The sequence below is a fragment of the Staurois parvus genome, unplaced genomic scaffold, assembly GCF_062004578.1.
Source record: "Staurois parvus isolate SC_StPar_1 unplaced genomic scaffold, SC_StPar_1.0 ptg000011l, whole genome shotgun sequence".
Taxonomy (NCBI): Eukaryota; Metazoa; Chordata; class Amphibia; order Anura; family Ranidae; genus Staurois; species Staurois parvus.
The window spans coordinates 1594049-2747481 of record NW_028317807.1 but is presented as its reverse complement, the minus strand read 5'-3'; the positions used below and the strand labels follow the sequence as shown (position 1 = coordinate 2747481).

Sequence of the window (1153433 nt, the reverse complement as noted above, 5' to 3'; positions counted from 1 at the left end):
GCTGTCCAAGTAGGCCCAAGCCTGTTGTTTGAGCTCCTGCTCCAGGTCCACCTGATGCTGCTGCTGCTGCTGCGGCTGGTTAGTAGTTTCCTCACTGCGCTGGTGAAGAAAGCTACTCATCATCGACTGCAGACTGAGGCAGCCACTGCTGGTGGAGCTGCCACTGCTCCTACCACCCCACCCCTCCCCTGCTGCCATGCCAGCGGAACGCGAGCGCACAGGGCCCACAGTGTCTGAGGATGGACGTTGGCGCACAAAGGCAGAGACCAACTGACTACATAGGTGGTTTTTATAGTACGTAATTTTGGCCTCCCTCTCAGCAGGTGTGAAAAAGGCCACCATTTTGGACCGGTAGCGAGGGTCCAACAAGGTGGACAGCCAAAAGTCATCCCTCTGTCTGATGGTTATTATTCGGCTGTCGCTACGCAAGCAACCGAGCATGCTATGGGCCATTTGTGCCAAGGAATGCGAGGGACTCCCTGCCTCCATCTCCACAGCATACTGCCACGGTGCGTCTGGGTCCTCTGTCTCCTCCTCCTCCTCCTCTACCAGATGCTCCTGCTCCTCCACTCCTGTCCGCTGAGTGGAAAAACCACCCATTTCACTCAATAATTCCTGAGCACAAATGTCCTCCTCTACCTCCTCCTCTTCTTCCTGTCCTGCCCCCACAGGGGTCATGTGGCGTTGAGATCTGTGCGCCACGTCTACCGCACCCTGACCAGCCATTGTTAACAGCATTTGTTCCAGGACGTGCAACAGAGGAATGACGTCGTTCATCCCATAGTCCTGCCGACTCACGAATAGCGTGGCCTCCTCAAAGGGCCTGAGCAAGCGGCAGGTGTCACGCATGAGCTGCCAATGGCTGACATCTAAGTTACACAGGGGAGTACCTTTATCCGCTTGTAACATCAGGAAATCGGTGATGGCCTTTCGCTGCTCGTAAAGGCGGTCTAACATGTGTAGGGTTGAATTCCACCTTGTTGCAACGTCGCAGATCAGGCGATGCTGTGGAATTCCGTTCTGCCGCTGCAGCTCAATGAGGGTGTTCTTTGCGGTGTAGGAATGGCTGAAATGCATGCACAGTTTACGTGACATTTTAAGGATGTCTTGCAGTGGGATGGTGGATTTTAGGAACCGCTTGACAACCAGATTGAACACGTGAGCCATGCATGGCGCATGGCACAACCTTCCTTGACGCAGAGCAGACACCATGTTCTTTCCGTTGTCAGTCAACATGGTTCCGATTTTTAGTTTGCGCGGAGACAGCCATCTGTCGATTTCTCTGTTCATTACACTCAGCAGTTCCTCCCCTGTGTGACTACGTTCGCCAAGGCATACCAGGTGCAGCACAGCGTGACACCGTTGCGCCCTGCACATGTGATATGCCGGTCGGGTAATGGGACTTGGCACGGGGGTGGCGGCTGAGGACACGGCGGAAAAAGAGGTGGTAGAGGCGGACATGCTTGCTGGACCAAGGACGTGCAAACGTGGAGGCAAAAGCGTCGTGACCTGTCCAAGTTGCTGGTGCGGCTGTGCCGGCACCACGTTCACCCAGTGGGCCGTAAATGACATGTACTGTCCCTGACCGTAGTTACAGCTCCACACGTCGGCGCTGCCGTGCACTTTGGCAGAGACCGACATGCTCAAAGACTGGCCCACCATCTCTTCTACATGTGAATGCAGGGCTGGCACTGCCTTTTGGGCAAAGAAATGACGGCTTGGCACTCTCCACCGCGGCGCGGCACAAGCCATCATTTCTCGGAAAGGTGCTGAGTCCACCAGTTGGAAAGGGAGGGACTGCAGCACCAGCAACTTGGACAGGAGGACGTTCAGCTTTTGCACCGTCGGGTGCGTGCTCGCAAACTGTTGTCTCTTGGATACGGATTCCAAGAAAGACTGTTGACGGAATCCGAGAAGAGGAGTAGCAGGAGAAGGAGCATCTGAACGAGCGGAAGATGCCAATGAGCGACAACTCCCCTCAGCAGAGGTGTTGGAGCCTTGACTGGCTGATAGAGGGCGATTGACGACGTCGGGTGACGGAGCAAGTAACGGAGCGGGTGATGGAGCGGGGGCTGGGGCAGGCAGAACCGCCGTATGTTTATCACGGTTTTCCCAGGCCACCGAATGGTGACGCTGCATATGCTGACGCAACGCTGTAGTCCCAACATGGGCCCCCTGGCCACGCTTGCATTTCTGGCCACATAGTCGACATACGGCTACGTTTACTTCCTCGGGCGGCTTGAGGAAAAATTGCCACACCACCGAGTAGGAAACTTTGCCCCCGCTACTCTTCACTGGCTGACTGCTACTTCCTCCGTGCGCACCGGCACCACTACTGGCCGTGGTGGTAGGCTGCAGTGGAGCTGGTGCTCTACTCCGTGGACGTTTGGCTCCACTGACACTGATGCGACCCTGCTGCTGTCTCCTGGGCAACCCACCGACTGTTTTGCTCGCTGCCAAGCTGCCACCCTCTTCTCCTGATGATGCGGAAGAAATTGCCTGATGACGACGAGGCTGCCAAGTGCGATCAACCTCCTCATCATCAAGTAGGGTCTCCGCCTCACTACTAGCCCCCTCGGCTGCGTCTGGGTCAGGAGACAGACCTGTCTCTAGACCGGCTACCGAGCCACTCTCCTCGCCAGTACTTGTTCGCTTGGCTGCTGAAAAGGCCGATGTCTCCCCCCGTTCCTGACCGCCCTCTGTTAGCTCTTCCTCACTGTACAGTGGGGCTGAGCCCACAGCATGCGATACTTCGCTTGGTGAGGGAACAGCAAAGGACAGGGGCAGGTAGAGGACACGTGATTTCAGTGGGCTTGGTCCCGGGCCATGCCAACTAACGGTTGTGTCTGACGTACCCACCGACCGTTGGCTGTAGGTGTCAGAGGTGACCTGGGAAGAGGAAGACGACCGAGCCAACCAATCAATGACGGCAGGGTTGTCGGTGGAGACACGACCGCTGGATGACACCGGGAGCACTGGCCTCTGGCTGCGAATACTGCTGCCTCGACCCCTTCCTCTGCTGCCACGTCTGCTCGCTCCTAAAACATTGCCTCCTCTGCCACTCCTCTGCATGTTGTCTGACATACTATTTAATTCAACGATTAGGTGTCCCTGAGTAACAATTCTCTGGCACTCAGTAACAATTCTGTCTGTCCCTGAGTATGAATTCTGTGGCCCTGAGTAACAATTGTGTGTCTGTGCAAGTAACAATTCTGTGTCTGTGCAAGTAACAATTTTGTGTCTGTGAGAGTAACAATTCTCTGGCACTCAGTAACAATTCTGTCTGTCCCTGAGTAACAATTCTCTGGCACTCAGTAACAATTCTGTCTGTCCCTGAGTAACAATTCTGTCTGTCCCTGAGTATGAATTCTGTGGCCCTGAGTAAGAATTCTCTGGCACTCAGTAACAATTCTGTCTGTCCCTGAGTATGAATTCTGTGGCCCTGAGTAACAATTGTGTGTCTGTGCAAGTAACAATTCTGTGTCTGTGCAAGTAACAATTTTGTGTCTGTGAGAGTAACAATTCTCTGGCACTCAGTAACAATTCTGTCTGTCCCTGAGTAACAATTCTCTGGCACTCAGTAACAATTCTGTCTGTCCCTGAGTATGAATTCTGTGGCCCTGAGTAACAATTCTGTCTCTGTGCGAGTAACAATTCTGTGTCTGTGCAAGTAACAATTTTGTGTCTGTGAGAGTAACAATTCTCTGGCACTCAGTAACAATTCTGTCTGTCCCTGAGTAACAATTCTCTGGCACTCAGTAACAATTCTGTCTGTCCCTGAGTAACAATTCTCTGGCACTCAGTAACAATTCTGTCTGTCCCTGAGTAACAATTCTCTGGCACTCAGTAACAATTGTGTGTCTGTGCAAGTAACAATTCTGTGTCTGTGCAAGTAACAATTTTGTGTCTGTGAGAGTAACAATTCTCTGGCACTCAGTAACAATTCTGTCTGTCCCTGAGTAACAATTCTCTGGCACTCAGTAACAATTCTGTCTGTCCCTGAGTATGAATTCTGTGGCCCTGAGTAACAATTCTGTCTCTGTGCGAGTAACAATTCTGTGTCTGTGCAAGTAACAATTTTGTGTCTGTGAGAGTAACAATTCTCTGGCACTCAGTAACAATTCTGTCTGTCCCTGAGTAACAATTCTCTGGCACTCAGTAACAATTCTGTCTGTCCCTGAGTAACAATTCTCTGGCACTCAGTAACAATTCTGTCTGTCCCTGAGTAACAATTCTCTGGCACTCAGTAACAATTGTGTGTCTGTGCAAGTAACAATTCTGTGTCTGTGCAAGTAACAATTTTGTGTCTGTGAGAGTAACAATTCTCTGGCACTCAGTAACAATTCTGTCTGTCCCTGAGTAACAATTCTCTGGCACTCAGTAACAATTCTGTCTGTCCCTGAGTATGAATTCTGTGGCCCTGAGTAACAATTCTGTCTCTGTGCGAGTAACAATTCTGTGTCTGTGCAAGTAACAATTTTGTGTCTGTGAGAGTAACAATTCTCTGGCACTCAGTAACAATTCTGTCTGTCCCTGAGTAACAATTCTCTGGCACTCAGTAACAATTCTGTCTGTCCCTGAGTAACAATTCTCTGGCACTCAGTAACAATTCTGTCTGTCCCTGAGTAACAATTCTCTGGCACTCAGTAACAATTGTGTGTCTGTGCAAGTAACAATTCTGTGTCTGTGCAAGTAACAATTTTGTGTCTGTGAGAGTAACAATTCTCTGGCACTCAGTAACAATTCTGTCTGTCCCTGAGTAACAATTCTCTGGCACTCAGTAACAATTCTGTCTGTCCCTGAGTATGAATTCTGTGGCCCTGAGTAACAATTCTGTCTCTGTGCGAGTAACAATTCTGTGTCTGTGCAAGTAACAATTTTGTGTCTGTGAGAGTAACAATTCTCTGGCACTCAGTAACAATTCTGTCTGTCCCTGAGTAACAATTCTCTGGCACTCAGTAACAATTCTGTCTGTCCCTGAGTAACAATTCTCTGGCACTCAGTAACAATTCTGTCTGTCCCTGAGTAACAATTCTCTGGCACTCAGTAACAATTGTGTGTCTGTGCAAGTAACAATTCTGTGTCTGTGCAAGTAACAATTTTGTGTCTGTGAGAGTAACAATTCTCTGGCACTCAGTAACAATTCTGTCTGTCCCTGAGTAACAATTCTCTGGCACTCAGTAACAATTCTGTCTGTCCCTGAGTATGAATTCTGTGGCCCTGAGTAACAATTCTGTCTCTGTGCGAGTAACAATTCTGTGTCTGTGCAAGTAACAATTTTGTGTCTGTGAGAGTAACAATTCTCTGGCACTCAGTAACAATTCTGTCTGTCCCTGAGTAACAATTCTCTGGCACTCAGTAACAATTCTGTCTGTCCCTGAGTAACAATTCTCTGGCACTCAGTAACAATTCTGTCTGTCCCTGAGTAACAATTCTCTGGCACTCAGTAACAATTGTGTGTCTGTGCAAGTAACAATTCTGTGTCTGTGCAAGTAACAATTTTGTGTCTGTGAGAGTAACAATTCTCTGGCACTCAGTAACAATTCTGTCTGTCCCTGAGTAACAATTCTCTGGCACTCAGTAACAATTCTGTCTGTCCCTGAGTATGAATTCTGTGGCCCTGAGTAACAATTCTGTCTCTGTGCGAGTAACAATTCTGTGTCTGTGCAAGTAACAATTTTGTGTCTGTGAGAGTAACAATTCTCTGGCACTCAGTAACAATTCTGTCTGTCCCTGAGTAACAATTCTATGGCACTCAGTAACAATTCTGTCTTCCCTGAGTAACAATTCTCTGGCACTCAGTAACAATTCTGTCTGTCCCTGAGTATGAATTCTGTGGCCCTGAGTAACAATTCTGTCTCTGTGCGAGTAACAATTCTGTGTCTGTGCAAGTAACAATTTTGTGTCTGTGAGAGTAACAATTCTCTGGCACTCAGTAACAATTCTGTCTGTCCCTGAGTAACAATTCTCTGGCACTCAGTAACAATTCTGTCTGTCCCTGAGTAACAATTCTCTGGCACTCAGTAACAATTCTGTCTGTCCCTGAGTATGAATTCTGTGGCCCTGAGTAACAATTCTGTCTCTGTGCGAGTAACAATTCTGTGTCTGTGCAAGTAACAATTTTGTGTCTGTGAGAGTAACAATTCTCTGGCACTCAGTAACAATTCTGTCTGTCCCTGAGTAACAATTCTCTGGCACTCAGTAACAATTCTGTCTGTCCCTGAGTAACAATTCTCTGGCACTCAGTAACAATTCTGTCTGTCCCTGAGTAACAATTCTCTGGCACTCAGTAACAATTGTGTGTCTGTGCAAGTAACAATTCTGTGTCTGTGCAAGTAACAATTTTGTGTCTGTGAGAGTAACAATTCTCTGGCACTCAGTAACAATTCTGTCTGTCCCTGAGTAACAATTCTCTGGCACTCAGTAACAATTCTGTCTGTCCCTGAGTATGAATTCTGTGGCCCTGAGTAACAATTGTGTGTCTGTGCAAGTAACAATTCTGTGTCTGTGCAAGTAACAATTTTGTGTCTGTGAGAGTAACAATTCTCTGGCACTCAGTAACAATTCTGTCTGTCCCTGAGTAACAATTCTCTGGCACTCAGTAACAATTCTGTCTGTCCCTGAGTAACAATTCTGTCTGTCCCTGAGTATGAATTCTGTGGACCTGAGTAAGAATTCTCTGGCACTCAGTAACAATTCTGTCTGTCCCTGAGTATGAATTCTGTGGCCCTGAGTAACAATTGTGTGTCTGTGCAAGTAACAATTCTGTGTCTGTGCAAGTAACAATTTTGTGTCTGTGAGAGTAACAATTCTCTGGCACTCAGTAACAATTCTGTCTGTCCCTGAGTAACAATTCTCTGGCACTCAGTAACAATTCTGTCTGTCCCTGAGTAACAATTCTCTGGCACTCAGTAACAATTCTGTCTGTCCCTGAGTAACAATTCTGTCTGTCCCTGAGAATGAATTCTGTGGCCCTGAGTAAGAATTCTCTGGCACTCAGTAACAATTCTGTCTGTCCCTGAGTAACAATTCTCTGGCACTCAGTAACAATTCTGTCTGTCCCTGAGTAAAAATTCTGTGGCCCTAATAACGTTTCTGTGGCCCTAAGTAACAATTCTCTGGCACTGAGTAACAATTCTGTCTGTCCCTGAGTATGAATTCTGTGGCCCTAACTAGCGTTTCTTTGTCCCTAAAGAACGATTCTGTGGCCCTCATTAACAAGTCTGTGTCCCTGAGTAATGGTTCTCTGTCCCTAAGTAACTTCTCTCTGTCCCCAAGTATTGTTTCTGTGGCCCTAACTCTGTCCCTGTCCCTAGTACAGAGCGGTCTGCCTCTGTTCAATGACTGCAGGCAAATGAAGATTTCCAAAATGGCCGCTATATATACCTCGACCATTACACAGTGCTGGCTGGCTGGCTGCTGATTGGCTGATGCGATCACATGTCGTTGAGGAATGCATTATGGGGCAGCGCGCCTTGTCTGCGCGCCTTCCCCGACATCCCCGCTCCGTCGCCGCACATGTCAGCCGCCATTTTCGGAAAAATTTCGATTCGCGCGTCCGAATTAGGCTGTTTTTCGGATTCGGCACGAATCGAAATTTTTCCGAAATTCGACTCGAATTCCACTTCGGATACTTCGATTCGCTCATCTCTATATATGATTTAAAGAAAAAATGTTTAGTCCTATTCATTTACAATTCAGATTTTATCAAATGTGATTAAAACTTAAATCGAATACAAGTATTTTTTATATATGCCAATATCAATTTATAATACTTGAAATGAAAAAAGTCTGCAGGTAATACAATAAGTAGACTATAGAGGCCGTATGAACAGGTTGCTCCTACTACAGATAAAAAGAATTTAAAAAGTAGTCCATCATGCATAAAAAATACAAAGCATATATTTCAGACTCTTTCTGAAGTCGCCTTCCAAAATGAATTCTCAAGTGTGAAAAGGAGAGTTTCTTCCACATAAAAATGCACAGAAAATATCCTCTGAGCAAGGGTAATACACAGTACATGTGAAATGCACTAACAGATAAGGTTTTGCCTAAAAATATAGCTGTGTGTGATCTTGGCAGAGGCAGAGCTGAATATCATGCCTATTAAACTAATTTAAAATGCAATATACAGGTGACAAATTTCTTGCAATCCTTCCAGTTTTTAAATGTTACATCATCTCACTATCTCTTCACAGAAACATGGGGGAGTGATGGCAGAAAAAAATACCAAGTGTCCATCAAGTCTACCCCTTTTTTTTTTTTTACATTTTTGTCTGAGTATACATTAGATCAGTGTTTTGGTTGGGTGATTTTAAGTACTTGGGTGGAACTTTAGTTTTTTACTTTTTTGAAAAAATTTTTCATAACATAGGTGACAACAAATCCCCCATGTGATGCATTTTTTGGTGATAGGTTTGCTTTAATGAGTCATCAGGGCTCTAAAAGACGCCAATGTCTCATCTGTCCTCCAATGGAGCTGATGGAACACAGATTATGTTTCATTAGTTTGTTCCCTAATCATACTGGCTGGGGATAGTGGCACGGGCACTTGGAAGTGGTGTTTTATATGTCATGCAAGTAGCAGCAATGGGAGGTTGGTCTCCCTACCCTCTACTTAGTTTCCAACCATGCTCATCCTGGGTCTGTCCATAAATCAGCAGAAGCAGTGAAGCATAGATGGGGGGCTGCCATTACCAGGGTGTTTGGAAGTGACTGGGCAGAGGCGCAGCCATCTAATTGTTTCCATCTGACAGCCGGACATTGATGTGTGATGAACACAGTGTTTATAAACTTTATCAATTTGTGACAAATGGCTGGTCAAACTTACTCCATACTGTCACTGATTCACGACAATGATGCTCTCAACCTCACCCTGCACAAAGATTTTCCAGCTTGCAGGACCACAATCTAAATTCCAGTTGCTTGACAGCAATCATCGGTAGGTATGGGTAACAATGCAGGTAACCCTTTTAAATATAAGTCACTCTCTGCTCTGGCCCCCCAGCACTCACTGGAGTGCTGGGCTGTGGAGGGGGAGGGATTGGCTGGCTCAGGCTCTCAGCGGATCTCTCTCTCTCTCCCCTCCAATTTAGTTTGGGGGGGGCAGATTTTAGTGTTGCTTAGGGCAGAACAAAACTTAAATACACCACTGGCTGTACAACAGTGTTGCTGAGGCATAAACACAAAGGCCTGGGGCTCTAACACATGCTTTAGATAAAGCCTCTAATCACTGACTTTGGCTCATATGTTGCAGTGAGTTTATTTATGTCTCTGAATATTACCTCACAAAGCTATACGGCAGTGCTGTAGAGGCATAAACACAAATGGAGTTTGCCACATTTCACCCCTGTGTACTCAATATGGCTTTGGCTCAATTATAAAGGGCACAGAGACTACTGAAGGGCTTAAGTAGCTTACTGAAGCCCAACACATCAACTGGCCCAGCCACTACCCGACTCTACACTAATACTAACTTCTCTCAAGCACCTGATTAGAGCTCACTTAACCACTTCATTACCGGGCACTTTACCCCCTTCCTGTCCAGGCCATTTTTCAGGTTTCAGCGCTCTCACACTTTGAATGACAATTGCGCGGTCATACAACATTTTACCCAAACTAAAATTTTGTAATTTTCTTCACACTGCTAGAGCTTTCTTTTGGTGGTATTTAATCAACACTGGAGTTTTTATTTTTTGGTAAATTAACAAAAAAAGACCAAAAATGAAAAAAAACCCACATTTTTCTTTGTTTCTGTTATAAAAGTTTGCAAATAAATAATTGTTCTTTCTAAATTTAGGCCAAGATGTATTCTACTACATGTCTTTGGTGAAAATAACCCAAATTAGGATGTATTATTTAGTCTGTAGGGAAGTTATAGAGTTCACAAACTATGGTATATATCTGAAAATTGATCAATCCTGAAGTACTGACGGCCAGTCTAATTTCTTGAGGTCCAAGAATGTCAGAATAGTACAGATATCCACCAAATGACCCCTTTTTGCAAAGTAGACAGTCCGACATACTTCATAAGAGGCATGGCGAGTTTTTTGAAGTTGTAATTTTTTTGTCAGAATTTTTCAGAAAATGAAAAAATTAAAAAAATTATTTTCACTAATTTTTTTTTACTGTCACCAGTGCAGTACAGCGTCATCATGTAACTGGCATGGCGGTGATCAGGGACACTGACTGGTGACAGTACGAATTTTTTTTTTTATAATTTCATATTAGTTTTAATCTTTTATTACATTTTTTTCTCTTTTTTTAAGATTTTTTTCATATTTCACTATGACCAAAGTAGTATAATGTTACCATAGTAACATTGTACTACTTTGGGGAAGTGATCAGTATTTTTTTTTTTACACAATTTGTAGTGCCACCCATCAGTGTCCAGCAGTGCCACCCATCAGTGCTGCCCAGCAGTTGCGCCCATCAGTGCCCAGCAGTGCCGCCTGCCAGTGCTGTCAGTCAGTGCCGCCAGTCAGCACTGCCCATCAGTGCAGCCTATCAGTGCCCATTAGTACCGCCTATCAGTGCAGCATCATCAGTGCCTCCTCATCAATGCCCACCAGTGCCACCTCATCAGTGCAGCCTATCAGTGCCCATCAGTGATACCTATCTGTGCCACTTCATCAGTGCCCATCAGTGCTGCCTATCAGTGGCCATCAATGCACAGTGCACATCAGCGAAGGCGAAAAATTACCTGTTTGCAAAATTGTATAATAGAAACAAAGAAAAACTTTTTTTTTTCAATTTTTTTGCTTTTTTTGTTTATAGTGCAAAAAATAAAACACCCAGTAGCAATTAAATACAACCTAAAGAAAGCTATATTTGTGTGAAAAAAAATTATAAAATTTTCATATGGGTACAATGTTGCATGACTGTGCAATTGTCATTCAAAGTTCAAAAGCGCTGAAAGCTGAAAATTGGCCTGGACACAAAGGGGGCAAAAATGCTCTGTAGGCAAGTGGTTAAAGAGAGAGTCATAAAGTGTCTCCAGTCTTTCACTTTTAAGTGGAGGCTGGGGCTCTAACACACTCTAAATAAAGCCTCTCTGCAGCTTGGGATGTTACTAGAAGTCTTTCTCCTCATAGTTTTTTCCAGTGTCCACCATAGAATTTCAGACTGCTGTCTCTTCCATTGCCAGCTTCAACATGAGAGTACATTTGCATCTGTCAGTAGGACATGATATTCTTCCAGATGAGCTGTTTTTTGTGATATGCATTGATCAAGTCACTTAAAGCAGTATTACACCCAAATTCAAAAATGTGATATAGTGCAACTTACCAATCATTACATTTGGTGGCTGCATTTGTTTTCTTTTTTTTAGGCTACTGGCCAGTAACACACCTCCAATATTACAGTGCACCCACTCTGGATGAAGGAGCACAGGGGGCACCTTTGGACAGCAGCATTGTCAGTCCGGAAGGGATGGTGTTTATATGTACTAGCAGACTTAAATGCACTAACAAATTGAAACCAAACTCCAGCTCCTTCTTTATATTCAGCTGGCAAACAGTTTATTTTTCCTTTTGGGAAAGGTTTTACATAAATAAATAAAAGCTGACCATTGTATTCACTCTGTCAGTGTTAAATGGTTTGTCTCATCCTTATAAACTGATTCATCTGGAAAGAGTTTGTTAATTTTAAAAACAAAAAACTTACTGGACCACCAGATGAAAATAGAAGACAGAAAGTCTGAAAAAGAAAACTAAGGTAGCTATCACATATAAGAATCAGTAAGCTGCAATATAATAAATGCTTTCTTTTGGGTTTAATACTGCATTAATATAAGTGCAATTTTAGGTTATCACCATTAAAGTGGTTTTATCTGCACTATCCTGTGTGCTCTGTTTCTGTTTTTTTGTTTATTTGTTAAAAATCACCCTCTACACACTTCCTCCATTAATTCCTCCTCAATTCATCCATATGAGTGCAACCTTATGGGCAAAATATGCCCGGTATAAGTATCACCACCTGCAAGACCAAGCCCTATTAAAAAAGAAAAGCAAAAAACTTAGGTAAATGCAAAATCAGTTTGGCTATAACAACAATGTTCAGTTGCATTGATGTAATTCTACACTCTGCTAACATCCACTGTATTTTAACTACAGACATTTAATTATTAAACAATATATTTATTACAAGTAATTAAGCAATTATGTTCCATTATAAAACAGGGAAATTTAAAATGTGCACTGAAAATAACCATATCATTAGTCATATATATGTAAAGTATGTTGTAAACCTCAACATCTGCGTGCCTGGTAGTTACTGTTACTGCTCTGCTGAGGGGGCTGTGCCCACTGCTGACACAATTCCTCCATCACAAATATAAGGTGCTAAGAAGTAAGAATACAGAACACAAAACCAAAATGTGTTTCTGTGACATTATGGGGGTGGATTTACTAAAGGCAAATAGACTGTGAGCTTTGCAAGTGTAGTTGCTCCAGAGCTTAGTAAATGAGGAGAAGCTCCATTATCCTATCACATGCAAACAAAAAAATGCAGTTTTTTTAAACTTTTCCTTGCATGTGATTGGGTATTCTTTGGAAAATGAAGCTTTGCTTCATTTACTAAGCTCTGGAGCAATTGCACTTGCACAGTGAAGCTTTAGTAAATCAACCCCTATTTGTAATTGCATCTATGTTATTGTATGTTACATCCAGGGGCGGACTGACCATTTGGGAACTCGGGCACTGCCCGAGGGCCCGGGGTCAGTAGGGGGCCCCATGAGATGCCCCTGGTACCTTTAATAGGCTTTTTGGGTGTGGTTTGAATGTGTGCGAGAACACAGGGGCCCCATGGTTCCCTATTGCCCGGGGGCCCCATGAGTGGTCAGTCCGCCCCTGTTTACATCTTTACTTCTTTACTATTTTTCTTTCCTGCTCTTCTTCTGATCAGTCTTGTTCACATATACCAGTTATATACCATCTAATTGTGTCATTATAGTCATTGCAGTTAATGCAAATTTAATGGCATCCAGCAGTACATGATGTTTTGTACAGAGAGAAGAGCAATGATAACCAAATTCACAGATTAGACCTCTTAAAAAATCCATTTACATATGTTATGCTTTATTGCAAAGCATGACTCCCTCTTTTTCTAACTGAAATCCAAATAGGGCATCCACATGAGGATATGACATACCTAACCTGTGCACCAAATCACTTAATGTCCTATTTAGTCACTGACTGAAGTGTAGCATCTCCCAACAACAAGGAAGTTTGCCAGCAAGGGATCCAAAAAAACAACAAATCGTAAGACCACACATTCAAATTGTAATGGGGTTGCTAGGTAGCCAGTAGGGATGAGCTTTGGGTTCAAGCCAACAGTGAGTTCGACCTAAACTCTAGCTGTTCAATATTTGCCAAGCAGGTGAACTAAATGGCCATATTTAGCCAGTGTACCACACATAGCTGCACCCAGAAGTCATTAGATATCACTACCACCAATAAATGAATGGTTGCTGCCTGTCGGCTTGTTTCACATTGATAACAAGCCAGTGTGTGGATGTTCCAACTGATGTCATTGACCAAATATGGTTTATTTACATCCAGTGACCAGTCTGGGAGATGCCATTTAAGGGAGCACTAGTGGGAGAGGATAATAATGGGACTTTTATTGCATAGTTTTTTTGTACATCGTTGGACTTTTTTTTTTTAATATGGACTTTTTGTATTGCGTGTGCTTGTTTAGTTTGGGGGTAATATGCACCCCTTGCTCATTTACACAGAGGGGGTGAACATATGGGGGATCCTTATTCTAAAGAGGGCTTCCAGAATCGGAGAATTCCCCCAGCAGACCGCCACATTCAAACGAATCTGCCAGGGATGTGGGGAAGAGGCCCTTGTCCCAAATGATATGGGGAAAAAGTGCTTTGCCAAAGCCCCCCTTCCCCAGATTGAGAATGTGTGGCCTAGTATGGTTTGGGGGAGTTACATGCTCTCTGCCTCTCCTTTTCTTAGTCAGCCATGCTGAATGTTTTGATACAGGTCTGGTATGAATTTGGGGGAGACCCACACCATTTTTTAAATACATGGGTTCCCATTAAAATCAACACCAGACCCTCATAGATCATAAAGATCTGGTATGGATCTTGGGAAGGAATGGCGTTCAGCCTGGGTTCATGCATTTAGCCTGAGTGTCCAGGAAGACACCGAAGCACCACGTGGTAGCCATTTCTCACTCCTGAACTTAGGCTTTATGCCCCTTAACATGGGGTGGGTTCCTTGCAGGGGGAAACTTGGCAAAGATCCCTGTGCACACATTGAATGGGACAAGGGTCTCTTCTCTACATCCCTGGCCTGGTGGTGTCGGAGTCTGTGAGGGGACATATTGGAATCTGGGAGCCCCTTTTAGAATAAGGGGAGCCAAATATCTGCCCCTCATGTGAACAAGTAAGGGGTGCAAAAAGATGCATAGTAAATACACACACACTATATATACATAAATGAGTACACCTCAACAGATTTGTCAGAAAACCTTTCCTTTCCTTTCAGAATCAACATTTAACATTTTCTATGGGATACTATACTACAAAATACTCACACAAATGCAAGCCATTGATTGCACACATGTTTGGTTAATTTGCACACACAAAAAAGTAATTTTCCTAACAAATTAATTCAAGACCATGTTGCAAAAATGAATATGCCCATGTGAAAGTCTTAGGAGCAAAGCTAAACTGTAAACAACTGTCAGGGCTCCGAGTATGACCAGAGGTGTGTGGACTGACACAGGGAAACGCAGGCTTCAGATATAGTATAAACAATATAATTTATTTAAGATTAAACAATACATAAACGCAGTGCAAGACTAAACATAAACACAGTGCAAACAAACCAAACCAAAACCCCCAACAGATAACAAAAGAACAATACTAAATGTAGTCGGGCAGGCTGGGTCGGTAGCAAACGGGCAGGCAAGGTACAAAGGAGCAGGCAGAGCGTAGTCAGACGGACCGGGTCAGGAACAATCAGGCAGTAAAGGTACCAAAGGAGCAGACTGGAGAGTGGTCAGGAATAGCAGAGGTCAGGACAGGCGGAGTTCAATCAGAGTCAGGGATCAAGCAGGATCAGACAGGAAGCAGACAGGATGCAGGTACAGGGGCTCTTGGGAAACATACACCAAGGCCCTGATTGCAAGTCTGGCCATTCCTTATATGCACCTCCTGCAATCAGCCTCAGGTGTTTTGGCTGACTGCAGGAGTGAGCCTCTGGTTGTTGAGAGCACCCGCTGGCCAGTCCCGGTACTGCAACCCACAAGGCAGGTGAGTCCCACCACTATTGGCGAGCCCATTCCTGACAACAACAAAATCTTAATTAACAAGAATTCAACTACAGGTGAGTCTAATTATTCATTAAACAGGTGTCCAACAGACCATTGATTATAAAAGGGCATTACTTAACAAAGAAAACCCCTTCCCATTTCATGCTGTCAGTAATGGCACCACATGGAAGAGAAATGTCACAAGGCCTAAGAAAGAAAATTATTTCTTTACACAAGAATGGTGAAGGCTACAAGAAGATCAGCAAATCTTTAGTTATCATTCAGAATACTGTAGCAAAAGTGATATAAAAATTTAACAAGGATTGCACTGCAACCATCTCATGGAGACGTCCAGCCCATCCACGGAAGTTAACACCTCGAGAGGAGCATCTTCTGGTGAGAAGGGTTGAAGAAAATTGCCATGCAAGTTCACTGCAGTTAGACTAAGAAGTAGAAATCCAAACTGGGGTGATTATTTCCCATGACACAATACAGCGTAAACTGCAGAGGAAAGGCATGCATGAGTGTCGTCAATGAAGAAAACATATCCTAAAGCCCATGCACAAAAAAGCCCACCTAGAATTTGCCAGGTCCTATGCTGAAAAATAAGAAGACTCCTGGGACCATGTACTCTGGAGTGATGAGACCAAGATAAATGTTTTTGAACCTGATGGCTTCAAAACTGTATGGCAGTACAGTACAAAGAAAAATGCATGGTGTCTACAGTGAAACATGGTGGTGGCAGTGTCCTTCTGTGGGGCTGCATGAGTGCTGCTTGTGTGGGGGAGCTGCATTTAACATAAAAAATATGCTCCCCATCTGGGGTCAGAACAAGAAAGTGCCCATAGTGTAGTATGGTTGAAAGAAATTAAACATTTATTTTAATTCGCAGGATGCATCCACAATGTATCAAAATCAGAACGGCAGATAGCAAAAGTACACTGACCGTCCCTGAAATGAGATGGCCGCCGGAGCTCCACGATGCTCCGACGGCGTGACGTCAACAGCACGAGCAGGCTCCTCCTTACGCGTTACGTGCCACGCACATCATCAGAGGATTGAGAAGGCTCTATGGGCACTATGGGCACTTTCTTGTTCTGACCCCGGATGGGGAGCATATTTTTTTCAGAAGCAGTACTGCTCCGAATATAACCAGAGAGGGAGGTTCCTACTACTATTATAGAGCAACACCCACACATCCCTTAAGGGGAACTCTGTGCCGGAGCCTAATTTTCTATGATCCTGCGCTTGCTTGACCATAAGAGGGATATCTATCCATGTGCTGATCCAGAGGCTTTTCTTCAGGGAAACCAGGAATCAATTCTAACTTTCTGCAACACACCAAGTGTGGTTCTGGTGAGTGGGCACTTCTTCTATTCCGATTGTGAGGAACATTTACTGATCAGGAACAAGGACTATCATTTTAAGCGCTGCACTATTTCTATGACAATGGATTTGCCCAACTAGTGTGGGATTATTTCACTCTCTTATTCCTCAGTGCTTTCCATATCTTCTCCTTCCTCCCAACAAGAGTCTCTTGCTGCATCTGCTTCAGAATATGCCAAATCATGTGGTGAAGAGGGCCTTAATGAAGCACAGTTAATAAGATCAAGTAAAGGTTTGAACCTTAAAAGCTGCCAGCACTTCCTATAAGATCTTTATTCAGCTAAAGTTAAAGGGTGCTTTTAAATGATACATTCTCTTTTTGTAACATGTTACATGGTACACCCATATTCAGGGTGTAACGTGTAACACGTTACTGTTGCATTAGCTTCCTCAACCCCCTCCCCCGATCCCCCGTTGTGACAGCAAGCCGGGGATCCTCTCTCCCCACCCACTGTCACAATTTTAAAAAAACGCAGCTGTGTGGGGCTTCTGCTGATCATGGGTGCATTGTTTTGCAGACTCCTAATAAAAAAAAAATAAATGCAAATTATTTTTACCTTCAAAAAGATGTGCATTTATTATTTTTTAATAAGGAGAATAAGGATAAGGAGAACTTATCCTATACAACTTCAGAAAAGCTCAAATGTTTGATGAAGCAGATATTCTACAGACTAGTATTTACAAGCAATTAAGATTAAACAATGCATGTAAATTAAGGACAAGTTTATCTGAAAACTCCCAAAACTCTCCTGTACCTAACCCAGAACCCTGTTATACATGTTTCATGGTTTGTATTTGGTGGCATTGAGAGAGGCCACGTGACCATCTCCTGTGGCTATATTACAAGATCAGTAAATGGGGAGAGCCAAGAGCAGTGGAAAGGCATGCATTACAGGATTTTTGTCTGTAGTTTAGGTTACAGAGCAGCAGAAAATAGGCATGCAGGAGAGCTAACAGTCACAGGTAAAAGATAAATGAATAATGAACTTCACCATGAAGGAGCTCAACTATGAGGAAAGATTAGAGGAAATTAATTTATTCTCTCTTGAGAAGAGGAGATTAAGGGGGGATATGATCAACATGTATAAATACATCAGTGGTTCATATAGTGAACTTGGCGTCAGGGGCGGACTGACAACTCATGGGGCCCCCGGACAATAGGGGATCGTGGCGCTCCTGTGTCCTTGCCCAAACTAAAAAAAGCCTATGAAAAAGGTACCAGGGGCATCTCATGGGGCCCCCTACTGATTCCGGGCCCTCGGGCAGTGCCCGAGTTTCCAAATGGTCAGTCCGCCCCTGCTCGGTGTAGAGCTATTCACTTTAGGGTCATCACAGAGGACAAGAGAGCGCTCTTTACGTCTGGAGGAAAAGAAATTTAATCTCCAGACACAGAAAGGTTTCTTCACAGTGAGAGCTGTGAAAATGTGGAATAGACTCCGTCAAGTCTCAGTGGATTGCTTTAACCACTAGCCTACAGGGCACTTATACCGCCTTCCTGCCCAGGCCAATTTCCAGCTTTCAGTGCTTTCACACTTTGAATGACAATTGCGCGGTCATGCAACACTGTACCCATATGACATTTTTATAATTTTTTTGTGACAGATAGAGATTTATTTTGGTGGTATTTAATCACCTCTAAGTTTTTTATTTTTTTTAAACAAACCAAAAACCACTGAAAATTTTGAAAAAAAACCCACGTTTTTTCTTAGTTTTTGTTATAAAATTTTGTAAATAAGTGATTTTTCTCCTTCACTGATGTGCGCTAATGAGGCTGTAGTGATGGGCACTGATAGACTGCACTGATGGACACTGATAGGTGTCACTGATGGGCACTGATGAGGTGGCACTGGTAGGTGGCACTGATGGGCATTGACAGGCATCACTGATGGTCACTGAAAGGCAGCACTCATATATGGCACTGATAGGTGGCACTGATAGGGGGCACAGATAGGCGGTACTGACTGGCACTGATAGGCGGCACTGATTGGCACTGCTAGGTGTCACTGACTGGCACTGTTAGGTGGCACTGATAGGCAGCACTGATGGGCACTGATAGGCGGCACTGATGCACACTAATAGGCGGCACTGACTGGCACTGATAGGCGGCACTGACTGGCACTGATAGGTGGCACTGGTTGGCAGCACTGATAGGTGGCACTGACTGGCATTGATAGGTGGCACTGACTGGCACTGATAGGCGACACTGAAAGGCAGCTCAGATGGGCACTGATATGCGGCATTGATGTGCACTGGTAGGCACTGAAATATGGCACTGACGTGGCACTGATGGGCACTGGTAGGTGGCATGGATGAGCACTGACACATGGCACTGATGGACACTAACAGGTGGCACAGCTGGGCCACACTGATCATCAGGGCAATCTGATCATCAGTGCTCTCAGCGTGACAGCTTCTGAGGAGAGAAATGCCGATAACCATCATTTCCCTGTTTACATGTGATCAGCTGTGATTGAACACAGCTGATCACATGACTGAGCCGACATCTTCGGCTCTTTCCGTGGATCGGTGATCCGCTGTGTCCGAGTGACACAGCGCACCACCGATCGTCGTGATGCACGCTCCCAGAGCCGAGCATGCGCGGTGAGAATGGGAGGACGTCATATGACGTCCTCCCAGAACGAGAGAACTGCCTTGAGTCCATCATTTTACTATATGGCGGGTGGGAGGCAGTTAAAAAAGGCCTGGATTCTTTCTTAGATACACAGAATATAACTGGATACTATAATATATAGGTAAAGTTGATCCAGGGAATATCCGATTGCCTCTCGGGAGATCAGGAAGGAATTTGTTTCCCTGCAGGAGCAAATTGGATCATGCTTTGCTGTTTTTTTTTGCCTTCCTCTGGATCAACTGTGGGTATAGGATTATAACTTTTTTTTTTTTTTTAATGGTTGAACTGGATGCACTTTTGTCTTTTTTCAGCCAGACTAACTATGTAACTATGTAGCCTCCAAGATTTTGCTTCCTGCAGCCTATCCATGCTAGCTTTATAAATATGTTTAGTTCTTTTTAGTATCAGCTGTGGTTTGAACAGTCCTGCATGCCCAACACAGTGTTTTGTTTCTCCTTCCTTCTTATACATTATTTCCAAATCTGCTGCAGAGGAGCACCAGGGAAAAAAATCACAAAAGAAAAACAGGAGGTACAGTTAGCAATTTTTGTGATAAAAATATAAATAGCATACCTATTTGTAGATTTAATTAACTAACCTTGGGGGACGAAAACCTTACTGTGGACCAGGAACAATTCTTACTGGAACCTGACCCTGTTTACTTGTCATCAAATACTTCACATAAAGGTTCTCCTTCTACTGAGAATGTGCAAGTATGCACAGCATGCTTGCACATTATGGCACACTTACTATATAAAGTGCCCCCCACCTCCCCAGCCCTGCAATGTCCGCTCTCTACTTCATCGCTCCAGAGCTTTCATCTTCTTTCCCGTCTTCTTCCAAGTTCAGCAGTCTTTGGCCATCTTGATTGACTGGTTTGGGAAAAAGTAACTCCTACTCATGTGCATGGCTGTTAATTCATCCCAGCACTCTGCATTTACCCCTGACATCTGTAGGATAGTGTGGCTGCTATTGTACAAATCTTTTAAAAAAAAACTGTTGGAATGCATTGGAAAGGATTACGGTATATAGCAGAAGAGACATATAGGGTTTAATTTACTAAAACTGGAGAGTGCAAAATCTGGTGCAGCTGTGCATGGTAGCCAATCAGCCAATCAGGTTTAGTTCTGCTTTAGGAGACAGTGTTAGCTAAATTTCACAATGGAGAGAGTTACCTAAATCTAAACTCCAGAAAAACAGTTTTAGATGAAATACATATTATCAAAACAGTTTACCTCCCAAAGGATTTGTATATCTGTCAATCCAATCCTGAGATTTCCACTGATTCCAGGCATTGTTTTGGCTGACAGGGGAGGAAACTTGATTGCAGTTTTGTAACAGTTACAGATATTTTTCCCCTTTCCCCCATAATTGGACAGAGAAATGAGATGCACTTCCCTCCTATCAGCATGCTCTATGTTAGAACATGGGCACTGCAGCACATCTGACTGGCTATTTGTGCTGCTTCTCCCTCTCCCAAGCTGGGCTCTAGTGTACAGGAATCAATATCAGGTCAAATTGAGGTGAATGCACTTTCAGTCTAAAAAGTGCATTTGTTATGTATTAAATGGACACAAAACTACAATAATTTGTGCTTTTACATCTGGAGTGCAGGTTTAAAGGATACATTCACATTTTGTAACATGTTACACCCATATTCAGGGTGCAACATATACCATGTTACAATTGCACAGGCCCTGACACCCCCAATACGATATTGACTCCGCCCACCCAGCTGTGTCATTCATTTAGAGTTCTGTGAATTTGAAAATTACAAGTCCCCACAGCATTTGCAGCTGCCGGCTTGAAACTCTCAATGAACTACCACACCGTTGTTGACCGCTTTGGTAGTTCATTCTCTTTTCCTGTCAGTGTGTATCTGCCTGCCTGTACGAAGTATGAGAAGATCTGAAAAAAGATGTTTATTTATTTATTTTTTTTTTTAAAAAGGTGAATTTACCATTTAATGCCAAGACAGTTAATCTCTACAGTTAACAATTTAACCAGTTCCCAACCGCGCTATAATTGAAGGATGGCTACAGCATGGTTGTGTAATCCTGGGACAACTTCCATGGACGTCATTCCAGAACACGCCCCCCTATGGACACAGCTGATCACGTGATATGGTAAATGGCCAATCATCTTTTACCACGTGATCAGCTGTGTCCAATGATACAGCAGATCACCGGTTAAATACAGTTGCCGGTTATCGGCTGCACTTTCCTCATGCTGTCACAGCATGAGAAAAGTACTTACAAGAACCGGCAATTGTCAGCGAAGGGATTGGCACTGATCATGAGGGCACTGATGATCAGTGCCCTCATGATCAGTGCCACCCACCTGTGCTCAGCAGTGCCACCCACCTGTGCCCAGCAGTGCCACCTAGCAGTGCCATCCACCTGTGCCCTGCAGAGCCACCCACCTGTGTCACCCACCTGTGCCCTGCTGTACCACCCACCTGTGCCCTGCAGTGCCACCCACCTGTACCCATCAGTTCCACCTATCAGTGCTGCCCATCAGTGCCGCCCATCAGTCCTGCCCATCAGTCCTGCCCATTAGTGCAGCATCATCAGTGCTGCCCATCAGTACTGCCTATCAGTGCAGCATCATCAGTGCCGCTTATCAATTCCGCCTATCAGTGCCTCCTATCAGTGTCCATCAGTGCTGCCTATCCGTACTACTTCATCAGTGCCCATCAGTGCTGCCTATCAGTGCCCATCAGTGCTGCCTATCAGTACAGTGTCATCAACGCACAGCAGTGATGGAGAAAAATTACCTGTTTGCAAAATTTTATAACAAAAACAAAGAAAAACTTTGTTTTCAAATTTTTTGCTCTTTTTTTGTTTATAGCGCAAAAAATAAAACACCCAGTGGCAAGCAAATACCACCAAAAGAAATGTGAAATTGTGAAAAAAAATTATAAAAATTTCATATGGGTACAATATTGCATGACCGCGCAATTGTCATTCAAATTGCAACAGTGCTGAAAGCTGAAAATTGGCCTGGGCAGGAAGGGGGTATAAGTACCCGGTAGGCAAGTGGTTAAGAGAAAAACAAAATGTAGCTGTCGCCAACAATACTTTAGATAATCATACTTATCATCAGCATTGTGATCCAATATCCTGCTGCCAATAAAGAAATACCCTGGACCTGATTACCAAGAAATATGAATTGAAATGTAGTGAAGTGAACCTTTTTTCATGTCACACATTCAACCATGTGAGAATAAGCTCTATTTTTTTTAAAATCCTTTGCACATGATGGGATGTTTGAGCTCAGGTTCATTTCACATCATCTCACTTCATACAATGTTAAATCCCTACTGTCTTCAGATTGTTTGCTTTTAACACAATGTGCTGGTTAAAAATGAAAGAACATAATTGCTGTGTTTCAGCGTAAAGTGCAGCTATCAAATTCTGTGATGAAGGTCATATTAGAAATCTAGTGTATTTTTAATTCATTGCTAGTTAAACCAATGGAACATGCCATGTAATTAAAATAGATTTACTTTTGCATTATAAAAAAGCGCCTTGTTCCATTTCCACTGCATTATCTTGATTTGTTTTAATGCTACAACACTTAATCACTAATACAAAAGGCAAGCTACCAGTTAATTGTATTACTTTATAGTCTAAAAACTTGGTAGAACATTAAATGCCATGTCATGAAAAAATTGCTTAGATTATTAAACTAATCCTTTAAAACAGTATGAAGTTAAATGGGGTTATTATAAGGAAGAAAATGCTTTCGGCAAAGTAACTTGGCACATATATTTTTTACCAAGGTCAGTAAAGGTAATAACACTAATAATACTAAATAACACTAAATGTTTCTAAAATAACATGAACTGCTGGAAAGGAAATACAAAACACAAATAAGATTAACTGTGTCATTTATAGAAAATAAAGTAACTTCTTCCAGAGTAAAAGGGCACAGCTCGGATTATGTTGCTAGCTCTTATTTACATCCAGAAACAATGACCAATCAGAGCATAATCAATACAAAATCAAGCTGGCATATCTCCCAGGTCCAACAAAGCGCTTTGGCAGAAAAAGAGAAATCCTGTTTACTGTACATCTCAGCATACATTTATTGGGAATGAATAGCACCCACTTCAGGATAATTGTTTGATCAAGGTGAACACAACTTTGTAATAACAATGATAGCAAAATATGATATAATAGTAAGAGATAAAATGTGCGCTATCTATGATGGTATGGCCCCAAATCATTTAATAAGGAAGTTTAGTATGTTGACCCAAGGAGAGTTGAAGGTTCAGAAGCAACAGAATCCTATAGCAAACACATTGTAAGGACAACTTTCACAGGGATTTTACCCTTTCTCGCTCTACTAAATTTCATTTTATTTTTGTCTGTATTGCTGTGGAAGTTTTCCTTTAATTTCCTGTCTGATGAAACTGTGGCCACTGGGACAGAAAGTGAGAAAACAATTTCTCTAAGGGCTTGTTTGCACACACATATAAAAGCACCTACTGTTTTAACATGCATTTGTGATGTATTTTTGATGCTTTTGTGATGCTTTTTTGACACTTTAATGAAGCTTGGCAAACGCCATGTGTGTGTTGGTATTCTATTTTTTCCAATACATAAAATACAAAGCAAAGATAACCCTGAATCAACCTTCTACCACTGTAGGTGTGGTCAGGGAGTGCTGTTATAGAAATCTATGGAGGCTTTTTTTGTTGAAGCACCAAGAAAGTAACATGGGGTATAGTTTCTGATGCAAAGCAACGTAAACTCCTTGCACACAACTGTGTTGTGGTCCATATTCACCATAGCATTGAGCTAACCTAAGTGGTACACATGTAAATGTTTGTTCAGTTGTTTACATGCATATCCCATAAACAGACATGCCCTGGTCTGCTGGCACTGCCTAGTGTGGCTCAGCAACACTTTCTTCATGTTATCATCTGTCCCTGGCCCTGAATGAGTCATTCCCTAGGTAGTGATGCAGGAGTAAGTGCAAAATGTCATGGTCTTGCTTCTGGTCATTCACTGGGTAGTTGCTGGTGTCTAGTGAATGACTCACTTATGTCCAAAAGAGCTACTGGGAAGTGGTGGTGGTGCAGGTGCAGGTGCAGAATGACCATGGCCTTGGACTTCAGTCATTTTGAATGAATCTGTCCCAAGTCTATACAGTCTATATGTGTAGCGTTGAGGTGAAACCTTTGCACTATGGACCATGTTTACCCAGGTCTCTTTCTACGAGCAAGATCCTGTGTACAATTCAGTATCATGAGTACGAGCCTTACAAAAGTACATTTTGTAATTTATGGTTGCAGTGTGTAGGGGATAAATATAAGTGATTCAATGCCGCGCAGTGCCAAATCTTCCTAGTGGTAAATTCTCATGTGCCATGGGCTATCACATAAAATCAAATAATAAAGTGAATTAGGTGGACATGAGTATATCCTATGCATTTATGTCCAAACATAGAACATGCATAGAACATATGTGTTTATGTCATCACAATATATCTAGAGCAATAACTAAACTGAATCTTGTAAGAAGATATGTTCAGTGGACATGCATGTATCAGATGCGTATATGTCAAAACATAAAATCATGCGGAAAATATATGCATTTAACTCATCACCATATATCTGAAATAATCTACACCCATAACTGCAAAAAATAAAAAATACCATAAAACTAGATTTTATAATAAATTATGTTCAGTGGACATGTGTGTATCATATGTGTATATATCAAAACATAAAATCATGTGCAAAATATATGTATTTAACTTATCATCATATATGTAAAACAATCCACATCCATAATTACAACACATAAAATAATAGTAAATTCCAAGTGTTCATATATTTTCATAAGAATCCTTTATGTCCAAAAAAAACATCCACCGACAGTAATATGCTCTCACCTTTTTGAAAGACCTCACAACAAGGTCTCATGTGCCTGACCCTTGTAGTGGGGTCACCTTTATCACAAGAGTAATGGTTTCCTCCAGGTCACTGGGGCTTCTCAATCCATCTCCTGCCTCAGCAATCCTTGGTGAAATGTTTTCAATAAACTCGGAACAAAGAAGGAAATATAGTGATCTCTACTTAAAACTCACCATTTATTGAAAAAAATATAATACACTCAGCTTTTTTGGAGCATAGATCCAGTGCACAGGGAATACAGGCTTATGTAGTTAAAACCAACCAACAAAATGGTCGACCGTGCACTTGCTGTTTGTACAGTGTGATTTCTCTGGCTCCTCCCTATGCAGTTCGTCATTAAGTCATGTGACTTCATCAGGGGATCATTAGGGAGTGTGTAGGGGATGAGATAGTTGGAACTACAAAAATGTAGTTAACAGTTGTATATACTTTTACCTATTCACATCAGAATCATAAGCTTGAGCTGCCAGGGGAATGACTGCTTCGGTACGAAGGGGGGCAAGGATACAGGCAGGGCTAGGCAGATACTGGTGGTAGGGGACTCAAGTATTAGGAGGAAAGATAGGGCAATCTGTCACAAAGACCATGATTGCTGAACAGTATGTTGTTTACCTGGTGCTCGGATTTGGCATATCGCGGATTGGATGGAGAGATTGCTGGGTGGGGCTGGGGAGGACCCAGCTGTCATGGTACACATTGGTACCAATGACAAAGGCAGAGAAAGGTACTTAACATGTGGTTGAGGAATTAGTGCGGGAAAGAGGGTTTCGGGTTCTTGGAGAACTGGGGTGATTTTTCAGTCAGATACCTGCTCTATAATAATTTAATGGGGAGGGCGCAGCTCTGTTGGGGGAGAGGATGGCCAAAAAGTTGGAAGGGCTTTTAAGCTAAGTGGCAGGGGGGAGGGATCAGAGGAAGCAATACCCATAAACAAGCAAAGGTCAGAGGGTGCTATTACCATAATACATAAACCCAGGGTGAGTGGGTTGGCAAACCATAATCACAGCCACAAAAAAACTAAGAAGGAAATAATATTTACTGGAACAAAATTAAGAAGCATGTACATAAATGCTAGACGTTTAGCTAACAAACTGGAGCTGCTGCTACACAAGGAGGATTTTGACTTCATAGGAATATCAGAAACTTGGCTTGATAGCTCACATGATTGGTCAGCATCTAGCCAGGGGTATTCCTTGTATCAGAGGGACAGGGAGGGTAGAAGAGGAGAAAGGGTTAGCCTATATATAAAAAATTATTTGCTAGTAAACGTGAGGGACGACATTGCAAATGGGGTGCAGGGTGAGGTGGAATCCCTGTGGATGTAACTCCAAAGGGAAGAGACATGCGGGAAAACAATAATGGGGATATGCTACAGGTCCCCTAACCTGAACGATGAGGAGTTAAATGATGAGGGGGTCATAAAACTGTTGGATAATGAGTGAGGAATCCCATGTCCAAATTAAGGCCGTTATTTCTTGTGTCAAATAGAATTATCATTCTTAGTTCAAAAGTTTTCCTTTCCTGGATAGATTTGAAATTTCCTTTAAGAACTAAAACATTGAGGTCTTCCATAGTGTGGTCTGGTTGTGCGAAATGGTGTCCCACAGGTGTGCAGAAGTCATCTCCTTTATGTTCCTTGATGGTATGTCTGTGCAAATTCATCCTTGTTTGCAACTTCTGTCCTGTTTCACCAACATAAGATCCTTTGCTACATTTTCTGCACTGTTGTCCCCCCCCCCAGTCTTTGCTTTTGCTGTGTCTTATCTCTAGTCTAATCCTAGTCTTTTAACCATTGCTGTGTACATCTGTTTGTGTGTGTTTCTTTCTGGTTTTTTTTTCCTCCCCCTTTCAACATATCTTCTAACATTCTGCTAAAACTTTGTGAACTAGTACTGCTTAGACCTTGAAGAAGGGGACATACCCCAAAAGCTTGTCCTCAAAATTGTATGTTAGTGCAATTAAAAAAAGTATCACGTCAGTACTCAATTGTTTCTGTCGCAAATGCACTAATACGGCTACAATCACCTCAAGCAAAATGGAAGGTCCTTAGACAAAAAGAGAAGACAATCTCCTGCACTCAAGAGAAGTGTACCGGGACGTATATTAATGGATAGTTAATTTGCTAACTTCAGATATTCCAATCGTAATACCAGCTTTGCTGCCCTCCAACAGGTCGGGGAAACTTAGAAAGGTAACTGCAAAAAAAGGAACAGAGAGCGCACCCGCCTAACGCATTACCTCAGTGATAATTTTATATATGTAAAAAAGCAGATATGTACTCATAAGCAACATCAGAATAAATGCACATCAATCCATAGTGTACTTGAAGCAGCCTGGTCCCTTAGACAAGTTCCAAGTGTGAAGAGACAACCCAATAGGCTGACACATTTCGAGGGGAAATCCCCTTTTCTTCAGAGCCAATTTTGGATACAGGACAACTGCCACATATATACAGACTGAAAGGATCACATCATAACCAACATCAACTCCTCCTATCTATGGATGCGTGACTTGCAGATGTACAGTAAATAAATAAATAAATACATGGATGTATGTTCAGCCACAGAATGTGTAAACATAATATTGAGCATTAATAAATAAATAAATATAGGAATAATCATTATGTCACAAATCTATACCAAATTTAGGTAAAAAAAATTAATTATATGACACCATTATAATAAAACTCTTCAAAATAAATAAAATATATTGATTTATGCAAAAAAAGTGTATATGCATGATCACGTACCAATTAGATCCACTAAATGCTGGGGGAACAGTCAGGTAGAAATGATCCACGTTTAAAAAATATCACTATAGCTAGTCACCGCTACCACTGAATTGAGGTGAAAAGATTAAATAAAACAAACATTAAATAAACATGCAGCACAAACAACTTCTCCCAAAATGTCACAGTGTATTTTAATTTTCCTTGGGGACTTTGTGGTTGTAAAGACAGATTTTTTTACCTTAATGCATTCTCTGCATTACAGTATAAAAGCTCCATCTCAATCCAGCTTTGAACCCGAGAGCAACAGCTCCCTCTGCTCTCTCCCTCCTAACTGGACATGGATGCAGCAGTGGGAGCTATTCGCTCCTGCTGCTGTACATCACAGACTGTAAGGAGGGAACAGGGGGTGGGGTTGAGCAGTGCTGTATGTGTGTGTGTGTGTGTGTGTTAATGGACACAGAGAGCCCGGCTTAGGGTTGAGCCAGCATGAGTGCCCAATAGCTAGAGGCTTGCTATGGGGGGACTTGGAAGGAGGGAAGAGCCAGGGGTGCTGATGGGGGACCCCAGGAGAGGAAAAACCATTGCACAGAGCAGGTAAGTATGCCATGTTTGTTATTTAAAAACAATACATTTAAAATCACAATAATAACTAGAAACCCAGTGTGTATGGAATCAGCATCTTTTCTGCTCTCGATAGCTCACTACTGCTGTACTGCTGTACAGAGACTGAAAATCTCCTCCACTGCCTTTTATGCTGTCCCTTCCATACTGTAGCATACTAAAGTAATATATGAAATGACTATTTCTGTATTATTTTACAGTACAGTATAGATGGCAGTGATATGCAGTATGGAATCTTTTCACTATAGCATTCATCTATCAGGAAATGGGATAATACCATTATTATGTGAATATTGCGGTAAAACTGCTGCTTTCCTTTTCTTCATAGCATAGAAAAAATGTTCCCAGGGTGTTACTGCATTACTAAACCCAGGACCCTGCATTCACTATATCTGGTCTCCCACTGTACGTAGAACATGAAAAGCCAATTATTTTAGGTAATATAAACTGCTAAATACCTTTTCTCATCAGCAGTTAGAGCAGTCTTGTGACTTCTATCAGTGTCCAGCTGAGTACTGGTCACAGCTTGTAGGAGGAGTTTTCTTTCTGCTCTAGGATGCATGACTAGTGACCTCTGTCTGGACAGTGCTGATTGACCATGTGCTGATCACATGCACTCTCCCAAGGAAAAAAAAACCTCTCTAGCAACACATACCAAACTGAGCATGTGCAGAGTGTCTCCACATGATATGTCTTATCAGGAGATAAGAGGGGGACACTGGAAGAAGGGGAGGATCAGAGAAGTCAGGATCAAACAGCATTTTTACACAAAGCAGAGGATTAATTCCTTAGGTATATTTGTAGAATATTATCTAGCAGAGATGGATAGTATTCCCAATATCCAAAAATCTTTTATAGTGAAACTTCTTGATTTCACTATGTCCCATAATTATTTCTGGTTTAATAAGATGTTCTACTTACAAATCAGGGTGGTAGGCCTGTGTTGACTCTTCCCAGCAGGGGAGCTCACACCCAGCCCAAGGCTGAAATCCCCATATGAATGGCTTCCCAGGGCTGCCTTACTCATGGAACTACAAGTCCCAGCTAGCTGGCCTCTGAAGCTCTTTTGGGAATCGCTTTCAGTGCTGTCTGATGCATGGAACTACAAGTCCCAGCCGGCTGTTGTGTACCCTTCTTAGCAGGGCAACTCACAGCTAGCTGACCTCTGAAGTTCCTTTGGGAATCGCTTTTCAGTGCTGCCTGATGCGTGGAACTACAAGTCTCAGCCGGCTGCCTAGTCCTATGCAAGGCCAATGGTTGGGCACTTATCAAGGCATAATCTTTTGAGACTGGGTAAGGGACAGGCCTATCCAGACCCTCCCTTTGCTCAGCCCCCAGAGATTGTACCTCTGCCCTCTTCACAGCACCGTAGGTGACCCCTAACACTGAAAATGCATCATTTGTTTCATCATGAATATCATAATCATCATTAGCACTACCAACATTCTCATCAACATTACTGACATTATCAATGACATTACTGACATTACCATCAACGTTGCTGACATTATTATTCCCATTGTCATTATTACCATTATCAACAGTCACGTTTATAATATCAATGACACATGAGTTCAATACCTCCCCAGGCAAGGGGATTTCTTCTCGTTCTCCAGTTAATGGAGAATCCTGTAGCCCCACTCCATTCCCAGCCCCCTCCCTCGGTCCATCCACAGGTGGCCCAGACATTACTCCAATATCTGCCCACAGTACCTTGGCATGTCCAGAGAGTTCCAGGGGGCCCTTCCGGGTATTCTTGGCAGGGGCATAATAAGAAACAAGAGTGCCTAGGTCAGCACCCAGCAAACCAGGTGTGGGAATTTCCTCTGAGACCTCCACCTCCCTCATCCCCCTTCCCGCACCCCAATCTAGGAATACCTTTGTACAGGATATGCGTGAACGGGTCCCCCCAACTCCGGTGAGGGTAAGGAACCTTCCTGGGATGAGGTTCCTTGGCTCAATCAGCTCTGGCCAGATCAAGGTGACTTCTGCCCCGGTGTCCCGGAAACCAGTTACAGACCGGTTGCCCACAGTGACTTGCTGCAAGTTGGCGGGGGTTACCCGCATCTTCCTGTGAACGAACAGCACAGAAGAAGAGTTGCTGGCCAGCTGGCCAGATTATGTCGTCTGCTTCTGCTCAGGACACTGTGTCCTGAGATGTCCGGCTTTCCCACAGGTGAAACATCTGCGGGTGTCAGGCAGGGATGGCTTAGCTCCAAGCGCTGCAGGTGTGGGTGGAGGAGAAGCTTGACTCACCGAAATAGGAGAGGTTGCTAGCGGCGATTTCCCCCCTTTCCAGCCGTTCGGAGGAGCCTTGCGAGGGTCAGACACCTGCATATGGACAAAGGTATCTGCCAGATCTGCTGCAGCTTTAGTAGATGCTGGCTCCCTCTCCAAGACAAACTGTCTGACGTCTGCCGGGCAAATGTGCAAAAGTTGATCTCGTATCATGAGATCTTCCAAAGACTCATAGGAGTCAGCTTTCAGTCCCTTAGTCCACTGTTGGAATGTGGTGCGTAAGCGACTTGCCACATCCGTGTAAGAGTCCCCAGGTCCCTTCTGCATGGACCTGAACCGCTTGCGGTACACTTCCGGGGTCATCTGGTACTTTCAGATGATGGCTTCTTTTAAAATTTCGTAATCATCGTCTTCTCCCTCTGGCAATTCAACAAACTCGTCCAGGGCCTTGCCTCGTAGCCCTGGTGTCAGGTATCGAGCCCATTGAGCTGGGGGCACATGGTACTGACGGCACATTTTTTCAAATGACAGTAAGTACGTGTCAATGTCACTATCCTTTTCCATCACTGGAAACTTGGCGGCGCCCACGGCGGCGTCCCTGTGCTCTAGGGACCCGAGGTTCTGGCTCTGTCACTGCTGCTGAAGCCTGATCATCTCCAGCTCATGCAGACGACAGCTTCCCTCTGGCGTTCCTCTCTGTCAGCTGCTGCTTCGCGTTCAATGAACCGCAGGTATGCCTCAAGATCTGTCTCCATGAGGCGTTTCATTGCTTCCTGCATCTGAGGAGAGTCTGTGATGGTTACAGGCACTCTGGTGCTGGCCCGCTCAGGCGGTGGTGTGACGATAACATTTCTTCCAGTGTCAGTCTCTGTATTCCTATCCTGCGAGGCCATCTCTGAGCCACTGGAAATGTGGGTAACGGGAACCCCTTCATGTTCAAGTTCCCCCGAGTTCTGATCTGCTCGGATATCATACTCCACTAGATCACTAATCAAATCTTCACGATTTTTGCAACCGACGTCTAATCCTCGTGAGGTATATTCCGCCTTCAAATCACCTTTGCTCATTTTCTCGTATTCTGCTCCACCAGGCAAAATTGCAAGCAAAGATAGAATAGAAAGTAGGAAAAGGAAGGAGCTGTTGCTATATGTCTCTCTCTCTCTCTCTTTATATATATATACTGTTTCCACAAAGGTTACAATCCTTCAGTGCAGAGCCAATTTTTAACGCTGCACTGAAGCTCTTAATGCAATTATCCCACGTACGTTGCCAACAATATGTCACTGATTGCAACATGCGACAATCCCACGACCGCTGCCACCAATATGTCACGATTGCGGCGTCAGACCCCAGACCTTTTCACCAAACTCATGACTGAAGGACTGGCCGATCCAAACCGCGATGTGACATGCGTAACAATACCACGCCCAGCTGCACCTTGCACAAAGATTTTCCAGCTAATGGACTACAATCTATGTACCTGCAACCTGAGCGATTGTTACTGGGTCGGGTTAATTATGCAACTAACCCTCCACACTGCCACCACCTCCTTTTTGTACAGAGAAAGAGGAAACTTGTGTTATCAGTTATAACACTGTAATAATTGAAATAATCGTCTGCATAACCCGGTCATTAAAACAGGCCGGTTATACAGAGAGTTAAAACAAATAGTAGCGTCTCTTTAAAGGCAGGGCTTCGTAAATTGCAATTAAGAACTATAGAATCAGTTCAACACTTTTAGAAAGAAAGATTTATTACTAAAAGGGTCAAACAGGTGCAATAAAATATGTACAGAGAAGATGTAACTAAGATATATACCGGTATATAAATATACAGAGAACCATAGCACAGTAAAGAGATATCAGAGAGAGGTGAAAGGGTTAAAGTACTTGCCAAAGTCCTGGGTTTAGCAGATCCAAGTCAGAGCAGGAGGATGCTTTGATCTCCCTATGTTACAATGGAAAAATGGGAGAATTCTTCAACTCAACTCCCTTAGGCTTGACAGCCTACTTTAAAGTTTCCCAGCAGGGGGTGGTTCTGAGTAACTGACCAATACTCTGTTTAGGGAGGGATCGGCAGGCAGAACCCAAAATTGGAACCAACATCTTTCATAATTCATATTCTGGTCTATAACTTCCCAGCTGCACACGCGACAATTTACCCGCGGGTATATTATTATGCAGACAAGTCTGAGGATTATCTAGATATGAATTATGAAATTATATGTTGCACAGTTCACAAGTTCTATGATTCAGCTCCCCTGATGGTCTGAGATAATTTGAATGACCCATCAAACTGTTCGCCTGCTCCTAGCCAATCTGACGGCATGTCTGGTTTTTAGGTAAGTCTCTCATATTCCAAGATATGAGATATAGTGGAAAAATGGAGTTTAACAGAGTTTATCTGATTCTGTCACCTCCACTGGGTTAGGCTCATCAGGTCAGCATTTCTTTCAACTTCTGGGATGCTGGTTAGCTGTTTTACGGGGTGTGAAACTACACAGGCACCTTGGTCAGTGAGGCTCCAATTCTCTTGGGAACTCTGGCCTTATCCTGGCCTAGGTGAGAAAGGCTACACTTTCGCAGACCGCTCGGCACCGAGCTAGAAATGCCTTGCCTGGCCAGTGACCCATAAACAGTACACATACACACAATGGCCAGAGGTCTCCTCTCAATAAGAGGGAGGGGTGGAAAGATGAGGGGAGAAAATAGAGATGCCTAACAAAATGGTTGAACCGCATCCATCTCTGATGCGCATGTTTGCAACACAAGCTATTGCAGTGGTTAGCACAAGTAGTGTCCCGCAGCCACCAAGAATTCGAACACAGGCCCATAGGATTCTGCAGCATCTGTTCTTCCCCCATTCACTGCCCAACATGGAATTTAGGTGGAAACAGCAAATTTAACTACTCCTCTTGATTTTTTTGGAGCTGTTTTTCACGGAAGATCTGTATGCATTGATTGTGGATCAAAGCAAATTATATGCACAACAGTTTATCGCCACCAACCCAGATTCAAACCTTGCCAGACCATTTGCATGGAAACCTATTACGGTTTCCGAATTTAAAGTTTTTTTGGGCCTAACCCTCAACATGGGCATTACTAAAAAAAATGAATTGCGGTTGTATTGGTCCACAGACCCGATTCATCATATGCCCATGTTCTCTGCTGCCAAGGCCAGGCATAGATATGAGAATACAATGTGTTTATGCATTTCAATAACAATACACTCTGTTGTCCTTGGGGTGACCCTGAATTTGACCGGCTCCTCGTAAATCAGCTCAACCAAAAATTTGCAGATGTCTACACTACCCAGCAAAACATCTATGTTGATTAGTCCCTCATTAGTTTTTCTGGCCAACTTGCATTCAAACAATTTCTCCTCAGCAAGTGTGCCAGATATGGGGTCAAGATGTAGAAGACCTGTGAGAGGACAACAAGCTATACTTAAAGGTTTCGGATTTACGAGGGAAAAGATAGTCATGTGGAGCCCCCCGGATGCCCAGACTAAATGGGGAGCAGTAGCAAGATAGTTTGGGACTTGGTGTAAAAAAAAATAAAAACATTTTTCACACAAAATTGTAACTTAAATTATTTATTGCTCACACATGCCATGGGTATATGTGGAATTACTCCCCAAATACATTCTGCTACTTCTCTCGAGTATGGGGATACCACATGTGAGAGAATTTTTGGCAGTCTAGCCAAGTACATGACCCCAAAAATTTATTTCCTCATTACACTTCCTGACTACCTATCATGATTTTGGAGGTCCTGAAATGCCAGGATAGCACCAAACCCCCCAAATATCCCCTTTTTGGAAAGTAGACACCCCAAGAAATTTGATAAGAAGCATGGTGAGTATTTTGCAGATGTTGTTTGTTGTCATAAGTTTTTGGAAAATGAAGAAAGAAAACAAAAACATATTTTTTCTTTATATTTCAAAACCTTGTGAGAAAAGATGAGATTTGCAAAATACCATGCCTCTTTTTAAATTCCTTGGGGTGTCTTCTTTCCAAAAAGGGGTAATTTGAGGAGGGGGTGGGTTAGTGCTAACCTGGCATTCCTGGGCCTCTGAAACTGTGATAGGTAGTGAGGAAGTGAAATGAGGAAGTTATGTACCTTCAGGTTTTCAAAGTGGTCATTAGATTCCGGGCTCCTGTATGTGGCTAAGCTCCCAAAAAGTCTCACGAAAGTGGTATCCCCATACTCGGTAGAAGTAGCAGAATGTATTTTGGGGTGTAATTCCACATATACCCATGGCATGTGTGAGCAATATAAAATTTAAGTGGCAACTTTGTGTAAAAAAAAAACTTGTGCAAAAAAAAAAATCTTCCATGGACTCAGCATGCCTCTCAGCAGATAGCTTAGGGTGCCTACTTTCTGAAAAGGGGTCATTTGGGGGTATTTGTACTGTCCTGGTATTTTAGCACCTCAAGAAATGTGATAGGCAGGTAGAAAGTAAAAGCTGTGTAAATTCCAGTATCTACAGTATACCACAGTTTGTAGATGCTATAACTTTCACACGCAAACCAATTCATATGCAGTTATTTGATTTTTTTTACCAAAGACATAGCAAAATACATTTTGGCCTAAGTTTATGACTAACTTCGAGTTTACTATATATTTTTTATAGCCAAAAGTAAAACATTTCGGGTTTTCTTCAACATTTTCGGTCTTTTTTTGTTTATAGCCCAAAACATGAAAAGCGCATAGGTGATCAAATACCACCAAAAGAAATCTCTATTTGTGTGAAAAAAAGGACATAAATTTCATATGGGTACAGCACTGCATGACCGTGCAATTACCAGTTGAAATAGCGCTGTGCCGAATAGCAAAAAAAGGCCTGGTCAGGAAGGGGGGTAAATCCTCTGGAGGGCAAGTGATTAAAGTACAACATATCGCTTGCAAACACAGTACATTCATGCACTGCACAAACATAGGAGTTTTGAAAGGATAAGTCCACCTTTGGGAACATGTTACATGTTCCACCCGTTTTTAGGGTGGAACATGTAAAATGTTCCCATAGCCGCAGCCGCCGCCCGCCGCCCACTCACTTCCTTTCTGGCAACACCAGACGCTTCACTTTTCTCTCCATCATTTGCCAAAAACTGATAAATTAGTTTTAGGTAGTCTGGCCTTTTAAGAGCTTTGTGTTCTTTGACAGTTAAAAAACGAAATAAAGCAGCAGACTTCATTCTGCGTAATTACAAAACAAATCATTATTTTTTTTTCAATCTAAACTTCCTTAAAGTGGAGTTCAAGCCCCCCCCCCCCCCCGCCAAACAAAAGGCAGCAGAAATAAGAGTAACCCAGACAGGAGGGGTGGTGGCATATACAAGAACTGATCCTCTCTATTTTCCTCTAACAGCCACTGAATACCAGCGAGAGGGAGGAAAATCTGGTTTTCAGCTGTTGCAGGAGGAAGTTGGAGGGTTTTGGTTCTTCTAATGTTTGGAGGTCCCCCTACCCTAAGTCCTGAACTGTAGATTGCTCTCAGTCCATCCACATCCCCATCTCTTTTACATAGACTCAGTTGATCCAACTGCAGCTGGAGAGCATATACCCCCCCAGCTGGGCCCCTGCCATGACTGATTGCAGATGGAAGGGGGGGCAACAAAAGAAAAGGGAGGTTAGGAGAGATCAGCAAAATTCAGAGGGAAAGGTGAGGGGAGGAGACTATGGAGAAGGGCGTACGTGCTCACAGAGTGGCAGAGACAGGGACATGGGGGTGGAAGGCAGCGGGAATGAGATAGTCCACTCGCTACTGTGCACTGTGTGATTATCATTCCCCTCAGCATGTAACTCGCCTCCTTCACTCAGCTGCACTGTCCCACCTGGCACCTGTGTGGAGGGGAGGGTAATGATCTGTCCTGTTACATACCATCTTCTTAGGTGACCTCGCCATCCACACACAGACACGTTCTGCTCTATAGCGACAAAGTGACATGTGAGAGGGAGGTTGCACGGGTCCCCCTGGAGCATGGGCAGGGTCACAATTGTGACCCCCTTGACTCTTGATACTATGCCTATGAGTTTTCCAATTCTTACCAACAGCTGCATTTTCTTTTTGGTCTTGTTTTGCCTTTAGTTCCACCCGGTTGTTCTGAAAGTAAGTTTGTTGTTTTTTGATCTCCTTTAACAGATCAAGGTTTCCTGCAGATGTAGCAGTTAGAGGGTTGAAAAAAATCCACTGGAAAAAATTTACCACTGGCAGGGGTGCTTACAATGATCATCTTTTATTAATTTATGAAAAACCTTTATCCTGTTGAAAAAAACAATTGTAACTGCTTATAAAGAGTTAGCTGGAGGAAATGTGTAACTGGTTGGATCACCAAGTCAAAGTAAAAGCAAAAAGTCTAAAAATTAAAAGGAATGCAGCCACCAAAAAGGACTGGTAACCTGCAATATACTATCTTCCTGTTTTGTGGTCTAATGCTGCTTTAAGGTGCCCAGTGGTTAGGTAAGGTGATCAAGGGTAGGAAAGGAGTCCAGGACTAGGTAGTGTACCCAGGGGCCAAGGTAAGGAGCTTGAGGGCTAGGCAAAGTGCTCAAGAGCTAGGTAAGGTGCCCATGAGGCCAGGCAAGGTTTCCAGGGGCTAGGTAAGTAGCCCAGGGGACAAGTGAGGAGCCTGACATATAGTGCTCAGGGGTCCAAGTATTGCGTATTGGGTAAAGTAAAGTGCCCAGGAGCTAGGTAATGTGCCCAGGATGCAGGAAAGAAGCCCAGGGCTAAGTAATACTGTATGCTTGGGGAGTCAAGTAAAGAGTGCAGGAACTGGGTAAAATGCTAGGAGCTCAGGTATTGTGTCTGATGGCAGGTAAAGTGCCCAGGGGACAAGTGAGGAGCCTGACATATAGTGCTCAGGGGTCCAAGTATTGCGTATTGGGTGAAGTAAAGTGCTCCGGAGCTAGGTAATGTGCCCAGGATGCAGGTAAGAAGCCCGGGGCTAGGTAATACTGTATGCTTGGAGAGTCAAGTAAAGAGTGCAGGAACTGGGTAAAATGCTAGGAGCTCAGGTATTGTGTCTGATGGCAGGTAAAGTGCCCAGGGGTTGGACAAGGAGCCAGGGGGGCAGGTAAGGAGCCTAGGGGCTGCCCAGACCCACACTACAATTCCAGAAGATTTTTTAAAGCAAAATAGATGCCTCATAGCAATATTCACCCTTTGATCTTTACTCATTTTACTTTAGTGTCACTTGTTCCATCTCCAGCTGGAGAGCATGTGCCCCTGGTCGGGGCCCCTGCCATGACTGAATGCAGATCAGGAAGGGGGGACAAAAGAAGAGGGCGGTGAGGAGAGCTCAGCAGGAACTCAGAGGGAACCTGCTCACAGACTGGCACAGACAGGGAAGACATGGGGCTGGAAGGCAGTGGGAAGTAGTTGGGGATTAGACAGTCTACTCGCTACTATGCACTGTGTAGGTATCATTCACCTTAGCACATAACCCACCTCCTCCATTCAGCTGCTCCATCCTGTCACATTCCTTACACACCAGCTTCTCATGTGACTCTGTGGTCCTCACACAGGCACACTCTGCTCTATGGTTACATAGTGACATGTGAAAAGGAAGCTGCGGGGCAGGGGTCAGAGTTGTGACCCCTGCAACCCCTGATGCTACGCCCATGGCTGCAGCCATTTAACACCTTCTCACCTGGCCTATAGCAGATTGACGGCTGGGTGGGACACTTCTCCTTCTGACAAGGCAATGTATGATGTCCTGTCAGAAGGAGCCGCTCACATGGCCGCAGGGCATGGGTGAGGTAAAGTGCCCAGGAGCTAGGTAATGTGCCCAGGATGCAGGTAATACTGTATGCTTGGGGAGTCAGGTAAAGACTGCAGGAACTGGGCAAGATGCTAGGAGCTCAGGTATTGCGTCTGATGGCAGGTAAAGTGCTCAGGGGCTGGACAAGGAGCCTGGGGGCCAGGTAAGGAGCCTAGGGGTGAAGGGCCACACAGCAGCGCAATCTGCCAGCGGCTGTGTCCACGGGACACAACCGATGACATATCACTACACCGGCCCGTTGCCAGTGTAATGTGACCACTGTGATCAACCACAGCAGATCAAATGACAATTTTATACAATGGATTGCTTCCTGTCATGCAATCCATTGTGTACAATTGTGTTGTTAGCTGTGATTGATCAAAGCAGTCATATGGTACAGACAGAGCCAATCACAGCCCATCTGTATCATGTGATGAGCTTTGCCCAATCATAGTTAATCACAACAAAAGATTGAATGAATCAGTTTCATTCAGTAACAATGATTGAAAATATAAATTAAATACATTGGTATTACCAATCAAAATGTGCACAAACAAAATCCGTATCACTTGCCCAGAGTAGTTCAATGTTACTATGGTAACATTGTATTGCTTTGGTCAAGATGTGTTGAAAAAAAAAATAGTAAAAAAAAGAAAAAATAATGTAATAAAAAATAATAGAAAAATTAGAAAAAAAATGTAATTATTATTTTTATTATTATTTTTTACATACTATCACCAGTCAGTGTCCCTGATCACCAACACCACACCAGTTACAGTGGGGCAAAAAAGTATTTAGTCAGCCACCAATTGTGCAAGTTCTCCCACTTAAAAAGATGAGAGAGGCCTGTAATTGGCATCATAGGTAGACCTCAACTATGAGAGACAAAATGAGAAAAAAAATCAAAAAGCCTGCGGAGGGCCTGTGGAAGAGGAAGAAGAAGATGAGGTCAGGAGGGGAGGACCCTCCCCTCAGATCGTAGTGGAAATGGGACACAGGCTCAGCTACTGCTCCTGGCACCAGATCCTGATACCATCTAGAGGAGCCACTGCTGGACAGGCAAGAGCTTGGACTGGTAACCCCCACTTGTTCCACTTCCCCCCTCCGTCCCACTTCCCCCCACTCATTTCGCTGCCCCCGCCTGTCCAGCTGCCCCCACCTGTCCCGCTGCCCCCTGTCAAGCTGCCCACCTCCTTTCCTGTTTCGCCCCATCTGTTCTGCTGCCCCCCATCCCACTGCCCTACACCTTTCCCATTACCCCCCTCCTGTCCCATTGCGTCACTCCTGTCCCGCTGCCCCCTCCTGTCCCATGGTCCACCATCATGCTGCCCCCCTCCTGTCCCACTGCCCCCTACCTATCCCATGGTCCCCCGTTCCCCTGTCCCCCTTCTGTCCCACTGCCCGCCACCTGTCCCATTAGTCCCCTCCTATCCCATTGCCCCACTCCTATCCTGCTGCCCCCCTCCTGTCCCACTGCCCCCTTTCTGTCCTGTTCGGAAGGGGTGGGTCTTAAATGGGAAGGGGTAGGGCAAATTTAGATGGGAGGGACACCCAAATTTAGTCTTGCCTAGGGCAGAACAAAACCAAAATACACCACTGCTCCTGTCATATGAATCACTGCCATTCTACATGCATCACAAATTGCATATGTGTGAACCAGGGCTTAAACGCTCTTTAGCTTTGTATAATTGCATTCAGCATGCAAATTCAAGCTTTATTGGTCTCCTAGAGCATTGTTTAATAGTTTTTAGAAAATAAAAATATAAAGAGCTTATTATAAACTAGACCAGCTGCATTTTATACATTCTGAATTGTAGTTAGAAAAATACATTTAAAACAAAATTATAGATGGAATAGTATTACCACTTCTTTGCTCACCTCTTCAATGTCACATCGCTTCCAGTAATCAGAGGGACATGCTAGCCTTGTCCTATAAACCTTCACTCTTACAGCCACAAGATTCATCAGTCAGGCTTTTAACAGAAGCTCATTAATAATGTCTTTCAGAGACAATACAATTTTTTAATTTGTCTTGAAGGTGGAACATGTATACTAAGTAATTACAGATTCAGCACAATGTATTATGTTGGTCCTTTTCATGTCTTTGGGTAACCTTGTAAGTTTGGCTCCAATATGGCATCTTTAGTTTACGGACAATCTTACTGAGCAGTTAAATATTGAGTCAGGTTGTACAAGGCAGAATTCTGCATCATATGTGTAGCATGATAGTATTAAATTTGTTTCTATGTTCTTATCTTTGTAAGCACATATCTTAAAGCGGTATTAAATTAAAAATTAAAAATGTGATATATTGCAGCTTACCAGTTGTTAGATGTGATGGCTGCATTAGATTTCTTTTTGTTTTTACTTTTACCACAATTTGCTTTTGTTGTCCTTGCCTTTTGAAAATGCTAGTTGTTCAGCTGTCATCTGGATTCCCAAATTTTAATACATTAGTATTTATTTATTTACTGGAGCAGAGAAAGTTACTTTGCAAAGTGAATGATCATTTAAAGGGCAACTCTACTTTTGTGCTGTTGTGGAAAAATATATTGCAAATAAAAAAAACTGGATATACAATTGTGACAAAAGACATATTTCAATGTAATGTTATTTAAAATTACATTTCCTTCTCAATCTGCAGTGTAAATTTATGTAAAAAGCAATGCAATGTGGCAACCTGGAGCTGGAGGTGTTCTGTACACAAGTGGTGTACGGAACCCCCCACCTCCCCTCTCCCAGAAATGTAATTTCTTGATTGTGTGATTGGCTCAGTGATTTTTCCAGAAGTCTGCACTAAGATGAGAGTCAGATTTTGACCATCCCCTGCAACAAGAATGTAATGTTTGGTGAGATGCCCCCAAAAGGGAAATCATGTCTATACAGCCCCTCTCGACTTCCTCATTAGAACCTTGCAATTGCAGCAGCCAATTGATAATTATGAAATCACTCCCAATCACATTTAACATGGACAGACAAACAAACAGCTAGTAGAACAACAGAAGGTAGAGCTCTGCAACAAAGTGTGTTAAAATCTCTGTATTGTACATTTACGTTCACCCAAAGGGTGATGTTTTTTTCTCAACAAAAATGGAGTTACTCTTTCATTTAGTGTACAAAGTGAAGCTGGTTTTACAATGGACATCCCATTATGGGAAAAAAATATATATTTTTATTTCCCTTTTGTACAGTTGGGTATTTGACCTGAATATTTGACCTGGTTTATCTAATTCAGTAAGCTAAGTAGACTTTAACTTTGTAAAGTGAATATTTTCTACTCCTTCAGTAAATCAGCTTTGAGTATTCATCCCAAGAAAAAATATCTGATTTCATACTAACTTGCTACATGCTGGTTCTAGGGCAGTAATTCACAAATCATGAAAAACAAAGACAGCCAGGCAGTTAGCTTTTTCAGTAAGAGTTCTCACTCCAGATTTCTACTTCAAATTAAAATAAATGCTTGTGTCAAAAACTGAAAGCAAAGGGAATATTATGTTCAACAGGGATCCAGCAAGAGTAAAAAAGTAAAATAAGAAAAAAAAATAATGGGTATGTTTGGTCCCAGTGCAATTTAATGTGTCCTAATTTATGGGAAGATAAATTTCAAATATATGTAAATTAATGCAAACTGTTTGTTTTAAACTGAGGATGTAATATATTTAATGAGGAATACTGTTTCTGTTTATTCTTCTTTCTTTTTTCGCTAAAAAGAAGTTACATACCAGATGCAAAAAGCAGCATTTTATCTTACAGATCTAAAATATATTTTCAGATTATTTAGTGAAGTATGATGCACATAAATTAAACAGCAATCATTAGTAATTCCAATCTTATATAGCACAAAAAAATTTACGTTCATCTCTTTTTGTCTGGTCAGCACAGGACAGTTATTTAAAAAAAAAAAAAACCTAGGTCCACAGAAAATCTTCTGTGTGTGTATATAATATATATATATTGTATATATAAATATACAGACAGAAACTCTACAGAGTACAGTGGTCATATCCACACAACTCTGTCTATAATACAGCTCATTACAAAGGATTCAGGAACAAAAGTAAAAACGTTCTCTGTTCTTTCCACATCTCCTTCATCTGCAGTTCCAATTTATTAATTTGTTGTGCATGTCCCTCCACATTCACCTCAATTTCTTCAATGCGAGTTAATATCTGACTCAGGTCAGTACGAAGTGAACCAATCTCCTTTTTCATAGATAGCTCTAATTTCGCAAACATTTCCGCCAGCTCATTTTTTTGAAGTGTCTGCAACATGAGTCCATGCTGATCCATAACTTGTTCTCCAACACTTTCCCTATTTGTAAGTTCTTTATAGTGCGTCTCCTCTAATGTCCCTAATGAAAATCTAGATTGATCTCCATCATATTTTTTTGATCTTTCAAAACGGTCCGCCTGGGTTTGGGTCTCAGGGCTTTTCTTCTGTGGGGGCAAATACTTTTTTTATGGTGTTGGTGTTTACACTTGACTGGGGGGTTTTAGGACCCCCCCACTTTGGCTGATCTACTCTTCATTCCTGGGACTCTACAAGTCTTTAAGCTCTGATCCTATGTTTCAGAGGTACAGCCCCCAGAACAGCCCTCTTTCCTTCTGTTAATAGTCCCGAAAAAAAAAAAGGACCCCTTTTATTTTCATAGAAATTTATAATTTATATTATATTTAATAGATAGATAGAGAGGGACCCTCTGGCTTCCCAGGCCTTCAAACCTTTCAGTCCAAATATCCTCTTTCTACACAGTGACTGCAAATACCGAGCGTAAGGGAATTCCCATGAGACGGCTGGTGAACAGACGTGCGCATGTGCACAGAAATGCACGATCACGCACATGCAAACGCACGGTGAAGATTGGCCCAAGACAGACTATTTAAAAGGTGCTCCTGCCTGTGCTGAGTGCTGACTGGTCTTCAGCTGATCCCTGTTTCCTGCTCATTCCTGTGTGCTTTCCTTGTTGCTGACCCGGCTTGTTCCTGACCTGACTCTGATTCCTCTACTGGTTCCTGACTTCGGCTTTGCTCCTGACTTTGGCTTGTTTATGATTTGGTACCTCGCTGTCTGCCCGTTGATGACCCTGGCTATTCCTTTGACACTGCTCCTGTCTCCCATCCCTGCTTCCTGCCTTGTTCTGGTGCACACCTGGTGATCTACCATACCAGCCCTGCATATTACTACGGTGCCTGAATAGAAGGTTCATCAGTCTTCCAAAGTCTCCAACTGCAAGAGCTGCAAACAACATCTGCTGGCGCTCTTGTCCCCCTGGTCCCTAGACACCCTCTGTTCTACTTCCAGTGGGGTCAGGGCTAGTGAAACAAGTGAGGCCGATCTTGTCATTTCAGTCTCCAATCAGGTACGTGACACAGAGAACAGGAGGAACAGTTCTTAAAAGAGTTTTAGCCACAGCCTGCAGCAACTCATGCTCCACTTGCATGCCACTTGTGCGCTGCTGTTCCGTCTCTGCTTAATTCTTCTCTTGATCTACTCTCCCAGCTTGGGTTCCTCAGCCTGAGAAGCCTGAAGTCTCCATTCCACACCAGGGGTCCTAAGTGTCTGGAGATAGCTCCTGGGGAATAGCCCGCCACACTGCACTACTACGATGCTACAGCAGATCAATAGTTCAATATTATATGACCGCATGACGAGGTACCAGTGGAGCTCTACTCTCCATCTACACTGCAAGCTTATTCCCCTTTGTCTCCGTGTCCAATATCTCCCTCCTCACTGGCAGTTCCAGGGGCACCCCCAGGGTCCTTCCTTCTCACGGGGTCCTCCTTTGCCAACTGTTACTGCTTCCCCAGCCTCAAGCCTCGAGCCAGGGCCCGGAGCCACTGGACCTCCCGGCATCCTACTCTTAGTCTCCTCCAGCCCCTTGCAGGATCCATACACCGCTAGCACTGTCCAACAATCCCACCACACCAGCAACATAACACCCGATTACCAGCTCGGTCCTTCAGCTGCTCTGCTCATGAGCACAGGGACTCGGACAGTATCGAGCAGGCTCAGGTAGGCTCCGGGAGGCTCCAGGACTACAACATATGGATCATGGCAGGCATCTGGAGATCAGTTAACACACTGATAAGAGCACCATTGATTGACCCCTCCCTCCCCAATTTTGCATGCATTTTTTTTTGTTAGACTATCAAGAGAATTGTAATAGAAGAAAGAACTTTAGGCTTAGAGGTCTTCCAGAAGAAATGGGACAGGAAGAAGATTTACAGGAGAAAATGAAGAGAATTTGCAATCCAATTATGGGAATACCAGTAACAGAGAAATTGAAAATTGAAAGAGTGCATAGAGTCAGACAACCAAAAGGAATACCGGTAGAAAGCCCAAGAGATGTGATTGTCTGATTCCATCATTACGGAGATAGGGAGTTAATATGAAAAAGGTTGAGAGATCGTACCTAAATAAAATATGAAGAAACAGCTTTAAATATTTTTGCGTATTTCTCCCTAGAAACATTAACTAGAAGGAGATCTCTGAGACCATTGCTGGACCATATGAAAGAGAAAAAAGTCAGATATAACTGGGACTTTCCCGCATGTCTAATTGGATGGAAAGATTGAAGATCAGTGAGGCTGAGATTTCCTGAAGAATTTAATCACTTTTGTGAGAAATTAGATTTACAAAAAATTAACCTTGGAGGATGGTCAGAGGGGCTTAGAGAAAGAGGTGGGCAAGGACTCAGGAGGTTGGCATCAGGTATCTAGAAAGAAAAAGTAGGGAGACATGCCTTGGGAAGGGGGGCCAGGGGGAGGAGTGGAATAAATGTGTCCTCCCCCCGAGACATGTCACGGGGGGAGGAGATGAAGAGGTTGTGGAGATAGTAGTGGAGCAGGTGGGGCAGTCTGGAGGTTAGGCATGCTGCCAGTCCCAATCTGGGGACGAGGGAAGGGCACACATAGTTTGAGCTTCACCTCAAGATAGGAATCACTAGTGGGCAGTTCCCACGTCAGATTCCAAGTCAAAATGTAGACAGGGTGAGTGGGAGGGTGGGGAAGGGAGGGGGGGGATGAGTGGATGGATGGAGGGGAGGAGGGGAGATAGGGGGAACGGTAGAAGGGAAAGAAGGGAGAAATGCCACTGTATCTAATTTTTCTCTTTCTCCCTTTGGGTGGTATTATCAGTAGTAGGAGTATTTAAAAGAAGTAGAACTGCCAAGTATATTGAGATAAAAATTAGGGGCCGTAGAGAAACCTATTACCATAGAGGAAATTAATATGGCCTTGAAAAATACAGCTAAAGGAAAGAGCCCGGGACCGGATGGATATACGGTGGGTTATTCCAAAACAATTTTGATCTTCTGGTTCCTAAAATGTGTAGCTATATGAATGCAATAGGAGAAGGGCTGGGAATGAGAGATGAATCATTGCAGGCCCATATAACTGTCACACTTAAAAAAAGTTTTTCCCACCGGAGTAGGATAACATCTTTGAAAAATGGATCAAAAATCAGAATACACGTTTGAAAGATATATTGAGGAAGAGTATGATGCACACTTTTTTTGATTTAAAAGGAAAAAAAGATGTATTTTTTATTTTAGATGAATGGCAGTATGGTCAACTTACTCACTTTGTATCAACACTTTCACAACCATTGAGGATTCTGGAGAATCAGTACCCATTTGATAAATTGTTGAATGTAACTATAGCCCGGAAACATGGCACCTCTAGGATATATAGGATCCTTGGGGATATAGAGGGTACTGACCCTCCTCAGTTCTTGAAAAAATGGGAGGGGGAGTTGGGATCAAAGTTGAATGAACAACACAGGAATCGTTTATTTAAATTAGCACATGAGGTAACAAATATGAACACAGTGGAAATTAATTATAAATGTATGGCCAGATGGTATATTACACCGAATATAGCACATAAACAACAAGCAGAGATTTAACTTTTATGTTAGAGAGGTTGTGGGAGAAGAGGCACGGTGGCACATATTTGGTGGGAATGTCCGAAGATACAAGAATATTGGAAGGATATGTTACAATATGTTCAGGAGATATTATTATTATTATTATACAGTATTGATATAGCGCTAAAAGGTTTGCTCAGTGCTGTACATTATAGTGGGGGACAGTACATGAGACAATACAGTAACAAAACAGAACACGAGGGATTCAAGGGCCCTGCTATTTCGAGCTTACAATCTAGGAGGGAGGGCATAGTGGTACAGGAGGAAGTGGCTGTGGGGGATGGAGTGGTGGGAGGAGTGGAGGAGATCGGCTGTTAGGTGAGGGCGGGGTAGGCTTCCCTGAAGAGATGGGTTTTCAGGGTGCGCCTAAAGGTGAGGAGGGTAGGTGACAGTCTGATGGATTGGGGTAGTGCGTTCCAGAGGATGGGGGAAGTCCTGGAGAAGTCCTGCAGTTGGGCGTGGGAGGTGGAGACCAGGGAGCTAGAAAGTAGGAGGTCTTGTGAGGAGCAAAGATTATGGGCAGGGTGGTATTTGGGTATCAGGTTGGTGAGGTAGTTTGGGGCAGCATTATGAATGGCTTTGTATGTCTGTGTTAGCAGTTTGAATTTAATGCGTTGGGCAATCCGGAGCCAGTGGAGGGTATGACAGAGGGGGGTGGCAGAAACGGAGCGGTTTGTAAGGTGGATAAGGTGGTAAGGGGATATGTGGGACTACTATACAGGGATCCATGGAGTTGTTTATTTTATAAATTTGAATCCTTAAACAAGTTACGTAAGAATATGTTACCTTACCATCTAGTTAGTGCGGCTAAGGGCCTGATCCCTAAAATTTTGCATGTTCCAAGTATGAAGGATTGGGTTAATAGAGTGGATAATATTTATAGAATGGAGGAGCTGTGTCATAGTGAAGAGGATAAAACAGCAAAATTCAGGAAAACATTCAACAGTCAGTCGCTTGCCTTTAAGACAACTAAAAGATATGTGGATCTACTTGGAATTTGAGTAAATGAGTATTGCAGGGTGCCTGTAGGAGAGCCCATAGAAAAGAGGGATAGGGGAAAGGGAATACAGATTTAGACTGATGACGATGAAGGTTAGAAACCAGAAAAATGGTGCGGTTTTAGAGCTTTAGGGTTTGTGGGGGGGGGGGGGGTGGTAGGAGGGCGGGGAAGGGTAAGTACAAAATAAGTTATTTGAGAGGAATGGGAGAAGTTAGTTATTATACGTGGGGTTTTTTTCTGTTTTTTTTTTTTCCCAACTTGCATGTATTTTAAGAAAAAAAAACCTAATAAAAGATATAATAAAAAAAAGAAAACAATGGATTCAGTATTTTGCAACAGAGCAGTTCAAATACAATTCTGACTGTGTAGTTTCTCTAAAGAGAAAAGTTTTCAGGGATCACCTAAAAGTGAACAGAATAGGAGATAGTTAGACAGATTGGGGTAGGGAATTCCATAGGATGGTAGAGGCTCGGGAGAAGTCCTGGAGGCGAGCATGGAAGGAGGTGGCAAGGGAACAAGAGACCAGGAGGGTTTGGGAGGAACAAAAAGAGCAATTTGGTTGGTATTTTGAGACTAGGTTGGTGATGTAGCTGGGGGCCGAGTTGTGTATGGATTTGTAAGTTGTTGTTAGTATTTTGAATTTAATTTGTTGGGTGACTGGCAGCAAATGCAGGGATTGGCAGAGAGGGGTGGCAGACACCGAACGGTTAGTAAGGTGGATGAGCTTAACAGCAGCATTCATGATGGACTGGAGGGGGGATAGCCTTTGTAAAAGTAAGCCAATGAGGAGGGAGTTGCAGTAGTAAAGTCGAGAGATAACCTGAGAGTGAATTAGGAGCCTTGTGGTGTCATTGGTTAGGAAGGGGAGTATTTTGCAGATGTTGCAGAGGTTAAGGTGGCAAGCTTTAGAAAGTGATTCGATGTGGGGCCGAAAAGGAGAGTTCAGAGTCCAGGACTACACCTAGCACCCAGGCATGCGGGGACAGGTTTATGGTTGTGCCATTGATCTTGACATAGCAGTCAAGGGAAGGGGCACGTGGAGGAGGAAATATTTATATATTAAATACATGCACAATAAGCTAGGAATAGAACAGTTTCAGATCAGTAAATAATCATGTTTATGAACTATTACATGCAGTTACGCCTTTACTCCCTGACATATGATGATTTCTTGTGTGTATCATTGTATATGCTGTGTGTTATATTTATCTTCAGCCCTTCTTGCAGAGTCCCTTTAAGGGGCTGGTGGGTAATAGCTGGCATTGATTTTTATAGATGTTATATTTTGGTGTGTTACTTCCTGGTGACAAATTCCAGTTAATGCATTTCCAGTGACGTATATCCGATATTGTAATTTCCAGCAAATTCCAGTTAGGCCACTGGACTTTTGGATGCTGGAGTCTTTGTGAGCTATTACTTTGGAATTATAGAAGTCTTCCTAGTTCTTTCTGGATGGATTCTTTAACCTGTCTTGGACTTTATGTGGATGCACTTCCTCTTAATTGTGATCAATTAGCTCCTATTTATGCTCACAACACCCACTGAATTCTGTATTATGTTACATCAAAGATTTGGATGAAATACTTAAGGACACATATTAGATATGTATTGGATTTTGAACTCCATGTGTTATTACCATAATCCATGGATATTGTTGCATGAGTAGACCTGTGCTATTACTCAGGCTCATGTATGACCAGACCTATGTTATTATTTTATTTTCTGCATGATCATTTATTCAGCCTATATTCATTATTATTGGCCTTCTTATGGACATATATTACATATTACTGTGGTTATGTGATAAAGTTTTTCTGCTACATGGATGTGTGCATTATTATTTAGTATTTTTTTCAAATTTTTGTAATTTTAGTGGGACTGTAGAATTTTCTGAGACACATATAATAATTCTTTAGTGTCTATAGGCGATTTTGGAATAATTAGCCAGCGAAGTAAAAAATAAAGTGTGATTTTATTGTATCACACAATGGCTTAAAATAAAAATTTAAAACGTATCATGAATAACAGTTCCGTGTAGGTAAAACAGAAATATCAAAACAGAAGTTATAAAGATGTGTCGCCCTTATTTTCATGGCTGTTCTTCCATGTGGTTCTTGTTTGTTTCAATGCAGCTTGAGTTTTAGCAAGAAGAAGGAAGTGACGTTTTCATAGGTCTCTTAGAGAATGTACCTGTTCCAGTCTGTCAGTCTGTGAATAACCATAGTATCTTTATGCCATGCTTGTATGTGTGTGTGTAAAATCCCATCTCTTAGGATGTCTTTTTATGTTGCATGTATATGTCATAATTCGTGATCTTAGAACCTTGTATGGCAAACAATACTGCCTAGTAGAGCAATGTCATTGCACGGAGGGGATATTACATATATGGTCTTTTGATTGACAAGCCCATATGTAGTGGCTTCATAAGCTGACAATGTTGCATCAGCCTGCTCATGTGACAAGTTTCTCATTTAAATGATAGTATAAACTAAGAATCTATCTTTACAACATAATATCTCAATAATGTTGTATAACCAAAAATCTACACACAGATACTATTAGAATATATATTATTTCATATTAATTCTATTTTGGTTCACTCCCATAACATTCTATACTAGAGACCTTTTAACCAGCAATGCCCTTCTATAGAATTCTTAGCTTCCAGCTAGTTAGCTTTACTCCAAATACATTTTTCTGTCTCAGCTATAACTGAAGAAATTAACACTATCACTTGTTCAAGGCCAATCACACATTTTAATATTAATTATGATTAATCATCAAAACCAAATATTTTGCAAGCTTGCCATCAATATAATATAGGTGCCGAATTATGAATTTGGAATTAATGTTGAACAAGTTCCCGTAATTATGATTAATTCAATTAATTAATTTCCCCATGCACACTTTATCCATGGCCCACACACACAGCCTTGTATCAAATGATCGGACGTATTCTTCATAACTGGACCAGCCAGAAATAACTTTCCTTCTAAACTCTGTTCACCTTTCTTTGGTTTCTCTTTCTATAAAAATTCTTAAACATAATACTGATTTAAATATGATATATGATGATAATAATAATAAAATAATAATAATATAATTAGATGATGTAATAATATATTTCCATATTTGTGCAATAATATTTTAGCTCTCTGGAAATATGCTTTATAGAGATGAGCGAATCGAACATGGCGAAGTGGAATTCGTTTCGAATATTGGGAAATATTCGATTCGCGCCGAATCCGAAAATTAGCCAACTTCGGATGCACGAATCGAATTTTCCCAAAAATGGCGGCAACATGTGTGGCGACGGAGCGGGGATCTCTGGGAAGGCGCGCAGACAAGGCGCGCTGACCCATAATGCATTCATTCATGACATGTGATCGCATTAGCCAATCAGCAGCCAGCCAGCACTGTGTAATGGTGGAGCTATAAATTGCAGCCATCTTACAATTCTCCATTAGCCTGCGGTCATTCAAGAGAGACAGACCTGTCTGTATTAGGGACAGAGTTAGGGCCAGAGAGACTTTAGGGCCACAGAATCGTTACTTAGGGACACAGAATCGTTACTTAGGGACACAGAATCGTTACTCAGGGACACAGAATTGTTAATCAGGGACACAGAATTGTTACTCAGGGACAGACACAGAATTGTTACTGAGGGACACAGAATTGTTACTGAGGGACACATAATTGTTACTGAGGGACACAGAATTGTTACTCAGGGACACAGAATTGTTACTCAGGGACAGACACAGAATTGTTACTGAGGGACACAGAATTGTTACTGAGGGACACAGAATTGTTACTGAGGGACACAGAATTGTTACTCAGGGACACAGAATTGTTACTGAGGGACACAGAATTGTTACTCAGGGACACAGAATTGTTACTCAGGGACACAGAATTGTTACTCAGGGACAGACACAGAATTGTTACAGAGGGACACAGAATTGTTACTGAGGGACACAGAATTGTTACTCAGGGACACAGAATTGTTACTCAGGGACACAGAATTGTTACTCAATGACACAGAATTGTTACTCAGGGACAGACACAGAATTGTTACTGAGGGACACAGAATTGTTACTGAGGGACACAGAATTGTTACTCAGGGACACAGAATTGTTACTCGGGGACACAGAATTGTTACTCAGGGACACAGAATTGTTACTCAGGGACAGACACAGAATTGTTACTGAGGGACACAGAATTGTTACTGAGGGACACAGAATTGTTACTCAGGGACACAGAATTGTTACTCAGGGACAGACACAGAATTGTTACTGAGGGACACAGAATTGTTACTGAGGGACACAGAATTGTTACTCAGGGACAGACACAGAATTGTTACTGAGGGACATAGAATTGTTACTCAGGGACACAGAATTGTTACTGAGGGACACAGAATTGTTACTCAGGGACACAGAATTGTTACTCAGGGACAGACACAGAATTGTTACTCAGGGACACAGAATTGTTACTGAGGGACACAGAATTGTTACTCAGGGACAGACACAGAATTGTTACTCAGGGACACAGAATTGTTACTCAGGGACACAGAATTGTTACTCAGGGACACAGAATTGTTACTGAGGGACACAGAATTGTTACTCAGGGACACAGAATTGTTACTCAGGGACAGACACAGAATTGTTACTCAGGGACACAGAATTGTTACTCAGGGACACAGAATTGTTACTGAGGGACACAGAATTGTTACTGAGGGACACAGAATTGTTACTCAGGGACACAGAATTGTTACTGAGGGACACAGAATTGTTACTCAGGGACACAGAATTGTTACTCAGGGACAGACACAGAATTGTTACTGAGGGACACAGAATTGTTACTGAGGGACACAGAATTGTTACTCAGGGACACAGAATTGTTACTCGGGGACACAGAATTGTTACTCAGGGACAGACACAGAATTGTTACTGAGGGACACAGAATTGTTACTGAGGGACACAGAATTGTTACTCAGGGACACAGAATTGTTACTCAGGGACAGACACAGAATTGTTACTCAGGGACACAGAATTGTTACTGAGGGACACAGAATTGTTACTCAGGGACACAGAATTGTTACTGAGGGACACAGAATTGTTACTCAGGGACACAGAATTGTTACTCAGGGACAGACACAGAATTGTTACTCAGGGACACAGAATTGTTACTCAGGGACACAGAATTGTTACTCAGGGACACAGAATTGTTACTCGGGGACAGACACAGAATTGTTACTCAGGGACACAGAATTGTTACTCAGGGACACAGAATTGTTACTGATGGACACAGAATTGTTACTCAGGGACACAGAATTGTTACTCAGGGACAGACACAGAATTGTTACTCAGGGACACAGAATTGTTACTCAGGGACAGACACAGAATTGTTACTCAGGGACACAGAATTGTTACTGAGGGACACAGAATCGTTACTGAGGGACACAGAATTGTTACTCAGGGACACAGAATTGTTACTCAGGGACACAGAATTGTTACTGAGGGACACAGAATCGTTACTGAGTGACACAGAATTGTTACTCAGGGACACAGAATTGTTACTCAGGGACACAGAATCGTTGAATTAAAGAGTATGTCAGACAACACGCAGAGGAGTGGCAGAGGAGGCAATGTTTCAGGAGCGAGCAGACGTGGCAGCAGAGGAAGGGGTCGAGGCAGCACTAGTCGCAGCCAGAGGCCAGTGCTCCCGGTGTCATCCAGCGGTCGTGTCTCCACCGACAACCCTGCCGTCATCGATTGGTTGGCTCGGTCGTCTTCCTCTTCCCAGGTCACCTCTGACACCTACAGCCAACGGTCGGTGGGTACGTCAGACACAACCGTTAGTTGGCATGGCCCGGGAGCAAGCCCACTGAAATCACGTGTCCTCTACCTGCCCCTGTCCTTTGGTGTTCCCTCACCAAGCGAAGTATCGCATGCTGTGGGCTCAGCCCCACTGTACAGTGAGGAAGAGCTAACAGAGGGCGGTCAGGAACGGGGGGAGACATCCGCCTCTTCAGCAGCCAGGCGAAGAAGTACTGGCGAGGAGAGTGGCTCGGTAGCCGGTCTAGAGACAGGTCTGTCTCCTGACCCACACGCAGCCGAGGGGGCTAGTAGTGAGGCGGAGACCCTAATTGATGATGATGAGGCTGATCGCACTTGGCAGCCTCGTCGTCATCTGCCAGGCCCGTAATCTGCCATGGGCCCCCGTACCGACTCCTCATGCTGCTGCCAGGCCCGTAATCTGTCATGGGCCCCTGTACCGCCTCCTCATGCTGCTGCCAGGTCCAGAGTGTCTCATGGGTCCCTGTACGGCCTCCCATTGCTGCTGTCTCCATCGCCACACTCTGCCATGTATACCTGCCAATGATGGGATGGATGATAGAGAATTAGTAGATGAGTGGTTTCAGTTTTTTAACCATTGTGAAAGTAGTTTATTGGAATTAATTATAAAAAGGCGACAGGTTAAATTGAGGAAAGTAGACTTTAAAACTAAAGAGCTGAAGGATGTGATGTTACCTTTTGCAGATACCAATGATTATAAAGATCGATCAAAGAATTTACAGGATCATATTGTGAAAGTCGATAAGGATACTAAAAACAAAAAGGTTAAAAAATATAAAAGAGACACTGAAGATTATAGGAATAATAGAGTGTATAAATGGCAAGATAAGATCACTACAGATGGGTGTGACTCCCAACTTTCTACACCTGAAAAATTTTTTATACCTAATTTAAAATCCCCAACGGTTAATCAAACCACTATATCTCCTCCTAAACAAAAAGTGACATTTCAGAATTCTGGCAATAGAACACCTGAAAATGTTCATGATAAATTACCTCATCAATATGAATATAGTGGTAGACCTTCAAGAGGTTTTTCCAACTATAGAGGTCAAGGTGGATATAGGGGTAATGGATATAGGAGAGGAGGTTATCAAAACCAAAATTTTTTTCCATCGAGGGGGGGTTTTTCATACCATCACCGGGGGTGGAATATGGCACCAAGGGGTTACAGACCACAGGAGAAAGATTGGAGAGAACAAGGGAATTATGGCAGAGAAGAGGGAACAAGAAATACAGAGGCAAAAGAGGAGGAAGGAGACAAAAAGAGAAAAAGAGAATAATAGGGGCAGGAATCTATAACTTGAGTGATGTTACTTTTTCTGAAAGAGAAATTAAAGTTTTGGACCTTGGTTTGAAATATATACCTAGGACGAATTTAAATAAATTCGATGTTTTTATTGATTTGCAAATATTTGTGAGAAAACTTAATATTAAAAAAATTTTTGAATTGAATAAATCTCAAGGAAACAATCCTACTTCATCTTCTCATGGTTTTCAAAATAGTGGTTTAAAAAATGCTTCTACATTTAACCCTAAGATTTCTGGTAATGCTTTTCTGGAGGTATTTAAAAATATGGTAGAAAATGAGATTAAGAGTATTAATGTTAAAAATTCGTACTGTATTCCACCAGATATAAAATTGGGTATTGAGGATCTTGAAAAGAGAAAGAATATAGTAATTAGAAGTGCTGATAAAGGGGGAAGTATTGTTGTTTTAAATAAGAATGACTATGAAAAAGAAATGGAGAGATTATTACAATCTGAAGATACATATAAAATTTTGCAAAAAAATCCCACTAAGAAACTTAAATTATTACTTAAGTGTATTATCAACAAAGGAAAAGAGTTGGGGGTATTAACTGAAAAAGAAGCAAAATATTTATTGATTAAACATCCGAAAATACCTGCTATATACTATTTACCAAAAATACACAAAAATAAGGAGAACCCACCGGGGAGACCCATTGTGAGTGGGATAAATTCTTTATTTGCAAGAGTTGCTGAATATGTTGATACTTTTCTGAAAAACATTGTTATGACAAATAGGGCTTTTCTGAGAGATGGTGGACATCTTATTAACATCCTTAAAGAATTACATAATGTTGATAATTGTATGTTGGTTACTATAGATGTAGAATCTTTATATACTAACATCGATCAAAATGATGGAATTAATGCGGTAAAATGGGCCCTTAAACATAAATCACTCCTGAAAAGATCACAGAGGAAATTTGTTGTTGAATTACTTGAATTTGCGATGAATAACAATTTCTTTTGGTACAACACTTTTTTTCAGCAATGTAAGGGTGTTGCCATGGGAGCTAAGTATGCTCCCAGTGTGGCAAATCTGGTAATGGATAAATGGGAGGAAGAAAGTATTTTCAATAAATGGCCAGAGATGGCGCTATACAAGAGGTATATTGATGACATTATAATGGTATGGGATGGATCCAGAGAAAAGCTCGATTCCTTTATGGAATATATTAACATGAACCGCTATGGATTGAGATTCACTGTTATGAGTGATTTTGAGCAAATTAATTTTTTGGATCTGGTCCTATATAAAGATAATGGCCAAATTTGTACCAAAACTTACTTCAAGGAAGTGGACAAAAACAGCTATATACCTATTTCTAGTGGACATCATCCAAATTGGTTATATAGCACTCCAAAGTCAGTTTACCAGATTAAAAAGAAATTGTAGCGCTAACAAAGATTTTTTCGATCAATCTGAGGTGTTAATTGAAAGATTTATAGAGAAAGGGTATGATAAGACCTTTTTGATTAAAGAGAGAAATTCGATTAGTATTAAAGATAGGGAGACGTTTCTTGGAAATAGAAAGGCTCATTTGGGATTTGAAAATAATGTACCCTTTATTACTAACTATAATATGCAATACAAAAATATTGAACGAATTTTTAAAAAATATTGGCCCATTTTGTTAAAAGATGATATACTAAATAAATTCTTATCTAAAACTCCTAAATTCATTTATAAGAAAAATAAGTCTCTTAGGATGAAACTGGCTCGCAATGTCATCGAACCCCCAAAAAAGTTCGATCTGTTTCCAAATTTAAATGTTTTTTTTTCCTTGTAGGAAGTGTAAAGTTTGTAGGACTGTAAAAGTTGGTAATAATAAAAAAAGAAAGTCATTCTGCTCCTCATTTTCCAAAAAAGAATATGATATTAAATCCCTGATTACATGCAATTCTACACATGTGATTTATGTTTTAGAATGTCCATGTCATTTGAGATATATTGGGAGAACTGGGAGATGTTTAAAAACAAGAATAGGCGAACATATAAGAAACATAGTAAAAGGATTTGATAAACATAGTGTATCCAAACATTTCAAATTGGTACATAATTGTGATCCGAGCTTACTAACCTTTTATGGGATCGAGATGGTAAAACCCCATTGGAGGGGCTCGGATTTGGTTAATGAGATTTCCAAAAAAGAGTCGTTTTGGATTTATGAACTAAATTCCTTGCAACCATTTGGGTTAAATGTCGATATAGATTTGATTTTTTTTCTCACAAATTTTTAATTTTTATGTTATTTTAAGTATATTTTTATATAGGCAACTGTTTAAAGATGATATATGGGAGATTGTATGCTTTTTGTACAATTTTTGCATTATTTTTGTATTATTACTAGAGTTCCCCTTTATTTGTGTTTAAAGTGTTACTGGCCCTTTAAGTTCCCTTTTTGAAATACAGTCTTAGAGGGTGCTGGCCCGTTAATGTATTTATTTATTTAATTTATTTATCATTAGTGTTTTATTTAAATTTCTTTTTATTTTATTTTTGTTCTCTTGTTTTAAAGTTTTTTTGCTTGTGATGGCAAATATATTGGATACATTGTATATCCTTTGTGGACTCCTGTCATCTGTGGGGCGGCTTGCTTTGCTTGATTTCCCATTGATGTCAGCTGTTCGTTTCCTGTGAGTGAATATTTAAGGAGGTTGAAACGTCTCACATCTATCCGCTCCGTGAGGACGTCAATGACGAAACGCGTAGGGCGGAGCTTGATTGATGTGACGTCATTACGTTTTTGGCTGCCAGCTACTGCGCATGTGCTGAGTAGCCAGGCTCGTTTATGTGATTGCTGTTATGCTGTTGATGCTGGTGTCGGCTGGGACACCTCTTGAGTAAGTGCAATGAGTACCTAATAAAGGAATTGGTTTTTATAATATTGCACCATGAAGTCTTTCTGTTTCTCTCGAGTGCTTGGCATTTCCCCCCATGGATACGTTTGAAGGTGGTCCTTTATCTATTGGAGAAGTGGATTTTCGATTAACTACAAAGTTTTTCATCCTGTTATTTCGATCGATAAGGATCGGTGTGTTGCAGAGTTTCCGTTTCTGAAGATATATTTATGGATGATCTGCCATTATATTATCAAGGTTTTTTGGTGAAATTTTTCATACTTAGACACTTTTTTTGCACAAAAGTTTTTGCACTTAAAAGTTTTTTTATATATTTTTTTTGTGGTATTGGCATATATATATTTTTTTCTGGACTTATGATTTGATGATTTCTTTATATATATTTATATATTTATACACATTTACTAGCGCAAATTATTTATTTATTGGTACACTTTATATATGGTGATTTTTTGCAGCTGGTACACTATTAGTAAGTTATATAATTTTGACCATAGGCGCTATTATTAATTTTTCTTACACTCTGCCATGTGCCACTTTCAGGTCTCCTCACACTGCTGGTGGGTTCCATTTTGTCATAGGGTGCTGGCAGATTACGGGCCTCCCATTGCTGCTGCCAGGCCCGTAATCTGCCATAGGCCCCCGTAACGCCTCCTCATGCTGCTGCCAGGTCCAGAGTGTCTCATGGGTCCCTGTACGGCCTCCCATTGCTGCTGTCTCCATCGCCACACTCTGCCATGTGCCACTTTCAGGTCTCCTCACACTGCTGGTGGGTTCCATTTTGTCATAGGGTGCTGGCAGATTACGGGCCTCCCATTGCTGCTGCCAGGCCCGTAATCTGCCATGGGCCCCTGTACCGCCTCCTCATGCTGCTGCCAGGCCCGTAATCTGTCATGGGTCCCTGTACAGCCTCCCATTGCTGCTGTCTCCATCGCCACACTCTGCCATGTGCCACTTTCAGGTCTCCTCACACTGCTGGTGGGTTCCATTTTGTCATAGGGTGCTGGCAGATTACGGGCCTCCCATTGCTGCTGCCAGGCCCGTAATCTGTCATGGGCCCCCGTACCGACTCCTCATGCTGCTGCCAGGCCCGTAATCTGTCATGGGCCCCTGTACCGCCTCCTCATGCTGCTGCCAGGTCCAGAGTGTGTCATGGGTCCCTGTACGGCCTCCCATTGCTGCTGTCTCCATCGCCACACTCTGCCATGTGCCACTTTCAGGTCTCCTCACACTGCTGGTGGGTTCCATTTTGTCATAGGGTGCTGGCAGATTACGGGCCTCCCATTGCTGCTGCCAGGCCCGTAATCTGCCATAGGCCCCCGTACCGCCTCCTCATGCTGCTGCCAGGTCCAGAGTGTCTCATGGGTCCCTGTACGGCCTCCCATTGCTGCTGTCTCCATCGCCACACTCTGCCATGTGCCACTTTCAGGTCTCCTCACACTGCTGGTGGGTTCCATTTTGTCATAGGGTGCTGGCAGATTACGGGCCTCCCATTGCTGCTGCCAGGCCCGTAATCTGCCATGGGCCCCTGTACCGCCTCCTCATGCTGCTGCCAGGCCCGTAATCTGTCATGGGTCCCTGTACAGCCTCCCATTGCTGCTGTCTCCATCGCCACACTCTGCCATGTGCCACTTTCAGGTCTCCTCACACTGCTGGTGGGTTCCATTTTGTCATAGGGTGCTGGCAGATTACGGGCCTCCCATTGCTGCTGCCAGGCCCGTAATCTGTCATGGGCCCCCGTACCGACTCCTCATGCTGCTGCCAGGCCCGTAATCTGTCATGGGCCCCTGTACCGCCTCCTCATGCTGCTGCCAGGTCCAGAGTGTGTCATGGGTCCCTGTACGGCCTCCCATTGCTGCTGTCTCCATCGCCACACTCTGCCATGTGCCACTTTCAGGTCTCCTCACACTGCTGGTGGGTTCCATTTTGTCATAGGGTGCTGGCAGATTACGGGCCTCCCATTGCTGCTGCCAGGCCCGTAATCTGCCATGGGCCCCTGTACCGCCTCCTCATGCTGCTGCCAGGTCCAGAGTGTCTCATGGGTCCCTGTACGGCCTCCCATTGCTGCTGTCTCCATCGCCACACTCTGCCATGTGCCACTTTCAGGTCTCCTCACACTGCTGGTGGGTTCCATTTTGTCATAGGGTGCTGGCAGATTACGGGCCTCCCATTGCTGCTGCCAGGCCCGTAATCTGCCATGGGCCCCCGTACCGCCTCCTCATGCTGCTGCCAGGTCCAGAGTGTGTCATGGGTCCCTGTACGGCCTCCCATTGCTGCTGTCTCCATCGCCACACTCTGCCATGTGCCACTTTCAGGTCTCCTCACACTGCTGGTGGGTTCCATTTTGTCATAGGGTGCTGGCAGATTACGGGCCTCCCATTGCTGCTGCCAGGCCCGTAATCTGCCATGGGCCCCTGTACGGCCTCCTCATGCTGCTGCCAGGCCCGTAATCTGTCATGGGTCCCTGTACGGCCTCCTCATTCTGCTGCCAGGTCCAGAGTGTCTCATGGGTCCCTGTACGGCCTCCCATTGCTGCTGTCTCCATCGCCACACTCTGCCATGTGCCACTTTCAGGTCTCCTCACACTGCTGGTGGGTTCCATTTTGTCATAGGGTGCTGGCAGATTACGGGCCTCCCATTGCTGCTGCCAGGCCCGTAATCTGCCATGGGCCCCCGTACCGCCTCCTCATGCTGCTGCCAGGTCCAGAGTGTCTCATGGGTCCCTGTACGGCCTCCCATTGCTGCTGTCTCCATCGCCACACTCTGCCATGTGCCACTTTCAGGTCTCCTCACACTGCTGGTGGGTTCCATTTTGTCATAGGGTGCTGGCAGATTACGGGCCTCCCATTGCTGCTGCCAGGCCCGTAATCTGCCATGGGCCCCTGTACCGCCTCCTCATGCTGCTGCCAGGCCCGTAATCTGTCATGGGTCCCTGTACGGCCTCCCATTGCTGCTGTCTCCATCGCCACACTCTGCCATGTGCCACTTTCAGGTCTCCTCACACTGCTGGTGGGTTCCATTTTGTCATAGGGTGCTGGCAGATTACGGGCCTCCCATTGCTGCTGCCACACCCGTAATCTGCCATGGGCCCCCGTACCGACTCCTCATGCTGCTGCCAGGCCCGTAATCTGTCATGGGCCCCTGTACTGCCTCCTCGTGCTGCTGCCAGTTCCAGAGTCTCTCATGGGTCCCTGTACGGCCTCCCATTGCTGCTGTCTCCATCGCCACACTCTGCCATGTGCCACTTTCAGGTCTCCTCACACTGCTGGTAAGTTCCATTTTGTCATAGGGTGCTGGCAGATTACGGGCCTCCCATTGCTGCTGCCAGGCCCGTAATCTGCCATGGGCCCCCGTACCGACTCCTCATGCTGCTGCCAGGCCCATAATCTGTCATGGGCCCCTGTACCGCCTCCTCATGCTGCTGCCAGGTCCAGAGTGTCTCATGGGTCCCTGTACGGCCTCCCATTGCTGCTGTCTCCATCGCCACACTCTGCCATGTGCCACTTTCAGGTCTCCTCACACTGCTGGTGGGTTCCATTTTGTCATAGGGTGCTGGCAGATTACGGGCCTCCCATTGCTGCTGCCAGGCACGTAATCTGCCATGGGCCCCTGTACCGCCTCCTCATGCTGCTGCCAGGTCCAGAGTGTGTCATGGGTCCCTGTACGGCCTCCCATTGCTGCTGTCTCCATCGCCACACTCTGCCATGTGCCACTTTCAGGTCTCCTCACACTGCTGGTGGGTTCCATTTTGTCATAGGGTGCTGGCAGATTACGGTCCTCCCATTGCTGCTGCCAGGCCCGTAATCTGCCATGGGCCCCCGTACCGACTCCTCATGCTGTGACGTTGCAACAAGGTGGAATTCAACCCTACATATGTTAGACCACCTTTACGAACAGCGAAAGGCCTTCACCGATTTCCTGATGTTACAAGCGGATAAAGGTACTCCCCTGTGTAACTTAGATGTCAGCCATTGGCAGCTCATGCGTGACACCTGCCGCTTGCTCAGGCCCTTTGAGGAGGCCACGCTATTCGTGAGTCGGCAGGACTATGGGATGAACGACGTCATTCCTCTGTTGCACGTCCTGGAACAAATGCTGTTAACAATGGCTGGTCAGGGTGCGGTAGACGTGGCGCACAGATCTCAATGCCACATGACCCCTGTGGGGGCAGGACAGGAAGAAGAGGAGGAGGTAGAGGAGGACATTGGTGCTCAGGAATTATTGAGTGAAATGGGTGGTTTTTCCACTCAGCGGACAGGAGTGGAGGAGCAGGAGCATCTGGTAGAGGAGGAGGAGGAGACAGAGGACCCAGACGCACCGTGGCAGTATGCTGTGGAGATGGAGGCAGGGAGTCCCTCGCATTCCTTGGCACAAATGGCCCATAGCATGCTCGGTTGCTTGCGTAGTGACAGCCGAATAATAACCATCAGACAGAGGGATGACTTTTGGCTGTCCACCTTGTTGGACCCTCGCTACCGTTCAAAAATGGTGGCCTTTTTCACACCTGCTGAGAGGGAGGCCAAAATAACGTACTATAAAAACCACCTATGTAGTCAGTTGCTCTCTGCCTTTCTGCGCCAACGTCCATCCTCAGACACTGTGGGCCCTGTGCGCTCGCGTTCCGCTGCCATGGCAGCAGGGGAGGGGTGGGGTGGTAGGAGCAGTGGCAGCTCCACCAGCAGCGGCTGCCTCAGTCTGCAGTCGATGATGAGTAGCTTTCTTCACCAGCGCAGTGAGGAAACTACTAACCAGCCGAAGCAGCAGCAGCATCAGGTGGACCTGGAGCAGGACCTCAAACAACAGGCTTGGGCCTACTTGGACAGCACCCTGCCAACCGAGGTAGACAATCCCCTTGACTACTGGGCAACGAAACTTGACCTTTGGCCCCAACTAGCTGAATTTGCCCTTGAAAGGCTGTCATGCCCGGCCAGTAGCGTGGCATCGGAGCGCGTGTTTAGTGCGGCAGGAGGTATTGTAACTCCGCGGAGGACACGACTGTCCACCCAAAGTGTGGAGAGACTCATGTTTGTGAAAATGAATCAGGCGTGGATTAGTCTGGATTTCAAACCACCAGTTCCTGACACAACTGACTAAATCCGCCATGAATCATGCCCCAAACATGTTATTATTTTTAACATAGGCCTCTGTATGGCCTTCAATTTAAGCTGCTTACGCTTCGCCACTCTGCCATGGGCCCCTGTACCGCCTCCTCTTGCTGCTGCCAGGTCCAGAGTGTCTCATGGGTCCCTGTACGGCCTCCCATTGCTGCTGTCTCCATCGCCACACTCTGCCATGTGCCACTTTCAGGTCTCCTCACACTGCTGGTGGGTTCCATTTTGTCATAGGGTGCTGGCAGATTACGGGCCTCCCATTGCTGCTGCCAGGCCCGTAATCTGCCATGGGCCCCCGTACCGCCTCCTCATGCTGCTGCCAGGTCCAGAGTGTCTCATGGGTCCCTGTACGGTCTCCCATTGCTGCTGTCTCCATCGCCACACTCTGCCATGTGCCACTTTCAGGTCTCCTCACACTGCTGGTGGGTTCCATTTTGTCATAGGGTGCTGGCAGATTACGGGCCTCCCATTGCTGCTGCCAGGCCCGTAATCTGCCATGGGCCCCCGTACCGACTCCTCATGCTGCTGCCAGGCCCGTAATCTGTCATGGGCCCCTGTACCGCCTCCTCATGCTGCTGCCAGGTCCAGAGTCTCTCATGGGTCCCTGTACGGCCTCCCATTGCTGCTGTCTCCATCGCCACACTCTGCCATGTGCCACTTTCAGGTCTCCTCACACTGCTGGTGGGTTCCATTTTGTCATAGGGTGCTGGCAGATTACGGGCCTCCCATTGCTGCTGCCAGGCCCGTAATCTGCCATGGGCCCCCGTACCGCCTCCTCATGCTGCTGCCAGGTCCAGAGTGTCTCATGGGTCCCTGTACGGCCTCCCATTGCTGCTGTCTCCATCGCCACACTCTGCCATGTGCCACTTTCAGGTCTCTTCACACTGCTGGTGGGTTCCATTTTGTCATAGGGTGCTGGCAGATTACGGGCCTCCCATTGCTGCTGCCAGGCCCGTAATCTGCCATGGGCCCCCGTACCGCCTCCTCATGCTGCTGCCAGGTCCAGAGTGTCTCATGGGTCCCTGTACGGCCTCCTATTGCTGCTGTCTCCATCGCCACACTCTGCCATGTGCCACTTTCAGGTCTCCTCACACTGCTGGTGGGTTCCATTTTGTCATAGGGTGCTGGCAGATTACGGGCCTCCCATTGCTGCTGCCAGGCCCGTAATCTTCCATGGGCCCACGTACCGCCTCCTCATGCTGCTGCCAGGTCCAGAGTGTCTCATGGGTCCCTGTACGGCCTCCCATTGCTGCTGTCTCCATCGCCACACTCTGCCATGTGCCACTTTCAGGTCTCCTCACACTGCTGGTGGGTTCCATTTTGTCATAGGGTGCTGGCAGATTACGGGCCTCCCATTGCTGCTGCCAGGCCCGTAATTGCCATGGGCCCCTGTACCGACTCCTCATGCTGCTGCCAGGCCCGTAATCTGTCATGGGCCCCTGTACCGCCTCCTCATGCTGCTGCCAGGTCCAGAGTCTCTCATGGGTCCCTGTACGGCCTCCCATTGCTGCTGTCTCCATCGCCACACTCTGCCATGTGCCACTTTCAGGTCTCCTCACACTGCTGGTGGGTTCCATTTTGTCATAGGGTGCTGGCAGATTACGGGCCTCCCATTGCTGCTGCCAGGCCCGTAATCTGCCATGGGCCCCCGTACCGCCTCCTCATGCTGCTGCCAGGTCCAGAGTGTCTCATGGGTCCCTGTACGGCCTCCCATTGCTGCTGTCTCCATCGCCACACTCTGCCATGTGCCACTTTCAGGTCTCCTCACACTGCTGGTGGGTTCCATTTTGTCATAGGGTGCTGGCAGATTACGGGCCTCCCATTGCTGCTGCCAGGCCTGTAATTGCCATGGGCCCCCGTACCGAATCCTCATGCTGCTGCCAGGCCCGTAATCTGTCATGGGCCCCTGTACCGCCTCCTCATGCTGCTGCCAGGTCCAGAGTCTCTCATGGGTCCCTGTACGGCCTCCCATTGCTGCTGTCTCCATCGCCACACTCTGCCATGTGCCACTTTCAGGTCTCCTCACACTGCTGGTGGGTTCCATTTTGTCATAGGGTGCTGGCAGATTACGGGCCTCCCATTGCTGCTGCCAGGCCCGTAATCTGCCATGGGCCCCCGTACCGCCTCCTCATGCTGCTGCCAGGTCCAGAGTGTCTCATGGGTCCCTGTACGGCCTCCCATTGCTGCTGTCTCCATCGCCACACTCTGCCATGTGCCACTTTCAGGTCTCCTCACACTGCTGGTGGGTTCCATTTTGTCATAGGGTGCTGGCAGATTACGGGCCTCCCATTGCTGCTGCCAGGCCCGTAATCTGCCATGGGCCCCCGTACCGCCTCCTCATGCTGCTGCCAGGTCCAGAGTGTCTCATGGGTCCCTGTACGGCCTCCCATTGCTGCTGTCTCCATTGCCACACTCTGCCATGTGCCACTTTCAGGTCTCCTCACACTGCTGGTGGGTTCCATTTTGTCATAGGGTGCTGGCAGATTACGGGCCTCCCATTGCTGCTGCCAGGCCCGTAATCTTCCATGGGCCCCCGTACCGACTCCTCATGCTGCTGCCAGGCCCGTAATCTGTCATGGGCCCCTGTACCGCCTCCCCCTTGCTGCTGCCAGGTCCAGAGTGTCTCATGGGTCCCTGTACGGCCTCCCATTGCTGCTGTCTCCATCGCCACACTCTGCCATGTGCCACTTTCAGGTCTCCTCACACTGCTGGTGGGTTCCATTTTTTCATAGGGTGCTGGCAGATTACGGGCCTCCCATTGCTGCTGCCAGGCCCGTAATCTGCCATGGGCCCCCGTACCGACTCCTCATGCTGCTGCCAGGCCCGTAATCTGTCATGGGCCCCTGTACCGCCTCCTCATGCTGCTGCCAGGTCCAGAGTCTCTCATGGGTCCCTGTACGGCCTCCCATTGCTGCTGTCTCCATCGCCACACTCTGCCATGTGCCACTTTCAGGTCTCCTCACACTGCTGGTGGGTTCCATTTTGTCATAGGGTGCTGGCAGATTACGGGCCTCCCATTGCTGCTGCCAGGCCCGTAATCTGCCATGGGCCCCCGTACCGCCTCCTTATGCTGCTGCCAGGTCCAGAGTGTCTCATGGGTCCCTGTACGGCCTCCCATTGCTGCTGTTTCCATCGCCACACTCTGCCATGTGCCACTTTCAGGTCTCCTCACACTGCTGGTGGGTTCCATTTTGTCATAGGGTGCTGGCAGATTACGGGCCTCCCATTGCTGCTGCCAGGCCCGTAATTGCCATGGGCCCCCGTACCGACTCCTCATGCTGCTGCCAGGCCCGTAATCTGTCATGGGCCCCTGTACCGCCTCCTCATGCTGCTGCCAGGTCCAGAGTCTCTCATGGGTCCCTGTACGGCCTCCCATTGCTGCTGTCTCCATCGCCACACTCTGCCATGTGCCACTTTCAGGTCTCCTCACACTGCTGGTGGGTTCCATTTTGTCATAGGGTGCTGGCAGATTACGGGCCTCCCATTGCTGCTGCCAGGCCCGTAATCTGCCATGGGCCCCCGTACCGCCTCCTCATGCTGCTGCCAGGTCCAGAGTGTCTCATGGGTTCCTGTACGGCCTCCCATTGCTGCTGTCTCCATCGCCACACTCTGCCATGTGCCACTTTCAAGTCTCCTCACACTGCTGGTGGGTTCCATTTTGTCATAGGGTGCTGGCAGATTACGGGCCTCCCATTGCTGCTGCCAGGCCCGTAATCTGCCATGGGCCCCCGTACCGCCTCCTCATGCTGCTGCCAGGTCCAGAGTGTCTCATGGGTCCCTGTACAGCCTCCCATTGCTGCTGTCTCCATCGCCACACTCTGCCATGTGCCACTTTCAGGTCTCCTCACACTGCTGGTGGGTTCCATTTTGTCATAGGGTGCTGGCAGATTACGGGCCTCCCATTGCTGCTGCCAGGCCCGTAATCTTCCATGGGCCCCCGTACCGACTCCTCATGCTGCTGCCAGGCCCGTAATCTGTCATGGGCCCCTGTACCGCCTCCTCATGCTGCTGCCAGGTCCAGAGTGTCTCATGGGTCCCTGTACGGCCTCCCATTGCTGCTGTCTCCATCGCCACACTCTGCCATGTGCCACTTTCAGGTCTCCTCACACTGCTGGTGGGTTCCATTTTTTCATAGGGTGCTGGCAGATTACGGGCCTCCCATTGCTGCTGCCAGGCCCGTAATCTGCCATGGGCCCCCGTACCGACTCCTCATGCTGCTGCCAGGCCCGTAATCTGTCATGGGCCCCTGTACCGCCTCCTCATGCTGCTGCCAGGTCCAGAGTCTCTCATGGGTCCCTGTACGGCCTCCCATTGCTGCTGTCTCCATCGCCACACTCTGCCATGTGCCACTTTCAGGTCTCCTCACAGTGCTGGTGGGTTCCATTTTGTCATAGGGTGCTGTATGGCCTCCCATTGCTGCTGCCTCCACCGCCACACTGTGGCTCCACACTCTGGTTTTGGCCCCGTGACTGCCCAAATGAGTGAAGTGTGCGGTGATTCTAAGATCGACGGCACTCATCTGGATGTCATACTGACTGACAGTATTATTTCTCTTCCCCAGCAGACTCCAAGGGCATTTAAATTAAAGGTACAGTGTTCTGCACTAATATAAAGGCTCTCTGAAGCCTAGAAACACCCTTTTTATAAGTTAAATTCGCAGCGAATATATTCGACTCGAATCGAATTTATTCCGCGAATTCGCCGAATCAGCCGAATCGAATTTTTGAATACTTCGCTCATCTCTAATGCTTTACATTCTAAAATGTGTCATAAGTTTCTATTGCTCCAATAAGAGTGATATGTTTCTTAACCTTTTAACAAAAGATGTTCTATTAACTAGAATGACTCTGTGAAGTTTTAGCCAAAAAGAATATTCAGTATATGAATGTGTAAAAATAAAAATAATATTAATATTATCCTAAGATCCTATGGATGTTAGTATCAGAATAAGAGGATCATCAAAAATGTATATGTGGCCTATAACTATGTTTTCAATAATAAATTATTTTATCAGTAGTAAATAGGCTTCTTCTGATGAATCCTTTCTTCATGCAATGTCTATAAAATATCTTCTTCTTTAAGTTATGTAAAATTAGAAAAATGTTGCTGAATGTGATAAAGCAGTCATAAGTATGAAGTATTAAACTTTTCTTCTTTTACTTCTGAATTCCTTGATGTTAGCTTCTTAGGAGATTGTTACGCTCCATATCAGGGGCGGACTGACCATTTGGAAACCCGGGCACTGCCCAAGGGCCCGGGGTCAGTAGGGGGCCCCATGAGATGCCCCGGTACCTTTTTCATAGGCTTTTTTGAGTTTGGGCAAGGACACAGGGGCCCCATGATCCTCTATTGCCCGGGGGCCCCATGAGTTGTCAGTCTGCCCCTGCTCCATATTTGGTTTTAGATGCCATTTCTGTAAAGAAATTACTTTGGCACAAACAGTTTACATTATTCTTGCACCTTTTTGCAACAAATATGAAAAATTATGGGATAATAGGTTTATGATTTTGGAACACTATGTGTGAAGTAACATTACTTTATATTTCTCTTTACAGAAAACTTCTATACTGTTAAGTAATGCCCTTGTCCTGTCTTAGATGATCTAAACTAGAATACAAAAGTAGTGTGAAATTTAGGTATGACAGGATGCAACATCTCTTTTTTGGTCATGACTCAAAACCCTGTTTTCACAAAGAAAGGTTTTGTATCACCCCAGAGATGACAATGGACTATGCCTTTGTTCTTATCTCTATAAAATTAGAAGTATGCAGAACTGTTTTCTGTTCTGATGTCATTATTCTGGTGTCAGACTGTTCTGCAGTAATACATACTGGTTCAACACCTTTCTCAGTTCTTATGCTGAAAATGTGAGGTAGAGACTTTTCTGATACAGCTCTACAAACATGTGTTGGTGTGTTTTCCTGAAAATGTCTTCCTGTTACATCTATCTCAATGTGTTTGGCTGACAATGCTTTAAACCACTGGGAATACCTTTCACGACATTTTCTGAAACCATCTTCCTCAAGAATTCCTTAGTGAACAGTCAGGAGTCTGTAATATGATCCTGTATGACTTCACTATGCTCTCTGATGCTTTGATTGCATAATAGACACTTAGCAGTTGCTGTTCATCTGACACAAATGTTTTTTCCAATGATGATAAAACTCTGGAGAAGTAGCTAATTATTCAAACAAAACGGGCTTTAGAACAAACCTCTATTGTATCTAATGCTGGAGCATTCTGCAAATCCTTTTTGAACACTTTGAAAGCATTTTTCTCATTTGGACCCCAATGGTCAATTATATTATATTTACTCCTCAAAAGATGATATAATGTTTTAACTTTCTCAGCAAAACCATGTATGAACTCTCTGCAATGATTTATTTTATTAAAAAATTGCTGCAATGCTTTAGGAGTTGTTGGAACTGGAATGGAAGTGATAGCTTTGACTGTTTCTTGCAGTAATTGTCTCTTTCCTTGACTAATCTGCATGAGTAGGTATTTCACCTGACTTTTCATCAGCTGAACTCTTTCCGTGTTTAATTTTAGGCCTGCAACCTGTAACAACATAAACAACTCAGACAGAAGAGCAATATGTTCATCAATGTTCTGCGTACTCAGCATAATCGTATTTACATGATATGATGACATTTACATTGAACAATACATTCTGGCCTTGTTAAGTTTGATAGTATTTTTGCTATAGACTCCATGAACTACACCATCACTGATATCTAGGCCAGCTATTATTCGAGTGAATGCATAAGTCTCTTTCTGGAACTTGAAAGCTAGCTTGTACTGACAAATTTTAGCTAAGGGGATTGAAAAATGGCTATTAGCAATTTAGAGAACACTTTGGCCTTGGCATCCAAATGTAACTTGATATTAGAATGATCAGGAACAACTGCTTTGTTTTTTGTAATATATTTATTCAGTGTCCTGAAGTCGAATGACAAAGAATATAAATTATCAGCTTTTTTGATATGCCAAATACAGTTATTTACCACTGATTGTGCTTTCTTTAAAATGCTAAGCTGTACAAACTCTTGAATAATGGCAGAAAGTGGTCCAATTGATTTTAGTGGTAACTCATACTGATTAAGAGGTATTGGATCTTTTCCCTCAATATTCAATTCTGTATTTTTCAAAGTTCCTATATCATTTGTAAACTTTGACCACAAACTTGGAAAATGTTGTACCACTTCCTTTAAAGCACAATTACCATCAGTATCAGGCCATTTTTGTGTTTTAGACATATTAGTAATGGAACCAACATTACAATATACAAAGGGATCAATTTACACTGATTTGGGCCTAGATGAATTCCTCCACACAACTTTATTCACCAAATCAATAATTAACTTGTGTTTATTGATTACATCAATGCCAAGAATATTCTCTGTACCGTAACAAAACCAAACGCCAATGTCAGTTTTGACTAGCCCCGCTACTTCAAATGTTACATTAGACACCTGTCTAACAGTGGAATGACCTGTATTATTAAAACCTTTTATATTACACATGGGTGAGTTAGGTTTCACAGGTATGTTTTCTCTGGTTAGACCAGGGGTAGGCAACCCGCAGCTCTCCAGCTGTTGCAGGACTATAAATTCCATCATGCCTCTGCAAGTCATAGCTGTAACTGTCAGTTTTGTAATGTTGCAATGCCTCATGGGAAATGTAGTTCCACAACAGCTAGAGAGCCGCAGGTTGCCTACCCCTGGGTTAAACTAATCTCAGATCCATTGTCAATCAAAAATGTAATATTTTTACTATTCAGTAAACCTTGTACATATGGTCTTCCATTGTCATCAAATACAATTGGAGCAACATATTCTAATGGTATTGGGGATGAATCTCGATGTGATTCTAATTTTGGCAATGGCAATAAACCATTTCTGTCAGAATTGTTGTTGCTAGTCAAATTACTAATCTGTTTGACTGCTGAAGCATAAGGCAATTCAGTCAAACTTTTATCATGAAATAATGAAGCAGGTTGTACAAAAACTGCTTTTTCATTTTCTATTTTCATAGTTTTTATTTGTGAGCAGCATTATTGTGTCCAGCACTGTCTTCTCATATGGCCTGGTCTATGACAGTAAAAATATGTGGTAGACTCTCCTTCACTCACTTGTCTGCACCTGTCGTTGTCATTCTTACTGGGACCTGTAGTTACTGACATAACTGCTGCCTGACTATTTTTGTCACATTGAATCATGGATATCTCATAAGTGAGATTGCTCTGTTTCAACTGTCTCCTAATTTTATCAATGAAACTTACTATCTCTTTCAGATTTTGTCGTTCCTGTGCAATGGCCAATGAAGTTGGGTCAAGGTACCTAAATTTCTTTACAAAAGCTTTAATCATTGCTGAGTCTTCCTCATTTTCTACTCCAAATATAATTTTATATGCTTTGGAAAATGTAATTTTCAACTCAAAAGGGTCTTCTTCTTCAGTAGTCTGTAGTAGGTCTAGCATTTGTATGGAAGGTACGTCCTCACTAGTTGTACATAACAGCAATTGTCGCAGTCTGTCTGTCGCGTCACTGTTTCTCCTGTCCTTCCTCATTAATAACAGATTTTTTTATTTGAGTCATAAAATTAATCGGCAACCATAAATGAAATAAATGATTTCTTTGGCAATTTGAAAGTTTATGACATTTTGCATGGATCTCGAAGATTTCTGCATTGCTAAACGCATCTCTCTTTGAGTCTTAAGCAGGGATGTCTTTTAAAACTTTCATTAGTTAGTTATGTATTTGCAGCTAAAGTTTTGCAGTTTTACATAACAATTCTTTTTGTTTAATTTCTGTTACATCCTCAGAACCAAGATCTTCTATTTCCGAACTTTTGTGAATATAGTAAGGTTGGGGCTTTGACCTTGAACCACTCTGTCATCTGTGTTTGTTTTCATGGCAACCTGTTTACTGTCATTCTGTAGTCTTAACAAAAGATTTGTTTTAGAGTCAATTTGTTCCTCAAGATCGTCTACTGTATATAATCACACAACATTTCACACTTTGGGCAATTAAGAGAATCTTGGGACAAATTTTAATGCATTTCTGTGTTCTGTATAGTGCTACATTCTGTCTGCTTTAATGTACAAACATTTTTAGCAGGTAAATCAACATTAAAAATCATTTTGTTGAATATTCTCACAAAATTTAGGATATTATATATCTTTTTACGCTGTTTGTTTACAGTAAATCTAGATTTTTCTATCTGAATATTGCCCTTTAAACATTCATTGTACATGTATTGCCATAAACGAACATCATCAGGATATAAAGAAACCTCTTGTTACTCTAGCTTGCATTCTCTAGCTAATTCATCAATAAATTCCATAATTTTTACTCACCATAATCAGAAGATTTTCTCGTTTGACCCAGCTCAGTCACTGGGCCTCTTGTCCACATCTGGTCTATCGCCTTAATTTCTTCCTTTCCTAGGTTCTTGATTGTCTTTTTCCCAAGACTTTAAATTTTCGCAAAATTGTGCTTGATTATCCCTTCTGAGCAAGGATTGGAATTCCGTAAAAATGGAAAAAAGACTGCGATGGCTGGCTCACCATTAATGTAGAATTTTCTGAGACACATATAATAATTATTTAGTATCTATAGGCAATTTTGGAATAATTAAAGAGCCGTCGAAGTAAAAAATAAAGTGTGATTTTATTTTATCACACAATGGCTTAAAATAACAATGTAGAATGTAGCATGAATAACAGTTCCATGTAGGTAAAACAGAAATATGAAAACAGAAGTTATAAAGATGTGTCACCCTTATTTTCATGGCTGTTCTTCCATGTGGTGCTTCTTGTCTTGTTCAATGCAGCTTGAGTTTTTATCAAGAAGAAGGAAGTGACGTGCTTTTAGAGTTTGCACCTGTTCCAGTCTGTCAGTTCTGTGAATAACTATAATGTCTTCATGCCATGCTTGTGTGTGTGTATGAGTGTGTGTGTGTGAAGCCCTCTTCGCATCTCTTAGGATGTCTTTTTATGATGCTTGTATACGTCATAATTCGTGATCTTAGAACCTTGTATGGCAACCATTACTGCTTAGCAGAGCAATTTCATTGAAGGGAGGGGACGCTTCATATATGGTCTTTTGATTGACAAGCCCATATGTAGTGGCTTATAAGCTGACAATGTTGCATCAGCCTGCCCATGGGACCAGTTTCTCTGTTTAAATGATAGTATAAACTAAGAATCTATCTTTACAATATATCTCAATAATGTTGTATAACCAAAAATCTACTTATGTAACACATATTACCAACTTATAAAACATAAATTAAATACACACAGATACTATTAGAATATATATTATTTCATACTAATTCTATTTTGGTTCACTCCCATGACATTCTGTACTAGAGACCTTTTAACCAGCCATGCCCTTCTATAGAATACTCAGCTTCCAGCTAGTTAGCTAAACTCCAAATACATTTTTCTGTCTCAGCTATAACTGAAGAAATTAACATTATCACTTGTTCAAGGCCAATCACACATTTTAATATTAATTATGATTAATCATAAAAACCAAATATTTTGTAGGCTTGCCATCAGTATAATATAAGTGCCGAATTATGAATTTGGAATTACTATTTATCAGCCTGTCAATTTAGGTGGACGGCTATGTCTTGGTAGGTTTGCAGTTGTGCCATACTCTTTTCATTTTCAGATGATGGATTGAACAGTGCTCTGTCAGATGTTCAAATCTTGGGATATTTTTTATAACCTAACTCTGCTTTAAACTTCTCCACAACTTTGTCCCTGACCTGTCTGATGTGTTCCTTGGCTATCATGATGCTCTTTGTTCACTAATGTTCTCTAACAAATCTCTGAGAGCTTCACAGAACAGCTGTATTTATAATGAGATTAAATTACACAGAGGTGGACTCTATTTACTAATTAGGTGGCTTCTGAAGGCTAAAGAAGGCCTTTAAATCTAAGCACTTATTGACATAAGCCAATAGGTAAAGTGCCGTAACGTATGCTAACCAATCTAAATTTATGTTTTGTGAGTTACCTTCAGAATTCTGAAATGTTATTTGCTACTATGTGTTACTGCACTTTATACTTTCAGCATTGAAGCGTTGCATTGTATTGTTGAATAACCCTAATGACCTAAGTCATAGCAAAACTGTTTTACAATAACAATTCATGGAGCTCAAATTATGCATAGTATGCCTTAGAGAATTACAATGTATTTTACACCCATTTTAATCAGGAATGAATACATAATACACAATTTCATAAGATTTAAGATGTCATCAAGATTAATGACTGTGATCAAATTATTTCAATGCAAGAGTAATTATGCTGATCTAAGAAGCATCATTTCAACATCACACTGCATATATGGCAAGGAAAATTAAAAGTTCAGCAATTACTAAAAAAAATTTTATAATAAATTTTTGAAGCTAATTTGTCAAGCTCATTTAACATCCAAACTATTTTTATCCCAGGATATATGATGTGACATTTGCTTAAAACTTACATTCTAATGAGCTAAATGTAAACATTTACATTTACTTTAGGCTCATATCTCCCATCCTCCGTCTCAAACAAATTCAACAAAAAAAGGTTAATACATTCTCCCGCTATGCAGTACAGTCTTTCTCTGGGTCCAACTGGACTGCCAATTACTCTTACTATTTTTGAATATGGCCATGTGGAGGCTATTGCTCACAGGATACAATGGCAAATGTGGGCTAACTGAACCCAGAGTGGAAGCAGGTACAGTAAATATATATATATATATATATATATATATAGTATATACTCTGTGTATATATATATATATATATATATATATATATACAGCAGGGTTGCATGACCACGCAATTGCCAGTTAAAGTAGAGCAGCGCCGTAACCAGGGGCGGACTGACAACTCGTGAGGGCCCCCGGGCAATTGGGGATCATGGGGCCCCTGTGTCCTTGCCCAAACTCAAAAAAGCCTATGAAAAAAGGTACCAGAGGCATCTCATGGGGCCCCCTACTGACCCCGGGCCCTCGGGCAGTGCCCAAGTTTCCAAATGGTCAGTCCGCCTCTGATATACAGTAAATATACCGTATATCCAGTAGTTGCCATTGCAAACATATCAGAGAGAAAATGGGCTCGAAAATTGGCTTGAGTGCTTGGCCAAGCTTGTAGTACATATAATCCAAAAGATAGAGTGGCACTCATTGGTCTTGAAAGGTGAACACAAAATGATGACATTTTTTTTTTGATGTGTCAACAAGACACAAGCTTGTCCTGAGGAAGAGGAGCTTGTGTCTCGCTGAAACATCAAAATAAAACTTCATCATTTTGTATTCACTTTTAAAGACATGTGAGTGCCACTCTAACTTTTGAATTATATGTACTTATTTATTAATATTTATTAATTACAGGCACTTATATAGCACCATCAATTTACACAGCGCTTTTCATCTATATATTGCACATTCACATCAGTCCCTAACTTACATTCATACATACACATACTAGGGCCAATTTAGACAGGAGCCAATTAACCTACCATAATGTCTTTGGAGTGTGGGAGGAAACTGGAGCATCTGAAGGTATGCCACGCAGGCTCAGGGAGAACATGCAAACTCCAGGCAGGTGGTGTCATGGTTGGGATTCAAACCAATGACCCTAGTACTGCCAGGCGGAAGTGCTAACCATTTAGCCACTGTACTGCCCACTTCAAGGTTGGCTGAGCACCTGGGCACCTGATATGTGTGCAGTGCCACCTACTGGATTTGTATATACATTATATTCTCCACAGCATTCTGGCAGAGAACATACCTTTCTAGTCAGGCTGTGGCTACTTTAGAAAAAAGAGCTGACATAAGCACACCGTGCATGCACTAAAAGGTAGAATGTATATGACACACTACAGAAAATAACATTGGTATGTTTGATTAAGAATGTAATAGCAATTGTACTTATTGAGCAGTTCAAACTTGTACTGGTTTTGGGAAACAGTTAAATGAGTAGGCTTAGCTCAATATTACCACAATGATATGTTTTTTCATTTTAGCCATTTGACTGTAATTTTCCAAATCTCATTTGACTTAGCTGAAAATATCTGTCAGGTTTTTGTAAAAAAGTCTTCTTATCCTGGTGTTTTAGTTTCTTAAACTAAACCACTTGTGCTTTGATGCACCTGGAATGTATTCAATTGATTTAATCTGTGCTTTGTAACGTGTACAGAGCTTTGTCATTTTTTTGATGTGCTGCTTCCCATGTGTGAGCTGTATCGATGTGCATCAGCTAGAAAAATGCAGATCTGTTTTTTAGTGCATTGACATGCATAATAGGCCCTTATAATGGCAGTGCATGAAAATCAGGAGCATAGATGATTTTTTTTCTGGGGGGGGGGGGTTCAGCCTTGGGTACTCACAGGAGAATAATTAGACAGTGTGCTTGCCACGTTGTGACAAATTGTGGGTGTAGCAAAACTGCGCTGGGTGTGAGGGGCTTACAACTTGACCCTATTCACTGTGTACATGGTCATTTATTTCCTTGTACCCAAAAATATGCCTTCATTACTGTGCTACAAGCAAGTGCCTGACAGACATATACAACACCTCAGCACATTGTTTTGTAAAATATGAACCTCTGCCGATATATACTGTATGCCTTTCTGCACACTGCCTACCTTGAAAATTAACCTCATTAACAGTGACTACTGAGCAACCAGCATCTGTTGTACATTATAGTATAAATAGTGCAGGGGCCAGGAGTATGTTATATACAGCCTAGCTCACAGGTATCAAACTGGCAGCCCTCCAGCTGTTGCCAAACTACAAGTCCCATGAGGCATTGCAAGATTGACAGTTACATGCATGACTCCCAAAGGTAGAGGCATGATGGGACTTGTAGTTTTGCTACAGCTGGAGGGCCGCCAGTTTGACACCCCTGGCCTAGTTCATGCAGTCCCTTTTTACTGGCCACAGAAAATCCCTGTCAGCAAACAAGTATGAAACAAAAAATTGGAGGCAGGAGGCCTCTCAGCACGTTGATGCCATAGATGACCTCCAGACAGTGATCAATCTCACGTACTTTCTCCTAACCAAGCAAGATGTAGCCAGCAATGCTCTGGGCCTCCCTCTCACATGTGGTGTCCATGTTGTCCTCTGCTTCAGCAGTCAAAGTGCATAGGTAAAGATTGCGTATCTCACAGAATGCAGAGATCAGGAATACATAATGTACAACAGGTAGGGGTCAGGAGTGCACAGAGCACAAAATGCATGGCAATCTACTGGTATTTAGAGGGTCAGCACGTGCAGACAGATTACATTGCCCCCTTTAACCCCTTCATGCCAGTGCCTCCCAGCCCTTTAAGAATTCCAGAAGCCGGGGGGCAGGGTTTAGGGTCATGTGACCGTCATGACGCGCTGTTACAGAAGGTCACATGATCAGTAAAGGTCCCGATCAAAAGAGGAGATCGGGACCTTTCCGTCAGTACCGGACATGTGTGCTGGGAGCACGCATGGTGCGCGCTCTTGGCACATATGTCCTTTTTTAATGGAACGCAAATGTGCGGCCGCTCGGCGTCTAGGCCCAGACTCCGGGAGGCTTCACATTTGTGTGCGGCCGGCGTGAAGAGGTTAAGGCCCCTTTCACATGGATGGCCAGAGTGTCAGTAAATACAGGTAACTAAGCCCCAGTTTTACTGCCCCCTGGACACCCACCTAAAGTTGAAAATACAGCTGGAGGAGGCTGCTCATATGCCGTGGCATCACAGCCATGGAAAATTTAACAAGGCATGTTGAGTTGACTATGAAACTTGGTAATGCAACTGAATGGGGTTGTGCCACAAGTGCAAACCAAACACCTGGCCTGTGGTTTTGGCGCATTAGCACATTATAAACTGCCATTCTTTAAAAACAAAAATCAGGCATTCCGGGGGTGACAGCAACTGCTAAGCCACACTCTGAAAAGTGATCCACCGCAGATCACTTTTCAGAGCTTTGACTTGTGTCAACCTAAAAAAGACAAAAGAACCTAGCCTAATAACAAAAAGATGTACACCATTCCAGGCCGATTAACACCAACCTGCTGCTGACATTTGCTGGATGTCAGCTCAGCTCCTAACTGTGCAGTACAAGAAAATAGAAACTCTGGACAGCTGCACTCCAGTAGCCACAAAAAGTCCCTAAAAACAAAGCATTTACAGTGAAAGTAGAGGAAAAAAACTATTGATGTGTTTCACGCTGAACTAGTACTTACTCATACCCAGGTGCGGACTGACAACTCATAGGGCCCCCGGGCAATAGGAGATCATGGGGCCCCTGTGTAATTGCCCAAACTAAAAAAAGCCTATGAAAAAGGTACCAGGGGCATCTCATGGGGCCCCCTACTGACCCCGGGCCCTCGGGCAGTGCCCGAGTTTTCAAATGGTCAGTCCACCCCTGCTCATACCACATCCATAACACATTGGGGGTTATTTACTAAAACTGTGTGGTGCAAAATCTTGTGCAGCTCTGCATAGAGACCAATCAGCTTCCAGGTTTTATTGTCAAGCTGTTATTGAACAATCTGAAGTTAGAAGCTGATTGGCTACCATGCACAGAGGCAACAGATTGTGTACTCTGTAGTTTTAGTAAATCAAATTCTATGTGTCATCCATTTTCTGGTATCAGGGATAGGTGGCCAAATCTTTAGATGTATTAACTGTGAAAGCTGATTGAATCTGTGTGTCACTTAAAAAATATTTCATTTAAAAAAAAAAAAAAAAACTGACCACACTAGGCATGAGAGGTCAGAGTGGTCAGTTTTCTGACTGTGCTGAGGACTCAGCCTGCTGTCCTCCAATTATCATACCTGTTCTGATATGCCCCCCTGCACAACCATTCACTAGAAAGGCCAGTGTACTGCTGTGTCTCCTCCCTTAGCTGTCTGAGCTCGTTATGCAGCTGAGAACAGAAGGTATGTGATCACTTATACAAAAGGGGGGAAAGGGGTATTTAAAATGTATACACAAATGTTTTGCTTTTCTTTTCTATTTTAAGCTCAGTGACTTGTTTCACAAGATGAGGGTTTACATATGCTTTAAAGTAACATTGAACTTACATATTTTTGACATCTATCATTTACTATGCTAAGCTATACTAATAGTGCAACTGCATTTGTAAAGTGCACAATATATTTGTCTTTAGTAAATCAACCCCACAGTCCATTAGGGTGAACATGTCAGAGCAGAGCTTGCTAATGCAAACAGCAGGTAGAGTCTCTGTCAGGCCTAAGCGGCAGTATAACTGAGGCATGCAGTGAGGAGCAATGTACGAAGGAGTCAGAGGGAATAAGCAGGAGAGCGTTCTATGATCATCTGCTTATTCGTGCTGTTTTATGTAGTGTTGATATTCATTCAAATTTTGTAAGTGTGATGGTTTTATTTATGTATTTATTTAATGTATTGGGATTTTAGACTACCCAGAGGATACATCCCAGAGGATTGGTATATAGAATGTTATTACCGTTCCATAGTTAGAGAGGCAAAGGAGCTGGTGAATAGGGTTTCAATAATGGATTGGACTTGTAATGCAGTAAAGGAAAGAAGGCTAGAAAGAATCACTATTCGAAGAGACTGTATTCACTTTAAAAATGTTATTACACTAATTGTGTCACAGGGAGCACACAATTAGTGTAATAATTTTATATATATGCATGAAAAAGTCCATCTGTGTGCATTGAACACATTAATAAAAATGCATAATGGAAAGGTGTGAATACAGTCTTCCAGCTAACAACAATGAATATCTGGTATAACAACTTTTCATCTATTCCATTATTAAAATTTACTGCAAGCCATTTTTGTAATTTAATGTTATTAAATTTGACCTTTTCATTTCAACCTGGGGCCAGCCATTAAATATGGGATACTAAAGTCATGGCCTTGTTATAAATATTATCGTAGAGTGCCCATTTCTTGAGCAGATCATTTGGAATGGTGCTTGGTGATAAAATCCTTTCCAGGCTTCCCCTTTCTGCTGAAGAATAGATGAAGAGAAGTGAAGTAATAAGGTAACATTAAGCAATGATGATGTACAAAGTAGAGTAATATAGACACTGTGAGAGCAGGTCTCTCATCAGGCAGGTCCATAATGACCCCCCATCACAGAATGTTAGCAGTTTTCAAAGTTGAATGATGCTGGGCATCATTCTATCATTCCACCCAGAAGACTGAGGATGTCCAGTGGCAAAAATAGTATACCCTGGGGGACAGCACCAGATTGGAAGTAAGTATTACAGCAACAGAGTTGCATTTTCATTAACCTCCTGGGCAGACAAAAAAAATTAAATTAGTCTGATATTGGGTTTTAAAGTTGACTTTCAAAGTTCTTGGCAAAGAAAATAATGAACAAATAGCACAAGCAAGAAATAATATTTCTGGGATTTTCTCCACACAAACAGTATACCATGCAGTCTGAGGTGGCACAAATCTAAAAAAGCAACACTGATATTTTGACAGTTAGAAAATCACAGGAGATGTAGATTGAAATGGAAATGTCATTTGTAATCATTTGTATTTACAAATTTTTAGCACTGTACAATATGATTAGCTATGTAGCAATGTAGTGCAGTGCTGCCACTGAAGCCAATGCTGAAGGTTGCTATACAAGAACCCAGTTAGGATTGATATATCTTAGTTATTGCTAGTTAGATATCCTGGATTTTCCTTCCTTATTTTTGGGAGCTTTTTAAATGACTTGCTACCAGCCTATAATCTTTAAAAAGTATAATGCCTTTACTCTTAATCTTTTTTAATGGCCTTTCAATATCAATCCAATATCAATAACAATCACATAGCTGTGATTGTTTTAAAAATGGCAAAGTAATAAATAAAATATGTTTTTTTTTTGCAAAGAAGTACATGTGGTTTTCCAAATTTTTTTTCATATATACACTCCTAGATGTAAGTTGTAGTATCCAGGGCTGCAGATAAGGGGGTACCACCAGTCCTCCTGTATGTGCCAAAGCCAGAAGGGGGGCCTAGGCAGCTGGGTGAATCAGATGTGGGCAGGGAGGGTGATTAGCACAGCGGAGGGGCAATTACTAGAACCAATCCCCTGTATGGCAGTTGAAAGCTGGCTTCTTCTCCTCTCCTCTAACTCCCTGCTGGCTTGCAGCTGCTGCAGAGAGAGTCATAAAGGGGATTGGTTCCAGTAATTGGCCCCCCCTACGCCCCTGTTACACCCATCACCCTTCATATGTTTCCCCCTGTGTGCCCCCACCCCTGCAGTGCTGCCGGCTTCCCTCTTCTCCTACCCAATGGCAGTTGCAAGCACACAATAGGATCCTTCAGGATGGAGAGCAGGGGAAGGGCCCAGGAAATATCTCACATTTACCAGCCCCTTCCTTTCCTGAATGAACACAATGAGTGGTCTGTATCAATCACTTATTGTGTTCATTGATAACTGAAGCATAGTAAATTGTGTTTTTTTGGGGGCGGGGGGGGGCCTGTCAGGCTGGCTGTATGGGGCCCTGTGGTTTCTAACAGCAGCCCTGGTAGTATCAAAGCAACTAACTTAGAAATCATGTTCTTAAAGCTGAACTCCCGATATGATCTTAATGGCTTAGTTACATTGGCCCAACTTGGACCATTTTAAGTATGCATATATCATAACTGATGGACCACTGTGGTAGCTGGCAATCACTGTAGCAGAAGGCACTACAGAAACGATCATTTCTATCTTCCAGGTCCTGTGAGTCGATGTCATGATCTCCAACTTGCCCAATCAGAAAAAGCTTAGTATCCCTTGGAAAAAAATACAATGTGTTCTGTGAATGGAGGCAGTTCTGAGCAATTGACCCCCCTGTGGTCAGTGTGGAATGAGGCTGCCGCTTGACACAGGATCCAGACAATTGCTGCTATTACTATAGTAGCCCAGACTCAGTTTTCACAGCAGTCCTTCAGGTATGAAATACACATACAGTGGGGATCGAAAGTTTGAGCACCCCAGCTAAAAATTTGTATTAATGTGCATAAAGAAGCCAAGGAAAGATGGAAAAATCTCCAAAAGGCATCAAATTACAGATTAGACATTCTTATAATATGTCAACAAAAGTTAGATTTTATTTCCATCATTTACACTTTCAAAATAACAGAAAACAAAAAAATGGAGTCTGCAAAAGTTTGGGCACCCTGCAGAGTTAATATCTTGTACTGCCCCCTTTGGCAAGTATCACAGCTTGTAAACGCTTTTTGTAGCCAGCCAAGAGTCTTTCAATTCTTGTTTGAGGTATCTTTGCCCATTCTTCCTTACAAAAGTCTTTCAGTTCTTTGAGATTTCTGGGCTGTCTGTCACGCACTGCTCTTTTAAGGTCTATCCATAGATTTTCAATTATGTTGAGGTCAGGAGATTGTGAAGGCCATGGCAAAACCTTCAGTTTACGCCTCTTGATGTAATCCCCTGTGGATTTCGAGGTGTGTTTAGGATCATTACCCATTTGTAGAAGCCATCCTCTCTTTAACTTCAGCTTTTTCATCGATGGCATCAAGTTACCATCCAAAATTTGCTGAAATTTTATTGAATCCATTTTTCCTTCTACTCGTGAGATGTTTCCTGTGCCACTGGCTGCAACACAACCTCAAAGCATGATTGATCCAACCCCATGCTTAACAGTTGGACAGAGGTTCTTTTTATTAAATGCTGTGCCCCTTCTTCTCCAAACGTACCTTTGCTCATTCCGGCCAAAAAGTTCAATTTTAACCTCATCGGTCCACAGAACTTGTTTCCAAAATGCATCAGGCTTGTCTAAATGTTCATTTGCAAAGTTCAAACGATGATTTTTGTGGTGAGGACGTAGAAGAGGTTTTCTTCTGATGACTCTTCCATGAAGACCATATTTGTACAAGTATCTCTTTATAGTGGAATAGTGTACCACAACTCCAGTGTCTGCCAGATCTTTCTGGAGGGATCGTGCAGTCAAACGTGGGTTTTGAATTGTTTTTCTCACAATCCTGCGAGCTGTTTTGTCTGATATTTTTCTTGGTCTTCCAGATGTTGCTTTAACTTCCACTGTTCCTGATGACTGCCATTTCTTAATTACATTCCGAACAGAGAATATTGACATCTGAAAACGCTTTGCTATCTTCTTATAGCCTTCTCCAGCTTTGTGAGCGTCAACTATTTTCAGTTTCAGTTTTCTATACAACTGCTTAGAAGAACCCATGGTGCTGATTGTTGCGGCAAGGTCAGATGAGTCTGGGCATTTAAAACCTTTGAGATTGACATCATCTGGTCTTCCCAAACGATGATTGAGAACAATCCATGACACTGGCAGGTCTCAGCTTGGCAAAGGGGGCAGTGCATGCTATAAATTCTGCAGGGTGCCCAAACTTTTGCAGACGCCATTTTTGTTTTCTGTTATTTTGAAAGTGGAAATGATGGAAATAAAATCTAATTTTTGTTGACATATTATAAGAATGTCTAATCTGTAATTTGATGCATTTTGGAGATTTTTCCATCTTTCCTTGGCTTCTTTATGCACATTAATACAAATTTTTAGCTGGGGTGCCCAAACGTTCGATCCCCACTGTACTTACATTGGTCCAACCTGGTGTTCATCTTTAATTGGCTGCAGTAAAATGTGTTCTGATTGCTTGGGCTTCCGTACTTTAGATCCAGCACCTTGCATAGTTTTTTTTTAACAAATCTGCAGGTGTCTTATAGGAGATTATAAATAACAGGTAAAAGTTAAATTGTAATAAACTAACATTAAATGGTTTCTGTCTTACATAAAATCTCAGTAGGCCAATTACTCATAAAATGAAGAAATATTTTGATATATAGCAAAGCTAGGTTCTTGCTTTTCTAATAGCATAGCTGGCCTTTCAGAAAGAGCAGAAAACTATTTCTTGTTAGTCAATGATCATCTGTCAGCAGTTTGATATAAAACAAACCTGATTCATTACAGTTTACTTTCACACTCCTTAAAACTTGGTTTATAGACAATCATATATTATTTAAGGTGACCCTGCTGCTAAAATAAAAATTAAAAACAAAAATCACCGGTAAAAGAAAAGACTTTATAATTGAAGCAGAGCTACACTGCATCTGAGCACCAGAAACCAAAGACACTATTTCATTAATTTTGAATATTCAAAGCAAACTTGCCCATCCATCCATGCCTCCATGCTTTATTTTGCTCAGAAATTACTGCAGGAGGATGTGCTTAGCTGAGAAAACCCCTCCCGTGCCATTCTTTCCTCTTGCAGGCTCCTGGGATGTATAACATCATTTGTCTAGACCTGGAAACCAGAAAGTAACTGAAGAAAGGATTAAAAATAACTATTGTTGATTGAGGGAGTGAAGTTCCTGCTTTAACAGTTTTGGGGGGGCTTCATGCAATATTTTTCTCTGTTGCAGAGCAAAGCTGACCAAAGAACCTTTATATCACCCATACTTCTGTGTCTGTGCGTTGCCTGCCTCTATGAGGCACCTCTTCTAAACTCTGTGGTTCTTCCCATCAACAGCTGCATTACTACAAGAGTAGAGATATAGGGGCCAGCAGAAGGAAATATATTGCACATAGAGAATTTGGGCTGTTTGATTTTTTTTTTTTTCTGCCACAGAGTAACAATTTCATGAGCAAGTGTCAGGACAAGTAAGAATTAAAGTCTCCTATTTTTCATGAGCGTTTTAAACTGACAGGGGCTCTAATTATCATTACTACAGGTACTTATATAGCACCATCAATGTGCGCAACACTTTGCATATATATATTGTGCATTCACATCAGTTCCTAACCCTCAAGGGGCGTACAATCTAAGGTCCCTAACTCACATTCATACATATACATACTAGGGCCAATTTAGACAGGATCCAATTAACCTACCAATGTCTTTGGAGTGTGGGAGGAAACCCACGCAGGCACATGGAGAACATTCAAACTCCAGGCAGGTGGTTCTGTGGTTGGGATTCAAACCAACAACCCTAGTACTGCCAGGTGGAGGTGCTAACAATTTAGCCACAGTGCTGCCCCTCTCTCCACTCTATCCAAAACTAAAAAAAAAAATGTTTTGCCTTTAGTTATACATTAATGGGAGGCAACTCTGATCTCCACTTGGCATCTTGTGGCTGTTATCAGGTGATGTATCAGTTTCCTGATATGGAAAGGGATATTTCAAAATTGCAGACCAAGTGTTGGGTCACTCCAATAATACCCCAGGGGTTAACTTTGCCTTGGACTTTTGTTTCTCTTCTGCTGAATAGGTTACTCCCGCAAGCTCAGGATAATGAAAAAAACACAAGACACAGGCAGGCATTGTATCGCTCAGTATCAACATTTATTCCGTAAATTAGAAATTTCTATAAAATAGACATGGATGGTGGCTTAGGCAATAGTCAATTATAGGTTAACAATGTGCATTCATAGTGAGAATGAAACTAGCTGATAATACACTCTCATTTCTTAGATATCACATGTTTTTACAGTAAATTGAAACTCAACAGTTTTGTTACAGCTTAAATGGACACGGACTAAAAACCAGGAAACTAATACTACCATGAAAAATCACTTATCACTTCACCAAGCAAGTACTTTATTGGGTTTAGAGGGAATGCTTTACCTGTGATGCCATTACTCAGTAAACTATGCTCACCAGATTGGTTAATTTTCTAATTAAATCTGCCAATACTCAAACTGTATATGGGCTGTTTCCAATATCCAATGCAGATATTTGGTCCTATAAGATAAAAGACATTACCTGAGGAACATATTAGTATGTTTATGTGCTTATTATATTATTTGTGCTTTTGGTCAATCATCTGTATCAGTACAGATACTTGTACCAGTATCATCAGATTTAACCAAATCTTTTACATAGCCCACATAAAGACCAAATTGTAATGCGTGGCCTTATTTGTCTGAATAGAGTGGAGCCCTTTTCACATCTTAATAAATGCAATAAATAAAATAAAAGATAGCTTGCTTAAAGGGCCTTAATGCATGATTTTATAAAAGAAATAACATACACATAAACAGAGCAGTACCATCCTAAGAAAAGAAAAATCATTATATAATAAAAGAATCATGGTTTTACAGCTGAACAAACAAAAACATGGTTTTTCAAATTTAAAAAAAAGACCTGTAATTTGTCAACAGGCATACATTAGAGTAGGATTGTGTGGTAGATACATTGTTACAGGACTTGTAGTTTATACTTATTTTTGCTAATGAATGTAACAAAGACCTCTGTTTTGAAATCAGAAACAATTTAGCAGGTTCCTATTTGATGATTAGTAGGGCATATCCTGAGGAACTGTTTTCTCATCTATGCACTGTATAATGTTAGATTCACAAATCATAGGTATAGCCATAAGTGAAAAGCATATCTGACAAATCTATTTTTAACTAAATGGAAATTAGCATTTTTATGGGATAGATATAAAAATAATGTATTTTTTATTTGGCTATGAGATAGTACCCTTTTGCAATAATTGCAGTGTATAAAAACAGTGAAAGAGTACTCAGTTTTCCTTTGCATAGTCAGCAATTAATTATGTAAAAAGACAGCCAGCAAGAATTATATTTATTGTTCTACACATCTTGGATACATAATATCAATAGAGATATCTGCAGAATTCCAGGTAAAGTATTCATATCCCTTAGTCTTTTAACCTATTACTGGACAATGTACATTTTTTATATATCTTACATTTCTGCCTATATACACTATTTTTTAGTAATGTAATGTAGTGGTTATGTAACATCTCCAGTCTCATTTTTGTCTTTCCTGTGGATTGATTGGGGTGCAAGGAACAGCAGCAATGCAGGGATTAAATGTCCCAGAAGTCTGTGTGGTTAAATTTGCTGTAGGCATGACCACGGTGCTATTTGGGCCAAAAGTAAAGACCACTAGCTGTGGTGGCTGCATCATTGTGTTACCCCTGTAGCATTGAGAACTGCATGGGCATAAAAATGACAGTTGACCATGACAAGAAGAAGCAGCTTCAATGTTGCTCAGCCAGACGTTCCCACAGAGCTATTTTTGACAGAAGAGTAGACAAAGGAGTCCTGCATCCAGAATATAGAGATATTGAAAGGACATGGAGCTATAATCGACAGGAGGAAAAAAAAAGTGGCGTCAAGAACCCCATTGCACCAACGGTAAGTAAAATAAATTGAAATTGGGATTCTGCTTGTTAAAACAGAAATGTTTTCCTAATACATGGCTAGAACAAGAGACATATGAGATGGGAAAAATAAAATAATCAAAGAAATTTATTCTCCAAACACGGAAAGTTTTCTTCACAGTGAGAGCTGTAAAAATGTTGAATAGAGTCCCTCAACAGTTGGTTCTGGCCGGCTCAGTGGATTGCTTTAAAAAAAGGTGTGTTACAGAGCACAGTGCATTATGGTGTCAAGTGCGTTACAGTGCATTGTGGTGTCCAGTGTATCAGAGTACTGTGCGTTACAGTGTACAGTGCATTGTGGTGTCCAGTGTATCAGAGTACAGTGCGTTACAGTGTACAGTGCATTGTGGTGTCCAGTGCGTTACAGTGTACAGGGCATTGTGGTGTCCAGTGCTTTACAGAGTACAGTGCATTTTGGTGTACAGTGCGTTACAGTGTACAGTGCATTGTGGTGTCAAGTATGTTACAGAGTACGGTGCTTTTTGGTGTATAGTGCGTTACAGTGTACAGTGCATTGCGGTGTCAAGTGACTTACAGTGTACAGTGCTTTGCGGTGTCCAGTGCATTACAGTGTACAGTGCATTGTGGTGTCAAGTGCGTTACAGTACAGTGCTTTGTGGTGTCCAGTGTATAAGAATACAGTGCATTAAAGTACAGTGCATTGCGGTGTCCAGTGTATCAGAGTACAGTGTGTTACAGTGTACAGTGCATTGCAGTGTCCAGTGCATTAGTGTGCAGTGTAATGTGGTGTCCAGTGTGTTAGTGTACAGTGCATTGCGGTGTCAAGTGCATTACAGAGTACAGTGCATCGTGGTGTCAAGTGCATTACAGTACAGTGCATTGCGGAGTCCAGTGTATCAGAGTACAGTGCGTTACAGTACAGTGCATTGCGTTGTCCAGTATATCAGAGTACAGTGTTTTACAGTGTACAGTGCATTGCTGTGTCCAGTGTATCAGAATACAGTGTGCTATAGTACAGTGCATTGCGGTGTCCAGTGTATCAGAGTACAGTGCATTACAGTACAGTGCATTGCTGTGTCCAGTGTATCAAAGTACAGTGTGTTACGGTGTACAGTGCATTGCGGTGTCCAGTGTATCAGTGTACAGTGTGTTACAGTGTACAGTGCATTGCGGTGTCCAGTGTATCAGTGTACAGTGTGTTACAGTACAGTACATTGCGGTGTCCAGTGTATCAGAGTACAGTGTGTTACAGTACAGTGCATTGCAGTGTCCAGTGTATCAAAATACAGTGTGTTACAGTGTACAGTGCATTGCTGTGTCCAGTGTATCAGAGTACAGTGCGTTACAGTGTACAGTGCATTGCGGTGTCCAGTGTATCAGAGTACAGTGCGTTACAGTGTACAGTGCATTGCGGTGTCCAGTGTATCAGTGTACATTGTGTTACAGTGTACAGTGCATTGCGGTGTCCAGTGTATCAGTGTACAGTGTGTTACAGTACAGTGCATTGCGGTGTCCAGTGTATCAGAGTACAGTGTGTTACAGTACAGTGCATTGCGGTGTCCAGTGTATCAGAGTACAGTGTGTTACAGTGTACAGTGCATTGCCGTGTCCAGTGTATCAGAGTACAGTGTGTTACAGTACAGTGCATTGCGTTGTCCAGTGTATCAGAGTACAGTGTGTTACAGTGCACAGTGCATTGCTGTGTCCAGTGTATCAGAGTACAGTGTGTTACAGTGTACAGTGCGTTGCTGTATCCAGTGTATCAGAGTACAGTGTGTTACAGTGTACAGTGCGTTGCTTTGTCCAGTGTATCGGAGTACAGAGTGTTACAGTACAGTGCATTGCTGTGTCCAGTGTATCAGAGTACAGTGCATTACAGTGTACAGTGCATTGCTGTGTCCAGCGTACCAGAGTAAAGTGCATTAAAGTACAGTGCATTGCTGTGTCCAGTGTATCAGAGTAAAGTGCATTAAAGTACAGTGCATTGCTGTGTCCAGTGTGCATTAAAATACAGTGCGTTGCTGTGTCCAGTGCATCAGAGTACAGTGTGTTACAGTACAGTGCATTGCTGTGTCCAGTGTATCAGAGTACAGTGCATTACAGTGTACAGTGCATTGCTGTGTCCAGCGTATCAGAGTAAAGTGCATTAAAGTACAGTGCATTGATGTGTCCAGTGCATCAGAGTACAGTGTGTTACAGTACAGTGCATTGCTGTGTCCAGTGTATCAGAGTACAGTGCATTACAGTGTACAGTGCATTGCTGTGTCCAGCGTATCAGAGTAAAGTGCATTAAAGTACAGTGCATTGCTGTGTCCAGCGTATCAGAGTAAAGTGCATTAAAGTACAGTGCATTGATGTGTCCAGTGTATCAGAGTACAGTGTGTTACAGTACAGTGCATTGCTGTGTCCAGTGCATCAGAGTACAGTGTGTTACAGTACAGTGCATTGCTGTGTCCAGTGCATCAGAGTACAGTGTGTTACAGTACAGTGCATTGCTGTGTCCAGTGCATCAGAGTACAGTGTGTTACAGTACAGTGCATTGCTGTGTCCACTGCATCAGAGTACAGTGTGCTACAGTACAGTGCATTGCTGTGTCCACTGCATCAGAGTACAGTGTGTTACAGTACAGTGCATTGCGGTGTCCAGCGTATCAGAGTACAGTGCATTAAAGTACAGTGCATTTTAAATATTGTGTAATGTTTTCCTGTTTCTTTTGCACTACCCATAAGATACGTGCGGTGTGCATAGGAATTCTTACCCTGCCACTTTGACTTCTAATGGAGACTACAGGTGGTTGTCATCAGAGATTGCACAGGTATAGTCTAATGATGGAAAAACAACCCTACAAAATGTCAAGCAGCCATTGATTGAGTGTACATCTGAAGACAAGACATGCCTATAAAGATGCTGCATGAGATAAGCCGCTCTGAGGAGCAACACAGGATGAAAACATTTTAAAAACAAATATTTTCTTTTAAAAAAGGAATTCTTTATGCTACAGGGTGCTTTAGAAAACTAAATGGAATTAAATTATGGTTTACATCTACTTCGAACAAACCTTTGGTTTCTAGTATTTTGAATGCAGTGGAGAGGTTGTATGATTTACAGCAATAGCCTTTTTGTGTGGTAATTATAAAGTAATTAAGAAAAATAAAATATAGTCAGAAGAAATAGATTATGCTTAAACCAAGTTTTTTCATGAGAAGAAAACATTTTCTCTTATATTTCCTGTTAGTTCCCATGCAGTCTGATATATAGGCAGCACAGCCAGTGTTTTGAGCATACATAATGTGGCACGCATAAAAAAAAGCCTAATGAGCTATAGAGCATTATTCCATTGTTCAAAATTCTACCATCGGGATCCCATAAGGTTAGAAGTTTGGAAACCAATTGGTTTTATTATTTCTTGAGCGTTTGTAATAAGAGAAGTTACATTTTAGATATGTATGAAGCCCAGGGCCTCATTGTTAATTGACATTTATTCCCAAAGCTAGCAATTGTTTTTCCTTTTATGGTTTTGTATAAAGTGAGGAATAATAGGAAGTGTGCTATGTTAAAGTGTTTTTAAACCTCAGACATGAGATTTGAACAAAGTATATCCCTCTATAGTGTGTACTTGTCTTGGTCCAGAGCACTAAGTGTCCTTTCTGTCTGCTGCCTCCTTCCTGTGCGATCAGCATAATTCACTTTACACAAGTTCTCCTAACCCCAAGAGAAAATTGTGACGGGATGGAATAACAGCCTCAGCTCTGTTCCTGTGTGCTGTCTGAAAGGTGGTGTGTACCTTTCCTCCAATCAGCTCTCAGAACTCCTCACTGAGCTCTGCATAGTGTAACTTCAGCTCTCTACTCCCCTTTTTTCTGAACTCTCAGACAAGCTTTAAAATTCAGCATTTTGTACAGATCTCGAGAGAAGAAAACTGCAGATAAACAGGTACAACTTATGTAGGAGAATTGGTTTCATTTCTGGGTATATGTAAGGGTCTGGACTGTGGCAAATATACATTCCAAATGAAAAATGTTGTGCCATGTGAGTCATCCTAGACATTTGCCATTTTAAGAGACAGTAACAGTGGAGAGTATTTACAAAGCTCCTTAAGGCAGAACTCAAAGCAACATTTAAAAAAAAATGTGCTGTGTAAAAACAAGTTCATCTTAAAAAAAAAACAAATAAATGCACAAAAACTGGTGGAATCAGTGGTGTATTTAGGTTTTGTGCTGCCCTTGGCAACACAAAAATTGTCTGTCTCCACGGACACCAACCAACACCCCTGCCCCCCACCTGGGAGAGCCTTCCACTAACCCCCCCTTCCCCGGCGATAGAGAGACACTTTCCTTCACAGCTCCAGACATCCCCAGGAATGAGAATCAGGTTCTATCTACACCATCAAGCAGCCCGCAGCCTCTCTCGGATCCCACCTGGTTCCCATGTTGTGTATGTCCCTTCTTTCATCCCTTCTTCTGGGGGTAGGTGATGCCACCCTAGGCAAGTGCCTTGTGGTAAATACATCCCTGGGTGGAACATGTTTCCACAGGTGAACTTATTCTTGAAAACTTACGAAGTGTATGTCACTTCCACGATTGCTGCCCTCTCTTTGGTATTTACAGCTTCATCATGTTAGGAAGTATAGCCCTCTGTGCAGAGCTGTCAGGGCAGGGCTGTGGAACGGACAGATAGGCCTAATGGCAGGGTAACGCACTGACTGATGACAACCACCACCAACAGACCGAAGTCCCTCATGGCGCGGAGTCTAAGTCCCAGGCTGCCCTTCACCAGGGCCCCTGATGGTGGGGATGGACTTGACGCAGCCAGGAACCAGGTCGCGGCCCCCTTGACACCCCGGCTGCGGTAATGGCCGCCGCCAATGGCGTGTAACTGGTAAGAATGACAATAGCGTAGTCAGGCAGGCCGGGTCGACAACAACGGGACAAAACGGTACAGAACAGTAGACAGAGAATCACAGGTCATGGGCCGGGTTCAGCAACGAAAGGTCAGATCGAAGGAAAACACAGAGAATGGTCTAGTCACAAGCCGAGTCAGATACCAGAAGAGTCACGAGAGTATACACAGAGCTGTAGCAAGACCAAGACACAAGACACAAGTGCAAAGAGCATGTGCGGACCACAGGCTTATATGTAATCAGCCACACCGCTCTGGGGGATGGACCTCAGAGACCAGAAGGCATAAAAAGATTCCCACCATGCTCTGCAGAAATCCAACATGGATGCCAGCACATGGAGAAACATAACCTCTGGGAAAAGGTAGGACCTTGACAAGAGCTGCATGACTGCATGGTGGGATTTCTATTTCTGCTCTTAGCATAAAATCAACAATCTTCTTGCATATATTGTATTGTTGTGAACATGTGGGAGATTTCCTTGTAGTGTGTCAGCAAGGTGTAGACTGTATTCTACCAAATAATGCTGGCTTGTGTGGATGAATCACAAGTGTAATGTGCTCACAAATATATAGGAGACAAGGACATCCCAGTGAACAATCCCAGTGAACAATCTGCAGTATTGATCCCTCAGATTTATTGTATACTTACTGTCTATAGTTCTTAAACTATAAAAACTATGAAACTGTGGTTATATCATGCATCAATTCCAAGAGCTGCAGATTTGTGCTAGTAAGGGTTTAAGTTTGTTAGATGTAATATACTGATGATGTTGTGTGCAATGAAGTGTGCTAAGCACCATGTAGTGTCATTGTAACAGTATCTCACATTGCCTCTGGGAGTTCAGGCTTAGGAATAATGACATCCAAGTAGCATTCCATATATTCCTTTGTAGTATTACTTTAATTTTTGGAACATATTTATGATTGTCCTCTATAACAATACAATTACGCCTACATCAAGTATTCCTGTCATAAATCTACAGGATAACATGTCCTCCAAAATGGGATTCCCACTGGTACGTGTTAGTATTACTTCTACGACAATTATTTAGACATTAATTCTTTTCAAAGTGAAACAAAAATTAGGTTGATTGTAATAGGTTGATGAAGAAATATTTAAATCAAGTACAATTATTATGCAGCAGTACTTTTACTACTTAAAAAATAAAAACTTTTACTACTTAAAGCGGAGTTCCAGTCGCACTGTGAAAAAATAAAATTCAGCAGCTACAAAAACTGTAGCTTCTGACTTTTAAAAAACAGCCACTCATTTGTCTCATGATCCCGCGGTGTCCTCCCCGCAGCCCGTTTCACCAGCCGTCTGGTGTTCCATGTGCAGGCATCTTCAGTGTGGGGATCTGGCTGTGACAGCTTGCAGCTTCACAGCTGGGTGCCCACTGCGCATGCACGAGTGGCGCTGCGCTTCCTGAGTGGCCCCATAGTCTTCTGGGACCTGTTACGTGTCCCTGAAGACTGATATTATTATTATTATTATACAGTATTTATATAGCGCCAAAGGGTTTGCTCAGCGCTGAAGAGAGGGACTGCAGGAAGGGAGGGTAGAAGGACATCTTCCGCTAGGCAGTCGCAGTGGAAGTGGGAGCACGTACCTGTCAATTTCGGGAACCAGCTCCCCAAAGCTGCCAATCCTTAATGGGGAGCAGGGGACCAGTCTTTAAAGCGGAACTTCCCCTTTTGGGTGGAGCTCTGCTTTAAATAAATAAAGATTAGTAAAATGATAGAGGGCAATCATGTAGCTGTTACTAAACTCCTAGCATTATTAGTAGTTTGGAAGCAGCTTTGCATTTTCAGTATGCATTTCACTATTAGGAATGCTTCTTTCTTTCTGCATCAAAACCAATTGGCTACATACATTTGTAGCTAACTGGTATTACAATTTATAAGTAATAATACACATAATATATATAAGTAATAATATAAGTAATAATGATGGTTGATCAAAGAGTATCTGATTGCCTTGGAGGATCAGAAAGAATTTGACCATTAAAAATATGAACTGCATCAAACCTATTTAGTGTTTTTGTTCTTCCTCTGGATTAACTGCATTTAGGGGATGCAGATTGTTTTTTATTAAATGCTGTTTTACTTAGGTTTTCGTATGTTTTACAGAAACAGTAACTAAAACAACCCAGTGGGTACAATTAACCAATACCCCACTATATATATATATATATATATATATATATATATATATATAAATAATGTAAGTTATATGTGTGAAAATCACTTTTCACACATATAACATACATAAAAAGGAGTTATTTGCAGTGGCTGTGGGAATGCTGAGACATTTACACAGCAAATATTTTATTAACAGACTTTATGGCAGTTAGTATGGCCAATTATTTAGCAAATACCAGGCAATGACTGTACAACAACAAATAGGTTAAACAAATAACAAACATTTTGACTGCTTATGTACTGGGGTCAAAAATAAGTGGCAATAAGAGCTATCTATGACTATTAGTGAAAAAACACTTGGTAGCCCTGCTAACTGCTAACATTATGCAATGCAGATGAAAATGTGATGAAAAGAAACAAATCTCTGTATCTAGCAGTGGCGATAGCTCCCTGCTGATATACTGAGGATAAGTGGATGATGACAAGTAGGGAAAAAAAGAACAGACAATGTGATGAAGGCTCTGAGCAGTGCTATACAGATAGAGAAACTGGTACATGTGCTCATATTGTAATGTACAGCGCTTAGCGAACTATTGGTGCTTTATAAATACTGTATAATAATAATATATGGGAGGTATGGTTTCCTACTTATGGTTAGCCAACAACTAGCTAACAAAACTGACAGGAGCAGCATTATGTTTCATTCCAAAGCTGAATTTACTTCTGTGAATAGTTCTGTTAGCTAGCTGTTGGCTAACTGTTAGTAGGAAATCATAGTAAAAAGGCATTATTATTATTATTATACAGGATTTATATAGGGCCAACAGTTTTCTCAGCGCTTTACAATATAACGGGAGACAATACAGCAACGATACAGTTCAATACAAGAGGGATAGGAGGGCCCTGCTCCTTGGAGCTTACAATCTAGGAGGCATATGTGTATCAAAGGGAGAATGGAGGATATCTTCATTGGTGTTCTTCTAAAAGCTAAATTGGCCACAATGGTTTATGGGAAATCTTTATTTTAACAACCAGAGACACTTCTTGTTCTTGTTAAAAGGTCCAGTTGCAGTGACCATCCACTAGATGGCTCCCTATTTAACACAAGGATGGTATATGATATACAGAACAGAGGGTTTGACAATGAGGATTGACTCTGAAAAAAACAATCATCTGGTTGCCTTCTGAATAAGATGGGGAACCACATGGGAAAATAATATAGCTGCAAAAAAAAAAGGAAGATCAACAAATATGAAACATACATTTAAAGCCTCTGCCTGGCGATTCCTAGAAGAAGCCACAAAGGTAGTCCATAAATCTAAAGTCCTATATGTCCATAGATATAAAGAACTAGTCTAAATGTCGAAGGTTTTAATTTACTGCCCAGTTGATTCAGATCTATCCATGACCTTCCCAACAAAATTACTTGGACATCTGTTACATAATTTGGACATTTTTAGCTGGACAGTTTGCTAACCAGCAATACCATTTAGTTGCACTTATTACCCACACCATATATAGAGAACATCTCCTGTTTAGAGAACACTCTTAAATCTGCCCCATCCTGGTTTTGACTTGTGCACTAGAGAAGCAATACATCTCTACAAAGGTATCTTTCAAGTTAACATTAAGCTAGTTACCAGGGTCTGTAAAAGACCTTTCTTGTAAGCATTATTTTGTAATAACATATTGTATCAGCTAATGTTATTCCGTAATACTGAGATTGAATTTTGATTTTCAAATAATTTTGTATTAGCACTCTGCAATTAGTCATGATGATCCAATCCTGTATTTTATTGATAAGAACATTTTCTGAATTAAAATATAAATGATTGATTAAAGATTGCAAAATATGACCTGTAGAGAATGTAATCTATACTGTATTATTAACTTAGAAATGTACTTTTAAAAATATACCATGTTCCAGTAACATGGAAGGACCAGAGAAAGATGAGGATGCCAGGTTATTTTGGACACATGGCTCATAATACTAGACACCAAACATAAGGCAAATAAATGAGGCAGCCAAACCAATGACACAAGCCATTAAATGTCATGTGTTTGATGAATGTGTGTTCCTGTGGAGGGACTATAGTGCACACAGGGTGAGTGCACATAAGAGTGATCTTCTAATTGATCTCCTGTACATTTTAAAATCTGTCTCTACACAGTAAAAAAAAGAAGCGTCAGGGTGTTTCAAAAACATTGATGTTGCAGTGATTTTAAAGCCAAATACAATACCAACTGTGTAATAATTCAAGAACAACAATATGATGCTTTTGTTTAATAGATATTCAGTGAGATTAGTTTAAAAAGGATGGAAGATAAATGTAACTAGGAATATAACTGTCCTAATCAAAAGGTGACATCAAAAGCAGACCCTGCAGCTCTCTTGTTTAAATATTTAAGAAAGCCCTACGTGTGGAACACTTTGAAAAGGTTTGGCATGAATAATGTGTTGTGGCACTTGAATGGCAGTCATTATGTTTTAATATTTTATTTATTCTCAATTTTTATAAGCTGAAGAGCCAAGACAAAGCTGATCTATTGTAAAAAGTAGAGACACATCTTCAGCGATGATGCCACTCTGCAAGGTGCTGTATGTATTTCCCTATACATTATATGGTTTTCTATAGGTTGTTGGCCTTTGTCAGTATATATTCTGAGCATTAACATACCAGTTCTCTAGTTTATGACATTAGCAGGGTAAAAACCACATTACTAAGCTTAGAACATAAAAATTCTGCTTAGTTATAGGATGACATATCATACTTGCTTTCAGCAATACCCAACAATAATATATGTGAATTTTACGGTATCCCTTAAATCATTCAATACAATAAGGCTATAAATAGCATAAAGATACACTTTCCCCCAAAAAGTGTAAAAAACTGTGAATGTGAATATGCTAATACCAATATTCCCAAAAGTATATATTACACAAATATATAAAAAAAAGTCCAAAAAAAGGATAAGAAATAAAATTAAAATAAATATTAATTATAAAAAGTCACTCTGTGCCAACTTCAATCATCAATCTTCATATTCAGCCTTTCAATGGCTCACAAAGAAACCTCAACATAAAAAGAAAAATCACATAGTGCATTATCTTAAGTAAAATATAAATAAAACAAATGTGATAAACGCAAACAACCATGTATGATCACAAATAGTGAAAAAAGTGAAAGTGTCAAAACAGTGCCAGTGAATCAATCGAGTGAAAAATATGCATCCAAAAACAGACTGTGAAACAGTGTCCACATTTATGGTGTAAGGAGTGAATACACTTACCAAAAATATGTAAATAATATGCCTTTACACCTGTCGGCGAGGGTATTAACACAAATTCTGCCTCAACCAAAGGATCATCACAGCCTCATGGTTCAGATCAAGATGTCATCCAGATATAGCAGCTTTCAAGTATAACCATCAATCTCCACCAATCCACCGATGCCCACCATATATAGAATAAATCATAGTGTAAACCCGCATATACAATTTAAAATACTTTATTGAATATGTGTCAGGAATGGACTCAGCACTGGTGGTGGGACTCACCTGCCGTGTGGGCTTCAGTACCAGGGCTGACCAGCGGGTGCTCTCAGCAGCCAGAAGCTCACTCCTGCAGTCAGCCAACACCTGAAGCTGATTGCAGGAAGTGTATTTAAGGAATGACCAGGCCTGTGATCAGGGCCTTGGTGTATGTTTCCCCTGAGCCCCTGTACCTGGTATCCTGTGTTCCTGCTTCGTTGCTGACCCTGCTTTGATCCTGACCTCTGCTGACCGTCTCCTGTTGAACCCCTGGCTTGCCTGACCATCCTTCTGCCTGATCCTCGGTACCGCGCTGCCTGCTACCTGCTGAACCTGGCTTGTAACCCCAACCATTCTCTGCTTGCTCCTCCTGTACCACGCTGCCCGCACGATACCGACCCAGCCTGTCTGACTACGCTTACTTCACCCGACGATCCATCCATCCCGCATGGATCACCTTTAGTAAGTCTGCCTGCCTCTTCCCATCAGACTCCGTTCCTGCACTCCCCTGCCAGTACTCTCTACCACAGCCGGACGCACTCAGGGGTCGCGACCTGGTTCCAGTCTGCACCAAGTCCATCCTCACCATCAGGGTCCCTGGTGAATAGCAGGCTGGGACTTAGACCCCGCGCCCTGAGGAAATCCGTGCTGTGGGCTGCTAGAGACACTGCCAGGCGGCACCTGACAGTACCTTACGGCCTGCCTGACCATTCCACCTCTCCAGCCTGACTACACCTGTGTTCCTGAAGCCTGCTACTTCCCTGTGTCAGTCCACACATTTCTGGTCATACCTGGATCCCTAACAATATGCTTACATCATGATTCCTCTTTAAAATAGCCTTTATCAGAATATCCAAACCTCTCAGAGTTCCCTGGTTCCTCCGCGTGAACTTCTATGAGGTTTTGCCAGATTCTGGGAGTTTGTGTTAATACCCTCGCCAGGAGGTGTAAAGGCATATAATTTACATATTTTTTGGTAAGGGTATTCATTCCTTACACCATAAATGTGGACACAGTGTTTCACAGGTTGTTTTTGGATGCATATTTTTCACTGGATTGATTCACTGGCACTGTTTTGACACTTTCACTTTTTTCACTATTTGTGATCACGCATGGTTGTTTGAGTTTATCACATTTGTCTTATTTATATTTTACTTAAGATAATGCACTATGTGATTTTTCTTTTTATGTTGAGGTTTCTTTGTGAGCCATTGAAAGGCTGAATATGAAGATTGATGATTGAAGTTGGTACAGAGTGACTTTTTTTATAATGTTATATTTATATTTATTTTAATTTTATTTCTTATCCTTTTTTTGGATTTTTATTTTTTTTAATATATTTGTGTAATATATACTTTTGGGAATATTGGTATTAGCATATTCATATTCACAATAACCAACAGTACTCATGCACACTTTTTCAAACAATATATTCCATTGCTCAATGTGCCTATTCTGCATGTAGCAAAGTCATTTGTGAATCATAATTCTGGTGTTTGAGCATTTGTTGCCAGACCCAGTCATAATCATTTTCAAATATTTGTGAATGCTAAACCTTAAGTCTTTCTTTTCATTCTAAATGTCATCATATTTTTAGCTCTGTCTGATATAAAAGAGAGAAAAATATCTGCAGCATAAACGTATCCCTATAAAAACATTCTATATTATATCAATAAATTTGGGAAGAGGACAACAAGATTACAAAGTTTCATCACTTTCATCATTGTTCTTTTCAAGACCTTAAGACATTCAAAGATGGGCAAGTGTGGAGTTGACTTTTCTTGTCAGTTACCTTTCACCCAAACCCTCCATAACCTATTTATGTGACTTGGATGATACTTCCCTTTGGGACATGTGCAGTTAACCACTTGCCCTTCAGAGGATTTACCCACCTTCCTGACCAGGCCACTTTTTGCGATACAGCACTGCGTTATTTTAACTTACAATTGCGTGGTCATGCAATGCTGCGCCCAAATTAAATTTATGTCCTTTTTTTCACATACACGGAGCTTTCTTTCGGTGGTATTTGATCACCTCTGCATTTTTTTTTTTTTGCACTATAAACTAAAAATGACCAACAATTTTGAGAAAAAACTATTTTTGACTTTTTGCTATAAAACATATCTAGTAAAAGAATAAAAAAAAAATTGTCATGAATTTAGGCCAAAATGTGTTCTGCTACATGAGTCAAAAATCCCAATACTTGCAAATTAATTGGTTTACGTGAAAGTTATAGTGTCTACAAATGGTGGTATATATACTGGAATTTTTTTTTTCATTTTTCTTTTACTAGTAATGGTGGTGATCAGCAACTTATTGCGAGACTGCGGGACTGCGGCGGGCATTCTGACACTGGGTGGTAACTGAATAACTGCCACTAACATCCCCAGTGACACTAATACAGTAATCAGTGCTAATAAAAAGTGCTGACACTGTACTAATAACACTGGGCAGTAAGAGGTTAACATCTGGAGCGATCAAAGGGTTAACTATGTGCTGTGTGCTGTTTTACTGTGTTGTCTGTGTGTGCTTTACTATGGAAGCACGCTGCTTTGTATTGCTCTGCGATGTCAGTGTTCCTCGGCAGTCGCTGGGTGCTGGCGGGGACCTGGTGATTGACAGCTGTAGCTGCCAATTCATTTGCAAAAATAAGTGCCATAAAGTGCCATAAGATGCCACCAGCACCAATATTAAAGACAAAATATATATTAACCAAATATAAATTAACTGTATTAACTAATCAGACAGAAAAAAAGAGACAGAGTTATAAAACTCCACAGTGTTTAGCAGCTGCCAGCCGACTTGCAGTAAGGATCTGAGTCTGAGCGGAACAATGGGAGGAGCTGCAGCTCTGCTGCTATCCTGGCCCCAGAAACATGGCATCCTTCCTTCAGCTGAAGTATCATTCATGACATGGCGGTTTCCCACAGCATCCGCATCCTCTCCCCAATCCCCAATCAGCATCCTCTCCCCTCACCCCAACCATTGTCTGCCCCCTCTTCTTCCTGTCACCTCCATGACCCACAATCCTCCTAGGGTCGTCTCACCTCTGATGGCTCCTGCCAGGGTGCGGAATCCAGGCTGCGGCTCTCAATGAGGACAGGTGGCCTCCCAGCACTACACCTCTTCCCTCTCATATACACATAGGGTTAACCCTGCAACCAGAGCACACCCTGCCTATTGATTGGCTCCAGCTGTGTAGAAGAAGGCGGAACCAGCACTGGACATGCCCCATTCGGTCACTAGCCAGCTCCCTGTTACAACTGGAGGATGGAGTATGCCAGTGTCTGTACCTGAGATGTACAGACCAATTCTTTGATCAGAGACTGCTTACCACCCATGGTCCTGGGCTAATGTCACCACTTTCCATCCTAGGGGGAGCTGACACTTTACTGCTACATGGAATACTGTCAAATGTATATATATATATATGTACTAAATGGTCATGTGTGTGGAAAGGCTGTGAGACAATTGTGCAGAGTAAAGATACCATCATTCCTTCATCATGAGGAGAGGTGGACTTTGCAGAGAAATGGAGAATTCATACAAGAGGTCCATAGGCCACACAGAGAGAGTGCCGGCCTGAGCTGTGCTGGCAGCTGCCTAGTTTGCCTAGTGGATACACGGACCCTGGGTACTGCCTAGTTCCTCCCTTCCTCAAGGCTACATGTGAAATGCATGTCAGCTGTGCACCACTTTGCTTTCTGTATAAACACATAAAAAAGGATTCTTGTATCTTGCTCCTTGGTCCTAATTTCTGTTTTTTAGTCTTTTAAGGATAAAGGTTGACTAGAGATTGTGCTCCTTGCCACATTTATTTCTTACCTGGGGATTTATTCTTTTTATAGATCCCTGATTAGCAAATTTAACATCAATTCCTGCCTATTTGATATGACAGAACATGAATTGATATGACAGAACATGAAGCAAGAAAAAAACCCTCAATGGGACACAGACAACAATAGAACATGATTGCGTGGTAGAGTGAGGAAGGCTTAGAATCTCTGTGAGGAAGATTTCCCCTCATTTGCTGTCCAGGTGATGAGTGTCAGAAATAATTGAAAGTGATAAATTATCTCAATGGGGACAGATACAGTATTTAAAACTGAACAGAATAATCTCCTAAATGGGGTCACAGATGTAATTTAAAGCAGACCTTCACTTAAAAGTAATGCTCATTATTTTTTTGTTCTGGGAGCAGGTATCTTTTTCTGTCAAATGACCGCTCTCACTTTCATCAATTCTCACCTAAAAATTACAACAGCTTGGCCTTTCCCCCCACCTGAAATCTCCATGGACAAGACACATCCCAAGAGGCTGCAGGACTAGTCTGACAGTGTCATGTGCTCTCACTCATGCGTAGTGGGGAGCCCAGCTGGGAAACAGCAGGAAGTCCAAGATGGCTGCACCAGGGATTTGAAGCCTGGAAAAAAATCTGCTGCAGTGAAGACAGTGCTGGTGAGCATCCGTTTCTAAAAATTGAGCAGCTACAGTATTTGTAGTTACTGAGTTTAATTTTTTTAAAAACCAACTAAAGTTTCTTTTAAGAACTGAACAATATTCTGCTCCTTTCCCTAGTTAGTCTTTAACTATTTCCAGGCTTGAATATTTCTTACAATTAAATTGAGTACTTTAGTTGGTCTTAGTATTTTATTTAAAGAGCTTTATTGAAGGTTAAGCATAGATAAACAAACATTCGAAACATAGATTCAATGACCAACAAATATTAATTGTACTGGGTGAAGGGAAGCTAGTTCAAGGCATACATTGAAAAAAGCATGGGCTGAAAGGTTTACATAGGTGCCCTGTAGGAAAGGATGGGGGGGGAGGGGTTGGAAGGGAACGATCAGCAAACCTTTGTGGGTCAATGAAAATGTAGACTCTAAACAGGAGTTTTGCTACGTCAACATTATAGAAAACGGAAGGGACACGAGAAAAGGCTTCTCCAGATAATGATACATGTTCAAAACCTAGGGTTTATACAGAAATCTAGATTGCATAGGTAATATTGCTGATGTAGCAAATAAAACAGTAAGCACATTCCGTAAAATATGTTTAGGGACAGATTGGACAGGAGGTTAAGAAGAGACAAACAGAGGAGAGACACGGACAACAACAACACCAACAACAAACAAAAAAAAAAAAGGGGGGGGGGGGGGCTCCGAGGCGATCGCATCAACATCCATCCTCATATCGACAGAAGGGACTGGTCAAATCTCGAAGGTTGAGCTATATCCAGCCAGGCACGTCATATCTGCAGAAATTTTGTATGGGTATCCAACAATATGGCCGTCATTTTTTCATTAACCATTATGAAGTTCATCCGGTTTTTGACTGCCTCAAAACTAAGGAGAGGAGTCTTCTAAGCCCTCGCAATTGTCAATTTAGTTGCCATAAATAAGTATGATGCCAGTTGCTGTTCAGAATGGAGAAGGCCCTCCAGTGGTTTAAATAGAAGCGCTTCATACGGGTTACGCTTAATGTCTGTGTGAAGGATAGTGCGGAGGAGGGCATACACCCTAATCCATAATCTGCTTACTTTAGGGCAAGTCCACCAAATGTGAGCCATGGTGCCCAATTGTTGGCATCCCCGAAAACAAACCGGGGAATATGTAGGGATAAAACTAGCTAGACGAGCAGGCGTGTAATACCATCGGTATAGGATTTTGTAGGCATTCTCAAGGATAATGACATTCCTAGAACATTTAGATAATGCTTGGGTCATGGTCCGCCAATCCTGTTGATCCAAAGTCCCTCCCAATTCAGACTGCCAACGCTGATGATAAGAGCGAACCGGGGGGGTTCTATAAGACATAATGGAAGAATAAATCAAGGAAATCAAACCCGGGGCATGAGGTCTAAGGCCAGCGGAATATTTGATCGAATCCCAAAGACGTAGCGAAAGCGTCAGCGTCGGGCTAAGGGTAGATGGACGTTGAGAGATAGGAAGCCATGGCAAGGAGGAAAGCGGTATCGGGTGAGAGTCCATCATATCTACAACAGCCCACAGGGGGAAATGATGAGATGCATGAACATGAGCTAGGGGGGCAATGTTAGCTGCCAAATAATAAGACTGGAGATTTGGGACAGATAACCCGCCCTCACTCCGTCGCACGAATAAGATATGTTTGCTAATTCTGGGTCGAGAAGAGCTCCAGGTAAAGAACAAAAGTTTTCGCTGATGGATACGCAATATATGCGAAGGTACTGGAACTGGCAAAACACGAAATAGGTATAGTAGTTTAGGAAGATAGGTCATACGGATTGCATTCATTCTGCCGAACCATGAAAGCGGGAAACCAAGAGGACAATAGCTCGGTCAACTCATGAAAAACAGTGGGAAAGTTAGCCTGATACAGTCCTTCATAAGTCGGGGTAAGCTTAATTCCTAGATATGGTAAGGCCGAGAGCCATTGAAAGGGGAATGTTTGCTTCAAAGTAGTCACAAGTGATAGTGGGAGGGTTACTGACATAGCTCTTGATTTAGCTGGGTTGACATGTAGACCTGAAAGGGTTGCAAAGGAATCAAGAACCGCGAGCAAATTGGGCAAAGTAACCCCCGGATTCGAGATTGACAATAGTATGTCATCTGCAAACAAAGACAATTTATGTTGGGAGCCTGCCACATCAATCCCCTTAATATCAAGATGTATACGGATGGCTTCTGCTAACGGTTCCAAGGCTAGAATAAAAAGTAAAGGGGAAAGTGGGCAACCTTGCCTAGTGCCTCTGGCAACAGAGAACGTAGAAGACTCAAATCCATAATATCTAAGCTTCGCTTGAGGGCATGTGTATAGAGAGGAGATCCACCGCAAAGCCAAAGCCAAAGCGGTGAAGGACCAATAGGAGATACGGCCAGGATAGAGTGTCGAAGGCCTTGTTGATGTCTAAAGATAAGAGCATTATATCGAGTTTACGAGTATGGGCCAAATGTTGCAATTGTAAAATACGTCTGATAGCATCTCTGGCCTGCCTGTGAGGAACAAATCCCACCTGGTCCTTTTTAATCAGGCGAGAAAGGAAGGAATTCAATCGGGTAGCCAAGATCTTAGTAAGAATCTTCATGTCGATATTGATAAGAGAGATAGGCCTATAGTTTGCCCAGGAAGAGTGATCTCGATCCGGTTTAGGGATCATAACCACATTAGCAGTTAAGGAATCCGGGGAAAAATTCGAACCTCCCTTCACCGCATTAAACATAGCAGCCAGTTGAGGTATATCCATCAGGACCTGGGCGTTTACCCGTTTTCAGGTCTGCTATGCAGTGCAAAACCTCAGATACTTGGATATTACGGTCCATAAAAATCTTTGTGGGCCGACGTCAAAGTAGGCAGGGACAGACGAGATAAAAAGTCAGAAATAGACTGAGGGTCAGCCCGGGTAGGATCAGAGTAGAGCCTAGCTCAGCAATGGGCAAACTACGGCCCGCGGGCCGTATACGGCCCGGCGGACCTTTTAATCCGGCCCGCGGAGCGTGATACTGTCAGGATGGCTGTCAGGATTTGTGTAGGCGGGGCAGCGTGACGAATGTGAGGGGAGCTAGGCTCCTCTCACAGTCCGCCCTGAAGACCGGAACGGCGCGGGAACACGGCGAGAGCAAAGGTAAGTAAATTGACACAGGGGGGACTTGGGGACTTAATATGGGGAATGAATTAATATGGGGAATGAATTACTATAGGGGGGATGAATTACTATATGGGGGATGAATTACTATGGGGGATGAATTACTATATGGGGGATTAATTACTATGGGGGATGAATTACTATGGGGATGAATTACTATATGGGGGATTAATTACTATGGGGGATGAATTACTATGGGGGATGAATTACTATATGGGGGATTAATTACTATGGGGGATGAATTACTATGGGGGATGAATTACTATGGGGGATGAATTACTATGGGGGATGAATTACTATATGGGGGATTAATTACTATGCTTACTATGGGGGAATATTACTATATTTACTATGGATGACACATACACATCATCCATCTACTCTTGGTCCGGCCCCCGGGTCCAATATATGAACCCATTGCGGCCCTCAAGTCAAAAAGTTTGCCCACCCCTGGCCTAGCTAGACGATGCCGAAACTCTTCTAAAACCGCTACAGGATTGCTCGTAAGGGTGTTGTAACGAGTACGTAAAGATATCGGTTTAGGATGCTGCGCAAAAGAACGCAATCTACGGGCCAACGTAGAGTCTGGTTTGTTTGCTTTACTATACCACTTCTGACGAGTCCAACGTAAAGAGCGCTCAGCCTCATCCGTTAAGCAAAGATCCAACTCCAAGCGAGCCTGGTCCAACAGTCTACGATTCGACGGGGAAGGTGACTGTTTAAATTGGGCCGACACGAAATCTAACTTTGATTCCAACTGACACTGTTTGAGCTGTCTTTCCTTCTTTCGCCTTGAAGCTATTTGGATAATATGTCCCCTAAGAACTGCCTTGTGTGCTTCCCACAATGTTACGGGAGAAAAGACAGAACCCGAGTTTAACTGAAAATATTCCTGAGACTTACGAGACTTACGATGTAGTTCTGCCTGAATCTCCTTCAGCGAAAGCAGGGAGTCATTCATTATCCACGAAAAGAAGGCCGGCCTACATAGGAGAGATCGACAGACCACCAAAATAGGCTCATGATCTGACCATGGGACCGTTAGAATAGAAATAGAGCGAACTAAAGGGAGGTGTTTACGTGAAACGAAAGCATGATCAATTCTGGAATGAGAATGATGAGGGTGCGAGTAATAAGTGTAGTCTTTCCCCCGAGGATGAAATTCACGCCATAAATCTACTAAATCATGGGTATTTAACGTACGTACAAAGGACTTCGCTGATGCGGAAGGATCCGAGCGCTCCACTGGATATTTATCTAGCGCAGGATTTAGCACTAAGTTTGAATCCCCTGCCATCAAAAGCGTACCTTTGATGTGTAGCCAGGAGAGAACATAGGTGTGACAGAAAAGGTCCAGGGTTGACGTTGGGAGCGTAATAGGACATTATGGTAACCTCTATGCCATGGACCGAGCCCTGGAGCAGAAGGTATCTGCCATTGGGATCAGCAATACGCCTCACACAGACGAATGGAGTTCTACTATGGAAGGCGACCAATACACCTCTCTGTTTAGTGGGGCCAGTAGCTTGAAATATCTGAGGGTAACGTGCATCAAAATATTTCGGGGCAGAAGTAGTGGAAAAGTGAGTTTCTTGCAAACAAGCAATGTCAACTTGTGGAGCCCGGAGAAATTTAAATATCTTTACCCGTTTCTGCGGAGAGTTCATCCCCTGGACATTCAGTGACAGCCAGTTCAGCGACATGGTGATCTGAAAAAAGGAAGATTAAATCCACGGCGATTCCCGGGAGCCCTGAAAAAAAATTTACAAAAAGACAAAACAAACATGACAAAAGACAAGGAGAAGGAGACGAAAAAGAAAGGAGAAGACATGAAGACATCTGCTATACAATCAAGATATCTGTGAAGCATTGAGTTTGATTTAAACAATATAACAGTCAGCTGTGGGTAAAACACCCACATAGAGGCTAGGTAGCAGGCGGGACAGAAGACCAGACCGCTAGCCAGCTCGGAGGGGACACGACCCTCCACCGGAACAACTCGGCATTATTATAAAATATAAAAGTGTTATGCAAACAACTAAGGCTAATACACCTATGAATAAGCAATCCAAAACTCGTAGGACAATAGAGATCTCAACCAATCCGTGCAGAGAAAAGAAACCTCCACTCTGGACCGGAAGAGATAAAACATACAAAGATATGGAATCCCTGAACAGATCTAGAGTCAAATCTAGAAAGTGGCAGCAAAAATCCACACTTGGCGAAGCTATATACTGGCGGCCAGCCTTTAAACATCAAGTCGCGGAGACCTCCTGAAAACGCTGGGCCTGTAGGGATCGAAGGGCCTGGGAATTACTTTGACTAGGAGATTTACGTGAAGACTGAGAATTTCGGAGACGCGTAGGGATTGAAGACTCTTCGCTCTGGGATTGTGGCAGTTCCATGTTAAGCTCCCGAAAGTGACGCCGAAGATCCGCTGGTGAAGAGGCCTGGAATTGACGACCTTGAGAGGAAAATGAGAGCTTGAAAGGGAAGCCCCATCTATACTTGATATCAGCCGATTGAAGAATTTGAAGATAGGGTCTTAGGGTACGACGTTTAGCTATCGTAACTGGGGACAGATCTGCGAATAGATGCACAGCGTGGCCCTGAAATTCCAGAGCCGAACGGTTCCGAGCCACCTGCAGTAGACGTTCTTTAGTGCGATAAAAGTGGAAGTTAATAATGATGTCTCTGGGAGGACCCTCCGTGGGTTTGGATGCTAGAGCTCTATGAATACGGTCAAACTCCAGACGTTCCATGGGAATCTCAGGGGCCAACTCCTGGAAAAAAACAGTAGCAGTACCCTGCAAATCGGTGATTGCCTCAGGGAGTCCGCGGATGCGGAGATTGTCCCTGCGTGCTCTATTCTCAGCATCCTCCAGCTTATCTTTTAAAGTATCCAGCTCAGCATGCAGATCCTCCACTTCTTGTTCATACCCCTCCAGGACTGTAGTCGCCAGATCCATACATTGCTCCAATTGGTGGGTGCGAAGGCCCAACTCCTTTAAGCCCCTCGCCAGATCAGAAGATAATTTACGAGATGCAGCTGTGATCTCCTCTCGCACTATAGCACGGAATTTGTGTAGTAAGGCTTCAGGATTGTGTTCAAGAGAATCAGCCATCCCCGATGGAAATTGCCGCTGACTATCACCATCAGACTCAGGGTCACCTGGAAGCTGGGTGTTGTCATCGGGCTCAGGCGGGCTAGGTATCAGCTTAGCGATGTGGCCCTGCGGAGGAGATTGCTGTCGAGCCCGATGTTTACGTTTAGTGCGAGGAGTGCGGTGCATTGCCGGGAGTGGTCCACAAGATTCCAAGGCACCTTCAGACTATTGAAGTAATACGCTAGGGTGTATATGCCCAGTGGCCGAGAAAAATGTCCCGGTGGCACGGCTCAGGAAGGTCACTCTGGCAGTTTCCTCCTGGCTCGTGTGCGTGTCCCCCACCGGGGGGGTGTTCACAGAAGATTCATCATGACGCTGCAGTCAGTGAAATGTAGAAGGTCTTAGTATTTTCTACCTTATTATCTGTATATGACCTTATAATTTTTAGCAATGCTGAGTATTTGATAAAACAAGTTAATCTAATGACTTATTTGCTTTTCATACAGCTGAATTAGAGGTTAAATGTATAAAGCAACTGTTTTTTTAAATCTTTTTGTCCTTTAAGTGTCATTGGCAGTTTAATCTAGGTGCTCATAGCTATCCTAATTGTAGATTCTGTATATGATGGTTCAGTGAAAATTGCTGATAAAAGTGAAGTAGCAACATCTGTCTTAAATGTGCATCATTAGTAATGGGATATTAATTGGGCACTTGTACTCGGCAACATACAGTAAGTACATTATGAGCAATGGATGCATTCTGAATAGTTGGAAAACTCTCAGGCATTGCAGTTTCTCTCTAATGGGCTGCAACATTTTTCCTCAGGCTGTGCCAATTGTCCTTGTGATGCAGCTGGTCAAGAAAATCTTTATCTGTGCTTGAAAGACAGAAAAAGAAAGCTGTTGCTGGTAATAGGGATCACATTTATTTTACAGGGATATACAGTATCTAACTGGTTGCCTGCACAGTACAGACAGAGTTAATTATGGCGCGCACAGTTTGCCAGCTCCCTCATAACAAAGAAAGCTAAATAGAACGTTTCCTTGCTAGAAGTACCAGAAAAGAGCACCTAAGAAAGGTAAACTGTAAATTTAATTTTTTTTTAAATTTGTCTACGTTATGCTATGTAAATGGAGACATGTAACAAGTTTAAAATAGGTATTCATTGCAAAAGTGAAAATACCATTTAAAGCTGAATTATGCTCAATAATAGTTATCATTTACTGCAACATCCTTCTTTTGACTCATCGTAATAATGCTGCGAGTTCCAGAACATTGCATTCTTTCTTGAAAAATTCAGTCTGGAACGTGGCGTCTATAATGCACCAGGCCCTCTATTTATGCTGAAAGCAACCAGTCACTGCTGCCCTCTCCACTTGACAAGGGTGATCAGTCATGCAAACACTCTGTGAAATGTTTGCTCTAGGCAGCTCTAACAGTCTCATATCAGATTTTTGGGTCTGTGTCTACTCATGAATGATATGAAATATAGTTCTTTATTTTAATACCATTATATTGATTTTATATTGCTTTACATGGTTTTTGTAGTTAAGCGGTGTTTTACCTTTAATGTGTTTTAACATTAATCCTCAGTAATATTCAGAATGTTAAGGGTTAATAGTTTGAGGTAATCCTGGTGAATATAAATCAGCTTTTCTTTTTTTTTTTTAATGGAAACTATAGGCTTTAGAAAGGGAGGTCTGCCCCCAAAACGTGCTGCTCTGGTAACCATCCATAGGTCACTTTAGAGCTCTATGCAGAGAAGTAAGCAAGCACACACAGCAGCTGGGATGCAACCGATGGCAGAAGAGGAGTGCGATGGAAGATTCTGACAGGTATGGGTGTGTTCCATCTTGCCCGGACTGACAGCAACTCTGATCTGGATGAGGACTGTACTCACTACACAGTTGTCCTCAGAGGTAAGATTCCTTTCAACCCCTTTCCAGTGTGGCTAAGCACAAGGTACTGCTACACGGCATAAATATAAGTGCAATTTTGTACAACTTATTTTTTTCTTAATTATTAATGTGATTTACTGTGCTAGATACCAGTGCCTTCTTCCTGTATTGAAAGCTTTGTCACTACCTTGTGCTGACAGACCTGTCATTTGGACACACCTGTCGAGTGTCAGGAACAGATGTGTGTTGGCAGACAATGTGTTTTTTTCTTTCAGTAGGTCAGCTGAGGTTAGGCATCATGATTGATGTGGATCCACATCTCTGCATGATGTAACTGATGGTGGATTTACATCATGGGACTTTTTTTTATTAAAGGGCTTAAAAAATTATGTCAGTCTTTATTTACACTTTACATATTTTTTGTGACTGAGTAGAGTTACTATGTTCCCCTTACTCTTTCAAATAGGCAGTATTCAAAGGGCTTCCATATTCCAACAAGCCCTGCACACAGACCCCCACAATCACTGGGCCAGGGATATGGGGAAGAGCCCCTTGTCTTCATCAACATAGGAACAAGGTGGCCAGGAGGGTCTTCCCTGGCAAGGTACAGTACCTCCTCATGATGAGGACATCATGTGGCCTTGTCTGGTTCAGAAAGGTGCCCCCCCCCCTTTTCCTGGCATGACAAACTGCATGCTCAGGTAGAGATCTGGTATGGATTTCTGAGTGGGACTTCAAATTTTTCTATGTAAAAAAAATGTAAAAGGCTTTCCTGGGAGGCCTAAAGAGACAGGAAGAGGTTCTTTATTTGCAACTTGTTAGGAGGCAAATATGAGAACATGAATATTAAACCATATCTTTTCAGTTCATCAACTGGGGTAAAAAAATAGATAAATGCATAATATTGTTGTTGTTGTTATTATTATTATTATACATTCTGGTTAACAAAAGGGCCTTATCAGAATAAATATAAAAGCATAAGTAAAACGAATATGTCTATAGGAAAATCTTATGGGCAAAGCCCTATTTTTCCAATTTCTTCACATAACCATAGACACGTGGTCCAGCAATCAGGGACATTACATCTCTTTTACAGAGCACTGTGTAACTTTGCTGGTGACTATTTGCCCCAAGCAATGTGTGGTGAATGAGCTCATTCATTAAGCAGCTTCCACATGAGGACCCAAGGAATCAAATCATGAAAGAGAGGGACCATTACTGGTTGGCCACTCTTCTAGATTCATGATACAAGGGAAAAATGGCATATATCCTGCTGCCATACCATTAGGAGCAAAAAAAGGGCCGCTTAGAACAAATATCGTAGAAGAACCTCTTAGCCAACTTTCCAGAGAGTGGCAGATCCCTTTTCATGGCCAACGTGCCTCAAACCTTCAGGTTACTAAAAGGAGGAGCAGTGTCTTAACCATATGATCTCAGATTACCAGGGGTCCAGGATTAATGTGGAAAACCTTTAAACTAAGGACCCCATGGGCATTTGAGTGTCCTGGGTGGACTACCGGCTGGAGTTAGCTCAGTAAAGGAAGAAGCTTATGGCTTGCCCCCCTGGCCAATATGCCATCAGATAGGGCACCATGTGTAGTTGGTGGTTATGTGACAAAGAGCTACAGTAAATCCATCTGTTCTCTGATACAGTTGATGAGCTCACTTTTATAAGCACAAACCATTTGTGGATCAGTAATGAGTACAAAACCCCCATGTGATGCCAGATAATGGTGTTGCTGACCCTTTATTTGAGAATCACACTGTTATGTAACACTGCATACAGCTTAAACCTCTCCCCACTGACTGGTATTTTTTAATATTTTTTGGAATTGGTACATGTCCCCCATGGCACTGTCAGGTTCTCCAGGACTTTTGTTTAAAACTCATTTGTCTAGTAGCCTATGAAAATGATAAGAATTGATTTTCAAGATTGCCCCCCCACCTCAATCAGTTTCAGAAAAATGTTAACAATTTTTGAAACTGAAGATGAGTTTGGCAAGCAGTCCGGCAGTCAAACTCCAATCCTTACTTATCTTGAGTAAAGTAAATTCATTTTTTCAGAGGAGCCTATAACAAGTACCATTGGATAATTCCCAGTGGGATTGAATTTATGTTTTAAAATAAGGGAGAAGCATGGATTCAGTGAGAGCTGGGATACAACCTAAGTAATTGTTATACCCTTATCTTTATATTAGACAATGTTTTGGCATTAATGAAGCAAGGCAAAGAGAGAAGACCAATGTGACTACTGAAAAAGATCTTCTCTGGTTTTCTGAATAAAAAAATCTTATTTTTTTGTATTGATCTTCTTTATACCCTGAATTAAAAAGAAATCCCTCTATACCTCTGGCAACAATATCATATTCAGCAAAACAGAGAAACTGCATTATGAACAATGTATTCTTCTCTTCCCAATAAGATAGAGAAAGTGCTTTCTAATGCATTATAATTGTGTAAGGCAAGGAAGCCAAATTTGAATGTGAATGACTCAAATAATCTTGTTATGTCTTTTAATTTCTCACAGCATATTTTTTTTTAGGTGCTTCTTAGTAGGAACTTTAAAAATCATAGTGATTGTTCACTTTGAGACCAAAAATGAATTAATTCCTTTAATTATGCAATGCAAATTATGCTCTTAACTCTCTGTAACAGTTCCTGCTGAAACATCAAATCCTACACCTACTGCTCACTTGTCTTTCCTGTAGTAAAAATATAATAAAAATTTACGTTCAAAAACAATCTAAAAAATATCCTTTTAAAGATATACATAAAGAATCTCTCTTATTTCTTGTGTTTTTTCCCAATATGTTGCTTTACTGTTTTGGTTAAACATACTTAGAAATATTGAAATAAAATTGCTTATTTGATAAAAAAAATTACCAAATATACCTTATTAAATTTAAATAATCTCTGTTTCTCCTGGCTCCTGCTCCTGATGTGTCATGCTTTAATAGGCTCCTTTTAAAAATAAGATATAACTGTGATTCCTCTAATTTCTGCCCTTGATCTTGCTTTGCTCTCCTGCTGCTAAGACATGCTCACAAACATTGCTACTCTCTTTTAAAAGAAACCTTCCTATTTCTCCAAATGAAGAAGAACAATCTCTAAATATCTGTTTAAACATACTGTATATGATCTCCTTTCCTCTAAATCATGCCGTTTAAGGTGCTCCACACTGTGCTAATCCACACCCCGTAATATCTTTTTTCTTAAAAAAAAAAAGGATCTTTGTATTATTTTAATAATGTACATTTTTTCATCATTTTGTCTGCTCTATGAGTTTAAGTATTAGAAAAGCATACTAATGCTTTCCTGCAACTCTAACAAGCCTGTGAAAAGGTATTGGTTACTCAAAGGACAAAGATTTTTGTAAAACATTTCAGGGCCAGGGCTTATTGTATCACCCTGCTGTTGTACATATGAGAATCCAAGAATGGCCAGGATACAACTATGACAGACAATGACAAAATAAATTTATATTTTATTTGAACAGGCCAATGATGCTACTGCTGTACTTTTCTTGCCTAAATTTAAAGATTCAAGGACCTTCACCAGCAAGATGCTAGGCAAAAACATGGTGAAAGATCCAAAGTTGGATTGTGGAAGACATGGAAGTCAGGGAAATAATAAGAAAACCAAGGAGAAGCACAAGGAAATTAAAATAAAACAGAGAGTAAAGGTAAACTAATATCCAATCATAGTAGAATGAGTAGTAGAAGGTTTTTAGTTGCAAGCTCTTATGTCTGTAGATACCCCTTTGTAGACAAATTATATGTGGTCAGTGATAATCCGCTGCTTCCAGAATGACGAACCTTCTCCTTTACCTGGATGTAAGAGAGGGAAAGCCTAGGAAAAAAAGGCAACTGGAGTACTGGACACTGGACAAAAGAGCTGGAACCCCCAAAAAATGAAACAGGGCTAGAAACTGTTACCACTGAAAACAACGAGACTTTGGTATGGAAAAAAAAACAATTCACAAATAGCAAAGAACACACCTTAGGTAGGTGCAAAAAGAAGAGAAGACAGAATTTGGGCTGGCTACCAATGACTTTAATAAAAAAGATACACAAAAATACTTACTAGATTTAGAATTTGGGAGATAAACATACAAGATGAAGATTACATGAGAGAATTGAGCCAAGGATAAACTTGCTGGACATAAACTAGACACATATTGAAAATTAACAGGAAAGATATGGGAATTGGGGTCTCAAATAAACAGCTTTTAAACATTTTAATATAGAGAGCAGTACATATTCTTGATAGTACAATAGACAACAATAACTATAAGGCAAACAAGGCAGGTCTTGACGTATAAAAATAACAGGAATCCAAACACAGGACAAAGTAGCCAATGGCTTACACAGGTAGGCAGAGGTAAAATGTTCCACCATTTTGCCACCATTACTCCAGAACCCTGTATACAGTATATCTCTTTTCTCAAGAATCTCTCTGGTCTCTGAGGTTTCCAATGTTATGCAGTGTTGACACACCCTGTAAAAAAGATTTTTTTTGCTATAAAAAAATAATTCTCCCCTAGTGCCTTTAGCAAAACACATCTTTTTCTGCTCTACTATTCTAATGACAACACCCGTCTGTGTGTTTATAGGTAAAGGCAGGGTGTATGTAGGGAGCAACTACAGAGCATTTATTTCTGATTTTCCAGATTACCACTTCATATTAACCCCAGAAAAAGATTACATGGGAAATACATTTGTTAATCAGATATTTCCCAGTATGAAGCAGATCAAGGAAATAAGCAGATTAGAAGAATTGTTGGCAGATAGGATTTTACAACGTTTGTCATTTTCTCTACAAATCTGATAACTGATTTTTTTTATCTGGTTAATTTGCAAATTTGCACAATGTACTAACTGACCAGAGCACAGTGAAGGGCGTTTTCTGCTTTGTTAAATTAAACCTGTCACAGGGGAAGCCTGGAAGTGGCCACTACTGACCTCTGCTTCTGAAAATGCTAGATACTTTACTTTCATGCTGACTGGCTGGCTTTAATACTGAATAATAAATCAACGGTCTAGAACAAGTTTGCACATATTTATGCAGATTTCAACTTCACTTTTCCAGTTTGCATTTTTCTTCCAGATCGGTAACTCGGACTGCTTACTCTTACATTACAAAGTATCAAAATTATATAATTTTCTTTTCATGCATTGGCTTAACTTAAACAAGTTACAGCAGCATGGTGCTAATCTAACAACAGATATTTGGGATATCAGGCATCTTTCCTAGTTTTTTAATAAGCTTGGTGAACTCTTATATTACTAGATCATTAATTATTTTTGAGACAGTTTCTCTGAATAAACTATGCAGGACAGATCTGAAGGTATAACTTTTTGCATTGCCTTCTTCCCATCAATCAGAAAAGCTGAGATATTTAATAGTTTATCTATGTTAATTTCAAGACTTTGTATGCCATTGAATGTTCTTCCCATATTAAACATTTTGATAAAGAGTTTAGATACAGTATTTCATCATAGTATACATAAATAGAGTTGGGAAATACAAGCTGATTAGTCAATATAAATTTCTTTATACAGGGTGACTAATAATATAATAAATATTAATTTACAGACATGTAGTAACATGTAAGTTACCCCAATAGCCTGCTTCCTTCTTAGGCCTCATGCACACTGCAGCTCAAAAAAGCTGCATCTACAAGTGTTTGAGCTTTTTTTTTTTCTCTGCCTGTAAACTCCCTTCCATGTTAGCCTATATATTCATGCACAGTATAAGCATTTTCAGAAGTTTAGTGGCAGGGAAAAACCCATCGCTTGCACATTCAAAAGAGAAGCTTTTGAACATAAAAAGTGCTCAAAAGCTCCTTAACACTCATTAATGCTCAATAATGTACATTAACGCACATTAATACTAGGTGCCTTACTGCGTGAATGAATTTTAATGGCCAGAATTCTGGTCAATAGAATGTATTAATGCACATTAACTGGTTAGACCTTCCATCTAGCAGCACTAGGTTTGACAGGTCAAATCTCAGCCAGGACACAACCTGCCTGGAGTTTGTATGGGTTTCCTCCGGGTACTCCAGTTTCTTCAAACACTCCAAAGACATGCTAGTAGGGTAATTGGCTCTCTGTCTAAATTGGCCGTAGTATGTGTATGTATGAATCTGAGTTAAGGACCTTAGATTGTAAGCTCCTTGAGGGTAGGGATTGATGTGAATGTACGATATATTTGTCAAGTGCTGTGTAAATTGATGGTGCTATATAAGTACCAGTAATAACAAATAAATAAATTAAATAACACTCATGCAAAATGTGGCTTTTTACCGTATTTTTGCTGCTGCTAAACTCCCGTAGGAGAAAAAAGTGTCAATGGCTCACAGTGGCATACAAGCCTTTACTCTTAGTTTTCCTGCTACTTTTTTTTCTATGCTACTTCTTGTCCTTGTATGTTTCTAATGATTCCCTTACTATTTTTTTGCTCTATCACATCAATATTACTAGCTGTGATTCTGCATTGTGTTTGTGCAATAAAAGTTGTGTATATTTTAGTTTTCTGTCTCTTGGCCCACTACCTTGTCTCCTAGTCCCTTTCTCTGGGGTTTATTTACTAAAGCTGGTTCACTCAGAATCTGGTGCAGCTGTGCATGGCATCCTATCAGCTGCTATCTTCAGCTTCTTCAATTAAGTTTTAGCAATAAAACCTGTAAGCTGATTGGTTTCTTTGCAGAAGTGCATGAGATTCTGAGCAAACCAGCTTTAGTAAATAAACCCCACAGCCTGCTCAACAATCTGTTCTGTGCTGAAGACACCTTGTTAATTAAAGAGCTTAAAAAAGAAATGCCAGATTTATTTAAGCTGACAGGAAATCTCAACTGCCTAAATATCTGCTCACCACAATTATAACTTTGCCTTCTTAACCACTTGCATACTACTCTGCATAAACCCCTTCATCACCAGGCAATTCTTCACTTTTCTGTGCCTCAGATCTGTTTGGTACAACATCTGTTTGTGCCAAACCATCTAATGATGACTCCAGTATTCAGTGTTTAGTGGGTGAAATGGCCACTTGATGGTTATAAATCCAGTTGCATTTATAAATGGCACTGGGTAGATAACAGTCCACCAATCTGCCATTTAAAAATGCAAACTGCTAGAAAGGGGTTAGGCAAATAATAGTGGGGCTTGGACATTTTAATTACAGGAGAAAATGCCCAATTTAAGCACTTCTTTTTTGCCAAGTTTTCTTTCCGCCTGTAACTCTATTGGATGGTGTTCTGTCTCTCCAATCTAAGCATTGATAGTGTGATCTCTGTAACTTACAGTTGTGATGAGATAGCGATAGCTTCAACCTCAGCTGGATACCACAGTCAGTGACTCAATGAGAATGACATTTTGTAGATCTTGTGAAGTTTATTCCATAAACTGAGAGAATCTTACAACAATGAAATTCCATAGGCCAAAAGATCATACTGTTTCTTGCTCCATGCCATGAGGCTTGCTGCAATGCATTTCTGGGAAATGGGGAGGGCTATCTATGCAACATTAACTAAACCAAAGGAAAGGGAAGAGCAGAGACAAAATATAGAAAACATGTAAAGGCATATGACAGTCAATATGACAGTCATGTGAAACATGACACTCCCCGTCGAAATCTATGATTTCTATTATAACAAACTTTAGTTCAAGTCCAATATAAATAATGAGGATTCTTTCCAGGAACATCTGCAAAACAAGAGGGAAGGGAAGAACAAGGGAAAACAATGCAAACATTTAGCATAATACTTGCAGATGTTGGTCTCAAAGTCCAGGCTAAGACATGGAAATCCATATTTAGAGGGGAAGGCAGCAACATGCACATTCCTTCTTACCTCCCTTTAAATCAGGTTGATGACTTGTCTTCCTCTTTGGGCAGAAAAAGTACTAGTTCCTGTTTAGGCCTGAAGTAAAGGTATGCAGAACCTTCTTTCATGGTGGATATAGCCAAGATGTGTCCTGAAATGCAGTAGTAGGCACTTCACGACTGCCGCAGTCAGCAGGGTTGAGGCTAGTGGGAACATAGTGCCATTGTTCAGGCGTAGAGAAGACATGAATCTCTCTTCTGGTGGCATTCTTTAAGGATGCTGGGGTGTAAAAGCATGGTATCTGGAGTTGTTCTAATGCTTTTAGAGACTGTTTCCAGGATTCCCACCTTTGTTCTTTCTGCTTGGGTAAGGGGGTATCCCAGTCTGAGCTTTCAGAAGTAAGTTGTGTCAGCAGTATCTTACCCTGAATGGTGAGAGGTGTAATGAAACGGATCAAAAATGCTGTTTACTGTAGACAATACTCCTCGCTTTGTGAAGGGCTTGTCACAGGCTGATGCTTGAAATGTGAATGTGTCTTGTTTAACATTCCAAAGCAATCCAAGACTGCATTGTGTAACAGAAAGGTCAGATCCTAGTTGGAATTTCTTCACACTGACAGCATGGTCATCAGAAGGAAAGGCTATCATGACCTTGTCACTGTTAGAGATGATTTTGTGAAGTCTGAGGTTTGCAGTGGCAAGCATATTCTGGGTTCTAGTAAGAAGGTGAATAGCTTCTTCTTCATTGGGCAGAGATTTGAGTCCATCGTCTACATAGAAATTCCTTTCGACGAACTGTCTTGCATCAGATCCAGATTCTTTCTCACCCTCTTGAGCTGTTTTCTTCAGTCCATAAATTGCTACTGCAGGAGAAGGACTGTTACCGAAAACATGTACCTTCATTCGATAGTCTATGACTTCATCGTTGACATCATTATTACAGTAGCATCAGAACCTGAGGAAGTTTCTGTAGTCTTCACAGACGATGAAACAATGGAACATCTGCTGAATGTCAGCCATAACAGCAATTGGCTCTTGTCTGAAGCGAAGTAAGGCTCCTATGAGATTGTTGTTCAGATTATGCCCAGTGAGAAGATTGTCATTGAGGGAGACGCCTTCATGACGAGCACTTGACGAGCACAACATTCTTCTCCTTCCGTAAGAGGAGGTGCAGGCTCAGCATGATCTCTCTCAAACACCTTCTGCATAAAGTCCACAAAGTGCTTTTTCATCTCAGGCTTCTGGTTCAAACTGCGATTTAAAGAAACAAACCGTGATTCTGTGCATACCCTGTTGTTTGGTAGTTTCTTTCTTTGGGAACAAAATGGTAGAGGTGCTACCCAACTGTTGGAATCATCTTGGTAGAACTCTTTACTCATGGTTTTCCAGAATTCTTTGTCTTCTATGGTAGCTGCACCAACTCATTGTCTTTAGTGGTTACCTCGAACACTGTGTTGCCGATGTTGTCATCCAAGAGATTAAGGCCTTTCTTATTATCTTGTATGATGTGCTGTTGTGCACCTTTTTCAAACAGTCTTTCTTTCACAATATAATTATGTGGTCATTGTGCAGAACAAGTTGTTCGTCCATTTGACAGGAAATGTGTTTTAAAGGAAGAGACTGAGTAGGACCTCCTGTCCTTGTCTAGGCAGACATTGCCTATGATGACCCATCCTAGATCCGGATGCTGAGCATATGGTACATTGTGTGGACCGTTGATTTGATGAGGAACTTTTTGCACCCTTAGGATGTCTCAACCAAGTAACAGCAGGATATTGGCACTTTCATCGAGGGCTGGTATTTGGTTGGCTATGTGCTTTAAAATGAGAATGGTGAAAAGCAGCTTCAGGAGTAGGGATCTCCTCTTTGATGCTTGGAATCTGGTTGCACTCAGTGATAGCGGGCAAAGATATTTCCACATTGTCATTCAGAGGAGCAACTACAAGACCACTGGCTTTCCTACCTAAGACTTCTGTAGTGCCGGAACAAGTGCTTAGAGTATAAGGCAGAGCATCTCCAGTTATGTTCAACAGTTAAAAACTGTGTTCTTGCAAGAAATCTGTTACTCTGATCATCCAGAATAGTATACAGTCTTATGGCCTTTTCAGATTGACCTTGCACATGGTCATCACTGTCACACTCTATACATTTGATGATTGCTTTACAGTCCTTTGCAAAGTGTTCTGTGGAGGCAGAGCATTTGTAGCAAACCCCAAATTTCTTCAAAAGTTCCTTACGTTCTTGGAGGGTTTTCTTTCTGAAGCCGATATATTTCTTAAGTGGATATGGTTTGTTACGTATTGGACACTGGCAATTTGGGTCCTCAATTCTCTTGTTTTGATCAGTCTTTTCAAGAACTGTAGCAGGTGCAGGTAGAACATTAGTCCTTTTCACTAACGCTGGACCTCTACGGTCTCTGTGCGACATACATGTGTTCGTAGGTCTTGGAGAGAGTGTACTAAGAAGGTTACAATCCCCACATGAGAAACTTGGGTCATTCTTAGTGTCTGCAACTCTTTTGATGAACTTGCAGAAGTAGGAAAAAAGAGGAAAGGCAATTCTATGTTCTTCCTTATATTTTGATCCAAACGCTGCCCATCTTGAATTCCATATGGTAGCTTGAGAACAATAGATTTGATGCCATGAGAAGTGTCAAGGTAACTGAGACCAGGTAAGTTGATGTCAGCCTTAGCAAGTTGAAGCTCTAATAGAACATCGCTGAGTTCTTGAAACTTTAGATTGTCGCTAGCAGAAATCCTTGGGAAGCTTTGCAACCTTTTGAATAAGCATCTTCATTGGCCTCTGGGCTGCCAAAGGTATGTTTAAGTCTGCCCCAAGCAGCATTAAGGCCTGCAGCAGGGTTGTTAATATGAACTGCTTTGAGTCTCTTGATGCGTTCAGTAGACTGGGGACCTAGCCATCTGATGAGTAGATCTAATTCCTATGTGGCATTGATGTCTAGGTCACTCATTGTGACTTTAAAAGTGGATTTCCAGCCTCTGTAATTTTCAGGCTTGTCATCAAGCTTGGTGAGGCCTGTCTTAACAAGCTCTCTGCGGAGCATGTATATAGCAAACCGTGACATGTCCGTGTTTTCAGATTTTGGATGCATGACTGCAGGAAGAACAGAGTTGGTTGTGACGGTTGGTGGACTTACGTGGAGTGATTTGGGAACATATGTTCCTGCTAAGGCATTCAATGCCAGAGCTGGCTTAAAGTCCATTGGCATGTTGGTTTGTAGAGTAGTGCGTTTGCTAGGAGGTACTCTGTTGGTGCCAAGGTATGATGGACGGTATATAAAATACACACCAGTGTCTGCGGTAAGCTGAGATGCTGCAGTCTGATGTATTGGAGGATATAAGGGAAAATGGCCTCTGGGAGAAATAATTTATATGGTCAAACAACCCCTTTGCCCAACATATTGTCTTCTTTTGAAGGTATATTGATGACATTATTTTAATCTGGGATGGTGCTCTTGACACGTTTTTACCTTTCGTAGCGCATTGTAATTCTAACACGTTTGGTTTATCATTCACTCCCGTGTTTGATCTTATTAGTATAATTTTTTAGACTTAGTTTTATCATTTGAGGGTGACACTATTTATACCACAAATCACACCAAACCCACCAGTGGTAACTCATATCTTCACTATTCAAGCTGTCACCACCCGGCATAGAAAAATAACAATCCGAGTGGCCAATTCCAATGACTGAAAAGAAATTGTTCTAAACCCAATAATTATAAGGAATTGGGCACCGAATTGTCTGCCAAATTCTGTGAAAAAGGATACCCCCTTACACTCATCAATGAGGCTTTCACCAAACAAGGCAAAACACCGCCACTACAAAAATACGTGCCCAAGACCAATCAAACTCTATTAGGTTTGTAACTGGTTATAATACAGCATATCGTAAGATTACCAAGATTATACAAAACATTGGCACATTTTGCGACTAGATCCCCGTTTGGCACCCAGTCTTCCATCTGCTCCCCAGGTCACATTCAGAAAAGCCTCTCCATGTCCTCTCAGAATAAACAGGACATTTGTTCCTTTTTTGACAACAGAATTGGAATTTACAAATGTAAAAAGAAAGGTTGCTTGACATGCCAATGTATCACCCATGGTAAATCACAAATTATAATTTGTTGATAATAATTATTGATTCTAAAGGGATCTCTTATGAGATTCGTCATTTTATTACTTGTGCCACAGATCATGTGGTTTACGTACTTACATGTCCCTGTAAACTGATATATGTGGGCCACACAATACGTCCTCTACGTAAACGCATTGGAGAACATAGAAGGCTCATAAAAAATGGATGTGATAAACACAGTGTCCCAAGGCATTTTCTTTGCCATCACAACAAGAATTTTAGTGTCCTAGAAGTGATGGCCGTAGAACTCATTCCCAAATGAACCCTTACTGATAATGAGAGGTTACCCTCCTATGTAAAAGGGAAACCTTTTGGATCTATAAATTTGGGTCTATTGAACCGAATGGCCTTAATGAGGACCTTGAAGTACATAGCATCATCTAAGTGGTAACTTAGTGTTCTCAATATATTCTATTATAAAACCCCCATCACTATCAATACATGATTATTATTTTTAATATTTTACATATTTAATACAACAACTGTTTATTCAGTCCGTAAGAGTAATTACTGAATTGTATTCACATTTATTTTCCTGTTTATTTTTACATATATATATATATATATATATATACACACACACATACATATTCTCATATTTTGTCTTTATTTATAATATATTAATTTTTTTATAGATATTTATATTTTATATATATGTTATATTATATATATATATATCAATATTATTAGCACTAATATAATGATAATTCTCCTATTCACCATTTCAGATATCAATAGGATTATTGACAATTTTTTCCACCATTCCAATGTTTTATGGCCGTTAGCAATGTTTTTGAGATGTGAACTCATCCTCCTGGCTAATGAAGCTTCATTAAGCATCCTTCCCTCCCCCCACCCTTTTTTTTCCCCTTGATTGTTATTTGTCAAATGATAAAATGTTTTATAATCTTGCACATGCTACTTTGACACAATTAGGCCCAAAAGGTTTTTATTATGGTCATATTTAGGTTTTAAACGCACTTTGTTCCTGTCCTTATAATGTTTTTTATATTTCAATTGCTATCCGATCCTGTTGTGGGACGAGCCATCCGCTCCTGATAATCCCCCTGGTTGTTAAGCTGGCCCCCTCTGCTGTGCAGGTCTCCTATAAAATGGCAGATTTTCACAGACTTGATAAAGTGCATGCACGCGAAACATGTTGTCCTGGCAACCGGCCTCTTCCTTCTAAAGCTGCGGCTCCAGCGAGAGTTCCCCCCCCCTCTGTCTCTCCACATCGTGGTGATGTCACCCGGGACGCTGGGGTCTCGGATACACATGGTCCCTGCACTGACAGGCATTCTATTCTCCACTGCTTCCCTCTGGAGCGGACGGGCCGTCCATCTTGGAACCTGGCTTCTTAAAGCCACAGGCTGGTTATTTATTTTTTACCATATGCATTATTAAAAGCACACCTCCATATAAGGTGTATTACTTTTATCACAAAACTACACAGCGCCTGGCTCCCGTTCATACTAGTAAATCAGCTTAATTGTTTTTTTTTTGTTTGTTTGTATTTCAAGCAGGAAAAACTGCAAACAGTTCCTGTTTTAAAACATCATGTTAACCAACATAAAACATTTTATACATTTCATCCAGGTTGAGTATCCTCATGCACAAGAAATTGAAGAAGAAGCTCTTTTTGCGAAGATCTTTGGTTATCCCAGTAGGAGGTGTACTCTATATAGATATAAGAAAAAGTGTCCTCAATACCAGAACATATACCCTCTCCTGGACTGGGTATCTCCTAGTCTATGTATTTTGCTGTACCTATTTAAATTTATAGTATAATTTGTAGCCTGCAAGATATTGTAGTGTAGTGTACAGATATTTTGGCTACAGACACTCAATTTAGTTAACTATACATATTTTGTTTTAATATTTTTTTTGTCTAACATCCTGCTCTAATGTAAGTCTGCCCATTTTGCATAGTGAGATTTTAACATCATGGAAGATCAGATCTTTTAAAGCAGAACTAAAGTTAAAACCTTTTTTTCTCAATTTGGACTTTCTGGTAGTCACAAGGGTCACCAGAACTTGTGTCCACAATGGAAGATTTCTACTCTATTCTTGCAATAAGGAGAATTTGAGTATCGGCTGCTCGTCCCCAGAACATTATAAATAAAAGAAGAAATATCCCCGTGGGACTTCAATACAGCGAATAAAATATCACACTCATGTATAAAAAAATTGTATGCTTTATTTTACAAAAGTACCTAAAAAATACTAATTATGTAAAATCTCTTTGGCAGCGCTGTCAACATTTTTTTAACCCCTATATGGGGTCAAAAAGCAAGAAAGACATAATAACTTAGAGGATGGGCACTGTTGTACTCATACTATGATGGACGCTGGCATGATGTCACACTATCACGCATTTGCACCAGGGATGGTGACAGGCACTGAGGGAGATTTTCTCCCTCACGGATCCAGGGGTGGTCCCATGGGGGATGCCATTGAGCATGAACTGAGTCTATTACTGGCTGATCAGATTGAGATGGATGTCTTTGAGATATTGGAAATCTGAGTTAGGTAAGCATGGAAAATACTGAGAGGGTTTGTCCCTTTTAGTGTTGCTGTTTTCTTCCCCCTCTTCCTTGTGTATCTTGGAAGTTGGGTTGTCCACTCTTTATATTTCTTTTTTATATTTGGTTTATATTGCTAGGTGGACCTTCTAAGGGATTATTTTTGAAACTGTGCTAAGGTGCACTTTCCATTTACTCCATCATTTCAATGAGGGTATGTATCTGCTTAAAGTGGAACTACACTGCATCTGAGCACCACAAACCAAAAATGGTATTTAGTTCTTTGTTAATATTCAAAGCAAACTACCCCATCAATCCATGTTTCCATGTTTTATTTTGCTGAGAATTAATTTTGAAAAACACCCCCTGGTGTTTCTGGCAGTGGCCATCTTGAGTAAGGGCAGAGGATTCATGCAGCATTTACTTCCTGGCTCCTTGGATGTATGACATAATTTGCCATGGAAACCAAGAAGTAACTGTAGAAATAAAAGTAAAACAAAAAGTTTTAAACAAATAAATATGGTATACTTTCCTATCTATTTACTAATGCTAGCAGCAAAAGGATTAAAAATAGTCGATGTTGACCGAGAGAGTGAAGTTCCACTTTAAGCAGTGTTTTAATAGGCCGATATATATGTCACTCCTCCATATTTAAAGTAATTAATATATCTGTATGGATTTTGTTTACAGATGAGGTGAGGTGGTGCATTTTTAAGCAATTGCATTTGATATATAGCCCTATTCCCTACCAACATGGAAGATAAATAGCTTACTGACATTTTCTTGTGGTTTAATGGTCTTTATCTCTTTAATATTAAATAGTCAGACAAAGTAGTTTCTTTGCCTCTAAGTTTTAAATATATGAAATTATTCATTATTTTATTTTATATTTTAGGGTTTTTCGATTCCCTCCTCTTTCACCAATGACTTGAGATGTTCATCTGACCACTTGTGTACTCTCATGCCATGGCTATCATGGCATGGGATCTCATTGTGAATGCCATTGTTTTTAAAGCTTCTCTGATATATGTTGATGACTGAATTGATACATTGTAAGTATGAAAGGGAAGAATATGTCACTACCACTGTTTGATTTTTTAAAAGGGACATGTCATTAACCACCTCCTGGAAAATAGGGAAATGACGGACGGGCAAGAGCTCTCTTGTTCTGGGAGGATGTCATATGACTTCTAAGAAACTAAGACTTTTTTTTTTTTTCAAAATTGTATTTTTTTTAGTTTGTTTAGTAAAGAAAACCCAGTGGTGATTAAATACCACCAAAGGAAAGCTCTATCTGTCTCAAATAAATTATACAAATTTGGTTTGGGAACAATGTTACGTGACAGCGCAAATGTGATTCAAACTGCAACAGCATTGAAAGCTGAACATTGACCTTTTCTATATGTGTATTTAGAGATCCTCCTTTCTTTTATGCCACCTGAAGAAGATCTTGGATCAGAATTATCAAAACGCTTTGGAGCTATCAGGGATCATTATGTGTACTAATTTGTGTTGCCTTTCTTGCTCTTTGACCCCATATAGTGGATGATGTTAATTAAATTTTGTCAGATCTGCTGGAGAGATTTCACTTAATGAGCATTTTTTAGGTACTTTTGTAAAATAAAGCATACAATTTTTATATCAAATATACATAAACAGCGCAAAAATAGACCTCTAAATAGAATAAAAAATTCTTACATAAAGTGAATAATACTAATAGATATATCATAAACCATAAATTAATAGTGAATATCCCCAATAATAATAAACACCAAATGTCCGTGTATGATGAAAATAAAAATTCCAAACATTCTTCAAATGTAAAGAAGCTTCCACCTTCCACCCGTGCAAACCAACATCAAATGCACTCACCAGATATTGGTGAATGAGAAGCCTTTAGGGATTTTAAAGGGATCCTAAACCCTCTTTAGCATCCACTCTATGAAATTCTTCACCATCAGAATAGGCTCCACCGTTCAACCTTGGTCTTGAGAACGCCCAATGGGAGGGGTGAAACGCGTTGACGCATTTCCGGTCTGCGCTCCGTGCGTCTGACGTCACTTCCGGTGAGTGGAGCGCACGCTGAGCGGTGCGTTCCAGCGGCCATCTTTGGGAACTATGCTGGTCTCTGTGTGGATCCTTTGCTTTATCCTGTGGCTGTGATGTGGGATTCCTGAAAGAGGAGGCTGTAAAGTGCTCGTTTTTCCATTTGGAGGCTATGGTTTCAATAAATGTGCTTTTTAAAGTTGCTGACATGTGAATGGCCTTAATCTTTGCTCTTAATTATATTGTTGATTGGCAATATTACACTATTTGAGATTTTTTTTCTCCCGTTTGAACGGTGGAGCCTATTCTGATGGTGAAGAATTCCATAGAGTGGATGCTAAAGAAGGTTTAGGATCCCTTTAAAATCCCTAAAGGCTTCTCATTCACCAATATCTGGTGAGTGCATTTGATGTTGGTTTGCACGGGGTGGAAGTTGGAAGCTTCTTTACATTTGAAGAATATTTGGAATTTCTATTTTCATCATACACGGACTTTTGGTGTTTATTATTATTGGGGATATTCACTATTAATTTATGGTTTATGATATATCTATTAGTATTATTCACTTTATGTAAGAATTTTTTATTCTATTTAGAGGTCTATTTTTGCACTGTTTATGTATATTTGTTGTTATTTGTGTTTTTCACATTGCACAGCAGCAGTTTAGACTTTGTAGTTTTTTATGGGCGCAGAAATAGTTTTCACTTCATTCAATTTTTTATACATGAATATATATGTGTGGCATTTGATTAGCTGCATTAAAGTCCCAAGGGGGTATTTCTTTTGTAACTCCTCTATTCTTATCCTGTTGACAGGATAACAATGGTAAACAGGAGGAATCGAGAACAGACAACAGTAAAAACCTGACATGTTTTCTAATCTCTCTCCACTGTATCCAAAACACAAAAAAAATGCGTAAATGACTTTAATTAATTAGTATACAATGTATTCTGTCAGCATCAAATAGTTATGTAAAGGTTTTAAAGTAGAACTACCATCTGATTTATTATCTGTTTTTTTTTTTCATGTTAATTGCATACATGCTTAGTATTGTGTAAGTGTAACACTTGCCTCATTAGCTTTCAATGCAGAAGAATTAAGCCATTTCATGGAGAGAAGAATAAGAAAACATGTCCTCCTGCCTGCAGACTGATGACATCATCCTAACCTAGCAAAGTTACTTGATTGGAGCTCAAGAACTGCTTTTTAATGAAAAAAGGTAATTTGCAAAGTATATTGTTTTTGTGACATGCCAAGAATGTATTGAAGCAAACTTGTAAAGTTAGTAATAGTTTTAGAATTCACAGTCTAGAACTATAGAACTATCAGTCACAGTTATATTGGTTACAGGCTACACATTTGTTTTTAAGATATTAAGTGATTTTTCTAAATCCTCAGTTTATCATCAATTAATATTTAACCATATGTTATAGTCAGGTCACCTGCATTTGTCTGCAAGCAATATATTTTTGTTTGAAAATTATGTGTCTTCTGACCTAGATCTGCAATTTGTGATGTTACATTTTTAGTTTTCATTACAGCAGTCTAAACTTATAATATTCTGAATATTTGGTAATTTTCAGCCAAAATTACTTAAGAATTGTATATCGAAATAAAACGCATCCATTTTCAAATGAACTAGATACCTACCAATCTCCCTCCAGTCCTATCTTGTGCAGTCATCGGTCTCTTGGTCCTTGCTACAGTCAGTGGAGAATAAACATTAACACCAAACATTTCAGTCAGTGGGTGAACCTGAACTGCAATCCTTCACTTCAGCAGATTCAATAGTCAATTTTGTAACTTATTCATGCATATATTAATATATAAAGTGGAATTCAGGCAAATAGATTTATTTCAGTTTTGGACATGGTAGGAAATAAAATAAAGGAAATGTTCTAATGCTTCCTCACTTTGATTAAAACCAAAAAAAAAAGGCATATTGACTGGAATGATGCTTTCATTAGCGCTCTTTTTTAAAGCAGTACTTTTGTAAGCATATGTTCACTTTAAATGTTTCTTTAAAATATGCAAAAGGAAGTTTGAAAGCTTTGGAGAACATATTCAATGTTATCATTTTGGATCTGCTGCTGGGGTGTTCTGATGGCCATAGGTGCCATTGCAATTATTTTTTTGCATCGTAACAAAAAGGGATAATGTCAAAAAGGTTCTAATTTCTGCTTGTGCCCTGCTAATAAAATTCACTCTCATGATTCATACTGATGGCTATTTTTGCCAGAACAAAAAGTTATGGACTATACAAAATTTTACAGCTGTCACAGGAACAAAAAGTGAGAAAAAAGTCTTCCAGTGGGAACACCTGTCATTGTAATAACTGTCTAAGAAGGGATTTGTTTTGCATTTGAGATATTTTCACTCTCTTCCTGCTGTGTCTCCTGGGCAGACTTAGCAAAACAAATTCTAAAAAAAATTATACAAATTCAGTATCTTACATAAACTTTTGGCTAGTAATACATTTTAATTACAGTAGTTGGAGATTTGACTGTTGAGGGTTTTTCTGTTATGGTAAGTGCATTTACTGGTCTACTCTTGATCATTGCTACTACATCTTCCCCCTCATTTACTTAGGGGTTCATTTTTTTTTTGCCCTCAATGCATGTGGACACTTATAATTAGACCTGAGTGCTCATGTAAACACTGACATGCAGGCTGAGGTCCATTTAACTCCTTTTGCCCATGATATTGCTCCCCCAGCAGTTCAGAGAGGTCTCACCTAATGAGGCAGAGCTACTTTGGCAAGTGCTTGGCAGCCAGGTTAGAGCCCCTCTACTATCAGAATTGATATGTGTTTAGCCAGGCAGGAGTCTCATAGCATGTAGCTTCTCCACAATTGCTACTAGACTACTCAAGTTTAAGTGAAGTGGTCACCGACCTGGAATCCCTTTAGCTGATCCATGTGTTAACAGAGCTACCCTGGACCCTGGACTTCTGTTTTTGAGGTTAAGCACAAGAAGCTGTTTGTGTTTCAAACTGTTTTATATTAAGTAATGGCTTTTACCCTGTTATACTATGTTTTGACAAAAGAGATGGGCGATTGAAGAGATGAAAGATTTGGCCATCATAGCAAAAAGGATTTTGGTAATGGTAATGGCCCTTCTGCTAGTAATGTAGTGAAGTTCCTTCACCATGTTGTTAATATAGTACTTTGTAAGTCCACATCCAGGTTTTGGAGGATATAGAAGGCTGGCCTGAAGCCTTCTATTGTAAATACAGAGGGATCCGTTGGGTATTTTATAGCATGGTATTTAAGTATGTTCTTCTAAAATTAGTTTTTCTAAACAAAATACAAAAAGAAATTTCCAAGCCATTTCTAATTGGCCCCATGAGTATTTTTAGCACTGTAGAAAGATATTTTTTCTCTTTTCAGTGCTTGTATAATGTATTTCAGGAAACCCTGGACCCAAGAGCATAACTACTTAGCCTGAAAAAGTTAAAAATCAGTTTTTTAGTTAAAACTAAAAAAACTAAAAACTAAAACTAAACGAGGCTGTCTATTCTTGCCCTAAGATACACTTAAATATTTCCTAAAAGAACTACAATAAAACATTAACAAAAACTGAAGAAAATCAGGAGCAAAAACATTTCCATTATAAAGCTCAAGGCAAAATACTTGCAACTTAATTTGCAGTACAAGATTTACAAGGTATCTTAAAGTAATGCATTTCCCAAATCACCCACAGGCCAAAACATTTATAGCCGTATTCAAAATAAATCTTATGTCCTATCAATGGCTGCTGATAACATTCCAAATAAAAGGTATCTGCCTCACCAATATTAGCAAAGCATAAACCAAATTAAATAATCAATTTTCTGAATGGGTTCTATTGAAAAAATATAGTATCTACAGTTTTCCACAAATTAACTAATAAATTACTCCAGAAAGAAAAAAAAAAGAATTTGTACTAACAATCAAAGAGAACCTGTGATCAGACCATTAATTTCAACAACAAATCTTCCCATTTAACTTGTTTCATGCATGTTATATATCTGTGAAAGCCTCCCTTGTATAAACATCCAGAAGGCATGAGACTGCTGCTGAATTTTGCCATCTTGGATGTGGTGTCAGCAGCTCCAGCAGATTCAGAGCTGTCACTCAAGTTACACTCTATAGTTTTCCCCTTTGCTTCCCACCCCCTACAGCACAGAGAGCAACACCCAGAAAAGGAGAGGGCTAAAGACATGGCACGAGGAAGGAGGAACTTTGGCTGTTCTAGGGAACTCACTCTTCCTGAAGAAGTTAAATTTGCTAGCAGGTTTATGGGTACAATAGAAGGGAATATAAAAATATTTCTGAAAAAGAAAACTGCTGCAAGCAAGCATTTAAAAGACACTATATTGCCTAAAGTATTGGGACATCCCTCCACAATATTGAATTCAGGTTTTACAATCACCTCCATCACTCAGGTATATAAAATCAATCACCTAGTCATGCAGACTGCTTCTACAAACATTTGTGAATTCAATCATGGTACCGTAATAGGTTGCCACCTGTGCAATAGGTCAATTTGTGAAATTTCCTTGCTACTAAATATTCCATGGGCAACTGTTAGTGGTATTATAACAAAGTGGAAGCATCTGGGAACACCTCAGCTGTGAAGTGGTAGACCAGGTAAAATGACAGAGCCGGGTCAGCACATGCCGAAGCGCACAGTGTGTAGAAGTCGCCAACTGTCAATAGCTAAAGACCTCCAAACGTCATGTGGCCTTCAGATTAGCACAACAACAGTGTGTGGAGACCTTTATGGAATGGGTTTCTATGGCTGAGCAGCTGCATCCAAGCCTTACATCACCAAGTGTAATGCAAAGTGTCATATGCGGTGGTATAAAAAGCATGCTGCCACTGGATTCTAGAGCAGAGAAGATGTATTCTCTGGAGTGAGGAAACACGCTTCTCTGTCTGGCAATATGATGGACACATCTGGGTTTGGTGATTGCCAGAAGAATGGTACTCGTCTGACTGCATTTTGCCAAGTGTAAAGTTTGGTGGAGAGGGGATTATGGTATGAGGTTGTTTTCAGGGGTTGGGCTTGGCCCCTTACTTCCAGTGAAGGGAACTCTAAGGCGTCAGCATACTAAGACATTTTGGAAAATTTCATGCTCCCAACTTTGTTGGAACAGGTCGGGGTTGGACCCTTCTTGTTCCAATATAACTGCGCACCAGTGCACAAAGCAAGGTCCATAAAGACCTTGAAAAGTTTGGTGTGGAGGAACTTGACTGGCCTGCACAGAGTCCTGACCTCAACCCAATAGAACACCTTTGGGATGAGTTAGAGAGGAAACTGCGAGTCAGGCTTTCTCATCCGACATCAGTGCCTGACCTCACAAATACGCTTCTGGAAGAATGGTCAAACATTCCCATAGACACACTCCTAAACCTTGTGGACAGCCTTCCCAGAAGAGTTGAAGCTGTTATAGCTGCAAAGGGTGGGCCAAGTCAATATTGAACCCTAAGGACTAAGACTGGGATGCCATTATAGTTCATGTGCGTGTAAAGGTAGGCATCCCTATACTTTTGGTTTTCTATGCTTTTAACTGCAATTGTGTTGGTGACAGGGTATCTTAAAATATATATATAAAAGAAAATATTTTAAAAAGTTACATTATTTTCCAGTTCACTTCAGTTCATGGGCAATAAGATATGTTGTTCATCAGTTGTAAAAATATTTATTATGCTACAGGCATATCTAAAAGATGCAATTAATGTTATGGAATCTAGGATGGTCACGGTTTACTGGCAACTCTAAGAAAGTCTCAAAAACAGTCAAGGTATAGTCTTGCCTTCTTAATACCAGAACAACTCCCATCCTTCCCCATACACTATTACATTATTCCTCCTTAACTGATGGCACCAAAATACTCAATGTCAGCTGGTGTTAATGTTTTGAGTTAAGTTTGACATTGTCTCCTTCTTCATATGACAATGCTTAGTGCTAGCGGTTGGTCACTAGGCCCCAGCACTAAATCAAGATCCCCCAATTTTTTAGGGCTGACCAAAGAATGGCGCTCTAGAGAAGTGAGTATAAAGTGGTTGAGGGGAAGGGGTTACACAGATACTGTCACTATGTTGTAAATGTTCAATATGAAGTAATACTAAATTCATATTTTTTTAATTTTTAGAACCAGCTATTAGCATGGACAAAAGTAAGTAGAATTCACAAAGGAACTGCCTGCAGAGAAACAAAATTAGTGACTGCTCTGACCACTCAGCTCAGGAATATGGTAGTAATACTAATTAATAACCTTTAAAATGTATCAGCCTGTATTGTGAGATGACTGTGAGAATACGTTGGGAACTCCAGGCACTAACAATTTTACAAACTCTCAATGAACTCTGGACAGAGAGGACCCTTCTATTTGCTTTGCAATTTATAAATTTCTATATGCCTGAGACCACAGCTATTGTTGTACTTCTGGTACTGGGGCTGAGAGCTGTAGCCCCCATACAATGAATCAATCCTGTCATTTATCTGCTCCTTCTCTCCCCTTGTTCATTATCAAAATGCCTTGCACTCTGAAAAAAGAATTCAAAGCATTCTGTTAATGCACAAGATTTTCATTATATTTCCATTACAGTGGGGTTTGCCATTTTACTAGGTCAGGATCTAAATATTACTGGTGTTATACTAACAGCTGGGTGTTTGTGCAATTAGTTACCCAAGATGACAATCTATATACTTATTATTTATGTTGTGGATTTTTTATGGATTACTTTTGATGTAATTTATGCAGATTTCAAACCTTTTTTGATAATGAAAGCTGGCAAGGATTAGATGGCCCACAGCACAGTGGCTAAGTGGTTAGCACTTCCACCTAGCAACACTAGGGTCATTGGTTCAAATCCCAACCATGATACTGCCTGCCTGGAGCCTGCATGTGCTCCCTGTGCTTGGGTGGGTTTTCTCCAGTTTCCTCCCACACTCCAAAGACATGCTGGTAGGTTAATTGGATCCCATCTAAATTGGCCCTAGTATGTGTATGAATGTAAGTTAGGGACATTAGATTGTAAGCTCCTTGATGGCAGGAACTGATGTGAATGTACAATGTATACTGTATGTAAAACATCTACATAAATTGACGGTGCTAAACAAGTACCTGTAATTGATAAATACATAAATGCCCAGCTGTACATTTACCCCAATGTGTTTTGGAATAACCAGGGTTTATTATCAGGTTTTTCTTTGTGAAACCACCACAGTGGGGTGTTTCATTTTAATGGCTTTGAATGTATAAGTTCTTGATTTGCTTTAGTATGTATAAAATCCTGAAGAAGGATCAATGAATGCTCTGAAACACATTAGGGGTGATTTACTAAAACTGGAGAGTGCAGAATCTGATACAGTTGTGCCTGGTAGCCAATTAACTTCTAACTTCAGCTTGTTCAATTAAGCTTTGACAAAAACAACTAGAAGCTGATTGGTTTCTATGCAGAGGTGCACCAGACTTTGCACTCTTAAGTTTTAGTAAATCAACCCTATTGAGTTGTATTGATTTTATTAAATTTGGGACTTTTGTTTATCTAAAAGGTTTGTGATACCCCTCCTTACTCTGCACCATATGGACTTCCATCATCCAACAGCATTGTCATTGAGTATGGTACACCCAATCTTGTGATGTGTTGTTGAAGACCTCTTGGAAGTCTACTGTGAATTCCTGCTATGTAAGATTTTCAGCCTGAACACAAATTGGTGTTTTCTCAGCCACTTGCCAAGGTGAGCTGTATACACTCATTCCTATTTAGCTACCAATACACTTAGATAAGCTCCATTTGTTTTGTTTAAAAGTATTACAGATGACAGTGTCTCTATAAAGAACTACAAGAAGAATCTCCATTCTCCACCTTTTCAGTCACTTACTCATAAGGCAAATACGGGGATACATCAAAATAAAGATAAACCAGAGATTAGACATCTTTGTCACTATGTTTGTGAGGGTGTCACTGAACTAGGAAGTGAAATCTTCCTTAAGGAGACCCAAACAGCAATAAAAACTAGCAGTTTATTTACCCTCCCCCCTTATTTTTCAGTGCTTGCAAAACATGTTTTCACTGGAATAAGGTTTTAGGATACAAAATAAATGTAGATATATTTACATTCTCACCATTTGTACAAAAATGTTTTCCTGTTTTAATTAGTATCATTATTATCTATGAGATTATGTACAAAAGTTTCCTCATTTCTGCACTGTTCAGAACTCTGCAAACAAGTTACCTAATCAGAGTTAAAAAAATATTTCCAATAATTTCCTGCAGGGAAAAGGCAAATGGAATTGCAATTTAAAATGGATGGCTAATACAAATTACACTTTTTCTTCTCATTGTGATAAATGATTGGCTTTAACCCGGTGATGCACATGACTGCGTGCAAGAAAGGATTTGCCATCTTTAAAAATTGTTTAATAGTCTCATTTACAAAATGTGCCAGATATTGCTAATACAGATGAAGTTCATTTTCTGTATGACAAGTTTCTAGCTCACATAGAGCTTTTGTAACTAAATAACTGAAGAACATTTGAATATATAATTCACATCTAACTAAAAGGAACCATTTGACTTAATTTTCATACACCTAAAATCCCCAAAAACTTAACCTTCACATAATTTAATGTGTAAATTAAGTGCAATTTAAGTAATTCATCTGAAAATGAGCTTATGTAAAACACTAGAGAGGTGTCTTAAATATGTGTGGTAATTAATGAGGAAGGGGATAAGAAAGGGAAAAAAGGAGAGGAACAAACAAGGAAGGAATAAATCTGAACTGAACAAAAATGTAAATCAGGGGCCGATTCACACCATGAGTTGCACTGGAACTCTCTGTGTGTTCCTGTGTGATTCACATGCGATCCGGGTGCAGTGCGATTTCAGCCTACTCACTTAAATAGACTGAAATTGTGCCAGACCGCAGCAAAAGTAGTGCATGCACTACTTCCAAATACACGGCAACTGGATCACCTGGTACTTCTGTAATCTAGTGCCGGCAAACACATTGCATTTGCAACTTGCATTTGGGGTGTCATTAGTAGAGATGAGCGAATCGAACCAGGCGAACCGGAATTCGATACGAATTTCAGGAAAAATTTGATTCGCGGCGAATCCGAATATTTGCCTACTTCGGGTGCGCGAATCAGATTTTTCCCGATCAGCCGGCAAAAGTGTCCCTGCAGAGAGCTCCGCTATTTCTGACAGTTCTCTGACAGAAGGAACACATGTACAGCGGTTGAAACATTGTATCTATTAGTTTCCATTTAGGATACAGATGTTTCAAGCGCTGTACATGTGAAGAAGCTGTCAGAGAACTGTCAGAAATAGAGGAACTCTGCACATACACTTTTTGCCGGTTTGGAATTCTTATTTTCATCCTACTTCTTCTTCTTCTTCTTCTTCTTCATCCTCATCCTCAGAAGAAGAAGAAGAGGATGAGGATGAGGATGAAGAAGAAGAAGAAGAAGAAGTAGGATGAAAATAAGAATAATTCCAAGCCGGCAAAAAGTGTATGTGCAGAGTTCCTCTATTCTGCAGATACACTTAGAGGAGCTCTGCAGATACACTTAGAGGAGCTCTGCAGATACACTTTTTGCCGGCTTGGAATTAATCTTATTTTCATCCTACTTCTTCTTCTTCTTCTTCATCCTCATCCTCAGAAGAAGAAGAAGAGGATGAGGATGAAGAAGAAGAAGAAGAAGAAGTAGGATGAAAATAAGAATAATTCCAAGCCGGCAAAAAGTGTATGTGCAGAGTTCCTCTATTCTGCAGATACACTTAGAGGAGCTCTGCTGATACACTTAGAGGAGCTCTGCAGATACACTTTTTGCCGGCTTGGAATTAATCTTATTTTCATCCTACTTCTTCTTCTTCTTCTTCTTCTTCATCCTCATCCTCAGAAGAAGAAAAAGAGGATGAGGATGAGGATGAAGAAGAAGAAGTAGGATGAAAATAAGAATAATTCCAAGCCGGCAAAAAGTGTATGTGCAGAATTCCTCTATTCTGCAGATACACTTAGAGGAGCTCTGCTGATACACTTAGAGGAGCTCTGCAGATACACTTAGAGGAGCTCTGCAGATACACTTTTTGCCGGCTTGGAATAAATCTTATTTTCATCCTACTTCATCCTCATCCTCATCCTCAGAAGAAGAAGAGGATGAGGATGAAGAAGAAGAAGAAGAAGAAGAAGAAGTAGGATAAAAATAAGAACAATTCCAAGCCGGCAAAAAGTTTATGTGCAGAGTTCCTCTATTCTGCAGATACACTTAGAGGAGCTCTGCTGATACACTTAGAGGAGCTCTGCAGATACACTTTTTGCCGGCTTGGAATTAATCTTATTTTCATCCTACTTCTTCTTCTTCTTCTTCATCCTCATCCTCATCCTCAGAAGAAGAAGAAGATGAGGATGAGGATGAAGAAGAAGAAGAAGAAGTAGGATGAAAATAAGATTAATTCCAAGTCGGCAAAAAGTGTATGTGCAGAGTTCCTCTGTTCTGCAGATACACTTAGAGGAGCTCTGCTGATACACTTAGAGGAGCTCTGCAGATACACTTTTTGCCGGCTTGGAATTAATCTTATTTTCATCCTACTTCTTCTTCTTCTTCTTCTTCTTCATCCTCATCCTCAGAAGAAGAAGAAGAGGATGAGGATGAGGATGAAGAAGAAGAAGAAGAAGTAGGATGAAAATAAGAATAATTCCAAGCCGGCAAAAAGTGTATGTGCAGAGTTCCTCTGTTCTGCAGATACACTTAGAGGAGCTCTGCTGATACACTTAGAGGAGCTCTGCAGATACACTTTTTGCCGGCTTGGAATTAATCTTATTTTCATCCTACTTCTTCTTCTTCTTCTTCTTCATCCTCAGAAGAAGAAGAAGAGGATGAGGATGAAGAAGAAGAAGAAGAAGAAGTAGGATGAAAATAAGAATAATTCCAAGCCGGCAAAAAGTGTATCTGCAGAGCTCCTCTAAGTGTATCTGCAGAATGTCATTTATGGAAACAAATAGATACAATGTTTCAACCGCTGTATGGAGTGAATGTCCCAGAACTGTCAGAAATAGACAGAAACTGTCACAGAACTGTCCTTCTAATCCTTCTTCTTCTTCTCATCCTTCTTCTCATCCTTCTCCTTCTTCTCATCCTTCTCCTTCTTCTCATCCTTCTCCTTCTCCTTCTTCTCATCCTTCTCCTTCTTCTCATCCTTCTTCTCATCCTTCTCCTTCTTCTCATCCTTCTTCTCATCCTTCTCCTTCTTCTCATCCTTCTTCTCATCCTTCTCCTTCTTCTCATCCTTCTCCTTCTCCTTCTTCTCATCCTTCTCCTTCTTCTCATCCTTCTCCTTCTCCTTCTCCTTCTTCTCATCCTTCTCCTTCTATTTCTTCTCATCCTTCTCCTTCTCCTCCTTCTCCTTCTCCTTCTCCTTCTTCTCATCCTTCTCCTTCTTCTCATCCTTCTCATCCTTCTTCTTCTCCTTCTTCTCATCCTTCTCCTTCTCCTTCTTCTCATCCTTCTCCTTCTCCTTCTTCTCATCCTTCTCCTTCCTCATCTCCAAGGGCATTTAAATTAAAGGTACAGTGTTCTGCACTAATTTAAAGGCTCTCTGAAGCCTAGAAACCCTTTTTATAAGTTAACTTCGTAGCGAATTAATTCGCATCGAATCGAATTTCTTCCTGGAATTCGCCGAATCAGCCGAATCGAATTTTTGAAAAATTCGCTCATCTCTAGTCATTAGTAGAGATGAGCGAATCGAACCAGGCGAACCGGAATTCGATACGAATTTCAGGAAAAATTCGATTCGCGGCGAATCCGAATATTTGCCTACTTCGGGTGCGCGAATCGGATTTTTCCCGATCAGCCGGCAAAAGTGTCCCTGCAGAGAGCTCCGCTATTTCTGACAGTTCTCTGACAGAAGGAACACATGTACAGCGGTTTAAACATTGTATCTATTAGTTTCCATTTAGGATACAGATGTTTCAACCGCTGTACATGTGAAGAAGCTGTCAGAGAACTGTCAGAAATAGAGGAACTCTGCACATACACTTTTTGCCGGTTTGGAATTCTTATTTTCATCCTACTTCTTCTTCTTCTTCTTCTTCTTCTTCTTCTTCTTCATCCTCATCCTCAGAAGAAGAAGAAGAGGATGAGGATGAAGAAGAAGAAGAAGAAGTAGGATGAAAATAAGAATAATTCCAAGCCGGCAAAAAGTGTATGTGCAGAGTTCCTCTATTCTGCAGATACACTTAGAGGAGCTCTGCAGATACACTTAGAGGAGCTCTGCAGATACACTTTTTGCTGGCTTGGAATTAATCTTATTTTCATCCTACTTCTTCTTCTTCTTCTTCATCCTCATCCTCAGAAGAAGAAAAAGAGGATGAGGATGAAGAAGAAGAAGAAGAAGTAGGATGGAAATAAGAATAATTCCAAGCCGGCAAAAAGTGTATGTGCAGAGTTCCTCTATTCTGCAGATACACTTAGAGGAGCTCTGCTGATACAATTAGAGGAGCTCTGCAGATACACTTTTTGCCGGCTTGGAATTAATCTTATTTTCATCCTACTTCTTCTTCTTCTTCTTCATCCTCATCCTCATCCTCAGAAGAAGAAGAAGAGAATGAGGATGAAGAAGAAGTAGGATGAAAATAAGAATAATTCCAAGCCGGCAAAAAGTTTATGTGCAGAGTTCCTCTATTCTGCAGATACACTTAGAGGAGCTCTGCTGATACACTTAGAGGAGCTCTGCAGATACACTTTTTGCCGGCTTGGAATTAATCTTATTTTCATCCTACTTCTTCTTCTTCATCCTCATCCTCAGAAGAAGAGGATGAGGATGAGGATGAAGAAGAAGAAGAAGTAGGATGAAAATAAGAATAATTCCAAGCCGGCAAAAAGTGTATGTGCAGAGTTCCTCTATTCTGCAGATACACTTAGAGGAGCTCTGCTGATACACTTAGAGGAGCTCTGCAGATACACTTAGAGGAGCTCTGCAGATACACTTAGAGGAGCTCTGCAGATACACTTAGAGGAGCTCTGCAGATACACTTTTTGCCGGCTTGGAATAAATCTTATTTTCATCCTACTTCTTCTTCTTCTTCTTCTTCTTCATCCTCATCCTCAGAAGAAGAAGAGGATGAGGATGAAGAAGAAGAAGTAGGATGAAAATAAGAATAATTCCAAGCCGGCAAAAAGTTTATGTGCAGAGTTCCTCTATTCTGCAGATACACTTAGAGGAGCTCTGCTGATACACTTAGAGGAGCTCTGCAGATACACTTTTTGCCGGCTTGGAATTAATCTTATTTTCATCCTACTTCTTCTTCTTCTTCTTCATCCTCAGAAGAAGAGGATGAGGATGAGGATGAAGAAGAAGAAGAAGTAGGATGAAAATAAGAATAATTCCAAGCCGGCAAAAAGTGTATGTGCAGAGTTCCTCTATTCTGCAGATACACTTAGAGGAGCTCTGCTGATACACTTTTTGCCGGCTTGGAATTAATCTTATTTTCATCCTACTTCTTCTTCTTCTTCTTCATCCTCATCCTCAGAAGAAGAAGAAGATGAGGATGAGGATGAAGAAGAAGAAGAAGAAGTAGGATGAAAATAAGATTAATTCCAAGTCGGCAAAAAGTGTATGTGCAGAGTTCCTCTGTTCTGCAGATACACTTAGAGGAGCTCTGCTGATACACTTAGAGGAGCTCTGCACATACACTTTTTGCCGGCTTGGAATTAATCTTATTTTCATCCTACTTCTTCTTCTTCTTCTTCTTCATCCTCATCCTCAGAAGAAGAAGAAGAGGATGAGGATGAGGATGAAGAAGAAGAAGAAGAAGAAGAAGTAGGATGAAAATAAGAATAATTCCAAGCCGGCAAAAAGTGTATGTGCAGAGTTCCTCTGTTCTGCAGATACACTTAGAGGAGCTCTGCTGATACACTTAGAGGAGCTCTGCAGATACACTTTTTGCCGGCTTGGAATTAATCTTATTTTCATCCTACTTCTTCTTCTTCTTCTTCTTCTTCTTCTTCTTCTTCATCCTCAGAAGAAGAAGAAGAGGATGAGGATGAGGATGAAGAAGAAGAAGAAGAAGTAGGATGAAAATAAGAATAATTCCAAGCCGGCAAAAAGTGTATCTGCAGAGCTCCTCTAAGTGTATCTGCAGAATGTCATTTATGGAAACAAATAGATACAATGTTTCAACCGCTGTATGGAGGGAATGTCCCAGAACTGTCAGAAATAGACAGAAACTGTCACAGAACTGTCCTTCTTCTCATCCTTCTTCTTCTCATCCTTCTTCTCATCCTTCTTCTCATCCTTCTCCTTCTTCTCATCCTTCTCCTTCTTCTCATCCTTCTCCTTCTCCTTCTTCTCATCCTTCTCCTTCTTCTCATCCTTCTTCTCATCCTTCTCCTTCTTCTCATCCTTCTTCTCATCCTTCTCCTTCTTCTTCTTCTCATCCTTCTCCTTCTTCTCATCCTTCTCCTTCTCCTTCTTCTCATCCTTCTTCTATTTCTTCTCATCCTTCTCCTTCTCCTCCTTCTCCTTCTCCTTCTTCTCATCCTTCTCCTTCTTCTCATCCTTCTCCTTCTCCTTCTTCTCATCCTTCTCCTTCTCCTTTTTCTCATCCTTCTCCTTCTCCTTCTTCTCATCCTTCTCCTTCCTCATCTCCAAGGGCATTTAAATTAAAGGTACAGTGTTCTGCACTAATTTAAAGGCTCTCTGAAGCCTAGAAACCCTTTTTATAAGTTAACTTCGTAGCGAATTAATTCGCATCGAATCGAATTTCTTCCTGGAATTCGCCGAATCAGCCGAATCGAATTTTTGAAAAATTCGCTCATCTCTAGTCATTAGCATTGCACTAACACAATATTCCCAATGCACATGTTCCTGAAAATGACTACGCAAACCAACTATTGGCAAGTATGAGATTTGCTTGAGAACACTAGCCTCTCCAATATCTTGGTTGCAGCTAAAAATAATAATTTTAAGGACTAGCGTATAGAAGTCAATTCTGCATAAATGCTACTTAGGAAAGAAAGAAAAAGCGAACAAGTGTATGATTCAGCAGCTTAGAAATGTTGTGGAAGCAACCCATTATAATCTGGACGTGGAAGGGCAAGGCAATTGGTAGTTTACCGAAGATAGCTAGGAAGGAAGATATTTTTCAGTGCAACTAACAGGAAGTGACAAAGACACTGCATTTCTGGCAAGATCAACAGGGCATGATGATAGAGGTATATAAAATGGCCCAGCAAGCAATGAACAAATATTACACCCAGAAATTTCTGATTGACCTCTGAGTGAACAAGTGGGGATCCTGCTGTGAAGGACGTCTGTGTGAAGCATACCAAAGTGCTATATGACCTTTCTGTATATGTGGGTGGAAACTAAAGCTGGAAACTGAAGCGAGGTTCTGCACTGCACTTTGTTACATGCCTGATGAATGGGTCCTGCATGGCTCTAAAACATCACTTTTGAAATTATGATGTGATTGCCGTATAAAGCTTTGGACCCATTCTGGAGGTCCATGGAGTACTTTTTGGTTAGAATTACAATGACACCTACAGCAAATTGCAAGTGCAGTGCATTTTAAATGTTGTGCAGGAAACATACATGGAACATGGGTTTCCTACATCACGCTCTATGTGAACTGACCTTTAAAACTGAGCTTCAAGCAAAGAGATAAATACACAGCTTAAGATATTCCTAGACTCTGCTCCTCTACAGCACACCTTACCTTCTCCTCTACAGCCGGCACACCTTACCTTTTCCTCTACAGCTGGTACACAACACATTACCCTACCTTCTCCTCTACAGCTGGCACACAGCACATTGCCCTACCTTCTCCTCTACAGCTGGCACACAGCACATTGCCCTACCTTCTCTTCTACAGCTGGTACACAACACATTACCCTACCTTCTCCTCTACAGCTGGTACACAACACATTGCCCTACCTTCTCCTCTACAGCTGGCACACAACACATTGCCCTACCTTCTCCTCTACAGCTGGCACACAGCACATTGCCCTACCTTCTCCTCTACAGCTGGCACACAACACATTGCCCTACCCGGGATGGAGAAGCAGTCTGAGAGTGCTTTGTGTACCGGGCTTCTGGGGGAGAAAGACCAACCCAAGATCCAAGCAGAGGGGCTCCCTGTGAGCTTCTAACCACCCACAGAGCTGCATGAAAAGAGGGGCAAAACCATTGTTGACAGCGGAGTTGAGCAGTGAGGGACATCAGACCAGAACAGACCTTACTTACCTTAAAGGGGCCTCCAGTTTACCACTGAGAGTGTTATCTCTAAATGCGCACATTGATTGCGCATCTGGTAAGTGCGCAGTCTTTATACTTTTGGCCACATCGCCACCTTACCGGATAGACCACCAGATATCGGAAATCTCCATGATCTTCCATGCACTTATTTGGACTATTGGTTGATTATTGTTTGCACTACTGGTCACTATATAGTGACAAAGTTGTATGCTACCACTGAGTCACCTTATCCATGTGATTTGTTAGCACCTTATCACTGGTCACTTTTTTAGATCTTCTTACCAATACCTAATTACTTATATATGCATAGTTACATATATGATTAGAGTGACTAAGTTTCATGATACCACTCAGTCACTTTATTTTTTGCCAGCACCTTGTCACTTGTCACTTTAACAGATCTTCTCATTGTGATTTATATTTATTTATATAGATCTACGTATGTGGTTATGTTTATTTTAGCGCTGCACCCAATTTTATACTAATTATATATATATATATATATACACACTGTATATATATATACGGTGAAGGAAATAAGTATTTGATCCCCCGCTGATTTTGAATGTTTGCCCACTCACAAAGAAATGCGTGTCTAACAAATTATGCACTGATTTTTATGTTCATGAGGGAAACAGGTATTTGATCCCCTTCACAAAACATGACTTAGTATTTGGTGGCAAATCCCATGTTGGCAATCACAGAGGTCAGACATTTCCTGTAGTTGGCCACCAGGTTTGCACACATCTCAGGAGGGATTTTGGCCCACTCCTCTTGGCAGATCTTCTCCAAGTCATTAAGGTTTGGTAGCTGATATTTGGCAACTCGAATTTTCAGCTCTCTCCACAGATTTTCAGTCAGATTAAGGTCTGGACACTGGCTAGGCCACCACAGGACCTTAATGTGCTTCTTCTTGAGCAACTCCTTTGTTGCCTTGGCCGTGTGTTTTGGGTCATTGTCATGCTGGAACACCCGTCCATGACCCACTTTCAATGCCCTGGCTGAGAGAAGAAGGTTCTCACCCAAGATTTGACAGTACATTAACTTGTCCATCTTCCCTTTGATGCGGTGCAGTTGTCCTGTCCCCTTAGCAGAAAAACACCCCCAAAGCAGAATGTTTCCACCACCATGTTTGACAGTTGGGATGGTGTTCTTGGGGTCATAGGCAGCATTCTTCCTCCTCCAAACACGGCGAGTTGAGTTGATACCAAAGAGCTCGATTTTGGTTTCATCTGACCACAACACTTTCAACCAGTCCTCCTCTGCATCATTCAGATGTTCAGTGGCAAACTTCAGACTGGCCTGGACATGTGCTTTCTTGAGCAAAGGGACCTTGCGGGCACTTTAGGATTTCAATCCTTGTCGGCGTAGTGTGTTACCAATTGTTTTCTTGGTGACTGTGGTCCCAGCTGCCTGGAGATCATTGACAAGATCCTCATGTGTACTTCTGGGATGATTCCTCACTGTTCTCATGATCATTGACACTCCACAAGGTGAAATTTTGGATGGTGCACCAAACCTAGGGAGACTGACAGTTTTTTTGTGTTTCTTCCATTTGCGAATGATTGCACCAACTGTTGTTCCCTTCTCATGAAGCTGCTTGGCGATAGTTTTGTAGCCCAGTCCAGCCTTGTGTAGGTCTACAATCTTGTTCCTGACATCCTTAGAGAGCTCTTTGGTCTTTTCCATGGTGGAGAGTTTGTAATCTGATTGTTTGATTGCTCCTGTGGACAGGTGTCTTTTATATAGGTAACAAAATGAGATTAGCAGCACTCCCTTTAAGAGACTGCTTCTAATCTCAGCTTATTACCTGTATGAAAGAACTGATAGCCAGAAATCCTGCTGAATGATAGGGGATCAAATACTTATTTCCCACATGAACGTGCAAATCAGTGCATAATTTGTTAGACACGCATTCCTTTTGAATTTTTTTGTTGCTATTCTGTCTCTCAGTGTTACAGTACACTTACCATTCGATTTTTAGACGGATCATTTCTTTGTAATCAAATACCTATTTCCTTCACTATATATATATATATTTATATAATGTATTGTGATGATTTGGGGGTTTAATAGCTCATTGGTAGTACCGAAACAGTGAATTTTCTCTGCGCCAGAGATATTTTAGGCCTTTTTCTACCCACTTTTATTTAAAACATGGGTTGTCTTCCATACTGGGAGGCTCATGCCTCAAACTGTCCTGGCCTGGACAGGTTGGTGTGGTCTACACCTCACTCACTGCTCCTTTGCAGTCACTGACCCCTTCAGAAGGGTGGGGCCCTGAGCTCTGATCCCAATATGAAGGAAGCACACTTCTGGCTCATTATTATTTTATTATTATAAAAGATTTATTTAGCTCCAGCAGTTTACACAGCACTTTACAATATAAAGAGGGACAGTGCACTTACAATACAGTTCAATACAGAAGGAATAGGAGGGCCCTGCTTGTGGAGCTTACAAGGTAATAGCTGCAGGGGATGATTTGATGGAGGTGACTCGGGTACAGTTCTTAGGTGGAGGTAAAGGTAGGGTAGGCCTCCCTGAATAAGTGAGTTTTCAAGACCGACTATAGGCGGGCAAGGTAGGAGCTGAACAGACATGCTGCGGCAGGGAGGTCCAGAGGATGAAAGAGGCTCTGGAGAAGTCCTGGAAGTGAGAATGGGAGGGGGGTAACAAGGGAGCTAGAGAGCAGAGAGTACTATTTGGGCAATATCTGCAGGTGAGGTTGATGGTTGGTGATGCAGCTGGAGGCAATGTTGTGGATGGCCTTGTCCGTTGTGGTTAGCGTGCTTGTTTCCTCCAAAATCTGGCCTAAATTGCATAATCACACAGTGGCATGGCCTCGCCCTGCCACAGTAAATATTAGAGATCCAAAGAATATAAGAGAGATGCCAAAGGATTTGTATTTCTGTCTATACAGTTATGAGATTTGTAAAGCTCTGCTACACAGTCCAGTCCAGTCTGGAAGGGCAGGAGACCTGTTTTTATTTGCTACAGTCGAGTAATTCTTAGAGGTCTTGTCCCTTCCCCAACTTGAAATGGCACAGTGAAAGGAAAAGTAGCACGCCGATGATCGTCACTCTTCTCTTTCCTTACACCAGGATGTTCATTGCATTGTAGCACAACTGACTGGGTGCACTGCTTCTCCCTCCCCTAGCCTTAACTCAGCTATTTCAAATTCTGGAACTTATACTGCTATTTTAAATTCTGGAACTTATACTGCTTACATTTAAATATATTAGGAGGGTTGGCTCCAGTAAATGGCACAGTAGGGTAAATTCTTGGTGTTATGAACATTTATCTGGCCCAAGCAAAAGCTGTATTCAAGGTGATGGCTTAGAGAGATAATAAATGTTTAGGAGCACCATTCCAGAACTCTCTTCATTCCAGAACTTCTCCCTGGGAGGATGATTGTGTAAAGGATTGGGCCTTGACTCTGCCAGGGGAATGTTCTCTAGGCATGTAAACAAAAACTGTAGCTGATGACTTTCAAAAAATAGCCACTCATCTGTCCCACGATCCAGTGGTGTACTCACTCCAATTGGTTCACTGGCTGTCCTCTCCCAAGTGCAAGCATCTTAAGTGTGGGCACCCAGCTGTGACAGCTTTCGGCTTCACAGCCAGGTGCCCACTGCACATGTGTGAGTAGCGCTGAGAACTGTGAATGGTCAAGAAGTCTTCTTGGACATGTCACATGTACCAGAAGACTGCGGGAGGAGAGGGAGGGAGTAGGTCTATTAATAGTTGAAGAGGCATGAATGATCAATCAGCAGTATAAATATTTTGATGCATTCAGCACATAAGAATGATTACTCATAGGGACCAAAGTGCCTAGCTGTTATGCAGACATACAGGTTTCAATACGTTCCTGGTCACCGACTCAGTACAAATATGCAGACACAAACTTCTGACTTGAATTTAACCCTCCCTTCCTGCATACTTGTTCTGGGCCAATGAATCAGAACTGAATCCAGTGGGTCACAATAACAGTCGGCAACTTTCATTTGCATTTTCAAAAGGAGCTCCTGTATGTTTCCCATGACAAGCTTACTTCAAATAGATCTTTACAGAACCACTTAATCTAAATATACAGTACACTATTTGGTAGTTACATACAGCAGTTCGAATAAAAAAAGTTTAAAAAAGCATGGTCCAGTTTGCTCCAACAGGTAAAACTTACCTTGATACTTGATAGATCAATGATTTATTGTGTAATTACATATGCATATTAATAGCCAGTTATTTTTATCCATTTCAAAACTTGGTCAAACATTTTAAAGCAATTAACATAGTTAGAAATAGCTTCTGTGGAAGGTTTCCCAGCTTATACTTCAAAGAAGCCTTTCTGCATGTGGAGGTTAAACCTTGTCTTGCCCAGGCACTAAATGTGCCCCTTTGACATTTGTAATGACCTTAGATTTAACGATTTTGCCCTAGGTTTACTATATAAATTATTTGTGGAATAGCACAGGGTGATCATATCCCCTATAAATTGACTCTCCTTAAGGGAAAATACTATGTGTTTAGTTAGTATTTCCTCTTTGCTGGGCTTCATCATTCTCTTACTAATTTATTTACCTTCTCTGCACATTCCTGGGTTTTGCAACATTTTTGTGAAATGTACAGGGGCAAGTTTATCTGTCTCTTTCTCTGGAGTCGATGGGGTTGATTTACTAAAAGCAAATAGAGTGTTCCCTTTGCAGGGGAAATTGTGCTTTGTAAGACAATTTGCAACAGAGCATAGTGAATATGGTGAAGTTTCACTTTGCAAAGCATACCCAATCACTTGTTAGGAAAATTAAAAATGCTTGAGCATGATTGGCTAATGAATTTCAGCCCAGCTTCACCTCATTCACTAATCTCCAGGGCAATTCCCATGCCAAACGTAACTTCCTTTGCAAGGTGAACAGCCTATTTGCTTTTAGTTAATCGAAGACTGTACCTCTTTTGATTCAACAAAGATGCTGATAGAAGATTGGTATTGCATGCCATCATCATTTCATCATTGCGGAAAGACAAATAGATAGATAGATAGATAGATAGATAGATAGATAGATAGATAGATATGACCCTGACAGATACACTGGAGCCTTTCAGCAGTATGTAAAAGTTACAATTAACTTCCCCAACGTTTTTGAGATAAAATAAGTTGAAGCAAAGAGCTATGAAGCCTCAATTTCTTGTGTTCATATTTCTAGAAAAGTAAAAGCAAACTATACATTTAGCAATGTTGCAAGGCAGCAGTACTAAGCACTAAACCAAAATGCGTGCCTAAATTATTTCTAAACTATAAAACAATGTATTCTGGGTATTTATTTACTGCATCGTCACATTAACTGGCTTCTTTTCAATCAGCATTCCTGTATTAGGTATTGCAACACCTTTTCTTTAGAGTTGGCTTTGCCTAAATAATCTTGTGAGCAATAATGTTTCTGTCAAACATATAGGCTCAACCCATCCAGGTTCATTATTTCAGGCAACATTTAGTATATGCTTTTAAACCTGTAATAGGTGATTCCAAAAAGGAAAAAAAAAAGTGCAGTTTGTCATATTATTTCACAATTGTGTAAAGATGCCTGCCAAAATAATACTTTTAAAAAATGAATCAAACCTACATCAGTGTAGTTCACGTTAGTGGGTGTATAAATTAATTTTTGTGATAAGATGTAGAGTCATTTCTGAATTCATATTGGGACTGGATTTATTTGAGAAAAATAGGGCTAAGAAAAGAGTTTGAGCAGAGATATAATGAGAACCTTAGGGAAAGATAACTCACAGGCAGTGTTAATCTTCTTTTCCTTGTTCCATCTTCGGAGATGGAAATTAAAAATGCTGTCGGCATCTGTGGCATAATTCAGTCACTAATTTATTTACTTAATGTTTAAATTTTTAAGCAAATTGAATCTGACAACATCAAAGAATTATAAAACCTCTTGGTCCCATTACATGTATCTCGCATATGGGAACCATAAGATGCTTGTGAATAATGTTTGCAGCACACTGATAAATAGTTTTGGATACACAGAACTAACTAGGTAATGACTTTGAAGATATTTTGACAGCATTGGCTGTTAACTACTTGGAGATAACTGTACAACACAGTCATAGTTCACACAAGGATGAGATCTCTCCCAACCCCATGTGACAGCACTGGGCCAGTCACCAAACAGCACTGCTGTCACATGAGAGGAAGGGAAGTAAGTAACATGCTCCTCCATACCTAAAAGTACCAGGTATACTCTTGATTCCCAGTGACTAAATTAAGCAGTGAGAAGCAAAGAAAAGGTATGCTGGTGTAGCACAAACCCCCTTAAGTGCCACTGAATTTTATGGGTCCCCCTAAGCTCTGCACGGCCATGCAACACACATTTTCCACATTTTCACAGACAGAGTCAGTAAAATAGTCCTTGGGCTTGGTTTTGTTGTTTTTAATAGAGGTTAACAGCTTGGATGGGGCACATGAGATACCCAAGAACAATAAAACTTGAGGAAAACTTCTCAGCAAACACTGTGAACCAAAAAGAAGCAACCATTTCTTTAAGGAGCACTGATTTCCCCTCTGGTGTACAGAGTGGCCCCAGATGAATCCTTCCTCCTTAACCTGGCTATACTGAGTGTAACCCTGGGCAAGGAATTCCAATATCTGCAATTATTTAGTCCTGGATGAGAACTAGCTTGCTATTGCCCCTGACCGCCCTCTCCCTTGTCTGGCCCAGGGAGTGTAGAAGTACTCACATTGTCCTGTCCCGTTAGCTTGATGGGTTGTGGCTGCTTTCAAGCCTTATGCTGGGCTGGCTCCTTGCCTGCTGACAGGATGTCCTCCCTAGGAGACTGTAGTACAGTGGAGATACTTCCATCCAGCACCAGTCTGTAGGTAGGCCCCCTCCCTAGGTCCCCCTCCCAGGCTCCACTCTCAGTCCATCTTCCAACCAAACACAACAATTCCCTGCTGCACAGGCTTTGACACATTTAAGGGTTGATCTTAGCCACCATGCCCAGCCTCCTGCCTGGGGATTGGCAAAGTTTCCTAAATATGCAAATCTAGGCTTCCTCCCCTCCTCTACCCCTGATTTAGAATGTTCCTCCAGTTTCTAGAAGGGTGGGAGTGATCTTTCTACCTGACACCCAGGCTGACTATCTAACCTATAGGGCACTACACTGGTGATGGTGTAATTAAGTAAAAGCTGTTGCTTTGCAGAACAGGAGTAAAGCAAAGGTTTTCTTTAAATACTATTAAGTACTGTTGCCTAATTTATTTTGTTTCCCTATTAGTGGTTCTGCTTTCTTTCTCTTCATGGAAACGTTTTAGTATGGACCTATCATACAGAGTCCATTTTAGCATAATCCATTAACAAACAGAACACTAACCTTCATGAGAAGCGCAATCATTTATAAACCTAAAAGAGAATAATATATAAAAATACCAGTGAATGCAGGTGTGTTTCTATTTTTTTTAAAGATCAAACTTTAAAAAAATAAAGTAAACTCTGACTTGTTTCTCTGCCACCTGTAATCCACGTACATACTGTACGTACTCAGACTGGGAGAGGGAGGACAATAATAGGGGCCAAGCAGGTGCCCTTGCATGAATTTATGCTGACAAACATGCTGAGAAGATAGACAACCTTATAAGTCAATTGCTGCTCTTTAACTGTCCAATCACAGGTTGGGGCAGGGCAGGTCTAATCGAGGGGCAAGCAATATGTATCTCTCTTTCCTTGGGTCCGTACAAGTAATTTACTGTAAGGTAAACTAGCAACACTGAAAGCAGATAGCCTTTCATTCAGACCTCAGAGTGTCTAAATGGGACCCAAAGTCAGCGAGCTGTTATATAACTATGTACTCCATGTTTAGACCTGTGATCACAGACCCTGACAAAGAAAACTCTTCATGCATCAACTTTCCTTTCAAATGTTATGCAACTGAGTGCAGAGGGCTGCAATTCTCTTCACAGCTATGATATACATTTTGTAAATGTGATTGTCTAAGAATCCTGCTGTACAAGTTGATGGGGATAAGTAAACTGAGAGAAAAGTTACCAATTTACATGTGCAGTTTCATATCAAATGTAAATATTTCAAGCAGTGGTAGAGCAATTAAAGTTTTTTCACCAGGCACAACCATACCGTGAAAGGCACTCTTATTATAAAAGCATCATCACTTTAATATCATTTTTTTTCTACCTGTCTCTAACTAACCACTTGCCCTCCAGAGGATTTACCTCCCCCTCATGACCAGGCCATTTTTTGCGATACGGCACTGCATAACTTTAACTGAAAATTGCGTGGTCATGCAACGCTGCACCCAAATGTATGTCCTTTTTTCCCACAAATAGAGCTTTCTTTTGGTCATATTTGATCTCCTTTGCATTTTTAATTTTTTGCACTGTAAACAAAAAATGACCGACAAATTTTGAAAAACCTTTTTGCTATAAAACATGTCCAGTATAAAAAATTAAAAAATCCAATTTCATCATAAATTTAGGCCAAATGTATTCTGCAACATGTCTTTGCTAAAAAAAAATCCCAATACGTGTAAATTAATTTCTTTACGTGAAAGTTATAGTGTCTACAAATGGCGGTATAGATACTGGAATTTTTTATACTAGTAATGGCAGCGATCAGCGACTTATAGCAAGACTGCGGACTGCAGGAATGTTGCAGGCATTCTGACAGTGGGTGGGAACTGATTAACTATCACTGACATCCCCAGTGACACTAATACAGTGATCAGTGCTAATAAAAAGCACTGACACTGTACTAATGACACTGGACAGGAAGGGGTTAACATCTGGGGTGATCAAAGAGTTAACTGTGTCCTATTTTACTGTGTGCTGTGTGTGCTTTACTGTGTGAGCACACTGCTTTGTATGGCTCTGCATAGCAGAGCCACACAAAGCAATGTGCTGAAGCTGATAGGGGAGAGATCTGTATTGTTTACATACAGACCTCTCCCCCGTCAGTGATATTTGGTGATCGGGTGCCGGCAGGGAATAACGGGCCGGGACCCGCCAATCGACAGTTGAGGCTGCCAATGGCGGTGCGGGTAAGGCGCATGCTCCCTACCCAGAAATGCAAAATCATGTATATATACATGATTTTGCACAGCCCTGCCGCCCTGTAGCAGTATTTCTGCTATAGGGTGGCAGGAAAGCAGCTAATAGTAGTGATGTGTACACATTGTGCGATAGCACAATACAGTGTTTCATAAAGTACAGATTTTCTCCAGTTGCTTCATCTTCAAAAGAAAAGAAACAGCAAAGAAAAATGCAAACATTGCTTAAATGTGTGAGCCCCGTTCACTCAACAAAGACACTTTAATGTAATTATACAGGGATTAAAGTCAAAAGGGGAACCACAGCACCTCGTCCATTAGAAATATATACATAGGCACATAGGAGAGAACCTCACTCCTTTGAAATAGGACTTTATGGGTGCAGGGTCATTCAAACACTGCATAATCGTTAGAGTAAAACCAGTAAAGATTTTATTACAAATGTAGAATTAAAAATCCACATAAAAAATGATTGAAAACAATGCAAGACATAACATTCAGTAGATCTCACTGGTTAATTATCCCAACCAATTACCGTAAGTATATTGTGTGATAAATCCTGACATGTTTTGCCCATCAGGCTTCCTCAGGGTATATGGCTGTATCACACTGTGGAGGAACAATATCCTTCAGATCAAGAAAAGCTTGTGTACATAATAGAGATGATATCCAATTATCGCCAGAGAATTCAATGGGCTCCGCCACAGGTAAAGGCAGAAATCAGTATTCAGTGTGCTGCAGGAGGGGCACACAAGGCCAGAACCTGGTATTTGTTCTAGGTAAGAATCCCAATTTACAAAGACTAGCTTTACACCTAGCTTTTTCAAAAGTTCAGTCCAGTCTATAAGCAAATGATCTGCTCTACAACCAAACAGGAAAGTCTCCTCATTTGTACAAATAGGAACTCTGCCCCCAGCTACATAATCAACCTGGTCTCAAAATATCAACCAAACAGCTCTCTTAGATCCTCCCAAGACCTTCTGCTCTCTAGTTCCCATGTCACCTCTTCCCACGCTCGCCTCCAGGACTCCTCCCGAGTTTCTCCCATCCTATGGAACTCCCTACCCCAATTTGTCCGGATGTCTCCTAATCTATCCACCTTTAGACAATTCCTGAAAACCTTTCTCTTTAAAGAAGTCTATCCTGCTTCTACCTAGTAAACCGCCATTTATTTCCTCCATCAGCTCATCCCCCCACAGCTATTACCTTTTGTATCACTCAACCCTTCCTCCTAGATTGTAAGCTCTAACAAGCAGGGCCCTCTGTTTCCTCTTGTACCAATTTGTATTGTAACTGTAATGTCTACCTTCATTTTGTAAAGCGCTGCACAAACTGTTGGCGCTATATAAATCCTGTATAATAATATAATAATAATGATTGTTCCGCTCTAGTCAATGATTTTTATGCTCTGCTCTTAATCCCCACACTCAGCATTCTTAATTATCCCCTTGTCTTTCAAGATACCCTGGCCATAGCTCCAGTTCTGCTGGCAACCTTTGAACGTTTCCGAGTGAACTGTTGGCTCTTACTGAAGGCTCTTTTTCGGCACCCCAAGGTGTTACCATGCCTCATTGTTGAACCATTGTTGTCTCTGACCCTCTGTCTCTTCCATGTTATCCTTTGGGAAATGTGGTTGTTCCACCCAAATGTAAGGACCACTTTCATATAAAAAATCCTGGCAATCACAGCGAGTTTATTACATTCCTCATGCCTGGGAGTACAGTAAGGGGCTTTTTAATCAGATATGGTCCAAGCTATGTGGCAGCACCTGGGCTTAGATGAGCATTGGCAATACTTCAAGCTGTGGTTCTTGGTATGAATAATCAAGAGTGAATCCTTCAGCACTAGTTACATTTTTGACAGCAGCTTCATATTGAATAAGGGGTTAAGCCCCTCAACAATCCCTTGCAACTCCTCGACTACTCGGTTTTGACATTTTTTCCAGGCAGAAGCCCAGGAAGTAAAGTACACTGGAAAGATGTAATAAATGTCCTTCCCACACTGATAACTGGAACCTCCTGAATAGTAACAGGCAGGCAGCAAGCAATCTTCCAACATGACAATGATCCCAAGCATACTGCCTGGGCAACGAAGGAGTGGCTTCGTAAGAAGCATTTCAAGGTCCTGGAGTGGCCTAGCCAGTCTCCAGATCTCAACCCCATAGAAAACCTTTGGAGGGAGTTGAAAGTCCGTGTTGCCCAGTGACAGCCCCAAAATATCACTGCTCTAGAGGAGATCTGCATGGAGGAATGGGCCAACATACCAGCAACAGTGTGTGCCAACGTTGTGAAGACTTACAGGAAACGTTTGACCTCTGTCATTGCTAACAAAGGATATATAACAAAGGATTGAGATGAACTTTTGATATTGACCAAATACTTATTTTCCACCATAATTTGCAAATAAATTCTTTCCAAATCAGCCAATGTGATTGTCTGGATTTTTTTTCTCATTTTGTCTCTCATAGTTGAGGTCTACTTATGATGCCAATTACAGGCCTCTCTCATCTCTTTAAGTGGGAGAACTTGCACATTTGGTGGCAGGCTAAATACTTTTTTGCCCCACTGTATAATATTTTTAATTTAGATACATTTTTAATCAAGGGAGGTTTTTGGTTTCCACATTTATGTATACAGCTACTTAAAAAAATGTAAAAAGAATAGATACAGAGAACAGGACACTACAGAGATACAAATTCAGAATCCAGTTTGCTACTTGCCATTTTCCATTGCTATACTAGGTGACAGGAAGTAATGAGGTGCTTTAAAGTATAGTTGCAGGTCATGGCTATTTTACTGATATGGTGCATGTGGGGTGGAGTATGTTACCTTTTTGCTCCAATATGTGGAAACTCTGGTTTTATCCTTTCTGTGGCTGTGTTAAAGTTGTGAGATAAAAAATCCAATTTACAGCTCAAATGATAAATTTCCTGCTAGGCCCGTGATTGCTATTCTTGATTTAAAACTAAAGTGGTCTCTTTATACCTCTGACAGTTCGGGATATTTGTAATGGAAAATTATATTATTCTGATTCTTAAGTGAAATTACCGATATGGGACTCACTGACTCTCCACAATGTTTTTATGTACAACAAAGACCATTGGTTTCGCACTGCTTCACTCACTAATTGCTTACTTAAAGGATAGGTTCACTGTTTAGAAAAAAAAAATAAATGCACTTTTTTTGCAGGTTAAAAATGTGCATTTATTATTTCTGTCTGCAGCAGCCTGTGAAGCAAAGCACCAGCGATCAGCAGATCTCTGGTGCCATGCAGGTCTCCTGCAGATCTGTCAGTATATCTGCTTGCCTGTACAGGGTGTATGAGCGAGCAGATATACTGAGGGGAAAAATGAATGAACTACCACGATGCTTCACAGTGCTGTGGTAGTTAATTAAGGACTACAAGCTGACAGCCGCTAAGGCTGCTGAGACTTGTAGTCTCTCATTCACAGATGACTGTGAAGGAGTGACACAGCCATGTAGGTAGAGCCCCACTGGCCGGGTCTTCTTTAACCACTTCCAGACCGGACACTTTTACCCCCTTCCTGACCAGGGCAATTTTCAGCTTTTAGCGCTATCACACTTTGAATGACAATTGCGCGGTCATGCAACACTGCACCCAAATGAATTTTTTACCATTTTTTTGAGACAGATAAAGCTTTATTTTGGTGGTATTTATTCACCACTGGGATTTGTATTTTTTTTGCTATGTAAATGAAATGTCCAAAAATTTTGAAAAAAAGTGTTTTTTTTATAAAATTTTGCAAATAAATAATATTTCATCATAAATCTTAGCCAAAATGTATTCCGTTATCTTTTTAGTAAAAAAAAAATCCAAATTAGTTTATAACCAAAAATTATAATTTTTAAACATTTTTTTTTACATTTTTATTTTATTTTTTATATTATTATTTTTTATTTTTATTTATTTTTTTTACATACTGTCACCCTAGCAGTACAGTGTCACCATGGTGACACTGTACTACTTGTGGGGGGTGATGAAGATTTTTTTTTTTTTTTTTTTTTTACACGGATTGCTTTTGTACCCATATAGGATGTAAAAGCAATCATTTATCTTTCTCTCTGTGTGCATTCTTGCACTCATTGAGAAGTACTGAGTGAGCTGTGATTGGTCACAGCTTGTCACATGGTACAAGGCTTTTGTGAATAGCCTTGTACCATGTGACCTCTGTGATCATTCACAGATTTCACACGTAGTAAGCAATGATGTCACAAGTGACATCTTGCTTACTACTTTGCATGTGATCACTGATTGGCCAATCAGTGATCACATGATCAGGACCTTGTACAGAGGTCCCGTCCGACGGTCGGTGTTTCACTGTGTCCGGAGGACACAGCGGGCACCGGATCGCGGTGCTGCATGCTCCCAGGGAGTGCGCACAAGCAGGGTGCGGGGAGGCCGTTTATAAACGGCCACCCAACCCTGCAGTGCCACCGTCCGGCCGTTTGTATGCAACGGCCGGTCGGGAAGTGGTTAAAAGAAATTTGACAGGTAGCGAGGTGGGAGAAGATCCCAGCTGTCAAAGAGGTGATTGGGGGGGAATGGGGGCTGGTCTGATCGTAACATGTTACATGTTACACCCTGAATATGGGGGAACTTAAGCAGGCCATAGACGGGTCGAACATCGGATGATTTTTTTTAAGAAAAAATGAAAAATAGGTCGTTTGATCGGCTGACGTTACCACCAACATTAAAAAAATTGGCCGATTTTCGTCCCATCTATGGCCAGCATTAACCCCATAACTTCTGTCCCTTGCAAAGACAGTGGAGCACACCATACAATGAGAAGAAGAAGAAGAAGAAGAAGGGGGTTGGCTGATGAAGCCACGTGACCTATGGCGTAACGCGTAGGGGTGGGGCTATGACGTCACTTGGCACCCAAGAGCATACGGCGAGTATACAAGCTGTGCGGGGCACACACAGACAAAGGATTTTTTTTTAATACCAAAGCGCTTTGTAATTTTATTCAATGTGAGTGCATATATTGAGCATTAAATAAAGGTAAGTCTTATAAGGATTAAGCACTACGTCCACATTTCTTTTTTGCTTCATGACACTGAGGAACATCTAAGAGGAGTGAGCAGGGGATCCTGAGCAGCTGAAGGAGGGAGAGATCCCTGCAGGGATAATGAGTGTATAAGGAGAGAAGCATTGTGGAGTACATAGGAGGTATCCAACATCCATTCCATGCTGCAGCAAATTCTAGCAGGTTCCATGTATGTGAACAAAAAGTGTATTAAGCCTATCTGTTAGGCTTGTAAGGAGGTGAGCGCAAATCTTTAATGATTTAAGGATTCACGAAAAGTCACAATTGGTGTGTTTGAATCACGTCATCACAAATCCCTTTTTTTGGACTATTATTTGAGTAATGGAACTGTTTTTTATTTTATTTGATTCACATCACATTTAACTTGATATTCATTTATTTATGTATTGTTTGTTTTTCATGGATATATAATTTGAAGGCACTCATTTATACAGTCAGGACCATAAATATTGGGACATCGACACAATTCTAACATTTTTGGCTCTATACACCACCACAATGGATTTGAAATGAAACGAACAAGATGTGCTTTAACTGCAGACTGTCAGCTTTAATTTGAGGGTATTTACATACAAATCAGGTGAACGGTGTAGGAATTACAACAGTTTGCATATGTGCCTCCCACTTGTTAACAGACCAAAAGTAATGGGACAGAATAATAATCATAAATCAAACTTTCACTTTTTAATACTTGGTTGCAAATCCTTTGCAGTCAATTACAGCCTGAAGTCTGGAATGCATAGACATCACCAGACGTTGGGTTTCATCCCTGGTGATGCTCTGCCAGGTCTCTACTGCAACTGTCTTCAGTTCCTGCTTGTTCTTGGGGCATTTTCCCTTCAGTTTTGTCTTCAGCAAGTGAAATTCATGCTCAATCGGATTCAGGTCAGGTGATTGACTTGGCCATTGCATAACATTCCACTTCTTTCCCTTAAAAAACTCTTTGGTTGCTTTTGCAGTCTGCTTTGGGTCATTGTCCATCTGCACTGTGAAGCGCCGACCAATGAGTTGTGAAGCATTTGGCTGAATATGAGCAGATAATTTTGCCCGAAACACTTCAGAATTCATCCTGCTGCTTTTGTCAGCAGTCACATCATCAATAAATACAAGAGAACCAGTTCCATTGGCAGCCATACATGCCCACGCCATGACACTACCACCACCATGCTTCACTGATGAGGTGGTATGCTTAGGATCATGAGGAGTTCCTTTCTTTCTCCATACTCTTCTCTTCCCATCACTCTGGTACAAGTTGATCTTGGTCTCATCTGTCCATAGGATGTTGTTCCAGAACTGTGAAGGCTTTTTTAGATGTCGTTTGGCAAACTCTAATCTGGCCTTCCTGTTTTTGAGGCTCACCAATGGTTTACATCTTGTGGTGAACCCTCTGTATTCACTCTAGTGAAGTCTTCTCTTGATTGTTGACTTTGACACACATATACCTACCTCCTGGAGAGTGTTCTTGATCTGACCAACTGTTGTGAAGGGTGTTTTCTTCACCAGGGAAAGAATTCTTCGGTCATCCACCACAGTTGTTTTCCGTGGTCTTCTGGCTCTTTTGGTGTTGCTGAGCTCACCGGTGCGTTCCTTCTTTTTAAGAATGTTCCAAACAGTTGTTTTGGCCACGCCTAATGTTTTTGCTATCTCTCTGATGGGTTTGTTTTGTTTTTTCAGCCTAATGATGGCTTGCTTCACTGATAGTGACAGCTCTTTGAAACTCATCTTGAGAGTTGACAGCAACAGATTCCAAATGCAAATAGCACACTTGAAATGAACTCTGGACCTTTTATCTGCTCATTGTAATTGGGATAATGAGGGAATAACACACACCTGGTCATGGAACAGCTGAGAAGCCAATTGTCCCATTACTTTTGGTCCCTTATCAAGTGGGAGGCACATATGCAAACTGTTGTAATTCCTACACCATTCACCTGATTTGTATGTAAATACCCTCAAATTAAAGCTGACAGTCTGCAGTTAAAACACATCTTGTTTGTTTCATTTCAAATCCATTGTGGTGGTGTATAGAGCCAAAAATGTTAGAATTGTGTCGATGTCCCAATATTTATGGACCTGACTGTAGGTCTTTTCTTCATTTATTTTTAACTCTGGATATGTATGTGTCTCTGTACTGGGTGCTAGGGGGAAACTCAGACTTTTGGTTCTTGTATTGTTCACAATTTTTTCTAGAAGATTCTTTTTTCATGCATATTTATTAAAAAGGCCACAGCGAAAGTGTAGCTCTGTGTACTTACATTGTCTGTTAGACTGATGTTTAGTTGCTGTAGGGTAATTGTAGAGCTGATTCCTTTCTATGATGATTACACAACCTGAGCATACTATACAACTAAACATTTGATGTCTGTGACTAAAAAAAAAAAAAAATTAAGTAGCATATTTCAGCCAATTTAATTTCAGAGGTTAAGCAGAATTCCAGGCAAAACCTATTTTTTTTTACCATTTATATCAAGATATTGGTACTGCCTATGTACTGGGAAGATATCCTTTCACTGGGTACAATACTGGTGATAAAGGAAACTTTATTAGCTCATGCTACTAAAATCTTGATTTGTTCACTTCCGGTGCCTTACCTAGAATGTGTACAGCTGCAGAAGACATTTGCAGTAGAAAGGCTGAGAAACTAATCCCTTACAGTTACAGTATGTAATGCCAAAAGGTACCATGAGATGCCCATTTTACTCTTTTGGCTTAAATAGGTAGAGACGATGAATCACGCTTTGTTTTCTATCCAAGTATATCCCTGAGAGGTGTATATCATGAGACTAATCTCCTAACAATCTCCTAACAATTGCTTGCAGTAAAACTAGGGAGCAAGTATTCTGCTACGTTTTTCAGTCTCTAGACTAAATTGCTTATGCAGCCCTAGCTGTTTGTAGTTTGGGATCCTGGCCCAAAGATAATGGAATACTGTAAAGCTAGTCACAGACAGCTCGAATCTCAGCTGGTTCAGAAAGAACCAGCTGAGATTTGAACCATGTATGGGCAGGCTGAATGTACTCAGGTTGATCAAGCAACTTTGGGTACAACCAGCCTTCTGGAGTTTACATGCGATTAATGCTAGCGGCTGTTATAGCCACTAGCAATAATCTCCCGGCGGCAACTGCTCTTTCTGCCCCCCCCCCTGCTTATTTGATTTGGAGAACATAATGGCTCCATGGGAGGGATTCCACTGTCAACATTGACTGTGCTGATGGGGGAATCAATGTTGCAGGAAATAAATTCGATCCATCTCTGACCTGCTTAACTCATAACAGTGGTGTTGTAGAATTACTCTCTGTTTTCATGGGCTGATTTAAGATGTGCAGTGGAGAGCATACAGAGCTAGGGAAAAGCAGACAATGGTTGGCACCCAGTTTTTTTAGGGTTCTGGGGTTGTATTCGATATGAGCAAAGAGAGATCACACAAATACTTGTAAGTATAACATTTATTACTGATACAGATAAAGATAAAGAAAATATAACAAGAATACTTAACTAAAGATGCTGTTTCCGCCATGGGTCCCTCCAATTATATGGAATGGCACACAGGTGACCACAGACACTTGCTTATTGCAGCTCTGAAATGAAACAAATATTTCCAGTCTAGTTGTGTGTTATATACTGGACTTGTGTGTAAGAAATCGACAACCCTCCTCCATGCAAACAAATTGGAGAGTAGTGGTCTGGTTTGTCCAAATAGTCACATTCCTTTGTTATTTAAGGTAATCAGACCTTGTCCTCGTACAGCCCTTTAACTAAGACTTGGAGGCATTCTTGAACATTTGTGACGCCAACATTAATAAGGAAATATAAAATATACAATTCCCACATCACACCCTTAGTTACAAGCAGAAAGAGGAAGGCATATAGTAAACTCGGGGGATCAGGAAGGATTTTTTTTTCCCAGCAGGAGCAAATTGGATCGTGCTTTGCTGGGGTTTATTTTTGCCTTCCTCTGGATCAACAGTGGGTATAGGATTATAACTTTTTTTTTCTATGGTTGAACTGGATGGACTTTTGTCTTTTTTCAGCCAGACTAACTATGTAACTATGTAGTTCTTCTCTATTTTACACAGACGATCATGTGAGCAAAATAAAAAACCGCAAACACAAATGCTCCTGCGCTTGGGGATGGACTCGATGCAGGCTACAACCACATTAAGAATGTCCTGGAACATGCACACCTTGCTGCCCTCAAATGGACCGGGGAAATCCAAATATACTGAATGGGGAAAGAACAAAGAGAGGGCGCACAGGCCTAGTGCATTACCATAAAAAATGTTTAATAAAAAATAAAGTAGGCATTGTACTCACAAACGACAATATAGTCAAGGCACATCATAAAAGAACAGCTGGATCAACACCGCGCTGAGTAACAGTCCGCAATAGGGAGTTTAGACATCCAAAAGGCTGACGCGTTTCGAGCACTTGCCTCTTCCTCAGAGCCAACTGCTCCAGTTGGCTCTGAGGAAGAGGCAAGTCCTCGAAACGCGTCAGCCTTTTGGATGTCTAAACTCCCTATTGCGGACTGTTACTCAGCGCGGTGTTGATCCAGCTGTTCTTTTATGATGTGCCTTGACTATATTGTCGATTGTGAGTACAACACCTACTTTATTTTTTATTAAACATTTTTTATGGTAATGCACTAGGCCTGTGCGCCCTCTCTTTGTTCTTTCCCCATTGAGCAAAATAAAATGACTGTGTGTTTTAAAAGCTGCTTTCTTGTGTTTACCAAGCACTTTCACTTTGACTATAAAGTAGAACTAAAGGCAACATTTTTTCCTTTTTTGAATAGAGTATGGGATTATAACTTCTGTTTTGTTGCCATCTGTGCCCCATTCAGGATATTTCCCTCCACTGTCTGTCCTAAAGCCAAAGCAGCAAACAAGAAGAAAATTATCACCAGGGCCACCAAAACTAGAGCCCCCACTGGAAGATTTCCATTCTCCTACTTTTAAGGGGACAACACAAAAAAAATGTTTTTTTCACTTTCGATGATCACGGATAACACGACTTGAGGAGAGGGTGATTCTCACTGTGGGGTAACAAGCTGAAATTAAAACCTACCAAGTGTTCAAATCCCTCTCAGCGCAGTCCAAAGCAAAAAAAAAAATTGTTTTATCTGACACTAGACACACATTTTTCCCATTTCCATTTTCAATGACATCCATGTGGATAGTGTATCTATGGTGCCCAAATTCAGCAACAATCTGTAATACTAAGGAATATTAAGTGTCTTAAGTGCACTAGCTATATATGAAATGTGGACAGAAAGTGCTCAACAGCTGATTATGAGTATTTACTTCTGGTCTGTACAAAGCAAAAAAGGTGAATGCATTGTGCCTTACAAAATTGTTAGTGTAGGAATGTACTTAATTTAAGTGGTATCTAGGACAGTATAAAATTGGCTAATCCTGGTATAAATCTCTTCTATAATGCTCTCCTCTGTGACCATCAGGAATGGTGTTCCACTTTGGTGCTAGCATGAGTTTGAGGCAAATCCTGTTGATTCAAGATTTATGGTCCCAGAGAATTTATGTGCAGAATCACCAGAAAATATTTTTTTCAAACCCTAATGCAACCCTAACTATGTCTAGCAGCTTAAAAGGGGCCAATAAGAGGGATTTTGTTTTTGCTGCAAGGCTTCCCACACGGAAGAAAAATATATATGGAATATATTTTAAAAATATTCTTCCCAAATATATTGACATATATTTGAAATGCTACCATTTTGGCCATATTCAATATATTTCAAAATATATTTCAATGAATGAATATATATATATATATATATATATATATACTGCATATTGAAATGTGTTTTTATTACAATATATATGAAAAATATTTTTAAAAATACATTTTAACCGTTTCAATACCGTGCAATTTTACACCTTCCTGCCCAGGCCATTTTTCAGGTTTCAGCGCTCTCACACTTTGAATGACAATTGCGCGGTCATACAACACTGTACCCAAACTAAAATTTTATCATTTTCTTCACACAACTAGAGCTTTCTTTTGGTGGTATTTAATAACCACTGGGGTTTTTATTTTTTGCTAAATTAACAAAAAAAGACCAAAAAGTTTGAAAAAAAAACACATTTTTCTTTGTTTCTGTTATAAAAGTTTACAAATAAATAATTGTTCTTCATAAATTTAGGCCGAGATGTATTCTGCTACATGTCTTTGGTGAAAATAACCCAAATTAGGATGTATTTTTTAATTTTTAGGAAAGTTATAGAGTTCACAAGCTATGGTATAGATCTGAAAATTGATCAATTCTGAAGTACTGACGGCCAATCTAATTTCTTGAGGTCCAAGAATGTCAGAATAGTACAGATATCCCCCAAATGACCCCTTTTTGCAGAGTAGACAGTCCGACGTACTTCATAAGAGGCATGGCAAGTTTTTTGAAGTTGTATTTTTTTGTCATAATTTTTCGGAAAATGAAAAAATGAAAAAAATTATTTTCACTATTTTTTTTTTTACATACTGTCACCAGTGCAGTACAGCATCATCATATAACTGGCATGGCGGTGAACAGGGACACTGACTGGTGACAGTATGAAAAAAAAAATATATATATATATTTTTTAATTTTTTTATTATATTTAATTTTTTTATTACATTTGTTTTTATTTTTTTAAAGATTTTTTTCATATTTTACTATGACCAAAATAGTACAATGTTACCATAGTAACATTGTACTACTTTGGGGAAGTGATCAGTATTTTTTTTTTTTTTTACACAATTTGCTTATAGCAAAGAATTACTTTGCTATAAGCAAGCATTTACCTGAATGAAATCGATTCATTCAGCTTTTTTTTTTTTTTTTTTTTTTGTGCTTAGCTGTGATTTGGTCACAGCTAATCACATGACATGTGCATGTGATTAGCTGTGACCATTCACAGCTAGGCACTAGTATACAATGGATGGCATCATGAATGAAGCCATCCATTGTATACAACTGTCATGTGGCCTGCTGTGATTGGTCACAGCAGGTCACATGGTACCAGCAACGGGAGCCGGTACTCGGATCTGTCATCGGCCGTGTCCGAGGTGCACGGCCGATGACAGATCGCACTGCTGCGCCGCTCTGCACTAGCGCAAACGGCGCATGTGCGGGAGCACGCCAAATGGCGTGCACCCGGAATGCAGATACACATCTGAAGCCGCCAAACGGCCATTGGCCGGGCGGCTAATGGTTAAATATACTGTATGTCTTTAAAAATACAAATCTACATTTTTGGAATGCATTTACAAATATATGTAAAAATATATATTAAAATTACTTTTTTATATGTTAAAAAAATCTGAGGATTATATTTAAAAAATATATATTTTCAAAAATAACTATCGCATATTTTGTAATATATTAAAAAAATGCATTTCAACATGCAATGCAGTATATATATATATATATATATATATATATATATATATATATATATATATATATGCTTTTTGGGGGTAGGAGAGTATATTTGAGGATTTCACTTATTTCATCAAAGCTTCCTTTTCAAAACTGGTGCTTTTGTTCCAAGGGTGGCATTTTTAAAAAACAAATGTTTAATTCATGTTGCTAAGGCTGTTTTTTTAAATTTGATATGCTGAAAGCTCAGAATTTACTTGTCAGTGACCATATGTTCTTGGAGATATCTCTTTACACAGCATGATGCTGCATCATTTGAATGAGAAAAAGAAAGTGTGCATCTAAACCAAGTAAGACCAGTGTGCATCTAAACCATCTCAAAATATATCATTCACATTCACTGCACCAGCTAATCTACTAGAAAAGAAAAGTTAGTCATTCTCCAGTTAGTCTTTTTATCCTTGATTAAAACTGTTCTGCTGCTGGCCAGCTTATACTGCTGTATCCTCTGCACCATCTTGTCGTAAAGCCCCAGCCTGTACTCTTTGTCTCTAATAAGTTTGGTGTTAGTCTTGCTATTCAAAATTGTCCTGCTGCTGGACAATTTACACTATGCCATTTGCAGTGTTCTAGTTCTTATAGTAAAACATCTGCCTGTACTCTTAATTTGCAGTACATGTCATCCAATTCTCATTCATTAAATATTTTCCAATTATATACTGCTGTACCATCTGCTGTCTCCTAATTCTTAATGAGAATTTGATAGTAATTTGCCAGTAGCAGAATAGTTTTACATCAGCAAGAACAGAGGCAGCTTCAGAAAACTATCAGACAATTTCTATCTGCCAGTCAAAGCTGTTTGATGAAAAGCATGTGTCACTGCTAACACTAGCTGAAAGAAGCCTTTTTTTCAAACTGAATTGTTTGAGGTGATTGTAGCTGTATTAGTGCATTTGCGACAGAAACAATTGAGTACTGACGTGATACTTTTTTTATTTGCACTAACATACAATTTTGAGGACAAGCTTTTGGGGTATGTCCCCTTCTTCAAGACTCTGCACTCACATGGCCTTCTGATTGGCTTTAGAAGTCAAACTGAAATAAACCAGAATGGGGTTTTATTGCTGTACATAAATTAAGCTAAGTGTAGAAGAAAACATTTGCAACAATGTGGGACCATGATTGTCCAGCTCTTACGTTGTATCTAAAGCAGCATAATATTGACTTACCATGATAAAAAAAGGCCCTTTGCGATGCTCTACTTTGTACCCATTGCTGATTCTTTAGATATTGAGAAACACAGGTATAAAGAATCTCTACACTGTTTCTTTGTAGTTATTAGTAGGAGAAGTAGAAGATGAGGCACCAGGAGAAAAAAGACCACCTTGTCTTCTACCACCATAATGGTTACCTCTGAGACACGATTACTCATACAACAGTATCTACTATGCTTTCTTTTTTCTTTATGTTGTTTGGTTATGAAAAAAATTATATTGAATTTGTACTGTATATCTAAAATATATCGGTTTAGCTAAGAAAAGTAAATGGTATCACAATGACAAATTGTCTGATATTAAACGGTTAGCTTCTGATGTTGACTCTGCCAGCAGGAATGCTTACATGTAATACAGGACAGGTGTTATTATTATTAGTACCATCTGCTAAAGTTTAATTGAAAATGAAACTGATACACTGCATGTAATAATGTTGTTCACATATAAAAATGATATATTGTACATATATACGCAGTATATATACGTATGCACAGTGCAAAATTTTTAGGCAGGTGTAAAGAAATGCTGTTTAATTGTTTATCTTTAGCAATTTACAAAATGCAAAGTTAGGAACAAAAGAAAACATATATAAATCAAATCAATATTGGTGCGACTACCTTTTGGCTTCAACCCAACATCAATTCTTATACCTGAACACTTTGTAAACTTGCACAAAGTCAGGAATTTTATATAATTAACCAATTATATCAAGCAGGTGCAAATGATCAGCAATTTCATATGTAGGCTGAAACACAGTCATTATCCAAAACAGAAACAGCTGTGTAGAAGGCTTAAAACTGGGTGAGGAACAGCCAAATTCTGCTACTAAGGTGAGGTTGTGGAAGACAGTTTTGTGTCACAGTTCCTATACCATGAAAAGACTGAGCACAGCAACAAGACACTAGGTAGTTATACTGCATAAGCAAGGTCTCTCTCTTAGGCAAAGATTTCAAAGTAGACTGGAGTTTTAAGATGTGCTGTTTGAGCTCTTTTGGAAAGGAACAGGCAATGTTGAGGACTGTAGACTGTGCTTAGCTAAGAAAACAATGCAGCAGATTAAAGCCACACCATGCGTGCTTCCCTTTGACTCCAGAAGATGTCCAGCAGTCCCATCAGCACAGAACTGGCAGAATCCAGTGGGATCCAGGTACACCCATCTACTAAGAATTGTGACCAGAAGTGGTCTTCATGGAAGAATTGTCGCCAAAAGCCAAACCCCTGATGTGGAAACAAGGGTAAATGACTCAGCTATGTGCAAAAACAGGGACTGAAGTGCAGAAAAATGTCAGCAGGTACTCTGGACTGATGAGTCAAAATTTTAAATATTTGGCTGTAGCAGGAGGCAGTTTGTTCACCGAAGGGCTGGAGAGTGATGTATTAACGAATGTCTGCAGGCAACAGCAAAACATGGTGGAGGTTCCTTGCAAGTTTGGGGCTGCATTTCTGCAAATGGGGTTGGAGATTTGGTCAGAATCAATGGTGTCCTCGTTAATGAGAAATACAGGCAGATACTTATCCATCATGTCATACCATCAGAGAGGCAAGTGATAGCCTCAAATTTATTCTGCAGCAGAACACCAACCCAAAACATACAGCCAATGTCATTAAGAACAACCTTCAGTGTAATGAAGATCAAGGAGTCCTGGAAGTAATGGTTTGGAACCAACAGAGCCCTAATCTCAATATAGAGTCTGGCTGGGATTACATAAAAAGAAAAAAGGATTTGAGGCAGCTAACATCCACAGCAGATCTGTGGTTAGTTCTCCAAGATGTTTGGAACAATATACCTAGAAGAACTGATGCTGTTTTGAAGGCAAAGGGTGGTCACACCAAGTATTGATTTGATTTGGTTGTCCTTTCTGTTAATTTACTTTCTAGTTTGTTAATTGATAAAAATAAACTATTAACACATCTATTTCTGAAAGCATTCCTAATTTCCAGCCTTTTTTCACACCTGCCAAAAATGTTTGCATAGTAGTGTATGTGTATTACATTACTAAGAATAATGACAAGGACAGCAGCTGTATAATAACATGTACAGTATGTAACCATCTAAAATAACTAACAGTAGAGAAAGGGTTCTGCAAGGTCAAAGAAAAAAGTGTTACATTTCTTCCCATGAGCAGATTCCTATGTTAAACAAGCCTTACTGCAATATTGTGTTTTCTACCATAGTAATTTGTTTTAAGGGTAGGACATTACAAACATTATGAAGCAATGTCCCACTCCAAATACTATTGACACAGCTGGTTAAACACGTCTATATCCTCATAATAATGCAGTGCACATATTTTATTTAAACGGAAAATCTTCTAGCTTCTTTACTGGTGTCTGAACATATTCAAACTTTCTTATTATGCCTGAGATAGTTTTATGGTTTTCTGGCATTCTCACAAAATTATTAAAATGCCCTTACCCCAAGCTGATAAAGGATTTAATGCTGTTTTTATTAGGGGATGAAATAGCAGAGTACTACTTATGTTAATCTGGGTCCTTCAGTTCTGGAATGTGGGCAGACACTCCAAAATCTTCATCTTCTGCGAATGTAGCTCATGTGTAAAAGCACATGCTACACGTTACACATCACTATTTTGCATGGTTAATTGTAAACTGATGATCTGTAGGGGCTTTTAAAGTGTCACCTTTGGAAAATTTAAGGTACTGATGTTTTTCACCATTTTATGGATGAACACAATTTTATGGCTTGACATTTACTGTAGATATCTATTTACTCGGCACAACTTAATCTCTTTTATTTTGCTTGCCATAAATATAACTAATGCATTTTTTACTGAAATTTTGGAATATTGTGCTAGTATTGTTATTTTATTCTTCAGGGTTTCTTCTTCCAGAAAATATATAATGTTCTGGTGGTTCTAAGTAATCTTAAATAGCCTTAAATGCTTTTTTAAACAAGTGTGCAAAAAGCAAAAATGACTCTGTCAGTAAAAGGTTTGAAAAGATTACTTTTTTTGCAATAAATATGGAAGCTGCTACTAGTGATTTCTGAAAAGGCTGGTTGCCTGACTATATTTTGGCCTAAGGGCTCATTCATATTTTTAGTATGTAGCTGTAGGTTTATGTGTTTGTACTGGTGGTGAGCTGCATGCAAAATGATTAGTGAATGGAAGCGCATTGGCTGTATGGGCTCACCCTCTCACATATCTGGTGGAGGAGCCTGTAGCAATGAGGATGGCCTCTCTTGCATCTCTGGCTCAGGACACTTGGTAAAAGGAATAGGTGGCACAAGGGCACAGAGTGGCATGAGTGCCCCATAGTTCTTGCCAGCAGCTGGTACAGGTAGACAGGTGTATACAAATCAATCAACACTGAGTAGCTTCCTTACCATAGTTGATGGAATGGAGACTGGATACAAGGATGCCAGGTCATATTCTGCAGCAGACAGTGATAATCACAGAACAGACATGTGTCATGTATGCTGAAACTTGGAGTTGGGGTGCAGGACAGATTGTCAACTGAGACACTGCAGGATGAAGATGACCAAAGCACAGAGACTTAGATGTTGTGTGAAGTCAGGCAAACTGGATTGGAAAACTGAAAATCCAATTAAAGTGTTACTAAACCCCCAACAATAAAATCAGTCTGTATATGCAGTAAAGCATGCTTGTTCTGACTTCTCTGATCCTCCCCTTCTTCCAGTGCCCCTGTCTTATGATAAGACATATCATGTGGAGTCACTCTGCACATGCTCAGTTTAGTGTGTATTGTTAGAGAGTTATTTTTTTTCTTTGGAGAGTGCATGTGATCAGCACAGGGCAAATCAGCACTGTCCAGTCAAAGTTCAGGGGTTCGGCATCCTCCTAAAGCAGAATTAAAACTCATCCTTCAAGCTTTAACATGTGCTCTGCTGGACACTGATAGAGGTCACAAGATTGCTCTAACTGCTGATGAAAAAAAGGTATTTAGCAGTTTATATTTACTGAAATAATTGCAATTCCATGTTTTGTGTACTGTGGGAGACCAGATATAGTGAATGCAGGGTCTGGGTTTTAGTAACACTTTGGGTACAATCTCATAGGAAGTAGTGTAGTCAGAATTATGCCCAGTGTCAGTAACAGACAATTAGGTCAAAAACAGAGGCACAAGCGCAGTATCCAAGTCAGGGTTGGTACAGGGGGATATGAGAAGCAAGTCAAGGCAAGCCTGGTTGGTAATGGGTAATCAGAAACAGAATCACAGATTGCAGGTATAACAGGAACACTGTAGGCAAGACAGCATTGGCCAGCTGATCAGTTTAAGTAGCCCACTTGTAGCCAGCATTAGTGACAGGTGCGTGCATATTTTGTGGCATGCTCTTGTGTATGCAGGCATTCATCTTTGTGCACATATGTACGGCGATGTGAGAGTCTATATGCAGATATTTGTCCTGATGCACCATTCTACATACTGGCATGACCTTCATGGCACACAGCCAAGTTGCACGGGAAGGCAGGGATGGGTGCAGGGAACTGGTTGCACAACTTCTGCATTGAGGGCCTTGCATCCATCCCTGTGTACATGTCAGACTCTGCTGTGCAGGTAAGTCCATACAGCCAATGCATTTCAGTTCACTAATCTGGGCTTCCTGCATGCAGCTTGTTACAAGTACAAAACCTCAACACCTGACTCTTCACACTATATGGGGCTATGCATCTATGTGACTGAGCCCTAATACTTTCTTCCAAAAAAGTATGCATTAATTGATTAGCATGGTAGTCAGGGAACTAATAAATCGATCAAATGTAATACCGCAAAGCACCAAGGTGTTCGTGGGGCACTGCAGGACCAAACAGTTTCATTTTCAAGTTTGACAGAAGAGTACAGCTATGATAAGTTGAATACTGACGGACTTAATTTGACAGTGTTAGCAACTAGAGAACTACATTTTGGTCTGTTGTTTCAGCATATTGTAAGCACTCCTATGCCTTCAGCATTCCCATAAACACCAGTAAATACATTTAAACACCATTGTATTATAGCTCAAATATATTTGCTTTTTTCTGGTATGGATCCAGATCCACACCTGCAATATGCATTTATAGCCAAATCAGCTGTATTCAGTTAATTTTAGATAATGCAAATAGAATATATTATCCAATTTTTGGTAAAATATATAAGATGAAGTTGCACCAAGTAAATTGATACCCAACATGTTAAACCTTAAAATTACAATAGCCTGTGAAATGGCGACAAGCTTTAGTACCCTAAATTTTCCATAAGCAACGTTTAAAAAGCTCCTACATGTCATCAGTGTAGAGTTAACTGTGAATAATGGAGCTTGAATTATTGGTCTCACTCTGGCATATGCAGCAATAAGCAACATGTGTAGTGCAATTAACGTAATGTTTGTGATACTTTTTTTGTAACAGGTTCTCTTCAATGATACTGGAGTCTATTAGAGCACTATTGGCTCACCTGCCCTCCAATGAGACTAATAGAGCATATTGCACTTCATTAACTTCTTCTCTGGCTAAACCTGTGACTATTGTTGATACAAGAGCTAGTTTTCTTCAAATATCTCCCAGTCTCTAAAAGGCTTTCAAACCTGAGAATATCAAAGTGTGTTATTCTGTAGAGAGCCACTATGTGGTGGCATTTATGACAAATAAAAAACACTGTTTTGGGGGTTATAGATACAAGGTTCAATCTCCTGCTAGCTAGCTAGCTAGAGATTTTGTTTGTATAGTTATAGATTAGGGCAGCACAGTGGCTAAATGGTTAGCACTTCCACCTGGCAGTGCTCGGGTTGTTGGTTCAAATCCCAACCACAGCACCACCTGTCTGTATATTGTATGTTCTCCCTGTCCCTGCATGGGTTTCCTCTGGGTACTCCAGTTTCCTCCCACACTCCAAAGACATGCTGGTAGGCAGAGGCGTCCCTAGGGTTGGTGTCACCCAGTGCAGTAACACCTGATGACACCCCCTCTGACAATCCCCACAGAATGGATCGGATCTGTGGATTGATCATAATGGATCAGACTCTAATCCATTATGCTCAATTCGCAGATCAGATCCATTCTGCAGTGATCGTAGGCTTTCTTTACAACTTACTTTTTCTTGGAGTGGGTCCGGTGTCACCCCGTATAGGTTGCATGCCGACGATCCCTGCAGTATTGTCGGCATGCAACCTATACGGGGTGACACCGGACCCACTCCAAGAAAAGCTAAGTTGTGAAGAACGCCGACGATCGTCGGCTTGCTTTACAATTTACCTTTTTGTGGAGCGGGTCCGGTGTCACCCCATGCGGTCGGTGTCACCCGGTGCGGACCCCCCCCCCCCTGCAACTGCCTCGGGATGCCACTGCTGGTAAGTTAATTGGATCCTTTCTAAATTGGCACTAGTATATATATGTATAAATGTAAGTTAGGGACCTTAGACTGTATGCCCCTTGAGGGTTAGGGACTGATGTGAATGTACAATATATATGTAAAGTGCTGCATAAATTGGTGGCTCTATGTAAGTACCTGTAATAAATAGATGCAAAAGTTAGGCTTTGGTTTTATGTTTCTTTGCTGTGGGCATGTTGCCTAAATTAATCAATAATGTGAAATGCTGATTATGTTTCATTTAATACTGAAAAAACAATAAAGCTGATTTCATACCAGCAACAGCTGTGTAGACTCTTGCAACTTAAAAAAAATTGATGCAATCTACCCCAAGAGAAGGCAAAAGCAAGGCTGCTTGTCATTGCATTATTTACAAAATATTCGTGTTGAAACCTCATGTGCCAAATTATTTTGTGCTGCTGTTCTTGTGCCAGAAATAACCATGCTCATTTTCCTAAGCCTAAAATCAATATACCAACTCCAACATTTGCAGAAGATAGAGAATGTTGGCTTTTGACTCTTGCAATCAATGGAATGGAAACATTGAACCTGGCTCTGATTACTGAAAATAACAGTATTGTCAGTTCCTAAATATTATTGATCATCAGATTGCTTCGGAGATTCTGGCCATGTACGTAGACAAGTAAACAAAGGCAATAACCTTGATTCTGTTTTCAGAAAATAATACTCTCATTAGGAAGATGGCCAGCATCACCTAAATGGAGATGTTTTAATATTTGGCAAGAATATTTGGAGCGCTATTATAAACAGTAATATATTTTAGGTGTAATCGCCCTTGTCTTTACTTTCAGATACTGTACATATTTTAGGTTTAGGATCTATATTTATATGGTTAATCAATATTGAGGATGCAAAGCAAATAGTGGCATATGACCTATATGACTTATATGTCGATCATTACTAATGCAGTGTGTATGTACCAGTCACAATCTATAAAACAAATGATTGATTGATGAACTAAATGCCAAATGTTAAGATATTGAAATTGGATAATGTATATGTACAATAACTAAGTGAACAGTATTGGCATCTACTCACAAATCCTCCTCATTATGATAACATTTTCTAAGAAGTTTTGAGATAAATGAAACCTGTGGTAAATGTATTATTATTATTTTTTTTTTAGTTTTCATCAGAGTGGGTAAGATTCAGAACAGTCATGTTTGTATTGCTGTATGTATCCTAAATGAGGAAATTTTAAGGTGACACAAAGACAAAAAAAAAAGAGATGGGGGGAGGAGAGTGTCAACTGGACAGGAAGACACATTTAGCAATTAAAACACATTTTCAAACCCTTTCCTTCTCTACTGAATACATGTGCTTTTGTGGCTGTTTATGTTACTTTTAGGGATTATTATATCAGTTCAAGTCCTTGTGTCTCCTTGTCATTGGGACAGGAAGTTAAGGTAAATTGCCTTAAATCACCCTAACACAAACAACAATAAAAACTAACAGAGGTACAACCCTTCCCTACTCTGATTAAAACAAAAATAATGTATTGGCTAGAGTTGGGCTTTGTCTAGAAATACTAGATGAATAAATTCAATTCTATTGCCTTATCTAATAGCTGAAATATTCCAAATATTCCATGGTGCTATAATAATGTGTTTAACCTTTTCTGAGTCCTTTTCAAACTAAGGACATATTTAACTGCAATCTGCAGCTACTGGGGTTGATTTAGATTTTTTTTTAAATTATAGGTATTTGTATAGCGCCATCAATTTATGCAGCGCAATTCATATATATATAGTACATTCACATCAGTCCCTAACCCTCAAGGAGCGTACAGTCTAAGGTCTCTAACTCATTCATACATACACATATTAGGGACAATTTTCAGATAGAAGCCGATTAACCTACCAGTATGTCTTTAGAGTGTGGGAGGTAACCGGAGTACCCAGAGGAAACCCACACAGGCAGAACATGCAAACTCCAGGCAGATGTTACTATCATTGGGGCTTGAACCAATGACCATAGTGCTGGCAGAGAGAAGTGGATTTAGAATTTAGAATCTAGATTTAGTATTTTGAGTACGCAAGGAGCACACTAATAGTTCATAAGTAGATTAACATTCTCTCAGCATGGAGAACTTTGTCTAAGAACATAATGGAGTTAAGAATAAACAAAATCTGGTTACATATTACATTAGTTAGTCTGGCTGAAAAAAGACAAAAGTCCATCCAGTTCAACCATTAAAAATAAAAAAGTTATAATCCTACACCAACAGTTGATCCAGAGGAAGGCAAAAAAACCCAGCAAAGCATGATACAATTTGCTCCTGCAGGAGGAAAAAATTCCTTTCTGATCCCCCCGAGAGGCAATCAGATATTCCCTGGATCAACCTTACCTATAAATGTTAGTATCCAGTTATATTCTGTGTATCCAAGAAAGAATCCAGACCTTTTTTAAATCAATCCACTGAGCTGGCCAGAACCAATTCTTGAGGGAGTCTATTCCACATTTTACAGCTCTTACTGTGAAGAAACCTTTCCGTGTTTGGAGATTACATTTCTTTTTCTCCAGACGTAAAGCGTTCCCCCTTGTCCTCTGTGATGACCTCAGGGTGAATAACTCTACACCGAGTTCACTATATGAACCACTGATGTATTTATACATGTTGATCATATCCCCCTTAATTTCTTCTTCTCAAGAGAGAATAAATTCAGTTCCTCTAATCTTTTTTCATAGCTGAGCTCCTCCATGCCTCTTATCAGTTTGGTTGCCATTCTCTGTACTTTCTCCAGTTCCCCAATGTTCTTTTTGTGAATTGGTGCCCAAAACTGAACTGCATATTCCAGATGAGGTCTTACTAATGATTTGTACAGGGATAATATAATATCTCTCTCTCTGGAGTCATACCTCTTTTAATACAAGAGAGGATTTTGCTTTCGAACGAGCAGCTTGGCATTGCATGCCATTATTAAGTTTGTGATCTACCAGAACTCCCAGATCCTTCTCCACCATTGATTCCCCCAGTTGTACCCCCCCCTAGTATGTATGATGCATGCATATTCTTAGCCCCCAAGTGCATAACCTTACATTTATCAACATTAAACCTCATTTGCCACATAGTTGCCCAATTACACAGTGCATTGAGGTCGGCTTGTAAATTGGAGGTCCTGTAAGGACGTTATTCCACTGCACAGCTTGGTGTCATCTGCAAAGACTGAAATGGGATTGTTAATCTCAGACCCTATATAGTTTATAAATATAATAAAAAGTAAGGATCCCAACACTGAACCTTGGGGTACACCATTGACAACCCCAGACCATTCAGAGTATGAATCATTAACCACTACTCTCTGAATAGGATCTTTTAGCCAGTTTTCTATCCATTTACATATGGATTTTTCCAAGCCTGTAGACTTTACCTTACACATTAGCCGTGTGTGGGGAACTGTGTCAAACGCTTTTGGAAAATCCAAGTATACCACGAACACAGCCACCCCTCTGTCCAAGGTTTTGCTCACCTCCTTATAAAAAGAAATCAGATTTGTTTGACAACTTCTGTCTTTCATGAATCCATGCTGTCTGTTGCTTAAAATATTTTTTTCCAGCAAGACCTCATCTATGTGATCTTTTATTAAACTCTCCAATATGTTCCCAACTATAGAAGTTAAACTAACGGGTCTACAATTACTTGGTAAAGATTTTGACCCCTTTTTATATATTGGCACCACATTGACCTTTTGCCAATCCAGTGGTACTATGCCAGTCATTAAAGAGTCCCTAAAAATTAGAAACAATGGCTTTGAAATGACAGAGCTCAATTCTTTAACCACTTGCCTACAAGGCACTTATACCCCCTTCCTGCCCAGGCCAATTTTCAGCTTTCAACGCTGTCACACTTTGAATGACAATTGCACGGTCATGCAACACCCATATTCAATTTTTATCATTTTTTTTAGATAGATAGAGCTTTCTTTTGGTGGTATTTAATTACCACTAGGTTTTTTTATTTTTTGCTAAACAAACCAAAAACAACTGAAATTTTTGAAAAAAAACACAGTTTTTTCTTAGTTTGTGTTATAAAATATTGTAAATATGGGAAGGGGAAAAAAAAGAGAGGGTGGGAGGGGTGGTAGGAGGGGGGAAGGGGGGGGGGTGGGACTAATATTCTGCAAGTCATTTGGGCCTAATAGGAGGAGACGAATTAGAAGAGAGATAATAAAAATTAAGAAGGATGGATGAAATACAGTTTATAACATATAATGTGAATGGGTTAAATTGCCCTGGGAAAAGATTCAAGTTGTTTAAAGAGCTACATCATAGGGCAACGTCAGTGGTATTTTTGCAGGAGACACACTTTGAGATAGAATCTAATGTGAAACTAAAATCCAAATATTATCCTACATGGTATTATGCCGACTCTCCAACTAAAAGAGCAAAGGGGGTGGCAATAGGATTGGCAAAAAATATGAGGTTTGAGCTGGAAGATAGAAGGACTGACCCGGAAGGGAGATTCCTGTTTTTGAAAGGTAAACTACAGGGAATTGAATGCACACTAGCCAATATATATTGCCCCAATAAGAAACCTGAGATCTTTCTAAAGGGTCTGTTAAAAAAATTGATAGATTTTAAAAAAGGGCGTTTGATAATAGCAGGAGATTTAAACCTCTGTATGGACCCACAGATGGATGTAACCTCCCTGGTGCAGAGAGAAGGGGGTAGGTCCCTGAGAGCTTTGAGGAAGGTGATCCACGAATACCAACTGGTGGACACCTGGAGAATAATGCATATGAAGGACAGAGACTATACCTTCTTCTCTAATGCACACGAGATGTATTCGAGACTGGATTACATCTTAATAGATCATCAACTCATTGAAATGCTGGTTAAAATAGAAATAGAGACAAGAACTTTTTCGGACCATGCCCCAGTTGTGATGAAAATGGGATGGGGAAAAAGGTGGACGGGAGGTTTAGGTTGGAGGTTAAATGAGGCTTTACTCTTTGATGAGGATATTGTGCAGAGGATCAGTGAAGAGATTAAGGTATACTTCCAGGAGAATGAAACGCAGGAAGTATCGACAGCTACAGTATGGGAAAGTCATAAGGTATATATAAGAGGAATCCTGATTGCGATGGGAGCAAGGAAAAAAAAGGAAAGAAGAGAGAGGGTTAGTGGACTCTTAAAGGAAATCCTGGAATTGGAGTGGATACATAAGAAAAAAATAACAATAGAAACAAGACAGAAGTTAAGGGATAAAAAAGATGAATTAGAGAGATTGATGGATGAGGAGAGGAGAAGAGTATATAATAAAGTATTACAGTCATGGCCGAAATTGTTGGCACCCTTGATATTTTTCCTGAAAATCAAGTATTTCACACAAAAAAGGTATTGCATTAACACATGTTTTGCTATACACATGTTTATTCCCTTTGTATGTATTGGAACAAATATAAAACAGAGGCAGAAAAGCAAATATGACATAATGTCACACAAAACCCCAAAAATGGGCTGGACAAAAGTATTGGCACCCTTAACTTAATATTTGGTTGCACACCCTTTGGAAAACATAACTGAAATCAGTCGCTTCCTATAACCATCAATAAGCTTCTGACACCTCTCACCCGGAATTTTGGACCACTCTTCCTTTGCAAACAGCTCCAGGTCTCTCTTATTGGAAGGACACCTTTTCCCAACAGCAATTTTAAGATCTCTCCACAGGTGTTCAATGGGATTTAGATCTGGGCTCATTGCTGGCCACTTCAGAACTCTCCAGCGCTTCTTTGCCATCCATTTCTGAGTGCTTTTTGACGTATGTTTGGGGTCATTGTCCTGCTGGAAGACCCAGGATCTTGGACGCAAACCCAGCTTTCTGACACTGGGCCCTACAGTGCGACCCAAAATCCTTTGGTAATCCTCAGATTTCATGATGCCTTGCACACAGTCAAGGCACCCAGTGCCAGAGGCAGCAAAACAACCCCAAAACATCATTGAACCTCCACCATATTTTACCGTAGGTACTGTGTTTTGTTCTTTGTAGGCCTCATTCCGTTTTCGGTAAACAGTAGAATGATGTGCTTTACCGAAAAGCTCTATCTTGGTCTCATCTGTCCACAAGACGTTTTCCCAGAAGGCTTTTGGCTTACTCAAGTACATTTTGGCAAACTGTAGTCTTGCTTTTTTATGTCTCTGTGTCAGCAGTGGGGTCCTCCTGGGTCTCCTGCCATAGCGTTTCATTTCATTTAAATGTCGACGGATAGTTCGCGCTGACACTGATGCTCCCTGAGCCTGCAGGACAGCTTGAATGTCTTTGGAACATGTTTGGGGCTGCTTATCCACCATCCGGACTATTCTGCGTTGCAATCTTTCATCAATTTTCCTCATCCGTCCACGACCAGGGAGATTAGCTACAGTGCCATGGGTTGCAAACTTCTTGATAATGTTGCGCACTGTGGACAAAGGCAAATCTAGTTCTCTGGAGATGGACTTGTAACCTTGAGATTGTTGATATTTTGCCACAATTTTGGTTCTCAGGTCCTCAGACAGTTCTCGTCTCCTCTTTCTGTTGTCCATGCTTAGTGTGGCACAGACAGACACACAATGCAAAGGTTAAGTGAACGTCTCTCCTTTTTATCTGCTTTCAGGTGTGATTTCTATATTGCCCACACCTGTTACTTGCCCCAGGTGAGTTTACAGGAGCATCACATGCTTGTAACATTCTTATTTATCCGCAGTTGTGAAAGGGTGCCAATACTTTTGTCCAGCCCATTTTTGGAGGTTTGTGTGACATTATGTCGAATTTGCTTTCTTTCCTCCCTTTTTTTGTTTTGTCCCAATACACACAAAGGGAATAAACATGTGTATAGCAAAACATGTGTTAATGCAATACGTTTCGTGAGAAATACATGATTTCCTGGAGAAATATCAAGGGTGCCAACAATTTCGGCCATGACTGTAAGTGAAAGATATAGATGGGGTGATAGACCAGGAAAATACTTAATGAGAGCCCTGAATAAGAAAAAAAACAGAAACTATATAGAAAAGATAAAAAGCCCTAAGGGGGAGATAGCCCACTCAACTAAAGAAATCATAAAAGTATTCACGGAGTATTATAGAAAGTTGTATAACATCAGCCCCCAAGGAACATCAAAAGAAATTAGAGAAGGTATTAATGAAAAAAGGAGGATATATTTAAAAAATGCGGGATTGCCAAAGCTTAGTGAAACACAACTGAACTCCCTGGAGGTAGAAATCTCTCAGGAAGAAATAGAAGTGGCATTGAGAAGTACAGGGGGAGGGAAAAGCCCAGGCCCGGATGGTTATACCGTTAAGTATTATAAAAAATTTAGTGAAGTACTGTTACCAAAGTTAAAGAAATATATGAATGACTTGGGAGACGGGATGGAGGTGAGGAGGGAATCCCTTCAGGCCCATGTAGTTCTCATCCACAAGGAGGGAAAAGATCCCTCTCAGTGCTCTAGCTACAGACCCATTTCCCTATTAAACACAGATACTAAGTTGTACGCAAAGGTCCTAGCAAACAGGCTGAAAGATCTAATGCCCGATTGGATCCATGGAGACCAGGTGGGCTTTGTCCAGGGGAGAGAGGGTAGAGACAATGGTTTGAGAACTCTGATGCTTATCCAGAAAAGTAGAAAAGGGAAAGCCCCGGTGGTGCTCTTGGCGATCGATGCCGAAAAGGCGTTTGATAGAGTGGACTGGGGCTTTATGATAGACAACTTGGAAGGGTTGGGGATTGGAGAGAGAATGCGAGAATGGATAGGTAAACTATATAAGGAGCCCACCGCAATCATTACGGTAAATGGGGAGAGGTCGGAATCCATTGGGATGTCCAATGGAACAAGACAGGGATGTCCATTGTCCCCCTTGCTGTATGTATTGACATTGGAACCCCTGCTGTCAATAATAAGGAATAGTGGAGCGGTAAAGGGAATCCAGATAGAAAATATAGAACATAAAGTAGCGGCCTTTGCGGACGACCTACTGTTTTATGTAGGCAACCCCCGAATAACATTACCAAATATAATGAAGATTCTGAAGGAATATGGGGAATTATCTAATCTAAAAATTAATCCAACAAAAACTGAGATTTTGAATATTAATATACCAAAGAGCGAAAAAGAAAGGCTACAAAAAGAATTCCCCTTTATTTGGAGAGAAAAAGATATAAAATACCTAGGCATAAAACTCGCTACCTCATATAAACAACTGTATAGATTAAACTATATTTCTCTGATAAATGAGATTAAGGACGAACTAAAAAGATTAGAAGGAGGAAATCCATCATGGTTAGGACGTATGAACCTAATTAAAATGGTAATTATACCTAAAATACTCTATAGATTTCAAATGATCCCGATCAAACTCCCAGAGGTGTTTTTTAAGATAATGAGAAAAATGTTAACAAGATATATTTGGAGGAATAAAAAACCAAGAGTATCATATGAAACACTAAGTAGGACTAAAGAGAAAGGGGGGATGGGACTACCTGATGTCAAGAGATATTATAAAGCAGTAATGTTAGCAAGAATTTATGATTGGACTTTTAATCATAAGGGGAAAAGTTGGGTAAAAATAGAGAATGATATGAGTGGAATTAATCTGAGCAAGATGATATGGGTTCCAGCCCACTATAGGAGAACCAAAGAGGGCACAAGCACTTACACTTTAACTGTCTTAAGGATATGGGACAACTTACATAAACACATGAAATGGGAATTCAACTCTATATTAATGCCTCTTGCAAACACGGAATTCTTCCCTCCGGGAAAAGATGAGATATCAGGGAGATGGATTAAAAAGGAAGATATCCAACTGAGAGATGTATTGGTAGAGGGGGAATTGAGAACATTTAGAGAATTAAAAGAGATGGTAGGAGATATGTTTAGTAAAATAGATGAGTGGAAATATCATCAATTAAAATGTTTTATAGGAACTCTCCCAAAACCCTTGAGATTAAAAAAGGAATGGAACATGTTTGAAAGGCTATTAGAAACACGTAGAGACGGGAAACACGGAGTTACAAAAATGTATAGAATACTCACAGAACTAGACACAGACACAAAGTTAATTTTTATAACAAATTGGGAAAGAGATATGGAGGTGGTGATAGATGAAGATCAACAGAATAAGATATTTAGATTGGTTCACGAGAATGTTAGTATGAGAGATGTTGAGATTAACTATAAATGTTTGACACGATGGCATATTACACCGAGCACTGAGCACAGGATGAGGGGGGAGAATTCAAACATGTGTTGGAGAGGATGTGGGGAAGAGGGCACGATGTTTCACATATGGTGGCAATGTCCAAAAATTCAGGTTTACTGGAAGACAATAGTCAAATTAATAGAAAAAATAACTGGAAATGACATAGGACTAGACCCAACCATTTGTCTCCTACATAGTGTTGAAACAACAGTGAATAAATATAAGGAATCAGGTATATGGCACTATTTAAGTGCTGCAAAAGGGTTGATCCCCAAGTATTGGCGGAAGGTTGAGATACCAACGGAGGAGGATTGGATCAATAGGGTAAACCAGATTAGCAGAATGGAAAAATCTTATCATATTCAGGAAGATAGGATGAAAATATACTATTCACGATGGGAAAAATGGGAAAAATCGGAAATGAAAGAGAAATATAGAAAACTCTAAGTTAGGAAGTTATCTGAAGTTACTGGGCCTAGAGAGGTTTGAGATCTTGCAGAGGGTAGGGGGGGGGAGAAGAGGGGAAATGGTGGGGAGGGAGGGAAGGGAATAGAAAAGAGGTAAATAGAAGGGACAGAGTAGAAATGTATGGATATTTATATGTATTGTGTCTCTTCTTATGGATTTTTGTAATAATATGAAAAATTAATAAATATTTAAATTAAAAAAAAAAAAAAAAAAAAAAAATATTGTAAATAAATGATTTTTCTCCTTCACTGATGTGCGCTAATGAGGCTGCAGTGATGGGCACTGATAGGCTGCACTGATAGACACTGATAGGTGGCACTGATGAGGAGGCACTAGTAGGTGGCACTGATGGGCATTGAAAGGCATCACTGATGGGCACTGAAAGGCAGCACTCATATATTGCACTGATAGGTGGCACTGATAGGCAGCACTGGCTGGCACTGTTAGGTGTCACTGACTGGCACTGTTAGGTGGCACTGATAGGCAGCACTGACGGGCACTGATAGGTGGCACTGACAGGAGGCACTGACAGGCACTGATAAGAGGCACTGATTGGCAGCACTGATAGGTGGCACTGACTGACACTGAAAGGCAGCTCAGATGGGCACTGATATATGGCATTGATGTGCACAGGTAGGCACTGATATGTGGCATTGATGAGGCACTGATGGGCACCGGCAGGTGGCATTGATGAGCACTGACAGCTGGCATTGGTGGACACTGACAGGTGGCACTGCTGGGGCTACACTGATCATCAGGGCACACTGATCATCAGTGCCCTGATGATCAGTGTACATGTCCCCTTTGAGGAATGCCAGTTACCGTCTCTCCTCTCCTCACGAGCTGTCAGCGTGACAGCTTGTGAGGAGAGAAATCCAGATAACCGGAATTTCCTATTTACATGCGATCAGCTGTGATTGGACACAGCTGATCACATGACCGAGCCAACATCTTCAGCTCTTTCCGTTGATGGTGATCCGCTGTATCCGAGGGGCACAGCGCACCACTGATTGCCGCGATGCGCTCTCTCAGAGCCACGCATGCGCGGTTATAGTGGGAGGATGCCATATGACGTCCCCCCAGAACAAGAGAACTAACTTGCACCCGTCATTACCTTATATGGAGGACGGGAGCCAGTTAAGGACCCGTGGGTGTATGCCATCCGTTCCAGGTGCTTTATTCACCTTTATACTGTCTAATTATTTTGGATCATATCAGTTGTGAGCTAATGTAGATCAACTGGAGCGGTGTCAATACCATGCCCATTATGGACAAGAGCTCCCCCATGCTCCTTTGTATACACAGAGCTGAAGAAGGTATTTAATAAATTTGCCTTCTCTTTGTCCCCAGTCACCCACTCTTGATGATTTTGTAAATGAATGTGATTTTTTTGGGGTTGGTCCTGCTATCTATTGTAATCTGTCATTAGTTTTCAATTTTTGTGGCCTTTATTTCCTTTTTCCATATCCTGTTATATCATTATAATTAGAGATGAGCGAATCGAACTTGGCGAAGTGGAATTCGTTTCGAATATTAGGAAAAATTCGATTCTCGCCGAATCCGAAAATTAGCAAACTTCGGATGCACGAATCGAATTTTCCCCGATCGGCCGATTTTCATCCCTTCTACATCCGGCAAAAAGTGTCCCTGCAGAGAGCTCCGCTATTTCTGACAGTTCTCTGACAGTTCCTTCACATTTACAGCGGTTGAAACATTGTATCTATTTGTTTCCATTTAGGATACAGATGTTTTTATTCGGAAACAAATAGATACAATGTTTCAACCGCTGTAAATGTGAAGGAACTGTCAGAGAACTGTCAGAAGTAGCGGAGCTCTCTGCAGATACACTTTTTGCTGTACTGCAATTCTTCTTATTTTCATCCTACTCCTTCTTCTTCATCCTCATCCTCTTCTTCTTCTTCTTCTTCATCCTCATCCTCTTCATCCTCTTCCTCTTCTTCCTCATCCTCTTCTTCTTCTTCTTCTTCTTCTTCCTCATCCTCTTCTTCCTCATCCTCTTCTTCTTCTTCTTCCTCATCCTCTTCTTCCTCATCCTCTTCTTCTTCTTCTTCCTCATCCTCTTCTTCCTCATCCTCTTCTTCTTCTTCTTCCTCATCCTCTTCTTCCTCATCCTCTTCTTCTTCTTCTTCCTCATCCTCTTCTTCCTCATCCTCTTCTTCTTCTTCTTCATCCTCTTCTTCTTCTTCTTCTTCTTCTTCTTCTTCCTCATCCTCTTCTTCTTCTTCTTCTTCCTCATCCTCTTCTTCTTCCTCATCATCTTCTTCCTCATCCTCTTCCTCTTCTTCTTCATCCTCTTCTTCTTCTTCTTCATCCTCTTCTTCTTCTTCTTCCTCTTCTTCTTTTTCCTCTTCTTCTTCCTCTTCTTCTTCTTCCTCATCATCCTCTTCTTCTTCTTCTTCTTCCTCATCATCCTCTTCTTCTTCCTCTTCCTCTTCTTCTTCTTCCTCTTCTTCTTCCTCATCCTCTTCTTCTTCTTCTTCTTCCTCATCCTCTTCTTCTTCTTCCTCCTCTTCTTCTTCTTCCTCCTCTTCTTCTTCTTCCTCCTCCTCTTCTTCTTCTTCCTCCTCATCCTCTTCTTCTTCTTCTTCCTCATCCTCTTCTTCTTCTTCTTCCTCATCCTCTTCTTCTTCTTTTTCCTCTTCTTCTTCTTCTTCTTCTTCTTCCTCATCCTCTTCTTCTTCTTCTTCTTCCTCATCCTCTTCTTCCTCATCCTCTTCTTCTTCCTCTTCTTCTTCATCCTCTTCTTCTTCTTCTTCTTCCTCATCCTCCTCTTCTTCTTCTTCTTCCTCATCCTCCTCTTCTTCTTCTTCCTCATCCTCTTCTTCCTCATCCTCTTCTTCTTCTTCTTCCTCATCCTCCTCTTCCTCTTCTTCCTCATCCTCTTCTTCTTCTTCTTCTTCCTCTTCTTCCTCATCCTCTTCTTCTTCTTCTTCTTCCTCTTCTTCTTCCTCATCCTCTTCTTCTTCTTCTTCCTCATCCTCTTCTTCTTCTTCTTCTTCTTCTTCTTCCTCATCCTCTTCTTCTTCTTCTTCTTCTTCTTCCTCATCCTCTTCTTCTTCTTCTTCTTCCTCATCCTCTTCTTCTTCTTCTTCCTCATCCTCTTCTTCTTTTTCTTCCTCTTCTTCATCCTCATCCTCTTCTTCTTCTTCTTCTTCTTCATCCTCTTCTTCTTCTTCTTCATCCTCTTCTTCTTCAATTGAAGCTGCTTCTGCTCCGCCACTCTGCCATTGGACTCTTGATAGTCGTCTCCCCACACTGCTGCTGGGGGGACTTTTTAACATAGGCCTCTGTATGGCCTTCAATTTAAGCTGCTTACGCTTCGCCACTCTGCCATGGGCCCCTGTACCGCCTCCTCATGCTGCTGCCAGGTCCAGAGTGTGTCATGGGTCCCTGTACGGCCTCCCATTGCTGCTGTCTCCATCGCCACACTCTGCCATGTGCCACTTTCAGGTCTCCTCACACTGCTGGTGGGTTCCATTTTGTCATAGGGTGCTGTATGGCCTCCCATTGCTGCTGCCTCCACCGCCACACTGTGGCTCCACACTCTGGTTTTGGCCCCGTGACTGCCCAAATGAGTGAAGTGTGCGGTGATTCTAAGATCGACGGCACTCATCTGCATGTCATACTGACTGACAGTATTATTTCTCTTCCCCAGCAGACTCCAAGGGCATTTAAATTAAAGGTACAGTGTTCTGCACTAATATAAAGGCTCTCTGAAGCCTAGAAACCCTTTTAATAAGTTAAATTCGCAGCGAATAAATTCGCATCGAATCGAATTTATTCCGCAAATTCGGCGAATCAGGCGAATCGAATTTTTGAATAATTCGCTCATCTCTAATTATAATTATAATTATATGATCATTTTTATTTTTCCCGTATGTGCTTGTTGTTTACAGCTAACAATAAACAAAGTCATGTTATGGTCACTGCTACCCAGATGTTCTTTTACATGGACATTTGTAATAAGCTCTGCATGGTTTGAGATGACCAGATCAAGCAGAGCATCATTCCTAGTTGGGTCCTCTATGAACTGTACCATACAATTGTCCTGTAGCAGGTTTAGAAATGTTTTCCTGTTAACTGTTCCTGCAGTACCATTACTCCAGTCAATTTCCAGGTAGTTAAATTCCCCCATTATTATCACTGTTCCAGCACTTGCAGCCCTTTTAATCTGTGCAAGGAGCTGAGGCTCCACCTCCTCATTAACACTGGGAGGCCTATAACAGACTCCAATGATTACCTTTGTAGTACACACCCCAATGTGCAGTTCCACCCATAATGCTTCAGCCTCATCACACTCCCCATCAACTAGGTCCTCTTTCACACTCTCTCTGAGATCACTTCTCACATAGAGACAGACACTACCACATTTCCTATTTACCCTGTCTCTCCGAAAGAGAACATAGCCAGGGATATTAATGGCCCAGTCATGTGAAGAATGAAGCCAGGATTCAGCAATACCAATTAAATCATAGTTTTCTTCATGCACCAAAGCTTCCAACTTACCTATTTTGCTTGGCAGACTTCTGGCATTGGTGAACAAACACTTTAATTCATTGACACCTTGTGCACACATATTTTGCATATTTTTTATTTTTATACAAATGGTACCGATTCCACTGGTTGTTTGTAACATGGAAACCTTCTTATCATCTGCCATAGCCCTCCCCCCATCTTTCCCCATTCCACCCACTAATAAGGACTGACCCCTGTCTGATCTGTCTGCCCCATTATAATCTAATATTGTAATCATAATAATTCACCCTCCACCCTCAATCCTAGTTTAAATACTCCTCCAGTTTCCCCATAAACCTCTCCCCCAGCTCAGCAGACCCCCTTCCATTTAGGTGCAAACCATCTCTAGCATATAGGTGCAGCTTAATTTTTTGTCAACCTTGATTGAACACTCTGAAGTTAGAAGCTGATTGGCTTCCATGGACAGCTGCACCACATTTTTCACTCTCTAGTTTTATTAAATCAACTCCCCTATGTTCTTAGGCAAAATTCCCTATGCTGAACGTTAATCTAATCTACTTGGGAACTATTCGCCCTGGTTCACACTGAATGTGACTTTGAAATTTCGCTACTTCACTTGAAGTAGAGCAATTGTAAAGCCGCAGCTAAGTGCGATTTGAAGTGTGACTTGCCTGACATCTGAATGACTTCATGCACGGATGTCTACAGGTATGTAAGTCACACCTGAAATTACTGAAACAGTGCAGAAATTATTTTTAAAATTGGTGTGACTTTGGAAATGTCAAATCGCATGACCAGTCGCACCAGTGTGATCCAGGGTTTAGTGTGCTTGTTGCTCGCTCAAAAATTTAAACACAGCACCAGGAACCCAATCAAAGTATTTGCTGAACATGTATCATCAAGGCTGCTATCATAGTGGTGATTACATCTGGGCTGAAGGTTTGTTTACAAACAAACCTCTCCAGTCTACAAACAACACTGTGCATCCCTCTCTGTACAAGTGTTATGCACAAAGAAAGAAATACAAAGAAGTATAATGTAGAAATAGTTATAGTGTAATCAGGGGCGGACTGACAACTCATGGGGCCCCCAGGCCCGTGTCCTTGCCCAAACTCAAAAAAGCCTATGAAAAAAGGTACCAAGGGCATCTCATGGGGCCCCCTACTGACCCAGGGCCCTCGGGCAGTGACCAAGTTTCCAAATGGTCAGTCCGCCCCTGAGTGTAGTGTGAGCGTGTGTGCATATACTTTTTTTTTTTTTTACATAGTTAGTCTGGCTAAAAAAAGACAAAAGTCCATCCAGTTCAACCATATAAACTTTTTTGATTAAAAACTGTTTTGTGTACAATAACCGAAAAACTACTTTTTCACATTTGTTAGTTTACACATAAAATATGAGCATTGTATTTATTAACCACCTCCCGCTGACCTGGCAGTGTATTAGTGGGGCAGCACAGTGGCTTAGTGGTTAGCACTTCCACCTGGCAGTACTAGGGTCATTGGTTTGAATCCCAACCACGGCATCACCTGCCTGAAGTTTGCATGTTCTCCCTGTGCCTGCGTGGGTTTACTCCGCTTTCCTCCTACACTCCAAAGACATGCTGGTAGGTTAATTGGATCCTGTCTAAATTGGCCCTAGTATGTGTATGTATGAATGGGAGTTAGGGACCTTAGATTGTACGCCCCTTGAGGGTTAGGGACTGATGTGAATGTACTATATCTATATGTAAAGCGCTGTGTAAATTGACAGCGCTATATAAGTACCTGAAATAAATAAATTATATATTTATATTTCTTTTTTTTAATTTAAACTGTTTGGTTAAAAACTGTTTTGTGTAAAATAACCAAAAAACTTTTTCACATTTGTTAGTTTACACATAAAATATGAGCATTGTATTTATTAACCACTTCCCGCTAACCTGGCACATATATGCGACCTCTTGGCAGGTGGGCTTTAATGCCAAGCAGCCGCATATATATATATATATATATATATATATATATATATATATATCCCTATACACACACTGCCAGTCACAGTGGCCACATGATCAGAATGCACAGCTCCGCCTCATTTAGTTCCTATTAAGGTCTGTGAGGAGGAGGCAAGAAGGGGTTAAAATAGTGTACAAATAAAAGTCCTAAATTTTCTAAGATAAAGATTTTAAAGTTAATGTTCACTTAGGTAAGGATTAAGGTGAAGATTAGAGATGAGCGAAGTATTCAAAAATTCGATTCGACTGATTCGGCGAATTCGTGGAAAAATTTTGCTTCGAGTCGAATATATTCGCTGTGAATTTAACTTAAAAAAGGGTGTTTCTAGGCTTCAGAGAGACTTAATATTAGTGCAGAACACTGTACCTTTAATTTAAATGCCCTTGGAGTCTGCTGGGGAAGAGAAATAATACTGTCAGTCAGTATGACATGCAGATGAGTGCCGTCGATCTTAGAATCACCGCACACTTCACTCATTTGGGCAGTCACGGGGCCAAAACCAGAGTGTGGAGCCACAGTGTGGCGGTGGAGGCAGCAGCAATGGGAGGCCATACAGCACCCTATGACAAAAATGGAAACCACCAGCAGTGTGAGGAGACCTGAAAGTGGCACATGGCAGAGTGTGGCGATAGAGACAGCAGCAATGGGAGGCCGTACAGGGACCCATGACACACTCTGGACCTGGCAGCAGCATGAGGAGTCGGTACGGGGGCCCATGGCAGATTACGGGCCTGGCAGCAGCAATGGGAGGCCGTACAGGGACCCATGACACACTCTGGACCTGGCAGCAGCATGGGGAGGCGGTACAGGGGCCCATGACAGATTACGGGCCTGGCAGCAGCATGAGGAGTCGGTACGGGGGCCCATGACACACTCTGGACCTGGCAGCAGCATGAGGAGGCGGTACAGGGGCGCATGACAGATTACGAGCCTGGCAGCAGCAACTTGGACAGGAGGACGTTCAGCTTCTGCACCGTCGGGTGCGTGCTCGCAAACTGTTGTCTCTTGGAAACGAATTCCAAGAAAGACTGCTGACAGAATCCGTGAAGAGGAGTAGCAGGAGAAGGAGCATCTGAACGAGCGGAATATGCCAACAAGCGACAACAGGTGCCCATGACAGATTACGGGCCTGGCAGCAGAATGAGGAGTCGGTACGGGGGCCCATGGCAGATTAGGGGCCTGGCAGCAGCTATGGGAGGCCCGTAATCTGCCAGCACCCTATGACAAAAAATGGAACCCACCAGCAGTGTGAGGAGACCTGAAAGTGGCACATGGCAGAGTGTGGCGATGGAGACAGCAGCAATGGGAGGCCGTACAGGGACCCATGACAGACTCTGGACTTGGCAGCAGCATGAGGAGGCGGTATATAGGGGCCTATGGCAGATTAGGGGCCTGGCAGAAGCTATAGGAGGCCCGTAATCTGCCAGCACCCTATGTCAAAAAATTCAACACACCAGCAGTGTGAGGAGACCTGAAAGTGGCACATGGCAGAGTGTGGCGATGGAGACAGCAGCAATGGGAGGCCGTACAGGGACCCATGACAGACTCTGGACTTGGCAGCAGCATGAGGAGGCGGTATATAGGGGCCTATGGCAGATTAGGGGCCTAGCAGCAGCTATGGGAGGCCCGTAATCTGCCAGCACCCTATGTCAAAAAATTGAACACACCAGCAGTGTGTGAGGAGACCTGAAAGTGGCACATGGCAGAGTGTGGCGATGGAGACAGCAGCAATGGGAGGCCGTACAGGGACCCATGAGAGACTCTGGACCTGGCAGCAGCATGAGGAGGCGGTATATAGGGGCCCATGGCAGATTAGGGGCCTGGCAGCAGCTATGGGAGGCCCGTAATCTGCCAGCACCCTATGTCAAAAAATTGAACACACCAGCAGTGTGAGGAGACCTGAAAGTGGCACATGGCATAAGAGACTGTGGACCTGGAAGCAGCATGAGGAGGCGGTATAGGGGCCCATGGCAGATTAGGGGCCTGGCAGCAGCTATGGGAGGCCCGTAATCTGCCAGCACCCTATGACAAAAAATGGAACACACCAGCAGTGTGTGAGGAGACCTGAAAGTGGCACATGTTTGAGGCATGATTCATGGCGGATTTAGTCAGTTGTGTCAGGAACTGGTGGTTTGAAATCCAGACTAATCCACGCCTGATTCATTTTCACAAACGTGAGTCTCTCCACACTTTGGGTGGACAGTCGTGTCCTCCGCGGAGTTACAATTCCTCCTGCCGCACTAAACACGCGCTCCGATGCCACGCTACTGGCCGGGCATGACAGCCTTTCAAGGGCAAATTCAGCTAGTTGGGGCCAAAGGTCAAGTTTCGTTGCCCAGTAGTCAAGGGGATGGTCTACCTCGGTTGGCAGGGTGCTGTCCAAGTAGGCCCAAGCCTGTTGTTTGAGGTCCTGCTCCAGGTCCACCTGATGCTGCTGCTGCTGCGGCTGGTTTGTAGTTTCCTCACTGCGCTGGTGAAGAAAGCTACTCATCATCGACTGCAGACTGAGGCAGCCGCTGCTGGTGGAGCTGCCACTGCTCCTACCACCCCACCCCTCCCCTGCTGCCATGGCAGCGGAACGCGAGCGCACAGGGCCCACAGTGTCTGAGGATGGACGTTGGTGCACAAAGGCAGAGACCAACTGACTACATAGGTGGTTTTTATAGTACGTTATTTTGGCCTCCCTCTCAGCAGGTGTGAAAAAGGCCACCATTTTTGAACGGTAGCGAGGGTCCAACAAGGTGGACAGCCAAAAGTCATCCCTCTGTCTGATGGTTATTATTCGGCTGTCGCTACGCAAGCAACCGAGCATGCTATGGGCCATTTGTGCCAAGGAATGCGAGGGACTCCCTGCCTCCATCTCCACAGCATACTGCCACGGTGCGTCTGGGTCCTCTGTCTCCTCCTCTACCAGATGCTCCTGCTCCTCCACTCCTGTCCGCTGAGTGGAAAAACCACCCATTTCACTCAATAATTCCTGAGCACAAATGTCCTCCTCTACCTCCTCCTCTTCTTCCTGTCCTGCCCCCACAGGGGTCATGTGGCGTTGAGATCTGTGCGCCACGTCTACCGCACCCTGACCAGCCATTGTTAACAGCATTTGTTCCAGGACGTGCAACAGAGGAATGACGTCGTTCATCCCATAGTCCTGCCGACTCACGAATAGCGTGGCCTCCTCAAAGGGCCTGAGCAAGCGGCAGGTGTCACGCATGAGCTGCCAATGGCTGACATCTAAGTTACACAGGGGAGTACCTTTATCCGCTTGTAACATCAGGAAATCGGTGATGACCTTTCGCTGTTCGTAAAGGCGGTCTAACATGTGTAGGGTTGAATTCCACCTTGTTGCAACGTCGCAGATCAGGCGATGCTGTGCAATTCCGTTCTGCCGCTGCAGCTCAAGGAGGGTGTGCTTTGCGGTGTAGGAATGGCTGAAATGCATGCAAAGTTTACGTGACATTTTAAGGATGTCTTGCAGTGGGATGGTGGATTTTAGGAACCGCTTGACAACCAGATTGAACACGTGAGCCATGCATGGCGCATGGCACAACCTTCCTTGACGCAGAGCAGACACCATGTTCTTTCCGTTGTCGGTCAACATGGTTCCGATTTTGAGTTTGCGCGGAGACAGCCATCTGTCGATTTCTCTGTTCATTACACTGAGAAGTTCCTCCCCTGTGTGACTACATTCGCCAAGGCATACCAGGTGCAGCACAGCGTGACACCGTTGCGCCCTGCACATGTGATATGCCGGTCGGGTAATGGGACTTGGCACGGGGGTGGCGGCTGAGGACACGGCGGAAGAAGAGGTGGTAGAGGCAGACATCTTTGCCGGACCAAGGACGTGCAAACGTGGAGGCAAAAGCGGCGTGACCTGTCCAAGTTGCTGGTGCGGCTGTGACGGCACCACGTTCACCCAGTGGGCCGTAAATGACATGTACTGTCCCTGACCGTAGTTACAGCTCCACACGTCGGCGCTGCCGTGCACTTTGGCAGAGACCGACATGCTCAAAGACTGGCCCACCATCTCTTCTACATGTGAATGCAGGGCTGGCACTGCCTTTTTGGCGAAGAAATGACGGCTTGGCACTCTCCACCGTGGCGCAGCACAAGCCATCATTTCTCGGAAAGGTGCTGAGTCCACCACTTGGAAAGGGAGGGACTGCAGCACCAGCAACTTGGACAGGAGGACGTTCAGCTTTTGCACCGTCGGGTGCGTGCTCGCAAACTGTTGTCTCTTGGAAACGGATTCCAAGAAAGACTGCTGACGGAATCCGTGAAGAGGAGTAGCAGGAGAAGGAGCATCTGAACGAGCGGAAGATGCCAACGAGCGACAACTCCCCTCAGCAGAGGTGTTGGAGCCTTGACTGGCTGATGGAGGGCGATTGACGTCGGGTGACGGAGCAAGTAACGGAGCGGGTGATGGAGCGGGGGCTGGGGCGGGCAGAACCGCCGTATCTTTATCACGGTTTTCCCAGGCCACCAAATGGCGACGCTGCATATGCTGCCGCAACGCTGTAGTCCCAACATGGGCCCCCTGGCCACGCTTGACTTTCTGGCCACATAGTCGACATACGGCTACGTTTACTTCCTCCGGCGGCTTGACGAAAAATTGCCACACCGCCGAGTAGGAAACTTTGCCCCCGATACTCCTCACTGGCTGACTGCTGCTTCCTCCGTGCACACCGGCACCACTACTGGCAGTGGTGGTAGGCTGCAGTGGAGCTGGTGCTCTACTCCGTGGCCGTTTGGCTCCACTGACACTGCTGCGACCCTGCTGCTGTCTCCTGGGCAACCCACCGACTGTTTCGCTCGCTGCCAAGCTGCCACCCTCTTCTCCTGATGATGCGGAAGAAATTGCCTGATGACGACGAGGCTGCCAAGTGCGATCAACCTCCTCATCATCAAGTAGGGTCTCCGCCTCACTACTAGCCCCCTCGGCTGCGTCTGGGTCAGGAGACAGACCTGTCTCTAGACCGGCTACCGAGCCACTCTCCTCGCCACTACTTCTTCGCCTGGCTGCTGAAAAGGCGGATGTCTCCCTCCGTTCCTGACCGCCCTCTGTTAGCTCTTCCTCACTGTACAGTGGGGCTGAGCCCACAGCATGCGATACTTCGCTTGGTGAGGGAACACCAAAGGACAGGGGCAGGTAGAGGACACGTGATTTCAGTGGGCTTGGTCCCGGGCCATGCCAACTAACGGTTGTGTCTGACGTACCCACCGACCGTTGGCTGTAGGTGTCAGAGGTGACCTGGGAAGAGGAAGACGACCGAGCCAACCAATCGACGACGGCAGGGTTGTCGGTGGAGACACGACCGCTGGATGACACCGGGAGCACTGGCCTCTGGCTGCGAATAGTGCTGCCTCGACCCCTTCCTCTGCTGCCACGTCTGCTCGCTCCTAAAACATTGCCTCCTCTGCCACTCCTCTGCATGTTGTCTGACATACTCTTTAATTCAACGATTCTGTGTCCCTGAGTAACAATTCTGTGTCCCTGAGTAACAATTCTGTGTCCGTCCCTGAGTAACAATTCTGTGGCCCTAAGTAACGGTTCTGTGGCCCTCAGTAACAATTCTGTGTCCCTCAGTAACAATTCTGTGTCTGTCCCTGAGTAACAATTATGTGGCCCTAAGTAACGGTTCTGTGGCCCTCAGTAACAATTTTGTGTCCCTGAGTAACCTTTCTGTGGCCCTAAGTAACAGTTCTGTGGCCCTCAGTAACAATTCTGTGGCCCTGAGTAACAATTCTGTGGCCCTAAGTAACAGTTCTGTGGCCCTCAGTAACAATTCTGTGTCCCTGAGTAACAATTCTGTGGCCCTAAGTAACGGTTCTGTGGCCCTCAGTAACAATTCTGTGTCCCTGAGTAACAATTCTGTGTCTGTCCGAGTAACAATTCTGTGGCCCTAAGTAACAGTTCTGTGGCCCTCAGTAACAATTCTGTGTCCCTGAGTAACAATTCTGTGGCCCTAAGTAATGGTTCTGTGGCCCTAAGTAATGGTTCTGTGGCCCTAAGTAACGGTTCTGTGGCCCTCAGTAACAATTCTGTGTCTGTCCAAGTAACAATTCTGTGGCCCTAAGTAACAGTTCTGTGGCCCTCAGTAACAATTCTGTGTCCCTAAGTAACAAATCTGTGGCCCTAATTAACGGTTCTGTGGCCCTCAGTAACAATTCTGTGTCCCTAAGTAACAATTCTGTGGCCCTAAGTAACGGTTCTGTGGCCCTCAGTAACAATTCTGTGTCCCTTAGTAACAATTCTGTGGCCCTAAGTAACGGTTCTGTGGCCCTCAGTAACAATTCTGTGTCCCTCAGTAACAATTCTGTGTCCCTCAGTAACAATTCTGTGTCCCTCAGTAACAATTCTGTGTCTGTCCCTGATTAACCTTTACGTGGCCCTAAGTAACGGTTCTGTGGCCCTCAGTAACAATTCTGTGTCCCTGATTAACGTTTCTGTGGCCCTAAGTAACGGTTCTGTGGCCCTCAGTAACAATTCTGTGTCCCTCAAGAAACAATTCTGTGTCTGTCCGTGAGTAACAATTCTGTGGCCCTAAGTAACGGTTCTGTGGCCCTCAGTAACAATTCTGTGTCCCTGAGTAACAATTCTGTGGCCCTGATTAACTTTTATGTGGCCCTAAGTAACGGTTCTGTGGCCCTCAGTAACAATTCTGTGTCCCTGATTAACGTTTCTGTGGCCCTCAGTAACAATTCTGTGTCCCTCAGTAACAATTCTGTGTCTGTCCCTGAGTAACAATTCTGTGGCCCTAAGTAACGGTTCTGTGGCCCTCAGTAACAATTCTGTGTCCCTGAGTAACAATTCTGTGGCCCTAAGTAACGGTTCTGTGGCCCTCAGTAACAATTCTGTGTCCCTGAGTAAAAATTCTGTGGCCCTAAGTAATGGTTGTGGCCCTCAGTAACAATTCTGTGTCCCTCAGTAACAATTCTGTGTCTGTCCCTGAGTAACAATTATGTGGCCCTAAGTAACGGTTATGTGGCCCTCAGTAACAATTCTGTGTCCCTGAGTAACGTTTCTGTGGCCCTAAGTAACGGTTCTGTGGCCCTAAGTAACAATTCTGTGTCCCTGAGTAACAATTCTGTGTCCCTGAGTAACAATTCTGTGTCTGTCCCTGAGTAACAATTCTGTGGCCCTAAGTAATGGTTCTGTGGCCCTCAGTAACAATTCTGTGTCCCTGAGTAACGTTTCTGTGGCCCTAAGTAACAATTCTGTGGCCCTCAGTAACAATTCTGTGTCTGTCCCTGAGTAACAATTCTGTGGCCCTAACTAACGTTTCTGTGGCCCTAAGTAACAGTTCTGTGGCCCTCAGTAACAATTCTGTGTCCCTGAGTAACGTTTCTGTGGCCCTAAGTAACAATTCTGTGGCCCTCAGTAACAATTCTGTGTCTGTCCCTGAGTAACAATTCTGTGGCCCTAACTAACGTTTCTGTGGCCCTAAGTAACAATTCTCTGGCACTCCGTAACAATTCTGTCTGTCCCTGAGTAACAATTCTGTGGCCCTAAGTAACAATTCTGTGGCCCTCAGTAACAATTCTGTGTCTGTCCCTGAGTAACAATTCTGTGGCCCTAACTAACGTTTCCGTGGCCCTAAGTAACAGTTCTGTGGCCCTCAGTAACAATTCTGTGTCTGTCCCTGAGTAACAATTCTGTGGCCCTAACTAACGTTTCTGTGGCCCTAAGTAACAATTCTCTGGCACTCAGTAACAATTCTGTCTGTCCCTGAGTAACAATTCTGTGGCCCTAACTAGCGTTTCTTTGGCCCTAAGTAACGATTCTGTGGCCCTCATTAACAATTCTGTGTCCCTGAGTAATGCTTCTCTGTCCCTAAGTAACGTTTCTCTGTCCCCAAGTAACGTTTCTGTGGCCCTAACTCTGTCCCTAATACAGAGCGGTCTGCCTCTCTTGAATGACTGGAGGCAAATGAAGAATTCTAAAATGGCCGCTATTTATAGCTCGACCATTACACAGTGCTGGCTGCCTGGCTGCTGATTGGCTAATGCGATCACATGTCATTAAGGAATGCATTATGGGTCAGCGCGCCTTGTCTGCGCGCCTTCCCAGACATCCCCGCTCCGTCGCCGCACATGTCCGCCGCCATTTTAGGAAAAATTTCGATTCGCGCGTCCGAAGTAGGCTATTTTTCGGATTCGGCGCGAATCGAAAATTTTCCAATATTCGACTCGAATTCCACTTCGCCTACTTCGATTCGCTCATCTCTAGTGAAGATGTTGCCTTTTATCATCCAGTCCAATTATAGGCAAGAAAAAAAATAATTTTTAAAAATTTTGCTTAAATGCAGCTGAACATGCATTTTACAAAATACACATTTACTTTACTGAGTGATTATTTTCTGCTCCTTTAGTAAATAAACCCTTATATCTTTTATGCACAAATTAAAGGATAAAGGTCCAGTTCATATTCTAATACAGAAGATGTCTTGCTCCATTACTGTTAACCTCTGTGTTTCCAAAATATATGTTTTCCAGACCTTAGAAACAGATTTCTTGATTAACATTGTTTTAAAGGATCAAGTATTTGTTTCATCTGTAATTCTGGAAAACATACATTTTCTTTGTTGCAGGCAATGCATTGAGTGTGTTTGTTCTGTAGTACTTTCACCTGAGTTGTACCTAAAAAGTTGCTTCCTCCATTGTACATAGATCCACTTTCTGATCAGGTAGACCTGCCCCCCAATTCAGGAAACCTCACACACATGCACTGCATGCCTGCACAGGGTCGTGGATAAGGGGGCACTACTAGCCCTCCTGTATGGGGCCCAGGCCAGCAGGGGGGCCCAAGCAACTGAGAGAATCGGATGTGGGCAGGGGGGGGGGGGTGATCAGCACGGCTGGGGGCAATTACTGGAACTGATCCCCTGTATAGCTCTCTCTGCAGCAGCTGAAAGCTGACTTCTTCTCCTCTCCCTCCCGTGGGCATTCAGCTGCTGCAGGGAGAGCTATACAGGGGATTGGTTCCAGTAATTCCTCGCCTGCCGCACCCCTCACCCTCCCTGTGCACCATACGTTTTCCTCCTGCTACCCAGGTCCCCAACACAACAAACACTTTACTCCTGCGCTAGGAAAGGACTCAGTAGACCCAATAGGAATGTTCTGGAATATGCACTGCTTGCTGCCCTCAACAGACCGGGGTGGTCCAAATACACTGGATACAAATGGAGAAACAGAAAAAGGGCGCACCGACCTAGTTCATTATCGTTTAAAATAATTTATTGAAGAAACAAAATAGGTATCATACTCACAATGGACATATTAACACAGGCATGTCAAACTGAACAAGATGTATCATCCAAATAACATCTGAGTCCATACGATGGAAGCCTGGATGACCAACTGGCTAACGCATTTCGAGTACACAACCTCTTCCATAGAGCCAACCCCATGTGTGCCCACCCTTGCTGGTTTCTCTCCTTTCCTTTCCACAGGCGACTGCAAGCACATAATAGGATCCTGAATGGAGAGTGGGGGAAGGGACCAGTAAATATGTCATGTTTACTAGCTCCTTCCTTTCCTGAATGAACACAATGAGTGATCAGTATTAATCACTCACTGTATTCATTCATAACTGCCGCATAATAAATGTTTTTTGTTTTTTTTTGTGGGGGCTGTTAGGTTGGCTGTATGGGCCCCGTGGTTTCTAAACGCAGTCCTGTGCCTGCATGTAGCTGCCAATTGTTGCCATAAAGAACTGTGATTACTGCAGCAACTGATGATCAAACACTGTTTACCTGGAAGCCTTATTTAGGTCATACATCTTTTGAAACCTTTGGGCTGATTTCCTAAAGACTGTACACTTTGCAAAGGATTTTTTCCTTAGTGTAGTGAATGTGTCGAAAATTCAATTTGCAAAGGATACCTAATTGCGTGCAAGGAGAATAAAATAAGGTGTATTATTACTTGCACATGACTGGATAATGGAAGTCGGGAGAGCTTCATTTCATTTACCAAGATGTGAGAAAAATTCCCTTGAAAGTGAAGAACCCTTTTACGCTTAGTAAATCAACCCTTTTATCTCATGTGCTTCACATTCTAACAAACAATTAATATTACAGTGCCGCCAAAAGTCACATGACTAAGACCTCGGGAGTGTGACTGTTGCAGACCCTTGTACAACTCCTAAAGGAGGGATCTAGTCATCCTCCCAGACCTCATTCTGGCTTTCACTAATACAGATCCCAGAAATAGCTGTGTGCATGCACGCTTGATACCCTTGAAGTTTACATCTATTGCTTCTAAAGATAACTGTCTCAAACTGCTGGTAAGAAGTGGGTTTTTGGAAAAAAAAAAATTTTTTGAGGAATACGCTCTGCTTTAAAGCCCAGTGTACATACATCTTAAGCCTGGGTTCACATATATGCAGTGCAGTATATCACATGTGACAGAGGAACCGCACCGCATTCCTGTGCAAATCACATGCGATTTGTGTGCGGTACGATTGGAGCCATACATTTTGTATGGCTCTAATCACACAGCACCCGCACCAAAAAGGTGAAGGACTTTTTTTGGGTCTCCACTAGAATCGGATTGCATGGGTATTCACACCTATGCAATCCGATTCTGCACATTGCAAAGCATTTTGTGGACCACTTTTGGGGTGTTGTTAACCTACCATACACACCCGCAGCAGTTCGCATGAATGGTGCGGAATTAGCACAGCAAACATTGCAAATTCTGCACCGCATCAGTGTGAACCAGGGCTGAATCAGCTAAACACACCCCAGGTGCATCAAAACCAAATGTGTGCAGATTTCTACAATTCATGTCCTCTGTGCACTTAATCAAGCATCAGTTTTGCAGAGCGTTTTGGGACTGTGGGCAGGATCGTGACGATTCTGCCTGTGATAAAATGGCTAGATGTGAACAGAGCCTTGCTCTCTTTATGGAAGTAGTGGTCTCTTTGAAGTGGTCAAACAGGACTCCTGCTGATACAGAACTTTCTCCAAATCATTAGGGAGCAGGAGGTTTGCTGATTGAAGGGTACAGGTCTGATTAAGCTGTGGGAGTGTTGATCTCTGCAGAGAGGCCACTGCTTTCACACAGAGCAAGGGTTTTTCTCTACAGCATTCTAACAGAGGAAAGACTTTTTCAAATAGTAAGATTTTGCACACCATTTGGTATCATGCACCTGGAATGTATTTAACTCATTTAAACTGAAAGTTGAGTTGGGCTTTAAGCAGTATTCAGGCTGTAAACCCAGCACAGCCTCTACATAGATACACAGAAGCATACGAGGGAGCAAGGGCATATCTAGAAATCCAAAGGCCCCATAGCAAAATGTTGACAGGACCCTCAGGCTACTTCTTTTTGTAGCAACTGGCAGTGCTAACAGGTGCCATTGATCTTAACATAAATGATGTCTAAATCAAGGACAGGCAGCAGGAGAGCCGTCAGCATAGTCAATACACTACTGTGAAGCAGTGCTTTGGATAAATGTTATAGTTGTAATAGAAATAATAATAACTATAATGATATTTTATATAACAACAAAATGATTAATCTATTACAAACTTCTTTAAACTTTTTGTAGAACCACAAACCTCAGCTATCTTTTAAAGCCTAAAGTTAAAAAAAACAGAACAAGGGACATTACTTGCTATCAATGTATGTTCATTGTGTGCTGCTGGCTCCTACTCTAGTTGAAATCTCACCTTCCCTCATCACCATAATCTTCCTGTGTAGTGGAGGTTAGTAGAGCGAAGGGCCCTTTCATATGTGTTCATGAAATTTGCTGACTATGTATGCCCTTTCCAGTCACCTCATCCATTCATAGAACCTGAACTATAGCGTGTATGAAGTTAAAACAATGTATAGAGGGGGCAGATTTTCAATAATCCACCTATCCTCCATTTAAAAAAAATCAGCACAAGGGACACATCATGTTGATATTAAATAATTTCCCTTGTGCTCATTTTTTTTTTTTTTTTTTAATAATAATAGGCTTTAAGGTTTTAGCAGAGGAGACACACCAAGATTTTAGACTGCTTTAGGCGGACAAGGTTAATTTCAGCCTGCAACAGACATTTAGACAGCAATAAATCTACACTGCTAAGACTGATAAGAAAATGTTTCTTACTGCATAGAAAGGGATCTGTGACAAGAAAGACCTTAATACATCCCTTCTATATTAGAAGCTTCAAAATTTGACAGCCTCCTTAATGGAGCCCCCTCCTACCCCAAAATCCCATAGCAGCCATGGCTGTGGCTTTTGGTACACCGCTGAAAGGCAGGTTGCACAAAATAGAATCATAATGCGGCAATGAATTACATAAAACTCAGAGGAAGCTAAATTGATAGGATTTTTTGTTTTTTACACAGTGTCAATATATGTATATAACAGCACTTACACTTTACTAGTGTAATAGTGATTCATTTCTAAATACAGACTTGGCATGGTAAGACTTTCTTCTTTGGTTCTGTATTAAAAAGTTCTCACAGCAATGGAAATGCTCTTCAGTAACACATATGCTGTCCTGCACATCAAATATCTAAAAATGTATTCTGTGGGTGTGTGTTTTTTTTTCTTAAGGCTGCTTCTTAGACGCCTCTTTGCTATAAGCATGCAAAAGAGATAACATATACACTGAACACCGTTACGTATTATAGTGCTGACAGATGCCATAGAGCAATTTGTGTGTCTTATAAAAAGTATCAAAAACCTCTGCATGAGTCAAGCAGAAGAAGCTGTCCTCTTTTCACGTGTATGGTATATTCTTGCATTTCTTATAAATTCATTGAGACAGCTAATTTACTTGTGATTTAATATACATTAATACACATCAGTCCCCTGAGATGAAAAATCATTTTCAAAAAGGCTGCAGGCATTTTGTTGAAAATAGTCATTTATTTTCAGAATCACAGCTAATATATTTTCAAAGACTGAAGTGGTTATTATTAATAAGCACTCAATAGATAAATATTTTATGGCTGGACAAAGATCGAGAGTAAATTTATGTCTTACAACATTTTAACACTGTGGGTACTTATGAAGTTGGGCAGAGCTTAAAAATAAATATTATAGATCATGTAATACTTTGGCAAGAATAAAACTACATTTCAGTTAAAACTAAATAGTAGATTGCCCATAACAGGATCTCTTTATGGAAGGAAACATAAGCTGCCTTTATTCATCTTCTCTTCACTACCCCATCCCCCTGATCCACCACTGTAGCCCTAAGGCAATTTCTAAATATTACCTTGCTTGCCTAAAATGAGGTCTAAAGAATGAATCACATTTCCTCATGTATTCTTTTAAAAATATATGAATGGCCTAAAAACAAGTGTGTAGCCAGTAACATCTGAAAGACTAAACTCCCATCCTGCATGTTTGCTCCAGAACAGTAACTCCCTAGTTATTAAAGCCAAATTCAAGATGACAGCTCAAGAAGCATTTTTTTTAAAACAGGTAACTTGAATATTTTTTTTATTCCCAACCAGTTCCCCACTACAGCATTTCTTAATTTTTGTGCAGTTAAGATCTGCATTTATGGTTATAAAATGACTTTATGCCCTCCAAACATTATATCTTTTCTGAATACAAAGGCCCTGTAAAAAAAAGATATTGTAATTAAATTAAGTATAAGACAGATAAGTCCTTGTAGTATATTGTTAGAGAAGAAGACCCACAGAGAAACCTGTTGTATGGACTCACAAGACTTATAAAATACACAAAAACCCTTCACAGAGGGGTGCCCATCTGGGAGAGAGAGAGAGAGAGAGAGAGAGCACCCCTGTATCCCCAGCACCGAATTTCCCATTAGGCACTGTAGGCATGTGCCTACAGGCATCCTTCACAGAAGGGCGCCCGTCTGGGAGAGACCCTCCATATCCCCGGATCCCCTCCTCTATAGGAACCCCCAGGTGGACCCCCTCCTCCTCATCGCCAGCTCCCTCTTACCCCTCCTGTGTCCAGTGTCTCCACAGTGTTCAACCCCATGTCTTGCACCAACGCTGTGCTCAGTTCTGCTGGTACCACCTCCCACCCTGGTGATGCATTGCAGAGCTGCAGCTGTTACTGTCCCCAGGTCTGGTGTCTGGCAAAGAACCATCTCCTCTGCTGATCGCTCAATCTCTCCCTGTCCCCATTTGTAACCAGAACTGGTCCAGTACTGTGGTGTTTGATCTCCCCAGTGCTTACTTTCTCATCCTCTGCTGGTCCTGGTGATGAGGCCTTCAGCAGGCCCCAGGCTGCTGCTGCTTCTCCCCGGATACCTGTGGGCAACCTGAGCACCAAAGAAGTGAGAGAGAGACAGGGGCCACACTGATGGAGAGGGACAGGGGCCACAGGGACCACACTGAGAGAGAGACTGGGGACACACTGAGAAAGAGATGGGGCCACACTGAGAGAGAGGGACAAGGGCCACACTGGGAGAGAGAGACAGGGGCAACACTGGGAGAGAAAGAGAGAGAGAGGGGCCACACTGGGAGAGAGATGGGATACACTGAGAAAGAGAGACAGGGACCGCACTAAGAGAGAGGGACACAATCCGCACTGAAAGAGAGGGACAGGGGCCACATTGAGAGAGGGGACAAGGGCCACGCTGACAGAGAGGGACAGGGGCCACGCTGAGAGAGATGGACAGGGGCCACGCTGAGAGAGATGGACAGGGGCCACGCTGAGAGAGATGGACAGGGGCCACGCTGAGAGAGATGGACAGGGGCCACGCTGAGAGAGATGGACAGGGGCCACGCTGAGAGAGATGGACAGGGGCCACACTGAGAGAGATGGACAGGGGCCACACAGAGAGATGGACAGGGGCCACACTGAGAGAGATGGACAGGGGCCACACTAAGAGATCAAGACAGGAGCCACACTAGGAGAGAGAGAGAGAGACACACACAGGAGCGAGAGAGAGAGAGAGAGAGAGAGAGAGAGCGAGAGAGCGAGAGAGCGAGAGCGAGGCTACACTTAGAGAGAGAAAGAGAGAGAGATGTGGCCACACAGAGAGGGACACAGGGGCCACACTTCTGAGAGAAAGAGAGACTGGACAAATGAAGCTCAAATATCAGGAAGGAGAATCAAAGGGGTTGGTTTGTACAGACAAAAGCGGCCATCAACAAACAACAGACTAGACTGATCAACTCCCAACAATAGCAAGACCAGCAATAGGCAGGACAACTCCAATAATCCGGAGATGAAAAACAAAACATTAAAACACAAGAATAGGCAACACATTCTAGAAATTGTTGTAATAATAAACTCAAAGGGGAAATACCTTAACATGAAAAGGCTCTTCCAAGGAACAAGAGTAACCAAATTTCACTGTTCCACAACTGAACAGGCAAAAGGAGTCATCAATGATTCATATTTCACTAACCCCCAAAATATCATCATACATCCTGGGACAATAAGACGTTATCACACACAAACTATTACAATGAACAGAGACTGCACAACAAAAATGTACACAGTCTAAAGTAATACTGTCCTCTCTTCCAAGGAAGGACATATCAAACATCATAATCTAGGGAATCAACACAGAGCTGACAGACAAAACCAGGTCAATGCCTTCCATTCACCTGGCACAACATCATTCCATAATGCTCCAACACCTCTATTACAACAAACATCTGAACAAACAAGGGATCAGTCACCTAGCATGAGAATTCAAAAATATAGTTGTCACGATCTGGGTCAGGTTCAGAGACCAGTTGCTACAGCAGTTGTAAGGCTTACCTGAAACCAGCAGGATTGGTACACCAGCGGCCCACCCTGGGAATGACGCAGGCTCACCTGAGGTGCGAGGTCTAAGCATCCACCGGTCTTCCCCAGAGCTCCTAATGGTAGAGATGGATTTGGCTGCGTGTGAATACCAGGTCGCAGATCTCAGGATCACCCCACCAGGGAATGAGTAGGCTGGAAACCAAAGCGGATCAAACAGTTCAGGGATCAAACAGAAGCGGAGTCAGTCACAAGCCAAGGGTCGGTCACCAATGGTAGTAGATAGGATGAGGCAGAATCGTAGACAGTGACAGTGTTTCTTCTCGCTGAGCCACCTGGAATGCTGGACAGCTCCCTTGACAATTCTTTGGATGATCCTGCCTTTGCCCTGTTTTGTCTTGAACCTTGAACTCCTTGCTCCTCCCATGAACTTCCTATAAAAGCCATGTCTCTGAACTTCCTGGTTGCCAGATTATTGTGCCTTAACAGCCAATATTCCGCTTACTGTTCCTGCTGCTGTCTTCATCTACGTTACCGACCTTTGGCTTGCTACTGACTACGATTCTGCCTCATCCTATCTACTACCATTGGTGACCGACCCTTGGCTTGTGACTGACTCTGCTTCTGTTTGATCCCTGAACTGTTTGATCCGCTTTTGGTTTCCAGCCTACTCATTCCCTGGTGGGGTGATCCTGAGATCTGCGACCTGGTATTCACACGCAGCCAAATCCATCTCTACCATTAGGAGCTCTGGGGAAGACCGGTGGATGCTTAGACCCCGCACCTCAGGTGAGCCTGCGTCATTCCCAGGGTGGGCCGCTGGTGTACCAATCCTGCTGGTTTCAGGTAAGCCTTACAACTGCTGTAGCAACTGGTCTCTGAACCTGACCCAGATCGTGACAGAATAATCTGGCCCAAAACATGGAGGCCGCTATAGCAAATGCCATGGCTCCTGTCAGGCAGCAAATTTCAGAGCTGCAAGAGTTTGGTGTTACCTACCAAGAAAAATTTTCTGAACTGCAAGGTATAGTAGAAAGGCAACAGGGAGAGATTCAGGCTCTGCAGAGAAAATTGTTGAACCGAGATGATCCTAGCTCACATATGCCCCAACCATCTAAGTTTAATGGAGACCGCCGCCACTACAGGGGTTTCCTTAATCAATGTCGTGCATATTTCCAAATGTACCCTGCTGCGTTTCCGTCAGAGAAAAAGAAGGTAATGTTTATTATTGGGCTTCTGACTGGGGAAGCTCTAGCTTGGGCCTCCCCTTATATAGAGCAGAACCATAACATTCTGAATAATTTTGATACCTTTTTGACCGCAATGAATCAGGTTTTTGATGATCCCAACCGTTGTGCTACTGCCGAAGCAAAACTGCATAGTCTGCGGCAGGGTAGACGCTCGGTCACTGAATATACAGCTGAATTCAGAAGTTGGATGGCAGATACCACTTGGAACCCTGCAGCACAAAAGAGCCAGTTCCGCCAAGGGCTTTCTGAACAGGTAAAGGATGAGCTTGCCAGAGTAGATATTCCCAATGATCTTGAGGAATTTATCCAATTGTGTATCCGAATCGATCAAAGGCTTACAGAAAGGAGGAAGGAGAGGTTGGGTAATGTTTGGAAGTAATAGAGGCATGCATTTCTCTGCTAGTCCATTTGTTCAGCAGGATTTAAGAGTCTCTCTGGGTTCTAACACTCCTGAGCCTATGCAGGTTGATGCGATCAAGAGATCCATTTCCATCCAGGAGAAAGAGAGAAGACGTTCAGAGAACTTATGTCTTTATTGTGGGGATCCTGGTCATTATGCAATTAATTGTCCTAACAAGGTTAAAAGAACTATTGCTGTGACTGATGTGATTGAGCCTGAACACATAAACTCTATAAGCCAGTCTGTCTCCCCACTGATTTCTGAAGAGAATAAAGTGAACTCCCTACTTTCCCACTTTGTTATCCCTATTAAACTTGTATTTGAGGGCCATGAAATCTCCTGCTCAGCTATGCTGGACTCCGGGGCTGGGGGGAACTTTATGGATATAGAGTTTGCCAACAGCAATAATATTGAAGCAAGAGACACATTTACCCCTATTGATATGGAGACAGTTGATGGGTCACCCTTATCTTCAGGACCTGTTACCCATAAAACGGTCCCCCTGAAACTGTTGTTTGAGGCTGACCATTGTGAGACCATCAGCTTTCAGCTGATTACATCACCCAAGTTTCCCATCATCCTGGGCATTCCTTGGTTCTCCACTCACAATCCTTCCATCAACTGGGGAGCACGGACTATAGATTTTACGTCCTCCCACTGTGAAAAACATTGCAAAAAACCTTGCCGACCAAGTTAATCACCGACCAAGGAAGCGCAAGGTGATATAGTGGCTACCCAGTCATATGACAACTTGCCCACACATTACCATGAGTTCCGTGACGTCTGTGACAAGAAGAATGCAGATCTATTACCCCCTCATCGCCCATATGATTGCCCCATTGAGCTGCTCCCAGGGGCAGAAATACCTTTTGGCCGCCTCTTCAATCTGTCGGAACCTGAATTAAAAGTACTCAGGGTGTGGATCGATGAGAATTTGGAGAAGGGCTTTATTAGACACTCAACTTCTCCTGCGGGGGCAGCCCTGTTCTTCGTTGAAAAGAAAGACTCCACCTTGCGTCCATGCATTGACTACAGAGACATGAATAAAATTACTATTAAAAACCGCTATCCATTACCTTTGATCTCTGAAATGTTGGAAAGACTTCGCTCTGCCAAGATCTTTACCAAGCTTGATCTACGAGGGGCATATAACCTTGTCCGCATTCGTCAAGGAGATGAATGGAAGACTGCCTTCAGAACTAGGTATGGGCATTTCGAGTCCTTGGTGATGCCGTTTGGACTTTGCAACGCCCCTGCAACATTTCAACATTTTGTCAATGATGTTTTTCATGATCTGTTGGACCAATTTGTGATTGCCTATCTAGATGATATCCTTATCTTTTCCAATAATTGGGAGGAGCACCGCAAACATGTTTGCACAGTCTTTGAAAGATTAAGGAAGAATAGACTCTACATTAAATTGGAAAAATGTGAGTTTGAACAAACCCAGATCCAGTTTTTAGGCTATATCATTTCTTCAGAGGGCGTGAGCATGGATCCTGAGAAAATCAAAGCAGTGGTAGATTGGTCAGCACCTGGAAATGTTAAGGAAATTCAACGTTTCGTTGGGTTTGCCAACTTTTACAGAAAATTTATAAGAAACTTTTCTAAAGTGATAGCTCCAATCACACAGCTTACAAAGAAAGGGGTACCCTTTGTGTGGACCTCTGAGGCACAATCTGTGTTTGAAAAACTAAAAACTCTCTTCACTTCTGCACCAATTTTGGTACATCCGGATCCTGAACTACCCTTTACAGTGGAAGTGGATGCCTCCAATTCTGCCGTGGGAGCGATCCTGTCTCAGCGAAGTGGTGAAAAGATGCAGCTTCATCCTTGTGCCTTCTTCTCCCGTTTGATGTCCTCAGCCGAAAGAAATTACGACATTGGGAATAAAGAGCTACTGGCAATTAAGGAAGCCTTTTCTGAATGGAGGCATCTGCTAGAAGGAGCTAATCATCCTGTAACTGTTCTCACAGACCATAAAAATCTGGAATTTATTCGTTCGGCCAAGAGATTGTCTTCTAGACAAGCTCGCTGGTCTCTATTCTTTTCCAGATTTAATTTTGTTATATCATATCGACCGGGATCGAGGAATGGTAAAGCCGATGCCTTATCAAGGATGCTGTCCGAGCCTCCCCTGGAGGGCAACTCCGAATATTCCATCCTAACACAAAAGAACTTCCTAGGGCCACAAGTGCAAAGACATTCTTGAGTCTTCTCAAAGAGGGGTATGAGAATGACCCACTTCTCAATGATCCTCCTAGGGACATGAACCTGGTGTACAAAAATGGCTTTTGGGTTCAAGGACATAATCTTTATGTACCTGAATCTGTTCGGGTGGAAGCTCTCAAGTTGGTTCATGATTCCAAACTTGCTGGGCATTTTGGAGTTACTAAGACCGAAGAACTGTTGTCACGTTCCTTTTGGTGGCCAGGGTACAAGAAGGATGTCAAACGCTATGTGGTCTCATGCTTGACCTGTGCACGCAATAAAACTCCCCGAGCCTCTCCTTTGGGGTTGCTTCAGCCACTCCCTATTCCATCGAGACCATGGGGGTCTATTTCTATGGATTTTGTGGTAATTTACCTCCCTCAAAAGAAATGACCACCATTTTGGTGGTGGTTGACCGTCTCACAAAGATGGCCCATTTTGTTCCAGTGAAGGGGGTGCCCACTGCTGAACAGACTGCAGAACTAATGGTTCGAGAAGTATTTAAACTGCATGGAATCCCTGATGATGTGGTGTCTGACAGAGGTGTGCAGTTTACTTCGAAATTTTGGAAAAGCTTTTGCTCAGCCTTGGGTGTTACAATCAATCTGTCCTCTGCTTTTCATCCCCAGTCTAATGGTCAGACTGAGAGAACTAATCAAACAATAGAGCAGTATCTTCGATGCTTTGTCACTTATCTTCAGGATGACTGGGTGGACTGTCTTCCCACTGCAGAGTTTGCATACAACAATTCTAAACATAGTTCCACCTCTCAAAGTCCCTTTTACTTAAACAACGGTTATCATCCAGTTTTTATTCCTGATCTCCCTATCACAACTCCAATTCCTGCTGTTACCAACAGACTAACTACATTGCAGGAGATTCAGGAGAAATTGATTGAGACTTTGCGGGAAGCTCAGGAATGTTACAAAAAGGCTGCTGACAGACATCGGAGAGCACTTCCTACATTTCATGTGGGTGACAAAGTTTGGTTATCAACGAAGAATCCTAAGGTGCATGTGCCATCTGCTAAGTTGGGTCAAAAGTTTGTTGGTCCTTTTCAGATTTCTGCTCAGATCAACCCAGTTACCTTTCGCTTAAAACTTCCTGACAGTATGAAGATTCACCCGGTTTTTCATGTATCGCTTTTCATGAAAATCCTTTCTCTGGAAGAATTCTTCCACCTCCTCCACCTGTTGAGGTACAGGGCGAAGAAGAATATGTGGTGGAGAAGATTCTTGATTCTAGGATGTTTAGAGGAAAGTTGCAATATCTGGTCCAATGGGAAGGATATGGGCTAGAGGAAAATTCTTGGGAGCCTGAGGACAATGTTCATGCTCCTAGACTAACAAGAGAATTCCACCAGAGGTTTCCCCACAAGCCTGGTCCTAAGACGTCCAGGGGACATCCTGTGAGGAGGGGAGTACTGTCAGAATCGTATAGAGTTTATGTGTTCAGGCTCAATCACATCAGTCACAGCAATAGTTCTTTTAACCTTGTTAGGACAATTAATTGCATAATGATCAGGATCCCCACAATAAAGACATAAGTTCTCTGAACGTCTTCTCTCTTTCTCCTGGATGGAAATGGATCTCTTGATCGCATCAACCTGCATAGGCTCAGGAGTGTTAGAACCCAGAGAGACTCTTAAATCCTGCTGAACAAATGGACTAGCAGAGAAATGCATGCCTCTATTACTTCCAAACATTACCCAACCTCTCCTTCCTCCTTTCTGTAAGCCTTTGATCGATTCGGATACACAATTGGATAAATTCCTCAAGATCATTGGGAATATCTACTCTGGCAAGCTCATCCTTTACCTGTTCAGAAAGCCCTTGGCGGAACTGGCTCTTTTGTGCTGCAGGGTTCCAAGTGGTATCTGCCATCCAACTTCTGAATTCAGCTGTATATTCAGTGACCGAGCGTCTACCCTGCCGCAGACTATGCAGTTTTGCTTCGGCAGTAGCACAACGGTTGGGATTAGAGATGAGCGAATCGAAGTATCCGAAGTGGAATTCGAGTCGAATATCGGAAAAATTTCGATTCGTGCCGAATCCGAAAAATAGCCTAATTCGGACGCGCGAATCGAAATTTTTCAGAAAATGGCGGCTGACATGTGCGGCGACGGAGCGGGGATGTCTGGGAAGGCGCGCAGACAAGGCGCGCTGACCCATAATGCATTCCTCAACTACATGTGATCGCATCAGCCAATCAGCAGCCAGCCAGCCAGCACTGTGTAATGGTCGAGCTATAAATAGCGGCCATTTTGGAATTCTTCATTTGCCTGCAGTTATTGAACAGAGGCAGACCGCTCTGTACTAGGGACAGGGACAGAGTTAGGGCCACAGAAACGATAATTGGGGACAGAGAAAAGTTACTTAGGGACAGAGAACCATTACTCAGGGACACAGACTTGTTAATGAGGGCCACAGAATCGTTATTTAGGGACAAAGAAACGCTAGTTAGGGCCACAGAATTCATAATCAGGGACAGACAGAATTGTTACTCAGTGCCAGAGAATTGTTACTTAGGGCCACAGAAACGTTATTAGGGCCACAGAATTTTTACTCAGGGACAGACAGAATTGTTACTGAGTGCCAGAGAATTGTTACTCAGGGACAGACAGAATTGTTACTGAGTGCCAGAGAATTGTTACTCAGGGACAGACAGAATTGTTACGGAGTGCCAGAGAATTGTTACTTAGGGCCACAGAAACTTTACTTAGGGCCACAGAATTGTTACTCGCACAGACACAGAATTGTTACTCGCACAGACACAGAATTGTTACTGAAGGCCACAGAACTGTTACTCGCACAGACACAGAATTGTTACTCGCACAGACACAGAACTGTTACTGAGGGCCACAGAACTGTTACTTAGGGACAAAGAAACGCTAGTTAGGGCCACAGAATTCATACTCAGGGACAGACAGAATTGTTACGGAGTGCCAGAGAATTGTTACTTAGGGCCACAGAAACTTTACTTAGGGCCACAGAATTGTTACTCGCACAGACACAGAATTGTTACTCGCACAGACACAGAATTGTTACTGAAGGCCACAGAACTGTTACTTAGGGCCACAGAATTGTTACTCGCACAGACACAGAATTGTTACTCAGGGCCACAGAATTGTTACTCGCACAGACACAGAATTGTTACTCGCACAGACACAGAATTGTTACTCAGGGCCACAGAACTGTTACTTAGGGACAAAGAAACGCTAGTTAGGGCCACAGAATTCATACTCAGGGACAGACAGAATTGTTACGGAGTGCCAGAGAATTGTTACTCAGGGCCACAGAAACTTTACTTAGGGCCACAGAATTTTTACTCAGGGACAGACAGAATTGTTACTGAGTGCCAGAGAATTGTTACTCAGGGACAGACAGAATTGTTACTGAGTGCCAGAGAATTGTTACTTAGGGCCACAGAAACTTTAGTTAGGGCCACAGAATTGTTACTCAGGGACAGACACAGAATTGTTACTGAGGGCCACAGAACTGTTACTTAGGGCCACAGAATTGTTACTCGCACAGACACAGAATTGTTACTGAGGACCACAGAACTGTTACTTAGGGCCACAGAATTGTTACTCGCACAGACACAGAATTGACACTCGCACAGACACAGAATTGTTACTGAGGGCCACAGAACTGTTACTTAGGGCCACAGAATTGTTACTTGCACAGACACAGAATTGTTACACAGGGACACAGAACTGTTACTGAGGGTCACAGAACCGTTACTTAGGGCCACAGAATTGTTACTCGCACAGACAGAATTGTTACTCGCACAGACACAGAATTGTTACTCGCACAGACACAGAATTGTTACTCGCACAGACACAGAATTGTTACTCAGGGCCACAGAACTGTTACTGAGGGCCACAGAACTGTTACTCGCACAGACACAGAATTCTTACTCGCACAGACACAGAATTGTTACTCAGGGAAACAGAACTGTTACTGAGGGCCACAGAACTGTTACTTAGGGCCACAGAATTGTTTCTCGCACAGACACAGAATTGTTACTCGCACAGACACAGAATTGTTACTGAGGGCCACAGAACTGTTACTGAGGGCCACAGAAACGTTAATCAGGGACACAGAATTGTTACTGAGGGCCACAGAACTGTTACTCGCACAGACACAGAATTGTTACTCAGGGACACAGAATTGTTACTCAGGGACACAGAATCGTTTAATTAAAGAGTATGTCAGACAACATGCAGAGGAGTGGCAGAGGAGGCAATGTTTTAGGAGCGAGCAGACGTGGCAGCAGAGGAAGGGGTCGAGGCAGCACTATTCGCAGCCAGAGGCCAGTGCTCCCGGTGTCATCCAGCGGTCGTGTCTCCACCGACAACCCTGCCATCGTCGATTGGTTGGCTCGGTCGTCTTCCTCTTCCCAGGTCACCTCTGACACCTACAGCCAACGGTCGGTGGGTACGTCAGACACAACCGTTAGTTGGCATGGCCCGGGACCAAGCCCACTGAAATCACGTGTCCTCTACCTGCCCCTGTCCTTTGGTGTTCCCTCACCAAGCGAAGTATCGCATGCTGTGGGCTCAGCCCCACTGTACAGTGAGGAAGAGCTAACAGAGGGCGGTCAGGAACGGGGGGAGACATCCGCCTTTTCAGCAGCCAGGCGAAGAAGTAGTGGCGAGGAGAGTGGCTCGGTAGCCGGTCTAGAGACAGGTCTGTCTCCTGACCCAGACGCAGCCGAGGGGGCTAGTAGTGAGGCGGAGACCCTACTTGATGATGAGGAGGTTGATCGCACTTGGCAGCCTCGTCGTCATCAGGCAATTTCTTCCGCATCATCAGGAGAAGAGGGTGGCAGCTTGGCAGCGAGCAAAACAGTCGGTGGGTTGCCCAGGAGACAGCAGCAGGGTCGCAGCAGTGTCAGTGGAGCCAAACGGCCACGGAGTAGAGCACCAGCTCCACTGCAGCCTACCACCACGGCCAGTAGTGGTGCCGGTGTGCACGGAGGAAGCAGCAGTCAGCCAGTGAGGAGTATCGGGGGCAAAGTTTCCTACTCGGCGGTGTGGCAATTTTTCGTCAAGCCGCCCGAGGAAGTAAACGTAGCCGTATGTCGACTATGTGGCCAGAAAGTCAAGCGTGGCCAGGGGGCCCATGTTGGGACTACAGCGTTGCGGCAGCATATGCAGCGTCGCCATTTGGTGGCCTGGGAAAACCGTGATAAAGATACGGCGGTTCTGCCCGCCCCAGCCCCCGCTCCATCACCCGCTCCGTTAGTTGCTCCGTCACCCGACGTCAATCGCCCTCCATCAGCCAGTCAAGGCTCCAACACCTCTGCTGAGGGGAGTTGTCGCTCGTTGGCATCTTCCGCTCGTTCAGATGCTCCTTCTCCTGCTACTCCTCTTCACGGATTCCGTCAGCAGTCTTTCTTGGAATCCGTTTCCAAGAGACAACAGTTTGCGAGCACGCACCCGACGGTGCAAAAGCTGAACGTCCTCCTGTCCAAGTTGCTGGTGCTGCAGTCCCTCCCTTTCCAAGTGGTGGACTCAGCACCTTTCAGAGAAATGATGGCTTGTGCCGCGCCGCGGTGGAGAGTGCCAAGCCGTCATTTCTTCGCCAAAAAGGCAGTGCCAGCCCTGCATTCACATGTAGAAGACATGGTGGGCCAGTCTTTGAGCATGTCGGTCTCTGCCAAAGTGCACGGCAGCGCCGACGTGTGGAGCTGTAACTATGGTCAGGGACAGTACATGTCATTTACGGCCCACTGGGTGAACGTGGTGCCATCACAGCCGCACCAGCAACTTGGACAGGTCACGCCGCTTTTGCCTCCACGTTTGCACGTCCTTGGTCCGGCAAAGATGTCCGCCTCTACCACCTCTTCTTCCGCCGTGTCCTCAGCCGCCACCCCCGTGCCAAGTCCCATTACCCGACCGGCATATCACATGTGCAGGGCGCAACAGTGTCACGCTGTTCTGCACCTGGTATGCCTTGGCGAACGTAGTCACACAGGGGAGGAACTTCTGAGTGTAATGAACAGAGAAATCGACAGATGGCTGTCTCTGCGCAAACTGAAAATCGGAACCATGTTGACCGACAACGGAAAGAACATGGTGTCTGCTCTGCGTCAAGGAAGGTTGTGCCATGCGCCATGCATGGCTCACGTGTTCAATCTGGTTGTCAAGCGGTTCTTAAAATCCACCATCCCACTGCAAGACATCCTTAAAATGTCACGTAAACTTTGCATGCATTTCAGCCATTCCTACACCGCAAAGCACACCCTCCTTGAGCTGCAGCGGCAGAACGGAATTCCACAGCATCGCCTGATCTGCGACGTTGCAACAAGGTGGAATTCAACCCTACACATGTTAGACCGCCTTTACGAACAGCGAAAGGCCATCACCGATTTCCTGATGTTACAAGCGGATAAAGGTACTCCCCTGTGTAACTTCGATGTCAGCCATTGGCAGCTCATGCGTGACACCTGCCGCTTGCTCAGGCCCTTTGAGGAGGCCACGCTATTCGTGAGTCGGCAGGACTATGGGATGAACGACGTCATTCCTCTGTTGCACGTCCTTGAACAAATGCTGTTAACAATGGCTGGTCAGGATGCGGTAGACGTGGCGCACAGATCTCAACGCCACATGACCCCTGTGGGGGCAGGACAGGAAGAAGAGGAGGAGGTAGAGGAGGACATTTGTGCTCAGGAATTATTGAGTGAAATGGGTGGTTTTTCCACTCAGCGGACAGGAGTGGAGGAGCAGGAGCATCTGGTAGAGGAGGAGGAGGAGGAGACAGAGGACCCAGACGCACCGTGGCAGTATGCTGTGGAGATGGAGGCAGGGAGTCCCTCGCATTCCTTGGCACAAATGGCCCATAGCATGCTCGGTTGCTTGCGTAGCGACAGCCGAATAATAACCATCAGACAGAGGGATGACTTTTGGCTGTCCACCTTGTTGGACCCTCGCTACCGTTCCAAAATGGTGGCCTTTTTCACACCTGCTGAGAGGGAGGCCAAAATAACGTACTATAAAAACCACCTATGTAGTCAGTTGGTCTCTGCCTTTGTGCGCCAACGTCCATCCTCAGACACTGTGGGCCCTGTGCGCTCGCGTTCCGCTGCCATGGCAGCAGGGGAGGGGTGGGGTGGTAGGAGCAGTGGCAGCTCCACCAGCAGCGGCTGCCTCAGTCTGCAGTCGATGATGAGTAGCTTTCTTCACCAGCGCAGTGAGGAAACTACTAACCAGCCGCAGCAGCAGCAGCAGCAGCATCAGGTGGACCTGGAGCAGGACCTCAAACAACAGGCTTGGGCCTACTTGGACAGCACCCTGCCAACCGAGGTAGACAATCCCCTTGACTACTGGGCAACGAAACTTGACCTTTGGCCCCAACTAGCTGAATTTGCCCTTGAAAGGCTGTCATGCCCGGCCAGTAGCGTGGCATCGGAGCGCGTGTTTAGTGCGGCAGGAGGTATTGTAACTCCGGAGGACACGACTGTCCACCCAAAGTGTGGAGAGACTCACGTTTGTGAAAATGAATCAGGCGTGGATTAGTCTGGATTTCAAACCACCAGTTCCTGACACAACTGACTAAATCCGCCATGAATCATGCCTCAAACATGTGCCACTTTGAGGTCTCCTCACACACTGCTGGTGTGTTGAATTTTTTGACATAGGGTGCTGGCAGATTATGGGCCTCCTATAGCTGCTGCCAGGCCCCTAATCTGCCATAGGCCCCTATATACCGCCTCCTCATGCTGCTGCCAGGTCCAGAGTCTGTCATGGGTCCCTGTACGGCCTCCCATTGCTGCTGTCTCCATCGCCACACTCTGCCATGTGCCACTTTCAGGTCTCCTCACACACTGCTGGTGTGTAGAATTTTTTGACATAGGGTGCTGGCAGATTACGGGCCTCCCATAGCTGCTGCCAGGCCCCTAATCTGCCATGGGCCCCTATATACCGCCTCCTCATGCTGCTGCCAGGTCCACAGTGTCTCATGCCATGTGCCACTTTCAGGTCTCCTCACACACTGCTGGTGTGTTGAATTTTTTGACATAGGGTGCTGGCAGATTACGGGCCTCCCATAGCTGCTGCCAGGCCCCTAATCTGCCATGGGCCCCTATATACCGCCTCCTCATGCTGCTGCCAGGTCCAGAGTCTCTCATGGGTCCCTGTACGGCCTCCCATTGCTGCTGTCTCCATCGCCACACTCTGCCATGTGCCACTTTCAGGTCTCCTCACACACTGCTGGTGTGTAGAATTTTTTGACATAGGGTGTTGGCAGATTACGGGCCTCCCATTGCTGCTGCCAGGCCCCTAATCTGCCATGGGCCCCTATATACCGCCTCCTCATGCTGCTGCCAGGTCCAGAGTCTCTCATGGGTCCCTGTACGGCCTCCCATTGCTGCTGTCTCCATCGCCACACTCTGCCATGTGCCACTTTCAGGTCTCCTCACACTGCTGGTGTGTAGAATTTTTTGACATAGGGTGCTGGCAGATTACGGGCCTCCCATAGCTGCTGCCAGGCCCCTAATCTGCCATAGGCCCCTATATACCGCCTCCTCATGCTGCTGCCAGGTCCAGAGTCTGTCATGGGTCCCTGTACGGCCTCCCATTGCTGCTGTCTCCATCGCCACACTCTGCCATGTGCCACTTTCAGGTCTCCTCACACTGCTGGTGTGTTGAATTTTTTGACATAGGGTGCTGGCAGATTACGGGCCTCCCATTGCTGCTGCCAGGCACGTAATCTGCCATGGGCCCCCGTACCGACTCCTCATGCTGTGACGTTGCAACAAGGTGGAATTCAACCCTACATATGTTAGACCGCCTTTACGAACAGCGAAAGGCCATCACCGATTTCCTGATGTTAAAAGCGGATAAAGGTACTCCCTGTGTAACTTAGATGTCAGCCATTGGCAGCTCATGCGTGACACCTGCGCTTGCTCAGGCCCTTTGAGGAGGCCACGCTATTCGTGAGTCGGCAGGACTATGGGATGAACGACGTCATTCCTCTGTTGCACGTCCTGGAACAAATGCTGTTAACAATGGCTGGTCAGGGTGCGGTAGACGTGGCGCACAGATCTCAACGCCACATGACCCCTGAGGGGGTAGGACAGGAAGAAGAGGAGGAGGTAGAGGAGGACATTGGTGCTCAGGAATTATTGAGTGAAATGGGTGGTTTTTCCACTCAGCGGACAGGAGTGGAGGAGCAGGAGCATCTGGTAGAGGAGGAGGAGGAGGAGACAGAGGACCCAGACGCACCGTGGCAGTATGCTGTGGAGATGGAGGCAGGGAGTCCCTCGCATTCCTTGGCACAAATGGCCCATAGCATGCTCGGTTGCTTGCGTAGCGACAGCCGAATAATAACCATCAGACAGAGGGATGACTTTTGGCTGTCCACCTTGTTGGACCCTCGCTACCGTTCAAAAATGGTGGCCTTTTTCACACCTGCTGAGAGGGAGGCCAAAATAACGTACTATAAAAACCACCTATGTAGTCAGCTGGTCTCTGCCTTTGTGCGCCAACGTCCATCCTCAGACACTGTGGGCCCTGTGCGCTCGCGTTCCGCTGCCATGGCAGCAGGGGAGGGGTGGGGTGGTAGGAGCAGTGGCAGCTCCACCAGCAGCGGCTGCCTCAGTCTGCAGTCGATGATGAGTAGCTTTCTTCACCAGCGCAGTGAGGAAACTGCTACCCAGCCGCAGCAGCAGCAGCATCAGGTGGACCTGGAGCAGGACCTCAAACAACAGGCTTAGGCCTACTTGGACAGCACCCTGCCAACCGAGGTAGACAATCCCCTTGACTACTGGGCAACGAAACTTGACCTTTGGCCCCAACTAGCTGAATTTGCCCTTGAAAGGCTGTCATGCCCGGCCAGTAGCGTGGCATCGGAGCGCGTGTTTAGTGCGGCAGGAGGTATTGCAACTCCGCGGAGGACACGACTGTCCACCCAAAGTGTGGAGAGACTGACGTTTGTGAAAATGAATCAGGCGTGGATTAGTCTGGATTTCAAACCACCAGTTCCTGACACAACTGACTAAATCCGCCATGAATCATGCCCCAAACATGTGCCACTTTCAGGTCTCCTCACACTGCTGGTGTGTTCCATTTTTTGTCATAGGGTGCTGGCAGATTACGGGCCTCCCATAGCTGCTGCCAGGCCCCTAATCTGCCATGGGCCCCTATACCGCCTCCTCATGCTGCTGCCAAGTCCAGAGTCTCTCATGGGTCCCTGTACGGCCTCCCATTGCTGCTGTCTCCATCGCCACACTCTGCCATGTGCCACTTTCAGGTCTCCTCACACTGCTGGTGGGTTCCATTTTTTGTCATAGGGTGCTGGCAGATTACGGGCCTCCCATAGCTGCTGCCAGGCCCCTAATCTGCCATGGGCCCCCGTACCGACTCCTCATGCTGCTGCCAGGCCCGTAATCTGTCATGGGCCCCTGTTGTCGCTTGTTGGCATATTCCGCTCGTTCAGATGCTCCTTCTCCTGCTACTCCTCTTCACGGATTCCGTCAGCAGTCTTTCTTGGAATCCGTTTCCAAGAGACAACAGTTTGCGAGCACGCACCAGACGGTGCAGAAACTGAACGTCCTCCTGTCCAAGTTGCTGCTGCCAGGCTCGTAATCTGTCATGCGCCCCTGTACCGCCTCCTCATGCTGCTGCCAGGTCCAGAGTGTGTCATGGGCCCCCGTACCGACTCCAAATGCTGCTGCCAGGCCCGTAATCTGTCATGGGCCCCTGTACCGCCTCCCCATGCTGCTGCCAGGTCCAGATTGTGTCATGGGTCCCTGTACGGCCTCCCATTGCTGCTGCCAGGCCTGTAATCTGCCATGGGCCCCCGTACCGACTCCTCATGCTGCTGCCAGGCCCGTAATCTGCCATGGGCCCCTGTACCGCCTCCTCATGCTGCTGCCAGGTCCAGAGTGTGTCATGGGTCCCTGTACGGCCTCCCATTGCTGCTGTCTCTATCGCCACACTCTGCCATGTGCCACTTTCAGGTCTCCTCACACTGCTGGTGGTTTCCATTTTTGTCATAGGGTGCTGTATGGCCTCCCATTGCTGCTGCCTCCACCGCCACACTGTGGCTCCACACTCTGGTTTTGGCCCCGTGACTGGCCAAATGAGTGAAGTGTGCGGTGATTCTAAGATCGACGGCACTCATCTGCATGTCATACTGCCTGACAGTATTATTTCTCTTCCCCAGCAGACTCCAAGGGCATTTAAATTAAAGGTACAGTGTTCAGCACTAATATTAAGTCTCTCTGAAGCCTAGAAACACCCTTTTTTAAGTTAAATTCACAGCGAATATATTCGACTCGAAACGAAATTTTTCTACGAATTCGCCGAATCAGTCGAATCGAATTTTTGAATACTTCGCTCATCTCTAGTTGGGATCATCAAAAACCTGATTCATTGCGGTCAAAAAGGTATCAAAATTATTCAGAATGTTATGGTTCTGCTCTATATAAGGGGAGGCCCAAGCTAGAGCTTCCCCAGTCAGAAGCCCAATAATAAACATTACCTTCTTTTTCTCTGACGGAAACGCAGCAGGGTACATTTGGAAATATACACGACATTGATTAAGGAAACCCCTGTAGTGGCGGCGGTCTCCATTAAACTTAGATGGTTGGGGCATATGTGAGCTAGGATCATCTCGGTTCAACGATTGTCTCTGCAGAGCCTGAATCTCTCCCTGTTGCCTTTCTACTATACCTTGCAGTTCAGAAAATTTTTCTTGGTAGGTAACACCAAACTCTTGCAGCTCTGAAATTTGCTGCCTGACAGGAGCCATGGCATTTGCTATAGCGGCCTCCATGTTTTGGGCCAGATTATTCTGTCACGATCTGGGTCAGGTTCAGAGACCAGTTGCTACAGCAGTTGTAAGGCTTACCTGAAACCAGCAGGATTGGTACACCAGCGGCCCACCCTGGGAATGACGCAGGCTCACCTGAGGTGCGGGGTCTAAGCATCCACCGGTCTTCCCCAGAGCTCCTAATGGTAGAGATGGATTTGGCTGCGTGTGAATACCAGGTCGCAGATCTCAGGATCACCCCACCAGGGAATGAGTAGGCTGGAAACCAAAAGCGGATCAAACAGTTCAGGGATCAAACAGAAGCGGAGTCAGTCACAAGCCAAGGGTCGGTCACCAATGGTAGTAGATAGGATGAGGCAGAATCGTAGTCAGTAGCAAGCCAAAGGTCGGTAACGTAGATGAAGACAGCAGCAGGAACAGTAAGCGGAATATTGGCTGGTAAGGCACAATAATCTGGCAACCAGGAAGTGCAGAGCCATGGCTTTTATAGGAAGTTCATGGGAGGAGCAAGGAGTTCAAGGTTCAAGACAAAACAGGGCAAAGGCAGGATCATCCAAAGAATTGTCAAGGGAGCTGTCCAGCATTCCAGGTGGCTCAGCGAGAAGAAACACTGTCTGTCACCGCAGAAGGCTCAGGTTCGATTCCAGGCTCTGACAATAGTACTGAATAGAACTAAAAACCCTGTATCTGACACAAACCATTCTCAGAAGTACACAGTTACAACTGCAAGACTCCAAACCTCAACATTAACCCAACACAGCAACAAAGCAGAGAAATGGAGGAGATAAAAACCCTCCTCAGCACGTTATGCAAGACTGAGTTCAAAAAGCAAAAAAACAATAACTACCCATTATCTGGTTTGTACCAGGAAATTTGCACATTACAAGATATACCTACAAAATGACATAATTAGTAATCAGGTGCTGGAATATTCAGGGTCTGAATGCATCAACCTTTGGGTTCAAAGTAAATGACAAGAATACTTGAGACTGATATGCAAATCCTCCTGGAAACATGGACCCGGGCACAGGATGAACCACTAGAATTCTCTGTCCCTGCATAGAAGGATAGAAACTTCAAACAGAGTCAATTTTCAAGGGGAATACTAGTCTGGCATAAGGAGGCGCTGCATGAGAACATCAATGCAATCAAAAAAGGAGAGAGCAACATCTGGATAAGAATAAGCAGCTCCATCCATACTTCTAAGTGCGACATCTATTTGGGTGCAGCATATATTGCTCCACCAAAATCCCCATGTTTCAGACCAGACACCTATGAGGTTGTACAAAGTGAGGCTATCCACTTCAAATCCCAAGGACAAGTGTTCATCTTTGGAGTTATCAATGCTAGGACAGGAAGATAAAAGGACTATATAAGTTCAAATGGCAACCTGTACATACTGGGTCCTGCAAGTTACTGTCACGAGTTGATCTCCAAAACTTTACCGGACCTATCTCTGCAACCTACCGCCATCATTTAAATGGTCCAAAGAGTCAGGGCAGGGCAGAAGGCACCGGGCCATCTGGCTTGACAGCGGGCATTGGGTCACCAGGCAAGACTGTGGGCACCAAGTCATCTGGCAAGACCGCGGGCACTGAGTCATCTGGCAAGACCACGGGCTCCGAATCATCTGGCAAGACTGCGGGCTCCGAGTCACCTGGCAAGACCGCGGGCTCCGAGTCATCTGGCAAGACCGCGGGCACCGAGTCACCAGGCACAACAGCGGGCTCTGAGTCAACCGGCCCGATAGCGGGCTCTGAGTCAACTGGCGGAACAGCGGGCACCGAGTCGTCTGGCAAGACTGCGGGCACCGAGTCAACTGGTGGAACAGCGGGCATCGAGTCGACTGGCAAGACTGCGGGCACCGAGTCGTCTGGCAAGACTGCGGGCACCGAGTCAACTGGCGGAACAGTGGGCATCGAGTCATCTGGCAAGACTGCGGGCATCGAGTCGTCTGGCAAGACTGCGGGCTCCGAGTCAACTGGCGGAACAGCGGGCATCGAGTCGTCTGGCAAGACTGCGGGCACCGAGTCGACTGGCGGAACAGCGGGCATCGAGTCGTCTGGCATAATAGGATCATCAGGCTGGATCAGTTCATCAGGCTGGGTAGAGACATCATGCTGGGTAAGGACATCAGGCTGGGTAAGGACATCAGGCTGAATTGTGGGCGCCAAAGCACCAGGCTGCACCACGGATGGCGGGTTCTCAGATGGCAGGCTGACCTGTTTGGATACTGGCAGGATGGTATTGGTTGGAAAGAATTTTCGCCTTTTCCTGGTTTTAGTTACCGTAGCACTGTAAGTAAGTGCAGGTTTGTAAACGGATGGAGCAGCTGAGGACAGAGAAGAGCTGGAGGATGGAACAGAGGAGGGAGCAGTTGCTACAGAGGACTTCTTTACAGGGTTAAAGAAAGGATAGGTGCAGCGAGTGGGAGCAGAGGACTGATATGTGGTAGTTAGCAGAGTATACTGGGCCGTCACTGGGGGTGCTGTCGGGGATGCAGGAAGAGTGCCTTGAGCGGAGGAATGATGTTGTAAGCTGACTGAGGCTGGGTGCAACAAGTCTGACCATGTCTGCAGTATGGGTTGAACAAAGCTCAGCTTACACAAAGCCTGTCTGGTCAAAGACTGCACTGCGTTTATACAATCTCTTAGCACCGGTTGTGAACATGCAGAATAACGCTCCAGAAAGTAATCCACATCATTCTCTAATAACCATACCAGGGACTCTACCTGGTCGGCACTAAATGGTGGCAAAAATTCATCCCTGCATTCGGGGGTACCAAATGAAACCAGCTCAGCACAAACCTGAATCAATGGCTGCACCTTAGAGAATTCTGTGCCATGATCTACTAGGCAATGAGCCATCCTTATGCACTCTAGTAGTTGATCCCTGGGATACTCCTTCAGAGTCTGATAAGCATAATCCCTGTCATCAAACACTAGCAGAAATAAATACACAACCTCATCAAGATCCATCCTTCCCAGCAACAATAAGCCAAGATGGCTTCCCTGTGCAGCCACTTCTGGTCAGGATTGGCCTTGGTGTAATGTCAAGGATGCGGGTGTAACCAGAGATGTGTGTACTGACACAGGGAAACGCAGGCTTCAGATATGGTATAAATAAGGCAATTTATTAAGACTAACAATACAAACATAAACGCAGTGCACCAAACCCCAAGCTAACACAAATACATACAACAAGGTGAAACAAACCCAAACCTAAACTGATATAGTTACACAGGTACATACACATATAGAGCACAACGTAGTCAGGCAGGCTGGGTCGATAACTATCGGGCAGGTAGGTACAGGAGGAGCAGGCGGAGAGAATGGTCGGGGTCACAAGCCAGGGATCAAACAGAAGTCAGCAGAGGTCAGGATCAGGCAGGGTCGGCAACAAGTCAGGCAGAAACAGGAACAGGAATGCAGGTTACAAGGTACAGGGGCCCATGGAAAAACACACACCAAGGCACAGACTGCAGGTCTGGCCATCCCTTAAATACACCTGCAATCAGCCCCAGGTGATGGCTAATTGCCGAAGTGAACCTCTGGTTGTTGAGAGCACCCGCTGGCCAGCCCTGGTACTGCAGCCCACAAGGCAGGCGAGTCCCACCACTATTGGCAAGTCCATTCCTGACATTTCCTATACAACTGTGTAATTATTTTACACCCATCAGCCAAAAGACTCATATCCAAAAAAGCAATCTCCTTATAGTGCTTCTGGCCAGTAAAGTGTAAATTGCACTCGTTGGGATTCATATAAGCCAAAAGAGAATTCAAATCAACAGCTCTCCTATTGCAAATAAAGATCAGATTGTCTATTAACATCTAAACAAGTTACCATCTCCAAAGATGTGGGACTGCTCCCACCAACCCATGAACAGGTTGGCGAGCGAGGGTGAAAATTTGGCCCCCATCGTGGCCCCACACCCCTGGAGATAGAAAATTCCTTCAAAAATAAAATAGTTACGTTTCAAGATATAATCAAGTACCTCCACAACATAATCACGCTGTTAAACTGAATGGTTAGTGAATAGGATATGATAGTATGACACCACTATGCAACCCAAATCATGTGGCATTGAGGAATACAGACTGCTCACATCACATGTGAGCCACATGCAATTATCATCCCAAACAACATTGTCCATAATATTAAGAAAATTACTTTTATCCTTTAAATAACTAGCCAGATTGGTGACAATAGGTTGCAGTTGTCTGTCTAGCCACTTGCCAGTCCACTTATTGAGAGATCCAATGCCAGTGACTATCGGACGACCAAAAAACAGATCTAAACCTTTGTGTGGCTTAAGAAGGTGGTAAAAGGTGGGTTGTCTCAGATATCCAGGAATCAAAATTTGATATTAGGAACAAATCTATTAATGTCCACTATAATAGAGAACACATTAAAATGTTCTTGTGGGCAGAAATTTAAACCTTTGGATAATTACAGGATCTCTTTTGATGTTAGAGGTCTATGGGGCACATTAAGGACATTGGCTGGAGGTCTGGGTTATTTCTTGTGAGGAAGCGTCCTGAGGGGATAACGGTTTGCAGGCCCACCGTTGGTTTCTCCTGCTCCCCGCTGGGTCCTTTGTTGTTTTTGCTGTCTCCTTTCTTCTTTTTGTGTTTTTTTTGTGGGACCTGTTTTCTTTTGGGGGGGGGGGGCTATGTGCTTACAACATGTGGACCCTGTGAAGTAGTTGGTTGTTCCATGGAGGAATCTGGGACCACCTACAAAACAGCAGTCCTAACTCATACCACCATAAGGTCCTACTGAACAATAAGGACCAGTCAAAGCCATGTGGCCTACAACAACTCATCAGCACCTTGTCTATCCAAAATGTCTAACAATCTGGCCTGACAAAATCTCAAATAAAGAACATAATGAATGATTACAAAGATAAATATTTTGGGGAATGGAGAAATTAAATAAAAATGAAGCGCCCCTTTGGATAGCCAGGGGGAGCTAGTTACATTTGTTGTTTTTTAGTTAGAAGGGCTGATAAGCAGCCTGGGAATAGTCAGCAGGATCAACTTTGAGTCAGGGCTGAGAGGCTCTTCAGATCAGTTCCTTGATAACTCCCCCTTCGCTAGAATCTTGGAGAAGAATCTAGAAGCAGCGGGCGAGTGTGAGGAGGGGCTGATCTGCATACTTAGGGGATCCTGACCAATCCCAGGTAGGAGGCTTGGCATGGGTTTAGGACAGTATGACTGAGCCTGCTCAGCAGCAGGAGAGTTTGGGTGAAAGATATGAGACAGGAAAAAATACAGGAGCCTGGGAGGGGGCCCAGTGGAAAGGGGGGACCTGGACAGGATGATCACTCAACCTCACCAGTCCCCGGAGGGAGGACTACCTGTGGAGCCAGGAAAGGAGCCAGCCCAGCAGAAGGCCTGAAGGCAGCCACCTACCTAACCAGCTCACTGGAAATTGATTGAGCGAGTAATCCTACACCCCCCTGGGCCAGTTAAGGGGAAAGGGGCATTCTGGTGGGAAACCTGACTAGCTCTTTACCCAGGACTGTTTCAACTTAAAGTGGCAGGCATTGGATCCGCTTGCCCAGGAATTCCTCCAGACAGCTGGATAAAGAGAGGATATATCTGGGGTCTGGGGTGGTACATCTGGAGAGACTAGAAGAGTTTTGCTGTGTAAAAACTTGTACATAGTTGCCAGGACGTTGTCCTCGGTTTGCAGTTCCCTTGGGCATCCCATACACTCCTTACCCCAACCAAGTTCAATACCCCTATTAAAACTTAAAAATCAAGCTCAAGGACTGTTTACTGTCTTTGGAATGCAAGTCTGAGAAAATGCATGCTGCCTGGCTGCGCAGCACTATATGGGGACCCAAATCTTCAGCGACTCCTAAGGAGTTAGTGCTTTACAAACTCCAAGAAACTAACTGTTTACCAGTCCCTGCAGAAAGACAACAAATTGGCCCCATACATGGAGGTGCTACAAGACCCCAAAGACAGGCAGACCCTGAGCCTGTACAGACCCACAGCTTGGAAATCAAATCAGGATGGACAGACAGACCTAAAAGCCCAGGGAAAGTATCCTGTGCCAGCAATGTTACCAGGGTGTCAGGGATGCGGGTGTGACCAGAAGTGTGTGGACTGACACAGGGAAACACAAGCTTCAGATATGGTATAAATAAGACAATTTATTAAGACTAACAATACAAACATAAACGCAGTGCACCAAACCCCAAGCTAACACAAATACATACAACAAGGTGGAACAAACCCAAACCTAAACTGATATAGATACACAGGTACATACACATATAGAGCACAACGTAGTCAGGTAGGTAAAGGAGGAGCAGGCGGAGAGTAGTCAGGTCATGAGCCGGGTACAGCAACTAAAGGACAGGTAGGTACAAGGGGTCAGGCAGAGAGTGGTCGGGGTCACAAGCCAGGGATCAAACAGGAGAAGTCAGCAGAGGTCAGGATCAGGCAGGGTCGGCAACAAGTCAGGCAGAAACAGGAACAGGAATGCAGGTTACAAGATACAGGGGCCCATGGAAAAACACACACCAAGGCACAGACTGCAGGTCTGGCCATCCCTTAAATACACCACCTGCAATCAGCCCCAGGTGACGGCTAATTGCCGAAGTGAACCTCTGGTTGTTGAGAGCACCTGCTGGCCAGCCCTGGTACTGCAGCCCACAAGGCAGGTGAGTCCCACCACTATTGGCAAGTCCATTCCTGACACAGGGGGTCCTGGAGAATGAGGACCACTTCCTGCTACAGTGCCCCAAGTAATCATCAGTGAGGGACATTCACTTCCAGAGACTCTCCACTCTCATCCCAGATTTCAATTTGTTAGAATAGAAGAAGAAACTTCAAATTCTACTTGGAGAAGTGGAGCCAATGGTGAAAATAGCTGCACAATATGTGAAAGCATGTCACAGACTGAAAGGGAAATAAAAAAACCTGAGGATTTTAAAATTTCCCTTTATATTACCCCTTACCCCCCCACCTTCCCATACAAACTGCTTTGGCAATGCTAAAATGATATTTGGTTCTGCCAATAAAGCTCAGTTTAATTGAATTGAAATGACTTCAATTGACAGGAGAGAGAGAGACGGGCACTACATTGAGAGAGAGAGAGAGCGACAGGGGGGCCACACACAGAGTGTCAGGAATGGACTCACCGCTGGTGATGCTGGGGCTCACCTGCTGTGTGGGCTGCAGTACCGATGCTTGCCAGCGGGTGCTTTCAGCAGCCAGGATCTCACACCTGCAATCAAGCCATCACCTGAGGCTGATTGCAGGAGGTGTTTGTTTCCCATGAGGTGTTTGTTTCCCATGAGCCCCTGTACCTGGTCCTGTCGTCTGCCTGCCTGTTTCCTCTGCTGACTCTGACACTGATCAAACTCGGCCTGCACCGACCCCGCCTACTCCTGACCTTTCTCCTGCCTGCTCCTTTGTACCTTGTCTGCCCAATTGTTCCTGACCCGACACAGAGAGACAGGGTTCACACAGAGAGAGACAGAGGCCACACTAAGAGAGAGAGAGCTGCCACACTGAGAGACAGAGGCCACACTAAAAGAGAGAGACAGGGGCCACACTGAGAGATATAGAGATACAGGGGCCACACTGAGGAAGAGAGAGAGAGATGGGGCCACACTGAGAGAGTGAGAGAGAGAGACAGGGGTCACACTGGGGGAGACAGAGGCCACACCTAGAGAGAAAGAGAGAGAGAGAGAGAGAGAGGAGCCACACTGAGAGAGAGACAGAGGCCACTCTAAAAGAGAGAGGCAGGGGCAACGCTGAGAGATATAGAGATACAGGGGCCACAATGAGGGAGAAAGAGACAGGGGCCACACTGAGAGAGTGATGGAGAGAGAAACAGGGTCCACACAGAGAGAGAGAGACACACGGGGCCACACTAAGAGAGAGAGAGAGAAAGAGAGACAGGGGCCACTCTGAGAGAGAGAGAGAGAGAGAGAGAGAGAGAGGGGGGTCAAACTGAGAGAGAGACAGAGACCACTCTGAGAGAGAGACAGGGGCCACACCCAGAGAAACAGGACCTCCACAGGGCAAGGGGATCTCTGTGGACCCTGATGTAAAGGGGAACTCTAATGTAAGAGGGAACACTGCAGACCCTGATTAAAGGTGAATGCTGCTGACTAACTCTAGCCACGCCTATTTATTTCCATCTGACTGGCAAATGTCAGACCTGTTATATTGCGACGGGTGCTCGGCGGGTACGGACCGGTCAGCGGGCGTCATTTTTTTTTATTTTGGCGAGTCGGCGTCATCGTGACAATGCTGGATGCTGTGACTGATGATGGATTACAATGGAAATTATTAAAGGACTTGTCAAAAACTGTTGTTTTGTTTTTTGTTCAATTAAAGGAATTTTTAAAAAGACTGGTCTATTTTTTACTGAATTTAACCCTTTAGTACCCCTTACTCATTCACAAGGTGGGGGGCAGCATCAGGGTGCCCCCTTATTTAAGAGGTACCCTGATGCTAATGAGACCCTGCCCGTAGACCCCTACAACCACAAGGCTAGAGTTGTGAGAAAGAGACCCTTGTCCCCATCGGTATGGGAACACCATCCCAATGCTGAGGGCACATGGCCTGGTAAGCCACAAAAAAGGGGTGCTCAATCATCCCCCCCTTTCCTGCCCTGCCAGGCCTGTGCTTGGATCAAGGGTCTTTTAGGAATTTAGGGGGACCCACACTTCCCCCCCATTTTTTGGGAGTGGGGTTCACCTTAAAAGTCCTATCAGGCCTAAAAGGCCTGGTAGGGCTTTAAGGGGGATCTCCATGCAACTTTTCCTCCATTTTTGGAAGGTGGGGTTCCCCTTAAAAAGTCCTACTAGGCCTAAAGGGCCTGGTAGGCCTTTTAGGGGGAATCCCATGCCCTTTTTTGTTTATTTTTTTACTGTGGGGTCCCTCCTAACCTAAAGTGTCTGGTATGGACTGGTGGGACCCCACGCTGGGTTTTTTTTTTTTAACTGTCAGTCCTGTTGCAGCAGGATCTATACATTGTACAGGTGTGCAACTTTGCAGGTAGTTTAAGAGGACCCCCCAGGCATGATATTTAAATGAATTTTGAATTTTGCTTTTAACTTTAAGCATTGAAAAATGACTGCCCCTTTAAAAAATTTTTATTTTTTTTTGACTGACTCATGTCCCTCAGGGCAGTACCTGAGTCCCCATACTCCTTTTATGGCCAATAGCTTGCATATACTCCTTCAAAATGGGCACTTTTGAATTTACAAGTTCAAATCCCATAGACTTGCACTGAGTTAGAAGTTCGCTGTCAAGCGTTCATTAGGTTCAAATGTTCGACTGCGAACCCAACACGGTGGTGTTCAGCCCATCACTACAAATGACAGGAATGGGGCTGCCTGCTGGGAATGCACAGGACACTTGTGCAACCCCATGTGAGTAAACACAGCACTCATACAGGCGTATGCTATTGTTTGCCCATGTCAGTGAGGCCTTAGGAGAAAATACCAATTGTTTAGACATACAATTTTGCTAAACAATTTGCATACCCTGTCAGAAAGCGTGACATTTTGGCATTGATATTGAAAATATGACTGATCATGCCAAAAAGGACAGTGATCATATGAAGCCATTTATTTTCACATAGTTGTTTGGCTCTTTTTTAAATCATAATGATAACATAAATCACCCAAATGGCTCTGACCAAAAGTTTACATACCCTGGAATGGTTGACATTGGTACAAGCACACAAAGTGACACACATGAGTTAAAAAGACAACTAAAGGTTAATTTCCCACACCTGTGGCTTTTTAAAATGCAATTAGTGTATGTGTTTAAGTAGTCAATGAGTTTGTTAGCTCTCACGTGGATGCATTGAGCAGACTAGATACTGAGCCTTGGGGAACAGAAAAGAACTGTCAAATTTAGTGACCTAAGATTTCCAGATCAGGATTGCCTTTTGCATATTTCATGATAGCCTCTTGGATGTGATAGTAATGTCATTTTCAGACTTTAGTTCAAATATGCTCATAAAGAAAAACTAAACCTTATTTTGGTCAATTTTATTTAACTGTTCTTAAGGTAAAAAAAATGATGTTTCATAACTTAAATTATATTAATAAATATTTATTTTACAAGTACACATTTATCTAATGGGAGTATCTGTGACTTCTACTTTACAATGTGAAGTTTCTTTTCAGCACAGAACCTGCAGTAAAATCTTTTACATTGCTCTTGATATTGCAAACAGCTCTACCTTTAACCGCTTGCCTCCTGAGGATTTACCCCCCTTAATGACCAGGCCTCTTTTTGCTACTCAGCGCTGCACTAATTCAACTGATAACTGAGCGGTCATGCAATGCTGCTTCCAAACTAAATTTATGTCCTTTTTTTCACACAAATAAAGCTTTCTTTCGGTGGTATTTGATCACCTGTGCACTTTTTAGTTTTCACGCTATAAACAAAAAAAGACCAGAATTTTTGAAGAAAAACAATATTTTTTACTTTCAGCTATAAAAAATATATAGTAAACTCAAAGTTAGTTATAAATTTAGGCCAAAATGTATTCTGCTACATGTTTTTGGTAAAAAAATCCCAATAAGTGTATATTGATTGCTTTGTGTGAAAGTTATAGCATCTACAAACTATAGATACTGCAATTTACGGCATTTTTTTGCTATACAGCGCTGCGCTAGTTTAAGGGACAATTGTGCGGTCATGCAATACGGTACATAAATAAAATTTATATCCTTTTTTTCCCACAAATTGAGCTTTCTTTCGGTGGTATTTGATCGCCTGTGTGTTTTTTATTTTTTGCGCTATAAAAAAAAAGGCTGACAATTTTGAGGAAAAAAAACAATATTTTGGACTTTTTGCTATAAAACATGTCCAGTAAAAAAAAATTTAAAAATCAAATTTAGTCATAAATTTCTGCCAAAATGCATTCTGCGACATGTCTTTGCTACAAAAAACACCAATACGTGTAAATTAATTGGTTTACGTGAAAGTTATAGCGTTTACAAATGGCGGGAAAGATACTGGGATTTTTAATACTAATAATGGCGGCAATCAGCGACTTATGGCGGCGATCAGTGACTTATGGAGGCGATCAACGACTTATGGCGGGACTGCGGTGCACATTCTGACACTGGGGGGGAACTGACTTGGGGTCACTGACATCCCCAATGACACCAATACAGTGATCAGTGCAAAAAAAAAAACACTGACACTGTACTAATGGCACTGGGGAGGAAGGGGTTAACTTTATTGTTCAGTGAAAGGGTTAACTGTGTGATGGGAGTGTTTTGCTAGGGGGCGGAGGTGTGTACTGCACGGAGACACACTGATCTAGACAGATAAACTCTTCTGTCCAGATCAGCGTGTCAAGAGCTGTCAGGGAACTGATAGAAAGCACAGCTACTGCAGCTGTGCTCTCTGTCACTGATTGCCGCTAATCGCCGGGACATAGCCGGTAACAACCAGCTGTGACCCGGTGACTGACATCTGCGGCCCTGATCGGCGGGACAGGTAGGGCAGCGGCGTGCCTCGCGTGCGCCCCCTACCTGTTTTGAAAACACACATTTTAAAACGTGGTTTTGCCCAGCTGTGCCGCCCTGCTGCCGTATTTCTACAGTGGCTGGACGGCATGTGGTTAATCTGGTAGTGGTAAATATTTTGCACATGATTTCATATTTAACCAAATAAAAATAAAATGTTTTACCTTTGTAATATTTTAGCTTGGAACATAATGGAGAAAAATTATATATTCACATCAAATAAACAAACATACTACTTTTACCTAGTGCTCCAATGTGAGTTCCAGTTTGAAATAAATAGGATACACATACAGATGCTGCATCAATCTATTTAGTCTCATTTAGATGGACAGACCCCAAATACAAGTTGAAGATGAAGGATGTTTGCATTTGTGCTTGTTTTTTTTAGACAACATTTCAAGCTCAGCCAAGTCCTATATCAGTTTATTAGCTAATGTATGAAGTGACATGATACATGAACTCCAAGTGTATGCATTCCAGTAAGTTCATTCCTTGAGTTTGCAATCTTTAGTGCCTTGCTTTGGGAATTATGGGCCCCTACCTTTTGGCATGGGAAGGTTATTCTTTGGTGCAGAAGATTTCACTACAGGAGAGATGGATATGCAAAGAAAATGTTGGATGTGAACTCAAGTCAGATATCAAACATACACTAATATATATATGTAAAAAATATGGACAGTGAGCACAAAAGAATATGAAAGCAGCTAGCACAGTGTGGCAAACCCTCCGCCTCCACTGTACAAACACATAAAAACAATGGTGCAGCGCTAATACAAGTGAAAAATTATGAACGTTATGCACTCCCACGCAATATTGCAGTGTGGCAAAATTGATCTATGTATAAATAATGACCAAGAATGGAATGTCCAATATATTGCAAAATATCAAATATGTGAATATTATTCAAAATATGGAAATGATTCCTAGGAACGTATCCGTCTGCCCTTAGGGAGGAGCATACATGCTGATGTCACACCGCCGAGTCCAAGCGATGGTCCGGCGGCCATCATTGTAAGTGATTTGCTACTTGTTCATGTTTTATGCTCCACATTGATGCAATAACTTTTAATAAAAACATACTACACTATATCACGCTGTCTTTGGGCTCTATATATGAGCTCTTCCCTTAGGAGGCACTTTATCTTTGATAGATCAATGACTGGTGGCATGAAGTGGACAGATACAGTATGTTCCTAGGAATCATTCAGTTTAATGCTGGCTTGCTTCTTGCTTCTGGTGAGTGCATAGTGGTGGATGAGTATCACAGAAGTTACCGTTATTACTGGTCACTACTGGTTCACACAACACGTTGGACAATTTTATTTCTGGTCATCATTGACACACAAACAGAGACCTTGTGGTGCAACGGTAGCGCGTCTGACTCCAGATCATTGACACACAAAAATATATTTTTTTCGGAGACACTTTAATATTGCTTGTTAGGGAATCATATTCACATATTTGACATTTTGCAATATGTTGGAGATTGCATTCTTGGTCATTATTCATACATACTGTAGATATATATACATATATTTATTTTTTTAAATGCAAACAGCGAAAGTACCTGGAATTGACCTAGTAACACCTTCTTGCAGTCCCTGTACAGCAGAGCGCAGAATATGTGAGAAAGAAACAGCACAGCAGTTTGTGTTCTGACAAAGCAAAGTGACAGAGAGGTGAACTTATTGCTGTGCTGCTTTCTTTAGCTATCTAGTCACAGACGGAGGTGGGTCCAGGGTGACCTGGGCTCAGATGAATTTGAATAAATTATGCCGGCTGTCATTCAGTGGAAGACCAAGAACATGTACTGGTAGAAATAAAGGGGACAGGTCTGGACTGAAGGTAAGTATTGCAGCAAACTTGCTGTTTTATGAAGGAGGTCTTAGCGCAGGACATTTCTACATAAAAGGCTTTGCTCTCAGAACTATAAGCACTGATCTCCCAGTATTACTGGCTAACATATCATGCATACAGACATACAGGTGAAACTCAAAAAATTACAATATCGTGCAGAAGTTCATTTATTTCAGTAATGCAACTTAAAAGGTGAAACTAATATATGAGATAGACTCATTACATGCAAAGCAAGATAGTTCAAGCTGTGATTTGTCATAATTGTGATGATTATGGCTTACAGCTCATGAAAACCCCAAATCCACAATCTCAGAAATTTAGAATATTGTGAAAAGGTGCAATATTCTAGGCTCAAAGTGTCCCACTCTAATCAGCTAATTAAGCCATAACACCTGCAAAGTGTTCCTGAGCCTTTAAATGGTCTCTCAGTCTGGTTCAGTAGGAATCACAATCATGGGAAAGACTGCTGCCCTGACAGTTGTGCAGAAAACCATCATTGACACCCTCCATAAGGAGGGAAAGCCTCAAAAGGTAATTGCAAAAGAAGTTGGATGTTCCCAAAGTGCTGTATCAAAGCACATTAATAGAAAGTTATGTGGAAGGGAAAAGTGTGGAAGAAAAAGGTGCACAAGCAGCAGGGATGACCGCATTCTGGAGAGGATTGTCAGGAAAAGGCCATTCAGAAGTGTTGAGGACTTTCACAAGGAGTGGACTGAGGCTGGAGTCAGTGCATCAAGAGCCACCACACACAGACAGATCCTGGACATGGGCTTCCTCTTTTCAAGCCGCTCCTAAACAACAAACAATGTCAGAAGCGTCTTACCTGGGCTAAAGAAAAACATACCTGGTCTGTTGCTCAGTGGTCCAATGTCCTCTTTTCTGATGAGAGCAACTTTTGCATCTCATTTGGAAACTAATGACCCAGAGTATGGAGGAAGAATGGAGAGGCACACACTGCAAGATGCTTGAAGTCCAGTGTGAAGTTTCCACAGTCTGTGTTGATTTGGGGAGCCATGTCATCTGCTGGTGTTGGTCCACTGTGCTTCATTAAGTCCAGGGTCAACACAGCCGTCTACCAGGAGATTTTGGAGCACTTCATGCTTCCTTCTGCAAACGAGCATTATGGGGATGCTGACTTCATTTTCCAGAAGGACTTGGCACCTGCCCACACTGCCAAAAGCACCAAAACCTGGTTCAATGACAGTGGGATTACTGTGCTTGATTGGCCAACAAACTCGCCTGACCTGAACCTCATAGAGAATCTATGGAGCATTGCCAAGAGAAAGATAAGAGACATGAGACCGAACAATGCAGAAGAGCTGAAGGCCGCTATTGAAGCATCCTGGTCTTTCATACCACCTCAGCAGTGCCACAGGCTGATAGCTTCCATGCCACGCCACATTGAGGCAGTAATTGCTGCAAAAGGGGCCCAAACCAAGTACTGAGTACATATGCATGCTTATATTTTTCAGAGGTCCAATATTGTTCTATGTACAATCCTTGTTTTATTGATTGCATGTAATATTCTAATTTTCTGAGATTGTGGATTTGGGGTTTTCATGAGCTGTAAACCATAATCATCACAATTATGACAAATCACGGCTTGAACTATCTTGCTTTGCATGTAATGAGTCTATCTCATATATTAGTTTCACCTTTTAAGTTGCATTACTGAAATAAATGAACTTTTGCACGATATTGTAATTTTACGAGTTTCACCTGTATATAGTTCAATAAGCATAAATGTATGCTATATACTGTAACACAAGCTCAGTAAGAATTTATGTCAATTCTGAAACAAAGTATAATGGACCAAAGAGAGTGCCAAATGAAAAATTCTTAAGAATCCAAAGTATTTATTGTTCAACTGGCTACAATGAACAGGGCAGACGACAGCCAACACATTTTGTGGGCCACACAATCCCCCCTTATAACTAAAGGAAGTATTTAAAACTAGCACACATAAGCAAAATGCTGCTAAAAATATACTTGTATAAAAGAATAATAATAAACCAATAATGATAATTTACCCATTAAAAATAAAAAAAATTCAATAAATTAGAGCATTTTCAATAAGAAAAAGAAATATTAAACATTAGAACTAACAGACTCCAGAGGAATAAAAAAAATTAACATATATTTATCTTGAATTCTGAAATAAAGACATTCAAAGCAACATTTTTTAAAAAAAGAAAGAAACACAATCACAAAGTTAATTATTAGAATTATTTTTAGTTCAAACCTGTCTTGAGATTATTGCAGAGAAAGTTATTACTAACCTGGAAATACCAGTTATCTGGTTTTCTGTGACCAGCAAAACTTTTGAACTGACCAAGAACAGGTACACAGCAACATAAACACAATTAGGTCAGAACTTCTGGTCAACATTCTTGTTCTATATCAGTAACATAGTGCAAAGGTTTGCAGACAAAAGATCAGTATGACAATGACATGTGACTTTTTTTTTGTGGAGATCAGGAGTCGTACCCCTAAATTGTTCTCAGTAAAGGTTTATTTTAAAACACTTGGAAAAGAAGCAAAAACATATAAATGGCCATAGAAAACCAGTATTTCACAGGAAAATACTGCTGATACTGCTAATGAACAGTCATTTCACAGAGTAAAAGAATTATGTGGAGTGATAAAGACAATGCACAAGCATTATTTAATTCCCTTGAATGATTGAATGCTTATATACTGTATATTGCATTTATTATATATTGAAATTAATACTGTATATTTATGGAGGGTGTTTGCCTTGCAATTAATGAGAATTGTTTTAAGTGGTTTATGGGTTAGGGTTATGTTGTATATCTTGATTCTAGTTTATTAAGTATTAATAAATATATATTTTCATCAGCTATATATCTTGTAAAGGATCTTGTGTTGAATTACCAATATGTGGTTTTGTAGCTAGCACATGGTATTGGTGGATATGGATAGCATGATTCTCTGCAGTTTGGAAACATCTCTTCAATTTTGATATATGTAACCTTTGCCACTACCATGACTGCTTGCTGTCTTAGGATATCTTCAAACTTAGAACCTTACTCTCACATCCAGGATGTCATCCACCATGTTCTTTTCCTTTTACCTTTCTTTACCTTGCATTCTTTCACAATATTGAATAGCTTCTCTCCACCAAAGTTCTTGTCATACAGTTGTGCCTTTTAACTAAACTCTTATTGATTTTTCCATTATTCTGCCTGACCAGACTTATGCAGGCCATAGATGGGTCATTAATCGTCCGATTTTTTGGCCGATTTTCGTACTGTTAGTGGATTAGTTCGTTGGCCGTTTTTCATGTATTTTGCACTTTCAGATTATTGGTTATGTTGGGAAATTTGTGGCCGATTTGGACGATCGGCCGATTTTCCCGGCAATGATGGTCAAATTGGACGATTGTTTTAACAATAAAAAATCTGCACATGAGCTGTGACCTGAAAGGGACAGAAGTTATGGGGTGAACTTTATGATTTAGTCGGACAATTTTTTTATTCGTTGGTGGTAACGTCGGCCGAACGAACGACCGATTTTTCGTTTTTCGTTCGAAAAATCGGCTGATGTTCGACCCGTCTATGGCCTGCATTAGGAACTTTAACTCAACCAATTTCTTTCTCATATGACACACTCAACATAGCATGGAAACATCACCACTGTAGAGAATTACACTAATTGCATTCTCGCTCCAACCAAATGCTTTATGGACCTCACCATACAATTTTTCATCTCTAAAAATTATAGTATGATTTTTATAGGAACTTTATAGGGTTATGATACTGATATACAGTATATCTTGATTACAAAGTTAAAACTTCCATTTTTGTTGTTTTTTGTTTTTTTTTTTGCACTAAGGCTGGTCTCTTACACCTGGTCGCCTTAGGGTTGGGTTGTGTGGTATTTTACTATTTCCTCTCCTGTCAGTTATGTGTGTTGTTTCCCCCCAAGAATAGTGCTGCACTAGTGACCCAAAAATACACTAATAATAAACACCCTCCTGAGCATCAAACCCAATGTGTAATAGAACAAATCTGTGAAACAAATAAAGTCAATAGTAAATAAAAATGAAAAACTGGCTGAGCCACTAAATCCAAATGATATGTGAAACATCAAAAATTAACCAAAATCAAGCAGCATTAAACACATGGCCAACCTATTTTAAACACCCAGCTGAGCTGAAGAATAAAGTGTACAAAACAAAAAAAACTGTAAATACAGTATGTGAAGCATATAGCAGAAATAAAACATGATCACAATATTAGTAAACACCTGACTGAGCTGTAATAAACACCCAGCTGACCTGAAGCACAGAGTATGAAAATCAACAAAAACAGTATTAAATGATTGCAAAACAAATGCCAGGCTAAGCAATCAGCCCTTCAGTGGAATAAATATGTGATGAGTCAAGTAAATGTTCAGCTGGGCTAGAAATTCACAAAAAGTGAGTAAAAAAAAAAGAAAAGAGAGAGATAAGCAGCTCTACTGAACATATACAAAAAACATATGAATTGTGAATGATAGATAACACTAAAGGGCAAAATGCTATTATGCAAATGTTTCTGAAAAGGAGAGGAGTAGCCTTATGTATGTCCAAGCATATGTCCTTTACTGAACTTCAAGTTATCAGGGACAAAGGAGGTCTCTACCTACTAGTTATAGGTCATTTAGGGGAGAAGTTAATTACTTTTTTGGTTTATTATGCCCCAAATTTTAACAATGACTTTCAACAGAGTCTTCTCGGCTCACTTTTCCGAGATATAGGGTTTGTTTATCTTGGCCAGGGACGCCAATATAGCACTAGACCATTCTCTACCTGTCGTTTGAGGACAAGCTACAGGTAGGTCATGATCCTCCTTTGCCGACCCCTGGTCTGCTTCATCCACATATGTAGAGAAGCTCAGAGAAGGAACAACCTGGTATGCTGTACTGATCCCCTTTCTCACGTCCATCCCAGTCACTTGTGTGAAATCACCTGGGATGGATAAGAGTGGAGGGCTGACCAGGATAATTTTTTTTTATTTTTACAGTGACATTTCTTTTATTATATTTTCCTACATTTTCCTGTCATCTTTACCATTTAGGGAAGTCTTGCTAGGTAATTTCTGAAAAAAAAAGGAAGCCAAACTCCAGTGATCTGTGATCTCTTTCATGGTGTTCAGGTAGATCTCCACCTCTCTATCTCTATCTTGCCTATCCCTGCTCTAGACAAATCCCAGCCCACTTTATATAAACCTCCTTCCAAATCTAGCAACAGGCTTGCTGCCTTATTATTTCAACATTATTTAGAAGACTCCCAGAGGAAAGCAAATCCTACCACGAAGGACTATTCCTTCTACTGTCAGGCACAAAAACTATTTTCTAGAATAGGCCACGTGTTTATCCCATCTACATGGCTACCTAAATTGATCTCGGTAAAAACACTCAGACTCCTTGATCATATCACGAGGTCCTACTCTTGAATCTCACAACTGCAGCCATGGACCTCCATTGGAGGCTGAACAAAGCTTTACTGGGCAAGTATTCCTATTACTTCCACATTGCCTTACAACTTAAAACATATTTTGAACTTAATAAGGTGAAAGATAGTTCTCCATCTGTGAATTGAGTGGACCACAAAACCTTCATAGGAAGATTTCTCATTCAACTCTCAGCCAGGTTGAAAATAGCACACAAAGAATTTATTGCTTCTAAAACTAAGGAATATAACAATTTACTTAGCTGACACAAATACTCAATCCCAATATCCTTCCTAAACTAGAACAGGCATGCACAAAACTGAATCTTTGTCTGACCAAAAGTCCTTGAGATGGTCACATTACAAATTTTTTACATGGAATGGCAAACCGGGTTGTTAAAAAGACTCAACCCAAGACCCCATATTCATGCTTTGCCAAAACCTAAACTTAGGGATAGAACACTATTCCAAAATCCTAACTATATCCTAAAGGAATTTCATTCTTAATATACAGTAGCAAGCATTATCAAAAGCCTTTCGCAGTCTTCTATATGGAAGTTCTTAGAGACATTAACATTCCCAAGTCTTTCCTCACATCATGTGAAATTGATGGATAAACCTCTCACTTGTGATGAGATTTCTCAATAAAAACACTAAAACCTCATAAATCCCCAAAGATATACTGTGAAAGAAATGAATGGGTTTACTAACACCCTATTTAACCCTATATTTTAATTATTTGTGAGAGCACATACCCTGAGTGATGAAAATAGGGCTTTTATTAGTGTAATTCCCAAACCACATAACAAATCTACCGAGGTCTCCAATTACAAACCAATCCCATTAATTAATTGTGATCTTATATATAGAGATGAGCGAATCGAACTTGGCGAAGTGGAATTCGTTTCGAATATTAGGAAAAATTCGATTCGCGCCGAATCCGAATTTTAGCAAACTTCGGATGCACGAATCGAATTTTCCCCGATCAGCCGGCAAAAAGTGTCACTGCAGAGAGCTCCGCTATTTCTGACAGTTCTCTGACAGTTCTGACAGTTCATTTACAGCGGTTGAAACATTGTATCTATTTGTTTCCATTTAGGATACAGATGTTTTTATTCGGAAATAAATAGATACAATGTTTCAACCGCTGTAAATGTGAAGGAACTGTCAGAGAACTGTCAGAAATAGCGGAGCTCTCTGCAGATACACTTTTTGCTGTACTGGAATTCTTCTTCTTTTCATTCTTCTTCTTCTTTTCATTCTTCTTCTTCTTCTTCTTTTCATTCTTCTTCTTCTTTTCATTCTTCTTCTTCTTCTTTTCGTTCTTCTTCTTCTTCTTTTCATTCTTCTTCTTCTTTTCATTCTTCTTTTCATTCTTCTTCTTCTTCTTTTCATTCTTCTTCTTCTTCTTTTCATTCTTCTTTTCATTCTTCTTCTTCTTTTCATTCTTCTCATTCTTCTTTTCATTCTTCTTTTCATTCTTCTTCTCATTCTTCTTTTCATTCTTCTTCTTCTTCTTTTCATTCTTCTTCTTCTTCTTTTCATTCTTCTTCTTCTTCTTTTCATTCTTCTTTTCATTCTTCTTCTTCTTCTTTTCATTCTTCTTTTCATTCTTCTCATTCTTCTTTTCATTCTTCTTTTCATTCTTCTTCTCATTCTTCTTTTCATTCTTCTTCTTCTTCTTCTTCTTTTCATTCTTCTTTTCATTCTTCTCATTCTTCTTTTCATTCTTCTTTTCATTCTTCTTCTCATTCTTCTTTTCATTCTTCTTCTTCTTCTTTTCATTCTTCTTCTTCTTCTTTTCATTCTTCTTCTTCTTCTTCTTTTCATTCTTCTTTTCATTCTTCTTCTTCTTCTTTTCATTCTTCTTTTCATTCTTCTTCTTCTTCTTTTCATTCTTCTTCTTCTTCTTTTCATTCTTCTGTTCATTCTTCTTCTTCTTTTCATTCTTCTTCTTCTTCTTTTCATACTTCTTTTCATTCTTCTTCTTCTTCTTTTCATTCTTCTTCTTCTTCTTTTCATTCTTCTTTTCATTCTTCTTCTTCTTCTTTTCATTCTTCTTCTTCTTCTTTTCATTCTTCTTTTCATTCTTCTTCTTCTTTTTATTCTTCTTCTTCTTCTTTTCATTCTTCTTTTCATTCTTCTTCTTTTCATTCTTCTTTTCATTCTTCTCATTCTTCTTTTCATTCTTCTTTTCATTCTTCTTCTTCTTCTTTTCATTCTTCTTCTTCTTCTTTTCATTCTTCTTTTCATTCTTCTTCTTCTTCTTTTCATTCTGCTTCTTCTTCTTTTCATTCTTCTTTTCATTCTTCTTCTTCTTCTTTTCATTCTTCTTCTTCTTCTTTTCATTCTTCTTCTTCTTCTTTTCATTCTTCTTTTCATTCTTCTTCTTCTTTTCATTCTTCTTCTTTTCATTCTTCTTTTCATTCTTCTTCTTCTTCTTCTTCGTCGTGCCCCGTGACTGCCCAAATGAGTGAAGTGTGCGGTGATTCTAAGATCGACAGCACTCATCTGCATGTCATACTGACTGACAGTATTATTTCTCTTCCCCAGCAGACTCCAAGGGCATTTAAATTAAAGGTACAGTGTTCTGCACTAATATAAAGGCTCTCTGAAGCCTAGAAACCCTTTTAATAAGTTAAATTCGCAGCGAATAAATTTGCATCAAATCAAATTTCTCCCGCAAATTCGGCGAATCAGCCGAATCGAATTTTTGAATAATTCGCTCATCTCTACTTATATACTCACAAAGGTGCTGGCATTATGTCTTAATTCATTTCTGGATCATTGCATTCATAGAGACCAGTCAGGTTTTATTAGATATCGGCAAGCATCTGATCAAATAAGTAGAATGCTGAATCTAATCTTGACAGTTCATTCCTTTACATAGATAGGTAATGCTAGTCTCATTAGATCTTCATAAAGCTTTTGTAGAATATCTTACAACTACTTCAGTTTTAGAAATCTGTGCGGTTTGGCCCCCCTTTCTTATGAATTCTACAGGCTTTGTATTACACCCCAATAGCACAGATGCCAGTTAAAGGATATAAATCTGACCCAACAGTTATATATAGAGGGACAAGACAATGCTGCCTCTTGTCATCTCTGTTATTTGCCATTGCCATGGAACTGTTAACATTTGCTATACAAGCTAATCCTGATATTAAAGGCATTCACTGTGACTTTCACAAGCATAAATGCTTTTTCCCAGATGATGTGCTAATGCACTGTACATTACACAACTATACAAACTTTACATAGACTTCTAAATGTATTTTCTCAAATATTAGAATTATCGGTAAATTAATCTGTAGCTTTAAATATCAATTTTCCCTTCTCTACATTTATACAACTTCAGGCAAATTTTCTAAATTCCAATTGGCCACCAAATCCATTCTCTATTTAGGGATACATTTGACCCCTCCCTACATGCTATTTACTCTGTAAACTACCTACCCTTGTTTAAAATTGGAAGACTTAGACAAATGGTCTGGCTCAAACCTTTCTTGGTTCTGTAGGATCCATTAGAGATGCACAAGATAAAATTTTGTTTAGTTCAGGATTCACTCGTTACGTCAATAATTTTGTTTCTCCATATTTGTTATGTTAGAATGATTCCTTTTTTTACTTAATTTCATATAGTTGGATTTGGATTGTTTGGTATATTAATTTTTTCAAATCAGTTTGTATATTCAAAGCTTTTTTAGAAAATTTGGGTTCATTCATAATGTCATTATGTTATTTTGAGGAGTTGCTTGCAACTTTGATAAGACTTGCTTGTGACTTGTTTGCAATTGCAATGCAACTTGCTTGTGACTTTGATGTTTTGCTTGACTTTGGCTTTGGATATCATAACAATACAGAGTGTGACAATATTATTAAATTTACAAAACCTCAAAGTTACAAATGAAGGAAATGGATGAATACAAATGAATTTGTTGTTTTCGCTATAATTAGTTCCAGTTTTCACTACTGACACACTAAACGGACCATCATACACAGCCAGGCCATCAGATACCACCAAATATGTTCAGACCCAGGAGACATTGATAAACATCTCAAAACACTAGTAGACTCCTTCCAGAGGAAGGGTTACAAAGACAAAACCTTCAACATTGGCACAAACACAGCCTTGAAAACCCAAAGAGAAAATCTACTCCAATAGAAAGATAAAAAGAAAAATAACCATGTACCGCTAATAACCACATATAATCCAGCACTAGAAAGGATAAGAAAGATATTCAAAAGATTTACAACCCATCAAAACAAAGGATGAAACTCTAAAAGAAATATTCCAGCAACCCCCAATACTGGCTTTTAGACAACCACCCAACCTCAGACATAAACAAATCAGCAAGAAACTTCTTTCTGATCATAAAGTCACAAATAATGGAAGCAAACCCTGCAATAAAAAACACTGCAAACTGGGCAATCAAATCAATCCCATGAAGAGACCCTCAATATGAATGGATCATACAGCGGCACCTCCAGTAATGTTGTGTACCTCATCCAATGCAATAAATGTAGCAAAGGATCTTATGAACTTGCACTGGCAGACCATCAAGGAAGATAGTTTCTGCACACCTTTGGGACATCATTTCTAACAAGTGGACCACACTATGGAAGACCTTAATGTCTTAGTTCTCTAAGGGAATTTCAAAACTATTCAGGAAATGAAAATGTTTTAACTAAGAATTATAGTTCTATTTGACACAAAAGATAATCAAAATCTAGACCTAGGTTTAGTAACAAAAATTTCATCCAAATTTTGGTTTGAAACTAAACTAATCACACATGTCTAAGATCCACTAAGTCAAGATGAACATGCTTCCCAAAATTTTTTTTTTCAGGAAGATCCCAATTGCATTACCTAAGAAAGAGCTAATAAAACTTCAGCAGAGCAATATTAATTTTATACGGGAAATAAACATCCTAGAATAAATAGATCCACATTGTACACTCCTAAAAATAAGGGTGACCTGGGAATACCTAATGTGATAGGTTGCTACCTGTGCAATAGGTCCATCCGTGACATTTCCTTGCTATCCACAGGATAAGTACAGCCACCCCTCTCTTTTCTGTCTATTTGGCATTCATTTGATAATTTGGGATGTGGTGCGGTTTATACCTTATTGCATCTTTACTATATTATAGCCCTGTCTGAGCGGAATAGAGCTCAATAACAGTATTTAGATAATATGCTAGAAAAATGAAGGACCTTTACTTTCAATGTGTTATTTTTAATGTGCTTGCAAATACAAATTAAAAGATAAACTGCTATTTTGCATTTTGACTAGCCAACAAATAGGGAGTTTGCAAAGCCAGAATAATTTATTCCACATTAAACACCTAGTTGAATATTGATATTCCTGAATGATTCATGTGTGTTATCACAATAAATGTAAATAATACAGTAAACCAACATATATTCTTTGATGTAATGTCTTTTTCGTTCACTGAATTTCCATAATTTCTGTGTCTTATTCTGTGGATACAAGGCATGCAAAGAAGATAAAACTAACTTCTTTTTCCCTGGGAAGCAGTGCCAGGGTTTTTGGCAGAAAACTGGACATGAAGAGGAAATAAAATCTGTGCTTTAAACTTTCTGGAATTCCTGCAGAATCATTACATGGATAGCTAGGAAAGCTCTGACAATAAAGGAAAAAAACTGAATTTATTTGGATTTTTTGGTGGTTGAAAGGGATGGAGGAATTGCAGTCAAAGCAGCATCATCTTCCTGAAAAGCCAAAAATGAAAAAGAAAAAGCAGCTGTATTCTGAGGGGTTGGAAATTAGTATTATCATTATCCAATGTGTAATTTAAGGTTGGCAAATTTTGGTTTTGACCCATAGAGGTTGATTTACTAAGAATAAGCTGAAGCAAAATATGTTAGACACCAAACTCCACCTAATTGAAACAATTAAGACCTTGCCATGGTGAACAGAAAATCATCTTCAAATAGGAAAATGACTTTTAGTAAATGTCGAATCGGCATAGTCACGATTACATAGTAGGCAATGCTAAACTTGGTCCCTAGAGGGTGTAGGAGTGCAGGATTAAGCCAAGATCCCATTTCTTTGCTTGTGTGTGTGTGTAAAAATTAACAATTGGCAGTTGTGATATGTTGTTTGGCTTCTTTTGATGCCAATTCTATTATTAGCTCTCTTCTTTTGTAGTGTTTTTTACATGTTCTGCAAACAAATGCATTTTTAAATTAATGTTATAGAGTAACGCATACTTTTTTCTAATGTTAAATATATATCTAAAATTACAGTTATAGCTTTGTTATATGACAAGCAATTTTTAATGTCTAATTTGAATTTTCCTATAATATCCACTTAACTATATCTTAATTCTTGAATAATGGTACTACTATATATCCTACAGTATGATCAGCATCATGGTTTAGTGGTAAGAACTTCTGCCTAGCAGCACTAAGGTGCTGGTTCAAATCCCAACCATGGGACTAAATGCATGTAGTTTGCATGTTCTGCCTGTGTGGGTTTCCTCCCACATTCAAAGATATGCTGGTAGTTGGTTTGGCTCCTGTTTAAATTGTACCTAGTATATGAATGTGAGTTAGGGACTTTAGATTGTAAGCTTCTAGAAGGCAGGGCCTGATGTGAAAGTATAATATATAAGTAAAGTGCCGTGTAAATTGACAACACCATATAAGTACCTGAACTATTTTTTTTGGGGGGGCTTGCTCTTCCACCCCTCTTTCCTGCCCTGCAGAACTGGATACTCAGATAAGGATATGTTAGTGATTTTGGGGAGAAGATACACTTTTTTAAAATTTTTTGCCCATCGGGTTCCCCTCCAAATCCATGACAGTTATTTCTCTGATTATATGACAAATAATTTTTAATATCTAATTCAAATTTTTTAATAATATCTAATTATAATTATGTATCTTAATTCTTGAAACATGGTACCACTATATAGTCTGATTAACGTTAAGGACATCATAGTGGCTTAGCACTTCTCCCTAACAATACTAGGGTCATCGGTTCAAATTCCTACCATGGCACCATGTGCCTGGAGTTTGCATGTTCTCCCTGTTCCTGTTTGTAACCCACACTCCAAAGACATACTGGCAGGTTAGTTGGCACTAGTATGTATGAATGTGAGCAAGCTCATAGAGGTGTATAATTGCCTCTTCTCTAAGCAAAACCTGTAAAAGACATCAGCTTCATGCGTGTATGGTGCAAATAAGCCATGGTTGCTTAAGGCATTTGGCTGTGTGCCTCATCTCTGCTTTGCATAAGGCTCTTGCAAACAGAGCTAGTTCAAGCAGCAGCACCTCCTCCTCTACAGCCATGATTGCAAGAAGTGAGGCAGAAGTGGTTGCGGGCACAAATAAATACACACAATTAAAACCTGTTAGTTGTTCCTGTGTTTCCGAGTTTGACAAGTGTCACCTGTCTCCAGCTGCTGTGTGCTTACTTCTGGCCAAGTAACTGACATTTCTTGGTCTCTGGGTGCATGCAAAAGTACTTCCGCAAATGTAATAACGCAATTCTGGTCCAGAGACCATATGTGTATGATAGCTAATTTTTATGTGCACTCATGGCTCCCACACATGCAAATAGATATCCTTTTGTGTGCAATACATTTATTATGAAAACTATTTGACTTTGTTTACAAATTGACTGCTGTTGCTCAGGTTGCAACTGGTGAATTAAAAAAAAAAAAACAAGGCCCAGGTTGACATGTTAAAGACTATACCTATCCACCAGCTGAATTCAATGAAAGCTGAAATTCCGCTTTCAGCTGGAGCCGTTAAAGGTTGTTTTTTTTTTAAGGGGGGGTATTTTTATTTAACACCTTGCATGTGTACAGAAGAAAATGTTTATTTTGTAGACTTATTTGTATGGATGTTAACAATACATTCCACTTGAGAAAAAAAAAACAAAGGTTTACTGATCTAATACAGAAATAGTTTAATATTCTACATTTATTTTGAAAGCAGCAACACAATTAGGTACATTCACTTGTGTACAAAAAAATCAACAATATTTATGGTGCTAAATTTTGCACAGCACTTTACAATATGGTTAGAAGGGCCCTGCTCAAAGGAGCTTGCAGTCTTTAAGGCCAATGCTAACTAGGCAACACATTTTACAACAACATCTGATGCCAGAGTGGATACACCTGGTTCAGGTGGGATTCATTCCTGGAAGAGAAGGTAGAAATAATGGCCTGAGATCCATGTTTCTTTTCCAAAAAGTTTAAAAGAGAAAAATTGCCAGCATTACTTCTGTCAATAGATGCTGAAAAGGCTTTTGATAGGGTTAACTGGGGCTTTATGATGGATATGTTAGAGAAACTGGGGCTAGGGCCTAAAATGTTGAAGTGGACAAAAGGGCTTTATAGCGCCCCGTCAGCGGCGGTCAAGGTTAACGGGTCCCTTTCTCAGTTCTTTAAAATGTTTAATGGAACCAGACAGGGATGTCCATTCTCCCCTTTATTGTTTGTAATATCCTTGGAACCTGTCCTGGCAAGGGTAAGGAAGTGTGCGGATATAGCAGTAATAAAGATTGGACAAGCGGAGCATAAAGTGGCAGCATATGTGGACGATATGATGTTCTTTATAGTAAACCCTAGAATAACACTGCCTAATTTAATTAAATTAATAAAACAATATGGGGAGATATCAAACCTGAAAATAAACCCGGCAAAGTTAGAGATTTTAAATATTAATATACCAAAAACTGAGAGGCAAAACTTACAAAAGAAATTCCCATTTAAGTGGAGGGAAAAAAGAAATAGGCTATTTAGGAATAAAATTGACCTCTTCAATAAAAGCCCTTTTGTCAGGGCAGGAGCCGAGGAACGGACAGCAGGCCTAACAATTTAACGCACTGGCTGACGACAACCACCACCCACAGACCGAAGTCCCTCAGGGCGCGGAGTCTAAGTCCCAGGCTGCCCTTCACCAGGGCCCCTGATGGTGGGGATGGACTTGACGCAGCCAGGAACCAGGTCGCGGCCCCCGAGACACCTCAGCTGCGGTAATGGCCGCCGCCAATGGCGTGTAGCTGGTGGAAGAGACAAAAGAGTAGTCAGACAGGCCGGGGTCAACAACAACAGGACAAAACAGTACAGGACAGCAGACAAGAATCACAGGTCACGAGCCGGGTTCAGCAACAGAGGGTCAGATCAAAGGAGAATACAAAGAATAGTCAAGTCACAAGCCGAATCAGAATAACAGGAGAGTCACGAGAGTCAGAACAGAGTTATAGTAACACAAAGACACAAGACACAAGTGCAAAGAGCATGTGCGGGCCACAGGCTTATATGTCATCAGCCACGCCCCTCTGGGGGGTGGACCTCAGAGACCTGAAGGCATAAAAAGGATTCCCACCATGCACAGCAGAATCCAAGATGGACGCCAGCACATGGAGTAACATAACCTCAGGGAAAAGGTAGGACCTTGACAGTACCTCCTCCTCAAGGGCCCCTCCCCCTCCGCGGCTCAACAAAAGGTTTCTGAGGAAAGCGGGTATGAAAAGCGCGGAGGAGGGCAGGAGCATGGACATCCGCGGAAGGAACCCAGGAACGCTCCTCAGGACCATAACCGCGCCAATGAACCAGGAACTGTAATCAACCGCGCACCAATCGAGAGTCCAGGATCCGGCTCACTTCATACTCCTCATGACCGTCAACCCGGACAGGACGGGGCCGAGGCAGAGAGGTAGTGAAGCGATTGCAGATCAGAGGTTTCAACAGGGAAACATGAAAGATATTGGAGATCCGCATCCCAGACGGAAGGGCAAGGGCATAGGCCTCCGGATTCACTTTGCGAAGAATGCGGAAAGGACCGACAAAACGGGGAGCTAGTTTGGGTGTGGGCACCCGAAGATTGAGGTTGCGAGTAGACAACCACACCCGATCGCCGACCTGGTATGAAGGAGCGGGCAACCGTCTGCGATCAGCCTGGAACTTCTGGCGCTGAGCTGAGTCCCTCAAGGCCCTCTGGATCTGCCCCCATGAAGAACGCAGGGCAGCAAGATGGTTCTCCACAGCAGGAATGTCCTGTGGTGAGAACCTCTCAGGTAATACCGCGGGTTGGAACCCATAGTTGGCCATGAAGGGCGACATCCCGGAGGAGGAGTTGACCGCCGAGTTCCTGGCAAACTCTGCCCAAGGCAGGAGATCGGCCCAATCATCCTGATGGTCTGAAATATAACACCGAAGGAATTGTTCTAAGGCCTGATTGGAACGCTCCGCAGCCCCATTGGACTGCGGGTGGTAGGCTGAGGAAAAGGAGAGACTAATACCCAACTGGGAGCAGAAGGCGTGCCAGAATCTGGACACGAACTGACTCCCACGGTCCGAGACAATCACCTTAGGCAACCCATGCAGGCGAAAAATCTCCCTGGAAAAGACCGTGGCCAGTTCTTGCGCTGTTGGTAATTTCCTGAGTGGAATGCAATGGCACATCTTGGAAAACCGATCGACGATCATGAGGATGACCGTATGACCCCGAGACACCGGGAGGTCTACAATAAAGTCCATACCTAGGTGTGACCAAGGACGCTCCCCATTGGGAATGGGTTGCAGAAGACCCAAAGGGAGATGCCGTGGAGACTTATTCTGGGCACAGATCGAACATGCCGCTACATAAGAGGCAATGTCGGCACGGAGGGTTGGCCACCAGAATAAGCGAGCGACGACCCAACACAGCTGGTTCTTCCCCGGATGCCCGGCAGTTTTGGCGTTATGGTAGGTACGCAGCAGGCGGGTGCGCAATCCCTCGGGTACAAAACATCTACCCTCCGGCTTCCCGGGGGGAGCATCAGATTGAGCCGCCAAAATCTGCTCCCCAAGAGTAGAGGTCAGACTGGTGCGAATGGCAGCCAGGATCTGATCTGGAGGAATAACTGAGATTGGCTCAGAGTCTTCCCTGGACAACTCAGAGTATTGGCGTGATAACGCATCAGCCCTGACATTCTTGGAACCAGGCAAATATGAAACCACATAGTTGAAGCGTGACAAGAACAGAGCCCATCTGGCCTGGCGGGGTGTCAATCTTTTGGCCTCCGAAAGATAAGTCAGGTTCTTATGATCGGTAAGAATGAGGACCGGAACCGCGGAGCCCTCGAGCAGGTGCCTCCATTCCTTGAGAGCCAGAATGATTGCCAACAACTCCCTATCTCCAATCTGGTAGTTGCACTCTGCAGAGGAAAGCTTCCTGGAGTAGAACCCACAGGGAAGTAGGGGTCCATCGGGCGACCGACGTTGAGACAGGAGAGCGCCTACTCCCGTCTCTGATGCATCAACCTCAAGGACGAAGGGCAATCCAGGATTGGGATGAGACAGTATCGGAGCCGAAGCGAAGGCGGATTTCAGAGCCTCGAACGCTACGATGGCCTCGGGTGGCCACTCGTGAGGATTACTGCCCTTCTTGGTTAGGTCTGAGAGAGGCTTTGCCAGCGTGGAGAAGTTCCGGATGAACTTCCGATAGTAGTTGGCAAAACCCAAAAAGCGTTGAATGGGCCGAAGACCATTGGGACGAGGCCACTGCAGAACCACCGAAACCTTCTGAGGGTCCATGGAGAATCCCTCCGCAGAAATGATGTAGCCTAAAAAGGCAACTTGGGATCTATGGAATTCGCACTTCTCAAGTTTACAAAAAAGTTCGTTCTCACGTAATCGTTGCAGCACCTGCTTGACATCCTGGATATGGGACTCCATGGAGGCAGAGTAAACCAGGATGTCATCCAAGTAAACTACCACGCACTGCTGCAACAAGTCACGAAGGACATCATTTATGAATTCCTGAAAAACTGCGGGCGCGTTACACAACCCGAAGGGCATCACCAGGTATTCGTAGTGACCGGTTCTGGTGTTAAACGCGGTCTTCCACTCATCCCCCTGTTTGATCCGTACGAGGTTGTACGCCGCCCTAAGGTCAAGTTTGGTAAAGACTGTTGCCCCCTTAAAGCGGTCGAACAACTCAGTAATCAAGGGAATCGGGTAGGCATTCTTAGTGGTGATTCGATTAAGACCCCTATAATCGATGCAAGGCCTCAATTCACCACCCTTCTTCTTAACAAAGAAAAAGCCCGCTCCTGCTGGGGAAGTAGACTTACAAATGTGCCCCCGGGAAAGCGCATCCGCAACATACTCCTCCATGGCCTTATTCTCCGCAACCGAGAGAGGATACACCCTGCCACGCGGAGGAGTGGCACCGAGTTGCAAGGATATGGCGCAGTCGTAAGGACGATGAGCAGGTAAGGCACCAGCGTGTACCTTATCAAACACGTCCTGGTACTCCCCATAATCAGAGGGCAACGCAGAGTCCGAGGAGGCACACAACACCTTAACCGGCCCACGGATGCACCCGGCCCCACACTGTGGAGACCACGAGAGAATCTCGGCTGTTTGCCAATTGAAGGTTGGATTGTGCATCTGGAGCCAGGGATACCCCAAAACCACCGAATAGTGCGGAGAATAAATCACCTGGAAACAGGCCAACTCCCTGTGAACAGCCCCAATAGCTACTTCCACTGGCACAGTCTCGTGGGTAACCTGCGGTGGTTGCAGGGGCCTGCCATCTATCGCCTCGAGAACCAATGGGGTAACTCGAGCCTGCAGGGGAATGGAGTGCTGGGCAGCAAACGAGCTGTCCATAAACAACCCGCCGGCCCCAGAATCTACCAACGCCTGGGCCGTCACCGAGCCCTCCGCCCAAGAGAGGACAACGGTGATCAGTGGCTTATCTCTGCGGAACGCCGGGGACGAGGAGACTCCACCCAAGATCTGTCCCCGACAGGATCTCAGGTGCGAGCGTTTCCCGGACGGACCGGACAGGACTGCCGAAAGTGCCCACCAAGACCACAGTACAGGCAGCGACCCTCCCGACGCCGAGCGGCCCGCTCTCCCTCGGAAAGGCGAGCAAACCCCAGCTGCATGGGCTCACCACCAGACAATCCATCCCCAGGAGGCGTGGGAGGAGAGGGAGGAACGGGTGGGACAGAAAACGCAGGTGTCAGTCGATTGGAAGGCCTCCGCAGGCGTTCCTTGAGTGAAGGCCTCTCCCTGAGCCTGGTGTCAATCAGGATCAGGAAAGAGATGAGCTCCTCCAACACCACAGGCAGTTCCTTAGCTGCAATCTCGTCCTTCAGTGTGTCAGAAAGACCATGGGAAAACGCAGCCACCAAAGCCTCATTGTTCCAACCAACCTCTGCCGCCAGGGTACGAAACTCTATGGCGTACTCGGCCACGGTCCGTGAACCCTGATGCATGGTCATGAGCAGCTTGGCCGCCGAGGCGGAACGAGCCGGTACGTCGAATACCCTACGGAAGGCATCGACAAAACCGGAAAAATCTTGAATCACCAGGTCGTTCCTCTCCCATAAGGGATTTGCCCAGGCCAAGGCCTTGTCTGAGAGTAGTGAAATTAGGAACCCAACCTTTGACCTCTCATACGGGAAGGCGTGGGGTATTAATTCAAAATAAATACCCACCTGGTTGAGGAACCCACGACACTGACTCGGCTCACCCCCAAAGCACTGTGGAAGAGGGGCAGAGCCAGTCATACCTCTGGGTGCCGCTGATGCAGCCGCCGAGGTGGTGGACGCAATAGGCGGAGAAGCAGCAGGAGAGACCACCGGAGTGACTACCGGCCTAATAGCACCAGGAGCAAGGTTTGCAGTGCGTGCAAGCAGAGTTTGCAACGCCTGAGCGAACTGATCCAACAGGTGATCCTGTTGATCGAGTCTGGCGACTAGCGTTGGGAGCGAAGGCGTGCCTGCACCGTCAGGGTTCATGGCACTTGTGTAATGTCAGGGCAGGAGCCGAGGAATGGACAGGCAGGCCTAACAATGTAACGCACTGGCTGACGACAACCACCACCCACAGACCGAAGTCCCTCAGGGCGCGGAGTCTAAGTCCCAGGCTGCCCTTCACCAGGGCCCCTGATGGTGGGGATGGACTTGACGCAGCCAGGAACCAGGTCGCGGCCCCCGAGACACCTCAGCTGCGGTAATGGCCGCCGCCAATGGCGTGTAGCTGGTGGAAGAGACAAAAGAGTAGTCAGACAGGCCGGGGTCAACAACAACAGGACAAAACAGTACAGGACAGCAGACAAGAATCACAGGTCATGAGCCGGGTTCAGCAACAGAGGGTCAGATCAAAGGAGAATACAAAGAATAGCCAAGTCACAAGCCGAATCAGAATACCAGGAGAGTCACGAGAGTCAGAACAGAGTTATAGTAACACAAAGACACAAGACACAAGTGCAAAGAGCATGTGCGGGCCACAGGCTTATATGTCATCAGCCACGCCCCTCTGGGGGGTGGACCTCAGAGACCTGAAGGCATAAAAAGGATTCCCACCATGCACAGCAGAATCCAAGATGGACGCCAGCACATGGAGTAACATAACCTCAGGGAAAAGGTAGGACCTTGACACCTTTATCAAGCAAATTATATTCCATTAGTAAATAAAATAAAAGGAGAACTGGGGAGGTTGTCAAAAGATGGTGCTTCATGGATAGGTCGTATAAACTTAGTAAAGATGGTGATAATGCCAAAAATCCTATATGGGTTCCACATGCTACCAATATATCTACCAAGCTCCTTTTTTGGGATAATGCAGAAGATGATACGTACGTTTATCTGGGCAAATAAAAAAATGAGAATTAGGCACGAAACACTATGTAGGGCCAAAGGTAATGGGGTTTTGGGATTACCAAATGTCAAGAGTTACTATCAAGCAGTGATACTTTCACGAATAATAGATTGAGTATTTAATTCACAAAGGAAAGGTTTGGTGAATATAGAAGAGACGTTGAGCAAGGCACAGTTAGAAAAGATAACTCAGGTATGATGCCCCTGGTGGAAACGGAGTATTGCACACCGGGGAAGGACAATATCTCTGGGAAACAGATTAAAAATCAGAACATACACTTAAAAGACATATTAAGTAAAGGGAATTTGCACATTTTTTCTGATTTAAGGGACAAAAAAGATTTATTTTTCACTTTAGGTGAGTGGCCATATGGTCAACTTGCTCACTTTGTTTCAACACTCCCACAGGATTTTGGAGGATCAGTACCCATTTGAGAAACTGTTGAATGTAATTATAGCCCTGAGACAGGGCACTTCTAAGATTTATAAGATCCTTATGGATATAGAAGGTACTGATCCCCCCAGTTCTTGGAAAAATGGGAGAGGGAGTTGGGATCAAAGCTGAAGGAGAAACAAGTTATTCAAATTAGTACACGAGGTAACAAATATGAGCACGGTGGAAATGAATTATAAATGTTTGGCTAGATGGTATATCACACCGAGTAAAGCACATAAACAAGTAGAGGTTTCACCTTTATGTAGGAGAGGTTGTGGGGGGAAAGGTACGATGGTACATATACTTGGTGAGAATGTCCGAAGATACAAGAGTACTGGAAGGAAGTATTACAGTATATTCAGGAAATATGTGGGACTACTATACAGAGAGACCCGTGGACTTGATTATTTTATAAAATTGAATCATTGATAAATCTGTGCAAGAACAGGGTACTATACCATCTAGTCAGTGTGGCTAAGGGCTTGATTCCCAAACTGATTCCCAAAAGAAGGGAATACAGATATAGACTGATAACGATGATAAAGGTGAGAAAGTTGCGGGGTTTTAGGGAATTAGGGGGGGAGAGGGGAGGGAAGAGGGGGTTAGGGAAAATATGATATGTGGTAATTGGGATATACGAGAGAAGCTTGCTATTGTTTTGGCTTTTTTATGTTTTCAGATTTATGTGTATGTAATGCACTTTTTGTAATTAAAAAATGTAATAAAAGAAATAATAAAAAAAAACAAAAACATAACTTTCACAATGTACAGCTGGGAACAAAATAAGGCCAATATTAACCAGGCAACACATTTCACAACATCTCCTAGATTGTAAGCTCTAACGAGCAGGGCCCTCTATTTACAATTTGAACCAAAATGTATTGTAACTGTAATGTCTACCTTCATTTTGTAAAGTGCTGAGCAAACTGTTGGCGCTATATAAATCCTGTATAATAACAAAATAATCATTTACAACAGATCTCATTATTCCACCCATATCAATTTGTTAGGGGCAAGATTCTCAAACACAACAGGGTGTGAAAAAAACAAACAAACAAACAAACACCACATAGCACCAAAACCACCCCCCTCCACTTCCCACACACATACATTTCTGATTATAGTAAGCAGGAGGCTGCATTTCTGTTTACACAATTAAGCAAACTATACCAAATTTAGGAGTTGTAAGAGTAGAACAACTGGAATTTGTTAGCAACAACAAAGGTTAACAGATGCTCACAAACCATAAACACATGGTCAGACTGGAAAAATATTATTATTATTATACAGGATTTTTATAGCGCCAACAGTTTGCTCAGCGCTTTACAATATAAAAGGAGACCATGCAGCAACAATACAGTTCAATACAAGAGGGATAGGAGGGCCCTGCTCCTTGGAGCTTACAATCTAGGAAAAATACACGCAAAATTGAAGCCATGCCCACAAAAACCCACATTTGAGGGACAAATGCACAATTACAGCAAACACACAAAACAAACATCAAACATGGGGTTAGATCAGGGGTGGGCAAACTTTTTGACTTGAGGGCCGCAATGGGTTCATATATTGGACCCGGGGGCCGGACCAAGAGTAGATGAATGATGTGTATGTGTCATCCATAGTAAGTATAGTAATATTCCCCCATAGTAAGCATAGTAATTAATCCCCCATATAGTAATTCATCCCCCATATAGTAATTCATCCCCCATAGTAATTCATCCCCCATAGTAATTCATCCCCCATATAGTAATTCATTCCCTATAGTAATTCATCCCCCATATAGTAATTCACCCCCCATAGTAATTATTCCCCATATAGTAATTCATCCCCCATAGTAATTCATCCCCCATATAGTAATTAATCCCCCATAGTAATTCATCCCCCATATAGTAATTCATCCCCCATATAGTAATTAATCCCCCATAGTAATGCATCCCCCATAGTAATTCATCCCCCATATAGTAATTCATCCCCCATAGTAATTCATCCCCCATATAGTAATTCATCCCCCATATAGTAATTCACCCCCCATAGTAATTCATCACCATAGTAATTCATCCCCCATAGTAATTCATCCCCCATATAGTAATTCATCCCCCATAGTAATTCATCCCCCATATAGTAATTCATCCCCCATAGTAATTCATCCCCCATATAGTAATTCATCCCCCATAGTAATTCATCCCCCATATAGTAATTCATCCCTCATATAGTAATTAATCCCCCATATAGTAATTCATCCCCCATAGTAATTCATCCCCCATATAGTAATTTATCCCCCATATAGTAATTCATCTTCCATAGTAATTCATCCCCCATATAGTAATTCATCCCCCATAGTAATTCATCCCCCATAGTAATTAATCCCCCATAGTAATTAATCCCCCATATAATAATTCATCCCCCATAGTAATTCATCCCCCATATAGTAATTCATCCCCCATAGTAATTCATCCCCCATATAGTAATTCATCCCCCATAGTAATTCATCCCCCGTATAGTAATTCATCCCCCATATAGTAATTCATCCACCATAGTAATTCATCCCCCATAGTAATTCATCCCCCATATAGTAATTCATCCCCCATAGTAATTCATCCCCCATAGTAATTCATCCCCCATATAGTAATTCATCCCCCATAGTAATTCATCCCCCATAGTAATTCATCCCCCATATAGTAATTCATCCCCCCTATAGTAATTCATCCCCCATAGTAATTCATCCCCCATAGTAATTCATCCCCCATATAGTAATTCATCCCCCATAGTAATTCATCCCCCATATAGTAATTCATCCCCCATATAGTAATTCATCCCCCCTATAGTAATTCATCCCCCATAGTAATTCATCCCCCATATAAATGCATCCTCCATATTAAGTCCCCAAGTCCCCCCTGTGTCAATTCACTTACCTTTGCTCCGCGCCTTCCTCTCGCCGTGTTCCCGCGCCGTTCCGGTGTAGCATGAAAATCTGTCTCCTATGAGGATCTGTCCCCCTCGACGTATCTGCGCATGTGCCAGTTTCAGGCATTAGCAGCCGATCGGCGATCTCTGGCACATGCGCAGATACGTCGAGGGGGACAGATCCTCATAGGAGACAGATTTTCATGCTACACCGGTCTTCAGGGCGGACTGTGAGAGGAGCCTAGCTCCGCGGGCCGGATTAAAAGGTCCGCCGGGCCGTATACGGCCCGCGGGCTGTAGTTTGCCCATTGCTGGGTTAGATGCTGAGCACCAAGTGCAGTTTTTCTACCATTTAGTTAATATATCACAAAAGTCTAAGTCCTTGAGCATATTCAATGCACACGGCAGTACATGCATAAGTAGTTATATTGCAGAGAATATATGCTCCAAAAAAAAAAAAAAAATAAAACACTAGCATTATTTAAAAAAAATTAGAAAAAAAGAATATTGTATAAGAAGCAAAAAAACACAGCTAAATAAAATTACAAAGGAAATGAAAAAATCTTAGAATAATTAATATTATATATATATACACTATATATATATATATATATATATATATATATATATATATATATATAATTTGTTGGTGTTTCTGTGCATAGTAACAGTTCTATAGTTACAAGTATTGATGTATACCGTAATTATCTATATATAGATGTTAGCCTGTTTCATAATAACGCTTTCAGAAAAACAGGTTCACTCTTTTCAATGACATTTCCAGGCTTGCCAGTAATTACCATTGCCGACATTGTAACCATTTGCTGACAAGGTGCTTTGGTAAATCAACCCCATACTGTCCTGGACAGCTGTTGACTCTAGTATCTCATCAACCAATGTCTTGTGGTAACTATTCAACCCAGACACTAACTATAAGATAGGGGACAGTGAGCAGCCATAGTTTCAGTGTGCTGTAGCTGAAAGTGAGATGGCAGAGAGAGTTGACTGACTCCATAGGTAGAGATTAGTGTACTGTGTAAATTGCAGTGCAGGGTTATATTCTCTTTTGTGGTTGATTTGAGGGCAGCGGTCACCTTTTGCTGCTGACCTATCCATTTAAAGTTGCTTTTTTAAGCATAGCTGTTCTTAAAAATAAATATACAAAACATTTTATTTTTTTGGGAGGGGGTGGTTGTTTAATTGTTTTATATATTTTAGGCATTTTTTTTGTGTGTTTGCATCTTTTATTAACATACAAATATGGGTTATTGAGGTGCTGCAGTCAATTCTTGCTTCGCTGCCCTTTGTTCACTTCACACTACTACATAATTTGAAAGTAAACTATATATAAATAATAATAATAATTTAAATAATATAAAAAGAGTGTGAACGAGAAACATCTTGTGCTTTACCATACTTTAGGAATTTCACTGAACATACAGTATACCTAAAATGTGAGGCAGGAATGAAGGTAGTAGGATGTGACCAGCTCCTCCAGTAGGTCCTGCACGTGACAGTGATAATGATGTGGCACACAGCAGAGTTCACATACATCTGAAGGTTGCAATGATAATTGTGAACCAGAGAAAACTCTTTCCAAAATAGTAGATATTTTAAAATTATAATTTCCATTACTTATCATAAGAGGTTTATACAATTTATGATAATCAATGCAGCCATTCCTAACTGCACATCAAGAGTCACTGGAGTAATATTTAATTTGCCTTCAGCATTCGATATTTCAAAGAACAATGTTAGAAAATTGCTCGAGAAAAACTTTCCATCTTGCTCCTTTGAATTTTACCCCACTAATGAGAAAATCAATTGAAGGTTTTCAAAAATGTCGAACAAAATTCTACAAATGTATGCCTAAAAATACTAACTTCTTGGCATTCTCTGGCTGTAATACTAATACTCTGACAAGAATGCAGATTAGAAAGTCAAAGTTAAGGGCAGGGGCGGACTGACCATTTGGAAACTTGGGCACTGCCTGAGGGCCCGGGGTCAGTAGGGGGCCCCATGAGATGCCCCTGGTACCTTTTTCATAGGCTTTTTTGAGTTTGAGCAAGGACACAGGGGCCCTATGATCCCCTATTGCCCGGGGGCCCCACGAGTTGTCAGTCCACCCCTGGTTAAGGGGTAACTTCACTTTCATCGGAAGAAATATTGCAAATTAAAAAAATTTACAATATAATTGCAACACAAGCCATATTATAATTGAATGCTATTAAAAATTACCTTTCCTTTTCATTCTGCAGTGCTGTAATTTTCTGTAAAATTCAATGCAATATGTCAACCTGGAAGTGTTCTCTACACAGTTGATGTACAGAGAACCTCCAGAAATGTAATTTCCTGCTTGTGTGATTGGCTGACTAATCTCCCCAGAAGTCTGCACTATGATAAAAATCACATTTTATATATATTATATAAATCTAATTTATGGTAAACACTCCTAGAAAATGAATCACTTCTAAAGGGATGCAGACCTTGCAGCTTTCCTCATTAGAGCCATGCATGTGCACCAGCTGAACAATAATGAAAAAGTCACTCTTTTTCAGAATCAAAAGTTATAGAAAAACAAACAACTTTTTCTTCTGGGAATCTGCAAAAAACATTGCTAAAATCCCTGCAATATACAATAGATTGATCACCCAGAGGATTGCTTTTTTTTTTTTCACAACAAAAGTGGAGATACTCTTAGGTCTACATCTTGATCTCCACAATCAGGTAATTGCCTCAGAGAGTACTTAAGTTATGTGATTGGCATTATAGCCAGGCTAATAGCATTTTCAGAAGTAGAAGGCAGGAATAGTAGAAATAGATAAATATGTGCAGCACTAAAATAATGAGTATATATATAAATGTCCACAAATGTATATGGAAACTAAATAAAGCAATCAGAAAGCGACAGTCTGTGCAGGTCTAGGTGCAGAATGACAATAAAATCCAGTATCGGTGCTCCAAAACAGTGTGGTAAAATTACGCACTCACCAGATGCTTAAAGTATAAAAGTATATACGGATTGAATAAACCATTAGAGGTCCCCTTTAGGAGTTGGATATGATCCTGGTCCAGGATAATCCTCCCTCTAGGTAAAGGTGGTGCTGTCAGAGCTCACAGGAGATAAAGGATCCAGCTGGCCAGAGGTGGATGGATGGGTGTAGATGCCTGTAGATACCTGTTAGCCTGGAACTGCCTTCTCTGGTTACTGCAGAGGGCTGAATCAGGTGGGCTCTATAAATGAATAGCTCCGCATGGGAGACCATAAAAAGTGTCCATAGTGTAGTAGGTAAAATCCAAGTATTTATTTAATAAAGTGAATTTGCAAATTCATAAAACACCTTAAAATCAAGTAATATCATGTGACATCAAGTGGTAATGTGCAATTATAGCAGCATGAACTAACCATCCAGAAAGCAAGATGGCCGCCGGGCCTCCATGTGGCTACGGCGGTGTGATGTCACGGCGTAAAAGGCTCCTCCTTAAGCGTTTCGTGAGCACGCACTTCTTCAGAGGTGGATACCAACGAATAGGAATAGTAGCATCTACAGTATATTCTGAATAGTACATAAAGGTTTCTAGGAACAGGATAAAAATAAAGAAAAAAACTATCAAGAGTGCCTTTACTTTGAAATAACTGAATGATTTATTTCAATAAAATTTAAGTAAAAAGTTACAAAAATGATCTACTTCTTTTGAAACAAGTAAATGTTTTATTTTAACGACATTTAACAAGTAAGTGAAATCTTAAATCTTAATTTATAGATGACAGTAATGTCAATCAATGTCTCAAGCCTAAGGGTACACAATTTGACAATAACAATCTTTGTACAATCAGTATTAAATCTAGAAAAACTATGAGGACCTAGTAAAGTATCCCAATCAATCTGTGTCCAAACAGGCAGGCCCATGCATTATGTAGTTATTGATATATCGAAAAGAAGTTGTACATTCAGATTGTAACATGTGTTGTAGGCTTAAGGCTGGGTTTTATGTGTAATGTAAATGCTTGCTGTTAGCATCTGATTTAAACCCTTGTTGATAACTATAACTGGCTTCTATGCAAGCATTTTTTAAGAACATTTTAATTACTTTTTGATTTAAATTTCATATGTAACCCATTTACAGCAAATTTCAAGGAGCCACAAAAGCAATAATTTTGTAGATTTTATCTGTCCAACACTACAGAACAATATTCAATTTTATCTAACTGTTCTGGTAACATTGTCACCAGAATGGAAAGTGATTGGAATCCAAAATTTTGAGTTGTCACAAGAACAGATGCCTTTGCAGTATAGGAATAGGAAATGCAGGGAAATCTTCCCAGTGTGACACAAATGGCAGAAAAAACATTCCATGATCTTTCCGCACTTAACAAAATTATTCTTGGCTTTTGATATACAGTAAAAGCAATTGTATTCATTTACCAAACAATGTAACTTATTTTTATTACAAAGTTGGGAATTTTATACTGTAGCATTGAACAAAACAAATGGGTCAGTTATTACTGTAGACTCAACAGTATGTGCTCTTTTAAATCAAATTACATTTTATTAAATTTTTAAAACAAATTATATCACACATGTCTATGCTGATGGATAAAGCATTTGTTCTGTATTGATCAGTGTTAACACAATTTTACAATTTCTAACTTAACCACCTAAAATATCCACTGATGTGATTTCATTATCACTGATTTATTTTAATGACATCACTGATCTCATGTCACTAAAATAAAACCTTTTTGAATGACTTATCTGATTTTCAGGGTTTTAATGTTTTGGCCAATGCTAATAACAATTTTTCATTCCCACAATAACAAATTGATTTTTTTGTATGCTGTAGCCAGTTTAGCTTTATATCAGACTACTATTTTTGTAATACTGCAGCGGTAACTAATTTGACACACTGTATCTCAACTGCACATGGTTGTCACAAGAGTATTACATTGTTTAAACAATAAAAAAAAAATAGAAAAGGTGTTTCTAAAATAAAAAAAATCCAATTTGCCACCTCGAAGCAGGTAATCAGATCTCTAATGAATATTTATATACATTATAATGTCTTCATGTAAAGGTATTCCCTCCCCATAATTGTGTGATCATAATTAGAGTTATATCCTACTCATTTACTATCAAAATATAAAAACCCTTTTGAGTGCATATAACATATAACAATGCTAATCAGCACTGAATCATGTGAAAAGGGGCTACAGTCCCACCTAGCAGTGCATGTGTCTACAAATTCAAAGTTGGAGAAGGTTATATAAAACACATACGGATTAAAAAGAATAGAATACATATATAGCTAATAATTTGTGAATAGGTTTATCAATTCACTGCTTATTTTTTCACTGGAGTTGCTCAAGAAATGGTCTAATCTATCTTGATAAACTTCCAGTCTGTGGTTTCTTAACAGATGCACTTCCTAAGCTAGCTCATTACTCTTACTTTATATATTTCATTACTAGTACAGTTTGCACAAATATCCATTTTTTTCTTTTTTTTTTTACATATTTTATACAGTTTTGCACTTACCATAGCTGTATCTGCTACATTGGCAAAACAAAACTATACTGATATATACAGTATCTGTGGAAAAGTAAGTAAATATATTACACAGTGAATACTGTTCAGCCAATAGCATCAAGCTGGGTATAAAAATACATCCCTGCATACTAGTTAGTGGTAAAAAAAAATAATTTTTTGCAGATTTTTAAAAGGATTTAAAAGATTTTTAAGGATCTATAAAGTATATTCTCTTTTTAGTTCAGAAAAGGGTAGCAAAAGGTTAAAACCCCTGGAATGCGTTATTAAACTGCCTGTGTCCATTAGGGATATTTCCCCTCACTTTCTGCTCACAAAAGGAACACAGAAGAAATCTCTCTAAAGGTTTCCCTCTTAAACAGGGCAGGGGTCCATAATGGAAGATTACCCCTCCCCTCTTATTCCAATGACCACTGTCAAACTATGGGTTTCCAATTACCTTCTGTCCAATCAACAGCGATCAGCAGGATGAACAGGATATTATATCACAGATAAATCATAAAACTCTGTGTGATTTAGATGTGATTTAAATATTTTCTAAATGGTGGAATAAAAATTAGGATTTTATTTAAATATTTAGAATCTATGAGTCCTTTCTTATAAAGATAATTTACTGCAGTATTTATTACAGCAAATTATGGATAGAACCACATTTTATAGGTTGGTTTTCTGTTTATTTTTGTGAGGTTGTTTGGAACTTATGTGCTCCACTGTTTTGTGTTGGGCACCTATTATATGGTTGTGCAGTATAGGAGGGAGAAATGGAGCAAGCTTTATCTTGAAATATACATGGGAGTGTAACATTATATAAAAAATAGCCACAAATATTGTACAGCAGCTGGGCAGAATGTAAGCAAATAAAAAATTTGTATTAGGTATAACCTCCCGACTGCCTCTCCCATATGTTTGCCCATTAAAGGAAGACATGAGGGCAGACAGCTAATGCTGGGTCTAACATCCACCTCTTCAGTTCACTGTTGAACATTCGAACCTAACAAAAGTTCGACCGCGAACTTCGACAAGGGACAATTCATTAAGCGGTATCTTACCGCATCTGAGTATGCGGTAAGATACCGCACAGCTACAAAAATACTGTATGAGTTATATTATTAAGTCATGTGGTATTTTAGAAGTGAAAACATTCTTTACTGTTTCAGCTGTCAGCGCGTTTCCCTTCTGGCAGCTGCATGTAAAAAGAATTAAATTAAGAATGTTTTTTAAAAAATGGCATGGTGTCCCCCCCAAAATCCATACCACACCCTTATCCAAGCATTCAGTCTGGCAGGTCAGGAAAGGGGGGATACGTTTTTGCTTACAGTTCACACCACACGCAGTTCCGGTGCAGCGTTGATGCAGTTTGCTATGTTCTAGTATGGTTATGTGCAGAAAAAATGCAGTGTGTTCTACTTTTTTTCTACCTCGAAAACTGACTGGAACTGACTGCACTGGTGTGAACCAGGGCCATTGGAATACATGGAAAACACTGTACATATTTGATGCAGAAAAAAAGCACACTGAACTTCATCTAGTGTGAAATAGCCCCTAGGAACAGTTCACGCTACAAAAATGCACCTCTGATGTATTCCAGAAACGTTTTTGCTTATAGTTCACACCACACGCAGTTCTGGTGCAGTTTTGATGCAGTTTGCCATGTTCCAGTATGGTTCTGTGCAGAAAAAATGCAGTATGTTCTTCTTTTTTTTCTACACCGGACATTGACTGGAACTGACTGCACTAGTGTGAACCAGGGCCATTGTAATACATGGAAGCCACTGTGCATGCATTTTTGATGCATAAAAAAAGCACACTGAACTGCATCTAATGTGAACTAGCTCTTAAAGGAAAAGTTCACCTTTGGGAAAATGTTACATGTTCCACCCATGTTTACGATGGACATGTAACATGTTCCCACCACTGTAGATGCTGCTCAATTCTACCCTACCGTTCAAGTGACAGCAGTACGAGAAGAAGTTCCCCGTACTAGCAGTTTTTGAAAAGATCTGCCCACACAGCCGTTTCATTTATTCACAAAGTCCTGACAGTCTTTGCCCCTGTTGGCTTGTAGCTCTCAATGAACTAACCCGGTGCTCTTGAGCTCTGTGGTAGCTCAAGAGCAAGAGCATCTTTTTTTAAAGAAGTGAATATATCCTTTAAATTCTAAAATAATCATCTTTTGGTTTAGTTACAGTGCACTATGAATCTTTCCTAATGTCAAAGTTAGATTACTGACTTTCTATTCTACAAAAGATGTGCACTATTTTATCAAATAGATATTGTGGTTTATTTTAAAATAGTTTTCTATACTTTCTACAGGTAGAAAACTCGGTAAAATCTAGAGGTACTCCATTTTTAGACCACATGTGAAAGTCTGCCATGCCAGTAAATCATAGATTTTGTACAAATGCACTGTGAATTTAAAAACTCATAGTTAGGAGCCAAGTAATGATCAATGACTTTAAAGACACATTGGGGGTATCAAATACACAATACACCTTCCACATAAGCCTTCTCTATGAAAGGAATAATGCATTGATTCTCTGAGTCTCTATTTGCATGCTTGGGAACAGTTTAAATGGGGGCAGGCAATTTGAACACAAAGCTCTTCACAAATACCTGATTGGCTATCATGGATAATTGCACCAGATTCTGAGTGCACACATTTTACTAAATCCCCCCTATGATATCTATTATTCATTTTATTTCCTGGTGAGTGGAAAAGTTTCCATATGACTATGAGCGGTAAGTGCCGTGAGGATTGCGACATTCCTTTAACACAGTGATCTGGAAAGTGGCATTTGACTTTCACCTTATGGTGGGTCATATTTTGCAGGTAAGAGGCAGTAGAGACAGGTGGTGAGACACAGTGGTGGATTGTCTTGCACCGTTTGTGGAAGAGCACGCATGTTACTATTAGAGATGAGCGAATCGAACCAGGCGAAGTGGAATTAGTTTTGAATTTCAGGAAAAATTTGATTCGCGGCGAATCCGAATATTAGCATACTTCGGGTGCGCGAATCGGATTTTTCCCGATCATCCGGCAAAAGTGTCCCTGCAGAGAGCTTTGCTATTTCTGACAGTTCTCTGACAGTTCCTTCACATGTACAGCGGTTGAAACATTGTATCTATTTGTTTCCATTTAGGATACAGATGTTTTTATTCGGAAACAGATACAATGTTTCAACCGCTGTAAATGTGAAGGAACTGTCAGAGAACTGTCAGAAATAGCGGAGCTCTCTGCAGATACACTTTTTGCTGTACTGGAATATTTCTTCTTTTCATTCTTCTCATTCTTCTTTTTATTATTCTTTTCATTCTTCTTCTCATTCTTCTTTTCATTCTTCTTCTTCTTTTCATTCTTCTTTTCATTCTTCTCATTCTTCTTTTCTTCTTCATGAAAAGAAGAATGAGAAGAAGAATGAAAAGAAGAATGAAAAGAAGAATGAGAAGAATGAAAAGAAGAATGAAAAGAAGAAGAAGAATGAAAAGAAGAATGAGAAGAAGAATGAAAAGAAGAATGAGAAGAGGATGAGAAGAATGAAAAGAAGAATGAGAAGAATGAAAAGAAGAATGAAAAGAAGAAGAAGAAGAATGAAAAGAAGAATGAGAAGAAGAATGAAAAGAAGAATGAAAAGAAGAATGAAAAGAAGAATGAGAAGAAGAATGAAAAGAAGAATGAGAAGAAGAATGAGAAGAATGAAAAGAAGAATGAAAAGAAGAATGAAAAGAAGAATGAAAAGAAGAAGAAGAAGAATGAAAAGAAGAAGAAGAATGAAAAGAAGAATGAAAAGAAGAAGAAGAAGAATCTTTTCATTCTTCTCATTCTTCTTTTCATTCTTCTTTTCATTCTTCTTCTTCTTCTTTTCATTCTTCTTCTTCTTTTCATTCTTCTTTTCATTCTTCTTCTTTTCATTCTTCTTCTTCTTTTCATTCTTCTTTTCATTCTTCTTCTTCTTCTTTTCATTCTTCTCATTCTTCTTTTCATTCTTCTTCTTCTTTTCATTCTTCTTTTCATTCTTCTTCTTTTCATTCTTCTTCTTCTTCTTTTCATTCTTCTTTTCATTCTTCTTCTTCTTTTCATTCTTCTTCTTTTCATTCTTCTTTTCATTCTTCTCATTCTTCTTTTCATTCTTCTCATTCTTCTTTTCATTCTTCTTTTCATTCTTCTTCTCATTCTTCTTTTCATTCTTCTTCTTTTCATTCTTCTTTTCATTCTTCTCATTCTTCTTTTCTTCTTCATGAAAAGAAGAATGAGAAGAAGAAGAAGAATAAAAAGAAGAATGAGAAGAAGAATGAAAAGAAGAATGAAAAGAAGAATGAAAAGAAGAAGAAGAATGAAAAGAAGAATGAGAAGAAGAATGAAAAGAAGAATGAGAAGAATGAAAAGAAGAATGAGAAGAATGAAAAGAAGAATGAAAAGAAGAAGAAGAAGAATGAAAAGAAGAATAAGAATGAAAAGAAGAATGAAAAGAAGAAGAAGAAGAATCTTTTCATTCTTCTCATTCTTCTTTTCATTCTTCTTTTCATTCTTCTTCTTCTTCTTCTTTTCATTCTTCTTCTTCTTTTCATTCTTCTTTTCATTCTTCTTCTTTTCATTCTTCTTCTTCTTTTCATTCTTCTTTTCATTCTTCTTCTTCTTCTTTTCATTCTTCTCATTCTTCTTTTCATTCTTCTTCTTCTTTTCATTCTTTTTTTCATTCTTCTCATTCTTCTTTTCTTCTTCATGAAAAGAAGAATGAGAAGAAGAATGAAAAGAAGAATGAAAAGAAGAATGAGAAGAATGAAAAGAAGAATGAAAAGAAGAAGAAGAATGAAAAGAAGAATGAGAAGAAGAATGAAAAGAAGAATGAGAAGAGGATGAGAAGAATGAAAAGAAGAATGAGAAGAATGAAAAGAAGAATGAAAAGAAGAAGAAGAAGAATGAAAAGAAGAATGAAAAGAAGAAGAAGAAGAATGAGAAGAAGAATGAAAAGAAGAATGAAAAGAAGAATGAAAAGAAGAATGAGAAGAAGAATGAAAAGAAGAATGAGAAGAAGAATGAGAAGAATGAAAAGAAGAATGAGAAGAATGAAAAGAAGAATGAAAAGAAGAAGAAGAAGAATGAAAAGAAGAATGAAAAGAAGAATGAAAAGAAGAAGAAGAAGAATCTTTTCATTCTTCTCATTCTTCTTTTCATTCTTCTTTTCATTCTTCTTCTTCTTCTTTTCATTCTTCTTCTTCTTTTCATTCTTCTTTTCAATCTTCTTCTTTTCATTCTTCTTCTTCTTTTCATTCTTCTTTTCATTCTTCTTCTTCTTCTTTTCATTCTTCTCATTCTTCTTTTCATTCTTCTTCTTCTTTTCATTCTTCTTTTCATTCTTCTTCTTTTCATTCTTCTTCTTCTTCTTTTCATTCTTCTTTTCATTCTTCTTCTTCTTTTCATTCTTCTTCTTTTCATTCTTCTTTTCATTCTTCTCATTCTTCTTTTCATTCTTCTCATTCTTCTTTTCATTCTTCTTCTCATTCTTCTTTTCATTCTTCTTCTTTTCATTCTTCTTTTCATTCTTCTCATTCTTCTTTTCTTCTTCATGAAAAGAAGAATGAGAAGAAGAATGAAAAGAAGAATGAAAAGAAGAAGAAGAATAAAAAGAAGAATGAGAAGAAGAATGAAAAGAAGAATGAAAAGAAGAAGAAGAATGAAAAGAAGAATGAGAAGAAGAATGAAAAGAAGAATGAGAAGAATGAAAAGAAGAATGAGAAGAATGAAAAGAAGAATGAAAAGAAGAAGAAGAAGAATGAAAAGAAGAATAAGAATGAAAAGAAGAATGAAAAGAAGAAGAAGAAGAAGAATCTTTTCATTCTTCTCATTCTTCTTTTCATTCTTCTTTTCATTCTTCTTCTTCTTCTTTTCATTCTTCTTCTTCTTTTCATTCTTCTTCTTCTTCTTCTTTTCATTCTTCTTTTCATTCTTCTTCTTCTTCTTTTCATTCTTCTTCTTCTTCTTCTTTTCATTCTTCTTCTTCTTTTCATTCTTCTTTTCATTCTTCTTCTTTTTCTTTTCATTCTTCTTCTTCTTCTTTTCATTCTTCTTCTTCTTTTCATTCTTCTTTTCATTCTTCTTCTTCTTCTTTTCATTCTTCTTTTCATTCTTCTTTTCCTTCTTCTTTTCATTCTTCTCATTCTTCTTTTCATTCTTATTTTCATTCTTCTTCTCATTCTTCTTTTCATTCTTCTTCTTCTTCTTTTCATTCTTCTTTTCATTCTTCTCATTCTTCTTTTCTTCTTCATGAAAAGAAGAATGAGAAGAAGAATGAAAAGAAGAATGAAAAGAAGAATGAGAAGAATGAAAAGAAGAATGAAAAGAAGAAGAAGAATGAAAAGAAGAATGAGAAGAAGAATGAAAAGAAGAATGAGAAGAAGAATGAGAAGAATGAAAAGAAGAATGAGAAGAATGAAAAGAAGAAGAATGAAAAGAAGAAGAAGAAGAATGAAAAGAAGAAGAATGAAAAGAAGAATGAGAAGAAGAATGAAAAGAAGAATGAAAAGAAGAATGAGAAGAATGAAAAGAAGAATGAAAAGAAGAATGAAAAGAAGAAGAAGAAGAATGAAAAGAAGAAGAAGAATGAAAAGAAGAATGAAAAGAAGAAGAAGAATGAAAAGAAGAAGAAGAAGAATGAAAAGAAGAAGAAGAATGAAAAGAAGAATGAAAAGAAGAAGAAGAAGAATCTTTTCATTCTTCTCATTCTTCTTTTCATTCTTCTTCTTCTTCTTTTCATTCTTCTTCTTCTTTTCATTCTTCTTTTCATTCTTCTTCTTCTTCTTTTCATTCTTCTTCTTCTTCTGAGGATGAGGATGAAGAAGAAGAAGAAGAAGAAGTAGGATGAAAATAAGAAGAATTCCAAGCCGGCAAAAAGTGTATCTGCAGAGCTCCTCTATTTCTGACAGTTCTCTGACATTCACATTTACAGCGGTTGAAACATTGTATCTATTTGTTTCCATAAATGGAAACAAATAGATACAATGTTTCAACCGCTGTAAATGTGAATGTCAGAGAACTGTCAGAAATAGTGGAGCTCTGCAGATACACTTAGCGGAGCTCTGCAGATACACTTTTTGCCGGCTTGGAATTCTTCTTATTTTCATCCTACTTCTTCTTCTTCTTCATCCTCATCCTCAGAAGAAGAAGAAGAGGATGAGGATGAGGATGAAGAAGAATAATAATAATAAGAAGAATTAGGATGAAAATAAGAAGAATTCCAAGCCGGCAAAAAGTGTATCTACAGAGCTCCGCTAAGTGTATCTGCAGAGCTCCGCTATTTCTGACAGTTCTCTGACATTCACTCCATACAGCGGTTGAAACATTGTATCTATTTGTTTCCATTTATGGAAACAAATAGATACAATGTTTCAACCTCTGTATGGAGTGAATGTCAGAGAACTGTCAGAAATAGCGGAGCTCTGCAGATACACTTAGCGGAGCTCTGCAGATACACTTTTTGCCGGCTTGGAATTCTTCTTATTTTCATCCTACTTCTTCTTCTTCTTCTTCTTCATCCTCATCCTCAGAAGAAGAAGAAGAGGATGAGGATGAGGATGAAGAAGAAGAAGAAGAAGAAGAAGAAGAAGTAGGATGAAAATAAGAAGAATTCCAAGCCGGCAAAAAGTTTATCTGCAGAGCTCCGCTAAGTGTATCTGCAGAGCTCCGCTAAGAAATAGCGGAGCTCTGCAGATACACTTTTTGCCGGCTTGGAATTCTCCTTCTTCTCATCCTTCTTCTTCTTCTCATCCTTCTTCTTCTTCTCATCCTTCTCCTGCTTCTCATCCTTCTTCTTCTTCTTCTCATCCTTATTCTTCTTCTCATCCTTCTCCTTCTTCTCATCCTTCTTCTTCTCATCCTTCTTCTTCTTCTCATCCTTCTTCTTCTTCTCATCCTTCTCCTTCTTCTCATCCTTCTTCTTCTTCTCATCCTTCTCCTTCTTCTCATCCTTCTTCTTCTTCTCATTCTTCTTCTTCTTCTCATCCTTCTTCTTCTTCTCATCCTTCTCCTTCTTCTCATCCTTCTTCTTCTTCTCATCCTTCTTCTTCTCATCCTTCTCCTTCTTCTCATCCTTCTTCTCATCCTTCTCCTTCTTCTCATCCTTCTTCTCATCCTTCTCCTTCTTCTCATCCTTCTCCTTCTTCTCATCCTTCTCCTTCTCCTTCTTCTCATCCTTCTCCTTCTTCTCATCCTTCTCCTTCTCCTTCTTCTCATCCTTCTCCTTCTCCTTCTTCTCATCCTTCTCCTTCTCCTTCTTCTCATCCTTCTCCTTCTTCTCATCCTTCTCCTTCTTCTCATCCTTCTCCTTCTTCTCATCCTTCTCCTTCTTCTCATCCTTCTCCTTCTCCTTCTTCTTCTTCTTCTCATCCTTCTTCTTCTTCTCATCCTTCTCCTTCTTCTCATCCTTCTTCTTCTTCTCATCCTTCTTCTTCTCATCCTTCTCCTTCTTCTCATCCTTCTTCTCATCCTTCTCCTTCTTCTCATCCTTCTTCTCATCCTTCTCCTTCTTCTCATCCTTCTCCTTCTTCTCATCCTTCTCCTTCTCCTTCTTCTCATCCTTCTCCTTCTCCTTCTTCTCATCCTTCTCCTTCTTCTCATCCTTCTCCTTCTTCTCATCCTTCTCCTTCTTCTCATCCTTCTCCTTCTCCTTCTTCTCATCCTTCTCCTTCTCCTTCTTCTTCTTCTCATCCTTCTTCTTCTTCTCATCCTTCTCCTTCTTCTCATCCTTCTTCTTCTTCTCATCCTTCTTCTTCTCATCCTTCTTCTCATCCTTCTCCTTCTTCTCATCCTTCTTCTCATCCTTCTCCTTCTTCTCATCCTTCTCCTTCTTCTCATCCTTCTCCTTCTCCTTCTTCTCATCCTTCTCCTTCTTCTCATCCTTCTCCTTCTCCTTCTTCTCATCCTTCTCCTTCTTCTCATCCTTCTCCTTCTCCTTCTTCTCATCCTTCTCCTTCTTCTCATCCTTCTCCTTCTTCTCATCCTTCTCCTTCTTCTCATCCTTCTCCTTCTCCTTCTTCTCATCCTTCTCCTTCTCCTTCTTCTCATCCTTCTCCTTCTCCTTCCTCATCTCCAAGGTCATTTAAATAAAAGGTACAGTGTTCTGCACTAATATAAAGGCTCTCTGAAGCCTAGAAACCCTTTTTATAAGTTGAATTCGTAGCGAATAAATTCACATCGAATCGAATTTCTTCCTCAAATTTGGCGAATCAGCCGAATCGAATTTTTGAATAATTCGCTCATCTCTAGTTACTATAAATACGCTTAATTTAATATGGTGGAGTCACATGAGTATTCACAAGAGTGTTCCGTGGATTGTATTTAACTAATAAGGACTGAGCACTTTTTTTCTTATCACTTGATTGGACATTGGACTGCACTTTATCTATACTTTTGTTGATAATGGTATAACACATACACATATTGTATTACACCTTAAATGTTATATAAAAAGTTGCTGTTTTAAATGCTATATATCTATATGCACAGATATACAAGTGATTTGTTTATTATATGAAGGAATACTATTTAATGTTGTTGTGCTGTACTTTTTATATGGATATTTTTTACAGTTAGGTGTGGGAATGCATGTCAGTGATTAGCGGCAACAATATACATATTATATATTTTTTTTGTTTACAAACGATTTTATTTTATAAAAGTAGACTGTAAAACAATAGTACATTTTCAAATAAAGCTTTCAGCAAAAACAAGGCACTTTTGAATAGTACATTACAGAAAAGTATATTAACTTAAGAGAAAAAAGGAATAGAAAAAAAAATTAGATAGCAAGCACATGAAATGTATAAACGATGAGTTAGGTTAAATGATACATCTGTCAACAGTATATGCCATTCAACTTTCACTGGGAATGTAATTAATCATGCAATAAATGTCTATAATCCCTCCATGACTCCCATTTTTTATCAAATAAGTGCATCTTATCCAGTAGGGTATAGTGAATGCGTTCCATGAGCATTACAGTATCAATTCTGTGTAAAACGGAGGTCAAGGGTATAGTATTGGACTTCCAATGCAAGGCAATAGTCCATAAAGTGGCAATACATAAAGTATGTATCAATCTCATAATGGCATCAGAGACCCCCGGGATATGAGCCCCCAATAAACAGGTCTGCATAGACAATTGTACCTGGGTACCCGCCAGTGAGGTAGCCACCTCAGATATCTTGCACCAAATCAAAGATATGGTCGGGCAGTCCCAAAATATATGAACCAAAGTTCCTGCATGACCAGATCCCCGGAAACAGAAGGGGGATGTTTGTGGGAACAGTACATGTAGTCTTGATGGGGTTTAATACCATCTGGTTAAAACCTTAAGGGCTGTCTCACGAACAGAAAGAGATCTAGAGCACTTACATATGTTATCCACCATGGAATCCCAATCCTCATTTGAAAAGGTGATACCACTATCCTCCCATTTTTGTCTGTATAAAGGGGGTGTATGAGAAAGACAGGTCAAAGATTGATGATAAAGAAATAAGACCCCTACCTCTGGGAGAGTCACGGCTGATACGTTCAAAAAAGGAAATCGGGGAGGATGGTATAAGGCCAAAATGTGAATTGAAAAAGTGTCTAATCTGTCGGTAACGATGGTACTCATGAAGAGGGATATCAAAAAACTCGTGTAGCATATCAAAGGTAATGTACAATCGTCCTCTTTGGAAATCAGATAATCTGATACAGGAACAATCGTACCACCAACAAAATGTTTGAGGGAAGGAAAAAGCTGCGACAAAAGTAGGATCACCAAAAAATGAAACCCCTGGGGGAATAAGAGAGACTAGATTCAATTTAGTATTTGGACCAAAGCATCAGTGAATGGGTCACTATGGAGTTGTAGAAAGTAAGCGATTGGGGAGAGATTTTGGACCACAGAATACCCGGTAAGTAGAATGGGCGTATAGACTGGGATTCAAATTTGATCCATGGGGTCTGAGAATTAATAGTTGCCCATTGTGATAGCTGCGCAAAACGAGCCGAGAGGTAATATAGCCAAAAATTGAGAAGACCGAGACCTCCCGTCCGTTGTGAGCGGTACAAAATGGATGAAGCAAAACGTGGACGCTTATTACCCCAGATAAAATTGTTAATAGTCCGCTGAAAGTAGTCCAAAAACGTTTTTGAGACCGGGACTGGAAGTGCTCTGAAAAGATAAAGTAGTTTAGGCAAGATATTTATTTTAACCGCCGTGACTCTACCCAGAAAGGAAATATGGTAACCATGCCAAATCTTTAATAGAGTATAGAGATGAGATACACATGGTGGATAGTTAGCAGCAAACATATCCGAGTATCTGGGAGTGAGATTAACACCAAAATAGGATATACGGTCCATGACCCAATGAAATGGAAAAGAACTACGGAGAGATGCACTTAGGGAATCAGGAACATTAACAGGCATAATCACCGATTTGGTGAAATTAACAGTGAGACCTGACGCTATAGCAAAGTCATTCAATACGGCACATAAATTAGGCAATGAAATTAACAGGTTAGTAAGAAAAAGCATAACGTCATCAGTGTACATACTTGTTTTGAAATGTGAAATTAATAATGGATAGCCAGAAATATCCGGATGTGATTTGATCGCCACTGCCAAAGGTTCCAACACCAGCGCAAACAAGAGGGGTGAAAGAGGACAACCCTGACGGGTGCCTCTACCCAATGTAAAAAAGTCAGAATTACAGCCAGGAAGCCTTATTCTAGTTTTAGGAGAGTCATATAGGGCGTGTATACCGGCCAAAAACCCATCACTGAAACCCATTTTCCATAGCAAGGAAAATAAATAGGGCCAAAGCACACTGTCAAAGGCCTTGTTTATGTCTAGACTCATCAACAGGACCTCTTTAGAATGTAAATTGGCATCTTGAATAACATTTAGAGTGAGGTGATTGTTATCAGTAATGAATCTGTCAGGAATAAAACCCGATTGGTCTGGAGAGACCAAAGAGGAGATAATAGGGGCCAATCTGTCCGCCAAAATGCGGCTAAATATTTTCAGATCGTTATTCATTACTGAGATTGGTCTATAGTTTTGTGGTAAACAGTGGTGTTTCTGTGGTTTGGGTATTAAAGACATATTAGCCAACAGCATCTCCTCAGGGAACTTACAAATTATATTTTTTTCACTAAAAATATATATATTTCACTTAGTATTTATTTGTATTCACATTTATATTTATTTTTTTCTTTTTGTTTTTCTAAAAGTAAAGCTATATTCATTTTCAGTACACAGTAATTCTTAGGTAGTGTTCTTGTGCTAAACACAACTTCACTTTATTCACTAATCTAAGTGCACAGTCTCTGCTATTTTAGTAGTAAAGTAAAGTAGTAGTAAGTGCTTTCAGTACCTAGGTCAAGGTTTTTCAGGAAGAATATCTCTCTTTAAAATCCAGAGAAAATTAGCATTGTGCTTGAAAAGCTAATATCAGTCTATATAACAGCTAGAATGAAAATCTGCAATAACCCTTGTATGTGTGATGTCAAGATGATGCCAAGCCTTCTGTGCACTAGGAATAATGCTCAGAAAACCTTTCAAAGAACTTGGTTCTCCACATTTAGCTTTAACTTGCTGCTAAATCAGAATCGGTGTGTCACCACAGGAAGATTTTATACTAGAAGGGACAACACGCTAGACTAAATCCTTTTTCATTCCCCCAAAATAAGAGGAACAATTACAATAATTGTTAATAATTAAAATGCGAACAATTGTTATCATTGACTATTGATTCTGTTTACATATTATGCATGAATAGACAAGCTAAACATTTAGCAAAAAACAGAACAAGAATATTTGCAAATAATTGTAGTCAAACAATTCCAATACAATTTGTTTATTAGGCAGCTTATTCTGATTTCTTAATTATATCATTATTTAGGCTTCACACACTTCAGGGGTTGTAGGGGTCACACTTGCGACCCCAGCCACACTTCAGGGGGCCCAGGCTGTATGTAACAGAAAGTTAGATCTCTACCAATCTGGCTGCCCCAAGTAAGCAGGAGACATCTTTCCGGGAAGCCTTCAATCCACACATTACTACATTTCTGCTGTCCTTGCTGTGTACTCCATTGAATTGGACAGGTCGGCAAGAATGTGAGCAGAGAGAGTCAGACTCACAACTTTCTTTTGGAATGCAGAGATCTCCAGTGTGCAGCCGAGTGAGACAGCATCAGCTTTAACCTTGTCAGGCCGAGGAGTAATTAGTGCAACATCTCAGAAACTGATGCCACATATTTTTGGGAACAGTGTGCAAGAAAACAGTGTGTGTGTGGGGGCTAGTATGGAAGGGGCAATGTGTGTGTGTGGGGGGGGGGGCTGGGGAGGGGTAATGTTTACAGTAGGGGACATTGTGTACAGGGAGGGAGGTAATATGTACATAAGGGGGACACTGTGTACAGGGAGGGGTGGGTAATATGTACTGGAGGGAGCATTGTCTACAATAGGGTGGATAATATGTACAGGAGGGGGACATTGTGTGCAGGGAGAGGGTAATATGTACAGGAGGGGGGCATTGTGTGCAGGGAGAGGGTAATATGTACAGGAGGGGGGCATTGTGTACAGGAGGGGCATTGTGTACGGGGGGGGGGTAAAATGTACAGGAGGGGACATTGTGTGCAGGGAGGGGGGTAATATTTACAGGAGGGAGCATTGTGTACAGGGAGGGGTTAATATGTAAAGGAAGGGGCATTGTGTACAGTGAGGGGGTAATATGTTCAGGAGGGGGACATTGTGTGCAGGGAGGGGGGTAATATTTACAGGAGGGAGCATTGTGTACAGGGAGGGGGTAATATGTAAAGGAAGGGGCATTGTGTACAGTGAGGGGGTAATATGTTCAGGAGGGGGACATTGTGTGCAGGGAAGGGGTAATATGTACAGGAGGGGGACAGTGTGTACAGGGAGGGGGATAATATGTACAGGAAGGGGCAGTGTGTACAGTGAGGGGGTAATATGTACAGGAGGGGGCATTATGTACAGGGGGTAATGTTTACAGAAGGGGGCATTGTGTATGGGGGGTAATGTTTACAGAAGGGGGCATTGTGTACACGGAGGGAAGGTAATATGTACAGTAGGGGGCATTGTGTATGGGGAAGGGGAAATATGTACAGGAGGGACATTTTATACAGGGAGGAGGTAATATGTACAGGAGGGGGCATTGTGGAGGGGGTAATGATTACAGGAGGGGGCATGGTATACAGGGGGGGGGTAATATGTACAGGAGGGGGCATTGTGTACAGGAAGGGGGGTAATATGTACAGGAGGTAGCATTGTATACGGGGGGGGTAATATGTACCGGAGGGGGCATAGTGTACAGGGAGGGAGCTAATATGTACAAGAGGGGGCACTGTGTACAGGGAGGGGGGTAATGTTGACAGGAGGGGGCATTGTGTACAGGGAAAGGGTAATATGTACAGGAGGGGGCATTGTGTACAGAGATAGGATAATATGTACAGGAGGGGGCATTGTGTACAGGAAGGGGGGTAATATGTACAGGAGGTGGCATTGTATATGGGGAGGGTAATATGTACCGGAGAGGGCATAGTGTACAGGGAGGGGGCTAATATGTACAAGAGGGGGCACTGTGTACAGGGAGGGGGGTAATGTTTACAGGAGGGGCATTGTGTACAGGGAAAGGGTAATATGTACAGGAGGGGGCATTGTTTACAGAGATAGTATAATATATACAGGAGAGGGCATTGTGTTCAGGGAGGGGGTAATATCTACAGGAGGGGGCATAGTGTACAGGGAGGTGGGGTAATATGTACAAGAGGGGACACTGTGTACAGGGAGGGGGGTAATGTTTACAGGAGGGGACATTGTGTACAGGGAAAGGGTAATATGTACAGGAGGGGGCATTGTGTACAGAGATAGTATAATATGTACAGGAGGGGGCATTGTGTTCAGGGAGGGGGTAATATGTACAGGAGGGGGCATTGTGTACGGGGGGTAATATGTACAGGAGGGGGCACTGTGTACAGGGAGGGGGGGTAATATGTACAGGAGGTGGCACTGTGTACAGGGAGGGGTATAATGTTTGCAGGAGGGGCATTGTGTACAGGGAGGGGGGTAATATGTACAGGAGGGGGACACTGGGGGGGGTTAATATGTACAGGGAGGGGGAAAATGTGCACAGGAGGGGGTTGTGTGTACGGGGGTGATAATATGGGCAGGAAGGATTAGTGAATACAGGAAGAGTTTTCTTTCATCAATCAACTTCCGTACAACTTGCCTCTCATAATTTTTTTTACATGCAATAACTGCTGGTGGCTATAGCTGCCAGTAGTGATCATTGTGTTCTACCAGCGGAGAAGGCTCCCTGCTGGCAGAACGCAATAGTAATGCAGGAGGGATTCCCCCATCAACACTGACGTGGGAATAGAGCGGTTTTCTTTCCTTCCAACCATGGTGGAAGGAAACAAAGGTTGTATCATCTGTGGCCTGCTTAACTTTCTAGCCACTTGCAGTATTTTGGTGCATGGTGGAAGTGGCAGGTGGCAGTGGGGGGGGGGAGGTCCAGGTCAACTTTTGCATTGGGGCCCATAAGCTTCAAGCTACACCTCTGAGGCTTCATTTATTTTATGCTTTATTGTGTTTTTTGTTCTGTAGAATATGTACAGTATAAGCAGATGCCGAAAAGAATATTTGCGCTAAGAATATATTACAAATGACAGAAGATTTCTGAAGTAGGTTGGTTCATATCATGGTAGAGAGATAATGCTATTAGTATTAACTGTAACTATGACAACACTGTTAAAAAATGCCAGTATATTGCAATATTCAAGCCTTTTTTTAATTTGAAGTCCCTTAAACAACAGGAAAATAAAAACGGCACATGTTCATATGATCATAGTTATTAGGAAAAAGACCTCACCCTTAACCTCTGAATTAATGAACAGTTACCACTTCAGTTTAGGGAACTCCAGTAATTTATATTATTATAGCTTACACAATTATTGCTTATCCATCTTTCTAAAATTATGTAAAAAATGTTTTTCAAACATTGTTAATAATGCTTTCCTTTATTAGAACACAAACACACATTTAATAGTTAATTAGTGATTTTATATATAAATACTAATTTCATACTAGATTCAAAGTTCAGGAAAATTTCTTCCCTAAAGGAATGTTCTATGAATCCTCTTCAAACTAAAAGCGTTACTCTAGTTATATCCTCAGACCTAATGCTATTACACATTTCCATTCCCTGTGTCAGTGTATAATGGTGTCTATTTCTTTGCAAATGATTCCACAAAACAGGAAGCTACATTATGACTGTTATACATTATAATATAATTAAATAAACTTTATTACAATACAGTATTTACGTAGTGCCAACCAGGGGCGGACTGACCATTCGAGCACTCGGGCACTGCCCGAGGGCCCAGGGTCAGTAGGGGCCCCCATTATATGCCCCTGGTACCTTTTATAGGCTTTTTGGGGTGTGCTTTGAGTGTGGGCAAGGACACAGGGGCCCCATCATCCCCTATTGCCCGAGGGCCCCATGAGCTGTCAGTCCGCCCTTGGTGCCAACAGTTTGCACAGCCCTTTACAATGTAAAGGGAGATTACATTTACACTACAACTCAAGAAAAGTCAGTTAGGAGGGCCCTGCTCAGGAGAGCTTGCAATCTAAAAGGGAGGTGTAAGTGGTACAAAAAATATAACAGTGTGGGGATGAGTTGATGAAGAAAGAAAACTTCTGTTGTTAGGCAGAGGAAGGTCGGACTTCCCTGAAGAAATTAGTTTTTAGGGGTCACCTACAGGCAGACACAGTAGGAATGAGTCTGACAACAGAATTCATGATAGACTGAAAAGAAGATAGCCTGTTTAGAGATAGGCCAATAAGATGTTTTCTGTTTCTCTAGGTTGTGGGTCCAAATCTGTGTGTAGTAAAGGGAGCAAGTACGTCCAGTATGGATAAGAATGAGCTGATGTACATTGTAGACATGGGAGGCCAGCTAAGGGAAGGTCAGTGGTGAGATTTATAATACAGATTTATAATAGGGGCAGCAGAGTGGCTAAATGGTTAGCACTTCCACCTGGCAGTACTGGGGATGTTGGTTCAAATCCCAGCCACAGCACCACCTGCCTGGAGTTTGCATGTTCTCCCTGTGCCTGCATGGGTTTCCTCCGGGTACTCTGGTTTCCTCCCACACTCCAAAAACATGCTGGTATGTTAACTGGTTCCTCTCTAAATTGGCCCTAGTATGTACATGTATGAATGTGAGTTAGGGACTTTAGATTGTACACCCCTTGAGAGTTAGGGACTGATGTGAATGTGCAATATATATGTAAAGCGCTGTGTAAATTGATGGCGCTATATAAGTACCTAAAATAAATAAATTAACAAACAAAATAAATAAATACAGGCAATCAGCAGAGAAAAAGAGAAGTGTTAATGTAGCAAGGTTTCTACAGGCATTAAGGGAGTGTCAGAGAGGTTTCAAGGAGTACAATGGTGAGAGAATACAAGGTCAAGGGTACGACAGAAAATAGTTAAACATAGTTAAACCCATAGTGAAATTAATACATTATAATAAATATTGTGCCGGCTAGAACTGTCATAGTGAGAAGCAGTTTGAGCACAGTCTAGCATGCAAGGAATCCCTGGGCAGGTCTGAGAACAGGTATAAACATTATTTATGTGTCACCTAGGTTTCTCACCTAAACAGGGAGCAGGTTTCCAGGGTTTGTGTCTACTATTGAGAAAGCTTGCTTTTTGTTTTCTCAGAGCTTGGTAAGTTCTGGTCTGTGTCCTGGAGCCTGAAAGTTTTGTAGAACTTTGAGTGGGATAAAGACTCCATTCTTAGGTACATTTTGGTTGGTAGCCAGTCCTCATTGATTGTGCAGGGGTCAGGCTCTGAGACCAGTAGCTATAGCAGTAGAGAAACTCCCAGTGCCCAGCAGGATAGGCAGGTCACCCTGATGGTTAAGGAGGGGTCACCCAAGGTGCAGGGAATAAGCACTAACTGGTATTCATCAGAGCACCTGATGGTGGAGATGGCTTTTTCTGCATGTTAGTAACAGGCCGCAGTCCTAAGGCCTGCCCCCCCCCCCCCCCAGAAGGTGAGCAAGCCAGGGTCCTGTAGTAGGGCTCAAATAGAAGTGTAGTCAGTAAACAAGCCAAAGGCAGGTAACAAGTGGTAGCAGGTAGCAGGTTTGGATCAAGTGGAAGTGTAGTTGAGGAACAAGCCAAAGGTTGGTAACAAGTTGTGGCAAAGATATAGACAGCAGCAGGAGTGACAAGAGATATGGCTGGAGAAAGCGCAATAATCTGGCAAACAGGAAGTGCAAAGGCATGACTTAAATAGGTAGTACATTGTAGTAGCAAAGTTCAAGGTTCACAGAAACTAGATTCGAAGAATTTGTCCAGGGAGCTGTTCATCATCTCAGGTGGCTCAGCAAGAAGGTGTGTGTGTGTGCACGCAGACATATGGAAAGTGTCTATTCTACCCTGCAATGACCATGCCACCACCCGACTGAAACATTGCAGTCAGTGTGGAAACAGATGGAGGGTCTAACCGGGCCACAAATAGAAAGCTGAATGTGTTGTTGAGTGTGGTGTTAAAACACCCTGCACGGGGACATCCTTGTGAAAGGACTATTTGTTTATGAATAATATTGGCCAGAAAGACCTTAAAGTCCAAGTTGGCAGTTTACCGAGTTGTGTAAGCTATACAGTTGAAGCACACCCTTACAATATATATACAGACCCTGCCACATGCTCAAGCATTGTTTTGTTGGTTATCAGTTCTCTTTAAAGAACTTCAAGCAGATATAAAAGACACAAACTTTTGCACTCTGTATTCATTAATGCATCATTAAAGTGGAAGTCCAAGCTAAAACTAACTAAGCTTAAAACTGCTCCAACCCACCTTCTAACTTCTATACTAACTCCCCAGTAGAAGGAAGATACTCATATTTACCTATTCTTAGGGTGCTATGGTCCGGTCATGTGTTTGTTAGTTAGTTAGTTAGTTAGTTAGTTAGTTAGTTAGTTCTGGTCTGGACTTCCACTTTGAATTCATTTTTTTTAATGTATGCATTGTTAGTACCTGAATTTTCCCCGGTATCAGTCTATTGCAGTCCCTGTACAGCAAAGCTCAGAATGAAAAGTAGCAAAAGAAGCCGATCAGTTATGCTGCAGTGCATGGAACATACTGATAGGAGGAGAGATCAGAATGACAAAGAGATGAGATCACTAGTCTGTTGCTACATTTTTCACTGCCCAATAACAGGTAGGGAAAGGAAAAAGACCTGTAAATGTTACTGAAAAGAAGCAGAGAAATCAGGTCTTTTGCCCCGCTAGACAAGACTAATCTGTGTGGCAGAGCTGTGCAAATCTTAGGACTAGATAGACAGAAATACAAGTCCTTTGGCAGGTGAAACGGATCTCACATGTCCTTCATCTGTTTCCCTTTCTGTTTTCCTGGAGTTTTAAAGCATACGTAAACTATCACTTTGTAAAACAGCCCATTCAGTTTAAAACAGAAATAAAAGGTAAACATGTGTGTATACATAAGAAAAAAAAACATAATAAATGCCTTTTCCCCTTTTAAATATGTGATTACAGACCCTCTGTTTTTAGCTACAAAAGGAGCTCAGAGTGCTGGGGGAGGAAAAAACTACAGTACATTTAACTTACAAATTAATGACTGTGAAGGGGAAGGGGGTGTCTGCAAAAGTCTAATCATTGGAGGAGAGCAGACTGAGTTCTCAGCACAGCTGGAAAACTGACCATGCTGTGCTCTCATGCCAAGTGTGGTCAGGTTTCAATAGGAAAGCAGAGGGACTGGCAGGAACACCAGGGATTTCACACAAAGGAAGCAGTACAAAGAGAACAGGATACATTTCATACAAGTACTAGTACAACAGGCACAAATCAGAAATATAAAATGTTGGGTTTACTTATTCTTTAAATAAAACATAGGGTGTATACACTACTGTTCCGTATTAGGCTATACATTACATGTCCATATATTGTGCTACAAACATCGCTGTAATTCAGGGACTAGTTCTACTATAGCAGGATAGACATAGGTGGCCAAGTTCTGCAAGTATGTTTGCCTCCTATATTGACTGGGGGAAAGTGTAAAGTTGTGAACTGGAAGGCTGTTAGTGTAGCAGTAAATTTCGTAACAACCATCCAGTTTCTGAACACCCTAGTCAGAATAATGGTTAGAAGAGTACTGCATGCAGCTGCTAAGCAGCACAGAGAAGGCAAAATTTAAAATGCAACACACTTTTAAAACGTGCAAAATATACATCAGCTTCTTATATTTTATCAGCTCTATTGAACAGAATAGATTACATGCACATGGAGCTTTTATATGACTGATCACCTGTCATAAAAGCAGATGTAGTAAATGTATTTCATTTTTGTGTGAGCATGATATTTCTCATCTATACAGTATTCTGATATTCACATATAAATGTATACAATCTCATGCATTCTCTATTTTAAGCTAGGATTGGTGTATCTTTTTCCAGCTTAAAAAAATGCTACTTTATCCACAATGTTTGATATATAAGATACCTAATAGAGTTATATAGGATACTGATATTGCAAAATAGTTGAGCTACTTTATTAAAAGAAACATTTAAAAAGAATAAATTGAAAACACACACACTTTCCCTGGTATTCATTAAGAGTGCCTTGAACACTTATTAAAATATATCTCCTGTCTGTACAACAAATGGCACAGCTTGGGACAGAGTCAAGTAATTGTTGGTAAGATGTATATGAACCTGTAGCAGACAGAATGTTTTATGTGGCACAAAACGTACATGTGTAACAAAACGTACTGCAACATGGAAGAGGGCTTATTTAGCTCCACATTTTTTTTATCACAGATATGGGAGTATTTCCTAAAGAACTTGCTACAACAAGAACACCAGACTGTAGAAGTGTTGCACAGAAGAAATATCTGAATTTATTGCAGTGTTGGGAGAGCCGGATGTGCTCCCTCTTTTTTCCAGCGGCCATCACTTGGAGAGTAAGTCATGCTTGTTTGGAGCCAATGGTGACGTCCTTCTCCTGGCCTGATGTGCCCCTCGCACTGACTGGTCAGTAGTGATTTGTCCCCACTGGCAGCTTCTGGGTTGCTAGACAGTGGTCAGCTTGTGCCGCCCTGCCTCCTTCCTTTTGATTGGCTACTTTGCTGATCTATTTGAGCATTACCAGCCCTGAGGTCTGGCTTTGCAATAGTGTTTGTTTCTTAGCTCCCTGAAAATCTTGCTTTGTTTGTCTCTGCCTGTAAACCTGTTTTAGATTCCCTTGTTGCTGACCCCTGTCTTGAACTTTGATTATTGTTTCAGATTGTTGCCAGGCTTGACCCCAGATTGTTTACTGGAGTATGCTTACCTGCACGTGCCAAATTGGACTGTTTTCTGGATTACACTTGCCTCCTACTTGATTTGACCTTGGAACTGCTTTCTGGGTTACACTACTAGCTGCTGTCTTCCAAGACCACCACCAGTTTCTGGACTTTGGCACACGTATTCTTGTACTCTTGAAGCAATTACGGCCCTTGCCTGACCAGCCTAGACTACAGGTAGCTTATCTGCACTCTTGCAAGGAACTTTATCATTGTGTACTAAGACCTGGGGGCCAACCAAGTAATAGTAAGTCTATTTGCCTTAAGGGGAATAAAGGCAGAAGAAATGCTCACCATCTATGGTTACTGACCTAGGCATTGGGCTGAGCATCACATTCATGTGTGGGAAATAGCAAGGAAACTGTTGCATGGTTTTCATGAATTTGGAACAGAACTTTCTAATATGGTCATAATGCCAGCAAAGTGTCCCACTGCTTTACTGAATTGCCATCTTTATCTTTCATCTTTTTTCCAGTCTAGAGATGTGTTTTAAGGGTACAAAGAGACAAAAATGATGTTGCCCCTGTACAAATCATTAGTAAATCCTCATCTAGAATACACAGTTCAGTTTTGGGCACCTGCAGGGGCGGACTGACCATTTGGAAACTCGGGCAATGGCCCAGGGCCCGGGTTCAGTAGGGGGCCCCATGAGATGCCCCTGGTACCTTTTTCATAGGCTTTTTTGAGTTTGGGCAAGGACACAGGGGCCGCATGATCCCATATTGCCCGGGGGCCCCATGAGTTGTCAGTCCGTCCCTGGGCACCTGTTAACAAAAAGGATATCAGAGAAATGGGGAAAGTGCAGGGAAGGGCAACCAAACTCATAAAAAGCATGGGGGAGTTCCGCTATGGGGAAATATTAGCTGAACTGAATTTAGTCTCTCTTGAGAAGAGGATTTAGTTGGGGATTTGATCAACATGTATAAATACATAAGCGGTTTGTATAGTGAATAGTGAATTTGGTGTAGAGTTTTTCACCTTCAGAGGACAAGGGGGCATTCCTAAGGTATGGAAGAAATAAGATTTAACCACCACATACAGAAAAGCTTCTTCACAGTAAGAGCTGTGAAAATGTGGAAAAGACTCCCTCAAGAACTAGTTTTCTTAGTTCAGTTTGTTGTTTAAAAAAAAAAAGAGTTGATTGTATTCCTAAATTCACAAAATATAAATGGATACTAAAATTTATAGGTACGAACACCAGGGGTAGCTGATCCAGGGAATATCCAATTACCTTTTGGGGATCAGGAAGGATTTTTTCCTCCACTGGAGGAAAATGGATCATGCTTTATTGGGTTTTTGCCTTCTGGATCAACTGTAAGAGATTGTGTGTATGGCGGTTTTCTATTAGTTTTTTTTTCTATTGGTTGAAATAGATGGACTAGTGCATAAGTGATAGAGCAGAAGCTGTTCTTGTAGCATAAGTATACAAAATCACCTAGAAGGATAAATTAGATAAATGTACTTCATTAGGTGAAGTAGGAAGTTTTTTTAATGTTTTCTTCAGGTTTCAAACAACTTAAAAGCCCAATTAAAGTCCCACACCCTGTTGTCTCATCGTAGTCTTGCATGTTATGATAAGTAACTCATTTTTGGTTTTAAAATGCCTTAAAATACTTATTTTTCTCCAAATAACATGCTCCACTCTCCATTGCTCTATGCTGCCACAGCTGAGTAACTACTACAACCCTCACTACAAGTAGAGTCATTATTTTTTATTGAGATATTCAGAAAGACTCTTTATTTTATAAGAGAGTCTTCTAGCGCTGCACATGGGGAGCACATTAGCAGTAGTAGTATTAGTATTGCTAAATGCACATTTATAGTTTCATAATCATTTAGCTGGAAGGAAGAAACTGAAAAAAACTTTCCCAATATGCGTTTTCATAACTTGGCTGTGTCCTAACAGCTTAGAGGATGCTAGAGAGAATTCTCTTTTTTAGAAATAGACTTGAAATAGGAAATAAGTTTAACATTGCTTAACAGCTTTACTGTAGAATATTGCTAATAATGAGACTAAAAATGAAAACAGCTAGCCCTAAATATAAACATTATCCTCATATGAATGTAGGCCAGAGAAGGTTTATGTTTCTGCATTTGTGCTATGCATTATTGCACAGGTGTCAGCATGCATTGCATTAAAGTGAAATTAAAGGAAACTTTTATATCCTTAAAATAAAAAAAGTGTTACACTTGCCTGTTCTGTGGAACTACAGTATATTGCACAGAGCTCGTCCCCAGCCTCTGCTTTGGTGGTCTCCTGCCAGAGATATCTACTCCTTCTTCCACCAGGTACCCCTATAGCAAGCTGTGTGCTGAGTCACCTATGAGGGCTTCTGAGCTGGTCTGTGTTCATCCATAGACACACACAGCATGTCTCAGCACGCCCCCAAACTTCCTCCTCATGGGATTTCACTGATAGCAGCGGGAGCCTATGGCTCCCACTTCTGTCAGTGTATCCTGTGAGAAGAGGAAGAGAGAGCAGCAGTGCTGCAGATGGGACAACACTGGAGCAGGAGAGGAGGCAGGTAAGTGTTTAGGGGCAGGGGGGAGAAAAGCTCGTTTTTACCTTAATGCAGGGAATGCATTAGGTTAAAAAATGTTTTGTCTCTAGAACCACTTTAAGGCAGCCCATTGAAATGTCCAAAATATTAGACAATTCACAAATGTTTTGCTGCAATGCACTTTGGGGGTTTACCATGCAGTGCAATGCATGTGCATTGCCTTAATGTATTGGGGTCTTATACAAAATGAATGGCACCACAATGCATGTATTGTGCATTGCCACATGTCACAGTAAGACATATCAACCTACATATTGCTGAAGCGCATAGATATAAATAAGTATCTTGAGACAGCCAGCATAAAATAAATGAGTAATGGCCTCTGCTGTTTTCTTAAATTTTTCTGTAATATAAAACTGCATACAAAAAGTCATTTACCATGTAATGTAAGCTACCTTCTGAAACGGCAAAGCTATCTTCCGTCTAATGTACATTTTCCTGCTACAGGGCATGGATGGCATATAACCTACATCAAAAGAATACTGATACAGGATCTAACTCTGAAATGTTGCCTTTATTTTAGACATCTTTGTGTTGCCTCAGGTTAGAAGGCATAATACAGATTAAGTGTTCAGGTATTGTATGAATTTAATAGGAAAAAAAATCTCGCAAATCGCAAATTACCTGTCTGATTTAGCAGAAAGCATTTGATACCAATCTGGACATTGTTTTTTTTTAGTCATTGAATGCTCTGACATGTTTTCTATTTGTATTGTTTAATTCCCCCACAGTTCTAGCCATACATGGATACAGCTTTAATAAAGGATGCCTCAACACAATTTAAAGCTGAATTACATCAATGGGATTAGGGCCATATTTAGATCTTGGGGGCCCAGGGCACTTCAGGTTTGGGGGAGCCCCTCATACACAGAGTTGGTTTACATTCTCAATTACAGTCACACATTTTTAAAATGAGGTCATGCGTGCACACACATACACACACACAAAACCATAGGCCACCTTCCTTAGGAGCATAAGCACTTTATAGGGTTGATTTATTAAAGGCAAATAGGTTATGCACTTTGCAAAAGCAGTTGCACTCATTTTCCACAGAGCCTAGTTAATGTGGTAAAGCTCTCCTTTTCTCCATCATCCAATCAAATGTTTTTTTTTTTAATTTTCCTTTGGGTATTCTTCACAAAGTGAAGCTTGACCACATTTACAGTACATTTACTAAAAAGAGTGCAACTGCACTTGCAAAGTGCAGTCTTTCTGCCAATAGTACATTAGTAAATAAACCCCTATGTGTGGTTTGCTTGAGCTGCCAAAATTTGTTTTTAAAAAACGATATCAAATACCAGTCCAGAGTAAAAACATTTACAGATGATGACCGACAAAATTTTACTTCCCATGATATATTTAATAAAAGTCTTGTTTATTATTATATATTTTATATTATTATTTTTTAAAAATTTTTCTATAATTTGTTTATATTATTTTTGTATAGAGGGGGCCCTTTTTGTCTCCAGCATGGAATGGGATTACTTTTACAGAGTTACTAAGGCCTGGTTCACATCTATCTGCTGCAGGAAAAAAAGTCCCTGCCCCTTGCCAAAAATGCAGCAGCTGAAAATGCATAGTGCATGTCGCATAGGAAATCATGTTAAATGGACTGTTGTGTGTCTTTGCAAAATGAAAAAGGCACTACAAAATGCACAGGTTTGAACCAGACCTAAGGGATCTTAGATCAGCCATTCAAAGCCCCTGTAAATGTCACAGCATACTTATTAAGATCAGGTGAGCCAACACTATCTCACATCATGATAGCAAAACAAATAGAAGCCAAAGGGACTTCCTGCTGGCAGCTGAATGTAAAGAAAGAGGCAGGGATGGTGGCTGACATCATTGACCTAAAATGGCATGAGGACCCTCCAAATGGCCCCCAAAATATGTACCAGACTTCCATGTCATTTTTTAAAAAATAAATAAAAAGCAAGCAAGGAATTGTCACTTACCAGCTATTTAAATGTTTTTTTCCTTGTAAATTTCAGTTTTACATTGTACAATGTTTTACAGTGTACATTGTATACATCATACATGTGTGATGCTTCACAGACATTTAAGGTATCCCCCCAAGCATGTTTTTTAAAGGATTTTCAATGTTTCACTTTATACCACCTTATTAAACGTGTTTTTCTGTATTTTATTTTTCTTTGCATTGATACATATCCCCCATGCCGATTAAATGATAATCCCTTGTCTATTAACTTTGAAAATGGCCAGAACTGATTTTATAGATTTGATAGATTTGTCTACTATTGACTTCAGTGGGGTTGAGATTAATGTTCAAATTTTTGAGCTGGTTGGCGAACCTCCGATGAACAAAACCCAGGTATGTTCATCGCATTTCTAAGCAAGACATGAAAACACTGCAGGAGAGTACAGTATTTTCTGGCGTATAAGACTACTTTTTATACTTAAAAATATACCCCAAAAATTGGGGGTCGTCTTATACGCGGGGTATAAAATGTGAACCTTGAGTTTGTTTGGGTCAAGCTGGCTGGATGTGTGGTAATACTGTACCTACAGTATACCGTGCTGAGCCAAGCTGGGTCAAAACAAATGTCCCTATGACAGATTAATCTGTCAGCCCGCTGGATGTGCTGTATATACAGTATACTGCGCTGAGCCAAGTGGTTTCAAAATGTACCAATACGTCCCTACTGTAATCAGCCCGCTGGATGTGTGTATGTACGGTAGCTGCAGCTACATACAGTATACACTGGGCCAATCATGGCGAGTGATGTATTCTACTAATGAATACAAAGCCTGCTCGGATTGGCTGAGTCAGAGAGGTGGGCTGATGATGTCACAACATCAGCCAATCCGAGCAGGCTTTGTATTCATTAGTAGAATACATCGCTCACCATGATTGGCCCAGCGTATACTGTATGTAGCCTCAGCTACTGTACAGACACACATCCAGCGGTCTGATTACCGTACGTTTTGAAACAGCTTGGCTCAGTATACTGTATATACAGCACATCCAGTGGGCTGACAGATTAATCTGTCATAGGGACATTTGTTTTGAGCCAGCTTGGCTCAGCGAGGTATACTGTATGTACATTACTGCACATCCAGATGGCTGTATATATACTGTATACTGTATGTAGCCGAAGCTACCGTATTACCGCACATCCAGCGAGCTGTATATATACTGTATGTAGCCGAAGCTACCGTATTACCGCACATCCAGCGGTAACCATTTGATATGGAATGTGATCCATATGATGACTGTCTTACAAATGTATCACAAGATGTCATTCATGAACATATGATGTCAGAGGATGAACATGAGGATTTTGAAGGATTTTAAGTGCCGGTAAGTCATAACCATTTCAATAAAAAAATCTGATGTTTTTAAATGGTGTTGCCCCGGAAGGGGGGTAGTCTTATACGGCGAGTATAGCCCAAAACCTGTGTTTTAACTGGAAAATTAGGGGGTCATCTTATACACCCAGTCGCCTTATACGCCGGAAAATACGCATCAGCAATAGAAAGATTTGTTAAAGGTTATGCTTTTTTCTTGTTTAACAAGATGAGCAGCAAGAGACCTTATAGATAATAAATTAAATCCGGATAATTTTAAAAACAGATCTTGAAGAAACATCCTGGAATTTGGAGGATTCCCTGAATGCACAGAAGAACAGGATTAGTGCAATATCTACACGTTTCTATTTTTTACAACTGAATGAGCTCCCTGCACTACCTTCAAATCTGCAGACCCAGGAGGTAATCTTTGACCAAAAATTGCAAAGCTTGCGAATACATGACTGCCACCTTGTGGGTTGTGAAAAAACTGTAGAGGTTCACCACAAGAACATGCAAATCATCATCTTTCCAGACGTTTCCTCTGAAGTACAAGGCAGCGCAATTCCTGTCTGAAGAGTAGGCATGATTGAAATTTGGCATTTCCACTTAAAATGAATTTTAACTTGGCATGTGAACAGGTTAGCACCTGTCCAAGACCCTTTGGTCAGGCAGGACACTACTCCTGATTGGCTTACATAGGATGATGCATCTAGCCCTTCCACACAGTCACAAACATCTGGAAACCCTGACAACTCTCACTCTCATAACCTGGAAAAAGGAACTCAGCAGAGTTCAGAACACACCAAAGGTTTATCAAAGAACCTGACTGACTACTGTTCGCCTGCTGAGCGCCCCACAATGCACTGCACTCTCAGGATGCATTGTGAGAGCCCTGATTAGCCAAAGCACTGCACCAAAGGTCAGGTGCAATGCTTTGGCCAATCACAGTACAATTGTGTGGAGCTAGCGGTGATGTCACCTGCAAATGTCAGATTGCAGCAAGTCCTCAGCAGGTGTGGGATGCTGTGTTTGACGATAGATTACAATGATGGAACAATTTTTTGGGCTTTTTTTAAATGAAAGGACTTGTCAAAAACTTGTTTTTTTTTTTTCAATAAAGGGATTTTTCAAAAGTTTGGCATCTTTATTTTTTCTGAATGTAACCCTTTAGTGAATGGGTAGGGTTACAATTACCCCTTACTCATTTACAAAGGGGATAGCATCAGGGTGCCTCCTTATTTGAAGGGGTACCCTGATGCTAATGAGCCCCCCTGCCCGCACACCCCCAAAACCACCGGGCCAGGATAATGGGGAAGAGGCCCTTGTCTCCATCGGCATGGAGACACTGTCCCCATGGTGAGAGCATGTGGCCTGGTAAGCCTTTTCCCCCCATTTCCTGCTTTACCAGGCCTGTTCTTAGATCAAGGGTCTAGTAGGAATTTAGGGGGGACACCATGCTTCTCCCCCATTTTTAGGGGGTGGGGTTCCCCTTAAAAGTCCTACTAGGCCTAAAGGGTCTGCTATGACTTTTAGGGGGAACCACATGCACTTTCCGACCCCCCCAATTTTTGGGAGGTGGGGTTGTCCTTAAAAGTCCTACCAGGTCCAAAGGGCCTGGTATGGCTTTTATGGGGAACCCCATGCTGTTTTCTTTTTTTTTTTAAATAATAATGTCATTTAAAAAAAAAAAAGTCAGTCCTGCTGCATCAGGTTCTATACATTGTACAAATGTGCAACTTTGCGGGTAGTTTAAGGGGACCCCTCAGGCATGATATTTAAAGGAATGTTTCTTTTATTTTACTTTAAGCAATGAAAAATGACTGCCCCTTTATAAATGGTACTTTTTAAAAAAAGGTTTTCACTGATTCATGTCCCTCAGGGCAGTACCTGAGTCCCCATACCCCTTTTATGGCCTTTTGAATTTACAAGTTCGAGTCCCTTAGACTTGCAATGAGTTTGAAGTTCGCAGTCGAACATTCGTTAGGTTCGAACGTTCAACTATGAACCAGACATGGGGGTGCTTACCACAGTCCTAGTCTTATGCTGTGCCTAGCAGAGGCTTTCAGATTGCTTAACAATGGGACTCTGCTAAGGTCAGTGTAAATGTCTTTATGGTCAAATACTGACAGAAACTCTGAGGTTCATTTACTAAAGGAGTTGAGCTTGTTTGCTTAGCAAACTAAATTTTCATTTTGCAAATCAATTTTTATGTAGCTTAGTTAATGAGCTGAAATTAAGTTAACTTAACATACTCATATATAGATTGTACATGTAAAAATACAGTTTTTAAAAATCTTGCACATAATTGTATAAGGCCATGGTGCCCAACCTGTGGCATGCAGGCTGTTGGGCATCAGGTACAAAGCAGAGTGGCAATGAGGTGCCGAGCTTCCCAGCTCACTCTGTTTTTCAGTGTAGGCACTGAAAGAGAGACTGTACTGTACAAGTAAAGTCCTGGCCTAGGGAGCAAGAGAGAGAGGCATGGCAGCAAATGATGGGTAGATGATTACCAATGGGGGGGGTTAACTTTTATTGCCATGCCTGTCAATGTCAGATGGGTGAGGAGGGTTAACCTTCATTGTATTGACAAGCAATTCAGGTGGGTGGTCAACCTTCATTGCCACTGACCACTGATGCAGAGGGAGTTAAATTGTTCTGCCACTGACCACCATTCATGGGATGTTACATTTCACTGCCAGTGGCTACCAATGCAAGGGAAGTTAAATTTCACTGCCAGTAACCACCTATGCAGGGGGGTGGGGGTACATTTCGACACTAGAGGGGAGGCTATTGCATTCACTGACACCAATTCTGGGGGTTATTATTGATTCCACAGATACCAATACTGGGTGTTGTTATTGTGTCTACTAACCCCCTTCTGGGTTCAATGGCACCGGTGCTGGAGGTTTTTATTGCTTTAAATGGAACCAGTGCTGGGGGCTATTATTGCTTCCACTGACACCAATGCTAGGGTTTATTATTGCTTCCACTGACACCAGTGCTGAAGTTTATTATTGATTTCAATGACACCAATGTTGGGGTAATTATTGCATCCACTGACACCAAAGTTGGGGGTATTTTGAGACCCCTTGCAATTTACCAGTAGACCACCATTGGTATAAGGTATAACTGAAAATTTACTTTGCAAAGTGAACATGCTTTATTCCTTTAGTAAATCAAACCAGTTGAAGATCATTCTATAAAGACCACATCACAGCATTAAAGAGAACATATCTGTTTCTGTACATATGTTTCTGTATATATTTTCTTTTTTTTATGTTAAAAAATAAATAAATACAAAATTGTTTAGATACATTTTACATGTTGATGTTTCAAGTGTATGTATTTCTAGCCAGCAAGTGGTGCTCTAGGTTTGACAAAGTGGCAATCCCAAAGCTCTGAGATGTCGTCATGCTACTATATCACCTCCGGTCTCGGCCACTGTTTCCTGGCTGGTTCCTGCTTCAAGCTATGCAATGCCCGGTTGGACATGGCGTGACTCAACAATACCTGGTCACTATCCTGCCAAACTCTGCAGTGGCTTAAAGGACCTTTTGATGTGCCTATTATCTATGTGAGTGCATTTAACCCTTTCCTTACATGTTTTAATAAATATCTACACTTAAATGGTGGTGCTTCCTGTCTTTTGATTGCTTTTTACAGTGCAAAAAGAATATCCAATACTATGCCAGAGGAGCTGCAGCCATTGGAAAGCAGACTTTTACATTATGGACATTTATTGATTTTTTGTGGTTTCCCTCTTTTCATTTGTGCCATTAAGACTCACTGATATATAATTCAGCCCTTTGGGGTTACGGTTTTCAGCATATATGACTGGAAAGCTTCTTACTGGAAATAAAACCAGCCACAATCTGCACCTCTACATTGGTCGGATACACAATTTAAAAAAACTCCAGAAAGCTTGTGAACACATTGCCAAATCCAAGTCAACTTTCTGCAATCAGTTCATTCTAAAAAAAATCTATATTTTATTATGTTCTACACCCTTACTTTTCTGAAACCTTCTATTGAATGGACCTATGGAACTCTGTAAAATACTAAAATATTCACTTGTCAACTAGCTGCTTTAAACTTGACTTAATTATATTATAACATCACAAACAGCGCAAAAAAAATTGTTATAGTGCTAAATCAATATTAAAAAATAATAAATTCAATATAAAATATAGTCCCACTCCAAAATTCGTGAAGAAAAATATAACAAGTGAACAAATAAAAATACAAAAATGAAGAAAAAACTCCTTAAATATTCAAAAAGTCCTTATTCCAAAGAAGTGTACTTCCACCAGAAATTGGTGCTCAAACCAATATGTATCGCACTCAACAGATTATGGTGAAATAAACGCCTTTTAGGTATTTATGGGAGGGGGGTTTTCAGAGATCAGAAATCCCACAGTCAGCAGCAGATGACAATGTTAATTTTCTCCCATACAAAAGATGGACCCCTGGAACGCAGCGCTCCAGCGTTGCTTTCAGAGATAACGCCCTGTGGGAGGGGCGAAACGCGTTGACGCACTTCCGGTTCTGCCGTCCTACGTCACTTCTGGTGAGTGGAACTCACGCCGGTGCCCTGTGTTCCAGGGGGCCATCTTTTGTATGGGAGAACATTCACATTGTCATCTGCTGCTGACTGTGGGATCTCTGAAAACCACCCTGAAGTTTGTGACGATTGTGGATTCATCTTATGCAATAAATATGCTGGTTTTTATTTTTAAAAATGTGAGTGGCCTGGTGTTTTGATGATTGATATAGCCGGGTGTTGCAGTATTGCACTGTTATTTTATCTCTCCTACATTTCATTGAGTTTCGATGGGAAGTGGAACCTGGTGGTGTTGGAAATTGGGGGAAAGCTTTCCTGTGGTGGAGTGGAGTTCTGGAGGCATGTTATAAGGGTCTAGGATCCCATAAATACCTAAAAGGCGTTTATTTCACCATAATCTGGTGAGTGCGGTACATATTGGTTTGAGCACTAATTTCTGGTGGAAGCACACTTCTTTGGAATAAGGACTTTCTGAATATTTAAGGAGTTTTTTCTTCATTTTTGTATTTTTATTTTTTCACTTGTTATATTTTTCTTCACGAATTTTGGAGTGGGACAATATTTTATATTGAATTTATTATTTTTTTTATTTTGATTTAGCATTACAGTATAAAAAATTATTTTGCGCTGTTTGTGATATTATAATATCATTTTTTGGTGTAAGGTTACACTTATGTACAGCAGCATTTCATTTTGTTTTTATCTTATTAACTTTTTTGGCGCTGGTGATTTATGGTCATAAACATGAGATAATATTGCTTATTTTTACAAATGAGACTATTTTCTGCACTCTAAGGACTCCTAGTATTTCTGTATTTTTATAAAGCATTTTGAAACTGCGTATTGTTTATTCTGATTGTGTAATTTCCACTTGAATGTAAGGCTATAATGCAGTGCGGGAAACATACGATCTGTGTGTGTTTTACATGCCATGTTCAAAATTCAAATTACGTTAACGATACCTCGAAAGCAGGTCGCAAATGCAGTATAAAATGAAAAAACAGTGAGCTATAGGAAAGAAATCTATATGAAAGCTATAGGAAGAAAGGTCAGCCGCACACTGGAGGATAGATAAATATAGTGTGTATTTATTGATCCATAGGACGCACAAAACACCAGGACATGAATACAGGACCTGTTAAAGCGTCTCACACGAGCTCGTGCTTAATCATAACCTGATTTTTATCTATCCTCCGGTGTGCGGTTGACCCTTCTTCCTACTGCATCGTGTGTGGTGGCGAGCCAGAGCCTGCACCTTTTGTGGATTGATCTGGATTGTTTGCCTGAGCAGTATACCTTTGTTCTTTAGAGATGAAAGCTGCTGGAACTCAAAGATAAAACCAACCCAGAGTATACAGTAAATATTAAGTAATCAGTGCAGCACTTATATAACATATATCAATAAAAAAACAATAATGTGCACATAAAACTCATGACTAGAAGGTGCAAAAATATTGCATAAATAATTAGTACATAAATAATCCACCATACAGTATATATATGGTATATTCTTGACGCTGTACAGCACTTAGAGTTGATACTTCATATATATATATATATATATAATTTTTTTTTCATTATTTGGACTATTTATGAACTGTTGTGTATTATTACATAAGCACATTTTTCCAACTTAGTGGTATATTTATTAATTTAGTATTTAAATATTTATTTATTCAATCACATTGTTGTATGGTGGATTATTTATGTACTAATAGTTTATGCAATATTTTTTGCACCTTCTAGTCATATGAATTTTATGTGCATATTATTAGCTTTTTATTGATATATGTTAGTTAAGCACCGCAAGTGCAGTATGTTTGCCTGCCCTGCTTCGCATGGTATAAAAGTTCCATTACAGTGTGTTTCCCAAAGTAGTGTATGCACTATGTTTGGTGCAATGCAGTGCAATTTGAGGCTATTCAGAATGAATGGGCTCAGATCATACCATACTGAATCACATGTGAATTGTGCAGCACATTCCTGTAAAATGCATAATGTGAAGTGGGGCCAAATGCTTGGGAAACTAGAACACAGGTATACTATGTTGCAGGAAGAACAATATTGTCATCACTGAAGCTTGTAGGGAGCTTGCAGGCACAAAACTTTTGACACCCAAGATATTCTGACACCTCTGCCAGGTTTGGCAAAATTGTCATTGTTCCCACACCATCAGAGGAGGGTAATTATGTATAATAACTCATTATGCCATGTCATTTATAGACTGACTATCATGATTTAAATATACATGGCAATAGAGCATTGACTTGTCACTGTTAGTTCCCTGAGTTTAATAGGGTATAGAAGATACATTTTAATTATACTAGCTTGACTTATTCAATGCTGATTTTGTTTTCATATAAACGGTTTGTACTTTATCATTTAAGTGAGCACCTTGATAGATCAGTTCTTTCATGCTTTTGGATGAATAAATAACCCTAGAGCAATATTGAGTGCAATGGGTATTCTCTGTCTCAGGGAGGAATAGGCACTGTTCTTTCATGGTTTCTCCTCTTATCTTCCCTCCAAACACTCAGCACCAGAAACCCCTCATTCCCCAGTTGCATCTGTTACCCCAACTAAAGACCTGCCACTACCCTACAGACATAAGGATAAGTCCACATCATAAATATATACTGCTCAAAAAAATTAAAGGAACACTTTTTAATCAGAGTATAACATCAAGTCAATTAAACTCCTGGGATATTGATCTGGTCAGTTAAGTAGCAGAGGGGCTTGTTAATCAGTTTCAGCTGCTGTGGTGTTAATGAAATTAACAACAGGTGCACTAGAAGGTGAACAATGAGATAACCCCCAAAACAGCAATGGTTTTACAGGTGGAGGCCACTGACATTTTTTCCCTACTCATCTTTTCTGACTGTTCTTCACTAGTTTTGTATTTGGCTAGGGACAGTATCACTACTGGTTGGCATGAGGCGATACCTGGACCCTATAGAGGTTGCACAGGCAGTCCAACTCCTCCAGGATGGCACATCAATACGTGCCATTGCCAGAAGGTTTGCTGTGTCTCCCAGCACAGTCTCAAGAGCATGGAGGAGATTCCAGGAGACAGGCAGTTACTCTAGGATAGCTAGACAGGGCCGTATAAGGTCCTTAACTCCTCAGCAGGACTGGTATCTGCTCCTTTGTTCAAGAAGGAACAGGATGAGCACTGCCTGAACCCTACAAAATGGCCTCCAGCTGGCCACTGCTGTGAATGTCTCTGACCAAACAATCAAAAACAGACTTCATGAAGGTGGCCTAACGGCCTGACGTCCTTTAGTGGGCCCTGTGCTCACTGCCTGGTACCATAGAGCTCAATTGGCATTTGCCATTGAACACCAGAATTGGCAGGTCCACCACTGATGCCCTGTGCTTTTCACAGATCAGAGCAAGTTCATCCTGAGCACGTGACAATCGTGAAACGGTCTGGAGCAGGCGTGAAAAACATTATGCTGCCTGTAACATTGTTCAGCATGACAGCTTTGGTAGTGGGTCAGTGAAGGTCTGGGGAGGCATATCCATGGAGGGACTCACAGACCTCTATAGGCTAGACAATGGCACCCTGACTGCCATTAGGTATCGGGATAAAATCCTTGGACCCATTGTTAGACCCTATGCTGGTGCAGTGGACCCTGGATTCCTCCTGCTGCACGGCAATACCCGGCTTCATGTGGCAAGAGTATGCAGTCAGTTCCTGGAGGATGAAGGAATTGTTACCATTGAATTGCCCCCACGCTCACCTGACCTAAATCCAATAGAACACCTCTGGGATATCATGTTTTGGTCCATCCGACACCACCAGGTTGCACCTCAGACTCTCTAGGAGCTCAGTGATGCCCTGGTCCAGATCAGGGAGGAAATACCCCAGGATACCATCTGTTGTCTCATTAGGAGCATGCCCTGACATTGCATATAAGCACGTGGGGGCCATACAAGTTACTGAGTAGCATTTTGAATTGCTGCAATGAAGTTTCAGCAAAATGGACTAGCCTGCTGCGTCTTTTTTTACTTTGATTTTCAGGGTGTCTTTGAATTCAGTCCTCTGTAGGTTGATAATTTTAATTTCCATCAAACAATGGGGCATCCTTATGTTCCTAACACATTACCTAGTCCATATCAGTATGGATATCCAGCATGATGTTTTTCCCCATTGAGATTTAATGTGTTTTCAAAGTGTTCTAATTTTTTTGAGCAGAGTATATCATAAACACATCATCCAGAATATAATTCTAACTTCAATACCCAGTGCAAGTGGATCAGAGCAATGGAGGTTGAGCATATAATGGAAAGTACAGGTTTGTCAGCAATGGTGAATTTGATAGTATAGCTGCAGGGGAGAGGGGTTTTATGCTCATGGGGACAGATGAAAATTTCAGACTCTGAAACATGAGGGTAGCAAACTGTCTGGACAGCCATAGAGGAGCAAACAAATGGTGTTACTAAAACCATTGACAGGGGATACAAGTAACATAACAAAACAGTTAATGCATATGAATATCCTTTGCATGCAATGCCTGTGCTATTTATTTGATTACTTTTACAGATACAGTTCTACTGAGAGCAATTCCAATAAGAAGGCAAAAACAAATGGTACTCACGAAACATTACAACTCTGCATTTCTAAGTCTCTAGGACAGGTATACAGCCTTATCAACATCCTGGCCCCTTCCCCTAATTAACATAGAGCAAGAAATGCAAGAAAGGACTCAAGTAGAATACATAGCCATGGAGAAAAGTATAGTGAATAAATGAGAGCCAGGAGCAGAGAGAGAACAAGCAGCAATGAAAGAGATGCTAGAGGAGAACTATGAAGACAGTGGAGATTATCAGAGAGGCAATATCATTAATGTGTGATTATTAAGGTGTGTGCCCACCTTCTGGTACTCACACAGTGATAATGGATAGTATTAGGAATACCAAAGCCGTAAACTAAAATAAACAATCAGAGGTGAGCTCTTGGTTCAGTCTGAACACAGGTTTGAACCAAACTTTGCTTGTTCAGACATTCATTTAAATGCCAGATTTTTAGCTTACAGTTGAGTTTTCTACCACCATTACATAATGTCAGCATCTTATGTCAATTGTTGTTAAAGCGGAGTTCCAGCCATTTTTGTGTTTTTTAAAAGTCAGCAGCTAGAAAAACTGTCGCTGCTGACTTTTAATAAACACAGACTTACCTGTCCCAGGGTCCAGCGATGTGCTCACCTGTGCCGTCCCTTCTCTCCTTCTTCTCTCCACGGTGCTGGCAACTCAGCTGTGGGCACCAGGCAGTGACAGCTTGCAGCTTCACAGCCGGGTCCCCACTGCACATGCGCGAGTCGTGCTGCGCATCTTGATTTGTCTGGCAGTCTTCTGGGACCTGTGAAGGTTCCCAGGAGACTGCAGGAGGAAGAAGAAGCCAAAACTTCTGGATCACTTCACCGCCTGTCAAAACCAGGTACCCACCCCCCCCCCCAAAAGGTGCCAAATATTGCAAGGGGGGGAGGAGGAAAACAAGAAGAGCTTCCACTTTTTGGTGGAACTCCACTTTAAAGAAGCAGAAGGTGGCAACTGCCACATCCTTAGCAATCAGTGATGTCACCCAGCCCTATATATTTGTTGGTCAGGAATCCCCAGCCATATAAACAAAGAGGTAGGGACAGCACTGACTTTCCTGACCAAATATGACCACATGGCCATGTTTGGGCAATGATAGTGATCAAATATGGCCATGGCCATTGTTGATCAAGGACATCAGTGGGTATAGCACACACCCCTTTTTTATATTTAGCAGGAGGGACCAGAGCTGTCAATCTTGGTGTAGCAAAGAAATCAGCGGTGTCCATCAGTCTGTGTTTTGTTTTCCTTTTGGCAAGTCAGAGGATGTCATTGATCATAGGTGGCATGGATTAGCATCACTGAACAAAGTGTTTGATAATGGATATACATCTTGCAACTTTTTTTTCAATAAAGTATGTGTTCTTATTTACACTTTTTGTGAATGAGTAGGGACACAATGTAATCCTTTACTTAGGCAGGGCTGTATCTTGGGCTCGCACTCATTTTTTATGTGAAGGGATAGACGCTGCTCAACTGACCGCAGAAGTTCAATGTTAAGAATTGTTAAGGAATGGCCTCAGCCACCCACTGATGTGTTTCACCTCACCCACTGGGGGCTTGGTGACCAAGCCACCAGGGGCAGGGCGAAACGCATCAGTTGGCGTGGGCAGAATGGCAGCTGAGGCCATTCCTTAACATTCCTTAACATTGGACACCTGGGGTCGGTTGAGCAGCGTCTATCTCTTCACTTGCATTGGCTGACACTGGAATCGCTCGGACTCATGCTCCCTTCTTCTCACTTGCTGGTGGGGTGATCTTTTTCCTTCCATCCACAGCTTGGAGCAGCGCCATATGGTATACTTTTCACTAATTTATAAAGATGGATTTTAGATTCCCATAATCCCCCACCCACAGACCCCCACAACCAATGGGCCAGGGAGGTGAGGAAGACTGGAGTTTGATATGGAGTTTGGGGGATCCCACATTTTTTCCCTGTTTTTTGTGTGGGGTTCCCCCTTAAATTCATACCAGTCCCAAAGAGTCTGGAATGAAATTTGGATGGGCTCCAGGCATTCTTTTTTTCTTTTTTTTGGTGTCCCCTTGACCTCCACACCAGACCCTCATAAAGGATAAGTATCTGGTGGGTCTGTCACATCTGGTTTGTATCTGAAGGGGAAACCCACATATTTGTGTGTGGGGTCCTGAATTAACAGCTATATCAGTCCCTCATCTAGCAAATCCCCAGCCAGTTTGTTTTCAAATAAAAGAAAGGGGCTAAGAGTAGTCATTTTCTAGCAATTTAAAATGAATTTTTGTTCTTTGTAAATGTTAGTTTTGCTGTTGTATATATCATATAGATGCGCCGCTTTGGAGTCAAGATAAGGACATTCCCTAAGTATGTTATTTAAAGGAATTTTCCATTGTTGTTGTTTTATATGTACTGTATTCCCCCTGCAGGAGAAAACTGGATCATGCGTTGCTGGGGGTTTTTTTGCCTTCCTCTGGATCAACTATGGTGTATAGGATTTTTTTTTCTTTTTTATGGTTGAACTAGATGGGCTTTGTGTCTTTTTTCAGCCAGACTAACTATGTAACTATGCAGCATTAATAAAAAATGCTGCTCTCCTCCAAAAATAACTACAAGCCTTGTTACATGTTCCTCAGGGCAGTGGCCAGCCCCCATGCCTATTATCCTAGAAAATAGCCATTACTGTTTTCTAATATTCAGTTATTGACTTCATTGCTCATTGACTATTGCCTTCAATAGGGTTCACATTTGGCACCTAGACTCCAGTAATGCTTGCCAAACCCACCTTGAACCAAACCCAGGTATATTCTGCCCATCCCTACAATGACTTTGTATACAAAACACCAAAAAGTTAGCACCAAGGCTTTTATGACAATGGTGTGGCCCAGAGGATTACAGCAAAACCTGTTAAAGAATTACCTCATTGACCAGGTTAGTTGTTCAACTCTGCAAATATATTTAAATAAAAAAACCTTCTGCATGAAAAGCTCATCCTGAAGCATTTCTATGAAAGAAGGATTATACTGATGCTGACAGTGAGTTTCCTGAAAAAAAAAGAATATTAAAGAAATACTGTACTTAGCAATTACCTGGTATATTTATAGCTGTGGTATGTCTGGTGGAACAGCTGTCCAAACCTGTATGTTTATGTTAATATTGCATAATTCACAACTTGTGCTTCAGTTTTACACAAGCTACTTGCTGATCCTAGCAGTTTTAACTGATAAATTTTTAGATATGCAATGCTGAGATTTTAACAAATCCCACATGTTTTTTCTGGCTTGACTGCATACTAAAGTTTTCAAATGTTAAGTAAGCAGTGTGGTTTGCATGACTTCAGAAATATAAACGCACGTTATTTAAGGTCTTGTGATTTGGTCTTACACAGCACAACACACAATACTTGTACTGTGCAGAAACTTGATAACTGCAAAATGTATTATAAAGTGGCATAAAGAATAATAAAACTGCTAGATATAATGAATGGCTGTCTATACAATACAACAAAGATTGTACTGAGTGAGATGATATACCTGATTATGGTTTGATTTACATTTAGGGATAGAAGGTTAGGCTGCCTTATAGGAAGTCTAGGGCTATAATAAAACATGCCTTGCATAGCAGGTGTCTTCTTCTTCTTGCTTATGTACTTGCTGAGCACCCCAGTGAGTACCTTGTAGGGCAGGGTTTTGGGGCATCATGCATGGGGAGCTTATTGGAATTTGGAAGTCCTCTTTAAAATAAGGGGCCATAGATATGGTCCCCTCCATGTGAAAGACTAAGGGGTACATAATACTCCTACTCATTTACAAAAACATAATTCCTAACTGAACACACAGGAAGACTTTCATAAGTCTTTAATAAAAAAAATAATGTTCCACAAAGTAAATATTTCATAAATCATGCCATTCAGCAATGCAGGCCCTTGTCAATCAAAATGCCCACCCACTGAAAGAAAAATAAATGCTGACCCAACAAAATATCCAAACCCAATGACTGTTTGCCATGAAGGACACCTCCTAGGTTCCAGAGCAGAATGTAAACAAAGCAGCAGGGTGAAATGTGCACAGCAGTGCCGGGGAACCTGGTTGACATCATTGACTTGCAGCAACCCCCCCCCCCCCCACCTCCTTAACAATTTGCTCCAGATGACAACTCACTGTGAATGACATCTACCTAGCTGATAGTCTGATAGTCCAATGTGATCACAAGAGCAGGGTATACCTGGGAATAACCAAATTTGCTGAGTGGTAGGTTAACCCCTTCATGATGGTGGGTAAAACAAATCCTAACGCCTGAACACAGGTTTGCAACTTTGACATGTGTTCGTAAAACTGTAGACGTGCACTTTGTTTCGATTATTTTTTTTGGACGAAAATTTAATTTTCAGAGATTCGGATGTATGTGAATCACTGAATGGACATAGTACTGAATATCAACGAATCCGAAAAAAGTTATAACGAAATTAACAGCATTTGTTTCCTTTGTTTCATTCAGATGAGGTCACATGATGTGATAGTAGTTCGGGCCCATGGGGAAAATAATTCAATTTCAGAATTTGTTTGCTAATTTTGATTTAAATAAGGAATGGATCAGAATTTTGTTCTATTTGTTATTTCAGATGCACCAATCGATATTGTCCAATCAGTTCATTCCATTCCTCTTGGTGGGTTGGACTAGCGTCAGAAAATATCAAATCCGTCCAATTCAATTGATTATATAGCAAGCTTTCGGAAAAATTGTTACATTTTTTAAATCCACCCAGACCAACTAATACAGTATACTAAACAAATTCCAAAGATAAGAATCGAATTCCAAAAACAAATTGGGTCAATATAACATATATGACAAAACATAATTCTTCAATGAAAGAATGCAGTGGTGAATGGTAATGGATATCTTCTGTATAAATATTTACTTGTGAGCCACTGTGATTATAAATTATTAAATACTGTGGTTCACTTACATTATTCACAAACTCATAATCATGTGCAATAGTATCTTACCAAATAACAAAAAAACAGAAATGTTGCGCTCCAAAATTTTAATTAATTAAATATCTCCAAAGAATTCCCAGTGAATTAAATAATTGACTAAATATATAATAAACTGTGCCTTATTCCATAATTACCATCAATACATTAATGTGATAAATATTTCAATTAATTTGTAAAATAATACAAATAAATTATGCTATCACATCTCCCTGACGAAGCCACGTGGACCTGTGGAGTAACGCGTAGAGGAGGGACTCTGACGTCACCACACACCCAGGACAGAGAGTATAGGCTGTGTGCAGTACACATACACAGTGGAGGCTTTGTTTGTGTACACAAGCGATTGATATTTTATTTAAATGTGAGTGCAGCAATATAGTGGGCACTAAATAAAGCTTTTCAAAAGGATAAGGCACTATATCTCCTTTCTTTCATACACCTTACATGGAGGAGTATCTAGGAGAGGATCTGAGGGACGGAGGAGCAACCACGCAGCATAAGGAGGGAGAAATCCCAGCAACCATATCTGCAGACAAGGAGAGGATTATAAGGAGCTCCCAGGGGATACCCATTATCCATCAAATCCCAATGGTTCAGCAAGTGAATACAGCAGGATTAAAATATGGACATAAAGTGATGTTTGCCTAAATTTAATATTAGGCATACATGGAGGTGAGCGCATATTATTGTCACAAATTGGAGCACACAAGATTTTGAAAATATCGATTTTGGATCACAATCATGATTTATGGGACTGTCACAATTATAAATTGACTTATTTATTTATTTGAGTTTATCACATTTAAGTTATAATTTTTAATAAGGCATAATGTATTTGTATTATTTTACAAATTAATTGAAATATTTATCACATTAATGTATTGATGGTAATTATGGAATAAGGCACAATTGATTATATATTTAGTCAATTATTTACTTCACTGGGAATTCTTTGGAGATATTTAACTAATTTAAATTTTGAGGTGCAACATTTCTGTTTTTTTTGTTATTTGGAATGATTTTTTTCTTATTATCAATAAATAACTGGCAAAATATAGTAAAAAAAAAATTCTTGATATTACCATAAGCTATCACCAAAGAACAACTCAAAAGAAATTCTCCTTCTCCTGATGATCACAGCAATACCATATTGATGTATATCTTTTGTTGTTTGTACTCATAGTGGGGCCTAGAAACAATAGTGTGTATTTTGCCTTTTTTTCATTTTACCTACCTGACTACCCAAAATACACTGACACTGACCTTGGATCCTGACCTTTGACCTTAAAGTGTTACCAAACCCACAACAGTAAAATCAGTCTGTATATGCAGTAAAGCATGCTTGTTATACTCACTGTGGAACCTAAGCGGTTAATTCTCTGCATTGTGTAAAAAGGATGTTTGATCTTGACTTCTCTGATCCTCTCCTTCTTCCAGTGTCCGCCTCTTATCTCCTGATAAGACATATTGTGTGGAGTCATTCTGCACATGCTCAGTTTCGTGTGTATTGCTAGAGAGGTTTTTTTTTTTTGGGGGGGTGCATGCGATCAACACAGAGCCAATCAGCACTGTCCAGATAAAGGTCAGGGGTTTTGCATCCTCCTAGAACAGAATGAAGACTCCTCCTACAAGCTTTAACATGTGCTCTGCTGGACACTGATAGAAGTCACAAGACTGCTCTAACTGCTGATGAGAAAAGCTATTCAGCAGTTTATATTTGCTAAAATAATTGCACTTCCATGCTCTGTGTACTGTGGGAGGCCAGATATACTGAACGCAGGGTCCTGGGTTTAGTAACACTTTAACCTTGATCCTAACCTTGACAATGACCTAGATAAAAACCCTAATGTAGCTATTTTTTTCCTTTCTTTCTTTCTTTCTTTCTTTCTTTCTTTCTTTCTTTCTTTCTTTCTTTCTTTCTTTCTTTCCACACTACTTCGTATACTCATTTCTTCTCTTTGCTCATTATCCTACATAGAGTGTTCTGTAATGCATTTTGGTTGTTTGCTCCATTGAACATTGGACCTATGTGATTATCCCCCCTTCTTTTCTATTCATTTCTATTTTGGGGGAGCATGTTGCTTTCCTGTGTTTTTTTATACTTCCATTATGTATTGATATGTTATTTCAATTTACATGTCGGTACTCTTGGCTTGTTATACTGAATGAAATCCTTGAAAATAAAATCATATAATTCTGGGTAATTGATCTACAAGAACAATTTTCAGATGGACAAATAAACAAGCACATATATCTTCTATTTTCTCCAAAATGGCAGATGTTAATTAGAAATTGATAACCTGATGGTGTTACTCTCCTGTTAAACTACTCCATACATATTACCTGAAGCTTCTTTCCAATGCTGGAGGGTCTGTGGAATGTCCACTACTAGCACTCATTTCGGGCAGCAATGCTGTATTATACATCCATACTGGACTACTGTATTATCACTGATTGCCACCATTTAGGAATGCGGGGTGCACACCCGTGGTCTTGTTCAATTGTACAAGCAACTCAGCAGGTCAATACAAGTGATCCATCATCCTATGCTAGATGCTAAATTTCCTGTTTCTTGTTTTATGTCACATGGAAGAACTTACACATGATAATTGCAACTCCTCTTTCCACTTCAGGACACTATAAACCTGTTGTTTAATCTTTAAAACCACATCTGTTACCTGGATATTATGGGTGATAGTACTTAAAGCGATTCTTAAAGCAGTGCAAAGAAAGAACCCATGGAAGTTTTTCATTTGTTAAAAGTTCCTTTTTTTTCCATAAAGCTTTCACTTAACCTCCCTAGCGTAGTATGATTATGTTAATATTTCTGTGCTCAAAGCGGTACATTTTTTGCATGGAAACATGTCGTTTTTTTATTGTAGGCCTGTAATTTTTAGGAATAATTCACTGAAATCTGTCCGAACAAGAGTCTAGTAAACATCACGGGTATGATAAAATGTAAAACACGAAATCATAAATTATAATATAATAAATAATGATAAAAAATAATATAATAATAATAATAATAATAAATTTAATTCAATAATATAATCAAATCAAAAACACTGAAATTTGAAATATAGCGCCAAGTTCGCACATCACTGAGCTCAGTCGCAAAATCGTTTTCAGTGTCTGATGACGAATTTCCCCACGAATCATTATCACTCAATTCTCCAAGTGGTTCTGATTTACTATCACTGTTCTCTAGCTGGTCTAAAACCGCTTTTGACATAAAGGGATGCTTTTTGGACGCCATGGACGTTTCTCAGTTTCAAGGCAGAAAGAACGGTAAATATACAGGCAGGGCACAGGACAAAGCACTAGGGACAAAATGTATGTGAAATGGTTTGATACAATAATGTTTTACTATGTGATTTTAGTGTATTTAGTGAATGTCACTTTTTAAAATTTTTAAATATCCAGCTAGTTCCGGCCCCTGTACGTCATGTACATCACGACGCTCGCAGGGACCGGAACCCGGAAGACGGATGCCGGCATCAGCCGGAGGAGATGGCCGGGGACGCTGCAGGGGGGTCATCGCGGGAGCAAAGGACAAGGTAAGTGAAACAGGGATCACAGAGCAATGCTGCAGGGTACTCCGGAGTGTAGCTTGGGGTTACCGCTTTTGGCACTGATAATGAACTACACTCAGGAATGCTGCCAGGGAGATTAAATGATATATTGCTCACACATGTCATGAGTATATGTGGAATTACACTCCAAAATACATTCTTTTGCTTCTCCTGAGTATGGATACCACATGTGTAAGACTTTTTGGGAGCCTAGCCGTGTACGGGGCCCAAAAAGCAATGACCACCTTCAGGCTTTCTAAGGGTATAACTTTTCCCTTCCTCATTACCGATGACAGTTGCAGAGGCCCTGAAAAGCCAGGATAACACAACCCCCACCCCACATCGATCGATGTGGATGAAGATATTCCTGCTAATTGCCGATCTCCTTCACTCTTCCTACCACTCCATCGCCCACAGCTTTTCCTCCTGTACCACTATCCCCTCCCTCCTAGATTGTAAGCTCCAAGGAGCAGGGCCCTTGAACCCCTGTGTATCGCACTGTATTTTTATTGTACTGTCTCATGTATTGTCTCCCATTGTAATGTACAGTGCTGAGCGAACTATTGGCGCTTTATAAATACTGTATAATAATAATAATAATAATAAAGAAATCTCTGCTAAAAACGTTTTTTAAAATATGTGCCAAAGCATAGGAGCAATCCACCCACTGACCACCACAGGCCCCCATGCTTGGGCATATTCGTTCTTTTCTTTAACTGAGGATGAGAACTCTCCTCCAGCAGCAATGTACACACTGACATATGTATTCTGAAAGCACACACTGCTGCTGTCAGAATAAACAGATCAGTCCTGCCACTGAATGACTTTCCTGCAAAGGGCTCTATGGACCTGTGTTCAAATTCTTGGTGGCTGTGGGACATTACTAGTGCTAGCCACCGTACCAGCTTGGACTGCACTTATGGGACTCGCCTCATCACCAAGTGATATTGCAGTGCTGGTATGTAAAATGCCAGGATGTACTAGGCCCCTTGTGCTCACCAGTTCACAAAAAGTGTGGCACTAGTACTTGGACCCTGCTGCATTTGAGACAAGTTATGCATTCCTAGCACTTTAGCTACATGGGGTCAGGTAGGCCTGATCTTAGCAGGGACCTCTTCTCCATCGTCCGAGCTACTTCTCAGGGTGCCATAGCTCAGAATCCTGTAGGCCTCTTCACTAGAGTACCTTTAAATAAAATTTGTTTTTTTTTCACATTTTTTTTTATACATACTGTTACAAGCACAGTACAGCATCATATAATTGGTGTGGCAGTGATCAGGGACACTGACTGGTGACAGCATGATAAAGAAAAAAAAAAAAAAACGTACAAAAAAATAATTACCGTGATCCGCATTTTGCTGTGTCTGGAGGTCACAGGTGTGGGAATTGCATGTGGTACCAATCTGCCAATCAGGTACGCCAATCTGCCTGTACATGCTGCCCACCCACTGTACAAATACTGGTTGGCAAGTGGTTAATGTTGTTTGGGATTTCCATGCAAGTAAAAGCACACCATGTCCAACTCGCATGATCACAATCAAAGTGTCATCAGACACTTATTAGTGGTCATCACTGAGTTTAGATTTACCACACTGTTCAGCCTATCACCTGATCACAATATTAGTGATAACATATGACTATGTGCTAATTTGGCTATACTTCTCCTGTGGATCACAGAAGTGCAGTTCGTTCTGCACTCCTGTGACCCATTTTCAGCTGACAGCAGGCTAATGTCCACTGTCAGCTGATGTCAATCAGCTGGTCCAGGCTCTGAAAAGATCGTAACCAAGAGCTAAGGGAGAGAACTGAGTGATTAGCAGTGTTTGATTGCTCAGTTCTCACTGCAGAGCCAGCGGGGGACAGATGCAGCATGAGGTTGATGCTGCATCCACTTAGCTGAGCATAAATGTTTATTTTTTTAAAATTCATACTTTCTTTTTAGAATATATATATATATATATAATTATTAATATTAGTATACATATGTAGCACCCTCCTATGTCAGGTGCTAGGAGTGAGGTAAATCTAGTATTTGTCTCCACTGTTAGAAGTGGAAAAGAATGATCAGCTGTGGGCTGTGAGAGGTATATAAAGCTAGGAGCACAAAGTGGCAGGGGTCCTTTGCCAGTGGAAGGGTGACCCACCATGGAAATGCTGTTAAAACTTCCAAGGCTCAGGAAGAGCCTTATGAAGTCCTGGATGATTTTGCTCAGTGAGGAGCATTAGAATCACCCCTAAAGTCATAGGAACATTCAAGGCAACACTCAGAGGTGACCTTCCTGGAAAAATTTGTGTCAGAGTCAAGCTGAAGCAGAGAGGAGACCTTCAGATTGCCTGGGTCACAGTGAGTAGGCCTTAGTAATTTTCAAGAGAGAGACTGTTGCCTGTGAACTCCTGCTTGCTGCAAAAAAGGGATCAGAACCCGGGATCAAATCGGCAGACCAAACCAGTCTGTCTGCTACACACACAGATAAAATATAATATTATTATATACAGTTGTGCTCAAAAGCTTGCATACCCTGGCAGACATTGTGAAATGTTGGCACTGATATTGAAAATATAACTGATCACTCCAAAAAATTTTGTTTTATTGAAGGATGATGATAACAGAATGATCATAATGATAGCAGAAATCACCCAAATGGCCATGATCAAAAGTTTATATACCCTGGAATGTTTGGCCTTTGTACAGACACACAAGGTGACACACGGGTTAAAATGCCAATTAGAGGTTAATGTCCCACATCTGTGGCTGTTTAAAGTGCAATTAGAGTCAGTGTATAATCAATCAGTTTGTTAGCTCTTACGTGGAAGCACTGACTAGGCTAGATCCTGAGCCATGGGGATCAAAAAAGAACTGTCAAAAGTCCTGCGTAACAAGGTAATGGAAGATGGAAAAGGACATAAAAAGATGTCCAAAGCCTTGAATATGCTAATCAGTACTGTTAAATCACTTATTAAGAAGTGGAAAGTTCAGGGATCTCTTGATACCAAGCCAAGGTCAGGTAGACCAAGAAAGTTTGCAGCCACAATTGCCAAAAGAATTGTTTAGGCTACAAAGGGAAACCCATAGGTAACCACAAGAAAAATACAGGCTGCTCTGGAAAAAGACAGTGTGGTTGTTTTGAAGGAGCACAATATAATGACACTTGAACAAAAATGAGCTGCATGGTCAAGGTGCCAGAAAGAAGCCTTTACTGCATCAATGACACAAAAAGGCCTGGTTAGGCATGTCAAGGTGTTTGTCAGGCATATAGTAACTGGGCTTTTTTGTGGCATTGGTGCAGTAAAAACTCCTTTCTGGCCCCTCGTCCAAACAGCTAATTTTTGTTCAAGTATCACCATATTGTACTCCTTAAAAACAACTACACCATCTTTTTCCAGAGCAGCCTGTTTTTCTTTTGAGGTTGCCTGTGGGTTTCCCTTTGTATCCCGAACAATTCTCCAGTGTTAATATTATCATGTATTTTAAATGTGCTTGTAAAATAAGTTGTAGTGCAGTGGTGCTTAATATTACACACTAATTAGCATCTAACATTTGGCAAATGAAAAATGATATGTGATACTGAGCTGTAATTAAAACCATTACTACATTTCCATTAGTGTTTAATGTTCATTTGAAGAAAGAACAGCCTTTGAAATCTATGTTAGTTAATTAAAAAAAAACCTATCCAATGCTGAGACTGTATTGTTACAAGATTATATATTTTTTTAAATTAGTGAAAAACAGAAAAGAACAATATAGGCCAGTATTCATACAGTTTCAGGGCTGGTAGTTTGTAGGTCCCTTTAATCTAAATACAATGTATGTTCATACCATCAGTCTGCTGTTGCAAAAGGAAAGTACTTAAAAAAAGTTAAAACCCATCTTAAATGGGTGGACTTAAGCTAAGTATTCCTTGGGAAATATCTGATATATGAAGTTTATATGCAAATTATCCAGGAGGGTACATGTAAGTTGTCTATTTATTGATGCCAATGAATGGGTAAGGAGTCCTTTGGCTTTACACATTATAGAAAGATTCAAACTTAAAGATTAACCCTACTAATCATTATTAATAATACTGATACAATATTAGAACCAAAATGTAAAATTCCAAATGTTGAAGGTACCCCTGGGGTTCCTAATCCACCTATGAACTTATGATCATACCACCTCAACATTTCTAAGTCAAGAATTTAAAATCTCCCTCTCTCAATCCTCACCCACTCAACTACTGTACATCACCACTATGATTTCCAGTGTTTATAGGACTCTACCCTACTTAGGCATATCACTTATGGCTTCTTATTATACCTTACAATAAGTAAACTATCCCCCACTCTTGAGTAAACCTACTTCCCTGTTATCAGGGTGTGATAAATTCCTGATTTCATGGCTGGAGAGAGTAGCTGCAAATAAAATGTCTTTGTTTCTCTATTTTTTAGGATGATTCCAGTGGTGGGACCTGGTGCTCCATTCTCTCCAACGTCGAGTTATACAGTGGTCCTCAAAAGTTTGCACACCCTTGGACAATAGTTGGTAGTATACATACCATTGTTAAAGAAATCATGAGTGAGCAGGCAAAACACATTTATTTTATTTCTTATGGGATTCATATTCAATTGTAGGTCAGAACAGTAAACAATCATAAAACAAAACATGGCAACAAATAAGAAAAATGAAATGACCCCCGTTTAAAAGTCTGCATCAAGGACAGCTTGCAGTCCTTTGTAATAGTTGTCTATGAGGCCCCAATTTCTTGCAGGTAGTATAGCTGCCCATTTGTCTTGGCAAAATGCCTCCAAGTTATGCATAGGCTTTGGTTGTCTTGCATGAGCCGTACGATTGAGATCTCCACAGAGTGGCTTGATTATATTAAAGTAAGGAGACTGTGATGACCACTCCAGAACGTTCACCATTTTCTGCTGTAACCACTGGAGGGTCAACCTGGCCTTGTGCTTAGGGCCATTGTTGTGCTGGAAAGTCCAAGAGCATCCCACACACATCATGCCATTAATTTTAACAAGATTCCCCATGCCTGTAGAGCTCATGCACCCTCAAAATTTCAGTGCTTTACACTGAGGGTGGTATTCTTGTCGCTATAGGCTTTGTGACCATAAAGCTCTATTTTGCCCTCATCACTTCAGAGGTGTCAAGGTGTTGTTGAGAACATTGTAACCCGGCATTTTTGTGGCATTGGTGCAGTTAAGGCTTCCTTCTGGCAACAATGCAGCTCATTATTGTTCAAGGACCGTTGTATCGTGCTACTTGAAACAACCACACTTTCTTTTTTCCAGAGCAGATTGTATTTCTCTTCAGGTTACCTGTGGGTTTTACTTTGTATCCCAAACAATTATTTTGGCAGTTGTGACTACTTGGTCTACTTGATCTTGGCTTGGTATCAAGAGATCCCCAAATTTTCCACTTCTTAATAAACAATGAATAGTACTGACTGGCATATTCAAGGATATTCTTTTTATATCCTTTTCCATGTTTATAAAGTTTAATTACCTTGTTACGCAGGTCTTTTGACAGTTTTTTTCTGCCCCCCATGGCCCAGTATTCTTGCCTGCTCAGTGCAGCCAGCAAACAAACAAACAAACTCTTTGACTATTGATATACAGACACTAATTGCAATTTAAAAAGCTACAGATGGGGGAAAATAACCTTTAATTGTCATTTTAACCTGTGTGTTTCACCTTGTGTGTCTGTACCAAGGCTTAACATTCCAGGGTATGTAAGCTTTTGATCATGGCCATTTTGGTGATTTCTGCTATAATTATGATTTAAAAAGAAGAAAATCAACTATGTGATAATAAATGGCTTCCAATAATCTCTATCCTAAAACAAAAGGCATGGCATGATCATTCATATTTTCAACATCAATGCCAACATTTCACAATTTCTGCCAGGGTGTGCAAACATTTGAGCACAACTGTACCTTTTATTTGGAAACATCATAAGCCCATACTCTATCACTTGAGTCTTTTCTGTAGTAAACATTCGGGTGGGCTAGGACTCCCGCACATAGCAAAATACTATCAAGCTGAGCAACTTGCACAGACCCTAAGGTTTCATGAAACATCTAAAGTTCCTTTGTGGGAAGCCCTGGAAGCAACCAAATGTGACACAGTCCACATGGATAATTTAGTGTGGATCCCACAAAAGGATAGGCCTCATACTCGTGGAGCCTTTTGTCCCTTCCCAAGCCCCATTTGTCTTTTATTCATTATCCTATCTTTCTTCCAGCATATTCTTTGGCTTCCACATTTTGGGTAGGCATATGTCAAAATGCAACTAAAACATTTAAATGAACTCATGCTACAGGAGTTCACCTATTTTCTTCTTAACAATTATACAAGCTACCACTGTACAAAGTGTTTAGACATATTCAGATAAAACATGAAAGCAACATTAAATATCTGGAAGGTCATTTAAGGTTGACCTTCTTTGAATAACTTTTCAGAGATGATCCTAATGATCCTATTTTGGTATTATTGATATATGTCTTGCTAATGGTGCCCTCCCAATCCCCCTTTCAAAAATATAACCAACACTGGCTTGATGAGCTGGGAACCAAATCTGGGAAATGGTCAAGTCTAGACTTGACATGTTTTGTCTTTGTAGACAAATTATAATGTTTTTACAAGGTGGTATATGGTTCCAATCAGAGTTGTTCAATTTGTACCAGGTTATTTTCCATCTTATGCTTTTGTGGATGTGGACAGATGGGGACCTTTTACCACATCTTGCAGACCTACCCAGTGACTCTAGCTTTCTGGGCTGTTCTGTTTACTCTTCTTACAAGATGGATGAAACAAAATATCTCTCCAACACACCAAATTGCTCTGGTATGCAGTGAACCCCTGGGCTTATTCAAAGATCAAGCTACGCTCCTAAGTTTCATCCTTACTGCAGCAAAACAGACCCTTGCTAAAGTTTGGAAATCCCTTTTGCTCACTGAAGTTAGGTTGAGAGTCACAAAAAAGTGTTGCATGAGAAAATAGAAGCTAGAGTTACAGAAACAATGTGAAAATATATTACTCATAAACAGGAAGGTACAGCTCTAAGTATAATTGAAGTGCACACACAACCATAATTGCAATATGTTTACAAAAATAGCAATGTGATATAGTGGAAAAAAACTCCATTGTACACCCCCTGTGATGAATAAAGTCCTCTGTGCACACACTGTAATGAATAATGAGATCCCAACCCTCCTCAGTGAAAATCCTTGTTATAGGGCATAATATAGACAAAAAAAGGAAAAAAAACACATAGTGTAGTATGTATAATAACATGATCAAGTGAAGCCACAAAGTGATCACGCACACGTGAAGAACAAATTGTGAACCAAACATGCACACATTGCAAAAAAGTGACACTACAATAGGTGCCTAGATCCAAACTTGATGAGGATTTCAATGCTCATAAACCTTCAACAGTACAGATACACTGCTCACAATAGACAGTCAAACTGCTTACTAGAGATAAAGTGACCATAAGTTTGTAAATGGTCAAAAGCGCATTTAAAGTTAGTGATTGTGTTCAATCCTCAGGATAAAGACTCCCACTGTGCTAAGCATTAAACCACGTAAGGGACAGAAAATAAGTAGAAGAGCATAGGCTCCATAGTGTAGTAAGTAGTATAAAGCTATTTATTAGAAATAAAAAGGTGTACACTCACATGTGATTAAAAGTGGTACAGCCATAATATCGCATTATCCTCCTTGAGACTGTATGTATCAGTATCTATGATTATCACCAGGTTCTGTCTCCAACCTATGCGTTTCATTAAAACGCATGAGGGGCTCAGAGTCTGGCTCTCAATCAAGCATCTTATATAGCATACCAACCAGAAAGAGGGTAGTGCTCATTCCATTCTCCAGAGGGGCACCACTTGCCTCTTTTCACTCTATTTGATTTATTTTTTAAATCAAATATTTATTAATATAATTATTAATATAAGTACTGTATATAGCTATATGGTATTCCTGGTTCATGCATTTTCTCTTCCTTGCTCAAATGACAATTTATTTGATCATTAGAAAGACAAGACTTGCCCATTTGCCTCTAGACAAATATAAAGTGCACACGATTCATAGGACCCATCCTATTTGAAGACGTTTACCTCATTCCTCCATTTTTCTTCTATTTCTGCTTTAAGGTCATATGGGACTACCTGTAACATTATATTCAAGATGATTTCATTGTCCCTCAGTAATTGAGGGACAATAATGTTTCCATATTTATTACCATAGGTGATGTATATTCAGTTATACAATATATTTCATCTATAAAATTTCAATAAAAGTAACTAAACCATAAAATTCTATGGGCGACACTCATCCTATGTATAAAATGTAAATGTAAAATCTCTGACATTTGATAACATCTGTTATTCAATAGGAGTAAGTCTTTTGTTTTAAATCAAGTAGTATTTATTAGATTTCGTTCACAGATCACAAAAATAAACATTTAGAAGAATCATACAAAATAGCAGCAAAATAAGTTCCATTCCTTTTATATATCAGAAATGTTCAGAGGCATAAACAAAATATGTAGGAAGCTACAATGTGCAAAGCATAAAATTTAGAGCTGGAAGGTGACTCAAAGAATACAGAGACATAAGCTTGGCAAAAAGTAAGTTTAACAAATTAAAGACTATTTCAATATAACAGATCTAGAGAAGGAATGTAAGAGCAGACCAGTGAAGGGGACAATAGCTAGAGGGACCAATTGTTTTGGTATTTCACTGGACAACCCTATAGTTGATGTAGCATTACCCCCTTAAGGGTTGCTTAGTAATTTGTGGGTTCCCTGTCAATCTGAACCTCTTGCTGAAAGCCCAAGCTCTGCTGACACCACCGTGCTCTTGTGACCAAAGTAAATCACAACTGTAAAATGGATTCACACACAAGTTAGTATAGACTAATATGAAGTTTATATTGAAATTAAAGGTATTTTGGTCAAAAAGAACAAAATAACACTGATATATGCAGCAAGTACAATCACTCTTGGAAAGTGTGAACAAAAGTAACAACATTCACCATAAAGCAGCAATAACTGTTAGCAGGCTTGCTTTCAGATATAATCCACCGCCTCCAAATCTGAGGGGACTGCTAATCCCCAATGAGCAGAAACAACTATCAAGAAGCAGGCAAGCTCACTGTGGGACCTCAGACCTGAATGACAATGATTAGATGTGAAGGAAAGAGAATTCACATTTGAAAACTGAGCACTGTCCCTTTAAGAACACTACAGTGTCTTCTGCATGCTTGTTGGGGCTCAGTTGGCATGAAGTTGAGTTGTGGTGTGGAATATAGTTCCTTGAGCTGAAAGATAATGGAGGAACAAGGGGGATTTAACACATTTCCTCCTAATGGTAGCGAATTAGGGCGGGGTCCCCTTTAAAGCACTAAACATGGGCAGGCTTGAAGAAATGAATAGCAACAATTGGCATAAATATCTATAGGCAAAGACAGCTCCCTCTGTACATGGAAGGCAAAAATAAACAGTATTGGGAATCCTGCTTTGTTGACTAAAGTAAACTTGTTGTTTCAGTTGGCACTGCTGTATCCTGGCCTGCAACTGAATGCCCTGTGGTCAGTTTGTACAATAAACTGTGGGGGGGCGTGGTCTGGTCCCGACCTAAAATGACTACCTGATCCCAGAGCTCCAGAGCCTCACGGTCCTGCTTCTGCTCCAAAGGCGGCTTCTCACTGCTCCAGGATAGGAAAAAGCCAACGGAACTCCTCCGCATCCCGGTCCTATTCTCCTAGGGACCAAGGCACGGAGCTGGGGAGAAATATACCAGAGATATTCCGGACCCAGCACAGGAACAATATGGGGCTATCCCAGCTTTCCTCACAGGCCGCTCCTCAGCAGCAGCCAGCAAGCAGAGATAGCTCTCCCACCCATCCTGCACTAACAGCCAGTGATCACTACTGTAGCACAGCCTGTGACCATCCCTGCTCTGCAGTACCAGCACATTCCAACTCATCTGCCTGTGAGTATCCCAATCCTCTCCCGAGTGATCCCCTTAGCTCTGCAGCCCATGATTTACCCAGCTCTGCTACCAATGATCACTCCATTTCTGCAGTCCGTGACCATCCCATCCCTGCAGCCCGTGATCATCCCAGTAACATAGAGGACCTGCGAGCGGTAGCAGCATACATAAAATCCTCAGTATTTGCAGCTATATCAGATCTCAGGGACGACTTCCAGTCTGTGGCCCTTAGACTTGATAATGTTGAACGAGTCACAGCCCGCTACGACGCAGCCTTATGCCAGGTACAGCAAGTGACAGAATCTCATGCCGTACACCTCAGGGAATTACAACGCCATATGGAAGACCTTGACAACAGGGGCTGTCGCCACAACCTCAGGGTAAGGGGGATACTCGAATCTATAGACCTTTCCCGCTTAACTCAAGCTGTATTTTCTATATTCAGTGATTTACTAGAAAGACCTCCTGACTCTCCAATAGAAGTGGAGCGCCTCCACAGAGCTCTGAGACCCAGGCATAGAGATACAGACCCACCCAGAGATTAAATCTGTTGTTTAGTGAACTTTTGCTTAAAAGAAGAAATCCGCAACCGTATCTCCTTTTAGGGTGCAGAGGTCAAAATCTTCCAAGATCTTTCCGATATCACTCTCCAGTGTAGAAGAGAACTCTGCCCACTACTAGATATGCTACGATCCAGAGCTATCACATATCGATGGAAATTTCCGTTTTGCCTCTCTGCAAGAGCTCATGGCACTGTCAACCTAAAAGTACCGGAAGACCTGGAACACTTTTGCAATGCCTTGGAATTACCACTTGTTGGCCTACCAGATTGGTATAGCAACTTTCGCCTTCCCCTCATGAGGCCTGCCACCTCGATGGAAGACGTTCAAGAAGCGGGACGCCAACTGGAGGAAGAGCCCCCAGGAATGGTAGCCCCACGGCTTCACCAGCCCATCGAACAGCCCACCATTCTTCCTAAACCTGAGGCCTCTAATCCTGCAGACTAGCGGAAGCGAGTCCATCCTCCAAACTTCCATGATCCTGTTTCCACCCCAGAGGGTTTTTTTTCTCTTCACTTTTTTTTTTCTCCATGTTATTTTGACCTCACTCGCTAAGATCCTGGAATAACTCTTAGTTTTGCTGGTACCTTGACTCTCCCAGTCTATCTCTTTAAGCCAAAGCAAATATACTCCTGACCTCTTACAGATAGGCCCAATTAAGGATACCTACCATTGGAGGGACTCAACTCTGTAAAATGGCTTTGATATCAACCTACAGACACTTCTACACAGGCTACGAACTTCGCCTGACATAACTTCTATGCTCAACGACCACCCTTCCTTGTCTATCAAAGTTTGGTTTCGACTAGAGCTTTTTGTGCCTACTAAGAAATACCATCAGTCATTACTGGGGACCGATACTGCAGGACTATCAAAGATACCCATGATCCCAGAAAGAAGATCAATCTTCCTGGAAAGCTACTCTCAGCACATCCAACTATCCTCCGACACACCTGCTTGACCCTCTATCGGCTGCTCAACTCTCACCGAAACGCACAATCACTGTCGACGCTGATCATCCTGTTGATTCATGGAGACTGACACAACACCCAGAATCTTGCTTATGCCATGTTTCGTGAGTAAGAGAAATGTGGAACTCCCTGACATTCATTTTAGTGTTACCAATACTCTTCACATTAACGTGACAGCAGCTGACTTTTACTCCTCTATGTCCTTACCTTATCTACTCAACTTATAACTTGTGCATCATTTCACTGAATGCTCATAACCTCTTCCATCTCCTGATTCATTTCAATTTGTCCACACCTTTTCCCCACTGTTAACCTTCATTGGAACATCCCATATTTTTGTTGGGATAGCTGGTCTAACCCCACTTCCAGTACTTAACTCCCTTCTGCTATCTTTACTCTCTTACTCCTCCAATCCCTTTCTCTTTTTCTCGCTGTTCCTCCCTACTTTCCTCTTTTCTTTTATCCTTCTGGCTCCCCCACCTTTGCTTTCCCCTTTTCTTGGTTCTAAGCTTATTTGTGCTCTCTCGCCCCTTTGCCCCTTTCCCTGGGGTGCCGGGGGTGCATATTGCGCCCCCCGGACAGTCGCTACACCTCAACAATGGAACTTGAACTCCCTGACTGTAAAATGGTTCCCCACAAAATTGCTCACATCACCCCTTCCCTCAAACTTATTACCATGAATGCTAACGGTCTCAGTACTCCTGAGAAACGCTCGCAACTCCTGGCTAGTATGCCTAGCATGAAAGCGGATCTCGTTCTCCTACATGAAACCCATTTTCGCTCTAATGCAATACCCAAATTAGAAAATAGACACTTTCCGCAGGTTTACCACGCGACTTCTCCGATCTCTAAATCTAAAGGAGTCTCGATCCTTCTCTCTAAGAATCTGCCGCTGACAGTTACCGATATTCTTGCAGATGACCAAGGGTGATATCTCTTCCTGAAAGGTATGTTACAAAACAAACCACTCACTATAGCAAATATCTACAGCCCCAATACTGGTCAAGTTTCCTTCTTTTGTTCAATCTCCCGTTCTCTCTCTTTCCAGAGCGGGATCTTGATTTTCGGAGGAGACTTCAATGTGCCTTTAGAACACCTTCTAGACACCTCCACGGGCACATCCTACCTGCCTTATAAGGCTCTACGCCAAATTAAACTTAGCCTTCAAGACCTTCTCTTACATGATGCGTGGTGTATTTTACACCCTAATGAGAAAGACTTTACTTTCTTTTCGATTCCCTACAACAGATACTCCCGCCTGGATTATTTTTTCATCACACAGCAAGACCTACCTCTCCTTTAATTGGTCCGCATAGACCATAACCCAGTCTCGATTGTCCTCAATCTCCTTGATGGTCCCTCAGTTACTCCTATCCGGCATTTAGACTCTCTTCTCCTAACGGATACTGTCTGGGTAACTGAATTACGCAAATGCCTTTCTGAATTCTTCTTAGAAAACGATACTCCAGAAGTCTCACCCCTGACACAATGGGAAGCACATAAATGTGTCATTAGAGGAAAACTCATTGCAATGGCCTTAGCTATTAAGTGAGATAAACAGGCACGCCTAAAGGGTTTATTCATTAAACTTAAACGTACACTAGCTCACAATGTTCTTCAGGAACTCTCTGACACCCGTGCTCTTATCTTTGAGGAAATGGGTCGAGGCCTCCGCCGGAGATATACTTTGTCACAAAAACTATTTTACGAACACGCAAACAAAAGTGGGCGCCTTCTGGCCCAAGCGCTAGGCTCTAAAAAGGCAAAGGCAATGGTCCATCAACTCAGATCCCATAAAGGCAATCTGCTGGAAAACAATGATGATATTGCTCGAGAATTCAAATTGTTCTATTCCGCCCTATACGATCTCCACTCCAAGGAAACTCCCCTTCTCTCTCCATCATACAGGTCGACCCTTTTGAAAGAGTTCCTAGACAAACACTGCCCCGCCTCCATCACTTCGTCAATTGCTGAAAAACTTGACCGTTCCCATATCAACCAAAGAATGGGATCTTGTGCTTCAACAGCTTAAGCCTGGTAAAATTCCAGGCCCTGACGGCCTTACGACCACCTACTACAAGACATTCTCGAACGTCCTCTCTTCCCCTTTTTTGAGTGCCTTCAACTCTATCTCACCTTCAGCACCCCTTTATACGGAAATGTTGACTGCACACATAACTGTTATATCCAAACCAAGAAAAGATACTACGCAAGCTGCTCACTGAAAGGATTAAATGGAATATAACTGAATCCATTTTGTATACACTAATACAAGATGCTTGTTTAACATACATATATATGAACTTTGTACACAATAACAAAACTGTCCATACCAGCTTCATGTAGAAATAAGTGTTTTTGTAAACTTTACAAAAAAGGAGATACGTTTTACTCTCATTTCTGAAAAGTTGTAACCACAGTTTGGGCGTTGGGTCAGATTATAGCCAAGGTCAGGGCGTTAGACCAGATATGGCGTGACAGATAAAGCAGAAGAGTGAAAATGCAAACCTCATACAAATAATTGTTGAGTTAAGGTAAAAATTATGTACATGTATTTGATTGGATGGTCTGAGGGTGTGTTTACCCAAAGACTACAGTATAAAAACCCTGATGTTATGCTAATAAAACTGAAATGTTTGCAATCGCAACTGAGGTGACTTGAGTGCATTCACTTTCCGAGATCTCGTAGCTGTGTCCAGGTGTGACCATTGGTATCTTGAGGGGGCCCCCAAGAAACAGGAAAAAGACCACCTACCTACTTGCACTCACTATCTTCCAATCTCGCTACTAAATGCAGACATCCAGATTTTTGCCAAAATATTAGCTTCCCGTTTACTTCCCCTCCTCCCAACTCTTGTCACAAATGATCAAGTCGGCTTTATCCCCGGACACAAAGCCAGAGACAACACAATCAAAGGTATCAATATACACCACCTTTTGACTACCTCGAACCAACAAGTCTTCTTTCTTTCCTGGGAATGCGGAGAAAGAGTTTGACAGGGTTGCATGGGATTATATAGAGCAAATATTACAGACGATGGGGCTTGGTTCGCATTTGCTGACCTTTATAGTGTGTCTCTACGCCTCTTCTTCGGCAAGAGTTAGAGTAATTGTCACACTGTCAGACACTTTCCCTATCCGCAATGGTACTAGACATGGATGCCCACGCTTCCCTATCCTTTTTGTCCTGACACTGGAACCTTTTCTTCACTGTCTCAGGCACAACCATGATATCAAAGGTCTTAGCTCTGCAGGTAAGGAGTATAAATTAGCAGCATTTGCTGATGACATTCTGCTTTTTTTTATCAGCCCCCCACACTACTCCTCCAGTCCTCCTATCAGAATTTTGTCACTTCCAATCCTTGTCCAACCTCAAAATCAACTTTTTGAAGTCTTATGCCCTCAATGTGACCCAAAGTGAGGCATTCAGCTCCCTAAGAACCTACGAGACCTCTACAGTAATAATTATCTTCCCATCATGCGAGAGTTAACGAATGATTTAAAACGATGGAACAAACCTATCTTTTCCTGGTTCAGCAGAGCCGCTATCCTCAAAATGAATGCTCTCCCGCGACTCCTCTACATATTACAAACTATACCCATCCACCTACCTCGCAATTTCTTACTCTCTTACAGGAGCCTCTGCTTCAGTTTCCTGTGGAACAATCACAGACCACAAATTAGTTACACTAGACTGGCACTTCCCAGATACAGAGGGGGAATAGGCCTACCCGACATCCAGAATTATCTCCATGCATGCCATCTCTCCAGGATAGTAGATTGGAACACTCATTACACTGTTAAAGACTGGGTCTCTCTCGAGGCTTCTTTCTTACCCATGTCTCTTGCTTCTATGCCTTGGTTGCACGTTCACCATACCCCTCAAGAAGCAAAGACCCACCCTTTAATTAACCCAACCATTCACATCTTTAGTACTATTTGCAAAAGTTCCAAATCTATTTCATCAGTCCCAGGGCCTCTTACCCCTCTACGTCAAAACCACGATTTTCCACCAGGCTTACACCCAAGATTCCTCAAGGACCGTTGGCCTTTCAAAAAGATGATAGCCCACCAATTCTTTAACAAAAACACAATGCTTTCCAGGGAACAGCTAGCCAAACCCTATATCACCATGGCCATACCTGCTTGTACAACAATACCTACACTCACTTGATAAAAACCGACAGGTGTCTAGACTTCTGACCCCATTTGAGAAATTGTGCTCTAAACTATCACCTCAAAGTCATCTAATCTCCACTATCCACTAGTGGACTACCCTTCTAACAGTGGCACAGCTTGCGCGGCATGGTAAAGAGACCTCTCGATTTCTTTCACTCAAGATGACTGGGAACGCATTCATCTGAACACACTCAAAGGCTCGGTAAATGTATCCACCCAAGAAAATGATTACAAAATTCAATCCTGCTGGTATCGCACCCCTGCTCTTCTCCATAAATTTAACCCAGATACCCCTGAGACTTGGTGGAGATGTGAAAAGGAGGAGGGAACTCTTCTACATATGGTGGACATGTCCTAGAATTAAACACTACTGGTCTGAAATACACCAAATTATTCAACGCGTATCTACCTACACTTTAGATTTTACACCCGCTCAGTTCTTACTGCATCCATTCCTCTCTCCCACAGTCGACCTATTTTAAGTCTCTAGCCATGCACATGGTTAACGCAGCTAAACAATGTCTTCCAGTAACTGGTTCTCTCCAGGCTACTCTTCTCTGAGGAAGGGATTGAACGTTGGGATCCTATCTGGTTGCGCTCCTTCCCCTTCACCTCAGGGCCTTCTATGGTGTGGGGGGGGGGGAGCGAGGTGTGATGCTTCGGCGACGGGCAGAGAGGGCGAGAGATACATGCTACCCCCCTCTGCCATCCTTCCTCGATAACTTAAGTTACGTTTCGTAGCACTCATCCCCCCCCCCCCCCCCCCCACCTTCCCTACCCTTTTTTCCTTCCCTACCCCTCCATCCTCTCTCTCCCCCCCCCATTTTTTTTCCCTTTCTCTCTCTTTTCCCTTTCTTTTGCTGGGACGGTGCTTCTGGCATAATAGACTGAACATTTTCATACCTGACCTAGAATCACATTATCAATTAACGTACCTCAATGTAATTTCTGCACATCCACCGTTCTCAAAAATGTTCGCTAATGTCAATGATTCCATGTTCTGGTCTATCATGAATCTACACACGATATTGACAATAGGTTCTTATGACCATAGTTACTCAAAACCTGTTTATTTTTTGTCCTTCTAGATTCAAATCCTCCTCTTAGTTCTCTAAGTTGTTATTTGGGGTCTGCTCCCTCATTCTTCTGTGTTCAACTTCCATGCCAAGTTTTTTTTCTTTTCTTTCTTTTTGTCTGACTTACTCTCGTTATAAGGCTAGATGTTTCTAGCAAACTGTTGTATCGATACAACCCATGCTTTTGTTCATGTTTATGTTTTTCGATGCTCAAATAAATCTAAAAAAACTGTGATGTAGATGCATCTCAACGATGGTGGCTGTGAGAACTAGGCAACTGTATGTAATGTTCACAACTATGTGTAGGCAGAGTCTGGTCTCCTGCTGTCAAAGTGGCCTGCTGGGCAGAGTGGCAGACCTGGTGGTCAGTAGGCTCTTCCTCTCTCTCCAACCCTGGCTCTGTGGATTAGTTCAGCACTTCAGCCACCAGTGCACCTCCTTCTCCTTCAGTCTCTCCCCATACTCTCCTGGCCAATCTCACAGGCTTTGATATTTATATGCCCCCAGTCCTGCTATTCAGCATACAAGTTCCAGAGGGCTGTTCTGTCCATGTGAGTGACCCTGAATGGCAGGCCACCACCATCTAAAGTCCATTTTAATGTATTGCAAGTAATAAAATTTAAATGGGTTACACAGATATGTTGGTTTTTCTCTCTGCAAAATGGCATTGACTGTATTACGCCATTGTGAAACGGTGGGAGGACCAGGAGACAGAGAGCACTGCAATGAGCTTGGGAGCAATGAACAGTAAACAGACCAGCAGCAATTTGGACAATGGTAATACTACATCCTCAGCGATAATGCTCAGGAGGGCAATCTTAGCGTCAAAAATAGCTGAATGGAAGGTTATGGATAGTTTGAAAGACAGCTGACCAATATCAAAATAGTTTAGAACACTGCCAGAGCTTATAGCTTTAAGTATTGTTAGTAATAGAGCAGCTGGGGAAACAAGGAAATTTAATCCTTCCCTAGAAGTACAGTTTTTGAAAAGTGTAAAATACCCTGTGTAAAATAAACAGCTCATTTACTTGATTTTTCCTCAACATGTTTGTAAAACATATTTACTTGGATGAGATGTCAAATAATTACATTTTCAGTAGCACAGATTCAGCACATCCATTGTCTACGTATAATGTTACATCTGTATTTCCTTTTCTTCTTTAAAATGCAAACAAATAAAAGAATGCACACCCCTTCTCCCAGAACTAACTAGCAAGCATTCCGACTGGTATCCCCTAAGCAAGGTGGTAGTGAGCATGCAGCCTGCTGGTATGTTCATACCAGCCCATTAACATTGGGGAAGGGGTGCTTTAGGAGAAGTTTCCCTCAAAAAAGAGGTCAGCTTACATCAAAGATCAAAATGAAATATTGCTGAATCTAAATATATTTAGCGATATCACATGGAACTCTGCAGAGACATCTTCTGAGATTTCCCTGAAAAGTGCCACTGGTTGCTGTACACAGGGCATTTAAGAGGAGAAGGCTCTGCTTCCTTTTCTGATATTCCACCAGAGAAGAAGGCACACATCAGGACACAGTGGGTACCAAAAACTAGTTTACTAGGCAGCAGTGGCGAAGCTAGACATTCTTTCACCCAAGATTCAGTTTGGCACCCCCCACCATGTCAGTAGAGCAGTGGATGGTGTCAGTCAGTACAGTAGTGGACAGTGTAAGTAGAGCAGTGGATGTTGTCAGTCAGTCAGTAGAGTAGTGGACGGGATCAGTAGAGCAGTGGACAGTGTCAGTCAGTAGAGTGGTGGACAGTGTCAGTAGAGCAGAGGATGGTGTCAGTAGGGCAGTGGACGGTGCCATGAGGGCATTAACTGATGTCAGTATGGCAGTAGATGTTGTCAGTAAGGCAGTTGACAGTGGCAGTAGGGCAGTGACTGGTGTCAGTAGGGCAGAGGTTGGTGTCAGTAGGGTAGATGGCAGTGTCAGTAGAGCAGTGGACGGTGTCAGTAGGGCTGTGGACACTGTCAGTAGGGCAGTGGCTGGTGTCAGTAGGGCAGTGGATGGTATCAGTAGGACAGTGGCTGGTGTCAGTAGGGCAGTGGATAGTGTCAATAGGGCAGTGACTGGTGTCAGTAGGGCAGTTGACAGTGGGGGATGCATGTTGTATATGGATTGCCTGGGATTTAGACACCAGCCAAGAACACACAGATCAGATTCCCACAAATTTGAGTCAGCTGACCACTAGCTGATCTTGTCTCCAAAAACCACACAAACTGTCTACCCCGCTCCTCCCAAGACTTCTTGCACTCTAGCTCCCTTATCTCCTCCTACCCTAATTAGCAGTGTATTTACCATGAGGAAAACAAGGCATTTGCCTAGGGTGGCAATTTTTAGGGGGGCAGCACAGCCCCAGGGAAAAAGAGACCTGCAGAGCAGCGACGGACTGAGCCAGGCAGGGCCGCCATCTGAGGGGTACCACCGGTACTCCTGAAGGTGGCCCGGACAGCAGGAGGATCTGTGGAGTGGGGGAGGGCAGTTGCAGAATGATGCCCCGTGTATCTCTACCTCCAGTAGCTGAAAGCCAGGTTCTCCCCCTCTCCCTTCCGCCTGCTTTCTGCTTTCAGAGCTGGGACCAGGTTACAGCTTGGAACAGGGAGAGGAGAAGTGGCGGAGATCATACTGTGTGTGCAGGAAGTCCCATACAATTTATCAATGATCCTGTCTCATGTGCTGCATGGACAACCGGAGGGAGAGCACAGAGAACACAATACAGCTCACCTCCTCCTGGCTCTTTCCTCTCCACTTTTTCTAGGAAGTGTAATGTGATTTGGGGGGGGGTTGTGGTATTTGTGAGGAGAGAGAAAAGAGAGAGAGAGAATAGTCAATAGGAGAGCAAAAAGAGAGAGAGAGAAGAGAGAGGATAGGAGAAGAGAGAGAAGGGAGAGAGCAAAGGGAGATAGAGAGAGAGAGAGGGGGGGGGGGAGAAGAGAGGGGGAGAGAGAGGAAGAGAGAGGGTGAGAGAAGGAGATAGGAGAGAGAAGGGGAGAGAGAGGAAGAAAGAAGGAGAGATTGAGAGTGAAGGAGGAGAAGGAGAGAGGGAGAGGGGGGGGGGAGTTAGCGAGAGAGAGAGGGGATGAGAAGAGAGAGAGAGAGGAAGAGAAAATAAGAGAGAAGGAGAGAGGGAGAGAGAGAGAAGAAGAAGAGGGAGATAAGGAGAGAGAGCAGGAGAGAGTATGAGATAGAAAGAAGGAGAGAAAGAGAAGAAGAAGAGAGAGAGAAGGAGAAAGAGAAAAGAGGGAGAGAGAGAGAAAAGAGAGAACGAGGAGGAGAGAGAGAAAGAGAGGGAGAGAGAGAGAGAAGGAGAAAGAGAAAGAGGGGAGAGAGAAATAGAGAGGGAGAGAGAGAGAGAGCGTAAGAGAGTAGAAGAGAAAGTTTTTTTTAATATACATACCCACACTCATTGAACTCTCTTACTCTCTCAGCACAAAGGACAGTACAAATCCTACATGCACCGCTGACCCTAATCTGTCCTGCTATCGCCAACTCTATACATTTTTGGGTGCTCCCTGAAAACGTATCTCTTCAGGGAAGCCTATTCTGCCTTCAGCTAATAACCAAATCTTTTATTTCTACCATCAGTTCATCCCCCACAGTTATTATCTTTTGATCCACCAGTCCCTCCCTATTAGATTGTAAGCTCCCAGGAGCAGGGCCCACTTAACCCTCTTGTATTGAATTGTATTGTTGCTGTATTGTCTCCCTTTATATTGTACAATGTTGATCAAACTGTTGGCGCTATATATAGTGCATCCAGAAAGCATTAACAGCGCTTAACTTTTGGCACAGTTTGTTTTGTTACAGCCTTATTCCAAAATGGATTAAATTCATTTTTTTCCTCAACATTCTACAAACAATATCTCATAATGACAACATGAAAGAAGTTTGTTCTGAAATCTTTGCAATGTATTAAAAATAAAAAAAACCTAAAAAAAAACCCACATATACATAAGTATTCACAGCCGTGCCATGACACTCAAAAGTGATGCATCCTGTTCCCACTGATCATCCTTGAGATGTTTCCACAACTTGATTGGAGTCCACCTGTGGGAAATTCAGTTGATTGGACATGATTAGGAAAGGTATAAACCTGTCTATATAAGGTCCCCCAGTTAACAGTGCATGTCAGAGCACAAACCAAGGCATGAAGTCCAAGGAATTGTCCGTAGACTTCCGAGACAGTATTGTATCAAGGCACAGATCTGGGGAAGGGTACAGAAATATTTCTGCAGCATTGAAGGTCCCATTGAGCACAGTGGCCTCCATCATCCGTAAAAGAAGTTTGGAACCACCAGGAATCTTCCTAGAGCGGGCCAAAATGAGTGATCGAGGGAGAAGGGCCTTAGCAAGGAAGGTAACCAAGCACCTTATGGTCACTCTGAAACAGCTCCAGCATTTCTCTGTGGAGAGAGGAGAACCTTCCAGAAGAACAACCATCTCTGCAGCACTCCACCAATCAGGCCTGTATGGTAGAGTGGCCAGATGGAAGCCACTCTTCAGTAAAAGGCAAATGGCAGACTGCCTGGAGTTTTGCCAAAAGGCACCTGAGGGACTCTCAGACCATGAGAAACAAAACTCTCTGGTCTGATGAAACAAAGATTGAACTCTTTGGCCTGAATGCCAAGTGTCATGTCTGGAGGACACCACCTGGCCAATACCATCCCTATAGTGAATCATGGTGGTGGCAGCATCATGCTGTGGGGATGTTTTTACAGCAGTAGGAACTGGGAGACTAGTCAGGATTGAAAGAAAGATGAATGCAACAATGTACAGAGACTTCCTTGATGAAAACCTGTTCCAGAGAGCTCTGGACCTTGGGGTGACAGTTTATCTTTCAACAGGACAATGACCCTAAGCACACAGCCCACATAACAAAGAAGTGGCTACAGGCCAACTCTGTGAATGTCCTGGAGTGGCCCAGCCAGAGCCCAGACTTTAACCTGATTGAACATCTCTGGAGAGATCTGAAAATGGCTGTGCATCGACGCTCCCCATCCAACCTGATGGAGCTTGAGAGGTACTGCAAAGAAGAATTGGAGAAATTCCAAAAATTGATGTGCCGAGCTTATAGCATCATACTCAAAATGACTTGAGGCTGTAATTGGTGCTAACGGTGCTTCAACAAAGTATTGAGCAAACGCTGTGAATACTTATGTACATGTGGGTTTTTTTTCGTTTTTTATTTTTAATAAATTGCAAAGATTTCAAAACAAACTTCTTTCATGTTGTCAATATGGGGTATTGTTTGTTAGAATGTTGAAGAAAGAAATTAATTTAATCCAAATGCGAATACTTTCTGGATGTACTGTATTTCTGTCAGTTTTTACAGCTTCCCTGGAGTGGACTTGAATCTGAACACGCATATGCTCATCCTTACTGTACAGCTCTTTGCATCCAAGTGCATGAGCCCTTAGAGTTCATTACTGCAGCAGAAGCAATAGTATACAGCCCCCGTCTCCATCCAGTAACAATAGACATTTCCCTCCTTAAAACAACAGTAGACAGATCCCCCAATCCAGCAATAATAGACAGCCCCAATCTAGCAAGAGCAGATAGGCAGCCACCCTCCATCCAGCAACAGTAGATAGACCCCCCCCCCCCCCTCATCCAGTGTTCACATCCAACAACAGTAGGTAGGCAGTTCCCCCATCCAGCAATAATAGACAGTCCTCCCATCCAGCAACAGTAGATAGACATCCCCCCATTCAGCAACAATAGATAAGCAAGTCCCATCCAGCAACAGTAGATAGACATCCCCCAATTCAGCAATAATAGATAAACAAGTCCCATCCAGCAAAAGTAGATAGGCAGCCCCCTGCAGCAACAATAGATAGGCGATCCCCCCCCCCCCCCCCCCTCATCCAGCAACAGCATACAGGCAGCCCCCTCCAGCAACAATGACAAATTACTAATAAACAATGTAAACAGCAGGACTTGGCAGCACAGCCCAGAACTCACTCATAGATGCTACTGGCAGTGGAAGATGCAGTCATAGCTAGGCGGGGATATAGGGAGAGGCAGAGTGCAGTTGATATCACTCTGACAGGGCTCCCTCAGGCAGAAGCTGCATTGGAATATGCGTCCACTGGATCACTCCATGGTTGGTGCCTGCCTCAGACAGGCTGGGAAAAAGTCCAGCTATCTGACATTTGTCTTTTGGCAGAGGTGCTGGAACACCGCACGGCAAGTTCAACTGGAAAAAATTCCCTGCAGATGAGTCTGACAGTCCAACCCAATCCAACCTCAAAAATCCCAGCTAGTGACAGCTGCAGTCATCTGTTTCTCTCTCGCTTTCAAATTGTCTCCCAGGGCCATCGGAGCCCCTCTCAAAATGCTGCCCGGGGTACATGCCTCCCTCTTCTGCCCCCCCCCCCCAGTTTCACCACCTTTACAGGGCTCTCCCACCTCTTTGCTTCCCATGTGGTGAAGGTAGGGTGAATACAACCCCCCCATTGCTGGCACACAATTGGGCACCAGGGTGCTGAAGACCCTGATGCCCATCAGCAATGTTTAAGGGCATGTGGGCTGGTATCAACATAGCAGTACGGCTAAACACTTGTTGCTTCACTTGCTATGGGAAAACCAGTATACTATACATATCTGGTGTGCAAGGCCTTTTGGCTCTGAAGAAAAAGGAAAGGGGCACTTTTTTTTATTAACATTTGCAAGAAAAATACCCCTAATTAACCCCCTCTAGTGCTGAAACTGTGTACAAATGTAGCCATGGTACTGACTTTTACATCACTTATTAGCACAGTGAATGGGTCTTTAGCAAGGCAAAAGAATGCCATTGAATATATCTTGGAGGAAAAAGAGTAAATGATCCATTAAAAGAATTTCCAAGTGAGTTCTTTTTTAAATATATCCCGTATGTTTTTCAGAACCATGGCTGACTAGGAGAGTACATTTCTGAACATGAATAAAAATGCTCAAAAATTAACACCCAGTTGCAAGAGTGCTAGATGAACAGGATAATTAAACCAAATACATTTGCAAGTCATTGTAACAAAATTAAATAAAAATTGTAAACACTGTTTATACTTCATCAAATGGAATGAATTAACAAGCTAAATGAAATTACATCACATTAAAAATGAAGTACTTTGTGATAATGAACTGGATAATTCAAAGACCTTTTTATTGTTACATGGACAAAGTCACCACAATTATTGAAAAATACATTTTATATTTAATTGGACAGAAAAAATAATATCTTTTTTTTTATTTCTCCAGATGGCATTGGCATAAATAGAACATTGAATTATATGATAATATAATGAAGTCATGAGGTTGCACAGATGGACTGTTGGCTGGCTAAGACCTTAAAACATTGTCCACTGAATAAGAAAACATTTTGTGATAGATAGATAGATAGATAGATAGATAGATAGATAGATAGATAGATAGATAGATAGATGTGCATATAACAACTCCATAATTATGTGCCCAATACTTTAAAACATTTTCAGTATGCATACTATATTACCCAGAAGAAGACCAGTGGCCAGTAAGGAAGGAGGACACCAGGCAGTGGAAGCAGCATGCAGACTGTGAGTGGTACACTGGGAACGTTTTTTAAACAGAAATGATACATTTGCAAAAAATATAAAAAGTGGAGTTGGGCTTAAAGCAGACTTTGAACTTCATGAAAGGTCTACTTTTTTAATGTGCCCCTTCCTCTCACTCTTGCCAAAACACTACATTAAAAGAGAAGTATGGCATTCTGCGAAAAAAAAATTATACTCACCTAGGTGAATGCAGCATTGATCCGATGCTGCATCTGTCCCCAATACTACACTTCACTGAGAACGGAGAGATCTAACACCGCTGATTGCTCAGTTCTGCCCTCTGCTCTGAACAGAGAGTCGTGACTGTTAGTCACTCACTGGAGATGCAGGCTGTGGAGGAGAATGGACAACTAGCTCAGGCTCTCAGCTGCTTGCTGAGAGGCTGAGCCAGCTGCCGATCCAGGTTTCTGGGTAGATCCTGACCATATGATGTCAGCCAATAGCAGGCTTTAGCCCGCTGGCTGAAAACAGGTCACGGGAGTGCAGAACTAATTGCACTCCTGTGATCTCCAGAAGAAGTAAAGCCAAAAAAAGTTGGCTATATTTCTCCTTTAAATTAAAAGAAAAAAACAGCTGTGGGGGAAGAAAGTTAAATAATACTTACCTTTTACCCAGTTTATGTGCAATTATAATATGTGCCTGACATAAGAATTACCACATCCTTGGTCATAGGGTTTGGCCCAGTTATAATTTGCTAAAGGTCTACTGTTAAAATTACTAAAACTCACTTAAACACAGAGTCAGTCTCTGGAGGTGAGCTCCTTCCCTGAGGACAACCTTCACAGTCCATAGGCTAGCTTCCACTGGTACTTTCATGTACACATATTCCAAGGGCCCCTTTTTGCAACAGCCAAGGTGTAGCCTATGAATGCAATCTTTCTCAATCTTCATTACTCTTTTTAATCTTTTTTTAGGACAGAATGGTTGCCAGACTTTCCATCCATCACTGCACAAACAGAGCCTAAATAAGCGTTGAATACCTCCATCTCTCTTCCTCATCCCAGCTTATAACATAAGATTGTCCAGTTAGGTTTAAATAAATAAAACTAAAAAAGAGGCAATTAACATTATATTTAGAGATGAGCGAATCGAACCAGGCGAAGTGGAATTCATTTCGAATTTCAGGAAAAATTCGATTCGCGGCGAATCCGAATATTAGCATACTTCGGGTGCGCGAATCGGATTTTTCCCGATCAGCCGGCAAAAGTGTCCCTGCAGAGAGCTCCGCTATTTCTGACAGTTCTCTGACAGTTCCTTCACATGTACAGCGGTTGAAACATTGTATCTATTTGTTTCCATTTAGGATACAGATGTTTTTATTCGGAAATAGATACAATGTTTCAACCGCTGTAAATGTGAAGGAACTGTCAGAGAACTGTCAGAAATAGCGGAGCTCTCTGCAGATACACTATTTGCTGTACTGGAATACTTCTTCTTTTCATTCTTCTTTTCATTCTTCTCATTCTTCTTTGCATTCTTCTTTTCATTCTTCTTCTCATTCTTCTTTTCATTCTTCTTCTTCTTCTTTTCATTCTTCTCATTCTTCTTTTCTTCTTCATGAAAAGAAGAATGAGAAGAAGAATGAAAAGAAGAATGAGAAGAATGAAAAGAAGAATGAAAAGAAGAAGAAGAATGAAAAGAAGAATGAGAAGAAGAATGAAAAGAAGAATGAGAAGAATGAAAAGAAGAATGAAAAGAAGAAGAAGAATGAAAAGAAGAAGAAGAAGAATGAAAAGAAGAATGAAAAGAAGAAGAAGAATGAAAAGAAGAATGAGAAGAAGAATGAAAAGAAGAATGAAAAGAAGAATGAGAAGAATGAAAAGAAGAAGAAGAAGAATGAAAAGAAGAATGAGAAGAAGAATGAAAAGAATGAATGAGAAGAAGAATGAGAAGAATGAAAAGAAGAATGAGAAGAATGAAAAGAAGAATGAAAAGAAGAAGAAGAAGAATGAAAAGAAGAAGAAGAATGAAAAGAAGAATGAAAAGAAGAAGAAGAAGAATCTTTTCATTCTTCTCATTCTTCTTTTCATTCTTCTTTTCATTCTTCTTCTTCTTTTCATTCTTCTTTTCATTCTTCTTCTTCTTCTTCTTCTTTTCATTCTTCTTCTTCTTTTCATTCTTCTTTTCATTCTTCTTCTTTTCATTCTTCTCATTCTTCTTTTCATTCTTCTCATTCTTCTTTTCATTCTTCTTCTTCGTCTTTTCATTCTTCTTCTTCTTTTCATTCTTCTTTTCATTCTTCTTCTTCTTCTTTTCATTCTTCTTTTCATTCTTCTTCTTCTTTTCATTCTTCTTCTTTTCATTCTTCTTTTCATTCTTCTCATTCTTCTTTTCATTCTTCTCATTCTTCTTTTCATTCTTCTTCTCATTCCTCTTTTCATTCTTCTTCTTTTCATTCTTCTTTTCATTCTTCTCATTCTTCTTTTCTTCTTCATGAAAAGAAGAATGAGAAGAAGAATGAAAAGAAGAATGAAAAGAAGAAGAAGAATGAAAAGAAGAATGAGAAGAAGAATGAAAAGAAGAATGAGAAGAATGAAAAGAAGAAGAAGAATGAAAAGAACAATGAGAAGAAGAATGAGAAGAATGAAAAGAAGAATGAGAAGAATGAAAAGAAGAATGAAAAGAAGAAGAAGAAGAATGAAAAGAAGAATAAGAATGAAAAGAAGAATGAAAAGAAGAAGAAGTAGAATCTTTTCATTCTTCTCATTCCTCTTTTCATTCTTCTTCTTCTTCTTTTCATTCCTCTTCTTCTTTTCATTCTTCTTCTTCTTTTCATTCTTCTTTTCATTCTTCTTCTTCTTCTTTTCATTCTTCTCATTCTTCTTTTCATTCTTCTTCTTCTTCTTTTCATTCTTCTTCTTTTTCTTTTCATTCTTCTTCTTCTTTTCATTCTTCTTTTCATTCTTCTTCTTCTTCTTTTCATTCTTCTTCTTCTTTTCATTCTTCTTTTCATTCTTCTTCTTCTTTTCATTCTTCTTCTTCTTCTTTTCATTCTTCTTTTCCTTCTTCTTTTCATTCTTCTCATTCTTCTTTTCATTCTTCTTTTCATTCTTCTTCTCATTCTTCTTTTCATTCTTCTTCTTCTTCTTTTCATTCTTCTTTTCATTCTTCTCATTCTTCTTTTCTTCTTCATGAAAAGAAGAATGAGAAGAAGAATGAAAAGAAGAATGAAAAGAAGAATGAGAAGAATGAAAAGAAGAATGAAAAGAAGAAGAAGAATGAAAAGAAGAATGAGAAGAAGAATGAAAAGAAGAATGAGAAGAAGAATGAGAAGAATGAAAAGAAGAATGAAAAGAAGAAGAATGAAAAGAAGAAGAAGAAAAATGAAAAGAAGAATGAAAAGAAGAAGAATGAAAAGAAGAATGAGAAGAAGAATGAAAAGAAGAATGAAAAGAAGAATGAGAAGAATGAAAAGAAGAATGAAAAGAAGAAGAAGAATGAAAAGAAGAATGAGAAGAAGAATGAAAAGAAAAATGAGAAGAATGAAAAGAAGAATGAGAAGAATGAAAAGAAGAAGAAGAAGAATGAAAAGGAGAAGAAGAATGAAAAGAAGAATGAAAAGAAGAAGAAGAATCTTTTCATTCTTCTCATTCTTCTTTTCATTCTTCTTCTTCTTCTTTTCATTCTTCTTCTTCTTTTCATTCTTCTTCTTCTTCTTTTCATTCTTCTTCTTCTTCTGAGGATGAGGATGAAGAAGAAGAAGAAGAAGAAGAAGAAGTAGGATGAAAATAAGAAGAATGTGTATCTGCAGAGCTCCTCTATTTCTGACAGTTCTCTGACATTCACATTTACAGCGGTTGAAACATTGTATCTATTTGTTTCCATAAATGGAAACAAATAGATACAATGTTTCAACCGCTGTAAATGTGAATGTCAGAGAACTGTCAGAAATAGCGGAGCTCTGCAGATACACTTAGCGGAGCTCTGCAGATACACTTTTTGCCGGCTTGGAATTCTTCTTATTTTCATCCTACTTCTTCTTCTTCTTCTTCTTCATCCTCATCCTCATCCTCAGAAGAAGAAGAAGAGGATGAGGATGAAGAAGAAGAAGAAGAAGAAGTAGGATGAAAATAAGAAGAATTCCAAGCCGGCAAAAAGTGTATCTGCAGAGCTCCGCTAAGTGTATCTGCAGAGCTCCGCTACTTCTGACAGTTCTCTGACACTCACTCCATACAGCGGTTGAAACATTGTATCTATTTGTTTCCATTTATGGAAACAAATAGATACAATGTTTCAACCGCTGTATGGAGTGAATGTCAGAGAACTGTCAGAAATAGCCTATTTCTGACAGTTCTCTGACATTCACTCCATACAGCGGTTGAAACATTGTATCTATTTGTTTCCATTTATGCTCCATACAGACACAACAAATAGATACAATGTTTCAACCGCTGTATGGAGTGAATGTCAGAGAACTGTCAGAAATAGCCTATTTCTGACAGTTCTCTGACATTCACTCCATACAGCGGTTGAAACATTGTATCTATTTGTTTCCATTTATGGAAACAAATAGATACAATGTTTCAACCGCTGTATGGAGTGAATGTCAGAGAACTGTCAGAAATAGCGGAGCTCTGCAGATACACTTAGCGGAGCTCTGCAGATACACTTTTTGCCGGCTTGGAATTCTTCTTATTTTCATCCTACTTCTTCTTCTTCTTCTTCTTCATCCTCATCCTCAGAAGAAGAAGAAGAGGATGAGGATGAGGATGAAGAAGAAGAAGAAGAAGTAGGATGAAAATAAGAAGAATTCCAAGCCGGCAAAAAGTGTATCTGCAGAGCTCCGCTAAGTGTATCTGCAGAGCTCCGCTATTTCTGACAGTTCTCTGACATTCACTCCATACAGCGGTTGAAACATTGTATCTATTATGGAAACAAATAGATACAATGTTTCAACCGCTGTATGGAGTGAATGTCAGAGAACTGTCAGAAATAGCCTATTTCTGACAGTTCTCTGACATTCACTCCATACAGCGGTTGAAACATTGTATCTATTTGTTTCCATTTATGGAAACAAATAGATACAAAGTTTCAACCGCTGTATGGAGTGAATGTCAGAGAACTGTCAGAAATAGCGGAGCTCTGCAGATACACTTAGCGGAGCTCTGCAGATACACTTAGCGGAGCTCTGCAGATACACTTTTTGCCGGCTTGGAATTCTTCTTATTTTCATCCTACTTCTTCTTCTTCTTCTTCATCCTCATCCTCTTCCTCTTCTTCTGAGGATGAGGATGAAGAAGAAGAAGAAGAAGTAGGATGAAAATAAGAAGAATTCCAAGCCGGCAAAAAGTGTATCTGCAGAGCTCCGCTAAGTGTATCTGCAGAGCTCCGCTAAGAAATAGCGGAGCTCTGCAGATACACTTTTTGCCGGCTTGGAATTCTCCTTCTTCTCATCCTTCTTCTTCTTCTCATCCTTCTTCTTCTTCTCATCCTTCTCCTTCTTCTCATCCTTCTTCTTCTTCTTCTCATCCTTCTTCTTCTTCTCATCCTTCTCCTTCTTCTCATCCTTCTTCTTCTTCTCATCCTTCTTCTTCTTCTCATCCTTCTTCTTCTTCTCATCCTTCTCCTTCTTCTCATCCTTCTTCTTCTTCTCATCCTTCTTCTTCTTCTCATCCTTCTCCTTCTTCTCATCCTTCTTCTTCTTCTCATCCTTCTTCTTCTTCTCATCCTTCTCCTTCTTCTCATCCTTCTCCTTCTTCTTCTTCTCATCCTTCTTCTTCTCATCCTTCTCCTTCTTCTCATCCTTCTTCTCATCCTTCTCCTTCTTCTCATCCTTCTTCTCATCCTTCTCCTTCTTCTCATCCTTCTCCTTCTCCTTCTTCTCATCCTTCTCCTTCTTCTCATCCTTCTCCTTCTTCTCATCCTTCTCCTTCTTCTCATCCTTCTCCTTCTTCTCATCCTTCTCCTTCTCCTTCTCCTTCTTCTCATCCTTCTCCTTCTTCTCATCCTTCTCCTTCTTCTCATCCTTCTCCTTCTTCTCATCCTTCTCCTTCTTCTCATCCTTCTCCTTCTCCTTCTTCTCATCCTTCTCCTTCTCCTTCTTCTCATCCTTCTCCTTCTCCTTCTTCTTCTTCTCATCCTTCTTCTTCTTCTCATCCTTCTCCTTCTTCTCATCCTTCTTCTTCTTCTCATCCTTCTTCTTCTCATCCTTCTCCTTCTTCTCATCCTTCTCCTTCTTCTCATCCTTCTTCTCATCCTTCTCCTTCTTCTCATCCTTCTCCTTCTTCTCATCCTTTTCCTTCTTCTCATCCTTCTCCTTCTTCTCATCCTTCTCCTTCTCCTTCTTCTCATCCTTCTCCTTCTTCTCATCCTTCTTCTTCTTCTCATCATCCTTCTCCTTCTTCTCATCCTTCTCCTTCTCCTTCTCCTTCTTCTCATCCTTCTCCTTCTTGTCATCCTTCTCCTTCTTCTCATCCTTCTCCTTCTCCTTCTTCTCATCATCCTTCTCCTTCTCCTTCTTCTCATCCTTCTCCTTCTCCTTCCTCATCTCCAAGGGCATTTAAATTAAAGGTACAGTGTTCTGCACTAATATAAAGGCTCTCTGAAGCCTAGAAACCCTTTTTATAAGTTGAATTCGTAGCGAATAAATTTGCATCGAATCGAATTTCTTCCTCAAATTCGGCGAATCAGCCGAATCGAATTTTTGAATAATTCGCTCATCTCTAATTATATTAATTAAATTAAAAATAAATTACTATCTTCTAAAGCAAAGTAGAAAAACAGTACATTCTATGTGGCAAAGAACATCTTTCCAATTTTCTCAAATTCCAGGTTTTATTTGGTTCCCCAAAATAGGTAGCCTTCTTTGTTTTTGGAACTCTGTCACTCTTAGGGGTAATTCCTCCAATACAGATACTCTCCAGTCATGGAGCATCATGATTTATGGCCCACTGTAACAGAGGAAACACACTGGGTTGCACTTTAGACTTTTCTAGCCCCGCCCACCTCTTCTTAAAGAAACGTACACCAGTAAATATAATTGGGGAATGCTAAAAACTCTTAAGCTCAACAAGAAACACTGCTGGAGAGAAAGGTTAGTATATTATCTCTCTTTTTTTCTGCCAGACTGGTGATTTCATGAGTTTATTACAGTGTGTCAGCAAGGAAGGGGGGGGGGGGAGAGATCCAGGATGAAAAAGCAGACTTTGCTATTTAAGATCAAGGTCTTAATTAAACATTACATGTTAAATAATGATTTCCCATTTCTTAAGGTCAATACAAAGGAACATTTCAATGGTGGCACAATGGTATAGCACCTTCCAAAAGTGAGATGTTGTATACTAGGAATGTATTCATACAATATAACAGCACTCCCATATAGAGCAACACATTAAGATTACTAAATTGATGATGGCCACACAACATTTCATTTAAGCAAGGTGACAAATGAAATTAATTTTGACTATAGGGTCCATTTCAAAATCTCTGCACCAAAGCTGCTTTGATACTTTGCTAGTTTGTGGCATCTTGCAGACAAAGAGTGCTGATTACAGCAAGATGAAGCCTATTCCATAAGCAAATAATAGAAAAATTACCATAATTTTCCTTTCCTGGTGCCAACCGACTGGCAGCAGTAGCCTTGCCTACTTGCGCTGACAGAAACAGTGCTAGGTTATAAAGTGTTGATGCCCACACAACAGCTCATTCCCTGTAAAACGCTAGGAATGAACTGGGTGTATTCAGTATGTTTTCATGGTTTGGTGCCAGTAATGCAAAATTAAAGTAAGTATTTAATACAATTTTCCATTTTCCTGGCACCAACATGGCAGCATACATGTGGTTAACCAATAACTCACTACCAGGATAAATCAGATTAAGCAAATCCTATTTTATAAGAAAGTGAGAAGGCTTTTGCCTTTGTGTCAAAATCAGCTGTAGAAAGGACTGCTGAATCCATTAATAGTGCTGAAGGAACGTTCCTGTCGGGTCCCGTCGGCTGTCCCTTCTATTATCTCTTTGACAGCCCTGTGCAAGATGTATTGTGCAAGATGTTGAGATGCTTCTTGGTCAAATGCGCAGCCTGGCTGTATAGTAAGCTGGTTAAATGGGAACTGTGAAGTAATTGCGTGCCAATGCCTTCTATCCTTGTTGACTCCTAAGAAACTAGGTATAGCCATTCTGACTAGCTAAACAACTCTGTCATTTGAAAGCATGCTGTACTTGATCTAAATGCAGTAAGGGAGCATTTAACCTAAGGATGCCCAAAAGCAATTTAACTAGGGGTTAGGCTGCAAACAAATGCTAACAGGCCCAGGACTTATCAACAGCAAAGCTGTGAACCACGTGCAGCTCAGACAGCCTGCTCAAAGGGTCTTATATCCAAAGCTGGCTTTAGATGAAGCCAACTATCCGCCCATTAGAACTGTGAGAAAAGTTAGTATAGATAGAAAACAGATTCCATCTTAGAAAACAAAGAGGAAACAGCCTGTCTGAAAAAGGTAAAGACTGAGTGATAGGCTATAAAACCAGAACCCCATACAGACAATAAAAGGAATTTTTTTTTGGATGAAACGGATGTTGACTGAGGGATCAGATAAGGATGTCCTGATTGAGGTGACACAGAAGCTACCATAAGGCAAGAGAAAGAACTGGGCCTCAATACCACCTTGTCCTTGGCAAAATGGTAAAGGGTTTTTTGGTGGATAAGGCTGTCTGTCAGGGAATGGGAAGATCGCCGCAGCGATCGAATCTGCACATGCGTAGAATCCTGACAAAACATACAGGCAGGCGGGCACTAGGACCCAGGCGTGCCTGTCACAAATGACGGCGCTGGGCAAGCACTAGGACCCAGGAGCGCCTGTCAGGAATCGGGCGGGCTATTTAAACCCGGCTCTTGCAATGCTCAAGTGCCGTATGGACTTATCTGTGTTCCTGAGTTCCTGTGAGTAGATTGTTTGTTGCCGACCCTGCCTGATCCTGATTTGCTGTCTGTCTCCTGCTCTGATCCCTGGCTTTGTCTGACCATTCTCCTGCTTAACCCCATACGTTCTGACCTCCTGTTGACGAACCCGGCTTGTGACCTGTTTATCCCTCTGCCTGCTGATTCTGTACCACACCGCCACCACTGTTACTGACCCGGCGTGCCCGACACTGCTTCAGTTACCTCCTCACATCAGACTCTTACCCGCTATACACCTTCAACGGTGCCTCTACCACAGCTGGGTGAACCCAGGGGCCACGACCTGGTCTTGGCCTGCTCCAAGTCCATCCCCACCATCAGGGGCTCTGGTGAACAAGCAGGTCGGAGCTTAGATTCCGCGCCTTGGGGGATTCCGGTCTGTGGAGTGCTAGAGGTTACCGCTGCAGGATCCCTGACACTGTCAGTTCAGACACCCACCTCACCAAAATGAAGACTACAAGGGAACTACTACAGTCAAAAGGGGATACTACATTGGAGACCCCTGTAAAGGGTCCTAATCAAAGAATGAGAGGCCAACAACCTCCAAAACAGAAATTGTAGGTACCTGACACTAATAATACTAATATCCAAATGCTGGCTGGCCCAGACCCATCTGCAAGAGAGGATTTGTCCCACAGAGGAGGTTCTAAAGCCTACACCAAGATAAGCATGCACTGCATTACCAGTAATACATTTTACAATGAGTAGATCTCACAGCTTAGCATCAAGAGATTCCTATACTCCACAATGCCCTGTCTTGTAAAACGTGAGCTTCAACCACCATGTTGTTAATGGCAACAACCATGAAGCTACATGGAATATTGGTCTCTGGGAACAGATGATCCTGACAAAGTAAAGCCTTGTAGACTAGACGTTCAAGAAGTTTGGAGACAAAAGGGAGTAAGGAGATGGGTTTTAGGTTGCTAAGATTGGTGGGGTCCAGTGAGGCCTTTTTAAGTATGGGGGTGACTAGCGCATGTTTTAGAGAGTTGGGGAAGATGCCAATAGAAAGGGAGAGATTGAAGATATGGGTTAAAGAGTGAAGGATAGAGCCATAGGGTGACCATAGTATTTTCAAAGGTACAGAGTCCAGGGGGCAGGTGGTTAGGTGGGCTTTAGAAAGAAGTTTACCAGCCTCCTCTATAGTAGCTGGGTTAAACAAGGGAAGTGGAAAGAATAGGCACTGTGGAAAATGCTCTCAGTCAAGCACATTAATGAAGGTGCATCTTTATTAAGGGAGACAAAGTAGCAAATATAATAAAATATAATAAAATAATAAAGGATTTGTAAAAAACTGTCTCTTTGTTTTTATTTATCTTTGACACTTTTTTATGAATGAGTGGGGTACAGTGTACTCCATATTCATTCACCTAGAGGCTTCCAGATCCCGATAAGCTTCCCCACCCATAGACTCCCATAACCACAGCCCAGGGTTGTGGGGAAGAGACCCTTGTCCCCATCAACATGGAGCCCCCTGCCACAAAGTACACCACCATGTTGAGGTCCTCTGGCCTAGTATTTTATGTGTTTGAGTGTAACTTTAATATTGTGCAATTTAAAAACATTTTTTTTTGCTTAACTTTTTTTTCATCACATAGTGGACAAAAAGTCCACTATGTAATGATTTTTAAGTGACAGATTCTTTTTAATGATAAATTCAGGGTCTAAAAGACCCTGTATGTCTCCTCTGTGCTCCAGAGCACAGATTGCATTGCAATACATTCCTTACCGGCTGTGTTTCCTCTCTCCTCCCTCCCATCTACCCAGCGGCACCCGCCATGTTGATCCTGGGCCCAAAGATGGGCAAGAGGGGGCACGCAGAGGGGAGCTCCTTACTGGGGGTGTGTGAAAACAATCAGGTGACAGCGCAGCTGCCCAAAAGCTTCCACCTGATAGGCAGGAGTCTGCTTCTCAGTTTTACATACAATGACTGCAGCCGCCATTGTAAGGATCTGGCAGCAAGAGGGTTAAAGTGATTATAAACCCTTACATATACCCATTGAAGTGACTAGTATCAGGTGGTACCTATTTATAATCTGTAGTTCTCTCTTCTCTAAAGCTGTTCCAAATTCACACATCAAAGGCTATTTCTGGGCTTCCAGAAGACAGGAGGTGGGGATATAAAGTCACACACTGCACAGCACACAGCAGAGAGCTGAGTCTATTCTGAGACCTGAGTGGAAGGAGTTGACACATCCCCTGCTACACAGCCCTATAGGGAAACATGCACAGCTTAGGCCCTCAATCACCTTCTGTGTGCTAGAGGGGGATGCAGCCATCTCCCAGGATTGCCTGGTGTCAATATTATCTGTAACAAGTAATTCATGCAGATAGCAGAGGAAGGAGAACGCATACAAAATTCAGGTTGAGGGAAGTACACAATAAGGATATGCTTTGTTCATTTCTTTCATTTCAGAGGTTTACAACCACTTTAACAAAATCCATGAGATTTTGATGAGTCAGTGAATCTTTGGCAATCGTTTGTTCTACCATGAGCTTTGGAATCCACAATCCTGAAAAGATTTATGGTGAGATGTTTCCAGAAGACAAATGTTGGCATGGATCTAAGTTGTAAAATGTGGTTAATGGTGAACAGTATGTCATCTCTTACATTATATAGACTATGGAAATTCAGAAATTTTAAACAGATCCAAAGTTGTTGAACTGCCAGAACATTGGCATCCCCCTCATGGCACAGAAATGTAGACTCTGGTGGGGGCTTCAGCTTCACACGTCTTCTGATAACAAACAGGACTTCTTATCTAAAATAATATCTGGCAAACAAATCTCTGTGCAGAAAAATGGTCTACAAAATTTGCTGTCCAGATTTTTATTTTTAGCCGTGATGTTGGAGAGGAAGTGGCTAAAATGGGTTTTGCTGAGAGCTTCAAACAAACTTCCTATGGATACACCAAATTTCTTACCTATATTCAACACCTTCCCGGCTGGCCTATATCTGATTGATGGCCAGGGGGGTCTTCTTCTGACAGCTGGGCAGGACTTCATGTGATGTACAGTCAGAAGCTGCCGCTCACACAGCCGCGAGGCTGTGCAGCAGCGCGATCTGTCACCTGCTATGTCCGCAGGACACAGCCAATGACAGATCACTACACCGGCCTGCTGCCAGTGTCATATGACCACTGTGACCAATCACAGCAGAACACATGACAATTGCATACAATGGATGGCTTCCTTTCATGCCATCCATTGTGTACAATTGTGTTGTTAGCTGTGATTGGTCACAGCGGTCACATGGAACAGACAGGGCCAATCACAGCTCATCTGTATCATGTGATGAGCTTCACCCAATCTCAGCTAATCACAACAAAAGACTGAATTAATCAGTTTAATTCAGTAACAATGGCTACTAATATCAATGAAATACATTGGTATTAGCAATCATAATGTGTGAACAAAAAAAAAATCCTGATCACTATGGTAACATTATATTCCTCTGGTCACAGTGTGCTGAAAATAAAATAGGAAAAAAAAGAAGAAAAAAAAAATTGAAAAAAAATTAAATTAATACTGTCACTGGTTAGTGTCCCTGGTCACCGCCACATCAGTCATAGAATAATGCTGTACTGGACTTGTGACAATATGTTTAAAAAAAAAAGTATATTAAAATTACAACTTCAAAAAACTTGGCATACCTCTTACTAGATACCTCGGACTGTCTATTTTCCAAAAATGGGCAATTTGGGGAGTATTTGTCCTATCCTTGCATTTTCAGGCCTCAAGAAATTAGATTGGTCGTCAGTACATCAGAATTGATCGATTGTCAGATATCTATACCATGGTTTGTAGACTCTCTAACTTTCCTACAGACTAAATAATATAAACTAATTTGGGGTATTTTTGCCAAACAAATGTAGCAGAATACTTTTGATCTAAATGAATTTATTTGCAAAATTGTATAACAGAAACAAAGAAAAACTTATATTTTTATTATATTTTTTCAAGTTTTTTTTTTTGTTAATTTAGCAAAAAAGAAAACACTCAGCATTGATTAAATACCACCAAAAGAAAGCTCTGTTTGTGTGAAAAAAATGATAAAACATTTTTATGGGTACAGTGTTGCATGACTGCACAATTGTCATTCAAAGTGCAATAACATTGAAAACTGAAAATTGGCCTGGGCCAAGTGGTTAACTGATGTACAGTACTGTGCAAAAGTCATAGGTAGGTGTGAAAAAAATGCTGGAAATTAAGAATGCATACATAACTGAGTCTCTTAGCCTTGTTGCCATATCCTATACAGGAAAACATTGGAATAGGGGTGCAAAATGTCAGCAGATGCACAGGGCTGATGCAAAAGGCAGTTTGCTTGTAAAGGTCTGGAGAGTGGTTCAATAATGAATGTCTGCAGGCAACAGTGAAACATGGTTTAGGTTCCTTTCAAGTCTGGGGCTGCATTTCTGCAAATGGAGTTGGAGATTTAGTCAGGATTAATGGTGCCCTCAATGCTGAGAGATACAGGCAGATACTTATATATCATGTCGTACTATCAGGAAGGTGTGTGATTAGCCCCAAACTAATTCTCCAGCAGGACAACGATCCCAAAAATGCAGCCAGTGTGATTAAGAACTATCTTCATTGTACAGAAGAACAAGGAGTCCTGGAGGTGATGGTTTGGCTCCCACAGAGGCATGATCCAACATCATCAACTCTATCTGGAATTACATGAAGAGACAGAAGGATTTGAGGCAGCCTACATCCACCGAAGATAGTTAGTTCTCCAAGATGTTTGGAACAACCTACCTGCTGAGTTCCTTCAAAAATGTAGTGCAAGCGTACTTAGAAGAATTGATTTTGTTTTAAAGGTAGAGGGTAGTCACACCAAATATTGATTTGATTTGAATTTATTCTATTCATTTACTTTCCATTTTTTTAATTGCTAAAAATAATCAACACTTCTATTTTTGAAAGCATTTTTTAATTTGCAGTATTTTTTCACACCGGCATAAGATTTTTACACAGTACTGTATCTTACATAGTTACATAGTTAGTCTGGCTGAAAAAAGACAAAAGTCTCAACCATAAAAAATAAAAAAGTTATAATCCTACACCCACAGTTGATCCAGAGGAAGGAAAAAAACCCAGCAAAGCATGATCCAATTTTCTCCTGCAGGAGAAAAAATTCCTCCCTGATCCCCCGAGAGGCAACCCAATATTCCCTGGATCAACTTTACCTATAAATGCTAGTGACCAGTTATATTTTGTGATTCCAAGAAAAAGCCAGGCCTTTTTTAAAGCAATCCACTGAGCTGGCCAGAACCAACTCTTGAGGGAGTCTATTCCACATTTTCACAGCTCCTACTGTGAAGAAACCTTTCCATATTTGGAGATTAAATGTATTTTCCTCCAGATGTAAAGAGTGCTCCCTTGTCCTCTGTGGTGACCTCAAGGTGAATAACTCTACACTATATGAACCACTGATGTATTTATACATGTTGATCATATCCCCGCTTAATCTCCTCTTCTCAAGAGAGAATAAATTCAGAGGAACCATGAAAGGACCAATTTTGAATCAGCAAGGATGTCACTTGATGTTTACAACCTGAAAGAGACCAATAAGCAACTAATGGATGAGAAGAAGCACGTGTATCAAAAGTTGAGGGTGCTAGAAATGCATTTGAAAAGAATGGATCTTGATATGAAAAAAGAAAGGAAACTACCTGAGCAAGCAATTCAAGGACTTGAATTTACCTTGAAGTCTGCAGCAGGAAGCAGATTAAATGACTTACCAATCAATCCAGTAAACCCTAAATTTTGTGATTAAAAATGGAATTGTTGAAATTGAGAAGCTGCTAGATGAAACTCTGGATAGATCCAAATGCATTCTTGAAAACTGCATATGGAACCACTTATGATTTGAAGATTCACATTCTGTGTATTAAGACTTTTAGGAATGGAAGTAAGCAAGATTGTTGACCTTTAACGTGTTGATGAATGACACCAATAGGTATTTTGATGCTATCTGCACATGGTTTTGCTGATATAAAACAACTTTTCATTTTCTTTTTACTGCATCACTGGGCTCTTCTGATAATGTGGTAGGTATTGAGAGCATAATGGAAAACGTGGTCAGTCATGTTTCAAAGGATGTAAAAATCTCAATCAAGAAACTAAATGAAAGAAAACAGAAAATAATAATCAACAAGACATTGGATTCAAAAATATTTTACAGTGGATTCATATAATATCTGAATGTATATAATTTAATGACCACCAAAAACACAATTAAAGGACTGAAAGGCAAACTCTGGTAAAGATTGCTAGAAAGCACCAACATGGAAGAATCAGACACGTACAATAAAACGGCTCATTGTAAACTGAAACTTGAAATTGCTGGACTAAAGAATAAGATATTTTATAAAAGACAGTGTTACAAGGGGTCTCCTCCAACAGGACTGGACCCCGGAACTCTCTCTCTGCTCTGATCTGCTTCAGACTTTTTATGGGTTCTCCAGCCACCTACTGGGCACATCTCCCAGAGATTGTCTGGATTCTCCATAAATATTTAGGCTGCCTACTCTGTTTTTCCTCCCACTATGATTCTAGAATCTTCTAGCATACAAGGGGAAGTAATCAGCAAACTGTGAGACATGGAGCATTTGAGAACAATCAACCTCTGCTCAAATGATTACACATTAGCTAAACTAAATGAGGGTGCTACATATAGTATATGTGAGGGTTCTTTTTTATGCTGAGGAGAGTCTAGGCACTATCCAAACTATCAGTCCTTATAATTCTTAAGTGTACGTACAAGTAACAAATATGGCGGCATAAGGCATTCAAATCCTGCTTATAGCCAATATAATATAAAATAATATATAATATAGCCAATCTCTACATGAAAATAATGTGCTCTAAAATTAGATATTAAATTAATTGACTTTACTAGAGATGCAAAACAGAGTAGTTCTGCTACCTCCTTTCCCACTAGACACAGCTCCTGAATTAAATGCAGGACAGCCTGCTTCTGCTGCCACAGACGTGCCTACCTATGGAACAATATTGCTACGGCTCTGCATCAATAACAATTATATTCCACTAAAACTAAATTGAACTCCTGATCTAAAAAGAACTGATGCCAAGGCACAAGGTCTTTTAACAACCTTACTTTGTTGTTGTGATATCATGGAAGCCGAAAAGATTAAAGTAGTTGAATATTTTTGATTGCCAAGCCAGACATTGTCCCTTGCATGACAAAGATGAAGAGTTTAATGAGAATGAAACATCTGACTTTGCTTAAACAATCCAATGCTTGTAGCAATATTACCTTTTTTGTTGTGAAATAGGAAAAAAAAATGTTTTCTCTTTTGATGCAGCTTATTGTGTAGGACCTAAGTGTATTTAAACAGCTACTGTATAACTTACTGTTTCTGGTAGTTTTAAATAGGTAAATAGTTTTCCATCTTGTTCGGTTAAGTAATACTGACTATTTTCAGGTATCTATTAGTAATGGCATAAGGAGTTTCAAAATTAAAAAAAAAAAAAATGATGAAACTAAACAGGATAATACAACAGTGTAAAATAGGTTAGCAGCTGGACAGTTGTAGTCAGGTATAATAGGACTTACCAATATTAAAAATGTGTGTCGCGCTCAGGGGCCCCTGTGTCCTTGGCCAAACTCAAAAAAGCCTATGAAAAAGGTACCAGGGGCATCTCATGGGCCCTCCTACTGACTCCGGGCCCTCGGGCAGTGCCCGAGTTTCCAAATGGCCAGTCCGCCCCTGGTCGCGCTCCACAGTGAATTTATGATGACATGTAAATATGAATATTTAATATGCCAATCTAAATAAAAATAAATTTAATTAATTAATAATGATATAATGATGATATAATAAATATCATAAAATTCATAAATTAATGCCAAATAAATCAATCTTATATTTTAGAGTAAGTGCAGCACTAATCGTATCAATAGTGCAAAAAATATTGAAAAAGTGCTTAAAACAGTGCTTGAAAAAGTGCTGAAAGTGATATATAAATAATATAATAGATTAAATTAATATATATGAAACAATCAATAAAGTCCACTCTGTGCTTCAAATCTTGCTGTGCAAATAAATGTGAAGTGGAGTGTGACACACATTTTTGTTATTGATATTTAACTTTGCACAGTTTTATGAGCATGTGTTTCAGTGTTGATGCCCCACTATTATAGTATTTTAATTTAATTTATTTTATTTATATATAAAATACCGCATTTTAGCTTACAAGCACTTTATCACATATTAATAATAGGACTTACCAATGTACAGTGGGGCAAAAAAGTATTTAGTCAGCCACCAATTGTGCAAGTTCTCCCACTTAAAAAGATGAGAGAGGCCTGTAATTGGCATCATAGGTAGACCTCAACTATGAGAGACAAAATGAGAAAAAAAATCCAGACAATCACATTGGCTGATTTGGAAAGAATTTATTTGCAAATTATGGTGGAAAATAAATATTTGGTCAATATCAAAAGTTCATCTCAATACTTTGTTATATATCCTTTGTTGGCAATGACAGAGGTCAAATGTTTCCTGTAAGTCTTCACAAGGTTGGCACACACTGTTGCTGGTATGTTGGCCCATTCCTCCATGCAGATCTCCTCTAGGGCAGTGATGTTTTGGGGCTGTCGCTGGGCAACACGGACATTCAACTCCCTCCAAAGGTTTTCTATGGGGTTGAGATCTGGAGACTGGCTAGGCCACTCCAGGACCTTGAAATGCTTCTTACGAAGCCACTCCTTCATTGCCCGGGCGGTATGTTTGGGATCATTGTCATGTTGGAAGACCCAGCCACGTTTCATCTTTAATGCCCTTGCAGATGGAAGGAGGTTTGCACTCAAAATCTCACGATACATGGCCCCATTCATTCTGTCCTGTACATGGATCAGTCGTCCTGGTCCCTTTGCGGAGAAACAGCCCCAAAGCATGATGTTGTCACCCCCATGCTTCACAGTAGGTATGGTGTTCTTTGGATGCAACTCAGCATTCTCTCTCCTCCAAACACGACAAGTTGTGTTTCTACCAAACAGTTCTATTTTGGTTTCATCTGACCATATGACATTCTCCCAATCCTCTTCTGGATCATCCAAATGCTCTCTAGCAAACTTCAGACGGGCCCGGACATGTACTGGTTTAAGCAGGGGGACACGTCTGGCACTGCAGGATCTGAGTCCCTGGTGGTGTAGTGTGTTACTGATGGAAGCCTTTGTTATGTTGGTCCCAGCTCTCTGCAGGTCATTCACTAGGTCCCCCCATGTGGTCCTGGGATTTTTGCTCACCGTTCTTGTGATCACTTTGACCCCACGGGGTGAGAGCCCAAGATCGAGGGAGATTATCAGTGGTCTTGTATGTCTTCCATTTTCTAATTATTGCTCCCACAGTTGATTTGTTCACACCAAGCTGCTTGCCTACTGCAGATTCAGTCTTCCCAGCCTGGTGCAGGTCTACAATTTTGTTTCTGGTGTCCTTCGACAGCTCTTTGGTCTTCACCATAGTGGAGTTTGGAGTGTGACTGTTTGAGGTTGTGGACAGGTGTCTTTTATACTGATAACAAGTTCAAACAGGTGCTATTGATACAGGTAATGAGTGCAGGACAGAGGAGCCTCTTAAAGAAGAAGGTACAGGTCTGTGAGAGCTAGAAATCTTTCTTGTTTGTAGGTGACCAAATACCTATTTTCTACCATAATTTGCAAATAAATTCTTTCCAAATCAGCCAATGTGATTGTCTGGTTTTTGTTTTCTCATTTTGTCTCTCATAGTTGAGGTCTACCTATGATGCCAATTACAGGCCTCTCTGATCTTTTTAAGTGGGAGAACTTGCACAATTGGTGGCTGACTAAATACTTTTTTGCCCCACTGTATGTCTATGTTTTATTTTATCTATTGGAATGGAGGGGGGGGGGGGGTGAATGATGTGATGTGGGGAGGTTTGCGTGTGTACTGTTCTTGCATTTTTTCTGTCTCTCAAACAATGCAAAAAAACCCAAAGTCTTGAACTGCCAACAACAACTGCCTAATGTTCTCTAATCACCCTAAGCTTAAAGTTTAAATCTAAACAAAATGAAAGGAAAAGGCCCATTTATTAGCAAAATATAGTTAAGTTTGTTGACAATCAAAGAGCTAGCCATCAATCTGTTGTTACACATATCGGTACTTAGAAAACATTTAGGTGTACAGATTTGTGCACACTGACAAGGCACATAAAAAATGTACCCCAAGATTGCAATTCAAAGAACACCAACAAAGTTTGTTAACCCAACTAGTAGGATATTCTTATACAGCTGGTGATAGTGATATAAAGGTCCTTGTTTGGGTACTTTGTGTTATGTGGTGACAATACTCTTACCCTGCCTCCAACAATCTCTTGCATGTAAATCACCTTGACTCCCCAAAAAATAAATGCAAAAACAGCATCTGTGATGATGCACACCGCCAAGGAATATTGCACTGTTTTTTTAAATGTTGGCCTTGTAAAAAAACAAATGAAGCTGGTTATGACTCTAGTACACATGGAGAGACTTTAAAGAAGCTGCAGGACACACATGAGCAGTATTAAGATGTAAAAATACTTTCCTCCCCCCACCCCCAAATTCCCCAAGATACACAGCATTAATATTCCTAGGGACCTTCAGTTATAGGTTTCCATCCACTTTAAGAGACCACTGCCTACAGTCCTACACAATTCTATTCCTAGGCACTTTATCAGCAGAACTCCCTATGTTTTCCCTATCACGGCTAAGCACATTGTCAATATGAATGCTGGGAACCAACCTTATCCGCCTCCCGCCCGCCATATAAGGAAATGACGGGCGCAAGGCGGGTCTCTCGTTCTGGGAGGACGTCATCTGACGTCCGCCCACTCTAGCCTTCGGGCACATCGGATCGCCGATCAACGGAAAGACCTGAAGACATTGGCTCTGTCGTGTGATCAGCTGTGTCTAATCACAGCTGATCGCATGTAAATAAGGAAATGCCAGTTATCTGCATTTCTCTCCTCACGAGCTGTTATGCTGACAGCTCATGAGGAGAGGAGAGCCGGTAATCAGCATTCCTCAGAGGGGACATCTACACTGATCATCAGAGCACTGATGATCAGTGTGCCCTGATGATCAGTGTAGCTCCATCAGTGCCACCTGTCAGTGTCCATCAATGCCAGCTGTAAGTGCTCATCAATGCCACTTGCCAGTGCCCATCAGTGCACATCAATGCCACATATCAGTGCATACCAGTGCAAATCCATGCCACATATCAGTGCCCACCTGCGCTGCCTTTCAGTGCCGCCAATCAGTGCCAGTCAGTGCCACCTATCAGTGCTGCCAATCAGTGCCAGTCAGTGCTGCCTATCAGTGCGCATCAATGCTGCCTATCAGTGCGCATCAGTGCTGCCTATCAGTGCTGCCTACCAATGCCAGCCAGTGCCGCCTAACAGTGCCAGTCTGCGCCGCCTATCAGTGCCAGTCAGTGCCACCTATCAGTGCTGCCTATCAGTGCCATATTTGAGTGCTGCCTTTCAGTGCCCATCAGCGATACCTGTCAATGCCTATTAGTGCCACCTACCAGTGCCTCCTCATCAGTGCCCATCGGTGCCACCTATCAGTGAAGGAGAAAAATCACTTATTTTCAAAATTTTATAACAGAAATTAAGAAAAACTTTTTTTTTTTCAAAATTTTCAGTTGTTTTTGGTTTGTTTAGCAAAAAAATAAAAAACCCAGATGTGATAAAATACCACCAAAATAAGCTCTATCTGTCTCAAAAAAATTATATAAATTTCATATGGGTACAGTGTTGCATGACCGCGCAATTGTCATTCAAAGTGTGACAGCATTGAAAGCTGAAAATATTGAGGGGTCTGCCACATAACAAAGCCCTATTTTGGCCATTCTAAGCCACATGACCTATGGTGAATGCTAGGAGGCGGATTTATGGTAGCAAACAGCCACGTTAGTTTGCTCTTTCCGCAGAGAATGAGTTGGATTTGCCTTGAACCCATGCTCATCCCAAACCTGAACCTTATCTCTATTACAGTCCAGACATATTTGCCACCAGCATGCTCACAGCAGAGAGAATCATCAAAAAATATGGACATCACAATAGAGTTAATTCACTAAAGCATATTTTAATTACTGTACGTTATTGATTTATTTTGTCATTAAAAACCGAATTATTATTAAAGGATGTATTATACCATCCAGCTGAATTTACCTACAAACAAAACCTCTGTTAACAGAGAAAAAATTGGGAATATATTTATAACAATGTTTTATTATCAGTATTAATTATTCTTGGGTAACAATAACTTTTACAAAGAATAAATATGTTGGTATTCTGGCAAACAGCATAAACTTTTTAGCATTATTTCTTCACTAACACATTTTTGTTCCCTTCACTTTAGACTATGTTCTATAATAAATAGCACAAAAAAAGTTTTCAGGCTGGTTATCAAGTCTTGTGTAGTACATGCAGTTCTTTCACTAGTATAATATACCTCAAGGTGAATCTCCTATATTTCATAAACGAATTCTTCGGATTGAATCTGGCATGCCATAAATTAATAACATATCTTCTTTCTTAGTTCATGTAAAATGCAAGCGATGCAAGTTCCCTCAATATGTCTTGCAGATGCTCTATAAACACAAGAGGGTCATCTATAAAGACTTGTAAAATTTAAAGTGGAGCAATTGCTCCTGGCATTTAATCAGGATCCAGCAGCCTTTCTTTCCATGATGATTGGAAAATGATGGCTCATATATCACTGATTAGTTGGTTGATTGATAGATGGATCTATTGACTGATTGATAAGGCAGCAGTACTGCTAATGATGCGCTCTATTTTAAAACAAATATGTCTAACTCAAATCTACCAACCTAGGGATGCAAAACAAAAGATCCCTATGCTAAGTTGCGATTTGCTATTTAGAGCATTTTCAATAATAACTGAATAATTGTCTCAATAATGCATGCTATTATGTTCACTAGACGTAAAGACAGGCACAGAAACATTTCACTAACTACTTTAGAAGAAAATGTGTTATGTTACAGTCATTCACACAGCTTTAGCTGCTGTTTTTATATACATATTTTATTTATTTACTATATTAATTACTATAATAAGTATCAGTCATGCAAGTATAAAATAAGTATTTTAAAACTGAACACCAAGGGAGCATTTTATACCAGCAGCATTGGGCTGGATTGGCCAATGATGTTCCAACACAAGAGAAAGGTGTTTTACCTTATGTCCTAGTGCTTCAGTTCACAGTTCATGGAAAAAAAATGGGTATTTTGCATTTTTTGTGCACTGTAATACATTACATTGTGCTGTCATGCACAATAAATGTTGAGAATGAAAACAAATAGATAACTTCAACTTCTCACTCTCCATAATCACCTTTCCTTTCCCACTCAAACATGCACTAGTTACCCCCATCCTCAAAAAACCCTCGCTTGACCCCACCTGTTTGAATAACTTAAGACCAATCTCCCTGCTCCCGTTTGCCTCCAAGCTTCTCAAGCGCCTTGTTCACAACCGTATGAACTGCTACCCCACGACAACAACCTTCTTGATCCCCGACAGTCTGGCTTCCACCCACAACATTCCACTGAAACTGCTCTACTAAAACTCACTAATGACCTATTAACTGCTAAAACCAACGGCCATTACTCCATACTCATACTCCTTGACCTTTCCGCTGCCTTTGACACAGTCGACCACCCGCTCCTCCTCAGTGAACTCCACTCCATCGGTCTCTGTGACTCTGTTCTCTCCTGGTTCTCCTCTTACCTTTCTCAGCGCACTTTCAATGTTACATACAACTCCTCCTCCTCTGCTCCTCTTCCTCTTTCTGTTGGGGTACCCCAAGGTTCTGTCCTTTGGCCCCTCCTTTTCTCTCTCTATACCTCCTCCCTGGGCCAACTGATAACCTCCCATGGCTTTCAATACCACCTCTATGCTGATGACACCCAGATCTATCTCTCCACTCCCCAGCTCACCCCCTCAATCTCCTCACGTATCACAAATCTACTAAACGACATATCAGCATGGATGTCACATCATTACCTTAAACTCAATCTTTCAAAAACTGAGCTTGTAATATTTCCTCCTCCTCGGTCCCCCACTCACGACTTTACCATTAAGATCAACAGCACAACCATTGGTCCTTCCCCTCATGCCAGGGTGCTAGGCGTAATCCTAGACTCTGACCTCTCCTTTGGGCCCCACATCCACTCACTGGCTAAATCCTGTCGCCTCAACCTCCGGAAACATTTCCAAAATCCGCCCCTTCCTGACCAATGACACCACAAAACAACTTATCCATGCCTTGGTTATATCCCGCCTCGATTACTGAAACTCCCTCCTCACTGGTCTACCGTTACACAGGCTATCCCCCCTTCAGTCAATTATGAATGCTGCTGTTAGACTCATTTACCTTACCAACCAATCAGTGACTGCTGCCCCTCTCTGCCAATCCCTTCACTGGCTTCCACTAATCCAGCGTATAAAATTCAAAATACTAACCACAGCTTACAAAGCCATCCATAACTGCCGCTAGCTACATCACCAACCTCATCCACAGATATTGGCCAAATCACCCACTCCGCTCCTCCCATGATATCCTCCTCTCTAGCGCCCTCATCACCTCCTCCCATGCTCACCTCCAGGACTTCTCCAGAGCTTCTCCCATCCTCTGGAACTCCCTACCACAGCATGTCCAGTCAGCCCCCACCCTGTCTGCCTTTAGGCAATCTTTGAAAACTCACTTCTTCAGGGAAGCCTACCCCACCTCCACCTAAGAACTGTACGTGAATCACCTCCACCAGATCATCCCCCGCAACTATCACCTTTTGTATCACCTACCCCTTCCTTTAGATTGTAAGCTCCACGAGCAGGGCCCTCACATTCCTTCTTTACTGAAATGTATTGTAATTGTACTGTCTCCCTTTATATTGTAAAGCGCTGCGCAAACTGTTGGCGCTATATAAATCCTGTATAATAATAATAATAATATAGATAAGGTATGGAAATGTATGCTAGCAATGCATTGTAGGGCAATACTTGCACTGTGGTGTAAATGGGCACTTAAAGCCCTGTTTGCCCTGGTTGGGTTTAACATATTTCTTTTTTTTATTTCTAGTTTTTTATAGTTGTTTTTCAGCACTTTTGTATTATAAGAGATATTTTTGGGGAAGAGCGCTGTCTTGATATTTATTGCTTTGGTTGGTTGCCCTGTTTGGGATGATAGCGGCTCTCCTTAAATATATTCCTTGTTTATATTTTTTCGCATTCCAGGGGCGCTGTCCTTACCTGTTATTCAAAGATGATAATATACCTATAAAATGAATAAGTGGACTGGTTCACCTGATGAGGCAATCAACAATATGTAGATATTTGTATACTGTACAGTAGGTGAATTTATCTACTATTTGTGAACTAGCAAAGCATTTCCAGGACATGTTAGCAGTACATCTTGCAGCCTACTGTTTACAGCCTAGCCCAATAAGGAAGAATAGGCAGTGATGTCCCAATGGAGGTGTCCTCATGTGCCAGGATTTCTCTGCCAAACTCAGCTGTCATTAAGGCTGCTTCTATACAGTAATGAGCCATGAACGTATATATTGACGCCCACATAGCTGCTATGCTCATAGTGTCTGGGAACACTCAGCCTCAGAAGGTCCAGACTCTTCTAGTGGAGAGTGACATAATCTCCCAGGCACAGCCAACCCTTTCAGCTTATAGGCCAAGGAGATGAGTTTCACCAGCCAAGAGGCAATCATTTTGTTGGAAACTGCGAAATCATTACACACTCCACCTGGAATGACAAACAAGTGCTCTGACTTCCTGTTGCCAGATGTTGCCTTGATGTAACAATTTAAAGCTTGGCCCACATCTGATGGGCAAACTTTCTGGGTAATCCCCAATAATTGATGTAGGAAGGACAACTTCTTGTGTGATCTGGATTCTTTAGGCACATATTTAAGCATCGGCATGAGTACCACCCCATGGCAGCCAATACTGACACTCTTCTTGCTGATGTAATTGCAACCAGGAAATCTTTTTTTAGTGAGAGGTAATACAGGGGGCTACTTTGATTGAAGGCATCTGTTGCAAAAAAGTCCAACACTAATTGGAGATCCCACTTCGGGAACAACTGTTAGTGCTGTCCTTTCTTGCTTTCATAAGAGTATTCACAACCTTTACAGAGCACTTGAGATCTATTAGCCTCTGCCTCTCAAGACCCAAGCCATCAGCTTGAACATGTCAAATGCTGGGCAAATGAGACTTTGGAGAAAATTCGATCAGAGGGAGTGGATCCTTGACAATTATTAGGAGGAACAGAGGGTACCAAGGCCCTTCGACCAATGTGGGATCACTACCAGAACTGCCACCTTTCCCTGCCACAGCCTCAGCAGGAAGCTGAGAATCAGAGGTAGCAGCAGAAAGGCATAGGCTGTCTTGGAGATCCACTCTGTGATCAGCATCTCCACCCCGATTGCTTGTGGATGCTGGACCCTGGATTAGAACTTTAACAACTTGGTGCTGACTGGAGATGTTAGTTTTCGAAAGACTTGCAGCAGTCTGGACCATTCATTTTCATCCAGGATTGTCCTGGACAAATAGTTAGTGTGAAGAATCTTCCGACCGGGCACATAGGCCACAGATAACTTCAGAATATTGACTTTGGCCGACTCTAGAATTAGAGAAACCTCCTTCAGGAGGGAGAGACTGAGTGCCCCCTTGTCTCCAGATATAGGCCACAATTGTGCTGTCTAACTTCACCAAGACAGGTCCATCCCTGATGAGGTGACCGAAGGCTAGAAGAGCCTGAAATGCCATTCTCAACTCCAGTATGTTGGACACCATCTTGGACCCTTGAAAAAGGCCTTTGGTCCTGAGCCCATCTCTCCTGAATTAGGGCTCCCCAACTATTTTGCTGGTGTCTGACTGCACCACCAGCCACTAGGTTGTCAGACGGGAATTACATTGCAGAAGATTCCGCTTAATAACAGCCTCAAGATTTCCATTGATTAATTTATACTTCTTTTACTGGTTCAAAGAGCCCTTGATGGAGCTGACTTCTTTGCGCTGCAGGATTTCAAGTGGTATCTGAAAATTAGTTTAGTTGTGTACTCAGCAACAGAGCGTCTACCCTGCCATAGGTTGTGCAACTTTGCCTAGACAGTAGCGTAGTGGTTAGGATCATTGATAACTTAATTTATATCACTCACAAAAGAATGAAATTATGCAGGATAGCATTGTCTTGCTCCACATAAGGGGAGGCCGGGGCTAAGGCTTCCTCAGTCAAGATGTTGATAGTAAACAGCACCTTTTACTTCTCAGAAGTAAATGCAGCAGGTTGAGTCTGAAAGTATATACAACATTGATTAGGAAAACCTCTATAGTGGCAACATTCTCCATTGAACTTGAGTGGCAGTGGCATATATATCTACAGCAGCAGTATCTTGGGAATGTATGTTGCGCAATTGTCTATGCAGATCAAGTATGTCCTCTTGTAGCCCTTTTACCTCAATTTGTAATTCAGAAAAAATTCCCTGGTAGATAACACCAAATGATTGCAACTCAATGATTTGCTGCATTGGAAGAATCACAGCAGCTGCTACAATGGCCTCCATGTTTTGGGACAAGCTATTCTGTCATGGTCTAGAATCAGGGTGGGAGGCCTGTGGCTGTAGTAGCTGAGAGATTCATGACTATGCAACAGGATTAATACACAAACTGATCTGCTAGCGAATGATGCAGGCTCACCTGAGGTGCAGGGTCTACGCACTTATTGGTCTTCATTGGTCTTCACTAGAGCTGCTGACGGTGGAGATGGATTTTGGTGCATGCTAATGTCAGGTAATGGCCCTCAGGATTGTCCATCAGGAAGAAAGCAAGCAGAGTCAGGTAGGGGATGAAGCAAATAAGGAACAAGCGGAAGCATAGTCAATTGACAAGCCAACAGTCAGTAACAAGTAGTAGCTGAATGGGATCAGACAGAAGCATAGTTGATGAACAGGCCAAGGTGAATAACAAGTGGTAGTGATGATGAAGACAGCTCCAGGTATGCAAAGGAGCAAGATATTGGCTGGAGAGAGCACAATAATCTGGCAAACAGGAAGTGCAGATACATGGCTTAAATCAGAAAGTTCATGGGCAAAGAGTTCAAGGTTCACCAGAAAAATAATACAGGCCAAAAAATTTTTAAGTTTTTATCTTTTGGATTATAATAGAAGGAATATGGTATACATTGTATCTCCAGTATTTCATCAATCTCTTGTAGGCCTCATTGACTAAACCACATTCCTCATATATCAAACCAGATGCAATCACATGCACTCTCCCAGGAAAAAAAAAACTCTCTAGCAATACACACCAAACTGAGCATGTGCATGTGATTATGGGATTCAGTCTGTTTCAGTTGGTCATTTCAACAAGAGGAGGGGCAGAGACGAATGGATCAAACAGCCTTTTTACACAATGCAGAGGATTAACCCCTCAGGTTCCACAGTGAGTGTAACAAACATGCTTTACTGCATATACATACTGATTTTACTGTTGTGGGTTTAGTAACACTTTAAATTAATAAACATATAAAAGTTTATATATGTGCTCATAGAGTGCTAAATCTACAGTCCACGACTAAACAGTAGATCCAGTGCAAAAACCAGCCTTTCTTTGATGATATGTAAGGATTTTATCCTTGTTGCAGGTGTTCTGAATGAAAAATCTGGGAACTAATACAGTCAGGACCCAGACTTTTCAATTCACTGTTACCAATTGTAGTTATAACATCAAACATTTTATTACTTGCTCCACTAAGAAAGTAATTTATCTTTTACAGTGCTCTTGTAACCTGCAGTATGTAGGGAGGACCAAAAGGGCCCTAAAGTTCAGAATAGGAGAACATCTTACTAACATTCAAAAGGGTTTTCATAGCCATAGTTTATCAAGACATTTTTCTATTAAACATTGTAAGGATCCATCCTGTTTAAAAGGTATAGAGAGTTTCACACCACATTGGAGGATTAGTAATAATGTCCGTGAGATTTCTAGGCGAGAAACCCACTGGATTTATGAACTTAAGGCTTATTGCCGCTTGGGGCTTAATGTAGAGTGGGAAATCAACAGATTTATCAACAACAGTTAGGGTCGGTTTGACCTTTGTTGATGTCCCACTATTGTAATTTACCATAGTGTTTCCTCATTATCCTTCTTTTTTGTTTATTTATTTTGGTTTTTATTTATGTCATTTTCCTAATATTATATAAGTTTTAATTTAATTTTACAAATATAATTCTATTTTTGTATTTATTTTAGTGTTTTATAATTTCCCCTAGGGGTCGCTGTCCTAATTATTCCATCAGCATTGAGTACAATTTTATAGTGGCACTTTTCTATTAACCTCTAGGTGGTTCTATAATCCTCTTGCCATTAACATTGAAATTTACTTGTACGATTTTGGTTAAATATTTTCTTTATTATATTTTTCTTTACCTTTTTCTTTTTTAATTTTACATTTATTATTTTTACTACTATGGTCATTATAATTTGTTTTTCGAGCCTCTATGATCTCTGGGCTTCAACAACATGGCCGCTGGCTCTTACTCTTGATTCTGATGCCAAAGAGTGGAAGATCCCTCTAGTAGTTCCTCTGAGCTGTGCTTATATGTACCCTATGTGTACTATCACTGCAATACACCGTTGCCCCAGTGACAATGTCCGATAGGATGGAACGCATTGGACGAAGCTACCACAGGGCAGCCCATATACTGCTTGTGACTTCTGTCAGGAGTCAGGCCTTGCTGATGCTTTTTAAAGAATGACTTTAAAGCCACACTGATTCAGCCACTGCTATGACTGCTCCTCCTTAACTGATCCAAGGCACATTGACCATGAAAGGGATTCCTCCCCCGCTCTGGAAATGCATTCAAGAGGTACTATTGCAGCATCTCTTTAAAGTGATAAATGATGTGCTCCCTCTGAGAAAACAGGGTGAGGTCTGCCATTTTCCCCTTGTTTTGGGGGATCTAAAGGATGGCCATCCAGTAATAGTCCTGCTTCTTCATGGCTTTGTGCAAGCACTGCAGCATGAATAAACCCATTCACCAGCCTGGCTCATGTTCTCCTCTTCATCACCAGTACCCCTACCCTTCTCCTAGTGTTCTTCTGATTGCTGCCGCTTCACATGTATTTCTGGCATAATATTGTGCTAGAAAATAAATCCTGCTTTTTTTTATTTCTCTCATATATTATTGAGTTTTCAAAGTAAACACAATTTCCAATACCTGGTTAGTAGTTTGAAAGCACATTTTCCTTTCAAATGGTCATGGTAGGCACTTACCTACTTAGGCGGATGGATACATACGTTTTACACCCACATCCTGGAGCTTATTTTAGACCTCTTTCTTTGCACACTCTAAACAGATTTTGAAACGTGGCAAAAATGCATACATACTTGATTCAGCAGAGACAATACCCTTTAAATACATGATCTGCCTATACTTCATTTTTTACAGAACCACCCAGACTTGATCCCTTAGAGTTTTCTTAAAATCCTCTGATCAGAAATCATGAAATGTATATGGGCAGGACAATGTAAAAAAAATCTATTCTTACCCAAATCTAGGGAGGTAATTGACTTTCCTGACCCAGTTCTCTACTGTGCTGTGGTTCACCTCACCCCTGAAACTAAGATCAGCAGCGATCGTCAGGATCGCTGCTGATTTCAGTACATCAGTGGTTTATAAAACAGAGAACATCAGCAGAGAACATGTTCCCTGCTGATCTTCTCTGCACACAGAGAATCTGCAATCAACAGACACAGAAACGGCCAGTTTATGAAGGAGTGATGTCAGACCTTCACTTGAGATCTGTATGAAAATTCTCTCTCCCAGATTCTCCAGCCCAGTGGTGGAAAATCAGGGAGATAAGAGAGAATCGCTGGAGTTCTGAAGAGGACAGAAGAAGTTTTTGGACTTTCTTCTTCCTTCAGAGCCTCCAAGACATTGGGAAAGCCCCCTCCCTTTCGCAACACCCCCAATATCCTAGAGCAGTTTAAAAATATGTATGTACATATTTTATTTATTTATTTCAGGTACTTATATAGCACTGTCAATTTACACAGCACTTTACACATATATATATTGTACATTCACATCAGTCCCTAGCCCTCAAGAGGTGTACAATCTAAGGTCCCTAACTTACATTCATACATACACATATTAGGGCCAATTTAGACAGGATCCAATTACCTACCAGCATGTCTTTTGAGTGTGGGAGGAAACTGGAGTACCTGGAGAAAACCCACGCAGGCACAGGGAGAACATGCAAACTCGAGGCAGGTGGTGCCATGGCTGGGATTTGAACCAACGCCCCTAGTACTGCCAGGCAGAAGTGCTAACCATTTAACCACTGTGCTGCCCGGTGTGTGTGTGTGTATATATATATATATATATATATATATATATATATATATATATATATATATATATATATATATATATATATAAATTTATTTTTGTGTACGTGTGTACTGAGGAGAGCCGCCAACCCAGCAGAGGTAATTCACCACTGCTTAATAAACTGACAGCTGTGCTTAATAAACTGACAGCTGTGTGTTTTACTGATCTCTTGTTACTGTACTCTCACTACATCTCGCGGGCTTACAGCAACAACAAATGTTTTCCAGAGTTCAAAGCATTTGTAGATCACTTCTTTCCTGATCAGGAGAAGCGATCTACATCACTTCATGAACAGGCACTCAGGGGAGAGCTGTCTCCTCTGAGAATGCCAGAGAACATAGCAGCGGTCATTTATTAGAAACCAATATTAGGAATAGATATAAAATAATACAGCAAACTTGATTTAAATGAATAAACACATCAATAATATCAATACAACCCAAAGTCCAAATAAAGTCCAAAATAAAGTCCAAAAACACACTTGCAGGTGATTTCTCAATAATTCAGATCCTAGGGCAAATTTGATGATGAACTCCAGAAAATCTTCATATACCTCAAAGATAAAAATTCTAAACATAGTGTATTATCCTAGGTCTTTATAATAGTGCCACACGTGTCACATGCAAAAACTAAAGTGCCACAGCAATCGTGAAATGTTCAAACTCCAACAATTTAACGGATAAACCCACTGCAGACAATATAGTAAAAGAGCATAATTACCCTAAGATAGATAAAACCAGCATAGGATCCATAGTAAGGATGGGATTGCCTCCAAGCAATATATAAATCATCTTCTTCAGACACCTCCCGTAGACCTCATAAACAGACCAGGGGTCAGTGTTTGTATTAAATAACACACAGATTTTATTGTAGCAACTTACATTAAAAAACGATGAGATCAGCTTCCATATAGTGAAACAATCAAGACAACATCACTCCTCAGCAGTAGTTTCAAACCAATGGCCATACAACTCTGAAGGAGAGACAGGTGGTAGATGGAAGTCCAAAGGGTATGCACAGTTGCGTGTTCCAGAACCCAAGATGGCCGCCACGGCACTTCCGGAAGCGTCAATACGTCACTACGTCACGTGCCTCTTGGGACATGTGTGGCACTATTATAAAGACCTAGGATAATATACTATGTTTAGAATTTTTATCTTTGAGGTATATGAAGATTTTCTGGAGTTCATCATCAAATTTGCCCTAGGATCTGAATTATTGTGAAATCACCTGCAAGTGTGTTTTTGGACTTTATTTTGGACTTTATTTGGACTTTGGGTTGTATTGATATTATTGATGTGTTTATTCATTTAAATCAAGTTTGCTGTATTATTTTATATCTATTTTTATGTACTTCAGGAGAAGGATTGCTAAGTGACTTGACTGGGTTTTTGGTTCGGAGTTTGGTGGGTGTGTGCTGTCTTTTTGTTATATTCAATATCAGGAATAGACATCTGCAGGACAAAAAATTTAGTTTCGTTTAATTTTGGATTGCTTTGTTAAGTTGCTAGTTTTGTTGCATTCGTAACAAAATTTGTTTCATTTACTTTATTAGTTTTCGACCGGATTAAAATTTTTTCCCTGGTTTCAAAGTATTCAAATTGAATTTGAATCACAAATATTTGATCTGAATGCATTGTGAAGAATAACTAGTTTTATTCTATTCAAAATTTGAATTTCGGAAGATGGCTATATGTTTTCTATTTTATTCTAATCTATGTTTTTTTATATTATATTATATTCCTTTATTTTCTATTCCATTCTTTTCTTTTATTTTCTATTTTATTCTTCTCTAAATTAAAATTTCGAAAGATGGCTATATTCTATTTTATTCTATTCTAATCTATTTTTTTTGTATGCTGTTCTTTTCTGTTCTACGCTTTTCTATTCCTTTCTATTCTATACTTTTATTTTCTATTCTGTTCTTTTATTTTGTATTCTATTCTATTTTATTCTATTCTATTCTTTTTGAAATTTGAATTTCGGAATACTGCCATATTCTTTCTATTTTATTCTATTTGAAAGTCGAATTTCAAAATTCAAAATCCAGGAAACGACTATATTATTTCTATTTTATTCTATTCTTATTTATTTTCTCTATTGCTTTATTTTTTATTCTATTCTTTTATTTTTTATTCTGTTCTGATGAATTCTATTATATTCTTTTCAAAATTCAAAATATGTCTATATTGTTTCTATTTTATTCTATTCTATTGTAATCTATTTTTTTTCTATTCTATTCTTTTATTTTCTATTCTATTCTTTTGTAGTATATTCCTTTATTTTCTATTCTATTTTATTCTATTTCTTTCTTTTCGACGTTCGAATTTCAGAAGATAGCTATAATCCAGGGGCGTAGATAAGGGGGGAGTCAGGGGGGTCAAACCCTCCCCCCAGAGCATCAGTCAATGTCACAGCAGCTAGGCTAGTGTAGCCGCAATGCAGCTGTGGGAGACCACTTGTCTCCTCCACATTGCTGACAGGCAGGGCTCATGATGCAGGATAACGGATTAAAAAAAATACATGTGTTCCTGGCTTGCCCACACTGTTTAGCAGGTCAGTACTCAGGAGGTCCTGTATGATGAGCTTCAGCTACCCATTGGCTGAGAAGGCAGCAGGGGGCGGTGGTGCTGCCTCCTCAGCCAATATGTACACAGAGTGCATTTTCCTTCCCTACAAATTCATTCCTGTCTGGTGCGGGATGAAGCAAGTCTGATGTGGAGAGAAGCCTGAACAGAAGTTATTTGAAAAAAATAACAATTTTTAACTTTTTGTTATAAAACATCCAGTAAAAAATATAAAAAAATTAATTTCTTCATAAATTTAAGCTAAAATGTATTCTGCTACATGTCTTTGCTAAAAAAAAATCTCAATAAGTGTAAATTAATTGGTTTACGTGAAAGTTATAGCGTTTACAAATATAGTATACAGTATATACTAGGATTTTATTTATTTTTATACTAGTAATGGCGGTGATCAGTGATTTATAGCGAGACTGTGGCGGGCATTCTGACACTAGGCGGGAACTGAATAACTGCCACTGACATCCCCAATGACACCAATACAGTGATCAGTGCTAATAAAAAGCACTGACATTGTAATGATGACACTGGGCAGGAAGGGGTTAACATCTTGGGTGATCAAAGGGTTAACTGTGTGTTGTGTTTTTCTATGGAGTCATGCTGTGCAGAGAAATACAAAGCAGCATGTCCTTGCTGACGGGAGAGAGACCTGTGTTGTTTATACACAGGTCTTTCCTCTGTCAGCTTTACCCGACCATTCTTCAGGAATCACCTGTGATTGACATCCCTAGCCGTCAATAGTGGCGCTTGTTGGGCGACGCGTGCGCCCCCTATCCAGAACTGTAAACGTATACATACATGATTTTGCGCAACCCTGCAGCAGTAATTCTGCTATAGGGCGGCAGGAAAGTGGTTAAGATTCCTTTTTTTTTAATTCATCCAGTGGACTAGTATAATACTAGAGACACAGGCTGCAGTGTTTGTGAATGTGAGTGGCAGATTGGTATGATCCAACCAGGAGCAGTATTCATTCTTTTGTTTTCAGGCTGCGTTCACACTATCTAAAACTCTGAAATGTGATCCACAGTAGTTCACCTCTCAAAGTGCAGCTAAGGAGCTGCTGTCAGGTGTTCAAGAGGTGACCCTGTCACCCCCTGAATGCCAGTTTTTCATGCCAAATGGCAGTGTATAATGGTGCTAATGCACCACGACCACAAGCAAAGTGTTTGGCTCACAGTTGTGGCATGGCCCCATTGACTTGAATGGCCAAATATGGAAGTCAGCTCAATGTGCCGTGTCAAATTTTCTACGGCTTTGATGCAAAATTGTCACAGCTATTGCATGTAGCCTCCTCCAGCTGTATTTTAAATTTAAGATGAATGACCAAAGGACAATAAAACTGGGGCTTAGCCGACGTCTGTACTGGGCCCTATGATTGCTAATGGTGGTCCTGCTGATAGGACAGTGGAGAGGATAACTGATTCACTGCATCAGCATCCTAATTTTCTTCACACAAAGGCAAGGAGAAAGTGCTGGGGGAGGCGTTTTGGCAAATAGAAGTTATTTGTGGGACATTCAGAGCATGCAGAGAGAGCTAGCAGAGACTGGGGAACAAGCAGCCTGCAGCACAGGAGAAGTTCGGTGGAGAGAGAGGAATGCAGCAGAGATTGCTTTGTACAAAACCAGGTGAGGCTTAGGGACTGTGTGCCAGGGGAAGGAGAGGAGCTGTGCAGGGAAAACCAACTGGATGCAGCAGCAAAGCCTGGGGACACACATAGGCAAAGCAGCTCTCTCTGTACACAGTTAGAACACCCCAATTACCAGCAGCTCAGCCCTAAATATGAAGAAGAGCCCCTCTGTAAACAGCCTTACACGCTGAGCTCTTTAGAAACCACACATTGAAGCCTAAGTCCATGTTTACTATTTGTTTCACTAGCAGATGTGCCTGCTGGGGGCGCTGTATATACTGTATATACACCACAATTTGTCACAACGTGGCAGGCGTGCTAATTATGGTTCTCTGGGTACTCAAGGCTGAACCCCCCCAGGAAAGAAAATTATGTACCGCCCTGCTATATGCTAATACACACAGTCTTTGAAGAAAATCAGCAATAGTCAGCAATATATTTACTGTACATTTTGAATTTGTTTGCAGATTCAATTTCATTTTCACATTCCTTTCAAATTTGATTCAAATTCAATTTGCATTTCTTTATTTCGGATTCATTTAAATTAGTTACTATTGTAATTTGGAAATTCAGATACATCCGAATCTCTGAATAATGAAAATGTCATTCGAATTTTGATTCGGAATGAAATGGACCATACATGTCTAAACAGGAAATCAGCTATAAAATAATGATAATAATGTATAGAACTCATTCCCATATGTCCAGGTGTTGAGGGAAAAGGTTGGCACTGTGGAAAGGTAGGTCAGGGGCACTCCCACGCACAGAATAGTGACTAAGTGGTTAGCACTTCTACCTAGCAGCTCTAGGGTCGCTGGTTCAAATTCCAGCCATGACACTACCTGCCTAGAGTTTGCATGTTCTCCCTGTGCCTGTGTGGTTTTCCTTCAGGTGTTCCAGTTTCCTTCCACACTCCAAACACATGCTGGTAGGTTAATTGGCCTAGTATACAGTATGTATGAAAGTGAGTTCGGAACCTTAGATTGTAAGCTCCTCGAGGGCAGGGACTAATGTGAATGTACAATATATACTGTATGTAAAGCGCTGTGTAAATTGACAGCAGTATATAAGTATCTATAATACATTAAAATAAATCCATTTAATCTGGGACTCTTCCAAGAATAGACAATTTTGGTCAAAGGTTACACATTAAATATTTAAACTTATGGACATTGATGTCAATCTTCCTTATGGACATTGATGTTTATGTTAATCCCTAAATCAGGTATTCCTATGATGCATCTCCTCAGTGCAACCAAAGCCTGCTTTCCAGGCACATGGACAGAAAATGTCCCCATTCATGCTTACTCGCTGGTTCACAAGAGAATTGCCCTTGTGATATGAACAAAGGTTGTATATAAGGAAGCCTTGTATAAGAAAGGAATATGAAAGCACTGTTTGGAGAAGTTTTGTGATCTCTTTGAGAGGTAACACTTTAGTTAGCATGTAAGCGCTTATCATGAGAACACATATTACCTGCTAGGATTGCTTTAAATCCAAAAAAGGAAAATTAAACAATTTAATTAAACTAACTAAAGTAGAAAATCCCTAAATAAAAGAACATTTTAAAAAAGCTTATTGTTAACTTGGCTTTGAGATTTCATTTTATCACAGGCTTATAATTATATGTCTGAATGTTGTTCTCTCTTATAATACAAGTATAAAAACACATTTTTATAATACTAAAAAGTATCCTTGATAACATTTTCATAAAAAGGCTGTAAAAATAATTGCCTATTGTTGTTGATATAGTGTCATCCTTTTAAATGTATCTAAATGGAGCAGGTTTTGTACCAGACTATCATTAAAAAAATATATTTTTTGTTATGAGTTATTGCTGTACATCATACTGTTATTTATTAATTTGAGACCACACAAATTAAACTCCTCAAATTTTTTTTTTCATTTTCTTTTTATGGATGCAGCATACTGTATTTATTTCCCGTGTAAAAGCACATTAATTTTTTTTCAGGCAGAGATAAATGCTATTTTACTAGTGAAGGTCTGGGTGTAGCTCTTCATGGGTTCATTTGCATTAAACTCTTAGAAAATATGGATTTTATCATCCTTTTATGGATGAAATAAACTGTATTTATTTCCAATATAAAGTTACAATACTAATTTTATTGAAGACTCCATTTCAGTTCCAGTTCTCCTTGGCCCCAGAGAATGCCCTTTCACTACTGAATTACCTGGTTAGCTCTTCATAATCGGTGTCAGGATATCTCAGAAGACCTTAGATGATACAGTAAGTTAGCTTATTATATGCATACGAACTCACAGGAACATGGTCTTTGTTTTCTTAAAGGATAAGTTCAGCTTTTCGAGCAGAATGTCACATTTCATAATAAATAAAGGTATTTTCCAGTGCCATTTCTCGCCCATCCATCCCAATGCGCTTTTCTCTCACTTACCTTATCCACAAGAGGTTTACTTTTTTGTCAGTTTATCTGAATGTTTGAACGGATTTTCAGATTGCATAATTTCCTGTAGATGATCTGGGAGAAGAATCTGGGAGTTCTGGTAGATCACAAGCTGTCAAACACCGCCTGGCGGTACCTCTAGCAATCCACAGGACAGGACTCCCCAGGGGGCAGGGTCTAAGTCCCAGTCTGCTTGTTCACCAGGGCCCCTGATGGTGGGGATGGACTTGGAGCAAACAGTGACCAGGTCACGGCCCCTGAGTACACCTGCCTGTGGTAGAGGGATCCGCCAGAGGTATATACTGGTAGAGAGCCTGACGTGAAGAGGCAGATAGGCCTAAGCAGCAGTGACCGGATCCATACAGGATGGATGGATGGATGGCAGGGTAGTGTAGCGTAGTCAGACAGGCCGGGTCGGTAACAGTGGGTACAGCACGGTACAAAGCAGCAGACAAAGAGTAGTCAGGTCACACGCCGGGTTCAGTAACAGGAAGTCAGATAAATAGGGATATCCAGGAGAGTAGTCAAACGAACCAGGGGTCAGAGCAGGAGATAGTCAGCAAAGGTCAGGATCAAGCAGGGTCGGCAACAAAGCAATCAGCAGGAACACACGAGCAGGAACAGGGTAATAAGACCTTACGGCAACTAGTGTCTGTGCAGGGCTGGTTTAAATAGTGCGCCCTGCACTGTCATTGGTGCCAGGCGCCTAGGTCCTAGCGCCTGCCGATTAGAGCTCATTGTCGTTCTGCGCATGCGCAGAGCCGTGCGCCGCCACGACTGCTGACACAAGCTTAATAATGGCATGCAATGCCAAGCTGCGGTTTCTAAAGCGAGAAAAATCCACTCTTGTATTAAAAGAGGTATAGACTCCAGAAAGAGAGATATCATATTACCAATATTACAAATCATTAGTAAAACCTCATCTGGAATATGCAGTTCAGTTGTAGGCACCAATTCACAAAAAGAACATTGGGGAACTGGAGAAAGTACAGAGAAGGGCAACCAAACTGATAGGAGTCATGGAGGAGCTCAGCTATGAAGAGAGATTAGAGGAACTGAATTTATTCTCTCTTGAGAAGAGGAGATTAAATTAAATAGATTGTTCAGGTGTGTCCTCCTATTCCATAGTTCTGGTACATTTTAAGGAAATTGTACAAAGACTGTACAATCATATTGCATAGTGTATGGCTATCTTTATACAAGTACATAGGAGGGAGTGGATGGAAACACTCAGTTGTGAGGCCCCATTCATATCTCCACATAGCAAAAACTCACATTCCCCGCATGCATTTGTTTTGTTTTTTCATGTGGCAAAATGTGTCTTTGCCTTTATGTTTGGTATGCCGTTAACAATTATTGACACTGAAAGTGCAACTAGGTAATTTTAGGTGTATAAATGTGGCCATACACTATACAATCATAGTGTACAATCTCTGTATGATGTCCTTTAGATTTACCAGAACTATATCATAAGAGGACACACCATCTATCCAATCACTCTGTATCCAATAAAGCAGGCCCTTGCACTACATCAGGGATGTCCCTTGGGCTGAATGCAGCCCCAGGGAGTTTAGCATGCGGCCCATGCCCATCTGTAGAGACACTGGGGTAGCCAGGAAAACGGACGTGTGGAGAGATCCTCGGGATGCTGTAAAAAATAGTTGATGGGTGAAGGGTGGGTGCTAATGAGGTCAGTGCAGGATGTACTGTATGTGCTAATGAGATCAGCTGGTAATCTGCTTCCTGGTCATACTGGCTCCTCTGTCCTAACTCTACATACCAGGAAGTGAAAACGCATTCTAAGAAATATAGCTAGGGCTAAGGTAAGACCTCCAATTCAAAGAGAGCTTGTATTTTCTTGCATTTGAATTACATTAATGGTATATTGGTACATATGGGAGCTGGATTTTATACAAAAAAAAGGTGAACTTAACCTTTAATATCCGATGTAGAGTATAATTTAGCAAACAAAATAAGAGATGATGTAGTTTTACAGAAATTGCTCAAATGTTGGAGCATGTTTCTTTTTTCATGATTATGGAGAATTATGTGAAATACTAGGGTACTTTGTTGCCAAAATATAACATATATGTATGAGCTTAGCGTTTCTTCCATATTGCATTTAGTTTATTGAAAGAAAGGGGCAGTTTGCTTTCATTGATTTCTGGTAGAGAGTTTGAATGAAAATGGTTAATGCTTAATAACTACTGTATTTAGCTTACATTTCTTATTACAGAATTGGATATCCTGTTATCCTGTTACGTGAGAGAGATTTATTGAACTTTGTTTCAATTTATTAAATACATTATTGATTATCAAAACTGTTATTAAATCTTCAATCTTTCAGAGGAGATTTAGATGAAAGATTTAAAGATCTGCATCTTTATTTCCCAGCAATACATATTTGTTTTGCACAGTTACAGACTGGATAAATGTACTTTCATTTTAAGTATAATCTATAGAGATTTGTTTTGAGTCTGGAACTGATTAGTCCATTGATCATTGATTTGTCTAGTGATTTAATTGCCTTCCCTCACATTATACAACCCTGGGTGAGGACAAACTCTGTAGTTTGGTTTACAGTTTTGGCTTTGTTATACTTGCTTAAAACAGTACATTTTAGACTACCTTATAATATTCTCTAGGCTATTGAGTGACATACACAGAAGCCAAGCCAGGAGATAGACAGTGAGAGTGTAAGGGTCTTGTCAGGATAGAAAGCAAACAATAATTATATATGAAAGAAAATGTTTTGTCTAGCATCTCTGTGTTTTTGTAATCCTGTGCACTATAACAAAAACAGATTTATTTTTTGTTTTATTGTCAAAACCAAAGAACACTCATTTGGCAAAGAGTTTGTGTTAATAAGCTGTGTGTATATATACTGCTCAAAAAACTTAGCAGTATACTGATATGGACTGGGTAATGTGTTAGGAACATAAGTATGCCTCATTGTTCGATGGAATTTAAAATTATCAACCTACAGAGGACTGAATTCAAAGACACCCTGAAAATCAAAGTGAAAAAATGATTCAGCAGGCTAATCCATTTTGCTGAAATTTCATTGCAGCAACCCAAAATGGAACTCAGTAGTTTGTATGGCCCCCACGTGCTTGTATGCATGCCTGACAACATCAGGGCATGCTCCTAATGAGATGACAAATGGTGTCCTGGGGTATTTCCTCCCAGATCTGGACCAGGGCATCACTGAGCTCCTGGACAGTCTGAGGGGCTATCTGGCAGCATCAGATGGACTGAAACATGATAACCCAGAGGTGTTCTATTGGATTTAGGTCAGGCGAGCGTGGGGGCCATTTATTGGTATCAATTCCTTCATCTTCCAGGAACTGCCAGCATACTTTCACAACATGAGGCCGGGAATTGTTGTGCATCAGAAGGAACCCAGAACCCACTGCTCCAGCGTAGGGTCTGACAATGGGTCCAAGGGTTTCATCCTGATCAGGGTTGATGCTAGACTATTTAGGACCCTAGGCAGGACCAGCTACTTGCAGTCACAACTGTCAAAAGAATTGTTTGGGAAACAAAGAAAAACCCACAGGTAACCTCAAGAGAAATTCAGTCTGCTCTGGAAAAAAGAAAGTGTGGTTGTTTCAAGTAGCACGATACGATGATACTTGAACAAAAATGAGCTGCATGGTTGCCAGAAGGAAGCCTGTACTGTGCCAATGCCATAAAAAAGCATGGCTACAATGTACCCAACAACACCTTGAGACCTCTGAAGTGATGAGGACAACATAGAGCTTTATGGTCACAAAGCCTTTAGCGACCAGAATACCACCCCCAGTGTGAAGCACTGATGTTTTGAGGGTGCATGAGCTCTACAGGCATGGGGAATCTTGTGAAAATTGATGGCATGATGTGTGTGGGATGCTCTTGGACTTTCCAGCACAACAATGACCCTAAGCACAAGGCCAAGTTGATCCTCAAGTGGTTACAGCAGTTCTGGAGTGGCCATCACAGTCTCCTGACCTTAATATAATCAAGCCACTCTGGGGAGATCTCAGTTGTATGGCTCATGCAAGACAACTAAAGACTATGCATGACCTGGAGGCATTCTGCCAAGACAAATGGGCAGCTATACTACCTGCAAGAATTTCGGGCCTCATAGACAACTATTACAAAAGACTGCAAGCTGTCATTGATGCAGACTTTTAAATGGGGGTTATTTCATTTGTTTATTTGTTGCCATGTTTTGTTTTATGATTGTTTACTGTTCAGTTGAATATGAATCCCATAAGAAATTAAAGAAATGTGTTTTGCCTGCTTGGCATGTTTTCTTTAACAATGGTATGTATATTACCAACTATTGTCCAAGGGTGTGCAAACTTTTGAGCACCACTGTATAACTCAATGTTGGAGAGAATGGAGCACTTGTACAGGTCACTCCACTGGAAGCATTCTAAAAAATAGAGCAACAAAGACATTTTATTTGCAGCTACTCTCTCCAGCCATGAAATCAGGAATTCATCCCAGGCTGATAACAGGGAAGTAGGTTTACTCAAGAGTGGGGGATAGTCTACTTAGTGTAAGGTATCATAAGAAGTCATAAGTGATATGCCTAAGTAGGGTAGAGTCCTATAAACACTGGAAATCATAGTGGTGATGTACAGTAGTTGAGTGGGTGAGGATTGAGAAAGGGAGATTTTAAATTCTCAACTTAGAAATGTTGAGGTGGAGTTCTAAGTGTGAAAAAGCGTGGCTATAACATCCAAACCATAGAGAGATATGATAGGATTGGTAAAGTGGAGAACATCCATAGAATTTTGATTGAATGTCAGGAGATTTGTCTATCAAATTATTATAAATATATATTTTCCTATGTGTGTTTCCTCCTAAAAGTAACAATACACTTACAAAGAAAGACTTCTGCCCTTATAAGTTCATAGGTGGATTAGGAACCTCAGGGGTACCTTCAATGTTTGGAAATCTATATTTTGGTCCTAATGTTATATCAATATTATTATTATTGATTAGTAGGGTTATTCTTTAAGCTTTAATTTCTTTATAATGTGTAAAGCCAAAGGGCTCCTTATCTGTTCATTGGCATCAATAAATAGACAACTTACCTGTACCCCCTTGGATAAGTTACATATAAATTTCATATATCAGATATTTCCCAGGGTATACTCAGCTTAAGCCCACACATTTAAGATGGGTTTTAGCTTTTTTTAAGTACTTTGCTCTTGCAACAGCAGACTGATGGTATGAACATACATTGTATTAAGATTAAAGTGACCTGCAAACTCCCAGCCCTCAAACTGTATGACTACCAGCCCAAATTGTTCTTTTTTGTTTTTCACAAATAAACAACGTAAAAAATATATAATCTTGTAACAATACAGACTCAGCATTGCACATTTTTTTTTAACAAACATAGATTTCTGAGCACTGAGCTGAGTGGTCAGTGCTGGGGGGGGGGGTCTGTACTGAGAGGTTTCTACTGGGAGTGAGAGTTTGTACTGAGGGGTCTATGCTGGAGGGAGTCTATACTGAGGGCATTGTGTTGACAGGAGTCTGTTCTGGGGGGGTCTGTTCTGGAAGGGGTCTTTGCTAGGAAGTCTGTGCTGAGAGGTCTGTATTGGGGGTCATCTGTATTGAGGGGTATGTTTTAAGGAGAATCTTTTGTAAGATGTTTGTGCTAGGGGGAGTCTGTACTGAAAAGTCTGTGCTGAGAGGTCTGTGCTGGAAGGAGGGGGGGGCTTAACTAAGAAGTCTGTGGTGGAGGGAGTCTGTACTGAGGGATCTGTGCTGGGGAAAGCTGGACTGAGGAGTCTCTGGTGGGATAAAATTGTACTGAGGGCCCTGTGTCAGGGGGACTGTACTGAGGCCCCTGTGCTGGGGTTGGAACCTGTACTGAGCGGTCTGTGTTTGGAGGGTTGCACTGAGAGGTCTGTACTGCATGGGGGGTTTTCACTGAAAGCTCTCTGCTGGCGGGTCTGTACTGAGAGGTTTGTGCTGGATAGGAGGTCTTCATTGAAGGATCTGTGCTGGGGGAGTCTGTATGGAGGGTTCTGTGCCCAGGGATTGTAAGTACTGAGATGATGGATGGGATAGTCTTCAAGGAGAGATCTGTGTTGGGGAGTGTCTGTACTGAGGGTTCTGTGCTAGGGATTGTACTGAGGGGATGGGCGGAGTTAGCATAGCATAGCATCACTGACCGAATATGGCCATAATTGGGTAATGACCAAATGTAGCCATGGACATATTTGGACAAAAACAACACCTGTAAGACTCTGCCCCTTTGTTTACTTTAATGGTGGGGAGGGAAGGGACAGGATCAGCAGTTGTGGGTTGGTGGGTGTCATTCACCATGATTGGTACGGATCTGCATTGCAGAATAGTGTGACTGATGGTGATGTGATTTTAAATTGTGGAAGTTTTTTTTTTTTAATTAAAAGACCAGTCAAAAACTGTGTGTGTGTGCTTATTTACTTTTATTTTTTTTTGTGCATGAGTTGGGGTTCTATTGTATCCCTTACTGATTTACAATGGGGGTTTTATCTGGCTTCTCTTATTGTTAGTGGGGGCCTCCAGATTCTGCTAAGCCCCCCACCTGCAGACCCCCACAACCACTGGGACAAGGTTGGGTAGAAGGTCCTTGTCTTTATCAACATGGTGACAAGTTAACCCCTTATGATGAGGGCATGTGGGCTTGTTTCAGTTTGGGGGTGCATGCTCACCTTTCCTGGCCAGTGAGACTGCATGCTTGGATAGGGTCTAGTATGGTTTTTAAGGAGGGACCCAATTTTTCTTCTATTTTTGTAAATGGTTCTCCCTTAATATTCATATGGAATTTGGGAGATTGCACACCTTTTTATATTTTTTCTTGCATTGGGTCGCCATTCACACCCATAACAGACCCTCATAAAAGAATAAGGGTCTGGTATGTATTTTTAGGGGAAACCCACACTGATTTGTTTGTGTGGGGGCCCCCATTGGCATCTATATAGGACCCTGATCTGGGATTAGGGACTGGTATAAATAAAGAGAATCCCTGGCTGTTTATTTAAAATCAGTTATGCTGCCAAAGCTCTAATTTCCCAACGATTTGAACAGCATTTTTATTTCTTTATAAAAAGTAGTAGTAGGTTTTATGCATCATACAGATATGGCACTTCACAGATGTTTAAGGGTATCCCCAGGAATGTTATTTTAAGTATTTGTTGTCCTTAAAGCAGCACTAAAGTGTCATTAAACCAAAATATTTTTTCAGTGTGTACATCATTTAACCATTACCCAAAGATCTAGGATATTCACATATAAAGCACTAATTACCTGGTTGATCCAGTCCTTTAATTTTAACTCACTCTTCTCTTTGGCAATGCAGTAGCAGCTGGTCCATTGGTTGTTGCATTGCCATCTTTACTGAGCATGCTCATCATGTGTGTTCTCCTTTTTTGTTACTCTTAGGGGGTGGCTACAGAATGTTGAATGGCAAATCCTCCCTCTCTTTCACCACTCCTACATCATTTTCATCATCTAGCATGGTGGATCTAGCAGGGATGATTGATGGAGGCATCTTTTCTGCCTGCTAGTCACTTCACATGACGCACATTTCAAGCTGGAGTGTATAGTATGGGAAACCTCTTCAGATTTATTTATGTGGCTATCATACATTTCCCATCAGATCCTAGCTTGCTCCTCCTCTAGATCTTCCACTTTTGGGAGCAAACCTGAAATGTAACTTGACTGCAATGAGATTGATCTAAAAAGAGAAATTTTGGGGTAGGGATGTGTTTAAAGTTCAGTCCAAGAGCAAATTTGGACCGAAGCTTAGCTGCTTGGGTGTTAAGACTAAAACCTAAACATTTATGCCATCGGCTGGAGCTGAATATCATGTATGATAGAGGTATTACTACTGTTATTATACTTGAGAGCTTCCCACTGTCAATGGTTGTTAAGGATTCCGGTAATGCAGGCAACACCAAGACCACAACAACTAGTGATGTCACCAGCCTCATTCATAACATGGTATGGAAACCCTGGCCTTGTAAACAAAGGGATGACATCCCAGTGACGTCATTAGCCATATATAATCATGTCCATATATGGTCAATTACATCACTGGGAGACCCCACCACCCTGCATATAATATTTCCATTCAGCAAGTGACAAGCTAACAAGAAGGATGAGGAGACTGAAGATGGATTTAGAAAGATGGACATTTTTAGGGATTTTTATTTTTTAATAAAGGACTATTTAAATGCTTGGGTGTCTTTATTTCTAGGTTACAACTTTTTTTTTGTGAATGGGTAGGGGTGGGGGGGGGTTATCTGGGTGCCCCCGTATCTTATAGGGGGTTTCCAAACTCCTGCAGGTCCTTACAACCACTGGGCAAGGGTTGTGGGGAAGAGGCCCTTGTCCTCATCAAGATGGTGACAAGCTGCTTTGCCAAGGAGTCCTCCTTGGCACAGCAGCCCCCCCCCCCCCATATTGAGGGCATGTAACCTGGTATAGTTTCATTCTGTCCTAGACAGCCAGGCTGCATGCTGAGATTATGGTTCTGGTATGGATTTTAGGGGAAACTCACACTTTTTGGGTTTTTCGTTTTTGCTTTGAGACCCCCTTAAAATCCAAACCAGAACCAAGGAACTTGGTATGGATTTCCTAGGGAACCTCATTCATTTTTCTTTTTTTTGTATGAGGTACACCCTTAAAAGCCATACCAGACTCAAGGGCCCTGATTCACTATTGGGCGCGGGCGCGGGCGCATATTTATGGGCTTAAGCCCAATTTTCATGGGCGTCCGTCATTTTTTACTCTGCAACCTAATTCACTATTGAGCAGAGCCCATAAGCAGATGCCCAATCTAATTCACAAAAAGACACACGCCCGAAATCAGACTCACAAAACAGACTTGCTAAGAAGCACGTCTAAAACCATGAAAAATCACTGCAGAGACATGTTCACTTAGAAATTTGCTTTGCCAAATATCAGGACTTCACTTTAAACAATATCTGCTATTTCCAAAAAAATTAAGAATGTGTTAAAAATCGTTTTTTTCAAGGAAATCGACACAGTAAAAATCTAGATGCCCGTGCAGTGTCTTTGGCAGATACAACTGAGCATGTGCAGAACACCTTTTAGACTTCTGCCATGGGCGTTTGCTTTTTAGCCACTGCCTAATAGTGAATCTTACTGTGGATTCCTCTGACAGCCGCCACTCGGTCGCGTCTATTGTGTTTAATAAACAGCACTCGGCATATCTTCATGTAATCTAATTAGATTTCCTTAGTTCTAGTGATTCTATTTTTGTTTCTTATCCTTTATAATTATTTCTGTAATGATTTTACTTATTTCAAAGGTCTAGATAATATTTATTTTGACAGCTGAATGTAATAATAAAGGTCCGCAATAAAAAAAAAAAAAAAAAACAGCGTGGGTCCCCCCTCTCATCCTTACCAAGCCCTTCAGGTCTGGTATGGATATTAAGGGGGAACTCCACACTGAAATTAAAAAAAAAAACAGCGTGGGTCCCCCTCAATATCCATACCAGACCTTTATCCGAGCATGCAGCCCGGCAGGTCAGGAAAGGGGGGGGGACGAGCGAGCGCCCCCCCCTCCTGAACCATACCAGGCCACATGCCCTCAACATGGGGGGGTGCTTTGGGGCAGGGGGGCTCCCCCCCCAAAGCACCTTGTCCCCATGTTGATGAGGACAAGGGCCTCTTCCCCACAACCCTGGCCGGTGGTTGTGGGGGTCTGCGGGCGGGGGGCTTATCAGAATCTGGAAGCCCCCTTTAACAAGGGGGCCCCCAGATCCCGGCCCCCCCCTACGTGAACGAGTCTGCGGTACATGGTCCAGCAGACTTATTCACAAAAAAACTAAGTGTGGTGTAAAAAAAACACAGTACAGGGTCTTTGACAAGTCCTTTATTAAAACAATGTCCCCCGAAGTAGATCCAACATCAATTGCGGCGGCGGCAGGGACCCGAAAAAAGAAAAAAAAAAAAGGTTCCGCTCCAGTCCCAGGCTTCCAGCCTTGTGAAGAAGAGGCTAGCTGACAGTTCTTATATAGGTATGGGGCGGGGCCAGCCGGGGACATCATCCGAGTGACCCGCCCCATGTCACATGCTTGCTGTTCCCGGCTGGCCCCGCCCCATAGCTATATAAGAAATGTCAGACTGTCTCCTGCATTCAGCTAGTTAGCCTCAGTGGAGAGACAGGGTGACATTTCTCAAATAGGTAAGGGGCGGGGATGATGTCCCCGGCTGGCCCCGCCCCATACCTATATAAGAAATGTCAGCTAGCCTCTTCTTCACAAGGCTGGAAGCCTCCGACGGGAGCGGAACCTTTTTTTTTTTTTTTCTTTTTTCGGGTCCCTGCCGCCGCCGCCGTGATTGACGTTGGATCTACTTCGGGGGACATTGTTTTAATAAAGGACTTGTCAAAGACCCTGTACTGTGTTTTTTTTACACCACACTTAGTTTTTTTGTGAATAAGTCTGCTGGACCATGTACCGCAGATTCGTTCACGTAGGGGGGGGGCGGGATCTGGGGGCCCCCTTGTTAAAGGGGGCTTCCAGATTCTGATAAGCCCCCCGCTTGCAGACCCCCACAACCACCGGCCAGGGTTGTGGGGAAGAGGCCCTTGTCCTCATCAACATGGGGACAAGGTGCTTTGGGGGGGAGCCCCCCCTGCCCCAAAGCACCCCCCCATGTTGAGGGCATGTGGCCTGGTATGGTTCAGGAGGGGGGGGCGCTCGCTCGTTTGTCCCCCCCTTTCCTGACCTGCCAGGCTGCATGCTCGGATAAGGGTCTGGTATGGATATTGAGGGGGACCCACGCTGTTTTTTTTAAATTTCAGTGTGGAGTTCCCCCTTAATATCCATACCAGATCCGAAGGGCTTGGTATGGATGAGAGGGGGGACCCCACGCTTTTTTTTATTATTTATGCAATAAAGGAAATTATTTTACATTCAGCTGTCAGTGGGGAACCCCGCTGACAGCTGAAACATTAACACATGGCTGTCGCTCCTACAATCCCGCATGATATGTTATCAACTCATGCGTCGTTTTAGTAGTGAAAACCAATGCAGCGCTCATGTTTCAGCTGTCGGAGGAGTTCCTCACTGACAGTTGAATGTCAAAGTATTGCAGGGAATTATAAACAGTTTTTTAAATAACCGGCGTGGGGTCCCCACTCTCATCCATACTAAGCCCTTCGGGTCTGGTATGGATATTAAGGGGGAACTCCACGCTGAAATTAAAAATAAAAACAGCGTGGATCCCCCTCAATATCCATACCAGACCCTTATCCGAGCATGCAGCCCGGCAGGTCAGGAAAGGGGGGGGACGAGCGAGCGCCCCCCCTCCCCTCCTGAACCATACCAGGCCACATGCCCTCAACATGGGGGGGTGCTTTGGGGCAGGGGGGGCTCCCCCCCAAAGCACCTTGTCCCCATGTTGATGAGGACAAGGGCCTCTTCCCCACAACCCTGGCCGGTGGTTGTGGGGGTCTGCGGCCGGGGGGCTTATCAGAATCTGGAAGCCCCCTTTAACAAGGGGGCCCCCAGATCCCGGCCCCCCCCCCCACGTGAACGAGTCTGTGGTACATGGTCCCGCAGACTTATTCACAAAAAAACTAAGTGTGGTGTAAAAAAAACACAGTACAGGGTCTTTGACAAGTCCTTTATTAAAACAATGTCCCCCGAAGTAGATCCAACGTCAATCACGGCGGCGGCGGCAGGGACCAGAAAAAAAAAAAAAAAAAAAAAAAAAAAAGGTTCCGCTCCCGTCCGAGGCTTCCAGCCTTGTGAAGAAGAGGCTAGCTGACATTTCTTATATAGGTATGGGGCGGGGCCAGCCGGGCACATCATCCCCACCCCTTACCTATTTGAGAAATGTCACCCTGTCTCTCCACTGAGGCTAACTAGCTGAATGCAGGAGACAGTCTGACATTTCTTATATAGCTATGGGGCGGGGCCAGCCGGGAACAGCAAGCATGTGACATGGGGCGGGTCACTCGGATGATGTCCCCAGCTGGCCCCGCCCCATACCTATATAAGAACTGTCAGCTAGCCTCTTCTTCACAAGGCTGGAAGCCTGGGACTGGAGCGGAACCTTTTTTTTTTTTTTTTTTCGGGTCCCTGCCGCAGCCGCCGCCGCCGCCGCCGCCGCCGCGATTGACGTTGGATCTACTTCGGGGGACATTGTTTTATTAAAGGACTTGTCAAAGACCCTGTACTGTGTTTTTTTTACACCACACTTAGTTTTTTTGTGAATAGGTCTGCTGGACCATGTACCACAGACTCGTTCACGTAGGGGGGGTGGGATCTGGGGGCCCCCTTGTTAAAGGGGGCTTCCAGATTCTGATAAGCCCCCCACCCGCAGACCCCCACAACCACCGGCCAGGGTTGTGGGGAAGAGGCCCTTGTCCTCATCAACATAGGGACAAGGTGCTTTGGTGGGGGAGCCCCCCCTGCCCCAAAGCACCCCCCCCATGTTGAGGGCATGTGGCCTGGTATGGTTCAGAAGGGGGGGGGGCGCTCGCTCGTCCCCCCCCCTTTCCTGACCTGCCGGGCTGCATGCTCGGATAAGGGTCTGGTAATAATAAATGTATAGATCATGGGCAAAACACACATAAAATGTGGATATATTACCATCAATAAGGATCAAGAAGACTCCTGTCGACTTGAAATAAGATCAGGTCCTTGATGCTTTTTCAAAGATGCATATGGGGGTGTGAAACCAGGTATACACGATGCGTGGATTTCAAACACATATAATGTGTATGTAGCATATAGCAGGCCGTAGATACCTGAGTTTAATATACCCAATAAAGGGTTTCCAAAAATTGCTCAATTTGAGAAGGTTATTTGCGGTTTTATAAGGATGTGGCTATGTCACAGCAAAAAATACCTGAATAGGATAGCGTATATATATATATATATATATGTAGATTCTCCTCCAAAGAGGATTTCCAAAAAATTCCCCGAGTATACAGGGTAAATTAGGCCCATAAAACATGCCCTATTAACACCATGTAGGCTCTGTAAATCTCAACAGCCGTAAGCTTTAAATAACTTGCCACCGGTGGAAGGTATGTTTCCCTGAGGGATTGCCGTTTGCGAACCGCTGTGATAGTAGCCCACTGGTAGTTCTCAGAGGGTCTTGGGCCTACCTAACAGGTAGCTGTGACACCGCCGTTCCTTCCCGCCTCGTGGGCGCCGCACCCAGTGAAGACGCCGAGCGTAGTGACGTCAATACGTTGACGCGTTTCGTCCGCCAATCACCGCAGACTTCATCAGAACTGGGAGGGGACTTCAATCCTTTGCCTTATATGGTGCACTAATTGCATACCAAAAAGTCTCCACCTCGCCATCTTGTGTTGAAAGAATATCACTACATTGGGAATATCCAAAGTGGATTAAAACATATATCTTGAATTTTAAAATGATTGCTGGATATAGAAGAGGAGCCTAATTACTGTGGATCAAGTCATCTTCCAAGAGGATAATAAAGAGGAGATTATTATTAGCATATTTCATGTTCACATAGGGAAACATCAAAACCAGGTCCAGCTACCAGAATTTCAAAATCAATCCTATTATTCTATATGCTCACCACCCAACAGGAGTAGAGAAGATTGCATAGTTAGATTCATATTTTGTCCCCAGAGGCCCATATTTAATTCATATATATGATATCGCAATGTAGATTATAACTCAGGGTATATAAAGAGTTCAAGGGAATTCATTTCAAAAATACCCCAAAGTTGAGTTCTGTATTTAGTCCAGATGGGACAAGTGCCCCTAGGGTATAAATCCAGAATTTTTCTTTTTGTAGGAGGACTTTGTCAAAGTCACCCCGACGAGCCGAAATATTCAGCAGAAAGATCCCTTTTACTTTTAGACCATCTGTTTTGCCCCGTGTACTTCTTTAAAGTGTTGCGCCAGTGGGTTCTCTTTTTCTCCCTTTCTTACATTTCTATTTTCATTTCTAATGTCTCTCAGATGTTCACCGATCCTAGTCCTAAGGCTTCTTTTTGTTTTACCTATATATATCTTTTTACATGGACATTCTATCATGTATATCATTTTACTACTAGAACAATTAATGAAGCTTCGTATTTGAAATATCCTAGAGTTATCATTGTTGAAGAACTGATTGGACTTATGTACAAATGGACAAATCTGACAATGACCACATGGAAACATACCATATACGCCAGTCTTCCTAGTTAGCCAGTTTCTTTGTGGTGCCCTCTGAAATTCTGATTGTACTAATATATCATTTAGATTCCGAGTTCGTTTTGCCACCATATGGGGGCTCTCTCCTACCACTCTCGCTATCTGCGGATTTTGAGTTAGTAAATGCCAATGGGAGTCCAGGGCCTTCTTGACTTCATCCCATTGTTGTCCAAATTTAGTTATGAATCTTACCGGTTGGTTTTCAGTATTCGCAGCTGCCTTTGGTTTTGATTTATTAATTAGTTCCTCTCTTGTTTTACCGAGGGCTCTTCTTTTTGCTCTTCTTAGGGTTCTATGTGAATAGCCCCTCTCTCTGAACCTTTTATAGAGCTGGATAGATTCATGTCTATATTCTAATTCTTCTGTACAATTTCTTTTTATTCTCTGGAACTGACCAATAGGAATTCCCTGTTTTAAACTCCTTGGGTGATAGCTATTAGCATGTAGAAGTGTATTGGCCGCTGTTTCCTTTCTAAATGTTTTAGTGACCAGTTCATTTTCGTGGACAGAGATTGACAAATCCAAAAAAGTTATCACCTCTCTATCCACTGTATAAGTGAGTTTGATATTTCTATCATTCTTGTTCAAAAATTCCATAAAGCTTTTAAGCTCATCCATACCTCCATCCCATACCATTAGGACATCATCAATGTATCGCAACCAGGTTATTGCATATTGTTTATAGGGAGTGGAGGGATATATTAGCTCCTCTTCCCACAAACCTAGATGTAAACATGCGAATGCCGGGGCCCAGGGTGCTCCCATGGAGGTACCACATATTTGCTGATAGAAGAAGCCCAGAAACTGAAAACAGTTATGGGTCAGCATAAACTCAAGCAAATCCAATATAAATTTATTTTGAGCCTCCATTTCAGGAAAGTATATCTCCAGAAAATGGGCCACCGCTTTCTGTCCCCAAGCGTGTGGGATGGAGGTATACAATGATTCCACATCAATGCCCACCAGGAGTGCACCTTCTGGTACTTTTACATTTAGAATCTTTTTAAGTACATCCCCCGTATCCCTTACGTAAGATCTGAGTTCCAAGACCAGATCCTTGATTAAGTCGTCTACAAATTTACCTATTGGTTCCAGGGGGCCACCAATAGCAGATACTATAGGGCGTCCCGGTGGTTGAGAGGGATTTTTATGTATTTTTGGGATTACATAGAAGGTGGGAATATTATATGTATCAACTGTCAGCATATCACATTCCCGTTTGGTTAATAAGTGTGCTTCACGTGCCAATCCCACTTTTTTATTTAGATCAACCACAAGTTTTGGGAACGGGTTATTTGGGAAAAGCCTAGCCCCCCTGCCCCAAAGCACCCCCCCATGTTGAGGGCATGTGGCCTGGTATGGTTCAGGAGGGGGGGGGGCGCTCGCTCGTCCCCCCCCCTTTTCTGACCTGCTGGGCTGCATGCTCGGATAAGGGTCTGGTATGGATATTGAGGGGGACCCACGCTGTTTTTTTTAAAATTTCAGCGTGGAGTTCCCCCTAAATATCCATACCAGATCCGAAGGGCTTGGTACAGATGGGAGGGGGGACCCCACGCTTTTTTTTTATTATTTCTGCAATAAAGGGAATTATTTTACATTCAGCTGTCAGTGGGGAACCCCGCTGACAGCTGAAACATTAACACATGGCTGTCGCTCCTACAATCCATTATCAACTCATGTGGCGTTTTAGTAGTGAAAACCAATGCAGCGCTCATGTTTCAGCTGTCGGCGGAGTTCCCCACTGACAGTTGAATGTCAAAGTATTGCAGGGATTTATAAACAGTGTTTTAAATAACCGGCGTGGGGTCCTCCCTCCCATCCATACTAAGCCCTTCGGGTCTCGTATGGATGTTAAGGGGTAACTCCACGCTGAAATTAAATAAAAAACAGCATGGGGTACCCCCCAAAATCCATAACACATACTTATCTGAGCATGCAGCCCAGCAGGTCAGGAAAGGGGGGGGGGGGGGGGGGGGCGAGCGAGGCCACATGCCCATACCAAATTATTCAAACATTTGTAAACAGAACAATGAACTGAAATGGTTTGGCATTTGTACCCCAAATATGACGTTCCCTGAGGCGTTGTTAAACCGAGGTACGCCTGTATTAGTATTGCAATCCTTTGTATTGGGATACATAGAACCAACATACATCTGAATTGGCAACATAGCACAACATTTGTGTCACATTGGAGATATCTGGTAGTTACACTGACCTTGCCCAGGGACCTAGGATTGATTCACAGCACAGAAATACAGGCTGGATTAGCAATGTAGCTCTGTGGATTAGTGGTTAGCACTACTGCCTCACAACTCTAGGGTTGTCGGTTTGAATCCCAACCACGGCAAGGAAGTAGCATGATTTCCATGTGTGGCTGTCTTCAAATAGATGTTCTGGCAACATCTTTGCTTTCTGTCTAAATGATCCCTAAAATGTGAATTAGAATGAGACCTTGTCTGTTGAAACACCTTCAAAGCTGCACCTTATGTGAATGTCATACAATGGGATAAGGTAAGGGCCTGGAGCACTAATAGATTTGATAATGATGGTTTACACTCCATCCACTTTTGTGAAGGATTTGGCAAGCAAAGAGCTGACAGAGAGAGAGAAGAGCGAGCCAGTGAGACGAAGAAGAGTGAGCGAGATATACATACTGAAGAGTGATAAAGAGAGACATTCAGAAGAGTGAGCGAGAGAAAAGACTTGGTTGGTGAATCCACACATCAAACTTGTCACAAATCCTGGCGTGCATTTTTCCCCCAAATGCATAGCAGACCCTTATCCCAGCAGGCAGGTACCGCACGCCTTCAAAGATTTATTTCCTTTGTTGATTTTCCTGCTTCGCTCACACTATATGCAATTGAAAATTACTCTTTAAGTTGCCAATTTTACTGTGTTTTCTAGAGAATTACTAACTAGCTGTGTTTTCAATTGTGTGTAGCATTGCGATTTCTATTTGAGTCTAGATGTTAAATTGCTAATAAATGGCCACAATTCTCAAATACCTTTGAACTCTCGCTGCAACAAATGGCGTATGTTAATACACTCACATTCACATTCATTATATCCAATATCAGGTACGATGTCAATGCACAAATCGCACCTGAAATTGCACACCCTGGATGCGACTTGTCATGTGATTGGCATGGCCAGCAGCTTGCTCTTTGCATGGCAAATTGCACACAATGTTACTGGGGGCCAACACCACTGTCACATCTAATCCGATGCGGCAATTGCCCAACTTACAGTGAAGTTGCACGAGTTCACAATCCAATTGGATGTGAACAGAGCCTACAGTGGCCAATAGGGTGCGACTTGGTCTACGATTTGCAAGTCGCCTGTCATGCCAATTGCATGGCAATCCCAAACAATGTTACTGGGGGCCACCCGGTCACATTAAAGCAGATTTCTAAGTGGTGTTATTGACACCACAGTCACATCATGTGACTTGCATAGAAGTTGCATGATTTCAAAGTCGGGGTACATGGTGATTTCAAGTGCAATTTGCAAGACATCCGACACCGATCTCTCAGCAAATTGCATGAAAAGTAGTGTATTCATTACTCTATTATTACTTGCCGCTCCAACCAAGTTTGAACCACAACAATATGAACGCTCCAATAGCGTGCACATTGAGTGGGACTTGGCATGTGATTTGCACAACATGCAAGTTGTAAATCGTCTGCAAAGTCTCACCCTATTGTCTGCTATTAGAGCAGTGTTTCTCAACTCCAGTCCTCATGGACCCCCAACAGGTCATGTTTTCAGGATTTCCATTATTTTGCACAGGTGATTTGATCACTTTCACTGCCTTAGTAATTACCACAGCTGTTTCATCTGAGGGAAATCCTGAAAACATGACCTGTTGGGGGTCCATGAGGACTGGAGTTGAGAAACACTGTATTAGAGCGACCACATGGGTGTGTTTCAAACACTGATTTCTTAAGTAGTACATGTTCTACTTTAGTTGCAATTTGCATAGAGATCTGTGTCAGATGTCTTTGAAAATTGCATTGAAATGGTCAACATTACTGTAAGTCGCATGATTTGTAAATCCGCTTTGCCCAGAGTGTAATGTTTGGTGATGTTTGATTTCTGGAGTGTTTCGCCAATTGATGGGAAATTCACCATACTAGTCAAATCGATTTGTCATTTTCAGTATTGCATACAAGATGTGGTCATGTGACTGTCTTACCTCATGCGAGAATCTGGAGGGAATTGTGACCATAGTAGCAATAAAGGTTCCAATTGGGGTTCCCTTTCACATCCCTGCTCAATGTTCTGTTGTATGCTGCACACGTACATTTCACTGTATATATCTTTCTGATTTGTCGGGCCTGTATACCAAGGGTTAATGCAGGTAGGAAGCGGATTCATCAGGTGAAAACACTTTCACTGACCAAATTAAGGTCAGTGGTGGGTGTGGCTTAATTGGGGGTGGGGCCTTGTTTGGCGCTCCAAATACACCCTAGCTTATATAAAGACGTGCAGTAGGGAGTGATTTGGCCTCTTACTAGGCCGTGTGGTTTGTGACTAAGTCCTTGCATGGTGTGGTTTGGGGGAAGAAGAGATTTTGTGCTGAATTGCCCCAGACACCACTCAGGCTGTGTTTGGAAGTGGGCTGGAAATGTTTGCATATTTTTGGCCTTGTAAAGTGTTTGTGTGTTATTGCAGAATGATTGTGTTTTCTCTTTGCATTGAAAGCCTCACACATGTCAATCGTTTTGTTTAAAATCTGCTCTTGTTTTAATTTTGCTTGCTTATTTAGACTCCAATGCATTTTTCTGACAAACCTGCTGACAAATGTATGTGTAGGGGATTTGTAGAGGTGGGAGGGGATTTGTAGAGGTGGGAGGGTTTTTTTTGCACATGCTTTGTTTTCTTTATATTTTGATGTGTAGACTTTTTTTGCGAATGGATCTTCATACTAAGTGATTGTGTAAGTAAATCTTATGTGCACGAAAATGTTACTTGATTCATCTTCCCCTTTGTTTCCTGCTATAACCTGAGCACACACAGTTCATTAGAAGTATCTTTGGATTGTAAGCTCTTATGAGCAGGAGTGTTTTATTTTCGCCACATCAATGCTATTCTTTTTGTGACTCACCAAGATATTGACTGTACCTACTTGTTCCTGCTGACCAAATAAATGAAGATATATTTGATTAATAAATGTTGGACTGTTGTTTTTGTGTTTATTTTATGTTCAATATATGACCAACCTTAATAGTTACTTTGTATACTTACAAGCTACATTTGAGTAGATTATATAAGAGTGTGAATATTCAAGTGGGTGCAAACTGGCTTTTTCAAAAACAAAACAAAAAAAAAAGAACCAGTTTGCACCACAATATTATGTACCAATGAATACGTCACATTCACTGTGCAGCCAGCTACAGGTGTTCTACAATTCGATTTACAGTTAGAAAATAGTCCACACTGTGTTGATTTTTGGCCTTTGGAAACCAATATATATTAGCCAAGGTTAAACAAATCACTAAGTAACACACATTCACGAAAGCTATCATAGCCGCGCATAACAATGCGCGATAGGGTACAAAATTGCGCGATCGCATACGAATAAGCGCCAAACAGGTGTACCCCATGGCGCACGAGCGGCTGTCCTCCCAGAAGTCCGTCATCACGTGCGCGCGCACCCGGAAGTGGTTGTGGGGAGTGTCAGTGGATGAGGAGTGGTTGGCGGTTTGCTGTGTGTCGTATATTTTGAGAACTCTAGTGGCATTTGGACATGGTGAGAGCACAGTTCTCAACTGAGGAGATGATCCTTATATGTAAAGTAAGTATGGCCATTGCAAATATGTTTATAACATGTGAGGGACAGGTAATTGCAATTTTGTGGGTGGGGCCTAGCAGAATCTCACTTGGTGCACATGCTACTTATCTGTACATTAGCTCCTGAGTATTGATGGGTCAATGATATTAACCACTTACTTGGATTCTGCATGACAGTGTACAGTGCATCACAGTCTACAATGTGTGGGTGTACACGGTATCACAGTGTGCAATGCGTTGCTCTATCCTGCATGATAGTGTACAGTGTATTACAGTCTACAATGTGTGGGTGTACACGGTATTACATTGTACAGTGCATTACAGTCTACAATGTGTGGGTGTACACGGTATTACATTGTACAGTGTATTACAGTATGCAATGCGTTGTACACTGCAGTGTGCACTAAAGCATTTTACACTCATGCACTGTACACACTAACGCATTTGACATTTCTAGTGTGCAAGGTGTTAGTGTGCAATGCCTTGGACAGTACAATGCATTTGCAGTATTGGTGTATGTTTATTAAGCACAGATAATCTGATTTTAGTTATCAAGGAGAAGTCTTCTCTGTCCCCCTGTTTATGAGGTGGAGGACAATTGTTTTCCGAAGAAGAGAGGAGACATTTTTTCAAGGAGATCTGTATAGATTTCCAGAGATATGTGTAGATGGTTGAGGGGCTGCATGTGATCTCCGGAGATAATTGTGATTAACGATCACCTGAGTTAAACCAGTGAATGAAAAGTGTCAAAAAACATGGATTGAAAATAATCTGCACTGACCACTGTGCTTTGTCAAGCCACATATTGGCACATTCTGGTGTCACACAGATGCGATGTGAAATTTGCAGTGTTTTCTGTGCAAGCGCTGCACCGCATCACAACCGCAACCCCTTCATGCCACCTGCTGCGGCTTTCTAGGTGAAGTTACCAACACACCAATATTGGTACACAAAGCGTATTGCGATTTGCCAAATTGGATGGCATGCCTATTCACACCCATGTGCATACCCTGAAAAAGGGTCCTGCACATTTTTGGCCCAGATGCGGTGCAATTTGAGGTGTGGAAAATGTTTGTCTCTAATTGCAACGCACACAAATTGCATGTGATTTGCCCAGGAGTGCGGTGTTAGACCACAATGCATGTATGTGAAGCCAGAATAAAAGGATGTGGATTTTGTCTACTTTTACTTGGGCATGTTAACATTATGTAAGTGCATTTTTCTTCTGTTTAACATGCTATAGAAATGGAACATGCATTTGGATGGAGTGTTTTTGTATGTGCATTTTGGAAGTATTCTAAACACACATTGACCCTAGGGCCACACCATATCTTATGCAGGCCATAGATAGGTCGAAAATCGGCCGATTTTTCGGCCAAAATAAAATCGGCCGATTTTCGGATCGTTAGTGGGCTATTTGTTTGGCCGTTTTTCGGTATTTTGGCAGATTTTTTTTTTCGGTAAAGTTGGAAAAAAAAACGGCCGAATTTGCCGATCGGCCGATTTTCGCAGGAATGATGGGCAAATCGGCCGATTTTTTACTGATAAAAAATTTGCACATGAGCAGTGACCTGCAAGAGGAAGACAAAAAGAAGAAGAAGAAGAGGATGCTGACGAAGAAGAAGAAGAGGATGATGATGAAGAAGAAGAGGATGATGAAGAAGAAGAAGAGGATGATGGTGAAGAAGAAGATGAGGATGAAGAAGAAGAAGAGGATGATGATGATGAAGAAGAAGAGGATGATGATGAAGAAGAGGATGATGATGAAGATGAAGAAGAGGATGATGATGAAGAAGAAGAAGAGGATGATGATGATGATGAAGAAGAGGATGATGGTGAAGAGGATGATGATGATGATGAAGAAGAAGAAGATGATGAAGAAGAGGATGATGATGAAGAAGAAGAAGAGGATGATGATGAAGAAGAAGAAGAAGAAGAAGAGGATGATGATGAAGAAGAAGAGGATGATGATGATGATGATGAAGAAGAAGAGGATGATGAAGAAGAAGAAGAGGATGATGGTGAAGAAGAAGATGAGGATGAAGAAGAAGAAGAGGATGACGATGAAGAAGAAGAAGAAGAAGAAGAGGATGATGATGATGAAGAAGAGGATGATGATGAAGAAGAGGAGGATGATGATGAAGAAGAGGATGATGATGATGAAGAGGATGATGATGATGAAGAAGAAGAAGATGATGAAGAAGAGGATGATGATGATGAAGAAGAAGAGGATGATGATGATGAAGAAGAAGAGGATGATGATGATGAAGAAGAAGAAGAGGATGATGATGAAGAAGAAGAAGAGGATGATGAAGAAGAGGATGATGATGAAGAAGAAGAGGATGATTATGAAGAGGATGATGATGAAGAAGAAGAGGATGATGATGAAGAAGAAGAAGAAGAAGAAGAAGAGGATGATGATGAAGAAGAAGAAGAAGAAGAAGAAGGATGAAAAATGAGAGGAATTCCAGTTTGGCAAAAAGTGTCCCTGCAGAGAGCTCCGCTATTTCTTTGACAGTTCTTTGACATTTACAGCGGTTGCAACATTGTATCTATTTGTTTCCGAATAAAAACATCTGTATCCTAAATGGATACAAATACATTGTTGCAACCGCTATAAATGTCAAAGAACTGTCAAAGAAATAGCGGAGCTCTCTGCAGGGACACTTTTTGCTGGCTGTAGACGGGATGAAAATCGGCCGATTTTTTTTTTACCATTGCTGGTAACGTCGGCCGCTTGAACAACCGATTTTTTTTTTAAAAGAAAAATCGGCCGTTTTTCTCCCCGTCTATGGCCTGCATAAGCATTAGTGTGCCTGGGGGAGGGGGGACCTTTGGCCTTTCCAAACACAGTAGATGCTCCAAGAATGTTTCCTTGAACTCTTGAAATGGTTAAAAAGGAAAGACACTCTAGATAGCCTGCACTGAGAATTGACTGTCATGATGACGTGTCAATGATTATTTGCTCTCATTTTTCAGGAGTGGTACTGCTTGCGGTTGAAGCTGGTAGAAATCCACCTTCACGTCCTCCACTCACCTTCACTTGTGGCCAGTGGATATTTTGTGCCCACAGGCAAGAACTGGCATCGAGGACCTGCATAATGACCCTGGCATGCCTGAGGTGGTTTGGAAGCAGCACAGCAATTTGACCATCCCTTTCCTCTATGTTGGTTTTAGGGTGCAGAATTGCTTCTTGTTCGTGAACGGACTGTCGCCGGATATCAGAGTCCCCATATTTTCAAGATATGTTTTAGCCATGTTGGCTGATTTTTATGTTATTTTCCAAGTGTGTCGCACCTAACCGCACAGTAGTGTGGTGACATGCGTATTTGTGGCTGTGAATGGGGCTGTTTTTAATAGACGTGTGTAGGTGCAACAAAGTTTTCATCATGGTACCTGCGCACATCTACATAGGGCATTGCATTTCTTTGCTGTGCTGGAAAATGTGTGTTCTTGCATGCGTTTCTGCACCACCAATGGTGTGAACAAGTCCTAAGGGCTGGTTCACACTATAGAAACAGTCTAGATGTGTTCCTGATGGGTTTTTTTCATGCCCTTTTGGCATGCGTTTAGTGTGTTCCAGTACATTTTGGATGCGTTTTGGACATGTTTACATTGCATTTTTGTATCCCTTCCACTTATTTTTTTCTATTTTCTTTGTATTCAATGTAGTTAGGGACATGTGCATTTTAGTACATTCAAGGATGTTTCAATGTGTTCCAGTACAGTTCTGTGCAGAAACAATGCAGCGTGGTCAGCTTTGTTTACAGCACCTGCAATGCACTGAAAATGCAAGCGCTGATGTGAACTATGACATTGACAACCACATAACCTTCCTTCTGTGCGTTTGTGATGCCGAAAAAGCAACTGAAACACATGTAGTGTGAACTGGCCCTAAAGGTTATTACAGGTCAGGGAACGGGACTGACCAGGAATTGTGAATTCAATCAGACTAGTGGTGAAATACAATCAGCAATTGTATAATAATGTGAGATCTGAGCTGTAGCTGATAGAAAATGAGACACATTAACTTGATCAGTAAATAGATAGTTAAAGAGTGGGGCGGTGATCCATAGATTTGTATATGGGACAGGTGATGACGGGGTGGGGGAGGGGGTCAAGTTGTATAAGGAAACAGATTTAAAAGAGAAAAATGTTACAATGAAATATACACGGCATGAAACTTGCACATTTCCTAACTGGCAGAAGAACAGTACATAGGTAACATTCATCCACTTTCTAGTCATTAGGCAAAATTGATCAATATTCCAGACACAACCCAGAAAATTGATCTCCATTTTTTAGGATGCAGCCATGACTGGGATTAGAACCCATGACCCAAGTGCTGTAAGTTCTGAGCTCTAACCACTAAACCACTGTGGGAGACACAGTTTGAGCTATAATGTAGAATAGTTACATTGTTTAAAAATGATAGAGCAAGCGCTGGTCACTGATATAGACTACTAAAATGGTATTACACAAGATAAATATAACCACGAACAGTAGTGCATGAACTCGTGAAAGGTCATCCACCCCTGTGACAGTGTACTACACTATTGAGCACCTTTCTGGCTCCTGTGGCTGAGCTAATTCCTCCCCAGGACCATTTGGGCACCCACCCTGATGGATGGATTGAGCTGGATGACTAACCCATAGCTGCCAGCATATCGCTGCACCCCCAGATGTGTGATGTGTATAACCCATGCACATTAATACTTTTGTTCTGGTGAGTGTAGACCAGTCCCAAGGGTGGTTTACCTTTCACGAGTTCATGCACTACTGTCCGTCACGGAGAGACCACACGTGCCATTCATAGGCACTCTCTGAGTTGGTACTCTCACACCAAGGACATTCCATTATTCAGGAATGATTATATGAACTTATTTTAGCACCATTTACAATATTACATCATTGTTGCAATTCTTTGCACTTTTTGGTTTTTACATGCGTTCATTATTCATCACATGCATTTATAGCGCTGCACTTGTCTTTAACATAGAATAGTTATGTGATTAAAGAGAATGAAGATATATAATTATATTGGGAAATTAGAAGTATATAAATTATTTGAGATATAAGTGTGAAAATGTTTAACATTTGAATACAGAATGTATGACATTCTGATCATTCCTGATCATTTTGGAGACACAGCAAAAAAAAAGAAATAGAAGAAAATAGAAAATTCTAATACAGGTGTACTATTTATTACATTCTAAGGATTCTCTTTTGCCATCATAAAAACGCCAATATTAATAAAACCCGCGCTTGTGCGCCATATAGCGAACATATCCGGTATTGCACCTAAAAATGTGCCAGACGGGATACCACATTTAGTAATAGCAAAGTAGTCAGTAGACGCTCGTTAATGAGCTTGCTAGACGCTGGTCAGACGACTGATTGATTGACCGGAGTCTGCCTGAATGGTCAGACTCTGCTAGTAGACTCACATCTTAGTGAATCAGGGCCAATGTTGCAACCTTTATACTTTTTAATGTCAAATATAATAGCGCTGCTCTCTGCAGGGACAGAAGTAATTACTTTGCTATTATATTTGCAGGCCATAGATGGGGCGAAAATCGAACAATTTTTTTACCATTGGTGGTAACGTCGGCCCATTGAACAACCGATTTTTTTTTTTTTTTTAAACGGTCAGTTTTCGCCCCATCTATGGCCTGCATTTTTCTTTTTCTTATTCTTTTTTTTTATTCTTCTTTTTCTTGCAGGTCATGGCTCATGTGCAGACTTTTTATCTGTTAAAAGATCAGCCAATTTGCCGATCATTGCAGCTAAAATCGGCCGATCTGCAAAATCGGCCAATTTTTATCCAAATTTACCAATTAAAAAAAGTTGCAAAATCCCTAAAAATGGCTGACCAATTAACCCACTAACGGGCCGAAAATCAGCCGATTTTTTTTGCGGACGATTTTAGACCCATGTAAAGCAGGCCATAGATGGGTCTAAGATCGGCCGATTTTTCTGCCGAAAAAAAAATCGAACGATTTTCGGGCCGTTAGTGGGTTAATTGGTCAGCTGTTTTTCGGGATTTTGGCACATTTTTTTTATCAGTAAATTTGGAACAAAAAATTTTCAACTTTACTGGTAAACAAAATATGCTAAAATCCCAAAAAATGGCCGACCAATTATCCCAATAACGGAAGAGGCCCTTGTCCCCATTAACATGGGAACAAGGTGCTTTGGGGGGGAGCCCCTCTTCCCCAAAGCACCCCCCCATGTTGAGGGCATGTGGCCTGGTATAGTTCAGGAGGGGGGGCGCTCGCTCGTCCCCCCCCTTTCCTGACCTGCCGGGCTGCATGCTCGGATAAGGGTCTGGTATGGATTTTGGGGGGATCCCCAAGCTGTTTTTTTTTTATTTCAGCGTGGAGTTCCCCCTTAATATCCATACCAGATCCGAAGGGCTTGGTACGGATGTGAGGGGGGACCCCACGCTTTTTTTTTTTTTGTACATTCAGCTGTCAGTGGGGAACCCCGCTGACAGTTGAAACATTAACACATGGCTGTCGCTCCTACAATCCCGCATGAGTTATGTTATCAACTCATGCAGCATTTTAGTAGCGAAAACCAATGCAGCGCTCATTTTTCAGCTGTCGGCGGAGTTCCCCACTGACAGTTGATGTAAAAGTATTGCAGGGAATTATAAACAATTTGTAAAAAACCCGGCGTGGGGTCCCCCCTCTCATCCATAATAAGCCCTTCGGGTCTCGTATGGATGTTAAGGGGTAACTCCACGCTAAAATTAAATAAAAAACAGCATGGGGTACCCCCCAAAATCCATAACAGATACTTATCTGAGCATGCAGCCCAGCAGGTCAGGAAAGGGGGGGGGACAAGCGAGCGCCTCCCCCCCTCCTGAACCATACCAGGCCACATGCCCATACCAAGTTATTCAAACATTTGTAAACAGACCAATTAACTGAAATGGTTTGGCATTTGTACCCCAAATATGACGTTCCCTGAGGCATTGGTAAACCGAGGTACGCCTGTATTAGTATTGCAATCCTTTGTATTGGGATACATAGAACCAACATACATCTGAATTGGCAACATAGCACAACATTTGTGTCACATTGGAGATATCTGGTAGTTACACTGACCTTGCCCAGGGACCTAAGATTGATTCACAGCACAGAAATACAGGCTGGATTAGCAATGTAGCTCTGTGGATTAGTGGTTAGCACTACTGCCTCACAACTCTAGGGTTATCGGTTTGAATCCCAACCCCGGTGAGGAAGTAGCATGATTTCCATGTGTGGCTGTCTTCAAATAGATGTTCTGGCAACATCTTTGCTTTCTGTCTAAATGATCCCTAAAATGTGAATTAGAATGAGACCTTGTCTGTTGAAACACCTTCAAAGCTGCACCTTATGTGAATGTCATACAATGGGATAAGGTAAGGGCCTGGAGCACTAATAGATTTGATAATGATGGTTTACACTCCATCCACTTTTGTGAAGGATTTGGCAAGCAAAGAGCTGACAGAGAGAGAGAAAGTCTGCAAAGTCGCACCCTATTGTATGCTATTAGAGCGACCACATGGGTGTGTTTCAAACATTGATTTCTATAGTACATATAGTATATGTATATAGTATGTAGTATATAGTAGTACATGTTCTACTTTAGTGGCAATTTGCATAGAGATCTGTGTCAGATGTCTTGAAAATTGCATTGAAATGGTCAATTTTACTGTAAGTCACAGGATTTGTAAATCAGCTTTGCCCAGAGTGTAATGTTTGGTGAAGTTTGATTTCTGGAGTGTTTTGCCAATTGATGGGAAATTCACCATACTAGTCAAATCGATTTGTCATTTTCAGTATTGCATACAAGATGTGGTCATGTGACTGTCTTAACTCATGCGAGAATCTGGAGGGAATTGTGACCATAGTAGCAATAACGGTTCCAGTTGGGGTTCCCTTTCACATCCCTGCTCAATGTTCTGTTGTATGCTGCACACGTACATTTCACTGTATATTTCTTTCTGATTTGTGGGGCCTGTATACCAAGGGTTAATGCAGGTAGGAAGCGGATTCATCAGGTGAAAACACTTTCACTGACCAAATTAAGGTCAGTGGTGGGTGTGGCTTAATTGGGGGTGGGGTCTTGTTTGGCGCTCCAAATACACCCTAGCTTATATAAAGACGTGCAGTAGGGAGTGATTTGGCCTGTTACTAGGCCGTGTGGTTTTTGACTAAGTCCTTGCTTGTAGTGGTTTGGGGGAAGAAGAGATTTTGTGCTGAATTGCCCCAGACACCACTCAGGCTGTGTTTGGAAGTGGGCTGGAAATGTTTGCATATTTTTGGCCTTGTAAAGTGTGTTTGTGTGTTATTGCACAATGATTGTTTTTTCTCTTTGCATTGAAAGCCTCACACATGTCAATCGTTTTGTTTAAAATCTGCTCTTGTTTTAATTTTGCTTGCTTATTTAGACTTAAATGCATTTTTCTGACAAACCTGCTGACAAATGTATGTGTAGGGGATTTGTAGAGGTGGGAGGGGATTTGTAAAGGTGGGAGGGGATTTGTAGAGGTGGGAGGGTTTTTTTTTCACATGCTTTGTTTTCTTGATATTTTGATCTGTAGACTTTTTTTTGTGAATGGATCTTCATACTAAGTGATTGTGTAAGTAAATCTTATGTGCACGAAAATGTTACTTGATTCATCTTCCCCTTTGTTTCCTGCTATAACCTGAGCACACACAGTTCATTAGAAGTATCTTTAGATTGTAAGCTCTTATGAGCAGGAGTGTTTTATTTTTGCCACGTGAATCCTATTTTTGTGACTCACCAAGATATTGACTGTACCTACTTGTTCCTGCTGACCAAATAAATGAAGATATATTTGATCAATAAATGTTTGACCGATGTTTTTGTGTTTATTTTATGTTCAATATATGAACAACCTTAATAGTTACTTTGTATACTTATATAATCTGCTCAAATGTAGCTTGTAAGAGCGTGAATATGCAAGTGTGTGCAAACTGGCTTTTTCAAAACCAAAAAAAAAAAAAACCCACTTGCACCACAATATTGTTATGTACTAATGAATGTCACATTCACTGTGCAGCCAGCTACAGGTTTTCTACAATTCGATTTACAGTAATAAAATAGTCCACACTTTGTTGATTTTTGGCCTTTGGCAACAAATATTAGCCAAGGTTAAAAAAAACAAATCAATAAGAAACACACATTTGCGAAAGCTATCATAGCCGTGCATAGAAATGCGCGATTGCAAACAAATAAGCACCAAACAGGTGTCCCCATGGCGCATGAACGGCTATCCTGGAAGTCCGTCATCACGTGCGCGCGCACCCGGAAGTGGTTGTGGGGAGTGTAAGTGGATGAGAAGTGGTTGGAGGTTTTGTGTTGGTTGAAAATTTTGATAACTTTATTGGCATTTGGACATGGCGAGAGCACAGTTCTCAACTGAGGAGATGATCCTTATATGTAAAGTAACTGTGGCCATTGCAAATATTTTTATAACATGTGAGGGACAAGTAATTGTAATTTTGTGGGTGGGGCCTAGCAGAATCTCACTTGGTGCACATGCTACTTATCTGCACATTAGCTCCTGGGTATTGATGGGTCAATGATATTAACCACTTGCCTACTGGGTACTCATACCCCCTTCCTGTCCTGGCCAATTTTCATCTTTCTGCACTGTTACCATTTGAATGACAATTGTGCGGTCATACCACATTGTACCCATCTTAAATTTGTATCAGTTTTTTCAGACAAATAGAGCTTTCTTTGGGTGGTATTGACTTGCTGCTGTGAGTTTTACTTTTTGCTCGATAAACAACAAAATAGCTCATAATGAATAAAAGTCTGTTTATATTATAACATTTGGTAAACTGGTAATTTAGCAACACTGATGTGCGTTGATGAGGCAGCACTGGTGGGTGGCACTGCTGGCCACAGGTGGGCGGAACTGTTGGGTGGCACTGGTGGGCACTGATCATCGGGGCCGACCCCTGCTTTGATAACTGCTGGTTCTCGGCAGTACTTTCCAAACATTCTGACAGCGTGATGAAAGTGCAGCCAAGACCCGGCAAATGCATTTCCCGGTGACCAGCGTGTCATTGGACATGGCTGATCACATGGCAAAAAGCCGCTGTGATTGGCCTTTACCACATCACGTGATCAGCTGTGTCCTTAGGACACAGCAATCACGGAGAGCGCGTTCTGCCAGGATGTCATATGACACCCTCCCAGAGCTGCCTGGATGCAGTGTAGCGTTATTCGGCTATCTGCGGTCGCCAAATAGGTAACCAGCTAGGCCTTCATGGCTAATCTTTGAATATCTGGACATGTATACTGCGTATAATGCATTACATTCTACAATGTGTTGGTGTACATGGTATTACAGTGTGCAATGCGTTGCTGGATTCTGCATGACAGTGGACAGCGTATCACAGTGTGCAATGCGTAGCTCCAGCCTGCATGACAGTGTACAGTGCATTACAGTCTACAATGTGTGGGTGTACATGGTATCAGTGTGCAATGCGTAGCTCTATCCTGCATGACAGTGTACAGTGCATTACAGTCTACAATGTGTGGGTGTACACGGTATTACTTTGTACAGTGTATTACAGTGTGCAATGCATTGTACACTGAAGTCTGCACTAAAGCATTTTACACTCATGCACTGTACACACTAACGCATTTGACATTTCTAGTGTGCAATGCGTTAGTGTGCAATGCCTTGGACAGTACAATGCATTTGCAGTATTGGTGTATGTTTATTAAGCACAGATAATTCATCTGATTTTAGTTATCAAGAAGTCTTCTCTGTCCCCCTGTTTATGAGGTGGAGGACAATTGTTTTCCGAAGAAGAGAGGAGACATTTTTTCAAGGAGATCTGTATAGATTTCCAGAGATATGTGTAGATGGTTGAGGGGCTGCATGTGATCTCCGGAGATAATTGTGATTAATGATCACCTGAGTTAAACCAGTGAATGAAAAGTGTAAAAAAACATGGATTGAAAATAATCTGCACTGACCACTGTGCTTTGTCAAGCCACATATTGGCACATTCTGGTGTCACACAGATGCGATGTGAAATTTGCAGTGTTTTCTGTGCAAGCGCTGCACCGCATCACAACCGCAACCCCTTCATGCCACCTGCTGCGGCTTTCTAGGTGAAGTTACCAACACACCAATATTGGTACACAAAGCGTATTGCGATTTGCCAAATTGGATGGCATGCCTATTCACACCCATGTGCATACCCTGAAAAAGGGTTCTGCACATTTTTGGCCCGGATGCGGTGCAATTTGAGGTGTGCAAAATGTTTGTCTCTAATTGCAACGCACACAAATTGCATGTGATTTGCCCAGGAGTGCGGTGTTAGACCACAATGCATGTATGTGAAGCCAGAATAAAAGGATGTGGATTTTGTCTACTTTTACTTGGGCATGTTAACATTATGTAAGTGCATTTTTCTTCTGTTTAACATGCTATAGAAATGGAACATGCATTTGGATGTAGTGTTTTTGTATGTGCATTTTGGAAGTATTCTAAACACACATTGACCCTAGGGCCACACCATATCTTATGCAGGCCATAGATGGGTCGAAAATCGGCCGATTTTCGGATCGTTAGTGGGCTATTTGTTCGGCCGTTTTTCGGTATTTTGGCAGATTTTTTTTTTCGGTAAAGTTGGAAAAAAAACGGCCGAATTTGCCGATCGGCCGATTTTCGCGGCAATGATGGGCAAATCGGCCGATTTTTTACTGATAAAAAATCTGCACATGAGCAGTGACCTGCAAGAGGAAGACAAAAAGAAGAAAAAGAAGAAGAGGATGATGAAGAAGATGATGAAGAAGAGGATGATGATGAAGAGGATGATGATGATGATGAAGAAGAAGAAGATGATGAAGAGGAAGAAGAGGATGATGATGAAGAAGAAGAAGATGATGATGATGATGAAGAAGAAGAGGATGATGAAAAAGAGGATGATGATGAAGAAGAAGAAGAGGATGATGATGAAGAAGAAGAGGATGATGATGATGAAGAAGAAGAGGATGGTGATGATGATGAAGAGGATGATGATGCAGAGGATGATGATGATGAAGAAGAAGATGATGAAGAAGAGGATGATGATGAAGAGGATGATGATGATGAAGAAGAAGAGGATGATGATGATGATGATGAAGAAGAAGAAGAGGATGATGATGAAGAAGAAGAAGAAGAAGAAGAGGATGATGGTGAAGAAGAAGAAGAAGAAGATGAGGATGAAGAAGAAGAAGAGGATGATGATGATGAAGAAGAAGAAGAAGAAGAAGAGGATGATGATGATGAAGAAGATGATGAGGATGATGATGATGATGAAGAAGAAGAAGAAGATGATGAAGAGGAAGAAGAGGATGATGATGAAGAAGAAGAAGAGGATGATGATGATGATGAAGATGATGAAGAAGAAGAGGATGATGAAGAAGAGGATGATTATGAAGAAGAAGAAGAGGATGATGATGAATAAGAAGAGGATGATGATGAAGAAGAAGTAGAAGAGGATGATGATGAAGAAGAAGAAGAAGAAGAAGAGGAAGAAGAAGGATGAAAAATGAGAGGAATTCCAGTATGGCAAAAAGTGTCCCTGCAGAGAGCTCCGCTATTTCTTTGACATTTACAGCGGTTGCAACATTGTATCTATTTGTTTCCGAATAAAAACATCTGTATCCTAAATGGATACAAATACATTGTTGCAACCGCTATAAATGTCAAAGAACTGTCAAAGAAATAGCGGAGCTCTCTGCAGGGACACTTTTTGCCGGCTGTAGACGGGATGAAAATCGGCCGTTTTTCTCCCCGTCTATGGCCTGCATAAGCATTAGTGTGCCTGGGGGAGGGGGGACCTTTGGCCTTTCCAAACACAGTAGATGCTCCAAGAATGTTTCCTTGAACTCTTGAAATGGTTAAAAAGGAAAGACACTCTAGATAGCCTGCACTGAGAATTGACTGTCATGATGACGTGTCAATGATTATTTGCTCTCATTTTTCAGGAGTGGTACTGCTTGCGGTTGAAGCTGGTAGAAATCCACCTTCACGTCCTCCACTCACCTTCACTTGTGGCCAGTGGATATTTTGTGCCCGCAGGCAAGAACTGGCATCGAGGACCTGCATAATGACCCTGGCATGCCTGAGGTGGTTTGGAAGCAGCACAGCAATTTGACCATCCCTTTCCTCTATGTTGGTTTTAGGGTGCAGAATTGCTTCTTGTTCGTGAACGGACTGTCGCCGGATATCAGAGTCCCCATATTTTCAAGATATGTTTTAGCCATGTTGGCTGATTTTTATGTTATTTTCCAAGTGTGTCGCACCTAACCGCACAGTAGTGTGGTGCCATGCGTATTTGTGGCTGTGAATGGGGCTGTTTTTAATAGACGTGTGTAGGTGCAACAAAGTTTTCATCATGGTACCTGCGCACATCTACATAGGGCATTGCATTTCTTTGCTGTGCTGGAAAATGTGTGTTCTTGCATGCGTTTCTGCACCACCAATGGTGTGAACAAGTCCTAAGGGCTGGTTCACACTATAGAAACAGTCTAGATGTGTTCCTGATGGGTTTTTTTCATGCCCTTTTGGCATGCATGTTTAGTGTGTTCCAGTACATTTTGGATGCGTTTTGGACATGTTTACATTGCATTTTTGTATCCCTTCCACTTATTTTTTTCTATTTTCTTTGTATTCAATGTAGTTAGGGACATGTGCGTTTTAGTACATTCAAAGACGTTTCAATGTGTTCCAGTACAGTTCTGTGCAGAAACAATGCAGCGTGGTCAACTTTGTTTACAGCACCTGCAATGCATTGAAAATGCAAGCGCTGATGTGAACTATGACATTGACAACCATATAACCTTCTTTCTGTGCGTTTGTGATGCTGAAAAAGCAACTGAAACACATGTAGTGTGAACTGGCCCTAAAGGTTATTAGAGGTCAGGGAACAGGACTGACCAGGAATTGTGAATTCAATCAGACTAGTGGTGAGATACAATCAGCAATTGTATAATAATGTGAGATCTGAGCTGTAGCTGATAGAAAATGAGACACATTCACTTGATCAGTAAATAGATAGTTAAAGAGTGGGGCGGTGATCCATAGATTTGCATATGGGACAGGTGATGATGGGGTGGGGGAGGGGGTCAAGTTGTATAAGCAGACAGATTTAAAAGAGAAAAAAGTTACAATGAAATATACACGGCATGAAACTTGCACATTTCCTAATTGGCAGAAGAACAGTACGCAAGTAACATTCATCCACTTTCTAGTCATTAGGCAAAATCATAATTGATTGATCAATATTCCTGACACAACCCAGAAAATTGATCTCCATTTTTTTGGGATGTTGCCAAGACTGGGATTAGAACCCATGACCCAAGTGCTGTAAGTTCTGAACTCTAACCACTAAACCACTGTGGGAGACACAGTTTGAGCTATAATGTAGAATAGTTACATTGTTTAAAAATGATAAAGCGAGCGCTGGTCAAATGATATAGACTAGTAAAATGGTCTTACACAAGATAAATATAACCACGGACAGTAGTGCATGAACTCGTGAAAGGTCATCCACCCCTGTGACAGTGTACTACACTATTGAGCACCTTTCTGGCTCCTGTGGCTGAGCTAATTCCTCCCCAGGACCATTTGGGCACCCACCCTGATGGATGGATGGATGGATGGAGCTGGATGACTAACCCATAACTGCCAGCATACCGCTGCACCCCCAGATGTGTGATGTGTATAACCCATACACATTAATACGTTTGTTCTGGTGAGTGTAGACCAGTCCCAAGGGTGGTTTACCTTTCACGAGTTCATGCACTACTGTCCGTCACGGAGAGACCACACGTGCCATTCATAGGGACTCTCTGAGTTGGTACTCTCACACGAAGGACATTCCATTATTCAGGAATGATTCTATGAACTTATTTTAGCACCATTTACAATATTACATCATTGTTGCAATTCTTTGCACTTTTTGGTTTTTACATGCATTCATTATTGATCACATGCATTTATAGCGCTGCACTTGTCTTTACCATAGAATAGTTACGTGATTAAAGAGAATGAAGATATATAATTATATTGGGAAATTAGAAGTATATAAATTATTTGAGATATAAGTGTGAAAATGTTTAACATTTGAGTACAGAATGTATGACATTGATTAGTAAATGCATTAGTTTCCTGATCATTTTGGAGACACAGCAAGAAAAGAAATAGAAGAAAATAGAAAATTCTAATACAGGTGTACTATTTATTACATTCTAAGAATTCGCTTTTGCCATCATAAGAACGCCAATGTTAATAAAGCCCGCGCTTGTGCGCCATCTAGCGAACATATCCGGTATTGCACCTAAAAATGTGCCAGACGGGATACCACATTTAGTGATAGCAAAGTAGTCAGTAGACGCTCGTCAATGAGCTTGCTAGACGCTGGTCAGACGACTGATTGATTGACCGGAGTCTGCCTGAATGGTCAGTCTCTGCTAGTACACTCACATCTTAGTGAATCAAGGCCAAAGGGTCTAGCATGCATTTTGGGGGGGGGACTCTATGCAATTGTTTTTAATTTTTGCTATATAATGTGCTACAGCAAAAAAGACATTTAGAATTAAAAAACAACAACTTTAAATTAAAAGCAAATACTATTCATTATCAGCTTCTAGAAAAAAAACAAACAAACAAACAAAAACACAGACCCCCTCCAAATGTTCTACCAAAAGCATAACAGACCGTAGGAGAGAATCTGTGAGCTTTTTTAAATGAAGAAGCTGTCAAAATTATTTTAATAATTTTTCTTTTGTAAATGTCATTTCTGAAGAATTACTGCTAGCTGCATAGAAGTAAAAGAAAAAAAAATGTTTGCATTGGTACACGTTCCCAAAGCTATTTTTTTATCCCCCTTGGCAATTTTTAATTTGACATGTACTGCTCCCGTTGATTTCAATGAGCTTCAGGTCTGGCATTCAAACTTCTTTGAAGTTCACAGAACCCCTGCTCAACCAAACCCAGGGCAGTTTGGCTCGTTTTTTTTACTTTTCAACAACTAGAATTAATAATTATATGTGCAATTAGGAGGATATGTAAAACATAGTTATAGTGAGTTCAATATTACTTTAACATTGATGATCTCAGCAAATGGAGTTTTGAATGTCTCTTTTGCTTTGGTATATGTTGCCCAGGGCAGTGCCCAGCCCCCGCCCCCAATGGCATTTGTTTTACAACCCCTTGCCTATTGGCTTAGAAAATGCCCTGTACTGTTTTTTAACCTGAAGAAAATGTGTTCACCTTCACCATCAGTGTGCCCTCTGCTTTTGAGCTACAACCTTCCTTGCTCTTCAAGTTTCATGACATGATGAGTGTCTGATGGTAAACTTGGGTGAAAACAATGGCTGCAATTACTTACTAATCTTTTTTTTACAGAGCACCTGCTGTTTACATTTTGTACATGTTTGATTAAACTACTGATTAAATACACATAATTGGCATACTTAAATGCAGACTTGATGAGGCTTATTTACTAAAGGATTTACGAGTGCTCACACAATAAAACTTTTGAAGATTCACTTCAGTTATTCAATCATGTGAAAAGAAAATCCTTGTGTACTTATTTTTTTATTTCTGTAACTGATTAGATGATTGAAGTTCAAGTGGTTCTAAAGTCTTAAGGTTTTTTACGTTAATGCATTTTCTGCATTAAGGCAAAAACTCCTGTGCAGAAGATTTCCCCCTTCCCTAGCATCCCCTCTCCCCCTTTAATTACCTGAGCCCAATTTAGATCCAGCTCTGTGCCCAAGGGCCCTCTTCACTCTCTCCCTCCTCAGGACAGAGAGGCAGCGGCAGGAGTCAGTGGCTTCTGCTGCTGTCAATCAAATCCTGTGACTAGGGAGCAGGGCTGAGCCAAACCACGCTGTCTGTGTCTATAGATGCAGGCAGCATGGCTTGGGATCAAGCCCACACAAGTGCCCCCATAGTAAGTGGCTTTCAATGGGGGCACTGGCTGAAGAGCCTCTTTTTTGTCAGATTAATTTTCCTGAGCCTTTATTCTACAAGTGAATGTTATTACTTAATTAGTTCTCATTCGCACCCTGAAAACCCATCTCTTCATGGAAGCCTACCCCACCCCCTGCTAACTTGACCGACCTCCTCCACTCTTCCTACCACTCCATCCCCACAGCTATCTCCTCCGGTGCCACCATCCCCTCCCTCCTAGATTGTAAACACGAAAGAGCAGGGCCCTCAATCCCCTCATGTTTTGCATTGTATTGGTATTGTTCTGTCACATGTTCTGTCCCCCTTTGTAATGTACAGCGCTGAGCGAACTAATGGCGCTTTATAAATACTGTATAATAATAATAATAATAATTTTCTTTATTTCGTAGAAGTTTTAAAGACTACTATGAAAAGCAGTATGTGAACTTACACTATGAAATACATGCAAATACAATTTATAAAAACAGAAGCATTTTATTATACTGTATATATACACATTTTTTTTAGAACACGAATAAATTCATAGATACATTTCAAATCACTATCTGATATAATACATTGGATATGAAAGGTGTCATCTCTTTTAAAATTTGAAGAATAATTTTCTTGTTCTCTGTTTTACCCTAAATCAACATAACTTCTATCATTCTTAGGATTGACTGTCGATGGAATCATCTCCACTGGCAAAATGTAAATGTATGCTTTAAAGTTTTCATGTGTTATCTTTTTGCATGTTTAACTTACAACAAACTTTTGGGAATAGAATATAAAACAGAACTGAAGGATGAAAGGGATGAAAAGGACATTGACGTGATGACGTCACTAATTAATACATTTATGGCAGAAAAACTACACAAATATTAGGAATTTCATCCAATACAGTTTTTATATACACTTCTATGTCAGTGTCCAGATGGCTGTATAAAAAAAAGCTTCTCTATTACTTCTGCATTATTTCCTGCAGAGACTTTAGGTTATGACACAGGAAGGAATTGACCAGCTGACCTCATTAGCACACTCCCTGCTTCATATACCCCCCTACCTACCACCTACTTACAGGTGCATGACTATTGAATGAAATGCAGTCACTGTTCTCACTAAATACACCTGATTGCAAAAAGGTCAGAAATCATCCCACATAATATTTGCTGGGGTTAAATTTCCTTCCCTCACAGCAGGCAAAGTAAGCCCTATAAGTTGTATGGTAAACTTTGCGGGATATAGACTTTATAGTGTTCAACAGCATGAAATAGTGAAAGACCTCTGTCTGTTAAACCCAGAGTAAACTGCAAGTATGTATCGCATACTAGCACATTATGAAACACTTACCTGAAAATGAAGCCCTCCAGTGCCCTGGCACTTCTATCTTCACCTGGTCTTCCTTCCAGATTCACAGGCTTCGGCTGTTTGACTGGCCAAGCCGCAATTACATCACTCCAACGCAATTTTTGCGGAAGTCATGGCCATGGCATGGATCACTCAATGGACAGCACATTGCCCACTTAGAGTGCATTGCGCATGCACCGGTAAAGTCACCGGCTGCTATTATAGTAAATATCTCTTAAACGATGCACATTTAGGAGATATTTACTGTACCTACAGTTAAGCCTTATTTTAGTCTTACCTGTAGGTACAAGTAAAACCATGGGGCATTACTACTGCTTTAGGACCTGAACTTCAACAGCCATACAGCTAATGGCTTTGAAGCAGGGTGGTAAACCTTGGGACAGGAGGTTTGATCAACCTGGGAGAGCTCAAGAAGTGTCTGCATCCCCCTGGGCCAATTTGGTGCAATGGGTGATCCCAAATGTCCTCCAGCATAATCCTGTGAAGCTGGCAAGGAAGAAATTTCAGAGGAGGAAAGGCATACATTAGACTGTACTGATTCCAAAGAGACAAAAAGGCATTCACTGCATCCATCAGAGGATCTTTGCTTTTGAATGTAAACCTTCCATTTTGCTGTTTAATTTATAAGCCAAGAACTACACATCCAGGATCCCATCCTGAGACAGAGGTCCTGAAAAATTTCTGGATATAGGGACCACACTTCTGGGTCCAGATGCTGCCGCCTTTGATAGCCTGCCTGCCAATTATTCACACCTGGGATGTAAAAGTTGAGCAAGCTACGTTCTGCTTAGGTTAGACATTGTCTGACCGGATCCAAATCAGAAGACCCCCATTTGAAGTGTCCAGAGACATCAAATTGCTTGAAGCTCCGTTATTTTGATTGGAAAATGGGTTTCTTCTGGCACCCAGCTCCCCTGCACTGACAAGGTGTCTATGATCCCTCCCCATCATCAGGCTAGCATCTACTGTTAGGACTTTTCAGGGCAGTGAATAGAATGATTTCCTTAACTCCAGAACAGGATTCTTGAGCCAAGAAGCCAGAGACAAACTTGTTTTCAGTATTAAGTGGATCAGTTTGTCCAGAGAATAAACTAATTTTCAAAGTCTTATGCAAAATCTCAGTGTTGGACAATGCTTGAATTGTAGAGTCCAAATTTGTGAACAAGGGGGTCAGGAGTTTGTCCCTAGGGAAAACAAATTGAGCTGTGTTTAGGACAAGACACAGATAGTCTAGTTGGTTGGTAATTCCTGTATTGATTTCTGGAATTTGAGATCCAATCAAACCTTTTCAGGCTCTGAAATGTCCAAAGAACATTGTCAGTTTTGAGTTAAGTGTTCCCTACAGGGGAGGTCATCCAAATATCCCACAATGAGGATACCCTACAAAAGTAACAAGTCTAATACAGGGGCCAGAGCCTTGATAACTGGGCAATGAATTTAGGCCAAGTAGAAGGGTCAAAAACTGGTAGTTTTGTGCACCTACAACAAAGCAAAGACAGAATTAATGTGCTAGAAAGACGGGAAGATGTAAGTATGCATCCTTTATTTCCACAGAAACTATATAGTGTCCCTGATGAAGTATATCCATCATGACAGTAAATCCTAGTGGATTGAACAATAATTTTTTGGATGTGAATGAAGACATTTAAACCTTTGAATTCAAAAATGGAGAGGATGTCTCTGTTTGGTTTTGGAACACTGAAGAATTTGAAACAAAATTCCTGAAAGGTTTCCACTGGAGGTACAATGGATGTAATGCCTTGGTTCAATAGATATACAATCACAGTGTGGAAATATGCTGGTCTGTGTGGAGAGACAGGTAGGCTGGACAACATGAAGCAGGGTAGAGAAAGAATGACGACCCCTGTTATGACAAAATGCACTGGGTGGAGCTAGTGTTGCTGACGTCATCACATCTGCTCTGGAATACCGGTGTTATTTTTGTTTTGTATTTTAACTTGTGAGAACCTTTCTTTTTAAAATAAAAAGTGTTGATTTATACAGTATTACACTATAATATCCTTTCTGTTCTCTGCTGTCTGTTGGATTTGGTCTTGAGTGCCAGAGGCTTCTCCTGATCTAGCTATAGCTGAGAATACAAGGATATACTAGAAGTGCTGTTAGACCTCTTAATATTGAGGTTTTTTTCTCAGGTACTGTAAGTAGTGTATTCATGCAGTGAAGGTTGAGCAATGAAGCACTTTCACAGAAGAGAAACGTTACATCTGTGTTTTGTAACGAGTCTTCGATGGATTTTTATGGGCTTTTTAATATGTTTTTCATCTCAAATTTTCACAATAGCTGGTTTTCATTTTGCTCATTTGATCTTTGTATTTTCAGGTTTTTTTCAAGCACGCGATGACATCATGGATACGGACTCCAACTGACGCATTTCGTCAAACTTGACATTGTCTGGGGCTTCCTGAATACAGAAAGTTTTATGTATGTTCCTGGGACTGATTTGTTTGAGAATAAGCACTTTTATTCTTCAATCCTGTATGTGCAATACTTTTTATAATAAAGATTATTTTAGCGGTTTTACACTATGCGGATGTGTTTCCACACATGCGCTTGTCATTTGAGGTGGATGAAATTTTGGGACTTTATTTACCACTTTTATTATGACTATATAATGTTATGCACTGTTTAATTTTGTATCACATCACATGTAGCGCTGCACTATGTATTATCTATGCTAGCAGCTTTTTTTCATCAAGTAAGGCTTCCTTTTTTTCTTTCTGCAGAAAACTCCTCCATGGATAAAACAAAAGAGGGTGCTACACCTAACAGAGCAAATTTGGAGTTTAAGGAGTGTGATGGGTCCAGTACAGAACAACAGTGTAAGCTGTTTGTGGCAGGACCCCCAGCAGTCAGCCTTCAAACTATTAGTGGAAAGTAAGCCGGAGAAGCTCCCAGCAGTTAGACTGCTCTCCTTGCACTTGGGTTAGAAACCTTATGTGTGCAGCAACCCCTCCCCCAATACTTATCTGAGACCCATCTTGATCCAGCGATGTACATGAGAGCCTTGACTCTCCATCCTCACTGGCTGAGACAGCAGTGGGAGCCGTTGGCTTCCCCTGTTGTCAATGACAGTCAGTGAGCCAATGAAGAGAGAGAGGAGATGGGGTCAAGCTGTGACTCTGTGCATAAATGGACATGCAAAGCAGCAACTTGAGAGTGAGCTTGCTTGGGAGCCCCCATAGCAAGCTGCTTGCTCTGGGGTCACTAGGCTGGTAGGAAGGGACAGGAGTGCCGGCGAGGGACCAGAGAATAGAAGGATTGGTGCTGCAAAACCACTGCACAGAGCAGGCAAGTATAACATGTTCGTTATTTTAAAAAAAATACCTTTATGTACAGGATAGATAGCTTCTGAAAGGTAAACCTCAACATAATACTGAAACTATGCCAGAGACTGGACACTGGAGAGATGTTACTGCTCTGTGCTAGTGCACTGTATTCGACAGTAGCCAGGAAGGTGCTAAAAGGCAGATTTATTTGCCAGAGCTGTCAGTATCTAAAAGAGCAAATAAGTTCCAGGGAAAATGAAAAGGTGTCAGACACTGCGGATATTAAAAAATAGCTGATCTGCACCTGTAAAGTATTCTATGGCTAGTAAAGTGCCATAGCAGAGAAATGTAATGCAGGTACATACCAAAATGGCTTGGCCTCTCACACTCACAAGGAGTCCTCAAAGAGAGGACAAATCAATGTCATGTCTCCAGACCTAAAAAGAGTTATAAAAAGTGTTCTGGGGAAGCCACAATGCCACACAGGGATATTTAAATGGCACCAAATATTCAGGGATCTCTATGATCATTCCATGTGGACTTTACCAACAGAGCTGTTAGCCCAATGGATTCAGCATGATAGACAGACTGTTGCTACTCTTGAATGTCAAGACTCCTAGAATTGCAAGAGAAAGCTGGTGTACTTGACTAATAATACATTGACCTAAATTAATGTGGATTTGTTCTTTAGGTTATATTAGCTTCCATATAGATATACATACTATACATATACATAATATTATATATATATATATATATATATATATATATATATATATACATTTTAAATACAAGAAATGTGTATTGCTTTTACATACCACAGTGATTTCTTGTCAACTGTTTTATTTACCTGTTTCTAGCTTTACATTTCACTGTTTAGCCTGATTCATGCTTACAGCTTTGTGCACTAAAGCCATTTATAGGCTGTGCAAATTAATAATACGAGTTGCAGTAAATAGCAAGCTTATCTGAAGTACTAAATGCAAGCATTTTTAAACAAGATATATATTTAGACTGGGACAAAGCTGGATGTTTGCCATGGGTTTGAAAAGATGATGTATGAGTTTTATCTTTTGTTCAGGTTTTAAATTACCTAAAAAGAAAAGATTGAAATCATTGCAAACGGAGCTAAAATGCATTTAGTGCACATCTTTCAGAAGAGTTTCTTTATACAACTGTTAAAGATGAGTATGAAAAACTAAGAATAAAAAATAGGCAATGTTGAACTAATGAAGTTTCAAGCCTAACTTAGAAGACCAAAAAACATTTGTACCCAGCCAAGTTTCAGTTATGTTGACAACTAATTTCAAAACTTTCAAAACTGTGTTTTAACCCTACTTCAAATATGATTCACAAACACCCATGTACAGAACATAAAAGTATTGATATTTTAGTAAAGGAAACAAAATATTTATAAACTATTTATTCATAATTCGCCTAAATGTCAAATTACTATATTTTAACTTCCCATGAAACAACTAAAAAGTATATGTGAAACATTTAGTTTAACTATTTGTTGACCGCACTTTAGCCGAATGACGGCTACAGCACGGACGTCCAGTTCTGGGAGAGTGACATAAAAGTGTGTATAAAAAATGGAAAGCTTTTGAATTTCTGCAAAAGTACATTAATGCTATAGTGGTACATAGGGGAGGGGCGGGCAGAGTAGAGAGCTGAGTCATCATTGAGCTGGCCTGCCTTGTATCCTGCAACAGGTGAGTGTGTAATCCCCTGACCCTGGCGACAGCACTGCAGCTTCATATAGTAGTAGTCTTCTATCCATGAGGGAGAGAGAGAATAACAGTCATTGTACAGATGTCAGCGGTATATATAGGGCATAGTTAGTGAACATAGCCCTGATGTCTGTATGCTGAGTGCCATTCCCTGCCCGACCCTATATCCAATAACCCTGATTTGTGTATTCACTGAGTGCACACTTATATCTGTACGCTGAGTGGTACTCAATGTACAGATGTCAGTGTTACATTTAGGAAATAACACTGAATGCAAAGATATCAATATTATATATCACTGATATCTGTACACTGAGAGTCAGGAAATTGCATGCAGTGTACAGACATCAGTGTTATATATAGGGAATAACAGTCAGTGTACAGATATCAGTGTTATATACAGTGCTTTGAAAAAGTATTCATACCCCTTGAAATTTTCCACATTTTGTCATGTTACAACCAAAAACGTAAATGTATTTTATGGGGATTTGATGTGATAGACCAACACAAAGTGGCACATAATTGTAAAGTGGAAGGAAAATGATAAATGGTTTTCAAATTTTGTTTACAAATAAATATCTGAAAAGTGTGGCGTGCATTTGTATTCAGCCCCCTGGAGTCAATACTTTGTAGAGCCACCTTTCACTGCAATTGCAGCTTCAAGTCTTGGGGATGTCTCTACCAGCTTTGCACATCTAGAGAGGGACATTTTTGCTCATTCTTTGCAGAATCACTCAAGCTCTGTCAGATTGGATGGAGAGTGTCTGGGAACAGCACTTTTCAAGTCTTGCCACAGATTCTCCATTTGATTTAGGTCTGGACTGTCACTGGGCCTTTCTAACACATGAATATGATTTGATCTAAACCATTCCATTGTAGCTCTGGCTGGATGTTTTGTTTCGTTGTGCTGCTGGAAGGGGAACCTCCGCCCCATCTCAAGTCTTTTGCGGACTAACAGGTTTTCTTGTAAGATTGCCTAGTATTTGGCTCCATCCATTTTCCCATCAACTCTGACCAGCTTTCCTTTCCCTGATGAAGAAAAGCATCCCCACAACATGATGCTGCCACCACCATGTTTCACGGTGGGGATGGTGTGTCCAGGGTGATGTGCAGTGTTAGTTTTCTGCCACACATAGCGTTTTGCTTTTAGGTCAAAAATTTCCATTTTTGTCTCATCTGATCAGAACACCTTCTTCCACATGTTTGCTGTGTTCCCCACATGGCTTCTTGCAAACTGCAAATGGGACTTCTTATGGCCTTCTTTCAACAATGGCTTTCTTCTTGCCACTCTTCCATAAAGGCCAGATTTGTGGAGTGCACAACTAATAGTTATCCTGTGGACAGATTTTCCCACCTGAGCTGTGGATCTCTGCAGCTGCTCCAGAGTTCCCGTGAGCCTCTTAGCTGCTTCTCTTTTTAATGCTCTCCATACCCTGTCAGTTTAGGTGACGGTCATGTCTTGGTAGGTTTGCAGTTGTGCCACACTCTTTCCATTTACAGATAATGGATTGAACAGTGCTCCTTGAGAAGTTCAAAGATTGGAATTTTTTTTAGAACCTAACCCTGCTTTAAACTCCAAAACTTTATGCCTGACCTGTCTGGGGTGTTCCTTGGCCTTCAAGATGCTGTTTATTCACTAATGTTCTCTAACAAACCTCTGAGGGCTTCACAGAATAGTTGTTTTTATACTAAGATTAAATTACACACAGGTGGACTCAGTTTACTATTTACTGGAAAGTTTGAAAAAAAATATTTTCTACTTTCTGCTATAAAACATATCCAATAAAGAAATTTAAAAAATAAAATGTCTTCATAAATTTAGGCCAAAATTTATTCTGCTACATGTCTTTGGTAAATAAATCCCAATAAGTGTATATTGATTGATTGATTGATTGATATTGGTTTATGTGAAAGGTATAGCCCGAGTCTACAAATCATGGGATATATACTGGAATATATGAGGCTACAGACACTATACTGGTAATGGCGGTGATCAGCAACTTATAGTGGGACAGGTGACAGATTTGCCAAGACGTCACCTGAACTTAGCTCTTTAATGTTTTTGTAACATGCTGGTCGGACCTTTTTATTTATATATTTATTTAATTTTTGTTTATTTTTGAATAAAATCTACAGCTAAGAAGACATTTGTTGCACCTGTTATATTGTGTTTGTTCATTAAAACCTTCATTGTTGCGCTTTCTTTAATGTAAGTTTTTTTCTTTAATTTCTATAATAAACATTTATTTTGAACATTTAACGTGCAGAGAAATTCTATTTAAAACTCATGTAATGTGGTCAGTGCAATATGTAAGTGTAAGTATAATTCAAGTAAGCCTAGCATACTGGTACATGGCTGCCCCCAAGAATGCCATGTTCACTAGACAAGAAGTACACAAGGCTGAAAAAAGGAACAACAAAAGGGTTCCTGTGGTTTCAGGAGTGTAGTTATCCACAGGAGATGGCTAGGACTGGCATCCCACAAGAACATAACCAGTTGGGCATGCAGATGGGTCAGTTCAGTATGCAGCTGACATATGTTCATATACAAATACTTCATAAAAGGTTTTAACCCATTAAAAATTAATGGTAAGAGTATTTACAGCAAGCTTTTTTTATCAATATCTCTACAAAATACTACACATTGCCTTTAATAGAGTAAATGTACACATTTAAAAATAGTTATTAAAGCAAAGTGATGTTATACATTTTTAAAATGCTTCCTTAAATTTGTAGTTGACCTGTTTCAAGTTGCCATTTGATGACCCCAGTACATCAGAATACATAATCCTCTTAGAGCAGTAAAATAAGTTAACAGAAAAGCCTAGCCTGCACTTAATCCCTCTGGCTAGAATACAAAGTGGATTGTTGTGTATGACTCAGGAATATGTTTAATAAGTAAAATAGTCTGAACTTTGTTAATATTTCTATATTTTAACAAGAACAGCGTGAGGTAATGTATGACTTTGAAAAGTATGCTTTGAATCAGTGATTCTGCTATATCAGTTATAAACACTCCATGCTACATAAGCATTTTTGTAAACTCTTTGTGAGAGGCATCTACCCAAATTGAGCTTAATTTCCTAAAGTGATTTCCCATACCAAACAATTGTGAACCTGTAAAATGATGGGAAATTCTGATTGTTTGGTATAAGTTTGTTATTTCCAGTACTGAGACTCACTGTGGACCAGCGACATTATCTTTGAAAGCTACTTTGACGTTTTTGTTAATTTTTTAATCCCCAACTGTCATGAGTTGACAGAACATATATAATGCTATAATTTTTTGGTGGTATCCCTACATTCTAAGGGGCAAAGCTGCTTTAACCTTAAGGTTATTAGGGCAAAAAAGCAACAGCTGCCCTGGGCCTAGTAGTCCAAAAATCCCACTAGACCCAGGGCCCTTTCTTCCACTAGATAACCTGCCATAAGCCCCATGTCTCTAGGTTAAGGAGGTCTGAGAAAGCATTCATTTAGTGCATTGATGGTCAGCAGACTTCTGATCTTGGAAATACTACTGATCTTACATGTAAGCATTCCATTACTTCCTGCTAAAGTGAGGAGTAATGTCATTTTATTACTCTAATAGGAGCTGTCTAAACTCTTGGTAAAAAAATAAGGAGGATTTTATATGGAAAGCTGCATAGTAGGTCACTAAGTTCTAAGGTCTGCTTAAATGGGGGATTGTTAAAATAACACTGGACCACCAGCATATAAGATACATTAATGGTTTCCTAAAAATACCATCAACCACACAGCAGTGTAAAAAGAGCAACAGAGTTGCTAGCTAAGTAGTAGATTCATAAAAGGCTCAATAGGCTTGATCTGCAATTACCATGTAACAAGCTATGACACCATTTGAGGTCTTAGTTCTGCTTTAAGCTTTGTAAATTGAGCATACTGCCTGAATGTAGCTTGAGTGCGCTCTCTTTCTCTCTAATATATATATATATATATATATATATATATATATATATATACACATATACATACACACACATATACATACATATATACACATATATACACACACACACAGTTGTGTTCAAAATAATAGCAGTGTGTTGAAAAAAGTGAATAAAGCTCAAAATCCTTCTAATAGCTTTTATTTCCATACACACAAATGCATTGGGAACACTACACATTCTATTCCAAATCAAAACATGAAGAAAAATATATCAAATTTGTGTTGTTCCTCTAAAAAAATTGAAGAAAAGTGAATATTAGACTGTTCACAAAAATAGCAGTGCTTGTATTCTTCTTTACAAACTCAAACATTCACTATATAAACTGAAAAATGTTTGAAGATTTTGCTTTCCTTTGAATCACTTAATTAATATTTAGTTGTATAAGCACTGTTTCTGAGAACTGCTGTACATCTGTGTTGCATGGAGTCAACCAACTTCTGGCACCTGTGAACAGGTATTCCAGCCCAGGATGATTGCACTACATTCCACAGTTCTTCTCTATTTCTTGGTTTTGCCTCAGAAACTGCATTTTTGCTGTCACCTACAAGTTTTCTATTGGATTAAGATTCAGGGATTGGGCTGGCCACTCCGTAACGTCAATCTTGTTGGTCTGGAACCAAGATGTTGCACGTTTACTGGTGTGTTTGGGGTCGTTGTCTTGTTGGAACACCCATTTCAAGGGCATTTCCTCTTCAGCATAAGGCAGCATGACCTCTTCAAGTATTCTGATGTATTCAAACTGATCCATGATCCCTGGTATGCGATAAATAGGCCCAACACCGTAGTATGAGAAACATCCCCATATCATGATGCTTGCGCAACCATGCTTCACTGTCTTCACAGTGTACTGTGGCTTGAATTCAGTGTTTGGGGGTCGTCTGACAAACTGTCTCCGGCCACTAGACCCAAAAAGAACAATCTTACTTTCATCAGTCCACAAAATGTTGCGCCATTTCTCTTTAGGCCAGTCAATGTGCTCTTTGGCAAATTGCAGCCTCTTCAGCACATGTCTTTTTTTCACCAGTGGGACTTTGCGGGGGCTTCTTGCAGATAGCTTGGCTTCACATAGGCGTCTTCTAATTGTAACAGTACTCACAGGTAACTTTAGACCTTCTTTGATCTTCCTGGAGCTGATTGTTGGCTGAGTTCTTGCCATTTTGGCTATTCTTCTATCCATTCAAATGATAGTTTTTCGCTTTCTTCCACGTCTTTCAGGTTTTGGTTGACATTTTAAAGCATTTGCGATCATTTTAGCTGAGCAGCCTATCATTTTCTGCACTTCTTTATGTTTTCCTCTCTCCAATCAACTTTATAATCAAGGTACGCTATTCTTCTGAACAATGTCTGGAACGACCCAATTTCCTCAGAATTTCAGAGAGAAATGCACTGTAACCAGCATGTACAACATTTGCTGCCTTCCTTCCTTAAATAAGGGCAATATTTGCCACCTGTTTTTCAAAGAATGAATGACCTCACTAATAGAACTCCACACTGCTATTATTTTGAACATGCCCCTTTCAATTAGTGATTCAATTACACAGAATCCGCAGCATGCATGTCATGACTGTTGGGTCTGTTGGATTTCTATTACTCTACTACACCTGCTAGTAAATTATTTGCCATGTAGAAATATCATTTCTACCAAAAAACAGTGATTGATCAGGTTAGTGATGTCTGACTGCTATTATTTTGAACACAACTGTATATGAGATGCAATCCATACATACAAGTAAACCAAAACAAATACGTTCAGAAATTAAGTTACGTGTAATAAAATGGAATGACACAGGAAAAAAGTACTGAACACATGAAGAAAGGGAGATGCAAAAAGGCATGTAAAGCCAAAACACCAGCTGAAATCCATCAATAATTAGAATGCAATCCTGCCCCTTGTCAGTGCACATTAATATCAGCTGGTTCAGTCTCAACTGATGGCCTATAAAAAGGTGTTTCATTGCCAAGGTGTCCTGCAAGAAACATCTTATGATGGGTAAAAAACAAGGAGTTCTCTCAATACCTTCCCAATCTTATTGTTGCAAAACATACTGGTGGCATTGGTTACAGAAGGATTTCTAAACTTCTGAATGTTCCATTGAGCACTGTTGGGCCATAATCCAGAAGTGTAAAGAAAATAATTTCAACGTAACCCGGAGTTCCTCGCAAGATTTCTGACAGAGGAGTGAAAAGAATTATCAAATAGATGTCCAAGAGCAAAGGAACACTTGTGGAGATCTTGAAAGACCTGGAATTATCAGGTACAATTGTTTCACAGAAAACAATAAATAATGCACTCAACCGCCATGGCATGTATGCACACTCACCACGCAAGACTTCATTGATGAAGAAAAAGCATGTAGAAGCTCTTTTAAAGTTTGCTCCACAACATTTAGAAAAGCCTGTGAAATATTGGGAGAATATAGTCTAGTCAGATGAGACAAAAATTGAACTCTTTGGATGCCATAATACACACCATGTTTGGAGGTCAAATGGCACTGCACATCACCCCAAAAACCCCATACCAACAGTGAAGTTTGGAGGTGGGAACATCATAGTGTGGGGCTGTTTTTTGGCATACGGTACTCGCAAACTTCACTTCTTTTACTGAAGGATGAATGGAAAAATGTACCAAGACATTCTTGCTAAAAATCTGCTGCCATCTACCAGGATGATGAAGATAAAATGAGGGTGGACATTTCAGCAAGACAATGATCCCAAACACAAAGCCAAGGAAACTCTCAATTGGTTTCAAAGAAAGAAAATAAAGCTACTAGAATAGCCCAGCAAATTACCTGACTTGAATCCAATAGAAAATCTATGAAAAGAACTAAAGATCAGAGTTCATAGAAGAGGCCAACAGAACATTCAAGATTTGAAGTCTGTGTGAAAGAATGGGCCAAAATCACACCTGAGCAATGCATGCGACTAGTTTCTCCACACAGGAGTTGTCTTGAAGCTGTCATTACCAACAAAGGATTTTGTACGAAGTATTGAATGCATTTCAGTTAGCTTGTTCAATACTTCTTCCCTGTGTCATTCCATTTTATTACACATATCATAATTTCTGAACTTATTTGTTTTGGTTTCTTTGTAGGTATGGATTGTATGGGTTGTTACCAACATGCTCAGAAAATGTCATGTCAATAGCACTTTTAGAAATACTGAGAAATATGGTGACGTGTTCAATACTTATTTTACCCATTGTATATTATATATATATATATAATATATTTCTCAAAACCTGAACATGATTACATTTAGTTTGTCAAAGCACTGGGGTCAATTTACTAAAACTGGAAAGTGTAAATCTGGTGCAGTTGTGCATAGTAGCAAATCAGCTTCTATCTTGTTCATTGTAGCTTTGTCAAAAAACCTGGAAACTGAACCTAGAAACTGGTTTCTATGCAGAGCTGCACAGATTTTGTACTCTCCAGTTTTAGTAAATCATCCCCATTGTGTATCATAAACAACTGTTAAAAGGCCAGTGTCTGACTCCAGGATGTTTGCCTGTCATTTATTGGCATTCACCTGGCATGGCATAGTCATATTCCCCCTATTTATAATAGGATGAAAGTGAAACAAGAAAAAACAATAGTTGGTGAACAGCCATTGAATGTCAGTTATGCAGTAGCTGTAAACAAAGTCTTTTTGGCCTGCAGGCATATTTGCTGGCTGATGCTCTCCATAGTGCTGAAACTGTGGTTATACACTGACTCAGTACTATGAAGTTTTAGTGCTTTTTATTTTACAAGTTTAAACAAAAAACATGTTACCATCTCTAAAAATGACCAGCCCAGCACACTAAGCATGTGCATTGGTATCCTGCTAGTAAAGGAGCAGTGAATATGCAGACCCCCTGCTATGATGATTAGAGATGAGCGAATCGAACTTGGCGAAGTGGAATTCGTTTCGAATATTAGGAAAAATTCGATTCGCGCCGAATCCGAAAATTAGCAAACTTCGGATGCACTAATCGAATTTTCCCCGATCGGCCAATTTTCATCCCTTCTACAGCAGGCAAAAAGTGTCCCTGCAGAGAGCTCCGCTATTTCTGACAGTTCTCTGACAGTTCCTTCACATTTACAGCGGTTGAAACATTGTATCTATTTGTTTCCATTTAGGATACAGATGGTTTTTATTCGGAAACAAATAGATACAATGTTTCAACCGCTGTAAATGTGAAGGAACTGTCAGAGAACTGTCAGAAATAGCGGAGCTCTCTGCAGATACACTTTTTGCTGTACTGGAATTCTTCTTATTTTCATCCTACTACTTCTTCTTCTTCTTCTTCTTCTTCTTCATCCTCATCCTCATCCTCTTCTTCTTCTTCTTCTTCTTCTTCATCCTCAACCTCTTCTTCTTCTTCATCCTCATCCTCTTCCTCTTCTTCTTCTTCTTCATCCTCATCCTCTTCTTCATCCTCATTCTCTTCTTCTTCATCCTCATCCTCTTCTTCTTCATCCTAATCCTCTTCTTCTTCTTCATCCTCATCCTCTTCTTCTTCTTCTTCTTCATCCTCCTCCTCCTCCTCTTCTTCTTCTTCTTCTTCATCATCCTCATCCTCTTCTTCTTCTTCTTCTTCTTCTTCTTCTTCTTCTTCTTCTTCTTCTTCCTCACCATCATCCTCTTCTTCTTCTTCTTCTTCTTCTTCTTCATCCTCATCCTCTTCTTCATCCTAATCTTCTTCTTCTTCTTCTTCTTCCTCATCCTCATCCTCTTCTTCTTCTTCTTCTTCTTCTTCTTCTTCTTCTTCTTCTTCTTCTTCCTCATCCTCATCCTCTTCTTCTTCATCCTCATCCTCTTCTTCTTCTTCTTCTTCTTCTTCTTCATCCTCATCTTCTTCTTCTTCATCCTCATCCTCTTCTTCTTCTTCTTCCTCATCCTCTTCTTCTTCTTCTTCTTCATCCTCATCCTCTTCTTCTTCTTCATCCTCATCTTCTTCTTCTTCTTCTTCCTCATCCTCTTCTTCTTCTTCTTCTTCTTCTTCATCCTCATCCTCTTCTTCTTCTCCTTCTTCTTCCTCATCCTCATCCTCTTCTTCTTCATCATCCTCATCCTCTTCTTCTTCTTCTTCTTCTTCTTCCTCATCCTCATCCTACTACTTCTTCTTCATCATCCTCATCCTCTTCTTCTTCTTCTTCCTCATCCTCATCCTCTTCTTCTTCATCATCCTCATCCTCTTCTTCTTCTTCTTCCTCATCCTCATCCTACTACTTCTTCTTCATCATCCTCATCCTCTTCTTCTTCTTCTTCTTCTTCTTCTTCTTCTTCATCCTCATCTTCTTCTTCATCCTCATCCTCTTCTTCTTCTTCTTCTTCTTCTTCTTCATCCTCATCCTCTTCTTCTTCTTCCTCATCCTCATCCTCTTCTTCTTCATCCTCATCCTCTTCTTCTTCTTCATCCTCTTCTTCTTCATCCTCGTCCTCTTCTTCTTCTTCTTCTTCTTCTTCTTCATCCTCATCCTCTTCTTCTTCTTCTTCTTCATCCTCATCTTCTTCTTCTTCATCCTCATCCTCTTCTTCTTCTTCTTCTTCATCCTCATCCTCTTCTTCTTCTTCTTCTTCATCCTCTTCTTCTTCTTCTTCTTCTTCATCCTCATCCTCTTCTTCTTCTTCTTCCTCATCCTCTTCTTCTTCCTCATCCTCTTCTTCATCCTCATCCTCTTCTTCTTATTATTCTTCCTCATCCTCATCCTCTTCTTCTTCATTATCCTCATCCTCCTCCTCTTCTTCTTCTTCTTCTTCATCCTCATCCTCTTCTTCTTCTTCTTCATCCTCATCCTCTTCTTCTTCTTCCTCATCCTCATCCTCCTCTTCTTCTTCTTCTTCTTCTTCTTCCTCATCCTCTTCTTCTTCTTCTTCTTCTTCATCCTCATCCTCTTCTTCTTCTTCTTCATCCTCATCTTCTTCTTCTTCTTCATCCTCACCCTCTTCTTCTTCTTCTTCTTCTTCTTCTTCTTCTTCATCATCCTCTTCTTCTTCTTCTTCTTCTTCTTCTTCTTCTTCCTCATCCTCTTCTTCTTCTTCTTCATCCTCATCCTCTTCTTCTTCATCATCCTCATCTTCTTCTTCATCATCATCCTCATCCTCTTCTTCTTTTTCTTCTTCATCCTCATCCTCTTCTTCTTCATCATCCTCATCCTCTTCTTCTTCTTCTTCTTCCTCATCCTCTTCTTCTTCTTCATCTTCATCCTCATCCTCATCCTCTTCTTCTTCTTTTTCTTCCTCATCCTCATCCTCTTCTTCTTCTTCTTCTTCATCCTCATCCTCATCCTCTTCTTCTTCTTCTTCTTCATCCTCATCTTCTTCTTCTTCATCCTCATCCTCTTCTTCTTCTTCCTCATCCTCATCCTCTTCTTCTTCATCCTCATCCTCTTCTTCTTCTTCTTCTTCATCCTCATCTTCTTCTTCTTCATCATCCTCATCCTCTTCTTCTTCTTCATCCTCATCCTCTTCTTCTTCAATTGAAGCTGCTTCTGCTCCGCCACTCTGCCATTGGACTCTTGATAGTCGTCTCCCCACACTGCTTCTGGGGGGACTTTTTAACATAGGCCTCTGTATGGCCTTCAATTTTAGCTGCTTACGCTTCGCCACTCTGCCATGGGCCCCTGTACCGCCTCCTCATGCTGCTGCCAGGCCCATAATCTGCCATGGGCCCCCGTACCGACTCCTCATGCTGCTGCCAGGCCCGTAATCTGTCATGGGCCCCTGTACGGCCTCCTCATGCTGCTGCCAGGCCCGTAATCTGTCATGGGCCCCCGTACCGACTCCTCATGCTGCTGCCAGGCCCGTAATCTGTCATGGGCCCCTGTACCGCCTCCTCCTAAAGGTACAGTGTTCTGCACTAATATAAAGGCTCTCTGAAGCCTAGAAACCCTTTTAATAAGTTAAATTCGCAGTGAATAAATTCGCATCGAATCAAATTTATTCCGCAAATTCGGCGAATCAGCCGAATCGAATTTTTGAATAATTCGCTCATCTCTAATGATGATGTCAGCATGCAGGCCTTTAAAGCAGAACCCTGGGCAAAATCTTTTACATGTCCTTGTTGCTGATTTCCTACCTTCACTGAATATATTGTCTATCTTCTGGTTCACTCAGTAGTTGCTATAAAATAGCCTATTCTTTTTTTTAAATCAAACAGTTAATTCTGTTTGGTTTCTTGTTTGTAAGACCAGTGGCTGATATGCCTCCTAATACCACAACCACTGGTCTTGGCACATCCCTTGTGTAGTTCTCTCTTTAGTAAGCAGTGATGTAATTCTGCCCCACTTGCAGTGGTAGGTGGACAGGGACTCTCAGACACATTCAACATGTACAGACCTTGTGTAACTGTTTAGTGTTTTGTGTAGGGGGTGTACTAATGGGTGGGTTTTTTTTGCCTATCCCGGAGTTCCTCTCGGTGGCTGGGCCTTGATGCCGAGGGGTCGCATATTGCATACCCAATGTAAACAATGTATGTGTCGAGAGTGTGTGCCCTGCATGCTCCCGACACATTTACTGGCGCAGAAAGGTCCTGATCGCTACTTACGCTCGGGAGCTTTCAAATCATGTGACCACTATGACAGCCAATCCCAGCAGTCACATTACCCTGAACCCCACCCTGCCTCCTGCATCACAAACTTTCTAAAAGTCCGGGCGACACTGGAACCAAAAGGGTTAAGCAATGGATAGGTGCTATGAGAGAGGTTCTCTAACCGCTTTCCCACTGCCCTATAGCAGATATATTGCTACAGGGCAGCAAGGGTGTGCAAAATCACACACATTATATATATGTGGTTTTGCATTCCCTGGTAGGGGGGCGCACTTGCGCTCTACCCCTGCCGCTATTCGCGGCTGCTGTTGTTGTCAACCTCCGGGTCCCAGCCGTTGATTACCCGCTGGTGCCCGGTGATTACCGAGCATCTGCGAAAGGGAGGAGGACTGTTTTGTTTACTAACAGTCCTCCTCCTTGTCAGCTCGGGCATACTGCTTTGGATGGCTGTACACATCACAGCCATCCAAACCAGTGTGCTTACAGTGAAGTACACTGACATGGCCCCCTAGTAAAACACTCCCTGCATGCAGCTAACCCTTGGATTGCCCTTCATGTTAACCCCTTCCTGCCCAGTGCCATTAGTACATGTCAGTGCTTTTTTTTAGCATTGATCACTGTATTAGTGTCACTGGGGATGTCAGTGACACCAAGTCAGTTCCCCCCAGTGGCAGAATGTCCCACAGTCTATAAGTTGCTGATCGCCGCCATTACTAGCAAAAAAATTAAAAATTCCAGTAACTATACTGCCATTTGTAAACGCTATAACTTTCACTTAAACCAATTAATTTGCACGTATTGGGATTTTTTTTTAGCAAAGACATAGCAAAATACATTTTGGCCTAAGTTCATGACAAAATTTGATTTTTTTACATTTTTTACTGGGCTTGTTTAATAGCAAAATTAAAAAGTATTATTTTTCTCAAAATTGTTGGTCTTTTTTTACAGTGCAAAAAATAAAAACCACACAGGTGATCAAATACCACCAAAAGAAAGCTCAATTTGTGGGAAAAAAAGGATGTAAATTTAGAGTTCAGCATTGCATGACCGCGCAATCGTCAGTTAAAGTAATGCAGCGCCATACTTTAAAAAATGGCCTGGGCAGGAGGGGGGGGGGGGTAAATCGTCAGGAGGCAAGTGGTTAATCATGTGGTAAATAGAAATATCACATTTTGGTAAACAGCCCTTCAATGCATCTAATTTTACTAATACTTACCTCAAAATTTTCTAGTGATGTCCAAAGATGTCCCGCAGATAGTCTAATCAAGCACTGAGATCTCCAAGGAAGGAGTCTTACTGGTCGTAAAACCACCAAAATCATGAAAAATAACATTGATTTATGTTAGTACCGAGCTTAATACATAAATAAATATGCTAATAAAACACTACATTCACTTTAAACTTCAAATATAGTTTAAACATAAAATATAGGATGTCACCTAAAGAGGTTCCAAAGGCTATGGAATTAGCTGAGACGTGGTAATGTATATAGACCTTTAACAAGCATTATCATATTCGTTTTGGAAAAATTATTTGCATGTCTATATGATCAAAAAACAGTATCATTTCCATATACTGTACATTTTTGTTATTTAGCTTCCTCGCTGTTACAAATGAAATCTTCTAAATTCATCCAATAAAGTATAACAAAGTAACCATAGTAATGATGTGTAGATATTAAGTGTATCTAAACCCTAACAATGATATTTTCTTATTTTCTCCCTTTACATCTTTTTTAATATATCATTGGAAGTGTTTAGTTATATTTGTTTTGGCTCAAAAAACGTAATTTTGTTAAAACTTCTGAGCTGCCCTGTGTCTTCTGCACTCTTCCTATGTTATCTCAAAGAGCCTTCCTTGATCTTATCATGGACTACAAAATGATTGGTCTTTACGTTTTAGAGATTTAAGAATGACAGTGGTTGAGTAGTTTAGCAAAAAATACTGGGCAAGGCTGACACTCAGTCCACACAAATTCCAAGTGATATCAGCCCACAACAGGTAATAACATCTGACTGCATTTCTGGCAGATCAGCAGTAGGGATGGGCCAAATGTACCCTGATTTGGATTGTGGGACATTCACAGAACAAATGCTGAATCCAAACCCTACTGAGGACAATGTTGTTGTTATTGATAAAAATTAAGCTGTCTGAGAAAAGAAAATTACAGGTAAACAGGTTGTGATTCCCCCTCCAAACTCATACTACACATTTCAGCTCTGGTGTGGATTTTATGGAGGGCACACATGAAAACAAATGCAAACAAAATGCCCTCCCCGGCAAAAAAAAAATCAGTACTAATCCTTAGGATCTGGTATAGATTCTAAAGTAGAATCCTGTGCAAAAAATGGCTTGGGGTCCCCTCAAATTCCAAAGCAGACACCAATCCAAGCATGCAGTCTGAACCATACTAGGTTACATGCCCTCAGCTTCTGTTCAGACAATGCTGTAGATGCCAACATTATTATGAACTTACAATGTAACCTGAAGTAAGCATTTTAGTTTAATTGTTTCATTACAGTCATTTTCTTTTAAAGTTTGGGTAATTGCTTAAGAATATAGCATACAGTTTAATTTTTCAAGATATTCTATTCTATCTTGAAAACTGCATTTACACATTTTCCAATTTTCTTTATTACAATAAAGTGGATTTTATCTTTATTTTATGTACATATGTATTGGTCTAAAGGTTGCTTAAAAAGAAATATATTGTGATTTTTATATATACAGTATATACACACACACACACTATATAGCCAAAAGTATTGGGATGCCCGCATTTACACACACATGAACTTTAATGGCATCCCACTCTTAGTCCATAGGGTTCAATATTGAGTTGGCCCACCCTTTGCAGCTATAACAGCTTCAACTCTTCTGGGAAGGCTGTCCACAAGGTTTAGGAGTGTGTCTATGGGAATGTTTGACCATTCTTCCAGAAGCACATTTGTGACGTCAGGCACTGATGTTGAATGAGAAGGCCTGGCTGTAATTCATCCCAAAGGTGTTCTATGGAGTTGAGGTTAGGACTCTGCAGGCCAGTCAAGTTCCTCCACTCCAAACTCGCTCATCCATGTCTTTATGGACCTTGCTTTGTGCACTGGTGCCCCATCATGTTGGAATAGGCCATCCCCAAACTGTTCCATCAAAGTTGGGAGCATGGAATTGTCCAAAATGTCTTGGTATGTTGGTGCCCTAAGAGTTCCCTTCACTGGAACTAAGGGACCAAGTCCAAACCCTGGAAAACAACCCCACACCATAATCCCCCCACCACCAAACTTTACACTTGGCACAATGAAGTCAGGCAAGTACTGCCAAACCCAGACATGTCCATCGGATTTCCAGACAGAGAAGCATGATTCGTCACACCAGAGAACACGTCTTCACTGCTCTAGAGTCCAGTGGTGGCATGTTTTACACCACTCCATTCAATGCTTTGCATTACACTTGGTGATGTAAGGCTAAGATGCAGCTGCTTGGCCATAGAAACCCATTCCATAAAGCTCTCTAAGCACTGCTGTTGTGCTAATCTGAAGGCCACACAAAGTTTGGAGATTTTTAGCTATTTACTCTGCAGACAATTGGCGACTTGTGCACACTCTGCACTTCAGCATGCGCTGACCTCGCTCTGTCATTTTAGGTAGTCTACCACTTTGTGACTGAGTTGCTGTTGTTCAAAATTGCCTCCACTTTGTTATAATACCACTAACAGTTGACTGTGGAATATTTAGTACCAAGGAAATTTCATGGGTGGACTTATTGCACAGGTGGCAACCTATCACGGTACCACGCTTGAATTCACTGAGCTCCTGAGAGTGACCTATTCTTTCACAAATGTTTGTAGAAGCAGTCTGCATGCATAGGTGCTTGATTTTATACACCTGTGGCAATGAAGGTGATTGGAACACCTGAAACCAATGTTTTGGAGGAGTTACATTTATTTATTTTTTTCGTCACAACTAGAAAAAGTACATTTACACTTGCAATGGGTGTATTTATTTTTTGCAACATAAATATAAAATAATGCATATGATTATGTTTATTCTAATTTTCAACCATCATGTAGCTTGGCTTGGTAGGCTCCTTTACACCTGCTTTCCAGCCACTCTGCAGCTTCTCTGTTGAAGAAAGTTTGATTTCACAAAACTCAATAGTTTATGCTGAAATTTATACAGACAACCAAATATGTCAGTGTAGTGACTATCTCCCTCCCCTTGTTCTCTTGAAAGAGCTCCTTATGAAGTTAAAATCAGAGAAAAACAGTCTGAAAATAACAACACTTGTGCTGTGCTCCCTCTTTGAAAAACACAGTTATGTGACCTGTGCCATGGGTGCACCTTCTACTAAATGTTTATTGTAAAACAAAGCTTTACATAAATAGCAAAAACTGATAAAATATCAGTTATAAACTTGAAAGCAAATTAAAAATACAATTGAAAATAACATTTCTTTTGAAGTTAGCTGGTGGTCAAATTAAAATAATGAAGCTATAGGCAGCAGCAAGTAGATGGCAGCATATGCTGTCCACTGCAAAAAAAAAAAAAACATCTCAGAGATACCAAGCGCCTCCTGCTGCTGACAGAAAGCAACTTGCTCTAAAACTGGCCATACAATCTGGCTGTACATTCTCCTTTAGATATACCCAAACTGTATAAGAAACAATGTAAACAATTCACTCAGTTTGTTAAAAATTAGGTCAGCCTTCACTTCACATAGTAGATAGCAGATCTAAAGGTGATAGTGTAATCGTACTGCATAGTGTATGGCTAAGTTACCATTTGTATGTGAATAAATAGTTATTCCCCACTCCTGCCCACACCTACAAACACATGATCATAGCTGAGCCAACTGATAGGTGGTTAGGCCACCAAACAGTGAGAAACCTGGATTGTAGTTCATAACTGATGTGGAACTTCTTCCTTTGTTGATGCTGCATTTTGCTGTGTGAACAGGGTTAAGCTGAATATTCATTAATGCAGAAGTGCAGCAGCCATCTTTAAAGAGAACATTTTGTAATGCTCGTCTATAGAGTGTCTCCAATACAGGAGGCAGCCATCTTGGCTGGATATAGAGGATGGTGATTGACTGATGCAACAGAGCAAGGGGACAGTGAACTGGGCTACTGGAGAAAGGGAGCTCTGTTTAGCTACCAGCCAGCAGAATGCAGGGAGCAAGCCACTGTGAGGATCATGTGTTGCTGCAACCATTTTCCTGCACTGAGCAGCTGAGAAAGAGCACCACAATGTTTCAGTGAAGGGGGAACAGTGGTGTGTGCCCAGAGTTTGCTGGAGCTATTTAATGCTGTGCTGTCCAGGAGAAGAAGGCTGATTAGTGACTTCTGCTGCCACCATATTCTATTCAATGCTGTGCTGTCCAGGAGAAGAAGGCTGATCAGTGACTTCTGCTGCCACCATATTCTATTCAATGCTGCTTATGAGGGAATGGTCCTGGAAGCACGCAGGTGTGTGGGGAAAGAGACTGAGCTGCCATTGCTGCTGAATGAACAGCTTTATTTTTTGCACACCTGTTTTCCAGTATATGTACTGTAAGAGTTTTTCGTATATGATTATTTTATTATGACTAAGGCCTATGTAGCAGAAACGCTTCAATCTTTGTTATTTCTATAGGAATGTATTCCTTTTTACATGTGATAGATGAAATTAAGTTATAATTTTTATTTTTCAAGATGTTCTGGTACTGGATTTTTACTTTCACTTTGGATTTTGGATGTTCTAGTTCTGCATGAGTCCAGGCACAGATATCTTGATTTCATCTTGCTATTCGTCATGGGATTTTGGGGTTGTAGCACCGTTCCTATGGCTCTATAGTAAAAAAAAAATGTGAAAAAACACATTTTATTGAATTTCTGCATTTTCCAAAAAATTGTGACAAAATAATTACAACTGCAAAAAATTCCCCATGCCTCTTACTAAATACCTCAGACTGCCTACTTTCCAAAAAGGGGAAAATTCGGATATATTTGTACTGTCCTGGCATTTTAAGGGACTTAAGAAATGAGATAGGCCATCAGTACATCAGGAATGATTAATTTTCAAATATATATACACCATAGTTTGTAGACTCTCACACAACTTTCACACAAACCAATTAATATACAGTACAGTTATTGGGATTTTTGTTTACCAAAGACATGTAGCAGAATACGTTTTGGCCTATATTTATGAAGAAATTTGACTTTATTGGATATATTTTATAATAGAACGTGGATAAGTTTGCTGTTTTTTTTAAATTGTTGAGATTTTTCATTTATATAATAAAAAATAAAAAAAACCCAGTGGTGATCAAATACCACCAAAAGAAATCTCTATTTGTGTGAAAAAAAGGATATCAATTTCATTTGCGTATAGTGTTGCATGACTGCGCAATGGCCAGTTAAAGTAGCACAGTGCCAAATGGCAAAAAATGGCCTGGTCATGAAGGGGGTAAAACCTTCCAGGGCTGAAGTGGTTAATATACTTTTGACATATCCTATAAGCAATGCAAATGTAAACAAGGATGCACAAGTTTGACAATATATAACCATAACAGAGTTCAATCAGAAAGAGTTAATTTAAATACAAAAGTTCATAGATCTATATACTGTACTGTTAAAATGACTTGAAAAGGTTACAGCAACATTGAAACAATAATTATATTTCTGTCTTTAATAAGTGAGGAACGTATATTTGCATTTTTAAACAGGTTATAACATTGTGCACTTTTTGTCCATCAAATTACAATGCCTCTCAGCATTGTGTTGCCAACATTCATAGCCTAATAAAGCAAATTTAGATTTAGCAGTCAACACCAATCAATTTCCTCGCCTATCCATCAAATTCACTTTAAAACACTGATTGCAAAATCAATAAGTACCTAATTTGAATGTAGAAATGCGGCAGCTGGAAATGTAAAAATAATGGCAATGCTGAATAAATCCAAAAGTCTTGACATTAGCACCAATATTAAAAAATACAATCTTGTGTGGGAAAAAAGGTTTATATGTCTCCCAAGACCACAATGTAATTACTGCCTCTCAAAACTGTATTGGGATTATGAGGATACTGCAGAGCAGCAAGGTTCTTCACTACTTATTCAGTATAATCACTGGTGCTCTTTCCAAGGTCAGGGATGAGAAAGAAACCAACAAGAAATCCCCATCTTTTCCTGTTTTACCAAATAAAAAAAAACCCAGACAGGTCATCTTTAAAGATTACCTCTAGATGTGGTATAAAATATGCAAATGAATGGGTACAACATTCATCGTTTTATGCAAGCAGAGTAAATACCTAAATTTGACTTGGTGTCAGCCACTTGCATTCCCTGTACAGCAGAGCTCAGGATGGAAGAGGGAGAGGCAGCACAAGTAAGGCAGTCAGCTGTGCTGCAGTCTTCATGTAATAACAGGGAGCATGAAAATATATACACTGTATTGCCAAAAGGTATTGGAACACCCCTTCAAATCACTGGATTCAGGTGTTCCAATCACCTCCATGGCCACAGGTGTATAAAATCAAAGCTTCTGTATTCTGTATTTGTGAAAGAATGGGTCGCTCTCAAGAGCTCAGTGAATTCAAGTGTGGTACTGCGATAGGTTGCCATCTATGCAATAAGTCTATCTGTGAAATTACCTTGCTACTAAATATTCCACAGTCAACTGTTAGTGGTATTATAACAAAGTGGAAGCAACTGGAAACAGAAACTCAGCCACGAAGTGGTAGGCCACGTAAAATGACAGAGTGGGGTCAGCACATGCTAAAGCCCACAGCATGCAGAAGTCGCCAACTGTCTGCAGAGTCAATAGCTAAAGACATCCTAACTTCATATGGTCTTCAGATTAGCACAACAACAGTGCATAGAGAGCTTCATGGAATGGGTTTCCATGGCCGAGCAGCTGCATCCAAGCCTTACATCACCAAGTGCAATGCACAGTGTCAGATACAGTGGCGTAAAGCATGTTGCCACTGAACTCTAGAGTAGTGGAGATGTGTTCTCTGGAGTGACAAATCATGCTTCTCTGTCTGGCAAATCGATGGAAGTGTCTGGGTTTGGCCATTGCCAGGAGAATGGTACTTGCCTGACTGCATTGTGCCAAGTGTAAAGTTTGGTGGAGGCGGGATTATGGTGCGGGTTTTTCTGGGGTTGGTCTTGGCCCCTTAGTTCCAGTGAAGGAGGCTCTTAAGGCATCAGCATATCAAGACATTTTGGACAATTTCATGCTCCCAACTTTGTGAGAACAGTTTGGAGATGGCCCCATCCTGTTCCAACATGACTCCGCACCAGTGCACAAAGCAAGGCCCATAAAGACATGGATGAGCGAGTTTAGGGTGGAGGAACTTGATTGGCCTTCACAGAGTCCTGACGTCAGCTCGACAGAACACCTTTGGGATGAAGTAAAGTGGAGACTGTGAGCCAGGCCTTCTCGTCCAACATCAGTGCCTGACCTCACAAATGCGCTTCTGGAAGAATGGTCAAACATTCGCATAGACACACTCCTAAACCTTGTGGACAGCTTTCCCAGAAGAGTTGAAGCTGTTATAGCTGCAAAGGGTGGGCCAACTCAATATTGAACCCTACGGACTAAGACTGGGATGCAATTAACATTCATGTGTGTGTAAAGGCAGGCATCCAAATACTTTTGGCAATATAGGATCACTTTTTAATCAGAGTATAGCATCAAGTCAGTTAAACTTCTGGGATATTAATCTGGTCGGTTAAGTAGCAGAGGGGGTTGTTAATCAGCTTCACCTGTTTGGTGTTAATGAAATTAACAACAGGTGCACTATATGGGCAACAATGAGACAACCCCCAAAACAGGAATGGTTTTACAGGTGGAGGCCACTGACATTTTTTTCCCTACTAATCTTTTCTGACTGTTTTTCACTACTTTTGTATTTGATTAGTGTCAGTGTTACTACTGGTAGCATGAGGCGATATCTGGACCCTGCAGAGGTTGCACAGGCAATCCAACTCCTCCAGGATGGCAGATCAATACCTACCGTTGTCAGAAGGTTTGCTGTGTCTCCCAGCACAGTCTCAAGAGTATGGAGGTGATTTGAGGAGACAGGCAGTTACTCTAGAAGAGCTGGACAGGTCCTCAACCCATCAGCAGGACCTGTATCTGCTCCTTTGTGCAAGGAGAAACAGGATGAGCACTGCCAGATTCCTATAAAATGACCCCCAGCAGGCCACTGGTGTGAATGTCTCTAACCAAACAATCAAAAACAGACTTCATGAGGGTGGCCTGAGGGCCCAACGTCCTCTAGTGTGCTCTGTGCTCACTGCCCGGCACCATAGAGCCCGATTGGCATTTGCTATTGAGCACCAGAATTGGCAGGTCTACCACCGGTGCCCTGTACTTTTTAGAGATGAAAGCAGGTTTGCCCTGAGCACATGTGACAAATGTGAAAGGGTCTAGAGAAGCTGTGGAGAATGTTATGCTGCCTGTAACATCGTTCAGCATGACCGTTTTGGTGGTGGGTCAGTGATGGTCTGGGGAGGCATATTCATGGAGGGACGCACAGACCTCTACAGGCTTGACAATGGCACCCTGGCTGCCATTAGGTATTGGGATGAAATTCTTGGGCCCATTGTCAGACCCTACACTGGTGCAGTGGGTTCTGGGTTCCTCCTGGTGCATTCCAATGCCCAGCCTCATGTAATGAGAGTATGCAGGCAGTTCCTGGAGGATGAAGGAATTGATACCATTGAATGGACCCCACGCTCGTCTGACCTAAATCAAATAGAACACCTCTGGGATATCATGTTTCCGTCCATCTGATGCTGCCAGCTTGCACCTCAGACTGTCCAGGGGCTCAGTAATGCCCTGATCCAGATATTGGAGGAAATACCCCAGGACACCATCCCTTGTCTCATTAGGAGCATGCCCTGACATTGTCAGGCATGCATGCAAGCATGTGGGGGCCATATAAGCTGCTAAGTACCATTTTGAATTCCTGCAATGAAATTGCAGCAAAATGGACTAGCCTACTGCATCATTTTTTCACTTTGAATTTTGGAGTGTCTTTGAATTCAGTCCTTTGTAGGTTGATAATTTTCATTTCCATCAAACGATGGGGCATTCTTACGTTCCTACCACATTACCCAGTCCATATGTCAGGGCTCCAGGTATGACCAGAAATGTGTGGGAACACAGGTGTAGTCAGGGCTGGAGAGGTGGAATGGTCAGAGTCACAAGCCGGGTTCAGTAACTCACGGGCAGCGTGGTACAGAGGATCAGGCAGAAGGATGGTCAGGCAAGCCAGGGGTTAAACAGGAGACGGTCAGCAGGGTCAGGAACAATGCAGAGGTCGGCAACAGAAGATTCACAGGATACCAGGTACAGGGGCTCATGGGAAACAATACACCAAGGCACTGATCACAGGCCTGGTCCTGCTTAAATACACCTCCTGCAATCAGCCTCAGGTGATGGCTTGATTGCAGGAGTGAGATTCTGGCTGCTGAGAGCACCTGCTGGCCAGCCTTGGTACTGCAGCCCACAAGGCAGGTGAGTCCCACCACCATTGGCTAGTCCATTCCTGACACCATATCAGTATAGATATCCAGCATGATATTTTTCTCTATTGAGATCTGATGTGTTTTCAAACTGTTCCTTTAATTTTTTTGAGCAGTGTATATACACACAGCTTATTAACGTAAACTCTTTACCAAACTAGTGTTCTTTGGTGTCGACAATAAAACAAAAATAAATCTATTTTTGTTATATTGCACAGGATTACTGCAACACAGAGATGCTAGACAAAATATTTTCTTCCGTATATAATTATCGTTTGCTTTCTATCCTGACAAGACCCTAGCACTCCAGTGTTGCTCCCTAACCATTCCATATCAGTACAGATATCCAGCATGATATTTTTCCCCATTGAGATCTGATGTGTTTTCAAAGTGTTCCTTTAATTCTTTTGAGCAGTGTGTATATACATACAGTATATATAATATGGTGTAGATTCAGTGATTTTTCATACATACAGGTTGGACAAAATTTATAAACACCAGATAAAAGAACAAAATTGTTACATAATATTGTGTTGGACTACCTTTGGCATCCAAGACAGCCTGAATTCTTTTGGCAAATATAAGTCTTGGAAGGGGGATAATGGAATCTAAAACCACTCTTCATGCAAAAGTCGTTCCAGTCCTCACAGAGATGCTGGAAGCATAAAACGAGCCTGAACCTTGTTCTGTAAAATTGACCATAGCGGCTCCATGATAATGAGGTCCAGTGACTGAGGCACCCAAGGAAGGTGCATGCATGTCAAACTAAGATTTGACACCAGCTGTGTGAATCAGAGTATTATTGTCTAGGTAAACGGCACTGTCTTTGGGAAACAATGTCTGCACCATGGAGTGCACATGATTGGCCAAAACAAGTACGTAGTCGTTGGCAATGACTCTGCCTTTCAAGGAGTTGATGGGGCCTGCAGAATACTAAGATATGGCTGCCCAAACCATGATTGCGCCACCACCATGCTTTACCATTGGCACAAGACAGTCCTGGTTGTACACTTGGGATGATGTTTGCCACACGTAAACATGTCTGATGATTGGTAACAGCATGAAGCTAGATTCATCAGACCATATTACAAACTTCCATTGATCGATAGTCAACAATTTATGGGTGTTGCATCACTCTGTCCTCTTCTGAGCATTAATATCAGTCACTAGTGGTTTGGCAATTGCAGCTCACAGTTTTTGTGGATACGGGCTTTGGAATACTGAGATTTAGCTCTGTACTCACTTTTGCAACAGTTGTTTTCTTATTCCAGGTCACAATCCTGTTCAATGTCCTTTTGTCTCTTTTGGTCAGTTGACCATGTTGATTTCGTTTATGCTTATCAGACAATGTTTTCCCTGAAGCTGTATATGCCATCATAACTTTTGATACCTTGCGACACAGAAAATAAATTGGCAACTTCAGTCACAGAGGCACCAACTAAGTGGGCACCAACAATTTGCCCTCTTTGAAGCTCAGTAAGCTCTGACAAGACCCCATATTACCAGCAGCGCACGCAGTGAATGATGAAAGTGAGTCTTCCCACATGTTAGCTAGGTGTCTCATCACACAGTGGAAGCAATGAATGTTACATCATTTCCACTTTTAAAGTGAAACATATTGTCACTTTCACACCTGCAAATCATGGACTGTTTCCATACTTTTTCCAAACCGTATACATATAAAAATATATTGCTTTTACAACTAAATATGAGCTTTCTTGTTTGAATATTTCACCAACAAATGCCATTGAAACAGTTTTTGCACACTCTAGTCATGTGCACGCCGGAAATTTTTGTTTAGTTTCTGATGCATTCATTCATTGAAGAATTTTGTTTAGTCATATTTGTTATGTTGAACTGATTCATTTTTGGGATTTGTTTTGTTATATTTGGTATTCATTTTGTAAATTCGTTGATCCAGGCAGATTTGAAAAATGTAGCATTTTTTCTCAGAAGATTGCTCTATATTTCAGGTGTATTCGATATTCATATATCAAAACTATTTGGAAGGATCCGATTATGTTGGACGCAATGGAATAAATGATGCAAAATTTGGCAGCCCCGAAAATTTCAAACTTAAGAATTGCATTAGACTGTGGAACAAAACTGACTGACAATTACAAATTCTATTTAAATCACAAATTTACTCAAATCCAAATTATTAAACAAATGAGAAAATTGAATACATTTCCCCATGGGCCCATGGAATCATTTACAGTCTTCTATGTCCATTTGGAGATTCGGATACATCCAAATCTCCATAAATCAAATTTTCAGATGAAAATCGAAATGGAACACGTGTCAAGCACATGCTTTTCTCTAAAACAAAGGGGAATATACTACTGTTGTATAGTAGGCAAAATGTAAATGATTCAATGAGCAGTGTGTATTTTTTTAGCTGCCCTCATTGTTTAAGGAAAGTTCTGGTCAAACACTGCACCCAAGCTACAATAGCTTGACTTATATGCATATTTGACCTATTGCATGTATGATACTACAATGCCATCTAGAGTTTGAGTTAGAAAATGCTCTCTAATAGAAAATGATGTAGAAATGAAGAGGTAAAGGGATACGCCCATGTGGGAATGGCTACCCAAACTTTCTAAATAAAAGGTCAGCAGTATAAGCTGAAAGGCGGGCTCCATAATGAGAGAAGAAATAAGAAGGAAAGTCTGTGGAAGAGGAGACTTCACAAGGCCAAATAAGGAACTTCAGCTGGAGATGTAGGCAGCATTTCCAGCAATTGCTTGAAAAAAGTCTGGAACCCTGTATGCTACAGAAATCACAAATTATAAGCCAAGCTAAGTATCCTGTTAGTGTATCTCAATAACCATACAAACCATTGTACATGCTCATTTTTTAGGAAGGCATGTGTGTTGTATGTGTATATGTACAGTTGTGACCAAAATTATTCAACCCCCAATGCTGTAAAGGGGTTTAGGGACTATAGTGTACATTTGGAATTGTATTCAGAATCAAATCCTACAAGGACGTTGTAACTACCCAAATGCAACTAAAATGACATCAATTGTTTATGTAATACAGTAGTAAATGGTTCTTATGTGGTTTCTTCATTGCCACAATTATTCAACCCCTTAAAGACTACCACTCTGAAGAACAGAGGTTCATACAGGTGCTTTCCATCAGGTATTGAAAACACCTGTGGATGTCACCGAGCAGCAATCAAGCATAATAAGCACCAATTAGGCAGCTTTAAAATGACTGTGATACTCAGCTCCTTCTAGACATTTACTGGTGTGGTTACAAACATGGTGAAGGCAAGAGAATGGTCCAGGAAGACAAGAGAAGAGGTGATTTCTCTTCACAGGAAGGGCAATGGCTATAAGAAGATTGCAAAGATGTTAAACATACCAAGAGACACCTTAGGAAGCATCATTCGCAAATTCAAGGCAAAGGGCACTGTTGAAACGCTACCTGGTCGTGGCAGAAAGAAGATGCTGACTTCGACTGCTGTGCGCTACCTGAAGCGTAGAGTGGAGAGAAGTCCCCGTGTGACTGCTGAGGAACTGAGAAAAGATTTGTCAGATGTGGGTACAGAAGTTTCAGCCCAGACAATAAGACGCACACTGCGTAATGAAGGCCTCCGTGCCAGAACTCCCAGGCGTACCCCCTTGCTGTCTCCAAAGAATAAGAAGAGTATGCCAAAAGCCATGTGGACAAACCACAAAAGTTGTGGGATAGTGTTCTGTGGACTGATGAAACAAAATTAGAACTGTTTGGGCCCATGGATCAACGCTATGTTTGGAGGAGGAAGAACAAGGCCTTTGATGAAAAGAACACCTTGCCTACTGTGAAGCATGGTGGAGGGTCAATCATGCTTTGGGGCTGTTTTGCTTCTGCAGGTACAGGGAAGCTTCAGCGTGTGCAAGGTACCATGAATTCTCTTCAGTACCAGGAGATATTGGATGGAAACGTGATGCAGTCCGTCACACACCTGAGGCTTGGGAGACGTTGGACCTTTCAACAGGACAATGATCCCAAGCATACCTCCAAGTCCACTAGAGCATGGTTGCAGAGGAAAGGCTGGAACATTTTGGAGTGGCCATCGCAGTCACCAGACTTAAATCCGATTGAGAACCTCTGGTGGGACTTAAAGAAAGCAGTTGCAGTGCGCAAGCCTAAGAATGTGACTGAACTGGAGGCCTTTGCCCATGAAGAATGGGCGAAGATACCCGTAGATCGCTGCAAGACACTTGTGTCAAGCTATGCTTCACGTTTAAAAGCTGTTATAACTGTAAAAGGATGCTGTACTAAGTACTAAGATTGAATGTCACTTGGGGGTTGAATAAAACTGATAATGCTGTGAGCACAGAAAAGACATTTGTGGTTATTTCATTATAACTGTTATGTTATATTTGTCTGACCTACAAGTGCCTCTTTAATGTAAATGTAAGCAAGATGACTGAATGATCAAAAGCAATGTCAAACTGGCCAAAACACTCAATTTCAGTGGGGGTTGAATAATTTTGGTCACAACTGTAGTACATGTATGTCTTGTATTATTTTCCTGCAATTGTAAGTAGTTATATGAACATCATTCTTGTTTAGTAAAGCACATTAATATACTATAGGGGCTTCTGCTTCCTTGCTTTACTGCATAGAGACCTAAAAGATACAAAGCAAAACACAAAGAAATTTGATAATTAGAATGCTGCCTCTCCTTCTCTTTTCAGGTCTTCTATTTTGCCAGACAAGGCTGCACTATGTGGCACAGCTGTGTAAATCTGAGGTCTGGATGAACAGAAAACAACTCTTTGGTGGGGTTAAATGGCTCGCACATATGTATTTTTTGTATGTATTTACCGGTTTTCCTTTTATTCGAACCTGATCAGATAGTAATAAAATAATACACAATAAACCCTATATGGTGGCAATATGCCAGGAATTCTTCTAATTAAAAGCAAATTAAAAATCAATTCTTTAAACCAGCGTGATCCAATTAAACCACAGAACAGCTTTCAAGCCTCTGTTGCAGTCTCCCTACAGAGGATTAGATCTTATTCTAAACTATAAACCTATTCATCTTCGTACATCATATTACACAATACAGAGTTCCATAAATAGTTTAGCTCACAATGTATTTGTCACAGCTGAGAATATCAGTAAAAAGGGGGTGCAAGTACAATTTGGTAAAAAAGATGCTTTATGTAAGAAAAGTGTTGCATGTCTACAATAACTCTATGTGTATACACCCCATTATATAGAAACAATCCATAATGCATGCACAATTTATTAGGTTTTTCAGTTAGCCAAACATACCACTAAAATACCCAACAATATGTAATGAAAAAGAAAGAGGATAGGAAACGAGGAAACAGAAGGATTGGATAATTGGTGACTGGAATGCTATCCAGTGGGTAGAAATTGAGCAAAAGACCTGTTGGCGTGGTCAACCCAACATGTTACACAGTTTGCAAATCACTTTATCAGCAGCTGTGTATAAGGGCACTTCCATCACTCTTCATGTCTGTCAGCATCTGGAAACATTGTTGTGTCCAGAGGTGAAAGCTGTAACAAACCTATTTTTTTTTAGTTGCTGACTTTTAATTGTTCCACAGGTGACTGAGATGCCACTTTAAGGCTCAGTTCACACTAGCTTTGTCAGCAGGCATAAGACAGGCATTTGTGAAGCATTTTTAATGCTTCCCAAAGGCCTGTGAAAATTCTGCACATGACAACACACAGTGCTGTTCACACTGAAGCGTTAGCCTCATGTTGAGTCAGGAGGAGTTGAAGCTTCCCATTCAAGTCTATGGTGCCACTCCTCAAACGTCTGGCAGGCATTTGCGGTGTGGTTGCGAGGCGTTTGCGGAGCATTAATACCATTTAACTTCATTATAGGCATTTGTGCTGCAGTTGTAACGCTTGGCAAACGCCTATCAAACATCTCAAAACCATGCATAGGGTGTTTGGGTAGCATTTCAGGAAAGTTAAAAACGCTTCTCAAACCCCTGTCAAATGCTATAGGCAAGAGTTAGAAGTAAAGTCAAGTGTGAACGAGCCCTAACTTCAAAATCAGCTCCCTTTTATACTATTATAACAGCATTAGGTAGCATATTGGATTCACTTTGGATGAGCAAAGAACAAATACAATGCCAGAGTTGGGACAAACTCTATTGCTGTCAGTGGTGACTGAGCAGTTGCAGCAACAGTATTTCTTTATGAAACAATTTAAATCACACAAAGAAAGATAACCATTATAAGCTCCCGGCAATGGTTTCGTTTGTTCCAGCTCTTGACACTATTCTTTTTTCTGGACATTTTTGTCTGCAAGAAAATGCGGAGTAAAATAATAACAAAGGCACAAACAAGAAAAAAAAATAGTATACTGAATGTTCTCGTAACAGTGTCAACTGTATACAGTTAAATTACAGCATTTCTGCAATAACTGTTCTCTTACGTGAAAACAATTCCCCTCTAAGACAACTGTCACCTGAACTTGTGTCCTCCATTGGAAGATTTCCCATTACCTTTTGCTATAATGAACAACTCTGGGATGTTGGCTCTCCTCCACTTTCTGTCCTGCTGAAAATGGTCACCAGGACAAATAGAGAGGGTGAATCTACTCATCAAGGACATGGAGAACAATAAATCAATTTTAACCCTTCCCTACTCTAATTAAAACTAGAAAAGGTTTAGGCTTTACAATGACAGTAAAGTTGTTTGCAGGGCCCCAGCAGTAGACACTAGCTCATATGCTGGGTGGATGTGAAGGCAGAAGTTTTTTGTAAACTCCTGCATCCAGCTTCCCCCGCAAACCCCCTTATACTTATGCAGGCCATAGATGGGGAGAAAACCGGCCGTTTTTTCTTTAAAACCGGCCAACGTTACCAGGAACAGTAAAAAAATCGGCCGATTTTCATCCCGTCTACAGCCGGCAAAAAGTGTCCCTGCAGAGAGCTCCGCTATTTCTTTGACATTTATAGCGGTTGCAACAATGTATCTATTTGTATCCATTTAGGATACATATGTTTTTATTTGGAAACAAATAGATACATTGTTGCAACCGCTATAAATGTCAAGGAACTGTCAAAGAAATAGCGGAGCTCTCTGCAGGGACACTTTTTGCCGGACTGGAATTCTTCTTTCTTCTTTTTTCTTCTTCTTTCTCCTTTTTTCTTATTCTTTCTTCTTTTCTTCTTCTTCTTCTTCTTCTCTGCTTCTTCTTTTTTTCTTCTTCCTCTTCTTCTTTTTCTTTTTTTTTCTTCTTTTTCTTCTTCTTTTTCTTCTTTTTTTTTTCTTCTTCTTCTTCTTCTTGTTCTTGTTCTTCTTTTTTTTCTTCTTCCTATTCTTCTTCTTTTTCTTCTTCCTATTCTTCTTCTTTTTCTTCTTTTTTTTTTTTCTTCTTCCTCTTCCTCTTTTTTTTTCTTCTTCTTCTTCTTTTTCTTCTTTTTTTTCTTCTTTTTCTTTTCTTCTTTTTTTCTTCTTCAAAAAGATCGGCCGATTTGCCCATAATTGCCGCGAAAATTGGCTGATTTTTTTTCCAACTTTACCGATAAAAAAATCTGCCAAAATACCGAAAAATGGCCGAACAATTAGCCCACTAATGATCCGAAAATCAGCCGATTTTATTTTCGGCCAAAAAATCGGCCGATTTCCAACCCATCTATGGCCTGCATTACCTGAGCTCGGTCTCAATCTAACGATGTGCAGAACACAGGCTCTCTTGGCTCTCTCCTCCTAAATGGCTCTTGCTGTTGTCAATCACAACAAGTGAGGAGGGAGTAAAGGGCCAGACCGAGCTGCGCTCTACATGTCTTATAGACACACAGAGGCTGCTCAGGACTGAACAGCTTCCTATGGTGGCACACCAAGAAGAGGATGAGCCAGGAGGTCCTCGGGAGAACCCCAGAAGAGGAGAATTGAGGCTGCTCTGTGCAAAACCATTGCACAAAGCACGTAAGTATGACATGTTTGTTATTTTTTTTTAGAAAATAAGCCTTTACAATCACTTTAAAGTGCATTTTCATATTTGCAGCTAAATGGAGCTAATTTAATTGTGTTACTTTTTTCCATTCATAGCATAACTTACAAAAAAAAAATAATAAACATTTCTGCTTACTTTTTACATGCTCTTTTCTAAAAACACTAAGACTGAAAAATCCTACTTCTTTCTCTCTTTCTCTGTAATGTTAAGGAGGGGGCATTGTTGGTTTTGATTGTAATTTACCCTGTTTGTACTTTGATGGCAAAGTTAGATGTACAGAGCTGTTTGCCCAACAAAGGGTTAAAGATCTGAGGCTTGGATGGTGTGTAGTACAACATGTGTTAATACACGTTAAAAAAAATGTCCCCTATCGCCGCATTCTAATCTATTCAAAGCAATAAAATCTGCATACGGTGTCCTATGTATATAATGATAATACAGGAGTGAGCACTATCCAATCAGCAGCTGTGCACTCAAGGTAACCAAAATAAACCTTAAAACAAACAGTAAGATAAAAAAGTGCAGCTCTTAAAAAATTAATCAGCAATAATCAAGATATCGCACATAAAATTGGTGATAAAAATATATAAAAGTTCAATGAGAATAACAGTCTGTGTGGATATAAGGTGATTGAAAAATTCAGTGGTGGTGCTCCAAGAGATACAGTGAAATTGCACACTCACCAGATGCGTAATTAATATACGTATTAAGTATCACATCCAGGGTCTCCTTATCATGTAGAGCTCTGGTCTGGGGCGTAGATAATCCTCCCTCAGGGTAATGGTCTTATATGCCTGGTAGTTAAACAGATCCAGGTAACCAGAGGTCCCTTTAAGGGATGAGTAGGTGAGGATGCCTGCTTACAGGGGACTCCCTTCTCTGGATACAGAAGGTAGATGGATGGCTGAATCACAAAAAGCGGGCTCTGCAAATAAAATGCTCCTCAGGGGAGACAGGGAAGGGTGCCCATAGTGTAGTACTCAAAAAAAGTATTTATTTGGTAAAACGAGTGTTTGCAAACAAGAGCGAATAAAAACAATATAACAGCGTCAGGTCTGCAGAGATAAACTAACCCTCCAGAGTCTAAGATGGCCGCCGCACCTCCACATGGCAACGGCGGTGTGACGTCATGGCGTCCTGGCTCATCCTAACACGTTTCATGTGCACGCACTTCTTCAGAGGAAGATACCTGGAAGGTTCAATTCATTTTTTAAGCGCTGCACTTTTTTTATCTTACTGGGTGTCCTATGTATAAACCAGCTCCAAGGAATCAACTAAAAAGGTAAGGGATATTTGTTTGTTATTATTTATTGGTAATCTGTGTCAAAGGGAACACATAACACATAAAAACATATAGTTGGGGGCTTTTAAAATGTAACTACAAAGATGGAAATACTTTCAAGGTAACAAACATATTCTGTATTGCCTTCATTTTATGTAGTGATAAACAGAGTAAGAGATGTGTTATTAAACATGTACTGTATATCCATACAACATATACCTAAAGGTATTGGTTTAGGGCACTTATGTACTCACAGCATAGAACAACAGCAATAACATCAACCAAATTAATTACTGAATCCTAAATCATTTTCAAACATGAAAGCTTCATCTACTTAAGGTTCCAGCACCATCAATTCAGCACGTCAAGTAGCAATAACAATTTGACAGGGGTTCTAACCCCTTTCCAGTATATCCTAAGTGGAAAATAAAAAAGGTTTAGATACACTTTTGCAACATATTGCGTTTGCAGTCCATATAGTCTCACAAATGCCTATACTGTATATTGTTACAATTATCAGTTTGTTGTTCACATATTATCACAATTGCCACTGTTTTCCCCATTTACAGTCATATTTGCCTATGCATTTCCCCCATAAAGTAACAACTTCCCTTTTGTTGCCTGTACATTGTCTCATTTGTGCATTTGTTATCTGCATATTGCCACATTTTTGCCTGAAAAGTACAAATACTATTTGCTGCCTGCATATTGTAACACATGTCTGATTGTTGCTTGTGCGTTGTATACAATTGCCCATTTAGAGCCCATGTATTATCAGAATAGCCATTTTCTGCTTATGTGTTGTGAAGTTACTGCTGTTTGGAGGATCATATAACTATAATGTAGTCCCAAACAGGCCTGTCATTATCAGCACACACCACTATATTCTTCGTTTTCAAACCTTCAATTTAATTTTTTATATACATAACATTCAAATGAAAAAATCTTTGGTGTATTGTTTTTTTATGGCAATGATTTGTTTTCTTTTATTTTTATGTTAATGTAGCACTACCCTCTCAGGAGCCACTTGGTAAATTGGGTTCTCTGTTCTTTTGCCTCGATTCTGAGTCCAGTCAACCATTTTGGTGTTGGCACCACTCAGTGGCTGCAACAGGGTCCATGTTGACTGTATTTAGCGTGTTGTTTACTCACAGAACAGAAATCCCAGACAAGCTTCCATGTGTAGCGCTACCCCTGCAGGAGCCACTTCATAGATTGAGTTCTCTGTTCTTCTGCCTTGATTGTGTGAAAAATGTCAGCCCCACTGACCCACCAGGTTAAGCAAATGGATACACACTAAGGTTCAATGTCAAAAAGCAAACATCAGACTGGTTGGTGAACCCAATATATTGTCACAGATTGCAGTAAACACTAATATGCACATAAATGAGTAAGTAAAGGATTAGGTCAGTCACAGCTTACTAGACAATATGCTCATTTTGCTACAGCGTCATAGAATGGAGTTCTATGTAGCTCAATTAATCCTGGTAACTGACAAAATCAACAATATATAATGACACTAGAAAACAGTAACAGCATTGATAATCAATCCTGGGATAACTCGTCTGTAAACAGAGGAGTATATCCACTTTAGATTTCACTCTATATGAAAAGAAATGTAAAATTCTCTAAAAAGTTTACCTCTTACTATGGACAGTAGGCAAAGCAGCTATCTGAGTAAGCAATCTTTATCCCTAGTTCTTCAGCTGGCTAGCGTTGAGGCCCCAGTCTTTACAGTGGTGCACATGAGTACAGTTCCTGCAAAGTCCACATGTAGTAAATAATGTAGCTAGTTAGATAGTCAGTCCCTACCTGCTCAGTCTGTGCTTGCAGCAACAGGTTAATGGTAGCAGTGTCCTCTCACCAGTGCCACTGATACAGCAACAGGGGTTCTGTTGTTCAACATGTCAGCTCACTTCTGGTATGACTCTGGTCCTCGACACATGCTTGTAGTAGATTGATGTGCACACAGGAGCAGCAATGTGCACATCTTGGTCTCCTCATAGCAAAGAGGAAATCCCTCAGTATTCAGTCTGTGAAAAGACATCTCTCTCTCTCACACTGCCGTTGCGATCTGCTGCACACTCCAAATGCAGATTGCAAATGCTGTGTGTTTGTAAGTACCAGATTGCATGGTACCACAGTACCATGCGATTTGGTGCAGTGCATTATTCAAAAGTAGTGCACTACCTATTGTGCATTCCAGTCCATTTTGCAGTCTATTCAAATGAATGGGCTGCCAAATTGCACTGCAGGGGTATGGACAGTAATCACACAGGAATGCAGACAATGTTCCTGTGCAATTCTGGTATGAGCCAACCCTTAACCTCCCTGGCGGTATGATTATTTCAGATTTTTGGTGCTGAAAGCGGTACCATTATTTTGCATGGAAATATGTAGTTTTTTTATTGTAGGCTGTAATTTTTAGGAATAACTCACTGAAATCTGTCCGAACAAGAGTCTATTAAACATCCCGGGTATGATAAAATTTGAAACACTAAATCATAAATTATAATTTAATAAATAATCATAAAAAACAATAATATAATAATAATACATTTAATTCAATAATATAATCAAACCGAAAACACTGAAATTTGAAATATAGCGCCAAGTTCGTACATTGCTGAGCAAAGTTGCAAAATCGTTTTCAGTGTCTGATGACGAATTTCCCCACAAATCATTATCACTCAATTCTGCAAGTGGTTCTGATTTACTATCGCTGTTCTCTAGCTGGTCTAAAACCGCTTTTGACCTAAAGGGACACTTTTTGGACGCCATGGACGTTTCTCAGTTTCCAGGCAGAAAGAACAGACAAAATGCAGGCAGGGCACAGGACAAAGCACTAGGAGCAATATGTATGTGAAATGGGTTGAAACAGCAATGTTTTACTATGAAAAATGTGTTTTGAAAAAAATGAAATTTTTTTAAATTTTCAAATTTCCCGCTGCCGCCGCCCGTACATCCCGACGTCACAAGGACCGGAACACAGAAGCCGGATGCCGGCATCGACAGGAGGAGATGGCCGGGGACGCTGCAGGGGACACATCGCGGGAGCGAAGGACAAGGTAAACTCTGCAGGGACTCCCTATGCAGCGCCGCATGGTAAGCCCGAGTGTAGCTCGGGGTTACCGCTTTTGGCACTGACATTTTACCCTGAGCTACACTCGGGAATACCGCTAGGGAGGTTAAGTCAGTTGTAAAGCAATTTTTTTATTAAACTAAAAAAGAGGCTTATACTACCATTGCACAGTGTGGTCTCTTACCTCCTCTTCTGGGGTCCCCCGCCAAAGCTCTCAAGTCCTTCTCTCCTATGTGTGTCCTCATAGAAAGCCAAGTGCTATGGGGGCACATGTGAGGGCACACTCCTGAGCCTGGCTGTGGGCTTCCATAGACATGCAGCGCAGTTCAGCCAAGCTCCCCACAGGAACTCCTCACTTCCTTATAGGATTTCACTGACAGCAACAGGAGCCAATGGCTCCCACTGCTATCAGTGCAGCTTGTGGGAGCAGGGAGAGGGGATAGAAGAGCTGCAGATGGACACAGTGCTGGATTGATGTAGGACTCAGGTAAGTGTTTAGGGGAGGGGGAAGGGACAGCTAGTAAAAGGCTTTTTATACCTTAATGCAGAGAATGTAAAAATCCTTTTGACTTTAAAACCACTTTAACTTCAGCACTTTGTACCATCACACTGATTATTCAAAAATAGTTTTTTTGTCATGGCATACGCAGTTTAAAATAAGCATTGTTCCATACCTAGATACATTTTCACACATAAAAAATGTATGAAAACAAAACATAAACCATTTGTCTTTGCCAAAGGCACCTGGAAACTTGATTCTTTTCAGATAAACTTTCAGATAATGATACAATCCTTATGGTTGTACATCTCCAAGAACATCTTAATGAAGTACATTCCATAGAACATCAAAGTGTTACTTTGTATCCTACATATTAGGTTATAAAAATAGCAAAAGTGATTAAAGGGCCAGTCCACTCCATGGTTATATTTCAGTTTTATGAAACAATAGATAACAGAGTTAAATGACCTGTAAATTTCTTATATCTTGCAGACACTAATCTGAATGCTTGAGTTCCTGGGTATGTGTGTGTATATATGTATATATATATACATATATATACTATATTGCCAAAAGTATTGGTAAGCCTGCCTTTACAGGCACATGAACTTTAATGGCATCCCAGTCTTAGTTCGTAGGGTTCAATATTGAGTTGGCCCACCCTTTGCAGCTATAACAGCTTCAACTCTTCTGGGAAGGCTGTCCACAAGGTTTAGGAGTGTGTCTATGGGAGTGTTTGACCATTCTTCCAGAAGTGCATTTGTGAGGTCAGGCACTGATGTCGGATGAGAAGGCCTGGCTCGCAATCCCCTCTCTAATTCATCCCAAAGGTGTTCTATAAAGTTGAGGTCAGGACTATGTGCAGGCCAGTTCCAAGTTCCTCCACCCCAAACTCGCTCATCCATGTCTCTATGGACCTTGTTTTGTGCACTGGTGCGCAGTAATGTTGGAACAGGAAGGGGCAATCCTCAAACTGTTCCCACAAAGTTGGGAGCTGTCTTGGTATGCTGATGCCCTAAGAGTTTGCTTCAATGAAACTAAGGGGCCAAGCCCAACCCCTGAAAAACAACCCCAGACCATAATCCCCCCTCCACCAAATGTTACACTTGGCACAATGCAGTCAGGCAAGTACCGGTCTCCTGGAATCTGCCAAACCCAGACATGTCCATTGGTTTGTCAGACAGGGAAGCGTGATTTGTCACTCCAGAGAACACGTCTCCACTGCTCTAGAGTCCAGTGGCGGTGTGCTTTACAGCACTTTATCTGACGCTTTGCATTGCACATGGTGATGTAAAGCTTGAATTCAGCTTCTCAGGCATGGAAACCCATTACATGAAGCTCTCTAAGCACTGTTGTTGTGCTAATCTGAAGGCCACACAAAGTTTGGAGGTTTTTAGCTATTGACTCTGCAGACAGTTGGCACACTGTGCGCTTCAGCATGCGCTGACCTCGCTCTGTCATTTTACGTGTCTTACCACTTCATGGCATGAGTTGCTGTTGTTCCCAGTTGCTTCCACTTTGTGATAATACCACTAACATTTGACCATGGAATATTTAGTAGCAAGGAAATTTCAAGGATGGACTTATTGCACTGGGGGCATCATATCACGACACCACGCTTGAATTAATTGAGCTCCTGAGAGCGACCCATTCATTCACAAATGTTTGTAGAAGCAGTGTGCATGCCTGGGTGCTTGATGTTATATACCTGTGGCTATAGAGATGAGTGGAACACCCAAATGATTTGGAGGGGTGTCCCAATACTTTTGGCAATATAGTATATACAGTTAGGTCCATATATTTTTGGACACAGGCACATTTTTAGATTTTTTCAGGTATTTAGCAAAACATATTAAAGCTATAGTTATATAATGGATATGGGTTGAAAGTGCACATTCTCAAGTTTAATGTGAGGGTATGTACATATAAATTGGAGGAAGGGTCTAAAAAATACAGCCCTTAAGAGTAGCCACCCCCCCTTTTTCAAGGGACCAAAAATAATTGGACAATTGAATCAAATGCTGGAGTTGATTCTAAGTGTGGTATTTGCATTTGAAATCTATTGCTGTAAACCTACATCATGCGTTCCAAGGAGCTGTCCAAGCAAGTGAAACAGGCCATTGTAAGACTGCAAAAATGAAACAAAGCCATCAGAGAGATAGCAGCAACATTAGGAGTGGCCTAATCAACAGTTTGGTACATTCTGAGGAAAGAAGAACGCACTGGTGAGCCCAGCAACATAAAATGTCAAGGATTTCCACGGAAGACAACAGTGGTGGATGATCGCAGGATCTTCTCTATGATAAAGAAAAACCCATTCACAATATCCAGACAAGTGAAGGACACTTTCCAGGAGGTGGGCGTATCATTGTCAAAGTCTACAATCAAGAGAAGACTTCACGAGAGCAAATACAGAGGGTTCACCACAGGGTGCAAACCATTCATGAGCCTGAAGAATAGAAAAGCCAGATTAGACTTTGCCAAAAAACATCTAAAAAAGCCAGATCAGTTCTGGAAAAGGATTCCTTGGACGAATGAAACTAAGATTAATCTGTACCAGAATGACGGGAAGAAAAAAGCATGGAGAAGGCTTGGAACAGCTCATGATCCAAAGCACACAATGTCATCTGTAAAGCATGGTGGAGGCAGTGTGATGGCATGGGCATGAATGGCTTCCAGTGGCACTGGGTCATTGGTGTTTATTGATGATATGACAGAAGACAGAAGTAGCCAGATGAATTCTGCAGTGTTTAGAGATATACTGTCAGCCCAGATTCAGCCAAATGCAGCAAAGTTGATTGGACGGCGCTTCACAGTACAGATGGACAATGATCCAAAACACACTGCAAAAGCAACCCAGGACCTTTTGAAGGAAAAGAGTAAAATATTCTACAATGACTGAGTCAATCACCTTATCTCAACCCAATTGAGCATGCATTTCACTTGCTGAAGGCAAAACTAAAGGCAGAAAGACCCACAAACAAAGAACAACTGAAGACAGCTGTAGTTAGAGCCTGTCAAAGCATCAGAAAGGAGGAAACCCAATCTTTGGTAATGTCCATAGGTTTCAGACTTCAGGCAGTCATTGCCAGTAAAGGATTCTCAACAAAATATTATATGACAACTTTGAAATGGATAAAGGAGTTGCCAGCCATAGGCTTTACATAATTGTTGGCACAGATATGTTGGTCGTCATGACATAATTCTTGGTCTGAAAATGCAGGAGTGTTGGGATCTTGAACATATGTGTTCCCAGGTGTAAACCAAAAAGATGTGTGCCATCCTGGATGTAGGAAGGCAAGCCCTGGGCAAGGGGCTGTAGGAACTGGTCAATGTAGATAAAAAAAACACTTGTCACACTTTCCATGGCTGCCACGATTATACGGTTGGGTGGATTGTGAAGGTCTTTATGGACCTTCGGCAGGTGATACAAATATAAGGTCTTGTAAAAGTCTTTTTTGAGAAAGAATGCCTCAATTTTGGAGATAATATTATGTTCTAATGTGTTGGTTAAAAGGACAGTGACCTCTATTGAGAAAACAGATAAAGGATCACTTGTTAGTTTACAGTTAGTATTATTATCTGAAAGTAGCCTGACATCCGGACGTCCGGCGAGACGGACGTGTCTCGGCGAGCTCCTGCTCCCCCGGCCCCAATCCGCTGCCATCTGGGCGGCAGCGGACTCTGACGGGGGCCCCACGACCCTCCGGTCCCTGTTCGCCAGCCAGGGAAGGCCACTGGACCTTTCTCCCGGAGCTCCGGGACTTGCGGCCTACCCGGCACCTGAAGCCGCGGCCTCGATTTCTGGCGAGGCCGACCAGGATCGCCGGACATCAGCCCGGACTACTGCCACTCCGCTCCTCGGTCCCCGCCGATCAGGGGATCACCCCTGCGCCCCTACCGCTGCCATCAGGGCCCATCCGGGCCCCTGTGTCTGCTGCCGAGGTCCCCACCAACACCCACAGTCACTCCGTCCCTCCAGCGGAGCTCCGGCGGTTCGCAGCAGCCTGAGGCCTACTGCGGCACCCGAAGCCGCGGTGTTTCCTGCCAGCCGTGGCTGGAATCGCGGCGGGAATTGCGGCCGCGGCGGGACGCCTCCGCTGCTCCGGGAAGCTACCACCACCACCAACGGTCCTGCTAACCCAGGAGGGATCCACCGACGCTCCAGGACACCAGGTACTTCACCAGGGGCGCCCACTACCCACCAGGGAGCCCAACCACCATCACACCGCCAGCCTCCAGGGACTCACTCACTCAGGGATCCCACCATCCACCTGAAACCCCAAACCACCAGGGACCCTAAGCCACTATCCCTCCAGGGATCGCTACTACCCCACCAGGGATAGCACGGCCACCATCCCACCGGGGATCCCCTGCCCACCCCCCCACCTGGGATTACCAGCCAGCCACCACACCAGGGAACGCTCGCCCAGCACCCTGATTTCCGGCACGCTATTCCCTCTGGCGACGCCCCGGCGACTAATGGCCCACCACGACCCTTGAAGCTGCGATCTCTCCTACCGGCCGCAACAGATCACGGTTGAGCACAAACCACGCAGGGCCGACGATCGCTACCGCAACGCCCCGCTCGACTCTGATGACGATCCTTCAACACCTTCAGCGCCTCACGACGCCGAGCCCTCAGCACCCGACGCCTGGCCTCAACAACCCCAGTCACCGAGCCGCCAGCATCACCAGTCGCCGTGCCTACCATCACCCCCAGCCATCGCACCCTACGACCCCTCCACTAGCCGAACCACCGTACCCACTGAAGACATGCCACAGCACCCATGGTCGCCAGCTTACTGCACCCACAGACTGCTGCCAACCAGCTGCCGCCCTCCACCCTCACTCTACCCCTACAGAAGGACTCAAATGACTCTCCCATGGTAACACAGATTCCCCACACACCTTGCCCTGACCTGTATCCCTTCACCTCCCCTGACCCAACTGTCACCGCACCCACCCCAACATGCCTCCTGCACTCCTCCTCCTCATTTTCCTCTCCACCATCCCAAAAATCGCCTCCCTCTACCCGCCTACCCCCCCAAAACAGCTCTACATTGCCCCTTCACTACTCCCCTCTCCCCACTACGGCACTCACCACCTCCTCCTGCTACTCCACTCCCCCGTCGACCCACGTGCCACCACTATCAGACCCACACGCTCCTACACTTCCCATTCCCATGCCACCTTCCTCACCCTTCTCCTTCTCCTATCTGCTGGGGACATCTCCCCGAACCCTGGCCCCTCGCCACCTCACCCCTCCTCTAGGGACCCCCCTGCTCCCGCCAGCTGCCGTAACCCCCTCAACCTCATATCTGTGCCCCTTCCCCCCTCTCTCGGTTGCACTCCTGAACGCCCGCTCGGTCTGCAACAAACTTACTGCCATCCATGACCTCTTTATCTCCCGCTCCCTTAACCTCCTAGCCATCACCGAAACCTGGGTACAGGCCACTGACTCCACCTCCCCTGCGGCACTCTCCTATGGAGGTCTCGTCTGGTCCCATTCACCAAGACTGAGCGGTCACAAAGGTGGTGGGGTCGGCCTGCTCCTATCACCGCTGAGCACCTTCCAGGTCCTCCCTAATCCTCCCTCCCTAACCTTCTCCTCCTTCGAAGCTCACTGCATCCGGCTCTTCTCACCCACCCCCCTAAGGATCGCAGTGATCTACAGGCCTCCCGGATCCATACCCCGCTTCCTGGATGACTTCGCTGCCTGGCTTCCCTTCTTCCTCTCCTCTGAGCTACCAACCATCATCCTCGGGGACTTCAATATCCCCATCAATGACAACAGCCCGGCTACTTCCCAATTCCTCCACCTAACCTCCTCCTTCGCGCTCACACAGCACACTCAATCCTCCACCCACATCATTGGGAACACCCTGGACCTCGTCTTCTCCCACCTCTGTACCCTCAACCAGTTCTCTAACACCCCCTTCCCTCTCTCCGACCACCACCTCCTCACGTTCTCCATCTCCCCTTCCCCTAACTCCCCCCCCCCAGAGCGCCAAACCATCACCAGCCGCAACCTTCGCAACCTGAACCCGGCCCCCCTCCACTCAGCTGCCGACCGCCTACACGACAGAATCCTTCCACTGTCTTGTCCTGACCTAGCCACTAACACGTACAACGACTCACTATCAGCTACCCTAGACTCTCTGGCACCCCTAACCACACGCTACATCAAACCCAGACCGCTCCAACCATGGCAGAACGACCACACTAAATGCCTCAAACGTCGCAGTCGTGCGCTGGAGAGACTATGGCGCAAAACCAGGTCCCCCCGTTCATTCTCCCTCTACAAATCTGCCTTCCTCACTTACACCTCCTCCCTCCACGCCGCCAAGCAGGCTTACTTCGTAAACCTGATTAACACCCTCTCCTCCTGCCCTCGCCGACTCTTCTCCACCTTCAACTCCCTGCTCTCTCCCCCCCCTCCTCCACTCAGTACCTCACTCACCGCCCACGAGATTGCCACTCATTTCCACAATAAAATTGATGCTATCCGTCAGGACATAGTCAACTCGCAATCTACCTCCCCACCTAGCCTCCCCCCCCCTATCTCCCCCTCATCTCTTCCCTCCTCTGACCTCGCAACCGCACTGCCCCCCTCCACACCCAAGACCCCGCTTACCGTAACCCCACCAGCTCTGCACTCCTTCAGCCCCGCTACCACTGAGGAAGTCACCAGGGTCTTCTCTGAAGCCCGCCTCACTACCTGCCCCCTAGACCCTATCCCCTCTCGACTCCTCCAGTCACCCCCCTCTTCCCTCATCTGCTCCCTCACCCACATCTTCAATCTCTCCCTCTCTACCGGCGTATTCCCCTCCCCCCTAAAGCATGCGCACATCACCCCCATACTCAAAAAGCCCTCCCTGGACCCCTCTGACCCAAACAACCTCAGACCCATCTCCCTGCTGCCACTCACTTCCAAACTCCTGGAGCGCTTAGTCTACAACCGCCTAAGCGCCCACCTAACTGACAATAACCTCCTTGATCCACTACAGTCCGGCTTCCGTCCCCTACACTCCACCGAAACCGCCCTCCTCAAAATCACCAACGACCTACTTACCGCCAAAGCCAAAGGCGACTACTCTGTCCTCCTCCTCCTGGACCTCTCCGCGGCCTTCGACACAGTTGACCACCCCCTCCTCCTTAATAAACTATTCTCCCTTGGCGTCAGAGACACCGCTCTCTCCTGGTTCTCCTCTTACCTATCCCGACGCTCCTTCAGCGTTTCCTACAATGGTGCCACCTCCCCTTCCCTCCCCCTCTCTGTTGGGGTCCCCCAGGGCTCTGTCCTTGGACCCCTTCTCTTCTCCATCTACACCTCCTCCCTTGGCAAACTCATACACTCCCACGGCTTCAACTACCATCTCTATGCTGATGACACTCAAATTTACCTCTCCACCCCTCACCTCACCTCCACTTTCTCCGCCCGCATCACTCACCTCCTAAACGACATCTCTGACTGGATGTCGCTCCATTTCCTCAAACTCAACCTCTCCAAAACCGAGCTTCTCGTCTTCCCTCCTGCCCGCGCCCCCCCCCATCCTATGCATCACTACTAACATCACCACCATCAATCCCGCCCCGCAAGCCAAAGTCCTTGGGGTCATTCTGGACTCTAACCTCTCCTTCCAACCTCATGTCAAATCACTGACAAACACATGCAGGCTCCACCTCCGCAATATCGCCAAAATACGCACCTACCTTACCCCAGACACCGCTAAACTACTTGTGCACTCCCTGATTATCTCACGCCTTGACTACTGCAACTCCCTCCTCACCGGCCTACCCCAGTGCAAACTCTCCCCGCTTCAGACCATCCTGAACTCAGCTGCCAGACTCATCCACCTCACCAGCCGCTCCACCTCTGCCACCCCCCTCTGCCTCTCCCTCCACTGGCTCCCTATCGCCCAACGCATCAAATTCAAACTACTCACTCTGACCTACAAAGCCATTCACAACACTGCCCCTAACTACCTCACCGACCTGATTCCCAAGTACCACCCTACCCGTACCCTTCGCTCTTCACAGGACCTCCTTCTATCTTGCTCCCTGGTCTCCTCCTCACACGCACGTCTGCAAGACTTCTCCAGGTCCTCCCCCATCCTCTGGAACTCACTACCCCAATCCATCAGACTGTCACCTTCCCTCCTCACCTTCAGGCGCTCCCTGAAAACCCACCTCTTCAGGGAAGCCTACCCCACCCTCACCTAACTGCTGCTCTCCTTCATTCCTCCTACCACTCCATCCCCCACAGCCACTTCCTCCTGTACCACTACCCCCTCCCTCCCAGATTGTAAGCTCGAAAGAGTAGGGCCCTCTTACCCCTCGTGTGCTGTTCGTAGCTGCTGTAATGTTTCATGTATTGTCCCCCCCTCTATTGTGCAGCGCTGAGCAAACCCTTTGGCGCTATATAAACTCAATGTAATGTAATGTAATGTAATGAGTGCCTCCTGTATATAATCCTGTCTATCTTGCACCACAATACCACCCCCCGTTGTCATCTGACTTGATAATGATGTTCTTATTGTTGGATAAATTCTCAAGGGCCTTATGTTCCATAGATGTAAGGTTACATTATGTAGATGGTCCAGATGAAGTGAGGTACACATCCAGACTAAGTCGACATAAACAACCTGGTAAAAGGTTTGTAAGTAAGGTCCCTTGTTGTGGGTCAGCTTAAAACTGGCTTTGGTCTTAAATGCGGATGTTGCATAGGGGGAGGCACTGAGCAATGTTGGGTAAGCCAATCAATGTCATCATATTAGTTTTCTGCATAAAGCTCCTCTAATTGGGCTAAAATCGGTGAATCCTTCTCATCAACCAGAATGGGGTCTGGGGGGGGGGGGGGGGGGCAGCATGAGTCGGGATGGGAATAGTAGACTTATTTTTAGACAATTTTATGTTATAGATCTTTTTGACCATAAGGTCCCTGATAAACTTGTTTAGATCTGTAAACAAAATAAAGGGATTAGGTTGATCTGTTGGTGCAAAAGTTAGGCCCTTGCTGAGTAAGGAGATGTTGTGAGATGTTGTGACTGGACAACTCATGGCTAGATAAAAGATCTTTACAGTTGTCTAATTCGCTAAAGGAGAATCATTAGGTGCTGCAGTGGCTGACACACTCATTTCTATACCATTAGTTCGGCATTCCTCTACAGAAGGAGAAGCCAATGGATGGGTAGTTTCCACATGAGGTATGGAGGAGCCTAAGGATATGCCATCATTTATAGTCGTGGAAGAGGTAGTGGGGATGGAACTCGTTGTGCATGTTTCTTAATTAGAAACAGCAGTAGTAGTAGTGCAAGGACCTCGTCGACACCTTCTTAGATGTTTGGGCTTCGAAGTAAGCTTTGGTGGACCATTGTGTACATGGACCCCCTTAGAGGAGGATGTTATGGAACCTGGTACCTTATGTTGTGATCTAGGATATATTCCCTTGGTACATAAAGGATATATTCTCTCAGTACATATAGGATATATTCCCTCGGGGATTGAATGAAGAAATTGATGTTCACACCTTATTATAATTCATCAGCTTTCTGTTATCCAATAACCTTAACGTAATATATATTCGTGTTGATTTATTAGCCACTTCTTTAGAGCTATTCTCACAAATAATTTTTTGTCTAACACTTTTTCCCTTTCAATTAGACCCTTATGGTCTTTTCTATTAAGATGGGATATTGGACCTATGGTCTATGGGGTTTTTTGTCTTAATCATGACATCATTAGTAAATATCATATTATACAAATGCAAAATGTATCATTATGTGAATTCTTGCTTTGTTATATATATATTTTGTGTATTTTTATATTTATCTATGCTTTTAATCTTACTTTGTTTTTTATTACATCCTTTGGTTAGTGCAATGTATTTATATAGACAACTCATAGAGTGTTCCATACATTCTATAGTCTTTAATTTTGTATTTGCTTGTTAATCATTTTTTAATTTGCCTGTAAACAATTCTTCTGACCACCAAATAATAACACAAATTATGCGTTCTATGAATTTTGTAACCCATTACAAGTAGTATTTCCTAATATTCAGAATTAATAGCCCATTAAACCGCTGATCTTTGTAGTTCCACGGCCGCAGTCTGTTTCCCTATATAAAGACTAACAGCAATGCAGCCCCAGGCCTGTAGAAGGAGCTCCAAGCACATAGGGAAGGGAAGGGAAGTAAGCCTGATATGTCCTTCATCTGCTGCATTGTTTCCTTGGACAACCACTGAGTCAATGGTCCTCAGCAATGCCCCTTTTTTGTGCTTCTTCAAAACAGCTTGAACAACACATTTTGAAACCCCAGTCTGCTTTGAAATCTTTGCCTGGAAGAGACTTTGCTGTTGCAGCATAACTAACTTGTGTCTTGTTGCTGTGCTCGGCCTTGTCATGTTGTATGACCTGTAACATGAAACGGTCTTCCAACACATCACCTTAGTAATAGAGACTGGCTCTTCCTCACCCAGTTTTAAGCTTCTTACACAGCTGTTTCTGTTTCAGTTAAAGACTGTGTTTAAACCTATGTACTGTATGAAATGAATTATCATTAGCACCTGCTTGGAATAAATGGTTACTCATACACCTGACTCTAATCCTACAAAATCCCTGACTTTTTGCAAGTGTAAAAAGTGTGCAAATGTAAGAATTGATGCAGATTTAATGTCAAAGGTTAGTAACAACAAATATTGATTTGATTTATATTTTACTTCTGTTCGCTCACTTTGCATTTTGTAAATTGATAAAAATAAACATATATTTATATATATATATATATATATATATATATATATATAAAACAACATTATTAGTTGTCAGCATTTCTTCAAACCTGCCTAAAACCTTTCCACAGTACTGTATATAGGCAGGTGGATGTAAACATACTTCCGTTTACATCCGCTTACCTCCAAGTCTATCCAGGTCCAGAAAAAAAAAAAAACTAAAATTGTTTGCATCCTTTTACGTTTTTCCGGATATAAACGCGATGGATTAGAGGCAGTCTAATATAAACAGACACAAGTCTGTTTACATCTGGTCACTCATAGATCTAATATGGGACTGAAAAGCTCTGGTTTTTAAATGGAGCTAAACAAAGAACGGACACAGAATTCACAAAAATGAACATCTGTCTTGTTATCCTCTGATTCTGCAGGGAATGTGTTCAAAGAGTCCCTGCTGAATGGACCAGGTGACATCCTCGTAAAAAGGGCCTACATTTTTGGCTGTAAATCCTATTTGTTCATTAGGGTCGGTTTGTTGGAATTCCTTTTTTAGAGATATTGTAAATACCCTGTGGTTTATATTGGTATTTAAGCATAATTTTAAAAGAATAACTGAATTGCTAGGATAATAAGTTCATTCAATTGAATTGATACACATGCTTAAATTAGCATTTTCCCAAATGTCAGGGGCATGCTTTTATGCACACTATTTGCAGTTGCTAAAATTAATATAATATTCTGAAAATTGATTTAATTGCAAAAGTAATTTGTCTTTAAAGGACTGTTACAGCTATATTTGATTTCTAAATCTAAATTACTTTTTTTTTTTACAAAGTATAACAAAGGACTTTTTACAGGATTTAAAAAGTAACTCCACTTTTGTTGATATGTTGATGTAAAATACTAGGGTAAATGTGTAGTGTCGTAAACACCCTTTAGACAGGTATGCGAATCTGTCTGTGTCATACTGGACACTCCTTCCTCAGTACACACTCCTTTCTTCCCTCTCCAGTCCTTGCACCCATCACACTGACTGACGTAAGGAGCTTTGTATTGAATCTTCTTCTGCTATTTGGTCCAATAGTGGCTTTCAAATCCATTCATTACTGTGTTGTCAATCACACAGTAAAGCGGACCTGACAAGGAACTAGTCTCTTGGTTCTCCATTAGGTTCTGCCCACCCAGGGGCGGACTGACCATTTGGAAACTTGGGCACTGCCCGAGAGCCCGGGGTCAGTAGGGGGCCCCATGAGATGCCCCTGGTACCTTTTTCATAGGCTTTTTTGAGTTTGGGCAAGGACACAGGGGCCCCATGGTCCCCTATTGCCCGGGAGCCCCATGAGTTGTCAGTCCGCCCCTGTGCCCACCCAATTACAAGTCACTTCATAAATATTGGCATCACCTGTATCCCCATTTACATTTAGTTTACAGCTGGGGAATCTCCAGCCAACAGCTGAATGTAGCCGGGGATACCACTCTGTGTGGAAAGCTGGCACATACATGACAGCTTACAAGCATGGCCTGCTCTAAATACTGATATACCTTAGTATCCCAGCTCAGAGCTGGTCAGCCAGTTTACTGCCAGTTTACTAACCTGTGAACCGGCGGTAATGCTTTAAGATTTTGTCACTGCCATAGCGACAGATTCTTAAATTGGTGATAGTAAGAGCTACCTGAATTTGCTTCAGGTGTTGGTAATGTCACCGACAATGGCACAAATGCTTTCCTGAAATAGTTGCAGGTAATTCTTACAGGAACTACCACCAGAAAAGTACAGCTGGGGCTATTTGGATTTAGGATTGTCTATTGTAATTAAATGTTAATATGAATTATTTTCTAGTTTAGTTCAATGGCTATGATTTTCCAAACATTTTCAAATATGGCTTTTTTTGTATGAGGATGTAGTATACCTTATTGGTATACCAAAACAAATATGAAAATAAGGTGTTATAATTTCAATCTAACTTCAGTGGATCATGCTTCCAGGTCAGTAACTCAAAGCTAGTAATGGGTAAATCTGCCTGGGTTCGATTCATGCGAAGTTTGGTGAACGCATTAAAAAATGGGCAAATTGCTAACTTTAATGCACATCCCATAGAAGTAAATGGGAGGCGAATCTTGAAAACTGATTATCTCCATTTTCAAGAGTAATAGGCAAGTGATTGTCAAAAAAGGGCATGGGGGGCGTGGCCTGCATATGGAGGAAAAAGCAGCTTGCTAATTGCATTCCTTCCGAGGGGGAAATCACTGATCTCCAAACTCCAACCTCATCTCCTCCTGTCTCCTATGGGCTGTAGGGGTTGCAGCACCTTCAGCCACCCGCCAGGATTTGGTTCCATGGCTTTTAGACATGGCATTCTGGAGTTCTTCACACCAGATGGTAAGGCCCACTCCTCCCTCCACACTAAAAAGATGGCGGCTTTAATTATACATGGCCCTGCCTCGGCCCACTCCCAGTCTCTCTTGTCAATCCCCAGTCTGGTTCTGCCACCTGCTGACTCTGCTGGGCATTGATCCACCACATTAGCCCCATATTCACCTGCCGAGAGCTGCGGGCATGAAGACTGGGACCTCCAGGACTATCTCTGTGCTCTGCCTACCCGTCCAGAGATGGAGGCCTATGTGAAATGCCTTAAGCAGGTCTACCACACCTTGCTACATTCCTTTAAAGCAGTCCTGTAGGAAGCTCACTAAAAGACCACCGAGCATGAACACACCTATCATTCCCTGTCTGAAACTGTGGCGACCAAGAAACAATGCTTAGATGCCCATGAAGATTACATCACTCAGTTATTTCTACTTTGCGAGGACCTAGACAACCGCAATCAACGGAACAATATTCAGTTTCAAGGACTGCCCGAGGCTATGAGCACTAAGGATCTTTTACCAATGGTTCAGGGTATCTTTGCTGGCCTCTTAGACACCTCTAACTCTGTGGACCTTGTAATAGACAGAATGTACCGGGTCCTAGGCCCTCACAACCCCGACCCTGCTAAACCTAGGGATGTCATCTGTCAGTGCATTTTTTTCACACCAAAGAAGATAATATGCGAAAGGCCCATTAGAAAGGTCTGTTGGACTATGATGGTGGGTCCATTATGCTCCTACCAAATATTTCCAGCCATACCCTGGAGAAGAGGAAGGCACTCAAGCCATTGCTCACCCTGCTACAGGAACACAATATCTTTTACTACTGTAGGTTCCCATTCCAACTGAAGATTCAACAAGAGGGCAAGTTCTTCATCATCTGATGCCCCTCTGACATCCAATCGGTGTTATCCACTCTCCACCGGTCTGACCTCCCTGCTCTGGATTGACTTGGACTTACTCCATGCTGCTGGGATTCAGACTCTCTCCTGCCTCTATACTAGTGCAGTTGGCTAACTTGAGCTCCCAGCCACTGGTGGAGCCTGAATGATACGGCTGTTGTGAATCCTTGCAGACCCTGACAGGGTTTTCGTTCAGCTTCCTCTCTTTGCTAAGGGGCTCTTTTTCTTTGCTGGCTAATACTCCTTTTTTCAGTTTGCCTAAGTTGCATTTTGTTATTTACACACATATGAGCTTTATCTGTTATTATCTCATAACTGCCTGTGGGGTCCTCCCCTGTTCCCCCCCTGGGGTTCCAGGGGAAGGATCCCACCTTTTTGAAACTTCCCCTCCCTCTCTTTTCTTTTTGCTATTTTTGGGTCTGGGGCAGATCCGGGCCCAGTGAGAGTTATCTTTCTTACACATTTCTAGCTCCTCTTTTCTTCTTTCTCTCATTTCTTTTGCTCCCTCCCTCCCTCCCTTGCCTTTTCTTCCTACCCCCTTCTTCCCTTTTTTTTTGTTCTTTTTTTTTCTTTCCTCCTCCTAACATTGCCTGAGGATGGCTCCCAGGATGCCACCCCCTACTTCTTTTAAGCTCTGTTCTTATAACGTCAATGGTCTCAACAATCAGTCTAAGTGGGACAAATATTATACTCCCTACACAAGTCAAATGTTGACATTGTTTTATTCCAGGAGACCCACTTTTGTGGGTCTCCTAGAATAGTAGAAAAAAGTGTTGACCCACTTTTCCTACTAGTTGCCAGAGATATTACTCCAGGTAGTTTCACAGTGTCCTTCCATCGTCCAAAACCAGGGGTGTCTCCATAGCCATACATAAACGTCTCCCAGTCCTCACTCTAGAGCACAAGGTTGAACCCAATGGGAGATCTGTTTTCATAAAGTTCACACTTTGGAATAAGATTTATACTGTGGCTAATTTACATACAGAGCCAGGATCAAATTACCTCAGTGACCCACTACCTGCATTTGCTGGCATACTTTGCAGAGGGCATAGTGTTGCTGGGTGGAGACGTCGATGTAGCCCTAGAGCCTCTTCTTGACTTTTCTTCCCAATGCTCCCACTTGTCCTATAGTCACCTTAGGCTCCTAAGGAAACAACTCCATGACCATCGTCTATAGCGCACGCTCTACCCCAAGGCTCATAACTACATGCATTTTTCGTCGGCCCATCAGTCCTGCAGCAGAATTGACTATTTCTTTACTGGTTCCCATGTACTTGAGTGGCCTCCATCCCAAGACATCGGATCTCTCATATGGCCACACCACTTTCCTCTGCTTTTGACTCTGTACCCTCCGCAAGCCTCCCATTCTGAATGGACTTGGCATCTTAATGATACCTTACTAGCTGATTCTACATGCCAACAGACGATCACCAGTACAATCCGCAATTTCTTCTCCTATCACGCCGCATATGAAACCGCCCTGCAGGTACAGTAGGAAGCCCTAAAGGCAGTGGTATGGGGAGTATTCATCCAACAAGGGGCGAGGCTTAAGCAGGAAAGTTATGAATGTATTCAAAACACTTTATCCAAACTACAGGATTTAGAGACTTGTCGTAAATGCTCTCCTTCCCAAGAACTGCTTGCTTCCATATCTGCCACCAGAACCTCCTTATTAAAACATTATGAGGTCTCCTATAGCATGTATCAACGTCACTTGGCCTTTAGCAGATACTGATTTAACAATAAATGTGGTCGACTGTTGGTGAATCTCTATATCCATGCTCCTCTCAAACTGTCATCTCCAGCATAAATACCTTACAGGTGATCTGACGTTGGACCCACCTTTGCTTCGTGAAACCTTTTGAGATTATTTTTCTGCCTTATATAATCTGCCTCCTCAGGGGAGAGATGGCGGCCCTTTGACATTTCACAATCGCCTTTGGGATTATGTTCAAGAAACTGCTTTGCCCACTATAGATGAAGATGCCAGGGACTCTCTTGACAGCCCCTTCTCAATTGAAGAATTATTGGGTGCTATCTGGGCGACCCCCTCGGTCACAAAATCCAGGTGGGTTCACCCCTAAATTCTATAAGACTTTAAAAGATGTTCTTTCTCCTTTCATGTTACATGTGTTCAATTCAATCTTTGCCATCTTTTCCCTCCTAGAAATTCACCTTGGTCACATGTTGATCAGGGCAAGCCTGACCCAGCTGATGTTGGAGGAGGGACTCAGTGGAATCTAGAAGTCCACTTTAAAATTAGGGACCCCCATTATCTATGTCAATCACAACTAAAAACACCTTCCGACATGCCAAAAAGAAACTACCCAGAAGCCAAAACAATTCACTTCTTACTGACTTTTGCCACAAAAGACATTTCCCTGAATGCAAAGTTTTCTAGACAGTGGGGGAGATTTACTAAAACTGGAGAACTCAGAATCCAATTAGCTTCTAACTTCAGCTTGTTCAATTAGGCTTTGACTATAAAACCTGGAAGCTGATTGGTTTCTATGCAGAGTTGCACCAGAGTTTGCACTCTCCAGTTTTAGTGAATCAACCCCATTGTGTTTTGTCCTCTTCAGAAGAAAAAGGTGGGGGGAGGGCTAAAAATTCATACAAGACCCTTATTCGGGTATGCAACCTGGAAAGGAGGGGGGGGGGGCAGCAAGTGTGCTGACTATTAGTTTCCTGTACTAAAAGAACCAGCTATACAATGTAATTAACTGCAGTTTGTGAAATCTGTGTTTATAGTACAACTGAGTCAAAAGCTGTCACCAGCTGGAGGATGCATGTGAATATTCTCAATAGCCCTGCATGTATATTACAATGTTGCTAACTGCTCAGTAGTGGAGTTGATACATTCAAGCTGTGTATTCCCTAACCAAGGACATTCTTATAAACTGTATAGTTTATATAAGAAGTAGGTCTGTTAATTTGTGCATATAGAGACTGGTCCTACAAAAAATCCTGTCTGCATAGGATTATGTTAGATTGTTGCTCATAGTGATATCACTTCAATTCTTGGAATGACCAGAGGTCATACAGTTTTGTTTTAATCCTTGGTGTTGATATTTAAGCGTGGGAAACTGTTGAATATGAAGGGCAGTTCACTATCCAGGAACAAATTTTGTCATGCAATTGTTTATAACTTTCTGAACCAGAAGAATACATTTAGGCATTGCGATAGGATTTTCTCCAAGTTAAACATCTTTTTAAAGTAAATGTATATTGTGTATATATTTACTATGTGTCAAAAGCAGGATGTGTACATTGTCATTTTGAGTTGTCATTGGACATACTGTTTATAGACAAATCTATATCTTCCAGGAGAATTTATGACAATTGTCAATTTTAAAACATATTTATTGAGCAGAATGAGGTGATTTTTCATTTTTTTTAATTTCAATAAATTTTTATTGAGAGTTTTAGAAACATAACAAATGATGTTATACAGTTCAACAGGAAATGTTGTAACAATACAACCGAGACAAGAGGGTTCTATCCCTCCAGTTATTTGGGAATGTGGTAGGGTTTTATAAGACAATATCATCAGAGGTATTCCAGTTATTATGTTGAACTGGGTGAAGTGTATGAGGTATTGAGGGAAATAAAGAACAGGAAAGGAGAGGGGGGGGAGGAAGGAGGAAGGGTATGTAACTTGGAAGGGAGAGGGGGGGTACCAGTCTAGGTTTGGCTGTTATTTTGGTTTTATATTTGCTACTTATTAATCAAAGTTGTATGGTGCATTTTGGGTTGTGTAGCCATCGAGCCCATTGAAGGGTGAATTTATGTTGAGAGGAATTGTTTGATGCTGATCTCTTTTCCATGTCACATTGGAAGTTAAGATCTTGGATTAAGAGTGTGAGAGAAGGGCGTTAGTGCTGTTGCATAGTCTAGTAATGTTGATTTTAGCTGCAAATGTAAGCAATGTATAATTCTTAAGTAGGTGAAGTATTCGGTAGAAGGTAGCTTATATTTGATTTGGATATTCTGGAACAAGTGTGGGACTTGGTCGTTGTAGAGGTCAGTAATGTATAATATGCCCTGTGTTGTCCACTGGGTTAAATTTAAGGAAGGTGTAAGGACGTGTAGTAAATTGAGTGGAGTAGGCAGGTGTTTGATGTCAGTAAATTTGGTGGTAAGGAGATCTTGCCAAGCTTGTAGGGTGGCTTTGATGCAGGGGTGTTTCCATCGATTTTCGAATTGGGCTGTATGTGGTGTTATAAGTAGATTTTGGGGTGATTTTTCATTTTTGTTAAGTGATTTCTTAAATAAAAGATCATTAATAAAAAATATGACTGCTGTTGTCACGTATCTTGTAGAGACCAAGCTAAGAAGAGTGCTTCCTATGCCCCTTCTGGACAAATATCCTCAAGTATTGGCCTGCAGTGGGTCCAGATGCAAAAAAAAAGAAAAAAAAAAGAGTCTGGGACCTGCAGTATTGCTGGAGATGCTTGGATCAGGTCTGCACAGGGTGCTGGTATGCAGGTCAGCCACTTGAACTTGCAGGTGCAAAGGGAAGAGCGGTACTCAGGATGGCGAGGGTCAGCAATAGCCAGGCAAAGGTACTATTTCAGAAGCAGGAGCAAGGTCAAAACAAAGCCAAGGTCAATAACAGGCAGCAGAGGTACCGAGACAGCCGACAGAAGGCTTTTCAGGATATGGGACAAAGATCAACAGGTGATCTGGATGCAGCAGCTTCAGAAGGCAAGCTGGGTCAAACACAGGATAACAAAACAAATCTCTTCTCGGTTTTGCTGTTCTTTAAATAGGGCTCTTTGTGCGAAGGTGTATGTTGGAAATGCACACTTATTATCACTATCACATGCGTGAACATACACCTTATCAGATGCACCAGAAAGTGTGAATTATGAACAGTCGCAACCAGGGGCGGACTGACAACTCATGGGGCCCTCGGGCAATAGGGGATCATGGGGCCCCTGTGTCCTTGCCAAACTCAAAAAAGCCTATGAAAAAGGTACCAGGGGCATCTCATGGGGCCTTCAAAAAAAGGGGATTTGTGAAAAGAAATTCACAGAGAAAGCGGCTACATTATGAACAGAACGTGACACTCAGAAAAATTTCCAAAAATTATGCTTTATTACACAGATATAAATATGACATATGGGCATTCGCCCTGGTTTACCATCACCTCAGTATGAGACAATACACACAGACCTAAAACCATATAAAATGACACCAAGACCGGTCTAAATGCATGTGCAACAGAGAAAATGACTACAGGAGTCTAATGTCCCTGTAGCACAGACACATAGGTGAACACTTCCCAAAAGAGGTGTATCCAAAAATTATACCATAGGCATACCATAATATAGAATATTATAAATAGAACAATACCATTATGGTGAATCCCAATCAGGGAATCCAAAAATTGTACTATGGATATAAATATCACATGTATGCAATGCAGCAAGCACAATATGCGTCAAAAAGAGAACAACAAGCCTCAGGCCTGTATGGAGGGAGACATGAATGTCAAATATGTGATGCAATACATTCCTGTGCCGGCACAAGTGGTTGGGGCCCATCCATCTGTAATATAAACAGCTGTATCCTAGAGCTCTTGAATGAAAATATGCCCCATTTATTCCCAGGGTGGAAGAAAAGATGCAAAAAGCAGCACTCTGCTTGAAATGGTATCTTCACCACTATATGTGGACTACACTCCACCTTTCGTAGGAAAAACAGGACACATCCCAAAAGATCTTCTGCCTGTTGAGATATATGTGGTATATCCTGTATCCTATACAAAGCACCATGATGTCCCCATCCTGTAGTGAGACAAATAATATGTGGGAAGTCACTGACAGAGTTTACACTCAATAAGATATATAGGTCATATAGATCACAGAGGACCATATATCTAATGTCCTGTAACAGTCCACTCACCACCTGTGCTGTGGGTATTAGGAATGAAAGAGATGTCCTTCATGGGTACTGCCATACACGGCCACAGAGGCCATGGAACCACCGCTGACATCCGCCGATATACCGCGGGTTCCAGCCCCCTAAGTATTTAGCCCCCTTTTTTCTTCCATTAGGAACAATTGCAGGTTAGCTTTTTTGCATAAATGGGTGGGTCTTTACCCACTATAAATAGGAAATTGAAATGCAGTTGTTTCATTGGTCCTGACGAAGCTTGAGTGAGATACGCCCATCGGCGAAACGCGTTGACGTCATACGTCAGATACGTCACTTCCGGTCATGCGCATTAGGTGGAACGCACGCTGACCCATAAGGAGGAAGCCATCTTCACATGCCATGAGGCAAGTGTGAGCAGCACAAGCGCCAAGAAGGGGCTGGAACCCGCGGTATATCGGCGGATGTCAGCGGTGGTTCCATGGCCTCTGTGGCCGTGTATGGCAGTACCCATGAAGGACATCTCTTTCATTCCTAATACCCACAGCACAGGTGGTGAGTGGACTGTTACAGGACATTAGATATATGGTCCTCTGTGATCTATATGACCTATATATCTTATTGAGTGTAAACTCTGTCAGTGACTTCCCACATATTATTTGTCTCACTACAGGATGGGGACATCATGGTGCTTTGTATAGGATACAGGATATACCACATATATCTCAACAGGCAGAAGATCTTTTGGGATGTGTCCTGTTTTTCCTACGAAAGGTGGAGTGTAGTCCACATATAGTGGTGAAGATACCATTTCAAGCAGAGTGCTGCTTTTTGCATCTTTTCTTCCACCCTGGGAATAAATGGGGCATATTTTCATTCAAGAGCTCTAGGATACAGCTGTTTATATTACAGATGAATGGGCCCCAACCACTTGTGCCGGCACAGGAATGTATTGCATCACATATTTGACATTCATGTCTCCCTCCATACAGGCCTGAGGCTTGTTGTTCTCTTTTTGACGCATATTGTGCTTGCTGCATTGCATACATGTGATATTTATATCCATAGTACAATTTTTGGATTCCCTGATTGGGATTCACCATAATGGTATTGTTCTATTTATAATATTCTATATTATGGTATGCCTATGGTATAATTTTTGGATACACCTCTTTTGGGAAGTGTTCACCTATGTGTCTGTGCTACAGGGACATTAGACTCCTGTAGTCATTTTCTCTGTTGCACATGCATTTAGACCGGTCTTGGTGTCATTTTATATGGTTTTAGGTCTGTGTGTATTGTCTCATACTGAGGTGATGGTAAACCAGGGCGAATGCCCATATGTCATATTTACAGTTGTGACCAAAATTATTCAACCCCCAATGCTGTAAAGGGGTTTAGGGACTATAGTGTACATTTGGAATTGTATTCAGAATCAAATCCTACAAGGACGTTGTAACTACCCAAATGCAACTAAAATGACATCAATTGTTTATGTAATACAGTAGTAAATGGTTCTTATGTGGTTTCTTCATTGCCACAATTATTCAACCCCTTAAAGACTACCACTCTGAAGAACAGAGGTTCATACAGGTGCTTTCCATCAGGTATTGAAAACACCTGTGGATGTCACCGAGCAGCAATCAAGCATAATAAGCACCAATTAGGCAGCTTTAAAATGACTGTGATACTCAGCTCCTTCTAGACATTTACTGGTGTGGTTACAAACATGGTGAAGGCAAGAGAATGGTCCAGGAAGACAAGAGAAGAGGTGATTTCTCTTCACAGGAAGGGCAATGGCTATAAGAAGATTGCAAAGATGTTAAACATACCAAGAGACACCTTAGGAAGCATCATTCGCAAATTCAAGGCAAAGGGCACTGTTGAAACGCTACCTGGTCGTGGCAGAAAGAAGATGCTGACTTCGACTGCTGTGCGCTACCTGAAGCGTAGAGTGGAGAGAAGTCCCCGTGTGACTGCTGAGGAACTGAGAAAAGATTTGTCAGATGTGGGTACAGAAGTTTCAGCCCAGACAATAAGACGCACACTGCGTAATGAAGGCCTCCGTGCCAGAACTCCCAGGCGTACCCCCTTGCTGTCTCCAAAGAATAAGAAGAGTCGACTGCAGTATGCCAAAAGCCATGTGGACAAACCACAAAAGTTGTGGGATAGTGTTCTGTGGACTGATGAAACAAAATTAGAACTGTTTGGGCCCATGGATCAACGCTATGTTTGGAGGAGGAAGAACAAGGCCTATGATGAAAAGAACACCTTGCCTACTGTGAAGCATGGTGGAGGGTCAATCATGCTTTGGGGCTGTTTTGCTTCTGCAGGTACAGGGAAGCTTCAGCGTGTGCAAGGTACCATGAATTCTCTTCAGTACCAGGAGATATTGGATGGAAACGTGATGCAGTCCGTCACACACCTGAGGCTTGGGAGACGTTGGACCTTTCAACAGGACAATGATCCCAAGCATACCTCCAAGTCCACTAGAGCATGGTTGCAGAGGAAAGGCTGGAACATTTTGGAGTGGCCATCGCAGTCACCAGACTTAAATCCGATTGAGAACCTCTGGTGGGACTTAAAGAAAGCAGTTGCAGTGCGCAAGCCTAAGAATGTGACTGAACTGGAGGCCTTTGCCCATGAAGAATGGGCGAAGATACCCGTAGATCGCTGCAAGACACTTGTGTCAAGCTATGCTTCACGTTTAAAAGCTGTTATAACTGTAAAAGGATGCTGTACTAAGTACTAAGATTGAATGTCACTTGGGGGTTGAATAAAACTGATAATGCTGTGAGCACAGAAAAGACATTTGTGGTTATTTCATTATAACTGTTATGTTATATTTGTCTGACCTACAAGTGCCTCTTTAATGTAAATGTAAGCAAGATGACTGAATGATCAAAAGCAATGTCAAACTGGCCAAAACACTCAATTTCAGTGGGGGTTGAATAATTTTGGTCACAACTGTATATCTGTGTAATAAAGCATAATTTTTGGAAATTTTTCTGAGTGTCACGTTCTGTTCATAATGTAGCCGCTTTCTCTGTGAATTTCTTTTCACAAATCCCCTTTTTTTGAATGCCTCTTTTGGCTACTGAATGGAGACCAAATATTGGGTGACATGATAATTCATTTGACAACCTCTTAATAACTACCTTTAATACATGCATCTCATGGGGCCCCCTACTGACCCCGGACCCTCGGGCAGTGCCCGAGTTTCCAAATGGTCAGTCCGCCCCTGATCTCAGCCCTATGCAGCGGACTGTAATATGCGCAAACACAGATCTCCAGACACTGTTGTGCACTCAACCTTCCTGAGAGTGGTTGATCTATCATATTTCCTCTTTATGCTTTTTTATATTGTTGTGTTATCAATCCCTACCTCAGCATAGCTAATAATTTTAGTCACCCTTCAAAAAGGGCCAAAATGGTGTAGACATCCTAGATGATGAGCCACTGGAGAGGTGAAAAACTGCCCAGGGCCTCTCTTCATGCCAAACTCACACTGAAGGAGGAGGAGGTGAGGAAAGAAGTGAAAGAGGAAGGTCAAAAAGAGTTGAAGAGGGAGAAGATGGAGGGGAAGAAAGGAATAGGAAAAGGTGAAAGGGGAAGGGGAGTAATATATGAATGAAGAGGAAGAGGAGAGGAAGGAGGAGGAGGAAGAGGTCAAAATAGAAATGCTCAGCTATCTCATTGTGGCAACACGTTTATCTCTTCTTTTAGGCTGATACCTGCTGCCATCTGGAACTGCATTTAACAGCCACTGTACACTATTTGTGGGTATTGTCTCTCAAATAATGCACTTTTATTTCTATTTTTAGATAACCCATGCTTTGTCTCTTTCTATTTGCTGCCTATTCAAATGTTTTCCTGGAGTTAGCCAATTTTTATCAAATACATACCTAAAGTCCAGGGGCGGACTGACCATTCAGAAACTCGGGCAGTGCCCGAGGGCCGGGGGTCAGTAAGGGGTCCCATGAGATGCCCCTGGTACCTTTCATAGGCTTTTTTGGGAGTGGTTTGAGTGTGGATGAGCACACAGGGGCCCCATGATCCCCTATTGCCCGGGGGCCCCATGAGTTGTCAGTCCGCCCCTGCTAAAGTCTATATTTTGATTATTATAGGAATAATTGGGGATACAGAGATGAAAGGGAGAATTTCGGGGACTGTGGTGTTGTGTTTTAGAAGTGTGTAGCACTACCCCCTTAGGAGTCGCTAGAAGACTTAAGTCCACTTATAGTCTTGCACAGCCAGTCATCACATATCTTCACACAGGCTTGCTGACTGATTTTTATGAAGTTGAGGGGTTTACCTTTTTTTTTTTAAGCAAAATGTACTGTGCCTTTTAGATCTTTGTGGCTGTTACTTGCACTAGTCAATTCTTTTCCATTTTCCAAATTAATCAGATTAGAGTGTTGTTGCTATATTTATGCCAAGCTAAATGTAGAAGGTAAAATATCAATTAAACATCTAAAATATTTAGCCCTTTCCTTCTCAGAACCTTTACAGAAGCATTGGATGCTGGAGGGCTTCCTCCATCTATGAGGGAAGCATTAATTGTCCATCTTATAAAGCCGCATAAGGATCCTCTCAAATGTGACTCCTATAAACCTATTTGCTTAATAAATGTAGATGGAGAACTTTGGGCCAAGGTCCTGGCAGTGGTTGCAAGACTGATATAGGGGGACCAAGGGGGCTTTATTGCTGGTCATTCTACTAGACTGAATATCCATAGGTTATTCCAGAATCTTCAATACCTTTATGAAGGCCCCCCTACTCGGGTTCTTATCTCCTTAGACACTTGTAAGGCCTTTGACAGTATTGAATGACCCTATCTTTTTTTGCTATTATAACGGTATGGTTTTGGCCCCGATATTATTGCTTGGATTCGTCTTCTCTATACTACCGCTATGGCCAGGATTACGGTGAATTCCAAAATTACTACTGCTTTCCACATTTATTACGGCACCCGTCAAGGTTGCACATTGGCTCCCCTTTAATTTGCGCAGCGATAGAGCCACTTTCAATTTGTATTGGTACTTCTCCCACTGTTAAAGGCCGATTGAAGAAAGTATATCTTTGTATGCAGATGACACTTTGTTTTATCTCGCTTACCCATCTGATTCTCTTGCCTCTTTATTGTATGACATTGTACTTTTTGGTAATTACTCTGGCTTTCAGGTGCATTGGGAGAAGTCCAGTGTTTTCCCCTTGGATCCAGCTGCTGTTTCAGCAGTTTATCCGAATTCCAAACTACAGGTGGTTACTTCATTTAGGTATTTGGGGGTTATAGTTCAGTTGCCCTTGCACTCATATATTGCATATAATGGGTGTCCTTTACTTTCACAATTAAAACACCAAACTGAGAAGTGGATGGATCTACAGTTGGATCTCATGGGTAGGGTCAATAATATAAAAATGATTTACTTACCTAAAAAGTTGTATATTCTGGCTAATGCACCTTGCAAGATACCTAAATCCATTTTTAGATAAATTGACACCATTTGTACTGCATTTCTCTGGCACGGCAAGGTACCCAGAATTACTCTGGAGGTCCTATGCCTACCCACTCAGATGGTGGGACTAGCCTTTCATAATTTTTATTTGTATTATTTGGCATCGCAACTGGTACATGTTCATGATTGGCTACATCCCACTTCAAATAATGCATGCAATACGACGGAGGCAGCTATTGCCTCCTTCATGGAAACTCTCCATAGCATTGTCTATAGAGACCGGGTCCCCCCCCCCCTGCATACCACACTCTCTATGTTTCATACTATTGTGACCCATAACGAAAGCCCCTTTGTCAAATTCTTTTAATAGTCCACTCTGGTTTAGTCCCACCTTGGATGAACTATAATCCTTGCCTGATCCACAAAGATGGGTGTCTCGAGGGGTTAAATATCTTTGTCGTATTTTTGCTCTGCAGGGCCTTAAGTTCTTTTCCTCTCTACGGGATAAATTTGACCTACCTTCATATTATGTTTTTTATTACTGCCAGCTGCAACATGCTACTCAAACACAATTTGGATCATTAGATAACCCTGTTCAAATGTCTCCCTTGGAAAAATAGTTACACCCCACATACTATGAAACTTATCTCTGAGTATTACTCTATGCTTATGACTGATTCTAACCCTAGATTCGCCACTGCTCAAGCTAGATGGATCTCCCTAGATATAGAACTTACTGGCTCGGACTGGTCTGAATTTAGTGATACTTTTAAAACGTTCGTTATCTCCTCCAAAGACAGAATTATACATCTGAAACTCTTTTATCACTCACATCTCTGGATTATATAAAATGGTGCTACGCCCTGTGGCCACCTGTTTTAGGGGCTGTGGCCAGGATGCAGACTTCTTGCACTTCTACTGGTCATATCCTTTGGTACAACAGTTTTGGAAGGATGTGGGAACATTTATTTCTTCCGTGTTAGGCCTCCCAAATGTTTTAGATCCTAAAACTTGTCTTCTGGGAATTTTTGGGATTTAAGTTTCTCTAAATATGATAAGTGGTTGCTGCGTATACTGTATTTCTATGCCAAAAAGGTGATCCTGCTTACTTGGAAGGGCCCCGCATTGCCAACTATATCACAATGGCTTACACTTATTAATGATGCCCTTCCTCTATACAGGCTTACCTTTGAACTGAGGAAAAAGAGGACATTATTTGATAAACTTTGGGGCAGGTGGATTGCTAGTCCCTTACCCTGACCTCTCTAGATCCAGATATTTAAATATTGCTTTCATGATCTCAATGTGTATTATGTGTCTATTCCAGAGTGCATAACCCTGTTCTTGGAGGTACTTGTTATAGTTTCTATAGCACTGTTCCTTGTTTAATGTGACCGGTGCGGTCGCATTATTTTTTTTTGGGGGGGGGGGCCTTGTGAGTCTTGTTGTGCTGTTGTTGTATGGTATGGAAAATTGATAAAACTTTAATAAATACTAAGAAAGAAATCTAAAATATGTGATGCCAGAACGTGTTCCATAGCATCACATACAGCTCAAATGCATCTCCTAAGCACTTACAGTCAGGTCCATAAATATTGAGACATCAACACAATTCTAACATTTTTGGCTCTATACACCACCACAATGGATTTGAAATGAAATGAACAAGATGTGCTTTAACTGCAGACTGTCAGCTTTAATTTGAGGTTATTTACATCCAAATCAGGTGAACGGTGTAGGAATTACAACAGTTTGCATATGTGCCTCCCACTTGTTTGGGGACCAAAAGTAATGGGACAATTGGCTTCTCAGCTGTTCTATGGCCAGGTGTGTGTTATTCCCTCATTATCCCAATTACAATGAGCAGATAAAAGGTCCAGAGTTCATTTCAAGTGTGCTATTTGCATTTGGAATCTGTTGCTGTCAACTCTCAAGATGAGATTCAAAGAGCTGTCACTATCAGTAAAGCAAGCCATCATTAGGCTGAAAAAATAAAACAAATCCATCAGAGAGATAGCAAAAACATTAGGTGTGGCCAAAACAATTGTTTGGAACATAAAACTTAAAACTTAAAAAGAAGGAACGCACCGGTGAGCTCAGCAACACCAAAAGACCCGGAAGACCACGGAAAACAACTGTGGTGGATGACCGAAGAATTCTTTCCCTGGTGAAGAAAACACCTTTCACAACAGTTGGCCAGATCAAGAACACTCTCCAGGAGGTAGATGTATGTGTGTCAAAGTCAACAATCAAGAGAAGACTTCACCAGAGTGAATACAGAGGGTTCACCACAAGATATAAACCATTGGTGAGCCTCAAAAACAGGAAGGCCAGATTAGAGTTTGCCAAACGACATCTAAAAAAGCCTTCACAGTTCTGGAACAACATCCTATGGACAGATGAGACCAAGATCAACTTGTACCAGAGTGATGGGAAGAGAAGAGTATGGAGAAGGAAAGGAACTGCTCATGATCCTAAGCATACCACCTCATCAGTGAAGCATGGTGGTGGTAGTGTCATGGCGTGGGCATGTATGGCTGCCAATGGAACTGCTTCTCTTGTATTTATTGATAATGTGACTGCTGACAAAAGCAGCAGGATGAATTGTGAAGTGTTTCGGGCAATATTATCTGCTCATATTCAGCCAAATGCTTCAGAACTCATTGGACGCCGCTTCACAGTGCAGATGGACAATGACCCAAAGCATACTGCAAAAGCAACCAAAGAGTTTTTTAAGGGAAAGAAGTGGAATGTTATGCAATGGCCATGTCAATCACCTGACCTGAATCCGATTGAGCATGCATTTCACTTGCTGAAGACAAAACTGAAGGGAAAATGCCCCAAGAACAAGCAGGAACTGAAGACAGTTGCAGTAGAGGCCTAGCAGAGCATCACCATGGATGAAACCCAGTGTCTGGTGATGTCTATGCATTCCAGACTTCAGGCTGTAATTGACTGCAAAGGATTTGCAACCAAGTATTAAAAAGTGAAAGTTTGATTTATGATTATTATTCTGTCCCATTACTTTTGAGCCCTTAACAAGTGGGAGGCACATATGCAAACTGTTGTAATTCCTACACCATTCACCTGATTTGGATGTAAATACCCTCAAATTAAAGCTGACAGTCTGCAGTTAAAGCACATCTTATTCGTTTCATTTCAAATCCATTGTGGTGGTGTATAGAGCCAGAAAAGTTAGAATTGTGTTAATGTCCCAATATTTATGGACCTGACTGTATTTTAAAGGACTGGTGCTGTTTCCATGTGGTCCTCAAAACTGTATTAAAAGGCCGTTTCCCCACTTTGTTTTGTTAAATGTCTGCCATAGCATTGCCCAGTTCTCCAAGCTTTTTATTTTTTTTAAATGATAGCTAGCTTAAAAAACCTAAAAAAGGGCCAGAACATGGCATCAAGATTTTTAGACTTTATTGGGATACACTGTTAAGCTTTGGTTTCAACTTATTTCAGGCAGGGTTTGACAAAACCTTTGTGACTCAAACCCCTGCAAATCTGCTTATTACTAGCAATCAATATTACTTTATCAGCAACATGATGCTGAACTGTATTCCTATACACAAAGGACATTAACCAATCTCATGTTAAGCACATTTAATTAACTATTATATTTTGAAATTGACTGTTTGGACCCATTCACATGGGTGTTCAGTCTCAATCCATCTGTTATGGTTTGCACATTCATGGTCAGTTCAGTTCAGTTCAGTTTACATCAGTTGCACTTTAGCTCTGTTCTGTTCAGTTCAGGTTCTGTTAAAGTGTTGCTAAACCCAGAACCCTGCATTCACTATAAACATAAATAATCCAGTGGCGCCCCAGTGATATAAAAAATAAAGTGAAAAATCAAATAATCATGTGATATGAATTAATCAATTAATGTGAAAAATAAAGTCCATCATAACATGTAGATGTCACTTTCAGTGTTGCACTCTTCTAAAATTCCCAAACCAAAATCACCACGTGCTCACGAAACCGCTTTCCCTTTTGACTATGCACTCACCAGACCCACATCCCTTCCACTCTCATGGTCGGCATGTATCGCTTGTTAAATCTCCAATTGTGGTATCAGCGTGTAAACTTCATAGTCTCCATAAATCTCATTACTCCTCTCCATCAGATATCATGTAAAATAAGAGATAAACTCCAATACGTAAAAGGCCACTTACAAAATGAACTAGTAAAAATGCTTGTTGTGTTCAATATAATAGGGATCCCTATGACTAAGTCGGAAGTGACGAAACACGCCAGAGTGAGGATGTGTGGTGACAGAAAGTGATGTTGTGAACCGGAACCAGAAGTGACGTGGGACCGCCATTTCGGGAGATCCGGAAGGGCTGAGAGCTCGACAAGCGCATCTTACTATATTGAATACAACAAGCATTTTTACTAGTTCATTTGTGAGTGGCCTTTTACTTATTCAATAAAATAGATGATATTGGTTATTGTACCATTGGAGTTTATCTCTAATTTTACATGACCATGATATCTGGTGGAAAGGAGTAAGGAGATTGGGTCTGGTGAGTGCATACCCAAAAGGGAAGGTGGTTTCATGAGCACGTGGTGATTTTGGTTTGGGAATTTTAGAAGAATGCAACACTGAAAGTGTCATCTACATGTTATGATGGACTTTATTTTTCACATTAACCGCTTGCCGCCCTGCCACTGTGTATATACGTGTGCAGGGCGGCAGTGGAGCGCAAAACCACGTTTAAAAACGGGTTCCGCGCTCCCGACACTTTTACCGGCAGGGGGCGCGCGCGCTCCCGCCGACCCGCGGGTGACACGATTTGATCCAGGAGCGATCAATCATTAGATTTCAGCCAGTGATTTCTGGCTGAAATCACATGATCGGTCCCTGTCCTATCCTGTCCTGTGTTGACATACACACAGGGCAGGATATGATGTCATTCTTCTCTGCCTGGACACATTCCGTTCCAGACAGAGAAGAAGACATCCAAAAAGTGAGTACACAAGCACTACACTACAGTTAGAACACTCTAGGACACATTTAACCCTCTGATCGCCCCCCCCCCAGTTAACCCTTCACTGCCCTGTCACCAGTGTCACTGATCAGTGAAGCGATTTTTACTGATCAGTGTCGCTGGCGACTTCCGATAGAGTTAGCGCCCCTCCCAGATAGCGCCAGATTGCCCGCCAGTACACCAGTAATCCCGTTTAACCCCTTGATCGCCCCCCCCCTCCAGTTAACCCCTTCACTGCCCTGTCACCAGTGTCACTGATCAGTGAACCAATTTTTACTGATCACTGCATCAGTGTCGCTGGCGACTTCCAATAGAGTTAGCGCCCCTCCCAGATAGCGCCAGTTTGCCCGCCAGTACACCAGTAATCCCGTTTAACCCCTTGATCGCCCCCCCCCCCAGTTATCCCCTGCACTGCCCTGTCACCAGTGTCACTGATCAGTGAACCAATTTTTACTGATCACTGTATCAGTGTCGCTGGCGACTTCCGATAGAGTTAGCGCCCCTCCCAGATAGCGCCAGTTTGCCCGCCAGTACACCAGTAATCCTGTTTAACCCCTTGATCGCCCCCCCCCCAGTTAACCCCTTCACTGCCCTGTCACCAGTGTCACTGATCAGTTAACCAATTTTTACTGATCACTGTATCAGTGTCGCTGGCGACTTCCGATAGTGTTAGCGCCCCTCCCAGATAGGGCCAGTTTGCCCGCCAGTACACCAGTAATCCCGTTTAACCCCTTGATCGCCCCCCCCCCCAGTTAACCCCTTCACTGCTCTGTCACCAGTGTCACTGATCAGTGAACCAATTTTTACTGATCACTGTATCAGTGTCGCTGGCAACTTCCGATAGTGTTAGCGCCCCTCCCAGATAGCGCCAGACTGCCCGCCAGTACACCAGTAATCCCGTTTAACCCCTTGATCGCCCCCCTCCCAGTTAACCCCTTCACTGCCCTGTCACCAGTGTCACTGATCAGTGAACCAATTTTTATTGATCACTGTATCAGTGTCGCTGGCGACTTCCAATAGAGTTAGTGCCCCTCCCAGATAGCGCCAGTTTGCCCGCCAGTACACCAGTAATCCCGTTTAACCCCTTGATCGCCCCCCCAGTTAACCCCTTCACTGCCCTGTCACCAGTGTCACTGATCAGTGAACCAATTTTTACTGATCACTGCATCAGTGTCGCTGGCGACTTCCGATAGTGTTAGCGCCCCTCCCAGATAGCGCCAGATTGCCCGCTAGTACACCAGTAATCCCATTTAACCCCTTAATCTCCCCCCCCAGTTAACCCATTCACTGCCCTGTCACCAGTGTCACTGATAAGTGAACCGATTTTTACTGATCACTGTATCAGTGTCGCTGGCGACTTCCGATAGTGTTAGCGCCCCTCCCAGATAGCGCCAGATTGCCCGCCAGTACACCAGTAATCCCGTTTAACCCCTTGATCGCCCCCCCAGTTAACCCCTTCACTGCCCTGTCACCAGTGTGTCTGATCAGTGAGCCAATTTTTACTGATCACTGTATCAGTGTCGCTGGCGACTTCCGATAGTGTTAGCGCCCCTCCCAGATAGCGCCAGTTTGCCCGCTAGTGCACCAGAAATCCCATTTAACCCCTTGATCGCCCCCCTCCCCCCCCCAGTTAACCCCTTCACTGCCCTGTCACCAGTGTCATTGATTACAGTGAACAGATTTTTACTGATCACTGTATTAGTGTCACTGGTGACTTCTGATAGTGTTAGCGCCCCTCCTAGATAGCGCCAGTTTGCCCGCTAATGCACGGGATTTTTTTTTACCAAAAACATGTAGCAGAATACATTTTGGCTTAAATTTATGACTAACTTTGAGTTTACGATATATTTTTTATAGCTGAAAGTAGAAATATTGTTTTTTTTCAAAATTTTTGTGGTTTTTTTGTTTATAGCGCAAAAAATAAAAAGCGCACAGGTGATCAAATACCACCAAAAGAAAGCTCTATTTGTGTGAAAAAAAGGACGTAATTTTCGTTTGGGTGCAGCATTGCATGACCGCGCAATTATCATTTGAGTTAGTGCAGCGCTGTATAGCAAAAAAAGGCATAAATTACAGTATCTATACCATAGTTTGTAGACGCTATAACTTTCACACAAAGCAATCAATATACACTTATTGGGATTTTTTTTACCAAAAACATGTAGCAGAATACATTTTGGCTTAAATTTATGACTAACTTTGAGTTTACGATATATTTTTTATAGCTGAAAGTAGAAAATATTGGTTTTTTTCAAAATTTTTGTGTTTTTTTTGTTTATAGCGCAAAAAATAAAAAGCGCACAGGTGATCAAATACCACCAAAAGAAAGCTCTATTTGTGTGAAAAAAAGGATGTAATTTTCGTTTGGGTGCAGCATTGCATGACCGCGCAATTATCATTTGAGTTAGTGCAGCGTTGTATAGCAAAAAAAGGCATAAATTACACTATCTATACCATAGTTTGTAGACGCTATAACTTTCACACAAAGCAATCAATATACACTCATTGGGATTTTTTTTACCAAAAACATGTAGCAGAATACATTTTGGCTTAAATTTATGACTAACTTTGAGTTTACGATATATTTTTTATAGCTGAAAGTAGAAAATATTGTTTTTTTTCAAAATTTTCGTGTTTTTTTTGTTTATAGCGCAAAAAATAAAAAGTGCACAGGTGATCAAATACCACCAAAAGAAAGCTCTATTTGTGTGAAAAAAAGGACGTAAATTTCGTTTGGGTACAGCATTGCATGACCGCGCAATTATCATTTGAATTAGTGCAGCGCTGTATAGCAAAAAAAGGCATAAATTACAGCATCTATACGATAGTTTGTAGACGCTATAACTTTCACACAAAGCAATCAATATACACTTATTGGGATTTTTTTTACCAAAAACATGTAGCAGAATACATTTTGGCTTAAATTTATGACTAACTTTGAGTTTACGATATATTTTTTATAGCTGAAAGTAGAAAATATTGTTTTTTTTCAACATTTTCGTGTTTTTTTTGTTTATAGCGCAAAAAATAAAAAGCGCACAGGTGATCAAATACCACCAAAAGAAAGCTCTATTTGTGTGAAAAAAAGGACGTAAATTTTGTTTGGGTACAGCATTGCATGACCGCGCAATTATCATTTGAATTAGTGCAGCGCCAAACAGCAAAAAAAGGCCTGGTCATTAAGGGGGGTAAATCCTCTGGGGCTCAAGTGGTTAATTGATTGATTCATATCACATGATTGTTTGATTTTTCACTTTGTTTTGTATTTTCTCTGTCATTGGGAAATGTGTTTCACTTAATTGCTGATCACAGTGCCACTGGATTACTTATGTTTATTGGCGTACAGCTTATTTATTTAAAGTGGCAGCAGTGATCATTATTTACTTATTATTTGTTAACTATAGAAATAATTCCTTTAAGCACACATTCAGTGCAAGGGGTTTTTGGTTGTGTCCTGCATTCACTAAATCTGGTCTCCCACAGTACATACAACATGGAAATGCAATTATTTTAGTAAATATAAACTGCTAAATACCTTTTCTCATCAGCAGTTAGAGCAGTCTTGTGACTTCAGCAGAGCACTGGTTAAAGCTTGTAGGAGGAATTTTATTTCTGCTCTAGGAGGATGTGAAAGTTGTGACCCTCTGTCTGGACAGTGTTGATTGGCCCTGTGCTGATCACATGCACTCTCCCAAGAAGAAAAAAAAACCTCTCTAGCAATACACACCAAACTGAGCATGTGCATATGACTATGGATTCAGTTTGTATCAGGTGGTCATTTCAACAAGAGGAGGGGCAGAGAAGAAAGGATCAAACAGCCTTTTTACACAATGCAGAGGATTAACCCCGTAGATTCCACATTGAGTATAACAAGCATGCTATATTGAATATACAGACTGATTTTACTGTTGTGGGTTTAATAACACTTTAATTTCTGTATCTTTTTTTTCTGCAGAAACCAATCATAATGTAAGGTATATAAAAAGTATAAACAAATAATGTTTCTTACTTTTATACAGTCTCAAACAGAATGGAAGTAAACAGACTGCATCCATTTATGTCCCTTCAGATTCCTCTAAATGGAAAAGAATGCAGCATTATTCCAGTTGAAAAATAGACCTGAACAGACACAAATGTAGACAGATGTAAACCAATGATCATCTGTTTACATCCACCCACCCATAGACATATATTGTGGTTCAGTCTGAAACTAAGGGCCCTTTCACACAGGCATTCTGATCAGGTCTGTTTGTCAGTTTTTCAAGTGAACCTGATTGGAAGGCCCATGCAGTCCTATGGGCAGGCAGATGTAAATGGAATTCTGCCTTCATCTAGGTCAGAAAAAAAAATTAAAACGAAAGGAACTGCATCCTTTTCCATGTTTGTGGATCAGATCAGCGGTAGCCTGATTTAAATGAAGAGTGGAGTCTGTTTACACATGGCTACCCATAAAGCTGACAGTGGTCCGCCATTTCCACTTGGCAGAAACTGAACTGCACAGATGTGACATCCATCCTGTTCAGCTCCAATCAGCAGGGAATCTGTGCAGAGATCCTCCGCTGAACAGAGCAGATTCCACTTCGTGTTAAAGGAACATTATGGGATTCAGCACTTGTGACTGCTTCATATGATACGGGATGTCCATGAATTCTAGGCAGGGGCGGACAGACAACTCATGGGGCCTCCGGGCAATAGGGGATCATGGGTCCCCTGTGTCCTTGCCCACACTCAAACCACACCCAAAAAAGCCTATGAAAGGTACCAGGGACATCTCATGGGGCCCCTTACTGACCCCAGGCCCTCGGGCAGTGCCCAAGTTCCCCAATGGTCAGTCCACCCCTGGTTCTAGGTGAGCATAGTTTTGTGGGGCCTGTGTGTCACTAATGGTGTCTTTTTTTTTTTCATACCAAATAAAGTGCATGAATTACAGTACACCTTGCATAAATCTTTGCTTCTGGCTGTTTTTATTTTATCATTTAAGTTTAAATGTTTTTACACAATTAGTGACTTTTATATTATTCTCTATTCCTGCGTTATATTCTGATGTCTATGGAAAAATTGCCCAAGTGATGGAATGGCAGTTGAACCTTTATAAGGTGTACAAGCACTCTGTGACCAGACTAAGGGCTCATTTGCAATCTGCACTGGATCCCTTTTCAGAGGGTGCCTGCCAGGCAGCAAGGAGGCATTATGTTGCCTCTGCGATTCTTGTTTTACCCCAAAAAGACCATACCACCACACCATAAGCATATGCATTGCACACAGTTGTGGTGCAGCCCCATTCACTCAAATGGGTTGGGTTCAGCAGGTAGTAATTCCAGCCTGGATAATTTTTGCTGTGTAAGTAATAAACAATCAAAACTTTGGGATGGCAGCAGGGTGGGGAAATCTATTAATGATGTCAATAACAGTAAAGAGAATGTCAAGTATTAGAGATATAGTGGGTATGCATTAAAGAAAACAACATACTAGACTAAACTATATTGCCAAAAGTATTGGTACACCCCTCCAAAACATTGGATTCAGGTACTCCAATCACCTCCAAGCACCTAGGCATGCAGACTGCTTCTACAAACATTTGTGAAAGAATGGGTCGCTCTCAGGAGCTCATTGAATTCAAGCATGGTACCTTGTTAGGTTGCCACCTGTGCAATAAGTCCATCTGTGAAATGTCCTTGCTACTAAATATTCCACAGTCAACTGTTAGTTGTATGATAACAAAGTGAAAGCAACTGGAAACAACAGCAACTCAGCCACAAAGTGGTAGGCCATGTAAAATGACAGAGCAGAGTCAGTGCATGCTGAAGCGCACAGTGCGCAGAAGTCGCCAACTGTCTGCAGAGTCAATAGCTAAAGACCTCCAAACTTCATGTGGCCTTCAGATTAGCACAACAACAGTGCGTAGAGAGCTTCATGGAATGGGTTTCCATAACCGAGCAGCTGCATCCAAGCCTTACATCACCAAGTGCAAAGTAAAGCATTGGACGCAGTGGTGTAAAGTTTGCCACCGCAGTGGAGACATGTTCTCTGGAGTGACAAATAATGCTTCTCTGTCTGGCAATCCAACGGATGTGTCTGGGTTTGGCACTTACCAGGAGAATGTTACTTGCCTGACTGCATTGTGCCAAGTGTAGCACAGGGGCGGACTGACCATTTGGAAACTCGGGCACTGCCCGAAGGCTTGGGGTCAGTAGGGGGCCCCATGAGATTCCCCTGGTACCTTTTTCATAGGCTTTTTTGAGTTTGTGCAAGGACACAGGGGCCCCATGATCCCCTATTGCCCAGGGGCCCCATGAGTTGTCAGTCCGCCCCTGGTGTAGCTATTGGTGGAGGGGGGATTATGGTGTGGGATTGTTTTTCAAGGGTTGGGCTTGGCCCCTTAGTTCCAGTGAAGGGAAGTCTTAAGGTGTCAGCATATCAAGACATTTTGGACAATTTCATGCTCCCAACTTTGTGGAAAGATTTTGGGGATGGCCCCTTCCCCGACTCTAGAGCAGTGGAGACATGTTCTCTGGAGTGACGAATCACGCTTCTCTGTCTGGCAATCCAATGGATGTGTCTGGGTTTGGCACTTGCCAGGAGAATGGTACTTGCATGACTGCATTATATCAAGTGTAGCGTTTGGTGGAGGGGGGATTATGGTGTGGGATTGTTTTTCAAGGGTTGGGCTTGGCCCCTTAGTTCCAGTGAAGGGAAGTCTTAAGGTGTCAGCATACCAAGACATTTTGGACAATTTCATGCTCCCAACTTTGTGGAAAGATTTTGGGGATGGCCCCTTCCCCTTCCTGGACTCTAGAGCAGTGGAGACATGTTCTCTGGAGTGACAAATCACGCTTCTCTGTCTGGCAATCCAATGGATGTGTCTGGATTTGGCAATTGCCAGGAGAATGGTACTTGCCTGATTGCATTGTGCCAAGTGTAACATTTGGTGGAGGGGGGATTATGGTGTGGGATTGTTTTTCAGGGGTTGGTCTTTGCCCCTTAGTTCCAGTGAAAGGAACTCTTAAGGTGTCAGCATGCCAAGACATTTTGGACAATTTCATGCTCCCAACTTTGAGATTTTTTTTTCATATTACACTATGACCAAAGTAGTATAATGTTACCATAGTAACATTGTACTACTTTGGGGAAGTGATCAGTTTTTGTTGTTTTTTTTACACAATTTGATTGCTTATAGCAAACAATTTCTTTGCTATAAGCAAGCATTTAACTTAATGAAATCGATTCATTCAGGGGTTTTTTTGTTATGATTAGCTGTGATTTGCCACGGCTAATCACATGACACAGATGGGCTGTGGTTGGCCCAGCCTGTGCATGTGATCACTGTGACCATTCACAGCTAGACACACTTGTACACAATTTATTTTATTTATTTCAGGTACTTGTATAGCACCGTCAATTTACGCAGCACTTCACATATACATTCACTTCAGTCCCTAACCCTCAAGGGGTGTACAATCTAAGGTCCCTAACTCACATTCATACATACACATACTAGGGCCAATTTAGACAGGATCCAATTAACCTACCAGCATGTCTTTGGAGTGTGGGAGGAAACCGGAGTACCCAGAGGAAACCTACGCAGGCTCAGGGAGAACATGCAAACTCCAGGCAGGTGGTGCCATGGTTGGAATTCAAACCAACGACCCTAGTGCTGCCAGGCAGGAGTGCTAACTATTTAGCCACTGTCCTGCATGAAAGGAAGCCATCCATTGTTTACAACTGTCATGTGACCTGCTGTAATTGGTCAACAGGCCAGTACACAGATCTGTCATCAGCTGTGTCCGAGGTACACTGATCCCGCCACAGCACGGCCCTGCAGGCATGCGCAAGGCGCGATCCACTAAAGAACGTCCTAACGCCCACCCGGACCAATGTGAGTCCTGCCCGGCCAATAGGGAAATGACAGGCGGGATTCTCGTCGATCCGGGTGGGCATCATAAGATGTGAGGACAGTGGTTAAGAAGAGAGGTCACCTGGGGTAATCGCTGAAGTGCACGAGTGGAAGTGCCATTAAATTAAAGGACCCCACTTTATTGGGAGAACCCCAACATGCACCACCCTAGCATGTGCTCCCCCATAAAGGTAATAATGATCTATATTTATACTGTGGTGGGTGTGATTTGCAAATTAATCAATCAGGAGTTAATAATAGTGCCTATTAGCAGAGCAAACTTCAAACTGCAAAAGGACTAGGAGGGCAGGGATGTACAAATTAAGTTCAGTCCACTTGAAAATAAAATAAATAATGTGCAAAGGGCTAGAGATGAATGTGAAATGGCAGTAACATGGATTCACTGTTTACCATAATGTCATTGAGAGCAGTCAGTCTGTATTCATTTTAAGGTGGATGTGAAGCAGCAGTAACATAGATGCAAAGTTTACTATAAAGACATTGAGAGCAGTCAGTCTGTATTCAGTTTAAGGATCACCAGGTATTTAGCATATAACATTGTCAATAGAAAAACATACATATAATAATATATATATATATATATAAACACCACGCACTGTATATGGAATTTAATATTTGGAGGTAACATATATACTAATAGAACTCATTGGGCCTTTTTATGTCATCCTGGAATTCGTTTAACTTTTCCAGCATGCTGTACTTTTGCCATGACCTATGAAAGACTCCAGCTCCTGGAAAGAATATATTCTTCTATATACATCAGCAGTACTGTATTTCCCATTTGTACACACTCATTCTTATTCTGGATTGGTGAACACACAAGACCTTTAGAAATGCTTTTGCAGCCTTTTCAGGTTTATGCATCTCTACAATTCTGCATCTAAATATCGCAGAAAAGTTAATTGATTAGTGTGCGGTTAATCCCCCATTCACACTTTTTCCTGCTCATTTCCCTACACCTGATTACACAGAATCCCATTCTTTCTAATTGTTCCTGTTCGCACCTATGTGCTCAGTTGCCCTACAATTAAAAGAAAATGTGCATGAGCATATTCAGGTTTTTTGATCTCATAGACTTCAATGGGAATGCCTGTAAATGTGTAATACATTTGTTTTTGTGTGTGTTTTTATGCCTGAAGAATTCCTGCCTGATACACGTGCAAGAACATCTGTAATACACCTGTAATACATCTGTCAAATGCCTGAAAAAATGTACTAAAATCACCAGGAAAGTACTCTAAACAGATGTGAATGAAGGCTCACATAAACAAATATTTGTTTAAGAAGAGCAGACTCTGTAAGCAATCAAACTTTGTGTGTGTTCCTGCAAGCCACACCTCAAGATGTCATGTCATAGGTTCACATACTTTTCAAGGATGTTCATTGTTTAAATTTATACATTTAATAAACATTTGATAAAGTATATATTGTGTCTTGCTTTATTATTATGGAGCATAGAGGAAAATGAGGCATCAAAAATTATTTTATGAGGAAGTTATTTGTAAACAATCTTCTATTATTCAAAATTAGCAGCTAGCTTGTTTTTGGTTACACAAATCCCTCCTTTATCAGGGCTGACTTTTTCATTTAAATATAATAGACAATATACATTTAGTATGGCAAATACATATGTAGCACTACCCCTATAGAAGTTTCTGAAGCCCCCCTATAGTCCTGCACAGCCAGGCAACATGCATTCTCTTAGACTTACTTGCATTCTGGAGACAATAAACAGTCTTTGAGTCTGTTTTTTTTTTGTTTTATTAGGGGTATTGAACTTGGATGGGGTAAGGGGTGTATGGGATGCCCAAGGAATAGTGAACTGAGGACAAACTCCTTAGCAACTATGTACAAGTCCATAAAAGGGTTTCTCTTCTTGGAGAGCTCTCCAGCCTTTGCCAGTGTACCACTACAAACCCCAGATAGTTCTCCTCTATCCATCTGTATGGAGGAATCCCTGGGCAAAGGGATCCAGTGCCTGCCACTTTAATATGAAATAGTCCTGGGTAAGGAGCTTATCAGGTTTTCCCACCAGAGTGCTCTTCTCCCCTTAACTGGCCCAGGGGGTGTAGGATTACTCATTCAGTCTCTTTTGTGTGAGCTGGTATAGGTAGGTGGCTGCCTTCAGGCCTTCTGCTGGGCTGGCTCCTTTCCTGCCTCCACAATTAGTCCTCCCTCTGGGGACTGGTGAAGCTAAGTGATCCTCCCTTCCAAGTCCCAGCCTGTAGGTAGGCTCCTTCCCACTGGGCCCTCTCCCAGACTTCTGGATTTTAGCCTTCCTCACATCTTCCACCCGAACTCTCCTGCTGCTGAGCAGGCTCAGTCATACCTAAGGGCTGCACATCCTATGCCAAGCCTCCTGACTGGGGATTGGCTGGAGTCCCTTGAGTATGTAGACGAGCCCCCCTCTCCCCCACCTACAGCTTCTAGAATATTCTCCAAAGTTCTAGAACAGGGGGAGGTATCAAGGAATTAATCTGCAGTGCCTCTCAGCACTGACCTAAATTTGACCCAGCTGACTATTGCCCAGGCTGCTACAAAACATTTCTGCCTATAAAACTAACTAGCTCTCCCTAGCTATTTAGAAGGGTGCTACACATACAAAATATTAAAAGAATAATACGATATTTATAAATACATAAATGTAGGAAAATGTTAAAAAAGGTTTGTTGTCAGGACAAAATCACAATAATAAGAGTTTATCACTCTATAATGATAAAATGATCACATTATGTTTAGAATCATGTATCTTAAAATACACGTAGATTGCTATAGACCAGCCTTTCTCAAACTTTTTACTTCAGGTCTCAGGGAACCCTTACTAAAACCATTTCATCCGGGGTCAATAGCAAAAATTCCTCTTAGGTTGGTGGTCTGTAGGGAAAATACAAACTTTACACCTTTACAGCAGTGATCACAATGCCACCCTTACAGACGGACTTAAAAATGATCATTGGTATAATGTTACTGACTTTGCTGAGTGGCATTGGTCCTGGAACTATGCAGACACCATCAAATTGGAGGTCAGTCAGTAACAGCTCAAGGAACCTTTAGCAAATTCTGGAGGAACCATAGAGTTCCAAGGGGCCCTGGTTGACAATGGCTGGTATAATCTAAGCAAATTAACAGGTATTTATTATGAAGGGCTGTAAAGGTATAAGCATAGTGTAGATCTTAAAGTGATACTAAAGACTCAGTTCAAAAAAAAAATAACAAACATGTTATACTTACCTGATCTGTGTAATAGTTTTGCACACAGCAGCCTCAATCTTCGTCTTCTGGGGTCCCCCAACGGTGCTCCTGGCCCTGTCCTCCTGTCGGGTTTCCCCAGAGCAAACAGTTCACTCCCGAGCCGCTGCTCCTTGTGTCCATTAACACACGGCTCGACCCCGCCCCCCTCTCTCTCCTCACTGGCTGTGATTGACAGTAGCCAGTGGCTTCTGCTGCTGTCTTAGCCAATGAGGAGGGAGAGTCCCCGGCAAGCCAAGACTCTCATGGACATTGCTGGATTACGATAGGGCTCAGGTGAATATTGGGTTGGGACTGATGCACATAAAAGGTTTTTTACCTTCATGCATAGAATGCTTGAGGGTAAAAAACCTTGACCCTTTAGAACCATTTTAACTATAGATTGTACTATATACAGTGCATTGATGTAATTATAGTGTATACATAGCCAAAACTTTTTTTCAGCTTTTAGTTTTGAATAACCTGTGGAAAGATTACTGTGGAACTCATATCAGTTCACATTGCTGTATGTTTCCCCATTGGATAGATTCACTCTCTTTAATAGCTCTGGTAACTGTTTTTATTAGGACAGATGATGATATATTCATAATTTTAGAGTTGGAAAGAGAGGTGAGAGAAAATCTTCCAATGGGAACACCTGTTATGGTAACAACAGTCTAAGAGATTTCCCTCATTTGTAGAGATATCCTTTTACTTACTGTTGCATCTCTGGGGAAGGAAGTAAAGAGTAACAAATGGAGAAAACTCAGGTACACAACTTTAAAACAAATAGTGTTTCTGTTGGAATACCCCTGGAACAAATGAGGCACTTACAAACTGTAAAATGTAGTACTTATTGTATATGCTGAATACATGATGTATGTAAACAATTGTAAATCACATATCATTGCAAAACGTTTGAGTCTAAGTTGTGTCAGGATCAAAGGGCTAAACAGGCGCTTTTTAGACAGTAAACTTAAAGTCTTCAAATTCAACTCGAGCAAGAATTGGGCATAAAATGTGCTCAGAACGTCATCTAAGTCACAACAATAGAAGAACACAGTCTGCTGAACATAATACTACACAAACATTAGATGTTGCCATGGTTTAATTGAACATAACATGTAAACATTCACAGTGCAGGGAGGAAAAAGTATGTGAACCTTTGGACTTAATAACTGGTTGACCCTCCTTTGGCAGCAATAACCTCAACCAAACGTTTCCTGTAGTTGCAGATCAGACCTGCACAACGATCTGGAGTAATTTTGGACCACTCCTCTTCACAAAACTGTTTCAGTGTAGCAATATTCTTGGGATGTCTGACGTGTATCGCTCTCTTAAGGTCACGCCACAGCTTTTCAATCGGGTTGAGGTCAGGACTCTGACTGGGCCACTCCAGAGGGCGTATTCTGTGCTGTTGCAGCCATTGTTTTGTTGAATTACTTGTATGCTTTGGGTCATTGTCCTGTTGCATCACCCATCCTCTGCGTAGCTTCAGTTGGCGGACAGATGGTCGTACGCTTTCCTTCATATGCCCCCATTTCAATAACTTCACTTTTCTCCTCTTTCATACCCCTTACAAATTGCTTTAATATGCTTCTTTGTCATTGACCCACACCAATATCCTTACTCTGATATCCTTTCATATTCCCACACCAATACCCTCACACTGTTACCCTCTCATACTCGCACACCAATACTCTCACTCTGCTCTCCGTTTCTGCCCACACACCAATAGCCTCACTCTCTTCCCTGCTCATGGTCTCACATCAATAATACACCACCTCACTGTGCTCCCCTCTTATAGCCCCACACCAATAGCCTCCCTCTGCTCCCTTCCCTTACCCCCACTTCAATAGCCTAACTCTGCTTTCATGGCCCCGCTCCAATAGCCCCAATCTTCTCCTTTCTTATGACCCCACTCCAACATCCTCATTCTGCTCCTTTCTCAAGGTCCCACACTAATTGCTAATTGCCTCACTCTGTTCCTCTCTCATGGCCCAACTACAATAGCCACATTTTGCTCCCCTTTCATACTCCCACACAAATAGCCTCATTTTGCTCTGCTCTCATGGCCCCACTCCATTAGCCTCACACTGCTCCCCTTTCATTACCTGACTCCTATACTCTCACTCCGCTCTTCTCTTATGGCCCCACTCCAATAGCCTCACGCTGCTCCCCTCTCATTACCTGACTCTTATACTCTCACTCCGCTCTTCTCTTATGGCCCCACTCCAATAGCCTCACGCTGCTCCCCTCTCATTACCTGACTCCTATACTCTCACTCCGCTCTTCTCTTATGGCCCCACTCCAATAGCCTCACGCTGCTCCCCTCTCATTTCCTGACTCCTATACTCTCACTCCGCTCTTCTCTTATGGCCCCACTCCAATAGCCTCACGCTGCTCCCCTCTCATTGCCTGACTCCTATACTCTCACTCCGCTCTTCTCTTATGGCCCCACTCCAATAGCCTCACGCCGCTCCCCTCTCATTGCCTGACTCCTATACTCTCACTCCGCTCTTCTCTTATGGCCCCACTCCAATAGCCTCACGCCGCTCCCCTCTCATTGCCTGACTTCTATACTCTCACTCCGCTCTTCTCTTATGGCCCCACTCCAATAGCCTCACGCCGCTCCCCTCTCATTGCCTGACTCTTATACTCTCACTCCGCTCTTCTCTTATGGCCCCACTCCAATAGCCTCACGCCGCTCCCCTCTCATTGCCTGACTCCTATACTCTCACTCCGCTCTTCTCTTATGGCCCCACTCCAATAGCCTCACGCCGCTCCCCTCTCATTGCCTGACTCCTATACTCTCACTCCGCTTTTCTCTTATGGCCCCACTCCAATAGCCTCACGCCGCTCCCCTCTCATTGCCTGACTCCTATACTCTCACTCCGCTCTTCTCTTATGGCCCCACTCCAATAGCCTCACGCCGCTCCCCTCTCATTGCCTGACTCCTATACTCTCACTCCGCTCTTCTCTTATGGCCCCACTCCAATAGCCTCACGCCGCTCCCCTCTCATTGCCTGACTCCTATACTCTCACTCCGCTCTTCTCTTATGGCCCCACTCCAATAGCCTCACGCCGCTCCCCTCTCATTGCCTGACTCCTATACTCTCACTCCGCTCTTCTCTTATGGCCCCACTCCAATAGCCTCACGCCGCTCCCCTCTCATTGCCTGACTCCTATACTCTCACTCCGCTCTTCTCTTATGGCCCCACTCCAATAGCCTCACGCCGCTCCCCTCTCATTGCCTGACTCCTATACTCTCACTCCGCTCTTCTCTTATGGCCCCACTCCAATAGCCTCACGCCGCTCCCCTCTCATTGCCTGACTCCTATTGTCAGGAATGGACTAGCCAGCAATGGTGGGACTCACCTGCCTTTTGATCTGCACTACCAGGGCTGGCCAGCGGATGCTCCCAGCAATCAGAGACTCAACTTTGCAGCCAGCTAACACCTGGAACTGATTATGCTGGCGTATTTAAGGGATGGCCAGACTTGCAGACTCTGCCTTGGTGTTGTGTTTCTCTTGGGCCCTGTATCCTGTTCCTGCTCTCTGTTCCTGTCTGATTCTCTGCTACCTGTTCTGATCCCTGGCTTGTCTGACCATCCCTCTGCCTGACCCTCTGTACTACGCTGCCTGCTACCTGTTCTGATCCCTGGCTTGTGACCCTGACCATCCCTCTGCCTGACCCTCTGTACTACGCTGCTAGCTACCTGCTGAACCTGGCCTGTGACCCCGACCAATCTCCGCTTGCTCCCCCTGTACCTACCTGCCCAATTGATATTGACCCGGCCTGCCTGACGACGCTTGCTTGTATGTACTGTTATCTGTGGGTGGTTGGTTTGGTTTGTTTGCACTGTATTATGTTTAGTATTGCACTGCGTTTATGTTTGTATTGTTAGTGTTAATAAACTATATTGTTTATCACATATCTGAAGTCTGCGTTTCCCTGTGTCAGTCACACACCTCTGGTCACACCTGGGAGCCCTGACATTACACCAAGGCCAATCCTGACCAGAAGTGGCTGCACAGGGAAGCCATCTTGGCTTGTTGCTGGGAAGGATGGATCTGGATGAGGTTGTGTATTTATATCTGCTAGTGTTTGATGACAGGGAGTATGCTTATCAAACTCTGAAGGAGTATCCCCGGGATGAACTGCTAGAATGTATACGGCTCGCTCCTGTTCTAGTAGATCAGGGCACAGAGTTCTCTGAGGTGCAGCCTTTGATTGAGGTTTGTGCTGAGTTGGTTTCATCTGGTTCCCCCAAATGCAGGGATGAATTTTTGCCACCATTTAGTGCAGACCAGGTAGAGTCCCTGGTGTGGTTATTAGAGGATGATGTGGGTTACTTTCTGGAGCGTTATTCCACATGTTCAACACAGACACTAAGAGATTGTATAAACGCAGTGCAGTCATTGACCAGACAGGCTTTGTGTAAGCTCAGCTTTGTTCAACCCATACTGCAGACATGGACAGATTTGTTGCACCCAGCCTAAGTCAGCTTACAAAAACCCAGTCCTGCTTCTAACTCTACTCCTGTATTCCCACCAGCTCCTCCAGTTACAGCCCAGTATACTTGGCTATCTACCGCATGTCAGTACCCTGTTCCCACTCGCTGCACCTATCCTGCCTTTAACCCTGTAAAAAAGCCCTCTGTAGCAACTGCTCCCTCTCCTGTTCCATCCTCCAGTTTTTCTCTGTCTCCAGCTGCTCCATTCGTTTGCAGACCTGCGTTTACTTGCAGTGCTCCAGTAGTTAAAACCAGAAAAAAGCGAAAATTCTTTCCAGCCAATACCATCCTGCCAGTATCCAAACCGGTGAACCTGCCTTCCGTGACTCAGCCTGAAGCCTCTACTCAGCCTGAAGCCTCTCTTCAGCCGGATGCCTCTCTTCAGCCTGATGCCTCTCTTCAGCCTGATGCCTCTCTTCAGCCTGATGCCTCTCCTCAGCCTGAAGCCTCTACTCGGCCTGATGCCTGCATTCAGCCTGATGCCGCTACTCAGCATGATGAACTGATCCAGCCCGACGATCCTATTAGGCCAGTTGACTCGATGCCCGTTGTTGATCCAGATGATCCGGTACCTGATCCAGTGCCCGCTGTCGTGCCAATTGACTCAGAGCCCGCTGTCATACCTGGTGACCCGGTGCCCACTGCCTTGCCAGATGACGCGGTGCCCGCTGGCAAGCCAAATGACCTGATGCCTGGTGACCCAGTGCCCGCTGTCATACCTGGTGACCCGATGCCCGCTGTCAAGCCAGAGAATCCGATACCTGATGACCCGGTGCTCACTGTCGTGCCTGTTGACTCGGAGCCCACTGTCTTGCCAGACGACTCGGTGCCCGCTGTTCCGCCAGTCGACTCGGTGCCCGCAGTCTTGCCAGACGACTCGGTGCCCGCAGTCTTGCCAGACGACTCGGTGCCCGCAGTCTTGCCAGACGACTCGGTGCCCGCAGTCTTGTCAGTTGACTCGATGCCCGCTGTTCCGCCAGACGACTCGGTGCCCGCAGTCTTGCCAGACGACTCGGTGCCCGCAGTCTTGCCAGTTGACTCGATGCCCGCTGTTCCGCCAGTTGACTCGGTGCCCGCAGTCTTGCCAGATGACTCGGTGCCCGCAGTCTTGCCAGACGACTCGGTGCCCGCAGTCTTGCCAGATGACTCGGTGCCCGCAGTCTTGCCAGACGACTCGGTGCCCGCAGTCTTGCCAGATGACTCGATGCCCGCTGTTCGGCCAGACGACTCGGTGCCCGCAGTCTTGCCAGACGACTCGGTGCCCGCTGTTCCGCCAGTTGACTCGATGCCTGCTGTTCCGCCAGTTGACTCGATGCCCGCTGTTCCGCCAGTTGACTCGGTGCCCGCAGTCTTGCCTGACGACTCGGTGCCCGCAGTCTTGCCAGACGACTCGGTGCCCGCAGTCTTGCCAGACGACTCGGTGCCCGCAGTCCCGCCAGTTGACTCGATGCCCGCTGTTCCGCCAGTTGACTCGATGCCCGCTGTTCCGCCAGTTGACTCGGTGCCCGCAGTCTTGCCAGACGACTCGGTGCCCGCAGTCTTGCCAGATGACTCGGTGCCCGCAGTCTTGCCAGACGACTCAGTGCCCGCAGTCTTGCCAGATGACTCGGTGCCCGCAGTCTTGCCAGACGACTCGGTGCCCGCAGTCTTGCCAGATGACTCGATGCCCGCTGTTCGGCCAGACGACTCGGTGCCCGCAGTCTTGCCAGACGACTCGGTGCCCGCTGTTCCGCCAGTTGACTCGATGCCTGCTGTTCCGCCAGTTGACTCGATGCCCGCTGTTCCGCCAGTTGACTCGGTGCCCGCAGTCTTGCCTGACGACTCGGTGCCCGCAGTCTTGCCAGACGACTCGGTGCCCGCAGTCTTGCCAGACGACTCGGTGCCCGCAGTCCCGCCAGTTGACTCGATGCCCGCTGTTCCGCCAGTTGACTCGATGCCCGCTGTTCCGCCAGTTGACTCGGTGCCCGCAGTCTTGCCAGACGACTCGGTGCCCGCAGTCTTGCCAGACGACTCGGTGCCCGCAGTCTTGCCAGACGACTCGGTGCCCGCAGTCCCGCCAGTTGACTCGATGCCCGCTGTTCCGCCAGTTGACTCGATGCCCGCAGTCTTGCCAGACGACTCGATGCCCGCAGTCTTGCCAGGCGACTCGGTGCCCGCAGTCTTGCCAGACGACTCGGTGCCCGCAGTCTTGCCAGACGACTCGGTGCCCGCAGTCTTGCCAGACGACTCGATGCCCGCTGTTCCGCCAGTTGACTCGATGCCCGCTGTTCCGCCAGTTGACTCGGTGCCCGCAGTCTTGCCAGACGACTCGGTGCCCGCAGTCTTGCCAGACGACTCGGTGCCCACTGTCGTGCCTGGTGACTCGGTGCCCGCCGCTTCATCTGGGGGCCCGAGACCTGTCGCTCCACCTGGGGGTCCGGCGCCCGCCGCTCCGCCTGAGGGCCCGAGACCTGTCGCTCCACCTGGGGGTCCGGCACCTGCCGCTCCGCCTGGGGGCCCGAGACCTGTCGCTCCATCTGGGGGTCCGGCGCCCGCCGCTCCGCCTGAGGGCCCGAGACCTGTCGCTCCGCCTGGGGGCCCGAGACCTGTCACTCCATCTGGGGGTCCGGCGCCCGCCGCTCCGCCTGAGGGCCCGAGACCTGTCGCCCCTCCTGGGGGCCCGATGCCTGTCGCCCCTCCTGGGGGCCCGATGCCTGTCGCCCCTCCTGGGGGCCCGATGCCTGTCGCCCCGCCTGGGGGCCCGATGCCTGTCGCCCCGCCCGGGGGCCCAGTGCCTGCTGCTCCGCCCGGGGGCCCGGTGCCTGCTGCTCCGCCCGGGGGCCCGGTGCCTGCCGCCCCGCCCAGGGGCCCGGTGCCTGCTGCTCCGCCTGGTGGCCCGGTGCCTGCTGCTCCGCCTGGTGGCCCGATGCCTGCTGCTTCGCCTGGTAATCCGATGTGCCTCTGCCCGGAGTCCTGCCCGATGTGCCTCTGCCCGGAGTCCTGCCCGATGCGCCTCTGCCCGGAGTCCAGCCCGATGTGCCTCTGCCCGGAGTCCAGCCCGATGTGCCTCTGCCCGGAGTCCAGCCCGATGTGCCTCTGCCCGGAGTCCAGCCCGATGTGCCTCTGCCCGGAGTCCAGCCCGATGTGCCTCTGCCCGGAGTCCAGCCCGATGTGCCTCTGCCCGGAGTCCAGCCCGATGTGCCTCTGCCCGGAGTCCAGCCCGATGTGCCTCTGCCCGGAGTCCAGCCCGATGTGCCTCTGCCCGGAGTCCTGCCCGATGTGCCTCTGCCCGGAGTCCTGCCCGATGTGCCTCTGCCCAATGTGCCTCTGCCCGGAGTCCTGCCCGGTGTGCCACTGCCCGGAGTCCTGCCCGGTGTGCCAGTCTTTGATATCCCGCCAGTTACCAGACCCGGGCGGTGGAACATTTTGCCCAGCTAGGACTGTTTGGAGCGTCCTGAGGTCGCTCCTTGAGGGGGGGGGGTACTGTCAGGAATGGACTAGCCAGCAATGGTGGGACTCACCTGCCTTTTGATCTGCAGTACCAGGGCTGGCCAGCGGATGCTCCCAGCAATCAGAGACTCAACTTTGCAGCCAGCTAACACCTGGAACTGATTATGCTGGGGTATTTAAGGGATGGCCAGACTTGCAGACTCTGCCTTGGTGTTGTGTTTCTCTTGGGCCCTGTATCCTGTTCCTGCTCTCTGTTCCTGTCTGATTCTCTGCTACCTGTTCTGATCCCTGGCTTGTCTGACCATCCCTCTGCCTGACCCTCTGTACTACGCTGCCTGCTACCTGTTCTGATCCCTGGCTTGTGACCCTGACCATCCCTCTGCCTGACCCTCTGTACTACGCTGCTAGCTACCTGCTGAACCTTGCCTGTGACCCCGACCAATCTCCGCTTGCTCCCCCTGTACCTACCTGCCCAATTGATATTGACCCGGCCTGCCTGACGACGCTTGCTTGTATGTACTGTTATCTGTGGGTGGTTGGTTTGGTTTGTTTGCACTGTATTATGTTTAGTATTGCACTGCGTTTATGTTTGTATTGTTAGTGTTAATAAACTATATTGTTTATCACATATCTGAAGTCTGCGTTTCCCTGTGTCAGTCACACACCTCTGGTCACACCTGGGAGCCCTGACACCTATACTCTCACTCCGCTCTTCTCTTATGGCCCCACTCCAATAGCCTCACGCCGCTCCCCTCTCATTGCCTGACTCCTATACTCTCACTACGCTCTTCTCTTATGGCCCCACTCCAATAGCCTCACGCCGCTCCCCTCTCATTGCCTGACTCCTATACTCTCACTCCGCTCTTCTCTTATGGCCCCACTCCAATAGCCTCACGCCGCTCCCCTCTCATTGCCTGACTCCTATACTCTCACTCCGCTCTTCTCTTATGGCCCCACTCCAATAGCCTCACGCCGCTCCCCTCTCATTGCCTGACTCCTATACTCTCACTCCGCTCTTCTCTTATGGCCCCACTCCAATAGCCTCACGCCGCTCCCCTCTCATTGCCTGACTCCTATACTCTCACTCCGCTCTTCTCTTATGGCCCCACTCCAATAGCCTCACGCCGCTCCCCTCTCATTGCCTGACTCCTATACTCTCACTCCGCTCTTCTCTTATGGCCCCACTCCAATAGCCTCACGCCGCTCCCCTCTCATTGCCTGACTCCTATACTCTCACTCCGCTCTTCTCTTATGGCCCCATTCCAATAGCCTCACGCCGCTCCCCTCTCATTGCCTGACTCCTATACTCTCACTCCACTCTTGTGTAATAAAGTGAAAAGAAAATACCTTACCTTGGTAGAGTACAGGTTAAAAGCCAATGACACAGAAATCCAGGACACACACATTTTTCATGTAATATTTTAATAACAAGAGCTGTAGCCACCTTTACAAAACTACATGAATTAATTGTCCGGGATACAAAGGGAAACCCATAGGTAACCACAAGAAAAATACAGGCTGCTTTGGAAAAAGACAGTGTGGTTGTTTTGAAGGAGCACAATACAATGACACAAAAAGGCCTGGTTAGGCGTGTCAAGGTGTTGTAACTGGGCTTTTTTGTGGCATTGGTGCAGTAAAAGCTTCTTTCTGGCACCTCGACCAAACAACTCATTTTTTTTCAAGTATCACCGTATTGTACTCTTTGAAAACAACCACACCATCTTTTTCCAGAGCATTCTGTATTTCTTTTGAGGTTGCCTGTGGGTTTTTCTTTGAATCCCGGACAATTCTTCTGTCAGTTATAGCTGCAATCTTTCTTGGTCTACCTGTCCTTGGCTTGGTATCAAGAGATCCCCAAACTTTCAACTTCTTAATAGGTGATTTAACAGTACTGATTGGCATATTCAAGGCTTTGGACATCTTTTTATGTCTTTTTCCATCTTTATAAAGTTCCATTACCTTGTTATGCAGGACTTTTGACAGTTCTTTTCTGCAAACTTTTGAGCATAACTGTATACTTACATTGGTCCATACTGTACTAATGTAACTATGTAGAAATGGTCATACGGTATGTTAGGTTATACCAAAAAAAGAACCGCATCTATTTATTTCAGCTACAAACAGAGATAATATAGCAGATTTCTAAGTTACCCACAGCACAATATATAGGTTACAAAAATACACATACAATATCTTTAATAATATAATTTTAAAACAACATATTTAAACATTTTTACACCAGCAGTGTTTCTATCACTAGTAAGCCTTTGTACTTCTACACATCACCATCTTACTGTACTTCTGAAGAAGCAGAATATTTCCAAGAAAGCATTAGTAATCCTCATGCCTTCACCATGACATTAGCAGAACTATATACAATGGATTAAGTAAAAGACATTATATTTAATGTACTACTGTTAAGATAGCTAATAGGTGATGGATGGGGAGGTGCATAAGTACAAGGTCTTACTCAGTGATAGAAACTGCTTAAATTTTTTTTAATATATTGCTCTTAAATGATATTAACAAAAGATATACACTATATTGCCAAAAGTATTGGGACATCCCTCCAAATTATTATTATTATCATTATACAGTATTTATAAAGCGCCAATAGTTCACTCAGCACTGTACAAAGGGGGACAGAACATGTGACAGAACAATAACAATACAATGCAAAACATAAGGGGATTGAGGGCCCTGCTCTTTCGAGCTTACAATCTAGGAGGGAGGGGATAGTGGTACAGGAGGAGATAGCTGTGGGGGATGGAGTGGTAGGGAGAGTGGAGGAGATTGGCAAGTTAGCAGGGGGTGGGGTAGGCTTCCCTGAAGAGATGGGTTTTCAGGGTGCGCCTAAAGGAGAGGAGAGTAGGTGATAATCTGATGGGTTGGGGCAGGGAGTTCCAGAGGATGGGTGACACCCCAGAGAAGTCCTGGGAGGAAATAGAGAGAAGGAGGTCTTGTGAGGAGCGGAGTGTGCGTGCTGGGCAGTACTTGGATATTAGGTCAGTGATGTAGTTCGGGGCAGTATGGTGGACAGCTTTGTACGTCAGTGTTAGGATTTTGAATTTGATCCGTTGCACAATCGGAGGCCAGTGGAGGGATTGGCAGAGGGGGTTGGCGGAAACGGAGCCCAACCCCTCTCAACCCCCCACCTCACCTCCTCAGTCTCTGCCCGAATCACACACCCACTGAGCGACACATCAGACTGGACGTTGCCCCACTTCCCCAAACCAAACCTCTCCAAAACCAAGTTTCTTGTCTTCTCCAAATCATTGGATTCCGGTGTTCCAATCACCTTCATGGCCACAGGTGTAAAAAATAAAGCACCTAAGCATGCAGACTGCTTCTACAAACATTTGTGAAAGAATGGGTCGCTCTCAGGATTTCAGTAAAGTCAAGCGTGGTACCGTGATAGGTTCCCACCTGTGCAATAAATCCATCCGTGAAATTTCCTTGCAACTTAATATTCCACTGCTGGTGGTATTATAACAAAGTGGAAGCAACTGGGAACAACAGCAAGGCCATGTAAAATAACAGAGCGGGGTGAGCGCTTGCTGAAGCACACAGTGTGCAGAAGTCACCAACTGTCTTCAGAGTTGATAGCTAAAGACCTCCAAAGTTTATGTGACCTTCAGATTAGCACAACAGTGCATAGAGAGCTTCATTGAATGGGTTTCCATGGCTGAGCAGCTGCATCCAAGCCTTATATCACCAAGTGCAATGCAAAGCGTCGGATGCAGTGGTGTAAAGCATGCCGCCACCGGAAACTAGAGCAGTGGAGATGTGTTCTCTGGAGTGACGAATCATGTTTCTCTGTCTGGCAATCTATGGATGTGTCTGGGTTTGGCAGTTGCCGGGAGAACAGTACTTACCTGACTGCATTGTGCCAAGTGTAAAGGTTGGCGGAGGGGGGATTATGGTGTGGGGTTGTTTTTCAGAGGTTGGGCTTGGCCCCTTAGTTTCAGTGAAAGGAACTCTTAGGGCATCAGCTTATCAAGACATTTTGGACAATTTCACGCTCCCAACTGCGTGGGAACAGTTTTGCCTTCTCGTCCGATATCAGTGCCTGACTTCACAAATGCACTTCTGGAAGAATGGTCAAACATTCCCATAGACACACTCCTAAACCTTGTGGACAGCCTTCCCAGAAGAGTTGAAGCTGTTATAGCTGTAAAGGGTGGGCCAACTCATTATTGAACCCTACGGACTAAGACTGGGATGCTATTAAAGTCCATGTGTGTGTAAAGGTAGGCGTCCCAATACTTTTGGCAATATAGTATATATGTTTGTAAGCTATATGTTGTGATGTGGGTACCTTAACAAAATCCACAGTCCAAAACCCCCCACATCCAAACTGCACCTTCTTTTCCTACATATTCCAAGGTTTTTTTTAAGTTGTTGAAAGTGAAGCCACACACAGCCACAGAGATCTGTTAATGGAAGCACCACAAGTCACATCTGCCACTGTGGCAGAGGGACCTGTAGCTACCAATGGAACACCAAATGGAGATGACATCATGGATAGTAATCCATTGATACCTTAACCAGCCCCATAACTGAAGGTCCATAACTCTGTACAGACCTGCGGCCGGGGTATACAGTAATTCTGCAGGAGCCTACGCTTCGCACCTGCCATCCACTGATCTCAATTCCAATGCTTGCAGGCTCAATTGCAACAAAAATTAATAAATGTACATTTTTTTCTTTTATTCAGAGTGGGTGCATTTACTAGTATTTTTCACATTCCTGGCCACTACCTTGGTACTAAGAAATGAAAAGAATAGGCAAATCCTACTACAATTTCCAAATAACACAGAGAACTCTAAAGACAATTCCCCCATTTTCATCCAATGTAGCAGCTACTTCTTTTGGCTTTCATTATTCTCACGCAATAAGTTTTAGAAAAGAACCTTTGAAGTATATTTACTTAAAACAGACCTAGAATCAGACATATTGTTTCAGGTTAAGTGCAGAATGCTAAGTAATGTAACTTGTCTACATATTTATTACCTCTCACATGGATCACAGTACCTTCTCTGACAATGCCTTCATCTACTTTTCTCTCCAAATGAACGAGCCATCATTGCTCAGGCATCATCCAGTGTCACCATCTACTCCGTTTATTGAAATGCAGCCTCAGAGATGAAGCAATCATGTAATTCCCTATAGCTCCCATCATCAGATTTTCTACAAAATTACGATGTTGCTTTCTAAAAACTGGGGGGGGGGGGGCTGAGGAAATGTTTCCTCCTGTCTGCAGTGGACTGATTTGCATCATCTCAGCCTAGGCACTAAGTCACTGACAGGAAATCAAGGAGGGCTTTTGACAATATAATGATGTGTCTGCTGCATGTTGGATCATATTAGGAAGTTATTCATGCAGACTTGTAAAGTTCCTGACCGATCCACATTAGGGTTGAGCTTGGGTACGGTCCAAACCATGTTTGGCTTAAAGTGTTACTAAACCCACAACAGTAAAATCAGTCTGTATACGCAGTAAAGCATGCTTGGTATACTCACTGTGGAACCTAAGGGGTTAATCCTCTGCACTGTGTAAAAAGGGAGTTTGATTGTTTCTTGATCTGTTCCTCCCCTTTTTCAAGTGACCACCTCTTATCTCCTGATAAGATGGACTGAACTGTAGGCATTTGCACATGCTCAGTTTGGTGTGTATTGCTAGAGAGGTTTTTTTTTTTCTTGGGAGAGTGCATGTGATCAGCACAGGGCCAATCAGGACTGTCCAGACAGAGGTCAGGGGTTTTGCATCCTCCTGGAGCAGAAAGAAAACTCCTCCTACAAGCTTTAGTTAGTGCCGTGCTGGACACTGATAGAAGTCACAAGATTGCTCTAACTTCTGATGAGAAAAGGTATTTAGCAGTTTATATTTACTAAAATAATTTAATTTCCATGTTCTGTGTACTGTGGGAGATCAGATATAGTGAATGCAGGATCCTGGGTTTAGTAACACTTTAAGCCAGAAGGAAGCTGCCAGCGCCAGGTCAGTCAAAGGAATCAGGATGCCTGTGACATTATTGACCCAACATGGCCATGTCCCTTTAAAAGATTTTGTGCCACATTCAAAAATCCCTGTTGACAGTTTTAGTAGCTTTACTTAAACAAAGCAGCAGATTCAGGTAGTTCTTTGGCTGCACTAAATTCAAATATAATTACCAACACTCTGTAGATAATGAAACTGGAATTAATCAAAGTGGAACTAAACCCATTGATTTAGCTTTTTCTCAAAATGGTTACAATCAAGGCATGCCAAGAAAGATAATTGTCCCAATTGCTTGTGTTCTAATTCCAACTGTCAAACTATCAAATGGTTGGTGTCAAAACTGATTACATGTGCAGCACCATGGCAACTGCAGATCAAACAGAGGCTAAGATGGCAGCTTTCCTGGCTATAATGTACAGCGATGAGCAAACTTTTTGGCGCTAAATAAATATTGTATAATAATAATAAAGAACAGAAAAGGGTTTAGTTCTGCTTTAAGACCAATTCTAACAGTGTACAGAGACAGGCAGAACCCCTGTCTCAGTACACTGCTGTGTAGCAGAGTGGTATGCTTGCTGCTGCTACCCGCTCCCCACCTGTCACTGGATGTCAAGGATGCTGCCAGCTTCACAACAACAGGTTCCTAGCAACCAGTGATGCTGACAGTGGGTGGAGCATGATGCACAAGCAGGGGTGGACCGACAACTCAAGGGGCCCCAGGGCAATTGGGGATCATGGGGCCCCTGTGTCCTTGCCCACACTTAAAACACACCCAAAAAAGGTACCAGGGGCATTTTATGGGGCCCCCTACTGACCCCGGGCCCTCAGGCAGTGCCCGAGTGCTCGAATGGTCAGTCCGCCCCTGTGCAGAAGATAATGGACTAGGTTCATTCTCACTATGTGATTGATAGCTGGTAGTTGATGGATTCTATAGCCAACAACAGGCTATTAGCTATGGATCTGCAAATTGATTGCTGTCAATCACAAGGGGAGAAGAGGATCTGCTGGGGAAGTAATGTATCTGATTCCCTATCAAGTTCTGCCAACCCTGCTACTAAATTCTTCCTCTTGTGTGTGACAGCTAAAGCAGTAGGGAGTGAGCACCTCTGTGTAGAGGGATGGGGTGTCTGTATAAACTGTGCATGACTCAAATGCATGTAACTGTTTCCAATAGGTGCAGGAATCTGCCACATGCACTGACATTTACTGTATGGAGGCATGCTAGAATTTTATGACTCATTCATGCCACAATCTCTGTGTTCACTGTCCATTTCTGCATGACCATTTGCGTGCATGTCCATTATGTTTATAGTGTGTTTTAGTGCATTTGTGGTGTGTTTTTGAAATAATTTTAATTTATTTCAATTTAGTTTCTTTATTGAAGTTCATTTATACGCATTTATGCACATTTGCAGTGCATTTATGTATGCTTACGGTGCATTCCAGTGTGGAAAAATGCAACATGCTGGTTACTATTTTTAAACACACATGAAAGTACTGCAATGGTGTAAACAAGGCTCACTGGGATACATTCATTGTCCTTGTTTATGTCATTCTACATTTATGCTGCGTCTGGTGTCAATGAGTCCTTAATGTCATGGCACTTTTTATCAATTCTTCTATGTTGCACTAAATGAAGCACCTGCACCTTTTTCCAGGCCACACAGAAGCATGTTGCATAGGTGTGAACAACCTCCAATAGACAATAATGCAATTCCTCTTGTTGGGTGTTTCGAAGTGTGGAAAATCGCAAAAGTGTGAACAGGGACTGGACAATGGGTCAGGCAGCAGAACAGCAGATGGCCCAGCTGTGTACTACACCATTCCTCACCACCATCTGATCCTCACCACCATCTGATCCTCATCACTCCTCACCACCATCTGATTCTCACCACCATCTGATCCAAATCAATCCTCACCACCATCTGATTCTCACCACTCCTCACCACCATCTGATCCTCTCCACTCCTCACCACCATCTGATCCTCATCGCTCCTCACCACCATTTGATCCTCATCACTGCTCCCTACTTCTGATCCTCACCACTCAACACCACCATCTGATCCTCACTACCATCTGATCCTCACCACTCCTCACCATTATCTGATCGTGTCACTCCTCACCACCATCTAATTCTCACCACATCTGACCCTTACCACTCCTCACCACCATCTGATCCTAACCATCTACTCCTCACCACTCCACCATCTGATCCAGCCTCAGAGGCTCCTCACTACAATCTGATCCAGAATGAGAGACTCTTCACCACTCCACACCACCATCTGATCCAGCTGGAGATGCTCCAGACCACCATCTGATCCCCACCACTCCTCACCACCATCTGATTCATAATGAAAAGCTCCTCACCACTCCTCAGCACCATATGATCCTTACCACTCCTCACCAACAGATGATTCTAACCACCAACTGATTCTCACCACCATCCGATCCTCACCACTCCAACATCTGATCCAGCCTCAGTGGCTGCTCACCACCACCTGATCCAGAATGACAGACTCTTCACCACTCCACACCGCCATCTGATCCAGCCTGAGAAACTCCTCACCATACCTCACTAACATCTAACCCAGCCTGAGAGGCTTCTCACCACCATTTGATCCTCACCACTCCTCACCATGATCTGATCATCACAATCTAATTCTCACCACCATCTGATCCTGCCAGAGAAGCTCCTCACCACCATCTGATCCTCACCACTCCTCACCACCATCAAATCCAGAATAAGAGGCTCTGCACCACCATCTAACCCAGCCTGGGAGGCTCCTCACCACCATCTAATCCATAATAAGAGGCTCCTCACCACCATCTAATCCAGCCTGGGAGGCTCCTCACCACCATCTGATCCTCACCACTCTTCACCACCATCTAATCCAGAATAAGAGGCTCCTCACCACCATCTAACCCAGCCTGGGAGGCTCCTCACCACCATCTAATCCATAATAAGAGGCTCCTCACCACCATCTAATCCAGCCTGGGAGGCTCCTCACCACCATCTGATCCTCACCACTCTTCACCACCATCTAATCCAGAATAAGAGGCTCCTCACCACCATCTAACCCAGCCTGGGAGGCTCCTCCTCACCATCTAATCCAGAATAAGAGGCTCCTCACCACCATCTAATCCAGAATAAGAGGCTCCTCGCCACCATTTAATCCAGAATAAGAGGCTCCTCGCCACCATCTAACCCTGCCTGGGAGGCTCCTCGCCACCATATAATCCAGAATAAGAGGCTCCTCACCACCATCTAATCCAGAATAAGAGGCTCCTCACCACCATCTAAACCTGCCTGGGAGGCTCCTCTCCACTTCACATCCAAACTGCTGGGAGAAGTCCCTTGGATGCCCCCTATCAGTCCCTCTCTATAGCCGGAGCCCGCAGCGTGCTGAGGGGTGTGGAGCTGTAATCCCTGGCAGACGTCCCGGCCAGGATCAAACACTCGGTGCCCCTCTCTACCCTCTGCTCCGGCAAGTGAAGGGTGCTCGGAATGCGACTGAGCGGGAGGGAGGGAGGGGGGCACGGCCGTGACGTCACGGGCTGGCGGAGTAGCTGGGCTCTCAGATTGAGCTCAGGGAGAGCTGGTGGTGGCAGCGGATGCGGCTCCTCTGCAGAGGTAGGGGGGAGTGCATGGCACGATGAGAGGGGGGCAGGGTGGGGGAGGGGGGTGGCATGAAGAGGACTGTGTCCAGGACTAGTCAGTCATTACTACTCACAAACTTCTTACTTGTCCCCAAGTCCCACTTATACAGAGAGGGGCGAGCTGTGCCTGCTGGCTGGGGAGAGGGGCTGGAGTTGTTCTGGATGGGAAGAGTCCGGTCCTGGTGGAGGCTTCCTCTGCCAGCCCTGGAAGTGACAGTTGTGTGTAGTAAGGCAGTGGTGAGTTCTATGAGGGTGGTAGGTGGCCAGGATGAGTCTGGAGAAGTCTCCTCCACTCCTGTGTCTGCTGCTTGAGTCATGTTGGAGGAGTTGATGAAACTTTTGGCAGAGAAAAGAGCAAAGGGCTGGCAGAGGATGTGATCCCTTCTGTGCTCTGCCCCTCCCCATCCATCCCCCTCCATGGACTCAGTGCTGGAATGTCACATCTTCATCCCACCTGTCCTACATCCTCAGGGAGGACACCGCCGGTATACATGTCTATAGGAGCATATGTGTGTATATCTGTGATTTCTGCAACCATTATCCTCCTCCACCACTTAAAGTGGCACTGAACTCTGGTTTATAAAAACGAAATCTATTCCAGTATGTATTCTTCATTCCAAAATCTATCCCAGTATGTATTCCTAACTCCAAAATCAATCCTAGCATGTATTCTTCACTCCAAAATCTATCCCAGTATGTATTCTTCATTCCAAAATCTATCCCAGTATGTATTCTTCACTCCAAAATCTATCTCAGTATGTATTCCTAATTCGAAAGTCTGCCCCATTATGTATTCTTCACTCCAAAATCTATTCCAGTATGTATTCTTCACTTCAAAATCCTTCCCAGTATGTATTCTTCACTCCAAAATCTATTCCAGTATGTATTCTTCACTCCACAATCTATTCCAGTATGTATTCCTAACTCCAAAATATATCCCAGTATGTATTCTTCACTCCAAATCTATCCCAGTATGTATTCCTAATTCCCAAATCTATCCCAGTATGTATTCCTAACTCCAAAATATAACCCAGTACGTATTCCTAACTTCAGAATCCATCCCTGTATGTATTCCTAATTCCAAAATCTATCCCAGTACGTATTCCTAATTCCAAAATCTATCCCAGTATGTATTCTGCACTCCAAAATCTATCTCAGTATGTATTCCTAATTCGAAAATCTGCCCCAGTATGTATTCTTCACTCCAAAATCTATCCCAGTACGTATTCCTAATTCCAAAATCTATCCCAGTATATATTCCTAATTCGAAAATCTGCCCCAGTATGTATTCTTCACTCCAAAATCTATTCCAGTATGTATTCCTAACTCCAAAATCTATCCCAGTATGTATTCTTCACTCCAAATCTATCCCAGCATGTTTTCCTAATTCCCAAATCTATCCCAGTATATATTCCTAACTCCAAAATATATCCCAGTACGTATTCCTAACTTCAGAATCCATCCCTGTATGTATTCCTAATTCCAAAATCTATCCCAGTATATATTCCTAATTCCAAAATCTATCCCAGTTTATATTCCTAATTCCAAAATCTATCCCAGTATGTATTCTTAACTCCAAAATCTACCCCAGTATGTATTTCTAACTCCAAAATCCATCCCAGTATGTATTCTTCACTCCAAAATCTATCCCAGTATGTATTCCTAACTCCACACTGATGTTAGGGGACACTCATAGGGCACTGATATAAGGGTGGACTCTGATGGGGACACTGATGTTAGCAGGGCACTCATAGGGCACTAATGTAAGCAGGGACTTCGATGGGGACACTGATGGGGGATGCTCTGATGGTGACACTGATGAAAGGGAGGATTCTGATGGGAACACTGATGTAAGGGGAGACTCTGATGGGGCACTGTTATAGAGGGGGAACTCTGATGGAGACACTATTATAAGGGGAGACTCTAATGGGGACAATGATGTAAGGGGGGGCTCTGATGGGGACACTGATGTGAGGGGGAACTCTGATGGAGACACTGTTATAAGGGGAGACTCTAATGGGGACAATGATGTAAGAGGGGACTCTGATGGGGACACTGATGTAAGGGGGTACTCTGAGGGAGATACTGATGTAAAGTGAGGTTCCTGATGGGGCCACTTATGTAGAGGGGAACTCTGATAGGGACACTTACGTAAGGGGGGCTCTTATGGGGACACTGAAATAAGGGGGGACTCTGATGGGGACAGTGATGTGAGTGGGGATTCTGATAGGGACAATGATGTAAGGGGCATTTAGATAGGGATACTCATGTAAGGGGAGAGGCTTGGATGAAGGTACTGTTATAAGGGGAGACACTGATGGAGACACTAATGTAAGGGGGGGCGCTGATGGGGACACCAATTTAAGGGGGGCTCTGATGGGGACACTGATGTAAGGGGGGACTCTGGTGAGGACAGTAATGTGACTAGGGATCTTCAGGGGAAAGTCCACTTTAAAGAATACAGTGGCATCCTTTCTCCAACTTTAGCCTACTAACTGGACAGTGAGGGTCTGTTCACACTAGACACCTGCTAGAACAATCCATGGAGAGCAGTGATTTACCTTTTACAGAATTCATAGAAGTAAATGTGTTGGGAACATAAAGTGTTACTAAACCCAGGACCCTGCATTCACTATATCTGCATTCCCACAGTACACACAACATGGAAGTGCAATTATTTTACTAAATATAAACTGATAAATACCTTTTCTCATCAGCAGTTAGAGTCGTGTGACTTCTATCAGTGTCCGGCTGAGTACTGGTCAATATTGTATAGGAGTCTTCATTCTCTTTTTACTGTCTTACGAGGCTGCATAACCCCTGAACCTCTGTTTGGACAGTGCTGATTGGCCCTGTGCTGATCACATGCACCCCCCCTCCAAAAAAAGAAAAACTCGGTAGCAATACACACCAGACAGAGTATGTGCAGAGTGCATCCTAGAGATGGATGGATTGGGGACAGTAAAGGAAAGGGAGGATCTAAGAAAACAGGATCATACAGCTTTTTTACACAATGCAGAGGATTCACCCCTTAGGTTGCACAGTGAAGCAGGCTTTACTGCATATACAGACTGATGTTACTGTTGTGGGTTTAGTAACACTTTAACAAAGTAAGTTCACAAACTTCAAGATTGTTTAGATTAATATGAGTAGGCTAAAACAAATTGAAATACAATGTAGAAATGAATATATGATTTTACATTTTGGACATAGATATTCTTTAACCACTTGCCTACTGGGCACTTTTACCCCCTGCTTGCCCAAACCGATTTTCACCTTTCAGCGCTGTCGCAATTTGAATGACAATTGCGCAGTCATGCAACACTATCCATATGAAATTTTAATGATTTTTTTTTACACAAATAGAGATTTCTTTTGGTGGTAATTAATTTTTTTTGTTTCTGTTATAAAATTTTGCAAATAAATAATATTTCTACACAAATTTAGGCCAAACTAAATTCTGCTACAGTTCTTTGTTGAAAATAACCCAAATCAGTGCTTATTATTTAGTTGGTAGGAAAGTTATAGAGTCCACAAACTGTGGTATATATCTAAAAATCGATAAATCCTGATGTACTGATAGCCTGTCTCATTTCTTGAGGCCCAAAAACGCTAGGACAGTACAAATACCCCCCCCCCCCCCAAATGACCACTTTTTGGAAAATAGCCAGTCTGAGGTATTTAGTGAGAGGCATGGAAGGTTTTTTGAAGTTGCAATTTTTTGTCATAATAAATAGTTGAGTACTGACGTGATACTTTTTTTATTTCCACTAACATACAATTTTGAGGACAAGCTTTCGGGGAGTGTCCCCTTCTTCAAGCTCCAAGCAGTACTGGACCTTGAAGAAGGGGACACTCCCCGAAAGCTTGTCCTCAAAATTGTATGTTTGTGCAAATAAAAAAAGTATCACGGACAGTACTCAACTGTTTCTGTTGCAAATGCACTAATACGGCTACAATCACCCCTTGTCATAATAAAGACATGAAAAATTTTTTTGTCACAATCTTTTTGTTTATATACTGTCACCAATGCAGTACAGTGTCATCATATAACTGGTGCGGCGGTGATCAGGGACACTGATGACATTTTTTTTTACTTTTAATTTAAATTATTTTTTTCTACTGCTGTGACCAGAGCAATACGATGTTACCATAGTAACATTGTACTACTCTGGGTAAATGATCAGGATATTTTTTTTTTTCGCATTATGTTTGCTTATATCAAGGAATTTCATTGGTATAAGCAAGCATTTTTACCGAATGAATCTGATTCATTCAGTAGATTTTGTTGTGATCAGCTGTGATTGGCTACATCTTATCACATGATAGACACACATGTGCTGTAATTGGCGCAGTCTGTACATGTAACCACTGTGACCAGTCACAGCTAGCAGCACAGTTGTAAGCAATAAATGGTATGAAAGGAAGCAATTTATTGTTTACAACTCTCATGTGAACTGCTCACATGACACTGGCAGCGGGCTGGTGTAGTGATCTGTCATTGGCCGTGTCCGATGGACACAGCTGGTGACAGATCATGCCGGAGCGTGGCCTGTTCCTGGGAGGACATCATATGAAGTCCTCGCAGAGTAATAGGGATCCAGCATCCTATAATATGCTGAGTGGGAAGGAGTTAATCTTCACAGTTCACCTCATTTTCTCCAGCAGTAGAAACTTGGCAACCTGCCAGCCTTGGAATATAAACCAAGGACAGGTGCAGAAAGCTGTTAGAAACCAACTGAAACCCTACTTTGTTGGAATCGTTGAAGAAGAATCACTCCACAGCACCTGTAGCTACAAAGATCAATGAAGGTTTGTTTTAAGGGATCACTTACATAGGCACAGAGGCCCATACAGTGTGTAGAAGGTGTGCATGTATGCTGTTCAGAAGCCCAGGTATTCCACACAGCCACAGACAGCAGCCTGTGTAAAGTCAATGACAGGCTGACAAATGCAGCGGCTGTACAGATCATTTTGCATATGGATGCATTTACAGTGACAAATGCATGTCCCTAGACACTAGAGGGTGATTTATTAAAACTGGAGAGTGCAAAATCTGGTGCAGCTCTGCATAGAAACCAATCAGCTTCCAGGTTTTATTGTCAAAGCTTATTTGAACAAGCTGAAGTTAGAAGCTGATTGGCTGCCATGCATAGCTGCACCAGATTTTGCACGCTCCAGTTTTAGTAAATCAATCCCAATCAGTCTGGACATTTTATTGCAAAGATTTATCAGGCCATTTTGCCGCTTAACCGCATGCCGCCCAGCCACTGTACATATACGGTGGCAGGGCGGCACTCACAGGCAAAACCACGTTTTAAAACGTGTGTTTTGTAAACAAATAGGGGGTGCGCGCGAGGCGCGCTGCCGCCTTATTTGTCCTGTGGATCACCACCGCGGATGTCAGTTGTCGGGTCACAGCCGCTCATTAGCGGCTATGTCCCGGCGATCGGCGGTAAACGGTGACAGAGAGCTGCAGTAGCTGTGCTGTCTGTCACCTCTCTGTCAGCTCGAGGATGAGCTGATCGAGAAAGAATAGTTTCACTTTCTCGATCAGCCTTGTCCCACCGAGCACACACCCCCGCCCCCTAGTAAAACACTCCCCTCACTCCTATAACCCTTCCCTGCTAAATAAAGTTAACCCCTTCCTCCCCATTGCCATTAGTACAGTGTCAGTTTTTTTTTTTTTGCACTGATCACTGTATTAGTGTTTTTGGGGATGTCAGTGACCCCAAGTCAGTACCCCCCAATCTCAGAATGTCCGCCGCAGTCCCGCCATAAGTTGCTGGTCGCTGCCATAAGTCCCTGATCGCCGCCATTATTAGTATTAAAAAAAACCCTAAAAATCCCAGTATATTTCCCGCCATTTGTAAACGCTATAACTTTCACGTAAACCAATTAATTTACACGTATTGGATTTTTTTTTTAGCAAAGACATGTCGCAGAATGCATTTTGGCAGAAATTTATGACTAAATTTGATTTTTGCATTTTTTTTTTACTGGACATGTTTTATAGCAAAAAGTCCAAAATATTGTTTTTTTTTCCTCAAAATTGTCAGCCTTTTTTTTTTATAGCGCAAAAAATAAAAACCGCACAGGCGATCAAATACCACCAAAAGAAAGCTCAATTTGTGGGGAAAAAAAGGATGTAAATTTCATTTATGTACCATATTGCATGACCGCACAATTGTCCGTTAAACTAGCGCAGCGCTGTATAGCAGAAAAATGGCGTAAATTGCAGTATTTATACCATAGTTTGTAGACGCTATAACTTCCACACAAAGCAATCAATATACACTTATTGGGATTTTTTTTACCAAAGACATGTAGCAGAATACATTTTGGCCTAAATTTATAACCAACTTTGAGTTTACTATATATTTTTTATAGCTGAAAATAAAAAATATTGTTTTTCTTCAAAATGTTTGGCGTTTTTTTGTTTATAGCGTGAAAAATAAAAAGCGCACAGGTGATCAAATTACACCGAAAGAAAGCTCTATTTGTGTGAAAAAAAGGACGTAAATTTAGTTTGGGAGCAGCATTGCATGACCGCGCAATTATCAGTTGAATTAGTGCAGCGCCAAGTAGCAAAAAGAGGCCTGGTCATTAAGGGGGGTAAATCCTCAGGAGCTCAAGTGGTTAAGGGCAAACATTGTCCCCACATAATGTTTCCATATTACAGGATCGTTGTGCTGCTATTAAATAAATTCAAGATTGGTTTAATAAAACTCGAATACCTTCCAAACCTACAGTCATCCTATCTAAACATCATTGAACCTTAACGGAAAGTCCTGGATACACAGTGCAATGTAGATTTCCCACATCCCTAGAGGAACTTGGTTTTTTTGTTCTCTTCTACAAAGATTTTATTAGACTTTGAAAAATGGAAGCAATGTGAAGAGTACAACGCAACATCTGCAGTAGTTCTAGCTAGTCAAAGTGTAAAAGAAGTAATAAGAATGTAGTATGATGTGTTTACTACATTGGAATTTTATCATTCCAGTACTTTGAGACATATAGGGGAGATCTACTAAAACTGGAGCACACAGAATCTGGTGCAGTTGTGCATAGTAACCAATCAGCTTCTAACTTCAGCTTGGTCAACTAAGCTTTGACAATAAATTCATGACATTCTGTGTGCACCAGTTTTAGTAAGACCCCCCCCCCATATTGATATGATTTACTTTATTGTTGCTGTTGGATTACTAGTGTTGATATTGTGGAATCGTGTATATCCCAATACACACTGTTCAGAACTTGTATGGCAGCATTTTATAGAGGGTTGAGAATTATGTGTAAGCAAAGTGTAGCCTGTCTTGTTATTAATACATTGTTAGGTGTTTCTTTTATTTTATACACCTCTTGTACATAGCATCTAACAATGTAAAATAGTGTCATTACTTAACTGCTTTCCAACTGGCCCATGCAGATATACTGCGGGCTGGCGGCTCTCCTGTGCCAGATCACCTACATGCACTTGATCTGGGACTTCCAGGTAGGGGGCGCATGCAATGCCCCAGCTGTGCTGTCATTCGTTACAGCAAACGACTTATGGCTGAGACCCGCTGATCACCTGAGCAATGACAGAAGAGAGCACTGTGTTGGTAAACAACACAAGGCTCTCTACAGACAGCAGAAATGTTATAATATGTATGTATATTATTAGCACTGATCACTCCATTAGTGTCAATGGAGATGCCAGTGGCAGTTAGTCAGTTCCCAAAAAGTGTCAGTGAGTATCAGATTGCCCGCTGCGCTATCACAGTCCCACTATAAGTCACAGATCACTGCCATTACTAGTATAAAAAAATATATGAATTCCAGTATAGATATCATCGTTTGTAGATGCTATAACTTTCATGAACACCAATTAATATACACTTTTTGGGATTTTTTTTAACCAAAGACTTGAACCAGAATACATTTTGGCCTAAAGTTAAAATGAAATTACATTTTTAAAATGTTTTTATTGGATATATTGTATAACAAAAAGTAAAAAATACTGTTTTTTTCAAAATTTTTCAGTCTTTTTTTATTTATGTAATAAAAAATAAAAACCCCAGTCGTGAAAAAATATCACCAAAAGAAAGCTCTGTTTGTATGAAAAAAATATTATATAAATGTCATTTAGGCACAGCATTGCATCATGCAACGCATCATCACCATGCAGTTAAAGTAGTTCAGTACTAAATAGCATAAAATGGCTTGTAATGGAGTAAAATCTTCTGGAGATGAAGTGGTTAAAGGTGTTGTATGATCACAACCTACTTTTTAAATTAATAACATCAGCATCAGTACAGCACGATACAAACAATTGGTATTTGTGAGTTGTCAGTCTTCACAGGACTGAGATTGAGCTCTGCAGTCACTTTTGCAGCAGTTGTTTTCTTATTCCAGGTCACAATTCTGAGCAATGTCCTTTTGTCTCTTTCGGTCAGTTGACCATGTCAACCATGCTAATGCTTATCAGACAACGCTTTCTCAGGAAACTGTATATGCCGTCATAACCTTTGATACTGTACCTTGCAGCAGAGCAAATAAATTGACAACTTCAGTAACAGAGGCACCAACTAAGTGGGCACCAACAATTTGAAGCTCAGTAAGCTCTGACATGACTTTGTAGTACCAACGCATGCAGTGAATGACAGAAGTGAGGCTTCCCACCTGTTAGCTAGGTGTCTCATCACACAGCAGAAGCAAAAGAATGTTACATCACTTCCGCTTTCAACTCAAAATATCCAATCCTTTTATATTGAACTGTATTGTAATTGTACTGCCCCCCTTTCTATTGTCAACTCTCATGCACACTGGACATTTTGATAACACTGGTAACATTAGCTGTGTAAAGTCACGTTAAAAACGTGCGTTTTTCAGCTATTTTTAGTGTTTTTGCATTAGTGTTTAGTGGCGTTTAGCTGCATTTTCTCACATTTTGCCACATTTTCGGTTTTTAGCTTTTCTTTTTGCCAAAAAAAAATTTTTTTTGTGTCAAAAAAGTCCAAAAAACACCGATGTGAGGCGTTTTACCGTGTTTTTCAGAGTTTTTCAGCGTTATAGCATTTTTACAGCTAAAAAACTCCTCTAGAAATCCACTAGTCCTGGGTTTTTTTTCCAGCCAAAAAACGTCCCAGCCAAAAAACGTTGATTACAGTCTATGTGTGCATGGACACACAGGATAACATGCTGGGGGGTTTACTAGCTGTAGAAAAAATGTCAAAAGACAAAAACAGCCGCTGTAAAAATGTTAAGTGTGCATGAGGACTAAAGCACGGTGCAAACTGTTGGTACTATATAAATCTTGTATTATAATAATATTATCACTTTCATACCTTTAAATCATGCAGTCCATTTTTTTTGTCTAACTTTTTTTTGTATTTTGACTATAGGTATGTTTTAAAGTGCATGTAAACTAACCCAAAGTATTTTTTCAGTATGTTTGGTATCATGTTTACTGGAAATCCTACCTTTAACACCATGCCATGTTGCAGACTGACACCAGAAGCCACTGCCACTCTATTAGTATTCACCGTGCACAGTCCAGAAGACATGCACAGACCTAATAGGTTGCCCAAAGTTCCAACTGAAGGAGCATACATGGCAGGCTGATGTTGACATTGTTGCTGCTAATTGCAAGGCAGTGGCTTAGTATTGTCAGCTTGTGACAAGTGCTATAACTGCCAGGATTCACAGGTAACAAGCTTTGCAGCAGATTTAAAAAAACCTATTTATTTAAGAAAACTGTATACAAGGAAGCATGATGCAAATATACTAAAATTAGATTTAAAGTTAACATACATTTTAGCAGATATTTACTTCCATCACAAACGTATCTGTGCCAAATACAAGGTGTCACCCTCTCAGAACTCTTACAAATTATTTTTTTTTCCAACACCAGTCATAGTGAAGTCCATGTGCTATCAATCTACTGCAGCTGTTCATAGCCAGGGTTCTTTGGAACCTTAGGGTTCCTTCAGAGGGTTCTAGGGGTTCTAAAGAGAAACAAGTTCTGCTGCTTAAATAGAAACCACTGAGAGGTCTATTTAGCTATTGTAAGGGGCATTATTCACACTTAGCACCAGTGTAAGGGGGCTTTTTTCTAATGACCTCCAGTGTAAAAGGGTCCTCTTCCCAATGGCCACCAATATAAGGGAGCCCTTCTCCACTGAGCACATCAGAATGGGGGAGCACTTCACTAAAGATACTTCTCCACTGACCACCAATGTGAGGAATCGCTACAATTTTCATTGATTACATTTCTTTTCTAGCCAATGATTAATATTATCATTATGCCATTCATATTTTTATTTTATTTTGTTTTTTCACAAAAGGTTTTTTATTGAGGAAAAGAAAAATATGAACAATAGACATATACGTGTTATGCATTCAGAAGCGATAAAAAGGAAAGGAAAAACTGGTGCCTTGTCCATATTTTTATTAATTACCCCTTGGCTTCGGTGCCTTCTGGTCCTTTAGCGGTTTCTGATGCCAGCAGGCGGGGCGGGATTTAGGGTCATGTGACCATTATAATTGGCTGTCACAGCAGTCACATGATCGGAAAGCTCCAGATCAAGTAGTGATCGGGAGCTTGACATGAGGCGCTGGTAACTGTGCCGGGATGCAAGTGTACAATCCAAACGCACACATTCCTGGATTAAAAATGACTGTGTGTATAAGTGGGTGCTGCAGCAACCGTCGGCTGGAACCGAACAGAATCAGCAAGGGTGAATGTCACCAGCACATCGAGGATCACCAATATGGGTCCAATCACATAGTTACAGCAAGGCAATATTTCGGAGTCTTGCAGGATCCCTTTATCAGGCATGTGATGAAGGCACGCACTCTCAGCACATGTTTGTTTACATCAGGTATGCAAATATTTGGCTTCTCAATGTCAAGGCCCAGCCACCGAGAGGCCACATATTTCCATACCACCAGCGCCAAGGAGTTAAAAATGTTGATATATTTATAACATGGATTCATTGGGTCCTAAATGTTATTTCAAGGGATTGTTCTTGTGAAGAAAGACTGATCTACTGTATTTTAACCATATTTTACTAAATTTACTTTTGACAACATGATGTCACACAAGATGTTAATATAGGTTTAGGGGCGGACTGACAACTCATGGGGCCCCCGGGCAATAGGGGATCATGGGGCCCCTGTGTCCTTGCCCAAACTCAAAAAAGCCTATGAAAAAGGTACCAGGGGCATCTCATGGGGCCCCCTACTGACCCCGGGCCCTCGGGCAGTGCCAGAGTTTCCAAATGGTCAGTCCACCCCTGTATAGGTTGTTGTGAACATGAAAGTGGTATTAAGCCCAAAAGCAAACATTTATTACATTGGAGCTTATAAATTCTTAGATGTGATGCTGCATTAGTTTTATCTTTTAGGGTTTCTTTTGTTTTCAGCTGGTGATCACTTGGTGATCCAGAATTGTTTGCTGTAACTGATCATAAAGTATGAGCTGGAGTTTGGCTTCAATTTGTTAGTATATCTAAATCTGCTAGTACATTTAACAGTCCCCCACCCCAGACTGACAATGCTGCTGTCTGCTGTGCCTTCTGTAGTCTTTCATCCAGAGTGATGTGTTACTGGCTGGATCAACAGTGAAAACCACATCTAGTGATTGGGAAGCTGCAATATAATTCATGTATGGTTTTGGGTTTAATACCACTTTAAGATTGAGCAGAGTATTGTTTCATGACTAGGCATTTTAACGCATCAGCTGTCTTTTTAAAATTCTGCTACAGTAGGAAGATTTTAGATTGTTTCATAAATGGCTGTATTACAAAATCTGCAAGCGTATTGTTTTTTGTTTTTTTTTAGAACAGATATAACATTTTTAATAATCTATACAATGAATGTTCCCTTTCAAGTTACAGTTTGTTCATTTTAATTATACTTTGATTCACAAAACTGAAGTTGCTGAAAGGGTCAGTGGGCCTGAAACATCAAATGCTGGTAAAAGTATTCCCACTGTAGGTATTGCTCAACACTGCATGTTAATTAGTGCTTGATTCTTTAAAAAATCCTGTGTGATACTGAGCAATAAGTGCAAGCTGTATCTATCCTGAATGTGAGCTTACCATTCATTTAAACAAAATATCAGGCCTAAGGAGCTTTCCAGAGCTGTTGGACACGAGGGTGTAATTATAAAGGAGTGAGTTTGACATGCGGAAAACATGGCAAAACCATAAAATTCAACATAATCCTTAAACCTTAAAGTGGTTATAAAGGTTCAAGGTTTTTTACCTTCATGCATAGAATGGCTGTGTGTATAAGTGGGTGCTGCAGTGATTGTCGGCTGGAACCAAACAGAATTAGCAAGGGAGAATGTCACCAGTACACCGAGGATCACCAATATTTGTCCAAAGGTTTTATTAAAGATCACATAGTTACAGCAAGGCAATGTGCAGCATCCCCCCAATCCCCCCTGATATTCACCAAAGCTCCCTCTCGATCCAGCGATGTGCAGCTGAGTCTTGGCTATCCCTCTCCTCATTGTCTGAGACAGAAGTGGGAGCCATTTGCTCCCACTGCTGTCAGTCACAGCCATTAAGTCAATTAGAAGAGAGAAGGGGTGGGGCCAAGCTGCAGCTCCACGTGTGAATGGACATACGGAGCAGCGGGTGCCCCCATAGCAAGCTGCTTGCTGTTGGGGCACCCGACAGGAGGGAGGGGTCAGGACAGCCTATGGAGGACCCAACAAGAGGAGGATCCAAGCTGCTCTGTGCAAAACCACTGCACACAGCAAGTAAGTATAGACATGTTTGTTATTTAACCGCCTCCCGCCCACCATATAAGGAAATGACGGGCGCAAGGTGGTTCTCTCGTTCTGGGAGGACGTCATATGACGTCCTCCCATTCTAACCGCGTGTGTGCGGTGCGGCAATCGGTGGTGCGCTGTGTTCCCTCGGACACAGTGGATCACCGATCAACGGAAAGAGCCGAAGATGTCGGCTTGGTCATGTGATCAGCTGTGTCCAATCACAGCTGATCACATGTAAATAAGGAAATGCCGGTTATCGGCATTTCTCTCCTCATGAGCTGTCACGCTGACACCTGCCAGTGCCACATCAATGTCACATATCAGTGCCCATCTGAGCTGCCTTTCAGTGTCAACCATCAGTGCCAGTCAGTTCCACCTATCAGTGCTGCCAATCAGTGCCACCTATCAGTGCCAGTCAGTGCTGCCTATCAGTGCCAGTCAGTGTCAACTATCAGTGTGCATCAGTGCTGCCTATCAGTGCCGTCAGTGCTGCCTAGCAGTGCTGCCTAACAGTACCAGTCAGTGCCACCTATCAGTGCCAGTCAGTGCCACCTATCAGTGCCAGTCAGTGCCGCCCATCAGTGCCACCTATCAGTGCCGCCTATCAGTGCCATATATGAGTGCTGCCTTTCAGTGCCACCTGTCAGTGTCCATCAGTGTAGCCTATCAGTTCCCATCAGTGAAGGAGAAAAATCACTTATTTACAAAATTTTATAACAAAAACTAAGAAAAATTATTTTTTCAAAAATTTAAGTGGTTTTTGGTTTGTTTAAGAGAAAATATAAAAAAAAAACCCAGAGGTAATTAAATATCACCAAAATAAAGCTCTATCTGTCTCAAAAAAATGATAAAAATGTCATATGGGTACAGTGTTGCATGACCGCGCAATTGTCATTCAAAGTGCGACAGCGCTGAAAGCTGGAAATTGGACTGGGCAGGAAGGGGGTATAAGTGCCCTGTAGGCAAGTGGTTAAAGTTATGGATAGTGAGGCACCCCATTCTGAAAAGTCAAAAACTATTCTAATAGTTATATATAATGCAGTAACATCCATACATGTAGAATACCCAACATTAGAGGTGATTTATTCTTCCAAAGCGAATACGCTTTTGCACATTGGTACTGAGTAGTATTCCAGTGTTTCTCTTCTCCCTCAGTTTTTCTCCATCACGTGACCCCAGCACTGATGGTGAAGGGCAGAGGGGAGGGTCAAACAAGGATGCTGTGCAAGCAACTGACATCCTCCTTATCAACTGATGATGTCATAGGTTGCCAAGACACCAGAGGCTAGAAGGTTGTAATGGTGCACAATGTGGCTTTGTGTAACTAAAAGGCAGGCTTGTTTTACCCGTTGGGTTGTATACAAGTTCAGGACAATTTTTAGATATTTTACCAAGGCACCCCTGAAGAAACCTCAAAGCACCCCAGGGTGCCTGGGCACCCTGGATGACAAAGGCTGCTCTACTACCTGCAGGAGTCACTTTTGACAAGTTTTACTGACACCAAGAGGTAAAAAGGTGACAGGTAGGGAGCTTCAGTACACAGCCTGTGATTGGCAGCCTCTGCTCTGTGCATGTGAGCTTTGTGAAGGGAGAAGTATCCCTTCCATCCAGTCGGCTCTCAGTTCTTCTCACTTAGCTCTGCAGAGTGTAATTTCAGCTCCCCACCTCCTGCTTTCTGAAAGCTCATGCAAGCTGTATCAATTCTGGATGTTGAATGGCTTTAGTGAAGAGAATACCACAGGATTTGTTTCTTCTCTGTGTGTCACCTGAGACTAGTCACTTCACTGGGTATTTGTAAGGGTTTACAACAACTTTAACCTTTCTCCAGCACTCAAAACTAAATATCAACCTAAGTGTAGCTAAAAAAAAACAAAAGAGAAAAATCAGCACAAGGGACATAACCTATGGTCAGTAGGATGTGTCCCTTGTGCTGATTCTTTTAATTGATATCTTTATCTGTCCCTGGCCTCCTGCCCACCACTGTAATCTTTCGGTGCGGTGGGGGTTAATACAACTAAAGGGTTGTCACAAGCTCTCATCAAGAGATCCCGACTATGCCTGCCCTTTCTGCCCAGCTGCTCCATTCATAGAATCCGTACTACAGTTTCTATGAATGAAACACAAACTATGAATGGAGAAGGTGGATGACTAATAGGTCTACCCCCCATTCATAGATCCTCTATTGTACTTGCTGCTGTTTCTTCTGTTTGTCCTTTCCTACAGTCCTGTCTGGTTTTTATTGCTGCAGACCCCTTTCCTGTGTCCTGGCACAAGCAGGCTCTATCCTATTTGTCTGTACAAGTAAGCTGTGTACATGTCCACGCATGGATAGGTACATGCCTCCTAACTGCTCTATACTCCTTTAGAAGGACCCCAGCATCATAGACTAGTTGCCCCTTGTAGTGTTCAAATCACTGTTGCTAGTGTATGCATCTGTGTGATCCCGATTTTTCTTCCTACTTTTTCTTCCTCTACTCTGTACTCCTTTTTCAGTTTGTCTACTCTGCTACCTTCTCCTGATGCCTTTGACCCTTTTACTACTACATCTGACCTATTGAAAGCCTTGGATTGCATTGTTTGCTTGATTTGACTTTGGCAAGACACCCCATACCTTGCATACTCACATTCTCAACTCCACAGTCTTTTCTTGCCTTTACTGGGACATGGTCCTATTAAGGTTTCATAATCCTGTGCTTCCAAAAATGCAGTGATGGGGGTTCTAACACTTACCCATGCTATTAAAAACTGAAAAACATGAGTATACACTTTAGGTTTGTAATTCCAACTAGAAAAGCTACAATTTCTGGGGAAATTGTGTGAAGTGTTCTTGCCTCCACCAGTAGTCTACAACTGGAGTGGCTTGAGTAACTGTTGTGTGGTTGGAGTGGCTGGATTAACTGTGAAAAGGTTGGACTGGGCAGAGTAACTTTATGGAGTGGGCAGAGTAACTGTGTGGAGTGTTTGGAGTGAGTAAAGATAGTAAACATTACACTAACCAATTGATTGATCAAATGGTCGTAGTTTTAAAAACTATAAATTCTACAGCGAAGAGCTTTATATTGTGAGAATCACAAGACCCAGACCTACATTTGGATGCATAGTATGTCTCTGAAATATTAAAAGTGAAAGCACAGTCGCAGTTTAGAAATTGCCCTTCAAATTTGAGGTGGCTAGAGTGGAGTTTCAATGAATATCAATGGATGGCGTGAGTTGCAAACAAATGGTCATATTGTGAAAACTATCAGGGCTATGGCTTAGCCGTGGACATTTTTGGCAGCAGGGATAGCTGAACGTTTTGATATACGATTTGTGTAGGTGGGCTTAAAAATGAGGGAGTGATGGCAGTTTAGATGTCATGTCCTGATTTTTCAGCTCACACTCTAGCTTTTGTCAGCTCCCACTCTTGTTTTGAACATTCCGCCATTCATTCCTATGGGACCAATTTCACCACAAAAACGCCGATATTTCGTGAACCATTCGGTGAAACATTCCACAAAGTAATAGCACACCAATCGGGAACAATCCGCACGTTTTGGTATATTACTGTCTATGTAGTGTAAAAACTGTGGGAGGAGTTAGGGTGGTAAATTTGGCTATAATAATAAGAGTATATATGTGAGATAACAGTAAGTGGTCTTGCCATGCAAGAACACTTAATTAAAATGTTTACATTTTACAAGTCCAAAAATGTTGGCAGCCCATAATATTGAAAGGTTACATAGTTACATAGTTAGTCTGGCTGAGAAAAGACAAAAGTCCATCCAGTTCAACCATAAAGAAACCCAGCAAAGCATGATACAGTTTTCTCCTACGGGGGAAAAAATTCCTTCCTGCTCCCCCAAGAGACAATCAGATATTCCCTGGATCAACTTTACCTATAAATGTTAGTAACCAGTTATATTCTGTGTATCCAAGAAAGAATCCAGGACTTTTTTAACCATTTCAAGTCCTTTTCACCACTTTCCTGTCCAGGTCAATTCCAGCTTTCAGCGCTATCACACTTTGAATGACAATTGCGCAGTCATGCAACACTGTACCCCTATGAATGTTTTAGCATTTTTTGAGGCAGATAAAACTTTATTTTGGCGGTATTTATGAATCACTGGGATTTTTATTTTTTTGCTATATAAATGAAAAAGTCCAAACATTTTGAAAAAAAAGGGTTTTTCTTATAAGATTTTTCAAATAAATAATCTTTCTTCATAAATCTTGACCAAAACATATTCAGCTATCTTTATAGTAAAAAAAACCCCTCAAATTAGTTTATAACCAAAAATTATAATTTTTCAAAAATGTTTTTACATTTTTATTTTTTTATATTATTATTTATGTTTTTTTTAACATACCATCACCCTAGCAGTACAGTGTCACCATAGTGACACTGTACTACTTGTGGGGGGTGATGAAGATTTTGTTTTCTTTTTTTACACTGATTGCTTTTACATCCATAAAGGCTGTAAAAGCAATAATTTCTCCTTCTCTCTGGCTGCATTCTTGAAGCCATTGAGAAATACTGTGAGAGCTGTGATTGGTCACAACATGTCACATCGTACAAGGCTGTTGTGAATAGCCTTGTACCATGTGACCTCTGTGATCATTCACAGATTTCACAAGTAGTAAGCAATGATGTCAGGAAGTGATCACTATTCATGTGATCACTGATTGACCAACCGGGATCACATGAATTGAGACCTCACACAGCGGTCCCGTACATTGGTCGGTGTTCTGCTGTGTCCGGAGGAAGGAGCGCACACAGGCAGTGAATGCAGGGGCCATTTATAAAGAGCAACCTGCTTTAGCACTGCTCCCGTCTGGCTTTTTATGTACATAGGCCTGACGGGAAGTGGTTAAAGCAATCCACTAAGCTGGCCAGAACTAACTTTTGAGGGAGTCTATTCCACATTTGCCAGCTCTGACTGTGAAGAAACCTTTCCGCATTTGGAAATTAAATCTCTTTTCCTCCAGATGTAAAGAGTGCCCCCTTGTCCTCTGTAATGACCTCAAAGTGAATAATGATTACGATTGTTCCTTTACCCTTAAACTGGATTGTAATCCCCCAACCTATCTCCTAACCCCTAAATCAAGACTGTAAGTCTAGAGTCGCATAAATGTGGCTCCATTTTCACAGCTAATTGACAAAGTAGTTGTTCCAACGGTTTAGATCAGGTTTAGGACAGGTTTAGATCAGGATCAGGTCAGGTTTTACATCAGAATCCTGTTAGGATTTTATCCTGTTCACAACTCATGACATTTGTGATTCAGAAGCATTCCAATAGAAGTCAATGAGCCTGAATTTGCACCTGAGCTAGACCGCACTGCTCAAAAAACTGTCAATTCGCACTGAATCCGCACTCCTTTTGCAGGGCTTATATGTGTACAGGCACAATAGACAGAAATGTTATTTCACATGTCATGCAAATTGTATGCAATTCAAACCACATCCAATTCAGATATATGTGAACCGGCTCTTAGCTTAACTTTGAATTAACCTCTGACACTAAATCATGCTTTGAAAAGCTGCATTATAGGAGGTAAGCACTCTTCTGTTTGAAGATCTTATAACCACTGTTTTTTTTATAATATGCTAAATACATTGCTAACGTTCAGGCTCTAGCAAACCTAAGTTGTCATTTCTCTGACAGTTTGCCATGGCTAACAAATTCTTTTGAAAAAACAAAACAGCAGTGTTTAATATCTGCCCTCTCGTCATGCTGTAGACATCTCCCAGCAGGGTGAAGCATTGCGCTTCTGGCCATGCCTTGTGTACACATTTGGGACTTCAAATAATGGAAAGAAACATCCTTTGGCTGCAGCAAAATGTTGATCTGCAGCAAAATTGGATGATTTCCTTTAGGTAAAGTGCACACTGGAGTTTTTTTTATTGTTCCTATTGACTATTTTCAGTACATTTCTTCTTGCACATTTCCAAATGTGGCACTTTGTGGTGGAGGAGGCGGTGATGCTGGATGATGTACCAGGAATTAGACACAGTTTGTAAAAAGCAAACCACTGGATCCTATTAGGCCCCATGTACACGGGACACTCCTGAACGATGGAAACTGACTGCTGGAAAACGTAGGTTAAAAAACGTCTGTTTAGCTGCATTTGCATACCGCGTTTATGTGCGTTTGCGTTTAGAAGCGTTTTTTAAAGATAACCTCAGGAGACTTTCCAAAATGTCCAGAATACACTGATAAATAGTAAAAAATTAACTATTTCAGACATTTTGAGAGAAATAGAGAGAGCAGAAGCAGAGAGAGCGGTATTTGTTGAGATTAGCTGTCTTTTTTTTGTGGTGTTTGAATGTGTTCCAGCTCATTTCTGTGCCGACATTATTTTAGCAATGTCTAACATATTTTATTTCATGCAAAACCTCAAAGTATGGTGTGCTAGGTTCATTTGAGTACCGGGAAAACGCTTTGCATGCATTTTTCATGATGAAAAAAGGCTCTGGACAGCATCTGGAAATGGAAGAGTTAAAAAAAATTTCAAACGCAAACGCATATAAACACAGTTAACCGCGTTTAGCCATGTTTACACGCTTTTACAAGCATTTTTTGCGTCTGAAACGCTGATAAAATCTACTGAATGCAAGTTTTCTGCGTTCAAAAAACGACTGTAAACTCAACTGCCTGTATACGGCATAGTGTACATGGACACATAGGAAAATATTAGGGTGAGTTCAGGGGCTGCTGAAAAAAATGCTGAACAGCTCCTGAATGTGAGTTTATTAGCTGCAGTGTACATGAGCCCTTACATCTTAAAGTGGTTGTACAGGATCAAGGTTTTTATAGCTTCATGCATTGAATGCATGAAGCTGAAAAACCTTCTGTGTGTAGCAGCCCCCACATCCCCCCCAACACTTACCTGAACCTCATCCCGATCCAGTGATGTGCACGAGAACCTCCCATAGCTGTCAGTCACAGTCAGTGAGCCAATCAGAAGAGGGAGGGGTGGGGCCAAGCTGCAGCTCTGTGTGGGAATAGAGGTTTTTTTTTTTATATTTTAAAGCTGCATTTCTGTTTGTCAAAAAACAATATTTTTTTTGTTTATGAAACTTGGTTTTACTTATAAAGACGTTATATATCACAATGGCTAAATTTGTGTCCGTAGTGCATGTTCAAACCTTAGTCCGGGTTCACTCCGGATCTGAAATGCCAAGTGAAGTCGCACGATTTGAAAGCTGCATGTCAGTTTGATGTCAGGTGCGACTTGGAAGACATCCATGCGACTTCATGTACAAGTGTTTATGCAAGTCACACCTTAAATTGCAAAACATAGTGCAGGAACTATCGTCAAAATTGGAGTCGCAGAGATTTGAATGCTGCCATTGCGGACAATAGGGTGCGACTTATCGAGCGATTTGAAACTGTCAAATTGCATGACAAGTCGCACCGCTGTGATTTTCACTCCAGGAGTATATAATGAGTTTGGCAATTCTAGAAAAATGCTTAAATAATGCATTCAAATGTAACTAAACCAATTTGATTTTAGTCGACTAAAATGAACTGGAGATTTTAGTTGACTAAAATACAACTAAAACCATTCAGATGACTAAAATACGACTAAAACTAAAATGGCACTTTAGTCAAAAGCCTATGACTAAAACTAAATCGAAATTTGACTTCACAATTAACACTGACACATTATTTTATTATTTTAATAAAGGAAAATGTGTTTTGTTTTTTGTTTAGCAGAAAGCACTATGATTGTTTTTATTTCTTTGAGTGTATTTATGGGAAGAGTGCCATATAAAGTCAAACCTAAATAATTTAGGAGCACAGGAGGGCCCATCGGTCCTGGTTAAAAATTGGGAGTGCATAACACCATTTGAAGAGCTGAGAGTGGTACTTAACCCTTTAAAGGGGAGGGCCTGATATGACTTATTTCACTCATAGGTCAAAATGAGAAAGTGAGAACGTATGGTGGAAGGTAGTGGAGCACATATGATTCATATATATGAAATTTGGATTCATTTTGCCAGAATAACACAGGAGATAACGAGGAGGACTATATTGATCTAAGTTAGATTTTATGTACTTGTATTTCCACTTACGCACAAAGTCTCCCATATGTAAAAAAAATATATTTGAAATATCGTTTAAAAATATTCTTCCCAAATATATTGACATATATTTGAAATACTACAATTATGGCCATATTCAATATATATATATATATATATATATATATATATATATATACTGTACATTGAAATGTGTTTTTATTTCAAAATATATGAAAATATTTGAAAAAATAAATTTCAAATATACTGTATGTCTTTAAAAATACAAATCTACATTTTTGGAATATATATATATATATATATATATATATATATATATATATATATATATATACTGCATGTTGAAATGCGTTTTTTATATATTACACAATATATGAAAAATATTTTTAAAATTATATTTTTTTAAAATGTATTCTTCAGATTTTTTTTAACATAAAAAAGTCATTTTAACATATATTTTTACATATATTTGTAAATGCATTCCAAAGAAGTAGATTTGTATTTTTAAAGACATACAATATATTTGAAATGTATTTTTAAAAATATGTTTCATATATTTTGTAATAAAAATGCATTTCAACATACAGTAAATATATATATACATGTAGATTTGTATTTTTAAAGACATACAATATATTTGAAAATTTATTTGTAAAAATAGTTTTCATATATTTGCAATAAAAACGCATGTCAACATACAGTGTATATATATATATATATATATATATATATATATATATATATATATATTATTATTATACAGTATTTATAAAGCGCCAATAGTTTGCTCAGCGCTGTACATTACAAAGGGGACAGAACATGTGACAGAACAATATCAATACAATGCAAAACATGAGGGGATTGAGGGCCCTGCTCTTTCGATATATATGTATATATATATATATATACACATCTATATATATTGAAATATATTGAATATGGACAAAATGGTAGTATTTAAAATATATGTCAATAGAAGAATATTTTTAAAATATATTTCAAATATATTTTTCTTCCATGTGGGGTATAACACACAGATATATAGTTGAATATTTGTTATGTTTTAATTTGATAAATGACACAATTGCCAGAACACAGGGACATTTTTTAGCTGATTATTTGGAAGAGTTTAAGGAGATTGGTTTTCTATGATGTCGTTTTGATTTAAAGATGGGGTAGTTAGCTGTACTGCACTTATAGAATTAATACTTCATGATGCTGTGCTGTGGTCCTATAGCCTTCTGGCATTATATGTTTGTCCTGAATATATACTGTGGTATTGTCTAGGAATTATGTATTTAAGTGTATTGTATTTATATCCAAACCTGCAGGCCTCTCTACCTAGTCCTCAAATTTGAAACTCAGTGATGATATTTTAATGCAACCTCCCTATTACTATTTTTCCTGGATATAATACACTCAGTGAAATATTTATTATTGTATGTTTGCCCATCTCTGCAGAATATCTAGATTTACATGATGCTCTACTGTAATAATGCATCCTGCCAGCACATATTTTCCTGATCATACAGCATACTATAGTATATTCAATTAATAATGCTTTCTCATGATTTGTCTCTGGCTTCACATTTTTTTTCTGGGTATAACATTTTCTTAGTGAATAATGTCTTTTTTTTTCTTATTGGAATATTTAGAAGCACCTCTGCTTAGTCTTCACATCTGGAATTCCCTGATGCTTTTTTGTGATGTTGATGCACATTTCTCTATCCTGTTGTTTGGTATATCCCCTGTCAGATCTTCAGTGTTGCTGTCATGATGATCTTTATGATATTGCTAACACACTCTGTCAGTAATCTATTTTTCATGAATAGGTGGTATTTTAAGGAATATACTGCATATCTTCATGTATATTTGTTTTACTTACTGTCAGGCTTTCAAGGCTGGAAGTCCACAGTGGCCTTAGGAATTTTTTAACAAATACATTTATTTTAATGTAACAGTAAAGTGGTGAGCGAGCGACCAGATATGATTATTGCACCACATCCCTTAAAATTGCAAATATTCAATAGAGAAGATGGGACTTTCAGGGTGCATGAACATCAATACCAAACATATTAAAAAGATATATAATTTTTATTTCGTATTTTTTAAAAACAAAAAAAGGAAAAACACAGAAACATAAAAACAATTTCAGTACTAAGAGTGGAACTGAGATTCAAACTACAATTATATAGTCAAGTTTGAATCTCAGTTCCACTCTTAGTACTGAAATTGTTTTTATGTTTCTGTGTTTTTCCTTTTTTTGTTTTTAAAAAATACAAAATAAAAATTATATAACTTTTTAATTGTTTGGTATTCATGTTCATGCACCCTGAACGTCCCATCTTCTCTATTGAATATTTATTTTTATTTATTTAAAATGTCTATGGAATCTCTGCCCAGTCTTCACTGGTCATTTCTAATTTTCTGTTGTAGCCATGCCCTGTCAAACCATGTTTTAAACTTTAACTTTCAAATTCGTACCCTGATGATAATCCATTATTTTTAGGGACAGTGATATTATGATACATTGTATATGTGCCATATTCATTGTCTTCTTTTCAGTGCCAATTCTTTTGGTTTGGCATTCTGGCCCTGTCCAAGATGCTGGTGGTGCTGTTACTGGTTACTGAACCAAAATCCCTATTCTCTTAGCAAAACACCCTTTCTACATTATTATTATTATTATTATTAATTGAAGAAAGGAGTGTTTGACATAGATGAAGGAAGGTCTAAGACTCTGGTTAGTGGTGACCCTCACTATATCAGTTAACACTATGGGGTTGAATTACTAAAACTGGAGAGTAGAAAATGTGGTGCAACTCTGCAGAGAAACCAATCAGCTTCCAGGTTTTATTGTCAAAGCTTAACTGAACAAGCTGAAGTTAGAAGCTGATTGGCTACCATGCAAAGCTGCACCAGATTTTTTACTCTCCGGTTTTTGTAAATCAACCCCTGTGTTTTCTTTGTGACCCTAATAACCCCTATGGAACAAATCTACCATTTAACCAATGAAAGTCACGCTTGCATTTCACACTAGGGCACACATACTGTGGCTTAGAGCAGCAGTGCCATTGGAGTCAGTTGTTGACTGTCCAGACCATGTTGAAATCCAGTCTTTCGCAGTCTATAAGCTCATAGAGCCTAATGTTGGTTGCACCGCTGCCCTGTTTGGTTTATTATGTTCATGTGAGCAATAGTATCAGATGGCAGACATGGCTTACCCTAGGTTCACACCTAAGCGTTTTCCGCAGCGCTTTGCAGAAACACACTACAGTCCATTTAACATGATTTCCTATGGGACACTTTCACATCTTTGTGTTTTCTGCATTTTTTGGAAAGGGTTAGGGACTTTTTTTTTAATATAAAAAGCTGCATTTTTGGTTCTATAGACTTCAATGGAAATGCTTCAGAAAAGTATGTAGTGTGTTTTTGCTGCGTTTTTGTCGCATTTTTGATGCCATTTTTTAATCTGTTTTGCAATTTAAATCAGCCTAGCAACAAGCCAAAAACGCAGGTGCAAAAATGCAAGGCAGAAATGGGTCAAACACAAACTGCATAGGTGTGAACCTAGCCTAATAGTGCCCCAAAACACAGCTGCCTAAAAAGCAGTGGTCTCTGTTTCTAAGGCATGCCACAAATCCCAGGTAGGCACTGGCTTTTGAAGGCACATTAAATTAAATATATAAACAATATTAATTTAGGTAGCATTGGAATTGTTGCAGCATAGGATATGCAACAACAATACATGAGTCACCTTAACTATGTTGCAACACCACATGTGCCACCTGTATTGCAACAATTCAATGGCCCCTGGATTGACATATACATTTTTAAGTGAACTTGTGCTTTGCCAAAGCATATCCACAGGTCCACTCCAATACCTTCTGGATAGAAACCCATAAGTGACTTACTTTTGATCATAATGGTACTGATTGTAAATCTATGGATATTTCTGGATATTTCAGTGCAATACTTATGTTGTGTCAGTGGACATGTTACTGGTTGTGATTGCATTGATTATTTGTTTTTTTATTCCGCTTCTTTAATTATGATCATAATCTTGATATTGCTACAGTGCCTTGAAAAAGTATACATACGCCTTGGAATTTTCCACATTTTGTCATGTTACAACCAAAAACATAAATCTGTTGTATTGGGATTTTATGTAACAGACCAACACAAAGTGGCACATACTTGTGAAGTGGAAGGAAAATGATAAATGGTTTTCAAAATTTTTTACAAATAAATATCTGAAAAGTGTGGCGTGCATTTGTATTCAGTCGCCTTTTATAGAGTCCACCTGTATCAATACAGCTGTTCTGTGAAGCCATCAGAGGTTTGTTAGAAAACATTAGTGAGCAAACCGCATCATGGAGACCAAGGAACACACCAGACAGGTCAGGGATAAAGTTGTGGGGATGTTTAAAGCAGGGTTAGGTTATAAAAAAAACAAGCTTTGAACATCTCATGGAGCACTGTTCAATCCATCATCTGAAAATGGAAAGAGCATGGCACAACTGCAAACCTACCAAGATATGGCTGTCCACCTAAACTGACAGGCCAGACAAGGAGAGCATTAATTAAAGAAGCAGCCAAAAGGCTCCTGGTAACTCTGGAAGAGCTGCAGAGATCCACAGCTCAGATGGGAGAATCTGTCCACAGGACAGCTATTAGTCATGCATTCCACAAATCTGGCCTTTATGGAAAAGTGGCAAAAAGAAAGCCATTGTAGAAAGAAAGCCATAAGTCCCATTTTGCAGTTTGCGAGAAGCCATGTGGGGGACACAGCAAACATGTGGAAGAAGGTGCTCTGGTCAGATGAGACCAAAATTGAACTTTTTGGCCTAAAAGCAAAATGCTATGTGTGGTGGAAAGCTAACACTGCACATCACCCTGAACACACCATCCCCACTGTGAAACATGGTGGTGGCAGCATCATGTTGTGAGTAATGCTTTTCTTCATTTCTTCAGCAAGGACAGGGAGGCTGGCCAGAGTTGATGAGAAGATGGATGGAACCAAATACAGGACAATCTTAGAAACCTGTTAGAGTCTGCAAAAGACTTGAGGATAGGGTGGAGGTTCACCTTCCAGCGGGACAACGACCCTAAACAAACATCCAGAGCTATAATGGAATGGTTTAGATCAAAGCATATTCATGTATTAGAATGGCCAAGTCAAAGTCCAGACCAATTGAGAATCTGTGGCAAGACTTGAAAATTGCTGTTCACAGACGCTTCCATCCAATCTGACAGAGCTTGAGCTATTTTGCAAAGAAGAATGGGCAAAAAAGTCACTCTCTAGTTGTGCAAAGTTGGTAGAGACATGTCCAGAAATACTTGCAGCGGTAATTGCAGTGAAAGGTGGTTCTACAAAGTATTAACTCAAGGGGGCTGAATACAAATGCACACCACACTTTTTTGATATTTATTTGTAAAAAAGTTTTGAAAACCATTTATCAATTCTGCTTCATAATTCTGTGCCACTTTGTGTTGGTCTATCACATAAAATCACAATAAAATACGTTTACGTTTTTGGTAGTAACATGACAAAATGTGGAAGAATTCAAGGGGTATGAATACTTTTTAGAGGCACTGTATGTATTTAAATGTCTTGATCATTGGATATTGCTTCTGCATACTTTGTGTGTTAAAGAGTGATAGGGTGGGGACTGGAGTGGCCTAGGGAAGAATAAATAATAAATCAGGCCCTGATGATCATATAAATCCTGAGCTGCGTGAAGCACACAAAATCCCACAGGCCAGATGCTACTACAGTGGTTTGCTGTAAGCTAACTACTGATGTATTGGTTAAATGTTAAGGTTATGATAAAGGTTAAGTATTGGGGGTGATTACATTTTCAGGATTATGATAAGGTAGAATTAAACCCCAAACCAAAAATGTAATATATTGCAGCTTTCCAATCATTAGATGTGGTAGCTGCTTTGGTTTTTTTTTTCTGTTTTCACCTAATGATATGGCCAGTAACAAACCTCCTGTATTAGCATGCCCCCACTCTGGATGAATGAGCATAGGGAGTACTGGAGGGAGGGGAGTGTTAGATGTACTAGCAGAATAGACATGTTAACAAATTGAAGCCAAACTTCAACTCACACTGCATATTTTGTTTTCTTTTGGGATGAAGGTTTTACATGGATAAATATAAGCTGATCATTGTAAGCACCCCTGTCAGTAGTAGTTTGTCTCAATATTCTTTACTGATACATTTGCAGGAGAGCTTGTTCTTTTGAAAAACAACAGACTTATTGGCCAGATCACCAGGGGAAAATAAAATAAAGAAAGCCTAAAAAGAAATTGTATGCAGCCATACCATCTAAGGGCTCATATACATTGTAGCTGCTAAACTGACATTTAGGAACAGTTGAGCGTTTTTTTTGTCTACACATCTACACATAGTTGTTTACAGTACTTTATAGGCAGTTGAGTTTACAGGCATTTTCTTGAAAGCACAAAACTTGCGTTCAGGAGTAGAGTTTACTTGCGTTCCAAACACTTGTAAACGCGTGTAAATGCTTGTAAACTCGTGTAAACTTGTTTTTGTGCATTTGTGTTTAGACGCATTTTTTGGCTGGTCCATATCCAGAACACAATTCACTAAGCGGTATCTTACCACATCCGAGTATGCGATAGGATACCGCATAGCATTATTTTAAAAAACCCATTTGAATCTACTAAAAAAGGTACTAAAATACCGCATGAGTTATTTTATCAAGTCATTCTGTATTTTAGTAGTAAAAACGTTGAGGCAATGTTTCAGCCGTCAGTGGGATTCTCACTGACAGGTGAATGTAAAATAAATAATTGCTGGCAATTAAAAAATAATAAAAAAATGTCCTGGGGTTCCCCCCTCCATCCAGACTAATCCTTTTGTGTCTGGTATGGATTTTGAGGGGAAGCCCCACGCCAAAATTTAAAAAAAAAAATGGCGTCCTTCCCAAAATCCATACCAAGCCCTTATCTGAGCATGCAGCTCAGCAGGTCAAGAAAGGGGGGAGGTGACCAAGCACCCCCCTTCTTGAACCATACCAGGCCACATGCCCTCAAACAGCTCCTTGTCCTCATGTTGATGGGGACAAGGTCCTCTTCCCCACAACCCTGGGCTGTGGTTGTGGGGGTCTGCAGGCAGGGGGCCTATCGGAGCAAGGGGGCCCCCAGATCCCACCCCCCCATGTGAATGAGTATGGGGCACATGGTACTGCTACCCATTCACAAAAAAAAAGTGAAGTGTGAAAAAAGACAGGAGACAGTCTTCGACAAGTCCTTTATTAAAAGAAGGAAAATAAAAGAACGTCCCCCGAAGTAGATCTAACGTAAGTCACGATGCCCACCGCCGCCGCCGCCGCCACTCTGAAAAATGAAAAAAAAAAAAAGGGCTCCACTCCCGATGCTGGCTCCCGGCCATCTGCCTCTCCGCTGGTTTGACAGTTCTTAAATATACAAAGGGGCAGGATAACCCAGTGACATCTCCCGTGTGACGCCACTCCCGTGTGACATCATCAACCGGGACATTCTGGGTCAATGATGTCACATGGGGCGGGGTCACATACATGATAGCCCACCCCTTACATATTTAAGAACTGTTAAGTCAGTAGAGAGGCAGATGGCTGGGAGCCATCATAGGGAGCAGAGTCTAGTTTTTGTCCTTTTTTCGGGTGGCGCAGGCAGGCATCGCGATTGACGTTGGATCTACTTCAGGGAACATTCTTTTATTTTCCTTCTTTTAATAAATGACTTGTCAAAGAATGTCTTCAGTCTTTTTTCACTCTACAGCTTTTTTTTTGTGAATGGGTAGCGGTACCATGTACCCCATACTCATTCACATGGAGAGGCGGGATCTGGGCCCCCCCTTCGCAAACCCCCACAACCACAGCCCAGGGTTGTGGGAAAGAGGCCCTTGTCCTTATAAACATGGGGACAAGGTGCTTTTGGGGGGAGCTCCCCCTACCCAAAAGCACCTCCCCATGTTGAGGGCATTCGGCCTGGTATGGTTAAGGAGGGGGGGTGCTCACACCCACTCACACCCCCCCCTTCCTGACCTGCCGGGCTGCATGCTCAGAAAAGGGTTTGGTATGGATTTTGGGGGGGGGCCCCACGCCATTTGTTTTTAAAATTTTCGCATGGGGCTTCCCCTCAAAATCCATACTAGACCCGAAGAGCTTGGTATGGATGGAGGGGGATCCCATGCATTTTTTAACCATTTCTTAATTGCCGGAAATTCTTTCTTTTGCTTCATGCTTTTCACTACTAAATGCCACATGACTTGATAAAATAACTCATGCTGTATTTTAGTAGCCTAGTGAATGTATTATTTTTCAGTGCATTCTGGGCATTTTGGAGGGTCTCTTGAGGTTATCTTTTAAAAATGCTTCTAAACGCAAACATGCATAAACGTGGCTAAACACGCATAAATGCAGTAGGTAAACGCGGCTAAACTGACGTTTTTGACTTGCGTTTTCTAGCAGTCAGTTTCCAACGGTCAGAAGAGTTTTTCAAACACCCCGTGTACATGAGCCCTAAGAATCGGTATGCTAAAATATAATAAATGTTTATATCTGGTTCATTATCCCTTTTAAAGTGGTTGTAAACCTCAAACATTAAACTTGAACAAAGCATATCCCACAATAGTGTGTACTGATCTGAGTTCAGAGCACTGAGTTTGATTCCTCTCTGATTCATCCTATCTCTGCTATCTGCTTGACTCCTAATACATTAACCGCTTCCCGCCCGCCCTATAGCAGGTATACTGCTACAGGTCGGCACAGGTGCGCAAAATCACATGTATACGTGATTTTGCATTTCTGGGTAGGAGGCTCACGCCCAACCTGCCCTGCCATTCGTGGCCATAGCTGTCAATCACCGGATCCCAGTCGGTGATTACACAGCCATCCAAAGCAGTGTGTGATTTCAGTGAAGCACAGACACACAAATACAAGTAAAACAGCACACAGTACACAGTTAACCCTTTGATCGTCCCTCATGTTAACCCCTTCCTTCCCAATGCCATTAGTACAGTGGGAGTGCTTTTTTTTTTAGCACTGATCACTGTATTGGTGTCACTGGGGATGTCAGTGACATCATGTCAGTTCCCCCCAGTGTCAGAATGCCTGCTGCAGTCCCAAGTCGGTGATCGCCGTCATTACTAGTAAAAAAAAAATTAATTCCAGTATCTATACCACCATCTGGAAATGCTAAAACTTTCACGTAAACCATTTAATTTGCACATATTGGGATTTTTTTTAGCAAAGACATGTAGCAGAATACATTTTGGCCTAAATTTATGACTAAATTAGATTTTCATAAATTGTGTACTGGACATGTTTAATAGCAAAAAGTCAAAAATATTATTTTTGTCTCAAAATTGTTGGTCTTATAGCGCAAAAAAAAAAAAAAACGTACAGGCAATCAAATACCACTGAAAGCTCATTTTGTGGGAAACAAAGGACATAAATTTCATTTGGGTGCAACGTTGCATGACCGCTCAATTGTCAGTTAAAATAATGCAGCGCCATAACACAAACAATGGCCTGGTCAGAAAGGGGGGTAAATCCTCAGAAGAGCAAGCGGTTAAGCCAACACCACAGCCTCCCAGGAGACAGACCCCCTCCGCACCTCCCCCCCTTTGGCATCTGTGTCGGCACACCGGCCCAGATGTATTTAATGCCCTCAGCTTGATGTGTTTATGACTCTTCACAGAGTTGGCATGTCACATTCCTCCAATCAACTCTAAGATTACAATCAGCTCTATGCTCTAGCTCTGTAGTGTGTGCGATGTTAGATCCCGGTGCCCTGCTTTTTCCTGCTGAGAAAAATCCTTCCTTCTGTGTATTGTAGAAGTCTGTATAGGACAGATGCCTGCAGAAATACAAGTACAACTATATAGGAGGATTTGTTTCATCTCTGTGTATCACTAGTCACATCACTGGATATATGTAAGGGTTTACAACCACTTTAAAATGTAAGTGTTAAGAGGTAGGTTATATTTTAAGGATTACATACTGTTCCCAGCTGCTACAGGCTGTATTTAATCCCTTAATGACAGCTCTATGCATTTACAAAGATATTGCTATTCTATGCTAGTTCTATGCTGGAAGAACGCACACTCAGCACCCATAGCACTGTTACCATGCTGTCAATAACAGCTTTCGGTCATTGTTTACAATCTGGAGATGATGGGATGGGAATCTGATAATGAGATCATTGTGACAGCCAATAACAGTGATCATGTGACGAAGAAGCCCTTTTAATGAACTAGCTCGTTGCATCACCACTGACCACTTTATTGTTGCTCATAGGAAGTTAAATATTGATTCGCATTGGATGGGGTTGTCTCATTAATGTGAATGCGAATTAATACTGTATTTGAAGGCAGTTTTTTGTGTTAATTGTTTGGGGTCCTGCTCCAAATTAAAAGAACTTTAACTTTGCACCTAGGTGTAGTTTCTCCTGCCCAGTAGTTGGTATTTTTTAAATATACAATTAATCACCATGTTTTAGTGGCCACATTGTTTGCAGTGTATATTTATCTAATACTGCGCTCAAACTCTAGACAAATAAACATTCTCCCTGTGCCTGCTTGGGTTTCCTCTGGGTACTTCGGTTTCCTCCCACACTCCAAAGAAGTGCTGGTAGGTTATTTGGATCCTGCCTAAATCGGCCCTAGTATGTGTATGTATGAATGTGAGTTAGGGACCTTAGATTGTACGCCCCGTGAGGGTTAGGGACTGATGTGAATGTACAATATATATGTAAAGTGCTGTGTAAATTGACAGCACTATATAAGTACCCAAAATACATAATAATAAATAAACATCCAGGTCATATACAGTATGTATGTTTTCCTCTATTAGGATAACAGTTTTTTCATAATTAAATATGGGCTGAAACTGGCTATGCTGTGCTATGCTGTCTCATTTTGTACTGCTCTTGTTCCTCCCAGAAAACACTGACAGCCTTTCTTTCAACTGTATGTTTTTCCAGTGTGTGTCGATACACCTTACTGTGTCCAAGACCTTTTCCAACCCTAAAATATATTTTGCAAAGTATTAGCTAAGTTGTAAAGAAGCATTAGTTTTCCCAAATGCCTTGCCATTGTTGCTTTTGCTAAATACAGTGCCCAGTTGGAGCAGATACTGTATGCCAGTGGTACAGAGACAGCTGTTTGAATTTCTCCTTGTGCATCGCTGCTGTAAATGTAACTCCTCGCTACACAGATTTCTGTAACTTCCACCACTTTCACTACCACTCCTGACATTTTTATAGTGGGATGAGCCGAAACTAGAATGTCATCTCTTTTCTGCTACAACTACTTTATGAAATACTTCTTCTTTTTTATGCCATTTTGATTAAAAATCATCTGCTTCTTCTCAAAAGTCACATATATTTATAGTCATGTGGAAGATTGCATGAATTTCTGGTTTATAAGTATAAAAATACGTTCATAACACAAAAATTCCAGCCAGAGATCCAGAGCTGTTTTTTGCCCATCTTCGGGTCCCCAATGCCACAATGCTGAGTGTGGGCAGTTGGCTGTGACTTCTAACTGGCTCACAGCCGGCTCCCCACTGTATATGCATGAGTTGCACCATGCTTTGTGAATGCTCCAGCAGCCCCCTTGGGATCTGTAACGTGTCGCAGGAGGTTGCGGGTGGGGAGAACTTCTGTTCAGCCTGCCTAGGCAAATTGGAGTGGGTACCTGTGAAAACTAGGCACCTGTTCTCTGAAAAAAAAAAAACTATTTGCCTTAATTGCAAAGAAGTGAAGGAGTAAAATGAGTAGAACTTCCGATTTTATGTGAAGTTCTGCTTTATTATCCATTTACATATTTTAAATGTGGAGTAATATTTCATGTGTTAGAGAAGAAGCCTTTTAATAGTGCTTAGTGGTACTTTAGTACTTTAGAGTGTACTTATTACTGTAGAAATTAACCTGAATGTATTTAAATGTGCCTGTACATACTGTCAGTACATTGCAAAAGCCCTATGATTACCACAATACCCTATGATTACCACAATACTTCACACAAACGAATGGTCCAAACTGGATACTTTATCATAGGCTTAAAGGCTGGACTGTGTACTTCTGAACACCATTCTTCTTAGGGGCTTATTACCAGAATGGATGGCCTTCCTTGGCTGTAGCATAGCACAGTAGATGGGATGGGGATGGCCAGTTTTCAGCGCTGTCAGGAACCATTAAACCATGATGAGTAAAACAGCTAAGGCAGGGGTCTCCAAACTTTCTAAAGAAATGGCCAGTTTACTGTCCTTCAGACTTTAGGGGGGTCAGACTATGCCAAGTGGGAGTAAACAATGCCCAATCTTTGTTATTCGGGGGATAAATAGTTGGTGTCAGTGGGAGAATAGTGCCCCTTTTTTGTTGTCAGTGTAAGGAATTATGGTGTCAATTCACTAAGAGATAAATACTGCAATTTTTGAGTAAAAAAAGCTCATGCAGTATTTTTCTCAAAAGTAATCAATTCACTGAAAATGATGTTATTTACCAAATACAGTAAATATTTATGTTTTGCAGTATTTATCACTTACATTTAGTGGAGCTTTCTGGCGTTGGTTTTTCACACTTTTTTTACAATCTGACACTGCAGGAAGAAATAAATGCACACATAAATATTATGACCGACAACATTCTAGTGTGCTTTCATTCAGAGATTGGTCTCTGTCTGATGAAATGTTACAATTCTTTTCATTCCTGAAGTCAGGGTAGAACATTTCCACACTGATACATTGTGTACTTTTAACGTAATAGCCATTACAGAGTTCCCCCCCATTGTTATTTTGTACTAAAATACCGACTGCCTACTGGCAGGTGACAAATATAGAGTATGTGTGTTCTTTACTGAATGGACTTAAATGATTTATCTCTTTTTGTTTGGGGGGGGGATATTTACCTTACATTCTATATTTTACTTTGATGAATTGACGCTTTTATTTTCTCACGCAGTGTTTCTGAAAAATTGGTCACTTGACCTTCATATCGCATGCAACATCTATTAGCAAATTGCTTTGCCCCATCGTCAGTGGATGGAATAGTGCCCCATTGTTGGCGTCAGTGGCAGTAATTATGCCCCATTGTTGGTTTCAGGGGCAGGAATAATGCCTCAAGGGCCCAATAAAAACAAGCAAAGGGCCACAGTTTGGAGACCACTGAGCTAAGGTATTTAGGCACCATAAACTATTTTGCAGAGTGTTGGATGTATGTGCACACATCTGCAGGTGTCTTTGATGGACTATATGGCCTTCCTTGGTCACCAGCAGGTGGAGGAAGACTTTCCTTTGGGTATAAGCTTTACTAGTGCCTAATCTTCACTAGAGCACATGATAACAGAAGTAGATTGCTAAACTGGTGGGAGATACAGATCAGAGAGGATCGTACATAGTACCAGAATCATGAGGCATACTCGGGTTTAGACCAGACATCAGAGCAGGCAGTGAACAATGTAATTGAAAATCAGGTGATTGGTAAAAAAAGGTAAGAACAAAATTAGAATTCAAGGTAAATCTTCAACCTGGATAACCCATCAAAGATAATCTAAGTTTACAGAAGAAGTAAAAGATTAGAAGATACCAGACAAGCCAAGTTATAGCTGAATTAAAGCTGGCCATAGAGGGCCAATTTTTTTTCAGTCTCCAAATCACACAATGGTCCCCGTTTTCAAGGTAACAAAGAAAAGTGGTTTTCTCCCCTCACCACTTTATCCAAAAAAAAAAAAGAGTTGCCTTTAGTTATCCTAGAATGAGATTCGGTCTGCAACATTTCCACACAAACGAATGCTTGCTCCTTTAAGAAGAGGACATGAAGGAGAAGGGAGTGAGCCACATGTGGACTGTTACATGTACAAAGTTGCCAGCAGATTGTGACAACATCTGATTACAGATTATGACATTGGACTGATATTAATATACTAAATTTTCACCACAGTATTATAAAAGCTATATATCAAGTTTTGCTAATAATGCTATACCCACAACCTAGCAGGTTACTAAATGATACCAGAGAATGCTTTAAAGCCTAAGTTTAGTAAAAGAAAAACAAAAAACAGCCAAACGGACATTGCTTACGAGGTAAGATTTGTCCCTTTTGCTGCTGGCTTCTTCATCCTCTGACACCCCTCTACCTCTACCACCCTAATCTTCCAGTGTAGTGGAGTTTAATAGAACTGAGGGAGATGTGACAGGCACACATCAAGAGTGCCCAACTATGCCACCCTTTCTGCCCAGCACCTCTATTCATAGAAGCCACACTATAGCTTCCATGAATGAAACCCAATCTATGAATGGAGAATAGGCAGTTAACCCCTTCCCGACGCCGCCTCCTGGCCTCCTAAAGGGTTCTAAATGTGGGGATTCGGAGGCAGGCATTCCTATAATATGACTGCTGTGATTGACAGTCACAGTGGTCACATGATCGGAAAGCTCCCAATCCCAAGTATGCTTTAGGAGCTTTTCAGTACCCGCTGTTTACTGTGCTGGGAGCATGCAGGGAGCATGGTAATGTGTTTACATTGGGACACATATATGCGGCTGCCTGGCATTAAACCCCACCAGCCAAGAGGCCACATACATGCATAGAGATGATAGGAACTGGTTAACCCCTTAATGCCTAAGGGTAAAACAAATCTTAACGCCTAAGCACAATTTTGCAACTTTGACATGTGTTAGTAAAACCGTACATATCATCACAACTACTTTGTGCATCCAGGTGGATTATACCTTGTTTTTTTCAGGACAAACTGGGCTTTCATTTGGTGGTAAATGGTAATGGATATCTCCTGATTTTATTTTTTATTACCAAAGGAAACTGGACCAAAATAGTAAAAAAAAACAAAACCTTTTTTTTTAAATTTAGCTGTATATTTCTTGCTACTACTATAACCTACCACAAAAGAACAACGCAAAATAATTTCTCCCGCTCCTGACAATTGCAACAATACCACATTTGTGTATGTTAATGTTTGTTTGTACCTGTAGGACAGCCCAGAAACCATAGTGCACAATTGTTTTTATATTCTACCACTTACTGACACTGATACTAATTTTAGAAATTAAAAAAAAAACCTGACTCCCCAAAAAAACTGACCCTGACCTTGACCTTTGATCCTGACCTTGACCAAAACACCAACCCTGGCACAGACCTAGATCAACCTTGATCTAGTTTTTTTTTGTTTATTTTTTTAATTATTTTTATTCAGTTATTTTATTTATTTTTTACACACACTTGTTTTTTTTCTCTGCGAAAGGACACTGTATCTCTCTCCTCCATTCAGAGAGAGAAAACAAGGGGGCAGGCTTCACAGTGATTGATCACTGTGACAGCCAATCAGAGGCAATCACAGCAATCAGGTGACCCAGAATTGGGAGTTCCAGGTCCCTATCGTTAGAATGGGACCCGGGGCTCTCAGTCACTCCCTGGTCTTTGTGCTGGGAGCGGGCCGTGTGGCGTACTGCCAGCAGAAAGACAGGTGCGCAAATTAGCAGCCCCACAGAAAAAAGTACAGTTCTGTGAGGCCATTAATTTGCAGTCAGCGTCAAGGGCTTAAATGAAAGGTCTGCCTCCTCCATGAATAGCTCATGTTTCATTCATCGAAGTTGTAGTATGGCTTTTAGATGGCTTCTATGAATAGAGGAACTGGGCAGAAAGAACAGGCATAGTCGGGCAGTCTTGATGAGTGACTATCACAGCTCCATTAACCTCTGCCACACTGGCAGCAGGGGTTGGAGGATGAAAAGTTCATGGAATCCAGAAGCCAGCAGCGCAAAGGACACATCATATTAATAGTAAGTAATGGCCCTTGTTGTGCTGATTTTGTAAAACTACATTTAGGCTTTACTCTTTCCATGTTTTTGTTCAGCTTACTAGCTAAATTAAAAAAAATCTAACAGAATCATCTATCCATGTTATACAGCATGGCTGCATGAACCTCCTTGCTGGGCTATTGTATTCTGACAGCCACCAGCAGAGGCAGTCAGAGTCAGAATACTCTGATGGATCCAGCTGCTGTTTGGATGACAATATTCCACCCAGCTCCTTCAATTTGTTGGATGGGAGAAACAGCTAGCAGAATCAGTCTGTGTCTCGCCACCCACTCTGTAGAATACAAATCTCGTAGTAGCGGTCACATGATCCAGCCATGTGGTCACAGTGTACGTGGTACGTGGTGACATCACTGCTGACCACATGATTCTGCTAGTGGTTTCACTGCTATCTACAGTTACAATTTATTACTGAATGCTTTTTGCACTTTTATACAATGGGAGTATTAGTTCAAGGGGAGTATTTGTTGGCATTACATTTTCTAAATGTTATTATGCTATGGCGAGTGTTCTTCCATTTACCCACATATGGAATTTGAATATCATTTACTTTGATGGAGCCTGAGATAGATTAAACATTTGATGAGTGACCATTCTTACATCTAAGCCGATCTGGTCTAAATAGCCTCCACATCAAAGCTGATTGATCACCAGCATCTGGTGAGTTTGCACTTTGATGCGGTGTTGAGCACATCAGAGATCATGCTTTTGGTGGATATTCTTTGAAGGGAAGATTTGGACTTAGCTTTTTTTTATATTAACTGATTTTGTCGCTTTATGCACTCTTTTGGTGGAAGTGTTATTTTTATTTGAAAATCTAATTATTTATATATAATTTATTTATGTATATTTTTTAATATTTCACATACATTTGGGAATTGAATTGTACTTCATCAGTGAGCGCTGTTTATGGTGTTATTACACTAATTTATGTTTTTTTAATGTTTTCATATGCTTACAGAAAAAAACCTTCTTCATGAAGGCAAGAGTGTAAATTTTATTGACTTGTGTCCTGGGACAAGGTGTGATGATCTAAATGCTGTGTGTTAAGCACTTTGTGCCTCATTCTCTCTCTCTCTGTCTGATAAGCAATTTCTCCATAAATGTCTGCAAGGGAATTTTCTGAAGTAATAGCACAGAGCAGCCAGCAAAATGCACAAAAATTAACGTAATTGCTTGGCATATGACCTTCTAGGGACGGAGAGGTGACAGCTGTGTCTAGAAGATTTAAATGACTACATGTCTCATCCTGCAAGATTTTGCCCATACTATCCTCAAATGATAGCCGATTCTTTTAACTTAGCAGCTTTTCCTTTGTAGCTTAATCTTATTTTAAAGGAATAATAGGCTTTGAGGTATTATATGATCTCCAGCTGTACTTATGGCATGGCTTTCTTTCTAGCTTTGCCTGTATATCTTTTAGCAGTATACAGCCACTATAATAGTCAAGTGTGAGGTACTTTGTTGCAGAAATGACCCATTAGCTGATTTTAAAAACAACAGTAGGTATTATATAGAGCATTTCTTTTTTTTTTTATCTAAATATATGTTAATACATGTTAAAGCCCATATCCAGGTAAAGCTCTCCCACTCATTCACATTTTGTTACAAAACAAAACCTTCTGAAGCCTGTTTTAGCCATGGTTCACACTACTGTTAATGTGACTTGTTACGACGCATGACAAAGAAAGTCACGACAAGTCAAAGCACATTTCACATTTTAATTGCTGCGATGAAAATGACAGCAACAAAAACAACAAGTTCCTGCACTACTTTTCTGCATCTTCCTTGCTACACAAGTGCCATAGAGTGCCAATGTTAAAGTCACAAAAGTCGCAAGGAAGTCATTTCTTTGTCTTATGTTTGTGACTTTGGCTCTGATTTCAGAGGGTTTTGTAAGTTGAACAAGATCTGTCACACTCTGTATTGTTATAATTGGCAAAGTTGCAAAACATCAATGTTGCATGAAAGTCTAATTGAAGTTGCATCACGTCGCAAGCAAATCGCACAACTTTGAAGTTCCAGCAGCGTGAATCGAGCCTAATACTCACCTAACTCTGGTGTTTGTGTCCCTCACCATTCTCTGTGCCACACAGGGCCCAGCGCATCGCATGATATTGAATTTAGGTAAGTAAGTGTGGCATTTGGATTTTTTTTAAACTTATTAGTTGGGGGGAGAAAAAAGTGGGGGAGGGGTGCCCAGATTCCATCTTGAAATACAAAAATAATGCAAGATTTGGAGGTTTCACTGCCCAGTTATCTATCCATTCATTGGCAGTTGGAGGTGATGGCAATGGCAATTGGAAGCAAAAAACTTTGCACACTGGACAGCTGCCAGTATAGGCAGACTTTTGTAGCACATCTGAGTCTGTGAATAGCTGTACTTTAATACTTTTGGCCTTGCATTTATTACTAAACTTTATCTTACATATTGTAAATATTTTCAACACAGACCATGCTTACATTTCTTATAGGCAAGTGCTTTAAGAGGCAAAATACCAGGCTTACCCTCTGTTTCCTAATGCATAATAATACATGATTTAAAGTGGTACTAGACCCTACACCAAACATATATTGCAGTTTGCTAATCCTTAATGTATTACTAAACCCACAACAGTAAAATCAGTCTGTATATGAGGTAAAGCATGCTTGTTATACTCACTGTGGAACCCAAGGGGATAATACTTTGCATACTCTACTGACCCCAATCCACCTGCCATAATACAGAGCAGCATTGGCAAGTCTTCATATGCTCTGTTCGGTGTGTATTACTAAAGAGTTTTTTGTTTTTTTTAAAAAGAGTGCATGTGATCAGCATAGGGCCAATCAGTGTTGTCCAGACAGAGGGTCATGCAGCCTCATAGGACAGCCAGAGGAGAATAAAGTATAACCAGTGCTTGGCTGGACACTGATAGAAGTCACACGACTGCTATATACTGCTGATGAGAAAAGGTATTTAGCAGTTTATATTGTATTTACTAAAATAATTGCATTTCCATGTTGTGTGTACTGTGGAAGACCAGATATAGTGAATGCAGGGTCCTGGGTTTAGTAACACAGCATACTAGCACCTTATAAAAGACTTACTTTTAAAGCGAAGTCCTCCAGTGGCATGCTGTCACCGCTGTAGGCACTTCCATTTTCACCTTTTCTTCCTTCCGGGTTCGCGGGCCATATGAATGACTGAGCCGTGATGACGTCACTTCCGCATTGGGAGGCATGGCTATGGCACAGAGTTCTGATTGGACGGCACAGTCCATTCAGTGCCCAGTGCGCATGTGTCGGTGATGTCTCCTAAATGGTGCACATTTAGAAAATATTTACTGTACGTACAGGTAAGCCTTATTATAGGCATACCTGTAGGTAAAAATCATACATGTGACTTTATTACCACTTTAATCTTTTCACTGCCAAGCCCTGCGCTCTATTTTTAAACTCTTTTAAAAATTTTTCATTGCTTTTTTTTTCCTTAAAGCCTTCAGAGTTTGCAAAAGACCCTCCCCCCCCACCACAAAAACAAAACAAAACATATATTTTCTGAAAGTACATGATCAGTAAAATAAAAAGAAGGTGCTACTAAGTTTTAAGACCCCCCTATATTTGTGCAAATATTTATCAAATCGCTATTTTCACAGAATAACTCACAAAACTTTCTGCTAAAGTCATACTAAGGCCTCGTTCAGATGGGACATCTAAAGCGTACACCTATGGATGGTCATGTTTACCCACATAGCGATGTTTCTCTGCATTTCTGCTGCCTGCCTACTGCCCCCTCTTAAGCTGGAACAGGCAGCAGAAGGGGTTGTTTATAAGCTGTACTCATGATGTTTCGCTTTGCACCCACGGCAAAGTTGACCCAACTTGTAGTGATGCAGCATTCTGAGTGCAAGTCAATGGCCCCCATGTGCTTGTATTCATGCCTGACAAAGTTTGCACATGCTCCTAATAAGACGATGGATGGTATCCTGGTGTATTTACTCCCAGATTTTGACCAAGGCATCACTAAGCTCCTGGACAGTCTGAGGTGCAACCTGGCAGTGTCAGATGGATCGAAACATGATATCCCAGAGGTGTTCCTTCATCCTCCAGGAACTGCCTGCGTACTCTCGCCGCACGAGGCAGGGCACTGTCGTGCACTAGGAGGAACCCAGGACCCACTGCACCAGCGTAGGGTCTGACAATGGGTCCAAGGATTTCATTCCAATACCTAATGGCAGTCAGAGTGCCATTGTCTAGCCTGTATAGGTCTGTGCTTCCCTCCATGGCAATGCCTTCCCAGACCAAAACTGACCCACCACCAAAACGGTCATGCTGAACAATGTTGCAGGCAGCATAATGTTTTCCACAAATTCTCCATACCCTTTCACATCTGTCATATGTGCTCAGGGTGAACCTGCTCTCACCTATGAAAAGCACAGGGCGCCAGTGGTGGACCTACCAATTCTGGTGTTCAGTGGCAAATGCCAATCAAGCTCTGTGGTACGGGCCCACAAGAGGATGTCGGGCCCTTAGGCCACCCTCATGAAGTTTGTTTCTGATTGTTTGGTCAGAGACATTCACACCAGTGGCCTACTGGAGGTAATTTTGTAGGGCTCTGGTAGTGCTCATCCTCTTTTTCCTTGCACAGATACCGGTCCTGCTGATGGTTAAGGACCTTCTACGGCCCTGTCCAGCTCTCCTAGAGTAACTGCCTGTTTCCTGGAATCTGCTCTTTAGACTGTGCTGGGAGACACAGTAAACCTTCTGTCAATGGAACGTATTAATGTGCCATCCTGGAGGAGTTGGACTCCAGGTATCGCCTCATGCTACCAGTAGTCACACTAACCCTAGCCAAATGCAAAATTAGTGAAAAACAGTCAGAAAAGATGAGCAGGGAAAAGAATGTCAGTGGCCTCCACCTGTAAAACCATTCCTGTTTTGGGGGATTGTCTCATTGTTGCCCATCTAGTGTACCTGTTAATTTCATTAACACCAAAGCAGCTGAAACAGATTAACAACCCCCTCTGCTACTTAACTGACCAGATTAATATCCCAGGAGTTTAATTGACTTGATGCTATACTCTGATTAAAAAGTGTTCCTTTAATTTTTTGAGCAGTGTATATGTCAGCTATGAAAGAATACAGCAGTGATATTGATCGCTGACTGTATTCCTTAAGGAAAAGAAGGGGGCTGGTAAACACACGTTTACCAACCCCCCATTCTCCATCCTGACAGCAATCTCCCGGGCAGCAGCTGCAGCCAGCAGGAGAGGGTGGAAGGAAAGGTGGCCAGAAGCTCTGCATGGATGGGAGAGAGCAGGGGGCACTAAAAGGGGGTTGCAGCGGCCAGGGGGAATTTTGTTTCCCTCTACAGCCTGTAGATCTCATGCAATTGCTGGTGGGAGAGGCAGAAGAGGGGTAATTGCACAGGAGTCGGTGCTTGGGGAGGGGGTGGTGCGAGGTGATCAGCTGGTGCTGGGGGGGTGGGGGATTACTGCTGGGAGGTACAGGAAGGAGGCACTAAGGGAGGGATTTTAAAAGCTAGTGCAGGGGAGTAGGAGCATAGGGAAGGGGAGAAAGCAGCAGGTGAGAGGCATAAAAACTGTGGCAGGTTGGGACAAGGAGGAGTCACATTTTAGGTTAATAGGCTTGTTAGCTGCTAATCAGCATTATTGTTTTGTTCAGCAGATTCTGCTGAACAGGTTTGCTATAGGTTTATGGTCACTTATGCCAGAAGGAGGAATTGACCAGCTGGAAGCAGTGCTGTAGGTCTGTATGCCAATAAAAAAAAACCTTACTGGCCATAACACCAAGTTAAAATAAAAGAATACAAATGAAACTAGTACAACCACCATGTTAAAGAACAGGCTAGCTGCAATATATAAAATGTTTATTTTTGGGTTTAAAGTAGGCCTATATGCAAAACTTTTGTTTTCATTTTGGATAGAGCAAGGAGGGTTATAACCTCCATCAGATTTTTTTTCTGCCATCTGTGTCCCATTGCAGAGATTTCCCCGGGCACCCCCAGGTCACCAGAACTTGTGTTCATATTGGAAGATTTGCCCTCTATTACTTTTCTGGGGACAACCTAAAATTTGAGATTTTATTTTACTTTCACTTACAGTGATAATAGTAACAGGCCAAATATAGAGGGTGAATCTCCTTAACAGGAGCACAGACAGAAAAAAAACCTGACAGGGGTTCTAATATCTTTCTACTCCATCCAAAACAAACAAAAAAATGTTTTGCCATAGTTATACTGTACTTTAATAGCCCTTTAATTTATACGTTTTGTGTGTTGCTTTGTTCTATATACGTCTTTATATTACTTTCCCTTAATATGATTGTATATTAGTCATTATTTTTTTTGGAGGATACCTCCCCAAAGAGAGGGAATCTCTGGTTGTCACCAGGGTCATCATAACTAATGTCCCCATTGGAAGAATTCCAGATTTGGTGTTTTCTTAAAGGAGAAGTAGGGCCAAAGCTTTTTTTGGCCCTGCTTATCATGTGGATCAGAGGAGTGCACTTAGTTATGCACTCCTGTGACCCACATTCAGCAGTGAGCTAAGGTCCACTGCTGGCTAATGTCACCCAGTTGGTCCAGACTCTGGGGGGATCTCAACTTTAAAGCAGAACTATACCTACCCTGGCTGCAGCAATGCAGCATCCTGTAGCCCCCCATCTGCCACTGGTATCTTCTGGCATCCAGCGTCTAGTTCTCGATCGACGGCCAGTGTCAATTGGTTGGACAGGGATGATATCACTGCACATGTGCGGGAGTTCCACCAGCTTTGGCTTTGCCAAACTTGTAAAGGGATCTGAACATGCACATCACACTATAACAGGATGGAGAGGCAGGTAGGTAACTTTAATACAGAAGAAACAAAGCATATCTCTTTTCGGCATTAAAAATCCTGCCTATTCGTCCATTCTCATTTTGTACATAAAGTTCCACATTAATGTTGGGATCCACCTAGATGCCTTAGTGGCAGCTGTCTCAGCCTCTCAGCTCTCAAAGCTGAGCCAGAAAGCTGATGAGCAATAATTAACATAATTACTTAACTGTACTGTGCTGGCAGATCTCCACGATCGGTTTTAAACTAGATTTGCACACATTTGATATAGTAAAGGCAAATACATTCTACACTTTGTAAGTGAAGTTGCGCTCTGTGAATTTCCCCCAGAGTTTATTAAATGTAGTAAAGTTTCACTTTGCATAGAATATCCAATCATTATAAGAACATAAAATAACAGCAATTTTGTTTGTACATGATTGGATGATGCAATGCAAGTCATGATTGAAGTCAGCAGAGCTTCACCTCATTTACTAAGCTCTGGGGATAATTCTCCCTTGCAGAGTGCAATTTCACTTGCAAAGTGAACAGTCTATTTTCCTTTAGTAAATCAACCCCTATGTGCCATAACAAAGGGTTAAAGATCTCAAGGCTTGGGTGGTGACTAATGTACTTTATCTGAGTTTGTCCCAAATCTGTTTCCACTTAGAAATTGTTCAGAATAGCTTGTAGTGCTATATAAAACTGCACCAAAGAAACAACTTAAAAAAGGTAAAAATATACATTTTTAAATATTATTATGTATGCTGTGTGAATAGGTTCAGATAACAAACATTAAGGGGTTTCTCAAGAACTGGAACTGCACTTTAAATATTCAACAGATTGTTTAGATGTCTAACAGCTTCTTCTTTTTAAAGTTGTTTATCTGAAACAGCTATTGATTCTTCCTTATCTGTTGTTACTATTTCAGTTGAGGACAGCTCATCAAGTTCTCTTGGGGGCAGACCATGCTTTGGCCTTTAAATTATTTTCATTAGCAGGCCAGCCATAAAAAAAGGTTAATTAGTTCTCTTCTGAACTGATGAAAAACATTCTGTAAGATAGAACATCTTATGCATTTTGGTTTAAACCCTGATTTAAGTTTTTATTCCAAAGGGAATTCTTTCTTGCTCATCAAACATATTTTCATTAATCAAATGAAACAAAATAGATTATGCCTATCATAATAGTGAAAGTTCTATTGTACAAAATAAGTGTCAATAAGTGAAAACTGTTCAGATGCCTCATAATTAAAGTTATCTTTAGTTATCCCTGGTTCACACTGGATCTGACTTTGAAATCATGTGAAGTTGCTTGATTTCAAAGTCGTATAGCAGTGCGACTTTGCATTCAACTTCATAGATATCTGTACGATTCATGCACACACGTCTATCCAATTCGCACCCCAGATTGGCAAAAGTAGTGCAGGAACTACTTTTCTAATGAGCGTGACCCTGACCAAGTCAGAGTTGCACTGATTAAAACGGTTCCATTGATGGTCATTGGATGTGATTTGTCAAGCGATTTGAACGGTCACACAATTTGCATCAGAGTAAACCAGGGCTTAACGATTGTGGCTCTGCTTGTGATAGTGACACTAAAAAAAAATAACCCCAAAGAGTTTGCTTTATTGGACTAATGGAAACATTCTCTTTTAATTGACTAGTAGATTTTTGATATAATACATTGCATCACTGTTTGTTATCTTTCTTACTCTTGACTTTTTTTTTTATTTGATCCAATTTTAGTTGACATGTCAACTTCTCATGCACATTCCACAATAAAAGACAGCCCTTTCTTCCTCTGTTAATTTTCTTTTTGATTTAGGAGTTGATGCCTTAAGGAGGGACTTGTCTCCAACTTTTATCCTGTACATTTTGCTCTTAGTATTTTTGTCAAGCGAAGGTCTGATGGTTTCCAAATCTCATTTTTAAAATTTTTGATCAAAATATTTGCTTGTTGTGTTCCTGTAAGGTTGTATAGCTTTCTGTAACTTTGTTTTTAATCTATCCAAAGCTGTTTTAAGTTCTCTGGACTGATGTTTACCAGGGCTTGCATCATTCTCAAAGAGATATCCAGGGGCATTCAGCTCCATTCATCATTAAACTTCTGAGTGTCTGGAGCAAAGCTGGAAACTTAGATTTTTTACCAATAAAGAGTAACTGCATTTTCAAAAAATCATTCTACATATGGAAAATGTTATTGTCCATATGGAGGGATAAGAGATCTAGGGTGAATAGACACACTTTATATGCCTCCAATCAGCAGGAGGTTTAGGAGTTCCAGGCCTGGTAAAATATTACTATGTGGCACAGCTGGCTCGTTTAATTCGATTTCATATCAAACAGCCCCACCCTTCACGGAGGCAGGCAGAATCTCCTCATCTCTTTAGAATGATTCTACATATGCTTTGGTTGTTGTTTAACCTGTTTGAGTTTCAGAAGGCGGGGCAGGGTTTTAGGGTTATGTGACCGGTCACATGATCGGAAAAGGTCCCGATCAAAAGGGGAGATCGGAACCTTTCCGGGAGACGTGAACATATGTGGTGGGAGCGCGCAGGGCACGTGCTCTCAGCACATATGAAATCTCTAATTTCATGCAAATATGTGGCCGCTCAGTGTCAAGGCCCAGACGCCGAGAGGCCGCATATTTGTGTGTGATTGGTGTCAAGGGGCTAAGGACAGGCCTACCATATTGTGTCATTCTTTATCATTTTCTCTCAGGATATGGGACCAACTGTCCGGTCCCCTCATAGTCCCTTGGCTCTACTTTTTCGGAACCCAGTCTTCACCCTGAGTCTCTTTTAGGGTTGCCACCTCATCCCTTTCAGTAAAACACATATCAATTACACAGGTACTGTGACAGACTAAGGTGGTAATTAAACTCAGTGCTTTACCTGCATTAAATGAGCCTCAGAATCTGTGTAAGCAATATGTGCTTGGGTTTAAAGGGATGAGGTAGCAACCCAAGTCTCATTCCTCAACAATTTGGTTGGCGGATTAGTAAAGGCTTCTTACGCATAGCCAATTTCTGTTTTCAAAAGGGTCTATTGACAAAACAATTTCTGGTAGAAAAACATCAGCTTCTGGAGTTGGAGTTTTTCCGTTATACTCAGATAGCATATTTTTTTTAACTTCTTGAAATATAACTCAAATATAGTGTCAATATTATATATGGAATACCTGTGCTATAAGCTTGACAGTCTTAAGGGCCACATATCAGAGACACACTCAATTTTAACAGTGGTGTCAGCGAAAATGGTGCAAAATGCGTCTAGGTCCCTCATCAATACTTCAATAATTGAAGCTAATTATAAGGTATTAATGAGATGGTATAATGTCCCAGCCAGGTTTGCATAGTGTGCCCCCGGAGCCTTCCCGCACTGTTTCAGGGGCTGTGGGAAGGGGGAGGCAGTGTTTCACATATAGTAGCACTGCCCAAAATTGAGGTGTTTCTTTATACGCATTTATAATTTTATTAACTCCCTCACCTTTGTAAAAAATCCCCACAACATGCGTTGTTGAGCAGTCAAGTGGAGGAGGCCCTAAACATTTGAGGTGATTGATTGCCTTCATCTTTGTGGCAGCAAAGATTTCAATAACTAGATCCTGAAGAATGTTCACAATACCCTTTGATCTTGTTAAATCCAAACTGTCCTGTTTCATGGTCAATGAGCATCTTTCTGCAATTCTAACAATAAAGTCAATTTTTTTAAAATACCTGGGACTCCTGGATAAAATACTTCAAAGGAGATGTTTGAGAACTTTTGTGCTGTGTGTGTTGTGTTCCTGGATTGGCTGTTCGGTCACTACGTTATTTATTAATTTCTTCTTTCCCTATCTTCTAGTTATTTAACCCCTTGCCCTCCAAAGGATTTACCCCCCCCCCCCATTCCTAACCAGGCCGTTTTTTGTGTTACAGCACTGCGTTGTTTTAACTGACAATTGCGCGGTCATGCAGTGCTGCACCCAAATTAAATTTATGTCCTTTTTTTCCCCCCAAAAAAAATAGCTTTCTTTTGATGGTATATGATTACCTGTGTGGTTTTTATTTTTTGGTGCTATAAACAAAAAAAGACCAACAATTTTGAAAAAAAAACTATATTTTTGATGTTTTGCTAAAAAACATATCCAGTAAAAGAATTTTAAAAATTACATTTTGGCTTAAATTTAGGCCAAAATGTATTCCCTTCACTTTATGTATTTGCTAAAACAAATCCCAATACATGTAAATTAATTGGTTTACTTGAAAATTATAGCGTTTACAAATGGCGGTATATATACTGGGATTTTTTTTAATTTTTACTAGTAATGGCAGCGACCAGCAACTTGTAGCTGGACTGTGGGCCTGCAGCGGGCATTCTGACAGTGGGGAGAACTCACTTGGTACTAATGGCATTGGACAGGAAGGCGTTAACTTGTGTGTAACGTGTGCTGTGTGTGTTTTACTATACTAAACATGCTGCTATGCAGAGCCATACAAAGCAGCATGCTGGTTCTGACAGGGGAGAGATCTGTGTTGTTTACATACAGACCTCTCCCGTGTCACTGTTCCTCAGCAATCTTACAGGTGCCGAGGAGGAATCTCCGTCTGGGACACGGTGATCGACAGCTGTAGCCCCCTACCCAGAAATACAAAATGATGTGTATATATATATATATATATATATATATATATATATATATATATATGATTTTGCAGAGCCCTGCCACCCTGTAACGGTAGTTCTGTTATAGGGCGGTCAGGAAGAGTTTAAATCCTTTTCTAATGCTGTGAGATTGCCCCCATGACCCACAAAAGGGGTGGTTGCCCCCATACCTACTTCACAGGGCCTTCTTGTACATGTTTGTTTGTGGCAGAAGTCTTCTGGATCCAATGAAAGCGTGTGTTGTTCCAGGTGAATTTTCCTGTCACTGGCTATGGTTTTAGAAATTGTTACCAATTAAGATGATGATCATCACACTTTTGCAGTTCTCGACTCTTTACCAGTAGTGTCATCTTAGTAAACTGGATAGCTTAGTTGACTCACTCTTTAGCCCTAATTCATATTTGCATATGTACCTGGTGTGACGATTGCAGTGTCAGACCCCAGCCCTTCTCACCAAACTCCAAAGGACTAGCCAATCTAAAACCGCGCTGTCATGTGTGTAACAATGCCATGCCCAGCTGCACCCTGCACAACGCTTTTCCAGCTAACGGACCACAATTGATGTACCGACAGCCTGAGCGCGCTTGTTACTGGGTCAGATTAATTATGCAATTAACCCTTCATACTGCCACCACCTCCTTTTTGTACAGAGAAAGAGGAAACTCGGCAATATTAGCAATAGCACTATGATGGTTGGATAATCGTCTGTATACCACTGTCACCGCAGGCAGGTTATACAGAGGGTTAAACACACACAGTAGCACTGTTCAGCGGCAGGAATTCGTAGTTTGCATTAAAGGCGTTAGAAACAGTTCAACACTTTCAGAAAGTAAGATTTATTACTAAAAGGTCAAAAAGGTGCAATAAAAAATATTTACAGAAAAAGATGTAGCCAATGTATATATAGATGTACAGAGAACAATAGCACAGCAAAGAGATAACAGAGAGAAGTTAGAGGGTTAAAGTATTTGCCACATGTCCTGGGTTAAGCAGCTTCCAGGTTTCAGAGCCAAAAGGATGCTTTGATCTCCCACTGTTGGTTTCGATGTTAAAGGGAGACTCTTCAACTCTCACACACACCTCAACTCAGCCTAGCTTTTCTAGCAAATCCACAGGGTGTCTCCCTGGAGCAGTAACCCAATCGTCTCTTTTGGGGAGGGAAGTGTAGGTGGAGACCTAAGTTATAACCAGAAACTCTCTTAGCTTATATTTTGACCCATAACGTTTCCTAGGTACATGTAACATTCCACCCACTGGTAGATTAATATGCAGAATCATCTGCTGAAGGTCTACATATGAAACATGACATCCCTGCTGGGATGGTTAAGGAGATTTTATTTTTGGCTCTCCTGTTGGTCTCAGCTAGAGAATGTAATATACCAAACAATTTGTATTAACGTGAGCAATCTGATGATATGCCTGGTTTTTATGTAAGTCTCTCATATTCCAAGATATGAAATCATAGGGGAAAATGGATGTTGAATGTGGTGTCTTGTTTTATGCCTTCTCTGGAATGTCTTTGAACTCCCGTGAAGGACTTGGTTTACGCTTTTACGATATCCCAGATTGCACAGCTACCAGACAGCTAGGCCCCAGCTCCGTTGGGGGTGATTATAGCTCGGAGCTCTCTTGCTGTGCCTTGCTTGCTTGTGACCTCTGTCATCACTCAGACTACATGTCACTCAACATAGAGGGAGGGGGGATATTTGGAGGGGAAAGCCTGCTTTGGGAGTGAGAGATGGTACAACATGGGAAATTCTTGGATGGAGGACCGCGTCCATCACTGTGGGCACGATTGCTACACCTGGTTAAGTACAGGAGAGCATATATGATGAGGTTATTCTGTTCCTTTTTCTTCTTGTATGTATCTACCATTTGTGGGGGACACAGTATTGTATTTATTCTCTTACATTTTGCTGCGTTTACTCGACTGTTTTCTTGAAAAAACGTTTTTAATAAAAACTATTGGAAACATTATACATACTGTATGCACACATCCTTGAAGGCTATCATTCCCCTTTTATTATTGGAAAAATCCCCCATCATTAATATATAAAATCCAACAACTAGAGTGTCATATATTGCAACATACCAGGTCATAGATTTGGTGGCTGCCGTTATTTTTTTTTAAACCTTTTCTTTTATTTTCACCTGGTGATCCTGCCAGTAACACACTTCTTATTTAAGAGTTACAATGCTTACTCACCATACTGTATCTATGGAGGAGCAGTGCTGTCAACCTAGGACAGGTCTACAGAACACATCTCCTTCACCTCTTCCATACAACATAGGGGGATGTTTTGTGCAATCCACAGAGGTAACAGTGAAGCACATATGAAGAGCACAAAAAGTTATCACTTGCAAGATTCTTAACTTAAAAAAAAGAGAGCAAATATAATAGATAATATAGCATATACAATTGCTAAACAGCCATACTGTAATGCAACATTAAAATTATTTTTCCTTTTCATTCTGCAATCACTGTAATTTTCAGTAAAATGCAATGCAATATGGCAACCTGCTGGTGTTCTGCACACCGCTGGTGTAAAGACCGCCCCCCGAAACACTATATCCTGCTCGTGTGATTGACTCATTGCTTTTCCTAGGAGTCTGCAGTAAGATGCAAGTCAGGTTTTAGGCATCCTCTGAAACTGGATTTTTAGTTTTTAATGAGAACATCCGATGATTAGTACCTGATTCTCCACAGCCAAGACACTACAATCCCCCATTCACACCAGTGCGATTGGGTAACGTTGGTGCTTCTGCCATCGCATTGCCATGCACGCAGTGGAAATCACATCATTCTCAAGCAGCGTGATTTTTGCAACTTTTGGTGCAAAATAATGCATTTTAGCCCTACTCCCTATGAGGGCGCACAAAACACATTTTTGGCACAGTTCCGTGCTTACAATCCAGTCTCTTCCTGCTAGCAACAATGATTTCACATCAGATATGGTAGTCTTTAGACAAAATGAAAAAAAATACATGAGGTTTGAAAATGCATGAAAACCAAACATAAACACAATAAAAAATGCACTGAAATATGCGTGATTATGCAACAGTACTAGTGTGAACCTAGGCTAAGCGTGCGCCAGGTGTTTATAATTAACCTTTCATTATTAACACTTTCATTCAGTGTTGATTTGCCAAGGAAATATTCTTTAGTACAGAAATATGTAGGAATCTGTAACAAAATTTGTTAAAATCCTTGCAATGTACATTGCTCACCCAGTTTTTTTTTTCCTCAACAAAAGCGGTGTTACATTTTAAGATGTATTTAGTGAACAGCTACTCTATAACAAAAACACTTTCAAATATACATTAACCACTTGAAACTGGGATGTTAAACTCCCTTCCTGCCCAGGCTATTTTTATATTACTTTTTAAACACTACTGTTTACATTTTTACAATACAAAGGAAAAAAAAAAAGAAAAAAACTCAGAGTAAAAAAAAAGTTTCACTTTATTTCTGTTATAACACTTTGCAAATAAATAATCTTTCTTTATAGATTTAGGCCAACATGTATTCTACCAAAATTTTTTGGTAAATAGAATGTGATTTTTTTCCCCACAAAGTTATCATTTTAACAGGTTATATGTAACATACATCATAGTCATACTCACAGTTACACCGCAAACAACAATCTTCTCCTTTTTACGAGTATGGGGATTCTAAATATGTGAGACTTCCCCTGCCTAGATGCATCAAGGTGCCCTAAATCTAAGAAGCACATTCAGGATTTCAATGGTCATAAATAATCTTCTGGTTTTCTGACGACCCAACCATATTTATGGGGACTCCCCTCGAAAAGAGGACAAGGGTATCTTCCCTACAACTCTGGCTGGTGGTTGTGGGAGTCTGCTGGTGGGGGCTTATCAGAATCTGGAAGCCCTCTTTAACAACAAGGGGGCACCCAAATACCAACCTCCCTTGTAAATGAGCATGGGTTACATAGTACCTCTATTCATTCGCAAGAAAAAAAAATTGTAACCTAGAAATAAAGACATCCATTCTTTATTTTAGGTTACAACTTAACCACTTCCCGTCCGGCCCATGTACATAAATGGCCGAACAGGAGCAGTGCAGAAGCGGGTTGCCGTTCATAAACAGCGCCCGAATTTTCAAACTGTGCGCGCTCCCTGGGAGTGCGCAGCACCGCAATCCGGTGCACCGATCGTTGTATGAGGTCCCAATCATGTGATCACTGATTGGCCAATCAGTGATCGCATGATTAGTAGTAAGCAAGATGTCATTTCTAACATCATTTCTTACTACTAGTGAAATCTGTGAATGATCACAGAGGTCACATGGTACAAGGCTATTCACAACAGCCTTGTACCATGTGACATGCTGTGACCAATCACAGCTCTCACAGTATTCATCAATGGCTGCAATAATGGTGACACTGTACTGCTAGGGTGACAGTATGTTAAAAAAAATAATAATAATAATATAAAAAAAAAATGTAAGCAACATTTTGAAAAATTATATTTTTTGGTTATAAACTAATTTGGGCTATTATTTTTTTGACTAATAAGATAACCAAATACAGTTTGGTCAAGATTTATGAAGAAAGATTATTTATTTGCAAAATGTTATAAGAAAAACACTTTTATTCAGAATTTTTGGACTTTTTCATTTATATAGCAAAAAATAAAACCCCCAGTGGTGAATAAATACCACCAAAATAAAGTTTTATCTGTCTCAAAAAAAATGCTAAAAAATTCATATGGGTACAGTGTTGCATGACTGCGCAATTGTCATTCAAAGTGTGATAGCACTGAAAGCTGAAAATTGGCTTGGGCAGGAAGCTGCCATGTGTAATGGTGGAAGTAACCCCACTATTATACATGATGTCCAACTCCTACTGAATCTGTAAATGTTTGTGCATTCATCCAAATGCCTAAGCAGCCAAAGTTCAGTTCAAACTTATGTTTGGGCAGAACCTTGAGCTCATCTCTAGTCATCATAGGGTAAGAAGCAGTGGAATCACACATTTTTTAAACTCCCAATAAATTTAATACACATATAATTAACCAGTTTCCGCCTGCCCACACTACATTTACTGCAGGAAGCAGGTGGCACGGGCAGGCTAGATCACGTACATGTAAGTCATCCAGCCTGGCCAGGTTAGTTGTGCATGCCTGCTGACCTGTGCTGTCACTGGCTACAGTGGGATTTTGTCAGCAGGTCTGCCCCAGAGGCGGACTGACCATTCAAGCACTCAGGCACTGCCCGGGTGCCCAGGCTCTGTAGGGGGCCCCATGAGATGCCCCTGGTACCTTTCATTGGCTTTTTCATAGGCTTTTTTGGGTGTGGGCAAGGACACGGGCCCCATGATCCCCTATTGCCCGGGGGGCCCTATGAGATGCCCCTGGGTGTGGGCGAGGACACAGGGGCCCCATGATCCCCTAGTGCCCGGGGGTCCCATGAGTTGTCAATCCACCCCTGGTCCGCCCAATGATTTATGGCTGAGACCTGCTAATTGGCTGTAACCAGTAACACCACAGAGTCCTGTGTTTACAAACAACACAGGGCTCTGTACACAAATCAGAGATCTGGCTTTTCAACTCCCTACAAAGCAGGGAGAAAAATAGCTAGATCTGTTAGTAAGAGCAGCACATATTTATTATTTATTTACTACATGTACTTATATAGCACTGTCAATTTATGTAGCACTTTACATATATATTGTACATTCACATCAGTCCTTAATCCTCAAGGGGAGTGCAATCTAAGGTCCCTAACTTACATTCATACATACAGTGGGGATCGAAAGTTTGGGCACCCCAGCAAAAAAATTGTATTAATGTGCATAAAGAAGCCAAGGAAAGATGGAAAAATCTCCAAAAGGCATCAAATTACAGATTAGACATTCTTATAATATGTCAACAAAAGTTAGATTTCATTTCCATCATTTACACTTTCAAAATAACAGAAAACAAAAAAATGGCGTCTGCAAAAGTTTGGGCACACCTGCCAGTGTCATGGATTGTTCTCAATCATCGTCTGGGCAGACCAGGTGATGTCAATCTCAAAGGTTTTAAATGCCCAGACTCATCTGACCTTGCCCCAACAATCAACACCATGGGTTCTTCTAAGCAGTTGTCTAGAAAACTGAAACTGAAAATAGTTTGACGCTCACAAAGCTGGAGAAGGCTATAAGAAGATAGCAAAGCGTTTTCAGATGTCAATATCCTCTGTTCGGAATGTAATTAAGAAATGGCAGTCATCAGAAACAGTGGAAGTTAAAGCAAGATCTGGAAGACCAAGAAAAATATCAGACAGAACAGCTCGCAGGATTGTGAGAAAAACAATTCAAAACCCACATTTGACTGCACGATCCCTCCAGAAAGATCTGGCAGACACTGGAGTTGTGGTACACTATTCCACTATAAAGAGATACTTGTACAAATATGGTCTTCATGGAAGAGTCATCAGAAGAAAACCTCTTCTACGTCCTCACCACAAAAATCATCGTTTGAACTTTGCAAATGAACATGTAGACAAGCCTGATGCATTTTGGAAACAAGTTCTGTGGACCGATGAGGTTAAAATTGAACTTTTTGGCCGGAATGAGCAAAGGTACGTTTGGAAAAGAAGGGGCACAGAATTTAATGAAAAGAACCTCTGTCCAACTGTTAAGCATGGGGTTGGATCAATCATGCTTTGGGGTTGTGTTGTAGCCAGTGGCACAGGGAACATCTCACGAGTAGAAGGAAAAATGGATTCAATAAAATTTCAGCACATTTTGGATGGTAACTTGATGCCATCTGTGAAAAAGCTGAAGTTAAAGAGAGGATGGCTTCAACAAATGGATAATGATCCTAAACACACCTCGAAATCCACGGGGGATTACATCAAGAGGCGTAAACTGAAGGCTTTGCCATGGCCTTCACAATCTCCTGACCTCAACATAATTGAAAATCTATGGATAGACCTTAAAAGAGCAGTGCGTGACAGACAGCCCAGAAATCTCAAAGAACTGGAAGACTTTTGTAAGGAAGAATGGGCAAAGATACCTCAAACAAGAATTGAAAGACTCTTGGCTGGCTACAAAAAGCGTTTACAAGCTGTGATACTTGCCAAAGGGGGCAGTACAAGATATTAACTCTGCAGGGTGCCCAAACTTTTGCAGATGCCATTTTTTTGTTTTCTGTTATTTTGAAAGTGTAAATGATGGAAATAAAATCTAACTTTTGTTGACATATTATAAGAATGTCTAATCTGTAATTTGATGCCTTTTGGAGAGTTTTCCATCTTTCCTTGGCTTCTTTATGCACATTAATACAAATTTTTATCTGGGGTGCCCAAACTTTCGATCCCCACTGTACACATACAAGGGCCAATTTAGACAGGATCCACCTACCAGCATGTCTTTGGAGTGTGGGAAGAAACCTTAGTACCTGGAGGAAACCCCCGCAGGCACACATATCACACACATTACACTTGCTAGGCACACAGTTAACCCCTTGATTGCCCCTTGATGTTAACCCCTTCCCAGCCAGTGTCATTAGTAGAGTGACAAGCTACTAAAGTTGATAATTGAATGGTGTCACTGTTGATGTCAGTGTCAGTCAATGTACCTCCCAGCGAGGGGTTGTTAGTGCCAGGTTGCCCACCAAACTACCGCAGTCCCACTGTAAGTCACTGATCACCGTCATTACCAGTATATCATCACAGATGCGTAAATTCTAGTATATATATATCATAGTTTGTAGATGCAATAACTTTCACACAAACCAATTAATATACACTTTTTAGGATTTCTTTTTCTTCTACCAAAGACATTTATCAGAATACACTGAAGAAATTTTTTTTTATTGGATATGTTTTACAACAGTAAAAATAGAAAATATAGATTTTTTCCCCAAAAAATGTTAATTTTTTTGTTTATATAATAAAAAACCCAGTGGTGACAAAATAACACTAAAAGAAAACTCTATTTCTGTGGAAGAAAAATGACATAAATTTCATTTGGGTACAGTGTTGCATGACCTAGCAATTGCCAGTTAAAGTAGCACTGTGCTGAATAGCAAAAAATAATGCTCTAGTCATGAAGGGGGCAAAACCTTCTGGAGGTCAAGTGATTAAAAACATCACACATTGTTTTTAGCATATCCCGGTATTATATAAAACAGCTTGAATAAGCAGCTACTACATTTAGCTGATTTCCTGCAGCTCACCCATACACAGGTCTCTGCTGCTCGCAGGGATGGAGATGTTGCTCGGGACTGACAAGCAGGTTGCTTAACCACCATTTGCACATATATACCTTTGGTTAATTTTGAGTTCATTTGTGTAACAGATACATTGAAGGTATTCAATTATCCAAAACATGGAGTTATTATTATTTCAGGTACTTGTATAGCGTTGTTAATTTATGCAGTGCTTTACATATATATTGTATTCACAAAAGTCCCTAACCCTCACGGGGCATACAATCTAAGGTCCCTAACTCACATTTATACATACACATACTAGGGCTAATTTAGTCAGGAGCCAATTAACCTACCAGCATGTCTTTGGAGTGTGGGAGGAAACTGGAGACCTAGAGGAAACCCACACAGGCACAGGGAGAACATGCAAACTCCAGGCAGGTGGTGCCGTGGTTGGAATTCAAACTGACGACCTGATGGAAGTGCTAACCACTTAGCCACTGTGCTGCCCACACTGTCATTTGTATCCTTAGTGTAATGGAAAAGTAAACCATGCTATTTCACTTTTTTATGTTATATTTCAACTGAAAAATAAAGAGAGTTTTCATCTGTATTTCGCTGTAATGTTGCTAGCATAGCAAGGTTCAGTTCTTTCGCTGTTCTATTTATTTATGTGTTTTGAACTTGATGGACTTATATTTTTTCAGCCTCACTAACTGCAGCTAAAAGCATCCTGAATATTTGTTACTTTCTGTGTGCATCAACAGAAATAACTCGTTGGTAGTGTTGGTTCTGTTTACTCAACTTAAAAGGCAAAGCAACATGTTTACAAAATTCTTATTAGAAAAAGCAAAAAAAAAAAAAAAAGAAGCAAAAAACAGAAACTTGTGGCAGAACATTTTAGGACTTACCATAGGAGTTCAGAAAAGCAATATAAAATAGTAGGAATCTACAGAGGATTTATTTACTTAGGTGAGCTGACCAGAAAAGACCAAAAAACATTGTGAGACAAATAGACAAACACTTTAACCCAGGGGTCCTCAAACGTATTAAACAGGGGGCCAGTTCACTGTCCCTCAGACCATTGGAGGGCCGGACTATAGTTTTAAAAAAAAAACTATGAACAAATGCGGACACAGTACAGGAGATGACCAGAGACTGCGGACATACAACGGTGGCAGGAATACTGGGCCGGCTGCTCCATAAGACGCACAGACATTTCCCCCCAAGTGTGTCTTATGGAGCAAAATAGTGCCCCATCATTTGAGTCAGTGGGAAGAAACGTGCCCCATCATTGGTGTCAGTGGGAAGAAACGTTCCCCATCATTGGTGTCAGTGGGAGGAATAGTGCCCCATCATTGGTGTCAGTGGGAAGAAACGTGCCCCATCATTGGTGTCAGTGGGAAGAAACGTTCCCCATCATTGGTGTCAGTGGGAGGAATAGTGCCCCATCATTGGTGTCAGTGGGAAGAATCTTGCCCCATCATTGGTGTCAGTGGGAGGAATAGTGCCCCATCATTAGTTTCAGTGGGGGGGAGGAATAGTGCCCCATTGTTGGTGTCGGGGGGGAGGAATAGTGCCCCATCGTTGGTGTCAGCGTGGGGGGGGGGTAGTGCCTCATTATTGGTGTCAGTGGGGGAAGGGGATAGTGTCCCAGCATTGGTGTCAGTGGGAGGAATAGTGTCCCATCATTTGTGTCAGTGGGAGGAATAGTGTCCCATCATTGGTGTCAGTGGGAAGAATAGTGCCCCATCTTTGGTGTCAGTGAGAGCAATAGTACGTCATTGGTGTCAGTGGGGGGGAATAGTGCCCCATCATTGGTGTCAGTGGGGGGAGATAGTGTCCCAACATTGGTGTCAGTGGGAGGAATAGTACCCCATCATTGGTGTCAGTGGGGGAAGGAATAGTGTTCCATTGTTGGTGTCAGTGGGGGGTGGAATAGTGCCCCATTGTTGGTGTCAGTGGGGGGGGAGGAATAGTGCCCCATCGTTCGTGTCAGTGGGGGGGAGGAATAGTGACCCATCGTTGGTGTCAGAGGGGGGGAGGAATATTGCCCCATTGTTGGTGTCAGTGGGGGGTGGAATAGTGCCCCATCATTGGTGTCAGTGGGGGAGGAATAGTGCCCCATCATTGGTGTCAGTGGGAGGAATAGTGCCCCATCATTGGTGTCAGTGACACCAGTGATGGGGCACTATTCCTCCTACTGACACCAATGACACTTAACTTGCTGACCCCTGCTCCAGCATGGTGCTGCTGCAGCCAGCATACCTGGCTGCAGCAGCACCATCAGCACAGCACACTTACCTGTCAGCTGTCCTTCTTCATTCCAGCCTCTCCCTCACTCGATGTTAGCAGGGCCGCTCAGCTCCGCCTCCTCGCAGGTGATTGGCCGCCTGTGTGCCTTTCCTGAGCTACAGTTCTGGCGCCCAATCACCGATGAGGAGGCGGAGCCAGCGGCAGGAGTTAGGGAGTGGCCGGAGTGAATGAAGGAGCAGCGCTTCCTCGACTGGATCGTTGTGGCACTGGGACCGGAGCCAGGTAAGGTATAGCAGCCCCCTGCCCACCCCTGTACTTAGTGTCCCTTCCTCGCGGAAAACACGCCCCTGCTGGCGGGCCGGATAAATGGCCTCGGCGGGCCGCATGTGGCCCGCGGGCCGTAGTTTGAGAACCCCTGCTTTAACCCTTGCACTGCCACACCTATTGTTTTGTTCCCTTTGTTTGCACACATAAAAATGGCCATTTTTTTGGTCTATAGATTAATCCAAGCCCCCAAAACATTTCATATTCTAGAAAAGCTTATAGGAAAAGCTAGAGGCCTCATAGGATAACATGATGGCAAATGCAAACTTTTCATGTCGCACAATGTTAGCACAAACATTTAGTAAATGTATGTTTTCAGGAAGAAATACGCTCAATTTCATTTAAGTGCACACAAACACTATGGGGTTGATTTACTAAAACTGGAGAGTGCAAAATATGGTGCAGCTCTGCATAGAAACCAATCAGCTTCCAGGTTTTTTTTTTTGTCAAAGCTTCATTGAACAAGCTGAAGTTAGAAGCTGAATGGCTACCATGCACTGCTGCACCAGATCATGTACTCTCCAGTTTTAGTAAATACTCTTTTGGTAAAATAAAAAATATGAAACTGTGATGAGCAAATAGATACCAGTTATGAAAAACTTAAAAATGTTTTGCCTTCACAATACCACAAAAAATGTGCGGTGCCTAAAATTGTCCATAGGAAATGCTTTAAAAGCCTTTGCAGCTCATCAGCAGGTTCACATTATAGAAACGCAGTCCAGATACATTCTGGATGTGTTTCTGCATGCGCGTTATTGATGCATTTTTGGCACATTCTAGTGTGTTTTTTAAAGCGATTTTTGATGCGTTCTGCGTTTTTGAAGCATTCCAGTTCATTGTTTCCCCCTCTCTTTTACTTCAATTTAAATAGAGACATGTATATTCCAGTGCAGTTTTGGTGCATTCCGGTGCATTTTTTATGCATTTTACCGTGTTCCAGTGCAGTTCTGTGCAGGACAAATGCAGTCTGTTCTACTTATTTTTCTGCATCCGGAATGTGCTGGAACTGCAAGCACTGATGTGAACTATGACATTGACAACCATATAACCTACTTTCTGTGCATTTTGGATGCAGAAAAAAGCAAATGAAACTCATGTAGTGTGAACTGGCCGTTAGTTTTACGAAACCCGGACCCTGCATTCACTATATCTGGTCTCCCACAGTACACAAAACATGGAAGTGCAATTATTTTAGTAAATATAAACTGCTAAATACCTTTTCTCATCAGCAGTCAGAGTAGTCCTGTGACTTCTATCAGTGTCAAGCAGAGCACTGGATAAAGCTTGTAGTAGGAGTTTTCTTTCTGCTCTAGGAGGATGCAAAACCCCTTACCTCTGTCTGGACAGTACTGATTGGCCCTGTGCTGATCACATGCATTCTCCCAAACAAACAAAACAACAAAAAACTCACTAGCAATACACACCAACCTGAGCATGTGCAGAATGTCTCCATACAATATGTCTTATCAGGAGATAAGAGGGGGACATTGGAAGATGCTGTGGGTTGCGGGTTTAGTAACACTTCAACCATAAATAATCACCCCAGAATTATTCATCTTATTCTCATATGTGTGGCGATATCTAACATCTGTTGCATAATGATTTTTTTAAGAGTGTGCAACCAACTTGTGTATTTGCGTTTGTATGTGTATGTTTGAAACTGTTCAATTAATTTTTTTTGGTGGGGGTTTATGTTATGAAACTTTATTTTGTTAAATTTTTAAACTTGACATATTTAAACTTTTTTCTTTATCATTTTATCTCTTTACTTAAAGTGTTGCTAAACCCAGGACCCTGCATTCACTATATCTGGTCTCCCACAGTATACAGAACATGGGAATGCAATTATTTTAGTAAATATAAACTGCTAAATACCTTTTCTCATCAGCAGTACATAGCAGTCTTGTTACTTCTATCAGTGTCCAGCATAGTACTGGTTAAAGCTTGTAGGAGGAGTTTTCATTCTCCCATGATTGTCCTATGAGGCTGCAGAACCCCTGAACCTCTGTCTGGACAGTACTGATTTGCCCTGTCCTGATGCACTCTCCCAAGAAAATAAAAAACTCTCTAGCAATACACACCAAACTGAGCATGTGCAGCTTGCCCCAAGGCTCTGTTCTATCAGCAGATCAGCACAGGGACTGTGGAAGAAGGGGAGGATCAGAGAAGACAGCATCAAACATCCTTTTTACACAATGCAGAAGATTAACCCCTTGTGTTCCACAGTGCGTATAACAAGCATGCTTTACTGCATATACAGACTGATTTTACTGTTGAGGGTTTAGTAACACTGTAAGAGCTGAGAATTGCCAACAAGTGGGAGAGGAGGGGGAATTTGCGGCAGTAGGGCTGCTAGACATGCTGTGTACTTTGATGATGTTTTTTGGGCATGTGCCACATGCCCAGTGGCCTCCAGCAGCAAAAGGGTAATATTCATTATGCATTTTAAAATATGAGTGTTTTATTGCACATTTGCTTGTGGTTTTGTGCAAAATCGATATTTTTCATAGTTTAATTTGTTTTTTTTCCGCGTTAAAGCGCTAAAATTTGCATACAGATGCACTTCAAAAGCTGTTAAGACTATTTTTCCTAACTGCACCATTACAACATGAATATATACAGTAAATGGTGTTACTCACTGTTGATTTTATTTGTGTTTCAAATATGTATTAAAAGATGCACAGATTCGAATGAATCCTAAAGTGTAATAATTAAAAGTGAGGGTACATTTTATTTAAAACAATTTTTTTCATTGCCAATTTTTTCAGGCGCTGATACCAAGCATAAAATGTCCCGCTTGTAAACAACTCATTTGTACCTAACCAGTGGACACAAAGTTAGCTCAACACTGCCCTCAGAGACGCAAATCTCCATCCATTGGGAGATGCCATCTTGACTTGAGATAGCTCAGGGAAGTCTAGCTGTTAGTACATAGGACAAATACACTTAAAGTGTTACTAAACCCAGGACCCTGCATTCACTATATCTGGTCTCCCACAGTACACAGAATATGGAAAGGCAATTATTTTAGTAAATACAAACTGCTAAATACCTTTTCTCATCATCAGTTAGAGCAGTCTTGTGACTTCAGCAGAGCACTGGTTAAAGCTTGTAGCAGGAGTTTTCGTTCTGCGCTAGGAGAATGCAGAACCCCTGACCTCTGTCTGGACAGTGCTGATTGGCCCTGTGCTGATCACATGCACTCTCCCAAGAAAACAAAAAACCAGTCTAGCAATATACACTAAACTGAGCATGTGCATGTGGCTGCAGGTTCAGTCTGTCTTATCAGGAGATAAGACTTAGACATTTGAACAAGAGGAGGGGCAGAGAAAACAGGATCAAAAGGCCTTTTTACACAATGCAGAGGATTAACCCCTTAGGTACCACCATGAGTATAACAAGCATGCTTTACTGCATATACAGACTGAGTTTACTGTTGTGGGTTTAGTAACACTTTAACCTCCCTGGCGGTATTCCAGAGTGTAGCTCGGGGTAAAGTTTCAGTACCAAAAGCGGTAACCCCGAGCTACACTCGGGCTTACCATGCAGCGTTGCACAGGGATTCCCTACAGCGCTTACCTTGTCCTTCGCTCCCGCGATGCTTCCTCTGCAGCGTCCCCGGCCATCTCCTCCGGCCGATGTTGGCATCTGGCTTCCGTGTTCCGGTCCCTGTGATGTCGGGACGTACGGGCGCTGGAACCGGCGGCAAATTTGAAAATTTTAAAAAAATAAAAAATTTTTTAAAACGATTATTTCATAGCAAAACATTACTGTATCAAAGCATTTCACATACATTTTGTCCCGAGTGCTTTGTTCTGTGCCCTGCCTGCATTTTGACTGTTCTTTCTGCCTGGAAACTTAGAAAAGTCCACGGCGTCCAAAAAGCGTCCCTTTAGGTCAAAATCGGTTTTAGACCAGCTAGAGAACAGCGATAGTAAATCAGAACTACTTGCAGAATTGAGTGATAATGATTTGTGGGGAAATTCGTCATCAGACACTGAAAACTATTTTGCGACTTTGCTCAGTGATGTGCGAACTTGGCGCTATATTTCAAATTTCAGTGTTTTTGGTTTGATTATATTATTGAATGAAATTTATTATTATTATATTATTATTTTTTATGAGTATTTATTAAATTATAATTTATGATATTGTGTTTCAAGTTTTATCATATCCGGAATGTTTACTAGACTCTTGTTCGGACAGATTTCAGGGACTTATTCCTAAATTACAGGCCTACAATAAAAAAATACATATTTCCATGCAAAAAATGGTACCGCTTTTGGTACAAAATTCCTGACATAATCATACCGCCAGGGAGGTTAAAGTGGTTGTAAAGGCTCAAGGTTTTTTACCTTCATACATTCTATGCATTCTATGTGCAGCATCTCCCCCAGCCCCCTCATTACTTAACTGAGCCTCATGGCGATCCAGAAATGTGAACAACAGCCTCGGCTGTCCTGGGTCTCTGCCTCCTCATTGGCTGAGACAGCAAGCAGTGGCTCCTGCTGCTGTCAATCACAGCTAGTCAGCCAATGAGGAGAGAGAGGGGGACCAAACCACGTAAACAGACAACACGGAGCAGCAGTGCCCCCATACCAAGTTGCTTGCTGTGGGGGCACCCGACAGGAGGGAGGGGCCAGGAGAGCCTGCAGGGGACCCAAGAAGAGGAGGATCCTGGCTGCTCTGTGCAAAACCACTGCACACAGCAAGTAATTATAGTCATGTCTGTTATTTAAAAAAATAAACCTTTATTGCTTTAAGCCTTTCCCTTGTCTTGTCTTGTTATGCCACTTTTATCTGATTATATCAGCAGCCATTGGGAGTGGTTATAAATGAAGGTGAGAGCTTAGCTGTTGATTGCTGACAAAAAGTTAACATCTGGATAAGAGAAGCATAGTCTGCTCAGGCTGCTTGTTTTATGCAAGGAATTGGTGCTTTTGAAACCTATAATTGAGCAGATTATGTTTACATGCTATGGAAATGCAAACTGTTCACTGTAAATGCGCTACAGTTTTCATTATCTACTTGGTTGCCTATGCTTGACATTTTTTTGGCATTGTGTATTTAAGAAACGTTAAGGGATGAGTCTCCAAAGAAAATAATGACCTATAAGGAAATAATATTGCCTGCTCTGATAAAGTTCAGCTTCAGAAATGAAACATGTCAGCATTTTACTCATGGGAGTACCTTGTGAGATATCTGAACATTGCCGTATACTTTGAATGCCTGAAGGGGATGTCATATACGCTGTCTAGTTGCATTATATAGTGTGTGAAAAATTATCTAGTTGGAGAATTGTATGGTGGCTCTGCAATACAACTATGATTTTTTGGCACCTAATCAAAAGCCCTTTGTGGTGAATATTTACAATCAATCATGTATGTAACGTAACAAATTGGCCCTAATGAACTACAATACCAGGTGATTGTATAACATAAATCAATAGATTTTCCAGTTGACAGGCATAAGCTTTTGAAGGTGTTTCTTACTGTCTAGACTCTAGAGCAGGGGTCTTGAATTAAAATTTACAGAGGTCCGGTCAGCAAAATTTCCTTCCAGCAGAGGTCCGAATCTTGTTAGTGATATAACACATCACAGTCCCCTGGTACATTAGACTCTTTAGCATACCTTTCACACTGTAGTCTCCTCTACATAACAGTCCTCTCTTTAAAGAAGTCCCACAGTGTCCTCTTTTTCCTCTTTACATCACAGTGCCCCTTAACAAAACACAGTGTCTCCTAACACAACACAATACCCCTAACACAACACAGCACCCCTAACACAACACAGGGCCCTAACAACACAGCAAATATATAGCAAAGACAGGAGTCTCTTTGCTGGACAGGGATGTCTCTTTGCTGGATGGGGATGTCCCTTCTTGGACTGGGCTGTCTCTTTGCTGGATTGAGATGTTTCTTTGCTGGATCCAACTGGGCAAAGGGACAGCCCAGTCCAGCAAAGAGACATCCATGTCCAGCAAAGAGATAGCTCATCCAGCAAGGAGGCAGGTCGTCCAGCAAGGAGACAGCTCGTCCAGCAAAGAGACAGCCCCTCCAGCAAAGAGACAGTTTGTCCAGAAAAGAGACAGCCCGTCTGGCAGAGACAGCCCATTCAGGAAAGAGGCAGCACATCCCACAAAGAGACAGCCCATCCAGCAGAGACAGCCCATCCAGCAAAGAGACAGCTCGTCTAGCAGAGACAGCCCATCCAGCAAAGAGGAAGCCCATCCAGCAAAGAGACAGCTGTCCAGGAGAGACAGCCCATCCTGCAGAGACAGCTCATCCAGCAAAGATCCAGCCGATCCAGCAAAGAGACAGCTCATCCGGCAAAGAGACAGCCAGTCCAGCAAAGAGATAGCCCGCCCAGCAAAGAGACAGCCCAACCAGCAAAGAGACAGCTCGTCCAGCAAAGAGACAGCCCATCCAGCAGAGACAGCCCATCCAGCAGACACAGCTCATCCAACAAAGAGACAGTCATTCCAGCAAAGAGACAGCCGTCCAGCAAAGAGACAGCCCATCCAGAAAAGAGACAGCTCATCCAGCAAATCAATCATCTTAAGCCTGGCGGCCCAGTGTGTCCTATGGCCTGAGGCAGGGCATCCAGCGGTTGCAGTGGCGTGGCTGCGGTCCGGACAGGACTGTCCCTCAGTCCAGTTCCATACTGCGGTCTGCCATTTAGTAACCACTGCTGTAGAGCATGAAATTTTATGAACTAGTGACTTTGCTATTACGATCAGATATTTCCAGGAAATCATGGTGAGAGTTGTTATGTAAATCCATAAAACAGATATTTTTAGTATCAGGAAAGAATATAGTGTATACATCCAGAAGTATGGAAATTTCCTAATACTCAGTGTTGGTATCTATAATAATAATCCATGTTGTTGGTTTCAAAGGGATGTCACACAATTGGTATTCATAATATTAGGAAAGTCCATTTGCATACATCTCCTTCGCATTAATATGTAACATTTTCCATTACGTCACCGGTCACACCGCTGTGATTTAAAATGATTTGTGTGCAATTTCATCACAATTTCAGGTGCGATTTCTAAAGACTTTATTGCTACTTGCGAAGATTTTCAACAATTTCTTGCAATTTGCTTTGAGATTTACATTATTTTCTACGTATGTGAAATTGCAATAAACTGCAGAAAAAGTAATACAAGAACTACTTTAGAAATCGTGCAGCAGCAAATTGCACATATTAACATATTGACAATTACATTCATTAAAAGCGATTTGGGGTGCGATTTCAATTTGCAGATCGCACCTGAAATCGCACTGGTATGACCGAGCACTAAGGCCACGTTTGCACTGGTGATAGCTGTTTCTGTCACCGTTGAGCAGCTAGCTGTGGACTCTGAGATCTGTACACTTCGATGACAGGTTGGTGGCGGCCACAGCTATCCGTGGCTGTGCATCCAACAGCAATCATTGCAGATAATCATATAGAATGTATTAAGTTGAAAAAAAACCCTTTAGGGCCAGTTCACACCACAAAAATGCACTCTGGATGCTTTCTAGATACGTTTTTGCTTACAGTTCACACCACACGCAGTTCCGGTGAAGTTTTGATGCAGTTTGCTATGTTCTAGTACAGTTCTCTGCAGAAAAAAATGCAACGTGTTCTACTCTTTTTTTTTTTTGCACCGGAAACTGTCTGGAACTGACTGCATTAATGTGAACCAGGGCCATTGGAATACATGGTAAACATTGTGCATGCACAAGGGTCGGTTCACACTATAGAAGCACAGTCCAGATGCGTTCCAGATGCTCTTCTGCATGCACGTTTTCCATTGCATTTTTTATGCATTCCAGTTCATTTTTTCCCCTTTCTTTGTCTGCAATTTAAATAGGGACATGTGCATTACAGTGCGTTTTTGGTGCATTTTTGTGCGTTCCAGTGCAATTTTTATGCGTTTTACCATGTTCCAGTGCAGTTCTGTGCAGAAAAAATGCAGCATGTTCTACTTTTTTTTTGCAACTGGAATGCACTGGAACTGCAAGCACTGATGTGAACTATGACATTGACAACCATATAACCTACTTTTTGTGCGTTTTGGACGCAGAAAAAAAGAAACTAAAACTCATGTAGTGTGAACTGGCCCTTAGAGTTTAGAACTACTTTAGCTGAATAAACTAGCTCAAACCTTAGTAAGGGTCAGTACATACTACACAAATGCACTCCAGATGCATTCTGGGTACATTTTTGCTTACAGTTCACACCACACACAGTTCCGGTGCAGTTTTGATGCATTTTGCTATGTTCTAGTATGGTTCTGTGCAGAAAAATGCATCATGTTCTACTTTTTTTCTGCATCGGAAACTGACTGGAACTGTTTCCTACTCTCTGTTTTTGACAGTCCCGATAAATCTGCAGCACTGTATTCAACTAATTGTATTGGCCTCTCTATCAGTATTCTGACACTTCTATAAGGCTGAATGCACACTTGAGCATTTTGTACCTTGAAGCTCGAAGCTCCAAAAACAGTCAAACTTAGAAAATCAATTGTTCTTTTTGGTACCTGTTCAAGTGATCAGGTGTGAACCGGCACCATAGAGAACAATTGATTTTTTTATGTTTTTAGCAGCTTTGAGCTTCAAGCTACAAAACACTCAAGTGTGAATGCAGCCTTAGGGAGACCTTTTCCAAGGGAACATAAAGGCTGACATTGTTGAACTCTTCATGCATCAATGCATCGCAGTTCAATTTGAGTAGCACCCAACACACCATACTGACTTGCTGCAAAAATGTTGGGACATGTCTGAATTTTGGGACTTTTGGTGCATTGGAAGCCCATTGAGTTTCAGTGGGTTTCCTTAATACAACACACTTTGATATGTGACATAACATGCATAAATGCAACTGCATTAGCGCACCACACAGATCTTTTTGGGCCCTCAGTACTTTTTAACTTCTGGCTTTTCTAATATGCATATTTCCTGGGAATTAATGTCTCAGAATACAACTAAGCCTGATTCTAGCCATAAACACATAGAGATCAGCTTGCAAGCTTAACCACTTCCAGACCGGACACTTTTACCCCCTTCCTGACCAGGGCAATTTGCAGCTTTTAGCGCTATCACACTTTGAATGACGATTGCGCGGTCATGCAACACTGTACCCAAATGAATTTTTTACCATTTTTTTTAGATAGATAAAGCTTTATTTTGGTGGTATTTATTCACCACTGGGATTTGTATTTTTTTTGCTATGTAAATGAAATGTCCAAAAATTTTTTAAAAAAGTGTTTTTTAATAAAATTTTGCAAATAAATAATATTTCATCATAAATCTTAGCCAAAATTTATTCCGTTATCTTTTTAGTAAAAAAAAAATCCAAATTAGTTTATAAGCAAAAATTATAATTTTTAAACATTTTTTTTTACATTTTTATTTTATTTTTTTATATTATTATTTTTTATTTTTTTTTTTTTTTTTTACATACTGTCACCCTAGCAGTACAGTGTCACCATGGTGACACTGTACTACTTGTGAGGGGTGATAAAGATTTTTTTTTTTTTTTTTACACTGATTGCTTTTACACCCATATAGGATGTAAAAGCAGGGCTTTTTTTCTCAGAGGAAAGGTGGTGGAACTCCCCCACCCAAACCTGGCCACGCCCCCATCAAACCCTAGGACCACCCCTTTAGAGAACAGGAATGCAAGTAAAATTTGGGAGGGGCTTCCGATGACATCATTTCCCGTACATACCATATAAGGGAAATGATGTCATCGGACCCCCGGCTGCCTCTTGCATGATCTGCATGAAACACATGCATAGATATAAAATGACTAATGTACTGACACCAGAAACACATGCATAGATATAAAATGACTAATGTACTGACACCAGAAACACATGCATAGATATAAAATGAATACCGTACTGACACCAGAAACACACGCATAGATATAAAATCAGTACCGTACTGACACCAGAAACACATGCATAGATATAAAATGACTAATGTACTGACACCAGAAACACATGCATAGATATAAAATCAGTACCGTACTGACACCAGAAACACACGCATAGATATAAAATCAGTACCGTACTGACACCAGAAACACATGCATAGATATAAAATCAGTACCGTACTGACACCAGAAACACACGCATAGATATAAAATCAGTACCGTACTGACACCAGGAACACATGCATAGATATAAAATCATGGCAGGCCGTTTGTAAACGTCCAGCATAGATATAAAATCAGTCTAGCATGCATGTGTACCCTGTCTGGTAGATGTGCCTGCTCCTACAGGCTCCCCTAGGGTTGCCACCTTTTCCTCCAAAAAATACCGTCCATCACTGAATTTATCTTTCCTGTTCCTCATGCACAGGAGGGGCGCTCTCGATCGGCGCCGCTGAGCGCTGAGCAATTGCGTTCTGAAATAGTTTAGGTGGGCTCAGGTGGGTGAGGATAGTTTAGGTGGGCTCAGATAGTTTAGGTGGGCACAGGTGGTTGGGATAGTTTAGGTGGGCACAGGCTGGGGAGAGAGTAAAAATTTAGAGCAATACATGATACTGCAGTCAGTGACAGGGAGCCGAGCGCAGCTTACCTACTCCAAGCTGTACGGCCCCTGCGTCCACGCTGTCACTGCCGTTGATGTCGCCGCGCCGCCCCCGATGTTTACACGCCGGCGGGGGGGGGCGGTGAAGCGTGCATAGTGTCCTCGCCCATCGTCCGCGCCCCCGATGTTTACACGCTGGCGGTAGAGGGGGGGGGGGTGAAGCGTGCATGTCCCCGCTCACCGGCTGTGAGCAGCGGCAGTGACAGGTGCCGGGCACGCGCAAGCATGACATAAACAAGCCGCGTCCGGCACCTGTCACTTTCGCTGCTCTGCATAGCTTGTCAGCTCTGCAGAGGCAGTCGGTGAGCGGGGACAAGAAGAAAAAGGTGGCGGAACGCAGTACCGCCGCGTTCCGGCAGAAAGAAAGCCCTGTGTAAAAGCAATCATTTCTCTTTCTCTCTGTGTGCATTCCTGCACTCATTGAGAAATACAGAGTGAGCTGTGATTGGTCACAGCTTGTCACATGGTACAAGGCTTTTGTGAATAGCCTTGTACCATGTGACCTCTGTGATCATTCACAGATTTCACACATAGTAAGCAATGATGTCAGAAGTGACATCTTGCTTACTACTTTGCATGTGATCACTGATTGGCCAATCAGTGATCACATGATCGGGACCTCGTACAGAGGTCCCGTCCGACGATCGGTGTTTCACTGTGTCCGGAGGACACAGCGGGCACCGGATCGCGGTGCTGCGCGCTCCCAGGGAGCGCGCACAAGCAGGGTGCGGGGAGGCCGTTTATATACAACGGCCGGTCGGGAAGTGGTTAAAGGATAACTCAATTTTTCTGGAAAACATACAGCATCTGAAAAATTAATATGGCATGTACAATTGCTACACAAGCTAAATTGTAATAAAGTCACCTTCTTTTTTCAAACTACAGCACTGTAACTTTCTTTAAAAATTCAATACACTATGGCAATCTTCAGGGGTACAGAATGCCTCCAGAAATGTAATTTCCTGCTTGTGTGAAGAACTCTGCATTGAGATATAAGTTTCAGTTCAGATATTGGGCATCCTTTGTCACAATAATGTCATTTTTGATAATATACTCCCTAAAAGTTAATCAATTCTAAAGGGATGCAGAGAATGCAACTTTTTCTCATAAGAACTCTGATAGTGTACCAGGTGATTCTAATAGATTAGTCACTTCCATTCAGAATCAGGAACCAAAGGACACACCGCGTTTTCTTCAGAGAAGAAACAGATTGTGTTTTTCTCAACAAAAGTGGAGTTACTCTTTAATGACAGGAATCTAATAGATTGCTTCATCCACGCTAAACAACATGGTTGGAAGAATCTCCCTTGCTGGCTGTTGTATTCAGACAGCCACAGTGCTGTCCGAATACCCAAGCAGTGACTGCACCTGATAGCATGCAGTCACTGTTCATCTCACAATTTTTCACCTACCACCTGTGATTTTTCTCAATTAACCACTTGCCTACTGGGCACTTTTACTTCCTTCCTGCCCAGGCCAATTTTCAGCTTTCAGTGCTGTTGCAATTTGAATGACAGTTGCATGGTCATGCAGCACTGTACCAATATGAAATTTGTATCTTTTTTTCATACAAATAGAGCTTTCTTTTGGTGGTATTTATTCACCACTGGGTTTTTTATTTTTTGCACTAGAAATGAAAAAAGACTAAAAAATTTTTTAAATAAAGTTTTTCTTTATTTCTATTATATAATTTTGCAAACCAGTCATTTTTCTCTTTCACTGATGTGTGTTGATGAGACTGCACTGATAGGCAGCATGGATGGACACTAATAGGCAGCACTGATGGGCACTGATGAGGTGGCACTGATAGGCAGCACTGATGGGCTGCACTGATGAGGCTGCACTGGTGGGCATTGATGAGGAGGCATTGATGAGGCTGCACTGATATGCGGCAATGATGGGCACTGATAGGTGGCACTGATGGGCACTAATAGGCAGCACTGAAAGGTATTGCCTGACGGCAGTAACAGGTGGCACTGACTGACAGCACTGATAGACAACACTGACAGACATCACTGACTGGTGGCACTGACTGTCACAGATTGGCAGCACTGACGGGCATAGATTGCCAGCACTGTCGGGCACTGCTGGGCAGCAATGTTGGCCACTGAGGGAAAGCACTGATGGGCACTTTTTGATAATCAGCACATATTTCCTTTGACAGATGCCGATTATCAGCAGTACTTTCCTCAAGCTGTGACAGCGTGAGTAAAGTACTGCCGATAACCGAAAAGTGAATTTACATGGTGATCAACTGTGATTGGACACAGCTGATCACATGGTAAAATGCCGCTATAATTGGCCCTTTACCATGTCATGTGATCAACTGTGTCCAAAGGACACTGTGGTTACAGGGAGCGATGGGTGCGTGCCATGGAGGGCATGTTCTGAGAGAATGCCATATGACGCCCATCCAGAACTGGACGGCTGCGCTGTAGCCATCATTCGACTATAGAGCGGTTAGGAAGTGGTTAAGCTTTGTGGAGCCGAGAGATGTTGACAGAGCCACCCCTGGCTCTAATTACAACTGATTCAACAGGATTCAGATGAAATTTGAGCTGAGTATGGGTTTTTTAAGGGTCATTTAAACCAGCATTTTCATAAACAGTCCCCAATATACACTATATTACCAAACTATTGAGACACCCCTTCAAATCATTGGATTCAGGTGTTCCAATCACCTCCATGGCAACAGGTGTATAAAATCAAGCACCTAGGCATGTAGACTGCTTCAACAAACATTTGTGAAAGAATGGGTTGCTCTCAGGAGATCAGTAAATTCAAGCGTGGCACCGTAATAAGTTGCCACCTGTGCCATAAATCCATCCATGAAATGTCCTTACTACTAAATATTCCATGGTCAACTGTTAGTGGTGATAGAGGTAAAAGTGGAAGAAACTTGGAACAATAGCCACGTAAAATGACAAAGCGGAAACAGCGCATGCTGAAGTGCCAACTGTCTGCAGAGTCAATAGCTAAGGACCTCCAAAATTTGTGTAGCCTTCAGATTAGCACAGCAACAGTGCGTAAAGAGCTTCATGGAATGGGTTTCCATGGCAGAGAAGCTGCATTCAAGCCTTACATCAGCAAGTGCAATGCAAAGTGTTGGATGCAGTGGTGTAAAGCACATTGCCACTGGACAATAGAGCAGTGGAGAAGTGTTCTCTGGAGTGATGAATCACACTTCCCTGTCTGGCAATTCGATGGACATGTCTGGGTTTGGCGGTTACCAGGAGAATAGTACTTGCCTGACTGCATTGTGCCAAGTGTAAAGTTTAGTGGATGGGATATTATGGTGTGGGGTTGCTTTTAAGGGGCTGAGCTTGGCCCCTTTGTTCCAGTAAAGGGAACTTTTAAGGCATCAGCATACCAAGACATTTTGGATAATTTCATGCTTCCAACTTTGTGGGAACAGTTTGGAGATGACACCTTCCTTTTCCAACATGACTGCGCACCAGTGCACAAAGCAAGGGCCATAAAGCAATGGATGAGCGAGTTTGGGGTGGAGGAACATGACTGTCCTGCACATAGTCCTGACCTCAACCCAATAGAACACCTTTGAGATGAATTAGAGTGGAGACTGCAAGCCAGGCCTTATCATCCGACATCAGTGCCTGACCTCACAAATTCTCTTCTGGAAGAATGGTCAAACATTCCCATAGACACACTCCTAAACCTTGTGGACAGCCTTCCCAGAAGAGTTGAAGCTGTTATAGCTGCAAGGGGTGGGCCAACTCGATATTGAACCCTAGGGACTAAGACTGGGATGCCATTAAAGTTCATGTGCGTGTAAAGGTGGGCATCCCAATACTTTTGGCAATATACTGTATGTCTCCAAAAAGGTTTCCTTTGAATTATATAAGACAAGAGAAGGACTATGAAAAGCAAAGGTAAAGCAGCAACACTACGTTTCAAAGGCACAATTCCCTTTCTTCAAGTGTGATGATTATACATATGCAAATATTTTTATTATCTGTCAGACACTGAGATAAATTACAATCTTATGACAAGAAACTAGGTAGAAAATATGTCAAAATATTAATCAATAAATGGAAAATAGTACATTGTACAAAACTACACTTAAGACACACAGGACAAGAAACTATAAACTGAAACAGCAGACATTATTATTATTATTGTTCAGGATTTATATAGCACCAACACTTTACAACATGAGGGCAGACAGTAGAGTGACAATACAATTCAATACAGGAGGAATCAGAGAGTCCTGCTTCTTAGAGCTTACAATCTAAAAGGGAAGGGTCAAGTGATACCAAAAGTAATAACTGTGGGGGATAAGCTGATGGAGAAAATAAAAGTACAGTAAAGACAGAATAGGCCTCTCTGAAGAGAAAGGCTTTTAGGGATTGCCTAAAAGTGGACAGAGTAGGAGATAGTAGGAGATAGTCAGACAGATTGAGGTAGGGAATTCCATAGGATGGGAGAAGCTCGGAAGAAGTCCTGCATGGGAGGATGTGACAAGGAAAATAGAGAGCAGAGGGTCTTGGGAGGAATGAAGAGAACAATTAGGTTGGTATTTTGAGACTAGGTCAGTTATGTAGCTGGGGTCAGAGTTGTGGATGGCTTTGTAAATTATTGTTAGTATTTTGGGGGATAGCCTATGTAAAGGTTAGCCAATGAAGAGGTAGTTGCAGTAGTCAAGGTGAAGGATAAGGGAGTGAATTAGGAAATGGTGTCAAAACACAAAAGACTAAATACTAAACAATACAATTACAAAACTACAGAAAAATCCAGAAACATGCAAAAATAAGAAGAAAGCTGCATCTAAAGGTAGTACACCTACATCCAAACTATTGAAATGAAAGGCATATTCTTAAAGCAGACCTTTCACCATTTATTTAACTTTTGGTCATTCTTTTTTAAGTTTTGTAAATTGAATACAGTTTTATTTTGCCACGCCACCCTCATGGTTCCTTTATTCTTTCCTAGGCAAGAGTGATATACACTATATTGCCAAAAGTATTGGGACACCACTCCAAATCATTGGATTCAGGTGTTCCAATCACCTCCATGGCAACAGGTGTATAAAATCAAGCACCTAGGCATGCAGACTGCTTCTACAAACATTTGTGAAAGAATGGGTCGCTCTCAGGAGTTCAGTGAATTCAAGCATGCTACAGTGATAGCTTGCCACCTGTACCATAAGTCCCTCTGTGAAATGTCCTTGCTACTAAATATTCCACAGTCAACTGTTAGTGGTATTATAACAAAGTAGAAGCAACTGGGAACAGCAGTAACTCAGCCATGAAGTGGTAGGTCATGTAAAATGACAGAACGGGGTCAGCACATGTCGAAGCGCACAGTGCACAGATGTCTCCAGTTGTATGCAGAGTCAATAGCTAAAGACCTCCAAACTTCATGTGGCCTTCAGATTAGCACAACAACAGTGCATAGAGAGCTTCATGGAATGGGTTTCCATGGCCGAGCAGCTGTACCCAAGCCTTACTTCACCAAGTGCAATGCAGAATATCGATGCAGTGATGTAAAGCACACCGCCACTGGACCCTAGAGCAGTGGAGACGTGTTCTCTGGAATCACGCTTCTCTGTCTGGTAATCTGATGGATGTGTTTGGGTTTGGCGGTTGCCAGGACAGCAATACTTGCCTGACTGCATTGTGCCAAGTGTAAAGTTTGGAGGAGGGAGGATTATGGTGTGGTGTTGTTGTTCAGGGGTTGGGCTTGGCCCCTTCGTTCCAGCGAAGGTAACTCTTAAGGTGCCAGCATACCAAGACATTTTGGACAATTTCATGCTCCCAACTTTGTGGGAACAGTTTGGGGGTGGCCCCTTCCTGTTCCAACATGACTGCGCATCAGTGCACAAAGCAAGGTCCATAATAAGGTGGGGTGGAGTGAGGTGGAGGAACTTGACTCTCCTGCACAGAGTCTTGGCCTCAACCCGAAAGAATACCTTTGGGATGAATTAGAGCGGAGACTGCGAGCCAGGCCTTCTTGTTAACATCCGTGCCTGACCTCACAAATGCGCTTCTAGAAGAATGGTCAAATATTCCCATAGACACACTCTTAAACCTTGTGGACAGCCTATCCAGAAAAGTTGAAGCTGTTATAGCTGCAAAGGGTGAGCCAACTCAATATTGAACCCTACGGACTAAGACAGGGATCCCATTAACGTTCATGTGCATGTAAAGGTAGGCATCCGAATACTTTTGGCAATATAGTATAAGCTATGTGTAGCTTCCTCAGATATTCATGTGACACTTTCCAAGAGGCTGCCGGACACTAAGTGCCAAAAGAAGAAAACAATGAATTACTCCTCAGAACCTGTAGTTACAAAGGTCTGTGAGGGCTTGTTTAAAAATTATCATGCCAAACAAAAAATACACTTTTTTGTCTGCCTCCTTGCCCCCAAAACAAATGTCTTTAAAAAGCCATTTTTAAATAAACAGTTGTCCCCCCCTTACCTCACCCCTGGCCCAGACCCCTGACACGTCTGGGAAGCACTCTTTATGCCCTGTACCTTCTGGAAGAACACTGGATTGTAATCAGTACATGAAGGCACAATTAAGTCACCTGTGCCTCACAAAAGCATTGGAAGCTACTAGGGAGGGGGCACGGGGTTAAACTGTTTGTTTTTAAAGCCATTTGTCTTGAGTGGGGTGGCAAAAAAGCAAACTTTCCATTTTGGCATGGAGGGTCTGCATGAAAGTTCCTTTCTTGCTTGTTAAGAACATGTAAATACCTAACTATTGATAGTCTGGACAAAAAAGCGTGTTAAAGTGGAACGTCAATTAAAAATGTCAAAAATTTTGGACAAGCGGGATTCAGTGTTTCTTTGCGGTTAATCACTTCCCTTTTACAGCAGCACAGCGTTATGCCGATGCAGGCAATGGGTAACATAAAATATGCATAAACCAAAAGGTAATACAGATTTGCAGAATTGCATGTACGCACTTGTTTATCTTACCATTTTAGAGTGTTTGAGATAATAAAAACATACTTTAGTTTTTATTAACATACCATACAGCAACATTAGGATAATTTGCGGTGAATATCTGTATAAAACAATCCAATGAAAATGAATATTTAGCAGATAATGGGCATAACTCGAACAATGTACATGTGTGAAATCAATATCTCCGGAGGGAGAGACACAGTATTTGAATGCATTTACAGATGCGTTCTTCATTTAACCCTTTTGGTGCCAGTGTTTCGGGTGAAAATCAAATAAATTTCTTTTTGCAATAACAATTTGTTAAGGTCAGCTTTAGGCAGCGTGCTGTCTATCACTTCATTGATTTGCTGTCTTAAATCAGGAACAGATGACATTTCTTAGCAGTGTGACTGACCACAGAAGTGTCTAGTCAATTTGTTAGGGCTTTAGACCTTAGATTGATGTTGACTTTAATGAATTGCAGATGTGCTACAATTTGTCTACCCCACATTGACCAATCTGCAGGGGCATATAAATGAAAAAAGTTCAGAAGAAGAATCTTGTGCTCCCATCTGCACCTCATGTCTTTTGTCTGTGTACTTTAATACTTTGACTATTTTGCCAGTTCAGGTAAGACAAAGTATTTTGTCACCTGTAATCTATGTATCACCAATAGATTTTTTTTTTCCTGCCTGTATATGAACCATGAGTGATTGAAGAACAGGTTGCCTTTAGTTGGGTCTTTTTAATTACCTTCCAATGATTATTGATTTTTTTCTTTGTTTAAGGTGGACTAAGGGCTATAATTACTATTGTAAATCACACAGAACATTGTCTACAGGACCTTCATACGTTACATCTGTCAATGGCCTTCATGTTTCTTGAATCTAGCATTTAAAGGCAAATTTGTCTTTATTATATTTTACATCAATTTTAACAATACAAAACATGAGAAATAATAATAACATGAACAAGTAAGTGGATATAAAAAAATCATAGGCGTGTCTATAGTCCATCCGGATGAATGAAAATGATTCTAAACAACAGCAAAATGAAAGTGTTTCAATAACACATATTACAGAAATATATAGGGAAAAAAAACAAAAAAACATAGGTTCACGGGGAGCATCCCCAGACGAAATACATGTAACAAAATGTGATAACGTATAACCAAGAATATGAACCCAAACAGAAAAAAAGGAGAAAAAAGTCTACAGAGAAGAGAAAAAAGAGTCAGTTGTAGTGAATCTAGCATTTAGACAAATCTTCCTTTTAGACTCCTTTTCCTGAAAATTCTAAATACAAAAATCTTTAGGTCTCCCAAAAACATCTGGTAAAGAGGAAATTATTTTTGCTGAAATTGTTTTTCTTATGAAATTATATTAATAGTATAGCAACTGCTACTTAGAATGTTTTTTTGGGGGGGATTTGCAGTGTATAACCAGGATTTGAAATAGCTTTACTGTGTTTAAAGCATATCTAAGCCCAAAAACAATAATGTAATGCATTGCAGCTTACCAGTCCTTAGAGGTTTTTATGCTCTTCGCCTTTATTTTTACCTGGAGTTTCTGTTAGTAATAAAATATCTTCCCCTTCTCTACTTCATAAAATAGAGGGATGCCTTGGGATTGATTTACTAAAGGCAAATAGGCTGTGCACTCCAAGTGCACTGAAAGTGCAGTTGCTCCAGATCTAGAGGGGAACATGCAAGTAAAATAAAAAAAGCAGCATTTTTGCTTGTACATGAGTTGATGAAAGAAATCAGCAGAATTTTGCCTCATTTCAGAGCTTCACCTCGGATCTAAAGCAACTGCACTTGCAGTGCACAGCCTATTTTCCTTTAGTAAATAAACCCCATTGTGTAGTCGTCAGAGATATCTAGAAACACTGTACCAGATTAGAATGCAGCACTGAAATTTAACAGTTTCTAGATTACTGGGAGGATCAACAAGTTTTTTGCACTTATCCACCACATGTAACACAACGCTTTTAACTGTACATTTGCTATAGTCGATAAAAAGGGAGTAAATAGAGGAAGTTCATTGTTGGAGTTTACATACACTTCACATACAGTCAGGTCCATAAATATTGGGACATCGACACAATTCTAACATTTTTGGCTCTATACACCACCACCACAATGGATTTGAAATGAAACGAACAAGATGTTCTTTAACTGCAGACTGTCAGCTTTAATTTGAGGGTATTTACATCCAAATCAGGTGAACGGTGTAGGAATTACAACAGTTTGCATATGTGCCTCCCACTTGTTAAGGGACCAAAAGTAATGGGACAGAATAATAATCATAAATCAAACTTTCACTTTTTAATACTTGGTTGCAAATTCTTTGCAGTCAATCACAGCCTGAAGTCTGGAACGCATAGACATCACCAGACACTGGGTTTCATCCCTGGTGATGCTCTGCCAGGCATCTACTGCAACTGTCTTCAGTTCCTTCTTGTTCTTGGGGCATTTTCCCTTCAGTTTTGTCTTCAGCAAGTGAAATGCATGCTCAATCGGATTCAGGTCAGGTGATTGACTTGGCCATTGCATAACATTCCACTTCTTTCCCTTAAAAAACTCTTTGGTTGCTTTTGCAATATGCTTTGGGTCATTGTCCATCTGCACTGTGAAGCGGCGTCCAATGAGTTGTGAAGCATTTGGCTGAATATGAGCAGATAATATTGCCCGAAACACTTCAGTATTCATCCTGCTGCTTTTGTCAGCAGTCACATCATCAATAAATACAGGAGAACCAGTTCCATTGGCAGCCATACATGCCCACGCCATGACACTACCAACACCATGCTTCACTGATGAGGTGATATGCTTAGGATCATGAGCAGTTCCTTTCCTTCTCCATACTCTTCTCTTCCCATCAGTCTGGTACAAGTTGATCTTGGTCTCATCTGTCCATAGGATGTTGTTCCAGAACTGTGAAGGCTTTTTTAGATGTTGTTTGGCAAACTCTAATCTGGCCTTACTGTTTTTGAGGCTCACCAATGGTTTCCATCTTGTGGTGAACCCTCTGTATTCACTCTGGTGAAGTCTTCTCTTGATTGTTGACTTTGACACACATACACCTACCTCCTGGAGAGTGTTCTTGATCTGGCCAACTGTTGTGAAGGGTGTTTTCTTCACCAGGGAAAGAATTCTTCGGTCATCCACCACAGTTGTTTTCTGTGGTCTTCCGGGTCTTTTGGTGTTGCTGAGCTCACTGGTGCGTTCCTTCTTTTTAAGAATGTTCCAAACAGTTGTTTTGGCCACGCCTAATGTTTTTGCTATCTCTCTGGTGGGTTTGTTTTGTTTTTTCAGCCTAATGATGGCTTGCTTCACTGATAGTGACAGCTCTTTGGATCTCATTTTGAGAGTTGACAGCAACAGATTCCAAATGCTAATAGCATACTTGAAATGAACTCTGGACCTTTTATCTGCTCATTGTAATTGGGATAATGAGGGAATAACACACACCTGGCCATAGAACAGCTGAGAAGCCAATTGTCCCATTCCTTTTGGTCCCTTAACAAGTGGGAGGCACATATGCAAACTGTTGTAATTCCTACACCGTTCACCTGATTTGGATGTAAATACCCTCGAATTAAAGCTGACAGTCTGCAGTTAAAGCACATCTTGTTTGTTTCATTTCAAATCCATTGTGGTGGTGTATAGAGCCAAAAGTGTTAGAATTGTGTCGATGTCCCAATATTTATGGACCTGACTGTATGTACTTTGATTTACTAAAGCCAACTAGGTTGTTCGCTTAGCTTTGGCCCCTCTCACATGGATGTTCCGATTTTCTCATCATTTTTTACAAATCAAAAACGGATCAGTTGTCATCAGCTTTTACATCGGTTTTTACATCAGTTTTTCACATCCACTGCCAATGCAAAAACGGACGTTTTTCCATTTGTATCCACTTTTTATCCATTGCATTTTTTTACAAAACAAAAAGGCAGACTTGTTTCATTTAAAAAACGGACCTGAATGGCAGTCGAAAAAAAACGGATGTAAATGGATGACATTTGCTTTTCATCCGTTTGCCCATAGGAATGCATTGCTGGTCATTTTTCATTCATCAACAGATGGATGACAAATGGACAGACGTAACGCCTGTGTGAAAGGAGCCTTAATGAATAAAGCGATGCTGACTTTCGTCATCCTGTGCAAGCAAAAATACTGTTTAATTTTCATTGCTTGTAATTAGTTATTAGCAATTAGTTAGAAAATTGAATGTTCACTACATTTTCAAACCTGGGGGCAGGGACTAACATTTAGTAGTAATAAAACTAACACCAGCTGTTTAGAGGAATTAAAATGACCTCCAGGCAGATATAAAACCACTAATTAATGCCTTAAACATTAAGGCTCCATACACACGGGGTGTTTTGATAACGCTGGTAACGTTAGCTTTGTAAAGTCACGTTAAAAAACTTGAGTTTTTCAGCTTTTTTTTGCGTTAGTGGTTAGCAGAATTTTGCCGCGTTTAGCGGCGTTTTCCTGCGTTTTTCTGCATTTGCGTTTTGTAGCGTTTTTTTAATTAAATAATACATTTTTTTAATTAACAAATTTTCCAAAAACTAGTGTTTTAAATAGTTAGGTTAGACTTGGTGTTAGCCTCCTGTAATCTCTTTTAGAACAGCACTCTGATTGGAAGGGGGAGGGGCCAATTGGCAGAGTTAGCGGATGTCAAATGCTGTTTGATAAGATGCGCTGACAGCTATCAATGTGAGTTTTAGCCAGTTTCATGTTATTAGTGTATTGTTTTAATCAATTGTACCAGCTATATTACACCATCGGAGCTCTATTTTTATTTAATTGCTGAATGGGAGAATGTTTACAGGATTTTCAGATTGTGAGCAGTAGAAAGTTGAAGAACTCCACTGGTGGCAGTTGGTGTTCTTTATACACATTTATACACATTGACCTCCCCGTGCACCGATTTTTCCATATACTAATTAGATTTGTAAGATTTCATGCATGGACTTCTTGTGATCCTCAGTTTGTGGACACTAGATGTGGAATGCAGTTTTTAATTAGGGCAGCCTCATTCTTAATGTTGCAAGATATATCCAAAATAATTCTCATACTTGCATTTTAACGTTGTGTTTGGTTGCTTGCTGGAGTTCAACTTTGAATATCAAATTTTCAGTACCCAGGATTGATAACAAGTTGTTTGGATCCACAACGAAGGTCTTCCATGTGTGAAGTACAAGGGGACAAGCTAACAGCATAGAAGGAACAGGCATATGTCATATCGTTCGTGCAACGTCAGCTGAACAAGTATGGTAAGAGTTACCGGAAAGCAGTCTAATAAAGGATGAGTTATCATTGCTAAGGTAGTTGATTGCCAGGACTTTCAGCTCTCAATATTGATGCCTCAAATGTTGTAAATCTCTGTTGACATTTTCTGTCTTGTCTAGTGTTTTTACCATGCATATTTTTCATCGGTCTGATAGCCTCATGTGTCTCCTTAGAAAGTACTAATTTTTACTCTCCGAATGTTTTCTCTTAAATACGTATAGAGCCTCCCTGTTGATGTGGAAATTATTTGCAGTTGTTTAGAAGTACAAATGTATATAAACATGCAATAGTTTTTCTTTCTGATTTCTTAATCATTATTTTTGTTGGCTGGTTGTCATTGTTAAATTGTGCGCAACATAAATTCTAGTGAGCGTTTATTTTATATTTTTATATAAATCTTGTTTTGTCTGAAAATGGGGTAGTAGGCCTGAAGGTTGCTAGTGACAACATAAAGGCCTGTTGAGATTGGCTTAACTTTGGAGCTTCAGTATTTGGCAAGTATTGATGCAAAAGAAGATATCATTCATTCTTAAAAAGACCAAGAACTATAGAACCTGTGCTCCCAAAAAGGCAAAGGAATGGTCACCAGTATTGCCTATGGTCTCCCAGCAGCAGATCTTCTTCCTTTTCCTGTCATTCTCAAAGCAGCAGGGCTTTGCTTTGGAGTGGAAACATGGGGATGCGTGCCCTCAAGTCTTTAAGCTCAGCTTTCTCTCCAGCTTAAAAAACAGTGAGCAACACAGTGGTTACATCATCAAATCCCACTCCAAATCTTGTGAGACTAACTGCCACAGGCATCGTGCCTTAGATGAGCTCACGCAGATATACAGCTATAAGGCTCAAGGCACAAGAAGTGTTTCATTATTTTTCATGAAACAATCAACATTTTTTTGATGTTCCCTATAACATTTTTTTCTTACTTTTTTTTTGTACAGGACCACTTTAAAGTGTGATTAAGCCAAAATTATAAAACCATACACTTCACAATCATACATATACTGTACCTGTAAGGTTGTTTATCAATCCATGTTCTTTGCACTCTGTTATTCAGCAAAGGATTGATTTATTTTCATTGCTAACTCTACTTCCATTTATGTGGTGGTTCCTGTTGGTATAACTGTGTTGTTGGAGCCACCACTCTGTGCGCGCTCTTCTCTGGGATGACATTGCTGCGTCCCTCCACTCTCTAAGCTGACAAACATAGGTGGCACAGAGTGGCTGGGTATAACTGGAACCTGTGATTTGCCAACCTGTAGTGATTGACATTTTGGTCATCATTAAACTATAGTACACAGTATAATACATATCTGCAAATCATGGGTAATTATGGAATTTAATGTTTATTTATTTAAAAAAAAAGATACTTGTGTATAAAAAATAGGTTTCTTTTCTTTTTTTCTTTGCTTACTTCATAAATGAGGAAAAAAAGCACAACAAGGTATTCATAGAAATACATTAAAGTGTATTAAAAGCAATGTTATTTTAGAATGGAGAAGGGAGAGAACAGCTCTAACATTTTCACTGCTATATGTGTTTCCGCTGAGGGGTATTTGCTGTCTCTGCTTGTCCTGGTGACCACTATCACTGGGACTGAAAGTGAAGGAAAATATAAAATTTTGTATTGTCACAGAAACCAAAATTAGGGTAAATATTCAATGGAGACTCAAAACAAAATTCAAAGCTCCAGGTAGCTCTGCCTATCTTCTAGCCCCAAATCCATGCAGAAGGTACTGGTTCAGCTTGCAACCAAATAAGCTTCAAATTAAGGTGGGTGACCACTCACTTGTGTTTGAAAAATCCAAACACATTATTAAAATAATCCAATTATCCTTTCCCCGGTAGATTTATCATTGCAAATTTGTTTATTGGGTGCACCTATTTCGGGTACTCCAGTGAACCAAATGAGATTAATTCATACTATTTGCATTTCTACCCTATGGGCCATTGCCCTTCACTGGAAATCCCCCATAGTCCCTCTGACCTCTGTTTTGCGAAGAGTTGATATGGTCATGCTCATGGAACACATTCAGTATACATTATTGGACAGGATGCATTTATTCGACAGAAAATGGGATGATTGGAAGACTCATTGGCATTTACTGTTAGCCTAAACCTCTTCTATACCTTTATTTGTCATTGATCCTTTGTCAGTTATGCGGTTCATCTGCCTACAATGTTGGCTGCCTCTTTCATGTACTTGCTCTTTCATTTCTTTGTGATTATCTTTAACTTACCGTAAATTTTCTATGTGCCTTTTTCTTACTGTTCAATTTACCTCATTTATGTTGTGCAGTGTTTGCAGTCTATCTCTCAATAAAAAAATGTTTGTAAACTAAAAAAAAAAAAAAAAATCCAATGATCCAAAACATCACAGCATCACAGCACAGACAGGGTAGTTGATGCGTTTCATGCCAACCAGTTGTGAGTATGTGTTGTTAGAATGAAACACGTTAATTACTCAGTCTGTCCTGTGATGCTGTGATGTTTTGGATCATTGGATTATTACAATAAAGCATTTGGATTTTCCATACATGAGTGTGCGGTCAGCCACCTTGATTAGAAGCTTTTTCAGTGGGGACACATGTGCCTCGGAATATGAGGAAAAGTAAAATCTACCCCATGGGACACAGACAGCAAATAAGCAAATGTAAATTACACTATCTGCACCTATGTTCTTGACCAATTAATTTATTCCTAACACTTTTCATAACCCTGCACTAATATTTTTTTGGGCTGGCATTTTGAGCCAGTCTGATACTGGAGTACAGCTGCTGTATCAAATTCAAATTGATAAAAAAAAAAAATCTAAGAGAACCATATAGCTGCCTGAAGTTATGCAGGGTCTTTATTATGGACACAAATAAAATAAAAAAAATGCAATAATACTAGATGAAGTTTCATTACTATTTACAGTATTACCAGTAGATGAAGCTTAACTACTTCGCCACCAGAGCAATTTTTTAATTTTTCACACACATGTTAAACCTGCATTTTCTGATAGAAAATTATTTAAAACCCAAACCAGTTCAATATTTTCTGAAAGCAGAGGCTTTACAAAAAAAAAATATTGTTAGTTACAATTTTTATGTAGAATGATATTTGTGCAACTGTATTTCAAATGCTTATTGTCTTTAAAATTAATTTTAATACACAAAAACACAATATAATACCAATATTTGGTCAAATATAAAAGATAGGATTGCTTTAAGTAAATTATACCAAATTTCACCTGTCTGTAAAAACTACAGTACCAGCTACGCAAAAACTACGGTACCAAAAACTCCACTGGCAGTTCTTTAAAAGCCTTTACAACTCATCCATTTAGAGTTAACAATGGATTTATTACTATCAAAAGGGGATTAACAAGTCCCATAGGCAGATGACAGATTATTTTTATGGAGAGCTCTGTGGTCTCTTAGACCCCCAATGTCTCCCGTGCCCTGTGCCATATCCAGTCAAGCAAATTAGCTGTTTTCTGAGCTTTCATCCAGGAGTTTTGCAAATCTGAAACCAGAAATACTCAAAGCTGAATGCTTTGGGGTTCATTGCAGGGAAGATTTGGGAACAGATAGTCCCCAGGCTTCTCCCATTTGGCATTCTGACACTATTTGCAGTGGTGTTGGGCTCCCCTAAGGAATGAGTGAACCCAGAAACCACTGCGGGTTGGGAGTGGCACTTTACAGTGCAGTAAAAGTTATAAGGCAGCTCTGCAGTCATCCAGATCAATTGTAGCCCCGGTTCACACTGGTGCGACTTGCCATGCGATTTGTTGGTTCCAAATTACATGACGTGTCGTACTCCATTTCTGGCAATGGAACTGTTCATATTGCCATGACTCATGTCACAGCGATTATGGAAAAGAACCCTGCACTAATTTTATCCGATTTCATTGCGACTTGCATAGACTTCTGTTATATGAAGTCTCAAGCCGCAATTAAATTGGCATTGCAAATCTCACTGATATGGGGCTTTGAAATTTTGCTGAAGTAGCACAATTTCAAAGCCGCACCACTGTGAACCAGGGCTTACTGTAAAGTGGGGAGAGGACAGCAAAAGTGATACCAAGTTCAAAAATGCAGCAGCTTTTCTAGGCCATTTATAACAAGGCGGCACATGATTGCAATTGTAACTGTGAAAAGGTTATGGACTATGAAACAGTTACATTTTTATAACATTCAGAAAAGCTTTAAGGCAGCACTAAATGATATTTTTATTTTCCAAAAATAATTTGTATGCATCCACTAGCTGGCACTGTAATCTATTTTTCATGATTTTGTTTCTTACTGTGTTTTACTGCCTCATTGTAATGTCTTTCTTGAGCTCTTGAACCTTTCCTTTTCCCCTTCACTTCTGTTTGTTTGGAATGAGCAGTGCGTGCTGGGGTTATGTGCACTGCTCTATGCACACTATAAATCTCATAGTACATAAGTCTTTAGTCCATCTCTGGAGCAAGCAAGAGAGGGTGGCTACATTCCTACGTACAGTGGGACCATGGAGAATGAGCGTGCTCTCAAATCACAGCAGCAAAAACAAACAATTTATGGATTTGGAGGAGGCTAGCAGCAATAGAAGGTGTAGAGCTTATTGTCACTTCAAAACAAGCCTGGCTATTTTTTTTTTAATGAACTATTAACCACTTTCCCTCCAGAGGATTTACCCCCCTTCCTGACCAGGCCATTTTTTGCGATATGGCGGTGCGTTAACTGACAATTACATGGTCATACAATCTACATAAATGAAATTTATGTCATTTTTCCCCCACAAATAGAGCTTTCTTTCAGTGGTATTTTTTTTTATTTTTTGCGCTATAAACAAAAAAAGACTGACAATTTTGGTAAAAAAAAATATTTTTGACTTTTTGCTATAAAACAACCAATAAAAATTTTAAAAATCAAATTTCTTCATACATTTAGGCCAAAATGTATTCTGCTACAAATTGGTTTACGTGAAAGTTATAGCATCTACAAACGGTATATATACTGTAATTTTTATTTTGAATTTTGTTTTATACTAGTAATGGCGGCGATCAGCAACTTATAGCAGGACTGCGGGACTGTGGTGGACATTCTGACACTGAGTGGGAACTAACTGCCACTGACATTTCAATGACACTAATACAGAGATCAGTGGTAATAAAAAGCACTGACACTGTACTAATGACACTGGGCAGGAAGGGGTTAACATCTGGGGTAACTGTGTGCTGTGTGTGTTTTACGTTGTGAGCTGTGTGCTGTTTTACTTGGGAGACATGCTGCTTTGTATCTCTGCTGTACAGAGAGATACAAAGCAGCATGTCTATGCTGACAGGAAAGAGACCTGTGTTGTTTATACACAGGTCTCTCTCCTCTCAGCTTTGCCGCCGATTGACATCCCCAGCCGCCAAATGCAAATCACGTATATATATATGTGATTTTGTACAGCCGTGCCGCCCTGTAGCAGTACTTCGGCTATAGGGCGGGTAGCAAATGGTTAAAGTATTACTAACGTTTAGTTTTTTTTCTTATTAAAATAAAAATTATACTTACCTGCTCTGTGCAATGGTATTGCACAGAGCAGCCCCAATCATCCTCTTACAGAGTCCCCCGCTGATGATCTTGGCTCATCTCCTTCTTTGTTTGTCCGCATAGCAAGCTGTTTGCTATGGGGGAACACAGTGCATGCTCACTCCTGAGCTGTGTGTCTGTGGAGCCATGCTCCATAAACACACACAGTGGGGCTTAGCCCCCCACTTCCTTCTCACTTCCTCCTGCTGCTGCTTGGGTCCCTGTGTGAAGAGGAAGAGAAGTGAGAAGAGATGCAGCCATATACAATACTGGATTCACTCAAGAAATGCACTAAGGTAAAAAAAGGTTTTTAGCTTTAGAATCACTTTAACTATTAATAACTCTATTAATGAATTATATTAATACATTAATGAATCCAATTCTTTCAGTAACTGACATAGAATAGTTATACAGAGCAGGGGTTTTGAGTTCTCTCTGAATTTACTTGCTTTTTTCTCGTCAGTGATTCTGAGTATAATAAAGCCAGAGACAGCCAGACAACTAGCATTTTGAGAAGGAAGCCAGAAATAGCAGCCTCTGTATTTTTCCTAGTACAGGTTTCATTTAAAAAAAGCTTTTGGAAGTGTACTATGCCATCAGCAATATATCATTTTAAAGAGAAATTTAAGTAATGTTTCCTAGCAAAGTGTCTGATTTCGGAATTGGTTTAAAATGATCCATGCTCCCCACCTACACCTATCTGATTTTTATGTTTCCTTTATTTCATACGCTGCCACTCAATCTGTCCAATTTTCTCTGCAGTATTTTTTATATCTGCCCTTTCTTTTGTTTCAGTACACCCAAATCTGTCACACATGTCCTGATAATCAGCTCAAGTCTAAAATTCTAAAATATTTTCTGTTCTGATTCTCTTGTCATTTTACAGCTGTTACTTGTTACCAGACATAAATCTAATTAAATTATGTTCACTTTTCCTGATCTTCCCTTTTCAAACATAAATCGCCTACTTGTTTTACATAATTCTCTGCCGGGAGCTGGGAAGCAATGTATCTAGGCAGGACAAGGTTTTTTGGTACCTCCTAGTTTATTCACCCGTGGAAAAAAAAAGATTTGCATTTGTCTTTTCTGTACATATCGGGGTTGCTGTACTAAAACCATAGAGTGTAAAATCTGGTGTAGCTGTGCATGGTAGCCAATCAGTCTCTAAGGCTGGCCATACATTATACAATTTTCTTGAGAATTTTGCTTTAGATGTACCAAAAACCATATAATACGAGGTCAACCCTAAACAACACTTTCAATTGTATCCTGATTTCTATGCAGAGCTGCTCAGATTTTGCACTTTCCAGTGTGGTTACCTGCACCACATGTGCTACTTTTAGAGCGGTGCTGTGTGATTTCAGCCAATTCAAGTGAATGGGCTTCAAATCACACTGCATAGACCCACATATGAATCGCACAGGAATGCACAGCACGTTCCTGTGTGATTCAGATCAGGGCATAGTGTGAAATGGCCCTAAATGTGCTACTTTGTTTCAGTGTTTGTACAGTGAGGAACAGAAGTATTTGAACACCCTGTGATTTTGTAAGTTCTCCCACTTAGAAATCATGGAGGGGTCTGAAATTCACATTATAGGTGCATTCCTATTCTGAGAGACAGAATTAAAAAAATAAATCAGGAAATCACATTGTATGATTTTTAAAGAATTTATTTGTCTTGCACTGCTGAACATAAGTAATTGAACACCTGAGAAAATCAGTGTTAATATTTGGTACAGAAGCCTTTGTTTTCAATTACAGAGGTCAAACGTTTCCTGTAGTTCTTGACCAGGTTTGCACACATTGCAACAGGGATTTTGGCCCACTCCTCCACACAGATCTCCTCTAGATCTGTCAGGTTTCGGGGCTGTTGCTGAGCAACACGGAGTTTCAGCTCCCTCCAAAGATGTTCTATTGGATTTAGGTCTGGAGACTGGCTAGGCCACTCCAGAACCTTGATATGCTTCTTACGGAGCCACTCCTTGGTTATCCTGGCTGTGTGCTTCGGGTCGTTGTCATGTTGGAAGACCCAGCCATGACCCATCTTCAATGCTCTGACTGAGGGAAGGAGGTTGTTGTTCAAAATCTCAAAATAAATGGCCCCATTCATCCTCTCCTTAATACAGTGCAGTCGTCCTGTCCCCTTTGCAGAAAAGCACCCCCAAAGCATGATGTTACCACCCCCATGCTTTACAGTAGAGATGCTGTTCTTGGAATGCAACTCATCCTTCTTTTTCCTCCAAACACGACGAGTGAAGTTTAGACCAAAATGTTCTACTTTGTTCTCATCTGACCACATGACTTTCTCCCATGCCTCCACTGGATCATCCAGATGGCCATTGAGAAACTTCAGATGGGCCTGAACATGTGATGACTTGAGCAGGGGAACCTTCCGTGCAATGCATGATTTGAAACCATGACGGCGTAGTGTTCTACCGACAGTGACCTTTGAAACTGTGGTCCCAGCTCTCTTCATGTCATTGACCAGCTCCTTCCTTGTAGTTCTGGGCTGATTCCTCACCTTTCTTATCAGTGATACCCCACGAGGTGAGATCTTGCATGGAGCCCCAGTCCGAGGGAGACTGACAGTCATCTTTAGCCTCTTCCATTTTCTAACAATTACTCCAACAGTTGATCTATTTTCACCAAGCTGCTTGGCAATTGCTCCGCTGCCCTTTCCAGCCTTTTGGAGGTCCACAATTTTGTCTCTGGTGACTTTTGACAGCTCTTTGTCTTGCCCATGGTAGTAGTTGGCGTCTGACTGACTGTGGGGTGGACAGGTGTCTTTAAAGAGCTCACACAGGTGCTACTAAGTTAGATTAATGAGCGGAGTAGAGGTGGACTTTTTAAAGGCACAGTAACAGGTCTTTGAGAGCCAAAATTCTTGCTGTTTCTTAGGTGTTCAAATACTTATGTTCAGCAGTGCAAGACAAATAAATTCTTTAAAAATCATACAATGTGATTTCCTGAATTTTTTTTAATTCTTTCTCTCAGAGTGGGAATGCACCTACAATGTGAATTTTAGACCCATCCATGATTTCTAAGTGGGAGAACTTGCAAAATCGCAGGGTGTTCAAATACTTCTGTTCCTCACTGTATATATTTTGCTTTTAGAAAGTATTGCCAGCTTAAGGCTAGGTTCACATATGTGTGGGTGGTGCTGCTGCGGATCTGCAAAAAAATCCATGCAGCCGCACTACTCATACAGAGGAATGCGGACCCATGGGCAATGTGCCATTAATTCTAATGGCACGCCGCCCGCACTGGAATTCGCAACTGTACTGGGAACCGATATTCCCCTGCGGGCTGCGTTTTCAGAAGAAGTGCAGGGACTTCTTCCCTGCGTGTCCCGGGGGACGGGAGTCCATTCAAATGAATGGTCTCTCATGCCCGCGCAAAACGCGGACCTCAGGAATGCAGATATGTGAACCAGGGGTAAAGGTCAGTGCATACCAGGACATACAGTTGTGACCAAAATTATTCAACCCCCACTGAAATTGAGTGTTTTGGCCAGTTTGACATTGCTTTTGATCATTCAGTCATCTTGCTTACATTTACATTAAAGAGGCACTTGTAGGTCAGACAAATATAACATAACAGTTATAATGAAATAACCACAAATGTCTTTTCTGTGCTCACAGCATTATCAGTTTTATTCAACCCCCAAGTGACATTCAATCTTAGTACTTAGTACAGCATCCTTTTACAGTTATAACAGCTTTTAAACGTGAAGCATAGCTTGACACAAGTGTCTTGCAGCGATCTACGGGTATCTTCGCCCATTCTTCATGGGCAAAGGCCTCCAGTTCAGTCACATTCTTAGGCTTGCGCACTGCAACTGCTTTCTTTAAGTCCCACCAGAGGTTCTCAATCGGATTTAAGTCTGGTGACTGCGATGGCCACTCCAAAATGTTCCAGCCTTTCCTCTGCAACCATGCTCTAGTGGACTTGGAGGTATGCTTGGGATCATTGTCCTGTTGAAAGGTCCAACGTCTCCCAAGCCTCAGGTGTGTGACGGACTGCATCACGTTTCCATCCAATATCTCCTGGTACTGAAGAGAATTCATGGTACCTTGCACACGCTGAAGCTTCCCTGTACCTGCAGAAGCAAAACAGCCCCAAAGCATGATTGACCCTCCACCATGCTTCACAGTAGGCAAGGTGTTCTTTTCATCATAGGCCTTGTTCTTCCTCCTCCAAACATAGCGTTGATCCATGGGCCCAAACAGTTCTAATTTTGTTTCATCAGTCCACAGAACACTATCCCACAACTTTTGTGGTTTGTCCACATGGCTTTTGGCATACTGCAGTCGACTCTTCTTATTCTTTGGAGACAGCAAGGGGGTACGCCTGGGAGTTCTGGCACGGAGGCCTTCATTACGCAGTGTGCGTCTTATTGTCTGGGCTGAAACTTCTGTACCCACATCTGACAAATCTTTTCTCAGTTCCTCAGCAGTCACACGGGGACTTCTCTCCACTCTACGCTTCAGGTAGCGCACAGCAGTCGAAGTCAGCATCTTCTTTCTGCCACGACCAGGTAGCGTTTCAACAGTGCCCTTTGCCTTGAATTTGCGAATGATGCTTCCTAAGGTGTCTCTTGGTATGTTTAACATCTTTGCAATCTTCTTATAGCCATTGCCCTTCCTGTGAAGAGAAATCACCTCTTCTCTTGTCTTCCTGGACCATTCTCTTGCCTTCACCATGTTTGTAACCACACCAGTAAATGTCTAGAAGGAGCTGAGTATCACAGTCATTTTAAAGCTGCCTAATTGGTGCTTATTATGCTTGATTGCTGCTCGGTGACATCCACAGGTGTTTTCAATACCTGATGGAAAGCACCTGTATGAACCTCTGTTCTTCAGAGTGGTAGTCTTTAAGGGGTTGAATAATTGTGGCAATGAAGAAACCACATAAGAACCATTTACTACTGTATTACATAAACAATTGATGTCATTTTAGTTGCATTTGGGTAGTTACAACGTCCTTGTAGGATTTGATTCTGAATACAATTCCAAATGTACACTATAGTCCCTAAACCCCTTTACAGCATTGGGGGTTGAATAATTTTGGTCACAACTGTACAGGCACAATGACGTACATATACGTCATTGTGCCTGCATGTGCTTAGGAAGGCACAGAGCAGGGAGAACAAAGCTAGATCTGTAAGTAAAAGCAGCACATATTACACACATTACACTTGTAGGCACACAGTTAACCATTTGATTGTCCCTTGATGTTAACCCCTTCCCCAGTATTAGCACTGATCACTGTATTAGTGTCACTATTGATATCAGTGTCTGTTAGTCAGTTAGGGAAACTCCCAGCCAGCATCAGTTAGCGCCAGATTGCCAAGCTCACTATCACAGTCCCACTATAAGGCCTCATGCACACTGGACGTTTTTACAGCTGCTGTTTTTGGCTTTTGACAGGTTTTTTTCTACAGCCAGTAAACTCCCCAGCATGTTATCCTATGTGTTCCTGCACACAGACTGTAATCAACGTTTTTTGGCAGGGGCGTTTTTTGGCTGGAAAAACCCCCAGAACTAGTGGGTTTCTAGAGGAGTTTTTTTAGCTGTAAAACCAATCTAATGCTGAAAAACGCAGCAAAACATGGTAATTTGCATTGAATTGCACCAAACCAGCATTTTTGGATTTTTTTTTACCAAAAAATTTTTTTAAAGAAACGTTGAACAACCGAAATGCGAAAAAAGTCGGCAAAATGTGCTAAACGCTAATACAAAAACTCTAAAAAATGTTGAAAAACTCACGTTTTAACGTGCTAACATTACCAGTGTTATTAAAACGCCCAGTGTGCATGGAGCCTAAGGTTTTGATCATCGCCATTACCAGTATTGCATCATAGCTGCGTAAGTTCCAGTATACTGCATATACTATCGTTTGTAGACGCTATAACTTTCTCACATACCAAATAATATACACTAATTGGGATTTTTTTTTTTTACCAAAGACATGCAGCAGAATGCATTTTGGACTAAATTTATAAATAAATCAGGTTTCTTTTCTGGATATGTTTTATAACAGAAAGTTACTTGGCTGTGCCTGATGTCAGTATTTTTTAATCCACAACCCAGAAAAATTATGTTGTAAATGAGTGTTAGAAAGGTATCAGAGATGGATATCTCAATTCTTGATCTGGATTACAGACATCTTTAAAAACAAAGCATCAGCATGACAGCCATGGAACTAGCATTCTCCAAAGGACTTCAACAATGGCAGCCATGATTGTTCTCTCACAACACATACCCTTTAAAATAATAAAATCTTTTAGTGTCTACCTTTTAATTGTTGGGCTTTTCTGGTAGGCAAAAGCCAAGTCACACATATGATCTGAGAAATCTCAAGCACTCTGCTCATTCAAAGGTGGAAATACTAAAACATGAAAAAACTCTATAGCGCAAATGGAGAAAGAGTCATTAGGTCCCAATCAAGAAGCCATAGTCTCTGTATGGTAGATCCAGGTGTGTTAATCCACTTCTATAATGGCTGCAGCTCTTCTAACAGGGTATTGGATGTTTCTGTGCGTTAAAACAATAAACAAACAGAAGGCGCCACCATCTAAGTGTATCAATTTAATTAAAAACAAGTAAAGGGGAGGGTTATAATGCACTCACAAGGATGAGAGTAAATGGGACTGATGATATTCCCATTTACTCTCATGCTTGTGAGTGCATTTTAACCCTTCCCTTTACTTGTTTTTAATTAAATTGATACACTTAGATTGCGTCTCCTTCTGTTTGTTTATTGCTTTACAGGTGGAAATACTACCTGTTTATGGGGCCCACCAGCAAATCTGCCCTGTCCCTCAGCTGCTTATTTCCAATTTGAATGTTTGTAGTAGGAGAATAAACAGGTATCATTGAGCCAATAAATTTTCAGAGACATTGCACTAGGCTAACTGGCACTAATAATGTCATGACAGAAACCAGTGATGTGTAAACACCAATGCTTGTAGCATGGAAGGGAAGGACGTCCATTAAGAAACTGACCTAAGACCAAGAGTGGTCCATAGTAAGTTGACTGCTGCTCTTGTCAAAGTTTACTTAACTCCCTATCTTCATGTCCCTTGAGGGGAGCCAGGACATATTTGTCAGCAACTAATTATAATTGTTGGGTTTGCCAGGGGACATTATTTTCATATTGGAAACCTGGGCAGATCTCATAAGTTTTGAAAAAAAAATCATTACTGCAATATTTGCACATATCTACAGCACTATGATGCAAATGTTTATTGCATTTTTGGGTCAGTCTGCATTTCTCTTTAATTAATCTCTGCTGTCTCTGTCCGCCACAGCTTGAACTCAAGGGATTGATTTTCTTATCTGTAATGATGGAGCTTCCAAGTGAACCAAACATGTCTTGGCTTTTATTTTCTCACTGTAATCAGAAACAAATACGTTATATATTTTCTTTTTATGCACTTATCTCACTAGATAGCTGATGCTACAGTTCTAGGTTATGCAACATTTTTACTGTGTAATGTTTTTAGGAATGGTAGTTTCTTGTATTCATTCTTAACAAAAAAGGAGGGTTTTTGTATAGTTGCAGATCTTGTATACCTCGTTCGTGGACCATAAAAATGTCTGGGCCTCCATGCCTGCCTGTGCGTAATAGAAAATCCAACTAGCCATTGGTGTACAAAATGTTGGCAGTTTTCTGCACACCTTTGACAGTTTTGGGCCATTTTACATTCATGGAGATGTCTGGGAAGGTTTTCATTTAAATCAGTAATAGCTGGCAATGGTTTGTCACATTCAACTTGAATTATTTAGTGATGTTGAAGATGATCCAACAGCTCATCCTAATAGCTTCCTTATTTGAATTGAGTGCACTGAACCTACCGTATTCCTCATGATTTTTAGAATGCTAGCTCTGGAAATACTCTTATGACATTCCTGCCTTCTTTGTATCTTTCCTCCCTTTTCCCAGCCACCTTGAGTTGGTATTGTAATCAGAGCCAGGACTCATGTGTGATGCGATGGGACTCCAGGATAGTACCATGCATTCGCAATTGCACATTTTAATCTTAAAAATGATTTATTTATTTTATTTTTATATTGTCGCTTTCATTTTTTTTTTTATCACTTTTATTGCTGTCCCAAGGAATCTAAATATCCCTTGTTACAGCATTAGGCATGTGACAGGTATTCTTTATGGAGAGATCTGGGGTCAATAAGACCCCAAATCCCTCCTGTGCCCTTAAAAGCTTTCAATCAAACCAAGATTTGTGTGATCAAATGCTGTTCTTTTTTAAAATGGTGCAGTTTAAATTAGACTAAACCAGAAGTGATGTAAGGTCATCGCTTCTGGGTTACTATATCATAGAGCCGAATAAGCTGATCCAGTCTTTATCCACCACTGTAATCAGCTGGCTGGCTGATTGGGACTCCCGGTGAGTTCAGAGATCCCGGTAAAGCCACAGAAGGTGGCTGGAGGGGGGAGGAACGTCCCCACCGGCTGCTTGTAATAGCAATTGAGCAGCTAATTAGCCACTCTTATTGCTATTACAAGAGAACCAACTGTCTACTCTAAAAAATGTTACCAAGATGATGCCTGCAGCTGCCATCCCAGTATAAGGGCTCAAACTAGAGCTCAAGTGGTTATTGTAAAGCAGTGACAGGCAAGATTGTGGATAGTGTATACATGTAACCTAGTCGTCTCACCTACACATTGTGGAGGGCACTGGGGAGAGTGTTTGCAATGGGGCAACCATTTTTTCCAAGATCTTAGTAATGGGACCAGGAATCCGAAGGCTTTGTAGGGCTTTGTGGATAACAAGGACTCTATTTTTAGGTCCACTCTTTACCTGTTAGCTAAATCTTGCTAATTAGCCATTCACAGATCTTTTAAATCTGAGCTTAGTTATGCTAGAGCCTCTCTCTCTCACGTTCTCTGCTGTGAGAGTCTGCTGCTGAGTGAAAAGGCTGACAAAACACTAAAAGGTACATGTTGTTTGGTTGCTCTTGAGAACCCATGAGGGACCACACTGTTAGTCAGGAGCTGACATAAGTGTACTTAGTAGCTGAGATGAGAAGAGATTTAGCTTATTTTATGTTATGGACCTGCAGTACAAAACTACCCAGCACTAAATTTAAGTATTAAGTGTAAGTTGAGGTAAATTTAGATGTTTACTGCATTAATAAATGTGCAGAACAAATGTATGGACTGTTCCTGGGTGATCTGTCTTGTGCTCTTATGCATGGTTTACCACTGCTGCTCCAATGGAGCCAGTATATAATACCATAATATATTATTTTTTCTTTCCAAATATATTTGCTACTGCTACCTACATTTCTTACTGTGTGGCCAAACAGCTTTGGATCCCCTGTGTTTCTTGACTCCATAGCTGTGATCTATAGTCACATGCTATTCCTATATAGAAATGTTTATGACGCCCTTGGACTTAGGTCCTTTGGTGTTGATCAGAGTTAATCACGCAGTCACATTTGTTTGAATGTGCTAAATCATTCTCATGCCTACTTCACAGTCACTGTTAATATATTGATTTGCAGTGTTCTCTAACCTCTGTCTTTAACTTTTATGGTTTCTCCTCTTCTGAGTGGCTTAGTGTTTGTGACATCACTATTGGTACTTGAATTGGCAGGTGTTAGGTGAGGTCTATTTTTTAGGATCAGAGCTAGGAGATTCAAGCTCCCTAAATGTGGTTAAAAGCCCTGAGCACTGGAAAATTCACCATCCAAACAATTTCTCACAAAGTGGCTGACCTTGATGTCTTTTTAGCATGCTGATATTGTTTTCTGACAAGTGCGAACAGTATTTGTGTTACTTTTTTTCAAGGCTTAAGTCTGTCACCTTGGAGGTCACAGTGTCAGTTTTTTTTTCCTTACTTTTTCAAATAAAATACAAAAAGCCCTAATTGTTTTCTGTTACTGTCTAGCTAGCAAATACTGACCATGCAGTGTTCAGCATATTTGTATTGGAAGCTTTGGAGGAAGCATGATCCTGCACATGCAAACACTGTATGTTACAATTTCTATTTAAATCATTGAACCTTGTGTGTGTATATATATATATATATATATATATATATATATATATATATATTAGCAAAGGAAGACAAAAGAAAGGTTATCAACAGATTGAAAGCTGAACAAGGATTTTTTTAAAATTTAATTTACCTTGGTCCATCTTTGTTACATCTAAGGTGTTATTCACACAGACCTACTAAAGCATATATCTGTGCAAAGTGCCATGTTTTCCCACAGCTGTTTGGAGCATCCACATGCATGTAATCCCATTCATGTTATTTGGTATCAAGCGGCTGTACAAACACAGCCACTGCTGCCCATTTTACACCTGTGTGGGAGCGGGTGCGTATCCCTGAATGCAGACATTGGAAGTTTGGGGACACAAACCCTCTCCTATGCAGATGTAAAGTTGGGAGCAGCAGTCCATGTATCCACCTTGTCCCAGTTGACATGAATAGGACTATCAGCATGGGGATGCAGAGAACACCTGTGCATCCCTGTGCCAGCAAACACAGTCCTTTGCATGGGTAGGCTTAAGTACGCCCATGGGAACAAGTCCTAAACCTTCATAGCTCAAATGTAGAGGAGTACTGGGAATGCAGAAATTCACCATAGTAACCCATGGTACATATAGTCAGCACTGATGTATTCTGGGAGCTGGTTAAGCGGCTTGCCTTCTGTATACTGGGGGCAGACAAATAGACAATTAAATGGTGCTGGGAAAGTAAGCAGGTCAGGGAGAAAAAAACTGAAAGAAACAATATCACTAAAAATGCTGAGGACTTTAAAAATTAAAGAGAACTGTCCATAGTCCCAATAAAATGTCCATGTGGACTGTAATACCACACAGAGTAAAGCAGCCAGCCTTCAGAGTGGAAGCTCCTCTGTAATAGGTAAAGAAACAGCGGCACTTTCTCAGAGTAGTAAATTGGTAAGATCAGATTTATGTAAAAAACATAGAGCAATTCACAAGATGCAATGTAAGGGCTTGCACATTACATAACAGCTATCTCCTGTAGGGAATAAGTTCCGGACCACTGCGGGTGGTTGCTCCAAGACCCATCACACTGGTGGTATCCTGGGCTTCTGGCAGGCTGAGAGATCCAACACTGATCGTGGTGACATCTTTGGAAGCGGAAGCAGGAGAGAAGCGGTCCAGCAGGGGCGCGTTCGGAGCTTCCTCATATTTGTTAAGGGCTTATTTATATGCAGCCCTAGAGTGGACTACAAGGTTCAGCAGAAAAAGAATATTGTACTATATAGCAAACTGAAAACAGCATCAACACAAAAACATAACTACAAAGGTATATGCATGGACAACATGATTTAGAGAACAAATGAATAATAATGGCTACATTGCATATATATATATAAAGACACAGCATATAGGGAGAAGAGCCAGCAATATTTTTTGCAGAAAAGCGGGGAAGGGGAAGGTAGAGAAGGAAAAGGGGAATTCGATACTCACAAAAATGGTCGTATTCATGCAGAAAGACCATAAAGGCCTATGAAAAGGCACACATATATATATATATATATATATATATATATATATATACAGTGGATATAAAAAGTCTACACACCCCTGTTAACATGTCAGTTTTCTGTGATGTAAAAAAAAAAAGACAAAGATATATAATTTCAGAACTTTTTCCACTTTAACGTGACCTATAAACTGTACAACTCAATTGAAAAACAAACTGAAATCTTTTAGGGGAGGAAGTAAACTTAAAAAACTAAAATAATGCGGTTGCATAAGTGTGCACACCCTCTTATAACTGGAGATGTAGCTATGTTCAGAATTAAGCAGTCATGTTCAAAATCATGTATACGCCAGTATACACCTGCCATCATTTAAAGTACCTCTGTTTAACCCCCCAGAAAGTTCAGCTGTTCTAGTAGGTCTTTCCTGACATTTTCTTATTCGCATCCTACAGCAAAATCCATGGTCCGCAGAGAGCTTTCGAAACATCAGAGGGATCTTAACATTAAAACGTATCAGTCAGGAGAAGGGTACAAAAGAATTTTCAAGGCGTTAGATATACCATGGAACACAGTGGAGACAGTCATCATCAGGTGGAGAAAATATGGCACAACAGTGACATTACCAAGAACTGGACGTCCCTCCAAAATTGATGAAAAGACAAGAAGAAAACTGGTCTGGGAGGCTGCCAAGAGGCCTACAGCAACATTTAAGGTCTGCAGGAATATCTGTCAAGTACTAGCTGTGTGGTACATGTGACTACAATCTCCCATATTCTTCATATGTCTGGGCTATGGGGTAGAGTGGAAGACGGAAGCCTTTTCTTACGAAGAAAAAAATCCAAGCCCTTCAGGCTTCTGCTAGAAAGCTGAAAATGAAGAGGAACTTCATCTTTCAGCATAACAACGACCCAAAGCATACATCCAAATCAACAAAGGAATGGCTTCACCAGAAAAAGATTAAAGTTTTGGAATGGCCCAGCCAGAGCCCAGACCTGAATCCATTCAAAAATCTGTGGGGTGATCTGAAGAGGGCTGTGCACAGGAGATGCCCTCACATTCTGACAGATTTGGGGTGTTTTTGCAAGGAAGAATGGGCAAATATTGCCAAGTCAAGATGTGCCATGCTGATAAACTCATACCCAAAAAGTGCTGTAATAAAATCAAAAGGTGCTTCAACAAAGTATTAGTTTAAGGGTGTGCACACGTATGCAACCATATTATTTTAGATGTTGATTTTTACTTCCCTCCACCTAAAAGATTTCAGTTTGTTGTTCAACTGTACAGGTCACATTAAAGGTGGAAAAGGTTCTGAAATTATTCATCTTTGTCTCATTTTTTTACATTACAGAAACCTGACATTTTAACGGGTGTGTAGATTTTTTAAATCCACTGTATATACATATATATATATATATATATATATATATATATATATATATATATATATAAATTATTGTCAGGGACAATAGTTAGTTAGTTAGTGGATAAAGAAGCATGTATCCTCATTAGAATAGATATTAGACAAATCTTATTGCATGTCGTCTTGCCTCTCTAACAAAGAGAATATTCTTCTGTATAGAAATTATGTGATCCTAGGTATGTGCCATATCCATTTATATTGAAAATAATAGATTTATATAAAAACTAAATATAATACAGTACAATAATTAGAAAATTTTAGAAAGTGTTATACAGCATGGCTATGTATATATGGAAGATGAGACTAACCAGTGGGGGAAAAAAGTGGGGGGGAAAAGTGAGATAATTATAGGTCACAATGATAGGGGCCCAAGAGTTACGGGATGGAATGGACTTCTAAGTCTTTATTCATTCCACCAGGGGCCATAGTATCCAGTATGTTTCCCTCTTGCAGAGATGGTGAATACACTTTGCTCTTGGGTAACTATTGGATATACCCTCTATAACCCAGACACGAAAGTCAGTGGAGGATGTATGATGGAAAGTGTTTGGGGAAGCTGAGTTTGTCTATTCCAGCCACCACAGATCGTTTATGCTCACTGAATCTTTTTCTCAAGATCCTGATTGTTCGGCCCACATACAGCAGGCCACAAGGGCAGGAGTTCTAACATTGTTCAATGTATAGGTCTTTCCCTTAGTAGTAAAATGTTTTTGGCCATGCTGTACATGTATATACGTTAAACATTTTGGTTTACGGCATTGAAACATTCCTTTTATGGACAGAAAAGTTAACATAGAGCATGGATGCTTGGTAGTGGGCTGTATCTTACTGGTGCAATTTTGCTTCTAATGTTGGGTGCCCTTCTATAAGTTATTTTAGAGACATCAGGTAAACAGGATTTTAAATGGGGATCTTCAAGAAGTATTCTTCAGTGTTGGCAGGAAATATGCTCCATTTTTCTGTGCTAGGGGTGGAATGTCAATGAGTTGTAATGAGTAGTGAATTAAATTATCTAGTTTTGTCCCGGGTAGTGGTTCTAGTCTGGTTGGAGCTATGTCCATTTAGATATGTGGTAAAGGCCTCTTGGACAAGTGTTGAGGGATAACCTTTCTCCTGGAATTTAAGTTTTAGGAGTTCATCCTGTTGGACATAATCCTCATCATGTGTACAATTATGGGTACAGTGTTGCATGACCGAGCAATTGCCAGTTAAAGTAGCGGAGTGATGAATTGCAAAAAATGCTCTGGTCATGAAGGGGGTAAAACCTTCTGGAGGTCAACTAATTAACTTATAATTATGTAGAAGATCTGTGATAAGGATTTGCCAGTATATCTGTTAAAAAGCATGAGGTTGCAGTGAGCTTCATGAAGATTGGTCAAACTAAAGATCATTCTGTATTATGTATTAACCTCCCTAGCGGTAATCTCGATTGTGGCTTGGGGTTCATTTTCAGTACCAAAAACGGTAACCCCGAGCCACAATCGGGATTACACTGAAGTGTAACTTACCTTGTACTGCGATCCCCCAATGTCCTCCCGCTGTGCCCTCCGGCCGATGCCAGCATCCGCCTTCCGGGTTCCCTTCCCTGCAAGCGTCGTGACGCAGGGGGGCGGAACCGGCGGGAGATTCAAAAAAGTAAAAACATTACATACACCCAATACATTGTAATCTGTTAGGATTACATTACTGTATCAAACCATTTCATCTCAGTTTTGTCCTTAGTGCTTTGTCCTGTGCCCTGCCTGCACTTTTACCATTCTTTCTGCCTGGAAACTTGAGAACATCCATGGCATCCAAAAAGTGTCCCTTTAGGTCAAAAGTGGTTTCAGAGCAGCTAGAAAATAGTGATAGTAAATGAGAATCACTCTTGCAGAACTGAGTGATAATGATTCGTGGGGAAATTCGGCATCAGACACTGAAAGTGACGACAGCGACGATTCTGCGACTGAGCTCAGTGATGTGCGAACTTGGTGCTCTATTTCAAATTTCAGTGTTTTTGGTTTGATTACATTGTTTAATTAAATTTATTATTTTATTATTATTTTTTAGAATTATTTATAATTATGTTTTATATTATAATTTATGATTTCGTGTTTCAAACTTTATCATACCCGGGATGTTCACTAGACTCTTGTTTGGACAGATTTACGTGAGTTATTTCTAAGAATTACAGGCCTACAATATAAAACAACAAATTTCTATGCAAAACAATGGACCGCATTGACATTCAAAAATATTGACATAATCAGACCGCCAGGGAGGTTAAAAAGAAAAATATACTTCAGGAGAAAGTATTCTAGTAGCCTTGGTAATCATGCAAATATCTCCATATCTGTATAGAAGAGGACACATCTGTTGTCTATGTAATTGCCATATATTGTTGTTCCATGTAATATGCAATTATACGATAAGAGAGGTTTCAAGAGCATCTAAAGCCTGCAATTTTTCAATTTTAGATAGAGTAGGGCATAGGCAAAAGCTCTTACAATTTCTGTGCCATCTGTGTTCCATTTAAAAGATTCCCTGTCAATGTCTTTCTAATAGAAACAACAGAAAATGAAGAAATCTCTCCCAAATGAGGTAAGTCCCCTTTTAGACAGTTTTAATGGGTGCAAGTGCCCCCATTGGCAGATTTCTCTACTTTTCCTGTTCCGATGACAACTCTAAATTTTGGTTTTACCTTCCCTTTCAGTCTCAGTGATGGTGGTCATCAGGACAAGTAGAGAGAATGAATCTCCCTAGCAGGACCACAGACAGCAATTGAAATCTGACACAAGTTCCAAGCTCTTACTATAGCAAAAACTAGAATAAAAAGTTTTGCCTTTGCACACACTTAAATGTAATCCTATACTGAAGAAAATACCGGGGTTGCCATTGCTGGCTTACTCTTGAATATGCTAATTGACTGGCTGTCATGCTTATGCTCCGTTTATTTATAGTCACTGATTCTAGAGCAGGTAAGTAGATCAGGAAAGTCAAATATCCCTAGTTACAATGACTTCAAGTATTTACAAGCTAGAAGGTCATTATGACAGACATTGAACTAGAACTTTCAGAAGGAGATGTTATCAATTCCAGACTGTGTTTTTTTAAAGACAGTTTTACTTTAAAGGTGACAGCTGTCAGTTGCCTTGCATGATTTTGCATTTTTCTACAGATGAGTCTGATTGATCTCCTGGTACAACAGATGAGCATTAATAGGGAACTTACCCAAATTAAGAGTGGATATACATGCTGGGTGAAGACGGACTTTCATTAATATTCTGACATGAATACTCTGATGTCAGCGTAGAGCTACGCCCATTATTTATGTTAGCTAACAGAGAAATAGCCTGTCCCATTTTTGGGAGATTACTTGCTTCCATTATGTATGATCATGGAGTGCCAAGTTCTATTTTTTTTTTACTGAATAAATTATTTTTTTAATACATCTCCTGTGTATCTGTTGGCTAGCTTCAACAAAATACAGCTTTGGTAAAGTCAGGACAATTCTTAACAGTCTATTCAATAATTAACCAATTCAATACCGTGCAATTTTACACCTTCCTGCCCAGGCCATTTTTCAGGTTTCAGCGCTCTCACACTTTGAATGACAATTGCGCGGTCAGACAACATTGTACCCAAACTAAAAGTTTATCATTTTCTTCACACAACTAGAGCTTTCTTTTGGTGGTATTTAATCATCACTGGGGTTTTTATTTTTTGCTAAATTAACAAAAAAGACCGAAAAGTTTGAAAAAAAAACACGTTTTTCTTTGCTTCTGTTATAAAAGTTTGCAAATAAATAATTGTTCTTCATAAATTTAGGCCGAGATGTATTCTACTACATGTCTTTGGTGAAAAAACCCAATTTTTTAGTTTGTAGGAAAGTTATAGAGATCACAAACTATGGTATAGATCTGAATATTGATCAATCCTGAAGTACTGACAGCCAATCTAATTTCTTGAGGTCCAAGAATGTCAGAATAGTACAGATATCCACCAAATGACCCCTTTTTGCAAAGTAGACAGTCCGACGTACTTCATAAGAGGAATGGCGAGTTTTTTAAAGTCGTATTTTTTTTGTCATAATTTTTCGGAAAATGAAAAAATAAAAAAAATTATTTTCACTATTTTTTTTTTACATATTGTCACCAGTGCAGTACAGCGTCACTGGTGACAGTGTGAAATAAAAAATTATATATATTTTTTTTTATTTAAAATTTTTTATTACATTTTTTTTTTTTTTTTAAGATTTTTTTGTCATATTTCACTATGTCCAAAGTAGTACCATAGTAACATTGTACTACTTTGGGGAAGTGATCAGTATTTTTTTTTTTTTTTACACAATTTGCTTATAGCAAAGAATTACTTTGCTATAAGCAAGCATTTACCTGAATGACATTGATTCATTCAGGGTTTTTTTTTTTGTGCTTAGCTGTGATTTGGCCACAGCTAATCACATGACATGTGCATGTGATTAGCTGTGACCATTCACAGCTAGGCAGTAGTATACAATGGATGGCATGAATGAAGCCATCCATTGTATACAACTGTCATGTGACCTGCTGTGATTGGTCACAGCAGGTCACATGGTACCGGCAAAGGGGGCCGGTACTCAGATCTGTCATCGGCCGTGTTCGAGATGACAGATCGCGCCGCTGCACAGCTCTGCAAGCGCGCGAACTGCGCATGTGCGGGAGGACGCCTTATGGCGGCCTCCCGGAAAGGTAATGCACTTTTGCGGATGCCATTTGGCCATAGGCCGGGCGTCAAGTGGTTAAACAGTACATGTTTTTAATATGACACTTAAAAGGTGTCACTCAAAGTGGAACATTAATAACTCAGGGATGTACAGTTCAGTAAGAATTGAGCTCAAAAACACAGAATTAACCTGTCAGTAGAAGAAAGCTAAGCATTTTCCTTCTATTCCTGCTACTTCTGGCTATTGTTGTTTATGTTTTATGTTTATGTTTTATTTTACATGACATTGTCCTGATACCAATATGGGAATGGCTTACTGACCTAAGTGGAATCTGGGTCCTGGTTATGATATAGAGATCCGGATGGAGCTACATCTATATAGAGTCTAATAAGATCCCCTATAATAAGGGGTCATTTTATCTGGTGAGCCCCCATTTTACACGCATGGTGGTGGTCCATTCACATTGGTTATTTGTTGGATGAAAAGAAGATCAACATTATTGATATTGTATTCAAGAAACAGATGTCTTTTTTCACGAATTGTTTGTGAAAGTTGTCACTCACGAGGACTTTGAATACTTTATTGTTCCTCACATGGAACGTATATGATATCACTTATATGTATCACTTTGCACATTTTATTATGTATTTATAGTTGTCTACACAATTATTATGTTTGTTTAAACAGAATATTTCTTTCACACATAGCGCAACATTTAATTGCTATTTAAATTTATTAAGAGAGGATGTCCTCTTAAAGTGTTTGCAGCTTTATACGTTGTGAAAGTGGGGAATTTGCGTAGTTGAATTTATTTGTAGCTACTTTAATATTATTAAAATAACTTTAAATAGAAAATGAATCACTAAAAATGATGTGAATAAATACATCATATTGCCAAACGTATTGCACATGAACTTTAATGGCATCCCAGTCTTAGTCCGTAGGGTTCAATATTGAGTTGGCCAACTCTTTGCAGCTAAAACAGCTTCAACTCTTCTGGGGAGGCTGTCCACAAGGTTTAGGAGTGTGTCTATGGGAATGTTTGACCATTCTTACAGAAGCGCATTTTTGATGTCAGGCACTGATGTCAGACGAGAAAGGCCTCGCTCATAGTCTCCACTCGAATTCATCCGAAAGGTTTTCTATCGGATTGAGGTCAGGACTCTGTGCAGGTCAGTCAAGGTCCTCCACCCCAAACTTGCTCATCCATGTCTTTATGGACTTGCTTTGTGTACTGATGCACAGTCATGTTGGAACAGGAAGGGGCCATCCCCAAACTGTTCCCACAAAGTTGGGAGCAAGAAATTGTTCAAAATGTCTTGGTATGCTGACGCCTTAAGAGTTTCCTTTCATTGGAACTAAGGGGCCAAGCCCAACCCCTGAAAAACAACCCCACACCATAATCCCCCCTCCACTAAACTTTATACTTGGCACAATGCAGTCAGGCAAGTACCGTTCTCCTGTCAACTGTCAAACCCAGACACTTCCATCAGATTGCCAGAGAAGTGTGACTTGTCACTCCAGAAAACATGTCTCCACTGCTCTAGAGTCCAGTGGCAGCGTTCTTTACACCACTTCATCCAACGCTTTGCATTGCACTTGGTGATGTAAGGCTTGGACGCAGCTGCTCAGCCATTCCATGAAACTCTCTGTGCACTGTTGGTGTGCTAATCTGAAGGCCTCACAAAGTTTGGAGGTCTTTAGCATTTGACTCTGCAGATAGTTGGCGACTTCTGCGCACTGTGCGCTTCAGCATGCGCTTACCCCGCTCTGTAACTTTACATGACCTACCACTTCATGGCTGAGTTGCTGTTGATCCCAGTTGCTTCCACGTTGTTATAATACCACTAACAGTTGACCGTGGAATGTTTTGTCACAAGGAAATGTCACAGATGGACTTATTGCACAGGTAGCAACCTATCACGGTACCACGCTTGAATTCACTGAGCTCCTGAGAGCGACCCATTCTTTCACAAATGTTTGTAGACTCAGTCTGCATACCTAGGTGCTTGATTTTATACACCTGTGGCCATGGAGGTGATTGGAACACCTGAATCCAATGATTTGGAGGGGTGTCCCAATACTTTTGGCAATGTAGAGTATATGCATAATCAGACTAAATATTTTAAGCACAAGGAAAGTCAAAAGTGCTAAAGGCATTATGGGAGACACGTTCTTTCCTCAGCAATGACATTTGAGTTGTCGGGAGATGACTTTTGTTGAAAGGGACTAAATAACTAAGTAGTATTGATCATCAACGACTTATTTTTTTCATGTAGGAGACAGCATTCTGTATGAAAATATTTGTAATTCATCTTACAGGAGTTATCATTGATAGATTTTTTTTATCTTCATAGGGAGAATGGATATTTAGAAGGGCAGTATTTTCTTCAACCACATTGCTGAGTTATTTACTTCATTTGTTGTAGAGGACAGTTTGTTCTTCCCTTTGTATTTTATACTTTAAATAAAAAATACAGTTATGAAAACCTTCCGGTATGATAGAACATTCACATGACCAGATGTTTTTCCATAAATGATGTTTTGAATGAGAAAAGCGTTCTTTGGAAAATGAGCAATGAAAATTCACAGAGGACCAGTATTTGCAAAATGTACTTATATGCAAGACTGCCAATGGCAACAATCTTCTTATAGTTAAAGCTTAAGTATTAATCACCGAAACAAGTTTAGTAAGCCTTTCAGGGATTTAGCAGCTTCATTTCTAGCTCAAAATATTTAACTTCTACTATGTATATGATAGAATGATATTAGGTGCATAGTTGGAATAACTAAATAAATATTATGTGCAGAAATGCTTAGGGTAAGGACTAAAGCACACCTGTCTTGACATATAGGCAGAGGTTACCACCAGGGGTGGACTGACAACTCATGGGGCCCCTGAGCAATAGGGGATCATGGGGCCCCTGTGTCCTTGCCCAAACTCAAAAAAGCCTATGAAAAAGGTACCAGGGGCATCTCATGGGGCCCCCTACTGACCCCGGGCCCTCGGGCAGTGCTCGAGTTTGCAAATGGTCAGTCCGCCGCTGGTTACCACTGATTACCACTGCTTCTTAAAATGCTAGTTTCCTGGCTGATGCTTTGGTTTCAATATTTTTACCCAAGGTAAGTATAGCAATATAAATTTTTGTTGTTCATGGCTTAAAGTCGAGCTTCAGTCAAATCTAAGATAAAAATTAATAGCCCATTAACACCTACCAGTCTGCCCTGGTGTTCTTTTAAAAAGTTCCTAATACCCAGATTGGCAATCATGTGACCACTGTGATTGGCTGTCACAGTGGTCACATGATTGGTAGCCAATCCCGCCAGCTGCTAATCATTACTGGGGACCAGAAAAATGTCTTTGACAGCTCAGTTTCTGTGCCCAGAGTGCGCTGTCAGCGCAGAAACATTGGCCGCCCAGTGACTCTGGCCGCATATGTGTAGCGTGTGGGCATTAAAGCCCACCCTTTTTCCAATGCATATGTATTGCGCAGTCAGCAGCAGGTTAAAAAATAAAATAACAGTGCCAGCTTTTGCTGCATTATTCACCTTCAATCTAAACTGTTTCTCCACAGTATTTGTTTCTACAACTAAATGTCCTCAGTCTGGTGGCCAGTATCATTCAACCCACTTCTTCTGAGCCCAAGTTATCCTGGACCCCTTCTCTCCATCACGTCAGCCTTTGTCTAGAAATTGAGCGTAGAATTAGCTCATCTTTGCCACCCTGCTCATTTATGTTATAGAGGAGTTCCGCCCCCCCCTTCCCAAAAATGAAAAGTCAGCAGCTACAGTATTTTAATATTAGGGCACTTACCAGGGATCTAGCAGTGTCCTCACGCCAAGCCAATTCTTCAATGGGCTGTTGGGTGCTGGCATGTTGACTAAGGGAAACCGGCAGCAAAGCCTTGTGGCTTCACAGACGGTTTCCTACTGCGCATGCGCAAATCGTGCTGCACTTTGTGAATGGGATCTGTGAAATGTCCTAGAGGGCTGCGGGAGGGAAGGAGGGGGGGAGCGGACTTCTGACTCAGTTGGCCACGGCGAACTGAGCCAGAAGTGGGAGCAGGTACCTGTCAAGAGGTGCCAAATGTGGGGGGAGGAGTCAGATAAGTGGAGCTTCCAATTTTGAGTAGAGCTCTGCTTTAACTTTCTTGTCAGCACATGAAATAATGGTCTCCTTGTACTGCTTCTTCTCTCACACGCTGTATAGGGACAGCATATTGAGGTGTTGGCTTCTTCTTTTTACTTTTACCCTAGTGCTATACGGTCACTCATGGTGCCTTCCTAATTGGCAGGGTTAGCTGTAATTGCAGTTATCACTTCACTTATTTCTTCTTAGTGGCTCAGAAATGGGGACATGACAATTGTCACAGACACAGACAACCAATGTTAAGACCATTTAGGGTCTGTTATTGATTTAAAATCTCAATTAGAAACAAAACTGAAGTTGTAGGAATAGAATCCTGTACCATGTGTAGGACCTCAACTCTGAGTGCTAAAGAATCTATCAGTCTGAGGATTTTTTTCATAAAATGCTATTTGTCTTAATCAGTTTTCTCTTTTGCTGCAGTTGTTGGCTAATAAATATTGAGCTGGTTGTGCACCAATACCTTTCTAAAGTAGTAATGTAAACTTAAAGGGGTTTTAAACCCAACATCAATCATTTATTTTATTGCAGGTTACCAATTCTTAGATGCAATGGCTGCATTTGTTTTACTTTTTTAGGCTTTCTTTTCTTTATTTTCACCTGGTAATTTGGCTAGTAAGGCCGTTGTTTTTCAAAAGAACAAGCTCTTCTGCAAATGTATCAGTAGCAGGGACTGGACAAACCATTTACCACTGCCAGGGGTGCTTTCAGTGATCAGCTTTTATTTATTTATGTAAAACCTTTATCCAAAAAGGAACAAAACTGTTGCTATACCTACTTGTGTAACTGCAGAGTGAGCTGGAGTTTGGCTACAATTTCTTAGTGTATTTAAATTTGCTAGTGTATCTAACATTCCCCTTCCCCCAGACTTACAATGATGCCATCCAATGGTTTCTCTGTTGCCCCTTCATCCAGAGTGCAGTACCCTAATAAAGGGGGTTTGTTACTGGACATATCACCAGGTGAAAACAGAGTTATAAAAGTCTAAAAAAAAAAAAAAGGAAAATGAATGCAGCCATCACGTCTAATGATTGGTGAGCTACATTATACTACATTTTTTGTTTTGGGTTTATTACTGCTTTAAAATGTTATCTTCTACTTCTATGCATAGTTACCTACAGGATGCAATAACAAAAAGTATTATTCTTGCAGTTTGTCAGTCAGACACAGGGGCAGACTGACCATTTGGAAACTCGGGCACTGCCCGGGGTCAGTAGGGGGCTCCATGAGATGCCCCCGGTACCTTTTTCATAGGCTTTTTTGAGTTTGGCCAAGGACACAGGGGCCCCATGATCCCTTATTGCCCGGGGGCCCCATGAGGTATCAGTCCACCCCTGGTCAGACATCCAATCTTCCACATACTGTTGTTGACACACCATGCTGTTATTTGTTGGCTGAAGAATTCCATTCATGTTCTGTATTATTTTGTAAAATACAAAAAATCATTTAATAATATGCTCTACTGGTATTTTAGGTGGCTTACCTTTTTTTTTTTTTAAAGTAAGTTTAGATATGCTAACCTTTTATTACTTTTTTTTATTAAATTCAATTTAGGTTAGTGTTACAAAAAAACTTTATCTGATCAAGCCATTGTTTTATCCAAAATTCACCCAACCTTCACACTAGTTTCTCATGTAGGATTCAGTTGGAAAAATGTGTGAATTCTGGAAAAAGTTTTGAAAATTCTGGATAAAACTTGTGTCAATCTGATGAAAACATTGACCCTTAAGGCTCTCGCATATTTTTTTTCTCGTAAAGTCTATACACATATATACTTACTGTAGTTGGTTGCAAAATTCCATCTGCCTTATCAAATTGATCTTCTTTGTATGAAAGAAAATGTATTTATTTTTAGCCTATCTGCCTAGTTGTTGGATTCCTCCTGGGTTTAATCCATGATTCATAATCCATAATGCTTTAATATAATGTTGCTTCCGTCATTGTCAGTCTTTCTGCCCAGTCTAAGATACTAATGGTGCTGACAATAATATACTAATAAAAAAAACAAATACAAACTGAGAACATTATGAATGATTTTTTACAGAAAAACAGAAGTTTAATCTAGTGTTTTGTCCATTGAGCAGATAATAAGACGTTTGCCTGCTTGTACTTATGTAGCATTTACAAAACAGTACAACTGTAGCCATAAAGCGGTACTTCATTGCATCTGAGCACCACAAACCAAAAATGCTGTTTAATTTTTTTATAATATTCAAAGAAAACTCCTCCCATCCATCCATGTCTCCATGCTTTATTTTGAAAGACACTCCCTAGCATTTCTGGCCATTGGCATTATGATTAAGCGCAGATGAAGCATTTACTTCTTGGAGTCCATCTGCCCTTAGCTCAGGCAGGAGGGTGTGCATAGCTAAGAAAACCCCCCCTTCCTTCCTGAAGACTCTTGGGATGTGTGACATCTTTTGCCTAGGCCTGGAAACCACAAAGAAACTAAATAAATGTAAAAAAAAGTTTAGAGTAAATATGAGATGATTTTCCATCTATTTACTAATGTTATCAGTATTAGGATCAGGGACGTAGATAAGAGTAGCAACCAGGGGTGTATTTACCACAAGGCAAACAAGGCATTTGCCTAGGGCAACATTTTTCAGGGGGGGCAGCACTGCCCCTTGGAAGAAGGGACGGAAGAAGGGACACACGGGGCATGAGGACCTGTTGGGTTCTGATAGAGGCTGCGGGTTTCATGATGGTGTATGCACAGCCCGACTCACGTTCCTGGAGATGTCCAGAGCTGTAAAGGTGGGTGTCTCTCTCTCTTGCCATGGGGGGATGGTGGCTGGTGTTTGGGGGCAGTGGTAGTGGAAGGCTCTCTCTAGTGGGGGGCAGGGGTGTTGTTGGTCAGTTTCAGGCTCAGTCTGCGGGGGGGGCGCAGATTTTTGTGTTGCCTAGGGCAGAACAGAACCTAAATACACCACTGGTAGCAACTATCTGGTATATGAAGAGACTGTAAAAAACTAGGGGCTTTGCTCTGGACTGTACAGAGAAAAAGCTCCTCAGAGCACACTGGCAGTCTGTCATACTGCTGCTGTTTCCTCCTCCTGGCTTCTCAGTGGAACATGTCTTCTCTACCTGCAGTAAATCCTGCCTGCTAATGTGTGGCATGGCCAGCTCTAACCCCGCTGGGTTTGTCTGTGCCCCCCCCCCCCAGATTTATGTGCCCCTAGACAACCCCCCCCCACCACCACCACCACCACCACCATGGATGTTGTGCTCAGGTAGGGTTGCCAGTTGTCCATCAGGAGGAAATTGCCCATAAACTTCAGAGTGGGCTGTCTGCAGATGTGAAGTCTAAGTGTCTGTGACACTCTCACACAGCCCTGCCAGCACACTCTCCCCTCCCTCCCTGCACGGATGGGAGAGGAGAGTGAAGGATCTATTTGTTCCTCCTCCTCCTCCCACCCCTATCTGTGCCAGAATACCAGCACTGCCACTGGGGTAACTGGGGCTGCAGAAGATGCAAATGCAACCTGGCCCCTGCTCCAGGGGGGCCCTGGGGACTCCCTGTCAACTCCTGTTATTTAAAGCAGAAGCAAAGATTCCTCACGTGTATCACAATGTGCTGTTTTCCTTCTACATTCACCCCTTAGTCATCCTGTCAAGAAGCCTTCTCAGATGAAATATATTATTTCCCTCTGCCTAGCCCACTCCTCACATACCTGGGATGTCTTGTCTAGAACTGGACACAAGATGTCAAGAGAATTGGAGGAGTTGCAGATGTTTGGGGGCGGCTGAGACCTTTGGTAGGCTCTGTAGTCCATATGTGGTTATGTGGCCATTGTTCACCAGACAGCAGCATTAACTTTCGCGTTATGGATACTAAAGTCTTGCCTGCAAAGTGCCCTGGGAATGATTAGGACACTGACTGCCTGTATTATTTGAACATGTGTAATGGAAATGTCCTTCAGTGTGCAGTAAGCAAAACATTTATTTCTTTTTTTTGCATACAGACAAAAGAGAGACACCAGGAGGGCTGGTTCACGCCATGACCGCAAAGGCATTGCACAGGAACATGCTGTGCGTTCCTGTGCAATTCACACTGCATGCAAAACACACTCTATTTGTGATCTGCAGTGGGTGTCATTAATACCTTAATGACACGCCAAATGCAGGTCGCAAATGCAGTGTGTAGGCCACACCAGATCGCATGGTACTTTTGTTGCACTTCATTTTACTTTTGCATGCACTACTTGTGATGTGGTGTTATTACAGTCCATCCAAAATGAATGGGCTGAGATCGCACTGCATGGGACTGCATGGGAATTACACAGGAACTGCAGAGTGTCACTGTTCATATCACATGCAGTTTGTGGTGTGAATCTACACTGAATTAATGGAGTGAGATTAAAAGAAAATGAAAAAAGAGGGAAAAAGAAAAAGAGAGAGATGGGGGAGAGGGAGATGAAAAGAGAGAATCAGATAGAAGTAAAGTTTGGGAATTTAACCTCCCTAGCGGTAATCCCCAGTGTAGCTCGGGGTTAACTTTCAGTACCAGAAGCGGTAACCCCGAGCTACACTCGGGAATACACTGCAGCGTTGCTCTAGGATCCCTCCAGCACTTACCTTGTCCTGCGCTCCCGCAATGTCCCCCCTGTAGCGTCCCCGGCCATGTCCTCTGGCCGATGCCGGCATCCGTCTTCCAGGTTCCAGTCCCTGCGAGCGTCGGGACGTATGGGAGAGGGAACCAGCGGGAAATTAAAAAATTTGAAAATTTGCCATTCACTCAATACACTAAAATCTGATAGTATTATATTACTGTATCAAACCATTTCACATTTTGTCCCTAGTGCTTTGTCCTGTGCCCTGCCTGCATTTTTACTGTTTTTTCTGCCTAGAAACTGAGTCCATGGCATCCAAAAAGCGTCCCTTTAGGTCAAAAGCGGGTTTAGACCAGCTAGAAAACAGCGATAGTAAATCAGAACTACTTGCAGAATTGAGAGATAATGATTTGTGGGGAAATTCTTCATCAGACACTGAAAACGATTTTGAAAACTAAGCTCAGTGATGTGCGAACTTGGTGCTCTATTTCAAATTTCAGTGTTTTTGGTTTGATTATATTATTGAATTAAATTTATTATTATTATTATTATTATATTATTTTTTTTTATGATTATTTATTATAATTTATGATTTTGTGTTTCAAACTTTATCATACCCGAGATGTTTACTAGACTCTTGTTCGGGCAGATTTTAGTGAGTTACTCCTAAGAATTACAGGCCTACAATAAAAAAACAACATATTTCCATGCAAAAAAATGTACTGCTTTGAGCACAGAAATATGGACATAATCAGACTGCTAGGGAGGTTAAGAGACAAAGGAAGCAAGAGGAAAGGAGTAAAGAGCAAGAAGGAAAGAGAGAGAGATAGAGACGAAGGAAAAGGGAGATGGGAAGAGGGAGATAGAAAGAGAGAATTAGATAGAAGTAAAGTTTGAGAATTTAAGAGACAGAGGCAGCAAGAGGAAAGGAGTAGAGAGCAAGAAGGAAAGAGAGAGAGAGAGAGGAAAAAGAGAGAGAGAGAGAGAGAGAGAGAGGAGGAAACAGGATAAAGCTGGCCATAAATGGGTTTTTTCTTTCGAAAATATTATCTAAGAATTTTCATTCGAATTTCGCACCATTAGTGGGTCACAGAAATGGCCAATTTTCGTGTGACCATCGAATTTGAGTGATTGGGCATGTTGGAAATTTTTTTAAAAACTAATGAATTTCGAATCAATGATGGGCCAACTGTGCGGGAAATATAAAAGAAAAGAAATGAGCTGACCTGAAAAGAAAAGAAAATTCTTGGCCACGAAAATTTCTTTCTGTAGCAACAGAGGTGAAATTGAAGACTTGGTTGATCAAATTTAGAAATCAATGGTGGCACCATCGGGTTACAAAACGCACAAAGTTTCTGATTTTCTAAAGAAAATTTGTTCGGAATTCGAACCATGTATGGTCTGCATAAGACAGAGAACAAGAGAAAAGGAAAGAGATCAAAAGAGAAGAGAGAAAGTTTAATGATTTTACTGGGGGGATGTAAATAAAATGTAATACATTGTTACAAGCATTTCTACACAGGGGTACCTCATGTTTTTGTATACTTTTAAAGGGTGCCGTAACTGAAAAAAGGTTGAAAAACACTGGAATAAAAGTTGTATTCACACTAGAGAGGACAGCTGTTGGAACGCTTTATCTTTCTGGTAGCTGTCCACTCCCGACTGTGGTAGGGGCAGTTTGGGGTATGATTCAGTGCATCATACGGCTTCCTTTTTTTAAGGTTTGGATAAACTTTATTTGAAGTGTACAAATGTACATTTCTTTCATGGAGCTGTACAGCATCGCGATACGCTGCTACACAGTGCCATGCAATTCTGTACAGTGTGCTTAAATAAAAGTTAAATAAAAAAATAAAGTGCTGCAGCATGTCTGTATTTTGTTGCAGAACTCTTTTGCATCAGGGTCCACAAGCTTCAAGCTACACCTATGTACACTGCTATCCTCCATGCGCTGCCTGTGCCTGAGAAAGGGGACATCTGGGCAGGCAATTGAAAGTGCAGCAGCTGGCAGATCCATCATGGCTGCAAGACTGATGTCTGCCTGAAAATGCAGATACCAGCCTGGGGTGATTGAGCAGTTCACTAAACTGTCCCCATTTTCTTACCTTCTCTCCCCAATCTACAGTGGGGATCGAAAGTTTGGGCACCCCAGCTAAAAATTTGTATTAATGTGCATAAAGAAGCCAAGGAAAGATGGAAAAATCTCCAAAAGGCATCAAATTACAGATTAGACATTCTTATAATATGTCAACAAAAGTTAGATTTTATTTCCATCATTTACACTTTCAAAATAACAGAAAACAAAAAAATGGCATCTGCAAAAGTTTGGGCACCCTGCAGAATTTATAGCATGCACTGCCCCCTTTGCAAAGCTGAGACCTACCACTGTCATGGATTGTTCTCAATCTTCGTCTGGGAAGACCAGGTGATGTCAATCTCAAAGGTTTTAAATGCACAGACTCATCTGACCTTGCCCCAACAATCAGCACCATGGGTTCTTCTAAGCAGTTGTCTAGAAAACTGAAACTGAAAATAGTTGACGCTCACAAAGCTGGAGAAGGCTATAAGAAGATAGCAAAGCGTTTTCAGATGTCAATATCCTCTGTTCGGAATGTAATTAAGAAATGGCAGTCATCAGGAACAGTGGAAGTTAAAGCAAGATCTGGAAGACCAAGAAAAATATCAGACAGAACAGCTCGCAGGATTGTGAGAAAAACAATTCAAAACCCACATTTGACTGCACGATCCCTCCAGAAAGATCTGGCAGACACTGGAGTTGTGGTACACTATTCCACTATAAAGAGATACTTGTACAAATATGGTCTTCATGGAAGAGTCATCAGAAGAAAACCTCTTCTACATCCTCACCACAAAAATCATCGTTTGAACTTTTCAAATGAACATATAGACAAGCCTGATGCATTTTGGAAACAAGTTCTGTGGACCGATGAGGTTAAAATGGAACTTTTTGGCCGGAATGAGCAAAGGTACGTTTGGAGAAGAAGGGGCACAGAATTGAATGAAAAGAACCTCTGTCCAACTGTTAAGCATGGGGTTGGATCAATCATGCTTTGGGGTTGTGTTGCAGCCAGTGGCACAGGGAACATCTCACGAGTAGAAGGAAAAATGGATTTAATAAAATTTCAGCAAATTTTGGATGGTAACTTGATGCCATCTGTGAAAAAGCTGAAGTTAAAGAGAGGATGGCTTCTACAAATGGATAATGATCCTAAACACACCTCAAAATCCACGGGGGATTACATCAAGAGGCGTAAACTGAAGGTTTTGCCATGGCCTTCACAATCTCCTGACCTCAACATAATTGAAAATCTATGGATAGACCTTAAAAGAGCAGTGCGTGATAGACAGCCCAGAAATCTCAAAGAACTGGAAGACTTTTGTAAGGAAGAATGGGCAAAGATACCTCAAACAAGAATTGAAAGACTCTTGGCTGGCTACAAAAAGCGTTTACAAGCTGTGATACTTGCCAAAGGGGGCAGTACAAGATATTAACTCTGCAGGGTGCCCAAACTTTTGCAGACGCCATTTTTTTGTTTTCTGTTATTTTGAAAGTGTAAATGATGGAAATAAAATCTAACTTTTGTTGACATATTATAAGAATGTCTAATCTGTAATTTGATGCCTTTTGGAGATTTTTCCATCTTTCCTTGGCTTCTTTATGCACATTAATACAAATTTTTAGCTGGGGTGCCCAAACTTTCGATCCCCACTGTATCTCCCCCTCTGTTCTTCCAGGAGCTTCACACATTTGCCCAGCTGATTTCATGTCCAGCTAACAATTAGGGACAACTGAACTCTGATGTGAGGGGGCACTCTGCTGGATTTTGATGTAAGGGGACACTCTTCTGGATTCTGTTGTAAGCGGGCACTCTGCTGTATACTGATGTAAGTGGGCACTTTGCCAGATTCTAATGAAAGTAGGCACTCTGCTGGATATAAGGGGGCACTTCTGATATAAGGGAGCACTTCCCTGGATTGTGATGTAAGGGGATACTCTGCTAGACTGTGATGTAAGGGGGCACTCTGCTAGACTGTGATGTAAGGGGGCACTCTGATAGACTGTGATGTAAGGGGGCACTCTGATGGTTTATGATGTAAGGGGGGACTGTTCTGGATTCTGGTGTAAGAGGGCTCTCTGCCAGATTCTGATGTAAAGGGGCTCTCTGCCAGATTCAGATGTAAGGGGGGGGGGCTCCTCTGTAAGATGGAACTCTGCATGTGGTTGAACTCTGGAGACACTGATGTAAGGTGGGACTTTGGAGACACCAATGTAAGGGGGGAAAGCTGGGGGCTTTGATGTAAGGGAGGATGTGAATGTGGTGCTTATCCTGACTGCTGAACTCGATATGTTGTTTTGTTTTTTACTTACTCCTGGTCCCTGCACTCTATATATTATGCTGCATATAGATCTGACCAAAGTGTTTATTGTCTCGGCAGTTGCTGGCTTTAATGAAATTCTTCTTTAAGGTGGGTTCAGTAAGACAGCCTAAACATTAGTTATTTTTTTTTTAAACCAGCCGGTTGAACAAAAAATATTGAGTCGATTCCCCCATCCACATATTCAAGGTGCTGATCAGTGTATTTTGAGAGTGGAGGAGTTCTGCTGTTAAGCTGGTCATAGATGAGTCAATGGTTAAACAAAAAAAAACTGACCTGAGTCCTTTGAGTGTGAATGGTGGAATCCTCCCTGTTTAGCCTTTGTATTTGGACAGCAAGGAGACTCCCCCACCATCAGAATACACTGATCAAAATTACTGGCTAAAACCTGCAGTCCTGATCAATCAGGGAAAATCTGATTGTACAGTAGTCGGTAGATCGACTTCTGTACAATCTCCCTGTACTTACAATATATGGTTGGTCCCTGCTGAATTTCTATCCATGTATGGCAGGCTTTAGAGTACAATAACAGAGTGGGGAGGATTTCTCCATCCACCTTGCTTTTGTGGACAGGGAAATCTGTTTGGATTTTTTGATCAGCCCATTGCTGTGTAGTTTTCAACTGTTTTAATGAAGCTCATTTTCATGGTAGGCACAGACAAAGTGTTAGCTCTCTGTCTTTTTTCTGTTTTTGTTTATCCTCTGTGAGGAGGCATTAATGCTTCTTCACCGCCTATTTTAACCCCTAAAAACCTGCGCCACAACTTCATGATGAATGGGTCATATTTGATAGACACTACTACTTACCTAGTGCAACAGCCTATAAACCGTTTGCCCCAATCTGCTGCTTTTGTAGCTTAATGGGGGTGGCAGTAAAAATTCAGCTCAGCCACGAGCTGAACCCCCCCAGAAAAAAATTATCTATGGCCCTGATAAGGATTGAAAATAGTTGATTGATAGAGTGAAGTTCCACTTTAATCACTAGATTGTTACTGGAAGGTCCTATTGCACATGGGAGTAAAACATGCTAAGTTTTATACTAATCTGTAATGAGATGCATTGTTGTCTATGGGACATTGCACACAGCTGAGTAAAGATGAGTAATACAGTGTTGAGTGCAGAGCAGTAAAACAAAAATGGAAAATTTTTCATTTGAGTGCAGTAATTTACTTGCTTGTTTACTTGTTTACACGAGTATGAGTATATTACAATACTGGCAAGGAAGAAGAATTTTACTCATCTATACTCAACATTGCTCAGGTCTTTACATATTTTTTGGCCCTTTGAACATGGGCATCACAAGTTCCTGAATAAACATCATTAACTTATGACACCCGTGTGCAAGGGGCCTAATATAGTCTGTGATGATCCCCTCTTCTTTTTCTCTTTCGTTTCCTCATTCTAACTTTGGTCCTTCTTTTCACACTCTCTACATTACTTTTACTATACACAGTACAAGGGGCGGACTGACCATTTGGAAACCCCGAGGGCCCGGGGTCAGTAGGGGGCCCCATGAGATGCCCCTGGTACCTTTTTCATAGGCTTTTTTGAGTTTGGGCAAGGACACAGGAGCCCCATGATCCCCTATTGCCCGGGGGCCCCATGAGTTGTCAGTCCGCCCCTGCACAGTACTGTTTATGTTAACATGGTGCTCTACAGTATGTAGGCCAAGTGAGGAGCTAGAGTATGCTTTCAGTCATACTTGGTTCAACTTTTAATTGGCCAGGTTATACTTCTGTTGACCTTCTGAAGATGCTGCATACTTAACAATCAGAGATGCTGCTGTTCAAGCAGTTCTTGATTTGAGTTTTGTGCATGAGACTGTGCATCATGACCGTAGAGGATTTACATGCTTTAAAATATAGAGTATTGCTAGTTAATCATGCTACAAAGATGTAAAAGTATAAAATGTAATAGTTGATATGGAACAAAGACAATAGTATGATTTTACTTGCACACTAAGGGCTCCATTCAAGAAGACGTATTTACCACTTAAAAAAATTAAGTAACATACGTCTCAGCTGTTTTAAATTTTTTTTTGGCATCCATTAAAAGACGTTCTAAAATGTAGTTTTTCAAAATATGCGATATTTATCCCATGAAACCATACAGTATTTATCTCATGCGATATCCAGTGGGATGGATAGAGTGGAGAAGAATTGAAACCTCTGTCAGTTTTTATTGCTATTAAAGAGGTAAAATGGTTTAAACTATAGAAATATGCCAACTCACTAAGTCAATGTGGTCCCTGCTGCAGATGTATTAATACAAAAAAAAAAAGATATAGACTAGAATACCAGTGAAAGGAAAACTGCTTTCACAGGACACATGTGGCGTATCAAAAACAACTAAGTTAAATTTAGTAAAGACAAAATATCTTTATAAATGTTAAAGATTGAATGAAAATAGTATAAAAAATCACACACATACAGTGCATCCATAAAGTATTCACAGCGCTTAACTTTTGCCACATTTTGTTATGTTACAGCCTTATTCCAAAATGGATTACATTAATTTTTTCCTCAACATTCTACAAACAATTCTACACCCCATAACGACAATGTGAAAAAAGTTCATTTTGAAATCTTTGCAATTTATTAAAAATAAAAAACAAAAAAACCCACATGTACATAAGTATTCACAGCCTTTGCCATGACACTCAAAATTGAGCTCTGGTGCATCCTGTTCCCACTGAGCATCCTTGAGATGTTTCCACAACTTGATTGGAGTCCACCTGTGGGAAATTCAGTTGATTGGACATGATTAGGAAAGGCATAAACCTATCTATATAAGGTCCCACAGTTAACAGTGCATGTCAGAGCATAAACCAAGCAATGAAGTCCAAGGAATTATCCATAGACCGCCGTGACACGATTGTATCAAGGCACAGATCTGGGGAAGGGTACAGAAACATTTCTACAGTATTGAACGTCCCAATGAGCACAGTGGCCTCCATCATCCATCAATGGAAGAAGCTTGGAACCACCAGGAACCTTCCTAGAGTGGGTCACCTGGCCAAAATGACTAATCGAGGGAGAAGGGCCTTAGCCAGGGAGGTAACCAAGCACCCAATGGTCACTCTAAAAGAGCTCCAGCATTTCTCTATGGAGAGAGGAGAACCTTCCAGAAGAACAACCATTTCTGCAGCACTCCACCAATCAGGCCTGTATGGTAGAATGGCCAAATGGAAGCCACTCCTCAGTAAAAGGCAAATGGCAGCCCGCCTGGAGTTTGCCAAAAGTCACCTGAGTACTCTCAGACCATGAAAAACAAACCTCTCTGGTCTGATGAAACAAAGATTGAACTGTTTGGTCTGAATGCCAAGCGTCATGTCTGGAAGAAACCAGGCACCATACTGTGGGGATGTTTTTCAGCGGCAGGAACTGGGAGACTAGTCAGGATCGAAGGAAAGATGAATGCAGCAATGTACAGAGACATCCTTAATAAAAAGCTGTTCCAGAGTGCTCTGGACCTTAGACTTGGGCATCTTTCAACAGAACAACGACCCTAAGCACACAGCCCACATAACAAAGGAGTGGCTATGGGCCTGGAGTGGCCCAGCCAGAGCCCAGACTTGAACCTGATTGAACATCTCTGGAGAGATTTGAAAATGGCTGTGCACCGACGCGCCCCATCCAACCTGATGGAGCTTGAGAGGTACTGGAAAGAAGAATGGGAAATTGACCAAAAATAGGTGTGCCAAGCTTGTAGCCTCATACTCAAAACGACTTGAGGCTGTAATTGGTGCTAAAGGGGCTTCAACAAAGTATTGAGCAAAGGCTGTGAATACTTATGTACATATTGTTTTTTTCATTTTTTATTTTTAATAAATTGCAAAGATTTCAAAACAAATTTCTTTCATGCTGTTATTATGGGCAATTGTTTGTAGAATGTTGATGAAAAAAATTAATTTAATTCATTTTAGAATAAGGCTGTAACATAATAAAATGTGGCAAAAGTTAAGCGCTGTGGATGTGGATACTTTCTGGATGCACTGTATATAAATACCCTTCATTCACCACAAAAAAATACAATGTTGTCTTTATTATTGGTGGAAAAAGAGTATTCATATATATGGGTGTGATTTTTTATACTATTTTCATTCAAGATTTTACATTTATAAAGACATTGTTTATTTACTTAAAGTATATTTTTTTTTAGTTTTGTATAGGGTGGAGAGGTATTAGAACACCTATTAGGGTTTTACTGCTGTGTGTCCCCATTAGGGAGGGATGACTTTTTTGCCATATGTGTCCCCATTGGAAGATGTACCCTCTATTTGTTTTCTGGAGACAACCAAAAATTTGTACTTTTCTTTTACTTTAACTTTCAATGATAATAGTAAACTGGACAAATAGAGAATGTAATTCTAATGGGGGCACAGACAACAATAAAAATATGACAGGTGTTCTAATCCACCACCACTCTATCCAAAGCTAAAAAAAAGTTTTGTCTTTAGCAAATCAACCCCAATGATTTCCATATTTACGTTTCTATGCATTACTGTTGAGAAACCTGATAAAAAAAAGGCTGAGACTACTCAAAATTAGCTGTAATACTTTTACATTTCTTAAATACCGCATGCCTGGACCACTACTTAATTGCCACATGCATTTAATTATTTTTAATTTTAAGTTTAATGCCTTTTCATGTGGTATTTATTGAACGTTTTCAACATTTTCTGGTAAATACCCCAAAACGGCATATTGAATAGACAGTTTCAGGATTGTATGCAATATTTAGAGAACATGTGTCTGGACACCTACGTAAATGCTGCATGTGACCTACTTTAGTGAATGGAGCCCTAAATGTCAAAAATGTTTTTCTCAAGTAACATACAAACAACCTATAAGATGGAAACTAGGTCAGACTGAAAGAGCTGGTGTTCTTAAATACCCAAAAGTTTTTATGCGTTTTAAAGATAAGTTCAGGATTCAAAAACAAACAAACATACATACTCACCTAGGTGGATGCAGCATTGGTCCGATGTTGCATCTATCCCCTGCCTCTAAGACTGAGAACTCAATGATTGAAGACCACTAATTGCCGTCTTCTGCGAGCAGAGAGCTGGTGATTATCAGTCACTGGCTCACTGCCCCCCTCCCCAATGCTAACTGGAGCTCTGACTGTAGAATTGACGGGAATGGCTGGCTGAGGCTCTCAGTGGCTCGCTGGCTAAATGATGCCAGCTGGCAGTGGACTTTAGCCCTCTGATGGCTGAATATGGGTCACAGGAGTGCAGAACAAAGTGCACTCCTGTGATCCCGAGGAGAAGTACAGCCAAAGGAGCCTTAAAGAGGCATTGTACTCTGCCACCAAGTGTATGCGTACAGGAGCCATGAACCATTATTAACATATTGTATCTTTGTAATCAAGACCATTCGGCACCTGCATATAGGGTAATCTTCCTTCCATGGGGAACTGTTGGCTGAATCTAGTTTATGTCAAGCAGCGTGGTCCTGCTATGGCTTATAGAGTCTCTGAAGGAATAGACTAACCATATTAAATAAACTAATAGCCTACACAGTGAGGTCTCCAAAATCAGGACAATCGTTATTCTGAAAGTTGCCAGAATGAGACTGAACCAGCTGGTATAATGTCTATTTGGAACTGAAAAAATATTTGGTTTATGTTTCTCCTAAAAGCAAATCTTTCCATTCCTCAGACAAGTAAAAACATGGTGCAGGGCAGAATTGTCTTTCAAGTACAGGCCGCAGTTGATAACCAAGTTTCATATTCTTGATGTGCAAAAGACAAGATGGTGGTACCCAAGAGAAGAATACCTGGGCCTCAGGGGACAGACAGGAGTTTTTGTTCACTGGTCATGTTCCAATGAGTATATGTTAACCAGAGGTCTACAGATTTGGTAGTGGATCTCTAAACATTGGAAAAGCAATGGGTTGCCTCAGTTACAGTAATTAAATATTGACAATATTGACAATCAAAATTTTAAAAGCATGTATTTAATGTGAGACCTAGACCCTTGTGCAAATAACATTGCTTCAAAAAGTCACGTTTTCCTTTTAATACGGCACGTGCATAGACATCTATTTGTGCAGCAAGAGCTGTGTTATCTCACAAGGCTACAATACAGTGATAATGTGTACAATGTCTGCATGGGATATTTGGACTCAGTCCTTATTGATTCCAGCACGTTTGCATTCTGGAAACATCAGAATCCAGTCTGCAGGGTCATCTTATTGCTCGGCAAGTGTATCAAAAGAAATCTCTAGGTAAAATTAAACACACGCTGTCTGATCGGAACACTCAGCAGATGACCGTTCATTCAACAAACAAAACAAAACAGAACTTAAAAACTTTCAAGTCACCCTTGAGCAGGCACAGCTGTGCATCACTTTGCTGGATTATGAAATAAAATGAATATCGCAATGCTGCTAGTGTAGTTTGTGTTTAAAAATGTATCATGCTAAGTTTTCTTTCAGCATAAGTTAGGAAGACAGATTAATCAGCTGAGTATTCACAGTGAAATGTTTTGAAATGTTCACACCAATTTCTAAGAACGTGTACAGAATTAAAGGCACATTTCAGCATCTTATACATGTTTGTCAGGAAGTTCGTAGTTTGGAATCTGACTAACGAGGCAAGGGTGGACATGGTAGTGTTTTAGATCATATGATTTAGAGCAGTGATCCCCAAATTGCTGCTTGTGAACCAATTGCAACCCTTTGCTTGCTTTTAACTGGCTCTAATGGGGCACATATCCTGCTACTAACTGACACTGACTTCCCACTGACACTGCTTATAGGGCACTAGTCCACCATCTGACATTAACTGCTTCCCGACCACCCTATAGCAGAAATACTGCTACAGGGTGGCATGAGTGTGCAAAATCACGTATATATAAGTGATTTTGCACTTCAGGGTAGGGGGCACGCACGCCCTACCCGCACCGCCATTCAGGTCCCGGCCAGTGATTACTTGCCGGCGTCCGGTGATTACCGAGGATCTCCGACGGGGAGGAGAACTGTTTTGTTTATTATTATTATTATTATACAGGATTTATATAGTGCCAACAGTTTGCTCAGCGCTTTACAATATAACAGGAGACAATACAGCAACAATACAGTTCAATACAAGAGAGATAGAAGGGCCCTGCTCCTTGGATCTATAATCTATTAACACTTCTCCTCCCTGTCAGCTTGGGCACACTGCTTTGGATGGCTGTGCACAGCCATCCAAAGCAGTGTGATTACAGTGAAGTACACAGACACCGCCCCATAGTAAAACACACCCAGCAGACAGTTAACTCTTTGATCTCCCCTCATGTTACCTTTTCCTGCCCTGTGCCATTAGTACAGTGTCAGTGCTTTTTTTTAAGCACTGATCAATGTATTGGTGTCACTGGGGATGTCAGCGACACCAAGTCAGTTCCCCCCAGTGTCAGAATGCCCGCTGCAGTCCCACTATAAGTCACTGATCGCCACCATTACTAGTAAAAATTTAAAAAAAAAATCCTACTATATATACCGCCATTTGTAAACGCTATAACTTTCACATAAACTAATTAATTTACACATATTGGGATTTTTTTTAGCAAAGACATGTAGCAGAATAAATTTTGGCCTAAATTTATGGTGAAATTTGATTTTTTAAACTTTTTTACTGGACACGTTTAGTAGCAAAAAGTCAAAAATATTTTTTTTCTCAAAATTGTGGGTCTTTTTTTTTTTTTTTAATAGTGAAAATACCACTGAAAGAAAGCACAATTTGTGGGGAAAAAAAGGACATAAATTTAATTTGGGTGCAGCGTTGCATGACCATGCAGTTGTCAGTTAAAGTACCGCAGCGCTGTAACGCAGTAAATGGCCTGGTCAGAAAGGGGGGGTAAATCCTCAGGAGGGCAAGTGGTTAACAGTGGGGCATAATTCCTCCCACTGATATCAACTACGGGGCACTCTTCCTCCCATTGATATCAATCATGGAGCACTATTCCTTCCACTGATACCTAGGAATGGGCATTATGCATTTACCAACTTTTCTTACTCCTACTCACTATAAAACCAGGGAACTATTTATTCCTACTGACCTCTAATGCTAGGGCATTTTCTGCTCCCACTAGCCACTGTTTGCCACGTATAGTCTCAAGGACCATGAACTGGTCTTTTGTTTAGAAAGTTTAAGGACCCCTGAACTTTCGAGGCTTAAACCACAATATGGAGTTATACAATGGTATAAAGCAGGGGTGTCCAAACTTTTTTCAAAGAGGGCCAGATTGGATGAAGTGAACATGGTGGAGGGCTGAACATTTTTCCAAACATTCTTTGAACCATTACAATTAAATGCAAATAAATTATTTTATGCCAAGTTACCGTATTTTTTGCCGTATAAGACGCACCTGACCATAAGACGCACCTAGGTTTTAGAGGCAGAAAACAGGAAAAAAAAAATTCTGAACTAATGGACTGCAGACACAGTACAGGAGATGACCAGAGACTGCGGACAGCACAGGGATGACCAGAGACTGCGGACAGCACAGGGATGACCAGAGACTGCGGACAGCACAGGGATGACCAGAGACTGCGGACAGCACAGGGATGACCAGAGACTGCGGACAGCACAGGGATGACCAGAGACTGCGGACAGCACAGGGATGACCAGAGACTGCGGACAGCACAGGGATGACCAGAGACTGCGGACAGCACAGGGATGACCAGAGACTGCGGACAGCACAGGGATGACCAGAGACTGTGGACAGCACAGGGATGACCAGAGACTGCGGACAGCACAGGGATGACCAGAGACTGCGGACAGTACAGATGACTGCTGACCTTTGGGGAGGTGGGGAGCAGGTACCTGAATTTGACAGGTACCCGCTCTTACTTCCGCAGAGTTTTTGTTTGATCTTACCTGTTCCTCGATCCAGCCGCGCGCTGTCTTCCCGGCTTCTGTAATGGCGCTCGGGTGCCCAGTGAGCATGAGCGAGAAGCACTTGCACTTTGTGATTGGTCCGGCGGCTTCTGGGATCTGTCATGTGTCCCAGGTACCGCCTTACCATTCACAAAAAGCACCGCTTCTTGCGCATGCGCATTTGGCACCTGGCTGTTATGCCCAGTGCCCACACTACAGAAGCCGGGAAGACAGCGCGCCACTGGATAGAGGAACAGGTAAGGTCCCGCTGCAGAGCTGAGCGGCCGGCCCGGTATTCTGACATGGCCGCGGTGGAAATATCGGACCGGCTGCTCCATATTCGCTCCATAAGACACACTGACACACTGACATGGAGGGCCGTATTAAACCGACCCTCGGGCCGTAAATGGCCCGCGGGCCGGACTTTGGACATGCCTGGTATAAACTCTTGGGGTTAGTTCATCTCTCCCTTCCCCATTAGGATAGTCAGCTACATAGGCTTTCCCCTTAGGTACAGACCTAGGGTAAAATGTCAAGGGAAAGGGGGGGAGGGGTATTTGAGCCCTTTCTACTATTACCTTTCCTGTAGTAATAAGATTACATTCATTTTTGCTTGCTATTTGCTATCATCAAGGTGCATAGGGTGCCCTGGCCAATCAGGAGTTTATTTGTTAAGGCAGTCCATAAACCAGCTCTTGCAGGTCCCATTCACCTTCTGTGCTCAACGCCCAGGTTGTTACAGTCGCAGTTTAATGTTAAGCCCAGGTGCTAAATCTAGCTCCTTAGCTTCTGCTCCTGCTAGAGAATGTACTGTACAGGAGCACTTGTAGCAGGAGCTGTAAACACAATGCTTACATACTGTATGTGTGACATTCACAGTCAAGCTCTGTCCTGCCTCCCCTGCAGCTGTAAATCATTTCTATATTGATCTGTTGCTGGCCAATTGAGTCCAGCAATAGATCACTATTACAAGTAGTGGAACTGGGGCTGCAGAGCTGCATGGGCTGCTGAAACAGGTCTTTACTAACTCTATATAAAAAATATATTAAATAAACTTCATACATTTGATCAGTAAGGACACTTTCACACCCTGTTGGGCTGTATTGGGCAGTGTTGCCCAATGCATAGAAAAGGCGATGTCTGACACACATAAAGTAAACAATAAAGTTTAGAAAAAAAATCTATCACTGCAGTATGATTTACAATGCATTACAATGTGCAGTAAATGCGTATTATACAAACCTTGATACTCACCAGCTGGTGTGACTAGGACCTAAAAATAACAAAAAAATAAGACTTTATGGTCAGCATTGGCTCTTACAGTGTAAGAGTCAGACAATTGCACAAGTTAGCACAATGCTATTCAGAATTTAAGGATCACAAAGCTATAAAAATGTCATCTTTGTGCTGATTCCTGTCCTCACAAAGTTGACTATATCATTCCTGTTTTAAAGAAATCAATGATATGTTCCTGGGTGCATTGCAATATAATGCACTAGTAATAGCAAAAACGCCTTTTACCTTCTGATACTGCAACATATTAGTGTGAATTGACTGTAAGCTATTGTGCAGCCTTTGCTGAACTGAAAATCCAAGCAGTTTAGTCAGCTCTGCGGGACCACTTTAGCACATGCGTATCTACTTCTCCAGAACTCTCTACATATCATAGTACAGATTTGTGGTTTAGATTGATGTTTTATTTGGGCTGTCTGAAATTACAAAATCTTTATGAACTGATTGTATTTTGGAATATTATTTAAATTTTAATTCAAAGGTTTTTAAGACATCGGAATCATTTGTAATGATTTTAAATACATATACATTGTTTGCGGTGTATCATTTTTTTGTACACACTGTGCACATAAGTAAGTGCCTCTTTAGAATATATTGATTATAATATATCATTGTATAAATGTTAGATACATTCAATTGAATATTAGTGAGACAGATGTTGACCTTTCAATTAAGCCAACAATAAAAGCCAGCCAGCGCTTTCAGTTTGTCAACTATCAAATAAATTAGTAATCTTAAGTGCAGTGCTATGAAAACCTTTTTGCGTACTAAAGCAATTCAACATTCTCCAATTAATATAAATACTTATTTGTAAAAAATTCATAATTGAAATAAAAGTCCATTTAAATCACTCTAAAATGTAATCACCTCCTATGTCTCCTCTTCCACTTATTCCAATAAAGGAAAGCTTAAAAAGTAAATATAGAGGACCATAGAGTTCTCTGCATACAATAAATTTTATTAAAATAATTTAAAAACACATTCTTATATGCACTCCAATGTGCACAAATATTGCATTGTTATAATTGGATGTCTGTCAGCTTGGGAGTGCTAGAACCCCCATGTGTAGTGATGTCACCATAAACTCCACCCTACTTGTTGCATCATTCCACTTGGTCAGGGACAGAGTGGGTGACCAATGGTCTTCTCTTAATACTTAATGTGTTTACAATTACCATGGCAACCAAACCAGCTTATTGTGTATTACATACCTAAAGCAATTCTGTTTTCAGGTTATGTGGCCCTTGGTTTTGATCTCCACCAAAAACACTATGTGCACAGTGGTTGTATGTGTTCCTTATCATACTTTGCTCTGGCTGTGCTGCCATTCAATGGCATTCAATAGGTTTTTACCCAGTGTGTGTGTGTGAGATACAGACATGGAGGGGTAAGCTACTGTAAGGGCAAGACTGATGGAAAAAGTGCAGAACACAGCTATTTTATGCCTACAAGCCAAAATATCTACTAATGTATCATATATTGTAAATATAATAATTTGCTGTATGGAAACTGACCAAGTCTCCTGTTTTCCAGAGCATTCCTATAATTACTTGGACATTAAGCCTAGTACACACAGGCAGCTGTATTTTTTTGTTCAGCCCGGTGGGTAATTTTATTTCCAAAGTAAATAAAAAGAAGTATTCAACTTACATAAATTCCAAAAGATAGTACTATACTGTAATACCATGCACTATAAATAGCAGACTTCTACATCAGGCACACTCCCTTTGACAAAGTGTTTTCACACGAAACGCGTTAGGGTGGTGCCCCCCCATACAGTGACCTTAGCCCACATGGTCTCTATGCCCAACCGGCGGCCATCTTTTGGAATTTATGTAAGTTGAATACTTCTTTTTATTTACTTTGGAAATAAAATTACTACACTATCGGGTACCTCTCTCCTGGGCTTGTTTTTTCTACGAGCCCCCCAAGGTGATTCCTGACACATGAGTGTGCAACATCCCCCTGGTGGCTGATGATGGGAGGTGATTCCTGATATATGAGAGCGTGTAACATCCCTCTGGTTCATTTTCTTTACCACAGATGTCACGGATTTCTCTTAGCATTTTACAACACCTATGGATTTATTGACTTTGGCACCATTGTCACTTTATACACTTGGCTCTGTCTTCAAGATATCCAGCATATTTTCACAATACTGATCTTTGCACCAAGCCTTCTATTGTATATCTGCATATGTTTATCATGGATACTGTATTTTAGAAATTATCATCTAGTTTGTAGCACGGCATATTCATGTTTTAGCATTTTATACGGGCTGAATATTGGCCAGTTTCTGTTGAATTGGCCACTAATGGCCTATATTCAGCCTGTGTGTATGAGGCTTTAGCCTTCATTTCTAGACCACTTTTAGTTTTCCGTACAATGACTGTTTGAATGACATTTACTTTGCCATGCAACACTATAATCAAATGAATTTATATCACTTTTTTGAGTCCGAGAGAGATTTCTTTTGGTGGTATTTAATAACCATTGGGCTTTTTATGTTTTGCAATAAACAAAATGGGTGTGCTTGCATTAAGTTTTAATTTTTTTACATTTAAAAATGATCCCACAATTATTGGTGATCGGTGTTACTTTAACACCCTGTTCCACCTCTAAAAATATTCCTACAATTATTGGTGGTCATGGGCACTTGAAATAAATCCCATAGGCAGTGGTGATCAGTGGCACTTTAACCCCCAACCCCTCCCCCCCCATAAAAACCCCATAATTATTGGTGGCCAGTGGCACTTAAAACCCCCCAACTTAAACAAAGTTCAAAAGTCCCAAAATCATTGGTAATCAGTGCACTTTTAGGACCCCCCGCCTTCACCTTCCATCTGCAGATCCTCTTTCCTGCTGTGTTTACATATATTTGGGCAGTGGGAAAGATTGCCCCATTGTGAATGGGTGGTATGTGTATAAACGCTACTAGTGTTTACATTTGTGGTGGTTGTGATTGGTTCACAGGGATAACAAGGTACAAAACCACTTTGATTGACTCTGTAAATTGAGACACAGCCATTCACATTTGCACTGGGTTTTGTTATCTGCATGGAGTTTGCATGTTTTCCTGTGCATATGTGTGTTTTAGTCCATAAAGCTCAGAACCTGTGTACTGTTAAGTATTCTCCCTGTGCTTGCATGGGTTTCTTCCAGGTACTCTGGTTTTCTTCCCAAAGACATACTGGCAGGTTACTTGGTTCCTGTCTAAATTGGCCCTAGTATGTGTATATGGAATGTAAAGTAGATTAGATTGTAAGATCCTTGAGGGCAGGGACTGATGTTAATGTACAATATGTAAAGAGCTGTGTGAATTGTAATGGCTATATAAATATTGTGTTAAATAAGTATACTACACCAGAATACATATATTGATAAAAAATGCACATAATAATTAGTTTATTTCCACTTAACAAGTAAAGTTTTTTTCCACAATATGAGAAACTATATTCCTTTAGTTCACCAATCTAAACATTTTAGCAATTTTAAAATCTGCATCTGTGTGCTGTAAATGCAGGAGCAGTATTGAAATTCCACAATCCTAAAAGCAGGGAATTACCATAGTAACTAAAATTGAACTAAATGCGCTGATCAGCTAACAGACATGTGAGGCTGGGAAGGAATGAAAATGTCAGAGGATCAACATATTGCAGAAGAAAAAGACAATAGCTGGAGAAGAAACGAGTTGAGCAGCTTCCAGTAGCTGTTAATAATTTACATCACTAGCCAAACACTGTGAAACACAGTTAAGGAAGCGGAATCCGATAGTTCATCTGCAGTCTACTTTGTACGAGACGCTCATTTCAAGGAAAAGCGGTTAATTGCATTTTACATTAAACTAAATTAATATATTATTATCCAAATTACACTTAATACAGTCTTCTATCTCTGAATGCTGAGCTTTTTGTGTCTGTGCCAGGGCATTCATACGGAACAGAATTGGACATTTTGGAAAACGGTGAATTATTCTCATTTCAGTGTAGCACAGCCAGATAAACATTAGTCTCACATGAGGCCAAGAAAATGTTAAAACTCATTTCAATGGTTCATGCAATGAAATGTATCAGTTGGACAGCAGAGAACTGTTTTTGATTGGAATACCCTAATCCTGAATGGTAGTACAGTGATGTGATGGTTTGGAAATGTTTGTTTGGTAAAACTGCACGTAATCTCATTATGCTGGACTTATTACATTGTGCACAGATATAATAAACAGATGGGATGAATCAAACTGAACTGGATTTAAATAAGATATGATGTTAGTGGCGTCTGCACTATGGTTGTTTCTGTTCCTGTTATCCTCTGGAAGATAGAGGTACAAGTATAGTTTAAATGATTGACTACTGTGGGTTTTTATAAATTCTGACTCCAAAGATGAGCACTTATTCAAATTATCAAATTATAGTCAAACTGCAAGCAAACAGTTAAATATACCTAGAAATATATGCTGAAAATGTGAGTTGGTTTACGTTCATTAGGGTTTGATACTTAACTGAACTGGGCTTTTTTCGTGGGGACGCATATTTGTGTCCCTGTCTTTGTGCTGGCAGCGCGCCACATGGTGCGCTCCTAGCACAAAGACCGTGCTGTCACTGACAAACGGGACCCGGGACTCCCGATTCCGTGTCACATGATCGCTCTGATAACCTCTGATTGTCTATCACAGTGATCAGTCACTGTACAGCCTGCCCCCCTTGTTTTTTTCTCTCTCTATGAATGGAGGAGAGAGATACATTGTATCTCTCTAACTCCTGGCATAGAGAGAAAAAAATGTTTGTTAAAAAAAAAAAAGATCAATAAATAAATAAATATTAAAAAAGAAAAGAAAAAATAAAGTAAAAATAAAGAAAAAATACCTAGATCAAGATTTGATCTAGTTCAGTGCCAGGGTTAGTGTTTGGGTCAATGTCATGGTCAAAGGTCAAGGTCAAAAGGGCAGGGGCAAAGGTCAGGATTTAAAAAAAAAATTGGTATCAGTGTCAGTTAGTGTCAATGTTAGTGTCAGTGTGTTTTAGGTAAAAAAAAGACAAAAAAAATGTGCATTATTGTTTCTGGGCTGTACTCCGGGTACAAACAACAAATAACATACACATATATGGTATCACTGCGATTGTCCAGAGCTGGAGAATTTATTTTGGGTTGTTCTTTGGTGGTAGGTTATGGTAGTAACAAGAAACACACACCTTGGAAACAAAAGAAATGTTAATGAGCAACTCATGCCTAATTATCTCAACACATACTACTGTCTCTGCTTCTACTCTGTGTATTTCTCTGAAACAGTCTGAAATAATTAATAATTTTCTACTTTTCAGTGCATTCTGGGCATTTGTGAGGTTCTCCTGTGCTTATCTTTAAAAAACGCTTCTAAATGCAAATGCACATAAACGCATTATGCAAACGCGGCTAAACAGACTTTCTTAACCTACGTTTTCCAGCAGTCAGTTTCCATCGTTCAGAAGTGTCCTGTGTACATGAGGCCTAACAGACGCACCAGGGCAAATTTAGACAGAATTTAACTACCAGCATCTCTTTGGAGTTTGGGAGGAAATCAGAGTACCAGGAGGAAACCCATGTAAGCACTGGGAGAATGGTTAACAGTACACAGGTCCCAAGCTTTTTGGACTAAAGCCTACATACAATAGTTATTCTCTAGTTTTACAGTTGCTTAATTTCAGCTTAAATCCCTATAACTCAGCAAACCATCCATCCATATGCACATCTCAGAATGTGTCTGCAGTTTGGCTTTTAATTTAATGGATGCCTTTCTACACCAGTGTTGCAAAATTTATTTCATATTTAATGAGAATTTGCTAGGTGTTTGCAACATCATCACTTTTCTTCTTTAAGATGTTGTCCACATTCACTTATGCATCTAATCAGCTGACTCACCTTGAACAGACGTACCTTTGTGCAATAGTGTGCTACACTTCCAGTCACCCTACAACACTTAAAGTAGTATTAAAGCCAAAACCAAAAATATAATATATTGCAGCTTACCAATTATTAGATGTGGTGGCTGCATTTGTTTTATTTTTTTTTTTAGGCTTTTTTGTCTTTGTTTTCACCTGGTGACCTGACCAGTAACACACCTCCTGTATTAGTATGCCCCCACTCTGGATGACTAAGCACGTGGGGCACAGCAGACAGCAGCATTGTCAGTTGCTGGGAGGGTAGTGTTAAATGGGCTAGCAGATTTAAATATGCTAACAAACTTGAAGCTGAACTCCAGCTCACACTTTAGGCTCCATGCACACTGGGCGTTTTAATAACACTGGTAACATTGTATTGTAAAGTCATGATAAAAGCATTTTTTAGCATTTTTGTATTAGCGTTAACCAGCGTATTTTGCCGCATTTGCATTTTTTAGAGAAAAAAAGGTCCAAAAAATGCTGGTTTGACACGATTTACCGCATTTTTCAGCTTTAGAACGTTTTTACAGCTAAAAAAACTCCTCTAGAAACCCACGAGTTCTGGCTTTTTTCCAGCCAAAAAATGCCCCTGACAAAAAAACGTTGATTACAGTCTATATGTACATGGACACATAGGATAACATGCTGGGGAGTTTACTGGCTGTAGAAAAAACATCACAAGCAAAAAACAGCTGCTGTAAAAACATCCAGTGTGCATGAGAACTCATAATCAGTTACAGCAGTTTTTTTAGGATAAAGGTTTTACATAAATAAATAAATAAATAAATAAATAAATAAATAAATAAAAACTGATCATTGTAATCATTGTAAGCACCCCTGTCAGTGGTAAATTGTTTGTTCTATCCCTGTAAATTGATACAACCGGAAAGAGCGCTGGTTATTTTGAAATGCAACAGACTTACTGTCTGGATCCTCAAAGGAAAATAGAGGAAAGAAAGCCTAAAAAGCTAAGCTAATGCAGTCATCACATCTATGGTAAGCTGCAATATAATAAATGTTTGGGTTTAATACTGCTTTAATTCTTGCACTCTCTTTCCATATCTGCATGGATGGCTCATACATTCCAGCACATTTTTCTTGGTTTGGGTATAAGTTCACAGTTCACACCCTGACAAATAAAGATTCAAGGTTAAAACTGTTTGAATTTTTAATTCACATAATGTTAAAGTCTATTGCCATCTGTTGAACAGATCAAAAAACATACAGTAGGTATTAAACCTACAAGGGCTAACTAATGTGTATAAAGGGAAAAATGGTTTTACCATTAACGAAGAGCTCCAGTTTTTAAACAATTCTAGATAGGGGGTGGGATAAGTGTAACTACTAGAGATGAGCGAATTATTCAAAAATTCGATTCGGCTGATTCGCCGAATTTGCGGGAGAAATTCGATTCGATGCGAATTTATTCGCCGCGAATTTAACTTATTTAAAGGGTTTCTAGGCTTCAGAGAGCCTTTATATTAGTGCAGAACACTGTACCTTTAATTTAAATGCCCTTGGAGTCTGCTGGGGAAGAGAAATAATACTGTCAGTCAGTATGACATGCAGATGAGTGCCGTCGATCTTAGAATCACCGCACACTTCACTCATTTGGGCAGTCACGGGGCACGACGAAGAAGAAGAAGAAGAAGAATGAAAAGAAGAATGAAAAGAAGAAGAAGAAGAATGAAAAAAAAAGAAGAAGAATGAAAAGAAGAATGAAAAGAAGAAGAAGAAGAATGAAAAGAAGAAGAAGAATGAAAAGAAGAATGAAAAGAAGAATGAAAAGAAGAAGAAGAAGAATGAAAAGAAGAAGAAGAATGAAAAGAAGAAGAAGAAGAATGAAAAGAAGAATGAGAAGAAGAATGAAAAGAAGAATTAAAAGAAGAATGAAAAGAAGAATTAAAAGAAGAATGAGAAGAATGAAAAGAAGAATGAAAAGAAGAAGAAGAAGAATGAAAAGAAGAATGAAAAGAAGAAGAAGAAGAATGAAAAGAAGAAGAAGAATGAAAAGAAGAATGAAAAGAAGAAGAAGAATGAAAAGAAGAAGAAGAAGAATGAAAAGAAGAAGAATGAAAAGAAGAATGAAAAGAATAAGAAGAAGAATGAAAAGAAGAAGAAGAAGAAGAATGAAAAGAAGAAGAAGAAGAAGAAGAAGAATGAAAAGAAGAAGAAGAAGAATGAAAAGAAGAATGAAAAGAAGAAGAAGAAGAATGAAAAGAAGAATGACAAGAAGAAGAAGAAGAATGACAAGAAGAAGAATGAAAAGAAGAAGAAGAAGAATGAAAAGAAGAAGAAGAATGAAAAGAAGAAGAAGAAGAATGAAAAGAAGAATGAAAAGAAGAAGAATGAAAAGAAGAAGAAGAAGAATGAAAAGAAGAATGAAAAGAAGAAGAAGAATGAAAAGAAGAAGAAGAAGAATGAAAAGAAGAATGAAAAGAAGAAGAATGAAAAGAAGAAGAATGAAAAGAAGAATGAAAAGAAGAAGAATGAAAAGAAGAAGAATGAAAAGAAGAATGAAAAGAAGAAGAAGAATGAAAAGAAGAAGAAGAAGAATGAAAAGAAGAATGAAAAGAAGAAGAAGAAGAATGAAAAGAAGAATGAAAAGAAGAAGAAGAAGAATGAAAAGAAGAAGAAGAATGAAAAGAAGAATGAAAAGAAGAAGAAGAAGAATGAAAAGAAGAAGAAGAAGAATGAAAAGAAGAAGAAGAAGAATGAAAAGAAGAATGAAAAGAAGAAGAAGAAGAATGAAAAGAAGAAGAAGAAGAATGAAAAGAAGAATGAAAAGAAGAAGAAGAAGAATGAAAAGAAGAAGAAGAATGAAAAGAAGAAGAAGAAGAATGAAAAGAAGAAGAAGAAGAATGAAAAGAAGAATGAAAAGAAGAAGAATGAAAAGAAGAAGAAGAAGAAGAAGAATGAAAAGAAGAAGAAGAATGAAAAGAAGAAGTATTCCAGTACAGCAAAAAGTGTATCTGCAGAGAGCTCCGCTATTTCTGACAGTTCTCTGACAGTTCCTTCACATTTACAGCGGTTGAAACATTGTATCTATTTATTTCCGAATAAAAACATCTGTATCCTAAATGGAAACAAATAGATACAATGTTTCAACCGCTGTAAATTAACTGTCAGAACTGTCAGAAATAGCGGAGCTCTCTGCAGTGACACTTTTGCCGGCTGATCGGGAAAAATTCGATTCGTGCACCCGAAGTTTGCTAAAATTCGGATTCGATGCGAATCGAATTTTTCCTGAAATTCGAAACGAATTCCACTTCGCCAGGTTCGATTCGCTCATCTCTAGTAACTACGTATACAATTACTCTCATTCCTTTGTTTCCGAGATCTTAAGCTGGCCATAGTTGGATCAAATCTTGGCCGGTTCATCAGAGGTCGGCTGAGCTTCAGTCCATCTTTGGGCAGACTGGTTGTATTGAAGTCGATCCATTGATCGACTTCAGTACAACCAGCCTGTCAGATTTTTTTCATGTGATCACTATCGGCAGGCAGAGTTGCCAGCAGTGATAATTGCATTCTTCAGGCAGGGAAGGCAGAGCACAATATCGCTGCAGAAGGGATTCCTCCATCACCAGGGGTGGAATGAAAGAAAATTACATAATGTATGGGCTGCTTTAGGGTGGAAATTTGGCATGTTTGTATGTGTCTTGTTTTATTTATATATATACAATTGTACAAGCACAGTATATACAGCGGCAATTTAAATATTGTCAAAACTTTTGAATTTTAATTTATGTAAAAATTTGCCTATTTCACAACAAATACACAAAAGCAAAAATTGTCCACAACTTTAAAGCATCACTATATGCTGAGGTGGAATACAATTTTGCTATAGATCATGAGAAATTCTTACTATTCTTGCTATATCAGTCTCTTTGAACTTCAGACAGTTTTTACATTTGGTTTCAGAATGCTAATAATTTTTATTCCCTAATGAAAGGATTATCAGATTTTTTTCCCAGTATGCTGGAACTACATTTTTGATTGTTGTCCTCAAATGTGTGTGTTGTGTTTTTACTTAATTTGTAAATGAACTGTGTTCTTAAGTAATTCTGTAAGTAGTTCAAAGAAGTGTTTCTGTAAATACGTCTTTTGTACTTAGTTCTGATTTATTTCTGTAACCACTTCTTGTGTATAACTAGCAACCTCCAGTGCCAGGTCTTACTTTAACAGTGCCTCCTGAAAGTTATTATTTGCTTGGGTCTAGACATACCTCTTTGGCTTTGTGTGATGGTTTTTAGGCCTTGGCAGGGTTACCAAGGGGCTCCAAAACTTAGTTTATTTCTATGTCTGCAATTGGTTCAATAAAATAAACATCTCTGTGATGCTAAAAGCTTAGGGTAACAGAACCATGTATTAATATTATAAACTTGTCCTGATTTTTATTTGTACATGAAGTTGTGCAACTCATCATTCTTGTTGTCTGTTATCTTTTTCTCGTATTTACAGCTGAAGTTTAGCAAATTTTGATTTCTCTACAGCTTTAGTTAACTTATCTGTAATTAAATACATCCCACATCATGCAGCCTGCTAGATCCTGTAGAAACCTTCTCTGATGGGTTCCAAGTCCTCTTCCAGGTACTGAATTTCTGTTGCTGAGACAGTTAATATCTTTGATGGGGACCTGCCCCCTCCTCCATCACTGAGAAAAAGCCATGCATTGTTTACACTGAATGCAGCGCAATCTCTGAATGGTGGAGAGAATCCTGTCATTCATCTGACTTTCACTCTTTCAGTGCAGGTTTACATATATGCGGATTGGATATGGTTTGAACTGCATCCAATCTGCATAATATGTGAAAAAACATGGCTTCCTATGGTGCCTGTACACATATGTCCAGTGCACTGGCAGCCCGGATTCAGTCCGGATTGAAAAAGAGTCCTGTCCGATTTCTGAGCAGTGCAGCCCAGTTCAGGTGCAGATTACAGGCTATTGATGTCAATGGGAACTTGTTCTAAACCGCACCTCCTGTGTGAACAGGATAAAATTCTGATCTAAACCTGTCTTGGACCTGATGTAAACCTGATCTGAAACACTGAACAACTACTGTATCAATTAGCTGTGAAACCTGAGCTTCAATCTGCACCACACATGTGTGAATCCACTCTCAGAGATTGACTTCCATTTAATGTAACAATGAAAGAACATTTCCCAGTGGAGGAGGAAGGGATTGGTTCCCCATCAGACTGTTTCTAATGCAGTTCAGCCTGAAGATCCAAAGCTATTAACTATCGCAGCTCTTGAGGTTCATTGCTTTAAGAGGACTGAGCACCCGAAAGGGAAGATTTCTACAGTCTGTATAACTTGGGACATACTTCATTGCAGGTTGCTGGGACTGCGGGGGTACAGAGTGACACCGGAAATTGAGGAAAATCTTATAGCTGGTAGATCAGGCTGCCTGCACATTTGGTGAAGATGAAGGTATATTTCAGGTGCATTCTAGTCTGGATCACCCTGCAAAGGGTGATGTGTTTTGCTGCAGGTTGTGACCCTCAAATTCACCTGCACAAGTTACAGCTCACTGCAAACAACAATGAATCAACAGGGATGTACAGAAGAAGGAGTTTTACTATTCTGCAGCACAGGGATGCTTGGATCACAGGAGGAGTATTAAAAATCGTTTGGAGCACTGGTATGCTTTGATCACAGGAGCAAGTAGTGAAAATCTCTTGCAACACTGGGGTGCTGAAATCATAGGAGCAACATTGAAAGTTTCTTGCAGCACTTTTGCAGGTGCTGAGATCACAGAAGGCAGAGGTGCCATATTCTCAGGGGTGTTCATTAGGAGTACACAGGGTAGAGTGGTGTAGTAATGCTGGGGGCTTACTTGGAGTACAATGAGAACACAGGTGCAGAAATGCTGTAAACTTACACAGAACACACAGGAGCAGGAAATCTGGAGCTCTCTTGGGAGTACACATAGCATCCAGGTGCAGAAACGATGGAATCTTACTTGGAGCACCCAAGAGTCCAAAGGAGGCACTGGGAACAGGTATGTAAGAAGCCACAGCTGGTCACAAAGATCCTCAAAAAGTGAGAGATAATCTTTGGAGACACTGGGGGGCAGGGGTGGACTGCATCTCATGGGGCCCCTACTGACCCCGGGGCCCTCGGGCAGTGCCCAAGTTTCCAAATGGTCAGTCCGCCCCTGCTGGGGGGACAACAGTTAGTGTACTGACATGTTGCTAAAATGACAAGCAGTATGAGTACTTGCCCATTATGACAGAGGTTGGCTGCAGATCAGTCGTGGTGCTAGTGTCCTCAGATTGGCGCCATGTTGGCACCTTGCAGAGGGAAGATCCTAGTGCTGGAATGAGTTACAGATACAGTAGGCTTTAAAACAATACCTTTACAAAAACATGTATATATATTGGCTGAGTAGTAGTTTATTTGACAGTCCATATTGACACAGAACTACTTTTTGAATGGGTGACTGAGATTTTTGACTCTTGTGCAATTAGCTAATCGCACTGATTGTTCACTGATCAATCTGCTGGCTTCTCACTTTCTTGAAAATGCATGCAATAAATATAACAGGATTACTCAATGTGAAGTACAACATGCATAGTGTTGTAACCCATGGCAAAGAGCCAGCAGTGCCAGAGTAAGAAGCATCTCATGTCTAGATCCAGATTTGGCTATCATAATTGGTCTTCATAGCATCAGCAGGTAAAGTAGAAGTGATACGCGACAGGGGCACAACTCTTCAGAGGTAAACTACACTCAACCTTACTCTGTCTCACTTTTGTCTTTCTTTCTTTTTCCCTGACCACATACAGTGGGGCAAAAAAGTATTTAGTCAGCCACCAATTGTGCAAGTTCTCCCACTTAAAAAGATGAGAGAGGCCTGTAATTGGCATCATAGGTAGACCTCAACTATGAGAGACAAAATGAGAAAAAAAATCCAGACAATCACATTGGCTGATTTGGAAAGAATTTATTTGCAAATTATGGTGGAAAATAAGGATTTGGTCACCTACAAACAAGCAAGATTTCTGGCTCTCACAGACCTGTACCTTCTTCTTTAAGAGGCTCCTCTGTCCTGCACTCATTACCTGTATCAATGGCACCTGTTTGAACTTGTTATCAGTATAAAAGACACCTGTCCACAACCTCAAACAGTCACACTCCAAACTCCACTATGGTGAAGACCAAAGAGCTGTCGAAGGACACCAGAAACAAAATTGTAGACCTGCACCAAGCTGGGAAGACTGAATCTGCAATAGGCAAGCAGCTTGGTGTGAACAAATCAACTGTGGGAGCAATAATTAGAAAATGGAAGACATACAAGACCACTGATAATCTCCCTCGATCTGGGGCTCCACGCAAGATCTCACCCCGTGGGGTCAAAATGATCACAAGAACGGTGAGCAAAAATCCCAGGACCACACGGGGGGACATAGTGAATGACCTGCAGAGAGCTGGGACCAACGTAACAAAGGCTACCATCAGTAACACACTACGCCGCCAGGGACTCAGATCCTGCAGTGCCAGACGTGTCCCCCTGCTTAAGCCAGTACATGTCCGGGCCCGTCTGAAGTTTGCTAGAGAGCATTTGGATGATCCAGAAGAGGATTAGGAGAATGTCATATGGTCAGATGAAACCAAAATAGAACTGTTTGGTAGAAACACAACTCGTCATGTTTGGAGGAGAGAGAATGCTGAGTTGCATCCAAAGAACACCATACCTACTGTGAAGCATGGGGGTGGCAACATCATGCTTTGGGGCTGTTTCTCCGCAAAGGGACCAGGACGACTGATCCATGTACAGGCAAGAATGAATGGGGCCATGTATCGTGAGATTTTGAGCGCAAACCTCCTTCCATCAGCAAGGTCATTGAAGATGAAATGTGGCTGGGTCTTCCAACAAGACAATCATCCCAAACATACCGCCCGGGCAACGAAGGAGTGGCTTCGTAAGAAGCATTTCAAGGTCCTGGAGTGGCCTAGCCAGTCTCCAGATCTCAACCCCATAGAAAACCTTTGGAGGGAGTTGAAAGTCCGTGTTGCCCAGCAACAGCCCCAAAACATCACTGCTCTAGAGGAGATCTGCATGGAGGAATGGGCCAACATACCAGCAACAGTGTGTGCCAACCTTGTGAAGACTTACAGGAAACGTTTGACCTCTGTCATTGCCAACAAAGGATACATAACAAAGTATTGAGATGAACTTTTGATATTGACCAAATACTTATTTTCCACCATAATTTGTAAATAAATTCTTTCCAAATCAGCCAATGTGATTGTCTGGATTTTTTTTCTCATTTTGTCTCTCATAGTTGAGGTCTACCTATGATGCCAATTACAGGCCTCTCTCATCTTTTTAAGTGGGAGAACTTGCACAATTGGTGGCTGACTAAATACTTTTTTGCCCCACTGTACATGATATTTCCCCTCACTACTGTTCTCTAAGGTAGTGTTTCTCAACCTTTTTTCAGGCAAGGCACCCTTTAAAATTATGGACAGTCCCAAGTCACCCTTTAAAATTATGGACAATCTTGAGGCACCCCATTCTAAAATGGGGTGCCTCAAGACTGTCCATAATTTTAAAAGGGCACCCATACTAAAATGTGAAAAACTATTCAAATGGTTATAACGCAGCAATATCCACACACATAGGACACCCAACATTAGAGGTGATTTATTTTCCAAAGCAAATACACTTTTGCACACTGGTACTGACTAGTATTCCAATGTTTCTCTTCTCCCTTAGTTTTTAACCATCACTGAGCTAATGTGACCCCAGCACTGATGGAGAAGGGCGGGGGAGGGTCATACTAGGATACTGTGCAGGTAGCTGATATACTCCTTATCAACTAATGATGTCATTGGTTGTCAGGACTCTGGTGGCTAAAAGGTCTTAATGGTGTACAATGAAAACTTGTGGCTTCGTGTAACTAAAAGGCAGGCTTGTTCCACCCACTGGCTACAAGTTTTGGGCAATTTTTAGACATTTTGCCAAGCCACCCCTGAAGAAACCTCAAGGCACCCCAGGGTGTCTGGGCACCCTGGTTGAGAAAGGCTGCTCTAAGGTGATCTATACCTACTAGTTTACTTGTTCCTTGCTGGTGGCACTGCATATTTTTTTCCTTACGTCACCAGCTTTTATATTCACAATTTATTATGCGTGACTGATGGCTACAAAGTTAACCCCAAAGGGTTAATTTATATTAAAATCTACCATATAAAACCCTTACAAAACGTATTGCTTGGTATATCTTGCTTTATTATACTTATATACAGTATATGAATATGATATATTTGAATGGCATTTAAAGATTTAAAAAAATATACTATGAGGCACTATATGGCAGGATTGTGAATGGTGTGTCTCCTAGCTTTCTCATATACAAATGGTGAGGGGCTTGAGGGTCTCCAGGGTTTATAGCTAATGTGGGTAGTGTAGCCTGGGGCTTTGCAAAGCTTTGGGTGGGCTAAAGTCTCCATTCCTAGGTCCACATCTTACTTGGTTGCCAAACCTCATTATTAGTTCAAGTTGTCCGCATGCCTTTATATATGCAGGTTGCCTGATGCTTGGGCTCTCTCTTGCCTCTCTCTGCTGTGGGAGCCTGCTGATGAGTGGAAAGGCTGAGTTCTGACAGAACACTAAAACAGTACAAATGCGTCCTGTTTGTTTTGTGGAAACCATTAGGGGTATTTTGTTAGTCAGAAACTGACCCGAGTTTAGTTAATGGCTTGGACAAGCAGATGTTTGTTTTATACTTTGTATCTTCTGTACAAAGCCCTCCTGTATTGAAACAGTTTTTATTTGTTGCCTTGCTTAAAAAAAGTGCAAGACAACCCTGCTTTGACTGTTCTAGTTGACCCTGTCTCGTGCTTGGTTTACCACTGATGATGCCTGTCCCATTTACAATACAAACATCATTTTATGAGGGATATTGTAACAATTCATGCAATGTTTATGTTCTCTGTTAAACAAATGAATAGAAATATTGAAATGGAACGGATACTTCCTGCTATAAGGAGATAATTCATAATTTTGTGACATTGATATGTAGGATCAGGAAATCAATTAATCTAGTCATTTGTCTTTTAGAATGTCTTCCTAAATCTGGACACGGTACCAATTGTTTCCTGTTTATCCTCCCTTATCTTCTATGTCCTTGCTTTCAATGAATGACTCCCTTACCATTATATAGTCAGCCTTTTTTAGTTGTTGATCGCCACTGTTTTTTCAGTTTTTATACCAACACAACCTCTGCTCACTTGGTTATGGCTCTTGTAGTCAAACATCACCACAATCATCTCCATGGGATATAACAGTGGCCTCCAAACTACTGCCCATGGGCTGGATACATGCCTTTATCTGGCCCTTGGGGCATCATTCCATCCACTGACACACATGATGGGGCACCATTCTTCCCACAGACACCAATTATGGGGCACTATTCCTCCCACGGATACGAACAATGGGGCACTATTCTCTCCACTAATGCCAAAATCCCCCCCCCCCAAAAAAAGGATAGTAAACTTGCCCTTTGTTAAGAAAATGTGGAGATCCTTGTGAGGAGATGATCTTGTCTGAATCACTAGTAGATGTTACATGTGGTGGAATACTTATACAGTAATACCCTCTATGTTAATTCACAACATTATTTTCAGACAGTTCAATGATTCATATATAGCTGCCACCTGTAAATGGCCCACATGCACCTCCTAGTCAACCCAAAGGTGTTAATGCCAGAAAGACTACTGGCAGCTGTAGTCCTATTCGGCTACATAAGTCACCAAAAAATTATGCAGTACACCATTTTTCTCTGTTTCTAAGACTGCATACATTGTAATGATAAAAGCACATTGCCTGGAATAGTGATATTGGTGGGAGGGGATCACCTAAATATTTAGTTTTGTGCCTTGGAAGTGTTCAGTTTTAAAGCTTGTGCCTTGCTCAGTATGTCAAAGTAAATTATGTCTGTGCATGAAGAACACAGCATGTTGGAAAGTTATTGTGGAATCGTTTCATCTATAACAATGCAACAGAGGACCCTCAGAGATTTAAGCCAGGTGGCTTCAGCATATGTCAGTATTTCCAGTGAAATTACTCTTTTGTATGGCAGATTCTCCTCGACCATAACTTCTTTTATTCATCTCTGCGCGTATTCTCTAATAGGCCCTGTCACATGTCCTAGCTCTTTGTAGTAGGACTGTACAATGCTGTGGCTTTTGAAGCATCCTGGGCTGGGATATATGAGCTGAGTACAGAAATTCCAGTGGAATGTGCTGTGAATATGGAAACGTGTTAAGTGCTTTGCCCTAAATGCTTTCGAACAGCTACACTTAGTAACTAGGACTATGTAAACCATAATATGTCCTATTTATTTTAGAAAACATGGAATGGCAGTAGTTCAAACATATTATAGTTCCATTGTGCACTGTTAAGGCAACCTGTATTTGAGTTGTCAAATTCATTATTTATTACTTTGTGTGAAGAAGAAGACAATTCAAGGAGAAAGCTGTATGCCTATGACACTTTTCCCTGAGTGCGGTGAAGTACACTTTCTTGGCTGCTATATGCAGTAGCATTTTGTAAATAAATAATACAACATAACTCACATGGATGAATGCAACTGTTTTAGATATTCATAATCATTAGGATGCTTGAGAGAAAAGTTTGTAATGCTGTAAAGTCAATGGGTTCTATTTTTAAAACATGTACATAGCTATTCATCCACAAAGTGGAAGAAAAGGCTTGTATTTAAATAATCCCTAAAAGTAATTGGAAATCAAAGTCAATCCTTATGTGTCACTTACCTTGGTTGGAGGCCGAGTTGATGAAAGGGCTTCCCTCGTGGCTCTGGTCTGAACACCCCTGAATGTAGTGACTCAAAGAAGCACGGGTGCCCGTACTTTGGTAGTAGATATACAATAAAAGTGGGGTGAAGTCTGGCACTCAGGGGTATACAGTATAAACTCCAATAAAGAGGGGAAACGTACTGAAGCATAAATATACACAAGTTTATGGTAGGTTATTGCTCAGGTATATATAGTGATAGCATATGATAAATACATATACCATATAGTATGCATAAGATGAATAACATCTATAAGAAAGTCTCTGGGGTAGGCGTAATAATAGCGGCAGCTGTCCTTAGGAGCAGGGCCAGCTCTGTATGCAAAGATCAGGAGAGAAAAGGAACAGGAGGCGCCAAACTAAGTGCAGTATGTAACAGTAACATTTAATTCGTAGGAATAAAAACACTCACAAAAGCCAGAATAAAATTAAGCTCATCTATGTTAGGATGTGAGACCACTCTAAATCCATCCTAGGATACCGCCAGTGTGTCAAGATGACAGTAAGATGGTGAAGTCGTGGGTGCAGTATGCAAGATCTTCCTGAGATGTTTTGGAGGTATGATGGAGCCGATCAATGGCGTCCGTCTCTGGAAGAAACCAGAAGTGGGCGCACTACCAGCGTGGAACGCACCAGCGGAAGTGACATCACCACAAGTCTCAGAGGGTCAGATGTCCGGGATACACAGAAACAACAGGCTATGCACTCGGAGCGTCTAACTCCTTCTACAGGCCTAATGTAGCTAAGAAAGGGGACCATTTAAACAGGAATTACCTTCATTGTGGGACAGCATTGTTCCTTTAAGGCTTTTTTGCACCTTGTTGTCCCATGATGAAGGCAATTCCTATTTAAATTAGCTTAATTTTATTCTTGCTTTTGTGAGTGTTTTTATTCCTACAAATTAAACATTACTGTTACATACTGCACTTAGCTTGGCGCCTCCTGTTCCTTGTCTCTCCTGAACTTTAGTAGTAGGTGACCGCCAGGGTCAGAAACGTAGTCAGGATGTGTCAGGGTCATACAAAATGAGGCAGAAGCATGGCCAGGTAGCAGACCGAGGTCAGTACCAGGGAAGCAGGCAGAGCAAGGTCAAGCAACGGGCCAGGGTCAGTACCAGGAAAGCAAGCAGAGCAAGGACCAGTAGAAGGCCAAGTTCAGCACCAGGGAAGCAGGTAGAGAGTGGTCTGAGGCAAGCCAAGGTTGGTATCCAAAATCCACAGAGCGGGGTCAGGAATAAGCTGGGTCAGGAACGGGAAATCAGTCAGCATGAGCAGGAACACAGAAACACAAATCACGGGGAGCTGAAGAACATCCAGCGATTAGCACACAACAGGGTTTCCTTTAAATAGGCTCCTATGCACATGAACATGGGCGCCGACACACACAGATGTGCACTCTGGATATTAGCCCAAGCTCATCTGTGCTGGTAATTGCATGGGAGTGAGCATTAGCTGCACATTAATGACCATTGGCTGCATTAGTTTCCTGACAATGAACTGCATGAGAATGAGTTGCATTACTTTCCTGACCAGGGGCGGACTGATCATTTGGAAACTCGGGCACTGCCCGAGGGCCCGGGGTCAGTAGGGGGCCCCATGAGATTCCCCTGGTACCTTTTTCATAGGCTTTTTTGAGTTTTGGCAAGGACACAGGGGCCCCATGATCCCCTATTGCCCGGGGGCCCCATGAGTTGTCAGTCCGCCCCTGTTCCTGACATTACGTTACAAAATGTTGAAATCAACATGTTTGTATTTTTTCTTGTTTGTATTCCCTTGCCAGAGTGTGACCATAATGCTCCTTCAAAAAAGCTGTATGGGCGGCCAGAGGGTGTGTCTGTTAGGGCCTCGGGATGTTCTCTTTTAAATGAGGACTCTCCTACATCCTCATTCATGAGAAAACATGTAATGCCATGGAAAGGCGGGGCTGGCGGGATGAGGACAAGGTCAGATGGGACAGAGCTGTGCTGTTTGAAAAGACACTGACAATGGTATCAGGCAAACTGTTGTTTGTGAAGGAGAAGAGGATTGCTGAATGTCTAGATTGTACGATCGTTTCTAATCAGACATTCAGCAATTTCATTGATGCATATAATACAAGTTTATTATATTTTACATATAAATAAAAGGTGTGTTTTTATTTTTAACTGGAGCTTTAACCAGCAATTGTTTGTTAGGTTTCAGGATTTTTTTCGCACAATGTTTAATGCTGTGGCTCTCTTTTTCTTTATTTTTACCTGGCGATCTGGCCAGGAACACACTTTTTGTCTTTGGGGGGTTTCCATTCCCGATGAAGGAACAATGGAGACACTTTTGTACAGCAAGTTATCAGCCTGGGTAGAGGGTACGAGCAAAGCTAAATGAACCAATGAATAAAAGTTAAACGCCAGCTAACACTTTTAAGCAGGTAAAGCAGCAGGCTTTTTTTTTAAATTTTTGCAGGTGTAAAGGTTTTACATAAATGAATGCTGAAGTATCTACTTGGGTGTCATAAGACCAAGATATAAATATACTTTTAATCAGTCCAGAGAAGTAAGATAACATGAGCATCATGAGGAGCAGTGTAATAAGTATCTCCGAGCCAAGCAGAATAAGAGATATACTGTAGGTGTCATTAGTACAGCAGAGGCATGAGTCTCAGCAGTTCAAAGCAATGGGGGTATGGATGTCATCAATTATATATATATATATATATATATATACACACACACACACACACACACACACACACACACACACACTTACCGGCCACTTTATTAGGTACACCTTGCTAGTGCCAAGAAAATATCCCCCACACCATTACACCACCAGCCTGAATCGCTGATACAAGGCAGGATGGATTCATGCTTTCATGTTGTTTACGTCAAATCCTGACCCTACCATCTGAATGTCACAGCAAACACTCTGCCCATTCTCCTCTGACCTCTGACATCAACAAGGCATTTTCCTCCACACAACTGCTGCTCACAGGATATTATTTCTTTTTCAGACCATTCTCTTCAAACTCTAGAGATGGTTGTGTGTGAAAATCCCAGTAGATCAGCAGTCTTTGGAATACTCAGACTAGCCCGTCTGGCACCAACAACCATGCCACATTCAAAGTCACTTAAATCCCATTTCTTCCCCATTCTGATGCTTGGTTTGCACTTCAGAAAGTCGTCTTCACCATGCCTAGATGCCTAAATGCACTGAGTTGCTGCCATGTGATTGGCTGATTAGCAATGTGTGTTACCAAGCAATTGAACAGGTGTACCTAATAAAGTGACCGGTATATATATATATATATATATATATATGTACATATATACTGTATATACACTGCACGAAAAAATTAAAGGGGCCCTTTTTAATCAGAGTATAGCATCAAGTCAATTCAACTCCTGGGATATTGATCTGGTCAGTTAAGTAGCAGAGGGGGTGTTGTTAATCAGTTGCAGCTGCATTGGTGTTAATGAAATTAACAACACGTGCACTAGATGAGCAACGATGAGATGACCCCAAAACAGGAATGCTTTTACAGGTAGAGGCCACTGACCTTTTTTCCCTACTCATCTTTACTGATTGTTTTTCATTAGTTTTGCATTTGGCTAGGGTCAGTGTCATTACTGGTAGCATGAGGCGATAGCTGGACCCTACAGAGGTTGCACAGGTAGTCCAACTCCTCCAGGATGGCACATCCATACTTGCCATTGCCAGAAGGTTTGCTGTGTCTCCCAGAACAGTCTCAAGAACATGAAGAAGATTCCAGGAGACAGATAATTACTCTAGGAGAGCTTGAGAGGGCCGTAGAAGGTCCTTAACCCATCAGCAGGACTGATATCTGCTCCTTTGTGCAAGTAGGAACAGGATGAGAAACGAGCCCTACAAAATGACATCCAGCAGGTTACTGGTGTGAATGTCTCTACCCAAACAATCAGAAACAGATTTCATGAGGGTGGCCTGAGCTCACTGCCTGGCACCATAAGGCTTGATTGGCTTTTGCCATTTAACACCAAAATTGGCAGGTCTGCCACTGGCACCCTGTTCTTTTCACAGATGAGAACAGGTTTCTCCGTGAGCACATGTGACAGACATGAAAGGTTCTGGAGAAGCCATGGAGAATGTTATGTTGCCTGTAACATCGTTCAGCATGATCATTTTGGCACCCTGACTGCCATTAGTTATCAGGCTGAAGTCCTTGGACCCATTGTCAGATCTACGCTGGTGCAATGGGTCCCCATGTGGTGAGAGTGTAGAGGCAGTTGTTGGAGGATGAAGGAATTGATACCATTGCATGGCACCCAAGTTCGCCTGACCTAAATCCAATAGAACACCTCTGGTGTTCATGTTTCGGTCCATCTGACGTAACTAGGTTGCACCTCAGACTGTCCAGGAGCTCAGTGATGCCCTGGTACAGATCTGGGAGGAAATACCCCAGGACACCATCCATCATCTCATTAGGAGCATGACCCGACATTGTCAGGCATGGATATATATATATATATAAGTAACCCCTGAAACTTTTCTCTCTTTGATTAAAGAAAAAAAAAAAAACCCTGTAGTATTTGCTGTAATTCAATGTAAGTAAATTCCAAAGAAATCATAGTTTACGCCAACTTTGCACACGTACAAGGTAATGTGATTTTTTTCCTCTGATATGATACAATTCTTGCACTGCCTGAAGTGAGCTCTAGGAAAGGTAATTTCAATAAATCTATTTTCTTTTGACAATGAAACTGAACTATTCATTATATCTTTACATATGCTAACTGTGTTTTAGGAATTTGAGATCTCTTTAATCCATGGTTAATGAATCAATTAAATGCTAATTGTTCTGTTCTATTCCTTCAGGAGAACAGCCATAAACTGAGCTTTTAGGAAATTTCATTGCATGCTGCAAATTATTTAATGATGCAGTTTCATATTCCTAATTAGAATAGTTTTACTAAGGGTGGCCATACACACAGGCAGATGTCTCACAGAGAATAAGTAAGACATCTGCCCGTTTTCAAACCCTCCAGGGCATGTCATAGTATTACTTTATGACTCAGCTGACATTGTGTAGTAACGGATACATAGTTAATACTTTCTGTCCTTAAAAAGGGATGTACTGACACTCATTAAATGACAAGGTTTTAATAATTAAAATTACTTTTTATCACCCTCAGCAAAAGTCCTACACAACTTAATTTTTGCTCATTTTGAATATTGTATGGTAGTGCAGAATCATATCATTCTTGTAATCAAAACTTGTTTGATCATACAGTAATTATTTGCTACTTATTTATAGGCAGCCAATAAAGAAGTGTTTTTTTTCCATCCACTACCTGTACAATGAAATCACTTGTGAGGAGTCCAGTTGCCACCTCCCAACCTAACTATGCTGTATGGCAGTGCCTTGAGATGGCCAACTCATGTGTTTATTTCCATAGAGAGGAAGAACATAACAGCAGAGCTGAATATATAACATCAGACGCTTCCAAAAAAACAGATACAGACATGCAATGTTAACATTGGTAAAACTCTAAAGCCAGGCCATCGGTTCTGAACCAGCCGAGATTTGAACCAAATATGGGCAAGATGAATGTTGGTAAATTGATTAACTTGGGTACAACCAGCTTGTTGGATTTTACATACAATTCTTGCAAGCAGCTATTATAGCTGCTAACAGTAATCACTGTTTTCTTGGCAGGGACAGCTTCTCCCACCCCCTTAACAGGAGAACACAATAGCTCCATAGGAGGGATTCCCCCATCAAAGCTGAGTGTGTTGAAAATCACTCTGTCTATGGTCAGCTTAAAATTTGTGAATGATATTAGTAGCTGTTAGTAGTTTGTTTTTGTTTTGACCTTCTTTAACCCCAACCATTTTAGCATTTCCCATGTGTGTGTAATTCAAGGTATGAGATCGCTGTGTATGTGCAACAGACAATGAAAAGTATTATGACTGTAGAGCAGTGGTCTCCATACTGTAGCCCGTGGGCCAGATGCAGCCCTATGCTTGCCTTTATCTGACCCTTGGGTCACTATTCCTCCCACTGATATGAGGATACAAGGCATATTCCTGCTACTGACACCAACAATGAGGCACCATTCCTTCCATTGACACCAACAGTGGAACAAAATTCCTCCAACTGACACCAAGAATGGGGCACTATTCCTACTACTGAGACCTATGACGGGACATTCCTTCTACTGACATTTGCTTTGTCATTTTTTTTTACTCCCACGTACTACCAAGCCTGAGACATTATTTACATTGATGCTGGGGCATTTTCTGCTCTCACAGGTTCCAGTCCAACCCCCATAAAGTCTGAAGGATGGTAAGCTGGCCCTTTGTTTAGAAAGTTTGGAGACTCCTGCTGTAGAGCATCAAACAAAGCAGTGGTTCAGATCTTTCTTCTTCAGATGGAGAAGCAGCTACAATGTGGGGTATTAATAGCAGTACTGAGAAGGAATTTAGTATATAGTGTGATTTACAGTATCAAAACTGTACCACATCCCTATAATCATGAAAAAGAAACCAACAGAGATCAGTTTTTTTAAGGTGCATAATACATAGACTCAGAATTATTTCGTTTATTAAAGTACATTAAAAAGTATATTCTGAAATTATTAAAATCAAGTACATTCATCTCATGATAACATATCATTTGATTAGTCTAGCGGTAAGTAGATGTATATTCCCCAACATCTACTTACTGCTAGACCAATCAAATATGTGATCATGAGATGAATGTACTTGATTTTAATCATTTGAGAAGATACTTTTTAATGTACTTTAACAAACTATTTATTTTATAGTTTTGAGTCTATGTACTATGCACCTTAAAAATCCCATATCTGTTGGTTTCTTTTTCACGGGTATCTAGTGATGTGCATTTCATGAGGGCTAAGGAGAGTGGGTTATTTTACTCTATAGTCAGTATACAGTTGCAAGAAAAAGTATGTGAACCCCTTGGGATTACATGGAGTTTTGCATGAATTGGGCATAAAATGTGCTCTGAACGTCATCTAAGTCACAACAATAGAAGAACACAGTCTGCTGAACATAATACTACACAAACATTAGATTTTGCCATGGTTTAATTGCACATAACATGTAAACATTCACAGTGCAGGGAGGAAAAAGTATGTGAACCTTTGGACTTAATAACTGGTTGACCCTCCTTTGGCAGCAATAACCTCAACCAAACGTTTCCTGTAGTTGCAGATCAGACCTGCACAACGATCTGGAGTAATTTTGGACCACTCCTCTTCACAAAACTGTTTCAGTGTAGCAATATTCTTGGGATGTCTAGTGTGAAACGCTCTCTGAAGGTCATGCCACAGCATTTCAATCGGATTGAGGTCAGGACTCTGACTGGGCCACTCCAGAAGGCGTATTCTGTGCTGTTGCAGCCATTGTTTTGTTGAATTACTTGTATGCTTTGAGTCATTGTCCTGTTGCATCACCCATCCTCTGCGGAGCTTCAGTTGGCGGACAGATGGTCGTACGTTTTCCTGCAAAATGTCTTGATAAACTCTGGAATTCATTTTCCCATCAATGACAACAATCCGTCCAGGCCCTGAGGCAGCAAAGCAGCCCCAAACCATGATGCTCCCTCCGCCATGTTTTACAGTGGGGATGAGGTTTTGATGTTGGTGTGCTGTGCCTTTTTTTCTCCACGCATAGCGTTGTGTGTTCTTCCCAAACAACTCAATCTTGGTTTCATCTGTCCACAGTATATTTTGCCAGTAGTGTTGTGGAACATCCAGGTGCTCTTTTGCAAACTTCAAACGTGCTGCAATATTCTTTTTGGACAGCAATGGCTTCCTCCGTGGTGTCCTCCCATGTACTCCATTCTTGTTTAATGTTTTCCTTATTGTAGATGTGTCAACAAAAATGTTAGCATGTGCCAGAGATTTCTGTAGGTCTTTAGCTGACACTCTGGGATTCTTCTTTACCTCATGCAGCATTCTGCGCTGTGCTCTTGCAGTCATTTTTACAGGACGACCATGCCTAGGGAGAGTAGCAACAGTGCTAAACTTTCTCCATTTGTAGACAGTCTGTCTTACCGTGGACACATGAACATCAAGGCTTTTGCAGATACTTTTGTAACCCTTTCCAGCTTCATGCAAGTCAACAATTCTTGATCGTAGGTCTTCTGAGAGCTCTTTTCTGCGAGGCATGGTTCACATCAGACAGTGCTTCTTGAAACCAGTAAACCCAAAACAGGTGTGTGTTTTTTAAGGGCAGGACAGCTGTCAGCAAACATCCAATATCATCACACTGATTGGAGTCAAGGTTGGCTCACTCCTGGCTCCAATTAGCTCTGGGAAAAGTCATTAAGCTAGGGCCTCACATACTTTTTCCTCCCTGCACTGTGAATGTTTACATGTTATGTGCAATTAAACCATGGCAACATCTAATGTTTGTGTAGTATTATGTTCAGCAGACTGTGTTCTTCTATTGTTGTGACTTAGATGACGTTCAGAGCACATTTTATGCCCAATTCATGCAAAACTCCACATAATCCCAAGGGGTTCACATACTTTTTCTTGCAACTGTATATATTTCTTCATGGGAATTTAAGTCTTTTAAGCAAGAGTGAGGTAAAATACATCTATAGTGGGTGCTGCTACCTTTTTAGAACTCCACAACAGCAGCCAATTAGCAAACAAGCAGTTAGTTCTAATGCATAGCTGCTGGCATTTTCATATGCTGTTGCAATTGTATCCATAAAATCTATAAAGAGCTTTTGCTATTCTAAAAGACTAATCAATAAAGTAGTGTTTACTTTACCAAAAGTAAAACTTGCATGACATTTTCTAGATGCAATGTTTATTTTATATATAGTGGCTAAAATACAGAGCATACAACATATTTTTCTCTAATCCCTTTGACCTAGGAAATAGATTTCTGCTCCTGGCATTTTGTTGACTCTGCCTCTCCCATGCCAACTTACCATGCTTTGCAGAATAAACAAACCCATCCTGGGAATGACCCAATAACTGTCAGATCATGCAGGCTGATGTAAATCTATCCACCCCACCCAGTAAATCAGCTGCTTGTTTTAATCAGTACAAATGTGTCTTTGTACCTGATGGAAAATAATGTATAATTAAAACCAGTATTTCCACACAACATTTTTCATTTAGTTCTTGGCATTTGCTTTAACAATGAAATCAATTTGAAATATCTAGAAATAGGTGCAGAGCATCAAAAGTGTTGTGCTGATTTGTGACAGCATACTCGATATTGTCTGATATAGTTTGGGGTTTTGCCAGAAGGGCACTCTGCATTTTTTAGGTTGTGAAAGGTGTGTTAAATGAAAAATGTACACTGGGAGTAAATTAAAAAAAAGACGACGTAGCCAGATTCATAAAAATGGCAGGGAACTTAAGTGGGTAAACAGTAAAATGTCAGCTCAATAGATGTAAATATTATGTCTCCAATATACAGTTAGACTTGTATTCATAAAATATACAGAATAAAATAGCAAGGATGGAAGACCTGTTAAATGTTTATGGAGGTTCCTTTGCCTTTTTTGCAAATCACAATGTGAAACTGAACCAGTGGTGCTGTTGTTTAATTTAAACATACTGTATAAAATGTCATACACCCAGGATATCGGAGTTTAGTGCCCTTAATAGTTCACCCCTAGAGATTATTATTAGGCTCCATACACACTAGGAGCCAGGAGCGGACTGACCATTTGGAAACTCGGGCACTGCCCGAGGGCCCAGGGTCAGTAGGGGGCCCCATGAGATGCCCCTGGTACCTTTTTCATAGGCTTTTTTGAGTTTTGGCAAGGACACAGGGATCCCATGATCCCCTATTGCCCAGGGGCCCCATGAGTTGTCAGTCCGACCCTGGCATAGACCCTTAAAGCATTTGATTAAATCAACTGCTGAAGGTTTTTATCACTTAAGGGTAAGAATTGCAGAAGTGGAAGTGGGTACCTCTCAGAAAAAGATACCTGCTCCCAGAAAAAAAAGCAGAATACAGCGGACACTCTGTAGAAGGTGAAGGTGGAGTAACTTCTGCATATGAAAATGGGTTTAAAAAATCATATCTAGAACCCCGAAACAATAATTTAATGTATTTCAAGTGGCTGAAATAGTATTCATTATTCAGGCTGAACACTTTCAGTATGTACAGAAAATACCTGTTGATCTTGTCAGGAAGGCAGGGACCTTGTCATTTCCTGTTAACTGGAAAGCAAGCACAATCATATTTATCTTTCTCATGTAAACTACTAGTCCCATTAATCCACTATGTACTAGGGATGAACAAAGGCAAACATATTTGAAGCCCCACCTGTGTGACAACTATAATTCCCTCCCTCTACCAATGCTACCAATTTAAGGGAGGCAGCGCTAGTATCTTTACATCATGCTGCTATTAGTGGGTGGGTCTGATCGGCAAACCTCCTAGTCGTTACCTACCCACAAACATTGATTGTCAGCCCAGCCTATAAAAAAAACCTCATCAAAGTATTGGGACGCCTGTCTTTGCATGTACAAGAACTTTCATGGCCTCCCAGTCTTAGTCTGTAGGGTTCAATATTGATTTGGCCCACCCTTTGCCGCTATAACAGCTTCAACTCTTCTGGGAAGGCTGTTCACAAGGTTTAGGAGTGTGTCTATGGGAATGTTTAACCATTCTTCCAGATGCACATTTGTGAGGACAGGCACTGATGTGGGACCAGAAGACCTGGCTCTCAGTCTAATTCATCCACAAGGGGTTCTATCGGGGTGAAGTCAGGACTCTGTGCAGGCCAGTCAAGTTCCTCCACCCCAAACTCGCTCACCATGTCTTTTATGGACCTTGCTTTGTGCACTGGTGCGCAGTCATGTTGGAACCGGATGGGGCCATCCCCAAACTGTTCTCACAAAGGTGGGACCATGAAATTGTCCAAACCGTCTTGGTATGATGACGCCTTAAGAGTTCCCTTCATTGGAACTAAGGGGCCAAGCCCAACCCCTGCAAGACAACCCCACACTATAATCCCCCCTTTACACTTTGCACAATGCAGTCGGTCAAGTACCGTTCTCCTGGCAACCGCCAAACCCATACAAGTACATCAGACTGCCAGACAGAGAAGCGTGATTCGTCACTGTAGAGAACACGTCTCCACTGCTCTAGAGTCCAGTGCATGCAGTGCATGCAGTGCATGCGTTACACCACTGCATCCGATGGTTTGCTTTGCACTTGGTGATGTAAGCCTTTGATGCAGCTGTTTGGCCATGGAAAGCCATTCCATGAAGCTCTCTATGCACTATTGTGCTAATCTGAAGGCCACACAAAGTTTGGAGGTCTTTAGCTATTGACTCTGCAGACAGTTGGCAACTTCTATGCACTGTGCACTTCAGCATGAGCTGACCTCGCTCTGTCATTTTATGTGGCTTACCACTTTGTGGATGAGTTGTTGTTGTTGTTCCCAGTTGCTTCCACTTTGTTATAATACCACTAACAGTTGACTGTGGAATATTTAGTAGCAAGGAAATTTCACAGATGGACTTACTGCACAGGTGGCAACCTATCACGTACCACGCTTGAATTCACTGAGCTCCTGAGAGTGACCAATTCTTTCACAAATGTTTGTAGAAGCAGTCTGCATGCCTAGGACACTTGTGTGTACTCGCTCCCAAGCTGCCTCTGTGTGTCCACAAGCAACACAGAGAACAGCTCAGCCCCACCCCTGCTCCCTCCTCACTGGCTGTGTCTCAGCTAATGAGGAAGGAGAGATGCTGCTCCTGCGCATGTCGCTGGTTCGGATTATGGTAAGTAGTAAAGGGGGGGGCCTTGCATGCTGAAAGTTTTTTACTTTCATGGATAGAATGCATGAAGGTAAAAAAACCTTCAGCCTTTACAACTGCAACTTTAATTCTAGAGTTCAGTTTTAAAATAAGAGATGTGAAAATGTGGAGTAGTCCTGTAAGGAGGTTAGTTCTAGGCAGTACAGTGGGTTGCTTAAATACAGTGCTGGATGTGTGTCTAAATGTAAAAAAATCTAACCCGTTATTATTTATAATACATAGCTCTGTAGAATGTCGATCCAGGGAGCATCTTGGCAATTGTCTCTGGTCATCACTCTAATACAGGAGGTATGTTACTGGCCAGATCACCAGGTGAAAATGGAGCGAAAAAGCCAAATAAAAGAAAACAAATGCAGCCACCACATCTAATGACTGATAAGCTGTAATATATTACATTTTTGGTTTTGGGTTTAATAACACTTTAAATATAGAGATTGGAGATCAACTGCGGGAGTGCTATGTTTTACTCAGCTCATTCAACCTTCCTGCTTGACAACAGCTGAGATAAAAGATCAGCCAGACAACATTTTTTTTTAATTGATTATAGGGACATAATCAATTTGACTATGCATTGAAATTTTACTGCAGTAACATGCATATGTAAAATGTCGGTTATGTGCACAGCACTTCTTTACAATTCAGATTATTTTCAATGTGCTGTTAACTAAAGATGATTTTAGTCGTGTGTACTCTTCAGCGCTCCAGGAAATGAAAAGCCAAAGGGAGACCAAGGGAACCAGGACAGGAGTGGCCTAAAGATAATGCTTCAGGGATGCAGCCCTCGTCAGATGGGGGAAATCAACCATTGGAAAAAGAGCAGACAGGTGGCGCAAACACCTAGTGCATTATCCAAGATTTATTCAAAGGAGTAAAAGACAAAAAAGTACTCACAGACATAGCATGTATAAAAAGTTTTTGCATAATGGAGATTATAATATAAATTTGATTTTTTTTTTATTGGATATGTTGTATAACAGAAAGTAGAAAATATTGTTGTTTATTTTTTCTAAATTGTCAGTCTTTTTTCGTTTATATAATAAAACATAAAGAACACAGTGGTTATCAAATACCACCAAAAGAAAGTTCTAGTTGTTTATTTCAGGTACTTATATAGCGCAGTCAATTTACGTAGCGCTTTACATATACAGTGGGGATCGAAAGTTTGGGCACCCCAGCGAAAAATGTGTATTAATGTGCATAAAGAAGCCAAGGAAAGATGGAAAAATCTCCAAAAGGCATCAAATTACAGATTAGACATTCTTATAATATGTCAACAAAAGTTAGATTTTATTTCCATCATTTACACTTTCAAAATAACAGAAAACAAAAAAATGGCGTCTGCAAAAGTTTGGGCACCCTGCAGAATTTATAGCATTGCCCCCTTTGCAAAGCTGAGACCTGCCAGTGTCATGGATTGTTCTCAGTCATCGTCTGGGAAGACCAGGTGATGTCAATCTCAAAGGTTTTAAATGCCCAGACTCATCTGACCTTGCCCCAACAATCAGCACCATGGGTTCTTCTAAGCAATTGTCTAGAAAACTGAAACTGAAAATAATTGACGCTCACAAAGCTGGAGAAGGCTATAAGAAGATAGCAAAGCGTTTTCAGATGTCAATATCCTCTGTTCGGAATGTAATTAAGAAATGGCAGTCATCAGGAACAGTGGAAGTTAAAGCAAGATCTGGAAGACCAAGAAAAATATCAGACAGAACAGCTCGCAGGATTGTGAGAAAAACAATTCAAAACCCACGTTTGACTGCACGATCCCTCCAGAAAGATCTGGCAGATACTGGAGTTGTGGTACACTATTCCACTATAAAGAGATACTTGTACAAATATGGTCTTCATGGAAGAGTCATCAGAAGAAAACCTCTTCTACGTCCTCACCACAAAAATCATCGTTTGAACTTTGCAAATGAACATATAGACAAGCCTGATGCATTTTGGAAACAAGTTCTGTGGACCGATGAAGTTAAAATTGAACTCTTTGGCCGGAATGAGCAAAGGTACGTTTGGAGAAGAAGGGGCACAGAATTTAATGAAAAGAACCTCTGTCCAACTGTTAAGCATGGGGTTGGATCAATCATGCTTTGGGGTTGTGTTGCAGCCAGTGGCACAGGGAACATCTCACGAGTAGAAGGAAAAATGGATTCAATAAAATTTCAGCAAATTTTGGATGGTAACTTGATGCCATCTGTGAAAAAGCTGAAGTTAAAGAGAGGATGGCTTCTACAAATGGATAATGATCCTAAACACACCTCAAAATCCACGGGGGATTACATCAAGAGGCGTAAACTGAAGGTTTTGCCATGGCCTTCACAATCTTCTGACCTCAACATAATTGAAAATCTATGGATAGACCTTATAAGAGCAGTGCGTGACAGACAGCCCAGAAATCTCAAAGAACTGGAAGACTTTTGTAAGGAAGAATGGGCAAAGATACCTCAAACAAGAATTGAAAGACTCTTGGCTGGCTACAAAAAGCGTTTACAAGCTGTGTGTCAGGGCTCCCAGGTATGACCAGAGGTGTGTGACTGATGCAGGGAAACGCAGACTTCAGATATGTGATAAACAATATAATTTAATAACACCAACAATACAAACATAAACGCAGTGCAATACTAAACATAATACAGTGCAAACAAACCAAACCAAACCACCCACAGATAACAGTACATACAAGCAAGCGTCGTCAGGCAGGCCGGGTCAATATCAATTGCGCAGGTTGGTACAGGGGGAGCAAGCAGAGAATGGTCGGGGTCACAGGCCAGGTTCAGCAGGTAGCAAGCAGCGTAGTACAGAGGGTCAGGCAGAGGGATGGTCAGGGTCACAAGCCAGAGATCAAAACAGGTAACAAGCAGCGTAGTACAGAGGGTCAGGCAGAGGGACAGAAACAGGATGCAGGACAGATACAGGGCCCAGGACAAACACAACACCAAGGCAGAGTCTGTGGGTCTGGCCATCCCTTAAATACCCCAGCATCATCAGTTCCAGGTGTTAGCTGGCTGAAAGGTTGAGTCTCTGATTGCTGGGAGCACCCGCTGGCCAGCCCTGGTACTGCAGATCAAAAGGCAGGTGAGTCCCACCATTGCTGGCCAGTCCATTCCTAACAGTACCCCCCCCCCAAGGAGCGGCCTCAGGACGCTCCAAACAGTCCTAGCTGGGCAAAATGTTCCACCGCCCGGGTCTGGTAACTGGCGGGATATCAAAGACTGGCACACCGGGCAGGACTCAGGGCAGCGGCACAGCGGGCTGGACTCCGGGCAGAGGCACACCGGGCTGGACTCCGGGCAGAGGCACATCGAGCAGAGGCACATCGGGCAGAGGCACATCGGGCAGAGGCACATCGGGCAGGACTCCGGGCAGAGGCACATCGGGCAGGACTCCGGGCAGAGGCACATCGGGCAGGACTCCGGGCAGAGGCACATCGGGCAGAGGCACATCGGGCAGAGGCACATCGGGCAGGACTCCGGGCAGAGGCACATCGGGCAGGACTCCGGGCAGAGGCACATCGGGCAGGACTCCGGACAGAGGCACATCGGGCAGGACTCCGGGCAGAGGCACATCGGGCAGGACTCCGGGCAGAGGCACATCGGATTACCAGGCGAAGCAGCAGGCAGCGGGCCACCAGGCGGAGCAGCAGGCACCGGGCCCCCGGGCGGAGCAGCAGGCACCGGGCCCCCGGGCGGAGCAGCAGGCACCGGGCCCCCGGGCGGAGCAGCAGGCACCGGGCCCCCGGGCGGGGCGACCGGGCCCCCGGGCGGGGCAGCAGGCACCGGGCCCCCGGGCGGAGCAGCAGGCACCGGGCCCCCGGGCGGAGCAGCAGGCACCGGGCCCCCGGGCGGGGCGACAGGCGCCGGGCCCCCGGGCGGGGCGACAGGCGCCGGGCCCCCGGGCGGGGCGACAGGCGCCGGGCCCCCGGGCGGGGCGACAGGCGCCGGGCCCCCGGGCGGGGCAACATGCATCGGGCCCCCGGGCGGAGCAGCAGGCACCGGGCCCCCGGGCGGAGCAGCAGGCACCGGGCCCCCGGGCGGAGCAGCAGGCACCGGGCCCCCGGGCGGAGCAGCAGGCACCGGGCCACCGGGCGGAGCAGCAGGCACCGGGCCCCCGGGCGGGGCGACAGGCATCGGGCCCCCAGGCGGGGCGACATGCATCGGGCCCCCGGGCGGAGCAGCAGGCATCGGGCCCCCGGGCGGAGCAGCAGGCACCGGGCCCCCGGGCGGAGCAGCAGGCACCGGGCCCCCGGGCGGAGCAGCAGGCACCGGGCCCCCGGGCGGAGCAGCAGGCACCGGGCCCCCGGGTGGGGCGACAGGCATCGGGCCCCCAGGCGGGGCGGCGGGCGCCGGGCCCCCAGGCGGGGCGACAGGCATCGTGCCCCCAGGCGGGGCGACAGGCATCGTGCCCCCAGGCGGGGCGACAGGCATCGTGCCCCCAGGCGGAGCGGCGGGCGCCAGACCCCCAGGCGGAGCGACAGGTCTCGGGCCCTCAGGCGGAGCGGCGGGCGCCGGACCCCCAGATGGAGCGACAGGTCTCGGGCCCTCAGGCGGAGCGACAGGTCTCGGGCCCTCAGGCGGAGCGGCGGGCGCCGGACCCCCAGGTCGAGCGACAGGTCTCGGGCCCTCAGGCGGAGCGGCGGGCGCCGGACCCCCAGGTGGAGCGACAGGTCTCGGGCCCTCAGGCGGAGCGGCGGGCGCCGGACCCCCAGGCGGAGCGACAGGTCTCGGGCCCTCAGGCGGAGCGGCGGGCGCCGGACCCCCAGGCGGAGCGACAGGTCTCGGGCCCTCAGGCGGAGCGGCGGGCGCCGGACCCCCAGGCGGAGCGACAGGTCTCGGGCCCTCAGGCGGAGCGGCGGGCGCCGGACCCCCAGGAGGAGCGACAGGTCTCGGGCCCTCAAGCGGAGCGGCGGGCGCCGGACCCCCAGGCGGAGCGACAGGTCTCGGACCCTCAGGCGGAGTGGCGGGCGCCGGACCCCCAGGCGGAACGACAGGTCTCAGGCCCCCAGGCGGGGCGGCGGGCACCGAGTCACCAGGCACAACCGTGGGCTCCGAGTCAACTGGGATGACCGCTGGCACTGGGTCAGACATTGGATCGTCTGGCTGGACAGCGGGCATCGGGTCACCAGGCATCAGGTCATTTGGCTCGACAGCGGGCACCGCGTCATCTGGCAAGGCAGTGGGCTCCGAGTCAACTGGTATGACCGCGGGCAATGGGTCAGACATTGGATCGTCTGGCTGGATAGCGGGCACTGGGTCACCCGGCATCAGGTCATTTGGCTCGACAGCGGGCACCGCGTCATCTGGCAAGGCAGTGGGCTCCGAGTCAACAGGCACGACAGTGAGCACCAGGTCATCAGGTACCGGATTGTCTGGCTCGACAGCGGGCATCGGGTCACCAGGTATGACAGCGGGCACTGGGTCACCAGGCATCAGGTCATTTGGCTCGACAGCGGGCACCGGATCAGGTACCGGATCATCTGGATCAACAGCGGGCATCGAGTCAACTGGCCTAATAGGATCGTCAGGCTGGATCAGTTCATCATGCTGGGTAGAGGCATCAGGCTGAATGCCGGCGTCCGGCTGAGTAGAGGCTTCAGGCCGAGTAGAGGCTTCAGGCCGAGTAGAGGCTTCAGGCCGAGTAGAGGCATCAGGCCGAGTAGAGGCATCAGGCCGAGTAGAGGCTTCAGGCCGAGTAGAGGCATCAGGCCGAGTAGAGGCTTCAGGCCGAGTAGAGGCATCAGGCCGAGTAGAGGCATCAGGCCGAGTAGAGGCTTCAGGCCGAGTAGAGGCATCAGGCCGAGTAGAGGCATCAGGCCGAGTAGAGGCATCAGGCCGAGTAGAGGCTTCAGGCCGAGTAGAGGCTTCAGGCTGAACCACGGAAGGCAGGCTCACCGGTTTGGATACTGGCAGGATGGTATTGGTTGGAAAGAATTTTCGCTTTTTTCTGGTTTTAACTACTGGAGCACTGCAAGTAAACGCAGGTCTGCAAACGAATGGAGCAGCTGGAGACAGAGAAGAACTGCAGGATGGAACAGGAGAGGGAGCGGTTGCTACAGAGGGCTCTTTTACAGGGTTAAAGGCAGGATAGGTGCAGCGAGTGGGAACAGGGTACTGACATGCGGTAGATAGCAGGGCAGGAGGAGCTGTTGGGAATGCAGGAATAGAGTTTTGAGGAAATAGATTAGAAGCAGGACTGGGTCTTTGTAAGCTGACTGAGGCTGGGTGCAACAAATCTGTCCATGTCTGCAGTATGGGTTGAACAAAGCTGAGCTTACACAAAGCCTGTCTGGTCAATGACTGTACTGCGTTTATACAATCTCTTAGTGTCTGTGGTGAACATGTGGAATAACGCTCCAGAAAGTAACCCACATCATCCTCTAATAACCACACCAGGGACTCTACCTGGTCTGCACTAAATGGTGGCAAAAATTCATCCCTGCATTCGGGGGAACCAGATGAAACCAACTCAGCACAAACCTCAATCAAAGGCTGCATCTCAGAGAACTCTGTGCCCTGATCTACTAGAACATGAGCGAGCCGTATACATTCTAGCAATTCATCCCGGGTATACTCCTTCAGAGTTTGATAAGCATACTCCCTGTCATCAAACACTAGCAGATATAAATATTCAACCTCATCAAGATCCATCCTTCCCATCAACAAGCCAAGATGGCTTCCCTGTGCAGCCACTTCTGGTCAGGATTGGCCTTGGTGTAATGTCAGGGCTCCCAGGTATGACCAGAGGTGTGTGACTGATGCAGGGAAACGCAGACTTCAGATATGTGATAAACAATATAATTTAATAACACCAACAATACAAACATAAACGCAGTGCAATACTAAACATAATACAGTGCAAACAAACCAAACCAAACCACCCACAGATAACAGTGCATACAAGCAAGCGTCGTCAGGCAGGCCGGGTCAATATCAATTGGGCAGGTTGGTACAGGGGGAGCAAGCAGAGAATGGTCGGGGTCACAGGCCAGGTTCAGCAGGTAGCAAGCAGCGTAGTACAGAGGGTCAGGCAGAGGGATGGTCAGGGTCACAAGCCAGAGATCAAAACAGGTAACAAGCAGCGTAGTACAGAGGGTCAGGCAGAGGGACAGAAACAGGATGCAGGACAGATACAGGGCCCAGGACAAACACAACACCAAGGCAGAGTCTGTGGGTCTGGCCATCCCTTAAATACCCCAGCATCATCAGTTCCAGGTGTTAGCTGGCTGAAAGGTTGAGTCTCTGATTGCTGGGAGCACCCGCTGGCCAGCCCTGGTACTGCAGATCAAAAGGCAGGTGAGTCCCACCATTGCTGGCCAGTCCATTCCTAACACTGTGATACTTGCCAAAGGGGGCAGTACAAGATATTAACTCTGCAGGGTGCCCAAACTTTTGCAGATGCCATTTTTTTGTTTTCTGTTATTTTGAAAGTGTAAATGATGGAAATAAAATCTAACTTTTGTTGACATATTATAAGAATGTCTAATCTGTAATTTGATACCTTTTGGCGATTTTCCATCTTTCCTTGGCTTCTTTATGCACATTAATACAAATTTTTAGCTGGGGTGCCCAAACATTCGATCCCCACTGTATATTGTACATTCACATCAGTCCCTAACCCTCAAGGAGTGTACAATCTAAGGTATATAATTATTTCACACAATCTAGTTGTGTGAAATAATTATATAAATTTCATTTAGGTACAGTGTTTAATGTCTGAGCAATTTCCAGTTAAAATAGCGAAATAGGAAAAAAATGCCCTGATCATGAAGGGGGTAAAAGTGGTTAAAGCTCAGCTCTGCATTTGATTCATTTTTACTTTAAATAGCTTGTTTGGACCAGGCTGAATACAAGACTTCCCCTGATTGACTGGGAACAGGAAGGGAAGTCCTTGTACCACTGCTGGAACACATGCTGTATGTAGCGGTGCTCCCAATGGACACATGTATTAGTAAAGGAAATAGTTCTTTTTTACAAGTTTGGTCCAAACAAACTATTTAAAGGTAAATTAAACATGTAGTTAGGCTTTAATATTCCAATAACCATGAATAATTTGTAATTACATATATATGTGGGGCAAACATACAGTACATTCTAATTACATATACAGTGTCTGCAGGGGCAGACTGATCATTTGGAAAATCGGGCACTGCCCGAGCGCCCGGGGTCAGTGGGGGCCCCATGAGATGCCCCTGGTACCTTTTTCATAGGCTTTTTTGAGTTTGGGAAAGGACACAGGGGCCCCATGATCCCCTATTGCCTGGGGGCCCCACAAGTTGTCAGTCTGCCCCTGAGTCTCTGTTTCCTGCTTTGCAGTGAATTACAATGGTTGTACTCTACTGCTCCTTCTCATAAAGCAAGTCTATGCGTTAGCCAACCTATCAACCCATATTAAACAATGCACTCCCTGTATGGCTGATTTCACTAATAAAAGAATACTAATATAACACCAATAGTACTAATATTAGATGAATATTTTCATGCACTGATGCTTGGTATGCCCAATGGTCAGAACCAAGAAATACGATCCCCAAAATTTGTACCCAAAACTAATAATCTAACAAAATCTCTCCATAAAGCGGACCTTGAGTCGAAAAAAACAAAAAAACACTTTTTATCCCAGCATTCTAAAAATGTGTTATTTTTAAACTATTTTTTAACTTTTTTAGAACCCGTGCAGAGGAGAGGAGTTCTGATTTCTGCATACAAGATCTATTGCGAAAAATATATTATAGCAGTACCACTAAGTGTTCTGGCTGGGAACACAATACACTGTATGCAAAAACCAATTGCCCTCAGACAACTAACCCCATTGCTAAGCAAGTCATTTCTTTATTATCCCCTTCCCACCCGCCCTGGTGTTTTTTTTTTTTTAAGTTCTAGATGTCAGGGAACAGGAATAATTGGTGATCATGTGACGACTTTAATAGGCTTTCACACTGGACCCCTGGACCTGGACCCCTGGTCACATGAACAGGGGTCAGTCCCACCGGCTCTCGATTGTTAGTCTGAACAGAGAGCTGTCATTGACAGCTCCATATCTGTGCTGGGAGCCTCAAGTGACTGTCACCTAGCGACACATATGTGTGGAATGTGGGCATTAAAGTCCACCCTTCTGCTGTTGCACATATGTGTTATGTGGGTGGCAACAGGTTAAATATATGATCATATGAAACAAATGCAATGCATGCAATGTGTTGCTTTTTGTATGATCATGTATCTAATAAACTGTTTTTTTTTCTTAACAACATGGCTAAGTGGCCGAGGGAATTGATCTTTGAATTACATATGTAATGTAATTACAAATGATGCCTATAAACAGGCGTTAAAGCATAACCACAGCAGCTGTGCTAAAGTTTGCACAATTTAACTTAAATCACATTGAGAATAAACACACAAACCGCTATACAGGATCATTAGGAGATGAAAGACAGTATCAGAAGCAGGTGTCTTCCAGGATGACCATGTTATGGACAGAAAGATTTGGGGTGAACTGTTACAGTACAGCACTGTCTGGAGGAAAAAATTAACTACAAAGGAGAAAGACTATCCTTGTGTCCACCTTAATGTTTAATAATTCATATCAACTAGAATGTTCCTTAAGATTGACCATGTTCATGCGTATATACTCTGCTCAAAAATATTAAAGGAACATTTTTTATTTAATGCATAGCATCAAGTCAATTAAACTCATGGGATATTAATCTGGTCAGTTATATAGCAAAGGGGGTTGTTAATCAGTTTCAGCTGCTTTGGTGTTAATGATATTAACAACAGATGCACTAGATGGGCAACACTGAGACGACCCACAAAACAAGAATGGTTTTACAGGTGGAGGACACTGACAATTTTTTCCCCACTCATCTTTTCTGCCTAAACTAGTTTTTCACTAGTTTTGCATTTGGCTAGGGTCAGTGTCACTACTGGTAACTTGAAGTGATACCTGGACCCTACAGAGTTTGCACAGGCAGTCCAACTCTTCCAGCATGGCATATCAATATGTGCCATTGCCAAAAAGTTTGCTGTGTCTCCCAGCACAGTCTCAAGAGCATGGAGGAGATTCCAGGAGACAGGCAGTTACTCTAGGAGAGCTGGACAGGGCTGTATCAGGTCCTTAACCCAGCAGCAAGGACCAGTATCTGCTTCTTTGTGCAAGGAGGAACAGGATGAGCACTGTCAGAGCCCTACAAAATTACCTCGAGCAGGCCACTGGTGTGAATGCCTCTGACCAAACAATCAGAAACAGACTTTATGAGGGTGGCCTGAGGGCCCAATGTTCTCTAATAGGGTCCTGTGCTCACTTCCCGGCACCATAGAGCTCGATATGCATTTTCCATTGAGCACCAGAATTGGCTGGTCCACCACTGGCACCCTGTGCTTTTCACAGATGAGAGCAGGTTTACCCTGAGCACATGTGACAGATGTGAAAGGGTCCTGAGAAGCTGTGGAGAATGTTATTCTGCCTGTAATATCATTCAGCATGACAATTTTGGTGGTGGGTCAGTGATGGTCTGGGGAGACATATCCATGGAGGGATGCACAGACCTCTACAGGCTAGACAATGGCACCCTGACTGCCATTAGCTATCGGGATGAAATTTGTGGACCCATTGTCAGACCCTATGCTGGTACAGTGGGTCCTGGGTTCCTCCTGGTGCACGACAATGCCCACCCTCATGTGGCGAGAGTATGCAGGCAGTTCCTGGAGGAAAAATGAATTGATACCATTGAATGGCCCCCACGCTCGCCTGACCTAAATCCAATAGAACACCTCTGGGATATCATATTTTGGTCCATCAGATGCAAACAGGTTGCACCTCAGACAGTCCAGGAGCTCAGTGATGCCCTAGTCCAGATCTGGGAGGAAATACCCCAGGACACCTGTGATCTCATTAGGAGCATGCCCCGACGCTGAGTACCATTTTGAGTACCATTTTGAGTTGCTGCAATGAAATTTCAGCAAAATGGACTATCCTGCTGCATCATTTTTTAATTTTGATTTTCAGGCTGTCTTTGAATTCAGTCCACTGTAGGTTGATAATTTTCATTTCCATCAAATGATGGGACATCCTTACAATCCCCAGTCCATATCAATATAGATATCCAGCCTGATATTATTCCCCATTGAGATCTGATGTATTTTTAAAGTGTTTCTTTAATTTTTTTGAGCATTGTATAAACATATTAGACTTCAAGACTTTAAGAAGCTCAGCATTTCTGAGTCTTTGACATTTTGGGCCAAGATCATAGCCCAGTATGACATTTCCTTTGTTACTTGTAGAGAACTGTGCAATGACAGTGTGCTACAGGCATCAAAGATAGGATAAAAGGTCTGCAGGACCTGACCCCACTGTGCATACATAATTAAAATGTTCCTTCTACTGTGGCACACAACATTTCCAGAGAAATCAACCTAAAATGATGATAAATTCCACAATGCTGTTGATGCAGATGTGCTTCAGATCCTGATTTCTGATTAATTCTAACATACTGTAAATCATTAATATCTCTGTTGCCATGAGCAATCACATAATTGTGCTAGATTTTTAGGAAAAGGAAATAGAAACTCCAAGCAATATATTTTCTCCAAGGCTACAATCCTGATGAAAATGACCCTGGAGTAGGTTAAGAATTTGTTGAAGCTTGCCAATTGTATATTTTTGCCATGCTGACTGTGTGCAAAGGATATTCCTTTTATTATTTATAATGCTGACATTTTAAAAGCGCAAATCAAATAATCACCAGTTTAGCAGTGTATTAGGGTGTTTTTCAAAGACCTATAACTCATACAAATGCTCAAGAATTTAATAACAAGCGAATTGGAATCCTTGGGATAGCAATGATAAGTATGCATTAATGACTGTGTGAGACATTACAAAATCCAAAAGTTCCTTAGGCAAAATGTAACACTTCAACATAAATATTACCTACTGTAAGTGTTTACTGATTGATTGTTCTGTTATAGGCCAGAGTATCAAGGGCAAATGCTTTCAATTTGCCAGTGGAAGATCTTCTAGTTGAAATATGCCTAAATGTTGGAAAAACCCCCATTGCACCAGGATGGTGATACTCTCAGCGCATTATCTGTCTGTTATGGCTGCTTACCTCGTTGCCATTTATTAAATAGGGTTGATGTCTTTGCAGATTAAATATTTTTATTTATTTTCTAGACCTAAGATTGGATTTGTTCAAAGTATTTATATAGCAAAAAAATTTTTTTTTTCGTTTTTTTTTAGTTTTGGATAGTGTAGGTTTAGGACACCTGTAAAGTTTGAATCATTTTTGTGCCCCTGCTAGATAGAAACACCCTTTCTATTGTATCTGGTGATCATTGTCACCAAGACAGAAAATGATGGCAAATACAGATTTTACAGTCGTCACCAAAACAGTTGCTTCTGGGTATACCTGTTCTAGCAACAGCTGTCCAAAGTGGGAAATTTCCCTTCATTCGTTAGAGGTTCTCAATTCCTGAAGTGAAGGGACATGAAAAAAAATGAAAAGAGTTTTAATCCTTCTTCACTATCCAAAATTGAAAAGAAAATAGTGTGCAAAGGCACAGTGTAGTGATTTCTGACTGAACTCGGACAGGTAGGTGATATTCTAACAGATTAGGGTACTTAGCCTGACTACTGGGCTTCCTGATGCACTAACAGAAAATACTTATTAAAAAATAGGTTTTTCTTTCACTAAAAATAAACAGAGCATCCAAGCAACTTACTAAAAACAAAACACAGTAATACAGTAGCCTTTGATAATATAGTAGCCTTTGATTACACATTATACACAAAAAACATTAATTGGAAATGTGAGTCTCACCCACAGGTTGAAACTAGATACAGGTTGAAACTAGATATTGTGTATACATATATATATATATATATATATATACCCCTCTCTTTCCCCTGATTCAGTTTCTCTGAGTTTAGTGTTTGTATGCTAGCTCTTGTGATGGTGGACGTAAATAGTAACAGCTGGGAGTGTCTTAGAAACATCCTGGCAACAAGGCAGGATGGAAAGATGCAATCTCTGGAAGTTTTTCAGTTAGGCTTCAGGAAGTACATAAATGGCGTACAAATATATCAAGGGCTTTATTCAACTTAGTTTAAAGCTGCACCATTTTCTTTTCTCTATGGGTGCCCCTTACCTGTATAGGCAGTTTTTGGTAAAGGTGAACTATATGCCTTTGAAGTAAACCCATGCTTTGCTCATGCTGTTGAAGGAATGTCTCTTTTTTTTTCAGCTCCGTGGCTTAGATGTTTCATAATATGCCCCCATAGCCTAGCAGGATACTCTCCCTATGCATGTGGCTCTAATTGTGGAGACCAGGCACTGTATTTTCATTGCAGTTTAGTACCACTAAGCCTAATAACATCTCAGTTTCAGCGATACTGAGCTCTGTTCCTGGCCACTGCGCCTTGTATACAGGCAAGTGTCTTTTCAGGGATGTGGAGTGTATGTGTGTGTGTGTGTGTGTTCAGGAGCACACACACATGCAGGCAGTGCTACTTCTGCCCAGGGTGGCCATCTTTTCAATAGGGGTGGGAGGCAGCAGAATTGGCCATCTTAGGCAACATCTGCCCCTAGCATGGTCCTGTCAAAGAGATCTCTCATATTGACCTCAGACACTGCATTAGCTCAGCCAAATAGGAGAAACCCAGAGATACAAAGTAAAACACTTTTTTTTTCCTTAAATACTGGGGAATTTCTCTCCTGGTCAGCTAGGTCACTGCAGTATCGACAGAATGTGACAGATCATATTAACAACTATATGTAACACCACAGAACCAATGTTTAATTGAAACCTCAATATCCATAACATGCAAGCCTTCTCTCAGTCTGACATTCTGTAGAAGGAATGTCCTGTAGAAAGTATGACACTTACCTAGCATGCCACAAATGCACATGAAGATATATCTTTTCACTTTAGCTAATACTTTATCCTATTACTAGCTGACACACGTGACCAGAGAAGTTCTTTACGGAAATCATTAATATTACTTTGACTTTCAGTCTCAAATGACCTTTAAAATATCTGTCATTACAAGTTGGTGGAAAACTTAAATATGAGTATGATAAATCATGAAGTGCATTTATTTTCTGTGAAATAAGACTGACTTGGTTGATCCAGTCATTTTACTTAGTTTCTTTAGCCTATCATTTATCATTTTAATGGCTGCTTTTTTTCATGGTTCCTGCTTCCATAATAGCTTTGTAAAAACATGAATAAATGCATAAGACAAACAAGGCGTATGTAGATTAATTTACAACATTGTTTTTTCCAAATTAATGCATTGACTAGGATCACAAACAATAAAAACAATCTGATATCATAAATGTAATGTACTGCAAACAGGGATCTATGTAATGCATGCCAGCATGTGAGTAAAGGTATGTATATATATGTCTGTGTATATATATATATATATATATATATATATATATATACTGTATATTTATTTATTTATGTATACAGTTGTGCTCAAAAGTTTGCATACCAACAATTATCTTTTATTTAAGGATGGTGATCATATAAAGCCATTTATATCACTTTTTAAATCATAATGATATCAGAAATCACCCAAATAGCGTCACAACTTTACATTTCCTGGAATGTTTGGCCTTGGTACAGACACACAAGGTAACACACAGGTTAAAATGGCAATTAAAGGTTAATTTCCCACATCTGTAACTTTTTAAATTGCAAATAGTGTCTGTGTATAAATAGCCAATGAGTGTGTTAGCTCTCACGTGGATGCACTGAGCAGGCTAGATACTGAGCCATGGGGAGCAGAAAAGAACTGCATAGCAAGATAATGGAACATTATAAAGGATATAAAAAGATACCCAAAGCCTTATACAGTAATGTCTGTCAGTACTATTCAATCACTTATTAGGAAGTGGAAATTTTGGTGATTTGGTGCCAAGCCAAGGGTCAAGTAGACCAAGAAAGATTGCAGGCACAACTGCCTGAAGAATTGTTTGGGATGCAAAAAAAAACCCCACAATACAACGTTACTTGAACGAACATGCATGGTCGATTTGCCAGAAAGAAGCCTTTACTTCACCAATGCCACAAAAAAAGGGCAAGTGCAATATGCTCAGCAATACCTTGACCTTCACAAAAAGCCTATGACCTATAGTGACAAGAATGCCATCCCCACTGTGAAGCATGATGGTGGCTCACTGATTTTTTTTTTTTGAGGGGAGGTGAGCTCTAAAGGCACTGGGAAGTTTGTGAAAATTGATGGCAAGATGGATGCAGCATGTTATCAGAAAATAGTGGCAGACTATGTGCACTCCTCTGCATGAAAAGTTGCACATGGGACACTCTTGGACTTTCCAGCACAACAAAAACCCTAAGCATGAGCCCAAGTTGACCCTACAGTGGTTACAACTGAAAAAAGTAAAGTGGCCACTCTGGGGAGATCTCGAACATGCTGTTCATGTAGGACGACTAAGACTTTGCATGACCTAGAGACATTTTTCCAAGATGAATAGGCAGCTATAGCACCTGCAGAAATGTAGGGCCTCATAAACAACTATTACAAAAACTGCACCCTGTCATTGATGCTAAAGGGGGCAATACACAGCATTAAGAACTTAGGGTATGCAGACTTTTGAACAGGGGACATTCCATTTGTTTACTTGTTACCATGTTTTGTTTTATGATTGCGTATGACCTACAGTTTAATATGGACCCCATAAACAATAAAATAGATGTGTTTTGCCTGCTTACTCATGTTTTCTTTAAAAATGTTAAATAGTCTTACCAATTCTCCAAGGGTATGCAAACTTTTGAGCACCACTGTGTCTATATATACTGTATTTATGTACAGCATTTTATATATACACTATATATATATACAGTATATATAGAAATAGAGAGACAGAGAGATTTACTGAGTGAGATGCATGCGTGTTGTCTTTCTCCATTACATTAATATCTTGAGAGACTATAAGGGATTGGTATAAGCAAAGAGAAGTCGGTATATACTCTGCAGTCTTCTGGTTATTGTTGGGTAACAAATGACAGCCACAAATGCCAATGCATGTTAGCCAAACTGGCCTTATGTATGAAGAGTGTACACCAGAATGCCGGCTTTTCTTTGCTGATATGGATCGTGTGGATGAGGTTTCAGCTGCCTCTGCCAGAGTACTGGTGATAAAGCTACATTATAACATTGAGAGGTAGCATAAGAGGTTGTCTTATGTAATTTTAATGATTGTAGTTCAACTAGTTTTTTTTTTAAATTTGAAGATACAGAGAAATTAAAAAAAAGGTACTTGTAATTCTAGTGTCAGAGCTATAATAACCAGTTATATCAAGGAAGGAAGCGTAATCTGAGTCATCAGTCCTAAAGTGTTCATCTAGGGTGCTGAATCCACAAAGACAAGGAGGAAGTCAATTTGTCATAAGTTAGATTCCATGATGCTAGTAATCTCTCCATTTTGCCTTGATAGTTAACCCCTTGGCACCAACACCTCTGGGCCCTTTAAGAGGTTTCAGATGCCAGGAGGTGGGGACGGTGTTTCTGATCATGTGACCGCAGTGATTGGCTATCACAGTGGTCTCATGATTGAAAAGCTCCTGATCGCAAGAGATCGGGAGCTTTCTATTAGCCGATAGTAACTGTGACGGGAGCGTGCATGGTGCACATTCTCGGCACAGATTTGTTTATCTTTAGATACGCATATATGTGGCCTCTCGGTGTTAAGGTCCACCAGCCCAAAGGCCGCATATATGCATATGATTGCTGGGAAGCAGTTAAGATTTTTTTAAGTTTGGATCTTTAATTTAAGATCTTTTTTCAAGTGTTAGTGATAGTAGGTTGAGAGAGAGTTTCCATAGTCTAACTAGATTGAGTTTAGCAGCAAGAATTAAGCGAATAGCAGCAATGTAAGAGGTGGGAGTTTATCAATCCCAGTGTAGAGGAGAGCCAAGGCTGGTAAGTGTATCCCACAAATATCAGAGACTAGGGAGAAAATGTTATTCCAATATGAACAAACTGATTTACAATGCCACAGTAGATGGAAAAGGGAGCCTGTTTCTCAGTCTCCAGCTTTTTGAAGAATAAGTAGTGTATAGCTTGTAAAGTCTGTAAGAATTAGGTACCAACAATGTAAGATGTTTTTTTAAGTAGTTCTCAATAATTCTTACAATGGGATCCCAAATAGGTATAAGTGCCTTAGTCGTTTTAATGATTTTAACAAAGATGTCTCTTTATTATTGTCATTTTTATCCACTCCACGAGGTTTGGAGTGCAGAAACCTTTTTTGGATTATATTTACAGTATATATAAAACAACATAAATGTAGGAATCCATGCAGAATTGTAATCATATTATGCAATGAAACAATGACAATAATGAGACAATTTTGTTAACATCATTAAAATGACATACAACAACCCCTTATAGTCTCACAAGATATTTGTTTAGCTCAAATGGTTCCATGATATTCTGATCTCTGTCTTACAGTCATCCTAGTAGAGTACAAACAATTGAATGTCATAAGCACAGTGGTACACAAGATTTTGTATGTGTCAAAATGAAACACGTTTGTATTCACATTATTCAACAACAAAAATACAATGACAATAATAAAGTACCAGCCATATTCAGATAATTTATTTGACATAAGACAAACCCTTACAACCCCACAGTTAGATATTTGTATAGAACAGAAGTCAGACAGCATGATGATTCCCTTGTCTCATGGTACTCTGTTGAATATTACAGTAATCTCTGCAAGTAAACAACTGAATGTCAAAATACAAATGCACACAGTACAGTATATGTATGTGACAAAATAAAAAGATTCAAGTAATATCCTACAAATAATACACTAATATTTATATGTGCATGGAAAATTGCATTGAAAACCAAGATAGGTTTCATACAGGTACAATTTGCAGGGGAAATTGCTGCTATGGAGATACTTAGCTACCCAAAAATTATAAAATGCAATGAAAGAAAGGCTATGTTCACCCAAAGGCTTTAGGTGTTGTGGAGGACAATACCTGCTTCCTTGAAAACCCATGAGTGCTGGTATTGGCTTTTTGCCAATTATCTGGGATCCCTTATTGTCATAGTATTAGCTTAGAATATAAACATATTTTTGCAGGAGTGACTATATTATTGTGGTTTTTGTATATTGTCTTTACAAGTGCAGCTATGATTGTGAGGGTTTTATTGTGAGCAAGTGTTGCCATATTGGCTGTGTGGTGCGTACTTTCTTTCATTAGTCAACAAAATAGAAGCACACGTCCAAACCCCGCGATTTGTAAGACACAAATTTATAGCTAAATCATGTACACATTCTGGGTGTATGGACTGATGTGGGATTGATTTTTAGGAATCCAATATTATCTGATTTATAAATTATCTTGCTTCCATTTGAAGAACATTTCAGGAATTGAATACCTAATCATACTAAAAGATTTGACAGTTTTAAATCTTGTTTTCAAAACCCAATGCCTGGATTACTGTAAAGCTTTCTAAATATGCACCCTAGGTCTACACCACCTATAGGTAAAGCACATTGCAACAGCTAAATTGGTAAATAACTAGCCTTGTAATGGTCCATGACACTAGGGGGTTTATTTACTAAAGCTGGAGAGTCCAAAATCAGACTCCCTTCTGCATAGAAATCAATCAGCTTCCAGGTTTCATTGCCAAAGCTTCATTGAACAAGCTGAGGTTAGAAGCTGATTGGTTTCTATGCAGAAGAGAGTCTGATTTTGGACTCTCCAGCTTTAGTAAATAAACCCCTAGTTGTCTGCTTGTTCCATTGGTTGTTCATAAAACATGTGCGCAAACTCCTATATTACTATACCTACAATTACAAATTATGATATCTCATCACCTATTTATATATGTGAATGCCAAACAATATGTTTTTGCTTGTATAAATAGGCGATGAGATATAATGATTTGTACTTGTCGGGATAGTAATATAGGAGTTTGTGCACCTTTTTTATTCAGATATTATTTGTAACTTGTATCCAGAAGATTGAGTGCAGCATTTTCCTATTGCACCTAAAATTGGGGTTATGTCCATAAAACATGACAGTTCATTTTTAGTACATATTGAACTGTGCTAAGGAGCAGGGGCGGACTGACCATTTGGAAACTCGGGCACTGCCCGAAGGCCCAGGGTCAGTAGGGGGCCCCATGAGATGCCCCTGGTACCTTTTTCATAGGCTTTTTTGAGTTTGGGCAAGGACACAGGGGCCCCATGATCCCCTATTGCCCGGGGGCCCTATGAGTTGTCAGTCCGCCCCTGCTCAGGAGGATTTGATTTTTGTGTAGTCCTCATAGACTGTGGCCCAAGGACCAACAAGTGAGGTGCCTTGGTGTCTGACAACGTATGTGAGCTGTGTGGTTTGGCATCATAGTATAGATAAACTTTCTACAGCAACAGTGCACCTTTCTGCAGAATTTTCCAGCAGTGGCATAAATTGCAGTTTGCTAGTAGAGGAAAGCCTCAGCTATGGGATAGGATAATGGATGTTTAGTTCTCCGTTTTTGTGCTGGTGGTGACGCAGCTCTTATGCTATTGCCCCCTACTAGCCAGGGAGGCAGAACTATCAATCAGGTCTTATGCTACATATCCATCTCTGCTGTTCACTCTCCCGTTAAGTTTCGATAAATTAGATGGCAGAAGCTAAAAACGGGGGAAGGTCCTACTTCCATGTGCATAACACAACACATATGGAGGAGCTGCAAGAAATTGCTGTCCATGGAGTTCTCCTGTTGAGTTCCAGTATATCTGTCTGAAAAGTGGGAAACCAATATAACAAGTATGTAAAATAAACTCCAGACACTTCAACAAGTTAGTAAACTACTCTCCACATTAAGTTTATTACAGTTTTTTTTAATTCTGGAACTCTTTCGACGCAACCCCTCCTCCTTACTTTTTAGTTTTATTTGTGACTTCTTCCCCAGTTCTTCATTCTTCATTTTCACATTGACAACAACCTTTACCAAGATAACTGTAGTGCCAAGGAATATATCAAACCTTAAAACTGAACTCTAGTCAGCAAAAAAAATAATAACACACAGCAATGGGGTGCACTACATAGGGGTAGGGAGTAAGCATGATTACTTCTTACTCCACACTGCTGAACGACTGGTCCCTTAAAGCCCCTCCGTTTTATTCGACTTCCAGTCCTGGTCTATCTTTGTACCTCACCCTGCATTGTAATACCCAGAGCAGAGAAGAGGGCTGGCTGCTGAATTGATGAAGAATAAGTTAAGTATTTCTACTTATTCCTTAACCCCTAGCAAAACAAATAATTGACCCTTGCTGTGCAGTGGAGTGGATGCACTATTTTCTTGTGTTGACTATGGTTAAATTACTTAGTTGGTGCTTTTGCCATTATTTAATTTGTATCATTGTATTTAGTTGTCCATCTTGTCTTAAAATCTAAAATACCACCCAAAACTAGGGTGTAAAACAAAATGCTTAAACTACAATTGTGAGCAGACAATTTACTTTCAAATATTGTCACTCTTCAATGTCTATCTTTTAAAACAATTGCTTTCAACACATTTAGTGATGATTATGTAGCTTTTGGTGGACAGATAACCACAGCACCTGTACCCAGGCAGATATTTTGTGTGGAGTAATATTCAAATCTTCATTGTTCATGCACTTGTATGCCAGTGTGAAGAGCTAAGGTCATGGATGTGCTGCATTACAAAACTGTGTGCCCAGAAAGTTGACCTAAAGAAGGTTATATATTATATCTAAATCTAGCACTATGTTTGGGTTCCTGCAGGAGAAAATCATGTTATAAAGTGTTTGTTGTTCATATATCACAACAAACTACACACAATGTATAAGTTCTCCAGTAGGTTTTGGATGTTCTTCAATAAGAAAAATGAAGAGTGCAGTATAAACATACTGTATTGCATTGAGATGGAGAACTTAGATATTAAAACAGCATAAACTAGTAGAAAGTGGGTTTTTTTTATAGATGGGATGCATGGAACCTTCCCATGTTGCCACACAAGGGTATGAGAAGTGGAAGTTTTTCATGCATGCTGATAATTCCCTCTCATTTTGAAGACCTATACTATTAAAACACTAAGAAATAATATGACTGGACTGGAGGCCTACATAGTAAGATAGCTAGTTACTATGCATATTAAGTCCAATCTCTATGTGTGCAGTTCTAATAATCCTGCATACATACCACAGGCATGAAACAAGGATATTCCTTCCAACCATTTATTAAAAACACTCTAGGAAATACACAAATTGAAATCATTAATTTGCAAAGTTAAGTTAATAGCTATTAATCTGCCCTTAATTATGAGTTTCAGTTCACAATTTGGGTGAAAAAAAAATTGGGCCTGAAAAAGGAAGCAATGGGGTTGATTTACTAAAACTGGAGAGTGCACAATCTGGTGTAGATGTGCATGGTAGCCAATCGGCTTCTAACTTCAGCTTTTACAATTAAGCTTGAAGCACCAATTAAGCACCAGATTTTGCACTCTCCAATTTTAGTAAATCAACCCCAATGCTTTTCTCGGACCTTTTCAGTTACAGATACAAATTATGGGTTTATTTACATCTGTTGTATCTCAGCTGGCCACTATATTAACTGGAGACAAATGTGACTTACTGTATGATAGAATTTTTTTCCTTATGCAAAGGTCGGGTCTTTGACATGAAAAGCATGCCATACTTATGGGTAGCATTGCAGGAGCGTTTTGCAGAGAAAGAATCTTGGAACTGTGCAGTGAGTAATGGCTGTAAAAGTGCTGGGACTTAGCAAGAGGCACATTGCCAGTTTCATGCTACGTTCTATGGGTAATATTGCTATGACTTCAACTGACTGTTGCAAAGATCATCTTTGTATTCTGCTTCATGAGTCCTTCAGAATTTCAATGAGTGTTTTCATAGTTGGTCTTGGTTTCAATGTTAACTCTAGACAGCAGTAGAAATAGAATGGCTGTAGCAAACTTTCTGGTGATGCTCATTTCTATAACTGCAGCAGACTAGATAAAGACTTCAAAGAACTTGTATGCCATCTTTTAATTATTTCTCCCATCTACATTAGGAGTAGATATATTTTTCTACCCGCAGGAAACAATAGGTCATTAAAATATGCAAACTTTCTGAAACACTAATTATTAACATAGAAAAGAAAGAAAGGAAAGGTAGATAATAATTGGAATGTTTCTAACTATTAATATTTTGGTCCTTTATGACCTTTCATTCAGAATACACTTCATAAGTGTCTTTTTCAAGGCTTATTTCTTTTGCCTTTCAGCATTTCTCTGGATTGGTACAACAAAAGGCCAAACAAAATGCATGAAAATGAATGTGAAGGAAATATTTTTCTGTAATGGTAGTCTGTGTGTGAAACCTTCCTGTACTGTCCTAATTTTTACCTAGAACACGACACCTCTTTCACTTACCTGTCACTGAGACCCTCCATCCAACTGAATACTTTTACTATATTATTAGATTGGTATACTTTATTCATAGCATTAAAAAGGAACTGCAGAAAAACACCAAAATAAAAAGTTTAATACTTTTATTTTTACTGTTTTACTTAAGAAAAGGATTTGTGATTATAGCTAGCTGTTACTGTCATATACACCTCTATGCTAGTCATTACTCTGCTTCTTTTTTGTAGAACATCACTGCTTTTTGGGTCATTGGACATAGGTGGTTGAAGGTAGAAAGCTTACAAAGGAAGTTGCACTGCTAAACCAAGTAGCTGCATTGGAGAACACATAAATTATTTTGTTTGACTTAACCACAGAGGATTTACCCCCCTTCCTGACCAGGTCATTTTTTGCGATACGGTACTGTTACTTTAACTGACAATTGTGCAGTCATGCAATACTGTACATAAATGAGATTTATGTAATTTCTTTCCCCGCAAATAGACCTTTCATTCGGTGGTATTTGATTACCTCTGCAATTTTTATTATTTGCACTATAAACAAAACAAAAAAAAAAAACCTACAATTTGAAAAAAAAACTAGATTTTTTACTTTTTGCCTTAAAACATATCCAATAAAAAATTTTAAATATCAAATTTCTTCATAAATTTAGGTCAAAATGTATTCTGCTACATGTCTTTGCTATACAAAATCCCAATATGTGTTAATTAATGTGTTACGTGAATGTTATAGCATCTACAAATGGCGGTATATATACTGTAATTTTTTTTTTATACTAGTAATGGTTGCGATCAACAACTTATAGCGAACTGTGGGACTGCGGCAGGCATTCTGACACTGGGTGGGAATGGACTAACTGCCACTGACATCCCCAGTGACACTGATACAGTGATCAGTGCTAATAACACAAGGCAGGAAGGGGTTAACATCAAAGTTTTTACTGTGTGCTTTGTGTGTTTTACTGTGTGCTGTTTTACTAGGGAGGCATGCTGTTTTTTATCTCTCTGCTGTACAGGCGTTGATCACCGGGTCCTGGCCGGAGATTCCCCGCCGACACCCGGCGATCGCCGAAGGACACTGACAGATCTCTCCCCTGTCAGCTCCAGCATGCTGCTTTGTTTTGCTCTGCATAGCAGAGCAATACAAAGCAGCATATTTACATAGTAAAACACACATAGTAAAACAACACACAGTTAACCCTTTGATCGCACCAAATGTTAACCTCTTCCTGTCCAGTGTCATTAGTACAGTGTCAGTGCTTTTTATTAGCACTGATCACTGTCACTGGGGACGTCAGTGGCAGTTAGTCAGTGTGAGTCAGTGTCAGATTGCCTGCCGCAGTCCCGTAGTCCCTCTATAAGTCGCTGATCGCCGCCATTACCAGTGTAAACATTTAAAAAAATAAATACATCAATTTCATTTGGATGCTGCGTTGCATGACAGAGCAGTTGTCAGTTAAAGTAATGCAGCGGCGTATCACAAAAAATGGCCTGGTATGAAAGGGGGGTAAATCCTCTGGAGGGAAAGTGGTTAAAGATAGATGTACTGCAAAGTTTTGATAATAGATTTCCTGGAACTATCACTTTGTACACTTGAATTATTTTCGGCTGTGACTCTGTTTAACAGCTTGCTTTATGTAGACCAAAGAAGCCCCAATTATCTTCTATAATAAATAAATTCACTACCAGTCAGTTGTTTCTAATGCAGTGAAAGTATTTCTGAAAACACTTAGAATGTATTTGTATGAAGTTGAAAGCCTATTTATGCAAAGGGCAAGAGTCTAACAAGGCTCAAGGATACATGTGTTAATGCAGCTGTGACACTGTCTGGGCTTTCAGAAACAGTCATGTAAGATTTTAGCTGAGATTTATTTCAAGACAAAAGCATGTTTTGTCATTTATGATTTACAATACCACATACACAGTTAAAAAGTATAATAATGTGCTGGCACGTCTACATTAACAAAACTGGTTTTGTTATGGATGGCAGCTAAGACATTCAAGTTTGTCTTTTTTAAAAAGTTATTTTACTGGTATGAAAGAAGAAGAAAATTAACATAAGCCATCACACACCGGCTGGTTTAAAGTGAGCTTACCAGAGGTTACCTTTAGAGAAAATAACATCAAAATGATAAAGGATCAAGAGAAATTTTCTTTAAAAGTTGAGATTTTCCTTAACCCAGCACCCTTACAGGAAAAGTCATCATTTGCATACATTTCATCTCCCTACAGGATACTTCATAATCAGACTGACATGCAGTTTTGACTAAAGATAACTTCTGTTCACAATCTTTCTTATTATATTCTCAATCATATTTGCCTAAATTTGTGAACCTTACCTTAAAGTAAGCTTGGGCCAAGGTGATATGCAGTGGATTAGTGGGCAGCACTTCTATGCTGCAGCACTAGAGTCACATATTCTGCACAAGCAGTAAAAGCACTTTAAAGTAATCCCTTATTCACCTCTGTAGCTGTAGCCATTGTGGAGAAATGAATCATCAAGGTTTACAATGTAAGCACTGTGATAGTGATTATCCAACACCCAGATCAAAAATGTTGTGCTTGTCAATTTTCACACGGTAATGTGCTCACAGATCTCTGACCTCCAGATTGGTATCATATCACATATATATGATAATCCATCCAGGTTCCACCAGTACTTCTAACCTCCTTCACCTCCAGACCACTAGGGAATCTCCGCTCATTTTTTCCTTGGATCCAATATCAGGGGTATGGTACCTTTAAGGCTGTCATGGATTCATGCTGTCACATTAATCTCCTCTGCTGCCACTTCCAGCAATATCTCATCTCTATTTCCTCCTGACTCACCTCTCACCCAGAACTTCCTGCCTGTACCTGACATCACGGGATCTCATTTGTGTCACAAGTGGTAAATACTATGCATAATATGTGTGATATATACATGGTGTATATAATATGTGTGATATATACATGGTGTATATAATATGTGTGATATATACATGGTGTATATAATATGTGTGATATATACATGGTGTATATAATATGTGTGATATATATATGGTGTATATAATATGTGTGATATATACGTGGTAACACATTGGTAGCAGCACAGCACCACACACTGCACCATTATTGAGTTCATATTCATGTGGGAAACATTATGATGCTAGCAGTAACTGCACACACTTAAAGGTATATAGAGTTTCATTTCACTTCCATTTTATTTCATTTTGTATTATTATTTAGTCATTCACTTTAGGGCAGTGCAGGAGTTACACATCTCACTTAATTTAAGCACTGAAATCACAGTTCCATTCCTCTCTTTTTTCTATGGCAGCAGAAACTTGACAGCCTGCCAGCCTTGCAATTGACAAACAGTAGGTGCTGTAATCTGTTAGAAACTGAATTTAAAGACTCATTTACACTTCAAGTATGTTAAAATTTGCTGGGCAATTTGCTGTGTGGTGTGCTATGCTGTTTCAGCATATCATACTGTTTACTTTGTCTTATTTTTTTTAACTTTAAAGTGTCACTAAACCCACATCATTAAAGAAACCTATCAATAAATGTTGCGTTGCATGCTGTTCATACTCACTCACTATGGGATTCGTTTTCTGTATTCTGCACAAAATCTGGTTGATCCTGCTGTTCTCCATCTCCCCCTTCAGCTCATGTCTCTAATGCATTTGGGGATTTTGCAGAGCAGTGTTGGCACCTAGTGCACATGCTTAGTTTTCAGTGAGTTTATATGCCTAGCATTTCCTCTCTGTCACAATTTAGCAGCTTATGTGACTACAGAGTCACACAGGTGGGCATATACACAGTGGTAAATGACAGCCCACTCCCTCTCTCCTCCTCCTCCATGCCCACTAACCAGCTAAATACAATGGGGATGGGATATTGCATCTTGATTGATGGAGGCTTCACCTCCCTGTTATTCTAAGACACAGGCTGGAAGGGACATGACGCAGCCTGTGGCTGGCAGAAATCCGCCCACACCATGTTATTGCCAAAAAAAAATTTGATTTCAAATATATATTTTTATGATGACTTAAGCTCCCCCCTGCCACTGTTTCTCTGCAGACAGGTTGGGAAAGAGCTGGACCATATGACAGCTGTATATTGATTAGGAAAAAAGTTCCAATTTTTTTTTAATTATCATAGCTACAATGCCATCATCCTCATACAGAAAGAGAAGGGATAATGTAAATTAAACAGTGGGGGGGATTTACTAAAGCTAGTTCACTCAGAACCTTTTACACCTGTGCATGGTAGCCAATCAGCTTCTAACCTCAGCTTGTTCAGTTACGCTTTAGCAATTAAAACTGGAAGCTGATTGGTTTCCATGTAGAAGTGCATGATATTCTGAGTGGGCCAGCTTTAGTAAATAAACCCCAGTGTGTGTGTATAGTATCACTTTAACCACTTGCTACCCGCGCTAAAGCCGAATTATGGCTAAAGCGCGGCTGTCCAGTTCTTGGAGGGCGTCATATGATGTCCTCCCAGAACATGCCCTCCCGCATGCCCCCAGCGGCGTGCACCCGGCGATCTCCATGATCGCTGTGTCCGTAGGAACAGAACAGAACGGATCAGCCTTAGTGATCAGTGTCCTGCAGTGCCGCCCAGCAATGCCACCCACCAGTGCCCAGCAATGCCACCCACCAGTGCCCAGCAGGCCCAGCCATCAGTGCCCCCATCAGTGCTGTACAAGCAGTTGCGTTCATTAGTGCCCATCAGTGCTGCCCAGCAGTGCCCCTAGTCATTGCTGTCAGTCAGTCCCATCAGTCAGCATTGCCCAGCAGTGCTGCCTATCAGTGCCCATCAGTGCCACCTATCAGTGACCATCATTGCTGCATATCAGTGCAGCATCATCAGTGCCTCCTCATCAATGCCCACCAGTGCCGCCTCATCAGTGTCACCTCATCAGTGCAGCCTATCAGTTCACATCAGTGCTGCCTATCCGTGCCACCTCATCAGTGCTCATCAGTGCACATCAGTGGTAACTATCAGTGCACCCTCATCAATGCACATTAGTGAAGGAGAAAAATTACCTGCTTGAAAAATTTTCTAATAGAAACAAAGAAAAACTTTTCTTTTCAAATTTCTTTCTCTTTTTTTGTTTATAGTGCAAAAAAATAAAACACCCAGTGGTGATTAAATACCACCAAAAGAAAGCTCTATTTGTGTGAAAAAATTGATAAAAATGTTGCATGGGTACAGTGTTTCATGACCGCGCAATTGTCATTCAAAATGCGACAGCGATGAAAGCTGAAAAGTGGCCTGGGTAAAAGTACCCAGTAGGCAATTGATTAACCCCTTGGCGCCGGCACCTCCCGACCCTTTAAGGGTTTCAGAAGCTGGGAGGCGGGGAGGGGTTTAGGGTCATGTGAGTCACAGCGTTCACATGATCGGGAAAGGTACCGATCGAAAGAGGAGATCGGGACCTTTCCATGAGTACCGGATATGTGTGCTGGGAGCGCACAGGGCGCGCACTCTCAGCATATATGTTTTTTTTTTAATACAACGCAAATGTGTGTCTAGGCCCAGACGCAGAGGCCACACATTTGCCGGCACCAAGAGTTTAATGGAAGTATACAAAGTGTACACTTTATTCAGGTATTTGCATGGCACTATGCTGCGATGCGGTGACCTGTGGTGCCCTCCAGTGAGCTGCATATTTGCATTTTAACTGCCTCCCGCCCGCCATATAGTACAATGATGGGCACAAGGCGGTTCTCTCGTTCTGGGAGGACGTCATATGACGTCCTCCCATTCTAACCATGCATGTGCGGCTTCGGGAGCGCGCAGCGCGGCAATCGGCACACAGCAGATCACTGGAAAGAGCCAAAGATGTCGGCTCGGTCATGTGATCAGCTGTGTCCAATCACAGCTGATCGCATGTAAATAGGAAAATGTTGGTTATCGGCATTTCTCTCCTCACGAGCTGTCACGCATCCCTCAGAGGGGACATGTACACTGATCATCAGGGCACTGATGATCAGTGTGCCCTGATGATTTGTGTAGCCCCAGCAGTGCCACCTGTCAGTGTCCATCAGTGCCAGCTGTCAATGCTCATCCATGCCACCTGCCAGTGCCCATCAGTGCCACATCAATGCCACATTTCAGTGCCTACCAGTGCACATCAATGCCACATATCAGTGCCCATCTGAGCTGCCTTTCAGTGTCACCCATCAGTGCCCGTCAGTGCCACCTATGAATGCAAGTCAGTGCCACCTATCAGTGCTGCCAGTCAGTGCCGCCTATCAGTGCCAGTCAGTGCCGCTTATCAGTGTGCATCAGTGCTGCCTATCAGTGCCCGCCAGTGCTGCCTATCAGTGCCACCTAACAGTGCCAGTCAGTGCCGCCTATCAGTGTGCATCAGTGCTGCTTATCAGTGCCCGTCAGTGCTGCCTATCAGTGCCACCTAACAGTGCCAGTCAGTGCCGCCTATCGGTGCCAGTTAGTGCCGCCTATCAGTGCCGCCTATCAGCACCATACATGAGTTCTGCCTTTCAGTGCCAATCAGTGATGCCTGTCAATCTCCATCAGTGCCACCTACCAGTGCCTCCTCATCTGTGCCCATCAGTGCCACCTATCAGTGTCCATCAGTGCAGCCTATCAGTGCCCATCAATGCAGCCTCATTCGCACACATCAGTGAAGGAGAAAAATCACTTATTCACAAAATTTTATTTTTTTCAGTAGTTTTTGATTTGTTTAAGAAAAAATAAAAAACCCAGAGGTGATTAAATACCACCAAAATAAAGCTCTATCTCTCACAAAAAAATGATAAAAATTTCATATGGGTACAGTGTTGCATGACCACGCAATTGTCATTCAAAGTGTAACAGTGCTGAAAGCTGGAAATTGACCTGGGCAGGAAGGGGGTATAAGTGCCCTGTAGGCTAGTGGTTAATACACATCCCAGCTGCCTTGTGGGTTGAATGAAGCACATAGAAAACTATTATTATTATTATTATATAGGATTTATATAGCGCCAATAGTTTGCTCAGCGCTTTACATTATAATGGGAGACAGTACACGAGACAGTACAGTAACAATACAATTCAATACACGAGGGGTTCGAGGGCCCTGCTCCTTGGAGCTTACAATCTAGGAGGGAGGGGATAGTGGTACAAGAGGAAGTAGCTGTGGGGGATGGAGTGGTAGGAAGAGTGGAGGAGATCGGCAATTAGCTGAGGGCGGGGTAAGCTTCCCTGAAGAGATGGGTTTTCAGGGTGCACCTAAAGGTGAGGAGAGTAGGTGATAGTCTGATGGATTGGGGTAGGGAGTTCCAGAGGATGGGGGAAGCCCTGGAGAAGTCCTGGAGACGGGCATGGGTGGAGGAGACCAGGGAACTAGAGAGTATGAGGTCTTGTGAGGAGCGGGGAGTACGATTTGGGTGGTATTTGGATACCAGATCAGTGATGTAGTTTGGGGCAGTATTATGAACAGCTTTGTACGTCAATGTTAGCATTTTGAATTTTATCCGTTGGGCCAGTGGAGGGATTGGCAGAGGGGGGTGGCGATTATGGATCGGTTAGTTATTTTCTATGAGCCCTTTTGGTAACTGGTTTGATCCAGTGTGAAAAAATGCCAGGCACCATACATAGTGTGAATGAGCATTAATAACACTTCAGAGTCCTTGTTGTGATTGTTGAAGATTAATTGCTTCACAGCACATGCAGCTACAGAAATCAGTGGTGGCTTGTTTTAAAGCTTTATAACTCCAGTCCAACACCAGGAAAAGTGCCTCCGCGCTCCAAGGGTTAAAAACTCATTTACCTGAAAGAAGCGGGAGATGCGGTTTTACTTACTAGGTCCTCCGCTCCCCCTGCAGACACACACCCTTGTGCTCCAGCAGTGTACTCATGTCCAGTACTTAGCAATGGGCTCTGCGTCAGTCTTGATAACATTAGAGTCATCCCAACACCAGACCACCAACTGCTTTTCCTGGTCCCAAAGATGTAAATAAGCATTTAACCCCTGTATTGCACAGGTAGATCCACTGCAAGAGAAGATGTGTATTTTCCCTGAAGTTCAGCTTTAGAAATCTGTAAAAAATGTAATGCCCATACACTGGGTACATTTGCAGTCTAAGCTTAAGTGCCTGAAGTTATTATTTAATTAAGATTATGATAAACCCACATCTTGTATCTACAGTCTCATTGGTAATAGGAAAATAAAATACTTAGAATTAGAATGACACCCTACAGTGTATGCAGTGTGTCTGATATCTGTGTGCTGTTGTAAAAAAAGCAGCTTTAGCATATAAAGAGCACAGCACACATTTGGCATATAAAGAGCACATCACACATTTGTGTATGTAGCCAGACTTTGCAACCATATAGAGGAAGATCAAGATCTATGCATTGGTATCATTGTTGACTTTGCACAGTGTGGATGAGATGGGAAATAATATGTGTAAACTATATGTTTTCTTTTTTTTTTTACAATAGGTTCTGAGAGATGCACACACCATGTCTTGCATTATTATTAGACAGATTAGCCCTTCATGTCACACATGCAAATTATGTTACACCATATTTTGTATCTTTCAGAGATTTTCAATAAGGCATTGTTCAAATATAGAGTGGGATGTAATCTTGCTTGTTGGAATAATTAGTAGCTGCCTACACATTTAACTGTAGGACTTTCCACTAATTTAATATTTCATGCAATTGACTCATAATTGTAATATAGCTATTTAGACTCACAAATGAGTTTGGCTTGATAACAAGCACACATTGTAACATAACTGCTATAAGGAATCTGAGATCTCTCCAAATTTGCTTTTTTGTAGAAGGATCTGCAAACACAAACAAGTAAAAATGACTCTGTTGGTATAGGGTATATTATTGTTGCAAGACATTAATAAGTAATAACTGCCAATTACTGGCAATGGGTTTATCTGTACACCAAGTTTCACCACTTCAGCCTCAAGATGTATTGATATGTCACGATATGCCCAGTAGTTATTCTGGGATGATGCCTGCAGCTGCAGGCGTCATCCCAGTATCTTTTGTTTAGAGCTGGCAGTGTTCCTTCATGTAAAAGCAATCCTAGTGGCTAATTAGCCGCTGGATTGCTTTTACAGTCCCCCCTCTCCCAACTCCCTCTGGGTTCTCCAATACCACCAGGGAGTCCACAACTGAAGCCAGCAGTTCAGCCAGCTTACTATAGAGCTAAATGTGTATCAGATCTTCCCAGGTGATCTCTGTGGTATAAGAAACCAAAAGTAACAAGTATGTTGTCACTTCAAGTTTCTCCAGAATGTAAACAAGCCATTTTTGGCTTAGGAAACATCTGGTCAAACCAATCTTGGTTTGATCAGATGCTTCTAAGGTCAGAGAAGAGATTTGGTTATAATATACCCGAGATCTCTTGGTAAAGAGGACCTGTCATGCTTATTGCTGTCACAAGGAATATTTTAATCTCTTGTGATAGCAATAAATGTGATAAAAAAAACATAAATAAAGGGACAGTGTAAAAATACAAAAAAATTAAAAAGTTGATAATAATATATAAATCAAAAATGTAAAGTGCCCCTGTCCCCCATGCTCACGAGAAAAGGTGAGCTTGTACGTAGCTCACACACATACGGAAGCGGTGTTAACACCACACATGTGAGGTATTGCCCCAAACGTTATAGCAAGAGCAATAATTCTAGCTCTAGACCTCCTTTGTAATTCTAAACTAGTAACCTGTAAAAATTGTCGCCTATGGAGATTTTTAGGTATCATAGTTTGTCACCATTCTACAAGCTTGCACAATGTTAAAGCGTGGCATGTTAGGTATCTATTTACTTGGCATAACATCATCTTTTATATTTTACCAAAAATCGGTTATATATTGTGCATTAAAATTTAATAAAGCGTTTTTTTTTTAATTGCATTTGAAAAACCACTGTACAAATACCATTTGACATAAAAAAAATTGCAACATCCACTATTTTATTGTCTAGGGCCTCTAGAAAAAAATAAAATGTTTGGGGGTTCTAAGTAATTTTCTAGCAAAAAATACAGATTTTTTACACATAGGAGAGACGTATCAGAATAGGCTTTGTCTTCTATGTCTGTCTTGTAGTTAGTCCTCTCCTTTGTTGAAATTGATTGCTCTGAATATCCTGAAAATTTGCATCTCCACAATATAAACATTTGAAGCTGCATCAGTTATCTTGAGTCCACATTCATTTCCTGTTTGAATTACTTCAGTTATCACCAAGCCCCTCTTCTTCTCATCCATACTGTCATTGGGACTTCCTCACAGCTATTATTTTGCTCAGCATCAATCATTTTTGCTCTTTGTCATGTTTGGGCTTGATCTTTATGGCTCAGTTCACACTAGCTAACTCCAAAGTTGTGCAATTTTCAGGGCAACTTTAGAGTCTGACTTTGAAGTGACTTTGATAAGACTGTTCCACTCTCTGGCACTGAAGCTGCATCAAAGTCAGATCAAAGTAGTGCGGGAACATTTTCTGAAGTTGCAGTGACTTCAACAGTGTCAATTGGACCGGCTCTCATAAAGATACATGGCATTTCACATGTCCTGCGACTCTGGATCTCACAAGTTGGATCCTACAGTAAGTCGCAAGAGTGTAAACTGAGCCTAAGGCTGTTTTCAGGCACTATACTGCTGTTCCTCAGGATTAAATTAAGTAAAACATCCCTTTAGATGGGTGGCCACTGCATAGAGCAGAATTAAGCTGTGCAATCTGCTGATCAATTGAATGATTATAATTTAAAATCTATTGTGGGTTTTTTTGTTTTGATTTTTTTTTTTTTTGTGTGTGTGGAAACATTGCACCGCAACTGCGATGAAAGTTTTTGCCTTGTAGTTCCGGCACAACCACAATGACTTCCAGTGGAAAGTCTGATAGATAGTTCTGTATTTCTGTATAAAAATATAGCAAATCAATTTTTAAAAATGTTTTAATTGATTGCACTGGTGAAAAAAAAAATCATACACTGTTGTTAAACCAAAATTAGGATAGACAGACTCCAAAATGCATTTGTCATCACCTTCTAAAATTTGAAATAACAAGCAATATCATTAATATTGTTCACTGGCAAGAAATGTCTCTTATTTTTTCCAAGATGAGTAAAGCATTCTATTTTTCAATATGTACAGTCAGGTCCATAAATATTGGGACATCGACACAATTCTAACATTTTTGGCTCTATACACCACCACAATGGATTTGAAATGAAACAAACAAGATGTGCTTTAACTGCAGACTGTCAGCTTTAATTTGAAGGTATTTACATCCAAATCAGGTGAACGGTGTAGGAATTGCAACAGTTTGCAAATGTGCCTCCCACTTGTTAATATATATAGATATACTACTTTAGTCTTGTGGCAGCAGTATGTAGCAGGGTATACCTAACTGAATATTGGTGCCTTGTAATGTCTTATGCCTTTGTATATTTAATTAGTAGGTATTTCCTTCACCTCTCATTCAGTCATTTAAAGTTGGAGCCAGTCCTCCTCCTTTCCAAGCCACAATATTCCCAGTTAAGAACATAAGCTCTGTAGACCTGTTGGTAAGGGTAAATAGAACAATTGTGGGTGGACTATATGTAAAATGCAATGCGTTCACTATTTTGTGCTTCTATTAAAAAAATTCATACAGTTTTTTATGATTTTTTATTTAGAAGTGTTTTATGAAATGTAAATAAAAATAATGATTTTGAGTCAGGGGGTGGTGCTGATGAAGTCCTGCAGTGGATATTGAACTTATTTTAATATATTTCCTTTAACACTGCATACTGAATGTGAAAATTGGTGTCTGCAAATATAGAGCTCATGTCACTAGAGACAAAGTAATATAAATAAAAATATGATTTTAAAGATTGCGTTTCAAATTTGAACATTAAAATGCAATTTTTGGCACCGATAGCTGGAGGAGTGTGAAAAGGGAAAGTGTAGCATTTGTTTTGATAATACATATGAAAAGGAACTGTATGCATGAGCAGAAGGCTGAGAGGGTCTTTCTCAGGGACATTTGCATCAACAAAATAACTGAAAACACAGGGCAGTGAACCATAAATGTTAACGTTGAGGGGTAAAAATTGCATGGTCCCCTTCCATTTCGTAAAGCGCTATGCAAACTGCATGTATAATAATAATACCAATAAAAAATAATAACTTTAGAACATCACCTAACCCTTGAGACTGGAGCTTAATTTGAGTTACTCTTTGTTCTTAACTCTACCCTAATCTATTGACCATAAAAAATCTTAATTTTTCTTAAAATTGAACTTCACTCTCTCAATCAACATGGACTATTTATAATCATTATTCTACCAGCATTAGTAAATGTATAAGGAAGTATATCATATTTACTTATTTTTAACCTTTTTTTGCATTCCTTCATTACTTCTTGGTTTCCATGCCTAGGAAAATGATTTCTTACATCCCAGGAGTCTTCAGGAGGAGAGGGAGAGTTCTCAGCTCAGCCAATGCTTGAGCTAAGAACAGATAGATTCCAAGAAGTAACTGCTATATGACTCATTTGCCCTTACTCAAGATGGCCACTTCCAGAAATGTCAGGAAGTATTTTTCAAAATAATTTCTCAGCAAAATAAAGCATTGAGACATAGATGGATGGAAGAGTTTGTTTTGAATATTAAAAATAAACTATATAGCATTTTTGGTTTGTGGTATCCAGTTCCATTTTAATGTTGTCTTAAATATAAATCTGAGAAAGGAACACCTGAATGAAAAAAACCCAGCACACATGAGTAAGAGACTATTAGGTTTCCTTTTTTTAGGTTGTATGTAGCCAAAATGAAAATCCGCTGGTGTCTAACGAAATAAAATGTATAAAACAAAACCTGGGCTGAAACTTTCAAAATTAGACTGTTTCCTGATAAAAATTTAGCAAAATCCTGACATTTGATCTAATATGACATTGTCCTTCTGCAGTTCTTTCTTGTGCAATGACAAAGTTTCTCAACCAATTTCCCCTGGTTAAAAAAGAAATCAGTAAAATTACTGATGCTGCAAAAATCCTGTATGTGAGGCAGTGAACTATACCCTTATTTATTGTGATAGGGTAATAGGAGAAGTCAAAATGCTTCCTTGTAGGTTTTTTAAAGAAGGTGACTTTTCAGGCTATATAAAAAGAGCAATATTTGACCTAAATAGTGTAATGAAAAAGAGCCAGAACACTGTAGTAAAATATGTATGCTAAACAGGGCAGCTAGCAGGCTTTATCAGGCCAGCCCCACTTGAAATTTACTAAAAGCCAAATGAGGAAGGTTCTTCCATTAATATCTGTGTTTAACATACCCAAATTGGAACTATTAGTACTTTAACGGTTTAAGAAAGATGCACAACATTTGCCGGAGCTTTGAAAATGCTTTGTAAATGCTTTCTGTAAACACTCTTCTTATACAAGGTTAACCCCGTGGGGTTCATTTATTAAAGGATGAGAGCATGTTCACTTTACAAGAGAAATTTTACTTTTTAGAGAATTTTTACCTAGCTTGGTAAATGTGAGGAAGCTGTGTTCACTTCATCCAGTCACATGCAAGTAATTATTTTTTTTTCCTTGTATATGATTGGATATTCTTTTGAAGATCAAATTTAAAATGAAAATTCCCTCCTTTAGTAAATCAACCCCTTAAGGAGGACTTGCAATACGGATTTGGTACAATCATCATAATACCCCTTATTAGCTGTATACTGTATGTAACTTTTTACAGACCAGTATAAGCACAGCAACAGTACATCAATCCCCCCCTTTTTTAATGTACATAAATATTTATTGAGGCAACTTTTACTGTTCTTTTTTGGGGTAATTAAAATGGATTTGGGTCATTTGTATTAATTTTTGCAACTGTATATTTTTATATGTTTTTCATACACACTCTCTCTCTTTCTGTGTGTGTGCGCGCGTATATTTACACATATACAGTATACTGCATATACACACACATGCTATCTTTTGTTTTACAAATGCAGGACACAGTATTCCCAGAAAAAATTGTTTTAGTCCTGACCATAATAAAGAAAGAAACCACTATGTTTCAATAGGTCAGATTGCTCCTCTCCATTCTTGAATAGTAAGACAGTGATAGCAAGCCAAACATTTACATTTCTGTTAATGCCTTAAGAAAACAAAAATGATTATCTGTGAATAAGACCCAGTATTTCACTTTTTCACTACTAGGTCCACATGACATAGAAGGGAGTTTTACACACAGCTGCAACCATAGGGATTTTGTGTAAATCTGATAAGCAAACTGCCGCCTGTTGGATGAAAGCAGTTTGGTGTCTCTGGGGGCTCTGAATTGCTTTCATACCCCCTGGTAATGGGCGCCCACCTCACCATGTGTTCCAGGCTCCACTTGCCCATCTGCAGGCCCAGGACAAGCATAGTGGGTAGAGGGGAGGGAGCAGAGTGGACACAAGCTTTCTGTCCTCCCCTTCTTGTTGCTGACCCAATGTCAGTTTCCCAGCCAGTATGGCTGGGAAATAATGTATTGCAAAAAAAAAATAAAAATTTAAATACATTAAAGTGAATATTCTTAATTTTAGAAAAATTACCTTTTATTGTTCCCAGCCTCCTCCAAATCCCCAAATGTACTTTTTTCCTGCTATGAACCAAGTTCCTATTAGAGTATGGCTACATTCTCCATGGTCCTACTGTATGTAGCTTTGCTCGCTCCCAAGATTGACTAGGGACTATGGACTATGTAATTTATAATATGCATATAGAGCAATACACTAAAGTGCACTGTTCATTTCAAACGTATGGAAATGGAATGGGGGGGGGTAAGGTTTTGGAGCTTATGGAGGATGTGACGACAAAGATAGAAAAACACAGAAACAATTTAACAAGAAATCAATTACAGAGTTATTTAGTAGTGGATGTGTATGGCTTATTTTTAGTGAGTAAGGATATCAATTACTGTCACTTTAAATCTTAATTAGATTCCAATTAGGAGAGAAAATAATTGTATTTTCCTTTACCAAAGCCATACTAGTGAGTAGGTTTGAAGGCACATTTATAAGTTCTACAAGTAAAGGGACAGCCTGTGGATTTATAATTTATTATACTAAGATTTTCTAGGTTACAGCCCACCTTTCCCAAGTGCTGATATATCTCACGAACACATGCCTCAGTGTGTAATATCCACTTTGCAGTTACTCCCCAACTCTGAATATGAGTTTGTATGCATACTATTACATTAGTCACAGATTATTCTGGTTAAAACCTATCCATCTCAATAATGCAAAAAAAAAAAAAACATACCATCTCCTTTATATAGGGGGTAATTTTGCTCTAAATAAGCTGAAGAAACTACAGTGAATACATAACTAGGAGATGGCTTCTATCTCCAGAGCTTGAAATTTAAAATCTGACATGACATTACTGAAGGTTAATTGCTGTAGAGATACTGCTTTTATATTCGGTGCTTATTCAGCAGTTTTGCAGTGCTAACCATCAATTTGGGAGACAGAACATAATTAAACACATGTTTATTTTCAGTCACCTTTGGACTGGTCAGCAGAGCTGCGGAAAAGCAGTAAAATAAAAATGTATAGAGTCATTCACAGTGAAGTGTGCTATGAACTTCTGAACAAGCTCAAATTCATTAATACTGGAACATCCATTAAATTGTTTTTCTTCTTAAGGTTTACATTTGAAGTACTCCATGCAATTTTGGATAAATGTCACAGTCGCATTTTATATATAACTTTTGAAGTAGAAATGCTAAACTTGTAGCATCCGTGGATTTAAAAAAAGCATTTAATGAATATATACACTTGTATAAAAACTTCCAATTTACTTTCTACCTACTGTTAATTTCACATTTAGATGGTAATTTAGGTAAGAAGAGGTTCTTAAACAGCATCATCTATAACCCTTGAGAGTATTGGACTGAATACCTGAATAATTTAAAGCTGAACTCCAGGATAAGCAAATATCTAAACACAATTGCATGAATCGTGGTGTTCTTTGTGTATTTCTTCTAGATCTGTGCAGTAATCCAGTAAGAAACTTTTTTTCTGTGCAGGAGCTTCAAGAAACAAAGACCAGTCCTTGCTGCTCTCTGGCTTTGTTCAGGGTGACTGGTCTTGTCTCCGCCTCCTCCTATAGTTTTCTGTAGTCAGCCTGTAGTGGGCGGGGTCTGCTGGGTTCCACCCACAGCTCTGCAGAGGCTATGCACAGCACAATAATGATGCCACTGCTACTATTACAAGATATTTTATGTTTTGGTAAAGGTATTTGCTGCACACAATTGGATTTAAATAATTTGTGGCTATTTGGGAATGTTTCTGTGTCTGGGGTTCAGCTTTAAAAAAAAAATGTATATATATATATATATATATATATATATATATATATATATAAATAAATATATATATATATTATATTGGATTATTAAGTACCATTACCAATATAGATTGAGATAGTGATATGATTGCGCTGACTACTATAGTGATTGTCAATTTCCCCAGGTAGGACTGCTGTTAGAAATACAGCCTACTTGGTCCACCACAGGCATGTGGGTGCAGGTGTATGACCCCAAACACAGTGTGTATTGGGGGCCACTCACCCAAACCTGCACACCTGTCAAATTAGGTCCTTTGGCTGTGTTTGTATAGCTACTGTGTCCCCATAGAGTAATCATAATTTCCTATCTATGCATGTTGAGTATGCTTTCAAAATAATGTGCTTTTCCAACATACAAAGAAAGATGTGACTTTTTAGCAGACTTATTTGTTAACGGCACCCCCATGCATCTGCAAATGGACCTGTTTTCATGAGCACCAAACAGCATGGTGCCGCAGCATTGTGTGGTACTGTGTGGCAAGTTTTTTCCATGTTTCTTGAGTGTAGGGCAGCCCATTGAAATGAATGGGCTGGACTACACACAACATGTTGGAATGCATGAAAACTGCACCTAACGGGCAGCTTGAGCTGCATGAACAAACCACTCATTCATATGGCCAGAGTGCCTGTGAAAATAATTCCTTAAGTTTTTTTTAACTATTTTCTTTTACAATATTCATTTGATAATGTTTCTTACATTCGTTAAACAGCCCAGTGGGGAAGGTGGGGGGAGGGCTTTGGTGAAATATCAGTGGTCTAAACACCTCAATCACTTTTGAGACATAGAAAGTGATTGAGGACACAGAGTCTTATTCCCTTTCTCTGCAGCCTCAGCTGCACTGCTGAATAAATGAACAGGAGGCACAAGGTACAGAGGCTTTCTGTTCATTCAAGTGAAGCATAGAAATCACAGTTTACTAGCTTCACTTATGAATGAACACAGGAGCAATTGGTACTGACCATTCACTGTTTTCATTCAGGAAAAGAATGGGCCAGTAAACATGACATGTTTACTGCCTCCCCCCCACTCTCCATCCTGACACTGATCCCCCTGTGTCCCACACCAGCTGACAGCTAGTGGGAAGGAAAGGAGATGCTGGAAGCACTGCAAGAGGGAAGGCACACAGGGGGATCAGAACTGCTGTAACGGAAGTCAGATTATGGAGGATGGGGGTCTAGATTGGCGAGGAGAGAGTGCAAATACTGGAAACAATCCCTTTGTGGCTTCCCCTGCAGCAGTTGAAAGCTGGTGGTAGAGAGAGGAAGAGAATCCAACTGTGCAATAGAGGGGCTACAGAGAGATTGGCTCCAGTAGTTGCACCCCCGTCTTTCTTTACCACCTGTTGAATTTATGGGACCTGGACCCCATACAAGAGGGCTGGTGCTCTGCCCTTATTGGTGGTCCTGTCGTCATGTATGAGATATGTATGTTTACATTTGTCCAAGCTGGACCAGTTAAGTATGCAGCAAAGATCAGATCTGGAGTTCAATTTTAAATGGTATGAATATAAACGGTACACCATTTCAGCTTATAGTTACTTCGCTGTATGAATGCATATGAATAATTAGGGCACATTCATTGTATTTCTACATAATAAGAAAAACATTCAAATTTTACATGTCAGGGATAAGTCTTAAGCTGAGAAAAACAGGTATAAAGTGCAGTTTATTTATTTTAACTGTTTATGATGATGTTTGCTTGGTAGGAATGCCCATCTAATGAACACTGTATCTTTAAAACTGCAGGAATGATACTTGGATGCTTACCTATAATTACATGTGGAATCATTTCTATCGAGAGAATAGAGGGGACAAGCAGTACAGAATTTCTGCAAGAAAATTTGGACAGTGGGAACAAGGAACTGAACATGGTGTGAAGTCATTACCTATCAAGAGTCAAGAGAGATAATCAATTACCATCAGAAGAAAATTTCACTTTCCACCACGGGACACATGTTCCATTACTTCTGATTTCCTAAAAGGAATCTGTAGTGTATCTTCGGTGAGTACACATTTTGATTTTTACTGTAAAGTTTCTGTGAAAGTTATTTTGATATAATGTTGACATTTTTGTTGATTGCTATTTTGTCTTTTTACAAAGCAATTCTAGAAATTAATTTGTAGTTTCTGTTACTAATAACTGTTTGTTAAAAGGGTACTTATTCACATTTAAATGCAGTAATGAACCAGTGTTTTTTATAATCTGATTTTAATTCAACCAGAGATGTTTTCTTTCTTTTTCAAATGGGTAGTGAGTTTCTGACAGTGGGAGTTACATTGCAAAAGTCTGGGTATCCAGAGTGGATGCAAACACAATAAATGTTGACCTGTTAACCACTTCCCTTCTGGCCCATGTATATAAACGGCTGGACGGGAGCAGTGCAGGAGCGGGTGGTCGTTTATAAACATCGTCCTGCATTCCCTGCCTGTGCGCACTCCCTGGGAAGAGTTTACTGTAGAGGTGCTACTGAGATAAAATACCCTTATTATTTACAGAACATCTGTAACTTGGTGGATATACATGCTTTACTTGATGCTGGGAGTTCCTGGGGGCCAGTTCTTTATAATCTTTAGAATGCAATTTCTTATTTCTCATTTTCTGACTAAATACAAAATGTCTTTGTAGTACAGTAAAACATTAAAATCTATGCCCTCACCCTCCCACAAAAAAATCGCAATTAGCAGATGTAGGCATCCTAGGGTCTTTAACATCAGGTATACTGCAAAACTGGCATTCTTCAAAAAGGGGTTCAGGTCCTTGTATACCTCAAACTCATTCATAGTGCTTGTCAGGGAAAATGACAGACTTTTCTGATGTAGACTTATATGTCTTTCTTGCAATTGAAAATTAGATAAATTATTGATCTTTAAAGGGTAACTGCACTTTCATGGGAAAAATATGACAAATGAAAAAAAAAAATATTATAGTGTATACAGTTGAGCCTCAATTCATATTATAATTGAATGTTATTTAAAATTGCCTTTCTTTTTCAATCTGCAGCACTGCAATTTTCTGTAAAATGCAATGCAATATTGCTACCTGGAGGTGTTTAGTACACAGATGGTGTACAGAACACCTCTTGAATATGTAGTTTCCTGCTTGAGTGATTGGCTTACTGATTTTGGCAGAAGTCTGGACTGAGGTACAAGCCAAATGTGTGGTATGCCCTGCAACAAAAATGTCATTTTTGGTGAGATAATCCCAAAGGGAAATCATGTGTAAAGGGATGCAGACCTTGCAAATTTCCTCACTGGAGCCCTGCAGGTTTGAGAAAGTCCAGCATTAACAATTACAGAAATTAAATTATAAACATTAGTGATTCCATGTGAAATTGTACCAGGATGCCAAGTATAATAATATCAGTCATTAAAACTTTAGTGAAAAATAGAAATATGAACCCTACAGCCAGAAAATTTGTATTTATACTTTGGGGTGGTAGGATGGTAGAAGCCAGCAATAATAGCAGCAAGTGATGATGGTGTATGAACCTTCAAAAATTATTTATTTTACACAGAAATGCAGATATATTTAGATAATTTTTATCAGATAAAATAATTGACATTTTCACTATTCTTGAGCTAGAATGCACAGTGACTCCCTTGGACAGTAGGTTTGGATGGAGTTGATGGCAATTCTAAAGGGGAGGATGGACAATAGAGTGTATTTCATGCTTAAAGTGGATGCTCCACTTTTCTGCCTCCTCCCCCCCTCCACTGCCACATTTTGCACCTTTTGGGGTGGGTAGCAGGTATCTGGTTTTGAGCTGGAAGTTCACCCCCAACCCCACCCCCCTGCAGCCCTCAAGGACACTTCACAGGTCCCAGAGGACTGTGGCCCATTCACAAAGTACAGTGCACTTTGCACATGTGCAGCAGGAAACTGGCTGTGAAGCCGGAAGGCTTCATTGCCGGCTTCCCTTAGCCTGACAGCCGATTGAACAATCAGCCTGGGATGAGGACACCACTGGATTCCTGGACAGTAAGTGCCCTGGTATTAAAAGTCAACAGCTACAGTATTTGTAGCTGCTGACGTTTACTTTTTTGGGGGGAGGGTGGGGGCTGGGGGCCAGAACTCTGCTTTAAAAGTTAATGTTGGTTTTGGATAGTGGTGATGAAAATGATAGTGGTGTTTGTGTATCTTTTGAGGCATAAGCAATTGGCATCAGTAAATTATGGCTTATCGAGGTCCCATTAATTTTTTTTAAGGTCAGCCTTTCAATGACTATAGGTTAGTCCTGCGTGTTTTTGGGATCCCACACTATATGTCCTATCAGATAGGAAGTTAGAAGCTGGACAGGAAAGCATCTGTATGGTCATTTTGCTGTTTTAGTTTTTGTAGCAAAGGTCCAAAGGTGTAACTATCTCGTATTCATCTCTCTAGGTAATAGTGGCCATGAGTCCGACTTACTTCAAGCAGGCAAGTTGGCTAAGATGTCTGATCTTGAAGGCATCAGTGGTTTGCTTTCTGGGATCTGAAGAACTGTACGTTTTAGTATCCTGGCCAGAGCCATTACCTCTTGCAGACTTAGATACCTCTTAAGCTTTGCTTTCTTTTTCCCGTACACAACATATGAAATAACAGCCTGTGCACTAAGTATTTATTGGTGGAAGTATCATGAACTTCACTCCTGACTGGCTAATGTAGCAAATGGGCAAGCAGTTTCTTGAGCAAGAGAGGATGCTAGGGAGACTCTCTAATAGAACAAAAATGCAAACGTTATTAAAAAAGGTGCAACTCACCAAATTACAGATCACTAATCATGAAACTGACTGGCTCTTCCACAAGTTTTGATTTGTGTGAACTCAGAAACAACATCTTGTGATCCACCACCAGATATAAAGCTTACAGTTAGTGGGTGTCTTATCCTGGGTGTTTTGGGTGGCGGCATATGTATTCATATTGTATAGGCGTTTTTAAAACTATTTGGTATATGCAATTTTAATTTTGTTCACCTCATGGTGTACCTCTAAAAGTCTGACTTCAAGGAGCAACATTTGTCTGTGTTTCCCTCTACATTTTAAATGTAAAGGATGAAGTACAGTGGTAGTCTAAGTTGGTTTACACTGGTTTATGTGTGCCTATAGCCTCAGTCAAACAGGCAGAGGGATACATAATTATAGGACATTTCTAATTATAAATATAAATGCATGTAATACATTTAAATGGTATAACTCAAACTGTGCATTAACCTGCATACACTTTACTTGCTTTTAGGGAAAATAAAATCTGTGGGTCCAAGTACAGATAAGATACTCAGCATGCATCTAAATGCATGCAAACACACATCTACATGGGTACATTTAAACGTAGCAGACAGTGTTCTGCAAAGTGTAATGTTTGTTGATACTTCCCACATCAATTTCTCAGCATTTAAATAAAACAAACGCAGGAGACTGATGTGAATTTAGCCCATCAGTCTCATGTGACACAAAACATAGCAGCAAGTGTTTGTGCTGTTTAGTTAGCTGTCATGTGCTGAATAAGAAAACACGGCTGCCCAAAGATGAAAACATAGAAAATTAAACACAGATGTGGAATGCTACAATCACATATTTTATTTTTAAAGAAAAATCATGTAGCTATTTGAAATGTAATTAGTGTTTAATTGGATTCTCCCTTAAAGATAATCATTTTCTATATATTCATAGCAATGTTTTGATCACACTATTACAGGTTGTGATTTAAGCTGTCTAATGACAGGTCTCTACTGCTTTACATGAATCCGAAGGTTGTTAATATTTTTAATACATTGTTGTGTTTTTTGATGATACTAACCTTGCCAGGGCTCCCCTAACACCCCTTCAGCTTCCTTAGTCAACAAAAATACAAAAGTGTGTGCGACACCAGCATCTCAACTGTGGGCACCTGGCTGTGACAGTTTGCGGCTTCACAGCCTGGTGCCCACTGCGCCTTCGCGAGTCGTGCTGTGCCTCCTGATTGGTCAGGCAATCTCCTGGGACCTGTGAAAGTTCCAAGGAGACCGCGGGAGAGAGGAGGGGGCCGAAGTGGGAGCAGGTACCTGTCAAAACCAGGTACCCGCTCCCCCCCAAAAGGTGCCAAATATGGGAATGGAGGGGGGGAGGAGGCAAATAAGCAGAGCTTCCACTTTCGAGTGTAACTCCGCTTTAACCAGTTCAGTTCTTTGGATGTACTATGTATGTCCAATGTGTGAATGGTTAAGCACAGGCTAATAGATAACGTAGCAGCCATCACCTTGTGCCCATTTTCCTAAAGTGGAAGTAATCTGGTGGCTGTATAGCTACCAATTGCATAGTTCTTGGGCTCTCCTGCTCTTACCAGGAGCCCAGGACCACATTGGAAGGTTTCAGAATGGCAAATGGGAGGAGACAGAGGAACATTCATTTCACAATTTCTTCTGCTAGGAATGAAACCGGAATCGGTGATGATTTCATCACTTCTGGTTTTAGAGTCATCATTCACTGGCTGATACAGCCAGAGAAGCACGTAACTGAGCAATCTCTGCACTATTAGATGATTTAAAGGGCAGGAAAAACAGTGGGATCTATTGGACCCCAATGCCCCCATAAAAAGTACCTGTCACTTGCCCAATACCATCACATGGGGGTTTGTTAACCCCTTGTGATAGCAATAAGGTTAAAAAAATTAAAGATCATAAATGTGTTGGAAAAAGATTTACAAGTAACCCCTGATATCCGCAAATGCAAAACTGTGCATAGGGTGCACACATGTATGTAAACTTCGACTGTACCACATCTGAGGTATTGCTGTACAGTAAAGGTGGAATGAGAACAATATTTTTAGCACCTGAGCTCACAGTTAACTCTAAAGTGATGAGCTGTAAGGGCTTTTAAACAATAAGTTCACCTTTTGACTAAAGATAATTAAGGCACATTTTTTTGCAGGAAACAAAATGTGCATTTATTATTTTTTGTTGCATGAGCCAGTGAAGCATTGCACCAGTAATCAGCAGATCCTTGGTATCATGCAGGTCTCCAGCAGACCTGTCAGTATATTTGCTTGCCTGTATGGGATGTATGGGCTAGCAGATATACTGACAGGAAAAATCAACGCTCCCCAGCGCCATGGTAGTACATGGAGAACTACAAACCGACAGCCACTAAGGCTGTTGGGACTTGTAGTTTATTCACTCACAGGACAGGTGAATAAATGACACGGCCATGTGGGCGAAGCCCCTCACGGCTGTGCTGTTTTTAAAAAGTGACAGCTGCTACGGGGAACTTCTTCCTATACTGCTATCACAGGAAAGGCGACGGGTCAGGCAGTGGCTGCAGCTATGGCGACATGTTACGTGTTCCTCCCTAAAAACAGGTGACACATGTAACATGTTCCCAAAAGTTGACAAAAGAACTTATCATTTAAAGCAACACCTATGGAAAATTTAGGTACCTTAGTTTTTTGCGATGTCAGGGCATGTGCTACTTTAAAACTTGACATATTTTGGTATCCATTTCCTCAGTGCAACTATCTATAATATTTTACCAAACAATTGAGTATCGTATTGTGTGTTTGCGCTAAAATTCATTTTATGATATACTGTATTTTCTGAAAAATATAAAAAAATAGCAATGTCTGTCTTTTTATAATACAGGTTCTCTGCTTTCAGAAAATACTGTATATTATATTATAATATTGTATTATATATGTTCTGGGGGGGTTAAGTAATTTTTAAGTAATTTTATAACCAAAAATGCAGATTTTTACACGAGTGCATAAAATAAAAATAATTACTTTTGTGCTGAAGTGATTTAAGGAAGAAGGTACTGAGAGATATATAGCGGTGCCTAGGTATCTCTGGTTGAGCCACCTACCTGAAACAGGCACAGAATATCAGCATTAAGTTAGAATTCCATGATCAGTCTATGTGTGCCAGTGCAAACTACTGAAGCCACTGGAACTGCTTGAGATTGCTTTTCTTAGAAGTATCCAATATAACTTGTTGCTCTGACTTCAAAATGTGAGGTTGAATTTACTTTTGGGATTGCTATCATTGAAACCAGACACACTTGATAAACCTTTATAGACCAGAACTAGCTTACATGCTAGAGCAGTGGTGGGCAACCTTTTTTTTCAACTGAGCCAAATCTCGCCAAAACCACAATTGAAATTTATTTTGAGAGCCACATTTTTAAAACTGAAAATACATCCCCCATATAGTAATTCATCCCCCATAGTAATTCATCCCCCATATAGTAATTCATCCCCCATAGTAATTCATCCCCCATATAGTAATTCATCCCCAATAGTAATTAATCCCCCATATAGTAATTCATCCCCCATAGTAATTCATCCCCCATATAGTAATTCATCCCCCATATAGTAATTCACCCCCCCTATAGTAATTCATTCCCCATATTGTGTCAATTCACTTACCTTTGCTCCACCGTGTTCCCGCGCCGTTCCGGTCTTCAGGGCGGACTGTGAGAGGAGAGGAGTTCGTCACGCTGCCCCGCCTACATCCTGACAGCCAATGTTTGCCACGCTCCGCGGGCCGGATCAAAAGGTCCGCCGGACCGTATACGGCCCGCGGGCCGTAGTTTGCCCATTGCTGGGCTAGCTGCAGAGTCCTGACTTTTGGGGCGGCCGCCCGAGAGGAGGGAGGGGAGCAGGCGCCCGACACACAGAAGAGCCGCATTAAAGTGTGTAAAGAGCCGCATGTGGCTCGCGAGCCGTGGCTTGCCGACCACTGTGCTAGAGCATTACTGGTTATTGTTTGTTTCACTCCCAGTAGTTTTTATTGTTCCTGCAATTCTCAACTAAACAGAATCAGTGATATAGAAATATACAATAATTATTAATACACTGAGCTTAACATAAAATCAGAATGTATCATCATCTTAATAAGCAGGAAAGTCTTGTGTAGCTTTTTTCCCCACCAACTGTTTTTTTTTTTTTTGTTAAACTAAAAATCACACTCACCACTAAATATCAGTGACTGGCAGTGCATGCTGAGACTTGGCCAGGTGGCTGACTTTTGCTACCAAACATGCCATTGCTTCGATGTGCGTTTATAGAAACAGCAAGAGCATTCTTTTCTACTTCACCCTGTGCACATTATTTTCTGCTTAGTGTCAATGAATGTCATGGTAACAAAGTCATTGTCAAAACCAGCAACAAAAGCAGTGTCTTCTGTCATAATTCCAAACTTTCTGAGATGGGAGGACATGTCTCTGCCAAACTCTCATTTATACTTCCATCATTTGAGAAAGAAAACAAAGTAATCTGTGCTTTATACAAATATGCAAATGTGATGCCAGCATCAACCAAATTCCACTATGTCTCTCAAGTTAGGAAATAAAAAAAAAAACTTTGCCTGAAAGTAATGGCCTACATCATTCTTTTTATGCTAAAAGTAGGCAACAAAACAATTTGCAGGGTTCTTAATCTCAATAAGAATTTTTGCTAGTTAACCACTTCACATTCAGTACATTAAACCCTCTTATAGGAAAGTATTTTGTTTTCTCACAGAACAGATATGTTGAATTTTTGTATGCAATGTTTACCTTAAAACAGTAGTAGTGTTTTTTTTTTTCAAGAGCAAATTCTTTGAAATTGCAAGTTAAAGGATAAGTGCACCTTCGGGAACATGTTACATGTTCCACCTGTGTTTTGGGTGTAACATGTAACATGACCCACTGCCAGGGCCACTGCCATCTCCACTGCATAGAGTGACAGCTAGCAGGGGAGGGGACCCCTCCCGCTTGCTGTCACTATTTAAAAAGAAAAACACAGCTTCGCCACTCGGCCATATTGTTCATTAAGAGAATGCTGTGAATGCAAAACTACAAGTCCCGACAGCCTTTGTGGCTGTCAGCTTATAGTTCGCAATGAGTTGAGGTGTGCACTGTGATAGTTCATTCTCTCTCCCTGTCAGTGTGTATGTGCTTTCCTGTATGAGGAACAAGCACACATGTACATTGACAGGTCTGCAGGAGTCCTGCATGGCACTCACGATCTGATGATCGTGGGTGCAATGCTTTCTAGGCTTCTAGTGAACAAAATAATACATGCATATTTTTTTTTACCTGTTTGCATTAGTTTGCAGAAAGAAAAGGAAAGTTTGCAGTCATAATCGTTAGATAGCACTCTGTTTTATATATTTTTTCAAGGGCTTTTAGAACAATCAGAAATATAGTTTGATGTCCAAAAGCTACAGGATACACTGCTTTAACATTTATAGAAATGAATCACTATTTGTATAGCTGTAGAATAGGAAAAGAAAAGGGAGATTTAATAGGGGCCCCCCTTTTCTTATGGGACTGTGGCAGGGGAAAACTTTTCAAGTCCCCCCGCTGTATTTATACAGTGGGGAAAATTCTAGAAGGTAAGCAGGGTTTTTAGTCCCCCCCATTGGTGCGAGGTGGAAAAAAAAACTAAAGTTTAAAGCCCCCATTGTATATTAATATAATGGGGAAGCTTCTAGAACATGGGAGTTTTTAGCCCCCCCCCCCCCCACTACACCTGGACATTCCTGGAAGGAAAATTGACCAATGGGTTGAAGAAGAGGGCTATAAAAGGGGGGTTCCGATAACAATAAAAACAGAAACCTGGGAGGCATCTCTGTGGTGCTCACCTCCCACCCGCCCCTTTTTTTTGGGCACAACCAATTATCATTGGTAAGTCACCTTTTTTCAGAGGAGGATGATTGCATAACTGTGTTTATTTGAAACAAGATGGATAAGTAGTTAAGTATGGTTGATAAGTGTTGTTTTAATATGTACAGCTTAAGTCGTAGTGGCTAAGCTGGTATTGAGTAGTATTAATTTAAGATTTTTTTTTTTTAAATAGTATTATTAAGTTAATATGTACAAATAAAGAGTTATTATAAAACATGATAATTACATTTATACCAATAATAAAATGGCCACGGCCAAGTTAGTACCAAAGAATAAAAGTTGTGGTCTTTTATTTGTTAAAGAATAAATCATGCTACCTACAGTCCCATAAAACAAATGTTACCCAAGATGCCACGTTTTTTGCATTCTAAAATTATACTAATAATTCAAGGTATGCTTAAAAAGGTAAGTCGGTGTTTTGCATGTTTTAATTTAGGAATATTTCACTATGGAAATTGGTGCCAAATGTTAGTAAATAAATGTATGCACAGCTTTCCACAAGCATATGCACACACACATGTACTGTGTAAGTAAATTCTTTTTTTGTTGGTAATTGTAATTAGGGACAATTTTGTATTATGTACAGTAACTGTTTTCTGTCCAGTTTAAAAAAGCCTTGCCTAAAAAGATTTTAGTTTTAAATAACCACACAAGAAGAGTGCAGGTGAAGTGTATTCATGAATATATACCGTACATTTTTCACATGCCATTTTATTTTTTGCCACATTTATATGCCAATAAGGTGTCTAGTAGTAGCGCCAGTGGCATTGATTGGCACAAACTATAACACTGCCAGGGGAAGGGGGAGTTAAGCAACTGCAGCAACAGTTTTCTTTTAAAAAATAATTCAAATAATAGGTACAAAGAGTGACTGCTGTGAGCACCTCTGGCAGTGTTAGGTCCTGTGTACATGTTCATATTGTTTTAATGCAAGATCTCGCTGGCAGCACGAACCTGCATAAAAGTTGCATGTATAGTTTACACGTACAATGTATACATACAAACACCATACATTTATCCCATTGGGTCATGTTGGTTCATATTGGTTCATAATACAATCATTTTCATAATTGTCAACCTTTCACAGCATACAGGAGAACCTGCATTCTTGACAGTTTTTGTGCTTCTAAATTTGTATACAAACTTTTTATTGAAAAGAGAAGTGCATACCAAAGAATTGTACAAAGTACAAACAGTAACCAACAATGACATGGAGAGTACAACAAATTATGATGAAACATCACATAACATCTTACATTAATGTCATCCATCAATATGTGTATAAATGGGATCCATAGGAGAAGAGGATTAAAAAAAAAAAACAGCTAACATAGAATAATAGGTAATGATGATAGATCATATAACAAATTACTCATAAAACTGGGAAAATTTGGAAATCCAAATATCCCATTTTTAGAAAAACAGGGCATAGAGTCATGTATTGCATGATAGATGCATTCCATCAACATAATAGAGTATGTGTATAATTTTCTTTAGTATAATTAGATACATTTGAGAACAGGGCAAATAAAAGATGATTAGCTGTTATTGAAAGTAAGAGTTGACCAGTAAAAGTCGAGAGAACGTTGTAATTTTCCGCCAAATAGGTGTCACTTTATCACATAACCAAAGTACCAGGACATTTACACCCTCTAAAACATGTATTGGGTAAGGTTGAGAACATATTGTGAAGAAAGGTAGGTGTATAATATCACTGTGTGACTAATGTAATAGCAGTTTCCCTGATTATTAGGGACCTCGTACATTTACAAAGGTTTTCAATTATAAAGTCCCAGTCCTGAGGTGAAAATTGTATATTTACAGTCAGACTACCATTTTGACATGTGGGGTAAATTAGAAGTGTAGGAGATAGAAAGCAACAATTCAAGGTAGAAGTTAGACCCCAATCCCTAGGGTTTTTTTACAAACAGATACAAAAATTGATGGTATTGGGGGTTGAGAAGATAAATATTGAGTAGCAAAAAGAAAAAAAAAGAAAAATGTTTGATTTGAAGAAAATGATAGTGTTCAACAAATGGGTTATTATGTTTCTTTTGAAGGGTAGAAAGGAAGACAAAATTACCACCACTTAGAAATTAGGACAGGGTAATTAAAGAGTGTTGTGTCCACCAACTGAGTAGGCTGTGGAAATGCTGCGACAAAAGAAGGCTTTGTGGTTCTAATTTACTTTCCATCGACATTTGTGCAAAATTCTCCTTTAACCTCTCATAGACATTCAGATTAATTTCCTCCATTAATCATAATTTCTTAAATGTATTTACAATGAAGTAGTTTTCACTGGGTAAAACGTCCACTCTACATGTTTAATTTGATTCACAGTGCTAACCATTTTGGGTTTATTTTAAGTTGAGCTTCACTCTCATGCTGCCAGAGGAGATTACTGATATCCCAGATTTTGTTTTATTCTGATTTGTAACTGACAATTTTTTTAGCTAATGCTGAACTATAAATTATCCCCATAATGAGATTCAGTCAGGTGAAAGAAAGTGTTATAAATGAGACATGTAATTTCTTAAAAATATAATTGTTTAACCAAAGATAATTTCAAATGCTGAAGTCTTTTGCTTTATGACATTCATAAAATGCCATGGGTGTAGAAGAATAACATAATTCACAAGGCTTTCTGGCCATCCAAGAATTATCACTTCTTGTAAGTAATAATCCATCCAATAATATATATATATATATATATATATATATGAGCTGTTTTACCTGCCAATGTATTTGCATTTCTGCTCATTCATTCCTGAGCATTACACAGCACTGCTAGTCTGGAGACATGACTTTTCTCTAAAGTATTTAAGTATATAACTAGGTCTTATCCTTGCCCCTAACTGGTAATTCTACAGGAAAGAAAAATCACCACGCTGATGGACTTATCTCTTTGTCAATCTGTTGTCTCCATCTGCCAACATACTTCTTGAAAGCACGTTAACATTGCAGTTCAGCTGACTGATTTTTCTAGGTTCTCTCTCCCCTTGCCTGAGCTTTGGGAAAAAGGGGATTGCCAGAGGCTGATACCAAGTCAAACATAGTTGTTTACTCTTAAAAGTATGCTTCAGGATTTTTTTTATAAACACATAACTTTATGAATTGGTGTTTTTTGCATTTGCCTGGATTAAAATGGTATTTAAATAGTGTTTCAATGATGACAAACATATGAGCTTTGTTTAGTATAACTATCGGCTGATATTTCAAAAACAGTATATTAGCGGTGTGAAAATGATGTAACTGTGCTGATTGTCAAAAAAATCCAAACAAATTGTGAACCATAAAAGAAACAGTGAAACAATAGCTGCACTCAAAAAATACCAATACAAATACTCAATAATTGATATCCAGTTGTTGTTGAGCCTTTGATAAAAAAATATATTAATAGTGAGTCACTTATAGTGTAAATGTGCTCCTATCAATAATATTATTAAGTCAAAATGCATGAAACACCAAACAATGAAAAGGTCTTTTGATGAGAAAATTCTGATTAGGGTGAACAGCTGTGTCCACATTAATCCTCCACGTGTTTAGTGAAATAGAGACTCTCGTGACCACTACCACCACCACAAAAAACTCTGCTCCTTACCAAAAAGTTACACTTCAGATAATAAGTGGTCTAACAGAACATGATGCTGAACATATCTTGCTTGTAACATCCTAGATGGAAAAGAGGTGTCACAGACTTAGGTTTATCTCCTCTCTTCCTCCATTATTGTGATCCGCCGTGTACTTGGTCAAAAAGGATAATACTCCAGATAATGTGATAACGTACAAATGATTTATTAAAATACATTAAAAAAACTCTTACAAACTTCAAAGACAAATGAGCATGTAAGTCATAAATGCAGTTGGTGCCAGCTTCAGCCAGACATGGGTGACGTCAGCACTCATCTCCACCCAGCTCCAACTTACATTTTGTCTCAATAGACATTGCCAAGGGGATCAGGTCCTTTGACACCAGGTGCAGTTTTTCGTACCTTTCACAGACTCACCATACATTTTCTTTAATTACTGCTAGAGTGCAGACAGTGTTGTTTTTTTTTGTTGTTGTTTATCACCTATTTTGACTCAAATATCTATTTAGCATTACAATGAGGGTTCTTTACTTGTGGTGGTTCATGCTTTGGCTGCCTATATTTTGTTTCTATATTCAGTTCTGGGTGGTTGGTGGTCTATTTCTTTTTACTGACACATTCTTTTTTCTGTGAACTGGACTTTGAAACGTAGGTGCCTTTCCATTCCTTAAACCACTAGGTGTAGTTTTCTGCACCTTCACATACTCACTATATGTTTCCTCTGTTCACTGCTTAACTGCAGCCAGCATTGCACGTTATTTTTGTTGCTTATCACCCATTTTGATTTTATTATTCATACTTATAATGCATACTTATTTCTATAGCAACTATTTTGGGTGCCATCATGGACTGTCCACCCATGTTGGTTCTCGCTAAGTCATACTTCCAGGTCTCCTGGGTGAGACTCCCCTAGTGATCACCATTTTGAAATACTGTCATATCTATTGTTAGTTGATATGTAAGTATTAGAGTCCCTCCGGTGGCACCTGAGATTGGAATTACTCTATGTATTAGGAGGTATCATTAGGTATGCTACATACTTGATGTTTTATCTTACAGATATTATACATACATCTACTCTTGAAGACGTGAACAAAGAGTCATGAAACGCGTCGAGTTTTTAGATACAATTTTAGTGTATTCATGTATTGACGTCTGGATTGTATATGGTCAACAGTATATTTAATTATGTATGAAATGTATTAATATGGATTCATTACAAACCAGCTTGTTACCATTTTATCCTCTTTTTGTATGCAATGAGAAGTTTATTTATTCATTTATTAAACAACAATGTTGGAAACTAGTTATTCATTGGTTGTGTGTGTTGTGCCACATTCAAAGTCCCAGAACAAATACATTGGTTATATGGATATATTAATGAAGGGATGGAGGCACATCACTGGCTGCATCAAGTCACATTCTATTTATTCTGGGTGTGTCGCATGTTCTTGTTTCCTGTTGTGTCAGTATAGCCTATGGCCGCTATGTCATAGCAATGCTGCTATTGAGACAAGACACAGGTGTAGGTCTTCACTGTAGATGTGTGAGGGGCAGTCACTTATTTAGAATCCAACTTATGCTGCAAAGAACCAAAGACTAAGTAACATTTAAGTCGTTTTTCACTTTTAATCCTGTGTATTTTAATCTTTTAATGTATTTTTATTAGAATTTTTTCTAAAAATGATAATACATTAAGGCACACATAGAAGACATTTAAAGGAGAGTTAATTCAATACAAGGCCAGCTGGCAGACAGCTATATACAGTAGGTATGAGGCTGTGAGAATATAACAACAGAAAGCTGACATAGCAATAACTGTGGTGAGAGAAAACAATAGTTTGGCAAAATTGCAGGCAATTGGAAATTATGGAGTAGATTTTATTAGTTTACATATATATTTTACAATGATTGCAATTTAAATGGAACACAAATCACTCAACTGTTAGTCAGAGGCCTGGTGGGCAGAAGGCTAGAGCTCAGGCCTTGGCAACATGTTAATAAAGCTATTGTAGCCAATAAGGAGTATAGTGTAGAAAGGGAAGGCAAAAAGAAAAAAAATCCTCCCGCGATTAAAAGGAAGTAGGAAGGGGGTTCAGGAGGAGGAACAACAGGCCAAGTATTGCATATACGAAGCATCCTTTGGGTAGCACAGTGGCCATATGGTTAGCACTTCCGCCTCGCAGTACTGGGGTCATCGGTTTGAATCCCAACCATGGCACCATCTACCCGGAGTTTGCATGTTCTCCCTGTGCCTTCGTGGATTCCCTACAGTTACTCCAGTTTCCTCCCACACTCCAAAGACATGCTGGTAGGTTAATTGGCTCCTGTGTAAATTGCGCTCCTAAATAACAAAAAAAAAATCATAAAACCTTTTGCCGGCCGCCGAGTCATGTGCTTGCCGTCTGCCGAAGGATCCGATTCCTTCCGAGTGATGTCGTAGCTAGGTGGGGCTACGACGTCACTCGGAAGGAATTGGATCATTCGGCAGACGGCAAGTACATGACGGGGCGGCCGGCAAAAGGTTTTATGATTTAAGAGCGCAATTTTTGATGATTTTAAATGTGAGTGCATTACCCGGATGGTGGGAATAAAAATGTTTTAAAGGATAAAGCACTATGTCATTATTTTCCTTTTACATGCGGAGAAACGTCTAAAAAGGATAAATAGGTGGTTTATCACAGCTGAAGGAGGGATGAATCCCTGCAGGGATAGCTAACCCATAGAGGATATCTGCATTTATCTAAAGGGAAGGACCCTTCAATCTACCCATATAGAGTTAAATTCTGGCAGATTCCAAGGAAGGTGAACCACAAGCGTGTATAGCCTAATTGTAGGCAACAAAGGAGGTGGGCATACATCTTCACTAATTGGAGGATTCACAAAAAGTCACAAATTGAAGAGCAATTATCACCGTCACTATTATTGGACTTTTATTTTTATTGATGGGACTATTAATTATACTAAATTGATTTGATGATTCACTAATTTTTTTAATTGGTTATCTATTTACAATATTGTTTTTTAAAGGGAATCAAAAAATTTTTTTCATTTTTTGTTATTTAGGAGCGCAACATATAATGGTGAAATATTTTATGTACACAGTTGAAGTTATGTGGTTTATGTTGGTGATCCACTAGAGAGAATTGCATTTGGCTCGTAAGTCACACAAATTCACTTTTTTCCTGTGTAAATTGGCCCTAGTATGTGTATGTATGAATGTAAGTTAGGGACCTTAGATTGTACACTCCTTGAGGGTTAGGGACGGTGTGAATGTACAATATATATTTGAAAAGCTCTGCTTAAATTGGCGGCGCTATATAAGTACCTTTAATAAAAAAATAAATAAATAAATTCTTTGGGATGGTCTTAATTGTTAATATCAAAATGGGCCCACAGATCCAACACTCATTACTGTTTAGTATTGTATTGTTAATTCTAGCAGCAAGAGATTCCATAAGCCTAACTTGTATATGAGCGCATGAGTCATCTGTGCTTGGTTCATGTGTCTGTTTCTAAGGAGAAACGAGTAATTGAGCACCTTGCGAATAGGTAGTACTTGTCAGAACAACATTATTATGGGGAGATGTCACCTGTGCCAGGAGGATGATGACCTAAAAACAAAAATATAGTTACACGCTTTACCAGCTGCTGTTACAACAGTGCCGCCTAGTGGTACTATAGATTCAATTATTTAGGAAGACTAACAGCGCTCCTAAGTGCAAAACCCTTAGGTTTAAGTAAATGTGGTGCAAAATTGGCAAATTGTAGAACACAATCAAGATATGTACAATTAAATACATAATGTGAAAGTCCACTGATTAAAATTGTGCAGTCAGATATATACAATGTATACTGAGCCCTGTGGAGTGAAGAGGAAATTGTGAGGGTTCCAATTAAGGTGATCTGCACAGAACTGATCCAGCTAGAGGAGAGCAGCAAGCGGTCCAGGGAGAAGGGGGAAGTGGTGCAATTTATAAAGTGTTTATTGACTTAAGATTAGAAGCTCATACATTTCTGGTGACTTTTCCATTATAGTTGGGGCGATAACCATCTGATTACCATGAGTTAGCATGGAGATTTGAACGTGTGGCACAATATTTGCACTTATTCACTAGGAATATAATGGACTTAATGTTTGAGAAACTAATGGATTTATTTTAGCTTTTTTTATTGTAGTATGAAACATGGATTTTTAGGTGATTTATAAAGTATAAAGTATTATCACAAAGGGACATGGAAATTGGTTTTAAAATATTTATTTGTCATATAGAGATGTGCACATTGTATGGAAATGATTGCACAATTTTAATCAGCTGATTTTCACGTTTATTATTTTATCATACACATATTGATTTTTATTTTTCAATTTGCGGATTTTGCACCATATTTACCTAGGGTTTTGCACTTAGGAGCACTGTTACACTTCTTAACCACATGCCGCCCAGCCACTGCATAAATACGGCGGCAGGGCGGCACAGTTGGGCAAAAGCACGTTTTAAAACGTGCGTTTTGTAAACAGGTAGGGGGCGCGCGTGAGGCGTGCCGCCGCCCTACCTGTCCCGCTGATCACAGCCACGGATGTCAGTCGCCGGGTCACAGCCGGTCGTTACCGGCTATGTCTTGGTGATCGGCAGCAATCGCTGACAGAGAGCACAGCTGCAGTAGCTGTGCTTTCTGTCAGTTCCCTGACAGCTCCAGGACAAGCTGATCTGGACAGAAGAGTTTCTCTCTCCTGATCAGCTGTGTTCCCTGCAGTACACACCCCCGCCCCCTAGTAAAACACTCCCCTCGCACAGTGAACCCTTTCCCTGAAAAATAAACTTAACCCCTTCCTCCCCAGTGCCATTAGTACAGTGTCAGTGTTTTTTTTTTTGCACTGATCACTGTATTGGTGTCACTGGGGATGTCAGTGACCCCAAGTCAGTACCCCCCAATGTCAGAATGTGTGCCGCAGTCCCGCCATAAGTCACTGATCGCCGCCATAAGTGACTGATCGCCGCCATAAGTCGCCGATCGCCGCCATTATTAGTATAAAAAACCCCTAAAAATCCCAGTATCTTTCCCGCCATTTGTAAACGCTATAACTTTCACGTAAACCAATTAATTTACACGTATTGTGTTTTTTTTTTTAGCAAAGACATGTCGCAGAATGCATTTTGGCAGAAATATATGACTAAATTTGATTTTTAATTTTTTTTTTACTGGACATGTTTTATAGCAAAAAGTCCAAAATATTGTTTTTTTTCCTCAAAATTGTCAGCCTTTGTTTTCATAGCGCAAAAAATAAAAACCGCACAGGCGATCAAATACCACCGAAAGAAAGCTCAATTTGTGGGAAAAATAAGGATGTAAATTTAATTTATGTACCGTATTGCATGACCGCGTAATTGTTCCATAAACTAGCGCAGCGCTGTTTAGCAAAAAAATGGCGTAAATTGCAGTATCTATACCAGGGGTGGGCAAACTTTTTGACTTGAGGGCCGCAATGGGTTCATATATTGGACCCAGGGGCTGGACCAAGAGTAGATGAATGATGTGTATGTGTCATCCATAGTAAGTATAATAATATTCCCCCATAGTAAGCATAGTAATTAATCCCCCATATAGTAATTCATCCCCCATAGTAATTCATCCCCCATATAGTAATTCATCCCCCATATAGTAATTAATCCCCCATATAGTAATTCATCCCCCATAGTAATTCATCCCCCATATAGTAATTCATTCCCCATATAGTAATTCATCCCCCATAGTAATTCATCCCCCTATAGTAATTCATCCCCCATAGTAATTCATCCCCCTATAGTAATTCATCCCCCATAGTAATTCATCCCCCATGTAGTAATTCATCCCCCATATAGTAATTCATCCCCCATATAGTAATTCATCCCCCATAGTAATTCATCCCCCATATAGTAATTCATCCTCCATAGTAATTCATCCCCCATAGTAATTCATCCCCCATATAGTAATTCATCCCCCATAGTAATTCATCCCCCATAGTAATTCATCCCCCATATAGTAATTCATCCCCCATAGTAATTCATCCCCCATATAGTAATTCATCCCCCATAGTAATTCATCCCCCATATAGTAATTCATCCCCCATAGTAATTCATCCCCCATATAGTAATTCATCCCCCCTATAGTAATTCATTCCCCATATTAATTCATCCCCCATATTAAGTCCCCAAGTCCCCCCTGTGTCAATTCACTTACCTTTGCTCCGCGCGTTCCTCTCGGGCCGTAGTTTGCCCATTGCTGATCTATACCATAGTTTGTAGATGCTATAACTGTCACACAAAGCAATCAATATACACTTATTGGGATTTTTTTTACCAAAAACATGTAGCAGAATACATTTTGGCCTAAATTTATAACTAACTTTGAGTTTACTATATATTTTTTATAGCTGAAATTAAAAAATATTGTTTTTCTTCAAAATGTTTAGCCTTTTTTTGTTTATAGCGTGAAAAATAAAAAGCGCACAGGTGATCAAATACCACAGAAAGAAAGCTCTATTTGTGTGAAAAAAAGGACGTAAATTTCGTTTGGGTGCAGCATTGCATGACCGCGCAATTATCAGTTGAATTAGTGCAGCACCGAGTAGCAAAAGAGGCCTGGTCTTTAAGGGGGGTAAATCCTCTGGAGGTCAAGTTGGTAACGAGTAACATTATGGCATCCTTAAATACAATGAAAAAACCCCAGTAGAAAGGTAAATGGATAAAGTGGGAATCGAGTTGGTGTGAATAAAGCGTAAACTGCTTGCCAGAATGGCCGTATCCAGAATATGTGAAATAGTGTCCCTAAGTGTTTAAGGCACCTCTGACAGTGGTCAGAAATGTTTGGACTGAGGGTGTGCAAAAAAGGCAGGGTATAATACCAGTGGATTTTTAGTTGTTTTTTCTTTATAGAGTTGAAAGAGCAACCATGTGGGTTGCAGCCAGAATTTTACTGCATTGTAAATTCTCTATTTAACCACTTGCCACTCATAAGACGTAATATGACGTGATAGGGTTTCATTGGTTATACTGGGATGATAAAAGGAAATAAAAAGATCCTGCTCCCTGAAAATAAATTTAAGTGCATAAACTGTCTAAATGAATTATTCCTGTGAATTTAGTTGCTGCAGATGAAAACAAATGCTATATAATCAAAACACTGAGTACAAAAGCTAATTTCAGAAATAAACCCCTCTGCTCTAAACCTTCATATTGTAAAACCATGATGGTTGCATGCATGACAGTACAACATCTGAAAAGGAGCCATAGAAACAAGGCATTGGAAATCCAGGTGGTATATCCCCAAACACAAGTGCTACTGACCTGATTAGCAATAGTAGGTCAACAACTTGTGGTGAGTGTCTGTTTGCATGGGAACACTGGAGACATTGAGGAGTGGAGCACTTGTTTTGTATACAGTTGCACGAATACCTTTTCATCTGGGACTTTTTACTTGGATCTATTCACTGCTTACATGATTATTTAGTTTTAATGTTATTTTTGTATTACTATAACATGTTTGTTATGGTCATATTTTACATTTTGCTTATGAAGGTTTAGAGCAGTGGAAAGATGGAGTTTGAGGAAGTGGAGTGACATCCATGCCGATATGTCGCTTAGTAGGTTAGTAATGCGAGAGGAATCTGAAGGGGTGAGGTGAGGAGTAGAACAATAGATTTGTGTGTCATCAGCATAGAGATGGTACTTAAAGCCATGGGAGTTTATCAAGTGACCAAGGGAGGAGGTGTAGATTGAGAAGAGAAGGGGACCCCTACAGAAAGAGGGAGTGAAGAGGAGGCAACGTTATAGGTAACGCTGAAGGAGCGCTGCGATAGGTAGGAGGAGAACCAGGAGAGAGCAGAGTCTCTGAGACCAAGAGAGTGGAGTTTTTTGAGGAGGAGGGGATGGTCAACCGTATCAAAAGCCGCAGAGAGGTCAAGTAGTAGGAGTACGGAGTAGTGACCATTGGTTTTAGCAGTTAGTAGATCATTAGTGAGTTCTAGTAGGGCAGTTTCAGTAGAGTGGAGTGAGCGAAAGGCAGACTGTAAAGGGTCAAGAAGGTTGTTATCGGTGAGGTGGGAGCTCAGGCAATTGTAGACTAAGCGTTCTAGGAGTTTAGAGATAAATGGCAGCAGGGAGATGGGTCTTAAGTTTTTCAGGTTGGTGGGGTCCAGGGAGGGCTTTTTAAGTATGGGAGTGATGTGCGCATGCTTTAGAGGGGAGGGAAAGGTACCAGTAGAGAGAGAGAGATTGAAGATATGAGTGAGGGAGCATAGGATGGAAGAAGAGGGTGACCGTAGTAGTTGTGAGGGGACAGGATCCAGGGGGCAGGTAGTGAGACAGGCTTCTGAGAAAATCTTAGTGACCTCTTCGGTAGTAGCAAGGTCAAAAGTGTTTAGTATAAGGTATGCTAAGTGGGATGGATGTCTGTGCAGTGGCGATGCCCCTATGAATTGCATCAATCTTGTTTTTGAAATGATTTGCAATCTCGTGAGCAGTGAGTGAGGTACTGGGTGGAGGTGGAGAAAGTAGAGAGTTAAAAGTAGAGAAGAGACGCCGAGGACTGGATGACAAGGTAAGAATGACAAAGTAGGCTTGTTTGGCAGCATGAAGGGAGGTATTGTATGTTAAGAAAGCGGATTTATATAGGGTGAATGCTTGCTGGGATTTGGTTTTACGCCACAATCGCTCCGGCGCACGACTATGTCGTTTAAGATTTCTGGTGTTGTCAGTCTGCCAAGGTAGTAACGGTCGGGGCCTGATGCTTTGTGTTGTTAGAGGAGCAAGTGAGTCTAATGTGGATGAGAGCGAACTGTTGTAGACAGCAGTGGCCAGGTCAGGGCAGGACAGGGGAGAGATTCTGTCATAGAGTTTGTCAGTTGCAGAGTGGAAAGGAGCAGGGTTCAAGTTGTGAAGGTTTCTGTGGGTAATTGTTTGCTGCTTGGAGCGATAGGTGTTTTCTGTAAATATTTCTCTTTTCTCTCAATACTTTTAATACATTTTTTTTTTAAATTGTTAAGCTGATTTTCTAAATAGTATAAATAAGAAATTAAAGCAGAACTAAAGGCAAAGCTTTTATATTTGCTAGAGTAAGTGAGGGTTTTAGCTCCTGTCAATATTTTTTGCCATCTGTGTTCTATTGGGGAGATTTTCCTTCCGTTAGTCAGTTCCCACCCAGTGTCAGAATGCCCGCAGCAGTCCTGCCGTCCTTCTATAATTCACTGATCGCCATCATTACTAGTAAAAAAAAAAAAAAGATTCCACTATATATACTTCCATTTGTAGACGTTATAACTTTCACATAAACCAATTAATTTACATGTATTGGGATTTTTTTTAGCAAAGACATGCAGCAGAATACATTTTGGCCTAAATTTATCAAGACATTATATTTTTTAAAATTTTTTACATTTTTTATTGGATATGTTTTATAGCAAAAAGTCATTTTTTGCAAAATTGTCGGTCTTTTTTTTAAAGCGCAAAAAAATTTTAATCCGCAGAGGTGATCAAATACCACAAAATGAAAGATCTATTTGTGGAAAAAAGAACATAAATTTCATTTGGGTGTAGCAATGAATGACCACGCAATTGTCAGTTAAAGTATCGCGAAAAATGGCTTGGTCAGTAAGGGGGGTATATCCTCTGGAGGGCAAGTGGTTAAAGAATGTTATCATATTTTAAACTCTGTTACCTTCCAATCTGCATGGCAGAGAGTGTCACAGATATTTTCTAAAGGTTGGAACTGTTACAGCAGAAACTATGAATGAGGTGTGTTTCAGTTAAAACACTTGGTGGCAGCTGTTGTTTGTGTGTGTAAAGGGTTAACTGCAAAAAATTAACCAATTCCAGTTTGACAGAGTTACTTTAATTGCTTAGATCAGTGCATATTTAACTGATTTTCTTCCTCGGTGCTCATTGCACTGCAGCTGCTCACTGTTAATCATCATCAAAGCTAGGTTTGTAACTGAGCGATTTTTATAGATATAAATTATTTGCTACTCCTGCTTATGCAAATTGTTCATGTTACTAAATTTTACAAGGAAGTCAATTTTGTATACTGAATCAAAATTAAAAAAAAACCCTCACATCTAATTAGACTCAACAATGGATTTAGTTATTGTGACCTAAAAAATAACATAAAATATAAAATAATATAATAAGGTGTCATTTTCTAATTCAAATATGCATATATTAGTCTATAGCCTCCCTACAACTATGTATAGGAGGTCAATTTAAAAAAAAAATCAAGGGTTTATTATGTCAGTAAGTCTTTTCCAACCTGCTAACCATCTGTCCTTTTGTATGTTCAGTTTTCTGTGGCAGGAGAAAATCCAAACGTAAGCAGGCAACCACATGATAGGCAGAGCATTCCACTAAGTAGATAATAGGATCTTGGGGAACTATTACATGGAATTTGCAGTAAACCTGTCTCTGTATTTTGATATGCCCCTTGGCCTGATTGAAAGGAGTAGTAGGCCTTTTATCTCTGAGCACCAGGAAAGTTTCTTCATTCTCTCTTCTTCTCTTCTGTTAAACAGATGTTTTTGGTCTAAAAATAGTGATATTTCATGATTTTCTTGTTTTTGTAATGCGAAGTGAAGCCTATATTTCTTTGAAGCAGAGAGTAATTATTTAAAGATGATTCTAGTTTATATGTAAACGTCTCACACCTTTTCTTACTTAAAATAAGTAACCATATTAAAAATAAATAAATAAAACATACCTGCTTTACCATCTTCTTATTTAAAGTGGTTCTAAAGATTAAACATGTTTTGCCTTAAAGTGGAGCTCCACCCAAAAGGGAAAGTTTGGCTTTAAGCCTTTGTCCCCTGCTCTCCATTGAGGATTTGCACAGTTGGGGAGCGGGTACCCAAATTTGACAGGCGATCGGAAGCGGAAGTTGTCCTCCCCCCTCCCTCCCCGTAGTCTTCTGGGACATGTGACAGGTCCCAGAAGACAACGGGGCCTTTCACAAAGTGCAGCGCTTATCGCGCATGTGCAGTGGGCACCCGGCTGTGAATCCGCAAGCTGTCACAGCTGTGTGTCCACACTGAAGACGCCAGTGCCAGGGAGAGAAGACAGACAGTGAAACCAGCGGTGGTGAGGACACCGCTGGACCGAGGGACAGGTAAGTGTCTGTATTTTAAGAGTCAGCAGCTACAGTACAAGAACTGTAGCTGCTGTCTTTTTTTTTCAGGTGGAACTCTGCTTTAATGCATTCCTTGCATTAAGGTAAATAAAGTTTAGGCAACATTTTTGGCTCCTCATCCCCCTTTAACCACTTGAGCACCTGGGGATTTACCCCCCTTAATGACCAGGCCTCTTTTTGCTACTCGGTGCTGCACTAATTCAACTGATAATTGCACGGTTATGCAATGCTGCACCCAAACGAAATTTACGTCCTTTTTTCACACAAATAGTGCTTTCTTTCGGTGTAATTTGATCACCTGTGCGCTTTTTATTTTTCATGCTATAAACAAAAAAAGGCCAAAAATTTTGAAGAAAAACAATATTTTTTACTTTCAGCTATAAAAATTATATAGTAAACTCAAAGTTGGTTATAAATTTAGGCCAAAATGTATTCTGCTCCATGTTTTTGGTAAAAAAAATTCCAATAAGTGTATATTGATTGCTTTGTGTGGAAGTTACACACAACACATTGATTGCTTTGTGTGGAAGCGTCTACAAACTATGGTATAAATACTGCAATTTACGCCATTTTTCTGCTATACTGCGCTGTGCTAGTTTAACGGACAATTGCGTGGTCATGCAATACGATACATAAATAAAATTTACATCCTTTTTTTTACCACAAATTGAGCTTTCTTTCGGTGGTATTTGATCGCCTGTGCGGTTTTTATTTTTTGCGCTATAAAAAAAAAGGCTGACAATTTTGAGGACAAAAAAAACAATATTTTGGACTTTTTGCTATAAAACATGTCCAGTAAAAAAAAAATGCAAAAATCAAATTTAGTCATAAATTTCTGCCAAAATGCATTCTGCGACATGTCTTTGCTAAAAAAAATCCTAATACGTGTAAATTAATTGGTTTACGTGAAAGTTATAGCGTTTACAAATGGCGGGAAAGATACTGGAATTTTTAATTTTTATTTATACTAATAATGGCGCCGATCAACGACTTTTGGCGGCAATCAGCGACATATGGCGGCGACCAGCGACTTATGGCAGGACTGCGGGACAACGGCGGACATTTTGACACTGGGGGGGAACTGACTTGGGGTCACTGACATCCCCAGTGACACCAATACAGTGATCAGTGAAAAAAAAACACTGAAACTGTACTAATGTCACTGGGGAGGAAGGGGTTAACATTTTTAGAATTTGCAGTGTAAGGGGAGTGTTTTACTAGGGGGCGGGGGTGTGTACTGGACGGGGGGGAGGGAGGGGGGAGCTGATAAAGGGAGAGAAACTCTGCAGCTTCTCACAAGCTGTCAGAGAACTGACACAGAACAGGGCTGTGTGTAAACAATGCAGCCCTGCTCTGTGTTAGCGATCACCGTTAATCGCGGGAAAACTGCCGGTAAAAAACGGCCATGACCCGTCGGCTGACACCCGCTGCTGACACCCGCGGGACAGGTAGGGCGGGCGCGCGCCTCGCATGCGCCCCCTACCTGTTTTGAAGGCAGCCGTTTTAAAACGTGCTTTTGCCTACGAGCGCCGCCCTGCCACCGTTTATATGCGGTGGCTGGGCGGCAAGTGGTTAACTTACCTGAGCCCTCATTCGATCCAGCGCTGCGCATGTCTGCAGCTCTTCTCTCCCATCACTTCCTGATCACAATGGCTTTACTGGGGCACTGGGAACCATTGTCAACAGATGCAGCAGGGAGTGAGCACACACAAGCTCCCCCATGGGAGGCACTGGACTTCCATGGGAGGCTTCCCATGGAGGCACTGGAGAAAGATGAGGAGCCAGGAGTGCTAGCTCCCAAGAAGAGGAGGTTCGGGGCCGCTCTGTGCAATTACCTTGCACAGAGCAGGTAAGTATTGAGATGTTTATTTTTTTTTCCTGTACAATCACTTTAAACTTAGACCATAGGCAGATATAGAAGACACACATTAATACAGCTCTGTAATCATCAATACATCATAAAGGCCTGGTTCACACTAGTAAGATGCAATTTTGATCTAATTTTCAAATCTCATTTCCATGTTGATTTTGAAGTGCAATGGAAGTACCAATGTATTTTTTAATTTTTGCAATGTTGTACTTGTTTACTCCTGTGACTCTTTCTTGCTGTCAGCAGCAGGGAGGAGTCACTGGTTGTTAGGGAGTCAGCACCACCAGCATCCTAACTGTGACTCATGCCTACTGTCTGCACTGATTGCAGAATGTAAACAAAATAGCCAATCTATACCAAGCCCCCCAGTCTGGTATGGATTTTAAGGGAAACCTACGCCAAAGAAACAAAAAAAATGGTTTGGAGCTCCCCCCCAAACCAAATTCATACCAGACCCTTGTCAGAGCATGCAGTCTGGCAGGCCAGGAAGGGGGGGGGGGGGGATGAGCATGTGTCTCACCTCCTGCACCATACTAGGCCACAAGTCCTCAACATTGGCCAAACCACTTTGTCCCCATGTTGAATTAACACAGGGTCCCCCAGATCCTGCCCCCCATGTAAATTTGGGGGACATTCACCATATGACATAATTGACTAATGACCAATGATATCACAAGGAGCAGGGCCACCCGGTGATGTCCCTGGGTAACCCCACCCCTTTGTTTACTTAGCGGGGGCAGCAGCACTGTCATTCAGTGAGAGGCAAGCAATGGATGAGTTGTGTTGGCTGCAGCAGGGGCAAAAAGGTATTTGTCAGCCACCAATTGTACAAGTTCTCCCACTTAAAAAGATGAGAGAGGCCTGTAATTGGCATCATAGGTAGACCTGGATTTTTTTGCTCATTTTGTCTCTTATAGTTGAGGTTTACCTTTGATGCCAATTACAGGCCTCTCTCATCTTTTTTAAGTGGGAGAACTTGAACAATTGGTGGCTGACTAAATACTTTTTTGCCCCACTGTATATATATGATTTTGCATTCTGGGTAGGGGCGGCGGCCGCGGATGTCAATCTCCGGGTCCCAGCTGGTAATTACCTGCCGGCGCTGGTGATTACCGAGCATCTCTGATAGGGAGAAAGATTGTTTTGTTTACAAACAATCTTCCTCCCTGTCAGCTCGAGCACACTGCTTGGGAGGGCTGTGCACAGTACAGCCAGTGAAGAGCTGTGCACAGTGCTTACAGTGAAGAACACCCCCCCGCCCCCTAGTAAAACACTCCCAGCACACAGTTAACCATTTGATCGCCCCTCGCATTAACCCCTTCCTGCCCCGTGCCATTAGTACAGTATCAGTGATTTTTTTTAGCACTGATCACTGTATTGGCATCACTGGAGATGTCAGTGACACCAAGTTAGCTCCCCCCTAGTGTCAGAATGTCCGCCACAGTCCCGCAGTCCTGCTAAAAGTCACTGCTAGCCTCCATTACTAGTAGAAAAAAAATCCCATTATCTATACCGCCATTTGTAAACACTATAACTTTCACGTAAACCAATTAATTTACACATATTGTGATTTGTTTTAGCAAAGACATGCAGCAGAATACATTTTGGCCTACATTTTTGACAAAATTTTATTTTTAAATTTTTTTTTTACTGGAGATGTTTAACCATTAGCCTACAGGGCACTTATACCCCCTTCCTGCCCAGGCCAATTTCCAGCTTTCAGCGCTGTTGCACTTTGAATGACAATTGCGCGGTCATGCAACACTGTACCCATATGAAGTTTTTATCATTTTTTTGTGACAGATAGAGCTTTATTTTGGTGGTATTTAATCACCTCTGGGTTTTTAATTTTTTCTTAAACAAACCAAAAACCACAGAAAATTTTGAAAAAAAAAGTTTTTTCTTAGTTTTTGTTATAAACTTTTGTAAATAAGTGATTATTCTCCTTTACTGATGTGCGCTAATGAGGCTGCACTGATGGGCACTGATAGGCTGCACTGATGGACACATATAGGTGGCACTGATGGGCACTGATGAGGAGGCACTGGTAGGTGGCACTGATGGGCATTGACAGGCATCACTGATGGGCACTGAAAAGCAGCACTCATATATGGCACTGATAGGCGGCAATGACTGGCAATGATAGGCTGCACTGACTAGCACTGTTAGGTGGCACTGACTGGCACTGTTAGGCGGCACTGATAGGCAGCACTGATGGGCACTGATAGGCTGCACTGATGCACACTGATAGGCGGCACTGACTGGCACTGACTGGCACTGATTGGCAGCACTGATAGGTGGCACTGACTGGCAATGATAGGCTGCACTGACTGGCACTGTTAGGTGGCACTGACTGGCACTGTTAGGCGGCACTGATAGGCAGCACTGACGGCACTGATAGGCGGCACTGATAGGTGGCACTGACTGGCACTGATGAGTGACACTGAAAGGCAGCTCAGATGGGCACTGATATGTGGCATTGATGTGGCACTGATGGCCACTGGCAGATGGCATGAATGAGCACTGAGAGCTGGCACTGATGGACACTGACAGGTGGCTCTGCTGGGGTTACACAGATCATCAGGGCACACTGATCATCAGTGCCCTGATGATCAGTGTACATGTCCCCTCCGAGGAATGCCGATTACCGGCTCTCCTCTCCTCACGAGCTGTCAGCGTGACAGCTCGTGGGGAGAGAAATGCCAATAACCGGCATTTCCCTGTTTACATGTGATCAGCTATGATTGGACACAGCTGATCACATGACCAGGAATCTGCATGCTCACCCCCCCTCCCTTTCCTGGCCTGTCAGGTTGCATGCTCAGATATGGTATTGATTTTGTAGTTGAGACACCACATTTTATTTCACATTAGACCTCAAGGGTTAATTCCAGCTCTTTTGTTTGCATGATTTGGATGCTTGATTTCCATTGTCATGGGATTCTGTGCAATCAGTTAATTTGCTGACAAGAAGCACACTTAAGATAAGATAAGATATGATAAGATAAGATAAGATAAAATAAGGGGACCCAGAGTGAGGAGTAAGAGAAATTAGTTAATTATTGTTCTGCTTCTACTTCACTGTAACATGATGGGGACATAATGGGGATAGATACAGGGTGACCTGGGCTCACCGGAAGTGGGTTGGATAATGCTGGCCAGCAGACTGAAAACATTTACTAGCAGAGAAAAAAAGTACTGTGGTGTAAAGCTCTGGGTTGAAGGTAAATAGTGCAACAAAAGCTATTGCTTTTGTTGGTATTTTATCTTTTATTGGGCTATTCATTTTTATAGCTCGAAAGAGCAGGGCCCTCAATCCCCTCATGTTTTGCATTGTATTGGTATTGTTCTGTCACATGTTCTGTCTCCCTTTGTAATGTACAGCGCTGAGCGAACTATTGGCGCTTTATAAATACTGTATAATAATATAATAATTATAATCTTGTTATTTTTGGCTGGAGTGCAGTTTAAATAATCATTAATCCATTATTCAATCCAATTCTTCTACTTTATGCCCCAGTAAATTATGTTCAGATTAGCTCACAATATTAAAAACTCAACTCAGTCCACACTAATATAAAATTCAAATTTATTATATGCAAAAATTAAAAAGCACCGGCAATTCTTAACAAGAAAAAATGTTATCCACAATTTAAAACATTCCAGAGCAGTGTTTAGGGCCCTGCTGTGTTAAACACTGTCTGTAAGATTGTGGAATGCTGATTACACTAGTCCTTAAGTCCTTTAATCATACAACAGAAGCCCCAGTTATCGGTTTGAAAAGTCATTGAAAAAAGTGCATAGCAGTAATAGCTTTTGAATGACTCAAGTATTTGTTCATTCCAGATTTGTAATAGCATTCTAATTCAATGACTGCACTGATGCTATATAAAGATCATGAGTGACATTTCCCAAATATCTGTAATGTCTAGACCAAGGTATATTTTCTTTTTTGATTGCAGCCCATAGGTGATCCTTGACAGGTCAGTTCCTAGGGCATGGACAGTCTCTCCTGATCCCTTGTAAAGGTAGTAACGACATTCAGAACCTTTCATTTAAAGAGGACACAGAAATATTATAAATAAACAAAAACAGTTGCACTGCTTAGCATGTAAATAAACTGACAACACGTCAGCATCAAGGTGCCATTGTAAACTGGTCCTAACACATATCTATAGCAACACTCACACTTTTAAACACATATATACAGTAAGTGACTGTTGTAAAAAATAAAATATTTGTTACCTGTAAAATATGTGTGTAAATGTTCACATTCCCTGGTGTCCTTAGCTTTGTCCTTGGGGTGGAAAACCAACACCAAGTGTTTATCTCCTCGGTCCCCTGCAGCTTTCATTGGTTACTTCTCCTGCGCCCATATCATTGTAAGATATAGTAGTGGCATGCGTTCCCAAGAGATCAACATGTGCAAAGGTGTTGGTTTCCTAGTGAATTTCAGAGCACAATTTGCAGCTGTGTAGGATTTGTTTTGTTTAGTTTTGGATTTGTTCATTAAATTAATAATTTCTTTTTGTCGCATTTGCTATGTTAGAATGATTTGTTTTCAGAATTAATTTTGTATATATTCAGATTCGCTATTTTGAAATCAATTCCAAATTCAAATTTTGAAATTAGAAATTAAAATTTCGGAAGATGGCTATATTTTTTCTATTTTATTCTAATATATTCTAATCTATTCTACTCTATTCTGTTTTATTCTATCCAATTATTTTCTATTCTATTTGTTAAAGCAGCCTACGTAGGAATCATAATCCTATTTCCCCCCTATACCTTGCTGCATGTATTGCAATATATTTTCATTTCAAATTCATTTTCAAATTAGAAATTATTTTCAAATTCCATTTTTTAAATTGGGATATTTTATTTCAGATTCGTTGAAATTCATTACCATTGTGATTCAGAAATTTGGATATATTGTATCGTATTCCTAACAAAACTAATCCCATTTGTCTATTTGCAGCATTAGAGTGCTATTTGGCAGCACAGGCACTAAGGAAGGCGAGTATTTACAACCTTCCTTTGCCTTATGAAAGTTTTATTAATACATTTTTGCTACAGGTTTGGTTTTATGATCAATGTTATGTTCTGCTTGATTTAGATGTCAGTTTCAGTTTATCATTTTATAACAAAATTTCCTTTAGTTGCCAGCTGCCATACTAAATTAATTATCATTGTTGAATTTGGGATAAAGCCTTACAGTCTGCAATGGCTAATATGGGGCTGAATGTACACATAAAACTCTTGTGTTGCAAGAAGGCCTTTGGAGATTGTAGTAAACAGAAGTATGATCTGGATTATTTGATTTTCTTCAGTTCAGCCACTAGAAAAAGGCAAGTAAAGTAGCTATTATTTTCACATATCTACTACCAGTAATATAAGCATTTCTTTATCAAATAGCCTACCATGTCTGCCACATTAACTCCCCATGCTGTCTCAATACACAGACAGCTTAAATGATCATACTATAATATAATATTTTTCAACACTTTTGTTTCAGTGAGTGGATTTCATATAACTTCAATTAAAAAATTATTTTCTGAACTGTTAAACAAATATGCTCTTCTGATACAGCTGTTTTTTCCTGTTCCGTAAATACAATGAAGAATATAAGGGTTACCTAAGCACAAAAACAAAACAATGTATTACATTGCAGTTTACCAGTCATTTTTGTTCAGGCTTTTCCCTTTTTTTTAACCTGATATCCCCACCAGCACACACTTTACATCTTAGGGAGATAGTGCTCACTGTCCTACTGTATCTATGGAGGAGCAGTTTTGTCACCCTAGGCTCTTCCACAGATTTGGAGTATCCTCTCCATACATAGCGGGGATTTTTTTTCCGTTCACAGAAGATAGCTGGGAAAGCTGATAACATCATTTGAGATTTCAGTTCAGTTCACAGGAAGTTACAAGTATGCAAGATTGCTAACTGGGTCAAAAGTATTTTTCTCTACTTGCTAAAGCTGTATTTTCCCTTGAAAAAAATACAACTAATACAGCTATTTAAGGACTGGTACAGTGTTATTATAGTTCATTCTTGTAAATATTACATTTTCTATTCTTATTTTTAAATATCCTTCAAAGTGTCCTTAAACCTACATCATAAAAAACTATCAATAAATGCTGTATACTCGCTCATTCACCATGGAATTTGTTTTCTGTATTCTGCAAAAGATCCTATCTACTCTTCTGTCCATGTCCCCAATGCAGTTGGGGATTTTGCAGAGCAGTGTTGGCAGATAGTGCACATGCTCAGTTTTCAGTGTATGTCTACTTTCCTATCACATCGGAGCAGTCCATGTGGCTATAGAGTCACAAACGTGAGTGTATAAACAATATTTTTGACTTTTTGCTATTAAACATGTCCAGTAAAATTTTTTTAAAAAAATCAAATTTTGTCATAAATTTAAGCCAAAATGTATTCTGCTACATGTCTTTGCTAAAAAAAAAATGCCAATATGTGTAAATTAATTGGTTTACGTGAAAGTTATAGCGTTTACAAGTTGCAGTATATATACTGAGCTTTTTTTAAAAAATATTTTTACTAGGAATGGTGGCGATCAGTGACTTATAGCGGAACTGCGTGGCTTTCTTACATTCTGACACTCGGGGCAACTGACTTGATGTCACTGACATCCTCAGTGACACCAATACAGTGGTCAGTGCTAAAAAAACAGCACTGACACTGTACTATTTTCACTGGGCAGGAAGGGGTTAATGTGAGGGGCGATAAAATGGTTAGCTATGTGCAGGGAGTGTTTTACTAGGGGGAGGGGGGTGTGCTTCACTGTAAGCACACTGATCGGGATGGCTCTGCTGACGCTGTACTAATGGCATTGGGCAGGAAGGGGTGATCAAAGGGTTAACTGTGTGCTGTTTTACACTGTGCTTTGTTTGTGTGCTTCACTGTAATCACAATGCTTTGGATGGCATCCAAAGCAGTGTGCATGAGCCAACAGGGAGGAAAACTGTTTTGTTTACAAACAGTTCTCCTCCCCGTCCGAGATCCTCGGAAATCACTGTGCACCGGGCAGTGCGAGTAGTGCGTGCGCATGCCCCGCACGCACCCCCTACCCAGAAATGCGAAATCATATATATATGTGATTTTGCGCACCCGTGCGCCCTGCAGCAGTATTTCTCCTATAGGGCGGTCAGGAAGTGGTTAAACCATTTCCCATGCTATGCAAAACATGATTAACCACTTGAGCTCAGGAAGGTTTTACCCCCTTCTTTACCAGGCCATTTTTTACTATTTAGCACTATGCTACATTAACTGGTAATTGCGCAGTCATGCAATGCTGTACCCAAATGAAATTTATGTCATTTTTAAAAGACAAATAGAGTGTTCTTTTGGTGGTATTTGATCACCATTGAGTTTTTTATTTTTCTGCAATATAAACAAAAAAATCCCCAAAATTTTGGAAGCAAAAAACAATATTTTTATTTTATGCTAAAAACATTGCCAATAATAAAAAAAAATCAAATGTCTTCATAAATTTTAGACAAAATGTTGCTACATGTCTTTGATAAAAAAAATCCCAATAAGTGTATATTGATTATTTTGCGTGAAAATTATAGCGCCTACAAACTATGGTATACAGTATATACTGGAATGTGTGTAATTTATATTTATTTATTTTTTACTATTAATGACGGTGATCAGTGACTTATAATGGGAGTGTGATAGTGCGGTGGGAAATCTGACACTAACTGATACTGGGGGGAAATGAATAACTGCCACTGACATCACCAGTGACATTAATTACCATGATCAGTGATACTATCATACAATGCCACTGTACTAATGCCACTGACTGAGAAGGGGCTATCTAGGGTGATCAGGGGGTTAAATGTGTGCCTAAATATGTGTAATGTGTGCAAAGTGTGGCGCTTTTACTAAACGATCTCTAAGCAGGGATGAGAAAAAGAGTGATCATTCTCTCTGTATAGAGCTATGTGCTGATTTTCAACGCAGAGCTTTGGGCTGTGATTGTACACAGCCAATCAGCAGGTCCCGCATGTGAATCATTTGCTGGGACTTGCTGCCAGGCTCCCGCTGTGTACAATCACAATAGGTGCTGTCTGAGGGGCACTTGAAAACCCTGAAGTAAGCAGCGATGTACAGATATATTGAAGATCTCCTGCGCTACTATTACGTGATAAATTAGGTGAGTGGGAGCTGCTAGCACCTAACCATATACCATGTGGAAATAAAAACTAACGAAACCAAAATGATGCAGCACTACCCTAATAATAAAATAATACAATATGGCAACAACAAACAAAGTGACATAAATATATATATGTAGCAAAAAAATCAGTGGAGTGATCCTCACTGGGGATCTCAATATAAAGTGACATAAAATATATATATACGTGCCAATAAATCAGTGGATTGATCCTCTCTGGGATCTCAAGTGAAAAAGTGATCACGCTCTCATTTTCAGCATCATTTGCATGAATGTATTGATCCCTATTTAGGGATTCACACTTATTTGTGTTTTATTTTTTTTTGTGTATGATCCTATTTTGGATAGTGGGGTTATTGGTTCCTGGTTTTTTATACCAGGTGTGATCACTTTTTCACTTGAGATCCCAGAGAGGATCAATCCACTGATTTATTGGCAAGTATATATATTTTATGTCACTTTATATTGAGATCCCCAGAGAGGATTAATCCACTGATGTACAGGTATGTCACTTTGCCTACAGAGGCTGCCCATCCGCAGTACATTGCAGGTGGCAGTCAGGTGGTGGTTAAAAGATGTTATTGGGCTTTAACAATGTATTAGTCAGACAACAGTATATACATTGTGCATTCTTCTGTATGGGTATTAATTAATTGGCTGGAGAGTAGTGTGTCTCACTGTATAGGACACATATGGATGCTCTTACTTGTAAATAGTTTTCAAAAGATTCTCAACTTGTCAGTATTTATAAGTAGTTATAGAAGGAAACTTTACGTTAACTGGTTCCCAACCGCGCTAAAGCCGAAGGACAGCTACAGTGCCGTTGTGTAATCCTGGAACGACGCCCATGGACGTCATTCCAGAACACGCCCTCCTGCATGTCAGCAAAAGGATCGGCACTGATGATCAGTGCCCTGATGATCAGTACCACCCACCTCTGCTCTGCAGTGCCACCCACCTGTGCCCATCAGCACCACCCACCTGTGCCCTGCAGTGCCACCCACCTGTGCCCATCAGTGCCACCCATCTGTGCTCTGCAGTGCCACTCAGCAGTGCCATCCACCTGTGCCCTGCAGTGCCACCCACCTGTGCCACCCACCTGTGCCCATCAGTGCCACTCACCTGTGCCCTGCAGTGCCACCCACCTGTGCCTATCAGTGCTACCCATCTGTGCCTATCAGTGCTGTCCAGCAGTGCCGCCCATCAGTGCCCAGCAGTGCCACTCATCAGTGCCACCCATCAGTGCCCAGCAGTGCTGCCCATCTGTGCAGCATCACCAGTGCTGCCCATCAGTGCCGCCTATCATTGCAGCTTCATCAGTGCCACCTATCAATGTCGCCTAGCATTGCCTCCAATCAGTGCCCATCAGTGCTGCCTATCCGTGTCAACTCATCAGTGCCCATCAGTGCTGCCTATCAGTGCCCATCAGTGCTGCCTATCAGTGCAGCTTCATCAACGCACATCAGTGATGGAGAAAAATTACCTTGCTAAATTTTATAGTAGAAACAAAGAAAAACTTTTTTTCCCAATTTTTTTGCTCTTTTTTTGTTTATAGCACAACAAATAAAACACCCAGTGACAAGTAAATACCACCAAAAGAAAGCTCTATTTTGTGAAACAAAATTATAAAAATGTCATATGGGTTCAGTGTTGAATGATTGTGCAATTGTCATTGAAAGTGCGACAGTGCTGAAAGCTGAAAATTGGCCTGGGCAAGAAGGGGGTATATGTGCCCGGTAGGCAAGTGGTTAAAGTAGAGTGCCTAAACTCCTTTTGCATGGCACAGTCTTAGAGGCCCATCTAATTATCTTATTATATCCTACTGTGTCCAGGCTTTGTCCAAACTACTGCTTGTTAAAACATCAGAAAAAATGTATTAGGAAAAAAGACAATTTAGGAAATGTATCACCTTTTGAAAAAGAGGTAACACATAAACAGCACCGAGATTGTGATGATGGAATGCAACTAACTAAAGTTTAAGAAACACTGCTGTAGGATCTACTTAAAATGGACTTTGATGGATAGTGTTTTGACATAAAGCCTGTTTCTCTTGATAAGGAATTCTATCTGCTTCCCAAAATAAGATACAGCTACTTGGGCAGATTAAAGGGATGACAGGCAAAGCTGCAGCCTACAGCTTGTTTTCTGTTATCCAACAGAGCTATTGGAATACTGAAAGTCCTATCTCATATATGCAGAGATTGTCCATGGAGCACATGGTCATATGTTTTATTCACTGCTATTTCCTGTGAAGCAAACTGTAAATTCCATTACACAAGCTATACTATTATTTATTTTTTTATATTCATTTTACATTTCTTGTACGAAAACACCAGGAGAATGGGAATGTTAAAAATGAAATGACTATTCATTTATTAGATACTGTGTATTGCATATCATTGTATGCAGTATATCTATATTTTGAATAGTTGGTATACATTTTATGAATTGTATTTCTGTGAGGAACAGTTACCGGTGTTTGTTCATGTTGCTTAGGTACTGTATATAACCAAGCAAATGGATCCAAGATTTATCCAGAGTAGCAGTATTTGTAGGGGAAACAGGTTTTTCACTACCTTACTTCAATTCTGTTTGTTGAAAACATACATTTAAAGCAGCAGAATATTATTATTTTACAGGATTTGTATATTGGCAATAGTTTGTACATCACTTTACAACATAAGGCAGACAATACAGTTACAAGAATTAACAGCAACCTGCCCATGGAGCTTACAATGTAAAAGGGAGGTTGAAGTGGTACAAAAGGTAATAGCCATGGGAAATTAACTGATGGAGATAGTTGAAGTATAGCTTTTAGGTTGAGGTGGAGTAGGCTTCCCTGAATAAATTCGCTTTCAGGGATTGCCTAACCCCTGGTTCACATATCCACGTTCCTGTTGGCAGCGTTTTGTGCGGGCACGAGAGCTCATTCATTTGAATGGACTCCCATGCCCCGGGACACGCAAGGAACAAGTCCCTGCATTTCTTCCAAAAACACAGCCCGCACGGGAACCTCAGTTCCCAGTACGGTTGTGATTTCCATTGTGGGCGGCTTGCCATTAGGCTGCATGGATTTTTGTGCGGATCCGCAGCGGCACCACCCGCACATATGTGAACCTAGCCTAAAGAGATAACACAACAGATTGGGGTAGGAACTTCCAGAGGATAGAAGAGGTTCTGGAGAAATCCTGGAGGCGAGCATGGGAGGAGGTGACAAGTGAGCTAGAGAGCAGGAGGTTCTGGGAGAAGCCAAATGAACAATTTAGGAGATATGTTGAGAATAGTGTTGTGATATAGCTGGGGGCAGTGTTGTAGATGGATTTTTATGTTGTAGTTACTATTCTGAATTTTATATGTTGGGCTAGTGAAAGCCAGTGGAGGAATTCTCAGAGACAGGCAGCAGCCACCGAAAAGCTAGTAAGGTGGATGAATCTAGCAGCTGCATTCATGACAGACTGGAGGGGAATAGCCTGTGTAGAGTTAGGCCAGTGAGAAGAGAGTTGCAGTAATCGAGGCAGGAGATAACCATATATTGATTTAGTTGTTTTGTTGTTATTTTAGTTAAAAAAGTATGAATTTTAGAAATGTTTTGGAGGTAATACAGTAAGATATAACCAGTGATTAGATGTAGTAGATGTCGGGACCTAAGGAGAGGTCAGAGATTAGGATTACATATATATATATATATATATATATATATATACACACATATACACACACACGCACACAATATAAAAAAATATATACAGTACACACACAGAATATATACAACTCTTCTTTCATATGTAACTGTACAATGTTATTACAAATAATGGTGAATGGCATTCATGTGCAGTCCAGCCATGCAAAAGAAAGTGAAGAGGTGTACGATGACAGGTATTACTGACAGTGTTGCATGACCGAATAATTGTCAGTCAAGCTATCACATCACTGAAAAGTGAAAAATGGGCAGGGAAGCAAAGGGTGTCACATACTGGTACTGAGGTAGTTAAACACAGCTTCACAAATGACTGCTATTAATATTCTAAACAAGATTTTAACATATGTAGAAAAATGCTGCATACCACCCACCTGCCAGCTGTGTATAAAAATGTTCATAATACAAAAGGTTTCAGTCTTTTTTTAGTTAGTTGACACAATTCTATGTGCCCTGAGGATCTGCAAGTTTAGTATAGCATTCCTAATTATTATTATTATACAGGATTTACAATATAAAAGGAGACAGTACAGTAACAATGCAGTTCAATACAAGTGGATTAGGAGGGCCCTGCTCCTGGGAGCTTGCAATCTAATAGGGAGGGGCAAGTGGAACAAAAGGATACTGAGCCATTGGTAAGGTGACTGAGTCTGGCAGCCGCATTCATTAAAGACTGAAGAGGGTATAGCCTGTGTAGAAGTAGGCCTATGAGGGAGTTGCAATAGTCAAGGCGAAAGATAACATGGAAGTGAATGAGTTGCTTATCGGTTTTATCGGTTAAAAAGGGGCATGTATGTATGGGATTTGTTTTGATCCTAGAACCTCAAGGATCACAACAAAGACTGAATTTGAGTTTCACTTGGCTTCTAACAGCCTAGAAACATCTGCTGATTGTTTACTGTAGATGGCTAGCAGATTGCCAAGATCAGCTCTCATAGAAAAAGCTGATATTTCAATACCTATGTGGTGACCTTTAAAATATAGTTTATTCACAATGCTGATAAATACAGAGATATATGAGGATTTGTTGTACTTGTAAAGTGCTTTTCCTGCTTGATCATAATATCTAAACACTTTAGTATGCATAATTTGGGCGCAGGTTCACTTTAGGTATATACTTACATTTTAGGGCTTAATTATAAACCTACATTTTAAGGATTGTCAGACAGGACAATAGCCACCCAAACAGGACAGAGTATAAACTTTGTACACAAGAATGGAAGACTTCAGAGGTTCTAACTAGTTAACAACGATGTACTTTTTTCACTGTGTCACTTGGCATTGCCTGAGTCTTAAAGTGTCACTTTAGAATGTCGCAGTCCAATAAAAAGCAATTATTATTATTATTATTTTCCGTGTTATTATTCAAAAGTGACAGCTTATATAAAGTGTTAGTTAAAATAAAGCTACCAAAACTTGATTTCACTGACAGTTAAGAGCCTTTTTTTTGACTGTCATCAGTAGCAATTTTGTGGAGAACATTCATGATTTGAGTGCTTTCCAGAAAGAGATTACATAACGCATTTTGATGTTCATTTCAGCTCAAGTGCTCTTGAGACTTGTTACTGACTTGATTTTTGCCATGTCACTGCTCCCTGTTAAAGGAAACAAAAAGTGATATGCGAACAGCCTCCTTTAAAAAATGGTGGCTTTGTCTTGTTGTTTGTATTTTTTTTTATTTTCTTTAACTTTAATGCCACTATGTGTACCATAAATATAGAGATTCTACTTCAAACACTGTATACATACTGAATATTTTAAATATAGATTTGGATTGGAAAATTGGATAGTTTATAGAGGCTTTTTTGCCTTTTTGTGCATCAATGGGTTCTCATAAAGCAGTTTTTTATTCTAATTAAGGGTTACATAGTTACATGCAAAGTTGGTAAGGTTGAATAAAGACACCAGTCCATCCAGTTCAACCTGTGTGGTTTTGTATGTGTGTACTTATGTCTCTAACACTTCCCATATCCCTGTATATTGTGTTCAATAAGATGCCATCTGAAAGTTTTTTTGAAATTATCAACACTTTCTGCCAACACCACTTGATAAACATGTCTTCTTTTAAACATAACTTTATAACTATCCATCTTAATTTGAGACTTTGTCTGATGCTAAACATGCCTTCCTTGCAGGAGTAAACGTATAATTCCTGTGTGCCATGATATTTAGTAAAAAATGTGCAAAGCATAAATGAAAACTCATTATCTGAATTTAACCCTCTAACGTTTACAAAACTGATAAACCTAAAATATAAATTATTATGTAATCTGTGTCATTTAAAGAAGGATTACACACTCCTACACTTTTATCCTTTAAACCACACACATTAACAGTTTTATAGATAATTAACATAATTAAATGTATTTATCACCAAATCCCTCACCTCAACTTTCTGCTATTAAAAACGATGAACTTTTTAAACCACAATTCCTTTAGTATATCAACCAATTTGCTTCTTTGGTAAGAAGCAGGTTCATTTTATTCTTGTTCAAGTTCTGCTTTCCTTTTTTTTTTTAACTCAGAGACACTTGTGTTATAAGTTGTGGGCAACTGTTTGTGCTTTGACAATGAGCAAAGAGAGTGAGGGACATAGGAAGAAAGAGTGTGTCTGGCAAACAATACTTAAAAATAATATTTAAACAAAAACAACCATGAAAACATTGCACCTTACCAGTCCTTAAAGGGGTGGCAGCATTTGTTTAAGTTTTCTTTTTTTTCACCCGGTAATCCAACCAGTACCATACTTCTTGATATATTAAGGTGCAGCACTAGAATCATAAATCCAATATGATACAATCACTAATGAAACTAAAAAAGCTACAATTTCTGGGGAAATTGTGTGAAGTGTTCTTGCCTCCACCAGTAGTCTACAACTGGAGTGGGCGGAGTAACTGGGTGGAGTGGCTTGAGTAACTGTTGTGTGGTTGGAGTGGCTAGAGTAACTGTGAAAAGGTTGGACTGGGCAGAGTAACTTTATTGAGTGGGCAGAGTAACTGTGTGGAGTGTTTGGAGTGAGTAAAGATAGTAAACATTACACTAAGCAATTGATTGATCAAATTTAAAAAGTGCACATGGCAAGCTTGATAGAGTGAGAAATGCATTTCAACTTTTAATTATTTATATAGCACATTTAATTGCAATGTTGTTGCCCAAAGTGCTTCACAATTACATTAAAAAATACATTTATAAAAACATTAGCAGCATTATCACCTCAAATACTCTCTACTGTAGAAAACTTATTTCCAAACCTTTAACCAGAAGCCGGCCAAACTGTCACCAATTCAAAATCAGATTTCAAATAGGGCAGAGATGAGCAATTAAAAACAAACTGCTCCAAATTGCTCACTTCACTGGCGTCTTCAAATGGTCATAGTTTTAAAAACTATAAATCCTACAGCGAAGAGCTTTATATTGTGAGAATCACAAGACCCAGACCTACATTTTGATGCATAGTATGTCTCTGAAATATTAAAAATGAAGGCACAGTCGCAGTTTAGAAATTGCCCTTCAAATTTGAGGTTTCAAGGTTTGAGTTTCAAAGAATGTCAATGGGTGGCGTGAGTTGCAAACAAATGGTCACATTGTGAAAATTATCAGGACTATGGCTTAGCCGTGGGCATTTTTAGTGGCAGCAGGGATAGCTGAATGTTTTGATATTAGATTTGTGTAGGTGGGCTTGAAAATGAGGGAGTGATGGCAGTTTAGAAATCATGTCCTGTATTTTCAGCTCACACTCTAGCTTTTGTCAGCTCCCACTCTAGTTTTGAACATTACGCCATTCATTCCTATGGGACCAATTTCACCACAAAAACGCTGATATTTTGTGAACCATTCGGCGAAACGTTCCTCAAAGTAATAGCACACCAATCGGGAACAATCCGCACGTTTCGGTATATTACTGTCTATGTAGTGTAAAAACTGTGGGAGGAGTTAGGGTGGTAAATTTGGCTATAATAATAAGAATATATATGTGAGATAACAGTAAGTGGTCTTGCCATGCAAGAACACTTAATGATAAAGTGCAGATGCTAACAACGTAAGTGATGAATCAATCATCACAGGTAAATCCATAAAGTCACAATCATTGCAAATGCACGTTCCTCACATATACAGTAGGTAAAAAATTATAATAAAGTGACAACAGTGCAAACACACATCCAGAAAGCTGAAGATGGTGCTATAAGTGACAAAGTCTGTATATCAATAAATAAACGTGAAGCTTCAAATAAAGTGATCCTCTGTGTATCTTCTGGTGATCAAATAATAGAATTATGTACTCACCAGATGCATAATTCCATCATGCATTTGAGAAAAATTACATCTCAGTGGGCCAGCTAGATCCTCTTATGGACACCTCTCTCCTGGTATGGACTTCCCTCTGGGTCATCAATGGGATGCAGCACCTCTCCCCTCCTTTCTAAGTGGGCTCTGTGGGTGGTAAGGCTCAGCAAGAGCCCTTTTAATGGAAATGAACAGTAAAGTCGAATAGGTCATGCTACTGCTCCACAGTAAACAAGATTATGTCAGCCGAAGTCCTTCTTGTGTGCAAAATTCTTAAAGAAGAACTTCATTAGTTGCAAACTACACAGCAATGATCAACTGTTGAGTTAGGCAAGCCTGGAAAGTTGGAGGAGATCTACCAATGCAATTGATTTGTGGATTATCTGTATACATTTCTTTTGCTGCTGGGAAGAAATAACTGCTCCTTTCACCAGACTTTCATATTTCCTGTCTTAGGGTGTCTCCACTTTAAATGGACACCTTTGGACAGCAGCAGTATCAATCTTGGGATATGGTAGTGTTAGATACACTAGCAGATTTATTTGGACGTGACTAACAAAATAAAGCCAAAACCCTTATTAGCAGATATAGCAACCATTTGTTTTCTTTTTGAATAAATGTTTAACTCTGTCAGAGTTAAATGAAAAGTCTTAATCATCTAACTGACACTTTTGCTGGACTTGGTCTGTTGAAGAAAGTTAAAAAATAACAGACTTACTGTCCAAAACAACAGGTGAAAGTAAAGAAAAAAAATCCTTAAAAAATGAAAACTAATGCAGCCACTGCATCTAAGAATTGGTAAGCTACCATATAATTTTTTGTTTTTCGGGTTTAAGACTGCTTTGTTAACATTGCATGCCAGGCAACTTTACACCCCTTAGAACTTAGATTGCAGCTTGAAAGTTCATACTACTTTTATACATCTTAAAGTATAACCAAGGGCAAAACCTTTTTCAGCTTTGGATAGAGTGGAGAGAAATTAGAACACCTGTCCATTTTTATTGCTGCCTGTGCCCCCATTAAGAAAATTCACCCTCTCAATTTGTCCTGTTTACCATTCTCATTAAAAGTGAACGTAAAAGAAAATCCCAAATTTTTGGTTGTCCCCAGAAAAGTAATAGAGGGGAAATCTTACAAAGGGAACACTAGTTTTGGTGATCTGGGGATCCCCAAGGGATTCCCTTAATTTGCATTGATTACCTCTAACTTACTGTGTTGGCTTTGGGACAAGAAGTAAAGGAAAATTTCCCAAAATGGAACACAGATGGAAAAAATAAACTTTCATGGTTTATGACCCTCCCTTACTCTATGCAAAATGAAAAAAAAGTTTTGCCTATAGTTCTACTGTAAAATAATAATTATATTATTACATTAATAAACATAATTAAAGGAAATAAAAAATAAACAATTCACTGATGGTCATGTGACAACACAAGATTTGCATGGGATAATCAAACAAATATTCTTGTGTACTGCTGTAACTGCTTGCTGCCCACCCAAAGTACATCTGCTGTGGGCGAGCGGCAGAGCCAGGCTAGGCAACGTACCTGTATGTGGCAGCCTTTCTTCTGGGTGTGCGCGCCCTGTGTTGATGTATGTTGTGATTGGACACAGCACGAGTTTGTCAGTTGGTTTCAGCCAATGATTTTAGCTAAAACCTGCTGATCAGCTGTGGCCAGTCACAGTACAAACACACAGAACAGTAATCTGGCTGATTCTTCTCCCTGAAAAGCAGGGAGAAAAAACAGCCAGATCTGTGAGCACATATTACACTTGTTAGGCACACAATTAACCTCTTCATTGCTGCTTGATGTTAACCCTTTCCCATCCAATGTCATTAGTACAATGTAACGTATTACTGTATGTCTGATCACTGTATTACCAAAGTATGTGTCAGTTTGTCTGTTAGTGTCCCTCCCAGCCAGTGCCTGTTAATGCCAGATTGCTTGCCACACTATTGCACTATAAGTCGCAGATCACTGACATTTTTAGTATACTATACTATATAGCGTCCTTAGTTGAATAAATTCCATTATACATACCATAGTTTATAGATGCTACAACTTTCACACAAACCAATTAAATACACTTACTGGGATTTTTTTTACCATAATACAATAATACAATAACAGTATACATTTTGGCCTAAATTTATGAAGATATTTACATTAGTTAAGTGGTTAGCACTTCCATCTAGCAGCATGAGGGTTACTGGTTTGAATCCTGACCATGACACTACCTGCCTGGAGTTTGCATGTTCTCCCTGTGCCTGCGTAGGTTTCGTCACGGTACTCCGTTTTCCTTCCTCACTCCAAAGACATGTTGGAAGGTTAATTGGCTCCTGTCTAAATTGGCCCTAGTATGTGTATATATGAAAGTGGGTTAGGGACCTTGGAAGCTTCTTCAAGAATATACAATGTATATGTGTAAAGTGCTGCATAAATTGATGGCGGTATATAAGTACCTGTAATTAAGAACATTTTATTTTATTGGATATGTGTTGTAACAGAAAGTAGAAAATATGTTTTTTTCAACATTGTCATTTCTTTTGCATTTATATAATAAAAAAAACCCTGTGGTGATCAAACACCACCAAAAGAAAGCTCTGTTTGTGTGAAAAATGTGTTGCTTGACCGATCAATTGCCAGTTAAAGTAGCACTGTGATGAATAGCAAAAAATGCCCTGGTCATGAATGAGGCAAAACCTTTTGCAGGTCAAATGGTTAAAGCCTAAAGTAGACTCAAATGAAATGTAAACTCCAGTGGGGTATACCTGTATATACAGGTTGTCAATGTCAATCACTGCTAATTATCATATATCATAGAGTGATTAAGTAAAATTTTACAACTTTGCCATGTGTTAGTAATACCATACATATAATCACAACTACTTTGTACATAAAGGTGAATTATACCTTGTTTTTTTCAGGACAAATTTTGGTGGTAAATGGTAATGGATATCCCCTGATTTTGTTCTTAATTATCAAAGGAAAACTGGCCCAAAATAGAAAAAAAAAAATCATTTTTTAAAATTTAGCTGTGTGTTTATTGTTACTACCATAACCTACCACCAAAGAACAACCCAAAATACATTTTCCAGCTTTTGATGATTGCAGCGATACCATATATGTGTATGTTATTTGTTGTTTGTATCTGTAGTACAGCCCAGGAACAATAGTGCACATTTTGTTTTGCTTTTTTTTTTACCTAAAACACACTGACACTAACTGACACTGATACCAATTTTAATAAATTATTTTTTAAAAATACTGACCTTCGACCCTGACCTTTGACCTTGACCTAAACACTAACCCTGGCACTGAACTAGATTAAACCTTGAGATAGGTATTTTTTCTTTTATTTTTTAATATTTATTTATTTTAAAAACAGTTGGTCTTTTTTCTCTTTCTGCAAGGAGAGAGACAGATACAATGTATCAGGCTTCACAGTGACTGATCGCTGTGATAGCCACTCAATCGGGAGTCCCGGGTCCCAATCATTAGAACGGGACCCTGGGGCTCTCAGTGACACCTCAGTCTTTGCTCTGGGAGTGCCCCATGCATCGCACTCTTAGCACAAAGACAGGTATGCAAATATCCGCTCCGTGAGGACGTCGATGACGAAACGCGTAGGGCGGAGCTTGATTGATGTGACGTCATTACGTTTTTGGCTGCCAGCTACTGCGCATGTGCTGAGTAGCCAGGCTCGTTTATGTGATTGCTGTTATGCTGTTGATGCTGGTGTCGCCTGGGACACCTCTTGAGTAAGTGCAATGAGTACCTAATAAAGGAATTGGTTTTTATAATATTGCACCATGAAGTCTTTCTGTTTCTCTCGAGTGCTTGGCATTTCCCCCCATGGATACGTTTGAAGGTGGTCCTTTATCTATTGGAGAAGTGGATTTTCGATTAACTACAAAGTTTTTCATCCTGTTATTTTGATCGATGAGGATCGGTGTGTTGCAGAGTTTCCGTTTCTGAAGATATATTTATGGATGATCTGCCATTATATTATCAAGGTTTTTTGGTGAAATTTTTCATATTTAGACACTTTTTTTGCACAAAAGTTTTTTGCACTTAAAAGTTTTTTTTTATATATTTTTTTGTGGTATTGGCATATATATATTTTTTTCTGGACTTATGATTTGATGATTTCTTTATATATATTTATATATTTATACACATTTACTAGCGCAAATTATTTATTTATCGGCCCCACAGAAAAAAGCCCAGTTCTGTGAGGTTATTTGTGTTACGTTGGCCCCAAGGGGTTAAAGAAAAAACACTGTCCAGTTTGGCAGCATTTAATGCATCAGGTCCGCTTGTTTCTAGGGAAAAAGGTTCAGTCCAGTAACACAAGACATTGGTGATAAACACTGATTAATAATGGGTGTCCACTCTTTTATAGCCAGCGTAAGAATGTTTTTTAAACTTTTAAAAGTTTCATTTGTAGCTATTGGAAATATAAGAAGGATCAATCTAGCAGTGTGGAGAAGCACAGATTGACTCAAATGGAGTTGTTGTGTAATATCTGTAATATTATGCTTCAGTATATTTAACCTGAAGGTAACAGAAGATCTCTCTGGAGGGAAGATGATAGTCCCTTTGGAGATATAGAAATTATTTAATTCCAGAAGGGTATGACAGTTTAGAGACTGTGATTAACTTACATCTGATCTAGTTGCGAAATGCTGCTGGAGCAAATTCTGGGTTTATTATAATGACCAATAAGGGGAGTGGGGGTAAACGAGACCACAAGATAATTTGATGGCATCCTACATCTTCGGAGAATGATCAGGAATGGGAATACTACTGGGAAAAGAAGCTATAAGAGATTATTCATAGACACTTGGCTGCTGAGGTAAGCTTCTATGAAAACCCACAAGGGAACACTATTGGTTGCATGCCAAAGTAATATATGTCCTATCTTAGCTGAGCAAGTGCCTATCACATTAAAACATATTCTTCGCCTGGTTTGGCCAGGCGTAATCTTGTAACCTATATAACCATTGTCACACTAAACATTGATTAAATCTGTTTAATTAAAATTCCACGGTACAGAGACTACAATGTAAAAGTTATCTAACTTCTACAAAAAAATGCTAAGCAGCGATAACAGAAATGGTGTAACAGAAAAAGCAGGCACGATGTCCCTTAGCTCGTTATTCTGAGGTGCAGATGTTAAAATTGAGCTGTATATGTGTCATATTAGAAACTTGCATACCAATCATACATGCTAGGGCTTACAAAGCTGTGCCAGAAGATTATAGCCGACTAAAGTGCTTGCTGTTTTCTGTAAAGAACAAAACATAACGCACGCCAGATTTAGTTAAACATAAACATGTCATTATATCAAGTACATTATTTATCACAGCAGTGCTCTGTCAAATTGCAAAGTTAAGTTTGTCTGGTTATCAGGTTACGTTTCCCTTTTCATAAAGATATTCAACCCTCTTGTCTGCTTAATAATAAAATATGCTGTGATTTCTTGCAAAACATCCATATTTAGTGAAAGTTCAATTCTTCTAAAAATTGACTTTTCCTGACACAAATGGAAAGTGCATTTGAAGTTACTGCCAGTTTTTCTTAAACTAAATATTCTTTTTCCAAGTAGAGGAAATCTTTTTGGAATCTGAATTTAACTATCTGCAGAAATTAGGAAATTGCTTTTGGTGACTGTGTATCTGGCATGAGAGAACTATGCTGAGGTTATCCATCTGGTGCCATAAAGGCTCAATGACATTGCAGAACTTTGAAAATGTAGTGAAAAAACCAAGCGCCTTCTCTTTACATGCAAAAAAGTGACATATACTGCTTTACACAAACAGTGTATCTTCTCTGCAATAAAATATAAATAATAACTCAACCATTTATTGTGCCAAAAAAAATAAAAATAATACAAAAAAAAGTTAGCTGCTCCTTGGAGTGGAAAATCACTTGTGACCAGGGGCGGACTGACCATTTGGAAACTCGGGCATTGCCGAGGGCCCGGGGTCAGTAGAGGGCCCCATGAGATGCCTCTGGTACCTTTTTCATAGGCTTTTTTGAGTTTGGGCAAGGACACAGGGGCCCCATGATCCCCTATTGCCCCGGGGCCCCATGAGTTGTCAGTCCGCCCCTGCTTGTGACCATATAATAAAATAAGGTATGGCCATACATATTAGATGAACAATATTCCAACTGCGATAGAAACATGTAAAATCCTAAAAGTGATATATATATTAATGAGTCCAAAGTCAAAAACAAAAACAAAAAACAAAGGTCCCACACCAGGTTTTAGATCAAAAACAATGGTGCATAATCTTGTGGTGTCAATTGCTCCATGCAGATCCTTTGTGCTCCACCACCATAAGACAATATATTGCACTCACCAACCATCCATGACCTCTTAATTAAAAGGTCTAATGCATTTTGTGTTCCCAAGAGTTTGGAACATCAGTGTATATCTTCTCAATGGTCTCCCAATTTACTCCATAGCCAAGGTTAGCTAGAATCAGAAGGAGAAATGTCTCATAGTATAGTAGGTTTATAAAAAAAATAAATACAAACCAACCAAATATGCACTCACATTAGTTGGTGCCCAATCCTCGGCACTAATACACTCAGCTCAGGATGCTAGCACCGCTCGACAGGGAAGGCGGCATGCATTCCATAACCCGGAAACGGATATGTGGCTGGACGCAAGTCTGCCTCTACATGTTTCGTCTACCAGGCATCTTCAGGAAGCTGTATGTTTGTTTAGCACCATACCTTATTTAATTATATTGTAGAACTTTGAGTTCCACAAAATGGAACACTATTACAAGATAAGGTCTAACATATCTGCAGATTGATTTTTCCTACTTTTCAGGGGACAGTGTTGAATGTTGTAATAGATTTACCTGAAGCTGAATACCATGCTAAAATGCAAATATGTGAAAGGTTTTTTTGTTGATTTATAATTCAACTCTTGTGATCCAAGCCGACCTGCTAGATAACAAAGAGGTCAGTGATCTTTTCTCCACTGTAGTTAAGGGATACATTTTGTCACCAATCAGTCTCCGGAATGATGATTGGACAATGAAAGAGCATCACATGGCTACACTCTCTGGTGATGCTGTCTCTCTGGTGTCTCCTACGGCAAAACCCAAATGCTAGACCAACTGTGTTATGAATGCAATACTTGCTGCTTTTAAATATATGTAATATGGTTTTTCAATTAATAAAAATCTTTGAAGCATCTTTAAATTCAAAACTCATTTTGAGGTTTTGGAAATAGTACTATCCTGTGTGATGTAAACACATTCAGCCTCACCCTACATAAAGATTTTCCAATTTACAGGACAACAATCTAAGCATTAGCAAGCTGAGAATGACTGTCACTGGGGCTGATCAACCTTTATATACACACACATCATTCACAGAGTTGGTTGTTGTGATTCTGACAAAAATGTCAGAAAAAGGTATCACTCACTGCCAAAACCAGAATGTAGCAGAATTTACATTACAGTGGCTTTAAACCACTTCCAGTCCAGACACTTTTACCCCCTTCATGACCAGGGCAATTTTCAGCTTTCAGCGCTATCACACTTTGAATGACAATTGCGCGGTCATGCAACACTGTACCCATATGAATTTTTTACCATTTTTTTGAGAAAGATAAAACTTTATTTTGGTGGTATTTATTCACCGCTGGGATTTTTATTTTTTTGCTATGTAAATGAAAATGTCCAAAAATTTTGAAAAAAAGTGTTTTTCTTATAAAAGTTTGCAAATAAATAATATTTCATCATAAATCTTGGCCAAAATGTATTCTGTTATCTTTTTAGTAAAAATAAATAAATAAGCCACATTAGTTTATAACCAAAAATTATAGTTTTTAAACTTTTTTTTGACATTTTTTTTTTATATTATTATTTATTTTATTTTATTTTACATACTGTCACCCTAGCAGTACAGTGTCACCATGGTGACACTGTACTACTTTTGGGGGATGATGAAGATTTTTTTTTTTTTTTACACTGTTTGCCTTTACAGCCATATAGGATGTCAATGCAATCATTTCTCTTTCTCTCTGTCTGCATTCTTGCAGCCATTGAGAACTACTGAGTGAGCTGTGATTGGTCACAGCATGTCACAAGGTACAAGGCTGTTGTGAATAGCCTTGTACCATGTGACCTCTGTGATCATTCACAGATTTCACACGTAGTAAGCAATGATGTCACAAGTGACATCTTGCTTACAACTTTGCATGTGATCACTGATTGGCCAATCAGCGATCACATGATCGGGACCTCGTACAGAGGTCCCGTCCGATGATCGGTGTTTCACTGTGTCCGGAGGACACAGCGGGCATCGGATCACGGTGCTGCGTGAGCACAAGCAAGGTGCGGGGAGGCCGTTTATAAACGGCCACCCGACCTTGCAGTGCCACCATCTGGCCGTTAATTTACAACGGCCGGTCGGGAAGTGGTTAAGAGAGGCAGAGCTCTTTAATTTCTTGTTAGATCATTCACAGATTAAATTTAAGGATATTTAAATATTGGTAAATGAAAAGTAAAGAAAAATGATGCAGGAAATATTTATAGAAAAAGTATCACAATACAGAGAAAAGCAAGTGTAGCCACTATTTAGGAAAGTAACACCATTACAGTAGGAGTTATGAAATCTAAGTATTGATTGCATTTTGAGATGTATGAGGGTTGAGCTATAGGTCACTGTGTGTGTGTGTGTATATATATATATATATATATATATATATATATTAGTTGAGTATTTTTAGGGCTCATCCTTAAAGAAGCTGCCTGCATGCTAGCAGCAAAAGGAAAGATACTAGGCCAGAAGGCCACCTGCATCCTAGTAAAAAAAGGCTTCTAGGCCACGGACGTCACCTGCATCCTAGTAACAGAAGACCTTTTCTGTAATGCTGTAGGCATGTAAACGTTGCTACAGAGTAACTTTTATGCAGGATCTTACCAGCTTCTGCCAGCAAGATCCTGCATACCAGTTGCTGTATTTTCATAAGGCCATGTTCCTGTACTTTTAACCACTTGCCCTCCAGAAGATTTTCCCCCCTCCTTCATGACCAGGCCATTTTTTATGATATGACGCTGTGTTACTTTAACTGACAATTGCACGGTCATGCAGCACTGTACATGAATACAATTTATGTAACTTTTTCCCACAAATAGAGCTTTCTTTTGGTGGTATTTGATCACCTCTGCATATTTTATTTTTTGCGCTATAAATAAAAAAAGACCAATGATTTTGAAAAAAAGCAATATTTTTAACTTTTTACTATAAAACATATCCAATAAAAAAATTAAAAACATAAAATGTTTTCATACATTTAGGCAAAGATGTATTCTGCTACATGTCTTTGGTAAAAAAAATCCCAGTAAGTGTATATTAATTGGTTTACATGAACGTTATAGCATCTACAAATGGTGGTATACAGTATATAATGGAATTAGTGACTTATAGTGGGACTGCAGTGGGCATTCTGACACTAATTGAAACTGGGGAGGAACTGATTAACTGCCTCTGACATCTCCAGTAACAGGCGAATTTTCAGCTTTCAGCTCTCTCACGCTTTTAATGACAATTGCGTGGAACGCTGAACCCAAACTACAGTTTTATAATTTTGTCCACACAACTAGAGCTTTCTTTTGGTGGTATTTAATCACCACTGGGGTTTATTTTGATAAATGAATTAAATAAGACTGAAAATTTTGAAAAATTCGCAAATAAACAATTGTTCTTCATAAATTTAGGCCAAGATGTATTCTGCTACATTTGTTTGGTGTAAATAACCCAAATCAGTATTTATTATTTACTCTGTAGGATAGTTCTGTCACCAGCGCAGTACAGCATCATCATATAACTGGTGTGGTGGAGATTAGGGACACTGACTGATGACAGTACGAAAAATTTTTCTTACATTTTTTATTTATTTTTTAAATTCTTTATTACATCTTTTTAAAGATTTTTTTCTTCATAATACACTGTGATTAGAATAATATACAGTAATGTTACCATAGTAACATTGTACTACTTTGGAGAAGTGATCAGTTTTATTTTTTATTACACATTATGATTGCTTATAACAAAGAATTTCTTTGCTAGAAGCAAGCATTTAACTAAATTAAATTGATTCATTCAGGTTTTTTTGTTGTGATTAGCTGTGATTTGCCTCGGCTAATCACATGACACAGATGTGCTTTGATTGGCCCAGTCTCTACATGTGATCACTGACCAATCATAGCTTGTGACTCAATTGTATACAATGGATTGCATGAAAGAAAGGCATTCATTGTTTACAATTGGCATGTGACCTGTTGTGATTGGTCACAGCAGGTCATATGCTACTGGCAACCGGCCAGTACACAGATCTGTCATCAGCTGTGTCCGAGGTACATGGCTGGTGACAGATCTCACCACAGGGTAGGCACGCACAAGGCGTGATCCAGGAACTACATCATATGACGCCCACCTGGATTGATGAGCGTCCCGCCTTCAATTTCCTATTGGCCAGGTGTGAACAGCCTAATATTACCATCTTGATACAGATTTGTAAATTTTGGTGAAAAAAGGACGGCATTGTGTTACACTCCCCTGTTGTCCCTACACAGTTTAGGATTTGTCAGACCTCACTATCATCACACCCCATCAAATTTGTTTCAGTGTCCCATTGGGAAGATTTCCCTTATCCTGTCCCAGTGAAATGTCAGAAAGTAAAATAAAAGCTTTCCAAAGCCAGGGGATGTTCCCACTTAGACAGCTGACACTGTAGTAGGTATCATTATTCAAAGATTTTCTCTCAGATCCAGTTCTGGTGGCAACTCCAAAATTAAAAATTTGCCATCATTCTCCATCACATTTCGTTACAGGACACAATGCTAACTAAGAAAAATATAGTGGTAAATCTCCCCGGTGGGAGTCATAGAAAGCAGCAAAAACATGACTAGGGATCTAATGCTTACATATTGTATATAAAACTAAAAAAAAAGTGTGAACTTTACATACACTATTAATTATTCATTTTTATATCATTCATGACTTGACATTGGCATGTTAATTTTGGGGCAAATGAGGGTAGCATTGTGTTCCACTGCCCCATTGTTTCCACACAATTTGGTATTTGTCAGACCTCACTATCGTTACATCATGTAAATTTTTTGTCCCATCAGGGAGATTTCCTTTTATTTTCTGTCTCGGATAAATGTTAGAAAGTAAAACAAAAGTCTTACCAAAGCCAGGGGATATTCCCTCTTAGAGAGCTGAAACTGGAATAGGTATTCTTATTTAAAACGTAACTCCTCTTTTGTTGGAAAAAAAAACACATTTCCTTTTGGGAGTTTCTGACCAAAAATGAATTTTTTTACAGGGGATGCCAAAAATCTGATGTGTATCTAAGTGCTGACTTCTCTAAGCCAATCACACAAGCAGGAAATGACATTTCTGTCTGTCTGTGTCTTCTGTACATCATCTGTGTACAGTACATCTCCAGATAGCCATATTGCATTGCTTTTTACAGAAAATTACAGCACTGCAGATTGAAAAGGAAAGGTCATTTTTAATAACGTTAAATTACAATATGAGTCGAGTCACAATTGGATATGCTATATTGTTCTTTTTTATTCGCTAATTGTTTCCCTCGAAAGTGGAGTTACCCTTAAAGATCCCCCCCCCCCCCCAGTTACCTTCTGTTCTGGTGGCAATTCCAAAATTTGAAATTTTTCCATCACTTTCTTTACTGGACACAATGTTCACCAACACAAATCTGACTGGGGTTTTAAGACTTCCATAGCATGCAAAACTAAGAAAAGTTTTGGCTTTAGATAAACTATAAATGATTAATGTTTATACCATCCATTATCTCAGCCTTAAAACTTCACAAAGGTGAAATGTAATTCAGATTTATATAAATAAAAAGAATTAGCAAAGGTGTATTACTCTTTACAAACAGCCACTTTAATTGCTAAAAAGTATATGAAATATTCCATCAGCAGTCTTTCAAATGTATAGGACAGAATGCATTGAGACTTTAAATAAACCTTTCATGTCTAAATATATGCATGCAGTCCCTATAGTGGTGTCTAAGCACACCTTTACGTGAGAAGGGACTTAGAAAGTCTTGTACATTCCATCCATTCAACCAATTTCTGTTTCATATGAAACGTGGATATTCACCATCTGGTTGGAAGATAATCAAGGGATCAGGCTGGAAATGCCTGTCCTAAAGCCCAACTCCATGGAAGTAAAAATCCTCCTTTGCAGACTGGCTGCCTGCACAATGCTCAAATGCTCACTTAGGTCTGGGGGAAAGGCAAAGCAATTTTACTTACCGAATCCTATGCTCCTGCAGCAGCTCTGTGTTTCCCTACGCTCCAGTAGTGGACCATTTCTCAGCATTCTCACATCAGGTACAAGTCTTTGAGGTCTCCATTGTCTTTGTGATCTCTGAGGACATGCAGGCTAGAAGAGAAGGAGCTGTGGGGTCCACTCTTACAGCACAAAGAACCAAGGCCATCCTAATAGCATCATGGGCCCCTGGGCAAAGCAATGCACTGGGGCCCCTGCCAGCCTGCCCAAATTTTCGCAACTACTCTTAAGAATTAAAGTATAAATAGCTGATAGAATTAAACATATATGTATTAGTACTTTCAATAAAATTGATTTTAAAAAATAAGAAAACATGCCATAAATCAAAGACTTATCAACACAAAGGGCACAGTACGGGGGGGGGGGAGGCAGAAAGGCATAGCACAGGGGAAGTCAGGAGGGCACAATACTGGGATCAGGAGAGCACAGTACAGGTTATGGGAAGCTACCCGGACCATCCTGGGACAGCTTAGTAAAAAGTGTCACTGTCCCGGCAAATCTGAGACAGTTGATAAGCATGATGTAATTCAAGATTATCATAGGGCCCCTATGCACTTGGGGCACTGCCCAGTGGTGCCCATGCATTAAAATAGCCCTGCAGAGAGCAGCCTGCAGTAGCGCAGGTTTGGTTAGGTAACATTGCTTTTCTTGTTCCCCTAAACAAGCATTTAACCATTGCAGTTTTGGGTCAGCCCAAAGCAAGGCAGCATTTTTACTTTCTCTGGTGCTTATCTTTAAAATGTTCTCTGCTGCACATAGTTTGCATATATATTCTTGAAATGTTGCTGTGCCTTTGCTGGCAATGCTCACTAGCAAATTTAATTTCCATAAACAAACAAGATTATGTATAAACTTATAGCTGGGATTTTGGGGTTTATCTGTTTTTCAAAAGGCAGAAAAAAATTGTCAGCTGAAGTGCTTATCAGTAAACAACAAATGCCAGTGGTAATGCATGCTTCTAAAAACAGTAAAGGCAAGAACTATACTTCATGCATTAAGATTTTTAGAATGATGCAGACATCACTGTTTTATTTCAGAAAAGAAAAAAGGAAACCCAGGTAGAGATTGAATAGGAAAATTGTGCAAAACAAATACAAGTATTAGCATGGTGTTTTTTCTGCAAAAGTAAAAAAAGATTAAAAAAAAGAAAAACAAAAAATATTCTAGTATTTAAGTAATGCGTTCTTCACATACAATTTTACACAAAGGAGTATTTACAGTATGTAAGTGTAATTATCCATTTTAGCATTTTTATTACATTTATATGTCAAACAGTTCCTCATTTATGATTAATATGCTGATTAGTCTATTTTTGTTCTCGAAATTAGTTATAGCTTTTGAGGTCAGTCACCACTCACAGGCAGTTGGGCTCATACAGCTTAAAAAACAGGCTTTTTTGGATGCCCAGGAAGTCCAGGTGTAGAGTACAGCCTGCTGTCAGCAGCCTGTCAAAGATAAATGACAGGCTGTAATAATTGGCAGCTGTACACATCTGTATGCTGTTCTGAGTGGTACTCGCAATTTGCGCCTCATCCATTCAAGGATATATGCACCAAAAACAAGAATTCTGTGTTCATGGTCCTAAACCCATATGGCCCAAAACGTGGTACCACCACATGAGTATTTCAGCCCGCATCTTCTGCCCATGTGCCCAAAAATACCTAGTTTTTATGATGTATGACCCAAATAGCCATGTTCATGAGCCATTATAGCCTTGTCAGGGTACACATTTAAAACTTTTATATAAAAGGTGTGCTTGTTGCTTTCTACATGCAATTTTTTTCTCTAAGGGATGTTCCCTTAATCTTCAACGTATGCAGAAATGTTTTAGTTGCTACAAAAGGCCACTATAATATGCAATTCCATTCCCATTAAAGGGAACCTACAATAAAAGTGATGGCATATTTATTTACTATATATAAACATTTATCCATTATGCTTTAAAGTGTGTATATATAGGGAGAGATTTACTAAAATTGGTTCACTCAGAATCTGATGCAGCTGTGCATAATATCCAATCAGCTTCTAACTTCAGCTTGCACAATAAGGCTTTGGCAATAAAATCTGGAAGCTGATTGGTTTCTATGCAGAGCTTTACCAGATTTTTCACTCCCTAGTTTTAGTAAATGACCCTCATAGTGTCATGTAGGGTGATTAAGTTCAGTGGTGGTGAGCATTTTTAGTGAGTTCACGTCAGTCTTAACTGTGGTTAAAGGGTTTCTGGCATGCTTTTACTGAAAGGAAATACAAACAAAAGTAAACATTTAAACAAAATTGCCCACATGGGAGATTTTCGGGGAAAACAGATAACTGAAAAATTCCGAGCCACCTGGCTTTTTTGTCAGCAACACCACTGCTATGGGCATTGGTCCTTTAGACTCAGCTCTTTGGCTCTCCCGACTCACTCAGCCACTCAGCTAACTTTGTTGCTACACAGCCTACTCTCGGCTTTTAGATAGGTGTTCTCCTGACACCGTAGGCCCTCTCACCCTTTCGAGGCTTACAGAATCACCCCAGTTCCCTGAATTCACTAGTTGCATCAGCTCTCTCACTCCTGTAGACTCACTCTGCTGTCCTAAATATCCCAGTCCTACGTGTAGGGAAGCAATATGGAGTCTTGTTCTCTGAGTGGATTACCTTTCCTGGCTGGAGCACACACCTCTCTCCAAACGAGGGTACACAACTATCTCCACACATTACACACATATAATTCCACACAAGAGCCCTGAGCTATGGCCAACTCCTGTCTTATAATGAATATTAGTGCAAACCCTGTGTCATTCCTATATCCATTTTCACAGTGGCAGGGCCTCACACTGTCACAATAGCATTTTTTTGGTTTGGGTAGAGTAGGAAAGGGCTAAACTTAATTTTAGTTTACATTTTGCTGCCTATGTCCTAATGAACATGTTCTAGAGACATGACAGGAAGTGAGAGGAAATTTTTATAATTTGACTGGAATTCCCCCCTTAGAAGGTTGCCACAAGAACAGGTGTACACAATGGAAGACTCAGGCTTCATGTGCATGGGTGCATTTGCCCATACCATATACAGACACTAGGTATTTTGGTGCCCAGGAAAGTCCTGTGTATAGCCAACCATTGGAAATGAATGAATGAAGGCAGCTTTACACAGTTATGTACTGCTACTTTCTTAACGTGGTACATACACACACAAGTAATGTCCCAAATGTAGTTAACATTCATTCATGATATTACATTTGTCTATGGGTGCCACTTTCCGCAAGTAGCGGCACATCACTACACAAAGCTTCTCATATCTATGGATATATGTACATAGCATCAGGACATCCCTAGGCACCAAAATAGGGAATATGTTTATGCTGTGCGGGTGAATGCACCCATATGCATAAAGATTTAGGCGCAACTCTTGTTCTGGTCCGATTGGGGCAAGGTTATATTCAGAGCTTGTTAGTCCCGATACTTTAGCAAAGCAGAAACACATCTGAAAAGAAAAATTGCCAGAGAATCTAATCCTTTCTCACGCCATTCAAAATATTGAAAAAAAAAGATTATTAACCTTTTGTAGGAATTCAGACAATCTTTTTTATTTATCTAAATGTGGTCAGTTTTTAATGGGCTTGTACACACAAACTCATAAACGTGTGATGCATATAGATTGGTAAAAAAAATCTGCATTGTTGGTCAGTATTTTTACCCACATACCATGTAAGTGGGTACCAGGGGTGGACTGACAACTCATGGGGCCCCCGGGCAATAGGGGATCATGGAGCCCCTGTGTCCTTGCCCAAACTCAAAAAAGCCTATGAAAAAGGTACCAGGGGCATCTTATGGGGCCCCCTACTGACTCCGGCCCTCGGGCAGTGCCCGAGTTTCCAAATGGTCAGTCCGCCCCTGGTGGGTACATTCATATATACAGTATACATTCATATGTGCACAAATACATGCATACACCACCTTCTCTTGAATTAAAAAAGATGGAAGAGGAATTGTTATACATGGTTACGCTTATGCACAAATACACGCAAGTTCTATACAGCCTATTCTTATGTTTTTTTCTGCCAGGAATACCTGATGTTTGTACATCTGTACAGTGTACAAGTACCCCTAAAACATTGGCTAGAGTATCTTTGGTAACTAAAGTTCAGGAACAGTGAGCAGTTCTACCTGAATAGTTTCCTGACATCAGTTTGCAAGATCTTCTGTATCTTCCGGGCACTAGATAGATTCATAATTTCTTTTACTGAGATAAAAGATAATCTTTTAAGGTATTGATTTATTATTAATTTACAGCAGAGAGGATTAATATTTAAATAAAGTGTTCCTTCACTTTAAAGTTTTGCTAAACTGAAATTGTAAATAAAAGATATCACTGTAAAGAAGATAGTGGATAGTTACCTCTCCGGCTTCCAACATCACCACAGGACACAGTAGTAGGGTGTTGATGGTTGAAACCACTGTGCACAGCAAGGAACCAGAAGATTGACAGTATCCACTATAGTCTTTACTGGGTTAGCATTTAATTAAAATTTCAATTTAGCGGCAAAGTCACTAAGGGAAACAATGTATACATTTGGTTATGTTTTGTGCTTTGCTATGTAATATGGTTGCATTGTTACTTTGAAAGCAATAACATAATTAGAAAATCCCATAATTACATTGTGTATAAAGCTTTGCTTTTATCTATAGAAATTCCACAAGCGAATACAAATTTCCAGGCGTAAATATATGGTCTAATCCAGCTGATACATTTTGTGTATTCAGATGTAATTATTGTAAAATCTAATTGCTCTAAGATGGGAAGGCTGGGTACATTAACATTTAGCAAAGATAATTTAGTTAGTAGATTTATGTGGAATAAACTGACCTGATATGTGAAATGGTTATTGGCTGAGTTTTTAGACTTGTTTTCCTTTTATTTGTTTCTGTTCAGATTTTAAATATATAGAAGTCTACAAACTAGAAAAGTAACAACCGTTTAGTGGTTGAGCGATGAAGAGGCGTTCTCAGATATACAATTACTAGAAGCTAGTGAAAAATCTTTAATTGCTAACTAAATAGGTCAAGTAAAAAACAGTAGTATAGAATAACAGGTTAAATTGTCAGTTTAGATCTCTACTAATCTTTCTAAAATCAGCCTTAACCCCAATCATACAGGTGGCACATATGTATTAACTTGTCTTCTTCAGTTCTATATAAGGCACAAATATAAAACATCAAGTTACAATGCAGTATTCATTGCTGTATAGAGCAACCCTTCATAGCTGGAGTGGCATGGCACACTGTTATGCTTGGTTCATCAGGTTCTGTAAAAAGTAATACAAATTGTCAACAAACTGACCATTGAGGTTGAAGCAGACAGTTGCAAGCATGCAGGCAGTTAAACTGCACAACTTCCTAACCACCAGGAGCAACTTCCAAAGACCGCACATCTGTTTACACCTGTTGGAGATATATACAGTTTATTCTCTCCCTGCTTCTGGGTATCTACTTACCTGCTGCTAATACTACTATATGTCTGAGCTCAGGAGAGCATGGAGAGAGCCTAGCAGGACAACAGCAGTGACAAAATACACAGAGCAGTACCATGTGCCTGGCTGGACTGCGGATGAGGGGGACTTGAGTTTTTCAAAAGGGATTCCGTGAGAAGTCCACAGGGGTTCCATAAATCGCAGGCAGGTGATGGATAGATCACATTCCCATTTTTCCCACACTCATATCATGATATGCTCTTCCTTGCAAGTAGCACAGCAAGAAACAACTGTCTATGCTGTTCCCTGCTGCCCTTCCTCCACTCCTGTCTATCCCAGGTGCTTGTATATGACACCATATGGAATGGATAAGACAGGAGGGCTGGTGGGAAATAGCGCACCAGAAGAGAACATACAGCAGCTTCCCTGTGCCACTCAGCATGAGAAGGAAAAAACTCTGTTATTTTATTGTAGATTGCCGCCTCCATGTATTGTGCCCTGCCGCCCCAATGTAATGTTCCCTTCTGCCCCCAGGTGTTGTACTCTGCTGCCACCACGTATTGTGCCTTGCTGCCACCATGTATTGTGCTCTGCTGCTCTCATGTATTGTGCCCTGTTGCCCCCATGTGTTGTGCCCTACCATTCCCATGTAATGTACCCTGCTTTTCCCCATGTAATGTGCCATGCTGCCCTCAATGTAATAGGACCTGCTTTTCCTCTGTTCTGCTGCATCCCATGTATTGTGACCTCCTACCCCCCTGTGCTCTTCCCCGATTACCTCCTTTGCTCTGCCCTACTAACCCTTGTGCTTTGCCATGCTGGTCCCCTGTGCTCTGTCTTGTTAACCCCTGTACGCTTCCTTACTGACCCCCTCTACTCTGCCTTACTCCTGTGTTCTCCCCTGCCAAACCCTTGTGCTTTTCCTTGATGTGCACTGCCCTTCTGACCCCTGTACTTTGCCATGCTGACACCCTGTTCTCTTCCCTGTTAAACCCCTGTGCACTGTCCTGCTGACTCCCTGTGCTTTGCCCTAATAAACTCCTATGCACTGTCCTGCTGACCCCCTGTGCATTGCCCTATAGACCCCTGTGATCTTCTCAGATGACCCCTGTATTTTGCCAAGCTGCCACCCTTGTCTCTGCCCTGCACGCAGCAACACCTCTCAGCAATCCATCTTCCACCCGACTTCCCTGCTAGCGTGGTTCTACCATATTTATAGGCTAGCCTACCACACTACCAGGGCCTCTTAGCCTGGGAGTGGTCAGACTCCCATGAATATGCAGATTGAGGTCTCCACTCTTCCACCTACTAGCTTCTTGGAAGCTTCCATGGACCTCCAAAATCAGGTGGAGGCGATAGAGTCCCAACCTGCTGAGTCATGCAGCCTGACCTCACACTGAACCCACAGAAATTCAGGCTCACTCACTACCATTACTCAAAAATAAACTTATCAAAAATAAACTTACCTTACACTAGCCCCACTTAGTGGGCTACAGTACCATACACTGTACTGGAGTTAACATCTAGGGATGATAAAAGGGTGAACTGTGTGCCTAACAATGCATAATGCATGCTGCTTTGTACATGTATTAGAGTGGAGCTCCACCCAAAGGGAGAAGCTCCACTTATTTGCACCCTCCCTCCAGTGCCACATTTGGCACTTTTTTGGGGGGAGTGGGTACCTGGTTTTGACAGGTACCAGCTCCCACTTCCAGCTCAGTTTGCTGCTAGGAACTAAGCCAGAAGTTCAGACCCCTTCCTTCCCACCAAAGTATTCTGGGACACCTCACAGGCCACTTAAGACTACGGGACCAATCACAAGGCACAGTGCAACTCATGCATACACAGTAGGAAACCATAAGGCTTCACTTCCGGTTTCCCTTACTTGCAATGCCAGCGCCAGGAACCCGGAGACTAGTGAAGAACTAGGCCAGGTGACAACATCGCTGGACCCCTGGTCAGGTAAGTGTGCTTATATTAAAAGTCAGCAGCTACAGTATTTGTAGCTGCTGACTTTTAATTGTTTGGGGGGATCCTGGAGCTCCTGTCTAAGTGGTTTTAGAGGAGAACTCAACCATACCAGGAAGTGGCATCATGGTTTTAAAAAGTGGTACATCCTATAATTCCTATAATTATTGTAAAAGACAAATATAGGAAGTAAACTGGCATCTTAGCTTCCCCCTTATTTCCAGTTTGAAATAAAAATGTGTCAAAACATTTCAAATAGAAAGTTAAGTAGTAGATGTTGGAATAGGTAACAGTTTCTGTGCATTTGAAGGTAACATTTTCTTAGAGATGATAATCAAGCAAGTTATAAACATCCTGGCCATGGGGTTCTGTAGCAATAGCAGTATGAGTAGCAGCAGGAAAATGCAGCCATAATGCTGCCATAAATATAATGACTTGCGTATACAAGCACAGGACCTCATGGGTATTTCCTAATGCATTGCCATCTACCAACCTCACATGCATTGTAGTACCCAAAAGCTTCAACTACTAGCATTCAATGTAGAGAGTCTTACGAGTTGTTCTTGCCCATTTGCTGGTCATTGATTCTAAATTTAGTGTGAACTGTCAATTTGCCAAATGCGCAGTAGGGTCATTAATGCAAATATAGTAGAAGATAAAAGCATACAATATGGCACCAGTAATCATGCATACACAGGACAATAACGAAGCCAGCATGCACAGTATCTATCAGCCATAAAAAATGTGTATGCACTGGTGCAAGAATACAAGAAAGAGCTGCATATACAGGGGGGAACATAAGAAACCCTATAGCAGCCTGAATTTGCACATGTGCGCTAGTGATAGGCTGGCAGAAAGAGTCCTGAGAGGTTTAAATTGGCACAGGAGCAGGAGTAATGGCTTCCAATATTATTGTTATTATATCGAGTTTATATAGCGCCAAAGGGTTTGCTCAGCGCTGTACAATAGGGGGGGGGACAATACATGAAACAGTACAGTAACAACAAACAGCACACAAGGGGTAAGAGGGCCCTACTCTTTCGAGCTTACAATCTAGGATATTGAGGAGACACGTGACACTTCCTCTCACCACAATGTCACCAGCCCCTCTCTATCAGCACCCTGCCAGCAACTTTTTCTTCCCCATGCTGTGCCAGCAGCCCCTTTGTCTCACCATCCTGCCAGCAACATTCCCTTGTCCCTCCTTCCCTCACCACATTGTCAGTAAAACAATCCTTCCACTGCTGTCACTGGCAATCTGCATACCCCCCCCCCTTTTTAACTCCACACTTGCCACAATAGTGCCAATCTCACCATCACATAGGGATAACCCCAACTCCCACTCTCATCAACATGAACACCTTAACACTCCTTGGTCCCTGATCCCTTGCACTTACCACAGTACATCACTTGCGCACTGTCAACTTTTTAGCTTATGCTCCCCCTGTTCTCTCACCACCACACCTGAAAGCCACCCCACCATTTTGTCTGTAGAATGACTCCCCATGTATATGTCTGCCTGCTTCCCTGATGTCACCGATATAGGAGTGTGTCTATGGAAATGATTGTCCATTCTTCCTGAAGCGCATTTGTGAGGTCAGGCACTGATGTCAAATGAGAAGGCCTGGCTCGCAGTCTCCGCAAAGGTGTTCTATTGGGTTTAGGCCATCCCCAAACTGTTCCCACAAAGTTGGGAGCATGAAATTGTCCAAAATGCCTTGGTGTGTTGACGCCTCAATAGTTCCCATCACCGGAACTTAAGGGACATGCCCAACTCCTGAAAAATAACCCCACACCATAATTTCCCACCTCCACCAAACTTTAAACTTGGCACAATGCAGTTAGGCAAGTACCGTTCTCCTGGTAACTGCCAAATCCAGACATGTCCATTGGATTACCAGACAGAGAAGCGTGTTCTAAAGTCCAGTGGTGGCGTGCTTTACACCACTGCATCTGACGCTTTGCATTGCACTTGATGATGTAAAGCTTGGATGCAGCTGCTTGACCATGGAAACCCATTCCATGAAGCTCTCTATGTACTGTTGTTGTGCTAATCTGAAGGCCACAAGAAGTTTGGAGGTCTTTATCTATTGACTCTGCAGACAGTTGGCGACTTCTGAACACTGTGTGCTTCAGCATGTGATGACCCTGCTCTGTAATTTTTCAGGGCTGATTTACTGTTGTTCCCAGTTACTTCAGCTTTGTTATAATACCACTAACTGTTGACTATGGAATATTTAGTAGCAAGGAAGTTTCACGGATGGACTTATTGCACAGATGGCAACCTATCACGGTACCACACTTGAATTCACTGACCTCCTGAGAGCGACCCATTCTTTCACAAATGTTTGTAGAAGCAGTCTGCATGCCTAGATGCTTGATTTTATACACCTGTGGCCATGGAGAGGATTGGAACACCTGAATCCAATGATTTGGAGGGGTGTCCCAATACTTTTGGCAATATAGTGTATATATTGCATGCTGATTTCTGTATAAATTTAATAATGGTTTTGGTGAATTCCTTTTTTTATTTCACATGTGTTTTGCTTTAATACATTCACGTGCAAAAGTGATATTGGAAGAGTTGGGGCACACTATAACTTTGCCAAGGTTGTGTCTAAATTTATACCATCGTTATCACCACAACTTTTGCTGGGCAGCATGGTCTGCATGTAAATGTGGAGAACAAAAAATTATTTATATTCTAAGTGTTATATCTACATGTATAAATTTTATACTGTCATCATAATATGCAATCATTATATTCTACTACAGTATGTTTTGCAATACTGGGACTTTAAAGCTAAACTCTAAGCAGATATAAAAAACAGTAGCTCTGTGTTCATAATTCATCATTAAATGTGCTTTTTTAATGTAAGAAAGGTAAGTACCTTAATTCAACTCTTGTAGCCTGTGCAGCAGACTGTGAGAGGGAAAGCGGCACAGGAAGCTAAAAAGTTGTGCTTCAGCAACTCAGTGGTCAACTTGACCCCAGAGATAAACAAATGCAATAGTTGGGAGTTCCTTGGGAAAAAACATGTATATTAGAGTCATGTCTTGCAGTCATTACACTGATGAAGATCAAAAAGCATAAAACAACTTTATGGCTGGAAAGATGAAATTAATGATAAAGTACATTAGACTGCAAGGCCTCATGAACACTTGCCTTTAAAATGTCCACTCTTAGGATATAGGTTTATCTAAATCATTTCGCTTTTGGAGCAGAGTTTTGCAAGTTGAACCATTGGGGTTGATTTACTAAAGGAAAATATACTGTGCACTGCAAGTGCAATTGCTCCAAAGCTTAGTAAATGAGGTAAAGCTTCACTTTGCAAAGAATACCCAATCACATGCAAGGAAAATAAAAAACAGCATTTTTGCTTGCACATGATTGGATGATAGAAATCCGCAGAGTTCCCCTAATTACAGAGCTTCCCCTCAGATCTAGAGCAACTGCACTTGCAGTGCACAGACTATTTCCTTTTTCATATCTGCTGAGGAGAATTTGGGGGTGAGAGCATTTTTATTGGGGGGGGGGATTTGAGGGGGTAAGAAAATTGGTTTAGGAAGGAGGGGTTTGGGCAGGATTTATACCGGAAGGGGGACATGAGGGGAGGATTTGTGCTGAGAGGGGATTTGTACTGGAAGCTTGGATTTGTGGGGATAAGAAAATTTGTGTAAGAAGGATGAGTTTGGGGGATTTATACTGGAAGTGGGGAGATGGGGAAAGGATTTGTACAGGGGGGGGATTTGTGCTCGAAAAGGGGTATATGGGGGTGAAGATGGGAGAGAGAAGTTTGTCATGTTTGCCCTGGGCACTGGATGATTTTGTCATGGCATTGGCACACTCTATAAATTGCAAAGGTGAAGCTGTGCAGAGAGAGTAGTGATGAGTGCCAACTGTGGCGGCCAGCAGCGGTGGACTCAGGAGTACTTCGTGACCCTGCTAAATGGGGTGGCACTCACACGTGTTTCATTGGTAAGAGAGACCTGGGCTGGGGGGGGGGGTCTCTCTTACCAAAGAAAACATATGTGCCACTCTACTCAGGACCCAGGTACTACATTCTGCACTATGTAAGCCCACTGATTTCATGATATGCCCCTATCCACAGTGTTTAGCGGCATAAACTAAAATTAGAAAAATGCAGTGCAGTGTATTGAATCCTGTGGCTGCTGCTCATGGCTAACATGTAAAAAATAGTGTGTAGTCGGCGGGCATTTAAATATCCTCCTGACCAAACAATAGGAAGAATTATATTTAAAATGTCATGAAAAAGCTTAAGGGTATGCAAGGGAACTCTATAGCAGGAAACCCCCTACTCGCTCATAGGCAAATATCAATATTAAGGTATAGGCATCTGATAAGGTATAACATGGTAAAACACTAAGCTAGTAAACAGGTGACGATTGCAATGGAGCCCTTCTTTAGACTAAAATCATGGATTTAGGCACACAAAAGTTCTTTGCTCTCAGCCCCTTCAAGTTTAGTCTTTGCATGGGGTTGTGTCATGTTGTGTCATTGTGCAATATAGCCTTGACCATTACCAGTCTGTGTCTAAATGACATATCATCCTCGGCGTCTCCAAACTACTGCCACCAACCACACTCAAATCCATTACAGAAAAAGGCAATTAGCAAGGTCCAGTAAGCTATTTTCTGGGCCAAGCATGGGAGCTCCTAGATGATGCATCTATCCCTGTACATCCACCAATCATGCTCCCCCTGTTTTTTGGATTTGTGTGTGTAGTAATGACATGAACAATGGTTCTGTAGTGTATCTTGTATGCCTGATATGCTTTGAAAACTTGCATTTTCCGTGTATTGTATTAGCTAATAAATGGTATCACTTTAAGGTAAAAATATAGTTTTAGGTGATTGTAAGCCTTGATGTTACAGTTAATCATACATTGGATTGGAAAATAGAGCCATTAGAAAAGGACACAATTTACAGTTCAGAGTTAATTAAGCGCTTGATTTAGTCATCTCTGTTCAATAATTAAATTATAGTGGCATAAAAACAACACATTAGAGTTGAGAAAGCTTAAATGTGCAGTTCCGGTTGTTTTGTCCTTTTTTTTAAATTTTACCAACAAATTTGGGGTTCATTTTGATGTCATCCTAGTAATCTAGGCTAATTTTAAATTGGCCCTCATTTTATAAATGTACAATTATTTTAAGTTCAATATCTAAACAGGCACTATTGTTTAAAATCTGTTTAAAGTCTTGGCAATTAAAATTTGCCGACAGGCCAGCTTTTTATACAGAAAACACTCTAGTGATCTCTGCTGTCATAAATGACCCCTCTGCCTGTCAGCGGGTAATGTGATCTGAGCCGCATATGTGCAGCTCAGATCACATTTACAGTTCTCTCTCTGTGCTGTGCACGTACGCAGAAGTGACTTTGCCGCAGCCTGGACATTCAAGTGGCCAAAGATCTGAAACCGCTGGAAAAACGCCCAAGAAAGCTCTATAAAAACTTTTTTTTTGTGCTTCTACATATTAGCACATTATGACTTAAACCTGCCATGTGAACCAGCTTTTTTATAGTAGCATTTTAGTAGCGTTTAGAAGCATTTAGGATCATTAGCGTGTTTACAGTACATGAAGAAAAAAAGTTAGAAAAAAGCTGTCATGAGAGTTTTAGTAGCGTTTAGCAGAATTTAAGAGCTGGAAAAACACTTAAAAAAACTGTACAAAAACTATTTTTTTTTCTGCTCCTAAATGCTGAAGCTCAAAAAACGCTACTAACCTAAAGTAGTGTGCATGAACAGATAGGATAACACTATTTATCTTTTAGGAGCATAAAAATGCTAATAAGAGCTACTAGGAGCTTAAAAAAACTCTAGTGTGAATGGAGCCTAATCAGTCAAATTCTATTTAGCCTCCCTACACTCGGGGTAAAGTTTCAGTACTACAAGCGGTAACCCCGAGCTACACTCGGGAACACTATGTGGCGCTGCTGCACGAACCCTCGATCACTTACCTTGTCCTGCGCTCCCGCAATGTCCCTCCTGCAGTGTCCCCGGCAATATAATCCGGCGGATGCCGGCATCTGTCATCTGGGTTCCGTCCCCTGTGAGCGTCGGGACGTACGGGGGACGGAACGGCGGGAAATTAAAATATGACAAAAAGTGACATTCACTAAAATCACATAGTGTAACATTACTGTATCAAACCATTTCACATACATTTTGTCCCTAGTGCTTTGTCCTGTGCCCTGCCTACATTTTTACTGTTCTTTTTGCCTGGAAACTGAGAAACGTCCATGGCATCCAAAAAGCGTCCCTTTAGGTCAAAAGTGGTTTTAGACCAGCTAGAAAACAGCGATAGTAAATTAGAACCACTTGCAGATTTGAGTGATAATTATTTGTGGGGAAAATCGTCATCAGACACTGAAAACGATTTTGCGACTTTGCTCAGTGATGTGCAAACTTTGCGCTATATTTCAAATTTCAGTTATTTTATTTTGATTATATTATTGAATTAAATTTATTATTATATTATTTTTTATGATTATTTATTAAATTATAATTTATGATTTCGTGTTTCAAGTTTTATCCTACCCGGGATGTTTACTAGACTCTTGTTCGTACAGATTTCAGTGAGTTATTCCTAAAAATTACAGGCTTACAATAAAAAAAATACATATTTCCATGCAAAAAAATGTACCACTCTGAGCACAGAAATATGGACATAATCAGACCGCTAGGGAGGTTAAACCGAAAAAACAAAAGTGTAATGTATTGCAGCTTACTAATTATTAAATTCGGTGTCTGCATGTTTTTAAGCTTTGTTTCTCTTTCTTTTTTTTTTAATTAATATTTTATTATACATTTTCAAAATACCATTTTCCATATACAAAAAGTAAAAAAAAAACAAAAACCCATCAAATTATAATACTCATATTTATCTAACAATATATCCAAACATTGACATTACTCTTAGTATACTTTTTCCCCATCTCCCTTCCCCTCCCTCCTACCCCATACCTCTCCAGCCTTTAAGCCCTATCCTGCAGCCCTGATTAATTTCTTTCCTTCTTGTTCTATTTCTCCTAAAAGAATATTACTTTTTTAATATTATATTTATACTCCATGACTTCTTTTCCCTAGTACATATATTCCAAGTATGATCTGACTTTTTAAATCCTTCCCACTTTTCCCATCTTTTACGAAAAATCTCCATCCTATCTTCCTCCATGTGGTAGAGTTTCTCCAATTTGTAAGTCCTCTTCACCCTTTCTGTCCAATCCTTTACTCTCGGTGCTTGTTGTTTCTTCCAAAATTTGGGTATCAAACCCTTCGCGGCATTCAAATAGTACACAAATCCAGTTTTTTAAATATTTTTTTACTGAGAGCTCAGAACCATAAAGAAGACAAGTCTCTGGTTCCTTTGAAATATTGACCTCCATTATTTCCTGTATTAAATGTACTATACCTCCCCAGTACTCTTGTATTTCATGACACTCCCACCACAGGTGAAACATTGTGCCTCTATTTCCACATAACCGCCAACATAAAGGTGAATTATTTTCACTTATCCTATGTGCAACACTTGGTGTGATGTACCATCTTGTAAAAAAATGTATAGTTCCTTTCAGGGGCGGACTGACAACTCATGGGGCCCCCGGGCAATAGGGGATCATGGGCCCCTGTGTCCTTGCCCAAACTAAAAAAAGCCTATGAAAAAGGTACCAGGGGCATCTCATGGGGCCCCCTACTGACCCCGGGCCCTCGGGCAGTGCCCGAGTTTTCCAAATGGTCAGTCCGCTCCTGGTTCCTTTCTACCTCCTTCATGTTTACATTTCCGTGAATTAAACTATACATTTTCTCTTATTTTTTCTCATCAATTATTAAAAAAACGCTACTAACCTAAAGTAGTGTGCATGAACAGATAGGATAACACTATTTAGCTTTTAGGAGCATAAAAATGCTAATAACAGCTTCTAGGAGCTTAAAAAAACTCTAGTGTGCATGGAGCCTAATCAAATTGTATTCAAACCGAAAAAACAAAAGTGTAATGTATTGCAGCTTACCAATTATTACATTCGGTGTCTGCATGTTTTTAAGCTTTGTTTCTCTTTCTATTCACCTGATAATCCATCCAATAACAAATTCCTGTCTTAGGGTGGACCATTTTATGAAAGAGAGATGGAGCCATCCTTGCATTATCAACCTATGGAGAGGGGAGTGATAGATGCACTAGCAAATTTAGACAGACTTGGCTAACAAGTTAAATCAAAACATCAGCTAACAATTTTTAAGCAATCGCAGCATTTTTTTTTTTCTTTTGGGATAAAGATTTTACATAATTGAATAAACGCTGACCATTGTAAGCATGCTTGTCAATATTTAATGGTTTATCTTAACCCTCTGTCACGTTTGCTGGATAGCTTGGAAATTGAAAAATAACAAACTAAAGCTAGCCATGCATTATACAATTTTCTTTTTCAATTTCCTTTAGATTTACCATCAACTATGTAGTGCAAGGGCCTGACTGATTGTATATAATTTGAAAGTGTTTAGGTTTGACCTCATATTATACGGTTTTGTAAATCTAAAGGAAAATTGTACACAAAAAAATGTATACTTTATGGCCAGCCTTAATGGCTAAGTCTCCAGGTGAAAAAAAGGAGAATAAAGGAAAAGTCTAAAAAAAAGAAAATTAATGTAGTCACCAAATTTAAGGATTGGCAAACTGCAGTATATAAAGTATTTTTTTGGGGGGTGTATATAAGCCTTAGGGACAGCTGGTAAAATAAGTATTGAACACGGCACCATTTTTCTCAGTAAATATATTTCTAAAGGTGCTATTGACATGAACTTTTCACCACATATCAGTAACAGCCCATACAATCAGTACATAAAAAGAAACTAAAACAAATAAGTTCAGAAACTAAGTTATGTGTAATAAAATGGAATGACACAGGGAAGAAGTATTGAACACATGAAGAAGGGGAGGTGCAAAAAGGCATGGAGAACCAAGATACCAACTGAAATCTAGCAATCCTGCCCCTTGTCAGTGCAAATAATATCAGCTGGTTCAGTCTCAACTGTTGGCCTATAAAAGGGTGTCTCATTACCAAGGTGTCACATCTCATGATGGGTAAAAATAAAGACTTCTCTCAAGACCTTTGCAACCTTATTGTTGCAAAATATACTGATGGCATTGGTTACAGAAGAATTTCCAAACTTCTGAATATTCCAGTGAGCACTTTTGAAGCCATAATCAGTAAGTGGAAAGAACATAATTTCACCATAAACCAGCCATGACCAGGTGCTCCTTGCACGATTTCAGACAGAGGAGTGAAAAGAGGTATCAGAAGAGTTATCCAAGAGCCAAGAACCATTTGTGGAGAGCTTCGGAAAGACTAGCAGGTACAATTGTTTCAAAGAAAATAATAAGTAATGCATTCAACCGCCATGGCTTGTATGCATGGCCACCACGCAAGACTGCATTGCTAAAGAAAAAGAATGTTGAAGCACAATTAAAGTTTGCTGTACAAACTAGACAAGCCTGTGAAATACTGAGAGAATATAGTCTGGACAGATGAGACCAAAATTGAACTCTTTGGATACCATAATACACACCATGTTTGAAGGTCAAATGTCACTGCACATCACCCCAAAAATGCCATACCACTAGTGAAGTTTGAAGGTGGGATCATCATGGCATGGGGCTGTTTTTCACCATACAGTACTAGCAAGCTTCATATCATTCAAGGATGAATGGAAAAATGTACCAAGACATTCTTGATAACGATCTGTTGCCATCTACCAGGTTGATGAAGATGAAACGAGGGTGGACATTTCAGCAAGACAATGATCCCAAAGACAAAGCCAAGGAAACTCTCAATTGGTTTCAAAGATAGAAAAAGATAGAATGACCTAGCCAATCACCTGACTTGAATCCAATAGAAAACCTATGGAAAGAACTAAAGATCAGAGTTCATAGAAGAGGCCCATGGAACTTACAAGATTTGCAGTGTGTGGGAAAAAGGGCTAAAATCATACCTGAGCAATGCATGCGACTAATTTCTTCAAACAGGAGGCATCTTGAAGCTGTCATTACCAACAAAGGATTTTGTACAAAGTGTTAAATACATTTTAGTTAGCGTGTTCAATACTTTTTCCCTGTGTCATTCCATTTTATTACACATAACTTAATTTCTGAACTTATTTGTTTTGGTTTCTTTGTATGTATGGATTGCATGGGTTGTTGCCGACATGTGGTGCAAATTTCATGTCCGTAGCACCTTTAAAAATATATATACTGAGAAAACTGGTGATGTGTTTAATACTTATTTTACCCGCTGTATCTTGTACAACCTACAGCCCTTCTCCACTGAGCACATAACTATGCATGTGGCTGTCCCAACCTAGTAGTAGTTTTAACACTAGTATAAAGAGGTGTTTCAGCTCAGTGCTTGTTAAATTGTAATTTTAAATTGGAATTCTGGGCTTAACCCTAACCACTCCTAAAACTGTTCCCTAATCTCTCGTAACATCTATGCTTTCTTACCTGTGTGAGAAAGAGCAATATACTTACCTATTTTCAGCCTGCTCCAGTCCAGTCACGTGATCTCCCCTGTGTCCACCTGGGTCACTACAGGGGAGAGAACAGAGCTCCCTAACAATGGCTGGTAATGACTGAAGCAGTAACATCTCCCATAGGCATCAATGGCTCATCTGTTGTCGGTGCTCCCTCCTCCTCCTTGCAGCTGCACTGGGAATCGGGATCACATGATTGGACCAGAGTGGGGTAAAAAAGAAGTAAGTCTACAGATCTTTCTTACACAGGTTAGTAATAATAGTTGTTAGGAGACATTTTAAGAGTAGTTATGGTTAAGTCTAGAATTCCACTTTAAACTGGTACACTATATTTAGATATGGTTCTCAGAACCTGTTAATTGTGTTACATCTATTTTTTTTAACACAGACAGGATCTTCAGTCATATATTTTTTTTTTAATTAAAAGTCTACATTACTTGCTGCTGACTTTAATTAAAGAGACATTTACCTGTCTAGGGATCCAGAGCTGTCCTCAACCCGGCTGGTTCTTCGCAAGTCTTTCATGTTGACTGTGGGAAAATGGCTGTGACTCTCTGTGGCTTCACAGCTGGCTTCCCACTGTGCATGCAGGAGCCGTGCTGGGCTCTGTGGATGGTCCCACGGCCTTCTGGGAGCAGTGACATGTCCCAAGAAGTGGGGGGGGATAGGAGTGGGTACCTGCCAAGAATAGGTACCCCCTTTCCTCAAAAAAAGTGCCAAAAGTGTTAGAGGAGGGGGATCAGTGGAGCTTCTTTTTTAAGGTGAAGTTCTGCTTTAACCATTTTATCCCTGCCCTATAGCAGTTTACTGCTACAGGGAGGCTCTCCTGTGAATAATCATTGAATCTATTGTGTCATCAACAGTCTAAGCACAGGTAGAACTGTTTCACAGAGACACAATAGAGTCAGAGACTTCTCCTCCCCGTACTATCTGTCAGAGCGGGGGTGGGGGGGTGGGGGGGGGGCATGGCGGGCACGACTGCAGCTATGGGAACATGTTACATGTTCCACCCTAAAAACAGGTGCAACATGTAACATATTCCCAAAGGTGAACTTATCCTTTAAACCTTTACCGTACTACCACCATCACCATAAAATGAACAATCTGTCATTAAAACAGTGGACGCATTTGGGGCACACCCACTTTCCAATAGCATCAATCTCAGGTATCATTCTCAATTAAATGTAAATTCCACAATATCCTGGATCCCTATAGAAGAAGTAACAGTTCCTTCATATATATTGATCCAAATAGGAAGATTAACAGTTTATGGCCCCTCATGGCAGCAGCCAACATGTGAGTATATGTTGCTTGACAAAATTCTATATCTTGACATTAAAAATTGTTACTCTGTCTTTGTGGGTATATGGAAAATGTTGAATTCTCTTGTGTACTTTATGCATATGGTATTTTATGAAATATTAGTCATTTCAAATTAGATTTAGGAAATACTTGCCTTTAGGGTTCCCACAAATCTGAAAGAATATTATTATTTAGAGGAAAAAACATGTTTTCAAGATTATAATTATAAAATTAGTTAATAACTAAAAAACAATCAAATTAAAGTTCTGAAGGTTATTTTTCTTATTAGCCATTTGCCTACCAGGCACTTTTACCCCCTTCCTGCCCAGACCAATTTTCAGCTTTCAGCGCTGTCGCACTTTGAATGACAATTGCGTGGTCAAGCAACACTGTACTCATATGAAATGTTTATCATTTTTTTTTAGACAGATGGAGCTTTCTTTTGGTGTAATTTAATAGCCACCGGGTTTTTTATTTTTTGATAAACAAACCAAAAACCACAGAAATTTTTGAAAAAAAAAGTTTTGGTCTTAATTTCTGTTATAAAATTTTGTAAATTAGTAATTTTTCTCCTTCACTGATGTGCGCTAATGAGGCTGCAGTGATGGGCACTGATAGGTGGCACTAATGAGGAGGCACTGGTAGGTGGCACTGATGGGCATTGACAGCCATCACTGGTGGGCATTCACAGACATCACTGATGGGCACTGAAAGGCAGTACTCATGTATGGCACTGATAGGCAGCACTGATGGGCGGTTCTGATAGGCAGCACTGACTGGCACTGATAGGTGGCACTGACTGGCACTGATAGGCGGCACTAACTGGCCCTTTTAGGTGGCACTGACAGGCACTGATAGGTGGCACTGATGGGCACTGATAGGCGGCACTGCCTGGCACTGATAGGCAGCACTGACTGGCACTGGTAGGTGGCAATGATTGGCAGCACTCATAGGTGACACTGACTGGCATTGATAGTTGGCACTGACTGGCACTGATAGTTGGCACTGAAAGGCAGCTCAGATGGGCACTGATATGTGGCATTGATGTGCACTGGTAGGCACTGATATGTGGCATTGATGTGCACTGATGGGCACTGACAGGTGGCATTGATGGGCAATGACAAGTGGCATTGATGGACACTGACAGGTGGCACTGATGGGGCTACACTGAGCATCAGGGCACACTGATCATCAGTGCCCTGATGATCAGTGTAGATGTCCCCTCTGAGGAATGCTGATTACTGGCTCTCCTCTCCTCACAAGCTATCAACATGACCGCTCGTGAGGAGAGAAATGCCGATAACCAGCATTTCCTTATTTACATGCGATCAGCTGTGATTGGACACAGCTGATCACATGACAGAGATTAAGTCTTCAGCTCTTTCCACTAATTGGTGATCGATTGTGTCCGGGGGACACAGTACACCACCAATCGCCATGCTGCGTGCCGTTAGAGTGGGAGGACGTCATATGACTTAATATAAAGGATAGTGAGCGCTCTCATAAATATCAGCAGCTAGAACACCTAAGGCAACCACAATGCCTCAAAAATATCAATATAATCTTAAAACAACATAGTGCAGCGCTTAGCAAGGTGAAAAAGTCAATAGAGTAATAATCGAGCATCCACAGTGATTCACTGGAGAAATGCGAATTCCCACGACATCCACTCTGTCAAATAACAGAAATGCGCACTCACCAGAAACACATGGAATATGCGCATGTGTGATCATGCATCACAGGCAATGGGTACGTCAGAGGTTATGTAGCTAGGCATCTCCCTCACGGTGGGTCATCACAGACTTTTTAATCCGGTCCAGGGGTCCCTTTAAGGTCAGCCAGGTGTTCCATACAAAAAACCTCCTCTCAGGATGGCAAAGTGCTTTCTCTTATTCCTCAGCAACTGGTATATCTTGACACAACAAAGCTTGGGACTGAAGGGGTGAGATAAAATAGCGGCTTCATGGAACTGGTTGCACAGTCATGAGAATACATGGGGGAGTAAGAGTCACTGCACATTTCATATGACGTCCTCCCAGAATGAGAGAACCACCTTGCGCCCGTCATTTCCTTGTATGGTGGTTAAACCTTGGGTGTTTTCTTGTAAATTAAATGAACATATGCTCCAATTACCACCAAAGGCTATCCAGAGTACATGCCTGTCCACCTTGTTGATACCATTTTGATTGTTCTTTAGCACTGACAAGATGCTTTAAGAGAAGGTGTGTAAAAAAAGAAAAATAGGTCTCTTCACTTACAAATAGGCAGGCATTTGCCTAGCCTATATCCTGCCTACAGGATACTTAAATAATTGAATACATTATTGCAAATTCATAGCAAATAGTGAATTAATAAGTTGCTCTCAGTGATGTTTTTTTCTTTTTTAAGTGAATAAAACAATTATGTGTCTAAAGTAGACCTTTAGTGGAAAAAATGCTAGGAGAGTGTGGACAATGCTAGAAGATAAACTTTGCATGTCTATTCTAAGAAAAAAAAGAAAAACACTTTACCTATCTTGCATCATTTTTTCTTTTTTGTGGTGTACATGTACAGTACGGCATACCCTTCCTGTCCATTTTCAGTACATGCACAAGAATTTTCAAATCAGTGGCAGCCCAATATCTGAGAAGGAGTGTGGAGATCATGAAGAAAATCAAGAGAACTTGCAGTGGACACAGCAAGGAGGAACAGCCGGGTGTGTCTGCCATGCAGTGCAAGTATGCTGTCTATAATATGGCAGGAACAGCAGATTTACAGTTTGTCCTTTTGAACATTTCACAATTAAAGTCTTTAATTTCACCTTTTCCAAAATGTGTATGTTTCATAGCTGTAGGCCATATGGCCTCCCCTGGAAGGCTGACCAAATAGTTCCCAGTTAGCAATGCCTACATCCTGGCTTGTTTCTAGGATGGAAAACTGTTGGCTGGGAATGTCCTAGCAACAATACAGGACATGGGGATTGTTAACTGTAGTAGAACATCAACAATGACCACTATGTAAATAGAAGCAGTTTTAGGGTAAAAAATATTTTGTTTTACAAAGGCTGCAATTACTGCTAACATGTTCGCACACTCTGTGGGAATGCAAACTTGTGCTGTTAAAGTGTTACAAAACCCAGGACCCTGCATTCACTATATCTGGTCTCCCACAGTACACAGAACATGGAAGTGCAATTATTTTAGTAACTATATACTGCTAAATACCTTTTCTCATCAGCAGCTAGAGCAGTCTTGTGGCTTCTATCAGTGTCCAGAAGAGCACATGTTAAAGCTTGTAGGAGTTTTCATTCTGCTCTTGGAGGATCCCCTGACCTCTGTCTGGACAGTGCTGATTGGCCTTGTGCTGATCACATGCACTCTCCCAGGAAAAAAAAAACATCTCTAGCAATACACACCAAACTGAGCATGTGACTGCACACAATATGTCTTATCAGGAGATAAGAGGGGAACGCTGGAAGATGGGGAGGATCAGAGAAGTCAGGATCAAACAGCATTTTTACACAATACAGAGGATTAATCCCTTAGGTTTCACAGTGAGTATAACAAGCATGCTTTACTGCATATACAGACTGATTTTACTGTTGTGGATTAGTAACACTTTAAGATTTGGGTCTGTGACATAAAATGAAGCCTGCCTATATACTTACAAAAATACTATACCTTAAAGTGAACTTATACTAATTTTCATTTTAGTTTTAAAGCAGGGAAGCCTTATAACCTTTTCAACCTGTTATTGCTGTATGTGTCCTTGCTTGCTGGATTCTGTATTTGTTTTTTAGTCCTGAGGAACATTAACACTGAGACAGAATGTGATGACAAAACCAAAATTTTAAAGTTGTCTCCAGAGCATGATTTGAGGGTAAATCTTTAAATGGAAACATCTGTTTTGGATAAAAATTGTCTGAGAGGGCAATTCTCACTTTCTGTTGCTTTTTCAGTTCAGTAAGTAAAGGATAACATTCCCTCCAGGAAAGCAAAAAATAAACTGACAGTAAGTTTAATCCTTCCCAATTCTTTCCAAATCTAAGAAAAATAAAATTTTAGCTATACATACTCCTTTATTTTTAACTGCTTGCAAACCAGAATAAAGTTCGCCATTGGAGAACATGCCATTTGGGTTTCCTTTTCTATTCTGTGGGAAATCAATACAAGGAATTGAGTTGGTCACTATGGACAACATATCCACTCTTGTAGAAATCTTTCTTTTTCTTCAGTTTTTTTTTAAAATACAAACGTACCTTGGTTTACGAATTTAATTTGTTCTACAGGACTTTTTGTATTGCAAAAAATTTGTAACCCTAAACACGGTTTCCCATAGGAATGCATTGAAAACCAATTAATCCATTTCAGAGGTCAGAAAAAAGTTAAAAAATAGTATTTATCTGTTCAAAACTCTTTATAGACTCTTTATAGAGTGCACATTAAAGGCATAACTACTGTACAATGACATGATTAAAAATTCATTTGTAAATGCATTGAAAACCAATTAATCCGTTCTGGAGGTCAGAAAAAGGTAAAAAAAAGTTTTGTCTGTTCAAAACTCTTTATAAAGTGCACTTTAAAGGCATAGTACTGTACAGGGACATGATTAAAAAAAATTGTAAATGCATTGAAATCCAATTAATCCATTTTGTATTGCAAAAGAAAATTTGTAAACCGAGCCATAATTTTAAATGGATTTTCATTCATAAACCTAAAATTACGTGGCGTTCGTAAACCGAGGTACACCTGTATATGTAAACAGTCCACATGAAACAGGCTACCTACTTATTTTCCAGGTAATACCCATAACTATTTATTGATTTTATGCAGCATTAATGTTTAAAGGAGTCATGAGAATCATCATCAACAAAGGCTCTTTATAGTCTGAATAGCTTTACTAGAAACCACATCTATGACTCCCTATGGAAACACTCAAGAAAACTCAGCACATCTGTTCAGTCGCGTGATTTACTTTACATTACTTCTTGATATCTTTCCATGGAGTAGGATAATCTCAAATCAACATAGATGCAAAACAACCAGTAGCACAGTGGGTACTATTTAGCCTACTGTCAACTGATAATTAATGCAAAGAAAAGATGTAGTGTTTGTGACAAGATAGTTGGCAAAGAAAGGCATTTTCTGAAATCTCTGATGGTTCTGACAAGCTGAGGATAGTAAATTATCATAAGAAAAGGGAAGAGAATATATTTAGAAAAGGACTTTGAATTGAATGCATTTATGTGTCCATCACATGCAGAAAACGTCTTTCAAAACACATTTGATGGACTATAAAATAACTCTAAATAGTACTCTGGAACGTGACTGCATCCATTTATTGATGTACACAAACGGCTTGGCATGTGCAGGTGATTTTATTCAGGCCAATAAAAATTGCTAAACATTAGTGTGCTACAAGTCCCTAAAAAACGGGAAACTATATACACAGACTTTTCATACAGCATTAAAAAGAGAGAATACAGTATTGTACTATTTGTAAATGTATTACAGTATAAACATATAAACAGTGGCGGGCTTATTTAAGTTTTTTTTTTTAAATGTAATTATTTATATAACATAGAAAAATATGTAATTTCTTTAGCTGCCACTTGCCCCATAATTCTCCCTTACCCACACACACATACACACACATGTGCTTGTTACTTTCGGAACTTGAAGCCAGATAGTCGTGTTGCAGTGACCGGGCAGAGAGTGTACAAAAAACATTTGCACTGTGTGCCGGCAAGACAAACTGGAAAAAGAGGAGAGTACGGCAGACTGACCTTAGTAAATTTGTGCAATATGGTTTAACCACTTGCCTACCAGGCACATTTACCCCCTTCCTGCCTAGGCCAATTTTCAGCTTTCAGTGCTGTCTCACTTTGAATGACAATTGTGCAGTCATGCAACACTGTACCCAAACAAAATTATAATTTTTTTTAGACCGGTAAAGATTTCTTTTGGTGGTATTTAATCACCACTGGGTTTGTTTATTGTTTGCTAAACAAACTAAAAAAGACTGAAAATTTTGAAAAATACTTTTTTTCTTAGTTTCTGTTATAATATTTTGTAAATAAGTAATTTTTCTCCTTCACTGATGTGAACTAATGAGGCTGCAGTGATGGGCACTGATAGGCGGAACTGATGAGAAGACACTGATAGACATTTTTAATGGGCATTGACAGACATCACTGATGGGCACTGAAAGGCAGTACTCATTAATGGCACTGATAGGTGGCACTGATAGGTGGCACTGACTGGCACTGATAGGTGGCACTGATTGGAACTGTTAGGCATCACTGATGGCCACTGATAGGTGGCACTGATGGCCACTGATAGGTGGCACTGACTGGCACTGATAGGCAGCACTGACTGGCACTGATAGGCTGTACTCAATGGCACTGATAGGCTGCACTGGAAGGTAGCTCTGATGGGCACTGTTATGTGATACTGATGGGCACTGATATGTGGCATTGATGTGCACTGATGGGCACTGGTATGTGGCATTGATAAGCACTGACAGGTGGCAATTATGGACACTGACAGGTGGCACTGATGGGGCTACACTGATAATCAGGGCACTGATGATCAGTGTAGATATCCCCTCTGAGGAATGCCACTTACTGGCTTTCCTTTTCTTATGCACTGTCAGCATGAGGAGCGGACTGTCAATAACCGGCATTTCCTATTTATATGCGATCAACTGTGATTGGACACAGCTGATCAAATAATAGAGCCTGTGTGATTGGCTCTTTACTGCAATCGGTGATCTGCTGTGTCCCAGGGACAAAGCGCAGCACCAAACGTCACACTGCGTGCCCCCCTGGCCGCGCATGTGCAGCTCGAGTGGAAGGACATCATATGATGTCCTCCCAGAATGAGAGAGCCACCGCCCTCCTGTCATTTCCTTATATAGCGGGCGGGAGGCGGTTAAACTGGATGTGTAGGTTTTTGCCCCAATACCTGCCCCTTTCCTAAAGTTCCCCTATAAAACATTTTTCAGGCCAGTCTGGTGATGTCACAGGTCATTGTGGCAGTGGACAGTCTCTTTCTAGACTGAGCAACTCTCAAGCAATGATGTACAGGTGAAAGGCAAAAAATTAGAATATCGTTTATTTCAGTAATGCAACTTAAAAGGTGAAACTAATATATGAGATAGACTCATTACATGCAAAAGCAAGATAGTTCAAGCTGTGATTTGTCATAATTGTGATGATTATGGCTTACAGCTCATGAAAACCCCAAATCCACAATCTCAGAAAATTAGAATATTGTGAAAAGGTGCAATATTCTCGGCTCAAAGTGTCCCACTCTAATTAGCTAATTAAGCCATAACACCTGCAAAGGGTTGCTGAGCCTTTAAATGGTCTCTCAGTCTGGTTCAGTAGGAATCACAATCATGGGAAAAACTGCTGACCTGACAGTTGTGCAGAAAACCATCATTGACACCCTCCATAAGGAGGGAAAGCCTCAAAAAGTAATTGCAAAAGAAGTTGGATGTTCCCAAAGTGCTGTATCAAAGCACATTAATAGAAAGTTATGTGGAAGGGAAAAGTGTGGAAGAAAAAGGTGCACAAGCAGCAGGGATGACCGCAGCCTGGAGAGGATTGTCAGGAAAAGGCCATTCAAAAGTGTTGGGGACTTTCACAAGGAGTGGACTGAGGCTGGAGTCAGAGCATCAAGAGCCACCACACACAGACGGATTCTGGACATGGGCTTCAAATGTTGTATTCCTCTTGTCAAGCCGCTCCTGAATAACAAACAACGTCAGAAGCGTCTTACCTGGGCTAAAGAAAAACAGACCTGGTCTGTTGCTCAGTTGTCCAAAGTCCTCTTTTCTGATGAGAGCAACGTTTGCATCTCATTTGGAAACCAAGGACCCAGAGTATGGAGGAAGAAAGGAGAGGCACACACTGCAAGATGCTTGAAGTCCAGTGTGAAGTTTCCACAGTCTGTATTGATTTGGGGAGCCATGTCATCTGCTGGTGTTGGTCCACTGTGCTTCATTAAGTCCAGGGTCAACGCAGCCGTCTACCAGGAGATTTTGGAATACTTCATGCTTCCTCCCGTAGACGAGCTTTATGGGGATGCTGACTTCATTTTCCAGCAGGACCTGGCACCTGCCCACACTGCCAAAAGCACCAAAACCTGGTTCAATGACTGTGGGATTACTGTGCTTGATTGGCCAGCAAACTCACCTGACCTGAATCCCATAGAGAATCTATGGGGCATTGCCAAGAGAAAGATGAGAGACATGAGACCGAACAATGCAGAAGAGCTGAAGGCCGCTATTGAAGCATCCTGGTCTTCCATAACACCTCAGCAGTGCCACAGGCTGATAGCTTCCAAGCCACGCCACATTGAGGCAGTAATTGCTGCAAAAGGGGCCCAAACCAAGTACTGAGTACATATGCATGCTTATAATTTTCAGAGGTCCGATATTGTTCTATGTACAATCCTTGTGTTATTGATTGCATGTAATATTCTAATTTTCTGAGATTGTGGATTTGGGGTTTTCATGAGCTGTAAGCCATAATCATCTTGCTTTTGCATGTAATGAGTCTATCTCATATATTAGTTTCACCTTTTAAGTTGCATTACTGAAATAAATGAACTTTTGCACGATATTCTAATTTTTTGAGTTTCACCTGTATGAGTGACACAGTCCAGTACTGTGATTCCAGTTGTGAGATAATGTACTACCAAGAGAAAGGTTCTTGATATAGTGGGCCCATAAAAATGGGAATTAGATGATACGGGTTATAATTCTACTAGGATTTGTGAGGTGCAGCAGGACAAAGCAAACATTCTGTGGAGAATAGTGCTGAATTTAAGGTGAGTATTGCAGTGAAAGTTGTGGTAAAGCAAAGATGAAAATCAGCTTGAGTTCCACTTTAAAGAAGGGAACAGCAGTGGCCCTGCAAATTTTACTCACATTATTGGGCTTGATTTACTTAAGGAGTAGAAACTGTTCACTTTGAAAAGTGAACGTTTATTAAGTAAGTACAGTAGTAAGAAAGGGGAAGCTGCATTCACCTTTATCATCACTTCAATCAATTAAAGAAGAACTCTAGATAAGGCAAAACATTACCCATTAGTACATCCCTCTACACCAAACACTAAACAGGTAATACAATTTTGAAAATCCTTACCATTTAGGAGAAAAGTTTAATTGAATTTTCATGACCTTATCTCTGTAATTCAAAAGATAACAGCTTCTGCTCTGCCAAGAAGGAGGTGTAACAGCAGGAATTGCATAACATCCTCTCCTCTCTCTATGCAGTGAAAGGAAACTACAGTTCCCATCAACCTATGGGAAAAGTAATGAATGTGGGCAGGTACACTAGGCCTGTGTATATGCAATGTATCTGAGAGTCTTGGTCCACCCACCACTGCAAGTGGGGCTAAATTACATCACTGCTTCCTCGAGAAAGAACTACAGAAGGCATGTGCCAAGACCAGTGGCTGGGGGAATAGGAGGCATAGTGGCCACTGGCCTTACAAACAGGAAACCAAGGAGAATAAATGGTTTCATTTGAAAATGAACAGGCTGTTTCAGAGTAACTACTGAGTGAACCAGAAGATGAATGACATATTCAGTGAAGGTAGGAAATTGGCATCAAGGACATGTAAAGAAGTTTTTGCCCTGAGTTCTTCTGCTTTAAAAAAAAATCATGTTTTAATTTCTAATTTTCCTTTCACATGACTGGTTATTCAAAATGATCAGTTGCCAGTAAACAGTCTCTACAGTATAATCCCTTAAAGTGTATGCACAGCCAATACTTTTTTCTTAGTTTTGCACTGAGTGGAAGCACTCCTGTTTGCTTTTTTTTATTTATCCTGAGCCATATAGAAATAATTTTCCCTTCTGTCCTTCTGACAACTTTTACCAAACAGGAAGTGATGGGATCTCTCAAACATCAACAGAGACAAAAATGCTTTTCTTTAGCAGAGTAGGGGAGGCTAGAACATGTGTCTGATTTTTATATCTTCCTGTGTCCCTGCTGCAGATATTCTGTCTGGTGAAACTTTTGTCAGCAGGACTGGAAGCAAAGTGAAATCACAATAATGCAGCCCCCGATAGCAGTAAAACCCAGCAGCAGCTTTATTTTTTTCCACTCTATCAAAACTCAAAACTAGAGAAAACATTTTATTAATTGACATACACATTAACCACTTCAGCTCTTTGGACAGATGTAGTAATTCCTAAGAATCAAAGTTAGTAGCTTGCCAGCCGCCTGCAATGTACTGCGGACTACAGGCAAACCGACATACGTTGCTCTGACTGTACTAACACAGGGGGGCGCTCTGGACACAGCGCAATGAAGATCCTGATGAACAGGTCCCAGAGGTCATGTGTTCGCTATGCGATCACAATAACAACAGAACTGTTATGAATCAATCTGATGCACCTTCCGCTGCCCCCCCCCCCCCCTCGACAGTCCAGGGAGAGAAGAGAAAATATTGCATTATGAGTAAAAGCACTACATTTTACACACATATGTTAGATTAGCACATTTAACCCTTTGATAACAACTATTAACCCTTTGATCACCCCATCACCCAGCCAGTGCCATTAATACAATGTCAGTATACAGTATATAGTTTTTCACTGATCGCTGTATTACTGCCACTAGCGACATCAGATACCGTTAGGGACAGTAAGCTCCCTTCCCAGCCAGGGTCAGCTAGCATTAGATTGCCCGCATACTATCGCACTCATGCTATAGGTCGCTGATCACCACCATTACTAGTATAGTGTTTGTACGGATCAATATGTTGATCACGAACAGAACTATATTAGTGCCTCCTTTGTATGGTGGCCCCCAAAACGCAGTGTTAGCAGGATCAGCCCCATTCACTGCCAGCACTAGTGTTTAGCTCCTCCACTGTTTTTCATGGAAGATTTGTATTAACTGATTGTGAGCCAAAGCAATTTATACACACAACAATACGTTGCCACCCACTCAAATTCAGCTCTTGCCAGACAGTTCGCAAGGAATCCTATCTTAGTTTCTGAATTTAAAATTTTTTTGGGCCTAACCCTCAACATGGGCATTACAAAAAAATGAATTGTGATCATATTGATCCCGATTCATAATATGTTCTCTGCTGTTACATATATGCCCAACAAGGACCAACAACATACTGGTACATCACTGGACTTTGAGTGGTTATACTGGGATGATGATTTCAGCTGGCAGTCAGCTTTCATGTAAATGCAAGCCTAGCAGCTAATTAGTTGCTGGATTATTTTTATAAGCAGCAGGAAGGGAGTCCCCAGCCCCCCCTCCTGTCGCCTTCCACAGTTTTTTGGGGGTTTTCTTGGGCTCTTCCATCCCACAGGGGAATCCAAGAATGCAGCTGGCAGTTCTGTCAGAATGGCTCCAATCATCTCTATGGTGTAAGAAACCGGAAGCATTTCCGTTTTAACAGATATTAACAGCGCCATTATTAAATTGGGGAAGCATCTGATCACACCAATCTTCATGTGATCAGATGCTTTAAGGACAGAGGAGAGATCTAGAGTCTAATAGACCCCAGATTTCTTAGAAAAGAGTACCTGTCACTGCCTATTGCTACCACAGGGGATATTTACATTACTGTGATAAAAAAGGGATAGTGTAAAAATCAAAATTAAAAAAAAAACATCCACACCTTCCAATGCTCATGCGCAAAGGCGAATGCAAGCGTTGATCCCGTGTCAGAATGTAAACAGAAATTGCACCTTGCATGTAAGGTATCACCACAGACGCCGGATCAAGAGCAGTTAGTCTATCACTAGACCTCCTGTGTAAATATAAAGTGGTAACCAGTAAAGGTTTTAAAGCTTCGCCTATTGATATTAAAAATGTACATACCGTATTTGCCGGCGTATAAGACGACTGGGCGTATAAGACGACCCCCTACTTTTCCTGTTAAAATGTAGTGTTTAGGCTATACTCGCCGTATAAGACTACCCCTCTTCCAATGCACACCAGTGAGAAGAATCGTGCCCCATCATTGGTGTCAGTGGGAGGAATAGTGTCCCATCATTGGTGTCAGTGGGAGGAATAGTGTCCCATCATTGGTGTCAGTGGGAGGAATAGTGCCCCATGATTGGTGTCAGTGGGAGGAATAGTGTCCCATCATTGGTGTCAGTGGGAGGAATAGTGCCCCATCATTGGTGTCAGTGGGAGGAATAGTGTCCCATCATTGGTGTCAGTGGGAGGAATAGTGCCCCATCATTGGTGTCAGTGGGAGGAATAGTGCCCCATCATTGGTGTCAGTGGGAGGAATAGTGTCCCATCATTGGTGTCAGTGGGAGGAATAGTGTCCCATCATTGGTGTCAGTGGGAGGAATAGTGTCCCATCATTGGTGTCAGTGGGAGGAATAGTGCCCCATCATTGGTGTCAGTGGGAGGAATAGCGCCCCATCATTGGTGTCATGGGAGGAATCGTACCCCATCATTGGTGTCAGTGGGAGGAATCGTGCCCCATCATTGATATTAGTGGCGGGCATAGTGCCCCATCATCGGTATCAGTGGGGGGAATCGTGCCCCATCATTAGTGTCAGTGGGAGGAATCGTGCCCCATCATTGGTATCAGTGGGAGGAATAGTGCCCCATCATTGGTGTCAGTGGGAGGAATCGTGCCCCATCATTGGTGTCAGTGGGAGGAATAGTGTCCCAACATTGGTGTTAGTGGGAGGAATAGTATCCCATCATTGGTGTCAGTGGGGGGTGGAATAGTGCCCCATCATTGGTGTCAGTGGGAGGAATAGTGCCCCATCATTGGTGTCAGTGGGAGGAATAGTGTCCCATCATTGGTGTCAGTGGGAGGAATAGTGCCCCATCATTGGTGTCAGTGGGAGGAATAGTGTCCCATCATTGGTGTCAGTGGGAGGAATAGTGCCCCATCATTGGTGTCAGTGGAGGAATAGTGTCCCATCATTGGTGTCAGTGGGAGGAATAGTGCCCCATCATTGGTGTCAGTGGGAGGAATAGTGTCCCATCATTGGTGTCAGTGGGAGGAATAGTGCCCCATCATTGGTGTCAGTGGGAGGAATAGTGCCCCATCATTGGTGTCAGTGGGAGGAATAGTGTCCCATCATTGGTGTCAGTGGGAGGAATAGTGCCCCATCATTGGTGTCAGTGGGAGGAATCGTGCCCCATCATTGGTGTCAGTGGGAGGAATAGCGCCCCATCATTGGTGTCAGTGGGAGGAATCGTGCCCCATCATTGGTGTCAGTGGGAGGAATCGTGCCCCATCATTGGTATTAGTGGCGGGCATAGTGCCCCATCATTGGTATCAGTGGGGGGAATCGTGCCCCATCATTGGTATCAGTGGGGGGAATCGTGCCCCATCATTAGTGTCAGTGGGAGGAATCGTGCCCCAACATTGGTGTTAGTGGGAGGAATAGTATCCCATCATTGGTGTCAGTGGGGGGTGGAATAGTGCCCCATCATTGGTGTCAGTGGGGGGGGGAGGAATAGTGCCCCATCGTTGGTGTCAGTGGGGGGGAAGAAAAGTGCCCCATCGTTGGTGTCAGTGGGGGGGAGGAATAGTGCCCCATCGTTGGTGTCAGTGGGGGGGAGGAAAAGTGCCCAATTGTTGGTGTCAGTGGGAGGAATAGTGCCCCATCATTGGTATCAGTGACACCAATGATGGGGCACTATTCCTACCAATGACACTTGCTGGCCCCTGTTCCAGTATGGTGCTGCTGCAGCCAGCATATGTGGTTGCAGCAGCACCTCTGGACTGCACACTTACCGGCCGCTCCTTCATTCGAGTTTCGCGGGGCCGCTCGGCTCCGCCTCCTCGCCGGTGATTGGCCGCCTGTGTGCCTTTCCTGAGCTACAGTTCTGGCGGCCAATCACCGGTGAGGAGGCGGAGCCGAGCAGCCGCGCGAACATCCAGTGGCCGAACCGAATGAAGGAGCAGCCGCGCTTCCTGGACCGGATCGTCGTGGGACCAGAGCCAGGTAAGAGACAGCAGCCCCTGCCCAGCCCTGTACTTAGTGTCCCTTGGAAGGGGGGGGGGCGGCGGCGGCCCCCCCCCCGTCCACTTTTTATTAACTGTTCCCACCCAGTGTCAGAATGCCCACAGTAGTCCCACAGTCCCACTATAAGTTACTGATCAGCGCCATTACTAGTATATATACCGCCATTTGTAGATGCTATAACTTTCACATAAACCAGTTAATTTACACATATTGGGATTTTTTTTAGCAAAGACATGTAGCAGAATTAATTTTGGCCTAAATTTATGGCTACCTTTGAGTGTTTTGGATATTTTTATAACCAAAAGAAGAAAGTTTGTTTTTGTTTTTTTTACTTTTCAGATTTTTTCATTTATATCACAAAAAATAAAACACCCAGTGGTGATAAAATACCACCAAAAGAAAGCTCTATTTATGTGAAAAAAGGACACAAATTTTGCTTGGGTACAGTGTTGCATTACCGCGCAATTACCAGTTGAAATAGCGCAGTGCGGGATAGCAAAAATGGCCTGGGCGGGAAAGGGGGTAAATCTACCGGTGGGAAAGTGGTTAAAGTGTCAATAAACCCTCACCATAAAAAACTATAAATAAATGCTTTATTACACACTGTGCATGCTCACTTAGACACTATGGAACTTTTCTGCATTTTACAAAAAACCTGGTTGATCCTGCTGTTCTCTATCTCTCCCTTTTGTCATTGTCCCCAAAGCAGTTGGGTATTTTGCAGAAAAGTGTTGGCAGCTTCTGCACATGCTCAGTTTTCAGTGAGTTTCTATGCTGAGCATTTTCTCCCTATCACATCTGAGCAGCCCATGTGAACATAGAGTCACACATGGGATATTACATCTTGAGTGATGGAGGCTTCACCTCCCTGTTATTCTAAGACACAGGCTGGAGGGACGTAACACAGCCTGTGACTGGCAGAAATCCACCCACACCATGTTATTGCCAAAAAAGTCAATCCTTTTAAAAACATCTTTTAATCTGCAGAAACGCTTTGAATAAAAGTGCTACCTGCTGCTCATAGTAATAGATGCACTTAAAGGATGATTACACCTTTACATCAAAAGTTTAAAGATGAATTCCCAATGCCCACCTCAATGTCTATAGTTACTGCTGCACTTATCTGCTGTGCCGATAAGCTTCTTCCATCCACATTTGCTGGTATACCAATCTAAATACTTTTAAACTCTGCACGCATCTGTGTGGCAGCATAATGCAAGTAATGGCTGGCATGACAGCAATCACCAATTTCCACTAGTCATTGCTGTTTAGTGATGGGCTGAACACCCCCCTGGTCGGGTTGCGGTTGAACATTTGAACATAACAAAGTTCGACCGCATACTTCAAATAGAGGGGAGACTTCATTAAGCGGTATCTTAACACATCTTTGTTGTTTCAGCTATCAGCAAGGTTCCCCACTGACAGCTGAATGTAAAAAGAATTGCCAACATTGCCCTGCAATTAAAACAAAACCCGTGTGGTGGTCCCCCCATCCATACCAAGCCCTTTGGGTCTGGTATGGATCTTAAGGGGAACCCACATGCCCAAATTTTTAAAACAAAATCCATACCAGACCCTTATCCAAGCATGCAGCCCAGCAGGTTAGGAAAGAGGGGGGGTGAGCAAGCGCCCCTCCTGAACCATAGCAGGCCACATGTGCTCAACATGGGGGGTACTTTGGGCCCAAGTGGAGCTCCCTTCAAAAGCACCTTGCCCCCATGCTGATGGGGATAAGGGCCTCTTCCCCACAACCGTGGCTGGTGGTTGTGGGGGTTTGCAGGTGGGGGGTTTATCGGAATCTGGAAGCCCCCTTTAACAAGAAGGCCCCCAGATCCTGCCCCCCCCATGTAAATGAGTATGGGGTACATGGTACTGCTACCCATTCACAAAAAAATGTGTGGGAAAATGATAGGAGACAGTCTTTGACAAGTTCTTTATTAAAAACAAAAATTTTAAAAATGTTCCCCAAAGTAGATCCAATGTCAATCACGATGCCCGCAGCCACCACCGACCCAGAAAAAAACAAAACTCTCCGCTCTCGAGGCTTGCTACTGCTGTCTGACAGCTGAGCCAGGATGACAGTTTAGTAATAGGTGTCACTCCACCCCCTTGTGACATCATCATACACTGTGATTGGCCAAACATTGGCCAAAACAGGTCAGGTGCATTGCTTTGGCTGATCACAATGCACTGTCAGGGTGCAGTGCATTGTGGGGCACAGCGGGCGAACAGCCCACCGAACGCCCTTGCCTTTCGTGTATTTGCTAATGCTGGCAATATGCTGCTGCTAAATCTCCAGGGCTGTATAAAAGGAGTTTAAATGTTTATGGATCAATACATCAGCATACATGGGTGGTGGAAAATTATCAGTGCAGCACACAAGTGCAGCAGAGAATTGAGGAGTGGGGAGGATGTTGGGAATTCAAATTTTTAAAGTTTTGAAGGTGGAATTACCCTTTAAAAGTTGATTAATGTTATTGCAATGGGTTATACACTGCTACTAAATTATTTTTAATTTAAATATCTGTAATAAATATTACAATAAGGCGTAATTGTGTTGAATATCCTTTTAAGATATTTTTCTTGCCAATGCTTTATTACAAATTAGACTGACAAGGAGAGAAATCCATAAAAGTGTGCCCTATATCACAGTAGTTTTAGTGTGAGTTACAGAAGCAAGGGAGCATTATTGATCTTGTCATGCTTGTGGTTGGGTCATTAATTTTAATTGTGATAGCTCAGGACTACCTAGTGTTTGATGCCTGAGGTGACAAGTTACCATTACACTGCGGGCTCATGGGAATAACTTCTGATTAGAAACATTTCAAGTGATAGATCACTATGGGGCTGATGAACATCTTACTTAGATATGGTTTTCTGTTTGCCAGGTAAAGAAATCAGCAACTTTTAACAGAATTTTCCATAAAGGAGCAAATAATGTGAAAATAAGGAATGGCTTTTCATTTCCCATCTTTGCTGTTTTCTATATAAACTATTCATCACCTCTACAGCCAATAACAGATGCTACATGTTTGTTTTCTGAAGCAATATATAATGCTCTTTCTAAACAGAAGTGGAAATCAATATTTCGTGGTAATATTATGTACCACAAATGGCACATTTTGGAACACATTGTGATTCATAAGAATGTGTTGAATATAAAAGTGTTATTTAAAGTAAAGCAGTAGAGAGAAAAATATGGGAGCTGCCATTGCTCTTTGTAAAGAGACCCTATAAGTGCAATTCGAAAAAAATCCAAACACCAGTTCCCTGAAATAGAAGATAAATTATATTCTGCATTGACATGGGAACAAAGGACTTACATGGCAGATACCTGACGTGTGTGTGATAGTGCTGGAGAGATAGAAGTGAAAGTTAGTTCTGATGTATCTACTGTAAAGTGATTTTTTCCTTCAAAGAAGCAGATCAGTGGTTGAAATAAAGTGCTGAGCAAACAGTTGGAGCTACAGTATATAAGTCCTGTATATTAATAGTAATATAGTATAGGTGGACCATGTTCTGGTCCTAAGCTGCTACCTCTTTCAGAGCAACAAAAGAAGCACTTGTCAGGTGGAAATTTCTTGCATGTGTACTGAGGATCACCTGGTTGAAAAGTTCATCTCACTTGAAGTACTTTTTGAAATGTTTAATGGTTGAGAGCATCAAATACAGCCCACACATTACAGAGGAAAAAAACCTCCTGGCTTCCTGGCTGGCTTAGTGTCGTCAAAAGATGTTATTCATCATCAATCCTTAAAGCAGAACTATGCTCACCTTAGATCCAACAATGTGGTGTCCTGGAGCTCCCCACCTGATCACTGACATCTTCTGGCAGCTGGCTTCCTCGTCTTGATTGCCAGCCGCTGTCATTGGCCGGGCAGGGATGATGTCAATTCCGCGCATTCGCGGAAGTTCAGTCGGATTTGGCATTGCCAAATTTGTACAGTGACCTGTACAGGGTAAACAGGCAAACAGGCAGGTAAGTAACTTTAATGCACAAGAGACAGAATGTCACTTCTGCATTAAAATTCTTGCCTGTTCACCAATTTTTATTTGTATACCTTAACCACTTGCTCTCCTGAGGATTTTTTGTGTTACTTTATCTGCGTGGTCATGCAACGCTGCACCCAAATGAAATGTATGTCCTTTTTTCCCACGAATTGGCCTTTCTTTCGGTGGCATTTCATCACATGTGCATTTTTTATTTTTTGCGCTATAAGCAAAAAAAAGACCGACAATTTTGAGAAAAAAAACAATATTTTGGACTTTGCTATTAAACATGTCCAGTAAAAAAAATGTAAAAATCAAATTTCGTCATAAATTTAGGACAAAATGTATTCTGCTATATGTCTTTGCAAAAAGAAAATCCCAATACATGTAAATGAATTGGTTTACAAAGTTATAGCGTTTACAAATGGCAGTATAGATACTGGGATTTTTTTTTCTACTAGTAGTGGCAGCGATCAGCGACTTTTAGTGGGACTGCGGCGGACATTTTGACACTGGGGGGAACTAACTTGGTGTCACTGACATCCCCAGTGACACCAATACAGTGATCAGTGCTAAAAAACAGCACTGACACTGTACTATTGGCACTGGGCAGGATGTGAGGGGCGATCAAAGGGTTAACTATGTGCAGGGAGTGTTTTACTAGGGACAGGGGTGCTTCACTGTAAGCACACTGATCGGGATGGCTGTGCTGTGCACAGCCATTCAGAGCAGTGTGCCCGAGCTGACAGGGAGGAAGACAGTTTGTAAACAAAACAGTCTTCCTCCCCGTCGGTGACTGTTGGTAATCACCGGATGCCGGCGGATAATCACCGGCCAGGACCCAGTGATTGTCATCCGTGGCCGCGAATGGCGGTGAGGGTAGGGCACGAGCACGGCTCGCATATGCCCCCTACCCGAAAATGCAAAATCACGTATATATATGTGATTTTGTGCACCCGTGCTGCCGTGTAGCAGTGTATCTGCTGTACTGCGGCAGGGAAGTGGTTAAGTTCCACTTTACCGTGGGCCTCCAAGTGCATTCTGTCATGTTTTTAACATCAACTGCTCAAACCCTAAAGAAGGGGGAGGCTTTTTTCCTCCAAAAAATGTTGGCTGTATTTGATGCTCATAACCATTCAAAGTTTCAAAAAGTTTGTACCAGGCTCTTCTTAGTATACATCCAGGAATTTACTTTCCAACATGAAAGAAGGGAGTTCAGACTCTTAGGACAGGTTCACATTAGTGCAAATGTGAGCGTGTATGTGGAAATCGTACACATTTTCACACCCTCATGCAGTCGCACACAAAACATGGTGCTTTAAAGAAAATGTGTGGGGCATCATTAACTCCCATATACTGAAATATATAGTGCAGTGTCCCATAAGCAACATTGTCATGCACCATGCGGTTTCTGTGCGGCTGCATTTTAAAAAAGGAACAAGAACCTTGTTTCTGCAGGAAAATGCAGACACTGCAGCCAATTCAAATGAATAGACTGCTGTGCATGTGCAAATGTGGCATGCAGAACAGTAGCACTCAGAACTGTACAAATCGTAATGTGAACCTAGCCTTACATGTTTTATGTTTTGTGTAAAATGTAAAATAGAAGATTTGGTTTTTTTTATAAATATTTACCATGCAAATATAATCTATATTTTATAGTTCTTTACTATATTAATATAACGTTTTCATTAAAAAAAAAAATTGACACATAAAAAAGGATTCTCAGAGCACTATTTTCCTTCTAAAACAGCAGAGCAGAAGCTATCTTCTCTCAGACAGTAATAGGCTTAATTCCCTAAGATGGATGAGTTATTTTAGTATCACTACTCATTTTACCATGCAGTAATTTTCTGCTAATATTGTGCAATTTGCAGGCATAAAGTACTATTTTGTCACCATCTTAAATCATTTTTTTCTTGCTGTTCTCTATACGTGGCTAATATTAACCACCCTTATCAACCTGAATGTGGTATCATTTTAAGCAATGATAACCTGTGTGAAAATTTGTATGAATTGACTCTTACTAAGATTTAGATGGATAAAATAACATGGAGGGATATATTTATGCATTTTATCATCCAAGGGTCATACAGCTTTTAGCCAAGATTTATACAGTTTTTATTTTGATTCAATAATGCATGAATACTAGGTAAAAATTATGTGAATCTTGGGTGAAAAAAGTTTTATAATAGCATTAGAAGTGGTGGAATGCCACCACACACAAAGTAGGCTAAACAAAGTGTGTTATTCATCTGTATGAATTGAAAATCAAAGAGATTTTACCATGGTAAGGTGCAGTACAGCAACAAAAGAAAATAAACTTTGTGAATTAAGCCTTACGTCTCTTGTTAAAACCTCCTTTCAACATTTTTGTATGAACAGTCATTTACTTGCGTATGTAAAGATTGTAAGCTTGAACTACTGGGCTCTGCAAAAAAGCAAAAGGGATCATTAGAAACATGAGAAAATCTAAATCCTAACTTGCTGATTGGATAAAGGATTACAGAATATGCAAGAAAAGTCAATACATAATATTGAATATAAGCATTATTTCATTTTCACCAAAATAAAGAAATACTTATAGTTTACTTTAAAAAAAAAAAATTAAGCTACCAGTAAATGGAAATTAAGCTATCAGGAGATGATCATCACAGTGAATACCGATGAAAGCCATAAACCATAGACTTTACTGTGTCCTTAAAACAGTATTGCAGACAATAGCCCAATAAGATAGTCCCTTTTCGGGCAAGTACCATCAGTGGTTGAGCATAACACAGAGAGAGGCTAAAGAAAGAAATATAGACAAAGAAAGCAGTAAAGCCAGAACATGATAAACCAAGTCCAGCTTAGAAGGTCGAAAGTAAATAGAAAGCGGCAGCCCTAGGATATAGTAGATAGAAAAAGAGGGTGGGGAGGAAACCAAGGTACAAGCGGTGAAAACCCCAAAAATAGCTTGATATTTGAAGAACTGCCATAAGCGACCAGTTAGAACCAACAGTCTAGGAATGAAACCCTTAGATCATGCAGATAGTGGATGGACTTGTGTCTTTTTCAGCCAGATTAACTATGTAACTATGTAGCTTAAAGAAAGGAAAATTCTGATCAGTGAAACCAGGTAGAGGTAAATTATACTTGCGCATTTGAGGGAGTGAGACTTTCTATTATTCTAAAGTCCTCCACTCTTCTGATCCATTATTGGATTGGTTGACATTTTAAAAGTATGTACAAAAGCACAATACATTCCGTCACTAGTTGCTTGTCTCTGGTTATTTTAGGATTAGGAGCAGATTCATGTAAATCATCGGTACAACCAAATAAACCCTGCTACCCACTAGAAGCTTGACCATGGTGCAAACGTGCAACTACTTCCCTGCCTCCAATTACTTTCACATTCACATTAAGAGGTCCTTTTTATGGATCATGTAACAAATTCTCGTCCATGGGCCATGCAGACACTGCTGGATGAAATATCGGAGGAAAATAGTGACTGGAAAAGTCAATGTCACTGTTTTTCCCAAGATAATTCTTGATAAAGCTATGCATATGCCTCCATCTTTCCTGATCCATATAATGAACACGTACACTTTTGTGACCCTACCATGTTTGTGTTGAATCGGACCTAAATACATTTTTAGATGCATAAATTATGGCAGCATATTTGAACATTCCTTGATTTCCATGACCACTTATAAGCTAGTCATTGCTATTAGACAGTTGTCATATCTGACCACAAATCGGCAACTGCCATGAACATGCACACATATATTGCCAAATCATGCATTTTTATGTAATACAAGAGAGTGTCAAGAAGTTAGTGAGTACTCCCCAGCACTGGAAACAACAGGTTGCCTAAAAAAAAAAAAATCAATGTAACCATTTACTTCCCCTGAATAATAAAAGTTATATTTGTGCATAGATGAACACAGTGTTATAAACACGCTGTTTTTCTTTGTGACTAATGTTGGCTGACACATTGCAGTGACCATCAGCTCACAGGCATTTTCACAGTGTGAGTTTAATTCTGAAAAGCTGGGACAAAAAGCAATCAGTTGATCCCTGCTAGGGTCACACAAGAGCTTTTCATGTGAATGAATTTTTTTATATTTCAAAATTGAAACAGTGTGTGCAATCCTTAGCAAACTGCTCGTTGTTGCATTATCTGACTGTGCAATTCGATAGGAAATGTACTAATCCCATCAGATACAAACTGCCTTTGAAGGAATTAATTAGAATTATTGTTTGTAGGGGACAGAAAGCAGTAAATAACACTATCTGACAGACTGGATATAAGGTAGATTGTCACAGTATTTAATAGTCTTACAAAATCAGTGTAAGCTTACCAAGGTATTCTAATCACAGCTTCATGGATTAAAAAATACTCTAGCTGTGACATCAGCAGAGACACCTTGAACTTTTGAACATAATGGAAAGTGGCTAAGCATAATATTAGGAAATTCCTAGCAATGATTAAAATGGCTGAGAAAATGGATGTCCGCACCTCTCATGTCTCTAACCATGAAAAATACAAATGGTATTTTAGAATCCTTTGGTGCATAATTTAAGCATGACAGAGTAGATTTTCATCATGATTCTCTTTAAAGCTGTTGAACACAGAATTGTTGCAGTGTAGTAATTCAGCCTGTTACTGACTCATTAAAACACATTAAAATGCAAGTTAATCTTTTATTTTGCTATTTGTTACATTTTCAGAAAAGATCATAACGGTCTTTCTTTGCAAATACAATTTAACCCCATTATAATGTCTACGTTTTCTTTCTTAGTTTAACTGTATGTAAACCCAAAAGAGACCTGAGGATATTGGGCAAGCCATACACATGCGGTCTAAGAGGTCTTGGTGGTTCCTGTACAAACTTATGTGTGGACATTCATTTTCTAATACAGATCACAGGTTAAATCCACCTTGAGACCCTTTTGAAATGTGGGGTGCCAAAGGCTCCTGGATAATGTCTACATAATATTTACAGATTGGCTGTATCATCCCAATGTTCTAGTTACTAGTCAGATTATTTTGTTCCGAATCAAAATTCAGACACAATTTTTGTTATTCGGAGATTTGGATGTATCCGAATTTCCAAATTACAATAGATATGAATTTAAATGAATCCAAAATAATGCATTACCTGAGTTTGATTTGAATTTGAACTGAATTCGAAACGAATTTAAAAACAAAATCAAAAGTGACATGTAAACATACTGCTGACTATTGCTGATTTCCTTTAACCACTTGCCCTCCAGAGGATTTACCCCCCTTCCTGACCAGACCATTTTTTGTGATATGGCGCTGCGTTACTTTAACTGACAATTGCACAGTCATGCAATGCTGTTCTTAAATGAAATGTATGTCCTTTTTTCCCCATAAATAGAGCTTTCTTTTGGTGGTATTTGATCACATGTGTGTTTTTATTTTTTGCTCTATAAACAAAATAGACCGACAATTTTGAAAAAAAAATACTTTTGACTTTTTGCTATTAAACCATGTCCAATAAAATAATTCTAAAAAAATCAAATTTTGTCATAAATTTAGGCCAACATGTATTCTGCCACATGTCTTTGCTAAATAAAATCCCACCTTGTGTAAATTAATTGGTTTACGTGAAAGTTATAGTGTCTACAAATGGCAGTATATATAATGGAATGTTTTTTAATACTAGTAATGGCGGCAGTCAGTGACTTATAGCGGGACTGTGGCACTGCGGCGGGCATTCTGACACTGGGTGGGAAATCTTGCCCAGAAGTACTGCAGTCAATGACGTACGTGTTCTGAGAGCAGCACCCTGCTGCTGTCAGAATACAGAGATCATTTCTGCAGCTGACTAGTATTCCTGTAAAGCAAACATCAACAGTTAACAATAATCCACAGTAACACTATAGCATTAACTCAATAGAACACCTTTATTTTTCATTTTTTTAACCTTGTTTTGTAACTAAACATTTCATAACAATATCCTTTCCAGCCTTTGATTTTAGGGTCTCTCAAAATGTGATAGACAGTTACCTGACTACCTAACATCTTTAGAGAACCTTTTTGTACAGAATTGTGTGGACCCCTATAATGTGCCATGCTGTACCCTAGATTAATAGTCCACTGCGACGTGTTAGCTACAGAAGCAGTCCTTGATGCAGAGGCCAAGTTGGCCAGGACAGGTGGGACAAAAAAAAGTGTGTCGCTCCTTATTTCGTATTTACCTGAGACACAATATATTTTTTGGGGTGACTTTTGTGTTGGGGTAGGTGGGAGGACATTTGGAAAATGCCTCTCATGCAGCTGGCTAACTGCATCTGGATTTGGGCTTTGGGCCACAGCACCTTCTGGATACAAAAGGCCTGAGACAACTGCTAGCGCTAGCAGAGATCAAGCCTGCCCTTGTTAACACTTTGGACAATATATCAGAGGAGGTAATGTTCAGAAAAATTATACTAACACTGCACTTTTTGGGAAGAGGTGGAAACTAAACGCAAGTGCAAGCAGTGATCAGCTCTGATCCTGCTAACACTGCATTTTTTAGGACACTAGTATAGTTTGGATCGTGACCAAGATACTGATCCATACAAACACTGTACTAATAATGACTGTGATCAGCAATTTATAGTGGTGGGCAATCAGGCTCTAGCTGACACTGGCTAGGAGGGACACTAACGTACTAACTGACACTGACATCACAAGTGACTAATACAGTCATCAGTGATAATACTGTACAATGTCATTGTACAAATGACACTGGCTGTGTGACAGGGCAATCAAAAGGTTAACTGTGGAGGGCAATCAAGGGATTACATGCACCTAACAAGTGTATGAATGTGTATATCTGCTGCTTGTACTCACACAGAAACTGTCTGGCGTCTCTCCCCGAAAATAAAGAGCTCAGGGAGGAAGAAAGGGGACAGAGTCTGTGTGCTCTGTTTACAAACACACAGATGTCTGTGCTGTGATTGGCCACAGACAATCAGTAGGAATACAACCAAATAACAGCACAGATCAGCAGGAAGCAAGCACAACAGGCCTGAAAACCAGGAACAGGGGCGGACTGACAACTCATAGGGCCCCCGGGCAATAGGGGATCATGGGGCCCCTGTGTCCTTGCCCACACTTAAAAAAGCCTATAAAAAAAAAACGGTACCAGGGGCATTTCATGGGGCCCCCTACTGACCCCGGGCCCTCGGGCAGTGCCTGAGTGCTCGAATGGTCAGTCCACCCCTGACCAGGAAGTAAGCCTCAATGTACAAACAAAAACTCTTTTGCTTCTAAACAAATTCAATTTCTAATCAGGCTCTATACAGTTTTCCGATACAGTGTGGTTTGACCAAAGCTCTTGTTAAGGAAGTAATTGATGCAAAAGATTCATTAGGGAATCCAGATCCATTAATAATAGCAGCAGAGAACATTATTATACAGTAATATGTTTCACCTGATCTTGGGGATGTCCCACAGGAGCAATTCAATAAAGGTTATAAGAACATGTGACACTTCGGCTCCTCAACAAACATCTGTAATTGAAAGGCAGTCTTCACATAATTGCTGCTTAAATGGTTAGCGTTGTCAAAAAAGCTAATAGAAATAAATAAATAAAGCCAATTAATTTGAAAAGCTGCTTGCCACTGGTCAACCATTGTCTGCAGCATAAGGAAATTAATGGAAAAAACATTTCACCGTCATTCGTTCAGTTATGAGTTCTATACACTCATGGGAGATTTGCCATTTTCTTAATTAAAAAGTTTAACTGCATTATAACTTGAAACATTTTTTTAAATGCAACCGTACACAAAAGAAAAAGCTGCTCACACACCATGAGATAACCACCAAAGCTCACATAGAAAATACAGAAAATTGGGGCACTAATAAAAAAATAAAATTGGCTATATATTACATACACCTAATAAATTGATCAAATATTGTACACACAGGGCTTCATTCACAAAAGCAGATTGCATGTGGTATTTAGGTGACTTGACACTTTCACAAAATATCACATGTGATCCTGAAACTGTCAATTCACTATACCATTTTGCAGTATTTACCACAAAACTGTCAAAACACTAAAAAAAAATGGAGATGGATTAGAACATCTGTCAGTTTTTCATTACTGCCTGTGCCCCCGTTAAGGCGGTTCACCCTCTCTATTTGTCCCATTATCATTGAGAGTGAAAGCAAAAGAAAATCCAAAATTTTGGGTTGTCCCCAGAAAACTAATAAAGGGGATATTTTCCAATAGGGACACTAGTTCTGGTGACCTGGGGAACCCCAAGGGATTCCTTTAACCACTTCAAGTCCAGACACTTTCACCCCCTTCCTGTCCAGGCCAATTTTCAGCTTTCAGCTATCACACTTTGAATGACAATTGCGCGGTCATGCAGCACTGTACCCATATGAATTTTTTAGCATTTTTTTGAGACAGAAAAAACTTTACTTTGGTGGTATTTATTCACCACTGGGATTTTTTTTGCTAAATGAAAAAGTCCAAACATTTTGAAAAAAAGTGTTTTTCTTATAAAATTTTGCAAATAAATAATCTTTTTTCATAAATCTTATCCAACATGTATTCAGCTATCTTTTTAGTACAAAAAAAAATAACCCAAATTACTTTATAACCAAAATTTAAAATTTTTCAAAAAAAGTTTTACATTTTTATTTTATTTTTTACATTATTATTTATGTTTTGTTTTTTTTAAACATACTGTCACCCTAGCAGTACAGTGTCACCATAGCGACACTGTACTAGTTGTGGGGGTTGATGAAGACTTTTTTGTTTTGTTTTTTTACACTGATTGCTTTTACACCCATAAAGGCTGTAAAAACAATAATTTCTCCTTCTCTCTGGCAGCATTCTTTAAGCCATTGAGAAAAAATGTGAGAGCTGTGATTGGTCACAGCTTGTCACATGGTAGAAGGATGTTGTGAATAGCCTTGTACCATGTGACCTCTGTGATCATTCACAGATTTCACTAGTAGTAAGCAATGATGTCAGCAAGTGACATCTTGCTTACTACTATTCATGTGATCACTGATTGGCCAATCAGTGATCACATGATTGGGGCCTCACACAGAGGTCCCGTACAGTGATCGGTGTCAGGGAGCGCGCAGGCAGGGAATGCAGGAGGACGTTTATAAACAGCCACCAACTCCTGCACTGCTCCTGTCCAGCCGTTTATGTACATGGGCCGGAGGGGAAGTGGTCAATATGTAGGGATTTTCACTTCCTGTTTTGGCTATGGGACAGGAAGTGAAGGTAAATCTTCCCAATGGGACACAGATAGCTAAAAAAAAAAAACTTACAGGAGTTATAACCCCCCCCTTACTCTATCCAAATTGAAAAAAAAAAGTTTTGCCTATATTTTTATTTTAGAGCAAATAGACTGTGCACTTGGCAAGTTGCTCCAGAGTTTAGTAAATGAGGTAAAGCTTCACCATACATTAAAACCCAATCATATGTAAGGAGCAAAAACAACATTTTTGCTTGCACATGATTGGATGATGGAAGTCAACAGAGCTCACCCTTGTTTACTAAGCTCTGGAGCAACTTCACTTGCAAAGTGCTCAGTCTATGTGCCTTAGTAAATCCACTCCATTACTTTTAGTAAATCCACCCCATTACATGTAGTACAAGGTATCTATTTTTGCCTGTCATTTCACCAGATGTTTAGACTTTTTTTGTGTATATACAAGCATATACAAAATTTGCTGTAAAAAACCTCCCAATCACTGCAAACATATTACAATGTACATGCATATCACCATGGTCTAATCCCTTGTTAGAACATATGTCATCAGTATGTGGTGGGGATACTTTACTTTTTCACCATTATTTTTAGAGCTATCTTTCCACTGACACGTTCCCACTGACACCATTGATCTTTTTAGCTATCTATAAGAGAGTAATTCTTCCCAATGACCACACGTGTAAGGAGCTTTCTTCCTACTGACCATCACACTAATGTATCATGGGTTGTAGTTTTTGTAATTTTTTGCAGTGGTTCCCTGAAACTGGAAAGTTATTTCAAGGGTTCATCTGTATTGAAAAGGTTTGGAAAGGATGCTTGAAAGTGTAACTAAAGACAAAACTTTATTTTTCATTTTGGATGGAGTAAAAAAAGGCTATAACCTCTGTCATTTTTTTTGCTATCTGTGTCCTATTGGGAAGATTTATTTTCACTTCCTGTCCCATAGTCAAAACAGGAAGTGAGAGGAAATCCCTGCAAAGTAAGGGAATCCCGTGGGTCTCCCAAGTCTCCAGAACTCCAGTCCCTATTGGAAAATTTCACCTCTTTGGGACAACCTAAAATTTGCTATTTTATTTTAATTTCACTTGATAATGGTAAACAGGACAATAGTGAGGGTGAATCTCCATAATGGGTTACAGTCAGCAGTAAAAACCTAATAGGTGTTCTAATACCTCTCCACCCTATCCAAAACTAAAAAAAATGTTTTTTTCCTTTATGCTTTTGCTTTTAAGTAAATACTAAATATCTTTATAGACTTCAAATATTGAATGAAAATAGTAACAAAAAATCACACATACATATAAATATTCTTCTTCCATCAATAAAAGAAAGTTGTAGAAGGGTATTTATATATGTGTGTGATTTTTTTTTAAATATTTTCATTCAATATTTAACATTTAGAAAGATATTTTGTATTTACTTAAAGTGGAGTTCCACCCAAAAGGGGAAGTTCCATGTTCAAGATTGGTCCCCCGCTCCCCATTTAGGATTGGCACCCGAATTTGACAGGTACATGCTCCCACTTCCGCTGCGATTGCCTAGGTGATCAGAAATGGAAGTTGTCCTCCTACCCTCCCCAAAGTCTTGTGGGACACGTGACAGGTCCCAGAAGACAACGGGGTCATTCAGGAAGCGCAGCACTACTCATGCATGTGCAGTGGGCACCCGGCTGTGAAGCTGCAAGCTGTCACAGCCGGGTGCCCACACTGAAGATGCCGGCGCCTGGAATACAGGATGGCTGGTGAAACAGGCTGCGGCGGGGGCAACGCTGGATCAAGGGACAGGTAAGTGACAGAACAGGTAAGTGGCTGTTTTTTTAAGTCAGCAGCTACAGTTTTTGTAACTGCTGACTTTTATTTTTTTACAGAGTGAGCGGACCTCCGCTTTAATTTAACTTTGTTGTTTCCGATACACCACGTATGTCCTGTGAAAGCAGCTTCGCTTTGACTGATATTCTAGTTATATTTTTTTATTTTGTATTAATACATCTGCTGCAGGACCGCACTGACTTAGTGAGTTGGCATATGTCTACGGTTTAAACCATTTTACCTCTTTATTACTAATAAAAACTGATAGGGGGTCTAATCCTTCTCCACTGTATCCATCCCACTGGCTATCGCTTGAGATAAAATACCCCATGGTTTCGTGAGATAAATACTGCTTATTCCAGAAACATGCCGCATACGGTATTTTAGAAGTATTTTTTTGTGAATGCCTAAAAACTTTTTTGAAAAATGGTAAGCAGTATTTTACCACATTTCTTGAAGAAGTAAATGCCACTTTGTGAATGGAGCTCATAGAAACTATACAGTGCTCCCATAATACACTGTGTGTCAGATGCAAAGAATCTTCCCTGCAAAGTGAAAAACGTCTTATAATGAAATATAATGCAATCCAAAAAAACAATCCTTATGTACCTTCCACTTTCAATGGACCTTCGCCACCATGCTCCACCCAAAAAGGCTTACCGAAAAGATATGAGAATATAAAATATAAGAATAGAGAAGCCATATAACGCATAAATCAACAATTGTTTCTGGTTATCAGAGGTCTTCCCAGGTCAACAAATAAGCATCAGTGTAGATCCAATGGTACAAGAACCAAACCAAACCTCCTCAGCCTTGATCCTCTCCAAGCCTCCCATGCATGGTAGAAGAAGAATGAGGCGTGCGCTCTGCATAATGTGAAATCAACTAAAATCTTGAATGCTTGAACAGCGCTGTGTGAAAATTCCCATTTGTGATCACATAGACACACTTCCAGGTACGTTACATAGTTACATAGTTTGACTGAAAAAAGACAAAAGTCCATCTAGTTATCCAAACAAATATCCAATTAAAGACAGGTGTGTGCAGGGAGGTATGCCGGGTTCTAGTATGTGTGAAGCTGGGTACACACTATGGGAAAATCAGATGCCTGTTGTCCGATTTTCCATGAAGGTGCGTATCATGATGTAACCAACAATGGTATTAACTTGTATGAAACTTCTCTAACAAAAGGGTCCTTTCACATGGCGCGGTCCCATTTAGCGGATCCACTTGCTCAGCGGGGGATCTCTCCGCTGATCCCCACTGAGCAAGCGGATGATAGGTCTGTGACTGCTCTGCTGCTGCTCACTCTCCTCAGTGGGCAGTTGGATGAAAACGTACCATCTGTCCATTTCCATCCGACTCGATCCAACGGACAGAAGGTGAATTGGATCCCCATCCGCCCCTTTTTTGTGGATCGAATTGGATGTCGGCAGGTGTAAACGGACACTGTTTACACTTGCCGCTCCATAAAGGAGAATGGAGGTTCCGATTGAGTCCACCTGAAAAACGGGCAGGCAGATCCGATTGGAACATCCATCTGAAAGAGGCCAAAGGCAAATGTTCTTTCTTGTGCACGATTTTTATGTGTGTTGCCACGATCTTTGAGGTTGTTCTTTGCTTCTGAAAATGCACATTTTTTCTCTATTCAGTCATTTCTGATTTCTGATTACTGTACACATTGAACAAAAATTAGCCGTTATGTTCATATACAAGGGAAATTTTAGAGTTTGTCCCTTTGCAAATATTCGTTTGGAAGGTCTGAACAGGATGTTGAAAGTTGTGCACAGACTATATGAAAATCGAGCGATCATTCCTCATACAAAAATGTTCTTACGATTTTTTTTTATAGTGTTTACCCAGCTTAAGGCTCCAGTCACACAGACTTTTTGCCACTCTGTGAATCCCAGTGGGAAGAATCTACTGATTCCTGCTGCTCAGATTACCAGCTGTTTGCAGATAGCACCAGCGCCCACATTTATTCATGCCTATTCTCAAAGCCAGCGCTCACCAAAGATTCACCAAATATTATTTTGATGAAAACTGCAGATTTAAAATGATTGGAAATGGTTTTTGGAAATTTGTCTTATATGATAGTTATTTTATGGGGTTTGCATACAGTGTATTCTAATCAGTATAAAAACGATATAGACTATGATAGTAAATGTCACTATGTAAATTATTATGCACCATAACAACACTAACAACATTGCTGTTAAAGTGAACTCACCCTTAAAATAAAGCGCAGGCATACAGAAAAATAGAAAATCATACTCACCTAGATCCTAGCAGCAGTTGTCACCCATCGACTCTACCCCAAGAACTGAATGATTAAGCACCTCTGATCGCTCAGTTCTCCCCCTCTGTTCTGATCAGAGAGCGGGGACTGTCAATCTCTGGTTCTCTGCTCTGACCCTCCAGAGCTCACTGGAGCGTTGGGCTGTGGAGGGGGTGTGAGGGGCTAGATCAAGCTCTCAGCAGTTTGCTAAGAGGCTAAGCTAGGTGCCTGGATCTTTTTCTCAGCCTGGACCAGCTGACTGATGTAAGCTGACAGCGGATTGTAGCCCACTATTGGCTGAAAATGGACCACAAGAGTACAGAATGAACTGCACTCCTGTAACGCATGTATAGCCAAAAGAGCTTTGGCCCTACTTTTCTTTTAAATGTCTAATTTTAGCAATGTTAACATTCGTGCTGTAATGGATAAATAAATAACAACAGAACAGCTGAAATACAAACCTTTCCTGAAAAAAAAAAGGCTTCTGATTCCCTGACTACAGTTACTATCTACAGTCTAAAGGCTTTGTAATGTCATTGAAGGTCACAGTCAGAGTTTAGATTGCCTGTTCCTCTGCTTTGGAAGATATATCATGTCACTAAGGCAGCCCATAGATGATTCCCGATGTGGATGGGGGAATCTTCCGGGCTGAGCTCTTGTACTATGACAGTGGGGAGGCTTCCATACTGTCAGAATACACTGGAAAGCTCTGCCACTATAGTCTGCAGAGCTGATCGAGTGGAGAAAATCTAATAGGGTGGTTGTACAGAAGTCGAACGGTTGTACAAAAGTCAGTAGATTGACTTTTGTATAACCTCAATGCCCATACATGGATCAAAATTTGTCCGGTCCCTGCTGAACCAGCTGAAATTTGATCCATTTATGACCGGCTTAACTACTTGCCTACTGGGCACTTTTACCCCCTTCCTGCCCAGGCCAAATTTCAGCTTTCATTGCTATCGCAATGAATAACAATTGCACGATCATGCAACACTGTACCCAAACAAAATTTGTATCATTTGTTGCACACAGATAGAGCTTTCTTTTGGTTGTATTTATTCACTGCTTGGGTTTTTATTTTTTGCACTATAAATGAAAAAAGAACAAAAAAGTTGAAAAAAAAGGTTTTCTTTGTTTCTATTATAACATTTTGCAAACATATAATTTTTCTCCTTCACTGATGTGCATTGATGAGGCTGCACTGATGGGCACTGATAGGCAGCACTGCTAGGCACTGACAGCCAGCGCTGATGGGCACTGATAGGTAGCACTGATGAGGCGGCGCTGATGAAGCTGCACTGGTGGGCATTGATGAGGAAGCACTGATGATGCACTGATGTGCAGCAATGATGGGTACTGATAGGCAGCACTGATGGGCATGATAGGCAGCACTGATGGGCAGCACTGGCTGGCGGCACTGACTGATAACACCGACTGGAGCAGGAGCGGACTGACAACTCATGGGGCCCCCGGGCAATAGGGAATCATGGGGCCCCTGTGCCCTCACCCACACTCAATAGGGAATCTCACGGGGCCCCCTACTGACCCCGGGCCCTCGGGCAGTGCCCAAATGCCTAAATGGTCAGTCCACTCCTGGACTGGAGGCACTGACAGGCGGCACTGGTGGACTGTTCCTGGTCTGTGGAGCCTATTCTGGGCTTGACAACGTCAGGAATAGTCCACAACTCGAGACCATGGAGGAACCATACTGGCCTTGTGCTGGGAGGATCAGAGGATTAGGAGAGTATGAGTATCTCCTTTCACCTCTTCCCTAGACAAAAACAAGCAGTTAAACCGTGCAGTGCAGGAACAGCCCATCTGCATAGGAAAATATTTGCCCAGAAATTAGCTTCAAACAGAGCATTCTTTTAATATGGAACATTGGGATTCACAAGCACATTATAAGAGAACACAATGCATACTAAAATATACTTATCATAGAGCATGTTCAATTTGTGAAGTGAATAATTGTAGTACCATTCACTAATACAACTTTAAACACAAATATTGTATCCTGTTTGTACTTTAAAATCAAAGAAAATGAAAGCAACGCCTTTTTACTTGCTACTTTTTTAATACATAAGACATTTTGTCTTGCTTGTTGAGGCAGCTATATTGAAAAAATAATAGTGTTGTTGGATGATTTATATTTAATGCATTTTTAGCTTGTCTTGCTTTATCTGCATGTTCAGCTATGTTGTTTTATAATAACTTGCAGCTATGCTACATCTTTAATGAGATTCAAGATATTTTCTGTTCAGATCCCTACACAATGCTTTTTTGAAATTAAATTGGTAAGATCAGGCTCAAAGCCAGCTTTACAGAACTGTATGCATTATAGATTCTAGAAACTGAAGGTAAGGAAAGCTAAAAAACATCATAAAATATGTAAACCTTCAGTACAGGAATCAAGTGGGTCATACGACAGAATCCGTAGACAGGACTGAGCCATGCAGCATCAAACATTGCTTAATGGTCAAGTATCTTGTTGCACATTGTTGGACAATAATCAGAAACAATAATGAGTTATTGAATATTTTAGATGATGAGGTGTTGGCAATAAGTTGACTAGCTGATTTAGAATAAAATTCCTAAAGTGAATTACACACCACACTGGTTTTATCTAATACTTTTTTCTTTTGCGGCTGTAATCTATTAAGGATGTATTATAGGAAACTTGTGCACTGTTATAGTAAAGAAGAAACTAATGGTTGACGAAATAGCAGATAGCCTAGTGGTATAGAGACGGGTGCTAATTATATTTCTTCCTCTGTTATCTTTACAGATCCCTGTTACACAGTATGAAATGTGGTGTCACTTCACAACAGGGCCTGGATAACAAAGCAACCTTGAAAATAAGTGACAGTAAGTTATTTTCCTACTTCCTACTCGTAGAAAAATACAGCCCTTGTGATCTTAAAGCATATTCAAAGCTGGGGAAAAAAAACGCCCCCGAGCTTGAATAATGATTATATGTAAACTGCTTGATTTTTTACATTTTTTACGTGGTTTTTTTGTTTCTTTAAAATCCACGTGAATGCATGGCTCTTCACTTTGTGGCTTTCTCTTTATGTAGGAAAAACCCTAATAATGGCATGGAGCCAACTCCTCCTTATTGTAGGCTTAGTCTATGAATCTATCAGGAGTGAGCAGCTTTAGGCTGACAGAGCTGCTTCTCATTATGTTTACAGTGAGTGGGCATTGTCACCCCAGGAAAGGAAGTGTCTTACTGACAGGGTAACCAGGTAGAGGGAAGGCAATAGAAAGAAAGAAAAAGCAATTACAGCACCAAAATGAGTGAAAGTTAAATGCCTATTTTATAATGTTTTGCTTAAAGGTTTATCTATAGTGAACGTTTCTACACATTACAAATATAAAACTTCCACAGTAATTCGAGACAGGCACCCTTATATGCCTGATTGTTCCTTCAAATATGTTTCCAAGGACTCTGAGCCTCCAAAACAAGGAGCACTCTGATATGATAAATACCAAAAATGCTTTTGTCAGGAGCTGGCCTGCCCCCACTGAAACCAACCCTATCTTGCTTTTGTTTTTTTCAGATGCTTTTTATTAGGTTTCATTTTTTTACATAAATACAGACAAAAACATAACAAATGTCCTTACAAAACAAGACTATTATAAAATAAATAAATAAATAAAACAATAATTTGTTCCTATATATTTCAGTCATCCCTGAGGAATGTTAATGTTACAACGCAATTAGTAATTCAGTAAGTTCCCCACCATAGACCCCTCATAGAATAGCATCAGGAGACTATGTATGGGGAGGATAACCAAGAGGACTAGATTTTATTACATTTATTAATGCAACCCCTGTGTTTATAAGTAAGTCACTCTATATCCAGCAAAAGATTCAGCACCGTGCAGCACTGAACACAAATTGGAGGGTTAGAGACAGCCATCGTTCAGAAATCAACTTACAAGCAATAATTAAAAAATGGGAAAATACAATTTTCTGATAAATCAATGACTGGTCCTCTGGGAATATGCCCAAAATGGCAAATTTAGGATCAGGAGTCAATTGGGTTGAACAAAGTTCTGATAAAATGCAAAATATATCTATCCAATGTTGAAATAACTTAGGACAGTGCCATGACATATGGATTAACAAGCCCTTGTGCATAAAACATATATAAATAGTGGTGCGCTAACTCATATATAAATAATAGTCCATAAAAAGTTAAAATGTGATAGTTCAATCAAAATATAAAATATATAAAGAGCTTGAATGGTGAAAAATCAATACGATGTGCTACGGACAAATAAAGCCTTTTAAAAAAAACACAGTGCTCCACCTTGACTTGAAAAATATATAGATTGCCGCTCACCTCATACTGTGGACCTGTAAATTAATACAGATCAACCAAGCATGGTAATTCCATCAAACATGCTCTAGATGGCAACAGAGAACTGATGACAGGCACCCCTTCAATGACAGCATATATGGGACTCTTCTCAGCTTAACTCCACATACAGAAAGAACAGAGGACATCTCCCATAGTGTAATACTGTTTATTTTCACATAATGTTCCAGGGTGTCACTCATATGATAGAAGCAGTTGTGGCAGGCGCAGCACCCTTTGGTGCCTAGTGCGCTGTGGCATTAGAAAAATTATGCAATTGCTGTTTCTTTGTTTGATTAGACTGACTTTACTCTGTAATTCCTCCAATGCCGCTCTATGGATGCAGAGCACACCGAATACTTTAGTTAACTTCTTTAATAACTTCAATCTTCTTCATATAACACGGCTTACAATGGCTTGTTTCATTTATCATACAATGGTTTCATTCGTATTACATTGGGTTGATTCGATAGATTGATAAATTCGTTAGATTCGGTAAATTCGTTCGATTATGATTACTCTACAGTGACTTGATTCGGTAAGTTCGATAAGTTCGTAAGTTCGGTGGAACTAAAGTAAACACATACAACATTTTTACACACAGATCTACCTGCACTGTTAAACAATAGAGAAACACACAAGTGCATTAAATACCTATTTGGCCTTCTCTGCTTCCATAAAGCTTTTCTGATTGGAACTGTCTGTTTCCTCTTCTGTCTGGTGAGCATGTGTCTCTAGAAAATCCTAGCAGGGAGTTTTACACAGGCATAAATGTGAAACTGGCTGGGATTGGTTAAAGCTCTGTACAGTGTGAGGCTGTCTGTGATTGGCTCATCTTTAACTAACTCTTAAAGGCATATTTTCCTTTTCTGCTTCTGCTAACACAATGAATATAAAAATGGCATATAACATTCAGAGACATAAATTACAGCAATGATTCTGCTTTTGGCTTTAACATATGCACATATATACTGTACTGAGGTTATTGGCAGGTTTGGTATACACATATATGTGACCCATATTAACAACCTAGGACTGGTCTTAGCTGGCCAGCTACAGCAGTAACAGATGGATTTTTAATTTAAAATTCCCAATCTGTAAAAAAGCAAGCAATGATGTCACTAGGCTCCGCCCCACGCGTTACGCCATCAACCACGTAGCAGGGAGCAGAGAGAGGGAGGCAGAGATTCTCTGCTAACTCTCAGCCGAGGAGGAGAAGAAGGAGGAGATCCTGTATTGCCGAGATCCTGTATTGCCGAGATCCTGTATTGCCGAGATCCTGTATTGCCGAGATCCTGTATTGCCGGAGATCCTGTATTGCCGGAGATCCTGTATTGCCGGAGATCCTGTATTGCCGGAGATCTTCTATTGCCAGAGATCCTGTTTTGCCAGAGGTCCTGTATTGCCTGTATTTCTGGAGATCCCATCAGTGCAGGGGACAGCTGGCAGTGCGATGTGCTGACAGCCGCCATTAGCTGATCACACCACACATAGGATGATCGCTGAGCGAGGGATGCGTTGTTCCTGATTCACCTGTGCTCCAGTAGTTTGCAGGATTTTGGGGGGGAATTTGCCACATGATGCCGCTTAGGATGCAGCTGTGATCTGTCCCAGTGAACATCGATATTCCAGAGCCATCGCAGGAGGTCGGTGTGCCGGGATCACTTGTCGCTGAGTAAAGTGAATGGTGTTTGTGTGACCCCCCAGCTTTCTCCTCACCCTTCCGGGATCATGAAGCTGAGCAGAACAGCCAGATCGAGGGAAAGGCTGCCCTTCTGAGTCAAGTTTCCTCTGGATGGACAAAGTCCTGGCACAGGTATGTGGTGGAGGAGTACTGTGGATGTTCTGGAGGAGTTTTGTCGCAAATGATTGGTCTAGAGGTGTTTCCTCTATGGAGTCTATCATTAGCATATAGAGGTATCAAGACCACACAGACGGCCAACTTTCCTGCAGGAGAGCGCTGCAACAACTTATGCAATATTTGACCTACCATTCCAGGTGGTCAATTAACTTTGGTGAGTCGGGCTCTGGAGGGGTAGCGCTAATTGGAGCACTTCGCACAGAGAACTCCTATGGATAAGAAGATTTACTACTGTATCACTTAGTATTCACATTGGATGCGGATGGGGGTTTCTTTGGGATTTTTTTGGAACTTTAATTTTTTTTGGAACTATGTTTGCGCAATTATTGGGACTTTAATAAACAGTATATATATATATATATATATATATATATATATATATATATTGTTTTACACAATTTCACTGTATACACAGTTTGATGGCATTGTATATGTTCTATTTTTTAGGACTATTGCCATTTAAGCATATTGGTTTATTTATGATTTAGTCACTGGGGAGGAGGGATATAATTGTCAGCCCACAGGGCATTGTAGTATCTGCACATTTATAGGGATACTTTATGTAGCAGGAAGTTCGTTTATTTAATATTTTTTTTGGTAGAGGCAGCACAGCAGTTTTTACGTTTGCACTCATACATTTGTTCACCGGTACACATCTGTGATTTTGCTAGCAGCAGCCAGTCTAATTGATCAGTCCTCTGCGCAGGTTATACTCACATGCAGAATATAACTGGATACTAACATTTATAGGTAAAGTTGATCCAGGGAATATCCGATTGCCTCTCGGGGGATCAGGAAGGAATTATTCCCCCTGCAGGAGCAAATTGGATCATGCTTTGCTGGGTTTTTTTCTTCCTCTGGATCAACTGTGGGTGTAGGATTATAATTTTTTTTTTTTTTAATGGTTGAACTGGATGGACTTTTGTCTTTTTTCAGCCAGACTAAGTATGTAATTATGTAACAAAGACACCAGGTTGGCCCTCCTACACTGTCCGATACCTGGCCTATATGCCTCTCAAAAAAGGCTGGCCACCTACCTATCTTTTTATCTCAACTAAATGGACCATTTCCCAGGCCGGGAAGTTCCCAGCGGTTGCCTTCCAGGGGGTGAGGACACGGATGGCCACTCTGATGCTTAATGAGCAAATGTCTAGCATTTTGAATGACTCACATTCCAAATGTCTTAAAGTCTGGAGCCTTGGATATCTTATGCGTTCCCCTCATTGCACCTGGCCTGTTTTGGCTGCCTTTGATTGCTACCTGCAGCACCTCCGAGTCCAAGGAGTCCTTCATCTTTATTACCCTTCTTTACCAAACTCTTAACCTCTTCTACTTCATTCTTTTTCTCCCTTCTGTTTTTCTCTGTTTATGTCCTTTAATTTTTGCTGGTTTGTTGGGGGTAACTCCGTTAAGGGGGGACCCCCTCTATATAATGATGACCCTGTCATGGTCACTTTCTATTGGATGTTACCATTTACCAGTTCTATGGATCAAAGTTGTCTAGTGATGGCTACCATGTATGTATATTTCTGCATTGGTTTCTGTAACCCGACTCATATATCTAGCCCCTGCGTGGGCAACTTGTGATCACATTCTACCTTTTTGTTTTTTTGCTGAACCAAAATGAATAAACACATTGAAATAGAAAGATAGACAAAATACCAGTGTACATGAAAAATAGAGGAAATAAAATCACACATTCTAATTAATACATATTTCGGTATTCTAGATTTAACATATAAGGGTTCTGTCAAAAATTGGACCGTGGCAGCTTACCACTTCCTTGGTTCTCACTTGAGTCCCTACCTTATTAGGGGAGTGAATGCTCCTCTATCCATCTTTAGCCTTGGCAAGTTTATGGCATATGTTTTCATCTTGAGGTCGACTTTAATACATAGAACTGTAGTTTTCAGGCAGAGTTAATTAGCCTTGATCATATAATAGCTTCTTACAGTATGCTTTTGCTTATATTTAACAGTACAGGAGCTACATTACAGGGCATATGAATTAGAGAAAGTCTTTATGACACATGGAATTACAAAGATAATGACACATATACAGGAGTAAAGCAGTTAGATGAAAGTGATAAGATAATAAATTAGTACTGAAAAATGCTTTATGGGATACACTGTGGCTGTTTAACTAAAAATATTTCCCAAAAATGAAATCTTAGTATTGGTACTAGCAAAGAAGAATTACCTTTGTGAATGTTTAAAGGTTGTGCTGCTTAGACACTTAGCACAGAATAGAATTTCAGGGACAATAATATATTGCTAACATTTACTGTTGAACAATGAGAAATCACTAATTCCTTGCAACATAACTAATGTACATTTACAGGAATGCAAGCAGTTCAGTACTTAAAGTGTATTTATACCCTAACAATTAACTTCTCTTATTTGCTCCCTTTTGACCTGCTTAATATGCCGTTTTTGGTATATCAGTTAGGAAGTGCAAAAAGGTGGGAACTGATAACTGCCTGTGCACAAGGAGGGGTTATGGAGATGAGACAGCAGAAAGAAATCAGAAATGAAGTAGTCAGGCCTGACAACACAGCATTGGAATTCAGAACTAAAAATACTGTGTCCTAATTAAAAGGTATGCGCCAATAACAAACTTGTACAAAGGTGTATATCATCCAAAAAATTTTTTAGTGTTTTAAATAAATAATTATAGTGTCCAAACATAAATTAGTGTCCAAAAAAAAAATATATATATTAGTGTCCAAAAAAAATATATATATCTTCAGTGACTTGAACCAATTGTGAAAAATCCACCACCAAAGGAGATTAAATGAACTCACCAGAGCTAATGGCTGGTCAGATTATAAACCAGCAACAGCGCTTGTGCTCTGGGAGCAATGAACCCGATGTCCAAATAGATATGGTGATGTATCAGACACTTCCGGATAATAGTAATCACAGACAAACAACTTTGCAGCCCAAGCTCTTACGATGAACTTCTCCACTCTTTCTCATACCTCCATGAGAGCATACAGTACACTCAGGGACAAAAAAGAGAACATAATGGTGCAATACCAGCTTCAATTGCAACAAAAGGTGAGATACAATTACCGATCACCGCGGATCTCTCCCATACAGCACAGAACAGAACAGCAAGGCTCTCTAACTTCCACATCAAGTAGGCCACGCCCAACCGGTTTCATCACACCGACGTCATCAAGGGGCGTTTTTTTTCTTCTTTTTTAAAAATACTGTGTGTTGTCATTCCAAAGAGGAAGGTACGAGCACACTATATTTCTGGCACATCAACAGTTATTTTTTTTCTGTACTTGCAGCGTATTAAAAGGGATAAAATGTTATTTGCATTTTGCCTTGACATACTCTTTAAGGCTGCTGACTTCATGATACTTGTACCACGAGACATGCTTAATCTCTTTGTGCCTTGGAGAAATTCAGGTTACAGAAAAGCAAATAAATTCAGTCTTACTGAAATTCAAATCAGATCATGTAGATTTGCTGATGGTAAATGGTTGCAAAATGTTGCAGATATGCATCAGCAAGGTTTGCGGTGTAAATAATGCAAAGCTGTTTCTTTAAATTGGCTCTTCAATGGTTCTCTAGCTTTGTTTGCTCATTAAAGCAGGAACCAAAGACAGAATAGGTACACCACTCTATATACAAACAACATCAGCCATTGCCAGTATGTTGTAAAAAGGGTTTGTTCCTGTCAGAGCATATATATTTACATGCATTGTGTTCTGTGTTGACTTGTGTTTCAAAAACTGCTTTTGAAATGAATTGGTTGGTAAACCGCAGGTTTAAGCACCCAGAATGCAATATGAAAGATTTTTTTTTCAGTTGAAATACAGTGCATTGTGGGAACAGTTTTTTTATGTGCATGCATTTGGCCTGTGCCGGCTTGTGCTGGTGAATGCAGCAAAATATATGCCAATATATCCAGTGGGAATGAGCCCTGAGAGCTGCAGCTCAATAGTCAGCCTGATCACAATGTTTCACTTGTGGTGGGAGTGTCATAAAATGCAGGAGTATTGGGGAGACATAGTACATGTAATACAGGAAATAATGGAGGTTACTATCCCAAAGGAGCCCAAAGGAGCCAGAGATTTGTTTTTTTATGGGTTTGAGTACTCAGTAAAAAAATATAAAAAAAACAGGATTGGTGTATTATTTGACTGCAGCGAAGAGTCTGATTCCTAAATTTTGGAGGGAACAACAAGAGTAAAGGATTGGATAGAAAGGGTATAGAAGATTTATAGGATGGAGGAACTTTACCATATGGATGAAGATAGAATGGAGATTTTCCGTATAAGATGGGAAAAGTGGGAAAAATTTAAAAAGTCAAATGTATATCTGGAATAAATGTAATAAAGAAAAGAAGGAGGATATCTGTAATATTAAAATGGGTGTATTCTTTGAATAAGATCAATAGAATAAATAGGAAAGAACATAGTGAGGGTGGAGGGGTAAGGAGGGGTAAGGGGGGTATAGGGTTTGGGATAGGTAGGGTGGATGGTGAAAGGGAGAGGGGAAAAAAAGGGATACCAAGAGCAAAGTTAATACTTTGATATAACGCCAGATACATATGAGTATTATATTTTATGTTAGTATGAATTTGTTGGCTTTTGTATATGTAAAATGGTATAATGAAAATTCATAATAAAATATTTAAATAATAAAAAAACATAGTCAGCCTGATTTACTAAAAGGAGATGACAACCTGTGGGAAGAAATTGCTATGAAGATGACTGGCACAGGCATGTGGCAGGTTTGTATAGACACACATATGTTTGCACACCTAGCAAATGTAATCTCCCAATTTGCATGCTAAAGCAGCTATTCTAAACTCAAAGGTTCTAGAGGGTCCTTTACCTGTGACTGATTGACCTCCGATCTGATAAAGCCTGTAAAATTGTGGCCCCAAAGCCATATAGAAAAGCCAGTGACATGACAGAAAAGATCATTTTCATTGTCTGTAACATTTGGACTACCACTGTAAGGGGAGGAACTCTTCCCACTGAAAAGAAATGTAAGGGCATTTTTATAATGACCTCAGATTAATGAATTTCAGCTTAAATAAGAATACATCACAGTGCCAAACACCTGATACATATACATAATCAATAAATCATATACCTTTTTTCTTATTAGAAACCATATAGCAATCAGAATTATATATATATATATATATATATATATATATATATATATATGCATTATATACATCTCATAAACAGTGCATACATGTCAATAACTGTCAATATACAACAATAAATCCTTTAATATTAAAATTCTACATGTTTAAATATAAGTCCCAATTAATGTTAACTGATCAGATTCTTCCACACTCACATATTATGTTAGTGTAATCAGTGAAAGAACCAGGGGCGGACTGACCATTTGGAATTCGGGCACTGCCCGAGGGCCCAGGGTCAGTAGGGGGCCCCATGAGATGCCCCTGGTACCTTTTTCATAGGCTTTTTTGAGTTTGGGCAAGGACACAGGGGCCCCATGATCCCCTATTGCCCGGGGGCCCCATGAGTCGTCAGTCCGTCCCTGGAAAGAACCATTCTCAATGGAGGGCAGGAGGGGCTTGTCCCTGTCAGATCATCTTTAGTGCAGCTGACCTGGAGATTCCAAAGCTGTTAACCCCTGCAGCACCAGAGGTTTAGCAGCAGGTAGAGGGCAGCCCTGCAGTTAAGATTTTCACAAAATCCAGCAGCCTGCACATAATGGAAAATAATTAATTACAGGTAAGTAATGTAGCTAAAGCTATATAAAAATTTATTTTGCTAAACTGCAACCTTAAACATCAGTGTATGACTTGCTTGATGGATTGAAAGGTAAAATTTGCTATGGGCACGTACACCTATGCACTCATGCTGTTCTGCAATTCAGGTATACTATAGCAATCTGTCGCTGCTGCAGTTCACTTCTCTTTAATAAATAAGGTCATTGTCTCTTTTCCTAAGTGACTTGCACATGGTGTTTAACACATAAGGGTTGATTTTCTAAAACTGAAGAGTGCAAAAGTTGGTACAGCTCTGCATAGAAAGCAATCAGATGCCAGGTTTTTATGTCAAAACTTAAAGTGGTTCTAAAGCCTCAAGGTTTTTTACCTTCATGCATTCTATGCATGGAAGTAAAAAAATCTGCTGTGTGCAGCAGCCCCGCAGCCCCCCCACCCCAAATACTTACCTGAGCCTCATTGCAATCTGATGATGTGTACAAGAACCTCTGCTCTCTGGGGACTCTCCTTCTTTATTGGCTGAGACAGCAGTGGGAGTCATTTTTATATATATATATATATACGTTATTGGGACTATATATATATATATATATATATATATATATATATAGTCCCAATAATGTGAAAACATATAAAAGTTCCAAAACAATTGAAAGTTCCAAAAAAAATCCCAAAGAAACCCCCATCCGCATCCGGTGTGAATATTAAGTGATACAGTAATAAATCTTTTTACCCATAACAATCCTCTGTGCGAAGTGCTCCAATTAGCGCTCCCCCTCCAGAGCCCCACTCACCACAGATAATTGACCACCTGGAATGGTAGGTCACATATTGCATAAGATGTTGCAACGCTCTCCTGCAGGAAAGTTGGCCTTCTGTGTGGTCTTGACACCTCTATATGCTGATGACAGACTCCATAGTGGAAACACCTCTAGATCAATCGTTTGCGACAAACTTCCTGCAGAACCTCCACAGTACTCCTCCACCACCTAAAAAACATCAAAGGGAAACTTCCATAGCATAACACCGTATTTATTAGGTAAAGAAACATGTAAAATTGCACTTACATAAAAACCATGTGTATGGCACTTTAAATTCCAGCAAAAAGTAATTCCTTCTCAGAGGACAAGTTAAGCGCTATCAAGCCCCACCCTACATGTTTCGTCATATGATGTCATCAGCAGCGTTTGTGTGTAAATAGACATGCAGAGTAGTGGCTCAGGAGTGAGCCTGCTTGGGTGCCATCATAGCAAGCTGGTTGCTCTGGGGGCACGTAGCAGGAGGGAAGGGCCAGGAGCTCTGTGGTGGGACCTAAGAAGAAGAGGATCAGGGCTGCTTTGTGCAAAACCACTGCACATAGCAAGTAAGTATAGATATGTTTGTTATTTTTTTTTTAAACTTGCCTTTAATATCATTTTAACTGAATAAGGTGAAGTTAGAAGCTGATTGGCTACCAAGAACAGCTGCACCAGATTTTGCACTCTCCAGTTTTCATAAATAAACCCCATAGTGTTTAACTACATGACAATCTACAGGATCTGAACAAATCCAAATTATTCTAAGCCATCTCAGTTCAGGTTCACTAATTTCTAGTCATTAAATGGCAAATAGATGCAATACTTTAGAATTGTATGCACCTGTACATGCTGTGATGGCTTTAACTTTGGACAATATAGAGTATGTTCACTGTGCTGTACATTTTTTCAGCTGACAATGGATTTTTTTTTTTACTTACATTACATTTAATTTATAAAAAGACCTCGGTAATCTGCACGTTTTTCTGAAAGAGGAAACAAAATTATTTTACATAAATGTAATTTCTTTATAATTCTATGCTTTCTAATTACTTAATTAAAGGCTATGGAAATTCCTAACAGAAATGATTGCAGCTAGTTTGCCTTATGATGGCATTAAATGTTAACTCATTTTCTGGCACAAATAATTACAGCTTATGCTGGAAATGCACCAATAAAGCATACAGAAGAAGGAAAACATAAAATATTATTTAAGGTCCTCTAAAAAATGAAAAATGTTTAAAAAAAAATTTTGAGCATAGTATAGAATCAATAATTATCACAAAAATGCAAATTATAAATCAGGTTTTAGGCTCCATGCACACAAGCTTATTTTAAGCTCCTAGCAGCTAGTTATGAGCTTTTGTTTTTTCTCTCCCCCTAGAAGCAAACAGTGTTAACCTATGTGCCCATGCGCACTATTGTAGGCTTGAAGCGTTTTGTAAGCTTCAGCTTTTAGTAGCAGAAAAAACTTTTTTTTTGCATTTTGGTAGCAATTTGCCAGCAGAAAAAAACACTGATGCCCCTAAATGCTACTAAAGCACTCTTAGGAGCTGTTTTCTAGCTTTTTTCCCCTACATGTTCTGTAAAAACGCTAATAAAATGCCTATACTCCTAAACACTCCTAAAATGCTCCTAAAACACTACCAAAAAATGCTATTATCAGCTTTTTTATTCAGTGTTTTTTCCAGTGTTTTCTTTAGCTTAGAACAACACTAGTGTGCATAGAGCTTTAGTTAGTTTTTAAGTTGTTGACTAAGAGAACTGAGAACTTTGGAAAATTCTGGAACTGTTGCTATACTAAGCTGTAAAAGGAAAAAAAAATCAGATTTAAAAGACTACATTTCTCACAGAATTTAAGCAGAGCCGTTTGTGATTGTACACACTAGATCTAAAATAAAAAAACATCATGTCTCTGACAGGACAAGTTTATAAAATATTTCTTTGGGAGGCAAAGTTTGATCTTGAGTTTTGTAATTTTGGAATCATTGGACAGATGTGATTCCTTAGTAATGTAGAGTTAGAGGTCTATTTAAGAAAAATTTGATTTGCGAATGTCTCAACATTTTCGCAAGCATAACAAGTATTAACTGTAACATTGGTAATATGTAATAGTTTTCTTGTTGCCTTTCGCTGGGCTAGTATAACATTCCCTATCATTCATTTCTAAGAGAAATATAGCTTTAAGAACATCTGACCATGTGAATTTGCCTTCAATAATAGAGAAACTAGCCTAACACTATAGGCTAAGAACATCTGACCAGCAGGGGAAATGATATGATGGAAACTTCAGCACTACGTACAGTCTATGGAAAATCCTGTGCAAACTGCCAAGCTAATGAGTGTTTGGCCAAACAAATCTCTAGCTGCAGTGTGATACAAAACATTTCCCAGTGGTATTATTGCCACTGATATATGTGACAGCTTCCTCCAGTTTGTTAGGGAGCCAACAGCCATTGCTTTTCAGCACATTCAGCTGTCTGCTGGAGATTCCTGACTGACAGGTGAATGCAAACAAACCACAGAGATAGTGTTAAAAAAAGTAGGGGACCCCTGAAAAAAAAAAAAGCAAGCAAAGAAACAAACAAAAAAAAAGAGGCATGCCACATCCCCCTCTTTCGAGTCTGCTGTGGATTTTAAGGTGGAAATTCCTAAAAAGAAAGTGTGAGGACCCCCACAAAATCTGTACCACATTCTTATCTGAGCATACAGTCTGTGTGGCCAAGAAAGGGGGGAAATAAGCAGGCCCCAATATGAGGTGGGGGGACCCCCTTGCAAAGCACCTTGTCTCAATGTAGATGAGGCCAAGGTTCCTCACAACCCAAACCCTGTCATGTGGGGATCTGTGGGCAGAGGGTTTATAGGAATCTGAAAGCCCTCTTTATAAATAAGGGGGCTCCCCCAGATACTGTTCTTCCCACGTGAGTGAGTAAGTGGTACATAGTACTCCTACTTATTCACAGAAAAAGTCAAAGTAAACAAATACACACACACACACTTCTTGAAAAGTTCTTTAACCGCTTCCCGACCATCCTATACCTATAGCAGAAATACTGCTGCACGGCAGGTGCACAAAATTACATATATATATATATATACAGTATATATATATATATATATATATATACGTGATCTTGCATTTCCGGGTAGGGAGGCCACGACTGTCTATCACCAGGTCCCGGACGGTGATTACTCGCTAGTGCCCGGTGTTTGCCGAGTATCTCCAATGGGGATGAGAACTGTTTGTAAACAAAATAGTTCTTCCTGTCAACTCGTGCACACTGCTTTGGATGGCTCTGTAGAGCACAACCATGCAAAGCAGTGTATATACAGTGAAGCACACGGACACAGCACTTAGTAAAACAGCACACAGTTAACCCTTTGATCGCCCCCCATGTTAACCCCTTCCTGCCCAGTGCCATTAGTACAGTGTCAGTGTATTGGTGTCACTGGGGATGTCAGTGACACCAAGTCAGTTCCCCCCAGTGTCAGAATGCCCGCAGCAGTCCCGCAACAAGTTGCTGATCGCCGCCATTACTAGTAAAAATGAAGAAAAAAATCCCAGTATACATACCGCGATTTGTAAATGTTAGAACTTTCACCTAAACCAATCAATTTACAGGTATTGGGGTTTTCTTTAGCAAAGACATGTAGTAGAATACATTTTGGTCTAAATTTATTATGAAATTTGATGATTTAATTTATTTACTGAACATGCAATAACAGCAAAAAGTCAAAAATATTGTTTTTTTTCCTCTAAATTGTCGGTCTTTTTTTTATAGCACAAAAAATAAAAACCGCACAGGTGATCAAATACCGCCAAAAGAAAGCTCAATTTGTGGGGAAAAAATTACATAAATTTTATTTGGGAGCAGCATTGCATGACTGCGAAATTGTCAGTTAAAGTAATGCAATGCCGTAATGCACAAAATGGTCTGGTTATGAAGCTGGGTAAATCCTCAGGAGGGCAAGTGGTTAATTCAAATAAAAAGTCTTATAATGTAAATCCACTGTCAATCACATTGTCTAGTGATGCAGATCCATGTCAATCATGGTACCTCATGCTTGCTGACCTGCTGAGCAAAAAACAACTGCCATCTGCAAACACTTCTGAACCCGTTGCTTGACTCCCAACAAATGTCATCCCTTGGTCTCTGTCACCACAATATAAGCAAAGGGGTGAATTTCTGGATGACATCACTGACCATATTTGGTCAATGACAACATGGGAATTCCCATCTCCTTATAGCGGATCTCCACCCAAAGGAAGAAGTTCCGCTTTAAGACTTTGTCCCCGCTCCCCATTAAAGATTGGCACCTTTGGGGAGCGGGTACCCGAATTTGACAGATACCTGCTTCCACTTCCTCTGCAATCACCTAGGTGATCGGAAGCGGAAGTTGTCCCCCTACCCTCACTCCCTGTAGTCTTCTGGGACACGTGACTATGAGGTAGATTGTCAAATGAAATTGTTCAGATGCTGGCTGATCACTAGGAACAATATTATTATTATTATTATAACAATAAGTTATTTAATGGAACCTCCACCAAACTTCCTTTTTTATCTGAGATATTCAGATTAAGAGTGAGAGAGGGACCCTGTGGCTGTATCCTAACCATGCATAGAGTGTCCAACACCATTTAGCTGTCTTTAATGATACATAAGAAGTTGTGTGTGCCAAACAATAATGTATTTTTATAGATTTTTTGATAACAATAAAATATAATTTTTTTATATGATACAATTATGGTTTATTAAGCTAATCTTCTTGCCATAGTAACCAGTCCCGCTCAATGTTGTCAGCAATCATGCAGTTTGGGAGCTGGATCAGGGCGTTACATCTGACCGTTGTTGTGAAAAAAATCCTTCTGGGATCTCAGGATTTGACCACTTACCCTCCAGAAGATTTACCCCCCTTCCTGACCAGGCTATGTTTTTCAATATGGTGCTGCGTTACTTTGACAACTGCACAGCCATGCAACGCTGTATATAAATGAAATATATATCACTTTTTTTGCACAAATAGAGCTTTCTTATGGTGGTATTTGATCACCTCTGCAATATCTTTTGCACTATAAACAAAAAAAGAATGACAATTTTGAAAAAAAAAAACAATAATTCAGAATTTTTCCTATAAAACATATTTAAAAAAATATATAATTTCTTCATAAATTTAGGCCAAAATGTATTCTGCTACATGTCTCTGCTAAAAAAAAATCCCAATAAGTGTATTATAATTGGGTTATGTGAAAGTTATAGCATCTACAAATAGTGGTATATACTGGAATTTTTATTTATTTATTTTTTTTATACTAGGAATGACGGTGATCAGCGACTTATAGCGGGACTTGGAGAACTGACACATTCTGACACTGGGTGGGAACTGACTAACTGCCATTGACATCTCCATTGACACTAATACAGTGATCAGTGCTAATAAAAAGCACTGACACTGTACTAATTACACTGGGCAGGAAGAGGTTAACATCTGGGGCAATCAAAGGGTTAATTGTGTGTTAGGGAGTGATTCGATTGTGCACTGTGTTGTGTTTTTGCTGTGCAGAGAGATAGAAGGCACATCCATGCTGACAGGAGAGAGACCTGATCTGTTTACACACAGATCTCTCCCTTTTCACCAAGGTTTGATTATATTATTAAATTTATTATTATATTATTATTTTTTATGATTATTTATTAAATTATAATTTATTATTTCGTGTTTCAAAATTTATCATACCCGGGATGTTTACTAGACTCTTGTACAGACAGATTTCAGTGAGTTATTCCTAAAAATTACAGGCCTACAATAAAAAAACAACATATTTCCATGCAAAAAATGTACCACTTTGAGCACAGAAACATTGACATAATCATACCGCTAGGGAGGTTAAGGCACATTGGTCATCAGAGGGGAACTTGCCTCCCTCAGTAAATGTGGTGGGGGTTATAACAGGATTAGCAGAACAGAAAGAGGGAAAGGGTGCATCAGACTGCTCTGCGCCTTTGAGCCTCCTCAAGGAGTAAGATGAGTAAAACATGGCTGCTATGCACCCTTGAGGAGAAGGAAGAAAACACTGCATTTTCAGCAGTCGAAAGATAATGGTTTCAAAGCACAAAGGCTGCTCTGTGACCTTGAGGAGGAGGAGGGCACATTGGCAGCACTCATAGGAAAATAGTTGATATGCAACTTTGAGGAGATTGAGGATGAAAAGGGTGCAGTATTCTTAAAGAAAGTGATTGTCATGCGCCCTTGAGGAGGAGGAGCACAGGCCTTTTACTATTGATTTGCCTCATTGAAGTTCTACTTCACTTAGCTCTGTGGTGCAGAGTCATGTGTTTGCTCATGCATGTGGTACCCAAATGGCTGCTATTTTTAAAAAAAAAGAAAAATATTTTGAGTTTTTAATCTTAGATACATAACACAGGAAACAAATTAGTAAAGGGAGTATATACAGTAGGGGCAAAAGGTGGGTGCTTGCAGGGGTTAAAACAAATACCCATCTAAGTCCTTATACAGTGAAAAATACCAATTACAACCAATTATTAAATGACACAATTCTGCATAGACTAGTGGTGTCACGATCGCAGAGTCAGACCCCAGACCTTCTCACCCAAACTCGTGACCGAAGGGCGATGTGACGTGCGAAACAATGCCACACCCAGCTGCACCCAGCACAACGATTTACCAGCTAATGGATACAGATCGATGTACCGGCAGCCTGAGCGATTGTTACTGGGTCAGGTTAATTATGCAATTAACCCTTCACACTGCCACCACCTCCTTTTTGTACAGAGAAAGAGGAAACTCAGCGTTATCAGCTATAACACTATATTGTTTGAGATAATCATCTGTATAAAATGGTCCGCAGGCCGGTTATACAGAGGTTTAAACAACCACAGTAGCGTCTCTATATATATATATATATATATACAAAGAACCACAGCACAACAAAGAGATATCAGAGAGAGGTGAAAGAGTTAAAGTACTTGCCAAAGTCCTGGGTTAGCAGATCCAAGTTTCAGAGCAGAAGGGTGCTTTGATCTCCCTATGTTACGATGGAAAAAATGGGAGAATGCTTCATCTTCTTCCTCTTAGGCCTGACAGCCTGTTTTAAAGTCCCCAGCAGGGGGGTGGCTCTGCAGTCAAGGGCCAATCTCCACTTAGGGTGTGAAAATATGGGTGGATGCCTCAAATAGAGCAAAAATCTCCCATAACTCATATTTGCCTATAACGTTTCATCTGCACAAGTGACAGTCCACTCGCGGGTAGATTTTTTATGCAGACAAGTCTAAGGATTAATTAGATATGAATTAGGAAATTATATACTGCACAGTTCACAAGATCTATGTTTCTGCTTCCCTGAGTGTCCAAGACAAGGCGAGTGACCCATCAAACTGTTCGTCTGCTCATTGGCCATCTGACGAGGTGTCCGGTTTTTATGTACATCTCTCATATTCCAAGATATGAGACATAAGGGAAAAATGGATTTACCAGAAGTCATCTGATTCTGTCACCTACAGAGAGTTTGGTTTTATGAGGTTAGAATCTCTTTCAACTCCTGAGAAAGCTTGCCTTATCTCTTAGAAGGTGTTACAATTGGCATGTTCTGTGGACAGAGAGACTCCAACTCTCTTGGGGGTTTTTACAGCTCCTATGACCCTCCTGTGACATTCCTAACTCACACACATACTGGCCACATGGCGCTGGGCCTCTCAGGAAGGGAGGGGGGAAGGAGAATAAGGGAGAAATGGATACTCTTAACAAAATGGAATCTGCGTCCTTCACTGTGTGTTGCGCACGTTTGCGACAAGTGGGTTATGCTATCATGGTACTTGATAGGGGTGGAGAACTAACTGCCTCTGCTACCACAGGTGAGTAAGGACCTAAAGAACACACAAAGAAAAACAGAGGAGAAAGAAGAGAAGTATAGGGGTGGATGTCTGGTCAGGGGATGGCTCAATAGAACCTGTGCTAATACAATAAAAACAATATGCAAATCATAAGGGAGGCTGAAGGCATGGAGTTGTAGAGAAGTAATTCCAAGTGCTTCATGTTTCTATGAAGTTCAAGTGTCTTCCGCAGATTAGCTGTTAATTCTGCCATCCTCATAATGTGATTGAGTTCATTAACCCATTCCTGAATGCATTCAACTGTTGTTGATATCCAGTGCCTAAAGATCAAGGCCCTACTTGTTGATTGTAGAAATCTAAAAAGGCTCTTCTTGATAGTCGTAACAACTGATCTGTGGATGATAGGTAGTAAGGCCATCTCTGGAGTCTCTGGTTGGTCAGTAACTGTTGTTTGATGACAAAATTGAAAAATAGTTCCCCAATAAGGTCTACTATGGTGGCAAGTCCATCAAGTATGGAGCATAGTGCAAACCTCCCTCCTGCTCCTCCAGCACTGATTAGGGATCAGTGGAAATAGCTTGTGTAATATGGCAGGAAATCTAAACCACCTATTTAACAACTTGTGGTTCCTCTCTTGGGTTTTAATGGCTTTGCTCCATTTGACTGTGATAAAAAAGATTCCCATTTCCAATCCCAGGTGGAGAAAGCATGGGTCAGTAAAATGTTATATAGCTGAGAGACAAAGCTTTTCATTAAAGTTGAAATGAAACAGATTGGGGTGCTGTTGCTGCATTGCACATCCAAAATACCTGATGCCAGATTATGGTGTTGCTGATGTTGCCTCTGAAAGTTGCACTGTTCCATGACGTCACATACAGCTTAAATTAATCTCCCAAACATGTTATTCAAAGAATTGGTGGTTTTCTAATGTTGCCCTCAAAGTCATAGTAAACAATGGACCCTCTTTTCTGTTGTACAATATATTTCTTTTTTTTGTGCATTCGTGCATACCTCCATGGAAGTGTCCAGCTCCCCAAGCCTTTGTTTGCAAACCCTTGCATATTAAACTTGAAAATGAGCAGAAGTGATTACCAAGATTTGATCCCATTGATTTAATTGGCGTTCAATTCTAAGTTTGCAATTTTCACACTTCACACAGGATAGGATAAAGCAAACCAAGGCACATTTTTCCATCCCTTCTGATGACAAGTCCTTTGCCTTTTACCTTCCCCTTTTTTGGGCACAGCCCAAAGAGATCGTTCCTCTTTAAATGACCAACAAAAAGATTTTGAAGGTTGGAGATGACAGGCACAATTTCAAAATTTTTAGAAAGAGGTGAGATTTGAACAATACTTTAGCTGTCTATATCTCTTCTATCTGTTTTTTCATTAAACGTCCCCTCTGATTATACTTTTGGATTATACCCTAAATTTTAATTTCTTAGGTTTGTGACATGTTCTCCTTAATAGGGTTTGAAAATGACATGGGTAAACATTAATTTTGTTAAGTTAAATACCCATAGACATGAAATGGTAGCTTAACTGCCAAGCAGACATTTTTAAAAGTATCTCAGGCAAAAACATGCATTTTTTTTTTTAATGTGCCTGTTTATGCACTGTATAGACACTTGCAGTGCCAGCCTTATGACATGGAAGCAATAGCCATCAAGCGAAAAAAACATTCTAGGTGATTGCTTTCTACCAGATCAGTTGCCCATACAGATATGATCACTGTTTTGCAAACTGGGCATAATCTGCACCACTAGGCCATAATCTTCTCTTATCTTTGAATTCTTTTCCATCTTTATTTCACCCAAAAGTTACTTTTAAAAACAGCCATCAAAGGTTATAAACCCTAATACAGAAGGGGTACCTATGTTTAAATATTTTTTCTTTTAACCTATAGGTGAGCATTGGCCTGAGCTGACCATTTCCCAACACAGCTGAAAGATCTGAGAGCCAATAGCATTTGACTGTGATAGATTATTTCATCTGATAGCTACTGTTCATCTGCACAGCTAAACCCATGTCGTACTGTTTTGCCTGCTCCCAAATTCATAGGAATAAATATACACTCTCAGGCAATCTACACTATGAGTGTATAGGTATGTGACTTGATAAAATAGGATCATTAGAGAGTCAGATCAGGGGCTGTACATCTGACCTCTTTCTAATATTTATGGTCAGCTTTCAATTAAGGTGATAGAAGATATTAAAAACTGGTATGCAAGACATGAAAACTGGTCTGAATATTATTTATTTATTTATTTCACTCGTTTACATAGCACATTAACATGCAAAAGGGATCTTCAAAGAGAACCATGAACCATCAAGATCATTTCTTGTGCCTGGAGAAACGTATTAGCTGATGTCGTATGATAAATAGCCACAAACACATACACATATCAAGATGTCTTAGTATTTGGTGCTCTTGGCAGAAAGCCTTCTCTACAAAGTATGTAGAGGATTTATAGTTTTGCTAAAGCCATGTGTTTGTCTTCAAGGAGTTAATATTGATTTCTACAAAATCTTATTAACCACTTGCCGTCCTGAGGATTTACCTCCCTTCCTGACTAGGCCATTTTTTGCGATACTACGCTGCGTTACTGACAATTGCGCAGTCATGCAACACTGCATACAAATTAATTTTAGTGGTATTTAATTGCTTGTGCGTTAATTATTTTTTGCGCTATAAAAAAAAAACACATTGGTTCAAATCCCAACCATGGCACCACCTGCCTGGAGTTTGCATGGAGTTTGAGATAGAGGCAAGTCCTCAAAATGCGTCAGCCTATTGGATGTCTACACTCCCTTTTGCGGACTGTTACTCAACATGGTGTTGCCTAAGCTGTTCTTTTATGACGTGTCTTGACTTTATTGTCGTTTGTGTGCAACACCTACTTTATTTCTTATTAAACATTTTTTATGGTATTGCCTAGGCCTGTGCACCCTCTGTTTGTTCTTTCCTCATTCAGTATATTTGAGGGCAGCAAGATGTGCATGTTCCAGGACATTCTTAATGTGGTTGTAGCCTGCATCGAGTCTATCCCCAAGCGCAAGAGCATTTGTGTTTGCTGTTTCATGTTTACCCTGTGCCTGCGCGGGTTTCCACCCACACTCCAAAGACATGCTAATAGGTTAATTGGATCCTGTCTAAACTGGCCCTAGTATGTGTATGTATGAATGTAAGTTAAGGACCTTAGATTGTACACCCCTTGAGGGTTAGGGACTGATGTGAATGTACAACATATATGTAAAGCGCTGCGTAAATTGACGGCGCTATTTAGGTATCTGTATTAAATAAAATAATAAATATATGCAAATCTTTTTTTTCGGTATTCAGTAAGTCTGGTATAAAGTTTTTAAACTTTTGGTTTTCTCATTAACACAGCTGCCAATTGTAGAATGTAAATACTAACAGAGACTGGCAAAATTTGAATGAATAAATAGAACGTCTAATGTTACTAAGTCGTTTAGAAGTCCCTACCAATAAAATGCTGTGCCTTGAGCCTTTAGCTGAGCCTAGCAAACATCTGCAAAGCATTAAAACTTGTGGAAACACTTCCCGTCTCAGATTCCTGTCCCTTTTTCCACTAAGTAAGTACTCTTGGTTTTCTCTCGTTTTCTTTTGTCTTTTCTGAACTAATTGTGTTTGTTACAAGAAGTTGTTAAAATTGTTGACGTCTGAGAACTATGTCGTGGCTTTGATTCTGATATTAACCTGCGTTAGCTGTCAGGGGATCACATGATTCCAAGTTTTACATTTCTAAACCAATGACATGGCAGCTTGCCTAAATAATTTTCCATGGAGGATCTGGGTAATAGTTGTTCAATGTACAGGGAAAGAGATTTGCGTATTAGGTGCTTCAGCCAACATAGGCTGTGCTATATTCTGCAAAACAGAATTATTTAGTCACTTTTGAAATGGAAATGGAAACGTCAGCTTGTTTAGACACAAGGTTTTCATTATAGGGATCATGGTGAATAAAAAGAACTTGGTCCTTTTTTTTTTTTTTTTAGAGTGGTTCATTGCTGTGCTGAAACACAATAAGTAACGTGCTGAAACACTGCTTGTTATGCAAAAAGAGAACGCTGTATTCTTGTGGGATGAACCAAAGGAAATATCACAACGTTTCAGAATGAGTATTTTCCCAAAATCAAAGAATTGTGTATTTAAGCATGTACTTGTGAGCCTTGCTTTGATGTGCTCTTTCATTACTCAGTTCTCTGAATTTATTTCCTTGTTATATCTGCATTGAAAACAGATATTTTGTTTGTTATATTTATTCACTGTAAAACGGGAAACTGTTTCCAAAATAAATTACTGTCAGCTAGGCTTGAGTGAGTTGTAGTTACATCAAAGCTGTAATAACGGAAATGTTTATTAGGGACATACTAACAAGAATGACAGAATGGAATGCGCATAGATTTTACCAGGGCAAAGGGATACCTATAGATAATAATGGAACAGAAGGGAATGCCCATAAAGAATAATGGAGTCAGAACCATTAGACATATCACGTAAATCCTTAGCAGATATACTCTCCAAGTTCAGTGGTGATGTTAAAAATTGAGATTAGGCGGGATTATTATTGCTTCCTATGGAATGTCAAAAGCAAATGACAGAAAGGAATGCCTATAGAATATAGTGGGAAGCAAAATATAAACTCATGTGCAGACAAATTTGAGAATCATAGCAATTTCACCTTTTCCACAGGTGCTCCCCAAGAAGAGTAGGGGATTGTAAGATTAAAATAATTAGAGATTAAAGATGTTTTCTATGGAATGACAAAGGTGAATGACAAAAGAAAATGCCCATAGGGTATAATGGGAACCGATAAGCGATCTGGAGTCAGAACCTTTCAACATTCCAAATAAATCCTTAGCAGACATACTCTCCAAGTTCAGTGGTGACAGAGTGGCAAAGGTGAATGAAAAAGAAAATGCCCATAAAGTGTAATGAGAAATAAGATGTGACTTGAGTTCAGAAGCATTAGGTTTATCAAATAAATCCTTAGCAAACATACTCTCCAAGTTTAATGGTGATGTTTAACCGCCTATAAGGAAATGATGGGCGCAAGTCGGTTCTCTCGTTCTGGGAGGATGTCATACGACGTCCTCCCACTCGCGTGCGGCGATCGGTGGTGTCCTGTGTCCCTGGGTCAGTGTCACCTATCAGTGCCAGTCAGTGCCACCTATTAGTGCTGCCAATCAGCGCCACCTATCAGTGCCAGTCAGTGCCGCCTATCAGTGCGCATCAGTGCTGCCTATCAGTGCCGCCTATCATTGCTGCCTAACAGTGCCAGCCAGTGCCACCTATCAGTGCCAGTCAGTGCTGCCTATCAGTGCCAATCAGTGCCGTCAATCAGTGCCGCCTATCAGTGCGCATCAGTGCTTCCTATCATTGCCGCCTAACAGTGCCAGCCACTGCCACCTAACAGTGCCAGTCAGAGCAGCCTTTCAGTGCCAGTCAGTGCTTCTTATCAGTGTCACCTATCAGTGCCATATATGAGTGCTGCCTTTCAGTGCCCATCAGTGATGCCTGTCAATGCCAACCAGTGCTACCTACCAGTGCCTCCTCATCAGTTCCCATAAGTGCCGCCTATCAGTGCAGCCTATCAGTGCCCATCACTGCAGCCTCATTAGCGCACATCAGTGAAAGAGAAAATTCACTTATATACAAAACTTTATAACAGAAACTAAAAAAACCTTTTTTTTAAATTTTCAGTTGTTTTTGGTTTGTTTAGCAAAAAATGAAAAACCCAGAGGTGAATAAATACCACCAAAAGAAAGCTCTATCTGTCTCAAAGAAATGATAACAATTTCATATGAGTACAATGTTGCATGATTGCGCAATTATCATTCAAAATGTGACAGCACTGAAAACTGAAAATTAGCCTGGGCAGGAAGGGGATATAAGTGCCCTGCAGGCAAGTGGTTAAAATTGAGATGAAGTGGGATTATCATTGCTTTCTATGGAATGACAAGGGTGGTTGACAGAAAGGAAATCCCATGGAGTAGAATAAAAAGCAAGATGTGACCTGGAGTCAAAACCATTAAGTGTATAAGAAAAAAGTTAGCAGCCATACTCTCCACATTCAGTGGCGATGTTTAAAATTGAGATTAAGCGGGATTGTCATTGCTTTCTATGGAATGAGAAAGGTGGATGACCGAAGGAAATACCCATAGAATATGATGAAAAGCAAAATGTGAATGTATTTGCAGAAAAATCTGTGTCACGTTGTGAGATGGGGAAACAGCTCTCATTGTTTGTACTGTTTGTGTGGAAGTAAATTAATTTTTTGACTGACATTCTGCAGTTTAGCCACAAGATGTCACTGTTTTTCTAACACAGCCTCAGACTGCATTGATATGTGTATATTCATGAAGAGGTGGGGTTTTGCACACAGAGTTGGTGAGAACAGGAAGGAGAGGGAGAAGCCATGTTTTGGAGCATGGTGAATAAGGTGCCCTGTGAGCTGAGAATCTGATGACATCCAGGTGTGAAAGCGTCCCTCCTTAAACAAAGTTGCAGCTAAGTGAAGCTGATGAGATTGCTGCCAGGAATGCTGATGAGATTGCTGCCAGGAAGGCTGATGAGAGCAGAGGAACTGAGCAACATATACGGCGAGACCGCATGCTTGTTGGAGAGACATTTGTTCTGTTCAGAGTAACCAGCGGATGCAAAGCAGACCCGGGTCGGTAGGATCGTGCACGCACCTCATTTCAGTGTTGGCACCTTGAGACTGAGTCCAGGCCTATAGTTAGTTAGTTAGGGTCTCTGTTTGTGTCAGGCCACAAGGGTTGTTACTGATCATTGGAAGGACTCCACAACTTAAAGTGAGATTTCACATTGGAGAGCTGATAAAATCCTACAAACTCAAGCCAGACTGGCGTTTTGCTCAGAAGGAATACTCAGGCACGTGCTACAGGACCAGTTATGGGAGAGGGAAAACTGTAGATTTGTGTAAGATTGTAAGCTGTTGTGCTGCATCACAGGCTAGCCCAGCAATGGGCAAACTACGGCCCACGGGCCGTATACAGCCCGGAGGACCTTTTAATCCGGCCCGCGGATGTGGCTGTCAGGATGTGTGTAGGCGGGGCAGCGTGACGAACGTGAGGGGAGCTAGGCTCCTCTCACAGTCCGCCCTGAAGACCGGAACGGCGCCTGAACACGGCGAGAGGAACGCGCGGAGCAAAGGTAAGTGAATTGACACAGGGGGACTTGGCTTACTACTTGGGGGGGAATAGTACTGTGGGGGATGAAATACTATATGAGGGATGAATTAATATGGGGAATGAATTACACTAGGGGGGATGAATTACTATATGGGGGATGAATTACTATGGGGGATGAATTACTATAGGGGGGATGAATTACTATATGGGGGATGAATTACTATGGGGAATGAATTACTATATGGAGGACGAATTACTATGGGGGATGAATTACTATGGGGGATGAATTACTATGGGGAATGAATTACTATATGGGGGATGAATTACTATATGGGGGATGAATTGCTATATGGGAGATGAATTACTATGGGGGATGAATTACTATATGGGGGATTAATTACTATGCTTACTATGGGGGAATATTACTATACTTACTATGGATGACACATACACATCATTCATCTACTCTTGGTCCGGCCCCCGGGTCCAATATATGAACCCATTGCGGCCCTCAAGTCAAAAAGTTTGCCCACCCCTGGGCTAGCCCATACCATACACCCATACACTGATTCCTGCTCTTTTAGGGTAATAACAGCTAAGGGGTGGCAGTTTAGTTGAGCCCGCCAGTAGGTAAATTAACCTTTCCTACAGGTATTCCCTAAGTAGAGTAGCAGATTGTAAGAATAAAATTATTTGGGATTATGTAGCTGTTTTCTATTGAATGGCAGATGAATGAAACAACGGAATGCCCATAAAGTGTAATGGGAAGCAAATTGTGATGCTACAATATCCGGTGATGTATTGATGCTTTATTCTTGCTATAATATGATCTAAATATGATTTGCAATTTTGACAACTCTTATGTTATTATACTAACAGAATTTATTCAATAAATCATGTTTTGCTTTAATATTTATTAAGCCTAATCCGTGTATTAGTGAGCGATTTTAGTAGTGTTAAAAACACTTTGTTTTGAGGCAAAACAGTAGCTGTTTTCTATTGAATGACAGATGAATGAAACAAAGGAATGCCCATAAAGTATACCCAATTGAAATGCTGTGGCATGACCTTAAGAGAGCGATTCACACCAGAAATCCAAAGAATATTGCTACACTTTAACAGTTTTGTGAAGAGGAGTGGTCCAAAATGACTCCAGATCGTTGTGCAGGTCTGATCTGCAACTACAGGAAACGTTTGGTTGAGGTTATTACTGCCAAAGGAGGGTCAACCAGTTAATAAGTCCAAAGGTTCACATACTTTTTCCTCCCTGCACTGTGAATGTTTACATGTTATGTGCAATTAAACCATAGCAACATCTAATGTTTGTGTAATATTATGTTTAGCAGACTGTGTTCTTCTATTGTTGTGACTTAGATGACGTTCAGAGCACATTTTATGCCCAATTCATGCAAAACTCCACGTATCGCCAAGTGGTTCACATACTTTTTCTTGCAACTGTATATATATATATATATATGGTCTTGAAAAAGTTTCCGCACTTTTATACATACCGTATTTTCCAGCGTATAAGGCGACTGGGTGTATAAGACGGCCCCCTAATTTTCCAGTTAAAACATAGGTTTTGGGCTATACTCACCGTATAAGACTACCCCCCTTCTGAAGCAACACCATTTAAAAACATCAGATTTTTTAATTGAAATGGTTACAGTATGACTTACCGGTACTTAAAATCCTTCAAAATCCTCATGTTCATCCTCTGACATCATAGGTTCATAAGTTCATGAATGACATCTTGTGATACATTTGTAAGACAGTCATCATATGGATCAAATTCCAAATCAGATGGTTACCGCTGGATGTGCGGTAATACGGTAGCTTCGGCTACATACAGTATACAGTATATATACAGTCCGCTGGATGTGCAGTAATGTACATACAGTATACTGCGCTGAGCCAAGCTGTTTCAAAATGTACCGGTACGTCCCTACGGTAATCAGACCGCTGGATGTGTGTATGTACAGTAGCTGAGGCTACATACAGTATACGGTGGGCCAATCATGGTGAACGATGTATTCTACTAATGAATACAAAGCCTGCTCAGTTTGGCTGAGGTTGTGACATCATCAGCCCACCTCTCTGACTCAGCCAATCCGAGCAGGCTTTGTATTCATTAGTTAAATACATCACTCGCCGTGACTGGCCCAGTGTATACTGTATGTAGCCGCAGCTGCCGTACATACACGCATCCAGCGTCCCCAGTCCCTACCGGTACGTTTTGAAACCACTTGGCTCAGCGCAGTATACTGTATATACAGCACATCCAGCGGGCTGACAGATTAATCTGTCATAGGGACATTTGTTTTCACCCAGCTTGGCTCAGCACGGTATACTGTATGTACAGTATTACCACACATCCAGCCAGCTTGACCCAAACAAACTCAAGGTTCACATTTTATACCCCGCGTATAAGACGACCCCCAAGTTTTGGGGTATATTTTTAAGTATAAAAAGTAGTCTTATACGCCAGAAAATACTGTGTATGTTAAAAAAGTGAGGAAAATATTTGAAGAACCCCATATACAGGGTTTTTTATCAGTGGGAACGCAGTTCTGGCACCTCCAGCACTGACTGTGTGTAATGGAAAGAGATGCTGCGGTGTGTTGGAAGGCCTATTGATGCTGGCTGCTGAAGGATCTCTTGTCACTGGAGAGGGATCTACTTTTGCATTGGTGGTCTGTTGTTTGGGAGGTCTGCTGTTGCTGCTGGGGAATCTATTGTAGCTGGAAGGGATCTACTGTTAAGGGAGGGGTCTATTGTTGCTGGCTACTGGAGAGTCTATTGATGCTGGCTGCTGGGGGATCTGTTGTTGCTGCTGGGTATATATTTCCTGGGGTGGTATTTTTTTGCTGGGAGGGTTCTATTGCTGCTGGCTGCGGGGATCTATTTTACTGATTTTCTTGTTATCGTTAAAACATTCCATACACATTACTTAATTACAAAAGTGTTTCTTCACTATTGTACACATTTTATGTACCTAATATTTGATCACTTAATGGGGTATTTGTAGTTATATATGCGTAATAATTTACACATTTGCTCACATTTCATAGATTGTTTCATTAGTCAATTATTATTTGAATGTGATTATATATATTCCTACAGCTGGAATAAATTGTGTACTTTCAATTTCACTGTTGAGTGTTTTTGTGTCCACTTAGAGGAGTGTCACGTGGTATTTGTTATTTATTATCATTTTTGATTATGTGACATGTTTTCACTTAAATTTTCACTATAATACATATTATAGGAATTTTTTCCCCACTTATATATTATATATTATATTTTTATTTTAATTTATATATTTTTTATTTAGTAGTTTATGGGAGTAGCGCTACATTCCTCCATGCAATTGTTGTACATGATCATTGGTATATGATTCAATGTTAGCAGCAGCTCCCAATTAGGTTGCTTACACCAATAGTGTTTGAACGCAGGAGGTTCACACCATTATGTGCCATAGGTCAACATAGTTCCCCCCCAGGGGTGGACTGACAACTCATGGGGCCCCCGGGCAATAGGGGATCATGGGTCCCCTCTGTTCTTGCCCAAACTCAAAAAAGCCTATGAAAAAAAAAGCAGGGGCATCTCATGGGGCCCCCTACTGGCAGTGCCCGAGTTTCCAAATGGTCAGTCCCCCCCTGTTCCCCCCTGTACCTAGAGGTGCATGATATTTACTGAGTCTGTTGTATCTCATGAAAATACTTTAAAGCAACTTTCTCTAAAAAATGAAACCTCCAAAGGCAAAGGTCCATGCCAAGTAGAAAGTAAATACCTACCTCTACCACTGGCCAGGCCACAGAACACAACCACTGTGATAAGGCAGAATCGTTTACTAAAGTCCCCTTGACTCTTCTGAGAGTGCAGATATCTTCAGCAGTTTCCCCCGTACACCCCTACGTCACTACTGTACTGTTGTAGGGTTCGGTAGGTGGAACCACTGAATGCAATGGGGACAAAGGAGGTGACATTCCTGGGAGTGACCATTTCTCAATGAGCTTCAATGTCCTCTTCAATACAGTAGTGTTCAGCAGTGCAGGTAGTGGGGAAAGGTATTTACCCTCCACTTTGGAGTGACATCTCTTTTTAGAATTTTTATTTTTGCAACTGAGTTTCTTTAAGAATTTTTATGAGACACAGCATGTTAACAATAGAGCCAGTAAGCCAGAGTCTTTGCAGTCATGCGTATAGAACACTACACAATACATATATTTATTGCAGCAGGTGACTATTGATTTATTCAAAGGCGTTACATGCTATATGCTGCTTGAATGTACATTCTTCTCTAATGTCAGGTCCACTACTAGAATTGAAAAAAAAAAAAAGTTCCTGGAAAGAAGGGTGTTTATGTTTGATGTTCACAGTTACTGTCCTAATATATTATTCTAATTTAATTTTAGAAAGAAGACTCTCAGAGTGACTTTTCCTAATAAACAAAATGAACCGTGCATTTAGCAGAAAGAAAGGTAAGCATTTTGGTATAAATTATAATAGCAGGGAAGCTGTGTGTGCAAACATTAGGGTCAAATGTTGTTATAGTCAAATTAATTCCTTTTTCATTGATCCATATCATATTAATTATAGACGATGATTAATGCCTCTAGCTATATTATGTTACTACTGAGATCAGCAGGTGTTTCATATAGTGCTTAAGGCAGTATAATTTAGTCTACACAGTCAATGCAGAATAAGAACTTTAAATATTAAATTATATTACTATAAATATTTTAAAGTTTTACTATTTATATCCGATGTAATTGTTATACTTTCAAGTTACTTTGTAGCATATGGTGTGTGTGTGTGTGTATATGTATGTGTATGTATATGTATGTATGTATGTGTATATATATATATATATATATATATATAGACTGTATATAAAGTATTCTTGGCACTATTCTTGAAATATATTAAACTGTCTTAGAAAAGTTGGCTTCTTCTTTCCCCATAGTGCCCCTGGCATTCATTCCCTATAATATTCTGTCATTCTGTGTTGAACCCAATTACTGCAGAAGATGCTTGATGGCCATGTCTGGATATATACTTTTACAGAAAAGCAGGTTTTAAAAAATGACATTGCATATAATTTTCAATGCACCTAATCAATTACCTTGTATGAGAAAAAAACTGAGGGAGAGGAGCGGAAGAGAGAGAAAGCAGTAGTAATTTATCTGTGTGGTATGCTTTTATTGGGACTAGTGTAAGTAATAGTTAGTAATGAAACATAGGATTTAAAATGTGTATCTCTGAATGATTGTTGTAAATGTATGCAGTTGGACAAGCTAGGTTGTAGTGCAACACTAGTAATTTTGCAGTTTTTTAGACTTTGGATCTACAACATAGGTTTCACCACAACTAGACTGCAGATTATGTTGTACTAGGCACATGTGAATTATAATGACCTTTATTGTAGGCTCCACTCCTTTGGACATTTATAGCATTGTAAAAGTTAAAACCATAGTGTTTCTTTTGTTATAGTTGGTTGTTACTGTACTTTTACTTGGTTAACTACACGGAACAGGTCTACCATTTGAGAAAATAGATGTCTATAAACTGCAGTAATTCTTGTTATCTCATAAACCAAATCAAATCCCCTTGGGACTTTGAATAAGGCATAACATTGAGAAATTATATATAAAAAAAGATCAATTGACTGAGCATTACACTGCTCACACAATCTTGGATGTTTGTGCAGCCATCCGGAGGATGAGTCTCCCATATGATTGTCAACAGGTGGGACTTTGGGTTTTTATATTCCATCTTTATACCTTCCTGTGCTGCTCTTTAGTTATCCTGGTAGGGTGTATCATACCCTTTCACAACTCCTGAGCCAGTCACTATGGTAACCATTTAGAGGAGTCACAACAATGATATTGCTTTCCTACAGATTTTATACGGGTGGCATCTACTCCTGAATAAGTAAAGATTCACAAGGTTTTATGATGCCTTCCATTTTTAGTAATTTTACTATGTGGCAAAATATGTATGGATTAATTCTATTAATGTAATGTATAACCTAGGCTGCTATATGTCGGATATAGCAAACAAGCGTGTTGTTTTAATCTGTGAGATCTTCATGTAATGCTCAATAAATTTATCTTTTTTATATATAATATACTCAATGGTATGCCTCTTTTAACCTCCCTGGCGGTATGATTATTTCAGATTTTTGGTGCTGAAAGCGGTAAAATTATTTTGCATGGAAATTTTATATTGTAGGCCGGTAATTCTTAGGAATAACTCACTGAAATCTGTCCGAACAAGAGTCTAGTAAACATCCCGGGTAGGATAAAACTTGAAACACAAAATCATAAATTATGATTTAATAAATAGTCATAAAAATAATAATAATATTATAATAATAAATTTAATTCAATAATATAATCAAACCAAAAACACTGAAATTTGAAATATAGCGCCAAGTTCGCACATCACTGAACAAAGTCGCAAAATTGTTTTCAGTGTCTGATGATGAATTTCCCCACGAATCATTATCACTCAATTCTGCAAGTGGTTCTGATTTACTACCGCTGTTCTCTAGCTGGTTTAAAACCGCTTTTGACCTAAAGGGACGCTTTTTGGACGCCATGGACGTTTTTCAGTTTTCAGGCAATAAGAACAGTAAAAATGCAGGCAGGGCACAGGACAAAGCACTAGGGACAAAATGTATGTGAAATGGTTTGATACAATAATGTTTTGCTATGTGATTTTAGTGATTTTAGTGAATGTCACTTTTTGTCATTTTCAAATTTCCCGCCGTTCCGTCCCCATACGTCCCGACGCTCGCAGGGGACGGAACCCAGAAGACAGATGCCAGCATCCGCCGGATTACATTGCCGGGGACACTGCAGGAGGGACATCACAGGAGCGCAGGACAAGGTAAGTGCAGAAGGGATCGCGGAGCAGCGCCCCATTGTATCCCGAGTGTAGCTGGGGGTTACCGCTTGTGGTACTGAAACTTTACCCCGAACTACACTCGGGAATACCGCCAGGGAGACTATAGTCCCATGGGCATTTGATTTGGTTTATGTACGTACACATAAGGAATGGAAGCATATAATTTAGACACCAGATCACCACCTATATAATTTGTTACTTCTTGTGATTTCCACTCGGCAGCCTCTTATGTCCAATGCTGTAAATATTCACAGTTAAGTGGTCATATAAGAAAGAAATAAAAGTATAACTACAGATGGTAAAGGCTTTGCTTTGGTGCTCCTCTTGTTACCATGTTATGTACAAGATTAAAAGCCCCTCATAATAGGTATATGTAGAACTGACAAGAACGGCAGCCACACAGTCAGTACTGGTCCTATTTTACTGTATTGATCACAGCACGGTCTGCACAAACTCCTTCCTCTAGGCTTGTAAAGAGCATAGAAATAGGAGCATGTGCTTATCATGCTGTTGCAAGTTAAGCTGTTTTGATATTTGATGTGTAGCTTCCATTCTAGTTGATTCTTGGGGTTGATTTACAAGTAGTCAGCCCGCTTTCCAAGGGCATAGCTTGGTGAATGTGGGGAAGCTGTGCTGACTTCCATTATCCAATCATGTGCTAACAAAAATACATTTTTGAAACAACTTTCCTTGCATGTGATTGGGTTTTCTTTGCAAAGTGAATTTCACCACATTTACTAAGCTAAGGGAAAATTCCCTTGCAAAATACAAACTCAAATGTAAAGCGAATAGCTTATCTCTCTTTAGAAAATCAATCCCTTATGTGAATGTGGCACATGCAACAACTGGTGCTGTCCCAATACACCAAAATTACACCAATAAAGTGCTTGCACTTCTTCTTTTCAATGCACTGTACCAGAATGCATTTTACTTTCTACTTTTGAGTTTGGATTCTATGCATTCTGGTGCACTAAATACCATATGTCTTAGCATAGTGCATTGGAGGTACCATTAGGATTAAATGGCACCAAATAACAACTACAATAATGATATGCATTTTTGTGCGCTGCGGGGGAACCAATGTGAATGGATGTGAACAAAGCTTAAAAAGAGAAAAGGTGTGCCCTGAGCAGGGTCACTACTATGTGGATATCATGGCAATCATAGCTCTATACTCAAGTTCCTTTATCTAGAAGAATCTATTTTTCATATGCTCTGTATACTGCTTCTTGGGGAAACCCCAAAACATAAGGGCTTTCAGTAACTTTGACTGCTGAAGCCAAATAAAAAAAAAAATAAGATATTTACTATACAAGCATGCAGGGAGAGCAGCAAGTAATACAGAGTATTGTTTAAAAAAATGTCTGCTCTGACTCACCAGGACCTTCTAATACAATTTATATGCTTTAGAGTGGGTGGTACCTAGCTATCTAATCTTTCTTTGAAGTGCCATCTGTGTCTTTGGTGAAACTCATTGAGGTGCAAGTAGTTGTCCACATATGCTTGCTACTTCCAGTCGCTCTTTGGGTTAACAGGTCTTCAAAGGCTGTTACAACAATCTTGCAACTGAAGGGGAGGGCAACTGGTGAGAGATTGGTGTGGAACTGGTTTTCTCATACATAAGGAGGAAATACAGGATGTTAGGCCATCTGCTTCATTACCAATGTATTTCATATTAAGAATGTATTTTATTTATACCTAAAATGGCTGTTCCATTTTCCCCTTCAGTCCCTTATCTTGGCCATATACTGGCCACAAAACAACTGTCTCTTTCTGCATTGGAGGTCTGGAAACATATCACTGCTATCTCAAGCAATCCACACACTAGTTGTAGTGAACAGTTGGGTCGGTGACCATTGACAGTGTAGCGGTTTCCGCTCCATTGTCCCAGTGTGGTGGTTCCACATCACAGTTACACATAACTGCTAACTCCACGTATGGCTTACCCAGATGTGGATCCTGGAGGTGCTGGTATGGGGAAGATGGAACAAACCTAGGATTAGTAGCAAATGTAGGTAGTTTAGTAATACATAATTTAAGACAATAATGAAAAACATATAAGAAAACCCATGATATAGAAGAGGACAGTTGTAATAGAATACAGAATATCAGACAGCCATTTACCCAAAGTATAAAAAGGATGGTAAACCAGCCCTTGATGCTATCGGCAATGCCATCAGGCATGGACTTAGGCCTTCTCCTTAAGGCTGCCACAGCTTCTTTTACCTTATTGAGGTGATCTGTTATGTTGATACTATAGTCAGGTATAAGCTCGAAAGAGCAGGGCTCTCGAACCCCTCGTGTATTGTATTGTTACCGTCTTGTCTCATGTTCTGTCCCCTTGCTACTGTACAGCTCTGAGCAAACCCTTTGGCGCTATATAAATACTGTATAATAATAATAATAATATGTATAACAAGTGTCATTAATTAATGCACATACTCCCCCGTTCAGCTAGTAAGTAATCTAGGGCCATTCTATTCTGTAGAGCCACTATCCAAAGCTGCTTTTGTTCTTCATTTATTTTTTCCATTATTCTTGCCAGTCTCCTAATCATTTGTATAGATTTGGCTTGGCCATACATGGAAAGTATTGTGGCAGCTAATCTATCCCCCTCACTGACATCAAAATTGTCTGGTACATATCCGTCTTCCCAGACTCCATTAGTCCCTTTAAGAAGATGACTGCTGACTGTTACTTCTCTACGTTTTCTGGAGTGCCTTTGGTAGCTTCCTGGTGGGAGGTGCTTAAAATAGGTTACTTGTAGAATAACATATCCTAAATAAGAGGTGCCTTGAAAGTATTTAGGTATAAATTGATAAGCATTACTTTCACATATAAAGAACAGATTTAATGGGAGTACGGTGCACTCAAAATATTTCAGCATCAAATGGGCCTGGAGTAGAATACCTTTCTGAGTCTGGTTATCACTTATATTCAGACATTCAAGCCGATCATATACATTTTCTTTGACGTTACCATTGTCCATCCATGCAGTGGTGGGTTCATTCATGCAAGTCCAATTAACAGTGTAATATATTTCTTCCTGATTGATTTTCACACACTGCCGGTTTGATGATGTGTTAGTACAATTCTTCAATTCATATTGACATTTGCTATGCCCTAGTTGATACACAGTTGTATTTTTATCAGGAATTATAATTGCTTTGTTTTTACCTCTAATTACGATGGTTGTATTACTCCCTGGTAAAAATGTTCTTTCGTCTGTTCTCCTATAGCAGTATTTTCCTTTACCTGGATATTGGAGTGTTCATCTATACTGTTCAATTGAAAAATTGGCTGTAAACGCATCTCTAATACTAATATTAAACTCATTAGTCTCATTATCCCAATAAAATGGAGTTGTAGTCAGTGGATAGGCTTGCATGCCATGCTTTATGTGTGCCCCACACATCCAACAGTTGGTTTTGTTCAGCATAAAAGCAGTTACATTAAGCAAGGTAAAATTATGATATTGATCAACATGCAAAGCAAAGGTTAGTGGTGTGATAAAGCATCAGAGTAATACCACCTTCATTCTGAGGGCTCTATGACCTTTTTGCAGTGGCTAACATGTATCCAGGCATCTTTGAACTGGAGTTTCACAGCTGTGTGTGTCACCAATTGCACCTGAAAAGGGCCCTCATATCTGGATTCAAGACCCTTTCATACATGTTTCTTTACCGCAACTTAATCTCCTGAATATAAAGTATTCTGGATCTGAGTTTGGATCTTGAATGGAAGAAAACACTCTTTCATGAATCTTAATCAACTGCTTGTTCAGTGCTGCTACATACCCAGTAAGATCTGCAAATTGAGCTTGCATCTGCTGAGGAAAATATAATCTAGTTTTTGGAACAGAGTCAAACAATATTCCATATGGACTTAAGTTAGTTTTCCTCTGAGGTGTTGTTCTTACTGAGTATAGTACAATGGGCAAGCATTCTGTCCAAGGTTTACCTGATTCTTCACAAATTTTGGCAAGTGTGTTTTTAATGACACCATTCAGTATTTCCACTTTTCCACTGTTTTCTGGATGGTAAGGTGTATGAAAATCCTGATCTATCCCTAGATAGGACAAAATAGTCTTCATCACTTCACCTGTAAAATGTGTACCTTGGTCGTTTTCTACAGTCTCTGGGACCCCATACCTGCAAACCATTTTGGATAAGAGTTTTTTAGCTTTAGCTTTTGCTGGAGCTTTTGCCACTGGCCAGGCCTCAGGCCATCCTGAAAATATGTCAACACATACAAGAACATACTCATATATTGCTGTTCTGGGCAACTGAATGTAATCTATTTGCAACCTTTGGAATGGATATTCAGGTTTTTGGAGTGATTTTACAGGTGTTTTAACTATGGTGCCTGGGTTATGTCTAGCACACGTCATACATTGCTATGTATGTTTGGTAATTGATGTTGTTATACCTGGAGCTATCCAAGTTTTTTGTATAGCATCTTGCATATCCCCCTTGGAAAGATGAGCTTGGGAATGTGGTTTAGACACCAACATAGGAAAAAGGACCTGCGAAAGACATGATTTCCCTACCTCATCTTTCCACAAATTGTCGGGTCCAGGCATTCTTCTCTTGGGAGGATACCTGGGCCTTCAATTTTGTCAAAACATCCAGAGAAATTGGTGTTTGTGAGAGGCACACTGTGTGCAAAGAAATGTTTATGACATCTAACAAAGCAGCTTGTTTTGCTGCTTTGTCTTCACAAGCATTCCCTTTTGTTTCTTCCGAGGTATCCTTGGTATGTGCTTGAAATGTTATAATTCCCACATGTTTTGATAGCAAAAGGGCTGCCAGTAGGCCCTGGACAAGTTGGGAATGTTTTATGGGCTTACCTGCTGAGGTAGGGAAATTCTTGATTTCAGTATTGGGCCATAATCATGTGCAACCCCAAAGGCATACCTTGAGTCTGCATAGATGTTGTCCATTTGGTCAGCAGCACATTCACAGGCTTTTGTAAGGGCGCAGAGTTCAGCCTCCTGAGCAGACATTGTCAGTGGTAAAGGTTCCTGAAAAATAACCTCAGACAAAGATACTACTGCATATACCATGTGGGGTTTACCATCCTCAGTGTGAAATCTTGAATCATCAACAAACAGGATAAGATCAGGATTTTGCAAAGGCACATCAGTGACATGTGAGAGGCCAGCAGATTCTGCTGCAACTAGTTCCATGCAATTATGGTCCGATTAAGATGTAGTGTGTCAAGGAAGTAGGGTGCACCTTTGAATTGTGAGATTAGGTGGGGTCAGCATTGCCACCTCATATTTAGTGAGCCTGGCAGCAGACAAATGTTTAGTTTGGACCCTGTTGAGAATTTCCTTAACAGAGTGCGGGACCATCAAAATTAGGCTATGTCCTAGTACAATGTCTGCAACCTTGTCCATCAATAAGGCAGCAGCGGCAACTGATCTGACACAGCTTGGGGAGCCCTTAATAACAGTCTAACATGCAAATGACATAGGCCACAGGCCTTTGCTTACCCCCATGCTTCTGAGTGAGAACCACTGATGCCTGACCATGTAGCTCATGGCAGAAGAGGAAACCTTTATGGTAATCAGGTAATGCAATGCTGAAGCAATTGTAGTTGTTGCATGGCTTCCTGATGAGTTTTTTTCAAAGGAAAACCTCTCACCTGCTGTAAGTGCACATAGTGGAGCCATTACCTGTGACGCATTGGGAATCCAGTCTCTGCAATATCCTACTAGTCCCAGAAAGGTTCTCAACGGTCTGCTAATCCTAGGCAAGAGGTAGTCTTTAATCAGCTGGGCATGCTGGGCTGTCAGATGCTTACTGCCTGCAGAAATGCAATGACCGAGAAAAACAACTTTATCTTGACAAAACTGGAGTTTCTGATTAGAGGCCTTGTTCCTTGTCTGTGCCAGAAACACCAGCAAATTGATTGTTTCTTCTTTACAAGTGGACTGAACCTTACAACACAAAAGAAAGTCATCAACATACTGAAGTAGGACAGTGTCACTGTGCTTTGGTTTCCACTGAGATAGAATTTGGGACAATGCAGCATTATATTCTTAGGGGGCACTTACCATACCCTGCAGGAGCCTCTTCCATGTTGACTGTTTTCCAGCCATAGTGAATGCAAAAAAATGTTGACGCTCTGCACTAATAGGAATATAAAAATATGCATAGGCCAAATCAATAACAGAAAAATAAGCAGCTGTGGGAGGGATTTGAGTCAGCAGAGTATGCGGGTTTGGAACAATAGGAGTATCTTCTTCTATCAACTTATTCACCTCCTGTAAATCATGTACCAACCGGTATACAGGTGGTTGTCCTGGTTCACCCTTATTTTTTACTGGAAATTGAGGAGTATTTGCAGGTGAAGTACATTTGGCAACTACATCATTTTCCAGATATTTTTCAAGTTGTATTTGTATCCCTTCTATCTGTTGTGGATTCAGGGGATACTGGGGCGTACGTGGAAGGTGAGCTCCTTCCTTTAGTTTGATACTTTAAAACATGAGGCTGATTGTCAGGAAAGTGCCAGGGGTGCTGCCTAAGGCAATCATTTTTGCCCCCCTCCCTCCACATCTCCGATGGTCTAGATGCTGGCAGCCCGGCTGCACAGCATTATTGGTTGCTAGGATGCTCAGACCATACATCATCATTTGTTGCTAGGACGCAGGCGGCAGGGCCACCCAGTGTCAGTAGGTGTTATGGTGCGGATGGCACCTGCAACATAACCTACCGTGTGGCCCTGTGGCTGAACATGCACAGATATGAAATCCAGTATGGACACATCAACCTCAGTGCTGCCCCCACTGTGTCTCCATTAGTGCCATTTTTGGCCACTTGGGTAGCACCCTGATGCTGCCCCCACAATGTGAATGAATAAGGGATACTTGTACCCCTACCCATTCACTAAAGGATTACATTTAGAAAAAATAAAGATGCCAGACCTTTGAAAAATTCCTTTAATTGAAACAATTTGGTGGAGCTAGCAGTGAGGATGGTGTTGACATCACCGCTAGCCACGCCTATTTGTTTACATCTGACTGGCAAATGTCAGACCTGTCATATAACAGCAAGTGCTCAGTGGGTTCGGATGGGTCAGCAGGTGTGGTTTATTGTTTATTTCAGTGAGTTGGCGTCATCATGACAAGGCTTTATGCAATGATTGAGGATGGATTAAAACAATGGAAACAAGCATCAGGGTGTCCCCTTATTTAAAGAACTACCCTGATGCTGATGAATCCCCCTGCTCGCAGACCCTCACAACCACTGGGCCAGGGTTGTGGGGAAGAGGCCTTTGTGGCCTGGTAAGCTGCGGGGGTGGGGGGGCACTCGATCACCCCCTGCCCTAGGCCTGTGCTCGGATCAAGGGAATTTAGGGGGGATCCCATGTACTTTAAAAAAAAAAAAATACTGTGGGGTCTCTCCTAAGCTTCCTACCAGTCCTAAAGGGCCTGGCATGGATTAGGAGGAAGGACCCCATGCTGTTTTTTTTTTGTGTTCTAAAAATGAAATTACAAAAAAATATATATATCATTTCTACTGCAGCATGTTCTATACATTGTATGGATGTGCAGCTTTGCAGATAGTTTAAGGGGACCCCCCAGGCATGATATTTTAAGGAATGTTTAATTAAATTTTTTTTTACTTTAACCTCCCTGGCGGTATGATTATTTCAGATTTTTGGTGCTGAAAGCGGTACCATTATTTTGCATGGAAATATGTAGTTTTTTTATTGTAGGCTGTAATTTTTAGGAATAACTCACTGAAATCTGTCCGAACAAGAGTCTATTAAACATCCCGGGTATGATAAAATTTGAAACACAAAATCATAAATTATAATTTAATAAATAATCATAAAAAATAATAATATAATAATAATACATTTAATTCAATAATATAATCAAACCAAAAACACTGAAATTTGAAATATAGCGCCAAGTTCGCACATTGCTGAGCAAAGTCGCAAAATCGTTTTCAGTGTCTGATGACGAATTTCCCCCACAATTCATTATCACTCAATTCTGCAAGTGGTTCTGATTTACTATCGCTGTTCTCTAGCTGATCTAAACCGCTTTGGACCTAAAGGGACACTTTTTGGACGCCATGGACGTTTCTCAGTTTCCAGGCAGAAAGAACAGACAAAATGCAGGCGGGGCGCAGGACAAAGCACTAGGGACAAAATGTATGTGAAATGGGTTGAAACAGCAATGTTTTACTATGAAAAATGTAAAAAAAAAAAATGACGTTATTTAAAATTTTGAAATTTCCCGCCGCCGGCGGCGGCGCCCGTACGTCCCGACGTCACAGGGACAGGACACAGAAGCCGGATGCTGGCATCGGCCAGAGGAGATGGCCAGGGACGCTGCAGGGGACACATCGTGGGAGCGCAGGGTAAGGTAAGTGAAGAACACATGCCGGAGCAGTGCCGCATGGTATTCCTGAGTGTAGCTCGGGGTTACCGCTCTTGGTACTGAAATGTTACCCCGAGCTACACTCAGGAATACCGCCAAGGAGGTTAAGCAGTGAAAAATGACTGCTACTTTTTGAAACGTTACTTTCTGATTTTTTATTTTCCACTGATTCATGTCCTTCAGGGCAGTTCCCGAGTCCCCATACCCCTTTTATGGCCAATAACTTGCATATAAGCCTTCAAAATGGGCACTTCTGAATTGAAAGTTGGCGTCCTATAGACCTGCATTGAGTTTGAAGTTCGCAGTCGAACATTCATAAGGTTTCAACTTTCAGCCGTGAACAAACATGGGGGTGTTCGGCACATCACTATGGGGTAAGTGTATAAATGTAGCAGGGGAGTATGTTGAAAAATAAATGCTTTCCACTCCTTGAAATATGTTCTTTTATTATACACACTCAAACCCGGTTTGACGTGAATGCCCCTCGTGTATGTGTGTCTGTGTGTGTGTGTGTATATATATATATATATATATATACACACCTTTTTGTGACTGCAACAGACATAGTGTAGGATATTCTTGATCGTGGATAAACATTCGCTACAGAGGTCATAAATTCGTTCTTACTGGTCATATTGGATCAGTTATTAAAGCACTCTATCTCCTAGTGCATGGGTCTGGAACTCTGGTACACTTTCTAATCCATTTAATATAACTAATGGAGCAAGGCAAGGATTCCAGCTATCCCCCTTTATATTTGCAATAATAATTTTACCCCTAGCTGAATCCATTTGTATAAACTTGGCTCTCTGCACTGATGGTAGGCGGAATTGAGTATAAAATAGGTCTTTATGCAGATTATAGATTCATTTCTATAACTAACCCTATAAATTCTCTTCCAAGGTTTTCATACACAGTTTGGGGAAGCTCTCCTTATACAAAATAAACAAATCAAAATAATTTATATTTCCCATGCACATCTCATCTCAAATCAAATGAGATATTTCCTGTGTCTCCCCCCTCTCTGGAGCACCTTTCATAGCCTCCCTGGCGGTATTCCCGAGTGTAGCTCGGGGTAAAGTTTCAGTACCGCAAGCGGTAACCCCGAGCTACACTCGGGAATACCATGTGGCGCTGCTCCGCGATCCCTCGATCACTTACCTTGCGCTCCCGCGATGTCCCTCCTGCAGTGTCCCCAGCAATGTAATCCGGCATCTGTCTTCTGGTTTCCGTCCCCTGCGAGCGTCGACTCGTGACATACGGGAGACGGAACGGCGGGAAATTTGAAAATGACAAAAAGTGACATTCACTAAATACACTAAAATCACATAGTAAAACATTACTGTATCAAACCATTTCACATACATTTTGTCCCTAGTGCTTTGTCCTGTGCCCTGCCTGCATTTTTACTGTTTTTATTGCCTGAAAACTGAGAAACATCCATGGTGTCCAAAAAGCGTCCCTTTAGGTCAAAAGCGGTTTTAGACCAGCTAGAGAACAGCAATAGTAAATCAGAACCACTTGCAGAATTGAGTGATAATGATTCATGGGGAAATTCGTCATCAGACACTGAAAACGATTTTGCGACTTTGCTCAGTGATGTGCGAACTTGGTGCTATATTTCAAATTTCAGTGTTTTTGGTTTGATTATTTTATTGAATTAAATTTATTATTATATTATTATTTTTTATGATTATTTATTAAATTATAATTTATGATTTTGTGTTTCAAGTTTTATCCTACCTGGGATGTTTACTAGACTCTTGTTCGGACAGATTTCAGTGAGTTATTCCTAAGAATTACAGGCCTACAATATAAAACGCCAAATTTCCATGCAAAATAATGGTACCGCTTTCAGCACCAAAAATCTGAAATAATCATACCGCCAGGGAGGTTAAGTGCCTGGTTATACAGGTGCAATTTCAAGTGCAATTTGGGAATTGAAATCTCACCTGAAATCGCATCTAATTAATGTCAATGTCAGTGTCTTAATGTGTGATTTGCTGCAGCACAATTTCTAAAGCAGTTCTTGCACTACTTCTGCAGTTTTGTTGTGATTTCACATACATAGAATATAATGGAAATCACACTGCAATTTGCAAGAAATCATTGAAAATCATCTTTACAAGTAGCAATAAAGTCTTCAGAAATCACACCTGAAATCCCACACAAATCACGCAATTTTAAATCGTAGCGGTGTGACAGGTGACTTAAACGTACCAAGGTAAACCGTATATACCCTGGATATAACCTTTTCATTGCCAATTACACTACATTTCTTGATAAAGACTCCATATTGTATAAAGATCTGTGAAATGGGCAGGCAGGAAAATCTTACTTACAATTTTTATATTACCTCATATATTATACCTCTTTCCCTCACTTCCTATACTAATTCTATCAACATACCTCAGGAACCTACAGAGGCTTATAGACAACTTTATCTGTGATAACATACAGTAAGAGCACATATCAGTGAAATATCTTTCTAAACCCTTAAAACCCAAGACAGAATGGTCCCCTCATTATGGCTAAGTATATAGAGTGACCCTTCTGGATCACCTTAAGTACTTTACTACTGGGAGATTTCCTCTTAATACAACAAATCAACAGATCTCACCTGGACACCATCACCACTGCTATGTGGACCTGGACAGGATTTATCTTATAAAATAATCAGAAATCATTATATTTATTCCCTTATTGTATCTGGGTCTCTTGCTGATCTAGATCTAAAACTCTGTAAAACCATCAGAATCCATTTAATTGAACAGCTGTATTTAGGCAGGATGATCAGGAGCTTTGCTCCACCACTTACAACATTCAGTTGCATATTTCACTGGGAGTCACACAACTACAATACTGGTGGTAATATACAATGCAAAGACTAGCAGCATGCTTTACTGCATGGTGTATTGAATAGCCCGTGATTATACATTATTTTCTTTTTTTTTTAATCTTTTTTTATTTTAAATATATAAAAACATACAGACAACAGACGCCCACGCAGGGGCACAGTCAAAGCCCAACAGAGTGTACATAAAACAACAATGGTTCAAAACAACCCAAGGAAGAAAAACAAAAAAAAAGGGGGGGGCACACATAATATTCAAGGCCTAATCATTTATAGACAATATAACAGGACGATAAAATATAAAAGGGAATCCAGCTAACAACAGAAAAAACAAAGCACCTGGGTGACTATCTGTTAATCAATTCCCCATATCAGCTGCCACAGTGGTGGTTGAAGTATCATCAAGCCAACATGACCAAATTTTATAAAGTTTGTGGGGGCATCCTCTGATAGAATAGGCAGTCTGATAAAGGGGTAAATTTGAATTCACCAGACATTTCCAATAGGTCATGGCAGGGGGAGACGTTTTTTTTTCAGTTTAGAGTGATTGTTTTTACGAGCATAAAACAACAAGATTTTAATAAGGTGCGCTTGGCAACAGCGGGAGCCAGCGATTCTACGAGCCCCAATAAACAGAATTTTGGGTCAAGGGGAACACAAATATGTACTAATTCAATTGTATTTAATACTGCCTGCCAAAAAGACATAATAGTGGGACAGGTCCAAAAGATATGAAAAAAATCTCCGTCTTCATGAGTACAACACCAGCATACTGGAGAAAAAGAGGGGTTCATTCTATAACCGACACGGGGCAAAGTAAGCCCAGTGTAAAATTTTACATTTAATCAGTTTATCTCTGGCAGAAACTAGGGGAGAGAAAGGATATTCCCATATATCAGACCAATCATCATCATCCAAATTAGGAATATTTGTCCTCCACTTCAGACGTAAAGATACCAATTCAGGGTGGCCGCCACAATAAGATATCGGTATAATACCAATCGGGGCTTTTTCATGTGTGGTACACGAAGGACAGACTCCAACTCAGAATAGGAAAGGGAGAGAGGTCGAACAGGGAACTGACCTCTAAAGGCATGGGAGACCTGAAGGTATCTGAAGGAATGCGGGGGCAAATTAAATTTAGCTTGAAGAGTGGGAAAAAGAAAGGAGTTCGCCATAACCCATGATGTACTCCAAGGTTTTAATATGGTACTTAACCCATAATTGGGGGTCCGGAAGAGAGGCGAAATGAAGAAGAGAAGGATTTAACCACAACGGGGTATGCGGGGAGCAAGATCTAGGGTGGAGAGATTCCAATCTAAGCCCAGCCTCCCAGGCCCGCAGGGTGGTACGCATAGATGGGGTGAGATTATGTAGTGACCTGGGGCCCCTAAACACTAGAAATTGTAGAGCTTCCGAGGATTGTAGAAATGCAGCTTCCAAGACAATAGAAATGTTGGAGAGGTCTGGCTGCATCCACCAATGTACACTAATCAGTTAAGCAGCAAGAAAATACCGAAAAGTCATTATACAATCTTTGATCACCTTCTTGACGGCACACACAGTACACTTGGATTGTACTATCTCTGTTGGAGCCACCACTAATGTATTATTATTATTATTATTATTATTATTATTATTACAGGTGCTTATATAGCGCTATAAATTCACACAGCACTTTACATATATATTGTACATTCACATCAGTCCCTAACCCTCTAGGAGCATACAATCCAAGGTCCCTAACTCACATTCATACATACAGGCCCAGACATAGACAGGATCCAATTAACCTACCAGGATGTCTTTGGAATGTGGGGGGAACTGGAGTACCCAGAGGAAATCCACACAGGCACAGGGAGAACATGCGAACTGCAGTCAGGTAGGATTCAAACCAACAATCCTAGTGCTGCAAGACAGAAGGACTAACCACTTAGCCACTGTGCTGCCCAAATAATGTTTGCTGTGCTTGGGTTTATCCTCATACTGCATGATGTTGGTAAGGCTGAAAGGGATTTTTCAGGAATTGTACACTTGGACTGACTGTGCAGTGTTTAGCTCAAGTTATAAGCATATACTTTTTTGGATATACTGTATTTTGCTAATTTTTATTTACTTATGCTCACTAGGTCCAAATCAGAATTATTTTTTTTTATTTTTTCTACTTTTCTTTTTATATAAAAGGTTCTTGTATGTTGACTCAATGGGGTTTATTTACTAAAGCTGGAGAGTGCAAAATCAGATTCACTTCTGCATAGAAACCAATCAGCTTCCAGGTTTCATTGCCAAAGCTTCATTGAACAAGCTGAGGTTAGAAGCTGATTGGTTACTATGCAGAAGGGAGTCTGATTTTGGACTTTCCAGCTTTAGTAAATAAACCCCAATGTAACCAGACTTTAATTTTTATACTTCCAATACTATTGGCCATTGGGTATTTGATTGTAAAATAGTTCTAAAGGTAAGACATTTTTTAAATCTTTAATGCATTCCCAGTCCTAATTCAGTCCAGCGCCTAGAGCTGGGGCCACCAGAAGTGGAGGTTGGGGGTTGTTTTGTGCAAAACTATTGCACAGAGCAGGAACGTATAACATGTTTGTTATTTTAGAAAAATGAAGGTTTAGGTTTTTTCTAGCTCTGATGAAGGGGACTTTCTTGCACCCCTGAAATGCGTTGGGTACTTTTTGGAGTGTACCCCTTGACCTTTATTGGCACATTCTTGTATCTGGACCTAATAGTAATGGTGTGGCACATCAATTTCCAATTTTGCTATGTTTTTCATAACTAACTTGTCCCATACTGTTTGAAGAATTATTTTGCTTGAGTTAGGGTCCACTTTAAAGCTTCTCATATTTGTGCTAAATAATGCAATAAACTGTGAGCTAAAAATCCATAAAATATGTAATTCTAAAATAGATATGATAATAAATGACAGTTACAGGGAATATAGTTATCTTTAAATGATATTACTTAATTTATTAAGTATTTCACTGGATAGTACTGTTCGTGTAATGCAATGATTGATGAATTGATTTAGATGTCCACAGTAAACCTACTGAGCTTAGCTTAGATATCCCATCACAGCACTTCATAAATATTTTCAATTTAAATTTAATTTTTTTAGACAGCAGCAAATTTTGGGTAATGGTAAAACTTGCAGCTGTTTCATAATAATGGTATGTTTAAATGAACCATTAAATTGATTTTTTGGCAAAACATATATTTTAATTAAAATAATTATATTTGTATCCAAATGTAATTTGCTTCATTTTCATTTCACATTTAGAAATAGCAAGCAGGTATCTTGGGATTCACCTGAGCTGCACATAAGTTCTTAAAAAGTTAGGTAAAGTCAAGATTTAAAAAATTAGATGTCTCTTGAACAGCAAATGCAACAGGATTTGCCATGAAATTGAATTTTACAGCATACCACTACCCTTGTTACATGTCAAATGATAGTCATAAAATTAAAGTTTTAATTACTCATGGAAACAGAAAAAAAGCTAATATGAACTGAAGTTATTACAGAAAACCATATATGTGGTATAACGTGGTATGCTTGTTCTTTTTCAGGGTGGTGCTTTTTAATGACTACCCTGTTGTTAGAATAGGGCGGTTCTTTTATCTCTGTTCATACTTTCAGAATTGTCTTATTTAAGGCCATATTTGTAGTTATAATTGCTTAAATTTACAAGGTCTTTCAGTAGTAGTAACAGTAGTGTCCAGGATGCATACTGCATTTCTGTTTTAGGTAATAGAGAGGTTCAGTAGATGGGAAGAGCAAACTTCTTTACCAGAAAAGGCTAGATTTGCATATGGCTTCAGCTGCCTTTTACTCTAGTGATGTTTGCTTATGTAAATTTAAATCATATTTTCAATTGTACAAGTTTGTGAATGCTTTAATGGACAAATACCTCATTTGTATTCTTCCACCTCTAAATGGAATATTTTTTTTATGGCATCTTTTATTTTCAAGTAGAACTGCTACTATTTTTTATCTCCCTTCCCCTATTAAAAAAAAAAAGAAATCTAATTTCTACTTACCCTCTCCATGCCCCCTAAGGGAACACAATAATGCAGCCTGGGTTCAGAGTACGCCAAACCTAAGCGGTGCTTACATGTTATTATGTGTATGCCACTCACTCCAGGATAAAGCCCACCTTCCACTGTTGCGGATAAAGAAGAGGAAACTGCAATGCTGAGGCCAGACCAGCTAAAAGACTTATTCTTTAGCTAAATAGAGTTAAACTCAGTTCTTTATTTAAACTCAGTTTCTCATGTAGAGAAAACAACAAAAAAACCTCCAGGTGCGTATTTGCCACGAGGCAAACAAGGCGTTTGCCTAGGGCGGCACATTTCAGAGGGGTGGCTGCGCCCCCCTTACCCATGGAAGGGACACTTCTGTGGGAAAGGGACAGGGGCTGTTGTGTCTTACCTTTCTCTGCAACTCCATGTCCCACTTCGATCCGGTCCACGAGGCGCTGCTGAAGGAGAGGTGGAGAGGGTGTCCATCCAGTGTCTTCATCTCCCTGGTTCTTGATCGCGATGTGAGTGGGATGACATGCCACCCCTCTTAACTGGTCACACCCCCGGGATCACTGGGCAGCCTATGGCAGCCTCTCCCTCCCTCTGCTAGCGGTGATTGGCCGCCAGATCTTTAGCTCAGGAAAGGCTCATAGTCGGCCAATCACCAGCATGGAGGCGGAGCTAGGAAAGCAGTAGCAGCAGTGCAAAGATCGAAGAAGATCGAGTGAGGGACCAGCCGGAGCCGGTGAAGAGGGGGAGAGCGGCTGGAGAAGGAAGACAGCTGATCGGTAAGGTAAGTGTCTGTGTCATATGGCCGGGATCTGGGCTGAGCAGATGGTGCTGCTGCAGTCAGGTATGCTGGCTGTGGATAGGAGAGGGAGGGAACTCAGGCTGGAGCAGGGGTCAGCACAGCAATGTAAGCATCATTAGTCTCAGTGTGGGAGGAATAGTGCCCCATCATTAGTGTCAGTGTGGGAAGAATAGTGCCCCATCATTGGTGTCACTGACACCAGTGAGGGGACACTTTTCCTCTCACTGACACCAATGATGGGGCACTATTCATCCCACGTTGACACTAATGATGGGGCACTATTCCTCCCACTGACACCAATGGTGCTTACATTGCTGTGCTGACCACTGACACCAATGATGGGGCACTATTCCTTCCACTGACACCAATAGCGGGGGAACTATTCTTCCCACTGACACCAATGATGGGGCACTATTACTCCCACACTGACACCAATGATGGGGCACTATTCCTCCCACTGACACCAATGATGGAGCACGATTCCTCCCACTGACACTAATGATAAGGCACTATTCCTCCCACAGTGACACAAATGATGGGGCACTATTCCATGCTATGTATCTGCAATTTTAGAGAGCATGTGGTTCTAAATAAATCAATTCTCCTTTATTCCTAGAAAATTATTTAAAAAATTCTGCAATTCATGTTCATTATTTATTTTAACCACTTTTGCTCTAGATAATTTTTTAATTTTTTACAATCTTAATTTTTGGCTGTAAAATTACTTAAAACCCCCAGAACATTATATATATTCTAAAATCAGAGGCCATGTTGAATAAAAAGATAGTAGTTACCATTTTGTGTGTCAAGCAATATTTGAGCAATTGTTTATTAAACACATATTAGCAGGAAAAATGTAATACAGTGAATTTTAGTGTAGACACACACAATATAATACCCAGTTTTTTTGTTAAATATAAAAGATGGGGTTGTGTCAACTAAATACTTACCAAATATATCAAGTCATAAAATTGTGTGCGTTCGTGATATTGTGAAAAACCATGGTTCCCTAAAATCTTCATAGGAGACACTTTAAAAGACTTTACTGTTCATCAATTTAGATTTAACTGTGAGCTCTGGTCCTAGAATTATTACTCTCACTTCAACATTCGCGGCAATACCTCACATGGGTGGTGTATTCACAATATACATACACATGTGGACCCTGCACATGTGTTTGCATTTACATGTGTGTAGGGCAACGGGGGTTCCAGTCATTTTTTTTTCTGTTAATACATTTTTTTAATTAAATTTTTTGTACTTTCCTTTTAAAATCTTTTTATTTTTTTTAATTTAACTTTATTGCTATCACAATGGGTTAACAACCCCTCATAAGATAGCATTGGGCAGGTGGCAGGTACTCTTTATGGAGACATTGGGGGGTCTATTAGAAATCATTTTCACCTAAGTAGGGAAATAATTGTCACCTTTGGCTTTATTCACTCCAGAGGAGACCGGGGAACTAATGTTCCCCGGTCTCCTTCAGCTCACCATCCTAAAGCTCTTTGATGTTGTCTTGGGCTCATAAAACCCCAAAAAATATATATATCACAAACCCCAGCACACAGGAAAATCATGGAATGGGTGATAAAGGTGAAAATATGCTGCTATGCAAAGGTGGAATACACCAATTGATAAACAAATTATATATAAACAGCGCAAATCAAACACCTCCTCACCATATAAATAACATCAATAAACAAAAGCAATATATGACATAAAAAAATGATTGTATAATAAAATAAAATTAAATAAATAAAAGTGTCCAAGAAAATATAAAATACATGCAAAGAAATATATAATAGAGGTCCCAAAGAAATGTGCTTCCACCATTCACCAGTGAAAAATCAACTTCAACCGCACTCACCAGATGTAGGTGAGTATTGCGCCTTTTAGGATTTTAGGGATCCTACACCCCCTCTATATCTTCCAGAGCTCCTTATTCACCTTGTGTGGCTTGATGTAATCCTTCCACTTACTCCTAATAAGAGCTCCACAGCAGTGCAAAAAAGAAAAATACCATAGTGTGATATTGCTAATACCATATGCAGTATTCAAATAATACCAGGCCACTCACATGTTCAAAGATAGTTAAAAGCATAGATTTATTGCCTCCATTGGCTCACACAGATCCGCAAGACCACAGTTCAATCCAGAGACCTCACAGACTATTTGGTTTGCAGAGGACAACAGCACACAGCTCCAACAACAAAGATGGCCACCTGGAACGGACCCCTCAGTGTGCATTCCACTCACCGGAAGTGACACTGTCCTACTTGTGGGGGGCGATGAAGATTTTTTTTTTTTTTACAGTGATTGCTTTTACACCCATATAGGATATAAAAGCAATCATTTCTCTTTCTCTCTGTCTGCATTCTTGCAGTCATTGAGAAATACTGAGTGAGCTGTGATTGGTCACAGCTTGTCACATGGTACAAGGCTGTTGTGAATAGCCTTGTACCATGTGACCTCTGTGATCATTCACAGATTTCACACGTAGTAAGCAATGATGTCACAAGTGACATCTTGCTTACTACTTTGCATGTGATCACTGATTGGCCTATCAGTGATCACATGATCGGGGCATCGTACAGAGGTCCCGTCCGACGATCGGTGTTTCACTGTGTCCGAAGGACACAGCGGGCACTGGATCGCAGTGCTGCGCGCTCCAAAGGAGCGTGCACAACTAGAAATGGCGGGTGCTGTTTATGAACGGCAACCCGCCCCTGGAGTGCCACCATCCTGCCGTTTATAAACAGCAGGCGGACGGCAAAAGGTTAAACCATTTTACCTGAGACAGTGAGTCAAAATCTCTCCAACAGAGCCCCAAATAGTAGTAAGAACCTGAATGGAGTTGTAGGCCTTCCCCAGTCTAACCAAAAGTAAGAAAAAATGATTTAGCTGAGCCTGAACTTTAACAGTGCACATTTGCAGTCTAAGTACTGTATGTTCCTTTTTAAAATTAGTAATTTTGGCATCCTATTTGTTCAGCATATTACTGAATGCTATCCCAATTCTACCATATCATGATCACGATTGTACAGGTGTTCCCAGACCCTTGCATTTTATGTTCTTTAGAAATGTCCAAAATTTTGTAGATTTTCCCCTCTTGATTACACTGTTCAACAGGTAAAAAGTTTTGGGCATAAAATTAGCTAATCTTACATAATATTGGGGTGCTGAAAACGAAAATGACCCTAAAAAATGTTGATTGGCTCTAGTTTCCATGATATATTCACCCATCTAATGACGTAAGCCATTCAAAATTATGATGCAACTTCAGCTGCATATTGCGCAATTGATACTGGTGACCAATAGAAAATTGCATGTATACTGAGATGATGCAATATTAGCCTTTAATTGCATCACTTCACTGCATAAAAGCTGCAGTATCTGTAGCTGATTGTAGTTCGACAGCGTCTTTACATTTCGTTTTATGCTTATATAGGCTACTCAGTAATGCCTCGAACTTGTGTGAATAAAGCAGATAATTTCTGCTATATCTGCGGTGAAATAACTTTTATCTCACAAAAAAGGAGGATAACAGGAATGATTAAGAAAGCCTACAACTTGTATTTTGGCTGCAAGATAGGAGACCAGGACAAGAGCTGGGCACCACATATATGCTGCAATTCTTGTGGGACGGCACTGGAGCAATGGTTGAATGGAAAAAAGGCATCTATTCCTTTCGCTGTGCCAATGATTTGGAGAGAGCCAACAGATCATGTTAGTAATTGTTACTTCTGTATGGTGTCTCCAATTGTAAAAGGGCTAAATAAGAAGAAAAAGTTATCTGTGCACTATCCAAATATTCCATCGGCAATACGTCCAGTTCCTCATGGAGAGGGGCTACCAATTCCTAAAGCACCAGAATCCTTCGTGGTTGAGTCAAGTGAGGAAGAACCTGAAGAGTGTAGTCACGTGCAGTTGTAAGAGATAGCCCTTTCCTCGAATACAAGAGAAAAGCCAAGAGAAGCAAAACCGACACAAACTGAAGACAAAACTAGTGAGAATCCTAAGTATTAAAATGATTCAACTTAGCTTATGGCTATAATTTTTCTTGGTAATCCTATGCAATATATTATGCCATTTAGGCTTTGTTATGTAGTCAATATCACTTGCTTTATATTTGTGGAAAGACATCTATCTATATAATTATTGTGCATTATGTAGTCATTACGCCTATAGTAGAAAACTTTCCGTTTACAGAAAAACTAGAGCCAATTGACAAATTTCATTGTTATATTTGAACTCAGAATGTGAAATTCATTAAGAAGTGGATCCTTTTGTTTCCAAAACTGGAAAAAAATAAAAATTTGTTGAACAGTGTTACAAAAGAGCATCAAATTTATCCCATTCCTAGCACCAATACATAGTTCACATTGGATATTCCCAGGACATCCAGGACTTTGTGTGACTGCAACTTTGGAGGACAAGCAGTAGTGGCCATATCAGTCTGCGATGAGGATAAAAATCTGTGTTTACTGTAGCCAATAGCTTTGCCAGGCATTGCCTTAAAAGTTGAAATAGCTTATTTTTCTTCACGACTCTATATCTGTTTGCTGCCCTTCTTTTTATTTTTAGCCATTTTGATATTTGCCAATGTCATAAATGAGTTGACCCAAACAGACTCCATGCTGTCACAATCTTCACAGATGTCTTCATTCTGAGATGAGCTGAAAAAAGAATTTAGTAACTGACAGAGCTATCCCCCTCTTTATCTATGTACTTCTTTTAACACTTCTTTTTCATCCAATTTAGTTTCCATAGCCATCTTTTCATAATCCTTGTCCATCAGCAATTCCATTTTGTGGATTTTGTTTGGAAGCTTTCTTGCATTTGCCAATATATTTACAGTATACTGCAGCTTTTTATTTTAGTAACAGTTTTAACAGTGGAATTGCATCCTTACTGCTCCTACTGACCAAATTCAAGCTATATTCACTCCAATCCACTCCATTTTGAACACTTTTGTTTTCCTTATCACTTGCCTTCCTTTAGCATCCTAGTTTATAATCTCCTACAATCTTCTAACCATTCTTTCCCCCAGCACAGCTTCAATTGAAATGCAGTGTTTGCATAATATAAGTTTGCACGCATACAATTTAGATTTTTGTCCAAGGACAATGAGCAGCTATTGAAGAAACAAATTGAGGGAAGCAGAACTTGCAAAAAAAACTCAAAAGGAATATAAAATTGTAGCAGATTAGAAATAAGAGTAGATTGTGTAGTGAAAGTTTGCAGAGAAGGGTTTTAGAGTTGCTAGGATAGAGCACAAATCAATATGTAGCTGTACCATACATGAGAAAAGAACAGATCTAGGAGATGTTCTTCAGTTGAAGACAGCAGGCAGTTGTCAAAGCATTATAGTGTTTAGAGAATGAGAATTCAGAGCTAAAAAAATCCTCCTTGATAAGTAGGATGAATATAACTTTAATTGTACCTTCCTGTGCCCTCACCATGCACCATAAAGTAATGTTATTTGTGTGTGTAAAGCAGCAAGAGAGCTCGTCATTTATACCTTTCTAGTTCAATCTTTGTACTGCAATCTGCGGTAATCAATCCTGGGTCTAATATAGACCAGTTGGTCACAGTCCACTTAGCATAAATAAATGGGACGCAAGCAAGCTACCTACAGATGTCATTATATTCCATCAAAGTCACCAGGAGGCATGACACCCTTTTCCCGCTGACATTTCCTCCTCCTGAAATGACAACATTATGACATTGTATGCATTGTCGTTCTGTGTTCAAGGTTTTGGTTGTCTGGATTTTTTGGTCTATGCTTATCAGTCTAAGATCAGAAATCGATCTAAGCCAGTTTGTTCTTTTGAGCATGCCTCCAATACATCTATGGTGTTCAATGGGGGCTAATCCTTAAGGAGGTTTGGTGCCAGACCGCTCAGATAAACCAGACAGATAAATATCCTTATAAGTGCAGTAATTATTAAATGAACATTAAGAACAAACCGACACCAGTATCTGCAGCCTGTGAATGCCAAAGATAGCCGACATGTGCTCCAGGCCTCGCTTTCGCTATGGCTGAACTTTCTTGGACCCGGAAGTTTTGCTGGCTAAAACGTACATTGAAACGTCAATACGTCCCTTCCGGGTCCGGGAACGTTCAGCCATAGCGAAAGCGAGGCCTGGAACGCATGTCGGTCATCTTTGGCATTCACAGGCTACAGATACTGGTGCAGGTTTACAGGCACCACTCAAGGTGAGTGCAAAATCGTGTGTTATATGTTCTTAATGTTCATTTAATAAATACTGCACTTAGAAGGATATTTATATGTCTGGTTTATATGACCGGTCTGGCACCAAACCTCCTAAAGGATTAGCCCGCATTGAGCACAATAGATGCATCGGAGGTATGCTGGGAATCCCAATACCTTAGCTTTTGGCCATACTAACGGAGAGCTGCTGGAGGGGGGTTACCATCTAGGAGAACCTGAGAGGAAGGTCCTCTATATGACCGAAAAGCGCATCTGACCACCTTTATTGGGGTCAAAAGATCTGGTGAGTGAGCAATCTATATATTCCTTGCTGGCATGTGGTGAAGATATAAAGTCACTCTCCTTTTTTGGGTCATAACGTAGAGAAATAAAAAGCACTGTCACCTTTTCTTAAACCTAACTTCACCTGTGGACTTATATTGATTTTGTGCTTTTCTTATGTCTTCTGTAAAGTTATTGGGAATTATATTACTCACTTTAGGTGCAATACAACTTAATGGTGTGGTTTAGGGGCATATTGTGAAACAAGCCTCTCATATGTATATATGCACATTTTATATGTAGCGCCTATCTATTTAAAATGATTTGTTTGCACAAGTGTGGTTATCCACCCTTTTTAGGGGCAGCTTCATATTACACACAATATTTTTTCACTTGGCACCTTAATAATAAGTTTTGTTTTATTTGATATGTTGTACACTACATTGTGCTAACCACAGCTGTGATGTACATTACATACTCCTGACCAGTATGTTTATTGTCTCTGCAAATGCTAATTGCCATGTAGTTTCCATCTGTTTAAATGAAGTTGCCTTTAGGATAAGATAAAAAAAAACATGCAAGCTTTATTTTCTATTTTATTTTTAAAAATGCTTAGCCTAATCCTTTAGGCATATGTGAGACTCTCACTAATAGCACAGTAAGGGGTATTTTTTGGTTTGATCCAAAGACTGCGGCCAATGTGTGTAGAGTTTGTTGTGAGTAAGCTCTACTTCTATTTACCCATTTCCCTTTATGCCTTGTCCAGTATTCAGCACATTGCAGCCATGCATACTTTTTGCCACTGTGAATTACATGCTCTGCATTTTTACTCATTCCAAGGAGTCCTTTGTTCTCAAGTTCTAATGTTGGGAGGTATTAAATAGCAATCCTTTCATCCACACTTGTGGCAGGTTTCTATGTAGGCTAAAAATGATTTTGCTGTGTGCATATTTTCACATTGCTTACAGCAGATGACATTTGCATTAGGTGTCCACAAATCTAATAGCTGTGTGCAGAATATTTGTCTTTCATAGAGGTACTGTATTTACAGACACAACATTCTTAGTTGAAGTTTCATGCTTCTTAGTTGGACCACCCTTTGTATCCTGAACAATTATTCTGTCAGTTATGGCTGCAATCTTTCTTGGTCTACCTGACCTTGGCTTGGTGTCAAGAGATCCCTGAACTTTCCACTTCTTAATAGGTGATTTAACAGTACTGATTGGCATATTCAAGGCTTTGAACATCTTTTTATCTCCTTTTCCATCTTTATAATGTTCCATTACCTTGTTACGCAGGACTTTTGACAGTTCTTTTCTGATTCCCATGGCTCAGAATCTAGCCTAGTCAGTGTTTCCACGGAAGAGCTAACAAACTCATTGGCTATTTATACACTGACACTAATTGCAATTTAAAAAGCCACAGATGTGGGACATTAACCTCTAATTGGCATTTAACCCATGTGTGTTACCTTGTGTGTCTAGCCAACATTTCAGGGTATGTAAACTTTTGATCATGGCCATTTGGGTGATTTCTGTTATCATTATGATTTAAAAAGGAGCCAAACAACTATTTGATAATAAATGGCTTCATATGATCATCATCCTTCAATAAAAGAGCATTTTCGGCATGATCAGTCATATTTTCAATATCAATGCCAAAATTTCACAATTTCTGCCAGGGTATGCAAACTTTTGAGCACAAATATATATATATATATATATATATATATATATATATATATATATATATATATATTTTTTTTTTTTTTTACTTTTTTTTTAGGGGAACTACACACAAAACAAAAAAAATGCATTAGGTCTACCTAAAAATCCCTACCAGACTTAATCTGAGCATACAACCTGGCTAGCCAGGAAAGAAGGTCAGCTCCACCCCTTGGAACCATATAAGGCCACATGCCCTGAAATGGAGGGGGAGCTCTGCCAGGGGAGACACTCTTGGCAAAGCACCTTGTTCCTATGTTGATGAGAACAAGCCTCTTTCCCACAACTCAGGCCCAGTGGTTGAGGGGGGCTGTAGGTGAAGTGCTCATCCAAATCTGGAAGCCCTTTTAGTAAGCAAGGGGTCCCTCAAATAATGCCCCCCATGTGAATAAGTAAAGGGTATATAGTATCTCTGCTCTTTCAAAAAAAAAAAATTGCATGTAGCCTAGAAATAATGAATGAATGAATGAATTATTGAATGAATGTCACCAGCTATATAAGGGAAGAAGCAGGAATAGTAGTGACATCATTCAGTAAATGTGGTCAGTGATTATATTTGAGCAGTGAAATCACTGCTATCCCTGCCCCTTTGCTTGCATAGCCAGGCATGCCCCACCATGTAAGCTAATGTGCCATGCCAGTGGTGGTTGCTAGGAACACAGTGGGTGCCAACACCCGCATCTTCTTAAGGAACCATTCACAGCAGGAAGCTGGCATATATAGAAGAGATAGAAATACAGTTTCTATATATGATGCTTGACTCCCGCCTTACAGGGGACTGACCTGTCTGCTCACCCCTAATGAAAATTAACAAAGAGGCCTGAATAACAATCTATCCATGAGAAATGGTGCCAGCTCTTCAGTGGTGACCACATGCCTTAAAGTGGTTATAAAGATTTTTTTTTCTCTTTAAAATAATAAACACATCAAATTTATCTGCTCTGTGCAATGGTTTTGGACAGAGCAGCCCTAATCCTTCTCTTCTTGGGTCTTCTGCCATCCCGAGACACCTCTGTGTGTCTATGGGACACAAAATGGGATAAGGCTCAGGTAAGTATTGGGGGTGCTGTGGGGGAAAATGCACACTGAAGGCCTTCAGCCTTTATAACTATTTTAAGGCCTATTTGCTCAGACATATGGTCTCTCTTGAAAGGAAAATCATCTGATCCCCCCTTTAGGCAAATATCATGTAACCAAAAGGCTCTGCTTTCAAACTTGTGGTCAGCACCAAAGGATCCCAGGGCAGTATTTTTCATGGAAAGGTAAGAGGTAAGTATTGTAGCCTATTCTTTCATCCTTTATTCATTCCAGTACGACTGTTAATATAGCTTTATAACATCTGAGTCCACTTTAAATTATATTTGAATCTAAATGAAATGAGCAAGGTATACTGAATATAAAACATTACACAGTGTATTAAAATGAATAAATCATGTTGTCTTTTATTTCAGATAAATCATGGATGCACACTCCTGAAGCTTTATCAAAACACTTCATTGCATACAATGCTAAAGTAAGTACCATGTAAATTTACATCAAAAGAGATAGTTGCAAATCTATAACTTGTGAAATACATACAACACTTCGGGGGATTTACTAGAACTGGTGCACTCAGAAACTGGTTCAGCCCAGCATGGTAGCCAATCAGCTTCTAACTTCAGCTTGTTTAACCTCCCTAGCGGTTTGATTATGTCCATATTTCTGTGCTCAAAGCGGTACATTTTTTTGCATGGAAATATGTATTTTTTTGATTGTAGGCCTGTACTTTTTAGGAATAACTCACTGAAATCTGTCTGAACAAGAGTCTAGTAAACATACTGGGTATGTTAAAATTTGAAACACGAAATCATAAATTATAATTTATTAAATAATCATAAAAAATAATAATATAATAATAAATTTAATTCAATAATATAATCAAACCAAGAACACTGAAATTTGAAATATAGCGCCAAGTTCGCACATCACTGAGCAAAGTCGCAAAATTGTTTTCAGTGTCTGATGACGAATTTCCCCAAGAATCATTATTACTCAATTCTGCAAGTAGTTCTGATTTACTATCGCTGTTCTCTAGCTGGTCTAAAACCGCTTTTGACCTAAAGGGACGCTTTTTGGACTCCATGGACTTTTCTCAGTTACCAGGCAGAAAGAACAGTAAAAATGCTGGCAGGGCACAGGACAAAGCACTAGGGACAAAATGTATGTTATTTTAGTGAATTTAGTGAATGTCACTTTTTGTCATTTTCAAATTTCCCGCCGCTCTGTCCCCCGTACGTCCTGACGTCGCAGGGGGCAGAACCCAGAAGACAAATGTTGGCATCTGCCGGAGGACATTACAGGTGACACTGCAGGAGGGACATCGCGGGAGCCCAGGACAAGGTAAGAGAAGAACGGATCCCGGAGCAGCACCGCATGGTAAGCCCGAGTGTAGCTCGTGGTTACCGCTTGTGGTACTGAAACTTTACCCCGAGCTACACTCGGGAATACCGCCAGGGAGGTTAATTAAGCTTTGACAATACAACCTGGAAGGTGATTGGTTTCAATGCAGAGCTGCACCAGATTCGGCACTCTCCAGTTCTAGTAAAGTTTAGATAGATAAAAAATAAATAGGTTATGGGTAGTAGATAATAATTATACTGTACAAATACAACTACAAAAAGCTGTCATAATAAAGGTGCAATGATGAAAACTTTGCTGTGACTTATTACTGGCACACTATAAACTCCTTTGTATCAAATCTCCACCTATACAAGACATGGCTACTGGACCTAATGGCTATGCCATTCAGCTGTATTTTACTATTTCTTTAAAATAGCCTCTTTTAGAAATGTAAAGTATATTTGAAATATTCATTGATGCTAAGGATGTTATTAATCTAGGAGCTCTTCACATGTAGGTGTGTGATTGTAAGTGTTTCTTTTCAGAATGCAATGTAGGCTGAATTATTCACAAGTGATCCAACAGATCTGAGTGTCATCGGTGGTAATTAGTGTATTTGATGCAGCAGTCATACATATCTTCAAGCATTCCTAAAGAATTCCCTTGTGTACAATATACTTATTTTAAATAGTTTGTAAGCAAAATTGTTTGAGCAGGCAGTAGAGTTCACAGCTGCTTCGGGTGATGCCAGCAGCGATAAAGAGGTTGTTTTCAGATCGTTTGCCAACAAGCAAAATAACTTTTCATATACAGCCAGCTTAAAGGTTAAGTTCAGCTTTTGAACAAAATTGACTATGTTGTCAGGGGACCCCAGAAGGTTAAAAACACTGCAGCTTAGAAAAAAATGTGATTAGTTTATATACGTACCATACCTGAGTGGCATCCCCTGTGCCTGGTGAAAAACATCCACTGTACATGTTCAGTCCTGTCCTGCCTAGAAGACTGGATACACCATAAATTGAGCAGTCTCCCCCTGCATCACATGAGCGAGCATTCTCCCTTGTTCAAAACTAGCGCATGCGCAGTTCACTCTCCCTTCCCCTTTAGCAGTAGCATCTCAGTTGGAATATACATACTGATACTGTATGTGATCTGGCTTATCCACTGGAAAAAATGTAATTCTGTCCAAGCCAATTAGTGATTCATCAGACAGTACAGCCAAGAGCATAACACCACGTTCTCTGTTCAGTGAAGTGTACAGCAGTGTTATCTTCCTTCCTGCCTTCTGCCGATTGGTCAATAAAAGAACAGCAACCCACTGTGAACTTCTCTCTCTTCTAACTGCTCTTTCCTGTCAGTATGTTTCTGTCAGCACTTTGCATTGAGAACATTTTGATAAGCTTCTATCACTACCGCTACCTCTCCCAATGGGATCAGAAGACACTACTATTAGGACAGATTTAAAATTGATATTATTATAATACAGGCGCCAACAGTTTGCTCAGCACCTTACAATATAACGGGAGACAATATTTATTTCAGGTACTTATATAGCGCCATCAATTTACACATATATTGTACATTCACATTAGTCCCTACCTGTCAAGGGGTGTACAATCTAAGGTTCCTAACTCACTAGGGCCAATTGAGATAAGAGCCAATTACCCTACCAGCATGTCTTTGGAATGTGGGAGGCAACAAGAGTACCCAGAGGAAACCCACACAGGCACAACATGCAAACTCCAGGCAGGTGATGCCATGAATGGGATATGAACCAATGACTTTAGTACTGCCAGGCAGAGGTGCTAACCATTTAGCCCCTGTGCTACCCTACAATACAGCAACAATACAGTTCAATACAAGATGGATAGGAGGGCCCTGCTCCTTGGAGATTACAATCTAGGAGGGAGGGATATGAGTTGTATATAACACTACATTGGTTTTCTTACATATTTATAAAAATTGAATTTCAAAGAGACACAGGATTGATTTATTTTAATAGACTGTTCACTTTACAAGGGAATTTTCCCTTAGCTTTGTGAAAGTTCTCTTTGTAATGAACACTCACATGCAAGGGAAAAACAATATATAATTGTAGCTCCCCCTAGCTAAACTAGGAGCGTGCTACACTCAACCCCCACTAAAAACAGCCATGTCCTCATTGGCTGAGGGCAAGAAAAAGAACAAAAAGGCTCCTGAGCCCAGGAGCAGGGCGTCCTATACAAAAAATGGGAGGAGAAAAGGTTACAATAGCTGGGAGGGGGGAATGAAATATGTACACAAAATATAAATAGTTAGTACAAAAATATAGATTTTTTTATATGTACACATTTACACAAATTATATACTTATACTTCCTGACTAATGCTAACCCACTAGCATGACAATGAATGTAGTACCATGAGTAAATGGGTAAACCAACCCACATTAACATAGAGATGAAACACCTCCCCCTAGAAAGGACCCTTCATCAGAAAAATATATTCTTTTGTTCTTCAACTGCAGGGAAGACAGCCATCCTGTGACCTGCAAAACAGTAAGAAAAGAATACACAGACACAACCAATTGAAAGTAGCACAGTCCGATCTCTGACTGTCTATATAGGTGATAAGGCCCGATATAAAATAAAGGAGAACAATAATCATTTGGGTTCTTCTTTTTTTTTTTCAAAGTCCTTGTACACCGGGTACACCGATAGTCTCCTTGTAAAAAAACAAACCCAGACCAGCTTATCTTGGAAAAAAAAAAGTCCAGCATTATCCGTATGCAATGACAGTCCACTACGCAGGTTTGACAGTTCTTAAATATGTAATGGGTTACACGGGGGTGGGGTCACATACATATTTAAGAACTGTCAAACCAGCTCAGAGGCAGATGGCCAGGGAGCAAGCGTCGGGAGCGGAGCCTTTTTCTTTCTGTGCTCAGAGTGGCGGCAGCCGGCATTGTGATTGACGTTGGAGCTACTTTGGGAGACATTCTTTTATTTTCCTTCTTTTAACCACTACCCGTCTGGCCCATGTGTATAAATGGCCGGACGGGAGCAGTGCAGGGGCGGTTGGCCATTTATAAATGGCCGCACCGCAACCTGGTGCCCGCTGTATCCTCTGAACACAGTGGAACACCAATTGTTGTACGGTCATGTGATCACTGATTGGCCAATCAGTGATCACATGAAGAGTAGTAAGCAAGATGTAACTTCTGACATCATTGCTTACTACGTGTGAAATCTGTGAATGATCACAGAGGTCACATGGTACAAGCCTATTCACAACAGCCTTGTACCATGTGACAAGCTGTGACCAATTACAGCTCACACAGTATTTCTCAATGACTGCAAGAATACAGCCTGAGAGAAGGAGAAATTATTGCTTTTAGAGCCTTTATGGGTGTAAAAGCAATCAGTGTAAAAAAAATCTTCATAACCCCTCACAAGGACTCTGTACTGCTAGGGTGTAAAAAAATAAATAAAAATAAAACGTAAATAAAAATATAAGAAAAGAAAATAAAAATGTAAAAAAAAAAAATTTAAAAATTGTAATTTTTGGTTATAAACTAATTTGGTTTTTTTTTTTTTTTTTTACTAAAAAGATAACTGAATAAATTTTGGCCAAGATTTATGAAGAAAGATTATTTATTTGTAAAATTTTGGGACTTTTTCATTTATATAGCAAAACAAAATAAAAATCCCAGTGGTGAATAAATACCACCAAAATAAAGTTTTATCTGTCTCAAAAAAATGCTAAAAAATTCATATGGGTACAGTGTTGCATGACCGCGCAATTGTCATTTAAAGTGTGATAGCGCTGAAAGCTGAAAATTGGCCTGGACAGGAAGGGGGTAAAAGTGTCCAGACTGGAAGTGGTTAATAAAGGACTTGTCAAAGAATGTCTCCTGTCTTTTTTCACACTACAGATTTGTTTTTGTGAATGGATAGTGGTACCATGTACTCCATACTCATTCACGTGGGGGGGAGGCGGGATCTGGAGGCCCACTTGGTAAAGGGGGCTTTCAGATTCCAAAAAGCCCCCCGCCCGCAGACCCCCACAACCACAGCCCAGGGTTGTGGGGAAGAGGCCCTTGTCCCCATCAACATTGGGACAAGGTGCTTTGGGGGGAGCCCCCTCCCCCCCAAAGCACCCCCCATGTTGAGGGCATGTGGCCTGGAATGGTTCAGGAGGGGAGGGGGTGCTGGCTTGCCCACCTTTCTTGACATGCCGGGCTGCATGCTCAGATAAGGGTCTGGTATGGATTTTGGGGAGGACCCCACGCCATTTTTTTTATTAAATTGTGCCGTGGGGCTTCCCTTCAAAATCCATACCAGACCCAAAGGGCTTGATATGGATGGGAGGGGGGACCCCATGCCGTTTTTTAATTATTTTTGAATTGCCGCCAATTCTTTCTTTTACATTCAGCTGTCAGTGGGGAATCCCTCTGACAGCTGAAACATTACCGCATGGTTTTCACTACTAAAATGCCGCATGACTTGATAAAATAACTCATGCAGTATTTTAGTAGCCTTTTTTAGTGAATTTACTATTTTTCAGTGCATTCTAGGCATTTGGGAGGGTCTCCTGAGGTTATCTTTTAAAAACGCTTCTAAACGCAAATGTGCATAAACGTGGCTAAATGCACATAAACGCGGTAGGTAAACGCGGCTAAACTGATATATTTGACCTACGTTTTCTGGCAGTCAGTTTCTAGCGGTCAGTTTTTCAAATTCCCTGTGTACATGAGCCCTAAGAGAGTCTCAGCCCCTTGCCAAGCCTCCAGAGGGCCCCCTCTGGCTATCTCACTTGAGCTGCTAACTAGATCTTGACTAACCATTAGGGTCTAGCGCCCCCTTGCTAAACTAGGAGGGTGCTACATTAGTAACAATATATTTTTATGTTATTTTGCAATTTTTTATTAAGACAAAAATAAAAACCCAGCACACCTCGGAGCAACCAACCAGAAATGTCTGTGTCTTAGTACTTTTTACTGATGACTGTTGAAATCTGTTTGGTTGCTAGAGAGAATTAAACTGCAAATCCTGGCTTTTTAATAATTAGTTTGTAAGCAAGATATAGTATTCTGGTGTTGTTTTAGTATTTACTCCTCTACAAACATAATTCGTATGCCTTTATTTTGTAGTCATTTTTGTTCTTTTTATGACTACAATATTTAATTCTGTTACCTTTTTATGTGTTGTACTGCCTAAGTATAATACAAAGTATATAACATTTGATGGTCAAACAGTGTGTCTGTGCCATCTGTGGCTATCAATGGAAAATAGCTTTTCTGGATGTAGGTACTGCTGATTTTTCATTCATTTAACTTGTGCTCCTCAAATATTAAAGTCCCTCTCTTGCATTTTTCAGGTCACGGTTGTGTTGTATTCACGCAGTACACTGCTCATGGAACACAACAGCCTACTCCATTAAATTTCTGTCTCTGGCTCATTACTCCAGAAGGTGTTACTGGGTCTGCTTCAACCCTGTCACCTATTGGAATTGCTATCCTAGAAATGCTCAGGGGACATTTGTAAAGGGTAGTTAGCTTTGTAGTTCATATTAAAAAGGCAACAAACTACGGGAGTTAATAAACATCAGTTGGTGAAATAGCAATATCCATGCAAATTAACCTTAAAGCCATATAAAACTGCCATAGATTATAAGAAAACAAATTGATTCCTCAACTGAAGAGATAAATAAATATATCATGCAAAACAAAATAAAGTAGTCATTAATACAGCTCATTACCTTAGTTCCGTAACCTCTTCACACCTCACAGTGTACCCTGCTAAAATTGTCTCTTTTATTAATTATAAAACATCATTTGTGATTAGATGTACAACTATGTATTATAAAGGATCTTATCATCTTTCAGTTTACACTGATTGGTTTATTAATTTACTTAAGGCTGCTTTCACACTGCCGCTTGGAAAAAAAAATGCATCAAAACATATATGCATTTTCGATGCGTTTTCTGTGCATTTTCTGGATGCCTGACTCCCAGCATGCACCTGTGAAACATGGAGATATGACTAAAAAAACGCACCGAAATATATATCACAGTGCGTTTTTAATGCGTTGTTGAAGCGTACCCAAGATGCAGCATGCAGGACAAAATGCACTGCACCCTGCAGAGTAGTGGTGTGAAGAGCCCCATAGCATTTAAAGGGATTTTTTTTTTAGCTTTTCTTGCATTTTTAGCAAGGTAAACACAGCAAAAATGCATCAGTGTTTAAGGAGCCCCAATGATCATTTTTCTTAAATAAAAGAATTCATAGATTCTTTAAAAAAGGATGGTAAAACAAAAAGGAAATGCAGAAGAATCTTGTAATATATTATAAAATTTTAATCTATATACCTGCTGTTGTTCATGTGTTATAGCTGGTAGATTTCTACATGTTTGTAGGATCTGGTTATGCTGTTTTGAATGGGGGCTCAACTGGTTTTGGTGATTTTTTTTTCTGTTTTGTATTTATAAAGTTTATACATTTTGTCATGGTTATTATTATTCTTGTTGTATTGTATTGTATAAAGTCCTGTTTCACACTGATGCTTTTCTAATGCGGTTCAGTTCGCATTAAAGGTGAGTTCCAAAGAAAAAAAAATAAAATAAGAGACAGCAACTACAAAAACTGTAGCTGCTGACTTTTAAAAATGGACACTTACCTGTCCCTCAATCCTGCGGTGTCCTCCTCGCAGCCAGTTTCACCGTTTGCCCTGTGTTCCTGGTGCCGGCATCTTCAGTGTGGGCACCCAGCTGTGAGAGCTTGCGGCTTCACTGCTGGATGCTCACTGCGCATGCGAGTAGCGCTGCAATTTGTGAATGGTCCTGTCACGTGTCCCAGAAGACTACGGGGAGGGACAACTTCCACTTCCGATCTCCTAGGCGATACCTGTCAGTTTTGGGCAGCCACTCCCTAAAGTTGCCAATCCTTAATGGGGAGCAGGGGACCAATCCTTACAGTGGAAGGTCCCCTTTTGGGTGGAGCTCCACTTTAAATCTCATGACAAGTGAAATGACATAAGTTTCTATGGAGCCCATTCACATACTTGCAATAGGGCTGCAGTCAGACTTTGAAAAGGGTCCTTTCGCGAGTTTGGTGCTTTGCAGTGTAATTCTGAGGTCCATAGACTTCAACGAAAATGCTTTCAAATTGCTTATCTGTCCAATTGTCATATGAATTCAAGCACATTTTCTCTCCCAGTCTTTGCTTTCCTCACACAGCACAGAAAATGTAGCTGTATTTATATAGTGTCCAAATCACATCAGAATCACATTGGAACTGCATCAATTTGCACTGCAACTGTCCCTTGAAGTTGCACTGAAAAATGGATCGAAATCACACTGCATCAGTGAACCTAGGCTTAAAGCTGAACTCCAAAATAATGCAGCTCTGTGATCATTATTACATCACTGTTTTATTTTTTATAGCAAGCAATATTAGTACCAGAATTTGATTTGGTATCATCACTTTGTAGTCTATACAGCAGAGCTTAGAGAAGGGGAGAGAGACACAAGCAGCCAATCAGTTGTGTTGTTTGCAAGGAGCATGCTGAAAGGGGAAGAAAGCAGAGTGACAGAAAGATGCTCATCATTCTGTTGCTTCTCCTTTAACTGTGGGGATGAGAAGGGAATTTGTAAGTGAAATTGAAACTATGTAATTAATAGTATTGGATGGACGGAAATACAAATCTTATGACTAGTAAAACAACTCTCATATATTTATTTCATCTGGGCTTTGCTGTTTGCATGGAATTTGCACAAATATAATTCTGAAACAGGGTGCTCTCTTATGTGTACTAAAACTGTCTAATAAGAAAGTCATGCACGCTGAGTATGTCACTCCTCTGTGTCATTCTAATTATTCATTAAACTGTGTATATAGCCTGAAGTCCTGATTTTATGCTATGGTCTGTTTTTAAGCTCAAGGAACACCTCTGCAACACAGGAGTACCTCATCACACTTGCCCACCTCAACACTGATGGTTGTAAACAATTGAATGCACAATTTTAGATGTAATATTTTAAATATACCTAAGAAAAAAAAAGTCTTTTGAAAAAGTTATGCTTTTTATTCCCGAGTATAATATATATGTGTGTGTGTCTATATATATATATATATATATATATATATATATATCAACTCTGTATCTGTATTTTGAATACTCATAGATCTGAGATATGGAGCTGTTATTCACTGGTAGAAGTGTTTTCAGCTTCTTTTCTTTTTTTTTTATATGAGGGATTTCTGATGACATTTTTATACTGACTATTTTGGATGGACATTGATTGTTTGTGTGAAACTTCTGATGTGATTTATAATTGTTTTTAAAGGTTTTAGTTCAGATCAATACAGCGTGCTGACTACCTGTGGCATTGAAACCAAATATACAGTAATTAGGCAGCTTCTAGTAGAAGATCCTCGTTTCACTATTTTTTTTCCTATATGAACTTCATTCTGACATAGGGTATTTTTGTATTCACTTGTAAGTATTGTAAAGTTGTAAAACTACAATATATGATTTTTTGACCAACTAGTCTTTACGTATTGAAGAATACACAAGTTAAGCCATCCCTTGGTTTTCAGTACATTCATGGTGTGGTGGCTAATTATTTGTTTGTCAAACATAGGTATCTGCAGACAGTACATTTTTAGCAGTGGCGTGCCAGGGTTTGGTGATGCCCAGGGCCAACTCCTTGATTGTATGCCCTTAAGGACCGCTTCACACTGAAATGTGCATGTTCCAATGTGATTCCAGCACATTTCCCTGTACTGTGTTTTGAGAGCCCATTGATTTGAATGGTCTACAACACACACTGGACTGCAGAGAAAATAGTGCAAGCACTACTTTTCTTAAAACCCACTGCAGCCAACTGCATGGTAATGGGGTTACATCTGGCATGCGGTGGGGCAGACTCATAGTTATGCCATCAACCTCAGCAGAGAAATCATGGGCACACGGTGGAAGGAGGAATATTATGAGCTCAGTTTTGGATAGATTGAGTTTGAGGACATGGTGTGAAATCACAGTGGCTAAATGGTTAGCACTTCCGCCTGGCAGTACTAGGGTCGTTGGTTCAAATCCCACCCACAGCACCACCTGTCTGGAGATTGCACATTCTCTCTGTGCCTGTGTGGGTTTCCTCTGGGTACTCTGGTTTCCTACCACACTCCAAAGACATGCTGGTAGGTTAATTGGATCTTGTCTAAAATTGTCTGAATATGTGTATGAATGTAAGTTAGGGACCTTAGATTGTACACTCCTTGAAGGTTAGGGACTGATGTGAATGTACAATATATATGTGTAAAGCACTGCATAAATTGATGGTGCTAAATAAGTACCTGAAATAAATACATAATGAATCAATATTAATATGTAAATTAGTGATGCAGCAGAATACTTAATGGGGTGAGCTGAGGGGCAGAAATATAGATTTGTGTCATCAGCATAGAAATAGTATTGGAAGCTATGGGAGTTCAAGCAGTTTCATTTCTTAGTTGAGTAGCTATGATTTCCAGAGACTTTACAAGGTTTATACACTATATTACCAAAAGTATTGGGATGCCTGTCCTTATATGCACACGAACTGTAATGGCATCCCAGTCTGAAGGGTTCAATATTGAGTTGGCCCACCCTTTGCAGCTATAACAGCTTCAACTCTTCTGGGAAGCCTGTCCACAAGGTTTAGGAGTGTGTCTATAGGAATGTTTGTCATGCCGAGCGCCATTACAGAAGCCAGGAAGACAGCGCGCGGCTGGATCGAGGAACAGGTAAGATCAAAGAACAACTGCGGAAGTAAGAGCGGGTACCTGTCAAATTCAGGTACCCGCTCCCCACCTCCCCAAAGGTCAGCAGTCATCTGTACTGTCCGCAGTCTCTGGTCATCCCTGTGCTGTCCGCAGTCTCTGGTCATCCCTGTGCTGTCCGCAGTCTCTGGTCATCCCTGTGCTGTCCGCAGTCTCTGGTCATCCCTGTGCTGTCCGCAGTCTCTGGTCATCTCCTGTACTGTGTCTGCAGTCCATTAGTTCAGAATTTTTTTTTTCCTGTTTTCTGCCTCTAAAACCTAGGTGCGTCTTATGGTCAGGTGCGTCTTATACAGCGAAAAATACGGTAACTTGGCATAAAATAATTTATTTGCATTTAATTGTAATGGTTCAAAGAATGTTTGGAAAAATGTTCGGCCCTCCACCATGTTCACTTCATCCAATCTGGCCCTCTTTGAAAAAAGTTTGGACACCCCTGGTCTATAATTTCCAGGCAGATACTTTACCAGGTTTTTAAGTTTTGCCCCTACTGTTTGTGGAAACGACAGTCCGGTTCTGTTCAGATTCTTCATATGTTGATATCAGTGTGTCAGGCGGTGGGTCACCCAGCAGCTGGCCACTAGAGACAAATCTCGAGCAAGCAACTGTGGCACAATGGCTAAGAGGCTGTCTGGCAGCAGTCTGTTTCATTTTAGCTCTTGATATAGTAGTGAAAGGATAAAACTCTTCTCTCCAGTGAGAGGAAATCTCTACAAAGGGTGAATTCACCTCTTATATAGGTGACACTGGAACAGATGTGTCCATTGGATGTATGAGCTATAATGAGAATGAGATTTTGACTGTTGGAAGCTCGGCATGTCTTGAGATTTGGCTGCAGTCAATTTCTATTCACCCCAATTGGTTCTTCTTTATATTTGGAGGGAACAGGTGGGGTCATTTATATTCTCATGTTTTGGGCAGGTGCTTCCTCATGAGACTCCAGACTTAGCAGAGCAAACTTCCCAGAGGCTCTAGCACCATTCGGCTAGCTCTGCATTTATCCTCTTTCTCTCCACACCTTTTTGTCTATCTCAGCCATGCTTTATTTTGCACTCACATTGTTAAACATTGATGAAAAATTGACATCTACACAGCTGTTATAAGAACTAAAATATGCCTCCTGGAAGAGCAAATAGCAAATACATTTGTATTAAGGCAGCTGAAGATTGGAAAACCAACTATCAACAAAAGGCTTTGATGAGCATTGACAATGATCAAAGGATGAATGCCTGGCGGTCATTAGCACAGGGGGCAGTGGTATTTACTGTTTACACTTATTAGCTATTGCAGAATGCTTGCAGGGGCAAAATCATAATGGTCATCCTGTGTAATCATCTGCTTAAAACTCAACTTTGAGCCTAGGACTGGGACAAACTTTTATGACCTCTGGTGCAAAACTACTTTAATGATGAATCCAGGATGCGATTTACTAGGATCCAACTGGGGGTGTGGTCCAGGATTGGACAAGAAGTCCTGGTGTGAAAGATTTGAGAGACAGAATGATTGTATATTAGCCTAGAGAGGGTATTATATGTTCCCTCTATCTCCCTGTAACCTTATCTCCCTTTCCATTTCCCTTAATATGATTTGAATGTATGCAAATCCCTGCATGAAATTAGAATATATGTATGTCCATTTGTAAATAAATCCAAACCTTAATTTAAGATCCTATTGTCCCTCATTAGAACCAAGGCACCCCAAATAGAGCACATTCTACACACACTAACTTTTTCTCTTCTACCTTTGTAGTTGCCAACATTTGGTATCACTTCCAGAGACACATTTTGTTTGCTGTGCACTCAGCAAATCATTGTATGGGAAGCATATTATTTAGGGCTTCTGCATTTTTTTTTTAAATACGAGGACTATTGTTAACCTAATGCCATACTTTAATTAAAATATATTAAAGATCTCATTAAACATATATTAAAGAGCTGTGAGGCTAAAAGTAAAAGCAAACAAAAACAAAACGGGTAGTTTGTAGTAGTAATTATGTAAACACTGACCCCAGAGTTTTAAAGGAAGACTGCAGATGTTAACTGCATGAGCAATCATTGGGCACAGTAAAGAAATGGTGGAAAAAACTGTATATAAAAGACATGTAACAATGCTTTTCCATACATATACTATACTTACTGTGGTAGTGCTTGCTCAGTTTTAGAGAGTAGTAACAAATATATGGCAGAAGAATGATCTAGAACACCACTTCCCTACTTGTCTCACCCACCTCTCCAGATCCTCAGATGTTGGCATCCAAAACTTCCAGGTTTATCCAATACTTGGTCCCTCTCTGTGCTCCCTGATTCCTTCCACTGATCCCTATGTCAGTACTGTATCCTGTAGCAGGAGGAACCACAGTGCATATAGAGGATCAGGTAAGGATAAGGAAATGTCAAATAGCAGCAGTAGATAGAGCTCTGAAGTATACAAAAGTTGTAGGCCTTGCTATAGAGGTGTTTATCTTCTTATTTTATGAGATACTGAGACAGTCTTGGAGTCATCATGAGATGCTAGCAACGGGATCACTTTATGTGGAAGTCACATTTTTTCCTGTAATAACAAATCAGTTTTTTGTGTGTGTGACAGCGGCATGAATAACAAATAGTTTTATTGGTTTAAATGAGAGTCCTAATTACATAGATGTGGGAGGGGGCATTTTTTTACATGACCTACTGTGACATTCATGTACCTCAAAGTGTTTGGATTGAAGCAAAAATGTACAGAGCAGTGTACCAAATAGAACTGGGTGGAACTGGGGATTTGCAGCACACTCTAAATAATGAGATGGCAATCATGTAAGCTGTGACAGCATGCTGACAAGGATCTTCATGGGGCCACGTGGCACAGTTTATATGCAGAAGTGCCCACTGTGGTATTTCTAAGACTGGTACCAGGAAAGGGACACTGCAACTTTTCTTGGGACCTTCATAGAACAACTTACTAAAAAGCAGAACTGTTCCAGCAGATCTGGAACAGTTGGCAAGTATGTCCTTCCATGGATACTGAGAACCTAGCATGGTGCTTCAGGAAATGGCTTGAGAGAGGACAGACCTCCTGCCTTCTCCATCTCCTGGATCCATGCTCCACCCAAAAGAGTCCCTAGGCCCACTAATCAGGGACCTGTGAATTGTACCCATAGGTCCAAGCTTCCTACTAGATTCAGCACCTAGCATGCTTAGTTAGAGCAGTAGAAGGCTATACAGCTGCAGGATTGCAGTTGCTCCTGAGGCTTCCTCTGCAGTGACTCATCAGTGGGGATGACAGAAAGCTTTCCAGTCCTCACTTTCCCCACTTGGACATCCTGCTCCAGAAACCTATGGGAGAATCTCTTCCAGCATTGCAGGTCTTCCCTTTATTTGCATCACCTGCTGTAGTAGATCTCAGCAGTAGTGAGGTGTAACCAATTACCAGTGACATAATACCCCCTGTACTCACTATAATATCACTTACCTCCCCTGCTATTGCTACCAGGGGCGGACTGACCATTCGAGCACTCGGGCACTGCCCGAGGGCCCGGGGTCAGTAGGGGGCCCCATGAGATGCCCCTGGTACCTTTCATTGGCTTTTTCATAGGCTTTTTTGGTTGTGGGCGAGGACACAGGGGCCCCATGATCCCTTATTGCCCGGGGGCCCCATAAGTTGTCAGTCCACCCCTGATTGCTACTTAATCCAATTCACCAAAGGGATCTTTGGCTTTAAGCTCCTCTGCATTGGTGCATTTTACCGTAACATATACAGTTTTATCCAGCTTACTAAATTGACCTATTGAGGGGAGCATATTGCTTTTATTGCGGTGCCATTACTGGCCTTCCCCCTTTCATTTTACTGACAGCACTGCCATTGGAGAGTTAGCAACTCCCCCAAAAAATAAGTATGTTGGATTTTAAATGATACATACTGCTTGTGGATTAAAATCTGTTGCCCAAAAAAAAAGGCAAAAAGTCTAATATCAAGATGGGCACAAAGTCAGAAGACACATGTGAGCATACAGTACCAAGGATGCCCCTGTGGCTAGACAATATCTGCTTAACAGAGGGGCTGTTATCCTTTGGAAAGGGTTTGCCTTTAATTTTTGGATCCCCTTTATTTTGTCTGATTAGTTCAGTATGTCAGACAACTTAACATCTGTTGGTCAGATTGAATCGGTCACAACTGAAAAACTCTGCAAAGAAGCAGGGTTAGGTTACATGCTGGCCCCTTCTTCAACCACCTCTACTAGAATTTCAGGTATCCCCACTAGGTATCCTCCCCCCCCCAAAAAAAATTGGTAAATATCAGTTAACACACCACCTTTACCATCTTATTAGAGTGCCCATTATTAGAAGTATGGACAAGGAAGAATCTAGCGTACATTACACATTTCAACAAGGCCTTAACCCTAGTTAGAGCAGCCAGTGTGGGCGCTCTCCTTGTCAAAACCGATATTGAGTCAGCTTTCCACCATCTCCAGGTACACTCAGACTGGTTCTGTTTTCAGTGAGAATTTTTTAATCAACAGATGATTATTTCAACTAAAAGACCTACTGGGTGAAAGATTCTAGGGCGTATTCCTGGGTCTTTCTTTTCCACAATAAAATAGCAGTTATATTTTAACTGCAATTGTACATGTTCAGTGTGCTCAACATTATTAAATGGTCTAATTTATTATATTTATTCTGATAGATGGTGAAAGGCATTTATAGAAAATCTGTCACCTATAAAAGAAAGACAAGCAGCAATTCGCTAATTAGAAAAAGTAACATATTTTCGCCAAGTCTGTCATTATCCTGATTAATGGTACAATGCACTTATAAACCTACTCTAGGCAAAGGCTTGTTAAATATTTTTTTTTGTAGTGTCAGTGTCAAAAGGTCCAACTCTATGCACCCGAAAGACTAAGCTGTCTGAGATTTGGATAAAAAGTGACAACATCTAATATTTCACTGCAATTACAACGTAAATCTAAAAAGCAAAAGTGAATTATAGTATATTGTGTCTCAGTTTGCCCTATAAAACCATGATTTAGCTTCACACGTGCTAGTTTGCATTAGTATCAGTTCCAAGATCGTTGCCCCTGTTTTCTTCCTGCTACCTGCACGCTTGAACACCTTTCTACTTCCTTGTTTCTACTTACTTTTAAAGTGGTTGTAAACCTCAGACATGAAATTTGAACAAAGCATATCCCTCTATAATGCGTACTTGTCTCAATCCAGAACACTAAGGAGTAGACTCAGAATCTGGTGCACCTGTGCATGGTAGCCAATTAACTTCTAACTTCAGCTTGTTGAATTAAGCTTTGGCAATAAAACCTGGAAACATATTGGTTTCTATGCAGAGTTGCAATAGATTTTTCATTTTCCAGTTTTTTAGTAAAGAACCCCTTAAGTATGTTTCTGTCCACTGCCTTATTCCTCTGCTATCTCAATGAGTCTCTTCTGAAAACTCTTCATGACACCAAAAGCTGACAGGGGTTAAAGCAGCATTTGATTGACAGCCTTGGTCCTGTTCCTGTGTGCTTTGTGAGGGGGGGGGGGGGGGTGTGTCCCTTTCCTCCAATCAGCTCACACTGAACTCTGCAGAGTGTAGTTTCAGCTCCCCACCCGTGGCTTTCTGAAAGCTGAGACGAGCTTTATAAATTCTGCACTTTCAACCAATGTAGAGAATAAATAGCTGCAGATAAACAGGTACATCGTATGTAGGACGATTTGTTTCATTTCTGTATATCATCTGAAACCCGTCACTTCACTAGGTATATGTAAGGGTTTACAACCACTTTAAAGGTCCTCAAAAGTGAGATTTATGTGATCAGCCTGTTAGTGATCTTCTGAGAGCCTGAGCCAGCCGCTCCCTTCCCCTTCACAGCCCAGCGCTGACTCTCTGCTCATAGTGGCTGTGAGAACTCAGCGATCAGCGGTTATGTGATTGCCAAGTTCTCACCCTTAGAGTCGGCAGGGGACAGATGCAGCATTGGACCAATGCTGCATCCACCTAGGTAAGTATGACTGAGCAAATAAAAAATCCCACACTTCTTTTAACCACATCCCACATCAGATATACTGCTACAGGGCGGCAGGGGTGAGCAAAATCACATATATATATATATATATACGATTTTGTATTTCTGGGTAGGGGGCACATGCGAGCCACGTGCGCCGTACTCACACCGGCTGTTGGCAGACATGGCTGTCAATCACCGGGTCCCGGCCGATGATTACCCGCCAGTGCCCGGTGATTGCCGAGGATCTCCGACGGGGAGGGGGGCTGCTTTGTTTACCAACAGTCCTTCTCCCTGTCGGCTCAGGCACACTGCTCTGGATAGCTGTGCACAGCACAGCCATCCAAAGCAGTATGCTTATAGTGAAGCACCAACACCCCCCAGTAAAACACTCCCAGCACACAGTTAATCCTTTGATCGCCCCTCATGTTAACCCCTTCCTGCCCAGTGCCATTAGTACAATGTCAGTGCTTTTTTTTAGCACTGATCACTGTATTGGTGTCACTGGGGATGTCAGTAACACCAAATCAGTTCCCCCCCCCCCCCAGTGTCAGATAGCCCGTCGCAGTCCTGTTATAAGTCGCTGATTGCTGCCATTACTAGTAAAGAAAAAATCCCAGTATATATATATATATATATATTGCCATTAGTAAATGCTATAACTTTCACGTAAACCATTTAATTTACACGTATTGGGATTTTTTTTAGCAAAGACATGTAGCAGAATACATTTTGGCATAAATTTATGATGAAATTTGATTTTTTAAATTTTTTTACTGAGCATGTTTAATAGCAAAAAGTCAGAAATATTGTTTTTTTCTCAAAATTGTCGGTCTTTTTTTTGGTCAGGAAGGGGGGTATATCTTCAGGAGGGCAAGTGGTTAAGCTTTGACGATAAAATCTGGAAGCTGATTTCTATGGTTTCTATGTAGACTTGTACCAGATTTTGCACTCTCATGCCTTAGTAAAAAACCCCCACTGGGTGGAAAGCACAGCCTGGTAATCTTTTTGTAAATGTAATGTATAGCTAAAGGCAAAACCTTTTTTATTTTTAGTTAGTTTTGTATAGAATAGAGAGGGATCGGAACTCTTCTCATGGTTTTATTTCTGTTTGTGCCCCCATTAGGGAGATTCAATCCCTCTATTTGTACTGTTTACCATTATCAAAAGTGAAATTAAAAGAGAATTCCAAACAGCAATAGGGAGGACATTTTCCAATGGGGCAGCACAGTGGCACTTTCGCCTGGCAGTATTAGGGTCGTTGGTTTGAATCCCAACCACAGCACCACCTGCCTGGAGTTTGCATGTTCTCCCTGTGCCTGCATGGGTTTCCTCCGGGTACTCCGGTTTCCTTCCTCACTCCAAAGACATGCTGGTAGGTTAATTGGATCATGTCTAAATTGGCCCTAGTATGTGTATGTATGAATGTGAGTTACGGACCTTAGATTGTACACCCCTTGAGGGTTAGGGACTGATGTGAATGTACAATATATATGTAAAGCGCTGCGTAAAATGACGGCGCTATATAAGTACCTGAAATAAATACATAAATAAATAATGGGGACACTAGTTCTGGTGACACTGATGACACTCCTGGATTCCATCACCTTGGAGGGGTTTCCTCTCACTTTCATTTATGTCTATGGGACAGAACGTGAAGACAAATCTCCCCAACGGGACACAGATGGCACAAAAAAATTGACAAGGGTTATAACCCTCCCTCATTTTTTCAAAATGGATTAGTTCTACTTTAAGCTTTTCCTTGGAAAAATGGAAAACATTCACCCATTTTGATATTATTCAAACAGTAGTAGTATTGTTGTACAGTAGTTATTCCTCTTTTTAATACTTTCAATAATTAATTGTATTAAAGAGTACCTCCACTTTTGTTGAGAGACATACCCCTCTGGGTATCAATGTACATTTCAGGGATTTTAACAAACTTTCTGTTCTGAAGAATAAGCTGTTTGTTCCAGCTTTTTGTCCAATGGATACAGATTCTGAATGGAAGGATCAGCCGGTGTACTGTCTGTGTTCCAGTGATGTACACTGAAGTGTTTGCATCCCTATAGATATAGTTACCCTTTAGAGAATATCTCTCCAAAACTTAATTTTCTACTGCAAGGTGTGGCTAAAATTTGACTTGCATCTTAATGCAGACTTATGGAAAAATCAGTGAGTAAATCACACAAGCAGCAAATGGCATTTCTAGGGGCATTTTTTACACCAATAATGTACAGAATGCCTCCAGGTGGATATGTTACATTGAATTTTACAGAATATTACAGTAAGGAAAGGTAATTTTTAAAAACATGAAATTACAATATGGCTTGTGTAGCAATTATATTTGTTATTTTTTTATTTGCTATAGTTTTTCACAAAAGTGAAGTTACCATTTAATAACTTGCGACTCTGAAAATAAGCAAGCATGCTGCATGCCATACATGCCAAGTTGACTCTGAGATACCAGCATTCTCCAGCCCCAAGTGTAATGTTACCTGATCCCATTCACAGTACTAATATATCCTGTACATGGAAATCACCACTATTTCTATGCTGCAGAAATGCAATGTGGCCTCCTCTTGGTACCCCTAAAAGCACATTTAACTCTCTTCTTATATTTTTCTTCTCCTCTACATCCTTCTGTGCTATCCTAGCCCCATCTTTATGTTAACTAATAATGTGAACATGTCGTTCTTTCTTCTACTTATACATTGAGATACATGCAATTTCAAAGATAGTAGTAGTCTTATTTAACTGGACTGGATTTGTAATGTTGAAGATGTTTCATAGCTTCTTAGGGCTGTTTTTTCAGTTGTAATGAGTGCCAGGAAGACACCCCAGCGTTCATATCCACACAAACTTTGTCAACTTTAACCACCATATATGCAGTGCAGTGTTACATCCTGTCGTCATTTGGTTATGGCCAAGCTGCAGCCATGTGCTTGGTGTCATTTTCTACAGTTGGCAATTGGCTAATTAGGAAAAGTGATTTGGGCAGCTCTACAGCTGCCCGATAACTTTTACAGTACTGAAAAGGGCTTGAATGCGCCCCCCTTCCCAACGCAACCTACAGTAAAACAGCCAGAATCACTAAACACAGAGGAGATGGAGGAAAATATATTCCACAATCGCTTCTGTGGCTAATGAAGCCAGAAGCGAAAATTATTTTGCCATTCTAGTTTTAGAACTGTTATTTCTTGGATGAGAAAGACATAGAAGCAGCTAATCAAGCATAATATATGCTTGATTCACTGCGCTGGAGGACAGGGGAGACATTGGGTGCTTAATAGACTCCTGATGTCTCTGTAGAGAAAAGCTGTCAGCTGCCAAAAGATATCACATTTAGGACTTGATAGCCTTGTGATAGCAATATAATTACCTGAAAACATTTTTAAAAGTGCAACATTTAAAAAAAAATTTATAAAATAAATGAAAATAATATTTTTAAATTTAAAAGAGCACCCCCAATGTATACCCACAAATCAAACACATGTAAACTGTAATTGCACCACTTATGTGAGGTATCACTGTGAACATCTGAGAGAGCAATAATTCTAGGGCCAGCATTCACGAATAACTCTACAATAATAACCTGTAAATGCTTTTAAAGTGTCACCTATAAAAATTTTAGTCACTGTAGTTTGTTGCAATTTCAGGAGTGCACACAATTTTGACTCTTGACATGTTTAGTATTTATTTACTAAATGCAACATCATATTTTATATTTTACAAAAAAATGGGTATTATATTGTTTGCGTGCACTTAAATTAATTTCCCTGAAAATTTGCATTTGGTAAAGGGCTGGGCAAATATAAGGCGCCATAAAAAATTTCAATGGCCACCATTTTATTCTCCAGAGCTTTTGCTTTTGGAAAATATATAATGTTTGGGGGTTCTAAGTAATCTTCTAACAAAATGTTGATTTCATCATGAGAAAAATTTAAAAAATTCCTCAGACAGTAAGTGGATAAAGACTGTTAAAAATATGTACCAACAACCAATTAAAAAGACAATCTGTATATATCTAGCAGATTATGTTCTTCTATACCTGCTATTATCTGCTGAATACAAACAGTATCAATATTGAAAATCATGAATAAATTGAAAAGCATAAAAAATGTATTGGGTGAAAGTATAGTCATATTCCTGAGATCAAGTACTCATGTACCCACTTCCTTAAACTGAACCTCTCCAAAACCGAGCTCCTAGTTTTCCCCCCAACCCGCGCACCCCCCCCCCCCCACTGACTTCTCCATCAAGTCCAACAATGCCACCATCAGATCCACCCCGCAAGCCAGAGTACTTGGTGTCATTCTAGACTCCAATATATCCTTCCAGCCCCAAGTCCAATCGCTAACAAACTCATGCAGATTCCACCTCCGCAACATCGTCAAAATACGCCAATTCCTAACCCCAGAAACCACTAAGCAACTCATCCACTCCCTCATCATATCACGACTCGACTACTGCAACTCCCTCCTCACTAGCCTGCCTCACCACAGGCTATCCCCGCTTCAGTCGATCCTGAATACGGCGGCCAGACTCATCCACCTTACCAACCGCTCCATTTCCACCACCCCCCTCTGCCAATCCCTCCACTGGCTTCCAATTGCCCAACGGATCAAATTCAAAATGCTAACACTGACATTCAAAGCTGTCCATAATTCTACCCCAAGCTACATCACTGACCTAATATCCAAATACCACCCAAAACGCACTCTCCGTTCCTCACAAGACCTCCTTCTCTCTAATTCCTTGGTCTCCTCTTCCCATGCCCGCCTCCAGGACTTCTCCAGGGCATCACCCATCCTCTGGAACTCCCTACCCTAATCCATCAGACTATCACCTACTCGCCTCTTCTTTAGGCGCACCCTGAAAACCCACCTCTTCAGGGAAGCCTACCCCGCCCTCTGCTAATTGCCGATCTCCTCCACTCTTCCTACCACTCCATGCCCCACAGCTATTTCCTCCTGTACCACTATCCCCTCCCTCCTAGATTGTAAGCTCCAAGGAGCAGGGCCCTCTAACCCCTCGTGTATCGCACTGTATTGTTATTGTACTGTCTCATGTATTGTCTCCCATTGTAATGTACAGCGCTGAGCGAACTGTTGGCGCTATATAAATACTGTATAATAATAATAATACCCAAGTTAGATCTATTGCCTAGTAGATTGTGTTGAACACAGCCTTCAAAAGATTGTGTTGCCACCTAGGCAGGTGGCAACACAATCTTTTGAAGGATGAAGATTTAAGTTGCTTTTGTTAATTTTAATTGCAATGCACAGTGTTACGGGCGCGTCGTCAGACCCCAGACCTTCTCACCAAACTCGTGACCGAAGGACTAGCCAATCTAAAACCGCGATGTCACGTGCGGAACAATGCCATGCCCAGCTGCACCCTGCACAAAGATTTTCCAGCTAATGGACTACAATCTGTGTACCTGCAGCCTGGACGCGATTGTTACTGGGTCAGGTTAATTACGCAATTAACCCTTCAAACTGCCACCACCTCCTTTTTGTACAGAAAAAGAGGAAACTCGGCAATATCAGCAATACACTAGGATGATTGGTTAATCATTGGTATCCCGCTAACTCCACAGACAGGTTATACAGAGGGTTAAACACTCATAGTAGCTCTCTTCAGCGGCAGGCATTCAAGAGCTATAGAAACAGTTCAACACTTTCAGAAAGTAACATTGATTGCTAAAAGGTCAAAAGGGTGCAGCAGAAATATTTACAGAAAGAAGATGTAACCAATATATATATATAAATATACAGAGCACAACAGCACAGCAAACAGATAACAGAAAGAAGTTTAGGTAAATAAGTACTTGCCCACAAAGATGCCTGGGGTTGAGCAGTTTCAAGTCCGATGAGCTAAAAAGGGATTTCTGGTCTCGCACTCAGTTTTGTTGTTACAGCGCGATTCCCCTTTCTCTCGGTCTGTTAGATGTTAAAACGCAGAAGGTCCTCACTTCTCTGTCTACACACAAAGCATAACAGCTTCTTTTTTCTACCCAAAATCAACTGGTATCTTCCTACAATGGACAAGCCAAGCCTTATTTGGCAAAGAATTGTTTAAAGGCAGGGACTAGCAAGGAACGCATTCCTGAGGGAGGGGGGAAATCGGAGGAGGGAGACTGATTTGGGTGTTTAAGAGAAATACCAAAAGGCAGAGGTTTGGAGCAAAATGGAGGACCGTGCTGATCTCTGTGTGCATGATTGTGACACACAGGTCCCTGGCTGGCTAGAAAATGGGATCAGTAAGATAACTGTAAAACTCAGTCAGACGAACATAGCAGGCACCTTATCAGCAGACTGAAAATTATCCTGAGAAAAAATAATGAATGGGGTTATAATAAATCATCTATCTTGAGGTTTTTTTCATCTTTTGTAAGTGATATGTAACATTATCCTTCTGTCCTTGACTGCCATATGGGAAAACGAAATGTGTTAAAAAAGTAAGATAAGAGGTTGCTATCACTGGTTTACAGGCTGCCTAGGGCTAAAAACTATTTAGCCACCAGTCGTGTCTAATGGATCCATGATGAATTACTCACATTTCTGTTCACATTGCACATTTGGTTTGTCATGTTAAGGGCATACATAGCACACATCTCCAGTTCTGTCCTCTTTTGGGGCAAAACAACAGTATTTAATAATTAGATATATTCCCACCTGACAGATTGACTCTCCCCATGAGAAAGCTAAGAATCTATATACAACTGTTCCCAATCCACTTATAAATAGGTGGATGCTTTAATTGCCCCATAGTCACCAAATAAATGTCAGCCTCTAGAGCTTTCACATGTCATCTTCCAAGGAAGTTTGATTCTGATCTGATTGTTTTTGTGGTTGGAAGGCAGTACAGACAGTTCTCAGCAGTAATACTATATCAGGCCAATTTTCTCTTGTTTCATGAATTCATGTACAGTACATAGACTGTGTTGGCAAGAGGGATTTGGAAGTATTACACTGATGCTAAAAAAACTTGTATTTGCTAGGTTAGACAAAGAGAGAATTATAATCTTGACTAGTTCATCTTTTTTTTGTAATTATAATGCTTACACAAACATCTTCTTAAATTCACTGGAATAAAAAATAATACAATTGTAAGAATTCTCATGGAGCAATTAAACTACAAATGCTAATCCAACACAGGTGGAGATAACACTCTGGAAAAAGTACAGAAAAGAATAAGCAGAAAGGGCTGAAAAATAAACCAAAAATATTTAAAAAATACTGTGATGTATTGGTAGAAAATACTGCCTACTGCTCGGAAAGCACAGATTAATAGCATCAACATCAGTAAAAAAAATGTACCTTTTAAAATATATTTCTTAATTATAAACACCACGTCCTTATAGCCTAGTCACCCTTTGTCCTTCTAACCTCACAAGAGCCTATGATGACTTTAGTATCATTACAGGTAAATCAGCAGATCAGCAATTAAGAAAATACTAAACCCCTTGGATTGACATAACAACTGGGCAACTAGCATGTTCAGAAGGACATTAATACATCAATACAAGTAACTTTTATGTCTTAACAGCTTCTATCATCAAATGATGAAAAACAATTACCGTATTTTCCGGCGTATAAGATGACTGGGCGTATAAGACAACCCCGCTACTTTTCCTGTTAAAATGTAGTGTTTGGGCTATACTCGCCGTATAAGACTACCCCTCTTCCAATGCACACCAGTGGGAAGAATCGTGCCCCATCATTAGTATCAGTGGGAGGAATAGTGCCCAGTCATTGGTGTCAGTGGGAGGAATAGTGCCCCATCATTAGAATCAGTGGGAGGAATAGTGCCCAGTCATTGGTGTCAGTGGGAGGAATAGCACCCCATCATTGGTGTCAGTGGGAGGAATAGCACCCCATCATTGGTGTCAGTGGGAGGAATAGTGTCCCATCATTGGTGTCAGTGGGAGGAATAGCGTCCCATCATTGGTGTCAGTGGGAGGAATAGCACCCCATCATTGGTGTCAGTGGGAGGAATAGTGTCCCATCATTGGTGTCAGTGGGAGGAATAGCACCCCATCATTGGTGTCAGTGGGAGGAATAGCACCCCATCATTGGTGTCAGTTGGAGGAATAGTGTCCCATCATTGGTGTCAGTGGGAGGAATAGCACCCCATCATTGGTGTCAGTGGGAGGAATAGCACCCCATCATTGGCGTCAGTGGGAGGAATAGTGCCCCATCATTGGTGTCAGTGTGAGGAATCGTGCCCCATCATTGGTGTCAGTGGGAGAAATCGTGCCCCATCATTAGTGTCAGTGGGGGGAATAGTGTCCCATCATTGGTGTCAGTGGGGGGTGGAATAGTGCCCCATCGTTGGTGTCAGTGGGGGGGGAATAGTGTCCCATCGTTGGTGTCAGTGGGGGGGGGAAGTGCCCCATCGTCGGTGTCAGTGGGAGGAATAATGCCCCATCATTGGTATCAGTGACACCAATGATGGGGCACTATTCCTCCCACTGACACTTGCTGACCCCTGTTCAGTATGGTGCTGCTGCAGCAAGCATATATGGTTGCAGCAGCACCTGTGCACGGCACACTTACCTTCACTTGATTTTCGCGGGGCCGCTCGGCTCCGCCTCCTCCCCGGTGATTGGCCGCCTGTGTGCCTTTCCCGAGCTACAGTTCTGGCGGCCAATCACCGGTGAGGAGGCAGAGCCGAGCAGCCGCACGAACATCCAGTGGCCGAACTGAAGGAAGGAGCAGCTGTGCTTCCTGGACCGGATCGAGCCAGGTAAGAAACAGAAGCCTCTGCCTACCCCTGTACTTAGTTTCACTTCCGTTGGAAGGGGGGGGCGGCGGCGGCACCGCACCGCCCCCCAAAAAAGTGTCAGCATGCCGTATACCGGCGTATAAGACGACCCCCGACTTTTGAGAAGATTTTCAAGGGTCAAAAAGTCGTCTTATACGCCGGAAAATACGGTAAGTAATGATTTATCTTTCAAAGCCTTTTTTTCACAGGGAAATAGTAGCGCCAAAGTGAAGCATAACTTTAATTAACTTTGACCTATGAGGCAGGCATAATAAATACTATTAAAGTACAGACCATTTTACAAAAAATGGAAAATTGTTTCATACTTACCTACTGATTTTCCAATCCTGGTGCCAATCCGGGTAGATGGTAGCCTTACCCACTACCAACCCACAGGGCCAGTATAAATCATTTGAATCCAAATAGCAGTCCATTCACTGTAAAACAATAGGAGTGCACTGGGTGGGTCTAGTATGCTACCATGTATTGACATCAGGTAAGGAAAATTATTAGGTATACAAAAGATTCTGGTGCACCCTCCTTTGTTCTCTTGCATGTAGTGCTTATGGATACCCCATCCTGATGGGGAGCAGCAAGATCAACTGGATATTAAAGGACTGAGACCAGGTTCATGTGCTTGAGATGCCTGAAATACAAGGAGTCTTCCCACAATAGCTGTGCCATACTTGAGCGCAGAATATATATTATATATATGTGTGAGGTATGTATGATGATGAGTTTCCTGGCACCAACATGGCAACTTACATGTGTTAAACCAATAACTAGCTACAAAACGGGGTATGCTGAGAACACTTTTACCATAATTAAAGCAAAAAAAGTATGGCTTTCTGGACAAAATCTGCTGTGGAAGGAATAGTTGGATTAATCTGCTAATGTTGACAAAAGATCTCATAAGATCAGTTGGCTGCCTGGAAACGGTCTCCACTGATGCTCCCAGAGATGCTGCCCACTGAGCTAATGTGCTGGGGTCACATTAGCTCAGTGATGGAGAAAAACTAAGGTAGAAGAGAAACACTGGAATATTACTCAGTACTAATGTGCCAAAGTGTATTTGCTTTGGAAAAAAAAATCACCTCTAGTGTTTGGTTTTCTACATGTGTGATTGTTGCTGCGTTATATAAAACTATGAGAATCGTTTTTCACATTTTACAATGTGATGCCTATTTAAAATTATGGACAGGTGCCTCAAGACTGTCCATAATTTTAAAGGGTACCTTGGGACTGGCCATAATTTTAAAGGGTGCCTTGACTGACTCATGCATATATTGTCCTCTAAAAACAATACCTGTAGACATGCTTTGATGAGTATTGGGCCCTTCCACATCACCAGTGCCCAAGAGGAGCTGTAGGGATGTGAGAGTGGGTGCTTTAAGTATGCCTCATTTATTACTAGTAATGATAGTTAATTTGTTAAACCCCCTACCGTGTGAACTTGTATGTAGGGCATGCATATTGTTTCCCTGCTTCACAACTTTGTTTAAAAAAGGCTTTACACATAATCTAATTGCCCTTTTGTCATCTTCGTCTCAAATCATCTTTATCAAAAAATGGTCTAGGGAGCAAAGCTTTCCCCCATTTTTTTTTTGTTCTAAAGTTTTCAGCAACAGAAAAAATACATTTCACATAAATACATTACAATAGTGGAGCATAGGATTCTGGGAGATTTCTGTGCTCATGTTCCCAAGGTCTAACTATAGATTTATAGGACACAATGCAACACAAACTCCTGTAACTGCTTGATTTTCTTTCCTAGATCAGACTGTCCATTTTCTCTCCTCTCTTCTTTCTCTATCTTTCCTCTATGGCTAATTGGATGGGTCAGGGTTGGGACTAAATGATTTATTACTTACAATGTGAACTAGTGACAACTAATACTAGCAAACAGCAAGAAAGGGAAATTGTCAAGCTAATGTTTAGATTAAAACTGTGCTGGAACAAAATTCAAAAGGTAGAATATTATTACATGAAACATATCTCAAGTAGAGAATTGACCTCAAAAGCATGTGTTTATGAATTTCATCTAATGTTCAGGAGGTAACTGTTGCATATACAAATATCTGGGAAACATTTTGTTTGAACAAATGCCTGATTACCTACTGTATTTAAAGGAGTTTCTGAAGAACAAAATGAAAATGATTTTCATTTATCTACCAGAATTCGTTCTTCCCTTGATGCCTACAAAAGGCAGACAGTTTGTGTACAGAACAGCAACAACCCTTTACATATTAGCCCAGAAAATGGTTCCCATTGATTATCTCAGATTCGGTTCCCATTAATTTCAATGGGGTTCAGCATCCAAATTGCTCAGAGTGAACCCAGGGTAGTTCAGCTCATCCCTAGCTGATACAAAAATTTGTTTTGTTATCAACCCTAAAAGTATATCTATGGTCAAATGTAAAATCATATATTATTTTCTTAATCGTATTTTAAATATTTCTAGGCTACTTTCATCAATCTGAATAATTCTAAAGTTTGTAAATTTATCCCCACACATTTACTTGCTTGAATTCTGTGACATGTATTCACTATGCCCTGTGCATAGACACTGCTGTGTCACACAATTCACAGATCCTGCCTTCTGAGACACAGTGGTGCTGAGAGAAGGAGTTTCAGGAGACGGTGTCAGTACAGGAATCACCTGTACAGGAATACCTGTCCAGTGGATTCTTTTCACTTTGTAAAGATTTCCTCTGACTTCCTGATGACAATTAGTGAATGAAGATCTTCCCAATGAGACACGGATGGTATAAAAACTGACAGGTGTTTTAGGCACTTCCAGATTTATTGAAAAGTTAAAAAAAAAACTTGTCCATAGATATATTTAGTACAACAGCATTAAAAGAGATGATGAAGCCAGTAGTAGCAGCCAATTAGCTCATACACGTGCTGGCAAGAACATGCTTACAGAAGGAAAGAGCAGAGTGGTGACTGCACTGCTGCTCTTACTTTGTCCAATCAGCAGGCAGGTTCTACTGTGGGGGGGGGGAAACTTATCCTAATCTTTTAGATGTCAATTCTAGGTGTAATGATGCAGACTGAAAAAACTATTTCTTGAGGCCTCTAATCTCCCAGTCTTGGTGTACCTTGGTGTGGCTATGATGTGTGATGATGCTAATGTGATACTATGACTCACTTGTCCCCTGAGGTAAAGGGAGGGGGTGCATACAAATATTTTGTAGCTTTTGAGTTTTTACAATCACATAAATGCATTCCTTTCTGTATTTGTACCACGCTATTAGGACTAGACCCCAACATAAGGATGCCTAGGCACCCATCTTAGGGTGCCAGGATGCGGGGGAGGGTGGAGAAATCTGAATTGCCTGCTACTTGCTAGGGATTTGGATTTTTATGCCCTTCCCGCTGCCTGTGAATACCAGTGTTTGTGCAGCGAATGTGACATCAGAAGACACTCTTGTTGAGGTTTTAACTTCCGTGGATTGGCTGAATGTCACTGTGAGATAGTTGCAGTTCCGTCTTTGTTAAATTTTTTTATCACTTTTGCTACAGTATTCTGACTGATAAGTAAAACTTTACTGATTTTCTTGTAGCCTTCACCTTTTTTGTGTAAAGAAATTATTTTCTTTCTCAGGCCTTGTGACATTTCTCTTCCATGTGGTGCCATTGCTGACAGCCTGAAATGGGAAGGGGCTTTCTTTGTTATGCCCTTTTATAATCAACTGTCTGCTTGACACCTGTTTAATGAATAATTAGACCTGTAGCTGAATTCTTGTTAATTAGGATTTTGTTGACTATAATTTAGCTTTGCTCCTAAGACTGTCATTGTGGTGCATTCATTTCTGCAACATGGTCTGGAATGAATTTGTTAGGAAAAAAACTTTTTCGTGTGTGCAAATTAACAAATCTTGTTTGCAATCAATGGCCCGCATTTGTGGGAGTATTTTGTAGTATAGTTTCCAATAGAATATTTTGATTCTGAATGTAAAGTAAAGGTTTTCTGACAAATCTGTTGGGGTGTATTTATGCTGAGCACTGTATATACTGTATATACAGACTATTGCCAAAAGTATTGGGACACCCCTCCAAATAATTGGATTCAGGTGTTCCAATCACCTCCATGGCCAAAGCTGTATAAAATCAAGTACTTAGGCATGCAGCCTGCTTCTACAAACATTTGTAAAAGAATCGGTCGCTCTCAGAAGCTCAGTGAATTCAAGCGTTGTACCGTGATAGGTTGCCACCTGTGCAATAAGACCATCCATGAAATTTCCTTGATACTAAATATTCCATATGGTTAGTGGTATTATAACAAAGTGAAAGCAACTGGGAACAACAGCAACTCAGCCACAAAGTGGTAGGCCATGTAAAATGACAGAGCGGGGTCAGCGCATGCTGAAGCGCACAGTGCGCAGAAGTCGCCAACTGTCTACAGAATCAATAGCTAAAGACCTCCAAATTTCATGTGGCCTTCAGATTAGTAAAACAGTGCTTAGAGAGCTTCATGGAATGGGTTTCTATGGCCGAGCAGCTGCATCCAAGCCTTACATCACCAAGTGCAATGCAAAGCATCGGATGCAGTGGTGTAAAGCACGCCACCACTGGACTCTATCTCAGTGGAGATGTGTTCTCTGGAGCAGGGGCGGACTGACAACTCATGGGGCCCCCGGGCAATAGGGGATCATGGGGCCCCTGTGTCCTTGCCCAAACTCAAAAAAGCCTATGAAAAAGGTACCAGGGGCATCTCATGGGGCCCTCGGGCAGTGCCCGACTTTCCAAATGGTCAGTCCACCCCTGCTCTGGAGTGACCAAACTTGCTTCTCTGTCTGGCAATCCAATGGACGTGTCTGGGTTTGACAGATTCCAGGAGTGCCTGACTGCATTGTGCCAAGTGTAACGTTTGGTGGAGGGGGGATTATGGTCTGGGGTTGTTTTTCAGGGGTTGGGCTTGGTCCCTTAGTTCCAGTGAAGGAAACTCTTCAGATGTCAGCATACCAAGACACCTTGGACAATTTTATGCTCCCAACTATGTCCCAACTATGTCAGAACAGTTTGTGGATGGCCCCTTCCTGTTCCAACATGACTGTGCACCAGTACACAAAGCAAGGTCCATAAGAACATGGATGACCGAGTTTGGGGTGGATGAACTTGACTGGCCTGCACAGAGTCCTGATCTCAACCTGACAGAACACCTTTGGGATGAATTAGAGTGGAGACTGCGAGCCAGGCCTTTTCATCCAACAGCAGTGCCTCACCTCACAAATGCGCTTCTGGAAGAATGGTCAAACATTCCCATAGACACACTCCTAAACCTTGTGGACAGCCTTCCCAGAAGAGTTGAAGCTGTTATAGCTGCAAAGGGCGGGCCAATTCAATATTGAACCCTACGGACTAAGACTGGGATGCCATTAAAGTTCATGTGCATGTAAAGGCAAGCATCCCAATACTTTTGGCAATATAGTGTATGTGTGTGTATATATACTGTGTGTGTGTATATATATATATATATATATATATTTATATTAAATTTTTTATTTAATTTAGCTGTATGTTTCTTTCTACTACCATAACCTACTACCAAAAAACAGACCAAATTTCTCCTAAATTCTACTGCTCCTGACAATCGCAGCAAAACCACATATATATATATTCTTTGTGGTTTCTACCCATTTTAGCAACCCAGAAACAATGGTGCATTTTTACTTTTTTTTATCCTTTTTTTGTGTGTCAGATTTGACTTTTTGTTTCTCCACTTTTTTATGTCATACCGAAACAAACAAATGAAATAAACATGAGAATGCCTGAACATTTGTAATTACAACAATTTCCATGTCAAAGCGGTGCATTATCTCCTAGATTGTAAACTCCAAGGAGCAGGGCCCTCCTATCCCTCTTGTATTGAACTGTATTGTTGCTGTATTGTCTCCCGTTATATTGTAAAGCGCTGAGCAAACTGTTGGCGCCATATAAATCCTTTATAATAATAATAATTTAATAATTATCTGACAGAAATGCAGGGGTGCCAATATTTTTGCCCATGACTGTATATGTGTACGTCCCACAAGGTCCACAGCATAACACATATAATGGTGAGTCATACAGCCATTCACATTCAAGCATGTTCTGACTTGCGCTCACCTGGGTCGCAGACCAGTTGACTCCGTTTTCATAGAGTAGTAGAAAAAAAATAACACTTTGGTGTGTTGCATTGTTGGTGGAAATTGAGTGACAGGAATGTGCAGCAGTGGATTAACATCAAACTTTGTGTGAAAATTGGCAAAAGTGCAAGTGAAAGTTACAGCAGGCTCATGAAGAACATTCCATGAAGAAATAAAGTGTTTTTGAACAGCATAGGTGGTTTGAGGGGTGGGAAGATGTCCACAATGACCCAAGAAGTGGACAGCAAAAACACAAAGGACTGATGCAAATGTGAACAGAGTGTGAACCATTTTACACTCAGGTCAAAGGTTAGGTGTCTGAATGATGGCAGGAGAATTGAATATGAACAGGGAAGCAGTGAAGCAGATTCTAATGGAGTATTTTGAAATGAGAAAGATTTCTGCAAAGGTGGTACTTTAAATCATGACAGAAGATCAGAAAGAACGCGACTTCAAATTTCACCCGATCTTTTGAAGAATGCAGAGGTGTGTAATATTTTTCTTTTTACTGTCCATTCCGGGAATTAAACTGTCACATTGCATTGTGGCCAGGGGTTATTATAAAACACTTCCTGTAAGAATGTATTTTACTTTATTTGATTTTGCTGTAATGCTTCTTTTGTACACAATGAACGAAGAACGATTTATAGGAAACTGCTCTGATGATTTTATTTTGGAAACTAACAGACAAATGTGTATATCTTAAGAAGAAAACAACAGAAAAGGAGCCTGGTGACAGGATAAGTTTATTTTCAGCAAAAATGTACATCGCTATGAATAATACCGCTGTTCAATTTTCCATACATTTTAATATAGTTCCATGCTGGGAGATAAGTGCTGACATTAGAAAGAAGTTTGCAAATAATAAACACTTCCCAGTAGAAATGAATCTGTAAGAATATCATTTACCTCTGCTGTGAAGCTATTCTTTGCCTGTAAAATCACAACTTAATAGCCCCTAAGAACATCTCTAAAATATTGGAGAACTATGGAGTGACTAAATAGTATGCAGTAGAAACCAAACTCTGAAAAGACATTATGACCTTTTTTGATCCAAGTAATAGTGAATATAAATTTTATTTTAGAGACAACGCTTCTCAGGCTTAGTGAAACAAATACTTCAGATGTGTATGTGGATATTTATCATTATGTTCAGTGGTGATTTTGCTTTGAAATTGGCCAACCATATTTTGCTCTCCATGCCTAATGTGTTTTTAGTGCAGCTAGAATTTGAAGACCATCACACATATTTTAAACTCAGGCATGTAAAAGAATAATCAAGAACAGTTGTAGATACTCAATGTTAGATCTAGAAATATATTTTGTAAATACAAGAAGCATGTATATTCTTGCTTGACTCTTGTGCCTTTGTGCAGGAGTTTCTGCTCCCTCTCCTTGTGCAGGGTGACTGGTCTTGTGTCTGTTCCGCCTGTGGTTTTCTGCAGGCAGCCCGTAGTGGAAGGTACTGGGTCCCTTCCACAGTACTGTTCTCTGCACAGCCTATGTACAGCTTTAGAAAAAAAAAGTGTTTTTTAAACCACTTGAGCTCCGGAAGATTTTACCCCCTTAATTTTTTCCTATTTAGCACTAATTTAACTGGTCATTGTGCAGTCATGCAACACTACCCAAACAAAATGTATACATTTTTTCACACAAATAGAGCTTTCTTTTGGTAGTATAAATTTTTTTTTTAAATAAAAATAAAATACACATTTTAAAAATCTAAGTTCTTCATAAATTGTGGACAAATTTTATTTACATATCTTTGGTAAAAACAAATATCCCAATAACTTGATTGGTTTGCATGAAAAATATAGCATCTAAAAACTATGGGATATAGATTGCAATTTGTATTTATTTATTTTAAACTACTAATGGCGGTGATCAGCAGCTTATAATGGGAATGAGAGCGGCGGGCAATCTGACACCAACTGATGCTGAGGGGAACTGATGAACTGCCACTGACATCTCCAGTGACACTAATGCCAACCGTAGACGGGTTTGAAAATCAGCTGATTTTCACACCATTAGTGGGTTAATTGATTGGCCATTTTTCAGGGTTTTTGCACATTTTTTTTATCGGGCATGTTGGAAAATTTGCGGCTGATTTTGACGATCAGCCGATTATTCCGGCAATGATGGGCAATTCGGCCGATCGTTTTACTGATAAAAAATCTGCGCATGAGCCGTGACTTGCAGAAGAAGAAAAAGAAGAAGAAGAAGAAAAATTCCAGTCCGCTATTATATTTTATATGAAAAAGTCTTGCGGTTGCAACAAATGTATCCATTTGTATCCGAATAAAAACATCTGTATCCAAAATGGATACAAATGGATACATTTGTTGCAACCACAAGACTTTTCATATAAAATATAATAGCGGACTGGAATTCTTCTTCTTCTTCTTATGTATTGCTCCCCTGTCTCTGCAAGGGACAGAAGTAATTATGGGGTTAAATGCCGGCCATGGACGGGACAAAACGCGGCCAATTTTTTTGGTGGTAACATCGGCCAATCAAACGACCGATTTTTTTTTTTTTTTTTTTTAAACGGCCGATTTTCGACCTGTCTTTGGCCTGCCTTATACAGTGATAATAATATACACTGTCACTGTACTAATGACACTGGCTGGATGGGTTAACATCTAGGGAGATAAAGGGATTAAATGTGCGCCTAACAATGTGTAATGTATGTATTACAGTCAGGTCCATAAATATTGGGACATCTACACAATTCTAACATTTTTGGCTCTATACACCACCACAATGGATTTGAAATGAAACAAACAAGATGTGCTTTAACTGCAGACTGTCAGCTTTAATTTGAGGGTATTTACATCCAAATCAGGTGAACGGTGTAGGAATTACAACAGTTTGCATATGTCCTGCCCACTTGTTAAGGGACCAAAAGTAATGGGACAATTGGCTTCTCAGCTGTTCTATGGCCAGGTGTGTGTTATTCCCTCATTATCCCAATTACAATGAGCAGATAAAAGGTCCAGAGTTCATTTCAAGTGTGCTATTTGCATTTGGAATCTGTTGCTGTCAACTCTCAAGATGGGATCCAAAGAGCTGTCACTATCAGTGAAGCAAGCCATCATTAGGCTGAAAAAACAAAACAAACCCACCAGAGAGATAGCAAAAACATTAGGCGTGGCCAAAACAACTGTTTGGAACATTCTTAAAAAGAAGGAACACATCGGTGAGCTCAGCAACCCCAATAGACCCGGAAGACCACGGAAAACAACTGTGGTGGATGACCAAAGAATTCTTTCCCTGGTGAAGAAAACACCCTTCACAACAGTTGGCCAGATCAAGAACACTCTCCAGGAGGTAGGTGTATGTGTGTCAAAGTCACCAATCAAGAGAAGACTTCATCAGAGTGAATACAGAGGGTTCACCACAAGATGGAAACCATTGGTGAGACTCAAAAACAGGAAGGCCAGATTAGAGTTTGCCAAACGACATCTAAAAAAGCCTTCACAGTTCTGGAACAACATCCTATGGACAGATGAGACCAAGATCAACTTGTACCAGAGTGATGGGAAGAGAAGAGTATGGAGAAGGAACTGCTCATGATCCTAAGCATACCACCTCATCAGTGAAGCATGGTGGTGGTAGTGTCATGGCGTGGGCATGTATGGCTGCCAATGGAACTGCTTTTCTTGTATTTATTGATGATGTGACTGCTGACAAAAGCAGCAGGATGAATTGTGAAGTGTTTCGGGAATATTATCTGCTCATATTCAGCCAAATGCTTCACAACTCATTGGACGCTTCACAGTACAGATGGACAATGACCCAAAGCAGACTGCAAAAGCAACCAAAAAGTTTTTTAAGGGAAAGAAGTGGAATGTTATGCAATGGCCAAGTCCATCACCTGACCTGAATCCGATTGAGCATGCATTTCACTTGCTGAAGACAAAACTGAAGGGAAAATGCCCCAAGAACAAGCAGGAACTGAAGACAATTGCAGTAGAGGCCTGGCAGAGCATCACCAGGGATGAAACCCAGCGTCTGGTGATGTCTATGCGTTCCACACTTCAGGCTGTAATTGACTGCAAAGGATTTGCAACCAAGTATTAAAAAGTGAAAGTTTGATTTATGATTATTATTCTGTCCCATTACTTTTGGTCCCTTAACAAGTGGGAAGCACATATGCAAACTGTTGTAATTCCTACACCGTTCACCTGATTTGGATGTAAATACCCTCAAATTAAAGCTGACAGTCTGCAGTTAAAGCACATCTTGTTTGTTTCATTTCACATCCATTGTGATGGTGTATAGAGCCAAAAATGTTAGAATTGTGTCGATGTCCCAATATTTATGGACCTGACTGTATGTGCTGCTTTTACCAATAGACATCTTTTTTTATCATACGTGCTTTGCAGGGATGGAAAACAGAGAGATTGTTCTTTCTATACAGAGCCCAGTGTTGATTGTCAGCACAGTACACTGGGCAGTGATTATACACAGCCAATCAGCAGGTCCCCACCATGAATCATTGGCCAGGACCTGCTGACAGGCTCCCGCTGTGTACAATCATAGTGGATATCAGGGTGGAGAATGGGGCACGCATGCACACGCCTTAAATCGGTAAGCAAGCAATGACATATCAGTATGTTGCTGTGCCTGCAAGGGCTGGCCGTCTGCAATACATTGTGGGTGGGCGGTCCGGAAGTAGTTAAGCTGCCCTCCTTTGTGATCACGGTGGTAATATACTGTATATTATAATGTTACATTTTAAATTTTTTATTATACTTACATAAAATAAAGTTGCCTGCCTGGCACTACACATCTTTCTTCATATCTTCCCGCTACTCTACAGCACTATTGACACATGCAGGACTTGCTACTAAAGACCTCAATAGAAAGCTTTTTAACAGGCTTTACTGGTTATTGATGTGCAGCCTTTTGATGTCTATAGTGTCCAGGAGTTCATCTGAGGATTAGACTGTGTGTAAGGCAGAGGGACAGTGTGGTAACTTAATTATCTAACATGGGTAGGTGCCCTATTCAAAACTTCCCAATAAACTGAGAGCATTATAAAGCAAACAGGGTTTCTAATACTTCCCCAGGCTAACCAACAAGGGTTGACTTGGACTGATATTTTTGGGTAAAGAGGAGATAAAAGGCTTAGTTTGTTCAGTGGTCTGTCTGTTTTTAGAGAGAAAAGACGTATTAAAATGGATTGGTATCTGAACTGTTGTCACTTGTCGCTGCCTATACTTTATTATTACAGGTAGTTATACAGTGCTGTAAATTTACATGGTGCTTTACATATATATTGTACATTCACATCAGTCCCTAACCCTCAAGGGGTGTACAATCTAAGGTCCTTAACTTACATTCATACATACACATACTAGGGCCAATTTAGACAGGAGCCAATTAATCTACCAGCATGTTTTTGGAGTGTGGGAGGAAACTGGAGTACCCTGAGGAAACCCAGGCAGGTACAGGGAGGACATGCAAACACTAAACAGATGTTGCTGTGGTTGTGATTTGAACCAATGACCCTAGTACTGCCAGATGGAAGTGCTAACCATTTAGCCACTGTGCTGCCCACTTTAAAGCACATCTGTCATGAGTGAACTAGACTGCCATTGCTGTTCTCATTCTTAAAATGTTAGATTCCTGGCTGTGTCTGTCTCAGTAATTTTAAGACACAGACACAGAGCATGTGTCACAGAGTGCCAGAAAACTGACAGAATTTTCTATGCCTATACCTTTTCCAGGTGAACAGATTAGAAAGTATCAAAGTGAAAAAAATTAGCATGAAAGCCAAGGAACAGGCTTGACTGGAACAGGTTTTCTAAACATTCTGATGACTAGATCCATTCTAAAGTATCTGGCTAGCAGCATCTTGGACAACTCAGATGAAATTGTGTCATGATTCAGTGGTATTGGGAGACTGTGATCTGATGTTTTTGGGCACATGGGGGGGGGGGGGGGATTTACTAAAACTGGTGCACTCAAAATCTGGTGCAGCTGTGCATGGTATAGCCAATCAACTTCTATCTTCAGCTTGTTCAATTAGGCTTTGATAATAAAACCTGGAAGCTGATAGTCTATCGAGGCTGTCAAATATTTTTTTTAAACTTTCATTCTGAGCCTAGCTCTATGTTTTGATCTAGGCATGATTGAATCCTATTAAAGCCAGACATACCAATAAAAGGATTCAACAGATAAGGTCTGTGGACCTCTTTTTTCTTATGATTTCATTGCAAGCCATCTAGACACTAAGCCATTGGCTGAACTGGAAATTTTGATTTTTCTTCACATATTCTTTACATGTAACAAAACGTTTCAGCTGAACAATGTTACCCTGTGAACTACTAACTACTTATTTTCTTTTGTAGTTTCTTGGAAGCACAGAGGTTGAACAACCTAAAGGCACTGAAGTTGTGAGAGATGCAGTTAGAAAGCTCAAGGTAAGAAGATACAGGCTTAATATACTAGTTTTGAATTAAAGGAGAGGCTTTTTATATGTCTTTTTGTGAATATGAGCAGGGTCAGAGTGGGTTGTCTGTCAAATTACAGTGAGGACATACCTTAAAACTGCAATTTGACTTTACTGTGAGGAGGAATGATTTACTAAGAAGCAGATTTATTTTAATTCCATATAAAAATCTGTAATTTTAGGAAAAATTTTTTTGGTTACCAAAGTTTTTTTTAATAGCAGAATCTATGAATCAGTTTATAATCCACTGATACTAATCAGATGTTATAGAGGGTGACAGAATGTCATACATAAAAAAAATTGTCATAGTCAGCTTGCATGTACTGAAAGATTTCATAGACTGCATCATCACATGTAATAAAATGATATCATAGTCTGCTTACATGTTAATGTTTATCATTGTTCTCTTGCTGACATAAAAGCTTTTCTCTAGAGAGTCCAATTCACATTAATTTACCAGAATAAATTTCCCTTTTCCAAACATACAGTGTGAGTCACATAACTAGCTATATGAAAACTAACAAACAAAAGTATATACAGTATGATATCAAGAAATATTTTAGCAGAATCACTTATCCATTATTAACAAGATGCCCCAACATTGCCCCAGGTGTCACATACTGTAGTTGAATATATATATATATATATATATATATATTATTATTATTAAACAATAAAAAAATAACACACACACACACACACACACACATATGTATGTATATATATATATATATATATATATAATTGTTTTGTTTTGTTTGTTTGTTTTTTTGGGGGGGGGATAATTATTTGATCCCCTGCAGATTTTGTAAGTTTGCCCACTTACAAAGAAATGAAGGGTTATAAAGAAATTTATAACATTTGTATCGTGTTTTTTTTGGGGGGGATTTTTGGTATCTTTAATTTTCTGTCACTATCATTTCTTTGTAAATGGGCAAACTTACAACATCTGCAGGGGATCAGATAATTGTTTTCTGCACTGTGCGTTTGTGTATTTATATATATTTATAAGTTAACCGTATAGATAATTGGTAATTTACTTGTCAGGTATGGTGGAGCATGTGAATTACTCCATGTGACAGCACTGGGCCAGTCAGATTTGTCAAATAGTTAGTCCATAACCCCCTGTGAGTGCTGACTCCAGTGACTGGGAGCTTTCCTTTTGTCCTTAGTGTTGACTGGAGAATCGGGATGGCAGAAGGAAGGCAGCTGTTTCTGTCTGTTGTGGTGTGTATTAAAATGAACCTGCTGCTTTGCTGTTCATGGGCATTTTTTTATATGCAGAAGTCAATCAAAATGTATTCTGTTTCTGCCCAGTACTAGATGAATTTTGGTTGGATGCTCTAGGTTACAGCACCTGCCTGCCTTTCCCCCCTCCTGCAATCTCAGTGCAGCAGCAGCATTGTCCGCCCAGTCAGAGATAGTAGGGAGCTAGCTACATTTTTGGCAGGATCACCAGATAGTTTTCTATACTTGCAGTGTTTTAAATGGACATAATATGAGGAAATGTGCCATAATTGAAGAGATGCTCTAAATATGATTTTTTTTTTATTTTTCCTTGCATACTTTTTCATAAGGCAGAGCATAAATTCAGGCTGTGGAACCCCACCCCCTTCCTCCTGCCACAGCCCACCCCGATTTCTGGGCTCTCTCATTCCACCAGGGAGGCTGGGACTACTGTAAGCAGTCATGTCAGCTGCCCACAGAAGATATGGAGGAACATCCATTCCCCAATCTCATCTGTGATGAATAAAGCTAGAAGTCACTTCCTGACCCTTACAGCCAGAGAAGTATCTGATCAAACCTGATCAAACATGATCTGTGTTTGATCAGATGCTTTGAAGGGCAAGGGACATATCAAGGGTCTAATGGACCCCTGATGTATCCATAAAGAGTACCTGTCACTGCCCAAAGCTATCACAAGGAGTTTTGTCCACCCTTGTGATTACCTAGTAGTACATTTAAATGAAAAAAACATTTTTAAAAAAGTAAATGTATATATTAAAAAAAAAATAAAGCACCACTTTCCCCTACTGAAGTACAAATAGGTCCGGCACGCATATGTAAATGATGATTGCACCACACGTGAAGTATCACCCCAAAAGTCTACACTGATAACCTGTAAAGGCTTTTAAAGTCCCTTCTATGGACAATTTTAGGTACTGTAGTTTGTTGCCATTTCATAGGCATGCACAATTTAAATCTTGACATGTTTGGTGTTTATTTAATCAATACAACATCATTGTTTATATTTTACAAAAATTGGAAATTATATTGTGTGCACTAAAATTCATATATATATACACAGAGGCCAAGTTGCGGCCTCTGCTGTCAATCACTGAGTCCCAGCTGGTGACACCCCATAGGCACGCGGCAATCGCCAAGTATTACCAACGGGGGGAGAAACCTGTGTACAAACACAGATCTCTCCCCTGTCAGCTCCTGCACACTGCATAGCATTAACCCTTTACCCACCCTAGATGTTAACCCCTTCCTGCCCAGTGCCATTAGCACTGATCACTGTATTGGTGTCACTGGGGATGTCATTGACACCAAGTCAGTTCCACCCAGTGTCAGAATGCCTGCCACAGTCCCACTATAAGTCGCTGATCGCCTCCATCACTAGTAAAAAAAAAAAAATTCCAGTATCTGTACCTCCATTTGTAAATGCTATAACTTTCATGTAAACCAATTAATTTACATGTATGGAGATTTTTTTTTAGCAAAGACATGTAGCAGAATACATTTTGGCCTAAATGTATGATGAAATTAAATTTTTAAAGTTTTTTACTGGACTTGTTTAATAGCAAAAAGTCAAAAATATAGTTTTTTTAATCAAAACTATTTATTTATATCGCAAAAAATAAAAAATGCACAGACAAATACCAGCAAAAGAAAACTATTTGTGGGGGAAAAGGACGTAAATTTCATTTGGGTGCAGCGTTGCATGACTGCGCAATAGTCAGTTAAAGTAATGCAGTGCCGTATCACAAAAAATGGCTTGGTCAGGAAGGGTGGTAAATCTTCTGGAGGGCAAGTGGTTAACCAAAATGTACTTTTTCTTTTTTTTTTTTTGTACAGTGTTAGTTTAAAAAAAAAAAGTTTTACAGCACATAAAAGTATGCATTTTATTCTGTAATTTTTCCTATGTAAAGTGAATTTAAAATTATTCTGGTACAAAGCATTGCAAAGTTATATACACTTTTTTCAATGTTGTGCTTTTTTAAATGGGAAACGTGTAAATTTATGTTAAATGTGTGAAAATATTACCAATCCAAAACCAAAAAACTTAAACAATAATAGTTAATGACAGACAAAAACCCCAAAAATTGCAGGAAAATAATAGTTGAAGAGAGAGGGAGAATATGGAGTTACCCTAGGTTCCCATCCTAAGCGTTTTCCGCAGCGTTTTGCCTTTTGCAGAAACACACTACAGTCCATTTAACATGATTTCCTATGAGACATGTTCACATGTTTTCACTCGGTGCATTCTTAGGAAAGGGTCATGGACTTTTTTGAGTGCAAAAAATTGCATTTTTGGTTCTATAGACTTCAATGGAAATTCTGCAGAAAAGCATGTAGTGTGTTTTTGCTCCATTTTGCATTTTAATGTGCCTAGCAACAAGGAAAAAAAATGCATAAAAAACATGGCAAAAATGCATGTGCAAAAAAGCAACACAAAAAACACTGCAGAAACGGATCAAACGCAAACTGCATAGGTGTGAACCTAGCCTTAATTAGAGCTCATTAATCTAAGGATTATTAAGGGGTTAAAAAAAGGAACATTTTATTCCAAAAAACATTTTTTTTTTAATTGTCAGTTTTTTTTCACTACTACTACAGGTACTTATATAGTGCCATCAATGTACGCAGCTCTTTACATATATATTGTACATTCACATCAGTCCCTAACCCTCAAGGGGTGTACAATCTAAGGTAACTGACATCATTTGTAGATCTATGTTCAAGCCTTTGATCTGCAGATGAATTAACTGAAAGATAGAAAAGCAACATTATGTTACATTGTAACTTTATATACTCCTGCCTGAGCAAGTGTTATATATAAACACTGTAGACTGCTTTTTTGACAGCTGCAGCTGCTGACACCTTTGGGTTCACATATATGCGGTGCGGTATATTGCATGTGATTCGCACAGGAACTGCACCGCATTCCTGTACAAATCACATGCGATTTGTGTGCGGTGCAATTGGAGCCATACATTTTGTATGGCTCTATTTGCACCGCACCCGCACCAAAAATATGCAGGACCCTTTTTTGGGTCCGTACTAGAATTAGATAGCATAGGTGATCACACCTGATTCTGCACATTGCACCGTATTTTGCGGACCGCTTTCGGAGTGTTGTTAACTTAACATACACACCCGCAGAGGTTCGCAGGAATGGGGTGTGATTCTGATATGGTGCGGAATTAGCACTGAAAACACTGTGAATTCCACACCGCATCAGTGTGAACCAGGGCTGAGTATACAGTAATCCCGGCTTTGCTTTCATCAAAGCAAACAATTACTGTATACTGGGAGAGTGGTCCCAGAAGCAGGGAAGAGAGGTTAGACATGCTGTACACATCCTGTGTGTAATGATGAAGGTTTTTTTTCTGGAGCATGTAGCATGCCCAAAGTCTGGAACTGGTTAAATTATACATATTTTTTAATGGAAATCTATACAAGAGACTGGTGGAAATAACTGAAAATGAAAGAGGGACAGAGGGACCTGGTTCAAAAAGAGGAACAGTCCTTCCAATGTAGGACATTTGGTAGCTATGATTTTCTCAGCAGTACTCCTATATATTGTACATTTAGGGATAATTGATATATGAATGCTTGCACTATATGATATAATATTTTGTACCACCAGCCCCTCCCTTGTATTGTAAGCTCCAAGGAGCAGGGCCCTCCTAACCTTCTTGTATTGAACTGTATTGTTGCTGTATTGTCTCTTTTTATATTGTAAAGTGCTGAGCAAACTGTTGGCACTATATAAATCCTGTATTATTATAATTGTAATATAAATTAACCACTGTGTACAACTTTAGTCTTTAAAAAATGTAAGTGAAAATGATTGAAAAGAAAATACAGTATATAACTGCATTGCAATAAATTTTTAGTAAATTTGGAATTAAACAATTATACTTCAAGGAAATTAATGAACAATATCAAATTATTTCAAATTAGAAGTAATTGCAAATATAATTGCATTGCTAGGAAAAATGCATTTATAATACACTTGTTGAACTTGAGCAAATAGTTATATGCTTTTCCATTTGTTTGTTTTAATTATAATAACAAAAACTCAGCTGGGAATGAAAAATGCTTTCTTGTCACTGCAAAAGTAATTAGCATACGCAGTAGTGTATACAAATGATAGAAGTAGTGTTGTGTGATCATTACCCATGTTTGATCATACCTGTGGTGTGCTGTGAAAGGCATCTTCAATGGGATTTAATTAGGTTGGTGTTCTTACAGTGAGCAATATGTGACTTTTAAGCCTGGTATGAATGATGAGAAAATCGGACAAATTATCGTCTTTTTTTTGCATGCTAGTCTCATATTGAAAATGAAGAGGTTACTAAAGTTACAAAGATTCTTATATGACAAAATACAACTTCAGAAGTGATGTAATGTGTTGTATTGTAATGTATTCTTTGGTTTCTGAGCATGCATGGTCTTACTCTTCCAATTTTTTTGGATGAATACTGTACCTATTAAATGAAAATTGTACGATCTGGTATCATACAAAAAAATATGTTGTGTTTGTCCCTTCTAATAATTTTGGACGAAACAGTGAGATTATCGTGCGATCGGTTTGAAAGCATTATTTTTGGTCTGATTTTATGATCATGTGTACTAAGCTTTAATATGGAACTGCACTGCATTTGGGCATCACAAACAAAAAATGTTTTTTAATTCATTTTTAATATTCAAAACAAACCATTCAACGCAACTATCCACCAATGTCTCCATGCTTTATTTTGCTGAGAAATCATTTTAAAAAGCATCCTCTGGCATTTCTCGCAGTGGCCATCTTAGGTAAGGGCAGGTGATTCATGTATCATTTACTTTCTGGCATCCATCTGCTCTTAGCCCAGGCACAGCTGGGAACCCTCTCTTCCCACTTAAAGACTCCTCATATACAGTGGGGAAAATAATTATTTGATCCCTTGCAGATTTTGTAGGTTTGCCCACTTACAAAGAAATGAAAGGTTTATAATTTTTATCATATGTGTATTTTAAATGATAGAGACAGAATATCAACCAAAAATCCAGAAAAAAAAACACATGATATAGATGTTATATATTGAGTTGCAAGTTCAGTGAGTAAAATAAGTATTTGATCCCCAAGCAAAACATGATTTAGTACTCGGTGGAGAAACCCTTGTTGGCAAGCAGAGGGAAGAGGTATCTTGTAGTTAGTTACCAGATTAGCCCACATTTCAGGAGGGATGTTGGTCCACTCTTCTTCACATATCGTTTCTAAATCCTTAAGCAGGGGCGAACTGACAACTCATGGGGCCCCCGGGCAATAGGGGATCATGGGGCCCCTGTGTCCTTGCCCAAACTCAAAAAAGCCTATGAAAAAGGTACCAGGGGCATCTCATGGGGCCAAGATAATTATTTAAGAGGTTATTGGATAAATTAGCGTGTCACCCAATGTATGGTCTCCATTCAGTAGCCAAAAGAGGCATACAAAAAAAGAGGGTTGTGAAAAGAGATTCACAGAAAAGCGGCTACATAATGAACAGAACGTGACACTCAGGAAATAATTTCCAAAAATTATGCTTTATTACACATATATAGATAAGACATATGGGCATTTGCCCTGGTTTACCATCACCTCAGTATGAGACAATACACACAGACCTAAAACCATTTAAAATGACACCAGAACCGGTCTAAATGTGTGTGTACAGCAGGGAAAATAGCTACATGAGTCTAGTGTCCCTGTAGCACAAACACATAGGTGAACACTTCCCTAGGGAGGTGTATCCAAAAATTATGCCATGGGCATACCAAAATGGAGGATATAAGGGATTAAGCAGTAACCATTATGGCAAATCCCTATCAAGGAATCCAAAAATTATGCTATAATGTGTATATCACATGTATGCAATTGAGCAAGCACAATATGCGTCAAAAAGGAGAGTGGCAGGCCTCAGGCCTGTATGAAGAAAGACATAAATGTCAAATATATTATACAATACATTCCTGTGCCGGCACAAGTGGTTGGGGCCCATTCATCTGTAATATAGATAGCTGTTTCCTAAAGCTCTTAGATGGGAATATGCCCCATTTATTTCCAGGATGGAGGAAAAGATGCACACAGCAGCATTCTGCTTGAAATGGTTTCTTCACCACTGCATGTGGACTATACACCACTTTTTGTAGGAAAAGATACAACACATCCCAAAGACTCTTCTGCCTGTTGAGATATATATGATGGTATATCTTGTTTCCTATACATAGCACCATGATGTCCCCATCCTGTAGTGAAACAAACAATATGTGGAAAGTCACTGACAGAGCTAACACTCTATGGAAGATATATAGGTCATATAGTTCACAGAGGACCATATATCTAATGTCCTGTAACGATCCACTCACCACCTGTGCTATGGATAACAGGAATGAAAGAAAAGTCCTTCATAGGTACTGCCATACAGGGCCAAGGCGGCCAAGGAACCACCGCTGACATCCGCCGATATACCGCGGGTTCCAGCCCCTTCTCGGCGCTTGTGCTGCTTAAGCTTGCCTCATGGCTTGTGAAGATGGCTTCCTCCCTATGGGTCAGCGTGCGTTCCACCTAGTGCGCATGACCGGAAGTGACGTATCTGACGTATGACGTCAACGCGTTTCGCCGATGGGCGTATCTCACTCAGCTTCGTCAGGACCAATGAAACAACCACAACAAAAGTGGTGTATAGTCCAGGAATGTATTGTATAATATATTTGACATTTATGTCTTTCTTCATACAGGCCTGAGGCCTGCCACTCTCCTTTTTGACGCATATTGTGCTTGCTCAATTGCATACATGTGATATACACATTATAGCATAATTTTTGGATTCCTTGATAGGGATTTGCCATAATGGTTACTGCTTAATCCCTTATATCCTCCATTTTGGTATGCCCATGGCATAATTTTTGGATATACCTCCCTAGGGAAGTGTTCACCTATGTGTTTGTGCTACAGGGACACTAGACTCATGTAGCCATTTTCCCTGCTGTACACACACATTTAGACCGGTTCTGGTGTCATTTTAAATGGTTTTAGGTCTGTGTGTATTGTCTCATACTGAGGTGATGGTAAACCAGGGCAAATGCCCATATGTCTTATCTATATATGTGTAATAAAGCATAATTTTTGGAAATTATTTCCTGAGTGTCACGTTCTGTTCATTATGTAGCCGCTTTTCTGTGAATCTCTTTTCACAACCCTCTTTTTTTGTATGCATCTCATGGGGCCCCCTACTGACCCCGGTCCCTCGGGTGGTGCCCCAGTTTCCAAATGGTCAGTTCGCCCCTGTCCTTAAGGCTTCTTGGCTGTCGCTTGGCAACTTAAAGTTTCAGCTCCCTCCATAAATTTTTGATAGGATTAAGGTCTGGAGACTGGCTAGGCCACTCCATGACCTTAATATGCTTCTTCTTGAGCCACTCCTTTGTTGCTTTGGTGGCATGTTTTGGGTCAATGTCATGCTGGAAGACCCATCCATGACCCAACTTCAATGTTCTGGCTGAAGGAAGAAGGTTTTCTTTCAAGATTTTACAATACATGGCCACATCCATTGGCCCCTCAATGCTGCAAAGCTGGCCTGTACCCTTAGCAGAGAATGGCCCCAAAGCATAATGTTTCCACCTCCATGTTTGACTGTACGGATGGTGTTCTTAGGGTCATAGTCAGTATTTTTCTTCCTCCAAACACAGCGAGTCAAGTTAATGGCAAAGAGCTAAATTCTGGTCTCGTCTGACCATAGCACTTTCTCCCAATCCTTCTGTGAGTTATTTGGATGTTCATTGGCAAACTTTAGAATGGACTGTACATGTGTCTTCTTGAGGAGGGGGACCTTGCGAGTGCTGCAGGATTTCAATCCATGGCGACATATTGTGTTACCAATGGTTTGTTTGATGACTGTGGTCCCAACTGCCTTGAGATCATTCACAAGCTCCTCCCATGTAGTTCTAGGCTGATCCCTCACTTTTCTCCTGATCATTCTTGACCCATGAGGAGAAACCTTGCATGGAGCTCCAGACCCAGGGCGATTGATGGTTATTTTGTATTTCTTCCATTTGTGAATAATCGTTCCAACAGTTGTCTTCTTCTTACCAAGCTTCATCCTGATGGTCTTGTAGTCCATTCCAGCCTTGTGCAGGTCTACAATCTTGTCCCTGACACCCTTTGACAGCTCTTTGGTCTTGATGGTGTGGTTGAATGGAAGAAACAGGGCAGCACAGTGGCTAAATGATTAGCACTTCCACCTGGCAGTACTAGGGTTGTTGGTTTCAATCCCAACCATGGCATTAACCTGCGTGGGTTTCCTCCAGGTACTCCAGCTTCCTCCCACACTCCAAAGACATGCTGGTAGGTTAACTGGATCCTGTGTAAGTTGGCCCTAGTATGTGTATGTATGAATATAAGTTAGGGACCTTAGACTATAAGCCCCTTGAGGGTTAGGGACTGATGTGAATGTATGTATGTATGTATATATATATATATATATATATATATATATATATATATATATATACTGTATATACAAATACAGTATGTAAAGCGCCGCTTAAATTGATGGCACTATATTAGTACCTGTAATAATAATAATTCTGTGGACAGGTGTCTTTAATGCACATAATAAGTTGTCGGTAGAAGCATCTTCTTAAATTGACAGGACAAATTTGTGTACCACATGAGCACATAGCCAGTCTCCTGGAGCCATAATTGTGACGAATGTGGCGTCAGACCCCTGACCTTCTCACCAAACTCGTGACCGAAGGACTAGCCAATCTAAAACCGCGATGTCACGTGCGTAATGATGCCACACCCAGCTGCACCCTGCACAACAATTTTCCAGCTAATTGGACCACAGTCTATGTACTGGCAGCCTGAATGAGATTGTTACTGGGTCAAGTTAATTACGCAATTAACCCTTTACACTGCCACCACCTCCTTTTTGTATAGAGAAAGAGGAAACTCAGCAATACACTAGGATGACTGGTTACTCACGGGTATACCGCTATCTCTGCGGATAGGTTATACAGAGGGTTAAACACTCATAGTAGCGTTCGTCAGCGGCATGAATTTGTAAGTGGCAATAAAGAGCTATAGAAACAGTTCAACACTTCCAGAAAGTAGGATTTATTACTAAAAGGTCAAAAGGGTGCAGTAGAAATATTTACAGAAAAAAGATGTAGCATATATATATATATATATATATATATATATATAAATAAACAGAGCACAACAGCACAGCAAACAGATAACAGAAAGAAGTTTAAAGGGTTAAAGTACTTGCCAATCAGCCTTGGCTTAAGCAGTTTCAAGTCTTATGACCTCCCGGATGATTTGCTTTCTTGTCTCTACTGCTAGTTTTGTTGGGACATGGCAGGAGATTCTGCTTTCTCTCTGTCTGATAGATGTTGAAACGCAGACGGTCCTCACTTCTCTGTCTACACACAAAGCATAACAGCTTCTTTTTCTACTCAAAATCAACGGGGTGTCTCTTACAACAGAACCCAGTTGGCTTATTTGCAAAGAATTGTTAGGCAGGGGGCTCACCATCATACACTGATTGCATTCCTGAGGGAGGGGGAAATAAGAGGATAACATGAAGACTTCTTAACACAGTGAGCCATGCCTGGCTCTTGTGTCCATGACTGCTACACCTCCACCCCCCTCAAGTGAAAGCATAGGAGTTTAAAAGAAATACCAAACTGCAGAAGTTTGGAGCAAAATGGTGAACCGCACCTCTCCCTGTGTGCATGATTGTGACAATAATTATTGTTGGTTGGTGGGGAATCAAATACTTATTTTACTCACTGAACTGCAACTCAATTTATAACATTTGTATCATGTGTTTTCTTCTGGATTTTTGGTTGACAATCTGTCTCTATCATTTAAAATACACCTATGATAAAAATTATAGACCCTTCATTTCTTTGTAAGTGGGCAAAGTTACAGATTCTGCAGGAGATCAAATAATTATTTTCCCCACTATATAGTGTGCATCATTTTAGCGCAACTTCTGCATGCATTAATTTAGCGCAATGCAAGGCACCTTAGCACATAGGTGTGAACAACACCTATTGCTGCCAATGTTATTTTCCTTGGTGTTGGGTTATGGTTGCATTGGCACCCAATGCACCTCAATGGTTCTGGTGTGAACCAACCCTATATTTAGTGTCTGGTTTAGTTTTCCTTTTATGGCATTTTTTTCTTTATTTCTACCTGGTGATCCAGCCAGTAACACACTTCCTATCTTAGGGTGTCCCCACTCAGGAAGGAGAAGCAACAGAGACACCTTTGGACAGCAGCATTGTAAACCTGTGGAGAGAGTAGTGTTAGATGTACTAGCAGATTTAGATGAACTAGAGTAACAAATTAAAGCCAAACTCCAGCTAACACTTTTTAACCAGTTCCCACCCAGCCTATAGTCAAATGATGGTCAGGCGGGACTGCTTGAGATCTAGACGGTCATTATATGACATCCACCCAGAATTTGCCTCACACAGAACCCACGGGCCACGCTCCACCAGACACAGCGGATAACAGATCAGTGCACTGGCCCACTGCCGGTGCCATGTGATTGCTGTGACCAATCATCACAATAGATGGTGCTCATTCATGCCATTCATTACGTACCGCTGTGTTGATTTATTTATTTATTTCAGGTACTTATACAGCGCCATCAATTTACGCAGCACTTTACATATATATTGTACATTCACATCAGTCCTTAACCCTCAAGGGGCATACAATCTAAAGTCCCTAACTTACATTCATACACATACTAGGGGCAATTTTTTAGACAGGATCCAATTAACCTACCAGCATGTCTTTGGAGTGTGGAAGAAAACTGGATTACCCAGAGGAAACCCACACAGGCACAGGGAGAACATGCAAACTCCAGGCAGGTGGTGCCGTGGCTGGGATTTGAACCAACGACCCTAGTGCTGCCAGGCAGAAGTGCTAACCATTTAGCCCCTGTGCTGCCCATACGTTGATCTCTATAAATGTTCACATTGATCACATGGTACAGAAAGGGCCAATCACAGCCCATCTGTACCATGTGATTAGCTGTGGCCAATCATAGCTAATCACAATAGTACACACTGAATGAATAGATTTCATTCAGAAAAAATTATTGTTTATAACAAAGTATCGATGTTATAAGCAATTATAGAGGTGTAAAAAAAAAAGTTCCTGATCACCTCACCTACTATGGTAACACTGTGTTGCTCTGGTCACAGGATATAGGAAAAAATGTACAAAAAGAAAAAAAGCTATAAAATAAAGAAAAAAATACTTTAAATTTTTTTTTTTAAATTATATATTTTTACATACTGTCACCAGTCAGTGTCCCTGATCACTGCCACACCAGTTATATGATGATACTGTACTGCACTATTAACAATATCCAATAAACTCAAAGTTAGTTATAAATTTAGGCCAAAATGTATTTTGCTACATGCCTTTGGTGAAATAAAATCCCAATACATGTATATTAATTGGTTTGTGTGAAAATTTTAGTGTCTACAAAGTATGGTATATATATTGGAATTTTCACAGCTTTTACTTTCTGACTGCCTATCATATTTCTTGGGGGTGCTAAAATACCATGACAGTACAAACACCCCTAAATGACCCCTTTTTGGAAAGTAGACACCTCAAGGATTTTGCAGAGAGGCATGTTGAGTCTCTGGAACATTTTATTTTTTGGCATAAATTTTTCAAAAATGTCTTTTCTTTTTCTAACACAAAGTTGTCACTTAAATGATATATTGCTCATGTATGCCATGGGTATATGTTGAATAACATATCTCCTGAGTATGGAGATACCACATGTGAGGGGCTTTTTGGCAGCCTAGCTACATACAGGCCCTCAACATCCAATGACCACCTTCAGGCTTTCAAAGAGCATATTTCCTCATATCACTTCCCCTCTAACTATCACAGTTTTGGAGGCCCTAAAATGCCAGAATGCTGGGATAGTACAAACACCCCCCCCCCCCAAATGACCCCTGTTTTGGAAAGTAGACACCGCAAGTAATTTGATAAGAGGCATGGTGAGTATTTTACAGATATAATTTTTGTCACAGGGTTTTGAAAAAGAAAAATAGAAAAGAAAAAAATAAATTTTTGTTTTCTTTCTTCGTTTTCCAAAAACATGTGGCAATAAATGAGATCTAAAAAAATACTCACCATGCTTCTTAGCAAATACCTTGGTGTGCCTACTTTCCAAAAAGGGGTCATTTGTAGGGGTTGCTTCTCCTATCCTGGCATTTCAGGGCCAACATTAGAAGCTTATGCCACACATCACCCACTCTTGAAATCCAAGCCTTTTCTGACACTTTTTGTTCACATGTAAAAACAGGGTTTTTTTTGCTAGAAAATTACTTAGAATCCCAAAACATTATATATTTTTTTTTAAAGCAGAGGCCCTAGAGAATAAAACGGTGGGCATTGAATTTTGTTACATCGCACAGTATAGACTTTTAATACACAAAAACAAAATATATTGCCCAATTGTTTGATAATATATAAAAGATGATGTTATGCCGAGTAAATGGATACCAAACATGACATGCTTTAAAATTGTGCATTCCCTTGCAATGGCGACAAATTACATACATTTTTAATATCGATAGGCGATGTTTTAAAAGCCTTTACAGGTCACCAATTTATCTTTACACAGGAGGTCTAGGGCTAGAATTGCCCTTGATTTGATGTTCACAGCGATACCTCACATGCATGGTGCAACTGCTGTTTACATACTGGCACGGAGTCAATCCTTGCACAAGCAGGTTTTTTTTTAGTTATTTGGATTTTTCAAATTAAGTTTTAAATTCAGAAACCGTTATAGGTTTCCATTAGAATTGTCTGGCAAGAGCTGAATTTGGGTAGACGATGATTTATTGTTGTGCATATAAATTGCTTTGGCCCACAATCAATTGGTACAAATTTCCATGAAAAGCAGTGAAGGGGCTAAGCACTACTGCTGGCAGCAAACGGGTCTGATCCTGCTAACACTACATTTTTGGGGACACTATACAAAGCAGACACTAGTATAGTTCTGTTCGTGATCATTATATTGATCCATGCAAACACTATATTAGTAATGGCAGTGATCAGCAACCTATAGCTTCAGTGGGACAGTGTGCAGGCAATCTAACGCTAGCTGAGCCTGGCTGGGAGGGGCGCTAACTGACCCTGATGCTATCTGATGCCGAAAGTGGCAGTAATACAATGATCAGTGAAAAATTCTATATACTGACCCTGTACTAATAGCACTAGCTGGGTGACAGGTGATCAAAGGGTTAATAGGGGTTAACAAAGGGTTAAATGTGCTAATCTAATGTGTGTGTAAAATGTAGTGCTTTTACTTGGTGTGGTGTTCTCTCTTCTCTCCCTGAACTGACCGTGGGGCAGCGGGGGGCGCTGCTGTTCACACCCCGAAATAGTAAGCGATGTAAGATTAAGTCGCTTTGCCCAGAGCTACTGCTTGCCCACAAAATGGGGGAAGCCGATGGCAAGCAGTTAAAACAAAAACCAAACCCTTGCTTTTTTTTTTTAAATTCTCAATATATTTTTTATTTTATTTTTTTAACATTTTTTTTTGTATACTTTTATCAGAATAGCACAATGTTACAATAGTGATCAGTGAACAGGGATATATATTTTTTTTTTTTACACTTTGCTTTGCAGGATAAATAAAGATAATTGCTCCTGCAATGCAAAGCTTGCTGTCATGAACCTAATTCATTCATGAACTGTCATGTTTTTGACAGCTCAAGATAGTGGTCTGTGATTAGCTGGAGCTGGTCACATGGTGCAGGGTGCTGTGATTGGCCCCATGTATCATATGACAGCTGTGGGCCAATCAGAGCTCACAAGGAAGAGAAGCAGAGCTGTTATGAATGAGCTTTGCTCAATAACATTGTGATCATGTGATCACAATCCCCCCAAAGCACCTTGTCCCCATGTTGATGAGGACAAGGGCCTCTTCCCCACAACCCAGGCTTGTGGGCAGGGGGGGATCTGTGGGCAGGGGGCTTATCGGAATCTGGAAGCCCCTTTAGCAAGGGGGCGCCCAGATCCCGCCCCCCATGTGAATGAGTATGGGGTACATGGTACCGCTACCCATTCACAAAAAAAAAAAAGGTGTAGTGTGAAAAAAGACAGGAGACAGAATGTACCCCGAAGTAGATCCAACATCAATCACAATGCCCACCACCGCCCCTACCCCAAAAAAAATAAGTTCCACTCCCGATGCTGGCTCCCTGCCATCTGACTGCTCCTCTGGCTTGACAGTTCTTAAATATGTAAGCAATGCTGAGGGCATGTGGCCTGGTATGGTTCAGGAGGGGGGGCGCTTGCTTGTCCTCCCCCTTTCCTGACTTTCCTGGCTGCATGCTCGGATAAGGGCCTGGTATGGGTTTTGAGGGGGACCCCCACACCATTTTTTTTTTATTTTGGTGGGGGGGGGGTTCCCCCTCAAAATCCAAGCCAAACCCAAAGGGTTTGGAATGGATGGAGGGGGGACCCCATGCCATTTTTTAAAATGATTTATTATTTGCTAGCAATGCTTTCTTTTACATTCAGCTGTCAGTGGGAACCCCTCTGACAGCTGAAACATTAACGCATGGTTTTCACTACTAAAATACTGCATGACTTGATAAAATAACTCATGCGATATTTTCGTAGTGTTTTTTGGTGAATTAAAAATTTTTTTTTTAAATGCTATGCAGTATCCTACCACATACTTGGATGTGGTAAGATACCGCTTAGTGAATTGTACCCAGTGAGCCTCTCACCGGGCCCCCTACTGACCCCGGGTCCTCGGGCAATGCCCGAATGGTCAGTCACACATTTTCCCCAGAACTTAGTAAAAGTGGAGACACTTCACTTTGTAAAGAATACTCAATCACCACCTTCACTAAGCTCTGGGGAAAATCAGTGCAACTGCATTTGCAAAGTGCACAGTCTGTTTGCTTTTAGTAAATCAGCCCATATCAATCTGCTAATATTTGAAGGCCTAGGATACTTGGGTTTTGGGTATCTTAAGCCCATAACCCTATCTTCTCATGTTGATTGGGGAAAAAAACTACATAAAAGACAAAGTGACTAAAAGTTTAATATTTGCCAATGGTATGTCTGTGAGTTGTCAGGTGCAACAACAAGGCGGGTCACCAATAGGAAGTTTGAAAACTTAATATATCCATCAGCTCCTGCAGTGGTGATTGCTACAGTAGTAACTCCTAGACAGTGTTTGAAGTAGAACTAAATGCATTTTGTTTAACTTTTTGCCAACAGGCAAGCTGTTTATTGCTGAAGGGACATGCAATATCTCCTCAATAAAATAAACGTACTTTCCTGTTTGCAATCTGCTGCATAATGTAAATGGTGGTACATTACATTACATTTACATTTCTGGCACTGTAACCCTCCATTCACATCAAGCCCAACTTTGAAATCATGCAACTTACAGTGAAGTCACACGATTTCAAAGTCGGATGACATGCCTATTTTAGGTGCGATTTGCAAGACATCTGATACAGATGTCTATGCAAATTGCACCAAAAGTAGTACATGTACTACTTTTGAAATCGGTGCGGCTCCAACCAATTCAGAACCGCACTGATATGATCGCTCTAATTGTGGACAATAGGGTGTGACTTGGCATGCAATTTGCAAGTCGCAGGGCATGCAAATCACACGCCACATCGCATCCAGTGTGAACCAGGGCTTACCCTCCATTCACATCAAGTCTGACTTTGAAATTGTGCGACTTACAATGAAGTTGCACGATTTCAAAGTCAGGGGACCCACCAATACAGGTGCGATTTGCAAGACATCTTATACAAATGTCTATGTGAATCGCACCAAAAGTAGTGCATGTACTACTTTTGAAATCGGTGCGGCTCCGACCAAGTCGGAAACGCACCAATATGACCGCTCTAATTGTGGACAATAGGATGTGAATTAGCATGTAATTTGCAAGTCACGGGGCATTTAATTGCATGCCAAGTTACATCCAATGCGAACTAGCCCTTACACCGCGGTCACATCAGGTGCGATTGGGCATGCGATTTGCATGCCATGCGACTTGCAAATCGTATGCCAAGTTGCACCTTTTGTCCATTATTAGAGCAGTCATATCGGTGCACTTCAGACTTGGTAGGAGTCGCAGCAATTTCTAAAGTAGTACATGCACTACTTTTGTTACAATTTGCATAGACATCTGTGTCAGACGCCTTGCAAATTGCAACTGAAATCGGCAGATCACCTGATTTTGAAATCGATTTCAAAATCGACTTTGATGTGACCAGGGGCTAAGTGTGTCAGGATGAATGACTCTTATGAGTGCATGGGAGTGATGTCATCCCGCACCTGCCAATCAAGATTGCCAAAGACTGGCACCCGGAAGAAACCGGGTAGAAAGATGTGAGGGACCTTGAGGGCATCGGACTGTTGGAGCAGAAGTAAGTATTGTTACCTTTTATTGCACTTTAGCAACAGAGGCAGGTGAATAATTTCTTGCCAAATTTACTATTACTATTACTATTACTTAGCATAGTCCTTACTGGTACATCATTTATGAATCATAAAATAACATGTACCTTACCATGTAAACCAGTAGGTGGTAGTATAACTCTATGACAAACTGTGTTCCAAATTCACCATTTGTGACAATTAAACTGCTTGTCTGTTTTTTAAATGAATCCCATTGTTAATATACACAGTTTATATGTAGAATAACATGTGTTGTAATAAATAAAATACAAATGTAATTAACATTATATTAATATAATTCAGATATACAGATTAAAAAAATAAAATATATATATATATAATTAAAACTGTGAAAAACAGGGCAAGAAATAATACAGTTCTTTTATCTAAAGATTTATTTTTAAGTGAGGTTATCAGATTGGTGTACACAAGCTTAAGAATACTTGCTACATTTGTTTACGGCTTTGCTAAGTACTGCATAGTGGCTTTGTCTCTGCAAGTCTGTGGGTGGTCATATATGGCCTGATAATAGAAATTTCAAGGATCATTTACAATGATCCCAAAGTCCCTCTGACAATCAGGGTGGTCTCTGTCACACAGTAAGATTTTTCATTTGTTGAAAACCCCCATGCAGGTTGGAATCCAAAGTCTATGAAGAGGAGGAAAGAATGCAAAGCACCATGTGTGCCTTATAGTACATGAATTATTAGGATGATAGTACTAATAGAATAAACAATATGTTTTCTAGGTGGCTTGGATTTTATTTTAGCAGTTGTCATTCAGGGAGACTGATTGCAATGATATGCAGTTAGCCACGTGCAGACATGTTAATCTTAAAGTATATGTAAACCCTCACTTTGTAAAACATTTGAAATAGAAATGAAATGTTTAAAATAGAAATCAAAGGCAAACATTTGTGTATACATATAAAAAACAATATAAATACTTTTTACCCCCTTTTTTAATAAGTGCTCACATTCCCTCTGCAGAGAAATACACAGCAGCATGTTTCCCTAGTAAAACACACACAGCACACACAGTAAAACAGCACACAGTTAACCCTTTGATCACCTCAGATGTTAACCCCTTCCTGCCCAGTGCCATTAGTACAGAGTCAGTGCTTTTGATTAGCACTGATCACTGTATTAGTGTCATTGGGATGTGGCAGTTAGTTCCCACTCAGTGTCAGAATGCCTACCGCAGTCCCGTGGTGAGATACAAAACAGCATGCCGCTCTAAGTAGCACACAGTAAAACACACGCAGCACACAATTAACCCTTTCATCACCCCAGATGTTAACCCTCTCCTGCCCAGTGTCAGTGCTTTTTATTAGCACTGATCACTGTATTAGTGTCACTGGGGATGTCAGTGGCAGTTAGTCAGTTCCCACCCAGTGTCAGAATGCCCATCGCAGTCCGGCTATAAGTCGCTGATTGCCGCCATCACTAGGGAAAAAAAATAAAATTACAGTATATATACCGACATTTGTAGACACTATAACATTCACGTAAACCAATTAATTTACATGTATTGGGATTTTTCCAGCAAATACATGTAGCAGAATACATTTACATGGATAAATTAGATTTAAAAAAAAAAGTTTACTGGATATGTTTTATAGCAAAAAGTAAAAAATATAGGTTTTTTGTATTCAAAATTGATGGCCTTTTTTGTTTATAGTGCAAAAATAGAAAAACGCAGATGTGATCAAATACCATAGAAAGAAAGCTCTATTTGTGGGGGAAAAAAGTGACATAAATTTAATTTATGAACAAAGTTGCATGACAGCGCAATTGCCAGTTAATGCAAGTAATGCAACGCTGTATCGCAAAACAATGGCCTGGTCAGGAAGAGGGGTAAATCCTCTGGAATTACAAGTGGTTAAGTGTAAGAATGCCTTTAGTGTTGACAGATATTATAGCTTCTGTTGTGCTTACACCCCCCAACATCAGCGCTGCAGGTATGACAGACACCAGTTCTGGCTTCATGCCCTTGTCACATTTGGCCTATCAAATAAACATGGCTGCAGTGTTGTTACATCTCCTAAACACTTTTAACCACTTTAGGACCACCCCATAGCAGATATACTGCTACAGGGTGGCCCTCCTGTGCAAAATCATGTAAATAAATTTGATCCTGCACTTCCACCCAGGGGACATGCATGCACACCGCTGGCAGACTGCTTCGACTTTGAAAGCGAATTTGCAGGTGCTGGGCAGTAGATGTTCCCAGAAAAGCAGGGAATAAGATACATCACTTCCCTTGGTAAAAGCAGCACACAGTTTATACAAAAGCACTAACTAGGCACACAGTTAACCCTTTGATTGCCCTAGAGTTTTAATCCCTTCCTAACCAGTGTCATTAGTACAGTGTTAGTGCATATTTTTATCATTGATCATTGTATTAGTGTCACTGGTTCACAAATGTCAGTGTCAGTTAGTGTCTGACTGCAATATTGCATTCCTGCTATACGTTGCTAATCACCGCCATTACTAGTATAAAAATAAATCATTTCCAGTATATATACCACCGTATGTAGATGCTATAACGTTTGCACAAACCAATCAATACAGTCTTATAAGGAATTTGTTATACCAAAAATATGTAGCAGAATACATATTAACCTACATTTATGAAGAAATTAGATTTTTTTTTAATTAGATATGTTTTATAGCAGAAAGTAAAAATATTGCGGTTTTTTTTAAATTGTCTATTTTTTTTGTTTATAGCGCAAAAGATAAAAAATGCAGTGGTTATTATTATTATTATTATACAGGATTAATATAGTGCCAACAGTTTGCTCAGCACTTTACAATATAACGGGAGACAAGACAGCAACAATACAGTTCAATACAAGAGGGAAAGGAGGGCCCTGCTCCTTGGAGCTTACAATCTAGGAGGGAGGGGCTAGTGGTACAAAAGGTAGTAATTGTGGGGGATGGACTAGTTTTAAAAGTAGAAGATTCCATTATTAGCTGAGGGCAGGATAGGTTTCCCTGAAGAGATAGGTTTTCAGAGATCGCCTAAAAGTGAGCAGAGTAGGTAATAGTCTGATAAATTGGGGTAGAGAGTTCCAGAGGATGGGGGAAGCTCTGGAAAGGTCCTGGAGATGAGCATGGGAGGAGGAGACAAGGGAGCTAGAGAGCAGGAGGTCTTGCGAGGAGCGGAGAGGACGGTTTGGGTGATATTTGGAGACAAGATCGTTGATGTAATTTGGGGCAGAGTTATAAATGGCTTTATACGTTATTGTTAATAAGTGGTGATCAAATACCATCAAAATAAAATGCTGTTTGTGGGGAAAAAAATGACAGAAATTTAATTTGGGTACAGCGTTGCTTGACCGCGCAATTATCAGTTAAAATAATGGTTAAAAAATGGCCTGGTCAGGAAGGGCCTCTTCCAGAGTGAAAGTGGTTAAAGCTATGAAAAATATGGTGGCCATTAAAGCTGAAGTTTAATCGGTCTATATTTTGCCTTCCCTGGTTCCTTCCACTAATTCCAAGAAGAATGGGTATTTCTGGACAGGCTAAATTTGCTTTCAGACCACCTTAATTAATGTCTACATGTGATTCTAAACCTATGTGATTGAAAGAATATAAATCCAATGAATAAAAAGAGAATGGCTATGGGCAGTCAGACAAGATATATGCAATACAGAAATGGGTGCAGCATTTTAAATGGTACCTCAAAAATGACTTTATACTTGAATTATAGTTTAAGATACTGTATGTGCTTACTGAAAATATGCTGTAGATGCCCTTTTCCTTACCACTTTGACAGTTTTGATGATTTGTATTTTGTTTTAGTTTGCAAGACATATTAAAAAGTCAGAAGGCCAGAAAACTCCGAAAGTGGAACTTCAAATATCGATATACGGAGTCAAAATTCTTGAACCAAAAACAAAGGTAGGTTATCACATAAATTATGTCCCCAGGATGCTCAAATAAAGTTGTTACAGTGGTAACTTATTTGGCTGGACCCTTAGTACAGCCATGTACTATTTGAACTCTACATGGCTGAGACAATTTTTTTTTTATCACATTAACCCACAATATACACCTCGCAGACTTGAAGATATGTTATAAGAGGCAAATTTGCACACTATTCCACAATAGTCATGCAAATGTTCAACATATCTCTATTTTTAATGAGAAAAAAATACAATAAAATATATTTCTGCTCTAAGTTGCTTTTGTAATGAAGTTATTTATTATAGGTACTTATAGAGCACTGTCAGTTTAAACATGCTTTACATGTATTGTTTATTCACATCAGTCCTCAAGGAGCATAGAGTCTCAGGTCCCTAACTCACATTCATATCTACAGATACTAGAGCCAATTTAGACAGGAGGCAATTAACCTACAAATATGTCTTTGGAGTTTAGGAGGAAACCCAAACAGGCACAACATGCAAATTCAATGCAGGTAATGCCATATTTGGGATTCAAGTCAATGACCCTAGTGCTGCCAGGCAGAAGTGCTAACCACTTAGCCACTGTGCTGCCCAGAGTGTCTCCATAGCAGGGGCGGACTGACAACTCATGGGGCCCCCGGGCAATAGGGGATTGTGGGGCCCCTGTGTCCTTGCCCACACTAAAAAAAGCCTATAAAAGGTACCAGGGGCATTTCATGGGGCCCCCTACTGACCCTGGGCTCTTGGGCAGTGCCCGAGTGCTCGAATGGTCAGTCTGCCCCTGCTCCATAGTTAACAGTGAATTACACCCATCTTCATTGGCCGGTATGGGATGACATCACTCCTGTACATGCACAGGAGCTAGTCATCCTGGTATACAGGGATCAGGCCAGTGCTGTAAGCTGTGCTCAGTTTACATGCCTGAGAATGCTGAGAGCACGCAAGTAGGTTCATCTTATTTCAGAAGAGACATTATAAGAGGGGGGGAAGGGCCAAGCTGTGTGTTTGTGTGAATAGATAGACAGAGAAGCAGCTCGGGAGCTAGCCTTTCTTAGGTGCCTCCATAACAAGCTGCTTGCTGTGGGTGCACTTGGCAGGAGGGAGGAGCGCCAGTGGGAGACCTGAGAAGAGGAGAATTAGGGCTGCTGTGTGCAAACCCATTGCACAGAGCAGGTAAGTATAACATGTTTGTTATTTTAAAGAAATCTACCAGAACTCCTGCTCTGATGAATAGTACAAGAGCAAGAGCTCAGTCAGCACAGTCAGGTGGAGGCTCTTTGTCTCCTCCTACAGGACAGTACTGGGCCAGCACCGCCCACAGCTGTGTGGATTGCAATAGAAGAACGGCCTGACCCGAGGTTCTGGTAGTGGAAATCAGGGCGCAGAGGAGATCAAAAGGGAGGGTACAGGTTAGATTCTAGCATTTAGCAGGGTGAATGGTGTACATAGGAGTGCTAACAGGGGGTTTTGTGGTGTGGAGGTGAGCAGAGAGAGCGATGTGGAAGTATGCAGAGAGGTGTTTGCGGTGTGGAGGTGAGCAGAGAGGTGTTTGGGGAGTGGAGTTGAGCAGAGAGGGTTTGGGGTGTGGAGGTGAGCAAAGAAGGGTTTGGGGTGTGGAGGTGAGCAGAGAGAGGTTGGGGTTGTGGAGTTGAGCAGAGAGGGGATTTTGGGGGTGTGGAGGTGAGCAGAGAGGGGGTGGGGGATGTGGAGATGTGGAGATTAGTAGAAGGGGGTTTTGGGGTGGTGTGGAGGTGAGCAGAGAGGAGTTGGGGATGTGGAGGTGAGCATGGAGGGGTTGACGGTGTGGAGGTGAGCAGAGAGGGGGTTTTGGGGTGTGGTGGTGAGCAGAAGGGGATTGGGGTACAGACGCAAGCAGAGAGGGGGTGTGGAGGTGAACAGAGGGGGGTTCAGGGTACAGAGATGAGCAGAGATGGAATTTGGGATATGAAGGTGAGCAGAAAAGGGGATTTGGGTACCAAGGTGAGAAGAGGGGGAGTTGCAATGCAGAGGTTAGCAGAAGGGTTCTGGGGTGCGGAGATTAGCAGGGGGATTAGGGTCTAAATGTGGGCAGGGTGGGATGGGGGTGTAGAGGTTAGCAGAGAGGGGAATTTTGCAGCCCATTCATTTGAATGCAATCTGGTGCTTTCAACACACTGCATTTGCGATCTGTGCTTGGGATGTCATTAACAATGCACTGGCACCTACATGCAAACTGCAAGGGCAATGCAATCACCTGCAGTGAGGGAAATGCAATTGAAGCGCTCCTTTCACATACTGTGTTCTAGTGTGAACTGGCCCCAGTCCCCAAACCAATTTTCTTTTTAATTGCACCACACCAAAAACAGATTTGCTAATGCATGGGGGTAACATTAGGAATTAATCGCACCCTTGTGCGTCTGCTGAAGAGCAGTGCATTTGTGTGCTCGTTGGAAATGCATGCATTTTTGCATGCATTTCCTGATGTGCAGTAGTGTGAACCAACCCTTAGCTATGGTGCCTTGAGAATGAAAATAATTTTCAAGGGCACCCTGACTGGAAAAAGGTTGAGAAACACTTGCGTAGTTAAACAACAACTGCAGCTATTGTATTTTAAAAGCCAGTGCTGCCAGCCATCAAAATACATGAAGTGCTGTTTGGTTAAAAATTTCCAGCTGGCACCTTCAAAAAAAGTCGCTCACCAATCAACTTTTGTTGTATGGAACATTGCTAATACCACCAAGTAACTATTTTCACACATGGCCAGCTTTAAACTCCCTTGTTCTTTGATGAGGGTCTCTTAATTCAGAGGTTGAGAAGAATCTCCTGATCTTAGCTATATAGGGAAACACTTTCATGTCTAAGATGTTAACAGCCAAGCCTATCTTGGAAAATATTGATCATTGAGGATAAAAACCCCTGTACCATTGTTACCGTATTCCCTTTGTTATGACAGCACTGTATTTGTCTTTAAGGCACTCCCCAATTCACATTGGCTTCCTGTAAAAATAGGTTGTCTGTACTGATCATAATTATTATTACCCAAAATTGTCAGGTTTGGTATTTCAATACTGATAATGACTCATCATAACTTTTTTTATAGATATACTGTAAATCTGACCTTTAAGTCCAGTTAGGTTGGGGTCTCTAATAAACATCATAGTGCGTTTTGTTATTAGGAGCGATGAGAAAACCATTTCCTGATTAATAAAAGAATTGGAAGTTTGCACAAAAGGTTAATTTTTGATGTTTGACTTGCTCCCGTTGTTGCTTTCCATGCCTTCCCATCTTCTCATGTCCCTGGCCTATCCCACAGCCAATCACTTAAGGCTGACTCTACAGGATAATATATAGATGTGTGTAATACAGGTATGTGTGCATATACAGTACATATATACGTATATGTATATATGCACTATATTGGCAAAAGTATTGCGACGCCTGCCTTTACATACATATGAACTTTAATGGAATCCTAGTCATAGGGTTCAATATTGAGTTGGCCCACCCTTTGCAGTTATAACAGCTTCAACTCTTCTGGGAAGGCTGTCTACAAGGTTTAGGAATGTGTCTATGGGAATGTTTGACCATTGGACGAGAAGGTCTGGCTCGCAGTCTCTGCTTTAATTCATCCCAAAGTTGTTCTATTGGGTTGAGGTCAGGACTCTGTGTAGACATGTCCATCTGATTACCAGACAGAGAAGCGTGATTGATCACTCCAGAGAACAGGTCTCCACTACTCTAGCCGCTTGCCGCCCTGCCACTGTGTATATACGTGTGCAGGGCGGCAGTGGAGCGCAAAACCACGTTTAAAAACGGGTTCCGCGCTCCCGACACTTTCGCCGGCAGGGGGCGCGCGCGCGCGCTCCCGCCGACCCGCGGGTGATCCGATTCGATCCAGGAGGGATCAATCATTAGATTTCAGCCAGTGATTTCTGGCTGAAATCGGATGATCGGTGCCTGTCCTATCCTGTCCTGTGTTGATATTTACACAGGGCAGGATATGATGTCATTCTTCTCTGCCTGGACACATTCCGTTCCAGACAGAGAAGAAGAGACATTTAAACGTGAGTAAAACAGCACACTGACAGTTAGAACACAGTCTAGGACACATTTAACCCCCTGATTGCCCCCCCCAGTTAACCCTTCACTGCCCTGTCACCAGTGTCACTGATCAGTGAAGCGATTTTTATTGATCACTGTATCAGTGTCGCTGGCGACTTCCAATAGTGCTAGCGCCCCTCCCAGATAGCGCCAGTTTGCCCCCCAGTACACCAATAAAGCCATTTAACCCCTTAATTCCCCCCCCCACCCCCCCAGTTAACCCCTTAACTGCCCTGTCACCAGTGTCACTGATCAGTGAAGCGATTTTTACTGATCACTGTATCAGTGTCGCTGGCGACTTCCGATAGTGTTAGCGCCCCTCCCATATAGCGCCAGATTGCCCACTAATACACCAGTAGTCCCGTCTAACCCCTTGATCGCCCCCCCCCCCCCCCGAGTTGACCCCTTCACTGCCCTCTCACCAGTGTCACTGATCAGTGAACCAATTTTTACTGATCACTGTATCAGTGTCGCTGGCGACTTCCGTTAGTGTTAGCGCCCCTCCCAGATAGCGCCAGATTGCCCGCTAATACACCAGTAGTCCCGTCTAACCCCTTGATCGCCCCCCCCCCCTCCCTGAGTTGACCCCTTCACTGCCCTGTCACCAGTGTCACTGATCAGTGAACCAATTTTTACTGATCACTGTATCAGTGTCGCAGGCGACTTCCGTTAGTGTTAGCGCCCCTCCCAGATAGCGCCAGATTGCCCGCTAATACACCAGTAGTCCCGTCTAACCCCTTGATCGCGCCCCCCCCCCCCCCTGAGTTGACCCCTTCACTGCCCTGTCACCAGTGTCACTGATCAGTGAACCAATTTTTACTGATCACTGTATCAGTGTCGCTGGCGACTTCCAATAGTGTTAGCGCCCCTCCCAGATAGCGCCAGTTTACCCGCCAGTACATCAGTAATCCCATTTAACCCCTTGATCGCCCCCCCCCCCAGTTAACCCCTTCACTGCCCTGTCACCAGTGTCATTGATTACAGTGAACAGATTTTTACTGATCACTGTATTGGTACTGGTGACTTGGTACTGGTGACTTCCGATAGTTTTAGCGCCCCTCCCAGATAGCACCAGTTTGCCCGCTAGTACACAAATAATCACATTTGACCCCTTGATTGCCAGGAACACGCTTACTTGCACGCTAAACCTTCATTGCTAGTATAGTGTCTGATTGGATCAATATCTTTGATCAGATCAGCGCTATACCAGCATTCACATTACTTTAGTATCCCCAAAAACGCAGTGTTAGCGGGATCAGCCCCAACACCTGCCAGCACCTGCGTTTAGCCCCTACGCCCCCCCCTTCTCCCCCGGCAAGTGCAGTGTCAGTAGATAACTGTCACTTGATACATATTACACACAAAACCGCAGTGTTCACAGAATCAGGCCTGATATCTGTTAGCACTTGTCGGTAAATTTTTTGTAGCGGTTCAAGCAGTCCCTGACAGCCAGGCGCTCTTTTTCCCGTGAGTTGCACTAGGTACCTGTAAATTTAGTGGCCAAAATGTCTAAGCAAAGGTACACTAGTGAAGAGGCCTATAGGATTCTGAGCATGTCAAGTGAGAGCGAAGGGGAAGACTCACTGGCAGAACCAGGCTCAGAATATGGACCTACAGACAGCAGCGGCACCCTGACAGCTAGCTCAGACGACGAGGAAGTGGTCCCTGCTAAGGTCAGGCGTACCCGATCCCATTCACAGGTTGCTGAGGTGGTACAAATGCATGATGACTCTCATATGCAGCAGAGTGCCAGTACTAGTGCCGCAGTATCTTTTGGTGAACTGGCGAGCACCAGCGGCCTAGTACGTCCTGGTCGTAGGCATACCAGCACTGCAGTATCACTTGGTGACGTGGCGAGTCCCATAAGTGCAGTACAAGCTGGTGCGGTGGCGAGCACAAGTAGTGTCCCGCGGCCACCAAGAATTCGCAGACAGGCCCGTAGAGCCCCTAGTGTCCTTCCGGATGTGCTTGCAAATCCCGATTGGCAGCCCACAAATTCTGCAGCACCCGTACTTCCCCCATTCACTGCCCAACCCGGAATTCAGGTGGAAACAGCAAATTTAAATACTCCCCTTAATTTTTTTGAGCTGTTTTTCACAGAAGATCTTTATGCATTGATTGTGGATCAAAGCAATTTATATGCACGCCAATTTATCGCCGCCGACCCAAATTCAAACCTTGCCAGACCATTCGCATGGAAACCCATTACGGTTTCCGAATTTAAAGTTTTTTTGGGCCTAACCCTCAACATGGGCATTAATGATAAAAATCAATTGCGGTTGTATTGGTCCACCGACCCTCTTGTTCACATGTCCGTGTTCTCTGCTGCCATGGCCAGGCATAGATATGAGACGATAAGGCGTTTTATGCACTTCTACGACAACTCACTCAGTCGTCCTCAGGGTGACCCTGAATTTGACCGGCTCCACAAAATTCGGCCCCTCGTAAATCACTTTAACCAAAAATTTGCAGATGTGTATACTCCCCAGAAAAACATCTGCATCGATGAGTCCCTCATTCAATATTCTGGCCGCCTTGTAATCAAACAATATCTCCCCAGCAAGCGTGCCAGATATGGGATCAAGATGTATAAGACCTGTGAGAGGGCAACAGGCTATACATGTAAGTTTCGGATTTACGAGGGAAAAGATAGTTACTTGGAGCCCCCCGGATGCCCAGACTACACGGGGAGCAGTGGCAAGATAGTTTGGGACTTGGCGTCATCCTATTTCCATATGGGGTACCACTTATACGTGGACAATTTTTATTCAAGCGTGCCACTATTTAGACATTTGTTCAATTTGGGAATTTGCACATGTGGCACTGTGCGATCTAATCGCCGAGGCTTCCCCCAACGGCTTGTAAATACCCGTCTTAAAAAGGGGGAAAAAGCCTGCTTGAGAAATGAAGAATTGCTCGCAGTGAAGTGGAAGGACAAACGGGATGTTTACCTCCTGTCTTCCATTCACGCAGATACGACCGTCCAAATTACCACGGCAGCTGGTGTTGTTGAGAAGCCCCTCTGTGTCCACGATTATAACCTTAACATGGGAGGGGTGGACCTCAATGACCAGATGATGCAGCCGTATTTAGTTTCCCGAAAATCCAAACGCTGGTACATAAAAGTGTCAGTTTATTTATTTCAATTGGCTCTATATAATGCTTTTGTTCTCTATAAAGCAACTGGACATAGTGGATCATACCTAAATTTCCAGTTAGAGAACATCAGGGCCCTTTTGTATCCAGAAGGTGCTGCGCCCCAAATCCCTCTCCCAGATGCAGTTAGCCGTCTGCATGAGAGACATTTTCTCGATACCATTCCTGGTACCCCAACCCAAAGAAGACCCCAAAAAAGATGTCGTGTCTGCAGCAAACGTGGAATTAGGCGTGACAGCCGCTATTGTTGTCCCTCCTGTCCTGGCCAACCTGGCCTCTGCATCAAGCCCTGCTTCCGCCTCTACCATACACTAGTGAACTATTAGTATAGGGTACAGCACGGCACAGATCAGGGCACATTTACACAGGGTCTCAAAAGATGTTAGGTAGTCAGGAAACTGGCTATCGCATTTGGAGAGACCCTACCAGCTGTTTAAATGTTTGAAGTTTGGAAAAAAAAAGTTAAAAAAATAAAAAAAATAAATAAAAGTACAAATACCCCCCAAAAAAATAAAAAAATATAAAAACCAAAAATAGTTATAGTTTTTTTTGTTGTTGTCATTTTTGTGATTGTTCGACTGTTGGATGAGATTTTTCATCCGCAGTTATAAAAAACAGAATATATGCCAAAGCATGGGGGCCTGGGGTGGCCAGTGGGTGGATGGCCCCTATGCTTCGGCATATATATTTTATATTTGTTGGCACATTTCATGTGTGCCCACCATTAGAAGTGGGTGGATTGAGGGAGGTTTCTAATGGTGGGCATACCACCACACACTTTTCCTTATAAAGTTGTTTTATTGAGTTTATGTTTTATTGTTAACCATTGTTGATTTCTTTGCAGGAACGTCAAACTGCAGCACTGACCTGTTTATTATGACAGCAACAGGGTCTTGCTTTCAGAATAGACATAAGTAGGTGTGTGCAGTGCTGTCGGATGAGATTTTTCATCCGCAGTTAAAAAAAAGAGAATGTATGCCAAAGCATGGGGGCCTGGGGTGGCCAGTGGGTGGATGGCCCCCATGCTTCGGCATATATATTTTATATTTGTTGGCACATTTCATATGTGCCCACCATTAGAAGTGGGTGGATTGAGGGAGGTTTCTAATGGTGGGCATACCACACACTTTTTCTGGCAGAGATTTCTTCTCTTTTTTTTCATTCAGCCCACAGGCTGCATAAAGAAAAAAAGAACATAGCATATACACCCAACAAGGACCAGTGACGTATTGGTACATCACTGGACTTTGAATGGTTATACCAGGGTGATGCCTGCAGCTGCAGGCATCATCCTGGTTTTATTTTTTTCAGCCGGCAATGGGCTTTCATGTAAAAGCATTCCTAGTGGTTAATTAGCTGCAGAATTGCCTTTACAAGCAGCGGGAGAAAATGGCCCCCCCCTCCCCCTCCCTGAGATAGCATTAAAAGTGATTAAAAAATAAATAAATTAAAGGGACAGTGTAAAAATAATTAAATAAATCAGAAAAAAAGAAAAAAAAAAAAAGAAAAAAAAAAAGGACCCTCGCCCATCCGCGCACGCGCACACCTGCGGTTGTGAGCGTTGACCCTTTCCCAGTATGGAAACCGCGATTGCACCATGCATGTGAGGTATTGCCACGAACGTCAGAACAAGGGCAGTAATTATAGCTCTAGACCTCCTCTGTAAATCTAAAATGGTAGCTTGTAAAGGCTTTTAAAGCGTTGCCTATAGATATTAAAAATGTATGCAGTTTGTCGCCATTGCACAGGGCATGCGTAATTTTAAAGCATGTCATGTTTGGTATCTATTTACTCAGCATAGCATCATCTTTTATATCATACCAAATAATTGGCCAATATATTGTAATTTTGTGCATTAAAATTAAAAAAGTGTATATTTTTCAAAAAAATTGCGTTTGAAAAATCGCTGTGTAAGTAATATGTGAGATAAAAAATTGCACCACCCACCATTTTATTTACTAGGGTGTCTGCTCTAAGAAAATATATAATGTTTGGGGGTTCACTTTAATTTCCTAGCAAAAATACAGATTTTTTTAATGTGAACAAAAAGTGTCAGAAAAGGCTTGGTCTTCAGGTGGTTAGAAGAGTGAGTGATGTGTGGCATAAACCTCTAATGCTGGGCATAAAATGCCCCCACCCCTCAAAATGACCCCTTTTTGGAAAGTAGACACCCCAAACTATTTGCTGAGAGGCATGTTGAATAGAAGAATTTATTTTTTTACCACAAGTTTTTGGAAAATGAAGAAAGAAAATAAAAATATATTTTTTCTTTTCTTTTTTATATTTCAAAACCTTGTGAGAAAAAATTAGATCTGCAAAATACTTACCATGCCTCTTTTTAAATTCCTTGGAGTGTCTACTTTCCAAAAAGGGGTCATTTGGGGGGGTTTGGTGCTATCCTGGCATATCAGGGCCTCCAAAACTGTGATAGGTAGTGGGGAAGTGAAATGAAGAAGTTACGCACTTTCAGGCTTTCAAAGTGCTCATTGGATTTCAGGCTCCTGTATGTGGCTTGGCTCCCAAAAACTGTCACTCGTGTGGTATCCTCATACTCGGTAGAAGTAGCAGAATGTATTTTGGGGTATAATTTCACATATACCCATGGCTTTTGCAAGAAATAAATCATTTAAATGACAATTTTGTGTAAAAAAAAAAACAAAAAAAAAGTTTTTGTCATTTTCCAGAAACTTGTGGAAAAAAAATAAATCTTCCATGGACACAATATGTCTCTCAGCAGATAGCTTAGGGTGTCTGCTTTCCAAAAAGGGGTCATTTGGGGGTGTTTGTTCTATCCTGGTATTTTAGCACCTCAAGAGATGTGATGGGCGGTCAGAAAGTAAAAGCTGTGTAAATTTCAAATTATCTATACCATAGTTTGTAGACGCTATAACGTTCACACAAAGCAATCAATATACACTTATTGGGATTTTTTTACCAAAAACATGTAGCAGAATACATTTTGGCTTAAATTTATGACTAACTTTGAGTTTACGATATATTTTTTATAGCTGAAATTAGAAAAAATTGGTTTTTTTTCAAGATTTTCGTGTTTTTTTGTTTATAGCGCCAAAAATAAAAAGCGCACAGGTGATCAAATACCACCAAAAGAAAGCTCTATTTGTGTGAAAAAAAGGACGTAAATTTCGATTGGGTACAGCATTGCATGACCGTGCAATTATCATTTGAATTAGTGCAGTGCTGTATAGCAAAAAAAGGCATAAATTACAGTATCTATACCATAGTTTGTAGACGCTATAACGTTCACACAAAGCAATCAATATACACTTATTGGGATTTTTTTTACCAAAAACATGTAGCAGAATACATTTTGACTTAAATTTATGACTAACTTTGAGTTTACGATATATTTTTTATAGCTGAAAGTAGAAAAAATTGTTTTTTTTCAAAATTTTCGTGTTTTTTTTGTTTATAGCGCAGAAAATAAAAAGCGCACAGGTGATCAAATACCACCAAAAGAAAGCTCCATTTGTGTGAAGAAAAGGACGTAAATTTTGTTTGGGTACAGCATTGCATGACCGCGCAATTATCATTTGAATTAGTGCAGCGCCAAACAGCAAAAAAAGGCCTGGTCATTAAGGGGGGTAAATCCTCTGGGGCTCAAGTGGCTAGAGTCCAGTGGTGGCGTGCTTTACACCACTGCATCCAACGCTTTTGCACTTAGTGATGCAAGGCTTGGATGGAGCTGCTCAGCCATGGAAACCCATTCCATGAAGCTCTCTATGCACTGTTGTTGTGCTAATCTGAAGACCACACAAAGTTTGGAGGTCTTTAGCTATTGACTCTGCAGACAGTTGGCGACTTCTGCACACTGTGCGCTTCAGCATGCGCTGACCCCGCTCTGATATTTTACGTGGCTGAGTTGCTGTTGTTCCCAGTTGAATCCAGTTTGTTATAATACCACTAAGAGTTGACCGTGGACCGTGACCGTTAGCAGCAAGAAAATTTCACAGAATGACTTATTGCACAGGTAGCAAGCTATTACGTTACCACACTTGAATTCACTGAGCTCATGAAAGCGACCCATTCTTTCACAAATGTTTGAAGAAGCAGTCTGCATGCATAGGTGCTTGATTTTATACATCTGTGGCCATGGAGGTGATGGGAACACCTAAATACAATGAATTGGAGGGGTGTCCCAATACCTTTGGCTATATAGTGTGTATATACTATATATATATATATCTATATATATATATCCTGCATACAGAAGTTGATCCATCCGCCACTGGGACCTCTGTTCCAAAATAGAGGTACATGTTTTAAATGGGGGAGGGGATTCAGCTTCAGAATAGATGAGGACACGTTTTGATTTTTCAAAATTTTAATGCATGATAAGTGGTAACAGAGATATTACTAGAGTATTATACTGTTAGACATCAGTTTATGCAGAAAGTTTTCCACACTTTCTTTTATGGAAACAAAAATAAACTAGTTTTATCATAATATCCCCCAATGCCCATCAATAATTGAAGATTAAAGGCCTTGGCAAGCTTCTTAAACTAAAAGGTTTGATGTTTAGTTTGGCTGCATCTTGTATAAAGACAAATAAATACCAATAAAAAAATATACAACAAATATATGTAGCACCCCTCAAGTTTAGCTAGGGGGAACTAGTTGGATGAGCCTGATCAGCAGGGGCAGTGTTGGGTGGTATGGATGGAATGAAGACTGGAGTGTGGAACTTGGGAGAGGGGCCTACCTCCAGGCTGGTGCTGGACAAGGGAGTCTCCACTGTACCATCGTCTTCCAGGAGGGACAACCTGAGTAGCAAGGAAGGAGCCAGCCCAGCAAAAGGCCGGAAGGCAGCCACCAACCCATTAAGCTGTCAGGATCTCCAAGTTCAATATCCCTTAATAAAACATCAAAACCAAGTTCAAGGACTGTTTACTGACTCCAGTGTGCAGGTGAGGAAGAAGTTGCCAACTGAGCACAGCTCTAGAGGGACCCAAAACTCAGTGAACCCTAAGGGGGGTAGTACTATATATATTAACCTCTTGCCCTCCAGAGGATTTACCCCCTTTCCTGACTAGGCCTTTTTTTGCTATTTGGCGCTGCAATATTTCAACTGGTAATTGTGTGGTGATGCAATGCTGTGCCCAAATGAAATTTATGTCCTTTTTTCACACAAATAAAGCTTTCTTTTGGTGGTATTTGATCACCTCTAGGTTTTTTCTTTTTTGTGCTGTAAACAAAAAACAGACCGAAAATTTAAAAAAAAAATGATATTTGTTATTTCGGCTAGTTACTCATGATTTTAGTCAAAAATGTATTCTGCTACGTCTTTGGTAAAAATATCCAAATAAGTGTATATTTATTGCTTTGTGTGAAAGTTATAGCGTCTACAAACTATGGTATATATACTGCAATTTACGCCATTTTTTGTAATACAGCACTGCGCTAGTTTAATTGACAATTGCGCGGTCATGCAATACTGTACATAAATGAAATGTATGTCCTTTTTTTCACAGAAATAGAGCTTTCTTTTGGTGGTATTTGATCACCTCTGGGTATTTTTTTTTTGCACTATAAACAAAAAAAGACTGAACATTTTGAAAAAAAACCTATATTTTCTCATTTCTGTCATAAAAATATCCAAAAAAACTCACATTTTGTCATAAATGTAGGCCAAAATATATTTTGCTACATGTCTTTGGTAAAAAGAAATCTCAGTAACTGCATATTAATTAGTTTTTGTGAAGGTTATAGCATCTACAAACTAAGGTATAGGTAATAAAATTTACACATCTTTTACTTTCTGACTGCCTATCACATTTCTTGAGGTACTAAAATACCAGGACAGTACAAACACCCTAAATGACCCCTTTTCGGAAAGTAGACACCCTGAGCAATCTGTTGAGAGGCATGTTTTTTCTTTTTTGTTTTTGTTTTCACTTTTATCACTTTTAATTCTATCACAGGGGATGTAAATAATCCCTGTGACTGCAATGGGCATTGACAGATATTCTTTTTTGAGAAATCTGGGGTCTATTAGACTCTAGATATCTCCTCTGCCCTTACATCATCCAATTTCACCAAGTTCGGTGTGATCAGATGCTTTCTCAATTTACAAATGGTGTTGTTTATATCCTGTGAAATTGATGTGATGAAATGCTCATAGCTTCTGATTTCTTAGACCTATAGAGATGATTGGCGCCATTCTGATCTCCGATCAGCTCTAGGGTCAGCTGGCAGAAACACCAGCTGCATTCTCAGATTCTCAAAATGGCATGGGACTGCCCGAGAAGGCCGTGGAAGGCAGTGGGGGAGGGGGTGCATCTTCTCCCGCTGCTTTTAAAAGCAATCCTGCAGCTAATTAGCCACTAGGATTGCTTTTACATGAAAGCCGATCGCCGGCTGAAAAGAATTATTTGCTGCAGGCATCATCCTTGCATAACCACTCAAAATCCAGTGATGTACCAGTACGTTGCTGGTCCTTGTTGGGCATATATGCTATGTTCTTTTTTTGTGTGTGGTATGCCCAAAGTGTGTGGTATGCCCACCATTAGAATATAACTCCCTGCATCCATCCACTTCTAATGGTGGGCACACATGAGATGTTCTTTTTTTGTCAACAAAAAAAACCTAACAGTTTCCTCTGTTCACATAGGTTGATGTGGATGAAGAAATCTCTGCCGAAATTTTTTTTTAAATATATAAGGAAGCATAGGGGCCATCCACTCACTGGCCACCCCAGGCCCCCACGCTTCAGCATATATGCTATTTTTTAACTGCGGATGAAAAAGCTCATCCAATAGCGCTGCACACACCTACTTATTTATATTCTGAGAGCAAGACCCTTTTGCTGTCAGAATAAACAAGTTGGTGCTGCAGCTGAATGGCAAGAAAACAGCAATGGTTAACAATAAAACAGTAACTCAATAAAACTTTAATAAGTTAATAAGTAACATTTTTTTATTGAAATGGACCAATACAATCGCAATTAATTTTTTTTTAGTAATGCCCATGTTGGCGGTTAGGCCCCAAAAAAACTTTCAATTCAGAAACCCTAATAGGTTTCCATGCAAATGGTCTGGCAAGGTTTGAATGTGGGTTGGCGGTGATAAACTGTTTTGCATATAAATTGCTTTGATACACAATCATTGCATACAGATCTTCCATGAAGAAAACAGCTCCAAAAAATCAAGGGGAGTAGTTAAATTTGTTGTTTCCACCTGAATTCCAGGTTGGGCAGTGAATGGGAGAAGTACAGGTGCTGCAGAATTTGTGGGATTTGCAACCACATCCGGAAGGATACTAGGGGCTCTACGGGCCTGTGTGCGAATTCTTGGTGGCTGCAGGACACTACTTGTGCTAGCCACCGTACCAGCTTGTACTGCACTTATGGGACTTGCCACGTCACTAAGTGACATTGCAGTGCTGATATGTATAAAACCAGGATGTACTAGGCCTCTAGTGCTCGCCAGTTCACCAAAAGGTACAGCTCACTAGTACTGGCGCTTTGCTGCATATGAGAATCATCATGCGATTGCAATATCTCAGTAACCTGGGAATGGGGTCGGGTACGCCTGACCTTAGCAGGGACCTCTTCTCCATCGTCTGAGCTATCTGTCAGGGTGCTGCTGCTGTCTACAGTTTCGTATTCTGAAGATGATTCTGTCAGTGAGGCTTCCCCTTCTCTCTCATCCGACATGCTCTTTACTTTTGGTTGGACATTTTGGCCACTAAATTTGTAGATACCTAGTGTGACTCACGGGAAAAAGAGCACCTGGCTGTCAGGAACTGCTTGAACCACTACAAAAAAAAATTTACCTGCAAGTGCTAACAGAGATCAGGCCTAATTCTGCGAACACTGCAGCTTTGTGTACAATATATCAAGTGACAGTGATCTGCTGACAACATCACTGGCCTAAATCTGCTGATTGATCCCTTGGGGACCAAATCACTGCACCGTCAGGTCAGCAGGGGCGCTCGTGCACCCCCTGGCCCACGATCACTGCGGGAGTGTGAATCACGTATATATACGTGAGTTTGCGCACCCGTGCTGTCTTGTAGCAGTATTACTGCTATAGAGCAGACGGGAAGCTGTTAATATGTATAACAGCTAACACAAACATACATGGTGCTGATTCCTGCAAAATCTTTTTTGTAGCTATTTTATTTCCTATTCACATAATTTTCATCTTCTGGCTTCCAAATATACATTTATTTAATTATTTGCATCCTAAGGTTGTTACACTATTTTTAGTATTCATGAAATTCTTGGATTTCATCCAACCAGTTTCATGATGCTTACATATGTCCTGCTATGTGCTAGTCAACTGTAAATCTGTTATGGTATCAGGCATTATGCAGATGGAGTTTAAGCAATTTTGAATACTGACAATATTTACAATCTCAAACCTAATAAAAAAACATATTTATATATGTAAAAACATTACAGGAGAATTGCTACTGTCATTGTGCATTGATGCTTGTCACCTGCTCTTAGTGTTGTTCAATATATCCAGTTTTCAATTGCAAAATCATCTAACAACACTTATATTATTTAAAGTATATCTAAATCTATGAACAAAAATGTTATATATTGCAGCTTACCAGTCCTTAGATTAAATCACTGTACAATTCAATCTCTATGGTATGCTCCAGGGCCATGGATAAGGGGGTACCGCCGATCCTCCTGTGTGGGGCCCAAGCCAGCAGGGGGCCAAGGCAGCTTGGTGAATCAGATGTGGGCTGGGAGGGTGACTGGCATGGCAGGGGGGCTGGAACCAATCCCCTGTATGGCTCTCTCTGCAGCTGAAGGTATATCATATTTAGCTCCTCTCCCTCCTGCCAGCTTTCATCTGCTGCAGAGAGAGCCATATAGGGATCAGTTCTAGTAATTGACCGCCCCCCAAAAAACACCAGTCACCCTCCCTGCATATCGTATGTTTCCCCTTGCTGCCCAGGCCCCCACCGCTGCAGTGCTGACGGCTTCCCTCCTCTCCTTTCCACCAGCAGTTGCAAACCACACAATAGGATCCATCAGGATGGAGAGTGGGGGAAGGGGCCGGTAAATATGTCACATTTACCAGCCCCTTCCTTTCCTGAATGAACACAGTGAGTGATCGGTATTGAATGGTCACTGTCTTCATTCATAACTGATGCATAGTAAACTGTGCTTATTTAGAGGGGGGGGGGGGCTGTCAGGTTGGCTGTATGTTCACCCTGCCTAAGATGACAACAGCATTTACCAAAGCTCTGGTGGCACTTCCCAGGGCTCAAAAATGCATTTCCCTTGGCTCTGCATCCACTTTCCCAGGCTCTTGCAGCCATTTTCCTAGTCTCTGGCAGTCTCTCATCAAGTTCTTAGGAAATCAAGTTTTAGGAAAATGTGGCCTTGATAGCATGTAGAGCAGTGTACATACACAGATACTTTTGCTAGGGATTTTCCAAGCTTTTTTGAAGCTTTAAATCTCTTCAGCTCTCATTTAATTATGCTAATACAGATTTTGATGGGGATTTTGTCACTTTGAACAAGCTGCTACCAGGGTTTCAGAAAGTTCAGCACTAATCTATGCTTATTGAAAGACTGATAGGAGCTTGTTTAACCTCTTCTGTACTGTATGTGTACCTTATAGTAACGTTCCCCAGCATGATGCCCTATTCAGGGGATACATTAATAAATATCTTTTCTTTGAGAGACAGCAGCTGACACTTTTCACAGCTATTGGCTCTCTTTTCTAGCTGTCACTGACAGTTGTCCTCAACATTGACAATTGGGATCTTGATCATTGTCAGCTATGAGACAGTGATTATCTGCAAGCTTCATTGGGGAAGGCCTTCAGCCTGCAGATGGCATTGTTCATCTATTTGATACAGTAACTGTCACATACAATTACAGTATTAGAAAAAATTTAAATGAATCCCTTCATGATGACAAAGTAAAACAAATCTTAATTCCTGAATCCAGTTTTGCAACTTTGGTATATGTTAATAAAACTGCATATAATTGCAACAACTTATTATATCCAGGACAAATTATTCACTTGCCCTCCAGAGGATTTACCCCCCTTCCTGACCAGGCCATTTTTTGTGATAGGGTGCTGCGTTATTTTAACTGACAATTGCACGGTCATGCAACGCTGTACATCACCTCTGCATTTTTAATTTTTTGTGCTATAAACAAAAAAAGGTCGACAATTTGGGGAAAAAAACCCATTATTTTTGACTTTTTGCTATACGAATATCCAATAAAAAAATGTAAAAAGAAATCAAATTTCTTCATAAATTTAGGCCAAAATGTATTCTGCTACGTCTTTGCTAAAAAAAAATCCTAATACATGTAAATGAATTGGTTTACGTGAAAGTTATAGCATCTACAAATGGTGGTATACCGTATATACCAAATTTTTATTTTTTTTGTGATCAGCAATTTATAGTGGGACTGCAAAACTGCGACAGGCATTCTGACACTGGGTGGGAACTCACTAACTGCCACTGACATCCCCAGTAATACAGTGATCAGTGTTAATAAAAAGCACTGACACTGGGCAGGAAGGTGTTAACATCTGGGGTGGTGAAAGGGTAACTGTGTGCTGTGTGTGTTTTACTGCGTGCTACTAGAGAGGCATGCTGTTTTGTATCTCTCTGCTGTGCAGAGAGATACAAAACAGCATGTCCATGCTGGCAGGAGAGAGACCTGTGCTGTTTACACACAAGTCTTTCCCCTGTCAGCTTTCCCCAATGATTACCGAATGCCGGTGGGGAATCGCTGGCCAATGTGACCCGGTGATTGACATCTCTAGCCGCCAATAGCGGCACGCGTAGGGTGACACACTCTAGCGTCCCCTACCCAGAGATGCAAATCATTTATATATACATGGTTTTGTGCAGCCCTACGCCCTGTAGCAGTACTTCTGCTATAGAGTAGTGGGCAACTGGTTATTATTATTATTATTTTACAGAATTTATAAAGCGCTAACAGTTTACACAGCGCTTTACAACATGAGGGCAAGCAGTATAGTTATAATACAATTTCATACAGTAGGAATCAGAGGGCACTGCTCGTTAGAGCTTATAGTACAATCTTAAAAGCGAGGGTCAAGTGATATAAAAAGGTAATAACTGGGGGATGAGGTGATTGAGAAAATAAAAGTACAGCTGTTAGATGGAGGCAGGATAGGCTTCTCTAAAGAGAAAAGTTTTCAGGGATCACCTAAAAGTGGACAGAGTAGAAGATAGTCGGACAGATTGGGTTTGAGAATTCCATAGGATGGAAGACGCTTGGGAGAAGTCCTGGAGGTGAACATGGGGGGAGGTGACAAAGGAGCTAGAGGGCAGGAAGTCTTGAGAGGTACAAAGAGAACAATTTGGTTGATATTTTGAGACCAAGTTAGTGATGTAGCTGGGGGCAGAGTTGTGGATAGCTTGGTACGTTGTTGTTAGTATTTTGAATTGAATTTGTTGGGTGAGTGGCAGCCAAAGGAGGGAATGGCAGAGCAGGGTAGCAGACACTGAACGGTTGGTAAGGTGGATGAGGCTGACAGTGTTATTCATGATGGACTGAAGAGGGGATAGCGTATGTAAATTGGGTGTTTATTTGGTGGTAAATGGTAATGACTACCCTTTGGTGGTATTTTTATTGTCAAAGAAAAACTGGTCCATAAAAAGTAAAAAAAAAAAAAAAAAATTATAATTTTTTTGAAATGTAGCTGTATTAGTCTTGCCATTAACATGGCCTACCATCAAAGAACAACCCAAAAGAAAGTCTCCTACTCCTGACAAATTCAACAATGCGTATGCTACTTTCTGTTTGTACCCGTAATAAGGCCCAGACATAATAGTGAGCACTTTTTTTAGCTACTAAAATCACAGATCCTGACCTTTTGACTTCCTGACCATTATCTTTGACCCTAACATTTACTCTAGAACTGACACTGACCTAGATTAAACCCTGATCTGACTATTTTACTTTTTTATTTTTTTACACAACTTTTGTTTTAAATCTTCTCCTCTAGCAAGGAGAAAAAGATGCAATGTATATTTTTCTCCGTTCAAGAGGAGAGAGAGCACAGGACAGATTCTTCAGTGATTGTACACTGTGATAGCCAATCACAGACTATCACAGTGATAATGTGGCGTTCATCCCAGCTTCAGAGCTGTTGGTGACAGTTTGGTCTCCATGCTGGGAGCATGCTTTGCACGTAGCACAAGCACAGGTACTCCCATATGTGACCCCAAGGAAGAAGACCCATGTCAGTGAGGCTGCATATGTGTGTACACTTGTTGAGAAAGTGTTATTTAAAAATAAAAACTTTTTTTTCCATTTTGTTTTCTTGTATTTGTCAGTCTATAACAGGGTTCTCCAAACTTTTCAAACAAAGGGCCAGTACGCTGTCCTTCAGACTTTAGGAGGGCTGGATTAGGGCCAGTGAGGACAGAAAACATCCTGGCCCCAGCATCAATAAGAATAAACATGGCCTCAAGTTTTTTAGTCAGTAGGGGGAGGAGTAGTGCCCCACCATTGGTCTTAGTGGGAAGAATAGTACACCATCACTGGTTTTATGGGAAGAAGTACTGCCCCATTGTTGGTCTCAAGGGCCGGATAAAGGGTAGCAAAGGGCCGCAGTGTGGAGACCCCTGGTCTATAATAATGGAACAGTGACTGCCAACATTTCCCCTAATATGTACATTAGCAACCACAAACTGGGGCTGGAAAATGCTTCAAAGTCTTCAAGAAATTTGCTCGAAGCTAGCTAAAAGCTTTAAAAATTCTTTGTAAAAGTCTACTGTACACACTGCTCTTCAATCAAGCATGGTTGAAACCAAAGTCTTAAAAAGATTTTTGAAGGTATCACCTGGTGACCTGGGAGGTTTGTAGACCCATGGCAGGAGGTAGGAAATGTTTTTTTATGTGTGCTTCCTGTGTTAAAGCTGTTCAGTCATGAGTACTGCCAGCATTCCAGTCCAGGTACATGTGAATCAGGGGCAGGTGAAGCAAGTGTCCAGCCAGAGTGAAAAGGCTGCTACACTGTATGGAATTTCTTTGTTGAGTCTGCTAAGGCTATTTACTTGTAGTAAATTCTCTTCTTTTGAAGACGCTGCTTGACCTGTGTTTGCTTTAAGTAGTCTGCAGTAAAAAAAATCTGTCAAAATCAAACAGCCAGTGTCTGAGAGGGAGTCTGCCTGCCATCTCCTTATGTGACCCTATTACATATACTTTACACATACACACACACCCTTGTTTCTTTCCGTTTGATTCTGTACTATTTACTGCTGCTGGAAATTGGCAAAAAAATTGTGTTTTTGCAATACCCTTACCAAAAGACGTGTTCCTTATCATATTCCATTTTACACCTATTTAAATAATTGTTCATGCCAAAAGAAGTCACATGGAAACTCAGCAGTAGGGTTCTCTTTTTTGTTTTAATGAAATCGGTAAATAAAAATATATGTGAACATCATAAAAGTCAATTGTGGACAAATCTGTTAATATTTGCTGATTGTGTATTTACCCTATAAATTGTGGTGGCTCATCATTAGTACAGAAAATGTTTAGACGTTTGGTCATCTCTACTTGTGGATTACAATTATAGGAAGGGTTTGAAGCATGTTTTTATTACAAATATATTTTGTTCCGCAATTGTGTGCAAATATACAGTATAGCACTGTTTAAACACGGTTACTGGATTTAAGCTCTGTAGGTTCTATTGTGAAATTACTGATACGCGTGTTATATATTAATGTCACAAATGTAAATGTCTAAGGTGGCAGAGGTGAGAATATGAAGAAATACAAAGTCAAATTTATTTAATCTGTTTGTGACTAATTTTTTAGTTTATTTGAGATTTTATTTAAATTTTTTTTTAGATTGAGTTAATTTTTTTCTGTCCTATAGTACACCTTGCTGGACGTAGCAACTCAGGATGCGGATCGCATCTTGATATTAAAAAATTTTAAAGATAGATGCCACCATTTCCTAAGACAGCATTAAAAAACACCATAAATAAATGTTCATTGTTCTACCTACTTGAAAATCATAATCTGTTTAAATACATTCGGTTGCTCTTCACACTTTTCAGACACATTCCCAGGTAAAATAACCACAAAACACCAAATGGGTAGAATATTGACTGCTAACTGAGCTTAGGCACTATTCAATGTGATGAAAATCAACACGCAATGAGAATCATCTTTATAGCCTTGTTTAGATGAAAAACGTGCCAAAACTGCACTATGCATTTCTAAGCATAAACATGTTGGCATATTGGGATTATTTAATCTTATTTTGTATATATTCCAACCAAAGGGACATTGTAAAACTAAAAGTTTAGGGCAGCAGTCTTAAAAGTCTGCTTCTGCTTTAGTTTTAAATTGATTTAGCTTTTCCTGAAGGAGATATTCTATATAACTTCCTGTCTTGGTGAGAATTTTGTTACCAGGACAAAGGGCAAATTCCTCATTGGAGTTTCAGATAACACTTTAAACTTGACAGATGTGATAACCCTTTCCCACTCTATTCAAAATCAAACAAACAAAATCTTGATTTTCCTCAAAAAATTAAACGAACACTTTTTTATCAGAGTATAGCATCAAGTCAGTTAAACTCCTGGGATATTGATCTGGTCAGTTAAGTATCAGAGGAGGTTGTTAATCAGTATCAGCTGCTTTGGTGTTAATGAAGTTAACGCAAAGCGAAACAAAACAAAAAGCACACCAACCTTGCGCATTACCTCAGTAACCCATTTTTATTGATTACAAAATGATACTCACAAACAGCGAAGTAATTCAAGCATGTAAGTCCTCAGAAGGACTTGAAAATTAGGCAGCCTGCGCGAGTCCCATCATAGACACTCAGAGTACAGCTGACGCTTTTCGAAGGGCATCACTTCTTCATCAGAGCTCTGGACCCTACAGAAGTTGCACAGGCAGTCCAATTCGTCCAGGATGGCACATCAATATGTACCATTGCCAAAAGGTTTGCTGTGTCTCCCAGCACAGTCTCCAGAGCATGGAGAAGATTCCAGGAGACAGGCAGTTACTCTAGGAGAGCTGGACAGGGCCGTAAAAGTTCTTTAACCCATCAGCAGGACTGGTATCTGCTCCTTTGTGCAAAGAGGAACAGGATGAGTACTGCCAGAGCCCTACAAAATGACCTCCAAAAGGCCACTGGTGTGAATGTCTCTGACCAAAATATCAGAAACCATCTTCATGAGGGTGGCCTGAGGGCCCAATATCCTCTAGTGGGCCCTGTGCTCACTGCCTGGCACCATAGAGCTCGATTGGCATTTGCCATTGAACACTAGAATTGGCAGGTCCGCCACTGGCATCCTGTGCTTTTCACAGATGAGAGCAGATTCACCCTGAGCACATGTGACAGATGTGAAAGGATCTGGAGAAGCTGTGGAGAACATTTATGCTGCCTGTAACATCATTCAGCATACTGCACTGTTTTGGTGGTGGGTCAGTGATGGTTTGGAGAGGCATATCCATGGAGGGACACCAGACCTCTACAGGCTAGACAATGGCACTCTGACTGCCATTAGGTATCATGATGAAAACCTTGCACCCATTGTCAGACCCTATGCTGGTGCAGTGGGTCCTGGGTTCCTCCTGGTGCACGACAATGCCCGGCCTCATGTGGCAAGCGTATGCAGGCAGTTCCTGGAGGATGAAGGAATTGATACCATTGAATGGCCCCCACGCTCGCCTGACCTAAATCCAATAGAACACCTCTGGGATATCATGTTTTGGTCCATCTGACATCACCAGGTTGCACCTCAGAGTAATATTAGATATGTGTATCACCTAACCCCAAAATCCCCTCAAAAAGTCACGCCTTCTCCCCAGAAAGCAACACAATATTACAACCTTTTTGAAATTATATAAACAAATTCAAACAGATGAATATAATCATAAATTACAAAAATTGGAAAAAATCATAAAATTCAAAAATACAAAAATAAAAAGTAAAAAAAAGTCCAGCATAAAGTGTCCCAAAATGTCCCAATGTAAACACAAATAGTGTCAAACAGAAATGGTGTCCCAAAATTGTCCAAATCTCCAAATTTTATCCAGTCAGAAGAAATTCCCTTTCATCCCGCAATACCTCGAAAAAAACAAATTCAGAAATCTAGTGCATTACCTTTATAAATAATATATAATATATATTCTCTTCGTGCAAAAATAAAACACAAAAACACAAAAAAGTGTGCAAACACTATATATGTGTATTTTTCCGTGCACATGTGAATGAACTGTGACCACTCAGTGAACACTGCAACAGTGTGTATCCACCAGCACCAATAGTATTGGACACTATTACCCTCTGTATCCTTATACCAACATCCACATGAGATCTTCTGAATGCTCCAATGAAATTATTCCAAGGTCCTCAAAAAGACAAGAAGGGTCTCAAGGCTCATATTCAAAGTGTAAAACAAGATTTAATGAGAACTTACATTAAAATTTTCTTAGTTCGGCTTCCAACATGCTTCCTGTGTGAGTCCTATCTGTATGTATGAGGACTCACACAGGAAGCATGTTGGAAGCCGAACTAAGAAAATTTTAATGTAAGTTCTCATTAAATCTTGTTTTACACTTTGAATATGAGCCTTGAGACCCTTCTTGTCTTTTTGAGGACCTTGGAATAATTTCATTGGAGCATTCAGAAGATCTCATGTGGATGTTGGTATAAGGATACAGAGGGTAATAGTGTCCAATACTATTGGTGCTGGTGGATACACACTGTTGCAGTGTTCACTGAGTGGTCACAGTTCATTCACATGTGCACGGAAAAATACACATATATAGTGTTTGCACACTTTTTTGTGTTTTTGTGTTTTATTTTTGCACGAAGAGAATATATATTATATATTATTTATAAAGGTAATGCACTAGATTTCTGAATTTGTTTTTTTCGAGGTATTGCGGGATGAAAGGGAATTTCTTCTGACTGGATAAAATTTGGAGATTTGGACAATTTTGGGACACCATTTCTGTTTGACACTATTTGTGTTTACATTGGGACATTTTGGGACACTTTATGCTGGACTTTTTTTTACTTTTTATTTTTGTATTTTTGAATTTTATGATTTTTTCCAATTTTTGTAATTTATGATTATATTCATCTGTTTGAATTTGTTTATATAATTTCAAAAAGGTTGTAATATTGCACCTCAGAGTGTTCAGGAGCTCAGTGATGCCCTGGTCCAGATCTGGGAGGAAATATCCCAGGACATCATCCGTTGTCTCATTAGGAGCATGCCCCGACATTGTAAGGCATGCAAGCAAGCACATGAGTGCCATACAAACTACTGAGTACCATTTTGAGTTGCTGCAATGGAATGTCAGCAAAATGGAGTAGCCTGCTGCATAATTTTTTCACTTTGATTTTCGGGGTGTCTTTGAATTCAGTTCTCTGTAGATTGATAATTTTCATTTTCATCAAATGATGGGGCATCCTTACATCCCTAACACATTACCGAATCCATGTCAGTATAGATGTCCAGCATGATATTTTTCCCCATTGAGATCTGATGTGTTTTCAAAGTGTTCCTTTAATTGTTTTGAGCTTGTGCTCACAACAAATGAGTCTCACACTTTGTGGCCAATCCCATACAATCATGGGAGAAATGGCTAGTTGATTGACTGGGTCTAACATATACACTTTTTAAGTCTGACTCCTGGAACTCACTGTAAACAAGTGTCAGAGTGGTGTCAGAATTCCTTATCTCTATGCTTGTTTCAGATCAGTGAAGCAGAAAGCTTTGAAGCCAACACATCAGCATGACAGCCAGTAAACTAACATTCTCAAAGGGAAAGGTCAGGCGTTCTCCATAATTCTATCCTGACAGATTTACTTTAAGTTGATTCACAGGCCAGTATTGTTTTATATTCTAATGCAAAACTGAATCACCTGAAAAAAAAAACCAAGCAAATATTTATTTCAGGTACTTATATAGCGCCATCAATTTACGCAGCGCTTTACATATATATTGTACATTCACATTAGTCCCTAACCCTCAAGGGGTGTACAATCTAAGGTCCTTAACTAACATTCATACATACACATACTAGGGACAATTTTAGATAGGAGCCAATTAACCTACCAGCATGTCTTTGAAGGGTGGGAGGAAACCCCCGCAGGCACAGGGAGAACATGCAAACTCCAGGCAGGTGGTGCCGTGGTTAGGATTTGAACCGGCGCCCTAGTACTGCCAGGAAGAAGTGCTAACCACTTAGCCACTGTACCGCTGCTTAATACTAAGGAAACATACAATATGGCACCCCTGGTGTCAAATAATCCAGAACCGCAGCACTGCAATCCAAGTGTGTTAACTGCCAATCTACCCAATGTAGGCTGTACTGTAGGAAACACTTTATTGTTATGTGTTACACTTGCATTTTAAAAGCTCATTAAAAGCACATGGCATGGGCAAGAAATCACCTATAAGTGAATTTGAAGCTTTCACATCCTCTACAATCACGGTTTGTATGCAATGTTTTAAATATATTAGATGTTCGAAGTTTCTGAAGTTACAAAAGGAAGCAGCTCAGACTTGAAGTACTCATTTTGATATACAGCATGATCAGTATCTGCATAATTATATTACCAGACACAGATGATGGGAATACCAATATTTTTCTGAAAATTCTATATTTTTTTGCATTCAAAGGTTTCTTTTATGCGCCGAAAGCCAGTAGGTTTTAATGATTCCGTTTTTCCATGTTTATGTTAGCACAGAAATCCCAGGAGCTTGGATGATTTCCTTATTTATTCTTAGTTATAAAGCAAGAAAGACTGGATATTTAGAAAGTTAAGTTACTGTTTCACACACAAGTATGCTTTAGCTAGAAGTAAATGGCTCTTATACTGAAAAGACAATAAAGAGCTGATTAGGTTATTAATGCATAATGTTTAAAAAGGTGAAAAGGTGTTGATTAATAACTTGTCTGAATTATACACCAAAGGAAACCTATCAGTCTGAACGAATACATTTCTAAATCCTGATATGTCACCATATTAAAAAAAAACCCAAAAAAAACCCTCTTTTTTACATTTCAAAACAGTTTCTCAGCTCCAGACATGTAGCTTGGCCCAGGCTAAGATCAGTGTGCTGCAGGCAGGAGGAAGCATTCCCTCCCCTCCCTCGCCCCCACTCTGCCATTCAGCAATCATTCTGCATTTTACATTGTAACTGTGCATAAAATTATAAGATATGAGACAGCAGCAGGGGACTGATCTGTGTTTGACAGCCTGCCAGTTGTGTAGGGATAACTATGATCCTTACCGAGTCACATATATATATATGATATTATTATTAATATTATACAGGATTTATATAGCGCCAGCAGTTTGCTCAGCTCTTTACAATATAACGGGATTCAATACAGCAACAATACAGTTCAATATAAGAGGATTAGGAGGGCCCTGCTCCTTGGAGCTTACAATCTAAGAGGGAGGGGCTGGTGGTACAAAAGTTAGTAACTGTAGGGGATGAACAGGTAGGAGGAGTAGAAGATTCCATTATTGGCTGAGGGCAGGATAGGCTACCCTGAAGAGATAGGTTTTCAGAGATCGCCTAAGTGTAATAATAATAATAATATTATAAGATGGCTATGTATACCCCATTTTGTGCTATCCATAACTTCAAATATTTTAAGCTGTTTATTGCAAATGACAAACACATATCTGGATTGTTGGACAAAAAATGGAAACCGTTCCAACCTATAAACAGCTTTAGCAGTAAGGTGCACATGGAAGGGCAATGCACACCGCAAACAAGCAAACGATTTCCCAGCAACACTTACCAGCCAGCCTGCAAAACAACCAATTCGGCCCTGTTTAACAGCTTGCATTAAAAACAGAGGGTTTTGTTTGCACACATTTGCAAATGCATGCATAAGCCGCAGTCCCGTGTTAAAGGTCCTCTGTATATTGTGGACCTAACTCTAAAATTTCAAGAGCCTCCATAGTAGGAGCCAGGGGCGGACTGACAACTCATGGGGCCCCCGGGCAATAGGGGATCATGGGGCTCCTGTGTCCTTGCCCAAACTCAAAAAATCCTATGAAAAAGGTACCAGGGGCATCTTATGGGGCCCCCTACTGACCCCAGGCCCTCGGGCAGTGCCCGAGTTTCCAAATGGTCAGTCCACCCCTGGTAGGATCACATATATCAATGGATAGGTTAAGGGCAGGTGTGCCTGGAGGAGCCCATCCCTCCTTAAAGAGGCAGGGACGCACATGATGCCCAGCTATACCAAAATGACAGCAAAGGCATCCAGTGTTTCCCTGCATCCAAATTAGACAACTGCACAAAAAATGGCAGTTGTCTAGGGTTGCCACCTCATCTCTTTAAAATCAGACACATATTAGCCAGTTCCCAACCACGCTATAGCTGAAGGACGGCTACAGCGCGGTTGTCTAGTTCTGGGATGACATCCATGGACGTCATTCCAGAACACACACCCCTGCACGCCCCCAGCGCCCCCATACGGTTAACGGCCAATCACGGTGGCCTTTTACCACGTGATCAGCTGTGTCCAGTGACACAGCAGATCACCGGGTAAATACAGTTGCCGGTTATCGGCTGCACTTTCCTCAAGCTGTCACGGCACAAAGGAAGTACTGCCGAATGGATCAGCACTGATCATCGGCGTACTGATGATCAGCATCACTGCCCAGCAGTGCCACCCACCTGTGATCATCAGTGCCGCCCACCTGTACCCATCAGTGCCACCCCTCAGTGTCACCCACCTGTACCCTGCAGTGCCACCCACATGTGCCCATCAGTGACACCCACCAGTGCCGCCCATCAGTGCCACCCATCAGTGCCGCCCAGAAGTGCCACCAATCACTGCTACCCATCAGTGCCGCCTATCAGTGCAGCATCATCAGTGCCAGCTCATCAGTGCTACCTATCAATGCTGCCTATCAGTGCCGTCTATCAGTGCCCATCAGTGCTGTCCAACCGTACTACCTCATCAGTGCCCATCAGTGCTGCCTATCAGTGTCCATCAGTGCTGAAAAAAGAGGGAGAGAACAATGTTCTTGGACAACTTACCAGCCAGCTTGCTAACAACCGAATTAACCTGTCTAACAGTATGCGTTTATAACAGGGGTTTAGTTAGCACACATTTGCAAATACATACGTAAGCCACAGAGCCACGACACGGCACCCTGTTCATCTGTGGTCCTAACTCTAAAATTTGTGAGTCCCCATAGTAGAGGCACATGCATTTAATGGATAGATCAAGGGCAGGTGGACCTGAGGGAGCCACCCCTCTTAAAGGCAAAGGAGTGCACTGGACCCCAGCATGTAGCACAATGGCAACCAGGGTCCTAGTGCACCCACGTACCAAAAAATCAGTGCCTGTCAGTGCAGCCTCATCAACGCACATCAGTGATGGAGAAAAATGACCTGTTTGCAAAATTTTATAATAGAAACAAAGAAAACCTTTTTTTCCCCAGTTTTTTTATGTTTGTTTATAGCGCAAAAAATAAAACACCCAGCAGCGATTAAATACCACCAAAAGAAAGCTCTATTTGTCTGAAAAAAAAAATGATAAAAATTTCATATGGTTACAATGTTGCATGACAGCACAATTGTCATTCAAAGTGCGATAACGCTGAAAGCTGAAAATTGGCCTGGGCTGGAAGGGGGTAGAAGCACCCAGTAGGCAAGTGGTTAATTACACAGGTTCTGAGGCATATTTATTGCAGATAAGGCACTAAGTGAATTTAATTACCACCTTAATCAGCCACAGAACCTGTGTAATCAATATGTGTGCGGATTTAAAGGGATGAGGTGGCAACCCTACAACTGTCCCAACCTACTGTATAACCAGCCTTAGCAGTAAGGTGCACATGGAAGGGCAATGCACATCGAAAACAAAGGATTTTCCAGCAACACTTACCAGCCAGCCTGCAAAACAACTAATTTGGCCCTGTCTAACTGTTTACATTAAAAACAGCATTTTTGAAGCTTATCTACATTTTAACTGTGCCATCAGGCGTGTGTGGCATTTAGGTGACATTTCTGCCTTGGTCCTTCCAGTGTGGTCTGTTCCTATTTGATAAGAAGGGTTATATAAGCAGGGAAGGACTCTATGAAAAGTGGAATGCAGGGAGGGCGGATACTGTATTCCCCATATACGTATATGCAACAATAAATATAATTCTGAGCCTCATCTCGTCTGAAGGTAATTATTCAAGTTTCCTTTAAAGTAGACGAACTTGAGCAGGAGGTACTATCCTCCCTATTGTATACACAGTATACAGGCTACAGCATAGGCACCAGAATTTACATGACTGGGAAATCCAGGGAAAATATTTTTGTATTGGAATACACAGGTAAATGATTACCCAAGATGATACCTAAACAAAAGGTTTTGTAATCTCTTTTCAAGGTAATAAGTTCCTGAAAACATTACAAATACACATTATTTAGCATGTATGTTAACTTGGAAAAATGTATCACAATGTTAAAGTGGTTGTAAAGGCTCAAGCTTTTTTACCTTCATGCATTCTATGCATGAAGATAAAAAACCTTCAGCAGCAGCAGCCCCCCAACTCCCCTAAAACTTACCTGATCCCCCTCCTGATCCAGCGATGTGCACAAGAGCCTCGGCTCTCCGGGGTCTCTCCCTCCTTATTATCTGAGAGAGCACAGCCAGTGAGCCAATGAGGAGAGAGACGGGGTGGGGCTGAACCGTGCTCTGTGTCTGAACAAACATGCAGAGCAGCAGCTTGGGGGCGAGCATGTTTGGTTGCCCCCAGAGCAAGCAGCTTGCTATGGGAGCAAACAAGCATGCTCGCCCCCAAGCTGCTGCTCTGCATGTTTGTTCAGACACAGAGCATGGTTCAGCCCCACCCCCACACTCTGAAGGAGGGAGGGGCCAGGAGCACCATTGGGGGACCCAAGAAGAAGAGGATCAGGGTTGCTCTGTGCAAAACCACTGCACAGAGCAGGTAAGTATAACATGTTTATTATTTGTAATAATTAATATCACTTTAAGCCTGCTTTTAAACTCTAAACAGATATACTGTAAGGAATAAATAAATGCAAGTGTACAATTCTACACTTCTTGCAATCTAATGCAAAAACAAAAAACTTACTTACACTTTAAATGCAACTATAGTACCTGTATTGTCTTGATACTTCACAGTGTACCAGTTTGATGTTCCCTTTTGCACAGCTGATTTACTATACCTGTAAGGTTAAATATTCATTTGCATGTATGCCCTCACAGCATTTCTTTAAATACCTGTGTCTTTAGGAACATTTGCTCATATTTGTATTTATTTCAGGTACTTATATAGCACTGTCAATTTACGCAGCAATTTACATACTTATATTGTACATTCACATCAGTCCCTAACCCTCAAGGGGTGTACAATCTAAGGTCCCTAACTCACATTCATACATACACATACTAGGGCCAATTTAGACAGGAGCCAATTAACCTACCAGCGCTGGTACTGCAGCCAACAAGGCAGGTGAGTCCCACCACCATTGGCGAGTCCATTCCTGACATATATACTTTATGCTTATGATATAGTACATAATGTGTACGTCTTTGACTTTGACAAGTGTGCAATCAATAAATAAAACCAATGTACCACTTTGAGCACATCGGAGTTCCCCTTACACCAGAGTCTGCAGTGTTCTTTCTTACATCACAGTTCCTTCCTTACATCAGAGTTCTCAGTGTCCCCCCCTAAATTAGTGTCCTCAGAGTTCTGCCTATAATTCAGAGTCTGCAGAGTCACCCCTTACAGATGTAAGGGGAACACTGAAGGCTCAGATGTAAAGGGGGAACTCTGTAGATTCAGATGTAAAGGGGAACTCTGCGGTTTCAAATGTAAAGAGGAAACTCTGCAGTTTTCCAATGTAATAGGGAATATCTGCAGTTTCAGGTGTAAAGGGGAAACGCTGCAGATTCAGATGTGAAGGGAAAACTCTGGAGAGTCAAATGTAAAGGGAAACTCTGTGGATTCAGATGTAAAGGGTGAACTCCATGGACTCTAATGTAAGGGGGGACCCTTGTGATTAAATCCATATGATTAGAAATGGTATTTACTCACCAAATATATGTATATACTACAAAAAATTTGCCATGCACCACTAAAGTGTTCAGGTTTGGCTTGAAGAAAATTGGGCAACCCTACTCAAGCAACAGGAAGGGAGCCTGCTGCAGAACATGTGAAATTTCCTGCTGCGGGACCGTAATAAAGGGACCCAAGCTCAGAGGGAAGTGAGGTGGTTGGGTCAGCTAGCAGCACTAGCTTTCTTTTTACAATAGCTGCTGTGCTTGGAGGATAGATGGATTTTTGTAAATTTCATCTTACAAGCTGGACAAAGAAATGTGTGTGTGACCAGCTTAAATCAACTCAAATAACTGTTTAATCACAATGCTTACACGGTTACGTATCAACACTGGTATTCCAAATGTAGGATAAAGATGATTTTGTGCAGGTTGGAGATGACATGGAGATGACTGTGTGCAGGAGGTAGATGATCGTGTGCAGGTTGGAGATGACATAGAGATGACTGTGTACAGGATGGAGATGACATGAAGATGACTGTGTGTAGGATGGTGATGACATGGTAGACGATCGTCTGCAGGTTGGAGATGACATGTAGATGACTGTGTACAGGATGGAGATGACATGGAGATGACTGTTTGCAGGATGGAGATGACATTGATATGACTGTGTGCAGGATGGAGATGACACGGAAGATGACTGTGTGCCGGTTGGAGATGACATGGAGGTGACTGTGTGTAGGATAGAGATGACATGGTAGATGACTCTGTGCAGACTGGAGATGACATGGAGATCACTGTGTACAGGATGGAGATGGCATGGAGATGACTGTGTGCAGGATGGAGATGACATGGTAGATGATCGTGTGCAGGTTGGAGATGGCATGGAGAGGACTGTGTACAGGATGGAGATGACATGAAGATGACTGTGTGTAGGATGGTGATGACATGGTAGATGATCGTCTGCAGGTTGGAGATGACTGTGTACAGGATGGAGATGACATGGAGATGACTGTGTGCCAGTTGGAGATGACATGGGGATGACTGTGTGTTGGATGGAGATGACATGGATATGACTGTGTGCGAGATGGAGATGACATAGCAGATGACTGTGTGCCAGTTGGAGATGACTGTGTGTAGGATGGAGATGACATGGTAGATGACTCTGTGCAGACTGGAGATGACATGGAGATCACTGTGTACAGGATGGAAATGGCATAGAGATGACTGTGTCAGGTCAGCAAATGATATACCTAAGTCCTCTGGCTGAGTTGGTTTGCCCACTCGGACTGGCTCTGCTGGCCTCCACAGTCTGCTCCAGGTGACCGCTTAGACTCAGGCTGGCTCTGGCCTCCACCACACTCACTCTAGATCTCTCTCCTCTGGCTGAGTGGCTGAGCTCTCTCAACTCGGCTCTGTATCTCATTGACAGTCCGGTCCCTGCTTCTCCTCGCTCCGGTCAGGTCCGCAGCAGCCGCTATTCATACTCCAGGCTGTGTGGTCCTTGTGATGGGTCCGCTGTTCAGACAGCAAAGCTGTACCCTCCTCTACCTCTCCACATGGTCCCACAACTGATCGGCTCAAGGCGGACTGGCGGCCCTCAAGTAGCCATGCCCCCTCACTCAGCACTGATCAATCAACAAACAGGCAGGCAGCACCTGGCTTCCTGGATCTCTTACTGTGTGTGTCTCTGTTTTGATTAATCTGGGCTCTGCAACCATTTTCATTTTAACTGGCATGTCAGAGCTGTCCACGAATCACAGCTGTGGCTGAGCTCTTGGTGGCAGTGCACTCCTAGGTGGCTGTCTAGTTCGCCTAGTGGCAGCACCGGCCCTGCCACCAGGGCATTTAGAAACAACACTTTAGAAAGTTTGAATGATGTACACAAGCTTGTCTATTTTTTCTGTTAGCTACAATATAAACACCATTTCTGATTCAGTTGACAATGACATTTTCCTTGGTTTGGTTGTATAATTAAGTTGGCCATTTCCTTGCTTCTAAATACTTAAGTTCCCTGGGCACTCATGTTCCAAGATGGCATGTTGCACTCTGTAGGATCCCTTGAGGCTCGATTTAAGGTATCATATATTGGGAATGGTTCTCTTAGCTTGTATAATTCATTTGCACTGCTCCACACTGACTGCTTTTGCAGCCTATATATATATATATATATATATATATATATATATACATTTTTTTAGACCTATAAACCTAGGTAACACAGTCCCAAAGGATATGTTAACTGCAACTTCATTGTATTTCTTGTAGGCTGAAACTTTTTATATAAGTCAGGTTACACTAGTAGCCAAAGAGCCAAGGCAGGCTGCCAGCCCAGAATGATGTAATTTGCACTGCTTACGCTACACTAACTTTTAGATGGCATATGAACATACGGATTCAGATGTAGAAACACCCCTTTATGTGTGAGCATTTAAAATTTACAATGCTGTCCTTAATTAGTTTTAGGGAATTTGTTTTATTGCAGTTTTAATTATAGCTGGGCTTTTCAGGGAAATGAGTTTCTTGGGTTTCCTAGCAAACTGCATGCAGAGACTCCTGATTCACTATATACCATAAAATAAATATAGCCCAACATTAACTCTGTATGTAGCAGCTTTTAAATGTAATGTTTTACCAAGATTTAGTACACTACCTTCTAACCAATTATTAAACCAAATCCTGTTATTTTTATGTGGATGCATAATTATCTAAATTTTCTTCTAAGCTTCAGTTTTGCTGCTTTAGCAAATCTTTTTTTTAATTCATTGCCAGAAATAATTATTGCAAACAAGAGACAAGAGTGAATATTGGCAGCTACATGAGGATAGAATTACAGGCCAAGAACAGAAAATACTGACATGGCAAAGTCAGAAACAAAATAGTACCTTAGAGGCACTGTAATAAAATATAGTCGGTCAGTGATTCATATCCAAAAGCAATATCATTTTGTATTGCACAACTGAATGTTCAGGTGCAACAAAGTACAGGTATTGTATAAACTGTTCCCCTGAAGCAGCCATTTTTGAGATACTATTCATGTGCATGATCTGAAGTAGCCCAGGATTTATGTGCTTGATTGTAGTGTCTGAATAAGGCAGCCATTCCCCAACAGAGAGCAGGAAAGGAGTAATGTTACAGAGAAGACCTAGGTATAGTCAGAAAGTCCACACTGCAACAAAGGATTAAACACTGATAGTAGTCGAGGTTCAATAAAGGGACAAGCCAGCTGGAGTTAACCATTACCAACAGAAGAGACAGGAGCACACCGCTTTGACACAGTTCCCCACACACAGCTTATGTGTAAGGTAAAGTCTACAGGCTTGGAAAAATCCATATGTAAATGGATAGAAAACTGGCTAAAAGATCGTATTCAAAGAGTAGTGGTTAATGATTCATACTCTGAATGGTGTAGGGTTGTCAGTGGTGTACCCCAAGGTTCAGTGTTGGGACCCTTACTTTTTAATATATTTATAAACGATATAGGGTCTGGGATTAAAAATCCCATTTCAGTCTTTGTAGATGACACCAAGCTGTGCAGTGGAATAATGTCCTTACAGGATGTCTTCAACTTACAAGATTACCTCAATGCACTGTTTAATTGGGCAACTATGTGGCAAATGAGGTTTAATGTTGATAAATGTAAGGTTATGCACTTGGGGGGCTAAGAATATGCATGCATCATACATACTAGGGGGGGGTACAACTGGGGGAATCAATGGTGGAGAAGGATCTGGGGGTTCTGGTAGATCACAAGCTTAATAATGGCATGCAATGCCAAGCTGTGGTTTTTAAAGTGAGCAAAATCCTCTCTTGTATTAAAAGAGGTATAGACTCCAGAGAGAGAGATATCATATTACCCCACTACAAATCATTAGTAACACCTCATCTGGAATATGCAGTTCAGTTTTGGACACCAGTTCACAAAAAGAACATTGGGAAACTGGAGAAAGTACAGAGAAGTTTGGTAACCAAACTGATAAGAGGCATGTAGGAGATCAGCTATGAGGAAAGATTAGGAGCTGAATTTATTCTCTCTTGAGAAGAGGAGATTAAGGGGGGATATGATCAACATGTATAAATCAGTGGTTAATATACTGAACTTGGTGTATAGTTATTCCCCCCCGAGGTCATCACAGAGGACAAGGGGGCACTCTTTACGTCAGGAGGAAAATAAATTTAATCTCCAAATACGGAAAGGTTTCTTCACAGTAAGAGCTGTGAAAATGTGGAATAGACTCCCTCACGAGCTGGTTCTGGCCAGATCAGTGGACTGCTTTAAAAAAGGCCTGGATTCTTTCTTGGATACACAGAATATAACTGGTTACTAACATTTATAGATAAACTTGATCCAGGAAATATCCGATTGCCTCTCGGGGATCAGGAAGGAATGTTTTCCCTTGCAGGAGCAAATTCATTCATGCTTTGCTGGGTTTTTTTGCCTTCCTCTGGATCAACTGTGGCTGTAGGATTATAACTCTTTTTATGGTTGAACTGAATGGACTTTTGTCTTTTTTCTGCCAGACTAACTATGTAACTATGTAACTAAGAGCAAATTAAGAAGTCAGGGTAATTTCCAGGTGTACATTAACCCAAGCATCAAAGCCAAAAGAACAGTAGAATCAAAAACAAAAGTCACAGCAGGGTCATGCAGGGCAAGCATAGTTCATGTGAGGTCTGGACAAATAGGCTCAGTGACTAGGTGAATGTGAAACAATGAACAGAATCCCAGTTATGGTCCAACAAAACTCTACAACAGTCATTGGTGTCATTGGATTGTGGACCAATTATAACCACCCGAACTGAATTTACCAATGAGGAGTATGATGGGGGGGGGGGGGGACTCACATCTGTCTTGCAGCTTTCAAAAATGTCACAGTCTGAAGAGTCCCCACAAATCTTAAAATAGGAACACAGCAAAAAAAAGCACAATAGTGTAGACAATATTAATTTAGGAAAAATGAGTGAAAACAATTACAGGAAAGAAATGGTTCTGACATTAGTGTATCTGTAACCCAAATTCAGTCCACAACATCCACAGGCCATGGCCAGTGACTGGGGTATACAGATAGCCTGAACAGAACAGATAGCACCCTCTTCCAGGTCACAGATGGATGATTCTCATGACAACATGTTTCATGGCCAGTACTCTTTTCTCAAGCTATGAGTAAGGTATACTAGTCACAAAATATGTCATCGTGAGCTAGAAGTGGGAGATATTCTTTCTCTCTGTGGCTATTTGGACACTACACTTTGTCCGGCAATGTAAGCAGGTGCCAGAGTGGCCATTACCAGTCAGACTGTCTATAGACCCCAGCTACTGGCCAAAGCAGTTAGGATGCTCTGGACTGGATTTGTTCCACAGATAGATTGTCATCACATTACTTTTTTTCTTTTAACTATTTATATTTATCTTTTGTTATTTATATTTCTAATGCAAGAGCAAAAGGAAAATGAATGGTTGCTTTCACTGTTTTTGATAACAGAAATTTGCATGGAAAATGTGTTTTGTTTGAAAAGCTGAAAAACATTGCATTAGTATTTTCACTAAACTTTATTTCATGTATATCAGCTGTAACAATTTTTCTATTTATCCACCCTCTACCCCTGCATACGGTGTACAATATGTCGTCCACATACTTGGCTTATATGGTTTGGTCAAAGTATTATGGTACACTTACATGGCACCAAAAGCAAAGCAATTTGAGTATCAATAAAGAGGACTGCTTGAACATTAGACTGTACAAGGGTTAACCAGGGCATGGTTATGAGTGCATTCGATGTGCAGAAGCACTTCTTTTTGCATTGCAGATTTTTCAACATATTAAAAATTGTCTGACACCAAATTGCAATTACTCCAATTTCAATATAGAAAAGGTTATGTTACAGCTTTTTTGGAAGCTTTTGAAACACTTTTTTCTTTCACACTGAGCATTGTAGAAATCTAGAGAGTTAAATGGAAGCACCTCCAAAAAGCATGAAAGTCAATAGACATTATGCTGTCATTTTCTAAAAGAAAAATATTTTTCCCTAATACCAATTGTAAGAAATCAGTGAACAGCCTGTAGCAATGCCATAAAAATGCAGACTGTGATTGGTTTTGTTTTTTTTTGTCTTTTTCCATCCTTCTTGAAAATGATAGTTACTTGTCCATCTTTAAAATTAAATAGTCAATGCGGCGCTCCTGCTGAAGACAGCCCTCTGGGATGTTGTAGCTGTTGGACAACCAGGAGATAAGTGGGTACAGGTGTGTAAGCTGGGGCCAAAAGGACACTAGATCAGCTCTTTAGAAGACTCTGACAATAGGAGAAACACTTCTGTACTTAGAATCGACTTCTCTCCTTGTGTTTCTCCACTTGCCCATCTTTTGCTTCAATGCTTCAAGTCAATGATCCCGAACAAGTAAGCAGCTGTTTCCAGCACTGACAGCAGGGGAAGCAGGCAGCTATGGAGGGAGCAGGAGCCGCATAAGCCGATTCTTCCTTTGTAGCGTCGGATCCTGTTCCAGGTGGAGTAATAACAAGTGCACTTCACCTAGAACTTTTCTAGCAACCTAGTGATGCTAGCAGAAGCTGGAAGAGAAAAAGGTCAGTTTATTAAACATCATATAGTTTTGCAATGGGCATACTAGCACTTTTGAAAAAAAAAACTGCACCTGTGTCTTTACTGTGGGCTAGCTGCATTGAGCCATAGACTTCTATTATATCCTGCAGGTTTGGTGCCGTTTCCAAAACTATTGAATGCAGGAGTTTTGGCAGACTTTTCAGAAAGTGTACCACACCTGCAAGATATAATAGAAGTCTATGGCAAAGTACAGCTAACCCACAGGAAAGCATCAGGTGCACGGCTCAGAATAGCCTATGTGGTTTGTGGGCAGTAAAACCAAATAGTTGAGATCAGGGGCGGACTGACAACTCATGGGGCTCCTGAGCAACAGGGGAACGAGGGGCCCCGTGTCTTCGCCCACACTCAAACAACACCCAAAAAAGCCTATGAAAAGGTACCAGGAGCATCTCATGGGGCCCCCTACTGACCCCGGGCTCTTGGGCAGTGCCCGAGTTTCCAAATGGTCAGTCCACCCCTGGTTGAGACGTGTTTTACCACCTCCACAAACACTGGTGTAGCATCGTTGTGACCCCACCCCATGCTCCAGGGGACCTGTGCAGCCTCCCTGTCACATTCTATTTTACACTTGGACAGAAGGGGCGATGGGAGCGGCATGTGCAGGAACCGATCCTCTCCATTTCCTCCTGCAATTGCTGAAAGCTGGCTTCTCCTCCACTCCCTCCCGCCGACATTCATCAGCTGCAGGAGGAAAATATTCATTATGCTATTCAAAATTTAAAAAAATCTAAATTATGAACCATTTCATTTTGTTGTGGCCCATGACCGGTTATCAAATCACTTAAGTGGCCCTCGCTCTCCAAAAGGTTGAGCACCCCTGTCATAAGGTATAGATGTTAAAAATACTAGATAAATGTTTTATGTCAAATGTGAAAGTAGGATTGGTTAAAAGAGCTCTTTTGGTTTATTGTTGCAATTGAAAATGTTTTTCACAAGTGCAGGCACACATATTCATAATAGCATGTGTTTGTGTTCGGGATATACCCAGTATATAGTCAAGTACTACTTAAAAAAGGGTTCTTTTTGAATGAGCAAGGCATGTACATGCTCCTCATAAAACACAATGGATGGCAGATGTAATTTTATACCATACAACAAAGCTAAATATACAGAAAATGCTTGGAATAACTATATTTATATCTTCCAAAAAAGATTTAACATTTTACAGATTTATAAACATTTTACAGAAACAATAGTTTGAGCTTTTTTTGTTGGTATGTCAAAATACAGTATTTGTGTGTTTTTGAATGTTTCCTTATAAAGTATTGAAAGAACAAATATGTTCGCTGACAGACAATTGCAGGATGTTTCTTTAAGGCCTCAAACACACTGGATGTTTTTTCAGCTGCTCCAAGGGGCATAATCTGTATAATCTATGACAGTTGAGTTCACCCCTTGGATTGGTTAACGTGCAAATAATGACTTGAAGGGACAGCTTATCACTAATCACTGCGGGTTCTGGAGTTACACTCAGGCTCCTGCCATCTATTCTAATCCTTAATCAGAGTTAAATCTTTAGAGTATCCTTATGAGTTTTTTTTTTTTGCTGAATAAAAAAAAACCGAGGAGCTCACAAAGAGCTCGTTGTACTAACTATGCAATGTTAGTACAGTGATCTCCCTGTTGAGCTATTGTGTTCTGTGGACTGCCCCCCCCCCCTTTCTCGCCAGAACACACCGGTCAATGGCTACGAGCGCTGATCGGATACCGATCAGCAGATGTTTTTCTGGCATGCCTATACTACAGAAGCTTAACGTTTGAGTATATTTAGAACTGTGACCAAATGGACTAATCTTTATTTGTCATACACTTAGTCACTTTTGTTTTTACAGTGGTGCTTATTTGATTATATGCATCATTTTATGTTTGCAGCACCTTTTTTATTGCTATATTGTGTTACCTTTTATCTTGTTTTTGGTGAACCTTGAGTTTCTTGCTCTTCCCATAAACTTCCTATTTAAACTATGCCTTAGCCTTCCTATTTGCCAGGTTATTGTGTTCTTCTCCAGCCAATATCTTGCTCCGTACGCTTCCTCTCCTGTCTACATTTTCATTATTTGTGACTGATTTTTGGCTTGTTCCTTGACTACATTTCTACTTGACACTAACTTGCAACCATTTGTTACTGACCTTTGGCTTGTTCTTTGACTAAGCTTCTGCTTGATCCCTACCTGCCACATCTGCTACCACACCCCAGCTTGCTCACCTCCTTTTGGGGTGATCCTGAGGACCGCAACCTGGCACTAGCATGCAGCAAAACCCATCTCCACCATCAGGAGCTCTGCTAAAGACCGGTTAGTAAACATGTGTGATTTGTTTCATTACGAATCAATTTTCATTATTCAGAGATTCATATGTATCTGAATGTCTGAATCACAACTGTAATACATTTCAACAAATCCAAAATAAATTATAACAAAACAACAAATTAATTTGCATTCAGTTGTTTCATTCGGAAGACATGATGCTATAGTTTGTGTCTCTTGTTAATGTTTGAAGCATCTTAAATGTATTACATATCCAATGGAAACATATTGTAATAAATACAGAAAGGTATCAAAGTGAAATAAGATGATATTTTCTACTTATTGTGTTTGGGTTGAAAGGAGGTGGATCCATATTCTGAATCATAACATGAATCCAAAATTCATTTTGTTCCATTTGTTCTTCCGGATGCACGTGACTCCAGTCGATATCGTTAAATCAGCTCATCTGTTCTCTCTTTGTGGGATGGACTAGCAGAAAGTAGTAATCTCCCAAAACAATGAATTAACACATTAAACGAATATAGGCAATCATCTGAAATAGCTTTCAAAAATTTTAATCAATTCAGAACAACAAATCCAAATAAACAAAAGGAATCCAAATATATACGAAATGATGTCCAAAAATGAGTCACTCTAGCATAATGAATACAAGGAAACAAAATTATTTACTTAACTAATGAATCCGAAACAAAATACATTTTTCCCTCGTGTACATCTCTACCGGTTAGTGCCTCAAGTGAGTCTGCTTCTCCCACCAAGAGTATCTGCTTGTGTATTTATCCTGCAGGTTTCTGTGTGTGAGCCTTTCCACTACTATAGCCATTGGCCTCTGAGCCTAGCCCCTGATTGAAAAACATGACATAGAAGGAGAACAGGAACAGGTGTACAGGTGGGTAAATATAGAGAGGTAAATGATATAAATGTGGCTGATGGAGAGAAGCTATTATTTTGTTAGGAATAGGGTGGAGAGGAGATGAGTGGACAATTTTGAAGAAATGAAGTTTGAGGGTCTGTTTCAAAGTATGAAAGGTGGGAGCACATCTTCTAGGCTGGGAACTAGGACCAGTAGACCTTCAGTATTCTCCTGAGTTACTGTAACCCGGTCATTTTGAACATATGATACATGGTTTGTAGCAGATTAGCACAGTGCCTATAGATACCTATACCCAGGGGCGTATTTACCACAAGGCAAACAAGGCATTTTCCTAGGGCGGAATCTTTCAGGGGGCAGTGGCATCTTTCAGGGGGGCAGTGTCACCCCTCTAAAGAAGGGATGGAAGAAGAGACACACACAGCATAGGGACCAGGTGGGATCTGAGAGAGGCTGCGGGCTGTTGATGGTGTATGCAGAGCCCAACTATTGTTCCCGGGATGTCTAGAGCTGTGAAGTTGAGTGTATTTTCTCTCACCGGGGTGGGGGAGGGGTTGCCAGTGTATGGAGGTGGTCGTAGTGGACGGGTGGGGTGTTGTTGGTCAATGTCAGGCACTCTTTGTGGGGGGTGTGGCAATTGTGCACTTAGACCCATGGATGTTGGCAACCATTTTGTTAAAGTCTATACCATTTTGTCTCATGACTCTCATAATTCCCCCCCCCTTCTGAATGGAATGTGAGCCTGTAGTGAAGGGGGGTCAAAAGTGCATAGGCACAGCTGAATAAGTTCCATGGTTGTAAATTCCTAATTAGCCTTGTTCCAGAATGTCTGCTTGACAACCACTTTCCTCTGCCCGGTCGTAAAACCATAACTTAGTCGATCACAACCTGTAAGCATTACAGCAGAGGGTGCCATAAAACGTACATCCCACATGAGTCATTTTTCATACAAATTCATAAACTTCAGCAGGAACTGGGCACATTGATATGCAATATATATTCGGATAGGTCATTTTAATATGAGTCACATGACACCTTACATCCCTATGTAGCGCCTACAAGAGGGTAGAGAGCAATATCTTTTATCCGGAGTGGCAGGATATGCTACAGTTTGGTATCTGTGCATTTGGAATATAATTCTACATATTAATCTGACAGTTGCTAGGATGCTACCTGTACCTATTGAAGGTTATTGACCGTAGTATGAACTTGCAAGGGATTTGGTCATAACCTTGGTCACCGCCTAACACCCATCCCCAAATGAGGAGATTGGATATTTGCTCTCAGGAGACACCCCTTTGAGATAATAGAAAAAGACTGACAGCCTGGAGGAAAGAAAGATCTCTCCCTTTTAACATCAGGAACTATCTTTAGGAGAAAGGCAACCTTTTTGTTCGGACGACTGTACTCTGCTCAAACCAAGGACTTTTGCAAGTATCCTGCCTTCTGAAACTTCTTTCTTTTATTTCTCTGTTGTTTTATTACTCTCTCTCTCTCTCTCTGTATATATATATATATATATATATATATATATATATATATATTTATATTTGTTACATCTTTTTCTGTAAATACATCTGTCTGAAGTGACAGTGTGTTACAGACACTTATTCGAATATCATAGTGTTACTGCTAAGGTTTGTGAGTTTCCTCCTTCTCTGTAAAAAGGTGGTGGTGGCAGTGTGAAGGGTTAATTGCGTAATTAACCTGACCCAGTAACAATCGCTCTCAGGATGCTGGCACATAGATTGTGATAAAAAGATAAATCTTTTTGCAGGGCGCAGCTGAGAATGGCATTGTTACGCAAGTGACAGAGCGGTCTGAGATCGGCTGGTCCTTCGGTTACGAGTTGGTGAGAAGGGCTGGGGTCTGTGTCAGGGGTCTCTCTGTTTGTGGGGGGGTGATTTTTGTGTTGCCTAGGGCAGCACAAAAACTAGCAGGACTTCTCCTTTATCTAAGATAATGCCAGCCCTTAAACCTCGCACCAACACTCTCTAAGAGTATCTCAACAAAGCTAAAATGCACCACTCTTTCATGTTTAATTACAGACTTTTGTAAGTCACAGACTCAGTGGGGATGATTTACTAAAGCTGGAGAGTGCAAAATATGGTGCAACTCTGCATGGAAACCAATCAGCTTCCAGGTTTTATTGCCAAAGCTTAATTGAACAAGCTGAAGTTAGCAGCTTGTTAACTCTCATGCACAGCTACATCAGATTCTGAGTGCACCAGTTTTAGTAAATCTACCCCAGTGACTGGCGTTAGACTGCTCTGCACATCTGGAGCATTGGTAGTGGAATTCAAGTGAGATCTCCACATGCAGTATTAGTCACACCTTAAATACTGATGCACTGAGGAAGGATCTGAAAGGGTTGTGGTAAAGACTGACCAAAAAAATCAAAATATTCTCCTTATTGACTCATCTGTATTTGGACATCTCTGTGGTTCCAACCAATTTCTAAGCAAACAGCAATTTTTGTGTGGGCAGTTCCCCATACTTAGCCAGGCTGACCTACAATACTTCTGGTATGCATTCTATGGCAATTTGATATTAAAACCATTAGAGGGATTTTAGAACCATTAGACAGTGTTCTAAAAATGTTTCACCAATGTGGGTAAATTGCTTAATACATGTAGCCATTTGCTGGATATATAGGAAATAGTACATAGTATGTCTTACTACTTGTGTTCCTTCTTTCCATTTTCAGTAATGCTTGCTGTAGCACTTATCTAGTGACAGTACTGTGAAAGTTTCAAAGTTTACTTGCTCTGAAATGTCATCCTTGCTTTCAGTTTCAAAATTCATACAACGGACCTTCAATGTAAACATAAAAGTGCACCTTGCCTGTACAGAATTGTTTTTTTCCTTAAAGTGATATTAAAGTGTTACTAAACCCACAACACTAAAATAAGTCTGTATATGCAGTAAAGCATGCTTGTTATACTCACTGTGAAACCTAAGGGGTTAATCCTCCGCATTGTGTAAAAAGGTAATTTGATCCTTTATCATCTGTTCCTCCCCTTTTTCAAGAGACCACCTCTTATCTCCTGATAAGACAGACTGAACTGTAGGCATCTGCACATGCTCAGTTTGGTGTGTATTGATAGAGAGGTTTTTTTTTTGTCTTGGGAGAGTGCATGTGATCAGCCCAGGCCAATCAGTACTGTCCAGACAGAGGCCAGGGGATTTCCGTACTCCTAGAGCAGAAATAAAACTCCTACTACAAGCTTTAGTTAGTGCTAGGCTGGGCACTGATAGAAGTCACAAGACTGCTCTAACTTCTGATGAGAAAAGGTATTTAGCAGTTTATATTTACTAAAATAAGTGCATTTCTATGTTCTGTGTACTGTGGGAGACCAGATATAGTAGATACAGGGTCCTGGGTTTAGTAACACTAAAGCTTTGTGGGTTTTTTTCTAAATAACAAACGTGTCATGCTTACCTGCTCTGAGCAACGGTTTTGCACAGAGCAGCCCGATATTCTTCTTCTTGGGTCTCCCTCCGGCACTCCTGGCTGCTTCCCCTTGACCAGTGCCCCCAATAGCAAGCTACTTACCATGGAGGTACTGGTGTGTTTTCGCTCCCGAGCCCTGCTCTATGCATCAATAAGACACATAGAGTTGTGTTTCAGCCCCGCCCCCTGCTCTCTCTTCATTGGCGCACTGGCTGTGATTGACAGTGGTGGGAGCCAATGGCTCCAGCTGTTATGCCTCAGCTAATGAGAGAGAGACCTGGGGCTCCCGTGCACATCACTGGATCGAGAGGGGGCTCAGGTGAGTATGGGGGGGGGGGGGGCTATGGGGGGAGCTGCACACAGAGGGGTTTTTACCTTCATGTATAGAATACATGAAGGCAAAAAACCTTCAGCCTTTGCAACCACTTTAAAGTTTCTAACAAATTCTGTGCACTTACTGGACTTGCTATTGCTATGTACTCTTTTTGGATACTGTGCACTATTCCTATGCTGTTAATCACCTAGAATATTTAAATTATGCTCTTTTGTCTTGATTGCATCCCCAGGCATGGTATGATTGTTTTAAACTTCTTAAAATTATAACATTTTTGGGGGGTTTGGCAGTATCTGTACTAGAAGTTTCAGCACATGAAGTGTTGGCACCAATAACTTGTATACAAGCACATTTTATTTGCCAGGAGGTACTTAACAGTCATACGTCTACCATTTGTGGTATTTTAGCAACTATTTATCACACCTGAGATACTAATACTGAATATGTTACTATCCTTCATATCAACCTACTTAAACATAACCATTAATCTCCATCTGAATCATATCCCTGAATTGTATACGATCATGGCAATAAATGCAAAAAAAAATGATCATGCCAAAAATTACATGTACCAACAAAAAATACCAAAATCTAACAATTGTGGTGAAAAATGTCAGCACCTGTACGTCTGTATTGAAATGTCCATGGCCTTGTCCTCTCCATTGGTCTCTGCCTGTTAGATTTGCTAAAAAACCTTAAGGCACCAATATTGTTCACCTTGCCTTATCCCAGACAGATCTGGGACCTACAATACAAACTTACTAGCTATTATTGTATGCAGACAACAGGATCACAAGGCTGGTTTGCTGATAAGTGGGTCCCTTTTGCAAAGAAATCTCTCCCACTAGTTTATACATTTTATACATTGAATCTTAGTTTATGTTTAGATTCCTAACTGTAAATGTCATAATTGAATAGAGGAAACCAAGGCAGGTGGAAAACTCTGCTGTGAACACTGGGAGAGCTTGAGTGACATGAACTAAATATATGTTCCAAGCTGGTGCAAAGAGATGGGACCATGACTGTAACATTGATGGACAACTACAGTGACATATTATGGGGCCATGCCCCTTTATCAGAATATAGGAGTGAGGTACTGGAACTTCCACTGGAAAGTTGTCTTCTAACCCTGAGCTTTGGGGAGTGGCGCATGCGCAGTCTGGCATCTATTTGCAATTTGCAGTGGCAGGCTGCGGCACCGGAGCCTGATTATCCGTCCATCCCACCATCTTTGGGATTTCTCTTTACAATCGCTGTTAGACCTCCTGACAATTGAGATCTAACTGTTTGGTGCACAGAGGTGACTTGAAAGAGGATCTTTATGTACATGATTATGGGCTGAATTCTTCTTCATGTGGATGTACTTTTTCACTTAGAAGACTTTGTTGGTGCACTTTATTTTTGCTGGACATTTGAGTATGAACTTTTTAAATTTTAGAGTATTTTTTATACAGTTGTAAATATAAACGCACTTGAGATTTCTAATTATTTATTCACTTAATTACTCTGGACTTTGTATGAATTGATGTATGTATGTATTTATTTAATTAATTTGCTTGACAGCACAACATACTTTTATATTTCTATGTTATTTATTATCCTGTGTGTGGGTAAGGGTGACAGCTGCTGTCAGGATTGGCTGTTTAACAGGTAGAAGGATCAGCCGCACACCGGAGGATTAATGAATATAGTGTAAATTTATTGATCCATAGGACACACAAAACACCAGGACATGAATACAGGACCTGTTAACGCATTTCACACGATCTTGTGCGTAATGATAAGCACAAGATTGCGTGAAATGCGTTAAAAGGTCCTGAATTCATGTCCTGGTGTTTTTTGTGTCCTATGGATCAATAAATATACACTATATTCATCAATCCTCCGGTGTGCGGCTGACCCTTCTTCCTATTGCATCGTGTGTGGTGGCGAGCCAAAGCCTGCACCTGTTGTGGATTGATCTGGATTGTTTGCCTGAGCAGTATATCTCTGTTCTTAGGATTGACTTTTTGTTTAGTTTTTTTAGCAGGTACTTTTAGCCCAGGATTTCCTTTGTGTTGGCCTATCTTGGTTAGGCCATTTCTTCCCACCGGTTTTGACTCTACAGCCTGGTCCTGATCTATTGTGCCCTTCTTCCCCTCTATTAATGCTTCTAGACATCATCTCCATGTAATTTGTTTGCTTTGGCCTACATGCAGAACTCAGTTTTTAGGTTTTTCAGTGCAAATAATTGGAGAAAGGAGTAAAGACAGTCTCTCTGCAGTTGTTCTAGTCTTAAAATACACTTTGAGTTATCTGAAACACTGAATTGCTTACAGCATGTGATTAATTATTAACTTTCTAGTTCCTGCTCTAGATTGGTTATTGTTTTAGTGGTATGACTGTAAACATTGATTGCAAAGAAATTGTAGTTTGAAACATCAACCATTGGATGGCACCATTGTTCTATAAATGTAATAATATAACCTAAAAAGACACTAATGTGCACAGTTTGAAGCTTAATATATATATATATATATATATATATATATATATATATATATATATATACATATATATATATATATATATATATATATATTTTAGTTAGTAACACACCCCCAGAACAACATTAAAGATTTTTTAGATAGTTAAGGGTATGTTCTATATTTCTGTATGGCACAGATGTATTTTTAGATTTGATAAATGCTCACACATTGTTGGGTAAAGTCTAATCTGAATAAAAGACATAATCCTTGCAAGAATTTTTCGAAGCAGGGTATCACTGAGATACTTATTGTATTGAAACTGTCAGTGACATATGTAATGTTCCTATTTATGAAATATTTTCAGTGGAATATACATTTTTGCCTGATGTTGTAAATCCTGGATGAATTTGGCTTGCTGACCCTAATAGATGTATGCTGCTTTAGAACACGAATCCTGTTATCTGTTAGATGTGTTGTAATAGAACATGCTTTCCTAAGATACAGTTCCCTATCAATCTTAACTATGCAACCTGTCTTACACAACGCAGGAAATATTCAACATCTTCTCACTCATGTACCTCATACCCAATGAATGCACAGCCTAGGTTCTAGTGACCTCATTGAAAAGCCTATCTGACATAAATAAAGTGGAACTCCAAGCAAAATGTTAAATACAAAGCTGTGGTATACAGTGATTACTGTACTACCTACCAAAGGAATTGCAGTTCTGTTTAGCAAGGTGTATGATTTTTACTTTGTTGACACACTGCACAACTAGAAAGAATTCTCTACTACTTTCTGGTTGAACATTGCTACTTATTAAACCACTTTCCTGGTAATTAGGCAACAGTGATGATGCTGATTCATTTTTCAGTGTTAAGGCTGGAGTAAAGGTGACACCAAATGTTACACTTGTAAACCAGAAAAAAAAGGTGTCACCTGCCTGACTGTGTAGACCATAAAACTGGCAATACAGAATTACAGATATTTTAGCAACTAAACAGTAAATATAGTTTTTTAAGCCATTATAAGGACTTGTTTTGGTGGTTAGATTAGGTGTTAAGTGTTTTGATAATAGAGGAGCAAATGTCAGGGGAATCATTAGTGTGGAGGGCAAGTATTTGTTAGTTAAACATCATGTAGCTACACTTTCACAGGGGTAAAACTCCTTGTTAAATACCTGGCAAACCTTCAGGAGATCCCCCAAATGCCCCTCTTCTTTCACCAGAGCCCACTCACTTACACAGTTAAGCAAGATTTAACTTTACCTCCAGTTCATCTGCACCTTGTCTGAGGCTCCACTCCTTTCCCTTTTCTATTCAAGGGACTGATTGCTTCTTGTCCACTTGTCATTGGTCTACACCAGGGGTCTCCAAACTTTCTAAACAAAGGACCAGTTTGCTGTCCTTCAGACTTTAGGGAGGCTGGGTGTTGGTGTCAGTGTGAAAAATAGTGCCCCATCATTGGTGTCAGCAGGAGGAATAGTGCCTCATCATTAGTGTCAGTGGGATGAATAGTGTCTTGTATCAGTTTGAGGAGCAGTGACCCAAGCATGGGTGTATTTACCACAAGGCAAACAAGGCAATTGCCTAGGGCGGCATTTTTCAGGGGGGCAGCAGCATTTTTCAGGAGGGCAGCACTGTCCCCCGAAAGAAGGAAAGGAAGAAAGGACACACGCAGCATGGGAACCAGGTGGGATCTGAGAGAGGCTGCGGGATGCTTGATGGTGTATGCAGAGCCTGACTATTGTTCCCAAGGATGTGCGGAGCTGTGAAGGCAAATGCCTTCTCTCTTGCTGGGGTGGGGGGGAGGGGGTTGCCAGTGTATGGGGGTGGTGGTAGTAGAAGGCTCTCTCGGGTGGGGGGGGGGGGGGGCTGGGGTGTCATTAGTCAATGGTGGGAGCCAATTTTTGTGTTGCCTAGAGCAGCACGAGACCTAAATACACCACTGGACCCAAGAGCCAGATAAAAGCAAGCATTCAAGAAGGCAAAGGGCTGCATCCAGCCCCCAGATTGTAGTTTGTAGACCACTGGTCTACAGTATGCTCAATTCTTCAAGCAAAACCCACAAAGTTTATTATAATAATCTAATTATCATTATTAAAATCAGATATTTCTTCTACAATATCATCATCTGAACAATGTTTTTAGTATGCATTCAAGAGGTAGTTGTCTGTAGGAACTCAATAGTAAGGGTTTTTTTATACTTTTATACTGCATAAACTATAAATTAAATGGTGTAAATTATTCCTTGACTGAAATACATTGTGGAATGACTACTATGCTAGTACTCCATTTCCCATACAGAATCACTACAACCGGAGACTGAGATGTCAGAGATAATGTCTTCAATGGGACTGGTTACTTATTATAGCAAGTCCTGGTTACATTGATATGTCACCTTCCAAGTTTAATTCCTTACACATTTACTAACTTAGGAAAATCATAGTAATTACCTAGTCATATTGGAGTTGATTTACTAAAACTGGAGTGCAAAATCTTGTGCAGCTGTGCACGGTAACCAATCAGCTTCTAACTTCCGCTTGTTCAGTTAAGCTTTGACAAAAAAAACCTGGAAGCTGATTGGTTGCTAAGCAGAGCTACACTAGATTTTGCACTCTTTAGTTTTAGTAAATCAACCCCACTGTTTTTCATCTTTTGTTTAAAGAGTCTCTTTGCCCTCAAATCAAAAGTCTGTCCAGTCCACCCCTTCTTCACTTCGCTACATCAATATCAGATTTTTTTTTACCGAAAAAGGATTTGGTCCTACTTCCTATACACATCATTCACCTAGGCAAATGACGTGTACTGTGCATGTTGTGCCTCCTGGGATATGTACATCACATGTCATTGAGAGGCCAGCTGGCTGAACCCAGAAAATCTGGCAGCCTCCTAAGAACCTCACATACAAACATGGCAGCGCTGGATCCGAGAAGAGGATGTAAAGTAGAAGGTCTCGGCAGAACAACAATGGATCCGCTGGCTTGGCAAGTATAGAACCCATGGAGAACCCCCCCCACAAGGTAAGCATAGGTTAAAGCAAAAATGGGAGTGAAGATCTGCTGTAGATATTAGATTCCCTAGCTAGGTGTCATGGATGAAATGATAGTTTAAAAACATCCATCTTGTTAATGGGATTTCTTCTCTGAGCGGTGTGTATTACCAATGGTAGTTATTGCCTTTTAAGGCCGGTTAACACCATAGAAACGCAGTCTGGATGCATTTCTGCATGCACATTTTTTATGTGTTCTGGTGCATTCATGATGCGTTTTTTATGCATTCCAGATTCTTTTTTGCCCAGCTTTTTTGGTTCATTTGGGGTCCAGTGCTTGTTTGGTGTATTTTTTATGCATTTTACCATGTTCCAGTACAATTCCGTGCAGGAAAAATGCAGCATGTTCTTTTTTTCACTGGAACTGCAAGCACTGGTGTGAACCATGCCATTGACAATGATGTAACCTACTTTAACACTGGAACGCATGTAATGTGAACCAGCCCTTAAAGTAAACCTAACATAAGAGGAATACAAAAGGCTTGTTCTGAAAGTTTAATGGTTATGCATCCATGCTGCATCTCTGGTTTCAATACTTTCAGAGTCACTGACCCAGAACAAGTACTCAGATCCAGAGTCTGAGAAAAGTTAAAAGTCCTTATCTGTATATTTCGTTCTGATATCACTGACGAAAAGTGTTGAAACAAGAGGGTCAACATGTTGGTGTCATAAGCATCATATTCGTATTAATATGTATTAAGGAGAAACTGTCAGGTTAAAAAATAATCTAGATGAAAGGTACTGCCTTACCTCATTGGCAACCCATGTCTCCTTCTTTCCTTCCATTTTGCCTCTGCAGCCTCCATAAGACTCTTTTGCATATAATACTTTTGTGTCCCCCACGGTGTCCTATGGTTCTGTACTCCAACCTTTATGCCACTGCTGAGTCTGGAGACTGCAGTTTTGGAACAGAGAAAATAAAGAGAAAGAGACTCTCTTTAAGATGTTCCTCTATCTTAAAGGGAGTCTTTCAGTTAGCAGAGACTAAAAACACAACCTATAGGTGGGTTTATTTCAGCAGTAATTACGCAAAGGTGCTAATTATCTGAGATACACATAACCACTAGAGTAAGAATCTACAAATCTATGTATAAAATATTGTAATGGAAATACTAAAGAGCAAAGAAATAAAAACCATGGTACCACCTGCCTGGATTTTGCATGTTCTCCCTGTGCCTGGTTTCCTCCCACACTACAAAGACATGCTGCTAGGTTAATTGGATCTTGTCTAAATTGGCCCCAGTATTTGTATGTATGTCTAACTATAAGTTAAGGACTTTGGATTGTACACCCCTTGAGGGTTAGGGACTGATATGAATGTACAATATATATGTAAAGCACAGCGTAAATTGATGGCACTATATAAGTCCTGAAATAAATATGAATGTACAATATATATGTAAAGCACTGCGTAAATTGATGGCGCTATATAAGTACCTGTAATAATAATAATAATAATAATAATAAAAAAGTGAAGGTTACCATACAAATAACTTAAAGTGTTACTAAACCCTGGACCCTGCATTCACCATAGCTGGTCTCCCACAGTACACACAACATGGAAATGCAATTATTTTAGTAAATACAAACTGCTAAATACCTTTTCTCATCAGCAGTTAGAACAGTCTTGTGAATTCTATTAGTGTCCAGCTGAGCACTGGTAATCTTGTAGGAGGAGTTTTCATTCTCTTCTGACTGTCTTATGAGGCTGCCTGACCCCTGAACCCATGTCTGGACAGTGCTCATTGGCCCTCTGCTGATCACATGCACCCTCCCAAAGAAAAAAAATGCTCTAGCAATACACACCAAACTGAGCATGTGCAGAGTGCCTCCTATGGCTCTGTACTATCAGCAGATGGACTGGGGACAGTAGAAGAAGGGGAGGATCAGAGAATATGGGATAAAACAGCCTTTTTACACAATGTGGAGGATTAACCCCTTAGGTTCCACTGTGAGTATAGCAAGCATTTTTTACTGCATATAAGGACTGATTTTACTGTTGTGGGTTTAGAAACATTTTAGAGTGGTTCTAAAGGCTAGACATTTTTTACCAAAGTGTGCCATTAGTTGTATCGCGCCCAACCTCCCTTTAAACTTATCTGAGCCCTCTCTCAGTCCAGCACTGTGCCAGTCTGCAGTGGTGCTGGTCTCTATCTCTCTCCTCACAGGTGGTGGGTAGGCCAAGCCACTTTGTGCGTGTCAATCGATGCACACAGCCCAGCTCAGGAGCAAGCCTGCAGGTGTGCCACCACAGGAAGCGGCTTCCTATTGGTGGCACACAGAAAAGAGGAGGAACCAAGAGCACTGGCGAGGGGCTGAAGGAGGTCCTGGGCTGCTGTGTCCAATACCATTGCACTGAGTAGGTAAGTATAACAGGTTTATTATTTTACTGAAAGAAATACCCTTTACAACCCCTTTAAACTTCATAATTGTAAATGTGTACTTACTGAAACTACACTTCCCTTTAAAGATGAAGAAAGCCCTTATTAGTTTTAAGGGGATAATGTGGAACTTTTCTAATCGTGACAGAGAATAGAGAAAATTATGTTTTAAAAAGTAAAATACATTGTATTTAAAATGTAATCTAAATTAAAAATGGTGGAAACATTAGATGGTTAATGTAACTTCCTGCATCTCTAAAGCCTGAAAGATCTACAGTATGCCTGAGAAACTCCTACCTAATGAGGCAAGAAACATTCCTAATATGTGCTCCTTTTAAGATGGAGCTCATGATCTCATTGCTCTGACATATGCACTATTGCTCTTCTAAGTTAAGTTTAACATCTATAAGTTCAGAATTCTGTTTTATAAACATTATAAAATTTAAGTTTTAGCTGCTGCATTGCTGAAGACTCAACAGCATACATGTCTTGATTTCTTTGTGAAGTCACTTTTGGACATTTACAATTTTGCTGTAACAAATACAACCTGCCAACAAGAATTATAATCAAGTTCAAGTCAGCCAATTTCTCTCTGTTTATAGGAAATCCTGCACAATTGCCAGTTACACAGGATATCGTTTTGTGCCGACGATAAAACAGACAAGCGGATTTTTACATTCATATGCAAGGATTCGGAGTCAAATAAGCACTTGTGCTATGTGTTCGATAGTGAGAAATGTGTAAGTATGCCAGATGTTTTAGGGTGTTTTTTTGTCCTACATGAAAAGGGTTTGGCTTGGCAAGAAACTGCTATAACGACTTGGGATCAGATGAAATCTCCAGATGTTTATCTTCATTAATGGCTCCAACTTGTCATGAGAAAATAGATCAAGATGTTTCATTTGTATTTCTTCCCATGCTATGCTTTGTGCGGCTATAAATTAAGCCTGATCTGCCCTTTGTTATTCCACTTAGCTCTTTGTGTCAGACAAGTAATCAAGCGAACCAGAACATTTCTTATAAATAAAGCAATCTTAGGGATGTAAGCACTGGAGAAAGCTAAATTGTGGCTTGAATTTGCATGACTAATTGGGAAATCTGGTAAAAACTAAACACAAAGAAATCTTACATGCTAGTAATACCTGAAAATAGTAATAACCCATTAAAACCAAAATGTTAAATGTATGCCCTTAATATTATTAGAAGATACTTAAGCTGTTCAGTGATAAAAACCCGACTAGTGAGGGAGACAAGCCAGGTTCCTCAATGTTCCCTTTTCTCTAGAACAGTCTGGTGCCCTCAATTGCAACATGCAGTTTATAAAAACAGTCAGTAAAGTTACTCTTCATTCATTCTGTATTTGCCTCTAACCATAAAGTGTTGTGCTATAAGAATCTATGGTAAAAGATGTTTTAGCTGAGGAGAAGAGGAGGGACTACAGCAGAAGATTCCTAATAATGTGCACTGCAGGGAGGGGTGTTACAATGAGCCCAAGAAGAGGAATATATTTTAGGTTCCCTTAGGGGTAATTTTGGACTTGAAGGAATTCCAGGAAAAATGAATCTGTGCTGGGTAGCAAATAGTTACATGTAGTGAGGCGTATGCCACCTCCTGCATCACTGGCTGTTATTTTAAATTTACAGTTTTTGATCATGTCGGGAAGTATTTGACTTGAAGCTCTTCTACACACAAGATGCACTGACCCTCATCAAGGCCCTCTCCTCCAATCCTCGCCGACTCTTCTGCACCTTCAACTCTCTACTCTCTCCACCCCCACCTCCACCCAGCACCTCACTCACCGCCCTTGAGATTGCCAATCACTTCAAAAACAAGATTGACACAATTCGAAAGGACATTGCCGCAACTCACACGCCCTCTCAACCCGTCCCCTCTCACACAGCTACCCCATCATCCCCCCTCCCCCTCAACATTACCCGCAGGGACTTCGTCACTGCTCAAACTCCCTCCAACCCCGTTCCCCCTCACTCAGCTACCCCCTCATCACCCCTCTCCCACGGCCCCACCACTGCTCTGACCTTCACTCCCACCCCACCCTACATTCCTCATACTGAAGCTCCCCCAACACTCCACACCTTTGACCTTACTACCATCGAGGAAGTCTCCAAGATCCTCTCTGATGCCCGCCTCACCACCTGCCCCCTCGACCCTATCCCCTCACAATTCCTACGACCTCCCTCCCCCTCCATCCTACGCTCCCTCACCCACATCTTTAATCTCTCCCTCTCCTCCGGCACTTTCCCCTCCCCACTGAAACATGCACACATCACCCCCATACTTAAAAAGCCCTCCCTGGACCCCAATGACCCGAACAACCTCAGACCCATCTCCCTGCTCCCATTTACAACTAAACTCCTCGAGTGCCTCGTCTACACCCGCCTATGCTCTCACCTCAACGACAACAACCTCCTCGATCCCCTACAGTCTGGCTTCCGCCCCCTACACTCCACCGAAACCGCCTTACTCAAACTCTCCAACGACCTTCTAACCGCCAAAGCTAATGGCCACTATTCAGTGCTCCTACTCCTTGACCTCTCTGCGGCCTTCGACACAGTTGACCACCCCCTCCTCCTCAAAATACTACACTCCCTCAGCCTCAGAGATTCTGCTCTCTCCTGGCTCTCATCCTACCTGTCACAACGCTCTTTCAGCGTTGCCTATAATGCTACCACCTCCCCCTCACTCCCCCTCTCTGTTGGGGTCCCTCAAGGCTCTGTCCTTGGGCCCCTTCTCTTCTCCATCTACACCTCCTCCCTTGGCCAACTCATACACTCTCACGGCTTCAACTACCACCTCTATGCCGACAACACACAAATCTATCTCTCAACCCCCCACCTCACCCCCTCGGTCTCTGCCCAAATCACACACCTACTGAGCGACATATCAGATTGGATGTCGCTCCACTTCCTTAAACTGAATCTCTCCAAAACCGAGCTCCTTGTCTTCCCCCCAGCCCGAACCCCACCCCCCATTGACTTCTACATCACATCCAACAACGCTAATATCAAACCCGCTCTGCAGGCCAGAGTACTTGGTGTCATTCTGGACTCCAACCTATCCTTCCAGCCCCAAGTCCAATCTTTAACAAACTCGTGCAGACTCCACCTCCGCAACATCGCCAAAATCCGCACGTTCCTAACCCCAGAAACCACTAAACAGCTCATCCACTCCCTCATCATATCACGACTCGACTACTGCAACTCCCTCCTCACTGGCCTGCCTCGCCGCTGGCTATCCCCGCTTCAGTCGATCCTGAATACGGCTGCCAGACTCATTCACCTTTCCAACCGCTCCATTTCCGCCACCCCCCTCTGCCAATCCCTCCACTGGCTTCCGATTGCGCAACGGATCAAATTTAAAATCCTAACACTGACGTACAAAGCCGTCCACCATACTGCCCCGAACTACATCACTGACCTAATATCCAAGTACCACCCAGCACGCACACTCCGCTCCTCACAAGACCTCCTTCTCTCTAGTTCCCTGGTCTCCTCCTCCCATGCCCGCCTCCAGGACTTCTCCAGGGTGTCACCCATCCTCTGGAACTCCCTGCCCCAACCCATCAGATTATCATCTACTCTCCTCTCCTTTAGGCGCACCCTGAAAACCCATCTCTTCAGGGAAGCCTACCTCACCCCCTGCTAACTTGCTGACCTCCTCCACTCTTCCTACCACTCCATCCCCCACAGCTATCTCCTCCTGTACCACTATCCCATCCCTTCTAGATTGTAAGCTCGTAAGAGCAGGGCCCTCGATCCCCTCATGTTTTGCATTGTATTGGTATTGTTCTGTCACATGTTCTGTCCCCCTTTGTAATGTACAGCGCTGAGTGAACTATTGGCGCTTTATAAATACTGTATAATAATAATAATAATAATTCATTCATTCTGCCCTATCCACTTTTCCATTCACAGAACACTTTGTATTTCATGATCAAGTTCACTGAATATAAGAAAGCCGGACTTCACGGCATCAACAAACATTTTTTATTATTATTATTATACAGGATTTATATAGTGCCAACAGTTTGCTCAGCACACAGGAGACAATACAGCAACATTACAGTTCAATCTAAGACGTTTATATTGTAAATGTAAATATTGTATATAGGCGTGTGCTGGTGATGACTATAGAGCAGCTAGCACGCAAGGTATAGGTAACAATCCCCACAAGTATATGTATAAAAAAGGTGCAGCGCTAAAATCACAATACAAAATTAAATGTATCAAGTGAAACAGTAAACTGCAACACATAATTATATAAAACTTGCTAATATAATGGAAGTGGTAAGGCAATTATGTCCTTGAGCAGAAGTGATGATAGGTGCACTACAAGTGCAACTAAAATAATCAATAAATAGTAATATTACAAGTCCATAAAAGAAACTCAGTTCAAAAAGTGTCCATAAATTCATAAAGTGCAGTAATCTAAAGTGCAGGACGTGAACGTGAAATTAATCACACGGGAATCCACCACCTCAGTCAGATGTCCACTCACCAGAAGGTTAATGATAACAGGCATATAGGTATATCACATCTGGAGGCAAAGAGGCAGCCAGAGGGTTAAACAAACTGCTCCCTCAGAGGCATAGATGGAAGAGGAACCCTTGTCCTAGTGGAGATAGAAAAATGGTCGCCACTCCATCCTTTGACAGCGGCGGTGTGACATCAGCAATGTGGCTTTACCCGACACGTTTCGTGCGCATGCACGTCCTCAGTGGCACGCCCATATTTTTTAGCTGAGGAGGGACTACAGCAGAAGATTCAAAATAATGTTCACTGCAGGGAGGGGTGATACAGTGAGCCGAAGAAGAGGATTATATTTTAGGTTTCCTTAGGGGTAATTTTGGACTTGAAGGAATTCCAGTAAAAATGAATCTGTGCTGGGTAGCAAATAGTTACATGTAGTGGGGCTAATACATGTAGTGGGGCTAATGCCACCTCCTGCATCACTGGCTGTTCTTTACAATTTACAGTTTTTGATCATTCCGGGAAGTATTTGACTTGAGGCTCTTCTACGCACAAGATTCACTGCCATTCATTCATTCTGCCATATCCTCTTTTCCATTCACAGAACACTTTGTATTTCATGACCAAGTTCACTGAATATAAGAAAGCTGGACTTTACGGCATGAACAAACGTTTATATTGTAAAGAACAACCAGTGATCCAGGAGGTGGCATATACCTCATTACATGTGATGTAACTATTTGTTACCCAGTAGATGTTAAATATTTCTTCATGAAGTTCTTTTATAAGCTTTCTGTTGCAATTAATGCTCCATACACGCTCACTGTATTTTAAAGGGTAGCATTCTAATTTAAAAATAACCTTTGAATCTGAACTCCAGACAGATTTTTTTTTTTTTACAAAAAACACAGTAACTGGTTATTGAAAAAATACAATGGATTTAAATTACAACTAGTATAAATACTTTCCTTTGAAATGTTATGAGTTTATTATTATCCCCTATACAACAACATTCAGACTGGCAGAGAAAGGGGAAATACTTGGGGCAGTAAGGTGGCATGCATGCACATGTACTGACCAGAAAGACCAGAGTAGATAGCAGAGGGAAGACCTCATCAGTCTCAGGCTAAGAGAAGGATGGTAAGTAAGCTATGCTGCTTAGTGCAATAGAGGACAAATATCAGGTCAAGAAACTGACTGCAGGTTGTGATAAGTCTTTGTAAATCTCAGGGTTTGATGGACAGAAGTACAAATCCTTTGTCAAGTAAGCTCCAGTATATCTATTTCAGCTTTGCATTTGCAGTAGATGTTTGTCTAGAGTTTGGCTTTAATCTTGAAACAAAAACAGATTATGTCTAAATTGTTCTTAAGGCTTGTCAATGGTTTTCTTCTTTGAATACAGGGATTTATAAAACTTTCTACAGAAGAAAGTAAAAGCATGTGTTCTACAGCAGCTAATCAGTCATTTATTATTTTGTTAAGCCTGAGCTGAAAAAGTACCAAGGGGAGTATAACTGGACAAATGCTCCAGTTTTATTTTCTAGGGTAAGCAGTATTGATGAACACATCAGCCTGAATTTGACATTGAACCCATGACAAACTTCATAAATTGTAAACTTTAACCTGAATCATCTTTAAAGTAATTGTAAAGGTTTGTGTTTTTTTCAATACCAAACTTGTTATACTTAAATGCTCTGTGCAATGCTTTGCACAAAGTGGCCCTTCATCTTCTGGGGCCCTCCGCTGGCAATCTTGGCTCCTCCTCTTCTGTGTCTGCCCTTGGAGCAATTGCTCGCTAGGGAGGCAGACATGCAGGCTCAATCCCAAGCCAGACTGTGTGTGTCTATTGACACACACAGTGTGGCTTGGCCCAGTCCCTGCTCCCTTGTCACAAGATTTGATTGACCGCAGAAGGAGCCAATGGCTCCAGCTGTTCTCACTGAGCACTGTAAGGAGAGAGAGTAGTGCTGCTTCTCTCTGGCACAGTGCTGGAGCAAGAGTTTGCTCAGGTAAGTATTTAGAGGGGACTGGGGGGAACTGAATATGAAAGGTTCTTTACCTTTATGCAGAGAATGCATTAAGGTAAAAACCATTAGCCTTTACAATTACTTTAGGTCTATGTAAGCTGGAAAAAACTTGAAAAATTCAAGAAAGGAAATAGAAAAGGGGGAGTGGAGGGGATGAAGGGAAACGGTTGCGAGTACTCAGGGCCATTCAGGATTTAACAGAAAAGGACTCTCCTGCTAGAAGAATTAGACAAGAGTCCACAGATAAAAACAAAACAATTGCAGCTCTCAGCCTGGGAATCAGACAAGTCCTGACTGGAGAGTTAAAAGTTGGCTACTGAGAATTTTCTGTAACTTGGAGAAGTAACTTTGATTGCACCGGATGTGATCTTTACTGAAGACCTGTTGCTGTATCAGTTGCATATATTATACTGCTCATGTTGTCCGACCCATTGGGCGGCCAAACCTTCTGGTAAGAGGCCAATTCATTTGGGTGGAAGGTGATGGTCTTCTTTCTGGATCGGAATTCTCTCTTTATGCACCAACTTTTATCTATACATGTGAAGCCTATATGGACTCTGTTACCACCTATGTACATTTTCCATTTACCTTTTTGCTTTTTCAATTAGATGCATGTGTAACTAGCAATGCAATTGTTTTGTTTTTATTACTCTTGGCCTATTTAATGTGCAAGCTGCTTTATTTTGTAATCTAAATTCCAAGCAAAAGTTGCACTTGTTTAAGAGTCCACAGATGCTTTTGCACTTACCCACAAGCTGTTTTAGGACCATGGGAACAAACGTAGTGGATTTTTAGCAAGAGCACTTCAGAACCACAAAGCTCAAGCAATTAGATCCTAAATAAGAGTTCCTAATAAATATACCCCACCTTCCCATCCATGGCCAAAAACTTGGATGCCCCATTTCTATTGAGTAATTTCACTTAGCGCTTAAGATAAAGCTCAGGACCCAATGAGTCTGGGACCCAATGGTCTATCGGTGGGCTTAGAGATAGGATTACATTTTGGCAGTGCTGAAAGCCCAAGGTCTTAGACACAATGGGGTTTATTTACTAAAGTTGGAGAGTCCAAAATCAGACTCCCTTCTGCATAGAAACCAATCAGCTTCCAGGTTTCATTGCCAAAACTTCATTGAACAAGCTGAGGTTAGAAGCTGATTGGTTTCTATGAAGAAGGGAGTCTGATTTTGGACTCTCCAGCTTTAGTAAATAAACCCCAATATGTGTAATTACATAATGTCGCTCTATACCAACCCTCAAGAGGCAAGAGGTAAAGTAAATGGCCACATATCGAATGCCTTCCGTATAAGAAACAGGACTAGACTGAGATACCCCTCTCTCCATTAATATGCTAACTCTTGAACTCTTTCTACATTGGCTACATGCCAACTCATATGTCTGTGGAATTCCTGTTAGGACCAGGGAGTATAAAGTGGAAGCATTCGCTGATGATGCCCTTGTTTTCCTGACTGTGCCTCACACCATACTTTCCAGCCCACAGACCCCCACAGCCACAGGCCACAGTTGTGGGGAAGAGGCCCTTGTCCCCATCAACGTGGGGACAAGGTGCTTTGGTGGGGAGCTCCCTGCCCCAAAGCACCCCCATGTTGAGGACATGTGGCCTGGTATGGTTCGTGGGGGTGCTCACTCGTCCCCCCTCTTTACTGACCTACCCGGCTGCATGCTCGGATAAGGGTCTGGTATGGATTTTGGGAGCCCCCATACCATTTATTTTTTAAATTTTGGCATGGGAGTTCCCCTCATAATTCATACTAGCCCCAAAGGGCTTGGTATGGATGGGGGACATTCAGCCATCAGTGGGACAATAAAGAATGTGTTTAGTAGCTGTGTTGTATCATACTGCAACTCAGATACAGTAAGATACCGCTTAGTGAATTGTCCCCTCTGTTCGAAGTTCACTGTCAAACGTTCATTATGTTTGAATGTTCGTCCGCGAACTGAACAGGGGGGACTACAGCCCGTAACTAGTTGAGAGATCTTCCCATTTCACTGGAAATCTAATGCAATCATATTCATAGGGATCCATTTTTACTCTGTTCAATTGATCAACAGTGTGGCAAATTAGGTTTAATGTTGATAAATGTAAAGTTATGCACTTGGGGGCTAAGAATATGAATGCATTTTACATACTAAGGGAAGAACAATTGGCGGAATCAATGGTGGAGAAGGATCTGGTAGTTATGGTAGATCATAAGCTTAATAATAGCATGCAATGCCAAGCTGCAATTTCCAAAGCAAGCAAAATCATATAGACTCCAGAAAGAGAGATATATCATTTTACCCCTGTACAAACATTAATACATTAGTAAGACCGATAGGATATCTGGGAACTGGAGAAAATGCTGAGAAGGGCATCCAAACTGATAAGCAGCAAGAAGGAGCTCAGCTATGAGGAAAGTTTAGAGGAACTAAATGTATTCTCTCTTCAGAAGAGGAGATTAAGGGGGATATGATCAACATGTATAAATACATAGGTGGTCCATATATTGAACTGGGTGTGTAGTTATTCACTTTAAGGTCATCACAGAGGACAAGGGGGCACTCTTTATGTCAGGAGGAAAAGAGATTTAATCTCCAAATACGGAAAGGCTTCCTCACAGTAAGAGCTGTGAAAATGTGGAATAGACTCCCTCAAGAGCTGGTTCTGGTCAGCTCAATAGATTGCCTGGATTATTTCCTAAATGTACACAATATAACTGAATACTAATATTTATAGGTAAAGTTAATTCAGGGAATATCCGATTGCCTCTTTAGGGAAGGATTTTTTCCCCTGCTGGAGCAAATTGGATCATGCTTTACTGTTTTTTTTTGCCTTCCTCTGGATCAAATGGGGGTATAGGATTGTGTATATAGGATTGTATAAATTTTTCCCCCTTTCATTGGTTGAACTAGATGGTCATTTTTCTGGTTGGAGTGTCTATTTGGAAAGGCACCCCTCTCTGAATAAGCTGGGCTCAAATGATTCTACCAAAATCCAAAGGTGGCATTGGCCTCCCAGATGTTGGGAAGTATGATCAGGTCACCCAATTGACCAGATTTGTGGACTGGAGACTCCACATAAACTTGGAAAACTGGGTGAGATTTACAAATGTATTTCCCCATTGGATTTCGGATCCCTCCCCGGATACCTCTAATGTGTATTTCTAAGCACATAATCGACCATCCACTTATGGGCTCTACTCTGCGTAACTTAATTAAATACTGTAAAATCTCTGAGCTGTCATACCTCCTCAGTCCTCTTGCCTCAGTCAAGTTCAACCTGACCTTTCTCCTGGGCATGCTGAATGTCTTTTTTGGCCATGTAATGGCTGCATGATGTTATGATCACTCAGCGATGATCGTCCTCTGTTTTCTGGGTAGATGCCAAACCTGGCTAAAGGGCCTGAATGTTAACTTTATTCACCTATTGAAAACCTGTTTCCACCTTTTCTAGGACACTGCTAGCAGAACATGAAGATCACAATGCTGCTGTTGGCAGCATATATGTTAAAAAAGACACACTGCAGAGCTTTATCATTTTAAGTGCTTGCGCACCATCCTGATGGGGATGTGGGGATTGAAGGGGGATGATGGAATGTAGGGTTGTGTTTTGAAGTCTTTTTTAGAATTATATTGATACTGCAAAAAAGAAGCCCACAAACTATTTTCTGAAATTGTTTTGTCACTGCCCAATTGATATAAGGATTTCTTTTTTTACAAGTGCACTTTCCTACAGTTTTTAGATGGCTACTCTTATGGCTTATGGCTCTTATGGCTACTATTTCCACCATTCATTTCAGGCCTATTACGGTGTCACAGACAATTGTGTGTCACAAATAATACTACCTAATAAAAAAAAATATTTTTTTTTTCCTAAATGAAAATGAATCAGATTGAGGTGACACTGTTGTTTTTAAACACACCAGTGATGTAAAAGTACACAAATCAATTACACATGCAAATTATGTGATGCCAGAATACAGTGTTGCTGATGCTGTTTGTGTATCTCCCAAGCATGTCATTGAAAGGGTTGGTATTTTTCCCATTTACTTTTTAATTTTTTTTTTTTTTGCATTGGTGCATGTCTCCCATGGCAGTGCCCACCTCCCTATACCCTCTGTTTGACAATCACTTACCTATCACCCTTGCAAATGGATGGATTTTTTTCAAGATTTTCTCCCCATAGACTTCATTGGGTTTGGACTAAAGTTCTTGGCTGTTATGTGTGTATAAAAGACCTAAGGGTCTAAAAGACCCCTACTAAATAGTATCACATAAGGGGACTTTTGGTCTCCTATGTGATAAAAAATAAGGTTTAGTGAAAAAAGAAAACAGTGTAAATATAGTTACACCCAAGAACCTAACCCCCCTAAAAAAGTTGAGTGCCCCTACCTCCACATATACACACATTTGTACGTAAACATGCATGGGGAGTGCTTACCGAAGGTGGTTTACAACTTTCTTTTAATAATCATTTTCCCTGTTTTCTGAAGCACTAATTCTCAAAATTAATAATGTGACATACTTTTCATTGTATTTACAGTGGGAAAGAAAACTGTTTTTCACGCCAATACAATCAGTAGATATAGAGATATATTGTATACAATGTGTATATGCAAAATTCAGATTTTCAGAATTTAAGATTGCTTCCCCAAATAATACTATAGACTTTTCTGTGTGTTGAGTGGCTTGACTAACCAAAGGAAGGCTTTAAAACATAGAGTTGGGTGGATCTAAGTTTGACTTCTACAGGAAAAGGCAATATTTTCTTAAATTTTGTTTTTATCGCTTGCTCAGTATGGATTACCCAGGTTTGAGATAGGTTTATTTTTATGTTATTTTTTGTAGACAACATTATATAAGAGAAAAGAGATGGGAATGATAAAAATCTTTACTTTCAGAAGTTCAGAACACAATGTTAATGGAAATAAGGCACGTGTTTGAAATGTGCCACTTTTTAACTGCCGTTTTCAAAATCATTGCAAAAACAGATGATGACCTGTTGTTAGCAAAGATATACAGAAAAAATGTCAAATTTATTTCTGTACACCACTGTTCATAAATAGCCACATAATGAGTCAGTCAGATATACAAATGTGAAAAGGTTTGTTTTTGATTTCACTAAAATTTGTTCTAATAATTATTTGCACTCATAATTATTTGCTTATATAATAAAACATCTGTTTACCAAACATCTAAGATTTGATACAAGGAATAAGGATGAGCTCAGGCATGTTTGGAAGCTCTTCTGAACCCATTTGGCCAAGTTCACCAGGAAGCATGACCTATAATGGGACAATCATTTATGGCGGGGGCATTCCCCGTCAAGCAGCCACTTGTATACAAGTAACATCCCTCAGTCACAGATTATTATTATTATTATACAGGATTTATATAGCGCCAACAGTTTTCTCAGCGCTTTACAATATAAAGGGAGACAATACAGCAGCAATACAGTTCAATACAAGAGGGATAGGAGGGTCCTGCTCCTTGGAGCTTACAATCTAGGAAGATGAGTGGCCCATTACAGGTGACAGCTTCCTTGCAAGCTCAGTGACGGGTTCAATAGGGAACACATAAACGTCAAAGGTCATCTCTAATAGGAAATAATAAAATTCAATAAGCCTATTGGCATGCAACTATGGAAGCATGAGCCCCCTCTAAATTCCTGCCATAGGTTTCATTATATTTCTAAGGATGTGTAGCACTGATTCTCCCCTCCCTATACCTCTGTGTCCTAACCATCATGCCCATTGCCTCTCTGAGAATGAAGTGGTAGCTCCTAGGAAGCTCTGTCCTACAGTGTGGGGCTTCGTGTAGGTAAGTATGTTCTACGTACATACTATGACTTCATATATATGGTTTTATCTTCACACACTCATGTCAGGATAAAAAAAAAACAAAACAAAATAGTGTAGCGCAACCTGAATAAATTATAAAGTCTAATATGTATCCACACCATGTGTAACTAAAAAGTGACATCCATACAACATAAATTTCAGTGCTCTTCGTGCTTCCACCGGCAAATATCAGATGGCCGCTCATATGTATAACCCTTACATTACCAGTCAGGCTATATAGCACTTTTTCCCTTCTGGGGTAATAAACTACTAGATGTACATAACAAGGATTTCTTCCTCTATCCAGTGGAACACTAAATGGCAAGGATAGATGTGCAAGAACAGAATACAGAATCTAGTGCTCTCTGTATAAATCACAATGTATTATAAAAGCGAAAAATCATACTTACAGTGTTTGGCACTTAAACCAGTGCCAATAAGAATCACATGCCACACACACAGGCAACACTCTGGGAAGCCAATATGGCCATGGGATGACATCACATCTTAGGCTCCTCCCCTCATATGCATTACATATAGGATGGGGACTGATGTGGTGCTGACCAGTCTCTGTCTAGCACTACCTCATTTTCTTCAGCCAAAACAAGCCCATGTGCGCACCAGGAGATTAGGAAAATTTAAAAAAAAAATGTTATATTCATAAATGGAATTTCTATCTCTGTCCCCCTCATCATTTCTTGCTCTCCCGGCTGCGACTCAAAAACAAGTAAACTTACTGACTGCTTTGCACCAAGTTCAGAAACAAGGAGTGGTTATATTACAATGTAGTTCTTTCAGAGGAAAGTTTCAAGGGTTTTTATTCAAATTTATTCACAGTCACCAAACCATATAGGGACATCCACCCCATTCTTGATCTGAGATCTCTAAACATAATTCTTTGTGTGTTGTCTAAATTCCAGATGGAATAAGCAAGATCTGTCATTGCTTCTCTCACACAAGTAGAATTTCCTTCATCAATAGACATACAAGGTGCCTATTTACACATCCCCATCTTCCATCCACATCAATGCTTTATGAACTTTGTTGTGGAGACCAGCACTTCCAATTTATCACACTATCATTCAGGCTCTTCTCTGCATCCTGAGTTTATATGAAAGTGCTTGCCTCACATTCTGTTCTTCTTTGGACCCAGAAGTTTCATGTCTTAGGTAATTGGATGACCTTCCAGTGAAGGACACCTCATACATGACATTGTTGACAAATGTCCAAAGGACCATTCAGTTCCTATAAAACCTTCAGCTCGTTAATCAATTTTTTACAGTCTGCTCTTCAGCCCTCACACAGTCTGGAATATTTTGGTCTAATCTTCCTTCCGCCAGACAAGAAAATTTCTTTTGCATGAGAGTTCTTGATCTAATGGTGGCCTTCTTAAAGGTAGCTCCTTTTGTCCAGTTTCACTCCTGAACTCTTCAACTCAACTTCCTCACATAGAGGAACAAACAGACCCACTTTCTGAACCATTCTACGCATCTATCCAGTCAGACAATGCCCTTCCTAACATGGTGGATCTCCACCAATGCCCTGAAGTTGGGAAAGCCATCCCAACCCATGCCCTGGAATGTGGTGATGACAGGTGTAAGGGATACTAATTGAGGGGGAGTTTACATCTCCCTAACTGTCCAGGGAGCCTTCCTCATGGCTATTAAGCTTGTTAGACATGTTTTTGAACCTTTCTTGTAAGTAACCTTTTTCTTATCCTGGACAAGGAAAAAGTGATCTTGACACAAGGTCTTTTTTTACCCAAGGTGATCTCTCCCTTCCACCTCAATTAGGATATAGACCTTCCTTCCCAATATTCTGCTCCTAAATTTCCTTATACTACACAGACATTTTCAGGGATGTCAGGGTGTATGTGGCAGCCATGGATTCTATTTGCCAGTTTCTGTCTCCTTATGTTCTCCTTTCAGGTTCTTGAAATGGAAACCCTGCCTCTCCCTCTACTATTGCCAAGTGGATCAAACAATTTATTTCCAGGGAATACACCCTTAGTGTATCTTGGTTTTCAAGCATTGAGCATCTGTATCCCAGATTTGGAAGGCCACTACCTGTTCCTCGGTTTATACATTTCCCAGGTGGATGTTCAGACCTTGGCTTATGTGAGCTTCAGCCACAAGATGCTGTTATCTGAGTGTTTTCCCAGATTCCCAATTCTTGTTTTTTTTGTGGGCCTGTTGACAATTCTGTTTGCTGTGTTATTGTTCAGCCCTCAGTTTATTGTTTGGCGATGCCCCATGATCTATGAATACAAGCCTTGTAGCTTGTACTGTACAATTAGGATAAAAAGGTTTTTTTTTTTTACTTACCTGTAAATTGTTTTATCTTGGAGTACAGTGCAGGACATGCGATCCTCTACTGTTTCCTGTGGCCTCTTCTTATTGTTTCTTATTATTGAGTCTCAGAGAGTGGATGGGGTTATATGACCATGCCCCTAGGAACACCCCTAGCAAAGGTTTTGGCTATGTCCATTCACCTAAGGATAGCCTGCATATAACCTAAGGTTTAAGGTAGGGGTCTCCAAACTATGGTCCTCTGGGTGTTGAGGAACTGCAAGTCCCATAATGCCTTGCAAGACTCTGACAGCTACAGGCAAGACTTCCAGAGGCAGAGGCATGATGGGACTTGTAGTACTTCAGCAGCTGGAGGGCTATGTTTGGAGATGCCTGGCCTAAGGATACAAGTCATGTGTCCTGTACTGTACTCCAAGATAAGAATTTTGCAGGTAAGTCAAAATTCCTTTTATTTTATGGAAATATGAGCAATGGAAAAAAGACACTACTGAATACTTAATAAGCACTTTTGAAGCGTCATGCTTACTTTTGAAGAATAGTGCTTTTGAAATTATTATTGAGAATGTATGTGCCTCTTGTGAGTGTTTCAAAAGGCATTAAAAAAGCTGGAAATATCAGTTAACTGGAAACAGAAGACAAAAACCATGTTGACAACCTTTTTTTGTTTTTGCTATATTTAGATTTTTTTAAAACAATAAAACAGTGTCATGCAGTGGGTTATGTTTGTGTATAAAACATTTTTTCTACAAACTCTTTGGTATCAATCATTACTTGTTAGAATGCATAGTCTCAACAAATAGAGACTTATAACAGTAGGAGCTTCATATTATAAATAAATAAGATTTATTCATCTTTAATTTAAGGCCTCAAAAACATAGTGGTGTGACATATAATATTTGATGGTTACTAAATTATACCACATTGAGGTATATTAGAGCTTGTGTAGCAAATGTTTTACCAACCTTTTTACCAGCACCAAAAAGTGGTCTACAGCTCCCCAGTAGTCAGGAACGTATATAGCAGCATCAAGTACTTTTTTAAATTTGTTATTTAGACATTTTGACAAAGAGCACAAAAGGTAAATACATATTTTTGGGGAATTAGTTCTCAAAGTTCTGGGGGTTTTTTCCCAGTTTTGGAGTCTATTCTGTGTTATGTGGCTATTTTGTTGAAAATCATTAAATATCTGAATAGAAATGTATGTTAATCAGCATGTTTCTTTTTTTTTCTTTTTTCATTTTATTTTATTGTATCTGATTTTTTCCTATGCACTTGTTTAATAACATTTTAAGAAAAGAGGATTTTTACAGAAGCAAGAGTGTTTTATTTTTGTTGTACACATTGATACCTACAAAATACATACACATTGGCCCCAATTTACTAAAGGAGGAGATGATTTTTATTTTAAATATGCATGAGGTGAAACCAAGTGAAAATACACTTTGCAGAGGATACCGAATCATATGCAAGGAAAATTTTAAAAAATGTATTTTTTTGCTCACACATTGGATGATTGAAGTCAGCAAATCTATAACTCATTCCCTAAAATAAGTAAAAATTCACTCTGCACAGTTTTTTTTCCAATAGTGTTTATTCAGTTTTTCATAAGAAATTACAAATCAGTACAGAGGAGATATACATCTATGCCCACCCCTCCATCCCATACAAACTGCAGCCCATTCGGGCCAGAACAGACAATCCCCAAAATACAATGTTTCAATGAAAAAAATAAATCTCTGTTGATGGTAACCAAAGGGGTCCCTTAGGAACCTGTAGATGAAAGATTTTCAAATCCAGGGAAAGGAAAGAGGAGGCGAGTTAAAATAGAAAGGGAAGAGTGTGAACAGAGATAGGGGAAGTAAAGGAAAGAAAAAAGGAAGAAACAAAGGACGCTTGTTGAAGAAGGGTCCGACCAACAGTCAGGTACAGGGAGCAAGACAGTTTATGTTTATCGACATCCCATGTCAAGTGTCCTCCATCCTAGGATGATGCTGAAAGATATTGCATCCAAGGTTCCCAGGTTTTTTCAAAATATACCATCCTCACTCTGCAGAGTTTGAAAGTGAAAATGCTCTATTCAATTAGCAAATCAACCCCACTGTTTCTAAAATACGTTCATTGTCTATAGTACTGTAATGTAAACTTATAAAGTAGAAGCTTTTTATCCTTTCAGTTATAAAGATAAAAAAAGAATTTAGCAGAATGTAGAAAAATGAATTAAAATGCTTTTTTCTGTTAAGGCTGAGGAGATAACCTTAACAATTGGACAAGCTTTTGATCTGGCATACAGAAAATTTCTCGAGTCTGGAGGAAAAGATGTTGAAACACGGAAACAAATTGCAGGCCTGCAGAAAAGGGTAAGTCCTGTAATATATTATTTCTTGATTTGATGAACTGAGTGTACTCAGTTAATGTGCCAAAAATGTGTCATTACAAACTGAAGAAAATGAATTATACCAATTAAAAAATGACAGAACTGTTTCCAATATCAAGATATCAATAGAAAAGGATGAGTGAAATGATTTAATCAAAGTTGATTTCATTGCAAAATTAGCAATTTATCTGTTTGATGGAGAAATGTTCTATTTCATTTGTTGAATTGCTTAGGCAAACGTTGCTTGAAAAAAACCTACTCTTTTTTTCCTTTATTTAAAGTGTGTTTTGTTTTCGGTGAAGGGTTGTTGGATTTAGGGTGCATCAGTTTATTTTATGTATTTGTTTGTACTTTTTTTTATCCTTTGTTCTGCTTGTTTGATCATTGATAAAAAGTCCAGCAATAAAGCCAGGCTGAATATGCTGGAATTGGGAGATGTGGGAGTCTGAGCCTTAAGAGGACATTGTACCTCTATTTGCATAAATTCTGTTTAAGTGGTGCACTACTCATTTAGTGCACGTTTCTTTTGAGGGTGATATTCTTTATGCTTTTAATAAAGATCACAGTCGTTTTTAATGGTATTACACTATTGAAGCCTTTCTTCTAAGCTGAAAAGCCCTAGAGGAGTCTGATAGTGGGGGGCTAATATCTCAAGACTACCAAGGAGGACCTTGTGAGGGGAGAGCAGCAGTGCCTTGGAGAGAACCCCTTAAAGGAGAATGCACATCTGTCCTATTTTTAGTTAACTAGGTCTACGTATTAAAGTGAGAGCGTAGCATGAATTAAGGATATAGCAAGACATTATAAAGCACAGCATGTAATTGGAGTACTCTTAAAGGGTCTTTATTGCCTGAATTTTTATTATTCACCAGAATTTTAATGTTCACTTTGCACTTTATTGTTTTGTATTTAGTATACTGTATGATGTTTCTTTGAAATTACACTGCATATATTAACACTAAGACCATATTTTGATATCAGACCAGTTACAGTATATATGCTTAATATATGCATTGACACATTAGTTGGTGACATGCGTTGTTTGTTATGCACTATGTTTTTTTCTTTATATGTTTATTAATTTGCAGCACAATTTTGCCTTTATACATTTGCTAGTGGTGTGGGAATACACATTACAGTGTAGGCAGCAACTATTTTTTTTCTTTTTGTTTTGCTTTTTAGTATATGGGATTGTGCAGAGGATTCCTCTAGAGCAGGCATGTCCAAAGTCCGGCCCGCGGGCCATTTACGGCCCGGGGGTCGGTTTAATACGGCCCTCCAACAGCCCTCCCTGCTCTGTGTAATGTGGCCCTCCCATCTATGGCAGACAGTCTTCTGCTTGAGAGCAGAGGGCAGTGCGCATGCCTGACTGCGGCGCGTTCTCCCTGGTCTGTGTAAATGCGGCTGTTGCACGGCCCTCCCTTCTGTGGCAGACAGTCTTCTGCTTGAGAGCAGTGCGCATGCGTGACTGCGCCGCGCTGGGAGCCACAGAGGGCGGTGATGTCAGGGCCGGGCTTCCAGCGTGAAGTGTGTTTCTCTTCCCCTCCCGGCTGCCGAGCAGAGACTTCAGCTCCAGCTACCTTTTTAACCCTTCACATTAGTACAGGTAAGTTTTTTTAAAATTTATTTTCAATACATTGTGAAAACTCAGCTGTCAGTTGATCTTAATGTTATGAAATGAAAAGTATGTCGTTTGCAATTAACTTGGCATAAAATAATTTATTTGCATTTAATTGTAATGGTTCAAAGAATGTTTGGAAAAATGTTTGGCCCTCCACCATGTTCACTTCATCCAATCTGGCCCTCTTTGAAAAAAGTTTGGACACCCCTGCTCTAGAGTATATACATCATTAAATTGAAAAACACAAAGAGTAAAAAGAAGAGAAAATGTAAAACAAGTACAACAAAATTTAGTATAAATGAAGTGCAAAGTTGTGTGACATCTGCAGCTCCATTTGAAGCCTACTTGGTGGGTTTTTTTTTAGACATTTCAAAATGAGTAGATTGGTCAGGATAAGTTCAAAGACAGACAATAAGATATAAGAAGTGAGGAGGGCTGTAGGGAGAGTGACCTTTTTTGTCCATTGAGATATTTGAAACATCTAGTTGACATAGGCCTTAGGGTAGTCATAAACTGGTAAAAAAAAAGGGATACAGTCAACCTGTGATGGGTATTTGTGACTTTCCCGAGGTCCCTTTGAGGGTCTCTCTGAGTACCATGTTGTATAGCAGAAAATATGTTTTTAACAAAGCATGTGCAAATACCTGAGATTAAAATATCTAGTTCTTCTAAACAGTAACATATGAAGGAGGGTAAAAGTATTTCAAAAAGAAATGAATGATTAAATAAAGCCTTTTAAAGTCCACAAGTCTAGATTATAATGTTAAATAGATAGTGTGTTATGCAAATGACATAATATAAGACAACTTAAGCAGTGTAAAGTGACAGTATACAGAAAGGGTAAAAAAGCTGTAATTTGTAACAGAAGGCTAGGATGGAAAATATTACTATGGAAGGCCTAACATTTATTCTGGATTGTCTAACAGTGTAGAAAAAGGTTCAAAGAAGATGGAGCTGCAGCCAACTATATCCAAAGATCTCTGGCAATTTGGGAGGTCCGAACAGTAATGTTTGTTAGATTCTATTAAGACCCTGCACATTGATGCACAAACATCAGTTTGATACTTTGCTGGAAGACAATAACCTTTTTTCTGTCTAGAATATGTTCTTTTTTGTCAAGAAACTTCCATAGGACAAACCACATTACAACCCCTATTATACACTGTAATCAGCAGTAAATCAAATAGTCTTGGCTGCTTCTGTGTTTTTAGAGGTACGCTGGAGTTCAATATACAAAATTAAACTTCATCTGCTCAGTATATGAGTTTTTTTATCCAAATATTGCTCTGTTGCAATAAACCTCCATTTTGAAAGCAATGTAATGATCTAAAAACATACACTTGTGATATAGAGGAGTTATTCCCACACACATCCACCGCAATATTTTGCTGTCTTGTTCTTCATGTAAACAACATGTTCATATTATGAAAATTTTCATAACCACCAATACTATTTAATGTTTGAATGTAATCAGTGCTAGTGCACCTACACTAGCACTTTTACCCAGTCCTGGAAGTGGCTCAGCCCCTTGGGCCAGTTAGTTTGTGTAGTGTGAATGCTCTAAACTGCACAAAGAACTGGTTAATTGAACTGCGAGCTGGACCACTTGGAACAGGTGGTCCCATGTTCAATTTACTTGCGATCCAAACTATGCCACAGCACATTTCTCTCCATAGAGAACTGTGTAGTACAACAGGAATCACTGGTCTGGTTAGTAGGCATTTCAAGGATTAATCTTCCAGTGGCCCTCAGGAGAACTTTATGTGTGTTATGGCTGACTACAGAGAGCTGGGATAAGGTCACCTAAGTGAACTTTCTGATTTCAGCACAGGTATATTTTTACTGGAGAGCATTAGTGGGGCAGTACAGTGGCTACATGGTTGGCACTTCTGCCCAGCAAGCATGAGGGCCATCGATTTAAATCCCAACCAGAGCACTACCTGCCTGTTGTTTGCATGTGCGGGTTTCCTCCAGATACTCAGGTTTCCTCCCACACTCCAAAGACATGCTGTTATTAAGTTATTGGTTTCAATTGGAAGTTCTGTTTTACCCCTTTCCATCTGCCATCTGTACATAAATGTCCTCCCAGCTAGTTCTCAGGGCACTTCTATAGACATGATCTAGGTTAAGTGACAGCCACCTGATCAGTTCTGTTGTACATGTTTGCAGGCATGTCTCCTCAGTGAGCCTGTGGCAACCAAAAGCATGATCAGGACAGAGAGCAATTTGGAAGAGGTCACGATTGTCCATTTCCAAATTCTCCTTGCTAGAAATGAACTCAGAAATGCTCAGCTCTAACACTTCTGGGTCAGAGCTCTAAAACTAACTCTTTGTTGCAGAAGTAGATCAGGGCTCTCTGTCCCAATCTGTCTTAGCTAATGACAGAGGGTATATGCAGTGGTCATGTAAGAGAATAATTTTGGGGCCTTTATTTTAGTTTAATTCCAAATGAATGGGCTGTAATGTAATTCCTTGTTTTACTCAGGATAAATAGGCGAAAATCGGTTAGTAAAAGGGCAATACATTTTGATTTCATTTTGAAGGTAGTGGAAAGTAGAACTACATGTGTTTTGTTTTGTTTTCTGTGTCCCTAATAAAATAATTGTAATCAAGCAAATAGCAAAGGTTGGAACAGCAAATGCTTCAGATTTAGATATGTTGTATGTTGTATGAGAACTATGTTCATAACAAAAAAAAAAAACATACATTTAATACAACATGTAGTATGAATAAGGAATCCCTGCACAATGACCGCTACAAATAGTAGATAATGCTAAGAAGCAAAACACACGACGAAGTGGGGGATAACAAATCCACTCATAAAATACATACAGCAAAGAAATTTAACAACAAAAGTACCAAAAAAAAGTAGCATGCAAACCTGGACACCCAGCAGCAGGGGTGAGAATAAAATGGTTGGCGTTGCAAATTATGTCACATAGTATATGTTCAGCGGTCTTTCAAAAACAATTTAAAAAAAATACACTTTAATGAATTTTAATCCACGAAAGCATAATATAATACCCAGTTATTTGGTAAAGTATGAAAGTTGATGTTACACAGAGTAAATAAATATTAAACATGTCACACTTTAAAATTGTGCACGCTCGTGGAATGGAGAAAAACCTAAAAATCTCCATAGGTGAAGCCTTTACAGGATACCAGTTAAGAGTTACACAGGTTTGTCCTAGGATTATTGCTCTCACTATGACATTTGCTGCGATACCTCACATGTGTGGTGTCAACACAATTACAAAAGTGCGTGCGACCTACATATGTGTTTGCCTTTGCACATGAGCTTGGGGGGAGGGGGGTGCTTTAATTTTTTTTCAACTTTATCTTTTATTCTATTTTTTTTTTTTACACCGTCTCTTTAATTTTTTCTATCACTTTTTTATCACAAGGGATAAACAACATGTCTTGTGATAGCTGGAGCAGTGGCATGCATGGATCTAAGCTATATGATCTGGGGGTGCAGTAAAGAAAAGTCAGGGGACACAATGTCAACACTGTGTGTGAGTCATTGACAGTCTATCACACTGGGGTTTATTTACTAAAGCCGATTCACTCAGAATCTTGTGCGCTTCTGCATAGAAACCAATCAGCTTGCAGGTTTTATTGCTAAAGCTTGATTGAACAAGCTGAGGTTAGAAGGTGATTGGCTCCAATGCACAGGTGCATGAGATTCTGAGTGAACCAGCTTTAGTACATAAACCCCACTGTGTCACAACCTGGGAAACATTAGTATGTATTAGGCTGTCATTAAATTAGGGTGAATAAACAGACCCTGTGCCCCCTTACATCAGGTGTCTCCATCAGAGTACCCTCCTGAATTAGGGTTTCCACCAGTCCCCCATTGCATCAAGGTCCCCATCAGAGTTCCCCTTTACATCAGGGTCCTCATCAGAATGCCCCCTTACATCAGGGTCCACAGCCAAGTCCCCCTTACATCAGGGTCCCCAACACAGTGCTCTCTTACATTATATTCCCCCACAAGACTGGCTCATGGATCAGTGAATGCAGTCTCAGAGACCTGGGGGGGACTCAGCTAAAATCTTGAGGGGGCACAGCCCACCCCAATATCCCCCTAGATCCAGCTCTGGTGACATGTCCTCTTTATGAAGAGATCAGTCTCTTCTGCTCTTCAAAGCATCAGATCAAACCTACATTACATTAGACCAAAACAGGAAGTGACTATATACTATTCTTAGACCAATATCGTGGAAGTTTTGGTCCCTGGTCATCTCTATGGGCAGCCGGCAACCCCACTGGTATGGCAGAGCCAGGAAAGGCGATGGGGGGGGGCCTTCTGCTGCATTTAAAAGTGATCCAGCAGCTAATTAGCTGCTCTGATTGCTTTTATTTTATTCAAGATCACTGGCTCAAAAAAACAAAATACCAGGGTCATGGCCCTGGTATAACCACTCAAACCCAATGAAATACAGGTAAGTCATTGGGTGGCAAGTGGTTAAATAGGTCAATATGCTGGGGTCTATGCTCCCACTACAGAGTCTAATCAGATGTATCTCGGAAATGATAAAAATACTGATAAAACATCATGTTTAGGGTATATAGTATCTAGTTCATACCTAGTTCTCTCTGTAAAATTAGACAGCCTAACCCCCCCCCCCACCTCTTTTGAGGGACATACCTTCTTATAGACCTGAAAGCATTACTGGGAGCAGTGATGTTTTGCCTCCCAAAAATGTTTATCTTCAGAACATACAAAGTCAGCAGTTCTGGTATTACTCTTGTGTTTTTTTATTCAGATCTACACTTCCGTACTTGTCATGCCTACATACCCAAACCCACATGGATAAATATATGTGTATTTTGGGTAAATTACATTTTTACTTAAGCAAACAGATCAGAAATTTTTACATACAGATCAGAAATTTTTACAAACAGATCAGAAATTTTAGGTCTGTACAAGGATGTGTGTAGAATCCACCCCTAATCACAAAATTACATTGGGCAGGTCTTCTTATCATTGGAGTCATGCTTACTGAAGAAGGCTGCTGAAATGACAGCATTCTTTAAGGACTAGAACAAAAGGGAAATGCATATGCCTTTGTACCAAGGCCACCGGAATGAGGACTAATGTGTTAGGACTTTATTCAATTTGTATAACTGTTATATGTGCTTTTACTTAACTTTAGCCTGGATGTACAGGCTCTACACAGTGATACAAACCACACTTTGGGCCTCCAGGCATGAGAATATTTTCTTAATACTAAGGGTTTGGCTGTTCAACAACATACAGAGTTTATTCTGAAATTTTTAAGAATTATGTTGCAGCATTACCTTTTTCTGTGTTGATGGCAAGATATACAGTACAGTGGTCTGGGTTGGGAACAGTATGTGATCCCACACATGCAAACCTCTTTTTGGGGTGGTGAGAGCAAACACTGATCTTTAACCACTTCAATACCAGACACTTTTATCCCCTTCCTGCCCAGGTCAATTTTCAGCTTTCAGTGCTGTCACACTTTGAATGACAATTGTGCGGTCATGCAACACTGTGCCCATATTAATTTTTTTTTATTTTTTTTTCCACACAAGTACAGATTTCATTTGGTAGTATTTAATCACCACTAGGGATTTATTTTTTGCTAAGTAAATGAAAAAAGGCCAAATATTGTGTTGCATTTTTTCTTCATTTCTGTTATACAATTTTGCAAATAAATAATCTTTCTTCATAAATTTAGGCCTACATGTATTCTGCTACATTTCTTTGGTGAAAATAACCCAAATCAGTGTATATTATTTAGTCTGTAGGAAAGTTATAGAATCTAGAAACTATGGGATATATATATGAAAATTGACCAATCCTGATGTACTGACTGCCTATCACATTTCTTGAGGCCCTAAAATACCAGGACAGTACAAATATCCCCCACATTATCCGTTTTTGGAAAGTAGACAGTCCAAGGTATTTAGTAAGAGGCATGGCATGTTTTTTTAGGTAGTAATTTTTTGTCACAATTTTTTGGAAAATAGAGACATTTTAAAAAATTGTTAATTCCACTTTTTTTACATACTTTACCAGTGCAGTACAGCATCATCATATAACTGGTATGGTGGTAACTGGTGACAGTATGCAAAAAAAAAACATTAAATACATTTTTTTCTTATTTTATTCATTTTTATTTTTTTTACATATTCTTTTCACATACTGTGACCAGAGCAATACAGTGCTACTATTGTTTCACTGAGTCACTCCGGGTAGGTGATCAGGATTTTTTTTTTACATACTATGATTACTTAGAGCAAAGTGCTCGACATTTTGATCATATCAAGAAGAGTGGATATAATCTGAATGATTTGGAGAGGTTCTTTGAGAAGGCAAACAGCATCCCTGCTCATCTAGAACCCACCAGTCTATGCCAGGTTCTAGACGAGCCAAGGAGGAAGTGGGTACACAAATTATTGGTACCTATTATAGACAATCTGTCTAAATCTTTAGCATCATCAAAACATATTGGCATATCCTACTTGATGATAAGGACCTGCCTAGGTTGCTACTATCCCCTCCCCCATAACTTATAGAAGAGGGAGAAGTCTCAGAGACCTCCTGGTTCACAGTCACTTGGACAAAAAACCTGTGGCACTTTCAATTCAGACCTGGCTGCTGGGAAAACCATCTCAGATGTGGACACTGTAAGGCCTGTGCTTATATACCAGTGGTAAAAGATTTTTGAGAATCTGAAAAAATGGAGAAACAATCAAAATCAAATTGTTTTACAGTTGTAGCACAGAAGGTGTCATATATGTGGCAATCTACGCTTGCCCACTATTGTACCTTGTTAAGATGATTCGTCAAGTAAGACATCAGGTTTTACAGCACATAAACGGTGTGACACTCAAGGACAGCATAATTGCTAGACATATATGGCAGAAACATAATGAAAAACCAGATTGCCTTAGCTTTGGGGCTGTCCAACAGGACATGTTGGGCCAAAGAACAGGAGACCTGGATAGAAAACTGCTTAACTTGGAGGCAATAAGGATATTTTGTATTGAATCGTGCTCTCCACATAGATTAAATAAGGGCTTTACCTATCTACCCCTTGTGTATGAGTAGCTTCCTGGAGTGCTGCTAATTTTTTCTGTTTGGTACTTTTATGTATGTAGGTTGGTTTATTGTGTTTGTAACTGGAAAACATGATGAACACTCTGGCCAAATATAATTACAGTACCCTGTATATAAGTAATAAGCAGTAATATGTGTGCTTAATCAATGGGAGTACACGAGGAGTGGCTTGTGCTAGTTAAAAGGGCCAATAAGTTTGTGTCCAGCCTGTTTATGGCTGCATCATTTATTTGGCTGCTTTATTTGGCTGCGATGGCAATAATTGTACCACGCATGTGCGAACATCATGACATGATGACGTCAGGACACAACATGCATGATGACATCACCATGCATGTGTGTGTGATCATGTCATGGTGTGCGGGAAGCAGCGGCCATCTTGATATTTATCTATAAATAGGAGAGAGTTAATTGCAGTTGCCATTTGCCATGTGGTGATTGTTGCACTATTCTTATTTTTTTTTCACACTTTGACACCACTGACAAAGCTCATTCTTGAACGAAACATGTAGTGTTCTTTTCTTCTTTTGGTATACTCCTTTTTTTAATTCATTTGGGCACATGTAGTTTTGTGGGGAGTAGGTTGGAGACTCCATGCTCACCTCCTTTTAAGAGTTGCATAAACAACGGTCTTATGGGAAGTGTAAGGCTGCAATGCAATTGGCTTGACTGACTGTTATGGGCAATCAGGATTGACTTGCCACTATGCCTGTGAGATATTTTGCTGCCTGCGTATACACTCTTACCCTGGGACCCATATTTATCTTTGCATGAACCATGGGTGAGAGGTGTTATGAAGATACTTTAGCCAGACCACTGCTACTGTATATATTTGTGCCATTATTTGTGTATGAGAGTTAGTCTTAGTTTGTTTGGAGGTTAAGGAGTCTCCTTTTTATTATTATTTATTATATAGGAGTTTTATAGCACCAACAGTTTGTGCAGTGCTTTACAAAATGAAGACAGATATTACAGTTACAATACAGTTTGGTACAAGAGCAATCAGAAGGCCCAGCTCATTAGTGCTTACAATCTAAGACAGGCTAGGCTTCTTTAAAGAGAAGGGTTTTCAGGGATCATCTAAAGGTGAATAGATTAGAAGATAGTCGGACATATTGGGGTAGGGAGTTCCATAGGATGGGAGAAGCTCGGGAGAAGTTCTGGAAGTGAGCATGGGAGGAGGTGACATGGGAACTAGAGAGCAGGAGGTCTTGGGAGGACTGAAGAGAGGTTGATATTTTGAGACCAGGTTAGAGATGTAGCTGGGGGCAGAGCTGTGGGTGGTATTGTAAGTTGTTAGTACTTTGAATTTTATTCGTTGGGCTAGTGGAAGCCAATGCCGGTATTGGCAGAGAGGGGTAGCAGACACTGAACGGTTGTTAAAGTGGATGAGTCTGGCAGCAGTATTCATGATGGACTAAAGAGAGGATAGCCTGTGTAAAGGTAATCCAATAAGGAGGGTGTTGCAATAGTCAAGGCAAGAGATAACCAGGGAGTGAATTAGAAGCTTTGTGGTGTCATTGGTTAAAAAGGGGCAAATTCTCCTGATCTCTGCCACAGAAAGGGAGATTTTGTGTAGATAATCAGGCTATCATTTAGTTAGCATTTTTGACAATATAGCACCACTAAATATACACATGTTGGAGGGTAAGCTCATTATTACGTGCAAAATTTTTCTCAAAATGGACCACAAGTACACCAATCAGCCATAATGTTATGACCATCCACATAATATTCAGTAGGTCCCTCTTTAGCTGCCAAAAAAGCCCCTTTTGCCACCAGAACAGAACTGACCTGACCCATCAAGGCATGGACATCACTAGACCTCTGAAAGTATGCTGTGGTTAGAGATGAGCGAATTATTCAAAAATTCGATTCGGCTGATTCGCCGAATTTGAGGAAGAAATTCGATTCGATGCGAATTTATTCGCTGCGAATTTAACTTATAAAAAGGGTTTACAGGCTTCAGAGAGCCTTTATATTAGTGCAGAACACTGTACCTTTAATTTAAATGCCCTTGGAGATGAGGAAGGAGAAGGAGAAGGATGAGAAGAAGGAGAAGGAGAAGGATGAGAAGAAGGAGAAGGTTGAGAAGAAGAAGGATGAGAAGAAGGAGAAGGATGAGAAGAAGGAGAAGGAGAAGGATGAGAAGAAGGAGAAGGATGAGAAGAAGGAGAAGGATGAGAAGAAGGAGAAGGATGAGAAGGAGAAGGATGAGAAGAAGGATGAGAAGAAGGATGAGAAGAAGGAGAAGGATGAGAAGAAGGATGAGAAGAAGGAGAAGGATGAGAAGAAGGAGAAGGATGAGAAGAAGGAGAAGGATGAGAAGAAGGAGAAGGATGAGAAGAAGGAGAAGGATGAGAAGAAGGAGAATTCCAAGCCGGCAAAAAGTGTATCTGCAGAGCTCCGCTATTTCTTAGCGGAGCTCTGCAGATACACTTAGCGGAGCTCTGCAGATACACTTTTTGCCGGCTTGGAATTCTTCTTATTTTCATCCTACTTCTTCTTCTTCTTCTTCTTCATCCTCATCCTCATCCTCAGAAGAAGAAGAAGAGGATGAGGATGAAGAAGAAGAAGAAGAAGTAGGATGAAAATAATAAGAAGAAGAAGAATGAAAAGAAGAATGAAAAGAAGAATGAAAAGAAGAATGAGAAGAATGAAAAGAAGAATGAAAAGAAGAATGAGAAGAATGAAAAGAAGAATGAGAAGAAGAATGAAAAGAAGAATGAGAAGAATGAAAAGAAGAATGAGAAGAATGAAAAGAAGAAGAAGAAGAATGAAAAGAAGAAGAAGAATGAAAAGAAGAAGAATGAAAAGAAGAATGAGAAGAATGAAAAGATTCTTCTTCTTCTTCTTCTTTTCATTCTTCTTTTCATTCTTCTTTTCATTCTTCTTCTTCTTTTCATTCTTCTTCTTTTCATTCTTCTTTTCATTCTTCTCATTCTTCTTCTCATTCTTCCTCTCATTCTTCTTTTCATTCTTCTTTTCATTCTTCTTTTCATTCTTCTTCTTCTTTTCATTCTTCTTTTCATTCTTCTCATTCTTCTTTTCATTCTTCTCATTCTTCTTTTCATTCTTCTTCTTTTCATTCTTCTTTTCATTCTTCTTCTTCTTTTCATTCTTCTTTTCATTCTTCTCATTCTTCTTTTCATTCTTCTCATTCTTCTTCTCATTCTTCTTTTCATTCTTCTTCTCATTCTTCTTTTCATTCTTCTTCTTCTTTTCATTCTTCTTTTCATTCTTCTCAATCTTCTTTTCATTCTTCTTTTCATTCTTCTTCTCATTCTTCTTTTCATGAAGAAGAAAAGAAGAATGAGAAGAATGAAAAGAAGAATGAAAAGAAGAAGAAGAAGAATGAAAAGAAGAAGAATGAAAAGAAGAATGAAAAGAAGAATGAAAAGAAGAAGAATGAAAAGAAGAAGAATGAAAAGAAGAAGAATGAAAAGAAGAATGAAAAGAATAAGAAGAAGAATGAAAAGAAGAATGGAAAGAAGAATGAGAAGAATGAAAAGATTCTTCTTCTTCTTCTTTTCATCCTTCTTTTCATCCTTCTTTTCATTCTTCTACTTCTTCTTCTTTACATTCTTCTTTTCATTCTTCTCATTCTTCTTCTCATTCTTCTTCTCATTCTTCTTCTCATTCTTCTTTTCATTCTTCTTCGTTTCATTCTTCTTTTCATTCTTCTTCTTTTCATTCTTCTTTTCATTCTTCTTCTTTTCATTCTTCTCATTCTTCTTCTCATTCTTCTTCTCATTCTTCTTTTCATTCTTCTTCTTCTTTTCATTCTTCTTTTCATTCTTCTTCTCATTCTTCTTTTCATGAAGAATGAAAAGAAGAATGAGAAGAAGAATGAGAAGAAGAATGAGAAGAAGAATGAAAAGAAGAAGAAGAATGAAAAGAAGAAGAAGAATGAAAAGAAGAATGAAAAGAAGAATGAAAAGATTCTTCTTCTTTTCATTCTTCTTTTCATTCTTCTTTTCATTCTTCTTCTTCTTTTCATTCTTCTTTTCATTCTTCTCATTCTTCTTTTCATGAAGAAGAAAAGAAGAATGAGAAGAATGAAAAGAAGAATGAAAAGAAGAAGAATGAAAAGAAGAAGAATGAGAAGAAGAATGAAAAGAAGAATGAGAAGAAGAATGAAAAGAAGAAGAAGAATGAAAAGAAGAAGAAGAAGAAGAATGAAAAGAAGAATGAGAAGAATGAAAAGAAGAATGAAAAGAAGAAGAAGAATGAAAAGAAGAATGAAAAGAAGAAGAAGAATGAAAAGAAGAATGAAAAGAAGAATGAAAAGAAGAATGAAAAGATTCTTCTTCTTCTTCTTCTCATTCTTCTTTTCATTCTTCTTCTCATTCTTCTTCTTCTTCTTTTCATTCTTCTTTTCATTCTTCTTCTTCTTCTTTTCATTCTTCTTCTTTTCATTCTTCTTCTTTTCATTCTTCTTTTCATTCTTTTCATTCTTCTCATTCTTCTTCTCATTCTTCTTCTCATTCTTCTTTTCATTCTTCTTCTTCTTTTCATTCTTCTTTTCATTCTTCTCAATCTTCTTTTCATTCTTCTTTTCATTCTTCTTCTCATTCTTTTTTTCATGAAGAAGAAAAGAAGAATGAAAAGAAGAATGAAAAGAAGAAGAAGAATGAAAAGAAGAATGAAAAGAAGAAGAATGAAAAGAAGAAGAATGAAAAGAAGAAGAAGAATGAAAAGAAGAAGAATGAAAAGAAGAATGAGAAGAATGAAAAGAAGAATGAAAAGAAGAAGAAGAATGAAAAGAAGAATGAAAAGAATGAAAAGAAGAAGAATGAAAAGAAGAATGAGAAGAATGAAAAGATTCTTCTTCTTCTTTTCATCCTTCTTTTCATCCTTCTTTTCATTCTTCTTCTTCTTTTCATTCTTCTTTTCATTCTTCTCATTCTTCTTTTCATTCTTCTCATTCTTCTTTTCATTCTTCTCTTCATTCTTCTTCTCATTCTTCTTTTCATTCTTCTTCTCATTCTTCTTTTCATTCTTCTTCTTTTCATTCTTCTTTTCATTCTTCTTCTTTTCATTCTTCTCATTCTTCTTCTCATTCTTCTTCTCATTCTTCTTTTCATTCTTCTTCTTCTTTTCATTCTTCTTTTCATTCTTCTTCTCATTCTTCTTTTCATGAAGAAGAAAAGAAGAATGAAAAGAAGAATGAAAAGAAGAATGAAAAGAATGAGAAGAAGAATGAAAAGAAGAAGAATGAAAAGAAGAAGAATGAAAAGAAGAATAAAAAGAAGAATGAAAAGAAGAAGAAGAAGAATGAAAAGAAGAAGAAGAAGAATGAAAAGAAGAATGAGAAGAATGAGAAGAAGAAGAAGAATGAAAAGAAGAAGAAGAAGAAGAAGAATGAAAAGAAGAAGAAGAAGAAGAATGAGAAGAATGAAAAGAAGAATGAGAAGAATGAAAAGAAGAATGAAAAGAAGAAGAAGAAGAATGAGAAGAAGAATGAAAAGAATGAAAAGAAGAAGAAGAAGAATGAATAGAAGAATGAAAAGAATGAAAAGAAGAAGAAGAAGAATGAAAAGAAGAATGAAAAGAAGAAGAAGAAGAATGAGAAGAAGAATGAAAAGAATGAAAAGAAGAAGAAGAAGAATGAATAGAAGAATGAAAAGAATGAAAAGAAGAAGAAGAAGAATGAAAAGAAGAATGAGAAGAATGAAAAGAAGAATGAGAAGAAGAAGAATGAAAAGAAGAAGAAGAAGAATGAAAAGAAGAAGAAGAAGAATGAAAAGAAGAATGAAAAGAAGAAGAAGAAGAATGAAAAGAAGAAGAAGAAGAATGAAAAGAAGAATGAAAAGAAGAAGAAGAAGAATGAAAAGAAGAAGAAGAAGAATGAAAAGAAGAATGAGAAGAAGAATGAAAAGAATGAAAAGAAGAAGAAGAATGAAAAGAAGAATGAAAAGAAGAATGAAAAGAAGAAGAAGAAGAATGAAAAGAAGAATGAAAAGAAGAAGAAGAAGAATGAAAAGAAGAATGAAAAGAAGAATGAAAAGAATGAAAAGATTCCTCTTCTTCTTCTTTTCATTCTTCTTTTCATTCTTCTTCTTCTTTTCATTCTTCTTCTTCTTCTTTTCATTCTTCTTTTCATTCTTCTCATTCTTCTTCTCATTCTTCTTTTCATTCTTCTTCTCATTCTTCTTTTCATTCTTCTTCTCATTCTTCTTTTCCTTCTTCTTCTTCTTTTCATTCTTCTTTTCATTCTTCTTCTCATTCTTCTTTTCATTCTTCTTTTCATTCTTCTTTTCATTCTTCTTCTTCTTCTTTTCATTCTTCTTTTCATTCTTCTCATTCTTCTTTTCATTCTTCTCATTCTTCTTTTCATTCTTCTCATTCTTCTTCTTCTTTTCATTCTTCTTCTTCTTCTTTTCATTCTTCTTCTTCTTCTTTTCATTCTTCTTTTCATTCTTCTCATTCTTCTTTTCATTCTTCTCATTCTTCTCATTCTTCTTTTCATTCTTCTTCTCATTCTTCTTTTCATTCTTCTGCTTCTTTTCATTCTTCTTTTCATTCTTCTCATTCTTCTTTTCATTCTTCTTCTCATTCTTCTTTTCATTCTTCTTTTCATTCTTCTTCTTCTTCTTTTCATTCTTCTTCTTTTCATTCTTCTTTTCATTCTTCTCATTCTTCTTTTCATTCTTCTTCTCATTCTTCTTTTCATTCTTCTTCTTCTTTTCATTCTTCTTTTCATTCTTCTCAATCTTCTTTTCATTCTTCTTTTCATTCTTCTTCTCATTCTTCTTTTCATGAAGAAGAAAAGAATGAGAAGAATGAAAAGAAGAATGAAAAGAAGAAGAAGAAGAATGAAAAGAAGAAGAAGAATGAAAAGAAGAAGAATGAAAAGAAGAATGAGAAGAATGAAAAGAAGAAGAAGAAGAATGAAAAGAAGAATGAAAAGAAGAAGAATGAAAAGAAGAATGAAAAGAAGAATGAAAAGAAGAAGAATGAAAAGAATAAGAAGAAGAATGAAAAGAAGAATGAAAAGAAGAATGAGAAGAATTAAAAGCTTCTTCTTCTTCTTCTTTTCATCCTTCTTTTCATTCTTCTTCTTCTTTTCATTCTTCTTCTTCTTTTCATTCTTCTTTTCATTCTTCTTTTCATTCTTCTTTTCATTCTTCTCATTCTTCTTCTCATTCTTCTTTTCATTCTTCTTCTTTTCATTCTTCTCATTCTTCTTCTCATTCTTCTTTTCATTCTTCTTCTTCTTTTCATTCTTCTTTTCATTCTTCTTCTCATTCTTCTTTTCAAGAAGAATGAAAAGAAGAATGAAAAGAAGAAGAAGAAGAATGAGAAGAAGAATGAAAAGAAGAATGAAAAGAAGAAGAAGAAGAAGAATGAAAAGAAGAATGAAAAGAAGAAGAAGAATGAAAAGAAGAATGAAAAGAAGAAGAAGAATGAAAAGAAGAATGAAAAGAAGAAGAAGAAGAATGAAAAGAAGAATGAAAAGAAGAAGAAGAATGAAAAGAAGAATGAAAAGAAGAAGAAGAAGAATGAAAAGAAGAATGAAAAGAATGAAAAGAAGAATGAAAAGAATGAAAAGATTCTTCTTCTTCTTCTTCTTCTTCTTTTCATTCTTCTTTTCATTCTTCTCATTCTTCTTCTCATTCTTCTTTTCATTCTTCTCATTCTTCTTCTCATTCTTCTTTTCATTCTTCTCATTCTTCTTTTCATTCTTCTTCTCATTCTTCTTTTCATTCTTCTCATTCTTCTTTTCATTCTTCTTCTCATTCTTCTTCTCATTCTTCTTTTCATTCTTCTCATTCTTCTTTTCATTCTTCTTCTCATTCTTCTTTTCATTCTTCTTCTCATTCTTCTTTTCATTCTTCTTCTCATTCTTCTTTTCATTCTTCTCATTCTTCTTTTCATGAAGAAGAAAAGAAGAATGAGAAGAATGAAAAGAAGAATGAAAAGAAGAAGAATGAAAAGAAGAATGAGAAGAAGAATGAAAAGAAGAATGAGAAGAATGAAAAGAAGAAGAAGAAGAATGAAAAGAAGAAGAAGAATGAAAAGAAGAAGAAGAAGAATGAAAAGAAGAAGAATGAAAAGAAGAATGAAAAGAAGAAGAAGAAGAATGAAAAGAAGAAGAAGAAGAATGAAAAGAAGAAGAAGAATGAAAAGAAGAAGAAGAATGAAAAGAAGAAGAAGAAGAATGAAAAGATTCTTCTTCTTCTTTTCATTCTTCTTTTCATTCTTCTTCTTCTTCTTTTCATTCTTCTTCTTCTTTTCATTCTTCTTTTCATTCTTCTCATTCTTCTTTTCATTCTTCTCATTCCTCTTCTCATTCTTCTTTTCATTTTTCTCCTCATTCTTCTTTTCATTCTTCTTCTTCTTTTCATTCTTCTTTTCATTCTTCTCATTCTTCTTTTCATTCTTCTCATTCTTCTTTTCATTCTTCTTTTCATTCTTCTTCTCATTCTTCTTTTCATTCTTCTTCTTCTTTTCATTCTTCTTTTCATTCTTCTTCTTCTTCTTTTCATTCTTCTTCTTCTTCTTTTCATTCTTCTTCTCATTCTTCTTTTCATTCTTCTCATTCTTCTTCTCATTCTTCTTTTCATTCTTCTTCTTCTTTTCATTCTTCTCATTCTTCTTTTCATTCTTATTTTCATTCTTCTTCTCATTCTTCTTTTCATGAAGAAAAAAATAAGAATGAGAAGAATGAAAAGAAGAAGAAGAATGAAAAGAAGAATGAAAAGAAGAATGAAAAGAAGAATGAAAAGAAGAATGAAAAGAATAATGAGAAGAATGAAAAGAAGAATGAAAAGAAGAAGTATTCCAGTACAGCAAAAGTGTATCTGCAGAGAGCTCCGCTATTTCTGACAGTTCTCTGACAGTTCCTTCACATTTACAGCGGTTGAAACATTGTATCTGTTTCCGAATAAAAACATCTGTATCCTAAATGGAAACAAATAGATACAATGTTTCAACCGCTGTACATGTGAAGGAACTGTCAGAGAACTGTCAGAAATATCGGAGCTCTCTGCAGGGACACTTTTGCCGGCTGATCGGGAAAAATTCGATTCGCGCACCCGAAGTATGCTAATATTCGGATTCGCCGCGAATCGAATTTTTCCTGAAATTCGAAACGAATTCCACTTCGCCTGGTTCGATTTGCTCATCTCTAGCTGTGGTATCTGGCACAAAGCCATCAGCAGCAGATACTTTATTCCTTGTGAGGAGGGGTGTTCATGAATCAGACTTGTTTTTCCAGCACGTCCCACAGATGCATGAATTTTGGAGGCCAAATAACCAGTGCAAACTCATTGTTTTGTTCCTCAAACCATTCTTAAACCATTTTTGCAGTGTGGCAGGGTGCCTTATCCTGAGAGACCACTTCCATCAACAAATACTTTTTTCAATAAAGGGGTGTACTTGGTCAGCAACAATGTATAGATAGGTGGTACGTGTCAAGTACCATCCACACAAATGGCAGAAAGAAAACACTATTCATTACTCACCTTCATCAATTGCTCCATGGTCCACTTCTGAAGCTTGTTTGCCCAATGTAAGTGCTTTTGGATATGTTAATGGGTGATCTGAAATGACAAATTACTTTAGTTTAGCATCCATAATCCCTGAAGCATACGCTGGATGTGTCATCAGGTAATTTGGAATAGACATTTGTGTCTGATAACTGGCATATTATCTCTGCATGGTAATAACTATTATTCAAGATCAAAATAGTGCTGCCCTTGTCTGCTGGTTTCACTATGATGGAATATTTTGCACCAAGTTTCATCTATTCCTCCTGGATAATATTCCCAATTAAATAAACCTTTAATTTTGTTTAGGGCAGTACAAACATTTGAAATCACATTGTTCCAATTTCACAAAGGCTTTAACTGCATTATAAGTGGCAGACGGAATCCAGATGCACTTTTCTTGTACACCTTCAAATCTATATTTGATAAAAAGGGTTTGTAAGAAGAAAATGTGTTAAGTGTAGGAAGAACTGTTATTTTTATTGTTATCTGTGTCCCAATGAATTTATTCCCTCACTTTCTAGGTTATAATTGTTTTCTGATATATCTAAAGTAAAAATTTCAGTTATAGTTTGGCCCTAAACAATATCTTTATTACTCAATACAAAAAATCTGATAAAATAAAAAGAAAATGAAAAGCAGAACAGCTTAAGTCGCCAAATACGCCATAGATATAAAGCAACTTCCAAAAAGCTTCAATAATTCATCAGTCTTCAAAGAGGAGCAGAAAAGTAAGACCAGCAAAATGTACAATATTCCTTTCAGTTTCAACAGCACAGCTGGTTAATGTTATTAACATGCCTAGCTATCAATAAATCCTATTCCACCCTATACATTTCATTATAGAACAATGCAGAAAGTAAAATGGAGTTTTAGTACCCCCCTTAGTTCCAACCTGACATAGCGATTAAATAATCAAAACAATAATATAGCAGACTTAAAAAATTTTTTAGGGAGGAGTGATACATAGCTGTGTTGTATTTCAAATATTATGATTACCTTGAAAGTAAAAGTGATAAATAATAAATATGAATTTGAAAAATGACTGCCGCATTGGAAGGGTTCTGTATTAATGGAGGTGGTGGGCAGGTTCAGTGTTTGGCTTTAGCCTAGTAGTGTGCACCTCCCTACCTCTGGAAACACACACAATATGCACGGCACCCCCAAAAGCCAGAGAAGTGACTGACCTTTACAGCCTGCACTTGTGAGGTGAAGTGATTTACCAGAGGGTGGAGAAAATGGTCAAGGAGTACAGAACCACAAGGCTAAGCCTCTCCTTCTCTCTTCGTGTGCCTGCAAAGGTGACAAGGGTAAGCAGTGATGGAGTTGCTGGCAAGAAAAAAAGTGCAGTGCCTAGGGTGCTGAGGTTCAGAGTCAGATGCTGAGAGGTACGGGGTGCTGGGCGGCAAAAATGTGCAGTGTCAGGGGTGCTAAGAATCACACATGCAACACACGTTAACTTTAAGGCAGTAGTGCACCTCAAATGAACAGCATAGTGTCAAGGGAGCTTATTATTTTGATATGCCATGTGATGTTTCGACTATGAGGGCTTAAGGGGGGTCTTCCAAAAATGGAAGACAGTATGGGCTTTAAAAAAAACTTCCAGCCTATTAACTCATCTCTACTATATTCTACAACATGTGTTCAAGATCTTAGCAAAAATGTTTTAAAGCAGTTTAGAGTTTAATAATCTAGATGATTTTATTGTTAAAAGAATTGTCATAACATAATCGAGAAACATATATAACTGCCCAGTGAATCCACAGGATCCACACTAGGCACTACAGAAGGCCACAGATACCCATTAAGGATTGTCTTTGCAAAGGTTTAATCTCAAAAGTGAATTACCACTTTAACCACTTTCCCTCCAGAGGATTTACCCCCCTTCCTGGCCAGGCCATTTTTTGTGATACAGCGCTGCGTTATTTTAACTAACAATTGCACGGTCATGCAACATTATACAGTTGTGGCCAAAATTATTCAACCCCCACTGAAATTGAGTGTTTTGGCCAGTTTGACATTGCTTTTGATCATTCAGTCATCTTGCTTACATTTACATTAAAGAGGCACTTGTAGGTCAGACAAATATAACATAACAGTTATAATGAAATAACCACAAATGTCTTTTCTGTGCTCACAGCATTATCAGTTTTATTCAACCCCCAAGTGACATTCAATCTTAGTACTTAGTACAGCATCCTTTTACAGTTATAACAGCTTTTAAACGTGAAGCATAGCTTGACACAAGTGTCTTGCAGCGATCTACGGGTATCTTCGCCCATTCTTCATGGGCAAAGGCCTCCAGTTCAGTCACATTCTTAGGCTTGCGCACTGCAACTGCTTTCTTTAAGTCCCACCAGAGGTTCTCAATCGGATTTAAGTCTGGTGACTGCGATGGCCACTCCAAAATGTTCCAGCCTTTCCTCTGCAACCATGCTCTAGTGGACTTGGAGGTATGCTTGGGATCATTGTCCTGTTGAAAGGTCCAACGTCTCCCAAGCCTCAGGTGTGTGACGGACTGCATCACGTTTCCATCCAATATCTCCTGGTACTGAAGAGAATTCATGGTACCTTGCACACGCTGAAGCTTCCCTGTACCTGCAGAAGCAAAACAGCCCCAAAGCATGATTGACCCTCCACCATGCTTCACAGTAGGCAAGGTGTTCTTTTCATCATAGGCCTTGTTCTTCCTCCTCCAAACATAGCGTTGATCCATGGGCCCAAACAGTTCTAATTTTGTTTCATCAGTCCACAGAACACTATCCCACAACTTTTGTGGTTTGTCCACATGGCTTTTGGCATACTGCAGTCGACTCTTCTTATTCTTTGGAGACAGCAAGGGGGTACGCCTGGGAGTTCTGGCACGGAGGCCTTCATTACGCAGTGTGCGTCTTATTGTCTGGGCTGAAACTTCTGTACCCACATCTGACAAATCTTTTCTCAGTTCCTCAGCAGTCACACGGGGACTTCTCTCCACTCTACGCTTCAGGTAGCGCACAGCAGTCGAAGTCAGCATCTTCTTTCTGCCACGACCAGGTAGCGTTTCAACAGTGCCCTTTGCCTTGAATTTGCGAATGATGCTTCCTAAGGTGTCTCTTGGTATGTTTAACATCTTTGCAATCTTCTTATAGCCATTGCCCTTCCTGTGAAGAGAAATCACCTCTTCTCTTGTCTTCCTGGACCATTCTCTTGCCTTCACCATGTTTGTAACCACACCAGTAAATGTCTAGAAGGAGCTGAGTATCACAGTCATTTTAAAGCTGCCTAATTGGTGCTTATTATGCTTGATTGCTGCTCGGTGACATCCACAGGTGTTTTCAATACCTGATGGAAAGCACCTGTATGAACCTCTGTTCTTCAGAGTGGTAGTCTTTAAGGGGTTGAATAATTGTGGCAATGAAGAAACCACATAAGAACCATTTACTACTGTATTACATAAACAATTGATGTCATTTTAGTTGCATTTGGGTAGTTACAACGTCCTTGTAGGATTTGATTCTGAATACAATTCCAAATGTACACTATAGTCCCTAAACCCCTTTACAGCATTGGGGGTTGAATAATTTTGGCCACAACTGTACATAAAACTTATGATATGAAACTTATGTCCTCTTTTTCCCGCAAATAGAGCTTTCTTTTGGTGGTTTTTATTTTTTGTGCTATAAACAAAAACAGACCGACAATTTTGAAAAAAAAAATAACAGACAGTATTTTTTGCTTTTTGCTATAAAACATCCAGTAAAAAAAATTAAAAAAATAAATGTCTTCATAAATTTAGGCCAAAATGTATTCTGCTACATGTCTTTGCTAAAAAAAAATCCCAATACATATAAATTAACTGGCTTACGTGAAAGTTATAGCGTCTACAAATATATACTGGAATTATTTTTTTTTACTAGTAATGGTGGCGATCAGTGACTTATTGCGGAACTGCGGGACTGCGGCAGGCATTCTGGCACTGAGGGGGAACTGTCTAACTGCCACTGACATCCCCAGTGACACTAATACAGTGATCAGTGCTTATAAAAAGCACTGTCACTGTACTAATGGCACTGTGCAGGAAGGGGTTAAAGTGAAAATTAGGCAAACAGTTAAAACATTCAATCAATATATACCCTTCTCCTTTTTAAACCCTCAAAAAGTCAATACTTTCTCCCTAGAAAGTGCAATAATACATATAAAACCTTTTTGTGAATTACAAAAATAAATAAATTAAATAAAACAAATAAAAAAACGTATAATATAAAATAAAGTCCAACTGATCAAAAAGATGTCCAAAAAGAAAGTCCAAAATAGTGTCCACAAATATCCCAATTTTTTTTCCACTCTTTTCATCCAATAAAAGGATTGGCTCCTATTTCATCCAAAACGCACCTCGAAGTAAAAAAATATAATAATATCTAGTGCATTACCTTAATAATAATAATAATAATAATAATAATAATAACAATAATCACCCCGTGCAACCAAAATACACTTCAAAAAACCTTTTGTGCAAAAAAAAAACAAAAAAAAAAAACTTCAGATGAAGTCTGGAAGTGCCAAAACGCGTTATCGAGTGACGTCAAGACGCACGTATGTAGACCAGAAGTGTCGACGTGGCCATTTTGTTGGTTTTCCACACATGGTTTTCTATGGTGTTTAATAGAAAAAGTTTGGAACCATGTCTGGAGCTGATATTTTTGAATTTCAATGTAAGTGATGAATAAAAAAGTTATCCCTATGCTTTGAATACTAGTCCTGAGACCCTTCTTATCTCTCTGAGGACCTTGGAAAAACTTCTTTGAAGAGAATGTGGAGGAATATTTTTCCATAGTATTGTTTGAGCATTTCAATACTCATAGAGGGTAATAGTATTTAGTACTACTGTGTGTTGGTTGATGGTAGACCACAGAGTGCTCACAGTTTGATTTGTGTGATTATATGCACTATAAGATAATTTGTATTTGAAAATATATATATTTTTTTTTTGTTGCACAAAAGGTTTTTTGAAGTGTATTTTGGTTGCACGGGGTGATTATTGTTATTATTATTATTATTAAGGCAATGCACTAGATATTATTATATTTTTTTACTTTGAGGTGTGTTTTGGATGAAATAGGAGCCAATCCTTTTATTGGATGAAAAGAGTGGAAAAAAAAAATTGGGGATATTTGTGGACTCTATTTTGGTCTTTCTTTTTGGACATCATTTTGATCAGTTGGACTTTATTGTATATTATATTTTTTTAATTTATTTATTTTATTTAATTTATTTATTTTTGTAATTCACAAAAAGGTTTTATATGTAAAACAGCTAAAACAACGTATAATTGTCTGAATTATAGACCTCACACTGCACAAGCAGGAAGATCACCTTGCTACTTGTTAGTTCAGGTTTACTACTTCTGGTTTCAGCTTTTCTACTTTCTGGATTCATATCCTGCTAATTGGTTATGATGCAAATTCATTTTCCAGTAGGCAGGCTGGAGTAGAGATGTGACATAGGAGGCTGCATTGGAATTTAGCCTGCATTCGCACCCGAACGAAGCATATTCATATTCCTAGTGATTTTGAAGCTTTTTTTCTGTTTTCAATCATTTGACAGGCATATTATGAGTGTTTTACAAAGGCATTTGTACATGTATTAAGCATCAAGAGTTTGTTTTCTGGGCAGGGCTAGGGGAGTAAATGAGTTCTATACAAGGAGAGGAATTCTTCAGGCATAAAAATCTGCAGGGATGCGCTTATATTTCACATTTACTGGAGCTCCCATTGAAGTATACAGGGCTAAAAATGCTGGATTTCCCTAAAAAAGCTCATGTTCTTTTTCGTGTGTAGGTTGTAGATCGTAGGGTGACTGAGTGTGTAAGTGAAAACAGGGACAATTAGAAAGAATGGGATTCGGAATGCAGAGCATAGTCAGGAGTAGGGAAACAAGCAGAAAATCATCAAGTGTGAATGTAGGCTTACACTCATCTGCCACACTCCCTGACTTTTAAGTATTATTAATTAATTTCATTTTTAACAATATGTATTTCAACTGTTTATTTAGCTGTTTGCCTTGAGTTCTGCTTTTAATTAAGGATTCTTAAGTACTGACTGTTCTATTGGCCAATCGTGGTGAAAAACACAGAAAACTGACTGTTTGGCGTTACTCAGTTCTGCAGCCTATTCTGAGTGAATAAAGTCAACAAACACAACATGCTTTCTTTTATTGCTAACTAACACTTTCCCAGATTAGCTGGAAAGTAATTGCCCAAGCTGGTACATTGCTTAACCGCTTCCCAACCGCCCTATAGTAGAAATACTGCTCCAGGGCAGCACGGGTGCGCAAAATCACGTATATATATACGTGATTTTGCATTTGCAAGTAGAGGGCGTGCTAGCCCTATCCACGCCACCATTTGTGCCCGCGGCTGTCAATTGCCGGGTCCCGGCTGGTAATTAATTGCCGTCGCCTGGTCATTTCCAAAGATCTCTGACGGGAGGAGAACTGTGTTGTTTACTAACAGTTCTCCTTCCTGTCAGCTCGGGCACACTGCTCTGGATGGCTGTTCCAGAGCAGTGTGATTACAGTGAACCACACTGACACCGCCCCCTAGTAAAATACTCTCTGCATACAGTTAACCCTTTAATCGCCCCTCATTCCTGCCCAGTGTCAGTGCTTTTTTTTTCGGCACTGATCACTGTATTGGTGTCACTGGAGATGTCAGTGACACCAAGGCAGTTCCCCCCAGTGTCAGAATGTCCACCGCAGTCCGGCTATAAGTCGCTGATCATCGCTATTACTAGCAAAAGTAAAAAAAAACACCATTTCTAAACACTATAACTCTTACGTAAACCAATTAATTTACACATATTGGGATTTTTTTTAGCAACGACATGTAGAAGAATATATTTTGGCCTTAATTTTTGATGAAATTTAATTTTTTTAATTTTTTTACTGGACATGTTTAATAGCAAAAAGTCAAAAATATTGTGTTTTTTTCTCAAAATTGTTGGTCTTTTTTTTTTTAGCACAAAAAATAAAAAAGCACAGGCGATCAAATACCACCAAAAGAAAGCTCTATTTGTGGGAAGAAAAGGACATAAATTTAATTTGGGTGCATCGTTGCATGACCACGCAATTATCAGTTAAAGTAACACAGCGCTGTAACGCAAAAAATAGCCTGGTCAGGAAGGGGGATAAATCCTCAGGAGGGCAAGCAGTTAAATTCAGAGGAGTGTTTTATTTATAGAAGAGAGAAACCTCTTAGGGCGCCAAACTTTCTGCATCCCTAGTGAATCTATATATGGCATGGTGGGAGGAGTTTTGTGTATTCTTGGAAAATAACTTAACATAAACTTGGGGATTGAACAGTGAATGGATATATATAACTACTGAGGTTGATTAAGGTAGGATAGGGACTGATATGTATATATTTTCCATGTTTCCCAGATGGTTGAAAGTTTTCATGTTATGTTTTTATGGAGTTTGAAAAAACCTATAGGGTTTGCCTGCATGAGATAACAATGTTTTCTATCTTATGTAGTATTTAAATGTCATATTGGAGTGGGAGAAATTACTTTATTGGCATTTGCCATATACAGGTGAAACTCGAAAAATTAGAATATCGTGCAAAAGTTCATTTATTTCAGTAATACAACTTAAAAGGTGAAACTAATATATGAGATAGACTCATTACATGCAAAGCAAGATAGGTCAAGCCGTGATTTGTCATCATTGTGATGAATATGGCTTTCAGCTCATGAAAACCCCAAATCCACAATCTCAGAAAATTAGAATATTGTGAAAAGGTGCAATATTCTAGGCTCAATGTCTCACTCTAATCAGCTAATTAAGCCATAACACCTGCAAAGGGTTCCTGAGCCTTTAAATGGTCTCTCAGTGTGGTTCAGTAGGAATCACAATCATGGGAAAGACTGCTGACCTGACAGTTGTACAGAAAACCATCATTGACACCCTCCATTAGGAGGGAAAGCCTCAAAAGGTAATTGCAAAAGAAGTTGGATGTTCCCAAAGTGCTGTATCAAAGCACATTAATAGAAAGTTATGTGGAAGAGAAAAGTGTGAAAGAAAAAGGTGCAAAAGCAGCAGGGATGGAGAGGATTGTCAGGAAAAGGCCATTCAAAAGTGTTGGGGACTTTCACAAGGAGTGAACTGAGGCTGGAGTCAGTGCATCAAGAGCCACCGCACACAGACGGATCCTGGATATGGGCTTCAAATGTCGTATTCCTCTTGTCAAGCCGCTCCTGAACAACAAACAACGTCAGAAGCATCTTACCTGGGCTAAAGAAAAACAGACCTGGTCTGTTGCTCAGTGGTCCAAAGTTCTTTTTTCTGATGAGAGCAACTTTTGCATCTCATTTGGAAACCAAGGACCCAGAGTATGGAGGAAGAATGGAGAGGCACACACTGCAAGATGCTTGAAATCCAGTGTGAAGTTTCCACAGTCGGTATTGATTTGGGGAGCCATGTCATCTGCTGGTGTTGGTCCACTGTGCTCCATTAAGTCCAGGGTCAACGCAGCCGTCTACCAGGGGATTTTGGAGCACTTCATGCTTCCTTCCGCAGACGAGATTTATGGGGATGCTGACTTCATTTTCCAGCAGGACTTGGCACCTGCCCACACTGTCAAAAGCACCAAAACCTAGTTCAATGACCATGGGATTACTGTGTTTGATTTGCCAGCAAACTCGCCTGACCTGAACCCCAGAGAGAATCTATGGGGCATTGCCAAGAGAAAGATGAGACATGAAACCGAACAATGCAGAAGAGCTGAAGGCCGCTATTGAAGCATCCTGGTCTTCCATAACACCTCAGCAGTGCCACAGGCTAATAGCTTCCATGCCACGCTGCATTGAGGCAGTAATTGCTGCAAAATGGGCCCAAACCAAGTACTGAGTACATATGCATGCTTATACTTTTCAGAGGTCCGATATTGTTCTATGTACAATCCTTGTTCTATTGATTTCATGTAATATTCTAATTTTCTGAGATTGTGGATTTGGGGTTTTCATGAGCTGTAAGCCATAATCATCACAATGATGACAAATCACGGCTTGAACAATCTTGCTTTACATGTAATGAGTCTATCTCATATATTAGTTTCACCTGTTAAGTTGTATTACTGAAATAAATGAACTTTTGCACGATATTCTAATTTTTCGAGTTTCCCCTGTAATAGATCATCAGGAAAGGAAGATGTTATCGTGTAAAGGTTTTGCTCTGAAGTTACGCTTCATTCCCCTTCATAACTAGGATATAATTTTAACTGATACTATTTTTTTATCTGTAGTTTGAAAATATGAATTGTGATTTGTTTTCCTTGTCCTGCCTGAGTTGCACAGGAGGGCTAAATTAATAGTTTATCCACAGCTTAGTAAGGTGGGTAGCAGAGCGCGTCGGTAGACGATGCTGTGGAAGTATAGCAGCTGATGATGGATGGTGTTTAGGGAAACCAGTACTGAGCAGCATTTCTAAAGACTGGAGACAAACTCTGTGCAGAAGAAGGTGAGACAGGAAGGTGCTTCTAAGTGCAGTATGTCAGGTCAACTTTAATAAAAAGTGGTTAAAAACACTTACAATGTGGTAGTAAAAACAGGCTCTATTATAATCTGTCAGTAGCAGGGCTCTGTCCTCTAAGAGATGGAGCCGCTGTGCCAGCCAGCAGCTGCAGGGGGAGCTTGAGGAGAGGTGTTAAAGATGGCCACCACTCTGTTCGGACCATTGGAGTGCATGCCGGAACGCATGCTGTCCGCGGACTGGAAGTGATGTGAGCATGGAGCGGTGAAATGTTTCTGAGCATGAGCAGAGCTCCTTCTTCAAGACCGATATCCAGGCTTAGAGAGAGCCAGTTAAATAGGGTAAAGAGGTGGGAAAAGGGGCAGTCAGTAGGAAGGAAGGTACACGCCTCCCAAAGACCAAGCTGGATGTAAATACGGAGCGGACTGTTTGGTGTGAAATAATAGGAGACTGGGAAAGCAAGAAATAAAAAAACAAAGAAAATAAAATGGAGGCAAAAAACAAAACTATGTGTGTAAGAACTGAGTGGGGGTGTATAGCATATAGAAGAATAGTTAAAAAATGGGATTTGAACATTATCTAAGAATATATATAAAAACAATAATAAAAATAAGGATAATAATGTAATTATAATTACAATTGAGAGATGGGTAAGAGGGAAAGAAGGACGGGGGGGGGGGGGGAATTGAGTGTGCAGATGGGTATCTGCTGTGGTGTGACAAATGATACACATAGGTAACCTGGACATATTAGAAAATAAAAAATAAAATATCAAAATTATAGTCCGGAGGTTACAACATAATCATAGCACATAAGTATGTCTAAACAAAGGATGACTACATGTAGCTGCAGGCAGAGAGGAAACAATATGTGTGTATGTGCATAGATGCATGCACACGCACAAAAGCACTTGCGTTTATGCACACACACAAAGGTACAACCCCATATAAACATGCATTCACATGCATTGGCACACGCAGGCATAATGCCCAGCACAAAACAAATCGTATGGTACTATAGGATGGTATGGATTTCAAGGTCCTTATTCAGACCACCAAGAGACAGTACATATAATGTGTAAATCCAATAGGTCTCCCTAAGGCCTAAGTGTTGGAATCTCTCTGCTCTTGGGAGGTCATTGGGCATGGTTTCAATTACCCAGACTCTTAGACCCTTAGTGGATTTACTATGTTGCTCTGAGAAGTGTCGGGGGACACTGTGCTTGTCAATGCCGTCTTCAATAAGGCAGCGGTGTTCGCCAAACTGTTTACGCAGGGTACGGATGGTTCTTCCTACATAATAAAGACCACAAAGACAATATACCACAAACTCAGAAGAACATGTGTAAAAGGCAGGGATCTTATATGTTATATCTGTAATGTTAAAGTCTTTTTTGGCCATGGTGGACAAATGGGCAGGTTAAACAGAATGGTTTATTGCATCGGTACATGCCTAATGGGGGAATAAACTTAGGGGGGCAGTGTCTGACTTGATTGGTTTTAATTTGCTAGGTGCTAATTTGCTTTTAATATTATGAGCTTTTCGGTAAGAGAACTTAGGTTTGGTAGGTATACTGTCAAGCAGGTGTGGATCTTGTAAAAGAAAAGACCAATGTTTACACACTATCCTTTCCATGTGTGTGTGTCGGTTATGGAACTGAGTGGTAAATCTGATGGTGCAATTATTTTCTTCAGGGCGAGAATGCGTGGTATTGGGTCCACTGTTGTAGAGTGTCTGGGCTTCCTCAATGAGGGTGGGGGTAGCGTTTGTCAAGGAATTTTTCTTTAAGAGTAATACTTTGTGTTGTGTAGTCTTACAGTTTGGTACAGTGATGTCTTAATCTACAAAACTGGCTTTTAGGGATATTATTCAACCACCTGGGGTGGTGGCATCTCTTGTAATGTAAGAAAGAATTACCTGCAGTTGGTTTTGCATAGTTTTAGGTGAAGATAAGACAATCTTCATGACACATGAGTTGGTCTAAAAATGCTAAGGTGTTTTGACACAGATGTGAAGGTTAGACCCATATTGTTGTTATTGCAGTGGGGCACGAATTATTGAACACTGTCAACATTGCCTTCCCAGATGATGATGATGATGTTGTCTATATACCTCCCATAGTATAAGATGTGTGAAGAGTGTGGGTTATTATTCCAAATGTATAGTGACTGCCAGTAGCCCATGGTGAGGTTGGCATATGAAGGGGCAAAGTTGGCACCCATGGCAGTGCCTTGAATTTGGGGGTAATAATCATCATCAAACTGAAAATAATTATGTGTTAAGCAGAAATGAGTGGCATTTATTTTGAACTAGGCTTGCTTGGGATTGATGGTGGGATCTGCAGACAGAAAGGATTGTAATGCTCTGATACCAATATCATGTGGTATTTAGGTGTAAAGAGATTGTATGTGTAATGAGACCCAAAGTTAGGTTTGTTCCCAGGGGTAAAGAGTGATTTGTTCCAACAGGTGTATGCCATCTCTGATGTATGATTGTAGATTTTGTGCCAGAGGTTGCAGAAAATTGTCTATATAAAGTGAAAACCCACTAGTGACACTATTCATGGCTGCCACTATGGGTCTGCCAGGTGGATGTGTGGTGTTCTTATTTATTTTTGGAAAATAATAGAAGTAGGGGGGTGATAGTATTCTTTGATAATGAAGGAAGCTTCCTATTGGGAAATAACTTTGTCAAGACATGCCTGACTGACTAAATGTTTAGCTTCTTTTTGGAAGACGGCCAATGGGTTGCTTCTTAGTTTCATGTAGGTGTGTGTATCAGATAAGAGGCGTATAGCTTCTGTAATCTAGTCTGTTCTATTAAGGATAACTATACTGCCCCCATTGTTGGCAGGTTTGATGACTAAGTTGATGTTATTAGTGAGATTTTGCAGAGTTAGTCGTTCAGGGGTGGTAAGGTTATGTACCTTATGTGTGGGCTTTTTGGTGGAATTACACATGAGCATGAATTCTGCATAGGCAACTCAGTAAAAGGCCTCTATGCACGGCCCTTTGAATTGGGGAGGGTAGAAATTGGATTGGGGTCATAACTGGGTATGTGTGATAGGAAGAGTTTGAGTCCACAGTTGATGTTTACTGTCCATTTCCTGTATAATGGGATATCATTTAAAGTGGTGGAAACCTCAGACATGAAATATGAACAAAGCATATTCCTCTATAGTGTGTACTTGTCTCAATTAAGAGCACAAAATGGCATTTCTGATCGCTGCTTCATTCCTCTGCTATCTACATAATTCACTTCTGACAGGTCTTTCTTATACCAAGAGAAAAACAGTGCCAGGAGAGGAACCTCCATCAGATGGACAACCTCAGCTCTGTTCCTGTGAGCTGTGTGAAAGGGGGGGGGGGTCTTTTCCCTCCAATCAGCTCTCAGAGCTTTCCTCACTGAGCTCTGCAGAGTGTAACTTCAGCTCTCTGCCCCCTTTTTTCTGAATTCTCCAGCAAGATTTATAAATTCAGCACTTTCAGTGGATGTAGAGCAGAGAAATGGAAGATAAACAGGTAAAACTTATGTAGGAGGATTTAATTCAATCTCTGTATCACCTGAGGTCAGTCACTTCACTGGGTATATGTAAGGTTTACACTTAAAGGTAAACAACAGAGTATGGAAAAGCAGCAATGATGAAGGCTTATTTAGCCAAAATACATTGGCCTTTTGTTTAGTATCTTGAATTTTAAATAATAAAGAATTTGTGGATCATTTACAGGCTCCAGTGCGAACACATTTCTGATTGATTTTGGAGGGTAAACAGGAGCCAAACTGTGAGACCTGTGTTTCTGCTTAATACATTGGCCAGGAAGAAAAGAAATTTGTCATAAGCTACATTCTGAGACCAAATATATTTCTTGAAATAGAATCGTGTTTGTATAGCGTTGCTGTTGTTTAGCCATCTCTTGGTGAACAAAGAACAGTTGCAGTACATTCATGAATGACCAGCAGGTTATAAATGGTTGGGACTGGGAACCACCGCTTTGATGTATTTTTTTTTTATATGTGTTTCTTTCATCATTGTTGTGTTTTGTGTTTGTTGTACAGATTCAGGAATTAGAAACAGAAAATACTGAACTGAAATACAAAGTACAAGATTTGGAAAATCAGTTAAGAATACGTGATCTAACTTCCTCACCTGTAAGTAATGCAAAAATATGTTATGCTGATTAATGATACTATAATGGCATTTACATTTTGCACGTCAAAATAAAAAATATAGAGAGTAAAAACATTTTTTTTCTTGCTTTTTCTAAATATTTCTTACAACATTAATGTTAAAGCCTTACAGTAAACTGGTGATAGCTTTTATTCAATTCAAGTTATGGAATATCTTCTGACATTAAACAAAAACAGCTGGATTAGATGAATATTATACAACACTGTAGAACATAGTTAACTGCTTATCCAAACAGGTCCCAGTATTTAAATCATTTTGGGTAGTCCAGTAGCATAATCCAGTTACTATATTGTGCATATCATGCAGGTGTAAAGTATTGTACATAAAACAAGGAGTAAATTGTTATTAACCACTTGCCCTCTGGAGAATTTACCCCCCTTCCTGACCAGGCCATTTTTTGTGTTACGGTGCTACTTTATTTTAACTGACAATTGTGCGGTCATCCAATGCTGCACCCAAATGAAATTGACATTATTTTTTCCCCCACAAATAGTGCTTTCTTTTGGTGGTAATTGATCGCCTGTGCGTTTTTTATTTTTTGCGCTATCACAAAAAAATTACTGACAATTTTGAGAAAAAAACTATATTTTTGACTATTTGCTATTGTCCAGTAAAAAAATCGAATTTCACATACATTTAGGCCAAAATGTATTTTGCTACATGTCTTTGCTAAACAAAAACCCAATCCGTGTAAATTAATTGGTTTACGTGAAAGTTATAGCGTTTACAAATGGCGATATATATACTGGGATTTTGTTTTTGTTGTTAATTTTTACTAGTAACGGCAGCGATCAGCAGCATTCTGACACTGGGGGGAACTGACTTGATGTCACTGACATCACCAGTGACACCAATACAGTGATCAGTGCTAATAAAAAGTACTAACACTGTACTAATAGCACTGGGCAGAAAATATTTAACATGTGGGGTGATCAAAGGGTTAACTGTGTGCTGTGTTGCTATTTTACTGTGTGCTGCATGTTTGTGCTTCACTGTAAGCACACAGGTTTGCAGGAGCTGACAGGAGAGAGAATTGTTTTGTTTACTACCAGTTCTCCCCCAACCCCCCCCCCCTCCATTGGAGATCCTCTGCAATCACCAGGCGCCAGTGAGTAATCACCAGCTGGGACCAGGTGATTGACAGCCGTGGCCGCGAATTCCGGCATGGGTAGGGCGCTCTCACGGCTCACATGCGCCCACTACCCGGAAATGCAAAATCACGTATATATACGTGATTTTGCGCACAGCTGACGTCCTGTAGCAATATAGGTTTAAGTGTTACTAAACCCGCAGCAGTAAAATCAGTCTGTATATGCAGTAAAGCATGCTTGTTATACTCACTGTGGAACCTAAAGGGTTAATCTTCTGCATTGTGTAAAAAGGCAGTCTGATCCTTTCTTCTCTGCCCCTCCTCTTGTTCAAATGTCCATGTCTTATCTCCTAATAAGACAGACGGAACCAGTAGCCCTTCTGCACGTGCTCAGTTTAGTGTGTTTAGTGCTAGAGAGGTTTTTTATGTTTCTTGGGAGAGTGGATGTGATCAGCACAGGGCCAATCGGCACTGTCCAGATAGAGGTCAGGGGTTTTGCATCCTCCTAGAGCAGAAAGAATACTCCTTCTACAAGCTTTAACTAGTGCTCAGCTGAAGTCACAAGACTGCTCAAACTGCTGATGAGAAAAGGTATTTAGCAGTTTATATAGGTTAAAGGAAGCTCTGGGCACTGACTAAGGGGATTCCCCCCCCCCCCCCGCACGGAGTGCTGTGAGAAGAGAGCCTGTGAGAGCAACTTGGCAGAGCAGCTGCCCAGGAGAGGAGCAGCGAAGTGTAGAGAGGAACTGAGGAGTTAAAGCCAACATTCCTGTGTATCCATGGTCACTTTCTGTCACCCACAAAGTAAAATAAATATTGCAGATGGTTACTGAGATATTAAGTGGGCTGAAGATTTTGAAACAAAAAGGAAAAGCAGGGCATCCAAGTGCTGGAGAATGGTGAGTGGCCACATTTAAACAACAGGATAAATAATGTTTTAAGTGACAATATGAGTTCTGAAAAAACTGAGCCATATTTAAAAAGAAGGTAAAAAGTGGCTGAAAGAAGCAGTACCTGGGAGTCTATGGGCAAAAGTGACATAAGAAGATGCTAGTAGATCTAAGAGGGGATAGGAGTGGGGGGGGAGGAGGAAAAAAAAAAAAAGAAGGGATATCAAGTCTGCAGGAGTAATTGCATCTCTGTATACACACATCTTTGTACCTGTATACCTACAACTACCTTAAAATGCTTACCTAACACTTTGCAAAAATAGAAGGAAGATTAAATGCAAAGAGGGGAACAACTATGAAGAATAAAATGGCAAAAGGAGGAGGGGTTAAGATACCCAAAACTACTACAGGAACAATTAAAAAATGATATGCCCCTACTGGAATAAAAGCCCAGGAGGGTTATCTCTGGAGAGACAATGGGAACACAACGGTAAACAAGATGTAGAAACTAGTAGTGGAGATCAATCTAGACTGTCATTTGAACTCTCAATTAAGAACGATATGGCAATGCTGCACAAGGATCTAGGACAGGTGTTATCTCGAGAGGAAGAAACAGAAGAAAAACTGGATAAACATGAACAAGCAATATCTGAATTAAAGGGGAAAATGGAGGAAACACGAAGCGAACAGAGGAAATTATAATATAAGGTAGAAGACCAGGAAAATAGAAATAGAAGGAACAACTTGACAATTAGGGGGTTACCTGAGGCACTCCAAGAAGATTTCAGAAGCGTAATGATTAAGTTACTGAATTCAATACTGGAAAAACCTATAACAGAACAGCTGAGAATGGACAGAGTATATAGGATAGGAAGGCTCCAAGGAGTGGCTATAGAAACACCAAGAGATGTCATTTTAAGATTCCACTATTACGAAGATAAAACAAAGATCTGGGAGAAAATGAAGGGAATACCCTCAATGAAATACGAAGGAGCTACCTTTCAGATATATGCAGATATAGCCCCTGAAACATTAGCAAGAAGGAGAGCTCTGAGACCATTATTAGAACGGATGCAGAAAAAAAAATATCTGATACATCTGGGGTTTCTCATAATGTTATTGGGATAGAAAGACGGTCAAATCAGCTAGACTGAAGTTCCCAGATGAGTTACAGGACTTCTGTGGAAGATTAGAGCTGCAGATACCAGAAATTCCGGGTTTGACTGAGGGAACGGGGAGGGGGAGGGAGCGGGAGCTGGAGCAAGAGCGGGAGGAGGAAAGATGGCTATTAATTTCTAAGGGAAGAGACGGTAATAGAGACTCAAAGAATGGGAGAGGATAACAGTCTAGGAGTTTTCAGCCAGGTCAGATGTATCATATCTAAAAAGGGGAAAGATAGGGAAAAGAGATGGAAGAAGAGAAGATAATTAACATTATAACATACAATGTAAAAGGAATAAATACCCCGGTGAGAGACAAGATTTTAAGGGAAATAGGTCAAGGTTCAATGGACATAGCGTTTTTACAAGAGACATACTTAACTCACGATACAAGAATTAGATTGTCATGATCGCGGTGTCAGACCCCAGACCTTCTGACCAAACTCATGACCGAAGGGCTAACCGATCTACAACCGCGATGTGATGTGCGTAACAATGCCACACCCAGCTGCACCCTGCACAACGATTTTCCAGCTAATGGATACCGATCGATGTGCCAGCAGCCTGAATCGATTGTTACTGGGTCAGGTTAATTACGCAATTAACCCCTTCACACTGCCACCACCTCCTTTTTGATTAGAGAAAGAGGAAACTCGGCGTTCAGCTATAACACTATGATGGTTGATATAATCGACTTCATAACCTGGTCATAATACATGCCTGTTATACAGAGGGTTAAAACAAACAGTAGCGTCTCTTTAAAGGCAGGGATTCATAAATTGCAATTAAGAGCTATAGAAAGAGTTCAACACTTTCAGAAAGAGAAATTTATTACTAAAAGGGTCAAACAGGTGCAATAAAAATATTTACAGAGAAGATGTAACTAAGATGTGTATATATATATATATATATATATATATATATATAAAACAGCACAGCAAAGAGATAACAGGGAGAAGTTAAAGGGTTAAGTTACTTGCCATTAAGCCTTGGATGTAAGCAGATAACGTTTCAGAGCGGAAGGCATAGGTCTCCCCAGGTGGTGTATTGATGTAAAAATGGGAGATGTCTTCAGCTTACTACTCTTAGGCTTGACAGCCTGCTTTAAAGTTTCTCAGCAGGGGGTGGTTCTGAAGTAAAAGACCAATCCCCTGTTTAGGGAGGGATCATCAGGCGGAACCCTAAACTGGAGCCCACATCTTTCATAATTCATGTTCTGGTCCATAACTTTCCATCTGCACAAACGACAGTCCACCCGCGGGTATATTATTATGCAGACAAGTCTGAGGATTATTTAGATATGAATTATGAAATTATATATTGCACGGTTCACGAGTTCTATGTTTCGGCTTCCCTGATGGTCCGAGATAAGCGAGTGACCCATCAAACTGTTCGCCTGCTCATTGGCCATCTGACAAGGTGTCCGGTTTTTATGTAAGTCTCTCATATTCCAAGATATGAGACACAGGAGAAAAATTGATTTGAGAAGTGTTCATCTAATTCTGTCACCTACGCTGAGCTAGGTTTATTAGCTCAGAGTCCCTTTCAACTCCTGGGAAGACTCTGCTATCCCTTCACGAGGCGTGAAATTACACAGGTACTTTGGCCAGTGAGACTCCAGCTCTCTTGGGAAAGCTGGTCCTATCTCTTCCTAGATGAGAAAGGATACAGGTTTCACAGACAGCTCGGCACCTAGCTAGAGATGCCTTGGCTGGCCAGTGACCCATAAACAGTACACACACACTGGCCAGATGTCTCCTCTCAGTAAGAGGGAGGGGTGGGGGAGTGATAAATATATGTGTCAGGACAGTTAACCCCTTTGCCAAGATGGAGGTTGAAACTAAAATGGTTGAACCGCGTCCATCTCTGGGTATACACTGTTACATAGATTACAATCAAACTATCCAGTTTGGTATTATGCTGAGTCTCCAATAAAACGAGCTAAAGGGGTAGCTATAGGGATGGCGAAATATGTAAGATTCACTATAGAAGATAGAATGGTGGATGCAGAAGGACGTTTTCCTAAGGGGGAAATTATATGAAATGGATGCACACTTGCAAATATTTATAGCCCACATAAGAATCCAACTAGGTACCTGGAAGATATATTGAGGAAGTTGATGGATTTTAAGAAAGGCAAACTGATTATGGCAGGGGATTTCAACTTTTGTATGGATCACAAGTTGGATTCATCATCGCATGTACGGAGGGATGGAGGTAAGGGTTTAAGACAAATAAAAAAGAAATTACATCAACACCAATTGGTAGATGCATGGAGAATAAAAAAATCTAGGTGTAAAGACTATACGTTCTATTCCTCACTACATGCGACATACTCTAGATTGGGTTGTTTAATGATAGAACATAGATTGTTGGAGTCATTGATCAAATCCAATATAGAAGTTACATCACTGTCAGATCATGCACCAGTTACAATTAGGTTGAACGTGGGGAGCGAACAAAGTAAAAGAGCTGCATGGAAATTAAATGAAACCCTTATACAAGATCAGGAGACGGAAGTAAGAATACAAAAAGAAATAGAGCAGTACTTCCAATTAAACTAAACAGAAGAAGTCTCGATTGTTACGGTTTGGGAAGCCCATAAGGTGTACATAAGGGGGATGCTGATTTCCATAGGGACAGAAAAGAAGAAAAAATCAACGGGAAAAGATACATACAGTAATAGAGGAATTATACGAACTAGAGCAAAAACATAAAAAAGCGATGGAAACCGTAATATATCAGAAGATAAAATTAAAAAGAGCAGAACTAAGTAAATGTAATGGAACAAGAGACAAATAAGGCTTTTAATTTGGTGCTAAAAGAAAGATATCAGTGAGGAAATAAATCTGGGAAATATCTGGCCAGGAGGATAAAGAAGAAGAAATCAATCAATTGTATAGAAAACATCAGAGATAAATCAGGGAAAATAGTATATGCAACTAAACTAATTACATTTGCATTCCAGAAATACTATAGCTCCCTTTATGCCGTGACCTCAAAGATGTCAAGAGAACTGGAAGAGGATAGAAATAAAAAAATCCAGACGTATTTAGAAACAGCTGCACTACCTAAAGTAGAGGAAGAAATAATGATAATGTTAGATAGTCCAATAACACAAGAAGAGGTGCTTGGAGCTCTTAGAGGTACACAAGCAGGGAAAAGTCCAGGGCTAGACAGGTACACTGCAAGATATTATAAGAAGTTTAAAGAACAGTTGATCCCGAAAATGTGAGTGTATATGAATGAAATAGGGGAGGGAACACAAATAAGAAAAGAATCACTCCTAGAACATATAACAATCATCCCTAAAGAAGGAAAATACTTATCACAATGTGCCAGTTATAGGCCAATAGCATTATTGAACACGTATACAACATTATATGCAAAAGTCATTAATAAAAGGATAAAAGATCTAATGTCGGAGTGGATCCACACAGATCAAGTAAGTTTTATACTAGGGAGAGAAGGGAAAGATGATAATTTGAGGTAACTGCTACAGTTACAGAAGAGTAGGAAGGAGGGGGTCCCCTTTCGTATTCCTTTCAATAGATGCTGAAAAAGCATTCGACAGGGTAGACTGGGAGTTCATGATGAGTACTTTAGAAATAATAGGTCTAGGACCAAAAATTATTAAATCTCTATATAGCTACCCCTCTACAGCAGTGAAAGTTAATGGCTCATTATCAGAGCCGTTTGGTTTATATAATGGAAGAAGGCAAGGGTGAAAGTTAATGGCTCATTATCAGATCCGTTTGATTTATATAATGGAAGGAGGAAAGGGTGCCCACTTTCACCACTATTATTTGTTCTATCTTTAGAGCCTTTGCTAGCAACAATAAGGCTGAGTGTAGCTATAAAGGGGCTTCAAATTGGAGAAATAGAACATAAAGTAGCAACGTACGCAGATGATATGCTGTTTTATGTAGCAAATCCTAGAGTAACATTACCAAACCTTATGAGATTGTTAAAACACTATGGAGAACTATCAAATTTTAAAATCAATCTTTCAAAATTGGAGATAATGGATATTAATGTCCTGTAGGTAGACAGACAGTCTTTACAAGAGAAGTTTCCATTTACTTGGAGGGAAAAAGAACTTAACTATTTAGGGGTAAAGCTGACTCCATCACTCAGGAATATATACCAGATAAATTATATAACATTATTAAATGAGATCAAGGAGGAGTTGAGGAACACCTCAATCAGATCCTTTTCCTGGATTCTTGGATAGGACGAATAAATATAATAAAGATGTGATAGTTCCTAAAATTTTATATAAATTCCAAATGCTCCCAATCTACTTACCGCAAATGTATTTTAGAGTTTTAAAGAGAATGATAACAAGATACATATGGACGTAGAAAAAACCTAGGATGAAGTATAAGGTACTGTATAAAGATAAATGAGTGGGGGTTTGAATGTGCTGGATTTTAGAAGATAGTATTTTGCAGTATTATTGTCACGAGTAATAGATTGGGTATATAATGCACGGGGAAAAAGTTGGGTAGAGATTGAACAAACACTAAGCGATGCACAATTAAATAAAAATATTTGGGTTCCACAACAATACCGGATGCTTTCAGTAAACACTAGCACTTTAACATAAAAAATGTAAGATATGGGATTTAATTCACAAACAAAATGGATGGAAGTTTAATTCACCACTAATACCTTTAGAACGAACATTTTTTTTTTTTGCCAGGTAAAACTTGTATAGCAGGAACCTGGATTGAAGATAGAAATGAATGATTAAAGGATATTATAAGTAATGGGGAATTGAGCACGTTGCAAGAGTTGAAACAAAGAAAGAACATGTTTTATGTATTAGATGAGTGGCGATATAGTCAACTAAAACACTTTGTCGCATCTATTTCACAACCACTAAGAGAGGTTAATAATATGTATCCATTTGAGCAATTGTTAAACTCAGATGGAATGCAAAAACATGGCACCTCATGTATCTATAAGATACAGACCCTAACATCTGAACCAATTGTACCAACATTTATAGGGAAATGGGAAAATGAGTTGGGAATGCAGTTGAGTGAACAACAGAGGAGGAAGATACTTAGGATCGCACATGGGGCGGTGGATGTGAGTACAGAAGAGATGAACTATAAATTGCTGGTAAGATGGTATATTACACCTGGTTGAGCTCATAAACAACATCCAGAGAACTCTTTGTACTGTTGGAGGGGATGTGGGATGGAAGGTACAATAAAACATATTTGATGGGAATGCCCCAAAATACAGGAATATAGTTGAGATCACGAGGGAAAGTATATTAAAAGAACTGTGGGTATGTTTATTCCATAACACCGATTTAACAATGAAACAATCTAAAAACATGATGATACCCCACTTAATTAATGCAGCAAAGTGGCTGATTCCTATGCTTTGAAAGACCCAAGAGATCCCAAAAATAAAAGATTGGATAGAAAGAGCGGAACCTATATATAAGAATGAGGAACTTTATTTTAGTGGAGAAGATAAAATAGATAAATTCAGGAAAATATGGGAAATGTGGAGAGAATTTAAAACTACACAGAGATGCGTAGAATTGGTGGAGTAGAAGAGAAAAAGGAAATACAGAAATGAGCAGTTGGGGATAAAAGTTTATATAATGTTATAACAATAAGAAGATATATCTGACTAAGAGGAAATTAGTTGCGGAGAATGAAAACTACTAGAAGGGAAAAGATACAGAATTGGAAGAGCGGTTGGGGGTGGGGGTGGATTGTTGTGAAAAATATAATAAGGGCTTGATTATGTTGTATTAATATATGTATGATTATAGTGGTTTTGTACCTAATAAATATTAAATAATTTTAAAAAAATCTTATTTCAGCCTCACAAAGCACTGTTTATTAGAAAAATTGTCTGATGGTGTATATTTTCAGTATATCTTTAATTCTGTTCTTAAATTGATTTTATTTTTTATATAAACCTCAAAATGTACATGTTACAGTACTGTTTACTTTAAACTTCTATTTTATTTTTAGGTATACATTTTACATTTTTAATATTTTCTTTTAATAATTATTGTTATATCTATTTTTTTTTCCTCTAATATGCTATGTTTACTTTTTCTCTGCTTGTTCAAAAGTGCAGTAGGCTAAAAATTGGTTTTGGAAGTCACATTGTGGACAAAGCAGCATCGAAGGACTTGTTACATATAGTGAATATGAAGTATCCTTGACATTCAGCACACGGAGCTTCACTTTCCACAGAACCTGTGTGAGCAAACATAAAGAGAAACTGACATCCACCTGGGCTAACATAGGAGAGAGTATTTGCAAAGGCCCCTCAGCTTAATGATTGGTGACTGCCAAGAAATATCTAGAATGTGCAACCCTGTTTTTTAGTTGTACAAGCTTTACCTAAAATAGTATACATTTTTTTGTAGATGCAGACAGAGAAATGTATTAGGCTGGTGTATTACTTTGAAAATACAGAAAGGTCAGTTTTCGACAATCTGCTGGCAGGTAGTGCCAGTTTTAAACAGTTATGAGGAAAGATTACAGGAATTACTGTATTTTTCGCTCCATAATACGCACCTGACCATAAGACGCACCTAGGTTTTAGAGGCGAAAAACAAGAAAAAAAAATATTCTGAACCAATGGACTGCAGACACAGTACAGGGGATGACCAGAGACTGCGGACACAGTGCAGGAGATGACCAGAGACTGCGGACACAGTGCAGGAGATGACCAGAGACTGCGGACACAGTGCAGGAGATGACCAGAGACTGCGGACACAGTGCAGGAGATGACCAGAGACTGCGGACACAGTGCAGGAGATGACCAGAGACTGCGGACACAGTGCAGGAGATGATCAGAGACTGCAGACACAGTGCAGGAGATGATCAGAGACTGCGGACACAGTGCAGGGGATGACCAGAGACTGCAGACAGTGCAGGGAATGACCAGAGACTGCAGACAGTGCAGGGAATGACCAGAGACTGCGGACAGTGCAGGGAATGACCAGAGACTGTAGACAGTGCAGGGAATGACCAGAGACTGCGGACAGTGCAGGGAATGACCAGAGATTGCGGACAGTACAGAGGATGACCAGAGACTGTAGACAGTGCAGGGAATGACCAGAGACTGTAGACAGTGCAGGGAATGACCAGAGACTGCAGACAGTACAGGAGATGACCAGAGACTGCAGACCTTTGGGGAGGGAGGGGGAGCGGGTACCTGAATTTGACAGGTACCCGCTCCCACTTCCGCGGAGTTGTCCTTCTCTCTTCTTCCCGGGCCGGCTTCTGTGACAGCCGGGTGCCCACTGCGCATGCGCGAGAAGCGCTGCGCTTTGTGAATGGCCCGGCGCCTTCTGGGACCTGTCATGTGTCCCAGAAGACACCAGATCATTCACAAAGCGCAGCACATGCGCAGTGGGCACCCGGCTGTCACAGAAGCCAGCGCGGGAAGACTGTGCAGCGCTGGAGCGAGGAACAGGTAAGGCCCTGCAGGAGAGAACAGCTGAGCGGCCGGCCCGGTATTTTGAGATGGTGGCGGCAGAAATACCGGACCGGCCGCTTTATATTCGCTCCATAAGACGCATTGACATTTCCCCCCCCTTTTTTTGGGGGAAAAAAGTGCGTCTTATGGAGCGAAAAATACGGTAAATGTATTCTTTTTGGAAAAGAGGTGTTTAAGGGGGGATATACCAATATACAATATACATATTTATGATTGGTAGTTGCTGTATTGGGAATTTACTGTTTAATCTAAGGACTCTGAAGACTTTGTGTGCCCAATGCTTTCATGAAGGTAAACTACTGTGCGCATATTTTGTTTAACCGCTTCCCGACCGCTCTACAGCAGAAATACTGCTACAGGGCAGTATGGATGCGCAAAATCATGTGTATATACGTAATTTTGCATTCTGGGGTAGGGGGCACGTGCCTTACCTGCAACGCCATTTGTGGCCGCGGCTGTCAATCACCAGGTCCTGGTGATTTCTGAGGATCTCCGAAGGGGAGAACTGTTTTGTTTACTGTCGCCTCAGGCACACTGCTTTGGATGACTGTACACCAAAGCAGTGTGATTACAATGAAGCACACTGACCCAGTCCCCTAGTAAAACTCTCCCAGCACACAATTAACCCTTTGATCAACCCTCATGTTAACCCCTTCCTACCCAGTGCCATTAGTACAGTGTCAGCGCTTTTTTTTTTTAGCACTGATCACTGTGTTGGTATCACTGGGAATGTCAGGGACACCAAGTCAGTTCCCCCAGTGTCAGAATGTCTGACTCTGTCCTGCTATAAGTCGCTGATAGCCATCATTACTAGTAAAAGTAAAAAAAAATAAAAATGTACATGTATTGGGATTTTTTTTAGCAAAAAAATGTAGCAGAATACATTTTGGCATAAATTTATGACATTTGATTTTTAAAATTTTTTTACTGGACATGTTTAATAGCAAAAAAGTCAAAAATATAGTTTCCTAATCCTTATTTCTCCTGGCATTTATTACTTGTTTTACTACATATGGCGGTTAGTTAAATGGTGAAATCAAGAGACTATAGAGAATCCCAGGTATTGGATAGCAGCCGGTTGACCTACTTGAAAGGCCAAAAAACACATTGTTTTGTATGGCTGCTTGCACTATTTTTTACAGCAATAGCAAAATCAGAGTTTTTCTTAAAAAATAAAATTCTAGTTTTGCTTTAAAGCCTTAGTGAACCAAAAATAAAAAAACACATAAATCAGCACAAGAGACATAACTTACAGTCAGCAGGATGTGTCTTAATGCCTCTTCTATTATATGAAATCCTCCTCTGTCCATACCCCTCCCCACTCCTGCCACCACAATCTTCTGTTGTGGTGGAGGTTAATGGAATCAGGGGGGTGTGACAGGCTCACATCAGGAGTGCCTGACTATTCCAGTCCTTTACTTAAGACTAGGCTTGCCCTTTACGCCTACAGCTCTGCCATTCATAGATGTCACTACTACAGCTTCAATGAATGAAAAATGATCTATGAATGGTAAATGGGTGGAAGATTGGAAGGGCTGCTCCTCCAGTAGCCCCTTATAAGCCTTCTGCATCTATACAATAAACTAGATGTTAGCCCAGGGCATTAACAAATTATTATCTTATATGTTTGAATAAGGAATAAACCCTTAATTTTTGCATGTGTGATAAAAATGGTGAAATGTTAATACTTTTTTTTAGGAAGGGTCTGTGTGGTTAAAATACCAAAAAATTCTAATTGTGAAAATATCAGTACTCAACACTCTGGGTTATTGCAAAATATAGACTTGCTGCTTCCAGGGTAATCCAACTAATGTCTAGACTCAGAAATCTTATGCCCAACTTAACCAGCATTTCTATGAAGATCTGGAGGTTTATAAAACAAATGTAGCACACAAATACGATGGTGTTAGAATGACTTGACATGTTTTTGCCTTAGTCATAAAGCCTTATTCTTTGGGTAATTATTTGCGGTGGTATCATCTAAATGCTACATCATTTAGTGCATTTAGTCTGAACTAGATATGGTGTTAGAGAAGTAGCTTAGTAGCATTAAAGGAAAAAGGAAAATCCGAAGTTTAAGAACACACAAATGAACAAGAGACCAACTATTAATTACATCACTGTTCACACTTCCAAAAAAAAGTTCATGATTTTGATATTTTCCTTTATATCTTGTTTTGTCATCCAGATAGGAGATTCTTCTTGTCTTTCATACTGGACCATGGATGGCAAGAAAATAACTTTTTTGAGCAGTTTAGGAAAGGGGTAAAACCTCCTTTTTTACATTTATGTGACATTATGCAACTGTAATAAAATTAAGACACAACTTTTTTTAACCACTTGCCCTCCGGAGGATTTACTTCCTGATCAGGCAATTTTTTGGTTAAGGCGCTGCTTTATTTTAACTGACGATTGTGTGGTCATGCAAAGCTACACCCAAATGAAATTTACGTCCTTTTTTTCCCCACGAATAGAGGTTTCTTTCAGTGGTATTTGATCACCTGTGCGTCTTTTATTTTTTGCACTATTAAAAAAAAAAAAAGACTGACGATTTTTAGAAAAATAGCAATATTTTTGACTTTTTTCTATTAAACATTTCCAGTAAAAAAATGTAAAAACTCAAATTTCATTATTAATTTTAGGCTATAATGTATTCTGCAACATGTCTTTCTAAAAAAAAAATCCCAATACGTGTAAATGAATTGGTTTATGTGAAAGTTATAGCATTTACAAATGGCGGCATAGATACTGGGCTTTTTTTAAATTTTTGCTAGTAATAGAGGTGATTAGCGACTTATAGCGAGACTGCGGGACTGCGGCGGGCATTCTGACACCGGAGGACTGACTTGGTGACACTGACATCCCCAGTGACACCAATACAGTGATCAGTGCTAATAAAAAGCACTGACTCTGTACTAATGGCACTGGGCATGAAGGGGTAAGCATGTGGGGTGATTAAAGGGTTAGATGTGTGCTGTGTGCCGTTTTACAATGTGTGCTGTTTTTGTGCTTCACTGTGAGCACACTGCTGTGCACAGCCATGCAAAGCAGTGTGCAAGAGCTGAGAGGGAGGAGAACTGTTTTGTTTACTAACAGTTCTTCCCCCGTCAAAGATCCTCGGCAATCACTGGGCACCAGTGAGTAATCACTGACCAGGACCTGGTGATTGACGGCTGTGAATGACGGCGCGGGTAGGGCCTGTGCGCTCCCCCTACCCAGAAATGCAAAATCACGTATACATATGTGATTTTGTGCACAGCTGCCACCCTGTAGCAGTATTTCTGCTACGAGGAGGAACTGTTAAAATGTAAATTGTAAAAAAATATAGTGAGCATTAAAAAAACTAAAATAAAAAAAAATTGCACATGATACACCAGACATATATAATATACACCCGTATATGATATGCAGACCAAAATAAAACTGCTGTTAAGATATCCCCACATACATTAAATGTTTAAAGGATAGGTCAGGGGAGAACAGGAAACATTTAGCCTGGGAGTAAGCACACCTCATAAGCCCTTTTTCACAGGGTCTAGCCTACAAACCGTCGGAATGAGGTGGTGTGGAACAGGAAACATGCAGTGCATTGTGCAGAATGAGGCAGTGTGGGATGATGAACATATAGAGCAGCATACAGAATGTGTTCGTGTTTAACAGGGAATGCCCAGTGCAACAGGTTCAATGTGTTGGGAAGGGTAGGGAACAGGAAATATACATTGCAGCATTTACTTTGTGATGTGAAATAGAGAACATGCACCACAGCATACAAATTGAGGTGGTGTAGAATAAGGAATATACAGATCAGTGTCCAGAATGAGGAACCCCAATTTGTTTTTAATAAACCAAAAATATGTACAGTAGTAAAATATATTGGTAAACACTGTTATCTCCATCCCTTAGGGATATGTTTTTATTTAAAGCAATTATATGGTGCTCAGTGGGCTGGGGTGGCAGATCGGGTAATGTATGGCTAATAGAGTCTTATAATGGTCCCATAGAACAAGTGTCCTATAAAGATCAAATCATATGGTGTATGTAAACCCACCAATGCTCCACTATAGCATGACTGCAGCTCCCTGGAAGAGGATTGGATAACCACTCATGGTCTGTAGCAAAAGAAAAACCACAGGAAGCACCACCATCTAGGTGTAGATTTATAAAATCCCAAAGAAATGATAATAGGAATTGCACTCACATTTCTTAAGTTTATATGTTTTTATTTAAAGGAGAAGAAAAAAATAAAAAAATATATATACTCACCTCCTATGCTGCAGTATCAGAGTGATGCTGCAACTGTCCCATGTCGCCTTTAAGACCAAGAATTGAGCAATCACATGACCACTAATCGTTCAGTTCTTGGTCCACACAGAGTGAAGAGCAGTGACTGGCAGTCACCTCTCTTCGATCTGCTGTTGCAGCATGGCTTAGAGCAAGAGCCAGCTATTAATTAGATAGCTGGGTAGATCCCAGCATAATTGTTGGGATCTGTCCAAATCCTGAAGCGACACTGCCACATCAGCTGACATAGGCAATTGTTATTTTCCAAGATTTTCACCAGTTTTGATCTTTTTTGGACTTAGTTTAATCATATTGGGCACATTTTTTATAGCTCACTGTCTACACTTCCCTATTATTTGGTGGCGCTGTACATTTATATTCTTTAATAGTTTTGGCCATGACTGTATGTAGATCTCCTGGGGAGGGGGGGGGGGTGTTTAATGGACATATAGGTATCTACCAGGTTTTTTCTTGGTGCATATTAAGATTTGCCAAATTTTGGCTTGGCCGTCTCAGGTGCAAACCTGGATTTACTCTATGGAAGCAAATGGGTTAAATATAAGACAAAGACAAAACCTTTCAGTTCAGACTCAATAAGCTGGAAAATGGCCAACTTGGAAGCCTTACAGATATATTCAAAGAGCTTACATTTCTTTGGCTTCCATAACACTTCTGTGTGGTAAAAAGTATGGTCATGAAAGTGAAAATGCTTAAATATTCTCGCATCTGGAAATGTAATTAGTATTACAAATGCCTTATGCCATAGGACTGACAATACCTCATTATTTTATATTATTGTCTGTTGCATGCTATCCATTTTCAGTACAGACCTGTGTATATTGGAAACTGCAACAAAATGTCAAGGCAGGTCATCCTTGCAGAATTCAGGTGACAGGCATAAGACTTTACTAAATTCGTAATTTGTTTCTTGGTGTAATTTTGTAACTGTAGATCCTTATATGCTATAAAAGACCCCCATTTAATTATGCAATAACTAAGAAATAATTTTTAAATCCGAATTCCAGTCAAAACATTTATTGAAGTGCTCATTTTGTCCAGGGGCTCAGGGAAAAGCTGTACTTGCCCTTTCCTCTGATCTTCCAGAAAACTGCACTTCCCCACATCAAGCCCTGGACTATTCCTGCCGTCCTCATGTCTGGAGCTGGTCTATGGGCATGATGACATCAGAAACAGTCCATTCACAAGACCGTAAGCATGCGGCGGGGGCAGGAGCAGCAAAGACCTGTCTTGCGCTCCGAAGATTGGCAGATTAGGTAATTATATCTTTGCTTTCCAAGCCCCTAGACAAAAACAAACATTTTTAACCCTTGTGGGCACAGCCCCACTGATAAAAATTTTGCCCGGAATTCTTCTTTAAATAGTACCATGATCTGTTTTGTACTAGCTTCTGGTATTCCTCATTGCTCATCAACATTCAGACTTAGAAAGGAAGGGGTGATTTCCTTGCAAATCAGACTTCACTGCATTGCACAGTGTTGTAAATATAGCAAATTAGATTTGCGGATTGTGGGAAAGGACAAAGACATGGACTAGTAATTTGTGATCAGATGTGGATTGTACCCATGATGAAGTTATAGAATATAAAGGATTTGGCTTCCACTCTAATGCTGTTTGCATCCATTAACCCTGAGCAGTAAACTTACAGCAGCCAATAAAAGGAGGCAGACAAGATAATTCAGCCACTGACTATAAAAAGGGTGTGCTAAAAGCAGCAAGATTTCTTCAGGGATGCCTTGGCAAGATGCTTAAAAATTGTGTACAAGCAAGAGGTGCCTACATTTTAGCTGCACAAAGCTGCAGGTTTTCACCATTACGACCTTCTAGCTATCGGCTCCCCAATAAGCAATGACATCATCATGCACAGTATCCTTGTTTGATTGTCCCCTGCCCCTCTCCATCAGTGCTGGGGTCCCATCACATCAGCTGAGTAATTTAGAAAAACGTAGGGAGAAGAGAAACATTGGAATATTATTCAGTACCAGTATGCAAATGTGTATTTGATTTGGAAGAATAAATCACCTTTAACGTTGGGTGTCCTACCTGTGTGGCTGTTGACATATTATGTAAAACTATTGGAATAGTTTTTTACATTTTAGAATGGAGTGCCTCAAGATTGTCCATAATTGTAGATGGTGCCTTGAGATTGTCCATAATTTAAAAGGGTGTTGTGACTGAAAAAAGGTTGAGAAACACTGCTCTAGAGAGAGAATAGGTAGTATTCATTCATTATATAAAAGAGGAGAATAGAAAGAATCAACTGGCAAATTACGCTTTACTTCCCATGAGACCACAATAGTGATATCTGCACATGGGGAAATTATGATTTCCTTGGTGCACAAAACAAAACGGAGGCATTTGGAGGACTTTTGCATGTACTAGGTTTCTGTGGGACATAGCCCACCTTTGTCAGGTCAAATCAGACTACAAATGACAGTGCTAAATACAGGTGCATCTGAATAAATTAGAATATCATCAAAAAGTTAATTTATTTTAGTAATTCAATTAAAAAAGCAAAACTCATATATTATATAGCGCCATTACGTGTGATACACAGTATATTTCAAGCAATTCTTTATTTTAATTTTGATGAATATGGATTATAGCTAGTGAAAACCCAAAGTTCAGTAACTCAGCTTACTGAAAAGTATGTCCATGTAGAGTATAGTATGCACTCAATAATTGGTCGGGGTTTCTTTTGCATGAATTACTGCATCAATGTACAAACACAAAAGCATGGCATCCCAGTTAAGAGTCAACTCCTAATCAATTTCATTTGCACCCACTGTGCAAATTAAAAAAACCAGATCTGACATATCCATAACCCCTAGCAACCATCTTTATCCAAATATAACAAGCAAGAGAAAATAGTGAAACAAATGCATCAAATGACTCCATAATTTTACAGATAATGCCAAGAAATCAACAAAATAAATGTATAAAAAATTCATGGCACACTGGAAGGACAAATGCATTACTAGGCAAGGTAATCCTCGAGGTTGGAAAAACTCATTGATACCAAAGTGACAGTTAAACAGGAACACAAGCAAATGAGGAAGAAAGTCAACAAAACCAGGAATCAGGATGTTAAGTAATGTAAAGGGAGGACAAAATACAAAGGTGATAAAAACCTAAATAAAAAATATGAAAAACATGTTTGAAACAAAGCAAAGGGAGAATAATAAATAATAGTAAAAATAAAAAATGAGGAAAAAGAAAAAAAACAATAACACTACTAGTACCCATGAAAAATACAAAAGAATATATCAAAACATAGAGATAAGTCAGAAACTACTAGCTCCACAACCACTGGCTTGTGTTTAAACCAAGAACCATTCACAGGAAACAAAGGAAGCTGAATTGTTCACTCATGCTTCATAGAGCAAGTATCCACATTCACTCTATTTGAGGGAGTAAATGTTGTCGACCACATATACTGTGTGTGTGTATATGTATACAGAGAGAGAGAGAGATTTGTTATGGGAGGTTGTATTTTAGGGTTTTCTGTTTCAGTTTTAGGGTAAAGGGAAACATACAAAAAAAAAACATACATACACACTAGAGATGAGCGAATCGAAGTATCCGAAGTGGAATTCGAGTCGAATATCGGAAAAATTTCGATTCGTGCCGAATCCGAAAAACAGCCTAATTCGGACGCGCGAATCAAAATTTTTCCGAAAATGGCGGCTGACATGTGCGGCGACGGAGCGGGGATGTCGGGGAAGGCGCGCAGACAAGGCGCGCTGCCCCATAATGCATTCCTCAACGACATGTGATCGCATCAGCCAATCAGCAGCCAGCCAGCCAGCACTGTGTAATGGTCGAGGTATATATAGCGGCCATTTTGGAAATCTTCATTTGCCTGCAGTCATTGAACAGAGGCAGACCGCTCTGTACTAGGGACAGGGACAGAGTTAGGGCCACAGAAACGAGAATTGGGGACAGAGAGAAGTTACTTAGGGACAGAGAACCATTACTCAGGGACACAGACTTGTTAATGAGGGCCACAGAATCGTTATTTAGGGACAAAGAAACGCTAGTTAGGGCCACAGAATTCATACTCAGGGACAGACAGAATTTTCACTCAGTGCCAGAGAATTGTTACTTAGGGCCACAGAAACGTTATTAGGGCCACAGAATTTTTACTCAGGGACAGACAGAATTGTTACTGAGTGCCAGAGAATTGTTACTCAGGGACAGACAGAATTGTTACTGAGTGCCAGAGAATTCTTACTCAGGGCCACAGAATTCATTCTCAGGGACAGACAGAATTGTTACTCAGGGACAGACAGAATTGTTACTGAGTGCCAGAGAATTGTTACTCAGGGACAGACAGAATTGTTACTGAGTGCCAGAGAATTGTTAATCAGGGACAGACAGAATTGTTACTGAGTGCCAGAGAATTCTTACTCAGGGCCACAGAATTCATTCTCAGGGACAGACAGAATTGTTACTCAGGGACAGACAGAATTGTTACTGAGTGCCAGAGAATTGTTACTCAGGGACAGACAGAATTGTTACTGAGTGCCAGAGAACTGTTACTCAGGGACAGACAGAATTGTTACTGAGTGCCAGAGAATTGTTACTCAGGGACAGACAGAATTGTTACTGAGTGCCAGAGAATTGTTACTCAGGGACAGACAGAATTGTTACTGAGTGCCAGAGAATTGTTACTCGCACAGACACAAAATTGTTACTTGCACAGACACAGAATTGTTACTCGCACAGACACAGAATTGTTACTCAGGGCCACAGAATTCATACTCAGGGACAGACAGAATTGTTACTGAGTGCCAGAGAATTGTTACTCAGGGACAGACAGAATTGTTACTGAGTGCCAGAGAATTGTTACTCAGGGACAGACAGAATTGTTACTGAGTGCCAGAGAATTGTTACTCGCACAGACACAAAATTGTTACTTGCACAGACACAGAATTGTTACTCGCACAGACACAGAATTGTTACTCAGGGCCACAGAATTCATACTCAGGGACAGACAGAATTGTTACTGAGTGCCAGAGAATTGTTACTCAGGGACAGACAGAATTGTTACTGAGTGCCAGAGAATTGTTACTCAGGGACAGACAGAATTGTTACTGAGTGCCAGAGAATTGTTACTCGCACAGACACAAAATTGTTACTTGCACAGACACAGAATTGTTACTCGCACAGACACAGAATTGTTACTCAGGGCCACAGAATTCATACTCAGGGACAGACAGAATTGTTACTGAGTGCCAGAGAATTGTTACTCAGGGACAGACAGAATTGTTACTGAGTGCCAGAGAATTGTTACTCAGGGACAGACAGAATTGTTACTGAGTGCCAGAGAATTGTTACTCGCACAGACACAAAATTGTTACTTGCACAGACACAGAATTGTTACTCGCACAGACACAGAATTGTTACTCAGGGTCACAGAATTCATACTCAGGGACAGACAGAATTGTTACTGAGTGCCAGAGAATTGTTACTCAGGGACAGACAGAATTGTTACTGAGTGCCAGAGAATTGTTACTCAGGGACAGACAGAATTGTTACTGAGTGCCAGAGAATTGTTACTCAGGGACAGACAGAATTGTTACTGAGTGCCAGAGAATTGTTACTCAGGGACAGACAGAATTGTTACTGAGTGCCAGAGAATTGTTACTCGCACAGACACAAAATTGTTACTTGCACAGACACAGAATTGTTACTCGCACAGACACAGAATTGTTACTCAGGGCCACAGAATTCATACTCAGGGACAGACAGAATTGTTACTGAGTGCCAGAGAATTGTTACTCAGGGACAGACAGAATTGTTACTGAGTGCCAGAGAATTGTTACTCAGGGACAGACAGAATTGTTACTGAGTGCCAGAGAATTGTTACTCGCACAGACACAAAATTGTTACTTGCACAGACACAGAATTGTTACTCGCACAGACACAGAATTGTTACTCAGGGCCACAGAATTCATACTCAGGGACAGACAGAATTGTTACTGAGTGCCAGAGAATTGTTACTTAGGGACAGACAGAATTGTTACTGAGTGCCAGAGAATTGTTACTCAGGGACAGACAGAATTGTTACTGAGTGCCAGAGAATTGTTACTCGCACAGACACAAAATTGTTACTTGCACAGACACAGAATTGTTACTCGCACAGACACAGAATTGTTACTCAGGGCCACAGAATTCATACTCAGGGACAGACAGAATTGTTACTGAGTGCCAGAGAATTGTTACTCAGGGACAGACAGAATTGTTACTGAGTGCCAGAGAATTGTTACTCAGGGACAGACAGAATTGTTACTGAGTGCCAGAGAATTGTTACTCAGGGACAGACAGAATTGTTACTGAGTGCCAGAGAATTGTTACTCAGGGACAGACAGAATTGTTACTGAGTGCCAGAGAATTGTTACTCGCACAGACACAAAATTGTTACTTGCACAGACACAGAATTGTTACTCGCACAGACACAGAATTGTTACTCAGGGCCACAGAATTCATACTCAGGGACAGACAGAATTGTTACTGAGTGCCAGAGAATTGTTACTCAGGGACAGACAGAATTGTTACTGAGTGCCAGAGAATTGTTACTCAGGGACAGACAGAATTGTTACTGAGTGCCAGAGAATTGTTACTCGCACAGACACAAAATTGTTACTTGCACAGACACAGAATTGTTACTCGCACAGACACAGAATTGTTACTGAGTGCCAGAGAATTGTTACTCAGGGACAGACAGAATTGTTACTGAGTGCCAGAGAATTGTTACTCAGGGACAGACAGAATTGTTACTGAGTGCCAGAGAATTGTTACTCAGGGACAGACAGAATTGTTACTGAGTGCCAGAGAATTGTTACTCGCACAGACACAAAATTGTTACTTGCACAGACACAGAATTGTTACTCGCACAGACACAGAATTGTTACTCAGGGCCACAGAATTCATACTCAGGGACAGACAGAATTGTTACTGAGTGCCAGAGAATTGTTACTCAGGGACAGACAGAATTGTTACTGAGTGCCAGAGAATTGTTACTCGCACAGACACAAAATTGTTACTTGCACAGACACAGAATTGTTACTCGCACAGACACAGAATTGTTACTCAGGGCCACAGAATTCATACTCAGGGACAGACAGAATTGTTACTGAGTGCCAGAGAATTGTTACTCAGGGACAGACAGAATTGTTACTGAGTGCCAGAGAATTGTTACTCAGGGACAGACAGAATTGTTACTGAGTGCCAGAGAATTGTTACTCGCACAGACACAAAATTGTTACTTGCACAGACACAGAATTGTTACTCGCACAGACACAGAATTGTTACTCGCACAGACACAGAATTGTTACTCAGGGCCACAGAATTCATACTCAGGGACAGACAGAATTGTTACTGAGTGCCAGAGAATTGTTACTCAGGGACACCTAATCATTGAATTAAATAGTATGTCAGACAACATGCAGAGGAGTGGCAGAGGAGGCAATGTTTTAGGAGCGAGCAGACGTGGCAGCAGAGGAAGGGGTCGAGGCAGCAGTATTCGCAGCCAGAGGCCAGTGCTCCCGGTGTCATCCAGCGGTCGTGTCTCCACCGACAACCCTGCCGTCATTGATTGGTTGGCTCGGTCGTCTTCCTCTTCCCAGGTCACCTCTGACACCTACAGCCAACGGTCGGTGGGTACGTCAGACACAACCGTTAGTTGGCATGGCCCGGGACCAAGCCCACTGAAATCACGTGTCCTCTACCTGCCCCTGTCCTTTGCTGTTCCCTCACCAAGCGAAGTATCGCATGCTGTGGGCTCAGCCCCACTGTACAGTGAGGAAGAGCTAACAGAGGGCGGTCAGGAACGGGGGGAGACATCGGCCTTTTCAGCAGCCAAGCGAACAAGTACTGGCGAGGAGAGTGGCTCGGTAGCCGGTCTAGAGACAGGTCTGTCTCCTGACCCAGACGCAGCCGAGGGGGCTAGTAGTGAGGCAGAGACCCTACTTGATGATGAGGAGGTTGATCGCACTTGGCAGCCTCGTCGTCATCAGGCAATTTCTTCCGCATCATCAGGAGAAGAGGGTGGCAGCTTGGCAGCGAGCAAAACAGTCGGTGGGTTGCCCAGGAGACAGCAGCAGGGTCGCATCAGTGTCAGTGGAGCCAAACGTCCACGGAATAGAGCACCAGCTCCACTGCAGCCTACCACCACGGCCAGTAGTGGTGCCGGTGCGCACGGAGGAAGTAGCAGTCAGCCAGTGAAGAGTAGCGGGGGCAAAGTTTCCTACTCGGTGGTGTGGCAATTTTTCCTCAAGCCGCCCGAGGAAGTAAACGTAGCCGTATGTCGACTATGTGGCCAGAAATGCAAGCGTGGCCAGGGGGCCCATGTTGGGACTACAGCGTTGCGTCAGCATATGCAGCGTCACCATTCGGTGGCCTGGGAAAACCGTGATAAACATACGGCGGTTCTGCCTGCCCCAGCCCCCGCTCCATCACCCGCTCCGTTACTTGCTCCGTCACCCGACGTCGTCAATCGCCCTCTATCAGCCAGTCAAGGCTCCAACACCTCTGCTGAGGGGAGTTGTCGCTCATTGGCATCTTCCGCTCGTTCAGATGCTCCTTCTCCTGCTACTCCTCTTCTCGGATTCCGTCAACAGTCTTTCTTGGAATCCGTATCCAAGAGACAACAGTTTGCGAGCACGCACCCGACGGTGCAAAAGCTGAACGTCCTCCTGTCCAAGTTGCTGGTGCTGCAGTCCCTCCCTTTCCAACTGGTGGACTCAGCACCTTTCCGAGAAATGATGGCTTGTGCCGCGCCGCGGTGGAGAGTGCCAAGCCGTCATTTCTTTGCCCAAAAGGCAGTGCCAGCCCTGCATTCACATGTAGAAGAGATGGTGGGCCAGTCTTTGAGCATGTCGGTCTCTGCCAAAGTGCACGGCAGCGCCGACGTGTGGAGCTGTAACTACGGTCAGGGACAGTACATGTCATTTACGGCCCACTGGGTGAACGTGGTGCCGGCACAGCCGCACCAGCAACTTGGACAGGTCACGACGCTTTTGCCTCCACGTTTGCACGTCCTTGGTCCAGCAAGCATGTCCGCCTCTACCACCTCTTTTTCCGCCGTGTCCTCAGCCGCCACCCCCGTGCCAAGTCCCATTACCCGACCGGCATATCACATGTGCAGGGCGCAACGGTGTCACGCTGTGCTGCACCTGGTATGCCTTGGCGAACGTAGTCACACAGGGGAGGAACTGCTGAGTGTAATGAACAGAGAAATCGACAGATGGCTGTCTCCGCGCAAACTAAAAATCGGAACCATGTTGACTGACAACGGAAAGAACATGGTGTCTGCTCTGCGTCAAGGAAGGTTGTGCCATGCGCCATGCATGGCTCACGTGTTCAATCTGGTTGTCAAGCGGTTCCTAAAATCCACCATCCCACTGCAAGACATCCTTAAAATGTCACGTAAACTGTGCATGCATTTCAGCCATTCCTACACCGCAAAGAACACCCTCATTGAGCTGCAGCGGCAGAACGGAATTCCACAGCATCGCCTGATCTGCGACGTTGCAACAAGGTGGAATTCAACCCTACACATGTTAGACCGCCTTTACGAGCAGCGAAAGGCCATCACCGATTTCCTGATGTTACAAGCGGATAAAGGTACTCCCCTGTGTAACTTAGATGTCAGCCATTGGCAGCTCATGCGTGACACCTGCCGCTTGCTCAGGCCCTTTGAGGAGGCCACGCTATTCGTGAGTCGGCAGGACTATGGGATGAACGACGTCATTCCTCTGTTGCACGTCCTGGAACAAATGCTGTTAACAATGGCTGGTCAGGGTGCGGTAGACGTGGCGCACAGATCTCAACGCCACATGACCCCTGTGGGGGCAGGACAGGAAGAAGAGGAGGAGGTAGAGGAGGACATTGGTGCTCAGGAATTATTGAGTGAAATGGGTGGTTTTTCCACTCAGCGGACAGGAGTGGAGGAGCAGGAGCATCTGGTAGAGGAGGAGGAGGAGGAGACAGAGGACCCAGACGCACCGTGGCAGTATGCTGTGGAGATGGAGGCAGGGAGTCCCTCGCATTCCTTGGCACAAATGGCCCATAGCATGCTCGCTTGCTTGCGTAGCGACAGCCGAATAATAACCATCAGACAGAGGGATGACTTTTGGCTGTCCACCTTGTTGGACCCTCGCTACCGGTCCAAAATGGTGGCCTTTTTCACACCTGCTGAGAGGGAGGCCAAAATTACGTACTATAAAAACCACCTATGTAGTCAGTTGGTCTCTGCCTTTGTGCGCCAACGTCCATCCTCAGACACTGTGGGCCCTGTGCGCTCGCGTTCCGCTGGCATGGCAGCAGGGGAGGGGTGGGGTGGTAGGAGCAGTGGCAGCTCCACCAGCAGTGGCTGCCTCAGTCTGCAGTCGATGATGAGTAGCTTTCTTCACCAGCGCAGTGAGGAAACTACTAACCAGCCGCAGCAGCAGCAGCAGCATCAGGTGGACCTGGAGCAGGAGCTCAAACAACAGGCTTGGGCCTACTTTGACAGCACCCTGCCAACCGAGGTAGACAATCCCCTTGACTACTGGGCAACGAAACTTGACCTTTGGCCCCAACTAGCTGAATTTGCCCTTGAAAGGCTGTCATGCCCGGCCAGTAGCGTGGCATCGGAGCGCGTGTTTAGTGCGGCAGGAGGTATTGTAACTCCGCGGAGGACACGACTGTCCACCCAAAGTGTGGAGAGACTCACGTTTGTGAAAATGAATCAGGCGTGGATTAGTCTGGATTTCAAACCACCAGTTCCTGACACAACTGACTAAATCCGCCATGAATCATGCCTCAAACATGTGCCACTTTCAGGTCTCCTCACACTGCTGGTGTGTTTAATTTTTTGACATAGGGTGCTGGCAGATTACGGGCCTCCTATAGCTGCTGCCAGGCCCCTAATCTGCCATAGGCCCCTATATACCGCCTCCTCATGCTGCTGCTAGGTCCAGAGTCTGTCATGGGTCCCTGTACGGCCTCCCATTGCTGCTGTCTCCATCGCCACACTCTGCTGCCATGTGCCACTTTCAGGTCTCTTCACACTGCTGGTGTGTTAAATTTTTTGACATAGGGTGCAGGCAGATTACGGGCCTCACATAGCTGCTGCCAGGCCCCTAATCTGCCATGGGCCCCTATATACCGCCTCCTCATGCTGCTGCCAAGTCTAGAGTCTCTCATGGGTCCCTGTACGGCCTCCCATTGCTGCTGTCTCCATCGCCACACTCTGCTGCCATGTGCCACTTTCAGGTCTCTTCACACTGCTGGTGTGTTAAATTTTTTGACATAGGGTGCAGGCAGATTACGGGCCTCACATAGCTGCTGCCAGGCCCCTAATCTGCCATGGGCCCCTATATACCGCCTCCTCATGCTGCTGCCAAGTCCAGAGTCTCTCATGGGTCCCTGTACGGCCTCCCATTGCTGCTGTCTCCATCGCCACACTCTGCTGCCATGTGCCACTTTCAGGTCTCTTCACACTGCTGGTGTGTTAAATTTTTTGACATAGGGTGCAGGCAGATTACGGGCCTCACATAGCTGCTGCCAGGCCCCTAATCTGCCATGGGCCCCTATATACCGCCTCCTCATGCTGCTGCCAAGTCCAGAGTCTCTCATGGGTCCCTGTACGGCCTCCCATTGCTGCTGTCTCCATCGCCACACTCTGCTGCCATGTGCCACTTTCAGGTCTCTTCACACTGCTGGTGTGTTAAATTTTTTGACATAGGGTGCAGGCAGATTACGGGCCTCATATAGCTGCTGCCAGGCCCCTAATCTGCCATGGGCCCCTATATACCGCCTCCTCATGCTGCTGCCAAGTCTAGAGTCTCTCATGGGTCCCTGTACGGCCTCCCATTGCTGCTGTCTCCATCGCCACACTCTGCTGCCATGTGCCACTTTCAGGTCTCTTCACACTGCTGGTGTGTTAAATTTTTTGACATAGGGTGCAGGCAGATTACGGGCCTCACATAGCTGCTGCCAGGCCCCTAATCTGCCATGGGCCCCTATATACCGCCTCCTCATGCTGCTGCCAAGTCCAGAGTCTCTCATGGGTCCCTGTACGGCCTCCCATTGCTGCTGTCTCCATCGCCACACTCTGCTGCCATGTGCCACTTTCAGGTCTCTTCACACTGCTGGTGTGTTAAATTTTTTGACATAGGGTGCAGGCAGATTACGGGCCTCACATAGCTGCTGCCAGGCCCCTAATCTGCCATGGGCCCCTATATACCGCCTCCTCATGCTGCTGCCAAGTCTAGAGTCTCTCATGGGTCCCTGTACGGCCTCCCATTGCTGCTGTCTCCATCGCCACACTCTGCTGCCATGTGCCACTTTCAGGTCTCTTCACACTGCTGGTGTGTTAAATTTTTTGACATAGGGTGCAGGCAGATTACGGGCCTCACATAGCTGCTGCCAGGCCCCTAATCTGCCATGGGCCCCTATATACCGCCTCCTCATGCTGCTGCCAAGTCTAGAGTCTGTCATGGGTCCCTGTACGGCCTCCCATTGCTGCTGTCTCCATCGCCACACTCTGCCATGTGCCACTTTCAGGTCTCTTCACACTGCTGGTGTGTTTAATTTTTTGACATAGGGTGCAGGCAGATTACGGGCCTCACATAGCTGCTGCCAGGCCCCTAATCTGCCATGGGCCCCTATATACCGCCTCCTCATGCTGCTGCCAAGTCTAGAGTCTGTCATGGGTCCCTGTACGGCCTCCCATTGCTGCTGTCTCCATCGCCACACTCTGCCATGTGCCACTTTCAGGTCTCTTCACACTGCTGGTGTGTTTAATTTTTTGACATAGGGTGCAGGCAGATTACGGGCCTCACATAGCTGCTGCCAGGCCCCTAATCTGCCATGGGCCCCTATATACCGCCTCCTCATGCTGCTGCCAAGTCTAGAGTCTCTCATGGGTCCCTGTACGGCCTCCCATTGCTGCTGTCTCCATCGCCACACTCTGCTGCCATGTGCCACTTTCAGGTCTCTTCACACTGCTGGTGTGTTAAATTTTTTGACATAGGGTGCAGGCAGATTACGGGCCTCACATAGCTGCTGCCAGGCCCCTAATCTGCCATGGGCCCCTATATACCGCCTCCTCATGCTACTGCCAAGTCCAGAGTCTCTCATGGGTCCCTGTACGGCCTCCCATTGCTGCTGTCTCCATCGCCACACTCTGCTGCCATGTGCCACTTTCAGGTCTCTTCACACTGCTGGTGTGTTAAATTTTTTGACATAGGGTGCAGGCAGATTACGGGCCTCACATAGCTGCTGCCAGGCCCCTAATCTGCCATGGGCCCCTATATACCGCCTCCTCATGCTGCTGCCAAGTCTAGAGTCTGTCATGGGTCCCTGTACGGCCTCCCATTGCTGCTGTCTCCATCGCCACACTCTGCCATGTGCCACTTTCAGGTCTCTTCACACTGCTGGTGTGTTTAATTTTTTGACATAGGGTGCAGGCAGATTACGGGCCTCACATAGCTGCTGCCAGGCCCCTAATCTGCCATGGGCCCCTATATACCGCCTCCTCATGCTGCTGCCAAGTCCAGAGTCTCTCATGGGTCCCTGTACGGCCTCCCATTGCTGCTGTCTCCATCGCCACACTCTGCTGCCATGTGCCACTTTCAGGTCTCTTCACACTGCTGGTGTGTTAAATTTTTTGACATAGGGTGCAGGCAGATTACGGGCCTCACATAGCTGCTGCCAGGCCCCTAATCTGCCATGGGCCCCTATATACCGCCTCCTCATGCTGCTGCCAAGTCTAGAGTCTCTCATGGGTCCCTGTACGGCCTCCCATTGCTGCTGTCTCCATCGCCACACTCTGCTGCCATGTGCCACTTTCAGGTCTCTTCACACTGCTGGTGTGTTAAATTTTTTGACATAGGGTGCAGGCAGATTACGGGCCTCACATAGCTGCTGCCAGGCCCCTAATCTGCCATGGGCCCCTATATACCGCCTCCTCATGCTGCTGCCAAGTCTAGAGTCTGTCATGGGTCCCTGTACGGCCTCCCATTGCTGCTGTCTCCATCGCCACACTCTGCCATGTGCCACTTTCAGGTCTCTTCACACTGCTGGTGTGTTTAATTTTTTGACATAGGGTGCAGGCAGATTACGGGCCTCACATAGCTGCTGCCAGGCCCCTAATCTGCCATGGGCCCCTATATACCGCCTCCTCATGCTGCTGCCAAGTCTAGAGTCTGTCATGGGTCCCTGTACGGCCTCCCATTGCTGCTGTCTCCATCGCCACACTCTGCTGCCATGTGCCACTTTCAGGTCTCTTCACACTGCTGGTGTGTTAAATTTTTTGACATAGGGTGCAGGCAGATTACGGGCCTCACATAGCTGCTGCCAGGCCCCTAATCTGCCATGGGCCCCTATATACCGCCTCCTCATGCTGCTGCCAAGTCCAGAGTCTCTCATGGGTCCCTGTACGGCCTCCCATTGCTGCTGTCTCCATCGCCACACTCTGCTGCCATGTGCCACTTTCAGGTCTCTTCACACTGCTGGTGTGTTAAATTTTTTGACATAGGGTGCAGGCAGATTACGGGCCTCACATAGCTGCTGCCAGGCCCCTAATCTGCCATGGGCCCCTATATACCGCCTCCTCATGCTGCTGCCAAGTCTAGAGTCTGTCATGGGTCCCTGTACGGCCTCCCATTGCTGCTGTCTCCATCGCCACACTCTGCCATGTGCCACTTTCAGGTCTCTTCACACTGCTGGTGTGTTTAATTTTTTGACATAGGGTGCAGGCAGATTACGGGCCTCACATAGCTGCTGCCAGGCCCCTAATCTGCCATGGGCCCCTATATACCGCCTCCTCATGCTGCTGCCAAGTCTAGAGTCTGTCATGGGTCCCTGTACGGCCTCCCATTGCTGCTGTCTCCATCGCCACACTCTGCCATGTGCCACTTTCAGGTCTCTTCACACTGCTGGTGTGTTTAATTTTTTGACATAGGGTGCAGGCAGATTACGGGCCTCACATAGCTGCTGCCAGGCCCCTAATCTGCCATGGGCCCCTATATACCGCCTCCTCATGCTGCTGCCAAGTCCAGAGTCTCTCATGGGTCCCTGTACGGCCTCCCATTGCTGCTGTCTCCATCGCCACACTCTGCTGCCATGTGCCACTTTCAGGTCTCTTCACACTGCTGGTGTGTTAAATTTTTTGACATAGGGTGCAGGCAGATTACGGGCCTCACATAGCTGCTGCCAGGCCCCTAATCTGCCATGGGCCCCTATATACCGCCTCCTCATGCTGCTGCCAAGTCTAGAGTCTGTCATGGGTCCCTGTACGGCCTCCCATTGCTGCTGTCTCCATCGCCACACTCTGCCATGTGCCACTTTCAGGTCTCTTCACACTGCTGGTGTGTTTAATTTTTTGACATAGGGTGCAGGCAGATTACGGGCCTCACATAGCTGCTGCCAGGCCCCTAATCTGCCATGGGCCCCTATATACCGCCTCCTCATGCTGCTGCCAAGTCCAGAGTCTCTCATGGGTCCCTGTACGGCCTCCCATTGCTGCTGTCTCCATCGCCACACTCTGCTGCCATGTGCCACTTTCAGGTCTCTTCACACTGCTGGTGTGTTAAATTTTTTGACATAGGGTGCTGGCAGATTACGGGCCTCCCATTGCTGCTGCCAGACATGTAATCTGCCATGGGCCCCCGTACCGACTCCTCATGCTGTGACGTTGCAACAAGGTGTAATTCAACCCTACATATGTTAGACCGCCTTTACGAACAGCTAAAGGCCATCACAGATTTCCTGATGTTAAAAGCGGATAAAGGTACTCCCTGTGTAACTTAGATGTCAGCCATTGTCAGCTCATGTGTGACACCTGCGCTTGCTCAGGCCCTTTGAGGAGGCCACGCTATTCGTGAGTCGGCAGGACTATGGGATGAATGAGGTCAAATCGGCCATGGGCCCCCGTACCGCCTGTTCACGCTGATGCTGGTCCCACAGTGTGACCTGGGTCCCTGTACGGCCTCCCATTGCTTCCACTCTGCCATGTGCCACTTTGAAATCTCCTCACACTCCTGCGGTTGTCCATTTTGTCATAGGTTGCTGGCAGATTACAGGCCTTCCATAGGTGCCACCAAGCCCCATATCGGCCATGGGCCCCCGTACCACCTGGTCACGCTGCTGCTGGGCCCACAGTGTGACCTGGGTCCCTGTACCGCCTCCCATTGCTCCCACTCTGCCATGTGCCACTTTCAGGTCTCCTCACGCTCCTGCTGGTTTCCATTTTGTCATAGGTTGCTGTATGGCCTCCCATTGCTGCTGCCTCCACCGCCACACTGTGGCTCCAAACACTGGTTTTGGCCCCGTGACTGGCCAAAGGAGTGAAGTGTGCAGTGATTCTAAGATCGACGGCACTCATCTGCATGTCATACTGACAGACAGTATTATTTCTCTTCCCCAGCAGACTCCAAGGGCATTTAAATTAAAGGTACAGTGTTCTGCACTAATATTAAGTCTCTCTGAAGCCTAGAAACACCCTTTTTTAAGTTAAATTCACAGCGAATTTATTCGACTCGAATCGAATATTGTCCACGAATTTGCCGAATCAGTCGAATCGAATTTTTCATTTCTTCGCTCATCTCTAATACACACCTATCTTACAAACTCTAGCTTAGATCACAAGATGTATATTTATTAAGTAATAGCATGTTACACTCAAAAAAGAAAGAAAAGGGAAAAAGGGAAAAAATAAAAAAAATAGAACCCTCTGACGATGTGCGTGGCACATAATGCGTAAGGAGGAGCCTGCTCGTGCCGTTGACGTCACGCCGTCGGAGCATCGTGGAGCTCCGGCGGCAATTTCCTTCTGGGGACGAAGCTGTGTTACTCTGAATCCATCCAGAGAGGGAGGTTTCTACTACTGTAAAAGCAACACCCATACATCCCTTAAGGGGAACTCTGTGTCGGAGCCTAAATTGTTGTGATCCTGGACCTGCTTGATCCAGAGAGGGATACTCTTCCAAGTGCTGAACCAGATGTACACTTCCAGTGACACCAGGGAATAATATTCATACACTGCACTGTACCAAGTGGGCATTTCTTCCATTCTAAATTGAGGAACATCCACTGATCGGGAATTACTGAGGACTATTAATTTAAGGTGTGAATACATTTCTCAGCTCCCATAATATCCTTACCTTGTCTCACCTATTGTTTCATAGAGGGAATCTGTGGCTGTTTCCAAAAAACTGGGATTAGCCCTTTTGCAGCATTTAATAGATGGGGGACCATGCTCATTTTTTATGCCCTGGTAGAGCCAGTTGCATGTAAAAGGCACTGTATAAGGTTATCTTGGATTAAAACCGCAGTCATTTAAAAAATAATTTCCTAATCTTGGCATAAAATGGTCTAATCTTGGGAAAATCCCACCATATGTGTATAGGATCCCTGTATACTGCAACCCCTCTATCCGAAGCTGAAGGGAATGCAACTGCCAGCATTTTCGGAACTCTTTACCCCTTGACATAAGTTTAGAGCTGGTCTGTTGAATCGTCGTACAGATAGAGGAAGTATGTACCAATCCTAACATGTTATGTCTCTGAGTCTGTAAGAAAACAACCTAACTCTGTTTCCCATTCACTAAGGAATCTCAAGCCTGAAGTGGCATCATGTTTACTCAGCAATTTATAAGAAATGAACAACAGTGCACTATCAAAGCCAGTAAGAGAGTCTGCCACTCTAATGGCCCCCCTTAGAGGAAAAGTTGCAAAAATGTTGTAATTGATAATATCTCCAAGCATCTAGTGGAAACTTGCTGTATATCTCCCTAGGTTCCCCCAGTGGGCATAGTTTCCCTTTCCAAAAGAACTTAAGGCAGTTGGTGTCTCCATCGGCCACCCAAGTCTTAAAAAAGGACAGTGACTTACCCAGAAGAGAACCAACAGAAACCACCCAAATGGGAGCAGAGGAGATATTGGTGGGGATAGAGCTCTTTGCTTATTAATTACTTCCCAAAGCTTTAGGGTATGAATAGTAAGAAAAGAGGTGGAATTAGGGTGCCCCGTATATAAACCCAGGGGGTACAGGCCAAATCTCGGCTCGGCTGTGTCCCCTCCAAGGACACCTAGGCTTTCTGAGTGGCATGGGTTCTCCAGCTGAGGATTCTAGTTAGAGCAATTGCTCCACAGAGTTCCTCAGGTTGTTTGAAAAAGTGGGATGTAATTTTTTTCATATAACTTAGGTAAATCTGCTATCAGATCTATATATATATATATAAAATTAACAATGAGGAGTGCTTAATTGAAGAAAGGCATAACATAACACATTTAAACAGAAAACAAAACTGTTGACATGGCATAACATAGTAGTTTAAAGTATCAAGTACCATGTCAGAAAAATCTAGCATTGTCACATAAATACAGACAAAATGTACATCATGCATGCGTCTGACCACAACCATAATCAACACTTACTCATCAGTGGGGAAAGGCGGAAAAAGGGGGGAAGCAGAAAGGGGGTCAAAAATAGGGGAGCATGGATACTGAGGAGGGGGATGCATGAGAAATATCAATGAGAACTAAAGGATTCAGACTTACCACCAGAATTTCCAGTTGGATAGGGAAGGACCTACCCAGACCCATCCTACTGGGATGTCCACAGCTGCCAAACCTTGTCATACTTCCAAGGGCAACCACGATTGATATATGTCAGCGCATACAGGCAGAACAGTGTAAATCAAGGTTTCCCAGGATGACACATCTGGGGAAGCAGTAGACGTCCATTTACAAAGAACCTCTTTCCTAGCATAAAATAATAGATAAAAAATCAATAATTTACTATAATGGGGATGCTGAGCATCATCAGGAATCTTCAATAGAGCCAGCTACAGGGATTTAGGAATTGGCAGCTGAAGGCTAAGGTTAATAAGGTCGAAAACTTCAGACCAAAAAACATTAACTCTGGGAGATTCCCAAAACATATTAAAGTAAGAGCCTAAATGTATCTGGCATCGAGGGCAATGTGGGTCCCTGTCCTGCTACATTTTATGTAGTCTCATAGGGGTATAGTATATGTGATGTAGGAATTTAAAAACAAAATAACAGCGCTAGCAGACAAATAAACAAATAAAAACCTAATGTTTATAACATAGTGGATATTTCATCAATCATAATAAATTACATACAGTGAATATAAATAAAATAAAAGCATCCATGTGAAAGCTGAATTCAAGTGACAAATAAACTCCTTTCTTCTCCAAAGAATATCAAGTGCAATCTAGGTGCCGACAATGCACCATGATGTGAAAAAACTCCTCCACCTCCACATATAGATGTCAGAGCCTCTTACCAGACAAGATGGACCATAGGATTATAAATGGTCATAGAACGCTCAGCTCGAAGATGTGCAATCACAATCTCATCATAGTAGACCAGCAGCCATTAAGAACAATACTCCAAAATGGTTGAACCATTAAAAGTGGCACTACATGCTCAAATAGTGACCATGGTATTGATAAAAATCCACCATTCACATTCAAAGAAAATTCCAATGCAAGATAAAAAACTTCTTAAATAAGCAATATGGCAAGCTGATGGCTCCAGTGTGGACTGATGCTCAACACAGTCAACAACAGACAGGCAGACATAGCAACATGATGAGGTCACACGTGATTCGTCATATAGACATCTTTCTGAGAATTTGGCTGTATGACGCTCATCGCGTACTCAAGTGTTTAAACATTATCCGTCTACAATCAGCTATAACTCCACCTTTTCTTATCAGAAGTTAGAGCAGTCTTCCACCTCCACCAGCGTTCAGCAGAGCAATGGTCAAAGCCTGCAGAAGGCAATAAGCAACAATACTACTCCTGTCAGAGCTCAGTCACTCTAGATTAACTATTCTAGAGAACACCTGTAATGTAAGGATAAAAATAAATATCCCTCTTAAGTTTAGGCTGCTTTAGCTTGAGTCAAAGTAATCTGTAAATCACATCAACATCTCGACTGGTTGATGCTCTCTGTCGCCTGCAGGAACTACTGACTGCTTTACTCCACAGAGTCGACAGTGGCAGAATGGGGCAAAGTCCACCCTAGGCTCTTCAGGGAGTATCACCTCAGGGAGGTCTAATACTTACAAGAATTTTGTGAAGTCACTATGCACTCTACACACTGCCATAATGTCCCTTTCTTTGCATGTAACCCAAAAGGGAAGCTCCAGGATTAAGAAGTATTTGCTTGCTGTAAGGTTTCCAAAAGGGGTCACAGAAAATGGTGTTTAGCAAGGGTACACTTAGCGGGGTCTGGAAAGAAATTTGATTTCTGTCATATTCCAGATATTGTCTAGAGCACATTCTACTCATAATGATGTATTTAAGTGAGAACTTATGGAGCCTGCAGATCACATCCCTTAGGAGTCTCTGTGCCTGAAGTAAACTGCCTCCTCCTGGAAGTGACGCCGGGTATTAGCAGGCGGGTAAACAGATTGGAGGGAACATGGTGGATCCTGGTGCTTCTGTATTCTGATGACAGGTGGAGTGACAACAGAGAGAAGAGGAGGACAGACAGCACAGTCTTCTGTGGTCTCAATGGGCTAAGAGAGTGGTGAAGAGATATTGGTTTGTTTTTAGCTCCTTCATAGCTTCATTGTTTAACAAAGCGCTATTTGCTGTTCAATTCATTTAGACAGCAATTGGGTCTGGTGAGTGTGCATTTAATTCAAGGAGGAGGTCAAACACTATTTAAATTACTATATGAAGAAAAGTCACAGGAGAACACTGTTCTTGAATATTTTGACATTGTTGGACTGTTCATTCCCTTTTTGATTCACACACTTGTCAAGGGTGTTGTTGTTTTTATTTGCTTTTCATTTATATTTTATAAGCACTGCAAACAATTGTATTTTGTATTATTTTGGTGTTTTTTTTGTATGAACACTTTTTGCTAGCAGCTAATCCCTATCACTGAGTGCTGACCTTTTTTCTAATTTTATAGACTGTCTGAATGCTTGATGTGCACAATTGATTTCAATTGGGGTAGTAGCTTCTCGTTCTAGAATTGTATTAAAGATACTACGCAGTGTTACAATAAGATTCAGAGCCCTAATTGTCTCAGGGAGGCCTCTAATTCTGACATTAGAGCACCTGCTCTTGTTCTCCTGATCGTCCAATTGAGAAGTTAGAGATTCTATCTGCTGATCTTGAGAAGCTATTTTAACTGCTGCATAGCAAGTGAAATATCATCCTGTTTGGTTTCTAGAGTCTCAGTCCTATAACTCAACTGTTTGATATCAGCTTTAAGACAGTCTTTTTCCTGTGTGAATACATTCTCCATTTTACTGAGCATGATTTCAAAATCCACCTTGGTAGGAAAGGATCTGATGTGCTCTCTAATATCACAATCTTGCTCAGCAACAGATGGTGTCAAAGAGCTTAGCTGTGGCTGTAGCAGGACCTGTGGCTATGACTGTAGCAGCTTTGGCTGTTGCTTTAACTGTAACTGTGGCTGTAACAATTATTGTGACTGTATCAGAGACTGCTGCTGTAAGTGTGACTGCGGCTGCATCTGTAGCTGTAATTGCAGTTGTGGAGATGACTATGGCAACAGCTGTATCTGTGGTGACAGTGGCTGTATCTGTAGTTGTAACTGTTGCTGTACCTGCAGCTCTGATTGCAGCCAAGACTGTGTCTGCAGCCGTGGCTGTAAATATGGCAGTGAGTGTGACTGCATTTGTTGCTGTAGCTGCTGCTCCTGCGGCTGTGGCTGTGACAGTGACTGTAGCTGTACCTGTGACAGCAGCAACTGTATCTGGAGCTTTTTCTCTGGCTGTGGCTGTGATTGTAACTGAACCTGTGGCTTTAACTGAAGCTGTGACTTGTCTGCAAATGTAGCTCAAGCTGTTCCTGTAATAAAGATTGTGATTGCTCTGGAGCCTGAGGGGTAGATGGCAAGCCTGAGGACGAGGCAGTGATAAATACAGTGGTAGATACAGGTGGATCAAACATACCCTGAGACTGCTGCCTCCAGCCTTCCCTTTAGCTTTTGTCAGCATTGCCTAGTGAGATTATTATTTTATTTTATTTATTACAGGTACCTATATATCGCCGTCAATTTACGCAGCGCTTTACATATATATTGTACATTCACATCAGTCCCTAACCCTCAAGGGTCATACAATCTAAGATCCCTAGGTTATGTTAACACATACACATACTAGGGCCAATTTAGACAAGATCCAATTAACCTACCTGCATGTCTTCGTAGTGTGGGAGGAAACCGGAGTACCCAAAGGAAACCCAGGCAGGCACAGGGAAAACATGCAAACTCCAGGCAGGTGGTGCTGTGGTTGGAGTTCGAACCAATGACCCTAGTACTGCCAGGCAGAAGTTCTAACCATTTATCCACTGTGCAGTTGTGAGATTGATGAGCCAGGTGGGCTGCTCCTCTCCGTGTCAACTGAAGAGACTGAAGCCAGTGCAACTGCTACCCCCCCCCCCTCACCCACAGAAATCAAGGGGGCAGAAGGGGAGTTCTTTCCACACTCCTGGAATAGGGATAGCTGAGTCTGCACCATCTGCCTACTTTGATGTACTTTCCTCTGCCTGCTGGTCATGTCAGGAAAGGTCTGAGCAGGTACACAAAGTTGCTGAGCTGCACACAGCACATACAGATCTACAGGAGCAGCAAGGAGGCAGCAGATAGCAGCAAAAGAGGGTAATATACCTAGTTCCGATTTTCATGTGTTCCAATAGCTGCTCTGACATTGTTTCATAAGGAATAGAAGAGTAGTCAGCCAAACACCTGGTCAGCAGCTACCTTAGCTTTATTACATCTGTTTTGCAGCATTACAGAACTATGAGGCTCCAGCTAGCCAGCCCGCCAGCCTGCCACCTAGTCTCCAACACAGCAGCACATCGATTGATCCCGGTCTATTCAGCCCATAAGTGCACGGTGCAGGATCATGCTACTCAGTCCAGGAGAGTGGAGCTGGAATCACTAACATCTTTCTTCCTCACATGGCAGAGACCTGCCCAGCTTTGCATTCCATTTTGCTGTTCTGGTAGCTGACTATGTTTGCAGCACAGAAGAAAAAAAGAAGAAAAAACAGCATAGGTCAAACCACCCTATACCATCACACATATTCATTGCAATGTCTGATTAGTTAAAAAAAAATAGTTAAGAATAGACCTATAAAGGTAGTACGGCTGCACAAAGGAGATGCTAGGCAGAAAGACTTTTTCTTGAACTTTGTTATCAACTGACTTCCAAAGCATTATATTCCACCTTCCAGGCTTAGAGCAGTCAATATTTAGCCAGAATTGGTAAAAATTGTTCCTCCTCTTTTGGAAGTCCCATAATTCCCTTCCAAACTGACCACAAGTTGTTGGCAAAACAATTCATACACTCCATTTCTGGCTTGCTGCAGGGGGAGCCTGAAAAAAAGGAAGATTCTAGAAACTTGAAAGTCTTTTTTCATTGGGAATGAGAGGCAAAGAGAGGTAGAAAGTGAGTTGATCTTGGTGGAACAGTGGTTCATTGCTTGTAAGTGTTCCAGAGGAAGCCACACTTCTGGCAGGGATCAGCTGATGCAAAACTGTCATGCCACTGATCATTTTCTACACCACTGTATGAGGGTTGAAGCATTACATTTTTTTTTAAATCTGCCTATGCTTCGTGTCTCCACATTTGGTCTATCTGTCACTGCTTGGAAACAGTGCTCCTGCTGGCCATCATTTACATTCCTTAATTTGAAGGCTGACATTCCAATTTTTGTAAATAAAAAGACAAAAACAAAACCGCTTTTTGTGCCTTTTGTCTGTGCATTTACGTCTGTTTTAGTTTTACCTTCTGGTATGCTGTTACTGGCTGATTTTTACACAACTCTATCTAAAGGTTTAAGCTCTAATTTCTATAGAAAAAAATGTATGTGTGCATTGCCTATCTGAATTTTGGCTTTTTGGTGCTACTGCCAAACTGCCCTGCTACAGACCAATTTCTATCAAATTATAAAGAGGGCTGTAGTACTAATATTTTTGTAAAAGTTAGGGACTGGGGGTGCAGGAAATGTGCAGTGATTGTTTTTTTTTGTGCTTTCTGATTTTACCTTTAAATGCAGTGCAATGTCATTCTGCCAAAAATTGGAGTTCATAATATTTGCTTTAATCTCTGGGGCAACTGGCTAATTTTTACTCACCTGTAGCTGAGGTATTTAGCTTTAATGTTATAAGAAGACGCCTTTCTGCACTTAGGCCTGTGGCAGCTGTTACTTCCATCTGTCAAAGCAGTCTAGTAATACTTAATGACGCACACATATTCCTGCTAAAAGGCCCTACTAAGCTTTTTTTTTTTAAACTGAATTGAATCAAATAATAGTGGATTGTGGTTCTTCTGCTATCTTTAGGCAAAACTAATTAGAAGAAAAAAAACATTAAATTCACAACTATGCTGGTTCTGCAACAACACATACAGTTTTAGGTTAGTCAGCAAACTGTAATTTATAGGAATTATGAATTTTTAATAATATGAAGAATAACTTATACGCTGCCACTTGACACAAATGGCTACTAAATGATCAGCTGCAGCTAACATCTATCTTGGTACCCTATCACCAAACTTAAATTATGAGATACAATAATGGTGTTACGCAAAGCTGTGAACAGATAAAAAATGCTGAAGTGTGAAATACTGTAGTGCATAAATTGAATATATGTAGTTGGAGTCAAACTCTCAATACTACAAATATTCTCAGCTACAGAACTTGAGTGGTTATCTGGATAATGATGATTTTTTTATATACTTAAAGTATACTTGCAGGACTAAGATTTTAGTCTTAACTATATATATGTCATTTGTGCACCTTGGTAAACACCGCAGGATTTTTATTGAAACATTATTGATATTATTATTGACATATTTGATTTAGTGTTGACATATTAGGGGATCATTTGTAGCATTGAGAGTTTGACCTCAACTACATACTGTATATGCAATTTATGCACTATAGATTTTGACACTGCAGCATTTATACCGTATCTGTTCACAGCTTTGGGCTACACCATTATTGTATCTCATGAAGTTTCAATGTCACGCTTGAAACCTTATCAAAAGTCTCTGATGTACCTTTTTTTTACATGGACCCTCCTAAGCAGTGCCTGGCATCCCATTCCCATGCAATTTGTTTGGCAATAGCTTGCCCAGCTACTCCTCAAAGGTCACAATTCCCCATTAAAATTCACCTCTCGCTGACATTAATTTAATACACCTCAAATCGTACCTTAAGCACATATTGGAAGCCTGATATAATCACATTTTGGCGGATAGTCTTTTAAATATCATTAAACATTTTTAATGTTATTTAATTCACCATGCATATAGCACTTGGTCTCATTCAAACTTTTTTTCTAGAAAGCATGGTCGAACAAGTCAGAACACACAGGTGGAACACACAGATTGTGGTCCATTAGCTGGAAAATCTTTATGCAGGGTGCAGCTGGGCGTGGCATTGTTACGCACGTGACAGCGCAGTTTTAGATTGGTTAGTCCTTCGGTCACGAGTTTTTGTGAGAAGGGCTGGGGTCTGACACCGCAATTGTCACAGCAGCTATTTATAGACACACAGAGCTGCTATTCTTGTACACTCACAGGGAACAGGCAGATACTTTACACAGAGCCACAGCTCTAAGCAATCTCTTACTATTATGAACAACCAGAGCTGATTTTTCTTTCATAATGGTGACATATTACTCAGGTGGACAGTGCTGTGTGCTGGCTGTACCTCCCCCCCAAGAAGCATCCATAATTTCGACTATAAAAAGGGGATGGAGCTACAGTCAGTGGTAAGAGGTGTAGTTGGAGAACAACATGGCCACCAGTCAGAGTGAAACCATTGCTACACACACTCGGTCCCTTGGGGAGTTGCATAAAATAAAAAATCAATAGTTCTTTAACTCCTTCACACCTAAGGGTAAAACAAATCTAAATGCCTAAGCACAATTCTGCAACGTTGACATGTGTTAGTAAAATCGTACATATCATCACAACTACTTTGTACATCCAGGTGGATTATACCTTGATTTTTTTCAGGAGAAATTGTACTTTCATTTGGTGGTAAATGGTAATGGATAGCTCCTAATTTTCTTTTTTTTTTTAAACTGGCCCAAAATAGTAAAAAACAAAAATCTTTTTTTTTTAATTTAACTGTATGTTTCTTGTTACGACCATAACCTACCTCCATAGAACAACCCAAAATAAATTCTCCAGCTCTTGACGATCGCAGTGATACCATATATGTGTATGTTATTTGTACCTGTAGTACAGCCCAGAAAAAATAGTGCGCATTTTGTTTTTGTCTTTTTTTTTTTTTACCTAAAACACACTGACACTGACTTTAACGCTAACTGACACTGGTATCAAATTTTTTTAAATCCTGACCTTTGACCCTAACACTAACCCTGGCACTGAACTAGATCAAACCTTGATCTAGGCATTTTTCTTTATTTTTTTCTTATATTTTTTAATATTTATTTATCTTTTTTTTTTTTTACAAACATTTTTTTATCTCTCTATGTCAGGAATTAGAGAGATACAATGTATCTCTCTTCTCCTGTCATAGAGAGAGAAAAAACAAAGGGTCGGGCTGCACAGTGACTGATCACTGTGATAGCCAATCAGAGGCTATCACAGCGATCACGTAAATCGGGAGTCCCGGGTCCTGATTGTTAGAACGGGACCCGGAACTCTCAGTGAGACCGCGGTCTCTGTGCTGGGAGCACGCCGAGCGGCGCGCTCCCAGCACAAAGACAGGTATGCAAATCAGAGGCCCCACAGAAAAAAGCCCAGTTCCGTGAGGGCGCATATTTGTGTGCCGTCGGTGTCAAGGGTTAACTACCAGTTAGGGGATAACTAGGTGCCAGTTATGATGTCTGGCATGTTAAAAAGGGGTTACATGTGTAAAAAATCTTAAACTGAACTCCCAGCAGATATAAAAGACACTTATTAATTCAATTCTGTATTAAATAATGTGTAATTAATGAAGCATAACGATAGGAGCAGAATGTCAGAGCAATGAGCTTATCAGTCTACTTTTTGCTGTCAAATTACACTGGGATAGGGGGGCATATCTGTAAGCAGGGCTGTGAATAAGGGGGTACCACCAGTCCTCCTGTACGGGGTCCAGACCAGCAGGGGGGCCCAGGCAGCTGGATGAATCAGATGTGGGTGATTGGTAGGGCAGGGGGGCAATTACTGGAACCGATCCCCTGTATGGCTCTCTCTGCAATAGCTGAAAGCTGGCTTCTTCTCCTACCCCTCCCAATGGTTTTCATTTGCTGCAGAGAGCCATACAGGGGATTGGTTTCAGTAATTGCCTCCGGTGCTGCACCTATCACCTGTGCACCACAAATTTCCCACTGCTACTTAGGCCCCCCCTATGTGCCCGCACCCCTGTAGTGCTGCTGGCTTCCCTCCTCTCCTTCACACTGGCAACTGCCAGTACACAATAGGATTCTTCAGGAGAGTGGGGGAAGGGTCCAGTAAATATTTCACATTTATTACATTTATTTTCCCTGAATGAACACAATGTGTGATCAGTACCAATCACTCACTATGTTCATTCATAACTGAAGCATAGTAAGCTGTTTTTTGTTTTTTTTTAAGGGAGGGGGCTTTCAAGTTGACTGTATACGGCCCCATGGTTTCTAACGGCAGCCCTGTCTGTAAGTGTTAATCTCCCTGGCGGTATTCCCGAGTATAGCTCGGGGTTAATTATCAGTGCCAAAAGCGGTAACCCCGAGCTACACTTGGGATTACCCTGCAGCGTTGTCCTGCGCTCCCGCAATGTCCCCCCTGCAGCACCCCCGGCCATCTCCTCTGACCAATGCCCGGCATCCATCTTCCGGATTCCTGTCCTTGCGAGCGTCGGGGCGTACGGGGGCCGGAACCGGCGGGAAATTTTAAAAAGTGGCTTTCACTAAATACACTAAAACTAGTAAAACATTACTGTATCAAAGCATTTCACATACATTTTGTCCCGAGTGCTTTGTCCTGTACCCTGCCTGCATTTTTACTGTTCTTTCTGCCTTGAAACTGAGAAAAGTCCATGGCATCCAAAAAGCGTCCCTTTATGTCAAAATCGGTTTTAGACCATCTAGAGAACAGAGATAGTAAATTAGAACCACTTGCAGAATTGAGTGATAATGATTTGTGGGGAAATTTGTCATCAGACACTGAAAAACGATTTTACGACTAAGCTCAATGATGTGCGAACTTGGCGCTCTATTTCAGATTTCAGTGTTTTTGGTTTGATTATATTATTGAATTAAATGAATTATTATTATTTTTTTTATGATTATTTATTATAATTTATGATTTCGTGTTTCAAATTTTATCATACCTGGGATGTTTACTAGACTCTTGTTCGGACAGATTTCAGTGAGTTATTCCTAAGAATTACAAGCCTACAATAAAAAACAACATATTTCCATGTAAAAAAAATATACCGCTTTGAGCACAGAAATATTGACATAATCAGACCGCTAGGGAGGTTAATGAACTGCAGCAGAGAAAAATAGAGTCTCCTACTCTGCCAGGCCTGTGCTGTGTTGTGTAGAAGAGCTGTGTATATCTCCAAGCTGGATGGAAAGAAATACAAATCATTTGGCAAGTAAAAAAGCTTTCCTATGTGTACTTTAAATGTGCATTTAGCTGTTTGCCTGAAGTTTATCTATAAAGTGTATTTATTACATTTTAGCATTGTATTACTAAGATATAGTTTCCTAAATTTTGTAACTAGTTGAGCACCTAGATGCTGAGGTTACGTTAATTCAAACTACTGTTTGGAGCCCCTGTACTGGACATTCATTTTAAAGCTTGGTCATAGATAGATAGAAGTTCGTCCAGTTCAGCAGGAACCAACAAAATTTCGATCATCCCTATTTCACAGAAGTCGATGACTGTAAAACATTTTGGGAAGACGTTTGTCAATCAACGTCTGCTGGAATTTGGCTGCAGCTGCTGCTCAATCTATTCTGTCAGAACACAATGTCCTGGCAAGGGGTTTTCCTCCATCCTCCTCATTTGTATGGATGGAGAAAATTGTTCATTTTTGTTTTTTCTTCAGCCCATTGGCGGAACAAAAAAAAACATGTATAGTCAGCTTAAGACTTCTGGTCAATGTTTACATAAAAGGCCTTCTTGCTTGAAAAGACCATGGTCTTTGCTAGTTGATTGAAGCAAACAATTTCGCTCTGAAGTTTGATTCGTTCACATTCCGAAATTTTAAACAAAATAAATATGAGGTATAAGCAGTGGAATTGTCTCATTTTTAGTGCAAAAATGTTTTATTATATTAAACTATCCCAAGAGAATATTGCTTTGTTCTGCATATTTTTCTGAGCTGTCTCTGAAAATTCTCTTTTAATTAGTGGCAGTCTGTGCTAAAAACAATACCCATGTAGTTCCCACAAATTATTTGCGGTTTCAGCTATGTTTTCCAAGGCAGAGTTAAAACATGCCAAAGCTGTGTAGTAAGTTCCATGTAGATGGGAACTTTGACTTTTATATGACACTTGCATACTTTTATCTTATTTTATTATATAGAAATGAACAGTGCCTTATTATTAAAATTGATTTTATTATAAAAAATAATCCACAGCCCACAATATGTCAAATAGAGGTAAATGAATTAATTCATGTGACTATCAATACATGTCTGTTGGTGGTAGAAGGGATAAATCAACAATTATACAGAAGTCTAAATACCAGCATTAACAGACTCATGTAAGTGTCAAAGGTGATTTTTCCTGTTATAAAATGTGGACACATGGCTCATAAATCTACACAACTGCCTTTGACAATTGTAGATCTTACTCTTTACAGTTGTTTTGTTTATTAAGCTGTACGTTTAACAGTAAAAAAAACATTTGCTAACAAAAAGACTGCTCATATATTAAAGTGGAGTTATAGACAAAAAAATTATAAAGTCTTTACCTAGCATTAAATAATTAACTGGTGGCCCTGCCAATAGATCAAATGTTTTTCCTTTTCCCTAAAGCGGAACTACACTGCATTTGAGTACCACAAACCAAAAATTATATTTAATTCACTTTTAATATTCAAACTCACACATCCATACATGTCTCCATGCTTTATGTTGCTGAGAAATCACATAGAAAAACACCACACAGTATTTCTTGCCATGTTTATCTTGAGTGATGGCAGATGATTCATGTAGCATTTACTTCCTGGAATCCATCTGCCCTTATATCAGACATGCAGGCATGTATGGCTCCCCTCCTCCCCTTCTGAAGACTCCTGGGATATACGACATTGTTAGCCTAGGCCTGCAAACCAGGAATTAATTGAAAAAAATGGTAAAAAAAATTAAAACAAGTAATTATGATATACTATCCTATCTATGTTAGCAGCATCATTTTTTTTTTTAAATAACAAACATGTCATACTTACCAGTTCTGTACAGTGGTATTGTACAGAGCAGCCCTAATCCTTCTGTTCTCGAGTCCCCCACTGGCACTCCTGGATACACCCCCCTTCCAGATCTTCCATAGGATGGTTTTTATTTCAATGGTTTAAATCTTTTTTTTTTTCAAAAGAAAAAAAAACTGTTGTTATAACTAATTAAAATGTGTTATCTTAGGCTAGTCCTTAGTTCGTCTTTTACTTAAAGTGGAACTAAACCTATTAATTTAAGTGTCTCCCAAGCCATTTAATTTAAGGCATCCCATGAATGATAACTGACACAGTTTCTTGTGCTCTGACAACTGAATTGTCAAGCCATCAAATGGCTGGTTTCATGAATGATTCCATGTGCAGCACCATGACAACTGCAGTTCAAACAGATGCTAAAATTGCAGCTTCCTTGGCTATAGGGTTTCATTCCAGTTTAAAGCCAATTTAAAATCTCAATCAAAGACAACTTCATCCTTTGGGTCACCCTAAAAATGTGGTCACCCTATTTCAGGGAGTGTAAAAATAACAAATCTACAAACAGGTAAGCTGGTAAAGAAACATGTTGTTGGGGGATTTAGAAAAACTAAAACTGACCAATGCTAATGACAAGATGCATCATCTTATTATATAGTATTTATAAAGCGCCAAGAGTTCGCTCAGCACTGTACATTACAATGGGAGACAGAACATGCGACAGTACAATAACAATACAATGTGATACACGAGGGGTTCGAAGGCCCTGCTCCTTCGAGCTTACAATCTAGGAGATATAAGTCATCTTTGATTTTGCCCATAGTTCCACTTTAACCACTTGCCTACTGGGCACTTTTACCCCCTTCTTGCCCAGGCCAATTTTCACACTGTTGCACTTTGAATGACAATTATGCGGTCATGCAACACTGTAGCGTTATAAAATGTTTATAATTTTTTTTCACACAAATAGAGATTTATTTTGGTGGTATTTAATCACCACTTTTTTGGGGTTTTTTGCACTATGAATTGAAGCCTGAAAATTTTGAAAAAAATGCATTTTTCTTCATTTATGTTATACAATTTTGCAAATAAATAATCTTTCTAAACAAATTTAGGCCAACATGTATTCTACTAATTTTTTTTGTGAAAATAACCCAAATCAGTGTTTATTATTTAGTTGGTTGGAAAGTTATAGAGTCCACAAACTATGGTATATATCTAAAAATCGATAAATCCTGATGTACTGATGCCTATCTAATTTTTTGAGGCCCACAACTACCAGAACAGTACAAATACCACCCAAATGACCCAAATGACCACTTTTCGGAAAGTAGACAGTCTGAGGTATTTAGTAAGAGGCATGGCGTGTTTTTTGAAGTTGTCATTTTATGTCATAATTTTGTGGAAAAGGAAGAAATTATTTTCCACAGTTTTTTTTAACATACTGTCACCAGTGCAGTAGAGCGTCATTATATAACTGGTGCAGTGGTGATCAGAGACACTGACTGGCAACAGTGTATTAAAAAAAATTATTATTTTTAAATTTTTTAAGGTTTAAAACATTTCTGTTACTTTTTTTTTAATGATTTTTTTCTACTCTTGTGACTAGTAACATTGTACTACTCTGGGCAAGTGATCAGGATTTTTTTTTACACATTATGATGTGAATGAATTTCATTTGTAAAAGCAAGCATACTGAATGAAATGGATTCATTCAGTAGTTTTTGTTGTGATCAGCTATAATTGGTCACAACTTATCACATGCTATAGATGGGCTGTGATTGGTCCAGTCTGTATATGTGCCCACTGTGACCAATCACAGCTAACAGCACAGTTGTAAGCAATGTATGGCATGAAAGGAAGCCATTCATTGATTACAACTGTCATGTGATCTGCTGCAGGCCGGTGTAGTGATCTGTCATAGGCCGTGTTCAGTGGACAGATCATGCCAGAGTGTCGCCCGATCCTAGGAGGACGTCATATGACGTCCTCCCGAGATATTAGGGATCCCGCTTGGCCATCATGTTATAATAGGCTGGTTGGGAAGGAGTTAACCAGTTTCCACAGGATCAGAGAATGATTCAACATGGGTAGTGATAATTAGATAGTGTAAGGGGTTACGTGATGGCCAGGAGGACCATTTACAGAGATTTTTTGGGATGCTGGAGATAAGATTCCAGAAGATAATATTTCACGAGCAGCCTGCCCAACAATAGGTACTTATTTTATTGGGGGTATTGCTGAAATATAATGCTCACCAGTGAGTACATTCCAGCCAGGCAGTCCTGTTTTAGGACTTGGTTGCCCACTTTTTTTTAAAGAGAAGGTAAAAGTTCCAGAAAACAATTGGTTGCCCACCATCACTTTAAACATGACAATAAATTACTCTTGGTTTGCTTTTGCAGTATTGCTGCTCAGACCTCAAGCCTAGACCTTTGGTCTGGTCCTACAGACCAACTCACAGCACTGATGTGCTCCCATATGAACTCTGTATCTCTGTCTCTTGCTCTCTCACAGCTCCCTGCTGCTTTGCCCTTCAGGTTTAGTGCTTTTGTTTGTTCCGCCGCTACACTGGTACTGTGCAAACATGTATTGCTCTGGCTTCTACCTTGCAGCTTCATAGACTGCTGGGAATGATGAATCCCTGGACTGTTGTCAGGTCTTAGATTATAAAGGCTGGGCACACACTCTGCTGGTTTCCAGCAAGAACTGGACACATGATTAGAGGCTTCCTTCCTTCCGAGTCTCTTTAAAGCTCTTGAACACCAGAAACCAATCCAGGACATGCAAAGCCTAGGGAAAACTGACAGATTATTTTTCTCCATTTAGAATAGCCATTCTGCATCCATAGGAACCACACAGATAATTGTGTGTTTGCACTGCCTTTCTTATAGCCACTCTAAGTAATCTTTCTGACAGCTCATTATCTATACCCACATTTTAAAATCCCAGATGCCATATTTATAACAAACATTGTAATTCTGCTTGCTGAATTTGAATTGTTTATTATATTGATGTATTTTTACCTAAATGTGATGAATAAATATACATTGGTGGACATACACAAGAGAAATAAGCTGTGCGGTCAAAAGTTCAGAGTGAAAATAATGATGATGGAGAACTGGTTTTGGAAAAAAAGTGCACAAAAAATGTTTTAATTTGATTTACTTGTGATTAAAGTGGCACTATGACCAAAATAAAAAATGAAATATGTGATATAGTCTGTCACTAGCATTAACACAGCAGTCTTTGTTTTTCTGAGTTTCCCTTATATCCTAGTTTATTACCTGGTGAACTGGCCAGTAAGCCTGTTACATTTCAGCTTCCTTTAATAAACCAAGTTGTCCAGCAAAAGTGGCAGTTAGAGGTTTGAGACAAACCATTTATCACTGACAGAGGTGCAGCCTTTATTCATGTATGCAAAACCTTTATCCCAAAAGGAAAAAAAAATGCTGTAACTGTTTAATAGGTGTTAGCTGGAGTTGGGCCTAACATTCTTAGTCACTTATGTAAAGTCCATCAAAATCTATTGGTACATCCAACACCACCCTCTCCACCGACTGACAATGCTGCTGTTTAAGGGTGGCTACACTGAAATTCCATAGATACAGTGGAGTACTGAATGTAGCCACCATAAGATAGGAGATTTGTTACTGTCTGATCACCAGGTAAAAATAAGGCAAAAGAAACCTGAAAAAACTAACACAGCCACCACATCCAAGGATTGGTAAAATACAATACATTCACTTTTTGAGGGGTTTAACTATGCTTTAAAGAGATGGCTTGGGTGAAAAATACATATCTCAGGTGTTCAGTCCATTAAAAATAAATGATCACATTGCTTTGTGTATGACCAGCACTGAGTTTGCTAAAATATACTGTACGTACTTATCCAATAGCAGGCAGTTTTAAATCAGGCAGTCAACAAAGTAAGCAGTGACTTTTAAAGTGTATGATAAACCTATTTGCCAGCAATGTACTAAACGTATATATATAAATTGGGTTAGTGATGATTAATTAGAAACAGATGAGCAAACATTATCTGTTCAGCAATGGTCTGCTTTTTCTCACAAGTCAAAAAAAAAAAAATTGCAGTTGCCAGTGAGAGAGACACAAGTATTCATTATTATGAGAAATGATATGGCAAAATATTATTTACATCTGAGAGCTGTATTATGTGCTCACTTTTGGTTACAAGTATGTGGCTTTCTGTATGCAGAATAGATTATAGGAGTCTGTATGTCTGCAGTTACAAATTTATTTTAACCACTGCTGTGATGGTAGTTATATGCCACCTCACTTATACTGGTTATCACAAAAGCATAGGATATTAAAAATGTTTGATACTGTGTTTTTATTTTTTTGCATTTTTCCAAAACTATGTTTAATAATTTGTTTAAAGCCCAAAGACATTAAAGCGTTTTCCTGTTTCACATGCTCAGCATTGCCAATTTTACAACTATTTCCTGGCTATGTTTGGCACTTTTTCAATTCTCTCTCATATTAGGAAAACCTAAAGATTCCCTTTTGGCTATATAGACTTTTTGTTCTCAGTAAAAAAAAGTGATAGTAAGCCAAGTGCTGCAACCTGTGAAGACATATGAAAAAAAAAATATAGGATACACAGTGAAAAGTACTTGTACATAAAGAGTCCTCTGGAAATTGGATCTCAGAGTACATTTATTAAAAATCCTGATTAGGCTATCCATAAATGGGCAGATCTTGTGGAAATATCAGTGTATAATACTGAATGCATGGTACCGATAATTTACTTTAATTAGACATGAACGACAGAGACTTCAACCTATAAAAATCTGACCTCCAGAAATACTATTCCTGCCTCCATACTGCCAAGCAGACCTATTCCATTACTCTCATTAACACCTTCTCATCCAATCTGCGTCCACTCTTCTCTGTCTTCAATTCTCTTCTTCATCCTCCACTGCCTCCACCCACTAACTCACTCAATGCCCAGGTGATCGCCAATCACTTAAAAAAAAAAACACCTATACAATTCACGAGGAGATCTCCGAGATTACTTCCCATATTCAACCCCACTACTGTAGACGAGGTTGCTAAACCTTTCTATAACACCCACCTAACCATGTGCACCCTGGACCCTTTTCTATCGCAAATGCTACGGTCACCCTCTGGCTCTATCCTACACTCTCTAACTCACATCTTCAATCTCTCCCTCTCTTCCTGGATCTTCCCCAATTCTCTAAAACATGCACTAGTCACCCCCATGCTTAAAAAGTCCTCACTAGACCCCACCAATCTTAACAACTGATGACCCATCTACTTACTCCCCTTTTCCTTCAAACTCCTTGAATGCCTCGTCAACAGGCAGCTGGGCAACCACCTCACTGAAAATAACCTTGATCCCCTTCAGTTTGGATTTCACTCTCAGCACTCCACAGAAACTGCTCTCCTCAAACTTACAAATGATCTACTAATGGCTAAAACCAATGGACACTATTCTGTACTCCTACTCCTGGACCTTTCTGCTGCCTTTGACACAGTGGACCACTCCCTCCTCCTCAAAAAACTCTACTCCTTTGGTCTCCATGACTGTGCTCTTCATTGGTTCTCATTCTACCTGTCCCATCATACCTTCAGTGTCACTTACAATTCTACTTCCTCTTCTCTTCTTCTTTTCTGTGTTGGGGTTCCCTAAGGTTCTGTTCTGGGACCCCTCCTATTCTCAATCTACACCTCCTCTCTGGGTCAATTGATTGCCTCCCATGGCTTTCAATACCATTTCTATGCTGATGACACCCAAATCTATCTCTCTACCCCTCAGCTCACTCTATCAGTCTCCATATGCATCACTAATCTATTGACAGACATATCAGCCTGGATGTCACACCACTTCCTGAAAATTAATCTATCCAAAACTGAGCTCATAATCTTTCCTCCCCCACGTGCCCCTTCCACTAAATTCTCTGTCAAAATCAGTGGCTCAACCATCAACCCGTCCCCACATGCCAGGTTGCTAGGTGTAATCCTGGACTCTGAACTATCCTTTCGGCCCCACATCCAATCGCTGCCCAAAGCTTGCCGCCTCAACCTTCGCAACATCTCCAAGACATGCCCCTTCCTAACCAATGACACCACAAAGCTTCTAACTCACTCCCTGGTCATCTCCTGCCTTAACTACTGCAACTCCCTCACTGGCTTACCTTTGCATAGGCTATCCCCCCTCCTGTCCATCATGAATGCTGCTTTAGTTTCTGCCACCCCTCTTTGCCAATTTCTCCACCGGCTCCCACTTACCCAACGAATACATTTCAAGATACTTACAACAATTTATAAAGCCATGCACAACTCAGCCCCTAGTTACATCACTAACCTGGTCTCAAAATGCCAATCAAATCATTCTGTTTGTTCCTCCCAAGACCTCCTGCTCTCCAGTTCCCTTGTCACCTCCTCCCTTGTTCACCTCCAGGATTTCTCCAGAGTTGCTCCCATCCTCTGGAGCTTCCTTCCCCACTGTGTCTGACTATCTCCATCTCTGTCTACTTTTAGACATCTCTGAAAACTCATCTCTTCAGAGAGACCTGTCCTGCCCCCACCTAACAACTGTACATGTATTTTGTCCATCAGCCCATCCCCCACAGTTATTACCTTTTGTATCTCTCGACCCTCCCTCTTAGATTTTAAGCTCTAAGGAGCAGGGCCCTCTGAATTCTCCTTTATCAATTTGGCTTCTTTGACTTAGGTCCCCTTCACACCATATGTGTGAGGTTGTGTTGGAAAGAGTTGCCTAATGCAGTCCCAATGCATAGACAATGCAATTTGCTTTATATTTCATAAGTTCACACTAAATGAAAAAGGGTGCTAAAAAAATAGGATATGCTGCATTATTATGTAGTACTGCACATTGTGCCACACTACACCACTCTGCAATGAGATGCAGTGCATATAAATGAATACAATTTTATTTTAAATTTAATTTTAAATGTAATTTTGTGACATTTTAATAAAGCTAAAGAAAGGATAAACAGTACAATGCATTGTAGCAATGTATCACACCATCTCTTTACAGTGCCACACACTGGGGGGTGTTATACAAAGCATAATGCTCATCCACTGAGTGAGTAATTAAACTAGTCACTTATGTTACAATCTGATTGAACAATCTCCCTAAGGTCTATTAACAACTATCTAGTGCAGAGGTTAGATATAAACTGTATAATTTAGCTAGCCCTCAAACTACGTTTATTGAGAGTAACAACAATCAGTATATCAGCAGTTGAAGTAAAATCTATATCTCTGCATTTTTAGTGATGACCAATTTAGTGTCTTGTCAAAGAGGACCTATGTGCCCTCAAAACATGCATCAGTAATTGCTGTTTGTAGCGAAAAGCTGTGTTTTTTGTGTGGGTGCTGGCTTTTCTTCAAGCTTATCATCTACTGCCACCTAAGCTCCTGTCTTGGTTAATGAGACCAGCATCACAATAAGGAAGGGGGTACTGAGGATAAAGGAACGAGTGAGGCTGGATGATGCAATCTGTAAATGCTGTCTTTGAATGATCTCTTCCAAGTTACCTAAATTATTGTGAAAAGATACAGGGTGACATAATTTCCTTTGACCAGTCCTCTATGGAGGTATTAGCTCACCTGCTGGGAGAAAAGGTTATGGCCTTCTGACATTGCCATATGCTGTATGAATCAGCCAGGTCTAATGGATGTGGTGGGATTCGTTTTTGTGATATCAGTGCTCACTGCATGGCTTCCAGGAGCAGGTCTCATACAATGTTTTGTTGGTTCCTAGGTGGTTTCCTACAACTAAAACTTACCATTTGGCAACTGTATGTAGCTCATAATACGTCAGAAAAAAATGGTTCATCTCCATACAACTAATATTTTGTATTGCATTAGAAATGAAATATAAGCCCCCTGATCTTGGAAAATGAGTGTTGCAGCAAACCGTCTTGTGCCTCCAACGTGGGAGAACCTCAGCCTCCTGCTAATTCTGAATCTGACAAGTCTGAAGCATCTCTTTGAGTCTTTTTGGGTGACAGTTGTCCACCATTTATCTGCATACAAGCTTATAGGACCTGTCAGAGGTTCATTAGCTGTGATATGTTAGTTTCTCCAATTCTGTTGCCTATATATCTTGATCTACAAATGTTTCAAGTGAATGTAACTTCAGCTGATGTGATTTTTTTTTTCATCAAATGTTCCTTTTGGCTTACCCAGGTTTGTGATAGTTTTGCTTTAGTTTATAGTCTGCCTTAAAAGTTCTGTATACCAAGTCAATAACTGGCTTGGGTCTTATTTTAACTATCTGTGTTAAAGCTTCCCAGGCAAAACTATGGTAAATGTTGAAATTGATAAAAAAAAACTGATTTCTTAATCCTGAGTTTGCATTATCACTTTGCGTCTTTCAGTGAGCTGTTGAAATGTTCCAGACAATAGATTTTTCTAACCAGCACAAGGTCATAAGATCTCTGTGTTCTTCTAAGCTGGCTGTATTCTTTCCCTTCCTTTGTGGTTAACACTGACTTTCTTTTAAAGGTATCCAAACAGTTGTTAAAAAATGGTTTTGTGGGTGGAACTTTTATTTCACTGTGTAATGCAATACTATATTTTGATATACATTACTATAGTAGACAAGTCTGGGCCATGGTTATGTCAAACTGCTTTTAGATATGAGATTTTAGAATAAGACATACACTGAAAACTATAACTACCTGGAAACATTTGAATTAAGTTTTCCTTTGTTTTTTAACAGAGTACACTCTATATTTTTCAAAGTCTGTTGTCAGAACCAAATCAATAATTGAAAAGTTGTTTTCATTTATGTGGTAAGATGTCTCTAAAACAGCATATGCTTATCAAATCTAATAGTTAATAAAAACCTATGGACAAGTGCAAGTATTTGGTGTTCAATGTAGGGGCGGACTGACCATTTGGGAACTCAGGCACTGCCCAAGGGCCCAGGGTCAGTAGGGAGCCCCATGAGATGTCCCTGGTACCTTTCATATGATTTTTTGGATGTGGTTTGAGTGTGGGTGAGGACACAGGGGCGCCATGATCCCTTATTGCCCGGGGGCCCCATGAGTAGTCAGTCCACCCCTGGTTCAATGGTATAATAACAAAAATGTATACTTGTATACAAAATGTTTACATAGTTCATTTTACATTTCCAGTATCTAGGTTATTTTAAAGATCCTATTTCTAAGGTAGTTTTCCTGGATTTACAACAAAAATGATCCACAGTCTATATATTTTTGCTGTCTTACTACAGTGCAGTTATTCAAATCTCTTTTTGTGTTGAGTGCCCTGGCATGATTATTGCTTTACAATTTTTCATTGTTAAAATATTTTAGTTTGATTAAGCATCAACAAGCTTGATAAGTCCACAAAAACAAAAATCAGATCAGCGCTCAAATCAGGACACGCCACATCTTCCACGGTGTGTGCCACTCACTCAGGTACAGCCCTCCACAGATCGGGGAATCTTCACATCTCTCCAAAAATACACAAGAGGGCTCTTACCGTGGTACAAAATGTATTAAAATAAAATAACAAATGGACACTCACAAAAAAAACTGCATGGTAGGTGTAACAGAAGCGTAGGCAGGACAGAGCACACGGAGAAGATGGGGAACACACAAAGCTTTATTGAAGTAACAAAAGGATAGACATTCAATGGAGAAATGGCAGGGAAGGCGATGTGTGCGCAAACCAGGGACGATTCCAGGCACGGGGGGTCTTCAGCGACAGGCAGGCAATCTACCCCCTAGGCTTGGGGCCTCAGCTGAGCTCCCTCCGTGATTGGACAGTGGATTGGAGACTCGGGCAACAGGCGGCAACCTACCACTGGGCAGGGGCCTCGGGCAACAGGCGGCAACCTACCACTGGGCAGGGGCCTCGGGCAACAGGTGGCAATCTACCACTGGGCAGGGGTCTCGGGCAACAGGCGGCAACCTACCACTGGGCAGGGGCCTCGGGCAACAGGCGGCAATATACCCCTGGGCAGGGGTCTGGGACAACAGGCGGCAACCTACCACTGGGCAGGGGCCTTGGGGACTCAACGGGTCGGTGCACACAGCGGGGACAGTTCAGAACACGGGTGGTCAGTGCACACAGCAGGGGCAGTTCAGGACACAGGTCGTCAGTGTGCACAACAGGGACAGTTCAGAACACTCATGGTAAGCAGCTTGCAGACCCTCAGCGGCAGGCGGCTCCAGACAGGGACGACCAGCGGTCAGCGTTCCAGGGACAACCAGCGATCAGCAGACAGCAGCAGCTCCCAGGGCACTCAGCAGCAGACAGCTTCCAGGGACACGCAGCCATGGATAGTGTGCAGGGTCCCTCAACAGCAGCTCCCAGGGCACACAGCAGCAGACAGGGTGCAAGGGTGCCCAGTAGACAGGCTTACAGACTGGTAGGGTCTCAGCTGTGGGTTCTGACCTTTGAGGAGAAGGCTCATGCAGAGCTGTGGAGACTCCCAACCCTGGGGTATTGCAGAGGGCTACAGTCCTGACCTTTTGGGGGTCTGCAGAGTGCGCAAGGTGGATGGCTGGGGAGGCTCGGTCCCCCTCACCTGAGCCTCCCAGCATCTTTCTGGCAGCAAGATGATTCCAGCAGCATGGACAGGAACAAAGAGAGGAGGGCTGCTTCCTGTGCGAGAGTTTTGAAAACCAAGTGGGACGCGGCTAGGTTGCCTCGGCAAAGGCCGGCTCAGCATTGTCCATGGAAGCTCCCCAGACTTCGGAATGTGCAAGGAGAAAGAGAGGGGTGGAGGGATATGGCGGGGGATGGGAGAGGCACTGGCAGTCCGTGAAAGTAGGCTAATATCAAACTGCTTAGGTATGGGATATCTGGGTCCCTTCCTGGAACCATCTGGTTGAAAAAGTTGATGCGTTTCAGGAGCTGAATTCCCTTCCTCAGAGCTGAGTGTTTTTGTATCAACAAACTTGGTTGTGAACTGGATTCAGAGTAGGTATGATTTTTTAGCACAATCTAACATTTTTTTGTGTAGTCATGTGTTCTGTGGTTTCTCTTCTCCTACATCTCTACATTGCACAGTACTGATCTAGGAGCTGGGGGGAGGGAGCACAGAGAGCATCATCAGGGGATAAAAGCATTCTATATACCTAAAAGTGTGTCTGATGTAAATATTATTTGGGCAGCTATGCTCTGCTATGGAGATAAAAAAAATCACACAACAGAACAAACACTTAGACACCCTAGTGATCAGGGATTCTTGAGAAACCAACCAGATGATGACCATCAGCTTTCTACCAAAATGGGAGTGTTCTGCCAATGCTGTCCTTTTGGGATAAAGGAATCTTAAATTGCATAAAAAAAGAAAAAAAAAGGACACAAATGCCTGGTGCTTTACTGTCATTTCTTTATTAAATGTAAAAACAAGAGCCAAGAAGCAGAAACAGAACAGTAATTCAGAGGATGGAACTCGCAGGATCCTTACATGAATTAAACAACCACTGACACATTTTAATGGACATGCCCTCATCTTCAGGCTATTGCTCTGAAGAAGAGGGCATGTCCCTTGAAATGCATCAGCATTCATGTAAGGATCCTGCAAGTAATGAGACTAATCCACTATACCTTTTGTTTTGTTTGTTTACAGAAATAAGACTCTACAAGGGGGCATTGGGACATCTAAGCATAAAGTGTCTTATTTTTCAGGTGCTTTTTTATTTAATTTTGCTTTTCAGTGACAGGGGTACTTTAATACTAATCTAATTTGGACCACTGTGATGTGTGTGCTGATGTTTGGTGGAGCCTCCTAATGTTTCATAATACATTTATAGTTATTTTTGTGTTTTTCTCTTAATCTGGTGCTTGCATTTTTGAAGCCTACTGTAAAGCTGGATATCTACTCTATGCTACATTACTGTCTAGCCTTTTTTCCTTTGATTCCTCTGCAGCTACCTCATGCATTGTCAAGCCATGAGCAAAGTGTGGTTGAGAGATCCGCTACATTTTTCTGGTGTGATAATGAGCCTTCAATTCCACACTTAGATATCTGCTCTATTGCATTCACTCCCATGAGTTCTCCTGAATCTAGATTCTCAACAGGACTGCATCTCAATCCTCCACCTTCCAAAAATACTAATCCAAAAGCAAACAGTGAAAACAGCATTCCAAGACCTCATGTAAATCTACTGTGAACTTTACATTTTTTCTATGTGTGTTAAATCTTGTCTTGTCTGTCGTCTGTATAACATTATGAAAACATGATTCCTATAAAATAGAATGTCTGGCGCATTGTTCAAAAAGAATCTGTGTGTTTGAACAGCACTAGTGCATAGCTGATACCATAAGCTGTCGGCAAAAACCTTCTTTTTTAGGCACTGTCCACCAATGTCATTAGGCACTTTAACAGACAAATATGCAAACAATAACTTTCTAAAATCCAGTACTTCATGTGACAATGCTGAGGCCTTGTGGTTAGGAAAATAATACAGTGTAAAGAAAACCTTAACGTTGGAAGCTGTGGAAGCAGATGGTACGGAAGTTAGACTGTGGCCTCCCTACAGCTGATCTTTTCCCCATTACTAATTTCCAATTTGTTATGCACTGTATCTCTTTGGGAAGGGATTATCCCATTGCCCCCGATCATTGAAGACCTAATAACTGAAGTGGAAATATTTAAAAAGCAGCAGGAGAGGAACACATTTACGGGATTAAAGAAGCAGAAGCAAGGAGATGCATAGCAAGTCCACAGGTACAACCTCCTCTTCAGCAAGGAGAACAGTGATTAGCACAGTAAAGACATCATTAAATCTTACTACATCTCCTGAGACTAGCAGTTGGAGGCAGATCTCACACTGCTAATATATAGTTGTGAGGTTGGGCTGAGACACAGGAATTACACTGCCATTTCTTAGGATGAATTCCAGGTAAAAGGTGCATTTTACAGGCTATTATTTAGGCATAATCAACTTTTCTAGAAGTGTCCTATAATATAACTTTTTTTTTTTTGGTTAAGGTCCACAATAACAGCTTATAAAGTCAGCAATGTTCTTGCGCTGTTTTTTTTTTCTTTTTGCAATTCACAGATTTAATTTAAAGGGAATTTGTCACTAGACAAATGTAATTGGGACAGGGAGTTAAAATAACATATCATTCATCTTTCAGCATGCAAATGATGTCATTCTAATTTTTTATTTGATTATATTTACTCTGGACGTGACACTGCAAGCCATACATAGAAATCTCATAGAGATCTATTACATATATATTTAAGAAAACAAAGAGGTTGATTAACCTAAAAGATTAGAAACTGTTCACTTAGTTTAGTGAATAAGGTGAAGCTGTATTCACTTTAAATACATAATCATGTGAAAGGGAAATTAAGAAAAAACAGTATTTTGGCTTGCACATGATTCCATGATTAAAGTCAACATAGCTTCACCTTACTCACTAGGCTAAGTGAACTTTTACTTGGCAATGTGAACAATCTCAACCTCTTTATTAAATCAACCTGATTAAAATGACTCTACATTTCCTTTAAAAGTGGTTTCTATATCACATGCTGTATATGTGTGTGCATTCATCCATATTTTTTCATTTAAAATGTTAAGTTTGCCATTATTAGTTCAGATACTGACACCCAATTACATTGTTTATAATAATCATGGATTCCCTGTGGTTCTATCACCTTCATTCTGTTTCAGTGGTTTTCACAAGGGTGGGAGAGTGGGGGTCTTCTGTGCATTTTAAAGGTCCTGTGTTATATGCATTCAAGTGTGTGTAATCTACTCAATAAATATATAAAAAAACAGGTTCTGATTGTAAAGGGATTTTTAAAAATATATATAGACATTTAGATATAGACATGTAGCTATATGATGTACAATAAATATATTTAATTTGCAGAGAGATTTATAGAATAATTTGATGTAAATAATTGTAAAACTATTTTGAATATTGTAGGGAACAACTTGTATTGTTTTTTCTTTTCTAATGTGTTGCATCAATAAAACTTACCTGCACATAAACTGTCTCATAAACACAATAGGAAGTGAGAAAAAGTGTCTCCAAATTGAGGGGAATCCTCTCATGGACAGTAGTAAACAGAAAAGTTCCCTACTGTTCCTATTCTGGTAACAATTCAAAATTGTGAATTTTCTCCCACTTTGTCTTACTGACAAAGATCACTTGGACAAATAGTGTGAATCTCAGCAATGACAACTCATTATCAGTTTGACAGTAGTTCTAACCCTTCTTTATGGTAAAAAAAAATTACACTAAGGGTTAAAAAATATTATTATAAATAACTAACGTGAATTTCATGAATCACTATTGTATTAACACAAACTAATAGAAAATCCACTGAGTCTTTGAGTCATATACTGGTATTGCATGATAGTTTGGGTAGCAGAAACTTTCATATTCTCATGCTAGAACTTCCAGCTCCAACCTGACTAAATTGAACAGAGATCCACTTAAGTTATTAGACTGTGGAATACTAGAGCATTCTTACAAGTCATGCATCAAGCTCCTGAGAAATTTAATTATCCCATGAAATACAATGGGGATGGAGAAGGTGTGGAATGGGGGTGAAATGTACTGAATTGTGTGCGTTTATACAAGGCTTAACATATAGGGCAGATTTAAAAGACTGGACTTGGTAGGAACACTTTTGTCACCTTAACTTCTCTGCTAGCATTTGCTCTTAAACTAAGAACATTTACTTGTTTTCCTGGTTATAATCTGGCTCAGAATATTTTCATATATTTTAAATTATTATTATACAGGATTTATATAGCTCCAACAGTTTGCTAAGCGCTTTACAATATAAAGAGAGACCATACAGCAATGATACAGTTGAAAACAAGAGGGTTAGGGGGGCCCTGCTCCTGGGAGCTTACAATGTAATAGGGAGGGGCTAGTGGAACAAAAAGTAATAACCGTGGGAGATGAACTGATGGGAGAATTAGAAGATTCAGTTATTAGCTGAAGGGAGGATAGGCTTCCCTGAAGAAATTCTGTAAAGGTTTTCAGGGATTGCCTAGAAGTAGATGGAATAGGAGATAGTTGGACAGATTGGGTAGAGAGTTACAGAGGAAGGGATAGGCTCTGGAGAAGTCCTGGAGATAAGCATGAGAGGAGGAGACAAGGGAGCTAGAGAACAGGAGGTCTTGGAAGGAGCGGAGAGGACTGTTTTGGGTGATATTTGGAGACAAGATTGATGATATAGTTTGGTGTGGAGTTGTGAAATGCTTTATATGTTATTGTTATTGTTTTGAATTGTATTCGTTGAGCAATGGGAAGCCAGTGGAAGGATTGGCAGAGGGGGGTGGCAGACACGAAATAGCTGCTGAGGTGGATGAGTCTGGCAGCAGTATTCATTGAGACTGAAGAGGGGATAACTGCAATAGTCAAGGCAAGAGATAACAAAGGAATTAATGAGTTGCTTAGTGGTTTCAGTGGTTATAAATAAGCGTATTTTGGAGATGTTAGAGGTGAAGTCTACAAGATTTATACAATGATTGGATTTGGGGCTGAAAGGATAGGTCAGAGTCCAGGATTACACCTAGCACCCTGGCATGAGGGGAGGGACTGATGGTTGTATTAATGATCTTGATGGAGAAGGCTTGAAGGAATATTAGGAGCTCAGTTATAAAGATTGAGTTTGAGGAAGTGGTGTGCCACCCATGCTGATATGTCAATAAGTAATGCGAGAGGAGACTGAAGGAGTGAGGTGAGGAGTAGAGAGATAGATTTGTGTGTCATCGGCATAGAGATGGTACTTTAAGCCATGAACATTTATCAAGTCACCAAGGGAGGAGGTGTAAATGGAGAAGATTTCTGTTCTCGGACCCCTACAGTGAGAGGAAGTGGAGAAGAGGAGACAGAGTTATAGGTAAAACTGAAGGAGCGCTGTTATAGGTAGGAGGAGAACCATGAGACAGCAGCATCTTGAAGGCCAAGAGAGTGGAGTTTTTTGAGGAAGAAGGGATGGTCAAAAGTATCAAAAGCCACAGAGAGGTCTAGTAGTAAGAGTATGGAGTGGTGGCCATATAAACTTATATGATAAGATGAGATCACTAACTCTAATAATGATGGCGTAAATGCATGCTCAATAATTCTACAGGCAGAAGCCCCACCTTTGCCACTGTTGCCTAGGGCTAAAGGCCTATTGTGCCAAACTGTAAACTTCACTGTATAGCAACGTTCAGGAATACAGTTAGAAAAAAACAGTATGCAAATACTTAATTTGTTACCCTTAACTTTCTAGCACTACCATGTCTTGAGATAGTTTGTTTTTTAATCTGTAAAGTTTAATTAACTTGCTATATATTTACACATAATGTCTTAATTCAGCAAGAACTTGAACAATAATCTTTTCTGATATATGTTATGTGATTTGACTGCATTACTAACGAGCTGCAAATTGATATAAGCTGCAGGATATGGACACTATACAGTCCATATGCTGAAGATATCTTAAGATTTTGTCAGTATCACGTATTTAATCAAACTCAGCTTTACCTTAAAAACATACATGCCTAGCGCTGCGTGGTAGATGTGACATACCACGGTATAGTATACAATAGTTACTTTTTTTGTTTGTTTTAGGCTGGCAGCGTGTCACCAAAATCTCCATCCATGGATATCTTTGACATGGTTCCATTTTCATCAATGTCCCCTGAGTCAAACACCCCTACAAGGAATGGTACTCAACCTCCACCTATACCCAGCAGATCAACAGAGATCAGTAAGTTCCTGTGATCCAAACCATTTAAATACTAGTGTGCTTGGGATGACCTGAAAATCACAGCATGAATTCATTTAGTATCATGATTGATTAATGATAAGTGAATTGATTTCCTATAATATTTGTATGAAAAGTAGTCTGGTCTCTGGAGAATGATGTAATTTCATCAATCTTAAATGCCTGCATTACATAATACTCCACAAGTTATACAGATCTGTGAATCGTCACTTCCTCTGATTGAATCATCACTCATCATAAGTATGCGGTATCACTTTTTGCAAATTCATGCAGATAAGTCCCTCTCGTTCCTGTGCTTTTGTACTTCAGCTTTACTTTAGCTTTCCACCAGTATTTTTTTTAAATAAGACACAATTGAATGCCTGCTTGATATCAATAAATCTAATGTGGAGTTATATTGTATTACACTTTTCTAAGGGATTTCTTACAAATTTAGCATATGGTAAGGTACTGAATCTGATTTGGAATCCACAGTTGTATTTTCTCTCTCTTCCTTGTGAATGGAAAGTCGATGTGCTGTGTGTATGTGCTATAATTGCTGTCAGAGACATTTAACAAAGAAGTGCTCCTTGTCTCGAAGTCTATTCTGTCAGCCCCATCTTGTGTTAAGGCTGAGTGATGTCATCATTTCATTTTGGTGTTCAGAATGTATATCTCCTTCTATAGACTTCACTTTGCCATTTTTTTACATTTAAAGTTAATACAACCGATGTTGAGCTCTTTATCTTCTGTTAAAACTGTATTCCTTCAATAGCACATCCGGTCATTCATTTTCAATTTTACCTTCATGCACTTGAGGAGGATTAAGGAGTCCAGATTGATATTAACTTACTAAAATTGTATTTTGAAGACCCGTTTCTTGATCTGTCTAGTAACATGATCCATTTCTGAAATGTATTTATTTTTTAAAGCTGAAGTCTAGGGATAATCTTTATTGCATAGCTACATTGATCCAGCTTGGTACTTATAAAGTCCCATTTGATAGTACTGGATTGTTGCAAAGAAGTAGAAAGAAAATGGTATTTATACTTAATAACTGAAATATTGGGTCAATGAATTTATCTTTTTCTAGTAAGTATGCATATTTCACATCATTCGCTGTGGAAGGTGACAATCACTGTAGTAGTCACCATGTTCCATGATCGAGCAAGGTAGATAGGCAGGACAGTGATAACCTCGCCCAACCAGTCTCATAGTCATTGAAAAAATACAACACATTCTGTGAAGTATGGCAGTGCTGAATAAGTGATCCCCTTTGGTCATTTTGCAGAAGCTGATAGGCACAGAACCTGGAAGATTGTGGTGATCACTGTAGTAGCAATTAACTTCTACAGTGATTGTCAGCTCAAGTATAAAATACTGCCACCTTTTCTGGGTACAGGGAACTGCAAATCCAGCACTGTGATTGTGCACCTGACTGCCTGTCCCTTCAACTCCCCTTCCCTCCCCTTCACTTTAGTGAGTCCACTTCTGGATCCTAAGATGACCCCACCACTGGATATCCAAAAAGAAATGTCCTTGTTATGCAAGCAGAGATGTGGACACCTGAAGAAAGACCCATACAGTAAATAAACAGGCGAGGAGAAGATGGAACATTACGTGATCATGAATTTAGGTAAGTAAAAAAGTGTATTTAAGCTAAGTAAGTATAGTAGGAAGAGTAGAAAAGAGGGGGAGAGTAAATGTTCCAGTAGAAACTTTTTCCTATGGATGAGCAAATGTGTCTGGGTTCGCTTTGCTGGGTGTTCACTGAACTCATTGTGAAGTCCAAAAATTGCAAACCTAAATTCAAACCCTTACTGAAGTCTAATGGGTGAGAATTTTGAAAATCTTTGTAGGTCATTTTCTAATCTAATAATGGATTGTAAAAAAAGGGCATGGGGAACTCGACATTGCTATGGGGACAATGCAATTGTATTAAAATATTGTACATCATGTGAAGGGTCCACCTTTCAAAGTGACGTCAAGGGCAACATAAGAAAAACACCAATCCTTTTACTGATTCTTACAATTCAATGCTTGGGTGATGCCTTTAATCTACTGTATGTGTGGTGTCATGCAACAATACTATTCTCATGGACAGCATCAGCGACACCATATTCCCGTATCACACATTTTGGTTGTGTATTTGATTTTTTATTATTATTATTATTTAACTAAAAAACAGCAGCAGCGCCCCATTCTGATTCATTACAAAAGGCTTTTTTAGATAGCAGTAAGCTTTGGTGGTACACCTGTTATATTTATTGATGTGTAATAGGGCTAAATTGACCAGTAAAAGTAGAAGACACAAGAGATCTAAAAGCTAAGATAGGAAAGTGTACTCTTTAAAAAAAAATAACACTAAGTCCCTCAACTCGTATGAATCGACCAGAGGCAAAACAATTTAAAAGTATAGTTTGTGACGTTCGTACTTCTCAATACCACACTATATTGTCTTAAGAATTTAATAAAATGTCAAAAAAGAGTGAACAAAACATTTAACAAGCAAAACCCTGCATTCCCCCCTCCAATACCCATTTTCCAAATTATTTCCATATATATAGACTTCACATATGTGTTTGGATGAAATTGGCTAGCACCAGAACAATGCAAATACAATACAAGACAATAGCCATAAATAATGTGTAGTGGCTGACCACTATGTAAGCAGCTTAGGGAGACATAAGGCCACTTTTTTTCTTAAAATAAAAATTACAATCTTTTTTTTGAGAGATAACAAATATTGTACAGTGTTTGAATGATATATAAGCAGCTTGATTAGGCTACAGCGTAAGATGGAGTGATGAAGTAGATTTTATCTTCAAACAAACATTAAAGTGTATTATTTCAGAAACAATAATCACAAATATTGTACAGGTGCTGGACAGTATGTTGGCATCTTTTTGGGCTGCAGTGTAAGAGGAAGAGACAGAGCAGGTTATCCAGAAAAAAAATGTGAGTATATGATTTAAGAGACAATAGCAACAGATGTTGTACAGTAGTTGGACAGTATGTAGGCACCTTGGTTAGGCCACAATGTAGGAGGGAGAAATAAGAGGGAGAAATAAGAAATACGTTTTATCCTTAATAAAAAATTAAAGTGTGTTATTTCATAGACACTAACCTCAAATATTGTACAGTTGCTGGAGAGTATATAAGCAGGTTGACTGGGCTGCAATATACAAGGGAAACATGGGACATTGTTTATCCAGAAATAAGTATTAGTATTATTTCTGAGACAATAGCCACAAATATTGTACAGTGGCTGGTCAGTGCATAAGCAGATAAAACTGTGGTAACCTTATATATTGCACCTTTACAGTGTCAGATTAGGCCACATAAATTAAGGCTTAATGCAGGATTGGGGGAGTTTTACTAAAACTGAAGCTGGCAAAATCGGGTGCAGCCGTGTATTATAACCAATCAGTTTCTAGGTTTTATTGTCAATGCTTATTTGAACAAGCTAATGATAGAAGATGAAATGGTTACCATGCACAGCTGCACCAAATTCTGAGTGCACCAGTACACCAGTAAATCTCCCTCTGTGTGGAACCTTTATATTGCCAAAGCCCCGGAATAGGCCAGGACTTTAAAGCTTAACACTTGATTTATCCTGCAGCAAACATTACACATTTTATAGCAGTAAACACACCACACTGCAGCCCACAATGATGCCATTGGAAGCAAATATGTGAAAATTGGCCCAGACTGTGGAGCTCTGTGGAGTGGCCTTGTGGTTAGCAGTGGCCTTTATCCAGTGCCATTCCATGGATTAGAACAGCTAGAACAGCTACTGGAGGGGGTAAACTTAAGAACACTGGAGGATTTGAAAAGGGAAGAGGGAAGGATTTTCACTAAGATGGATATATGGAGATATAATCAATTAAAACAATATGTGGAGAAATTGACGAAGCCCCTTAGAACTAGGAAAGAGTGGAATGAATTTGAGAAATTTTTAGAAGACCGAGGTGATGGGAAACACAGCACTGCTAAAGCATATAAAGCTCTCACGGATTTAGATAGTAAGTTTAAGTTAAAGTATATAGAAAAATGGGAAAAGGATTTAGGAGTGGAGTGGGAAGAGCACAAACAGGGGAAAATATGTAGAATGGTACACGAAAATATTAGCATGCGTGAGGTGGAAATGAATTTTAAGTGTTTGACAAGGTGGTATGTTACACCGGTGATAGAGCACAAGATGAGGGAGGAGAAGCAACCTTGGTGTTGGCGAGGATGTGGAGGGTTGGGCACGATGTATCACATATGGTGGGAATGTCCAAAAATACAAATATATTGGGAAAAAGTTATAGATCAAATCACGATTATCACTGGAATGGAGATAGGATTGGACCCTGAAACCTGTCTTTTCCATAATTCAATATTATCTGTAAATAAATATAAAGAACTGGGTATATTGTGCTACCTAAATGCAGCAAAAAGTCTGATTCCTAAGTTTTGGCGTAAAGTTGAGGCACCGAGGGAAGAGGATTGGATGAACAGAGTGGACCAGATTGCTAGATTGGAAAAACTTTATTATATACAGGAAGATAGGATGGTGACATATCGTATGAAATGGGAAAAATGGGAGGAGTTCACAGTAAAGGTAAAGGAAGGTACTGAGTAAGTAAACATAAAGAAAAGGGAAAGAGAGGACAAGAAGAAAGGAAGGGAGAAGGGGAAAGGATAAGGAAAAAGGAGAAAATATAGTAATTAGCCTTTCTTTCTTTTTTTTTTCCTTTTCCAAACCTTGTTATCCAGAGGATATGAGATACAAGTCGATCACACAGATGTCAGGGGTATATTGTGGTGGGGTGGGAGGTGGGAGGGTAGAGGGAAGGGGAGTTATGGAGAGAAAATGAAAATGATACGAAATGAGTGTTTTATGAGAATTTGTAATGTTATATTTTCCATTATGAAATGTGTATTGTTTTACTTGAAAAATGAATAAATATTTAAATTAAAAAAAAAAAAGAACAGCTACTCCCTTTAGTCCTCTGTAAGCTGTCCTTGCCTCCATCACTGCTATCTTTCCATAACTTCCCCCCTCTCTTAATTCTACCACCCACGTACAGTCTTCCACTTCATCACCGTCACCTCCCTTATCACTGGAGCCCAAATGGCATTACGTTGCAGCTATAGGAACATCACTGGAAACTGCTACCCTCTGCCTAATGTGTCCCCCTACCTCCATCCCATCCATGTTCTTAGTGCTCTCTTCCTCAGCATCAGATAACAGGAATCTTAGCATAACCTCCTACATCAAATGATTGGTGGTGTGCTAAAATAATTCAGATGAAACCTCCATGCCAGTTTCTGGTGAATGGTGGGATTAGCAGAAGAGGGGGAGGATAAAGACGGGGTGCATTTTCACCAGGTGCAGAAAATTAACTGCTCTCTGCCTGGGGGTAAGAGGAAAAGGAAGGCTTTGTGAGTCACTCAAATATATACTCTGTATGCTCTGGCTGTATAGCATGTCCACTGCAAGAAAGAAAAGTCAGACTTGTTCTGTCTCTCATTTGTGCCCATCCACCGCTTTGTTCTGCAGGACCTGTATGTCTACAAGTAGAACCTCTGCCATTTCCTTTAGGCTTTTTGTTTGTGTGTGTAATAGAGGAAAATAAAAAGATAATAAGGACCGATAAAAAAAAATGCAAGGTGGTGCGGGCAGCAGCTAAACAGCATCTGAAATTGCTGCTGACACGCACAAAAATGTATTCCAAGAAAGGACTGTTGAGGTCTATGCACTGTGAACATAAAGAGGGGATGGGTTACACAATAATACACCACACTACAATTCACAGTAAGGCAGTACAATACAGCACTCTATATAGCACTGTAGTGTACTGTATAGCACTGTATAGCACATCTATCTCTACCTACCCACACACTGCCAGCTCTCACTATCTACTCTAACACATAACATCTTTCATTATAGGCCATTCTAAGCCACCTCACCAAAGTTCAGAAGCCAGGAAGTGCACTAATGGCAGTTGCTATGGCAGCAAAAAATCATATTATTTCCCTGTGCCTGCTATTAAGTGGGATTTGCCATGAACCCAAACTTAACCTGAACCTGAAGCTGGTCCCTAGCGTTAGTGCTACTCATCTCAGTTACTTTGCCTAGGAAATTCTTACAGAAATGCCTCTTGTAGGAAACTGACCAACTAAATGTAGCACATGGCATGGGCACAGAAGCATGAATAAAGTATTTGGGTAATTAATATTAGAGATATAGCACAACTCCAGTTTAACATTCCCCGACATATTAGCATACATTAAATGTCAGAACAAACATTTTGTTGTAATTTTCCTCATCTCACTAAGTTTTCAGCATTAATTTTAGTGTGTTATGGATAATACAGAAAGCTGAGTCTCCACTTGACAAATCTGAAGAAAGGGTATAAATTGTGGTTCCTGCCCACAGGAGGGATAATGGCAGTTCATGCAGAACCCAGAAAGAGAAGGGCACATCTAAATGCACAACAATACCAAACACTACACGGTGCAATTGATTTACTAAAGGCAAAATAAAGGAATTTGCCCTTGCAATGGAATTTTCCCATAGCTGAATGAATGTAGTGAAATTCATGTTGCAAAAAATACCCAATCACATGTAGTGAAAATTAAATAAAAAATGATATTATTGCTTGCACATGATTGGATGATGGAAGTCAGCAGAACTTTATGTCATTTACTAAGATAAATGCAAATTCTATTGCAAAGTGAACAGCCTATTTTTCTTTAGGAAATCAACCCCCAGAGTGTACAAACACTGAGCACTGACTACTTTTGCTAGCCTTTCTTTTTCTCTTTTTCTAAATATTCAGCAATAAACCACATCTGCTGTCACAACTCCTTCTGCCCTGACCACAAAGTGCCAGCACACCTCATAGGTCCCTTTGATAACAAGTAAAGTCTTTGGTGATGGCAACCTATGCTATGTTGCCCTGCCTATGTGTCCTGAAGATTTCCTCTTCCTGTTCTCATCTTTGACCTATTCGCATCCACACTGTGTGTAAATTGATCTCCCCCATTTGTCCCCCCACACGTATCACATCTGTTCCATCCTCCTACTGCATCCACCCCCATTCCATCATCAGCTTCTTCCTCCACTAGCACCATCAGCTCCTATCAACACCCCTCAGCAGTAGACCTGAACTCACCCACTTATCTATAGTTCTGCATATTTATTCAGCAAAAATCTACACTAGTATATGCATTGTTGTACAATCTGTGCTTCAACCCTGCTCCATTCTGCATGTTGTGATGTACACTTCCATCTGCATGCACTGTGCATTATGTAGTCCAGACAGTTCCACTACAAAGTAGCAAGTGATCCATGGCACTTTCTTCTGTGCATTTTTTGGATAGCTCTCCAAACATACATGGACCATTTGATTTGGTGTTAATGTTTAAGAAAGCTAAGAATAATTGATGCTGCAATGAGGTCTAACATTCCATTTAGGACACAAAAGAGTGGCTTGCTGTTCATGTAGATACTGTATATTAATAGTAAGGCAGGCCATATAATATGCAATTTTCTTTCCGTCAACCTTCACAGTCAGTGTTGATGGGGGAATCCCTCACACAGCGCTGTTGTGTTCTGCTGGTGGAGAGTGTGAAGAGTCTTCCCCAGCAGCAGAATACAATGATTACTGCTGGCAGCTATAGTTGATTGCATAGAAAAAAAACCCAACAGGCTTGTTGTATTTAAGTCGATTTAACTTCCTGCTGAACCTGCCAAATTTCAATCTGTCTATGGCCGGCTTAACTCTTTAACTATAAAGCCACTCTTTGTAATCTCTTTATAATTTTACTGTCCACGTGCTCAGTAGGTAATACAATTCAAGTGAACATTTGTTTGCTGTTCTGATCATCTGTGGAAAACTCTTGAATAATCTTTACAACAGTGAGCAAGTTGTTAAACTCAATAATTTTCACTTAAACAAAAACTTGTACTTTAATTCTGAACTCTTTTAATCTACAACAGCCCCTCTTGAAGCAACCTGCGTTAACAGCCTCCACCCAAGCTTTTTTTTTAACCCCTATAGCAGCATCACCTCCTTTGAAATGTTTATTTCTCCTCTTACAAAGAAACCCTTTTGGAACCTGTGTACCAAGACCTCATAGAAATATATGGGGCCATTCCTGAAAGCAGATCCAGTGTCAAGAATGGCCCTATGCAAGTCTATAAGGGCTAAGTGCACAGCTATGAATTTTTTACTGGAGGAGAAGGAAACATTGCAAGCTCAAATGATTTTCACCCCAGATGGCTTGCAGACTATAAACAAGGAGAAGATTTTAAAAACAGTGGATGGTGCCACCGTGTACATGTCAAAATGCATATAGTTACTAACACACCAAAAAGACAAAGATAGCATTTTATTAATTGCATGAAGAAATGTGCTCTTTCCTAACATTTTTTTGTGTTGGCAACTATATGAAACATTGCAAGGATGTACCACTATGAAAAAGCTGGGATGGGGGATATCAGTGCACATTATTTCAGGTGTGAGTTTGTGTTAGGCTGTTAAGAAATATGTGGGAAGCATATTGCATATGATAGCTGAATCACTTCTAATAGGTTACTGAATGAAAAATGTAACTTCGTGTCAGAAAGACTTTGATTTCCAGGAGGCTCTTGGTGGGGATCCTGTTTTCAAAGCATGGAATGAGTATTTTTCAAAATTAGATTTTTTTTCCCGCTTGGTAATAAGTATTCAACCAAAATTTCAGTGTATATTACACTAACATTTACAATTATATAAATATACATTGAAAAGAACTGTAAAAAGTGTTGTTCCATCACATATTTATTTCTTGTAGAAAAAGATCTCTTTGGTGCCGAACCATTTGATCCATTTTGCTGTGCAGTGGGTGATTTCCCTCCTGATATTCAGTCCAAACTTGAAGAGATGCAAGTAAGTCTTTAAATGTTTATTTATGAATTAAATGTCTTTAGGAATTTTATAATTTTAGGTTTTGTCTGTAATTCAGGACTGAACAGTCATTTAGCAATATCATTTTTACAGTGATCTGTAATTAAAACATGTGCACACCAGCTCTACTTGGGGGGAGTGCCAAGTGGCAGGATTCAGACACCCATGCTTATGGATTAACTTGGCAAACATCTTGCCAATCAGTCCTGCAGGTAAACAGTGCAGTTTTGCTGAAGCTACTTTTAACATTTTTAGATATAAACATTAGAAATAAGGCAATAGACTGATGCAATTAGTGTAATCTCAGGTTATCATTCATCTGTTTAATCACCACATTTTGGAACTGCATTTTGCAACAATCAGATAAATATTCCTTGGAAAGAAACAGTCATGCAATCACAGCACTCATTTTGGTTTACTAACTAAAGGAATAGAGGCTGTTCACCTGGCAAACTAAATATTTACTGCTAGTGTATGTTCACTTTGCAAAGTGAATGCCAGTAAATAAGGTGCACATGTGTTCAGAATACCTGATCATGTGTAATGAAAATAAAAAAGGTTTTTTTGCTATCACTTGATTGGGCATTTAGAAAGAACACAACTTTACATTATTCACTAGCATTCACTTTGCTAATTGAAAATTAACTTTGCTACATGAACAGGCCTCTATTCCTTTAGTAAATCAAGCCTACTCTGTATATGTATTTTCATGTGTGCAGATGTACATATTTCTTAACCACATCTACCAGCACGTTATACCTCCTTCCTTTCCAGGCCATTTTTCAGTCTCCATTGATGTGATCGTTTGACATTTATTATCATGCAATACTGTGCCAAAATTCATTTTATTTAATATCTTGAGACAGAAAAAGCTTCATTTGGCTCTATTTAATAGCCCGTTTTTTAAAGCTTGTTTTACTATGTAAAGGAAAAAAAGATGTTAGGCCAGTACAACACACCTAAAAATGACCTCTTAATAGAAAGTAGAATCCCAAAAGTGATCTTATTGTTTAACACATTTTTTTTTAGAAATAAGCAAATAAACTGGTATTGAAGTGGTTAATAGTTTGTGTTATTATAGTCCAATGCCTTTAAACAGTCACTCTATGTGGTAGAGTGCCAACATTTCATTCATGGGAGGAGATGCCAAGCAGATTTACTCACCTGGTTTCCATGCTCTGCCCTTCTGTCATAGAGTGTTGCTGTTGCATTCGCCAGCATCAATCATGGTGGCATCAGATGGGCAGGGGTAAGGTCTTGGCTCAAATATTAGTGTTGGGTGGATACGCCTTTACAACATGGAGCTTTTTAATAGTGCACTAGATAAAGCGTATTAACAATTTACAGGTTATACAAAAAGGAAAGAGGAAGTGAAAGAGTTAATGTTCAGGTCACATACAGTGGAAGGATGGAGACGAGGAGGTTATTGGGCAGATGTGAAGTTTTAGAAAGGTGAAAGGGTTATTATATAGGCACCATAGAGGCAGGATAGGGCAGAAATTTTATGACAAAGAGGGTGGTGAAATGTTTAAGAATGACCTTACAATCAAAGCAATACCTTGAATCCTCTGGTGCCTGTGATCTTCATCCACTTATTACATCCTCCTTCCTCCTGTTCCTCTTTGGTGACAGAAAGCATGGGGCTCTCACATGGAGACAGATCTCACTGTTTACATTTGAGATCACTGTGATTGGGTTTCACAAAAATTACAAGGTATGAAGCCACTCTGACTGGTTCTGTGCCTTTTGCGCCTGTTTTCCTCCACGTGACACCCCAACAGTACACAGAGGAAAGTTTTAAAAAGTCTGCTTAAAATAACTGCTTCCCTTATTGGTTGTGTTACTATAACAGCTAGTACTTGACTGTTTAAAGCAGTGGTTCTCAACCTTTCTAATGCCGCGACCCCTTAATACAGTTCCTCATGTTGTGGTGACCCCCAACCATTAAAATTATTTTCGTTGCTACTTCATAACTGTAATTTTGCAGTGGGAGGACTAGCGCCCCATCACTGATGTCAGTGGGGGGAGGAATGGCGCCCCATCGTGGGCGTCAGTGGGGGGAGGAATGGCGCCCCATCGTGGGCGTCAGTGGGGGGAGGAATGGCGCCCCATCGTGGGCGTCAGTGGGGGGAGGAATGGCGCCCCATCGTGGGCGTCAGTGGGGGGAGGAATGGCGCCCCATCGTGGGCGTCAGTGGGGGGAGGAATGGCGCCCCATCGTGGGCGTCAGTGGGGGGAGGAATGGCGCCCCATCGTGGGCGTCAGTGGGGGGAGGAATAGCGCCCCATCGTGGGCGTCAGTGGGGGGAGGAATAGCGCCCCATCGTGGGCGTCAGTGGGGGGAGGAATAGCGCCCCATCGTGGGCGTCAGTGGGGGGAGGAATAGCGCCCCATCGTGGGCGTCAGTGGGGGGAGGAATAGCGCCCCATCGTTGGCGTCAGTGGGGGGAGGAATAGCGCCCCATCGTTGGCGTCAGTGGGGGGAGGAATAGCGCCCCATCGTTGGCGTCAGTGGGGGGAGGAATAGCGCCCCATCGTTGGCGTCAGTGGGGGGAGGAATAGCGCCTCATCGTTGGCGTCAGTGGGGGGAGGAATAGCGCCCCATCGTTGGCGTCAGTGGGGGGAGGAATAGCGCCCCATCGTTGGTATTAGTGACACAAATGATGGGGCACTATCCCTCCCACTGACACCAATGATACTTACCTTGCTGACTCCTGCTCCAGCCTGGGCTCGCTCTCTCCCTCTCCCATCTACAGCCTGCATACCTGGCTGCAGCAGCAAAATTTGCACTTACCTGTCAGCTGTCTTCCTTCTCTGGCCTCTCTCTTCACTCGTTCCTGCAGCTCCCTCGATCTTCTTCGATCTCCGCGCGCTGCCGCTCGGCTCCTCCTCTCCAAGCTCCACCTTCTCGCCGGTGATTGGCCGCCTGTGTGCCTCTCCTGAGCTACAGTTCTGGTGGCCAATCAGCGGCGAGGAGGCGGTGACAGGGGCAGCATATCATCCCGCCCACACATCGCCGGAGACAGGAGCGGCGTCTCGGTTCCTAAGACCATCGGAAATATGTGTTTTCCGATGGTCTTAGGCGACCCCTGGGAAATGGTCGTTCGACCCCCAAAGGGGTCGCGACCCCCAGGTTGAGAACCGCTGGCTTAAAGCATTGCAAAATATGTGAATTCTATATAAATACTGGGAGTCAAACATATTTGTGTATGCTATGTGCAGGAAACAAGTGCACTGATAATAATGTAATAATTATGAAGTATTTATTTCCAGATATCCAATAAATAATTTAGTTTGTTATCACTGATCAAAACCTTGCTAATTATTATGTTTCTGTGATTTCTCCTTGTGCTTTTCATGGAACTATAGCGACAGAGATGGTTAGTATTGTACATATTTTTTTTTTCACAGAAACATAGAAGAAGATGCTTTTTGACACATATCATTGCAAAATGTTTTTTTTCACACCATTATACTTTTAATATTGTGATTTTTTTTTTAAATTAATGCAGCTTGGTTGTTAATATTCTTCTAAGATCATTTATGACATATTTATATACTGTATATATTTATCATGACACATCAACTCCAACTGATTGGGTAACAGACGCAGAAAATGTTCTATACTTACCTGCTCTGTGCAATGGTTTTACACAGAGCAACCTTGATCCTCTTCTTTTTGGGTCCCCCGCCGGCGGTCCTGGCTCCTCCCCCTGCCGAGTGCCCTCAATTGAAAGCTTCTTGCTATGGGGGCACTCGAGCAGGCTCGCTCCTGAGCTTCGCTCCTGTGAATGTCAATTCACACACAGACCCTGGCGTGGTCTGCCCCTTGCTCTCTCATTGTTTCACTGACTGTGATTGACAGTAGCAATTACCAATGACTCCCTCTGCTGTGTGAGCCAATGAGGAGAGAGAAATCTGGGAGAACCATCGTTGATGGGACTCAGGTTAGTATAAAGGGGGATTGAGGGGAGAGCTTCACCCAGAAGGTTTTTTACCTAATGAATAGAATACAATAAGGTACAAATCCGTCTGCCTTTTGAACCATTTTCACTCAAAATCTCTTTCTGTGGATCAATTTGTTAAAGTTTAAAAAACAATTTAGACACTTTTTATAAGGGGCATCATTAATAATCTCCAACACTACAGCTATACTACTGCTTTTTTTGGTACATATTTAAAGTTTTTTGCACTTTGTATGCATTCTAATTGTGTTTAATGCATCCTTGGGTTTGACAATCCAAAGCATGCAATCCATTCATCTTCCTAAATGAGAAAAATAATGCTGGGTGGAAGAAAGCTTGGTCACCGGTCAATGTCATGTAATGGCCTCTCCACCAATCACAGTGAAAGGGCAATGTTATGTAAAGAGCACTCTTTAAGACACTACTGACTCCTCGCTGTGGACTGATTTTATGAATTACTCAAAAATCAGGTACAGTGTGGAATAAACACTGCAGTCTCCAGTGGAGAATGAACAGAGGTATCCTCTCTCACTTATGAAGACACCCCTTAGAGTTTCTCAACAATATTAATGCATAATTCGAAGATGCTGAAAACAGGACCTCAGCTTTTCAATTATTTTTAATGGCTACAACTAAACTTTAAAGGGAAACTGTAATAATTTTGGATCAACTTGGTTTTTCTAAGTTTATATATTTCTAAACACTGTATTGTAGTGTATTTGTTTTTTACTTGTGTACAGTCATTACTTTAGAAGAAAACATTTAACACATGATAAAAGGTTCACATAGCTCTAGGGGTTATCTAAAGAGAGCACTGCACAGTAGCCTAAAGCTCCCTTTTCTGATAGAAACGTCCTACCAACTCCCAGGAGATGAGACACTGCTCTGATGAATCAAAGTTTAAGTTCTGTAACCAACTGGCTTTTTCATCTAAAAAATAGTCATACTAATTATGTAAAAAAGAGACTAGCGCTCCACCTGCTAGATAGAGGGAACATTACATAATATTAAAATATTACGAGAAATTATTTTAGTTATATTATTGTTAAATTGTCCTGACCAATTATGCACATGACCACTATGCATTCTCTTGAAGTTACTATTTTGCATGTGAGAATGCTCTTGGTTAAATAAAAATGTGACCCTGGAACAATCTTTTCTGTGTTCTTTTTGCTACTCAAAATCTAATGTTAACTTGTATACTATGGATTTGAGTTTACATGTAATAGGCAGGCATATTTGTCAAACCTGTAATTTAACTATGTGCTAATATGGACAAAAACAAAGCATTGGGGTTTCTTGACATCCTTTTTGGATGTTCCACTAACAGCTTTATTGTCTTTATAGTCAGCCAATGTTACAGGTATTATTCCATGGACACATAGTGGCTGATTTATGAAACTAGAGAGCTCAAAATCTGGTGCATCTGTTCATGGTAGCCAATCAGCTTCTAACTTCAGCTTGTTCACGTAAGCTTTGAAAAAAAAACTGGAAGCTGATTGGTTTCTATGCAGAGCTGCACCAGATTTTGCACTCCCCAGCTTTAGCAAATAAAGCCCATAATATCTAAAGACCAGGGGCAGACTGACCATTTGGAAACTCGGGCACTGCCCGAGGGCCCGGGGTCAGTAGGGGGCCCCATGAGATGCCCCTGGTACCTTTTTCATAGGCTTGTGTAACCATATAGTGTATCCTTTAGGCACAGCTAACACATTAATACAAAACAAACTTTCGCTTGGATTGTGCCTTGGATTACCAATGCAGATGCCTGTAATAACTCTGCAAATGCAAGTGCTACTCACTTAAAATTCATTGATTTTTTTTTTTTTCTTTTTTTTTAAGAATAAAGTTTTATTAGTTTTATTATTTTTACAAAATTATGAGCATACATCATAGTGAGCTCACATATAGGAGGCAACAAGGAGAGTACATCATGTCAACAATATACTTCCAAAGTACAACATGCAGTCAATCTAGTCTCATACTAAAGAGGGATCATGGCAAATGAATTGTTCAGAAGAAGTACAACACACAAATACCCCTTTAGTTATATACACTATATTGTCAAAAGCATTGGGGCGCTTGCCTTTACTCATGAACTTTAATTGCTTCCCAGTCTTATTCTGTAGGGTTTAATACTGAGTTGGCCTACCATTTGCAGCTATAACAGCTCCAACTCTTCTGGGAAGGCTGTCCACAAGGTTTAAGAGTGTGTCTATGGGAATGTTTGACCATTCTTCCTGAAGTGCATTTGTGAGGTCAGGCACTGATGTTGGACGAGAAGACCTGGCTCACAGTCTCCGCTCTAATTCATCCCAAAGGTGTTTTGCTGGGTTGATTTCAGGACTCTGTGCAGACCAGTCAAATTCCTCCACCCCAAACTCGCTCATCCATGTCTTTATGGACCTTGCTTTGTGGACTGGTGCGCAGTCATATGGGAACAGGAAAGGGCCATTCCACAAATTTGGGAGCATGAAATTGTCCAAAATGTATTGATGTGCTGACACCTTAAGAGTTCCCAACCCCTGAAAAACAACCCCACACCATAATCCCCCTCCACCAAACTTTACATTCGGGACAATACAGTCAGGCAAGTACCGTTCCCCTGGCAACTGCCAAACCCACTGCACTAAAGTCCAGTGCAGCGTGCTTTACACCACTTAATCTGACTCTTTCCATTGCACTTGATGATGTAAGGCATGGATGCAGCTGCCTGGCCATGGAAACCCATTGCAGGAAGCTGTCTATGCACTATTGTTGTGCTAATCTGAAGGCCACATGAGGTTTGGAGGTTTTTAGGTGTTGACTCTGCAGACAGTAGGTGACTTCTGTGCACTGTGTGCTTAAGCATGCATTGACCTCGCTCTCTCATTTTACGTGGCCTACCACTTTGTGGCTGAGTTGCTGTTGTTCCCAGCTGCTTCCACTTTGTTATAATGCCACTAAGAGTTGACCGTGTAATATTTAGTAGCAAGGAAATTTTACGGGTTGAATTATTGCCAAGGTGGCAACCTATCACGGTACCATGCTTGAATTCACTGAGCTCCTGAGAGCGACCCATTCTTTCACAAATGTTTGTAGAAGCAGTCTGCATGCCTAGGAGCTTGATTTTATACACCTGCAGCCATGAAGGTGATTAGAACACCTAAATCCAATGATTTGAAGGGGCATCCCAATACTTTTGGCAATATAGTTGTAACGGAACCGGTACCCGACCGCACTTGTGTATATTCCGTTATACCGCAGCTTTCCCTGTCCGAACACCATCCACGGACCACACCCTTGAAATCCCTCAGGAAAAAGACAGCACCCAGCTCTTCTTAAACAGGAAGCCAACTCTTTATTTTAACACAAAACACAGAATATATACAGAGGGCGGGGAAACACAACCAGGAACAGGAAATACATCATCACCCCTCCCCATCCCACCAAGACACAGAACAATGGGATGAAGCACATGGCAAAGGACATTGACCAACCCCCACACCAATACACAAACAGTACATCCCATAATAGTTGGCTGGACAGGAAGACACAGCACAATGGGGGGTAGCACATGGCAAACAGACAATGGACAGCCATGTGGCCTAGACAAAGGAACACACACTATACACAAGACTCAGACATTCACATACACACCCTGTACCCTAACAGGCACAGGGTGGGTTAAACATAATGATTTGGGGAGATGATACAGAGGTCCCCCCCACCCCCAAAAGTCACTCCCGTCACAATAGTGTATCTTCAACATGAGTGCAAACCTAAAGATTAATGTTATTTAAAAAAAATACAGACACATCTGTAGGCAACCTGATTAAATGTGTCTTACTTCTAATAATGTACACAGTATAATATAATGTTTGCAGGACTGTTTGTTCTTAAGTTCAAATAGCGGATAGTTAATTGTTTAGACTAGACAGAGGCAAAGTGTTCATTGCATAGTTTTTATAGTTTCCTATTTAAAGCTGTTCTGTGAAAATACATAGGCTGACATCCTTGACTCTCCCTTTGAATTGCTCTTTTTGTCCAAAGGCTTCAATACTCTCCTACAGGTCAAGAGTAATGAATTTTCTCTAACTTCTTTAGCTACATGATTGTTCAGAAAGTGCTGAGACCAGAAACAGGCAGAAGACTAACATTTTTAGAATGAGGTCAGCAATGATTGCTAAATAGGAATTTCATGAGCTGCCTGAAGCAATGAGTTGCCTTCATACCTTCATATTACAACTGATGGAATGGATGAAGCTGACACAACACAGGCTGTTCTTATATGACACAAGTTGTTACATGAATCTAAATAGATCAGATCAATATGTTCTATGTTACCCACCAGGCTTGTAAGTCCAGATTTTAAAGGATAGTCATAGAAATGGTGTTTAGTATGTTTTTAGAAGCTATCTTTGCCTTTGCAGAAATTTAGCATATTCCCAGCATTTCATTATTATAAGATAGAAAGAGTTTCTGAGCCTATTATCATGCATCATGAGAAACAAGCCAAAAGATATATTTATTCAGTACTATCATGTTTTCATAATTGTTTGCTGTCTCACAAATGGGAACCATCACACTACAAATATTTTCCGAGAGTTGTCAAACTTCCTTAACATGGAGCTTCACCCTTTTAATCAACACTGAGTATTTTTATTTCTCATGCTGCTAGCATAGATAGGAAAATATATCATATTTACTTGTTTTGAACCTTTTTTTTACTTGACTTCAGTTACTTTCTGGTTTCCAGACCTATGAAAATAGTTATACATCAGGAGGAGAGGAGTTTTTTTCTCAGCTAAGCACAGCCACCTTCCTCCATGCATGAGCTAAGTGCAGATGAATTCCAGGAAGTAAAAGTTAAACAAATCATCTTCCCTTAGTCAAGGTGGCCATGGCCATAAATGATAGGGGGTGTTTAATTGGCAAAATAAAGTATGGAGACATGGATGGGTGAGTTTTCTTTATAATTGAATTAAATTGTGTTTTGGTTTGCGGTGCTTGTAGCAATTGTGCACACGAGAGCCAGACATGGCCCTCATTTTGTTAAGAATTCTTCATGTTATCCCATCATTCCCCCTCCCTCAGGAATGTGATCAGTGTATGTTGCGGAGTTCAAGAAGCCTGAGCTCCCTGCCTATACAATCCTCTTCCCAAATAAGGCAATTGGCTTGCTGTTGTAAGAAGACACCAGCTGATTTTGGTAAAGAGGCTGTTATGCTTTGTGTCTGTGTGAGAGATCTTCCTGCATTTAACATCGAACTAGCAGAGGGAGATCAAAAGCTCATAAGACTGGAAACTGCTTAACCCAAGGCGATTTGGCAAGTACTTATCTACCTAAACTTCTTCCTGTTACCTTTTTGCTGTGTTGTGGCTCTCTGTATATTTATATATATATATACAGTCATGGCCGAAATTGTTGGCACCCTTGATATTTTTCCTGAAAATCAAGTATTTCACACAAAAAAGGTATTGCATTAACACATGTTTTGCTATACACATGTTTATTCCCTTTGTATGTATTGGAACAAATATAAAACAGAGGCAGAAAAGCAAATATGACATAATGTCACACAAAACCCCAAAAATGGGCTGGACAAAAGTATTGGCACCCTTAACTTAATATTTGGTTGCACACCCTTTGGAAAACATAACTGAAATCAGTCGCTTCCTATAACCATCAATAAGCTTCTGACACCTCTCACCCGGAATTTTGGACCACTCTTCCTTTGCAAACAGCTCCAGGTCTCTCTTATTGGAAGGACACCTTTTCCCAACAGCAATTTTAAGATCTCTCCACAGGTGTTCAATGGGATTTAGATCTGGGCTCATTGCTGGCCACTTCAGAACTCTCCAGCGCTTCTTTGCCATCCATTTCTGAGTGCTTTTTGACGTATGTTTGGGGTCATTGTCCTGCTGGAAGACCCAGGATCTTGGACGCAAACCCAGCTTTCTGACACTGGGCCCTACAGTGCGACCCAAAATCCTTTGGTAATCCTCAGATTTCATGATGCCTTGCACACAGTCAAGGCACCCAGTGCCAGAGGCAGCAAAACAACCCCAAAACATCATTGAACCTCCACCATATTTTACCGTAGGTACTGTGTTTTGTTCTTTGTAGGCCTCATTCCGTTTTCGGTAAACAGTAGAATGATGTGCTTTACCGAAAAGCTCTATCTTGGTCTCATCTGTCCACAAGACGTTTTCCCAGAAGGCTTTTGGCTTACTCAAGTACATTTTGGCAAACTGTAGTCTTGCTTTTTTATGTCTCTGTGTCAGCAGTGGGGTCCTCCTGGGTCTCCTGCCATAGCGTTTCATTTCATTTAAATGTCGACGGATAGTTCGCGCTGACACTGATGCTCCCTGAGCCTGCAGGACAGCTTGAATGTCTTTGGAACATGTTTGGGGCTGCTTATCCACCATCCGGACTATTCTGCGTTGCAATCTTTCATCAATTTTCCTCATCCGTCCACGACCAGGGAGATTAGCTACAGTGCCATGGGTTGCAAACTTCTTGATAATGTTGCGCACTGTGGACAAAGGCAAATCTAGTTCTCTGGAGATGGACTTGTAACCTTGAGATTGTTGATATTTTGCCACAATTTTGGTTCTCAGGTCCTCAGACAGTTCTCGTCTCCTCTTTCTGTTGTCCATGCTTAGTGTGGCACAGACAGACACACAATGCAAAGGTTAAGTGAACGTTTCTCCTTTTTATCTGCTTTCAGGTGTGATTTCTATATTGCCCACACCTGTTACTTGCCCCAGGTGAGTTTACAGGAGCATCACATGCTTGTAACATTCTTATTTATCCGCAGTTGTGAAAGGGTGCCAATACTTTTGTCCAGCCCATTTTTGGAGGTTTGTGTGACATTATGTCGAATTTGCTTTCTTTCCTCCCTTTTTTTGTTTTGTCCCAATACACACAAAGGGAATAAACATGTGTATAGCAAAACATGTGTTAATGCAATACGTTTCGTGAGAAATACATGATTTCCTGGAGAAATATCAAGGGTGCCAACAATTTCGGCCATGACTGTATATATATATATTAGTTACATCTTTTCCCGGTAAATATTTTTATTGCACCCTTTTGACCTTTTAGTGATAAATCTTATTTTCTGAAAGTGTTGAACTGTTTCTGTAGCTCCTTTATGCAACTTACAAATTCCTGCTGCTGAAGAGCGCTACTATGAGTGTTTAACCCTCTGTATAACCTGTCAGAGGTGATAGTGGTATACAGACGATTATCCAATCATCCTAGTGTATTGCTGATATTGCCAAGTTTCCTCTTTCTTTGTACAAAAAGGAGGTGGTGGCAGTGTGAAGGGTTAATTGCGTAATTAACCTGACCCAGTAACAATCGCTCCCAGGCTGCCGGTACATGGATTTGTGGTCCATTAGCTGGAAAATCGTTGTGCAGGGTGCAGCTGGGCGTGGCATTGTTACGCACATGACATCGCTGTTTTAGACTGGCTAGTCTTTCGGTCACGAGTTTGGTGAGAAGGTCTGGGGTCTGACACCACGATCGTCACAGTGCTTGCATGCAGTGTCATTCTGCTTTAAGAAATATCTATAAAATAAACAAGTAAAGCAATTTAATATGCATTTTATAAGGTATGACACCTTGCTTAATTATGTATGCTAACATTAGTTTTTATTTGGCATTTAGTATATTAACCATTTCAACTTTTACACCCTTCCAGCCCAGGCCATTTTTTCAGCTTTCAGCACTATTGCATTTTAAATGACAATTGCGCAATCATGTAACACTATATTCAAACTAAGTTTTTATCATTTTGTTCACACAACTAGAGATTTCTATTGGTGGTATTTAATCACCACTGTGTTTTTTAAAAATGTTTGTTAAATCATTGAAAAAAGGCCAAAAAGATTGAAAAAAACCCAAGTAGACCAAAAGGTATACTGCTACATTTCTTTGGTGAAAATAATCCAAATCAGTATTTATTATTTAGTCTGTAAGTAAGTTATAGGGTCCACAAACTATATAATATATCTGAAAATCAATCAATCCTGAAGTACTGACAATCTAATTTCCTGAGGTCCACAAATTTCAGGATAGTAGAGATATCCTCCAAATTAGCCCTTTTTGCAATCAGTCTGAGGTTTTTAGTAAGAGGCTTGGTGATTTTTTTGTAGTTGTAATTTTTTTGCAATAATTTTTGGAAAATTAAGAAATTAAAAAAAAAATTTCACAATTTGTTTTTTTTTACATATTGTCACCAGTGCAGTACATCATCATCATAAAACTGGTGTGGCGCTGATCAGGGACACTGACTAATGACTGTATGATTAAAAAAATGAAAAAAAAGTATTTTTTTTTTTTAAACTTTTATTTTTTCTTAAATTTTTTTTTCCGATTTTTTTTTTTCCGATTTTTTTTTTCCGATTTTTTTTTTTTTTCATAACACACTGTGATCAGAGTAGGATAATGTTTCCAAAGTAACGGGAAAAATAAAAACGCTCAACTTTAACTTTACAAAATAATCTAGAGTGGGTGACTGGGGACTAAGAGAAGGCAAATTTATGAAATACCTTCTTCAGCTCTGTGTATACAAAGGAACATTGGGGAGCTCTTGTCCATAATGGGCATAGTATTTACACAGGTGAGCAAAACCTTGGACAGAGGGGTGGCGGTGGACGTGGTATACTTGGATTTTGCAAAAGTGTTTGACACAGTTCCCCACACACGGCTAATGTGTAAGGTAAAGTCTACGGGCTTGGAAAAATCCATATGTAAATGGAAAGAAAACTGGCTAAAAGATCGTATTCAGATAGTGGTTAATGATTCATACTCTGAATGGTCTGGGGTCATCAGTGTTGTATCCCAAGGTTCAGTGTTGGGATCCTTACCTTTTAAAATATTTATAAACGATATAGGGTCTGAGATTAAAAATCCCATTTCAGTCTTTACTGATGACACCAAACTGTGCAGTGGAATAACGTCCTTACAGGATGTCTTCAATTTACAAGCCGACCTCAATGCACTGTTTAATTGGGCAACTATGTGGCAAATGAGGTTTAATGTGATAAATGTAAGGTTATGCACTTGGGGGCTAAGAATGCATGCATCATACATACTAGGGGGGTATAATTGGGGGAATCAATGGTGGAGAAGGATTTGGGGATTCTGGTAGATCACAGCTTAATAATGGCATGCAATGCCAAGCTGCGGGTTCTAAAGCGAGCAAAATCCTCTCTTGTATTAAAAGAGGTATAGACTCTAGAGAGAGAGATATCATATTACCCCTGTACAAATTATTAGTAGGACCTCATCTGGAATATGCAGTTCAGATTTGGGCTCCAATTCACAAAAAGAACATTGGGGAACTGGAGAAAGTGCAGAGAAGGGCAACCAAACTGATACGAGGCATGGAGGAGCTCAGCTATGAGGAAAGATTAGGGGTGTCAGGGATGCGGGTGTGACCAGAAGTGTGTGGACTGACACAGGGAAACGCAGGCTTCAGATATAGTAAATAATATAATTTATTACGACTAACAATACAAACGCAGTGCAAAACTAAACATAACACAGTGCAAACAAACTGAACCAAACCTCCAACAGATAACAAACATACGATACAAGAGTAGTCAGGCAGGCCGGGTCGGTAGCAAACGGGCAAACTGAGTACCAGGAGCAGGCGGGAGAGTGGTCAGGACTAGCCGAGGTCAGTACAGGCCGAGTTCAGGCAGCGTCAGGACAGCAGAAACAGGATTAGGAAACCAGGGCCAAGCAAACAGTACAACAAGGCACAGATTGCAGGTCTGGCCATCCCTTAAATACACCACCTGCAATCAGCCCCAGGTGATGGCTAATTGCCGAAGTGAGCCTCTGGTTGTTGAGAGCACCCGCTGGCCAGCCCTGGTACTGCAGCCCACAAGGCAGGTGAGTCCCACCACTATTGGCAAGTCCATTCATGACAGTACCCCCCCTCAAGGAGCGGCCTCAGGACGCTCCAAACAGTCCTAGCTGGGCAAAATGTTCCACCGCCCGGGTCCGGTGACTGGCGGGATATCAAGGACTGGCACTTTGGGCTGGGCACCGGACGGAGGCACTTCGGGCTGGGCACCGGACGGAGGCACGTCGGGCTGGGCACCGGACGGAGGCACATCAGGCTGGACGCCGGATCACCAGGCGGAGCAGCGGGCACCGGACCACCAGGCGGAGCACCGGGCACCGGGCCACCAGGCGGAGCAGCGGGCACCGGGCCACCAGGCGGAGCAGCAGGCACCAGGCCCCCAGGCAGGGTGGCGGGCACCGGGCCACCAGGCGGAGTGGCGGGCACGGGCCCCCAGGTGAGGCGGCGGGCACTGGGCCCCCAGGCGGAGCGGCAGGTACCGGGCCCCCAGGCGGAGCACCAGGTCATCTGGCTCAACAGCGGGCATCGGGTCACCAGGCACGACAGTGGGCATCGGGTCAACAGGATTCAGGTCATCTGGCTCGACAGCGGGCACTGAGTCATCTGGCAAGGCAGTGGGCACCGAGTCACCAGGCATGACAGCTGGCTCTGAGTCATCAGGCACGACAGCGGGCATCGGGTCACCAGGCATGACAGTGGGCACTGGGTCATTAGGCATTGGATCGTCTGGCAAGACAGCGGGCTCTGAGTCATCTGGCAAGACCACGGGCACCGAGTCATCTGGCAAGAACGCAGGCACCGAGTCATCTGGCAAGACTGCGGGCACCAAGACATCTGGCAAGACCGCGGGCTCCGAGTCATCTGGCAAGACCGCGGGCTCCGAGTCATCTGGCAAGACCGTGGGCCCCGAGTCACCAGGCACAACAGCGGGCTCTGAGTCAACCGGCCCGACAGCGGGCTCCGAGTCAACTGGCAAGACAGTGGGCATCGAGTCATCTGGCAAGACTGCGGGCACCGAGTCATCTGGCAAGACAGCGGGCACCGAGTCACCTGGCATAATAGGATCATCAGGCTGGATCAGTTCATCAGGCTGGGTAGAGACATCATGCTGGGTAAAGACATCAGGCTGGGTAGAGACATCCGGCTGGGTAGAGACATCAGGCTGAATTGTGGGCGCCGAGGCACCAGGCTGCACCACGGAAGGCGGGTTCTCAGATGGTAGGCTGACCGGTTTGGATACTGGCAGGATGGTATTGGTTGGAAAGAATTTTCGCCTTTTCCTGGTTTTAGTTACCGGAGCACTGTAAGTAAGCACAGGTTTGTAAATGGATGGGGCAGCTGAAGACAGAGAAGAGCTGGAGGATGGAACAGAGGAGGGAGCAGTTTCTACAGAGGACTTCTTTACAGGGTTAAAGAAAGGATAGGTTCAGCAAGTGGGAGCAGAGGACTGATATGTGGTAGTTAGCAGAGTATACTGGGCCGTCACTGGGGGTGCTGTCGGGGATGCAGGAAGAGTGCCTTGAGCGGAGGAATGACGTTGTAAGCTGACTGAGGCTGGGTGCAACAAGTCTGACCATGTCTGCAGTATGGGTTGAACAAAGCTCAGCTTACACAAAGCCTGTCTGGTCAAAGACTGCACTGCGTTTATACAATCCCTTAATACCTGTAGTGAACATGCAGCATAATGCTCCAAGAAGCAATCCACATCAGCCTCTAATAACCATACCAGGGACTCTACCTGGTCTGCATTAAATGGTGGCAAAAAGTCATTCCTGCTTTCAGGGGTACCAGATGAAGCCAACTCTACACAAACCTGAATCAAAGGTTGCACCTCAGAGAATTCTGTGCCCTGATCTACTAGAATATGAGCGACCCGTATACATTCTAGCAGTTGATCCCGGGTATACTCCCTCAGAGTCTGATAAGCATATTCTCTGTCATCAAAAACCAGCAGCGACAAATACACAACCTCATCAAGATCCATCCTTCCCAGCAACAAGCCAAGATGGCTTCCCTGTGCAGCCACTTCTGGTCAGGATGGCCTTGTTGTAATGTCAGGGATGCGGGTGTGACCAGAAGTGTGTGGACTGACACAGGGAAAAGCAGGCTTCAGATATAGTAAATAATATAATTTATTACGACTAACAATACAAACGCAGTGCAAAACTAAACATAACACAGTGCAAACAAACTGAACCAAACCTCCAACAGATAACAAACATACGATACAAGAGTTATACAGTATATGAAGAGAGGGACGAGCGCTGGATATGATGGGATTCAAGCTGCTAGCATATAGGTAAACCTCGTATACCCCCTTCATCGTATGTCAAATACAAAAAATGCAGCGCTTGAGTGTATAATACAGGGAATTCGCATGAATAGCAGATTAAATGTTCATATTTCAACATGCACCAGATTCCACATTCTTAAATTGTTCAAACAATCATCAGATGAGTAATGCAGATCTATCCGACTAATCAAGGTGCATATAGTGATGGTGATGCTAAAATCATAAGTTCTGTGATGTATCCAAAGAAATCCGTGACTTCCGTGATAGGGGAATAACTGTATAATGCACTAACCAGATAGCGCAAGTACATGCGCATTGGAGTATAATGACCTACTCCTGGTCACAGCCAGATGGTCCTCAGCGTGAAGCCCTCAGGAACACCAGTGCACCACTCTTGCCGTCTCCTACCACCAGGGGGGGTGCGCCTCTTTACAGTAACACGAAATCACTTTATATCCTCTATCGCCAGGGTTGGTGTACTCTCTTATCAGGAGATCATCTCAAGGGCTCAGCAATAAGACTAACAACGGTTCAGCTGCTCATAAACGGCCAGACCAGAGGTACATGTACACAGGATATAAATAGCTTGGCACTTCCCTAACGCGTTAGGGAAGTGCCAAGCTATTTATATCCTGTGTACATGTACCTCTGGTCTGGCCGTTTATGAGCAGCTGAACCGTTGTTAGTCTTATTGCTGAGCCCCTGAGATGATCTCCTGATAAGAGAGTACACCAACCCTGGCGATAGAGGATATAAAGTGATTTCGTGTTACTGTAAAGAGGCGCACCCCCCCTGGTGGTAGGAGACGGCAAGAGTGGTGCACTGGTGTTCCTGAGGGCTTCACGCTGAGGACCATCTGGCTGTGACCAGGAGTAGGTCATTATACTCCAATGCGCATGTACTTGCGCTATCTGGTTAGTGCATTATACAGTTATTCCCCTATCACGGAAGTCACGGATTTCTTTGGATACATCACAGAACTTATGATTTTAGCATCACCATCACTATATGCACCTTGATTAGTCGGATAGATCTGCATTACTCATCTGATGATTGTTTGAACAATTTAAGAATGTGGAATCTGGTGCATGTTGAAATATGAACATTTAATCTGCTATTCATGCGAATTCCCTGTATTATACACTCAAGCGCTGCATTTTTTGTATTTGACATACGATACAAGAGTAGTCAGGCAGGCCGGGTCGGTAGCAAACGGGCAAACGGAGTACCAGGAGCAGGCGGGAGAGTGGTCAGGACTAGCCGAGGTCAGTACAGGCAGAGTTCAGGCAGCGTCAGGACAGCAGAAACAGGATCAGGAAACCAGGGCCAAGCAAACAGTACAACAAGGCACAGACTGCAGGTCTGGCCATCCCTTAAATACACCACCTGCAATCAGCCCCAGGTGATGGCTAATTGCCGAAGTGAGCCTCTGGTTGTTGAGAGCACCCGCTGGCCAGCCCTGGTACTGCAGCCCACAAGGCAGGTGAGTCCCACCACTATTGGCAAGTCCATTCCTGACAAGAGGAACTGAATTTATACTTTAGATTGTACGCCCCTTTAGGGTTAGGGACTGATGTGAATGTACAATACGTATATATGTAAAGCGCTGCGTAAATTGAAGGTGCTATATAAGTACCTGTAATAAATAAATAAATATTATCTCTTGAGAAGAGGAGATTAAGGGGGGAGGGGATATGATCAACATGTATAAATACATCAGTGGTTCATATAGTGAACTCGGAGTACATCTATTCACCCTGAGGTCATCACAGAGGACAAAGGGGCACTCTTTACGTCTGGAGGAAAAGAAATTTAATCTCCAAACATGAAAAGGTTTCTTCACAGTGAGAGCTGTGAAAATGTGGAATAGACTCCTTCAAGAGTTGTTTCTGGCTAGCTCAGTGGATTGCTTTAAAAAAGGCCTGGATTCTTTCTTGGATACACAGAATATAACTGGATACTAAAATGTATAGGTAAAGTTGATCCAATGAATATCCAAATGCCCCTCGGGGGATCAGGAAGGAATTTTTTCCCCTGCAGGAGCAAATTGCATCATGCTTTGCTGGGTTTTTTCCTTCCTCTGGATCAACTGTGGGTATAGGATTATAACTTTTTTTTTATGGTTAAACTGGATGGACTTTTGTCTTTTTTTCAGCCATACTAACCATGGAACTATGTAAGATTGTACTACTCTGGGGATAGTGATCAGTATTTTTTTTTACATATTATGAATTTGTAAAGAATTTCATAGCTATAAGCATGCATTTAAGTGAATGAAAACTGTTCATTCAGGTTTTTTGTCGTGATTAGCTGTGATTGGCCACAACTAATCACATCACACAGATGGGCTGTGATTGGCTCTGTCTATACCATATGATTACTGTGACTAATCACAGCTAGTGACACAATTGTCTACAATGGATGGCATGAAAGGACGCCATCCATTGTTTACAATTGTTACGTGGCCTGCTGTGATTGGTCACATGGTACACAGACCTGCCATTGGCTGTGTCAGACCTGCCATTGGCTGTGTCTGAGGGACACAGCTGGTGATAGATCTCACCACAATGTGTCCCCGCAGGCGTGATGCGCAATCCGGGAGAACGTCATATGATGCCTACCCGGATCGATGAGAGCCCTGCTCGGCCATCTTTTTGCTATTGGCCGGGCGGGAACTGGTTAAAAAGCCTACATAGATTTTGTCAAAATTGCTATACCCTATTATAATACGAAAGCAGATTTAAGCAGCCTAAATGCAGGTCATAAGGATGTTAACTGAAGTTCTATCCCACCTTTCAATGAATCCTGAATGAATTCAGAAGTGTCTCCAAGTTTCATCAAAAGCAATCTACTTCTGCTCATCAAAGAATAAGTTCACATTTTCTAACATGTTACACCCATATTCAGGGTTTAACATGTAAATGTTGCTGCTGCTGCTTCCGCACCCCCCACCCCGAGTCCCCACTGTGACAGCAGACTTGGGATCTTATCCCTGTATCTGCTGCCACAATTCAAAAAAGGCGCATACTTGCCTGGCTGCATCACTCATTCACAGTATTCTGTGAATTGGAAACTGCAACTACCGACAGCTTTTGTGCCTGTCAGGTTGTAGTTCTCGATGTGCTGTGGTAGTTTATTGAGGTTTCCTGTCAATATGTAACTGACTGCTTGTACGAGGTAAGAGTCTGCAGGAGCCCAGCATAGCACCCACAATCTGCTGATCACAGATGCAATGCTTTACAGGCTCCCAATAAAAAAAATAATAAATGCACATTTTTTTACCTGCAGAAAAGATGTGCATTTATTTATTTATTTTTTAAAAAGTGAACTTATTCTTTAACATGAGCACAAAGCCCTGTAGTGGCAGATATGTCAGTTCAAAGAAAAGAGCAACCTAAAGATAAGACCAGGGCTTTGCTGAGTGTGGGATGTAAGTAACTGGACACTTTAGGATTTCCAGTCTAGTGTAGACTTTGTGGCTGGTATTCTATTTACAGGACTCTCCAGCTAATTCCACGTAACTTCGCATGTGCTATGTCTGCAAAATAGTGAATAAAATAACGGAACAACAAATTACTCCAATAAATTTGAGAGACTTGAACTCATTTCCTTCCAAGATGGCATTGCTGGCGTAAGTGGTAAACCTGAACATGACAAATAGCCAGTGACCCTTCAATCCCAAAACCCAGAGCTTGGTCAGAATCTGGGAGAACTAAGTTATCCAAGGGAATGAAGCACTGTTGTTTACAAAATATATTCACATTAGACATCTGTAGCAAGATGTCCATAGTGTCAAAGAGAACACAGAACAAAAGCAGAAAGCTATATCTATTGCCATTAATAAGTAGTCTCAGTGCCCTTTCACACCAGAATGCGGCGCAGGAAACCCCCATTCAGTTTGCATTTCCTGCACTGTGTTCAACACGCAATGCAGTTATGATCTGCAGCAGGTGTCAATGTTAAGTTAATGACACCCAATGATACCATATTGCATGTTACTGAGGTAAGGTGTTCCATTTGCACTGTGTGTTTTCATTGATTGTATGCACTACTTTTACTGAAAAATGAATGGGCTCAAATTGCACAGCACTGAACAGCAGGTGAATTGCACTGGAACACAGAGCATGTTTCTGAGTGATTCCTGATGTGAGTCAGCCCTCAGTGATGATAAGCATGCAGGCAAGTAACAAACCAAAATCTGACAAATAGGAAAAAAAAGTAGAAAAAACAAATATAACAACCTCAATGCAATATGGTTGATTTTCTAACCTGTTTGTCTACATGGATACAATGACATCATGTCCACATTCTCAGATTTATCCACATACATATGAAACATGCAAATATTGTTGAAGACTAAATATAGTTCTGGTAGCTAACATTTTCTGTTTCATTGCCTATCCTACTTGATCATGTGTAGTGGCAGATATCGTTCTCCACTGTAATACCCTGGGAGAAGTCATACTTAACATATATAATACTTAATGCAATATTTTCCGATATATGGAATATGTTCCAATGTATTCCATATTTCACGTGTGTGATATATGGCACTTTTTTTAATTTTTTGTTGCATTATACATCTATTGTCATGCTTTCTACTTCTTTGTCATGCTGTTCAGACTATTACATATTTCACAATACACTCAAGGCAGATATAAAAAAACACAAATTAATGTAGTTTGTATAATTGGTAAAAAAAAATATTTTTACATGCAGCTAGTTTAAGTATATGGCTTTAACATGACTGTGAGCTACTTGTAAGCCTCTGTACAGCAACATTTGGAGAGAGTAGCAAAACTAGGAGGCAATCTATTGTGCCATTGCCCTGATGCTCCTTTGATGACCATTTGGCTGGTACAACAGCATATATACAGTGTATGTGATGAAGGTGTGGGTGGAACAAAACAAATACAGAGATCAAGAGGGGTTTTAGGTTCCCTGGCCAAGGGGTTCTTTATTTTGGTGGGCTGGGAGTCAGATAGGGAGAAGGCCACAGGGCAATCATTTCAACACCATAAGGACATGCAGAAATATAACAGGGTGGCAATAGGACACATCAAGGAATATGTCCAGAGGCACAGTGCAGCGATCTAGTATTGCAGGGACTTAGTCCAGAGTCACAAGGCAACGATTCATGCACAGTCAGTAGCAGGCCATGTTAAGTCCATGGGCACAGGACATCAATCTAGTACAGCAGGTACTTAGTCCAGAGTCACAGGGCAACAATCTATGCACAGTGCATAGCAGGCCATGTTAAGTCCATGGGCACAGGACAGCAATCTAGTACAGCAGGTACTTAGTCCAGAGTCACAGGGCAACAATCTATGCACAGTGCATAGCAGACCATGTTAAGTCCAGGGGCATAGGACAACAGTTTACGCACAGGAGAAAGGCAGCAATCTGTTACAGCAGGGGCTTCCATAACACAGGGCTGGGCACACAGCAATGAGGAACAGAGGTCTGGGACCACAGAGGTGAAGTTCTTACCATAGGCTAACAATCAGAGCACACAGCAAGGATGGACAGTGGTCTGACACAGCCGGGGTGAAGTCCTTAGCACAGAGCAACAGTAGGTATAGCAAGGAGAGATAGTCCACAGAGCAGTAAGCACAGTCAATACAGAACTGCAAATCCCAGTAGTCACAATATCTATAATGTAGCACACAGCAGTCCTAAACACCTCCTAGTTTCCCACCAGTGGAACATCCAGTTGTAAGTTCCCCTGTATTCTTCACTGGGGGAAGCTCCAAAAAGTCTCAGCAGTTCCATGCATTTTCTAGTCTCCTTCTAAGGAGTCCTGCGGCCATGAGCTCCTCTGCCTATCACTGAACTAGGCTCTGAACAGTCTGACCCACTCCTTTGTTATCTGGTACTTTTTGGTCCTCATGCACACTGAACGTTTTTACAGCTGCTGTTTTTGACTTTTGGTGTTTTTTTCTACAGCCAGTAAACTCCACAGCATGTTATTCATGCACACATAGACTGTAAACAGCGTTTTTTGCCAGGGGTGTTTTTTGGCTGGAAAAAAACCTCAGAACTATTGAGTTCCTAGAGGAGCTTTTTAGCTGTAAAAATGCTCTAGCGCTGAAAAATGCAGTAAAATGCGGCAAACCAGCATTCTTGGATTTTTCTGAGCAAAAGCGAAATATTTTTTGGTGAAAAAAAAATGCAAAAAAAGCAAGAGCAAAAAAAGTGGCAAAAAGCTAATGCTAAAAACAGCTGAAAAATGCAAGTTTTTAATGCGACTTTACACAGCTAATGTTACCAGCGTTATTAAAACGCCCAGTGTGCATGGAGCTTAATTCAGTCTGAGACCTCAGCTCAAAAACCTGGTGGTGCCCGAGGCATCTGACTCTATTCTGGTACAGGATACAATAAGTCAAGCACTTCCTACTGAGTGCAGCCTCATCCCTACCCTCTATGGGGACACAGGAACTCACAAACCAAATAATGCAGATAAAGTAACTTTGTTACACATTGCATCTGGATTTGAGGTTGTCAATTTCATAAAACAACTGAAAATTAAAAATATAACATGTATATATATATAGTTTACTACTCTTTTTTAAAATGTTCAAGAAACGGTTATTCCCATTTAAAAATTGACTGCTTTTTTTCACCTGGAATCCATTCACTCAATCTTTAAATAGGCATATGGCCAGGCTATGAACATTTGAATATTTACAGATTATTAGGAAGCAGTTAATAAACTCTAAAACAAGCCTTTGTTATAAGGAATCTTGAGCAATTCATTCCCAAAGCTCACAATAAAAGCAGTGAAATTGGACCTGAAATCAAAAAGTGAAGATTTGCAATGTTATAGGGAAAATCTGAAAATGTTGTTTGTGATTAAGCAGTACCCTAAAAATGTACCTTTTATTTAGAATTGCTTTTGAAAAAGAAAAGTGCATCTTATTATATGTGAGTGTGCTTAGGAACTCCTGTCAAAGTCATAGCAGTAAATCTACAGTGTGAAATATAAGGCGCCACTCTCTTTGATTACTAGTCTTGTAACTTGTAACTCCGGACACGATCTTGAGGAAAACAAGCTGTTTATTAATCAGCGCTGAGTGACCCAGCCTGGGCTCATGCCTGCAGGCTAAGTACCTTGTAACAGCATCTTACATGTGTATATACTAATGATGCATATATTTCCTATTAAAGTTTCTTGTAAGCAGTATACAGGATATAGCCTTTTGCGGATTCACATTTTGCTGAATTATCACCAACTGAAAGTTCAGGGTGTCAGCTGCTAAACTAGGACAGAAATTTTTTGTTTCACAGAAAATGAGGGGGGAGAAAGTGAACTGATAGCTTAGTTCTGCAAACAGAAGCTTTAGAAACCTTAGAGCTTAAAGGAGAACTCTGCAATATTTGGGTGCTTCCACAGTCTTAGTGGGGGATATTTACTAAAACTGGAATCTGAAAAATCTGCTGCAGCTCTGCATAGAAACAATTCAGCTTCCAGGTTTTATTGTCAAAGCTTAATTGAACAAGTTGGATTTAGAAGCTGATTGGCTACCATTTCAGCTACACCAGATTCTGAGAGCTCCAGTTTTAGTAAATCTTCCCCAGTATATCCAGAGTGAGGTTTGGTGATGTCACTACTGTGCTGGTAGCTGTTCTTCTTGCAGGAGTTTCTAAAGAACCAAAGTCTTACCTCTCCCAAGATGGCTGTCACCATGCATTGACACAGTGCAGAATAAAGCTGGTTATGTCAGTAATGAGGAAATATCTGCTGCAGGGAGACCAAACTGAATATTGGTAACTTTTCCTTTGACCTCTGTCTGCCTTTCATTAGGCACATCTTCCATAATTGATTGGACAGTTAAGAAGCAACAACAAGACCAATAGGGTCGTCTGTCTCTTCTCTCAGCATGTTCCTTGTCAGCGCAGGTGAATACAGCAGAGCCTGATTGGCTTAAAGTCCTGATGATCCTTTTCATAGCTTGTACCAGGGATTACAAGAGGCTGACACAAATTCTTAGATTTAAAAAAAAGTATTTTATGAATAGTAACTGTATTGAGAAATGTTTACGTCTGTGTGAAATTCAGCTTTACTTAGATATACTATGCTTAAATACGTTTTTATGTTATTTCAACCTCAACTGCCCCCTATTCAACAAGCTTAACCTGAATACATATGTATTACACTGTGCCACAGAGATTTTTGTTTTAAGTAGGAGCAAAAATGTACAGTTCTTTGGCCTTTTGTTACTGTCTATGTACAGCCTCCACAGTATAGGAATGTTAACTGTAAGCCAAGCCATGTGATTTATTTTCCTCTGTAGGCAACCCAAAACACATAATTGCATTTTACTTAACACATGCTTAACATACTTATGATAGCCACTGGCTGCAGTTATCTTGAATAATTGGATCAGTGACAAGAGGCTTTGAAGTGGGCACATTCATTATTCTATGTCTTCTCTGACTGTAATGTTTGGCAATTTTCTTTTTGACTTTTTGTGGAAATCATTGTGACAGATTTATGTGATTTTATATCTGTTTTTTTTTCCTAATCTGACATCGTAATTCACATTTTTTCTAAGTGAGAAACTGTGTTTCATTTAAAATATCTTGCTGAATGGATACATTTTTCCATGTGTGACAAATCCTCTTAGAGATCATTCCTCATCACTATTCCTTCAACTTCCTTTCTTGTCAGAAGGCAGGCATTATCACTTGTTCATGCATCAAGTGTCTCCCAGAGTCAACATCTACTTTGTGGACTAAAGACTAGTTCATGCTTCAAGTGTCCCCCAGAGTCAGCATCTACTTTCTGGACTAAAGACTAGTTCATGCTTCAAGTGTCCCCCAGAGTCAGCATCTACTTTCTGAACTAAAGACTAGTTCATGCTTCAAGTGCCCCCCAGAGTCAGCATCTACTTTCTGGACTAAAGACTAGTTCATGCTTTAAGTGTCCCCCAGAGTCAGCATCTACTTTCTGGACTAAAGACTAGTTCATGCTTCAAGTGCCCCCCAGAGTCAGCATCTACTTTCTGGACTAAAGACTAGTTCATGCTTTAAGTGTCCCCCAGAGTCAGCATCTACTTTCTGGACTAAAGAGTAGTTTATGCTTCCAGTGTCCCCCAGAGTCAGCATCTACTTTCTGAACTAAAGACTAGTTCATGCTTCAAGTGTCCCCCAGAGTCAGCATCTACTTCCTGGACTAAAGACTAGTACACACAATGAGAAGATCAGATGAATAATCATCTTTTTTTTTTTGCATGCTAGTCTCATATTGTAAATGAACAGGTTACTAAAGACACAAAAATTCTCGTAAGACAGAATACAGTTTCCTGCAACGATGTAAAGTATTGTATTATATTGTAATGTATTTGTTTCAATTCCGAGCATGTACGGTCTTGGTCACTTAATTTTTTATGGACGAATACTGTACTGATTAAACGAAAATCATTTGTTCTGTTATCGTATGAGAAAAAAAATTGTGTGTCTCCCTTTGGAGAATTTCACATGAACTGTCTTGATCGACTCTCGAAAGCTGTGTTCTAACATTCAGATTATCGGACGATCGCTCCAAAAGTGGTATTTTTCGTTTGATTTTCTCAATTTTGTGTGTACTAGGTATTAGATGCTGACCCATTGATGCCACTATCTTGTAAATCCCAAATGTCTGTGCTTTTGTCTTATGTTCCTTACTATGTGTACAGATGTTGTCTCACACAAATAACCCTCCTGTTGCAGCCCCTCACTTAGTTACAATGTATGGTCTAGTGAAGACTGGAGGAAGGAAAAGTATCTAAAGTGCACTAATGGCACTATTCTCTCTGATTTCACATTTCCACCCTAGGCAGAGTCACATGATTAGAACTTAAATAAACCTTTAAGTTTATATATATTTATTTTTTGAGAGATGTTGTCCATACTTGCCTTCTCTTAAAACTTGCCTTTCCATCCTGTTTGGCTTGTCTGCAAGTTACTGCCTCACCTCACCTGTTTACATTTGTCTCCTTTAGCTGGTTGGGTCCCATTTGTGCCTTTTCCTGATCTTTGTGTCCATAGATGCACGCAACACCTAGAAAGGCACACCCCTGCACCCTCCTCCATCTAGCAATTTGACTGATGGCAGCAGCAGGTCTATGGATCCGCTGCCCTCATTACCTGCCTCCAGAACCCAGAGCATTAGGGATGTGTCGCAGATTGGTAGGGACAGGCAGCAGTGACAACAGACCATAGAGAAGTGTTAAACTAAATCTTTATAGCGCTGTGTGCTACAAATAAAGTGCAATGACGAGGGATGGACTTACCATTTGGAAACTCGGGGACCGCCCGAGGGCCCAGGGTCAGTAGGTGGCCCCATGAGATGCCCCTGGTACCTTTTCCATAGACTTTTTTGAGTTTGGGAAAGGACACAGGGGCCCCATGATCCCCTATTGCCCGGGGGCCTCATGAGTTGTCAGTCTGCCCCTGGCAATGACTCACTGTGCAACAATACAAGACAAACACATTAAACAATATCCAAATAAAGAAAAAGTCCATTAAACTATATATTCTGTGCCACCACATGGCTAACATAAAGTGTCCATGAGAGTTAATCACAAAAACAGGGTTTCCATGCGATCTTCAAAAAACACCACCCTGTGTTCTTGTGTTATTTTCCAGTGCTCCTCCACCACCAACACAGAGAACTCAGCAGATAAATATGACCACCTACTACGGGTCAATCATAATGCACTTGTTAGATATATGGCACCACCCACCACTTCTTTGAATTGGATGTTTCATTTATCCTTCAGCCCGCCATAGCATAAAACCATAAAATAATTTTATTACATTAAAAGCAGATGTAGTCTACTCACAACTTCAGTGCTATCCCAGCACCAAGGTAAATTCACATGTAGTTGTAATCAAATAAGATTCTCAGCTATCCACCCCATAACATGTGGAATGGCTCTGTCCAGGGTGTACTACATCACTTCCAGGTGTAGCATGCGAGATGACGTCACTTCCTGGCCCACCCCACTTGTCCCTTTATTTGGATATTTAATGTGTTTTGTCTTGTATAGTTGTACAGTGACTCATTGCATTTTATTTGTAGCACACAGTTCTGTAAAGATTTAGTTTGTATACTGTAGAGAGTAGGGGCACTTATTACACTAATTGCAGCTGCGTTTCTGTGCATATATGCATTCATCCTGCCACAGGCGTGCAATATAATATATCTAGGTAAGTGTTAGGGGACAGGAGGGCACAAAAAGTACTTGGGATTTTTTTTTTACATTAAAATGTATCTAATCCCCAAACCAAAAATGTAATATAATATAATATAACTTACAAAAATATGGTCTGATGGCTGCATTCATTTTCTTTTTTGAAGCTTCTTTTGCTTTATTTTCACCCAGTGAGCCATGAAATAACATACTTCCTGTCCCTGGGTGGCTAGGTCTCCCCTTCACTGTATCTATGGAGAAGCAATGATTGTTATCCTAGGCTGCTCTCCTGATATGGGCTGCAAACATTTTCATATCTCTTTATCTTCAATACATGGGGCAGGGCAAATTGATAGTCCACAGAAGACAGCTAGGAAGGAAGATATTTGGTGCAGCTTGCAGGAAGCTTAAGCAGCTTAGAAAGCTAGGGGTAGAAAAAGAGCAGTTTGCTGATCTTCACAGTGAATGACTGCATAGGGGGGGCATGTCAAATTGTTTTCCCAACGCAGCCAGAAATCTGACCATACAGGCATGGATGTGCTTTCAGGCCTAGTATGGTCAGTTTGAAATAGAAAAGCAGAGGGACTAGCAAGACTAGGTATTCACACAAAAGAAGCAGGAATATGAAATGTTAAGGTAGCATAGTATTTTAGGTTTAAACTAGCAAGCATTTAGTACCACTTGCCCTACAGAGGAATTACTTCCTTCCTGACCAGGTCATTTTTTGTGATACAGCGCTGCGTTACTTTAACTGGCAATTGCGCGGTCATGCATTGCTGTACATAAATGAAATGTATGTCCTTTTTTCCCCACAAACAGAGATTTCTTTTGGTGGCATTTGATCACCTCTGTGTTTTTTATTTTTTGTGCTATAAACAAAAAACGACTGACATTTTGGAAAAAAACAATATTTTTGACTTTTTGCTATAAAACATATCCAATAAAAAAACAATCTAATTTCTTCATAAATTTAGGTCAGAATGTATTCGGCTACATGTCTTTGCTAAACAAAATCCCAATAAGTGTATATTAATTGGTTTACGTGAAAGTTATAGTATCTACAAATGGCGTTATATATACTGTAATTTTTATTTTTTTATACTAGTAATGGCGGCGATCAGCGACTTTTAGCGGGACTGGCATTCTGACACTGAGTGGGAACTGACAAAGGGCCACTGACATCCCCAGTGATACTAATTCAGTGATCAGTGTTTATTACACTGGGCAGGAAAGGGTTAACATTTGGGGCGATCAAAGGGTTAACTGTATGTTGTGTATGTTTCACATTGTGTGCTGTGTGTGTTTTACTAGGGAGACATGCTGCTTTGTATCTCTCTGCTGTGCAGAGGGATATAAAGCAGAATGTCCATGCTGACAAGAGAGTGATCTGTGTTGTTTACACACAGATCTCTCCCCTCTCAGCCCTACAGACGATCAACGAGTTCCGACCAGGAATCACCGGCCAGGACCCAGTGATTGACATCAGCCAATAGCGGCGTGGATAGGGTGCACGCTCTCTACCTGGAAATGCGATCACATATATATATATAATATATATATATGTGCGCTATAAGGCAGAGGGCAAGCAGTTAATTATAATTGTTTTAATTACAAAATGTACTGTTACTGCAAAGTATGATATTCTTAAAAAAAGAGTATTTTGCAGTCTTATAAGATTACTGACAGGTCTGCTTTCACTTAACTAAAATTTGTCCTAGTTTTGAGTTGCCTAAGCAACTGAAGAATATTGAAAGCAGACTTTCACAGATATGATTTGAATTACAGGCTGTTCACTTTGCAAGGGAATTTTCCCTTAGCTTAATGAATAAAGCAAAACTCAGATTTTTATTTTTTTATTTTCTGTTCTTTTTAGCAAAATTAATTTTCATTGTAGTCACTAAACTAAGAGAAAAGTCTTGCAACATGAAATATCCATTACAGAGTGAACAATATATTTGCCTTTATTAAAACAAATCAATGCATGATGTGCTGTTTGAGAATACTGGTAGAGAGAATAGTTTGTTAAACATTTCAATGTACAGTGCTGCTCAAAATGGTGTGTAGGGAATAGGGGGCTCCAAAATTGCAGTTCTGCCTTCCTTATGTTTGCAACTTAGAACGCAGCAAAGATGAGTAGATCCTAAAAATGTATGCAGTACCCTACAAATCTTTTGCCAGATCAAACTATTTTCATTTGTAAGCTATGTAGCTGTTTGATTGGAATTACGCTTTAAATGGCGCTTTCTGTGAAATAAGGTTTGCAGTGTTTCACATTTGTAGGCTCTCTATTTAGGATTTCTAGTAGTTGAAACCGAGATGCATAATTGCTTCAAATCTTTGCCTAGAAATAAGTTTCACACAGCTGACTCCAGGTTTGCTCCAGAATTGATTTCTCAAAGTCCACTTCTGTTAGGTCTGGTCAGCTACAGCTATTTTTTCACTTATTTGCAGACTATCAATAACTTTTTGAAATTTGAACATAAATATAACAGACCAAATTGAAGTAATTTTAATAGAATATAAAAGTCATGCAGGCTCCACCTTCGCAACATCTCCAAGATACGTACGTTCCTCACCCCAGACACTACTAAACAACTCATACACTCCCTCATTATCTCACGCCTGGACTACTGCAACTCCCTTCTCACTGGCCTACCCAAACAAATGCTATCCCCACTCCAGGCTATCCTGAACTCAGTGGCTAGACTCATCCACCTCACCAACCGATCCACTTCTGCTACCCCCCTCTGCCAATCCCTTCACTGGCTCCCGATTGCCCAGCGCATTAAACTCAAACTACTAACCCTGACATACAAAGCCATTCACAATGCTGCCCCAAACTACCTAACCAACCTGATACCCAAATACCACCCTACCCATGCCCTTCACTCCTCACAGGACCTCCTACTCTCCAGCTCCCTAGTCTCCTCCTCCCCTGCCCAACTGCAGGACTTCTCCAGGACTTCCCCCATCATCTGGAACTCCCTACCCCAATCCATCAGACTGTCACCTACCCTACTCACCTTCAGGTGCACCCTAAAAACCCATCTCTTCAGGGAAGCCTACGCCACCCTCACCTAACAACCAATCTCCTCCACTCCTCCTACCACTCCATCCCCCACAGCCACTTCCTCCTGTACCACTATCCCCTCTCTCCTAGATTGTAAGCTCGAAAGAGCAGGGCCCCCGAACCCCTCGTGTATTGTACTGTTTTGTCTCATGTTCTGTCCCCCACGCTAATGTACAGCGCTGAGCAAACCCTTTGGCGCTATATAAACACTGTATAATAGTAATAATAATAATGATATATAATGCACACAATACAAGGTAGATTATACAGGATAATACATGTACATGACAACAAGGGGCGTATTCATAAAGCAGTGACTTGCATCAAATATTCACTGGCAGTGAAATTTGAAACAGACGATAATAAGATTCAGTAAATGTCTGGCTGGTGAATGCCAGATATATTGCTAGATAAATGTGCTCCTAATTTTTATATTTTTTTTTTCAGTTTAAGGCATTGTACAAATGAAAGTGGTGTAAGTAAAATGACACAAACTAGCAAATGAATTTGATTGATTTAACCACTTGCCGCCCAGTGTTGACCAAATCTATAGATTATGAAATATAATATATCTCTGATATGATTTGATTAACCTTAATGAGAGTTCTTTGACCACAATCTATCTATTTTACAATAAGGAAAAGAGAAACAAAATGTATACGATTCAACCAATGAATTAAAGAATATACTACTCATACCCTAAACCCACAAACAGCAAGACAGACAACACATACGACAATCATGTATACATGTAAAGTGCTAGAGAGATGTCCTGATATTTACCAATTTTTTTGATTGAAAAGATACTTTTATTGCAGAAGCATCAAAAACAACATGATACGTGTAATCGGGGTACATCTCACCCTGTACTGCGACGCAGCGCACCACATAGCAATACAGTTCCAAGCATACAATAAATACATTCAGAAATAAATACATTCGCTCAGCGGTATGATGCCTGACGTGATGTGCGCGGAGGATGAATCCCCCGGACCACCACGTCCTGCATGACGCCGCTTACCCCAAAAACTGTAGCATCCTAATACAATATACATTTCCTAGTCACTATGTCATGCAGAAAAACGATAAACTGAAAATCACGATTCACAATAGGCATCGGGTGTGTGGGGGGGGGGGGAAGGGGAGGGGAGGGGGGAACACAGGCCCGAAGCTTTATTGAAAAGACAAAGACACGCAAGGGGGAGTAGGGGGAAGGGGGAAATCTTCAGACGTCCTCTTCCTCCTTAAAGTCCATCAAGGAATAGTCTCTGAGCAGACTGAGGATCAGTCTGCGGCAGTCCTCAATGGACATCCTCTCCCGCTGGTGGATGAGGCGCTTTCTGGCGCACCATAAAGCGTCCTTAAAACAGCACAGCACCCGCCAGGCGCCGTCAATGTCCTCCAGAGAAAAGGTTCCACAGAACAGTCCATTCAACACCCCGAAGTGAGTGATGGCTGTCTGTGGCACAAAGTCCTTGAGTTCAGGTTCCAGGGCCCCCAACAGGGCCTGAGCAAATGAGCACTCCCAGAAAACGTGGTAAGACGTTTCCTCGTGGATGATGCAGAAGGGGCAGTGTCTGTATCTGCTCAGGTTCCTGGCATGCATAAATGTCCTGAGAGGCAACCCCCCTTGGATTGCCATCCATGCCAGGTCTTTGTGCCTGTTGGTAAGAATGTTGGAAGAAACATTCCTCCAGACCACCTTGCAGGTGTCTGAAGGCAGGCCTGGAACCGACTCCAAAATGTCGCTGGCTCGGATGAGCTTGTAGATCGTCTTTGGCTTCCACAAGTCAGGCTTGACTCCCTGCAGCCCTTGCTCCCTGATGAACTTGAAAGTGTCCAAGTAGTACCAAGGAGTGTCCCAGTTGTAGGGGATGGAACTATCCCAAGTGTCCCACCCCAGGGACCTCCAGAGAGGCAACAGGAAGAAGCGAGACATTGCGTTCCCGCCAGAGTCCATAGTCCGTCTTGGCAAAGTTCTGCGGATGCAGTTGCAAGCAAAGAACACCCTCAGCTGGGTGGCGATGTCGGGCACGCCCTTACCGCCCTTGAGGGGTTCCTTGAACATGACTGCCCGCTTCACTCTGTCCATCTTGGAGCCCCAGATGAAGTGAAACACCGCCCTGGTGATGGCCTTGCAGGTGTTGACCCGAGGGGGCCAGGCCTGGGCGAGGTACTGCAACACAGGGAGAATCTCGCTGCGGAGTACCAGTGTCTTCCCTTCGATGGTGAGGTCTCTGAGGCTCCAGAGTCCAAACTTTTGGCGCATCTTGGCCAGTCTCTCCTCCCAAGACTTCAGGGCTGCGCCCTCGGCACCAAACTAAACTCCCAAAATCTTCATGAAGTCTGTCTTGATGCCAAAGGGCATGGATGCAGAAGAAGGCAGGAACCACTTTCCGAAGAGCATGACTTCCAACTTCCCGCAGTTGACCTTTGCCCCCTAAGCTTGGCCGAAGTCCTCGCAGGTCTGGACGAGCAGGTCGATGGAGCGCTGGTTGGCACAGAACACCGTCACGTCGTCCATGTAGAGCGAGCACTTCACTTCCCGTCTGTCTGGTCCCGGTGCGGTGATTCCCCCGATCTCTGGATTCCGTCTGATGCATTCGGCGAAGAGCTCTATACAGCAAACAAAAAGCAGAGGTGAGAGAGGACAGCCTTGTCTGACCCCGGAGAGGACCGGGAAGGGGTCAGTCTTCCAGCCGTTCACCTGCACGGAACTACAAATGTCATTATACATGATGTCAACATATGAACAAAACATTTCCCCGAGACCAAACCTGCGCAGGGCTCTGCACATAAACCCATGGGAGACACGGTCAAAGGCCTTTTCCTGATCAAGACTGACCAGGGCCGCGTGCACACGGCGGTCCTTGATGTATTGGACCATGTCCCGGACAAGCGCTAGGCTGTCCGCAATCCTGCGGCCAGGAATGCCACAAGTCTGATCCGGGTTGATGATCTGTCCGATGACAGCCTTCAGCCTGTTCGCCATGACTTTGGCGAGGATCTTGTAGTCCACGTTCAGGAGAGAGATGGGACGCCAATTTTTCAAATCACATCTCTCCCCCTTACGCTTGTACAGGATCGTGATCATCCCCTCCCTCAACAAAGGAGGCATCTTGCCCTCCACCACCATCTCCTCGTACAGCTCGAGCAGGTCCGGGCCCACGAGGTCCCACAGCGCTACATAGAGCTCCGCTGGGAGACCGTCGCAGCCCGGGGTCCTGCCTTGCCTAAAGGATTTAGCGGCAGAGTGCAGTTCCTCCAACGTCAAGGGGGCGTTGGTGGCCGACAAACCTGCAGGATCAATAGCGTTAGAGATACCTGACAAGAACCTGTCGGCCGCTTCCGAGTTTGTTTCTTTGGGGGAGTAGAGGTCGGAGTAGTAGTCGCTGACCACTTCCATCACGGCCTCCTTCCCCTTCTGGAGCGTTCCAGTCTTGTCGCGCAGTTCCGACAGGGGTGTGTGTCCTGAGTGGAGTTTCCTGAAAAAGAAAGAGTTACACTTCTCACCTTTCTCGAGATGCTCCACCTTGGCACGGAAGACAATGTGCCTGGATTCTTCCTCAAAGTGCTTTTTCAAGCACTTCTTGGTGTCCTCCAGGTCTTGCCTCACGTCCCAGCCACAGTGATGAAGGTCCTGCAGGGACTGCAGCTGACGCTGCAGCCTCCTGAGTTCCTTCCTCCTGGCACACACTTGCTGGCGTCCCCTGGCCTGAAAGAAGCTGCGCAGCTTGACTTTCACGAACTCCCACCAGTCGCTTACCTTAGGAAAGAAAGACTTCTCCTCTCGCCAGGCACCGTAGGTTTCCCTGAGCTCCTCTAGCAGTTCCTCATCGTCCAGCAGGGTGCAATTCAGCTTCCAGGAGCCTGGGCCCGGGGCAAAGCCCTCTCCCAGATCACCTTGAAAGTGAATGGCCCTGTGGTCAGAGAAAAAGCAGGGAACCATGGAGAACCCGCGGTGCCTGACTGCCCTGGAGGTGAGCACAAAGTCAATCCTGGAGCGCACAGATCCATCGGGGCGGCTCCATGAGTAGTTCACGGAACCTCGCCCCACGGATCCCACTGCGTCTCACAGGGAAGCCTCCGCAATCATCTCCCGGAGCAGCTTCGAGGTGGCGTCGAGTTTTGCGTACATGCTGGAGCTGCGCCCATCCTCCTCTATCGGACAGTTAAAATCACCGCCGATTACTACTGTTCTCGTTGTGGCGAGTTGCGTCCGCAGGGTTTGGAAAAGTTCCAGCCGCGCGTTCTTTTCCGGGGGGGCGCACACGTTGATGAGCCTAACGGGCTCCCCCGCCCACGAACCGTCTATGACCAGAAGGCGGCCACAGACGAGCTCATGGACGGAGTCAACAGTGAAACGTCCTCCCCTGATAAGAACCACAACCCCTGCAGACTTGCAATCGCCACCCCCAGACCAGTAGCAGGGACCGTGGGTCCACTGGGAGGACAAATGAGTGTACCTCCTCAGAGGGGGAAGTGCGCACTCCTGAAGCATGTACACATCACTCTGCTGTGTGGAAAGAAAGGTCAGCACAGTCTGCCTCCTAGACACATCCTTGATGCTCCTCACATTAATGGAAAAGATAGATATCTCAGCCATCATGGGAAAGAGATGAAGGGGTTAGTCGGCAGGGGCTGTGCTTACCTCCCCTGGAGAGGGGGGGCAACCTCTGTGACTTCTGCAGCCTGACAAGTGTCCTGGCCCAGACCAATCTGATTGAGGACCTCGTTGAGGACCTCATCGAAGTCGGTGGAGAGATCTGGGTCCGCCTGGGTCAGAGCCATCTCTTCTTCCACCTCTTCTTCCTCCAGCGTGTCGAGGTCTTCCCCCACGGGGTCGGGACCTGCGACATTCTGGAGGACGGCGGGCCGCTTGGTGGCAGAGGAGGGGTCCTCCGCCGCCGGGCTGGCCTGCTCCTTCTTCCGCTTCCTGTACCCCGTCGCAGAGTTGCTGACAGGGGTGACAGGGGGAAGGGGCGGGAAGTCCTCCTGTGAGGACAGGTCAGGGGGGGGTGGAACTGGGCCCGGGACAGGGGGACCAGGGGCAGGGGGTCCAGGGGCGAGGGGACCAGGGGCAGGGGGACCCGGGGCAGGTGGGCCAGGGGGAGGGGGACCAGGGGCAGGGGTAGGGGGACCAGGGGCAGGGGGACCAGGGGCGGGGGGGCCGGGGGGGCAGGGGGACCAGGGGCAGGGGGACCAGGGGGGGCAGGGGGGCCAGGGGCAGGGGGACCAGGGGCGGGGGGACCTGGGGCAGGGGGACCTGGGGCAGGGGGACCTGGGGCCTGGGGGGGGTTTCTCTTACCCGGGTCCTTTGGAGGTTTCTGTGGCGCTGGTTTGGTGGCAGGGCCCTTGCTCAGGGCCCCAGTGTACGTCCTGCTTCTTTCTGGGCAGTCTCTGTAGACGTGTTCTGCCCGTCCACAGAGGTTGCAGGTTCTGGACCTCGGGCAATCCTTGGTCTCGTGGCCTGCAGACCTACAGAACCTACAAGAAAGCACATTGCATTCCTTACCCTCGTGCCCCGGCTGGCCGCACTTGCGGCATGACTGGGGTTGGTCCGGGTAGTGTAGGAGTCCTGTTGACGATCCCAGGGAGAAGCACTGTTGCAGGTGTTGGAGATCTCCAGCGGGACGATCTCTTAGTAGCCTGCAAAACACAGCCCACTTACCTGTCCAGAAGCCGTTGGCGTCTAGTATCCGGACTGGGTCCTTCAACACGACGCAAAACCTTTGGAGGTAGGTGGCGATGTCTCTACCAGGGACGTGAGGGTTCCTCATGGACACCGTGATCCGCCTTTCGTCCCTTTGAATGGGAGAGTTCGCAGTGAACTTTCGGAAGAGGGAGTCGGGTCCAGAGGTCTTCACTGCCTCCCAGTACCTTCTGCATACCTGTAGGGAGACGAAAGTGACAAGGAACATACCTCTCACAAAGGACTGCACCGACAGGGTCTCTGCCTTGCTGAATCCTTGTTCAAGGATCATTTTCTTTCCAAAGACTTCCGGGGTCATGTCCGGGATTCTGCCTTCCACCTCTTTCAGCCGCAGCACGACTGTCTGCTTCATCCAGGGCTCCAGTGGAGGGAGACCGTCTGCAGGGCCGGGGCGATCTGAGGTGGAGGTGGAGGCGGAGGGGGCTTCTCCCGGGGTCTTGGCAGGGGCGGCGTTCTGTGGCTTCTTCGTAGTCTGCTTCTTCCCCATCTTGTCGCAGAGGAGTTCTCAGGAGGGCTTCCCAGAGATCTTGGTCGGATTCCTTCTCCTTCTTCTTCCTCGGCGGCTTCACTCTTGCTTAGCCTTTGAAAAGGCTATTGAGCGTCTACTGCCCGGAGGTAGTAACGCAGAGTGAACAAGGGGGGGGGAAGATCACAAACTCGTTCTGTGTGGGGGCTAAGCCTCAAACCCAATAGCAGCAAGCAGGTGAAGCCGAATTTAATCGACGATCCTACAAGGCCGAGAAGAGGGTACCCCACACAGACCAAATGGCTGGGATAGATTCAAGTGGTTCTCAACGTCCTAGCTGGAAGCAGGGACACCCCTAAAGGCAAGGTCGATACTACACTTGATCTTAGCCAAAAGGCCGAGAAGCGATCTATATTGACCTGATATTTACCAATGGTGTAGCATGGGGGCCCCCCAGGATCGTTGGATCTTCTCTTCTGTCTTCCCCCAAAATCTACCCTGATATACACCTGTCTCTCATAGACTTGTATGGGGCCATCCTGATTGGTAGAACTATCTAATCCATCTCCCATATCTGACGCATCTCATCCAGGATTGGACAATTTCCCCATCCCATATCGCTTACATAACTCAGCCCCATCCCAGAGCCTCCCCTGTTGGTGATAAAATTACATATGCCAGGTCATGGCACCGAGGCGTCTAGGTCCAGGCTCTCTTATCAAAATTCCCTCCATTATTGAGAGTTTGGAGAGAACCTTAGATCATAGCCTGGTAAAACTGCATTCCTCAGATAGCCATCACCATTGCATATCTAAAGAGAGGGTACTTTGAAGTGGCCCTCATACAAACAAAGAGATTTAAATGGCCTGGTCTAGATCGTTATGTGGGCCCCATAAAGTCTGAGATAAGGTAGTTAATCTAGTGGTTGCCCCCTCTCACATAATAGAGCATTCCTTGTGGCATGCACATGTTTACACATCAAACATTCCTCCAATACAATAGAAAGCTATCTCTACAACTTGATCGCTTGTTCCAAAGTCTATGTACAGCACACCAATATCAAACCAAGCTCTGATATTTCTAACTTTGTAACTTGGTTAACATATAGTTCTAAAAATATCTATTTACAGTTGCTGATGAAGATTATAAATAAACCCCTCATGAGTCAACACCAGTCACAGTAGACTTGGTAGTAGACACCCTGGTCACATCAAGCTCAACTTTGAAATCGTGCGACTTACAGTGAAGTTGCACAATTTCAAATTCAGGGGACATTCTGATTTCAGGTGCAATTTGCAAGATGTCTGACACAGATGTCTATGCAAATCGCACCAAAAGTAGTGCATGTACTACTCTAGAAATCAGTGTGGCTCTAAGCAAGTCAGAACTGCACTGATATGACTGCTGTAACTGTGGACAATAGGGTGCAACTTGGCATACAATTTGCAAGTTGCATGGCATGCAAATTGCATGCCAAGTCGCACCCAGTGCGACTGGGGTCTTACTGTGACCCGGGTGGCAGCTGTAGGCTCAGCAATGTAAATAAATGTTACAACCTTCCAGGTTGGACACAGGGAATTTATCAACAGGTCCTGGCCAATGATTTATAACCGAGACCTGCTGATTGGCTGTGTCCAATCTCAGCACAGATCCGTGTTTACAGACAACTCAGAGCTCTGTACATACATCAGCAACCTGGCTGTTACCTTTTCCTACAAAGCAGGGAGAAAAAAAAGGCCACATTTGTAAGTAAAAGCAGCACATATCACACACATTACACTTGTTAGGCACATAGTTAAGCCTTTGATTGTCCTTTGATGTTAACCCCTTCCCATCCACTGTCATTAATACAGTGATAGTGTACAGTATAATCAGTGATCACTGTATTGAGGTCAGTGTCAGATAGTGTATCTCCGAGCCAGCATCAGCTAGTGCCAGATTGCCTTCCATACTATCACAGTCCCACTATAAGTCGCTGATCCCTGCTATTACAAGTATAGCATCATAGCTGCATGAATTCCAGTATATATACCATAGTTTGTAGATGTTCTACCTATAAATTGCACAACAAAATTGGGATTTTTTAAATCAAAGTAGCAGTTTTTATCAATGTAGCAGAATACATTTTGGCCTAACTTTATGAAGAATTTTTATTTTTTTTATTGGATATCTTTTAATAACAGAAAGTAGAAAATATTTTTTCAAAATGTTCAGTCTGTTTTCATTTACATAATGAAAAAAAAAACACAGTGGTGATCAAATACCACCAAAAGAAAGCTCTACTGTGAAAAAAAGTTGATCAAGCAACTGCCAGTTAAAATAGCACAGTGCCGAATAGCAAAAAAAAAATGCCCTGGTCATGAAGGGGTAAAACCTTATGGAAGTCAAGTGGTTAATGAAGGGGTAAATAAAGTTCACTTTTGGATGCTATACTGTTTAGACCACGCTGTGCCTGCATTTTACCTTCCATTCATAAAATTCAGGGTGCGGCGTGAAGCTTTTGGGTGTCCCCTAGAATGTTCTCTAAATAATGGTGCACTGAGAATTCTGTGATTGGTGGGGAGGCCAGTCACATGACTTTGACAGATTGTGTGATCGGTCCCAAGGATCCAAACCTTTAAACATTTTACCAAATGTGTGTTTTGGTGGTCAGGCAATAGCACTGCATGAACCTGGATCCCCAATTGTTATGTTCTTATCAGTGGAAGAGGCTGATGGGTCGTCTTTTCTATAGGGAGTGTTTGTGAGTAGGATTTTAAGAACAGAATGATAATTACGCACGAGATCAGAGCTATCTTTCAAAATAACCACCTGATTTTATGAACAATAAGTAGGCGTGTTGGCATGTAAGATAATTGTTGCATTTACGTTTTTAAAATTCTGTGTCATGAGAAACTTGAGAAACTTTTGCTTGTATTTTACAAATGTTACAAATGACTTTTTTTTTTTTTTTTTTTTAAGGATCACATATTTTAAGTTTACTTGACTTTTTATTGGACTATAAAAAGGGAAATGCTGGTGGAGCTTACAAAGCTTTAAAATTGGTTTAGAAGAATATTTGGTACTATAGCAAATTTATAGTGTTGCACATGTATCCTAGTGATGCATTTTGTTTTTATTTGGAGCTATTTCATACCTTTATTATTGGAGCAATTTATTCCATTTGGCAGTGTTTAGTTTTAAATGCTAATAACTTTTTCAGCTGCTTTGTGTTTTAACAAAAACTTTGAGGAGGCAGATAATGTTTTTTTTGAGCAGCAAATGTTCAAAATTATGTTTTAATTCACGTGTATTGTTTAGGTAAAACTGAAAAATAGAAAATATAAGCAATTTAAAAAAAAATTGCAGCATATTTTTGCAACACTCAGATTTATATTTAGATAAAACTCTGGATTTCTAGAGTGTTTAATTGATCTCAACAAACATACACATGTACTGTATATACTCTACATTTCCAGCTAAATGTAATACAGCATGAACAAATGTACTGATCCATAATTGTGTTAAATATACTCACAGGGTCTTCATCTTTTACTTAGCAATTACATTTAATTGAAATGCGTTGCCTGTTTCTTCAGACTTCTCCTTTATTGTCTTTATAGTGAAAGAGGGTGAACAGTAAATTGACACATGTAAATAATCTTTGCCAAAAAATTATTTGCAGATAAGAATTGGTAGAGAAGGCAGAAAGTATACTAATTCTTTAATGTAGGAAAAAAAAGACTTTCCTGTTTGGAATAGACAACAGCTTAGCATACTTTCTAATTGCTATTTGTCAAAGAATGAGCTGAAGGAGGCAGGTTCGTAGATACATACAAGGGTTGATTTACTAAAACTCAAGAGTGCAAAATCTGGTGCAGCTGTGCACAATAGCCAATTGGCGGATTAGTTTCTATTATTTTTCTAGTGGTTGATTGGTTTCTATACAGAGCTGCACCCGATTTAGCACTCTCCAGTTTTAGTAAATCAACCCCACAGTGTCTTCATAATATTGCTCTGTTACATGATCACCAGCCAGTCAGAGTACTCAGTCTCTCTTTGGTCAAGACAGGTCATGCTAATGGAATGCAACGTCACGGGGAAATGCATGGCCTGCATGTTGGGTGGTAGATCTACTCTCAGTGGTCATTAAATGGTAAATGGCAGGTAATAGTATAACCAAAGAACAAAGGTACAGCGCTCAGGCAAACAATACAGACCAATCCACAACAGGTGCAGGCCCTGGCCTGCCACCCCACACGACACGACAGGAAGAAGGGTCAGCCACACACCGGAGGACAGCCGAATGCAGTGTATATCCATCAATCCACAGGACACACAAAACACCAGGACATGAACACAGGACCCGTCAATGCGTTTCACATGACCCCGTGCTCAATCATTGGATATATCGATGGATATACACTGTATTCGTCTGTCCTCCGGTGTGCGGCTGACCCTTCTTCCTGTTGCGTCATGTAATAGTATAACCAGGTCAAGTGGCTTTTAAAGTGATTCTAACGCCACAAGGTTTCTTACCTTAATGCATTCTATGCATTAAGGTGAAACACTTTCTGGGTGCAGCTCCCCCCAGACCCCCTCTTATACTTATCTAAGCCTCACCTCGATCCAGCGATGGACTTGCATGATAGCAGTGACTTTCCCAGGTCTCTGCCTCCTCATTCGCTCACACAGCAGTGAGAGCCATTGGCTCCTGATGCTATCAATCACAACCAGTGAGCCAATGAGGAGAGAGTGGGGGTGGGGCCAAGCCACACTCTGTAAATAACAATGTCCACTCACAGGAGCGCGGCTTGAGAGTGAGCCTTCTCGATGCCCTGATAGTAAGAGGTTTGGAGCTAGGACAGCCAGCAAGAAACCCAAAAAGAAGAGGATTGGGGCTGCTCTGTGAGAATCATTACACAGAGCAAGTACAGTGGATATAAAAAGTCTACAAACCCATGTTAAAGGTTTCTGTGATGTAAAAAAATGAGACAAAGATAAATTATTTGAGAACTGTTTCCAGCTTTAATGTAACCTATAAACTGTACAACTCATTTGAACAACAAACTGAAATCTTTTAGGTGGAGGGAAGTAAAAATAAAAAAACTAAAATAATATGGTTGCATAAGTGTGCACACCCTTAAACTAATACTCTGTCAGTTTGTGAGGGCATCTCCTGTGCACAGCGCTCTTCACATCACCCCACAGATTTTCAATCGGATTCAGGTCCAGGCTCTGGCTGGGCCATTCCAAAACTTTAATTTTCTTTTGGTGAAGCCATTCCTATGTTGATTTAGATGTTTGCTTTGGGTTGTTGTAATGCTGAAAGATGAAGTTTCTCTTCATGTTCAGCTTTCTAGCAGAAGCCTGAAGGTTTTGTGCCAATATTGACTGGTATTTGGAACTGTTCATAATTCCCTCTGTCTTGACTAAGGCTCCAGTTCCAGCTGAAGAAAAACAGCCCCAAAGCATGATGCTGCCATGACCATGCTTCACTGTGGGTATGGTGTTCTTTTGGTGATGTGCAGTTTATTTTTGAGGCAAACATTTCTTTTGGAATTATGGACAAAAAGTTCAACTTTGGTTTCATCAGACCATAACACATTTTTCCACATTCTTTTGGGAGACTTTAGATGTGTTTTTGCAAAATTTAGCTGGGCTTGGATGTTTTTCTTCATAAGAAAAAGGCTTCAGTCTTGCCACTCTACCCCATAGCCCAGAGATATGAAGAATATGGGAGATTGTTGTCACATGTACCACACAGCCAGTACTTGCCAGATATTCCTGCAGCTCCTTTGATGTTGCTGTAGGCCTCTTGGCAGCCTCCCAGACCAGTTTTCTTCTCGTCTGTTCATCAATTTTCCGCCATATTTTCTCTACTTGATGATGGCTGTCTTCACTGTGTTCCATGGTATATCTAATGTCTTGGAAATTATTTTGTACCCTTCTCCTGACTGATACCTTTTAACAATGAGATCCCTCTGATGCTTTGAAAGCTGTCTGCAGACCATGGTTTTTGCTGTAGGATGCGACTAAGAAAATGTCAGAAAAGACCTACTAGAACAGCTGAACTTTATTTGGGGTTAATCAAAGGCACTTTAAGTGATGGCAGGTGTGTACTGACTTCTATTTAACATGATTTTAAATGTGATTGCTTAATTCTGAACACAGCTACATCCCCAGTTATAAGAGGGTGTGCACACTCATGCAACCACTTTATTTTAGTTTTTTTATGTTTACTTCCACCACTAAAATAATTCAGTTTGTTTTTCACTTGAGGTGTACATTTTATAGGTCACATTAAAGGAGGAAAAAGTTCTGAAATGATTAATCTTTGTTTCATTTTTTTACGTCACAGAAACTAGACATTTTAACAGGAGTGTGTAGACCTTTTATATTTTATATCCACTGTATAACATGCTTCTTTCTATTCTTTTTTTTTTAAATTTAAACCTTTACAATTGCCTTAATACATGTCTATGTCAAGTTACAAGTCCACTAACACTGTTTTTTTGTGTTTCAGGAGGGGTTCAAAATGGGACTGACAGTAGAAGGAACTGTGTTTTGCCTTGATCCTATGGATAACAGAAGTTGAAGCTATGGATACAAGGAGCCACAGGCCTGGCCCCTTTCTTTTCACATATGTGCCAAAATATGAGAATATTTCTTGTCTCGCCTCGGAAAAAATTCTGGAAGATACATAAACAGACTGCATTTAAAGCTTTCATACATTTGATGGTGCATCATACATGGAGCCATCAACCTTTTTCCTATGCAGAAAACAGAATTGAAATCCTTGTATACTGACATAATGCCTGTTTATAGTTAATTTGTACACATTTCAAAAATTGGTGTCACAAATAACCATTCAGTAATTGACATTAGCAAAACTCTAATAACTGTTTGTAAATATTTTTACAGTTTTAAGCAGAGCTTATTCAGATGTACACGGATGAGTTTTTACAAATGAGGGTTTTTGTTTTTTGTTACTTTTATGTATTTAAATCATTGTCTGTGTAATAATTAATATTTTTATACTGGAAAATGTTTCTATCTCAACTGGTAAATCTTCCACTGGCAGTAGAGTGGTACATAGTTTGTAGGTTAATGGAAAAATAAAATAGGTTTCATTTGTATTGAATACCAAATTGTGTAAACTCTCAACATTTGTGCATATGCACAACAGAAAAACTGTGAGCGTTCACTTAACATCTCCTTTTAAAACCAATGTATCTATATTTTCTTTTAACTTAGATTGAAGACATATACTAGAACATGTATTAGCCCTCGTTCCTCCTTTCTGTTGGCAGGAACAATGGAATTTACAGTGTTGTAATGGTGCAGCTTTTTTCACAATGTGTACCAAAGCAGAGAAAACAGTTGGACCTAGCAGTGCAGAAAGATAATCATTTATTCACAGTCATGAGTATAGCTTCACCATGGCAGTTGGTAATTAGGCTTCTTTATAGAATGTACTAATTTGTCCTGATTTACAAAAGGATATGCACTTATGTCGGTACATTAGATGAGCACAGTCAGTCAAATCATATTGTCACAGTATCTATTATGTGCCACCAACAAGCAAAGGCTTCAGAATAAATATTTTGTAAAGCGGTAGTAACGGATATGCTTCTTTAACTAATGCATTCACAGCATTAATGTCAAACAAAAATGCCCCACTACAATTACAACTGTCACGTTCCCATACAAGAAATGTGTGTTTACAAGGAAACAGACTATACATTATATGTAAGTCTAGACTTCCTAAAATAAAATGTAAAGTAAGATCTGGGTTCAGTATAAATGGCTTTTCTAACAAACTTGGTTTGCTATGGAAAGTACACTTCAGCATCTTAATGCATGCTGTCTAAGCATTGGCATGCCAATAGAAAGACATTTTTGGGCCTATTTAACCACTGTTAACATTTGTAAAAGTGCATACCATGTAGAAATAAGATCTCATTAAGTGGATATTGCTGTCATTAATGAAGACTGTAACAACTCACATGTTTAAAAAGCCTTAGTACAGTATATGCAGGGAGAAGTTTTTGCATTGGTAAAAGTTCACATTGGAGCCGGTGTATGACATTCCTTGCGTCAGTGCTTGAGAGTTCAGTGATAAATACCTGGTACAGAGGCATTCAAATTTTGTAGACTTGCTGCTTTGCATGGTGCACATGCATTTAATTTTTTAGCAACTGTTTTTTTTTTAATTCATTTACAGGCAATATGTTCACACATGTATGCCTTAGTTTTATTTATCAGAGCAAATACACAAAAGCAGCATTATTTGGATGTTGAACATGCATGGCAAACTTAGTACATAAACCTATTGTATAATTCAAGCTCAATTACTTCATTCATAGTTAAGTTACCTTACAATCTTCACTCTCTAGCAAGAGGGCTAAAGCAAATCTACTTTTTCTGACATGGGCTATTTTTCCTTCAAAGTTCAACTTAAGCTTTGGAAAGCAGCAAGAAAAAAAGTTATTGTAGCTGTTCATGAAAGTCTCTATTCAGACATTCATATAAAGCTATGTAAAAAGCAATGCTTGAATAGTTAACTAAATATTCATAGACGTGTTGAAATGCTTACTTTTCCTGGAGAAAATGTTCCTCTAGGTACCTTTCAATATTAGTCACATGTGTGGACCCCTAGGAAATGATCATGTGATCTCTGCTGAAGTGAAGTTTTAGAGATCGGGTTTGCTGTGCCCCCCCATTAGCAGTGCTCATGGGATCATTTGTGATTTATTTTGTCTTTGTTTGTTTTTTTACTTGTGAAAAGTAAAGCTTGGAAAAAATAACAGTTTTTGGCCTTACACTGGATTGCCAGTTGTTATACTACCATCAATAAGCAAACAATTAAATACTTTTTTTTACGACGTGTGCACCAGCACAGTGTAGCATAGAACACAACAACAGTAGTAGGTCATAAATTGTGCATTCTGTAAAATATCACATTTTTTGTTTCAGACTTTTTCAGTGATGGTAATGTTGATGGTGGGCCACCTGTTCACTGGTAATGCTAGGACCATGTGGTTGTTTAGCTAACCCATCATCATCCTTTTCAGTTCTATGGCTTTGGTCTAACATTTCAATCTCGGCACTAAGTTAGCCAAAAATGACAATCATTGTTGCTTGCTGCTACTGCTAAACTGCTTGTACTGCTGTTTTCATAGTAATGGCAGAAGAAGCAGAGAGGGGCCAGATATTATTTAGAATTTTTATGGTCAGATTCACAGGGCATAGTGGCCAGCGTAATACATTGCATGCAGCAAATGTAAGCTTTTTACCTTTCTGCCCCATATAATATGCTCTTCACAACCAACTTGGACCTTATCTCCATGCTGGTCCTGTATATTATGCTGTAATGGTGAATCAGACAAGGATGTTGACCCCTGCATGTTCCTGTGTGGACAGCAACTTAACAACATGTCTTAGCTGGAGACTATTCTCCCTTATACTTTTGGGAGTGAGTGCTACCTGTTATAAGGAGGATAGCTATCTCTAAAAGCCCTGTTGCTAGTTATATAAGTGTATGTCTTGCATGCATTTGTTATATGACCTAAATTCCTGGTAGGCCTGGATATTATTTAGGAATTTTTACACAACCAAATTTAACATGTGAGCAAAGAAGAGAAAGTGTGTGATGATTCTTGTGCACAAGAACACAGTGATGTTCAGGATATTAATGCAGAATATACAGACTATACACCGCTGACTTGGAGATACAAAGTGGAAAATCATGAACTGGTTTGCTGGAGGGAACACTTCAACATCTTACTGTGATAGCTCTGTGAGTTGAAGAGGACAAGTATCTGTTCTCAGAGTTCATTATGATCATTCATAGTCATCCTGAAAATTCCACCAGCTGTCCTCTACTCTTCTTCACTGATGTTTAACTAATTGAATTAAAGTTTTATATTTTTTTCTGGTTATGTCATAATGTTTGCCACACTGCAACAAGAATGCCTAATGCCATAAAGATGGCATGACAGCACTTCACTTTGGTAGCATAACCACAAATGACATCAGAAAAAAATGAATGTGTTTGAAAATCTTTTTAAACCATTTGAAACAATTGTTTGTACATGCTGTCCTATTGTGCACACTGAAACATCACTGAGGCAGAAGAATTAGACAGTGCTTCACCTAAAATTAGTTGTTTTGCTATGACAATTTTAAATCTCTAGTAAAGTCACACAGCTGTATATACTACAACACTAATAAATTTATACAGTAGGTTTTAAACAATTGTAGACCACCCCATAAATTAGACCTCTCCTCCTGCACTTAAAATGTGCAAGATAAAACAGAAATAACTCACAAAGTAATAGTTTTTCACTTAAATTATTCTAAACCTTGCCTCTATATTTATTTTACTTTTATTTCTTCTCTATGTCTTCTGCAGCTATGTATGCACTGGTAAAAGTAGCAGATCCCACATCTGTGCAGCTGTTAAACTTCTCCTTTGCATCTTAGCCCATGTTCTTTTGTCTTCCTGCAACACAATGAAATTATCAGTTCCAGTTAGATCCAAATATCGTTTTATGTGGATTGGCCAGCTACCAAAATCCAACAATCCTATGAATTGCCCCATAAAGGGTGGGAGGATGTTTAAGAGACTAAAAGCGTCTAAAGCAATTTGTTGGAGAACATTTACATTGAGGTTCTAATATGCAAATCATAATATAATTGCTATCATTACACAGTATATGTTAATGCCTGCTTGCACCACAGGTTTCTTTAACCCCTTTGCTGCAGAGTCTTATCTATTTGATACATTCTTGTTTTTTCAACCCCTTTTTTCCTCAGGATCATCATTCTCAGTCTATTGCTGAAGTGACAGACAGAAGCTACTTATACTCTTTGCATGCAGTTCTTAGAACCTTAAGCCGGCCATACTTCTGTACAATCGCCCTGTCGGATTTTCCTTCCTCGATCAGCCTTCAGGCTATAGCTTGAAATGCTGATGAGAGTATTCTGATGGCAGGGACGTCTCCTCGAGTGTGCAGTTGGAGAAACTGAGTCATTTTTGTTCAACAAAAAAACATACTCATCTACGGGCTGCCTTAGCAGTGGCACTCTCTTTTTTAACTTTTTTTCTGCATGCAGTTAAATGACCCCAACATTTATTATTGCTATTTAGTAATAGTTTTTTCTTCATTATTACCTGATTACAGTATTTTTATGGTTCAGGGTAATTCAGCTATTTCACATCCAGAAGTCTTATATTTTTAAGGAGAGCCTATAGTGTGGATCAGGGGCGGACTGACAACTCATGGAGCCCCCCTGGGCAATAGGGGATCATGGGGCCCCTGTGTCCTTGCCCAAACTCGAAAAAGCCTATGAAAAAGGTACCAGGGGCATCTCATGGGGCCCCTTACTGACCCCGGGCCCTCGGGCAGTGCCCGAGTTTCCAAATGGTCAGTCCGCCCCTGGTGTGGATGTTAAAAACGTCAAGTCAGGTCTAGAGAGTAGTAACCATTAGGTTCCCAGCAACTGATCTTGATGACTGATAGATTATTAAATGACACTGGGAATCCATAAGATGCAAAAGAAGAGAGGTGGAGGTGCCACAACTCCACAGGTGGCAGCTGCCCAGGAGGGGGCATGCATCAAGAGGAAGTAGAAGTAACAAAGCACATATCCACAGAATGTATGAAGTAGGAGCGTAGTGATCCTAGCAATGCAGTTCCCAAGGACAATATTCTGTGTTTTGCCTGCCTTCTATGTTTTTTAAAACATATAAAATTTTTAAAAGCAAAACCAGATGTCTAATATTACATTTAGTCACCACAAAATCTTCTGTGCTTCTCACTTTCTCCAGTGCCACAACTTCCATAAGTCTCTTCAGTATTTGACACTCCTGGGGGTGTGAGATCCCTTAGTTCTCCATTGCACACCACAGCTTCATCCTCCAACCCCTTCATCACTACAGGTCTCAGCAGTGACAAAGTTGTTGGTGAAAGGACCAAAGTGCATGCTGGGGAACATAGACATTTGATACTATCAATAGTATAAAATGTCGATGAGATTGACAAAGGCTGCAACACTACAGATGCAGGATAGGGCACATAGGCTGCTGTATAGGTCAGTATAATACCTCTTCTATTGCAGGACAATTTCATTTTAATCTTTTTGCAGGATGACAGGTTAGCCTTAACAAAGTAAGCACTAGCACACTTTACAAAGTAGGGAATAAAGCTAAAGATACACGGGTCAGAGTTGAAGGAAATTTAATTAATATTCTCTATCAAAATGATTGCAAGTGAACTAACAGTAAGATAATATTTTATGATCTTATTTTGCAACAATTTTGGGATGATTAGTCCTTTTTTTAAAATGTCTGTATTTTAAGAAGCGTCAGATATATTTTTTTTACATTATAATTGCCCAAATGATGATTTTTTATGACAACATGATTGGCTTCAGAGAATGCTTGTCAGTTTTATCTATCATCAGTGTTGGTTTTTGAACTTAGAATGTGGCAGTGTCTTTCTTCATGTTGATGGGATTTTTGCAGACTCTTCATATAATCCTCGGAATAATTGGCTTATATGTGACAGCCTATGCTTTGATAACTAACAATGAAAATGCACCAGGGGGCATTCTGTACGCTACACAGTTATTGCAGTCACTCTCAGTAGAACCTGAGTAGCAAAATAATAATAATAATTATATTAAGAAACTTAGGAAGTAAATGGCTTTTGTAATATTTTCTTTAGGGGAGATATGCTTAAAACAAAAATGTTGTTCCCATCTAGAATTTTTGTAGCTATTTGTAGAATTATTATCGCTTTATCTATGACAAGTTATTATTGGGTGATTACAAAGGAAGAGAGATCTTGGACTTTCAGACATCACACAAATCATTGCTCACAGTTTTAAAATAATTCATAACTCCACATAAGATCCACTAAAAACATGGAGTGCCATTAATGTAGAATATTGAACTGCAAGCAACCTCCAATTATGCACCTCCCCGATTATCACTGCCCAGCTACAGTTTTATATTCATCAGACTGAAAATACACATCTCAAAAAAATTAAAGGAACACTTTGAAAACACATTAGATCTCAATAGGAAGAAAAATATCATGCTGGATATTTATACTGATATGGACTGGGTAGTGTGTGAGGAACATAAGGATGCCCCATCATTTGATAAATGAAAATTATCAACCTACAGAGGACTAAATTCAAAGACACCCCAAAAATCAAAGTGAAAAAATGATGCAGCAGGCTGGTCCATTTTGCTGAAATTTCATTGCAGCAACTCAAAATGGTACTCAGAAGTTTGTATGGCCCCCACGTGCTTGCATGCATGCCTGCCAACATAGGGGCATGCTCCTAATGAGGCAATAGATGGTGTCCAGGGGTATTTCCTCTCAGATCTGGACCAGGGCATTATTGAGCTCCTGGTCCATCTGAGGTGCAACTTGGCAGCATCAAATGGACTGAAGTATGATATCACAGAGGTGTTCGTTTGGATTTGGGTCAGGCGAGCATTGGGGCCATTCAATAGTATCAATTCCTTCATCCTCCAGGAACTGCCTGCATACTCTCAACACATGAGGCTGGGAATTGTTGTGCATCAGGAGGAACCCAGGACCCACTGCACCAGCGTAGGGTCTGATAATGAGTCCAAGGATTTCATCCTGATACCTAATGCCAGTCACCAAAACTGTCATGCTAAACAATGTTACAGGCAGTATAACATTCTCCACAGCTTCTCCAGACCCTTTCACATCTGTCACATGTGCTCAGGGTGAACCTGCTCTCATCTGTGAAAAGCACAGTGTGCTAGCGGCATATCTGCCAATTCTGGTGTTCAATGGCAAATGCCAGTCGAGCTCTATGATGCTGGGCAGTGAACACAGGGCCCACTAGAGGATGTCAGGCTCTCAGGCCACCCTCGTGAAGTCTGTTTCTGAATGTTTGGTCAGAGATATTCACACCAGTGGCCTGGTGGAGGTCATTTTGTAGGGCTCTGACAGTGCTCATCCTGTTCCTCCTTGCACAAAGGAGCAGATACTGGTCCTGCTGATGGGTTCAGGACCTTCTACAGCCCTGTCCAGCTATCCTAGAGTAACTGCCTGTCTCCTGGAATCTTCTCCATGCTCTTGAGACTGTGCTGGGAGACACAGCAAACCTTCTGGCAATGGTACGTATTGATGTGCCTTCCTGGAGGAAGTTGGACTGCCTGTGTAACCTCTGTAGGATCCAGGTATCACCTCATGCTACCAGTAGTGACACTGGCCCTAGCAAAATGCAAAACTAGTGAAAAACAGTCAGAAAAGATGAGTAAGGAAAAAAATGTCAGTGGCCTCCACCTGTAAAACCATTCCTGTTTTGGGGCTCATCTCATTGTTGCCCATCTAGTGCACCTGTTGTTAATTTAATTAACACCAAAGCAGCTGAAACTGATTAAAAAAACCTCTGCTACTTATCTGACCAGATCAATATCCCAAGAATTTAATTGACTTGATGCTATACTCTGATTAAAAAGTGTTCCTTTAATTTTTTTGAGCTGTGTCAGAGCTTGTCCTGATGCTAGTTCCACAGTGTGGCAAAACATTTCACAGTCAATGAATGCTGCTTCATCAGGAATCATTGGAGATAAACGTATGATAGATCATAGAGAAACATATAGGATCATACTGTATCTCCATCAAATATATCCATAAATAGCAAATTCACAATAATTATTCACATTAATATACATATGTATACCTTATCAGGTTGTTTTAAAATGTGCAATGGCTTTCTTCTCAATAAAACCAAAACTTGGAGTGCAGTCAAATATCCTCTTATAATGGCAGGTACAGAGGCCCCCTGGAAGACAACCGCTGTATCTACATCCCTACATACAGTATATGAAGGCCAACTCAAAAAAAGGAAGAAATCCAAAAACCTGGTTCTCTAAATTATTAGATGTTAGAGATACATAAAAAGAAAGTGATCAGATTTCTTTACTGTTAAAATCCTATATTTGTTTACTTAATCAATTAAATGACAACTTATTAAAATTCCCAAAAAAGATCTTAATTGATCACATAATGATAATGAAAGTAATAATAATGAAAATAACCAAAACTGATTTAAAACAAAACCATCCCTAGACCAAGAGAACACTTCAGCATAACATAAGTCAGACCAGATTATTCCTTTCAATATTTTAGCAATATATGTGGTAGTAAAGCATCCCTTTTATGTATGTCAATATGCTTTACGGCAACACCACACCCTCAGGACAGGATGGTGATGCAATAATACACTAAATGTAATATAAAGAACAATATAAGTAAATATATCCTTTTATAGTGCACAACTGCATAATATATACCATCAAAGACCTTAACATGCATGCTCTCACATGTCAGAGAAATGTGGCAGGTGACGTCTATGCAAGGTGGCTATAGCAGAAAACTGGTAAATCGCAACTATATGTTCACTGGGGCAAATGGGACTGTAGATATAGTATTAAACATGAACTCTAGAGGGATTGAGAATCCATAGATATACCTTGTTAATGTGATCATATTCTGTACATGCTGGCAGCTAAACTAGCAGGGATCCCATTGATCAGTCTCGAGAAACTCTATAGTGGTGGTTCAGAAGCTATACATGAAAATACATAACACTTCTCATATATCTACAAGGCCATATCAGCCTAGCTATAATACTGGATAAAATATAATGAAAAAGAAATTGGACTGGAGAGGGGTCACAAAATGAGAAAGGGGAACGCTGTGGGGAGGGGATAAGGAAAGGAAGAAAAAAAAAAATAGAAATAGGAGGGGGGGGGGATAGGAGGGGTTCAAGGAAGAGAAATAGGAAAGGGGGAGAAGACAAGCATATATTTATATTTCAAGTTTGCTGAAAATTAAACAGTGCAGCTAGGCAGTTATAATTGGGGGAGGTGCAGAATTTGAGGTTGCAATACCCAACACTTATGACATCCTATATTTTTTAGAGAATTTCATGTGGGATTTGGTATTCTATAATTTTATGTATAAATACATGATTGTTTGAAGAATGTAAACAATCATTTGTGTGACACTTTAAAAGTCCGCGTTCTTTAATGTTTTGGATTTTCTAGGTATCTGTTGATATGGCACTTTCCACCACTAAATAAATTACATAGGAATTTATTTATTGTGAAATATTCATGTTGGTCCATCAAGAATGTGTGTAT

General features: G+C 41.1%; 1 protein-coding gene and 3 pseudogenes across 5 annotated transcripts; 3 read left to right on the top strand and 1 right to left on the bottom strand.

The window, feature by feature from the left end:
• Positions 1 to 345642: 345642 nt before the first annotated feature.
• LOC149473709 (serine/threonine-protein kinase 31-like) lies at positions 345643 to 346347 on the top strand (annotated as a pseudogene).
• Positions 346348 to 346570: 223 nt separating this feature from the next.
• On the top strand, positions 346571 to 347086 carry LOC149473708 (serine/threonine-protein kinase 31-like; annotated as a pseudogene).
• Positions 347087 to 505178: 158092 nt separating this feature from the next.
• On the top strand, positions 505179 to 1144846 carry GULP1 (GULP PTB domain containing engulfment adaptor 1). Of its 5 annotated transcripts, XM_089670042.1 has the most exons (15): positions 505194 to 505262; positions 586784 to 586919; positions 703342 to 703597; positions 810714 to 810793; positions 840124 to 840189; positions 868382 to 868443; positions 906345 to 906416; positions 927995 to 928093; positions 981399 to 981536; positions 997697 to 997813; positions 1029602 to 1029694; positions 1086963 to 1087190; positions 1091623 to 1091761; positions 1100588 to 1100682; positions 1143753 to 1144846. In XM_089670042.1, exons 5-15 carry the CDS (start codon positions 840162 to 840164, stop codon positions 1143822 to 1143824), a joined length of 1143 nt encoding a protein of 380 aa, XP_089526168.1. In that variant the 5' UTR covers positions 505194 to 505262; positions 586784 to 586919; positions 703342 to 703597; positions 810714 to 810793; positions 840124 to 840161; the 3' UTR covers positions 1143825 to 1144846. The 5 variants fall into 5 exon arrangements, with proteins under 5 accessions (XP_089526177.1, XP_089526168.1, XP_089526158.1 ...); XM_089670051.1 differs by lacking the exon at positions 586784 to 586919 and having other exon boundaries at positions 505179 to 505262; XM_089670032.1 differs by lacking the exons at positions 505194 to 505262; positions 586784 to 586919; positions 703342 to 703597; positions 810714 to 810793; positions 840124 to 840189 and adding an exon at positions 842442 to 842602.
• On the bottom strand, positions 1137564 to 1137656 carry LOC149473707 (U2 spliceosomal RNA; annotated as a pseudogene).
• Positions 1144847 to 1153433: the final 8587 nt, after the last annotated feature.

Bases quoted from the DNA above. Each gene is read 5' to 3' on its own strand.
- GULP1 (XM_089670032.1), top strand. From the start codon at position 842,449: ATGTCACTTTTTGTCATTTTCAAATTTCCCGCCGTTCCGTCCCCATAC. The intron at 868,444-906,344 runs GTAAGTACCATG...TTTCTTTTGTAG, and splicing joins TCATTGCATACAATGCTAAA to TTTCTTGGAAGCACAGAGGT. The intron at 906,417-927,994 runs GTAAGAAGATAC...ATTTTGTTTTAG, and splicing joins ATGCAGTTAGAAAGCTCAAG to TTTGCAAGACATATTAAAAA.